At 36.7% G+C, this 1,153,433-nt stretch overlaps 2 protein-coding genes and 3 pseudogenes across 2 annotated transcripts; 3 read left to right on the top strand and 2 right to left on the bottom strand.

Annotated features, from left to right (window-relative positions):
- Nucleotides 1–37,398: 37,398 nt before the first annotated feature.
- LOC130866037 (60S ribosomal protein L31-like) lies at nt 37,399–37,820 on the top strand. The gene has a single exon (XM_057757274.1). It carries the CDS (start codon nt 37,414–37,416, stop codon nt 37,789–37,791), a length of 378 nt encoding a protein of 125 aa, XP_057613257.1. The 5' UTR covers nt 37,399–37,413; the 3' UTR covers nt 37,792–37,820.
- A 69,075-nt stretch (nt 37,821–106,895) lies between these two features.
- On the top strand, nt 106,896–107,269 carry LOC130866072 (mitochondrial import receptor subunit TOM7 homolog; annotated as a pseudogene).
- Nucleotides 107,270–330,737: 223,468 nt separating this feature from the next.
- Nucleotides 330,738–1,032,724, bottom strand: Naaladl2 (N-acetylated alpha-linked acidic dipeptidase like 2). The gene is made up of 15 exons (XM_057756897.1): nt 1,032,647–1,032,724; nt 1,031,317–1,031,320; nt 984,462–984,963; nt 873,884–874,157; nt 863,916–864,035; nt 819,607–819,757; nt 717,423–717,566; nt 692,784–692,876; nt 690,720–690,925; nt 687,402–687,521; nt 594,946–595,092; nt 533,204–533,299; nt 407,836–407,929; nt 379,553–379,751; nt 330,738–331,031 (listed from the first exon to the last, which is right to left on the bottom strand). Exons 1-15 carry the CDS (start codon nt 1,032,722–1,032,724, stop codon nt 330,833–330,835), a joined length of 2,427 nt encoding a protein of 808 aa, XP_057612880.1. The 3' UTR covers nt 330,738–330,832.
- Nucleotides 405,727–405,817, bottom strand: LOC130866126 (U2 spliceosomal RNA; annotated as a pseudogene).
- Nucleotides 1,032,725–1,054,001: 21,277 nt separating the features above from the next.
- LOC130865886 (quinone oxidoreductase-like protein 2) lies at nt 1,054,002–1,055,189 on the top strand (annotated as a pseudogene).
- The last annotated feature ends 98,244 nt before the right edge of the window (nt 1,055,190–1,153,433 follow it).

The raw sequence follows: 1,153,433 nt of genomic DNA, 5'->3' as shown, positions 1-1,153,433 counted from the left end.
ATTAAAGTAAAAATTTAACTTTCATTTTAAGTAACAAGTACAAACCAAATATAAGTACAATAAACAGGCAAAAGTTGTGTAAAATGTGAGTACAAACCAAAGTGAAATAAAAATAAGAGATAAAATTCAATCAAAACCTAGTTTTCAGAAACAGACATAAAGATGCTAAAAATCTTTCACTGCACTGAACATGAAGAGGCAGCATATAACTTATTAATATCAAAACAGGCATTAAAATGCCATAGATATTAAAAAAGATTGACACAAGGACTATGAAAATTGTTGTGCCCCAATCCCACAAGTTAGACAAATGCAATAATTCTATGAGATGTAGAAACTCACAAAGCATCTTCATAACAGACGGCTTAGAAAGTTGTATTTATTACAAAAATCTTGCTGAAAGCAAAAATTGTTTTTCTCCAATAAAACCTCCATATCTATTTTATTTCTATTATGATTTCTGTCAATGATTCCATAGGGGAAAAATGTGACATTTCCACACACACTTGCATTGCAGAAAATGGGGCATGCATATTTTTAATACTTATATAAAGTAAACATTACTTTAAAAACAAAACTCAGATGAATTTGTGTGTAAAAAAATATAAAAATAATAATTTCTAATAAACAGAGAGCAAGAAACACAATCCATAATAAAGCATTAATAAACTAAGCCATTAGAAAGTGCAAAATATTACTATCAAGAATGGTTCCTACTGAGATGGCAAGGCTGGGTCAATTTCCAAAGAGCAATCAGTGAGCTTCAGTACAATAACTGAAAAGAAGAAAACCACTACACAAACACATTAAGCTATCTAACATTGCAATTTTAATAAACACAAATTCTACAGCTAATACGAAGTTTAGGGGTTAGGGACTGATTTCCTTATAGGCAAGATCAAGAATAAGGTAAGGATTTCATTTTAGCGTCCTATTTAGCTCATGTTTTACGTCTTGACATGTAACAAGAAAGAAGAAGTATTTTCAGCAGGTAAGTGTAAAAATGATCTATTTTTGATGGAAGTATTATTTTCTCTACAGATAATATGAAGGCATTATGTATTCTAACCTAAATTTGTCCCATTCGTAAGAATTCAAAGGACACCATTTCCTCTCCTGAAATAGTAAGAGTATGTTTAGATTTGGAACTGAAGTCATACTTTCAGAAGAATAAAAAATTGAAATGGTTGTGAGGAATCCTACAATGCTGATAAAGATATTAATGGGGGTACATGAAGAACTCACAAGCACCATGTATGCATCTATATAAATACTGGCCTGAAATGGGTCTTTAAACTGTTAAAACATAAGTTTTAGTATTTTTATTACACACAAATTTCCAAAGTCTTTCCATATTCTTTCCTTCCTTTGATTTCTCAATTTTCTTTTACTGTGAGTTTGTGAATTTCCCAGGCATGAAACTTGCTATGTGCCTTCCTCATTTTCTGTGGCCTGCTTTATATAATCTAATGCTAGTATTGGTGATCAATAAATATTACTTCTTTGGTAGATTATAGATTCTATAGAAATCTCTCAAAATATTACACGTATTCTGAGTGTAAAGAAGAAGTGAGCTGTTCCATTATCTGCCATTTAACAAGAGAGCACAAGTGAGAAGGGAGGTGTTAGCAACGCATAATCGTAGCTCACAGTGTGAGTACAAATGGGACGTTGTTGCTGATACTACAGTGCAGGCATTTGTTAAGTGTAGAAACCGAGTAATCATGGGAGTCAAAACACTAAGTTGAAACAGGAGGTTATGAAAGAGATTGTTAACACACTATGGTATTTTCATGGAAGAAAAACTGAATATAAGAAGTTTATTTAAATGGGGGGAAATACTTTGTGTTCAAAATAAGTGGTTTGAGTTTTATACTCAGAGAGCTTTAGGGTTAAAGAATACTTTATGTTCAATTTGATATGTGTTTATTCTCTTCAAAGAAATGGCCAATCAAGTCAAGCATTTCAGTTTGCTAAGTTCTGCAAATGCTGACTCAGAATTTTTTGTTTTTTTTTTTTTAAATGTTGAGAGCTCATGTTCTCATGTAATATATTTAGTTACAGGAGATGAGGAGGCTCAGTGGATAAAGGGTTCTTGACATCAAGCTTGTCTACCTGGTTTTTTTCCCAAAGATACATGTGATGTATGGAAAGAAACAACCAGTCAAGCTGTCCTCTGACTGCTGTACATGTTCTGTGGCACACGTACATGCACACACAGATACAAATGATAAATGTTTGCAATTAAATAGTCTTTGAATTGTAGTTTTTAATTTTGCTACACTTGTGCTTTTGATAGAAAAATAAATAATTGGAAATAATAGATTTGTGCTTAAAAGTATAATTTTATATTTAGAGAATTCTGTCAATGGGTAATTATCAGGGACTTCTGAGTTCCAGCCTCAGTATCCCTTCAGAGTCCAAAAGAAGGCTAACAGCAAGCGCAGGACTTAGACCCAAGGGTGAAATGAACTCTCTACCATGTGCTTTTCAACGTCGGGTTCTTTGCTCTTCTGTTAAGTTTCCAGTTTATATACACAAGCCAAACAAAGGCAATTCTCCAAACTTGGATGCCCCTTCATCTTTGAAGGTCCCAGTGTGATCTACATGAAAGACTCCTTTCCTGCCTGCATGCACTGGCAAATGAAAGATACCCAGGGAGGTAATGTATGCTTCTAATGTATCTCTAGACAAAAGCAGAGATTACTTCTCCAAACCATGTCTAGCTGCATGACACAATGCTGCCTGCCATTATAATAGACTGAATTTCTAAATTAGAAACTGCCACCTCAATTAAATATTTTTAATTTATAAGAGCTTCTGTGTTTATCATGTCTTTTCAAAGTAATAGAAACTGTAAACAAATATTAAAAGGAGTTTTAATTCAAATGTCACTTTTTAAGGCTCAAACTTAACAGAGCTAAAGCTGTAAAATCCTATCTTATAAAAGTACTAACAGTGTAAACTGTTAAGATAATTAAGACATGCAAACTAATGCTCTGCTTCCTCATAAAAGATCAAATTCTTTATTGTGCTCAAAACTATATTTTTAGTCATGCTAAGTACTAATGTAATTAATTGCAGAAACAAATCTGATTCGTTCTCCTGTATGTCTTGAGAATTAAATCTAAAACAAATAACTAAAGCAAATAAAGTTTGTTTAGTTCAGTTAGATAAACATAATAAATAATGCTCCTCAAAATTTTCAGAGATCTGCTTGAAATGACATTTAAAATATTTAATGGAAAAGCTTCATATGATATGTCACAGACACTAGCTTTAACCGTGAGACTGGGTCTCCAAATAAGATGATGGGCACAGTGACTCTGCCTGGGTATTGGCAATGATATCCACAGGGCATAGCTGCTCCAGTGTTTCACCTGTTGCCAGGTGAGGCCCTGACAAAAACTTTTGGACCCTGCCCAAACTGAAGATGAGAAGGACACTGGAAAGTTGATTCTCCCGTTTATCTAACAAAGTAAGTTCCCCCACGTTCCTCTGATATAGGATCACCTCTAAGACCTGGATCTTGCTGCAGAAGACTTCTGTTGCCATGGGATATATGAACCCAAAAATGTCATTGAGAATACAGGAGCCTGGGTTGAGCATTAAGATAATCTTAATTGAAAAATAGGCCATTTGACTTATGCTTCCTGCTATTATGTATCCTCTCAGATCTCTGAAGGCACTGATAACTATACTAAAATTTGAAAGTAGTAGGAAATTAGCTTTTTCCCCAAGGCTACAGCCAACTTGTTAGCTCATTTTATATGTAAAAATCAGACCTTGATTTGTCTAAACAACCTAGTTCTCCTGCTGAGAAAGACAGATAAATTTGTCTTGCTAACAGCCTTTATATTAAAGGATAAACAAATTTCAAATCTAACATTTTACTGTTCCTTTATTTATAAGAATTTGCTTTGCAGTGCTGCTCTCAGTAATAAATACTCCTGTCTCTTATAAAATGATTAGATAAAAAGAAAAAGGTTTAAAGTCTCTACAAGTTCTGAGGGTCTAACAAACATTTTTATGGCACATAAGGTCTGAGGGTTTATAAACTTAAGTTCTAAGCTCATAAGAAAATGGTTTGAGGTATATAAAAAATGGACAATGTTTAGGATTCCTTTCTCCTATACTACTGTTATTCTAATCCTTATCTTTCTTTGTAAATCAGAACTTATTTTATTCTTTTTTAATTAAAATTTCCGCCTCCTCCCTGTTTCCCATTTTCCTCCCCCTCCTCCCACATATTGCCCCCTCCCCCCACTCCCCTCCCCCTATCCCCACTCCTCTCCCCCTCCCCCCACTCCATTCCCCCTCCCTCTCGATACTGAAGAGCAGTCCAAATTCCCTGCCCTTTGGGAAGACCAAGGTCCTCCCACTTCTATCTAGGTCCAGGAAGGTGAGCATCCAAACAGGCTAAGCTCCCACAAAGCCAGTTCATGTATTAGGATCGAAACCTAGTGCCATTGTCCTTGGCTTCTCATCAGCCTTCATTGTCCGCCATGTTCAGAGAGTCCGGTTTCAACCCATGCTTATTCAGTCCCAGTCCAGCTGGCCTTGGTGGGCTCCCAATAGATCAGTTCCACTGTCACAGTGGGTGGGTTCACCCCTCGTGGTCCTGACTTCCTTGCTCATGTTCTCCCTCCTTCTGCTCCTCATTTGGACCTTAAGAGCTCAGTCCGTTGCTCCAAATTGGGTCTCTGTCTCTACCTCGATCCTTCATGTAAGCTTCAGAGAATTGCAGGACTCATAAGACTTGTATATGGGCTACAGATAAGCAAAGCCTGTTTCCCCACCTGCCTCTTACTGAGGATGGGCTCTCTCCCTCCTGGACTTAGGATAAATATTATTATCTTGGTGTCATTGAGTTCATGGCTATTAGATCCCAATATAACCAGATCCCCACTATAGAATCAAGGATTTGCCTTGGAATACCACTCAAGTGGGGAATGGAAAACAAAAAGAACCTCACAAGTTAAGAGTTCTATGTTCAGTTAAGACAGTTAAAAATAAGTTCCTTGTTGTCCTGTTTAAGTCCTTCAAAGTTAATGTTTCTATCTGTAAAGAAAAAGAAGTTCCTGTTTCTTAAATATGACACAAACCTCAAAATATGTTTTTCAACCTACATTAAATTTGTGACCCATTCACACGATGTATATCCTTACCTTGCTGGGTCCGGGGGGTGGTGTGCAAAGATTAGACCCCCACCAAGTTCTGGCTCTAATAAACCAGAAGCAAACATAAAAATAAAAAATAAAAACACCATGGGGCACAGAAGCTTATCAGCTAGCTGAGACCACAACCAGAAATGGTGTTTGTTAGGCTGTGGCCCAAAAGGCTGGGTTTTGAACCAACTTTTATAGTAGGGGCACCAATCATTAGGTCGGAACAAAGGAATTTTTACAACCTTGCCCTGACCCTTGGGTTAGTCAGCAAAAACCCTAGAGAAGGGAGTGAGTTTTAATGTCAATGGGTAACTAGGCAGACATCATGAAATATGTTTCATAAAAGATTACAGCAGAAGTCACTAATTGCAAGAAAAAGGATGTCTTTAGCAATTAGTCAGAAAAGGTTCTGCTAGTAATACTAGAAGATTAATAAATTAAGATTAACTGGTTCTTAGGCTGAGAACTTAGAAGATAGCGGAAAGCTTTTCACACTTTCTTACGGTAAAAATCTCAGATAACTGGCAATGACAACCTCCATTATCAGAGCTCATTAATTAAACCATTGTATTTGTCCACTGTCTCCTGGTACCTCCAGACAGTGTATACTGAATCCCCATGCCTCTCCTTAATGGTGCCAGTTTTTCATAACAGAGAACTTGCCTAACCCAGAGGTCAGTATATCTGTCTCCTAAAAGTTAACTAAGTTCACATCTGTCGTTTATCAAGGATGGCCAGGACACTACTATCAATTTGCAGGGAGAAGCTCTGTCCTTGTAAATAAAACAACTAGTTGAAAAATGACCTAACTTCCCTGAGAAAATAGCTCATTGTGAATGAGTGATCCTTGGTCTCCTGAGATTGCTGTTCCTGAGATTGTCTCCTGATAGTCTGTTCTCATTCTCCTAGACTTAAAATTTTATATTTTTTTATTTCTACATTCTTATTTTTAGAATCTACATTTTTATTTTCTTATTCTTGGACTCTGACTTTTCTTTCTTCCCTTTCATTATATTTTTCTAATAATGTAAAACATCTCACTCTTTCTGCTGTGAACATTTTTCTCTCCTAAAAAAAGGACCTCAAGAGGCTGGCAGAGATTTCTCTCTAAAATTTCTGCTTAAGGTGAGACAACAAGATATCCAGTCCCAGGTGCTTTCTTTAATTGGAAAATTGTGGATTTGGCCTTTTCTTCTCACAATTCTCAGGTTTAACAGTTGCTTCAGTTGCTGCATGTAGGCAACTGATGGAAGCAGAGACAGAGACCCACATTGGAGCACTGCACTGAGCTCCCAAAGTCCAGTTGAAAAGTGGAAGGAATGTGAATATGACCAAGGAGGTTAAGACAATGATGGGTGCACCCACTGAAACAGTTTGCCCATTAGGCTAGAGTTGGTACAAGCATAGGAACAAATTTCTTCTTCCTAATGTTGTTGATAGTCGCATGGCTGAGACAAACTGAGGGGCAGCTGGCGGGGGCACCAGGATTTATCTCTACTGCATGTACTGACTTTTTGGGATCCTATTCTCTTTGGATGTATACCTTGCTCTGCCTAGATATAGTAGGGAGGGCCTTAAACCTTCAGAAGGCAATGTGCTTTACCCTCTCTGAGGATTAGATGGGGGTGGGGTGGCAGGGTGGGGTGGGAATGGGAGGAGGGGAGGGAGTGGGAACTTGGATTGATATTTAAAAAAAAAAATCAAATAAATTAAAAAAAGTAGACTTCTTTCTATTGTTATTCTAAGAATAGCTGATACACATATCAAAGGGAAAATTCACTATTACATGAGAAACTCTGAATGTTTTACTAAGAAAATATTTCCACTGTGAAAAAAATCCTTTGCTAAACTGTAGTTAAAGAGCAATTATTGCTAACTTCCAGATTTTCTTGTGTGAGTGGTCTTATTCTTAAAAATCCTTATATTTGCTTCTGATTTGAAATATTATATGTTGACAATAATCCTTTATCTTAGGGTATTGTTTCTTCTAAATAGATTATAATTTCTCCTCTTCTTCCCTTCTCCCTTCTTCCTCCCCCTCCTGTTCCTTCTTCTTTTACTTGCTCCTGTACTATTTACCCTTCCTTCCTTTCCCTTCTTACTTTGTTAATCATTTCCAGATAGTGCTTATTCTTTCCCAATTATGAAATACTTGAACATGTGGACCCTCATCCCTCTTAACAAAGCTATTTGATGATTGGATAAACTATGTAAGTCAAGAGACTTGTTGTCAGTAAACAGAATGAGACAAGACACCTGTAAAGAAAACTAAGGTGGTCCATTGTTAAGAATTTTTTATACAGAGAGTTCTGTACTATGCAGAGGAAAGGAAAAGATCCCCATTATTTCTGCAATTCAATGCAGTACCTTACATACAGATTTCTATGTTAAATTAAGACAGGTAATTGTTTCCTTTTAAACTAGGTTTACTTTGTTTTGAGTTTATCACAATACATTAATTTAATTATAATCACTCCAGTCCCAGAAGCTTGCCCAAATGAGAAAAACATGGAAAACACTGAAGTTAAACCTGAGACAAGGCATTTTTGTTTCTCTCTGCCTTAACAAGTACTCTACACTATTTGAAATACACTGTAATCCAATTTAGAAGGTGTACAGGATAATTATTCTTCATGTAATTACATGCGTATAAACCCTGCATCTACTACATCATTAGTGCCTATATCCCTGTGAGATGCCTATCACCATGCATAGCTTTTTCCTGTTGGCAGAACCTCATTTCTCAGTCCTTTGGGAGTTAAACCTCAAAGTAACTTGACACCCTTATTCACTATTACTGCAATGGTGATCATAAGCTTCCTTGTGTTTCAAATGCTTATCATCCCTTTTCTTTCCATCTAGTCAAGTCCTGTTATATTTAACCAGTGAATAGAATATGAAAAGGAACACAAGCCATCATTATTCCTAATATATTTTTAGGTATATGTGAATAGAAATGTCATTTTTTTTCTTGTAGGTCAAAAGCTTAGTGTTCTGTTAGAAAAATATATCTTCAGTAATTTGCTTAACCATTTTGTTTTGTCATCAGGATAATATTAAGCATGAATGGAATTTTAGAAATTTCCAGAACTATGATTATTTTAATAGTAAAAATGGTGAGACTAAAGTAAGAACTATATTCTCAAATGGATGTAAAAATTAAAACAAGAGTTCTTTATTTCTGAAGTTAGCTGTGTTAATACTTGTCAAATTAGCAAAGTGTCTCTTAAAATATGAGTATGAAATGTGAGTAAAATGTATGCTAGGAAGCAAAAGTTTTCAAAACTTTATCTTTTCTAAACCACTCTTCCAGTTCCTTGTATGTATGTATTTGTATGTATATATATATATAATGTATGTGCATATACACACATACACAAGAATATAAATATGTATTTATACATATATACATTTGAACATGATGATTTTCTGTCCGAAGAACTTTTGATCTTCATCACCATCATTTGTGCTTCAAAAATATGACTGATCTCTGGAATCATCTTACTGCTATGCTATAACAGCCATAGTGTCAATATCTGTCTTGCGCTCTTGTTTAAAATTTATGTGCTTTTTTCACTCATTGGTCATTGGGAACCTTGGAACCTTTATCTTTTATTTTATCTAGTTCCCTAATATTCATGATGATGGTATACATATGGCAGTGAGCATTTTAAGCATATGTTTACCCTGTCAGATCATAGTGAATATCTTTTGTTTCATCCTGGATTACATGCTGGAAATTAAATGATGATAATGATGATTTGATTCTGAATATTGTACTCAAGCCATTACATATATTAACTCAAATATTTTTACTAATACCTTCCATTCCTGGTCTTCTTGGTTTTCTTAATTATTTTTGGACAGTCTTAATATATAGTTCATGATAATCCTGAATTACTTCTGCCTAAGCCTCCCAAGTGTGGAACTCACAGCATCAGCAAACACAGTCAGAAAATCCTTTGTAAGACAAATTATCTCCACTTACAACATCATTTAGAAATATAGCTAATGGTTAATGCATGTAGCATAGAAAGTTATGTGTGTGCTCTCTATATCTGTAACTCCACTATAGTCCCGAGACTTCAGCATACATACAATAATTTTTTAAGATGCTATTTCAACAATAGCCACCAGGGGCTTATGAGGCTCCACCTTCAATGAGAGACTATGGAAAATCAATAGGTGCTGGGGAGAATGTTCCATTTTCTATTTGCTTGTTTCTTTACAGTTTTCAAACAATATATTCTGTTTTCCCCTTCTCAACTCGTTCCGGAACCTTTCTACCACTCTACCTCCCTACCTACCAAACTTAACTTTCTTTTTTCTCTTTCTCCAAACGTCAAAACAAACAAACAAACAAAAACCCAATAACCCAAATAATACACAAACAACACACAAATAAACAAGCATGGAGTTTGTTTTCTATTTATCAACTTCGGGACAGGACACCTGCTTTGGAGTTCTAGTGCCAAAACCAGCACCAATCCACTAAAGGGAAAATATTTTCCATTTGTTTAAGTGGTGTAACCACTGATATATTTCCCATATTCCAGCTAATTACTGTTCATCCCCTCTTATGCAGGCCATACTTAAAGTCTAAAGTTCTAGAAAATAATTACATAATAAAATCAAAGTATGAGGTGGGTTGCTTGGAAGATCTACTTGAGGATGATGGGGTGAAAATGTGCCAAACTTAGGTATACATATATAAACCTGTTAAAGAGTAACAGAATAAGAAGCAAACAAACACACAAAAGAAAAAAAACAATCCATATAAATCTTTGGTTTTCCTTTCTGAAGCATATAACAAGGGCACCAAGCAGCACAACAATGACTTTTGAAGTCTTTTTTTACATTTAACCACGATTCATTTAATTCATACACTGTCTGTAAAGTCTTATTCCTCAAGTACTTATAAATGAGGGAAATACTCTTTGACCAACTTACTCTGCATTATCATAATCCTCATATCGTCATCTTTCTCTTCAACCTTTTGCTGCTCCAGGGTTTCCTTTTCTCTAAAGGCAGCAATGTCCTTTCAGATTTTTCATTTAGTTCAGCAGACCTCATTTTCTTAAGCCTGCTTGTTATCTACAGTAATGTTCTACATCTCACCCTGTTTCTAATCACCACTGAATAAACTGGGATGTGCTTCTTGATTTAGGGTAATGCTCAGAGCAGAATAACAAAGCAGAAGAGAGATCCTCTTGGTAGCATTTCTATCCCTGAGCTTTATTTTTTTTTCTTTTTCCTTTTTGGGAATCTAGGTTTTCATTTTTCTTTCATGATGAATCTGGTACGCCTTTACCACATTTTCATATTTTCTGTATTGTTGCCCTGTCTCTTAGCAGACAACTCTGAGAAGTTGGCTGAAGCATCTGGAAGCTTCTGGTGCTTGTCACAGCTCATTTGCACAACAAATACATTTGACATCTCTGTGTTCCTGTTTAGTGGCTTCCTTCTAGTCTGTTCCTCAACAAGGCACAGCATCTCTCAATGGCTCTCAGATACTCGCCTGCCCTGGCCCTGCCTCTGTATTGATCATTAAGTACTTATAAGCAGTTTGAAATGTGTAATTTATGGTGATGTTGTAGAAGATTTCCAAACTTGCATTTGTTAATCATATGACTAGGTTGTAACTCCTGTAAACTTCTGCAGACCTGTATACTTCTAGAATGAACAATAAAATGAACCTTACAACTTTATAATTTGGCTCAAACCTAAGGCTGTTCACAACTGCTTCCTCAAACTCTCCAGAAATCTTTAAAGAAGCAGTTGTAAAAAGAGAACATACTGTACAAGCTATCTTCAGTTAAACATTCTCTGCAGGTCCACCAGGGGAACAAAGAGTCATTCCCACTCTGGCGCAGGCTAGAGGAGTTTGCTACATTTTGTTACCTTCAGTCTCTCTTTCTTTCTAATTAAATTTGAGGTTCAGCTTGATGTTGTTTCTCAGCATTTGCTTCTGTGATGAACATAATTCTGTGCTCATCAGAAGATATTTTAAGCTCACAGTAATTATCCAATTGCTTCATCAATCTAATGCTGACAGTACTTTCTTTTATGGTAATTTTACTCAGTATTTTGCAGTCCAGATACACTAAAGATGCATTTTTTAAACAAATAAAATTGGAATAGTCAGTGAAAAGAGGCTAAATTTTATGGAATTTAAAAGTAGATGATAACTGCAGTATGCAAATTTATTTATTCAATAAGAGAATATTTGACAGTTAAAGGGGAAAATTATATGTTTTAATCTGATTCTAAACTGGTAATTAGCCCTATGACTGAGGTATTAAATGATTAACAATACTACTCCTTTCTGTGAGCCACTTACAAAAGTAGCTTTTAAAGTTGGAAGCATTAACATTTCTTGTAATCTTGCAATCATGGCACAATTCACTTCTCACTTAAGGAAACTGAGCAAAAGGAAAGTTAAGGAAGAGTGCAAAATGAAGCTACTGACTTAACAATCAGGTCAAGATGAGACTTGCACCCTGTCTGCCTCATCCCTTCTCTGATAATAGTGAAAATACTGTTAGGAAGATGTGGACCCAGTGACTAAGCCTGGCATTGCTGATAATAATAACAATGACAGGTTAGCAAAAGCAGTCAGAAGCAAAGGTCATCACTATTGGATAAGGAAGTAGGAGATTAAATTGGGACTCTTTTTTTCCTGTTGGGCTGCAATGTCCAATAATACATATGAGTTTTTGCTTCATCTTTTGTCATGTTTGGTTGTTATTTCTTTTTTTTTTAATAGTTAAACAAATGTAACCCATCTTTGCACAGTTAAACAAATATTCCACAACATTTCCCCCTTTTGTCTAAATAAAAAGGAAGGTTGTAGCTTTAACATAGTAAGATTATATACGATAAGAACAATTATGAAGTAAGAATTACATTTACAGCATCCAGTCCATTGGCATTTGGCAAATTCAGAGAAAATACTCCATTATCTATCTTATCTTAGTAAGTCAAAAGTTGGGTACCTAATTTACTTTATAGTATAACTTGTATTACAACACAAAATTATCTTTTTAGACCTCAAATAATTTTCTTAAACAACTTAAACTTTTATGTTTCTCAATCTTATGAATTTTACATCTCTTTTTTTATTCTTTTTTTTTTAATTAAAATTTCCACCTTCTCCCCGTTTCCCATTTCCCTCCCCTCCTCCCAAATATTGCCCCCTCCCCCCACTCCCCTCCCCCTATCCCCACTCCTCTTCTCCTCCCCCCACTCCATTCCCCCTCCCTCTCGATACTGAAGAGCAGTCCAAATTCTCTGCCCTGCGGGAAGACGAAGGTCTTCTATCTATGTCCAGGAAGGTGAGCGTCTAAACAGGCTAAGCACTCACAAAGCCAGTTCATGTATTAGGATCGAAACCTAGTGCCATTGTCCTTGGCTTCTCATCAGCCTTCATTGTCCACCATGCTCAGAGAGTCCAGTTTCAACCCATGCTTATTCAGACCCAGACCAGCTGGCCTTGGTGGGCTCACAATAAATCAGTTCCCCTGTCATAGTGGGTGGGTGCATCCCTCGTGGTCATGACTTCCTTGCTCATGTTCTCCCTCCTTCTGCTCCTCATTTGGACCTTAAGAGCTCAGACCGTTGCTCCAAACTGAGACTCTGTCTCTACCTCGATCCATCGCCAGATGAAGGTTCTAAGGTGATATGCAAGATATTCATCAGTATAGGATAGGGTCATTTCAGGTTCCCTCTCCTTAGTTGCCCAAGGTACCAGCTGGGGACATCTCCCTGGACACCTGCGAACCCCTCTAGAGTCAAGTTTCTTGCCAACCCTAAGATGGCTCTCTTAGTTAGGATATATACTTCGCTGCTCCCGTATCCTCCCTTCCTATATCCCAACCATCCTAATCCCCCGAGCTCCTCCCATCCTCCCCTTCTCATGTTTCTCATCCCATTTCCCCTTTGCCCCTTGCCACCTCACCCGCAAGTTCCCAGTTTTTGCCCTGCAATCTTGTCTACTTCCCCTCTCCAGGCGGATGACTATATGATTTTCTTTGGGTTCACTTTCTTATTTAGCTTCTCTAGGATCACAAATTATATGCTCAATGTCCTTTATTTATGGCTAGAAACCAACTATGAGTGAGTACATCCCATGTTCCTCTTTTGGGGTCTGGCTTACCTCACTCAGGATAGTGTTTTCTATTTCCATCCATTTGCACGCAAAATTCGAGAAGTCATTGTTTTTTACCGCTGAGTAGTACTCTAATATGTATAAATTCCACACTTTCTTCATCCATTCCTCCATTGAAGGGCATCTAGGTTGTTTCCAGGTTTTGGCTATTACAAACAATGCTGCTATGAACATAGTTGAACAGATACTTTTGTCATTTGATGGGGCATCTCTTGGGTATATTCCCAATAGTGGTATTACTGGATCTTGGGGTAGGTTGATCCCAAACATCCTGAGAAATCGCCACACTGATTTCCAAAGTGGTTGCACAAGTTTGCATTCCCACCAGCAATGAATGAGTGTGCCCCTTTCTCCACAACCTCTCCAGCAAAGGCTATCATTGGTGTTTTTGATTTTAGCCATTCTGACAGGTGTAAGATGGTATCTCAAAGTTGTTTTAATTTGCATTTCCCTTATCGCTAAGGAGGTTGAGTATGACCTTAAGTGTCTTTTGGCCATTTGAATTTCTTCTGTTGAGAATTCTCTGTTCAGATCAGTGCCCCATTTTTTTATTGGGTTTAATTAGCATTTTAAAGTCTAGTTTCTTGAGTTCTTTATATATATTGGAGATCAGACCCTTGTCTGTTGCAGGGTTGGTGAAGATCTTCTCCCAGTCAGTGGGTTGCCTTTTTGTCTTAGTGACAGTGTCCTTTGCTTTACAGAAGCTTCTCAGTTTCAGGAGGTCCCATTTATTCAATGTTGCCCTTAATGTCTGTGCTGCTGGGGATAAACGTAGGAAGTGATCTCCTGTACCCATATGTTGTAGAGTACTTCCCACTTTTTCTTCTATCAGGTTCATTGTGTTCAGACTAATATTGAGGTCTTTAATCCATTTGGACTTGAGTTTTGTGCATGGTGATAGATATGGATCTATTTTCATTCTTCTACACGTTGACAACCAGTTCTGCCAGCACCATTTGTTGAAGATGCTCTCTTTTTTCCATTGAATACATTTAGCTCCTTTATCAAAAATTAGGTGTTCATATGTTTGTGGGTTAAAATCAGGGTCTTCTACTCGGTTCCATTGATCGACTTCTCTGTTTTTATGCCAATACCAAGCTGTTTTCAATACTGAGGCTCTGTAATAGAGTTTGAGGTCAGGGATGGTAATGCCTCCAGACGATCCTTTATTATATAAGATTGTTTTGGCTATCCTGGGTTTTTTGTTTCTCCATATAAAGTTGATTATTGTCCTCTCAAGATCTGTGAAGAATTTTGATGGGATTTTAATGGGGATTGCATTGAATCTATAAATTGCCCTTGGTAGAATTGCCATTTTTACTATGTTGATCCTCCCAATCGAAGAGCAAGGGAGATCCTTCCATTTTCTGGTATCCTCCTCAATTTCTTTCTTCATAGACTTAAAGTTCTTGTCAAATAGATCCTTTACTTCCTTGGTTAGAGTTACCCCAAGATATTTTATGCTATTTGTGGCTATGGTGAAGGGTGATGCTTCTCTGATTTCCATCTCTGCTTCCTTATCCTTTGTGTATAGGAGGGCAACTGATTTTTTGGAATTGATCTTGTATCCTGCAATGCTACTAAAGGTGTTTATCAGCTGAAGGAGTTCTTTACTGGAGTTTTTGGGGTCGCTTATGTACACCATCATATCGTCTGCAAATAATGAAAGTTTAACTTCTTCCTTTCCAATTTGAATCCCTTTGATCCCCTTATGTTGTCTTATTGCTATTGCTAGAATTTCAAGCACTATATTAAAGAGGTATGGAGAGAGTGGACAACCTTGTCGTGTTCCTGATTTTAGTGGAATAGCTTTGAGTTTCTCTCCATTTAATTTGATGTTAGCTGATGGCTTGCTATAAATAGCTTTTATTATACTTAGGAACGACCCTTGTATTCCTAATCTCTCTAAGACCTTTATTATAAAGGGATGTTGAATTTTGTCAAATGCTTTTTCCGCATCTAATGAAATGATCATATGGTTTTTTTCTTTCAGATTATTTATATGATGGATTACATTGATAGATTTTCGTATGTTGAACCAGCCCTGCATCTCTGGGATGAAGCCTACTTGATCATAATGGATAATTTTTCTAATGTGTTCTTGGATTCGGTTTGCCAGTATTTTATTGAGGATTTTTGCGTCGATGTTCATGAGTGAGGTTGGCCTGTAGTTCTCTTTCTTGGTTGTGTCTTTGTGTGGTTTTGGTATCAGAGTAACTTCAGCTTCATAAAAAGAATTTGGCAATGACTTCTCTGTTTCAATATTGTGAAATACATTAAGGAGTATAGGTATTAGGTCTTCTTGGAAGTTGTGGTAGAATTCTGCATTGAAGCCATCTGGACCTGGGCTTTTTTTGGAAGGGAGGTTTTTTATAACAACTTCTAATTCTTCGCGACTAACAGGTCTATTTAGATTGTTCACCTGGTCCTGGTTTAACTTTGGTATATGGTACTTATCTACAAAAGTGTCCATTTCTTTTACATTTTCCAATTTTGTGGCATACAGGTTTTTGTAGTAAGATCTAATGATTCTCTGAATTTCCTCTGTGTCTGTGGTTATGTCTCCCTTTTCGTTTCTGATTTTGTTAATTTGCGTATTCTCTCTCCAACGTTTGATTAGTTTGGATAGGGGTTTATCAATCTTATTGATTTTCTCCAAGAACCAGCTTTTTGTTTCATTGATTCTTTGGATTGTTTTCTGTGTTTCTATTTTGTTGATTTCAGCCCTCAATTTGATTATTTCCAGTCTTCTACTTCTCCTAGGTGAGTCTGCTTCTTTTTTTTCTAAAGCTTTCAGGTGGGCTATTAAGTCTCCAATGTGTGCTTTCTCCGTTTTCTTTAAGTGGGCACTTAATGCTATGAACTTTCCTCTTAGCACTGCTTTCATAGTGTCCCATAGGTTTGAGTATGTTGAGTCTTCATTTTCATTGAATTCAAGAAAGACTTTAATTTTTTTCTTTATTTCTTCCTTGAACCAGGTGTGGTTCAGTAGTTGACTGTCCAGTTTCCATGAGTTCATAGGCTTTCTGGGGCTAGCATTGTTGTTGAATTCTAACTTTAATCCATGGTGATCTGATAAGACACAGGTGGTTACCGATATTTTTTTGTAGCTGTGTAAGTTTGCTTTGTTACTGAGTATGTGGTCTATTTTCGAGAAGGTTCCATGAGCTGCAGAGAAGAAGGTATATTCTTTCTTATTTGAGTGGAATGTTCTATAGATGTCTGTTAAGTCCATTTGATTCATTACCTCCCTTAATCCTCTTATTTCTCTGTTAGGTTTCTGTCTGATTGACCTGTCCATTGGTGAGAGAGGAGTGTTGAAATCTCCTACTATTAGTGTGTGTGGTTTGATGACTGCCTTGAGTTTTAGTAACGTTTCTTTTACATAAGTGGGTGCTTTTATATTAGGGGCATATATATTCAGGATTGAGACTTCATCCTGGTGAATTGTTCCTGTTAGGAGTAAAAATGTCCCTCTCCATCTCTTTTGATTGATTTTAGTTTGAAGTCAACTTTCTTAGAAATTAGTATGGCCACACCTGCTCGTTTCTTAGGTCCGTTTGCTTGATAAACCTTTTCCCAGCCCTTTACTCTGAGTAGATGTCTGTCTTTGTGGTTGAGGTGTGTTTCTTGTAAGCAGCAGAATGTTGGATCCTGTTTTCGAATCCAATCTCTTAGCCTGTGCCTCTTTATAGGTGAGTTGAGTCCATTGATATTAAGTGATATTAATGACCAGTGGTTGTTAACTCCGGTCATTTTTCCTTTCTCTCTTTCTTTCTTTTGGTAGTAGAGTTTGTGTGTTTCCCTTCTTCAAGTTGTGCTGGTGAAGGGTCATTAGATGTCTGAGTTATTATGGGCATTGTTGGACTCCTTGGTTTGTGATTTTCCTTCTATTACTTTCTGTAGGGCTGGATTTGTGGCTACGTATTGTTTAAATTTGTTTTTATCCTGGAAAATTTTGTTTTCTCCATTTATAGTGAACGAAAGCTTGGCTGGGTATAGTAGTCTGGCTTGCATCCATGGTCTCTTAGTTTCTGCAGTACATCTATCCAGGACCTTCTGGCTTTCATGGTTTCCATAGAGAAATCAGGTGTGAGTCTGATAGGTTTACCTTTATAGGTAACTTGACCTTTTTCCTTTGCAGCTCTTAATATTCTTTCTTTATTCTGTATGTTTTGTGTTTTGATTATTATATGACGAGGAGATTTTTTTTTTTGATCCAGTCGATTCGGTGTTCTGTATGCTTCTTGGACCTTCAAAGGAATATCTTTCTTAAGGTTGGGAAAGTTTTCTTCTATAATTTTATTAAATATATTTTCTGGACCATTGAGCTGTACTTCTTCTCCTTCTTCTATCCCTATTATTCTTAGGTTTGGTCTTTTTATTGTGTCCCAGATTTCCTGAATGTTTTGTGATGAGAATTTGTTGGTTATGCTGTTTTCTTTGATCAGAGAGTTGATTTTCTCTATGGTATCTTCAGTGTCTGAGATTCTTTCTTCTATCTCTTGTAATCTGTTGGTGGTACTTGTCTCTGTAGTTCCTGTTCGTTTATCCAAATTTTCCATCTCCATCCTTCCCTCGGTTTGTGTTTTCTTTATTACTTCCACTTCATTCTTCAAGTCTTGAACTGTTTCCCTTACCTGTTTGATTACTTTTTCTTGTTTCTCTTGGTTTTCTTGGGTATCTTTGAGATATTTATTCATTTCCTCTACCTTTTTGTTTGTAATCTATAATTGATTATGGCAGTTTTTCACCTCCTGTTTAAGGTCCTCTATTATTTTCATATAATTCACTTTTGAGTCGAATTCTTCTAATTCTTCTGTATTAGCGTGTACACTTCTCATTTCAGGATTCCTGGATTCTGGTGATGTCACGTTGCTTTTCAAGTTGTTGGGGGAATTCTTGCATTGGCGCCTGCCCATCTTTTCCTTCAAATGGAGCCAGGAGAGGCCTGGTGTCTTGGACCAGTCTTTGCTGTGACTAACTCTCTAGGTGTATCTCCTCAGTGTAGGGGCAGGAACCGTTCCCTTGCAGATGAACTCCTCAACACCAAAACAGGGATGCCTGGTATTCCAATGACCGGTGGAAAGAAGGCCGAATGCAAGGTGTAGGGCGGGGTCGAGTAGAACACAGGTGACACTGCAGTACAAGCTGGAGGTGCCTGCGCTCCCTTTCGGGGGTTGCTGAGGCCTGCCCGCTAGGCAGGCACTCACTGCTCTGGTTGGGAAGCCTTAGTGTAGGGGGGTTTGTGCTCTCTACCGGGACAGTCTGCCCCAGGCTAATACACACTCACCCATCCAGATGGAACTTCTCAACACCTACAGAGGGACTCCTGGTAGCCCCAATGAGCCAAGGACCAAGGGAAGTAGGGGGCAGGCAGAGCAGGTCCAGGAGAGCACAGCAGACACTGCAGCCCTAGCAGCAGGGGCCCGCGTTCCCTGCCGGGGACCTTGAGGCCTGCCCTCTAGTCAGGCTCTCACTGCTCTCTTGGTTGTTATTTCTTAGGAGCCTGTTCTTTTCAAATGAGAGACAGAAATGGAATGGATCTGGAGGGGAGGGGTAGGAAGGATATAAGAGAAGTATAGGTAGGGGAGATAGTAATTATGATATATTTCATGAAAAAGGAATCTGTTTCCAATATAAGAAAAAAATGAAAACTATAAAAACCTTTTCTACAAAAGGCATTAAAATGACATTTGAAACAAATCATCTGTGCCTTTAGCATTCTTTAATTAGTATCTGTGTATTTGTGTGAGTTTGTGCACTTGAGTGAAGTGCCCACCAAGTCTAAGAAAATAATGTGCGATCCATGAAGTTCCAATTACAAGCTGAGTGAAAATCCTCAGTGTGCGCTGGTCACTGAACACAGGCTCTCTCTAGAATCAGCAGGTACTCTTAACTACTGAGCCTTCCTTAGAACTTAATAATTGTACTTTTAACTCAAACTTTGCTTACAATTGTAGTCTCAGATTTAAATAAAGGACTTATCAAAATGTATGAATAGTGACACTCCAAAGATCAATTGACTTCATCCACCTGTCATCTGTAAAAACATTTTGTCTTTTAAAAAATGCGACAAGAATATATAGGTTAAATTAGATGAAGTTGATGGTTTTGTTGGTCATATAGAATGAAATGTTAGGAATAGCAAATTGTATGGCTAACTAAACTAATCCTATCTGTTTTCTCCTATCAGTGTGCTGAGTTTGATGCTAACTCCCCACTTTTGCCTCATGTTTGGACCTGACACCCTGTTTTCTTACATTTCCTTGATCATTTTATTTGTTTTACAAGCTCCTGATTTCAGGGGTACATTTACAATAACATGGCACAGAAATAGAAATAAAGGAGCAAGAATTTTACTTCCATTCTTTCAGGAATTTCTTGACTCAACCTGACAATAAAATGAATGAAAAATGTATTTAAAGCAATAATCACCTTTCTTAATTTGTGAAATCCTAACATAGAATTAATGCCACACAATAAATTGGACAAAAATTTACATGTTCTAAAGACAATAATTAAATTTTGTATTTAGGCTGAAAGATGTTTTACTTTTAATATGGTTACTTCACAATTTTATATATATATCACAACTTTGTGCACTTGGTGGTCAGATTGCCAGGCTCCTTCCAGCAGGAGCTCTCTTACATGCACCATCTCTCGTTTATAAGGAACTCGAATATTCTTGTTCTTATGATTTTTCAAGCTACTTGTCACATAAAATAGCTAAAGTGGCATGTTTTTGATTATATGTTCTTAATTCTTTTTAATAAAAGTGCTTTGTCTCCTAGAAAAGAAATCATACATTAATCATTGTAACATTTTATATAATCATAGCATATGTGACAGAAAAACACTGCTTGAATAGTGTACTACAGATGTCTACATTTCTTAAGATTATAAGGCAGATGTAAGAGCTGCTCAATAACGAATAACAGCCGAAAACATTTCCCACTTGATACTGTTAATGTGCAGAACAAGGAAAGATAATCAGTGTTCAGCAGTGAATGATTGGATGTTTTTACTTAAGGCTGTATTGTGGCCGCATTTTTAGCTCTTCAAACTCTAGTCAACACTGATTTTGTGTTTCAGCTTCATTAATCATGCAAGGAATGTTAACAGATCCAACCAATTAATAAAATAAAATAACCTTTTACCAGATGGAATGATATGACATTTAGAAATCTCAAGCAACTCACTAAAAATTGTTCTAAATCATTGTAAAATATATCTTAGTTAGATTTCAATTGCTGTTATAAATACCATGACAAAAAGTAACTTGAAAAGGAAAGTTTTTATTTGGCTTATGCATCTCAATCACAGTCATTAGTGGGAATTCAGGGCAGGAACTCAAAGCACAATTTAGAGGCAGAAACTGAAGCACAAACCACAGATGAATTCTGTTCAGTGGCTTGCTCTTCCTGGCTTGCTATTTTGTACGGTCCAGGACCAATTTTCCATGTGTGTCATTGCCCACAATAGCCTGGCACATTCCACATCAATTAGAAATCAAGATAAAGCTGGTCTGCCTACCTAGAGACTAATCTGATGGAAGCATTTCCTTAATTAAACTCCCTCTTCCAATATGACTCAAGTTTGTGTCAAGTTGATAAAAAAAAATGACCAGAACAGTATTATTTCAGAAACAGGTATATTTCTGTAGACTGACATTGTATGACGTAAGAAGGAAACTGTAGCAATTTTGTTTGCAATAGCATAAAAATAATAGTTTTCTTAAAAACAAATTCAATGGCCAGGCGGTGGTGGCGCACGCCTTTAATCCCAGCAGTCTACAAGAGCTAGTTCCAGGACAGGCACCAAAGCTACAGAGAAACCCTGTCTCGAAAAACCAAAAAAAAAAAAAAAAAAAAAAAAAATTCAACAATGATTTTAAGACTGACACTAGAATACACAGGAAAAGGCTAAATAATATATTGCTAAAAAGTTGTACCATGTGTCTTAGGGTTTTTATTTCTTTGAAGAGACACCATATCCAAGACAACTCCTATAAAGAAAAACATTAAATTTGAATGGCATACCATTAAGAGGTATAGGCCATTATCATCATGATGGGACATTAAAGTGTGAAGGCAGATTTAGTCTTGGAGAAGATGCTGAGAATTCTATATCTTGATCAAAAGGCAAGAGGAAGTGAACTGGACAAAAAATAGCTTGAGCATAGGACATCTCAAAGCCTATCTCCACAGTGACATACTTCCTCTGATAAATTCACACCTACATCAAAAAATTAAGCCTCATACCATCCCATATGACCTCACCACATTCTACCTTCCACTTCCTGGCAATATTATAATGCAAAGTGCATTCATTCTAACTTCAAAAGTCTCCATTGTCTTTCACTGTCTCGACAATGTTAAATGTTCAAAGTTCAAGGTTTCTTCTAACATTCATGCAACTTTTTAACTGTAATCTTCTATAAAATTAAAATCAACAAACAGATCACATACTTCCAAAATATAATGGCATAAGATATTCCAAAATGTAGGGAAGGGGGCACAGTTAGGAAATACTAGTCCCCAAAAGACTGAAAAACAGTTGGACAAACTCCAAACTCTGTGTCTTCATGTCTGAGGTCAAAATGCTTTTCAGATTACCATATTCTTTCAGCTCTATTGACCACGATACATATCTTTCCCCTGGATTGTTTCTACTTCATGTTGGCAGGTTTCCTCAACAGGTATCCCAAGGCTTGGTATCTCCAACATCTTGGGGTCTCCAAGGTAATCAAGCCTTCACCTTCAGAGCTTCACTCAATAGCCTCTCTAGTCCTTCTTTTAGGGAAACCTCTGACACATACCTGGCCTCAGCAGCTTTCCTTAGTCATTTCTTGACTCTAAAGTCAGAGCCAAATGACAGAAGCTACTAAGTTCTGATGCTTACTGGGGCTGGAACATGACCCACTTGTTCAATTACATCTTCACAGGCTTTCTATTTTCCATGGTTTCTGTCACTGCTTATAAGTTTGGCTGTCCTACAGCTTGCTCTGTAGGTCAGGCTGACCTCAAACTCAGAGATCCACCAGCTTATGTCTTCTGAGTTCTGGGATTAAAGGTATGCACCACCATATGCAACTTTAAACTTTTCTTCAGTTCCTTTTCACAAGTTGGAAATACAGCTGGGCTGTTTCTTACCCTCTGTCCTCACTCTCTTTATTCCATTTCTTAATCTGTTTGACTCTTTGAATGTAAGACTTAGCTACATTCTATTTCCTGGTGTTTCTTTTCTTCTCAAATTGTATATTTTGTACTATTATTAAATTTGCTTTTTCCTTTTCAGATTAATTCTTCATTAGAGTTAACACATATAAGAGCCACATATAAGAGTCTATACTAAGCTGTGTTGAGATTTTCTCTGCCAATGGAAGTAATAAAAAATTAATCAATTTATGACAGCTTATGCTCTCCTCTCTCTCTCCATATATATATGGCTTACTTACAGACTGCAGTGAAAAAATGTCTATCTATGAATGGATGAATGGAATGGTCAAGAATGTAGTAATTGTTCAGTCCCAAAGTCTCGGTGTCTGAGAGAGTCTTTTGTATATGTTGGAAGCCTAAAGGAATGAATGTGCTGACAAGGCAAGGGCAAACAGGTAAAAATCAAACCCTTCCCTCTTCCATTGTCCTGACATAAATTTCCAGCAAAAAGTGTGATCCAGATTAAGTGTGCCTTCAAACCTCACGATCTGGATTAAAGACGTATCTTTCTGCCTCAAGATCCGGATCACAAGTGTTTCTCCATTTTTGCATTGTAGTTCATTCTAGATGCATAACTGCATTCTGATCATTTTACCCTCCAATCATTCCCCGATAGAGATTTTAATGCAGAAGAAAATCATTAACTTGGAATGAATATTTTTAACCATACAAACAAAGAAAGAAATTAAAGAAAAATTCTCTGAGTTGACTAAAACAGAAAAATTGAGACTTTGTTAATTATCAGGAACAGATCCAGCAGAAATTTTAGTACCATTTACTAAAGATGAATTCAAAAATTATGGACAGAAAGTGAACTTTGACAAAGTGGTTGTAGTAATTTTGGGGAGAGACTAACAACTATCCCAAACGCAAGCGATTCAACTTATAAAGAGAACTAGCTAGATCCTTTCTCACATTGTACAGGGAACACCAACATCTGGATTCCCCACATTCTATACTAATAAAAATAAATCAGGAAATCCATGCTACAAATTAGAAAACTTAAGTAAAGTGGATAAAAAACCCTAATAATTCTGTCCAAAAATCAGAATTATATGCTATTCTCATAGTATTAATGGATTTTACATAACTTCTCAACATAGTTACTGTTTTGAAACATGCAGAAAGAATTGTTTTACAAATTGAAACCATTGAATTTATGCCAGAAGATACAGAATTGATGTTTTTATTTATTCAGTTACAAGTCATAATGAGGAATAGGGTCATCCCATATACATTAAACACATCTGGTCCCATGTGGGCCTGTCAGGTTCTCTAGCACAAATCAATCAATTTTTGATTGAAAGTTTGCCAGAGGCCTCAGAATTCCATAAAAAAATTTATGCCAATAGCAAAGGTTTAATTTTTTTTCAATTACTTGGCAAAAAGTCAAGGGAATTATGAGGAAATATCCTACTTATTTCTTATATAATCAAACTCCACTGCCTGCAGGAAGTAACCCAATGGGTACTCAGGGAGTTGAAATCTGACAGATGGATGTGTTCTGTTTTGTAGAGTTTAGAAAAGTAAAATATGTACACTGGACTATTGATACATATTCAGTAGTTCAATTGCAATTTCTTTGAGTTTGGAAAAAGCTAATTTGCTAATTGCCAATTCTCTAGAAGTTATCGTCATCGTGGGTATACCTGTAGAAATAAAGACAGACAATGCTCCAGCATATGTATCTAAGAAAATGAAACAGATTTTTGCTTTCTACAATATGAAGTTTATTATAGGTATAGCACACAATTCTATGTGGCAAGCAGTTATAGAAAGTTCAAATCAAACTCTAAAGGTTATAAATATAAAAATTTTAAACAGAAAGGTAATAAAGACCCTCAGAAATAGATTTCACCATGTTTTATTAACTTTGAATTTTCTAAATGCTAATGAGAAAGAAACAACAGCTTCAGAGAGACACTGGATAATAGGCAAAGCTATGGAATTTAATCAGCATACTTTAAAGATGTGTTGCTTTCAGCCAGGTGGCGCAAACCTTTAATCTCACCACTTGGGAGGCAGAGGCAGGCAGATCTCTGTGAGTTTGAGGCCAGCCTGGTCTACAAGACCTAGTTCCAGGACAGGCTCCAAAGCTACAGTAAAACCCTACCTCAAAAACCAAAAATAAATAAATAAAATATAATAAAAATAAACAAACAAACAAACAAAAGATGTGTTGATCTCAGAATGGAAACCAGAACATGTGTTATGTTGGGGAAGGGGTTTTACTTTTGTTTCCACAGGAGAAGAAAAGCTGTGGATACCATCAAAATTGATGAAGTTCACTTTGAACAAGAGAGCCCTTTTGATTTGAAGAAATGATATTTCATCAAACAACTTGTTCATTCAATCTAAACTAACCTATAAATGTAACAGACACTTTTCATTTAGTCAGATATAAGTTAACAACAGGAACCTCTCCAAAGTTAGGTTTGGGTCAGGGATTTATTTTTGTCTATTCAGAAGAATGAAAGCATCCACTAGTTGGGACCTGGGGTACAGTGACTAGGAGGTGTGAGGACTGGACTTCTCCTAGTCTACAAGGTCTCTAATAGAATCAGTAAACATTCTTGAGCATCACTTTTTTTGATTGGCATTTCTTTTAGGCATGTGCTCCTAGCAGTAAAAAGATGATGAATTTTGTACGCTTCAGTAAAAACTAATACTCAAATCTCCAGGGCTTTTCCTGTACTATATTCACAATTCTCTTTCTGCTGACTGTATGTGATATTGCACCTTAATTTTTCATTTTACTATTATGTAATAGGTAATTATTCTTAGGTTTATTGATGTGTGTATGTCATCTTTATTAAGTTCCATTTACAAGTCTAATTTTTTATTATGTCATATTTTTACTTGTGGTATTTACATGCTCAAATACAAGAACTTGATTATGCATCCACAGTGCACATAGTTTCCTCATTCTCTGATTCTTTCAGATGTTAAAGATAGACTTTGATAAGCCTGTGATTTTAATATTATCCAATTTATTTTGTGTCTAGAAGGCAAATAAATGTGTTCATAGTTTCATATTTCTAAGCATTTTTTTGAATAGGCCTTTGCTAAATTTGCGACTAAAGTCCATTAATGAAACTTTATATATAAACATGCACATCGATTCATATTCAATGCCCTCAGTATTCTCAGTTAATCATAAAATGCAAACTTTTTCTTTCAATTTTTACACATTATACTTGAATGTATGGTATATGCACATGTGTGCACTTGTATGTCATATGTATATGGGTGCAAAGTGCAGGCCAGAATCAGAAGATAATGCTAACTAATTTCCTCTGCCTTATGTTTTTGGAGACAAGATCTCTTGTTGAGCCTGCAGGATCTGTCTGTCTCTGCCCCTGCTATGATGGAATTACATAGGCATATTACATATTTCTTTTATTTGTGGATCCTTAGAATTCAAACTTAGGCATTCATGCTTACATAGCAAGCACTTGACCAACACAAACATTTCAGTAGCCCCACAAAATATCACTTTTAAAAAGTAAATTGACCTTACTAAAGCCGTAGATGTCAAAAAAAATCTATTAATTGACCTTCAGAGTGGGAAATGTTTTATGTTTCAGAACACAGTACTATTTAAACATCTCGCCAGCAAAGTGATTTCTTCATTTAAATATTATTTATATTGGAGCTAATTATTAAGCCTCATACTGTAATGTGGTAACAACTAGTTTGTGCCTTCTGAGAAGGCAAATGAATAATAAACATTTTCTCTAAAATTGTTTCCATTTTTGAATTTTTATGTGATAGTTGATTGTTGATCATTTGTGTAACTAAATGCTACTGGGAAATGCACCTTTCTTGGCATGCTTACTTTCCAGGAGCTCCTAGCAATTAACCAACAAAGGTCCAGCCATGCTGAGAAGGTAGCATCTCTGCTGCCAGAATATTCAGTCATTTTTGAAATGCAAATTGATTTAACACTTATGCTTGAAAATTGTAAGTTGCTACTGAAAAACAAGATTACAGTGCAGCAAGAATACCATCATATCCATTCATTTTAGAACACTGTGAAATAAAGTTAAAAGAATTCAGCACATGGATGAGGATCTAAAATGCTTAAGGTTTCTGTGCTCCTTCTTGGTGTTTTACCTTTGAAAAACACCATTGTTTTTCTAATATTGTTTCAACACCAGTACTGTTTGCCAAATTACTTTCCCCAAAGGTGATGTGGTTAGTATAGAAATGAAGTATAATATAAATAATGTAGCAATTTGTTAATACATGATTAAAATTAACATCTATTTTTATTGAAACATTCAGCCTTTCATGAAATGAATAATTTAAAGTCTTTAAGGAAGTAAAGTTATGGAAGAAATAAACTTAGAGTTTAAATTTGTTTCATAATTTTTTTGCAGAAGAGTAATAATAGGACTTAGAAAACATAGTTTAATGTGTGTGTCTGTGTGCATATGCGTGTTGTGTGTTTGTGTATGTGTGTGTGTGTGTGTGTGTAGACCAGGTTTATGTTAGGCATCTTCTTCAAACTATTTTGACCTTGATTTTTGAGACAGGGTCTTTGTATTCTGGGAATTTCTACTTCGACTTGGCTGGTTTGCCAATGAGCTACATGAATCATTCTGCTTCCATCTCACAAGTGTTCGGACTGCAGGTGTATCCCACCACACCCAGATATTAACATCAGTGCTGAGGACTAAAATAAGGTCCTCAAGATTGTGCATCAAGCACTTTACTGCTTAACTTTTCCCTATTTTCCATACCCTGTTGTTTATGAACATTTATCTGATATTGTATACGGCTTGTGACTATTTCAATACCAATGTGTCTGCTATATGAGAGTATCAGATTTAAGTAAGAAACAGGAGGCAGAAATATGAGACCTGACACATAGATAAAGCCTTGTTCACATTTGTGACACGAATGGAAGTATGTTGTTGGGAGTAAGAATACAGGGGGGGGGGACAATTTACAAGCACTTTACTGCTTAACTTTTCCCTATTCTCCATACCCTGTTGTTTATGAACATTTATCTGATATTGTATACGGCTTGTGACTATTTCAATACCAATGTGTCTGCTATATGAGAGTATCAGATTTAAGTAAGAAACAGGAGGCAGAAATATGAGACCTGACACATAGATAAAGCCTTGTTCACATTTGTGACACGAATGGAAGTATGTTGTTGGGAGTAAGAATACAGGGGGGGGGGGACAATTAAAGATGCTGTGAAGAAAATGTATCGTGAAACTTTGGTCCAGAGTGGACACGAGCAGTGGAGGCAATTCCAAGCCAAGGGAATAGTTATACCTATGTGTGAAGACCTTCTTGAAAAAACAAACAAACAAACAAAAACAAAAAAAAAAAAAAACAGTAGAAAGTGGATGAACACCTGAACTACCAAAGCCATTGCTTTCAATAATAATCCTATCCTTTTGTACACTTGGGATCTAGGCACCATTAGGAGCTTAGCACTTACTTTTAGGATAACCATCTGTGATTCACACCTAACATGGCACTCTGAGTATAGTCAAAAGCACTGTCTTTTTACATAGTTTCCACTACTCATTACCCTTGGTCAGTCCTTATATGGAAAACTCCCCAAATAGCTGAACATTTTCTGATTGTTCTGACAACCTCCAAGATTTAAGAGGCCAGGATTAAAATTTTCATTATAAATTTCATTAGTTTTTTCTTTATTTTATTCTTCTCATATTGTTTCACCTCTCTGTTTGTTCTTCACATATTTAACTCCACTTAAACTTTTTATTCTTTGTAGGGTGTATATGCAGGGCAAACTTATTCATATCACAAAGAGTTAATGATTTCACGAGTGGAAACAATATGTGAAAATATGTCTTCTATTCCTGAAATAGTGAATAAATACCACTGACTTAAGGAACTTCAAATTTTTCAATTTAATACACTCAAAAGGACTAAAAAATTATTAAGTTTATATAGTCCAGACTGGGGGGGTTTAAAGAACAATTACCATATATCATAAAGAGAAGCAAGAAATCTTGTAAAATACTTCATATTAGGTTCTTAGATTTGCTATAATAAAGCATTACATATTTTGTGACTTAGAATAATGAGAATTTATGCTTTCAAAATCCCATGGCTTATGCCAGCATTCTTGGCATTGATAAATCCTTTCTTAGTGAAGTACCAGAGAAGAATCTTCATGTGTTCATCCTAGCTTCATGCTGTTACACTCCATCTTCTAAAATCTTTCTCCTTTCTGTATCCTTTCCCCTTTATGTGAAAAAACAAGTCACTAGATTAAGGGCTGCTCTAGTCTCCTCTGGCCTTATCTAACCTGAAGACAGCTGTAAAGTTCCCATTTCTAATTAAATTCAGTGTCAGAGGTTTGGTGTGACAGACATTTTCAGGAACATTATTTCGTTCACCATAGATGTCTTACCACACCATAAGATGGGTCTTTTCAATGTTAAACATGTAGTAAGGCAGAGAAGAGTTCCAAACTCTAGAAGATCAGGAACTGCCTTCAAATTTTCACCTGGTCATTTTTTCTTGGACTATATAGTAAAAAGGTATGTATTTAATGGTAGTAGGGAAATATGGGAAATATTGATAAGCAGCTATCTGAACTTAAGCAAAATTCTTCTGTGACATAGAATCTACATGTTTATATTGTTCCTTATAGAAAGGTCTTTAGAGAAAAGTCTTAGCTATGGATAACCAAAGCTAACACTTCACAGAAAATTACTGTAGGCCAACAATATAAACATATGCAATAGCAATTAAGTTAGGGGACATTGAGAGAAATACAACTAAATGGTCTTAAAACTGAGATGTGCTCATCTGAAGTTTTTTTTTTCTAAGTAAGTAAACAGAAGTTAGAGAAATGGCACAGCAAGTATAAACAGTGGGTTTTCTTCTAGAGGACCTTAGTTCTGATACGTACATGGCTACTTAAAACTGTCTGTTACTCTAGTTCCAGAGGATCTAATGTTCCCTTCTAGATTCTGAAGGTGTCAAATGCACAGAAAATACACAGACATACAGTTAGGCCAAAACACTCACATACACATTTTTATAATTACATTTTCACCATATATGGTTGAATAAGAATTTCAGAAACAAGAATTTGAACCAAATAAGACAATTATTAAAATATTAAATAAGAAAAAATAAAATTTAGAAACACAGAAGGGTACAGAGAAAGAAAAAAAGAGGGGAGGCATCCTCACAAACTTTCCCTGCTCTCTACAGTCCTGAGCATGTAATGCACAATTCTCCCCCTACCCTCTCTTACTTGGACAGCAATAATGCTGGAACAGTGAGCCTTAACATGTCTGACAAAACTATGTGTGAATTTTACAAAGGCCACCAGCCTCAGTGCTCCAAGAATTTCTTTCTGCATCCACAGTGCTAACAGCTGCTTCTATTCACCTGGAATGCCTTTTGTATGTGTGTAATTACCTTTCTTGTTCTTCTCCAAGAGAAAATCTCCAAATTTCCATGTAGGTTAATTTGTGATTTTCTTCCCTCTTTTGTAAAACAGTAGTGATGTTTTCCTTCAGTGAAGTGTGTGCACACCTATTTTACCAAAGCAAAGAGGTTCTTTAACTACTACCTATTAAATCCATCTCATTAGAAAATATTTTCTCAATATTTACTGATCTGTGCTTAGCACTAGACAGTTTGGGAATATTGTTTATCCCAACTTACATATTACACAAAGCACTTATATTCTCACTAGTTTTTATTTTTACTGAGCTGTGATTCTTTAGTTAATAGGCACACAATATTCACCCATGATTTTCTTAGTTTTTCAAGAAAATATATGAAATAATGATATATATAACAGAATAAAAGTCATATATATAAAATTATGTTGCCATTTTAACTGAAACATGATGTATTATCTTTAAATATTTTGAGATGACTTTTTTTGTAGCACCTCTTCTTACAAAGAAGAGTATTTCTACACTGGTAAAAAGTCTAGAAACAGTGAAATCAAGAACTAACAATATACTAATACAAAAGAAATAGCAAGCATAGTCAAGGACTGCTGAGGGAAATGTTATTTTTCACTAGGGCTTAACTGTTGCTCTACATTCTTACTGAGAATAGAAATATATCAATTGCCATTGGTTACAATATTTATATCTACTTTATCTTTTATCATAACTAAGGAAAACTAAAATTATAACTATCTATAATTAGAGTGTTAAGTATTTTTCCATGATAAGTCAATGAAGTGACTGACATTCAGAAAAATGGCATACCTTAGTAACAGAATGTCATAAACTCAAGAATGTTTGGGATTAGAAAGTATGCTAAACATCAGATATTGAAATGTATGTCCTACCTTGATATGTTGTATTTTTGAGAATATCAGATGTTCCAGACCTTTTTCTGCTTAATCCCAAATGCACAAAGTTTAATCAAAGTAATAATGCAACATTATCAATGTTAGTAATAGAACACAATAAAAATATTTTTGAGTGATAAAATATTAGTTCTTGATTGTAGTTGGCTGCTTTTTTCTCTTTGTCTCATTGGGGGGTCCACCATTCAACTTCCAAATAAATACACACATGGAGACTTATTCTTACTTATGAATGTTTGGCCTTAACTTGACTTTTTTCTAGCCATCTTTTCTTAACTCAAATAATCTCATGTAGGCAGAGACTGCTTGTTTGTTCCCAGTTGCACAGACAACGAAATAGCCACTCAGAAACTATATTATTTTCAATAATATTTGGCCAATAGCTTCAGCTATTGCTAGCTAGCTCTTATATCTTTTGTTAACCCATTTCTATTATTCTATATTTTACCATGAGACTCACAGCCATTGAACAAAAGCCTCTTCTTTATTAATCAATAATACAACATAGAGACAAAAGGCCTTCCCACACCATTTCCTCTTTTCTGCCTAAATTAAAAGGAAGGTTTTAACTTTTACATAGTAAAATTACATATAATATAACAGGTATCAAAAAAGAATTACAGTTACAATATTTATATTTACTTTATCTTTTATCATAATTAAGGAAAACTATAATTATAACTGTCTATTCTTCAACTCCATCAAAGACTCCAGAAGGATATAATATTACCTAAGTTAACAGGAAGGACATTGTAAGCAACATCCAAAACTCTAGAATTGACAGAGATATCTCATTGCCTGGACAGTCACTCAAAGTTCTTCTGTAACTTTGGGGTACCCATCTTCAGCCTACAGGATCATAGTGTCTAGCAGACTTTTCCATGAAGCAGGGAATTTCAAAGACAAATCAACCTATATTGGCAGTCATCACTTTCTTCTATGTTCTGCATAATGTCTTGCACTCTTTCATGAAGCAAGTACACTGAAGAATTGCCTCACTTTCTTTAGGCATCTTCAGCAGTCATTTTTATGTGAGTCCAGTATGTCTAGTTCATACAGCACAACATCAAGCAGTACAGGCAAGAGCAGTTTCTTGCCCAAATCGCTAAGAAATTCCATAAGGAACCTCTTCAATGCCCATTATCCTCTTGAAGTAATTGGTGCTGCCAGGAGCAGATGTGTCTCACTGTTATAAAAAGTCCCAAGTTCTTAAAATATTTTAAGTGCTATATTCTGTAGTCTTTGAAAAATTTGGAGAATACCTATCCAATTGAAATACATCTCCATGTATCTAGAAAACCTAGCTAACAAAACAAGTTTTGTTATTATAGATAACTATCTATAAACCTGTATTTCTTAAATATACATTACATTTTTAAATGAGCTGCACAAACAATACCTTAATCAAGAGAAAAAATATACACATAACAAAATTGATCTTGAATTTGAATCAATAAACCGAGATCCATACCAATGCAAATCTCTAAAAGCATATCCCTTCTTAAATGTAAACAAACATTTATAAACAATCATTTAGAGAATTTGGGCATAGTTTCTCCAAACTGCTTCCTGCTTTTTGTTGTATGAAGTAATATTTGGGAATGTTCACCATGACCTTTTGGGAAGTCTTGGTCCATCAAACCACATTAGTCTAGAAGAAATTCATAGGTTCTCATCTTCTATGGAAACAAAAGCAGATCCTCTTTTCAAAAGCAACAAATCCTTAGACCTTAATTCTGAAATCAAAATACCTTTAAATATATACATAAGCTTAGTTTACCAGCCTATACAATGAAGTATCTCTCTGTACTTAGCTTCTTCAAATCAAAAATTCAAAGAAAACACAATAATATACATAATCCAGACTCTCTGTGTGTTCTTTCTTTACATGACTTATTTTCTTACTCTATTACCTTTTCTACAAGCTTAATATTTATTTTCTTTACTCCTTTAGTCTATGACTGTCTGTACTCTTTTATATCACATTTTCTGTCTCTTTACTCTTTTCTTTCTCTCCCAAGCCTACATACATTTTATAAACACACTTGTTCTTGTTTATATGTCTTTTATGTCTGAATATGTCCTATCATGTATCTGAAATCCTTTTCTGTCCAGGAGCACTTCTTAAGCAGTGTTACTTGATCTAAGCTTGCTTTGTCTTTTAGCTCTGCCCAGTCCAACATGGCAGAGGTCCATTCACTCCCTCTGAGACTATTGGTTGGGAGCCACACTCACACTGGTAATAAGTTGGCTCATGCTGCCATCAAGTAGCTTGCAGCAAGCTGCCCATAAACCCCATTCAAATGCTTGGCCTCCTGAAAGAGCCATGGTTCATACTGACAGCATGGACCATTGCTACTACTGAATCAGGAAGACCTCTCTTAAAGGAATCACACCTCTGTGAAAATGCTGCTACTAAAAGGCAGCATTTTTTTGTGTCTAGGATTTCTTTCCAAGCTTTCTCAGGCTTTACATGGTTTTACATGGATTTAGTCAGCCCTACATTGGCATGCCAATCTATAGCCAGAGACAACTTGTTTGTTCCTGGCCTCCCATATCACAAAATAACCACTCAGAAACTACATTACTTGCAATATTGTTTGGCCAATAGTTTAAGTGCATTGCTAGCTAGCTCTTATATCTTTGATTAACCCATTTCTATTATTCTATATTTTATCATGTGGCTCATAGCCTACTGAAATTATGATTAATAGAATGGTTATTTATTTAAGTGGGGAAAACTTACAGATCACCGTCCCAGACAACAGCCCTCTGTATGATCAGGAAAGGAGCCAAGAAGCCGGAAGTGGAGCCGGAAACTAGAGCGCAAGTGGAGGGCAGTTGCTGCTTTTTTAAACAGAGAGATATCATGCCCCAATGGGCTGGTATCTCAGTGGCTATTGGCTGAAGGAGTGAAAGGAGCTCCCAAAACATCTCCCCCTTTTGTTTAAGTAAGAGAGTGCTAAACTTACTACAAAATTATATACAATAAGTACAAATATCCTATTCTAAATAGCTTAAGTCTTGTATAATAAATAACTTGGCCAAGTCATGAGAGGAAAGTAACTACATTTATATAGTCTTCAACCCCATCGAAGATCTGAGAAAGGAAATAGTGTTACCTGAGTAATTAGGAAATACAATCAAACAACTTCCAAAACATGCAACAAATCACAAAGACAACTGGCTACCTGGGCAATCACCCAAAGTCACGTTTGTAGTGCTGAAGCAACCAACTTTAGCTAAGGCCTAATGTAACTGACAGACCATTATCAAAGGCAAGAAACTATTCAAAACTATTTTACCCTGTCTTTGCAGGCTATGACAGTCCTGTTTTATCCATTTACAAATTATCTGTATCTCTGTCAGTGGTTGAGTTATGGGCATTTCTTTGCCCAAAGGCCAGTCCTGCCAAGAAGAAAGGCTCCAAGTGGAGTCTCTTTGGTGCTCAACATTCTCTCAGGAATAGATCAGTGTTGCTAGGAGAGATTGTGTCTCACTACCACAGAACTCTGAGTTAGATTAAAGGCCATTTTCTACAGCTCTTTAAAGAGGTTGAAGATTATCTATCAATACTGCATATAATCTCTATGTATCTAATGAACTTGATTAGTCTAATTATAAATGACAAGGATAGATGACTATTGATCTATATAATTCTCAATACCTATCTAACTTAAAGATTAAGACAATAAACAACTGTGCAATAAATGATAAAATGACCTCCAATGTAAACAATGTACAAGTATACATTGTGATATGGTATATATATGTATATATATACATATATATATCAATACATAAACAATATATAAGTATCTTAATCAGAGGTAGATATATATACTGCAATATGGTAAATATACATATATCAATACTATATATATATATATATATATATCAATACATAAAAATGTTTTAGACAGAGGTAGAAGCATACATGCATACAATAGTCAACATAATCAATATACAAGAATCAATACCAATATATTTGTCTAAAAACAGTAACTCACAAGTACCAATCTATTATCCCATTATGCAATTATCCCTCTTTTTTTTCAAAAAGATCCCTGAGCTCATAAAATTCCTCCCCCAACCCTCAACCATATACTAATTATAATCAACCACTAAATGATGTCCCTAAACCCAAGGACAAACTTTACTGGGAAAGGGGACATCGTTCTCTAGAATTACTTCCAGCTGTCATGGGGGTGACGTTCTTTCTGGGGGATCCTGTGAAAATAAAATGATGATTAACTTTCAAGAACAATGTCTTTTAAAATTGCAAATACTCTCTGAGTATTTTTTGGAGGTCTGGCCAGAATGTTGTACAAGATGTGCACCATTTCAGCTAACCAAGTTGGAACCGTCTTGTGCAGCTGGTACCCAAAACAGGTATTGTAGTAGTACTATCAGTATCATGACATTATATCAACCAGGTGGAGTTGTTGTTACGGGGCCCCATATTCTTCCTTGAAACTTAAAAAGTCACTGCAGGAAAAACTTATTGTTCATTGTGGAAAACTTAAATATTAATCATATAGACATATACAGACATACATATATTCAATGAAAGGCATGATAGACATATTTAATGAAAGGTATGATAGATATGAAGAAGAGCAAAGATGTTTTCTTAACTCATATTTCTTTCTGTCCCATATCATGGCTCTTGACATAAGACAGAAACTCTAGCAACTCTGGGTTTTTCTCTTGGAATTAGAGAGGGACTGAGTCAGACTCCAACTCCAAAACGAGCTCTATAAATTTAGAAATATGATTTAGTATATCTTACTTACAGAACCTATTCCGTTTTCTTCATAGTTCCTATTGGGTAGTTATTTTTCCATCTGTCAGTATTCAAACATCTAGGGTCCCTTGAACTTTTCAATGATCAGTGTTTTCCTGTGGAGATAAGAACAAAACACTGCCCCTATTCTATATGTTTTTCTCACCACCTGTAAGATTATCATCATTGTGGATGAACTGTCATTTCTCATTTCCAAAAGGTTTCTCCTCTTCAAATCAAATCTTTATTAATTTTGATGGTATCCACAATTTTTCTTCTCCTGTGAAAACAAGAGCAAAAACCTTCCCCAATGGAGCACATCTCCTGGCTTCCATAGAGAGGTCAGCACATCTTTGAAATAAACCGATTGATTTAGTTCAGCAGACTTTTGCATTATCCAATGTCTTTCTGCCACTGTTGTTCCTTTCTCATTAGGGTTAAGAAAATTCAAGGTTAATAAAGCATTAGGCAATCTATTTCTGGGGGTATTTTCCATCCCTTTCTGTTTATTCAGCATATCCTTTATAGTACGATTTGATCTTTCTATAACTGCCTGACCTGTAGGATTATTTGGTATATCTGTAATGTGTTTTATATTATAATAAGCAAAAAAGCATTTCATTTTTTTAGATATGCATGCTGGACCATTTTCTGTCTTTTTTTGTGCAGGTCTACCCATGATGGTCATAACTTCCAATAAATGTGTGAATTCTGAATCAGCCCTTTCTGAGCTCAGGGCAGCTGCCCTTTGAAAACCTGAATACGTGTCTATGATGTGGTGTACATATTTTAATTTACCAAATTCCATAAAATGGAACACATCCATATGCCAGATTTCATTCCTTTGAGTACCCTTTGGGTTACTCCCTGTAGGCAATGGTGTTTGATTATAGAAAGAACAAGTAGGACATTTCTTTATAATGTCCTTAGCTTGTTGCCATGTAATGGAAAACTCGTTCTTTAAGCCTTTACTATTGACGTGATGTTTTTTTTATAAAATTCCAAGGCCTGCAACATGCTTTCTCAATTTCAGCATTTCCTTGTGCTAGAGAACCAGGCAGACCCATATAGGACCGGATGTGTGTTATGTACATCGGACAAAACCTATTCCTGATTACACCTTATACCTGGATAAACAATGAAGTCAACTCTGTGTCATCTGGTATAAATTCAGCGATTTCAATATGCAAGATAACTCATTCTGCATATTGTGAATCTGTAACTATATTAAGAGGTTCTTTAAAATCCCTTAGCACCATAAGAATGGCATATAATGGAAAGACACCTTACTCAATTCTTCTGATTTATAACCTGCTTTCCCTGAATTATTTGTGTCAGTATAAAATGTATGGGCTCCAGTTATTGGAACATCACGTACAATTCTAGGAAGAATCCAAGAAGTTCTCTTTATGATGTAAAGTCTATCACTTTTGGGATAGTTGCTATTAATTTCTCCCCCCAAAATAGCACAAGCTCTTTGCCATGGTTTATTGTCTTTCCATAACTTTTTTATTTCCTCAGTAGTAAAAGGCACTATAATTTCTGCTGGGACTATATCTGCTAGTTGACAAAGTCTCAGTTGACCTTTTATAATTAATTCTGAGACTTTTTTCACATAAGTTTTTAATTTTTTACTTGGTTTATGTGGTATGAATATCCACCCTAAAATAATATCTTCCTGCCTTCCCACAATCCCTCGCGCCCGTCCTTTTCAGCTTGGGCCCGGCAGAATGGCTCCCGCAAAGAAGGGTGGCGAGAAGAAGAAGGGCCATTCTGCCATCAACAAGGTGGTGACCCAAGAATACACCATCAACATTCACAAGCGCATCCATGGCATGGGCTTCAAGAAGCGTGCTCCTAGGGCACTCAAAGAAATCCGGAAATTTGCCATGAAGGAGATGGGGACTCCAGTTGTGCGGATTGATACCAGGCTCAATAAAGCCGTCTGGGCCAAAGGAATAAGGAATGTTCCATATTGTATCCGGGTACGTTTGTCCAGAAAACGTAATGAGGATGAGGACTCACCAAACAAACTCTACACATTGGTAACTTACGTGCCTGTTACCACATTCAAAAATCTACAGACAGTCAATGTGGATGAGAACTAACCTACTGAATCTCAAATAAAGTTGGAGAACTGCCAAAATAATAATAATAATGATAATAATAATAATAATAATAATAATAATAATAATATCTTCCCTCTGCATTAACATCCTTGTAGGAGAAATTCTGGAAAGCAATATAACTGCATGTAACTAAGATTTGGGTTCACGCTATCCATATGTGCCTCCTGTAATTTTTCCTCAATCATTGTCAGTTCCTTTTCTGCTTCAGATGTCAATTTTCTGGGACTATTCAAATCTTTATCACCATCTAAGGTTTTGTTCAAATGAACTATTAGATCAGGTGTTATCCCAACAGCTAGTCGTAGACTGGAAATGTCTCCTAACAATCTTTGGAAGTCATTAAGGTTGCTGCTAATTTGTCCCTTTTGTGTCCTAATTTTCTGTATACCTATTCTGTAACCTAGGTAATTAACAGAATCTCCTCTTTGAATCTTTTCAGGAGCAATTTGTAATCCCCATTTGGGCAAGACTTCCTTTATTTCTTCAAACATCCTTTCTAAAATATCTTTATTTGAATCAGATAACAAAATGTCATCCATGTAATGATAAATTATGGACTTGGGAAATTGCTTACAAATTATTTCCAATGTCTTACTTACAAAATACTGGCACTATTTTGTAATGTGGGACTATTGAGCATCTTCTGGGGGAGGATATTCCATTGATATCTCCTAGTAGGCTGAGAATTATTAAAGTAGACACTGTAAAGGCAAATTTTTCTCTACCCTTTTCTTGTAAAGGTATAGTGAAAAAAACAATCTTTCAGATCAATAACTATAAGAGGCCATCCTTTTGGTAATAGAGAAGGCAAAGGAATTCCAGATTGTAGCAGACCCATAGGATGAACTCCCCTTTTGACAGCTCTTTGATCTGTCACCATTCTCCATTTACCAAATATCTTTTTTTTTATACAAACACAGGAGAATTCCAAGGGCTGGTTGATTCTTCAATATGGTGAGCATCTAGTTGCTCTTGTACCAGCTGTTCAAAACTCTGTAATTTATCTTCAGCTAGAGGCAACTGCTTGATCCATATTGGCTTCTCAGTTAGCCATTTTAAAAGTAGGGCTACTGGTACCTATAAAGGTTTGCTATAAAGGTTTGTATGTTCTTGTACAGCCTGAATGGCTGGGACCTTTTCTTTTTCCATAATACCTCATTAAATCCTTCCCAGAATTATGAGTTCTTGGAACTACAGGAGTGTTAATCTAGGTATTCCATTGCTGTAACAGGTCATGGCCCCATACATTTATTGCAATATTGGCTATATATGGCCTTAGTCTTCCTATTTGACCTTCAGGCCCTATGTATTCAATCCATCTTGTGCTTTGTTTTACACAAGATAGGGTTCCAATTTCCAGGTACTGAACATCTACCTCTTTAAGAGGCCAATTCAGATCCAAGATTCTAAAGTAATGATACTTACATAGGCACCTCTGTCTAATAAGCCTTCAATAAAAGTGCCATTTATACAGACTCTTAGCTTTGGCCTTTGATCGTTAATAGAAGTCTGCCAAAATATACATTTACTCTGTCTTACTGAATTTTTGACTCATCCTCCACATGTAATTCATCATTTAGACCAATATTACTTTTTACAGTTTTTAATTTTTTTGGTGAGACATGTTCTCCACTGTAACTCAGAATGGCTGGGCCACTTTTGGCTTGGGGGCCTGCGAGAGGCCCTTCAAGTGATTTCCCAATGGTATCAGGTTGCCTTGTCTTTCTGTTGTTGACCTGCATTCATTAGACCAATGTTGGCCTTTACCACACTTCCTACATATACCTAAAGACTAAGGTCTCCAATTTTTGTCATTCCCAGAGGAGATATTATTTCTAGAAATTCTTTGCCTGCAATCCCTTTTCAGATGTCCTAATTTATCACAATTAAAACACCTGGCAGTTTAATGTCTCCTCATTGCTTTGGAAATCGCTTCCCCTGCCCAAGATTCACCATCATAGTCAGACTTCTCAACATTCATTGTATGGTGAATCCATTCATCCATAGGTGCTGATCTAAACCTTGAAGGCCCAATTATCTTTTTGCATTTTATGTTTGCATTTTCAAAAGCCAGAGATTCAAGAACTATTCATCTAGCTTCTGGGTCTCTTATCCCTATGTCCAAAGCCTTAATCTTTGCAAAAAAAGTCAATAACATGTTCTCTCTGTCCCTGCCTAATCTTGGTATATGATTCAATCCTTTTCACCGGATCTTGTATCCTATTCCAAGCGTTCAAGGCTGCTTTGTGACATAGAGACAATACTTCTTCATTGTAAAGAGCTTGGACCTGTGGATCAGCATACACTCCACCAAGAATTTGATCTTGGGAAACCTCCACACATTTTTCTCTTCCTTGCTGTTCCATATGTTTGCATTCTTCTTTGAAATAAATTCCAAACATCAAGGAAGGTCCATCATCTAAAATTGAAGATACTAACTGAGAGAAATCATGGGGGTAGCTCTGACATTAGAAGCCCAAGTCCTTATTATTTCCTTAACAAATTCAGAATGCAAGCCATAATTAACTATAGCTTGCTTAATTTCTTTTAGATCATTCATTCCTATTGACATCCATCTAGCTTCATTGACTACCTTTGATCCTTTAGAAGTTGACGCTATGTCAGAATAAATTACAGGGTATGTCATTAAAACCCTGGGTAAGCCAGTTCTAATAGCTGGTGGTGGCATTATATTCTGTCCTTGTGCTTTCTTACTCTGTTCATCAGCTCGAATAATTTCTTCAATCATTTCAATTTTTTTATCATTGTCTTTCTTAAATTCTGAATCTCCTGACCTGCATGTGTTTCTAGTGACTTCACTGAGGTATCAAATTTTTGGTCCCCATTCTGCACCTGTGATTCCAAGGCTTTAATTTTTTCCTTCAAAGATAACATGTCCTTCTTAAACTTTTCTTGTATATCATGTAGATTCCCGTCTTGGAGGTACATTCTGTCTGTTACCTTATCAAAACTTTGTGATAACATCTGAATGTCAAATTCAAAAACCTGAACCCTTTCAGGTAACTTCCTAGTACCTTTGCGTATAGAGTCAATTTTGTCAATCATAGTTTCCACTTGTTCATATAACCTCTGATTTTCAATAATTTTAATCCTTTCAACTAGTTGTTCATTATTAGTCCATAGAGATTGTATCATCTTAGGAGTGCCATATTCTTTCTTAATGATAGAATATGGAAAAGAAAACCAAAACCTAGTAACCAATAAATTAAGGTATCCTCATAGTCATATAAAACTCGCATGATATAATCCATTGTATTATAGTAAACAAAGCATTAAAAGTTGTGTTGAAAATGGAAACTGACATATTATCTATTATCCAGCAGGTGGCGCTGTTGCTGAGTCATGACTAGAACCACTGCAAAGGTGATGAAAACAGGGTCCTGTTTCAGTGTCCACCTTAGTATTTGTTAAAAACTTGGAAATATGAGTTGCTCAACAAAGTTGATGTAATTAAATCAATTACATACACGGAACCAGAAAACCAGAATCTAGGGGTAGAAGAGATCAACCCGGAAGCCGCATATGCCTCCACATGACAGAGTTGCCCCGAGGGTTTGCAGCTTTTGGTAACCACTTGCGCTCTGATTCACATCACTTAAGTGCTGCATTTGAAAGGGAGATTTAAAAACGACTCAGAAAAGAGCAAACCAGGAGGGCGTAGATGTCTGGGCCTATGGAGCCCGGGAGGCTTGGAGTTTAAATCCATGTGGGCAGGCAAATGATAGTGTATGGGGGGATTTGTAGCCAATCTGAGGCATGTAAAGAGAAAATATAAAGAATTGTGGCAAGAAAAGCCACTGCATGATAATTTATATTGAACTGCTGGCTCCACACACAGGGTACCAGCCACAGCTGAGGGAGGGCTTGTGCCAAGCCGAGCTGGCGGCAGACAGCCAAGCAGGGGGATGGGGGGAGGGTGTTCTACAACCAAACGTTTGGGTGCCAGATGAAGGCATAAGTCACAAACGATCCCACAGCAGTTTGGAATTATGATTAATAAAATGGTTATTTATTTAAGGGGGAAAAACTTACAGATCACCATCCTAGACAACAGCCCTCTACGCGATCAGGAAAGGAGCCTAGTTACCGGAAGCAGAGCCAGAAGCTAGAGTGCTAGAGGAGGGCAGTTGCTGCTTATTTAAAGAGAGAGACCACACTCCAATGGGCTGGTATCTCAGCAACTATTGGCTGAAGGAGCAAATGGAACTCCTGCGACAATAGGGGTTCCTAGGTGTCCAAGGGGATTTCCCCAACTAGTTACCTGGGCAGCAGAGGAGAGGGCACCTGAACTGGCCTTATCCTATAGCCACACTGATGAATATCTTGCATATCACCATAAAACCTTCATTCAGCGATGGATGGAGATAGAGACAGAGACCCACATTGGAACACTGGACTAAACTCTGAAGGTCTAAATGAGGAGCAGACGGAGGGAGAACATGAGCAAGGAAGTCAGGAGACAATGGGACTGATCTAACGGGAGGCCACCAAGGCCAGCTAGACTGGGACTGATGGAGCATGTGATCAAACTGAACTCTCTGAATGTGGCTGACAATGAGGGCTGACTGAGAAGCCAAGGACAATGGCACTGGGCTTTTATTCTACTGCATGGACTGGCCTTGTGGGAGCTTAGTCTGTTTGGATGCTCACCTTCCTAGACCTGGATGGATGGGGGAGGACCTTGGACTTCCCACAGGTCAGGAAACCCTGCCTGCTTATAGGACTGGAGAGGGAGGGGGAGAGGGAATGGAGGGGAGTGGGAGGGAAATGGGAGGAAGGGAGGAGGTAGAAATTTTTAATAAATAAATAAGAATATCCTGAATGTATCTAATTTTACTATAAAGTATTAATCTAAAGCCATCTCTTACAGAAGAGAAATTGATTTATGAAAATGCAAATTTGTTTTGATACTAGATAAAACCTAAAACATTTCTACTAATTTGTATATTTAATAATGCTCAAAAATAGTTTGTAATACTTCATTTTGATTTGTTACAACTTTTATCATTCAGGGAAACCTCAATACACTACCTTCCAGTCTTTGATCTTTTGAATATCTTAAATTAGGATTGTAAATAGCAGTGTTCTTGTAGATTTTGTTAATCGCTGTGGTACATAGCTTTGTATGATTTTCTTTTCCATGGTAAGGAATGAGGTCAAGGCCTATATTCTCCCAGTGAGCCACTCTGCAGTCATAGGTATCCTTCTAAATGATTCCTTACACCATCTATTTTCATGTGACTATGACCATTCACATTGTGTTCAGAACACTCTACTCTGCTACTAATAATCAGATTATCTTAAAAATGAGCTATCATCTTTCAATTATGCTATTGAAAATAGACCTTTGTATCTAACCCTAGCTACAGTCTCAAATAATTTTTCCTGTGTCTTCCTTTGAGGGGATTATCTGATGAGATCTTTTGTTAAAGAATTGTAGGGGTCTTTGCCTCATCTTTAAATAGAGATTGAGACTTCTAATCCAATAATCTTGAGGAACTGAATTGATCCAAAAGCTATGTGTTTGAGCATAATAGCGATGCCTTCACTGAAGTGTATAGCTTCAATCAACACCTTGACTTGCAGCCTTATGTGAATCCTAACTCATCTTGGGAAGACCATGCCACACTCTTGACCCACATAAACTATGAAATATTAAGTATTGTTCCTTAAAATTGTTAAATTTTGCAATACATTTTATACAACAATGAATAACCAACTCAATCATACATGTATCATGTGGATGCCAGATAATAAGTGGAAATAGATTAAATTCTCCTGAGCATCAAAGTTGCATTATATCCTTTGACCAAAATTACATGATATCACACTTACACCATGTATCAAACATTATATATACATTATATGAAACTCCCACCATAAACTATTATAGCCTCTTCCTGCCTTCAAGTCAAATGAGTCACTGTAAGAATGCTTGGATTGTAGACACAGATGCTACTTTTTCTGCTTTCTGTGTGTGCTGGACATTTAACGCTGCATCCTCACATTCTCCAGTGAACAATTTATGGACTGTTCCATCTCCCCAGTATATATGTATAGTCTTTTATTTGAGAAAATATGGGCATTGCTGCACATTACATTACCTTTTCATTCTTAAATGTTATAAAACAAAAATTGTCATACTTCTCAGGGGAATGTACCAGTTATTTTATTTAAATCATCTAAGCCTGTTATGTACTTCATATTTTTCTCCTGCTGGGACTTATGACAAGTAACCAACTAGTCCTTAGGGAATCTTGGAAAAGGGTTCTTAGATGCAAATATGAAACATTATTTCCGTTTCCTAAAGTGTCTGTGGAGACACATTACAGACTTAGACTCCAATGCTCACTCTCTTTGAGCGACTACAGTGGGTGGTGGTGTGAACTAACAGTGGATATATGCAAGGGTTAAATATAAACAGACTTAGAATAAAATACTGATATTTATATTTTTACTGCAGTTTCATGATGCTTGACTTCACACACCTACATGTAACATTTTTAAGTCCTGAGAGTCCAAGTGTGGAAGCTCTTTATCTAAAATTTTGCTGCATTTTGGTTTGTTTTGTAGTTCAGTTACTTAATTTGAAATTTATTTCCCAAAGCTTGAAGGAGACCCATATTGCATGAAAATTTTTAGTGTTTATATTCGTTGTTAATTTTGCTTTTTTACTTAGCTATTGAATGAGTGTTAATATTACTCGTATTTTGTTGAAATTTAGACAGACTATACTTATAATAAGCACTAAAACATAATGTGCTATAAAATTAGAAAATATTACACATATAAGTATTATATTGAATTGACATCATGGAAATTTTATTCTTACAGACAAGATATTCCAGAGCTTTATCATTCGTGTAACCCTTTACTGGTCCTTGCCTTTGTATGTCTGCAATCCACTATCATCTCATATCCTCTAGCACAACAAAAACTCCCGTCTTTCTACATGCAACTGCACTTCCATCCTCTTTATTCTCTTTATGGAGAAGTCTTCTAATTTCCCATTTTTCCTTTGAACTGCAAGGTCATTTTTGTTAATTCTGTCTCTTCTCAGCTTTTCTACTATAAGGTAGACACATGAAAAAGACCTCCTCACAAATATTTAATATTAAGTTGTTTCTAGAACACAGCAATAAATAGTAAACAACTGCCTCACTCTACATATGTCATTAGAGTGGCTAAGTAATTACATTTTTCTTTTTCATTTTTTTTATTGAGCTATACATTCCTCTCCACTCCCTTCACATCCCTCCCTTCTTCCCTTTTACCCTCTTATATGACACCCACACTCCCAATTTACACAGGGAGTCTTGTCTTTTTCTCCTTCCTATGTAGACCTATGTATGTCTTTCTTAGAGTCTTCTTTGTTGTCTAGGTACTCTGGGGTTGTAGAGTCTAGGTTGGATTTTTCTTTGCTTTATGTCTAAAAGCCACTTATGAGTGAGTATATATTATATTTGTCTTTCTGGGTCTGGGTTACCTTCACCTAATATGATTTTTTTTTCAAATCTACCCATTTGATGCAAATTTCAAGGTGTCATTATTTTTTACTGCTGAAGAATACTCTGTTCTGTAAAGGTACAATGTTTTTGTATCTTTTATTCATTTGAGGGGCATATATGTTGTTTCCAACTTCTGGCTATTATGAATGATGCTGCAATGAACATAGTTGAGTACATGTCCTTGTCGTATGATTGAGCATCCTTTAAATATATGCCCAAAAAAGGTATTGCTGGGTCTTGAGGTATATTGTGTCCTAATTTGTTAATAAATCACCATACTGACTTCCAAAGTGAGTGAAAAAGTTTTCACTACCACCAGCAATGGAGAAATATTCCTAATCACATATAATCTCCGACAAAAGTTGTCATCAGTGTTTCTAATCTTGATCATTCTGGTATATTTAAGATGGAATCTCAGAGTTGTTTTGATTTGTATTTCTCTGATGAATAAAGATATTGAGCCAATGGTATCGAATGGAAGAACCAGATCTCAATCCACATACCTATGAACACCTGATTTTGACAAAGAACCCAAAAATATAAAATGGAATAAAGAAAACATTTCAACAAATGTTGCTGGCATAACTGGATACCAACATGTAGAAGAATAAAAAAAGATTCATACTTACTGCCATGCACAAAACTTTAGTTTGAAGGGATCAAAGGCCTCAACATAAAACAAACCACAGTAAACTTCATAGAAAAGAAAGTGGAAAGTACACTTAAACACATTGATACTCGAGACTACTCCCTAAATATAACCCCAGTAGCACAGACACTAAGAGAAACAATTAATAAATGGGACCTCCTGAAACTGGGAAACTTCTCTAAAGCAAAGGGAGTCAACATGACAAATAGCAGCCTAAAGAATGGAAAAAAATTCTTCAACAACCCCACATCAAATGGAGGATTGATTTCAAAATATACAAAGAACTCAAAAAACTAGACATCAAAAGAACAAATGATTCAATAAAAATGTGTACAGACCTAAACAGAAAACTCTCAGCAGATGAATCTCAAATGACTGAAAGACAATTAAAGAAATGCTCAGCATCCTTAGCCATTCACTCACTTGTTAACAGTTCCATTGTTCCTGACATGGAGGTTATACTATTGAATGTTCTTTTTATTATTATTTAAACATTTACATAAATTTTATTTAAGTGGGTTTGTGAATGTACACAGACATACATGCTGGTGTTGATGGAAATCAAAAGAGGGTGGTGGATCCCCTGCAGCTAGCTTTATAGGAGGATGTGAAGTGCTTCATGTGGAGTCTAGAAATTGAGCTTGTGTCCTCTGAATAAACAGCAAACAGTATTAACTACTGAGTCATCTCTCCAACACTATTTATTTTTCATTGATATTTTCATACACAAATATTCAGTGTTTTGGTCATTTTCACAATTACCATCTCCACTTCCTTTGCACCTGATATTTTTATTCCCAATAAGGTCTTCCAGTATATAATGTGACATGCATGTGCATGTGCATATGAACTTGGGTGGGAAATCATTTACTGGAGCATGTGTGATTTATCAATAGACTACACAACTAAAGAAACTGGTATTCTGTAGACAGAGGCTGTTCATTCATTTTCCAGATGCTCAGACCCAAAATAATTACACAGAAAATATATTATTTAAAGTGCTGTTTGGCCTATTAGCTTATACATATTTCTAGCTAACTCTTAAATCTTTTCTTTTCCTTTTTTCTTTTTTTTTTGTCTTTTTTTTTGGGGGGGGGCAGAGTCTCTATGTAGCTTTGGAGCCTGTCTTGGTACTCACTCTGTAGACAAGTTTGGCCTGCAGCTCAAAAAGATACACCTGTCTCCGCCTCCTGAATGCTGATATTAAAGGTATACATCACTACCTCTTGGCTTATTTGTAGCACAGGTTGGCCTCAAACTCATAATCCTCCTTCCTCTTCTTCCTTCAGCAAATCGTACTGGCATGTGCCACCACAACCAGTGTTCTTAAATCTTAAATTAACCAATTTCTATTAATGTGTGTATCGCCATGTGGTTGTGGCCTACTGGCAAGTTTCCATCAAATGTCTGGTATCTGTCTCCTATGGCAGCAACATGGTTACTCACTGACCCAGCTGTTTGTTCCTCGCATTAAGCTTATTTTTCCTGCCTAGCTTATCAGAGGTCAAACAGCTTCTTTATATATTAACCAATAAAAGCAACAATATACAGAAGGGCTTCCCACATCATTTCCCCCTTTCTGTCTAAATAAAAAAGAAGGTTTTAACTTTAACATAGCAAAATTACAAATAACAAAACAGTTTCAAGAATGAATTACAATCACAATTATTTACATCTATTTTATCTTTTATCATAACTAAGGAAAACTACAATTATAATGATCTATTCTTCAACTCCATCAAAGACTTCAGCAGGATATAATATTACTTTAAAAAAAAACAGTAAATGCATTATAAGCAACTTCCAAAACTCTAGAATTGACAGAGACATTTCGCTGCCCAGTAAGTCACTTAAAGTTCTCCTGTAACTTTGGGGCTCCCATCTTCAGGCTAAAAGCCCACAGTACCCTGTAGACTTTTCCATGAAGCAGAAAAATTGAAGGTCAATTCCACCTATACTGGCAGTTTGTCAGTCACTTTCTTTTATGTCCTGAATATATACTCCTAGCAGATCCAATCTTGCCACTTGACCAGGTGTGGGGGTGGATGCTGAGCTGCAAACATGGCCTCAACTACTTTCCCAGAGTGGGCATACAAGCACCTTGGCCCACAATCATTATTAAAGAGCTCCATAGCTGGACCTCCCAAAAGAGTCAGAGCCATTTGTGCAATCCCGTAAGCTGCTTCTATAGAAGTTATTTGTTGTTGCTGTTGTTGTTGTTTTTCTGCTACTGTTAAATCAGGAAGACCTCTCTTAAAGGTGCTTCAGTGTCCCTGCTCACCATCAGCTAACAGAGCCCATCCCCCCAAAATTGCTGGCTATGCTGGCTACCAAGAAGACATGCTTAGCTCTGTTTTTTTTTGTTTTTTTTTTTTTTTTTTTTTTTGTGTGTGTGTGTGTGTGTGTGTGTCTAGAATTCCCTTCCAAGTTCTCTTAGGTTTTACATGGATCTAGTTGGCTATGTTTGTGTACCAATCTGTAGGCAGAGGCTGTTCATTCATTTCCTGGATGCCCAGACCTGTAAAAATTACACAGAAACTACATTATTTAAAACACTGCTTGGCCATTAGTCCCTGATGTAGGAGTATCTTCTATCTATCTGTTGATTCATTGGTTAGTTAATAAAGAAAACTGCTTGGTCTGATAAGTCAGAACATAGGTAGGCAGGGAAGACAGAACAGAATGCTGGGAAGAAGGGAAGTGAGGCAGACGTCATAGCTCTCCTCTCTGAGATGGACGAAGGTTAGAATCTTCCCAGTAAGCCACCACCTCGTGGTGCTACATACATTAATAGAAATGGTTTAATCAAGATATGAGAATTAGCCAAGAAGAGGCTAGATATAATGGGCCAGGCGGTGTTTAACTGAATACAATTTGTGTGTTGTTATTTTGGGTGTAAAGCTAGCAGTGTGGGAGCTGGACAGGACAAAAAGCAGGCTTTCTCACCTCCTCATTACAAGTCCCTTTCTCATCCATGATAAAATATTGACTGCCCTAATATTGTGTAGGTCTTGATTAGGTAAACAAAGCTTCAGGACCTTCACAAATACAGTTATCATGTCACATCAAGAAGATAACTTTTTAAAGGATATCTTTCCATCTTCTGGCTCTGATATTCTTTCTGCTTCCTTTGTGATATTTGATGAATCTTACAGGTATATACAGGTGTTCTTCCACCCACTACACTGAGAAGCTAATGAGTACTGAGAGCAGCATTAATCTATGAACAAAATATTCAGAACTCAGTTATGTTATGGCATTCATGATTGATTTATTTTCCACACATTCCATGCTAAGTTCACAAGTCAATATGCTCACTCTATATTTGAAGTTCATATAAGATCCAGTCACTGTCATATCATTCCTCTATTTTGATGAGCTGGATTGTTTTTATCTCCTAGTTTAAAGTTTGAGTGTGGTTTGTTAATTGCCATCTTTCAATGCTACAAGTTATTTTCAATTAAACAGATTTTGCTTGGTCAAAAATGAATCAGTACATATTATTCTTATCCTTAAAATCTACCTCTGCCTCCTCTGTGCTTTACAATGAGGGAGTAAGTGCACAGTGGCTTTTAAGATTATAGTGGATACCTTAGCACTTACCATAGCATGTCTTGTACCATTGACTGCTTTCTCTCCTCTTTATTCTTATTTCTTCTCAGTGATCTAATTTCTGCTCCAAAATCTTATCAGGTAAACTCTAACTTATATGTTCTAGTAGTTTTTTCTTTATTATTTCTAGACTATTCTTCCTTTATGTCAGCATTTCACTATATATATCCACTATATTTAGTTGTTCTCTTTCTGTCCCATTCACCCAAATCCCAAATAATGACATGGAGACTAATAATTATAAAGGCTCAGCCTACAGCTTAGGCTTATTTGTAACTAGCTCTTATAACTTAAATTAACTCACTTATATTAATCTATGTTCTATCACATGGCATTATCTCTCTTCCATTTTGCATCTTCTGTTTTCTTTCCATGTCTTCTGGCATCTTGTGTACCTATCTCGAATCTTCCTCCTTTACTTTTGTTATCCACGAAATCACACCTATCCTCCTGCCTACCTATTGTCCACTCAGCTTTTTATTACACAGACATAACAATATATCTTCATACAATGTACAAATATACCTATATATTATATATATATGTATATGTATATATATATTCATCTTTTAGTAGAACTTATTCAAATATCCACTTTAATATTTATATTGAAAACTTCAGGTTTTCTTCCCCACTTTATTTTGTTCCTTGGCATTTATAATTATTAGAATTCTTTTGTATTTTTTCCTTATTCACTTTTTCTAATATCTGTCTCTAAGGGCAAATGTAAGTCCCACAAAACAGGGACTGCATGCTTTGTTATTGCTAAATTCTCACTGACTAGAAGAGTGGGAATAATGCTGAATAGTTTAATGAAGGATTTGATATAAAATTTCAGTTGATGGAAGCTGGTGACACCTCTGTCTGGAAGCTGGGTTTTTTTAAGTTTGTCCTCTTTCCCTAGAAGAGTGGGTAAATTACCCTCATCTTCTAAAGCATCTGCTGATGAACATAAGAAATGCAGTTAACTTTTAACATGTAACTGTCTGATAATGAAGTAGTATGATTTTCCAATTGCATAAATAATTGAGTGAAATTTATGGATTTGTCTTGAAAAAAGAATACTAGCTATTCTATTATGTATTATTAATATTCCCACAAAACCACAAATGATCAAGATTGTCATTTCTTCCCTGAATAACATTTTATTTCCATTTACTGATGGGTCATACTATTGATTAAAAATCTAATTGCAAAAAATATATTTGTAATATGTTAATAGTTTAGATTTGATTCTATCTTTATTTATCTGCATCTACTTATCTGCCACCTATCTTTCTTTTCCTACCTTTTTTTCCTGCAAAGTGTCATATTTTAGGTTGCTGCAGAATGTGACATGATAGTCTAGATTCTAGTACAATAAGATAAATATGAATATCAATCATGACAAAGAAAATGTATATGATACCACTCTCGCTAAAATTGTAATATCAATAGTCATTGGGTGATATAAGGCTCAGAGAATGGCTAAGGTATATGTTGAGGGAATCAGTAACATCTCTATGCATATTAAACAATGTACAAAATTTTCATTAACCAAATTGATTGATCAGACTTACTTAGATAGCACAGAAACTTACATACATTTCTTTATTTTACATTGCATCAGTGATGGGCTCCTTGTTTGGTTGGTTAACTTTTGGTCTTTGTGGTTTTAGAGATGAAATACACATGCTAGATAAACACTTTATCTCTGAGTTACATGTGTAACTCTAAGCAATGCTACTTTATGTCATATTTATTGGATAATAGTTTTATCTATATTTCTCTGGGTCTTAAATAAAACCCTGTTTAATGTTCTCCCTTAGGTTTAGCTGTCCTCAACAAGTTGAGAGCTTGTATGGAGCTCTGCTTTTTAAAAAAAAAAAGGCATGAATCTTCTTTCATATCCTCACTCACCAGTAAGGAATGAGAGTTCTATATAACTATAAAAATATGTACTTTGAGGGTTCCTTGATTTTTCAAATATTGATAAACCAATTGTTTATTTGAGTGATAACTGTTTATGCAAAGGTTTTTATACCAATCAAGTACTGGCATTTGTGATACTTACATCACAGTGTATATAATACGTTTAGATTTCAAGAAGCCTGTGCCACAAAGGAAGGTGTCCACTCTCAACAGAAAAAAATGTGTCAAGAGGAGTCAGTTATCTACTCAGAAAAAATATTGATAAGCAGTATTTGTCAATTTAAACCCATTTCCAGAATGAACAAAGTCAAGAATATTTTAATTACAAAATTTGTTTATTTAACAAATAAACAAACTGACACACTCTGGAAAAGACTGTTATCCGAACTCAGATAATTAGCAATAGCATTTGACTGGGATTCCCTTCTGTATGATATATATATATATATATATATATATATATATATATATATATATATATCATTGGTTAATAGAGGAACAGCTTTGGGCCTAGAGCAGAGCTATCTGGGAACAGAGTTAGGTAGAGAAAACTAAACAGAATGCTGGGAGAAAGAAGGCATAGTCAGAGAGAAGCCACGTAGCCCTGCTGGAGACTGATGCTGAAACTTTGCCAGTACCTTGTGATGTTATACAGATTAATGCAGATGGGTTAAATTAATATGGAAGAGTTAGCCAATAAGGAGGTAGAACTAATGGGCCAAACAATGATTTAATTAATACAGTTTCTATGTGATTATTTCAGGGCTGAGCAGCCAGGAACAAGCAAATGGCCCTTCCTGAAACAGAATGGCATCTATGTGGTCAACTAAAACTCACTTAAAATCTGAGAGGGCTTGCAAAAAAATTTCAGACACTAAAAAACCAAAGTTTAGCCATTTTTTTTAACCAAATGGGCTTTGCTTGCTGGAGGCTTGCCGCAGCTCCCATAATGGAGGTCTTCTTGATTCAGTAATAATAGAGAAAAAGCTGCACAATTTTGAAATGCTGGGTTTCTCGGACGTGCTGCCAGTGCAAACTATGACTTTCTGTAAGTCCAATTCTGGAGAATTTAAATTGGGGTCTGTGAACAGAGTGCTACAACTTTCTTAATGGCAACATAGACTGGTTGTGTGCCTAAAAATGGGTCTGTGAGCATGGCTCTCAGAGGCAACAAACAGCTCCACCATCTTAGAGTGGTGCAGAGCAAGCAGGAAATACCATATATACCCTAGTAGTGCCACAGTTTAAGTTTTTCAGAAGCACTTAGAATTTTAAGAAGCTTTCTGGGACATTAAAAACTTACTTACACATATGTAATAAAGACAAATCCAGATTTTAAAAAAGACCTCTAAATGGGTCACAGTGCTGAATAAATGTATGTAGGCTTGGGAAAGAGAAGAAAAAGAACATAGAAAGTTGGCAAAAAGTAAATGGTAAAAAAAATACCAAAATCTTTAAAGACACAGAGTATAGAAAAGTAATAGGATAAAAATAAATGAGCCACATAAAGATAGAAAATACACACAGTCTAGATTATGTAGATTATTGTGTTTTCTTTGAATTTTTGACTGTGAAAGTGCTAAGTACAGAGAGACATTTTATTGTATGGTCCGCTAAGCTAAACCAGCATATATATTTTAAAAGTATCTTGACTTCAGTATTTGGGTCTAAGGATATGTAGCTTTGGAAAAAGATGATCTTTTGTTTCCACAGACGATGAGAAACTGTGGATTTCCTTCAGACTAATGATGGACTAAGACTTCCTGAAAAGTTGCCTTGAACATCCCTCAAAAGATTACTTTGCCCATTAAGGAGTAGGAAGCAGTTTGGAGAAATCTAAGTTCATATTCCCAAATATTGCTTATAAGTGTTTGTTTATATTTTAAGGGGCATATGCTATAGAAATTGATACTTTGTATTGGTATAGATCTGGGTTATTGATACAAATTTAAGGTCAATTTAGTTACATGTATAGTTCTGCTCTTCATTAATGTATTATATTTGTCCATCTCTTACAAAAATGTAATGTATAATTATGAAATATAATTAATATTAATTTATAATAGTCAAGCTTGTGGTCATGTTAGTTAGATTTTCTAGATATGCAGAAATGTATTTTACATAGTTCGGTATTCTTCAAATCTTTTAGATCTTCAGAATATGGCATTTAAAATGTTTTAAGAAGTTAGGAATTTGTATGACAATGAGACACATCTGCTCCTGGCAGCACCAATAACTTCAAGAAGAAGATGGGCATTAAAGAGGCTCCTTATAGAGTTTGCTAGCCATTTGGGCAAAAAAAAAAAAACCTGTTCTTGCCTGCACTGCTGGTTGGTATGCTCTGTGAACTGGGCATGCATGACCCACAAAAAATGATTGCTGAACTTGCCTAAATGTGAAACAATCCTTTGCGGTTCTTGCTTTATGGAATAATAGAAAGAGTCTGCTAGATATTCTGTAGGACACAAAATAAAGTGACAGAAAAACTGACAATATAGGTATAACTGTCTTTGAAATTTCCTGCTTCATAGAAAAGTCTGCTGGGTACTATAGGCCTGTAGGCTGAAGATGGATGCCCCAACAGTACAGAAGAACTTTGGGTGATTGTCCAGGTAGTGATGTCTCTGTCAATTCTAGAGTTTTGGAAGTTGCTTACAATGAATTTATATTTACATAGGTAATATGATATCCTTTTCAAGTCGTTGATGGAGTTGAAGAATTTATAGTTATAGGTTTTCTTAGTTATGATAAAAGATAAACTATTTATAAATATTGTAACTATAATTCTTGCTTGGAAGCTGTTTTGTTATATGTAATTTATAACATATAATGTTATATGTATTTAAATAAAAAACTTTCTTTTTTATTTAAACAGAAAAGGGGAGGTGATGTGGGATTCCCCTCTGTATGCTGTGAATATCATTGGTTAATAGAGGAACTGCTTTAGACATATAGTAGAGCTATAGGGGAACAGAGCTAGGTGGGGAAAACTAAACAGAATGCTGAGAGAAAGGAGGCATAGTCAAAGAGAAGCCATGTAGCCCTGCTGGAGACTGATGCTGAAACTTTGCCAGTAAACCACTACTACCATGTGGTGTTACACAAATTAATGGAGATGGGTTAAATTAATATCGAAGAGTTAGCCAATAAGGAGGTGGAACTAATGGGCCAAGCAATGATTTAATTAACACAGTTTCTGTGTGATTGTTTTAGGGATGAGCAGCCAGGAATCAACAAACTGCCCTTCTTACAACAAACATTATCTTGGTTTTCTAAATTTAATAATCAGAATTAGAATATTTAATAAGAAAATCATGGCTTGTTCTTAATCTACTTTTTGCTACAGTTTTTTGTTCAAGGACTGAGCAGAGTGTTGTCAGTTGTAGTCAATGAAGCTCTGGCATAAATGTTAATAATAAAGCATTAATTTAAGTTCATTTGTAACAAAAAATCAATCTATAGAATCTTGATAAATTTTAATTAATTTCAATCTCAAAGTCCTTTTTTTTAATTCTGTGACTTAACTTCTAGTCTGAATTTCTCAAGACATATCTCATATGTTTATTATCCGTTCAAAGTATCTTCTACTTTTAGAGCCATTGAGAATAATCCAATTACTGTTGCTACTGTTCTGATTTTCTGGGCTGTTTCTCATCAGTTTTGACCTTAAAAGTCAGTATTTTCTGCCCAATCTATACCATAAGCTTTCAAGCAACTGTAACCTTGTTATAAAATCCATTGTGTTGGATCCCTTAAAGGCACCTGTTTGACTGAGTACAGAGCCCTATCTTTTATGCTTGTCTACTGCACTTTTTATAACTTTTTATATCCATCACAGTGAGGGGTTTTTTTTGTTGTTGTTGTTTTGTTTTTTTGTTTTTCGAGACAGGATTTCTCTGTGGTTTTTGAGCCTGTCCTGGAACTAGCTCTTGTAGACCAGGCTGGTCTCGAACTCACAGAGATCCGCCTGCCTCTGCCTCCTGAGTGCTGGGATTAAAGGCGTGCGCCACCACCGCCCGGCTATCACAGTGAGTTTTAAGCAATGGTAAGAAACATAGCGACTCTTATCCAATGATTCCTAAGCTTTTCTTTTATTCTTTATAATGTTTATTGACCAGCATATGTTCTCTGTCTCTGTGAGTCTACAGGACACTAAATTTGAGTTATCAGTAAACTAAAGCAGACATTAATGATAAAACTATTTTGATTATAATAATTCTCACATACCTCTGATCTGCTATCACCATAAAATTCATTTATGAGGATTATAAAACTGGCTTTCTTGGTGAATTACGCAGTGCTCCACTTATCAGTCATGGAAAAAAAAACATTTATATGCATTTACCTAACTACTCTCAGTGGAAAGTGTTTTATCAAATCATATAGGTATTGAGTGGAAATGCAGTGGGTACACATGCATGCATATTTTGAAGTGCCCACATTGTCCTTAAGCTCCTTAAAACCTGATGTCTACTAGAGAATTTCAAAATGTTCCTTTAACTTTCCTTCCAATGACACACACTTTTGAATGTTGAGTTTTGCTGTTGTCATTGTTATTTTTTGTGTTTTTGTGTATGTGCATGTGGGTATGTGTGTATGTGTGTGTGCATGTGTGTGTGTGGTGTTTGTGTGGAGCACGTGGCTGTGTAGCTTTTTCATATCCTAGAATCAACTATTTTAGGAAAAATGGCTCAGTGACACCGGAGTATTATTGGGTTGCAGCATTAACTCAAGAAACATCCTCCAGAGCATATTTGCCTCATGCTCCACACATTTTTTTATTGAATAATGTCTGTCATAGGCATGCTAAGGTACTCACAAAATTCGATATGTATTTTCTGTTTTCCTGGCCAGAACTAAAGATTAATCTAACATGATCCTGCCTTTAGCAAGATTGAAACCAATTTTTCATCCTCCTAGGTAGAAAGAAGCTCATCACTAGATTTTAATATAAAGTTTAACACAGAGAAATGTTTTTTTCATCTCACAGATATTATTGTCAATGAAGCGTTTCTATAGTAACATTTGAGAAAGTATTCTGGCAATTAGTGTACATTATACATGTTGTAAAGTCAAAAAATGTTTTTCTTTTATGTATCAAAGAGAATACATTATTGAAAAACATTAACAAAACAAAGTTTTCAGAAGTGAAAACTAACTAGAATTAGTTAGGAGCTTAAATAATCAGTTAAAAAATGATTGATACTAATATTCACAATTCATTCATAGTAATTAATTGGAACTAAACTATCTGTATTGTCTTCTCTAATTAGATAATTTAATTTGTATCACGTTTCCCATGCCAGGGATTCTATTGTTTTTAGTTGAAAGATAATGAGCAATACATACAAACAAACAAACCATAAAAACTTTTCCAAAGTTTAAATATGTTGCCAAAAAAACCTAGCAAGTTCCATACCACATTGTGACACTGTGACACATGAGACACTGTCAAAAGTATGAAACTGTGGACATATTTACTGCAAGAAGTATGTCATCAGTCATAGCAGGCCAAATATTCTATAAAATGTTATATAAAATACTTATTGATAGTAAAGGGCCTTACCATGCTGAGTATTTGCAGACTTCCTCTATGTATGCCATTGAGTTACAGTAGCTGCCTATATGTGATGTGGGATGTTATTCTGTATATGTGTTGCTGTTATTAGTTAATGAATAAAAACTGTTTTGGCCAGTGACTTAACAAAATAAAGCCAGGTGGGAAATCTGAACAGAGAGGGAGAGAGACGGAGAGAAAGAGAATAGGCAGAGCCAAAGGAGACTCCGTGTAGCTGCTGAAGAAGTAACATGCCTTACCAGTAAACCACAGCCTTGCTACACAGGTTAATATAAATGGGTTAATTTAAGATGTAAAAACTAGCTAGGAGTACACCGGAGCCATTGGCCAAATAATGTTGTAATTAATAAAGTTTCTGAGTGGTTATTTGGGCTTAGACAGCCTGGAAATAAAAGCACAGTCTCCCTCTATATATATATATATATATGTGAAGAAATTACTCAAGGCCAGAGAAAGAAACAACCAAAAAAATGAAGAAATCAGTGCTCAGGTTTACAGTGCCAAGAATATCTCCTGTTTCAATCTGTCAGACAAAACAATAAAATAAACAAACACTCCAAACAAATGAACAAATAACATAGAAAACACTCATACTTCTCTAGACCTGAGTAAAATACCCTGGGATGTCTTGTCTCAGTACTGATTGAAAATTATCCCAGAGTGATCACTTCTAAGCTGCCAAACCAAATCATGAACAAGATCCAAAGCACCAAGTTTTATCCAAATAATTTAATTAAATGACACATGCTAAAGTAAAGATTAGGAAGCAGGTTAAGATTCACTTAAGCAGAAAATCCACAGTCTATTCTAGCCATGGAAGCACATACACTAGCTGCATATATTTCCTCTACTTTTCATCCTCCATACCAATCCCAATCTTATCCTCAGCTCTGTAGCAGATCACCTGCTGGAGCCTCCCTCTTAGCCCTTTCTCCAATGTATCACCCAGATTCTCACTCCCAAACTTCCTTCCTACAACTCAATGCCTTCTACTAACTCCCAACTCCAACATGAATTCCTTAGAAACCAGTAGGCTACCCCATTCAGGAGGCAGGTAAGTTAATTGTAGCCTTTCCCCCATTTTTCTTCCTAGTTCAGTCCCCTAGTCTCATCCCCAGTTCTATAGCAGTATGCTTGCTGTGTCTTCTCTTCCCTCTCTTTCCTTATTCCCAGGGAACTAATCAGATCTTGGTGAAACACCTTATTTTCCTTCTCCCAGTAAACCTTCTCAATTAGGCCATCCCCATTCCTGTGTCAACTTTCAATACCTAGAAATACATTTTACTTAGACCCCCAGTGAACACACCTATTATGATTCAAGAAGAATTTCCTATCAGTCAACACAAACCCTCCACACTGTCCTAATAACCACAAAACAGAGCATGAGAAACACAGAGATAAATCATCCACACAACAAAGACAAGACAAGACATCAATACCTAGAATTACAATCTTCCCAAACCCAGATGCCTATATGCCCAAGTCAAAACAAATCAATAACACCCAGGAGTCCATGAGAGAATGGATGCTTTGGACAAATATGTTATCTAAAAACTCCTGGTACAAAATATCTAGGAAATTTGGGACACTGTGAAAAGATCAAACATATAGGAATACAGACAGAATATACCTAGGTCAAAAGCACAGAAAATATTTTCAACAAAATCATAGAAGAAAATTCTCCTAATCTAAAATGGTGGTGCCTATCAAGGTACAAGAAGCATACAGAATGCCAAATAGATTTGAATAGAAAAGAAAGACCCTTCTGTACATCATAATGAAAACAGTAAATATGCAGAGCACTGAGTGATTAAAAAGCTTAAAGGAAAAAAGACAAAGTAACATATGAAAGGGAGGCATATTAGTAACACCTGACTTCTCAGTGGAGATTCTAAAACCCAGAAAAGTCTGAAAAGGTGTGCTGCAGAATCTATGAGACAGATACCAGCCCAGTCTATTGTGCCCAGTCAAAAATCAGTCACAATAGATGGGGAAAATAAAGAATTTCATAATAAACCAGATTTAAGTGATACCTATCTATAAATCCAGCCCTACAGAAAATACAAAGGAAAACTCCAACTAAAGAGGTTAGCCACACCCAAGCAAACACAAGTAATAAATGATTTCAATCACAGACAAACAAATCAAAAGAGGAAAAACACACATTCAGACATGCACATCAAGACAAAAATTAACAAAGATCACCAAACAATTTTCATTGATGCCTCTCATTATTAATCCTCTTAATAAAACTATATAGAATAAAAGAATGGATTCAAAAACAGGATCCACCCTTCGACACCCAAGTAACAAAACTTAGCAGCATGGTTAGACATAACCTTAGAGTAAAAGGATGAAAAATGGTATTCATGCATATGGACGTAAGAAGAAAGCTAGTGTATATATTTTCACTTCTAACAAATCAGACTTCAAACCAAAATTAATCAGGAAAGATAGGGAAGGATGCTAGATACTCCTCAAAAGAAAAAGCCAACAACATAGCATTGAAATTTTAATGAGATTGACAATGTCACCAAAGAAAGCTTTTAGTACCAGCATTAGGTTGGATTTAATTTTGTTGATACTCAAAGAGGTTTCACAAGAAACTTCAAATAACCCAGGCTGCCTTAGAAACTATATGTTACTCTTCATAAACTGACAGCAAGGGCCCATTGCTGAAGACCACACCTACATAACTCATTGGATGTGGAGATGATAAGCAGATGCTTATAGAGAGCCTTTACCTTATGTTCTTTGATACGGAAAGGTATTCTGTGTACTGTGTCCTGCCTGCAAGATATGCTAGGGTAATGGTGACACAAACCTGTGGGAGTAACCAACCAATGTCTGATTTGACAGAAGGCCTGCTCTCTGACATGGAACTTGTATCCAACGCTACTTGGGTCATCAAGAAGCTGACACTAGGTTGCCCAAGAACTACTATAAAACCAAATAATAATAATAATAAAAATATAGTGATAAAGTGTATGAATTAATGGGTCTCTAGTTCTTGTGCCTTCTTTTTGGGTCTTGTTGGAGCCCACTGAAGTGGATTTGTGCCACCTTCACCAAAGGTCAGCCTTTTCTTGCTCCTTCAAGGTTATTACCAAGAGGCTTGACTTAAGATGTGTTTACTAACAGGACCTAGGGTCTTGGTGTTTTGTGTATTAAGATGGTAATAACTATGAGAAGCCCACAGAAATGGATCTATTGCACTGTGAATAAAGGTCAGAGAGTTCAGTCCTATTTCTGTTCCTTCAATGTTATTGACAGGAGGTTTGACCTAAGGTGTGGCTACTAATAGGATGTCTTGACCTAGAGTCTGGTTATTTGATGCTTTGGGTATTAAGACAGTAATTGCTTTGCTTTTTCCTTGTTTGTACCAAGGTAAAGTCTTGCCCTCCCCCTTTGGATTCAGGTATTTAAAAATTATGAGAAATAAAAATTGTGGAATTCAGTATTCACTAGGTTGCCCTCCCAACTCTATTCTGTGTCTCTGTCCTTTTCTTTTGTATCTCTTTTTTTTTTTTCTGCCTAACGTTTCTAATCCACATTCCCCTACCCTGGAATGTATCAATTGTTCAAGCCTGGGCTTTTTGATTTGGATTTTTTATATTTTTGGCTCATTATGATGTGTTAAATATTTGGCTTATCTTATTCTATCTTATTCTATTTTTTATGCCTTAGAAGCCTGCTTGTTTAAACAATGAAAGGGAGACAGTGGGGAGGGAATCCAGATGGGAGTGGAGGTGGCCAGGAACTGGGAGAAGTAAAGGGAGGAGAAGATGTAATTGGGATTTATATGTTATGTGAGAAAAAAATCTATTTTAAATTAGTGGAGAGGGGAAAAAATCATTAAAGCACTAGTGAGAGGAGGAAGTTTTTGTACTTTAGTCAGAGGTATACACAGAAAGATATAGGACTCATGAGACAACACAATTATGACAACTCTTGGAAAAGCATTTCATATGTCTCAAAGGTAAGTAATGGAAACATAATGCAAATGGCACAATCTGAAGTCCTAGAAATTAAAGTATTTTATTTAAAACTATCAGTTGAAAAGTAGAAATTATAGAAGGAAAAGTAACAAACTTGAAAATTTAGTTACAGAAATATACAAAATGTGAAATATGTATGTGTGTATATATATATATATAAAGAAAAGAACATTTAACTGTTGGTAAAATCCCAGAAACCTGAATTTGAGATAATGTACATATACTTTTTTAAAAACTATTTAATATTGCCAAATTTTATACTATGGTATGAATCCAATAGCTCAATAAAAACTCGCCAAGGCAATCTTTCCTCTCATCGCACCAAGCCGGAATAGACAGATAATCTCAAGAGCAGTCAGCAATTGGGCCTCATGGAGCAAGACAGTACTGCCAGCTGCTGAGGAGGCTGAGGCAGGAGGATCACAATTCAAGGTTTTAATCCCAAAATTTAAAAAGCTTCTTTTTAAAGGGATGATTGGAAATAGGGGATGATGTTAAAATGATAAATTAGCATTTGAAAGAACCTGTTTTTAATCTCTAGTATCACAAAGAAAAAAGGAGAGAGAGAGAAAGGAAATAAGAAAAGACGGAAAGAAGAATGAAAGAATGGGTGTGAGGAAAGACAGGTAGAGGAAAAACAACATTGTCACAAGTTGGTGTAAATAGTAATAGAATGAATTTCTGTTATTTGAAAGATTCCTTTGTTTAGACATATTTTTTTATTGATTCTTTGGAAATTTCATATCATTTAGCATAATTCCACCTATTTCCCAGTGCCTCCAGATTCACCCTTCACCCTTGTAGTGTACTCCACCAAAAGGAAAACTTTAAAAGAAATAATAAATGTAAAATAAAAAATAAGTACAAATAAGAATATTCATTAAATAACCAATGCCATAAGCAAAAAAAAAAAAGAAAGAAAAGAAAGAAAAATAGCAAAAAAATAAATAAGCAAGCAAAAAGAATCACTTTGTTCCTCTGTCCTTCCTGCCTCTCCACAACCCCTTCATTCATCTTAGTGGCATTGGGAGATGCTATGTATCATGCAATATACCCTATGTCTAAGCAGTTTTATCATTCCGAACCAGTCCCTTCACACACTCTAGCAGGTTATAGATGGGGTAGATATGAGGGACTGCCCACTCAAAGCCCTGTATGTGTGACTGGATGGTTACTGAGTTGGTCAGTCTGAGCCACTGAAACCACACCCGTCAGACTACGGGTGGACCCAGCTTTCCCATGTCCTTCATGAGGGCTGGGGACATCATTTCCAAGTGTGTGGGGCCAACTATCCAGTGCTAGAGCCATTCCTATCTGCTATCCCCAGGTTGTTGAAGGGTATGGTCAGCTCTCTGGTGAGAGGGCAGGTCTTTCCATACCAATGAGCAGCAGATCCAGCTCAGCATGGCCCACATACTTCAACACATGATTCAACATATAGTTCCAATGGTGCCCTGTGGTAATGCAGACAATGCACATCAACACAGACAGTAGCTGAAACAGTACCATGGACTTAGACATTGCCATCAACAGTTTGGCCCTAAATGTCACCATGACATAGGCTTCTCAGATTGGTATGGTCTAAGCACTTATCTTGGTCCTCCAACTCTAATATGGCCTCAGGTGGCAGGTGAGATTTTGGAGAAGTCACATGGTCTTTATTGTAACAGGAGTCAAGGACATCAGCATAGGCCCTGGCTGGAATAATGTTATGTACCCCAGACACTGCTCTTGGACACAGATCTACTCAGATATCAACCTTGATTGTAGGCATTGGGGGCAGCATGACCCTAGGGCATCAACATGGCATCAGGAGTTGGCGCATACTCCAGACATCTGCACAGCCTTGGGTGGTAACAGAATCCATGGACAGCTATGCATATCTTGGTTGCAGTAGGGTCATGGACCCAAATATGGCCCTCAGCAGCAGATCAGTGGATGATAGTATGACCCCCAGGTGCAGGCCACCCATGGTGACAGACATTTAAAAGAAACTCCACACTAGTTCAGAATTGAGTATAATAGAGGGTTATTTATTAAGGGTAGACTCACAGATTACAGTCTTCTGCTCGAATGGGGAACAACAACCGAATTCTGCGGCCAGAAGAAAGGCTGGGCCTGTGCTATATATTGTCATTTATAGTATAAGAGCCCATACCCAAATGGGTGGGTAACTTAAAGGATACTGGCTATAGGAATTCCTACAGCATTTCCCTTTCTACTTAAATAAGAAAGTTTGAAGTCTAATACAAAATTGTATACAATAAGAACAAATATTAGGTATAAAAGTTAGAATTACAACCAGCATAAACAATATCAAGCAAGAAATAAGTGATAAATGTTTCAATAATTATCCTAGTCTAAGGTGTTTAAATCTTATAACATGGCCAAGTCATGAAAGGAAAGTAAATAAAACTATCTAGTCTTCAACCCCATTGAAGACCCGAGAAGGAAAGTAATATTACTTGAATAAGCAGGAAGAGCAATCAAGCAATTACCAAAATGTGCAACAAATGCCAAAGACAACTAGCTACCTGGGCAATAACCTAAAGTCTCATTTGCAACATTGGAGCAACCAACATTAGCTAAGGCATAGAGTAACTGATAGACCATTTTCAGAGGCAGGACATTTTTAAAGCCATCATACCCTGTCTTGACAATATTTGACAGTCTTTTGATTGTCATGTCTGGACATCATGCATTTTGTCAGTGGTTGATGCATGGGCAGTTCCTTGCCCAAAGGCCAATTTTGCCAAGAAGAAAACAAATTTCAAGTGGAGTGTATTTGTTGATCACCATTCTCTCAGGAATAGATTGATGCTGCCAAGAGCAATCCTGTCTCACGTCAAACAGAACCCTATGTTATTTAAATGCCATATTCTACAGCTCTTTGAAGTAGTTGAAGATGGCCTCTCTATGCAGAATACAATCTCTATGTATCTAAAGAACATGATTCGTCTAACTATAAGTATGACAAACATGGATGACTATTGATCTACAAATCTTAATACCTATATAACTTAAAGACCAAGGCTTTATATAAGAATATTAAACAATCATTAAACAATGGTTTAACAAATGAGGAAAATGACCTCAAAATGTAAACAATGTATAAGTATCTTGATCAGAGGTAGAAATGTATGTTGCAATATGATAAATATATTCTAAAATTATATCAATATACAAAATGTCTTAAGCAGAGGAAGAAGCATGCATACATGCATACAATATGACAAAATAACTTTGACTAGGTATAAAAATATTGTGGATGAAAATAAAAACATATTCAATATATAATTTAAGTTTATATCAATATAATAGAATCTATACCAATGTAAATTGCCTATAAATAATAGCTCACAAGTATTCACTCTATTACTCACTTTTATAATTAGTGTGAGTTAGCTTGCACTAATCTTTTATCCCATCCAATTCTTCCCCTCTTTTTTTACAAAGAGATCCCTGAGCCTACATAATTTCCCTCCCAGTCCCCAAACCTATACATATTATCCCTAATCCTGAGGACAAAATTTGTTTGGAGAGTGGACATCATCCTCTAGAATTACTTCCAGCTGTCATGGGGGTGATGTTCTTTCTATGGGATCTTGTGAAAGTAAAACGATTGTTAAGTTCCAAGATTACTATCTGGTATAATTGCAAATAGTCTCTGAGTATTCAGTAGGGTTTTTCTGAGGTTCTTATTTGTAGCTCTGGCCAGGACATTGTAAAAAGTACACAATTTCATTAACCAAGTTGGAGGCATTTTGAGCAACTGCTACCCAAATCAGGTCTTATAGTAGCACTCTCAGCATCATGATGTCATCATATTAATCAGGTGAATTTGTTGAGGGGAACCATCTTCTTCTTAGAAACTTACTGCGGGAAAATACATTGTTCATTACAGAAAACTTAAACATTATTTATACAGACATATATATTTAATGAAAGGTATGATAGAGACAAAAATATTTAGGAAGAAAAAAAGTTTTTCTAAATTCTTTTTTGTTTCTGTCCCATACAATGACTCCTGACATGAGACAAAACCTCTGAATTTTTATTTTAATGGCTTGCTTGAATTTAGAGAAGGACAAAGCCAGTCTCCAACTCCAAAGCCAGGTTTTATTTTTAAGAAAGTCATGATTATTATTTTAGAGATTCTTACCCTCAGATGACTTGTAGTCATAAGTGATAATACTCTTTGCTTGGTGATTTTATCTGGATAATTATATTTTTCTTTTTAGGCATCTAGTAGCATCTCTTAACTTTTTGAAGATGAGTATTTTACTGCAAAGAGAAGAACAGAACCCTTCCCCAAACCTTATGAGGTTAATTACCACCTGATTGGTTATCACTTCTATGTATGAGCCATCGCTTCTCTTTCTCAAGAGATTTCTCTTTTTAAAACCAAATCATTATTAATTTTGATCATATTCTCCTGTTAAAACAAGAGCAAAACTGATTCCCGAACATAGCATATCTCCTGGATTTCACTGTTAGGTCAATACATCTTTGAAATACATCAACTGATTTAATTCAGAAGACTTTACGGTTATCAAATGTCTCTCTGCTACTGTTGTCCCTTTCTCACTAGTGTTGAGAAAACTCAAAGTTAATAAAGCATTATGTAATATATTTCTGGGGGTATTTTCCATTCCTTTCTGTTAGTTTAGCATATCCTTTATAATTCAGTTTGATCTTTATATAACTGCCTGACCTGTAGAATTATTTGGTATGCATGTAACATGCTTTCTATTATAATAAGCAAAAACCTGTTTTATTTTCAAAGGGACATATGCTGGACCATACCTCTATTTGTATAGGTACACCAATGATGGTCTTAACTTATAATAAATGTGTGTTTACTGAATCAGCCTCTTCTGAGCTCAAAGCAATGGGTTATTGAAAACCTGAGTAAGTGTCAATGGTGTTGTGTACTTATTTAATTTTCCAAATTCTGCAAAGTTGAACACATACATCGCCAAATTTCATTCCTCTAGTAGCCTTTGGGTTACTCCTTGCAGTTAGCAGTGTTTGGTTATAGAAAGAACAAGTAGAATTTCTCTTTATAAACTCCTTAGCTTGTTACCATGTACTGGAAAACTCTTTCTTTAAGCCTTTCCTATTGACAAGATGCTTCTTATGAAATTCTGAGGCCTTCAACACATTTCCCATCAATAATAAATCAAATTTTGTATTACCTTGTGCTAGAGGACCTGGCAGACATGTGTGGGATCAAGTGTGTCTTAAGTATATGGGACAAAGTCTATTCCTGATTATATCTTGGATGTGTATGAATAATGAAGCCAGTGAAGTCAATTCTGTATCATCTGGTATAAATGCAGTGGTTTCAATATGCAAAACAACTCTTTCTTCAAATTGTGAATCAGTAACTATAAAAGAGGCTTTTAAAAAACCGTTAGTACCAAGAAAATGCATATAATTCTGTCTTTTGTACAGAATTATAAGGGCTTTGTTCCACCTTACTTAAATCTTCTGATATTTAGCAAGCTGTTCCTGTTTTATTTGCATTAGTATAGAAGGTACAAGCTCCAGTTAATGTGTGCTGTACATTGTGGAGAAGGATACAAGTAGTTCTCTTTATAAGGTTGATTCTTTCACTTTTGGGATAATTGCTGTTAATCTCTCCTAAAAACTTGGCACAAACTCTTTGCCAAGCTCATTGTCTTCCCATATTTTTTTAAGTTTCATTTGTAGTAAAAGACACTATGATTTCTGCTGGATCTATAACTGCTAGTTAACAAAGTCTCAATTTTCATTTTATAATTAATTCAGAGACTTTTTCCACATAAATTTTTAATTTTTTCTTGGTTTATGTGGTTAAAAACATCCATTCTAAGATAATATATTCACTTTGCATTAAGATCCTGTAGGGGAAATTCTGGAAGGCAGTATGACTAAAATGCAATTAAGATTTGATTTCATGATATCCATATGTGCCTCCTGTAATTTCTCTTTAACCAAAAATATTTATTTTCCTCTTCCATTGTTAATTTTCTAGAACTATTTAAGCTTTGTCACCATCTAAGGTTTTTTTTAATGAACTATTAGATAAGATATTATCCCAACAGCTGATCCTAGACTCGAAATGTCTCCTAAAAATCTTTGAAAGTCATTCAGAGACTGCAATTGGTCTCTCCTAATTTGTGCCTTTTGTGTTCTAATTTTCTGTCAACATATTTTGTAACCTAGATAATTGTATTTTTTCAGATTTGTAATCCACATTTTTGCAAAACTTTATTTCTTCAAACATTCTTTCTGAAGTATCTATGTGTGAATCAGATAGCAAATGCCATCCTTGCAATGGTCAATTATAGATTTTGGAAATTTTTTTTACTTATTATTTCCAATGGCTGACTTATGAAATATTGGCATAGGGTGGGGCTATTATTGATCATTCCCTGTCAAAAGATGGTCCACTGGAATCTCATAGTAGCCTGAGAATTATTATAAGTAGGCACTTTGAAGACAATTTTTTCTCTGTTCTTTTCTTTTGAACGTTTAGTGAAGAAGCAGCCTTTTAAATCGATAAGTATAAGAGGCATTTTTGGTCATAAAGAAGGCAGAGATTGTAGAGGGCCTGTAGTAAGAGCTGTGAGCCTGCTTTTTGTCCCGCCTAGCTTCCACATGTTTAGCAGCTAAGGCTGAGTCAGGAAGCCTCTCTTACATGAGAGTGCTTGCTTGCCTCTAGCAAGCAGAGCAGACCCGAGAAATTGCTCCTACCAAGAAAACATGCTTTACTCTATTCTTTCCCAAGCTTTCTCAGGCTTTCAGTGGATTCAGTCTTCCACGTCTGAGTGCCATTCTGTAGTAGGAGCTGCGGACCTGCTTTTTGTCCTGCCCAGCTCCCACATGGTTAGCTTTATACCCAAAATAACAACACACAAACTGTATTCATTTAAACACTGCCTGGCCCATTGTATCTAGCCTCTTCTAGGCTAATTCTCACGTATTAATTTAGCCCATTTCTAATAATCTGTGTAGCACCGCTAGGTGTGCTTACCGGGAAAGATTCAGCATGTCTGACCTGGTGACTTGCTTCATCGCCTCTGGCTCTGAGAGGAGCTGCCCTGCATCTGAGCTCACTTCCTCTTCCTTCCAGCATTCTGTTCTGTTTACTCCACCTATCTAAATTTTGCCCTATCAGATGGGCCAAGGCAGTTTCTTTATTGACCAATGAAATCCCACATCAAGGGCCCATAGGTTGAATTACCTTGTTGACAGCTCTTAGATCTGTCACCATTCTTCATTAACCATATTTGTTTTTAACAACAAATATAGGAGAATTCCAAGGACTGTCTGATTCTTCAATATAGTGAGCATCTAGTTGCTCCTGTATTAGTTGTTCTAAAGCCTGCAGTTTCTCTTTTGTTAAAGGCCACTGTTTTGCCCATATTGGTTTCTCAGTTAACCATTTTAAAAGTAGGGCCATTGGTACCTCTGAAGGTTTACTAGTTGTTTTGTGTTCTTATACTGCCTGAATGGCTGGTGACCATTCTTTATGGTATCCTATAATATCCTTCCCAGAAACTCATGTTTCTGGGACTGCAGAAATGTTAATCTGGGTTCCATTGCCACAGCAGGTCATGATCCTGTAAATTCACTTTTATATTAGCCACTTATGTCCTCAGCTTTCCTCTCTGTCCTTCTGACCCTATGTATTCAAACCATCTTGTGCTTTGTTTTACTTGAGATAGGGTTCCAATTCATAGTAATTAAACATCTGGTTCTTGAAGAGGCCTATTTGGATGCCAAGATTCTGGAGTAATGATACTCACATCCGCACCTTGGTTTATCAAATCCACATTTATAATGCCATTTATACACATTCTTAGCTTTGGTATTTGATCATTTATAGAAGTCTGCCAGAATATATGTTTCCTATTTCATATTGGAATTTTTGATTTATTGTCCATGTTTATTCCATTATTCATAACAGTGTGGTCGTCCACAGAAGGCTCTAGATTTTTTTAAATTTTCCTGGTGAGACATGTCCTCCACAGTGACTGTAAATGACTGGACCTCTTTTGACTTTGGGGCCTATTAGCGGCCCCCCAAGGAGTTTCTCGATAGTATTGGGTTGCTTTTTTTTGTCTTTTGTTGGTCTGCATTCATTGATCTAATGTTGGCTTTTGCCACACCCTCTACATTCACTTGAAGGGTGAGTTCTCCTATTCTTGCCCTTCCCAGATGAGACATTTTTTCTAAGAATTCCTTGTCTACATTCCTATCTTAGATGTCCTATTCTACCACAATTGAAACATTGGCATTTTGATATCTCCTCATCTTTTTGGAAATGGCTTTTCTTACCCCAGATTCAGTATTATAGTCAAATGTCTCAATGTTCATTGTTTGGGGTGTCCGTTCATTCATTGTTGCTGATCTAAACTTTAAAGGCACAGGGATCTTTTTGAATTCTAAGTAGGTATTTCCAAAAGCCAAAGATTTAATAAGTACTCATCCAGCATCTGGGTTTGTTACTCCTATTTGTACACCCTTAGTTAATCTTTGTAAAAAAAAATCACTAAAGGTTTCTCTCTAGTCCTGTTTAACCCTGATATATAATTCAATTAATTTTCCTGGTTCATAAATCCTGTATCAAGCATATAAAACTACTTTGTGGCATAGGGACAAGATTTTTTATTGTAAAGTGTTTGAGCCTGTGGTCAGCATAAATGCCCTCACCAAGAATTTGACCATGGGAAGTTTCAAGTCCTCTAGCTTTTCCATGTTCTAAAATTTTAACCTCATCCAGGATTGCTGAAACTACCTGAAGCCAGTCATGTGGTGTTGCTTTAATGCTAGAAGCCCATGTCTTTATCATCTCCCTAACAAATGTGGAATGCAAGCCATAAGTTACTACTATTTGCTTAATTTCTTTTAGATTATTCATTTCTATAGGCACCCATCTACCTTCTTTGGATCGAATTGTGTCTTTAGGACTTGATGCTTTGTGAGGGTAAATTACAGGATAGGAAGCTAAAACCTTGGTTAAGTTATCTCTGACAGCTAGTGGTGATGTTAAATCTTGCCCCTGTACCCTCTTTCACTGCTTTTCAGCTCCAATAATTTCATAACTTATTTCAAATCTTTTTACTATTGTCTTCTGTAAAGCCTGAATCTCCTGGACTGTATATTTCCAGTGATATCATTGATGCACCTAACCTCTGATCCTCGAGGATTCTGCACATGTGATTCCAACATCTGAATGTTTTCCTAAAAAGACAAAATCTCATCCTTGGTCATTATTTGGGTAGTGTGCAGATTGCCCTCCTGGAAAGATACTCTATCTGGTAACTTTTCATATCATTTTCACAAATTTTGATTGTCAAATTCAACCATATGAATTCTTTAAGATAACTTCTCAGTACCTTTTGACATGGATTCAATTGTGAATACCCTTTTCAATAGTATTAATTTTTTCATGTAACTTTTGATTTTCAGTGGTATTTATTCTGTCAGCTAGTTTTTTGTTATTGATCTTTAAAGACTGTATCATTTCTAAAAGTGCCTCATTCATAGCTCTGTTTTATTTATTTTTATTTTTTTATTTTGTTCTTTTTTAATTAAAATTTCTGCATCCTCCCTGTTTCCCATTTCCCTCCCCCTCCTCCCACATATTGTCCCCTTCCCCCCTCCCCTCCCCCTATCCTCACTCCTCTTCTCCTCCCTCCCACTCCATTCCCCCTCCCTCTCAATACTGAAGAGCAGTCCAAATTCCCTGCCCTGCAGGAAGACCAAAGTCCTCCCACTTCTATCTAGGTCCAGGAAGGTGAGCATCCAAACAGGCTATGCTCCCACAAAGCCAGTTCATGTATTAGGATCGAAACCTAGTGCCATTGTCCTTGGCTTCTCATCAGCCTTCATTGTCCGCCATGTTCAGAGAGTCCAGTTTCAACCCATGCTTATTCAGTCCCAGTTCAGCTGGCCTTGGTGGGCTCCCAATAGATCAGTTGCACTGTCACAGTGGGTGGGTGCACGCCTTGTGGTCCTGACTTCCTTGCTCATGTTCTCCCTCCTTATGCTCCTCATTTGGACCTTAAGAGCTCAGTCTGTTGCTCCAAATTGGGTCTCTGTCTCTATCTCGATCCATCGCCAGATGAAGGTTCTAAGGTGATAGGCAAGATATTCCTCAGTATAGGATAGGGTCATTTCAGGTTCCCTCTCCTCAGTTGCCCAAGGTACCAGCTGGGGACATCTCCCTGGACACCTGCGAACCCCTCTAGAGTCAAGTCTCTTGCCAACCCTAAGATGGATCCCTTAGTTAGGATATATATTTCGCTGCTCCGGTATCCACCCTTCCTGTATCCCAAACATCCCACTCCCCCAAGCTCCTCCCATCCTCCCCTTCTCATGTTTCTCACCCCATTTCCCCTTAGCCCCATGCCACCTCACCCGTAAGTTCCCAGGTTTTGTCCAGCAATCTTGTCTACTTCCCCTATCCAGGCGGATGACTATACATTTTTTTTGGGGTTCACTTTCTTATTTAGCTTCTCTAGGATCACAAATTATATGCTCAATGTCCTTTATTTATGGCTAGAAACCAATTATGAGTGAGTACATTCCATGTTTCTCTTTTTGGGTCTGGGATACCTCACTCAGGATAGTGTTTTCTATTTCCATACATTTGCTTGCAAAATTCGAGAAGTCATTGTTTTTTAACCCCTGAGTAGTACTCTAATATGTATATATTCCACACTTTCTTCATCCATTCGTCTATTGAAGGGCATCTAGGTTGTTTCCAGGTTCTGGCTATTACAAACAATGCTGCTATGAACATAGTTGAACAGATACTTTTGTCATATGATAGGGCATCTCTTGGGTATATTCCCAAGAGTGGTATTACTAGATCTTGGGGTAGGTTGATTCCAAATTTCCTGAGAAATTGCCACACTGATTTCCAAAGTGGTGCACAAGTTTGCATTCCCACCAGCTATGAATGAGTGTGCCCCTTACGCCACAACCTCTCCAGCAAAGGCTATCATTGGTGTTTTTGATTTTAGCCATTCTGACAGGTGTAAGATGGTACCTCAAAGTTGTTTTAATTTGCATATCCCTTATCACTAAGGAGGTTGAGCATGACCTTAAATGTCTTTTGGCCATTTGAATTTCTTCTGTTGAGAATTCTCTGTTCAGTTCAGTGCCCCATTTTTTATTGGGTTAATTAGCATTTTAAAGTCTAGTTTCTTGAGTTCTTTATATATTTTGGAGATCAGACCTTTGTCTGTTGCAGGGTTGGTGAAGATCTTCTCCCAGTCAGTGGGTTGCCTTTTTGTCTTAGTGACAGTGTCCTTTGCTTTACAGAAGCTACTCATTTTCAGGAGGTCCCATTTATTCAATGTTGTCCTTAATGTCTGTGCTGCTGGGGATAAACGTAGGAAGTGGTCTCCTGTACCCATATGTTGTAGAGTACTTCCCACTTTTTCTTCTATCAGGTTCAGTGTGTTCAGACTGATATTGAGGTCTTTAATCCATTTGGACTTGAGTTTTGTGCATGGTGATAAATATGGATCTATTTTCATTCTTCTACACGTTGACAACCAGTTCTGCCAGCACCATTTGTTGAAGATGCTCTTTTTTCCATTGAATACTTTTAGCTCCTTTATCAAAAATCAGGTGTTCATATGTTTGTGGATTAAAATCAGGGTCTTCTACTTGATTCCATTGATTGACGTCTCTGTTTTTATGCCAATACTAAGCTGTTTTCAATACTGAAGCTCTGTAATAGAGTTTGAAGTCAGGGATGGTAATGCCTCCAGACGATCCTTTATTATATAAGATTGTTTTGGCTATCCTGGGTTTTTTGTTTTTCTGTATAAAGTTGATTAATGTCCTCTCAAGATCTGTGAAGAATTTTGATGGGATTTTAATGGGGATTGCATTGAATCTATAAATTGCCCTTGGTAGAATTGCCATTTTTACTATGTTGATCTTCCCAATCCAAGAGCAAGGGAGATCCTTCATTTTCTGGTATCCTCCTCAATTTCTTTCTTCAAAGACTTAAAGTTCTTGTCAAATAGATCCTTCACTTCCTTGGTTAGAGTTACCCCAAGATATTTTATGCTATTTGTGGCTATCGTGAAGGGTGATGCTTCTCTGATTTCCCTCTTTGCTTCCTTATCCTTTGGGTATAGGAGGGCAACTGATTTTTTGGAATTGATCTTGTATCCTGCCACACTACTAAAGGTGTTTATCAGCTGTAGGAGTTCTTTGCTGGAGTTTTTGGGGTCCCTTATGTACACTATCATATCATCTGCAAATAATGAAAGTTTAACTTCTTCCTTTCCAATTTGAATTCATTTGATCCCCTTATGTTGTCTTATTACTATCTCTAGAATTTCAAGCACTATATTGAAGAGGTATGGAGAGAGTGGACAGCCTTGTCATGTTCCTGTTTTCAGCGAATAGCTTTGAGTTTCTCTCCATTTAATTTGATGTTAGCTGTCGGCTTGCTACAAATAGCTTTTATTATAGTTAGGTACGACCCTTGTATCCCTAATCTCTCTAAGACCTTTATCATAAAGGGATGTTGAATTTTGTCAAATGCTTTTTCAGCATCTAATGAATTGATCATATGATTTTTATCTTTCAGTTTATATATATGATGGATTATATTGATAGATTTTCGTATGTTGAACCAGCCCTGCATCTCTGGGATGAAGCCTACTTGATCATAATGGATAATTTTTCTAATGTGTTCTTGGATTCGGTTTGCCTGTATTTTATTGAGGATTTTCGCATCGATGTTCATGAGTGAGATTGGCCTGTAGTTCTCTTTCTTGGTTGTGTTTTTGTGTGGTTTTGGTGTCGGAGTAGCTTCAGCTTCATAAAAGGAATTTGGCAATGACTTCTTTGTTTCTATATTGTGAAATACATTAAGGAGTATAGTTATTAGGTCTTCTTGGAAGTTCTGGTAAAATTCTCTTAGCTCTGTTTTAAAATCATATGCTTAAGGATATAATATAAAGAAAAAAAACTGAGTCCCAATGTCAAATAAATGGATGTATCACAATAACCTTATAAGCCTTGAAGAATACAATTTATAGTATTAGCAAAAAAGTTACTAAATGCTCTATGGTAATATTGTCTGCCATTTATATAATTTTCAAGTTTATTGATTTATTAATTAATAAAATATTTACACTATGGTATGTTTTGAGGTCTGGTAAATTGTTTTAGGTGTAATAATCTTAATTGTCCAGCAGGTGTTGTGGTTGCAGAGTCACAACCAGCAGTGCCACCTGGTCCCTCAAACAGTCCTGAGTTCCTTTGATTTTTCTGCCTTGGTGCTGGTTAAATGGTTAAATACTGAGAATTATGATTTGTTTGACAAATTAGAAGTAATTAAATAAATTCAGTACATGTAACAAGACCAGAACTCACAGTCAGGGAACACAAAATAGAAGCTACACAAGTTGCCAAATGGCAGGGAACACGGCAGTGGCGAGTGGATGTGTACAAGCTTGGGAAATTTCCAAGTCATTGTGTGTACTTAGCTCTGCTCTGTCCAGGGATTTTCCAAAAAAAAAAAAAAAAAAAAAAAAAAAAAAAAAAAAACCTAACCAAACAAACAAACAAACAAAACAACACTTAATACATAAAAGCAAGCCAAGCAGGTGCAGGTGGAGACGGGAGACTTTCTGGGCTGTGGACTGATTAGGACTTTAAGTTGATAGTCCACCAGTTAAGTTTGGCCCCATGTGTGCATCAGAGGATGCCGGATCCTTAAAAAAAAAATCCCACACTAGCTCAGAATTGTGTATAATAGAGGGCTATTTATTTAGGGGTAGACTTACACAGATCACAGTCCTCTGCTTGAACGAGAAACAGCAACTGAATCCCATAGCCAGAAGAGAGGCCAGACCTGCGTTTTACATTGTCATTTATAGGATAGGAGGCCTGACCAAGTGGGTGAATAACTTAAAGGCTACTGGCTGTAGGAATTCCTACAGCACACTCATATTGACATCCCAGCAGAATTTCAATTCCTTGGACCCCAACATGGCCAAAAATGGTAGCTGAGAACCTGGGCATCCTCCTGGCCTTTGGTGACAACATGAGTCTTGGACATCAACATATACCTCAGTTGCAGTAGAACTATGGACCCGGATATGGTATGCAGCAGCAGCCCAGCTCCATTTGACAGCTCAAGTCATTAATATCAGCATCAAGCCAGCTGCAGGGTGGCCCTTGGATTCCAGTGGGAGCCCAGTTGTCAGTTGAGACTCCAGGGCAGTCGCGGTACAGCCTTTAAATGTCACAGGTGCCATAGACATCAACACAGACCCTGGCTGTGGCAGTACCATGAACCCAGAAAAGGCCCCTGGCCATAGCTCAGGACAAGATATTTCCATGGTCCTGGGTGGCAACACAGGTCACTCAGATTTGAATGGCTCCAGCAATGGCATAACCCTTGAGCATCAACATGGCCATATGTAGCAACCCATATCCTGAGCATCCTCACAGCCTTCCGAGGTAACAAGAGACATGGATATCAACCCACACTGCAGCTGCGGCAGGGATGGTCACAGACTCAGATTTTTCTTTCAGCAGCTTCCAAGGCTGGGAGGATACCGTGGCCCTTTCACGGGCAAGCAGGGCACCCCCATCAGCTCTTTCCTTACCAGCTTTGCTTCGCCACATCTGCCTCTCCACAGAATATGAACCATTTGGCCGTGTTCTCTCCTATGTCACCATATATTTGTTCATTATGACACCTGGGTATGCCTGTTGTTTCTCCTACCTGCCCAAGGCAAGTGGCCTCAGAGTGGCATGACAAAGGATTCTTTAAGAAGTTGAAAAGTCCCATATTTGGAGAAATATTTTTATATAACTTTTTTTTATTCAGGTTATTAATAGTGCTGTAAGTGTTAATATAAGAAATACATAGCCCAATAAAAATGAACAAAATCCTAGAAAGGCATTATATGAAGACAACAGGTGGAAGAAAAAATGTCAACAAAGAAAAGATGCCCAACCTTATTATCCATCAGAGAAATGCAAAAAAAGTCATGATGACATAACATCAAATTTATATTAAAAATGTTTCCTTGGGACCTGGAGAAATGGTCAAGCAGCTATGTGTGCCTGCTGTTCTTACATAGGACTTGTATTCAATTTCCAGTACCCATGTTAGAAATCTCACAATTGCTTGTTAGCTCCAGCTTGAAGGGAGTTAACACCACTAGTGGCCGACAGGGGCACTGTGTTTGTGTGCACATACACATACAAGCATAAACATGCATATACACAAAAGTTAAAATCAATCATCAGAAAACAAAACGTTCTATCCCAAAGTGCATATTACATATATAAAATACTATGATAAGATAATATTCATAGTTCACATTCAAACTGGTGAAAATTTAAAATTAAATTACTGTTTACAAATATAATTTGGTAGCATTTTAAGATTTAAGCATAAAAATGACTCCGTTATTCTAATACTGCATATGCCTAAAACAAAGACAGTGAAGCCATGGTGGTTTTAACCTTGTGCCAAAGAGAAAAAACATGATCTGTAGTTACAATTAGTAATAAGTAGAGAAGATATAAAATAATTAAAATGTGTAAGTATCAGATAAATAGCTGTCCAATAGGTAGGGCACAGAGAGGCAGGTGTTCACTAGAGAGGTAGGAAGAGAGACTGGTCTTGATGGTCATACTCAGTGTGCTGGGAGTGTTGGTTTCACAGGTGTGTACACAGTGATATCACATTGCACATCTCAGAAAAATGCAGTTTGCTCTCAGTTCTACTTCAATAAAGCTATTAAGTAGAGTTGTTAGCCTATTTCCTATTAAGTCTCCTTAACATAAAAAAGATTCTCATGAAAGCACTTCTGAAGGATGCCAAAACACACAATAAGCATACTGAATTCATTCTGTGATACAGAGTTCCCATACTCTCAATTAACTCCAATTTCATAAATGTGGTTTATAAACAGAAGTGATTTTTGCAAAAGCCTCAGAACTATGATTAGTTTGCATTTTGCTCAGTAACTTTGTAAACACATTTCTTGGCAAACAGAAATGTCAGTTTTTCTTAGCAGTTATTTTCTCCCAAATATTTTTGTTTGTTTAGTTTTTTTGACTATTGATACCAGTTTCTAGAGCAAGAAAATCTTCTCGTACAAGTTCCTGTGCAATACTGACCTTCTTGGTGGTTTGATTTTCCCTGAAAACATCTGTAACCAGGCATGTCATCATCTACAACTGATGTACTATATGTGATAAGGGTCTTTCTTCAACTCTTGCAGTTAGGAAAACAAAATGTAATGCATCATGTACTTTGTTTTAATTGACTCAATGCAATAGAGAATTGACTCAAGGCAGAGAATAGCTGCCTTGGTTCTGAGTCAGTGCTTGGTAACAAAATAGCTCTCCTAATTTACAAGAATTATATTATATTTTGTGGGACAATGGTTTGTACCCTGTCAATTGTATTTTAATAAAACACTGATTGGTCAGAAGCCAGATAGGAAGCATAGGCAGGACAATCAGGCAGGAAATAAACTCGGGACAATGAGAACAGTAGAATTCTGTAAAAAAGAAAGTCCCATTCTGCAATCGTTACCCAGCCACAGACGAAGCAAGATGTGATAGCCTAGCTGAATAAGGTACTGAGCTATGTGGTTAACTTAGACAGGAATAATGTGCTAATATAAGTTATAAAAATTAGTTAATAAGAAGCCTGAGCTAATGGGCCAATCAATTTATAACTAATATAAACCTCTGTCTGATTTCTTTGGGACTTAATGACTGTGGAAAGCAGGCAGGACAGAAAACTCAGACAACAATATTTATTCCTGTGGAAATGATTTACAGACATTATTGTTTGGAATATTATTGAGTGAACTGCCTCAATACTCTCATTCTGACATTGTCCTTCCTAGAACACAGAAAATGGATCTGATTCTGTCTCTTTTGCAACACACTGGTATTGTGCATGCTTCTGACTCTACAACCTGAGTTTAAATGTTATATTCTAAGAAGTATTCACACTAGGGTAACTATGTGCTATTCTGTTATTAGGGTGAACATGATGACCGCTACAAAGCATATAATTTCCTCATGGTACAAATAACATAGGAAAATCACCAGACATGACAGTAAACTGGCATCTAGAAAAATGTTTTTATGTCCCCTAAGTTTCATCAACTTTCAAAATAAGGTTACCATTTGTATTGCAATTCAGTCCTTTGGGTCAGATTTTCTCTGCCTGGGATGGAAATTCAAAGAGCCAGACTTCAGTGAAAGAAACCCAGCTCTACACTATCTTTTTTGGCTCTTGTTAATCATGTGTAGTCTTTATGTGGAGTATCAGTTGCATACCTCTTCTGTGATACATAAGCACCCCTCAATATCAAGGATAGACATTATCTCATGCAAGGGGTTAGAAAGAGAACAGCATTCTGACAAGTGGACCTGACGTGAGCTGGTCTAGTTATTTTAATATCTAATAAATAGACTTCAAATAGAACACATCAGAAGAAATAGGATTGGAAGGACACTACATACTCATCAAAGGAAAGATCCATTAAGATGACATTTCAAGTCTTAACATCTGTGCCTCACAAACAAGGACACTAGAGTTTGAAAAAGAGAAACCTGCTAAGGGTTAAATCTTACATTGACCTTCACACAATGATAGGGAAAGACTTCACTATCCTACTCTCACCAGCAGATAATTCATCTTAATAGAAACTAAAGAGAAAAACACTGGATCTGACTGAACCAAATGAACCTAATAAATATTTTTTAAAAAATCACTCAAACACAATAGAATAAACCTTCCTCTTAGCAGTTCATGAAACTTTCTACAAAATTTATGATACTTTAATACAACAGATGCAATAAAATGAAAATAACCTCTGTGCAGCCTTTAGGACTACTATGGATTAAAGTTAGATACAAATTGGAGAAACAACAGAAAGCTTACAAATTCGTGGAAACTAAACAACTCTGTGCTGAATGAAAAATGAGTCAAGAAATATAAAGAAAGAAATTTAATAGTTTCTACAATAGAATGATAATGAATACATAACATACACGGCCATATGAGATACAATAAAGGCTGTTCTGAGAGGTAAGCTTATGGCACTTAGACTTATGTTTAAAAAAATTGGAAATATCTTATACTAGCAAGTTAAGACAAAACATGAAAGCCCTAGAGCAAAAAGAATAAATCACACACAAAAGGTATAGAAAGTAAGAATTTATCATATTCAGGACTGAAATGGATAAAATAGAAACAAAGAGAACGATACAAAAATTAATAAAACTTATCCAAATTAACTAATGAACACAGAGACAATATCCAAATTAATAAAATCAGATTTGGAACAGACAACATTACAACAAACACTGAGAAAATTCAGAAAACGATAAGGCCATATTTTAAAAACCTGTACTCCACCAAATTAAAAGACATGAAAGAAAGGTGTAATATCCGTTATATCTACCACATACCAAAGTTAAATCAATATTAGATAAATAATTTCAATTGACATATAACCACTAGTCAAATGAAAGCAGTCCTTAAAAGACTCCCAAACAACAAAAAGCCCAGGTTCTGGTTTCAGTTCAGAATTCTACCAGATTTCCAAAGAAACATTAACTTCAGTACTCCTCAAATTATTTCAAAAAATAAAAACAGAAGAAACACTGCACAATTCATTTTATGAGGTCATAGTTATCCTGATATCAAAACTACATAAAGACCTAGTGACAAAAGAGAATACTAGACCATTTTTATCTGTAAGCATAGCTTCAAAAAATACTTCATAGAATTCTTGCAAACTCAATGCAAGAACATATCTAAATATCATCCACCATAAATAAATATACTTTATTCCCGAGGCACAAGAATGGTGCAATATAAAAAAGTCAATAAATGAAATTGATCGCAAAAACAAATTGAAAGTAAAAGACCATATGATCATCTCAGTAGGTGCAGAAAAGGTCTTTGACAAATCCAATACCTATTCATGATAAAAGTCCTGAAGAAGTTAGAGATACAAAGGACATATCTCTCCATGATAAAGGCAGGTAAGAACAAGTCCATGGCCAAAATCAACTTAAAGGAGAGAAACTCAAAGAAGTTGCACAAAAATCAGGAAAAAAACAACGTTGTCCACTCTCTCCATACCCATTCAATACAGTACTTGAAGTCTTAGGTAGGTCAATCAGACACCTAAAGGAGAATAAGTGAATACAAATTGGAATGGAAGGAGTCAGAGTATCTTTATTTGCTGACAATATGATATTATGCATAAGTGACCCAAGAAATTGTACTGGCAAAATTGTACAGCTTATAAATCTTTCAGCAAAGTAGCTGAATTAAAAATTTAGTATACACACTACAAAAAAATGAGAAAAACTTTCACCATAGCCGCTAACAATGTAAAAAAAATGTGTGATAGATTTGTATAATTAAAATTTCAAGTCTTTGAAGAAAGAAATTTAAGAAGATATCAGATGATAAAAAAAAACTTTGATTCTCATTGATGGGTAGGATTAACATAATACAATGGCTGTCTTACCAAAAACTATCTGCAGATTCAATACAATCCCCATCAAAACTACAAGAAAATTCTTTATAGATACTGAAAGAATAAGTCTCATCTTCACATGGAAATACAAAATCCCATGATAATTAAGAGAATTCTGAAAAATAAAAGAACTCTTCCAGTGATCACTGTTGCCAATTTCACATTTTAATATAAACTACAGTAATAAGAAATAGCAAGGTATTAGCATACACACAGACAGGTTGAATAATAGAAATTGGACTGAAGACTAAGACATAAATCCAAATACATATAGATACCTGATTTTTTTGATAGAGAAATCAAAATATATACTAAAAATAAAGCATCTTTAACAAATAGTGCTGGTCAAACTGGATATCTGCATTTAGAAGAAGGCAAGTAGAACATACTTATCATCTACTTATCATCCTGCACAAAACTAAACTCGAAATGGATCGAAAACCTTAACATAAAATTATATACACTGTACCTAATAGAAGAGAAAGTGGAAAGTCATGCCTTGAACAGATTGACATAAGAGAAGACTTTCTAAATAGAACACCATTAGTACAGGCATTAAAATTAACCTGCAATAAATGCTACCTTGTAGGTGGACGTTTCCTTCCACCTACCAGTTCCAGAATAACCAACATGGATGCTCAGTATTAATTATATAAATGCTCAGCCATTAGCTCAAGCATTTTGTTAGCTAGCTTGTACAACTTAAATTAACCTATTTCTATTAATCTACATTCTGTCACTTAGCCTTACCTCTTGATTATCCTGCAGTTCCTATTCCCTTTCCATGTCTCTCTGGTAACTCCTCTGACTCAAGCCTTCTTCTTCCCAGTGTTCTTCGTCTAGTTTTGTCACGTAAACTTAACCTATACAGGTATTGGCCAATTAACTTCTTCATTAAACTAATCACAGCATAAATTACTCAATGTACAGAAGGATTATTCCACAACAATATCCCATGAAACTGAGACATTTCTGTAAGAGGAAGGACACTGATATTCAATCAGTGTGGCATCTTAGAGAACTGTAAAAAAGTTTTTACCAACTCTAAGTTCTATAGAGGAATACTATACAAAATATATAAAGTACTCATGAAACTAGATATGAAAATAATCAAATTTTAAAATAGGATACTGATCTATATAGAGAATTCTCAATAAAGAAAACACAAAAGTCTGAGAAATACTTATAGAAAAGTTCAAAATTTTTGTTCATCAGGAACAAGCAACTCAAAATTATTTTGAGATTTTATTACACCTGTCAGGATGGTTAAGATCAATAATAAAAGTGATAGCTCATGCTGGTGAGCATGTAGAATAAGGGGAACACTCATCCTAGTGTGATTGTGAACTTGATCAGTCACTATGGAAATCAATGTAGTGATTCCTCAGAAAGATGGAAATGGATTTGCCTCAAGGTCCACTTCTTGGGTAAACACTCAAAGGATACTTCATGATACAACAAGGAAACTTGATAAATCATGTTCTTTGCTGTTCTGTTCATAATAGCTAGAAATTGGAAACTACTTAGATGTCCCTCAATAGAAGAATGGATAAAGAAAATGTGACACATTTAAGGAATAGAGTATTTCTCAGCTATTTAATGAAATAACATCATAAAATTTGTAGGCAAATTAATTAAATTAGAAAAAAACATCCAGAGAAAGGTAATTCAGACCCAGAAAAATAAATATAGTGTATATTTGTTTATATGTGTCTTCAAATAAATAATAAACATCCTATAATTCATAGACCCAGAGATATTAGATATAGAAAAAGTGACTAGAAGGTCACTTTCCTTATACCCAAATTATTTCCCTGAGAGAGTAAAATAGAAAGTATTTTAGGGGTGGATTGCAGGTGGGAGAGATGGAAGCAGTAGTGCCAGATGGGGAAGGGAGGTTGGGTGGGGGATGTTATCTGGGGAAAGAGGATGAGTAATGAAGGGTATTTGAGGGGAAGTATGACAATACAGTATAGTGGAAACTCTGAAACACATGAAGGTGATCCTAATGGAGTCTCCAAATAAAGAATCCTCAACTGGCCATTTCTTGTCACCAAAGTAAGTTCCTGTACTCCAATTGAGATATATACAATTGAGTCCATAGAAATCCCCCAAGTTCCTGGCTGCTTCCAAAATAGTAGATTGTATTCTATAAACTGACTATATAGCACCACTGCTGAAGAAAACACCCTCACAACTCATTTAATATGCAAATATCAACTTGGTGTCTACATAGAGCCTTTATCTATAAGTTCTAGTGTCTTTGGTACAGGAAGGCACTCTACAGTCTAGAAAAAGAGACTCATATCCTCTAACCCTGCTGCTAAATCTTTAATCTACAATGCAGTCCTGCCTGCAAGTATGCTAAAGCAATGGTGGCATAAAGCTTTGTAGAGTAGCCAAACAGCATCTGATTTAATTCTCAAGATGCACTCCTTGAGATGAATTCCATACATAACACTGCTTGGGTGACTATGATTCCAGGATGAGAGAAAGAGAGAGAGAGAGAGAGAGAGAGAGAGAGAGAGAGAGAGAGAGAGAGAGAGAGAGAGAGAGACCTTGAAAACTTATCAGATATACAATGTCTTTGTTAAATCACTCCCTACAGAGCTCAAAGAACCCCTTGGAAGAAGATGCAGAAAGAAATAGCCAGAGGAATAGAGTGCAGCAGGGAGAATAATTCTTTCTAAATCAATGTGCACAAAGCTTATATGAACTCACAGAGACTGAAGCAGAATCATGGGGCCCATAATGGTCTGCACAGACCCAGTGTGTACATATTATAGCGCTCAGTTTAATGTTTTTATGAGACTTTTGACTTCATGAATAAGTGGGACTCTGATTCTTGTGCCTTCTCTAGGCCTCTTTTACTCATATCGGTTTGCCTTGTTCAACATCAATGTGATGGTCTATGTTTTGTCTTATATTTTATTTTTTGTTGTTATCTATTGTAAGCTTGCTCTTTTCCAATGAGTGACAGAAAATGAGTAGATCTGGATGGGAGGGAAGGAGTGGAAGAACTGGGAGGGGACAAGGAATGGAAAGTGTAATAAGAATATATTATATGAGGAAATAGTCTATTTTTTATACATGAGGAAGGGAAATAAAGAACATAAAAAAATTATGAGTTTCTTTGGAAAGAGAATTTAAAATAGATCAAAAATATTTTTAAGTCAGCAAAAGACCATCAGAACTAATCAATCATGGACACCTAAATTGACTAAATATACTGTTAATTTGTTAATATTGAGTTGGAAATTTAAATAAAATTTATATGATTTTGCTTATTATAAATGCATCTTTAAGTTTTTTCCCACTGGGTTAGTTTTACAGTTTGCTTTGTAACTGACAATATGTACATATTATTTTGTGGGAGCACATTCCACTCCTTCAGCCAATAGTCTTTAAGATACCAGCCCACATGAGCGTGTTATCTGATACTCTAAATGCAGTTATAAAGCATGTGCCCATGTTCTGAACTTAGTGTGGGATTATTTTGTATCTTCCGCCATCAGATGTCATATGTTGTTCCTTCTTTTTTCCCTTCTCCCCTTTTTGTCTTCCTTCCTTCCTTCCTCCCTCCCTCCCTCCCTCCCTCCCTCCCTTCCTTCCTTCCTTCCTTTCTTCCTTCCTTCCTCATCCTTTCTTTTATTCCTTGTTCCAGCCAAAGCCAATGAGACTGCCAGGCAAAATTTGGTAATATGGTAGCTTGTTTATAGGGTTTTAGGAACATCTCTGTAACAGTCATTTTTAAAGTCTTTCATTTGAACTTGGCTTCAAAATGGCAAGGAAGACAGCATTGGGTTACCCTGCTGAGTGTCCCAGCTAGGTATACATCATCATATAGTGGCAGGAGGATCTTCCATGGTCATGATATAAACTAAGGGGATAATCTGAACCAATGATTTATTTTATGAATTGATGACAGGTGATCTGGATTTTTCTTTGATGGAAAATTAAAGTACAATTCTTTACTTTGGGTAAAGTAAAGAGAGTGGGAAAGAGATAGAGTGCTGTCATTTGAGGATAACTGGAAGCGATCTTATGTCTTACAAAACAATATAAAATAAGATGGACACAGAACTATGGATGGACATGGATATGTATTTGCAATCATGCCTAGTGTACATGTGTGAGAGTGACAGAGATGGTGAAATTAATCTATATATTTTGCCACAGCAGCATAAATCCATATATGTGCACTAAAGGCTTGCTTAGCCTAGGTCTTAGTTTCTAGAGATGTTCTCCTATAAACAACAGAGAAACTACTCATTTCTTCGAAGATATGTCTGTCCTAGTGTTAAAGTAGAGAAAGGATTACTGAACAATCTTGTTCCTAAATTGAAGAACTTCTTAATGAATGAGAGATGTCATCATCAATGGATGCAGGCTAAACTAAGGAATATTGTAGTAGCTAAATGTGTTCCAAATTTAACTGCAAAATGAAATGTGATATTAGATCATTACCCATTGAATAGAATAAAGAATAGAGACAGAAGGAAGGGGTACCCTAGTTTTTGCATCCAGGCTGTAGCATTTTAGGCTTTAATGAATTGAGAATACTAAATTGAACCAATATCCACTTAATTGTGTTTTGTCTTCATAAAGCAAGCCCAGCTAAATCATATTTTAATGCAGAACATCTAATAATTCTTGCCATAATTTTAATATTCAAAAAAGAATTTTTTCATTTCAAAGCAATACAAACTCATGGCTTTCCAAAATAATTGGCGTGTGTGTATGTGTGTGTGTGTAAGGGCATGGGATTTTGTTGAAAATCATTTTTGAGTAAGAACACTTAAAATGCTTTGACATTTACAAAAATTTTTCTAAAGAACACGCTAAAAAGCCAAAGTTGTTTAAATTTAGGTTTGATGGTTTGTTATCTGCTCTTTGAATGTTTATATTAAACAAAAGTTGGGAGCATTATTTATTACTTGCAAGCTGCTCTAGCACTTTAAAAACAATCATCTCATTTAGTCACTAAAATAATCCTATGATGTGTATATTTTAATTCCACAGATGAATAAAAACAAAATTAGTAGGCTTAGATAACCTACAAAGCTACAAGAATGACAAAGAAGTAATTTGTATTTGTAAATAATTTTTAAAGACATAAAATATTTTATTTCATAATCCTCTATTCCAAGATTGAAAAGATTACTAACATATTTATCTTTATTTTGAACTAGGAAAATGGGTATATATAAAAATTCTTAGGCTGTGGTTATGAAGTCAAAAGGACATAAAATTGAATGTAAATAATTTATGCACTCTCTGAAGTGGAAGCTAAGACGATATAACCTAATTGGAATCAGTATAATAACAAACAATAGGTATTTTATTGCCATATGATATTCATTTAGACTTTTGATATCTCTTTTTATGTGACATAGATGGTTTCATTTTTTTTCCTTTGGGCTGCTTTCTCTTTGCAGAGATGTGGTATCCTTCATAGCAGTAGGAATAAAAAGGACTTGTTAACTATATTAAATCAAACTTTGTCCTAAACATTAAAATGATTAATGAGGAAGAATAATAGTGGTATATATCAAATCTTGCTTTGTATTGAATCATGTTCTTATAATTTTATCTTTAAGAAATCTATTTGCACAGCAGAAGTGACTTTTTTCTTTACAGAACAAATTTTACCAAGGGGAAATTCTTTAATGGCTTTTTACAAACCTAACTCTTAGCAGACTGAAAAGTTCTTCAAAATTGTATGCCCCCTTTTGTCTCTAAACTCTATCTGACCTCTTGTTCTTGCTCTAGGTCTTAATCATTTAACACACCCATGGGAACACAATTGTCAGGTTTGCTTTTGCTCACTATTGATGAATAAAGAGAGCTTTTCTTCATATTTTTAACTCTTGTATGTAATAGGGCTATCCCTCTCTTGACTAGCTCAGCAGCAGTAGTGCATTATCCAAATTCTTTTATCTGAACTAGAATTTTTAATCCTGTTACTGTCAGTCATATTGGGAATATTATTTTTCCTCCTCTTCTTTCATTTCAAACTCAGATTCAGCCTCACCTCCAGTTGTAATGAATAGTGATAATTAGCAATCTTGCAGAATCTAGAATCGGGAAGGGATCAGAGGGGGTGGAGAGTGGAGAACAGCCTCTGAGTAAGCCTGTGGGGGATTATATTGACTGCAATAATTGAGAGGGGAATTCCTTCACACAAAACAGTAACTCAGAGAATCAGTGAGTGATATTTGTTGAGAATACTTGGTTTGGGGTATTTTGCTATGCATCAAGAGCTGTTGGAGCATATAGGGGAGACCTAATTTAGCTTGTAGAGTCCTGGAAACCTATAATAATGAAAGTTCTAAAGGATGAACAATCAAGCAAGAGTAGTGTATTCTGGTGGAGGGAGATGATAGATGCAAATTATCTTTGTAAGGATTACTTCCTGCTCAAGAATCCCAGTATCCTTCCTACTTTGCCTCTTTACACACTCAGGCTTGAGATTTGTCCTTGAGTTTCTGAAAGCCCACCTCGTGTAGTAAGCAGAAATGCCAGATCCTCTGCTACCTTGCTAGATTTCCTGCTCTACTGTTCCTTATTACACTTCACTGGATATTTTAGATAATAATGAGAATTTCAGAATATGATCATTAGAAGACTGTATCAGATGTTACAGAGAACGAGAGACTTATAGATGGCCATGAATGATTAGTAAATTAAATAGAAAGCTGTACAGAAACATCTAAAATTAATTTAATATTTAAATTCAATTTTCATAAATTGATTCATATTTTATTTATTACTATTTATCTACATATATTACACCAACATCCATTCATGTATGAGAGCCCTAGTGGTAGCTTGCATCTACAATCCCAGGACCCTTATTTTGTTCTATATCTTCTTGATATTGTTTGTACACACTGAGTTAAATCTTCTAAACCAGATTCAGTACACATATATTAGTTAAATTGTCTGCCAAGATTATATATTGAAAATGTCTGCTTACTTTGGTCAGTTATTAATGACCCATGTTGGCACTTATACATGCGGCTAAGCATGGGAGAATAAACAAGAGTTGGGCAAGGCAATTTATGTGTATAAACTTCAAGGTAGACAGATATTTAAAATCAATACCTAATATTTATGCAGCTTGCAGCTTATCTTCAATGAAACCATGATAGCCTTCCCTGCTTAGAATGTTTTATCATATGAAAGTATGTCTAGAAGCTACATATTTTTCTCAAAAACTAAAGAACAATTTAATGTTTCTTTACTAAATGTTGACATCATTTTATATTTGTTCCTGGATAGAGAGAGTTCATAAAGTGGTTCACAAATAGATAATTTGTTTGTTCATAGAAAATCTGTAGTATTTAAAAGGCAGCATCATTGATTTTCAGCGTTCCTATCCCTTACATAGAAATTTGTAAGATATGTCTAGCAAATTGATCCCAGAGCATTGCTGCTATCTTGTGATGCTGGGTGGGTAACAACATCTTCCTTCTGGTTGTGATGAGAGCTAAGGCTTACCATTAAAGGGCTCAGTGAAGGTCACTGACTGGACCTGGTGACTGGAAGAGTATTTTCAAACAAACAAACAAACAAAAACAAAAATACCCCAATAAAATATTTATCTCCCTAAGTTTCATTGATTTCCATGGGAATAATGTCTCAGCTGATACTTAATAGTTCTTTTCATGAAGATTCTCTTCAGAGGCCAGTTTAGTTTATGAGACAGTTTTATTACTAAGTATTTGACTCAACTAAATTTGATTTTCTAGATGACTAAATAGCAATTTATTGTGAGCAAAGATTCTAGATCATATGAAAAGGTCAGGTAAAAGATAAAATATGTAAATCTCATGTATCATTCACTGGAAATCAACCACTAAGTAGATTATTTGGATTGTATTACTCTTCCATAACATTAAAGGAATATGAGAACGTTTCACTTAGAATTGGTGAAATAAATAGAAATCCAGGCATTCTTAAAACAATAGTAACTTTCCAGAACATTGCTGTAGTATGTTTTCTAAGTTTCTTTGTAGTTGTATGACTCATCCTTTTGACAGTCATGAACATGTTAGTAGAATTAACTAAGCTATAAACAGAAGAAATGTCTAATAAGTTAAATGACTTCCGTGGATGAGTGACATGCCACAGTCCTCCCAGACCCTACTTGGTAGACTGAAATATGACTCTTTTTTTCCTACATTCTCTGTAGTAAAACATCTTTCTTTGTGACTTGCTCCAACACTGTCACTTACCAATAAAATCTGCATATTTTAATAGAACTTTGTTTCTAGTTTTATTAAGTTTATATCTTCAGTATGAAATTATCTGCAATGTAATTTCTTCATAGAGAATTCTATGCTTGTCAAAACAAACAAAGCACCTTTTCTTTAGCTTGCTGTTTCCTAACTACCTTTCTTTCATTAAATATTTTTGTCAACAGCCCTATTGCTGGTTTCAAATGTCTTTGAATCTATCTAAATTTTTCCACTTACCTCCCCTGTCATAATTACTTACTTACCCATAGTGCTGGGTACTGTGCCTAGTACCTCACACATGCTCAGTAAGCACACAGAAATTGAACTATAACCCCAGGCATCCTGTAGCAGATTTAAAAGCAAATCCTATGACCTATATCCTAATCAACCTATTTTACTCTACTAACCCTCCCTAACAATTGAAATGATGATTGGTTTTCTCTAAACTGCTTCTCTTGTTTTAAAATGTATTTTCTGCATTAATAAAAGCAAAGTTACTCATTTTCAGTGTCTTCTCACTGTTAACAGAAAAAAAAATGTCATCCACACAGCAAAGTGTTGCTGCCACCTGTGGAATGAGATTTCTTTTTTTTTAATATTTATTTATTATGGATACAATGCTCTGTTTGCATATGTGCCTGAAGGTTAGAAGAGGACACCACACCTCATTACAGATCGTTGTGAGCCACCATGTGGTTGCTGGGAATTGAACGCAGGTCCTTTGGAAGAGCAGGCAATGCTCTTAACCACTGAGCCATCTCTCCAGCCACTGGAATGAGATTTCTTGAACCCACTGGACTCTTGTCTTTGGTGATGCTAAGATCATTTTCATAACAAGGACTTCTACAATAAATTCTTTCTTGTCTGCAATGCTTTCCCCAGGTTAAATTTCAGTTTCTTTCTCTGTCTCCTTTCATCACCCTATGAAGGTTAATATCCAGGAGGATAACTATATGTTTTTCTTTGGGTTCACCTTCTTATTTAGCTTCTCTAGGATCACGAATTATAGGCTCAATGTCCTTTATTTATGGCTAGAAACCAATTATGAGTGAGTACATCCCATGTTCCTCTTTTGGGGTCTGGCTTACCTCACTCATTTCCGTCCATTTGCATGAAAAATTCAAGAAGTCATTGTTTTTTACTGCTGAGTAGTACTCTAATATGTATATATTCCATACTTTCTTCATCCATTCTTCCATTGAAGGGCATCTAGGTTGTTTCCAGGTTCTGGCTATTACAAACTATGCTGCTATGAACATAGTTGAGCATATACTTTTGTTGTATGATAGGGCATCTCTTGGGTATATTCCCAAGAGTGGTATTGCTGGGTCCAGGGGTAAGTTGATCCTGAATTTCCTGAGAAACTGCCACACTGCTTTCCAAAGTGGTTACACAAGTTTGCATTCCCACCAGCAATGGATGAGTGTACCCCTTACTCCACAACCTTCCCAGCAAAGGCTATCATTGGTGTTTTTTATTTTAGCCATTCTGACAGGTGTAAGATGGTATCTTAAAGTTGTCTTGATTTACATTTCCCTGATCGCTAAGGAAGTTGAGCATGACCTTAAGTGCCACAATGGAGCACCGGACTGAAATCCCAAGGTCTAAATGAGGAGCAGAAGGAGAGAGAGCAGGAGCAAGGAACGCAGGACCGCGAGGGGTGCACCCACACACTGAGTCAATGGGGATGTTCTATCGGGAACTCACCAAGGCCAGCTGGACTGGGTCTGAGAAAGCATGGGATAAAACTGGACTCGCTGAACATAGTGAATAATGAGGGCTGCTGAGAAGTCAAGAACAATGGCACTGGGTTTTGATCCTATTGCACATACTGGCTTTGTGGGAGCCTAGGCTGTTTGGAGGCTCACCTTACTAGACCAGGAAGGAGGTGGGAGATCCTTGGACTTCCCACAGGGCAGAGAACCCTGACTGCTCTTTGGGCTGCTGAGGGAGGGGGAGTTGATTTGGGGAGAGCGGGAAAACGGGAGGCAGTGGCGGGGAGGAGGCAGAAATCTTTAATAAATAAATAAAAATAAATAAAAAATTTCAGTTTCTTAAGATGCCTCTGCAATCAGAAGTAAGTATATAGGCATACTACAGTACTTCAATGTAATTAAATTCCACTATAATATTTATACCTTAAAATAATTACTTCTTTATTCTTTTACCCTTTTAAATTTTTTTTTTTTTTTTTTTTTTTTTTTTTTTTTTTTTTTTGGTTTTTTGAGACAGGGTTTCTCTGTGGTTTCGGAGCCTGTCCTGGAATACCCTTTTAAATTTAAATTGAGTCTTTCCCCTCTTCCAAAATGTGAGACTAATACAGGAAAAATCTTTTCTGACATTTTCTCCTCAATGGTATCCAAATGCCTTAATTATTTCTTGTCTAGATAATAAACTGAAAATAGTGAATAAATTGATTATTTGGTAAGGCCATATAACACATAGATTACATCATAAGAAAAGCTTTATGAATTGATGGATCAGAGGGTGTTGGTCTTACTGCCAAGAATGATTACTAAACTTGATTGCTCTGGCTCATGGTAGTAGGAGAAATATGACTCCTGTAAGTTGTCCTCTGACTTCCACACTTAAGAAGTGAATAAAGTGTAGTTTAAAGTTTGAATACTTGTATTATCCTCTTTTACATACCCCCCCAAACACCATGAAAGAACATAATTACAGACTGACAGAAACAGAAAGGCCAGCTAGCCTTAGTGACATGCAGGCCAATAATAAACATTAACAATTTAATCTCTCCTTGACCAAATTGCATTTTCCAAAACTATACTCCTTTTGTTCCTTAACTTCTTTTAATAAAACTGAATGTTTGATCATTCTTTACATTGAGCCAGTGAGTAAAGAAACACATTATATGATCATAAAATTGCCATTCTTGTCCTCCAGGAATCCTTGGTCTTACACTAAATACTTATGAGTTTTCTTGACTTCTGTACTGCTGACATCATTAGCAAATATGTTAATACATTGGCTACACACTAAGACATGGATCCTCATAAATAAGGCAAATTTATATTTGTGCAAAAATAATCACTTTAAAATAAGATTTACCTCCTAAATTTTTGCTTTAATGGTACCATTTTACAATTAAGTTATAGAATATTTTATAATTAATGCATTTCTTGGGAAAGTTTAGACATAGAGGACTGCTTGAACTTGATTGAAAGAGATTTAATACTTTGATACCTCCCAATGAGTCACTATACTTGAGTGTTTTAAAAATAAATAATATTATTGTGCCACCTTTTGTATCTCCACCATAAACTCTTCTGTATAGCTTCACAGTGAGAAGTAGGTACTTTCCTCACCAGACACTGGGCTTCACTGTGTGACTTGATTGAACCAGTGGGATATTATTAGGAAGCTAGAATTGCACTTGTATGGTTAAGCTTGCTTGCCTAGTCCCCTGCTTATTTGAAAGAAGAGACAGTTCTGAGACACAGAGTAAGACCTATATCATCATCATCACCACAAACCTACTCATAGTCCTAAGTAAACTCAAGGAACTGAGAAACAGAGCCACTGGTGATCCACAAATGTCAGAAGAAATGCTCCCTGTGTTACAGTCCTGAGGTTCTTTACTGACCAATATGTGACTAGATGTTGGAATTTGTAAATATGGAAGGAGCATTTGATCCTTCTAATGTCAGTGGGATTCCTTTTACTTCCCAATATCTTAGACAGAAAGACCATGATGAGATGAGAAAAAAGGAGGGGAAAAGATGAGCAAGGAAGTCAGGACTGTGAGGGGTTCATCCACCCACTGAGACAGTGTGACTGAGCTAATGGAAACTCACCAAGGCCAGCTGGACTGGGACTGAGTGAACATGTGATCAAACCGGACTTTCTGAATGTGGCTGACAATGGGGGCTGACTGAGAAGCCAATGATAATGGCACTGGGATTTGTCTCCATTCCTTGTACTGACTTTTTGGGATTCTAGTCAGTTTGAATGCACACCTTCTTAGACCTGGATGGAGGGGGGAGGCCCTTGGACCTCACACAGGGCAGGGTACCCTGCCCTCTCTTAGGACTGGAGGGGTGGAGGGGGAGTGGGAGGAAAATGGGAGGAGGTGGAAATTTTGAATGGTATTATTTCTAAAGCAATAAAAAAAAAAGAAAGACCATGATGAATACTGGGATTGGACACTCTTATGTGTCCAGTACCGTATGTGCCCAGAATTTTAGTTTTATAGCCACTATTTTGAGTCATTTTATCTTGGTTCCATTTCTGGAGACATGCAACACTATATCAGTATTCTATTGCTGTGAAGAGACAACATGATGTTGGCAACTCTTATAAAGGAAAGCTTTTACTGTAACTTGTTTAGTTTCCAAGGTTTTCATTATCAGCATGGCAGGAAGCATGAAGGCATGCCGGCAAACATGGTGATGTATCTAAGAATTCTACATCCAAATCTATTGACAGCAGGAAGAGAGACACACTGGGCCTGCCTTGGGTTTTAGAAAACTCAAAGCACACCCCTGGTGACACTGTTCCTCCAACAAGGCCACAGGTACCATAGCAAGGCCACACATCCTAATCTTTTCAAATAGTGCCACTCCTTAAGCATTTAAACTTATAAACCTATGGGTGCCATTCTTATTCCAACCACTAATTTTGTGATATTTCTTAAAATCACTGTATAAACTTTCAAAAGATGCCTAAGAGTTGATTACAGGTTATATCCTGTGACTTCATTTTATAAATTATAAGCCTGGGTTTCATTTTATTTTCTCCAACCTGTCTTATAATTTACCCTGTACACTGTATTCTATATCTTATATTTTTACCTTCCTAAACCTCAGTGATTTTAAACATCTCCTTAATTACCTAATAGCATAATTCTCACAAAGCAGTCATATTCTTCTACTTATTTTTGTATCTCATGTGATAAGTTATTAAACATTTGAACTGTGTCTAATGTTTGTATAGTTTGTTGCTAGGTGCTTTTAGCTCTTTCAAGAAATGTGACATGGTCAATCTCCTTTAATAGTTTACATGTCGGAGACAGAGAATTGTGGGATGAGGTAGCATATGACGGGACCACAAATGGGATGACTGAATGGTTCACCATAGCATAGCATGGTGTTAAGTGTTGGTTATGCTGCATGTTATGTTCTGATCATTGATTTTTGACTGTTCAGAAAGTTTAGCTTTCAATTCCTTTCAGATATTTGAATACTTATCCAGAAACAAGAAATCATTACATTTAGAATCCTGCTAACTTTAGCATGCTGAAATTTTGATAAACACAAAAGTAAAAAAATAATCTGAAATAATAAATGTATTTGTTTGCATAAAATTACACTATAAAGTGAAAACTAAGTTAAAAATAAGGGAATAATATCGCTCATCAACACAGAAGCAACAGTCGTTTCCAGGAATGTGGAATATTTAATGTGTAGCTTGTACCAGCTATGTTATATGTAAACTTGCTGCAACCTAGAGTCATCGGGAGGCAGGAACATCAATTGAGAAAAGGACTCCACAATAACTGGCTATAGGCAAGCCTGTGGGTGTGTTCTTAATTAGCAATTGATGTGGAAGGATTGAGCCAATTTTCAGTAGTGCCATCCCTAATTTGGTAGTCCTGCGTTCTCTAAGAAAACAGGTCAAGCAAGCCATGAGGAGAAATCCAGTAAGCAGCACTCCTCCATGACCTCTGCATTAGTTCCTGCTTCCTGTTTTCTAACCTGTTAGGTTAGAGTGTCTGCCTCAACTGTCTTCAGTGATTAACTGAGATATAGAAGTGTAAGAGAAATAAATCCTCTCCTTCCCCATGTTGCTTTTGAATGTGGTGTTTTATCACTGATATATAAACTCTTACTAAGACATTTGTGTTAACTATCTGCATAGTGAAGCTAATGAATCAAATAAACAAAATAAAACTGAAAAAAATTAGCTCATGAATGTTTTAGACATGAATTTTTTAAATTCATTCTTTAAATGATCACTCTCAAAGAGGCTTGTAATAGGTGATTCTTTCACTTATGACTGACTGTCATGGTTTATATGAAAAGACTGAATTACATATTGAACGGCATTGCTTATTATTTGAGCTTTTGCTGTTATACATAGTCACTTCACTTTTTTTTAGCATTTATAAGTATAACAAAAAAAACAATGAAACAAAACAGATTTTAAAACTTGATTGTCTTTTCAACTGAGAAGCCAAAGTCTGACCCCAGCTCCTTACGGATATCATTAACAGATTTACACAACAGAAGACATCAAGTTTTACTGCTGCTCCCTGAATTATAATATTAAGCTATCTATTTAAAAAGTAATATTAGGAACACAGTGTTCCAGAATAATCACCATTGTTACATCACATTATTTTCCATTTAAATTAGCATATAAATGAGCAAAGATGGCCAGCCTCATAGCAAAGATGCCATTTGCTTTGTGAAGTGTCCAGCTGCCTGGGAAGCACATTCTAGAAAATACAAACTGATGAACTTGGATTATGATTTCTGCTTGTTTGGGGATTTAGAATGTTGGAGGTAATCTTAGGATATTAGGAAAACAAGAAGCAATTATATTCCTTTTCTCAATAGATCCTTTGAAAATATGTTTGAAAATGTCAGAGAATTAAGTAGGTAAAAGGGTGAGCATTCTTAGTCCACTGCTAAATGTATACAGGTATAAAGCAGCATGGTACATTTAAAAAGCTGTGATTAGCTAGGTCTACTGCCAATTGCAAGCTTTAAGGGGAAGAGGCAGGGCAAAATATTATTTGTGGAATGTTCCAGAGACAATGTACCTGTGATCAGTTATTGATCATGTCATCCAGTGACCACATCTATATTGTAATAAAGATCAACATCCTTATACAGATGTAGCAAGAGAAGCAAGAATAACATGGACTAGGAAATCACAACAATAATTTCAGTGATAGCTAATTCAGGATTCAGAAAAAAAAGAGTTCCGGGCGGCGGAGGTACCGGCAGGCAGGCCCTGGTGGCAGAGGCACCAGCAGGCACGCCTAGGCGGCGGAAGCACCGGCGCGCAGGCAGGCCCGGGAGGCGGAGGCACCAGCACGCAGGCAAGTCCGGGTGGCAGAGGCACCGGCATGCAGGCAGGCCCGGGTGGTGGAGGCACCGGCAGTCAGGCCCGGCAGGCAGGCCTAGGCGGCGGAAGCACCGGCGCGCAGGCAGGCCCAGGCGGCAGAGGCACCGGCAGGCAGGCCTAGGCGGTGGAAGCACCGGCGCACAGACAGTTCCGGGCGGCGGAGGCACCGGCAGGCAGGCCCGGGCGGCGGAGGCACTGGATGCAGGATAGTGCGGGCAAGAAACAGTGAAGCCTGCACTGAGAGCAGATTGCCCCGCTACAATTAAATCAAACCCAATAGATAGCATCGGTAAGAGGAGATGGGCAGACGCCAAGGCAAGAATTCACCCAACAATCTGAAAAACAACATGAAAACACCAGAACCCAATGATCTTACAACACAAGGACTTGAACACCCTAACACAGGAGAAGAGGAAAAAACTGACTTTTTGAAAGCAATAGAGTCCCTTAAACAACATGTAAAAAACGCCCTCATAGAAATGGATGAGAAGTATAACAAAAAGTTTGAAGAAATGAGTAAATACGTAAATGATACCCTGGGAAGCCAAGAAAAAACGATCAAACAGGTAATGGAAACAGTCCAAGAATTGAAAACTGAAATGGAAGCAAGGAAGAAATCACAAACTGAGGACCAGCTGGATATGGCAAATATAGGTCAACGAGCAGAGGCTACAGAAACAAGCATAATCAATAGAATACAAGAGATAGAAGAAAGAATCTCAGATTCTGAAGACAACATAGAGAAAATAAACGGACTGATCAAAGAAAACACCAAAACCAACAAATTCTCATCACAAAACATTCAGGAAATATGGGACACAATAAAAAGACCAAACCTAAGAATAATAGGGATAGAAGAAGGAGAAGAGGCACAGCTCAAAGGTCCAGAAAACATTTTTAACAAAATTATGGAAGAAAACTTCCCCAACATAAAGAAAGATATTCCTTTGAATATACAAGAAGTATACAGAACACCAAACAGACTGGATCAAAAAAAAACGTCCCCTCGCCATATAATAATCAAAACACAAAATATACAGATTAAAGAAAGAATATTAAGAGCTGCAAAGGAAAAAGGCCAAGTAACTTATAAAGGTAAACCGATCAGACTTACACCTGACTTCTCTATGGAAACCATGAAAGCCAGAAGGTCCTGGATAGAGGTACTACAGAAACTAAGAGACCATGGATGCAAACCCAAACTACTATACCCAGCCAAGCTATCGTTCACTATCAATGGAGAAAACAAGACATTCCAGGATAAGAACAAATTTAAACAATACGTTGCCACAAATCCAGCCCTACAGAAAGTAATAGAAGGAAAATCACAACCCAAGGAATCCAACATTGACAACACTGCCTACTTAACCCAGGCATCTAGCGACCCTTCAACAGCACAACTCAAAGAAGGGAGACACACAAACTCTTCTACCAAAAGCAATAAGAATAACCGGAGTTAACAACCACTGGTCATTAATATCACTTAATATTAATGGTCTCAATTCACCAATATAAAGGCACAGGCTAAGAGATTGGATACGAAAACAGGATCCAACAGTCTGCTGTTTGCAAGAAACTCATCTCAACCACAAAGACAGGCATCTACTCAGAGTAAAAGGTTGGGAAAAGGTTTTTCAAGCAAATGGTCCTAAGAAAAAAGCAGGTGTGGCCATACTAATTTCTAACAAAACTGACTTCAAACTAAAATCAATCAGAAGAGATCGAGAGGGACACTTTATACTCATAACAGGAACGATTCAGCAGGATGAAGTCTCAATCCTGAATATCTATGCCCCTAATATAAAAGCACCCACTTATGTAAAAGAAATATTGCTAAAACTCAAGGCAGACATCAAATCACACACACTAGTAGTAGGAGACTTCAACACACCTCTCTCACCAATGGACAGGTCAATCAGACAGAAAACTAATAGAGAATTAAGAGAATTGTTGGAGGTAATGAATCAAATGGACTTAACAGACATCTATAGAACACTCCACCCAAATAGGAAAGAATACACCTTCTTCTCTGCAGCTCATGGAACCTTCTCGAAAATTGACCACATACTTGGAAACAAAGGAAACCTCCACAGATACAAGAAAATATCAGTGTCCACCTGTGTCTTATCAGATCACCACGGATTAAAGTTAGAAGCCACCAACAAAGCTACCCCCAGAAAGCTGACAAACTCATGAGAACTGAACAGTCAACTACTGAACCACACCTGGGTCAAGGAAGAAATTAAGAAAGAAATTAAAGTCTTCCTTGAATTTAATGAAAACAAAGAGACAAAATACTCAAACCTATGGGACAAAATGAAAGCAGTGCTAAGAGGAAAGTTCATAGCACTAAGTGCCCACTTAAAGAAAACGGAGAAAGCATACATTGGGGACTTAACAGCACACCTGAAAGCTCTAGAAAAAAAAGAAGCAGAAGCACCCAGGAGGAGTAGAAGACTGGAAATAATCAAACTGAGGGCAGAAATCAACAAAATAGAAACACAGAAAACAGTCCAAAGAATCAATGAAACAAAAAGTTGGTTCTTGGAGAAAATCAACAAGATTGACAAACCCCTATCCAAACTAATTAAACGACAGAGAGAGAACACGCAAATAAATAAGATCAGAAATGAAAAGGGGGACATAACCACAGACACAGAGGAAATTCAGAGAATCATTAGATCTTACTACAAAAGCCTGTATGCCACAAAACTGGAAAAAGCAAAAGAAATGGACACTTTTTTAGATAAGTACCATATACCAAACCTAAACCAAGACCAGGTGAACGATCTAAATAGACCTGTTAGTCGCGAAGAATTAGAAACAGTTATCAAAAATCTCCCTTCCAAAAAAAGCCCAGGGCCAGATGGTTTCAATGCAGAATTCTACCAGAACTTCCAAGAAGACCTAATACCTATACTTCTTAATGTATTTCACAATATAGAAACAGAAGAGTCACTGCCAAATTCCTTTTATGAAGCTACAGTTACCCTGATACCAAAACCACACAAAGACCCAACCAAGAAAGAGAATTACAGGCCTATCTCACTCATGAACATCGACGCAAAAATTCTCAATAAAATACTGGCAAACCGAATCCAAGAACACATTAGAAAAGTTATCCATTATGATCAAGTAGGCTTCATTCCAGAGATGCAGGGCTGGTTCAACATACGCAAATCTATCAATGTAATCAACCATATAAATAAACTGAAAGAAAAAAACCATATGATCATTTCATTAGATGCTGAAAAAGCATTCGACAAAATTCAACACTCCTTTATGATAAAGGTCTTGGAGAGATTATGGATACAAGGGTCATACCTAAATATAATAAAAGCTATTTACAGCAAGCCGACAGCTAACATTAAATTAAATGGAGAAATACTCAAAGCCATCCCACTAAAATCAGGAACACGACAAGGATGTCCACTCTCTCCATACCTCTTCAATATAGTGCTTGAAGTTCTAGCAATAGCAATAAGACAACATAAGGGGATCAAGGGGATCCATATTGGAAAGGAAGAAGTTAAGCTTTCATTATTTGCAGATGATATGATAGTATACATAACCGACCCCAAAAACTCTACCAAAGAACTCCTACAGCTGATAAACACCTTTGGTAATGTGTCAGGATACAAAATCAACTCCAAAAAATCAGTTGCCTTCCTATACACTAAGTATAAGGAAGCAGAGATGGAAATCAGAGAATCATCACCTTTCACGATAGCCACAAATAGCATAAAATACCTTGGGGTAACTCTGACCAAGGAAGTGAAAGATCTATTTGGCAAGAACTTTAAGTCTTTGAAGAAAGAAATTGAAGAGGACACCAGAAAATGGAAGGACCTCCCTTGCTCTTGGATTGGGAGGATCAACATAGTAAAAATGGCAATTCTACCAAAAGCAATCTATAGATTCAACGCAATTCCCATCAAAATCCCATCAAAATTCTTCACAGATCTGGAGAAGACAATAATCAACTTTATATGGAAAAACAAAAAACCCAGGATAGCCAAAACAATCTTATACAATAAAGGATCGTCTGGAGGCATTACCATCCCTGACTTCAAACTCTATTACAGAGCTACAGTACGGAAAACGGCTTGGTACTGGCATAAAAACAGAGAAGTCGACCAATGGAATAGAATAGAAGACCCTGACTTTAGCCCACAAACCTATGAACACCTGATTTTCGATAAAGGAGCTAAAAGTATACAATGGAAAAAAGAGAGCATCTTCAACAAATTGTGCTGGCAAAACTGGAAGTCAATCTGTAGAAGAATGAAAATAGATCCATATCTATCACCATGCACAAAACTCAAGTCCAAATGGATTAAAGACCTCAATATCAGTCCAAACACACTGAACCTGATAGAAGAGAAAGTGGGAAGTACTCTACAACACATGGGCACAGGAGAACACTTCCTACGTACAACCCCAGCAGCACAAACACTAAGGACATCATTGAATAAATGGGACCTCCTGAGACTGAGAAGCTTCTGTAAAGCAAAGGACACTGTCACTAAGACAGAAAGGCAACCCACTGACTGGGAGAAGATCTTCACCAACCCCGCAACTGACAAAGGTCTGATATCCAAAATATACAAAGAACTCAAGAAATTAGACCGTAAAAGGTTAATCAATCCAATTATAAAATGGGGCACTGAGCTGAACAGAGACTTTTCAACAGAAGAAGTTCAAATGGCCAAAAGTCACTTAAGATCATGCTCAACTTCCTTAGCAATCAGAGAAATGCAAATCAAGACAACATTAAGATACCATCTTACACCGGTCAGAATGGCTAAAATCAAAAACACCAATGATAGCCCCTGCTGGAGAGGTTGTGGAGAAAGGGGCACTCTCATCCATTGCTGGTGGGAATGCAAACTTGTGCAACCACTTTGGAAAGCAGTGTGGCGGTTTCTCAGGAAAGTCGGGTTCAACCTACCTCTTGACCCAGCAATACCACTATTGGGAATATACCCAAGAGATGCCCAAACATACAACAAAAGTATATGCTCAACTATGTTCATAGCAGCATTGTTTGTAATTGCCAGAACCTAGAAACAACCTAGATGTCCTTCAATGGAAGAATGGATGAAGAAAGTATGGAATATATACATATTAGAGTACTACTCAGCAGTAAAAAACAATGACTTCTTGAATTTTGCATACAAATGGACGGAAATTGAAAACACTATCCTGAGTGAGGTAAGCCAGACCCAAAAAGAGGAACATGGGATGTACTCACTCATATTTGGTTTCTAGCCATAAATAAAGGACATTGAGACTATAACTCGTGATTCTAGAGAAGCTAAATAAGAAGGTGAACCCAAAGAAAAACATATAAGCATCCCCCTGAATATTAACCTTCATCAGGCGATGAAAGAAGACAGAGACAGAGACCAACATTGGAGCACTGGACTGAAGTCTCACGATCTAAAGGAGGAACAGAAGGAGAGTGAGCACGAGCAAGGAACTCAGGACTGCGAGGGGTGCATCCACACACTGAGGCAATGGGGATGTTCTATTGGGAACTCACCAAGGCCAGCTGGCCGGGGACTGAAAAAGCATGGGACAAAACTGGTCTCGCTGAACATAATGGACAATGAGGACTACTGAGAACTGAAGAACAATGGCAATGGGTTCTTGATCCTATTGCACGTAATGGCTTTGTGGGAGCCCAGGTAGTTTGGATGCTCACCTTAATAGACCTGGATGGAGGTGGGTGGTCCTTGGACCTCCCACAGGGCAGAGAAACCTGCTTGCTCTTTGGGCTGAGGAGGAAGGAAGACTTGATTGGGGAAGGGGGAGGGAATGGGAGGTGGTGGCGGGGAAGAGGCAGAAATCTTTAATAATAAAATAAATTAATTAAAAAAATAAAAATAAAAAAAAAGAAAACACGTAACAAAAAAAAAAGAAAGAAAAACAATGAATGTTGACAGAAGTTTCTGTCCTAACAAGTTCCCACAGTCATTAAGTCCCAAAGAAACACATAGAGGTCTTCATTAGTTATAAACTGATTGGCTCAGACTTCTTATTAACTCTTCTTATTAACGCTTATAACTTAATCTTGTCTATGGTAGCTACGTGGCTTGGTACCTTTTCTAGTAAGGCAGTCACATCTTGTTTCCTCTGCAGCTGGGTCACGACTGCAGATTGAAACTTTCCTCTCCCCAGAATTCTTGTTGCCCTGCCTCTACTTCCTTCCTGGTTGCCCCACCTATTTTTCCTGCCTGACTGCTGGCCAATCAGCATTTGTTTAAAATATAAGTACATACCATTGTCCTACAGCAAGTGAAGACAAGAGCTTTTACCTACTGAGTAACATGACGACCTACGCAGTAGAAACACAGGAATTGTCTCATGCAGGATATACCACCACTAAGTTAAGTAAATAAAGAGATAAAATCAACTAAGAAAATCACACGAGACATCGACCTTAGCATCCAAACCTTTGGCAATAATTAACATAAGGACTCCAGGGAAGGAACAGGGTAGTGGCAGGCACATTCTGACTGACTTGCACAGGTGGTACCCAGGTAGCAATGTCTGGTGAGTAATTCCTCTCAATTCCTCTCAGAGACTTAGCATGTTGAAGCTAAACACAACAGTTTTTATTCACCAGCACACAGTGGTTGAGTAATTTAATTCCTGGCCTGAAGGCAAAAGAGAGATCCCCTAGTGGCCCTGGCTGTCACCACATTGATGAGGCTAGGTGTGGCTAGGAGTGCCCTGGGCACCTCATCCCTGGTGATTTTACAACAAGAAATGGGAATAATTCTCTCACAATTTACATCAACCTTACAAAAGACAGATACTGCATTACATTATTTACAAAAATCTTTGGATTCCTTAGCAAGGGTCATTTTACAAAGTAGGAGAGGCATGGACTTGCTGTTTGTGGAACAGGGACAAATTTGTAAACCACTTGGGGAAGAATGTTGCTTCTATGCAGACCATTCTGGGATAGTTATAAGAACCCTAGATAGGTTAAGAAAAGATATTGATTTGTTCAAGTCAAGGACCTCCTATGAGACCTGGTTTAATTAGTACACATGGTTTACCACACGCATCTCTTCCTTAATCAGGCAGATGGCTATTTGTTTCTTGATATGCCTTTTTGGACCATATGTCTTTTTGGACCAAAGGCTGAAACAAGCATTCTACAAACAGATACAACAGGTACAACTCATGACCCTTTAAGTACATTATGACAGACTCAATACATCTCACCCCTTGGATGAACTCTCAATTTGAGGGTATCCAAACCAAAACTGTGCATAGAAGTGTCCCTGACCCATACTCTTTCCCCATTGGGCTACTCTGGCTTGGTGACTGGGGTAGGGGGTGGACTATACAACAAAAAAGGGGGAAGATGTTGGGCCAAAATTATCTTAGGGCCTTTACCTAGAGGCCTGTAGGACAGAGAAAAACCTGGCTCAAGTTTGAAGGATAGTCTCAAAGCTACTGAGTAGAGATGAGACAACAAAATCTAGGTAGACACCCCTCCAGCCAGAGGGAGGGTGTGGCTGTCTCTCATTGGATAGAGGTACCCCCATATCACACGATATCACTTAACCTATATAAGCTGACACTAACAGTAATAAACTGAGTTCCTGCTTTGACTAGTGACTGACTGTCCTGCATCGTGGGGCTACGGATCTGATTTTTACTGCATTGAGAAGCTGTGGAATGGGCAGATAACACACCTTCTTTTCCCTGGGGAATAAGGCTAAAGTGGTCTGGCAATCAAAGATCATGAAAAGCAAAGCAAAAAAAAAATAATAATAATAATAAAGAGAAGTAATTTGGATATATGGGGTTTTGTCATAAAAGGATTTGGAGAATAAAATCCTCTGATCTTTGGTGCTCATAATATTAAAACTTCAACAAAATTAGAAAAATCAGGAACAGACAAAATATCAGTTGCACAGTTCCAGTCAGAATCAATCTTATTTGGATCAACGATGGTAAAATCAGCTAGCTCCACTACCAGTTATGTCTTCTCATTTCCATTGCTTCCCTCTCCTTTAAACTAAGTTCAGTTTTCCATTTCAGTTCAACAGGGCACTCATGTGAACAAGTTTTTCGCTAAAATTATTAAGGTGAATTCATTGCTGCTTATAGTTTCATAAATAGTCTACAAAGAGTTCAACACATGTAGCCAGGGAAAAAAAGCAAAGTAGAATGTCTTTGTGATTCTATCTAACTCCAATCAGAATGACTGGCCTTAATAAATCAATGACAAGAAAAGCTTATGACTCATTGTTGGTAAGCTTAAAAAATATGTTATGTCTGTGGAAATTACTATGGAAATTACACAAAATTCTAAAAATAGAACTACTATATCATCCAGGCATTCTATTTCTGTACTTATACCAGGAGCACTCCAAGTCATTACACCACCAGGATAGTGAGAAGGAAATAGAAGGGACAGAAAGGGGCATATGTGTCTTTTGGAGGACAGGGAACATTGGTACTTGATGTAATAGAGGTGTGTCTTCACTGGCCCAAGGTGTATAACTCAACATATAACAATTGTTAAATATTTACTTCTTCTGAGTTAATCTTTTAACACCAAGGCACCTTGGTAGAAATGCAAGGTTAAGTAAGCCTGTGGATGTGAAAATCCAGCTTCACAGTGAGGGATGATAATAAAGAAAAGTACAGAAGATAATTAGTAAAAAAAAAAAAAATCATTAGCACCATGAAACACAGAGATGGGGTCGACAGCCTTAGCAGAGGGAAGGGGATAAACTTTGTTCCCATTCCCTATAAAGTTGGTCATCTGGGGATAAAGATGGAGATGGGTTAATATTTGAATTATTAATCCTATCTTCTCAGATCACTGTCTTTCTTATTAAATAAAGCTTAAAGATCTGTCTTTGCTCCTAGGCATTAGAGGTGATAAGGAGAATAACTTCAGCAGTCCTATTGTAAGACTTGCAGCTCTCTGGAGTCACATGTTGGTTCTGGATGATGTGATACATCAGTGCTGGGATCTAAGTGCAGGTCCTCATGCTTGTGCAGTCAGCACTCTTACACTGATCCAAACCCCTAGGCTTACTACATCTCTTAGACTTCTGTGCTGGCTTCCCCAACTTTCACTTCTTCAAATAAATGCTGAAAGATTCCTACAGTTTGTGATCAGTTTTACATTTTTAGGTAACAATTTCTTATGTTGAGCTTTACATGATATCACTAGTAACACTGCATTTAGAGAACTGATTTTATTTTACATTTACCTCATCTAATATTTAAGCAATCAGCCAAATTCTGTCAAGCGAGTGCTCTACAGAATTCCTGTGAATGAGGTGACGATAGCATTCCAAATACCATAATTTTCAAAATCTATTAGTAATGAGATTTTTTTGGGGGGGGGAAATTGCCATAATCCAGAAAATGATTACTTAGAAGGTAAAAGACATATTTCAATGATTTCAAGGCATCAAAATGCAGGAAAATTCTCTAAATACAATAATTTCAATGATTATGTATCATTAGTATAATTTTATTCATCAATAAAATTAATTAAAATTTTAATGCTTAAAAGGAGGAAAATCACACTCTTCCAATAACACTTATGTTAATTTTAGAAGCACGACACTTGGTAATCTTTCTGAAGTAATCTTTCTGAGGTAATCCTACTGAAGTCTGTTAAAAACTTAAACATCTATAATGTGTGAACTGATTTGTACCTAAATGTTTTCTTTGTTGAAATGAAGAATGACTTTAGTCCCTTCCAAAGAGCTAGACTTACACTTGCTTTTGTTATTTCAATGATATAAAGCAAGGACACTGCAATGACAGCAATTACATTATGAAGCATGGAGTACATGCTAAACCACAATATTAATGAAGCAGGGTCAGCTCTGGCCTCAATAGCTTACTTTATATCAAAAAAAAAGAGGAAGAATAGAATAATTTGCTAAATAAAGATATGATTCTAATGTGGGATTCCCCTCTGTTTGCTGTTAATATCACTGATTAATAAAGGAACTGCTTTGGGCCTATAGCAGAGCTATAGGAGAACAGAGATAGGTGGGGAAATCTGAATGCTGGGAGAAATAACAGCAGAGTCAGAGCCAAGGAAAAGTCATGTAGCCCCACTGAAGACAGATGCCATTACTTTAGCTGGTAAGCCATAGCCACGTGATGATACACAGATTAATAGAAATGGGTTAAATTAATATGTGTTAGCCAATAAGAAGCTAGCACTAATGAGCCAAACAGCGATTTAATTAATATAGTTTCTGTGTGATTATTTTGGAGATGAGCAGCCAGGGAACTAACAAGTGGCCTCTTTACAACAGGATTCAATTCTAAAAGAGATAATTTTTTTCTTTACTTTTTTCTTCTGAAATGAAGACTGAAGGAAACTTTTTGTCTGAAAGTTTAGCATGTAAATTCTAGGAGATGGAGTCTTGACAAGAGAAATAAAACTGTTTATGAAAACATTGAAGGAAACATTAACTCTTATTTTAAGAATGCAGAAAACTCTTTGAAAAAGAGATGAAATTTGATCTTTGCCTTATATTATATTCAAACAAACTCAGAATAAACGAGAACCACACATGTAAGATATTAAAACATATATATTTCAGTAAAGCATTCAAAAGAAAACAGGAAAAAGAAAGCTTCAGGACTGAATTTGCTTTTGATCTCTATGATGATAATCCTTTTCCTTGGAAGACTCTACCATTCAGATGTTCATAACTCCAGGAAAAAACAAAACTTCAAAAATGAAATTGGAAGTTATAATACAAATATGTGATAGCTTTCAAAACAAGCCAATGAAGTCTAAAACCTAGAGATGTTGTACTGACTCATGATAGACTATCAAAATAAATACTTTAACAATGTTAAAAAAAAAAAAAAAAAAAAAAAAAAGGTTCGGCATCCCGACACGGTCATCGTTGTGGAGGTTCCTCATTCCAGTGCTCCTTCGTCGCCATGGTGAAGCTGAGCAAAGAAGCCAAACAGAGGCTGCAGCAGCTCTTCAAGGGCGGCCAGTTTGCCATCCGCTGGGGCTTCATTCCTCGTGATTTACCTGGGATTTACGAGGGGTGCAGATCCTGGAATGCCTGAACCATCAGTTTTAAGCCTACTTTGGGGATAAAGGCCTGTTTGGTCATCTGGATTTGGAAGCAATCCAACATGGAAGGTGTGTACTCTGGCTGGATGAGAAAGACATCGTTTCAACGCGTCTGTGGCAGAGTGGAGCCTGTACTGACTCATGATAGACTATCAAAATAAATACTTTAACAATGTTAAAAAAATAAAATAAAATAAAACCTAGAGATGTAAAGGAAGACCAAAATCCATGGCTGTGTGTTTAATCCAGTCTTAAACTAGGAAAAAAATTAATGTTTTCACTCTTGTAAACCAAACTAATTTTCAATCAGATTGATATATATTTAAATTCATTTTTCTTTTTGTTCATTTAAAATTTTTAGATATTGACTTATTTTCATTTATTTATTTATTTATTGAATTTTCAAGACAGGGTTTCTCTGTAGTTTTTTTGTTTGTTTGTTTGTTTGTTTGTTTTGTTTTGTTTTTTTGGTTTTTCAAGACAGGGTTTCTCTGTGGTTTTGGAGCCTGTCCTGGAACTAGCTCTTGTAGACCAGGCTGGTCTTGAAATCACAGAGATCCGCCTGCCTCTGCCTCCCGAGTGCTGGGATTAAAGGCGTGTGCCACCACTGACCGGCTCATTTGATGTATTTTAAATTAAAATGAGGCATGCTAAATTTATTTAAGTCTTTCTTCAATTTCTACTCTTCCCTTTTTGCTCAAACTACATTGGCTTCTTAATGATGTCACCAGTTTTCTTGTCAAACAAGCAAGCATATACATGTCTACCTGACCCAATGCATGTGCATGAGAACTTATCTGAACATTGTATTTTAATGAAAAAAGGTGTTTTGGCATAAACACATAAACATTTTTCTTTACTTTTATTTTTTACTGATATAAGTATCTAGAGGGCTGGGGAGGTGGATCAGAGGGTAAAAACCTTGGCATTCAATTGTAAAAACCCAAATTTGGATCTCTAAAACCCATAAAAAATCTGGTGAACTATTACATATATGGTGGCTTGAACAACAAATGTTCTCCATAGGCCCATGTTTATAAATAGCTGGTACCCAGTTAGTGCTGCTATTGGGGCAAATTATGAAGCCTTTAGAATGTAGAACCTTGATGAAAAAAAAATACTAGCAGCAGTGGGCTTTGAAGATTTACAGCCTTCTATTGTCCTACTTCATGATCTCACTCTGGTTCTTATATGTGGATATACATGTGATTGGCTAGCATCTGCTCCTGCCTCCATGCCTTTTCTGTCTGGCCTTTTCCATTCATTCCATGCCATGATGAATTCTGTCCCCCTGAAACTATAAACAAAAATGAAGGCTTTCTTCTTTTTATTTCTTATAGCCATGGTATTTTTATCACAGGAAGAGACAAGCAGCAAGTGCAGTATCTGAAATATAAGTGATCATACAACAGGGTCAAAGACAAAACAGGAAAATCCCCAGAAGGTTGCAGGGCACTAGCCTAGTAAATGTAGAGGAAAGCAACAACAAAAGCAAATAAAATCCTGCCTCAAACACAATAGAAGTCAAAGACCAAGACCTGAGATTGTGTTCTAATCTCTAGACTCATGTAGAAAAACACACACAAACACACAAGATGCTCACACACCAACATACAGAAATACACAGATACACACACAGACACATAGATACACACAGAGATGTACACACACAAACACACACAGAGACTCACACAGATACACACACAGATGTATACATAAAAACACACAGATTCACATAGATACACAAGCACACACAGAGACACCCACAGATACACACACACATGCATTTTTATGACTCTTCTAACCACCAAATCCATGGTTTATTGAAAGGACTACGTGGATGTTATTTCCTATTTTAACCAAAATGTTTATAAATACTTAGCTTTTCAAAATAGTTAAGTACATGGGAGGTAGGCAGTCACATATATGGTGTCAGTTATTTACTTGATTGTAGTAGCATTTCAATTATATCTTAATGAATAAAGACATTCTGAAGATCTGAGAGTGAAAAAGTCCAACTGGTCAGCCTTACAGACACACACCTTTAATGTCAGTAGCTACAATGACACACACCTTTTATCCTTGTAGCCACAATGAGACACATCTTTAATCACAGTAGCCACACCATTTACCATAGAAATCAGGTGGTGCATACCTTTAATATCAGTGCTATGTGCCTTTAATCCCAGACCTAGAGAGAAACATAAGACTAGGGGACATAACTCTTCGACATAGTCTTTTTCTGAGATTCTTGGAGGCCAGATTGCCATATCAGACTGAGTTCAAAGTAAGAACAAGTGGCTTGCTATTTTTCTTTGCAGATCTTCAAGTTGAACCCCAATTTCTGACCCTGAGCTTTTATTAATCATGCTTCATTTGATTCCTAACATGGGACCCAACTCCACGTCTACCAGGATGGGCTCAAAAGGTCTCAAAAGACCGCAGGCAAAGGTTTTCCACCCCTGTGCACCTTGCTTGATTTCACCTATTAAGTGGTTTTTTTTTTGTTGTTGTTGTTGTTTTCCTCAAAACCCTACTGCAGTGAAGCTACCCCATTGATGGGCTCACCTCGTAGTGACTTGGTAATTTCTTGGGTCTGCACTCCCCTCCCCCTGCTGATACACCTACCATGTGGGAACTTGTGCAACTTCCAGTTTGTGTTCCCAGCTTCTGTTTTTTGTTCCCAGCATGCATGCTCTGGGTTTCAGGGTATTCCAGTTACACACACAAAAAATTCTCTCCGTGTACAGAATCAATTTAATTTCTCTCGATTTGTCAAGTAAATATGTCAGTATTCAAGCAGACACCAACACAGAACCAACAGGGACTATTCAAGCCATCACCAGTTGTGCCCTCCACCATATGCCTGCAACCCTGACAACTACTGGCCAATAAAGATTATTCCACCTATAACAATTCACTGAAATATCATAATGGAGGAAAGTTCATTTGATTAATAAATAAATCAATAAAACTTAAAGTTGTAGAATGGCAGAGAGTAACAACAAATAGAAATTTTAAGACCTTTGCATATATTATGGATGATATTCTAAAAGGCTTATATTGTTTTTCTCATGCATCCATTTATTTGATGTTGGGTTTCAGCTTTATTTTTAATATTATATCCTTTAAAAATGGTTTGATAACAAAGCCAAGATTGAGGCACTTTTAGAAATGATGCAGTCTTTATGGGCTAATAGTGGACAGGTAGATGACAGGATTTATACCATTGAAAATCAAAAGTTAGTTCAAAAAATTAATACCATGGAAAAGGATAACATTAATTTGATAGACAAAATTTAATCCATGTCAAAGAGTGCTGAAAATTATCTAAGAGAATTAAAAATGTTGGATTTGGCAATCAATATCTGTTAAAAGTAATGATAACTTAGCAGAGAGAGTATCTCTCCAGTGCCCCAACCTGTGGGTAAGTCATCAGAGACCCTAGAGGAGGAGTGAGAATGGGATGGGACAAGAGACACAAGAGATGGAAATAAGACAAGATTCTGATCAAGTCTCATTTATTCAAGAGAATAATGCAGGTAAATATAGGGTAAAGGAAAGGAGGAACTTCTCCTTGTGTACATGGGTAACTAGGCAACTTACTAGGCAACCTAACCATTGTCTAATGGTCAGGCAGAAAGTCCCTCTCTGCATCATGCAGAAAAGTAAGAATGTTCAGAACACAGAAACAATGCAGCAATAACTCCTTGCAGAGTTAGTATTTGACAGATCAGAACAGTAGGAGAAGCCAAGCACAACAGAGTGGGCAAAACTGATTCAGTGAGCAGTAAGTCTCCCACACTCCAGGAAGGCACTCTGCACACTATGCAAATAATATCCAGCTATAAGAAATCATCATTAATAAAAATTTTTTATACTTTTGAATCATATATACAAAATGATGACCAGAGGTTATGTGAGTCAATAAAATAATTAGAAATAGTCACAGATCAAGAGATTCAGGCTTTACAAAAGACAGTGGTAAAAAGATTTGAAATAATTGAGGAAATTATTAGAATTGACTAGCGAGTGATGGAGGAACAAAAACAGGATTTAGCATCACCAGTACATGTCAAGGGTTTTAGCTCCTTACTCCAGACTCACCTCTGACAAGCCATCCAGTACTAAATACCCAAAAGGATTCATGCATGCAAAGATAAAATTTTATTTATATTTTTGTCATGCTCAAAACTTACTGGCTATTAAATAAAAAATATTTCTGCTCTACTGTGCTTTTCTGTCACTGAGATAACATCATGTCTAAAAGAAACTAACAGGAAGGAAGGAGACATTTCAGCTTACTCTTCTAAGTTATACTTGATCAATGACAAGCCAGGGCAAAGACCCAAACAGGAATGCTAACAGAAATTCGAATAACACTAAGTAATACTGCTTACTGGCTGACTCACTGGTCATGCTCAGCTTTCTTTCTTAGAGAGAAAAAATTCCACTGCCTAGGGATAATACCACCCACAATGGGGTGGTCCTCCCACATAAATCAAAGAAAACTCTTACAGATATGGCCACAGAACCATCTGACCTGGGGAATTTGTTCACTTGAAGTTTGCTCTTCCCAGGTAACCTTAGGTTGTGTCCAGTTGACAATAAAAACTTACAGCTTAGATATTTTCTTTCAAAGAACAATGACTTGATAAAACTTTAAATTACTACTGAAAATAATCAGTCTTAGAGAAAATAACTGTGCTAGGTTCTGGGGCAGTTTATGCTTCTAAGCCTTGGATGCTTGGCAAAGAGTGGATTCCCACCAAGGCCTCTGGAACAGCAACTATTCCAGGCAGACTGAGAACTCCCTGTCCAATGTTTCTACCATCTTCACATGCATCAGTAGGATGCATTGTACTTGCCATGGGGTCTTAAAATCTTTCTGAGATATTTTTCCCTTGAGAATGTTTTTGTTACTCCTTTGTGTTTGTTGTTCTGAACCATTCCTGTTGACTGATAGTTTGTATCTCTTACATGTTGTCTGATAAAAAGAAACTGTAGGAGCCAGCCATGATAAGCAAAATAGAAACAGACCACCCAAAGGAAGTTCTTTGCTTCCAACCATTGTCACCTGCCAGAGTAGACCATGGATAAGTTTAATGGAGACCTGAGTCTCAGTAGTTTACCCTGAAGCAATACCTGGTTGCAGAAAGACCACAAACTGAGATTACTGGAGCACCACCCAAGAACAGACCATTCAAAGGAAATGCCTAACGATCCAACCATTGTAGATATGATCACCTGCCAGCACGCTCACCAGGACACCCCTAGACAAATGTCAGCCAGTCAGGGGTTTTGAACCTCAGAAACTCCTCACCCTCACCTTTACTACTATAAAATCCCAACTGTAACTGAGCTCAGGGCTCTCCATTTATTCCAATTTATTGAACATGTGGAGAGACTAAATTTGCAAACTTGAATAAAATAAATGCTCTTTGCTTTTACATACAGGACTCAGTCTCCTTGTTGACTTTTTAGGGACTTTGTGGATTTTGGCATAACAGAAACAATACACAATATGTTTTTAACTTTCTTTATTAAAAAATTGTACTGATTTATAGGGCTAAAAAATGACATTTCCCCCCCCCCCAAATTTTCCCATGAATACACTGTAACTAAAAATACTTAGAGACTATTCTATTGAGAAGTATAAATATTTTAGGCAATAAAATAAGACAGTGAAAATATTGTAGAAAGATTGGGAAAAAACCTTTGAAAACCCTTACATCAACTAAATTTATAATCAGATATATCTGCAAAATGTATATAACATGAAAAAATATTAAATGGTATTAGCTTATAAAAAGCCCTCAATTTAGTCCATAGGAAAGGCATAGAGGAGACTATTGAAATACTCAGAATATTCTTCTAAATAATATTGGTATGTCATCATTTACACATCATTTTAACACTGAGGTCATACCATAAATATTAAATTATAATGCATTCAATTTTCAATAGAGATTTTCTTGTTCATTTACTCTGCCTGCCATCACCAATGATACCAAATTCCTAGAGAAAAAAAAAAGAGCCTGCTGGAAAATCTAGGTCATATGTATTTGCTTCTGCCCTGAGCCACTTGACAGATTGAGAGGCAGGTATACAACAGTGCCCTGCCTTGTTGAAGGAGCCTGAGAGTTAGTTCCAGGCCACTAAGCCCTGAAATAATCACACAGAAACTATAGTATTTAAATCACTGCTTGTCCCATTATCTCTAACTTCTTATTGGCTAACTTTTACATCTTAATTTAACCCATCTCCATTAATTTGTATATTGTCATGAGGCTGTAGTCTACCAGCAAAGTTTCAGTGTATTTGTCTCTGGCTGTGGCTCCATGTCTTCTTCCTGACTCTGCCCTTCCTTCCCCCAGCATTCAGTTTAGTTTCCTCCACCTAAGTTTTGTCCTGCTATAGGTCCAAAAACAGTGTATTTATTCATTAACACTAATCACAGCATACAGAGGTAAATCCCACATCACTGCCTTTTGCATTTTGGCAACCTAAAATGTGTGGGGATCATATTACCACTACCATGGCAATAAATGTGCTGGGCTCTGAGCTCATTCAGTGTGATTCTACAGAAGAACTCTATGCAAGTGCCTATGTTGTCAGGCCTGCTATCTTTATCACATCAGTTATGCAGTCAGTAGGAGGAAATACTAAATTTTCTGCTAAAAATAATTATAGCTTTTTTTTCCTGGCACACAATAGCACATGTTCTCTGAATGCTAAATGAGTAAATAAAACCTTTTATGGAGCACAGCATGACCCTCTGCTTTTATGGATATTGACATATGATTGCATAAACCCTCAGGAATCTGAAAATCTGCTGAAATTCTAGAAAATATAAAATTAAGAATAAAGACTAATCTGTTCCACATGAAAGTGCATCTAGTCTTTACTGATATAACAATAAATCAGAAAGAACAGCTTCCTCATTGAAAAAAAAGTCAGCATGATTTCAAATTTGCAAGATGTAAGAGCCAGAGAAATAATAACAGAGTGTTCTGGAGGAAAAAGTTGGAAGGAATGCTTGTTTGTAACACTAAACTTTATTTCAATGTTTAGCTTCCGAGATTGTGGAACTTTTCAGTCACTAAGATGAAAGTATAGAAATACAAATACATTTTAAATACAGCTGCTTCTCAACTTATAATGGTGTTATGGCTCAGCATACCTAGGGAAAGTTGCAAGTGTCCTTGTTTGCAATGAACTGAAACCATTTAACCTATGAGTAGCATAGCTAAACAGAACAGGGATTTCCAGTCTCTTGCTACAATGATCAAATATTTGACTGGTAGCTAAGGTTTCATGCTAACTCCCCACCCAGCATCTTCAAAATAACTTTAATATGCTTTGTGTCTAGCCCCCAAAATGTCAGGATTCAATGTTTAAAGTATAGTTTCTGTTGAAGGCATATCATTTTCTCATTATTGTAATGCTGAAAAACCATAAGTCAAACTTTAGCAGGCCTGATTTTCAGCCTAGATTTGTGTATGGAATTCTGCTCTTGATTTGCAGAGAATAAGGTCAGAACTCAGCACATTTATCACCATGGTAATATAGTGACACTTTTTTAGCCCTGTAAATTCTGGATTGCTAAAATAAAAGAATCAGTGTATTTTCTATGTGTCTGTTCTTAAATAAGATATCAACCATGTCTCTTTTTACATTCAAAGATGGCAAGAGGAGGACATCTGTGAACCAGAGAGGGACATCAGCAGACTCTGTAAGTGCGTTGACAGCATGGCCTTGGTACTCCTAAACTCAAACTGTAAAATTTATTTATGGTCCATTAACTTTGATTTTTATAATTTTCTAAATAAACTGAGACAGACTGTATATCTTTGTTATTTTGTTTTAAATTTTTCTTATTGCACTTAGCACTAAAAACATTCATTCATTTACTCATGGAATGGGTATTTATTGAAGCCTTGTTCTTTCCACTCTTGTAAATTAAATTAACTTGTTTCTCTTCATCTGCATTTTGCATTGGAGTTTTTCAACTTTCTTTCATTCTGTATCTCCTACTCCATGTCTAGACAGCGGGTGGCTGCCTGGCTACCTGACCCCAGATGTGTCCTTTTCCTTCTCCCTCATACTCTCCTCTCTTGAGACTAAATTCCTCTTTCTACTTACTCTTTCCACGTGCCAATCATGACTATCTCCTTACTGCCAAGCTGTTGGCCAGTTTTTTGTTTTTATTTTTAGAGCAATCAGGTGTCTTAGGCAGGCAAGACAAAACAAATGAAGCATAAAATAAATACAGCACACATTTAGGTAGTTAAAGTAATATTCCGCAACAACATAGCTTTCATGTAACTTAGAAGCTATGTACAATAAATGTATCTTGTACCTATCATGCATTAATTTAGATGCATGAATCTGTACATTCAAATAATTTTACTAAAAATGAAGTCTATCTCATTATTTCTGTGTTAACAACTTCCCTTGCCCTAAAAATGAATGATATTTGCTTTTTAGTTTTTGTAAAGAAGGATTTCAGCTATTTAATTAGAACACAAAGTGGTATCTCTTCTTTCCTAGGGATTTTAGATTACTAGAGCAGTGGTAAATATTATTTGTCAACTTGACATGACCTACAAGCAGCTGGGAGACAAACCTAAAACTCATATGTTTATAAGTAAAGTAAATATTAAATAAGTAACTTATCTTTTTGACACTTAATCAAATCATGCTTATATTACCTCTGAACAAAATAACCATTTTGTTATAATACACCAAACTACTTGACTTTCATTCCTTGAGACTACTGCTTGCTGGCTGTTGTTTTATTAACTGAAGTGTCTCTTCTTGATCTGAGTTTATTTATTCTTTGCTGTTGTCTGGAAATATTTTCAGCGTTGGCTGTGGGCATCCAATGCAAAATAAACAACAAAACTGAGAAGAAAAATGACTGCGGCAGATTTTAAGAAACACATTTTCCTGCTCACTGATCCCCTTTTATCTTCTGCCCATATGTTTCTGTGTTGCAGTTTTATCTCTTCCACACTTATGGGATGTCTTGGCAGTTGAAATGAATTTGATGAGAACAGCTTGGTGGAGTTCCAGAATGTTTTTAAGTTCAGCTAGCTAACATAGGACCTGCCTTGCTGCATGTTGCAGAGACTGAGCCTCCACTTGTCAGTTGAGTCTGGCTTTTGTTTGCTTGTTTGTTTGCTAAGTATGATTTAGTGACGTATATTTGTATTGCTTGGTGGTTCAGTTGTAATTTTTGCAATTTGACAGACATTGGCCAAAACACATTTTCATTTGTCACGGTTCATTGTGCTTAGGTGAGAGGAATATTTCACATTGTAAAAGTAAGCTAGGGGATGTGTATTCATGGGGGAAAAAAGTACATTTCTAACCAAGTAATCATGTAATCAAGAAAATATGATAATACAATTAATATATTTATCCTTGATGCCCATAGGAGATAGAAGTGGATTAACAGTCCTTAAATAATTTCTTAAATGACTCATGTGTGTTAATTGTATGAAAGTTATTTCCCTGATAGTGGGCACATCTCCACACTTCTTAATTAGTCCTAAGCAATGTCTAATGCATTACCTATCAGAAGAATGTCTCCGGCATTCTTTCATTGGCTAACTTTCAGGGTCACTACTAGTCATTCTGGAATTGTTCTGGAATTAGTAATGAAAGAAGAGTTTACTTAAACCACATTTTTTTCAACACTAATAAATGTGTACATGGTACCTGACAGTAACTTTTCCACTTATCTGTTATTAGCAAGCATGATGGATATGAAAAGTATTAGTACACATTTTTCCTATGAAGACTTCCTACATAAGTCACTTTGTGGTCTGATACATGGAGCTAAGCAGCATTTTGTGGCAAGGTCACAATTAGCATGCAAGATTTTTTATTATGTAACTTAGATCTATTTGTGGAAACTACATTAGTCCATAGTTCTCCTTTGTTTAAGATTTGCAAATGTGTAAAGAAGTTTGTCTCATTCATAATAAGTATGATGATTCCAGATAAATAAAATGTTTTTAACTTAATCATCTTTTTGTTTTTTCTCACTTATTTTGACCATTTTAGAGCTTATTATTTTCCTGTTCTTTGAGATAATATGTTACTTCCTCCTTCAGAATAATTTCTCATTGCTGATTGTGGAGTAAACCTCACAAACAAGAAAGTGTCAGTCCCCAAGAGGCAAAAATGAACTACAGTTCATCATGATTCAGTAGCCAGTGTTGGTTCAAAGGTTGAGAATCTGACCCTGGGTAGTTTATGTTTCGAATACTTAAGCACAACACAATTAAAAAAAAATAGGTTTCTTGGTGATAGTTAACTCAATCCTGTGTGTGCAAAACAAAGCTTAAGACATAATTACTTTGAAACTCTTTATAAAGTGAGGTTTCCCATAAAGATGGGTTCTGAGAAACAGTGCTCATGATAAGGGTGACTAAGATAAACATACTACTTAGGGAGCCAAGTGTCCTCAGTTGTACAGAGAACACAAGGTTACCAGACTATTACCCATTGCCATTCCCAGCCTTCTAGAAAACAATTATATGTCTTCTTTGTTAAAAAGACAATACTGAGTGTTTAACATCTACCTTTCCCCTAGTGCTTATCTATGAGCACAAAGACCTCTCTCCGAACCTCATAAACTGGTGATTATTTTAAAAATATTAGCATGTTAGTTTGTTTACTATTTATTGCTGTGATTTTAAAAACTGAGCAACAGTACCTTGAAAAAGAAAGGCTTTATTTGGTTTACACATATCACTTTTCATCATTGAGGGAACCAAAGGCAGTAACTCAAGCAGGAGCCTGGAGGATTAATTGTCGCAGAGACTATGAAGGAACCCTGCTTACTAGATTGTTCACTATAGCTTCCAAGTTTACTTTCTTATACACCTCAGGACCACCCTCCCAGAAGTAGCACTGCTTACAGTAAGTAGGCTGAGACCTCCTACATTATTTACTAATTAATAAAATATCCCTACAAACCATCTTCCTAAATAGATTAGTTCAGTTGGATGGTATTTATTTTCTCCACAATTCTAGGTCATGTCAAGTTGACCAAAATCTTACCAGCATATGAGTTGTAATAATTATTTACTCCAAACCTGTCACATACTATACAGAATTACTTTGGGTCTCCTTTTAAATCAGGCATCATTTAATAAAAACAAATTGTTTCATAGTATATATACAAATAGTACAAACTATCTAAAGGTAATTTATAGAATATTGCTAGAGTCAACACAATACATATTTCTTGGTTGCTTCAGTTTTGTAAGAAATGATACAGTTTTATTTTTGTTCCATGGCCATTGTGTATCTTGGAATTGCTTTTACTTCTTTGAATATGTTTGTTTTTTGGAAATGGCAAGCCTTCAAATAATAAACTGGGGAAAGTAGGCTGATCTATAATTCTGCATTTAGAATAATTAATAACAAGATAATGGGAAAATTCACATTTGTTGTAGAAAAGAAAAAAGTTTATCATCAGTATATCCAAACTGAATATTTTATAATTTGTAACATTTACCAAAATTTTGAAATGTCTGAGGATACATAATATCTATATTATATCTATATATAATATCTACATTAATATATATAACATATAATACAATAATTCTATATTAATTATATAATATATAAATGCAAAATGCACAACTTTGGAGAAAACTATTGCAGAAAACTCTTGTGACTTGAACAGAAATTTTTTTTCTATAAATTCATGGTTTGTGTCAGACAGTACCCCAAACTCTTGACTATTCCATGTCACCCTATTTTACCAGTCAATTCCAGAATGTCCAGTAGAACCCTGAATTGTGGTTGTTCTATGTTGTATCATCTCCAGGAGAAGTGAGTCTCTAACAATAGAGTCCCCTTTCTTTTGTGACTTATTTATTTTGATTGTATGTGCATTGGTGTTTTTCTTACATATAGTCTGTGTGAGGGCATAGGGTATGCCAGAATTGGAATAGCAAGAGCTGTGAGCTGCCATGTGGAAGCTTGGAATTGAACTTGGGTCCTCCAGACGAGTAGCCAGTGCTCTTAACCACTTATTCATCTTTATAGTCCCTGAAAAATATTTAACAAGCAAAGTATCAAAATCACAGTGTATATAAGAGAGAGAGTGGTATATTTTGGAGGTAAATAAAAACATCTATCTTCAAAAAAATGATGCTACAACAATGGAAAGATAAACTATTCCTATGAAATACTTCCCTAAAATGATCTGGCATCTATAAAAACAAACAAGAAAATGATCAATTCAATTTTTTTAAAAGGTAAGTGAAATATGAGAATATGTTGCCCACTTAAGATGATTTGTAAATGGCAAACAAGTACTTAAGAATGCCAGATGCTATTAGACAGCATGAAAATATCAACTCAAATCTCTGTGAGCTGACCATTCATACATATTTATAATTTTTGAAGGATGATTTTATCAGTTACAGACTAGAATATAGAACTACCAGAATTTCCATGCTATTGGTTAAAAGAAAAATAATTACCCAAACAATTTTGAAAGAAAAAATTGACAGTTTATAAAACATAAACTTGTCAGGTATTTTATTCAAATGTGCAAAAATTTAAATAAATATAAGTATAAACATCATTACATGATATTCATACCCCCTCTATTTTTAATAGGCAAAACCACGAAGCAATCCCAATATCCAACAATAGGTGAAAGATAATTCTTTTTCCCACGAAACAGAATTCTATTCATTTGTGAAGGGAATGGACTTTAAGAAGAGGAGTCTGACTACAGACCTAAGATAAACCTGTACCATGGAATGTTTTGTATAATACACAAGCTAATAATGCTTAGTATATAATATAAGGGTTATGAATATGTAATATAATACCCATCATATTCCACCAAGTCCAGATGATCTATTTTGTGGTGCCCTAAAAACATACTTGCTAATTCCTGAACTATAATAGGGCAAAACCTCAAATTTATTCCACTGAGAGAATAAGGAAAGAAAACTCATAAATTCTATTCTTGCATTATCTATAAAATTCTAGAAAATATATATAAATCTATGAAAATAGCTGGTTATTGGTTGGTGGAAGTACAGGGTAAAAGAATTTAAGCTAGATGGAGAAAGAATTATGGATTGCCTTAGGGTTACTTTTGCTGTGATGAAACACAGTCACGATAACCAGAGGCAACTTAGGGAGATAGGGTTAATTTTACTTAGATATCCTGAGTCACAGGGCTTTGAGGGAAGCCAAGGTAGGAACTCAAAACAAGCAAGAATCTAGAGGGAAGATCTCATTCAAAGGCCACAGAGGGTTGCTGCTTAGTGTCTTGATGTGGGATTCCCTTGTATTCTGTTAAGTGTTTTGTTACTATTGGTTAATAAAGATGCTATTTGGCCAATGGTTTAGAAAAATAAATTCAGGTGGGAAATCCAAACAAAGATATATAAAAAGAGTAGACAGAGTCAGGGAGATGCCATGTAGCTGCTAAAGGAGACAGATACCAGACACTTATCAGTAAGCCACAGCCTCATGTCAATATACACCCTAATAAAAAAAAAAAAGAGGTTAATTTAATATGTAAGAGTTAGTTAGTAAGACTCCTAAGATAACAGGCCAAACAGTGTTGTAATTAATACAGTTCCTGTCTGATTATCAGGGGCTGTACAGCTGGGAAATGAGTGTGCAGATTCCATCTATAAATGATGCCCATACATTTGGAGCTAACCCACATGGCCAGCCACACACTTCAGGTCTGTGTGCTCCTATGCCCACTGGGGGTTAGGAGGAGAGTAGCCGAGAGCATGCCTGCCACTCAACAACCCTGCCTGGGCAAGAAACTGGATCAGGTCTGCTAGGCAGGCACAGGCAAGAAAGCATGGCCGATTCCCATTCCCATTCATGGAAACATTTTTAGAATATGCCGTATGCTGCATGGCAGATTTAGCTTGTGCTCACACAAAAAGGGTTTGTGTGCTGTAGAGTGCTTTCCAGAGTTTAGGGGGTGAGCATGGCTCCTACCTAGCAGTCCCAGAGATGGTAATAAACATACCTCTGTCCTATTGAAAGGTCAAGAGACAGGGAGCCAGCATCCAGGATTGCTGCAACCACATTATTTACTATTTTAGAATGTTCCTTGTCAGAAAAGGGTTTAAGATACACAATAGGACAGATTCGGGCATAAAAGACCTTTAAACGACACACAGTGTGTTTAAAAAATGTATGTAGGCTTGGGAGAGAGAAGAAAAGTTTAGACAGTTATAATATGAAAGAATACAGATAGTCATAGATTAAAGAGTAAATATAATAAAATAAATATTAAGCTTGCAGAAAAAGTAATAGAGTAAAAAATAAGCCACATAAAGATAAAATATACACAGAGAATTTGAAATATGTATATTAGTGTGTTTTATGGGCTTTGAAGAAACTCATTATGGAATTTGCCATCAATGTGACAAGGATAGAAACTGCTCTTGCCTGGACTACTTGATAGTATGCTGGGTGAACTGGACATGCATGACTCACAGAAAAATAATTTCTGAACTTGCTAGAGGAAGGTGAGATAGTTTTCAGGATCTATGCTTCATGAAAGAGAATGTGACAGACAAACTACCAATATAGGAAAAGCAATCATTCAAATTTCCTGCTTCATGGAAAAGTAGGCCAGATACTATGGACCTGAAGGGTATATGGATGCCCAAATATTACAGAAGAACTTTGGTTGACTGCCCAGGAAGTGAGATGTTTGGACCTTGGAAGTTAAAGTTTTGGACGTTGCTTACAAAGAACTTCCTGTTTACTTAGGCAATAATATATCCTTCTGGGGTATTTGATGGATTCAAGACAGATTGTTATAGTTATAGTCTTCCAAAGTTATGATAAAAGATAAATTAGATATAAAATTTAGACTTACAAATATAGGATGGATGATAGATTATTTTGACAAATTAAGTAAAAATTGTAACTATAATACTTGCTTGATAACTGTTTTATATATGTAATTTTACTATGTTAATGTTAAAACCTTATTTTTATTTAGACAGAAAAGGGGAGATGAAATGTGATTCCCCCTCTGCATGTTATGAATATGTTTTATTACCATTGGTTAATAGAGAAGCTGCTTTGCCAATGACTTAGAGAATAAATCCAGAGGTGGGAAACCTGAACGGAGATATGTAGAGAGAGTAGACAAAGTCAGGGAGAGATGCCATGTAGCTGTCAAAGAAGACATATAGATGCCAGACCCTTAGAAATAAGCCACAGCCTCATGCTGATACGTAGAAATAGAAATGGGTTAATTTAAGAAGTAAGAGTTAGTTAGTAAGACGCCTGAAATAATAGGCCAAGCAAATTGTAATTAATACAGTTTCTGTGTGATTATTTGGATCTGGGCAACCAGGAAATGAATGTACTATCCCCGATTACACTGTCTTGCCTTTCATGGTGCTCAGCCTGCTTTTTATAGAATGAAGCACCCTGGGATATGGGATGGCACCATCCACAAAAGGCTCGACCCTTGCATATCAATGACTAGTTAAAAAATATGGTACAAACTTGCCTACAGCCTGATTTTTATGGAAGTAATTTCTCAATTGAGATTTTTATCCTCTAGGATGACCAGCTTGTGTTAGTTTGACATAAATACCAGCTGGCACAGTGATAAGGCACATGTTATGTACCTATTCTTTTGATCACAGACAATTTCACAGGCATCTGTATTTGTCAGAACTTATCAGATTATGGGTCAGGGCTGTAGCTCAGTGTCACAGAGCTTGTATTATAAACTCAAAGCCTTGATTTTGATCTTAATCTAAGGTATTACAAACCAGAAAAGAGCAAAATTGAAAAACAAAAACATAAAAACCCTTGTTAAATTATAGACTTCTAATATGTGAAGCCATTTTACACTTAGAATATTTTAAAATGAATTTTTAAATCAATATTGACAAATGATCACAGTTATTTTCCTGTTTTTATTTGTGTGCTCTTTATACAGCAGGTATATTTTCATATTTATTTAGTGTAGTCAGAAGTTGTTCACAAATACACTTTTTGAAATAAGGGAAAATATATAAAGTTAGATTTATCAAGATCCAAATGGAAAAATTAGATTTTTATATAATTATTTTTCCATTTTATATACCAACCCCAGTTCTTCCTCCCTCCCCTCTCCTGCATTCCCCACCTCCCTCCATCTACTTCTCAGAGTGGGTAAGGTCTCCATTCCAGACTCAACAGACTGACACACAAATATGAGACAGGAGCAAGTCCCTCCCCCTGTATCAAGGCTGAGCAAGATATCCCACCATAGGAAATGGGCTCTAAAAACCAGTTCATGCAACCAGGATTAGTCCTGCTCCCATTGCCAGGGAAACCCCTTAGCAGATCAAACCACATAACTGCCACCAACATTCAGAGGGCCTAGTTTGGTCCCATGCAGTTTTCCGAGTTGTCAGTTCAATGTCCTTAAGCTCCCACTAGCGCTCAGATCAGCTGCCTGGATGGCTTTCCCCATTGGGATCTTGGACCCCACCTTCCTTCTCCTATTATCACTCCTATATCTCTTCAACTGAAGTCCTGGGGCTCAGCACAGTTCATTGTCGTGGCTCACTGCTTGTGTTTCCAACAGTTACTGGATGTAGGTTCTATGATGACAATTAGAGTAGTCACTAAGGAGAAGGCCAGTTCATGCACCCTCTCCACCATTGTTAGGAGTCTTGCTGGGGTCATACTTGTTGGTTTATGTGAAATTCTGTAGTGCCAGATTCCTCCATAACCCCATAATGGATTCCTCTATCAAGATATCTATTCCATTGCTCTCCATCTCTATCGCAACTTGGACATCTCAATCCCTCATATTTACATCCTCTACCCCTTCCCTTCAACCTCCTCGTGATTTAACCAGGAGATCTTACCTATTTTCCCTTTCTGAGTCCTCCATGCCTGTCCCACTTATGGTCCTCCTTTTTACCTAACTTCTCTGGTGTTGTGGATTGTAGCCTGGTTATCTTTTGCTTTATGTCTAATATCCATTTATGATTGAGTATACACCGTGTTTGTCCTTCTGGGTCAGTATTACCTCACTCAGGTTGCTTTTTTTCTAGTTCCATTTGCTGCAAATTTCAAGATGTCAATATTTTTATGAATTGGATGAGTGTACACATCCGTTGTGTAAGTGTACTACACTTTCTGTATCCATTCTTCAGTTAAGGGCATCTTGGTTGTTTCCAGGTTTTGATTATTACAAATTGTAACATGATCGGGGGCCTGTTTGTTGTTGTTTGTTGTGGTTTCTGTTCCACCCAGTACCCTACAACTGTTTAGCCCCAAAGAAAATCACACATAGGTCTCCATAAATTATAAGCTGATTGGCCCATCAGCTCTAGCCTCTCACTGGCTAACTCTCACATCTTGATTAACTGATTTTTCTGATATATGTTAGCCATGTGGCTCAGTACGTTTTTCATTGGTTGCAGATCACATCCTGCTGCTTCTGTGGTCTGGGCAGGAGTGGGAGGAATCAACTTCCTCCTTCCCAGAATTCTGTTCTCCTTACATCATTTCTATTTCCTGTCTGGTTTTCCCGCTTATATTTCCTGCCTGACCAATCAGCATTTATTTATAACATGATTGGCAGAAAACAGACAGTTCCCCTGCACTACTTCCCCTCATATATATATATATATATATATATATATATATATATATATATATATGAAAGGAATATCGATAGTCAATTTTTTGTGAATGTGGGCGTAGTATTCCAGGCTACTGCCAGCTGGTTGGGGGCACTGATAATCTTATGGGGACCTAAAGAAAATTTAGAATTATGATCAAGTCCTGACTGAAGTATCCTGTGAGTCTTAATCATCTCAGGCAGCAATCTTTAAACTGTTCTGGATGAAGAACTCAGACATCTGGGCCATCTACTCCTGCTGGAGATTCCTTGATCAAAGTTGATTTTTCTTCACTCTGAATAAATTCACAGCCTCTCTTTTTTTTGTGTGTGGAAACAAAAGCAAAATCTCTTCTCCAAAGTAATATACCTTTTGACTTCAATTTTGAAGCCAAGGTATTTTCAAAATACCTATCTTGGATTAGTTCTGCAGCACTTATAAGCAAATATCTTTTAGCAGCTGTTGCTTCTTCCTCAGCATTCAAACAATTCAAAGAGAGCATAATAGCATACAATATCAAGATTCTCTGTGTATTTTTCTCCTTTATGTGGCTTTATTTAAACCTGTATTTCTTTTATTTTTACTTTTAACTTTTGGCTTTTTGAGACAGGTTCTCTGTGTATCTTTGTCCTGGAACTCCCTCTGTAAACCAGGATATCTTTGAACTCACAGAGATCTGTCTGTCTCTGCCTACAAACATAGTTGAGCACATGTTCATATGGGCATGATTTTGCATCCTTTGAGTACATGCCCAAGTGTAATGCTGCTTGGTCTTGAGGTAGATTGATTCTCAATTTTCTAGAAACTACCATACCATACTGATTTTCAAAGTGACGGTACAAGTTTGAGCTCCAACCAACAAATGGAGGAATGTTTCTCTTACTCCACATTATATTCAGCATATGCTATAATTGGTGTTTTTTATCTTATCCATTCTCAGAGTCATTTTGAACTATATTTCATTGATGGTTAAGGATGGTGAGCAATTTCTTCAATGCCTTTCAATCATTTGACTGTTTATAATTCTCTGTTTAGATCTGTACCCCATGTTTTAATTGGATTAAAATATACGAGAGACTAGATGTTTCTATTTGGTTGTCCTTAGTACTGGGAAGGACCATGAAGTCTCTAGACTTTTGCACAGTAGTCCTTACATGTGGAAGAGTAGGGTGATGGTTACACTGGAGTTAAGTATCCTGAGGACTCCAGGTAGTTACACCTTAGATAGAATATAAGTGGAAGAGGTATAAAGATGGTTAACCCTGGAGAATGTCAGTTCAAATGATGGGAAGAAAAAGACCACTCATGATGTTGGAGGCAATGTATGCTTTACTGCCATTGCTTAATAAAGAAGCTGATTTTAGCCTGTGGCTTAAAAAAGTAAAGATGTATATATATATATATATATATATATATATATATATATATATAGAGAGAGAGAGAGAGAGAGAGAGAGAGAGAGAGAGAAGGCAGAGTCAGTAAGAAGTCAGGTAGCCACCACCAGAGACAGACTTATCAGAACTTTACCCAGTAAACCACAGTCACACGGAGATACACAGATTTATAGAAATAGGTTAATTTAAGATTTAAGAGTTAGCAATAAGAAGCTAGAGCTAATAGGCCAAGCAGCAATTTAATTAATACAGTTTCTGTGTGATTATTTCAGTTCTGGGCAGCCAGGAAAAGAAGCAGCCTCCTCCAACAGATTGACATTCTAACATGTGCTAGGTAAATCCACATAAAATAAAAGGCCTGAGAGAGCTTGAAAACAAATTTTAGACACACACACACAGACACACACACATACACACACACACACACACACACACCAGAATTTAATGCAGCTTCTTGTTCTTGTTGCTGAGAGGGCTTCCTGACTCAGCAGTAGCATCAAAAACTTCACAGCTCTCTTAAGAAGGCTTCATGGAGCTCACCATTTCCAGCTGGACTGGGAATGGATGAGCATGCGATCAAACTGGTCCCTCTGAATGTGGCTGGCAATTGGGGCAGAATGAAGGGCTAATAATAGTGGCACTGAGATTTGTCTCTACTGCATGTACTGGCTTTTTGGGATCCTATTCTCTTTGGATGCATACCTTCCTAAGCCTAGATGTAGCGGGAGCCCTTCGACTTCCCACAGAGCAGGGTCTCTTGCTCTTTCATAGGACTGGAGGGGGAATGGGGGAGGGCATTTGGTGGAATGTGAGGGAAGTGGGAAGAGGGGAGGAAATGGGAATTTTGATTGGTATTATTTATAAAGTAATAATAACAAAAAGAAGGCTTCATGGTTTGCCAGCAGGAATGGCTGATTCTTTTGAGAGGTTACAAAGCATTTAAATGGAGTCTGAGGACAGAGTGCTATAGCATGCTTATGGCAACATAGACCTGCTGTGTGCTTATATGGAGCAATGTACATGGCTCTCAGAGGCAGTGAACATGCCTTCGCCATGTTGGACTGGACAGAGCAATCAGGCAGGGCCATGTTGGCCCTAGCCACACCTGCATAGCCTAAAAATGGTGTGCCTGGTCATAAAATAATTACAAATACACAATAGATTCAGATTTTTTTTAAAAGACCTCAAAATGGGTCGTAGTGTTGGATAAACATATGTAAGTTTGGGAGAGAGTAGAAAAAGTGTATAGAGAGTTATAAAAAGAAGTAAATGATTTTGAAAAATAAAACAAAGTCTTCAAAGAGACAGAGTACAGACATAATAGGTTAAAATAGTAAAGAAAAATAAGCCACATAAAGATGGAATATACACAGAGAGTCTGAATTGTGTACATTGTGTTTTTTTGAATTTTTTGACTGTGATTGAGCTAAGTACAGGGAGATATTTTATTTTACAGGCTAGTAAGCTAAACCAACATGTATTTTTAGAGGTATCTTGACTTCAAAATTTGAGTTTAAGGATATGTTGTTTTGGAAAAGAGGTTATTCTTTTGTTTACACAGAAGATGAGAACCTGTGGATTTCTTCAGACTAATGTGGTTTGATGGACCAAAACCCCTTGAAAGGTCTCTATGAACACCCCTTCCAATATTTCATCCCACAAAAAGTAAGAAGCAGTTTGGAAAGAACTAAGCCCAAATTCCAAAATATTGTTTATAAATGATGTTTGTTTACCTTTAAAGGGGCATATGTTATAGAGATGGATACTTTGTATTAGTATATATCTTGGTCTATTGATACAAATTTAAGATATATTTTGTCATATGTATATTTCTTCTTTTGTTTAAGGTATTGTGTTTGTGCAGCTCAATTAAAAAGGTAAATTATAATTAAGAAATATAGGTTAATAAATAGTTATCTATAATAGTCAAGCTTATAGTCATGTTAGTTAGGTTTTCTAGATGTACAGAGATATATTTCAGATGGATAGTTATTCTTCAAACCTCTCATAGGCTAACAGAATATGGTATATAAAATGTTTTAATAAATTGGTACTTTTTAGGACATGGAACACATCTGATCCTAGCAACACCAATTACTTCAAGAGGAAGATGGACATCAAAAAGGCTCCTTATTGAGTTTGTTAGACATTTGGACAAGAAACTGCTTGTGCCTGAATTGCTTGACTGGACTTGCAGGACCCACAGAAAAATGACTCCTGAAGCTGCCTAATGAAGGTGAGATAGTCCTCAGGGTTCCTCCTTCATGAAAGTGTCTGACATACATTCTGCAGGACACAGAAGAAAGTGACTGACAAACTGCCAACATAGGTGAGCCTGTCTTTGAAATTTCCTGCTTCCTGGAAAAGTCTGCTGAATACTATTGGCTGATAGGCTGATGGTGGGTGCCCGCAACATTACAGAAGAACTTTGAATGACTGTCCAGGAAGTGAGATGACTCTGTCAATTCTAGAGTTTTAGAAGTTGTTTACAATGCACTTCCTCCTTACTTAGGTAATAGTATATCCTTCTGTGGTCTTTGATGGGGTTGAAGAATAGATACTTATAATTGTAGTTTTCCTTAGTTATGATGAAAGATAAAGAAGAAAAATATATTATAACTATAATTCTTGCTTGATAACTATTTTCCTATGTGTAATCTTGCTATGCTAAAGTTAAAACCTTCATTTTTATTTAGAAATAAAAGGGGAGGTGATGTTTGCTGTGAATATGTTTTATTTCCATTTTTTAATAAACAAGCTACTTTTGGCCAATGGCTTAACAGACTAAAGTGAGGCTGAAAGAAATATGTATAGAAAACAGGCAGAGTCAGTGGGAAGCCACATGCCTCCTCCAGAGACAGACTCATTAGAACTTCACCTGGTAAGCCACACCCATATGGTGATACATAGACTAGTAGGAATAGGTTAATTTAAGATGCAAGAGCTAGCCAATAAGAAACTAGAGCTAATAGGCAGAGCAGTGATTTAATATAATACAATTTCTGTGTGATTATTTTGGTTCTAGGCAGCTGGGAATGAACAAGTGGCTTTCCTCCAACAGATTCAAATCATCATGACCAAATTAAGTAAAGCAAACAATTAGATCAAACTCTTTTATTCATGGATATTAATTGTTTCCAGTAAAGTGTGTTTCAAGAAATTGGCAGTGGATGAGAGTAAGTCAAGGGTTTTATAGTCCAAGGGTAGGGGTTTTCCAAATGGTGGGTTAGATGTGCAAAATAGGTGGGGTTACAAGAACAGAACATAAGCATAACAAGTTAGTCATAACAACCACTTGAAACAAAGACATATTTGCAAGATGGTCATAACAAGGTAGTTATAACATAGGAAGTAATAACAAGGCAGACCTAGGTGAATAACTTTTTGAAACAAAGGCAGGGTCTCAAGATGGTGATAAACAACTTTTTGAAACAAAGACATGATTCTCATTTCTGTACAGTCAGTAAAGAGATATTTGTAGTTAAGGGATTGTAGATCCATCCTTAAGATTCACAGTTTAATTATAAAGAGAAATGAACCTAATTTGTCTTCAGTGTAAAGTGGCTAAGTCTAAAATGAATACAGGTTGGTTCTTTAAGTACCCTGGGCACTCCAGGTGGAAGCACTATAGGTGTGATATGCACTATAGGTGGAAGAGGTAGAGGAGTTTCAGTGTAAGGAAAATGTGGTATGCAAACATCTTCACCGACTTTTTATAGCATTAAAAATGGAGGAGAAAGACCTGGCATGGGGCAGTACAAATACTGCTGACACAAATTATGAAGATACAGGATGATCTTTAGACTTCATGAATTTAAGACCCACTTGTGCAACAAACACAAAAGAAAAATTAAAGATTGAAAATCAAGACAGAACTCTAAAAATGCAAAAAAAAGTGTAATGCTATTCTTTATAAGAAGAATGCACAGATAATTTCCTTTCAAAATTATGCATTCAATTGTAAGGAGCCAGAAAAGAAGACTCAATACTTTCAAAATTTGCAGGCTTGGTTGTTACACTGTCTGGTATCAACCTACAGCATGGTCTGCAATTTTAAAAAGTCAGGAAAATAAATTTTCCTGCTTTTTGCAAATATATTTTAGGTAAGTTAAAAAATAATCCAGTGCTTTGCTACATGGGAACAGAAAAAAAAATGTATAGCTCAATAAAGTCAATAAAAATCATTAACATAACCTAGTCCCTCAAACCTAGCCACATAGGTACACTGTCTCTTTTGCTCTCAGTCACTTTTTGTTAACTAAAATTAAATTTTCACCTGCATTTTGTTTTATGCTCTTGTTCTTCTCACCTTGGGCAAAAAGGGCTTGAATAATTAAACACATACATATAAATTAGATATCTATATAAATTTTGTGCATGTATATACACATAATTCATTTCATTTTACAATTGGAACTGGAGATTTAATAAAAAATATTTAAAGATTTCTAATATTATTAATTACAACCTCCCATTTTTAGAGACCTGTTTTGAGCAAGACCTTAAATCCCTAGGCAAAGTCCTAGTTTTGAGCCTTATGGTATTTTGTTGTTATGGTTCTGTACTTTTCTTCAGACTTACCAGATAATTTCAGTACAAAGATACCTGACTCTAAATAATCCTTAATATAAAACAGATATAGAAGTAGAGTATATAAGGGAGTGATTCACTTTTCCAAAATCTTCTTGTTTAATAAAATCTAAAACTAAAACTTTCAGTATACACCCTAAGCACATGAAATTTTTAAATGTGAGACTGTGTGCTTTCTTTTTCTTTTTCAGAAAACATGTGAAAAAAATGTTCTTAAACACCATTTTTAGAATTCAATGTAGTAGCAAGACTGAAAAACCGAAAAAAAATATAATGGTTTAAAAATCAAGAAAGTAGGTCATTAGGAGAACATTACTAGAGAGATTTTATATTGACCAATTTACTTGAAGTCATTTAAGTTCATTTCTGTATAGAATAAGAAACAGAAGTTTAATATTTAACATATTATTTAAAAGATATCAAAATAAATTCAGCTAAATTTTAATTAAAATTACAAAATTGTGTATTTGCAGAATTTTATGAGAAAAATATGCTTTCTCTAGTTTTGAGTTTTCTGGATTTTTTATTTAGCTTAGTAAAAATACTATGAATTCCAATTTTTCCTATTGAGTGTTTCACTATTAATTATCCATTTTATACTATTTTAAATGGTAATAAAATAGTCAAAGACATAAGGACAGTTTACTATAAAAACTTAGCTCTGTGAACTTTTTACCATATTCTCTTATTTTTATTCTCATACCTTGTTTTTTAAAAGCAATAATATAAAATGCAATATTATATAAAACTGTTTTTATTTATGATTGCTCTAACCTTAAAATATACTAGCACATTTATTGCCATTGTTTACTGTGATACATCATTTTGAAATAGAATATAAAATAAACTTATTAATAGAACTACAAACCCATAACATCTTTTACTAAAATTTTATAAAACATAGAAGCCATAAACATTTTCTTCAAATTTAGTCTCCTTTAAACATTGTCTTGCTCTCTTAGTTACAGTCGTAGTTTGCCTTTCTGAAGCTCAGTTTTCACATCAGCACATTCTAGCTGACCTACCAGATATAGCATCTTGTTAAAAATTCAGGCTGGCCAGAATATAAGAAGGTCAGAAAATGTCTTTGAATTTGTGCCATGGTCTTTTGGATAATTTATTCGGAAATTCTTCATTAAGTAAAGGATATAACGCTTATTAATTTATATGCTTAAGCAAGGGACTCCACTGATTCATTTATTAAATATCAAAGACCATATGTTTTCACCCCTGTCCTTACTTATTGATTACTTTCCTCAGCCAATAAAAACTGAAGCCAGAAGAAATATTCAGTAATCATGGTAAGTATTTGATCTTACTTTTCTCTTAATGAAAGGTGGCACTTTTTAAATATTCCTGTTGCAAAATTCAAGTGATATCATTGAAAGTGAGTTTTCTTGTGCCTCTCTGGATTTTACAATATGAGAGGAATGTGATACAATTTCTTACATTCAATGGGGAAGTCTTATAAAGTTAGCAGAGGAAAGAACAGATGTGGGCCCTGGGAGAATAGACTTACCTCTCCAGACTTAATATATGGTTTGTGGTGGCAGGAATCACATCTGACCATATTGCTTAAAACTTGAGATTATAAATATTTGGGAAACAATAGTGTAAAGCAGAAAGGAAGAGATTTTGGTAAAATAAAGATGCAAATTAAAAGCTTTTAAGAGCTTATATTAAAAAAATCAAAGTTGATAGAAATATAAAATTAATAAACATTGATTGAAGTGGCAGCACACACCTTTAATACCAGCACTTGGGAGGCAGAAGCATATGGCTCTCTGTGAGTTTGAGGTCACTTTAGTCTGTGATTGAGTTTCAGGACAGGTCCCTCTTGCTTGATAAGTGTTTTGTTATATGTAATTTTACTATGTTAAATTCTTCCTTTTTGTTTAAACAGAAAAGGGGAAATGGTATAGGAGTTCCTTCAGTTTGTGTGTTGCTTTCATTGGTTAATGAATAAAGAAACTGCCTTGGCCTAGTTGATAGGGTGGAACCTAAGTAGTCAGAGAAGACAGAACTGAATTTTGGGAGGAAGAAAGCAGTCAGAGAGAAGCAATGGATCCTCTGCTTCAGAGGGCTATAGTTGAAGTATACATCAAATATACATAGCAGATCACAGAATCCACTAGAATAATGAAGTACAGCAGAGTGGGAAGTTTACTTCATCAGAGAAAAAACCTGCACAAACTGATGCTGGTTTTACAAATAGTCTAAACTATGTATGTTAAGCTTTTTGAATAGTTAATATTTATGAGCAATAGGAGGTAGAAGAGTATAAAGGAGAACAGTATTCTATGATTTCAAAAACTAAGAACAGAGAAATTTCAATCAATAAGTCCTTTTAACAAATATATACATTTAACACATATATACATCTTATGACTTCATGTGTGAGTATTGGGGATGGAACCTTGAGCTTCACATAAACAAGACAAGTCATCTATCACCTGACTTCTGTCTAAAGGGTCATCCTCTAGCGTGTAAAACTAAAGAGAGTTTCACACACACACACACACACACAGAGAGAGAGAGAGAGAGAGAGAGAGAGAGAGAGAGAGAGAAATGGAAGAGCTAAGGGTGCCACTAGCAGCAACAGTAGCAAAATATACATTCTTGAATCTTTTCTTAGTCACAAGATTATTCCAAGCACTTCACATTCATTAATATACCTAGTTACTATAACATCCCAAGACTATTTCTAAACTTCTAATTTTACTAATGAGAAAATATGAACAAAAAAATAGCATACCTAACCACACATAGTAAAAAACAGCTACACATGGAGTTTAGGTTTAGAAATAGAAAGAAATGCTTTGTTTCCTGGGCTGATGAGATAGTTCAGCAGTTAGGCATAAAAACTCCTGTTACATAGTACCTGAGTTTGGTATTCAGAACCTATGTCAGGCAACTCACAAACACCTATCAAACCAGGCCTAGGGGATCCAAAGACTCTGGTTTCTGTAGTCATCTGAACTCACACTCATGCACCCCCACACATACACAGAAATCAGAATAAAATACTTAAGTATTTTCTTGTTTTAATATTTATGCTATAGTATTCATTTTTAAACATTTACATAGAAATATTCAGCAATAGGTACAATAACTCAAAATAAATACTTACGTTATTGACAGAACTATAACATTCCACTAGAAGAAACTTTTGCTAAATGAGTTTTTATTAAAGTAACAGAAAACTCAACTCATTTAACTCAGTGAGTGTGTAACTTTTTACAGCTTCTGGCATGCATTTCTGTTTACCTGATTTATTAACCTTTAAAAACATGGAAAATTTAATGTGTGTCATTGATATCTCTGTAAAGATTATGGTTAATTCATTTTATAAGCACATCTGGGTATTTTATGAGAGCTGGGTGGCTTCATTTCTGATGTGGGATATAGATCTTTCACTCTATCAGCTTGATTATGGTCAGGAGGTATTGAGGCATGAAAGGAACATTTATCTCTTGCTAAATTTAATAGAATAATCTTTATATAATGTTATCTATAATTTAGATAAATTTTGAAAGAGAATGCCAAAATTTATTTCTCTTAGACCATGTGAACAAACTTTACCAACAAATAGAAAGCATGATGTTATTTTCAACCATTCTATACTATGCAAAGTAAGAAGTTGCTCCATTATGACAGTGCTTTCTAAAGAGCTTTTGAGACCACCTAATCTATCTTAGCAATAGACAATATTTCTTTAGCTATCACAAAACAGACATTTATGTTGTGAGATGAACTTTAACATCTTACATGAACACATGTAGAATTTTTGACTAATGTTCTGGTTAACATTAAGACTTGACTTAAAAGTCAATCAATGTTATTATAAACAAGCAAATGAATTTACTAATTCAAACTATTTGTAGCTTTTTAATAAATCACAGGTAGTGATAAATATATAAATTGGCATTTATGAATATTTCTCCAAAACATCCCAATGACCATGCTGAAAAAGGATTAGAATGACATAGTTGTAATTTCTGATCTTACGTAACTCAATAATCTTCTTTTCCGCTATGATCTTGGTGTTAAACAAGTGTTAGAACAATAAGAAATCTAATGTGAAATTATTTCAACTAATCCCCACACTGCCTATGCCCAACCTTCTCTAAAATATTAACAGTAAATAAATAAAAGCTTGATTATACTAATAAGTAGAACAATTCAACAAGAACACTTAATGGTAAACATATACACACAAAATTTTGGGGTCCTCAATTTTATTAACAGTAAGCATAAAAGTTCAGATAGATCCAGGTAAGGATAGCTTTAGTGCACCACTTTTGTCTCTAGATATATCTTACAAACTGTAATCAATAAATAAATATCAGAGATCAAATAGGCTTACCAGATGTATACAGTGTATTTCATCTACCAGTAATTAGATAGTCTTCTCAGGAATCCATGGAATCTTCAATAAAATTGACCACACTACGACCTATAAGATAATTAAAATAGTATCTTCTATTTTATGAATAATGCAATTCATAAACTAGAATTCAATACTAAGAGAAGTGACAGAAGTACATATAAACTTAGAGAATGAAAAATACAGTCCTGAATGATCAGTTGACTAAAATTATGGAGAAAATTTAAAACATTCTAAATTAAAATCACAATAAAAATAATTTGCTAAAACATGTACATGCCTTATTAAAATCACAATATTCTACTATAAATCCTAATGATACATCTTAAATTCTTAAAATATCAATAATAAACCAGATCAAAATTTAAAAGTCAGAAAGAAATACCAAAATTGGAGTAGAAATAATGAAACAGTGATTGAAAATATAGTATGCAGAATGAATCAGAAAATTAATTATTTGGAGAAAAAGAAAATATTGATTTATCATGAAACAAAGTAATCAAAAGAAAAAAAGAGAAGAAAATAAAATTAGAGAATAAAAAGAGAGGGTTAAAATAGATATCAGCAAAATTTAAATGACTGTTAGGGATACATTGAATACTTATATTCTAATATCCTGGAAGATCAAGAAGTAGAGAAATTCCTAGATATATATGATTTAATAAAGTTAAACCAAGGAGGTATAAATAACTAACAGATAGAAATAGAACATCTTCCAATAACAAAAATCCAAGGTCTAGAAAGATTAATTATCAAACTTTACCAAATAAAGAAGAAACAACTATAATATTTCTACAATATAGAAAATGGAAAGGAAGTTTTGTTATATAACTCCATTTATGAGATCAGTACTCCCTTGATTCTAAAAATAGATAAAAATCCACTGACAATAAGTAAATGAAACTAGGGAGCATACACAAACAATTTATCAGTAAAATGTTTGTAAATCAAACTTGGGAGGGCATTTTAGTTATTTACTATGACCATGTTGTATGCATTCATCCCAAGTATGCAAAATTGGCTCAACACACACACACACACACACACATGCACACACACACACGTACACACAAAAAACACTATAGGCAAGACAATATATAAATAGACTTATAGAGAGAAATCTCGCTATCTTCTTAATGCACAACAAAGCTTCTCATAAAGCTTGACAACATGGCTCTACGATCAATCACTAAGAAAATTAGCAGTAGAAGAAACATATCTAAGCACAGAAAGGTTTGTCAAATTTATAACTAACATTTTAGGAAATGAGGAAAAGCAAGACATTTCTACCAAAGTCATTGATGAACAAGTATCTACTACTCTGATTTAGTACAGTGTTCAAAGTCTTAGCCTGAGCAATAATACAAGAGACATAAATAAACAGAATATTATTATAAAAATATTTTAAGAGACAATATCCTATGCATAAAGTATCCAAAATGTTCTATGTTAAACCTGTTACATATGATATATATTCTGATACATAGCGAGATATTTAAAAAGTACTAAGATAATTTTCCTTTCTATTTATAAATAATGTACTTGCAAATGGTCAAATGTGTAAAAAAAATCCATTCATTATACATTAAAAACTTGCTAGAAGTAATCTTTTTAAAGGGATTAAATATATGTATAATGAAAATTTTAAGAGACTGAAAAATGAAAATTTAGAAAACTTTAGAATATGAAAAGACATTCCATTTTCTTGGATTCTAGAATTTTTGTAAAAATGATTATGTTGTCAGAAATAATTTGTAGATTGAATGGAACCCCCCTTGACAATTTCAGGAATAGTATTACTAAATAAATAATCTTAAAATGTTTGAGGCGTATGCATATATATGTGTGTCTGTGTGAATTCACACACTGATCAATGCAGTAGAAAAGAGCCTCTGAGGTAAGGACAAACTCTTATGGGGAAAGAGAGGAAGCCAAGTGGAATACATGTGACACTGAACTCATGAAGCATAAAGGAGACTTTTTGGCAGTTGGTAGAGCACAAGCAAAAGTGTTCAGGGGAAATGGGAGAGAATAGATGGGAAGAGGACTGAATAAGAGTAGAGCAAAGCATATGTGCATTAACACAGTAACCCAACACTATACATACTAAGTTAAATATGAATGAAAATATACTAGAAATTAATAATAAAATGATGTCTTGAGAATATTGGGACTCATGAACTTTTAAGAATGTTGAAGTGTTGTCTTTATTTATCACAATCTTTAGCATCACAGTATTTCTACCAGGGTTAATCTTTGCTCGGTTACCATGCATAGAAGAAATCAAATAATTCTTTAAAATATTCCCAATAATTTGTGGAAAATTTTTGTAGCAGTATAATGAATTAAAAGTTAGTAAATTGTCATGATTTCTAGAATCAATCCATTTTATTTTTCTTCTAGAGATATAAAAATAGTGTTTTTCTGCTGTTGTTTATTCGGGTTTTTGAAAATTTTCTTCTGGATATTTCTAAAATATTCATTACTGAATTTGGAAGTTTTTCATCATGTAGGACTACAAACAGACAAGGGATTATATTCTTTTTCCCTTCTTAGCTTCCAGTGCCCTGCCCTCTCAGACTTAGTTGAGCAAATATTGATAATCTTGCTCCAATTAAATAAACTTGATTATAATTATGTTTTTTCAAAAACAACCAGAATTCAAATTGCTTTTCTCTTCCTTCTTTCTGTTTTCTAAAATTACAAATAATTGTTTTTGTTCACACTTTAGGATTGGTAAATTGAGAAATATTTCTTGGTTTATTTAAGTATTATATTTGAGACATTATATTTTGCAATTCAGCAAAGTTAAGGTTTTTATTACATACTGAGTGCTTATTATAATATTGTAATATTAAAATATCATTTTAATACAACATTGTATATTTTTATGTAATTTAAGTTTTACAAAAGTTTAAACTACATACTCTATGTACATGTGAATTTAAATGCCTGCACAGTATTAAAAGATGTCAGATCCCATCACAGGTCACAGGTGTTGTGAGCTGTCCAGGGTGCATACTGATAATCAAACTTGGGTTTACTACAACAAAGATAAATGATATTAAGCACGAAACCATCTTTCAAGCCACTACTCTTAAATTTTAGGTTTTTTTGTCATAGGATTTAAGAAACAAATTTTCACATTTTATGTGTTAGTTTAGAAATTGTCATATCAAGTACTTTTAATTTATAGAAGAAAAAGACAAGCAGCCCAATGACCAAAAGCAGTGATTTGTCTGATGTTTACTATTATAAAATAATATAGTAAATTTGACTATGACATTATATACCTACAGAATATGATCATGCATATACTACTTTAATTCCTAGCCTACAAACATAAATACTGAAAAAGTTCCTAAGATAAGCTTACATGGTCAATGAGTGGTAGCAGTGGGATCTAGGATCAACTTCTACTCACTATTCTCTAACTCTCTGTTACATACCACACTGAGTTCCATCTCAGCATTATAAAAGGGTATAGTGACACAGAACTGGATACCAAGTCTTTGTGTCTTTCAGTCTATCAACTCTAAACATCACTTCCCAAATTTAGCAAGGAGATGAAAGATGACTGATAACTACTTCCTTAGCCATTTTCCTTTTACCAAATTATAATAATGCGTAGTTTAATTTGAAAATGTCACATCTGAAGATCTCTGTTATTAGCTAGAACAGTTTTATCTATATGCCTTCATTGAGATTTTATGCTGTGTAACTATTTGCTGTCGTTTTAGTTTCATGCATTACAAGATGTTATCAGCATCCCTGGCCTCTTTCTGCTAGCTGCAGTACATCTTGAAGTTATGACAACTAGAATTTTATTAAGATATTACTAATCTTCTGGGAATAAATCTGCCTGCTGATGAGAAACACAGCTGGAGAGATATAGATCCCAACATCATACTTCGTCTTCTTTCCCTGAAGTCACAGTTTAACTGGGGAGTGCATTTGAATTTGTGGAAATTGAACATTGTGAAGGCATAAAGTGTTTGAAAAACACCCTTCTCTTTCACTGTTCCTCCTCTAATTTGTCCCCTTAGAAGATAGTGTTAGATATTTGTGTTAAGTTCTAGTTTCTAAAATACTCAATATTTATTATTATTATTATGGTTGAAAAAAATCAAAAGCATTATCTTACACTGAGCTTCCCAGCTAAATGCCTATACAAGCTGAACTAGAAGGCATGCCTGACCACTTTGCCAATATTACAAACGAATCTCTTCTTGGGAAATCATTTTTGGATAATCAGTTAGATGAGTGTATTCTTAATAATATGGCCTTTATCTGTTTTCTCAGACAAAGTGTTTTAAAGGAGTAGACAAGTGGTTACATGCATTCTTTATGGATAATCTACTCTGAATTCAGATTATATGCTTGTACACTATAAAGGTTTGTCACTCATATTGGTTTAATAAAACATAACTTGGCCAGTAGCCAGATAAGAAGCTTAGGTTGTGTGAACAGACTAGGAGAATTTTGGGAAAAGGAAAGGCAAGAGATGCAGTCACCAGCCAGATGAAGAGGAAGCAAGATAAAAATGGTCTTACTGAGAAAAGGTACCAAGCCCAGTGGCTAGACAAAGACAAGAACTATGGGTTAATTTAAGTGGTAAGAGCTAGTTAATAATAAGCCTGAGATAATAGGCCAAACCGTTGATAATTAATATAGGCCTCTGTGTTTTTCTTTGGGACCGAATGGCTTTGGGACTGGGTGGTATAGAAACTTCTGTCTCTGTCTACATTACTCCTCTCTTTTTTTTATCAGGATGAATATTCCTAAGTATGGTTTAGGGTTCACTGCATCAATATAGATCTATAGCATATCTTGCATATGCCTCCTTACATTAGTCTTACTCTTCTTAACCTCAAATTTTCAAATAGAAATATAAAGACAGAAAGTTGCTTTCTAAATGCACATGCTCTTTTCATCTAGAAATGTGGGTTTCTGGGTCAACTAGGTTGCTTAGAGATAAAGACATTTGTTTGCTAAATCCAATACCCTGAAATCCATCTGCAGGCCCTACAGGGTAGAAAGAGAACTGATTCCTGCAAGTTATCCTGTGGCTACTACTTGTTTGTTATGGCAATAGTTTGTGAGGATATGCGTGCATATCCACAAAAAATTTGATAAAGAAATGACTATTTGTATTGCTTATTTTAGAATTTCATACTAAGTTTTTTGATTTTGATCATATTCTGTCTCATTCTCAGAAACCCTTCCCAGATCAATCCTCTACCTACTCACTCAACTTTGTGTCATTTTTTTTTTAACCCATTAAAACGAACTTCTGTTTCCAAGATATTCTAGTGTGTGTCCTTCACTGGAGTGTAGTTGACATTCAGGCAGACTTAGAGAAAACTGATTCTCCACTCCCAATAGTTATGAGTTGCCAATAGCTCATTGGGTAAGGCTAGACTTGGCACCCAACTCCTCTCTAAGCACCAAGAGTTAGTCAAGATAGGAACTGGCCAGATCTCATGCATGTGGTCATACTGTTGCAAATTTATCTGTGTAGTAGTCTAGCTGTGTAGTCATCTACCACCTCTGATGTTTACAGTCTTTTTCCATCCCATCTTTTACACTGATTCCTGAGAAGTGGGGAAAGAAGGTACAGCATATATGTAACATTTAGGTATAGTTATTTCAGCCTCTGAATTGTGGCTAATTATGAATTTCTGTGTTAATCACCATCTATTGCAAAAACCCCTTCTCTTATGATGGTTGACAGACCCATAAGCTATGGGTATAAAGCTAGCAGGTTATTATATATGGGTAAAATTATTAGGCGTCAGCTTGAAACTTAGTCCATTTAGCAGAATAATAGTAATAGATTCTCTCCTAGAACTCAGAACCAGTCTATCTAGAGTTTTGGGGCCTGATAATGATGCCATGTATGACTTTGATCTGTGAAATGGGGCTTAAATCCAATCATAATGTGGTTGACAATGTCTATAATGTTAATGTCATTATTGTAACAGTGGGCATATTTTTGCCAGGCCAGTTGTTATTGTATATGCAGTTAGACTGATTATTCCTTTGCTCTCTGGTAGCATGCATAGATCTTTCCAGCACTAAACATTAGGAAAGCTAGCCAGGAAGGATGTAGCTTCCAGGTCTGTACCACCTTGACTTCACATTCTACGGTCTATAAATACATTATCTTGAAAGGGACCAATCTTGTCTCATCATATCGAATGACTCAGTTATGTGGTATCTCTAACAATAGGGTCTTACTATCAAGTTCTGGAAGGCATCCAAGAGCATCAGGTATCATTTTCAATTTTTGGAGATCTATGGAACCTCACTGGTCAATAATTCTGAAAGAGATCATTCATCACTGTTGCTTATTAGCCTGTTCTGTCTTCCCAATATAAGGTAACTTAATTTTAACTGCATCTCTGTCTGTCTATCTATCTATCTATCTATCTATCTATCTATCTATCTATCTATTTATATGGAGGCTCCTATATTAGTAGTCATTCATATGACATGTTCAAATGTTCAATGATGTTTAGTGCCATATATTCATTCTCATATCTCTTCCACTACACTGCCCTCTCCTTTTACACTCCAATTTAGCCCTTCCCATTTCATTAAACCCCTTTATTGTTTATACCAGGTGTTCTATTTTCCATTTTTGAAAGTCTTCATATAAGTTTATAATTACTGAGTACCAGCACTATTGGTTTTCCTTTCTGCATTTTTATTTGATACACACCTATTCCTTTCTTTGGCATTTTTATCATTACATTCACTTTTCTTTTTATGTTTAAAAATACTTTTGATTCTAACATTAGTGACCTGAAATGTACAACATATTTGAACCTATGAGATACATTGTCTCTGCAGATTTTAGTGATTTTTTTAGTATAGTGGTAAAAAAAAAGATTAAAAAAATACTATTCTTTGGTGTCCTTGAAGCAAGCAACCAGCTGTTCTTTTTTCACACCCTTTCCTTTTTTTAAAGTTATGACCAGAAACCACCATCTGGACTCCAAGCCTTTTTGTTTCTACCTAATATTTGAAATCTAGAAGTGATAAGCCTAGGCTTTTCTGGCCCTAGGTATTTTACTATTATATGTTTCAGTGCAAGTGGGAAAAAAATGTTTTAATAAGTGTTTCATTCCCCATCTTGAGTGTAATCTCTGTCATTTCCTAGTTATACTTTTGAAGATGGAAGTCATCTGTCTGACAAGCGTAATAACAATTACACTGTTAATCCTTGAAGAGAAATTACCAAATTTAACACTGCTCTCTTTTTTTAAACCTTCTTCAAATGAAGGGAATTATTCAAATTTTTATTTTTCTTTGTAAGTTAATTATTTTATTTCATAAAATTCTAATTTATTTCTGGTAAAAAGTATTTTCATTAATTGTAAAAGCTTAGTAGGGGATCCGTGGGTAGTGCTTAACTTTGAAAATATTTTCACTTTACTTTACTTCTTTTTACCCACTGAGTAGTAGCATTGTCTCAAAGACATCTCAGGTTATTTCCTCATCTCTTCTAAATAATCTGGTCTCAGTAATCATTTAATGATATACCTTTGATTTTTGTTTATAGCATTCACTAACTTACAATTGCAGTGTTTGCTTTTCAAATGGGGAGGAACAAGCTACCACACATCAATGTGAGTTGCTCCTCAGCTCCATCTATGCAGTTCTCTATAGTTCCTTTAAGATGTTTTTTCTTGCATTCATTTATTCATCTATTCATTTCTCATATGTTTATAGAATTTTTTAAGGTTTTCATTGCTGCTCTGAGCTCGTCTTCTGATGGGAACATTGGTAATGTCGCTTTCCTCATGGGTCTCATGTACAAGAACATTTCCCAGATAGAAGTCAGGATTCAGCACATTTCAGTAAAGTCACATATTCCTGAACATGATGGAGAGGATAAAACACCAAGTCTGAGGCAGAAAGGTAGCTTCTCCCTGGAGGCTTGTGAATACCACCTTTGAAATAATTGAACTAGATCTGTCTTTATCATGGCTCATTGACTCTCTTTGTTAGCTAACAGCAAATATGACACAATGGAATCCCCAATTTGCTAAAGTGGGATTTAAAAATTGGCAAAAACTATTGTTTGTTGCACTTGTACTATTCTTGAGAAATATTTTATATGTTGAAAAAATAAAATTCACAATACCTACAGATAAGTTTGGTAAGTTTATACCATGTATTCCTAGGAATAGTTAAATATCTTAATCATTTGAAAAAGCCTTTCAAGACCAATGAGATAGTTCAGCAAATAAGAGCATTTGCAAGCCACCTTGTTCCTGTTAAACTGAAATAAATCACCATCATTACTCATAAAGTTAAGGGAGATAATTAAGTCCAACTGTTCTATGAACTTTACCTGCCTCGATACATACATGATCACATAAGGACTACAGAGACAGGGAAAAATTATTTCTAGAATGGCTAGCTACTACTAGAGTTTGAATAAATTTCATTAGTTTTTTCAAGACTAAAATTTTAAATCTAAAAAGATTTATTGGGTCTTGTAGATCTGCATGGAAATCATCATGTACTATCTTAGATTATATACTGTTCAAAATAAAAATCAAATAAAACAAAAGAAAGTCACACATATGGGTTATAGGAGTTCTAAATTCACTGCGTGTGTATTGATAAATAAACCTTTCTTCTCCCGCCTTCAGGTTCAGTGAAAGTCACTTTTTTCTCAAATGACTCAGTGGTCAGAGGCAGAGTGATTGAGAAGTAGGTTACCTTTATATGAAATAATTATTACTGCCAAGGATCTTTATTTTTCATTGCTAAAACTTTTTATTTATGAAATTTCTCTATAGAACTGCTTTTAGTAACAGCCCCTAAGAGATATAAGAAAACAAGCTCAGGACCCTCAGTTAAGGAGCAGGACCAGCTTCCTTATGCTCATGCTATTCAGAGGGGGCCCTCAGCAGCAGCTTGGGCCCAGATGACTTGGCTACAGGTGGAAGCATTGACACACAAATCAGGATGACTGCTGTGGGAGGTCCTTTTGTCTATGTGCTGCTTTTATTGGTTCATGAGTAAAGAAACTGCCTTGGCCTGTTGATAGGGCAGAACTTAGGTAGGTGGAGAAAACAGGACTGAATGCTGGGAGAAGGAAGGCAGATAGAGAGATGCCATGGATCTGCCACCAGAGATAGACATGCTGAAACCTTGCTGGTAGGCCATGACCTTGTGGTAATGCACAGATTAATGAAGATGGGATAAATTAATATGTAAGTGTTAGTCAATAAGAAGTGAGAGCTAATGGGCCAAGCAGTGATTTAATTAATACAGTTTCTGTGTGATTATTTCAGGTCTAAGCTAGCCAGGGGCCAGGAACAAACAAGCAGCTCCCTGCAACAGGTGAGTCTGGTTGTGGCATAGCTGCTGGATACCAACAAAGTCACAGGTTGTGACTCTGCCCCCTGGTTTGCATGTAACCTTTTATGGCAATACAGACCCAGACTGCAGTGGGACCACAGGCCCAGACATGGCCATCAGCTGCAGCTCTGGCTTAGATGTCACATGGTCCCAGATGGTAGAACCGACCACTAAGATCTGTATGTCGCCAGTTGTAGCATGGACCTCAGACACCAACAAGGCCACAGAAAGTTGCCCAGACTCTAGGCCTCTCTGTGGCCCCTGGTGGCAACTTGAGCTACAGACTTCAAACACATAACACAGGTCTGGGAAGACCATTGACTCAGACCTGGTCTTTGGCAGAAGCCTGGGTCTGGAGAATGTCAAGGTACTTATAATTTTTTATGAGGAAAGCAAGCTTATTGCCATAGGGCATTCCTCAAGTTCAGCACAGAACCAGTAGAACTATGTATGAGCTTCCTTGACGATGGTGGGCCTATTGTAACTCATAACAGGAGCAGACAGTGTAACATGGAGGGTCCTGTTTGTTGTTGTGGTTTCTGTGTGCCCAGTACGCCACAACTGTTTAGCCCCAAAGAAAATTACATATATAGGTCTCCATAAATTATAAGCTGATTGGCCCATTAGCTCTAGCCTCTCACGGGCTAACGCTCACATCTTGATTAACCCATTTTTCTGATCTATATTAGCCATGTGGCTCAGTACCTTTTTTCAGTGGGGCAGATCACATCCTGCTGCTTTCATGGTCTGGGCAGGAGTGGGAGGAATCAACTTCCTCCTTCCCAGAATTCTCCTGTTCTCCTTACATTATTTCTACTTCCTATCTGGTTTTCTTACCTATACTTCATGCCTGGCCAATCAGCATTTATTTAAAACATGATTGACAGAATACAGACAATTCTCCCATACCAAGCAAGGAAAAAACATAAAATTCTATCCAACCCAACTATTTACAGTAAAAGGTTCCTCTGTCACCCATCTAATTATGTTAGGTACAGAAAAATTCAAGTTAAAATTCTAATTAATGACTCCAGATAATTGTAATTAAGCAGTTCACAATTAGAGAAAGAAATCTTAGAGACATGAATATTAGAAACAAAGCCACATTTGACTTTTTAATTAAGCAAAAGTTAAGTATATGAAGTGTGCTCAGTACTCAGTATTACAGCCACAATTGCCTATAGCTTCAAATAGAGAATTTGTAATAGAAAAGGGCCACACACTACACTGAAATAAAAAATATATATATAAAAGAAAAGAGTGCATGGCTTGACCTGGGTTCTTCTCATATAGTAATTCTTTCCCCAGCAATGTCAATTGGAGAGATTTTTTTACTTCCTTCTAAACACTCAACAAAGCAAAGTGATATTTTTGCAAAATTTTCTAGTATCTTCAAATGATACCTCAGTTCTATTACTGACTGAACAAAACTTATTCTAAAGGGAGAAAAAGATCAAAAGCTTTTGACTTTATTTTGAATGATCAAAGAGAACAGTGGGCAATGAAGCCACAAAGTAGAGCCAAGGTTTCAGGTTATTGGATAAAATTGAAGGTTAGAAGGAACCTTGAAATTATATGCTAGATAAGAAAGCAAGATTCATTATTTTTTAATGAATTACTGGATTCTGTCTTGTACTTTCTGCTGCCAAAGATAATAGCAACAATCCTAAGATAAAGGAAAAAAATTCGAGGAATAACTATTCTTCTGAAAGACTCATTTAGAATAATTATATTCTATTCATTCCAATTTCCAAATTTCTCATGAGAAGGAACTGTGTTTATGAGTGACACAGCCAAAATTCTAGGAGTCAATAGTTCAACCTTCTCATGTGCTTTAACCTCACGGTTGCTGTGATAAACATGACAGAAAGAGCTGTCAGGAAGAAACAGTTTATTGGCTCATGGTGTCAGATGTTTTAGTCTGTCATAGTGAGGAAAGCATGAAGGAACACAGCCATTGGTAATATGGTGGCCATAAAGCACAGAGGGACAGTTCACCTCATCATAGAAAGAGGAAGGTGCAAAATGCAGCCAGCGCATAATAAAATTCCAGCAAATGTTTTCAATAAAATGCTTTTTCCTTCTAGACCTCATTTTCCAATCTCCATCACTTCATCAAAATGCCATCCTGATGAAGCTGTTACTTATACTGAAATGCCCAAGAATCAATTACTTTTCAAAAGCTCATCAGTTGCCAATTAAACCCTCAAAATTTGAGCTTATCTGAGACATATCGTATTTGAACCCAAGCAGAATGAAGCCATTTACCATAGTGAAATGTAATAAACTGAGTCACATTTCCTTAATATGAGCAACAGCATAGAAGTGTTCTCAAGCATGTACTAACAATACCTATTCTTTCATGCTCACTGATCAGAAGGAGGAAACAAGTGCTATATATGAAAGAATAATGAAAATTTTCGCTGTTAAATTTGTCAACAACTACATTACCTGCTGATAAAACTGATTCAAATAAACGGCTAAAGAGATGAAAATAAAGATTTAAATACAAGAAAAAAACTTTAAGATGTTTGTCTCCTGTTTTGTTAATGTATGGATTTTGTAACTAATGGGATATGAAACTGATGGTTGTATTAATTCTGCATGGCTTATTACTTCAACAAATAGCACCCTTCCTCTGAAGGTAGATGAAAGTCCCTATGTGTGTGATAAATTCACCTGAGATGCCAGCCATAAGCCTTTGCATGTCTCATTCCATTTGCCTGGTTAACTGAGCCTTTTTAATTTATGTTTATTGTTTTTATTAACAGCATATGCTCTAAAATGAATAATTGCCTAGATTGTAAGAAACATTAGAAACAACACTGTTTTGCCTCAGTTGATACCTAGCTTACACATTTATGTTCTTTCTAAATGTTTGTAAGAATTAAGATGTCTGTGAATACCTCTAAACCTAAAGCTGAGTATTTATGATCTATTTAAAACTTCCAATTAAGAAATACTATAGTATTTGTAGATAATTTCAATGTCAATGTCATAATGTACTAGAATAGCTGCTTGTTCATCATTCCATGAAGAAGTCAGATCCTTCAAACTAAATTTATGATTTAATAACATTAATGAATTATCATAGAAGACAAGAGACTCCTGGAGGCAAAGGGTCATTGAGAGGTCCTAGTACCATGGATATCATGAGTAAATCTGGTGAGTACAAGATGGTAACAGTGATTGAGGAAAACTACGTATCTTAGATATTAGAGAACATCCTGGGACCAATTGCAGGGAATTCACAAAGAAATTGTGTTCTATGTATAACTTAGGGCAGAAATACTTGCACTGTGGCATCTGTACCAGTAACCTAAATGTCCCCTGGGAACTTGTTAGAATGACAGTTTTTCTATTTATCCCTGGCTTGTACAATCAGAAAAAAAAAAAAAAAAAAAAAAAACAGAATCTAGCAATCTGGGTTTTAACAAGCCTCTGGATGATCCAGCTATGCACTAAAGGTTCAGAATTATTAAAAGGCAATGCAAAAATCAGAGTGCATAAACAAATAAAATGTGGTCCTCTTACTGTTTCATTAAATATGACCATTGCTAAAATAATTTTCAAACCTTAGTTTAAGTATTATGTAACATATTCATTGATGCCTTTTCATAACTCAAAAACTACTAATTGAACTAATTAATTCTAAGGTAACAGTATATGTGCTCAAGAGACATCATTGACTGGAGGGAAGTTGTGCTCTGAAATATTAGAAAAGCATCAGAAACTCCCTGGGTACCAAGAAGCCACTCTGGTCAGGAAAAGAGACAAGATAACCATGTTCACCTCTCCCTCCATTCCTCCAAGTCTAATCCCACAGTCCAATCCCCATATCTTCTGGAGAATTTCTGTAACAATCTCCCTATACCTCATCTTTAACAGTTTCCACAGGTCTAATGTTCCTCCCCAATCATGCCTTTGTCTCTACTAGGAACCCACAGGCCACTCTACAGGGCAAGAGGAATACTAACACCACATCTTCACTTTTTCAATTCCTCCAAATCACCCACTCTCATCTTCAGCTCTCATCAGACCTCCATTTTACCATCACTCCCATCCCCAGTAGGCTACACAGAACCTACCTCCTAATAGCCCCTCCATTACTCATTGCTTTATCCCATACCCTGAACTACAGCATGCACTCCCAGGGAACCCATAGGCCACTCCAGTCAGGGAATCAGGTAAGCTAACTGCAGACCTTCTGCTCCTCCAAATCCCAATCCCTAGTCTCATCCCTAGTTCTGCAACAGGACATCTCCTGTAGCCTCCTCCTATCCCAATCTCCAGTGAACCCTAAAGATCTTTCCCTACTACCTATCTGTTACCCCATTCATTGCTTTGTTCTATTCCCAAATTTTAGCAGGCACTCCCTGTGAACTCACAGCCACGTCTGCAAGAGCAGTAAGTAGACTAAGGGTAGATCCTCATCTAGTTTCATCCTCAGCTCTTAAATAACCTTCAGTGCTTTGCATCCTGTGTCTGTACTCCATTCCCAGAGGACTAACTAAACACATCCTGGTGGAACACCACACTTTCCACATTCTGTGAAACCCCTTCACTGCCACCATCTCATCCCCATTCCTAAGTCTCAGGTGTCAATACCCAGAAACAGATTTTACCTATAATGTCCAATGCCCAAACCTATCAGGAATTAAGAATATTTTCCAACAGGCAATACTAAGTCTAAGAACCTATGGTAGTTTGAATATAGTTGATCCCCATATTCTCATAGGGGGTGGAACTCATAGGGAGTTGTGGCTTTGTTGGAGTGGATATTGCCTTGTTGGGGGAAGTGTGTCACTGTGGGAGCAGGTTTTGAGATTTCTTATATTCAAGATACCATCCAGTGTGTCAATTGCCTTCTGGTTGCTTACCTATGAAGATGTAAGGATTCTAAGCTCTAGGACCATGTCTGCCTGCATGCCGCCATGCTCCCTACATAATGATACTGGACTGAATTGCAGAAGCTGTAAACAAACTCCATAAATAAATGTTTTCATTTATAATAGCAACCATGGTCATGGTGTCTCTTCACACCGATAAAAACCATAACTTAAACAGAATCAAAGAGAAAACAGACACTAAGGAACAAAACACCCACCCAAGAAAAACAAAACCAGATGTCAGCATATAGAATTATAATTTCCCCAATCTTAGATACCTAGAAGTCAGTATAGAAACAAAATCAATAACAGTCAGGACAATGTGTCTCCATAGGAGCATAACAACCCTAACACAGAAGTCCCTAAATATTTCAATATAGCCAAAACATGAATTAAAGACCTTGAAAAGATTTTATGAATATGATAGAGATATTTAAAGAGAAAAGAGATCAATCCCTGAAGAAAATCTATGAAAACACAAACAGTGGAATGAAATGAACAGAACAGTTACAAAATTGAAAAAGGAAATATAATGAATAAAGAAAACCAAATTGAAGGATATATGAAAAAGAAAAAATTTAGGAAATCAAACAGGAACTACAGATGCAATTGTCACCAACAGAATGCCTCAGAGAATCTCGAGCATCGAAGGCATGATAGAAAAAATGGTTACATTGGGAAGAAAATTTTATACCTAAAAACTCATCGCAAAATAACATCCAGTAAACCTTGTTCCCTAGCAAAAAAAATCAAATCTAAGAATGATAAGAGTAGAGGAAAGAAGAAATGAAAACACAGATCAAAGCCACAGAAAATAATTTTTACGAAATCACAGAAGAAAATTTAATAAACTTAAAGAAGGAAATGGTTATTAAAGGACATAAAGCATACAGAAAACCAAGTAGAATGGACGAGAAAAGAAAGTCTCCTTTGCATATAATCAAAACAGTACACTTACAGAATAAAGAATATGAAAAGCTGTAAGGGAAAAGAAAACAAATAACCTATAGAATTAGACATATTAGAATCATGCCTGATCCCTCTAAGAAGAATCAAAAAGCCAGAAGGCCTACAATAAATGTTCTACACACTATAAGAGACCTCAAATGCAAGCCCAGACTACTATACTTAGTAAAATTTCAATTGCTATAGATGGAGAAAGGAAGACATTCCCTGACAAAGCCTAATTTAAGCACTATCTACAAATCCAACCTCACAGGAGGTACTGGAAGTTAAACTCCACATTAAAAATGTTAACCACATCCAAGGAAACACAGGGAATAAGTAATCCAAGTCACTAAAATAAAACGAAATGAAACACACACACACATCCAGAATAGAAATCTCATTTGTCATTGATATCTCTCAACATCAACAGTCTCAATCTCCAATATAAAAGACACAGAATAACAGAACTGATATAAAAACAGGACCCAAGAAACATACCTTAACCTCAAGAGTAAATATTAGCTTAGGCCAAGGGGTTGGAAAAGATATTCAAGGCAAATTGTCAGATCAGCTTAATATTAATTATAAATCACTGGAAAATAGCTTAGACTTGTTAGTAACTAACTTTTATAACCTAAATTAATCCATATTTCTTTTTTTTAATTGTTTTTATTTTTTATTAATATATGTAATCCACTATTAACAAACAGAGTAACAAAACTCACATGGTCATCTTCTTATCAGATACTGAAAGGATTTTTGAACAAATTCAATACCCTTTCATGATAAAAATCCATGAGAGATTAGAGGTACTAGGGATATTACTGAACATAATAAAGGGAGTTTATAACAAGCCTATAGCCAACATCAACTTAAACGGAGAGAAGCTCAAAGCAGTTTTAGTAAAATCAGTAACAAGAAAAGATAGTACACTTCCTTCATTCATATTCAATATACTACTTAGCTGGAGAAATAAGGTATCTAAAGGAAATCACGGGATACAAATTGGAAAGGAAGAAGTCAAAGTATATTTATTTGCATGATAGTATAAATAAATACCCCAAATGTACACCAGAACAATCCTACAGCTGATAAACATCTACAGTAAAGTAGTTGGATATAAAATTAGCTCAAAAAATCAGTAGGCTTGCTAGATACAAATGCAAAAATTGTCTCAGAAAGAAATTAGGGAAACAACAACTTCCATAATAGCCTCAAATAACACAAAATACCTTGGGGGTATCTCTAAGCATGTAAATAAAAGATTTGTGTAATAAAACCTTAACTCATTGAAAAAAATAAAGAAGGTATCAGAAGACAGAAATACTTCTCATGCTCAGAGATAGGAAGAATAAATACAGTAAACAGAGCCATCCTATCAAAAGTTTTCTGCATATTTAAAGCAATTCCCATGATAATTCCAAAACAATTCTTCATAGATATTGAAAGGACAGTCCTCAATTTCACATGAAAACACACACACACACACAAAACAAATAAACAAAAAAGAAAGAGGATAGCTAAAAAATTATGTTTAAAGAATTCCTAGAGGTATATCATCTTCTATTTCAAGTTACATTACAAAGCTATAGTAATAAAAAAACAGCATCACATTGACACAAAATTAGACAAATCATAAATCCACATACCTATGGATAAGTGATTTTTTATAAAGAAGACAGAAATAAATATTGGATAAATAAAAGAACCTTGAGCAAAAGGTGCTGGTCCAACTTGATGCCTGCATGTAGAAGAATGCATAAAGATCTATTCTCATCACCCTTTTTATTAGCACAAAAATAAGCTCAAACCGACTATAAAAAATCAACATAAAACCAGAGATACTGAATCTGATAGGAGAGAACTGGGGAAATAGCTATGAATTAATTCTCACTGGAGTATTTTTGAATAGAACATTGATAGTGCAGATGCTGAAATCAACCCTTTAAAAAATGGGTTCTCATGAAATTGAACACCTTCTGTAAGGCAAAGGACAATATCATTTGGACAAACTAAAGAATGGAAAATGCTTACTATCAACTCCATATCTGATAGAAGACTAATACATAATAAATAAATAACTAAAAACATAGATATAAAGCAAAACAAATAATCCAACTAAAACCAGGGTATAGATCTAAGCAGAGAATTCTCAATAGAAGAAACTCAAAGAGCTGAAAAACACTTAAGAAATGTTCAACATCCTTAGTCATCAGGAAAATGCAAACTAAAGTTACTTTGAGATTTTATCTAACACTTCTTAGAATGTCAAAGATCAAGAAAAGAAGTACAGCTCATACTGAAGAGGCTATGGAGAAAGAAAAATACTTACACTTTGCTGATGGGAGGGTATACTTGCACAGTCACTGTGGAAATCTACATGTCATTTCCTCAGAAAGAAGGGCAGCCATATACCTCAATATCCAACCATATCATTCTTGGGTATATACCCAAAGATACTTCAACTAGCCACAGAGACGTTTGCTCAACTATGTTCATTGTTGCTCTATTCATAATATCCAGAAAGGAACCTAAATGTCCCTCAACAAAAAAAAAAAAATGAATGTAAAAAAGGTAGTACATTTACATAATTAATATTACTCAACCTTTATAAAAATGACATCTTGAAATTTGCAGACAAATATGAGAACTAAGAATCTTGTTCTGAGTGAAGTATCCCAGACAGACTAATATGTTATTTGCTTCTATGTTAGTGTTCGTTGTTAAGTAAATGATAACCAAGCTATGCAAAACCTAGAACCACGGAGGGTAGATATAAAGGGAACAGATGAATCTCTTTGGGAAATGAAAACAGAATAGTCATGAATGGAAAAAGGTGCTAGAATGGGAGGATCAAGTGGAGAGGGGGAGGGGAAACAGGGTTGTTGGAGAGAATACTGAGAGAGACAGCTAAAATTAAGGGGCATTTGAAAAGTAATATAAAAACCTAATAAAGAACAAACTTCTTAAAATATATACATACATGGAAACAATCTAAATGAAATCACCAAATAATGCAGGATACTGAGCCCCAACTGGCCATCTCTTGTCACCAAACAAAGCTTCCAGTACTGAGATGGGGGTTACATGTAATTGAGATTTTGTCCGAAGGGTCCAATGAGAATCCCCAAACCACCCAGGCTGTTACCATGACTGTAGTTTGCTCTCCACAAACTGACATCAAAGCACCATTGCTAAAGACGACACCTACATAACTCATTGAACATGGTGATGTCCAACTGTTGTCTGCATAGAGTCTTCATCCCTATCTTCCAGAGAAATGTAAACACCAGGCCAGTCAGAACCCTTTATCTACAATGGTGTAATACCTGAAATATATGTTAGGGCAGTGGTGCCACAAATCTCATGGGAGTAACCAAACAATAATTGATTTGGCTTACGGTCCACTCTACAAGAGAGAACTCATACATAACATTGTTAGGGTTACCAAGAACCTGACACTGGTAGCCCAAGGACCTAGGGAAAAACCAAATAAAAGAGGTTAGAAAAAAAAGGAAAAATAAACTTACTTTTGATAACATTCTGCTATACTTATTGACAAGTTACTTGTTCAGTCATCATCAAAGAAGCTTCCTCTTGCTGCAAATGAAAACACATATGGAGACCTACATCCAGACATTATGGTAAAAGAGACAGGAAGAACTTGGAATACACATCCCTAAATGGTATATCTCCATCAAATACCTTCCCTCGGAACTCAGAAAACCTATGGAAGAGGAGGAGTAGAGAGTATAAGAGCCAGAGGGCAAATAGCACAACAAGACAAAAGGCCCTCCATAGCAACATAAGCTATGGCAGTATGCACAGGTCCTGCTGGGCTCCACACCAGGGCGTCTGCACTTATAGAATGGCCTCCAAATTAGTGTTTTTATGGAACTCCTAAGTGTGTGAACTAGTGGATCTCTGATACTTATGTCTTTTTTTCACTCTATTCCTTCTGTTGGTTTGTCTTGTTCAACTTGGATATGACAGTTTTTGTTGTATTTTATTATATTTTATTTTGCTATACTTGAGAAAATGGAAGGAAGGAAGGAAGGAAGGAAGGAAGGAAGGAAGGAAGGAAGGAAGGAAGGAAAGAAAGAAAGGAGGAAGGGAAGGAAGAGGGAAGTGAAGGAGTGAGAGAGGGAGGAAGACCTAGTCAGTATGGAGAAGGCTAACAATGGAGCAGTCATTATACCTTCTGGGAGAGGGAAAATCAGTTTTCCCCAATGGAAATAAATTGCATGTATCCACCACTTCAGGATGAGCCTCGTATTCTTAAGTAGATAACCAACATGTAATGGACTCCATACTTTTGGTGTGTGCTTTGATTTGGTAACTGTTTAGTTTTTGATTTTTAATTTTGGGTAGTGATTTACTTTTAATTTATTGGTTTTGAGGGGTTTGCTGTATTGGGTTTTGTTTTTGAGAAAGAACTTAAAGTTAGGTTGGATTGGAGGGAGAGAGGAAAGGATATGGTAGGGCTTGGGGAGGAAAAATATGATCAAACTATATTTAAATTTTATAAAGTATTAAATATTATATATAATATATTAATAAAACATATAAAATATTTAATAAAATAAATTATTTGCCAGTAAGAGTCTAAAAAATAATGAAAATAAATAATAAAATTTCAAGTAATTTTTGAAATATCAAAAATTGAACTTAAGGGTCATAATAAAATTTAGAACATTTTTCTTCACATTTACCAAAACTATAGCCTCACCTGACATTCATTTTCTTACAATATCTATGACTAATTCTTTCCTGTATCCCCCTTGACTGGACACTCTGAGAAGTGTTACTTGGTTTTATAAGTTACTAGTGGAAAAATTAGAAGTATTTGATAGTGGATGTTTTATTTAAATATCAGAAGCATTGATTACCAAATTTCATTATGGATATCTTCTTTAGTGAAATTTTAGGTATAATATGGTCATGTTGAAGATATGAGGGTCCAGAGCATTACCACCTAGATTTATTTTTCAAATTAAATACAACTACTCTCTATGAAGATAGGTCCCTATGGAATCTTAGAAGTATTTCTTGATTTGTACATCTACCATAGATAATATTAATTTAATAGTGTATTTCAAAATTTCTAAAATTTCTAAATATAGAAGTAAAAGATATTATTTCTGAAAAGATAAATTAATGAGTTTTACAGACCTCTTTTTTTCTTTATAAGATGCTGCAAGATAAAGTATGAAAGCAAGAAAGAATGTAAACCTTAGATTAGCAAAAAGTGAGTTCATTTCCCATAGAAGAACTTAATGACATTAGATAACTTAAAATACCTAAAAACCAATCATTTATAATATAAGAAATTTAATATGTTTTAGGAGCCTTCTTACCTGTTTAAAACATAACACCTTTGTGGCGGTTAGAATATATTGCTTTTATTTCTCATACTTCATAGTAGATGTGTGTACTCTTACACCAGATCCCAAACTGAATATCCCTGTTGCAGCATTCTTTATCTCAGTACCAGAGATCTACTGCCATGAATACACTGTGCTACAATTACAATACCATAGCTGACTGCTGCATTTTAGTATGTTCATGAGTTTAAAGGACAGTAGTTAAAATGGGGGGTGGGTGTTATGCTCTTACCCTGCTCACCCTGTCTGGAAGTTCAATGGTACTAGATGATAGAAGGGTAGATCAAGATATAGATAGATAGATAGATAGATAGATAGATAGATAGATAGATAGATAGATATAGATATTTATAGATATATATAATTATCAAGATAATATATATTATATATAATGTATATAATATATGAGGTGTGTATATACATATATTAGATGATAGAATCTGTTGTTGTCTTGAAATATATGATATGTAGATAGAGAGATGATAGGTAGATAATAGATAGATAGATAGATAGATAGATAGATAGATAGATAGATAGATGAGAGAGAGAGAGAGAGAGAGAGAGAGAGAGAGAGAGAGAGAGAGGATACAGAGATCTTAGGATACATTGCCTTCATAAAAGTGGGTACAAAAATTGAAAATAATGTATTCTAAGGTCTCTATATAGACAAAGAAATTTACAATAAAACAATAAAACTGTTTAATGAATTTCCGTTGTATTTTATAATATCTACATTTAAAAAGTAAAATATTATTTCAAAAGAGATAAGAAAAGGGAAAGAAAACAACACAAAAACATTCTGTTAGTTTCAGTTGATAATACAGTTCAGAGTTATGAGAGGGAACCTCAACTGGGGATTTTCTTGACCATTATGGTCTTTGGACAACCCTATGGAGCATTTTCTTGATGGCTGATTAATATAGGTGGTGATTATTATACCTCACAATGAATGATGCCACTCCTAGGTAAGTAGTTCAAGGTTATGTAAGAAAGCTTGCTAAGCAAGGAAGCAAGCCAGTAAGCAGCATTTCTCAATTGTTCCAGCCTCTGATTCTTCTTAAGTTTTTGTCCTGGATTCACTCCATAAACTGAAATCCTAAACCTTATAAAACTTTTCTTCCATTAAGTTGTTTGGCCAGTTTGTGCTGAATAGTTGCATGTCAATTTGACATAAGCTAGAGTCATTGGAGAGAAAAGCTGCATCCAGTAGGACATCTACTTAGTGATGTTGGAGAGCCCAGCCCACTGTGGGTGGGGTTTCTCCAGAGCTACTTTAGAAGCCACACTGAGCAATCCATGAGAAACAAGGCAGTAAGAAGTACCCTATCATGGTCTCAGAATGAACTCCTTCAACTCAGTTTCTGCTCTGTTTGAATTCTCATCCCAAATTCCTTCAATTACAAACAGTGGTGATGTAGAAGTATGAGCCAAACAAATCCTTTCTTCTCCACTTTGGTTTGTATCATGGTATTTCACTGAAGCAATAGACAGTATAAGACAGACGTTTTTTATTCGCAACAGCAAAAGAATAGAACAAATCTGTGGTGGTTTGAATAAGAATGAGCCTCATAGGCTCATATATTTGAAGGTTTAGGAATTAGGGAGTGACACTACTCCCTAAGCAATAAGAGATATGTATGGCCTTGTTAGAGTGAGAGCGACCTTGTTGAAGGAAGTATGTCACTGAGGATAGGCTTTGATGTCTCAAAAGTCCAAGCCAGGCTCAGTGGCTCTCTCTATTGCTCCTGTCTGTGGATCTGATTGTAGAACTCTCAGCTACTTCTCCAGAACCATGTCTGTCTTCATGCTCCTATACTTCCATTATAATAATGAACTTAACCTGTAAAACTGTAAGCAAGTCTCAATTAAATATTTTTATTTGTAAGAGTTGTAATGGTTATGGTGTCTCTTCACAGTAAGAGAACAGTAGCCAATACAAAATCCTAATCAAAAATAATGAGGGGAAGAGTCTAAAAGCAATAATGTGTATTTGGTACAAAGAGAAAATAATGTTAAACTTGAAAAGATTATCAAATATCTTAAATGTAAATAATCTAAGTACCTCAATTTAAAATTCAAAGGTTATTTGGGAGAATATATTAACAAAGCTAACTTTATACTTCTCCACATAGAAAAAAAGTATTAAAAATTCTGAAAACAAGTTTAAGATTAAATAAAAATGTAAATACTGGTCCATAATTATAAAAATTTAAGTATAAAGCTCTAGTCATATTAAGTAAAGTGAACTCTAAGTGAGACAGCATTTTCAGAGAAAAGAAAATTCTGCAGTAATAGTGAATATTACTAGTTTAAGATTACTTTTAAAAATATAAAATTGTTTGAAATTAATACTGTAGTAAAAATAGCAAAATCACCAGAAAAAGCAAGTAAAGATAAGCCAGACAGTTTTTAATGGTTAACAAGGGTAAAAAAGAGGAAAAGGACAGTGACTTACATGTTGACCTAGTACATATTTTTCATTTTAGGCCTTGCTTTAGCTTTAAGCATTGCACTTAACTTTGTTGCCAAATTTAAAAGTATAATATGCCCAAGCAAGGATACAGAAGAAAATACAATAGTACTTTTTATTACAAATCTCACAAAATAGAGCAATGGGTCTGTACATCAGCTGCCACAGTACTTACCTAGAATGAACCAAATGAACTGCTAGTGACGATTTCTTGTACCTGTAATCCAAGCACTAAGGTTTATGGAGAGGACAGGAGAGACAGAAAGAAGGACAATGAGTTCAATGGCAGCCTTGCCACAGGGTTTAATGACAAACTGAACTACATAAAAACCTGTTTCATATAAAATGGGGGACTTTATTATCTCACAGAGCAACTCAGAACTTTCCTTTATGTCAAGATGTAAAAGATTATTAGTTACATTTTTAAGTGTCAAATTTTTTGTATACTTTGAATCATATTATTTCATTTATTTATGGGCTGCAGTGTAATGATTTAATATATTTATACAATGTAGGATGATCATCATAACAGAAAAAAGGACAATTCATGTTTTCTAAAACAGGAATTATTCCTTTATGCTAAGAATCTTTGAATTCCTCTGTTTTCAATCTGTATATAACATCTAATAATCTATCAGTCATTCAGCATTGCTGACATTTATCAAAACTCCCACAGTTTATTTTAGCCTATCTTTGTAAAACCTATTGATACCTGTTCTGTTCTGACACACTAGCTATCTTAGTATTCAGGGCTTCTGCCACTTAATTTAATAATCCCAGCTCTGTGTTACCACAAATGCTGGATTTGAATATGGATAATAAAATATGGCACATTTATACAGTGGAATGTTATTCACCTGCTAAAATTAAAACTATAAAATATGTGGGTAAATAGAGCTACAAAAAGTTTTTCAGAGTTAAGTAATACAGTCTTCCAAAGACAAATATTGTATGTATTTATTTATATGTGGATGTCAACTTTAAGCCTTCAATAGACATGCTACAATCCATATTACCACAGAGGTTAGGTATAGAATAAGGGACTAGAGGAAGGGTAAGCTCTCCCAAGGAAGGAAAATAGAATACTGAGCTATGGAGAGTAATGGGGCAGAAGAACTGGAGCGGGAGGATTTAACTGGGACTAAGGAGGAGGATGAGGGAAAAGTATAGGAAGGACAACAAACACTAAGGTCCATCTGAGGGATCATATGAAAACCTACTAATGTAGAAAGGTTTTAAACATGGAAGAAGTCTAAATGGAGTCATCAAATAACAGAGAGAAAGTGGCCCAACTAGACATCTTTCACCATCAAGAGAAAACTTCAAAACCGTGAATACTTAAATCTAGTTGAGTCATTGGCCAAAGGAGCCCCATGGACATCACTAAACAACTCAGGCTATCTCTACAAATTATTCATTAGGCCCTGTTGCTGAAGAGAATATTTGCATATTTTATTGAATATGGACAAATTGAGTTGATCCTTAAAAAGAATCTTTATCTTTATGTCACTGGAAGGCGCTCCACACATCATCAGATGAGAAATGGGAAGACCAACCTAGCTACAAGCCCTTCATTCTACAACAGTGGTTTGCTGCATAAAACCCTAGTGCAGTAGTGTCACAAACGTCATGGGAGCTAACAACCATTCTCCGATTGGATTAAAGATACACGCCATCAGATAGAATCCTTGCCTGAGACCACTCAAGTAGACAAACTTTGTGTCTGTCTGTTTATGCCCCATTGTGTGTTTCACTATAATATGTTATTGTGTACCTACACTTTAAAGCCCTCAGCTCATCAAATTCACAAAACTATTTAAAACTTGGATTGTATCTGGTCTGTCTCCACCAAGTAGTGTCTTTCCTTAGATGCTATAATGCCATGAAGCAAGACCTTCATCTCTTATTTATAACTTATTTTATCAATGTTTAGTGCTCTGTCTTAGTGAATCACTAACTTAGCACCTGTTTTACTTATCATCTAGGTCTCATCTCCCTGTATTTAATTGCCAGATAAATATTTTATGTCTTTTATGGTATTAAAAATACTCCAAATAAATTAATTAGATTGTCTTTGTGGCATTTTGTCTGTATAATACCAATTTAATTTTCTCATATTAAATTATTCAATACCCACCTGACACTTTGTTGAATAGAATATAAAGCTACTTAAATTTTTATTGCAGGTGCTAAAAGGTATGTAAAGGCAACATGAATTGATTTTATTTAATTTTAAACTAGCATGCTGAATTATTTTAAGCAGATGAACTACTGAAACTACACATCCCTTAAATCACAACTTTGCTGAATCTATCTTCTTTATGGTAAAAAAAAAACTCAGAAAAGGACCAAAAAGTGACGTTCTGATATAAAATATGGCTTTTGGTTGGAAGATAATTTTCAATAATTTTTGTATTTGCTGAGTTTCTGAAAAATATGTCACACATTATTTTTATCATGGTGTTATTTGGATTTATACTAATATGCCCTGAAAACAAGACTGAACTTAAAACTGTATTCAGAAACTTATTTGTATCTGAGTATTTATAATTGCTTCAAGATATATCTGAGGTATTTAGCTTACATTTACTCCACACTGAAAATCTATATCATTTATTAACACCATTTAATAGTATCTAATGATATTTGTTTTTTAAACATTTAATGAAGAATGTGATTCAGGTCATTGGAAGATGTTCACTTTTCTCCTGGCTTAGATTTGTTCAACATTGTCAAGATCACTGAGGCTTGAGAATCAAATTCATAAGCGAGTGCTTAACAGCACTTTAAAAATAAAAGTGATTTTTGAATGCATAAAAATGTTTAATTAGACCTTTAAATGTCTAGTGGCAAAACCGCTGATCTTTTGAACCTTCTGTTGATAGCCATCTTAATGTAACTCAAAACATTGGTCACATAATTATTTGGCTGTATTCCAGTGCATGCATTAAAAAAAAAAAGCTAGAATATTGACTTTTATTTCAACTCCTCTGGGTGGTAATAGAATTTTCAGCAGTTGAGAAATGCATTATATTTCAGTCAGTCAGAGCATTCCTGTCACTTTTGTTATTTGAACTCTACTAAGGAAAGTAAACATGGTCATCTTGTTTGCAATTGCAAAATATCTACATCTTCTCCCATTTCCCACATAGCTCTAGTTAAGCTTTTCTAATAGTTTTCTTTCCTGTCAAGATATCCATGCCAGGAAAACAGTAGTGAAGATGAAAGGTAATGAATGCATGCAGACTGCATCCTTAACACTGAAGCTGCCTTCCCCGAGTCCCTTGCTAGTGTATTTTATGCAGGATGGACTCAGTCTGTGGCACATCTGTCCTCAGATTTGCCCACACTCTCTTGCTTATCTCCCACCTGACTGCAGCTCACAAAGCCTTGTGAGTAGGTTCAGCATAAACGCAGACTGTTACCTCAAGCCAGAAAAGGATTTTTGAAGTGCTCTGCTATCTGCTGATAAAGGAATTCTCAGGCTTTCAATCTTACATTATTTATGTGCTACACAGTCCATGGAGGAAATGAGCTGCCATAGTATTAAGGATGAGATAATAAATTCTTTAGCTTTAAGGTAACAAAATAAAAAGGCTATGGCCTGTCTCTAATAATCTCTTGTGAAAAAGGTCAATAACTACCAGAGAAAGAGAAAGCTTCAAGTCTATTACGGAATAAAACTTTAATTTGAAAAAATTTAATTTTGTATTCTGTCAACAAAGACTGGTTCTGAAATGATGGTATTAATATAATGCTTAGCCATGGAATAAATAGTGATCAAATATATGATTCAGACACTATAGGCTTTACTCAAATATTTCAAAAAATGAGTCAAGACTACCAGTCTTTACATTTTTTAAAGATCAGTTATATACTGATTATAGAATTTTCCACTAATACTAAATATTGCAATAGTGTGGCAGAAGATATTGGGTACTAAAACAAAACAAAACAAAAAACCCTAGAATTAAAATAAGCCCAATGAATTAAAAAACCTTTTAAATCTAGAAATAGAAAAATTGAAACAGATCAATTTTGATATTAAGAAACAAATACCCAGCCAGACATGGTGATCAAACAAACAAACAAACAAAAAGAAACCTATAATCCTGGAACTGAAAAAGTGAAGACAGAAGTACCAAAAGTTCAAGGTTTCTCATGGCTACATTCTGAGTTTAAAGCTAGTCTGAGATACAAGAGACACCCTCTTTCTCCAGTCTCAAAACACCAACAAGAAGAAACAAACATACTCATTTTAAATTACATTTCACAATGGAAAATTTCTCTAAGAACTGACATTAACATAGCTCTGTATCTCCACATATGAGTTAAAATTGTCTTTAAGTTTCCAACACCCAGTGCAGTTTGCACTGTTGATGCCTCAAAGGATTATGTGCATACATAGATAACTTCACACACTAGTTTATGAAGTAAAATATGTCACAAGACCTCCACTGCATCTGAGAGAGGAGAGAAAGCTAGCTTTACCACATGGGCTATACTAAAATTTTCATTTATTAGACTTCCTTATTGCATGTGAAAAGGACATGTGCATGGTATGGTATGTGTGTTGAAGTCAGAAGACAATTTTTTTTTTTACTTATTTATTTATTTTTATTCTTTTTTAATTAAAATTTCCACCTGCTCCCCATTTCCCATTTCCCTCCCCTCCTCCCAAATATTGCCCTCCCCCCACTTCCCTCCCCCTATCCCCACTCCTCTTCTCCTCCCCCCACTCCATTCCCCCTCCCTCTCGATACTGAAGAGCAGTCCAAATTCCCTGCCCTGCGGGAAGACCAAGGTCCTTCTATCTACGTCCAGAAAGGTGAGCGTCCAAACAGGCTAAGCTCCCACAAAGCCAGTTCATGTATTAGGATCGAAACCTAGTGCCATTGTCCTTGGCTTCTCATCAGTCTTCATTGACCGCCATGCTCAGAGAGTCCGGAATCAACCCATGCTTATTCAGTCCCAGACCAGCTGGCCTTGGTGGGCTCCCAATAAATCAGTTCCACTGTCACAGTGGGTGGGTGCATCCCTCGTGGTCCTGATTTTTTGCTCATGTTCTCCCTCCTTCTGCTCCTCATTTGGACCTTAAGAGCTCAGACCGTTGCTCCACCCCAAGATCCAGTAATACCACTATTGGGAATATACCCAAGAGATGCCACATCAAATGACAAAAGTATCTGTTCAACTATGTTCATAGCAGCATTGTTTGTAATAGCCAAAACCTGGAAACAACCTAGATGCCCTTCAATGGAGGAATGGATGAAGAAAGTGTGGAATATATACATATTAGAGTACTACTCAGCAGTAAAAAACAATGACTTCTCGAATTTTGCGTGCAAATGGATGGAAATAGAAAACACTATCCTGAGTGAGGTATCCCAGACTCAAAAAGAGGAACATGGGATGTACTCACTCATAATCGGTTTCTAGCCATAAAATAAAAGACATTAAGCATATAATGTGTGATCCTATAGAAGCTAAATAAGAAAGTGAACCCAAAGAAAATCATATAGTCATCCGCATGGAGAGGGGGAAGTAGACAAGATTCCAGGGCAAAAACTGGGAACTTGCGGGTGAGGTGGCATGGGGCAAAGGGGAAATGGGATGAGAAATATGAGAAGGGGAGGATGGGAGGAGCTCGGAGGATTGGGATGGTTGGGATATAGGAAGGATGGATACGGGAGCAGCGAAGTATATATCCTATCTAAGGGAGCCATCTTAGGGTTGGCAAGAGACTTGACTCTTGAGGGGTTCGCAGGTGTCCAGGAATATGTCCCCAGCTGGTACCTTGGGCAACTAAGGAGAGGGAACCTGAAATGACCCTATCCTATACTGATGAATATCTTGCATATCACCTTAGAACCTTCATCTGGCGATGGATCGAGGCAGAAGACAATTTTTAGGACACAGTTCTTTCCTTATACCATGTGAGTTCTGGGGAATCAAGCTCAGTTCATTAGATTTGGGAGGCAAGCCCTTTAATCTGATGACTCATTTCATCAGTTCAAGGTACACTTTTTGACCCTTGAAAATACATAGCTGTTCCACTCTGTCTATATTTTTATACTTTTATTTGTAACCAATTACTAGATTCTTTCTTGTGAAACCTACCCAGTTGTTTTGATTTGTGACTTTTGTCAGAATGACATACTGAATCTCAGTGACAGACAAAAAAAGTGGATCTTGGATTATATATTTATTTGTTTAATTCAAGCTGCATATAATACATAATAAAAGATGAGATGATTTCACAAATTAAAAACACTGTTAATAGTAACATTGGTGACAAAGCAATATATAGTTATCAGAAACATATAAAAGTGTCAATTTTACCAGGAACCCAAAATGAGTTTTTGGGTATGGATGAGGATAAAGTGGTCAGTCCCACAAGACATAAATTAAAAGGAAAGAATTTTGGATGGATTCTTCTTGCCTAGTATTAGAAGGCAATATTATTCTGTCACTGAAATTTAGATGAGAACTTATAGAATGAATCCTTATCTTAGATAATTCAGGAACATAGTATACTGTATGGTAAAGATGTTTTAGCAACACCATAACAGAAATATTCTCAAAATGGTAGGCTTGCTTTCTGGAACCTTGTTCCAAAGCACAACAAGATCTTTATATCATAGCCTTGATATTGACATCAATACTGGAAGGGAAGAATAAGTGTATATCTTAACAATTATACTGTTACTACTGTGTGATTTGAATGAGAAAAGTCCTCTAAAAGGCTCCTTTATTGAGCATAATATGCAAGATTCAGCAGTGTTTATAGGTGATGAGTGCAGGGAGATAATTGAACACATGGACACTGTTCTCATCAATGAATTAATTAACTGATGGGTTTATAATTCCATGGGCAGTGATAGAATTTTAAAAGGTCGATCCTAGTTGAAGGGAGTGGATCTTTGACCATGAGCATTAAGAAACTGTATCATGTCTTTGATTCTTTCTTCTCTCTGTTATTCTTGCTGGCATCCATGTGGTCTATTTGTCACTATTTATCATAGAAACCATGCTGTATGAGCCCTGTCACCCTGAATGTATCTACTCTCCTCTTACCTCAAAAGTTCTGCAGGGCTAAAGAATGGTTCATAATATTGCCTTGAAGTAACATTTTTTTCTACTAAATGAAGAACTTGAAGGATTAACCTTCACAAAATCTAAGTATGCCTGCTGTTTTCCATATCCAAGCAATTTAATTATTAATAATCACTCTAAATTGGTAAGTCAATTTATATAGGAGACTGAGTGCTGGGTATATTAGTTCTGTGACTGGAACAATGTATATCTTCATTGCATAGACCACATATACATAACTACAGTGTTGATAAAGCTTCAGGTCATTGTATCTGGACAACAGGCTATAATGTTAATTATAGCACCCCCATCTTTCATCTAGGAACAATGATCAAGATGATCCAACTGCTCACTTGCCTGAACTACTATTAAATTTGAGTCACCTTTAAAGCATAAGCCTACACCAATTTTCACATCTCATTCAAAAGAGAGTAAATACTTATTATGAACGCAATTTTATAATTGATTTTATAAGCATTGATTTTAACTTTAAGGCTTTGTATTATTGAATTATTAAAGTTATGCACATAAAAGGTAATTTCCTAACCTAAGGAAAAGAATTAAAGGAAAAGTTCCCAGGGAAACATCGATATGAATATCAAGGATTTAATTTCTGACCAAATAGGTACCATTTTTCATTAAGATTAACTTCTGCATAGTAGGTACACATATACTATTTTAAACTGAACATGCTTATCATAAATTAAAATTCATTTTTAAATTGCTATGTAAATTTAATCCTACCAAGATGCCATAGAATGAAAATTTTCAAAATTTCCAAAGCCCTAATCCCCAATGTCATTGTATTTGAAAGGGTCTGTACATAGACAAAACTAAAGAAGGCCTCATAACTGTGGCCTTAATATTACAGGACTGATGGATAAGAGGTAAATGAAACTTCAGGTTTACTTCTTTTCCTGCCCTTCCTTTCTCTTTCCTCCCCTGCCTTTCTTTTCTTTTCCCTTCACTTCCCTCCCTGCTTATCCCTTATTTCTCCTTTTATTCAATTATTCTACCCAGTTTCTGTCTCCACTCCTCATCCTCATTCTTCTTCCCTTTCATTTTTGTCTCTTGAACTCTCTTCCCTTTTTCTCCTCCTCTCCCCTGTTCTTCCCTTCCCTTACTTCTATGAGTTTCCTCTCCTCCTCTTTTATTTTACCATCAGTTTTCTGACTCTCCACAGCTCTCTCCCTCTAATTTTCTCTTTTCTTATCCAGGGAAACAAAAGCCACATGAAAACACAGGATTTGAAAGTGGTCAAATAATAAACCAGTAAGAAGTCTGTCTAAAGTGATCTCTTTTTGCACCTTGATCCTGAATGTTGAGCATCTAAAGCCATGGGAAATAAAGATGTGTTGTCTGTGGCATGCATTTTGTGATACATATGTAGGGCTGAAAAGACAGACACAGAAGATGCAGGTTCTCTTCCATGTCTTAAATCATAGGCAATTCCAAAAAGTTAAGCAAAATTTTTTTCTTTGCTATAAAGTCCTCAAATCTCATTAATGTCATTGCTCTGTCTCAATCATATTTCACAACTACTGAGTATAGCTATAACAGTGACCCACAACTTGATTCCACAATTCTAGCATAGAAAAAACCCATCATACGTATTTTACATCTTGTGATAGATGGATGGAAATTATGAGAAACAAGCTGTTTCTTTAAGCTTCTGCAATTTGGAAATTATCTACTCTATTTTTCCATACAAGTCACTAGCAAAGTAAGCCATAGGAACACTTTTCATATCAAAAGATTGGATGGCAGCTGGGGTAATGTGAGATTCCCCTCTGTAGGCTATGAAATGTTTTATTACAATTGGTTATTAAAGAAGGTGTTTCAGCCAATGACTTAGTAGAGTAAAGCCAGGTGGGAAATCAGAACAGAGATATAAAGGGAAAGTAGGCAGAGTCAGAGAGACACCATGTAGCTGCCAAAAAAGAAAGACACCAGCTGCCAGTAGGCCACAGCCTCATGGTGATTTGTAGATTATTAGAAATGGGTTAATTTAAAATGTAAGAGTTAGCTGGAAATATGCACATCTATTGGTCAAACACTTTTGTAATTAATATAGTTTCCATGTGATTATTCAGGTCTGAGCAGCTGGGAAATAAAGGAACAGTCTCCATTTACAAAATGGCACCCAACATTCATCTAACATGGCCTGCCACTTATTTCAGGTCAGGGTCCTTGTACACCTACTCATGGTTAGGAGGAAAGTAGGACATTAATCAAGAGTGCAACAGCAGCTTCCTGGGCAACTTCCAGATAGAGTCTGCTAGGAGTTCATAGTCAGGAGAGCATGACAGATGCCTGCTGCCATACATAAAGATATTTCCAGGTCCTGTGCTGCATGGTAGATTTAGCTTTTACTCAGATAAAAAGTGTTTTTGTGGTACATGCTCCTTCCCAGAGTTGAGGTGGTGAATGCCGCTCCTACCTGGTAGCTCTGAGCTGGAAGTAAATGTACCTCTGCCATATTGAAAGGCTGAGACAGGTAGATCCAGCATCCAGGGCTGCTGTGACCACACTGCTTACCACTTTAAAATGTTCTTTGTCAGAAAAGTATTTTAGATATGCAATAAGACAGATTCAGACTTAACACACTTCTAAACAAGACAATATATGTTCAAAAAATGTTCATAGGCTTGGGAGAGAGAAGAAAAAAGAGTTTAGACAGTTTAAAACATCAAAAAAGTCTTTAAAGAGACAATAAAAGTAATATAAATGAGTATAGACAGACATAGATTAAAGGAGTAAAAGTAATAAAAATGGCATGTAAAGATGGAAAATACAGAGTCTGGATTATATACATTATTGTGCTTTCTTTTTTGATTGTGAATGAACTATATACAGAGTGACATTTCATTGTATGGGCTGCTAAGTTAGATCAACATATATATTTTAAATGTACTTTGACTTCAAAATTTGGATCTAAAGATATGTTGGCTTGAAAAAGAGGTTCTGCTTTTGTTTCCACAGAGGACAAGAAAGCTGCAGGTTACTTGCTGGCTAATACAATTTGATCAATCAAGACCACTGAAGCAATGACTAAGATGGTCCAACATCCAAGACAGCTCAGGACTGCTGACTGAGATGGATCTACCACACAGGATGCCCCATGAAAGACCTGATTAACAGTGCTCCCAATCAGCAGGAAATATTCTAGAGAACAATGCCCAAAATTCCTAAATGATTGCTTATAAATGTTTGTTTACATTTAAAGGGGAATATGATACAGAGATCATATCAAGAGGTTGGGTGGGGTTGGGGGATAATCATTGCACTGGGGAATGGAGTCAACCTGCAGCTATCCTGCCAAAGAAGCAGATAAAACAAAAAGGTCTCAATAAGGACAAGAATAGTACCATCTAAATTCAAATCCACTTTCCTACAATGTTCACATAGAAGAGATCATTAAATACATGTAGGAATATTATAACACTATAAAAGAATGAAGGTAATAATCACAAAGTGATGTTATGATAGAAACATATTTGATGAAAAATAAAAATTCTTATCTCCCAAAAGTAACATTTATGTCACTTGTGTATTAAAAGGAATACAAGAAGATATACACTCACCTACTCATTTGTGGGAATGGAAACAAGTAGAACAAATCACACATGTCTAATACATTGATTATCTGGAAATAGAGTTGGAGTAGGAGAACTAAGAGATAAGAATTATAAAATTGATAAGCAAGTGCCCAAACTCCAGTGAATGCAAATTATTTTATCACTATGATTATGATTTTATGGGCATTAAAATACTTTGGAGACCTAAAAATCACTATTTTAAAGGATAAAACTTAAATGACATATAAATGATAGAATTGTAAAGTTATTAATAAAAGTAGCAAAGAAAAGGTGAGAAATAGTTAGAAAAGAATTAGCCTATCAACTTTGGCCAAAACATTCCATTATGGGCTCCCAGTATTAACTCACACAGCTCTGCACAGCATTGTGTTGTAGCCAGAATTTCATCTTTACAAGGGTTTGGATCAATATCTGAAAATCTAAAGGGATTAAGCAAATAATTAATTATATTTGGCAGATAAAATTCAAAAATATTCAAAGACAAAAGTAACCCTGAAGCATTAGATGAAAATCAAAGTTAACAGTTTAGATGCTGAGCTTCAGATATATGTGGAGAGACAAATTTGGGTAAAAGTCCTAGGTACGCCCAGAAAAGGAACCTCCAAAAATAAGCATGGTCTGGTACTAAATGTAATGTACCAATAAGATTGTGGGATTCCTAAAGAAATGGCTGATATTAGGATTAAAGGGTACAAACCATAAGATGTCAGCCTTTCTCATGCTTTTAGAAAGTAAGTGTTAGAAAGCCATTCTGGGAGAAGGACAAGACAGTCAACCTGAAGAACTTCAGAATGGTCAAAGATACTGAAATATAGATGGCAATGTAATAGCAGTATTTTTTAGAATAATATAAGCGTGTTCATGATTAAGTAGGATTGCTTGATTTAACAATTAAACATTGAGGAACAGATTTTCTTTATGTTAGGATTTCTGTTAATGACTCTGGAAAAAATCATCATCCCTTTATCACAGTAACAGAAGTAAAAACCAGTGACATATACTGAAACTAGTTAAAACATTACCATGAAAAATGGAGTCTTGGTGAAGTCTGTCAGTATATGACAAGTTATAAAGATGAAAATAATGACGTTTTAGCAAAGACACCTGGAAGAAATTATCTGAAACAGAAGATCAAAATCAACATTGTGCTAAAAAATCTTACTCTCATTGTATGCCCTTGATAAAATGAACTTAGGAAAGCAAAACATTGCATCTGTGACATTCTTGACAAAGATGCATAGCTTCAATCCTATCCGCAGAAAACATCAGACAGACTGCAATTGAGGGATGATCTACAAAATAAAGATCCAGCAGTGCCAAGGTTACTAAACAAAGCAAAACAAAGAACTGAGGAAAGGAATCTGATTGCAAGTTAGAGACAGATGCAAGCTGTGGTGGGAAGGGGTGCCAACATCTCTGAACTTACTGCTCCTTGCTGCCAAGAACTGAACAAGGTCTTGGCCAGGTGCTCCCAGAGACCATCTAATACTTTTAAGTTATCACACATGTTTCTTCATTTATTTCTTTATATGCTTCCTTACTTCTCTTATCTTTCTTAATCCTCTACAGCACCTTGCCAGCCCTTATTCTCAAACAACGATCTTACTTCTTATTTCACTAAGAAAATTAAATTAACTGAAAAGAATTTCTTAGCACATTTTGGTAGCTGCTGTCCTATGGCCCAAGGTTGTCATTTCTGCTGTGGAGAGTGAAGTGATTGTGGTTAAATAAGTGATAAATGATTTACATGGAGTTTGAAGTGATTGCCATTCAATCCTATGATAAACAATTCACTTTCCAATGTTAACTTTTTCTTGCCTAATTCAAGACATCAACCTGTTTTCATTCTTATATTGTCAAATGTTTGCCTTTCAGATCATTTCTAAATAGATTTATCCTGCTAATTTGCATTTTTAATAATTATTTTGGCATACACACTTCTTGAATCACCATTCAATTTCTCTGTTTTACTCTTAGGAGAGTAGCCAGAATTTCTTTTTTTAACTCTCTTTGCCTGTTTCATTATAAACCTACTTCAGTTACAATTTTTCTCTATCACCTCATCAGACTTGTTCTTTCCAAGTCAGCATAAATTTTATCTTGCCAACTCCAGCACTCAATTCATAGCTATCATAATGCTTGAACTAACAGAAATCAAGGTGTTCTCCCTTTTCTTAAATTTATTCTTATTATGGCACTGTAGTTATGCTTGGGTGTTCCACTACTGAGACACTGAACTTCTCTGTCTCATCTCATTGGCAGCCTCACTCAGCTCTCATTCAGCTTCATATTTTTAGATTTCACCTACAACTTAATCAGTAAATATGTACCTCTACTTTGAACCGTTCCTTGAATTTTAGCCTATACTTCCCAACTGCCTGCATGACATTATTTATGTCTAGTAGCTATCTGAAAGTCAGACTGTCCATCATCCAAACTTACTTCATCTACTTGCTCTCCAATTGCCGGTAGTAACAGCTGGGGGACCACCCCTTCTTCCTTTTTTTCTTTTCACACTGTGTGGTAAATGGGGAAGAGAAATTTTATTTATAGAACATTTCAAGGTCATTGTGACAAACCTACTTCATATACTTGTTGAAATTATTATTCTTTATTCTTTATTATTTTTATTATAATATCTGAGGTATGGGAGAGAGGAAGTATGATAAATACAGGAGCATCAAAGAAGCAGTCCCAAATGAGCTTTTAGTGAGTTAACTGAGAATATAATAACCTGAGTAGATGTTTTTAGCTGTATAAGAGGAAAATGAAAAACATCAAGTGTGAAAGAAAAGACTTTGCTTTTGTACTTTAACATCACTGAGATCCTGTAAAATGAAAACCAAAATGGGGATGTGTTCCACAAAACAGCTTAACTACACTGACATGTATGGTCACAGACAGAAGTTCTGGGATTGTTTCAGGAAATATAAATTCGAATTTTTTATGTTATTTACCCTAAATCCAATCTAGCATGTGGCCAAACTTACTCTCTTGCCAATGATATGATTCCATATTATTATAAGAATCTGAGTCTAGACAATGCTTGCAGCCTCCTGCTTGCCCTGAATCTACTTATAAGAATCTGAGTCTAGACAATGCTTGCAGCCTCCTGCTTGCCCTGAATCCACTTATAAGAATCTGAGTCTAGACAATGCTTGCAGCCTCCTGCTTGCCCTGAATCTACTTATAAGAACCTGAGTCTAGACAATGCTTGTAGCCTCCTGCTTGCCCTGAATCCACTTTTTCACATCCGTCATCTTCTTTTGCACATCAGAGTGAAAATTTCCCTTTAATTATTAGGTCTAAATATCTCACACTTGCAGAATAAAAGCAAAAATTCTCAAGTGATATAAATTTCTTAAAGGTTTTAAAACTTTAATTCTTTACCTCAGCTTTCTCAAGCATCTTATTTGGTCTTGTGGATTTTCTATCTGCTGAGTAAATGAGCATAGACCTTAAAGCTATCCTCCATGTTGGAAAATATTTCCCATATATCTTCAAGAACATCTGTTGTGGTTTGAATGAGAATGGTACCCACAGGCTCATATTTTATTTCTTGGTCAGCCGGGAGTGAAACTACTTGAAAGGGATTAGGAGGTAGGACCTTGTTGGGAGAAGTGTGTCATGAGGATGGGTTCTTTGGTTTCAAGAGCCCGAGCCAGGTAAGCGTTTGTCTCTTCCTGCTGCTTGAGGGTCTGGATATAGAACTCTCACTTCTGTTGCATGATACCGGCCTATGTGCTTCCATGTTTCTTGCCGTGATGCAAAATGGACTAAACTTCTGAACTGTGTGCAAGCTGCAATTAGTTGCTTTATTTTATAAGAGCTGCCATGGTCATGATGTCTCTTCACATCAATAGAACAGTAAGACACCATCTCTATCTTATTCAAGTACTTGCTGGTTAAGGGACAATCAGGTTTAAATCTGTAATAATTACAGCACAGTACTTGCTTTTCAACCTTGTTAAACACAATATGTAGTCCATGTTAGTGGTATTTATTAAAAGTTCCCTTTCTCCACCTACAACTGAATATATAAGAACAACAATGTGTAGGTATGTTTATATATATATATATATATATATATATATATATATATATTATCTGTTGTGTCTGAAAAGTAAGATAGTATGTAGAAGATAGAATATCTGTGTAATCAATCAACAAATAAAAAAAGTATCAGTTTCATGTTAGAAGAAAAGATCATTTCTGTCTCAATTTTCTTCCTACCTTAAGAATAATGATGTTTTATAGGTAATAAGTGTGATGTATTAACACAGGTAGTATAGCACTTTTCTGTGTACACATTAACACAATTTTCTGAAGCAATTTAATGTTTTGTTAGATTAAAAAGTTGTGATAGATATGGATGATAAAATAAAATATAAAATTAATCATTTAGTTTGCAAAGATATGCAAATGCTATTTATATTGAAATATTGCTTTCAGTGTTCCCAAGTGGATAAAAATGTCACCCCCAAAAGGATAAATATAGTTAATAAGAGTGCCTTGGGTATGGCAAGGTGATGCATCCTGTATTCTGAGTAAATGAAGACTGAGGCAGGGAAAGTATTTTGAGCTTCAGATCAGACCCTGTCTCAGAAAACTAGGAAAACATAAAACAGTTTAAACCCTTTTTAATTAGTATTCTTGCTTTCTGCCGTAATCAAAATCAGAGATTTAGAATTTTTTTTATTCATGTGAATGTGTATGGGTGTATGCTTTGTGTGTATAGATGCTTACAGAATTCAGAGACTTTGGATTCTACCCAGATGACATCTATGAACATATCAATGTGGGTGATGGCAATCAAATTCAGGTACTATCCTTGAGTAGTGTGCTTTTTTTAAGATCTGAATCATCACTGCAGCCTAAAATTAGACATTTTAAGCAACTGGGAACAAGCAATTTTTTGGTAGTTTAGAAGGCTGGATTGTGACATAAAGGTGTTAGCAGGGCTGATTTCTCCCATAACTGGAGGAGATTCTTGTTCTCTTTACCTTTGAAGTTCTTGGTCTTTTGATTCTGTCACCACAGTCTTTTTCCCTTCACATGATTTTTTCTTCTGTCTCTTTTATCCCTGGTAATCATTTATCCTTAAAGCTTATTGAAATGGCAAATGAAGATTGCACCTCAAAATGCTTCACTTAATTCTATCTGTGAAGGACCTTTAACCAGTTAAATCCACAGTCACTGGATTCAGGTGTTAGCAGGTCACAGTATGAGTCAGTATAAGCAGTGTGGATAAAATTGGAAGTTCATTTCCAAATACCATTTTACTGTTATCCTATTATTTCTACCTTCCCTTGGCCTAGCTTTTATGTATATTTCAAGACCACACACATTGTCCTACCATGCTATTTCTTGCCTTTAAAATTACTTGAGGACAGACAAATAATCCAAACCACATAGTTTTCTTGTTAGGCAGAAAAGAAAGCTTTTAAGCCAGGAAGTAAAGATTTACATTTAATGTTGTAATGCACTTTAGTATTGCTGGTAATCATTTCAATTATTTTCTTAAGGTCTTTAAAGCTTTCTCAAAGTGTGACAAATGCACTTAGGCTGAGAACATGTCTAAATGTATAAAGGAGCCCATTGCAAACTGGAAGCAAACGTCAATTTAGTATGTGAAGCTGAGCATTCAGCAAAAAAGGCTGTGACAATGGATGCATTGAAGATGAAAGACTGCTCACTGGGTAGCTTTTTTAATGAACTGACCAAGAGTATAAAAAGATAATTAGAGTCATAATTATAGAGCTGTAATCCATACTTGAAATTACATGTGAATATCCTACAGTAAAAAGCTAGAGTTACCGGTTGGATCAATGTAATCCTTAAATGAATCCTAATATTCAGTAATTTTGTGAAGACAAGTGACCAGGGCATCTCCTTATATTTCCTTAAAGGCAATGCTGACTGAGAGGAAAGCTGTGTGTATGAACACATTTGGTTTTGTAAAAAAGTGAATTTTTTCTTAGCAATTCGGTAAACGTGGAAATTAGTAAGTTCTCTACACTCTCCAATGGAAATAATGTAAGTGCCCAATGAGATAGCTTTAAACTTAGGCATAATAATTTTTTTCCAAATTCTATTAGAAATGACAACACAGTACTTTAATTGCAGCATTGAGAGGTAGAGATGACAGGATTCAGCTTTCAAAATCAACCTTGCCTACATGGAGTTCAAGGTCAGCCTAGTCCATTGAGAACCTGTCCAAGTCCCCTGCCTCCATATATATTTACACAGAGTATAATACTTTAGAACATATTCTAAGTATGACTCTGAATTCCTCTAAAATCTCTTATTTTTGATGTGAAGTTCACTGTGGCACCCTAGGGATGCAGAAAAGAATCCCACAAAAGATGCATGGACTCTCTGGAGTGGGCCATCTATTAACAATTCGATGGCTGGGAATAGTTTGTTTTTCCCAGTAAATATATGGATGGTTTTGTTTAAACATTTACTTGAGTCTGAGGTGATTTATGATTTCTTTCATTGATCAACTTGAGCTGTGTCACCAATATAGCACAAAGGGAGTGGTTTAAGCAACAAACCTTTACACTGCAGTGTGGGTGTAAAGTCAGGTTTCTCCTTCTAGCTTAGAGAATGCATTCTCTTGTATTTTCTGTGTCACAAGGGAAAGGAGAATAGAACTGGACAGGGAGTAGAGAGGAGAGAGGCAGGGGAACAGGGAGACTGAGAGTAGTGACCATCTCATCTAGCTACAAGATTCTATTCAACAAGGCCATCTATTGTACTTGTGATCTAAAGAGAACATCTTATCACACTGGGGGCGTGAAGATGAAGATGAAGAACCATTTGAAATACACAGATATTCTTCATCACTTAACTTCTGTGTCCTATCCTTTAATCCATTGTGTGTGACATATAATTTAACTGTTAAATGTATGTGTGTGTGTGTGTGTGTGTGTGTGTCTGTGCACCTGTGTTTGTGTATGCAGGAGAAGGTGACATTTATGCATGCATGTATAGGCCAGAGGGTGTGCTTGGTTGTTGTTTCCTAGGCATTGCCAACATTTTCTTCCCTCCCTCCCTCCCTCCCTCCCTCCCTCCCTCCCTCCCTCCCTCCCTCCCTCCCTCTGTCTTTTATTTCTTTCTCTCTCTCCCTCCTTTCTCTCTCTCTCTCTCTCTCTCTCTCTCTCTCTCTCTCTCTCTCTCTCTCTTTCACAAGATGATTCACATCTTGGGCTAGGCTGACTGGCAATCTAGCCCGAGGATTGTCTGATGAGTTCTCCATGTAGCAATTATGAAAGAATACAAAATACATAACTGTTAAAAAGTAGATTCTGAGAGTTCAACTTAGTTTCTCATGATTACAAAACAAGCTCTCTACCTACCGAGTTACATCACCAGCCCAGATACACAATTTACTCATGAAATTCATATTCACTAATATCTGTTCTATGCTTGTTCTGTGCCATTCACAAGATAATACAGAGCTAGTGCATCTGCTCTTACAAGAACTCTTCACTAGGTCCTGCTTAATTATCTCTCATACCATGTTTATAAGTTTATAATTTATTAATTTATTGTTCACAAGTTGCACATGTGGATATTGTTACAATCTTAACTCTACGGTGGCTAAGAAGAACTCCATTTTGTATTAGGTACCCATTCGAAATTCCTAAAATATAGTTCCTGGTATCTCTGACTCCTTGCCTTTGCTAAAATCACAAAACTGCCGTAAGGCATTAACTGCTTGCTCTCGCTTTGGTAAACCCACATATATTTGTGTACTAACTGAGTGAGACAGTCCTTCATGGCTATATTCAGGGAGAGAGATAGCTCTTCACAGCTAAGGGGAGCAAAAGCAGTTCCTCACTCAGCTACACATTCCACACAAATGAAATAATTGTGGTGCTGACCTTTAAACATATTTCCTCCAGCCTCTTCTGCTTGACATGGCTTCGGTTTGGCTGTCACCTGACTAGTAGTTAATGATAAATTCATTTAATTATAATTTGAACAAAGTCTGTGGTTTTTTTCTGCTGGGTTTGAATCCGTAGCAACTTAATGAGAAAATGAGGGCTACAGAATTTAAATAATGCCTTACGGCATATGTCTGAAACTGTAACTCTGGCTCTGATCCCATGTTCCTTGTTCTACTCCCCCCGACCAGGACTCCTTCTGGCCATGTTAGAATTGTTCTGAAGCATGCCACGCATATTGATTTTTCATCTCCACCTTTATGCTATATTGCTTTGTTCCCCCAAAAGCCGTATCCCTTTTTATTTTTGTGCAGATGAACTTTTCACAAAAGCCTTGCTTCATTTGTTCAGTGTTAGGGGTTCCTACTCTCCAGGACTTCTGCTGGAGTGGACAGTAAAGCTCTCTTTATTGCTATAATGGCTGACAGGAGACCAAGGAGGTTTAACTGAGAGATGATGAAGAGGAAAGGATTGGAAGGAAGGGTGTTTCAGGCAGTCAGGGTAGAGACAAGCAGAGGATTCAGAGGGCAGGGCAGGAAATGTAGTGTCTCTGTCCTTTGCTTTTAGTTTCTGTATGAGGTCATCACATTGAATCTCAAAACACTGAGTTTGTGAGGGTGAATGAGATGATGCTAAGTTCGGGTTTTGAGAGGAACTACTATATTTAACTTTCCCAGATTCTTCGCTGCATTGACGCAGAAAGTGTCCAGAGCCAAGAGAGCAAACAAACATGAATTTCCTCCCTCCAAATATGTTTCACGTTTTCATAGCAGCATTTTTGATAGGATATTGCCATGTCCTTAAGGCATCATATATACCTGCACCTGAAGTTCTTAGTTCTCAGAACCGCATTGCAAAATGCAGCAGCTGTATCTATGGTTAGGGCTGTGTAGGATATTTCTACTGGGGCAGGGAAGTCAGAGAAGGAAGAGGTCTTTCCCTCCTTATTTGGTAGATTAACTCCTGTAGAGAAAATAGTAAGGCATAATACTCAAGATCCAAGAGCCACACAGTTCATGAGCAGGACTGGCTGTTCTGAGTTTAGAGCTTGACTAACTAAACAGTATAAAAGACAGGAGCAGCCGGGCGGCAGTGGCGCGCGCCTTTAATCCCAGCACTCGGGAGGCAGAGGCAGGCGGATCTCTGTGAGTTCGAGACCAGCCTGGTCTACAAGAGCTAGTGCCAGGACTGTTAGGGCTGTTACACAGTGAAACCTTGTCTCGAAAAACACAAAAAAGAAAAAAGAAAAAAGAAAAAAGACAGGATCAGTAATCCGTGTTCAAATCTGGCCTTCAGTGCTTGTCTGTTGAGTGATCTCCAGAATGGATAGAGTGTGAATTCAGAAACACTTGCCTGACAGCAACTCAAAATCGACGCAGTATTCTTTCTTCTTGACATAACTGGACCGATGTAAATGCAGTATTTTAGAGGTTCCTAATTCTCAATCAGTGCTCAATTGATACTATGTTTTATAGCATTCTTTGCTTCATGCCATAATAAAAGATAATAATTTAGTATTCCTGTAATGCCCTAAATAAAAGGAGATTAAAAGAAAATGCCTCATTTTAGAATTCCATATGGATTTCAGCTTTTCTCACTGAAGTATAAGTTTATTTTCTTGGAAGTTTGAATAGCCACATGGGATCAGCCGTGGTTGGCTCCAGTAACTCTGTGAAGGCTCATATCCCTAAGAAAGTCAAACCAGCAAGCACCCACGTCTAGGATATTCATGAGACCTCTGGAACATTTCTGTCATATAGCTGAGAAAGACACACACACACACAAACCCCCCACACACACACCAGGAAAAATGTGTCACAGCTTTTTGACAGGAGGTATAATGTTTACATCTTTGCTATTTCTCCTTAAATTAAGACACAGACTTATGGTCCTCAGTTCTGCAAGCTATAAAATCTTCAACCTCTTGCCAGGTTTGCTTACACATTGTGACTCATCTTAAGCCCCCATTAGCAATTTTCAGTGCTAAATTGGTTCTCTCAACACGCTAAATGCCTTCCCAGCCTTCTATGCACCCTTCTATGAGAATGGAGCTCCAGGGATTTTTTTTTTTTTGAGTTCTGCCTTTCCACCTGTGCTACTGGAGAGTCTCCAGCAAGAGTCTTTTGATCTGCTGCTTAGCAGAGTGGGATGGGCAAAGTCTTAGCATTTTAATCTTCATTCCATGTGTCAGTGAAAATAATCATTCCTTCTCATAATTCAAAGATGCTAAAGGCTCTGCAGGTTTTAATTCATATATTTTATCTGATGGATGAACATCTTCAAAGCAGAAATGGAGCTCAGGGGAAATGAAAATTCAGGTAGCTGATCCAGGCAATAAAACAGAAGAACCCAAATCTTATTGCCAGTACTCTCTTACTTGATGCCAGAATTTCACAACTGGAGATACAAAGTCCTTCTCATCATTTTCCTTTAAAATTATTCTGCACTATTACTGAACATGTTTTAATCAACTATTTTCCAAAACAATTAATAGTTATAGAGAAAAGATTATACAAGCTCAGGAAAACTCTGATTTTAAAAGGAAGACTTTTAAAAAGAATCAATGATTAGAATAAGAAAGAAACCAGTGGAGCAAGAAGAGTAAGAAGACTGGGTTTGCTAGGTATCATGTCAGGAATGAGACAAATAAAAGCCAGAAAATCATGCATATGCTGAAGAGTTTCCTTTTGAGAGACAATACACAATTTTTGAAAATGAAACACTAAAAGAAGTATTTTATGGGAAACCTGAAAAGATATGAAGTATACAATGACTAAATTGGCAATGGAAAATGACAGTCCAATATATACTTAGACACCAAAGAAACAGGTGACAGGAAATGTAGAACAGTGAAGATGTCAAGAAAATGAAAAACTGAGTAACACACCCTGGAGAAATGAAACCTCTCTGAAGTTCCGCAAAGGAATGTGCATATATATATCCTGAATTACCTTTTGAATCTGAAGCAGACATGATGCAAAATCTCCTGGAAATCATCTGAACAGTAGGAAGTTTGATCCTACTAGTTTATATACAATAAGCTTTTCTCAATTTTACTAACAGGGATTGTAGTTACTGAAAACTGGTAAAGTAGGCATTCCAGATATAATGACCAAATAAGCACATTTACTGATATTAACTTTGAGCTTAGCACTGATCCAGAAATGTCATAATATTACATTCATTAAAACTACATTGCAATATTTGGAAGAATTAGACCAACTATTAAAATGATTATAGAAATAAACATTTTAGATTTATTAAAAATTGTAGATAACAGACAACATTTGCATAATTAGTGTATGCATTGAACAGGGGACATAGACAGGGAAAAAGAAAGGGAAGGGTGAAGTGTAGTAAGAAGGAAATATGGGCCACTTCTCGCCACCCAGCTCCATGCTAGCTTTACCCAAAATAATCACATGGAAGCTACATTCATTGAAACACTGCCTGGCCCATTAGTTTTAGCCTCTTATTGGCTAACTCTCACATCTTAATTAACCCATTTCTAATAATCTAATAATGTCACCATGAGTTCGTGGCTTACTGGGAAAGATTCAGCATGCCTGACCTGGCAGCCTCATAGCGGGTGGCTCTCTAACCCTGCTTTCATCCTCTGAGCATTGAGTTCTGTATTCTCTGCCCATCTAAGGGCTGCTGTATCAAAGGCCAAGGCAGTTTTCTTTATTCAACCAATGAAAGCAACACATAGAAAGAAGGACCCTCCTACACCACTTCCCCTTTTTCTGTTTAAACAAAAAAGAAAGGCTTTCACTTTAACATAGTAAAATTACATATAACAAAACAGTTATCAAGCAAGCACCCCCAATCAGCCTGGAAGACTATGCCCACATTCCAAAAAAATGGACTATGGATATTTTCCTTTGTTTAAAAAAAGGGGGAGGGAGTGGTGTGGAAGAATTGTCTGTATTCTGTCAATCATGTTTTAAATAAATGCTGATTGGCCAGGTAGGAAGTAGAGGTGGGTCAACCAGATAGGAAGTAGAGGCAGGGTGATGAGAACAGGAGATTCTAGGAAGGAGGAAGCACATTCCTCCCATTCCAGCCCAGACCACCTAAGAAACAACATGTGACCTACCCCTCTGTGAAAGGTACCGAGCCATGTGGCTAATATAGATAAGAATAATGGGTTAATATAAACTACAAGAGCTAATAAAAAGACTGAGCTAATGGGCCAAGCAGTTTTATAACTTATGGAGCTCTCTGTGTGATTTTCTTTGGGGCTTGCCAGCTGTGGGGTATTGAGCTGGTCAGAAACCCCAAAAAGCACCCTGGCCCTCATGTTACAGTGAAAGAAGAAGAGAGAAAGAGGGGGAGAAATTATGAAGAATTTGATCATGTTGTCAGCAAAGCTAAACAGTGCCAGTTTTTGTATTCTGGTAGCCAAAGACTCAAGAAATCCATGTGGTAGTTCTACTTCAAGACATATCCCAGATATCCTATAGTCCAACTGTAGGGCATGATCACTGTTCCATTTTGAAAACCCCAAGACTATATGTTTTCACTTAATTTTGACTAAGATCTATTCGGGTGTCCAAATGTTTATATGCCACCAATATACAGTGCTGTGGAATAGGAAACATCATCTGGTTAACTTAATTTACTGATTCAAACTGAAGAGTATTTGTTTTATAATGTATATAATTTATAGAACAAAATTGACATATTTCTATTGAATAAATTGTTTCCAACTTTGAATATTTTTAACTCTTTATGTTGGCTCCTGGTTTCTTTTGCCAAATCCCCCACACTTTGGATATTTGTAATATCACAAGATAAATGAACAGTCCCCATTCTCAAGGGCCTGATAGTCACTCTGCATTTATACCAGAATCTGGCCTTCCACACTTATCAAATAGATTCTTTTTTATGGCATTCTTTTTAAAAAGCTGCAAGATCCCCCACAGAGCACCTGCAAGCCCAGTGGGCCCCAAGCTGCTTGCAGCCGGTCCTGGGAGAGCCACCTGAGCAGCTTGCAGCAGGGTGGCCTGGTCCTGCCATGCAGCGAGTGGCTGGGCAGGTGACAGTAAGTCCCCAGAAGATGCAGATTCCCAGCAGCGAGTGGTGGACAAGTGCATGGGTGGAAGACACGTGGGAAGATACATTATATGGAATAGAATTGTATATTTATTACTTAAAGTAGGGGGAAAGAAAGGAGAGAGAGCGAAAGGGAAGAGAGAAGAGAAAGTAGAGAGACAGAGAAGGGAGTGGAGCAGGGAAGCTGGCACGCCAGAGGGACAGTGAGAATATAAGATGGTGGGAGGAGGACAGGGGTCGCTGGGAGTTTGCGTGGCTTGTCTCTTAAAGAGACAAAAACATAACACATTCTTTTTGTATTGATTTTTATTGAGCTCTACATTTTTCTCTGCTTCCCTCCATACCTCTCCCCTCCCCTTAGACCCTCTCCCAAGGTCCCAAGCTCCAAATTTACTCAAAAGACCTTGTCTTTTTCTACTTTCCATGCAGATTAAATGCATGAATGGCTCTCTTAGAGTCCTTATTGTTGTCTAGGTTCTCTGGGATTGTGATTTGTAGGCTGGTTTTTCTTTGCTTTATGTTTAAAAACCACTTATGATTGAGTAATATGATAATTATCTTTCTGAGTCTGAGTTACCTCACTCAAAATGATGTTTTCTAACTCCATCCATTTGCCTGCAAATTTTATGATGTCGTTATTTTTTTCCTGCTGTGTAGTACTCCGTTGTGTAAATGTACCACATTTTTCTTACCCATTCTTCAGCTGAGGGGCATTTAGGCTGATAATAGCATGATGAGGATTTCATAATCAGCATCTCCAAATTCTTTTACATTCTTCTCACAAACATATTCCATAATTTGGTCAAGTTTATCATAGCTATACTTTACTCCTAGTATCAATTTGTAATTTAGTTACTTTTCCCATTAACTGGAATCAGTACCAGAAATGACTGACAAAGGTGACTCATGGTGTACAAAGAATAAACTCTATGGTTTTGGGAAGTGTTTGGCAAAAGGATCTTTTTCTGTTGCATCAAATTCTAAGGACTGGGATATCACACATTTCAACAGACATGGAAGCAGTACATTGGACAGGTAGGTGCAGAGCTAGGTTAGAATCTTTACCCACCTTGTCTTCATCTCAAAACTCTTCCCAAAACAGCATCACTAGCCAAAGACCTGGTGTTCAAACACATGGGCCAATTGAAACACTCTACATTCAAGCCACCATGACAAATTGCTATAAGTTTTCATATTTGTGCATATTTGTTAAATATCAAATTAAACATGAATTTAGTGAGGTATCCTTGTTTTAATTCATTGTATGGATCTATAAAACCATTTTGTTGTGCCTTTCTGTAACACCCAACTCAAAAAAGTAGGATTCTTGGCTCTCAAAACAAAAATAACTTATGGAATTATTCTGGAGTTAAACAGATGAATCAGTGGACAATGAAAACATAATTTATATTCAGAGAGTAATTTAACTCAACCATAACTAGATATAAAATTATATCATTTGTAGGGAAAAGAATTCAACTGGTCATGATCATCCTAGACAAATTTAAGCAGATTCAGTAATGCAAATATAAAATGTACAACAAAACAAAAGAACATGAATGTAAAAGGAAACTGAAGAGAGAAAAAGAAACAATGGGGGCAATGGGGGGAAAATCAAAATGTGGGTGAATATGAGCAAAGTACTTAATATGCTGCCTGAGCTCTCAAGAACTGCCTCTGATATTCTCTGTGACAACCCAGTGAAGTTCTAGTAGGAAAAACCAACAGTGTTTTATCCAACCCAACCCCTGCTGTAACTACTGATTCCTTATTTGCACCTGAACACTCAAAATTTATTAAAAGTCACTTTTAAAATTTGATGTACATGCATTGTAGTCACAAAATCATGCATTCCTCATTTCATGCCCTATGCTGAACTTCTCCCAACTCTATCTCAAATTCATGGCCTCTTTTTCTCTAACAATTATAGCCACACACCTGCCCACACACCCATACACCCACACACATGGATGTAAATACAGCCTGCTAGGACAATTTAATGTTGCCAAAATGTTTGCTTTTATGACTATCAACTCAACACTGAAGAACAAATTGGAGGAATCACCCCCAGGAAAGACTAATTCTCCCTTTTTCAATACTTGCAAATTGCCTGCACTTTTTCATTGTTGATGGAAACTGGTGAAATTCTCCCTTTCTATACTGAATGCCAATTGGTGGTGGCATTGTTCTTGTCTCATTTAGACAACTATGCTGTTGAAATTTTCTGGGTGCATCTTCCCTATCATTTTAGAAAATACAGTCTCTGGAAAATATCATGGTTCTCTGACTCTTGCATTCTTTCTGACCCATGTTTGAAGATGTTCTCTGAGCCTATGTGTATGGTTTGAGTTATAGAGGCATGGCCAAAGTCTGTATTCTTTTACATTTTGAATAGTTATATCTTTCTTTAATTGTCTCTGCTACAGAGCAGAAACTACTTTGGTAAGGCATGAGGGCTACACTCATCCATGGTAATAAGGATACGTGCTTCAAATGAAGTTAGAGATTACATAGTTTTGAGATATTGACAGTAGTAGGTTCTTCTCTAAATTCCATGGGCTCACCAGCCATGGATAGTTGGCTAAGTTTACAGTACCTGGCATGAATTCCTTCCTACTGAGTGATTTTTCAGCCTGATTAGACAGCTGGTCACCATGAAGAGGTAAGTGGTACTATTAAAACTCTTGTGAGTTTTGCTGTGCTGATTGTTGTTGCAGTTTGTAGACATCACATCACTTTTTAGAACTTTTCTCACCAGTTGATTCACAGTCAAAAATTCAAAGAAAACACAATAATATACATAATCCAGACTCTCTATGAATTTTCCATCTTTATGTGTTTATTTTTTTCTGTATTCTGACTCTTTAAACACTTTTTATTTTTTAAACCATTTACTTCTTTTTTTAGTAACTCTTCATATTTATTTTCTTTTCTTTCCCAGGCCTGTATACATTTATCTAACAGTGTGACTCATTTAGAGTTCATTTTCATCTGGCTTTGTCTTCATTGTATATTTGTAATTCTTTACTGTCCAGGAGCGCTTTTTAAAATGCTAAGTGTTTCTTAAAACTTAAGCTGAACCATTACTAGGGTATATGCGGTACTTTCTGCATGCCCCACCCAGTTCAGTATGGTAGAGCCAATTGCGACTCTGAGCTCTGCACACCGCCTCCATTCCAGGAACACAGCCAGTCCATTTTTCCACCAAGCAAGCTGCAGAATGCTGCTCCCAAACCCGATCCAAATGCTTGGTTTCTCAAAAGAGTCAGAGTTGTGCTAGCAGCATGGCTCATGGCCAGGAAACTGCCAGTTTTGAAACCACTCAGCCGCTACTGCTGAATCAGTAAGACCTCTCTTAAAGGAGCAACAGCATGCCACCTCAAGGAAAGCCCATTTGAAAAAAAAATGTGGCTAAACTCCATTTTTTAGTGTTTAGAAATTTTTTTCCAAACCCTCTCAGGTTTTACATTTATTTATTTATTTATTTATTTATTTATTTATTTATTTATTTATTTGGTTGCTTTTTCGAGACAGGGTTTCTATGTAGCTTTGGAGCCTGTCCTGGAACTAGCTCTTATAGACCAGGTTGGTCTCAAACTCACAGAGATTCACCTAACTCTGTCTCCTGAATTCTGAGATCACAGGCATGTGCCACCACCACCCAACATTACATGGATTTAGTTGACCATGTTGTGTGCCAATTTGTAGTGAGAGACTGCTAGTTTGCTCCCAGCTGGTTAGCCCTGAAATAATCACACAGAAACTGTATTAATTAAATCACTGCTTGGCTTATTATCTCTAGCTTCTTTATGGATAACTCATATATTAATTTAACCCATTTCTATTAATCTGTATATCACCACGTGGCTGTGGCTTAGCAGGTAAAGTTCCCAGCATCTGTCTCTGGTAGCTCCATGGCTTTTCTCTGACTCTGCCCTTCTTTCTTACAGCATTCAGTTTAGTTTTCTCCTCCTAGCTAAGTTCTGCCCTGCTATAGGCCCAAATCAGTTTCTTTATTCATTAATGATAATCACAGCATACAGAGAGAAACCACACATTAAATATATACATACACACATACTCAGCTAAACACAGAGATTGAGCATAATTTATTATATTATTTAAAGCTATAGTAGGAAGATCAAAAGAAAGACTCATATGAGCTTAAGGGAATAAGGACCAGAGTTTTTTCAGTGATGTACCCTGATTGTATTTTCAAAGGAGTGATAAAATACCAAAAGTGAGCTAGAATTAAAATTTTCTAAGCCACAATGAATAAGGCAAACAGAAATGGTAGATATATAAAGAGAATAACAAGTTGGGAATGAGGCTATGAGGAAACAAATAAAAAATGTTTGTCTGTTTCCTTGCTTGTTATTGTTATCATTTCAAGTAAGAAAGGTCCTACGAAGAAGATAGTTCAACATACATAACAAATGTATCAAATTTATCATGAGGTCATTACCTAAGGAAGAGCGTGGCAAGTATTGATGGCTGTGGTGGCCTACTTCAGTAATTCTAAACTCAAGGCACAAGCAGTGAACTCATGTCAAGGGTTTGCTTTGACTGCTTAATGATTTCAAAGCCTGCTGATAAGACAAGGACAGATAAAAAGAATGAAAGGTAAGAAGAATGCATTTATGTAAGTGTGGGTTAACAAATAAATTTCAAGTTCAAAATATAAACTCTCTCTCTCTCTCTCTCTCTCTCTATCTATCTCTCTCTCTTTCTCTCATTATGCATTTAGGAAACTGTTCATTTTCAAATACAGAAGAGCCTTATGGCCAACCTAAAGCTCAGAGGAAACAGAACTTCAAGCTCCATTAGATTAGCAAAACTAGATTTTAAATTATACTTAAACAAAACCAGCTCTACTTGCCATGTTAATATAATTCACTTACATTTAATAAATATGTGGCAAACTTATGTTCAGTGACAGAAGAATAACACTATGAGACAAATTCTGAGCTTACCATGCTCAAAAATTTGATTGTGACAGCTATATAGGGTCTCTAATTTAACATATAGCATGTTTACTGTACAGAGTATTATTCAATAAACCAGATACTAATTAATTTATTGAAATTTACTTTAAATAATTCATGCAGCCCAAGGTAATCATCCAAATCAAGAATAAATTGGACAAATTGTTAAAAAGTAATGTGAATTTCAGTCAAGCAGCTTTTGTCTGACCAGAGGATTTTTCAAGAATAATCTTGTGTAAATAATAAGTTCACTGCAATCCTCATTCTACCACTTCTTTTGTCATAATAAAACTCATTTAAATAAATATTTGATGAATGAATAATGATAAAATGAATAAATGAATGGAAAGGAACATAAATACTAAATGTTGGAAATTAAATGAATAATTCTCTGGATAAATCAGCTCTGCTTGAGTTTTCTAGCATTCTACATAGAAAAATGTGATCTAAAATGGTTATTTTCAACAAATTATGGCAAAGAATTTATCTGGAAAAGGAATTTAGCTGCATGGAAGTATATAAACTCACGACTATAATCAATGTACACTAAATATACTTTTGTAAACGCTCTCTATATTGAAACTCTTAAGACATCTTAGTTAAGTAATATATCTGCTGTGATAGACATCCCCAAGTGTCTTCTCATAATTCTTCGACTTGGAGACTTATTGATTCTTCTGGGACTAGGAGACAACTTCTGTCATGTGTTTTCTTCCCAGAACATTAAACTTATCAGCTCTTTGGATTACTCTACTCTCATTCTTATCCATCAGGGACATTTCCCGTTGTCCTTTGTATAGCTGCTTTTGTATTAGGTTTAAAAATAACTTTATTGATAGCAAACAACTTGTGTTGTATGCCTAAAACAAAGAATGTTTCTTATTTGCCTTTAAAGTGCCTGACGTTTAAATTTTATCTACAAGCAAACCTTTTATAGGGGAGTTATTTAAATCAAACAGTACATGTATTTACCACAAAGAGGTTCAATGACAGATATTATTTGGAAGTAGGGCTTATTATATTTTATAAACAGATACATTTAGTATCTTGAGAGGAAAATATCATCTCTTGATTTGACTCTCAGACTCTGTTCATATGCATGGATAGACTTGGGCTGTGTTTAGAGAAGCTGTTATTTAGAGCTATGGTGGAAGTTTCTATATTCAAATAAGGGGATAAATATCATTTTCAATGTTCTGTCTTAACACTCTGAACTTGTTATATTATACATCCTATTGTTCAGAACCATCCTCTCTACCAAACACCCATTATCTTCAGGAATTCTTTTGGGATCACACAAAAGATTACTGCAGCTTGGTCTGTTGACCATTTACCTTCCCTCTTAGATTGAAGGTACAGGGAGAGTCATGGGATACTCACATGAACATCCAGTTGAATGAAATTCTACCCCAGTTGCAAATAGTATTGGGGAAGGGTTAGATAATATAGATGGGGGAGACAAAGGGAGTGGGATCCAACTATCCAGTCCAGTCATGAGAAAGCCATCAGAACGGCTTGGTGCGGACTTTCCACTGTGGCTACTTTAAGGTCACCCATCTGTGCTCCTGCCCATAATACCCCACACATAATTCTGTAAGTAAATCTCATAGACCCATTGGTTTCCCCGGTGAACTTGGGTTAGGAGTTTCCCTTGTTTGTCTTTGGGACCTTAGGAGAAGACATTTTCTTATGTATCCCCCAGGGAAGGAATTTTAGTAACACATACCAATTCATTATCAATAGTGAGAAGATAAATGCAATCCCAGTTCATTCCCAAATGTTACCAATTTTTAGAGAGTTGGCATTAAATTCTTTAGTGATAATAACAATTTTTCAACAAAATAAGTCTTAAAATTTTCAAATTATTAATCTGATAAGGTAGCAGGAGTGTATGGTTTTTAAGCAAAGCAAATTAGTTTACAAGCAACCTTGTCCTTTTGCCAGTTGAGCAATTGACTAGTGGTACAATTGTTACAAGGTTTTTTTGTTTTTGTTATTTTTTGCTTTGTCTGTGTTCTAATTTAAGAACCATTGATTCACTTGAAGGGGTTACTTATTTGTGTCTTAAAATTGTATCCCTATATCTAGTAACTGATGGAAACAGATGCAGAGACCACCCATAGCCAAACATTAGGCTGAGCTCAGAAGATGCTACTGGAGAGAAGGGAGGGAGGAAGGATTGTAGGAGCCAGAGGGGTCAAAGGCATCACAAGAAAAACCATAGAAAATGGTAACCTGACTGATAGAAATTCTTAGTCTGAATCAACAACCTGGGAGCCTGTATGGGACCTATATAGGTCTCCTTTGTATATGTCACCGTTGAATAGCTTGATCTATTTGTGAGACTTATAACTGTGAATAAAGGGACTATCCCTAATGCTTTGGCTGGCTTTTGAGTCCCTATTTCTCATACTAGGTTGCTTTTCCCAGCCTAAATATAAGAAGAGATGGTTAGTCTTACTACAACTTGATATGCAATGTTTTATTGATTATGTGTGGGATTCTTGCTCTTTCCTGAACAGTAGATTGAGGTGAGGACAGAGAGGATATGAGGAAGGGATTGTGCAGAGAGAAGGAGGTAGAAGGAACTGCTGATGGGATGTAATAAATTAATTAAGTGAGAAATTGTATTTCTTTCATTGTCTTGGTGTCACAGTAAATACATTCAGAGATATATTTGGCTTGTGTAAGTTAAAATACATGGTAATTAAATCTAATATGCTAGGACACCAATTTTTCCTCCTTAAGTAACCATTGTATTTCCATAGTTTTTGATGCTTTTGCTGTTTATTCACTTCTAAGACATGGTATCTAGTGTCCCAGAATAGTCTCAAAGTCTCTATGTAACTGAAAACTTAGCTTAGGCTCCTGATCCTTCTGTCTCCACTTCTGAACTACCAAGGTAATGGGCAGGAACCATCTATTGTCTGAATGTTTGGCAAACATTCTAGCATTAAGCCATACTCCCAGTTCTGTTTCCAACACTCCTGCATCTGTACTTGTGGTCCCCTGTCTCATTTCTCTGCTTACATATTATCATTTTAAGGTGTAAAAGCATATTGCTACCATGTACTTTTTGCCTTCTTGAAAATTAAGTTACTTACTGATTTTACTTTCCATGAAAATGATATGTAAAATGGACAATAAAGCTATCCCAGCGTTGTTAAGTAATATGGTTAATGCTTTCACCAGGGACTATGACACCATTATAAAAACTAGAAATTTAATTATTGCTATTGACTGTATTGTCTCTTATACAGTTAAGTAGTATTCGCATATAGGTTGTATTACATCTTGCCCTTTGAGAACACTGGTAAAAGAATCTATGCATGCAGGTAGAAACCTTCATGAAGTGGTAATGTCATATCTTTCAGGCATACCTCAAGAAGAGCTTGCTGGTTGTAGGCAATTTCTATTCTTAAATTCTAAAGAACTTCCACACTGATTGCCCTTACAGTGGCATTAATCTGCATCTCTACCAACTGTGACTAAAGTCCCCTTTCCACTAACTCATAGTACACTTTGACATCTCTTGACATTATGACTTTGATTGGCATTGCCTTGTGACTGTTTTTGAATTGTATAAGTTTGTTAAAATGTTTGGAAATTAAACTTTTCTTAGATTATTATTTGACAAACATATAAAGTCTAATTTGCTGATGGAGGACCCACACACAGCTAGGAAGGATGATCTCTTTAAGAAACAGTACTAGGGAAAATTGTCTTTCTGTAATCGAAATAATAAAATTGGAGCCTTATTTTTTTTTACAGAGCAAAAATACCAGCTCAAAATGAATAAAAGACTTAAAATTGAGATCTGAAACAATAAAGCTCCTATGATAGAACATCACAAGAAGCTCCTTGACATTGGCCTTTGCAATGAGTTTTTGTTTTGAAAGAAAAAAAGCTTAGGCTACAATTAAAAACAAACACATGGTACCACATCACATTTTGAAATGTCTACATAGCACAGAAAGTGATCATGAAAATGCAGTGGCATCCTGCAAACTGGGGAACACATTCTAGGGATTTAAAGACATAAACTTATTTTGTGAGAATTTTCAACACCACGCTACATCAGCTTTGGGAGAGTTGATCATCACAATATTGATAGTCTCTTTATATTTTTACCATTTTTATTACAAAGTAAGTTTGGATATGCAGTAGTTTAAATCATTTATATATTCATGAGCTTTTATTCCAACACAGTGGTACTTCTTATGCCTAATATTATTTTCCTTCATGTATTTAAAGTATTTGTAAGTTTTTAATGCTGAAAGCTTGTATTGAAGTTCACACACAAAAAGTGGAAATAAATAATATATTTTTAGCATTAGGACTTTTCATTTGAGTATACATACAAACACATATGACTTCTGTCTGCTGAGGGTGTGGTGAGAGATATAAATAGGGGCAAAAATCATAACAAAAATCATAATGAGCCCCAAGAGTTCATAATTATATATGAATTATGAACTGATTTAAAAATTGTATCTGTCTTATTGACTTGTAATGAGTGACTGCAGGCACAATTCAAAATCACTTGATAACTGAGGGATCCAATCTATACAGAATTTAGCTTTTTTCATTTCTATGTTTCTAGCTCTATGTTAGGTATATGCTAACTATTTTACCCTTCTTGAATCACTTATGGACTTATAATACTTTGAGGGTATTTAAAAACCATCCATTTCCTTGTATGGAACGTTCTTCCTCATTCTATTTATTTTTAAGATTCCTATGTTCACAATAATAGAAAAAAAGGTTTATGAATATGTATATTATTAACTGTTTAAATATATTTTTATAGAAAAACAATCTTTAGTAGCAAACAGTTTTAAATTTTAATTGGATGAGTAAGAAATTTTAGCACTGTTATATAACACAACGATAAATAGGTCTCAGGAGGATTCTCATAAAAATACAGTGATTGCTCAGCTGTGAATCAGTGTGCAAAGGGAGTGTGTTCTTAACATCAGAAACACACAAAGTGCTCTCTCATTTATGCATGTTAATTGAGTTAGAGTCTCACCTCACATAATTTCATTGGAAAAAGATAAAGGTCATTAAATTTCAGGACTGCAATATGACTAACAGAGTGGCAGAAAGACAAGGAAGGCAACCAGACAACGTGGGATAGTCACCACCCTGGGACATTTTTTTTTTCCAAAGCTGATGAATCCTGTCTGTAGATTGTCTTGGTCACTGTTCTATTGCTATGAAGAGACAACAAGACTACAGCAACTTTTCTAAATGAAAGCATTTAATTTTGGCTTGCTTACAGTTTCAGAGGTTTAGTCTATTGCTGTCATAGTAAAGAACTGGCACTGTGCTGGCAAACACAATTTTGAAGAAGTAGCTGAGAGTTTGCATTGGATCTACAGGCAGCAAGACACTGAGAATGGCTTGGACTTTCCAACATCTTGGGGTCTCCAAGGCAATCTATGATTCACCACCACAGCTTCACACGGTGACTTCCCTCGTGATAAGTTTTAAATCCCTGGTTAATGGGAGTCCGCTACCACCGATGTAATAAGCCAATCAAGCCAAGTTAATAAAGCCAGGTTTAATGTGAGCAAAACACTCCTGGGTGACCCTCAGTAGGGTGTGAGAAATATCACATGGCAAATTTGGTTATCAGGTCCTAAGTAGCTATAGGTATGGTCTTGAACTACCCCACAAATGGCCTGTCTTTTGGCAGACTTTGTCAAGAGCTGACTTTGAAGAGGGCATCTCCAAGGGAGGCGCCACCAATTGGCATACTGAGGGTGGGGTTCGGAGTGGGCAGCTCCAGGGAGATGCTGTAGGGAGTGCTGAGGCCAGGGTCTGGAATGGGGCTCAAAGCTGGAGATTCCAAACACCTGGACCTTCATGGAGGGACACTCCTAATACACCTGGCATTATTGGCTTTCTTTAGTCATAGACGGATAAATGCGTTCTTTTTTTCTTGTGTTTAAAACCTGAATCACATGACTAAAGCTGTCAAGTTCTGCTGTTTGCCGGTGCAGGACCACGCCTTCTTTATTCAATTACATTTGCATCAACTTTCTATTGTCAACGGTTTCTTTCACTTCTTAATATTTTCTTGAATTCCTTTTCATGAGTTGAAATCTTACCTGGCTTGAGTCTTGCCTTAAAATATTCACTCTCTTTATTCCATTTAACATCAGGCTTTTCTTTAAACTTTTTATGTCCATGAGCCCTGGACTTAGCTCCAATGTACTTCTTGGTGTTCTTTTCCTTAAACTTTTTGGATTTTTTTTCTTGCTCAGCCTGCTCCTTTTCATAATATATTTGCATAAGTGTAACCATTAATAATCATACAATACAATAAAGAGTAGGCTGTCTTAAAATCTCTTCTTCCAATACCATTAATCTAAAACTGAATGGTCTCTAGGCCATGTACTAATGCTCTTCTCTGAAATGTCTTGAACTGGACTGTCATAACCTACATTGCTCTCAGTACCACTGTATTCCACACTCCTGATAGTATGGCTCTGTAAACCCTGCTTAAAGCATTCAACTGCTTTCCTAATCCAAAATCCCTGGATCCAGCTTCTGTCAACCAGCAATATAGTTAAGATTATCACAACAATACCCAACTCCCTGGTATCAATTTCTCCTTCAGTCTTAATTATTGTTCTATTGCTGTGAAGAGACACTATGGCCATGGCAATTCTTATAAAGGAAAGCATTTAGTTGGGACTTGATTATACTTTCAGAAGTCTAGTACATTGTCATCATGGCATGGGGCATGGTGACATGCGTTTTACTGGGGATGTAGCTGAGAGTTCTACATCTGAATCTGCAGGCATCAGAAAAAAAGAGATCCTGAGTCTGTCTTAGGCTTTTGAAAATCAAAGCCTACCCCCACTGACACACTTCCTCTTGTAAGGCCACACCTCCTAGTCCTTTCAAATATATAAACCTCTAGGGGGCCATTCTTATTCAAACCACTACAGAGGTTGTTACAGTTATGTAAGCAGCAGTACTTACTGAGCCAACGTCACCAAATACAGCCCTTGAGAAGTTTAACCCAAGCTGGGATGAAGAGGTATCAGCAAAACTGAATCTAAGACAAGTTTATTGCAAGTAGTCAGACCCTTGTCAGAAACAATATAATGATCGTTGCCAGGATCAATTCAGTGGCAGTTGCCAGGATACAGTGTTATTTGCAAGCTGTCCAGGGCACACGAGATTAATTGTGTAGACTAATTACAAGCCTAATTGTCCTGTTAAACTTCTATATGCTTCACTGTCTTTTAGGGAGCACAGAGAAACGAGGGTGTTCTGAATGTTTCGCTGACTGAAGGATTGCCACAGTTTCTCTGCATCTGAAAGGCACACATGTTCAAGGAACCACAGACTCTAACCTGAAATACCTATGACACATGCCTCTCAGGGCAGCTAGGATAGGCCAGCTCCATAATTTCCGGCATCATAACTTATAACCCTAGTGATTCTACAACTGACCATATCCTGCCATCTTACCCCTGAACCCATGCTCTTACAGTCTCTGTGTTATGGCAACCATCAGTAAACAAGTCTATTTCTTCCATATACTAAAGCAATGGTCAAGGAGATGGCTCTGGCCTCCACATTTATGACTTGGCATCTGAATCCATACATAATAACTAATACCATAACTAATAGTAATTTTGAAAAATTCTTTTAAACAGCATATCTGGAAAAGAAAATAGATGTTCTTTTTTGAAATACTGAACACCTGGGCTAAATTCAAGTTCTTAGCAAATATATATTAACTTAAAGGAATAAAGGATAATAGAGCTTAGAATAGAACAACCTAAACATACTGTACATTCCAAGAAGCCAAAGTTCAGATTTTCTGAGAGTTTATGTTGTTAGGATAAGCATGAATATATACATAAGCAGTGCAGCTCATGATTGACATCTTCAGTAAGTCTTGAGGACATTTGTGAGCTCTTGCTCTTGGTTGTGAAAATGTACTGTGTATTTGTGAATCTCATAAACTGCAACAAGTCTAAAGAATTCTGGACTGAATTCAAGTAGTACTCCTTGTAAGTACCTCTATATCTTGGGAAATCTTGTGCTTCAAGCACTTCATTTCAAATGAGTTCAGAGTAGGAAAAAATAAAAATTCCTAATTTTCTGGAGCAAAATTAAATATGTAAATAATACAGAGAAATAGAAATAAAAATTGCCATGATAGTTCCCTTTTAAACTTTTGAAAATATAGGTCTACAATGGGCAGGGAAATTGTTTTTAAAAACACGGAAAATATACTATTATAGCATTTCAATTTTTTAGCTATTGATTGTTAAGTTTGGTTTCTACACAATATCACAGTATAAGTCTCACTTGACCAGAAACTACAGTCCTCTGATTCAGTACTGTAGACTAAAGTTTAACACAATGCCTAAGGAAATCAATACCTTTCTCTCCAAAATAAAGGTTTAGATGTGAGTAGCAGGCGACTGTGTAAAACATTAGCACACCTGTGAAAGGAACAAGAAATGAGCTGTCTGGAGATGTCTCTTGAAAGACCAGAAAGGCTGTGCTATCTTGACATTCATCAAACTGTCCCCTTAAGTGAGTAAGGACTGTTATTTTTTTTTTTGACAACTCTAACTATCTTTCTTTCTTTCTTTCTTCCTTCCTTCCTTCCTTCCTTCCTTCCTTTCTTTCTTTCTTTCTTTCTTTCTTTCTTTCTTTCTTTCTGCTTTGACAGTGCTGGGATCACACCCGAATGTAGTACATGACAGATCTGAGCTTGAGCACTTGGTTGTACCTTGGACTTGTTTATTTTTTACCTAACAAAGTGTGCTGATAAGTAGTTACTTAGACTCTAACAACGGTATTCTTGTTTCTGCCCAGCCTGTTGAACCTTGCAGTGAATTCAATTAACCTAATTTATTTTTCTAAAAGTAAATGAAAAAATAAAAATAAATATTCTAGTTAAATAAATAAAATAATAATTATATAATCAGAATTACTATACAAAGGTTAAACTTCTTGTGTTCCCAAATACCAATTTAAATTTCTTCTGTTAAGTAAAAATATTATTTGAGAATGATTTTAGGGAATATATAATATATTATTAATGGAAAATGTATAGGACACAGGTGTCTCTCAGTTCAAAAAGTTTTAAAAATAAAAAGTCAGCAGATTTGCAAGACACAATGGCATCTAGTCAGCTTTTTAAAGATATTTTTGAAGTCTGAATTCCATTGTAGATACCAAGGTGTTCTGTTTAAACATTCTGAGATAAAACTATTGCTAAGGAATGGCACTGGGTGTCATTTCCTTTGACTTTAAAAGTGTGTTTGATTTATAAGATGAGCTTCCTTGAATATAAAGCCTTCTTTTTGGCCAAAATTTCGTTATAGCAGTTGATATTCAATATCAAACTTGTGTAATATTCTTTAACTTGCCAGTTTCTTCACAAAATTCCATTTTATATCATCTAAATAGAAATCTTCATTTAAGTAAGGCAGAAACATTTTACTGCCATATTGTTAACTAGTAGAAAACTGATTTTAGTAATTTGATTCTCAAAGACCCAGAGTCCTTAAAGAACTCTATCCTTCATAATTAGAGTCCCAATAATGTAGGATTAGAAATAAATAGGTAACACTGATGTTAATTATACTGACTAGGTTTCTGAAAATATTGTCTCTTTGTATTTTATTAAAATGTAATTTTCTTTATGTAAATATAGAGATTTTAAAATTGGCCTCTGAAATTTTTCTTTATGGATTCTTTCTTTCTGAGAACTTGGCCTAACTTCATATTTCAGTGATTTCACTTGTCGACCCATCTACAACTCCTTCCCATCCTACCTCTAACCACAGGCAATGTATGTAACTTCCCCCTCAATTTGTGCAATGAAATACATACTTACTGTGAGCCCAGTGCCAGACAACATTTAAAATGGCTCAATACATAAGAAGCCTTCACTCTTTCTATCACTGAATTTCAATACTACTTTTTCTATAGAATGCAGTATAGGCCACCAGGCTCTCTATTATTTTGAAACCTTCAGGAAACATCTATAGGACAACACAGGATCTTCTAAACCATTGCATTAATGTTTATTTTCAAGTTCTATTTGATCAAGTTGGTTATAACCCTTTTAAGGATAAATGTGTCATTTCTTTACTTGAGCTTTGCTTTATACATTTGGGAACAGAGTATCTTTTATCATAATGTTCTTACCAATACAACTAGTAATATTTACTGCTATTCAAATGCAGTTAACCTCTCGTTAATACCTGCTTTAATGTTATTGCTCTGCCCACCTTGTTTTTTTTTTTTTTCATGATTGTAAGAGCATTCATGTGGCTTTTGTGTTTTCATCCACTTTATTGATGAGATTAGTAACTTATTTGGGATGTCGGAGCAATTTGAGCAATGCCATATAATTATTATCAGCAAGTATCAGGGTCAGTGTATCTGTATCACTGCACAGCAGAGGTCATAATACTTCTGACTGAATCTATATCTTTCTGAAGCCACTGATATGTTCTTTATTGATCATTGTGCATGCAGTTCATTCTTTTGGTCTTAATTTTCCTATGGTTAGTTCATACCAATTTGAAGTGAGCTCTCTGAAGGGTTTCTGCAGATTTTTTATTAGGTAGAACATTTTTATATGTAATTCAGAAGAAGTCTCCAGAGATGACTTTGGCTCCTGATTTCATCTCTCAGCTTCTTGACATTTAGTTATCTAGGAAATATGGATTGAATTTATTCTAACGGTTAAGTAAAACAGGAATATAGGAAATATATACTATAATCAATCAGTTATATAAAAGTCTAAGATTAAAATGGTTTCCATAAGACATATTCTGTACAAATGATAACAACAACGCTGTCATAAAATGAATGCATTTTTCACATGCATCAAAAATATCACAGGTTAGGGGGACCAGGAGTATAAATTCTAACTGGTTACTTACCTATGAAATTGCATCCACTTACAGTCGACTTTTCCACTGATAGATATTAACTACTATTAATCAGCTTTTAATCACTGTAATGAATTGTCTGAGATAATTTACTTACAAAGAAAAAAATAGTTTATTTTGTTTCAAAATTTTTGATGTTTCTGTCTAAACTCAGTGAACCCATTTCTTTGAACCTGTGATGGAGTATCAGATGTGGCAGAAACAAATGCTCATCTCTTCAGTCATCAAATAAAAAGAAAAGAAGACAAGGCAGAAAACAGGTTTCCAGCATTCATGACTGCAGAACCTAAGCTACCCTAAAGGGGCCACTTGGCTGTATGCAGAAACTTCTGTTCTGTCAACAGCCCCCGGATAAACACACCAAGATTTATGTTAATTATAAATGCTCAGTCAAGACCTCTCAAAGTCCTGTTGAAGAGTGTGAGGAGTAAGAATATGAGCAAAGAGGTCAAGACCATGATGGGGACACAAACTAAAACAGTTTACCTGAGCTAATGGGAGCTCACCAACTCCAGCTGGACAGGGAAAGAACCAGCATAGGACAAACTAGTACCTCTGAATGTGTGTGAGAGTTGCATGGCTGGGTCAGACTGCAGAGGCACTGACAGTGGTACCAGGATTTATCCCTACTGCTTGCACTGGCTTTTTGGGAACTCATTCTCTTTGGATGATTTCTTGCTCAGCCTAGATATAGTAGGGATGTCCTAGGACCTTCCCCAAAACAAAGTGCTTTACTCTCTCTGAGGAGTAGATGGGATTGTGGTGGAACAGTTGAGTGGAAGGAATGGGAAGAGGGGGAGGGAGTGGATCTGGCATTGGTATGTAAAATGATAAAAGATATTTGCTTTTTTTTTAAAAAAAAAAGAAAAATTCTCAACCAATATCTCAAGTTTATTACTTAGTAGTTCTTGCATTTTAAGTTAAACCATATCCCTTATTTACACTCTGACATGTGGCAGTACCTTTATTAGGTTGGCATATTCATTTACTGTTCCTTCTGTATCTGACTGGTGATTCCAGACACTGCCCTTCTTCCCAGCATTCATATATTAGCTATTCCACTTAAACTTATTCTGTTCAGCTATTGGACAGTCAACTGGTTTATTAAACCATTCACAGTGACAAATCTTCGTGGTGTGCAAAGGGATTATCCCACAGATTACCCCTTTTTGTCTAATTTCAAAAGGTTTTAATTTTAACACACTAAAATTATACAAAATAAAAAGTTATTAAATAGTAATTACAGTTACAGTATCTAGTCCATTCATATTTGTCAAATTTAGAGAAAATACTCTATTATTTATAGTATGGTTGTGCCTCTAAAGTTTTATAAGTTTTATACCTGATTTACCTTCTATCATAACTAAGAAAAACTATAATTTTAACTACTTAGTTTTTACCTCCATCAAAGACCCCAGAAGGGTAAATGGTTTCTAGTGATAGGGATATCCAAATACCTGGACAGTCACCACAGGTTCTTCTGTGATTTTGAGACATCCAACTATGGCCTACATTCCTGATATCTGACGGACCTTTCTAAGAGGCAGGGACTTATGAAGGACTGTCTTACCTTGTCTTGACAAATTTGACAGTCACTTTATATTTTATTTTGTATCCTATGGGTTCATTTGGACAATATCTGTCAGCAATTGAGGCAAAGGCTGTTTCTTTGCCCACATGTCTAGTTTTGTCATAGAGAAAATAAATTCCATGCAAACTTGTTTTTATGCCCATTATCTTCTTTGAAGTAGATCAGTGCTACCAGAAGCAGAGGTGCCTCACTGTCATGAAAAACATTATGTTATTAAACTTATTAACTGTCATATACCTTAGGTATTTGCAGTGTTTGAAGACTATTTATCAAAATATATACGCACATTACCTTGAAAGAATACCTGAAATGATAATAAACATGCTATTATAGATAAATAACAATTAATCTGTATTTCTTAACTATATACTCTATTTTAAATGAATTGCATAAGCACAATGCCCCCAGACAAGAGTATAAACATACATACATTATAACAGAAATAACTTTAAATTTACATCAATAAGCTGGGCGGTGGTGGCGCATGCCTTTAATCCCAGCACTCTGGAGGCAGAGGTAGGCGGATCTCTGTGAGTTCAAGGCCAGCCTGGTCTACAAGAGCTAGCTCCAGGACAGGCTCCAAAGCTACAGAGAAACCCTGTCCCAAACCACCCCCCCCAAAAAATTTACATCAATAAATGAAATGTCATTGCAATGTAAGATATTTTGACATTAATTAGTGAAAGAGTCTGCTTGTTGGTTCCCAGCCACCCGGCTAGCTTAGATCTGAAATAATCACACAGAAACCTTATTAATTAAATTACTGTTTGACCCATTAGCTCTAACTTCTTATTGGCTAACTCTTACATATGAATTTAACACATTTCTATTAAGCTGTGTATTACCACATGACTATGTCTAACCAGGTAAAGTTCCTACCTCTATCTCTGGCTTCTCCATGGCTTCTATCTGACTCTCCCTTTCTTTCTCCCACCATGACATTTAGTTTTTCCTGCCTACCTCAGTTTTGCCCTATCAACAGACCAAGGCAGTTTCTTTATTCATTAATGGTAATCAAAGCATACAGAGGGGACTCCCACATCACCTCCCCTTTTCTTTCTAAATAAAAAGGAAGGTTTTAACTTTAGCATAGCAAGATTACACATAGCAAAATAGTTATCAAGCAAGAATTATAGTTACAACATTTATATCTAATTTATTTTTATCATAACAAATGAAAACTACAATTATAACTATCTATTCTTCAATTCTATCATTATCATAACTAATGAAAGCTATATTATTACCATTTATTCTTCAACTTCATCAAAGACTCCAGACAGATATAATATTACCTAAGTAAACAGAAAGTGCATTGTAAGCACCTTTCAAAATTCTAGAATTGACAGAGACATTTTACTGCCTGGACAGTCACCCAAAGTTTTTCTGTACCATCGGGACATCCATCTTCAGCCTACAGGCCCATAGCATTCAGCATACTTTTTCATGAAGTAGGAAATCTCAAAGGTAATTTCTCCTATATTGGCAGTTTTCACTCACTTTCTTCTGTATCCTGAAAAATGTCTTACAGACTCTTTCTTGATGCAGGAGCCCTGAGGGATCCTCTCACCTTTAGGCAAATTCAGGAGTCATTTCTTTGCAGCTCCTGCATGTCCAGTTCATTAAGCAGTCCAGGGAAGAGCAGTTTTTTGCCCAAATGGCTAACTAATGACATAAGAAGCCTTTGTGATGCCCATTTTCCTCTTGAAGTAATTGGTGCTGCCAGGAGTAGATGTATCTCACTGTCAAAATCCTAAGTTACTAAAACATTCTAATTGCCATATTCTATAGTCTTTGAAATGTTTGAAGAATACCTATCTAACTGAAATATACCTCTATACATCTAGAAAATCTACCTAACATGACTACAAGCTTGACTATTATAAGGAATTATCTATTAACTTATATTTTTAAATTATACATTACATTTTTAAATGAACTACACAAACACAATACCTTAATCAAGAGCAGAAATATACATAGAACAAAATTGGCATTAAATTTGTATAAATAAACTAAGATCCATACCAATGCAAATTATTTATATCTATATCATATCCCCCTTTAATTATAAACAAATATTTATAGAAAATATTTAGAAATATGGGCTTACTTTTCTCCATACTGCTTCCTGCTGATTAGGGGCACTGTTAATCAGGTTTTTCATGGTGTATCCTGTGTGCTAGGTTCATCTCAGTCAGCAGTTGGGTGAAGGAATTTTTTGGGAGTGTTTACTGCCACCTTTCAGGGAGTTGTAGTTTATCAAACTACAGTAGTCTGCAAGGATTCCACAGGTTCTCATCCTCTGTGGAAACAAAAGAAGAACCTCTTTTCAAAAGCAACATATCCTTAGATCAATATTTTGGAATCAAGATATCTTTAAAGTATATATGTCAGTTTACTTTAGCAATCCCCAGAATCGAATGTCTCTCTGCAGTCAAAAAATTCAAAGAAAACAATAATATACATAATCTAGACTCTCTGTGAATTTGCCATGTTTACATGGCTTATTTTTCTTTACTACTTTAATCTATGACTGTCTGTAGTCTGTCTTTTTAAAGACTTTACTTATTTTTTTAAACCATTAACTTCCTTTTCTGACTCTCTATACTCTTTTTCTTCTCTATCTCAAGCCTATGTACAATTATCCAACACTGTAAGTCATTTAGAGTTCTTTTCCATCTAGATTTGTCTTTATTGCATATCTGTAATTCTTTACTGTCCAGGAATGCTTTTTAAAATGCTAAACACATCTTAAAACTTAATCTGTGCCTAATGTGCCTGTATGGTACTTCCTGCTTGCCCTGCCCAGTCCACCATGGCAGAACTGCTTATGCCTTTGATCCATGCACACCACCCCACTATTAGGCACATAGCCAGTCCACATTGCCCACAAAGCAAGCCACAACATGCTGCTCACTAACCCCATCCAAATGCGCAGTTTCTTGAAAGAGTCAGAGTTCATGCTAGCAGCATGGCCCAGAGCTAGGATGCTGCCATTTTGAAACCACATGACTGCTAGCACTGAATCAGTAAGACCTCTTTTTTTTTTAAGTTTCTTAATCTATATCTTTTTTTTTATTAATTAATTTATTTAATTATTAAAGATTTCTGCCTCTTCCCCGCCACCACCTCCCATTCTCTCCCCCTCCCCCAATCAAGTCTTCCTCCCTCCTCAGCCCAAAGAGCAAGCAGGTTTCTCTGCCCTGTGGGAGGTCCAAGGACCACCCACCTCCATCCAGGTCTATTAAGGTGAGCATCCAAACTACCTGGGCTCCCATAAAGCCATTACGTGCAATAGGATCAAGAACCCATTGCCATTGTTCATCAGTTCTCAGTAGTCCTCATTGTCCGTTATGTTCAGCAAGACTGGTTTTGTCCCATGCTTTTTCAGACCCCGGCCAGCTGGCCTTGGTGAGTTCCCGATAGAACATCCCCATTGCCTCAGTGTGTGGGTGCACCCTTCGCAGTCCTGAGTTCCTTGCTCGTGCTCACTCTCCTTCTGTTCCTCCTTTGGATCGTGAGACTTCAGTCTAGTGCTCCAATGTTGGAGTAAGACCTCTCTTAAAGGAGCCACAGCATGCTGCCCCAAGCAAAGCCCATTCCGGAAAAAAAAAAATGTGGCTAAACTTTGTTTTATAGTGTCTAGAATTTCTTTCCAAGTCCTCTCAGGTTTTACATGAATTTAGTTCAACATGTTGATGTGTCAATTTGTTGCAAAAAGGCCTGCTTTTTGGTTCCCAGCTGCTTGGCTAGCTTAGACCCAAAAACAATCATATAGAAACCATATTAATAAAATAACTGCCTAACCCATTAGCTCCAGCTTATTATTAGATAAGTCTTACATATGAATTTAACCCATATCTATTAATCTGTGTATTGCCACATGGATGTGGCTTACTGGCTAAAGTTCACAGCATCTATCTCTGGCAACTCCATGGCTTTTCTCTGACTCTGCCCTTCTTTCTCCCAGCATGCCATTTAGTTTTCCCTGCCTACCTAAATTCTGCCCTATGAACAGGCCAAGGCAGTTTCTTTATTCATTGATGGTAATATCAGCATACAGAGAGGACTCCCACATCAATTAGTAGCTGCTTTTTGAACTAAAGTAAAATCATCAATATCTCCTTTTACATATTATTTTTATATCCTATCCTTCTTTTCCTTTACAAAGAGATCTTTGAGTTTAACTACTTTTTAAGCTTTTTCCTTGACTATGATTAATAACAACCTGTAACCAACCCCCCTTAGAAGATAATTAGCATTCATAACCCATTTTTAAGGGGAAGTGTGGATGTAGTTCTCTTGACTACTTACTGTTGTTTTGGGCAGCTGGTAATCTTTGGGTGATTAGCATTCATAACCTATTTTTGAGGGAAAGTGTGGATATAGTTCTCTTGTCTACTTACTGTTGTTTTGGGCTGCTGGTAATCTTTGGATGACCAGAGAAAATTTAGGATAATTGTTAAGTCGTTAGTATTCTGTGATCCTGAAAGTTGTTTTGGAAGCTGGAACACCTGGGCCACCCATTTTCATTATTGTCTGGTCCTCTTACCCTAAAAATTCTTTTGATATTTCATTTGTATTTAAACAAATAAAGTTTGCCTGAAGTTCAGAGGCTGAAACTGTCACACTGATCATCGTAACAGACCAGGCATAGGTGACACACACACACCTTTAATCCCAATAGTCATACTAGTTTCTCATAGAGATGAGGCAATCATGGTGTTTGCCTTTATTCCAAGCTCTAGAAAGGAATACAAGATGGAAGGAGACAGCTTTTACATGCAGTCACATTCAAAGATTCCTGAAGGCTGGATCACAATTTTGGACTGAGGTATTGGTAAGAGTCATTGCCTGGCTGTTTTGCTTTTGTGACCTTGAAGTGGAACCCCAATTTCTTTCTCTAGGATTTTATTAATCATACTACAAAAGTAAATAAACTTTTAAAGGTAACATACATATCTGTACTAATACAAATATAGACTATACATTGTACACAAGTCAGCCAAAAAAATGATGCCTTTGTTTTAAAATATACATTATGTCTTTTGTAGTTTGTTTTCATTTTATTTCTTTATGTCTGTAAGCAGGACATCAGGGGATCTTCCTTGAACAAACCTGGTCATCTTCAACTGTTGCAAGGAGAGGCTGCTTGTTCATCCCAGCTGTTTTGCTAGCTTACACCCTAAATAACAACACAGAAACTATTAATTAAAACACTTTTGGCCATTAGCTATAACTTTTTATTGGCTAACTCATACACATTAGTTTAACCCTTCTCCATTAATCGCCATGTGGTTGTGGCTTGCTGGAGATTCTAACCAGCATCCACGTGAGGCAGAAGATCCATGGCTTCTCTGACTCTGCCCTTTCTCCTCCCAGCATTCAGTTTTGTTTTCTCCACCTACCTAATTTCTGCCCTATCAACTAGGCCAAAGCAGTTTCTTTATTCATTAACCATGAAAGCAACACACAAACAGAAGGAACATTTACACCATTTAACTTTAAACAAACTCAAAGTCTCCTCTTTCCTTAGGAAACAAAGCATAACATTTTCCCCAAAGCAACATATCTTTTGACTTTTATTTTGAAGTCAAGACATTTTTAAATATATATATAGGTTGGTTTAATCTAAGAGTTTTATACTATAGTGTCTCTTAGCAGCCAAAAACTTAAAGACAATACAAAAACATACAGGATCCAAACTCTGTGCCTTTTTCATCTTTTCATTGCTTTTTTCTTTTATCCTACTTTACTACTTTTTAAAGGACTTTATCATTCTTCAACTATTTTTTATATACCCTTTTTCTTCTCTTTTCCAAATCTGTACACATTTTTAAACACATAGTGACCCATTTAGAGGTTTTATTTTTCTGCCTGGAACTGTCTTTATTGCATATCTATAGCCTTTTCTCTATGCGTGAGCAAAACCCCATACCTACATGTAGCATGTTGGCTCAGCTAATGCTGGTGATTCAAGCACATAGGCAGTGGCTGGGAGATGCTTCTCTATCCTTTGACTCATGTGAGACTTGAGACTAGAAAGGCACATTTGGTTCCATTTTAGAACCTTTTAAAAAAGATTTCTTGGTGTTTATTCTTGTCACCATTTTAGGCAGAAATTTCTTTCCCACCAATGGCTCCCAAATAAATACACTGAGGCTTATAAGAATTATAAATGCTCAGCCAATAGCTCAAGCCTACTACTAACTAGATCTTACATTCTACGTTAACACATATTCCTTGTTTAAGCTCTGACGCATGGCAGTACTTATATTAGCATGACACATTCATCTCCTACTACATTTATCTATGGATGGATGCTCCAGATTCTGTACTTCTACTTCCCAGCATTCTCAGCTAGAATTTCCCACCTATCCTTACTCTCTTCAGCTACTGGCCAGTCAATTTGTTTATCAAATCAATCACAGTGACGTATATTCACACAGTGTAGAGGAATAGTCCACATCTTTTTTCCCCTTTCTGATAAATAAAAATGAAGGCTTTAACATCATAATAAAACTATATACATTAAGCACATTAACTATATACAAATATATATATAGGTAAGAACTACATTAACAATGTACAGTCTATTATTCCACAGCACTTGGTAAAATTCTCATGACCTCCTTCTCAATGCAGTTATGAAAAAGAAACAATTGATATGTGGACAATTGGAGGACATAAAATATCTAATACATATAGTGGTCTGTTGCTACTTCTGGAGAAAGAGTGATTTCAACATGAGTCCTACCCTAGATACTTAACATAAATGTGAATCAGGCCAGTCACAGAAATTCTCTGGTTTTCCCTGAGACTGTGGATCTCACTTTGCCCACATTCTCACATTAAATACTTTGTGCAGTAGACAGATACTTGGGAAATTGACCTTACCTCAAAATATATAATATAAATAAATACCAGGAAAACTCAAAAGAAAAACCTTCCATGCTAACTATATTATCTAAATATCCTCTGTGAAAATCCTATTTTTATTTTCATTCTGGAATGAAATACCAATACCTAAATTCTGCAATTTAGATAAAGCACAAAGATGCAAGAAAATGAATATTTATACCCTTCCTAAGGAGCTGAAGCATTTTGGCAGCTGCTCCATATACTAGATATGCTGTTACAAGTCAGCTGATTCAGCACTTTCATTCAGGTGCAGATTTGCCTAATGTCCCTGGCATCCTGCAGTAATGTGGACTTATAAGTAGGTAATTCAATGGATACATAGGTTACAGTATCATCAAGAACAGGCTCCATGGTGACTTGAAGTCATTTTCTTAATTATAATTTCTCCCTTTTCCCTTATATGTGAGTCTTAAATTAAAATTGACTCTCATCTTTTAGTTCATGGCAGGCCTCATGCAGGCCTTTAAGTACATAGAAAGAATAAAACAGATGTTAAATTTGTTCCCTACCTAGAATATAAGTAACAGAATCCACATGATTAGCCTAGAAAAAAATGTCAATTGCACTTTTAAAAAACCCTTTTTATCCCATGCTATTGTTGTTTTATTTCTTACTTAAAAAGGCACAGATTTATTACATTAACATCACCTTGTCATTTATATATCACATGACCTAGAAAAATATGCAGTATGGTCGATTGAATTTTATTGTAAATATTTTTTGTTTATTTTCTATTTCAGGCTCTGTATCTGGCTGTGTGCGCATATGGACTCATATGCAGGGACCAGAGGAAGACATTAGGTGTTTTCCTTAATTGATTCTCACTGAAGCAATACAGGAAACATTTCTGATTGACATTAGACATCAGTATTTCATCCAGAATATTTGCCACAGAGATCCTGAACTATCCTGTTGCTTTCCACAGCCACACATGCTGTGCTGGAGTTTCAGGTCATTGCTAGTTTTTATTTTTATTTTTTTATGTCTCTCTATATTCTGTATTTATTTATTTATTTATTTATTTATTTATTTATTTTATTTTTATTCTTTTTTAATTAAAATTTCCGCCTCCTCCCCATTTCCCATTTCCCTCTCCCTCCTCCCACATATTGCCCCCTCCCCCCACTCCCCTCCCCCTATCCCCACTCCTCTTCTCCTCCCCCCACTCCATTCCCCCTCCCTCTCGATACTGAAGAGTAGTCCAAATTCCCTGCCCTGCGGGAAGACCAAGGTCCTCCCTCTTCTATCTAGGTCCCATAGCTAGTTTTTAAATGTGTGCTGGCAATTTATTTTCTGCTCCTCATGTTTACACAGCAGATGGCTGTATGTAGTGTCCATCACCCAAATCCTACTATTGGTTTCTGGATCAAGCATTCAGATATTTGAGCCTATGAGGGCTGTTTTCATTCAAACCATCACAGTCTCTAATAACAACCATAAAGTGGGCATCTGAAAACAGAGAACTGTGACCCTGGTCCCAAATCCACCTCTCCTTCTGCAACTTTGGTGGAACTCTGAAACACAGCTTGCTCCAATACTAAGGGGATTTAAGAGGTGAGTGAACAGCTACATGGTGGTATTCCCCACTTTCTAGCACCTCCACAGTGGGACAAAACCCTAGGCTACTCCCCAAACTCCCTTGCCTTTTCTAGCCAGGATTCAGGGAGTTTCCTGTGGCTAGGCTACCCCCAAACCCAAACCCATCCACTGGACCCCCCAAGCTACTAGCTATACCCCGCCTAAGAGCTGGGAGCTTGTTATACTACTGAGGCAACCAAGAGCTTGCTGCAACACTGAGTGGATAAAGAGAGAACACCAAGAGAGGAAACCAGGAGAGAAGATCAAGAAAGCAAGCATATAGAAACCTCAGAGACTTTCTGAGACAGGTATTGACAGTACAGAACAGACCAAGAAAAACTCCCAAACACTCAGACAGCCACTGCAAAGATTGGACCAAGACACAAAGATACTGCCAGCCTCATTTAAAAGAAGAGATGAGTAGGTACCAATGCAAGAATTCCTCCAACAACCTAAAAAGCAACATGGTAACAGCAGAACCCAGTGGTTACAAAACAGGAAGACTTGATCATCCTAACCCAGAAGAAGTAAAAGAAATTGACTTTAAACATAAATTTATGAAAATGATGGAGACCTTTAAAAAGGAAATGAAAAACTTCTAAAAGAAATAGAGAAGACAAGTTAAAAATTGAATGAAATTAATAAATCCCTCAAAGAAACCCAAGAAAACCAAGTAAAAAAAATACTCAAACAGGTGAAGAAAACAGTTCAAGATTTGAAGACTGAAAGAGAGGTAATAAGAAAACACAAATCAAGGTAATTCTGGATATGGAAAAAATGCGTAAATGATCAGGGACTACAGAGACAAGTATAACCAACAGAATACAAGAGATAGAAAAATCTCAGGTGTTGACAATACTATAGAGAAAATAGACTCATATGTCAAAGACAACAAATTTTTTTTATTCTTTTTAAATTAAAATTTCCGCCTCCTCCCTGTTTCCCAATTCCCTCCACCTCCTCCCACACATCGCCCCTCCCCCCACTCCCCTCCCCCCTCCCCAGTCCTCTCCCCCTCCCCCCACTCCCCTCCCCCTCTCCCCAGTCCTCTCCCCATCCCCCCACTCCATACCCCCTCCCTCCAGGTATTGAAGAGCAGTCCAAACTCCCTGCCCTGCGGGAAGTCCAAGGTCCTCCCACTTCTGTCTAGGTCCAGGAAGGTGAGCATCCAAACAGGTTAGGCTCCCACAAAGCCAGTTCATGTATTAGGATCGAAACCTAGTGCCATTGTCCTTGGCTTCTCATTAGCCTTCATTATCCGCCATGTTCACAGAGTCCGGTTTCAACCCATGCTTATTCAGTCCCAGTACAACTGGCCTTGGTGAGCTCCCAATAGATCAGTTCCACTGTCACAGTGGGTGGGTGCACCATTCGTGGTCCTTGCTCATGTTCTCCCTCCTTCTGTTCCTCATTTGGACCTTAAGAGCTCAATCCATTGCTCCAAATTGGGTCTCTGTCTCTATCTCAATCCATCGCCAGATGAAGATTCTAAGGTGATATGCAAGATATTCATCAGTATGGCTAAAGTTAGGGTCATTTCAGGTTCCCTTTCCTCAGTTGCCCAAGGTACTACTTGGGGACATCTCCCTGGATACCTGCAAGCCCCACTAGAGTCAAGTCTCTTGCCAATTCTAAGATAGCTCCCTTAATTAGGATATATATTTCTCTGCTCCCGTATCCACCCTTCCTATACCCAACCAACCTATTCCCCAAGCTCCCCCCATCCTCCCCTTCTCACGTTTCTCACTCCATTTCCCCTTAGCCCCATACCACCTCACCCGCAAGCTCCCAGCTTTTGACCGGCAATCTTGTCTACTTCTCCTATCCAGGCAGATGACTATACGTTTTTCTTTGGGTTCACTTTCTTATTTAGCTTCTCTAGGATCACAAATTATATGCTCCATGTCCTTTATTTATGGCAAGAAACCAATTATGAGTGAGTACATCCCATGTTCCTCTTTTTGGGTCTGGGATACCTCACTCAGGATAGTGTTTTCTATTTCCATCGATTTGCATGCAAAATTCGTGATGTCATTGTTTTTACCACTGAGTAGTATTCTAATATGTATATATTCCACACTTTCTTCATCCATTCTTCCATTGAAGGGCATCTAGGTTGTTTCCAGGTTCTGGCTATTACAAACAATGCTGTTATGAACATAGTTGAACAAATGCTTTTGTCATATGATAGGGCATCTGTTGGGTATATTCCCAAGAGTGGTATTACTGGATCTTGGGGTAAGTTGATCCCAAATTTCCTGAGAAATCACCACACTGATTTCCAAAGTGGTTGAACAAGTTTGCATTCCCGTCAGCAATGGATGAGTGTGCCCCTTCCTCCACAACCTCTCCAGCATAGGCTGTCATTGGTGTTTTTGATTTTAGCCATTCTGACAGATGTAAGATGGTATCTCAAAGTTGTTTTAATTTGCATTTCCCTTATCGCAGAGGATGTTGAGCATGACCTTAAGTGTCTTTTGGCCATTTGAATTTCTTCTGTTGAGAATTTTCTGTTCAGTTAAGTGCCCCATTTTTAGTTGGGTTAATTAGCATTTTAAAGTCTAGTTTCTTGAGTTCTGTATATATTTTGGAGATCAGACCTTTGTTGCAGGGTTGGTGAAGATCTCAGTCAGTGGGTTGCCTTTTTGTCTTAGTGACAGTGTCCTTTGCTTTACAGAAGCTTCTCAGTTTCAGGAGGTCCCATTTATTCAATGTTGTCCTTAATGTCTGTGCTGCTGGGGATATATGTAGGAAGTGATCTCCTGTGCCCATATGTTGTAGAGTACTTCCCATTTTTTCTTTTATAAGGTTCAGTGTGTTCAGATGGATATTGAGGTGTTTAATCCATTTGGACTTGAGTTTTGTGCATGACGATAGATATGGATCTATTTTCATTTTACAGGTTGACAACCAGTTCTGCCAGCACCATTTGTTGAAGATGCTTTCTTTCTTCCATTGAATACTTTTAGCTCCTTTATCAAAGATCAGGTGTTCATAGGTTTGCGGGTTAAAATCAGGGTCTTCTACTCAATTCCATTGATCAACTTCTCTGTTTTTATGCCAATATCAAGCTGTTTTCAATACTGAAGCTCTGTAATAGAGTTTGAAGTCAGGAATGGTAATGCTTCCAGAAGTTCCTTCATTGTATAAGATTGTTTTGGCTATCCTGGGTCTTTTGTTTTTCCATATAAAGTTGATTAATGTCCTCTCAAGATCTGTGAAGAATTTTGATGGGATTTTAATGGGGATTGCATTGAATCTATAAATTGCCCTTGGTAGAATTGCCATTTTTACTATGTTGATCTTCCCAATCCAAGAGCAAGGGAGAGAGAGATCCTTCCATTTTCTGGTATCCTCCTCAATTTCTTTCTTCAAAGACTTAAAGATCTTGTCAAATAGATCCTTCACTTCCTTGGTTAGAGTTACCCCAAGATATTTTATGCTATTTGTGGCTATCGTGAAGGGTGATGCTTCTCTGATTTCCCTCTCTGCTTCCTTATCCTTTGTGTATAGGAGGGCAACTGATTTTTTGGAATTGATCTTGTATCCTGCCACGCTACTAAAGTTGTTTATCAGCTGTAGGAGTTCTTTGCTGGAGTTTTTGGGGTAGCTTATGTACACTATTATATCATCTGCAAATAATGAAAGTTTAACTTCTTCCTTTCCAATTTGAATCCCTTTGATCCCCTTATGTTGTCTTATTGCTATCACTACAACTTCACGCACTATATTGAAGAGGTATGGAGAGAGTGGACAGCCTTGCCATGTTCCTGATTTTAGTGGGATGGCTTTGAGTTTCTCTCCATTTAATTTGATGTTAGCTGTCGGCTTGCTACAAATAGCTTTTATTATAGTTAGGTACGACCCTTGTATCCCTAATCTCTCTAAGACCTTTATCATAAAGGGACGTTGAATTTTGTCAAATGCTTTATCAGTATCTAATGAAATGTTCATATGGTTTTTTTTCTTTCAGTTTATTTATATGATGGATTACATTGATAGATTTTCGTATGTTGAACCAGCCCTGCATCCCTGTGATGAAGCCTACTTGATCATAATGGATAATTTTTCTAATGTGTTCTTGGATTCGGTTTGCCAGTATTTTATTGAGGATTTTCGCATCGATGTTCATGAGTGAGATTGGCCTGTAGTTCTCTTTCTTGGTTGGGTCTTTGTGTGGTTTTGGTATCTAAGTAACTGCAGCTTCATAAAAAGGAAATTGGCAATGACTTCTCTGTTTCTATATTGTGAAATACATTAAGGAGTATAGGTATTAGGTCTTCTTGGAAGTTCTGGTAGAATTCTGCATTGAAGCCGTCTGGACCTGAGATTTTTTGGTAGGGAGAATTTTTATAACAACGTCTAATTCTTCGCGACTAACAGGTCTATTTAGATTGTTCAGCTGGTCCTGGTTTAACTTTGGTATATGGTACTTATCTAAAAAAGTGTCCATTTCTTTTACATTTTCCAATTTTGTGGCATAAAGGCTTTTGTAGTAAGATCTAATGATTCTCTGAATTTCCTCTGTGTGTGTGGTTATGTCTCCCTTTTTGTTTTTGATCTTGTTAATTTGTGTATTCTCTCCGCCGTTTGATTAGTTTGGATAGGGGTTTATCAATCTTGTTGATTTTCTCTAAGAACCAGCTTTTTCTTTCATTAATTCTTTGGATTGTTTTCTGTGTTTCTATTTTGTTGATTTCAGCCCTCAGTTTGATTATTTCCAGTCTTCTACTCCTCCTAGGTGAGTCTGCTTCTTTTTTTTTCTAGAGCTTTCACGTGGGCTGTTAAGTCTCCAATGTGTGCTTTCTCCGTTTTCTTTAAGTGGGCACTTAGTGCTATGAACTTTCCTATTAGCACTGCTTTCATAGTGTCCCACAGGTTTGAGTATGTTGAGTATTTGTTTTCATTGAATTCAAGAAAGACTTTAATTTTTTTCTTTATTTCTTCCTTGATCCAGTTGTGGTTCAGTAGTTGACTGTCCAGTTTCCAAGAGTACGTAGGCTTTCTGGGGGTAGCATTGTTGTTGAATTCTAACTTTAATCCATGGTGATATGATAAGACACAGGTGGTTACTAATATTTTTTTGTAACTGTGTAAGTTTGCTTTGTTATCGAGTATGTGGTCAATTTTCCAGAAGGTTCTATGAGCTGCAGAGAAAAAAGTATATTCTTTCCTATTTGGGTGGAATGTTAATTAGGTGTCTGTTAAGTCCATTTGATTCATTACCTCCATTAATCCTCTTATTTCTCTGTTAGGTTTCTGTCTGATTGACCTTTCCATTGGTTAGAGAGGAGTGTTGAAATCTCCTACTATTAGTGTGTGTGATTTGATGAATGCCTTGAGTTTTAGTAATGTTTCTTTTACATAAGTGGGTGCTTTTATATTAGGGGCATATATATTCAGGATTGAGACTTTGTCCTGATGAATTGTTCCTGTTATGAGTAAAAAATGTCCCTCTCCATCTCTTCTGATTGATTTTAGTTTGAAGTCAACTTTGTTAGAAATTAGTATGGCCACACCTGCTTGTTTCTTAGGTCCATTTGCTTGATAAAACTTTTCCCAGCCCTTTACTCTGAGTAGATGTCTGTCTTTGTGGTTGAGGTGTGTTTCTTGTAAACAGCACAATGTTGGATCCTGTTTTCGTATCTAATCTCTTAGACTGTGTCCTTTATAGGTGAGTTGAGTCCATTCATATTAAGTGATATTAATGACCAGTGGTTGTTAACTCCGTTCATTTTTTCTTTCTTTCTTTCTTTCTTTCTTTCTTTCTTTCTTTCTTTTTTTTTTATAGTAGAGTTTGTGTGTTTCCCTTCTTCGAGTTGTGCTGGTGAAGGGTCATTAGATGTATGAGTTATTGTGGGCATTGTTGGACTCCTTGGGTTGTGATTTTCCTTCAATTACTTTCTGTAAGGCTGAATTTGTGGCTATGTATTGTTTAAATATGTTTTTATCCTGGAAAATTTTATTTTCTCCATTTATAGTGAATGAAAGCTTGGCTGGGTATAGTAGTCTGGGCTTGCATCCATGGTCTCTTAGTTTCTGCAGTACATATATCCAGGACCTTCTGGCTTTCATGGTTTCCATAGAGAAGTCAGGTGTAAGTCTGATAGGTTTACCTTTATACGTAACTTGACCTTTTTCCTTAGCAGCTCTTAACATTCTTTCTTTATTCTGTATGTTTTGTGTTTTGATTATTATATGGCAAGGAGATTTTTTTTTGATCCAGTCTATTTGGTGTTCTGTATGCTTCTTGGACCTTCAAAGGAATAGCTTTCTTAAGGTTGGGAAAGTTTTCTTCTATAATTTTATTAAATATATTTTCTGGACCATTGAGCTGTTCTTCTTCTCCTTCTTCTATCCATATTATTCTTAGGTTTGGTCTTTTTATTGTGTCTCAGATTTCCTGAATGTTTTGTGATGAGAAATTGTTGGTTTTGCTGTTTTCTTTGATCAGTGTATTTATTTTCTCTACGGTATCTTCAGTGTCTGAGATTCTTTCTTCTATCTCTTAAAATCTGTTGGTAGTACTCATCTCTGTAATTCCTGTTCATTTACCCAGATTTTCCATCTCCATCCTTCCCTCAGTTTGTGTTTTCTTCATTACTTCCATTTCATTCTTCAAGTCTTAACTGTTTCACTTACCTGTTTGATTGCTTTTTCTTGTTTCTCTTGGTTTTCTTGTGTATCTTTGAGAGATTTATTAATTTCCTCTACCTTTTTGTTTGTAATCTCTAATTGTTTATGGCAGTTTTTCACCTCCTGTTTAAGGTCCTCTATTATTTTCATATAATTCACTTTTGAGTTGAATTCTTCTAATTCTTCTGGAGTAGGGTGTACATTTTTTCTTATTTCGGGATTCCTGGATTCTGGTGATGTCATGTTGCCTTTCAGGTTGTTGGGAGGAATTCTTGCATTGGCGCCTGCCCATCTTTTCCTTCAAATGGAGCCAGGAGAGGCCTGGTGTCTTGGTCCAGTCTTTACTGTGATTGACTCCCTGGGTGTATCTCCTCAGTGTAGGAGCAGGAACCGTTCCCTTCCAGATGGACTTCTCAGCACCAAAACATGGACACCTGCTAGTCCAATGACCCGTGGACAAAAGGGCAAATGTGGGGGGTAGGGCGGGGTCGAGTAGAACACAAGACCCTACAGTACAAGCTAAAGGAGCCTGTGCTCCCTTGCGGGGGTCCTTGAGGCCTGCCCAGTAGGCAGGCACTCTCCACTCTGAATGGGTAGACTTAGTGTAGGAGCAGGAAACTAATTCCTCAGCAAAGGACCTTGCAGACAAGGCAGGCTGGGTGAGGTGTCATGTGTAGTAAAGAAAGACCTGCAGCAGGAGCTTGGGGGGGGGGGTAATTGTGCTCTCTTCTGGGATCTTTGATCCTGGATAGCACAGACTAACCCGTCCAGATGGAACTTCTCAGCACTTAAACAGGGACGTCTGGTAGCCCAATGAGCCAGGGACAAAAGGAAGAACGTAGCAGGCAGTATGGGGTCCAGTAGAGTACAGGAAACCCTGCAGCCCAAGCTGAAGGTGCCTGCGCTCCCTTGCGGGGAAACTTGAGGCCTGCCTGGTAGGCAGGCACTCACGGCTCTGGGTGGGTAGCCTTAGTGTAGGAGCAGGAAAATTGTTCTTGAGCAGAGGACCTAGAAGACAGCAGGAAAGGCTTGGGGGGGGACCTGGGGGGCTGGGTTGTGTGTAAGAAAAGGGCCCCTGCAGCAGGAGCTGGGGGAGAGGGGTTTGTGCTCTCTCCCGGGACAGTCCACCCCTGGAATGTACACACTCACCCATCCAGATGGAACTCCTCAGCACCTAAACAGGGATGCCTGGTAGCCCAATGAGCCGGGGACAAAAGGAAGAACATGGCAGGCAGGGCAGGGTCCAATAGAGTACAGGAGACCCTGCAGCCCCAAGCTGAAGGTGCCTGTGCTTCCTTGCAGGGGTTCCTTGTGGCCTGCCTACCGGGTGGGTAGCCTTAGTGTTGGAGCAGGAAACTGTTCCTCAGCAAAGGACCTTGAAGACAAGGCAGGCCATCCAGATGGAACTCCTCAGCACCTAAACAGGGACGCTTGGTAGCCCAATGAGCCAGGGACAAAAGGAAGAATGTGGCAGACCGGGCAGGGTCCAATAGAGCACCCAAAGACAACAAATTCTTAACATAAAACATCTAGGAAATCTGGGACACCATAAAAAGACCAAACCTAAGAATAATAGGGGTAGAAGAGGGAGAAGAACTCCAACTCAAAGGCACAGAAACTATATTCAACAAAATCATAGATGAAAAATTTCCTGACCTAAAGAAGGATATCCCTATAAAGGTACAAGAAGATTGCAAAGCCCCAAATAGAGTGGATCAACAACAACAAAAAAGCCCATTCCCTCACTATATAATAGTAAAAATCTACAGAGTAAAGATAGAATATTAAGATATGTAAAGAAAAAAGGTCAAGTAAGCTATAAAGGAAAACCTATGAGAATTACATCCTATTTCTCAATGGAAAATATGAAAACCTGAAGGTCCTGGGCAGATGTGTTGCAGACACTAAGAGACCACAAGTCTTCTATCATCTACTTGAGGTTTTGAGACATTGTCTCCTAGCGAACGTGCCAATTGCCTATGCTAGCTGGCCAGCAAGCTCTAAACTCCCCATCAGCATGCCAGTTAGATATGCAGGTTTGTGTGTGTTTGTGTGTGTGCTGTAGGGATCCAATTCAGACCTTCCTGTTTGTGTATCTCCATAGCTCTTCTAGTTCTTTTACTTTGGACTTTACAGTCTTTGAGTGTTCTTTAGACTGGAAGCCTGTACCCATGTCTCTTTCAAGAAGAAACATGTAGGTGGGTAGCTATCTTGGATTTTCTCTCCCTCCTTTTGGTTACTAAATATACCTTATGAACACTCTCTTCCTTGAATGAGTGGATTGCCAGGAGAGGATTTACCATTAAGTCTGAACTCTGAGTTGAGAGGGGAGAAGTTATATACAGCCCAAGTTCTCACTCTCTCTCAACCAATGGATCATAATTCCTTTTTTGACACTGGCAGCTGCTGCAGTGTCTTGCAGTCACTTCAAGGCTAGTTTTGACCTCTTCAAACCAGTCCATTCCCCACATAATATCAACTTCAAAAAATTGTCTTTTTTTGCCTGAATGCTTACTGCTCATCTTAAAATGTAAGAAAACATTTATTTTTTGCTCATGCTAGTTGTTATCCATAAACAAACAATGACAAAAATCAAATAACCCCACCCACAAGCCCACAATTTGTTTTGCAAATGAAGTAGAAATATTTTGGGTTAAATTCTTCAAAAAGGGAAGGGAATTATTCCCTTATCTGATGTCTGCACACATTTGACTTTTATTTATAGTCATGTTTATGGATATACACTGTTATTTGAATTTGTGGTTTATATTTAACACATATTCACTTAATTGTATGCCAACTTAGAATATTATCTAAAATTTAAGAATTCTCAGTTAAGGAAATTAGACACATATCCAACAAATTTTTCAAATGATTAGTAGATGCATTGAATAATAAAATATTAGCAGTTAATTCACTTAGCAACCTTTCCCAAAAACGCCTTGTGATTTATGTCTTGATTTGAGATTAGATGAACAGATCTGATCTAGAATTGTGAAGGAATTCCTTAGTCATGCCAGCTCCACATCTGATCGCAATAACAGTACTTCAAGATATCAATCAGTGTTTTATGAAGGAACTGTGAGTAGTTCAACTTATTTTTCTGTTCTTAGGCTTTTACTATCTTGCTTCAGAATTTATAGATACTTTCTTCTAGAAGAAAGCTGTTTGATGGTCCAATTTTGAAATCTAATTACATTTTCCTTGTGCCAGCAACATAATCATTATTATATGCATCACTCAGCTAGTTCATTATCTGATAAAAGCAAATGTTCCTCATACTCAGCTTCAATAGATGAATTGTTCATTTATGCTCTTAGTAGGCATTGTCTTCACTTACCACAGATGGAAACTCCCTCTTTCCATAAGAGAGTCATCTCACTAATCTACCTTGATTGCTTTCATTAGTGACACGTTCAGTTCTTATTTGTCAGTTATTTTTTATTATTTTAATTACTTGGTACATGTCCTAAGGGGTTCTGACATTTCTAATAGTTAATATGTGCAGCAAAGAAAAGCCACAGACAAATTAACTGAAGTGTAAATAGAATTAAATCACAAGAGCTGCTCAAATGAAATAGATGATATCTTTATTGGGTTTATCCCTATTTAAATGAGATTAAAAATCATTCTAGGGATACGAAATTTATCTAATATTCACCCATGTGCCATGCTGTCAGAGTTTATAGCACATGTAAGAGGTTTCTGTGGTGATGTACTTTCTGTAGCCATAAGGGCAGCAAGGAATAAAAGAATGAAGAAGGAGCAGAGAAGGAGCTGGAAGCTCATGTATGGCTGGAATATCAGCTTGGAAACTGATCAACTAGACAAGTCCAGAGTAGTTATATCTTCCCCTTCAGTAGAGTCTGATGGACTGACAATTACATAAAAGGTATTGCTGATGCTCTGGAAGAGCCATGATAATAAAGTCACAAATAGCTTCGTGGGTTGCTTCTGCTTTTAACTACAGCACTGCTTCGTGAAATCACAACAATGCCAATGTAGGAAATGTATTTTTTTAAAATCCCTTGTGTATAACATCAGAACATATATTTCTATAACATATGTGGAAAATGGACTACAAAGTCAAAAAAGAAAGAAGAATACAATTTTGATTTTGTAAAGACAAAGAAGGAAACCTAGAGAGTTATCCAGCACAGAGACACACATTTCAGTCAAAGGACCGTCATTAAGATTTACTTTCATTTGTTGCTGTGTGTGTGTGTGTTTGTGTGTACGTGTTCATGTGTGCATGAGTGTGTGTGTCTGCATGCTCCTGTGTTTATGCATGTCTCTGTGTGCAGGTGCCTCTGTGGATAGGAAGTGGGTGCTGGACTCCTGGGAGGTATAGTTAGAGACGGTTCTGACCGTAAGGCAATAGTAAAACTATGACTCTGAAAGAGTGGTAAGCAGCCTGCAGCCTTGAACTGTGATATTTATCATTAAGTATTTTCTACTGGTAGCTTAATTTTAATAGAGCACTCAGGAAAACACTTTATAAGTTTTTGGTTTTGAAGATAAGTCTTGTTCTTGTAGACTGGGCAGTATTCGAGGCACCTTGTAGCTCGGGCTTATCGCATAGCAGGGACTTCTGCCTTTACTGCCCCCATAGGCTGGATTAGAGATAGGTGTTACCATTCTCTCCCATAATTTCTGTATGTTGTTTCATTTTTAGTGTAACTTTTAGTAGAAAAAAAAATTTAATGTTCCAAAGGAACCATGAGATTCCCATGGAGTACATTAAGACAAAATGTAAAAATAAAATATAATTCAGTTTATAGATATGTCAACCAAGTGAATTTATTTTTAAAAGACAAGTTTATAGATATGCAGGTGAGGTTATTAAAAAATATTAGTTGAATAATGCATGCATATATACTATTTGGTGCTATATAAATATAAATATATTATATAGATGGGAATTGATGTTTTAGCAAAAAATATTTGCTTCTGTCATAATTATTGACTTGATATCAAGGTGAAAATTTTACATCAAACTTATCATTTGTTTTCTAAGCCATTTGTCCAAATTTTTAGTAATCTAATTAGCTCGCATTTTCCACTTAAATTTAGTTTCTAGTCTTAGATTTAATCTGGAATCTAGAAATATAGTTATTAAATTATCTCCAGATATGCACATGTATAATATGGCTGGGTGAGTGTGACACAAGATAAGTGTGTTTTGGTTTTCTTTCTGCAGTCAAGAAATGCTGAAGGGAAGTGACAGTTCTAACCTGCTCAGCACATAAGTTTCACACCAATAATGACTTTGATAATGGACCTTCCAGATAAAGTAAAAATGAGGTACTATGATTTATACTTTGATTATATCAGTTTTCAAATTAATCAAACATTGTGATGTTAAGAACAATAATTTGTAATGTAAAATCAAATGTTGTCTAAGGAGAGAAATATGAGATTATAAAGTAAGAACTTTGTGTTAGTATGAGTGCCTACCTCTGTACAGTTGTGATTTTAACAAATGAGATAAGCAAAGAGTGCTCAAAAATCAGGAGCACCATATAGTCACAAGGTTACTTTTACTATTTAAGCACTACAACTCAAAGCTCTATAGAGAAGATATAAAATATTACTCAAAGCACATGGATCATTCAATATGTGACAGTTTTACATATATAACACCTTATGTGTAATATATACTGTCAAATTCATACCGTACCATTATATATCATAATAACAATAGTAATGATACTGTATATAATTTTAATAAAAATAATGTTACACAGAAAATGTAAGATGTGATAAATTTGCTCTATCACTTTGGAAGGTGGATGTGTTTTTGTGGATTCAAATTTGTATTTGACAAGATGCCGGAAAAGCAGAGAGTGTAAGGAAATAGGCGAGATGCTAATGTCCTTGTACCTGGAAGAAATGACCCCTGAGTCTCCAAGCTGTAACTGAAAGAATTAAGTTTGGAGTCTTCAAATTTTTTTTTACCATAATTGTTTGTAGTAGCCCAGCTCTAGATTATTTTATACTTTTGATTACTTATAGTCAAAATGCTTGGACTCACCAGATGTTCACAAAAAGCTGTTTTACTTCCAGAATGAATGTTTTCTGGTTCTTTTGTTTTGGTATTCAATTCTAACTTCATTATATTTTGACCAAGATTTCTTAAGAATAACATTTTTAAATGAATTGTCTTATTTTAAACCATCCACATGGGCCAGTGAGATGGCTCAGTGGGCAAAGACATTTGTTGCCAAGTCAGATACCTTGAATTCAGATCTACAAGGGGGAAGGAGAAAACTGACTCCCAAAAGGTGTCCTCTGACAACAACACATATATGTTTAATACATACATATATATATATATTATAAATGTAAATAAATATGTATGCATCAGTGTATTTAATACCATATAATTTTAATAATTATGTCATATATATCTTACTTAATGGTTGGTTTCTCTGTGTTTATCTTTTTAGTTTTGTTAAATTGCTATACAGAGATCTGTTTGGGTGAAAACAGAAGTAGGGAGGACCTGGCAGAAGTTGTATTACATGAAAAAATGTTTTGCATAAAAAGGATTAGGTATTTCCACATCCACAATAGTCCAAAGAGTTGTCTCTTGGAAAGCATTCTCTGCATTCTATTAGTAGTCCATCCATTGATTCTATAGTGCCTAGTATTAATATAGCTATATCAGATGATAGGTTTTGTTTGTGTATTTTTTCATTCATTCCTGTTACTCAGTTTTCTTTAAAGCTTATCTATAATTCTTGTGAAGAGTGTACAGCAGGCTTTTAAATTCTTTCTGGCAACTTTCACTCCCATAAGAAATCTTTTTTTTCCATTTTTTTAATATTTCTGGTTGTGAGCCTAGTCTTTAACACTAAGCTATCTCTCCAGCACTTTTCCCTTTTTAAAATAATTCTTTCTTTTTTTCTTTTTATAACAATCTTATTTTACATACCAATCCCAGTTCCCTACCTCTCCTCTCCTGCCACTCCCCTTTGCCTTCTCCCCACTTCTCACCCATCCACTCCTAAGAGACCTAAAAGAAGGTGAGGCCTCCCATGAGAGTCACATCACTTGAGACAGGACCAATGTCCTCGTCCTGTATCCAGGTTGAGCAAGTTATCCCTACACAGGAAATGGGCTCCAAAGAGTCAATTTATGCACTAGGGATAAATACTGTTTCCACTGCTAGTGCTCCCCAAACTGCCCAAACCACACAACTGTTACACACATCCAGAAGGCCTTGTTTGCTCTTATGCTGGTTCCCCAGTTGTCAGTCCAGGGTCATTGAGCTCCCACTAGCTCAAGTAAGCTGTTTCTGTGAGTGTTTCCACCATGGTCTTGCAAGGCCCCTTTGTTCATAATATCACTCCTCCCTCTCTATTACTGAACTCTAGGAGTTCGACCCAGTGCTTAGCTGTGGTTCTCTGCATCTGCTTCCATCAGTTACTGGAGAAGGTTCTTTGAGGACAATTAACGAAGCCATCAATCATATTCCAAGGGAAAGTCAGTTTAGGTACCCTCACCACTATTGCTTATATCCTTGCCTGGGATCATCCTTGTGGTTTGCTGGGAGTTTCCCTAGTGCCTGATTGTCTCACTAATCTAGCAATGGCTTCTTCTTTCAAGGTATCCCTTTCCTTGCTCTCTCTATCCGTCCTTTAACAAATTTGATCTTCTGAATCCCTCATGTTTTCCTCCCCACTTCACATCTCTCCTCCACATTCCCTGAAATCTTCATCTTTTAAAATTTATTGGGATTTCCTGTAGGGATATTTTCCCCATTATCAAATTTAAAATCTCGTTTGTTTTATTTGAATTTTCTGTTTGTGATATGTTAAAGTGTTACTTGTTTTCTTTGTTTTGAAATTAAATAATAAACATTCATTTTTGTCCACATTTTTTTCTCTTTCTTTGAAGTGGTTCCTTCTGTCCTTCAGCTACTACTGACCTACAGTCCTATACTATATGCTTATTGGAATTAAGAATGAAAGAACTCAACTTTAGAAGAGGTTGTCAATTTATTTATTTATAATATTTAAAATATAATTAAATGTTTTACCTTTACTTCTACTATCTCCAATCCCACCCCTGTTCCACTCCTTGCTTCTCAAATTCATGGTCTCTTTATCTTTAATTATTTTGCTACATATGTATGTAAATGTAAAAATGTGCAGATATGGCATGCTGATTTTTTTAGTGTTATTTTTATGTGTGTTTTTAGAACTGATACTTAATACTGGATAAACCACTATGGGACTTGTGTCTGGGGAAGATAAGTTCCTCATTTCTCAGCAGTTGGTAATTGCCTGTAGCTCTTGATCTAAAAGTGGAGTCCTATCAGATGTCTTCTTTCCAAGTTAGCATGTATATTGGTATTGTTGTTCTGGTCTCATTTAAGCTGCTGTATTGTTGAGGTATCATGAATGTGACTTTTCTAATTTATAGGAGACACAATATTCAAGTAGATTTGCTAGTCCTCTGGTTACTACCATCTTTCTGCCATTTCTTCTGCTGTGTTCTCCAAGCCCTAAGTACTGGAGTTGTATCATAGATGTATACATTTAGACCAGGCACCCACAATTGTTCTCTGTATTTTGGGAAGTTGTGACTTTCTATATTGGTTTACGTGTTTTGTCGAAAGAAGCTTCTTTGATGTTGGGTGTGCCATCTTTATCTATGAGTATAAGGACAGGTATTTGAAAAGCTACTATGAGTTAGTATGATCTAGGAAAATGATAGTAGTAGGTTCTCCTCCAAGATCCATAGCTGCACTAGCACTGAGTAGATTACTAGGTTTTTGGCACCAAGTGTGATTTCCCACATATTGAGTAAGGCTTAAGTCCAATTAGATAGCTATCAATTAGTGCCAATATATTAGTATCACTAATGAATCTTTTGGAGATATCTTGCTGTTACGGTTTGAGTGAGAATGACTCTCATATTCTCATATGTTAGAATATTAGGGCAACATTTGGTGAAAGTGTTTTGGAAGGATTAGGGGTGTGGCCTTCCTGGAGGCAACGTGTCATTGGCGGCTATGTTTGGTTTCACAAGGCCATGTCAATCTAGTTAGCACTAGTCTCATGCTTATGGATCAAAATATAACTGTAAACCCGAAATAAATTCTTTTTTTCTGAGTTGCCTTGCTCATGGCACCTTATCAGAGCAATAGAAAAGCTATCAAGACACTTGCCATGCCAGTAACTGTTGTAGTTTCTTCTAGTTTGCTGTCTCTTTTCAGTTGGAGAGATATTCATAATATTAGATTTTACATATTTCAAAATAAAAGGGAAAGACATTTAGTTAAAGTAGTTTAAAAAGATAACAGAGTCAGGCATGGTGGTACATGCCATTAATCCTGATACTTAGAAAGCAGACATGGGCAAATCTCTGGGAGTTTGAGTCCAGTCAGATCTACACAGTGAAACCTCTCTTTTTTTTTTTTTTTTTTTTTTTTTTTTTTTTTTTTTTTTTTTTTGAGACAGGGTTTCTCCGTAGCTTTTGGTTCCTGTCCTGGAACTAGCTCTTGTAGATCAGGCTGGCCTCGAACTCACAGAGATCCGCCTGTCTCTGCCTCCCGAGTGCTGGGATTAAAGGCATGCGCCACCACCGCCCGACCTCATTTAAAGAAACATGTAACAGAATATCACAAGTACAGACCACGGGCCAGTACTCAGGGTGCAGAAATTCACCTACAGCATCTACTTACTTGTGCTCTCTTTTCTTAGATGTCCAAATGTCTTTCAAACTTTCTAGCACTCAGTTAGAAAGGATTTGTGGGTATTCTTGTTGGGTACTTGTTTTCAAAATTATTTTTGCTCTTGAAAAAATCACACCCTTTAAATCTATGAAATCTAAATTATTATGCTTCAACCCAATTATTTTCTAGCTCAGATATTCATTCCTTGTGTGTTCAATATGAGAAATATCTGATCTAAGTATTGTGAGAAGTCCTTAAAAATTTAATTGACTCTCTCTGTGTAATGTATTTTGTATATCTATGGCATTAAAGAGTCACATTACTCCAAATTAGAATTGATGATAATTTTTCTTACAATCATTATTTCTAAGACAAGAAGTCAATTTCAATTCACTTTTTGTATGCTGCAGTAAATTGCTGTGCTTAAAATTTTAAAAGTAATGCATGATATGTAATTACATGTGAACATAAGTAGAGGAAATAGCTAAAGACTTATTTTTAAATGTTCTGTACCTGTATGACAGTATGTGCATAACAGTTCCCTTCCATTTGGCATCATTACACAGAATGTCATTGAGTATAAGAATATTTTATATATTTGATCTTAAGCTCTTATAGTACCCTTGAGACTATAGAAACAAAAAAGGCAAATTACTCCAATCACAGCATAGTGTGCATTCCCTAGGCCCATTGGAACTGGTGACTTTGACATTTATGATTCTTTAATCTCATTTGATATACTGCTAGAAAAGCTAAATAATTTTTAGGAGTATTAAGAAAATTTGTAGTAACTGGATATATACTGGAATACTTTAATCACCAGTAGTGATATTGTGCTACTTAAACCAATGTGGAAATTGCCATGTCCTAGATTTCTATAAATTTATATGTTCATTTTTCTGGGGCATGAATATTACTAAGTTTATCACACTTTCAGACCATATGTGTGTTAAGGCAATCAGAAAACAAGAAATATTTTTGGTCTGCCTGAGTCAAGTTGTTTTTAGTTAAAACAAAAATGGAGAAAAGTGATGGCTGAAAGAGTATTTCAGGGGACTGTTTTGGGTTCAGTCTGCTGAGTTTGAAATATATGGATCTTACTCTGAGTTCTCTGGCAAAGCACCAAGGATAAGGTCCACTTTCTGGGCATCTGAAGGGTACACTGATGAATGGTGGGAAAGGAGTTTTGAGAGACTGATGGAACATATGGGGGATTTAGCACCCCAACTGTCTCTAACTTTGATTTGGCACAAGGAGTCTTAACAATTTGTGTTTATCTTGTAGAGGCAAGAAGGCAGTGATTGAGCAGGTAATATAATAGTCTGAGGGCTAGCTGTGTCTCATTGGCCAAGAGTGGCTGAAGTAGAACTGACTTCTTTCCAGGGCACAGCTATCTGGGGGCTCACTGTTGCCTATAATTTCAGCACCTCCACTGATTGGGATATATACTCATGTACACATATCCATGCACAAAGATAAATTTAGAGATAAATTAAAATTGAATCTTAAAAGTATATAATATGGGAGTCCCCTCTGTGTGTTGATTATATTGGTTAATGAATAAAGAAACTATCACTAATATAGATTGCAATATGTGCTTTGTTTCTATTTTGGGGTTAGAGTTTGGGGGTTAAATAGCAACCTTCACTGAAAGTTGAAGTCAAAGGTCATTTAGTATCAATACGCTAAGAGAGTACTGAATAATAACATAACCTGTTTAACTAAAAATTGTAATCAATCAAAGAGCAACACATTCTGTTGCTTCAGTGAAAACAGGTTTAGAAGAAATTTTTCATTTTGAAAATGTTAGCTGTTTTATCTTTTATCCTTTCTTATTTTTTAAATGAGTAATCAGAAAGACTTTATTTAGCAATATTCTGATACAAGTAATGTTTTTAAAAACATAACAAAATAAAATATTTTGTTGAATATTTTATTTAAACAACAATCACCACACCAAAGTTGAACAAGGCAAACCAACAGAAGGAAAAGAGCCCCAAAGACCCAATCAGAGACCCACTCATTCACACTCAGGAGTCTCATAACAATACTAAAAACAAAGCTATAATATATATGCAGAGAAGTTAGTACAGGACCATGCATGCCACGGGAATGCTACTTCAGTCTCTGTGAGTTCTTATGAGATGTTTTCATGTTGATTTAGATGCCCTTGTTCTCCTAGTGTCCCTTACCACCTCTGACTCCGATACTCTTCCTGTCTCCTCTTCCAAAGAGTTCCTGGACACTGAGGAGTGGGATTTGACAAAGTTGTCTAATATCTCATTTAGAGTTGTCTTCCAAACTTTAAGAATTATTGTGAATTGTGGGAATTTCCTCTGAGCAATTTTTTCATAACAAGTTCTCTTCATTGTTTGGATAAAACATCCTATCACTTTTTCCTGATACTATTGATTATGCTCCTTTTGTTTTTCATGCTTGTTTGTTTGTCCTATGAAATTTCTCTTCTCCAATGTCAATCCTATTGATTGAACTTCCTAGCATCAAGTTTCTCTGTATCATTTATCATGTCTAAGACATGTGTGAAAAGATTGACACACTTATGATATCTCTAAATATTTAATAATTATGCATTGATGTAGAAAATGTATAAAATGTGTTCCATATTCTGGTGTCATTAAGCAAAACATAGAAATAAAATATGAAGTAAATATAGACTGTTTTAATTTAGGTAAATTGTTTAAAAATACTACAAATTCATTTCTTATATCCATGTCTGGGGTTCAAGTAGGAGCTAGTGTGACAGTTAATCTTCATTATCAACTTGACTGGATTTAGTAAAGCCTTCTTCTTTGTATGTCTGATGGCATTTCTATAAATAATTAGATTATGGACTCTGATCAATTAGGGAGATGCATTACCTAATAAATTCAGAATAGTATAACAATTTGGAAAGGGATGAAAAGCAAGCAGTTGATTCCTGTTACAGGAAAGCAGTCACTGGACAATATCTTGCCATGTCCATTTTCCATGTTTCTTTTCTCTGTTTTTTGTCCCCTATAAAGTGGACAGTCTTCTCGAACATCCTCTGCTGTCATGCTCTGCCTTCCCAGATCCCACAGTTTATGAAGCTAAAGACTATGGAGTGAAATATCTAAAACTGTGACTGAAAATAAATAGGTTCTCATTTATGTTGCTTTCCCTTATATCATAGCAGCAACAACACAACAACAAGACCTCTTACAGGCAGGGTAATTAAATCAGTATCTTCTACAGTAAGACTATTGATTTTTTTTTCAAATCAAGAGGTGTGTGAACCTGGCCGAGCAACAGCTAGCTGGACATGAGTGGATTTCTTCAGACATGATAAAAATGGTTTTGTTGTAATATGAACGGCGGCGGGGCTGCGTCCCCGGCACCCAGCCGCCCACATGGCTAGCTTATGCCCCGAAATAATTACATGGAAACTGTATTCTTTTAATCACTGCCTGGCCCATTAGTTCCAGCCTCTTATTGGCTAGCTCTTACATATTGATCTAACCCATTTCTAATATTCTGTGTAGTACCATGAGCTGGCTTACCAGGGAGATCTTAACCTGCGTCTGTCTGGAGTGGGAGAATCATGGCGACTCCTCACTCGGCTTCTTTCTCCCAGAATTCTGTTCTGTCTACTCCGCCTACCTAATTTTCTGTCCTATTAAAGGGGCCAAAGCAGTTTCTTTATTACTTAACCAATGAAACAACAGAAAGATGACCCACCTCCATCATGGTTTGTAATATTTTCTAAAGGAGTATAAAATTCAAATGAAAAAGATTATAAAATCAATGTAACATGTAGCTTCCAAAGCTATCAAATATTTAATCACATCAAGAAGACAGCCTGAAGCAGGTGATTAGTAATTAAAAACATTTGATTGGTTCTATAATAACCATTAAGGTAGTCATCAATCTAATTACAGCAGAAGAGCAGTTAAGGTTCTAATCTATTGCTTAGATTCTTAGCTGAAGTCATCTTTGTATATTCCTGGGAATTTCTCTAGTGCCTGGTTTCTCTCTAACTCCATAATGTCTCCCTCTTTCAAGGTTTCTCTTTCTTTTCTCTCCCTCTCTGTTCTTCATCCAACTCGACCTTCCCAGTTCCTCATGTTCACCCCACTTCCTTACTCTCCTCTCCACTCCTGTACCATCCTCACCCTCCCTCAACACTGCCAATTTACTAAGGATGCCTTGTCTACTTCCCCTTCCTGAAGGATCCATATATGTCCCTCTTAGGGTTCTCTTTATTTCCTATCTTCTCTGGGTTTGTGGACTATAGTCTGGTTATCCTTTGCTTTATGTCTAACATCTACTTATAAGTGAGTACATACTGTATTTTTCTTTCTGTGACTGGGTTACCTCACTCAGTAAGGTTTTTTCAAGTTCCATCTGTTTGCTTGCAAATTTCAAAATGTCATTGTTTTTGTTTCTGTTTTTTTGTTGTTGTTGTTTTTTTACCACTTAGTAGTATTTCAGTGTGTAAATATACCACATATTATTAATTATTCTTCAGTTGAGGAGCATCTAGGTTGTTTCCAGGTTCTGGTTATTACGAATAATGCTGCTATGAACATAGTTGAACAAATGTCCTTGTAGTATGAGTGTGCATCCTTCAGGTACATGCCCAAGAACGGTATTGCTGGGTCTTGAGGTAGATTGATTCTCAATTATCTAAGAAAGTACCATATTGATTTCCAAAGTCACTGTTAAAACCCTTATCCATTTGCTGATGGAAGCAGATACGGAGATCCACAACTAAGCACTAGGCCACTCCTGGAGTCTAGTCATAGAGAGGGAAGAGTGATATGAGCAAAGGCATCAAGACTAGAATGGGGATACCCACAAAAACAACTGACAAGAACAAGTAGGAGCTCACTTATTCTAGACTGATAGCTGGGGATCCTGCAAAAAACTAAGCTTGACCCTCTGAATGTGGGTGACAGTTGTGTATCTCAGGTAATTTATCTTGGATAAATGCTGTGGAACTAGTATTTATCTCTAGGCATGAACTGGCTTTTTGGAATTCATTCCCCATGGAAAGATATTTTGCTCAGCCTAGATACAAGGAATGAGTATCTATCAAGTGATGCAACAGACTTTGTTGGCCTTGTATGAGAGGCCTTACTCTCTCAGAGGAGTAGATGGGGGTAGGGTGGGGAGAAGGTAGGGGAAACAGGAGGACAGGAGGGAGAGAGAAGTGATATTGGTATGTAAAATAAGATTGTTTTAAAAATTTAAAACAAATGATTGCATTTTAACTATAAAAAGTAAATTTCTGTTTAGCAAAATTTAAATTTAAATAGAAACATTGAAAATTAAAATTATATGTGCCACTTTATGTCCAAAATAATTACTTCATAAGTTGAATATAAAATCAAGTTATTAATAAATGTAAAAATTGCTTAATTGTATCAAAAGTTCTACTTTTGTGGAAATATGCTAAATATTAACTTGTAAATATAATATTACTCATATTTGCAGCATTCAAAATAAGCATGTTGCCCACTTAAATAATTGGTACTGGCCTTTATTTACACTAAACCTAGTTTTAAAAGGACATTTGCAAGCCGGGCTGTGGTGGCGCACGCCTTTAATCCCAGCACTTGGGAGGCAGAGGCAGGCGGATCTCTGTGAGTTCGAGACCAGCCTGGTCTACAAGAGCTAGTTCCAGGACAGGCTCCAAAACCACAGAGAAACCCTGTCTCGAAAAATAAAAAAAAAAAAAGGACATATGCACAAATATAATTGCAATTTGAATTATTTAATATAAAATTTCAGATAAAAATTCCACATTCCCATATGCATATATTATATATATATTTAAACATATACACATATACACATTATATTTATTAAATATGCACATACACACATATATGTATATATACTATGTGCCTCCAGAAACACAAATTTTAACACAAAGAAGGCAAGAATAATGATACTTTGGCAATCCATGTCATAACACCGTTTAGTTGCAATCAGATATTTGGAAAAACTGACCTTATACTTTGTTTTTCTTTTCTGTACTTATATGATTTAATATGTACATATTAAGCAGATAAACAGGCAGGTAAATAATCAAACCCAAACAATACTTACCCAAATATCTGTTGTTATTGGCTTAAACTTTTCTATATTTAAGCACTTAGACATGGTGTTCTTCTAAGTCTTAGACAGGAGACATGCAGCTGTTTCTGACAGGATATGCAGGATTTGGGGTAGATACAGTATGGATTGCACCCTTGAAAGCATGGGTGAGGTCTCTACCTGAACTCAAAATACTGCTTCTTAACAATTTGGGGGTTTTGAGTTACTGTTGGCTGGTTGCCTGGCTGTGCTTAGAACTGAGTAATGTTATTTCACATCACAATCTAGTATTTCAAGTCCAGGTCCTTGTATTTGCCAGAAGAGAAAAAAAAAGTAGGTTGATGGTTTACATCCAGGTTTACAGATACTCCACTTTGCTCCTGCTCTATTACAGACATGGCATTTTATTTTCTCCATTCATATGCCACTTCCTCTTGGTTCTTCAAAATTTGTTGTAAAAATAAAAAATGCAAGGGTTGAATCAGTATCGGTACTCTAATACCTGTTAGTTTTTGTTTATTACGACTTCATCTAAGTCACTTCAGATTCTGTGTTAGTGTGGTTTTCTCTGCATTTGTTTTAAGCCCTATATCTCCTGAGTGTTTATTTTATAGTGTAATCCTACAGCCCACACTATGGATACCAGCCTTGATTTTCTTATCTATATTAAGAACTATTTCCACAATTTTATAACTCAATCAATTTCTCAAAGGGGTGCGTTTTCTGTGTTTATTTCTATGGTACCTTTCTTATCTATATACATATTAAAAAGATAAACAGACAGGTAGATAATTATATAGAGAAAAATGTGTAACTACATAGAGAAACAGATCATAGACACATATACAAAAACGAGTTGTTTATGTAGATAGATATACCAGTACATATGTATAAGTTAGGGTTACAGATATTTGCACATGGTATTTGCAGACTGAAATGTCAGTTCCTTTATTCTGCTTTAAAAATTATTCTACACTTATTTGTTATTCCTTTTAGAGAAAGTTTTGATACAATACAATGCTAGAAACCAGCCATCTATTTTGTAGTTGTTCTGTTTATTCTCCTGGGAAAGTTCTAGTACTCTTTAGAGAATACTCTCTGGCAGATCCTTCACTTTGAAGGTTTCTGTTAGAGTTTTATTGTAGAATCTTTCCCAGAACTTCATTAAGTTCAGAGGCCCTCCTGGAGTGCTTTCTCATGGAAGCTGCACACCAGACCACTTTACAGTCTCCCCAGATGCAAGAAAAAGGCACTGTGACCTCTATGTGGAAGTGGGGGTGTCTTTCATTGTGCTGGGACTTCAATATGCAATTTTAAATGTTTCAATAAGCTCCCTACTGTGCTAGTTATAGATGGTATGTGGGTGTGGAAAACATTTTGAGCCTTTTGTAAGCATCCTTTCACTCTATATACTTCTATCTATTCCACGTTTCTTATAGCTTAAGTACTGAAAGTCATTTTCAATCATTGAAGACAAATGATATCAAACTTTTCACAATGTTTGAGTAGCTTCTCTAAACAGAAAATTTCCTTACTATTAAAGGAACACATATTTAATGCTTTATTCTATATTCTAAGTAAACTGCTTTCTAGGTCTATTATCCTAACCCTTGTTAACTTTGGCTTCCCAATCTGTATACTGAACTTTTAAATGAGGCATATCTTATACAATGTTTCCCATTATTGATGTACACATGTTGAATGGTACAAGAGGGCATGTGAACCCCCAAGGACATTGCCTGTTTAGCGCATGTTAGTACTTAATCTTTCTCTATTTTTTAATTGCTTGACATTTTATTTATTTTTTTATTTATTTATTAAAGATTTCTGCCTTCTCCCCGCCACCGCCTCCCATTTCCCTCCCCCTCCCCCATGAAGTCCCCGTCCCTCGTCATCCCTAAGAGTAATCCGGGTTCCCTGCCCTGTGGGAAGTCCAAGGACCACCCACCTCCATCCAGGTCTAGTAAGGTGAGCATCCAAACTGCCTAGGTTCCCACAAAGCCAGTACATGCAGTAGGATCAAAAACCCATTGCCATTGTTCTTGAGTTCTCAGTAGTCCTCATTGTCCGTTATGTTCAGCGAGTCCGGTTTTATCCCATGCTTTTTCAGACCCAGGCCTTGGTGAGTTCCCGATAGATCATCCCCATTGTCTCAGTGTATGGGTGCACCCCTCGCGGTCCTGAGTTCCTTGCTTGTGCTCTCTCTCCTTCTGCTCCTGATTTGGACCTTGAGATTTCAGTCTGGTGCTCCAATGTGGGTCTCTGTCTCTGTCTCCTTTCATCGCCTGATGAAGGTTAATATTCAGGAAGATGGCTATATGTTTTTCTTTGGGCTCACCTTCTTATTTAGCTTCTCTAGGATCACGTATAATAGGCTCAATGTCCTTTATTTATGGCTAGAAACCTAATATGAGTGAGTACAACCCATGTTCCTCTTTTTGGGTCTGGCTTGCTTGACATTTTAAAAGGCAGTCATCCATGAATGCACTAGTAGTGCATATATGAATGTATGACACTTATCCGTATTCTGTAATCTTTGTTTCTAACACTTGTGTTTATGAATATTAATTTGGTACATGAATTGTAGCATAGGTATGCAGAAAAGTAAGGACATAGCAATGAATGTGATTTCCTTGTCTTTATTATCCTAAGATTTTACAAAAGTTTAATTTTACAATTCAAAATTGCTGTTGCTTTTAGTGTTGAATTCACCAAAGAAAAGTTTATCCAAGAAAAGGTAGACTAAGAAACACAGTTGTGAACTTGGTTATAATTTGAGGTACACTAATTACAAGAATGTCTTCAAATACAGGTGTGTGACCCTACAACACAAAAGATGGGTTCACTTGAATACTGTCTTAGTTGCCTTTCCATTCTCAATGAGAAAATACCATTACAAAGGCAAGTTAGGGAAGGAAGGATTTATTCTGCTTCACAATTGCAAGCTAAAGGGTAAAGTCATGGCAGAAAAGACAAGGTAGTAGAAGTGTGAGAGAGGTGGACAGATTGCATCCAACATCAGAAGTAGAGAGTAAGGAATGCTTACATACTTATGTTTAGATTCAATATCTTTTTATTCATTTTGGGGCACATCCCAGGAAATGCTCAAACCCAAATTCAGGGTAATTCTTCCCATATAAGTTTTCAACTAACACAATTAATAAAATCCTTCACAATTGTGTCAAAAAGCAATTCTAGTTCAGACAATTCCTCATTAGGACTCTACATACAGAGATCTCCCAGAATATACAAAACATTCACAAAATCAAACCAGCACAATGACATCATGGATGGGGAGAAATTCACCAGTCTCACCCTATCTGATGAGTGAGAAAGAATCAGTTTTCTTCAGGAATGAAGGTTTGCAGAGACTACACATGCTTCCGTCAAGGTTAACCCCACATTCATGCACAAACAAGCAGCAATAAATGTACTCAGTGACAATTAAAAAGAGAAAGCAAGATGGAGAATGCATAAAATTGGGTAGGGAAAGTAGTGGAGTTCATATGGATGGAACTGAAAAGTGGGTAGATTTGATCCAAAGAGATTATAAATGTGTATGACTATAAATTATAATATTTAAAAATTTGAAAAGTCTAAGAGGACTTTCTCAAAAACAAAGGAAAATATCCCTTTAATCCCAGCACTTGGGAGGCAGAGGCAGGTGATCTCTGTGAGTTCGAGGTCAGCCTGGTCTACAAGAGCTAGTTCCAGGACAGGAGCCAAAAGCTACGGAGAAACCCTGTCTCAAAAATCCAAAAGAAAAGAAAAGAAAAGAAAATATATTTAAATGATGGAAAACAAAATAAAAATAGGAAACAGTAAGTTTTTCACTATCATATTATTTGAATTCATTATGTGTACATTCAAACTAGTGTGTATGAGAAAGAAGTACATAGAAAAGTGCATTTGAGATAAGGGGACAAACTTGCAGGCACATCTCTTAACCAGGCTTTCTTTGGGCCAAAAATTAGCTCCCAAATTATGTCATGGGTACTTCTTTTTACTTTTGAATGTTCAACTTTATCTTATGCTTGTCCCATCATGTCTTATAACTTAACCTGTTTCTCTTCATCTACATTTTGCTTTAAGGCTCTTTCCCTTTCTTTCCTTCTGTATGTCTTACTTCCACTGCTTCTTGTGTCTGTCTGTCTGGAGGCTGCCTGACTTCTGCACTATGTATTGCCTCTCTTTCTTCCTGGTTCTCCCCTCCTCCTTCTCTCTCAATCCTAGATTTCTCCTCCTAGTTATTTTCTCTCTGCCCTTCAACTCTGCCTATCCCACTCCTGCCTAGCTATTGGCCACTCATGTTTTATTAGACAAATGAGGTACCTCAAGCAGGCAAGGTGAAACAAAAACACATCTTTACATAATTAAACAAATGCAGAATAAACAAATATAACACATTTATGTAGTTAAAGTAATATTCCATAACAGAATTCCACTTAGGTGCAGTGTCCTATATCCAATGCCAATGGAATTGCTCTGAAAGGTGGAAGCAAAGTACTCAGGTTCCTCTTCCAACATCAACTCCAGACATCAGTCATCTCCTCATTTCACCACAAAGGACACAAAGCTTCAGGAAGTAAACTCTTCGGTGGTACCTGAACAACTCATAGAGCATTCAGGATTCAAACTGCAATCAGATACTACATTCTTTCCACAGTCTCATTCTGCATTCCCTGGAAAGCAAGATCCCCTGGGAAAATGTCACACTGCACGTTTGCTGTGCTTTCTTCTTCTGTCACCTGAGACAGTGCTCTCCTGGCTTATCTACTAGCATGTGGAACTGTGTTGAAAGAATAAAATGAGTTTCAGAAAAAAATGGTTTAATGGAAATAAGGTCAGTATTTTAAAGGCCTTTACTTCTGCATACATAAAATTCTAAGTGTTTAAAATTCTGCCGTTTGATAACACATAAAAATATCTCCAGAAATACCTGAGAGTAAGAAGTCTGTCTCAGCTTACTTTTCTTTTCCATGTATTTTCCAAGTTGAAGAGTAGGCTTGAATCATAAGTCAAATGGGACCAAGTTCACAGAGTTACATATGATACTTTTTGGGTTCAGGGAGCACAAATGGACCCTCACAGCCTCCTGATCCAAGGGATCCAACACCTTCTTTTGGCTTCTGAGGCATAGGCATGCATGTTGTGCCTGGACACATATGCACACAAAAACCCATACATACAAGTAAAGATGATTTGAAAAGTTACTGTAGTGATGAAACAACAAATAAACAAATATCACGGATGCTCACTTTCCATTAGTAAAACAAAAATAATGCATTTTTTTGTAAATTTATACAGATAAGAACTGTAAAAATAAGTCTAGGAAAGTTTAATGAATGTGGTTTTTCTGTTAGTCAATCTGATATAATAATTAAGAGTAGTTTGTTATTGTTGATACTTAATCTTTACAGCCAAAATTTTAAAGAAAACAAAATCCAGACTCTCTGATTTTTCCATTTTTACATGGCTTATTTTCCTTTATTTATTTTAATCTATAACTATCTGTACTCTGTCTCTTTAAAGACTTTACCATTTTTTTAAAGGGCATTAACTTTATTCTTTATATTCTTTTTCTTATTTCTCCCAAGCCTACGTATATTCATCCAACAATGTGACTCATTTAGTGGTCTTTTATGTCTGAATCTGTCCTATTGTGAATCTGTAATTTTTTTTTACTATCCAGGAGCATTTTGTTTTGAGCTTTTAAATTGTTAAGTGCTTAAGAATCTAAGCCGTGACATTCCTAGGTCAAAAACAGGTACTGCCTGCTTGTCCTGCCCCGTCCAACAAGCGGAGCCGCTTGTGCCTCTGATCCTTGCACATTGCACCAATAGCATGGTGGAGCGGCTTGTGCCTCTGAGCCAAAACACACAAAGACTTCCTTTTAGGCACACAGTGAGTCTAGTTGCCATCAAACAAATTGTAGCACTTTACTCCAAATGCTCCATTCAAAGATTCTGTGTCCCGCAGGAGCCAGACAGAGATTGCAATGGCGGCACAGCCCAGGAAGAAGCAGTTTAAAACTGTAGCTTTTTTCCGGTTGCGGCAGCTGAGTCAGGAAATTTTCTCTGCGGCACGCCACCCACAAATAGCAAAAAGTTGCATTAAACTCTGTTTTTTGTGTGTTTAAAATTAAGCTCACTCAGGTTTTATGTGGAGTTTATTACCATGCTGGGCGCTACTCTGTAGTGAGGAGCTGCAGCGGGCTGTGTCCCACCACCTGGCTAGCTTTACCTGAAATAATTACTTGGAAACTGTATTCTTTTAAACACTGCTTTGCCCATTAGTTTTAACCTCTTATTGGCTAGCTCTTACATATTGATCTAACCCATTTCTAATATTCTGTGTAGCACCACAAGCAGCTGGCTTACCAGGAAAGATCTTAACCTGCGTCTGTCTGGAGTGGGAGAATCATGGCGACTGACTGACTTGGCTTTTTTCTCCCAGCATTCTGTTCTGTTTTCTCCGCCTACCTAATTTTCTGTCCTATCAAAGGGCCAAGGCAGTTTTTTTATTTAACCAATAAAATCAACACAAAACAGAAGACTCCCACATCACCAGTTCCTCCTCACATCTCCTCATTTTCTTTATTCTGTTAGAAGGCAAACAATAATCCAAAGAATAGTAATAAATTAAAATAAGATAAATAAAAAGCAAAGAAATTGGAGTATGTCAAAACAATGAACAAATAAAAGAGCCAAACACAAAACACAAGGAATATATGTAAGCACAGAGATATACACATTCTCACAAAGAGGAATCCTATAAAAACTATAGGCCCATAGTTTGGTATGGCACAAGAGTCATTAGCTCAGTCTGAGCTGATCATGTAACTCTGTAGACAAGCTGTCTCTGTCTAACAATAGCCAGGATGTGCTGCTCCTAGTTTCTTTTGTTATAATATAGATTACCTGAGAAGAGATGTTGGCTAAAACTGATGACTTAAGAGTTTAGAGGTTCAGTGCTTCCTCCCTTTGTAATTTGGAGGATGTCTTATAGAGATGCTAATTCATGGCCTACCTGACTGTGAGATGCAGACTTGATTTGACCCCAGGCACCTGGTTGCCTAGGAGACAGCCTAATGTGTTTTCCCCACTCAATTGATGTGTTGATATATAAGATGTTTGAATAATAAAGAGAGATCTGGCCCTTCCATGATGACCATGTAAGCTGTGTCAATTTTATTCCTCGCGAATCCATTCGAGCCGAGTTAGGGAATCTGTGTTGGACCCACACGGGCTCCAACAAAATCTCAAACCAAGAGCCATAGTGGGTATGCAAAGGACCTGTAAGGTAAAGTTATTTTATTTATATTTATCAATCTATTTATACATTCACACCCATGATGCACACACATGTACACAAACATGTACAAACACACATCCATGCATGCATGTGTGCGAGCATGCATGGTAGAGGTGAGTCTTGTATTTATCTGTTGCTTTCTTTGGTTAATTGATAAAGAAAACTACTTGGCACTGATAGGACAGAAAATTAGGTAGGTGGAGTAGACAGAACAGAATGCTGGAAGAAAGAAGCAGATTCAGTGAGTCGCCATGATTCTTCTACTCCAGACAGACGCAGGTTAAGATCTTCCCTGGTAAGCCAGCTCATGGTGCTACACAGATATTAGAAATGGGTTAGATCAATATGTAAGAGCTAGCCAATAAGAGGCTGGAACTAATGGGCCAGGAAGTGTTTAAAAGAATACAGTTTCCGTGTAATTATTCCGGGTAAAGCTAGCCTTGTGGGAGCTGGGCAGAACGCAACCCAGGGCTCCATACAACAGAGTGGTGCCCAGTGTGGTAATGAATTCCACATAAAACCTGAGAGGGCTTAATTTTAAACACACAAAAAACAGAGTTTAACGCAGATTTTGGCTGTTTGTGGGTGGTTTGCCACAAAGAAATTGTCCTGACTCAGCAGCAGGAAAAAAACTGGCTGTTTTAAAATGCTGGCTTTCTGGACTGTGCCGCCATTGCAATCTCTGTCTGGCTCCTGTGGGAGACAGAGCTTTTGAATGGAGCATTTGGAGTAAAATGCTACAGCTTGCTTGATGGCAGTGTGGACTGCTGTGTGCCTGGAACTGTGTGTGGCTCAGGGGCACCAAATGGCTCAGAGGCCACCATGCTGAACTGTGCTGGTCTCAGACAGGAACTACCATAGTTACCATAATAACAGCGCAGTAAAGGTTTAGACTGGGCAGTAAACCGGCAGTACCGTATTTCCTGTACATGGTGCAACTTAAATTTTTAAGAATTGCTTAACATTTTAAGAAATGCTTCTGGACAGTAAAAAAATTACAGATTCACAATAAAACAGATTCAGACATAAAAGACCACAGTGTTGGATGACTGTACGTAGGTTGGAGAGAAAAAAAATATATAGAAAATAAAGTTAATGCCTTTAAAAAAAAAGGGTATATTCTTTAAAGAGACAGAGGACAGATAATTATAGATTAAAAGAAATAAAGAAAAATAAGCCACGTAACAATGGAAAATTCACAGAGAGTCTGGATTATGTACATTGTGTTTTCTTTAATTTTTTTGACTGTAAAAGAGCTAAGTACAGAGAGACATTTCATTATATGGGCTGCCAAGCTGAACCAGAATGGATATCCTAAGGATATTATGACTTCAGAATTTGGGTCTAAGGATATGATGCTTTGGAAAGGAGTTTCTTTTTTTGTTTTAACAGAGGATGAGACCCTATGGATTATTTCTATCCAAATATGGTATGATAGACCACGCCCTCCTGAAAGGTTGCTGTGCACACCCTCAAAAAATTACTTCACTCAACTGCCAACTGAGATGACCCTGGCACACAGGTTATACCATGAAAGACCTAATTAACGACGCCCCCTTTCAGCAGGAAGCAGTTTGGAGAGAAAAAATTGCGCCCATGTTCCCAAATATGGTTTATAAATGTTCTTTTACATTTAAAGGAGGATATGATATAGATATGAATAATTTGCATTGGTGTGAATTTTAAGGTCAATTTTGTTATATGTATATGTATTTCTGATCTTGATTAAGGTATTGTGATTGTGTAGTTCATTTCAAAATGTAATGTATAATTAGGAAATATAGGTTGCTAATGGATAATCATCAATAATAGTCAAATTTGTAGTCATGTTAGTTAGATTTTCTAGATATATAGAGATATATTTCAGTTAGATAGGCATTCTTCATATCTTTCAAAGACTGCAGAATATGGCATTTAAGTGTTTAATAACTTAGGGTTCTTCATGGCAATGAGACATGTCTGCTCCTGGCAGCACCAATCTACTTCAAGAGGAAGATGGGCATCGAAGAGGCTCCTTATGGAGTTTGATAGCCATTTGGGCAAGAAACTGATCTTGCCTGGACTGTTGCATAAACTGGACACAGAGAACCCACAGAGAGAGGACTGCTGAACTTGCCTAAAGGTGAGATGGTCTTTCGGGGTTCCTGACTTATGAAAGAGTCTGTGAGACATTCTGCAGGACACAGCAGATAGTGAGTGAACTGCCTTTGAAATTTCCTGCTTCATGGAAATGTCTGCTGGAAACTATGGGCCTGTAGGCTGAAGATGGATGCCCCAACGGTACAGAGGAACTTTGGATGACTGTCCAGGCAGCGAGATGTCTCTGTCATTTCTAGAGTTTTTTTATTTCTTGTTTACTTAGGTAATATTATATCCTTCTGGAGTCTTTGATGGAGTTGAAGAATAAATAGATAGTTATAGTTTTCCTTAGTTATGATAAAAGATAAAGTAGATATAAATATTGTAACTGTAATTCTTGCTTGATAACTCTTTTGTTATATGTAATTTTACTATGTTAAAGTTAAAGCCTTTCTTTTTTGTTTAAACAACAAAAGGGGAAATGATGGAGGTGGGTCTTGTATTTATCTGTTGCTTTCATTGATTAATTAATAAAGAAAACTACTTAGCCCTGATAGGACAGAAAATTAGGTAGGCAGAGTAGACAGAACAGAATTCTGGGAGAAAGGCAGATTCAGTGAGTCGCCATGATTCTTCTACTCCAGACAGACGCAGGTTAAGATCTTCCCTGGTAAGCCAGCTCGTGGTGCTACACAGATATTAGAAATGGGTTAGATCAATATGTAAGTGCTAGCCAATAAGAGGCTGGAACTAATGGGCCAGGAAGTGTTTAAAAGAATACAGTTTCCATGTAATTATTCCGGGTAAAGCTAGCCTTACTTGAGCTGGGCGGGAACGCAGCCCACTGCTCCACACAACACATGCACACATACACATTCACACACACATTTGAAGATTTTCTTTAGGCAAACCCTGAGAAGAAGCCCAAGAGATTTCTTGTTCAATTTTTTGCCAAACAAAAACCTCCAGGCCTTTAAATTTATTTCCTATATACATAGAAAGATCACATTGCCTGGTGTGCATTGTCTGTGATCTGTAAGTCATACTGGCCTACAGAGTATGAAGCAGCCTGGATCTTTCAAAGATTCTGTCAAAAGTTTTATATATAACACAGGCTCAGAATTAAGCACAGAAATCTGCCTGGGCAATGGATAAAACTTTTACTGCTAAATCCTGTCAGTAACTCTTTCTCCGATGTCCAGTGTCCGAAAGAGAGAACAATGAAGGCAGTGTCAAGTACAGTTTTGCAAATTTAGGCAGTAAAAAGTAATCATGAAGTCTAATCACTGAACAAAGAAATTCAGGTAAGAAAGATGCAAAGATGCCCTTGACCTCTTGACTCCATCATTTGGCATGTCGATTTGGACTTAGTGTGTGGTTGGTTGTCAAATTCTCTACAGAGCTACACCTAGCAGCACACTCCAGGGTTATGTTCCATGTGCTGACCTGCAATCAAATCTGTTTGAATGCTGGGTGGGTCTCACGAGAGTGGAAGAGACTAGTCTTTTCTCCTGGTGTCTTCAAAGTTGTCTCTCCCAGAAAGTCACACTCAGAACTGTTTTCAAGTTCTCTCTTTTGCAACTCTTCAATTGCTTCTTTCCAAAATGTCAGCATTTTGCCTCAAGCTTTTTCTTATTGGCTGTCAGCTTCTGAAAGGAATTTGGGAAGAGCACTTAATACAACAGTTACCTGAAAATCCCTGGGGTCAAACAGGATCAGATCCAATGTCTTAAACTTTCGGTATAGATTGACAACTCTTTTGCCTCAGTCACATGCTAAAGACAGAAAAGAAAAAAAAGCACCCTACTGGCCTTGCACAAGGAAGCAAAGCCATCAAGTAAAGACAGAACACAAAAGAGTTTCTAGCCAGAAATCGCTGCCTGAAAATAAAACTCAGGGCTCTGGGCTGGTAACACCTCCAAACAGGAGTTAATAAGATATTCCGACATCCAGGGCTGTCTCATATTGAGTCAGAAAATTGGAGAAAAAGAAAATCAGGAAGAGCCATACAAGCATTAGGATTTATTGTGAAGTGTGTTACTCTTTGTGTATGTAAGTCATAACAAAAGACTCACATTGAGTTAATCCATTATTGAACATCACTGGATTTGAAATCTGAAGGAGAATTCAGCTCTTAATTTAACCTAAAAGCAGTAACCAGTTTGCTAAGCTTCAGGCTTCATTTCTTTGATCTACGAGGATAATTAGAGGTTGGAACAGATGGGGAACTGGGGGATTATATACTCCAGCTATATCACATTAAGAAGATTTTGAGGTGGCGCCCGGTTAGCTCAGTTGGTTAGAACGTGGTACTAATAACGTCAAGGTTGTGGGTTCGATCCCCATATGGGCCAGCAGAGACTTTTGCCGGTTGTGGTGGCTCACAGCGGTAGGATTTGCTGAAGGAGCCAGAGGCAGGAGGATCACGAGTTCAAGTAAAATGTGTAGCCTGGGCTACACATTTTACATATTAGAGTACTACTCAGCAGTAAAAAACAATGACTTCTTGAATTTTGCATGCAAATGGATGGAAATAGAAAACACTATCCTCAGTGAGGTAAGCCAGACCCAAAAAGAGGAACATGGGATGTACTCACTCATAATGGGTTTCTAGCCATAAATAAAGGACATTGAGCCTATAATTCATGATCCTAAAGAAGATTTTGAATGGAGAAATTGAGAACTAGACTTGAAGTGACAAGACAAAAGACAATACTTTATCATAAGCATCATGTCCAATGCCACTTCCATATTTTAAGCAAAAATTTGAATTTCCAATTTCCAAAACTGTTGTTCTGCTTGCCCTCATAGGCAATTGTAGAGTGGACTATGGTCGATAGCTTATACAACTGTATAATACTGAGTTATAGTTAAAGTTGTATAACTATATATGAATATATAAACATATTATAAACATGTGAAATTATATCTCTATAATTACTATATAGATTTACTATGTTAAGATAGCTATTAGGATCATGTTTATACCTATGTATGCTTAAAATTTGTATAAAATGTATGTGGGCATATTCAACTACATTCATATTCTACACATTATAATTGGGTGTTTGGAGATCTTTAAGATTGAATTATCAGTATACATTTATGTTATGTCTTTAGAATTCATATAATTTTAGAACTTATAATGAAATCAGGAATCATTCAAATTTCTTTCAGCATAATTTTGCCATGCTTTGAAATACAGTCCCAAATCCTCTGTAATCACAAATGGATAAATGCTGGTCCAGGAGCCTAATGTCTCCAAGGAAGTTTGAATGTGCTAGTTATGTCCTTCTATTTCTAATATCACATCTTTGAAGTCAGCTTCTCCTTAATTCATATCCATGGAACTATTTATCAATTTTAACAATTTTCTAAATATAGAAAAGATCTGAGAATGAAATATAACTAAGGGGATATGAAAATGTAAGGTTACTCTTTCAATTTAAATCATTTTTCCTGGCTATTATTCTGTAACTATACTAAGTATGTTTGAATAAAATAGATGTTAATATTACTTCTAATATCCGTACTTCACTTCTCAATTTTTACATTTCATATAATAATTATCAATATGGCAACAGTAATAGAAAAAAGATCTTGGGCAATCTTGATCATTCAATAATTTATTTTAATTTTATGAGTATGGGTTTTTTTTTCTGCCCATTTCCATGTCTGATGCCTGTAGAGACTGGAAAAGGTGATTGGAACCCCTGGAACTGGAGTTACAGTTAGCTGCCATGTAGGTGCTGGGGATCAACTTTGGATCACTGCTTTCACTTAGGCAAATTTGAAATTTGAAATACACTCTCCAAAATCAGTAATTTTTAAGACTGTAAAATATTTTCAAACCAAAAATTTGAGAATATTTGCATTATGTAATAGTGCATAAGATGTTTTTTTTTTTTCACAAAGGTTCCCAAAATAGTGGCCAAGGTACCTATCAAATCCTTGCTTTAGATGAGTTTAAGAGTTTCACAAATCATATGAAGCATCTGACACCACTGTCCACACTGGAAAGAAGGACACAGCTTTCTGCTGGTCACAAAGGCGCAATAAACAAGCTAATAGATAATGGAAGAGGAAATATGTCAGAGAGAATGATGGGTAAAAACAGAAGCAGAATAGACTAGGTTATTATGACAGTGAGGATGGTTTCTTATTCTAAGAACAATGGCTGCTGAAGACATTGAACATGAGATGCTATAGGTACTAGATATAGCTATGTTGGTAGAACACCCCGTAGCGTGCATGAAATGAATCTCTAGTACTTCACACACTAGATATAGTTGGGCATGCCTGCTCTCATAATGTTTGAAAGTCAGAAACAGGAGACTTAGTTAAAAGCCATCCTTTGCTATGGAAGGAGATGAAGGTCAACTGTGATTCCTGAGACACAACGTGTTGTTGTATTCTCTTGTGGAAACTAGCTTTGAGTGTACATGCCTATGCAACCACTGGGACCATCCCTGGTCTGATCCCTGTCTTTTATACGTCCAAAATACAATCACAACTCAGGACTCAAAGGGTTTCTTTGCAAATGCTACTTCATTTAATTTGTACTTAGTGAGCAGAACTATTCACCAGGCCTTGAATATAACTCAGAGTCCTTTGGTTTTTCTTGTTACTCTTAAGGTACACACACACACACACACACACACACACATGCACACACAGACACCCTTACGGTTTTATTCATACAAATAAAAATTTGTTAAATTACATACATATGTATATATTATCTCTCTCACACACACACAAACTCACACACACACACATACATATATGCTTGAATTAACAAACCTCTCTCACTGAATTGAGTGAGGAAAAAAAAGGCACTATTACCTGCAATAATCAGAATTCAAATGCAATCTAAAATTAGTCTGTTTCTCATTTGGAGAAGTGCCTAGAATTAGCATTGGCTGGAGATGGCTTATAATCTTTTCCCTATGCCCAGCTGTAATTGCCTCTTTTTAACCTAATTTTTAAATGCTTATATCTCTCCTGTGATGTAGCAGGAAAACAAGATCAAAATATCCACAGGACAAAAACATCTTAAGCAATATTGCATGGAACACCAACTGTAGAAGGGCTGGAGATTTTCTGATTTAGTCTCTGATGATAACCCTCATTAAATGGAAAGAGCATGGCCTTAAATTGCTACAGAGCACCTTTTAAACCAATGATCCTAAGGTTCTATCCTATATCCCACGGGGATTCTTTTGTTGTTGTCATTGTTGGGAGTCAGACATTTATTAAAAACTGTTATTAGCTACATTGACAGACAGGAAATAGCAAAGTTGGGACCTCAGGACCAGAGAGAGATAGGATGACCTGGGTTCTGAGGAGAAGAAATCCATGAGGCAAAAGTGAGGGTTTTCTTCTTAAATCTGTTCAAGGACAGATTTGGTTCACAGGACATACAGGCAGTCATAGAATCTAAAACTCAGTCTGGAGGCAGGGAAGAGCGTGGAATGCAGAATTTGTGGCCACCAATTTCTACTTTCATATAAACTTGCCTCCCTCATGAGAGATCCTGACTGCTAGGGTTTGTTAGCTGGGGACTAAGAAACAATATTTGTCCCTAAGAAGGAAAAGACAATTCTCCAAAGTCAGTTTTCTCCTTGCACAATTTGGGTCACCATAATCAAACAAAGGCCATTGGGCTAAACAACAGACCCCTTTCCACTGATCTATGTGCTCTCCACTTTTCTTTTGTCCATTAATATGTAATTTTAAAATATGTCATTTACAATAAATTTGGAAAATATTATAACCCTGATTTATCTTCTTGAAGAATCCACATTTTTTTATGACATAGTCTGTCATTGGCCTGCAACTCAGCAAACAGGCTTCACTAGCTGGACTGTGATTTTGACTGTCTCTTGCTTGTACAGAGTTGAGATTACCAATTCTTAACACCTTCTTGGCTTATAATGTATATTCTTCTCATAAATCTCAGGTCCTTCTGCTCCTGTGTAAGATTTCTGATTGAATCATCTCTTGAGCTCCCTTGCATGCCTCTCATGACAAACTTCCCCAAACAGGTCTTCACCTAATCTCTAGAATGTAGTTTCCATGCTGGGGTTCTGCTGTAGTCTACTGGCCTGTAGGATAAGAAACAGCATCAGTATGAGAGCCATACTGATTCTCTAATGTGACGGTAGTGACTGGTGGTGGACTTCCTGGAAAGGACACTGCTTAGCTGCACAAACTCTGACCTTAATCCCCAGCACTGCATAAACTGGAAATGATGGTTCATGAAGGGAGCATGCAAATGCACCTTGGCCTGGATACTATCATTTTGATCTCAGACTTTATTTTCCTGTAGGTCACCCTATAATGTTTGGGTTTCCAAGCCCTAGGGTGGATGGAAACTTTTCAATGGCTGATCAACCTCCTCCATAAACCACAGACAAAGCCATAATGCCTCTTTGGTTATCTATAAACATTATAATTATTTGAATTTTATGCTTATAAACTCTGCTTCTGACCCTACTAAAGGCTGTCAGGAGAAACAAGGTTCTAAAGTCCTTGTCAATCTGTGACCTGATTAAGTGTTAATTTTTAAAAAATCTTTTGAACCCTCAAGTGTTGTCTCTTTTCTGCCTTGTGGTGCATAATAGGGGAGGTGTAACTGTTCACCTCTGTAATTTCAACATTGAGGCCATGGAGATAGGTTATAAGTTCAAGGTCAGCATTCAAAGTTAACCTCAGTTATAAAGCAGGTTATGGGCCAGTATCAGATATATAAGACTCTGACTCAAGCAACTGCTGCAAATTGAAAATTCTATCACAGGTTCTGTGTAGCTTCCTCTGCGTTTAATACTTTTGACCTGCTGGGAGAATAGCATTATGTATTAAGATCTCGTTCCGTGATCTGGAGACACAAAAGCTTATCTATGTCAAGTGTGAACCTGACCTGGGAGGAAGGTTGAAATAATGATGGCTCTTTCCAAATAAATCTCCTTTTGCTTTTCTCTTTTCAGCTACGCTGTGGAAGGTAAAGAAGTTCAAGGTCATATAACTAGTTTATAATGATATCTGTTTTTAAAATTTATGAGTATTTCCTTTGAAATAAAGCATCTATTATAGATGACTACCTTATTCTAAACTTTCCAACTTAAGGCCCTGTTAAACAGGTTGACAATGAGCTTCCTTTAGCTGAGAACAGTGATTTCCCTGCAACTTGACATCTTCAACATTAAATGATTTTGGCATTAAATAAATAATTTTTCACATATGACCACACCATAAATCAGCAGAAGCATGTGTGGGTACATAAATTCACACATGCACATCAAAAGTTTATTAGAATATTTTGATCTGTAACTTTATTTACATCATATCTTTCCTAAATTCTCACTCTGACATTGCAGTTCTCAACTTTTTGCCCTTCTTTTAATTTCTTCTCCAGTGAGACATTGTTTTAGCTCCAAGCCATAAATTAAGAAAAAAAATCTCAACTTGGTACAAATTATGTATTTTTGTACATATAGTCATAAATCTAATTGATAGAAAATATACTAGAAATGATTGATGTTTCCATTTAGAGTTGAGTATCCTGGAGCTTAGATGTCAACCTAAAGTAGTACTCTACAAACTGAGTTGACAGCTCTATCTTTAAGTTAGTAAAGAAACTTATGTATTTTTTTGTTTATTGAGCTATATATTTTTCTTTACTCCCCTCCCTCCCTTTTTCTGCCTTATTCCATGATCCCCATGCTCCCAGTTACTCAAGAGATATTGTCTTTTTTTACTTCCCATGTAGATTAGATCTTAGGGTCTTCTTTGTTATCTAGGTTTTCTGGGAATATAAATTATATGCTTTTTTTTTTTGCTTTATGTCTAAAGACCACTTATGAGTAAGTACATATTATGTATGTCTTTCTGTGTCTGAGTTACCTCACTGAATATGATGCTTTCTAGATCAAATCATTAGCCTGCAAGTTTCAAGATGTCATTATTTTTGTCTGTTGTGCAGTACCCCATTGTGTAAGAGTACCATTCTTTAGCAGAGGGGCATTGAGGTTGTTTCCAGCTTCTGTCTATGACAAATAATGCTGCTATGAACATAAATAAACACATGTACTTGTGGTGTAATTGAGCATCCTTTGAGTATATTCCCAAAAGTCATGTTGGGTCTTCAGGTAGGTTGTTTTCTAATTTTTTGAGAAATCACCATGTTGATTTCTAAAGCAGCTGTACAAGATTATACTCCCACTATGGAGTAGTGTTTCCTTTACCCTACATCTTCTCAAGCATAAGCTGTCATTAGTGTTTATTATCTTGGTCATTCTAACAGGTATAAGAAGGAATCTCAGAGTTGTTTTGATTTGCATTTCTCTGATGGCTAAAGATGTTGAGCATTTCTTTAAGTGTTCTTCAGCCATTTTAGATTCATCTGTTGAGATTTCTCTGTTTAGGTCTGTACCCCATTTTTTGATTGGATTATTTGTTCTTTTGATGACCAATTACTTGAGTTCTTTGTATATTTTGGAAATCAGTCCTTTTTCTGATGTGGGGTTGTTGAAGATCTTTTCACATTCTGTAGGCTGTCATTTAGTCTTTTTGATCATGTCCTTTGCTTTAGTAAGATTCTCAGTTTTAGGAGGTCCCATTTATTAATTGTTGTTCTCACTGTCTGTGTGATGAGGGAAGCTTTGTTAACCAATCATCTTTAAGAAGTGGAACCTAGTGAAGGCGTGGCTTCCTGGAGCCCAGGATAAAACTGGGACAGACCAGGTGCTTACTCTCTCTGGGTGATTACCTCAGGACACAGAGAAACTTGGACTTTTCAATCTTTTGGTGTGAGTTTCCCCTTATAGTAAGTAAAAATATAACTGTTTATCTTTAAGCTAGCATGGTTATTTCCCTAATCAAGCTAACTTCTACAGTTGGGGCCCAATTTGGGGCCCAATGTGGGGCCACTAGAGTCTCTGGCGGCTCTGACCAGCTACATTCATTTGGGTGTAGAATTTTCGTAGCAGCCTGATTAGCTGCTACTGGTTGACTTCTGGGTCCAGTTTTTTCTGCACTTGTGGAAGCTCAAGCAGTGCTAGCAGCGTGGGCAAAGAGACACAGGAGGCCGAGGAGGAGAAGGCTGAGCAGCTCATGCCCAGTGACTGCCACCGTTGTTGCGGGCAACAGCTGAGGGGCTCGCACCCAGCCCAGCCCTACCACTGCTGCTGTGGGCAACATGCCTTCTGTCCTGAGCACCTGCCTCCCTCTGCCGACTGTCTCATGCAGCTTTTGAACATCTAGGCACCTTCACGGAGCACAAAGTCTGTGATTTATACAAAATAACTTTTTAATCGAGGCATATCTTTAAGCGTTTAACTCTAAAATCAGAATTAAATAAAGCACATGGCTCCAAGTGCACCATGACCTACTGGCAGGTAACGGCTATTGCACCTACTCCAGCTAATTAAACCACAGGTGAGATTTATAATTCATAAGTTGCTAATTTAAAAGGGCAATATGTCAGACAACCTAACCTTCCAAGGTTTCAATAGCCTCTTCACTTACACCAAGTGTGAGATTTTACAAGATACATATGATGTAACTTCTACATCACCATTTTTATTTCTGAGGCTTAGTCTTGTCCTCAATATTTTTTTTCTTAAAAAATATGGTTTGACAATAGGTCTAAGAATGCTGCATTTTAAAATACAGTGCAGTCTTTATAGACTGAATCCAGGCTTTCTAGAAAAGAAGTTGAAAATCAGAAGAAGGACAGGACCACCTTAACTAGCAATACTCAGTCAACTGAGGTACTTTTAGACATGGTACAGACTAGTAGAAAACCTCTTGAAAGGAGGTTGTACATCTGAAGGAGAATACAAACACTTTGACTAAGAGAACTCAGTCAAATGAGGTACTTTTAGAAATGATACAATCAGATAACAAACTTCTCAAAAAATAAATTGTACATCTGAAGGAGAATACTAAAAATTTAACTAACAAGACTCGGTCAACTGAGATACTTTTGAAAATGGTACAGACTGATAGTAGTTTATTTAAAGGGAGATTCGGCACTCTGGAGAAGGAAACAGCCAATTGGGCACATAAAACCCAATCAATGAAAGTGGGTGTTGAAACATTATTTGAGAGAATTTGCACTACTCAATATATTAATTGGACTCTGTCAAAGGGGTATGACAGATTGACTGATAAAATATCTCTCCAAGAAGGTAATGTGCATGCCATGAAGATTATGTCCAAGGATGAGACATTATCTTTACTGCATTATCTTTACCTTGGAATCCTCAATGAGGGCATTAGAGCAGAACACTGGACAGGAGGCCCACACGTTACAAAAGGCAGTGGTAAACAGATTTGAAAAGATTTTTAAAAATATCGAATTTGATGACCAGAAACAAAAGGTAAAAGGGCAAAATTTAACCTCATTTGTATGTAAAAATATCTGGAATAGTTTCCCCAGAGGTCTACCTGTCTTTCTAGTAATAACATCAGAAAAAGTATCTGGCTCCAAGTACCCTAAGGCTGTCAAGGAATATACATGGGAACCCATACATGTGACTGATCTAAAAGAAATTAAACAAGAAGGATTTAGACTCCTTGAAATAGAATGTTTATTAAAATACTTGTCATGTGTTCCTTGCTTAATATTGCTTATATTGTTTGTAATTTTATACTTAGTATCTATTCCTATTGTATATAGTCCTTTTGGGTTTGGATCGATCTTGTTTAGAAAAAAGGGAAGGTGATGGGGGAAGCTTTATTAACCAATTATCTTTAAGAAGTGGAACCTAATTAAGACATAGCTTCCTGGAGCCCAGGAAAAAAAAACTGGGACAGACCAGGTACTCTTTCTCTTTGGGTTATTCCCAGGGACACAGGGGAACTTAGACTTTCCTCTTGTGGCATGAGTTTCCCCTTATAATATGTAAAAATATAATTGTTTGTCTTTAAGCTAGCCTGGTTACTTCCCAAATCAAGCTAACTTCTACATCTGTGCTACTCATATTATATATGGAAAGTGTTTTCCTGTGCCAACACATTCAATTGTACTTCCTTTCACTTCTGTGAAGCTCAGTGTGGTTGATTTTATTTTGAGGTCCTTGACCCATTTGGACTTGAGTTTTGTGCATGGCTATAGATATGGATCTAATTTCATTCTTATACATGTTGATATATAGTTATGCCAGCACCATTTGTTGAATATGCTTTCTTTTTTATATTTTATACTTTTTGCTTCTTTGTCTAAACTCAAGTGTTCCTAGGTATGTGGATTGATACCTGGGTCTTTGATTCAGTTCCATTGGTCCTTATGTCTGTTTTTAAATGTATTTTTTATGTAATATAGGTCATTTAAAATGTTAAGAATCATATTAGTAAGTTTTGGTTATATTTTAAACATCTAGTATGTGTTGTATGTGTTTTTCTATAGTCATCTGCATTCTATTGAAGTGTCTTGATAATTCCATCTGAAGAGCAAAGCATTAGAACACACATGCATGCACACCTTTAAAATGGAAGAAAGATAAGGTTGTCTTAAGCCAAACAGGGGTTCTCAAAATAAATAAACCATGCTGACAACTTTCTCCCAGACTTCTAACCTCTATGAAAGAACAAAAGTCAATAGTTAGCTACTCAGCTTCACGTAGAAAAACTAGAAATTTGATACAGGAGAAAGATATAAATATCTGGGAACACTGCCTTGAACCTTTACTAAGTCAATATTTCATTTTTTTCCAATAAGCAGTTGAACAATCAATCATGAAACTAGAGTGGAAATTTTAGTGGAGGACAATTACTTCCCTTCTGAATCTTATATACCCTGTGGACAGATATTCAAGGGTCGGTTCATTCAAGGCATCTTTGGAATAAGAGACTTTGTAGAAAATCAGTGTTTACCACTTTCCACCAGCAACTAGGATACCATGTCACCTGGTTTCTGAAGGATTCCTATGACATGTTGTAACATAACAACTCTATCCCTGAAACAATGGAGGTATCAGTAGCAGAAGTAGAGTAGAGAAAAAACAGATTCCATCTACCCCTCAGTGGCAGTAGTGTCCCATATGGAAGCCTGCTGTACAATGTGGACTTTAGTATTCACCAGCAGTAACAAAAAAAGACAGCACTAATGGAATACCTCAGATAATGTTCAGTCTCATACAGTTTAGGAAATGACTACATTTCAGTACAAAAGAACTCAACATAGTAAGAATAAGGAAGACTTCCACCCCAGTTGAGAATAGCAATTATTTGACATGACCAATGAGGTGACAAAAATTTTAGAATTATAATGATCTTAAAGCAGCTATCATAAAAATGCCTCATGAGCCATTATGAACACAATATAAACAAGTGGGAATAAAGAAAATCTCAGCCAACAAATAAAAGATATGAAGAGCCTAAGGGAAATTTTAAAACTACAAAATATATTAAGTGAGATTAAAACTCAATGCACTGGCTCAGCAACAGAAAAAAAATGATAGAAAAATAATAAACTTATAGGCTGAATCAAACCAGAAAGGAAAGAAAAACAAAACAGATCCCAGTAGAGTTGCAGTACAGGACTCTTTAACAAAACTGCACAAACCTTATTTTATCAGGGTCTACAAGGAGATGAGTAGAACTTTTGAAAACATAATGTTTTAACTTTACAAAACTGACAAAAAAAAAAAAAACCCTATCAACCTTTAGATTATGAAGCACAGTAAGTTCCAAATGAGGTAAAGAAGCTGGAGAAAAAGCATGAAAACAACAGAGATGATAGGTTACCTGTGTAAGAAAAACTTGGTGAGTTCTTGTATGCCTACATGCATTTGTGCATGCACGTGTGTGTGCATGTACATGTATGTTCAGGTGCAGGTGTTAGTGTGTGTGTGTGCATACATGTGTGTTGGTGCAGGTGTGGCTGTACAAGTAAGAAGAACCTTGGCAGTCATTTATAGCAAACTATAAATGTAGGATTACCTTTGGAACTCCAGTCCACAAATAATACCTGGAGATGTATTATTAATTATCAAAGTTTGGCCTTTCCTTAGGCTTTTTACCAACTAGCTCTCATAACTTAATTAACCCATATTTTTAAATCTACATTCTGCCACATGGGTCAGTTACCTCTTATTACAGCATATTCAACTTGCTTTAAGTCTATTGGTAAAATTGCACATACAAATTCCTCTCAGTTTCTCTTTTTCTACCCGGAAGTCTCACCTATACCCCCGAGCTATCTAGCTATTGGCCATTCAGCTTTTTATTACACAAATCTCAGCAATATATCTTCATACAATGTACAAATACCTCACAATATTTTCACCTTTATGTCTAATTATAAAGGAAATGTTTTAACTGTGACATAGTAAAACTATATATAATAAGAACAATTATCAGGTAAGACGTTAATTATGCATGTCCAGTCCACTTGTAATTGAAATATTTGGAGAAAATCCTCCATTATGCATTCTATCTTGATGAATCTAAAGTTTTATACCTAAACCACTTTCTATAATAATTTGTATTCCAACCTAAAATGATCTTTTTAGACATCAAAACATATTTTTAGATAAATAATTTTAGCTTTTATGTCTCTCAACCTTATATACTTTACACCTTTTTCATGAGTTTCTTTTCTAAATTTAGAAGCAAGGAAAACTACAACTATAACAATCTAGTCTTTAACCCCATTAAAGAGTTAAGAAGTATTAAACAGGAAGTGTAGAACAAGCAACTTTCAAACTACAGAAATGACAGAGAAATCTGGGTGCCTGAAAAATCTCCCAAGCTTCCTCTACAATGTTGGGGCATCTATCTTGTCATACAGGCCTAGACTATCAAACAAAGTTTTTTGTGAGGCAGGAAATTTTAAATTATAGTTCTATTTTGTCTTGGCAAAGTTCAGCAGTCACCTTGCTTTGTGTCCTTCTTGTCCAATTTTCACAGCATAACTGTAGGCAGTAGAGGCAAGGGAATTTTCTTGCCCAAATGACAAGCTTTGCCACAAAGAAGCAAATTCCACATGAAAGTTCTTCAGTGCACATCATCAGTTTTGAAGTAGTGTGGTGCTTCCAGAAGGAAATGTGTCTTGCTATCAGGAAAAGCCTTATGTTATTAAAATTCTTAAATTCCATATTATGTAGCTCTCTGGTGTTTGAATACCATCTATCTATTCAATATTTCTCAGTTTGACCTAAAAAAAACCATACTAAACATGACCACAAACTTGATTGATTAACTTGCATTTCTTAATTATATTAAATAGTTTGTATTAAAAACATTCAATGAGTAGAAATTTATATTCCATTTTTAAATAAGAAGCATAGGTACAATACCTTAAACAAGTGTTGCAAGGGGGCTGCTTGTTGGTTCCTGGTCACTCAGCCCTGAAATAATCACACAGAAACTGTTTTAATTAAATCACTGCTTGGTCCATTAGCTCTAGCTTCTTATTGGCTAACTCTTACATATTAATGTAACCTATCTCCATTAATCTGTGTATCTCCATGTGGCAGTGGCTTACTGGATAAAGTTTCAGCATGTCTGTTTCTGGCAGGGATACATAGCTTCTCCCTGGCTCCGCCACCTTTCGCCCAACATTTAATTTAGTTTTTCCCACATACCTATATTCCATGCTCAGGCCTAAGACAGTTCCTTTATTAACCAATGGTTTTCACAGGATACAGAGAGGAATCCCACATCAAGCAAGAGTAGAAACATATATACAATATAACAAAAATAACATTGTTTGTATCAATATACAAAAATCCATAACTATGTAAAATATTTAAGACTAGTAATTGCTTTTTTAGTTTAAAAGTATATTATATAATCTACCTTTCTCTTCTATCATTCCTATATCATCATTTTTTAATATGATGAGATCCCTGAATCCCTGAATCTTATCTCCTTTGCTTAACTTTTTTCCTGACTATGACCAATAAGAACTTGTTATCAAGCACCCTACACAATGACAGGCATATATAATTCACTGAGTGACCAAAATTCATCCACCCCATGTTTGGAGAATGTGGCCATCATATTTTCTAGACTGCTTCTGTCCTCTGGAAGTGATGGTGTCTTTAGGAGATTCTGAGAAATTTAGAATAGTGGTCAAGTTCTGGAAGAGGTAGCTATATTATTTTTGGTTAGTCTCTATGTGATGAGAAAGCATAGAATTTATATGAAACCTTTACTAGAGCAGTCTGTGAGGCTGTACCACCTCAGGTAGCAGCTTTGAAATTGTTCTGGATGCAGAATTTTGAGAATATTACAACAAAGGCATTCTGAGAAGCTGGATCACCTGGGCTATTTGTCTTTATTGGTATCTGATTCTTTCATTCTAAAAACACACAAACTTTAAAAGGTAATGTGTGTGTGTACATGTGTATACATACATAGGTACATATATGTTTGTATATGGAATATGCGGTGTGCACAAGTCAGTTAAAGATGATTTCTTGTTTTATGTTTGAACAGGTAAAAGGCACCTGTTAACTTAGGAAGTTTGCTTGTGCTGTATAACCAAACTTCTATTTATACTATATGAAAGGAGGGAATGTAATAATAACTGATGAGGACTCTGTAGCCAGCAAGATTTATCATGTCGCATCCAGTCTCAGAGCTGGCTTTATAGAGAAGGAATAAGCATGCATTTCACCTGTCCTGTAGTCTTTCTTGGTTTCTGTTTTCATGTATGTAGCCACAGTTTTCAGGAGATATCCTCCAATCAATTCTGATCTTCATTAATTTTGAAAAGAATCATAACTTTATGTTTCCTGTGAATACAAAAGTATAAACTCTACCCAATGCAACATATTTTCTGACTTCCATTTTGAAGTTAAGATATTCTTAAAATATATAAATTGGCTCTATTAAGCCATTTACATAATGTAGTCTCTCAGCAGCTATTCTTTTTTGTGCATTAACATTTAGAAAACTCAAAGTCAAAAAAATAACATACAAAATTGAGAAACCCTGTGTATTTCCCATCTTTGCATTCCCTTTTTGCTATTACTTTTCTCATCTCTCTCTTTCTCTGTCTAAAGGATTTACTATTTTTCATTTACTTATTTTTCTATGACTGTACCAATTTTCTTCTCTTCCTTTAGCATCAAAGTACATTTTTAAGAATACTGCCTATTTAAAGGGTTTCTTGATCTAGACCTGACTTTTTATATATATTTTCAGTCTTCTCTGACCATGTGAACAAACCTTAAACTGATAATTGGCAGTGAAGGCCCTCCACTACCAGCACAGGGTCTGGCATCTGGGTCTGCACTGGCAGGTCAGTGTGAGTGGAACCTCGTGCCTGCAGGCCCTGGCTGGAGTCAGTCTATCTTCCCAGCTATGGGAAATTTCTGGGTTTACGCTTTGAAGTTGTTTCTATCTAGTCACTGACCACTGAGTATCTTACTGTTTGCCACTTAAAGCTCAGTTTCAGAGACTCATAAAAGGGTCCTGCTTCAGTGTTTTGCAAGTAGCAAGCCTACTGGAAATATTCTTCTTCCAGCTTTCTCCAGTCCTATGAGGCTGTACAAGGCACACATCAGGCAACAAATGGAGCAAGCTTTCTTGTCCAACTATCTTTGGACCACCAGCCTACAAATAATGACCTGCAGACCTACTATTAATTATGAAAGCATGGCCTTTGCTTAGGCTTTTTCCACCTAGATCTTGTAACTTAACCCATATTTTTGAATCTTTATTCTGCCATATGACTTTTTTTTCTCTCTGCTTTACTTTACAACATGTGACTCTTCTTAGTACAGCACATCTAACTTGATCCAAGTCTGGTAGAGAAATCACTCCTCTAGATGCCTCCTCCAAGTTCTCTCTCTCTCTCTCTGCCCAGAAATATTGCCTATACCTTCTGCCTAGCTACTGGCCACTCAGTTTCTTGTGCATGAATCACAGCAATATGTCTTCATACAGTGTAGAAATATCCTACAAAAGTCATTCTTTTAGGTTAGCCTCTACCTTGATATTTGAGTTAGGTTCTTGCACTGACTTTAAACTCACCATGTCCATTAGTTCAGCTAGTCAATGGTCTCCAGCAATCTTGATTGTTGCTTCCCTGAGGCTGAAACTGCAAGTGAATAACTGTACACAATTTTATTTTTCTAAATGGTATCTGGGACCTGAAATTAGGTGCTCATGCTTGCAGGGCAAGCACTTTACTGCCTGAGATATCTTCTCAGTCTGGGAAAAAAATAACAAGAACCAGTTTTCCCTCAGAAACTATGTAGTTTAGAAAAAAAGTCAAATGTTTGAGTGTCATGAACAATGACGTTCAACTCAACCTCACTGCTTCTGAGAGTAGCATCAGAAGGAAGGGAAAATTCACGCATGCTCAGATGAAGCAATTCAGACAATGTAGAACAAGAAAAATGAACCTCAACGATGGTCTAAAAATGCTTACTAAACTTAAATACATAAAAATGAATCTTGGAAATCAGGGATGATAAAAACAAAATAAAACCAGTAAAGTATCAGTTTGTTTAATGAGTAAATTTTATTTTCCCAAATTCCAAAACCCCTTTTGATGAAGAAAAATCATAACCTAATATTGATCTATTCAATATTCTTATATTAAATTATAAAAGGGTAGATATTAAGAGGTATAGCATTTTCATATTTTTACTATTGGAAATAGCAAGAGGATGTGAGAGTTAAATTTATGTAGTGTATAACAACTGTATCACAAATCAAGCAGTATAAAATACATATTAAAACTTTTAAAATGGGATTACAAGATGGCTCAGTGGGCAAAGAAGTCACTCGTTATCAATACTGATGAACTGAGTTCAGTATGTGGGACACATATAGTAGAAGGAAGCACCTAACTTTGCAAGCTGTTCTCTGACCTTGTGACATACACTGTGCCTTTCCAGTGCTCACGACATATTCAAAACAAACAAATAAAAATATAAAAGTAACAGAAAAATGCCATATTAAAAAGAAAAAAAAAAAAAACAAGCCTTGTTTATAGGGTGTTTTCATGAAGCACTGGACTCAATCCCCAGCACCACATAAACCTAAACATGGTTCTGAATACCTATAACCATACACAAAAAGGGAAATACAGGAGGATCAGAAAATCATGATTATTCTTGAGCATGTAAAGACCTGAAGACCAGCTTAGGCTGCATGACACCCTGTCTCAAAAGAAAAACAAAACAAAACATTAAGAATAATGTAGGTAGTATATTGTATGGAGGTAGTATGTAGGATGGTAGTACGGTGGTGGCACACGCCTTTATTCCAGCATTCAGGAGGCAGAGCAGGCAAATCTCTGATTTGAGGCCAGCCCAGTCTACAGAGTGAACTTCGGGATGGCCAGGACTACACCGAGAAACTTGTCTCACAAAGAAAAAAAGAAAAAGAAAAATATAGAAAACAAAAGAAAAATAATGTAGATTTACTATCTACATAATAGTTAATTTAAAATTTGTTAACTTTGAGAAAAATACAAATGAAATAAAATAGATAGTGAGAAAATGACCAAATCCTATCTTATCACTAACTAACACAGAGACACATGCAAGAGGAGACAACGTATAATAATGTTGACTGAGTTTTTTGTCCTACCCAGTCCTGTAGGCATTCAGTCCCAAAGAAACACACAGAGGTCTGTATTAATTATAAATTGACTAACCCAGTAGCTTGGGATTCTTATTAATTAATTCTTTTTTTATAGGAAAGAAATATGTTTATTTTAACTTTGTCATACTACTTGTTAAGATTAGTTTATCTTTTTTTAATCTTTCTTTTTTATTTTATTTTTATTAAAAATTTCTGCCTCCTCCCCGCCTCCCTTTTCCCTCTTTCTCCCCCCACTCCCCTCCCCCTCCTTAATTAATTCTTATAACTTATATTAGCCCATAATTCTTGTCTGTGTTAGCCACATGACTTGGTACCTTTTTTGGAAAGGCAGAGCAACATCTTCCTTGCTCTGTGTCTGGCTTCCTTTGCATCTGGATGGCAACTGCAGACTGAAACTTTCCTCTTCCCAGAATTCTCATCGCCCTGCCTCTATTTCCTGCCTGGTCACTCCACCTATATATCCTTCATGACTACTGGTCAATCATTGTTTATTTAAAGTACAAGTTCTTTTTTTTTTAAATAAGAACTCTTAATTGAATCTCCTTTGGTTAGCTTTTCTCTGGCCATTATCCATAACAACTTGTAACCAACATTCCAAAGAAAAGAAAACATCTATAATTCATTTTTTGGGAAGGTGGATGTAGTTTTTTAGGCTAATTCATGCTGATTGAGGCCACTGATAATCTTATGGTGATCTAAAGAAAATTTACAATTATTGTCAAGTCCTGGCGGGATTATTCTGTGATACTTGATCATCTCAACCAGCATTCATGAAGCTGTTCTAGATGTAGATCTCAGACATCTGGGCCATCTTCTTCTATCAGAGATTTCTCAGGGGGGATCTTCCTTGATAAAACCTGATTTTTCTTAATGCAGAAGGAATCTACAGTCCCTCATTTCCTTCTGGATACATACAGTATCCAGACTCTCTGTGTATTTTTATCTTATTATGGCTTTATTTTAACCTCTATTTCTTTCATTTTTATATTTAATTTTTGGCTTCTTGAGACAGGGTTTCTTTGTGTATCTTTAGTTGTCCTGAAATTAACTCTGTAGACCAGATCATGTAGACAAAGATCCATATGCTTCTGCCTCCCAAGTTTTGGTATTAAAGGTGTGTGCTGCCACACCCAACTACTCTCTTTTTTAAGGACTTTATCCTTTTTTTTTCAAGCCTACAAACATTTTTAAACACACAGTAAACTGTTTAGACATTTTCTTTATCTTTGGATCTATGTTCACTGTATATCTCTCTTTTTTCTGACCACAAGAGTCTTTAATTTGCTAAGCAATGTGGCTAGGATTAAAGTCATGGCTTTGATGGCTAGATCCAGCCCATTCCTTGACTTTTTGCTAAGAGTCTAGCCTCATGGCAGATGTACTAGCCAAAGCCATGTTTATTGTCACAACTCTATGGTATTGCAAGGTCTGTGACAAAATCAAGAAGCATGCTGTAGGCTATTCATAAATACCATGTAAGTGTTTTGTGGCAAAGCCTCTTAAAAGGGCTGCAAAGTTTTGCAGCTAAAGCTGAGTAAGGAAGCCTCTCTTAAATGAGACCCATTTGCCTGTATCAAACAAAGTCCACCTGAGAAAATGCTGCTATGGATAAGCCATATTTAACTCTATTGTTTTGTGTCTATAATTACTTTCTCTCAGGCTTTATGTGGGTGTAGTTGTCCATGTGGGCACCATTTGTTCACCCAGTTTTTTGTTCCATCCAGTCCTGTAGTGATTTAGTTCTAAAGAAATACACAGAGGTCTATATTAATTATAAACTGATTCCCCCCCTTTTATTTTTTTTATTTTATTTTTTAAAATTTATTTATTTATTAAAGATTTCTGTCTCTTCCCCACCACTGCCTCCCATATCCCTCCCCATCCCCCAATCAACTTCCCCTCTCTCATCTGCCCTAAGAGCAGTCAAGGTTCCCTGTCCTGTGGGAAGTCCAAGGACCTCCCACCTCCTTCCAGGTCTATTAAGGTGAACATCCAAACAGCCTAGGCTCCCACAAAGCCAGTATGTGCAGTAGGATCAAAACCCAGTACCATTGTTCTTGACTTCTCAGCAGTCCTCATTGTCCGCTATGTTCAGTGAGTCCGGTATTATCCCATGCTTTTTCAGACCCAGTCCAGCTGGCCTTGGTGAGTTCCAGAAAGAACATCCCCATTGTCTAAGTATGTGTGTGGACCCCTCATGGCCCTGGGTTCCTTGTTCGTGCTCTCTCTCCTTCTGCCCCTGGTTTGGACCTTGGGGTTTTGGAAGTTTCTTAAAATGCACTTTCTGTTTACTTAGGTAATATTACATCCTTCTGGAGTCTTTGATGGAGTTGAAGAATAGATAGTAGTAATATAGTTTTTCTTAGTTATGATAAAAGATAAAGTAGATATAAATATTGTAACTATTATTCTTGCTTGATTCCTGTCTTGTTATATGTAATTTTACAGTGTTAAAGTTAAAACCTTCCTCTTTATTTAAACCGAAAAGGAGAGGTGATGTGGGATCTCCCTCTGTATGCTGTGAAAACCATTGCTTAATAATGGAACTGTCTTGGCCTGTTGATAGGGCAGAGCATAGGTAGGTGGGGAAAACTAAACTGACCCCTTTCCCCCCTCATCACTCCTTCCCTCTTTCTCCCTTCCATTCTGACTTGTATTGACTGACTATTCTCAGGCTTGAGGACTGCCTTGTAATGTACTCCTTATATCATGTGTCACACTATTGAAGACAACGTACTTTCCCTCTCCCAGAAGCAATCACACGTCTACAGCTCCTCAGCTACCATATCTGCTTCAAAAAAGCAGCTCAATGTCAACCTTCTGGTTCTTATCTTCCCTGAGTTTAGAAACACTGACTATCTGGAAAAACCTAGGTGATGAGTATATGGAAATGTTCCTATACTATTTTGTATTTCCAATTGTGAACCTATAATTCTCAAAATCTCATTTTACTTAAAGTAAAAATGCCTGGCTTTTTCAGCTCCTGACCAACATTAGCAGGACCAGGAAATAACTTGGGAAAGTGTGCAAAATTCCATACAGAGGATTTCAGAGTGAAGTAAACCTGACACACCATGTTTTCAGAGCTTTATGAATGGTATTTTGGTGGTCTTTTCTGTTATTTGACTAGACGACTCATGTGTGTGCTTAAACAGTCAGTCACCCCTACTCCTCTTACAGTTCTTTGAAAACTCTACTGATATAAATCAATGAAGAATGATGTTATCAGGTTACCTTCAATGAATTTTTCTGGTATTTCCCAATCAAGATTCAGGAATGATAATTTTGTTGAGTAATAAGATCCAAATGAGACTCTTTTGATGGAGGAAGGTCATTGGTTAATTAATAAAAAAAACTGCTTGGCCTCATAGGTTAGAACATAGGTGGGTGGAGTAAACACAACAGAATGCTGGGAGGAAGAGGAAGTGAGCTCAGATGCAGGGCATCTCCTCTCAGAGCCAGACGCGATGCAGCCAGCCGCCAGGTCAGACATGCTGAATCTTTCCCGGTAAGCGCACCTAGTGGTGCTATGCAGATTATTAGAAATGGGCTAAATTAATACGTGAGAATTAGCCTAGAAGAGGCTAGATATAATGGGCCAGGCAGTGTTTAAAAGAATACAGTTTGTATGTTGTTATTTTGGGGCATGAGCTAACCAGGCAACGGGGAGCTGGGTGGCAGGAACGCAGCCCGCAGCTCCCTTCTACATTCTTTGCATCCTATACTGAAGTTAGACTTTTGAACTATAGCACTTTAAGTGAGCCATAGACCAAGATGTGCATACCTATCTGTTCATGGTCCCCTGACAGAGAGCAAGGGCAGAACACAGCAAGTTTATGATTTTAATGGAATTACAAGGCTTTTACCTTTTTTCCAGTGAACATGAAGGGTCTCTAGTTCCAATAGGCTTTGGTTAGTATGTGCCTTTGGGGGAAAAGATAACAGTGTGATGTAATGGGAGTGACTACTACTTAGAATAGCCCAGTGCAGTCAGGTAGAGACAAGCAATAGTCTAGAGGTTCATGAACTGGGGAGGTAGCTAGTTACAGAGAAGCCAGAACCAGGCAATGTCCTTGGTAATGAGTCAGTTTTTATCTTGTCTGAACCTGTGTCATTTCACCCTTGTCCATCCTGGAAGCAAGTGTCTGTGCTACTGAATGGTCTTTCATTATCTTGCAGTCTTTAATGTGTATGTTTTATTTATAAGAGACATTTTATATTATTTATAACTAATATCAGCAATAAATAAATCACAGGCATGAAATGGCTACTAGGTCTGATACTGAATGAAATTCTGCAAGAGATGAGGAAAATGACTTTGTTAGGGAATGACTTATGATGAAGGATTTTCTGATTGCATTATCAACTGCACTTTCCTGGAATAAAGTGTTTTTCAGATATAAGACTCTATAAAACTGACTTGCATCTATTTGGGAACAATGGGAGAAAAGAGGAATTACAGAACAATGGAGGTAGTTGACTATTTTTAACAACTACAAAGATAAAACTGGCTAGTTAAAAACACTGAATTTCCAGTGCTCAACCTGAAATCTCAATTTTTGTGTGTGTGTGATCATGCTACAGCTACATTTGTGGGTCTGCAAGAGCCAAGAATCAAATGCGAAAACTGAGCTCACATAGTCTGACAATTTCAATACCCACTGAACTCAGATAATTACTAAGTCTCTTATGGAAAGTTAGGAGCTTTGATCAGAATAAGGATTAAATTCAAGAACTAGTATCAGACATAAATGGAAAGCACAATAAGACATCGTGTATCCACAACCTCATCCCCTATTTCTCCCATTTGACACAGTTTTTCTTTATTTTCTTGATGTAAATATTCCTTTCTTCTAGTAATTATTCAATTTTTAAAAGAAATATGACTATCTTAATTTTCTACCTTTTATCCACTCAATTATTTACATTATAAACTTCTAAACAGTTTAATTCACAGACATGAAAACATTCAGAATGCTTTAGATAATTGTGTTCATTTAGATACCTGAAAATGTCTTAAATGTATAGGATGATTTCATTTAAAATAAAAGGCATTTTTTTGTTATTATGAAATATAGATATTTAGTTTGTGTAAATGATACAGTACATTTTATTGGTGATTTTCTCTTTTATATCTTCCAAACAATGATGCAGAAAGCAATGAATTACAGACCAGAATTATTTTAAACTTTTTAAATATTTATTGATGTTGTTACTTTTTTGTTGGTGGTAGTATGCATGTGCTTTAAGTGTTATAAGCTGATTGAAAAACTCAGTTGAAGTTGGCTCCCTTATAAAATGTAAAGCAGTGGTTATCATGACATGAAGATGGTAATTATAATTTATTGCTCTGAGATCATTTGGTGGTTAATTGATTACAGTATTTCTTGAAATCACAACACATTGAAAATACTCTGAAGTTTGTATTATTCAGGAAAGACAAGATATCGGAAGATTTACAAATTGCAAGTGTATATGCCAAATATACATCTAATAATGGCCCTACTCCAAAATCATATAGACAGGAGAAGAGAGAATTAAAAATGTATTTAGTGTATCAGGCTGATGCTACTTCTGCCAAATCCAATATAAAGACATAAAAAGACACTTGAAGGGAGGTGAAATGAAATTCAGTAGCCAGAACCGGAAATGGCAATAACACTTAAGACACCATTTAGTTAACTAAAATTAAGTTGCATGGCCCAAAATAATCACAGAGAACTAGGGATACAAAGACATTTATGAAAAACCTGACTTGATCACGACCCTTCAGGATTACTGATGCTCACACTAAGCCCCATGTCTGGATGAAGTTTTAAATAAAATTTCTTAGACTCATGGAAACTTGAACCCATTGTGAAAGATTATGAAATTGTTAAATAACTAAATCAATAAGTCATGAGATGTAGAATTTCAGTGTGATTCCTGTGCAGAATGTTTAAATGATAATGAAATTTGTTTTACTAGGTATCTGAACATTTCTCTTTAATATCAATATCTTGCAAGAGTATCAGATTAAATAGATAGGTTCAAGCAATACATTCACAGGATTTAGAGGACCCCACATTGGTTCTCTGTATATGATTTAAGGGTGGGTTAGTTTATTTGAAATATTTTATATAAAATATCAATTAGATTCCCCTTCCCTATCAAAGGTAATGTCATGGTTATTTATTTTAAAAAGTTAAGAATCTTATTACATATTTTACTTACTCAGTCATTGGACTGAGTACAAAAGTTAGGTTGCTATGAAAAGTGACACTACATTAGCATAATTACAGTAATCAAAAGTGAATCTGATTGGGAAACTGCCACGCTAGGATTTGTTTCCACTTCAGTGTAACTCCAAATAAATATTTTACATATTTTAATGCAGAGAAGATAAATAATTTGCCAGGAGTCATGTATTTCCAGAAGTGCACATTTTATATTGTCTCAACGCTGTTCCAAACCTTCAGATCAGATCTGGAAATAATTAATTACATAGGAAATTTTTATACTGTAACAGAGAATTTTTTCCTTGGCTTTCTTTCTATTTCTATGATAAAGACCTCCCCAAAAGCAAGATGAGGAGAAAAGGGTTTATTTCACTTCCACTTCCACATCACAGTTCATGATGAAAGACATCAAAGTGGAACTCAATTCAACATTATGCAGATAGGACCTGAAGGAGAGACTATTGAGGAGCGCTGCTTATGGGTTTGTTCCCATGGCTTACTCAGTTTGCTTTCTTAGACAACTGAAGACCTCCAACCAAGGGATGGTATGACCCACAGTGGTTGGAGCCTTAGCACATCAACCATTTAAAAGAATAAAGCCCCTTAGGCTTGCCTGTGAGCCAATCTTATCGAGACATTTCTTAAATTGAGAATCTTTCCTCACTCATGACATTAGCTAGTATCTAGTTGCAAAACAAATACAAAAACAAAACAACAACAAGAAAAGCACAAAACCCTAATCAGCACAGTTTCCTACATTAAGTACCTTCATTATTTTGATTATTTTCGGGAAAGTAAAGAAATTCATTCCATATTATATTGTGTATGGCTCAATGTGGCCTTCAATGAGAGATCAAATTCTGTCAAAATGTAAGGCTGATAAAGAAAAATGAAACAAGTTACACTAAGAGTTTTTGAAAAGCCATTTCACATACTCAGAGAAAAGTGAATGCTACTTTTATTTCTGCTTCTAGTTTAAATTTTGAAAGAATTTCATCATTGTATTTTAGTTATAACGCCACACTCTGAGTGTGTGCTGGTAACATATGCCTAACTGATGTGCGGTTATCTTACAAAAAAATCTCTAATGCAGACAATTAGAATTCTTCCTTCCTTTCTTAATTATACCTCTTTCTGGAAATATTGCACAAACACATTTGTCTCCTTCTGAAAGAGAAGGAATAATGTCAGTCCTTACAATCATTTATTTTTAAAACCTTTGATTTGGGTTTTTATTTTTGCCCATATTTTCCTACAGAAAGCATAGCCGTTTCTTGCCCAAATGGCTAACCAATTCCATAAGGAGCCTCTTTGAAGCCCATGTTCCTTCTTAAAGTTATTGGTGCTGCCAGGATCAGATGTGTCTGGCTGACTATTAAGGGATCAAAAAACCTCTCTTAAGGGAGCTGCAGCATGCCTCCAGCAAGCATAGTCCATTGTTGGGGGGGGGGGGGATGTGGGTAAAATTTGTTTTTAAGTATCTAGAATTCCTTTTCAAGACTTCTCAGGTTGTATGTAGATTTAGTCCACCATTTTGGCTCCATTTTGTTGGAGGAGCCACTTGATTGTTCCAGCCATCCAGCCCCAAAATAATCACACAGAAACTATATTATTTAAAACACTGCTTGACCCTTAGCTCTAGCTTCTTATTTGCTAACTTTTACATCTTAAATTAACCCATTTCTATTAATCTGCACGTCACCACTAGGTTGTAGCCTACCAGAAAAGTTTCAGTGCCTCTGTCTCTGGTGGAGGCTCCATGACCTCTTTCTGACTATACATCCTTTCCCCCTGCATTCGGTTTTGTTTTTCCTGCCTAGGTCTGTTCCCCTATAGCTCTGCTATAGGCCCAAAGCAATTCTTTTATTAACCAATGTTGTTCACAGCATGCAGAGAGGAATCCCACATCAGTAATGACTTATTCCTCCAATACTAAATTATCTAGAACCTAAATGCATTTATGAAATAAAAATCAAGAGCCTTGAGACATAGTTTAATGGTTAAGAGTACTTGCTGATTTTGGAGAGTTCACAGCAACCATGTCCAAGATTTCACAACCACCTCCTACTCAAGGTTGTGAGAATCTGATACCTTCTTCTGGCCTGCATAGGCAAATGTACTCATGTGCACATGCTCCTAAGCAGACAAAGAATTTGTACTTATAATTAAAAGATTAAAATCATTAAGTACTTTATTAGTTCTTTGACAATTTCATATCAGTCTTTGATCAAATTCACCTACATAATTCCCCATTTACCCCTCTCCCTATAAATAAAATAAACAGTCTGAGCCTAGTTGATTGGCTTTCACTTCTAGCATAGGCTTCCAGGACAAGAACATTAGGATCAGATGTAAATACTCTATCTCCAAAGCTTCAAGAAACTTTGTGCATAATAGCAAATAGAAAATTATTTAGGAGGTCAAAGAGTCTTTTCCCTGAGTCTCCAAATTGGCATCATTTACTGGACTCATGAATGAGTGGCCAGAGATACCAGGGAAATGCCTACATGGTCAAGCTCAACAATTCAGTTGCCATTCAGGCCCAGATGTATCACATTGAGTTAGTATACTACACCTTTTCCATCTATGAGCTGTTGGAGTAAATGAAGGAGCTGGTCCTACAGAACCAGATGTCATTATGAATAGGACCAGTCCTAGGCTCACTGATCAGCCATCACATGGAGTCTTTGTGGCTGTAGCTCTACCTGGCTTGCTCTGCTGGGAGACAGAGAACACAGGACAGTGGTAGTGCCTGCAGCCTAAAAGATTGAGCCTAGAGAGCCTCAGAGCAGCAGACAGAGAGGTTAGGGAGGTATGCTGCAGCCTGGAGCTTGCATGGAAACTGCCCCTAGGTGCCTTGCCTAGCCCCAAGATCACATTGATTCTGGGCAACAGCAGGATATTCAAGATGGATCTCTCTCTCTTTTTTTTCTTTTTTTTATTGTTTATTTATTTATTAAAGATTTCTGCCTTCTCCCCGCCCCACCTCCCATTTCCCTCCCCCTCCCCCATCAAGTCCCCCTCCCTCATCATCCCTAAGAGTAATCCGGGTTCCCTGCCCTGTGGGAAGTCCAAGGACCACCCACCTCCATTCAGGTCTAGTAAGGTGAGCATCCAAACTGCCTAGGCTCTCACAAAGCCAGTACGTGCAGTAGGATAAAAAACCCATTGCCATTGTTCTTGAGTTCTCAGTAGTCCTCATTGTCCATTATGTTCAGCAAGTCCGGTTTTATCCCATGCATTTTCAGACCCAGGCCAGCTGGCCTTGGTGATTTCCTGATAGAACATCCCCATTGTCTCAGTGTGTGGGTACACCCCTCGCGGTCCTAAGTTCCTTGCTCGTGCTCTGTCTCCTGCCCATGATTTGGATCTTGAGATTTCAGTCCGGTGCTCCAATGTGGGTCTTTGTCTCTGTCTCCTTTCATAGCCTAAATGTTTTGGGTTCACCTTCTTAATTAGCTTCTCTAGGACCACGCATAATAGGCTCAACGTCCCCTATTCATGGCTAGAAACCAAATATGAGTGAGTACATCCCATGTTCCTCTTTTTGGGTCTGGCTCACGTCACTCAGGATAGTGTTTTCTATTTCCGTCCATTTGCCTGCAAAATTCAGGAAGTCATTGTTTTTTACTGCTGAGTAGTACTCTAATATGTATATATTCCATACTTCCTTCATCCATTCTTCCATTGCAGGGCATCTAGGTTGTTTCCAGGTTCTGGCTATTACAAACAATGCTGCTATGAACATAGTTGAGCATATACTTTTGTTGTATGATAGGGCATTTCTTGGGTATATTCCCAAGAGTGGTATTGCTGGGTCCAGGGGTAGGTGGATCCCGAAATTCCTGAGAAACCGCCACACTGTTTTCCAAAGTGGTTGCACAAGTTTGCATTCCCACCAGCAATGGATGAGTGTACCCCTTTCTCCACAACCTCTCCAGCAAAGGCTATCATTGGTGTTTTTGATTTTAGCCATTCTGACAGGTGTAAGATGGTATCTTAAAGTTGTCTTGATTTGCATTTCCCTGATCGCTAGGGAAGTTGAGCATGACCTTAAATGTCTTTTGGCCATTCGAACTTCTTCTGTTGAGAATTCTCTGTTCAGCTCAGTGCCCCATTTTTTAATTGGGTTGATTAGCCCTTTATGGTCTACTTTCTTGAGTTCTCTATATATTTTGGAGATCAGACCTTTGTCTGTTGCGGGGTTGGTGAAGATCTTCTCCCAGTCAGTGGGTTGCCTTTTTGTCTTAGTGACAGTGTCCTTTGCTTTACAGAAGCTTCTCAGTCTCAGGAGGTCCCATTTATTCAATGATGTCCTTAATGTCTGTGCTGCTGGGGTTGTACGTAGGAAGTATTCTCCTGTGCCCATGTGTTGTATAGTACTTCCCACTTTCTCTTCTATCAGGTTCAGTGTGTTCGGACTGATATTGAGGTCTTTAATCCATTTGGACTTGAGTTTTGAGCATGGTGATAGATATGGATCTATTTTCATTCTTCTACAGGCTGACATCCAGTTTTGCCAGCACCATTTGTTAAAGATGCTTTCTTTCTTCCATTGAATACTTTTAGCTCCTTTATCAAAAATCAGGTGTTCATAGCTTTGTGGGTTAAAGCTAGGGTCTTCTATTCGATTCCATTGGTCGACTTCTCTGTTTCTATGCCAATACCAAGCTGTTTTCAATACTGTAACTCTGTAATAGAGCTCAACAACAGACCACTATTTATGGCATGTCTGAAACCAGAAACCTTGAACCCATCAAACAGTTCATTGCAATAAATATTTGCATGTAAAACTGTTTAGATAAAATAATACTATGTGACACATTGCAGTTTCCAATGTCACTATGGCAACCAAATATGAGATAGAGATGTGGGAAAGATGGAACTGAAAAATGAGTGAGTGGTGGAAAGCAGTGGAAGTGGAGACGTGACAGTGGTAATAGGTGTGAGAGAGAGCTGTGGTGGAGGGGTGGGCACACTGGACATGAACTTCCTGAGTAGGGCTGACCGGGTAGTGTGTACCAACTAGGAGATTGTGTTCCAACACTGCCCCCCCCCCACAAAATGCTGCCCAGTTGCATGATCACACTGATTCTAAGCAATGACAGAATATCCAAGATAAAAAGGAGTTCATTTTCTGGATTTGACTTCCTCAGAGGAGCTCTTTTTTCTGTGCTGTTCCTGGAGGCCACTTTGGTATCCGTGGTCTACTTCCCCAGTCAGTGTTGAAGCAGAGGTTCATGTGGATGTTTGTGGTCCTACAGCAACTAGAAATTAGGGTGATATTCATGACCCTGGAGGCCTTGTTGATGTGAGTGGCCTATTGTTGTCAACTGAGGCCATGGTGATATTCAGGCTTATGTTGCCACCAAAGGCCTTGTCTGCATTCATGCTCCTACTACAGCTGTGGTCTGTGTTGAAGTCTGTGGCCTGTGTTACCACTGAAGGCCATGAATGTACTTTATCTGGGCTGCCTACTGAATCCATTTTGATGTCTGTGGGTCATACTACCTCCAGGGGCCATATTGATATGAGGGCAGAGACAATTTCTAATAAATTCTTTTAGTCTTGTAAACTTATACCTGGGCCTGATACATTCAGTACATAAAAAAATTAATCACCAAATGCACCATTAATTTGAACCACATTAAAAAATAAGAGATCAGTTGCTTCTCAGTACTCACGGGCCTTTGTTACTTCCCTTATGTCATGCAGGCCCTACTTCCCTGGTTACTAGCATTTACCTGAGGCTAGGTTGAGTCAGTATTGTCAAGTTATAACTACATTACATGTTTTCTTGCTGCCTGCTATAAAACAACTTGGGATTCTCTTCCACCTAAGTACCTAAAACAGTGTGGATAAAACTTGTCTGCCCATAAAGCTGAAAGATGTTTCCTAAAAATACAAATCTCTGAGGTTAACCACAGGCCTGTTTACTCTTAAACTCCAAGAATTAAACTCAGAGTTATTTATGTTTAAATATGGTACCTAGATGATACTGAAGATCAGTGAGAATAACATTAAGGGATTGGAGAGATAGCTCAGAGGTTAAGAGCACTGATTGCTCTTCCACAGGACCCACAGGATAGCTCCCAACCTTCTGTAAGTCCAGTTCAAGGAACCTAGCATCTTTTGGTTGCCCCAAACATGTGTACATGATGTACAAGCATATCTATAGGCAAACATCCATATGCGTAAACACACACACACATACACACACACACAGAGGGCTATCCCATCTGATGAGTGATAGCTGCTTCCCTCAGCACCATTCCTCTTTGACACCTTATTAAGTAATAATTAAGCTGCTTCACAGTTAGAAAAATGGGTTTTCTTGAGTGTTTTTCTGTAGCTGACTCCTCAGAATTTAGCAAAGTAGAATCCTCCCAATGGACCCATGCCACTCTTCACTGATGTTCCCTGGCACCCATCCCTGTTGAAGAGTCTGCCTGCTGATTCTGACACGAGAATCTTCTTGTTCTGTTTTGCAGGTGCTGCAGAAGTTGCTACTGTTAAATCCTAGAAAGGCTCTGGGTATTGGCAGTCTACAAGCTGACTGAGAAAAAGTGTGACAAGCCTAAGCTCTGTGGCTTTATGCTTAATTAAACTATATCCTGAGTATGTATAAATTTCCTGTAGGAAGCACAGATTGTGTGTCACCAAAAGTTAAATTTGGAAGGAAGGCTAAGCAGATCTCAAAGAACCTGACAAAGAACAAGTGCTCAATAAAATTTGCCAATCAATAACATTTATACATTAGATGAACTCAAAAGGAGATTTATATTATGAAAAATTTGGCTTGGATTTTGAAATATGAAAATACTTTACTTATATAAAACAGTTAGGTTACTTAATTTTTTCGAGGCAGGGTTTCTCTGCAGCTTTAGAGCCTGTCCAGGAACTAGCTCTTCTAGACCAGGCTGGCCTCGAGCTCATGGAGATCCACCTGCCTCTGCCTCACAAATGATGGGATTAAAGGCATGTGCCATCACTGCCTGGTGGCTACTTAAATTTTGTTTAAATATTTGAAATGTCAGATTTTTACACAGAATGTCAAAATTCAAATTCTTCATTTGTAACCTTAAAATCAAGGGCCCCTACACTTGCTTGATGATTGAATGAAAATATCAGTACTTTAAGAGTAGTTTTTGCATGTGCAACATCATTGTTTATGATAGCTGTTATTTTATGCTAAACCTTTTCAAGGTTGAATACTTCAAATACCCATCTTTTATTATTTCTCATAAATCTTAGTTGACTGGTGCTGAAGGAGGCCACTAGTTAGTTCCCTGCCACTTATCCACAAAGTAATCACAGAGAAACTGCATTAATTTAATTACTGCTTGGCCCATTAGCTCTAGATTCTTATTGGCTAACTCTTACATTTTAATTTAATCCATTTCTATTAATCTGTGTATCGCCTCATGCCTGTGGTTAACCAAGTAAAGTTGGGTTTGTCTGTCTCCTGTGTAGGTTCCATGGTTTCTCTTGACTCTCCCTCCTTTTTCCAGCATTCAGCTTAGTTTTTTCCACCTAGATCTGTTTCCCTATAGGTCTGCTATGGGCCCAAAGCAGTTCCTTTGTTTATCAATGGTAATCACAGCATACAGAGGGAGATCCCTCATTAGACTGGTGATTTTATTTTACTTAAGTTGACTGGGTTGGACTGAAGTCACATATAAATTTGTTGAGATTGATTATTGCTAAGGAATAGTTTAGATATTCTACTATTTTCTTGGCTGAGATAGCTAATAATATCTGAATGATAGTGGTAGAGCTCAAACAGAGGTAGGACGTGTATAAGGGGTTCTGACACATGCTTAGAAGTGAAAAAAATTGCCATTTTCCACAACAAAACGAGTCTAACCATACTGTCGGTTAACAAATACACATTATCTTCTTGACAGCAGTTCCTGAACATTTATAATGCAAAGGACGCAGTGAGCTTGCTGTTTGAAACTGTGACTTCAGCCTGCCACATCAGTCATTGTGGAAAACATCCTTTTCGTGAAGTGATTCTGGGTTCTTATAGAGAAGAGGGATTAGATTGTAAAGTAAGGTCAAACACCATGGCTGTCCCACTTAGGTCATCCAGACTGCTACGAGAAAACCACAAAAATATTCAATCATTATCTTAAAGTATCAGGAGTATAAAGTTCATATGATTAGTAAGATGACTCAGAATATTACAGTAACTATGTATTAGTAACATTATGCACACACAGGCACACACAGGTACACACACACATGCACACACAGGCACATGATGTATACACATATGTGTGTGTGTGTGTGTGTGTGTGTGTGTGTGTGTGTCTATAGGGGACGCCCTCCTCTAACCTCAGCACATGAGGAGTGAAGAAAGAAGGATATAAGGAGTTACAGTTATCTTAGGCTATCTCACCAACTTGAGACCAGCCTGAGTTATACGAGATCTTGTCTCAGAAAAACAACAGAAGGAGTCTACAAAAACAAATTGTTTCCATTTTGTCTTAACAATTATTAGTCTTATTTTTTCGTTTTCTCTTTATGTCACCTTTATCATAGTTTTTTATATTAGCCTTGATTCTTTTACACTTATTTGATAATGTTACCCAATATCTCTGCTCCTGGAATATTATTCTCCAATAAATCTTGATTGTAACTGATGAGTAAGCATCTTTCCCTCTATCTCAATGGAACCCATTAACAAGACAGGTACTATCACTTGTCAATTTAACATTTAACATATTACAGAAATCCCCAAATTGACAAAATTACTGGTGAACCAAAGAAGTAGATCAGTGGAAAGGAGGCAAAATTTCCCTTTAAAATAACATCCACAGGCATTTCTTTGGACACTGAAATTTTTAGCCCCTCTCTGAGCCCATGCTGTACCTTGAAAACTTGAGGTCACTATAGGATATCTGACAGAAAGAGCCTATGTCACATAGCTTGGCACAACTGTTATAAAGTTGGAAGAGAGACCATCTACTTTATTAAGTTTTTATTGTCGAAATCAGAGCATCCTCAATTAAATTAATAATCTATTTGGATGTTAAAAATGAAAAAATGCACTGTAATTCATTTATTTACTTCCTCATGATCCATAACACATATTTTCTCACACTATATTTTTCAGAATGAAATTCTGTACCACAGAACAAGACATCTGTCTTATACATACTTATACTTTTACAAAAGAAATAGATCTCATACTTGTTTCTGTTTCTGTTTCATTTTTTCGTTGAATCTTTTTCTGGTTCCATCTCAACATGTTTTTTACCCAGGTTGTAGGGGTAGGTTCTGTTAAAAAAACAAAATAAAACAAAAAATAATACTACTGGAACCTTAACAATTAAGATCACTTTCTGTCTTTATAGGGAACCAGAATTATTTTCCTGTCACCCAGGTAAGATGGTTCAAAACTGTGTGAAACTCCAGTTCCAGGGGATCTGGGCCTCTTCTGGCCCCTGCATGCCTTCTTATGCATATATGTGCACACATACATTTATTCTCTCTCTCTCTCTCTCTCTCTCTCTCTCTCTCTCTCTCTCTCTCTCTCTCTCTCTCTTTCTCTCTCTCTCTCTCACACACACACACACACACACACACAGAGAGAGAGAGAGAGAGAGAGAGAGAGAATATAATATAGCACCGATCTAGGGCAGCAGGCTGGAGGAAATAAAGGCAAACATGGAATGCAGCTGATTTAGGATAGAACGTATGATTTGGGTGGTAATGTTTCATTTCACATGTTCTGCAAATCACATTTAAGATAATTTATTATATATCATGTGATGTATAATGTTGGTATTTGTCTTTTCTAGGGTTTCTATTGATATGAAGAGACACAATGACCATGGCAACTTTGATAAAGAAAAACATTTAATTGATGGCTTACAGTTCAAAGGTTTAGTCCATTATCATTATGGTAGGACATGGTTGGTGGCCTGCAGGCAGACATGGAGAGTTCTACATCTTTTTCAGAAAACAAGAAGTGAACTGTTTCACTGGGTTTGCTTTGAACATATAAGAGATGTCGAAGCCTGCCTCCCCAGTGACACACTTCCTCTAACAAGACAAAACCTACTCCAACAAGGTTGTAGCTCCTAATAATGATGGAGGAGGGTCATATGTCTATCTGTTGCTTTCCTTGGTTAATTAATAAAGAAACTGCTTGGCCTGATAGGTCAGAACATAGGTAGGTGGAGTAGACAGAACAAAATGCTGGGAAGAAGGGAAGTGAGGCACATGCTATAGCTCTCCTCTCCAAGATGGACACAGGTTAAGATCCTTCCTGGTAAGCTACCACCTCGTGGTTCTACACAGATTATTAGAAATGGGTTAATCAAGATGTGAGAATTAGCCAGTAAAAGGCTAGAGCGAATGGGCCAAGCAGTGTTTAAAAAAATACGGTTTATGTGTTGTTATTTAGGGGCATAAGCTAGCCAGGCAGCTGCGAGCTGGGCGTCAGGAACTCAGCCCACTGCACCTACTATATAATAATGTAATGATTTTGTGAAACAATTTCCTTCAAACTACCACAGTATTTGTGACCAATTGTCTTTTAGATAATCTGAACCAACACTACCATTTTTTCTGTTCTCTTTACACTGAATTAATAATCATTGCTGTGTGTATAATGACACCATATCTTTAGAGTAACTTGTTAGTTGTCTACGAATAGAGATTTAAAACTCTAGAACTTAGCAACAACATTTATTATCCTAAGTGTCACAAGATTTTAGACAGATTTTAATTGAGTCTTCCTTCTTGGAAATTCCCTAAGGCTTTAAATGAGGTGTTTTTAGGCTATAATCTCATTCGGGGTCTCTAGCAGAGAAAAACACTTTTACAATAGCTCCTATGGTAGCAGAATTCAGTTCTTCATATGGTGCAGGAATGACAATTTTATTCAATTTCCATTTGTGCCTTACAATAGAGATATCCACAATATGATACTAGCTCTCTATCTGAAGTATTTGATGGAAAAATACATTAGAAAAACTAAAGCCATGTTCTACACTTAACTTAGTAACTGATGTTGTCCTATAAATTTGCTATATTCTATTTACTAAAATAAAATCTTTATATTCAGCCCATATTCAAAGGAAAGAAATTACAAAAAGAGGGGAGTATGTGGATATGGGTAACTGGGGACCTGCTTCAAAGATGGCTACTACCAATCCTTGTATTTATAACCAATGAAAGTCAGTTTGGGCTATGTAAAACAAGGTTTTGTCATTTAGGACATGCATTTTAATCATGAAAAGAAACACTTCCACTTGTTCCAGACACAGGCATGACTTTAAAAGAAAAGAATATGTATTTTTCTCCAACTGAGAATTACTATGTCTGTTGTAACAGTAATTTATACAGATGTAGTATTTCAATGTGGTTTTCAATAATTCTAGAAGTCCAGAAAGAATAAAACAGGAGAGATCTTGAAGTGGTAAGAAAAGACAAAATTTCCTTGAGGGAGGAAAAGAACAGCCTTTTTTGATGGCTAAAATTTACTCCTTCTAAGAAATATTTACCTATACATTGGATGACATATAAAGACATTTAGTGAATCTATAAATTATAAGTATGGCAGAAACATGATAGACAGGGAAGTAAATCTAAACCCACTGTCTGTTTTAGAGAAGAAAAGAAAATGCTTTACTGCCTCCAGCATTCAGTAGAGTTGAGTTATTATCTTCTCTAAACTGATACCAAAAGCGAATAGCACTACCAAAGAGATGAGATTGCTCCTGACTGTTGTCAGTGTAGCTTGCATTCCCTGGGTCCATGATGTCTGCTTAGAAGTTTCTTTCCTGGTAATTTTACCCATAATAATTTTATAGTGTTTTAGGAAATTTCACAACCCGAACCCATAGCATCCTCACTTCCCAGTCTTGATGTACAAGTTATATTCATTAGTGAATAAGACTGTATCACAAATAATGCATCCATGCTGTACTAAAGAATGATACAAAAGCATTTCCTCTTTTTAACCAAGAAATAGTACAAATTTAAGTTCCCTTCTTCCCTCTCCCTGTGCCTTTGTCCTCGGTCCATCTGTTGTACAAGTCCAAATCATTTTCTTGGAGAAAGCTAGCTTGTGAATTATTTTGTTTCTGTGTCTGTGTCTGTCATCCCTGTTTATGTCTTTCTGTGTAGCTGTGTGTCCTTTTGTCTGGCAGTTTTGTCTTGTTGAGAGTGGTGTGACTATCTGTGTATGACTCTATCTGTTGATTGGGTTGTGTTAATCTCTAACGAAAGGTTTCTCTGTATTTACCAAATAATATAGAAAGCACATTAGAAAGGAATGAGATAATTATAGAAACAGTTCACAGAATTTTTCAAGGGACTAAGTCACTGGCTCCCACTGACAGAACTGATCCAGATAATAAAATCATTGTTTATCAACCAATATCCACAAATGTTTGTTTTATACTTTTGTGGTAGATTTTAAGAAGTTGCTTTTAATTTCTGTATTTTTTGATTTTAGCAATAATACACCTAATTTTTTTTCTGGGTCACAGGCATGTAAGAATACATAATTGAAGATTGCAGCCAGGCATTCTCTTAGGATGTAAAAGTTGACTACCTTGAAAATCCAAGGTAAATAAATTTGGTTGTTACATTGTTTTCTTAAATAGAGACAAATTAAACAAACAGTTTAAGTAGGCTAGTCCCCTTAAGCCTTAAGTGACCTCTGGGTGTTTTATTAATTCTGACTGTGGTGTCCAGCAGAAGTTCCAGTCTTTTAGAATAAAAGAGATACTTTTGTAACACTACATTGCTGCTCTCTGTGGCAGAGTGCTACATCAGAAAGTAATCAGTGTGGGATGGAATTAGAGGAATAATTGTCAGCTTTTCTGGAAAATGAGGTCAGGAATGACATCAATTAGACTGGGTTTTGAAGGATAAGTATTTCTCTCAGTACAAAAATATGGAAGGCATTTCAGGTGGATGGAACCATATGTACAAAAGCACAAGAAGAAATGGAGTATTGGAGTGTATGGTTAAAACTAGTTCAGAGCAGACAGCAGAGAGCAGAAATATAGAAACCAAACAAACTGAATTTAAATTGTGAAATAGCTTCTATTCTTAGGCTGAAGAGTCTAGAGATTATTCCAGATTCCGTGAAAACTCATTAAGCTACATAAAATTATATATAATTAATTTAAATGAATTGCACAATTACAATATCTTAATCAAGAACAGAAATATATATATATATACATATATATCAAAATTGATCTTAAATTTGTTTCAATAGACCAAGATCCATATAAATGCAAAGCACTGATCTCTGTACCATATCCCCATTTAAATATAAACAAACAATTATATATAATCATTTAGAGAATTTGGGTGTAGTTCTCTCCAAACTGCTTCCTACTTTTTGTTGGACAAAGTTATTTGGGGGTGAGTGTTTATGGTGAGCTTTTGGGGGTTCTTGGTCCATCAAACCACACACACACCACACACACACCACACACACACACACACACACACACACACACACACACACACACACACACATATATATATATATATATATATATATATATATATATATATATGGAGAGAGAGAGAGAGAGAGAGAGAGAGAGAGAGAGAGAGAGAGTAGGCAGAGTCAGTGGGAAGGCACGTAGCCTCCAGAGAGGAAAGCTGCCAGCTGGAACCTTGCCAGGAGGCTGCGCGCCTCATAGTAAAATAAAAAATAATAGAAGTGGTTTAACCAAAGATATAAAGGCTAGCCAGCAATATGCTTAAGTAATTGGCCAAGCAGTGATTTAAATAATATAGTTTCTGAGTGATTATTTCTTGGTCAGGGTAGTTGGGAACGAACAAGCAGCCTTCTACTATAGATAGGCAGCCTCCAAAAACAAATTGGTGATCCAACATGTACTAACTCAATCTACATAAACCCTGTGAGGGCTTGAAAAGGATTTCTAGACACTAAAAACAGTTTAGTTGATTTTTTTTTCGAATGGATATTTATTGCTGATAGCATGCTACAGCTCCTTTAAGACAAGTCTTCCTGATTCAGCAGTAGCAAAAGAAAAACAAATGTATGGTTTCAAAATGGTGGCTTCCTGGTTCACCAACACAAACTTTTTCAGGTTTAGCTAAAGAGCATTTAAATACAGTTTGTAAGCAGTGTGCTACAAACTACTTAATGGCTCGCCATATACCTGCTGCATACTTGGATCTGGGACAGTATGCATGGCTTGCAGAGGAAGTGAACACGCCTCCACCAGGTTTGACTGGGTGAAGCCAAAAGGCAAAGTAATGTTGATCTTCGTCATAGTACACCTCTTAGATTTTTAAGAAGCACACATGGACAGAAAAGGATTACAGATACATAATAGGACAGATTCATACATAAAATACCTTTAAATGAGACTCAGTATGTTTAAAAATTGTACATAGGCTTGGGAGAGAGAAGTAAAAGAGTAAAGAGACGGTAAATGTAGTATAAAAAGAGTAAAGTCATAGATTAAAGGAGTAAGATAATAAAATAAATACTAAACTTATAGAAAAAGTAAGAGAGTAAGAAAAATAAGCCACATAAAGATGGAATATACACAGAGTCTTAATTATGTATATTATTGTGTTTGCTTTGAATTTTTTGACTGTGAAGGAGCTAAGTACAAAGAGACATTTCATTGTATGGTCTGCTAAGCTAAACCAATATATATATTGTAAAGGTACATTGATTCCAAAATTTGGGTCAAAGGATTTGTTGTTTTGTAAATGAGGTTCTGCTTTTGTTGCCACAAAGGATGAGAACCTGTGGATTCCTTCCTGACCAATGTGGTTTGATGGGCCAAGAACCCCCAAAAGGTCACCATAAACACTCTCCCCCCAAATTACTTTGTCCAACAAAAAGTAGGAAGCAGTTTGGGGAGAACTACACCCAAATTCCCTAAATAATTATATATAATTATTTCTTTACATTTAAATGGGGATATGGTATAGAGATCAATACTTTGCATTGGTATGGATCTTGGTCTATTGAAACAAATTTAAGATCAATTTTGGTGTATATATATATATTTCTGCTCTCGATAAGGTATTGCGATTGTGCAATTCATTTAAAAATGTTATGTATATTTAAGAAATACAGGTTAATAGATAATCACCTCTAATAGACAAGCTTATAGTCATGTTAGTTAGGTTTTTCTAGATATATAGAGATACATTTCAATTAGAGAGATAATATTTAAACCTTTTAAAGACCTATGGAATATGGCATTTAAAATGGTTTAAGTACTTAAGACTTTTCATGACAGTGAGACAAATCTGCTCCTGGCAACAACAATCTATTTCAAGAGGATGATAGGCATCAAAGATGGTTCTCAAAAAGTTTGTTAGCCATTTGGGCAAGAAATGCTCTGCCTGGACTGCTTGACTGAACTTGCAGGACCCACAGAAAAATGGCTGCTGAAGTTGCCTAAAGAAGGTGAGGCAGTCCTTCAATGTTCTTGCTTCATGAAAGTGTCTGCTAGACATTCTGCAGGACACAGAAGAAAGTGATTGCCAAATTGCCAATATAGACAGAACTATCTTTGAAATTTCCTGCTTTATAATTTATCTTGCAGGATACTATGGGCCAGTAGGCTGCAGATGAGTGCCCACAAGGTTACAGAAGAAGGAAAGCAAGATGTCTCTGTCAATTCTAGAGTTTTGGAAGTTGCTTACAATGCACTTTCTCTTTACTTAGGCAATATTGTATCTTTCTAGAATCTTTGATGGAGTTGAAAAATAGATAATTACAGTTTTCCTTACTTATAATAAAAGATAAAGTAGATATAAATATTGTAACTATAGTTCTTGCTTGATACCTGTTTTGTTACACATAATTTTACTATGTTACAGTTAAAACCTTTATTTTTATTTAAACGGAAAAATGGAAATGGTGTGGGAAGTTGTTCTGTATATGTGTTGCTTTTATTAGTTAATCAATAAGCTGTTTGGGGCAATGGTTAACAGAATATAGCCAGGGTGGAAGAGGTATATATAGAGAGAGTAGAGAGAGTCAATGAGATGCCTTGTAGCTGCCAGAGGGGAAAGATGCAAGATGACAGCTGGAACCTTGCCAGTAGGCCATGAGACTTGTGGTAAAATATAAAATAATAAAAATGGGTTAACCAAAGATGTGAGAGCTAGCTAGCAATTTGCTTATATTATTGACCAAGCAGTGATTTAAAATATAGTTTTTGAGTGATTATTTTGTGGCCTGGGTTGCAGGGAACAAACAAGCAGCCTCCTACTACAGACAAATGGCCTCCAACAACAGGGATAGGTAATGACCTAGTAGTGGATTCAATTGTTTTTTTTTTTTTCATGAGACATACAGTAGCTGTAAAACACCTGTGATACTCTCATACTTATTCTATCTACCCTCTGTATTCTTTCAGAAACATTTTTCTTTAAGGAATATTTCTATTCATACAGTATTCCCAGTGTCAAGATTCATGAGGTCAGATGTGAAGATGAATTTGTTGGTTAAGCTGTTCTCTCTTAAGGGCAAAAGGCTTAATCATTTTTTCTTTTTTCTTTTTTGGAACTGACCTTGTCTTGTCTAGAGATAAATCAACAAGTCAAGCTAGGAATGGTAAATCATGAATAAGTGATTTATGTATAGCTTGATCAAATATGATAGATTGTTTGGATGCTCGACTATTACTGCATATAAAGATTTATATAATATACAAATGACTGTGGATTGATGAAGGAATTGAAAGTTTTCTCCAAGGATAGAATCTAGTGTCACATTTTAAATGCTATTTCTAGTGGGTTTGTCCTGGAGCAAATGATGATGGAATAGCATCAATTCAATGTGATCTTTTCAGATAATGAATGTATTCATTTTCACACTCCTCATCACTTCTTTTCCTGTTTCTTCCATCACCAGTGTCATCATCAACTTTTTTATTACTTTTCATTGTGTCTCTCTCTAACTCTGTCTCTGTCTTTTTCTCTTTTTATTTCAACCCCTCTCTCATTCAGGTTTTCTTAATTACATCAAAATCCTATTGATAAGAACTCCAACTCTTTTATTAACAGTTACTGTCTCATCTTCTCATGAATCTGTGCTCTTAGACAGACACATGTATACACATATGCATATATAAAGTAACCAATAGTAAGAGGGGTATTATTTTGGTGAATTGGTTCACATGATAATGACAGTTTGGAAGCCTCCAAATCTACAGGCAACTAAGTGAAACCAAAAGCAGCTCAAAGCCACAGTTTCACTGTAAGAGCTCAGGCACTGAGATCAATGTTCTATCTAAAAGATGGTTAGGCAGAGGAAAATTACAGTCAGATTTCTATGTTCTGCTGTGGCTTGTTATGGTTGGGTGATTTCACCCACAGTGAAGGAGGACTATTTGCTTTAAACAGTTACTGACTGACATAGGATTGCAAGTCCATTTGATATTTACTAATTTCCACATGTCTCTGAATTTGATGATGAGAAAGATCCTCAGATATCTCTCATTATTGAAATGCATTTGATATCATAGCTCAAAGTGATTTTTGGTAGTCGAGTTTTCTTCTAGATACTGTGACCTCTAACATGTTTAAACTGGTGGAAACTGTAGTCAAGAAATTGAGCTTGTGAAAATGTCAATACTTGGTCTTGTTAACACAGTGTAGATGACTTTGGTCTTGGGATCATGGGCACTTCCAAAGTGTGATAGTTAATGTTGATTAACTCACAGAATCTAAAATCACTCAAAAATACAAGCATCTGAACATGCCAGTAAGGGAGTTTCTAGATTAGGTCAGTCTCTGGGTATGCCTGTGAGGGGGAGTCTAGATTAGGTCAGATTCTGGGAATGCCTTGAGAGAGTTTCTAGATTAGGTCAGATTCTGGGAATGCCTTGAGAGAGTTTCTAGAGCAGGTCAGCCTCAGCATACCTGTGAGGGAGTGTCTAGGTAAATTTCTGGGCATGCCTTGAGGGAGTGTCTAAATTGATGTAAAAAGATGGACCTTATGTGCAGGCAAAACTGTACCCTGAACTGGAGCTCTGGACTGAGTAAAAAGGAGTTAAGCAAATGAGCAATAGCATTCATCAATGTCTGCTTCCTGACAGTGGCTTTAATGTGATTATTTGGTGCTCAGTCCTGACACGATGACACACCATCCATGACACACCAAAACCTTGTGAACCAAAATAACAATTTCTTTATTTAACTTGCTTTTGAAGAGATATTTTAACACAGCGGCAACAAAATAACTAATAGACTATATGTCCGTGAAAATTCTCCCTAACAAAAGTGTGTTTAGTCACTTGTTAACTAAGGAGTCAGATATGCAAGTTTAGGGACAGAAGCTAACCTGCACAACTTGCTGCTGTTGATTTTACATTTACTTCTTTGTTCTGATCTGTCTGTTCATCATGGTTCTTTTCCATAATGTCTCCATTTTGATCAAATTTGTGAACTCTTAGATTCCTGTTGTTTCTAATAACCCTCCCTGCTTCACCCAAGAATCTTTCAATTTCTTTTATTTGTTTGTTTTTCTTTAATTACTTTCTTTTTGCTAATACTGAAAATGCAATACTAAATTTGGATAATACTGGAAATGTAATACTAAATTGTATCTTTAGATCTGTTCCTTAGGGTGGAAAGCTACATGATTTCTTGGATTTTAGCTTTCATATTATGGTACTTTGGACAAAGATTTATTGGGGTTCTTTTTTGAATTTGGGGCTAAATATTGAACAAAACATTCTATTTTGTCTTTCAAGAAAAATATTTAGGCCATCACCTCTCTTACCCTCATTACACCACTATGAATGCAGTATGAGTGTATCAACACATTGAACAATTTAACAAGCTTAACATATTTATTCTAAAGGAAATTAAATTAATTAACCATACTAGATTTTTTGCAGATATGCTAAGCTTGGGATTTTATATCTTTTACTTGTTCAGTTGAAATTTAATCCACTTAACTATACCAATCTTTTAAATTTCATTTATTATTCAATTTATTATTGATCAATGCTTGTTACTATACTAGTCACGGATAGTATTTCCCAAATTTAAAATAATGTTTCTAAGGACTTCTGATTTTTTATTGTTGTTGTGTATTCAAACAGTGTTTTCTCTTAGACAAATGGACACAGATAATTATATTTCATTACTTCAGGTAATTCTCTAGAAAATATAAAAACTGATTATTCCAGTCATTTATTCATTATCTATTCATTGCCATTTAGTTTTTTGTTGTTGTCATTTTTGTTTTTTCAAGCTAACACAAACTATATTCATGTGGGAAGAAGGAACCTCAATTTAAAAAAAAAATGTTTTGGCCAGGTGGTGGTGGTGCACGCCTTTAATCCCAGCACTCGGGAGGCAGAGGCAGGCGGATCTCTGGGAGTTCGAGGCCAGCCTGGTCTACAAGAGCTAGTTCCGGGACAAGCACCAAAGCTACACAGAAATCCTGTCTCGAAAAACCAAAAAAAAAAGGAAAAAAAATGTTTCTATATGATAGGCAAGTAGCTTCGATGTGATTATCTTCTTGAATAATAATGGATGTCATAGTGTTGCTTTAGGTATTATTTCCTAAGATTATTCAAAAATAGTCTTTTTTTCTATCTAGTTCATTATTTATGGTATTGAATTTGATCTTATACTTTGTCTGCACATCAGCAGTTTTGCAAAATCACTTACTATCCATGACTTTTTTCACAGTGTTAAGTGTTTGGAAACATAAGCATTTGATTTGCTCTCAGTTTCAGAAGAAATCATTATTTTTTTACAAAGAAATTGGAACATTGATATTTGAATGTTTTATTCATAGGAATATTTTTAAAGATGAGATTAAGTATACCATAAATTTATTGTTTAAGTTAGTCCATTAAAATGATAAAAAATAGAAGGAAAATTCATAGAAATTCATGGTGATGGAATAGTGCATCTTGAATATTTTCCTCATTTCTAACAAGACATGGTCTCACTGTGCTGCCCAGATCACCATGTATCATGTTTGTATTTCTTATATTAGATTGCAGTGGTTTCCAAGGTATAGGTGTAGCCAAGGATAAAAATTACATTGGTGAAAGAATGTAGCATAAAAACTCCCTTCTCACTCTGTAACTTTCAGCACATCATTCAGGAAGAGGAATACCATAAATGCTTAGTGGCCATGCTTGGTTGAACTTGCCTTAGGCACACAAGTTTCCTGGGGACTCTATTTTTTTCTTCCTTCTTCAGGAAGAGATTGTGTTGTCACATGGATTGTTTCCTGCAGCTGCTTTTACCTGTCCTAAGATTACTAATTGAATTTCTCCGTCTATCCATTCAACTTAGACCTAGATTCATGAGGCATTTGGGAAAAAGTTATGATTAGATGAAAGACATGTTCTAAATCAGATTAAAACCACACATAAAAGCTAAAACTATAATTACAACTGTAATACTTTTGAATAGAAAAGTTCAAGTTGCTATGAAAACTAAAATAAATAAATAGATAGATAAATAAATAAATATGTTTGTCATGTCTTAGTAAAATTTAAGTAGTTTAACTGCAATCTAGCAATAAGCAGACACTAATGAAGAAACAGGGAAGACTGCACTTGTGACTCTGAGAACACCTGTACAAAACAGTGTGTGAGGAAGGTCACTGGAAAACTTCAGATGATAGGCATGGTAGGTTGGATGAGAATGGCTCTCTAGGTCCTTACGTTTGAATACTTGGACTCCAACTGGAAAAATAGCTTGGTAAAGATTAGGATGTGGGGCCTTGTTAGAAAGAGTATGTCATCAGGAGTGGGCTTTGAGGTTTAAAAAACTTGACACAATTTCCAGTGTGTCTCTTCTCTCTACCTCTTGTTTATTAAGCAAGATGTCAGCTATTGGCTGTTACTTTACTCTGCTATCATAGAGTCTAATCCTATATGCCAATTAAGAATTTTCTTATATATGTTGCTTTGGTCATGATATTTTTTATTACAGCAATAGAAAAGTGACTAAAATAGTGGGGGGATGAGAATGCTTTGCCAAGAAGAAAATACCATTGAGAAAGCACAACAAACCAGAAATGAAATAAGGCTGAAAATCCAGAGGGTAGCACAAGGCATGCAATGAGTTAATGAGTCATAGAATTATGGGAAAAGTTTCTTTGAAACTTGGGGAATTACATTGACTTAAAAAAAGCAAATATGTTGCTTCTGTGCAATTACTACCTTTGTAGGAAATATACTGTGAGTTTATTTTTGAAATTCAATTGCATTTTGTTTTACCTTTTTCAGTTCTAGGATTATCTGTCCTGGGTGATTTTTAAAGTGCTGCAGCTTGTCTATGCAGACAAACTGTTCCCTCAGTTTTGCAGATGAGTGAGGTCTGAATGTGACTCAGAGTCACCCTAGATTAGATATCCCCAACCTGCCCATCTTAACCTGCCATTTTCTTTCTACTCTCTGTCTTCACACTATTGATATTTTACTTATAAGACATCAGTTTTAAACACAGTTTGATGTCATTTGACAAGATTAAACACTCATTGAGCCACAACAACAATCTTGGAATAAGTCCATATGAATTAAATCAATTGCCACCTCTTGCTCATTTTAAGATTGAACTCTTAACTAGGATTTATGTAGCTTGTACACAGTATGACAAAGTTGTTACCACAATGTTTCCTTTTTTAGTATTTCTCATTAATGCAGACCCATGATACAATTATCTAACAGTGCAAAAAACCCAGAGCAGCTGTTATACAATGACAGAGGATACCCATTAGCTTACCACATGAAATTGTTCCAGTAAATAGAAATGTTACAACTACATACTTAATGTTCATTATTCACAATACTACAAGCAGTAAAAGTTTTATGCTTCAAAAATGTTTTATCAGTATTTACTAATTACAGTATATGTTATTTACCTTGTGCCCCCATATCTCCATGAGGGAGGAAAGCCTACAGATGAGGGTGCATCATCTGGGGGACTTGGAGCTTAGGGAAACTTCAGTCTTTAAAATGGGCTGTTAGCACACCTAAGAGCTTTTGCTTTATTGATTGACAATGTCTTTGTCATACTGAGCAATAAACACCTCTGTTCTCGGGCAAGGAGCAGATAAGCCCTTCAAAGTGATGGGAGAAACAAACATCTGTGAGATAATCCTCAGCAAAATCTGGAGAAACAGCATGAAGGATTATCTCCCAACAGTAGACTTCTAAATTTGGCTAGCAATATTCTTTTTCATTTCTACTGTGTTCATGTGATGAACTGCATTGAAGTTTTTCAGTATTTAACAATGTTAAGAGTAACATTGACATTAGTAATCAAGTGCTAGTCCTTGCTTCTGTAAAGAAATGTTTATTCCACACTGACACAGAGAGTAATATCTCTCTAAGAAATCTACAATCATACTTAGAAGTTACAGTGACTCCCAAAAGTCACAACAAAAGTTTTATCTCATACAAAAGATAATAATCACATAAACTGTGTAATCTGTGTAAGTTCTAGCCTGAGAAGTAATGATCAGTGCCTAAAGAGTTAATGTCTGAGAAAATGAGAACAAGAGAAAGGATTGAGAAGTAGATAGGTAGTAGACAGACAGACAGACAGACAGACAGATAGATAGTTGTCAGAGGCTGCTCATTTGTTCTCCAGCTGCTTACAACTTAAATAATCACATAAAAACTATATTATTTGCAATATTGTATAGCCAGTTGCTTAAGCATCTTTTTAGCTAGCTCTAATATCTTAAATTAACCCGTTTTTATTAATCTGTGTAGCCCATGTGACTGTGGCTTACTGGCAAGATTCTAGTATGTTTGTCTCCTATGGTGGCTACATGGCATCTCTCTGACTCTGACTTCTTTTCTCCTCTATCCGCTTAGAATTCACACCTTGCTATATTCTGCTAAGCCACTTACTGAAACAGATTGTTCACTAACCAAGAAAAGAAATACGTGTACAGAAGAACTTCCTACACCAGATAGATAGGCAGATAGATAGATAGATAGATAGATAGATAGATAGATAGATAGATAGATAGATAGATATCTCATTATGTACCCAACACTCTTAAACCTCTGTGATGCAGCCCAAGGGAATAATATATACAACACAGATGGATATAACATACTGTGTGTACCCAAGGACCCCTTGGCCTATGGGAAATACTGTTAGCCTTTATCTGTGAGTCTGGGAGGAAATGTGAAACCTGTATATGGAGAAAATAAGGGAACATGCTTTAATATCACAGACTCTTGGAGAAACCAGGTTTAGTCTTTAAACTGCCTTTGAACACTTTCAGAGCCCATGTGGGTCCAACACAGATTCCCTAACCCGGCTGGCATGGGGTCGCGAGGAATAAAACTGACACAGCTTACACAGTCATCCTGGAAAAAGCCAGACTCACTCTTTATTCTCCAAACATCGCATAAACCCCTGAATTGAGTGGGGGAAAACACATTAGGCTGTCTGCTAGGCAACCAGGTGCCTCGGCTTAAGGCTTAAGTCATGTCTGCATCTAGCAGTCAGGTTGGCCATGAATTAGCATCTCTATAAGACATCCTCCAAATTACAAAGGAAGGGAAGCACCAAACCTCTAAACCATTAAGTCGTCAGCTTCTGTCAACATCTCTTCTCAGGTACTCTACATTCTAACAAAAGGAAACTAGGAGCAACACATCCTGGCTTTTGTTAAGACAGAGACAGCTTGTCTGCAGAGCTATGTGACCAGCTCAGACCAGGCTAATGGCTTCTGTGCCAAATCGAAATACGGGCCCACAGAACACTCTGTAATATTTCTTGGCAGTCTCGTGATCCCAGCTGTCCTAAGCCTTGTTTTACAGCTGAGTGTGACCTTCATCTTTCAATCCTTCTACCTCTTCCTCTGGAATCTGGATTACAGTTGTGTACTGCCAAGCCCTAGTAGACACCCTATTACTCAAAGAAATTAATTTTTCATTTTAGTTATTCTATTTCAAATTTAAGCTAAATGAGAAAATTGTTACTCATTAGATTTTCTGGCTCCTTTCAGCCTACTTCATTTTCATGTTATTTTGTTTCAAATATTGTATTTTAACTAATTTCTTTTCACATATGTACAATGTGTTTACATTATCTCTTCTCCCTTCACCCTCTTCTGTATCCTTCTTGCCACCTCTCTCTCCCTCTCTTCTATGGCTGTTTTTTCTCTGCTGAGACCATTTAGTATTTTTCACGTTTAAATCTTTTAAGCTGACCACTTAACAACTATTTAGGGGCTCATTCCATGGGAAAACTAATTTTCCCTCTGTGCAGTCATTAACTGTTAGGCTGTTCTTCATCTGGTGATGAGGCTGTATGCGATTTTTTCCATCAACTGTGGAATGTCAGCTGATGTCATTGTTTAGGTCTTGCTCATGCAATTGTACTGTTGAGATTCCATTGCTGTTAGTTCCTCTTTGAAAGTCTAGTAGAGTTTTGCATTAAATCTGCCTCCCCCACTGAACTGGGAGAATTCTAGTTGGGAGAACTGTAATTATTGCTTGCATTTCTCTTCATTTTTAGTGGTCATGGCTTTGTATGATTGTGTCTATATCCTGTGGGGGGGGATTTTCTAATGAGGAGCAAGAGGTACACTTATCTCTGAGTATAAGGATAAGTATTTCAAATGTAGTTAAGTAAGTTAGGAATTATACTGATTTAAGGATGTGGCAATAATAGGCTCTTGTATGAGAACTATGACTTACCAAGCCATGAATTACTAGCTAGTTTTTCAGTAGCATGCATAATATCCTTCAGGATTAATGGCATTTTCTCTCCTGTTAAGTGGAGTCTAATAAGACAACTGTTGATTACTGAAAAGACAGAATTTCCACATTGTGCCTTTAGGGATATTGTTCCACATTGATAATTGTAGTTCATAGGCAGTACTATCAAAGGTATTTCAGGGAAGAGGCTTTAGTATCAGACCCAACACAATTTCTCCAAGTCTAGTGTCTAAAACATGGTATCTTCAGCGATAGGGCTGACCTACAGATCTAGGAGGCAATATATTGGAACAGTGATAGCTTTTATTATTTGGAATTCTCATTGAAGTCTCTGAACAATAACATGAAAGGTGGCTCTTGGGGTTACTGAGAGACTTTGTCTGCTCAAGTAAGGTAAGTTGAACTCAATCCATATGCATGCACATAAACTTTTATTATATGTAATTTCAGATAAATTTAAAATAATCCCTAATTCCTTTTTAAGGAATATTTAATATTACTTATCTCTTCTCTTACCTCTGTATTTATCTGCTCAGTTAGTGACCTCATCCCATTATTTTTTCCAATTTCTTCCTTCATATACTTCTCAAACACTTCTCCCCCTTCCCAGCTCACTCCAGTTTTACATTCCTGATTTGTGTAGGTACTTCATGTTATATATTCATATCTGAAGATTTTGAGCTAGGAATCACACAGTGGAGGGAAAATGTGATCTTGTCTTTTGGGACCTGAATTACTTCAGTCAATACAGTATTTTCTAGTTCTATCCATGAGTTCATTTTTTTTTTGACAAATGAATAGTATTTCATTGTGTTTATGTACCACATTTTCATTATCCTTTTTTCAGTTGAAAGGCATTTCATGTTCTTTGCCTTTTCAGTCTGTGAATAGAACAATGAACATGGTTGAATAAGTATCTATGGTGTGGAATATCAAATCCTTTGGACAAATACCAAAAAATGGCAGAGCTGAGTCATATGTTATATTTATTTTTAGCTTTTTGAGAATTCTCCATATTCTCCACATTGATTCTCAAAGTGGCTACACTGTTTGTAATCCCATCAACTGTAATTAAAAGGTTCCATTTTTCCACTTTCTATTCACACATTTAAAAGTTGTTTTGTAGATCTTAGTCATCTGACTAGGTTGCAGTAAAAATATGAGTTATTCTCATTTTTATTGCCCAAATTGCTATGAATAATAAATGTTTTCTGAGATATCTCTTAGTCATTTTTATTTCATCATTGTGGACTCTCTTTTCAGAATCAAATCCAATTTTAGTTGTTATTTTTGAAGTCATTGTTTCTTATAATATATATATGCACATATATGGATGTATTCATATATAAATACAATATTAATTATCTGCTGGATGTATAGCTGGCAAGGTTCTCCTCCCAATCTAGAGGATACATATAACCTGATATTTTTCCTTACCTCTAAGGAATCCTTTTAGTTTTATAAGGTCCCACTTGTCAGTCTTTGGCAGAAAGAATTTTATTAACTTCTAAAGTACCACATATGCTTTCATCTTGTAATTTAGCATTTCAGGCTTCACTTTGAGATAGTTTATTCATTTGGAATTAGTTTTTTGTGAGGGGTGATAGATATGGGTCTCATTGAATTCTTCTACATGTAAATAGCCAGTTATTCCAACAAAGTTTCTACAGTATAGAATGTGAGAAACCTTGTCAAATATCAGATATATTGGACCTAACAAATATTTACAGAATATTGGCATATGGTATAAATCTTCCATTTTGTACCATTGGTCTATAATCGCATTTTTGTGCCAGTACCATAAAAGTTTTATTACTCTACCTCTATATTATATCTTGAAATCAGGAATGGTAATACTTCCAGTGATTTTTTGTTTGTTTTCTTCTCTTTTCTTTTTGTTTTATTGCAGGATTTCTTTGCCTATATGGGATTATTTTTGACTTTATATAAATTTTTCTGTTTTTTTTTCTGTTTCTAAGACTAATGATATGAGTATTTTGATTGGCATTGCATTGAACGCATAAATTGCTTTTGATAGACCTGTCATTTTTCTGATGTTAATTCAAACAATCCATAATAATTGGAGGAGTTTTCACTTTCTAGTATGCAGAAATTATGATAATTTGTTTTCTGTCATAGGATGTGGTCTATTTTGATGATTTAGAGAGGCTTAGGTGTACTATTAAGTAGAATGTGCATTATTTAGTGTTCAAGTGGAATATTCTGTAAATATTTGTTAGGTCCATTTGAAATATGATGTCATTTACTCATTTACTCTCTCTCTCTCTCTCCCCCTCTCTGTCTCTCTCTTGTGCACACCTGAGGCACTCTTTCTCTACTTATCTCTCTTTCTCCCTAACTCTTGAATAGATGACCTGTCAAATGCAGACAGTAGGATATTAAAAATCACTCAGTGTTATTTCTTTAGTATTATTCTGTGTCTTTAAATATAGTAGAAAAGTTTTTCTAAAATCAGGTATACAAGAACTCTTCCATAGCTAGGGTCCATGGATCTAGAAAGTAAGGGTTGGAAATAGAAATGTTTCTACTCAATATCACCCCTAATGACTCAGTAGGAAACTTTTCCTTCCTGTTTCCTGGACATTAAGTTCTGCTGGCCTGTAAATTTTGGTTCCAGAAGTAGGAGAACTCCTTCCAGGAGCCAAAAGAAACTTTCCATTGAAATGAAAGCTCAAAATTCCCCTGGTCACTTTGGGTTTCTAATGTCCCTAAATCAACAGACTAAAAAACAAATAACAACAGTCTTAGAAGGAGTGAATAATTTTGATGCCATTGGAAATTGGATTGCTCCTCCTCAGTGGAGGTAAGAAAGATTATGTACAAAGATCAGGATGTACTCCAATGTGGGATTCCTCCTCTGTAGGCTATGAATATGTTTTATTGTCATTATTTAATAAGGAAACTTCTTTAGGCCTATGGCAGGGCACAATATAGCCAGATGGGAAATCTTATATATAGACATAGTAGGCAGAGTCAGAGAGATGCCATGTAGGTGTCAAAGGAGACAGACCCCTGGGAACCTTACCAGTTAACCATGAGCCTCATGGTATGCTGCAGGAGCTCCTTCTGCTCCTTCAGCCAATAGCCGTTGAGATACCAGCCCACTGGGGAATGGTCTCTTTCTCTTTAAAAAGCAGCAGTAGGTCTCTGCTCTCTCTCTTGCTCCAGCTACTAAACTCCTTTCCTGGCTGTCGTGTGGGATGGGGTTAAGTAAGATTTTTTCCCCTCAAATAAATAGCCCTTTGAATTCAAACTGGTGTGGGATTGTTTTGTGCTTTGTTTGGCATCCAACGTGTGGTTTTAGAACCACCCACCCACGCCCACATCCCCTGGCTCAGCTGCCTGCCTCTGGCTCAGCTGCATGCCAGCAGCTTAGCTTGGCACAAGCCCTCCCTCAGCCATGAAAACTCCACACCTCCCAGGATCCATGGGCCCAGACAATCTTGTAAATGGTGTAATAACCAGGCTAGCTTAATATGAAACAGCAAATTTTAATGAAGGGATAGCTTACAATACCAGGGATCCAGCGATGAACAGGAAATACAAAAAAGAGAGCGGTGGGGCTCACGCTCGCCAAATTTATACGTAAACATTAGCCCGAGGCGAATACACCCCCCAATGGGCTGGTCTATCCCTACATCTCTCCCTTTGTCTAAATAAGACAGAACTAAACCAAATTCAACTATATACAATAGTAACAAATAATAAATATAACAAACAATATTGAGAAGAAAAGTTTTGCTAAACATTCTATCTCAAGGATTCTAAATAATGTAGAGAGTAACTACAATTATATAATCTTCAACTCTGTCAAAGATGTGAGAAGGGAATTAATATGACTTAACAAATGAGAGATATCCAAAATGTGCAACAAATGACAGAGACAACTGACTACCTGGGCAATCACCCAAAATCTTGTTTGCAATGTTGAGTCAACCAACTTTGGCTAAGGCCTAGCATAACTGACATACCATTATTAAAGGCAAGGAACTTTCTTAGAACTATCCTACCCTGTCTTGGCAAGATAAGACAATCCTGTTTCATCCACTTATGGATATTCTGTTTCTTTGTCAGTAGTTGAGGTATGGGCTTTTCTTAACCCAAAGGCCAGTTCTGCCAAGAAGACAAGCTCCCAGTGGAGTGTCTTTGGTGCTCAACCTTCTCTCGGTAGTAGAGCGGCATTGCCAGGAGTAATTGTGTCTTATTGGCACAGAATTCTAGGTTAGATTAAAGGCCATTTTCTACAGCTCTTCAAAGAGGCTGAAGATAATACTATCTATACTAAATATAATCTCTATGTATCTATAAAACCTGATTAACCTAAAAATAAATATGGCAAACATATAATTCTCAATACCTATCTAATTGAAGACTAAGAGAATAAACAACTGTGCAATATATGAAGACAATGATCTTCAACTGTAAACAATGTCATTACATATCAAATGTAAACAATGTTATTATATAAATAGTATCAGAGGTAGAAATGTACATTGTAATATGGTAGATGTATCAATACAATATAGACAAAGTTATAAGCATACTCTTATACAAAAATAGAGGTAGGAACACTCATTCAATATTCAATATATCAATATACAAGAAGCAGTATCAATACAATTTTCTAAAGACAGTAATTCACAAATACCAATCATCACATCAAACCAGTTAATCCCCCGCCCTTTTTTTTGAAAATACCCCTAATTCCATAAAATATCTCGCCATCCCCTCAACCCTAAACCAACCACTAAATGATGTCCGTAAACCTGAGGGCAAACTCTGTTGGGAGAGGGGACGTCGTCCTCTAAGATTGCTTCTAGCTGACATGGGGGTGATGTTCTTCTTAGGGGCTCCTGTAAAAGCAAATGATGGTAAAATTCCCAAATTAACCTTTGACCTAAGAAAATTGTAACTAGTCTCTGAGCATTTTGAGAAGGTCCGGCCAGAGTGTTGTCAAAAATGTGCATCATTCGAGATTGTCTCATGCAGTTTGTACCAAAAAACAGGTCTAATTTTAGCGCTTAAAAAAAATCATGACATCATAAAAACCAGATTGAGTTGATGTCGTGGAGCCCCATCTTCATCTTGGAAACTTCAAAGATTACTGTAGGAAAATGTGTTGCTTGTTATGGGAAGTTTAAACATTAACAACAAGAACATATACTGGCATATAAAGAAAGACACAGATATGAGGAAAGACAAAGAAATTATATCAAGTATATAATTATTCTTATTCTGTCCCATTTCATGGCTCTTGGCCTGAGACAGAAACTCTGAAATATCTCTTATCAACAGGCTTGGGATTGAAGAGGGACTAAGCCATAGTCCAATTCCAAAACCAGCTCTACATATTTATAAAGAAATGTTTATAAGACATATAAAAATTTAATACTTACAGAACGTATAGAGTTTTATTGTTGATCCTTAGTGGGTCATAACTAGTTTCCATCCATCAGTAATTAAATATTCAGGGTCCCTTAAATTCTTTGAAGATGAGTATTTTCCTGTGGAGATAAGAAAAGAACCCTGCCCCCAAACTATCTGTATTTCTTACCATCAGTATGATTGCCATCCTTGTGAATGAATTGTTATTTATCTTTTCCAAGTGGCTTCTCTTCTTCAAACCGAACCTTTATTAATTTTGACAGTATCCACAATTCTTCCTCACCTGTGGAGACAAGAGCAAAACCCCTTCCCCAATGCAGCACATCTCCTGGCTTCCATTGTGAGGTCAGCACATCCTTGAAATAAACTGGTTGATTTAGTTCAGTAGACTTTTCCATTATCCAATGTCTTTCTGCAGCCATTGTTCCCTTCTCATTAGCGTTGAGAAAATTCAAGGTTAACAAAGCATTATGTAACCTATTTCTGTGGGTGTTTCCTACACCTTTCTCTTTGTTCAACATATCCTTTATAGTTCAATTTGCTTGATATTGTAATAAACAAAAAACCATTTCATTTTCCTAGAGACATAAGCAGGACCATTATCTGTCTTTATTTGTGTAGGTATACCCATGACAGCCATGACTTCTAATAAATGAATGATTACTGAATCAGCTTTTTCTGAACTTAAAGCAGTTGCCCATTGAAAGCCTGAATAAGTGTCAATGCTGTGATGAACATATTTTAATTTGCCAAGTTCTGCAAAGTGGAACACATCCATCTGCCAAATTTCATTCCTTTGAGTGCCCTTTGGATTAGCCCCTGCAGGCAGTGGCTTTGGTTATAGAAAGAGCAAGTAGGACATTTCTTTACAATCTCCTTAGCTTGTTGCCATATAATAGAAAACTCTTTCTTCAAACCTTTGCTATTAACATGTTTTTAATGAAATTCAGAGGCTTGTAGCACACTACCAATTAATAATTGATCAATTTCTGCATTACCTTGTGCTAGAGGACCTAGCAGACCCGTATGGGATTGGATGCGTGTTATGTACATAGGGCAAAGCCTGTTCCTGATCATATCTTGCACCTGGATAAACAATGAGGTTAGTTCTGTATCATCAGGTATAAATTCAGCAGTTTCAATATGTAAAATAACTCTTTCTGTATATTGTGAATCAGTAACTATATCAATAGGTTCTTTAAAATCCCTTAGCACCATAAGAATGGCATATAATTCTGCCTTCTGGACAGAATCATAAGGACTTTGTTCTACCTTACCCAAGTCTTCTGATTTGTAACCTGCCTTCCCTGATTTATTGACATCAGTATAGAATTATGGGCTCCGGTTATTGGAGCATCACGGACGATTCGAGGAAGGATCCAAGAAGTTCTCTTTATGAAGCTAAGCCTCTTGCTTTTTGGATAGTTGTTATTAATGTCTCCCAAGAAATTAGCACAAGCTCTTTGCCATGGTTCATTATCTTCCCATAATTTCTTTAGTTCATCAGCAGTGAAAGGCACTATAATTTCTGCTGGGTCTATGCCTGCTAGTTGATGAAGTCTCAACTTGCCTTTTATAATTAACTCAGAGACTTTTCCCACATAAGTTTTCAGTTTCTTACTTGGTTTATGTGGTAAAAAGATCCATTCCAAGATAATATCATCTCTCTGCATTAAAATTCCTGTAGGAGAAATTTTTGATGGTAGTATGACGAGAATACAATCGAGCTCTGGATTCACCCTGTCCACATGTGCCTGTTGTAATTTTTCCTCAATCATTGTCAGTTCCTTTTCTGCTTCAGCTGTTAATTCTCTGGGACTGTTTAAATCTTTGTCACCATCCAATGTTTTGTTCAAATGAATTATTAGATCAATTGTTATCCCAATAGCTGGTCGTAGACTGGAAATGTCCCCTAACAGTCTTTGAAAGTCATTAAGAGTCCGTAGGCGATCTCTCCGAATTTGTGCCTTTTGTGTCTTAATTTTTTGCAAACCTATTTTATAACCTAAATAATTAACAGAATCTCCCCTGTGAATTTTTTCTAGAGCAATTTGCAATCCCCATTTAGGTAAAATAATCTTTATTTCTTCAAACAGTATGTCCAAGGTATCCATGTTTGAATTGGATAATAAAATGTCGTCCATGTGATAATATACTATCAATTTGGGAAATTTCTTGCGTATTATTTGCAATGGTTGATTCACAAAATAGTGGCACAGGGAGGGGCTATTTAACATGCCCTGGGGGAGGATGGCCCAGTGGTACCTCCTCGAAGGTTGAGAATTGTTATAAGTAGGCATTGTGAAGGCAAATTTTTCTCTATCTTCTTCTTGTAAAGGTATAGTGAAAAAACAATCCTTTAAATCAATAACTATGAGAGGCCATCCTTTTGGTAATAAAGAGGGCAAAGGAATTCCAGATTGCAGAGGGCCCATAGGTTGAATAACCTTGTTGATAGCCCTGAGATCTGTCACCATCCTCCATTTACCTGATTTTTTCTTAACCACAAATACAGGACAATTCCAAGGGCTGGTAGATTCTTCTATATGTCCAGCATCTAATTCCTCTTGTACTAGCTGTTCTAAAGCCTATAACTTTTCCTCAGCTAAAGGCCATTGCTTTGTCCATATTGGTTTCTCAGTCAACCATTTTAGAGGCAAGGCTGTTAGTATCTCTTAAGGGACATCAATTGCTTTGTGTTCTTGTACAGCCTGAATGGCCAGTTTTCTGTGTTTGTAGTATCTTTTAATATTATTCTCAGAAATATAGGCTCTAGAAGTAGCAGGAATGTTAATTTGGGTATTCCATTGTTGTAATAGGTCACGGCCCCATAAATTCACTGCAATATTGGCTACATATGGCCTTAATTTTCCTATTTGTCCCTCTAGCCCTATGCATTCAACCCATCTCATACACTGCCTTACTCGAGATAGGGTTCCAATTCCTTGGAGCTGAACATTTACATTCTGAAGAGGCCAATACGGATGCCAAGATTCTGGGGTAATGATACTTACATCAGCATCTGTGTTCAGCAGGCCAGTAATAAAAATGCCATTTACACACACTCTCAGCTTTGGTCTTTGATCACTTTTAGAAGTTTGCCGAAACACACAGAACTCATCTTTCTGATCATTATTGCTTGTAACAGTAGGCATGGGGCTTCCTAATTGTCCTGACAAGGCACGTTCTCTGCAGTAACTGGAAATGACTGAACCATGTTTGCCATGGGGGCCTATGAGGCACCCCCTCTCACTTTTCCCATCTGTATCAGGTTGCCTTGTCTATCTCTTGTAGACCTACATTCATTTGTCCAGTGTTTGCCTTTCCCACATTTTCTACATAAACCTGAAGGCTGAGTCCTCCTATTTCTGTTATTTCTAGAAGATGCATTATCATTATTTCTGAAAATCTGTTGTCTACAATTCCTTTTCATATGAATCATTTTGCCACAATTAAAACATTTGGGATCTGGTGTCTCCTTTTACCATTGGAAATTGCTTCTTCTACCCATGCTTCAGTGCCATAGTCAAATGTATCAACATTCAGTGTATGTAAGACCCATTCTTCCAAGGGCGCTGATCTGAGCTTTAAAGCCCACAAGATCCTTTGGCATTCCACATTTGCATTTTCATAAGCCAAAGACTCAATCATTATACATCTTGCTTCTGGGTCAGATATCCCCATTTGTACAGCCTTAGTTAGTCTTTGTAAAAAGTCAGTAAAGGGTTCTCTCTGACCCTGTTTAACTCTGACAAATGATTCCATTCTCTGTCCTGGGTCTTGTACCCTGTCCCAAGCCCTTAAGGCTGTTGTAGTACATGTGGAGAGTGTGTTTTCATCAAAATTAGCTTGTTCCTGAGGGTCGGGAAAAGAGCCCCTTCACCTAGAATTTGATCTAGGGAAATCTCAATTCCCTTCACTCTTTCTGCTGTTCTAAAAGTCTAGCCTCTTGCCTGAATAAGCATTTCCATTTCAATTGTGGTCCACTTTTAAGAACCACAGAACTCAGTTGGAGCCAATCAAAGGGCGTGGCTCTGTTTGTTCTGGCCCAAGATTTTAGCATCTCTTTAACAAAGGAGGTGTGGATCCCAAAAGTCTTCACAGCCTGTTTAATTTCTTTGAGATCATTCATACGGACAGGCTCCCATGTATCTTCCTTGATGACCCTAGGGTTTCTGGAACCAACCACTTTCTCTGTTGTTATTACTGGAAAGGCAGGTAGAGCTGTAGGTAGAGCTTTGTGGGAATTATCCTGAAGAGATTTACCCACAGAAGGAGTTAAAATTCGCTTTTCTACCCTTTGCTCTTCTTCATCAGAATTTAGAAATTCCTCAATCTTTTCAATTCTATTCACCATTGCCTTCTGCAATGTCTGAATCTCCTGTCCAGAATTATGTTCTAAAGCTTTCATTGAGGATGCTAAAGTATGAAGTTTGTCCATTAGAGATAGCATCTCATCTTTGGATATAATTTTCATGGCATAAACCGTGCCTTCTTGAACTGACAATTTTTCTGCCAATCTGTCACAGGCTTTAGACAAAATCCGATTGTCACATTCAGCAGTTTTGATTCTCTCAGTTAATGTTTCAGTTCCTACAGAAAGGGACTGAAGCTTATGATCCAAATCAGCTGTTCCCTCTTCCATAGTAATGAATTTCTCCGTAATATCAGCCTGTACCTTTTCTAAATTTTGCTCAGTTGATCAAGTCATGTTAAACAAAGATCTGTTCTCTTCCTGGAGAACTTCGAACTGATTCTTAAGAAGATTGTTATCATTCTCAATTGTTTTTAAGCATTCAACCTCTGCCTTAAGAATCCTGGATTCGTCTCGTAAAGACTTTATCATATTTCTATTATCAAACCATATAGACCAAGGAAAACTATGAATCCCAGAAAGATCCATAGCTGTGGGGTGACACCTCTTGTAAAATCTCCCACATGGTACAATCAAAAAGGCTGTTAAAGTCTTGAATTGTAATGTTTTCAGACATTTTCAATCAAATCAGTATTTATTTTTATTTATAAAAGAAATTTTACCTGTAAGGACCGTTTCTTGCCAGTGTTGGTGAAGTGCAGCTGAGTACACGTGGCCAAAAAGTCAGAGCCGGTCTGAAAGTAACCCTCGAAACCATAAGTTAACAGTAAATAGCAGGGGGGAGGGCCAGGAAATCGGGGCAGAGCCAAGGCCGGGTTAAGCTTTGAGTTAGGTAAGTGGTCCCTTTGTCGCAAACGGGAAATCGCCCTGGTGCTGCAAAACCGCAGGCGCCTGAACTTCCCCTAATTCAGGCAGCGGGGTTCCACTGCAAACTTAGCTGAGGCAGGCAGGGAGGGGTTAACAAGCTCCGGCTTGAGTAAATCTGGAGGACGGGGCGGAGCCCGCAGGCTATGGCGTACCAGGCCGAGCAGGGTCGCAGCTCTTCGACTGTATCATGACTGTACCATGGCCGGGGCCAAGTTGCCGATGAATGTGCAGCTGGATGTGAGTGGGGGAAGGGAAAGCGAGCCAGGAGTGCACTGTGAAAGCTAGTGGGCTATGCTCGCTGGAGCCCAGTCGCGCTTCCTGAGCTCTGGTAGCTGACTTGTTCGCAAAGGCTGGGAAAGATCGAGTTTGCGTCCCCGGGGAGCCCAGGGGCTGGGGCAAAAAAGCCCGACATTGGAGCGCCAATCTGTAAAGGACGTAATAACCAGGCTAGCTTAATATGAAACAGCAAATTTTAATGAAGGGATAGCTTACAATACCAGGGATCCAGCGATGAACAGGAAATACAAAAAAGAGAGCAGTGGGACTCACGCTCGATTTATACATAAACATTAGCCCAAGGCAAAGACGTCCCCTAATGGGCTGGGCTATCCCTACACAATCTGAGCAGGTTTTAAGCACAGTGCTTGGGCAGAGCACAAGCCGTTGCCACATTTGGTGGAAGCGCTATTTGAAATACCCACCACATGCCACAGTATTTGCATTTGTACCATGACCTCTGTCCCAGCAGAATAGCACTGGGACACTGGGCAGGCAGCCAGCCCTTCTTGCAGTGGCTGTGTCATGACCCCCTGTATCAGGTTGGAGCAGAGTGCACATCTAGGGTAAGCCGTGCTGTTTATCTAAGTTCTCAAGTACCACAGGATATATCCTGACCCCAGTCCATTGATTCTGGTTGTGACTCAGAAACACCGCCATCTGCTGGTTAACAGGTAAAATGACAGGTTTTGTTTTTAATGGGACTTTAGCTGCGGCTTTAGCTGCCACTTTGAAAGAAATCACAAGAGCCCACATGCCTATGGAGGTACCTCAATTTACTGGTTATTAGGCTTCAGTTTCCTTCTTCATATTATATTATTATGGAAGTATATGGCATTAATTGATAGGATTAATACCATTATAGGCAAAATTGACTCCTTATCTAAGAGTACTAGGAACTTACCTGAAAGGGTCCAGGCTGTTGACTTTGACTTTGAGAAGTTATCACAGAGTTTTGGTAAGGTAACAGACAGAATATACCTCGAGGATGGCAGCTTACATGATATCTGGGGGCAGTTCAAGGAGATATTATCTTTGAAAGGCAACGTTAAGACCTTGGAATCACGGGTGCAGAATTGGGACTAGAAAATTAATACCATAGGGAAATCACTAGAAATCTTTGCAGGTCAGGAGATTCAGGCCTTATGTGTGACAATGATTACGATATTTGAAATGATTGAAAAAATTATTGGAGCTGATGAACCAGGTGAAAAGATACAAGGGCAGGACACAATGCCCAGCTGTCAGAACTGGTTTACCCAGGGATTTAGCGACATACCCTATAATTTATTCTGATAAAGTGTCAATTTCTAAGGACTCAAAGGGAGCCAAAGAAGCTAGATGGATGTCAGTAGGAATAAATGACCTAAAGGAAATTAAGCAAGCCATTGTTAATTATGGCTTGCACTCTACATTTGCTAAGGAAATCGTAAGAACTTGGGCTTCTAATGCCAGGGCTATCTCCCATGATTTCTCACAGTTAGCATCAGTGGTGTTAGAAGATGGACCTTCCTTGTTTTGAGTTTATTTCAGAGAAGAACCCAAACATATGGAATAGCAAGGAAGAGCAAAAGGTGTGGAGTTTTCCTAGGATCAAATTCTTGGCATAGGAGCATATGCTGATCCACAGGTCCAAGCTCTTTATGAAGAAGAAGTATTGTCCATATGCCACAAAGCAGCCTTGAATGCTTGGTATAGAATACCAGAACTAGGGAAAAGGATAGAGTTATATGCCATGGTAGGCAGGGACAGGGAGAACCTTGTACTGACTTTTTACAAAGATTAATTAAGGCTCTGAACACAAAACAACAGAACCAGAAGGTAGACGAATAGTTCTTGAATCACTGGCTTTAGGAAATGCAAACTTAGAATGCAAAAAGATAATTGGGCCTTTAAATTCTAGATCAGCCCCTATGGATGAATGGATTCAGCATACCATGAATTTTCAGACCTTTAATTATGATGATGAATCTTGGGTAGAAGAAGCAATTTCCAAAGCAATGAGGGGATATCAACCTGCCAAATGTTTTAATTGTGGTAAATTAGGGCACCTAAAAGGGATTGCAGGCAAGGAATTTCCAGGAATAACACTTCATCTGGGAATGGCAGGAATAGGAAACCTCGGCCTTCGGGTATATGTAGGAGGTGTGGTAAAGGGCAATATAGACCAATAAATGCAGATCAACAACAGAAAGACAAGGCAACCCAATATCATTGGGAAACTCCCTGAGGGGCCTCTCGCTGGCCCCCAAGCCAAAAGTGGCCTAGTCATTCCCAGTAACTGTGGAGCACATGTCACCCCAGGAAAATTAAAGACTCTAGAAACTTCTGTGTGATATCATAAGGTTCTAAATGATGGCTTAAATTTGAGGGATAAGTCAGAAATTCAAATAGAAAATAAGAAGCATATATTTTGGCAGACCTCTATAAATAATCAGAGACCAAAGCTGAGATATGTATAAATGGAATTGTGATTGTTGGCTTGATAGACACAGGACCAGATGTTAGTATCATCTTGACATCCAAATTGGCCTCTTCAAGAGGCAGATATTCAATTACTAGGAATTAGAACCATATCTTGAGTTAAACAAAGCACAAGGTGGGTTGACTGTATTGGACTAGAAGGTCAAAGAGGAAAGCTAAGGCCATATGTACCTGACATTGCAATAAATTTATGGGGCTGTGACCTGTTACAGCAGTGGAACACCCAGATTAACATTTCTTCAGTCCCAGGAACTCATAATTCTGAGAAAGACGTAATGACGTACTATACACGAAGGTCACCAGCCTTCAGGTTGTAAAAGAACATAAAGCAACTAACAAAGCTTTAGAGGTACCAACAGCCCTACCCTTAAAATGGCCAACTCTAGCTGAAGATAAATTGCAGGCTTTAGAACAATTGGTACAGAAGCAATTAGATGCTCAACATATTGAGGAGTCAACTACCCCTTGGTATTCTCCTGTGTTTGTTGTAAAAAGAAATCTGGTAAATGGAGATGGTGACAGATCTAAGGGCTGTCAATAACGTATTTCAACCTATGGGACGTCTACATTCTGGAATTCTTCTGCCTTCTCTGTTACTCAAAGGATGGCCTCTTATAGTTATTGACTTGAAGGATTGCTTCTTCACTATACCTTTGCAAGAAAAGGATAGAGAAAAAATTGCCTTCACAGTGCCTACTTATAATAACTCTCAGCCTACTAGGAGATACCAGTGTACTATCCTACCACAGGGAATGCTTAATAGTCCCAACCTGTGTCAATACTTTGTAAGTCAGCCATTGCTTAATATGTAAGCAATTCCCTAAGTCTATAATTTACCATTGCTATCTGATTCAAACATAGATACTTTGAAAAGAATGTTTGAGGAAATATAGTTTTGCGTAAATGGGAATTACAGATTGTTCCTGAAAAATTCAAAGAGGAGATTCTGTTAATTAACTAGGTTACAGAATAGGTTTACAGAAAATTAGGACACAAAAGGCACAAATTATGAGAGACTGGTTACAGACTCTTAATGACTTACAAAGATTGTTAGGAGACATTTCCAGTCTATGACTGGCTGCTGGGATAACACCTGATCTAATAGTTCATTTAACAAAATCTTAGATGGTGACAAATATTTGAATAGTCCTAGAGAAATAACAGATAAAGCATAAAAGGAACTGATGATGGTTGAGGAAAAATTACAGGAGGCACATGTGGATAGGGTGAATCCAAATCTTAGTTGTATTCTAGTCATATTGACTTCTAGAATTTCTCCTATGGCATTTTTAATGTAGAGGAAAGATATTATTTTAATGGATCTTTTTACCACACAAACCAAGTGAAAAATTAAAAACTTATGTACAAAAGGTCTCTGAATTAATTATAAAAGGTAAACTGAGACTTTTGTCAACTAGCAGGTATAGACCCAGCAAAAATTATACTGCCTTTCACTACTGATGAAATAAAAAGGTTATGGGAAGACAATGAACCATGGCAAAGGGATTGTGCTAATTTTCTGGGAGAAATTAATAGCAACTATCTCAAAACAGTAGATTTAACCTTATAAAGAGAACTTCTTGGATTCTTCCTTGAATTATACATGATAAACCAATAACTGGAGCCCATACATTTTATACTGATGCTAATAAATCAGGGAAGGCAGATTACAAATCAGAATATTTGAGTAAGGTGGAACCAAGCCTTTATAATTCTGTCCAGAAGGCAGAATTATATGTCATTCTTATGGTACTAAGGGATTTTAAAGAACCTCTTAATATAGTTACTGATTCACAATATGCAGAAAAATATTGCATATTGAACTCACTAAATTTATATCAGATGATACAGAGTTGACTTCACTGTTTATCCAGGTACAAGACATAATCAGGAAATGGCTTTGCCCAATGTACATAACACACACCTGGTCCCATATGGGTCTACCAGGTCCTCTAGCACAAAGTAATGCAGAAATTCACCAATTATTGATTGGAAGCATGTTTCAGGTCTCAGAATTTCCTAAAAAACATCACGTCAATAGCAAAGGCTTAAAGAAAGAGTTTTGCATTACATGGCAACAAGCTAAGGAGATTATAAAGAGATGCCCTACTTGCTCTTTATATAACCAAACACCGCTACCTGCAGGGACTAACCCAAAGGGTACTCAAAGGAATGAAATCTGGCAGATGAATGTGTTCCACTTTCCAGAAATTAAAATATGTACATCACAGAATTGATACTTATTCAGGCTTTCAATGGGCAATTGCTTTAAGCTCAGAAAAAGCTGATTCAGTAATCACACATTTGTGAGAAGTTATGTCCATCATGGGTATACCTTCACAAATAAAAACAGATAGTGGTCCAGCTTATGTCTCTAAGAAAATGAAATGATTTTTTGCTTATTTTAATATTAAGCATGCTACAGGTATACCATACAATCTTACAGGTAAAGCAGTCATAGAAAAATCAAATCGAACTATAAAGGATATGTTAAATAAACAGAAAAAGGTGGAAAATGCCACCAGAAATAGATTATATAATATCTTATTAACCTTGAATTATCTTAACATTAATGAGAAAGGAACAACAGTGGCAGAAAGACATTGGATAATGGAAAAGTCTGCTGAACTACATCAACCAGTTTATTTCAAGTATGTGCTGACCTTGCAATGGAAGCCAAGAGATGTGCTGCGTTGGGCACTGTATTTTGCTGTTGTTTGCACAGGAGAAGAAAAATTGTAAATACCATAAAAATTAATAAAAGATCGGTTTGAAGAGGAGACACCTCTTGAAAAGGAGACATGACAGCCCATCCACAATGATGATAATCATACAGGTGGTAAGAAAAACATATAGGATGGGGGCAGGGTTCTGTTCTTGTCTTTGCAGGATAACATTCATCTTCAAAAAATTCAAGGGACCCTGGATATTTGAATACTTACAGGTGGAAAAAATTACTACCCAATATTGATCACAAAGAAAATTCAAAAGGTTCCATAAGTAATGTTTATATACTTTTTGTTTATTTATATTCATAAATATGTAGAGCTGGTTTTGAAGTTGGACTCTGGCTCAGTCCCTCTCTAATTACAAGCCTGTTGTTAAGAGAAAACCCAGAGTTTCTGTCTCATGTCAAGAGCCATATTTGTCTACCTGAATTTTCCTGCAGTAAACTTTGAAGTTTGCAGGAAGAAGATGGGGCCCCGTAACAAAAACTCCACCTGGTTGATATGACATCATGATACTGAGAGTGCTATTACTAGGCCTGTTTTGAGTACCAGCTGCACAAGTCAGTACACCTTTTACAGCATTCTAGCCAGACATCCACAAAATACTCAGAGACTATTTGAAATTTTACCAGACATTAATCTTGAAATTTAACCATCATTTTACATTCACAGGATCCTCCAGAAAGAACATCACCCCATGACAGCTGGAAGTAATTCTATAAGACGACATTCCTTCTCACAACAAAGTTTGTCCTTGGGTTTAGGGACATCATTTAGGGGTTGATTATAATTAGTATATAGTTGAGGATAGGGGAGGAATTTTATAAACTCAGAAATCTTTTTGGAAAAAAAAAGGGAAAATTAGATGATGGGATAATAGATTGGTATTTGTGAGTTATTGTTTATAGATACTTACATTGGCATAGATTCTTGTATATAGATACAAAGATAAATTATATTGAATACTATATGCATACATGCATGCTTCTGCCTCTGTTTAAAACACATATATATATATATATATGTGTGTGTGTGTGTGTGTGTGTGTGTGTGTGTGTAATTGATATATTTTTACCATATTGCAGTATACATTTCTACCTCTGATTAAGATACTTATATATTTTTATGTATTGATATATATATATATATTTGCCATATTGTAATATATCCTTGCACATTCTTTACATTTGGAGGTCATTGTCCTCATTTATTGCACAGTTGTTTATTTTTTGTTTGTTTGTTTTTGTCATTTTTTTCGAGACAGGGTTTCTCTGTAGCTTTTGGTGCCTGTCCCGGAACTAGCTCTTGTAGACCAGGCTGGCCTTGAACTCCCAGAGATCCACTTGCCTCTGCCTCCTGAGTGCTGGGATTAAAGGCATGCACCACCACCTCCTGGCTGTTTATTTTCTTAGTCTTTAAGTTAGATAGGCATTAACAATTATGGATTAATAGTCATCTTTATATTTATATTAAACAGTCATATTTATAGTTAGACTAATCAGGTTCTTTAGATACATAGAGATCATATTTTGTATAAATAATCTTCAATCTCTTCAAAGAGCTGTAGAAAATGGCATTTAATCTAATTTAGGGTTCTGTGGTAGTGAGACACAATTGCTCCTGGCAACACTGATCTATTCCTGAGAGATTGTTGAGCACCAAAGACACTCCACTTGGAGCTTGTCTTCTTCTTGGCAAAACTGACCTCTGGGCAAGGAACTACCCATACCTCAATTACTGATAAAATGCATAGTATTCGAAAATGGACAAGCAGAATTGTCAAATCTTGCCAAGACAGGGTAAGACGGTTGTGAGAAATTTCTTGCATTTAAAAATAATCTGTCGGGGGCTGGAGAGATGGCTCAGTGGTTAAGAACATTGCCTGCTCTTCCAAAGGTCCTGAGTTCAATTCCCAGCAACCACATGGTGGCTCACAACCATCTCTAATGAGGTCTGGTGCCCTCTTCTGGCCTGCAGGCATACACACAGACAGAATATTGTATACATAATAAATAAATAAATAAATATTAAAAAAATAAAAATAATCTGTCAGCTATTTTAGGCCTTAGCCAAAGTTAGTTGCTTCAATGCTGCAAATGTGACTTTGGATGATTGCCCAGGTAGCCAGTTGTCTCTGTGATTTGTTGAATGTTTTGGAAGTCATTTGATTGCACTTCCTAATTACTCAGGTAACATTATTTCCTTTCTCAGATCTTCGATGGGGTTGAAGACTAGATAAATGTAGTTACTTTTCTCTCATGACTTGGCCAAGTTATTTATTATACAAGACTTAAGCTAGTTAGAATAGGATATTTGTTCTTATTGTATATAATTTCATAGTAAGTTTAGAACTCTCTTACTTAAACAAAAGTAGGGCATCTCTTTTCTGGGAGCTCCTTCTGCTCCTTCAGCCAATAGCTGTTGAGATATCAGCCCACTGGGTCTTGGTCTCTTTCTTTTTAAAAAGCAGCGGCAGTCCTCCACTCTCTCTCTTGCTCCAGTGAATAGACTCCTATCTTGGCTGTTGTGTAGGATAGTGTTCTGCAAGTTTTTTCCCCTCAAATAAATAACCCATTGAATCCAAACTGCTGTGGGATTGTTTTGTACTTTAATGGTAAAATATAAAATAATAGAAATGGGTTAAGTTTAGCTGTAAGAGTTAGTTAATAAGAAGCCTAAGCTAATAGGCCAAGCAATGTTGAAATGAATATAGTTTCTATGTAGTTATTTCAGGTCTGGGAAGCTGGAAACAAATGAATGGCCTCTGTCTACAAATTGGCAGCAATATGGGCAACTACATCCACTTAAAAACTGAGAGAGCTTGGGAAGGAATTCTAGTCACAAAAGAATAAAGTTAAAAACAGCTTCTTTGTAGCCACTTATTTTTAGATAGGCTCTGCCAGTGGTGAGCAGGGACACCATGGCTCCTTTAAGAAAAGGCTTACTGATCCAGCATAAGAAATGGTAGTTTTGTGGTTCATGCCAGCAATAAGAACTCTGGCTCTTTCAGGAAATTGAGCACTTGAATAGGGTTTAGGGGCAGTGTGCTGTAAGTTACTTGGTGGCAGCATGAGTCAACTGCTTCTCCCCCCACCCACGGTCCCAGAGCTGGTGGTAAATTACCTCTACCATGATAAAAGGCCGAGAGAGTCAGAGTTAGTATCCATGGCCGTGGTGACCACAATGCTTACCATTTAAAAATGTGTTTTCTCAGAAAAGGATTTCAGATACACAATAGGACAGATTCAAACAAAAAAGACCTCTAAATGAGACACATTGTGTTTTAAAAAATGTACACAGGCTTGGGAGAGAAAAGAAAAAGAATGTAGATAAAAAGAAGTAAATTATTTTAAGAAGATATAGCAAAGAGATAGAGTACAGAAAGTTATAGATTAAAGGAATAAAGAAAAATAAGCCATATAGAGATGGAAAATACACAAAGATTCTAAATTAGGTATATAATTATGTTTTCATTAAAGTTTTTTAGTGTGAATGAGCTAAGTACGGAGAGATATTTCATTAAACAGACTGTTACGCTAAAGCAACATGTATATTTAAAAGGTATCTTGACTTCAAAATTTGAGTCTAAATTATGTTGTTTTGGAAAAGAGGTTCACCATTTGTTTCCACAGAAGATGAGAACATGTAGATTCCTTCCAGGGTTATATGCTTTGATCAAACCATACACCCTGAAGCAATGGCCCAGATCGTCCAACATCCATGATAGCTTCACAACTGCTGGCTGAGACGGACCTACCACACAGGATACCACATGGAAGACCTGGTTAACAATGTCCTATATCAGCAGGAAGCAGTCTAGAAAAACAATGCCCAAATTCCCTTAATGATTTTTTATAAATGTTTGTTTACATTTAAAGGGGGATATGATATAGAGATGAATACTTTGCATTTCTATGGATCTTGGTTTACTGATATAAATTTAAAGTCAGTTTTGTTATATGTATATTTCTGCTTTTAATTAAGGTATTATGTTTCTACAACTCATTAAAAATGTAATGTATAATATAGAAATATAGGTTAATAGATAGTCGTCTATAATACTCAGGCTTGTAGTCATTTTAGTTAGTTTTTTTAGATATATAGATATATATTTCAGTTAGGTATTCTTCAGATCTTTCAAAGACTATAGAATTAAAATGTTTTAAGAAGTGAGAACTTTTTATGACAATGAGATACATCCATTCCTGGCAGCACCAATCTACTTCAAGAGAAAGATGGGCATCTAAGAGTCTCCTTATGGTATTTGCTAGACTTTGGGAAAGAAACTGCTCTTGCCTGGACTGTTTGATGCTATGCTATATGGACTGGATATTCTGGACAGAAAAATGACTGCTATTGTTGCCTAAAGAAGGTGAGACAATCCTTCAGGTTTTCTGCTTCATGAAAGAGTCTGACAGACATTTTGTAGAACAAAGAAGAAAGTGACTGACAAACTGCCAATATAGGTGTAAGAATCTTTGAAATTTCCTGCTTCTTGGAAAAGTCTTCCAAATAGTATGGGCCTGTAGGCTGAATACGGCTGCTTTAATGTTACAGAACTGTTGGTGATTGTTCAGGCAGTGAGATGTCTCTGTCAATTCTAGAGTTTTGGAATTTTCTTACAATGTACTTCCTGTTAACTTTGGTAATATTATTTCCTTCTGGAGTCTTTGATGGAGTTGAAGAAAAATGGATATAATTATAACAGATAACATAGATATTAAACTTTAGACTCACAAAGATAGGATTGACGATAGAGTATTTTCCTTAATTTGCCAAATGTAAATGGCCTAAATATTGTCACTATAATTCTTGCTCAATAACTGTTTTGTTATATGTAGTCTTGCTATGTTAAAGTTAAAACTTTCCTTTTTATCCAGACAGAAAAGGGTAGGTGATGTTGGATTCCCCTGTGTAGTTTGTGAATATGTTTTATTATCATTGGTTAATGAAGAATCTGCTTTGGGCCTATAAGCAGGGCACAATATAGCCAGAAGGGAAAACTGATATGTAGAGAGAGTGGCAGAGTCGGAGAAAAACCATGTACTTGCTGAAGAAGACAGATGCCCCAGCAACCTTTCCAGTAAACAATGAGTCTTGTAGTAAAATAACACTAATACAAAATAATATAAATGAGTCAATTTAAGATGTAAGAGTTAGTCAATAAGAAGCCTAAGCTAATAAACCAAACAATGTTGTAATTAATATAATTTCTGTATCATTATTTTGGGTCTGGATGGCTGGGATCAAACAAACAGCCTCTGTCTACAATTCACTCCTATTTCATCTACCTCTACCCCCATCAACTCTTCCATCTCCATTTAGAAAGGGACAGAAAGACCTATCTTCTATGAGCTTGTACAAAGCATGGGCCATTATGTTGAAACAGGACTGAGATCCTTCCTTTACATCAAGAAATGGCCAAGTAACCCAGTACTGGGAATAGGTTACCAAAAGACAGTTAAGTACCAGGAAGAGGTCCTACTCTCTGTTAGAAACCCTACTAAGAGACAAAACTACACTATTGTCAAACACATGCAGAGGGCCAAGGTTGGTCTCATGTAGACTTCCTGACTGTTGGGCCAGCACACGTGAACTTGCCCATGATCTCAGTTTTGCTGTTGCTATTCGTTCCCCATTCATGTTCCCCCTGGCTGGTATAATCCCTTCTCCCTTTCTTCAGCTTTCAGAGCTCAGCACAGTACTTGTTTGTAGATCTCTGCCTCTGCTTCTATCAGTTATTGAATAGAGTATCTCTGATGGAAATTTGGGATGTCTTAATGTGCTTATAGTAGATCACCTGTTCAGGCACCCTCTCTGCTATTGTTAGGAATCGTAGTTGGGGTCATCCTTGTGGGTTCCTGGGGCTTTCCCTGGCACCAGGTTTCTCCCTAAAGCTGAAATGATCCACACTACAAAGACATCTCTTTTGTGACTCTCCCCCTCCAACCCGCTTCCAATTTGCCTCCCGTATCCATCCCACCCAACCTGTTCCTTCTAGTTCCCATTCCTCTATTCCCCTAATGCTGGCCCCCAGTTTATCCAGGAGATGTCTTCTGTTCCCCCTTCCCAGGGAAGTACATGCATCCCTCTTTGGGCCTTCCTTGTTATCTAGCCTCTTTGTGACAGTGGAGTGAAGGTTGGTTATCCTATCCTTTACTCAAAATAACTACCTATGAGTGGGTTCATCATACTGTGTTTGTCTTTCTAGGTCTGGGTTACCTCAACAGAATGATTTTTTTTCCAGTTCCATCCATTTACCTGCAAATTTTATTTTACAGTTTAGTAGTATTGTATAAATGTACCACATTTTCCTTATCCATTCTTCGGTTGAGGGTCATCTATATTGTTTTCAGGTTCTGGCCATAATGAATAATGCTGTGCTGAACAGAGTTGAACAAGTGTTCTTGTGGTATGTTGTGCATCCTTTGGGTAATGCTTAAAATTTGTGTAGCTGGGTCTTGAGGAAGATTGACTCCGAATTTTCTAAGAAACTGCCAATTTCTAAGAAATTGATAAATTTCCAAAGTAACTGTATGAGTTTGCACTCTAGCAGCAGTGGAGGAATATTCCCCTTACTCTACATCTTTTCCAACATAAATTGGGTAGAGCCATTTCTACCTTTCAGGTAGGAAGACAAAAGCCTTTAATCTATGTGTTGAGAATGGACACACCTTTAATCTGGGCTGCACTGTCTTCTCGAAGCCTACATAAGAGCATGAAAGAAGGAAGCTTTTTCTCTTTGCTTGCTTGGCCCTGCCTTGCTAGTAGGTCCATTCCTTGACTGGCAAGATAGCCTAATTCATTGGTACTCCAGTGTATACACAAGATCAGGTGAGACACTCAACTTTGTGAACTGAGCAACTACTGGTTTCTTAGTCTTTTTGTTAATAACCAACCACTTTTGGATTAGCTGAACTGTAGTCTGTAGGCCATTAAATCATGTAAATCACCTTTCTATATGTAGGAGGTATTAATTCTTTAAGTCTGTCTTTAAAACTGTATTTAGTTGAAAACAGAAAGATAAATTTTGCCTTTTATTCCATTCAGCTAAACCATCTTTTCATTGAGTAGGTGGGAATATTAATTTGTAAAGTAATTATTTAAGGGTATATAATGATTCTTGTAATTTTATGTTTTTTTCTGTTTGTTTTCTTAGCTATATTCTGTGTTTTGGTAATTACAGATATGTTTGTTTTCTTTCTAGACTTTTGGCTATGCTTTTTTCTCTCTCTGATCTGTATTTATTCTAGTATTCTTTTTATTGTTGATTTGGGGGACATAAAACTTTTAGCTTGTTTGTATTAAGGAAACTTTTTTTTCTCATCCAAATATGGCATTAGTTTTGCTGGGTACAAGAGCTTATGCTGTCAGTCATAATATTTAAGAACTTGTATTATATTTCTCTAGAATCTCTGGCTTTCAAATTTCAAGTGAAAAATCAGTTGTTATTCTGATGGGGCTTTCATTTATATGCAACACTTTTTCTTCTTTAAGCTTTAATACTAGTCATTTCTTGTATATATTTAGTGTTTAATTATGAGATGCCTAAGAAGCTCTTTTTTGATACTGTATATTTTGTTTCTGTGTGTTTCTTTTATCTATACAAGTATATCTTTTTAGTTATAGAAAGTTTCCTTCTATGATCTTATGAAGATCAATTTTATGACATTTACCTGGGGTTCTTCTCCTTTTCTATGCTCACAATTTGAATATTTGATTTTTCCATAATATTCAACAATTTCTACCTATTCCTATTGTTTTTTAAAAATAAATATGCTTCTATGGCCTAATATGCCTCTTTTTCATTAGTTCTGTATCGTAGAATGCTTTTTACATCTTTTACCCAATGGTAATGTTGATCATTAGTTGTGAGGTACATTTCTTGGTAAAAGAAAAAAATATAGAGCCTGTTTCTGAGGAAACCAGCTAGTCTATCTCTCTATTTATTTATTTATCTTTATGTTATTCATTTTAAATTAAAATTTCCGCCTCCTCCCCGTTTCCCATTTCCCTCCCCCTCCTCTCACACATCGCACCCTCCCCCACTCCCCTCCCCCTTTCCCCACTCCTCTCCCCCTCCTTCCACTCCTCTCCCCCTTCCACAATTCCCCCTCCCTCTAGGTACTGAAGAGCAGTCCAAATTCCCTGCCCTGCAGAAAGTCCAAGGTCCTCCCATTTCTATCTAGGTCCAGGAAGGTGAGCATCCAAATAGGCTAGGCTCCCACAAAGCCATTTCATGTATTAGGATCGAAAACTAGTGCCATTGTCCTTGGCTTCTCATCAGCCTTCATTGTCCACCATGTTCAGAGAGTCCAGTTTCATCCCATGCTTATTCAGTCCCAGTCCAGCTGGCCTTGGTGAGCTCCCAATAGATCAATTCCACTGTCACAGTGGGTGGGTGCACCCCTCGTGGTCCTGACTTCCTTGCTCATGTTCTCTCTCCTTCTGCTCCTCATTTGGACCTTAAGAGCTCAGTCCCTTGTTCCTAATTGGGTCTCTGTCTCTATCTCGATCCATCGCCAGATGAAGGTTCTAAGGTGATATGTAAGATATTCAACAGTATGGCTATAGGATAGGGTCATTTCAGGTTTCCTTTCCTCAGTTGCCCAAGGGACTAGCTGGGGACATCTCCCTGGACACCGAAGATTGCCGGGCAAAAGCTGGCAACTTGCGGGTGAGGTGGCATGGGGCTAAGGGGAAATGGGGTGAGAAACGTGAGAAGGGGAGGATGTGGGGAGCTTGGGGGAATGGGATGGTTGGGATATAGGAAGGGTGGTTACGGGAGCAGTGAAATATATATCCTAATTAAGGGAGCCATCTTAGGGTTGGCTAGTCTATCTCTCTTAATATAAGAGTTGGATCCATTAATGCTAAGAGATATTTTTGAAAATGTGTATTAATTCCTGTCATTTTAATTTTGTGGTATTGTATTAGATTTTGATTTGTTGTTCTATAGCTATTTGTTTCTTGTAAATTCTTTTTTTCTCATTTTTTATTCTTTTTTAATTAAAATTTCCAACTGCTCCCCGTTTCCCATTTCCCTCCCCCTCCTCCCACATATTGCCCCCTCCTCCCGCTCCCCTCCCCCATCCCCACTCCTCTTCTCCTCCCCCCAGTCCATTCCCCCTCCCTCTCCATACTGAAGAACAGTCCAAATTCCCTGCCCTACAGGAAGACCAAGGTCCTCCCACTTCTATCTAGGTCCAGGAAGGTGAGCATCCAAACAGGCTAAGCTCCCACAAAGCCAGTTCATGTATTAGGATCGAAACCTAGTGCCTTTGTCCTTGGCTTCTCATCAGCCTTCATTGTCCGCCATGTTCAGAGAGTCCAGTTTCAACCCATGCTTATTCAGTCCCAGTCCAGCTGGCCTTGGAGAGCTCCCAATAGATCAGTTCCACTGTCACAGTGGGTGGGTGCACGCCTCGTGGTCCTGATTTCCTTGCTCATGTTCTCCCTCCTTCTGCTCCTCATTTGGACCTTAAGAGCTCAGACCGTTGCTCCAAATTGGGTCTCTGTCTCTCTCTCGATCCATCGCCAGATGAAAGTTCCTGTGCCATTCTCCTTGGCCTCTCGTCAGCTCTCATTGTCCGCCACATTCAGAGAGTCCGGTTTTATCCCATGTTTTTTCAGTAGCAGTCCAGCTGGCCTTGGTGAGCTCCCAATAGATCGGCCCCACTGTCTCAGTGGTTGGGTGTACCCCTCATGGTCCTGACTTCCTTGTTCATGTTCTCTCTCCTTCTGCTCCTCATTATAACCTTGGGAGCTCAGTCCGGTGCTCCAGTGTGGGTCTCTGTCTCTATCTCCATCCATCGCTAGATGAAGGTTCTATGGCGATATGCAAGATATTCATCAGTATGATTATAGGATAGGTTCATTTCAGGTTCGCTATCCTCAAGTGCCCCAATGAACTAACTGGGGACATTGCCCTGGGCATCTGGTAGCCATTCCAAGTTCAAGTCTCTTGCCAACCCTTAGGTGGCTCCCTTAACTAAGGTATGAGTTTCCCTGCTCCCCTATCCAACCTTCCTTTATCCCCAATCACCCCGATTCCCCCAGTTCCCCTCATCCTCTCCTGCACATTTTTCTCTCCCCATCCCACCCCACCCCCAAGATTCCAATTTTTTGCCCATCAATCTTGTCTATTTCCCATAGCTGGGAGGATATCTATATGTTTTTCCTTGGGTTTACCCTCTTGTTTAGCTTCTTTAGGATCACAAATTATAGACTCAGTGGCCCCTATCCATGGCTAGAAACCAATTATGAGTGAGTACATCCCATGATCTTCTTTTTGGGTCTTGGTTACCTCACTCAGGATCGTATTTTCTATTTCCATCCATTTGCATGCAAAATTCGAGAAATCATTGTTTTTTACCGCAGAGTAGTACTCTAATGTGTATATATTCCACACTTTCTTCATCCATTCTTCCATTGAAGGGCATCTAGGTTGCTTCCAGGTTCTGGCTATTACAAATAATGCTGCTATGAACATAGTTGGACAAATGTTTTTGTCATATGCTAGGGCATCTCTTGGGTATATTCCCAAGAGTGCTATTGCTGGGTCCAGGGGTAGGTTGATCCCAATTTTTCTGAGAAACCGCCACACTGATTTCCAAAGTGGTTGCAGAAGTTTGCATTCCCACCAGCAATGGATGAGGGTACCCCTTTCTCCACAACCTCTCCAGCAAAGGCTATCCTTGGTGTTTTTGATTTTAGCCATTCTGACAGGTGTAAGATAATATCTCAAAGTTGTTTTGATTTGCATTTCCCTGATCGCTAAGGAGGTTGAGCATGACCTTAAGTATCTTTTGGCCATTTTAACTTCTTCTGTTGAGAATTCTCTGTTCAGTTCAAATTCTTGAGCATGTTTAACCTATTCTTTATAGCTAAGTATTAATTCTATAATACACTATAGAGCTATTTTAGTGGTTGTAAATCTTCAAATCTATTTTTACCATGCAAAAATTTCATTTCTCTTTTCGCCCTTACTGATAGTTTTGCTGACTATAATCATCTAGGTTAGCATCAGTGATCTTCCAACTTATTGAATATTTCTTCTATCACTTCTGGATTTCTTAGTTTGAAAGCAAAATAATGAATGAATGAAGGATCTACTGTTATTTTGATTGGCCTGTGTTTAGGTGTGACTTTAATTTTCTCTCCTATTCTTTTCAATATCCTTTATTCTGTAAACTTTCTGTTTTGACTGTAGTATTACATGGGCATTTACTTTCCGAGCTTGTCTATTTGGTGTTCTGTATGCCTCTTGAACCTTTGTAGATTTTTTTTCCTCAGATTAAGGAAGATTCTTTTAAACTGCTTCCATTGCCTTTGATTTGTGTTTCTTCAATACAAAAGTTATGAATTTATATTATTCATAGGTTTCACATTTTATAGTGTTCCAGAGTTACCAGAATCTTTTCTTTTTAGGTTTTTTTTTTTGGGGGGTGGGGTTGGGTATTTGAATTTTTTGTTTACTGAGTGACCCAATTTCTCTACCATGGTTTCAATACCTGATACTATTTCATGACCCAATATATTGGTGATACTTTCCTATGATTTTTTTAAAACTCATTTCAAGTTTTATTTAATTTTTCTTCTGTTTTTATTAGATGATTTGCATTAATTTATCCAATGGTTATAATTTTCATAGTCTTCATTCATATCCTTTTTTTAGTTATTTGACCATGTTTATTATTGCTACTTTTAATTTATTATCTGTGTCATTCAAGTCATTTTTTTTTTGGTGGAAATTAGTATTGAAGTACCAATTTCTGCCAGAGACTTTTTTTGGTTATTACACTTTGTGTATTTGAGATAGGACCTGTTATAGTTTTGATGAAAATGGCCCCATAGGCCCACAGAGAGTGACATTATGAGTAGGTGTGGCATTGTTGGAGTATGTGTGGCCCTATTAGAAGTTTTCAGTGGGAAGGCAGGCTTTGCAGTTTCAGAAGCTCAAGTCAGAACCAGTGTCACTCTCTCTACTGCCTGATGATGCAGATGCAGCAATCTCAGCTACCACTCCAGCACCATGTTTACCTGTATGCTTCCATGCTTCCCGCCAGATGGACTAAATCTCTGAACTGTGAGCCAACTCCAATTGAATGTTTTCCTTTACAAGAGCTGGTATTTTATTGTGTCCTTTGCTTAAGAAGCTTCTCAGTTTCAAGAAGTCCCATTTACTTATTGTTGCTCTCTGTCTCTGCTGCTGGTGTTATACTTAGTAGTCTCCTGTGCCCATGCATTGAAGGCGACTTCCTACTTTCTCTTCTAGCAGGTACAGTGTGCTCAGATTTATATTGAGGTCTTTAACCTATTTGGATTTGGTTTTTGTGCATAAGGATAGATATGATTCTAATTTTATTCTTCTACATGTTGACACCCAATTATGCCAGTACCATTGTTGAAAATGCTTTCTTTTTTCCCACTGTATAATTTTAGCTTCAAAAGTCAGGTGTTCATAAATGTGTGAATTAATATCTGGGTCTTTGACTCAATTCCATTGGTCAACTTCTCTATTTTTATGCCAACATCAAGCTGTTTTTATTACTGTAGCTCTATAATAGAACATGATATCAGGGATGGTGATGCCTCTGGAAATTCCTTTATTGTACAGAATTGTTTTGACTATTCTGGGTTTTTTGTTTGTTTGTTTTTCTATATGAAGTTGATTATTATTCTTTCAAGGTCTTTGAAGAATTATGTTGGGATTTTAATGGCGATTGCAATGAATCTATAGACTGCTTTTGGTAAGACAGCCATTTTTACTATGTTGATCCTACCTATCCAAGAGCATAGGAGATCTTTTCATTTTCTGGTGTCTTCTTCAGTTTCTTTTTTCAAAGACTTAAAGTTCTTGTCAAAAATATCTTCCATTTCTTTGGTTAGCTTTAGTTTCTGGGTATTTTGAAGGGTGATGTTTCTATGATTTCTTCCTCACTTCATCAGTTGTGTATAGGAAGGTTATTGATTTTTTTGAGTTAATCTTGTATCCTGCCACATTACTGAAGTTTTTTTTTTTTTATCAGATGTAGAAGTTCCCTAGTAGATTGTTTGGGGTCACTTATGTATACTATCATATCATCTACAAAAAACCCCAAAAGATTGAAATTTTTCTTTCTAAATTGAATACCTTTGGCCTCCTTTCGCTGTCTTATTGTTCGAGCCAGAACTTCAACATGTTGAATAGATATGGAGAGAATGAACAGCCTTGACTTGTTCCTGATTTTAGGGGATCACTTTTAGTTTAATTTGATATTGACTGTTGTCTTCCTGTATATTTCTTTTATTATGTTTTGATATGTTTCTTGTATTCCTGATCTCTCCAACACCTTTATCATAAAAGGGTACTGGATTTTCTTGAATGATTTTTGACATCTATTGAGATCATCATATTTTTTTCTTTCATTTTATTTATATGGTAGATTACATTGATAGATTTTCATATGTTGAACCAGCCCTGCATCTTTGGGATAAAGCCAACTTGATCATGGTGGATGATTTTTTGATGTGTTCTTGGATTCTGTTTGCCAGTATTTTATTGAGTATTTTTGCATCTATGTTCATGAATGAAATTTGTCTGTAATTCTCTTCCTTCTGTTTCTATTATGTGGAATACTTTGAGGAGTATGGGTATTAGACACTTAAGGAAATGTTCAATATCCTTAGCCATCAGGGAAATGCAAATCAAAACAACTCTAAGATACCATCTTACATCAGTCAGAATGGCTAAGATAAAAAAACACCAGTGATAACTTACGCTGGAGAGAATATGGAATAAGGGGAACACTCTTTGATTTCTGGTGGGAGTGCAAACTTGTACAACCACTTTGGAAATCAGCCTGGCAGTTTCTCAGAAAATTGGGAATAAACCTACCTCAGGACCCAGCAATACCACTTTTGGGCATATACCCAAAAGATGCTCAATCATACTATAAAGACATTTGTTCAACTATGTTCATAGCAGCATTATTTGTAATAGCCAGAAGCTGAAAACAACCCATATGCCCCTGAAGTAAAGAACGGATAAAGAAAATGTGGCAGATTTACATATTAGAGTACTATGAAGTGGTTAAAAAAACATCTTGAAATTTACATGAAAATGGATGGAACTAGAAAAAAACATCTTGAGTGAGGTAACCCAGACCCTGATAGATGAATACAGTCACTTATAAGTGGATACTACCGATAAAGCAAAGGGTACTGAGCCTATAGTTCATGATCCTAGAGAAGTTAAGGAACAAGGTGAACCGTAAGAAAAGCATGCATAGATCCACCTGGAAAGGGGAAAGAGATAAGATTGCCTAACAAAATAGGGAGCATGTGGATGGGGAGAGTAGGGAGGGCAGAAAAGGAAGACAACGGAAGTAGGGGAGGTGTAAGAAGAACTTGAAGGAACAGTATAGTCAAGATGAAGGAAAGACAGAGATGAGAGCATGGAAACAGATATTTTAATTAAAGGAGCCATTGAGGGTTTAGCAAGAAACCTGGATCTAGAGAAATTCTCAGAAATCTACAATGATTACCCCAGCTAAGACCCTAAGCAATAGAGGATAGGATGCGTGAACTGGCCTTGCCATGTATATAGACTGATGAATATCTTAAATATCACCATAAGACCTTCATCCAGCAACTGATGGAAAGAGAAGTGGAGACTTGCATCAGAGCAAAAGACTGAGCTCCTAAAGTCCAGTTGAAGAGTGGGAGAAGTGAGAATATGAGTGAGGAGGTCAAGACCATGATGGATACACCAACTAAAACATTGTACCTGAGCAAATGGGACCTTTTCAACTCCAGCCATACATGGAAGAAAACAATATAGGTCCAATTTAGTTCCTCTGAATATTGGTGACAGTTCTATGGCTGGGGTTCTATACTGTGGGGCTACTGAAAGTGGCACAAGAATTTATCCCTACTGTGTGTATTAGTTTTTTGGAACCTATTCTTTTTATGAATACCTTGCTAAGCCTAGATATAGATGGGAAGGCCTTGGACATTGCCTACATCAATGTGCCTTACCCTGTCTGAGAAGTGAATGGAGGTGAGGTTGGATAATAGATAGAAGTGTGGGAGGAGGACAGAGAGTGGGAACTGGTATTGGTATATAAAATGAAAAAAAAAGATAATTTGATTCCTTTTTTAAAAAGTAAAAAATGAAAAAAATTTAAATTCAACAGTGTTTAGTTTATGTATTGTCAATAAACTGAGATTAAAGAAAAAAAGAGTTGTTATCATGCTAGGTCGTCATAGCAACATAAAACTAAGACAGGACCTATGCATCTGGAATTACATTTTTGGTAGTGTTTCTTGACATGGAAATCATCTCTCTCTTTTATTGAGTAGGTATTTAAAGATTTGTTTTCTGTTGCTCCAGTATTGACCACCTGTATGTAATGTAGGGCAACTCAGTGCTTATGTTTGAATGGAGTATTAGAAGTGACCATTGCTTAGTTAAATCTAAGTGGTGTTTTTAATTCCAGGAGCAGTCATTTTCTAAAGTTCAAAAATTCTCATAGTCAATCTTTTTTTATTATTTTTTATTAAAAATTTCTGCCTCCTCCCCGCCTCTGCCTCCCATTTCCCTCCCCCTCCCCCACTCCCCTCCCCCTCCCTCTCCAGCCCAAAGAACAGTCAGGGTTCCCTGCCCTGTGAGAAGTACAAGGTCCTCCTCCCTCCATCCAGGTCTAGGAAGGTGAGCATCCAAACAGCCTAGACTCCCACAAAGCTAGTACATGCAGTAGGATCAAAACCCAGTGCCATTGTTCTTGGCTTCTCAGCAGCCCTTATTGTCCTCTGTGTTCAGAGAGTCTGGTTTTATCCCATGCTTTTTTAGACCCAGTCCAGCTGGCCTTGGTGAGCTCACAATAGATCAGTCCCACTGTCACAGTGGGTGGGTGTACCCCTCGAGGTCCTGACTTCCTTGCTCATGTTCTCCCTCCTTCTGCCCCTCATTTGGACCTTGGAAGCTCAGTCTGGTGCTCCAATGTGGGTCTCTGTCTCTATCTCCTTCCATCGCCAGATGAAGGTTTTATGATGATATGCAAGATATTCATCAGTATGACTATAGGATAGGGCCATTTCAGGCTCCCTCTCCTCAACTGCCCAAGGAACTAGCTGGGGAAATCTCCCTGGACACCTGGGAACCCCTCTAGGGTCAAGTCTCTTTCCAACTTTAAAATTGGCTCCCTTAATTAAGATATATACTTCCCTGCTCCCATATCTACCCTTCCTTTATCCCTACCATCCCATTCCCCCATGTTCTTCCCATCCTTCCCTTCTCACTTTTCAATCTTAAGCAATCTGAAAGAGGTGCCCAGAATTTTTCCTCAGACAATGGATGGGTGCTGAAAGAATTACCAATGTATATCTGAGATCTCTTACAGAAGACTAGCATGGGAGATTGGGTGTGTCAAAGAAAGTTTTAGTACTCATGGTCCTTAGTCATAGCATGGAGGTAGGCTAGAGTATGTCTAATATCTCCCTGAGGAGGGACGGTCCTTGGGTCTCTCGGGTTGATAGAGTTGATGGCATGAATCTAGTCTAGTATCTTTCTGTAAAGGGACTGCTGAAAGTGGAGGAAGAAGCATAAATCTAATGATTTTTGCATTCTACTTTTGCATCTTGCTATTTTGATAAATGAGTTCGTGAACTGTATTGGTGTGGGAGGTCCTTCTGTCTATGTGTTGCTTTTATTGGTTACTGAATAAAAAACTGCTTTGAGCCTATGGCAGGGGTAGAACAGAACTATGCTGGAAAAGCTATAGTGAGAAAGAGAAGGGCAGAATCAGAGAGAAGCCATGGAACCACTGCAGGAGACAGATGTACTGAAACTTTGCTGGTAGGTCATGACCTGTTGGTGATGCACAGCTTAATGGAGATGGGTTAAATTAAGATGTAAGAGTTAGACAATAAGAAGCTAAAGCTAATGGGCCAAACAGATTTAAATAATATGTGATTAATTCAGGGCTAAGTGGCCTCCATCAACACTGTAGAAATTTCACTGTGAAGATTTTGGGCCATTTATTTATATAAAATATCTTCTGTGGACAAGGATACTTTGACTTCTTTCTTTACTATTTGTACCCACTCTATCTTAATATTAAATAAATAATTTAAATAGGATCATAACATTCAATGTCATAGATGGAGTAATTTATAACTGAAAAGAGTCCAGGACCTGATCAATTCAGTAGAGAATTCAAAGATGACATAACATCAATATTTGCTAGATTATTCAGTTAATTAGAAAGTAAAGTAATATTTCCAAATTTTTACTACAAAACTAATATCAACCTGATATCAAAACTATACAAATATCCAAGGAAAGATAAAACTATGGATCAATCAGTATCATTGATGAACATAGATTCACAATTTTTCATTAAAATACTTGCAAACAGAATTCAAGAACACATCAATGTGATTGTATATCTTGAATAAGTAATTTAGCTTGTTCCTAGAGATGCAGGGATGATTCAATGTATGTAAGTCAATAACCGCAATCCACCACAAAAAAATAAAGAACAAAAATCATATGATTATGCCATTAGGTGCAGAATAGGCCATTAATAAAAATCCAACATCCCTTTATGTTTTGTTTTGGAGGATATAATCACACATCATATTATAATCATATTATATAATATATGTATATTTTCCAGTTATGTGTTATTAATCTAACTCTCAGTTTTACCCTCTGTTGCATGGAATACAATAATAGCATCTATTGCATTAATCTCTAAAGATTAAAAGGCACATTAATAACATCCTATGTAAGCCAGAGAGTTACACATTGGTAAGATTGTAGACAACAACAGCCACTGCATAGCAGAGCACTGGGTAAAGAACAATTTTTCCTAAAGATCCACATGGAAGGTCAGTGAGGCCACCATGTTGCCTTCCATCTACATCAGCTCTGTTCTGTTTTCAGTAATCTACTCTACCATGACGAACTCTAAAACTCTTATTAATGTGAAACTAAATTGTTACATGATTTTTGGAGTGAGGAGCTAGAAGGCACACTGTGTGAGATACTGTTAAAACACTTGGGCTAGAACAGGCACTTAGTTCATTTTTACTGAATAAATTAATAAATGGATGAAACTTGCTAGAGGATACAAAAAGATATCATTTTCTAGGTGGTGAATAACTCGCAGCATTTCACAAAGTATGTTTTTGTGTTTGTGTGTGGAAACAAAACGAATCTCTGTTTAAATGGGTAAAGCTGTGATTACGCGAAGTTAGAATATATCCCACACTGGAAACCTGAAATGGTGTGATATGAAAACAGAAAGTTCAATCAAAGAGTCCAAAGCAAAGAATGATAAAACTCTAAGCAGGCTTTCCTAAATAAGGGGCAATGGAATACCAATTTTGATGTGGAAATCATTATGAAAAGATATCTCATCAATAATATATTTAAAATACTGCGCATTTGTAACAAAAGCACACAGATTCATTTTCACTTGCAATTTATATATTTAAATTGATGCTTTAAAAATGATACTTTATATATTTATATCCATTGCATTTATGAATCAGAACATGCTATTTTAAAGATACTTTTATTTAATAGTACTAAGTTTTTCATTATGAGCAAATATTTAAGCCAGTGAAATATAAAATGCTCACTCATTCTTAATGGATTTGGAAAGTCAATGCATTCTTATCACTCTAATCACATCAAAAGCTGTATATTGAATCATTTGAAGTAACACAAAGTGGTTATATACTGAATTGAGATCACACTTGGGAACATGCAAAAACCATTCAGTTTTGTATGGACATTCACACAGAGAAAGTAGACATTTGACCATATGTAGTAATTGGGATATATAGACATACACCTATAAACTAGTGTCATTAAAATACACCCATAAACTGTCATTAAAAACCAATCTCTATACAATGAAGTTTAACAATCACAGATGATAATAAGATTATCTTGAACAAAAGCTAACAATAATACAGTTCAGTAAAATTTATTAATGGCATACTGAGAGGTGATTGTTTTAAATTACATTTATTTGGTAAAATTAGCCTTTACATTTTGTCCCATGAAACTATAAATTTTTATCTGCTTATTTTCATTTGCAATTCTAGCATTGTATTTTTTGATACTATAGCACTTCAAAAATATATAAAATTTATAAAAAATTTGTCCACTTAAAGGTTGTTTCATTATAAACAGAACTAAAAAAAGCTAAAAAAAAATACTAAACGCTTGTATATATGAAGATTGGAAGCCCACATAAAAAATATTATCAAAGTGCCATACAATTTTCTTGGTGTCTATAAAAACAAATTAGAACGTTAGAATGCCCTCGGAAGCTTTTCTAATCTAGACATAATTCTTTTCCAAATACCAAGTTAAAATGTGTGGGATATATTTGCCACTAAACCCTTCTGTTAGCATTGTACACACTAAATCACTTAATAGAGTCTGGCTTAGCCACTAAATGGAATTATTTATAACATCCTTGGAATATAATTATATGAGCCACACTTAACCATCTAGATATTTTCCTTTTTGTGGACAAGCTGCAATGGTATAGTGAAATATTTTGTTTATTTATATATTTGTCTTTCTCTATACAAAGAAAGAAAATAATCTTTATAAATTAGTCATGTTTTCTTTTAAATTTCAGAGTAAGGTCCATTCATAGCATATAAAACCAAATAATATCATTATTATTAATTTTCATAAAATTATACTGTAGGTACAGAAAATACATTCTTAAATGGCTAAGAAATCTCAAAGGTGAAACTCAGGCATTAACCCTTGCATGGCCCCATGTTAAATACAATTCCTTGAAGGAACTATAAAATTATAATTATTGAAGAGCATAGGTAATTAAAATTGTACATTTTGATTGAAAAATATCTGTAGTCCATTAAAATAGGGACTCTGGTTCAACTTCTTCAGTGAAGTTCTATACAGATGCCAAGTCTGCACTTTAATTAGAACAAAAGACCACTATCAACGTTAATGCAGCATAATCATTCATAATAATAATTGTATATTAATCTTTTGAATTTGCAGAACTATAGCAATGATATATGGCATGAGACAGACACCTGTGTGGCCTTTTCTGACTGACGTGGTACATATTAATTATACCTGAGGAAATAAAATCTGTCTTCTTCTGAGAAAAGCTACTTCTGGGCTTATTGGCTTAACCTATCAATGGAGAAAGATTGAATACTGTTAGGTTCTTTGTGTAGTCATTAACGATTTCCCTGTGCTTAGGCTGTCAATAGGTGGCTTGTGCTTTAATTTTTGACTGACTCCTAGAAATAAGAAGGCAGAACAACCCTGTGTTTCTTTGGCTTTGTAGAGTGGATTTTGGCTAAAAAGCTCAGTGTCACCATTTTGTTTATTGCAAGCTTTGTAACTGTATATCCAAAAATATAATATGACCAGAAATACTGCAACAGCAGGTCCTAAATATGCCTTAGTTTATTCCTTTGCTCTTAAAATCCTGATCCAGTTTGAAGATGAGATTATAAATGCCTTTAAGAAACAAGTCACCTCACAGTAAGCTGCACTTCAGGATTTTTAAAAAACCTCTCTATGCTAAAGGCACTGTTAGTGTACATATTTGAAGGGTAATGGAATGATATTACAGAATGAAAACTATTGGTGGTTAGCAGAAAGACTTGTGTTAAATAGATTAATCCTAAAACCACTATTCCATCAAGGCCATGTCTAATATAATTTCTAGAGTTTATCTAGAAAGAAAACACAGTGTATTTCTGAGTAAACATGGTGATGACCAGCAACATTCTACAATATAGTTTGAAATTCTTCAAATTTATGTCACTTCACATTCAAAATTCAATAAAGCAAATCCAGTCAACTGTACGGTAGTCACACTTAATAGAGTATTTGAACTCTGCAATGCTTTTTCAGATTTCAGAACAGCAAACTCTAATGAGCAATTTAAGATTGCCATTTAAACTCATGGAATATATCTGAATTTGCTTGTGTAGTGAGGCAAATATGTGCTTGTTTTCCTATTCCTAGGCTGATTTCTCAGTCCTGCATGGAAACAGGTTGGAGAGAAATTTGTTTAAATATGTGACACCTCTCCCCTTCTACTCAGCCAATGTATTGGCAGTTTAAAATAATTCCTTTCTATTAAGCAAATGTGCATGTCAGTAACACACTAAACCAACAATATGACAAAATATAATCCGCAGAGAAAGCTTAATTTTTGCAGGAATTAATTACATATAGTATGAAGTGTCTCAAAAGAACATTATTGGCTAAGTCTAACAATTTATCCTGAAAGTACTCATTTTTTTAAAAAAAAAATTGAGTCAGGATGCTAACTCACCACTAATAAGAGAGTAACATATTATTTGTGTTACACTTATCTTTCTAGCCAACAAGACTTCTACATGCTATGTAGTTATTTAATAAGTTTGTTGGCGTTTTGAGGTCTGATATATAGCCACAGACATATATGAAAGCACTTGTTTTTGCTGTTGTTTTATTTTGTTTTTTTCTTGGTGAATTGTATAGACATTTGGAGGAGGTGTTACAAGAGTAGTGCATTCTGGTTTAAAATTATAGCTTGAAGCCTAGTTTTCCTGGTATGATATAATTATGTGCTTAGATTTCATGGTTTCTCAACTTACACTGGCACAGCATTGTTGGGCTACAGCCATTGGGGATTATGTATGCTGCTTTTAGATATTTTACAATTACGGTGAAGTGGATCATACCAAAGCTACCGATGAACTACCTGAGGCTGATCATATTTTCTGTTTTGCCTGGTCTAAGGCATGCACATTGACATTACAGGGTCCTTCTGAGGAAAAAAAGTCAGCACAACATTTTTATTAACCACATATGTCTGAATATGTCTCATTAAACTTGTTTCTTTCTTCTTAAATGAATTGCTATATATAGTCAGGTAGAAAAATAAAACAAAAGTAAATCATGTCTAAACCAGTTCCTGCCATAGGTGTCATAGATGTTGGCTACATCTGACTTCTCTTTTACTGATAAAACAGGTCATCCTTTGTATTATTACATTTGGGGGCGGTATTTTGTTCATGTGTGAATATGTGCACAATGCTCCTGCAGATCAGGAGGGGGCATTGGATCCCTGAATGCTGGAATTTACAGGCATTTATGACTTGCCTAAAGTAGCAGCTGGAAACTGAATTCAGGTCCTCACAATTGAGTTTCAAGTGCTCCTACCACTGAATCGACTCTTCAGCTGCTTAATGGGGCTTTAATCATGGCATTTTCAGTCTTTGGGATCCTTCATCAATGTGATTTTTTTTTATATTTTCATGGGCTTTTAAGATATTTTACCAGGATATAGGATTGATACAGTTTAGAAACTTTTAAAATAGATAATTTTGAATCTGAGAATAGATATCCTGAAAACTCTTCCCCTAATTTCACATTTCAAAAAATACTAATTTAGACTGTTGATGTTCCCAACTAAGAGGTCGCTGTAATAAAATTTCACTCAGCCTCTTCCTGACTTCTGGTGTCACTTCTCAGACTTCATATGATGGGGCCAGACTGCCTGGGAATACTTTGTCAAGTATGATCAAAATGTGAGCTTGCCTAGGATTAAAATCATGATCCCAGTCCACAGCAGCATCGGACATGGTGACTAGTTACAAAGAATTCACTGAATAGGCCATCTATAACTCTTCTGGGAGACAGGACAGTGCACACTAGACAAGAAGATGAAAATCTCAGTGACGTTAGCCCCTCTCTGAATGGATGCTGATGTGTGTGCTTCTCCATCACCTGTCTCAGATACTACATCTGATAGGGATAGTGGTGATTTTACAATTGAGGCAGAATGCTCAACCTTAGTCTTGACTGTCTCTTAGGCTCTCTTTTCTCTCTAGTACTGGGACAATATCCCTGTATTTCCTGCTTGGACAGTTTCACAGCACATATTCTCCACATTTTCCTGGCAAATGGAACATCTATGATTTGTTATTTCCCGGGACCAATTATATATGAAGTACTTTGAGAAGTACTTGATACTTAGAAATCTCAATATCCATTAGAAAATACTACCGGTTTACATCCCACTCATCATTACCTTGTTCTGTACTTTATTCATTTGGGAGTTCAGGAGAAAGTTAACATGCTATGCATCTGAAAGAGTCTTGAGGTAAGCATGTCATAGCTGTAATACTATGTCACAAGGCTCAGGGCTCCCTTAAAACCAAAATGTGGAACAGAATCTTTAGAATTCATTGACATCTATTTTAAATGTAATTTTATCTTTTCGTTTGATCTTGTAAATGATCTAATAAAATATGCTACCAATGGGTTAACTGTGGTTTTCAAAGAATTAATACAATATATTTATCAGGAAGTAATACAGGACTTATATGTGATTAGCTTTTTCTATGTACAAAGTCTTTAAATAAATATCTAGAAAACAGTGATTTTCTGTTCTCCATACTTTTTTGAATTATTGTACTAAAACAATTTAGGATTTGATCTAAGATTATAATCTACAAAATCAAAAGTATTTTGTCATTCTTTGTTTTAAATTCAACTTCATACAAATAATTGCATTACATGATTCAGTGTTGAACACCCTTGACATAAGACTGATTCTCTGGCAATCTAAGCATTCTGTCACCCTTTTTCTGCTCGTCTCTGCAGACTATGGGAAAGAAGCAGGGCCAGGCAAGCAGTACTTAGACCCTTGTGGTGCCTTCCTATACACATTCAGCAGTGTGGCAAACATTCTCAAACAAGTATGTTCAACATAATTACATTAAGTAAGTACATTAAATATACTAAAAGGTAGTTTAATTTTCATATAAAAATGTTCATTCATAGGTACTTCAGATGAATATGTGTTCCTGACTGAATTATCTAGCATATTGTCCCAGTTATATGCTCTGAGCATACAATCATTACTAATGGTGGGAAGAGCTGCCCCTTATAAATCATTTAGTCAATGATGGTTAATTCTTTTCTCTCAACTCTAGCTTTCTTTTAAACTAACCTTACCTTATCCAAAAGAAGTAAAGTCCTAGACACACAAAGATAGTTGCAGCATTTTCCTTGCCATGTGTAATGCCAATCGTTTCAGGATTGAAATGTGTAGGGGATGTCATAAGAAATATTTTCATGATCTACTCTCAAAGGAAAACTGCATTACTCAGTATGAGAAGAATATTTTAAAACAAATGTGTTGACAGGATAAGGTAAAAGCTTTGCTTTTCCATCATCAGGAAGAATGTTTTTGTTTGAAGGGATATGGACTGTGGAGCTTCTGACTGATAATGCTCAAATACAAAGTCCATCTCCTACATAAGAGACAAAGGCTCTAAAGCACTTAAATTTTTGATGCCATAGTGACATACCTATTTGCTGTTTTTATCTTAGCCACTATGAAGGAGAATAAAGGGGGAGTGGTAAATTTTCTTCTTATATTTAGAATATTTGTGAAAAAAACAGACCTCTCTTTCATAGTAGGGCTTTTTTTTTGCCAGTAATTTAATACTGGCAAAAATAACACATGTATTTGATGATATTTTGGATTTTTAAAGAAAAACTGTGAGATTTTTCCAATATTGTTATACAGTATTCTGTTAAAATCACTTTATAGCAAAGGATTGTTTTGAAAGATGTAAGGAGGGACAGCCATGTGAGATGCCCTCCTGTAGCCTATTCCCTGCTTCTGTCATTCCATCAGAAACCACAGAAGGGACAGGAAGGAATGTGCTGTCCCTTGTCAATGTACATCACTGCTGAAATTCACATAGCATCAATTGAGGCAATTTAAGATTTTCAAAACGTGTAGCCTTAGGAAGAATTTGCATTTAAATTGCTCTCTCCAGTTTCTTGAGAGTTTCCCCCATGGAATGTTTATGGCTCTTTTTTCATTAGTACTTACAAAATTCAACTTCATAACCAGTGCATTACTACATCTAGTTGTGTCAAAAAGAGGAACTTCATTTTATAAAATAGAAACATTCAAAGTGGTTCTGAGTATCAATCCCTCATTCAAAATGCATTACTTCTTCATATTGAACAGTTCCTTGAACATTTGTCTGAAAACTTATCAAGTCTCCATGTCTAACATAGAAACTCAGTCACTGGAGATTTTATTAGAGAGAATTCTGGCATTCCTGCACATTCTGTCCACAGCAACAGTAATGCCAAGAATATCTTAACCCCCTCACAAGCTTTTTATTTACAAAAATACAGCATATTTCTCTGTAATAGATAAATCTTGGGTATTATTTCAATAATTGCTGTTATATACTAAAGTGGGAATATAAAAATATTTAAAATGTGCAAAATGTTCTTTCTTATGTACATTTAAAAATATGCCATATAATAGCTTTAAAATTGGGTAAAGTTTTTGATCACACACACACACACAAATACCTGGTCAATTTAGAGATTTTGTTTTTATACTTGTAAACAAGCTTTTTAAATGCTGTGTATTTTCTCAGTTCTTTTCAACCAAGACACTCTCAAACACATTCAATCCTGCTTTGAGGAAAACTTGAGCTGAATGGATGCTATTCAGCACATCGGACAGGGCCTCTTGAATGGTCTCATTTGAGGCCAGCGAACCGCACTGCTCCCAAGCCTCCTTGATGATGGAAAACTGGCTTGTCTTCCCATCAAGATGGTACAGGATGTTTCTAAAAAAAAGATGGAATACGTAAATGTTTTATGCACAACTATATTTTCATATCAAAACCTTATCAGGAATAATGTCTAAAAAATAACGAAGAAATTTTTTAAAATGCAGCATTGCTATTTTTCAACCTATAATGATTGAATGCACAGAGATAAAGTTCATTTGTAGAATCAAAAGTCATCAGGCAGTGTATGCTTCCTGATTGAAGCACACAATGCTATCTCATATCATAAAGGGATTTTTCAAAATTTTAAGCGAGACATTTGCAAAGCTTCTAGAGAAAATACATGAGGCAGAGCTATTAAATGATACCACATTGTATCTTAGCACATTATTGGCTATGGAAAAAATGAGTCAGAGCATTATATAACAAAAAGGAGAATTTGTAAAGCCTTAACCCACAGCAGAGACTTTCTAGATCTTAGCCTAACAATACATTGCACTAGACAATCCTTTGCTGCAGTAGCTGCCCCATGTACCATTGGCATCTGGGACTAGATATCTGTAGTTTCCTTCTGGTAATGGTTAATTTCTTGAGTTTACTTGCCACAATGTAAAATCACCTGGTAAGAGAGTTGTAATAAGGACTTATCTATTTCATGCTACTCTTTGGCCATGTCTATGGGAGGATTGTTTTCACTGCGTATACTGATAAGGGAATGCCCACTCTTCTGTGGGGCTCAGCATATGCTGATTTTGGTGCTTCAAGTTCTTGTCTTCTTGATGACTCAGTGCCAGATATTAATCTGTAATTCTAACATGAATCCTTTCTTCCCAGTGTTAGTTTTTGTGAGGGCAACAGTGCTAAAATTAGGACTGCTTTATTTTTAAGAAAAAATATCTTAGGACTTTCTCATAATATTACTAACAGAGTAAAAATGATTCCAACTGCAAATAAAGTGTTATGTGTGAATTTTGCTTTAAAATAATTTGAATGGAGAATGGAGACTGGGATTACAGACAGTATAGAAAGAATCAAATTGACTATTAGTTAATAGCTGCTGAACCTGAAAAATAGGATTACATTATTCTTCTTTCACATGAAGTTTATCTATAACATCTCTTTATAGTTTTGGATTGTGTATTAAACATTTTCTTTTTTTTTTTTTTTTGGATCAAAATTTTTTTTTTTTTTTTTTTTTAATTTTTTTTATTAATTAATTTATTTAATTATTAAAGATTTCTGCCTCTTCCCCGCCACCACCTCCCCTTCCCTCCCCCTCCCCCAATCAAGTCTTCCTTCCTCCTCAGCCCAAAGAGCAAGCAGGTTTCTCTGCCCTGTGGGAGGTCCAAGGACCACCCACCTCCATCCAGGTCTATTAAGGTGAGCATCCAAACTACCTGGGCTCCCACAAAGCCATTACGTGCAATAGGATCAAGAACCCATTGCCATTGTTCTTCAGTTCTCAGTAGTCCTCATTGTCCATTATGTTCAGCGAGACCGGTTTTGTCCCATGCTTTTTCAGTCCCCGGCCAGCTGGCCTTGGTGAGTTCCCGATAGAACATCCCCATTGCCTCAGTGTGTGGGTGCACCCCTCGCAGTCCTGAGTTCCTTGCTCATGCTCACTCTCCTTCTGTTCCTCCTTTGGATCGTGAGACTTCAGTCCAGTGCTCCAATGTTGGTCTCTGTCTCTGTCTTCTTTCATCGCCTGATAAGGTTAATATTCAGGGGGATGCTTATATGTTTTTCTTTGGGTTCACCTTCTTATTTAGCTTCTCTAGAATCACGAATTATAATCTCAATGTCCTTTATTTATGGCTAGAAACCAAATATGAGTGAGTACATCCCATGTTCCTCTTTTTGGGTCTGGCTTACCTCACTCAGGATAGTGTTTTCAATTTCCGTCCATTTGTATGCAAATTCAAGAAGTCATTGTTTTTTACTGCTGAGTAGTACTCTAATATGTATATATTCCATACTTTCTTCATCCATTCTTCCATTGAAGGACATCTAGGTTGTTTCCAGGTTCTGGCTATTACAAACAATGCTGCTATGAACATAGTTGAGCACATACTTTTGTTGTATGTTTGGGCATCTCTTGGGTATATTCCCAATAGTGGTATTGCTGGGTCGAGAGGTAGGTTGAACCCGACTTTCCTGAGAAACCGCCACACTGCTTTCCAAAGTGGTTGCACAAGTTTGCATTCCCACCAGCAATGGATGAGAGAGCCCCTTTCTCCACAACCTCTCCAGCAGAGGCTATCATTGGTGTTTTTGATTTTAGCCATTCTGACCGGTGTAAGATGGTATCTTAATGTTGTCTTGATTTGCATTTCCCTGATTGCTAAGGAAGTTGAGCACGATCTTAAGTGTCTTTTGGCCATTTGAACTTCTTCTGTTGAAAAGTCTCTGTTCAGCTCAGTGCCCCATTTTATAATTGGATTGATTAGCCTTTTACGGTCTAATTTCTTGAGTTCTTTGTATATTTTGGATATCAGACCTTTGTCAGTTGCGGGGTTGGTGAAGATCTTCTCCCAGTCAGTGGGTTGCCTTTCTGTCTTAGTGACAGTGTCCTTTGCTTTACAGAAGCTTCTCAGTCTCAGGAGGTCCCATTTATTCAATGATGTCCTTAGTGTTTGTGCTGCTGGGGTTATACGTAGGAAGTGTTCTCCTGTGCCCATGTGTTGTAGAGTACTTCCCACTTTCTCTTCTATCAGGTTCAGTGTGTTTGGACTGATATTGAGGTCTTTAATCCATTTGGACTTGAGTTTTGTGCATGGTGATAGATATGGATCTATTTTCATTCTTCTACAGATTGACTTCCAGTTCTGCCAGCACAATTTGTTGAAGATGCTCTCTTTTTTCCATTGTATACTTTTAGCTCCTTTATCGAAAATCAGGTGTTCATAGGTTTGTGGGCTAAAGTCAGGGTCTTCTATTCTATTCCATTGGTCAACTTCTCTGTTTTTATGCCAGTACCAAGCCGTTTTCAGTACTGTAGCTCTGTAATAGAGTTTGAAGTCAGGGATGGTAATGCCTCCAGACGATCCTTTATTGTATAAGATTGTTTTGGCTATCCTGGGTTTTTTGTTTTTCCATATAAAGTTGATTATTGTCTTCTCCAGATCTGTGAAGAATTTTGATGGGATTTTGATGGGGATTGCGTTGAATCTATAGATTGCTTTTGGTAGAATTGCCATTTTTACTATGTTGATCCTCCCAATCCAAGAGCAAGGGAGGTCCTTCCATTTTCTGGTGTCCTCTTCAATTTCTTTCTTCAAAGACTTAAAGTTCTTGCCAAATAGATCTTTCACTTCCTTGTTCAGAGTTACCCCAAGGTATTTTATGCTATTTGTGGCTATCGTGAAAGGTGATGCTTCTCTGATTTCCCTCTCTGCTTCCTTATCCTTAGTGTATAGGAAGGCAACTGATTTTTTGGAGTTGATTTTGTATCCTGCCACATTACCAAAGGTGTTTATCAGCTGTAGGAGTTCTTTGGTAGAGTTTTTGGGGTCGCTTATGTATACTATCATATCATCTGCAAATAATGAAAGCTTAACTTCTTCCTTTCCAATATGGATCCCCTTGATCCCCTTATGTTGTCTTATTGCTATTGCTAGAACTTCAAGCACTATATTGAGAGGTATGGAGAGAGTGGACAGCCTTGTGATGTTCCTGATTTTAGTGGGATGGCTTTGAGTTTTTCTCCATTTAATTTAATGTTAGCTGTCGGCTTGCTGTAAATAGCTTTTATTATATTTAGGTATGCCCCTTGTATCCCTAATCTCTCCAAGACCTTTATCATAAAGGAGTGTTGAATTTTGTCGAATGCTTTTTCAGCATCTAATGAAATGATCATATGTTTTTTTTCTTTCAGTTTATTTATATGGTTGATTACATTGATAGATTTGCGTATGTTGAACCAGCCCTGCATCTCTGGAATGAAGCCTACTTGATCATAATGGATAACTTTTCTAATGTGTTCTTGGATTCGGTTTGCCAGTATTTTATTGAGAATTTTTGCGTCGATGTTCATGAGTGAGATAGGCCTGTAATTCTCTTTCTTGGTTGGGTCTTTGTGTGGTTTTGGTATCAGGATAACTGTAGCTTCATAAAAGGAATTTGGCAATGACTCTTCTGTTTCTATATTGTGAATTACACTAAGAAGTATAGGTATTAGCTCTTCTTGGAAGTTCTGGTAGAATTCTGCATTGAAACCATCTGGCCCTGGGCTTTTTTTGGAAGGGAGATTTTTGATAACTGTTTCTAATTCTTCACGACTAACAGGTCTATTTAGATCGTTCACCTGGTCTTGGTTTAGGTTTGGTATATGGTACTTATCTAGAAAAGTGTCCATTTCTTTTGCATTTTCCAGTTTTGTGGCATACAGGCTTTTGTAGTAAGATCTAATGATTCTCTGAATTTCCTCTGTGTCTGTGGTTATGTCCCCCTTTTCATTTCTGATCTTATTTATTTGCGTGTTCTCTCTCTGTCGTTTAATTAGTTTGGATAGGGGTTTGTCAATCTTGTTGATTTTCTCCAAGAACCAACTTTTTGTTTCATTGATTCTTTGGACTGTTTTCTGTGTTTCTATTTTGTTGATTTCTGCCCTCAGTTTGATTATTTCCAGTCTTCTACTCCTCCTGGGCGCGTCTGCTTCTTTTTTTTCTAGAGCTTTCAGGTGTGCTGTTAAGTCCCCAATGTATGCTTTCTCCGTTTTCTTTAAGTGGGCACTTAGTGCTATGAACTTTCCTCTTAGCACTGCTTTCATCGTGTCCCATAGGTTTGAGTATGTTGTCTCTTTGTTTTCATTAAATTCAAGGAAGACTTTAATTTCTTTCTTAATTTCTTCCTTGACCCAGGTGTGGTTCAGTAGTTGACTGTTCAGTTTCCATGAGTTTGTCAGCTTTCTGGGGGTAGCTTTGTTGGTGGCTTCTAACTTTAATCCGTGGTGATCTGATAAGACACAGGTGGACACTGATATTTTTTTGTATCTGTGGAGGTTTCCTTTGTTTCCAAGTATGTGGTCAATTTTCGAGAAGGTTCCATGAGCTGCAGAGAAGAAGGTGTATTCTTTCCTATTTGGGTGGAGTGTTCTATAGATGTCTGTTAAGTCCATTTGATTCATTACCTCCAACAATTCTCTTAATTCTCTATTAGTTTTCTGTCTGATTGACCTGTCCATTGGTGAGAGAGGTGTGTTGAAGTCTCCTACTACTAGTGTGTGTGTGATTTGATGTCTGCCTTGAGTTTTAGCAATATTTCTTTTACATAAGTGGGTGCTTTTATATTAGGGGCATAGATATTCAGGATTGAGACTTCATCCTGCTGAATCGTTCCTGTTATGAGTATAAAGTGTCCCTCTCGATCTCTTCTGATTGATTTTAGTTTGAAGTCAGTTTTGTTAGAAATTAGTATGGCCACACCTGCTTTTTTCTTAGGACCATTTGCTTGAAAAACCTTTTCCCAACCCTTTACTCTGAGTAGATGCCTGTCTTTGTGGTTGAGATGAGTTTCTTGCAAACAGCAGACTGTTGGATCCTGTTTTCGTATCCAATCTCTTAGCCTGTGCCTTTTTATTGGTGAATTGAGACCATTAATATTAAGTGATATTAATGACCAGTGGTTGTTAACTCCAGTTATTCTTACTGCTTTTGGTAGAAGAGTTTGTGTGTCTCCCTTCTTTGAGTTGTGCTGTTGAAGGGTCGCTAGATGCCTGGGTTATTGTAGGCAGTGTTGGCAATGTTGGATTCGTTGGGTTGTGATTTTCCTTCTATTACTTTCTGTAGGGCTGGATTTGTGGCAACGTATTGTTTAAATTTGTTCTTATCCTGGAATGTCTTGTTTTCTCCATTGATAGTGAACGATAGCTTGGCTGGGTATAGTAGTTTGGGTTTGCATCCATGGTCTCTTAATTTCTGTAGTACCTCTATCCAGGACCTTCTGGCTTTCATGGTTTCCATAGAGAAGTCAGGTGTAAGTCTGATCGGTTTACCTTTATAAGTTACTTGGCCTTTTTCCTTTGCAGCTCTTAATATTCTTTCTTTAATCTGTATATTTTGTGTTTTGATTATTATATGGCGAGGGGACTTTTTTTTTTGATCCAGTCTGTTTGGTGTTCTGTATGCTTCTTGAATATTCAAAGGAATATCTTTCTTTATGTTGGGGAAGTTTTCTTCCATAATTTTGTTAAAAATGTTTTCTGGACCTTTGAGCTGTGCCTCTTCTCCTTCTTCTATCCCTATTATTCTTAGGTTTGGTCTTTTTATTGTGTCCCATATTTCCTGAATGTTTTGTGATGAGAATTTGTTGGTTTTGGTGTTTTCTTTGATCAGTCCGTTTATTTTCTCTATGTTGTCTTCAGAATCTGAGATTCTTTCTTCTATCTCTTGTATTCTATTGATTATGCTTGTTTCTGTAGTCTCTGCTCGTTGACCTATATTTGCCATATCCAGCTGGTCCTCAGTTTGTGTTTTCTTCCTTGCTTCCATTTCAGTTTTCAATTCTTGGATTGTTTCCATTACCTGTTTGATCGTTTTTTCTTGGCTTCCCAGGGTATCATTTACGTATTTACTCATTTCTTCAAACTTTTTGTTATACTTCTCATCCATTTCTATGAGGGCGTTTTTTACATGTTGTTTAAGGGACTCTATTGCTTTCAAAAAGTCAGTTTTTCCCTCTTCTCCTGTGTTAGGGTGTTCAAGTCCTTGTGTTGTAAGATCATTGGGTTCTGGTGTTTTCATGTTGTTTTTCAGATTGTTGGGTGGATTCTTGCCTTGGCGTCTGCCCATCTCCTCTTACCGATGCTATCTATTGGGTTTGATTTAATTGTAGCAGGGCAATCTGCTCTCAGTGCAGGCTTCACTGTTTCTTGCCTGCACTATCCTGCATCCAGTGCCTCTGCCGCCCGGGCCTGCCTGCCGGTGCCTCCACCGCCCGGAACTGTCTGTGCGCCGGTGCTTCCACCGCCTAGACCTGCCTGCCGGTGCCTCCGCCACCTGGGCCTGCCTGCGCGCCGGTGCTTCCGCCGCCTAGGCCTGCCTGCCGGGCCTGACTGCCGGTGCCTCCGCCACCCGGGCCTGCCTGCACGCTGGTGCCTCTGCCGCCCGGACTTGCCTGCCTGCTGGTGCCTCCGCCTCCCGGGCCTGCCTGCTCGCCGGTGCTTCCGCCGCCTAGGCCTGCCTGCCGATGCCTCCGCCGCCCGGGCCTGCCTGCGCGCCAGTGCTTCCCCCGCCTAGGCGTGCCTGCTTGTGCCTCCGCAACCCGGGCCTGCCTGCACGCCGGTGCCTCTGCCGCCCGGACTTGCCTGCGTGCTGGTGCCTCCGCCGCCCGGGCCTGCCTGCGCGCCAGTGCTTCCGCCGCCTAGGCGTGCCTGCTGGTGCCTCCGCCACCAGGACCTGCCTGCAGGTGCCTCCGCCGCCCGGAACTGTCTGTGCGCCGGTGCTTCCGCCGCCTAGGCCTGCCTGCCAGGCCTGCCTGCCGGTGCCTCCACCACCCGGAACTGTCTGTGCGCCGGTGCTTCCGCCGCCTAGGCCTGCCTGCCGGTGCCTCCGCCACCTGGGCCTGCCTGCGCGCCGGTGCTTCCGCTGCCTAGGCCCGGTGCCTCCGCCACCCGGGCCTGCCTGCACGCTGGTGCCTCTGCCGCCCCTAAACATTTTCTTATAGTCTAGACAGATGTCTAAGAAAAAGAAATTGAGTATGGTAAGGCTAACAGTCCTTCATTCATTAATAGATAGAAGTATTTAGTCAGAAAGCTACAATGTTTTACATAGCTTGACATTGGAATTTTGTATAACAGAGGTGTGGGACTAGAGTGAGCTACAACTGCAGGCCTTTTATACCAAGAAAAGTAGACTAAGCTCGTTGTTTGCAAGAAGAAGTCAATGCAAGTTTCTAAACATAAGAGAATGGGGATAGATTTTATTTTTTAAATCAACACTGGAGAATAAGAGACCACTTAGATAGAAAAGTGTTGAAATCACATGTTGACAATAGTTGAGTTTGAGAAATTAGAGAGATGGCTATTGCTTGGTATTTCTTTATAGTTCTCCTAGCCATTAAGTTCACAGCAATAAATAAAGGTCTAGATTGCTACTTCCTTCTTTGTCCATGGTTCTGTTTCCACTTTCTGGAACTTCCAACTATGTATTTGTAGTGGATACTGAGCATAGAATTCTGCCTAATCTCACAAAAACAAAAACAAAACAAAAAAACAAGAACACCCAAATCATCTTTTCCTGGCTTGGCCAGTTATTTTTACTGACCATACCTTCTTCTTTCTGTTCTATTGCTTGGTCATATTCTCCAAGGATTTATTAGAATGTTGCTACCTTATACTTCATGTTGAAGAATATTAATACTCTGCTAGGGCTGACTCTTCATGGTGAGAATTTCGCTACTCTATGTCTTAGTTAGGATTTCTATAGCTGTGATAAAATGCCATGACCAAAAGCAACTTGGGCAATAAAGGATTTATTTCATTTAAAATTCTATATTGTGGTCCATCATTGAAGGAAGTCTGGTCAGTAACCTGAAGGTAGAAACTGAAGCAGAGGCCATGAAAGAATGTTGCTTTCTAATGTAATGGCCATGGTTTGTGCAGCCTGGATTCTAACAGCGTCCAAGAGCATCCAAGGCACTACCCACAGTTAGCTGGACCTTCCCATATCAACCAGCCAAGAAAATGTACAATAGACAGGATTGCCTACAGGCCTGTCCTATGGAGGCATTTTCCTGATTTATATTCTCTGTTCCCAGATGAGCTTACTTGAATCAGATGGAATAAGAACTATCTAGCACAGGAGGATTTCAGTCTTGGTGGCTTGACTTGTCTAAATGCTTATTAGTCATGAAGCAAAGGATGCTACTGTCAGTCAATTCCTTTTAATTTTAAACTTTAAGAGACTAACGTATAGAGATAGTTCAGTGGATTATGAGTACACAATATCCTTGCATTAAAAGCTTATTGTCACAATCTGTTTGACAACTCTGTCCTCAGGATTTGAGGAATCTCTATGCGGTTTCTAAAGTGGCCAGAGTAATTTATATTACCCAAAGCTGCAAAGAAACCTTCTTTTTCCCCTCTTCTCAGTATCTGTGGTTTATTTTATTTTTAAATTAGTTGACAAAGTGAAAAAAAGATTTCCATATCAGAAATACATATTTTGTTTTGGGATGATTTCTTCCTCCCTAGCACTCATCCCCTTCTTTACTGCCCTTTTTTCTGCCCTGTGTTTCTCCATTCTACTCTATGGTCCTTTTTCTTACTTCCTTTGAAGCCCCCCCCCCCTTTTTTTCACTACAATGAATGTTTTTCTTGTCTTTACTTATATTTAGTCCCACCTAGATCCATATAGTTTAGTTCACAGTTGCAGGTTATGGTCTGCATGTGGTATAGTAAATATGGCATTTGTTGTTCTGGGCCCGGAATGCTTCACTTAATACAATATTTTCTATTCCCATCCATTTTCTTACAAATTCCTTGATTTCTTGTCTATCTATTGTGCATTCAAGTGCTATTGTACCAATGTGTCACATTTTTCTATCTATTTATTCTTTAATAAGTGTCCTGGATGATTCTGTATCCTTGCTATTTTTAAAAGGATATTGGTAAAAACAGAAGTTAAAGTACCTCTGTGTGAGTGTGTACAGACTTTGGGCATATCTCCAATGGATTTATAGCTGGGCCATCTGGCAATTTTGCTTAGTTTGCTTTGTTGTTTGAGACACCTTACACTGGACTTCACTAGTTTAAATATCTCCTTGTATTACCTTTTCTCCTCATCTCACCAGAATCCATGCTATTGTTTTTTTTTTTCTTTTAAACAATGGCTATTTAAAATAAAATGACACAGAAACTCACTGAGCATTTAACAAAATATTTGCTGGCCATCTCTGTTTCATCTTTTAAGAACTGTCTGTGCATATCATTGACTCATTTGTTCATTATGTATGCCTATATATTTTGCAGTTCATTGTATATCTTAGATATTAACCCTTTAACTAAAGTATAGTTAATATTTTCTCCCATTCTATAAGCAGTAGACAGATAATTTTGTTATGTAAAGACTTTTAATTTAATGTAATTTTATTAGAAAATTCTCAGAGCTCTTTCCTTACTGTTGTTTAATTCAATAATGTGTAACCTTTAATATTAACCAAAACATTTCTCAATTCTGACACTCTTGTTTGATGAATGAGACTCTCCGCTTTGTTTTAATTTGTGTTTCCCTGCTGGGGAAGTATTTTGAATATTTTCCCATTTGTACTTCATCTTGTGAAAACTATCTTTCTTTCATTACCACTTTCATTAATCTGATTATATAATTTCTTGGTATTGATTATATTTGTGTGTAGGCCATGAAAGTAGACACACAGAACTTAGAGAACAAGTGGGATTAATGGGAAAGAAGAAGATAGGAGGATGAAGCAGTTAATATGCAAAATACTAGAATAAAATATCTTTATGAGTTACATCACTATTTACAACCCAAGTTCAGCAGTTAAAAAGACAAGAGAAAAATGATTTGAGTGGAAAACAACCCCACGTTCAAAAACTTCAGTTATTATGTCCTTTTGAAACAAACTTGGCATAATATTAGTTAACTAGAACAGTGCAATTGAATTCAAAACTAAATTTTTACACATGCCAACTATTTCCTAGATAGGACTTAGATGAACGCTACAGAGTGGCAAATGTACTGTGAGACATGATCTGGCAAGAGCTCACCTAGAGGACAAGGTCTCTACATCTCCCCTAAGAACAGAGGAGCAGCACAAACTACCTTTGCCACTGGTACAATGCCCCTGACTCATTTCCTAGCCTAGTGGCCTGAAATGCATATTTTCCCACATTGGCTACAGATTTTTACTACAGATGAAAATCATGTTATGTAGTCATGTTCAGAAAATATGATTGTGAGTCTTAATTCAACCCCAAGACACATCAATTCCCTTAGTGTAAGATGGAAAAGTGGATATATCTCTAGTAGTAGTAAACCCTCTACATGGAAATTTATCTTTTTTCCCACAGTATTTTATAAACTTAAGGTAATTAAAAAAATACCATGTGGTGGTGGTGAACGCCTTTGAATCCAGCACTCAGGAAGACAGTCAGGCTGTGTGAGCTCGAGCCAACCTGGTCTACAGAGTGAGTTGCAGGACAACCACCAAATTCCATTCCGTGGCCCCAGAACCTTATAGCCATATGATAATGCGAAAATGCATTAAATACAACTTCAGAAGTTCCCATAGTCTATAACAGTCTCAAATTTAGGCTTATTTAAAAGGCTAAAGGTCAAAGTTTCTTCTGAGATTCATACAATCTCTAATCTCCAATAAAATCAAAAAAAAGCAGATCACATACTTTTAACATATAATGGGACAGGATATGCATTACCTTCCCAAAACATAGGAAAAGAAGCAGAGTGAAGACATACTGTACCAAAGCAAACCCAAAACCATCAGGGAAAGGCCCAAACTCTGAATCTCCATTTCTGATATCTAAGTGCTTTTCAGACCTCCAACTGCTTTGAGCTTTGTAGTTTGCAACCTACTTCTTTATCTTGGGCTGGTTCCACTCCGTGCTAACAGCTCTTCTTGGCAGGTATTCCACGACTCTTGCATCTCCAATATCTTGTGGTTCCCTAGGCAATCCAAATTTCATTTTCACAGCTTCACACAATGGCCTATGTAAGGCCTTCATGCAGGGACACCCCTGACACATGTTTAGCAACAGGGACTTTTCTTAGTTACAAAGAAAGATTCCATAACCCCTTTATTCTAGCCTCTACTGTAAAGCCAGAACCATGTGGCTGAAGATGCCTAGTTATGCTGCTTCCTGGGGCTGGAATATGGTCCCGTTGTTTATTATATTTTCAACAGCTTTCTGTTTTCAATAGTTTCCTTCACTGCCTAAGTTTGGCTGTCCTAAAACTCAGTCTGTAGACCAGACTGATCTTAAACTTAGGGATTCGACTTTTCTGGTACTAAAGACATGTATCACCAGGCCTGGACTTAAGCTTTTCTTGAATTCATTTTCACAATTAGGAAGCTTAGTTTGGTGGGATCTCTCCCTGAGGTCAGCAATTCCTTTATTCCATTTCTTTTTCTGTTTATCTCCTTGAACATTGATTTGACTTAGCTCCATTCCATTTCCTGGTACTCCTTTTCTCCTCAAATTTTGCATTTTGTATTTTTATTTGCTCATCTTGGTTTTTTTCATTATAAATCTTCATTAGAGCAATGACCACATGGAAGAATCTATACTAGGCTGTTTTGAAATTTCCTTTGTTAAGGGAATTAAAACAAAGCTCTTCACTTTAGCCTCAAACAGACCTTTCAGCCAAGGGCAAAAGCAGCCACATTCTTCATTACAATATCACAAGAATTATCTGTAGGCCACATACAAAAATTCTTTTCCTCCAAAAGCTTTCAAGCCAGGCCCCACAACTCAAATCACCATCAGCAACAATCTTCAATATTCCTATTGGTATGGCTCATTAAGCAATGTTTAAAGCATTCCAATGCTTTCCTAACACAAAGTACCACAAGTCCAAATTCATATGAACAAAAACATGATCATGTATGTCACAAAAATACCCCAGTCCCTGGTACAAGTTATGTCTTAGTTAGGGTTTCTATTGCTGTGAAGGGACATCATAACTATGCAATTATTATATTTAATTGGGGCTGGCTTGCAGATTCAGAGATTTAGTTGATGATCTTCATGTTGGCATGCTGGCAGAAATGGTGCAGGGGAGCTGAAAGTTCTACATCTTGATGTGTAACAGCAAAAATAACTGTGTGCCATAGTGAGTAAAGTGAGCATATGAGATCTCACAACCCACTCCTATAAAACATATTTTCTACAGCAAGGCCATAGCTACTCTGACAAAACCACAGCTAATAATTTTGTAACCCCTATGGGGGCCATTTTCCCTCAAACCACCACACCAAACCTTTTAACAAACTGCAGAATAAGATTGTAAACCTGTCTACCATTATAGGTTAATAAATGCTTGAGGTTTTAAATATGTGCTGATTGATTAATATACTATACACATATCAAATAATTATACTGCCCTGCTTGTGTGTGTGTATGTGTGTATGAGTGCGTGTGTGTGTGTGTAATTTTGGGCACATTGTGGGAGACAATTGCATATGCCGCAATGCAAACAATAGATGAGAGGACAACTTGTGGGAGTCAATGCTGTTCTTCCACTTTATGTGTTCTACAGATCAATCTTAGGTCACTGGGCTTCCACTGAACTGTCAGTCAAGCCCAATACCGAGTGATTTAAAAGTTTGTAAAATTAAAACAGAAACATAAGAATTAGTGAAGCAGCTTAATTGAGATCCCTTAAAGAATAATTTTCTTAGCTAAAACTGACATTTATGGGGGGAAAATAACCAAATAATGCAGAAATCAAGACAAATTAAGAAATATTTAGCACAGAAATGAAGTTTCCTAGGACAGTCTCATGTATTATCTCTTGCATGATAGAGTCTATAAAATCTTGACAGTTTCACCATAACGTAGTTATTTGTGAAAGACAATTAAAAAAGGAGTGTGATCTTTTCATCAGTATACTCACAAATCATAATGAAACCAATAATGCAGCAGACAAAAACATGCATATTTATGTTTTATAAGAAAAACTGTTTAATAATCCTTTCATTTAAAAGACAAAGTTAAATGGATTTGCTTCAAACATAATGATCAATACTGCTTTGTATGAAACTTGTGCTACATCTCAAAAACAAATTTAGTAGAATAAAAAAATCATATTGCATAATATTTACCACTGTCAATTCTCTCCTTTTAGCTTCATCTTTAATCATGAATGATTTCATTCAAACAAATTTCCAGAATCTAAGAGTGCAGAAGACATTTTCCAGAAGCTATTAGCAAATATTTTCCATTCTTACAGATCATGTGATTTATCTTAAGAAACATGCTGTCATACAACATAATATAAAGCAATGAACATATACTCTACAAAGAATGTTCATGTCTAAATCACCATAAATACAAGTACTTTAATTAGTTCTTAACATTAGAAAACAGTACATGAATTTTTCCAAGGCCAATGCAATGGAGTCTGAAGAATGCCTTTCCTAACTAGTGAGAATGCACACCTGCCTTCATAGTGACTGTAAACACTCTATGTATAGAGTCTGAAGATCACCTTTCCTAACTCGAGAATGCACACCTACCTTCATAGTGGCTGTAAAAATGCCATGTATGGGGTCTGAAGAAGGCCTTTCCTAACTAGAGAATGCACACTTGCCTTTATAGTGTCTGCAGACATGCCATATATGGGGTCTGAAGAATGCCTTTACTAACAAGTGAGAATGCACACCTGCCTTCATAGTGACTGTAAACACCCATGTAGGGAGTCTGAAGATTGCCTTTCCTAACTAGAGAATGCACACCTATCTTCATAGTGGCTGTAAAAATGCCATGTATGGGGTCTGAAGAATGCCTTTACTAACTAGTGAGAATGCACACCTGCCTTCTTAGTGACTCTAAACATGGCATGTGAACAGATATCATTGTTTTGGTTTATGAAATTCCACATTTTCCATACATTATGTGATTCAAGTAGAAAACTTGCAGCAAGCTATTATATAAGATAAATATTCACATCCATTTCTACTTAAACTGGATACAAATAAGAACAAAACTCCAGAAACTGAGATTCCAGCTGAATATAAGTGACAAGTACTCTTTCATCTTAATTTGAAGGAAAACCTTCAACTTGGGTAGTTACTAATGTAAGCTGAAGTTTATCTCTGCTATAATAACAGAATATATCTTCACTTTATTACCTAACTTGAAGAACAAACTGGGAATAAACAATCTTATATTTTCTTTCTAAAGATTATTTCTCTAGTCACTTTCAAAACTAGCTAATAGTTTCCAGTTTTTGTGTATAGACAGTACTTAGATTCCTGCTTGCATAACAAATTTATGTATCTGCATTTTTTTCTGAAAAAGTTAACATTTTATCATTTTTCTTTATAGTTTAAAGGTTTGAAAAACCTGTCAGAAGCCTCAAACATCCTTCATTCCCAATCATAAACCAAATACACTTCAGATTAAGTAAGACTGAAAATCAACTCATAGCCTATTTAAAAAGTCACACATAGATTATGAGGACAAGAAGAGTAGAAGAAAATGGAAAATGTTTGTGCAGAAAGTATCCATGGAAGCTGTAGTGTGAAACTATATTGATAAAGGCACTCATTGCGTGACTCACTGTGTCACACTACAGCTTCCATGGTGAGATTTAAGCTTTCTATTTTTTTCTTTTTTCTATTAAATGTTATTTTGTTTTATTCTGGGGGAAGGGTGGGATCAGGAAGCATGATGTGAAAGACACACAAAAAAAAATAAAACCAAAATTAAAAATCAAGTAAAATAAATGCAATTTATATAATTCTGCTGAAATCCTCCCTACACACACAAAGACTTCTAAAAGGAACATGTAATGCATTATTGATGGCACTAATGAAATTACAACACACATCACTCATGGGTCTGCTTCAATGGCATGTCATGGTGACCAGAAGAGAGTTGTACCAAATCTGAAACACAATTAATAACTCTTGGCAGTATAAGTGGAGGGGATGAATATTTCAACAGATAAATATATTCCATTCAACTTATGAAAATGAAAACATTGGTAAAAATGTTTTATCTTGGTAAAAATAGTTTATCTTCCAAAATAAGTAAATGAGCATGAAATGACACCCACTATAAACCTGAATTAACATTCATTGTACTATGTGCTGGCAAACTTCTAAATTAAATCAAACTAAACAATATGTTTTGAGAACTGACTGGCTGTGCATGCTACATCCAGAAATGATGTGTAGTTCAACTGTATGCAGTGGTTTCTAATTCTTTCTTTGACTACACTAACTGCTCTCCATCATCAAGACCAGGTCACTCTATTTATATTGGCATTCAAAACGATGATTGTATATGGATACTATGTCTACAAGAATTCACAAAATATGTAGCTATACTACAAAAATAGCTTTTAAGATATATTGAAGTTGCTATTATCTAAAATTCCAATGGTGATGTAGGATGTCCTTCTGTATGCTATGAATATGTTATATTATCATTGCTTAATAAAGAAGATGATTTGACCATTAGCCAAGCAGAATTGAGCCAGGTGGGAAGTTCAAGCAAAGATACAGGAAAAAAAGGAGGAGTCTGAGAGATGTCGGCTACCACCAGAGAAGCAAGATGTCAGGTAACAAGCCATGAGCCTCAAGGTAAGATATAAAATAATACAAATGGGTTGATTTAAGTGGTAAGAGCTAGTTAATAATAAGATTGAGCTCAAAGTTCAAAAAGTTTGTAATTAATAATTAGCCTCTGAATGGTTAATTGGAAACTGGCATGTGGAAGAGAAACTTCTAGCTATATCAGGGTAATAATTAAAGCAATTATTAATACTATCCAACCAGAGATCATTCATTAGACAGTCAAAAAAATGTGTGTAAAGAAACATAGACATTCTGTACTGGGATCCAGATTAGTGGCACTGTAGGTGCTGAGTGTATCCCTGGCTCTGGGGCCAATCCCCAGTAGCAAGACCAAAACAAAACAATATAAAATATAGCAAAACAAAATGTTATAATTAATTTATTCCATGCATGTAGCTCCCTTTAAAAATTTATTTCTGAATTATAAGATGTAAGATCCATTTCACCATTTGAACTCACAAATCTAGTCTAACTTTAGTATTTGCTTTTTCAAATGAAATATGCACACATAACATGCCAAGATCTCACCATTTTCAGCATGTTTTTTTTTTTTCTCCCAAACTGTCATGCACTCAGTATTAGATTAGGTCACTTACGAGACAAACACTGGGTCACAGAAGTTATGATCATCTGAGTTCTGTAAGAAGTGAGCTTCAGACAGCTGGGCAGCAGGAATACTGGGTATATTTATAAACCAAGACATTCATAGCTCAGTGTGGTTTTGTAAGCATTGCACACCTGAGTCTTGCCTGGATAGCTGGACTAGGGAATTATAAGTGAAACAAATGGCTATTGTTTTAAGACACTAAATCTTGGGGATGATTTTCAAGAGGTCATTTGGGCAGATTTTTAGGGATTGTTTTTCCTGTGAGACTTGGCAGGGTGTAGTTGACATAGAAATCCATTTCCTATTTTTTCTTAATAAAGCAACAGAATATGATGAGATTTATTAGTAATGTTTTAAATGACCAATTTAACTTAGATTGTCAGAAAATCAAGACCCTTATTTTGAAGTGTATGTTACAAAGCTCTATTACCTCTGTTGATTCCTAAAAGTCTGTTCATATGTTGCCAAGTAGGGTTTTACTTCAAACAAGAAAGCAAAGCCTGGTCTACAGAGCTAGTTCCAGGACAGGATCCAAAGCCACAGAGAAACCCTGTCTCGAAAAATCAAATAAATAAATAAATAAATAAATAAATAAATAAATAAATAAATAAATACCATGATGGACTGAGTGCTTAGATTCTATCCAAAATCCTAATCTCTCTGATGTGTTAGCAAGAGGGAGTGTTTTATTTTAAAATGAATTTGAATGAGTGGACCCCATGGTGGGAGGAGGATTTGTACAATAGAAAGAAAGACCACTGCAGCTTTTCTCTATTGTGCCAGGATTTTGGAAAGAAGGCAGTCACTTGTACAAAATAAATGGATCACCATTAGAAACCTGGTGTGCTGGTAAACTGATCTGGGACTTCTAAACATATCTAGAATTGTGAAAAAGAAGTACTTGTTGCCAATCCACAGTCTCACCTAAGAAAATCATCAAAGTCTACAAGAATGGATTATCTTGCTAAGTTATAGCCCAGGAGATAGATTAAAAGTATCTTGTTTCTATTGTAATTAAATGCAAAATATGCTAGAGATACAATTGTGATCTATGTAGTGATAGTCAAGATATTTCAATACAGCTGACTACCTCATTTTTAATGTGGTTTACTCAAAGAATGTCCTACATGTGAACAAGGAAGAGTCCCTCCATAACAGAACTTGTGTTGTCAACAGAGATAAACTTGTGTCTGCACAAAAGAATCTTCTATGAATCCAAATGGGGAGACAGAGGTTAGACAAAACATTTAGTCATTTCTTCAGAATCCATACTTGGACTAGAAGCTGAAGCTTTTGAACATTCTTATTGTTCTCCTGTCATTAGTCATGCGTTTTTACTCTCATTTTTACCTCTGCAATTCTCATTCCATCTTACATGCAACTGTGTAGATTTACAACCTAAAGGTCAAGATTAACATAACTACATTACTTTCTTATTTGGAACCTTCTATATATTCCCATTTTCATCACATATGTAAGACCTGGAAGTCTCTGCAATGGCTAATATTGACTGCAAACTTAGCAGGATCTAGAACCTTTAGGTGACAAGACTCTTTGAAAAGCCCATAAAGTAGTTTATGGATTAGATTACCCTGTGATCATAGAGAGCACCAGGGAGCCATACCAGAGCCAAGACAGGATTCTAATAGCCCGTACCAGGAACCAGGTCTTAGTTTTGGTTTACTGGTGATGGCTGGAGTTTAGCAAGTAGTTCTCAGGTAGTGTGGGATATGAATAAATAAACTGCTTTGGGCCTATAGAAGAGCTATAGGGGAACAGAGCTAAGTGGGGACAGCTAAGCTGAATGCTGGGAGAAAGAAGGTGGAGTCAGGGAGAAGCTATGCAGCCACTGCCAGTGACAGACATTCTAAAACCTTACTGGTAGACCACGAGCCTTTTGACAAAATATAACATAATGGAGATGGTTTAATTCTAGATGTAAGAGCTAGCTAGCAATACACTTAAGTAATTGGCCAAGCAGTGATTTAATTAATACAGCTTCTGTGTAATTATTACAGGGCACAGCAGTTGGGAATGAACTAGGTGGCCTCCTTTCTACAAATTGGCACCCACGTGGCCAACAAAAATTCACTTAAAAATTCACATAGTCCAACATGGCGGAGCTGCTTGAGCTACTGAGAGCCATGCACGCTATCCCACTTCCAGGCACACAGCCAGTCCATGTTGATATCAAGGAAGGCACAGTAAGCTTCTCACAAACCCCATCCAAATGCTCAGACTTCCAAAAGGGCCAGAGGTTCACACTGGCACCACTGAGAGGGTTTGGAAAGAAATTCTAGACACAAAAATACAGAGCTTAGCACAGCTTCTTGCTGTTGCTGTCAGTGTGTAGCAGCTCATTTACAAGAGGTTATCCTGACTCAGCAGTAGCAAAAAAAAAAAAAAAAAAAAAAAAAAAAAAAAAAGAATAACATCATATTGAAATACAGGCTTTCTGGGCCATGCTGGCCCTTTTGGAAGTCAGAGCATTTGGATGGGGTTTGTGAGAAGCTTACTGTGCCTTTCTTGATATGAACATGGACTGGCTGTGTGCCTGGAAGTGGGGTAGTGTGCATGGCTCTCAGAGGCTCAAGCAGCTCCGCCATGTTGAACTATGTGAAGCAAGCAGAAAGTACTGTATATACTCTAGTAATGGTGCAGCTTAAGTTTTTAAGAAGCATTTAGCATTTTAAGAAACACTCCTGGACAGTAAAGAATTGCAGATACACACGAGGACACTTTCAGACATAAAAGACCTCGAAATATGTCATAGTGTTGGATAAATGTACAAAGGCTTGGGAGAAAGAAGAAAAAGAATATAAACAGTTATTAAAAGAAGTAAATGGTATTTTAAAATGGTAGTCTTTAAAGAGACAGTATAGACAGTCATAGATTAAAAGGAGTAAAAAAAATAAGCCATGTTAAAATAGAAAATTCACAGAAAGTCTAAAATATATATATTATATATTACATACAATAATATATATTAATAATACATATCAAATATATATTATTGTATATATTATATACTAATATGATATTAATAATATATTATATATATATATATTATTGTGTTTTCTCTGAGGCAAAGAAATGCCAGACTGTAGAAAGCCCAATGACTGAATCACTTAGCAAACAGTTGTTGTTAAAGGTCATTGTCCAACCATATAGGTTTGCCTGTCAACCATTTTAAAGGTAGGACCATTGGTGCCTTCAGAAGATCAATAGCTGTCTACACTTTTCTTGTACAACCTGAAAGATCAGTGACTGACTGTTCGTTATAAAACTTTGTAATATTTTTCAATCTTGGGAGATTTCCATACCAATAGCTTTACTCCATTGTCCAGTAATCTTAGGCTCTTCTCTGAAACAAGTACTCCATTGCAATTGTGGAACAAACATCTTTAACAAATTCTATCCAGTTTTTAGGTATAATTCTATTACAATCTGACCACGAGTTTAACATTTGCTTCACATAAGGTGAATGCATGCTATATGAGACTATTGCTTCTTTGAATCTCAGTAAATCTAACATTGACACAGATGTCCAGTAGGTTATAATGAGTCTCTACCATTTGACAATTCCTGTAGGATTACTGTATATATTAAGGTTGGTTATTGGAAAACCTTAAGGTATTCTTCTCTATACTTATAATGCAATGATGAAATTAGTTCTCCATTAAATTCCTATCTGAATTTGAGTATCTCTTTTTTGCTTTTTTAGGTTTTTCTAAGGCCTGTAACCTAGTACTCAAATTAACCAACATTTTGGTGATATAAAAAATGATAATGCCAAAAATGTTTACTACTGACATTACATGAATCCCATCTAAATTAGTTATCCTCCTATTTAATCATTCTGTTTTTAAACTGTCTAGCATATTATCATACAGAAACACAAATCCCTCCAATGTAATGCTGTTTTCCAGTTTTTATTGTGGGAAGAATCTTTCTTTTTTAATTAATTTCTCTGTTTAAGAATTAGTCACTGACGTTGATAAAGATATGAGGTTTATTGTTGCTGAATAGATCAGTAAAATCTTGACTGTATTTCAAGGCAGCTACACCGTAAGGCAGCACCCTGAGAAGGCATTTCAGGTAGAACTTGCCAGGAGAGGATAAAGAAAAGTATAACCTATAGACAGTGATTCCAGTCATGCATATCTCCAGCCTGAGATTATTTGAGCCTAGCTCATGTGACTGTTATTTTAGACTGAGTTAAAACTTAAAACACCATGACCAAAAGAAATTGATGGTGGAGGTGGATTTATTTCTTCCCAAGGTTTGTTATAGATCATATAGGGATATCAGGGCAGAAACCACGTATTGGTTAGAATGAGAATGGATAAAACTCATACAAACTCACATATTTAAACACTTTGCCTGCAAACAAAGATATGTCAGAAGGATGTTTTGAATGAGGTGCACCACTGATGGCTATTTTACAGCTTCAAAAAACTCTCACTGTTCACCTAACTCCCACCACCATTGCCACCACCCGCCACAAACAAATTTTTCCTGCTGCCATAGCTTTTCTCTACTGGCATGAATTCTAGCACTTAAACCATTAACACAATCAGACGCTTTCTAATAAAAGTTGCTTTGGTCATAGTGTTTTGTCACAGCAACAGAAAAGTAACCAAGACATATCTTTAGGCAAAAACTGATATAGAAGCCATGGAACAGCAGCACTTATGGTTTGTTCTCCACAGCTTGCTCAGCCTGCTTTCTTTCAGCACCTAGGGCTGCAAGCCTGGGATCAATACTGTTTATAGTGAGTTGAAGTTTCCCTCATTAATCATCAATCAACCAAAGGGTTGCCCATGGGCAAATCTGATAGAGGCTTTTTTTTTTCAATTATGGTTCTCTCTTCTAAAATGTATCTAGCTTGTGTCAAGTTGATATAAAACTAGCCATCATGCCTAAAACTAGCCATCATGCCTATCTTGTAATGCACGTACAAGTATCTGAATATTTTTTTCATATTGTGTGGGGAAAGACAGAACATGCTTGCCCACTGTATTTCAGAGGAATTCCTTTATACCAGAAAATTCTAAATCTAGACATTGACAGTCATCTTAAAATAGCAACCCACAGATCTTCTGCATTATATTTCAATAAAGTTCTTTAGGGAATTGTCCTTTATATTACCCATCTAATACACAGTACTTTTCTGGCTTAGGTTCAATGTTAGTAGTACTCTAAAATATTCTAGAAGAGGCTATTAACTTTAATAGGCACATCCTGAGACACTTCAAATTGCTTATTGAATTAAGAAGATGGCCTAGTGTTAAACATTTACAACACAAGCTAGAAGATCTTAGTTCAGATCCCGAAGACTCATGTAAATCCTGGGTGGGCATGATACCCTGAATGTGATTCTAGCTTCAAATGTCTGGGACAGGGCATTTCCAGAGAATGCCACCTTGCTAGATTAGCAATATCTGCACATTCTGGGTTTTACTGAGACCATACTTAATTTTATATGGTGAATAGCCATTAAGAAAGATTCTGGACATCAATCTTGGGCCTTCATGAGCACATGTGCCCATTCACATGTGTATTCACACACCCACATACACATGTAGAACACACACATACAAGGGTAAAATAGTCTGCTGAAATAATCTAGACACAGTGAATTCTTGATGCCTTACATGTCTACAGCTTTGTTTTATGCTCTATACATTAACTATATCATGACATTTACATACTCCCCAGGCCCTTCAGTGAGTTTTGCATTTCACAAGAGATCTTGTTTTGTTCTCAAGCCAATTTTTCCTAGAGAAAAGGTTAATTATAAAAAAGTACATAATTTAATTAACAGTTAAAAATAGTAGCATGCTGGGCAGTGGTGGAACATGCCTTTATACTTTACACATACTTCCTAGCACTCAGGAGGCAGTGGTAGGCAGATCTCTGTGAGTTCGAGGCCACCCATGTCTACAAGAGCTAGTTACTAGGCAGGCACCAAAGCTACACAAAGAAACCCTGTCCTGAAAAACTAAAAAAAAAAAAAAAAAAAAAAGTAGCACAGGAAATTTGCAGGAAAAAAATTATTCCCATCAAAATGACCCTATTCATGCATGGAGTATCACTGAATTATATTTGGAGAGACAAATGGGAAGGTTACTGGAGAAGGGAGGAAAAGAAGAAAGCTGCTCTTAGATTGCTCTGTAAGTGCCCATTTCTTGTGTCAGAGTGAGGAAATAGAAACTAGAAAGCCTCAGATAATAAAGCACCCATTTTAGTTGCACAACTTAGTAGATCTAGAGCTCCGATTTCCCCAAATGATACCCAGAGAAAGGTCCTTCATGTGAAAGAAAAAAATCTTTGGCAAATGTTTAGATTAAACTGCTCTTTCAAAAATCTGAACATCTACTGATTAAGTTTATATTGCATTTACAAAGGGTGTTTACCCTTATCAACTTAATGAAGCTTCACCTTGAGTTTCAGGGTATAAGGTCAAAAGCTAAACGTCCATGTGCAATGTGAATCAGGCACTGTTTGGTTACCCAGAGGAAAAGAGGTCAATATTTACTAGACTCCAGCATTCTGCTTCACTAAGACTGTTCAGTCCATCTTCTTCATAACCAGGCATGGATTTCTCAATAATTAGCAATATTATGCAAATCATCAAAATGAAGAGGAAGTTTGTAATTATTCTGTTTTTATAATTCAGGTGTAACTATCCAAGTAACCCCTTTTAAATTTTGTATACTAAGTCCTTTGTCTACTCTGCTAATACAATCTGAATTAATTGAGTAACTATTACATTTTTCATTTACTAATCATACTAGACCTGTGTTTTTTTAAGAAATGACCCAATCTGTTTTTAAATAAATTAAAGTAAAAAATAATTTTAATATATGTGTATTTTACTTAATAACTATATTGTAGGGATTTGGGAGAAATTATTTTGCAAGATTTATGTGGCACTATCTTAAGGTTTTATTGTTATTGCCTTTTTAATTAAGCCAGCTCTACATGTCTGAAGTCTTTTTTCTAGAATCCTCATGTCTAATTTGTCCAAAAATAATAATAATGCATATGCCTCTCAGTCAGATCCTTTGGAACTGTAGATATAAGTTGAGAGGAAAGATGTTAATGGGTTCTTTGAAATAGGCATGCTGGTACACGTTACCTTGACATTTGTTCTACACTCAGTGAATATTCTGTCAGACACATTAATCCAATATTCTCAAACTTATACCATTCAGTGAACTGTGGGGTATGCAAAGATCAAATCCTTCTGGGGAAGAATATGTCCTTAGCCTTGGAACAGTGGGAGGGAGTCTGTGGGATGATTTTACAATCTCATTAAACATATGACAATGGCCAAGTTACTTGTGCAATATTTAAGGAACAGAATTTTGTAATATTTAGGACATACTTGAAGAGGAAAAATGAGGAAAATTCTAAATTTCATGTCTCCTTTTCTAAATCGAATAGCTGAACTAAAAGCTGACTGTTATACGGTAAAATACAATGTCAAATAGTAATAAAAACCAATAAAAATACACCCATTCTAAGTTAAGCAGATGTCTTCTGAGCGACAGTGTCCTGATTATGTTGATGCTTTCTGGTCAACAAGATGCCATATCCAAGCACAATCATAGTTGAAAAAGTCTTTTACTCTGAACTTTGGAGATGATATTCTAGCTATATTAAATATTTTAGAAGATATTTTGAAGAACATATCTTAAACAAAATTGGAGAATAAATTAAATCAATGGGATGCTGACTTTGGGAAGAAACATGTTTCATAATTTAAAAGGCACAATTAGTAGATGAATGTAAAAATCTCCTAACTAAAGAGAGGGCAAAGACAAGTGGCCATGCTTTCATTCCCTGAAATAGTAGTGTGTTAGAAATGTTTAGAGATCTTTAACTGCAGCAGCACTAAGTGTACTGCTTCAGCCATCACTTATCATCCACAGGCAGGAATTAGCATTTGGTTTCTGACCTTCAAGCTCAAGTGTGTTTGGATCATGAAGAATACTTAAGTAAAATAATTTACTGTCTTTGAAAAGACATAGTTTGGACTCAATAAGTCACATATGCTATATGGAAGGGAAATGTTTATGTGATTGGTCTCACAATATCAACTTCCTTCATCTACAAAAAACCTAAGTATTAAAACATGACTTCTTACTCAGTAGTAATCAGATGATACTTATTCCCAATTTCCTCATTTATGCTCTCAAAATACGTATATATTTAGAAAAACTCCAGTTGTGAGTATGCAAGTCTCCTACACTAAGGTCTCAAAAGTCCTTTGACAAACATTTCTGTAGGTTATTACCCAGTGAAGAATATACTTTCAGTAGAAGAAAGCTTAAAATTTCACTCTCCTGTATCAGCAAGGATTAATTGATATAGGGATGAGTTCATTTGTGAATTGTAGCATCCCTGCTTACTCTAAGCAGTTAAACTAAAACAAGTAACTAGAAATGCAAACAACGCTCACGAAATTCAGCAGACTGTCTCTGAAGAGGGTGAAGTAACATGGAAGAATGGAGACAAGCACCCAGCAATTAATACACACTCGGAACAATGACATCAATTAGGAGAGGAACAATAGAAACTAACGTCCTCATATTTGCAAGGAACCATTGCTTCCAGACGCAAATGGGAAGAGTGGGTAGAGACAAGTGTGGCAGAGAAACACTAAAGTGTGCTGGCATTGACAGGTATGGATTCTCCTTTAAAGCCTCTAGAGATATCAACTTACTGGCACCTAATGGCAAACTTTCTCCCTCCAGAGCTGTGAGGAAATACATCTCTCTAGTTTTAAGCAGCTGGATTTATGGTATTTGTTATGACAACCATAATAAATGGATAGATTTAGTTTATGCCACACATACACACACACACACACACACACACACACACACACACACACACATATATATCCATAACATTTTGATGACACTATATTTTATAACAATATTTTATAGCATAAGTCCAATAATTTCTGTGAAACTTTTCATTTACTTATTCAGAGAAAGTTAACTTATGTAGACATTTGTAAAAATAGCTTAATATTGTAATATCCCAACTTTATCCAGGGCAAGACATTTATCAACCCTTGGAGATACCTAAGAACAAGATAGTATTGTTTGTTTTTCTAGGCATAATTATAGTCAGAGTAAAAAAATAATAATGATCATATCTAATAACTAAACAATTACAAAAATATTGTTGAATAAGATTGCCAAAACACATTTTCTGGCTATGAGGCAGCACTATTATCCTAAGAGCATGTGATCACAATTTTGGTACCCTCTGATGCTCTGACAGTTTCATGATGTCTGAGAAGCCTATCATGTAATTTAAGAAGAGTCGTTTACATTTGTGGAAACACTAGACAAGGGAGAAATTTACATCCTGCTGGACAGTATATGATGCCTTAAGATTTCAGCATGATGCATGTGCAATTTAAACCTTGTAAGTTCTTTACTTTTGAAATTCTTTATTTAATGTTTTCAAGATAAGGTTGATACAATTTATGAGTCCTGAAAAGCCAGCCTTTGGACAAAGGTATGCTTTAATAAGCTGACATAAATAAAATTTACTCACAACTAATCTAACTTATATATAATTTATACTGATTTAAGCTTGGAGACTCTAATCAGAGTCATTAAGATGTGATTTATAGAATTGCATGTACAAAATAGGCCAACATTTTATAAAAAGAAAAGAAGCAGCAGTGATGTGATTCCGGAAACACATTGTGTCTGCTTTTAATTTATAATATTCAAAGTCCGAAATTATTTTCTATTTATCTATTTGAAATTTTCATTTAGAAAGACAGACAGACACTATAAATTTAGCTCTAAGAAAACACAAACCAAAGAATGGATAAAGAAAATGTGGCACATTTACACATTAGAGTACTATTCAGCTTTAAAATACAATGACATCTTGAATTTTGTATGCAAATGGATGGAGTTAGAAAACACTATCCTGAGTGAGGTAACCCAGACCCAAAAAGATGAATATGGTATATACTCACTCATAAGTGTATACTAGCTAAAAACAAAGGATATTGACCTTATAGTTTGTGATCCTAAAGAAGCCAAGTAATAAGGTGAACCCTAAGAAAAATATATACAGATCCACCTGGAAGGTCGAAAAACAGAGAAGATCGCCTGACAAAACTGGGAGAATGGAGTTTGGGGAAGAAGAGATGGTAGAAGAAAAGGGGGAAAGGTGAGAAGAACTTGAAGGAATGGGATAGTTGAGAAGGAGGAAGAACACAGATGAGAGCAAGAAAAGAGATATCTTAATAGAGGGAGCCATTATAGGGTTATCAAGAAACCTGGCTCTAGATAAATTCCCAGGAATCCACAAGCATGACCCTAGCTAAGACCCTAAGCAATAGAAAAGAGGGTGTATGAACTGCCCCGTAGTCAGACTGATGAATATCCAGCAACTGATGGAAATAGAGTCAGAGACCCACATCGGAGCACTGGACTGAGCTCCTAAAGTCCAGTTGAAGAGCGAAAGAAATGAGAATAAGAGCAAAACAGTCAAAACCATGATAGGTACACCCACGGAAACAGTCAAGGTGAGCTAATGGGAGCTCACAAACTTCAGCAGAACTGGGAACAAGCATAGGAACAAACTAGTCTCTCTGAATGTGCTTGACTGTTGCATAGCTGGGGTAGACTGAGGGGCCACTGAAAATGGCACCAGGATTTATCCCTATTACATGTACTGACTTTTTGGGAACCTGTTCTCTTTAGATGGATACCTTGCTCAGCCTAGAAATAGTAGGGATGGCTGTGGACCATTTCGCAAAACAATGTGCCCTTACCCTTTCTGAGGATTGGATGGGGTTGGGGTGGAAGGGTATGTGGAGGGAATGGGAGGAAGGGAAGGAGTGGGGACTTGGATTGGTATGAATAATGAAAAAAATGATAGTTTGTTTTCTTTTATAAAAATAAAAAGAAACAAAAACAAAAAAACATTTATTCTTTTTGTCAGTATTTTTGTTTAATAGCATAGTATAGAAAAGGAGAGAGGACTGGGAAACATGGAATCATACAGGAAATATATTGAACTAGATTACATTTTATTTTGAATAATTTTGAATAATTCTGTATAAAATTACCCTGAATTACCATTTCTTCCAGACTCCCTGGTGAAACATCTGTAAGCTTTGTTCAGAAAATGGGGCCTGCTATGATTAACAATAACAAAGGATTCTGTTTATCCAGAATATCTGAAGGCTATTCCTTCCAAAAGTGTTTGGCCATAGTTCCTCCAATTTCACATGATAGAACAAGGAATCAATTACCATTTGCATTTAACTATCTCTGGATGGCATGGTAATTTTTTGTCCAAATTGGAATTAGCCCAAATCAATCCAACAAATGCAAACAAAATTTCTTCCCAACACTATTTACGATCCTTAACAATAGAGGTCTTCCTCAGTCAACCTGAAAATATGAGCTCAAATGAGATCCCCTTTTACAAACAGATTCTTGCTGTCTACAGTATGCCTATTAAAATACACTGTCTTTCAAGAGTTCTGGTCACTGATCATTTAGCCCATATTTTCACCCAGTGATCGAAAACAGCACTAATTTTGTGGATTTTGTTTTCAACTAATTAAAAATTCTTTTTCCCTTTCCTTAAAATGATCTCTATGGTGGTTAATTTTATGTGTTAATTTAGTTAATCTAGTCATGTGATCAAACATTCATTTCTTTGTTGTTATGAAGGCATGATAAAGATGAACTATATCTACAATCAGTTGATTTAAATGAAGGAAATTTCCCTTGGTACCCATTTAGGGTGTCACATAATCAATTGAGGGCCCTAAGTGCAAATACAGAGATATCATGAAAGAAAAAAAAAAGGAAGAGAAAGAGAGAGAGAGAGAGAGAGAGAGAGAGAGAGAGAAAGAGAATACCTATCCTAAATTTCCAAAGTTGCAGTATGAATTTTGACCTCAATATTGTAAGTTTCAGGTACCTACTTTATAGATCTCTGTTTCTGTCTGTCTGTCTGTGGAGATCTCTCCTAGGGTCTTTGCTTTTTTTTTTTCTTAACTGGGGTTTTTCTGTGCAGCCCTGACTCTCCTAGAATTTTCTCTGTTCTAAGCTGCATCTTTGTTTTCTTGATATCCCTAGGCTTAAAATAAAAATTTTAACCTCTTTCCTTCTTACATTACCTGTACAATCATTCCATCACAGAGTAGTCAGAGACATATAGACAGATACAATGGTAGTTGGTAAAATGCTAATATAATCAAATTTTAAACCATTGCTAATAACATCTAATTTCTTCTTACGGGCCTCTCATTGACTTTCTAATTCCTAATTTCATGCTACATTCCTGTACCAAATCCATTTGACTACCTTCAAAGAAAAAAAAAACTGCTTTTTCAATTAAGACAATTTAAAAAACTTGTAATGACATAGTCTTTTGATCCCTGTCTATTCATTCTTTATTTCAAGAGGACAAAGTACACAAGATAGCTTTGAGCTCTGTGTGTCTAATTCTTCTCTATGCAGAACAGGTCTGACAATAGCAGACATTCAGTACATGTTGCAATAGGGATCCATAGCAAACACATGTAAGTGTTGTAAAGCAGAAGCAGGGATTTTCACCTCATAGATAGGAAATATAGTTAAAATGACAACTGGAAGATAATTTAAGAAAAAAAGTTACCCAGTGCATAGGTATTGATGTCACAGTACAAAGTATAAATATGTGTTATATGTATATTAAATTAAATATATGTTAATTCTCTTACATGACTATTTAAAAATATATATGCTACCTACAGATAGATCATAGATTTGATATAAAATTAAGTTTTGTTATTATGGAACTTTGTCATTTATTATCCTTAATATCACTGTTGAAATTTTTAATTTTTCTGACCCAGAGACTTCCTTTTAATAATGGACATAATACTGAACTAAATGAGAGACTGACTTATCAACAAAAATTATCAGTAGAAATCTGAATAAAAACTGCTTTGTATGTATACAGCCTGAGGCAAATTCTAGTTCATTGCAGACAGAAGAAAACACCATAAAGAAAGACGGAGTTCATAGATTTCATCAAAGCACATCAAAGAATATACAGTATAATTTGGAAGTATCAAGAAGAAATGGGACCATGTTATTCAGCGGCATTTAGTCAGGTAATGGGCAGGGATCAGAAAAAAAAATTCATGGAAAATTTCAAAGAACACCTAGAACACAGCATGTTTGTGTAGCAGAATCCTTCCAGTTCTTGTAGTCTCTGACTCCATGAATAGCCATATAGATCCAGAACATGCAATACATACACAAACAAATTCTACTGAGAAATCATTTAGTTCTGTACATCTCACTGAGCATCTATACGATTAAAATGGCCTTCTGAAGCTTCACCTAGGATTTACACTTGCACTGTCATTTTTATCCACTTTAAGAAAAGTGTTTGAGTGACTTCTATAAATTACCTGTGTGATGTTTTTATTTGAGATACTTATAATAAGGTGATTTTTCTGTATTTACTTAGTTTAAACATATCCATAAAAGATTTAGCACAGGTTGCCTTCCAGTCTTTGTACTGGTGGAAACATATGGTGATTTTTCATGTGGTAGACTGAAGAAATCCTAGCATCCTTCCACATACAATTTGATATTTAGTATTATATTAATTATATGTCAAGTTGTATATTATATGTATATATCATTATACAGTGTAATATAGATATTTCCCTAATCATCCTTTATTGTCTTTCTAAAGTCCCAGGCTGGTGTCCTCTCAACAGGATTACAGTTTAACAGAGTACATTTTTGGTGCAGGAGAATTGTCTGTATTCTGTCAATAATGTTTTAAATAAACGCTGATTGGCCAGTCAGGAAGTATAGGTGGGAGAACCAGACAGGAAGTAGAAATGATGCAATGAAAACAGGAGAATTCTGGGAAGAAGGAAGTTGATTCGTCAAACTCCTGCCCAGACTCCAAAGAAGCAAGATGTGAGCTGCCCTGCTGAAAAAGGTATCAAACCATGTGGCTAACATATATAAGAACAATGGGTTAATATAAACCACAAGAGCTAATAAGTATCCTGAGCTAATAGGCCAATCAACTTTATAACTTATAGAGATCTCTATGTGATTTTGGGGGGCTTGCCAGCTGTGGGAAACTGGGCGGGACAGAAACCCCAAAAAGCTGGCCCTCATGTTATATATTTTCATTAGTATAACCATGGAATGTTGACTCTTAGAAACAGACTAAATATTCAGCATACCCATGAATAGTGGATAGACTCAATGGGTATTTCAGGTAGCCAGGGAAAGGTCATCTGTTTCCTTTACTCTGCTAGTAGCTCATGTAAGCTTTCAACTGAATGAAGAAGTACACTGAGTGTGGGTTTAGAAACAAATATATGCTTTTCAGAGTCAAGCCTACTGGCTAATTATTTTCCTTGTCTATTTTATCAGTATGTTATACTTGCTACCTATTTTTTTGTAGGAGGTGTGGAGATTAAGTAACTTAGTTCTTTACAATGTCTGGTTTATCAGTAAACATGATTCCTTCTAGAGCAAAGTGATTATGAGTACTTAATGATCATAATAATTATTCAATGTACAAATTTTTCACTCATAAAGAGATAGAGAGAGAGAAAGGAGAGAGAGATTATGTACCTAAGAGGATATAAAGAAAGTACCAAGTGTGGTCACTTTTCTTAATTCTCTTCATATGACAGTAAGATAGCACGAAAAATGTAAAATGTGTTAGACTGGAAACAGAAAAATGATATAAAATAAACAAGACAGAGACATAGCAAACTTTTTACTGTAATCAAGGTAATTATCTTTCATGTATGTTTAAAAAGTAGAAAATTAGTTAATGCTTTTATAAGTAATTACTTAAACTTTGATACTCCAAGTCTATCTTAACTAATTGGTAAAAATAAAAAACATGCCAGAAAAGGTAAATGACTTCTCACTGAATGACTTGGTAGATGGTGTGCAGGCTTCATGACTTACAGTTCAATTTTTTGCCTTGCTTTTGTGACCATCTTTACATGACATGGTATTTTTGTAAAAAAAACAAAAACAAAAACAAAAAGGTATCATACTGTATCGTATGTCTCTAGGAAATGAATGCTACTTCCCTTATAATTTGATTTAAAAATTTATGGAAGTGTGAAGGAATAAGAACTTGCTCTGGGTAAAATGATTTGTATGATTCAGAACAATAGAGAATATATGTTTCCCAACACCAGAAACAGAGTCAGAGCCCCGCCGATGTTTATCTGTGATAGTTACTGTTTGAGGACACAAGTATCTAAGTAATTTCAAGGAATATTAGACAATATGAACATCAATATCTAGCTAAAATTATCATTGACTTCTAACCATACTAGGGGCAAATTGAGTCAAATATATTCAGCACTGTCTTTTAGAATACACAGTGGTTTTTAGTTTTAAAAATCCTGATTCCATCTCTATTTCACACAAGTTGTTTATTAAGCATAAAGAAAATAATATAAGTAAATGGGTTGGATTATTTAAAGGATTACAGATGATATATGGAAAATGACTAGTACAGTAACTTCTACAAGTTATACTTCCTTTGACACAAATTTTGTTATTATTAATCTTAATATATTTAATATATAAAGGCATATTAAAATTTATTTATTTATTTATTAAAGATTTCTGCCTCCTCCCGACCACCCCCTCCCATTTTCCTCCCCCTCCCCCATCAAGTCCCCCTCCCTCGTCAGCTCTAAGAGCTATCAGGGTTCCCTGCCCTGTGGGAAGTCCAAGGACCTCCCACCTCCATCCAGATCTAGTAAGGTGAGCATCCAAACTGCCTAGGCTCCCACAAAGGCAGTACATGCAGTAGGATCAAAAACCCATTGCCATTGTTCTTGAGTTCTCAGTAGTCCTCATTGTTCGCTATGTTCAGCAAGTCCGGTTTTATCCCATGCTTTTTCAGACCCCGGCCAGCTGGCCTTGGTGAGTTCCTGATAGAACATCCCCATTGTCTCAGTGTGTGGGTGCACCCCTCGCGGTCCTGAGTTCCTTGCTCGTGCTCTCTCTCCTTCTGCTCCTGATTTGGACCTTGAGATTTCAGTCCGATGCTCCAATGAGGGTCTCTGTCTCTGTCTCCTTTCATCGCCTGATGAAGGTTAATATTCAGGAGGATGTCTATATGTTTTTCTTTGGGTTCACCTTCTTATTTAGCTTCTCTAGGATCACGAATTATAGGCTCAATGTCCTTTATTTATGGCTAGAAACCAAATATGAGTGAATATATCCCATGTTCCTCTTTTTGGGTCTGGCTTACCTCACTCAGGATAGTGTTTTCTATTTCAACCCAATTAAAAAATGGATAACTAAGCTGAACAGAGAATTCTCCACAGAAGAAGTTCAAATGGCCAAAAGACATTTAAGGTCATGCTCAACTTCATTAGCGATCAGGGAAATGCAAATCAAGACAACTTTAAGATACCATCTTACACCTGTCAGAATGGCTAAAATAAAAAACACCAATGATAGCCTTTGCTGGAGAGGTTGTGGAGAAAGGGGTACACTCATCCATTGCTGGTGGGAATGCAAACTTCTGCAACCACTTTGGAAAGCAGTGTGGTGGTTTCTCAGGAAATTTGGGATCAACCTACCCCTGGACCCAGCAATACCACTCTTGGGAATATACCCAAGAGATGCCCTATCATACAACAAAAGTATATGCTCAACTATGTTCTTAGCAGCATTGTTTGTAATAGCCAGAACCTGGAAACAACCTAGATGCCCTTCAATGGAAGAATGGATGAAGAAAGTATGGAATATATACATATTAGAGTACTACTCAGCAGTAAAAAAAAATGACTTCCTGAATTTTGCATATTAAAATTTAATACATTTTTAGAGAAATAACCATGTGCTATACAAGAGAGATTATAATGGTTGTACCCTCAGAATGACTGTATCTCCATTTGCAATCTGAAAATAATATTGCTTTTCTTATTTGAAATACAAAGAAACAATAAATCTAAAAAGAGATGTTTGTAATAAATTCAAACCGAGTGTGATGTGGATGCCTCTCTGCATGTTATGAATATATTTTATTACCATTGGTTAATAAAGAATCTGTTTGGCAGGGCAGAATATAGGTAGGACAGAAAACTAAACTGAATGCATGGAGGAAAAAGGCAGAGTCAGGCTGACACCATGTAGCCACACAAGTAGCAAGAGGTAACAAACCACAAGCCTCATGGTAAACTAAAGAAATAGTTTAATTTAAGATGTAAGAGTTTGTTGGGCCAAATTATCTCGGGGCCTATACCTTGAGGCCTGTAGGACAGAGAAAAGCCTGGCTCTGAGTTTGAAGGATACTGAATGAAGATGAGACAGAATAATCTAGTTAGATGCTCCTCCAGCCAGAGGAAGGGCTTGGCTGTCTCTCATTGTCTGCAGGTACCCCACATACACGATGTCACTTAACCTGTAAAAGCTGATACTCACAGCAATAAAGTGAGTTCATGCTTTAACTTGACTTTCTATTGCGTTTCATTGTCCTCCATAGTGGGGCTGTGGATCTGATTGTCCTGAATTGTGGGGCTGCAGAATGGGTGGATAGCACACTCACCTTTCCCTGGGGAATAAGGCTAAGGAGACCTAGCAAGAGTTAGTTAATAAGAATCCTGAGCCAATAGGCCAAATAGTATATAATTAATATTAAGTCTCAGAGTAGCTATTTCCTAAGAGGTTTTAGGAATAGGTGAGTGGAGAGAAAATGATTCAGGGGGACCAGTGGAATGGAATATTTGCAGTTATAAAAGTGAAAATCCTTAGTCTGATATTACCAGAACAAAATTAAATTGTGTAGTACTGACTGCTAAGGAAAAAATATTTCATTTTTTTGTGCTGAACTCCAAACACAATAACTTAGTAAAGTCTCTTGCAAAACAGGAAGTTAAAAAAATAGGAGAAGTTGCTTTACTTGTAGATGATACCTCAAGTCTGTTATCAGGAATATTATCACTATTGTGGACTCAAAGCTAGCACAATGACTGCGTGTAGTTAATCAATACATACTTAATCAATATTGACAAATAAATAAGTGCATGTACAAGAGTACAATGGCCTAATTTCTCAAAAACACTAGAATAGCTTCCCAAACCTGGCACAACATTTTTCTACAAAAAGATACACAGACACATAGATAGACAGGCAGGCATACAGACAGACAGACACACACACAGAGACACACACACAATAAATAGTTCTTACTAAAAAAGAACTAGGGTATATGTTATGAAATTGTTAATCAACTAGAGTCCATGCCAAGATTCAGTGCTATTGAAAGCCAAAAGTTCACTTCATCAGAAGTGTTTATTAATAATAATGGCAGCATTGTGCAATAGGTAAACCAACAACAAAGGACATTAGGAACATGAATTTGAACTTGGTTATGCCATGAACTGAACCTTGATGAAGTCACCATGTTGTAGGAGGCCACTTGTTCATTTCCTTGCCACCCAGACTCCCAAAGTAAGCACACAGAAACTGTATTAATTAAATCACTACTTGGGCATATTCCTAACATGTCCTTACATATTAAATTAATGTATCTCTAATTTTATATTTTACCATGAGGCTCATGGCCTACCAGCAAGGTTCTAGCTGCTGGCTTGCATCTGTCTCTGGTGGCAGCTCCATGGCTTCTCCTGACTCTGCCTTCTTTCTCCCAGCTTTTAGTTTAGTTTTCCCTGCCTATCTATATTCTGCCCAGAACAGGCCTAAGACAGTTTTTTTTTTTAACCAGTGGTACTTACACCATACATATGGGAATCCCAAATCACCTCCCCTTTAACTTTAACATAGTAAAATTGCATATAACAAAACAGCTATCAAGCATGAATTACAGTTACAATATTTATATCTACTTTATATTTTGTCATAACTAAGGAAAACTATAACTATTTTTCAGCTCCATCAAAGACTTCAGAAGGCTATAATATTACTTAAGCAAACAATAAGTTCAATGGAAGCAACTTCCAAAATTCTAGAATTGACAGAATTGTGTGGACAATTATCCATAGTTCTTTTTTGTTGTGGGTACTAATCTTTGGCCTACTTGCCCATAGTACTTGGCAGACTTCTTCATGAAGCAGGAAATTTTAATGACAGTTCCACCTGTATTAGGAGCTTGTCAGTCACTTTCTTCTGTGTCCTGCATAGTGTCTGGCAGAAAGCCCAAAGGACTGTCTCACCTTTAGGCAAGTTCAAAAGTCATTTTTCTGTGGGTCCTGCATTTCCAGTTCATCAAGTAATCCAGGCAAGAGCAGTTTCTTGCCCAAATGCCTACCAAACTCCATAAAGAGCCTCTTCAATGCCCAACCTCCTCCTCAAGTAGATTGGTGCTGCCAGGAGAAGATGTGTCTCATTGTCATGAAAAGTCCTAAGTTATTAAAACATTTTAATGGCCATATTCTTAAGATCTCTGAAAGATTTGAAGAATACCTATCTAGCTAAAATATATCTATATATCTATATATATATATATAGATATCTAGAAAACATACTAACATGACTACAAGCTTGACTATTATAGTTGACTTATGTTTCTTAATTATACATTGCATTTTTAAATGAGCTGCACAAACACAATACCTTGATAAAGAGCAGAAATATAAGTATATAACAAAATTGGTCTTAAATTTGTATCAACAAACCAAGAGCCACACCAATACAAATCTCTATAGCATATCCCACTTTAAATGTAAACAAACATTTATAAATAATCATTTAGGGAATTTGGGCATAGTTCTCTCCAAACTGCTTCCTTTTTTTGTTGGGCAAAGTAATTTTGGGGGTGTTCATGGCAATCTTTGGGGGTCTTGGTCCATCAAAGCACATTAGTATGGAAAAAATCCATAGGTTCTCGTCTTCTATAGAAACAAAAGAAGAACCTCTTTTCCAAAGCAACAACATATCCTTAGACCCAAATTTTGAAATCAAGAAACCTTTATGTTGGTTTATCTTAACAAACCCCCGAATCAAATATCTCTCTGCAGTCTACACATCCAAAGAAAACACAATAATATACATAATCCAGACTCTCTGAGTATTTTCCACCTTTATGTAGTTTATTTTATTCCTTTTAATCTATGACTATCTGTATTCTGTTTCTTTAAAGACGTTGTTTGATTTTTTTAGACAATTTCTTTTTATACCTCTCTATACTTTATTTCTTCTCTCTCCCATTCCTACACATATTGATCCAACAATGTAACCCATTTAAACATCTATGTCTGTCTGAATCTGTCTTTATTGTGTATCTGTAATTATTTTCTGTGCAGGAGCACTTAAAAGAGTTTCTTAAAATGCTAAGCAGTGGCATGACTAGGGCCAAGGCTGCCTTTTGGCTCTGCCCAATCCAACATGGTGGGGCAGTGGTCAGTTTAGCATGAGCCATGCTCAAACCTCGGGTTTTCAGGCACACAGTGGGTTTATGTTGCCATTAAGCAAATTGAAGCATGCTACTCACAAAACCCATTTAAATGCTCCTTGGCTGGACCTCCAGAAAGAGCCAGAGTTCATGCTGGCAGCATGGCCCAGGAAGATACTGTTTCAAACCCATGTGGCTTTTTTCTGCTACTGCTAAATCAGTAAGACCTCCCCTAAAGGAGCTGTGGCAAACTGTCAGCAAAATTCTGGCTACTAAGAAGACATGCTTTACTCTGTTCTTTTGTATCTAGAATTACTTTATAATCTTTCTCAGGTTTTACATGGATTTATTCAACCATGTTGGTACACCCATCTGTTGTAGGAGGCTGTTTGCTCATTTCCCAGGTTCCCAGACTCCCAAAATAAGCACACAGAAACTGTATTAATTAAATCACTGCTTGGCCAAACACTATAGCATATTCCTAGCAAGTCCTTACATATTAAATTAACCCATTTCTATTATTTTATATTTTACCATGAAGCTTGTAGCCTATCAGCAAGGTTCTAGCTAGTGGCTTGCATCTGTCTTTGGTAGCCCTATCGCTTCTCCAGACTCTGCATTCTCTCAGCATTCAGTTTAGTTTTCCCTGCCTACCTATATTCTACTCTGCACAGGCCTAAGACAGTTTCTTTATTAACCAATGGTATTCACAACATACAGAGGGGAATTCCACATCATCCCCATATTTGTACTTCAGTTTTCTTGCCACTAAAACAGAAGGGTTCCTATTATAAAAGTGAGTGAGGGTTGTCCTGCTTGTTTTTCATTTAGAGAAGACATTGGACATGTTTTATAGATACAGAGATTGAGATAGTAGGGCACACACAAATGTATCTGGGTTCAGATAGAGAATGAATATTCATCCCAAAGCTGTAACTGAGTATATATAAATATTTAGTCTCTTAACTCATTAAGCTCCTGACAATGATAGACATGGATTCATTTGTACTACTTCCAATCTTGTCTCCCCTCAAAAGCCTTTCACAGAACAGCACTGTGCTTATTTCTCCCAACATACAGAAGAAGGAATGTGTAATTGCATCTATGTGTGTGATCTCTCTGTGTCACACATACACATGAGTGTGCAACCACACACACACTTTATTTTTAAGCACTGGGAAATCATCCACTCCAAGACTTCACACATATAGCACTGATCTCCAACCACCTGGCTATAAATTATTTTTATATAGTGTTTTTGCTGTGTAATTTAAAAGTAGCACAAAAAGGTTCAGACAAAACTGGTTCTGAGCCCCATTGTGCTCCAGTTAGTAGATGTGCATTAAATATACAAAACAATACAATAGTGATGACTCCAAAGCACAAATTGTTTTCATAAATTTTGCTTTTAAGTCTCAAAGCAATTTCTCAGAGATAACAAATTGCTAGCTTATAAAATTGGTCCTCGGAGAAGTTAAAACTCTTTCCTAACTACACAGCTGTCACATATATAGAGAGAGCCTAGGTTAGTCCCATGCAGTCCCAATGCATTGTTGTTGGTTCAGATTCTGTGAGATCTGATGACCTTAGTGTACTTGTGGGGCTCCTAACAATAGAGACAGGGTTTATTATTAATGTCTTGGCTGGCTCTTGGCAACCTATTCCTCATATTCAATTGCCATTTCTCATCCTTAATACAGGGGGAGGTGCTTATTGTTACTACAACTTGATATGTTCTGGTGATAACTATGAGAGGCCTGCCCTTTTCTGAACAGAAACAGAGGAGGAGTACATTGTGCACAAAAAGGTATGTGTGGAGAGGAGGGTGTGGAGACTTCAGTCAGAAAGTAAAATAAATTAATTAATTAAATTTGAAATCTTTTAAAAATATATGGAAATAAACCAAAAAAAAAATCTTTCCTAAACTTAAGCTGATGAAAGAAACAAAAATTTACCTAGATATTCCAACCCCAGAATCTATCATATTAACCACTAATTTATTCTACTTCCAAAGGTGAATGAGATTAGACAGAACCTCATGTGAAAAATGTCAAAGTGTGTTGAGAGGGGTGGTGCCAAGTGCAGGGTAACTTCTCACACTATGAAACCAAAGACATGAGGGTTTGCATCTTTCTGTTTAGCAACTATCTACATCAGTGAAAGTATAAACTGTTTAACACCAGTCACTGAGAACATGTTCATGTGACAAGTCTATGCATCAATAGTGTCCAAACCCATGATTAATATCCAGAGAAATCATAATATACGTATGAAAGAATTTTCATTCATCATAGAATCACATTGATGGTGTCTTTTATGACAATACCCCCCCCTTTTTTTTGTCTTATAGCATCCCAACAGACCCTAATCCAGGTGACATGAACATATAGACAATAAATGAGTTAGACTTAGGAAATGGGGCTGAAGAACTGAGTGTCACACAATAATAATAAAAAACCAGCATAGATGATGGTATAAGGGAAATATTTTTGATAGATTTACAATAGGTTCTAGTCTAGAATAAAACATAGCATTTCATTTGTTAGTTGAGATGTTTTCAAATTTTAGATAAAGTATCATGAAAGACTGTTGTGAGGTGGGAATAAAACTGATTTTCTCATGACATCTATCAATTTCTGCCTCAGTTTCCTTTATACAGCTGTATTTTTGTAAGTAGTTTTCTATCCCATTGAGATACATTGTTTTAGTAGAAACAAAAAAGAACAATTAAAAATGAGCTTGGAATTCGGTATATTAATTTTGTTTCTCCTAAAATACAGGAGATTTTTTTATCTTAGATAAAATAAAAATATGCAAAAGATACATAAACATAATACATGTAAATATGTCTATTCAAAAGAAAAAAAAATATATACAATGATACACAATGCAAAAGTTTTTGTACATGAGTCAGTTCACAAAATTTTGGAAATTTTACATTGGGCCCATTGTTTTACTCTCTATTCATGGATTAATCTTTTAGTTCTAGCAGCCACTATTCAAAATACTTTAAAATAATTATTGTAATCCTTAATACACAGTTATTTTTCATAATCTAAAGAAACCAGGGGTAGATAGAATTAATGGCCAGGGAAACAATGATGGGATTTTATTCCCATTCAGACCACGCACACCTCACTAAAAGAAAAGTATAAATCAAAGTAGTCACTACCCTAATCAAACAGCAAACAATAGGTTCTATTATTACTTACAATACTGACTCTAATTAAAACACCATGCCTTGAGATCATGGCAATTCATAAATGTTGGGGGAACTTGTATTCTATACACTATAAAGTTCTTGAAATTTTCAAAATCAAGCATTTTCCATGAGTGTGCAGCATGGGCATGAGTGTGGGTGTCTGGGAAGTAGCTTTTACATCATTCTGGATAATACCCTTCCGTCCTTGTCTAGATAGAAATGAGAGCTAACATTTTCCACAGAAAAGTTGGGAACTTTTGTGTTTGAAAAGCACTTTTAACGGATTGCTTGCTCTGTTTACTCTTGGTTCAAGGCAGAAGCATCTTGACATTTACACTACTATTTTCCTGCTTTCAAGGATGCACATGAAAATTGTCTTGCCTTGGCTTAGCTTGAAATGGTTTTCTGAATTTGCACAAATCCATTCTGGCTATCTCCAAAAGAAGTTCTTTCTTTTCAACTTCTGGCAACATTTATCATGCAAGCATGAAGCTCATAATATACACACGCACAAACATATACTGTCCCTTAATCTACAAATGGATGGCATTCTTTAAACTATTGAATATGGGCATTATTTGATACTCAATTTTATCTTTCTAATGTGTGTTATAGTAGTTTCCTATATAGCACTTCAGTTTATATAAGCAAATGCAGTTGAATATACCAGATATTTTGTAAAAATAATAAGATAATATAAAAATCAGATGTATTTAAAATTTTTAAGTTATATTTATGTGTGTTTGTGTTCATGTATGTTATGTGGGTGCCCATGTACCACATAGTACATGTGTAGAGATCAGGCAATATTTTGCAGAAATCAGCTCTCTTTTTTTCAATGCATGGGTCCCAAAGATTGGACTCAGATCATTAGACTTGGCTGCTAGTACATTTAACTACCTCATCAAACCTAGATTTCTTTTAGAGAAATCTGATGATTATCTGATAATTTATTACCTCTAGTAGGGTTAGAAGATGTTTATTTTCCTTGAGAATTTCTACCTAGAATGTAACATTAAATACCAGCTCATACTTTTGTTCTTCTCAATTATCCATACTCTTGATATTAAATAAGAGTAATGCAATTACAGTTGTTGACCCTCTAGCTCTCCTTCACAAAGCCATAGTAAGTCTACTATCCTTTGATGAAATTTTCTTTAAACACGTTTGGCAGAACAGTCTCTCTCTCTCTCTCTCTCTCTCTTTCTCTCTCTCTGTGTGTGTATGTGTGTGTGTGTCTGTGTCTCTGTGTGTGTATGTCTGTTTGCATGTTATCATTGCATAACAGGAACACTTTGCTCCAGATTTCTTTACGTTACAGTGGTACTCTGAGTAAAAGCAACCAGGGTACAGTCTATTATACCTGGGTGAAATCAGAACCGGGACTTTAAGGGAAGACTGCTTGCTATTCCATAAAGCACTACCCTTGACCAGGGAACTCAGAGCAAAGAAGTACAGCAGAAATTGGAGGATGTTACTTATCAGCTGGCCTGCTATGGCTGATGCTTTGCTATGTTCTTATACAGTCCCAGAACACTAGACTAGGTACCATCCATTGTGGAATGGACCATTCTACATCAATTAGTGATCAAGAATGAAAGCCATGCCCAAACACCAATCTTATGTAGGCATTCTTCAATCTAGGCTTTCCTCTCAGATAACTCTAGGCTGTGTCTAGTTAAAATTAAATGTAACTTTTCTTCGTTTATCATTCTTTTAAATGTTTAGAGAAGCTCCGGTGAGACTTTATGCTGATATTCTGTCGAAATGTACAACTTAGAAAATGCTGCTGTAACTCATTTTAATGCCTTGCATTGTTCCTTGACAGAAAGCCTTTGCTATTGGCATCTATGGAGAACATTTAAAAACTCCTGATTTTTGACTTGTGAAATCTGTAGGTTGAAGATATTTCTGTGTCAATGAAGTGCAGATCATTCATTTAATATCCAATGAAGTCAAGGCTTAGTAGTCTTCCATTCTTAAGGTTATGTAGGCTGGGGTTGGTTGAGAAAAAAAAGAGAAATAATAGAGACACCATAGCAGCAAAAACATACCCCTAACAACACAAACACAATAACTAGGGACAAGGAGGGAATCTTCTGATGTCTGCTAAAACAATATAAAAAGTATAAATTCACAAGATAGTAAATTTCAATCACAAAAAAATGCTAGCAGCATTCTCATTGGGCATCTTTATCACTGCAGTGACTTGAGGGTATTGGGCATCTTTGTCACTGAAATGACTGGTGGATACTTGGAAGGCGGTGCTATTCAGACATTTGATTGATAAATTTTTAGCTACATGACAAGAAAGTAAATATTTGTTAAGAGAAAAAACTACTTAAACTAGAATTTAAAAATAGATATCAATGCAGTGATCCTGGGGCAGGGGGAATATTTTTTTGTGTTACTTATCAAAATAAAATTCTTCCTACGTTGATAGGGGGAAAAAGCTGTGGAGATAAAAATACTATTCGAGTGACAAATAGACACAGAGTAATGGTATAATATTACTTTCATTTTTAATTTATATAGAAGTATAAAGTCCATATATTTATCATACTCTGACCTCATTTCAGAGAACTTCTTTCTATTTTTAACATCTCTTGAAGAGTTTCTAGTTTAGAGAAGCAAAACTAATACTCAGAAATACTGCTTAGCTTTTTGCAGGACATCCAAGATGAGAACAGAAAACCTCCCTACACAAATCCCTTTCTGCTTCTGACAATCCTAGCTCAGTCCCTCCTACATTAATGCTCTTAACACGTTGTAAAAGCCATCCTATCTGAGCAAGTTAGACTCTACCAGCACAATACTATATTAAATGCCTATTGTACAGCAAAGTAGCCAAGACAATTGAACAGAGGAAATATAGACTTCAAACAAACAGCGCTAGAAGTAATATTTCATGCAAAAATAAAGGAATTAAAACTATTGTGCTAAACATTTTACATTTCACAAAGATGAACCTAAAGTAGCTAGCATACCTAAGTCTAAAATAAAACTGTAAAATTCTTATAATGCTTCACACAAGGATATCAAGAAATCTATATAACAGTAGCTTTCATAACCAGATTTTGGAAGCCACACAGTGCTACTGTGTCGATAAATTTATTAGCCTCATTTTATTAATATTAAAACTTATGCTCACCAAACAATATTTTTATGAAAAGAAGATAAAACACACTAGGAGAAAATATTTCCCAAAGCATTATCTGACAGAAGACTGGTGTAGTAGTTTAAATGTAAATGGCCCCCATAAGCTCAGCAGGAATGGCACCATTGGGAGGTACACCTTTGTTGGTGTAGGCAAGGCATTGTTGGAGGAAGTGTGTTACTTTGAGGTTATCTTTGAGTTCTCATGTCTGTTCAAGTCACACTTATTATCTCAGGTCACTCCTGTTACCAGCAGGATGTAGCCCATTTCTATTCTCTGCTCGTCTCCATTACCATGTCTGCTTGCGTGCCACCATACCATGGTGATAATGGACTAAACCCCTGGAACTGTAAGCCACTTCAATTAAATGCTTTCCTAACAAGAGCTGCCTTAGTCATGTTGTCTCTTCACAGCAATAGAAATCCTAAGGCAGATAAAGGTACCAGGACCTGAGATATTGTTGTGATATATCCGACCATGCTTTTGTTTGAAGGAATATGAACCTTGGGGCTGCGGATTATAAGGAAAAGCATTTTGAGACTTTAAATGCTGCTTAATAGGTAGGCTATTCTACTAGGAACATGAATGACAATGGAATTGAGTGTGAATTGAATTGTGGGATCCTCAATCAGAAGAATTCAGAAGAGAAGAATGTTAGTATCTGTCCTAGAGACTAGTCTTGTGATATTTTGGTGAAGAATGTGACTGCTTTTTGCCTTTATCCTAAAAGTCTGCCTGAAGTTAAGTGAAGAGTTTTTGGATTAATTTCATTGGCAGAGGAAATTTCAAAACAACTTTATGCTTATTCTGTTGTGTGGTTGTTAGTATTAACTCTAACGAAGATTTATAATGAAAAGGAGCAAGGTGAGAAAGGAAAAAAATCCACAATGTACTGTTTGAAGAGAAAAGGAGAATGGAGAAGTGGAATGTAGCTAAATCCTGTGTCCAAGGAGATAAACAGATTAAGAGATGAAGCAAAGGGAAGAGTGACTCAGAGCAAGATCCCACCCAGCTAAGTTTATAACTTGTGAAAAGCAATTAGAGAAAAGATTGAAACTGGGATTCGTGGTACATGTCTTTAAGCACAGCACTGAGAGACAGAGGCAGGAAGATTTCTGAATTTGATGTTAGTCTGGTTCTATAGAAGCAATGCCAGAACGCCAAGCTTAGGCAGTGAAGAAAACAATGGAAAGTAGAAATTTGATAAGACTGTAATTAAGGTGGACATGTTCTGGTCCCTGCAAGCAGTAGCTTTGGCCACATGTTTCTGGCTTTAAAGTCAAGGAGTGACTAAGAAAAGACACTGTGACTTGGCATATGTCAGGGGTGTCCCTGAATGGAGGCCTAGAGCAGCCATTGTGTGAAGCTGTGAAAGGGAAGCCTGGATTGCCTTGGAAATCCCAAGGTGTTGGAAATATCAGAGCCATGAGATACCTGCCAAGGAGAGCTACTAACTATGAGTAGAATCAGTCCAAGAAAAAGAAATGTGTTGCAGACAACAAAGCTGAAAGGAGATGGAGATCTGGAGTGTTTGACATCAGACATGGAGATGCAGAATTTGTAATTTGCCCAGCTGGTTTTCAGTCTTGTTTTTGTCCAATATTTCTTCATTAGTCTCTCTCACCTATGTTTTAGAAAGGTATCATGTGCCATTATATGGTGGGAGTATGTGACCTTCTTTTTGATTTTGATTTAACTGCTAAATTTTATAAATTCTTTAATATTTTGCATACCAGTTGTCTAAGTTATGGTTTCTTTGCTGTAAAGATCTATGATCATAGCAACTCTTATAAAGGAAAAGCATTTAATTGGATAACTTCCAGTTCAAGGGTTTAGTCATTTTCATTATTGTGGACAGGGCAGCAAGCAGGCAGACATGGTGCTGGAGAAGGAGCTGAGATTGGAGAACGCACTACATCCTGATCTTGCAGGCAATAGGAAATAGTTTGAGGTACTGGGCATAGCTTCAGCATATGTGAATCCTCAAAGCCTGCCTATATAGTGCCACACTTTGTCCAATAAGGCCATACATGCTATAACAAAGCCACACTTCTCAGTAGTGTCATTCCATCTATCACATTCTACTCCCTTGCCCTTAAGCTTGTAACAATACCATACTGCAGAGTGCATTTAGTCCATTTTCAAAAGTCCCATTGTCTATCACAGTCTCAACAATGTTTTAAAATCCAACATTCAAAGTCTCCTCTGAGACTCATCCAATCTCTAACCAGAAGTAAAATAACTCAGTTTTTTTGTTTTCTTTATAAAATGATTTTTATTGAGCTCTACATTTTTCTCTAACTCAGTTTTGAAATTGAGCAAAAGAGCTGAACTGAAATCTCACTTTAGAAAACACAGGTGAGAATTCATCATAGCAAAGGACAGTGAGCAATAAATGGCATCACTGAATTGCAAATTCAAAAACTAAACATCAATGTACACCTTTCAGCAGAGTTTATTCCCAGGCCACCAAGAGCAAATGTAGGTAAGGTGAGGAATGACAGAAGTGCCATGCTATTCCCTGTTGGAAATGCAAGATTATACACCTACTTTGGAACACAGTTCCTTACAAAGCTCTAAATAGACTTTGCCATGTGCCCAGCATTTATCCTAAGGAAAGGCATGTTATGCATGAATTTCATTAACAACTATAGTCAACCTTTAGTAACTGCTAAAATATTGAATCTTAGCTGTTCATTTCTAAATTCTATTATGTGAACTAGAATATGTGATAATGTTTAGAGTTACATTACTTATATAAGGTTTGCTGTGATAATAATTAAGAGTATAAAGTCACTTTTATTGGTATTAGTTAATAACAGACAAATGCTTGCTTTTCTTCTCAAAATACAGGATGAAGTAAGTTGAGTCAATAAATACTACTGAAAGCATACCATGTAGGTAAGCCATATACACATTGCAAAAAGGTTAAGAAGGGAATGTATTCTTCATATAGAAAGAGGCCTTATTAAATGGGTTCCCAGCATGATTTACCTACTCTCATAAAGACATTTTAAATAATTCTGTCAATAATGTGGTTGGACTTTTAAGCATATATTTACATGTACTATCTTTATATTTTACCAAATCATCTTCTGTCTTCTTTCTAACCCTGCGCTAGAATGCTATCAGGCTAAATGATGTTTACTTAAAGTGCCTGCTAAGTTTCAGGGGCTGAGAAAAAGTTTCAGGGAGCATACATAATGCCTTCATGTATTATGAAAAAATATAAATATTATACAGCTTTTTTCAATATTTCATGATCCAGAGTTAGAGGATTAGAAGAAATTACATGAAAATTTAAACTACATGTGAATTTCAGTTTTAGACTCACAAAGACAACTTATCAAATACCAAAGGTGTAAGAATGCTTTTATTATAAGAGATTTCCATGTGCTATCTCATTTAATAGATTCAGAAATTGAAATGTGGACCAATAAGGTTCTTTCCATGTTACTAAGTTTGCTACCAAATACCACTCAAATTTCATGTTCACTTAACAGTTACAGGATCGACACTCATAACCATATTTAAACATGTACAGAGATAGATGTCTACTGTTATAAAGACTGTCATAGTCTTTGGGGAAGAGCAATTTTAGATACTCTCATATGTAACTAAGATAGCTACACCTTTGTATCAATTATTGATTCTTTCCTTTAGCGTATGGCTGTACATGGCATATTTAGCAATTCTAATTATGAACAAGATGGTAGACAAGTGAAAGCCATGAGGAAGTGAGGAAATAGGTTAATCAGCATTGAACTATTCATAAAGGGTCATAAATTTAACACTTAACAAGTATCATTTATAAATGCAAAAATATATAACATGCATATGTAAGATACACATACATATGAATGCATATATTAAATTAGCATGCCCATATACATTATATAAGCACAGACTGTTGCCTTCTGGTTTTCCTTTGGGGAAGGGGCATAGAAGATTTTTATGATGAAAGATACTGACAAAAAAACTGGGTTGGAGTATATGTTTATATAAACAATCCAGTAATGTTGAATTTTCTTTTACATTCTTACACCAATACTTACCCTGTTTTATATAGTGTTTATTGACTACCTTACAGAAAGTACATATTTTATCCTCAATAGAAGAATGTATCAATTATACAAAATATTTAAAATATTCAAAATTGTTTAACATTTATCTTCCCTTTGTTTACTTTCTATTTTGTTTACATCCTAAGCAAGATATTCCACTGGGCTTTGGACTGTGCCTGAGCCATACTACTGTCTCTAAAAACCCATTGATTACATGATCTCAGGAGCATTCCTGTTACTCTCTAACTAAATTGCCCCTGCTCTCTTGGTTGTTTCAAGATCCATGGCACCAGAATATAAAATGTATTTAATATTGTCATAATTTATAGCAAGAAATATTAAGCTCGACATTCTAGACATGTTCTTATTAGTAAAACAGCAACTTGGCCTATCTCTTGGTACTCAAGAAAGCATATTTCACCCCCATTGAAGTTTAGACTGCACTTTATTTTCCAATAATGATATCATACCGATATCAATAAAATATATTTTGTCATGTGTCCATCATTCCATATTTATTAATTTGAACTTTGGATGGTAAATTTTACTCTATTTATTTTCCTATTCTACCTATAACTATTTTATTATTTTGTTTTTAAGGTGGATTACTTACACAGGCTTATAATTTTTGAATCAAATCTATCCCTTATTCTTTCTCTCTCATACCACTCTTATCTTCTCCCCACTTTTCCTTTCATGTAATGTTTGTTCTCACATCGGTGTGCTTTTCTTAAATATCTCAAAGTGGGATCTCTTTGAAATAGTATTATAATCCTTAACACATTCAGGAAGTGAAATTACGGTTTTGAGGGAAAGATATAAACATGGAAGTTTATTTCCTACCTATAAAAACCTGGTGGCACCTGCGTTATCAGAAAGTTCTTCTCCATGTCTTGAAGGATATCATTCAGCATTCGGACACGGCTGGGAGCTCTTTCCTTTGGGTCATTAGCAGGCCGCATCTCATCTGACTGGAAGATTTCAGCACTCTCCCTCAGGTGTGATGCCATGGCAAGTAGGTGAGGGACACTGGGCTCATCACCTGGTGAAGATAAATGAGCCCATGTTATGAGTCATTTTACCAAAGGAGCCAAGCAAACATACTACCATCTTGTCTCTCCTTTATAAATCAGATAGAACCCTGATGAGAGAATAGTTCTGTCATTTGCTTCCCAAAGAAAGGTTTATGTGCTTCAATTAAACACTGATAACATATCTTTTCTAACAAACATACTGTCCAAACTTAGGTGTATATTCTATTACATTAAGTGAATGGCTACTCCCTCATGATGGAAATATTACTATATTACAAACACTACTTTGAGCTTTATACACAATTATTGTATTTTATTAGGTACATCATTTAAAATTTATAAACATTGCTTATATTACAGAAGATGAGATTAATTAAGGTTTGAAAATTAAGTAAGGTCACAAATTATCAAGCAAGTAACATAGCTGAATTGGAACCTCGATCTTGCTGGCTCAGCAGTCCATGCTCACCACAGTATAACTGCATTTGAAGAAAAGAAAAGTAAATGGTACAATCATGGAGGTTCATGCCTGCTTTGCCAGCATTTGGGAGGCAGAACAATTTTGAACTTAAGATCATTCTTGGTTACATAGAGAATACGAATCAACCAAGTCCACAATCAGACACCATCAAAAGAAATAAATGAAAGAACGAATAAATGAATGAATGAATGAATGAAAAGACTGTCTAGCTATTACAAACAATGCTGCTATGAACATAGTTGAGCATATACTTTTGTTGTATGATAGGGCATCTCTTGGGTATATTTCCAAGAGTGGTATTGCTGGGTCCAGGGGTAGGTTGATCCCGAATTTCCCAAGAAACCGCCACACTGCTTTCCAAAGTGGTTGCACAAGTTTGCATTCCCACCAGCAATGGATGAGTGTGCCCCTTTCTCCACAACCTCTCCAGCAGAGGCTATCATTGGTGTTTTTTATTTTAGCCATTCTGACAGGTGTAAGATGGTATCTAAAGTTGTCTTGATTTGCATCTCCCTGATCGCTAAGGAAGTTGAGCATGACCTTAAATGTCTCTTGGCCATTTGAACTTCTTCTGTGGAGAATTCTCTGTTCAGCTCATTGCCCCATTTTGTAATTGGGTTGATTAGCCTTTTACGGTCTAGTTTCTTGAGTTCTTTATATATTTTGGAGATCAGACCTTTGTCAGTTGCGGGGTTGGTGAAGATCTTCTTCCAGTCAGTGGGTTGCCTTTCTGTCTTAGTGACAGTGTCCTTTGCTTTACAGAAGCTTCTCAGTCTCAGGAGGTCCCATTTATTCAATGAGGCCCTTAATGTCTGTGCTGCTGGGGTTATACGTAGGAAGTGGTCTCCTGTGCCCATGTGTTTGTAATAGCCAGAACCTGGAAACAACCGAGATACCCTTCAATGGAAGAATGGATGAAGAAAGTATGGAATGAATATATATATTAGAGTACTACTCAGCAGTAAAAAACAATGACTTCTTGAATTTTGCATGCAAATGGACAGAAATAGAAAACACTACCCTAAGTGAGGTAAGCCAGACCCAAAAAGAGGAACATGGGATGTACTCACTCATAATGGGTTTTTAGCCATAAATAAAGGACATTGAGCCTATAATTCGTGATCCTAGAGAAGCTAAATAAGAAGGTGAACCCAATGAAAAACATATAGACATCCTCCTGGATATTAACCTTCATCAGGCGATGAAAGGAGACAGATACAGAGTCCCACATTGGAGCACCAGACTACAACCCCAAGGTCCAAACCAGGAGCAGAAGGAGAGAGAGCACGAGCAAGGAACTCAGGGCCATGAGGGGTGTACCCACATACTGAGACAATGGGGATGTTCTTTTGGGAACTCACCAAGGCCAGCTGGACTGGGTCTGAAAAAGCACGGGATAATATCGGACTCACTGAACATAGCGGACAATGAGGACTGCTGAGAAGTCAAGAAAAATGGCACTGGGTTTTGATCCTATTGCACATACTGGCTTTGTGGGAGCCTAGGCTGTTTGGATGTTGACCTTAATAGACCTGGAAGGAGGTGGGAGGTTCTTGGTCTCCCCACAGGGCAGGGAACCCTGACTGCTCTTAGGGCTGATGAGAGAAGGGGAGTTGATTGGGGGAGGGGGAGGGATATGGGAGGCGGTGGCGGGGAAGAGACAGAAATCTTTAATAAATTAATTAATTAATAAAAAAAGAAAGAAAAGATGGTCTATTCTTATAATGTGATATAAGATATTACTTGGGGTTTTAATTTCTTCAGTAATAGTTTTTGATGATGCATATTTGAAATACATTTTTGACTTTCAAAATATCCCAGAAATCATCATATGTACTGCTATGTTTGTTTCATTTGTTTCTCAGAAAGCATTCTTTGTTTACTTTCCACTTGTTGGGCAGCTTATTAATGGTGGTAGCAAAGCAGTCACAGGTCTTTTGTACAAGAGAAAAGCCATGTCTAATGTGTCAGTAGACTTGAACCTTTGGCCAAGCCTAGCTGAGTCTGGTGCCATTTTCTTACACCCTTGTAACTAAGTAATATTTGTAGCACTCTTGATTTCCTGAAACTTTAACTGTCAAATAAATATATTAACATTATTACTGCATAGCTTTTTCATGATGATCACGTGAATAATACATGCCAAGCACTTCCCTCCAGGTAAGCAGATGTTATTTGAAAACATGTCTGCTAGACTTTTATGATAGAAGTGTCTATGATCATCTTTTTGTAGGGCAATAGCTACTGTCATTCTTAGGCAATTTGAGATAAATCAATACAACAAAATCAACATGACAGTGCAGAGTTACTTCAAGTCAAATTGTTCCAGAAGTATAGATATATAGAGTCTAAGTTGCTGTCTTAGTAGTATGGCAAGGGAGCAGGAATATGTGGGCATCCTTTTAAGGTTTTCATTGTGGAGAGTTTGGGTTAGAACAGAATGATCATGACAACAAAAGGACATTCTACTGTGGAGGAAGTCCAAGATCTTCAGCTTGGACAAGATCCTTGAACATCTGGTATTTGTATAACCTCAGTTTTTTTGCTCTGTATGTTTTATCTCATTGTGGAATTCAGACATCTCCTTCATATGCTACTGTACTTGTCCTGCCCCTTGAAAATTTAAGAAATATTATAAAGGTAATGTGGTAAGATGAAAATCTATGTTAGCGACAGAACTAATTCATTAAAAAGATCTTCAAAAAATTATCTACTACTATCATGACTTTTAGAGTCTAGTTGAAGAAACAAACTACATCATTGTTAAATGAACAAAGTAGATTCGATTACGGGGGTTATAAAAAGTTCAAAACAAACTAGAATCATGTGAAAGATAATTCAACAAATCCTCCCATTTTCATGTCTTTTTACCTCAGGTAGGAGAGAGAGTAAGAGAGATGATGGGAATGAAGAGAATCAAATTATAAGCATGTATAGAATGGTCAAATGATATATTTTTGTTTCACTTGATGTTTAGGGATGAGTGAGGAGGCCAGAGGACAAATTCTAGAAAACAATTCTCTCCTTGCTTTGGGATGCCACAACTCAATTCATCAGGCTTAGCAAAAAGTGACCTAACTTGCTGAGCCACCACATTGGCCTAAATTAAAAAATATAAAAGAGTGTGTTTATTTTCTCTACGGTGTCCTCAGACACTTAAGGTCATGTTCAACTTCCTCAGTGATCAGGGAAATGCAAATCAAGACAACTTTAAGATACCATCTTACACCTGTCAGAATGGCTAAAATAAAAAACACCAATGATAGCCTTTGCTGGAGAGGTTGTGGAGAAAGGGGTACACTCATCCATTGCTGGTGGGAATGCAAACTTGTGCAACCACTTTGGAAAGCAGTGTGGTGGTTTCTCAGGAAATTCGGGATCAAACTACCCCTGGACCCAGCAATACTACTCTTGGGAATATACCCAAGAGATGCCCTATCATACAACAAAAGTATATGCTCAACTATGTTCATAGCAGCATTGTTTGTAATAGCCAAAACCTGGAAACAACCTAGATGCCCTTCAATGGAAGAACGGATGAAGAAAGTATGGAATATATACACATTAGAGTACTACTCAGCAGTAAAAACCAATGACTTCTTGAATTTTGCATGCAAATGGACAGAAATAGAAAACACTATCCTGAGTGAGGTAAGCCAGACCCAAAAAGAGAAACATGGGATGTACTCACTCATATTTGGTTTCTAGCCATAAATAAAGGACATTGAGCCTATAATTCGTGATCCTAGAGAAGCTAAATAAGAAGGTGAACCCAAAGAAAAACATATAGACATCCTCCTGAATATTAACCTTCATTAGGCGATGAAAGAGACAGAGACAGAGACCAACATTGGAGCACCGGACTGAAATCTCAAGGTCCAAATCAGGAGCAGAAGGAGAGAGAGCACAAGCAAGGAACTCAGGACGGCGAGGGGTGCACCCACACACTAAGACAATGGGGATGTTCTTTTGGGAACTCACCAAGGTCAGCTGTCCTGGGTCTGAAAAAGCATGGGATAAAACCGGACTTGCTGAACATAGCGAACAATGAGGACTACTGAGAACTCAAGAACAATGGCAATGGGTTTTTATCCTGCTGCATGTACTGGCTTAGTGGGAGCCTAGGCAATTTGGATGCTCACCTTACTAGACCTGGATGGAGATGGGTGGTCCTTGGACTTCCCACAAGGCAGGGAACCCTGATTGCTCTTAGGGTTGATGAGGGAGGGGGACATAATTGGGGGAGGGGGAGGGAAATGGGAGGCGGTGGCGGGGAGGAGGCAGAAATCTTTAATAAATTAATTAATTAATTAAAATAAAAAAATATAAAACAGTAATAATTAATTGTATACAATGTACAAAAACTTTTACAAATTGTTTTAAAAGAAGTACCTTCACAAAGTATAAAATCTCTGAAGTATCATATTTTTACATATGTTAAGCTTTTATAGAAAATATATGAAAGCTGAAGATAAATTTTAAATCATTGCTCCCAAATAATGATATGGTTCATTCAACTGCAGAAGTTACTGTGTTTGAACACATTCTGTTTTACTGTACATTTCATATTGATTAATTTTTGTATTTGATTTCACAGAATTTCATGAGGATAGAGTTTTGTTCATTTTGAGAATCAAGTACCAAATAACTTAGTGGAAAGTTAGGATGGCATGTCTCTTCTTAAATTGTGATGATTCGCCAAAGCTAGTGCATAAAAACTCAAACTATCTTTGCACAAAGTAAAAAGGAGATGGATAAGCACATTAGAATTCACTGAAATTGAAAGAGTGAGCAAAGAAAATAACAAGTCCGACATCTTTGAGATTCTTCCACTTAAGAAAGAAAAATCTGTTCTGAACTACCATCCATTGCAGAATTGAAGGCATTACTACAAAATCAAGTGAGACAAACTGTACCATTCTCTCTTATTTAACTTTAAATGAATTTATCTTTTATGGCACTGCAGGGTACTGACAGCTTTCTGAACTACTTAGTTCCAGAAAAAGATAGTGGCAATCTGCCTGACACTCAGCAAGCGTTACTTCCAGAGGTCAGGGAATGAGAAGCAGCTCTACACGTAATGCTCACCCAATCTTTTCACTGTATAAGTTAAGCTTCGAGGAACCTTAGCAGTCATCTCCCTGTCAGTCAATTAGAGCTTTTCATTACCTTTAAATCAGTCCCCAAAAGAAATGCCCCTAACCATCCCTGGAATTTTGTTGATCCCAGGTGAAATAATCCCTCATGTTTTTTGAATTTGAAGTAGAATGTTAGCTGTATCACAGAAAGACATTTTTTTCTACTTAGTTACAGTCATTTTCCTTGTACCTAAAATTCACCAGATGTGTCAATGAACAAACCACCATGTTTCCTACTGTCATCATAGTATGCAAACATCAATAACAGTTTTCTCTGCCTTGTGTCTCTGTTTCTCAATTGAAAAGGAACTCATAAAGGAATAGACAATGTATTTGTCTTCATATATTTGGGTACTGTGGTAATAGCTATTCTACCATAACCATTTAGTTAAAAAAAAAGATTGAATGTTGAGTTATAAGATATTTCCTTACAGTATTTACAAAATCATTCAGGGATATACTTGGTGTAAAACAGTCACCTGCAGTAGTATTTCCTTTACTTTCTAGATTTAAAAGAATTATATCTAAAAAATAGAAGAAATTATTTTAAAGTAGTAATAAGAGAAGTTATATAAAGTTAAATCAAAATAATTCCTACAGATCTATAAACATTTCAGATTTCACTCAAGGCCTAGAATGTCAGAGAATGCAAGGCTGATGGAGGCTGTTCTCAGCTCACATTTACACAATGCTACCTCTACTTGGTGAAAAACTATGAACTGGAAGCAAGAGACTTCTCAGAATGGTGGTAAAGATTATCTTAAAGATATTTACATGATGTCTACAAGCCAATAATTTGATATCAATAAAAAATAACATTTGTATCGTCATAATTACTACCAAAATAGCCTGGCATAAATTACTTAATGTTTATCCTTCACCACCTTTAAGGAAAGCAGTCATTTACCTTTCCAAATTTATAGACCACTATAAATCAACTACTTTTATTAGAGTATGCAAACTAAATATACTATCTACAACTTATTTTTGGAAGGGAGAGAGTAAAATGTTATCACAGTTCTCTAAATTCAATATAAAAGTTTTTCCCCCAAATACTTTCTAGATCTATGTTTCCCAGTGTCACTGGACTCCCTGTTTACAGTTTGAGAAACTCTGAAACCTTGTGTCTGCACCAAGGGTTAGCCTTCCCAACCTCTGTGAAGAAAGAAAAGTATTGATGTGGGGGTAATGGAGTGGAATTGTCAACCTTTAAAAGTGATGATCACATCTTTGCTTCTGGGGAAAAGCCAACCAATAATACATTCTTAGAGCTCTGTAGAAAATACTTGTTTGTTTTAAATGTTGGAAGCTATGCCTGATATAGAACTTAATATTTAAGACTGACTAGAAAAATTATGTATTCAAGATGTTTTAAATTTCACATTTTGAATGGAATGGAAGACTCATTATCCATGTACCTTAAAGTAAAATTCATGGACTTAGGAGGTTCTTAAGAAGTAATTATTTATGTATTCGTATGTCATTGCTAGGAATAGGTAAAGACAAATAAGATTAATAGCTGCGACCTAGTTAGAAATGTATATAATATTTATGCATGCAGTATCAGTGTCATGTGAAATCATTGTATGTAAGGGCCACTGATGCCTTTATGGATCATTTTTTAAAAATATCTTATATAGAAGCCAAGAAGAAAAATTTTGAGACATATTTTGGGATTATCTAAAATAAACTCTGCCAAATAGCTTTTGGAAATTCTGGCACTTTCTATATTCTACATCATTTAAGGGAAGTTTTCTATCTTAAGCAACAACATTGATATGTCCCTACAGTTGTGCTGTAGATGACAAATTCTCCCCTTTCAGGAACAATTAGTACCCTATAACATCCTTCCTAGTTAGAGTGTGACTCCTGGGGCAGTGTTGTATCGTGGACTGAGAGGCGCGTTGTGATCTAGCAAACCTAAACACAAGCCTAATCTATGAGATTAGGTAAATACACTTATCTGTCCAAGACGTAAATCCTCTGTTAACCTCAGTTTCAATTTAAATCTAATCCTGGAAGCTCATGAATACAGCTCTTGACTCATGTTACATGCAGTGCATGAAGCAAACTTAACCAAGTATATAGCCATCTTTGTAAAAATGACTTCAGGACTACCCAGGTATTTGTCAAAGAGCTTATTCCTCATAAAGATTCTTTATGTAGGATTTCCCAAATCCCTTGCCTAGTAGGTCATAAGCTCCAAGTAGCTCATACATCTCCTATACATAAGCCATCCATACCCAACAGTGACAGCAGTGCTGGCATCACCCACTATTTCTGTACCTGCTCTAACATGACAGTACTTAGGTCTGAACAAGACACTCTCCAGCCAAATGACGCTATAGCTTGATAAATTTTATAAACCATGTGCTTTTATCTGCCTTATAAAGCAACAAGTTTATCACTGTCCTATTTTAAAGATCAATTTTGTTTTCTAATTTTGTAATTTCTTGGGGTTTCATTGCTGTAGGAATTCCTACAGGCAGTAGCCTGTAAGTTACCAGCCCACTTGGGCATTGCCTCTTATACTGTATATGCCCATGTAAAGCACAGGTCTGACCTCTCTTCCAGTGGCATAATTCAGTTCCTGTTCCCTGTGCAGAGGATTGTGATCTGTGAGTCTACCCCTAAATAAATAACCCTTTACTATACTCAATTCTGAGCTAGTGTGGGATTTTATTTTAGCAACTTTCTTCATCTGGCACCCTTGTGGATCCGGACTCCACGCCTACTGGGTTAACCAGCCCATAGCCCAGAAAGACGCCCAAACACGCCTGCCTGGCTTGCTTTAACCTAATCGTTTTTGTAAAACCCCCGCCATAGCAGATCTAACTGTGTGAGGCAACTTGGAAATTTCCCAGGCTTGTGAAGATCCCCTCCCCAACAGCCATGTTCATTGCCACATGGCAACTTGTGCAGCTTCCGGTTTGTGCTCTCTGCCAGTGAGTTCTGGACATCTTGGTCTATGTACGTTAATTTGTCAAGCAAAGCATATTTCTTGGTATTTAACCAGTACCAAGGCGGGAAGCTAAAGCTCCTCGGACCATTTGTGCTGCCACCTGTTACATTGATGCTAGCTGCAACTCCACAACCATGACAACTGCTGGACAATAAAGATTATTATACCTAAAAAATTTACCAGACTTCATAACAGGTAATTAATAAATAAATCAATAAACTTGAAAATTATATAATTGTAGACAACATTACCATTGAAACTTTTAGTAGCTTTTTTGCTAATACTATGGATTCTATTCTGCCAGGCTTATATGGTTATTGTGATACATCTATTTATTGGATATTGCAATTCAGGTTTTTTCTTCATAGTATATTCTTAAGAAATGGGTTTGATAACAGAGCCAAAAATGAAACACTTTTAGAAATGATACAGTCTTACAGACTAATAATGAACAGGTAGCTGACAGGATTAATACCATTGAAAATCAAAAGTTACCTGAAAAAATTAATACTATTGAAAATGGTAACATTAATTTGTCAGACAAAATTGAATCCACATCTAAGGATACTGAGAAATTATCTGAAAGAATTCATACTGTTTAATTTGAGAATAAAAATGGTTAAAAAGTTATAATAGGTTAGCAGATAGAGTATCTCTCCAGGTAGGCAATCTTCACACTATCCAAATAATGTCCAAAAAATGAGGTGTTATCTTTCAAGGAAAAACTTCAGATCTAGGAATCACATGTGCAGAATGAGAACTAGGTAACTCAATGACATCACTAGAAATATATACAGGTCAGGAGATTCAGGCTCTACAAAGACAATAGTAAAAGGATTTGGAACAATTGAGGAAAATATTGGAGCATATGAGCAACAGAAGAAGGTACAAGCACAGGACTTAACATCAATAGTAACTGTCAAAGATGACTTACCCTGGGATTTAGCTTCCTACCCTGTAATTTACTTTGGCAAATAGGAGTAACAGATCCAGATACTAGATGAGTATTTATTGAATCTCTCACTTTTGAAAATGCCAACGTAGAATGTCAAAAGATAACTTGGGCCTTTAAAGGTTAGATAAGCACCTATGGAGGAATGGATCCTTCATACAATGAACATTGATGTATTTGACTATAATACTGAATCTTGGGTAGGAGAAGCAATTTCCAAAAGGTTGAGAAGACATCAAAATGCCAAAAGTTTAACTGTGGTAAAATAGGACATATGAGAATGGATTGTACACAAGGAATTCCTAAGAATAATGTTTCCTCTGGGAATGTCAGGAAAAGGAGGACACTCACCCTTCAGGTATATGTAGAAGGTGTGGCAAAGGCTGACATTGGACCATTGAATGCAGATCAATAAAAGACAGACAAGGCAACCAGATACCATCAGGAAATTTCTTGGGGGGGGCCACCCCAAGCAAAAAGTGGTCCAGTCATTCCCAGTCACTGTGGAGGAGATGTCTTACCGGGAAAATTTAAAAATCCAGAGCCTTCTGTAAAAGACCATACTGTTCTGGATGATGGAATAAACATGGAGGATAAATCAAATCTTCCAATAGGAAATAGGAAACACATATTTTGGCTGACTTCTACAAATGATCAAAGACCAAAGCTAAGAGTGCATATAACTGGCATTGTAATTGTGGGTTTGATAGACACAGGTGTGGACATAAGTATCATTACTCCAGAATATTGGCATTGAAATTGGCCTCTTCATAAGGCAGATGTTCAGTTACTAAGAATTGGAACCCAATCTCAAGTAAAACAATGCACGAGATAGGTTGAAAGCATAGGGCCAGAAGCACAGAAAGGAATCCCAAGGCTGTAAGTGGCTAATATTACAGTGAATGAATTCATGGGATTGTAACCTGCTGCAGCAATGGAATACCCAGATTAATATTCCTGCAGGCCCAGAAACTCATAATTCTGGGAAGGATATTATAAGGTACTATATATACATGAATGTCACCAACCATTCAGACTGTACAAGAACACAAAGCAACTAGCAAACCTTTAGAGGTACCAATGGGCCTACCTTTAAAATGGTTAACTGAGAAACCAATATAGGTTTAACAGAAGATAAACTTCAGGCTTTAGAACAACTGGTACAGGAGCAACTAGATGCTCACCATATTGAAGAATCAGCAAGCCCTTGGAATTCTCCTGTATTTGTTTTTAAAAACAAATGTGGGAAATGAAGAATGGTGACATGTCTAAGAGCTGTCAACAAGGTAATTCAACCTATGGGCCCTCTACAATCTGTAATTCCTCTGCCTCTTGACTACCGAAAAGATGGCCTCTTATAGTTATTCATTTAAAGGATTGTTTCTTCACCATACCTGCACAAGAAAAGGACAGAGAAAAATTTGCCTTCATAGTGCCTACTTAGAATAATTCTCAACCTACTAGGAGATACCAATGGACTATCCTTTCACAGGAAATGCTCAATAGCCCATCCTATGCCAATACTTTGTAAGTCAGTCATTGAAAATAATATGTAAAAAAAAATCCTAAATCTGTAATTTACCATTAAATGAACGACATTTTGATATATGATCCAAATACAGATACTTTGGAAAAAATGTTTGAAGAAGTAAAGAAAGTTTTGCCAAAATGGGGATTACAAATTGCTCCTGAAAAAATACAAAGAGACGATTCTGTCAATTGCATAGGTTATAAAATAAATTTACAGAAAATTAGAACACAAAAAGCATGAATTAGGAGAGATTTATTGCAGACTCTTAATGACTTTCAGAGTTTTCTAGGAGACATATTCAGTCTACAACCTGCTCTTGGGATAACATCTGATCTAACAGTTCATTTAAGCAAAACCTTTGATGATAACAAAGATTTAAATAGTCCCAGAGAATTAACAGCTGAGGCAGAAAAGGAATTTATTGTTGTTGAAGAAAAATTGCAGGAGACACATGTGGATAGGGTGAATCCAAATTTTAATTGCATTTATTCATATTGACTTCCAAAATTTGGCCTATAGAAATTTTAATGCAAAGGGAAGATATTATTTTAGAACAGATATTTTTGCCAAATAAACAAAGTAAAAAATTTAAAACTTATGTGGAAAAAGTCTCTGAATTAATTATAAAAGAAAAATTGAGACTTCCTCAAATAGTAGATATAGACCCAGCAGAGATCATAGTGCCTTTTACTTCTGATAAAATTAAAAAATTATGGGAAGAAAATGGACTTCAGCAAAGAGCTTGTGCTAAGTTTTTCAGAGAGATTAATAGCAATTATCCCAAAAGTGAAAGAATTAACCTTATAAAGAAAACTAACTGAATCCTTACCTGCATTGTATGGGACACACCAATAATTGGAGCCTGTTCATTCTTTACTGATGCAAATAAATCAGGAAAGGCAGGATACAAATCAGAAGATTTAAGTAAGGTGGAACAAAGCCCTTATAATTCTGTCCAAAAGGCAGAATTATATATTATTCTCATGGTACTAAGGAATTTTGAAGAAGCTCTTTAAAAAGTTACCGATTCATAATACGCCAAAAGAGTTGTCTTGCATATTGAAACCACTGAATTTATAACAGATAATCCAGAATAAGTACAAAGTTGTTTAAAAATTTTCTCTGCCAAAGGAATTAATCAGGTTTAATATATAATCAGGAATCGGTTTAGTCCCGTATACATAACACACATCCGATCCTATATGGGTCTGCTAAGTCCTCTAGCACAAGGTAATGCAGAAATTTATCAATTATTGGTTGGAAATATGTTGAAGGCCTCTGAATTTCATAAGAAACATCATGTTATTAGCAAATGTTTAAAGAAAGAGTTTTCATTACATGACAACAAGCTAAGGAGATTGTAAGAAAAATGTCCTACTTGCTCTTTCTATAACCAAACACCACTACCTTCAGAGAATAAAGCAAAGAGTACTAAAAGGAATGTAATCTGGCACATGGATGTGTTCCACTTTGCAGAAATTAAAATATGTATATCACAGCATTGATATTTATTCAGGCTTTCAATGGGCAACTGTTTGAGCTTAGAAAAAACTGATTCAGTAATCACACATTTATTAGAATTTATGGCCATCATGATTAACTGAACAAATAATCAGATAATGCTCCAGCATATGTCTCTAAGAAAATTAAATGGTTTTTTGCTTATTATAATTAAAAAAACATATTGTAGGTATACCCCAAATCTTACAAATCAGGTAGTTATAGAAAGATCAAATTGAACTATAAAGAATACATTAAACAAACAGGAAGGTATGGAAAATATCCCCCATAAAAGATTATATAATGCTTTATTGATCTTGAATTTTCTTAACACTAATGAGAAGGGACAACAGCAGCAGAGAGACAGTGGATAATAGAAAAGTCTTCTGAATTAAATCAGCCAGTGTATTCCATTGTGTTGACCTCACAATGGAAGCCAGGAGATGTGTTACATTGGGGGAGTGGTTTTGCTCTTGTTTCATCGGGAGAAGAAAAATTATGAATACCACCAAAATTAATAAGGATTTAGTTTTAAAAAGAGAAATTTCTTGAGAAAGAGAAATTATGGCTCATCCACAGGGGTGACAACATACAGGTGGTAAGGAAACCATATAGGGTTGGGGCACAGTTATGGTCTTGTCTTTACAGGAAAATACACATCTTCAAAAATTCAAGAGACCCTGGATGTTTGGATGCTGACAGAGGAAAAGAAACTATCCAATAAAGATCATCAAAAAAAGGAATATAACTTATAAGGACAGGTGATCAAAACATATACATTAACACACACACACAGAGAGAGAGAGAGAGAGAGAGAGAGAGAGAGAGAGAGAGAGCTGGTTTTGAAGTTGGACAATGACTCTGTTGTTCTCTACATTAAAGCATGTTGTTAAACTAAAAATTCAGAGTTTCTGTTTCATGTCAGGAGCCACCGTATGGGATAAAAGGAAGAAAGAATTTAGAAAAGCAATTTACTTTTTTCATACCTATTTTGTCTCTATCGTACCATTCATTGAATATATGTCTGTATAAATAATATTTAAGTTTTCCACAATGAACAATAAATTTTCCTGCAATAATCTTTGAAGTTTCCTGGAAGAAGATGCAGCCCCACAACAACTCCATCTGGTTGATATGATGTCATGATGCTGATAGTGTTACTATAAGGTCTGTTTTTGGGTACCAGCTACTCAAGATGGTTCCAACTTGGTTAGCTGAAATGGTGCACTTTTTTACAGTGTTCTGGCCAGAACTCCAAATAGGAACCTCAGAAAACCCCTACAGAATACTCAGAGACAATTTGCAATTATACCAAACAATATTGTTGAAACTTAGCCATCATTTTACCTTCACAGGATCCTTTAGAAAAAACATTGCCCCATGACAGCTGGAAGTAATTCTAGAAGATGACATCCCCACTCCCAACAAAGTTTGCCCTCAGGGTTAAGGATATCATTTAAATGTTGATTATAATTGGTATATGGTTGGAAGTTGGGGGAAAATTATGTAAGCTCAGGGACCTCTTTGAAAATAAAAAGGGAAATTGAATGGGATAATAGATTAGTGTGAGCTTACTCACACTAATAATAATAGTGAGTAATAGAGTGAATACTTGTGAGCTATTATTTATTGGCAATTTACATTGGTTTAGATTCTTGTATATTGATACAAACTTAAATAATATTAAATATGTTCCTATTTTCATCTACTATAATTGTATACTAGGCAAAGTTATTTTGTCATATTGTATGCATGCATGCTTCTACCTCTGCTTAATACATTTTGTATAGTGATACAATTTTAGGATATTGCAATATATATTTCTACATCTGATCAAGATACTTATACATTGTTTACATTTTGAGGTCATTGTCCTTATTTATTGCATTTGTTGTTCAAAGATTGTTTAATATTCTAATATGAAATCTTAATCTTTACATTATATAGGTATTAAGAATTATAGGTCAATAGTCATCCACGTTTGTCATACTTATAGTTAGACTAATCAGGTTCTTTAGATACAAAGAGATTGTATTCTGCATAGATAGGTAATCTTCAATCATTTCAAAGAGCTGTAGAATATGTCATTTAAATAACTTAGGGTTCTGTTTAAGTGAGACAAATTTGCTCCTGGCAGCACCAATCTGTTCTCGAGAGAATGTTAAGCACTGAAGACACTCCACTTGGAGCTTGTTTTCTTCTTGGCAAAACTGGCCTTTGGGCAAGGAAGTGTCCATGCATTGACCACTGACAAAATGTTCTATATCCAGACAGGACAAGCAGGATGCAAGAAAAAAGATTCTCATATTTTGCCAAGACAGGTTAATATGGTTTAGAAAATTTTCCTGCCTCTGAAAATGGTCTGTCAGTTACTCTTGACCTTAGCCAAAGTTGGTTGCTCCAATGTTGCAAATGAGACTGGGTGATTGCCCAGGTAGCCAGTCATCTCTGTTATTTATTGCACATTTGTTGCTTGGTTGTACTTCCTGCTTATACAAGTAACATTATTTCCCTTCTAGGGTCTTCTTTGAGGTTGTAGACAAGATAGTTGTAGTTACTTTTCTCTCATGACTTGACCATGTTATTCATAATACAAGACTTAAACTCCTAAGGATAGGATAATTATTGAGACATTTATCACATGTTTCTTGCTTGATATTTTTTATGCTGGTTGTAATTACTATTTTTATAACTGATATTTGTTCCTATTGTATATAATTTTGTATTAGGCTTAAAACTCCTTATTTAAACAAAAGGGGGGTGCTGTAGGAATTCCTACAACTAGTAGACTTTAAGTTACCTGGCCACTTGGTCACGGCCTCTTCTGATATACATGTTAATGTAAACCGTGTTTCTGGCCTCTCTTCCGGTGGCATGATAAGGTTCCTGTTCCTTATTCATGCAGAGGATTGTGATCTGTGAGTCTGCCCCTAAATAAATAACCTTCTATTATACTCAGTTATGAGCTGCTAGTGTGGGATTTCTTTTTAGCATCCTTCTTCATTTCATAGTCCAAAAAGTTTTAGATATTAACTTATTTGCACTTATATATGATTTGGTTCTGTTTTGCAACTGTAGTTTTAAAAATTCCACTCCATTTCCTTTTAAATTATGGAGGAAATAAATCAGTTGTACTCAAATATTGCTTTTTTCCATAATACAATCACAGCCTTTTTTATTTACTAACATTTCTCAGAAACCACTGCTGTATCCATGAGCTTATCGGAGTCTTAAAGGCACTAACAGATACACAATTACTGTTTAGACCTCTCTGATATAAAACAACACAAAAAGTATGACATGATTGGTATAATACCCTGGTTGAAAGCATAATTGAGATTATTTAGAAGAAGACATAAGCTACTTAATGTCAGCCTTAAAAATATCATATCACCATTAAAGAGAAGAAAATATATTGCCAATATGATGTCAGCCAATGGAGCAACAGTTCTTTATTATACTACATTTTCTATTCTTCATGCTGTCTTCTTCAGTAGAAACCACAATATATCATCTCAGCTTGTTCCTTAAACAGCACTCAGGTAAAGAAAGATGTGTGGGAGCTAAATCAAGAATAATGCTCAGAGAAGTCAGACTTGATTTTACAGTGGATATAAAAATATATAAATTTAAAGAAAATTGATAAAGAGGATCATGAGTAACTATGATCAAATGAATGCAAGCAGGATCCTCTTAGGAAAGATGACAAAAGGACATTTTGAGAAGAATTAGACACTGGCCACTTTTTAAAAAATAGTTTAGTATTATATTCTTATTCATTTTTCAAGACTGAGTTTCTCTGTAGCTTTGAAGACAGCAATGGAACTCACTCTGTAGACCAGGCCAGCCTTGAACTCACAGAGATCTGCCTGTCTCTGCCTCTCAAGTGCTGGAATTAAAGGCATGTGCCACCATCACCTAACATTTTATTCTTGAATGCACAAGTTATTTAATAGTCCAGGTAACCAGGGCAAACTTCATTCAAAAGTACTTTAGGACTCCTGAATAGAGTGTTTGTTGGGTAATGTCTCCCCACACCACTGTATACAAGGAGCTCTAAGTCCACAAGTAAATGGAATGATCTATGTCCCCATAGCTACAGTAATGCTCTTTCCCCAACAATACATGGAGTATGCATGGAGTTTTACTTTGCATAGATCTAAATGAGAAATTGCCCCAATAGGTTCACGTATTTAAAAGATTGGTGCCCAATTGGCCATGCTGTTTGAGGTGGTGAAGTCTTAAGGAGATAGAGTCTTACTGTAGGTAGCACCCCTCTGGGAATGGGCATTGAGAACTCAGTCTGCCCACATCTAGTTCATTCTCTCTGCCTTGTTTTTTCTGTTGAAGAAGTGTCTCTCAGATTTGTCCTCTGACTTCCTGTTGCCATGCCTCCCCACCAACCTTGACTTCTCTCTTCTTCTAGACCCTAAAGCCAAAATAACTCTTTCTTCTACAACTTGCCTTGGTGATCATATTTTATCACAGCAGAAAAGTAACTAATCTCCTGACACTACATGAAGTGAGCTCTGCTCCCATCCCTGCCTGCCTGATATAGAAAATGAACTATGAACTCTTTATGTAAGTCACAGATGCTGCCACTGTGCAGGGGGGTATAGATCTGACTATTGACAGCATTGGGAAAAAGAGCTAAATCTTTCTGTGATTTTTAAAGGATACATTTATTTTTATGAATATGAATATTTTGCTCACATATATGTATGTGTAAGACGGAATTCCCAGGAGCCAATGGAGCCTAGAACAGGATAATAGATTCCCCAGGAACTTGAGATACAGACAGTTTTGAACTATCATGTGGCTTCTAGGAAATTGAACCTGGGTCCTTTGCAGGAGCTGCAGTACTCTTAGCCACTGAGGTGCCTATTAAGCCCCCAAAGCTTTCTGAAGTGAACTGTATATATTCATGTACTACACATTCTTATCATTATTGACCTCAGGCAGAAATTTGAAGCTGTATATTTAAGGGTATATGTGAGTTTAATTTTACATTGGCTAATTCAAAACATGAAAAATAAAACAAGTTTTAAGTAAAATTGCTGAACATGAGGGCATATCCTGAGATTCTATTACAAGTGAAGTTAAGAATTATTTATGATTTTGTTGCTGTAAAACAAACCCAGAGCCTTGAACAGACAGGCTAGGCAAAGCAACTAAACCAACAAAATGATCAAAACACTATTAAAACTAACCATTGATTCAAAATGTATAGAGTAATAGATTGAGATTTTATAACTTCATAAGCATGGGATTTTATGTTAATAATACATTCTGAAAATTTCTTGACATTGTAATATAAGTTATTATAGTGGGAGTGTCAGGAAAATAAGAGGTGGGCATCAGACTGCTGACAGTGCACTGTCCATTCTGAACTGCAGTCCAAAGCAGAGGAAACACATCCAACGGGACCTTGGGGAAGAAAAGGGTCATCACAAAGGGAGATGAGGGACTAACAGTAAATTGTGCAACAAGAGATGAACAAAAGTAAACACGTGATTCCAAAAATTAGGAAGAGAACCGTGAACATAGAATATCAACTAAGGAGCATTATTTAAAAAACAAGCAGAATCAGTTGTTTCAAAGAAATACCGTGGGGAAGAAAACTCTATCTTGACAGGTCAACACCAAAATCATAAAAATGGATTGGAGTCTGTTTTTGCACCCATGCTTTCTCAAATATTTCAATGGTTTGGGTGCTGATCAATAAGTAAACCGTACTCTTTAATGTGTCATCTAGTTAGAATTAATATGTAAATAAGGTGAGGACCAAGGCTAAATCTATTTTTAGAAATTTTTTCAACTGTTTTGGTTTCCTGAGAGAGACAAGAGAAATGTTCTATGAAATACTTAGCACATAAATAAGGTGTTTTCAGACATTCTTATTATGAACAGAACTGGAGATCTAGCACTGTGAAAATGCATGGAAAGAAAGTAAAATTTGTTTTTGGAATCATTGAAATTTAGATGGCCTTGGACTTTAAGGGAAGTTCACAGAATGAGGTGAGCAGGGAGAGGACTCCCAATGCGGCAGCTAGTACAGAGTTGACACTGGTCATAATTAAAAGCAAGATGGAGACAGATGGGCTTAGAACAAGAGTCATGCAATTTTTCAGCATATAATTTTATTTTACCAACTGGGAAATTCATTTTATATTACTCAGGAAGAAAATTAACACATTATATTGGTTTCAATTGCTGTGACATTTAAAAATTTAAGCTACAAATATAACAATACTCTAAATCCTGGCCTCTGCACCATTACCTTGAAAATACTGCCCTCCTTCCAAATGTAACAAATGACATCAATAAACTGTCAAAGCTAATAAGAACAAAAAAGGTCCCATCAAATTAGCATTGTCAGTTATTCAAAGAACAGGGGAAAGCTTCCAACAGTATTTAAATTTATTGAGACAATTCAAAGGTGGCAACTAGCCACAGTGTTCAAAATTATATTTCCTACTAATTATGGCTTACACTAAATAAATATGTACATAGCCAGATCAAATGGGAATTACTTCTCCTTATTTGGGCTCATGCAATTTTTACAATGACTTTTAATAATTAATATTCAGACTTCTGGAAACTAAAAAAATAGATATAACAACTCTATAGTCATTGATTATTGTAAAGTAGTGTTTTATTGCTAAAATATAGCAAACGTGAGAAACTGTGTGGGATTATTAGTTTCCCATTCTCTAGTGTGTTTGCAGGTTCCCCAACTAAAAGCTATAACTATAACTATAACTATACTTTTTGTTTCCTTAATGCCTACTCTACTCCAACAATCTAGTGTTATCACTTTCTAAGAGAATCTTTCAGACTTGACTTTTCTTTTATCAAAAGTCCATCTAAGGAGTCTGAGGGAAATACATATGTCATTAAAGGGTTTGCCTTAGAATCATGACAAATTGAGAACAATCCCTAGCACCTGCATGAAAAGCTAAAGGTGTTGGCACAGGCTTAGAATTCCACTTTTGTGGAGTCAGAGGCTGGCAGATCCTGGGCTAACTGGCACCCATCTTAAGTTACTTGCTCAGTTCAGGGTACTGAAAGACCCTGCCTTAAAAGACACATAGCACTTGAGGACAAAGGAAGAGCAGCAAGTGTTGTTTTTCGGTTTCTTAATGTGTGCACATGTGTACCTGCATGCACACACATGCATTAAAACACACAGAAGTACATCTGATGTGTATCATTTACCTTATAAGCCACTATTTCCACTCCATGTCCCCAAGCAATGGATAAATATATTCATTTTTCTTTTTTTGTTATGGACCAAATATTAAGAGCCAAGGTCACTCAGTCAAAACATGCTTTCAAGAAAGATGCAGTAAATCAACTCAATCAAATTATTCACTAGTAAATGATCCCTCTTTCTAGTGCTTGTGGGAACAGTGGAGAATGGTTGGCTGTGACCATAAACTAGTATCATAAATAAACAAGATGGCCAATTGTCAAGAGGTAAAAATTACAGTACTGAAAATGCAATTGGGTTTCAGAGACCTTAGTCCTCGTGCTGCTGGCAGTCAAGAGAAACAGTATTTTATCGCTCAGCCTTGAAGGTCACCTTTCTTTTCCTTTACTATAATTTAGAGGTTGAGACTAATCACTGCTGACTGTCATAACAAAGTAAGAAATAAATCAGCAATTTAACCTTGAATTAAACAATATAAATGTGTGTTTCATTTAACACACTACATAAACTGTTTAGTACAGTGGAGTGTTTAGCAATGTTGACAAAATCAATTACTTAAATATTGACATCATAGTCATATTTATACATTAGCATCTTGAAATAATATGTATTGGGAATACAGTTATAACCAATATGATAGTCACTGAACAGGTTCATGCAAGTTAGAAAGCAAAGAATATTTCATCATTTTAAGTTAGGATGACTAAAATAACAAAAGGGAGAAAAAGCCTATTTTGAAGACTACAAACTGCAGCTCTTTGAACAAATATTTAGACACAAGGCATTAAAAGAATTTTAAACTTATGTTTGCTACATTTTATTTTCCTGTCACTGAGATTTTAATATGGGTAATTCTAAAATCTGACCTCCGAATTAAAGGAACATGGCAGTACCCAAGGAGTTTACCATGAGACATAAAACAGTGAAAATCACTCAGCGTGAAGGGTAAAGTTCTTGGCCTGTAGAAAAGGCAGCCTAAGAAAACAGTAAGAAGGCAGGCATTCCTGCCTGAGCCCACACAAAACTTAGGATCACATGAAAATGGCTGCATTTAGACAGCAGTATTTGCTCTCAAATGGAAATAAATCCCCACAGAATAACTAAGGTCTCATCTCTTAGTCATGATTTTTCTTCCTATCATGGCATGTTCCTAAATAGAGAGGGTTATTAACTTGGGCTACATGTAGAGGGTTTTCATTTTTACACATTTATTTATTTTTTGTGTGTGCTCATGTGCCATGGTGCATGTATGGAAGTCACAAGATAACGTGTGGGAGTCAGCTTTCTTCTACCATGTAAGTATTGTGTTGGTTTAAACACATCAATAAGAACCTCTTAGTGCCAAGAATATGTCAGCATTGGAGTTAGAAAAAAATTAATAAAATATTTCTCCTTGATACCATCTAACCAAGGGCAGATTTCAATTCTGTTGCTTGTTTCCATTCTGGTTTTTTCTATCATAGAATGAAGCTATGCCTATGTGAATGCTATCTTGCCAATACATTTCTCCCTGGCTCTGTCTGTGTGTCTATAACAAAGAGCTTGGCTCTCATTTTCTGAAAAGCACAGAAACAATCAACTTGAGTAAAGTACTGTACAGTAATCTTTAACAGAGTTACAAGCAATGAAGTCACTGACTGCAACTGACTACAAATGATCTAGAAAACAGAGTACCACAAAGATTGTTTATCAAACACTATACATATGTTGTGTCCAACATTTATGGTGGATATTCACTTATTAAACACATTTTTTCTTACAAATAGTTTTCAGTACACATTAATACATATACTCGTGTGTTGCTTTCCAGGGGCATGGAAAAGCATATAATTTAAGTTATGCATTATTAGGCTGTAAAAGTTGATTACATAGAAAATTTAAAGCTTAGTTGTTTTCTTGGAGGTAGGTTAAACAGCCTGAGTATACAGGAGGATAGCAGTCTTATGTCTCAAGTGACCTCAAGGTGTATTACTAGCTTTGGCTACATGTAAGGTCCAGGAAAAGTTCTAGTTTCTTCAGGTAGAAGGGATGCTTTCAGAATAATGCACCCCACAGGATCTGGGTGAAGGGCAGGGCTCAGGCTCTCAGCATCTCTTTCTACTGAGACATCTCACTGACCTTATGAGTGATTTGTCTTCTTGCTATAACCTAAGCCTGGCACTGCTCTAATTTAATTGCTTCTCTACCTGCTAACGTCTGGATTATGTTATATGCCATGTCTTGTCTGTGACTAGGCCCAGGAGAGTAAAAAGAGATTTCTAAATCACTTCCCAATCTGAACAATCATAAATCTGAATTAATTCTTGCTTATTTTTGACAACTTAGTTCTCAGTTAATGAAATGGAAGAAAATGATAGTTTCTGTGATCTTCTTGGTCCTTTGTCCTAAAGAGGACAACTAAGAATTGTCTGAGGTACCTCTCAGAGCAATAAGGGTACCTTTTCAGTGTTATCTCCCACATGCTGGGAGCAAAGAAGCACCCTAGGCTTTAGGGATGCAGATTCCCAAAGCACAAACTGAAGCATCAGGATTGACTAAGATCATAAAGTTGTTAGCATTAAGTCATACCTTTCCAACCTTCAAACTTTGTCAAGAATATCTATTCTTTATAAAAAAAAAAAGTAAGTATTATTCTGCATTTTCCTGAATCACCATTACAGAAGGCTCTTGTATACAGATTATTTAGATGAAATAAAGGTATCTGCCTCAATTTTGCTCTAAGAGCTTAACCAGCATGCCAGGGAATAATTGTTCTCATTCAGTACTATGTCTCCATCTGAAGGCATAAAATTGTATAATTATGTTGAATTATCACATTTACAATATATAGTTATTAAATTACACATTCTTTCTAGGGTCTCTAAGAAATTGTCACACTTTCCTATCTCTCATCTCTCATTGTCCCTACACAATTACTTTATTCTTTATTAATAAAGAGACTTGAGAAGACCTTACATGCCCACACTTCAACCTGGTTAGTCATCCTCATCAATGTAGACCATGGACCCAATATGGAGAAGTTCAACAGAACCATTATATACAAGCTGTCCATGCATATACACTTAGCATCTACCACGTTCTATATCTTTCTTTCTTCATACTTTAGGAATGAATTTTTCTACTCCCACTTTGTTCTAGATGCTTTCCTCTCTTGATGTTAATATCCTGTCATCCTAACCCCCAGATGAATTGCATTAGTCAGTCTGGACTTTGTGAAATGGCTAGGGTATGAGACAAACACTCTCATGTAAGAGACCAAATACCTCTCATCCATCCCTGTCTTGTGAGGTTAGAGAAAACCGTCAGCATCTGGGCACCAGGATGCAGAGACTGAATATGCTGGGCTTGAATCTTGAGGTTCTCGGTCCTACACACCATGAGCTATAAATCCTTGTTGTTTATCTAGTCTGCAACTTTTGTTAATGTGTCACAAATGACTCAACACCTGTCTTTATCATAGCAAACCCCTAAAACTAAAGGTATCTCCTTCTCAAGAAAATCAAGCCAGTTATTCATTTTTTCCTTTGTGATCAAATTTTGCCTCCTTACAACACCATCATCATCAAAACAAAAATATGCCAACCTTCTTCACCTGACTACCATCACATATACTTGATTGGTTCCTATCTGTCCATTCTCTATTAAGTCCTTCTAACTATGCTTTTGCACACACCATTGTTCTAAGCTGCTCTCACGCAGCATTGTTCTAAGCTGCTCCCACACACCATTGTGCTAAACTGCTCTTGCACACAGCATTGTTCTAAGCTGCTCTTGCACACACCATTGTTCTAAGCTGCTCTCTCACACATATACCATTGTTCTAAGCTGTTTTTGTGGAGATCACAATGACATATAAAGTTTTCAACTTGTACTTAATGCCTGGCCCTCGGGGTTTTTTTGAGGTTTGAGCAGCATGTAACAAAACTGGTATGTCTTCCCCTCATGCCCCCTCTATTTTTTTTCATTTGAGGTAAGCATGCCATATATATTCAGTGAATTTTTAACATAGTTATTGAATCATTTTAGGAGATCCTGTGAAGTCCAACAGGGTTTCATGAAAAATGATTTGTAACATGTTGTTTCTCTTGAGAGATAGATGGGGCTTAAATTGAAAGGGGTCTTTAACTGCCCATCAAAACTGGAATAATAATATAACTCTCACCATGAATAATAGATCTTTTTGAGCCCTAGAAGTGCTCTGCATTATAAAATTGTTAGTAGTTGTTATAATAATAAACTACTATGCTTACTTGATGGTATTTAAAAATAAACTCAATTATTTAAAAAATCAAGCAGCAAATGTCCCTGATTTAAAATCATTTTGTTAATACTTATGTTTTTACTTCCTTAAATTCTTTAACCTTTTTAAATGTAATTCTACTTTTCTTTCTTGCAGAGGCATTGATCATAGGCAATTTTGCAGAATTTTTTATAATCCTATTAGACAATGTTGATATTTTCAAGTATCTCATACATGATACTTTACAGATGGACAAAGATGTCATAATTAAAAAGCCTCTTCTTTTGTTCTCTGGAAGTTTAAAGCACTATCTTCCAGACCAACAGAATTTTATAGAGGATAAATTTCAGATGCTAAAAAAAGAAAGAAAAACAGCCTCTAGAACAAATGGAAAAGATTTTTTTAAAAAATAAAATTTGTATGAAAAGGTTATTATTCACAGAACTATTTATTTTCTGTACCTGCTCTATGGTTATTTTGTAAAATGCCACGTGATTCACTACCCTGATTTTGAGCTCCAGACATTCTCGAAATAGCAAATGTAAAGTGGTGACAGAGTGGCACAAGTAGCCATGGCAACCTCAGAGTGAGGGAAGCCTGTGGAAGCAGGGAAGAGGAGAACTACAGAGATCAACAAGAGTAGGTAAAAGAGCTGCCGAAGCCATTGTCATCCAGTATAATAGTAAGCATATAATAAATAGATAAACTTGGATAATTGTTTAAGGAAGAATGGCTTCAACTTAAAAAAATGTTTTCAATTCCAAGTTACTATAAATCTTTGCATGTTGCTCTGTTGTCAAGGGACACTTTATTTTTTTTTCTTGCTGATTTTTTTTATTAATTAATTAATTTAATTATTAAAGATTTCTGCCTCTTCCCCGCCACCACCTCCCATTCCCTCCCCCTCCCCCAATCAAGTCTTCCTTCCTCCTCAGCCCAAAGAGTAAGCAGGTTTCTCTGCCCTGTGGGAGGTCCAAGGACCACCCACCTCCATCCAGGTCTATTAAGGTGAGCATCCAAACTACCTGGGCTCCCACAAAGCCATTACATGCAATAGGATCAAGAACCCATTGCCATTGTTCTTCAGTTCTCAGTAGTCCTCATTGTCCATTATGTTCAGCGAGACCGGTTTTGTCCCATGCTTTTTCAGTCCCCGGCCAGCTGGCCTTGGTGAGTTCCCGATAGATCATCCCCATTGCCTCAGTGTGTGGGTGCACCCCTCGCCGTCCTGAGTTCCTTGCTCGTGCTCACTCTCCTTCTGCTCCTCCTTTGGATCGTGAGACTTCAGTCCAGTGCTCCAATGTTGGTCTCTGTCTCTGTCTTCTTTCATCGCCTGATGAAGGTTAATATTCAGGGGGATGCTTATATGTTTTTCTTTGGGTTCACTCAAGGGACACTTTAAACACTGCAGGACACTTTAAACACTGCAGCTAAAGCACTGGTTTTCTTTCCAATTGAGTAGTTTTCTATCCCCGACTCCTTAAAGATGCGCTAACAGAATATGTTACTCAGGTTAATAACAAACTTAATCACAGTCTCCCCCTTTATTTTTAGTTAATGAAGCCGAACAAGAGCTTAATTGGAAGGTGAGGGTCTGAGTGCTGCAGATGTTTATATGCGAAGGACTGAGATGGAAATGATGGAATTGATTCTCCGGTTGCCTCACCGCCGCCTTTGACATGAGCCAGGAACTTGAACCACATCCCACAGGAACCAGTCCCAAAGAAGGAACTTTGGATTTCATCTTGTGTCCAATGATGGGAAAAGTTGGATTCCTGAACTGTTAGTCACAGTGAATCTGTGAATAGTTACAGAAACTCTGACTTGAGATTCAAATCTCTGTGACGAACTAAAGCAGTCAAACTCCTCCAGTCTGTGACACACTGCCTTCTGTCACACAAAGCTCTCTCTCATTTCTGACTGCAGGGTGGCTTAAACATTTTTCAACTGTTCTCATTTTCCCCTCAGAGGAACGCAGCCAAATCATTATTATAATTTTAAGACACTGATAAGAACAGATACTACACTTGATCTCAGCCAAAAGGCCTAGAAGCAATCTGAACACACTGAACCTGATAGAAGAGAAAGTGGGTAGTACTCTACATCTTATGGGCACAGATCACTACCTACATATAACCCCAGCAGCACAGACATTAAGGGCAACATTGAATAAATGGGACCTCCTGAAACTGAGAAACTTCTATAAAGCAAAGGACACTGTCATTAAGACAAAAGGACAACCCACTGACTGGGAGAAGATTTTCACCCTGCAACAGACAAAGGTCTGATCTCCAAAATATATAAAGAACTCAAGAAACTAGACTTTAAAATGCTAATTAACACAATTTAAAAAATGGGGCACCGAACTGAACAGAGAATTCTCAACAGAAGAAATTCAAATGGCCAAAAGACACTTACGGTCATGCTCAACCTCCTTAGAGATCAGGGAAATGCAAATTAAAACAGCTTTGAGATACCATCTTACACCTGTCAGAATGGCTAAAATAAAAAACACCAATGATAGCCTTTGCTGGAGAGGTTGAGGAGTAAGGGCTACACTCATCCATTGCTGGTGGGAATGCAAACTTGTGCAACCACTTTGGAAATCAGTGTGGTGATTTCTCAGGAAATTCAGGATCAACCTACCCCAAGACCCAGTAATAACACTCTTGGGAATATACCAAAGAGATGCCCTATCATATGACAAAAGCATTTGTTCAACTATGTTCATAGCAGCATTATTTGTAATAGCCAGAACCTGGAAACAACCTAGATGCCCTTCAATGGAAGAATGAATGAAGAAAGTGTGGAATATATACATATTAGAGTACTACTCAGCGATAAAAAAAAATGACATCGTGAATTTTGCAAGCAAATGGATGGAAATAGAAAACACTATCCTGAGCGAGGTAACCCAGACCCAAAAAGATGAACATGGGATGTACTCACTCATAATTGGTTTGTAGCCATAAATAAAGGACATAGAGCCTATAATTTGTGATCCTAGTGAAGCTAAATAAGAAGGTGAACCCAAAGAAAAACATATAGTCATCCACCTGGATATGGGAAGTAGACAAGATTGCCAGACAAAAACTGGGAACTTGGGTGTGGGGTGGGATGGGGATAAGGGGAAATGGGGTGAGAAAAGTGAGAAGGGGAGGATGGGGGGAGCTTGGGGGAATCGGATGGTTGGGATAAAGAAAGGGTAGATATGGGAGCAGGGAAATATATATATATATATATATATATATATATATATATATATATCCTAATTAAGAGAGCTATCTTAGGGTTGGCAAGAGACTTGACTCTAGAGGGGCTCGCAGGTGTCCAGGGAGATGTCCCCAGGTAGTACCTTGGGCAACTGAGGATAGGGAACCTGAAATGACCCTATCCTATAGCCATACTGATTAATATCTTGCGTATCACCTTAGAACCTTCATCTGGCGATGGATGGAGATAGAGACAGAGACCCACATTGGAGCACCAGACTGAACTCCCAAGGTCCAAATGAGGAGCAGAAGGAGGGAAAACATGAGCAAGGAAGTCAGGACTGCAAGGGGTGCACCCACCCACTGAATCAGTGGGGTTGATCTATTGGGAGCTCACCAGGGCCAGCTGGATTGGGACTGAATAAGCGTGGGATAAAACCGGACTCTCTGAACATGGCGGACAATGAAGGCTGATGGGAAGCCAAGGACAATGGCACTGGGTTTCGATCATACTACATGAACTGGCTTTGTGGGAGCCTAGCCTGTTTGGATGCTCACCTTCCTGAACCTGGATGGAGGGGGAGGACCTTGGACTTCCCACAGGGCAGGAAATCATGACTGCTCTTCAGACTCTCTTCAGACTCGAGAGGGAGGGGGAATGGAGTGGGGAGAGGGGGAGAGGAGTGGGAGGAGGGGGAGGGAAATGGGAGGCAGGGAGAAGGCGGAAATTTTTTCAACAAAAAAAATAAATTAATTAATTAAATAAATTTTAAAAAGACACCGGATACTTTGTCTAGTCCAAGTTGAAAGTTTTTGAAAACTTTTTCACTCATCAAAATTATAAGCATTTAATGAACACTTACCTCTAAGGCTGTTTTGAACTCCTAAGGCTATATCAAGGGCACTGAAGGGCAGAACAGGTTCATTGGCAATTTGTAAAATTACTTCTCCTGAGAGCTGAAATGAAAAAACAAAAGAAGAATTTGTAGTGTACAATAGTCAAGATTGTCATTTTTAATTTATTGGTTATTTCACATTTTATTCTATGCCCAGAGTAATAATAAAAAGACACAAATTTAATTTTGAAAAATCCCTTCCTCGCAATTTTTTTTTGACTTTGTATTTCTGTAAAGACAAAAAACTCTAGATACCTTTCTCATGTCATAGGCTACTAAGAGGATACAATGACTCATTCGCTACAATATCAAGAAGTTAGCATTTAAGACAATTCTTTATACTCAAAAAGTATCAAATATTATAGAAAAATAACTTAAAACAACCTCTGGTTATTGAACTAAGAAAAACTCCAGACACAGTTACCCATTTCTGTATTTCATTCAATATATAATCAATCTGATATATTTCTTTAGTCCCTTGGGTATGCCTTTCTTAATGCTTAATGTTATTCTTAGTAATGCTTCTGAAATTTATCAGCAATGATAAATATCTGTGTGTTTGTGTGTTTGTGTGTGTGTATGTATGTATTTTCAGAACATACCTTAATTTGAATTCAAAAGAGTTAAATAAATCTAAATGGCATCCCCAAGGGCATGCTGGGACTTTTTATGCACATACCCCTCACTCCACCTTAAAGGTGATTTTGAAAACTGATCCATGTGCCACACAAGAGTGGCACATGCTGGTCACATTCTGCTAGTCATCTGCACTGACACAGCTGTCTCAGAACCTTAAGAGTACCAGCAAATGCCATGCCTACATCTCTATGTCCCTCTTATGAACCTGAATGCAAGCTCCTAGGGTAACAGGACTGTGTTGGTGCTATAACTGTTCTAGGTGTTGTAAATAGTGTAGAAACCCTATACATGGAGAGCAGAGTGGTAACTTGAGTCAGGGCAGAAACCATCTCAGACACAACATACCAGATAGACAGGAGTTTAGAGATCCAGATCTGTATATTCAAGGAGCACCAAATTCTATATAACTTAAAAAAAATGTATTTCCCTATTGTCACACAATTCGTTTCATGGTAAGAGTGCAATTTAATCTTGTCTGTCCATCTTTAGAAACAAACAAACAAACAAACAAACAAACAAAAAACATGTTTCTGGGAAATGAAGAGTAGTGATGCTATTATTTCTTTGAGGTATTTTACTCCCAAATGTAGCAATGGGTTTTTCCGCAATGGCCAAAATATCTTTGTGGAGTTTGATCACCAGCATATCTGCTGTAAATTCCCTGGGAAGCTGCCTGCTTAATTACATTGTGCTTTAGGAAGAAAAAGAAAAATTGCCTGCAACAGGTTGCTAGGAGTCACCCTTGCATTCCACCTCCCTGTCCAAATCATGCACTGAACACCGATATCTGGAAATAAATTATTTGTTAAATAAAAATGTAAGAGTTATTAGGAAATGAGAAGGTTTATTTCTCCAATCTGCACTGGATAATAGGAAGTACACAACCAACAGGCTTCATTGATGCTTTTGGTGTCAGGAAGCTAGACTTTACAAAAGATTCAAATGAAAGGAGAGGGGAGGAGACGGGTGACTGTGCTGTTAGAGAACATTGTTTTGTTCTGCTTTTAAAAGAGTTCATTTGGCAGCACCAACAGCTGGAATATATGCCAGCCATCCTGCTACTTCTTTAGAAAAGAATTTGGCAACAATTTGGGCCATGGTAGATGCTAAACCACTTTCTTTTGTGGCTTCCTAGGCAAAAAGGAGAGTTGTATGCTAAGTGCCATTAAGGGGAGGCGAGCTGTGGTGCAGAACAGCCTTCCTCAAACAGAAGAGTGCAAATGTGCTTATGTGAGGCTCAGGTTTTAATTCTGCCTACTATACTTCATTATAAGGAAACCTTTAGCCACTGACAGTACAGGAATTAATAGACATTCTGATGACTAAAAGGACAAACACTGAGAAAGTATTAAAAGTAATAGTAAGAGCTAACACAGGTGATCAAAATTTATTAAGAAACTTCTGGAGCCAGATGTTGCTCAGAAGTGTTTACACCACTTCCTTCTCACCATGGCTCAGCAGAGCAGGTGTCTCTATGTTTGTATACTAGATAATGAAACCAAATCTCACAAAGGTCAGGCAATTGTCTCACACCACTGCACAGTGATGAGTGATTCCCCTCAGTATGCTGTGAATACCATTGGTTAATAAAGGAACAGCTTTGGGCCTATAGGGTGGGGAAAACTTAACTGAATGTTGGGAGAAAGGAGGCGGAGTCAAAGAAAAGCCTTGGAGAGCTGCTGGAGACAGATGTGTTGAAACCTTGCAAATGAAAGAGTTAGCAAATAAGAAGCTAGAGCTAATGGGCCAACCAGTGACTTAAATAATATGGTTTTTGTGTAATTATTTTGGGTCTGAGCTATCTAGTTGTCAGGAACCAACAAGTGGCCTCCTTCAACAGCATAAAGCATGTTTTGAAGTCAGTGCCATCTTATTGTATCTTGAGGTCTATGGAATAGTCTTGTAAAGGCTTTTTAATTATTTGTAATAAATTAAAAGTAGGCTCCAAATCTCTTGGCCTATGCTCCTATTTGTAATACATATATATTCTTTTTGACTTAAATATATCAATTTCTTGTAATATTGGCAGGTACTTGCCAGATCCTCAACTCTTAGACAGAGGTGACACCTAGATCCCCATGTGGTATTGTCTGGACATATCATCCATGTGTGTATCTGTAGCTCATATATAGATGCAAAGAGACTACTGGGAGGAAATTAGGGTTATGTTTGGTGTTACGGGTGGGGGGAGGCAAAAAAGGAATATGTAACTGAAAAGAGGGTGTTGAAGCATATGTGTTCTGTGTCCTCTCATCACAAGCTTTCTGCCCACCCAGGATGGAGTCCTTCACCTGACAGTGAATCCTGGCTATTGGACTTTTCAGTCTTCAAAGCTATGAGCTGAAAATCTTCTACAGTTTATAAATTCACACAGTGTGAAAATCTATTAGCAACATAAAATATATTTAGACAGTGAACACACAGCATTAGTAGAGGGCGTATTTGAGATTCCACAGAACAACTAAGTAGGCACAGGGATGTTGTAGTGGCACTCAGTGGTTAAGAGATGGACTGCTGTTACCAAGGCTGGGGCTCATGTCTCAGCCCCCACAAGGTGGTTTATAACCGCCTGAAACTCCAGCCCAAGAGATCTTAAAGCCATCATTTGCGTCCTTGGCCACTGCACTCATGTGCACTAATCCTCATCACACGCAGCCCAGCACACACATATTCCTGTAATTAAAATGAAAACAGGATGAAGAGCATGATCTAATCTGCCTTCAAACCCACAAGATGGTTCAGGGGTAAAATCACTTGTTAGGCAAAACTGATGATCCAACCCTAGCTTAATTCCCAGATCCTATGATGGAATCAGAGAAATGAACTCTGAGAGCTGTGTTCTGCCCTCCACATACATATCACAACACACATAGACCCACACATAGTATACATGCACCCACAGGCAAGTCCACACATGATCCCAGGACCTTCTCCTCTCATTCTTTAAGGCTATCTTAACCCTGATTAGAAGAAAAAGAATAAAAGAAAAAACTTAAATGTAGAATTAAGAGTATTTTAAAGATGTAAAATGAGTTATTGAACACCATAGAACAAAACAGTTCCTTCTTTATTAAAACGATGATGTTTGTGATTAATATCCTGGAATTGCTGACTTTAGTCAATATTCAACATCTAAAGGTAAAACCATGAAGCAACCTCTTCCAACTTGTAAGGAAAATAGAAGCAAATCACATTTTTTCATATACAAGTATGTTTGTCTTCATCATGAAATTGTTTTTGTCATATTTAAAGGTTTATAGGAGTACTTTCAGTAAAGTTAATATAGGGACTATACATATAGATTCTATAATTATGAATAATAATTGTAAAAATGTTATAATTTATAACTAATTTCATGAGTTCACATTCTATATTCATATATATATATATATACAAACTCATACACTTGGTTTTCTTAAAGCTACTAAATAATATATCTATCCCCATATTACTCTATAAGATTGTATTTATATTTTCTGACTTTCTCCAAAATCTTTTTTTTTTGCTTATCAGACAAGTCTAGAAAAGAAAAATGAAAAGAAAAGAAAAACAGCATTTCCTCCACAAGTTTTTAATATCTAAAAAATAGAGCTCTTTTTCTCCTCTTGATCTAATCATTGTATCTATTGGTCAATTGGGACCATATTTATAAAACAAGCTTTGATCTGACTCGGTAGTTAATGATAACACGTAACTGTACAAGGCACACACAGTTTCACTAAAGCAAATTCATGATCTATGATGCTAATTTTCTTTGTTTTCAGGCAAAGAAATTTAATGAACATTGCTAGGCTTGTTCAATTTTATACATCCATATTTAAGTGAACACAGTTCATATCACATATATAATGTATAATTTGATTCTCATGGAGTTGATTTTATGTTCTTGGTTAAATTTACAATGTGGTAGAACTTTAGAGTAACAGCTGCTATTGTAAGATAATCACAACACTTGCTTTTTTGATCAGTGAGATATATAGAAAGTGACACAGACACTTTCAGGGACACTGAGACACGTGGGCTTGCTGTGATGTGTGGTCAAGTAAATAAACCATGAGCTAAGATCTATTGATTTTCCAGTGTGATCTTTACTATTCTTTTATTTATTTATTTATTTATTTATTTATTTATTAAAGAATTCTGCCTCCTCCCCACCCCCACCTCCCATTTCCCTCCCCCAATCAAGTCCCCCTCCCTCGTCAGCCCTAAGAGCAATCAGGGTTCCCTGCCCTGTGGGAAGTCCAAAGATCATGCACCTCCATCCCGGTCTAGTAAGAGGAGTATCCAAACTGTCCAGGCTCCCACAAAGCCAGTAAGTGCAGTAGGATCAAAAACCCATTGCCATTGTTCTTGAGTTTTCATGGGGTGTAGAAGAAAGCTAAAATCTATCAATAAAAAAAGTCAGGATACTTTTAAATTTAACAGGAAACAATTTAACAGCAACCTTTCATAAGAATAATCTTCGGTTTCCAATAAAGCACCACATTTTACTTTTTACTGTACCATGTAAGTATGGTGCTTGGAATATGGATTCAGGCTCAGAATTGGGTTTGACACTGCTAACTATGCAGCTTGGAGAAGAGCCCAGTGTGTTAATATGTTCTGGTGCACTAGAAAAGGAAACACCAACACACAAGCTTTTCTGTTTTCAATGTCAACCACTATTTGCCTGGCCAATGAATGATTAAATATCTTCATTATGTTTCACTAATAACTAGCTTCAACATAATATTAGCAATAATATTAACAAGTGACATTTTAAACCTCTTATATTGTATCAGGCAATATTCTAAATTCTTTACATGAGTTAATTCATTTAAACCATACAATAGTAGTATTATATTTTGCAGATGAGAAAACTAAGACATTACACAATTAATTAACTATCTGAAGGCCACTTAGCTAGTCCACAGTCATTTTGAGGTTTGACTGAAAGAATTTTGGCTACAGATGCTAAAATCCAATTATCACACCAATTAGCAGATTATTTCTCATTCTTTGAATATTAACAAATCAAGAATACAAGTAGCTACTGACACAGTATCCACTGAACCAAAAGATATAACTCTAAGGAACAGCCAAAAACTTAGTACACTCATCAAAAATGTTTAACATAAAAACATGTGCAAGCCACTCTATTAGAAGTATAATTTTTATACTGCCAGCACTAATTTTCATGTATGTAGATTCTGGTTTCCAATCTCCAAAAGCTATGCAGAAATGTATGAAGTAAAGTAGTTCCCCTTGAGGATGAAAAATAGATTGTTTTTACTTCAATTTCATTAAAAGGAATAGTATTGATTACAAAGCTGTTAGATAATCAGATAATCTGGAAGAACAATGAGAAAAGAGAAGGAAGACAGTGCCTGAGAAATAAAAGTTAGGACTCCAACTTTAGCACCTTTGAAAAGGGCCCAGGGAAATGTTTTAATAAGTAATATAACTACCATGCAGATGACTGTTGTGGAAGAACTTTCCACTCCTCCAGCCAATAGCTGCTGAGATACCAGCCCATTGGGGCGTGGTCTCTCTCTTTAAAAAAGCGGTCACTTCCCTCCTCGCTCTCTCTTTGCTTCCTGCTCCATTTCCAGCGACTAGACTCCTTCCTGATTGTGCAGAGGGCTGTTGTCTGGGATGGTGATCTGTAAGTTTTTTCCCCTTTAAATAAATACCACCCTATTAATCATAATTCCAAACTAGTGTGGGATTGTTTGTGACTTATGCCTTCATCTGACGCCCAACGTGGATGACAGAACTCCACGTAAAGGCTGAGAAGGCTTGGGAAAGAATGGAGTAAAGCATGTTTTCTTGGTAGCAATTTCTCAGGTCTGCTCTGCTTGCTAGAGGTGAGCAAGTGCTCTCATCTAAGAGAGGCTTCCTGACTCAGCTTTAGCTGCAAAACCCTGCAGCTCATTAAGAGGTACTGCCACTAAACACTTAAATGATATTGATAAAAGCTGATGGCATGCTTGTTTGTTTTCAGCTGTAGCAGGAAAAAAGCTGTGCTGTTTTATTTAAAATGCTGGCTTTCTGGTCTGTCCTGCCAGGGCAAACTCTGACTCTTTCAGGCAGTTAGTCCGAATGAGTGTGATCTGTGAGCAGAATGCTGCAACTTGCTTGCTGGCAGGGACTTTGAAAAGCCACAGAGCTGTGGCAATAAAAATGGCTCCAACAGTACCTCCGCCATGAGGCTGGAAAACTAAGGAATGGGCTGGATCTAGCTGGCAAAGCCACGGCCTTAATCCTACCCATATTGCTCAGTAATTTAAAGGCTCATATAGTCAGAAAAAGAGAGATATAGAGTAAAGAGAGATTCAAAGACAAAGAAAACCTTTAAATGATTTACAATGTGCTTAAAAATATATGCAGTCTAAAAGTTAAAGTTCTTAAAAGTGAAAAGAGGAAGAAAGAAAGTAGTTAGGTGTACTAGTACACACCTTTAATCCCAACACTTGGGAGGCAGAGGGAGATTGACCTCTGAGACTTCAAGGTATGGTAGCACACGCCTTTAATCCCAATGCCTGGGAGGCAGAGACAGACGGATCTCTGAGAGTTCAAGGACAGCCTGGTCTACAGAGTTATTCCAGGACAAAGATATACAGAAAACCTGTCTCAAAAAGTAAAAATAAACAAAATAGAGTTAAAAAAAATCACACAAAGATGGAAAATAATCAGAGAATCTTGATATTGTATGCTATTATGTTCTCTTTGAATTGTCTGAATGCTGAGGAAGGAGCAACAGCTGCTAAAAGATATTTGTTTATAAATACTGCTGAACTAATTCAAGATAGATATTTTGAAAATACTTTGACTTTAAAATTTGGATCTAAGGACATGATGCTTTGGAAAGGAGTTTCTTCTTTTGTTTTCACAGACGATGAGACCCTGTGTATTGCTTCTATCCCACTATGGTATGATGGACCATGCCCTCCTGAAGGGTTGCTGTGAACACCTTCAAAAAATCACTTCACTCAACTGCTGACTGAGATGAATCTAGTACACAGGTTATAACATGAAAGACCTAAATAACAGCACCCCGATACAGCAGGAAGCAGTTTGGAGAGAAAAATCTGCACCCATATTCCCAAATATTGTTTATAAATGTTCTTTTACATTTAAAGGGGAATATGATATAGATATGAATAATTTGAATTGATATGGATTTTGCTTTAGTGATTTAAATTTAAGGTCAATTTTTGTTATATGTATATGTATTTTTGATCATGATTAAGGTATTGTGATTGTGTAGTTCATTTAAAAATGTGATGTATATAGGTTGTTAATAGATAATCATAATAGTCATCTTTGTAGTCATGTTAGTTAAGATTTTCTAGATGTATGTAGATATATTTTAGATAGGCATTCTTCATATCTTTCAAAGATTATAGAATATGACATTTTAAGTGTTTTAATAACTTAGAGTTTTTCATGACAATGAGACATGTCTGCTCCTGGCAGCACCAATCTACTTCAAGAGGAAGATGGGCATCGAAGAGGGACTTAAGGAGTTTGATAGCCATTTGGGCAAGAAACTGATCTTGCCTGGACTGTTGCATAAACTGGACACAGAAAACCCACAGAGAGAGGACTGCTGAACTTGCCTAAAGGTGAGATGATTGGGGTTCCTGATTCATGAAAGAGTCTGCAAGACATTCTGCAGGACACAGCAGATAGTGACTGAACTGCCTTTGAAATTTCCTGCTTCATTGAAATGTCTGCTGGAAACTATGGGCCTGTAGAACGAAGATGGATGCCCCAACGGTACAGAGGAACTTTGGGTGGCTGTCCAGGCAGCAAGATGTCTCTGTGATTTCTAGAGTTTTGTAAGTTGCTTACTTCTCATTTACTTAGGTAATATTATAACCTTCTGGAGTCTTTGATGGAGTTGAAGAATAGATAGATAGTTATAGTTATTTTCCTTAATTATGATAAAAGATAAAGTAGATATAAATATTGTAACTGTAATTTTTACTTGATAACTGTTTTGTTATATGTAATTTTGCTATGTTAAAGTTAAAGCCTTCCTTTTTTTTTTGTTTAAACAGAAAAAGGGGAAATGATGGAGGAAGGTCATTGGTTAATTAATAAAGAAACTGCTTGGCCCTCATAGGTTAGAACATAGGTGGGTTAGAGTAAACAGAACAGAATGCTGAGAGGAAGAGGAAGTGAGGTAAGACGCCTCAGAAAGACGCCATGCCGCTGCTCTCTGAGGCAGACGCATTGAAGCTCCAACCCAGGATGAATGGAGGCTAGAATCTTCCTGGTAAGCACACCTTGTGGTGCTACACACATTAATAGAAATGGGCCAAGCAGTGTTTATATGAATACAGTTTGTGTGTTGTTATTTTGGGGCATAAGTTAGCCAGGCGGCCGGGAGCTGGGTGGCAGGAACGCAGCCCGCAGCTCCCACAACAGATGACTGTAAGTAATCAGCCATTAATCTTCATTCATGCTACTTGAGGATATTTCTATTATTAAGTCAACATTTATTCTGCATCAGAAAGACGCCATGCCACTGCTCTCTGAGGCAGATGCATTGAAGCTCCAACCCAGGATGAATGTAGGCTAGAATCTTCCTGGTACTATTAAATTCATTGGGTTACTAAAATGTTGCTCATGGGAGGAGATAAATATTGACTATAATTTTAGAATAAAGCATTTCACAAGGCACCGTGCAAAGGTTTACAGGGGTCCTTGCTCACTACATGAATCAAGATAGGCTTCCTTGTGGAAAGACCTCTGTGAGGAAAGCACCACCCTAGGTGTGGCATATAGGGGGAAAAACAGTAAAATTGCTGAGACATATTTGACACCATACAAACTTTCTTAACAGGATTATGATATTTAAATTTTTCAATTATTTTTTATTTAGCATACATATCTTGAAAATGTGAAAGAAAAGTCATGGTTTGGGAGAAATAGCTGTCCATGCCCACCACTACCACTAAGAGAAGTCAAGTTCTCTGCAGTTGCACAAGTCAGCGGAGATGTGATTTGGAAAACAGAAGGGGGTGAGGTATTGCTGTTGTGTCTATATTACATCAAGCACTTCATCAATTATCCATGCCAAAAGCAAAAGAGGACCGACTTATCAGTTTCTTAAATGCTAACTCAACATGTGCCAAGTATTCAAGATGCAGGAATGCAAGTGACAATGACTTCCTACGCAAAGCTTTGATATATAGCTTACCAATGCTAGTATCAATGCATGCAAAATAGTGTGGTTCTTTAACAAAATAATAAAAATTCTTTAATCAAGAATAAAGACAGTATTAGTGTGTGACACCAAACAAATGTCATTTTGACAATACTGATTTTAATCATTTTCAAAGGCAATCCTTTATTGTATTAATTATTTTAAATTTTGCTGAGACAAAAACCTGGTAAAAGTAACTTAAGGAAGAAATAATGTATTTCTCTTCACATATTGATGGTACAGCACATATTGTTGGAGGAGTCCAGATTTCAGGACCTTGAAAGGTGGCTGGACAAATTGCATCCACAGTAAAGAGGCATAGAGAGAGATGGATGCTGGTGCTCCTCTCATATTCTTCATTTGATTCAGTCCAGGCCACCCAGTCAGAATAATCTTCCCACTTCAATTTACCTCATCAAGATAATCCCTCCTGGCAATCCTAGCACTAATCTAGTCTAGAAATTCACTGACATATACAGAGGCCTGTCTCTCTGATGATGCTATAGCCTGTCAAATTGACAGTCTATACTAACTATCACATTGAATTTATTGATAAATGCTGTTTTTTTCATATAAGTTGCTCACAAAATTGTTTCCTTCTGTATATTTTCAATGAGAGCCACCAAAAACTAAGCCACTAATGTTTTAAGGTCATTTGAATATGAGGTAAAATTTTGCTCTAGAAATAATGTTATAATAAATAATGATGTTTTCATCACAGATGCAGTAGAAGCATTAGAGCAGAAGTGATATGTGAGTGGTAAAGAAAAAATATTCTTCTTTTGAGCTAAACTGCTTTTACTTACAAAGACTTCCGATTTCAATAATGGTCAAAATATATGTGACCTGGAAGTTATGCTGTTACATTGCTAATGCATTTTTTTTCTTTCTGACATTGAATGCAATACATGTTGTTGTAGGCTGCTTCCCACAAAGGGAGACTTGACATTTTAAAAATAGTGAAAGAGAAACACAGGCTTTATATCTTTGATGTGTGATTATATTCATGACAAGTTTCCTCTAGCAACTTTCTGGGAAGCAGATGCTATTGTTTAGTTGAGTCTAAAATATACGCATGTAAATAAGGAGCTGCAGACACTGAGTGCACTGCCATGCTCAGGCATTATGGGGAGATCTCCTTTATGTTTTATATGTTGCGTAGAAGACAGTCTGATCCAGCACTGTGCTTATTTAAATATATCTTTATTGTTCACAGAACAGTTACAGAATTTGAGGTCTTAGTATCGTTCACCAATTAACCCTTGAGATAGGGCAATACATTTCAACAATTTATTTATTGCAGGGCAATACTGCAATTTGTTTCAATATTTTATCTTACAGATACATATGCAAGACTTATTTAGAAATAAGTCCTAGTATTCAAGAGTTCAGGTTAGTGTTAGAGATAAGAATAAAAAATATACCACATAAACATGAACACCTGAATTCAAATATTTAGAACTAAAGTTAAAGCCCCAATAATAGTTCACATCAGAAATCTTTGCGCTCTTTTAACAAAACTAGAGGTAGACACATCCCTGAAAACTTCTGCATTGGCTAGAAAAGATTTTGTAGCACACTGGCAAAGAACAATGAGACCTTGCCTTATAAAAAGTAGAAAGCAAGTATGAACTCCCAAATTTGCCCTTAAAACTCTACCCATGCCCCTGCCATACCACATATACAGGTCCATGTAAATACAGATGTACACACACTCACACACACACACTCACACATCTACACACAAGAGATCTGGATTAGATGTAAAATGGTAGAGCAGTTATTACTGTGAAATAGTTCTAATAGAAAAATTACTGCCACCTGAAAGGACACATACATTATTACAGAGGGCAATCATCCCAAAACTGGCTGGAAATTCCATGTCTTTTGGTCTTTACCGAAAGGGTAACACTCAGAGAGGCTGGAGGATTGAGAACATTTTAGTAAATGAATTGGACCAGTGCAAAGACTGATTCAGGCTCTGAAGAAGTTCCTTTTGGTAGACAGAGGAGTCCTTTACAGAAGAAAGGAGGACTGTCCTTTCAGTCATCTCAAGGGAAGAGAAGTGCGTATCAGCTACACTGCATGGCTTGACAACTCAGACAGATTGTGTAATGGGACATTACAGGGTAACAACTTACCAGGAAGCTAGCCTTCACCATTCTATCCAAGCCTCCAAAGAAAAGCTTCACTTAGAAAGAAAAGACATACTTTGCCCCTGCTTTTCTTTTCTGAAAATCTATATCCCAAACCTACGTTACCACCATCAGCAACATTTAAGATATGCAAATAAAACCTGTGAAAATCCAACAGCCTTTGATCTACAGTGTGTGGATTTAATGCTCCACCCTCAAAGCCTTGTTAAGACTTCACTATCTCAAGTTGTCATAATGCTCTTAGAAGGCTTCAGCTCATGGTTGGTTATCAAGGAGGAATGAAATGATTGAGAGGCTTAACTCTGAGTCATCGAAAGAGCTCATGAATATGGCCACTTTCTAGAAACTGAAGGAAAGTTAGTGACCTTTGTCAGAAACAGAACTCTGACAAATCCAGTTCCTTATGCAGCTCTTATTGGAGACAACCAGAACACTCACTGAAAGTCTCCTGTCCATAAGAAAGTTCTTCAGGGTTCACGTAAAGGTGTCTTGTCTCTCACAGCCAAGAATCAGAGGGTGAACTCTGACTCACACATTTTGAGCAGACTTCCATTTTCTCAGGAGTCTTTGACATTTTAGCAATTTTCAGATCCTCAGATGAATTAGTTGATATTAAAAATAAAATTTGAGAAAGCTGGAGAAATAGCTCAGTACTTAAGAACCCTTGTTGCTTGCTCAGAGAACCTGATTTTGATATCTAGCACCCAAATCCTGCTGTTCACCACTCCCTGTAACTCTAATTCCAGGACATCCAATGCTGTTTTCTGGCCTCTGTGGTCACTAACACACACACGCACACACACTTATATTTTCAGATACCGGAAGAAAACCATCATCACCTTTTAAGGTAATTGAAGTGAAATGGCTCAGTTCTCACTTATTAATGCTTTTATTTTTATAAACACTACAATTTTTTTCTGGATTATTTCTTCAGATTTAATACTTTAACAAATGTGTGTATACACGAATATATATACATAAATTTATATTATATACCTATATATAATATCTACAGTGTAATACTATATTGTGTCATATATAAAATATAATTATAATAAAATATTTGTAAAATATATATTATATATAGACATGTATATAATTTTTAATCATTCATTTTTATTTTCATTGTTTATATTGTTTTCAGAGATACATGATTATATTTTCTCATTATGATTTATTATTTCATTGTTGTCTCAAATATTTACCTTTCCCTATAATGATTTCTAAAAATTCCTACACTTTATTTTTGAGATTGTAGGTACATATTAAATGTTATTCATGCTTATATGGGTAGATCTATTTCATCTATTTGTCATAGGTATTGTGTGTGTGTGCATCTATAACTACATGAGGATGGTTCTAAGAAAAAAAGACTGTAGATGGGCCACCAAGATAGCTTCATGGGTAAAGGTTCTTTACCAACAAGCCTAAGAACCTGAGTTTAACATCTAGGGCCCACACCACTGGAAGAGTTAGGAGACTCCTGTAAGTTGGCTTTAAATCTCGAATTGCATGCTGTGGACTATAGTGGTCTGAAGATTTTGTAGAGGTAAAAGTTCTCCCTAGTGGTTAACTGTTTGTTTTCTCTAATCATCAGGTTCAATCCAAGTATCTGTCTCTTGGTTTTTATTATTTGTGCCACAGAGGACCTATTTTGACATATATTAAATAAACAAATAAAAATTTAAAAGGTAAGGAACATAGTATGGCATTATCTACATCATGACTTTCTAAAATTCATATATTGAAACTATACCCCTCAAGTAAATAATATTAAAATATTGTAGTAGGGAGCTGCGGGCCTGCTTTTCGTCCTGCCTGGCTCCTGCACGGCTAGCTTTATACCCGAAATAATGACACACAAACAGTATTCTTTTAAACACTGCTTGGCCCATTTCTATTCATGTGTGTAGCACCACCCCAAGGTGTGCTTACCGGGAAGATTCTAGCCTACGTCCATCCTGGGTCGGAACTTCATTGTGTCTGCTCTGGAGAGGAGAGCATGGTGTCTGTCTCTCAGAGGAGCTGCCCTGCATCTGAGCTCACTTCCTCTTCCTCCCAGCATTCTATTCTGTCTACTCCGCCCACCTAAGGGATGGCCTATCAAATGGGCCAAAGCAGTTTCTTTATTAGCCAATGACCTTCCTCCATCAAAATATAAGAATGTAAAATCTTTGGTTGTATTAGAATGTGAGATCAGAGCCTTCATAATTGAAATTAGTATCCCTACAAAAGGACAAAATAGATAAACCATGTGAGGAGATACAGTAAGACCCTGCATAAAGGGTTGTGTTTATGTGTGTGTGTGTGTGTGTGTGTGTGTGTGTGTGTGTGTGTTGTAATGGTCTGAATGAAAATGACCCTTATACACTGAGAGAAAGTGATACCATTAGGAGATATGGCCCTGTTAGAGTAGATGTGGTCTTGCTGGAGAAAGTATGTTACTGGGGCAAGCTTTGAGGTTTCAGAAGCTCACGTTAGGCCCAGTGTCATTCTTTCTTCCCACTGACTGCCAATTGGAATATAGAACTTTCAGTTTTCTCTTCAACACCATGTCTGCCTGAGTAGCACCATGATTAATTCTATGACAATAATGAACTAAGCCTCTGAACTGTAAGACACCACCAATTAAATGCTTTATTTTATAGGAGTTCTGTGGTCATGTTGTTTCTTCACACCAATGGAAACCTTAACACACATGTGATACTAGTAAGCCCATCCTCATCCAAACAACAAAGAATGTTTGAATCACGGATCATCTCTCATCAGAGGCTAATCTTGGCTCCTTAGCCTCCAGGACTGAAACACAAATTTCTAGTTTGTTTTGGTTTGTTTTTTGTTTTTAATGTTAGCCAGCTTACAAAATTATAATAGCCTACATGACGACTATAGGAGTGAAGTTTATGAAATTATAATAGCCTACATGGATGACTATGGAAGTGAGGTTCAATGTGACACTACATATCAAGGTGTTCTGAGGCTTGGGAACGCTGGCTGGTTATTAAATACAATGGTGAGTCAGAGTTTAAAGTAGATGAAAAATAAATTCATCTGTTTCAACAAATGCAATGGACAAAAAATCATCTCAGAAACATTTATTAACAGTACTGTAAAGGAACTTGCCTCTGCTTTTTCTACACACACTCTAAGTTTTCTTATGATGTTAATACAAGAAACTCCCATCATGAATATAAATACAGATATATGTCAACTGGCACATATTGATGTAGGAGAGTCTTCTACATATCTGTTGCTTTTATTGGTTAATTAATAAAGAAAACTGCTTGGCCTGATAGGTCAGAACATAGGTAGGTGGAGAAGACAGAACAGAATGCTGGGAGGAAGAAAGCAGAGTCAGGCAGATGCTGTGCTTCTCATACCCAAGACAGCTGGTGGTTAGACTCATGCCTGTAAGTCACAGTCAAGTGGCGATACATATTAATAGAAATGGGTTAATCAAGGTGTGAGAGTTAGCTAGTAAGAGGCTAGAGCTAATGGGCCCCACAGTGTTTAAATGAATACAATTTGTGTGTCGTTATTTCCGGTGTAAAGCTAGCCATGCAGGAGCCGGGGAACAAAAAGCAGGCCTGCTTACCTCATCACTACAACATATTAGGTATCTGGAAACAAGAATGCCTTGGTTCTGCTTCCAGCACTGATGCATTAGCCCCCTTGAAAGGTTATATTCATAATATCTAGAATGTTCTCCCTTTCTTTGAATTATAAACTAGATCATCTCACATGTCTTTTAATACTTCGCTTTACTGTAGCACTCAAATGCTAAGCAGCACTCTCAAAGCCAATGGGAACCTCTCCTTCAAACCCAGTGAGCCACTGTTGCTCAGTTACTTCTACTTACCACGCTTTAAGATTTCATATTTTCATGAATTTGCACATGATTTTTCACAAGAATTATAGATTTCAATTATCTGCAGATGAGGGATTTTTTAGGATCCTCTGACCCTCTCTGACCTAATGGCTTCTGAAAGGCTTCAACACTTCACATTGGTACGTAGGCATCAACCAATTAATCTGGGGGATAAATAGTCAGAGCATTTCAGTCTACAATCAAGAATGTTGGTTATAATGATGTATGAGGAGAAAGGGCTGGAGGACCTACCCCTGGCTTGTGATTGCTCTTCCTCAGAATCTGTTTAAACAAGAGTATTAAAAGTACTCTCTTTTGGGTATTTTCCCAAGAGTGGTATTGCTGGATCCTGCGGTAGGTTAATCCCGAATTTCCTGAGAAACTGCCACACTGCTTCCCAAAGTAGTTGCACAAGTTTGCATTCTCACCAGCAATGGATGAGTGTTCCCCTTACTCCCCATCCTCTCAAGAAAAGGCTATCATTGGTGTTTTTGATTTTAGCCATTCTGACAGGTGTAAGATGGTATCTCAAAGTTGTTTTGATTTGCATTTCCCTGATTGCTAAGGAGGTTGAGCATGACCTTATGTATCTTTTGCCCATTTGAACTTCTTCTGTTGAGAATTCTCTATTCAGTTCAGTCCCCCATTTTTTAATTGGGTTAATTAGAATTTTAAAGTCTGTTTTCTTGCGTTCTTTATATATTTTGGAGATCAGACCTTTGTCTGACGCGGGGTTGGTGACGATCTTCTCCCAATCAGTGGGTTTCCTTTGGTCTTAATGACAGTGTCCTTTGCTTTACAGAAGCTTCTCAGTTTTAGGAGGTCCCATTTATTCAATATTGCCCTTATTGTCTGTGCTACTAGGGTTATATGTAGAAAGTGGTCTCCTGTGCTCATTTTCTCCTCTATCAGGTTCAGTGTGTTCAGATTAATATTGAGGCCTTTAATCCATTTGGACTTGAGTTTTGTGCATGCTGATAGATATGAATCTATTTTCATTTTCTACAGGTTGACATCCAGTTATGCTAGCACCATTTGTTGAAGATGCTTTCTTTCTTCCATTGTATACTTTTAGCTCCTTCTGAGTGAGGTAACCCAAACCCAAAAAGATGAATATGGTATGTACTCACTCATAAGTGGATTCTAGTCATAAATAAAGGACAATGAGCCTATAATTCGTGATCATAGAGAAACTAAATAAGAAGGTGAACCTAAAGAAAATCAATTGTTTATAATTTGACCATTTCAATAGCAGAAAACTGATTAAGTCATGTTGAAGAAATGTTTCTTGTTCTAAGTATGTCTAATAGGCAATTCAAGGGCTTCTTATAGCCAAGGATAGCTATGAATGTGGTCTAACATAAAACTACAACCTTACTTAAAATAATTTGAGTGGGTAATTTTTTATCGTTTTTCCTTTTGTAACTTAATTTAGATGTCTGAAGCATGAGCTCAGAAGATGATATTGTTATTTCATATGTTTGAGACTCTGGATGGACCCATGACTTTTTCATGGTTTCCTCAGAAGTCCACATAGCACTTGGCATAGTGACTTTGAACATAGTGTTATATAACTAAGCTTTGTACAAAATAGGCAAATATTGACTTAGGTACATAAGAAAGCATAGTAAGAGCAAATGTGTCTACTTATAAGACTGCTAGTAAACTAAGTAGCATCATTGACCTCTTCTTTTTTTTTTCTAAATTCAAGACCATTAGAGTTTTTTCTTTATTTTTGTCACTGGACTTTTGTATGCTTCAAAATTCAGTTGATTCTGATACTTTTCTAACAGTTCTTTGTAAATTTGCCCGCCTTCATCGTTTTAAGGTTCCTGCATCAAAATTCTGATTTTCCCTCAGTAGGAAGATGTACAGTCTACAGCTTAATCTTTAATCAGTCCCCTTGGGGGATATTACAGAAAAGACAAGAGTATGCATTACACTTCCATCTGAATTAATGACACAAATAGAAATTTGTCAATTTCACTGAATTGGCATGGAAGAAATAAGCAGTTTAAGACAAACCTTTCAATAGTTTGTATATTTTTTGGTGTTTTGTTGGCATTCTGAGGTTGATGCCTGTGCTTTAAGCATGCTAGGCATGCGTCCTATCACTGAGTCATAGCTACAGCCAAGCTTTTACATATTTATAATTTGATAATTTGATAATAGTAAATAACAACCGCTTTTATTTACATGCACCCTCTGATGTAGGCATTTTTATATTTATTCTACAAAAAGCCTATCATGTCTCTATAAATTCAGATCATGTCTACATAATATATTTTATAGACTTTATTTTCATGCCAAATAGATTTTATCATAAGCTTCTCTGGGTGGAAATAAATAGTGCAACTTTTAAAGAGGTATACCTTTGTGCATGTATATTTCTCTAGAATGAAAGGCATTTGGGTAATGTTTTATACTATATATCATCGCTAGCAGAAATAAATGCACACTGGAATTGCTTTGGGGACAGATTTAAAAGTAAATACCATCCTCTGTTTTCACAGTGTGAAAGCTTTGTGTCCTTGACAACAGCTAAGTAGATAACATTTTACCCCATAATCCTTGATTTCTCCTTATAACAAATTGCCCTACTTTTTTTCCAGGATACAATATAAACAAGAGAAAAACAAATTAGAGAACCCAGATAAATAGCATATACTTTGTTTGTCAAAGTCAACGAATGACAGAAGGTAGTTCATCTCTACATACAGTGTGACTTTTAAAGCTTGTCTGTAATTACAAGTCTTGCTACCATAGATGGTTTTCCATTGAGTATAAACAGAAATTCTTTAAATCCACCAGCCACCTTAAATCACAAACTGATTAATACACAATTTAATCACTCCTAAAATTCCCACATGGATTTAAAATTTGAACCATTACTATGCAAACTACACCTAAAATTCTTAAAAGATAAAATAGTTTCTTTGAATGATGACTCAAAGTAGGATACCGATGAATATTTCTCTAATCAGTCACCATTATCGAAATTCAGTTGATTTAATTGAACCTGTAGAAGAGATTGCATTTTCTAATCAAATCTCATCTTTAGATGCTTATTATTCCAAGAAAGTCTTATATATTTTCAAGCATGCCTAATTAAAATAATTCATATAATATTGAGTGTCATTATTGCTGCTGAATATTGTAAAATGATTTTCATCTTTCTATCATGTTTCAAACAGAGTGAACATTTTTGTTTTAGAGGTAAGCAAATACAAATTTAAAAACATTAATGTAATGCCTTTATCCATATTATGGTGAATATTGACTTTATATATTAGACATAAACTTTAAAATTCAACATCAGGGTAGAATTTGTAAAGGAATTCAAAGAAACATTGAAAATAATTCTGTTTTGCATTTATTATTGAACATGAAAAAGTAACTGAATAAGAATTTTACCTAATCAAGTACATATATGTAAAGCCTTTTTAGCAAGTGCAACTATAAAAATAAGTTTTAAAAATGTATCTGAGAGGGCTGGAGAGATGGCTCAGCCGTTAAAGGCTAGGCTCAAAACCAAAAATATAAAAATGTATCTGAGATACATGTATATATGAATTTGAACACTCATACATACATGTACACATACAAACTTTCAAATATATGTGTATATGCTGAAAAATTCCTGAAATTACACACACAGACACATACACATGTATCATGTATGTACATGAGTGTAAGTATCCTTCTGCATACTTACTAATCTTCTAGTACCTATACATATCTGACCACATATACATATTTAGTATATTTTATATCATATGTATATGTAATAGATTAAAATATAGTCACATAAGCTAAAACATATTTAAAATAAAATAATACTTGTCACATACTTGTGCTAATATCTCTTCATCTTAGGTAAAACATGTTTCATTCTGGTATAAGTCCATGATTACCATCTTCAATCTGACTATTTTACAGTGTTGCTTTTGAACACCTTACTCCTTTGCATCTACTTTTAACTGTTTTATAATAAAATTAACCACAAGGAACAATTGTTGTGCTATTGAGTTTAAAAGAATATCTATTATTCCTTCTTATTCTCCTTCTCTCTTCTCCTCTGAATGTAAATATGATATGCCTTGAAAACAGGTCTCGTCTCTTCACTCTAGACTCCTTTTTCCAGATCTGCAAGTGAGATCTCTCAGTTATCTGTCTTAAACTTAGTTTGAACATGCCTTCCTACTTTCTCTGTCCTATCACCACTAGGCCACATTTAGGCCTCTTCCTATTTCAAAAACAAATGATGGATAATAAAAAAAATATATTTATGTAAAATAGTGAGCAGAATTAATTCCTTTCTCTAATTCATACCCTAAGTAGGCTGAGACATCTAGAAAATATACTCATAGGCATGGTTCACATCATATCCCAGACTTGCCTCAAAAGAGTACAATATCATATGCTGTTACCAGTTTTGTCAAGAATAGGATTGCCTGTGTTTTTCTAAAACCAACAATCCCTTGGGAGTCCTTGAGTAAACATATCCCCATTAGTAAGATGTGTTAAGCTACCATAACTGATACTAATGGACTGTTTTACAGTTTCATTTGTAAATAATTTAATTTAAGGTGGTAACATGTCTCTGAATAAATTCCTAAATAATTCTTTTTAGTATTGTCATTTCAAGTAATATATAAAAATAAAAAGAAAATATCAGGTCCATTACTCCAAACCAAATTCCATATTTTCATGTTCAAATGATTATATAACTACCTGAAAGAAATGTCCACTAGGCACTGAAAGTTTGGTACATTCAGAAAACTACATCAAGATTTAAATATCTTATTTCAGTCTGTGCACATTTAAGACACATTGTGATGTGGGATGTCCTTCTGTATGTTTTGCTTTATTATTTGATAAGTAAAGCTGCTTTGGTCAATGGCTTAGCAGAGTAAAGCCAGGCAGGAAATAGCAAGAGAGTAGGCAGAGTCAGGGAGAAGACATGTAGCTGCCGAAGGAGACAGACGATGTATAGAACCTTAACGGTAGACCCCAGACTTGTAGCAATACAAAATAATAGAAATGGGTTAATTGAAGATATAAGAGCTATCTAGAAATAAGCTTGAGTTGTTGGTCAAACAGTGCTGTACTTAATATAGTTTCTGTGTGATTGTTTCAGGTCTGGGTGGCTGAGAAATGAATGAACCATCTCTGTCTACAATACAATCTGTTGCTAATTATCCCTGTTCACCTAACTGTCATACTTTACAATTATCTCATTCCAAGTTCTAGACATCAATGGATTTTTTATTCCCATTTTTGCATCTAAGAGGCATATATAGTGAAGCAATATCTTAGTTATACATTCCTATATTCGTATTGGCACACACTATGCCATATGTTTACTTCTAGAAACCAATTAAATTGAAAGTAGGACAACAATTACCTGAAAATATTTTGACTATAATATATATTAAAATATTGGGACTATAATATTGTGTTAACTATGATCCAGAGGAACACTCTGTGTATGTGGTATTTTCTGTTTTCAAAGTGGTCCTGTGCATGGCTAAAGAATGTCAATTGACCCCTATGGAGGATTGGCTATCTCATGGGTTATTTTCTTGGATAAAAGATATTTGAAACAGGCTAAGCTCCCACAAAGCCAGTTCATGTATTAGGATCGAAATCTAGTGCCATTGTCCTTGGTTTCTCATCAGCCTTCATTGTCCGCCATGTTCAGAGAGTCCAGTTTCAACCCATGCGATTCAGTATTGAGAGGGAGGGGGAATGGAGTGAGGGGAGGAGAAGAGGAGTGGGGATAGGGAAAGGGGAGTGGGGGGAGGGGGCAATATTTGGGGGAGAAGGGGGAGAGAAATGGGAAACGGGGACAGGTGGAAATTTTAATTAAAAAAGAATAAAAATAATTTAAAAAAATGCCTTACCAAAAAAAAAGATATTCGAAGAACTCAAATTTCTCAGTGTCAGTGTTACACTTGATCATACTATAAAACCTTTAGGCAAATAGTTTTAAAGTTGAAAAATATGCACTCATCTACCATGGGGGGGGATGAGAGAGTCTTAAGCCATCTATTGATATCAGCAGTTTCTATACATGCTTACACTGCTTCTCCCATCTTACTGTTTTATTCAGTCATCACATGGATTTGGACAGGTTGAAAGAGTAACAGACATGTGTTAGGGTACTCAAAGCTAACTGCCTATTTTGGCTTTCTGACTCTCAATGGCTATGGAAGAGAGGGTTTTAACGATACTGATTTAAGTACTTTGGTCAGCTTTAATGAACATGTACCAAGTTTACTGTCAAGTGTGGTATCATTCATGAGACCACCACCTGCTAGCTTTTACTGGAACACAGTCATATCTACTCTCTGATATATTGTCTATTAACTTTTTTTGGTACAAATCATGTTAGATTATTGTAGGAAATATGGCCTACAAAGACAAAATAGTAAAAACCTGGGCCTGGTCTATATCAATGTCTCATAGTCTTTCAATAAATTAGAATGTTTAGTATTATTTCAATGATCAAAAACTATAAAAAATTTATTTCCCTCACGTTATAAAATCTCATCTCAACACTACTGTCCAATATAAATATAACAATGAGATTTTTTGCTCTTCTGCATAGTGTTATGCTTAATCACTACATAGTGTTGTAAATAGTCACTACATGGTGTTATATGTAGTCACTACAGAGTGTTATACATAGTCACTACATAGTGTTATACATAGTCACTACATAGTGTTATATGTGGTCACTACATAGTGTTATACGTGGTCACTACAGAGTGTTATATGTGGTCACTACAGAGTGTTATACAGTCACTACACAGTGTTTTACATAGTCACTACCTAGTGTTATACATAGTCACTTCAGTGTGTTATATGTAGTCACTACAGAGTGTTACACGTAGTCACTACATAGTGTTATACAGTCACCACATAGTGTTTTACATTTTCACTACCTAGTGTTATACATAGTGACTACAGTGTGTTATATGTAGTCACTATATAGTATGATACAGTCACTACAGAGTGTTATATAAAGTCAAGTAAAAAATGCTGCTTATTTCAGCAACAAGAACAATCTGTAATGTAACTGATAATTTGAACATGATTTTGAATTTATATGGCTTGCAGACAAGTCTTGATTTTCTCTCACTCACAAATTATCTTCCAATGTCCCATGCTTATTAGAGGCGAATAAATATTGATGACTTGATTTCTCCAGATTTACCAATATGAGTAGAATAATTTCAGCAAGATACTGAATCATTTTCTCTTCTTGGTGAGCAATCCTTCAAATATTGCTGTTTTCCAACCTAGGAACTGCAATTAAATATATAATATATTTTCTTTATCAATGTCCTCTTTCTCTGAGGAGACACCATGACCGTGGGATATCTTATACAAAAACAAATTTAATTGGGCCTTGCTTACATTCAGAGGTTTATTCCATTATCATCATGGTAGGAAGCATGGTGGCACATAGGCAGACATGGTACTGACAAGGTAGTTGAGTGTTCAACATCCAGTTTGTTAAACATCAGTGTGAGAGAGTCACTAAACCTAGTTTTTACATTTGAAACCTCAAAGCCACCTTCAGTGATTCATGTCTTCCAACAAGGTCACACCTTCTAATAATGCCACTCCCTGGTGAACAAGCATTCAAATCTATGAAGCAAATAGGGGCCACATTTATTCAAACCACCACACCTGTATTAAAATACAAATGTATTCTAGAACTTCCTTTAGTCAACATTTAAATTTTAAAATGCATAGCTTCTTGGAATTCTGGGACCTAAGTTGACAATAGAAAACACTAATATTTTGGTAAATATGGCTTCTTGATATGCTTGTAACTTAAAATAGTTTAAGCAAGCAAGTAAAAACTTTAGGATCAAGTAGCCTATATTTAACTTTTAGAATAATGCATATATTCAAAGTCATTCTCTGGATCCTGCATGTTGGACAGAATTGATTTATTACTCTAGGCTTTTTTATTCTTTAAATTTAGAGTTCAAAAGCTTTTTGACAATGTATTTGTATATGTGAGGGTAGACATATGTGTATGTATGCATGTATATAAATATTTATATTTAAGTTGAAAGTACCTAGTCACTTTAGTTTCTGTAGTAAATTCACAATTTTGCCCTTTACTGATATTTCAGTTCAGGGTTGGGTCTTGTTTACAGCTCCCTACTGCACTCCTTCATGAGAAGCTAAGTTGGATGAGGTGATGTGATTCAGGCCTAGGTACACAGTTTAGATTATAGCCTGAACTTGCCACTAGTCACCTGACTTAGGACAAGTTTAGACAGTTTTATTTTTATCCTAATTTCTGATATAGTTTAAAAATGAATGAATATATAACTCATAATATCTGTAAGCATACTAATAATAAAAATGTAAACGTCTATCAACAGAAAAGATGCAGCATCCCTCATCAGAAATGATGAAGAATTCTCTTTAACTTTCTGAGATGGGGCTGCTCTTGTTTTCTTTGCTCTCATGTTACCCGAGATAGGAACTTCCACATGTTTCATCCTACAGAAACTAGCCTTTCCCCACAGGACCCAACTGAAGGAAAGATTGTAGAATGCATTCCGATTTTATATCTGTATTAACTTACAAATATCTGTCTAAATAAACAAAAGAAATGCATGCAAGTTTGGGAATCCTTGAAATTATCAAAATATCCAATTTTAATTATAGCCTAAAATGGCCATAGCGTACTCTCTTCAAGGATCTAGGCTAGTGTAGATAGGAATAAAATGTTAAATTCAACAAACCTTTAAAAAGATAAAGAATAGTTTGTAATTATCTTTTAAAGAGCTAATTAAGCCTATTGCCATCTTTAAGTAGAATGGTTTCTCTATGACTGAAGTATTCTCTTGTAAATACAATGTTGTAGAAAGATAGGCTGTCCCTTATCTTTCTCTCTCATAGTGAAGAATATAACTTCCAAGGAGCCTGGTCTTCCTTGCAAAAATACTTCTTGTGATAAACAGATCAACTTACTTACATTCTCTATGAATAAAAATCAGCTAACTACCACACTGGTCACTGCATGTAAATTTATGATGAACTCTGTATGTTTTAAGGGTTCTTACTTAACAATAATAAAAAAAAAAAAAACTACCTTGTCTATAATGTTGAGAAAAGATGGGCATACATGCATGATGGAGGAAGGTCATTGGCTAATAAAGAAACTGCCTTGGCCCATTTGATTGGCCAGCCTTTAGGTGGGTGGAGTAAACAGAATAGAATGCTGGGAGAAAGAGGAAGTGAGCTCAGACTCGACAGCTCTGCTCTCTGGAGCAGACGCCATGCTCCCCTCTCCCCGGCAGATGCGATAAAGCTCCGACCCAGGATGGACGTAGGCTAGAATCTTCCCGGTAAGCGCTCCTTGGGGTGCTACACACATGAATAGAAATGGGCCAAGCAGTGTTTAAAAGAATACAGTTTGTGTGTCATTATTTTGGGGCATAAGCTAGCCAGGCAACCATGAGCCGGGCTGTGGGAAGAGGCCCGCAGCTCCCTACTACACATGCAGGTTGATTTACTTAAGTCACAGTTTAAATTTTAGTTTAACAAGGAAGAAAAGGCACAGTCCCTTAAAAATGAACCATAGTCCCCATCTATAAGGGACTATTCAATTCCTCCTCAGGCTAATAGAAAAAGGACACTTGTCAGATCTACTACAAATCAGGGACATCTTCAGAGTGTGATGGACCTCCTGAAGTATTCTAGAATCAGTCCTAGTTCTCAAGGCTTAATGAGTCACCTCCAAAATTATTGTGTGGAACAGTGGGCTGTGTTCCTCTTCCCAGCTCCTGGCTACCAGCTAGCTTTACCCAAAATAATTACACGGAAACTGTTGTGAGGAGCGGTGGGCCACTTCCCACACATTCTGACTGGCTTCTACATGGCTAGCTTTACAACCAAAATAACAACACACAAATTGTACTATTTTAAATACTGCTTGGCCCATTAGCTCCAGCTTCTTACTGGCTAACTCTCACATCTTGATTAACCCATTTCTAATAATCTGTGTAGCACCACGAGGTGGTGGCTTACCAGGAAGATTTTAACCTGCTTCCATCTTGGAGAGGAGAGCTATAGCATCTGCCTCACTTCTCTTCTTCCCAGCATTCTGTTCTGTTTACTCTGCCTACCTAATTTTCTCTCCTATTAAAGGGCCAAGGCAGTTTCTTTATTAACCAATGAAAGTAACACATAGACAGATGACCATCCTCCATCACAAAATAGATTTCCCTCTATTTAAAAAACACTTACATACTCAGGTGCTTGAAAAGTAAGAGTTCAGGAGGGATTTCCATGTAAAGCTATTTGCAAAAGAAATGACAAAAATGCTGGTCCACACTGACAGTGCTTCTAAACTCTTGTGAGGTCTCTAATGGAAGAAAGCTTTCGTATGTTTTCAAAGACTATTTGGTGATGGAATTGAGTGTAACTAGAATAATTTATCCAGTAGCAGGTAAGATAAATTAATTACATAACAGAAGGTATTTAATAGTATGCCAGTGAATTTCTTGCCTCAATCCAGTGATAAGATAGATCAACTATCTGATCAATCACTTTCCATTCAGCTTTCTTTCTTAGGTGAATTTCTTCTCAGAGTTAAAAACATGTTATGAGGCTTTACTACTCTGACTCAATCTATCCTGTACCAGAGGAATTATTCTGATATTAGGCTCACTAACACATATATAGCTGGTATATGGTGAGGGGGATTGTAATCACCTGAAATAGACAGAAAGGTTGCTGCTTCTCATTCTCTGACCACCAAGAATATCTGGATTCTTAACGGGTTTGGTTCTAAAATTAGGAACATTTTGATAGCATGTATAAGAACCTCATAGAGGCTGGAAACAAGTTCTATTATATGTCTTACAATGGGCTATGACTGTAATGCAAAGGTCACATTCATTGGGTATTTTTATTATACCGCAATCTTTTTATTTTTATTTAAGTATGCTTTGCTGTTCTCTAACTTTGTGGGAAGCAATTCTGTTTTAGTTTCTTTCATGTTCACCACAAAACACAGTGACTCTACCATAGCCAGCTCAAAGATGCTTTGATTAAGTGACTTGGCAACACAAGTAAAAGCAACACTTTTAAGAGAATGTACTTTGAAAGAGACCCTAAGGTGAGCTCTGCAGACTCCAGGGTCAAAATTCCTTTTAAGGATACAGGGGAGATTCTCATGTTTGAATCACACTGTCCTCTGAGACGTTTACGATCTGCACAGAGGGAACAGGAAAACTTTAGCTCCAGACTTCTATAAATGACCGTTTGCACAGATCGCAAGATTAGCCTTGTATTTCTTTTCATTAGTGTTGTTTCATAAGATCATTTGTTTTCTGGCTAAATGTTAGAACCAGCATGTTTGACTTGTTCATAATTTTCTCAGGGAAAAGAACTGCTTAGGAAACCGTAAATAAACATTGGAGTTTAGAGATTCTGAAATATTTAGCTGAATCCATTACTTATCATGGCAGACTAAGTCCATTATTCAGGATGCTAAAATTTGGATAAATTAGTGCTGTCCTCATCTAGTTTCTAAAAGTGGAAACAGAATAAAAGTGAAACTCATTCAGTTTTACAGAAAACGACAAGAAAATGAGTAGTTACTGTTACCTAAATAGAAAAGGTAACTGATACAATGCCATTAATCATACATTTGAAAAAAAAATGTAAGACAAATAGAAATGTTTCAAGAGAAGTTGTACTTAAGAATTACTTTATTGTCTTTTAGCAGCAAGCACAGTCATGATGGCCATACTACAACTGCCTGTAGAATAAATTGTGTGTTGCTAATGGGTTTTAACTTTCTTTGATTCAATTAACATGGTGGAATCATAGCCAATTAGCCATTTGGTGCCATTTTTATCCTGTGTCCATGAGTTCATTCTTTTAAGGGAAGCTGTGACATTTCTGGGTAAATGTGTATGAAGTCAGCTTCTGGTTTGCATGCACATATGGGCAGGCAAGAGCTGTGCATCTGTAGTGAGAGACAGAATACACAAATAGAGAGAATTACCAGACCTATTTTAAAGTAGAACTCTGGGGGCCGGAGATATGACTCAGCAGTTTCACATGTATGTTGCTCTTGTAGAGGACTCAGTTGGGTTCCCAATACCCAAGTTAGGAGGCTCACAGCTGACTGTATGCCCATCTCCAAGTGCATCCAACACCTCTGGGCTCCACATACACATACCCTCACACAGATATGTGCAGATAATTAAAACTTTAAAAAATAAAACATAGAACTCTGATTTATGAACAATAACAACAATGCAAACCCTAAACTTATGCAGCTATCAAGAAAAAGTGGACAGACTCAAACACTAGCTGATTGCTTGTTGAATCTCCATGCCCTTGTTCCAGTCTGAAGAAATAAATTCTCTGATCTACTCAAGTTACTCTACTTCTACTTATCTTGCCCATGGTTTTCTGGAATCTTCAGGGCCCAATAAGTATATATATTTTCTTTTTCCTAAAAATCTATTAAAGGCCGGGTGGTGGTGGCGCACGCCTTTAATCCCAGCACTCGGGAGGCAGAGGCTGGCAGATCTCTGTGAGTTCAAGGCGAGCCTGGTCTAGAAGAGCTAGTTCCAGGACAGGAACCAAAAAAAGCTACAGAGAAACCCTGTCTCAAAAAAAAAAAAAAAAAAAAAAAAAAAAAAAAAAAAAAAACCTATTAAAATATTTTATCTGTCTTTGAATCTCTACCAAAGTAAACTATGGTGACCAGCTCCCCAGTTCAAGCTCTGCATAGGCAGCCTTTATTTGTTTTATTTAACTTTATTTTATGTGTATTGGTGTGAAGGTGTCAGATCTTGTGGAACTGCATTTTCAGACAGTTGTGAGCTGCCATGTGGGTGCTGGGAATTTAACCCAGGTCCTCTGGAAGAGCAATCAGTGCTCTTAACCGCTGAGCCATATCTCCAGCCCGGCAGCCTTTATTTCTTATCAGATTTGTCTTTATTTTACTATGTTCTTTACCAATATTACATCAAATTATACTATCATAGGACTTTACTATGCCTTTCTTTTGTGTATTTAACTAATGGGTAGACTGACAGATGTATATTAGAACCTAAAACCAATAAACACTCCATTTTTTTTCCATATGCTTTTCCAAGATGCATATACTTGTCATGTATTATGGTTGGTTTTGATGTCAACTTTCTAAAGTAGAGTAACAAGCCTTTTGTAAAGAATTGTCCTGATTGGTGAGGGAAGATAAGATCTACACCACTGATGGTAGCACCTTCTGGTAGCAGCCCAGATAAAAAGCATATCTAGAGGAAGATGATCTGGCCTTTTCCTCACGTAAAAAAATCCCTCTTGCCACTGAGTTGATTTGCCCTGCTATTATTGCTGATGCTGATTCATTCTCTGAGGGCAGAATCAGCATTTCTAAGCTTTCTTCCTGGAATAGGCACAGATTGTTTCCCAGGAAGTGGACTTCTATTACTTGATTAGGACTACTACAACAGCCAGCCTTGGGGACTAAACCATCACTTTCCAGTGAAAGACAACTATTCTGAAACTACTCTGCTTGTTGAAGCCCTCAGCCTCAAGGCACACATGCACATACACACACATTTGCATACACACATATGTACACAAACACATACACATATACACTTATTCATCACCTTAATTCTGCCAATGAAATATGTGTATTATAATAAATTATATTGTATTATATGAATTTAATCATATTAAGCTGAAATTCAATTAAATATGGAATTCTAAATAGGAGTAAGTTCAGAAGGCATGCTGAAAGATTGGGGTCTATTTTTCAACACTTCAATCCTGTCTTCATTTGGAAAGTCGGGAGAAGCCACACTTCATGGTAGCCCTAAAACCTGACGATCTTTACTTTTTCTCAACAGACTTTATATAGCCTCCTGTAAATATTTTGTATCAAACAAGTTCTGACTTTTCAAATGTCATGTATATGGAAAATCTCATATTTATTGCAAAGACTCAAAAGACCTTTAATATGAGCATCTTCCAGGAGCGGTTTCAGAACAGATTGTAACCTTTGTGGCTCAGCTTTGAATTTTTCATTCTAAAGAACAGCTGACTTCTACTTCCAGTTTCTTCAGCTGTCTTTTCATCTGATTATGCAAGGCTTTGTGATCCTATATCTCATCCTAGAAGATACTGGAGATACTTCTGCTCCTTTCATCATCCTCATGACAATATTGACCCTTTTCAATTTATTCTAGTCAGATGCCTCCATTTAGTCAGGTAAAAACTTATCACTTGGCATTTTTTCAAATCCATATTTTTAAATTAACCTAAATTTGGGTAGATGCAATTCCAACTTGTGATATTTATAGCCAAATTCTCTACACATGCCTTTCCTACAACAATAGAGGGATTTCAAATTCAGAGGACATAAATTCTTTTGGGTACAATTACTATGACAAATTTTATGTTTAAAACCAAGACCTCAAAAAATAACCTAGAAATCACAAAATGTCACTGTTCTAGTGTCTTATGTGGACTGTGAGAAGTGCCTTAGGCACTCCGTTAACTCTTTTGGTGGCTTATCCTTGAACATTACAAGTATACCACTGCTTAAAATGTCTTGAAGGTAGGTTTAAAAGGATTTGACATTTATAAATAATTTACAAGTCCCTATTATAATACTGACTAAGCTGAGAATAAAATCGGATGATTCATGTTAAAGTATATGAAAATGTATTTTTAGTAGTCAGTCAGTAGCATATATATATATATATATGTGTATGTGTGTGTTATAATCTCTGTGTATATATGCACATACACACACACACACACAAAGATGTGTATCTTATAGCCTAACCCTGCATTTAACTCTTGACGGGATCATGAGTACTAGAATAAAACTTACTGTCACAGGCCAGTGTTGAGGAGAATTATTCCCATAGCAGATATTTCAAGTGCAGTGGATTCCTGGCTTTTTAAGAAATGAAGGGTAGAGGGCTAGAGAGATACAGCTACTAAGGCACTGAGTATAGTCTCAGCAGGAAGCTTCGACACATTCTTCAATGAACAGATGGCATTCTACCTCTTTCTAGGAGAAAGGCCAACAGGCTAAGAGCAGCTGAATGTTTATGATATATGTTATCATACACAAGACAAAGGAATGTACCAGGAAACAACTGATATTTTTATAATAGTCACTTGTCAGACTAATAGAATCCAGAATCATAGAGGTCACAAACGTCAGTGTGTGTCCTTGAGGAACTTTCTAGATTGGGTTAACTGAGCTGCCAAGACCCATTTAAACTTTAAGTGGCACCATTCCACTGGCTGGGGTCCAGGACAGAACAAAAAGGAGAAGGGGGTTGAACACTGTACTTCCAAACTGTGGATGCAATTAGACCAGCTGCCTAAGTTCTATGCCTAAAAAATTATCCTGTTTCATGTACTGTGTTCGTTCTTTTCTTTTCTTTTTTTTTTGGGGGGGGGGACATGGTTTCTCTGTGTTTTCTTGGTTGCTCTGGAACTCACTTTGCAGACAAGACTGGCCTTGACCTCACAGAAATCTGCCTGCCTTTTCTTACAAAATGCTGGACTTAAAAGGTGCACCACCATGCCCAGCTACACTGCTTTCTTTACTGTGAGCCAAAACAAACTCTTAGCTCCTACACTTACTTTCATCTTGCATTTTGTCAAAGCGAGAACAGTAATGCATACTTTCTTCATTCTTGATCCCTTGCTACCTACCTTTTTATGAAAGAATAACAGTGATAATCACATAAGAACTGTGCCAGAATAAACATATATGTAGTGCTTCTTTGGGTGGCAGTTCCTTCCCAAGTCCTTTTCCCTGGCATTGGCCTCAGTCCAGACTCCACCCTGAGAAATTCCACTAAACAATGACTGCTCCCCAGGATGCTCAAGACCCCACACCCCAGAGAACAAACATGGTTTTCTGGTCTTCCTTGCCCAGCTCTTCTCTGGGGAGCTGGAAACCCATCCAGGAGCATTGGTATCCATTAAACCTGGGCTTTTTCTAATTCTGTTTGATTTGGTCTGATTCGGATTATGGCATTGGCAGAGAGGCTTATTAGGGTGCCTAAAGTTTTCATCTGGAGGTCCCACTGAGGGCCCTGTTTCTCCCACTGGTCTGGGGCCACATGTTGGGGAAAACACCCTTCTCCCCCTGCACATGCTCTCTGTCAGGCTAAGATTGGCATTGTCAGGGTAAGTTGCCTTTCCAAACCATTGTCTTAGAGGCCCAGGACCTCCGGGGATTTTCGGGGTTCTCGTGCCAGGCACCCAACCTGTTACTGGGACAAGGACCTGCTTTGTTCTGTGGGATCCCTTTTCCCACAAAAGGGAATTCAAAGTATTTCTCACACCCCTCTGTCTTTTTGACCCAAAGCCTACCACAGTGGATGCATTGCACTAGGTTTAGAGTCCGGCATGGACTTGCAAAATAGGTACTTACTATTCAAAGTCAGATCCCCCCAATTCCCTTTAAACTGGGGCTAACACTCTACATCTTTGATGCCTAAAATTTGTTGCCAGTGAGGGAACATGTAAACAAGCCCCCCATATGCCCATGGTTTCTGGATACTGTGCTCCCACTCCCCCTTACCTACTTTGTTTGCTGTTTGTCTGCATTCCTGGCATGTGATCTGGTCACACTGGGATTCTCGCTACAATGAATCCATGCCCTCCCAATCTAAGGTGCATAGAAGTTCCATCTTTTCTGTTCTCCCTTACAGCATCTACTGATTTGGCCCTCAATGGGACCACCTGTGTGCTCTTGCAGCCTACTCCAGGATTTTTAAGTTTGTCAGCTGACACAGTTTCCTAGAGAAAAATTTATTCATCTGTATGTAAACATATATGTATGAATAATGTGGCTACAGTATGCTTGTTTTATGTCCATGTGTGCATGTGTGTTTGCTTTAAGATCTATAAAACTTGTAACTACAGATTACAAAAGTTCTGGAAAAAATACAAACATGTGGATCACTGCAATTTCTGGTTGAGGTCAAAAGAGAAACCTCACTGCCATCTTTAGTAAGAGTACTCATGTATGCTCAAACTACCAAGGAGACATTCTGCCTCCCATATACTTTGGCTTACCAAAATATGCCTTCTCATCGTATTGCCTCTACTGACATTGGTAAGCTGTAATTGATTGGGTAAAGTATGAATATAAATTTAACTTATATGTCTAATTTAGATATAACTAATTAGGTATACCTAATTTAGATATACCTAATATAGGTAATGATACCCTGATTCTCAAGTGCCTTTACAGATCTGAGAGTATAGCATTTAACAAGAGCTTCTTATGAGAAACATGCCAGCTGTGCAGCATCCTATAACTCTCCAAGAAGATGCGTGAGTGCAGAAGACCTTCTTCCTGGAGGCTTGCCTTTGGATAAGGCAAAGCTATTAACACAGCAAAAGCTGCCTTTTACCTCATCAGCTTCCTGGACCTTACCTGAAGGGAACAACTGTACACTGGGGAATCGATTACCTCATCCTGCCAAGACAGGTAGACCAAACCCTACCCACCACTGAAAAGTATGTCAGGCCTCCTGGGCTCAGAAGCTAAAGGCAAGTATTGTTTCTGGTCTAGTGTTCACCAAAGACCACAGAGAGACTTGGGGTTGCCTGGGTAGCTGGAAAAAGCTGTCTCACTTCTGCTCATTTATTTAGCATTCTTAGATCTGTCTGATGGCATTAGATGACTTAGGTACTGGTAACTTATTACTATATTAGTTAAGTGTCTTGCTGAAAGTACAGAAAGGTATGCCTCTTTCACAGGCTTTAGTCCGGGATTAACATGTTTCAGATAATTATCTTCTAAAATGTTCATAGATACTAACCTAAAGCCATATCCTTTTGCTATGACACCAAGATGTAAATCTGTTCCAGCTGTCTTACAGACACCTTCAGGTTCTTGGGTAAAGTTCTTTTGTTGTATCAAAATATCTGGTCTGGTAAAATCTACGTCTCCAGAGCCTATTTTGATCCCATCCATTTTTACACAAGTCACTCCTGTTGTCTGGGCCAAGACCAACTTATAGAGGCCCCTCTACATAATACCTGCACCAGCTCCTCCTGGGACTTCACCATTGGGAGAACCTCTCCAGGCTCAAGTGGGTGCTTACCCAGCAACTGAAATCTGGTTTTAAAGGGCATATCTGCTCTCGTATCTTGCTCATTCCCTGTTGCTTCTCCAGTAAAACCAGGGTACTACTCAGTCTCATTCTTTCTGGCAGTTAATCACCCTTCCCTTGTATAGCCCTATTGATAGGGCTGAAAATAGCAATCTATTTTTGTTTCTAGCAATCTGCCTTATCCCCTTTAAGAAAAAGATGCATGAGGTCTCCAAGATGGCAGATACCTGGATGCCTCTCCAGCCACACCTCCTGCTGAGCTTGAGCCTACCAACCCCCAACTCTCCCCTCCTCCACATTGCCCCATGACCACAGGAAGTAGCCAGACTTAAACTGGTGCCCCTATACCCAAAGAGTCTGGAATGTTTGTGTTAAGCCATACATACTCCAGCCCCTGGTATGATATACCCAAAGAGTCTGGAATGTTTGGTTGGAAGTTTTATCTCAAGCTCCCTCCCCTGGGAGTTGCCTCAGTCCAAACTCTACCCCTGAGAAAACCTGCCAAATGATGACTCCTCCCCAGAAATACTCAAGACCACTCGCAAAGGGTATTTAAACTGCCCCCAGAGAACAAATGTGGTTTTCTGGTCTTTCTTCCCTGTCTCCTATCTGGGTAGGCTGGAAAGCCATTCAGAAGCATTGATATCCAATAAACCTGGGCCTTTTCTAATTTGGTTTTATTTGATCTGATTTGAATTATTACATTGGAGGAGAGGCTTATTGGGGCTCAGAAACTTTTCAATTTTTTCTTTTGTATTTTCTCTTCTGGATAATTTCTTCCCAAATTTGAAAATAACACTCACATCACTTGTTACATTATTAGAATGCATTCTGCATTCTCACCTCTCTTCATGGACACAAAGATGCTTAACAAGGGTTTCTGTACCTATGGCTCCTTCCCTACTCATGGCACCAGACAGAAGGCTTTCAATATGGTAGGTGCCCATCAGTACATGTTTTGGAGTATTTGTGATAATATCTGTTTACTGAAAAGATGAGGAAACAAGCAAATTTTTCAAGGATGTTGGGGATGCTCTGGATATTCACCAGGTTTATGTAAAACGTGTTGCTTTTCCACACCCTGACTTCACAGTCAGGCATGCAAAGTGAGTATCAAAAATGTCAGCGTGGCGCCAAGTCATCCCCTGTGAGATGACCAATTACTTGCTTCCTCTTCTTATTTTATATTTTTTAAGTTAGGCATTGTATTGCCATTTTAATTTCAGTAGGAACAGCCAGGATAATTGCTACTAATAAGTATACTACCACCTATGGAGTCATGAGTACTAACATTATTAAGCTTAATGATTACAAATCTAAGACCATAATTGTTTATTCCTCAAATAATAGATCCAAAAATATCTTCTGGACACTTAAGCCTATTTTTAGAAGCATTATGCCATTCTAATGGAATATTTAAAAATTATTTAAACCATTTGTTCAATAAGGTTGCCTAATTTAAGATGTAGGTTTTGTTCATCTTAGCAACTTTGATTCTAAAAGAAGAAACAATACTAATTGCCCCCATGCAGACAAAGATGTTGACAGCTCTTCTACACAGGTCAGCACATGTGCTTCACATCAACCAGTATTCAGTTAAGATTTCCTGAGAAAATCACTACAACAAATACTAAAAAGTGACTCCAACCAAAAATTGCATCATGGAGTCTACAATTTGAGAGTGTTTTGATGGAAGATGTGGGAAAGAACAAAGTCCCTATTGAAAGTCTAAAAGAATCTTTTTGGAAATCATGGTTCATGTATAATTGAAAAAAAAATCACTCTACATAAAATTGCAGGTGTGTGTTATATAAAATGCCAAATTATCCAAGGGAGTTTTTCAGGCATCTCTGTATGTCACCACGAGCACATCAAATTAGGTGATGCAAGCACAGCAAGATACAGAAGAAAGTCAAGCGGCAGCAACACGGAAAACTGCTCATTAAGGGTGGATTGAGCATGAAATCTAACTTTATGTTTGTCAATTACATTGTTGAAGACCCCCAAAACTCCATCACCATGGCACTGGGATGGATTGGTAGATTAAATGACTTACCATACCTGGAGTTCTGGTTTGTTTTGTTTTGGGTTTTAATCCATGTGTGTTTGTGTTTTCTATTACTTGTGTGTTTATGGGTTTGAGTAGATGTACTACAGTGTGTGCGTGGAGGGCAGAGGACAGACAAAATTGGGTGTCAGTCCCCACCTTCTACCTTAGTCAACCTTTTGTTGGTCAGCCCTGCACAAAGCAGACTAGATTCCCAACTCCCTGGGAGCATCCTGCCTGTTTCCTCTGTCTTACCGCAGGAGCCTGGGATTGTACTCACCAGCCTGACATTAATGCGTGTAACTGAGGTTCTCATGCTTGTCTGGCTGAGGAGTTCACTGAGCCATCTCCATAACCCCCATTTCTGGTTTCATCTTTTTAGGGATAGGATTGGTGATGTGGAATATTTAAGAGGGTCATACTTGAAAAAAAAAAGTAGTAAGGATGACGAACTCAAAGATGACACCAAAAGAGTCTGCCTAAGCCAAAATTCCTACTTTCTAATTTTTATACATATAGCATAATGGGTACTGGGGACTCTTCCTCCTCATCTGAGCACTGATTCCTCCCTGAGCTCCACAAAACCATTTTTGCACTGTAAATAGAAAACATAGAGAAGTGTATGGGCCGGGAGCACCTGCATTTTTTTTTTTTTTGTTGTTGTTGTTGGCAGTAACTGTTGCTGAAAATTAGTTTTCAAGAGATTGACTAAAATAAATGATTCCAAACTATATACCATATTCTTTTATCACTCTGTGAATTATCTATGCTAAGCATGAACTCTAATTCAGTGGTATATCTTCATGTGTACTGTGTGACTAAAACATTTTAGGCATGCTTTCCATGATAGAAGTAAAATCAGTTCATTATTTTACAAGTTACTGATTGCTTTTAAGAACTAAGCAAATCACACAGCCAGCATAAGGGCAAGTGGATACTGCACCACATTTTTGTGCTTGTTTGAATTAACATTTGGAAATTTTTGGAATAAAAAAATTATTGATTATTATAAATGATATGGTTTGAATTATTTTCTTTAAATCAGTAAGAGAATCTCAAGATAGATATTTCTGGGATATTTTTATTATTCATACATGTTCCTAGTGCTGCCTTCATTTGTTCTTATGGCATCAGGCACTTTCTCTCAGCTAGGAGACTAGGACAGAATATTGTTTATTAAATGTAGTCATTAAGCAGTAGGTGCAACTACAGCTTGCCACAGTGTTTACATCATGTGCAGAACATTCAGTTTTGTAAATGTCTTTAGAAATAAAAGACAATATATGCAACATTGTAATGTAGTAAATAATACATACCATTTTCTTTATGAATATGCATAATTCAGTATGTTTACAAAATTACTGTGGTTACTACATTCAGGGTACATTTTCTTGACAATGAGCTTAATTTTACTGCTATTTTAGACTTTTAATTACATAAGCAGTATTCTAAATAGATGTGGACTGCAGAGGGAAAGGAATAGGAAAAGCTTAGGAAACATTTGTGTTCTACACAAGCTTTTATATTAAGCTTAGTTGTTTAGCAGAGGGATTAGTTTCAAACATTGTATATACATGATTTTGTGCACAAGTCAATCTGAAAATTACTTTTCCAGATATATATATATATATATACATACATACATATGTATATATGTGTGTGTGTGTATATATGAGTGTGTGTATAAATTATATTTATATATAATTTCGTGGAAAAAGAATGTAAATTTATGAACTTTAAATCACGTTTTTATTTCTGTTGAGCACAAGAAACAAAACATTTGCAAAAAATTAGATTTCAAAAATTACTTGTCCATAGCCATGTAAATTTTTTAACACACTTTTTTCCTAGTTATCTTTGAGTTCAAGTCTTCTCTAAGTGTTTGGGAATGACAACAGACACTATAAACTAACATAATACCTGAGTTCTATGTAGCATGTTTCTTTCCTTTTGGTTTAATTTTGAAGGTATATTACTTCGGCAGATTTTTATCATTTTGTGTGTAGATATTGAAACAACATATCTCATGCCATTTCTGAAAGAGGCAGGTAGTACAAACAGAAGGAGAGCTGATACTTTGTATTCATTCCCAATTTTGTTTTAAAGACAGTGATTACTGAAGCAAGAATCAGAATGGCTGTGTGGCTAAACCTGCTGCAAACCTGTAGTCCATTAACTTGATGTCAAAATGTATTCTTAATCCACATTGTAATAGGTTACCAATACCCTGCCATTCTGCTGAGCTTTTAGTTATGCATTTCTAATTTAATTACTTGTGTATAATTTTATGTGGAAAGAGTTAAATTTGAAATCCATAACTGTTGTCTTGAAGCCATATGTAGAAAGGTATTTTATTTTATTTATTTATTTTTTTTATTAATTAATTTATTTAAATATTAAAGATTTCTGCCTCTTCCCCGCCACCACCTCCCATTCCCTCCCTCTCCCCCAATCAAGTCTTCCTTCCTCCTCAGCCCAAAGAGCAAGCAGGTTTCTCTGCCCTGTGGGAGGTCCAAGGACCACCCACCTCCATCTAGGTCTATTAAGGTAAGCATCCAAACTACCTGGGCTCCCACAAAGCCATTACGTGCAATAGGATCAAGAACCCATTGCCATTGTTCTTCAGTTCTCAGTAGTCCTCATTGTCCATTATGTTCAGCGAGACCGGTTTTGTCCCATGCTTTTTCAGTCCCCGGCCAGCTGGCCTTGGTGAGTTCCCGATAGAACATCCCCATTGCCTCAGTGTATGGGTGCACCCCTCGCGGTCCTGAGTTCCTTGCTCGTGCTCACTCTCCTTCTGCTCCTCCTTTGGATCGTGAGACTTAAGTCCAGTGCTCCAATGTTGGTCTCTGTCTCTGTCTTCTTTCATCGCCTGATGAAGGTTAATATTCAGGGGGATGCTTATATGTTTTTCTTTGGGTTCACCTTCTTATTTAGCTTCTCTAGAATCACGAATTATAGTCTCAATGTCCTTTATTTATGGCTAGAAACCAAATATGAGTGAGTACATCCCATGTTCCTCTTTTTGGGTCTGGCTTACCTCACTCAGGATAGTGTTTTCAATTTCCGTCCATTTGTATGCAAAATTCAAGAAGTCATTGTTTTTTACTGCTGAGTAGTACTCTAATATGTATATATTCCATACTTTCTTCATCCATTCTTCCATTGAAGGACATCTAGGTTGTTTCCAGGTTCTGGCTATTACAAACAATGCTGCTATGCACATAGTTGTGCATATACTTTTGTTGTATGTTTGGGCATCTCTTGGGTATATTCCCAATAGTGGTATTGCTGGGTCGAGAGGTAGGTTGAACCCGACTTTCCTGAGAAACCGCCACACTGCTTTCCAAAGTGGTTGCACAAGTTTGCATTCCCACCAGCAATGGATGAGAGTGCCCCTTTCTCCACAACCTCTCCAGCAGAGGCTATCATTGGAGTTTTTTATTTTAGCCATTTTAAAGGGTATCTTTAGGCCTTTTTGTTTTGGGGAAGTTGGAATTGCTGATTTTGTTTGCTTTGGGATATTAAATCTAGAACAATTCAGTGAGGGTGATACTGTAGACACTGCTATGGATAATTGGACACTTCCTATGGGATTGGCTCTGTTTCACAATCCTTTACATATTGCTAAACATTCAGTGCAAACAACTTATTGATGAATAACTATTTCCCAAGCCAATATTACATTATAGTCAATGACGTTCCTTTCCTCGTTAAAATATGAACCTCGTATTGAGATTATTGTAGCTGGTATAATTTGAAATTTTAGGTGAGTGAGGAGGGACTGACAGATTAAATCAGAATACTGGGCCATCCTCTCATATGTAACCATTAGGACCAAGCTTCTTTTCCTCATCTCTCTGTTTCTTTAAACAGCATGAAATTCACTATTGAAACACTGTTGCATAACATAAACAAGAAAAAAAAAGTCTTTTCATGTTACTGACTTAGCTTCCAACTTGAAGGGATTCTCTCTAATTCATGAGTGACAATGAAGTTATTTCATTAAAAAACAATGCCTACTATAACAGAGAGATGTTGGAATGACCAATGATGAAGGGGAAAAAAAAGTCAAAAAGTTGCTAGCAGTGTTTTTCATTTTCATTTTGAACAAGTCTACATAGTTAGAAAATAAATATTAATTTGTAATACTAAACTGATAAAAATGAATAAAATTGATAATAAATCTATTGTTTTGAAAAAGGTACAAATAGGACAATTTTGGTACTATTTTTATGCGTGAAATTAGTATTTTCTAAAGTCATAAAACTCAATCAGGACAAAGCATGTTTGTGTGTTTGTATGTGTCTGCATTTGTCTATGTAGGGGTGTTTTTGCATGTGTGTTTATATCCATATATCCAGAGAGAATATGTTATATGTTTTAATTAACTTAAATATATATGCATAATTACAAAATGGTAACTAAGACATATTATAAGAGCTATGACCACAGCTACATTTGTAGACACAAATGTAAGGAAAGTCCATACGCAGAAAGATTCACTAAGAAGCAATATCTAAATGTGAAAACCTTCAAGATAAAACTGAAAGCTTAGGTATGATGATGAAGCATCTTTCAGAAAGTAAGATTAACAACAGAATTATAACAACAAAATTTCATTCCACACCAATAAAACTGACAAAAGACTGATTTTCTTTGTTTTAATATTCATATTGGCTAGATTTAGACTTGTTAAAAGTAACCAGCCCACAGTTTTTAACCCAGCACCCAACAGGCAGAGGTAGGTGTATCTCTGTGAGTTCTAGGCCAGCCTGGTCTAAAAAACAAGTTCCCGACAGCCAAAGCAACACAGATAAATCCTATCATGAAAAACAAAAATAAATAAACTTAAATGACCAGGAAAAAATACAATATTTTAGAAAGATTAAAAAAAAAGTCAGAACCCATGAATGTAGATTCATTCTACATTGACCAAAGTTCAGAGAATTAAGGCCTATTCCTGTTCCTTTGAGGTTATAGCAGGCCACTTGACCAGGATGTGTCCATCTATTGGATGCTTAGCCTAAGGTGTGGACACTGCATGCCCTGCCTATACAATAGAATAGTTAATTCAGGATATAGTTACTTGATGTTTCAGGTATTGAAGAGGTAATTACACTGTTTGTTCTTTGTATCATGGTAAAGAGGTCTTTTACCTTCTACCCACCTTTGGATTGGAGTATATAAAGCATATGGAAAATAAATATGGGCAAACTCAGTATTCACTGGATTGTCCTCCTGACTCTATTCTGTATCTCTGTCTTTTTATTTTGTATCTCTATTTTTTACCTAACATTTCTAATCCACACACCCATATCCTGGAATGCAGGAACCATCAAGGTTGGACCCCAACAGAAAAATAGTTTAATAAATGATAAGCTAGCATTTTATTATGAGATTGAATCTGATAACATCAGTAGCAAATATATTGTCTTCAAAATAATATTCTCTATTAGTAAGTATTCTTCTTTCTTGACAGTTATTTATTTTTTCAATTTGATATCATTTTAGATTAACCAGAAAATTAAAAAAGAGAGTGGAGCATCATAAGAGTATTGTCCATAAGCATTTTGTTTTTCAGGAAGGTGGGAAATGGACCCTTTTATTGTTCTGTATAAAACAGAATAATAGTAAAACGGCACTCAGTAACCCAGATTAAAACGATGATTATTTTCTGAGTTCTGTATCATTGACCAATTGGGTTAGGGATTTTTACATTTCACCAAGTTAAATATTCAATCCCTCCATTTGTTGTTCAGAAGACTATTTCCCACCAAGTTCACCCTTTGTATTTCCAACAACAGCCACAAGGAAAGGGCACTGATGCCCTCATGCTGCGGAGAACACAGTGAAAGCCAGTAATTCTTTGAATTTGCTCACCGAAAGGTTTTCATGCTGTAGAGGTTTAAGACAAAATAATTTCAATCAAAATAAACATTCTATTTTTGCATATGCCTTTTCTAGCTCTTTAGAATTGCAGTGGGAGGTGGTATCTGCAAGGTATGACTCAGTTTGGTTTGAATCTTATAATGTTATGACATGGTATGTATGAAAATGTTATCAGGCACAGAAACTCCTGTGACCACCCATTTTCTCCTATGTTAAATGCAGATATTAGTGCTCTCTACAGAATTGTCTTAAAGATTCAATACAGTGATGAATGCAGTGGACCTAATGCATAGCAGTGACTCAATAAATGTAATTCTTGCCACATGATTCAACTACAAGCATAAAGGTGAATTTTAAAGGCACTTTGCAAATCAATAAATGACTTTCACAAACATGGGAGTAAGGAGCTTGAAAAATTGCCAACATAAGAGAACTGACATAAAGGCATTTGAGATCTCATAGGAAAAAACAGAATTTGAGCACCAGGGTAATGAAAAAAACATACAAAATGGTTTTGTACTATTTTTTTTCATGAAACAAAACAATAAAAAGCTTATTCAATAAAACACCATAGATGACATTTTATACACTCCAAATTATTAATGTAGTTAATTCCATTTATAATCCTCCCTTGCTGAATCTCTAAAGAGGTACTCAGACATTTATAGTCTGAAGTTCTAGAGACTCACATCAAGATGCAGCCTCTAGTCAGCCCACTCCCTACATTACAGGTTCAATTTTTTGCATTATTGTGGGCTCAACATCTTCTGGATTTAGTATTCAGCATTCTTTATTCCTCTTTATAGACTCTGTCACATGCATGAAGCAAAACATTGGAGAATGTGAGATAAGACAAAAATCAAAAGTCAGGAACTATGTGGGATGGTCTTTCATTAAGATGTTTATATGATCAATACCTTTTTCTTAAAGTTGCCCTGTGGTCGATTTCAGAGGCTGATCTATTTGCCTTCCAACTCTTCGACAATGTGTCTGGCCTACTTCAAGTGCAAAGAATGATGAGGCTGTGTTTAAAGGATCTTTAGCCTGCTGATGGCACATACTCTGTATCCTCATTCACAAATCTATGCAGGGACTTATGAGTCATAATAAGAATTTCAAAATAAAAATTCCCTCAGGTACCATGAGAGACTCCAGATTCTAATATTTTATGCATACTAATGTTATCAATGTATCTTCATATATTTTGTACAAACATTAAACTTCATCCCAAGAAAAGTCTCAGTATATTGAAGTGTTATCTTATACTTGCCCACTGTCCTAAGAGAACTTCAAAATGTTTATGTAAAATGTAGTTAAGGTTGGGATTGTAGCTAAACTATAGCTCTTGCCTCACATATGTGAGTCCATGCATTCAATATTTACTCTTCAATATCACACACTACAAACATAAGTGTGTGTGTGTACATGTGTGCAAGTGCTTGTATAGGTATATGTGTTTGCATGCAGTGTGTATGGGTGCATGTGTATGTGTGTGTATCCATGTGCTTGTGGGTATATTGTGGGAATATGCACATGTACATATCCAAGCACCTAGGAGAGGAAGACGGGAAGGATGCTCATATTTTCAGTCATCCAGGCCAACTTGGAGAATTCCAGCTAACCAGGGCTACATAGTGAGATCAAACTTCAACTGAGAGGCAGACAGACTTGGGTGGGTTGTACCAGGCAAAATTATGAAAGCCTCACCTAATGACAGATGATTGAGGATGCTCTTCACCTTTCATCAGGTTCACTGCCCAATTCGCACACTGCAGAACCCCATGGGGCTTATAGAAAAAGACTCAGAACCATGGTTGGTGATACTTTGTCTAATTGCCTTCTTAGCCAAGTACTTTTGATAGATTCATATTTCTTAAGATTCAAACCAGAGATCCTTCTCAGAAAGTGGGGATGACGAGACTACTTTGAACATATTTCTATCTTTAAGTACATACAGGTTCTTTCAAACTCAGAATCCTTTACCTACCACTCTATTCCAGCACTTATAAAGCTGCCTAAGCCTTTGGTGCTGGCTTCCTCTGCAGTCAGATGACCCCATATGTATACTGATCTGTGTTACCCTCACCTAGAATCATTCCATGAGAAATGAGAATAGATGAGGAGACATTTTTTCAGTTTTATGACCTTGCAAATAAGTTTGTGAAGGGTGAGGCACTCCCTGAGGGTTGGCTGTTTTCTTTCCCTGGCTTTTTAAACACTCACAGTCTGGCTCTTTATATCTCAACTGCTCTGAGATACTGAGGATATGTGGTCAGGATGCTCTATAATAATGCTCAATACATTCCTAGTTCGTTTTTAAAGATAAAATATATAGATAATTTATCAAACTGATTTCTAACACATTAGGAAATGTGTTATAAAAATATCAAGAAAATAAGCATGAAGAAAATTGTTACTGGTGTCACTTTTAAAGCACCAACATAAAGGTATTTATTAATTTTTCATTCTAAGCTAAACAGGATCATCGAAGGAGGTTACTGAAGCAGTGAAGGTCCTGACTGACAGTTACTGAGACTCTCAACTACAGGCTTGTATTATAAAGAGGGCAAAAGGCTCTTCCAGAAATTACAAGTGACAAAAAACCCTAAAATACTGCAATCACAGCCATAAGTGGGGTCAAAAATCAGATAATACCTGTAGAAAATGCAGAAGGGAACTTATTCATTGTGGATTCAATTGAATCATAGCAATTTATAATTGTATTATACTGTTTTTACTGCTTCTGTTTTATTTTGACCTCCTTCTGATATCAACCCCCCTACAATTAAATACTTAAATAAACACAATATTTTGCAAATAGTCATGGGAAAGCAGTTTTTTTTAATTTAAAGAAGTAAATGTTACAAGGATAGCCTCTTAAACTAGTTGCATAAATCTTCATGATAGAAACAATATAAACCTTTAAATGCATTACATTGTTAAAGTTAGATTTTAATATTTTGCTTTAAATAGCTTTTAATATACATCCCCTTATATTCACAGCAGGGAAGTTTCATTAAAACATATAATTAAAATTTTTCTTTACTTGCATATTATTAAGTTCAAATAATTTTCTCCTTTTAAATATTTGAATATTTTAATGGCCAATGGAAAATTTATTGTTCTGCAAGAAAATTTCATCCATGTCTTTATTACAATTAAAAAATGTTTTTATTTCAAAGTCTAAATTAAGGATAAAGTTATTACTAAGATAATAGATAATACATTTTGATATGAAAGAACACATACAAACATAATAACTAAATTGGTTTAATGTTACTCTGTTGTGGCTATGCTTCTTCTATTTCCACAACTGCTATTTATTTACTATAGCATGACTCTGATGAAAGTACCCTTTATCTATCCTCAGTAATACTTGTTAACCATATAGACTGACTGACGTTGCCAGGGAGCTCCAGGGCTCACCCTTTCACATTTCCCTAGAATTGCCATTGCAGACGTGTCTCATATTGCTGCACAACTCTTGGATGAGTGTGTGGATCTGATGCAGATCCTCTTGCTTGCGCAGTGACAAGGAAACACCTACTCACCTAGCCATTTCATCAGACTAGTTTAAAACACAAAAATGTTTTATAGTAATTCTTTACTTCTCAATGCTGTATGTTAAGTTGTTCAGCACTAATATCTAAGTCATTAAATTCTTTCTGCAGCTCTTTCTAGCCAAAGATTACTATTTTTAATCTTATCACATGGGCACTTTCTTTTCCTATCTGCATGTCTAATCTATTTACCTGAATAAAAATGCATATTATTAAATTCCATAACAAGTTTTCTTAAAAACAACTACTATTCTAAATTATTTTATCTTTTTTATTCACTCATGAACTTCTTCACATTTAGAGATTTTTTTTTCTTGTTTAATGTTCTCTTGAGTAAATGCTACTTATAGTAATTCCTTTCTGGATTCAACAGCCAAAATGTCCTGGGTGCCACACCTAAGATGGAGAGTTGTGATATTTTGACATTACATCCCTGTCCTGGGAAAACTTAATACTAAGGAAACAGATAACTTAGTTCAGCTATTAACCTCCTCAGGATTAAGTTAATGGTAAAACACAGTTATACATAAATATGTGTACATGTATTAAGGGCTTTGCAATGAAAATCTGTGCGTTTAAGACAAGAAAATCCTTTACTGTGGTTCACTTATCCACTTATTATTATGTTAAGTATCCTAGGTAAATTATAATAACTGCAAAGGGTGGCAGTGGCCTGAACTGCACCAGATATTTAGTTATACTTAGAAATACTTTAAAGACGTGGAAACCATGAGCCATAGTGAATATTTGAAAGCATTTAGAATTTTAGAATCTGAATTTAACTACTCAGGATGATAATTCTACACTCATTTTGCAAATATTGGGTATCTGTCTAAGAATCTTATACATATGCTATCTCCGAATTGTAACATATTGAAAATATAAAATTTAAAACGTAAATGTATTTACATAAAAATGCATTGTTTGGACATTTCTGATATAAAAAGCAGAACTCTTTTAACAGAAAAAATGTAAAGCATGGTTTGCTATGGGCCTGGGGAAACAGGCTCAGGCTTTCTCTCTCACTTGTGATACACAAGTTCAACAGTAAACTTTTACTTTCAGTTAACAGGAAGATGTACATGGCAGGCACTCACAATAGGAGTAAAGACACCAAGCTTGTAAAACACTTGTCAAGGTTAAAACTGCTTTCAACTGGCTGTGGCTAGCAACACAAATGTAAACAAGCCTTCAGGGTAGCTACAAGTATTATCTAGATCAGTTTAGTCTTTGGGCATGCACGAGGGAGATTAGATTAATTGACTTGCAAACCTCACCTTCACTGTCAGCACCACTGTTCACTGGTTCACTGGACTAAAGTCCTGGACTAAATAAAAAGAAAGCATATTAAAGTGCAGCAGTCATTTCTTGGCTTCCTAACTTCAAACGCAGTGTGACCAGGTGGCTCATGCTTTTGTCACTATGAAGCGTTGTATCTTGAACTGTACTTAAAGCAAACCCACCTTCATTAAGAAGGCTTTGTCACAGTAATGAGTTGTGATTCATATGTTCCTGGAACTGGGCCAACACTTAAATAATACTTATATATCAAATTAACAAAGAGTTTGCTTTCCTTTAAAATAGTATATATTTTTATTTCTCTTTTCTCTAGAAATTTTAATATCTATATGACTTTCTATTGCGCTAGACCAGTGACTCTCAACCTGTGGGTTGCAACCCCTTTGGGGGGTTACATATCAGATGTCTGGCATATCAGATATTTACATTATGATGCGTAACACTAGCAAAATTACAGTTATGAAGTAGCAATAAAATAATTTTCTGATTGGGGGTCAACACAGCATGTTAAAGGGTCACAGAATTAGGAAGTTTGAGAACCAGTGCTCCCTTAGACCATCAGTTTCTCTAGCAAAGAGATTTGAATCTTCAATAGCCAGCAGTTTGTAGAGCACAAAATAAGTCAAGGGCATGAACATTTTCTTAGACTTCTCAACAAGGAACGAATCTTATCATCGACACAGTAGACATAGCTTATGTAGTCAAAATCACAATTGAACATTTTTTTTGTGGAATGATGATAGGCAATTTAGAGACACTCAACTATAAAAAGAGCAGAGCTTTTATGTAATTTCATGTTGGAGTTAAAATATCTCTGACTCTAAGCAATTGCTGTAGACCTGGCTCACTTCTGCAGTCTTCAAAGATCTAAAGAGATTGGACCAGTAATGTTAATTTTGTATAAAAGTAATTATTATTTTTTCTTTACCACTTTTCTTTTTCAGTCATGACAAACTGAGTGCGAAGTCATCCTTTTAATTTCTATCTTCTGATTTGTCTGTTCTCAAGTTCAAAAAAGTTTCTGTTTCTGCTTAATGTGTTATACTTTTTACTGAGAAGACACTGCTCAAACTAAGTCTCCTAAACTCATGACATTACTTCGGACCCTTTCTTGGTAGGAAACTCACTAATGAATACACATAGCCTTCTCTCACTTCTCAGTAACAGCAGCTGCTGAGGGTTAAATTATATTTCAGGTAGATTGGTTTCATTCAGGAATATGGTGTTTCAATTAAGATTCCAGAGAAGAGCCTTAGATTTAACTTCAAGTTGCAATAAGCCGAAAGCAATAGTGTACTCATTCTTATTAATAAACAATACTGCACCATGCACACCATTTCAAGTTCATGCTCACTGAGCCTAGATAATGAAATACACTTTAGATCTTAAAAGTCACGTAAAACTACTGTAGTGTCTTTCTTTTGGAATCACTGATTTAAGAGTTATCAGGGCCCCACCTTACCTCCTAGCTTTCTGAAGGTAATGGTGTTCTGTCAAAGGCATGCCTTTTAAAACAAGACAAACGGAGTAGTAAGGCAACTCAATGCTCTTTCCCTCTTTCCCGGCTGACTCTGAAAGCCTCTGCTTATACCTCCCGCTGTGTTTTTCACTGCTAAATGTTATCATGGTGTCCTAGGCAAGGAACTGCCCTTCTTTGCATTCAGGAAAGCAGGAAAGGTAACAAAACAACTTTTTACACTTTAATCCATTTTTAATAAGTTAAATATCAACTGGAGGCAAAATAGTGTTTCTTGCTTTAAGATGCCCTGTTTAATATTTCCATATTTTGAAATATATATTTGTTGGAGATACACATATGTTCACATACAAACACAAGCATACACATTCTCACACACAAAGACTATAGATGGGGTCATATATCTTGAGAAAAATTGAAACAATGCTGCCATTTAATTCTTTAGTGGCTAGTTCAAGGTTCTCTTAGCACATCTTAGAAGATCCCCATAAGAGCCCCGACAGGCTTAGTCTTCCAGTCAAGTGGAATTTAAGTAGGAAGATGTACAGATAGCTGAAGACTGCCTCCTCCAAGAAAGTTGTGTCCTGAGGCAATTATTAGAGTGACACAAACAAAAACATTTCCTACTGTGGATGAGATAATATTTTCTTGAACTATTCAGATTGGTCATCTATAATAATTAAATCCATTAACTTGTTCTTCACTCTACTTTCCCTGTGAAGAAACAAACTGGTTTCTATTAAAAATGCAATCACAATTCATCTAAAATATTTGCCAATTTACAAAATATTCTGATTACTGAAATTACCTGGCACAAGTAAGAAGGAAACATGGAACACACAACAAACCCACTTAGAAGTTTATTAGAGTGGGCATGTACAGACTTGGGGAAGTCCCTGTGCAGAGAGAGAAAGGAAGGGGGTGCATCCAGCTTTTAAAAGCTGCCTAGTGCATGTGTGTGGGGTTTGACGTGGCTACCTCATACGCAAATGATGGGGCTCACGTATGTACACAAGGGCTTAGCTGAGTCATACGTGGATAATGCAACCACACATGCACGCAAGGGCTTAGCTGAGTCATGATATAATCCACGCTGCACATGCATCACACAGGACCCTTTAACATCCCCGGGCGCCAATAGGCACTTCTGCCTGAGGGCTTGTCTGCACATGCAATGGCCCCAGAATCTGAAACTATCAGCGTTGTTGTGGCTGAAATCGTTACAATTACTTTAAAACAAATTTACACACTTAAAAAACTAAATAACTAGACCCACGTCCCTTGAGGAAGTAGTGAAGATAGGAAAATACTCAGCACATCACAAAGTTATTTTGCTTTCCTCAAACTTATTCTTCCATGTGATTTTCTTACAAAAATCATATTTAGATATATTTGTTTTTAAATCTGTGAAGGAGATCACTCACATTTTATAAGACTGATCACTTTTCATAATTATTGAATATAATATTATGTGGCTATTAAATAATATTGTGTGTATGTGTATGTGTGTGTCTATGCATAAGGTTGGCCTACAGAAGGCTGCTGGAATATCCTCATTTTTATATCCTGATTTTCTTCATCTGTAATAACCATTTAGTTTTTATATGTTTTAGGGTTTATCTAATTATTGCTTATCGTGGAATAATCCTTTGTGTATTACTGTGAATATGTAGTACTCTAATTGGCTAATAAAAGGCTGACTGGCCGATGGCTATGCAAGATTTTTAGGGCAGAAAAAACCCTGGGAGGAAGGGTGGAGTATGAGGAGTCTTGAGCACATACCATGAAACACAGAGCAAGCATGATAGGAAATGTGTAGACAAGGTAAACGAACCTTGGTGCAGCATATAGATTAATAGAAATTGGTTAAGTATAAAAGCTAGCTAAACAGTAAGCCTAAGCTATCAGGCCAAGTGTTTATAATTAATATTAAGTCTCTGTGTGGTTATTTGGGAGCTGGCTGGCAGACGGAAATCTCTGCCAACAGTTACTACTTTGCGGAGTATTACTAATGGAAACTGATGCCATGGACTTTCTACATTCCATTCTCTTTAGCCTCTTCTTCACCACAAGCCTTTAAGACCAAAGTTATTTTGTTAAGTGACTGATTTTCATCATGAAATTACTTTTGATGTTTCTTCTAAAGAGTTATTTTCTAATTTTTAATTACATATGTATATCACAAGGTTTTATGGCTGTGAAGAGACATCATGACCACACAGCTCATCTAAATGAAAGCATTTAACTAAGACTGACTTACAGTTTCAGAGGTTTAATCCATTATCATCATGGCCAGAGGAATGGCAGTATACAAGCAGACATGACACTGGAGAACAGCTGAGAGTTCTACATCCTGATGAGCATGCAGCAGGAAGTGAATCTCACACTAGACCTGGCTTGAGCATTTGAGGTCTCAAACAAGCCCCCGAGAGACATGCTTTCTCCACAAGGCCATACCTACTCCAACAAGGCCACACCTCCTAATAGTGCCATTCCCTATATTGTTCATTTTTATTCAAACTACCACAATGTGTATGCATGTGTGTTATGTGTAAGTGAATGTAATGCTCATGTTAGACAGAAGAATAGAATGTCCTCAGAGATGGAACTACATGTAATTATGAGCTATCAGATGTGGAGTTTGGAATCAAACTCAGATGCCCTGCAAGAATAGTACTTATTGATAACAGTCAAGCCATCTATCAATCCCTAGATAAGATAGTTCTTGATAAGGGAAAAATTGAGAAGCATCCTCTCTGGAAACAGTTTGTAAACTCTGATTATGTGAGTTACCTTAAAAAAAAAGAGAATCTTGAAAGAAATTGAAAATTGTCTTCTACTTCTTTTCTTTTTTGTGTGTTTGTTTTTGGTTTGTTTTTCAAGACAGGTTTTCTCTGTGTAACAGTCATGGAACTTGCTCTGTAGACTAGGCTGGCCTTGAACTCAAGGTTCCAACTTCCTCTGCTTCTGGGTATTAAAGGCATGTACCAGTACTATCTGTCAATTTTCTTTTATTATCAAGAACGTGTGTATTAAATTAGACTCAGCCCAATAGCTGAGAACACACAGAAGCAATAAAATTCTAAGTGGAGGGTATAAATATCTGCAGTCATTTCTGAGAATTTCCATATACCCAGGCACTCTATAAATGGCATGGACATAATTGCAAAATAGACTAATATTGAAACTAAGGTGATTTAAGTTCAGGAATAGCCACTGTTCCATATGGAATAGATACTATTATAGTAGCCCAGGTTGTTCTTAGAACATTTATTTATTCTCTCTCTACCTCTTTCATATCAATCAGCTGTTCCTAGAAAAATAGATGAACTTTAATGCATGTGATGCTGCAAGCCAATATCTGATGAACAAGGAAATGCTGAATATCATGAAGTTCACCCTTTAGAGCCACGTGCATCTCTGGTGATGCCTCTAGGGGATCGATTATGCAGGTCAAGAACAATGTGCACAAATGCATTACCACACTCTAAAGATTGATCGACAGTTAGGATTTAAGAAAATCAACCAGAGAACACAAGCTGCATTATCTCAGATGAAATATAAAATACGGGACTTGTAATTTTACCCTACATAAAATCATATATCATGTAGGGCTTGACAGACAAACCCTCAGGTAGAGCAAAACTAGGCTAAAAGACATAAAAACCCTTGCTAAAGACCTCATATCCAGCCATAGTCTAATATATGATGCATGCTAGAATGAGTAAAAACCTTAACATTCTTCATTATATCAGTGTAGAGATTGGTATAGAAAAAAAATAACTTATTTTTTAATAGAGGAAATTTTATTTGAGAGGGGAAATAATGCTATTTTTATTTGTCAAAACTAAAGGATATAATGACCTTATCTTAAAAATTAGAGGAGACACATGGCCTGCCATGGGTATTCTTAGTGACAAGAGCCATCAATCATATGTCTGTTTTTTTAATTATTTCAAACATGGAAATATTCCTTTTCTAATTATTACAGATATTGATTCCAGAAAGCCAGAAGTAGAAGAAATAAAATGCATATATTGAATTCTTAATTCTCAGAGAATCATGTCCCTCTAGTTGGAAGACATGCTCTCGTTCCTAACTTAGACAAGGTATGTGCACAGGGTAATACGTAGTGATGGAGTCAGCTTATTTGCTTCATCGAGCCAAGCAAGCAACAAATCTCCTACAGCTTCAGTTGTCAAATATTGAGGTTCAAGCTGTCCCAGGAGAGGCCAAAATCTTATTATTATCACATATATACAAGAGGTGCATTTATATCTACAAGAAAGAGAAAATTGTAATAGAGTGTCTATTTGTTTTCCTGAGAGAATTCTGTGAGGGAAAAATTAATATTGAACAATATAATCCTGAAAATTACTTCAAGTGATACTTTAAAAACTACCTTGAAATTGTTAATCCATAAATTCAACAAAGTATAAAAAGAATGGCAATAGTAGAGTTAAATGAAAGAATGTTCCAGATATTACGAGGTAATATATAAACATATATAAAGCATATACAAGTTTTTCTAACTATGAATTAGCCACTGACTGTCATGAATACCCATAGAATATCTAGGTAGACCTCTAGTTATTCAAAGAGGCACTTTCCCTTAATGCCTTCAATGCAATCTATTATCACACATAAAATTTCTTAGACAATGTGGTGGTTTGAAAGAAAATGGTCCCCACAGGGAGTGACACTATTAAGAGGTGTGGCTCTGTTGGAGTAGGTAAGGCCTTGATGGAGGATGTGTGTCATTTTAGGGGTAGGCTTTGGGGTCTGCAATGCTCAAGCTACACACAAATTGGTACACAGTTGCTTCTGCTGTCTGTGGATCAAGATATTGAACTTTCTTCTCCTTCTCCAGTATGATGTCTTACTGCACACTGCCATGAAGGTAATGGACTAAATCTCTGAAACTTTAAATAAGTCCCAATTTGTCAGGAGCCATTTTCCCAAAAAGTATAGTGGGGACCATTGTCCTAAGGATGTTTGCGGAGAGCCCCACACCCCAACTGTATTGAGAACTGTTTGTTGGCAGAGCCCACCCCACACCCAACTGTCTTGAGCTATCTGTTAGCGGAACCCGCTCCACATACCAACTATCTAGAAAATTGTTTGTGCTTGGAATCACAAAAGGAATGATTCTGCTTGCATAGAGAACACTAGGTGTGTCAACTCGTGACCGACTTGTGACAGAGTGTTGACTCCTGACCATTGCTGCAAGATTCCTTCCTGCCCTTGCCATGTCTCTGCCCCCATCTCAAGCCAAATTCCTCATTCAAGGGCTGTATAAGCCACAACCATTTCACTAATAAAGTGAGGCTTTGACAAGAGAATTTTGCTTGGCCTCATTCCTCTTCCCCGGCCATGTCTTTTTCAGATAGCGCCTCTTCGGGACCCTGGAATAACTGACCCGCTAAGCAGATTACATTCGCTAGGCTGGTTACAGTGGCAACTGAACGGCGACTGAACAGGGACCTGAAGCATGGCCAATTATCAGATGATGACACACAGTCCCGGGACGACAACAAGAAGAAAAGAGAAGGTTCTGCGGGCTGTAGAACTCGGACAGATCTGCAGGACAAGGTAGGCGCAGGTTCACTGTCATCCAATAGACATGGGAACAGTCAATCTCAAAGGAAGAGAAATTTATCAGGGAGAGAGGAATAAGAGTCAAAAAGAAAGATGTGTTTGCTTGCAGACTCAAAAGGGAGTCCCTCAAGATATCAGAAGTAAGGGTACAATCCACACAGCTACGCCTGCCAAGCAAGTTGGCTGCTAGGGCTAGAGAGCCTATGTCTTAACCCCCTGCCATATGGAGCAGAAGCACCCAGGCAGGTTTGTTATAAAGGAAACTAGACTCAAAGCTACAGCTTCAGGACAGTAAAAGGAGATGCTTCTTTTCCATTTTAAAATTTTGCTTCTTGGTCAAAAGTCTTTAGTATGTAGGAATATAAATTTATATCCAAGTTAGATTAATTTCAATACTGTGGTTCTGTAGGAAAGTTTTTAAATCAAGGATTGTAATACATTCAGAGGATTTTAAAATTGTTTAGGCTATCCTGAGTTTTTATTTCTTTCTTATAAAGTTGAGGATTGTTCTTTCGAGTTCTATGAAAAATTTTGCTGTAAACATTTACATTAAATCTGTAGGTGGGTTTTATGAGGAATGTTGCTATAACTTTTAATGGACATTTACACTGAATCTGTAGATTGTTTTCTGTGGGATTGTCATTTTTGCTGTGTTTCTTTTACTTTCCCAAGAAAATAGGAGATCTTTCAAGAGTTAAAGTTCTTATCATACAAGTTTTTCCATTTGTATGGTCCGCTTTTGGGTGGGAGTCAAATTGTTTCACCTTGTGGTCCTTTCCTGCTGCCAGGTGTTGCTTCAGGGTGAACTGCTGAGACTCAGGCCTCTTACTAAGTTTATCAAGGGCCAGAGTTATACTCTAACAAATGATAATGGTTAAAAATAAAAAAACATTTCCGCCTTCACAAGCGGAGATGACAGGATCCAAACTTCTGTCCTGCTTGCTTAGAGTTACTCCAAGATATTTTATGATATTCATGGATATTTAAAAGGATGATGTCTCATTTATCCTAGGTGTTAAAGAGATACATTTGGGTTGTTTTCAGATTCTGGTTATGATAAAGTAATTCTGCTGTAAACATAGCTGAGCACATGTCCTTATGGTATGGTTAAACAACTTTTGTATTTAGGCCCAAAAGGGGTATTGCTGAGTTTTAAGGTAGATATTTGCCTAATTTAAAAAAAAATAGCCATAATGGGTGGCCCCCGGTGCTGGGGAGACTCTCTCTCAGGTTTTGGGATGGCACGGTCCCCCCAGTGACACACGGGAGACCATCCTTGCTGCGGTCACGCGAGGCTTTGGTTGGCAGGGGAGGAGTTCAGCCCCGAGTGACTGGGAGAGGAAGTTTTTGAGGAAAAAAGCCACAGCCCAGTAATCCAAAAGGGTCATAAAAAATTCCAGAAATCCGATGATGGTCGCAGGGGTGCGGCTCCCTGCCTCTCAGGACCACTCCCGGGGTCGATCGGCTAGTTCCTAAAACAGTACAATGATAATCGCAGGGGGAAGGCTCCCTATTTCTCAGGATTGTTCTCAAGATTGCGGTCTGGCTTTGTCTTCAGCTGGTTCCTGGGGCAGGTACCGGAACCGACTACCCCTAGATTTTTGATTCTTCTCTTCCTGCTGGGGGAGTCTGGATTTATTCAGGTTTTTCAATACTATGTATGATCCAAAAGTGGCTGGGCCAGTATGCACTTCCAGCAATGGAGTTTTTTCTTTACCCACATTTTCTTAAGCATAAATAGTAATAATTTTTAATCTTGATCATTTTTACAAGGATAAAAAAAATCTCAGAGTTTTGTTTTGCATTTCTCTGACGGCTAAAGGATGTTATATTTGAGCATTTTTTAAGTGTCTCTCAGTTTTTTTTTTTTTTTTTTTGGTTTTCCGAGACAGGGTTTCTCTGTGGTTTTGGAGTCTGTCCTGGAACTAGCTCTTGTAGACCAGGCTGGTCTCGAACTCACAGAGATCCACCTGCCTCTGCCTCCCAAGTGCTGGGATTAAAGGCATGTGCCACCACCGCCCAGCCTTCTCTCAGTCATTTTTAAGTTCGTCTGTTGAGAGTTTTCAGTTTAGGTCTGTAACATATATTTTTATTGGATTAATTTTTTGATAACTAACTTCCTGAGTTCTTCATATATTTTTGGAGTGGGTTTATGATAATTAAAGATGTTTTCCCACTCTATAGTCTTGTTATACAAAAGCTTCTCAATTCAGGAGATCTCATTGTTTCTCCCAATGTTTGTGCCACTGAGGCTATGTTTAAGATGTGGCAAAATGTACTTCTAAATTATTTCTCTGTGAGGTTCAATATAATTTTTATATGCTGAGGCCTTTGACTCATTTAAACTTGAGTTTTTTACATGGAGATGGATATGGATCTATTTTTATTCTTCTACATGTTGATGTCTAATGAGGCCCAAATCATTAGGTAAAATGCTTCCTTTTTCCATTTTCCTATCAGCTAGGCAGACTTGCAACTTAAGAGGAGGATAATTTATAATCTTTTAATTAGATATTCAATGGTTAAAGCCCTAATTATAATATTCTTATGGGAGACCTTGAGCCGATAGGTAAAATTCTTACAAAAAACAATGAACCAATTTCCAATAGAGAGCTTAAAAAAGCTGCCAGACAAGTACTCAAGCAGGTAAAGTATAAATCAACAGGTAAAGTATACAATAATCAACAAGTGCAATATATTAATTATAATTCAGCTATGGCAAGTGTGTGTATGAAATATAAAATTTATTCTTATTCTTGTACAGTTTTATGAGAAGACAAAATGCTGTTTATGGCTAAACCTTCCCAGTTTTGCCAGTTAAGATATTAAACTCTTAATTTAGAACAATAGCCTGTCTGGTACAAAAGAACAGGGATAAAATCTGGGAGATGGTTTGACAGAATATTGACTATGATCAATGTTTCTTATACTAAACAGTAGATTCATTGATAATTTCAAGATTGATTTTTGGACAATTGTGTTTGCTCAATTCAAAGGCAAAAATAATAATCTTTTCCCAGATGATCATTGCTACAATTCACACACCTGTATTTTACTAATGTTATAACTAAAAATCCCTTAAAGGATTTTATACTAAATTTTACAAATGGTTCCTCCAATGGAAGAACTGCATATATGGTTAATAATAAAAAGAAATTGTGAAGCATACCAAGGCTCCTTAAAAGCAACTTATAAAAGTTACAAACAGATCCTGATGCACACAGACCTGACATGATGACACCAAGCTCACCTTTACTAAGACAAGGTAAAAAAGCCCTTACAATGCATTATAAAAAAGACCTGACCTATATATATATATTTGGGGTCGAGGATATGTTTATGCTTTTTTCACAGAAAGAAAATAAAAGCTGGATCTGATGATGTCCTGGCTGCGGACACCCCACAGAGGACTTCCAGAGGCGATTGGGGAGAGGTCCTTGGTCCGGCCTTCCCTGCCCCCATGGAGAGGAGTGCCTGATAGCAGGACCTGCTATGCCACTCTGTAGAATGTCATTCTGCCTCCAGAGAGTCCACACAAAGAGACTCAGCTAAAATAATTGCCAACATGTGCTTCAGATAGCTGAATCCATCTCACCTCACCCAGGAATCCCACCTTCCCTGAAGCACAAATGCTGAACTGCTTCTGCAGTTTAAAACTCTGTTTGCTTTGGAGCTAAGTTGCAGACTAAACATCTGACTGTTTTAATCTTTGGGACACAGAACTCATTTTGATTAAAATATTAACCCCTCTTCACTTAAGAAAGGGGAAGATTGGGGTTCTGACTGTTGCTCAGAGACTAGAATTGGTGGTATTTGATAACAATGTATGTCATTGTACTCTTACTGGAATTGACCTAATGATATTTGTAACTGCTTATAGATGTTGGAAAAGGTTTGACACACACTGTAAAATGTTTGGGTTTAATGCATATGTTAAAAATTTTAGATTTTGATCCTTTACACTGCCCTAATTTTTGGCAGGCAGCACTCATAATCTTATGTTGGAGTAGGCATTTAGGAAGGAGCATATACCATGGACCAGACTAAAAGGTGTATACTGGGTTTGGAAGGTGCCCTTTCTTCTTGTCTAGAGATGGAGTTATTGGTGCCCAAATTATATCTTTACTCAACCTATACCTGATATCTTTTATTTGAGAAGCTCCTCACAGTCTTTTCACTAATGATTCACGCAGAGGCCCAATGACGGGAATATTGTGGAGCCCTCCCCTGAACAGCACATCTTACAGAGGCTGTAGAGGCCCGCTCAACATGGCATGGTGTCAGGAGATGAGGATCGCCCTCCACATAGCCTAAGACAGGGAACCCTGTGGACAGAGACCTGCTTATTTGAGGAGCTCCAAGGAACTAATGCTACTTATAAGGCACCCCTCTGTTCCCAGGAAAGAAAAATTGCTCCACCACCTGAGAGGAGGGCCCTCCTTGTCCCAGTCCCTTCTCCTTTAGGTCTGATGATGTGGTTAGACTCTGACCTGGTGCCCTCCACTTGATAGCTGCCTGCCCTTATAAAAGGAAGGGGGATATGTCAGGAGTCATTTTCCCAAAAAGTATAGTGGGGACCATTGTCCTAAGGATGTTTGTGGAGAGCCGCACACCCCAACTGTATTGACAACTGTTTGTTGGCGGAGCCCACCCCACACCCAATTATCTTGAGCTATCTGTTAGCAGAACCCGCCCCACATCCCAACTATCTAGAGAATTGTTTGTGGTTGGAATCACAAAAGGAACAATTCCGCTTGCATAGAGAACACTAGGTTTGTTGACTCGTGACAGAGTGTTGACTCCTGACCATTGCTGCAAGATTCCTTCCTGCCCTTGCCATGCCCCTGCCCCATCCCAAGCCAAATTCCTCATTCAAGGGCTATATAAGCCACAACCATTTCGCTAATAAAGTGAGGCTTTGACAAGAGAATTTTGCTTGGCCTTGTTCCACTTTCCCACCCGTGTCTTTTTCAGATAGTGCCTCTTTGGGACCCTGGAGTAACTGACCCACTAGGCAGATTACAGTCGCTAGACGGGTTACACCAATTAAATGTTTTAATTTATAAGAGCTATCATGGTCATGGTGTCTCTTCATAATGGAAATCAAAACTAAAACTTAAATAAAGGCATAGTGCAGTAACTATGCTTTATCTGATTACTATTTAATGAGCTATTTCACCTTATTCTTTAAATGTCATGGATCAGCCTCGACAAAAATATCTCTTGCCCAGGTAAGGGCATGGGGATTTAGAAATATAGTAAAGAATATGAAGACACAAATGAAAATAATAAAATGCAGAAACATATAGGATAATAACAAGAGAGAATTTCCCTGAGTACTGAAAATTTACCCATGTTTAATTTCCAACTTCTTAAAATATCCTTGATCCCAAAAGGTAAAAGTAAGAAATTCATGGACTATATTCATAGTTAAACATTCTGTTGCTAGAACAAAACAAGTCACACTTCCACCCTAGAGCAAAACACTGTAGGCAAACCACTCCCTGGGTGGAATCCCAAGTTATCTCTATAACAGGAACTGGAACTTAGTTGGATCCTTAGCCTTTTGTTTGAGGTAGGAACAGATCTACTTCTCTATTCCTGGAGCACAAGGTCTGGCAATTGGTTGCACCTGTTGACAATAACCTTGAGAAAGCAGAACTCTCTAATTTGTTTTGAGGTAGAAGCATGATAACCTTGGAGGAATTAGGTAGGTTCCAACTCTCTGACCTTTGTTCAACATAGAAATAGGCTCATAATTTTGGGACTCCACACTTAAACAATATTATGGCTTTGCTTCATACTCTGTTGCATAACTTAATTTCAAAAGAGTATATACATAGTATTTTTAACCACAATGATTTTTTTCACATTTTCTTGTTTCTTTTTTTTGTGTGTCTGTGTGTATATGTGGATACATGCATGCTGAAGTGCACAGAAGGGTGTAAGAACTACTTCTAGGAGTTGGTTCACTACTGCTACCATGTTGGTTCTATGGATTTAACTCAGATTATGCAGTTTGGCAGCAAGTACCTATATCCACTGACCCATCTCTCCAGTAAAGACACAAAAACAATAATAATTTGATAGGGTAATAATGTTTGGAGTTTTGATGAAATGCTAGTTGAACAATACATTGAGTAAAACGTATAAATTATTGTATGAATATGATATGCTGTATGGTCTGTATTTTGAAGCAGAAAACTGAACAAACTGTCAAAAACAAAATGAAATGGTGATTCTCCATAAGTGCAGCTTCTAACTTTTCTAAATGACATAATTTCTCAGCAAACTAATGTAAAACTCTAGGATAACTCTAAAGCCATTTCTGACAACTCTGAGACCTCTCAGGAGCAGTTCTTCCCCCTCCTCTGGAAACCAAGTACCTAACAACTTCATATGCATGTACTGGAATGTTGGGGATTTTCCATCTCCCTGTGTCCTTGTGGATGTTCTCCAGATAGAACTCAGTTATTGGAATTGAGGCAAGATAATCCTTAGATATTGACTCAGTTCCTTGGCCTTGGTCAGGGGATATTGACTCAGTTCCTCAGACATGGTTAGGATGAAAAACAACCCCCAGACTTCCCCCTTGTTTCTGTGGTTTTTTGCTTTAAAAGTAGCCTGTATCAGCTATTTGGAGGTTTTTGGCTTCTCGAATGTGGAAAGATCCTGTCATGACAGAATTAATTAAATCCTCTTGCTTTTACATCAACTGTGGTGTAAGAGTGGTCTCTTAGGGCGACTTCAGGGTCCAATACTAATAAGCATAGCACCTATAGACAAGTTAACTCAGGAGGGGGAAATGTCAGAAGGTGTCAACTCTAGGAACTGTAGGTAACTAAGTTTTCCCAAATGGAGAGCATGATTGCTTATCCAATATCAAGTGGTCAGGTCTGAAAACAATGTAGAAGTTACATTACTTGGGCTAAACAGATTTTATTCATATATATAATATGTGTTATATATATATATATATATAAAATGTGTATATATATATACATCCTAACACAAATATATATGCACATACTATTTATGTATATATGTATTCAGGTATACATGTATACATAATATACACATATATATACACACATCTATATGTAAAATTAAAGAAAACATGTCCATGGATTTGAAAGAAAGAAAGGGGATTATATTATTATATAATATTATATAATTATATTATATATATTATTGAAGGAGGAAGGGTGTGAGAAATGATATAATTATGCTGTAACCTCAAAAAATTACAAAATAAAAAATTTAAAATCCAGTTAACTAAATCATTCAGTATAAAACACTCAAAAGTGAAGCAAGAGCCTTAGCTGTTCTGGAACTAGTTTTGTAGAGCAGACTGACCTTGAGCTCACAGTGTTGCCTCTCCCACCCAAATGCCTGCACCACCACTGCCCTACAACTATTTTAAACATCTTACAAAACAGGAACTTGGTGGGTAAAACCTAAAATTTAAACAGCTAGCACCACAATGATGCAAGCACTCAAAATTCATCAGAATTTTTATTGAAACATTATCATTTCTTTGGAATTGGATATCATAATGTGAAAGTAAGTGCATGCAGTGCAACTTAATTACATTGAAGTTTTTTGACCTTTGTGCTGATGGAAACTGTGAGGAGAAGATACGAGACAACTAAGGAAGAAAGGTCTCTAAGGGAGATACCATTTGATGAGAGAACTTGTATGTGGAATCTGCTAATGCCTCTCCCACTGGTACCAAACTGGGAATCTTGTATTTTTATTTAAAAGACAAGTTAATTGATTATCTTAGTAATTGTGCCTAATTCATTCAACATTAAAAGTCACTAATAATTTAAATCCAGCTAAAATTTAAACTATAATTTTAGCCCTCAAAGTCTATCACTCCATTTAGACATGGCTCTATCCATGCAAAAACCTTGAGCCAATTAAAGAACACATTCTTATGATTAATAATAGAGAGGAAAGATGGTTTTAATGAATAATATATTTATCCATCTGCTTCATTTTAAATGATCTGACTTGCCCTTGTTTAACAGGAAATTCTGTTATGTTCAAAATAAGATACTTCTTGTGAGAACAGTGAAGTCTTAATCTTAGAGCAACTGTACACAAATCTGCCTGCTCAAAGGATTCAGTGGGTTGAATGAAGTGAGATAATACTGATACAACAAAGTTAATATAACATGAAGTAGACAGGGAAGAGCTGTTAAAAGGAGAAGGCCCAGCAGGATCGGATATAAACTTCATGTGAAAGAATACATCCACATCCTCTAAAACTCAACATTGCTTAGAAATGATTCGGATCCCAATGAAGGTAGGGGCTTACAAGTGAAACTAAAATTTTTAGAAAATGTGTAAACAATATAGTTTGCATAGTTGAGAAAGGATGGTTCCAAACCATCATGCTAGTTTCATAAGATTCCCATTACATTTTCTAAAATCTAGGTGTGTCACAATCATGTTGCTATATCCTAATTTATTCATGTTTTGCTTAATAAATCTTTTCTGTTCTACTAAAGGATAAAAATAACAGTATTACAAAGGGGTGTTTGTGGATCCATATCATTTTGATTGGGATTATATTCCCTCCTCTCATGTTCTACTTCAAATTTCTTTATACACCTTTTTACTGCCTCTGTTTTTTCTATTATTTGCTGGGTCTTCTGAAGTTCAGATTTTGTAATGAGCTCCACGAGAAGTTAAACAATTTACTTTGTCTATCTTCTTCTAAAAGTGAAAGACAAGCCAAACCCAGCACCTTTCCCCTTTGTACAGCTGCCAGTTCTACGCAGTCTTAATCAGTGGGGTTTTTATTCACCAACACTATCAAGTTTATTAGTTCCCTCAGTACAACCCACAGGACTAGAGGGGCAGCTTTCACTTACTGACCAACAGCTGCTACAGAAAACCAGCAGACTAAGCCCAAATGAGTATGTGCACCATTCATTATCAGGCATTCGTGATTTAGTTGTTCCCTGATGGGGTTAAGGTGGAAATGTGCTATTTCAACTAAGTGATGAAAACACAGCACTATTTCTAGTTCAAGTTTCAGTTAGGCAGCATTTTCTTCCCTCAGTGACTTGCTCTACAGACTTTTGTAATTGAAGCTGTGTTTAAATACTGAACTCTACTGTTAAAGGTGGGGAAATGATGTCTTTTGATAGCAATTCAATAAAAGAAATCAAGGATTAAAAGTTTCCTGGTGTGACTTATTCCCTTGTTTTAAAACATAAGGGGAAATACATATTGCATAATGAGGAAATTAAGAAAAAGCAACATATTTATGTAATGAAACTTAAGTTATTTTACCGTTTCTTTTTTTTTTTCAATTATTAACTCCAGAAAAATGAAAGGGTGCATTTAAAATAATTAAAACTCGTCACAGGGAAGATGACTCAGGGGCTGTGTTCCTGTAATTTCAGCAGAAAGAGAGACAGGACCTCTGGGACTTTCTGGCCAACTAGACCAGAAAATCAGTGACCTTCAGGTTCAATGAGATGCCTTGTCTTAAAAATTAAGCAGCTTAGGAGTGTGACTTCCACATGTATGTGCATTGCCATGGGTGTTCATACAAACATATATAACTGCTCATACAAGTACATAAAAATAAATACATAAAAATAAGAATAAAATTAGTGATATCCCAGTCCACACCTTGGGTGGAAGAGTCTTACCCCATCATTTGCCAGGCCATCTCCCTGGAAACCAGATAAGACACCTACTTTTGCCCTGCCCATGCCTTCTCAGCATAACTCCAACCTCTTTTACTCTCATTGTCATCCAATTGGCCCATATCCCTGGCAGAAGCCTCCTACTCCATCAAAGGTTAGAACAGCATCCTGAACCCAAGGGATCATGCTAGCTCCCTAAAAACAAGGCAGAATCCTCCCACCCAACCAGAAGCAAGGACAGCATCCTGAACCCCAGAGGACCCCTGACCAAATCAGATCATCCAGAACATCACAAATCCATCCCTCAACTCAAGCAGAAACCCTCTCCTCAACTACAGGGTACTCCATCCAGAAGACCAGATAGAAAACAGAAACCAAGAAAAAAATATCCATTTAATAAAGACAAACTCAGAAATTGACATCTAGATCTATAATCACTCCACGTCCAGATGCCTATCTGTGTAAGAACACAACAGGAGGAAGGGCAAGATGCATCCAACAGAGCCCAGCCATCCCACTACATCAAGTCCTAAGTATTAAAAAAATATGAAGCACAAGAAAACTACATTAAAACTACATTTTATAAAGATGATAGAGGTTCTTAAAGAAAAAATGAATAAAGCCCTTAAAGAAATCATTGAGAAGACAGTAAAACATTAGCCAAGAACCAATACATGCCTTGAAGAATGTCAGGAAAGCCAAAAATCAAAACAAACAAACAACCTCCCCTAAAAACTATCGAAAGAAACAAATAAAAGCACGAAGCACCTGAAAATGGAGATAAAAGCAATAAAGAAAACCAACTGAGGTAACTGTGAAATGAAAATCTAGGTAAATGGACAGGAACTGAGGATGCATACACCATCAACAGGGGGAATCTCAGGGATGGAAGACAAAATGGATAGGTCAAAGAAAATATTAAATCTAAAATATTCATGACACAAAACATCCAGAAAATCTGGGATGCTTTGGAAAAACCAAAGTTAAGAATACTAGGAATAGAAGAAGAAGATTCCCAGCTCAAAGGCCCAAAAATAATTTTAGCAAAATCATAGAAGAAATTTTTTTAGCCTAGAGAAGGTTATGCCTATAAAGGTAGAAGATGCTTACAGAACAACCAAAAAGACTGGACACCACATAATAACCAAGCACTAAACAGAGAGAACAAAGAGATAATATTAAAAGCTGCAAAGGAAAAAGACAAACAACACATAAAGTCAGACCTATTAGAATTATACCCTACTTCTAAATGGAGACCCTAAGAATCAAAAGTGCCTGGAGAAATATGCTGTAGTTTCTAAGAGATCACAGATGCCAGCCTAGAATACTATGTCCAGCAAAACTTTTATCACCATAGATGGAGAAAATGAGATATCCTGTGATAAAGTCAAACTTAAACAATGTCTATCCACAAATCCAGCTGTACAGAAGGTCTTAAAAGGAAAATTCCAATCTAAAGTGATCAAACTATACCCATGGAAACATAGAAAATAAATAATCTCACACCAACATAACCCAAAGATGGGAAACACACACACACACACACACACATACACAAACTACCGCCACCACCACCAACAACAAAGAACTTCAAGAATTAACAATCATTGGTTATTGATATCTCTCAATATCAGTTGATTCAATTCCCCAATTAAAAAACACACACTAATAGAATGGATATTAAAACAAGACCTATCCTTCTGCTGCATACAAAAGCACACCTCAACATTGAAGGTAGACATTACCTCACACTAAAAGATTAGAAAAAATTTTCCAAGCAAATATTCCCCAAAATCAAATTGTGTTGCTATTCTAATATCTAATAAAATAGATTTCAAACAAAAATTAGTCAAAAGAGACGGGAAAGAAAACTGCATACTCATCAAAGGAAAAATCCACCAAGATGACCATTCAGTTCTCAGCATCTATGCTCCAAATGCAAGGGCAACCATGGGTATAAAAGAAATGTTACTAAAGCTTAAATCATACATTGACCTTCATACATTGATAGTGGGAGACAGACCTCAATACTCCAATTTCACCAATGTTTAGGTCACCAGATATAAACTGAACAGAAAATAGTGGAGTTAACAGACTTTAGGAACCAAATGGACCTAACAGACATCAAGAGAACATATCATCAAACCAAAAAAATATATACTTTCTTCCCAGACTCGTCAAAAATAAATATGGATGAGTACATTTGTAATCTCAGTGATGAAGAGGCAAAAACATGACAATCTTCAGGGCTCACCAGTCAGCCAGCCTGGCTCATTTAGTGAGTTCCAAGTCTCTCTCTCTCGTATATATATTATATAAAGACTGTATACATAATATATATAGAAAGTATATATATATATATATATTATATCTAATATAGAGAAAAAAAGAGAGACTATGTATATACTGCAGAAATTATATATATGTGTGTATATATATACATATATATATATAGTCTTTCTATATATGCTATATGTATATACTAAGCTGGACATTACCTGATGACTCTGAATGATATCCAAGATACCTGAGGTTGACCTTTGTCCTGCATGCATGCTTACTCATGTACTTGCCACGCAGACAAGGATTCACAGATATGAACATGCACATAGTAAAACATGCTCACAAATTACTTGCTGTGTAAATGAAGATTTCAATTCAAATTTTGTTTTTAAATATTTTTATTTTATAGTAATAAAGTATATATAATTAGACTAAAGTTCTTCTTTATATATTCCTAAAAATTTGGTAACCTTTTAATTTTTTTTTCTTAAACAAGTTGTAAAACCAGGGCACTGATTTCTGGGTTCAGGCTTGTTTTGGATGCCCAGTCATTAGTTCTTTCGAGGAACAAGAATCCAAGTCAAACAGCTGAATGTGCACTATGAACACATAAGTCTTCCATTATCTCTGTAGATAACAATAGATAACATTTGGTCACATTGACTAATCAACAAACCCCAAATTGAAGAAAAAGAGCAGGTGTTAGTATCTTAAAGAAAGATCACTATGTTAAATACATGTAAATGAATGCCATTGTTGGTATAAACATACATTTTTTTTCAGCAGTGCAGGTTTATTCATGGATTCAAATTTCAGACATATCAAGCAAAACTTGTAAGAAGATATTTTAATTTTCTCCAAATATAAGATTCTCTAAGCATCACAAAATGAATAAATAAGAAATAAATAAAATAAAATAAAATAAAAAGAAATGCTTTGGATATTTTTCAACTATCTCCCATGAATTGCTGAGAAAATCAAAATACTTTAATTTACATAAGTACTTAATATTAAAATTGTTCTACAATTGAATTCGATTTATCTAGTGATATAAAAATTGTTTTATTTTCTTTTGAGTTAATTTTTGGAGAACAAGAAAACTCTTAATTTTATATCTAATATTTTTAGATGTATCATACATCAATAATAATGTCATATAAAAAGTAAATAAATTAAAACCAAACTAACACTATTTCCAATTTTCAGGTCCATTTCTATAATTATTTCCAATTTACAATAGTGAAAAAAAAGCCAACTCATTCCCCATGTTATTTGGACAAGATCTGTGTATCTTACAGGACTGAAAATTTGTTAGAAGAAAAAAAAATGTACATACTGAAAATCTATTTAAATGTTATTAATTGTTGCTTGAAGACAAAAACAATTTCAAGGTTAATTTTATTATTCCTAAGCTTTGTTCCACAATCTGCATGAAGTCAGTGGAAACAGTTCCAAAACAAGGGTGATAATGAAATTATTTGCCTCATAAATTTTTAAGCACTAAAATGCTGATGTCAAATGAACAGAGCCCACATAACTGCAAACTCTGTGTGATCACTGTTGTTACAAGATGTCATACTATTGACTGAAACAATTGCAAACAGTGAACAGGGTGTTTCAAACAACAGACTGAACTGAATCACTGCAATGAATCATGCCTTTGGTGGAACCACTTTGGAAAGTATTCATTTATATAATACTGCCATCCTGAAGGGCAGTTTAGATTTTTTTTTTTGAGCAGTATTTAGCATCATTCCAAAGATAAATAAGAAAATCTGGCCAGGCAGTGGTGGTTTGTGCCATTAATTCCAGTACTCTGGAGGCAGAAGCAGGTGGACCTCTGTGAATTTAAGGCCAGCCTGGGTTCCAGGACAACCTACAAGAGAAACCCTTTCTTGAAAAACCAAAAAGACATAAAGAAAAAAGATCCATCTCATTATTGCTGGTACCTCACATTCTTTTCAAATTTAGGTAATACTTAGTTATCAGATTTATCATTGTCATATCAGTGTTAAGAAAAATAATAACTAAATTAAACCTACCAACTATATTCTAAATTATGTGTCACTTTAACTATTTTTTGGCTACAATCTTATGTGATTCATAATTTAAATAAAAGTGAATGCACATCAAGGGGTTCCTCTAAAGAAAAAAATGAAGTTTTAAAGGGGAATTTTGCAAGAAGAGACAATAAATGTGTACATTGCATATCCCATGTCACAGAATGACATGATGGGTAGTGTCATGTATGACACATATGGTGGGTATGCCCAGTGAAGAATGTAGCTATGGAGACTGTGTAAACAATGTTGTACTTAAACTGTTATGTGAGCCCTCAGTCAGTAACCATTGGGACCTATATTTACAAATTAAGCCTAAAAATTATTGAAAACTGAAATAACTCCTAGTTTGAATATGCTGCACACTTTTTGTTTTCTAAGTCACTCTCATAACTGAAAGTCACATAGAACAATAGAATGACTTTGGTTTAATGATGACTAATGGACAGCAGCACATGCTATGCTCTAAAATCTTGTTTAAACCACAGATTGTTTAAACTACAGATGCTTGGTTTTTGTTCCTTATTGGCTAAACAAGGACAATACCAAACGAAAACCAAGGGCTGTAAATTATGTTGTGTTTATTGTATGAATTGTCATCTGAACAGGATCTAGAATCCAGAGACAAGTCTCTAGACATTATTGTGATATTCTGGATTTGCTCAATCTTAGTGGGAAAACACACCCTAGCTGCTGGACTGATTCAGCATGATCTGAACACCAGCATTCATCTCTGTCGGCTTCCTAACTGCATAACAGTGTGATCAGCTGCTTATGCCATAAGTGGTTGTACCCTGGAACTGTGAGCCGTAATCATCTCTGGAGACTGTCCCCTGGAACTGTAAGACAGAATTATCACTGGAGACTGCCCCCTTGGAACTGTGAGCCAGAATCATCCCTGGGGACTGTTCCCCCTGGAACTGTGCGCCAAAATTAGCTATTTTTGATTTAAGCTGCTTTTTCCAGTTTATTTTGTCACAGGATGAGTAAATAATAAACACATGGTGCAATGTCTGACACATAGCAAATGTGTCAGTAATAAATGTTGTTAATAAATATTGATTGCCCAAAGCCAGAAAATATGTATCTGAGAAAAAATATCAAATCACAAATGCATTTCAATGTGTTCTTATCACACTGAAGCCTCTTGTAGTCACTATATCAAATGGAAAATTGAGGCAACCTTGTTTTTTTGTCAAAGGTAAATATATTTGTGTGTATGTATGTCTGTGTGAGTGTGAGTGTGTGTGTGTGTGTGTGTGTAAATATAGCTGATCCCGCTGCTAAAGCAATGCACAATAAGGAAAAATTATCTTTGCAAAGAGGAAAGCAGTCATAGAAATCTTATTAGTGTTTGGCCACAGAAACAATATAAACTAAAAAGAATAGCTTAAAATATACTTCTTTTCTTTCCGTAATGTCTCCTTGTGCTGTATGATAGGTGCTATTTATTCTGAACTCACTTAGACAAGACCCAGCTCTCTCACATGTGGTAGGGTTGCAATTATTAAGCAGTCTCATTTTTGTTATTGAAAATGAAAAATCTCTGAAAATACAGTAAAAGCCAAATGTAATATGAAGTTATATTACAATGCTATTTGTAAAGCCATGATAATATAGCAAACAATATCTCATAAAAAAGATGTGTGGGCACAACAGAAAACTTATCAAACACCCAATGGCTTTCCCTTTGAAAGCTCCATAGGCCAAATTTCAAGATTATTAGGACATTCTAGTACCTTGGGCAGCTATGAAAGGTTTTTGTAAAGAATATGGGTGAAGCAATGATAGAACTAATCTGTTTTCTCCTTCTCTCTGGTGACTATTAGAATAATAGATTCCAACAAGAGGTTGCCTATTATGCAAGAAAATAATTCATTAGAGGAACAACAATATTGCCCATCAAAGGAGAATATGGCATTAAAGTAATGTTATTGTCTCAGGCTTGTGTAAGAAGAAATGTAGTTTCTATACAGTGTGCTCAAGGGTCCAGCATGTAGTTGATGTCTGATGAATCAGTCTAAGGATGAATAAGTTTTATTATTAAAAAATATGTCTAAATAGAAATCATGGTAAATTTCAAGGGCATTAAAACTAAACAACAAGAAAATATAGCAAGATTTGGAAAGATATTGCAAGTGCCCTTCCTGACAGGTCACAGGTAGAGAAAAAGCACATTCTCGATCTAACTTCAGCCTTGCTAATCTGGTTCAAACAGATATTCGGCTTTGTGCATCTAAAGCTACCAAAGAACTCAGGAAAATCCATGTTAGTTCCTCACTTTCCATTCAGTGGCCTCTGCTGCCTGCATATTGGTGAGTACCCAGGCCCCTTCCCTGACTCCTCATTTGCAGACTTAAGGCATTCTTTATTCATAGAAATTGGAAAATTTCTCAGAGTTCATATTTCTTTGAATATTTATGTTATAAAATATTTGAGGTGTGAAACACTTGGATTAAAGCATCTCAAGTAAGAAATATGTCCCGTTTGGTTCTTTTCCTTGGCTCTACCTGGTTAATAGACTATTGGTCCACTATCTTCTTACATACAGAAGATTGGACAATTGAAAATTAGTAATTTACCATCATATTTGCTATGATGTTTCCAAAAATATAGCCAATACTAATTAGATAAGTCTGAAATCCAAAGACAGTTGTGGGGAAAATAGCTATATTAATGTGTTAAAATAGTATTTGTAGTGATGTACACAAAAAAACATTAAAGTTTTACTTCACTTATCTCTAGATAGACTTCTATGGGGGATGAGCAATGTGGGTTCATTCCCATCTTGTCTGTCAGTCAGAGAGTTTAGAGATTACTCAAATTATCAACAAGCATAGTTGCATGTCCCAACTCAGGATATGATTGTTTGATTCTTTCAACATTAAAATATCTCCTTCAAGTAGGTCCATGCCATCCTGACAGGTGGTCAGGATATGCAAATGTATTTTTCCACTTTCTTTTATATCTGTGAGATCACCTGCCAAAGGGGCGGCCTTCAGCAGACAGGATCTAGAGCAGCTTCGCTACCTAAAGAACAGAATGCTAATGATTTGAGGTCTCAGAGGGATAAAGCTATTGACTGTCTGAGTTATACTTTGTACAGTGTTAATAAACTTTTAGTTACCTTCTCACCTTCCCAGTTTACTTTGGTTATAAAAGCTGTGGGAAAATAAACACAGTGATTTCACTCATCAATAAAATACCCTCCCGCTATTATTCTATGGTTTCTGTTTTATTATCTTTATGTGTCTTCATATTCTTTACTTATCTTAAATTTACACTCCCTACCCTTGTGATTTTGTCGAGGCTCTTCCTCAACAAACTTCAATTTTCTAAGCCCACAAAATAAAGGGAGACCATTATATAATTACAACACGTCTATCTCTACTTTCTAGATGTTCCTAAATATAACCTGTTCAGTCCATATAATATGGCTTTTGTGTGTTTTCAGGAATGATGGTCTGTCACTGAACAACCAATTGGCATGCTCTCCCTTGGGCAGAAACACTTCTCCCCCTCTCATCTTTACTCACTTGCGTATAGTTCTTTGTGTAAGTCTGAGCCCTGTGGATTTTCCCTCAAGCAGTTTGGCATGTTTGTTGATGCCTTCCTTGTTCTTATAACCACCCATTTAGCTATGTTATTATAAAAACTAATCCATATGTCAAGTGTTAGAAGTTTCAAATGTATGATCAAACTAATACTTAAAGATATCACATTCACCAGTAATGTATATATCTGTTTTACAATGATTAATTCTGCTTTCTGAAAAGCTAAGACCAAGAAGAAAAGAAAATTATCTCTTTCAACGGGTTTATAAGGACATGTTCCATTTAAAGTTTACACTAAAACCTTTTCAGTTTAATTTGATATTTGGACATGACCAAATTTTAAGAATGTGGACTTTTAAAGTTTTATTTTTTTTTTTTAGTCATGGGTCCATATGTGTCCATGTGGATGTGTGCATGTGAGTGCAAACACCTGTGGAAGTCAGGGAGGGGTAGCTGATACACCAGAGTGGGAGTTACAGACACCAGAAGTGTGTGCTGGGAACCAAACTCATATCTTCAAAGAGAAGCAAACACCCTTAACTACTAAATCACCTCTCTAGAACCAGATTGTAAAGTCTTCAAGAAAAATATTTATAGGAACTTGGAGAAGCTTATTTGGAAAATATTAAAACAATGATAAGGTAGTGATAATGAACTTCATTAATTGGCTCTCTTAAAATAACCAATTGATAAATCTCAGAAACTGAGTTCTAATTTTAGTCTCTTCTCTTTTTTGAATTTCATTTTCTTTCATGAAAAAAACAGGAGAATGCAAGATGCTTTGTCAAATCTTTTTTCAGTTCTGCATTTTACCTGCTGTGTTTATCTTGTGGAGCAGTGCCATGCAGAACATGTGAACCCCACACCAGGTAATCCTCCATTGTCACAGAAAGTCCCATATGGCAGAGACCTGTATTATATCCTTGACACTTCAATGGCCAGTGTTACCTCTGTGAAAAATTATTTTTATTTCTCAAATTTCTGTTTTCTCATCTATAAACTTGGGTATTATCAGCTGCCCATTTCAACTTCTAATAGAGGGGTGGCAAATGTTTGAAAATTATATGCTAAGAGCTATTTTTTCCATCATGGAAGACTGAAAACAGGCTCAAATGTGATACTTTTTAAATAGTAAAAAGCTTTTATAATAACAAATCAGATTTTATATTATTTGTGATAGAAATAGAAAAATACATAAATTTCAGCTTGCAATATATATTCTTATATGTTTAACTGAAATCCTCTAAGGATATTATTCTATCAAGCCATTGACTTTTAAAAATATTTATTTCCAAATTAACTGTTTGTCCCTCAATTTAGTTGGATGCTGTCATACTAATTTGAATGTTTAGATATTGGTAAGCAATCATTTTAAATTGTGGCCTTGTAAGAGTTGCCCTGTCACCTTGCATGCAATTGCGATCACACCAATTTCATTTTTGTACTGTAGGCTTCCAATTCCATTGGGTTTACATCATGAACTTGATGGATGAGCTAGACTGTTGTGTCTGCTTGGGCAGGTGTGAGATAAATTACTGGGCAGGCTATGATCTTTGGGCAAATTACTCTCCTTGACTACAATATATATCGATGAGATGTGTCAGGGCTCATATACACACTTGTCAATTGCATTACCCAGGTGATGAAAATACAAGTTAAGGGACCATCCAAATGAAGAGGAAAAAATTCATTGTGTCATAGGAAATTAGTGTGAAAGCCATCACCCTAAGCTTGAAATATGATAGGGTAAAACCTTTCATAGATTTTATAGAGAAAAAGGTTCAAGTCATTTAGTCAAATATACATAATTATATGTCTCTTCTTCATCCTAGATTAGTTTTACTTAATACAAATGAAAGTGAACAAGATAATTTTAGGGCTTTATGTGGAACAATCAGGAGAAAGGCTTATAACTTAATATCAATAAATTTTGACTAGTCATTCAAACGAGAGTCTTTTCATATTGTTTTTTTAATACAAAATATTGCTGTGTGAAAAGAGTGTGTACATACATGAATATTTTACATAGTATCTTGTTAGCAGATGTCCAACTTTTATTCACAGGAGTAAATATACTCCATGTTTTAAATGTACAGGAGATTAAAACTTTGTACATAGTAATAAGAAATACTCCATGCCTTACATATATAAAAGATAAAATCAAGACTCAAAATGACTTTCTTAAGGATGCTTTATTATTTTTATAAAATGTCTGCATTTTTCTGTTTATTAACGAAAATATAAATCAAGGCCAAGTATGTACACACAAATATCAATTCATCAGAGCAGAAAAATTAAGAAGATATCCGGTGACTCTCAACAATTCTACATATTACCAAACTAACTCCAGCCAACGCTGTACTATCGAAAGTCTAAAACAAAATGAATCACCATTCATTAGCCTAAAATAGTTAGGACTATTGAGTTACATTAGAGTCACAAAGATAAACTACTGACAAGCGTGTAGGTTTTAAAAAGAAATTTGGAATGCTCATAAGATATGGTAACAGACTGAAGAGTGGGACAATACTCTGAATTACTTAAGAATGGGTCTTTCTTTTGTGATGTGTTCTTGCTCAGAAAATTCCCTATCTCTAGTCATATCTTTCTCATTTAAATATTATTCATAAATACTGATGATAAAACTTTCTTCAAGAGGAAGCCCATGGTCTCTCAAAAATACATTTGGTTGGCCAGAGAGATGGCTCAATAGGTGATCTGACAACCTGAACATCATCTTTATAGCCCACATGGAAAAAAAAAAAAGAACTATCTGACACCACCAGTTGTACTCTATATGTGTGTATGTGCCCTCCCTGGAATACAGTCCAATTTCATGGTGCATTAATGGATGGGTAATAACTGAAATAAATCAATGTAAAGAAAACAGATCACATAAATATTACTTTACTATGTATATGTTTTCAAAAGGTCCAATATTCAGAAACAAAAAAAAAACTGTTTTCATATATACTTTGGAAAATGTATAGTTTTTTTTTATTATAAATGTCACTTACCCAAATGAACAAACTTTAGATTTTAACAGGCAACAGGAAGGAAATGTGGACCCTAGAAAGTCCTGAAAGCCTCCTCTGGCTGCCCTAGTCACCAGCAAGGGAGAAGCACAGCTGCAGCTGAGGCCATTACCACCTTCATAACCATGAGCCGTGCAGAGAGGTCAACACCCTGTAGTCACCTGACACTGACACCACGCCAGTAGCAGCAGCCCAGGCAGTCCCACTGTGCTGCCTACATTTGGGGACAAGGTCATTGCGATGAAAATCATGTGAACAATAAAATGGTTCAGTGTAAGGAATGGATATAATTCCATCAATGGAATGACACAAGGAACAATGTGTTTGTACACTAGACCACCATAACAATAACACCAGGAAGTACCTTTGCACTGCAGATGGAAACACAATGGGGTTAAACTCCTGCAGAGGCAGTAAAGGTTATAGGTAGGCCCTGGTAGAATCCCCAATTCAAGGCATCCAATAGGCAGCCAGCCTTAACCTTTAGAGATGCTACTCAAGGTCCTCCACAAAATCACCAGCATAGGGAAGAAAATGATGATTGGAAAAGACAAGCCCAACAACACAGGCCCTGAAGCATGTAAGCTTCCCCACTCAACTGTGTGCAAGACCCTGCAGGCATTGCAGGTATTCCAACCCTTCTGTGCAGGGAGAACTGATGGACAGTGCTGACAACCAGGGTATAGAGGAGCAAGGCAGATCAGTGAGACACGGTATGCATCAGTGTTACAGACCTGAATTCTACATGGTCTTTTCTCTCCAAAGTCCCCAGGAGAGCACAATGAAGAGGACAAATAAAATCAAAGAGAAAACACCCAGGATCAGCCACCACTCAGTGCCAGTGGTGCTGGAACTTATATTACTGAATTTGATGCCTAAAGAACCCTAACCCACAAAAGGACAAAGAGACCAAAGCGGTAGGTCAGAGGCTGAGAATTCATGTGCCCCCAAGGCTGAACAGGGCAGGGCTGAGTAAATGCTGACTTACTGTTTTTACTATCATCTATTTACTCATCCAGCAAGAAGAAATGAAATGAGCAAAGACTGGAGCTGAAGACTACAAGTCTATATAGCATATGGTTTTATTTTACCTAAAGATGTCTATTTTGGGTAATGACATATGTGGTTTTGTTTGCTTGCTTTTGTCAGAAGCCATGGATATATATACAGCATATGACAATTGATAATTCAGATGTTAACTCACCAGAGGAGTGATTCTGATGGAGATTAATCCTGTCCAGCAAGGACTTTGGGACTCTAGAAAGTGTTGCTTACTTTTGCTAAGGCAGCTTTGTATCACTAATACTTGCATTGTAGTGTGTAATTTCATATGATGTATATATGTAATCTCATGCATCTCAATCTTATGGGTACATATATCTGTGAATGGTCAGAAAGATGACTTTTCATTTAGCTATGTAGTTTTGATATATAGAAAATATAATAGGACATGATTCATAACTAGATCTATTTGTCCCACGAGGACTGAAAGCACTTAAAAGCCTGCTTTGTTCCTTTTCGCTCAGACTAACATAGCTGGCTCACTTTCACCTCGAAACAAGTTCAAGCTAGACTAAAGGCTTTTTGTAAATCAATCATATGTTTGGAACTTTGCAGCTATGTACAGGGTCAGAGTTGCAGGTGTCTAACCAGGTTGCTAAACAAACACCCTAGGGAAAAAGAGCCCATTATTTGCTTGCCAAGTCTGTTAACAATAGACCTGTGTCTCAATACTTATCTCACTGGGCACTGTACCCATGCACTCTGGTCACAGTCTTACTCTTGTGATCTTGGACCCTTGTGTTGTCATGGCAATGTCTCAACTCCTAATTGTTTACTATAAGAATGTGCTTTTGACCAATGAAGCTTAGTAAGTAACTCTTTTAATTTTTTTAAAATCCTTTCAAGGCTCCTATAGGAATAAGATTTTTTAGACTAGAGGAGAAGAAGCTGGGAGAAGTTAGAAGTAGCAAAGGAGAATTAGGATAAAGGCAGAAGAATAAAGAGACAGATTTGGAAAAGCATGAGTGAGAGATTCATTCATACTCAGAAATCCTAAATCCTTTGCTGACCGTTGTATCCCTTCTGAACCTTGAATGGCTTTGGAGCTAGACCTCAAAAGTCTCTTGTTAGTTTTTCAAGCTTGTCATTCATTTTCCTCAATATACTTTTAAAGGTTTTTAAACTATTTCATGTCCAGTCAAGTTGAGATTATGCAAACTTCATTTCAAATTGAAGAGTTTAAAACAATCTTTTCAAAACAGTTAACAAATCCCCAGGATCTGCCAATAGAGCTCTTAAATAATGAATAAACAAATACAGAGCTCTCTCAGTATATATAAATCAAAATGTTTCAAACTACATGACAATTATAATTTTAAAAAGAAGTAGACTATTTTATTTATTATTTACTTATTACATTTATAAGAAATTTCTCCTTTACTGAACGTTTCACAAATTTCACATATGTTAATGAGTGAGTTTTACTTTAATCCTATGATATTTTTCATAACAAATGAATAATAACTGTACATAATTATTGATGAAGTTTTATACAAAAGACTCACAATCACGAAAGAATGAGCTCAAGTGAGGATATGAGAATGGTTCAGTGAAGATGAACAAGAGTTTATGTTTACAAAGATAGTTCATCTGGGCCTAAACCAAAGTGAACCACAATTGTGTATGGTGTTTGAAGTAATTAGTCCAGTCTGCCCTTCTCTCAGGGATAGATAGATAGATCACAGATGTAAAAGCAGAAGAAGATATTCCTTTTAATACACTTGTTACTGTTCTTTTATATTTTACTCTATTTTTGCATTGCAGGTAAACATGAATCATGTAATCTTTTCCTCTTATATTGCATACTGAAATTAAGATATGTTTTTGACATATTTTTGAAAATTACATTCTCATATCATTGTAACATTTTTCATTAAAGATTAATATTGTATCTTGTGTTGATCCATAAAGACACTGGACATAGTTTAAATTTGTCTCTGAACAATTGCACTCCAAAATTCTTGTTAAATTTACTTTTTAAGTAAAATAATGTAAATAGGTCCAGCATTTAGCAGGTCTCCATGAGGATGGAGCCCACAAAATTGAATCTAGTCTTTTCGTGCAAGAAGTAAAAAGCTGCTTGCTTACCTCTCCTACCAGAAAAGCAAACAAACAAGCAAATATTAAAAGGGGAAACCAGGTACCACTGTCAAAACAGAAAGCACCACAACTGCTGGGCCTGGATCCTGGTTTCCAAGCTTCAAGAACTATAAGCAATTGACTTCTGAGATATTTCGTTTTCTCATGCAGTGCAGTACCAAGCTCAAATCTGAATTCAATTTCTGGAACAATTTCATCAAGCCTAGCAGTGCAAATGAAAAGGACCTACCGAGCAAACCAGGACATCTCCTCCGTGTCTGTCTTACTAGTTGCGTGTAATGTAGTAATCTACGATAACATTAAACTTTACAAAATGATGAATTTATCTGATTTATTTCTAAGATTAAGACTGAGTATTCCAAGAAAGACCTTAATAGTAAAATACTGAATTTAATCAAGTCAATTGTACAAAGTAGAATGTTTGTGTTTATATATTGCAAAATATTTTATTAATGAGGACTGCTGATATTCATTCTGTTTGCTTTTTAGTGACTCAACATTTTGATCTAAAGAGCAAGCAAGGAGAGTCACAGGCACTTGAAGAAGCACCAAAAGGACTGCAGTGGGGCGGCTAATTATTAAGAAGCCATGAGGCCCTTACAGAGTGCGCTGGGTAAACCTGTGGATGAGATCATCCACACTCAAAATTCTGAATAAAGGTAAGGATGGGGAGACATAGCAGTGGGTAGGGAAGGGAATAATACAAATTTATGTATGAAACTATTGAAGAGAACACAATAGAAAATTAAATTTCTCTTATATTGTTATGTTGTATCTACTATCAATTAAGAAAAACCATGCTGTAATCATGAGTTGTCATGATTACATGTATAGTTATTGAAATTTGAATTTAACTCTTTGTATTTATAATCAGACTCAGTAGAAGACATCAGACTCAGTAGAAGACATCATTGTTTTCAGAATAATAAACATAAAACATAAATATTGATTAAACTTTTATTATGTATGAGACATAAGATCTTCAGAAGAACACAAATTGTAGTTAATATTGTTTATATATTTATATAAAAACAAGAATCAATTTTTTTAGTCAAATTTCATTTTAATTAATTTATTTATTTATTAAAGATTTCTGCCTCCTCCCTGTCACCACCTCCCATTTCCCTCCCCTTCCCCAATCAAGTCCCCCTCCATCGTCAGCCCAAAGAGCAATGAGGGTTCCCTGCCATGTGCGAAGTCCAAGGACCACACCCTCCATCCAGGTCTAGTAAGGTGAGCATCCAAACTGCCTAGGCTCCCACAAAGCCAGTACGTGCAGTAGGATCAAAAACCTGTTGCCATTGTTCTTGAGTTCTCAGTAGTCCTCATTGTCCGCTATGTTCAGGGAATCCGGTTTTCTCCCATGATTTTTCAGAACCAGGTCAGCTGGCCTTGGTGAGTTCCTGATAGAACGTCCCCATTGTCTTCATGTGTGGGTGCACCCCTCGCGGTCCTGAGTTTCTTGCTCGTGCTCTCTATCCTTCTGCTCCTGATTTGGACTTTGAGATTTCAGTCCGGTGCTCCAATGTGGGTCTCTGTCTCTGTCTCCTTTCATTTCCTGATGAAGTTTAATATTCAGGAGGATGCCTGTATGTTTTTCTTTGGGTTCACCTTCTTATTTAGCTTCTCTAGGATCACGAATTCTAGGCTCAATGTCCTTTATTTATGGCTAGAAACCAAATATGAGTGAGTACATCCCATGTTCCTCTATTTGGGTCTGGCTTACCTCACTCAGGATAGTGTTTTCTATTTCCACCCATTTGCATGCAAAATTCAAGAAGTCATTGTTTTTTACTGCTGAGTAGTACTCTAATATGTATATATTCCATACTTTCTTCATCCATTCTTCCATTGAAGGGCATCTAGGTTGTTTCCAGGTTCTGGCTATTACAAACAATGCTGCTATGAACATAGTTGAGCATATACTTTTGTTGTATGATAAGGCATCTCTTGGGTATATTCCCAAGAGTGGTATTGCTGGGTCCAGAGGTAGGTTGATCTCGAATTTCCTGAGAAACCGCCACACTGCTTTCCAAAGTGGTTGCACAAGTTTGCATTCCCACCAGCAATGGATGAGTGTGCCCCTTTCTCCACAACCTCTCCAGCAAAGGCTATCATTGGTGTTTTTGATTTTAGCCATTCTGACAGGTGTAAGATGGTATCTTAAAGTTGTCTTGATTTGCATTTCCCTGATCGCTAAGGAAGTTGAGCATGACCTTAAGTGTCTTTTGGCCATTTGAATTTCTTTTGTTGAAAATTCTCTGTTAAACTCATTGCCCAATTTTATAATTGGGTTGATTAGCCTTTTACGGTCTAGTTTCTTGAGTTCTTTATATATTTTGGAGATCAGACCTTTGTCAGTTGCGGAGTTGGTGAAGATCTTCTCCCAGTCAGTGGGTTCCCTTTTTGTCTTAGTGACAGTGTCCTTTGCTTTACAGAAGCTTCTCAGTCTCAGGAGGTCCCATTTATTCAATGATGCCCTTAGTGTCTGTGCTGCTGGGGTTATACATAGGAAGTGGTCTCCTGTGCCCATGTGTTGTAGAGTACTTTCCACTTTCTCTTCAATCAGGTTCAGTGTGTTCGGACTGATATTGAGGTCTTTAATCCATTTGGACTTGAGTTTTGTGCATGGTGATAGACATGGATCTATTTCATTCTTCTACAGATTGACATCCAGTTTTGCCAGCACAATTTGTTGAAAATGCTCTCTTTTTTTCCATTGTATACTTTTAGGTCCTTTATTGAAAATCAGGTGTTCATAGGTTTGTGGGTTAAAGTCCGGGTCTTCTATTCGATTCCATTGGTCGGCTTCTCTGTTTTTATGCCAATACCAAGCTGTTTTCAATACTGTAGCTCTGTAATAGAGTTTGAATCAGGGATGGTAATGCCTCCAGATGATCCTTTATTGTATAAGATTGTTTTGGCTATCCTGGGTTTTTTGTTTTTCCATATAAAGTTGATTATTGCCTTCTTCAGATCTGTGAAGAATTTTGATGGGGATTGCAATGAATCTATAGATTGCTTTTGGTAGAATTGCCATTTTTACTATGTTGATCCTCCCAATCCAAGAGCAAGCGTGCGTCTCAATTGTCAGAGTAGGAGTAGAAGACTGGAAATAATCAAACTGAGGGGGGAAATCAACAAAATAGAAACTCAGAAAACAGTCCAAAGAATCAATGAAACAAAAAGTTGGTTCTTGGAGAAAATCAACAAGATTGACAAACGCCTATCCAAATTAATCAAACGACAGAGAGAGAACACGCAAATAAATAAGATCAGAAATGAAAAGGGGGACGTAACCACAGACACAGAGGAAATTCAGAGAATCATTAGATCTTACTACAAAAGCCTGTATGCCACAAAACTGGAAAATGCAAAAGAAATGGACATTTTTTTAGACAAGTACCATATACCAAAGCTAAACCAAGACCAGGGGAACGATCTAAATAGACCTGTTAGTCACGAAGAATTAGAAACAGTTATCAAAAATCTCCCTTCCAAAAAAAAGCCCAGGACCAGATGGTTTCAATGCAGAATTCTACCAGAACTTCTAAGAAGAGCTAATACCTATACTCCTTAATGTATTTCACAATATAGAAACAGAAGAGTCATTGCCAAATTCCTTTTATGAAGCTACAGTCACCCTGATATCAAAACCACACAAAGACCCAACCAACAAAGAGAATTACAGACCTATATCACTCATGAACATGGGCGCAAAAATTCTCAATAAAATACTGGCAAACCGAATCCAAGAACATGTTAGAAAAATTATCCATTATGATCAAGTAGGCTTCATCCCAGAGATGCAGGACTGGTTCAACATACACAAATCTATCAATAAATATAAATAAACTGAAAGAAAAAAACCATATGATCATTTCATTAGATGCTGAAAAAGCATTTGACAAAATTCAACACCCCTTTATGATAAAGGTCTTGGAGAGATTAGGGATACAAGGGTCATACATAAATATAATAAAAGCTATTTACAGCAAGCCGACAGCTAACATTAAATTAAATGGAGAAAAACTCAAAGCCATCCCACTAAAATCAGGAACACGACAAGGATGTCCACTCTCTCCATACTTCTTCAATATAGTGCTTGAAGTTCTAGCAATAGCAATAAGACAACATAAGGGGATCAAGGGGATTTGTATTGGAAAGGAAGAAGTTAAGCTTTCGTTATTTGCAGATGACATGATACTATACATAAGCGACCCCAAAAACTCTACCAATGAACTCCTACAGCTGATAAACACCTTTAGTAATGTGGCAGGATACAAGATCAACTCCAAAAAATCAGTTGCCTTCCTGTACACTAAGGATAAGGAAGCATAGAGGGAAATCAGAGAAGCATCACTTTTCACGATAGCCACAAATAGCATAAAATATCTTGGGGTAACTCTGACCAAGGAAGTGAAAGATCTATTTGACAAGAATTTTAAGTCTTTGAAGAAAGAAATTGAAGAGGACACCAGAAAACAATAATCAATTTGATGTTAAATTTCTTTACATGACATGATTGTGGAGGACTTAGATTCAGAATCATCTTTGTTTAGAAGTTTAACATCCAGACTTCCTCTTTCTCATTGTAAATTCACAATTCAGTAAACATGTGTGTAATGGGTTGGAGCATCCTGTGTGATTATGTGCATGCATGTATTTGTACATGTATGAACATCTGCAAAAGCTGAGCTAGTACAATTTGTCACAATAATAAAATTTTATGAGACTTTTTAAAAAAACACTATATGGGTCATGTTTAAAATCATTACTCTGACAATTTTGATATCAAATGAAGACAAAGTGCAACTTTAAATAATGATATTTTCAAATTACAATAAATTTTTAACATTAACATTAATTGGAAGTATAAAATCAATTTCTGGTGTTATATATCTTTTAAATATTATATACTGAAAAATGTATATTTTTTAACAAAAACAAATCGACAAAAAGCATTTCTGAATTTTGTTAACTTCTAACTATATGTTGCTCCACATTTTGCAAGGAAGAAATGCTAGTCAATTTCTATTCTGTTTTAACTTCTTATATATTTATCTAATAAATTTTTCTATCATTCATAATACCAGCTCACCTCAATCTCATGAAAAAAATATTAGTTAAGGGAGAATAAGAGATGCATTCCCCCCCAAAAGGGACCTTTTCATTCAGGCTGTCTCACCCATAGCAAAAACTGACCTTAGATTATATAATCCATAGCTGGGACCCCTATGGAATGAATACAAGAAAACATAACTTTAAGATTATAGTGACAGGATAATATGTTAATTTAACTCAATCTAGCAGTCCAACTACAGAGAGTAGTTTTATAATCTACAATGCTGAAATACTTATGATCTACCACTTTCTTCCAAGGAATCCAAACTTTTTTCTTCAGAGAATGAGTGTCATTTCCTTCAAACACACCCATCAGATTGAAGTCCTTGGTTGAGACTGTAACCTCCAACGGTGATAAGCAAAGTAATTGTAGCACTTTTGTTCCTAGAAAGTGATATTCTTTCCTGACTCCTCATCAGTGTCTCTCCACCACTTCATTATCAATAAAATAGAACCTTTACTCTGTTGCAATAAAGTGTTGTCTTTCTGTTTAGTTCTTCACCCCACGAACTAGATTAATATGATAAACAATGAACAGATAAAAGTTCTATGAATTTACAAATTTGCATGCTATTTTGATTTCTATTCTCTCATATTTATATTTGAAGATCTATTGTGTGTTTCGATTTACAACTTAATGAGTTAACCTTCAAATTACATAGCTTCTTGGAAACATACTATCATTTAATACAGTGTTGTAAACAAGTATTTATAGTTTGATAATTATAGTGAAATTCAACATAAGTAAAGGAAGGTTAGACTCCCAGACTATTACATACTGACACACTTAAACTAATTCTGAATAGTCAAAGTAAAATAGTCATTCAGATGACATTGACTCAATTATTTGATCACGTGCACTTTTATTTTCAATATGTAGGATGGAAAATCTGATGTGGGATTCCCCTCTGTGTGCTGTTATTAGCATTAATGAATAACAATAATGGCTTGTTGATAGGACAAAATTTAAATAAGTGGGGAAGATAGAACTGAATGCTGGGAGAAAAAAGGCAGAGTCAGGGAGAGACACCATGGAACCACCAGAGTCAGACATGCTGAATCTTTGCTGGTAAGCCACTGTTATGTGGCAATACACAGATTAATAGAAATGGGTTAAACTGAGATGTAAGAGTTAGCCAATAAGAAGCTAGAGCTAAGGGGCCAAGCAGTGTTTTAGTTAATACAGTTTCTGTGTGATTATTTTGGGGCTAAACTATCTGAGTGGCTGTGAAAAACAAGCAGCCCCTCTTCCTAAAAATACGAATATTTGTGCTATAGTAGCACTGGGGGAAGGTACATGGAAATGAAACAAGATGGCTCCTAGGGTACTGCATGGCATACTGTACTGCACACTGCTGGTGCTGGTTTCAGTAGGCATGACTTCCAGGATGTTGGCAAGAGTATATTTGTTTAAAATGTTAACTCTTTTATCATATAGAAGGGGCAATGTGACATGGCAATCATGACACAGCAAAAATTTGCTAATTTGAGAGTAAACTGATTAATTTTACAGTAATTGGTAGTAGATATGCTACTATTTCTCCTAAACTCCTGAACTTTGGTATTCTTCTGGAAAAAACATAAAACGTCTTTGTATGTATTTAGTAATTATCCAAAAATACATTTATATTTTAAAAAAATATTTTATTTTATGTTGTATGCTCAACAAAATTAAAATTAAATCATCAGATTAAATGTATTTACTTGTGATATTTCATCTAAATATTTGAAAGATTAGATAATATCCTTCACAGTGAAGTCTACATACATACACATCTTTAGGGCTATTTATTCTCAGAAGTTTAAAATAATAATTAACTATACCTTAATTAAATGGAAATTTAAGCTTGGCAGAAATGGTTCATTCAGGCTAAAATAAAAAACACCAATGATAGCCTTTGCTGGAGAGGTTGTGGAGAAAGGGGTACACTCATCCATTGCTGGTGGGAATGCAAACTTGTGCAACCACTTTGGAAAGCAGTGTGGCAGTTTCTCAGGAATTTCGGGATCCACCTACCCCTGGACCCAGCAATACCACTCTTGGGAATATACCCAAGAAATGCCCTATCATACAACAAAAGTATATGCTCAACTATGTTCATAGCAGCATTGTTTGTAATAGCCAGAACCTGGAAACAACCTAGATGCCCTTCAATGGAAGAATGGATGAAGAAAGTATGGAATATATACATATTAGAGTACTACTCAACAGTAAAAAACAATGACTTCCTGAATTTTGCAGGCAAATGGACAGAAATAGAAAACACTATCCTGAGTGAGGTAAGCCAGACCCAAATAGAGGAACATGGGATGTACTCACTCATATTTGGTTTCTAGCCATGAATAGGGGACGTTGAGCCTATTATGCGTGATCCTAGAGAAGCTAATTAAGAAGGTGAACCCAAAGAAAATCATTTAGGTGATGAAAGGAGACAGAGACAAAGACCCACACTGGAGCACCGGACTGAAATCTCAAGGTCCAAATCAAGAGCAGGAGACAGAGCACGAGCAAGGAACTCAGGATCGTGAGGGGTGCACCCACACACTGAGACAATGGGGATGTTCTATCAGGAACTCACCAAGGCCAGCTGTCCTGGGTCTGAAAAAGCATGGGATAAAACCGGTGTTGCTGAATATAATGGACAATGAGGACTACTGAGAACTCAAGAACAATGACAATGGGTTTTTGATCCTACTGCATGTACTGGGGAACCTAGGCAGTTAGGATGCTCACCTTACTAGACCTGGATGGAGGAGGGTGGTCCTTGGACTTCCCACAGGGCAGGGAACCCGGATTACTCTTAGGGATGATGAGGGAGGGAGACTTGATGGGGGAGGGGGAGGGAAATGGGAGGTGGTGGCGGGGAGAAGGCAGAAATCTCAAATAAATAAATAAATAAGAAATGGTTCATTCAATTCAATTGAGAAATGAATTAATATGGAGTTAGAAATTAAAAAAAAACTATACATTTTTTATAAGTGACTATAAAGCTATCCTAACGCAGATGTCTAAATTTTACTCATACTCTAGAATAGTGTGACAATGTCTGGCTGCAAAACATCCATAGCTAGTGTCTGTAGATGGAAGTGTATGGCCTACTCAGTCCCACAGCTTTTATCAGTGAGACATTCTTATCTTACTTCCTCTCTATCTTGGCTGGTGACTGTATCTCTGCCTTTCCTCTTTCCAGATTCTCTTAGTCTGGTCACCCTGCCTATACTGCCTGCCTTGCTACTAGCCAATCAGCATTTTATTAGACCAATATGAGTGACATATCTTTACTGTGTACAAAAGCATTATCCCACAACAAAAGAGAACTCTCATGGTCTGTTTAGCCCAGGAAAGACATAGCAAGCATAATGAATACTTAATGTACACTAGTCAGCATTCTGAGAGCTGACTCTGCTATAGTCATAACATATTTTGAGGCTCTATCCAGACTGGTAATATGCAATGCATTCATTTATTCATCCCAGACAGGGAGAAAATGATAGACCAAAGTATGGATCATCAAAGTCCTAGTTGGTGAACCGTGAGTTTTAATGGGGTTACTTACAGGAGCATAAATGATTCAGACAGCTCTATCACAAAAGTCCACCCCAATAGGGGAGACAACTCTCAAAGCTGAGAACTTGGAGCACACTGCACATTTTAATAGGCAGTTCATTAGGTAGGAGGGTGTTATTTCAGTGCCTCAACTGATCTAAACTTCTTTCAGGCAGCTTGGCTGTATTCTGCTTCATTCAGGCAGCTGGTCTGGTTTTAAAAGTCTTCTTTGTTGCCCAGCTTTCTTCAGTTGAAGAGGGACTCTAGACTTTTATTGCTTAATCTGTCAGCAGGAGCCTAGTAAATCTGGTCAGTTTCAAGGACTTCCTGAAGCTGTCTTGAGTTGTTTACCTTCCTGCTCAAGGATCTTCCTTGCATGATGGCATGTTTTAGTCTCTGAGGAAACTGTTATATAACACAGATGTCTCCAGATAAGATATTTAAAAGTCTGAACTTGGTACCTCTATCCATAAAATCAGGGATGCCATATACAATTCTTCAGACCCTTTGCTTGGCACACAGATGCCAGCAGTTGAGTGACTTAAGACACAAAGGACTGTCTCCTTTTCTATGTTATGGGTTCATCATCTAATACCTCCTATAGAGGTGATTTAGTTATTGTTATCTTACTTGAGTAGATGCCACAATGAAGAAAACTTGTAAAATAGAAGTATTTAATTGCTGGTTTGCTTACACTTTTAGACGGTGAATCCAAAACTATCATGGAGTGAAGCATAGCAACAGGAAGATAGGCATGGTTTTGGAGGAGTATTATATTTGATCTGCAAGCCTGAGGTAAACAGCAGGTCCTAGCATTGTCTTTTGAACCTCAAAGCCCACTTCCAAGAAGCCACACCTCCTAACCTTCACAAACAGTTCCATCAACTGGGAAACAAACTTTAAAATACACGAGCCAGTAGAGAATAAATCAAACCACAAGTGATGTCAACAAATCCTTAAAAACGAATGAGAACATCATGGCAGTCTATATTAAGATGGGGAACACAGAGAAAACTCATTGGATAAGAATTTGTCCTGTTCTTGCAAAGGACCTGTATTTGGTTAACAGCACCCACATTCAGTCTCTCATAACTGCTTGAAGTTCCAGCTCTAGGGCATCTGTTGAGCTCTTTTGACTACATTGGGCTCTGTGGCAAGTACACAGAACTGCATATAAATATACATACATAGATAATTAAAAATAAAAATCTTAATGGAAATAAAGTAACACAAATGTAGCATGATTAATAAGCACCCAGAAACAGAATTGGGGTTCAACCTGAAGGTCAGAAAGTAAAATAGCCAGCCACTGTCTCTTAACTTTACCTCAGTTCGATATGGTGACCCTGCCTCCAGGAATGTTAGAATGAGACTGTATGTGAGGGCTGTTTCCTCTCATCTTATATTCCTCTCTAGTGCTGGGATTAAAGGCACGCTGAAATTAAAATTACTGCCTGGTTTCTATGGCAAACTAGCAAGGCTATGGGGATTAAAGGTGTGTGTCACCACTGCCTGGTCTGTAAAGGTGATTACTGCAGCTGTTTTACTCTCTGAGCTTCAGCCACACTTTATTTATTAAAATTCAAATGAATTATCTACACAAAAGAGCCCATCTGACACTGTGAATTATTCCATGCAGATTTTGTAAAAAGTGTGAGTGAGCAGCCATTGTTTTCTAATATCTAATGATGAGTACTACAGATCATTGGGGGAGGGATAAATCTTGGTGAGAATGGTTTACAGTATTTTCAAAAATGAATACCTAGTGATTTACAGAAGCACTGCAGCTAAGACTGAGCACAGACCATGTAATGCAAGACTTTAAACACATGTGTACACTTCACTGATTATGAGGAAACAAACAGAAGCATTGCAACAGCTATGATTTTTTAATTGTTTGGTAAGCCCCGGGTACCATAGATATTTTGTTCATACATATAACATAAATATTAATATATATGTATGTGTAATATATCTACTGGAGTATAGAAATATGGCTATTTTTTCTTAGTTTCACTCAGCTATTCTATTTCCCAATGTTAAAAACTATGCATGCTTGAACATGAGCATCCTCACCAGTGTGGGCATTTTATTAATGATTACAGTATTTTTTGGAAAACTGCAATCATATGTGACTTTGAGCTAATACTACGACTCCAAACATTTGAAGAAAAATATTTTTATAAATATTTTCTAACAGATATTCCAGTAATGTAATGAGCACTCAAATTTTAGGTATGTGATACCATGAAAAAAAACACATGTGTGCCAAATATGCCATATCTTCACAATCATACACACAGTCTTGATTTAAAATTAATCTTTTATCAAATTGAGAGATAAAATTATATATTATAACTATGGCTTATTTTAACAGCTCATCAATGAAACACTACCATCCTCCTCCATGTAATATGTGCTGGAATAAAGGTCATGTCTGCTGCCGATAGATCTTATACACTGTCTCGAATAAGCAAAAAATAATGATAATAACTTGCAGTGTTAACAGTGACCATTTACAAAGCTCTAGAGTTTTACCTATTTTTTTATAGCTGAAATTTTGAAAGCCAAATTCTCTTGTTGTACATGATAAGAATGATATATTCTTCCCACGGTGCAGTCTGTGTGTTCTAAGGGTATCATTTTAGTCGTTGTTCTGTTCTGTTCTGTCTTGAGAACAGTTTTATTTGGGGTTTTGAATGAGCGCACTTATTAAACACATAGGAGGCTGAGTAAAAGAATAAATTACAAATTTCTAGATAGGTAGGTTGATTGATAGATAGGGATATAGAAAGATAGATAATAGCAAAATTCTATCAAATTGGGTGTTATAACAACCATTAGTTAACTGATGAAGGCCCATTAAAGAAGTCAGCTTGAGTTTCCTGTGAAGTTCCAGGCAAATCAGAGTGTCTGTTTTGGTAAGGCTGCCAGGTAAAACAACAAATGGAAACATATATAGATAGCACTGTTAAACCAGGTGCTCAGAACTTCCATGAGAAACCCACTAGAGGCAGTCAGCTTAAGTTCCCAGCTAAGCTTCCTCTCCACTGCTGAGCTTTCTATGGCTAAAATTCAAGCTTCTATTCCCAATGCAGGTACTTTTATACTGTGGGATTAAAAATTAGTAACATCTGTTAGAAACATTTGCCTTTTACCTATTCTCAAGTATCCATTTTTAATTTGAAGCTGTTTTGTTCTTTTTCAATTACTGGCACAGAGCTGTGGTGTCAACACATTCCCAGACACAGAACACTGGGAGACATTGAGACAAATATGCTCGAGTGTGAAGGATGGGGAGTAATCCTACCTACAGAGCAAGTGTTTGGTGTGCTGAAGCTGCATACTCCAATTTACACATATAATATACATTTATTATCTAAGAAAATATATGTTTATGTGAACATCTAACTAGGTGGTGTTTTGTGATTCACTGGGATTGTGAGGAAGATGAAAGCCTACGTTTGTGAACATGCTCACCAATATCTCTGAAACAAATCTCAGATTTGTTTTTATTAGTTTTTCATTTTTAAAGAAAAGTTGAGGTTAGTGCAAGGGAAGCCAAGACTAAATACAGTAAAATGAAAAAGTATAATAGAATTTATGCAAGAACTTTTCTGAGTTCTCTGGTGGGACAGGGGAACAAAATGATCACCGTTGCTTTCCCAATGAGGACTGAACACATACCACCAGGCTGTTCAAAATTTCCTAACCAATTTAGGCTCACTGTCAGACTAAATCCACTCATTCTACCACCTTCTTTTTTCCTCATTGCCTCCTCCATATAAAGTTCACTTTAGTATAGCAAGAGACAATTAAGAAGAAAGCGTTTATTGTTCATGCCACTGAAAAGCAATTGAAAACAGCTCACTCTTTCAAAATGAGATAGAGAGAAGTTATATCATTTTTTCATTTGTTACTGGAAATTTGGTGTTATTCAAAGACAAAGCAAATTAACATTCCATTGAAATTGTAGATGTGGTGTCTATCACAAACCATGAACTATGATATAAATCAAGTCGCAGATATTAAATGGAAAACACTACAGTCAAAGATCAGCAGAAGCTGCTTCCCCTTGAGGCCAGCTTCTCTCTTGATTCTGTTTATTTAGCTTTGATTTGTGCATGGCATACAAAACTCACTGAATAAAAAGCAGTCATGCATTGACTGTCAGAGTCATATTTGTGATATCTTGCTGGAAGGATTTCTATTTAATATTTTATAAAATATTGGGCTTGGGCTAAACACACATACAGATATATATATATATATATATATATATATATATATATATATATATACACACACATACATATAATATCAAGTTTATTCTATTCTACTGAATAAAAGCAAATTCATGCCTTAAAATTCTCCTGGTTGCAATGAAAGCACTTGTATACACTCAGAGTGATTATTTGAATCTCTACTCATCTATAGTTTCTCTAAACACCAAGTGACTTGTGCTGCCTTATGTATAAGTGACTCAAACTTTCAGAGCCCTTATTCTCTGGATTAGCTGTGATAAAACCTCTCTAGGAGGAATTAGAGTAAAATCAGTCAGGCAGTTCCCCACATGGCTCATATTTATAGATTGTATCATTTAATCATTAAAGACAGTATATTTGTTTAGGTTCACAATCTAGAGTAAGAACACCTAAAGCTTGCCACAAATACTAGACATGAATTGCCTTCTCTTGAACTCGTGCATGTAACAAGTCTTTCTTTTTCCCTCCAGCCAGCTCCCAAATAATGACAAGGAAAATTATGAAAGCTTGGCTTTAGTTTAGGCTAGTCCCACTAGCTCTTATAATTTAAAATAACCCATTTGCATGACTCGTTACCCCATCACTTTTTACTGTCCATGCTGCTTCCATCAAGCCTGGCTGGTGACTCCGCCTTCTTTCCAGAGTTCTTTCTCTGCCTGGATGTCCTTCCTATATCTCCTACCCAGGTATTAGCCATTAAACTTTTTATTACACCAATAACAGCAATTCATTTTCACACACTGTACAAATATCCACAACATTTGAAAAGTTATTTTTTTGTGATCTTTGTACTCAAATAAGAACTTCCTTATTATGACCCTATCCTTAACCTCAGTCAATGAGTTGATAATCATCACACATAGAAAGAAAACTCAGTAAGCTCACACTGTGAAATTAAATTAGTGAAATGTATGACTTGTACAGACATGTGTAATGGAAATAAAAGCTGTGCATTAAGATCTCTTCTTTAAAATGATAAAAAAAACACATTCTCACTAATTAAATAGGAAGTGAGCAGTGAAACAGATAGATACCACAGCATCTACAGCGGAAGATAACACTAGATAGATACCACAGCAAAAGTATACTAGCCATCCTGACACCGTCTACAGCGGAAGACAACACCAGAAGTTCAAAACAGCTAGGAAACTTAGATAACTTCACACAGCAGCGTGAAGCAGACCAGGGAAGGTTGTGGGTCATCACACCCCAGCTCTCTGACTCATTAAGTTCCCTTTAATAGGGCATCAGTGAGCAATCTGCATGTCTTGGAAGGGTGTTTAAGAAGGATAGGACTGTTTCTTGGTAAGAAATATCAAGGAATGTAAGTGTGCATGGTTGAGGGGTGGGGGTAATGATAAAGTCTTCCTTCTCTGAAAAGAGAAGAGGTGAGCCACAAATCATTTGAGGAAAATTAAAAGAGAAAAAGAACAGACAAGAATTCAAGAATTTATCCAAATATTGCTTTCTTGAATGATTTGGGGACACATATCTCTTATAAAAATGCTGTATTAATTTTTTCATATATTTACTGTGGTCAGGGAAGTCACAGAACAACTCATGAGACTCGGTTGTTTCCTTTAACGATGTGAGCCTTGGGGATCAAACTCAGGATGTAAGAGTAGGAGGCATCTCATCGGACCAGAAGAAAGCTTTCAATTTAACAAATCTTTGAGATGTTTACACAACATGAACTTCCTCCATTACCAGTTTACTATGCTGTGCTTATGCCTTTTCATTGCTTTTGATGATTTGCTGTTTATTGATATGTGTGTATGTGTGTCTCTCTGTCTGTCTGTGTGTGTCTGTGTGTGTGTCTGTGTGTCTGTATGTTTAAGATATGCCTCATTCTTCAGTTGAAACTAACCTAAAACTCAGGAATGGCTCAGACTCATCATCCTCCTGCCACAGTTTTACAATAGCTGAAATTGCACATATGATCCACCATGCTAACTTGATGATTTTAAATAATTTATAAAGCAACACCCTCATCTCCACTGTCAACTTCTAGAATATTTCTGCCATCTCTTCAATCTCATTAACAGCACTTGTGAGATTTTCCATTCATGTCTCACAGGCTTCAAAGTCCAGCTCAGGGTATCTCTGCTTTCTGTATCTATAAATCTGTCTTTTCTGTTCAGATCAATAGAGTCAAGAATAACCTAATGTGTCTGGTTTTCTTTACTTAGTTTCTGAAGTTCATCCATACTCAGGCATACATCATAGTTTTCAGTTACTCTCCAGTACTAAGCTGTATGGATATGCTATGCTTTCTTGGACAGAAAGCTTGTTTGGTTGAGATAGAGGCCAATTTTGGATAATGCTGCTTTGACTATTTGGTTTCATGTGCTTCTGTGAACACAATTCTCATTTTTCTTACATGAATTCTTATGAGTAGTTTTATTGAGTTACAGGAAACCCAGCTTTCACAGAAGCTGGCAAACTGGTACCTAAAGTAACTGCCAAATTCCATTGAAAGAGATTTGCAATTTAGTTTGAAGGTAAATATATAAAATTTATGCATTGTAAATATAGTATACATCTCTAAACTTTAGGTCACAAGCACTATGATGAACTAAGGCTTTTCTTTCATCCAAAATTCATATGTTGATACTTTTACTGCCAGTGTGTCTACATTAGCAGATGGGACTTTTCGGGAAGTGATTAAGATTAAATGAGGTCATAAGTTGGTTCCTAATTTGATAGGATTAGTGTTTTATGAACATGGACACCTGAGCCTCCTGCTGTCTCCCCTTCAGCCTGCCATTCTATGCACACACTCTTCAGAGGCTATGAAGTCATTCTTTGAGAACACGGCCTCTTGGGAGCCCAGGGCAGAGTCCTCACCAGCAACTACATCCCCTTGCCACCTGATCTTGACCAGCAGGATGCAGAGTTGTGATAAAATCAATGTCTAGCATTGAAGTCATCCACCCTGTGATCCTTTGTAGAAACGATCTAAGTATACCAACAAGATAGTAAGTTTTCAGCATGCTAAAATGACAGGAAAAGAGTGGGGAATCTTTTTCACCAATGTTCTGATTGGCAAGTGGAGGCTGGAATCTTAAACTTCCTCTAAATCACAACTTTTTGGTTTTTGTCAGATTGTTTTTTCCACTAAACTGTTATTAGTGTAAAGGAAAATAATCAGTATGGAATTGAAGACTTACTGCTAGAATACAGTGAGGGGTTAAAAGACTGAAAACAAATTTTTGATGCCAGATCTGTAGTTGTGGTCCATCTGTATATTTTTTTTATAAATTATCTTGTTCTCACAGGCATCCAACTAACTAATTATATGCAAACAATAAGAATCAAGCTGCTGCCAAAAGAGTTAGCTCTGTAGCCAATAGCAACTGCCTTTGGCAGGGAAATTCTGTTCACCAGCATCAAAAAACACTTAGTTTTTATTGCTGAATTAAATTTGTGAGCCTAGTCTGCTATAGGGACAGCTAAAGATTTGAAAAGAATTAGAAGAAAAAGTGACCTTAGGCAAAGCGTTTGATTCTCTTATCAGAAAACAAAAAGGCTTACAGTTATTATTTTGGAGTTGAGTTTATAAAGAAGAATGAAATATTTTTTTCCTTTTTCAATTTGTGCTGCCTTCATCGGTTGCAACAAGGCTTACTGATGATGTTTCTGCAATAGACGTTTAGGAACTAAGAAAAGTTCTCTGGAGAATACATGAATTGGGCTTGATATTGGAGAGTTTCATTAAAAGCTAGTGGAAATAAGTATTATGTTCAGAAACATTTTACGGCAAAGAATAAAAGTGGGGGGGTGCACACATGCACATTTGGAAGTGGTTCCTTCGTAGTTCCATAAGAATTTGAATATGGAAGCAAGCAAAGAAAATGTTCTAAGTTTTAGAATGCTTCATTTGAGTTATTTCCAACAAGAATAATTTGGATTGAAACTATTATTTACTTTTTATATTTTTAATATGAATTGCATTCAGATTTTAACAGTATTTTATACAGTGGGCACAATCTTGTTGCAGACCTTTACACAGATTATATGATGTTATTTCATTTAATTAATTAACCAATATCCCCTCAAGAATACTGTTCCTCCATATTTTATGACTATAGTATTCTTTAACATGAGAAAAGTGGTCAGAATTAAAAAAAGAGAGCGACACCCAGTCTGTGCCTACAGCCCAGTAAATGTGACAACAGAGCAGGACTATGACACAGAACCTACTGCTAGTACCCACAAGAGACCTCCGAAGCTGCTCCAGGATTCCACTGTGCTATTCCTCTGAAAAGCATTTAAAGTGGAAATACTCACCATTTGGTTAAGTGAACTGGGATATGACATGTTATCATGAGGCAGAACGGAAGGAGAAAACATAGCCTCAATGCTTGCTGCTTTGTGTTGAATGTTATTACAAAGCTCTACCGAGGGCACACCGGATCCAGACCAAATCAGCCTTTGTAAAGTAATTGCTTTGCCTCTGACAGCTTGAAGGGAAATCCATAGATAATAAACACAAAGTGCTAACAAGCACAAGAAATGAGAGCTGATGGCTAGAGAGTTCTGCTTTGCTATGATGCCACAGTAACCGTCAAAAGTTGCTCCATGGGCACTAATCTACGTGCTGTAAAGACTTCTCTCACTCTGTTCTCACAGTTACACACGACTCCACTTTCAAAGAGCTTCACAAACATCATATGATTCACTTACTCCCAAAGACTGTGCTGTCTCCTGTGTCTCAAGGTGAAAATATATCCATATACCACTCAGGTTACACTCTTAAAACTTCTAGCAATATTCTTCAAACTTGTAGTATCGAAATAATTGTAATCATATATTTAATGTGGATTCAATCATGCTGGAGATTTGGAAAGGCAAAGGAGGGGGGATGAAAGAGGAGGATATGAAGGAAGTAATAGAGGGCTGACTGTGATCCTAGTACAATCTAGGCACGTGCAGTCATGTCATAACTAATCCCTTTCCTCTGTGCAACAAATATAAACTAATAGAAATGGTGAAGTGACAGAGAATGAATGACCTCATTTTAGTGACGGATGGGAAAGCAATACATATTTATATTTGTAGTATTTGATATAGCAGAACTCTGAACATTCCACATTGATATACACTTGTGTCATGTCACAGAATGTACTTTTTAGTTGAGGTAATTCTGTAAAGATGGGAGGCTAGGCTCCTTTGCAACATATGGACTGAGTTGTACGTTTTACCTTTAAAGGGTCTTAGGAAAAGTTAACCTCTGGGGTTAAGGTAAATGTAAATATTGCAATAGTTAGTATTCATGCTCAACTTGAAAGATCTAGAATCATGGAGGACACATGCTTCCATCATGCCTGTGCAGTCAGTATGCAGATGAAGTTAGCCTTTTAGCTTATCAATAAAAGGTCATCTAAAGATTAGTAAGGTGAGATGAGTCACCTTAAGTGTGGGTGACATATCCCATGGGGTACAATTCCAAAGTGAGCAAGATGCATTCATTGCTCCCTGCTTCCTGACAGGGAATACATTGTGACCAGCCGGCTTCCTGCTCCCACACTGTGCCGTCCCAATCCAGGTAGAACGTTTGTGCTTAAACTGTAAGTCACAATAACCTCTTCTTTTCTGAAGTTGCTATTCTCAGATATTTTGTAACATAAGTGGTAAAAGTAATGACTACAAGTACCATTTTTTGTCTTGAATAATGGAAAGTTTAGCATAACAATTTTAAAGATTTTAATGAGCACTTTTTAAAACTAAATACATAGCATTTGCAAGTTACCATGTAATGTATTGATGTGAAGGATGTAACAAAAAAACTAAGGTTAATATTTCATACTTCATATAAATTCATTTTATATGGCTATGTCTGTCTGTTTTCAAATAGTTTATCTCCTTTAGAAAATATTACTTTCATAAGATACCAGAATCACACATTACAGGAAATAAAGAAGACCAAATTATTTCATATACTTAAACATATGGCCAAAGATCAGAGCCTTATTATACTGTCTGACTTTGCTCTAGACATGCAAATTACTTGATTTTGAGTATCTTGTAGAAAGTATGTTTAAAGATACAAGATATAGTACATCTGCTCTTTTTAGCATCTTGCTTCAGAGTTTAAAAGGTTTTTTTTTTTAACCAATTCATAAAATCTAATAGAATTTTAATTTCCTTGTTTACTTTTTCTTTCTGGAATTGAAAGTTTCTGAAAAGTAATTATATGAAATATATTGTTTTAATATATTTATTACAATGATAAAAGGAATCCATAATAATGAATGCTGTAAATGTTCATACAAAACATACGCTGAGCCATAAAGGAAGGTTCACTTTACACTAGTGCTGTGGGATCCTGTATCTGTTGTTCTCATTGACTGATAAATAAAGCTGCTTTGGCCTATGACAAGGCAGGATAAAACCAAGTGGGAAATCAAAGCAAAGATACAGGTGAAGAAGGGTGAGTCTGGGAGACATCAGCCAGGCACCTAGGAATCAAGACATGTAGAAAATGAGATAATTCCATGGTCATATGGCAATACATAGATTAACAGAAATGGGTTAAATTAAATGTAAGAGCAAGCTAGTAATAAGTCTCAACCATTGGCCAAAAATGATTAATATTAAGCTTCTGCATGGTTATTTGGGAAATGGTGGGTGAGAGAGTAGCCTCGTTTACACTTAATAATTCCCAAATATAAAAACTAGCTCCAGTTGGTGAAAAGTTTAATTGGCATCTTGACTTCCCAGCTTTTCCAGGTCTGATTTAATGATGTACTTCCTCAGCATGGAATAAAAACTCAAACTTTTATGTGATAATATTTTATTGTCATTTTAGTAACTCAATTTTTGAAATTCTTTTTTAAAGAAGCAAAACTGAGGGTTTTATGACTATGAAATCATGGATTCTAACATGTGACTGTGACCAAGAAAGACCATGAGTATTATTGTCTGGAAACAAGAGGAACATAACTTCAAGAGAGAACTCTGTTTTTTTACTCTCATCAAATGCCCAATCTTAGATATATTGATGATATAACAACCAGGTAAGACATATCTCTGTGAGAATATAATGTCACCTAGACATTATCTATGTAACATTACAGAGAAAAACACACTTAATAAAAATGAAATCTGGTTACAAACTTCAGGGTGCTGTAGAGATAAAAATAATCATATCAAATAAAACCACAAATCCAAAGGTTAAATAATATTAGGACTATTTTTCTGCTTGCTTTTAGAGATCTGATTTATGACAGACAGATGAGAGATAGGGTAGAGAGACAAACATATTGACAGATGGAAAGACTTCTTAGGAGGCTTAGCAAATCCAATACAGAGGCAAAAATTGCATCTGAGTGTGGATAGATTAGCCACTAAAACCACATACAAGATATCCCCAAAAAAAGTCAATATATTGTTTGTATTAGATAACAATTAGCTATTCTTTGAAGAAAGATAATATTGGCTACTTAATTTATATTTCGTATGTAAGTATTAATTACAGTAATCAATATTGGATATGCATCTAAGTATAAAAATATATTGTAAGACCTGAGGAAGGTCAAGGCAACACTTCAAACCTTGACCCCTCCCCAGAGGAGGTCAGGACCACTCCCCCAGTCTATTTAAAGGGCTCACCAAAAAGTCCACTGGACTTCCCTCTTTCCCACTTGAGGTCATGTTGGCAGCTTCCCGATTCCCCTCAGGGCCACCTAAGAGTGCAGGAATTCTATTAACCCTGGATATTCTTTAATTCAGCTTGTTGTGTTTTGGCTTGATTGGGATTTTTGCATTGGCAGAGAGCTCGCATTAGAAAATATTTCTAACATCTGGAGGTTCCACAGAGATAGGGCAACCTTTTCCAGCAGCCACATGTTAAAAGATCCCTTGTCCACAACCCAAGCTCTCCATGCCAGACTTTAGTTTTAACCAGCTCCTGGACTATAGTGACTATGTCTTAGTGAGTCCCTTTTTTTTTTTTTTTTTTTTTGTCTATGCTATAGGGTTTTGAGGAACCCACTCATGCTTACTTCTGTAGATTATTGGACTCGTGGAAGACATGGGCTGTGCCAAATCTGATCTCAGCGGCTAGGCTGGGCCTAGCTGAGGTGAATTTTGCTTGATTAAGGACACCTAGCATTCAATTTTCACGGCCCCACTTAGGCCTAAGAGCTATTTTGGCGGTTGTGCTGTAATAGACTTAGGCCATGCAGTTAGGCATAGACACTTGCAGTTCAAAACCAGATAGACAGAGCTTACATATGTCCATGGTTTTGGGGCTCGGAGCTCTTGCCCTTCCCTCAGTAGCCAGTATCTCACAGTACTGGTCTTGGTTGTTAAGGCTGCAATGCCCCAAATTTCTGGTCATCTGGGAATTGTGACCCCAACAATTCCAGCTGGACTATGCAGTCAGAAGTACTGGCCCCTCCCCCACTCCCTCAAATCCACACTACCCACTCCCCTCCATTCTCCACATTCCTCTCCTTTCCTGTCCTTTCCTACCCCCTCCCTTGCCAATCTGGAAGTTCAAGGTCAACTTCCACCTTACCCACTTTCCTTTCCCCTCCCCCTCCTACCTCATATTCTCACCCTTGGACCCCTTCTGCACACTGAGCTAGCCCCAACCAATCCTCCCCAGTTTCCTCCTATACCAGATTCCACCATAACTCAGCCCTTCTCTGCCCTCTCTGGAAAGTGGCGAGAGTCGATGGCATTATGAAAGTTCATGTTCCCTTTTCTCTTCCATATCTCTCTCAGATAGAAAAGCAGATGGGTTCCTTTTCTACTAATCCTTCTGCTTATAGTAAAGAGTATCATTATAGAGGTGAAACATGGTTCATTGCCTACTTCAGGGTATGGAAATGGTCTCAGAAAAAAAAAGTAGTTAATTTTGAAAATCCAGCCATTTTTAAAAATTGGTTACAAGAGACCATGATCTAAATATACCAGGCTAGATCCTGCCTCCCTAGCAAGAGCCATGGTCTTGGCTACCCATTTTATTTCTCAGTCAGCAACAGATATTAGAAAAAAGTTAAGAAAGGCTGAGGAGGGACCCCAAACCCCTATGCAGTAATTGGTGAAAATGGCTCAGGCCTTAGCAACTGTCCTAAGGCCATGGGAAGGGGGACAAGGAAAGCCAACCACAAGGCTTTACCTTAATAGAGCCCAGCCTAAGTCAACCTCACAGGCAAGCTGTTACAAGTGTGGCCTAAATGGCCATGTGGCACGATATTTCACTAAACTTCCTACAAGGTCATTCCCTATCTGCCAGCAACTTCGACACTGGAAAACACAATGCCCCCATGCAGGCTGGTCCTCTATGCCATGCCACGGATTCTGGCCTCATCAACATCAGCAAGTGAAACTGTGTCAGCTTTTGAACTCAGCTGTGCAGAGGACTGATGCTGCCCAGACTTGGTATATCCCATAACCCTATCTGGTCCTAGGGTAGAGCTGCAGGTAGTGGGTATATCCATTACTTTTCTTTTGAACACCGGAGCTACCTATTCTGTTCTAACCTCTTACTTGGGCCTTATGTTCCCCTCACCAATTTCAGTTATAGGGTCACAGGATCCGTTTCTCCCCACTTAAGACTTTGCCACTGCCCTGCATTCTTGCAGAACAATTTTTCTCTCATTCTTTCTTAGTGATACCTGCTTGAGATATCCTTAGCTAACTCCTAGGTCTCTCAAATTTTGATGGATAAGACCTCACATGGTAATCCTCACCACCCCCTCAGCTGTCAAGCACCTGAAACACCCATGCTAGTACCATCTCTCCAGCTCAAGCGGAGGCTCAGGACACTTGGCCTGTTCAGCAGACATAACCTTCCATACTCCAGTTTTCCAAGATGCCACAATGAAGGGCCTACCTGCTCTTCGTCCTAGCACACTCATCTTTGGTGATACAACTAAGATGGGTAATAACAATATATTTTCCTAGACACCTGCCTTCTTACCTCCTGCAAGAAACAAATGCCTGGCATCTCCAGGATGACAGTACACAGGATGCCTTTCCAGCCACACCTCTCACTGAGCATGAACCCACCAATACCCAGCTCTCCCCTTACCCATGTCGCCCCATGCCTGCATTAAGTATCCAGACTTGAGTCAATGCCTCTTTTTCCAAAGAGAGCCTAAATATTGGTCAAAATATGACCTCAACTTCCTGTCACCCCTTATACAAATAGTCTGGAATGTAAATCCTCATCTCTGGCCTCCATCTTTAGAGGCCCAACCCATCAAAACTTGGCCCCTCCCCTGAGAAGGTCAGAACCATTCCCCCAGTCTATATAAACTGCTCCCCAGTCCCTTCATGGTCTTCTCCCCTCCTCCCATGTTCACATTGGCGGCTTCCCAGTTCCCCTCAGGGCCACCCGAGAGTGCAGGAATCCTAACAAACTTGGATATCTTTAATTCGGCTTGTTTGATTTGGCTTGAATGGGATTTTTGCATTGGCAGAGAGGTCACATTAGAAATTATTTCTAGCCGGGCGGTGGTGGCACACGCCTTTAATCCCAGCACTCGGGAGGCAGAGGCAGGCAGATCTCTGTGAGTTCGAGGCCAGCCTGGTCTACAAGAGCTAGTTCCAGGATAGGAACCAAAAGCTACGGAGAAACCTTGTCTCGAAAAATCCAAAAAAAAAAAAAGAAAAAGAAAAAAATTATTTCTAGCATCATAGTTTACAAAATTAAAAAAAAAGTGTGAGATAAACTATAACAATGTAGAAAAGGAAGGAGAAAATAGAAATTTTTCCAATTTGTTTATCATTACATATATATTAATTTTAAGTCAAGACTCAATTTAAGACTTTAAAAATTAAGTGTCAATTTGATTGGGATTTTCCTTCTCTATATCCTTCTAATTTTTAAAATTTCAATCTTTGTCAAACCATTGGGGCAATTACTTCTCAGTATTGACAGCTCTACTGTCTATTGCTATTTATTCCCTAATGGAAATCAATACAACTAGAAATTATTATCTGTTCTAAAGAATGTGAATATTAACTTGCAGACCCAATCTCTTAATTCTCATGAGATCTTTTTATACTTCCTCAGGAACTGTCCTTAATTCATAAAGGGCAACCTACAAAATGGGAAAAAAATCAGACAGAGGGATGATCTCCAAAGTATAAAAGAATATACAAAGAACTCAATAAACTATATATTAAAATATCAAATAAACCAATTTAAAAATGTGGTATAGACCTAAACAGAGAATTCTCAACAGAGGAATCTCAAACTACCGAAAGGTACTTAAAGAACTGCTCAACATCCTCAGCCAGGGAAATACAAATCAAAACAACTCTGAGATAATACCAGTGAGAATGACTAAGATCAAAAACACAGATGATAGCTTATGCTGGAGAGGATGCAGAGTAAGAGGAACATTCCTCCATTGCTGGTGGGAGAGCAAACTTGTACAGCTACTTTGGAAATCACTATGGCAGTTTCTAAGAAAATTGGGACTCAACCTACCTCAAGACCAGAAATACCACTCTTGGGCATATATTCAAAGGATGCAAACCCATAACACAAGGATATTTGCTCAACTATCTTCTTAGCAACATTAATTGCAATAGTCAGAAACTGGACACAACCTAGATGCTCCACAACTAAAGAATGGATAACAAATATGTAGTGCATTTACTACTACTCAGCAGTAAAAAAACAATGATATCTTGAAATATGCAGGCATCTGGATGGAACAAGCAAAAAACATCCTTAGTGAGATAACCCAGACCTAGAAAGACAAACATGATATGTACTCACTCATAAGTAGATATTAGACATAAAGCAAAGGATAACCATTTTACAGTCCACAATCCCAGAGAAGACAGGAAACAAGAAAAAACTTAAGACAGACATGCTTGGATATGCTCCTCCACCCCGGGAAGAAGCAGACAATATTCCTTAGTAAAGTGGCAAAATGGGGGGATGGGGAAGGTGGTAGAGGAGTGGGATGGAGAGAAGGAGGGTAGAGAGGGGAACATGAATGAACTGGAAGGTCAAGTTGGGTGAAGGACAGAGAGGGGGAGCAAGATACCTTGAAAGAGGGAGACATTATATGATCAGGAACTAGGGAAATTCCCAGGAATCTACAAGCATGGCTCCAACTAAGAATCTAAGCAATAGCAAAGAAGGTATCTAAAATGCCTTTCCCCTGTAATCAGATTGATGATTACTTTAATTGTCATCATATAATCTTCATCTAGTAACTGATGGAAGCAGATGCAAAGTTCCACAGTAAAGCACTGGGCTGAGCTCATGAGTCCAACCATAGAGAGGGAGGAGTAATATTAACAGTAAATGAGCCAAGGCCATGGTGGTCAAACCCACAGGAACAACTGACTTGAGCTAGTGGGAGTCACTGACTCTGGACTGACAGCTGGGAAACCTGCAGAGGGCCAAACTAAGCACACTGAATATAAGTGATAGTTGTGTGTTTGGGCAGTTTGTAGGGCAACTAGCAGTGGAACCAGAATTTATCCCTAGTGCATGAACTGGCTTTTAGGAATCCATTTGCTATGAAGGGATACCTTGCTTAGCCTAGGTACAGAGAAGAGGGCCTTGGCCCTGCCTTAAGTGATATGACACACTTTGCTGACTCCCCATGGGAGGTCTCACCTTCTCTGAGGAGAGAAGCTGGGGGAGAGGAGGGAAGGAAGGAAAGGGAACTGGTATTAGTATGTAAATTAGATTGAATTAAAAATACATATACATATAAAAGTAAAAAAGTAAGAAATATAAACAATATGAAACACTATGTGTTGAAAATTACATCATTCTTTAAAAATTATGTCATAAACTACAATATACACCCATTTCAAATATATCCATTTTTCCTTGGGTGATAAGTTCTATTTCTCTTCTTATTAATTTATCTGTAAATAAGGATCAACTCTTTTACCCTTATACCCCAAATTCAGATTTTGCATGGTCCCTTGTCAAATTTTACTCTAGGAATGTCTTTTTTTTTCTTTGTACTTGTGATGCCATTTTCTTATAGGCATATCAGAAAAGAAAACGGGAATGCATGTATAAGCAATAAGTATTAATTATTTTCCCATTTTATTTTTAATGAGGTAGAAAAGGTTATTATAAATTGTTTCCTCAAAATTACGTGTGAGTAAACTTTGTAAATTGGAGTCATTTGTGCTTGTACCACATTTCCACATCATCTATGACCCTTCACTCACTTCTTAGAATACAGTTGTTCATTATTGTCATCAGCATGTAACCCACATGAAGACTTAGTCCTACCATTAAGTGATTGATTAAATGTGACCTATAGGGTTCAGTGCCTTGCTAAAAAGCTAAACAAAACAAACAAAAAAAAGAGCAGCAAAAGCCTTCTTCTTTTGTTTTACAATGATTATTACTTCTTAAAACTATCTAACATAGAATTACATTGCCTTCTATTCTGAAATAACTTTTCACCCTAGACTCTCAGCAACATTCTGTCCTGCATTTACTGTTGTCTTCGACAGTTCTAGTTCACTGGTGGTTCCTGTCTGATGTATCAGACTGCACTGTGTCCTCCTGCTGGCTAACATCTAATCTGAGTTAGCAGGAATATTCAGTTACTGCATACAGATACAGTGAGTGTTTGATCTTCCGTAGTTCATTCTATTCTCTCAAAGCGTTGTCAGGCACTGTGGAGTATTTTCACAGTCTTCATAGAAAACATTTAAACTAGCCCATAGATAAAATATTACAAAGTAGACTTAGAAAAAAGTAATGGCGCCAGGTGGTGGTGGCGCATGCCTTTAATCCCAGCACTCGGGAGGCAGAGGCAGGCGGATCTCTGTGAGTTCGAGACCAGCCTGGTCTACAAGACCTAGTTCCAGGACAGGCTCCAAAACCACAGAGAAACCCTGTCTCGAAAAACCAAAAAAAAAAAAAAAAAAAAAAAAAAAAGTAATGGCATGTATAAATACTTCAGCACGTCAAACACAAAAAAGTTCCCTTTCTGCATATTAAAAAAGTAGAGCAATGTGGAAGTACTAGAAAGAAGGAAAAGAAGGAGAAATGGTGTCATTGTATTATAATCTTAAGAAATCAAAAATTTAAAATATCAAAGTAAATAACAATGCTTTTAGAAAAATTGCTGCAAGCTGAAGCCAGTTTGTGCAGGTGAAGCAGAGAATCAAGAGGTCTATCCCATTGCTAGGGAGGCTTACACAGGTCACGACATATACTGCTTAATATGACTTACACCTGTAAGTCATTAAGAAAACACAACACTTTGTAATGCAGCAGAATGAGGGACAGAATGTTTGCTGATTAAATCCACTGAGAGAGATTGGTTATTAATAGGACAGATAGAAAATCTCATTCTAGAAACTGTGAGCTTTTAGCTCAAATATATAGGCATATTAGAACAGTGGCAACTTGTTACAAAGCTCCTGCACATTGCCAAAAGTAAAATTTGTTTGGATTATTTGTTACTTGGTCCTGGGAACCAAATGAAAGGCCTTTTCTGTTATGAAGTATATAAGCACATCAAGGGTTTCTTTTAAATGTTGCCACTTGATTTTCCCTTGATTCTCTGAAAGGACTTAGGTGACTGGTGTGGGACAATTCTATATTCTGTCAATTATATTTTAAATAAATGTTGATTGGCCAGTAGCCAGACAGGAAGTATAGGTGGGACAACCAGACAGGAAGTAGAGGTGAGAACAGGAGGATTCTGGGAAAGAGGAAGCCAAGGCACCTAAGAAGGAAGATGTGACCTCCCTGCTGAAAAAGGTACCAAGCCATGTGGCTAGTATATACTAGAATAATGGGCTAATATAAGTTGTAAGCGTTAATAAGAAGCATGAGCTAATGGGCCAATCAGTTTATAATTTATGTAGACCTCTCTGTGATTTTCTTTGAGACTTAATGACTATGGGAACCGGGCAGGACAGCAACCCCAACATGCAGGCCCTCCTGTTACTGCTGACATAGATGTTTGCTCATTTCTTTGTAAACAACAAGAGTATTCTTTGCTTAGACAACAGGTTGGAAAGGCCAGGTGGGAAGAAATCATAGAATCCGTTATTTTTCCGCCACTGTCCTGAAAATTTATCAGTTACTTCAATCAGAAGACATCTGTAAAGCACATGCATTGGCTGATGACCAGAAGTTATGACTAAAGTTTAACCTACTGTAATTTGATTAAAAAACAAAAACAAAAACAAAAAAACCAAACAAAAACCAGCTTATGATTCCACACCTTTAGTGTAAAATCTTTTATTCCTTCATGGATCTTATTAGCTATTGAAGTCCACCATATATTTTTATGTTGCTCTTTATCATTTCAAATGGTATACATGTCTCCTATCCTTCCTTTTATCATTTATTTATTAAGTTTGTTGTTTATATCCAAGTATGGATTAGCATTTTGCTGATAACTTCTCTTTTTCTGCACGTGGTAGACATGTGTATGTACACATGTTTACATGTGTGGGCACATATATGTATGTGGGTACATGAGGAAATGCCAGGTTGGTGCTAGGAATCAGTTAGGAGCTATCCTCAGTCACTATTTATCTGATGTATCAATGCAAGAACTTGCAATCAAACTGAGAGCTCACTGATGTAGTTAGTATTGATAAGTCTGTTTTTTCTTAGAAACTCATGTCTGCCTTCCAAGCAAAGTTGACAATCTCACTTGGTACTTAATGTGAGTTCTAGGGATCAGAATCCCAATACCCACAATAGTACAGTAAGCACTTAGAATAGATGAAATATTTCCCCAATGTTAAATTTTCATTTTACATTTTAATCCATAAAACTCAAATATTTTACCAAATATAAACGTATTCAACTGCTTAACAGAATGACATTATCATTGATTCCAGCTATGGAGAAGTGTTTGGCTTCATGAAAAGTCATTGTTTGTATCTGACTTCAAGAGACCATGTATTAGGCTTGGTCTTGGCCGACACTACTAATAGGTCATGGAAATTTTGAAAGATGGTGGAACCTCATGGCAAATCTTTGGGGCACTGATGTGCTCTCAGGTTTATTGAAAGACCCTAGTTTCTCTCTCTCTTTCTCTCATCTTTGACCACAAGATAACTAGTATCTCTCTCTCCCTCCCTACGCCTCTCTCTCTCTCTCTCTCCTCTCCTCTCTTCTCCTCTCCTCTCCTCCACTCTCCACTCTCTTTCTCTTTCTCTCATCTTTGACCATGAGATAACTAGTATCCCTCTCTCCCTCTCTCCTCTCCTCCTCTTCCTCCTCCTCCTCCTTCTTCTCCTCTCTCTCTCTCTCTCTCTCTCTCATCTTTGTCCATGAGATAACTAGTTTTTGCTGCTGCACTGTATCTTAAAAGCAATGATATCAGCTGTGCAGTGGTGGCGCACACCTTTATTCCCAGCACTTAGGAGGCAGAGGCAAGAGGATCTCTGAGTTCAAGACCAGCCTGGTCTACAAGAGCTAGTTCCAGGACAGGCTCCAAAGCTACAGGGAAACTCTGTCTTGAAAAAACAAAACAAAACAACAACAACAAAATGATGTCAACACACTGTAGACAGAAAGCTTCAAAAGTGTGAGCCAACACAAACATTTTGTGTTTACATACTGACCTAAGACATTTTGTCAAAGTCACAGAAAACTAGTTAACACAAGAAGTTCTTATAAAGAAATATTATAATAATATTATATTAATATATAATGCTATAATAAAGTTCAGATAAAGAATTTGAAGTTTTTATGAAGTAGCCTTATCACTGAGAGTCATGCCATATATCACATGTAAACATCTGTGAGACTGGGAAATGAGAAAGCAGATTGGAGTATGAATAAAGACTGACACAAAATGAGAGAGTATTTCTGGTACATTGTGTTTAAACATCTCTGTGCTGATTTTATTTCATTGACAAGAAATGGGCTATTGGTTAAAATGTAGATCAATATTGATAAAATTTGGTAAATTTAAGTAACTTAATATTTTATCTATGAGACAGTATTTTCAACTAAAAGTCTCTGGGAAAGCTATGGAATTAAATAATTAAGTATGCTGTTGTATAACAGAGAGAAATTTGCTTACCCTTGTCTATTGCTGTACTATTCACAGTAGATAAGACATAAGACCAGTCTCAGTATGTGTTAACAGATAAACAGATAAGGAAATTGAAGTCCATATATACAATGGAATTTTATTTAGGTATAAAGAAGAATAAATTATAAAATTTGCAATTTTATAATAGATGTATCTGGAAAACATTATAATTATCAAAAATTAGAAGAGTTAGAATGAAAATATCTCATTTTCTTCTATGTAAGATCTAAATTTATGTGTATGTAAGAGTATGCATATTTATTTGTGTGTGTGCATGCAGATATGTAGGGAATGAAATACAAAGGTTTCTTGGAGAGTGGGTTGAAAGAACTGTAAAACTGTAATGTGGAGGTAAACAGAAGAAGGCCATGGGATACATGTAGGATCAAGGAAGAAGGGGTTACTATCAGTGCTAAGGAAGAGGACCAGCAAGATATGGAGAGGGGAGTAGACTGAACAGCATGAAGTATAATGATATACAAATATTAAGGATGTTATGAGATTTATTATTTTATATGCCAACTAGAAAAACTAAATCTAAAAAAATACCACAAAATATGCTGTACATGGCAACATACTCTCACATTTGAAACACTAATAAATGCACTACTGTTTTGTTTTTGATTTTTTGAGATATGCTGTTTCTGTGTAGCCCTGGCCATCCTATGACTAGCTCTGTAGATCAGGCAGGCCTTGAGTACATTAATATTTTTAAAACAAGATATTGAGTTTTAAAACACACTGCATTTTTATCAGTGTCTAGTATTTTGAATGAAAGTTACCATCAAAAAAAGGTTATTAATTCCTTTGGCTAATATGTGCTTGAGGAATTCATGACATTATTGAGGCTTCTTAAATTAATCATTAGTCAAAGCTGCAAGCACTACCACTCACTGATGAGCATTTTCGACCATACAGTAGTCAGGTCTTTTCATCTGTCAAATTCAGTCAATTTAAGGTAGCCACGAAAAATAATGTAGTGATGAATTTTCAGAGTTTGATGTAAATATGCTTGGCATCCACCAAGGAGGAGGTAAAGGTAGTTGCTTGAAAATAAACAGAAGTCTTTCCTAATTCTTCTGAAATCTACACAAGTCTTCATAATGAACAATGAAGCTCTGTATCAAATTCAGCTTTTCTAGCTCACTTTATGAATGATTATCTTCTTTTAAAAATTCACCCCCTAATCCATTGTAAGGACAATACAAAGTGTACACCAACCTCATATCAGAATTTTCTTCATCATTTTCTAAAGCAATGGTTCTTACCCCATATTTATTTATAATAAATAACAGCTTTCTGAAAAACTACAGCTGACCTGTAACTCATGTGACTTTTCAGTAGCCAGATGTTTGGCATTAGATAACTTCAAACCCACCCATTTCTAATCAAGATTACTTAATGTGACCTAAATCTCATCCTACAGTAACGATCTATGCACAAGCCTTCAACAACTAATATAGTTCATTTCTTTGTCTCTCACAAAATAGAGGATAAAGTCAATTCAAATGACTACTATGTCATTTTTGCCGTGGCTTTCTAGAAATCAGCATTCATTTTCATATGTATATATGATAGAGGATGTATACACATGTCTCTGTGTGTGTGTGTATGTGTGTGTGTGTGCGTGTGTGTGTGTGTGTGTACTCACAGGGGAGTACACATGGATGACCCTGCCTGTGCAGCCTAGTTTTCTCATTGTTCTCCACCTTTATGGTTTTTAGGCAGCATCTCTCAACCAAATACAGATCTCACCTAAACAACTAGTCTCACTTTCCAGTCTCTCTGTGTATTCCTTTCCTACCTCCTCAAGTGGGAATTGGGATTGCGTTCCACTCTCATCCAGAATTAAATGCGTCCTCATATTCATAACACAAGTATTTAACTATTGAATCATTTCTTTCTCCCAAGAAATCAGATCCTTGTTCTTTGGGAAAGATACCTGAAAAGAGTCCCTTTCCAGCTTTGATAAGGTTGTATCACTGATAGACAATAGCATGGCATAGCATCACAGATACAAATTTAATGTATACTAAACACCTTTTCTTATAGAGAAATTAAACTTGTCAACAGTCAATGTAGAGAAAGACAGACATAAAATTATAACAGATAACAAATACAATTCTGTCTTCGAAACGTTAATGAAATATGTCTATTGTAGTTTTATCACTTATATTTTAACAGAATTTCTATATTCCATTCAATAAGATGGTGTGTATGTACTGAATAAGATAATAGCAGAAAAAAACATTCTGATACGTAAGATTTTGATCATTGAACAAGCAGCTTTAAAATAAGTTATCATATTTCTTATTTTTTAAAAGTTATTCATTATAAGGGTTGTAATTCTTCTGAATGACTTAGGTATATAGTTATGATTACTCATCAATATTTTATTTTCAAAGGTATAAAATTTAGTATATGAATTTCTATTAAGTGATATAGGACCAATATAGCTTCAATCAGTAAAGTCATACAGCTTAATTTTCCAAAAGAAAATGGATATATTAATAAATAAATCCCAACTGGGCCAAAATGAGTATTGTTTCTCAATGGTAACACACAAGTAAGTACAGTTTTGGTTGATTTATTCAAATTATACATTGGTCAGTTCTAAAAATGGCCTGTACTATCATAAAAAATAGTTCATTCTATATTAAAATACTGATGGCTTTAACTCATGACATACAGTGTTTAAAGGATGATCACATCCCAAGCTAACAATAATCTACAATTAGATCAGTTTCCACAGAATTCCAAGATCATGTACAAATATACAGAAATAAAGTTCAGTTCACAAAACAAAACCCCAAAACATCTGTATGGAATTTAGAGACCCTAGCGGCAGGTGAAGGGGGAGTGCAGGGAGTAAATCTGGAGGAGGTGACAATGAGCGTCTGTGCCACTGATTAGTTTTTACTACAGGAGCTTCTGTGTGTACACATTTGCACAGATGGCCAGCTGGTACTTCACTCACTTATGGGACAATGGGGCCTTCTGAACTGCTAAGACGAAAGTCTATTATTACAGATTCCAAGAGGCTGCACAGGTCATCCTCATAAGTTGCATTATATTAGATTCTTTTCTTAATAAGTAGATAGTGCCTAGAGCTATTAAATCTCTTTATTATATAAGTTTGCTTCAACAGCACTTTTTGAAAAGGCATTTGACCTTATTCTCTTGGGTCCACCTTTTATGCTCTGGTTACAATGCTCTCTGTCAGCATACTTTCAGCTGACTTTGAGAATGACATTGTCCAAGACTGGTATGAAAAGACATAAAATCCACTTTAGAGTAAATGAGAAATGTGGAACACAAAATAGAAACTTACTTTCATTTTCTTGGCAGATTCTCAAAATAAGAAACACACACGTCTATATCTATATATAACACAAAATGAAATTATCGCCAAATATATCAGTGTACTTAGTGAGCTACTGCTTACTGAGTTAGATGTGAAAACTTCCTGAAATATATTTATTGTGCGTCAAAGTTTTCACATTATTTATAGTCACTCTCTCTACTTTGTCACCAAATTGCTCCCTTCTGTGGTGTACCTTGCACAGATGTCAGTATTTTGCTACTTAAGCAAAGGTTGAAGTTAGTATTTTTATTTTCTGTTCATTTAAAGCTTCTGTTTTTTCTTTCATGCATTTGTATGTATACATTTATACATGTATGTAAGAGGATTTATGGGGCCAGAAGATGTTGGATCCCCCAGAAATGAAGTTATAGGTGGTTATGAGATGTGTAATATGAGTGGTAGACACCAATCTCAAGTTCTGCTTAAAGAAAAGCAGTAAATGATCTGAAACACCAGTCATCATATTTAAAACTTAGTAAAATATACACTCAAACAGTAACAGTCTTTCTACTTTCATATCTTATAATGCACTAATAACTTTTAACACTGTAGCATTGATTACAATATCTATGTTGATAATTAACTTTTTTAATAAAGTAGATTAAATGTTAATACATTTCATATAGTAGTCACCTTTTAGGTAATAAAACCAAAACGAGAAAAACTGATCATCTAAGGCATTCCTTTAGAAGCTATAACGTTTTATAGTATAATGAAAAACAGTAAACTAAAGCTCTCTACATAAAAGTCATAGCTACAATGCAAGCTCCAATCTTATTAAAAGAAGATGTTGAGTTTAATTATACATTTGTGAAGAAAACATACCTATAATATTTTGTTCTGAAAGCATGAAGGGTTATTTTTAATATACTACCATCTCCCTTGAGTAGCTCCAACCCACAGTTTTCTTTACAACATACAATTTCTGCATTGAAAATACTTCCCTGGGTTTGTGTCTGTTTTAGTGCACATCATGAAAGCATGGAGTGAAGCTCTCCCCAGAGACATTTTACATCTAATATCACTAAGTTCATACAACATGGAAAATTGATTTTCATATAAAACCTTTTAATCCATAGATAAATAATGACTTCAAACATATACATGGAAGTACAAATGCAGTAAAAGTATATACGGGACCATAAATAGCCTCACGCTTTATTTCCTAAAAGTAATACTTCTTACATTTTATCCAAACAATCCATCACCCACTTAAAAGCACTCTAAAAATGCTGATGTTTGCTCATCCAGGTTAGGAATGACAGTCAGGTTTTGTGCTGGTTTTAAGACATCCTCTAAAACTTTACTAGCTTCAAGAGAAAAGCATGCCTTTGAAACATGAAATAAAAAACAGAAATTAAACAAATAATTAAATTACCCGTGAGAGCATAAGGATGTAACCCTAGAACTCAGAGGCTGAAGAACTGTTAATTCCAGGCCAGACTGAGCTATTCCCCTAGACCTTCTCCAAAAGAAGAGAAAAAGTAATATTTGATCTTTTAAAACAGATTTACATTTCAATATCATGTATCTAGGATAATATATTAAGATATTAGTAAATACAGCAATAACTATTTTATTTCAAAAGGTAACCAATAGTCATACAAAATTTACATCAACCTGAAATGGTTGAAAAGTCAAAGTTGATCCAATGTATTTTATCCTTAGTGAAATTGCCACTAATTTTTTAAACATTGCTAAAAATTGAATTAAAAGTTTTATCTATGAAAAGATGAAATATTACTGTGTTTTCTGAATGCAAATGATATAAAAACTATTAATCTCCACATGAAAGTTTTATCCAAACAGCACCTTCCTCTAAAATTTAACCTCACTGAGATACTTATTCTGTACAGTAAGAAGGAATATCAGTGTTCCAGCTACTTTTTTGTCTGACATTGTATCACTCAAAATTCTTAACAAAGGATCATATTTAGGCATTAGTATAGGTATAGAAAAAAGTAAACTAACTTCAATACAATATTTCTGAGGATACTCTTCATATCATATTAGATATCCTGTAACAATATTAGATATCATAAAGTAATATTAGATATCCTATATTAGCTATTATGAAATATTATTAGATATTCTTTAATAACACTAAATATTATGTATTAATATTAGCTTTACTAAAATAATATTAGACATCTTATAACAATATTAGACATCCAATAATAATATTACATATCTTATAATAATTCAGCCACTTGGATTGACAATGTTCTCCACAAAAACCATAAACTAACAGAACCTCCACTACTATTCAAAACAAATTCCCTTTTGAATGGTAGTCTTTCTTCCTAAAATTTATCCCTTAATTTTTCCCTTGACTAATTGATGAGCATTGTTTAATTTCCATGTGTTTGTGGGTTTTCTGGAATTAGTATTGCTGTTGACTTCTAGTTTTAAACCATGGTGATCTGATAAGATACATGTTGTTATTTCAATTTTTTGTATTTGTCGAGGTTTGTTTTGTTGCCAAGTACGTGGTCAATTTTTGAGAAAGTTCCATGAGCTGCTGAGAAGAAGGTATATCCTTTTTTGTTTGGATGGAATATTCTATAGATGTCTGTTAAGTTCATTTGAGTCATAACATCTGTTAGTTTCTTTATTTCTCTGTTCATTTTTGGTCTGACTGATCTATCCAGTGGTGAGAGAGGAGTGATGTGGAGTTTAATGTGTGATTTAAGCTTTATAAGTGTTTCTTTTACATATGAGCATGCCCTTGTGTTAGGGGCATAGATGAGATTTCCTCTTGATGGATTTTTCCTGTGACTAATATGAAATGTCCTTTTTTGTAACTTTTAATTGATAAACAAATTATTCCATATTCCCAGGTAATCTCAGAACTTGAGCCAGTTCTTCTTACTGTTTTGTGGCATCATACGAGAGAATTTTCCTAATGGCTGATCACTAGTCTCACTTTGCTAAGGCAAAACTAGTAGAATACCCCCTATCTGGACTCTGTTTATGTCTCGTGTCCTACAACTTGATGGTCATTTTTGTTTTGAGACAGTTTTTCTGTCTAACAATAGCCAGTTCCCTGGCTATCCTGGAACTTTATTTGTAGAACAGGCTGTCCTTGCTGATGGTCATTTGTAAGATAGTTTCTCAAATTTACCTTATTTTTTAAAAGTATGTATCAGTGCTTTACACAGATTGTTACCAACATCTAATTTAAATCACCTTCAATGAATTTTAGAATATTAGAGGTGAATGCCTTACATTCCTCGAATGCCCCTTCATTGATAAATGATTCTCCATATATTCTGGTCTGTTCTTTTCCTGTGTTGAGAATGTGCAGTGCAGCAACCATATCAAACTGGGATTTTCTTCCTCTGCTTTTGATTCTACCACATTTTACCTTTGTCATTAACTCTTTCCTTTGGCATCCAATATTAAAATGATCTACAGATGTATTCCCTTGGAGGAACTATTGTCAATGATCAGGAATGTCCTGGTAGTTAATAACAATTTGTGAGATAATTGTTGTCATGGTAAAAATAAAAACGCTGCAGGTCTCTAATTGCGGCAGTGGGCAGTCGGCCCTGAGACCATGGTGGTCCATGAAGTCAGCCAGTCCCAGGCAGGGAGCAAGTCCCAGGCAAGGAGCCACATGGTAGGTGAGATACTAAGATGAATAGGTATGGCATGCTATACAGAGTGAGGTTGGATATTTATTTAGTGGGTTATGGAAGAGAAGGGAAGAGGTAGGGAGATGGGGGAAGAGGAAAGAAATGGGAGGGGGAGCCACAGCAGCAGTGACCTCTTTGGGAAAGAGACAGAAAAGGAAAGGCTCAGACTGGAAGCAGAAGGAAGATCTGCCTGCCTCAGCAGTGGATGGGGATTGGGGAAGTAGCAGGAGGGGAGGAGGAGCTTGTCTCTTAAAGAGACAGGATAGACCATTACAATTGTTAAAAATTTAGAAAAAGTGTAGAAGGAGAAAGAAAATTATTTAAAATGTTAGGTACATGATGATTTTTATGTGCTTACTAAAGGGTTAGGTAGCAAAGATTTGTCCTTGTATTTATTCATGTTTTAGTCTTTGAAGAAATTAGTTTGGCTTTTATGATCACTAAAACACTGAAATGTGATGCGTAAGATGAAGACACTGAAGAGTAGGAAAAGCTTCTTCACCACCCACTGCAAGTGTCTCCCTACAGCCCCTTCACCACCCATTGCAGTGTGTGTCTGTCTTCACCCACTTCACCACCCACTGCAGTGTGTGTCTGTCTTCACCCACTTCACCTAGCATTTGACAGCTAAAGCCATAATTGCTCCTTTTGGCATCAGTATGAGGTCTCCTTCATTACTTTCTAGGGTTCTGTGGTTTATATCAAAAAGAAAAATGCCAAGAAAGTTTCAAACACAGTGAAAAAATAAAGCCTTCAAGGACAACAATGAAAACCCACTTCCAAGTTTTCATTTATGCCGTGTGTATGGAGAAAGCTGTTTTATTTTAAAGTATAGGGTAGAGGCAGAAAAACAACAATCACAAAGTTAACTTTTTAGTACATAGACAATTTATGTTGATATAAAAGTACATTTGTGTTCTTTAGCAAAGATCTAAAATGTAAATAGTTGCTTGCTGGGAGATGGTTATTGCTTTACAGGTACTAACACACAGTGAACTCTTTGGTCAGTACTGTGTGAAAATAAACTCTGACTAGAAGAACTTAGGGCATGAACCCTGAAAACTGTGGTTACATTCAATATCTTGAAAATACTTCAATATTGGCTAATTTCCCTCTTTCACTACTCATGTTAAATAACAGTATTTAAAACCAATACCAATCATGCCTTGTAATTTATCTACTATTCCTTTTATCTCAGTATCATTTTGTGATAATTAATAAAAAATTATATGTTTAGAGACACCGGCACGCAGGCCCAAGCAGCGGAGACACCTGCACGCAGGCCCAAGCAGTGGAGACACAGGCATGCAGGCGCGGATGAGAGACCAGCGCGCAGGCACAGCAGAGACACCAGCATGCAGGCGCGGTGGGTGAGGGATAGTCCAAATATGTAACACTGAAGCCCACACTGAGAACAGATCGCCCCACTATAATTAAATCAAGTAGGTTTTGGGGGGGCCTGGCCTGCAGAGTGGTAGGCCTTTTATTGGCGAGGTCCATAGGTGAACGTCGAGCCCGGTCCTGTCCCTGAAGACCCTCCTGAGTGGGGTGAGTGTTCTTGGCCCACGGCGGAACACAGGAAACGGAGCGGGGGCATTCATTGACCCCTTTGACCCCCCCCCGTTAGTCTGTGAGGGCTAGTACCCTCTGCTGGGGCTGCTCCTGCTCTACTGAGACCTCTCTCTCCCTGACCCATCCCAGCTTGTGCCCAGGGGCCTCCTTCACTCCCCCTCCCTTCCACGGGGCCACAGGATCACGCAGTTTAGCCTGTTTGGATGCTGGGTCGGGAGCATGGGGCAGAGGGCAGCAGGAGTTTCTCTGTTTTGGTGTCTGGCCTGCAGAGTGGTAGACCTTTTGTTGGCGAGGTCCCTAGCAAACGGGGAGCCTGGTTCTGGTCCTGAAGACCCTTCTGAGTGGTGAGAGGGATCTTGGCCCGCGGCAGGAGCCAGGAAACGGATCGATGGCATTTTGTAAGCGGGGCCCCTGGCCAGCAGGGAAACCTGATCCTGTTTTAAAAGACCCATTAGATAGCATTGATAGGAGGAGATGGGCAGATGCCAAGGCAAAAATTCACCCAACAATCTGAAGAACAACATGAAAACACCAGAACCCAATGATCTTACAACACAAGGACTTGAACACCCTAACACAGAAGAAGAGGAAAAAACTGACTTTATGAAAGCAATAGAGTCCCTTAAACAACATGTAAAAAATGCCCTCATAGAAATGGATGAGAAGTATAACAAAAAGTTTGAAGATATGAGTAAATACGTAAATGATACCCTGGGAAACCAAGAAAAAATGATCAAACAGGTAATGGAAACAGTCCAAGAATTGAAAACTGAAATCGAAGCAAGGAAGAAAACACAAACTGACGACCAGCTGGATATGGAAAATCTAGGTCCACGAGCAGAGACTACAGAAACAAGCATAATCAATAGAATACAAGAGATAGAAGAAAGAATCTCAGATTCTGAAGACACCATAGAGAAAATAAACACACTGATCAAAGAAAACAGCAAAACCAACAAATTCTTATCACAAAAAACACAGGAAATATGGGACACAATAAAAACACCAAACCTAAGAATAATAGGGATAGAAGGAGAAGAGTCACAGCTCAAAGGCCCAGAAAATATTTTTAACAAAAATTATGGAAGAAAACTTTCCCAACATAAAGAAAGATATTCCTTTGAATATTCAAGAAGCATACAGAACACCAAACAGACTGGATCACACACACACACACACACACAAAAAAAATCCCCTCGCCATATAATAATCAAAACACAAAATATACAGATTAAAGAAAGAATATTAAGAGTTGCAAAGGAAAAAGGCCAAGTAACTTCTAAAGATAAACCGATCAGACTTACACCTGACTTCTCTATGGAAACCATGAAAGCCAAAAGGTCCTGGATAGAGGTACTGCAGAAACTAAGAGACCATGGATGCAAACCCAAACTACTATACCCAGCCAAACTATCGTTCACTATCAATGGAGAAAACAAGACATTCCAGAATAAGAACAAATTTAAACAATACGTAGCGACAAATCCAGCCCTACAGAAATTAATAGAAGGAAAATCACAACACAAGGAACCCAACATTGCCAACACTGCCTACAATAACTCAGGCATCTAACGACCCTTTAACAGCACAACTCAAAGAAGGGAGACACACAAACTTTACTACCAAAAACAATAAGAATAACCGGAGTTCATTAATATCACTTAATATTAATGGTCTCAATTCACCTATAAAAAGGCACAGGCTAAGAGATTGGATATGAAAACAGGATCCAACATTCTGCTGTTTGCAAGAAATACATCTCAACCACAAAGACAGGCATCTACTCAGAGTAAAGGGTTAGGAATAGGTTTTTCAAGCAAATGGTCCTAAGAAAAAAGCAGGTGTGGCCATACTAATTTCTAACAAAACTGACTTCAAACTAAAATCAATCAGAAGAGATCGAGATGGACACTTTATACTCATAACAGGAACAATTTATCAGGATGAAGTCTCTATCCTGAATATCTATGCCCCTAATATAAAAGCACCCACTTATGTAAAGAAATATTACTAAAACTCAAGGCAGACATCAAACCACACACACACTAGTAGTAGGAGACTTCAACACACCTCTCTCACCAATGGACAGGTCAATCAGACAGAAACCTAATAGAGAATTAAGAGAATTGTTGGAGGTAATGAAGCAAATGGGCTTAACAGACATCTATAGAACACTCCACCCAAATAGGAAAGAATACACCTTCTTCTCTGCAGCTCATGGAACCTTCTCAAAAATTGACCACATACTCGGAAACAAAGGAAACCTCCACAGATACAAAAAAATATCAGTGTCCACCTGTGTCTTATCAGATCACCACGGATTAAAGTTAGAAGGCAACAACAATGCTACCCCCAGAAAGCCGACAAACTCATAGAAACTGAACAGTCAGCTACTGAACCACAACTGGGTCAAGGAAGAAATTAAGAAAGAAATTAAAGTCTTCCTTGAATTTAATGAAAATAAAGAGACAACATACTCAAACATACGGGACACGATGAAAGCAGTGATAAGAGGAAAGTTCATAGCACTAAGTGCCCACTTAAAGAAAACGGAGAAAGCATACATTGGGGACTTAACAGCACACCTGAGAGCTCTACAAAAAAAAAGAAGCAGACGCGCCCAGGAGGAGTAGAAGACTGGAAATAATCAAACTGAGGGGGGAAATCAACAAAATAGAAACACACAAAACAGTCCAAAGAATCAATGAAACAAAAAGTTGGTTCTTGGAGAAAATCAACAAGATCGACAAACCCCTATCCAAACTAATTAAACGACAGAGAGAGAACACGCAAATAAATAAGATCAGAAATGAAAAGGGGGACGTAACCACAGACACAGAGGAAATTCAGAGAATCATTAGATCTTACTACAAAAGCTTGTATGCCACAAAACTGGAAAATGCAAAAGAAATGGACATTTTTTTTAGACAAGTACCATATACCAAGACCAGGTGAATGATCTAAACAGACCTGTTAGTCGCAAAGAATTAGAAACTGTTATCAAAAAACTCCCTTCCAAAAAAAGCCCAGGACCAGATGGTTTCAATGCAGAATTCTACCAGAACTTCCAAGAAGAGCTAATACCTATACTCCTTAATGTATTTCACAATATAGAAACAGAAGAGTCATTGCCAAATTCCTTTTATGAAGCTACAGTTCCCTGATACCAAAACCACACAAAGATGCAACCAACAAAGAGAATTACAGACCTATATCACTCATGAACATGGATGCAAAAATTCTCAATAAAATACTGGCAATCGAATCCAAGAACACATTAGAAAAATTATCCATTATGATCAGGTAGACTTCATCCCAGAGATGCAGGGCTGGTTCAACATACACAAATCTATCAATATAATCCACCATATAAATAAACTGAAAGAAAAAAAAAAAACATATGATCATTTCATTAGGTGTTGAAAAAGCATTTGACAAAATTCAATACCTCTTTATGATGATAAAGGTCTTGGAGAGATTAGGGATACAAGGGTCATACCTAAATATAATAAAAGCTATTTACAGCAGGCCAACAGCTAACATTAAATTAAACAGAGAAAAACTCAAAGCCATCCCACTAAAATCAGGAACACAACAAGGTTGTCCACTCTCCCCTTACCTCTTCAATATAGTGCTTGAAGTTCTAGCAATAGCAATAAGACAACATAAGGGGATCAAATGGATTCGTATTGGAAAGGAAGAAGTTAAGCTTTCGTTATTTGCACATGACATGATACTATACATAAGCGACCCCAAAAACTCTATCAAAGAACTCCTACAGCTGATAAACACCTTTGGTAATGTGGCAGGATACAAGACCAACTCCAAAAAATCAGTTGCCTTCCAATACACTAAGGATAAGGAAGCAGAGAGGGAAATCATAGAAGCATCACCTTTCACGATAGCCACAAATAGCTTAATATATCTTGGGGTAACTCTGACCAAGGAAGTGAAAGATCTATTTGTCAAGAATGTTAAGTCTTTGAAGAAAGAAACTGTAGAGGACACCAGAGAATGGAAGGATCTCCCTTGCTCTTGGATTGGGAGGATCAACATAGTAAAAATAGCAATTCTACCAAAAGCATTCTATAGATTCAGTGCAATCCCCATCAATATCTCATCAAAATTCTTCACAGATCTGGAGAAGACAATAATCAACTTTATATGGAAAAACCAAAAATCCAGGGTAGCCAAAACAATTTTATACAATAAAGGAACTTCTGGAGGCAATACCATCCCTGACTTCAAACTCTATTACAGAGCTACAGTATTGAAAACAGCTTGGTACTGGCATAAAAACAGAGAAGTCGACCAATGGAATCGAATAGAAGACCCGGACTTTAACCCACAAACCTATGAACACCTGATTTTCGATAAAGGACCTAAAAGTATACAATGGAAAAAAAGAGAGCATTTTCAACAAATTGTGCTGTCAAAACTGGATGTCAATCTGTAGAAGAATGAAAATAGATCCATATCTATCACCATGCACAAAACTCAAGTCCAAATGGATTAAAGACCTCAATATCAGTCCGAACACACTGAACCTGATAGAAGAGAAAGTGGGAAGTACTCTACAACACATGGGCACAGGAGACCACTTCCTATGTATAACCCCAGCAGCACAGACATTAAGGGCATCATTGAATAAATGGGACCTCCTGAGACTGAGAAGCTTCTGTAAAGCAAAGGACACTGTCACTAAGACAAAAAGGGGACCCACTGACTGGGAGAAGATCTTCACCAACCCCACAACTGACAAAGGTCTGATCTCCAAAATATATAAAGAACTCAAGAAGCTAGACTATAAAAGGCTAATCAACCCAATTATAAAATGGGGCAATGAGCTGAACAGAAAATTCTCAACAGAAGAAGTTCAAATGGCCAAAAGACACTTAAGATCATGCTCAACTTCCTTAGCGATCTGGGAAATGGAAATCAAGACAACTTTAAGATACCATCTTACACCTGTCAGAATGGCTAAAATAAAAAACACCAATGATAGCCTTTGCTGGAGAGGTTGTGGAGAAAGGGGTACACTCATCCATTGCTGGTGGAAATGCAAACTTGTGCAACCACTTTGGAAAGCAATATGGCAGTTTCTCAGGAAATTCGGGATCAACCTACCCCTGAACCCAGCAATACCACTCTTGGGACTATACCCAAGAGATGCCCTATCATATAACAAAAGTATATGCTCAACTATGTTCATACCAGCATTGCTTGTAATAGCCAGAATCTGGAAACAACCTAGATGCCCTTCAATGGAAGAATGGATGAAGAAAGTATGGAATATACACATATTAGAGTATTACTCAGCAGTAAAAAACAATAATTTTTTGATTTTTGCATGTAAATGGACGGAAATAGAAAACACTATCCTGAGTGAGGTAAGCCAGACCCCAAAAGAGGAACAGGGGATGTACTCACTCATATTTTGTTTCTAAGCATAAATAAAGGACATTGAGCCTATTATTCGTGATCCTAGAGAAGCTAAATAAGAAGTTGAACCAAAAGAAAAACATATAAGCATCCTCCTGAATATTAACCTTCATCAGACGATGAAAGGAGACAGAGACAGAGACCCACATTGGAGCACCGGACTGAAATCTCAAGGTCCAAATCAGGAGCAGAAGGAGAGAGAGCACAAGAAAGGAACTCAGGACCGCGAGGTGGCACCCACACAGATACAATGGGGATGATCTATTGGGCACTCACCAAGGCCAGCTGGCTGGGGTCTGAAAACCATGGGATAAAACCGGACTTGCAGAACATAGCGGACAATGAGGACCACTGAGAACTGAAGAACAATGGCAATGGGTTTTTGATCCTACTGCATGTACTGGCTTTGTGGGAGCCTAGGCAGTTCGGATGCTCACCTTACTAGACCTGGATGGAGGTTGTAGTCCTTGGACTTCGCACATGGCAGGGAACCCTGATTGCTCTTTGGGTTGACGAAGGACGGGGACTTGATCGGGGTAAGGGGAGGGAAATGGGAGGCGGTGGTGGTGAGGAGGCAGAAATCTTTAATAAATAAATTAATTTATTAAAAAAGAGCTAGCTAATAATAAGCCTGAACTATAGGCCAGTTTATAAATAAAAAAAAATGTTTATATATCTGTTTCTTAATTCAGATGAGTGTTATTTTTAACCATCACATTGATATGTGAAATTTTTGTTGATGACACACATTAATCAAACCACTTACTGATACAATAGTCTGACAACCTTCATTCTCCAAAACCACAATTTATACTCAATGTCTATATATTTTTCCATATCTATAAGCTACAAATGATAACTAGATACATAGAAAGAAAATAGAGGACGATTTTTTGCCCTTGCATATATTCACAATTCAGAAAACATAGATAAATAATCTTCTATTAAAAAAGTCTTTAAATTTGAATGTTAATATATGCTTGATCACAAGCATATCAAAATTGTTGAGAAAATGCTAACATCATTCCTTTTGGTCTCATATTGCTAGTGAGAGTAGGTAGCTGAGTTTTTCCCATTTTGTGTTAATAATAAAACAAAATTCAATTTTAAAGTATTAAGATTTGCCAGGCTTAATAAAACAACAACCTTTGCTCTGTGTTTCCAAGCTATGTATTATGTTAATGCATCTACATTTGCCATGTGTTTTTGTTTCTGTCAATGATGAAGAAACCCGATCTTAGCATCAAGGCACATAATATTAAGTATTTCTCTGTACAGCTCCCCATTACTGCTATTTGTTATTTAAGAATGAACTCCAGAAATACAATTTCTTCCCTTGGCCCTTGTTTGCAATGTGAATGCAGGAACTCTGAAAACTTTGGTGGAATAATTTACATTGGGTAAGAATATAAAGCTGGGAAAACTTTCATAGAACTCTGACTTCAGTACTTCCTTTGCTTAGTATTATGTTCAGGCAAGGAGTTCTTCCCAGCATTCCTTAATGGTGTAATGAAATACCTGATTAGCAGCAAATGTATTAGAAAACACATGTAGAACACAAAGGAAGAAATGTGTGTCATTCTCTAAAGGTCTCTTAAGTCACTATCCCATGGACTACTAAACATATGTAGGTATTCAGACTGTGTTTATGGCCCCTGTTTACTCACCCATCTCTTTCTAAAGTGGCTCAGCAGTTCTATTTCTTTGGTACAGTGAAGCCCTGAGCTACTCAAAATCAGCATGTGATGTGTGATTCCCCTCTGTATGCTGTGATTACCATTAATGAATAAAGAATCTTCCTTGACCTATGATGAGAGAGAGTAGAGTTAGAAAGGGAAAACTAAACTGAAAGCTGGGAGAAAGAAGATGGATTCAAGGAGACACCATGTAGCCACTGCCAGGAACAGATAAGCCAGAAACTTGCTGGTAAGCCACAGCTACATGATGATATACAGATTAATAGAAATAAGTTAAATTTAGATATAAGAGCTAGCCAATAAGAAACTAGAGCTAATAGGTCAAGCAGTGATTTAAATAATATAGTTTTTGCATGATTATTTCCTGAGCAGCCAGGAATAAACAAACTGTCACCTACAACAAGCATGCATTTATGCTCTAAAGTAAAGTCAAGCACTTTTTGTCTCTGGAGGTTTCATCAGTTATGCCATCTTATTGTGTATCTGATATTGATATAGTCTCAAGCTGCCCTTTCACAAATGCCCTTGATTTCTATAATCAGCAGAGAGCAAAAATACAGAAAAAATATTATTTCATCATTTTACAGTTCTCTAATTCTTAGCTTAAAAATAACAAACAAATGTAGACTAAGTACCCAGACTTTTAAGTGAATATCATGCATACATTTATATATACAGAGGAAAATCTATTTTATTCATTTAGATTCCTATATCTTCATTTGTACATTTGTATATAATCTTTTGTGTAAGATAGATATATAATTTCTAAGTGTTAGAAATACAGCTAATATTTTAAATGTTAAGGAAGTACTTGGTGATAACTTTTCTCTAGTTTATATAAATAATAATATGGAATAAAAAAAGGAAAGTAGTAAAACTGAATTCAGCTAACTAGAGTTGATTGTCAAAGAAAACATGATAAGTATTATGAGCTTAGAAAAATTTTATGCAGATTGTAATTCAAGCTTCATTTATTTTTAGAGGTTAAAAATAAATTTACAGAGTAATTAGACCTCAGGAGATAGATCTAGACCCCCCAGTCTCTGAATTTTAAGCTTTTTTATGGTCAGATGCTGGGGTTGGGTCAGTTTATCACAGTTCCCTTTGTGAAGAATAAAAACAGTTTGTCACATTTTGCTAAGATTTAAAGATGATTAAATTATTCTAGTAAGCATATATAAATATGGATTATTTTAATGGCACTGAAATATCAATATATCCTGCAAAGTCTATCCTGAAGAGGCAGGCTTTGACAGGTTGGATAAATAATTGTAAACGTAAAAATTCATAGAATGCTATTTGATATCAGGAATCATAAATTTATTTTCTCCACACTGGAAAACTTAGTTTTCTTTAAATAATGAAATTATGACTAAAAATACACAGTAGAAATATTCCTTGTAAATGCAGTCCTTCACCTGAGAGAGCAAACCCTCCTTTACTTAAAGTAGAATGTGTAACAAACAGGACAGTAAGGTGGCTCAGGGCAAAGGCATCCTTTGCCAAGCCTGACAACCCAAGCTTCATATCCAGCACAACATGGTAGATGGCAAGAAACAACTAAAAGTTACCATTATTTCCTCTCCACAAGTACACAATGACACCTGTGCATTTCCATATTTCACATACACATATGCACACAAATTAAATAATCAGAAGTTCAATAAGTAAACATATTAAAATAAAACTTTGAATGAAAAAGCTAGACAACCTATTTTTTATGATCATCTGAAGTAGCCATGTATTTAAAATAAAAGACAAACAGTTTCAGATTAAGAGCAAGTGCTAATTGTTTTACTGAGGATTTATATTTTTATAAACCTTTAGTCACAAGCTATATCTTGAAAGATTTTATCTGTTATCATCTTTACTACTTTAGAGCATTCTCTTGACCTTTCTTGACATTCTCCTTTCTTCACCTCCCCCAAACAAACATTATCATACACAAACAATAACATAAAAGAACATTTCCTCACTCATAAGATGCAGAGGCATTCTCACCTTAGTGATGGCTTCATGGAGTCTGAAAGATGGATCAATTTTTTCAATTTTGGTTGTGTGTTTAGGAAAAATGGCTTCAGAGAGAAAACTTGGACCCTGTAAAAACAAAAAGAACTTTTCATGATTTTGTTTTTGGGACTTTCATTGAATTTCCTTTAAAGATGCACAAAGCTTAAACTTACTGTAAGATTTCTGTTGAGTCTGAGAAACAACCTAATCATCCCTTCCCAGTGTTTGTAAATGAAAATAAGGAGAACTCTATGACTTTTGACATTTTATATACTCACAAAATAGTGTTTCTCGCCAAAAAGATGACTTTTATATTTCTTTCATATTGGCACTATTTATAATTTATATTTACCAATGTTAAGGAGATATTTTGATGACAAAATTGATATTGAAATTCTCTTTTCTATTTTTATCTATTTTTATGTTCTGTGTGTTTATGGATGGAAGACTACAGTGCTTTTGATAAACATAACTCCCTAGAAAAGCATAGAAAAAGTAAGTGTGTTATGGTATTTTAAATATAATTGTGTTATCATCAAAACAATAATATATAGGTAGAAATCGCATATGTCTTTATGGCTTGACTATAAAGTGATTAAGCATAGTATCAAAATCTCAGTGTTCAGGTGAATGGAAAATAATCCAAAAATTTATTTTTATTTACAGTCTAACTAAGGTTTAGGATTTAGGAAGACATAGAAAACTGATACTGTTTCTATTTACATCAGTGTAGTTGGTGTCATCAACGTGTTGCTAATTTTCTTTAAAGTCATTTTTGTTACACTGTCAATAAAATCCTGATTTAGGAACCTGGAGGTTAAATCATGTTGTAAACTTTATGTCAGTTTGTCATAAGGTAACGTCCTCTGAGAGGAGGGATCCTAAAATATATATAACCAGGCAGTAGACAAGCCTATAGGACATTTTCTTTATTAATGATTGATGGGGTATGACCCAACCTATTGTGAGTGGTACCCTCCCTGAGCTTGTGGTCCTGCATTCTAATTGAGCCAGCTATGAAGAGCAATTGTAAACAACACTCACCTTTGTTATACGGAGCTGTGAGGAAAGTAATCCTTTTACTTCCCAAGTTGCTCTTGGTCATGGTGTTTTATCACAGCAATAAAAACCCTATGACAAGTTGTTACTAGGACAGTGGGGTATTGTTGTGACAGACCTGACCATGTTTTTTTTCCCTTTAGCAGGGGGCATTATTGTAAAAGAACTCTAGAAATTTGGGCATTGCGTGTTTAGAACAAAGTGAGCTGTTCTATTGGAACTTGGAATATAAGTATTTTAAGAGCAATGTTGATGATGGAGGCCTGGCTTCTGAAGTTCCAGAGAGATGTTTAAAGTTTTTATTGGGGTCATTTGTTTTTTTTTAAATATTTATTTATTACGTATACAATATTCTGTTTGTGTGTATTCCTGCAGGCCAGAAGAGGGCACCAGACCCCATTACAGATGGTTGTGAGCCACATGAGAATTGAACTCAGGACCTTTGGAAGAGCAGGCAGTGATCTTAACCTCTGAGCCGTCTCTCCAGTCCCCATCATTCGTTATTTTTTAATTAAGGTTCTATGGTTCTGGTTATTTGGGGCTGAAGAACCAGCTGAGATTAACAAGATGACAGAACTTGTAACGAAGCTGTGTTTCAGGGTCAGCCAATGTTGCACTTTATCTTGGCAACTGAACTTGGTAGTGTAAGGGTCACGCAGGTAATACGAGTATTGAAGGCATGAAGTAAGGAAGGGGTCATGGGGAGCAGTTGAGGCTTGGCACTGTGAAAGGCCAGGAGAGGCCATTGGCGAAGGTGCAACTTCAGCAGAAGTTGAACACCTGGGATTAAAGGGGTCATGAAGAGAAGTTGAGACAAGGCACCATAAGAACATGTAAGAGAGGTTATCTGTGAAAGTGCTGGCCAGTTGCAGCAGAAGAACCCAGCATTCTATAGATGCCACCAACATGGGATGACCATCAAGAACAGTAGTAGCAATGAAGTAGCACCTGCCTGAGCTTAGAAGACAAAATATGTGTGCTTCAGATGACAGAACTAGAGAGGTGATCCAAACACTTGGGAGGAGTGAAAGACCCTAGAGAACCCCTCCTCAGAACCCGCAGCTAGCAGGCTCCCGGGAGAACGTCCTGTTTGCTTGAAAGATTCTCAGGATCAGCAGCTAGCCTGCTCTCGTGAGAGGAAAACAGGATATCTATAAGATAGGACATCTACAAAGCAGGATGACTGCAAAGTAGGATATCCATAAGATAAGAACAGGATGTCTGCTGCCAGACATCCATGCTGGGAGAGGAAAAACCATTCATGCCCCCCGCCTCATTCCGATAACCACGCTTCTGCCTCTGTAAAACTTGCTTTTGCTGCCCTCTTTCCTATAAAAAGACCTCCTCCCAGTCTACAGGCACGCAAGTCCTCCAAAAGACTTTGCTGCCCACAGGTACTTGTGTCTACCTAATAAACCTCTTGAAGTTTGCATCAGACCTGTGGTCTCGGCCTGGTCTTTGGGTCCGGGGGTCTCCACCTGAGGGAAGGTCCCTACCGGGGTCTTTCAAGGAGCACAGAAAACTGAGTTGATCCCAGAATTTAGACATTGTGCAATTTACATTGGTTTTGCCTTGACCTGATTGTCACCCATTTTTCCTTCTTTAAATAAAAACCTAATTTTTATTTTTGTAAGAAAACACATTTGAGAGATTTTAAACTTTTAAAAAATATTTTGAATTTTTAAAAATATTGGAAATTTAAAGGGACTAAAATTTTAATGTGTTTAAATTAGTAAAGACTGTGGGACCGTTAAAGTTATTAATATTTTTAATGTGTGTTTTTTTTATCTTTTGGTATTTTTAAACAGGGTTTTTCTGTGTAGTCCTAGCTGTCCTGCATCTTGCTCTGTAGACCAACCTGACCTCAAATTCACAGAGATCCCTCTGCCTCTGCATGATAGCTTGAGAATGAATGACAGGGAAAAGTGTGGCATGTTATGTGTCAGGTTGACATGGAGTGAATGATGCTGTATAGTTTTATGTCAACTTGAAACAAGCTAAAATCTGAGAGGGAGGAAACCCCATTTTTTAAAAAATGACTTCATAAGATCAGGCTGCAAGCAAGCCTGTGGGTACTTCCTTAATGAGTGATTTAAGGAGATGGCCCAGCTCAATGTGGGTAGTGCCATTCCTGAGTTGATGGTCGTGGGTTCTATGAGAAACTAGGCTGAGCAAGATATGTGTAGCAAGCCAGTAAGCAGCACTCCTCCATGGCCTCATCTTCAGTTCCTGCCTCTAGGTTCCTACCTTGAGTGCCGCCCTGTCTGCTTTGTTATATGAACCTATGAGCAAATAGTCCCTTTTCCTCCCAAGTTGCTTTTGGTCAAGGTTTTTTATTACATCAAAAATAACCTTAAGTAGGATATTCATTTTATAGAAAACAGAAAAATTGGGGCAAGATCTATGTAAGTATGCAGGTAGATAGATATGTAGGTAGATAGACAGGTAGACAGACAGACACACAGACAGATAGATAGATAAGTAGATGAAAGTTAAAGATATAATACAGAAACAGAGTAATAATTACCCTAAAAGGAGGTTTTTTAAAATGTATATCTATAATGACTGTAGAAAAGTAATGATCCAAATTTCTGTAGCTATTTTTGTTCTTAATTGAAGCAGTCTGTCTTGAAAGAAGGGGAAAAAGTAATGTGTAGCTGAATATTTCTTGTCCTGCCTGGTTCCACAGCCATATTTATTAACTACAGACTATTTGGCCTATTATCTCAGGCTTATTATTGACTAACTCTTAAAACTTAAATTTCTAATAGTGTATTTTATCATGAGACTCATGGCTTGTTACCTCATACCTTGCTTCTCTGGAGTGTGCTTGTGTCTTCTGATTCTGCCTACTTTTTACTTTTATCGGTGCTTGGATTGCCCACCTGGCTCTATTTTGCCAGGGTATTGGCCAAATCAGCTTCTTTATTAATTAATGGTAATAAACCATTTTCACATCATATGGAAGGGAATCGCATATCGGTAGTGAGATTCAGGAACCATATGTAAGGTGGAATGCTATATGACCTCTACGGCTTTGGAGTTGACTAGACTGGGGCAACAGGTGATGAAGAAATGACGGACATACAGAGAAAAGCTGGGGAAAGGTGGGATATATACTCTAATGAAGAGCCACCAATAGAAACTGGAAAGTCGGCATGTTCATTGCAACTAGCATAGAGATAAATCTGAAACTAAATTAGTGCAAGCACAATGATTCATTTGTTGTATTTATTACAATTTAACAATTCATTTTTCTTCCTCTATTTCTCATTCCTTCTCCATCTTACTTGTCTCCCTCCTACAAATAATCCCCTTTGTGTTTTCATGTCTTTCTTTCCAAAATTAAAGGCTAAAATACTCTGTCTCTATTTTTTCCCTTTATCTTTCTGTGCCATACTCTCTCCCTCCCATATCTCTCTTCCTGCCCCCTCTCTCTTCTCCACTCTCTCCTTCATACAGAAACATACATATATAACATGTATACCTTCATAGGTAACAGTAAATACAGTATTTACCTTTTTGAGTGAGTGGACCTGGCTTATTTTACTTAGTGTAATGATTTCTAGTTCCATTAATTGTACAGCAAATTATTTCATTTTATTATCTATGGCCAAATATAGCTCTATTGTGTATATACGACCATTTCTTTAAACATTCTTGATAAGCATGTAGACTAGTTCCATATACTGCTCATTATGAGTAGAAAAGTACAGGGGAATGTGCAGATGAAAGGAAATGCGAATAAAGTAATCTCACACTAGGTCTGAATAGGGCATAATAAGGGTGATTTTTTTTTTTTTTAAGGAGAACTAACAGATCACAATGGGGAACAGGAACAGAATCCAGCGTCCAGATATGAGAGCAAAGAGAGAAAAAGTGGCACACATACACCTTTTGATACCCAAAGCCACGTCCAACCTGGTCCAGCCTCTCAAAGGTCATTGGCTGAAGGAGGTTGCCCATTACCTCTCTCTTTTGTCTAAATAAGATAGTTTTAACCCATTATAAAACTATGTACAATAAGAACAGATATCAAGTATGAAAATTAGAATTATAGCCAGTATAAACAATATTAAGCAAAAAATACATTAAATGTTTTAATAATTATTTTATCTTAAGCAAAAAAACATATGTTAAATGTTTTAATAATTATTTTATCCTAAGTAGTTTAAGTCTTGTATTAGAAATGGCTTGGGTAAGTCATGAGAGGACAATATTATGTTTACCTAATCTTCAGCCCTATTGAGGACCTGAGAAGGGAAATCATATTACTTGAGTAGGCAGGAAGTACAATAAAGCAACTTTCAAAATGTGCAGTAGATGACAGAGACAATTGGCTACCTGGGCAATCATCCAAAATCTCATTTGCAATGTTCAGCAAGCAACATTGGTTAAGGCCTGACCTTACATTAACATTGGTTAAGGCAGACCATTTTTAGAGACAAAACAATTTTCAAACCATATTACCCTGTCTTGGCAAGGTTTGGCCGGGTTGTTTGTTTAGTTGGTTGGTTGGGTTTGTATTTTGTTTTTCCAGTCCAGACATTGTACATTTTGTCAGTGGTCAAGGCTTGGGCAGGTTTTGTCCAAAGATCAATTTCGTCAAGAAGAAAACAAGCTTTAAGTGGAGTGTTTTTGGTGCTCAACTTTTTTGGGGAATAGATAGGTGTTGCCAGGAGCAATCCTGTCTCATGTCAACAGAACCCTAAGTTATTTAAATGTCATATTTTACAGTTTTTTGAAGTGGTTGCAGATTATCTATCTATGTAGAATGCAATCTCTATGTATCTAAAGAAGCTGATTAGTCTAACTATAAGTATGTCAAACATGGATGATGATTGATCTATAGTATTTAATACCCGAATAACTTATATATATATATAATGATATATATATATAACTATATCATTAAAGTAGCTAAAACTTGCCAGCGATTTTTATGCAATTCAATCTAAGTGTGAATGTCCATAGCTTTCAATGAAAACATGACCATCTTTTCCCATCAGAAAATTGATATTAGCATCTAACAAACAAAAAGCATATAAAAACATCCTGTAAGGAAGAAATGGGTATTCAGATAAAGGATTATTAACCATTATCCCTGATTAAAACCTCACTTTTATTTGTAACCAAAGGCTATAGTTCTGAACTTTAAATTACCAGACACATGCCTTTGTACAATAAATTATGTATATAATTTTGCTTTTCAAAATACATTACTTTTAAAGTTTGAAAACAGTTTCATAGGTAGCATTATATTTGAGGGAACAAGTCATATTTCCTGGAGTTCTTTGAAGAAGGAATATACTGATGTGTTTATGAGGGGGTGAAAGGGGGATGTACTAAGACATAAAACAAAAAGAACACTCTAGCAGTGAGCAGAAAAAGAACACGTGGGTAACATACTATAATGGTGAAGTGGATATCTATGATTCCAGCATTCTTATGGTGAGACGGAACAGACAGGAGAAGCCCCAATTGTTCACAGGCCAGCTAACCAACACCAGATGTTGTTTCTGACATTAAAACTCACAAAAGTAGTACATGTTCCTATATTCACCAAGAAATACAAAGAGATTTATTTAAAAGAAAAATTAACAGATCTTAGGCTTAAAATAAAAGAAATCAAAGTTAGCATTTCCCAAGAATGCAGTATTGAGATGAAGTGTCAAAAGGGTCCATGATTTAAACAAGGTGAAAGACGGTGTTAATGTCTACACTGAGGAAGGCAAGAGTCCAAGATCTTGTCTTAGGTTCTAGTCAACACTGAGTTTACAGAATTTGAAATCATCTCTAGACTAAAACATTTTGCATGATTCTTTTTCTGAAGGGATTATTTGTGATTGTTTTGGGCACAAGTTCATTGAAGATGAAATCACCAGAAGCCTTTCAAATGTGCCCCTCCATTATCCAGTGCTTAGAAGGCCTGGTCTTGAATGGAAAAGAGAGCTACAGTCCACACACCCCAGCACCACTGCCCCAGGCTTCTAATTACCCATCCATCATCACCAAGTTTATTATGCACATGTGTGTATAAGGTACGAGCTGCCTCTACCAGTTTTTACGGACGAGAACCAATGAGTTTCTGAAACTAACCTGACATCATACTATAAATAATTGGTAGACTGTTTATAAACTATGGTGTGTCTGGGTCCACAGCTGCACTTCTATTCCAACACCATGCTGCCTCCCCACTGTACAGATTCTCCGAAATCAAGGTTCTGTGCACTGAACAAGGATGGCTGTCCAAGATTCTGTTCCATTTCTCCTCTCATCAGCCTTAGTCTGCTTCCATAAAAAGCACTACAAACAATTTTATGGCTATAATCAAAGACTCCTTCCTTGGAAAAATAAAATTGAATCCAAAAATCCTGCATTCATTTCCTTCATTGCAATATTCTCTCTGTAATCAAGAAGATACACATTAATACATAAATTTAATATATGGAATTATAACATTATAGCCTTTGAATGACACTGACATTCATTATCTTTTGGATAGAGGGAAGGGTAATTATAGCCATAATTTTGGAAACATAATGTTCTCATTGTTCCTCAATATACAGAAGACATGAGATAATGCTGAGTTTAAATAAAAGAGTAACCATTTAAGGGTCAAATGTTGAACAATATTGGTATATTATTTCCTGAATACTCTCAGGTTTTTTTTTTCATTTTAATTATATTTCCAGTTCTAGGAAATTCTATACATAATACTGGAATAATTGAAAACACTCAGCCTACCTTTATAGGTTAAGTCCTATAGATTTAGTATTCTAATTTAATTCTAGGAATGACATTAGAATTTTAATTCAACTTAAATACGTGAAATAAAGAATAGGCTATTCAAATGACTACATTTTCTCACAGAGTCATACAACACAATCCTAGAGAGCTAATGTGTGTTACATGGGTCTGGGCATACTTGATAAACATTTTGAAGTTTTTGAATTTTTTTGAGATCAAATGAAATTATATATAAAATCTCAGTGGAAAATCAGAGTGGGGTGAAGATGCTGCTGGGTAGTGAACTGCTAATCATAAACAGTGACTCTGAAGCCGCTCTGTGTTGCTACCTACTATGACTAATCTGCCAGAAGGTGATGACTTCTGTATTTCCACATGGTTAGGATTCTCTGAGAAAATCATATGGGAACTTTGACTAAAGGATAATCTTAGAAAAATTTTGAGGAATGAATAGAAGTGAAAGAAACTGAAGATTTTTTTTTTATTCCTAAGAATTTCTAATTATATTCCAAAAGGGCACTAGTTCCAGAGTCCTGAAAACTGACATAACAGCACACTATCAATATCACACAGCTTAAATAACATTGTGTTTCAAAGAAGAGTCAAGGCCTAGCCTTTCTTCCCTAAAACGAATAACTTTTACATGATCTTAAAACTTGAATAAATCCAATTAAACTGATTGAGTTTTATATCATGTACTGGGTTGATATAATACTTCCACAGAAAAATTCACTTTATATTTTAGACTCTTTCAAGATTATCTCTCTTATATATGACTGCCTTTCCTCATCTCTAATCATGGACATGTTACTTTTTTATGGGAGTGTTATTGATTACATCTAGGAATTGTCACACAAACTGCAAGCACACTACAAAAGCACTGCCTCTCCAGTCTCTTGTCTATGAACCTCCCCACAATCTCCCCAGCCCTCTTGTCTATAGGGCCTCCAAAGCATGAATAATAAAAACTCAGAGTTGGAAATTGGGGTTCAATCTGAAGATTTGAAAAGCAAAATAGCCAGCCACTGACTCTTATCTTGACCTCAGTACTAAATTGCAATCCTGCCTCCAGAAATATCAGAATGAGAATGTGTCTAAAAGCTGTCTCTTCTCATTTTATAATCCCCTCTAGGACTGAAATTCAAGGCATGCAACACTGGGATTAAAAGCATGCACTTCCTGGTCTCTAAGGCAAATAGTGTGGCTACTAGTGTTAAAGAGTTGATGGATGCATATGCTGAGAATGTTAGATCTAAGTGGTGCTCTGTACCAGCGGAAGAAACATTTTCAACTTGGGCAATTATACTCTCCTTTAAAATAGGAGACTATAGCCTTTGGGAGCATAATTATTCATAAAGCATTATAATTTATCCTGACAAAAGGTGTGGCTATTGAGATACAGGGCCTGAAAGTATATTTCTCTCTTTAATCTCTTTTCTTTACAGAGGTCAACAGTCAATGACTGGTTTGAAGCTTCTCCTCCCCAGATGCCTAAGACAGGAACTAGCATACAACAAATTCCTGTTTCCAAAGACTTGAAAATTTGGGTAAAAGGAAGAAGACTTTGCCTAAGCCAGGCACAATCAATCTACCCTGTTGCAGTAGCACAGAGATTATTAAAATTTAATAAGAGAGAGTGGATTGTGGGCCCATATTTCATATAAAATAATTTACAAGCAGGCTCCCTGGCCACTAGGCAGCTGCAATCCTGCCAAACCAGCAAGTTAGCCAACTAACAAAGGCCAGGATAAATTGCTCCTTCTCCTTTGTTAAAAATGTAGATCGCCTGGGGAGAGGTGTTTTCTAAAGCTGGTGACTAAGTTGCAGGTGTTTCCCTAGCCCCTTGTCCCCTGGAAAGAGAATATTAATGAAGACCCACATTGGTTTACCTGGGGGATAAAAGGTGTTTTGTATAATAAATGTGGGTAAATCTTCAGGATGAAGGAAGCCTGAGATGCCCTTCTGTGATGACTGTGTGAACTGTGCCTCGCTATTTTCTCACGTCTACATATTGGTCAAGTTAGGGAAAGTAGATATCTATGTTGGGGCCTATGGGCTCTAACACATGTCATTGTGGTAACTGGTATTGAAAGTGTGTGTTACCATTACCTGATCTGTAAGGCTGACCAGTGGGGCTGTTATACTCTCATATCTTCAGACAGTCTTTATTTATTAAAATACAATTGAAATACTACTACATTTTCCTTTTTCTCTAATATAAAAAGGAAGGCTATAACTAATGTAAGAAAACTATATACAATAAGTACAATGACTACATACAATATGTACCAGCAATAAATACATTAACAATGTCTAGTCCATTTGTATTTGACAAATTAAGAGAAAATATTCTGTTCTGTCAAAGTGAGTCCAAAGTCTTATACGTAATTTGCTTGCTTTTTGTGTCTGGTAAACTATAACCTATGGCTATTTAATCTTCAACTCCTTCAGAGACCCAAGAAAGAAATAAGAAAAAACTGAATAAGCAGAAAGTGCAAGCAAACGATTTCCAAAAACTGTGAGTAATGCAGAAACAGCTGGTTGTCTGGACAATCACCCCCAAATTCCTCTGCAGTGTTGGGTCATCCATCTTTGACCTATAAGTCTAGCATATCTGATAGACTTTTCTGTGAAGCAGGATATTTTGTGACCTGCTTGTCTAATTAGGACAACATACTGTCAACCATGGCAGGGGCATTTTCTGGCCCAGTGGCTTACATTTACCACAAAGAAAGTAAACTCCCTGTTGAGTTTCTCTGATGCTCATGGTATTTTCTGAAGTAGATTGGTGCCTCCAAAAACAGACATGTCTCATTGTCATAAAAAAGAAAACCTGTGTTATTAAAACATCTTAAATGCCATTTTCTGTAGATCTCTGAACTGCTTGAAGATGACCTATCTTAAGTATATCTTTGTTTGACCTTGAAAACATACCAAATGTGACTTCAAGTTTTATTATACTAGGTGATTAATTACTACCCTATATTTCCTTATTATCCTAAGTAGTTGGTAATAATAATTTTCAAGGACTAGAAATTTGCATTACATTGTTAAATGAGTTATATAGGTACAATACTTTGAACAAAAGTAGAAATATATATACAGTATGTTCTAACAAAATTAATTTCAAATTTTTATCAATATACAAAATCTGTATACAATATACAAAAATCTAATCCAATGTAAAGCATTCAAAACTGGTAGTTGCTTTTTAAAAGAAGGTTTAAAAATTTACATTTTATCTTATCATATCTATATCCTCCCTTTTTCTTTTCACAGTAAATTCAATAATCTACCCTTTTATCCTATCATTTCTATATCCCCTTTTTTCTTTTCAAAACAAGATCCTATGTATATCCCCTTTTTATTCTTTTCAAAACAAGAACCTTGAATCTAATTTCCTTTGTTTAGCTTTTTTTCCCTAACCATTACCAATAATAACTTATAACCAACACTCTAAACAAAACAAACATCCATAATCTACTTTTTGGGAATATGGATATAGCTTTCTAGGCTACTTCCTGCTTATCAGGGGCACTGATAATCTTATGCGTATCAAAAGAAAATTTAGGATTATGGTTAATTCCATACTCGAGTAGTCTATGAGGCTGAATCATCTCAGTCAGGAGGCTTGAAATTGTTCTGGATGTAGAACTCAGAGGAAACAGCAGCAGAAGTGCTCTAAAATGTTGGATCATTCTGGCCTCCTGCTCCTATTGTAGATTTTTAATGGGGTCTTCCTCAATCAAAACTTATTTTTTTTAACCAAAAATGGATCCACATACTCTCATTTTCTGTGGAATTAGAAGCAAAATTTCTTCTCCAAAGTAACATATTTTTTGACTTAAATTTGAAGTTAAGGAATTTTCAAAATATATAGGTTAGATTAATCAAGCAGCATTTATAATCAAATGTCTTTTAGCAGTTGTTGCTCCTTTTTCAACAGTCAAACAGTTCAAAAACAACACAATAATACAGTATCTAGATTCTTGCTGTATTTTTCATCTTTACATGGCTTTAACTTTTTAAACTCTATTTCTTTTATTTTATTTTATTTTATTTTGGTTTTTGAGACTTAGTTTCTCTGCGTATCTTTGTCTGTCCTGGAACTCATTCTGTAGACCAGGCTGCCGCTGAACTCACAGAGATCTGCCAACCTCTGCCTCCCAAGTAGTGGGATTAAATACATGCACCCCAACACCTGACTATTCTATTTCTTCTCTTTAAATGACATTCTCTATCCTTTTTCTTTTCTCTCCCATGCCTATGTTTATTTTTAAATACACTGTAAACCATTCTGAGGTTTCTTTTTTTGTTCTGAAACTGTCTTTACTGTATGTCTTTTTTTCTCATCACATGAGTCTTTAATTTGCTAAGCATAAGCAATATGCCTAGGATTAAAGCTAGGATGGCTCTGCCTATTCCTTAGCTTCCTGAGACTGGGTTCATGGTGGAGGTACAGGCAGGAGCCACACTTATTACCACAACTCTGTGAAGTTTCAAGGTCCCTGTCACCAACAAGAAACATGCCTTCCACTGCTCAAAAACATCTAGGTTTGGATCCGACTCTGGCCTGTGCCAGTGGCTAAAATTCCTCAGGCAAACTATTTTTTCATAAATCTGTGCTCCAAAAGTTGGGTGCCAATTGAAGCACAAATAGTAAAAACTCAGAATCAGAGATTAGAGTTCAATCTGAAGACCCGAAAAGCAAAACAACCAGCACTGGCTCTTACCTTGAGCTCAGTACTAAATGGCAATCCTGCCTTCAGGAATCTTAGAATGAGAATGTGTCTGAGAGCTGTCTCCTCATGTTTTATAATCCTCTCTGTACTAGGATTAAGGCATGTACCACTCAGTTTCTATGGCAGCTAGTGTGGCTACAGGGATTAAGGGTGTGTGTCATTGTAGCTTCTGGGATTAAAGTGTGTTTTGCATTGGTCTGTAATGATCTGTAAAGACCTTTAATGAGCTGTAATGATCTGTAATGACTTGTAACACTGCGAAGTGGAGCTGTTTCACTCTCAGATCTTCAGGCAGGCTGTATGTATTAAAATACAATTTAAAAGCCACTACCTACACAGCCCACTTATCTATAGGACCTCCCCATTAACTCCCTAGCTTTCTCATCTATATGACTTTCTCAACACCTCCCAACCCTTTATCTATATGATTTCCCCACCACCTACTCAACCCTCTTATCTATATGACTTCCCCAAGTCCTCAGTCCTCTTATCTATATGACTTTCTCAACACCTCCCAACCCTCTTATCTGTATGACTTATCCACTATCTCTCCAGTCCTCTTATCTGTAGGATCTCCTTGCTACCTTCCCAACCCTCTTATCTATATGACTTCCCCCACCACCTCACCTCCTCAGCCCTCTTATCTATATGCCTTCCCCACTACCTTCCTAGTTCTCTTATCCACAGGACCTCCTTAAAACCACCACAGCCCTACTATCTACAGGAATCCCCACTACCTCACCAGCCGTCTTATCTCTAGAACCTCCCCACATATTCCCCAGCCATTTTATCTACAGTATCTCCCCACCAGCTCCCTAGGCATCTTATCTCCAGGACCTACCAACTACTTTCCCAGTCTCTTTCTGTAGAATATCTCCACTACCTTCCCCTGCCCTCTTATCTATAGGACCTCCCACTACTTCCCCAGCCTTCCTCATTTCAGCAACTTCCTACTACACCCCCAGTTCCTTCTTTACTTTGTGTTTTATTACAGCATCTGGTTAAACTCCTGCTTCAGCCCATGATGGTTGTAAGTCTGTGATTTTCTTCCTGCTTCTAGTCCTGAGCTCTATATTTACCCTAACCATTGTACACACCATGCCCCAGTAATAAGTATTCTATGTCTATTTTGTTCCTACTTCACATTTTCTCAGACAGAATCTCAGCCTATAGCCTGACCAGCCTAAAACATTCATCATTCCTTCCTCACTCTCTTAGTGATGGGGTTGCTGTGCTCAGTGTCAAGTGATGGAGGAATCTGATCCATCACAATATGTATGGAAAAAAAAAAAACTGTAGGGATAAGCCCCACCCATTGGGGGCGTGTTCGCCTCGGGCTAATGTTTACTGATAAATCTGCCAGGTGTGATCCCAGCAGACCTTTTCTCTGCTTTCCTATTCTCCACAGGAACCTGTGGTCCTGTAAGTCTATTTCCTCATTAAAGCTGTATATATTTTTATAATCTGTCTGTATTCATTTACGTCGTTACAGAAAACACCAACTCAGACTGAGTTTTCATAAATCAAGGTGCATTATAACCAAAAAACTGTTCTTTTACTTGCAGTGTTCCACATGATTTTTTTTTTTGATATTTCAGCATTTTTTTTTATCTTAACAAACTTTGAGAATATATTAGAGTTTTGTTCTTTGTCTGTTTTGTCAGGCATTCTAACTGAATATGTTTGGATCTACTACTGTATGTCAACACTGGTGCTTTCTTTTCTTAAAATCATTTAATTGTCTCTAAACTTGAAATCTGAAAAGTTCTGATTAAGTTCTCCAGGACCATGTATGGAATGTCTAGAGATGAAAACAATAACTCTGATGACTTTCTTAAAGATCTTCATGATTCCTTACACTTATATCAGAGCTAAAGTTTCATCCTTGGTCATCTGAGTCATATATACAGTTTTAAACAACCCCAAGTCAATGTGTAACTATACTGAATAAGTAGTATATCCTTAGAAAGTTCATAGGCAATTTCATGATTTCAAAACTATAAAAATAAGCAAACAACATTACACAGCCTTTTCTACTGAAGCAATAACTGCATGGCCATATCTTTAGGTAATATAGATTGGATGGTTATTAAGCAGCTCAATATAATTTATAATATATATATATATATGCTAATTACTATTTAGAAGGTCAGTTCACCCCAACACTTAAATATAATGCAATTGCACAAAGATGTCTTCTTATTTAACATTTAAAGTATTGTCTCATCTAAAAATAAACATAAAGAGCCAGCCTGATAACTAAGTGAGTAAGTGGCTTTTCACCAATCCTGGTGACCTGAATTTAATCACTGGAACCTATGTGGCAAAATGAGAGAATCAATTCCCACAGGTGGCATTTATACATAAACATCCTATCCACACAGACATTAAATAATAAATAAATTTAATTTACAAAATAAATATTAAATATACTTATTTTTAGAGATTTTTAACATGGCTGTTTCCTCTGAATAAAATATTAAGGGAGAATATAATGCACTGCACAGCGTTAGACTAAAAAAAGGCGTCTCTACATCACAGGTATTTGACAAGGTAAAGTATCTGTACTTATGTGTTCCCACATATATATGAGATTTTGTCAGGCTGTATGTATTATTATATGTAGCACAATAATAAAAACCCAGAGACAGATATTGGGGTTCAACCTGAAAATCAGAAAAGCAAAGCAGCCAAGCCACTAGAGACCGCTTACCTCTATGAAATCTTCAAATTGAAAGAGAGCAAGTTCCTGTCTCATCTTGCCTTGTATTCCTCTCTAGCGCTGGGATTAAAGGAGTGCACCTCCACTGCCCAGCCCCTGAAGCTAATCAGTGTGGCTGCTGGGATTAAAGCTGTGTGTCACCACTGCCTTGCTTGCATGGCTGACTAGCATGACTGTTTTGCATTCTAGTTTTCAGGCAAGCTTATTTATTAAAATACAAATTAAATATCACTACATAAAACATACAGAGAAAACCAAACTTTTTGTATTATGAGTAACACTCAATGCTGCAAAACACACAAGTGTTAGTTCAATTAATTTCAATAAGTCCCCATGAAGTCAATATTATCCCCATTTAAAGGTAAATGTGACAAAACAAATTTAAATATAAACAATAAACTAGAAACTGAACCTAAAAACTCTGTATTCTTAAATATTGTAAAATACATTTCAACCCTGCCCCTTAGAGGGGAAGTGGACAACAATTCCCATCCTATCCCAGAAGCTATCTCCAGTTGACACCTACTTGTAAGGAAAAATAGTTTTCTCTTATATTTTTGGTTGTAATCCTAGGCTTTAAAACTGAGCCACCTCACCATACCCTGTTGGGAACTGTGCCTCCCCAACCCTGAATTTCCTGTGACTCCCTGCCTGCCAGAGTAAACTAAACTTGTTTTCCTAAGCTTGCAGCTGCTCTGAGCAAATAACTTATTTTGCGGCTGCTCTGAGCACAAGACCCTCAGGAGTTCCTGATGACAGGGGAGTGGTTTTTTTGGGGGGTTGCAGCTGAGAGTTAGGGCATGGACATTAATCAAGGAGACCCTATCTATATAAGATGCCCTGGAACATAATAAAGAAAGCATTCTTGGGACATTCTTGAGGCATTCTTGGCACCCATGTCTCTGTGTGTCTGTGGGTATGGGTTTCAATCTCCAAGCCCTTGCACAAGTCACAAACTTTACCTACCATAGCATGTAACACATAGAACAGGTGTTGCCCTACAATACTCAACTTTAAATCTAAAATTTTAACATTATAATATTTTTTAAAGAGCTGTCTCTTTTTCAGTCATTTAATTGAACCCATTTCTCATGTTGCTACAAAAACTTTAAGGGGGTTGAGAGGAAAGCTGGGACTGATTACTAGTAGCATCATGCTAGCTCAGAACTATTCAAAACTACAAGGCCAGAAGATAAGCATATACAAATGAAGGCAAACACATATGTGCATGAAAATAAATGGTTCTTTTTTAAAAAAATGTTTTCTGAATAAAATTTTAGTTTGGGAATAAAAATGCTGATTTTTAAGGCTACCTGTTGTCAAACTGATCAACAGAAAACTTGTGTCAATTTATGAAATAAATACTTCTACATGTCTTTAATAGTACAAAATGGAAAGAAAGAAAGAAAGAAAGAAAGAAAGAAAGAAAGAAAGAAAGAAAGAAAGAAAGAAGAAAGGAAGGAAGAAGAGAAGGAAGGAAGGGACAGAGGGAGGGAGGGAGGGAGGGAGGGAGGGAGGGAGGGAGGGAGGGAGGGAGGGAGGGAGGGAGGGAAGGGAAGGGAGGGAGGGAAGGGAAGGGAGGGCAGAAAGAAAAGCCAGCTTTCTCCAATGGAATTCTACTGAGTATATAAATCACACTTAAAGGTAGGACCCCAGTGCAATTGTAGCTGATCAACACAAAATTAATTCAATGTATTTTTGTAGACTTTGTGTCCCACATTGCTATGTTTAGGTAGGCCCCCATGTGCAATTGTAGCTGATCAAAACAAACTAATTTAATGTATTTTTGCAGACTTTGTGTCCAACATTGCTATGTTTAGGTATTTTCTGGTCTTACTTGTTATTTGCTTGTTTATTCTTAATATATTATGATTTCCAGTTTTGTTTTGTTTTCATGAGTTTTTTGTGTGTTGTCTTTTTCTTTGTCTTGTTTTTTATTTGCTTGTTTTTCTATTTAATTTATATATAGAGAAAGAAGACATCGGGTTGAGTGAGTGGGGAGGTGAAGAGGGATTGGAAAGTTTTAAGAGGTAAAAGAGTGGAATCCATGATTGGAATATATTTTGTGGAAAAATATTTTCAATTAAAAACCTACTTTAAAAAGCAAAATATTACATTGTCTATAGTATATAGAATATAATTTCTAATACATTATTAACGTGCACATTTTTGAAAATCCTTGCAAATAAGAAAAATTAAACACCTTTACTTTATGAGTATGCAAAAATGCAAAACTTTTTGTAGCATAAGAATTTTCTTATGATAGAAACTTACTTCTTCATCTGATATCTGAGCTCTGTTAACTCATGTCAAAAATACTCTATCAAAAGTTTTCAAAAGAGATCGGATGAACTTAGAACTATTTTGGTTCTTTTCTGAAATTGCTGACTTAGAATCCATAGCTACATCTCTGTTCCATAACCTTAGCTATGGATGTGGTAAATGTATTCTGTTTTTGCTTTCTAATCACTGTCTCTCTTCTGGGATAAAAATGCTCTCATAAATATAAGAAAAAGCAAAAAATGACTATAAAATGATGTAATAACCAGTGCCTCATCAAAGACAAGGACAATAAAGAGCTTAGATCTGCAGTTGATTGTCAGCTCCAGAGACATATTTAATCAAAACTGGCTCAAGATCTATGGTGAGCAGAAAGACCCACAGTAGCAGGTCTGACACATGGCATGGCAACAGAATTTCTTTTGCCACTGAGATGTTACACTTAGATAAATTAGTTGTGATACAGTTGCAAGAAAGGCCAGTAGGCTCAGATCTCAAAGGGGAAAGATATTTTTTAGATAATGAGGATACCAAACTTTGACATGGTTTTTGTAAAATAATGCTCTCTGGAAAGGCCTCAAGTTAATTTAACATTTTCAGAGGTCAGAGCCTGTTAGCCTCCAAAATAGCTTTTTGTTCAATAGTCACTCCGTACTTTCCTCAAGGATTTGCTTAATCAAATGTACAAAAATTAAGGGATTTGAAGGTCTTAAAGTTAAGGGCAAAAGAATCTCAACATGAGTCTGAGAAGAAACAAATGTGTTATTCAAACCCAGGAAGGCATCTTTCAACTTTCAGAGACTTTTGTCAAGAAATAGGAAGGTATTACCTTGATAGGATTGATTCCTGCTCTATAATGTAGGTAAAAATATGCTGTGAAATTAAGCTTGCAACAATAGCCTATCTGAGTGTTTCCATTTAGCATGTAATTTTGATTTTTTTATAATTCATATAATTTGTTATCAAATACTAATACAATGTGGCTGTTAGCTGTGGCAAAACTCAAAAAGAAAATTGTGGAAAGGACTCCTTTAAATCCCTATATCTGCCTTAATGTATAGCCCACTGGTTATACATTTCATTTAGCATATGAATGACTTCACATTGCTAGCATGGAGAATCCCTAAAAATATTAATTTTGTCTGTTTCATCTCTCACTTACTAAAGACTAGATAAAATTCTCTGTTTTTTTCATGTAGGCTAGGGACTGAAGATAGATTCAATTTCAAGGTCTAAGAATGATTTCTGGAAAGTCTTACAACTGGAGAAATGGTTTCCTTGAGCTAAATGGTTTCCTTTAGCTAAATGTATTCATTTCATTCTTTTCATTATTTACTTGAGAATCAATAAAAACACAAAATTATTTTTGAAATAGTTTAAAGCAAAACAAAAAGTCACATCTAATTGAATAACTAGGTGTTAAATACAAGTACCAGCAGAGTTGTTACATTTGCCTTTAAAGACTATACTTAGCTCTACTTGCAAGATTCATAGAGTATCCAAATGTAGAATGTTTTCTGATATCACTGATTCCTTAGTTTCCACTTAAGAAGAATCAGTTCTCTTGATTTCCTCCAGTCCATGGGACAGTGAAGTCAAAAGGACATCAATGCTCTACTCTTCAAACAATGGGTCACTTCTAATTAAACTCCTCATCGAACATGAAACTTCCAGGCTTAAAACAAATTAGTCCCTTTTTCTTTTTAATTTGGATCCAATTTCCCTCTGCCCAAAGGTCTTTCAATGGTAATTAATTGATTTATGAATCAATGGAAGGAAGATCTAAATTTGGGGAAAATGTAGAAAAAAGGTGGGAGGAAACTTTTTTTTTTGACTTGTGACCAACATTTTACAAATGATTCAACTCTTTATTAGTGTGCGCATATGTGTGTATGTGTGTGTGTGTGTTAATATATTTCACACTCAGCAGTTATTTTTATGAGTATTCAAATTTAATTACATCTGAGATTACATATCATTTGCATTTGAAAAGGGTCTTAATTGAAGTTCTTTAACACATTATACAGTTCCTGATCAGTCTTATTATTGTTTGATAAAATGACCAAACCTAAAAGACTATCTTTCTCACCAATCTCAATATAGTTAGCATAGTTGTGTAGTGTTAATAGTAATTTGTCCTCAGTTTGAATTCTGACTCTATTTCTTGCAATGGAAGAGCCACCAGACAGGTTATTTACATAGTTTCTCATGTATATTGTTTTTGTGACCCAAAGATTTTAGAATCATGGTATATGTTATGTTTATATATCAATAGCATGTTATAATTAAGTAGTAAAATAATATCAGCAACATTATTAAATTATATTGAGTGAAGAAATGGAATAAGTAAAACATTTGTAATGGTAACTGTTAAACAAATGCTTATACTCATTATTATGATATTCATGAGTCTGTCAACCCAATGCATTAACCATTAATAACATTAACCGCATCCATACTTATGTTATTATTTGAGTAGATTAAGTTTTTACAAAATTTTCCGCAATCAAAAATCCTACATGAGAAGAGTGGCTTTTCCTTACTCAAAAATACTATTAAAATTGTGGATATAAAAATACTTCATAACTTTTAAGGTCTAAAACTGTTGAAATAGTAAACAGTAGTAATTCAGCAATAGACCAGTAGTCAATAGCCTCTAGTGTTCTGTTACTAGCCTATTATATCCTTCGGTATTTACTATGGTGTAAGCATGATCTGGCCTCAACATCTCTCACTCTACTCATGGCTGCTAGACTAGTTAGGTGAGTATCTTCTCCCTCCCTCACGATTCCTTATAAATCTTTTAAACTCTATATTCTTGGTCAAAATGGGCAACCTTCCTTGGTAGAGGAGTACTGACTTTTCTCAAGGGAATATGAGTATTTGTGCCCCTCTGTGAGAACCTCCAAATAGTTTCTTAAAAAGTGTCTATTGAGCTACAGATCAGTACTTGTACATGTTCAAAAGAAATATAACCCAGTCATTGGTTTTGTAAAGCATATAAATTATAAGAGAAACATAAAATATGAACATATATAATTATGTATAAATGAGAGAGGGGAGATGTTGTTATTAATTAAGGACACATTACCTTTAGCATATATATCTTTGCTCATGTGTACATACAATGGACTTGTTTCTACTAACAAAAGTTTGTATTTGTATTTATAACACTAAAAATGTGAATTCTGTGAATGTATCCATATGTTTGTCCAGGTGTGAAGATATAAATCTTCTGTAAAAAGAAACACATAAGTAAACAGCCAGATAGCAAGCTGTGGTGTCAGTGAAAGGAATTAGTAAGTACTTTTCAACAATTAAAGAAAAAAAAAAGGGTCACAGTTTTGAAAAACAACATAAGGGTGTATTAGGGACTAGAGGAAAGAAATAGAATGGAAGATATCATATAATTATATTGTGATCTCAAAAAGTAAAATTATTTTAAAAAGATGTACTTTGAGGCTTAATCTAGGAAGATTTATAATTACAGGAAAGGAGTATTTGGCCAGCAAAAGGGAAAGAGGCATAAATACAGGCAGATGAATGTCTTTCTTTGAAGCTAGATTCTTCTTTTTTGATGTTAATTGACTAAAATATTTAAGTTGAGGAATGGCAAGGGCATGCAGCAATTGAGGTCACAAAGACTCTAAAAGAAATACCATGGGATTTGGACTATACTGCAATATAATTAAGAGAGACTATTAAGATTTTGAACAAGGAGCTAAGAAGACACATTAGGTTGTTTCAATGGCACTCAACTCTATGTTTACAGGTTAGAACACTGTATTGAAAGATGTGTATAAACTTACACTAAAATCACAAATTTCTTAGTCATATATATTTATCACTTTTATAGCATAGTTGTATTCTACAAGATTGGGATAAAATGTTAATTTGTACTTCTATTTACTGGAAAAAGATACTTGTACAACAAAGCTGTTTCAACCATTTACAAGTTATACATGGTTTAAAAATAGTTAAATTACCATGACAGCTCAGCCATGCAAACCATCAACAGAAGAATTTGCAGATGAAATCTGTTTGTAAGCATAGTCATCACACATGAATTTTCCAGAAAATAAAGTTCTTTTAGTCAGACTGTAATAACAAAATTTTGTTTACAGAGTTGTATTTGGTAATGTCCAAAACATATAATCCAACTGAACAATGATTACTTTAGCCTTTATCCATATAATTAGCCCTCTTCTGTAATGATGTGCTATCAGACTGTGTATTGTTCACAAAACAGTTCTCATTTCTTAATTGATCAAAAGAACTGCCAAAATTATGCTTACATGGTTTATAGCTCTATGTTTTTCAATATTTAAATTAGATACAGTATTTTATATTTAAGCATCTAATATAGTAAATGGATGTTGGTAAAATCACAGGAAATACAATCTTATGAACACATTTTAACATATATAAAATACATTTTGTTAATGCATATTAATGTTGGAGAGAGGCTGCTTGTTGGTTCCTGACTGCTCAGCCCCAAAATAATCACATGGAAACTGTATTAATTAAATCACTGCTTGTCCCATTAACTCTAGCTTCTTATTGGCTAACTCTTACATATTAATTTTAACCCATTTCTATTATTTGCCACATGTATCACCACATGACTGTACCTTACCGACAAAGCGCTCCATGGTGTCTCTGACTCTGCCCTTCTCCTCCCATGCAATAGGCCAAGCCAGTTCTTTATTCATTAGCCAATAAAAGCAACACATAGACAGAAGGACCTCCCATACCATATTAATGCATATATTCTCTTTTCAGCTCCCTGTCTTACTTAAGAGTATCTCAGGGATGAAAACAGTATTGGAAATATGGAACACTTTATTTTCACAAGTCAAATGTTGAAAAACAAGAGAACTAATTTACCCACTCAGGATCCTAGTTATCAGAATAGCCAGTGAAAGATTTTTAAAGCCTTGTTAGGAGACAAGAGCTGCCTCTCATCAAAATACTATCTTTACATATTTCTGTCTTCCAAAACAATTCATCAAAATTGCAGCTATTCACATCGTGAAAATGACAACTGATTTTAGCAGGATGGGAAGGGATTGGGGAATAAAAGATTTTGCCCATCAACTTCTACTCAGCTCTCTCTGCAGAACTGAGATTTTTTTTTTTGTCCATCACCTAGTTTATGTAGTTTAATCAGAGCACAGAAAAGCTGAGGATAATACAAATATGAGATTTAAGAATGTATTTTAACTACATCCTCCAATTGAAAGAAGCATGCACACAGTCACAAATAATCACATTCATACATATGTAAGTGTGGAGATGAAAAGGATGAATAGGCATGGAGTTCTATATCCAGCAGAGTTAATGCCATAGGCAGATAGCATTAAATATGCAGTATATTTATATGCTGATTGTACAAAGATATGTATACAGTCTCTTCATTCAAAATCTTTCTTATGCTGCCTTTAATGGACTCATTTTAAAATTTTAATAGAGACCATTATGCTTATAAATCTTTTATAAGTCTACCTGCTTCATATTTTCACTGTATCCAAGATTTACTACCTATCATTTACCATTTGTTTGATCATTTACTCTGGGTAGGTCAGCTCAATTGTGGCAATCTTTCTCAAGGTAGGCGCCTGTCCTCATTCAAGCTATTGAGCCCTTCTCAGAAAATATTCCTTACCTTGTTGTGTGGTTTTGTTCTAGTTGTCCAAAAGAGAATCTAGGTCAACACACAAACCTGACTTAGTGCTATCACTAATACTACAAATCAAAAGAAGTAGTGTCTTGGGTGAGTTGAGGTCTCCTCACGGCTGTGAATGTTAATGTAGTGGTAGCAAGAAATGGCTCCTATCAGTCTGAATTTTGTTTTGTAAATATTTTTGAAATAAAATAGTCAATGTCGCAAGCACAAACTAAGATAAACAGTGCAAAGGCTATTATGGGCTATCTTTATTAGGATGCCCACTAGAAAAGTAATTTATATTTTGCATAGCACAGTTATTCAGTAAATATAATGGGAAAATGAAGATCATTTTTGTTTTCCTTCATCTTTAGCTGTTCTAAAACGTATAATATTGTGAATTTAACCCATGTTTAAAAGATTCTTTACTAAGTCTCACATTTCTACACAATTTTTATAAAAATATATAATGGGTGTCTCATTTTGAATTCAAGTTATATGCCAAAGGCTCTGGAAGTGCAAAGGAGAAAGAAACAGTGGGAGAGAAGATAAAAAGAAATGGAGAAGGAAAATCCAACTTATGCCTGATCTCCAGACACTTGATCTGGAGAAGAGCATTTCCTTCCAATATATAATGATTTCAGCATGAGACTCAGCATGCTCAGGAACTGCTTGTAAGAATTAATATGCTTTTGAAATTTTTTATTATAGAAAAACATAGACTTAGAAATAACTACTAATGTATCTTATTTAAAAGATGAAAGGCAAGAAAATATTTTAACACAAGTGATCTCATATACCATGATTGTATGAAACTTGCATGTACGTACCTGTGTGTGCGCAGGTGTATATAAATGCATACCTGTGAAGATCAGATGTTAAAGTTGTGTGCTTTCTTCTATCATACTCCATCCTATTTTTTGAGGCAGGTACTCCCACTGAACAATTAGTTTATTGATTGACTGAGGTAGCTGGCTAATCTGCCTTATGGAACCTTCTCACCCCGTGCTGGGTTTACAGGCACTGCCACTGAGCCTGGCTCTTTACTTTGGTTGTAAGGATCTGAAATTCGTCTTCACTGTACCTACTAATATACCTCTCTTATCCTACAGGATGTTTTATTATTTTTTACACTTTATTGTTGAGATAATAATTTTAACTCCTTCCTTTCCCTTTCTTCTAAACCCTGCTATATACCCACCCCTTCATATATGTATATTATAACAATTTTAGTATATAAATTGTTATTTGTGTAGATGTTATCAGAGCTGACTGTTTTGCACTGGACAACCTTGGGATACTCTTCCATGGGGAGAACCAGCTTTCCCAGCCCTAGCTTTCCTCAGTTGTCTATAGCTCTTTGTATAGGATTGGATCCTCAAGGGCTCCCCGATCCACTTTGACATGTTCATTGGTTTGGTCTGTGTTCAACTTACAATTGGGCAGTAATGTTTGTGACAGTAAATTGTGTAGCTTTTAATATTACTGAGAAACACAATCTCACACAACACCAAACACTCCAATCTTCTGACCCGAATACTATTCCAACTTCCTTGTCTACAATGTTTGCTGAGCCTTTGGTATGGAAGTGTTGTATATTTAGTTCATATCCCACAATCTTAAATTGGAGAATGTATCTTCTATTAAATAAATAAACAGCACACATGCAGGACTTACCCTAAAAGGCACCACATTCTGATAGCCAAAGGAAGCAGTAGGAAGAATCTGGATGCTGGGTGTTTTACTTTCGCTGTGACCTCAAGAGCATCCTTCACATATTCAGCTGCAGCTTCAGTTGATGTGTGATAATTCTGAACTTGTCAGATTTTAGATTGGACAGTCTTTTGTGTTTTATTTTCCATATATCACCGGATCTTCTAACCATGCATTTCCAACTAAGCACACATTAAAATCACTGAGAACTATAAAAATGACCATACCCAGGCCTTATCTCTAATATAAAAGTTAAGACTGACTACAAAAGGCTTTAAAAAAAAAAACCTATTGGACTAGGGAGTCAATTTCTCTCTAATCAAGGTGTGATTAAAAAACTACCATTGCTAATAGACTTTTTTAAGCTACTCCAGTTTATTACCAGAGGCCCTGTATGGTAATTGTTACTTGGTTTTATATTTCACACAGTGATTTCTTGACCGTGGAAATACAGGTACGATGGATGCTACGATAATAAACAATGTGTTCTCCCTGACACCGCTTCTCTCTGTGTATGCTCTAACATTTACCAGCATAATAGGGGTCACTTTTATTGTTGTGATATATAAACATGCTGACAAATATAAATATGAATATAAATATAAATAGTTTTAAAATGTCTTTTATCCGTAGAGAAAAGTATAATGAATAATGAGAAATTAGAAAACTAATTACATAAAGAAAAGAAGTTTTCAGGGTCAGCAAGAATATCTGAAGTTAGAATATGAGAAAAGAGTGTGCTGTATATTAAATGTAGAGTGTACAAGTAAAACACTGAGAAAATTATGAGATACTTTGTTGAATAAGAAATTATTACTTTTTCTGACAAGGTTTATGGACTATATTCACTAATAAAAATACCTAAAGTAAAAATATACATTCTAAGTTTAGTGAAACTCTCATCTGAAAAGCATTGGACTAAGAATTTTACTATTTTTTTTAAAGACAAGCATTATAATATATCTCACCCCTCTGTGTAATTATTAAAAATGTGATAGCTAGATACCTTTTCTGATCTTCCTTTTTGTCACCATTTGGTAAGGCAGTAAAGACACTTCAAAGGAAATTAAGCATAGTATTTCATACATGTGTCTTTCTTTTATTTTCCTTTTTTTGAGATTTTACTAGGAACAGACAATAAGACTTTTCCATTTGTATTTTCTGGGAAAATGCTAATAACATTAAGAGCAAAAAAAGCAGATGAAATAAAAATTTCTCTTACACCTTCAGTAAACGGAAGGTCTACCTGAGAAAAATACACAGCTATCTCAAGGCTCAAGATATAAATAAATAAATAAATAAATAAATAAATAAAACTTTTTATCATCATTTTTAAAGTTTATAGAAACTAAGATATATTTGGAAAAATTTGAGGGAGTACAATGTTTTGGGGTGTATAAGCAAACTGTGTAAAGATATGCCACTGTTTTACCTTGCCTGCCTAAAACCCATGATTGGTTTAATAGAGAGCTGAGTGGCCAACAGCTAGGTAGGAAAGGATAGACAGGACTTCCAGGGAGAGAGGATAACTCAGGGTTATGAATCTAGGCACACGGAAAAAGGCAGTGAGGTGAAGAGCAGATCAGGAATAAAGAATTGAAGAGAGATTAAAAAATGTGGCAGTATGTAGAAACTGGTTAACTTAAGTTATAAGAACATGGGACACAAACCTATGAAAACCTGATTTTCGATAAAGGAGCTAAAAGTATACAATGGAAAAAAGAGAGCATCTTCAACAAATTGTGCTGGCAAAACTGGATGTCAATCTGTACAAGAATGAAAATAGATCCATGTCTATCACCATGCACAAAACTCAAGTCCAAATGGATTAAAGACCTCAATATCAGTCCAAACACACTGAACCTGATAGAAGAGAAAGTGGGAAGTACTCTACAACACATGGGCACAGGAGACCACTTCCTACATATAACCCCAGCAGCACAGACATTAAGGGCATCATTGAATAAATGGGACCTCCTGAGACTGAGAAGCTTCTGTAAAGCAAAGGACACTGTCACTAAGACAGAAAGGCAACCCACTGACTGGGAGAAGATCTTCACCAACCCCACAACTGACAAAGGTCTGATCTCCAAAATATATAAAGAACTCAAGAAACTAGACTGTAAAAGGCTAATCAACCCAATTATAAAATGGGGCAATGTGCTGAACAGAGAATTCTCAACAGAAGAAGTTCAAATGGCCAAAAGACACTTAAGGTCATGCTCAACTTCTTTAGTGATCTGGGAAATGGAAATCAAGACAACTTTAAGATACCATCTTACACCTGTCAGAATGGCTAAAATCAAAAACACCAATGATAGCCTTTGCTGGAGAGGTTGTGGAGAAAGGGGTACACTCATCCATTGCTGGTGGGAATGCAAACTTGTGCAACCATTTTGGAAAGCAGTGTGGCGGTTTCTCAGGAAATTCAGGATCAACCTACCCCTGAACCCAGCAATACCACTCTTGGGAATATGCCCAAGAGATGCCCTATCATATAACAAAAGTATATGCTCAACTATGTTCATAGCAGCATTGTTTGTAATAGCCAGAACCTGGAAACAACCTAGATGCCCTTCAATGGAAGAATGGATGAAGAAAGTATGGAATATATACATATTAGAGTACTACTCAGCAGTAAAAAACAATGACTTCTTGAATTTTGCATACAAATGGACAGAAATAGAAAACACTATCCTGAGTGAGGTAAGCCAGACCCCAAAAGAGGACCAAGGGATGTACTCACTCATATTTGGTTTCTAGCCATAAATAAAGGACATTGAGCATATAATTCATGATCCTAGAGAAGCTAAATAAGAAGGTGAACCCAAAGAAAAACATATAGACATCCTCCTGGATATTAACCTTCATCAGGCGATAAAAGGAGACAGAGACAGAGTCCCACATTGGAGCACCAGAATACAACCCCAAGGTCCAAACCAGGAGCAGAAGGAGAGAGAGCACGAGCAAGGAACTCAGGGCTATGACGGGTGCACCCACATACTGAGACAATGGGGATGTTCTTTCGGGAACTCACCAAGGCCAGCTGGACTGCGTCTGAAAAAGCATGGGATAATACCGGACTCACTGAACACAGTGGACAATGAGGACTGCTGAGAAGTCAAAAACAATGGCACTGGGTTTTGATACTACGGCACATACTGGCTTTGTGGGAGCCTAGGCTGTTTGGATGTTCACCTTAACAGACCTGGAAGGAGGTGGGAGGTCCTTGGACTCCCCACAGGGCAGGGAACCCTGACTGCTCTTAGGGCTGATAAGAGAGGGGGAGTTGATTGGGGGAGGGGGAGGGATATGGGAGGCGGTGGCGGGGAAGAGACAGAAATCTTTAATAAATAAATAAATTAATAAAAAAACAAAAAAAACAAGCAAACAAAAAAAAATAAAGAACATGGGACAAGCCTAAGCTAAGGCAAAATTTTAATAATTAATAATAAATCTCCATGTCTTTATTTGGGAACTGGCAGTTTGAAAAGTAAGTACAACAAGAGTATATGTAATTTTGTTAAAGTAAAAGTACTATCCCTTAGTTACTCTGGTAACAACTGGAGAACCCAGCTCTGCCATGGACATTTACTTAAGGCATAGTATGTGTAAGCTATAAATCTATCAAGTTCAGTATTTGATGTTTAGTTTAAATGTTTGGTGGTTTTAAAAGGGATGAAACTAATGAACTAAGGAATGAAGTTTATTTGTGCATCACTTACTGGGTGGGTGATGTGGGATTCTCCTCTTTATACTGTATACTATTAGTTAATAAAAAAAACTGTATTAGCCTTGTGCAAGGCAGAACTTAGGTAGGCAGAGAAAACTAAATTGAATACTGGGAGAAAGAAGGCAGAGTCAGATAGAAGTCATGTAACACAGCCTTGCCAGAGACAGATGCTGGATGCAATTTTACCTGGTAAGCCACAGCCATGTGGTGATACAGAGATGAATAGAAATGGGTTATTAACATGTAAGAGTTAGCCAATAAGAAGCTAGAGCTAATGGATCAAGCAGTGATTTAATTAATACTGTTTCTGTGTGATTATTTTGGAACTGAGTAACTGGGAACAAACAAGAGGCCTCCTACAACAGGTGGGTGACCAGTCATTTAGTAAACTGACTTCAAATTTTATCTAGAACAGAAAATATCTCTGTGGCGATAACATTAGTCACTTATCCCAATCTATCCACTAATATTTTAAGATTAAAAAATGTATCAAAAATGCCAGAGCTGATACTCATATTAGATACTTCTGTGGACATGAAACTTGCCCTAAATTGCTAGCTACCCCGTGCTCCTGACAAAGATGAAATACGGGATAGTTTCTCTTATTGAACTCCAGTACCACAGAGCTTAAAATAACAAAACAGCTGTGGGGCAAGAAAGTACTGAATAAATGCATTATGCTAACAAAGTGTTTAGAATGCATTTAGAATGTACATTTTTGTACATTATGTACAATACCTTAATATTGAAGATAATGTTGCTATTCATAAACAATTTATTTTTAAAATTATAGAAAATGGCCACATACAAACTTTGTAATAATATGATAGTATGCTCTAAAGGAAATGACGGGTATCTAAAATAGTTTTTAAACAATTAGACAGGATTTGAGCATAGGAAATGAAAAGTCTGTCCTTCATGTAGCTGTATGACCAAGTTTGTCTTTCCCAAAATGAAAATTCATAAAAACAATCCTTTGTTCAACACAGATTTTTTTCTGTATTTTAATTAGAAATGCAGATGGGAAGTTTAAATTGGGCAATGGATGACAGGAGGGGAGACATTTGCTTTGGAAATGTTAAAACTAATTTCAAGCTCAAATCCGTTGAAATGAAACAAGGTCTATTTGTCACAGACTATTCAATGGCTCAAAGCCTGTTCGTTGGCTTGGATTTGGTTAAATCTAAAATTTATTTGTGGGATGAAAGGCTAGCGAAGAATAAACACTGGTAAGAGAGGCTCCAGGCTAACATGTGGATCATAAGTTTGCAAAGACTAACATGTAGAGGCTCCGGGCTAATAAGTGCATTATAAGCTTACAAAGGCCTTCCCAATCTCTCCCAAAGCCCACCTAATAATGTCACTGGTAATTTCTACATTGAAAAGACAAAACAACTTCTACTCAGTTAGTTTTGATGTTATGTGAGATATTTATGAAAACACACATATTTTTGAATGTGTGTGGCATGAAAACAATAATTATGTATTATATATGTGTGTGTATATATTGTGAGTATCCAGACATATGTACTGCCCTGACCTTGGGGTTCTGATAGGATATATCCTAAGCTGCAGGCACTAAGAGCACTTCCTGCGTACATTTAATATGTTCCCTTTTATTTATTTATTTATTTTTTTATTTTTGTGTTTTTATTGGGGTTAATCATGGGTAGGAACTGTCCCCTTCAAGGTGTGCCCCTCCCACCAAGCATGTCTATTTTAATCCTCTTGGGATGCCTTCTGGGACTTTTTCTTTTCTTTGTGGTTTTTGTAGAGCTAGCAGCAGCTTCAGGTTCCTCAGAAAATTTCCTTTTCTTCTTGGGGACAATGGGGCTTGTTGCCTCTTCTGGTTCACTGGCCATTTCCTCCTTCGGTGAGGATTTCTTCCTCTTGGGAGGACTTAAGCTAATATGTTCCCTTTTAAAAGGGTCCTGCCCACCTCCAATCTCTCTCTCTCTCTCTCTCTCTCTCTCTCTCTCTGCTCTCGCCCATCTCTGTCTCCCCTTTCTTGCCCTCTTTCTCTACCTCTCTCTTCTGCTGCTCCTGTCCCCAGATGCCAGTCTCCCCTTACCCTTCACCCATTTTTACACTCCCATTCCCCCGATTAACACCCTCATGTGAGTTCTACTGCCTGGCATCTGTCTCTTGCATGCTGCTGTTTTGTAAATCACAACACATATGCATTTCTTCACATTTTTCACTACATACAAGTAAGAGTGTATATATAATTTTATTTATAAATATATGTGCACATATTTGTGCAGGTGCTAGTGGAGCATATTAGAAACCCTAGAAATTAAGTAACAAGTGATTGTGAGTTCTTCGATGTGGGTTCTATAACCAAGCCCAAGTCCTCTGCAAGTGCTAAGCCATCATTCCAACCTCACTTTTTACAGAATTTAGCATAGGCATGAATATTGGGGTCATTAAAATTATGTACAATTTGGCGTATGCTTTCAATTTTTGGATATCATGTGATAAACCTGTCTTGATTCATGAGGTTCAAAACTGAGGATATGATAATGATATTGTTCCGCACTTACATAGCTCACATGGCTTAATGGTTGTATTTACAAAATAATTAAATAACATAGTTCAATATTCACACAATATTACTTGGAAGCTGCTGCTCCAAGATGATTCTGTTATAGTGCTGAATTTTAAATATCATAGGTGTTTAGGTTCAGACTTCACCCAGGGCTGGCATTCCTATACTCAAAGAGTCTGAAAGGTTTGGGTTCAGGCTTTATTACAGCACCTGGAATTCATATATCCAAAAATTTTAGAATGTTTGGGTTCAGGCTTTTCCCCAACCACTGGTACCCTTAAATCCAAAGAGTCTGGGATTTGTGGGTTTAGGCTTCACCTCAACCCCTGGCATCCCTATATCCAAAAAGTCTGGGATATATGGGTAGAAGTTTCACCCCAGCCACTACCCAAAGAGTCTGGGATGTTTGGGTTTAGGCTTCACCCCAGCCACTGCCTTCTATACATCAAAAGAGTCTGGCATGTTTGGGTAGAAGTTCCATTCCAAGCCTCCTCCCCTAGCAGCTGCCTCAGTTAAGGCTCCACTGCCAAGAAAGCCCACCAAACAATGATCCCTCCTCAGAGATGCTCAAGACTACTTCTTCAGGGTATTTAAATTGTACCAAGAGAACAAACACATGTTTTTTCAGGTCTTCTTTCCCCATCTCCTCTCTTGGGAACTGGAAGGCCACCAAGAAGCATTGTTACCCATCACACTGGTGTGTTTTCCAATTCAGTTTGATTTGGTCTGATTTGGATTATTGCATCAGCAGAAAAGTTTATCAGGGTGCAGATACTTTTATCTGGAGGTTTCACTAACAGGCTGTTTTTCTCGCTGGCCCAGGACCACGTGGTAAGAATACACCCTTCCTTGCATCTGCTTTCCGTCAGGCTAAATTCAGCTTCGTCTGGGCAAGTTCTGAGTTCCAAGTCATTGCCTGAGAGGCCCAGGGCCTCATTAGGGCTGTCCTGTGAAAAATGCAGCAGTGCCAGGGGCCCAACCTGACTGGGTCAAGGACCTCCCTTGTCCCTGTGAGATTCCTTTTTCAGGAGACCTTCTCTCAAGAAATTTATCACACCCCTCTGGTTTTCTGACCCAAAGTCTACCACAATGAACCATTGCTCTAGGTTATGGGTCCCAGCAAAGAGTTGCAAAATGGGTACCTACAATTTGAAGACCTAATCTCCAAGCACCCTTGGGCTGCCTTTTATAAATCCTTTTTAAATTGGGGCTATCTAAAACCATATATCCTTAATGCCTAAAAATTTTTGCCGGTGTGAAAACAAGTAAACAAACCCCCTAAATGACCATGGTTTCTGGATGCTGTACTCCCACCCTCCTCGACACCCCTCTTTCCCACTCTTTTTGCTGTTTGCTGTTTGTCTGCATTCCTGGCATGTGATCTGGTCACACTGGGATTCTTGCTACAATGAGTCCATTCACCCGTCCTCCTACTCTAAACTGTATTCTGTTTTTATTTTTCTGCTCTCTCTTACAGAATTTGCTAATCTGGCTCTTAGTAGGATCACCTGTGTGCTTGTCTGGCTTCTACAGCCTATTCCAAAATTTTTAAGTTGATCAGCTGGCACAATTTTCTAAAAAAAAGTTTTCTTCATCTGTCTGTTAAAACACACACACACACACATATATATGTATATATACATATATGTAAATAATGTGGCCACAATATGCTTGTTTTATGTCTGTGTGTGCATGTGTGTTTGTTTTAAAATCTAAAAAACTTGTAACTTCAGATTACAACAGATCTAAAAAAATTGTAAAGCACTTGCAAAGCTGCTGTTTTTGGTTGAGGTCAAAGTCACCCATTCCTCTCCTGTATAACCAGGGCACCTCTCTGTCCCATTCTTTCTGGCAGTTAATCACCCTTCCCATGGCTAGCCCCGTTCACAGGGCTGGTAATAACAATCTGTTTTTTTCTCCTAGCAAGCTGCTTTCTCATCTACCTCAAGGAAGAGATAACTGAGGTCTCCATGATGGCAGTCCAGCCAGGATGAGTGTGAGCCCACCAACTCCCCAATCTCCCCTCCCCCACGTCACCTAGAGCCTGTAGGAAGTAGTCAGACTTGAGGCAGTTCCCCATAACCCAAGAGTCTGGCATGTTTGGTTGGAAGTGTCACCCCACCTCTGGTATCCATATATCTAGAGTCTGGAATGTTTGGGTGGAAGTTCTATCTCAAGCCCTGTCCCCTGGGAGTTGCTTCAGTCCAGACTCCACCTCTGAAAAAGACTCCCAAACATTGACTCCTTCCCAGAGATGTTCAAGACCACTCTCACAGGGTATTTAAATTGTACCCCAGAGAACAAACATGTGGTTTTCCAGGTTCCTTTCCTGTCTACTCTCTAGGGGACTGTAAGGTAACCCAGAAGCATTGGCATCCATTAAGCCTAGGCTTTTCCTAATTTGATTTGATTTGGTCTTGTTTGGGTTATTGCATCGGTGAAGAGCTTTATCAGGGTACAGAAACTTTTCAATAGGTGGTAACATCATCATAAAGACACCACTGTGTGGTAGTGGTGGGTGGCTCTGATTCTTTTGCCTGATTTTTGAACCTCTTTCCACCTACTGAGTTCCCTTGTCCAGCCTTGTTATGAGGGTTTGTTTCTTTTCCCAATGAAACTTGTTATGCCATGTTCAGTTGATATCCCTGGGAGACCTGCTCATTTCTGAAGGGAAAGTGGATGTGGGTGAGAGAGGCAGTGGCGGTGACTGGGAGGAGGGGAGGTAGGAAATACTGTGTTGTATGAAAGGAAAAGAAAAAAGAAAAACAAAGCAACAACCAACCAACAAATAAAACACCACTGTGCTTTAACATTGTCTATATTATGACAGAAACTGGTCCGAAGTGAAATTACACTCTACCTTGTTAACCAGAAAATCAGAGCCTTGAAAAACTGCAATTCCATATTTTCTCCCTGTGTTTTACAACAGTGCTCAGAGCTCCTACTTTCTTTAACTCAGGAAAAGACAATCACACAGGCGAACAACAGATCAAGAGGAATACTTTGCTGAAAGCAGAGGCTTGTATTAATTACTTTCTGTTTCTTAATTCCTGCTGAGTAATTTGACTAAACTGTTCCTATTATTTCAACTGACATATTGCTGGGATCCTGCTGTAACTGTGTTCGGGTCCTGAAACAGGGAAGAGCGATCTGTGGAAAGAAAATTCTGACCAACAGTTGAGTTTCACATTTGTGGCAGCCCTGAGTAGATTGAGTCATCCTTATTTACACTTCAAAGACAAACATGTTTTTCTCACTCCACCACAGCTCAGCACTAACCTATGGCAAAAACAAGCAGTTTTTTTTTTTTTTTTAACTTTTAAGTTAAAACAATATTAAGCCAAAGCAACCCTCATGATTCTGCTAGTTTAGCTAAATATAGAACCAGGGACATCCTGTCCATACAAACCTATAAAGGTGGTGATAATAGGCACATTTTCTCAAGAACAACAATATTGCTCAAAACTTAACAAAGCGTATTTATAGAAATAGGAGTGAGTTAGCATAAGCTGCTTCTATATAATTAGCTTGGATTTCTCTAACCCTTGCCATGCTCCACAAAAGGATTCTGCACATCAAAGCCTGTCTATAATGGGGAAGTTTGATATGGCACTCTGTTTCCATCACGCCGCACCATCCTTGATGCTCTTTCCCGGAATTGGGAGGCACTGTTAATGTCCTCTGTGCTGCTTCCTTATATATTCCATTAACTTTTATTGCCTCCTAGCTTGTCAGCACTGAATCAAAAATGTTTCCAGGGTCTGGGGTAATAGCTGGTATTTCCAGAAAAGAAGCTTGAGAAGCATCAGGTTCCCAAAGCATTTTAGGAGGAAATATGTTTTTTTTTTTTTTTAAAAAAAAATGGGGTTTCTGGGAATGACTACATCTATGCCGTGCATGACTGGCAAAGTGAAACTAAAAACTGCCAAGACAATCATCAGCATTATGAGAGAGAAGTAAGGGTGCAGGTAGTGCAATCCAAACGGTATTTTGTGCTGTCCCAAGGTCCACTGGCTCTTGCTGAGTGAGAGATCATCTCCATGCATCTTGGCTCTTAGAGACTCATTGGACAAGAATTCATGTGCTGAACCAAAAGTAGGCCACATGACTCCCAACACTACATCAACTTTCCCTTCTATATCTCCCTCTCTTTTCTCTTTTTTCCCCCACCCATTCCTCCTTCTTTTATCTAAATTCTCATCATGACAGGTTATATACTCAATGTACATCACAGGCACAACAATTATTCTTTTTTTAGCCCTTTGAAGGTACTTTTACCATTTTCCTGAATCAAATGCTACAAGAATAAATACATGTGCTTCAAGAATAAATTTAAATAAAAAATGATGTTAAAGGCTTATTCTCTTTCCCTTTTTCTTTCTTTTCTTTTTTCCTTTGGTTTTTTGAGACAGGGTTTCTCTGTAGCTATGGAGCCTGTCCCAGAACTTGCTCTGTAGACCAAGCTAGTCTCGAACTCACAGAGATCCACCTGTCGCTGCCTCCTGAGTGGTGGGATTAAAGGTGTGCGTGCACAACCCAGCCAAGAAACCTCCTGAAACTGAAAAGCTTCTGTAAAGCAAAGGACACAGTCACAAGGCAAAACAACAACCTACCGAATGTGAAAAGATCTTCACTAACCCCATATCAGACAGAAGTCTGATTTCCAAAATATACAAAGAACTCCAGAAATTGGTCATTAAAAGAACACATACTCCAATAAAAAAAAATGGAGTACAGACCTAAACAGAGAACTCTCAACAGAGAAATCTGAAATGACTGAAAGACATTTAAGGAAATGTTCAACATCCTTAGTCATCAGAGAAATGCAAATCAAAACAACTCTGAGATTCCATCTTACACCAATGTGTAAGAATGGCCAAGCTCAAAAACACTGATGACAACTTATGCTGGAGAGGATGTGGGGTAAAGGAAACACTCCTGCATTTCTGGTGGGAATGCAAGCTGGTACAGCCACTTTGGATTTCAGTGTGGTGAAATTAAGAAATAACCTTCCAAAAGACCCAGTACTTTGGGGTATATATCCAAGAGATGCTCAATTATGCCACAAAGACATGTGCTCAACTATGTTTATAGTAGCATTATTTGTATAGCCAGAAACTGGAAACAACCTAAATGCCCCTCGACCTAGGAAGGAAAATGTGGTACATTTACACAATGGAGTACTATACAGCAGAAAAAGATAATGACATCTTGAATTTTGCAGGAAAATGGATGGAGCTAGAAAACATTATTTTGAGTGAGGTAACCCAGAGCCAGAAAGACAATTATCACATGTACTCACTCATAAGCGGTTTTTAAACATAAAGCAAAAAAAAAAAAAAAAAACAAAAAAAAAAACCAAGCCTACAAAACACAATTCCAGAGAACTTAGACAACAACAAGGACACCAAGATAGACTTACATAGCTCTAATCTACATGGGAAGTAGAAAAAGACAAGATCTTCTGAGTAAATTGGGCGCATGGGGACCTTGGGGAAGGGTTGAAGAGGGGAGGGGAGAGGCAAAAAGGGGAGCAGAGAAAAATGTAGTGCTCAATAAAAATCAATTTAAAAAGCTTATAAACTTAATACAAACATTAATTATATAAATGTTATTCTTAATTTGTGCATATTAATAATTTTTAGCGAAGGTTTTTTAGCTAGGTTATATCAACTACTGATTATATCCCAATATTTCTTTCATTAAATTTGAGAAATTAACTTCTCTATTGTCCTGTTATCTCAAAGTATTTTTTATATTGATGAGTTTACTATCATTTATATTCTGTTATGAAAGAATTATTATCTTATGTATAAAATTATTCTAAAATTGAAAACCAATTGAGGATCATATATGTTTCTTCCCAATGACTTCGTGTTCAATTCAAAAATATAGTTGACCAGAAATGCTCACTTACAGATCTAGTCAGATCTCTGCATCTCCCTCTGATAAAAACCCAGGTACCTTCTTGTCAGTTTCATGTTTTGATTATTTTCCCAGTTTTTAGTTCTCACTTTAAAGTGATTTTCTAAGAAAACGTACGTAGAGGTAATTTTCTGAGCCTTACCAATAGATATCCTCATTTTCTCAAAATTGATTGATAAATTGGCTAGACTTACAGCTCTAAGTTTGAATTGATTGTCAACAAACACTTTATAGGCAAAGCCAGGTTTGTAGTATCATCCTTACTAATTGCTGAGAATTCTGATTTCGGTTTTAACCTCCATGTATGCCATGTGTACTGGCTGGTTTTGTGTCTTAACTTGATACAAGCTAGAGTTATCAGAAGAAGGAGCCTCAGTTGAGGAAATGCCTTGAAGAGATCCAGCTCTAAGGCATTTTCTCATTCCACGATCAATGTGGGAGGGCCCAGCAATGGTGGGGAGTGACTGCTGGTCATAAGTTCTATAGGAAACCAGGCTGAGTGAGCCAAAGAGAGCAAGTCAGTAAGCATCACTCCTCCATGGCCTTTGCACCAGCTCCTGCCTCCAAGTTCCTGCCCCGTTTAAGTTCCCATCCTGACTTGCTTCAGTGATGAACAACAACGCTAAAGTATAAGCCTAACAGGTGTTTTCCTCTACAATTTGTCTTTGATCGTGGTGTTCTCTTACAAACAGAAATCCTAATTAAGATACCATGTTACTTCATATTGTATGTTGTAATATATGTCAATGCAAGTCCAATAATTTTTGTCTTTTGTCAATGTAATTTTTATTGGCAGTGTTTCAGAAAGACTGGAAAATGCATTAGATTGCTACCATATTATCACTCTCCACTCTCTAGCACTAAGGATATAAGAACAGTATTACTCTGAGCAGTCAAGGTACCTTTGGCATTAAAAGTCTTCATGTTGTTGAATAAAACAACCCAAACAATCAATTTAGCTTAAATGTGTTCCACCTTGTAAAACATCGGGTCATTGACCTTAACATTGTCAGTGAGATTTCTCTATGAAGCTCAGCTGATTGGCTGTCCAGTAGACAGCTCATGTGGAGTAATGTACTAACCACTTTAGCAGAACCTGTGAGAGGAATGACCCTGAGTGCACTGAGGAGAGTACAGACACTTAGGACTGGGAGGAAGAGCAATACAGTATGGAAAGCCTGTGAGGGATGTGGTTAGGGAAGTCTCTCAGCATAGCACCTGGCCATTGTTGGCTTTGTGCTTAACTGTTTAAAGACCTGTGGGAAATACGGAAACTTTTCTTATCTGAGTCATAGCATTCATCCTAGATCTGTCATTCAAAAGACTGCCATTATTTCTCTGTCCTTAACATGATAATTGTACCCTAAATATTGAATTTCATATAATTATCAAAAACAGATCTTGAAATTGATACTTGAAACAGACCTATTATTATTATTATTATTAAAAAAATACATTTTTCTAAGCCAAGTTTAAAATTTTCTCATGATTTAGCCCATATTATACATTCAGGATACAAATGAAAAATGTAACTATCTTAGAGTCTTTTACTTTTTAAAGCGATATATTTACAAATAGTTCGGATGCATTTTGATCATATTCACCTCTCCCCCAGTACTCTAAATCAACACTTTCTACTCTTACCTCCTTACCCACCAAATATTTTCTTCACTTCTTCCTCTTCTACTTTCTCCTCCTCTTTATCCTTCTTCTGTCACCTCACTTTCCTTTACTAAACACAGAAAAGTTCTTCCTTACCACAGCCTACCCCTTCTGACAGCTTTGTTCTTTTCTTTGCATCTCATTTTCTGTCTATAAAGTTTAGATTGCAGGTCATATAGAAGAAAAATAATTTTCAGTTCAATTATGTTTTCAAATTTTAGTAATTATTTGTCTGTTTTGAGATAGGGCTTCTCTATCAAGCATTGGCTGTCCTGAAATGGTAATTTTTAAAGTATTTAGTAACAAAAAACATAAAGTTACCACAGCTTGACAATTATCTATAGATTTTAGATGCTTTTTAATGTTCCCATTACTTTAAATTAAATCACCTTAAATAATGCTATGTTGAAAAGCATATAATATAAAGCACATATATTCCTAGATACACACATATATGGAAGCACTATGTATTTAAACAATGAGAGAGAAGTCCCTTAAGGTTATAACTTTTTGCAAAAATAAGTATGCGTTTTATAAAATAAATTCTAACTTTCACTGATAATTTATGTGTCAGGAACTGTACAGGGCTCTGAATTTGTGTAGGCACAGTTGTTCATGTAATCCAAAGAATTTCGATTTAGTGATTTGTGAAGCCATTTTTGGTTACATAGTGAGAGGAGAAGGGCCATCATGCTGGCATTTAACATGTTGAGACCAGGGACACTCCCAAACATCCTCTAAAGCCTCAAGGGATCCTCCTCCATCAATGAATGTATGCTGAAGTGGGACAACTTCAGTGCAGTACTAGGAATAGATAATTCTGACCAGCATCAGTGCTACTTTCACCCTATAATAAGGAAAACACAGTTTAAAGAACCCTTCTCAAAGTGTTCAAGTTAGAAAGAAACAAGTTGGGACTCAGATTGATTGTGTCCAGTCCTTCTCATTAAGGGTTTACAATAGATCCTGTGGCTCTAATTCTTATCAGACAGGTTCACTATTAAGTATGGAGAATCAATAGATAATGTGGTTAAGTCTCAACATTTATGCCCATTTTAGAGTTTTCCCTACCAACGAAGGAAATTTAAGTCTCAAAAAAGAGAGCAAAGAGCTGAATTGTTGATAAATAAACACAAGTCTGAATTTAAGTTTCTGTTCCCTTCTCTTTCACAGGGATGGAGAACTTACTTTGAGGAGAGCTAATAAGAACGGAAAGTTCCCTTCGAGGAGTTGTGCATACCTCAGAAGAAATACGTCATGATGTATTCTCTCTACAAAGAATACAATCTTAAACTGTCAAAACCCTAAACTCCTCTACATATATTACATATAAATGCCATCTTTTACAAGCCTCTTTCCATTTTTTTTCTCCTAAATTAGCTTAGTGGGCCATGGTATTACAGTATTTTGATCCAGCATGTGAAAAATGTGACAGGTAATTTCTCTACTCCTTCCTGCCTGTAGTTAAATCTGACTGAAGATATGGAAAACAACTTTTATGACTTAGATGGTAAAAATAAATGTTCTGTAAGCCATCCAGAGCTAGGTTCTGGACAGCTAGCATAAAATACTGCATAGTAAATTTATATATGCCAATAAATAATTTTTAAAACTAGAGAGATTTCATACTAATGTACACTATAACATTTTTCTAAAACAAATTGATAATGTTTATAATAATCTCAATGTACCTGTCATGTTGCTGGAGGCCATGTTCTGCAACATTTTTCAATGCTCTTTCTGGACATGTTCAAAAGATAAATAGCTTTAAAAACTAAGGTTTGCTAATTTAAAATTATGCATATTTTAAAGAAATAGCGACATACAAACAATGTCATGGAAACAATATTCTTTCCCTATACTGTATAAAGAAATGTCTTCATAAGAGCCTACAGTTACAAGTTACATAAAATTCTCTCCAAGATGGTATAATTTAGCTTCATTTATTTTATTATGGCCATGATGAAATCTAAACTATGATAAGCAAACCAGCATCTGGAACCACAGCAAATTGGGATTCTATTTTCTATGGTTGATGTGCACAGTGCAATATTATACAACAATGTAATTAGACAATCACCCAGATTAAGGAATCCAGATGACTGGGGCATAAGTAGAACATAAACTTGCATAATATGCAAACTAGCAGTGCGTGGATATTGTATCAGAGCCTCCTAAATTAAATAAAAGTAAATCTATTGAAAAGCAAGTTGAAAATTTGACATCAAGTGTTGTGAATGTATACTAAGAGTATGAAAAAGTATTTCAGAAGCAATAAATGCTCTATATGATACTGATCTGCTCATTTGAACTTATAATAATGGAACAATAGCAACATTATCAAATAAGAGCTTACAAACTATTCATATAATATTGTATGTTATGTCTCAAAAAAGGCACTGAAGATTTCACTACCAATATCATAATTTGATTTTATGGGAGTAAATCATGTTAAAATGATCAAGATGAGATTTCAAAAAGTTTTTTCATACAATGACTAAGATTTTATAGAAATGGGATCTTTTGAACTCTAAGGCAGGCATAAGGAATTCCTAATGAAGATTGGAATTATCCACTTAGTGATGTCCCTAGAAATACCTTATTGAAGCTGAAAAAGCAACTTTTGCAAGAACCCACATTTAGTTCCGGGTACCCACCTGGTAGCTCTCAACCCCCTGGAAATTCAGTTTCAGAAGATGTGATGCCCCTTTCTTGCTTCCACTGGTACTACATGCACATAGTACATGGAAGTACATACATGCAGGAAAACATACAGATAAAATGAACATAAATATATATTTTGTAAGGGAGAGAAATTCTTTGTCAATGAACAGTGCCTTGCTCTTTGCAATTTGTTTATGTTGACGCTTTGGTACTTTAATGAGAGTATAATTCCTTGAGCTCTGTGGATTATATAAAGGATTTATCTGTTCTAAAATTATAGTTTAGTCTTTTGCACAGTTTGTACTCAGTTAACCTTAATCAATAGTAATTATTATTTTTTAAACAAAGAAAGAGTAAGCTGCTTTCATGGTACCATAACACATAGGGTGATTTCTATTGTTTCCTTCTCTGAAACTTTTTCCACAAATATAACTTATCTCATATTTCTGGAAAAGCTCTGAGCCTATAAGTCTGATACTTCTCTTATCTTCTAGGTTAAATAATTTGAGTTGATTGCAAAAACTTAGGCTATTTCCAAGGTTATTAGTTTCTCTCTACAAACTGATGGTACATCCATGCTTCTAAAGGCAGCACTTATATATCTCCCTGAACTGGAGAAACTACTGAAGACAACACTTATGTATCTCATTGACCACACAGAAGTAGAGCTGGTGCCTCCCTAGAGCCTCCAGTTCTCCTGGTCTGTTTGGCTTCTAAAGAGACATCAAGGGTGCAGGCTTTGTGAGTGAGGCATTAGGGAGGTGGGGAGGTGGAGGATTTGGGACAAGATGGGGTAGGGAAAACTTTGGTTGTATGTTGAATTAATTTTATTTTCAATAAGAAAGGGCTAAATATTGGAAAATATTTAAAAAACACTATCTCATGGCACCCAATTAAAATACAGTTTAGATGAGAAAAAGGCCATTTGCTATTAAGAAAAAAGTCTAAAACATAAAAACAAACAACTTTTAAAAGAAAATGTACATCTGAAATTCTCTGCATCTTAAGGAGCATTCTGAAAAATTCCACGACATGGAAAGACTTTCAAAGGCCTCATTGTCTTCATTCCAAATGTTTTGTAAGCAAGCTATCTTCCATTCTGTCATCAGAGTAAATGCGATTTCAATCATAAATTATTACATTAAGTATAAATTGAGTGTCTATTCAGATAAATTTCTTTTATATGTGAAAACACAAATATAATTCAGCAATAAAACAAATGAAACCATAATGTCACAGAAAGGGTTTGGATTGGGAATCTATCACCACATTAAGCCATCAACTAACCTACCAAAGTGGAAGCGGCATTCTCCTCCTAAAAAGAAAAATTTCAGAGAATGATGGAGTGTACTGTGGTGTGAGTCTATTTTTCTGTTGCTTTACAGGTTAATCATAGTATGGAAAAAGCAGGTGCTGTTTTGAAGGGGTGGCAGGCCCAATAGATGAAGGCATTAATCACGTCTGCTATTTCCTAACAACCTGTACACTTGTCGCTATACACAAACACATACCTTTATACAGTTTTAATGGCGAATAGCTGTAATTTTAGAATTATGCCCTTGAAATCATTAACTCTGATTTATATACACTTTAGCACCAATTCATTTCATTGTGCCTCTTCTCCCACCCTCCTGAGCAGTGGGATGACCTTGTTGAAGGAGCTCTCTGCCCATATCCCTCACAGCAGTTTCAAACAGCAGAGTGGAACTTTCATAAGGCAATCTCTTGACACCTGTCAAGCTGCTTGTCACACATTTTGTATTTTCCTGCTTCAACACATCAGATGTTTCAAAGCTTCTTGTGGTTCACTTTCAAAATGTGAGTATGCAGAAAGATGTATGTCTTAATTACAGATGCTTTCCCAATGCCATTATTAAGTTAATTATAGATTCATAATTTGTTATGGTTTGCAAACAAAAATCTACACCATATCATTTATGTTTTTGCACTGGGAAGAAGTATTAAACTACCATTCAATACTAACAAATACATTTTGGAAAACAGATTTAACATAGGATATCCTTACAAAACATTCAAGTAAGTAAGTTGAGATTGAATATGCTAATATATAATCATGTGAAAAAATAGATTAGCAAAGATTTGTCAAAATGTAAGTAGGTGGCTTTGAGTTACACATTGATAGAACAGTACAGGCAAACCCAGTATCCAACAGAATAGGTATACTGAGTATGGTTTTATAGAGAGCAGGTGGATGGATAGATAGATAGATAGATAGATAGATAGATAGATAGATAGATAGTAGGTAGATGGATGGATAGATAGATGGATAGATAATAGATGGATAGATAGATAGATAGATAGATAGATAGATAGATAGATAGATAGATAGACAGACATATATTGAACTATCATGTTTTAAAATAAAAGTAAACACTTTTGAGTAATATATGCATGTGATCAAAATTGGATGAAAGAAAACAGATGTGGGGGAAGTGAAGAATGGAATGAAGGAAAGGGAGGAAGTCGGGATGAAAGGGGAAATCAAAGTATGTAAATACATAGTAACTTTGGATAAAATAGAAATAACAATGAGATTCATTCCCTAATTTCACAAATCCATTCACTGAACAAAAATAGAACTACTTAAATTTTGTTATATTTTGCTTATACAGTGATACATATCTATCTTCTATCATGATATATAACTTAAAATATTGTCACTATGGATCTAATATAAAAAGACTAAAGTACAGAAGTAGAGTTGTTACCTAGCATTCTTTAATTTCTTTCTTTAGTTTTGGTTTAGACCATAATTTTCACATTAAAATTCAAGCATGAAAATTCTAATATCAAGAGCATCCAAAGATGTTTCTTGCTTCTAAATATTTAGCATAAATATCCACACCATCATGATGTCTATGCTGTTCATACATGCCCTACTGCAGTATCTGGTCAAGGCCTTTCTAATTCATGACTTTATTTCACGTTTTGCTAAAGGAATCCTTCCTTTCCCTCAGTCTTTCCAAATACTGTTTCCTTATCTGAAGATTCTTCATTTTAAAGAAACAATTTAGTTCTGAACTTAATATTTTGAAAAAGTTTTAATTGCTTGAAGTTATAATGTACTAGAATAAAGAGTTTAAAACCTTCACATCACTAGGCCACATCTTTAAATGGTCAACAAAGTCAACATCCAGCTGATTCAATGAAATTGTCATTTATAGGAAACTACATACAACTGGAGATAATTGGTTAAGCAAAATTAAACCATTCTCAGAAAGACAAATAGCTTATGATGTTTATTCTCACTTACTGTTCCAAGATTTTATGAAAATCTATAAAACCATGTATGTACCTGTGACACAACAATAAAAGTTAAAATGTCTAGAATTAAAAGGACTAATGGGAAAGGAGAGTCAGAAAACTGAGAGTAACTTGAACAAAGAAAATGTCTAGATGAATAAAAATAAATCCATGTTGTAAACTACCACATAAGCTGAATAAATGCAAGAAAAATTTAAAATATATAAATTAATCCTGAAAAAGAAAAAAAATGACTTTTCATCAATTGACTCAAGTCTTCACATTTCATAGAATCAATTCTCTGGCTGGGAACCTGAAGCATCTAGAAGTTTAATTCACTGATACTCATCTCTCTGCACATGCTGACATGTTAGGCTCTGGAATCTAGGCTTTCAATATTTCTTTCATATTTGAGATTATAATATAGTTCCAGTATTTACCTCTTCATTTTTCTTCCATCAAGCTCTCATATTCCACTCCTTGTTCTTCTTCCAGGTTCTGTATAGTTGTATGTCTTTTCCTAAATACATAACTATACCTGTTCAGTATGTATAATGTTATTTGTTTATACGTTCTGGGGACTGATTATTTGTTATTAGATAGTCTTCTCTAAGGAAGAGTATGTCACCTACACTCAGCATTCCTTTGGTGCCTGTAAAGTTCATTGCTAATTTGGTTAGTCCCAGAGGGAAATTATATGCTCTTTAAAAAAATGTTTCCATACTTTTTAACATTAAATCAGCACAGACAGAGTGTTCCTCCAGAGTCAAATATTTTTATATACCAGAATCTAGTTTCCTGTGATTTAGTTCTTCAGCATTCCTAAGGATGTGGCCCTCTCTTCCATAATCACCCTCCACATAGAGTCTTTTCTGCTACTGTATGATTCAAATCCCAAGCGTGGGTATCACTTATTTCCATGGGAGCATGGAGTGGGTTATATGTTATGACCAGAGTACAAAGTGGGAAATACATATAGCATGCCCTGGATCATTTGAGACAGAGCCTGGGTGTGTTGAAAAAAAAAAAAAAAGCAGACAAGAGATTAAGAATAGATGCATGGGCAGGAGTCCCCTCTTGTGTTACTTATTCCTTAATAAAGGATAAGAAGGAATTTGAAAATATCTCATTTCAGTGTCATCTCCTGAATTATGTTCAGTGGATATTTCCCAAGGCTGAAAAAATATTTTAAAAACATATTTTTTTCAGTTTGATATCTGCATGTAAATATCGAGTACTTAACCATATAACAAATAGTCCTCTATGGTGCCTTCTATGAAGAAGGTGGCAAGACCAAGTCTTCATCAGAAAATAAACAGAAAATGGCAACTTTGCAGTTCAGATTCAACTAAACATAATATAAGGTGAACAGAATTGGAGGAGTGCAAAGTAAAAACTAAAGAAAAATTGTAGAGGCATACTAAGAATAAATATTCGGGACAAAATGGAATTGAACTAATGAGGTCAGAGAGGGAAAGTGAGAAAGGAAACTAAAGAAAAGATATAACCCATAAAACATGAGATTATAGCAGAGTGGCTACAGCTATCCATACTGGGCAGGCAATAGGGAGAAGAAGACTGTTGTTAATTTATTACTTAGTTAACTTATTTATAGACAGGATCTCCCTAGTTAGTGGAGTCTTGACAAGAATTTGCAAGTATCAGACTGCTAAATGCCAGGATTACAATTTTGCACCAACAGAATAGACTTACACTTGACTCTTGTTTATTTAGTGAGGTGTGTGTGTGTGTGTGTGTGTGTGTACATGAATGTATGTGCATACACTGCTGTGAGTACCCATGGTTGTGGGGGTCAGGGGTCATTTTCAGGTATAAGCCTCAAACTCATTTTCACATTATTTTTGAGAAAGTTTCTCACTCTGGAATTTTCTGGTTTGGAGGGTTCAGCCTTTAGCTCCAGTGATTTACTTGTTTCTGCTCTCCAGATTTCCAGATCTGGGATTACAGACTTGTATTGGCAAACAAGTTTTTGCATTGTTGGTTAGAATAAGAATTCTGGTCAAGATGCTTGCATGGCAAGCACTTTACCCACTAGGCCATCTCCCCAAACCAGGGTAAACTTAAAAAAAAAAAAAACTCTTTTTTATTCCTTGAGAACTTCATTACATATATAATGAGTTTTGATCAAATGCATCCATCATCAGGTCCCCTCCAGTTCCTTCTTTTGTCATCATCTCCCATTCTTAAGCCTGACGTAACTTGCTCTTTCATTTTCAAAACAAGCAAATGTGTCTGGAGTTTAAGACACTGGCTGCTCTTCCAGGAGACACTGATTTGATAATGGTGTCTCACAACTGTCTGTAATTCCAGTTATGGGAATTAATGCCCTCTCCTTGTCTCTGAGGGAACCAGACATACATTATTCAAAATACCAATACACATAAAATAATATTTTTTAAAAATTAAAAGACCAAGCACATAATCCAGTCCACTTAGAGTTTCCTATACATGCATGGATGTATCTACAATAGATGGGTTAAAAATTAATTCCTTCAGCTAATTTATTCAATTTAAAAATTATAACAAGTCACATTTTTGTTTACAAAGAATAATAAATCCAAATTTCAGGATTCAGTAATCAGTGCTTCCCTAAAAAGAAATGAATCACTCATTTTTCTTATTAATCAATCATAAGAAACTGGGCCACACAAACAAGTAGACTCACCACCCAGTATTATGTTTATATCAGAACAGCTGGTCTTACTTTGATTGTGTGAATTCTCTAAAATCATGAAGGGGTAGGAGTCTTCAAGTCATTGGTAGCCAATCGGCCACCTGACCTTGGAAGGTGGCTATTACACAGAGACAAACTAACCTCAGTTTAACTCCAAAATTTTGGCAGAGCATGTCTCTCAACATCAATACCAATGTATTCTTTGCTGGGCAGTGTTGACACACGCCTTTAATCCCAGCACTCAGTAGGCAGAGACAAGCGGATCTCTATGTGTTTAAGGCCAACCTGGTCTTGAAGAGCTAATTCCAGTACAGGCTCCAGAGCAACATAAAAACCCTGTCTTTAAAAAATATACCTAAATAAATAAATAACTTGACACAAGCTAGAGTCATTTGAGAAGACTGAAGGAGCCTTAATTGAGAAAATGACCCCAGCAGATTGGCCTGTAGTGAATTTTTTTGATTGATCATTTGGAAGGTTGTGCTCACTGTCAGCAGTGTCAACTCTGGGCGGTAGGCCTGGGTGCTCAAAAGGGCAGAATAAGCAAGCCAGCAGCATTCCTCCATTGATTCTGCTTCAGTTACTATTTTCAGGTTCCCAACAGGCTTTGTTCCTGGTGTACCTTCCCTCAGTGATGGACAATGAGCTACAAAATGGAATAAACCTTTTGTCCCCAAGTTGTTTATGTAGTTCTCTTTTATCATAGCAACAGACGCCCTAAAACAGTACAGTACCTGGGAGGTTTTGCTTCTGAATGTTCATAATGTTAGCTAAAGCATTGCCTGCTCAAGTGCATTATAGCTATTGACTAAAGTAGTGCATCGAAAACACGTCTTCTACCTTACTCTAAGTGATTTCCAGCTCACTTAAATTACATAATACAATATAAATGTATACAGTTTTGCATTGTACTTAGGAATATTGAGAGGAATATATATATATATATGTGTGTGTGTATACATATATACAACTTTTGGATATATGTATATATAAAACAATGATACAGATAAATCTTTAAAATATACTTGTGATTCACTGTTGAATGTTCAAAAGCAGGTCCCAATGTTGATGGGCTTGAATTTATCTCCCATAATTAGAATTTTTCTCAAAATAGTAAGTATTGTAAAATTTATAATCTCAGATAAGGATTGAAAATAAATAAAAATAAAGCAATTATGAAGATATTTAAAGATGGAAAGTTATTGATCTTCAACTCATTAGTACAATTTATCTCTTTTTGTCTATTTCTTGATGCTACCTAAACAGTCCACTCTATGGAATTTCAGTGCTCTTCACTGATAAGAGAAAATTGGGTCAGAATAATTTCAAGTCTAAAACTACTGAAAAAAGATTGCAGAAATCAAAATGCTTTCCAAATACTTTGTTCTCTTTCAGCAGAATTCTCTCTATTCATTTAAAATCACAGAGACAGACGCACCAGGAAAGGAGTCCAAAGACAACTGCTGTCTCCTGAGACTGACACAGACATAAGAACTTCCACAGGGGAGCTGCAGAAATCTCTATAAACCAAGCAGCCTCGACTTTCAACTGATATTTTTGAACACTTACGAGATTTCATAAATGTCATTTCCTTTGTAGTTTTTACAAAAACATTTGCTTATCAGGGTAAAAAGACACAAAACTGTAAGTTCTGTGAAATAGACTTGGAAAATGTGCAATTAAAGAATAGTTAAAAGTTCATTTTAAGCCAGCCTGGTCTACAGAGTGAGCTCCAGGACAGCCATGTCTACACACAGAAACTCTGTCTCAAGAAAGAAAGAAATATATAGATTAAAAGCAAGCAAACGAAAAACTATGCCAAAGTTGCAGCAGGATGGACAAGTCTACTAACTCGTACCGTGGTCATCAGAGCTGCTGAACCCAGATACAGACTCCCCTCGGAAGTGGTTTATTGGGACGTATGGAGAGCAAAACAGCTTTTCAGATTTTAGTTTGATGGTTAACAATTGTCTTAATTGTTTTTCTAAATGTCTTGAGTTCTAAAAATATTTACTTCATGGAAATGTGCCATTAATACAGAAATCAGACAAGATGAACATGTTCATTTCCACTTTCACAGAAATTAGCTTAGAAATGAAATTAGGAAACATGCAAGGGATGATGACAGTATCTAAAGCTGTGACCCTCACAGTCACTGTGAGCCTCGGGTGCACGCACGGTCACTGTGAGCCTCGGGCCAAGCACGGTCACTGTGAGCCTCGGGTCATGCACAGTCACTGAGGAATGGGATGACCAGTAGAACCATTATGACATCTTTATTTTCAAAATTTAGATAGAAGATACATCATTGTTTGATTTTAGCATGTTTTCTATTTTCTTTTACTGGAGTTTGACTGAATTAGCATACCACCCTTTAGCCTTTCCTGCTTTCCCCTCCCATTAATATGGCCCCTTCTCAACCCCCTTGTGCTTTTACATTGCATTCGTATACATAAATGGACTTTTATATTTGTAAATATAAGATGCTCAAAAGAGAGAAATCATGATATTTGTCCTTCTATAACCAAATAATTTCATTTAATATAATATCAAGTTGTATCTTGTTACATAATTGTATTCATCTTTATTGTGAACAAAACTACCCTGAATACATATCAATCATCTATCTACACGCTATCTACTTGTTTATACATCTATCATCTATATAGCCATCTATAATCACATTTGCTTTATCCATTCATTTGCTGGTGAAATCCAGACTGATCAATACCTCAACTCTTGGTGGAAATGCTATAATAACGAGAATGTTATCTTGCAGTGTGTTGGCTTAGAGACTTTCAGGTTCATACGCAGAAGTGATGTGGCGGAGTCATATCTAGTTCAACAGTTAGTTTTGTTTATTTTCAGAACTTTTCTATTGATTTAGGGTATCTGGAGCCATTTCTATTCCCAATGGCAGTGTTTAAGGACTGGCTTTCCCCCACATTTTCAGCAGCATTTCTTAAGAACAGCTCATTTTATTTTCAATTTCTTTTTTTACAGAGTTTTACACTTTATATTGTAGAATTCTTCCATTTTTTGGATATGTTTATTCATAGGTAATTTTGAAGACGTTCTGAAGAGAATTGCTTTCTTCATTTCGTCCGTCATGTGTTATTGTTATATAGAAAAGCTACTGATTTTCATTTGTTGATTTTTCATTCTCTTACTTTGCTGAAAGTGTTTTCCAGCAGTGGTTGTCTTTAAGCCTCTATTGTAGAGGATAATATAATCAACAAATATGGATAATTTAAAGTCTTCCTTTACTACTTGTACCAATCACATGAAATGTATTCTGGGGAAGTTAGTATTAAGTCATTGACTTCATTTTATAATGGGACATAGCATTAAAGAAAATGTTAATAACAATTCATACCAAAATAAAGATCATACCTTCATATTATCCAGTGATGTTTACCTTTGGAAATGGCCAAAATGAGTCATTTACAATGTTTTGTAAATGTAAGTATACAAAATGAATCAAGCATCACATTATCATGTTGGAGTATAGAGATAGTGAGAAACGGAGACTATTACCTTATAGTTTAGCTAGAAACTTTTAATAAAGAGTACAAGTGGCCAGGTGGTGGTAAATCATTCCTTAAGACTCAGAACTTGGGAGGCAAAGGCTGGTAGATCTCCAAGTTTGAGGCCAGTGTGCTCTATGGAGGGAGTTCCAGGATAGCTAGGACTACAAAGAAAAATCCTGTCATGAAAAGACAATAAAAGGAAAGAAAAAAAAAAAGAAATAGTGCAAGGATATGTGATTGATACAGGCTGGAGATCTTGTGACTGGATGTTGTGTTAATAGATTTGACCTTTAAATAAATAGGTGATCTCTATTAAGTTACTTAACTACTCTAGGATAGGTTTTACCAAATTTAAAGAAAGCAGTGTTATTACCAAATTCTTTATAGGTGTTAGCTGAAATACAAGAAATAAATATGGTAACATGTTTAAAGGGATTAGAAGACAACAATATCTGGTACATATTTTATAATGAGTGTTTTAGAAATATAATTTCCCTTGTTACTATTTTGACTCTCTTAATGAGTTCTTCATAGTACCTCTTCTTAGCCAATAGGATTAGCCCCTCGTTTTATGGGTTAATTAATTAGAAGCTGGATCAAATAATAGAAAACCATGTGTAAACGTTGTATTTTAAAGACTGTGAGTGTATACTTACAGCCAGTAATTTGATGTTACATGAAGGGTGCCTGCTTGTTGGGGTTTCTGTCACACCAGGTACCCCACAGCCGGTAAGTCCCAAATAAAATCACACAGAGATCTCTATAAGTTATAAAGCTGATTGGTCCATTAGGTCAGGCTACTTATTAGCTCTTGAAGCTTATATTAACCCATTTTTCTGATCTATGTTAGCCATGTGGCTCAGTACCTTTCTCAGAAGGGCAGATCACATCCTGCTGCTTCGGTGATCTGGGCATGAGTGAGAGGAATCAACTTCCTCCTTCCCAGAATTCTCCTGCTCTCATTGTATCATTTTTACTTCCTGTCTGGTTTTCCCACCAGTACTTCCTGCCTGACCAATCAGCATTTATTTAAAACATGATTGACAGAATACAGACAATTCTCCCATACTATTTTGATGTGATTTTTTTTTAAAGAATTCAAATGTTTAAAGACATCTGTGTGGCAAATGGCTTAGAATGCATTTAATTATGATGAATTTCCCTCCAATTTTAGAGTTGCTTCTTCTTTTTCATATTATTCTTTTTGTTGTTGTTCAGTCACCTTCTATAATGATGCCAATGGAGATCTCTTGAGGAAGTTTTTTTATACTCACGCTTTGCAAATTTAAGCAAATATACCTTATGGATAACTAATTTGAAGTGTGTATGTAGTATGGATAACTAATCCAAAATGCATATGTAGTGTAGACATTAGACAAGCATTCTCCCTACTGCACCCGAATGAACTCAGTGTGCCAAAGCTCAGGCAGTACTACACATGGGGCAGGTCTTAACTGTTTTTCCTGTTGCTGTGATAAAATACCCATGAAAATGAGCTCCTGGAAATAGGGTTTGTTTAGATTAGATGGCTCACAGTTCGCAGAACTATCATAATAGGATTCCATGGTGGTAGGAATTGGAAGCAGTTGGTCATATCACGTCCACAACTGAGGAACAGAGAGCGCTAACCACATACTGCTGATCTATTTACTCTGTTCAGATACCCCTGCACAGCTAAGTGGGGTGTTCCTAAACCCAATAAACATAATTAAGATAACATCCCTTGGACATGTCCAGAGACCCATCTCCTAGGTGATCTTAGCTGAGAATTACCACTAGCCATGACAACGAGTATCCAGGATCTTTAAGATGCACATTGGTCATTATGATTTAAAGGGATCAAAGCTGTCAGTTAATCACTTTTATTGTACTTGATTTATTTGATTGCCTCCATTTCTAATTTCCAATCTAGACTATGGCTGCATGGAGGGAAGAAACCTTTCCTTTTTATATATTTTTGAACTTTTGGCAAACTGTCAATGCTATAAAACATGTATAAAGTTTCCAGCTAGAAAAATCAATAATTTTAAACAAACATATATCTAAATGAATCACATCAGACTTACCATGCATTCTAAAGCTTAATATTGGCAAACCATTATATAGTCTACTTTTAAGGCCCTTTTAATATTGTTATAAAACTTCACCATATACCTTATGCCCTCATAACAGGGCTGGTCATTGTCCAGCTCAACAAAAACAGCACTGGAGTTAAAATATAGTGCCTGTGATACATATTTTGACCTGATGCTGACAGTCATACAGAATAAATGTTCTTATTTAGAATTCCAAAAAAAGACAAGCAGTATGGAAAAACTGTCCTCCTTGCAGCCATTTCAAAATATTAAGCAATTTGAAGCATGACTTTTGAATTACCCATTTAAGTCTTCAGTGTTTCTCCACTCTTTGTTTTTTTTTTTTCTCCACATCTGTCTCATATTTCAATTTCTTATGTTTACTCCTCAGGCTCTTGGAAGAACAGAGCAACTTTAATATCACTCCCTGTGTGACAGCCATTTCATATATTGTGCAATCAAAACTTCCCCAGTCTGCTCTGCAACAGCTGATTTATTGATTGGGTTTAACCTTCTTTTCTAAAGATAGGTCTCTACGAAGCAGACTCCACTGTAGAGACTCAGTATATGATGGTATTGTATTCTCTACTTCATGTTGTTTGTCAGGTGAGTGGGATGGGAATGCCCAGCGATGACCAGAAAACACACACACACAGTTTTTTACTGAATCACAGCTCATATCCTTCAATGAGGTGAAGCTGAACACTTGTCGTGCATTATGGAAAACAAAGCAGGCCAGTTTAGGGAAGTCAGCTTCGTCAACCAGCTTTCTTCCCATCCAGAGACTTTAAGTCTCTCAGAGATATGAACTATTTCAAGCAGACAGGAACATAACATCTTTTCTTACTTTCACTTCTGTATTTTATTCAGAAGCTATGGCAAGTTCATTAACATGAACTCAGATTCCACATAGAAATTAATCTCTAGGGAGCTAAGATATTTAGGCATAAAGGTAGTATTGGAGAAAATATGCTTTTAATGAAAACAAGTACTAGTTGAAATTTTTATGCATCTGCATCAAGACATGTTACAAATTATTACATGCAGAAACTAATAAAAATAACACAGTTTTGTATTAAATCATATTAATGAGATTTATATAAATGTAAGGCAAATGTCCTTCCCAATCATATGAGTTTTTCTTTTAAACATCTGTATGTTGATCAAGGTTTTCTGTTCCATTTGTTGACAGAGGTTTCTTTCCCACCCAGTCCTGCAGTCCCAAAGAATTACGCAGAGGTCTACATTAGTTATAACCTGATTGGCATAGTATCTTTGGCTTCTTATTAAATTAGAATAATCACTAATCATATAACTTATATTAGCCCATAATTCTTGATTGTGTTAGCCATATGGCTTAGTAGCTTATTTAGCGAGGCAGTCACATCTTGCTTCCTCTATATCTGGATCACAACTGCAGATTAAAACTTCCCCCTTCCCAGAATTCTCTTTGCTTTGCCTCTAATTCTTGCCTGGAGGCCCCGCCTAAACTTCCTACCAGGCTACTGGCCAATCAACGTTTTATTAAAAACAATACAAATGGCAGGATAAAATTCCATTGAGAAGCCAAGGACAATGGCACTGGGTTTTGATCCTACTGTATGCACTGACTTTGTGGAAACCTAGCCTGTTTGGATGCTCACTTTCCTAGACCTGGATGGAGGGGGGAGAACCTTGGACTTCCCACAGGGCAGTGAACCCTGACTTCTCTTCAGACTGGAGGGGGGGGGTGGAGAGTGGGGGGAGGGGGAGGGAAAAAGGAGGCGAGGAGAAGGTGGAAATTTTTAATAAAAAACAATTCCATTGTCCCACAGCATCCGTATTTTTATTTTTGTGTTCTTATGCAGGTCTGTGTACAGGACTGTATGTATTAATACATATGTACTTATATGTGTGCACATACATGTGGAAGCCACAAGATCAACACTATGTGTCTCCCTCAGAAATAATTCACCTTATTATGAAACAGAATCTCTCACTGGGACTTGGGGATTCATTGGATTAAGCAGGGCTTAATCACGGAACCTCAGTAGTATTTCTGTCTCTGCCTTCACAGTGCTGTGATTAAAAGCATGCACCACCACACTCAGATTTTAATTTGATTATGGAATATCACCCAGGTTCTAATGCTTGCCACCAAGCAGTAGGCCTATGAAATGGTTCCCTAATACTTGATTAATTTCCAAATTTTCCAGCTATTTCCATTAATTCATATTATATTTAAGTTAATTATTAATAATTATGCAATATTTATATTTAAATGTATAAATATTATAGCAATGCTAACTAAAGTATAGTATTAATGTTGTATTATTTATAAAGCAAAACTTATAATGGAAGAGGATCCTTAGTGCCTGTAGATGTAGACACAGTTGGAGACTCTTAGAGACACAAATGAGAAAATAACAATACCATCTATTTTGAAGTGATAACGTGATTAGGTTTTCTCAAATAAGCTATGACTATGGTTCTAGACATTAAAGAAACCTTCCTTTTTTGTTTCCAATGACAGCATTTTAAATAGAAAAGTTTCAAAATGCCACTTATTAAGATTTCCTGGATAAACTGGGAGAGGAAGTAGAAGGGAGGAGATGGAAGATGGGAACATGAGGACCTAACATGGCTGAGTTGGCAGAAGGAAAGAGAGGAAGAGCAATGAAAGAGATAGAGGTAGCCATTATGGAGGTAGGGAGAAACCTGGTGCTAGGGACATTCCCAGGAATTCACAAGGATGACCCAGCTAAGACTCCTAGAAATAGTGGAGAGGGTGCCTGAAATGGCCTTCCTCTATAATCAGATTAGTGATTACCCTAATTGTCACCATAGAACCTACATCTAGTAACTGATGGAAGCAGATGCAGTGTCCACCAGCTAAGCACTGGACTGAGCTCTTGGAGTTCAGTTGAAGAGAAGGAAGGAGGTTCATATGAATAAGGGGATAGGGGTAAGATCATAATTGGGAAAGTCTGACCTGAGCTAGTGGGAGCTCATGGACTCTGGGCCAACAGCTGGGGAGCCTGCATGGGACTGAAATTAGCCCTCTGAATGTAGGGGTCAATTATGTGGCTTGAACTGTTGAAGGGGGCACCTAGTAGTGGTACCAGGACTTATCCTGGGTGCATGAATTGGCTTTTTTTGAGACCATAACTAATGGTGAGATATTTTGCTCTGTCTTGATACAGTGGGGAGGGGCTTGGTCCTGCCTCAACTTGGTATGCCAGACTTTGTTGACTTCCCAAGGGAGGCCTTACCTCACCCCTCCACCTCCTGCATCAAGAGCAGATGGGGGCTGGATAAAGGGGAAGGGGGTCAGAGAAAGGGAGGGAGGGGGAACTGGGACTGGAATTTAAGTTGAAAAACTTTTATGGATTGCTTCTATAAGATATTGCAAAATATTAGTAGAGCATATGTAGAAATAAATGGCAATTATTCTAGTTTTTGAAGTCTGGAATTTTGAACTGACTATTGAATGGCAATCATTTGTTAACCTAAAAATGCCATGACTATGTTTAGAACAGAAAATAGACGTAGTAATTTATATAAAAAACTTTGCTCTTCTGATCAGAATAAAGCAAAAAATATGTAAACTCATATCCTTGTTTGGATATGCATGCATTTTGCTACTGCATTTGATGTAAAAATGAATTGTCAGCTTTTCCCCACAAAATTACTGATTGTTAAAAGTTTATAACTGCACATATATAAACGTTTCTGTATATTGGTCTAAGAGTTAAATTCATCATAAATTCATTCAGCTTTTAAAGAAAATTAATATATTTCACTATGTCTTTGATGCTCGCTAATGATGTTGAAACAATTATGACATTTCTCTTACTATTTAAAAGCCATAATACACTTTAAACTCATTATTATGAAAATATTAAGCCCTGGATTATAGGTATATTGGGCTTAAAATGGAATTTCTCAAGTGGAAGTGCAAGAAATACAAAATTAAGCAGAGTGAGGAACCGGAGCTTGAACAGTGCTATAAAACTTGGTGAGCATAAAGATCTTATGATGCACTAGGAAAGGTGGGGCCTCTGACAAGCCTTGAAGAGAATAAAAACACAAATCTAGAGCAAAAATTATGTCAGACAGTTGGTAAGTGACTGAAGCAATGTGCTTGGACCACCACTTGTCATAAATACTACACCCTTAATTGGAAAGCATCTGTCTTCTCATTTTCTCTGCGGCAATCTCTATTTTCTATTTAAACTGTGAAGAATGCTTCTACTAACAGGTGCAGCAGTGTTTAAAAACTTATTTAAATGAACTTGAAAGCCAGGTATGTTTCAATTAATAGGGCAATATCTTAGAAGAAGGAATCGACTGCCATTTGGCAAATATGTTGATTCCTGTGGATTTGTGAGCTTTAGTTACTGGAAAGCTAAAGATGCAGAGGAAAGGCAAAGACGAACTGTGCTTTATGCAATATCAGGTGATGCATTTGAATGCACTGAAAGGAGGAAGAAAAGTTTCACCTGAGAATATAAGTAATGCACAAAATTTCAATACATATTTTTAACTGCTTGATTTCATTAAAAGCAAAACCAATAATATTAATGTGTGTAGCAAACTATCCCTTTGCAATAGCTTATTTTTCTAAAATTTAATTTTCATGTGGTTCAATTGCTGTAGCTAAATGTAAAGAGGTCCCCATGTATTCAGGGATTTGTTTTCACCAGTTCAGTTAACTATAGTCAACTTCGGTGCAAAAATACTAAGTGGGAAGTTTCAGAAATAAGCAGTAAACTTTCATTTGCATGCCGATCTTTGTAGCTCGATGAATACTACTGTGTTCTGTCCTGCTTAAAATGTGTCTGTTTACCCAGTGGAGCTCAGCTTCCCATGCAACTTCTTGTAGTGTTTTACTCATCAGGAGTTAGGTTCTCTGTCCTATTACTCCAATACATCTTATTTAATAATGATTCCCGACGGCAACAGTAACAACGATAACATCTTTAAAATAGCACATTGTTATAATTATTCCAGTTTATTGTTCATTGTTGATTTTTATCTGTGTTTACTTAAGAACTTATCTTTATTTTAGATTTATTTATTTATTTCTCACATATATAGAGTTATAAAAAAGGGAAGGTACAAAACAGTTTATGGTGGTGGGAGTATATAGGAGAGATTTCTTACGCAACAGCAGGAGAGGAAGCAAAGAAAAAAGGTAGAAACAGCCCTTGCTTAACTAAACCAGGCCTTCTAAGGCCTATACAGCCTTCACATTAGTGTCATAAGCTGGGGACCAACTGCGAAAAACATGAGCCTGTGGAGAAAAGTCGAAATTCAGATGGTAAGAGTGGAACATACTATTTTGTGTCAATTTTGTTTCTTAGATATCAGTAAAGCATCAGAGGCACAGACACACATGGACTTAATAAATAACAGATCTATAGAAACAGTGTTGATTCCTAGCCCTCTGGGATACTTCTCTAAACACAACATGTGAAAATTAAATTTGTGAGAAGGATCTAATTTCCTTGACTACTTTACTGATTGGCATAATAAAATATTTTAATATCCTACATGAAGCTTTTCAATATTTAAAATTCCTCTTAATAGCTGTGTACAAATATTTATAATAGGCTAACACAGAAAGTAAAGGTTAATATTTGTTCTTCAGAGAGTGTACATGAATCATATCATCATAACCAATCCTATTTTTTGAGGGACAAATCTATTTTTAAAACTGCTCCCCACTGAATCACCATAAGTAAGGTCATTTGTCATTAAAACATGGGGGACTCTACTAATTACTTTTGTAGAAACAAATACAATGAAAACTGATTTGGAAGACAAGAGTTAAGCATTCTAAGTATAGTTTGTAACACTGTTTGGGTCTTTCAGCATAAGGCCCTTTTGTAGGAGAGACACTGGCTTCCAGGAGTTTCCCAGTGATAATAGCACAGCATTGCTTCTCATTTCCCATCTGCTTCCTCTCATATGCTTCTCCACATTCTCCAGTGGATTAACCCCAGAAAACATCTGTTCACCTTAACGATGAAGAGCTCTTACCTCACACACGGATGTGTGCTTCCCAGTTACCTGGCAATATTTCACTAATCTATGGACCCTAAACCCTGACAAGAAATTGTGCTAATCACGATGGTTGACGGGGTCTTAGCATGAGCACAGAGCTCATGAACAATCTCATTTAATCCGTAGCACAGTCTAGAAAGTGTGTTCCAGAGTAAACAAAAGCACTTATGTAAAAAATAAATCTGGAATTTGGGGAAGAGGAAAGCTCATTTCCATAGTCTTGACCCAGCCACAGAAGAAACAAGATGTGACTGCCTCGCTGAATAAGGTACTGAGCCACATGGCTAACATAGACACGAATAATGAGCTAATATAAGTTATAAGAGTTAATAAGAAGCCTGAGCTAATGGGTCCATCAGTTTATAACAAAAACAATAAATAAATCCAAGAGACTTGGGTATTTTTTTTTAATTTGCCTTGTAGGGTATTTACTCAAGTCCCACAGCTATGCTAGAACACTTGTGGTTGAAAACTTAACAAAAATAAGATAGGTGCACAAAACAGAAGCTACCATTCAACTGGTGAGCAAGATGGCAGCCAGTGTGCTAGAACTTGAAGAGATGAGGGAAATTTAAAGGTATTGTGCAGGAAAATGTAGATGTTATTTCTTATGTTTTTCATATATTCATTGATTTGGGAATTTCACATCATGAACCCCAAGCACACTCAGTTGCCAGTCCTCCCAAATGTGTCTCCACAACCCTCATGATCTCCCACTCCTGCATAAAATAAAAAGAAGAAAAAGAAAGTTCAATTGGTGTTGCCCATATACTCACTAGGGCATATTCAAACTCCCAGTGGTAAACCCCTTAAGCAAAATTGAATCCTTCCCCAGCCATAACCCTTCCAGAAGCCATCAACTGTGGATAACTACTCTTCAACACTCTTCTCACAATTTTTAAGAGTTCCCTTCTGTGGCTTTCTAAGATGTTTTGGTTTTTTGGCAAGAGGGGTAAGGATTGACACAGAAACCTTTTATGTCCTTCTTTCTCAGCTGTTAGTCTGCAGTCATCAATACTGCAGACTAACATAGCTTTCTTGACTTTTACAATCAAGGAAGCACAGATCCTGGACTTACACACAGTCTCTGGAGAAAGCAGAATGTGCCAAAGACCTCAGCATGGTCTCAGGTAGCAATATAGACCACCAACATCAACACAGTCCTCTGCTGCTGCATGGGCCATGGACACCACCATAGCCCACAGGGGCAGCACAGGCCAAGGATATCAACATGGCTTCAGGTGACAGTGCAGGTCATCAACTTATTAATGTGCATATATTGAATTTGTGCAAAAGAACCAGCACGTCTACATGTGTATACCGTCTTTTCCAATCTGGTGAATGAAGCCAGAGCAATGGCTAGCAGATGAAAGCACTGGCCACATAGATCTAACAAGCTGAACTGAGTTCCAGAGTCCACTTTGAAAGGAGTGAACCTACCCTTGAAATTTCCCCTCGAATTCTGCATACCTGCTGTGACAAGCACACCCTCCATGTTCATACAAACAACAACAATAATTTTAAAATGTGTTTCAAGATGGTGGATGAAGATCTTAACTTAAACAAGTAAATCTGAAGTATTACTCTATATTTCCAGAGTTAATCTCCCCACAATAGGATTCTCCTGGAGTTTGTTGCCTCCATGAAATAGTGGATAATAATCACTGTCTCCAGGGAAACAAGAATGTAGAGCACAGAGCTGTGGATAATATAACACAAAGCCCTGCCAAGTCTACTAGAATTTAGGAACTGCATAACTGGAGATGGGTCTATGTAAACATAACTTAAAAGTCTTTCCTAGACATATCTACATTTAAGGACCATAGTACACTTCACTCTATTTTGTAGTCAATGTGTTGTCAAGATAATAATGTCCTAAACCAGGGTTTTCCAGAACCTCTCACAGACACATGAACAATGTGTGCAAGAAGGTTTAGATTTACTTGGAAGCAGCTTGCTGATTCTCAGAAATAGTAAAGAATGGCCGGGTGGTGGTTGCCCACACCTTTAATCCCAGCACTCGGGAGGCAGAGGCAGGCGGATCTCTGTGAGTTCGAGGCTAGCCTGGTCTACAAGAGCTACTTCCAAGACAGGAACCAAAAGCTATGGAGAAACCCTGTCTCGAAAAATCCAAAAAGAAAAATATAGTAAAGAAATCAGTTCCAAAAACTAGATAAACAAGGTTAGTGAAAATGAATCACACTTTCACATTATTCTTTGGAGAAAAAGTTTTCAGGAATGCAAACTGTTGACAAAATTGGAGAGCTAATCCACAAGACTCACATTAACACAGAGCACAAGAAATGTATTTCCTCTCGGGCGCAGAAGGAGAGTCTTCTGCTCATGCCATGAGCTTCTGTCAACACTGAAGTCTACAATTGCTCTGATGTTAATCCAACAACTGATGTTTCTTTCTGCGAGGCTCTCTACTAAAATGTGAGCAACAGTGTAAGTCTTTCTAAACTGAATCAAATACTCTTTAAAGCTCATGTTTCCAAATGATATTTCAAAGCCTCTGAAAAAAAGATTATTTCACAATGAAGCCCCTTCCTACAGTGACCTATTTTGTCTGAAAGATGAATACGAAGCTATGTTAAAATAAAATCTGCATATCTGCTACATTGCAAATGAGTGCTTCCCATATTTAGAGACAATTACCTCTAGTGTTTTGATGTCCTCATAAGTAAACTGCACAGCTGGAACTCCAAGATGGTTGATGAAATAATCAGCATCACCTTGTATCTGTACAGAGCTGACGTTGACTCCTGGGCACTGAGATTTTCGGGTACAGTTGAATTTATTTGTCTGAAAAACACAGTTTAAATATTGTCAACATCTACTCATGCTTCCCAGATAGTTTGCAAGTCAGTGTCACTCAAAATGTGGCCCCAAGACCAGCAAATCAATGAACTAATGTTGGGATGCACATGACCAGTCTTTTCGCTGTGTTCCCTTCAATGGGACAGTTGGAAGTAGGGGCAGCAATCTGTTCTCCAGTGGGAAGGTATCCTGGCAGCTGGGAGCCAAGGAATACTACAAAGACACTGTAAAAATAGGAACTTACAGCCCTGATCTAAGGAAATGTGTCCCCAATGCAAGTGTAACAGGGGCCATTTTCCCCAGCGGAATTGCTATAGCTCTGCTTAGGTCTCTAGGAATGTAACAACTCTGCTTCACTAGGGGAAAGTTTCCCAGGCCAAAGTGTGTTACAGTGCTGCTCTGCTCCCCTCTGCTCCAGCAAAAGTTATCACAACTGGGCTCCATTTCCTGCAAAAAAAAAAATGGTCACACCACACAACAAACCTCAGTCAAAAGATTTACTGGAAAGAAAGTATTCAGAAGGGTGGCTGCCTCTGGTGAGAAATAGCCCATAATAAAATTTTTAACTTTTTATTTGTCAGCTCTCCTGACATTTATTCTTCATGTAAATAAGCAAAAGTCTTGTGGATTGAGCCATTTGACTCCTTAATTAGTAGCTATTGAACTTTTCTGAAATGCTTTAAGCAAAATGTCTATGCGACAAAAAGGCAGCTGGATTAGCTTTATGCCAGTACCAGTAATCTTTAAAGCTCCAAGAACGCCTCCAGCTAACTATTCAAAAGATGGAAGTTGACTGTCCTGGTGCTCTGAAGCACAGCCTCAGCCAGTGCTGTTAGAGACTGTCTACAACAGACTTGTAATCACAAGCCTCAGTGAATTGTGTCCACCTTAACCAGAGACAAAACAATTTCCTGGTGCAAGAATGACTCTAACTGGTTATAAAATGAGACAGTTATTGATTCAAAAGACTATGGTTGCTGTAATTGGCCCAATACTGATAGTTGGTCCAAACTAAGTGACCAAATGACTGTGATTGGTTCAAACACTCTGTAAATGAGTCATCTGGATTAACTCTTCTGAGCTGTGTCTACTGAGCTGCTTAGGCCCATTAGTTTCTCTACAGTAGTCTTTTCTTGACTATTTTAGAAATATGAACTGCCTAGGGGAATAGTAACGTAGTGTTAAAGTTTATTACAATGCCTGCTGGCAAGCTGAAAGACTGATGCAGGTATGCTGACCATAGGCCTTATCCTGCGGGCTCAAATACTGCGTGGCATCCTTTGGTTCTGGTGACACTGGTGTAAGGCTCCAGAATAGCCCAGCTCGTATTCTGTACCATGATTCCAATCGTCAGGCTCTGGCTTCAAACTCAGAGTATCGAAAAACTACTGTTTGAGTGCTGCCGATCCCGCTGGAGATCCCTTCTGGCCATAGCAAATTCCTGAGTATTATTGACTATGCCCTTTATCCAGAACTTAGGGCCCTACCAGGTCCTCCCTCTGAGGACCCTTGGCCCTGACTCTTTGACAGTGCTCTAGACATCTCGTGGTGTGCCAGGCCTGTATGTCTGCTTCTCTAGTTCTTTACAGGCTTTATCAGTTCACTTCCATACCATCCCTTTTTCTCAGCTTTCCCCTTTCTCTTCCTTCCCACCCCTGCTTATCTGAGTGTATTCAGATACCATGACGGGAAATATTTTTTTACCTATGCAAAGATGTGTTGCATTTGTTTAACTATGTGAAGATGTGTTGTTCTTTTACCTTACCTGCCTAAGATACCTGATTTGTCTAATAAAAAGCTGAATGGTCAGTAGTGAGGGAGGAGATAGGCAAACTTCCAGGCAGGAAGAGAAAGGAGGAGGAGGAATTTAGGCTCGAGAAAAAAGAAAAAGACACAACAGGGAGATGTCAGGGGCAAAACAGACACATATGGAGAAAGCAGAAAAGTAGGACAAACATAAGGAAACGAAGGTTAAAAAAACAGTGAGGCAAAGCATAGATGAAGAGAAACAGACTAAATTAAAGCTAAAAGAGCTAGTAGGACAAGCCTAAGCTATGACTGGGCATTCATAACTAATAAGTCTTTGTGTCTTTATTTGGGAGCTGGTTGGTGGCCCAAAGAAAATTCCAGCTACATTATCATGTTTTCAAGCACTGGGCTCTGGTTTCTTGATTCCTTTTACAATTTAGTAGCAGCTAACAGGAAAATGTGAGTTACCTGTTTCTATGGGATTGTATGTGCAATCTGGGTTAGAAGCATTTCTCTGTCAAATAATAGGCCAGTGTAGAGGATAGCAGCTAGTTGATACCATTAGATGGAGGGAAGGAGTAAGGAAGAGAGAAAAGTAGGAAGGGAGAGAGATAGGGAGAAAAAAAGAAAGAATGAAAGGAAAGGAAAGAAGCCCAACTATATCAAATTCACTTATCAGATGCTAGGTAATATTGCTGCTAAGTTCAGTTTTCCAAAGAGTACTTTAGTGGAGTGCATCTGATTCATACCAAGTAATTGACTGGAATAGACTAAACCCTCAGAAGCACTAATGTCTGAGAGGAGAGTAAAGTGTTGTTTGCTTTATTTTCCTAGAAGTTAAATACCGTGGGAGATGGAAGGTTGCAAGCAAATTTGTGCAGGTCAATTAACTTTTTAAATTTATTTACAAGGCTGAGTAAATTCTTATTAAGTATTTTATCTAAGGAGTTCAAAATGAACTAGATTTAATGTTTGGTAACAAGCATTTTTATTCCAGTTCATAAAATATGCAAGTTCAGGCAACAACTGTGTCTGTCAATTGTTTCATTTCTTCATGCAAATCTGCTGAGGACCTGAAATGACATTACCATCCCAATTCTCAGAAGTCACAAAGCAAGACCTCAGTAAATGAGCATATATGTGAGATATACACAAATTAGCTTAGCATTTATAGTAATTGAGAAGTGGAACTAAGTCATACTGACAAATATTTTTAAATACCTTTAAATTTGTAATTATTCTTTCTCCATATGTGTGTACATTTTATTATACCTCATCCTTTCTCTCATACTGTTCCCCATTCTTCCCCTCACATCTCCCACCCAACATCATGTTATTGATAGTAAGACTGGTAGATGATATAGATAAATATAGATTAGACATAGATATAGATAGACATAGGTACTGCTGTGGGATCTTTTTAGAATAATCAACCAGACACCAATGGAAGTAGAAGAGAGGAGATGTCACTAGTGGACCTAAGCCAAGATAGTTCCTAAAGAGCTTCCACCTCAGGTGCAGTTTGCTTTCTCATTTTCTGCTCTAGAACCACAAGGAGGGGAGGGCTACCATGTAGGTTATTACAGAAGTGCATATGGCAGTCAGGAGATTTTAAGAGCAATGACCCAGAGCTTCAGCAATTTCTCTCTCTCATCCTGTCCCATGTAGCCCGTGAAGTCATACTTGGCAAATAGCCAGTATGAGCAATGCTTTAAGTAAATTGCTGTGTGAGCTCCTTCTGCCCCTTCAGCCAATAGCCTTTAAGATATCAGCCTACTTGGACGTGGTCTCTTTTGCTTTAAAAAGTAGCGGTAGCCCTGCTCTCACTTTTTTGCTTCTGGCTCCTGCTTCCGGATGCTAGACTCTGCTCCTATTCACTCAGGACAGTGATCTGTAAGTTTTCCCCTTACATAAATAGCTCTTTTATTAATCATAATTCCATACTGGTATGAGACTATTTTGTGACTTACGCCATCAGTAAATCACTAAATAAATCAATAAATCAGTATCAAATAATTGAGCTTTTTCACCTTATTTTTACTTCAGTGTCATAAATTAAAACATTTTAATCCTGCCTTGGCAGCTCACACCTATAACTGCAGTGCATAGGATGGTGAGGCAGTAGGATCATCCACATTGTGAGACCAGGCTAGTTTACATGGTGAGTTCTATGTCCTTCTTACTACAGTGTCAACTCAAAAACAGGTTTTAAATGCTTTTAAAGGATGCATTACTGTTTAACAGCTCAAGTGTTTTATTTATCTCACATTCTTTTTCCCTGCATGAATAGGAATTCATTCACTAGTCAAAGGAAACCTAATGACTGCTTGTGCAGGCAAAGTGCATTTAAAAGGTAAGGATTACAGTCTATTATTACTATTAAGTTAAATCTTTATTTTCACTTCAGTCATATCTTCTAACCTCAGCTGTGTAAAGTGACTTCATCTCATTGGTAGCACAGTGGTTTTCCCAGTGCAGTCATGTTGCTTACAGTAGTGAAAATAATTTCTCACTACAAATACCATGCCTGTGTCACTTACTATAGACTCTGTGTGCCAACCTAATTCAATTCCTGAAAGTCTCAATAAAAAGCACATTGTTAAGTACACCTGTGAGGGTGGTCTTGGATGATATTAAGATCTGAGGAAAGTAAGTCCTTATCCAGTCAAATGAAGCTCTGGATGTAGTGTGCGGGCTGGTCCTCCCAGGAGTCAGGGGCAACTCCCTTGCCTGAGCACAATTTCGTCCATGTATGTATCGGTCTTGGCAGCAGCGATGGCATGGCAGATACTGGATAGCTGAAGCAAAAGAAATTCTCTTTTAACGGATCCGGGGGCTAAGAAAAAGCTATCCAAGTACTGTAATAGTCAACGAGGCTGAGGATTGGTACAGAGAGTAGTTCTCCTGGGTCTTCAAGTGGTTGAGAACAGAAAAACCAATGTCTATTGCTCTTCTAATGAGTGTCAGTTCCATCCATTAGGGCTCAGCCCTTATGGTCAATTCCCTCCCTGTATGGTGGTGCCTTCTTACAAATCCTCCAGCATTGGCGATTCCATATACAAAAGTGCAAGCAGGGACTTTCTCCTTAGGTTCTTCAAGATGCACTATCTTGAAGTGTCTATGCCAGTCTAATGATTATATTTGGTTCCTCTATTTATCCACAAAAGAAGGAATGAGTTCCTCAAGTCATATGCAAAGTGTCATTTGAATACCATGGAACCAAACTGTCTCTCAGTTGAAGGGAAATGATGATTTGAAATGAGGTACTGGATGATAACTCCTCCAGTATCTTTTCTTCTCTGAAATGTCCTCATCAAGCTTGGTGTCCCTCACTCTCATGCTAAACTCTTTCTTCTTGAATTACAAGCTTAATCTAGAGAGACAAAGCCTGGAGCTCCCCAATACTGCATTCTGATTTCATCTAAGTGAAAGTGAGGATTTACTGGAAACTCACAGCACCCTACCTCCCTCCCTGCCCCCGCATACTCTCCTCTGGCTAACACATGAGATCCAGGCACAGTCCCCCTGGATACTGTCCCCATGGGATCTCTAATAACCAGAACAGAATATAGATTTTATGTCTTTGTGAAAGATAACCAGTCTGGCCTCACGTGCTGTTCCATGCTGAAGAACCGGCTGACATAACATAACTTTGGCTATTATTTCCCCAGCCTTCTTGAGCTCTGTCTTAAATAGCTTCCCCAGCCTCCCAGGCAGTGCTATTTTAAATAATATGGTGTCAGCACTTCTGTGATAGATACCAGCTGCCAAGCATTAAAAAAAAAAAAGCTAAAAAACCTAACTGGTTTTCAAATGAACACTAACTGTCTCAGGCTGCAAATACTTTTAATGAAATATTTAAACAAAATTCCTCACCAGATGAAACAATTTAGCAACATCTCTTTAAAAAATAAACATTTGGAAGACTAACCCAGAAAGATGAAACAACTGGAATTGTTTTGCATGTATTTTGAAGTACCAAAGGGTGTAGGGAAAAGTTTGCTATTCTGTATGTGACCAGAGTGGCAGGGCAGCTGTAAATCAGATAAGTACTCTAAGGTTTCACAGAGGTAATTCATTTAATTTTAAGAGAACATGGGGAGAAAAGGCAGGAAAAATACACACTTAGCAAGCAGGAGGGCAAAGGATGTGGACAGCGTAGGACCACACATTACCATTTCAAGCAAGCGAAGTGCTGAGCGTGATAAATCGGACAGAGGAAAGAACACCATCAGCAGGAATGTGTGTACGTCTGGCAGATGGAGGCATCGTCGCCTACCTTCAAAGACCTATGTTGAAATATGAGCGGCAGGGCTGCGTCCCTGGCACCCGGCCGCCCGCATGGCTAGCTTATGCCCCGAAATAATTACACCGGAATTGTATTCTTTTAATCACTGCCTGGCCCATTAGTTCCAGCCTCTTATTGGCTAGCTCTTAAATATTGATCTAACCCATTTCTAATATTCTGTGTAGTACCACGAGCTGGCTTACCAGGAAAGATCTTAACCTGCCTCTGTCTGGAGTGGGAGAATCATGGCGACTCTCTGACTCAGCTTCTTTCTCCCAGCATTCTGTTCTGTTTACTCCACCCACCAAAGGGTTGGGCTATCAAATGGGCCTAGGCAGTTTCTTTACTAATTAACCAATGAAAGCAACAGATTAATACAAGACCCACCTCCATCAGACCTACACACAGAGAACGGCGAGCAAAGAAAGAGCTTCACTGGAGTGTGCCCATCAAAGCCTGGCAGGCCACTGGTGTGTCTAGAGGCCCCTCAAAGAGCACTGAGCTCAGGAGCTGTCCCCATGCTAATCTCAGCCCCGCCCAACACCAGGAATGCCCACTTGCTCATCTAAGGCCACCCAACACCAGCTCTAGACCTTCAGGTATCATTGCATCAGCAGTTAGAGGTTTGTTTAATTTGCTTATCTGGACTTGATTTAATTTTGGCAAGTGATGTTTATCCAGAAAATTGTCTGTTTCCTTTAAGTTTTCCAATTTTGAAATATGACCTGATGATTCTCTTTTTTTCTTCTGCGTCTTGTTGTTATGTCCCTCTTTTCATTTCTGAATTTGTTAACTTGGATATTCTCACTTTGCTTTTTGGTTAGTTTGGATAAAGGTTTGTCTATTTTGTTGATTTTTCTGGAAGAACCAACTCTTTGCCTCATTGATTCTTTGTATTCTTTTCTTTGTTTCTATTTTGTTGATTTTAGTCCTCAATTTGATTATTTCCTACTGTCTAGTTCTCTTGGGTGAGTTTGCTTCTTTTTGTTCTAAACTTTTCAAATGTTCTGTTAATTCACTAGTGTGGGATTTTTCCAGCTTCTTTATGTGCTGAATATCAATATGTAGAAGAATGAAAATAGATCCATGTCTCTCACCATGCATAAAATTCAAGTGCAAATGGATCAAAGACCTCAACATAAAACCAGCTACACTGAACCTCATAGAAGAGAAAGTGGGAAGTACACTTGAACACATTGACACAGGAGACCACTTCCTAAATAGAACCCTAATAGCACAGACACTGAGAGAAACAATTAATCAATTAATAAATGGGACCTTCTGAAACTGAAAAGCTTCTGTAAAGCACAGATATCATTACATCAGACACAGGTACTCCTCATCACGTCATTTATTAGCACAAATCCTTTTTTGTATTTTTTCCTTTTCTCATATATGTTTCTGAAGGTAGAAAATTTGTAATATCCATTTTCTTGTTGTTTTTGTATGGGTAAGTAAAATGAAATAATAACTACTAAGGCTTGTAAATGTGATGACATCCTTGCCACACAAGAAATACTGAGAAATACCGGGACTCTGTGCCAAACATGACACAGGAAGCTTGAGCTTGACCAGGGTAATTTGTGTATAAAAACATTCTGAAAAGAGTTCTCTTAACTCTTTTTCCTGGAGAGGAATTGTTTTCCACGTCATCCTTGATGGGCTACTCTGTGGGCACTAGTTACTGTGCACAAGGCATATTGCTAGACATGGGTGATGAAGGGAAAAGGTAAAGAGCAGGCTAGCCAAGCCAGGAGCCTCATGGATAATACAGATGAGTTAGGTGGCTTGCACTTTAAATTAGATTTAATTTTTTCTGATATGCATTTTAAAGAAAGCATCAGTGTCTTTTTTAGGAATATGTTTATGTGGCATTTACCACATGTCCTACAGCCTTGAGCTACCAAATGGGAATAATCCTATAATCTAAGAGGGAGATGTCTTCTGAGAGAGTTGAGAGGTGTGCATTTGACACTGGATACATTGCCTGTGGAGTACTCGTATAAGCATTACAAATTAGCATTGTTGCTGAAAATCAACATGAACAGCATCTTGAGTAAATCTCTTCATACAATTATGTTTTCCTGTCTTCCAAGGTACAGAATGTTCATCCTGATAAAGCAAAGTCTTTTCATTGTAGTCTTCCCATTTAAATTCTAATTCTTAAAATAGGAAATATATCTATAAAGCAGTTTTGGTCATTGTTGCTTTATTTATATGTTTATTTTTGCTTTTACATCCCAACCAAAGTTTCCCATTCCTCCTCTCCTCCTAGCTATTCCCTACCACCTTCTTCAGTGCCCCCATCCACTCCTGCTCCTCAGTTACTCTTCAGATCCAGGCAGGCCACCCACGAGTATCAGCTAGCCATAGTATATCAGGGTGCAGTGAGACTAGGCACCTTCTCTTCTATTGAGGCTGGTTGAGGCCATCCAGTAGGAGGAATGGGTCCCATGAGCAGGTAACAGAGTCAGAGATAGCCCCTGTTCTCACTGTTAGGAGTATCATGAGACGACCAAGCTACACAACTGTAATGTCTATGTAGAGGGCCTAACAGTTCCACAAAGATTCCTTGGTTTTCAGTTCTGTCTCTGTGAGCCCAGGTTAGTTAGTTCTATGGGTTTACTTGTGGTTCCCTTGTCCCCACTAGTTCCTAAATTCCTCCTCTGCCTCTTCCCCAGGTTTCCCTGAGCTCTACCTAATGTTTATTTCCATCACTTTTCTAGAACAGTCTTAGTTAGGGTTTCGATTGATGAAGAAACACCAGGACCTCAGCAACTCTTGCAAAGGAAAACATTTAATCAAAGTAGTAACTTAGAGTTTCAGAGATTTAGTCCACTGACATCAAGGGGGGACATGGCACCATGCAGGGAGGTGCAGTGCTGCAGGGGTAGCTGAGAGTTCCACATCTTGCACAGGCAGCAGCTGGAGCACATCTGAGACCTCAGGCTTTACCTGCACAGTGACACACTTCTGTAAACACGCCACACCTATTCATAACGCCATCCCTCTGGGAGCCGTTTTCTTTTAAATCACCACAGTTTTTAAATATTGAACTTTGTGAAATACATTTCATTCTTAAGTAACAAAACAAATAAGACTAGACTTTTTATTTATTTTATTTATTTATTTATTTATTTTTGGTTTTTTGAGACAGGGTTTCTCTGTAGTTTTGGAGCCTGTCCTGGAACTAGCTCTTGTAGACCAGGCTGGTCTCGAATTCACAGAGATCCACCTGCCTCTGCCTCCCGAGTGCTGGGAGAAAAGGCGTGTGCCACCACCGCCCGGCTAAGACTAGACTTTTTAAAACTTTTCTTTGGGGGCTGGAGAGATGACTCAGAGGTTAAGAGCATTGCCTGCTCTTCCAAAGGTTCTGAGTTCAATTCCCAGCAACCACATGGTGGCTCACAACCATCTGTAATGAGGTCTGGTGCCCTCTTCTGGCATGCAGGCATACACACAGACAGAATATTGTATACATAATAAATAAATAAATATAAAAAAAAACAAAAAAACTTTTCTTTGATACCAACTTATATAAAACTTAATTAACCGTATAGACCTGAAAAATTAGTGTAATCACTCATATTTTTTACTCTGTATCAAAATATTTCATGTATTTTTGCACGTGAGTGTATATACGTTTATATATATATATATAATTTCCCCTATGTAAAATTATATTTCATTAATTTTTTCTTTCCTAAAGAAACAGTAGAATTTCTGATACCATTTAATAAATTTATAATCACAAAGCAGCCTATATAAATTACATGTTTTAATAAAATATAGCAAAGAACATGCTAAGAAAATCTAGTGGGAAAAACAAAAGCCTGTAAACTAAAAACAAAGCAAAACAACCCCCCCAGCAATAGTGCAGCCACAAAAGAGATTTAACAAATATGTATTTCACATCTGCTATGTGCCAGGTGTTTTAAATACAAGCCTGTTATAATAGCATTTTAGGGAAGAATTAATTACCTTTGTGTAAAAACTGTCTCTGTTAAGAGAGATAAAGATCATCTGTGGTGAATGAGGCTGTGGAGGCCGAATCTCTAACACAGTTTGTTTCCTGTAATACCATGCAGTTTCAAAACCTATTTGAATTTTAAACGTACTATTCATAATAGTTTCATGAAAATATCTAAAATACCATCCCTCAGTGTGTAGTTCTTTTAAGTGAAACCAAACTCATTTTAGCTGTTTTTTTTTTTTTTTACATTGGAGTGGTTTTTTTTGTTTTGTTTTGTTTTGTTTTGTTTTTTTGTAAATTGTCCTATCCTTTAAGTGTGTTATACTTTATATGAGATGTTGGTCTATATAACCTTATATTTTATGGTCTTTTTAAGTAAGTGGAATAGTGCAGTTGGCTGCCATTTCTTCGGAATCTGACCCCTACTCTCGCTTTCTTACTTCCCTTTTTCTTTTCTTCAATTCTTATGCCTCATGTCTCTTATATTGGTTTATTTTTTTGTGTGGACTTGTGTCAAGGAAAAGTAGGATGTAGGCCGTTACCTATGGCTGATGACATCAGTATCAACATTTATAGCACTCAAGTCCCTTGGTCAACCACAGTTTAAAATGATGAATCTCTTTGCAATCAACAGTGGTAAATTTGAAAACTCAGCTGACCAAGACACAGAAAATAAATAACAAGTATGGGTTTAGCCATACACAAGACACTTTGCCCACCCATTCAACAGCTCAGAAACACTTTAAAAGAGGAGTTGGAAGAGAGGGTGAAAGGCTATGAACCACCGTTTCCTAGACATGGTGTACCTACTGTGATAGTTAACTTACAGCTGTAGTTACCCCGGCTAGGACCACTGAAGTCCAGACTTCTCAGTCGTCAGTCAAGGCAGGGTTAGTGTGAGGGACGAGACACCACTAACTGGCTCTGGTATCTGTTGAGCCTACCTGACCTTCAAAGACTACCTCCAAATCTGCAGCCACAGAGATGTCATTGGGTAACCTTGCTGGATCACAGAAGAAAACAAATACACATGACAACAGGAGAGAAATTTGTGAGGAGAGTAGAAGGAGAGGGATAGCAGCTAGAAAAGAGGTGAAAACAATCACTATACAAATACACATAATGAATTTCAATTTAAAAATTAAAATTAAATTAAAACAAACATGGAAAAAAGTAAAGGAAATTCAAAATATATAAATTAAGGGTAATTTTTGCTATTGCAAAACTGGTTGAATTTAGATCTCAAATACTTAAATGGTGGTAACTTTTTTAAAATTAAATATCCAGGAGCTCAAAATTATGAAAACCATGTCAAAACTAACGTCTGATCAGAAGCTCTTCCTTTCTCAAGATTAAAGGGGCCGCTTAGTTCAAATGTCTTGCGATGGTCTGCCATGTGTGCCCATGAGTAGTTGTAGCTCTGATTAGGATCCCTGTACATGCTGAACCAGACTGTTCTCTGATCCTCACAAGTATGCCTGAATGTCGATTTTTAGGATGAGCATCAGTAAACTCCAGCTGTTTTCAGAGATCCAAAAGTATCATAGTGTGCACTAACTAGACCAGCCTAGCAAAGTTAGCAAAAATGAAGTAGGATATCCCAGCCAGCAACTCCGATGGAAACCCTGCTCTGTCAGAGTCCATGTCAATACCCAGAATTCAAGAGGCCAGACGTACCGAGAACTCCACTGAAGGTATAGTATACTGCTAGATAAGGGAACACACTGACCACCAGAACTAGAGGCCACTCAAGACAGAAGATCAGAGTGGAAACAGAAAACAATGGGAAAACACCCATCCAACAATGACAAACTCAGAAATCAGCACCTGAACCTATGATGCCTAGATGTCACCATAAAGGAGCCTCCGCTCACTATCAGCAAACAGAGCCTACCAGAGAAAAGATGATTACCAAAAAGTTGTGCTTTACTCTGTTCTTATCTGTCTTGAATCTTTTTTTTAAAGCCTTCTCGGGCTTTATGTGGAAATTCTTGCCAAACATTTGGGTGCCTTTTGTGGACAGAAGTTTCTGTCTTGTCTGGTACCATTCTCAAAGAAACACACAGAGACTTATATTGATTATAAATTGTTTGGCCTATTAACACAGGATTATTATTAACTAGTTCTTGCAACTTGAATTAACCCACAATTCTTATCTCTGTTTAGCAGCATGGCTTGGTACCTTTTCTTAGTAAGACTTTCTCATCTTGCTTCCTCTGTGTCTGACTGATGACTCTGTCTCTGCCTTTCCTCTTCCCAGAATTCTCCTAATCTGGTTGTCCTTCCTATATTTTGGGGGAGTGGCTACTCGTGTTTAATTAAACTAGTACAAGTGACAAATCTTTGCAGTGTACAAGAGCATTATCCCACAGCAGAAAAACAAGCTCCATATGGAGTGTCTTCAGTGCCCATTATCTTCCCAGGGGTAGATGTGTACCACCAGGAGCAGTCATTTCTTATGTCAATAGAATTATAAATTATTAAAACATTTAAATGTCATAATCTATATGTCTTTGAAGTGTTTGAAGATTATCTATCTATATGGAATGCATCTTTGTACATCTAGAAAGCCTAACATAACTATATGTATGACAAACATGAGTGACTATTAACCTGTAATTCTTAATAACCTATATAGCTTAATGACTAAGGCTTCACATTATAAAAATAAACAAACTGTTCCCACAACACCAAACATTAACAAAGATTCAAATTAATGTACTGACTTTGTTTTTTAGTTCAGCAAGTACAAGAGGAAACAGAAGGCCAGTAATTTAACAGAGTTGTAGAGTATTTACAAGACAATAGCAAAATTGTGTTCAATCCTCAGAATGGCTACATAAATTATTAGCTGTTTTGTGTAACTAAAAGTTTCCCAATAGAAAGAAGAGATGGATGTAGAAATTCTTGGAGACACTGAAGAAGCTATAGCTTATCCCATTATCACAAAGAAACATGAAATTTTATTTTAGGGAAACTTAAAAATATTAGTCTTTTAAGAGATTAGAACTCCTCCTGTTACCACCAAAGTCTTTGAGGATACACAGTGTCTGGGCTGCCACATGTGGCCATGGTGGTATCAAAGGGTCATGCTGCTGCTGGGGCCATAATGATTCTATGACCCTGGACCATCTGGGCCTGAGTTTAGGTTCATGTTTGGGTCTATGGTCTTACTATGGCCAAGATCTTTGTTTATTTTCATTGCCTGGCTCCAAAGGCCGCAAGCATGCCTGGGTTCTGAGTCACCACCTGGTGCCATGTTGGAGCCAGAGAACCAGGCTAGTGGTGGGCCCATTTTGATCTGAGATTCCTTCACTGCCACACAGGACCATGGTGACAACCAGGTTCAAGCTGCTGCTAGTCATGTCTTGATCCGTGTTCCTGGTGCAGCTGGTGTCTGTACTCATGTCCATTGTCCATGTTACCACGGGGGACCATGTGAACCATGTTTTAAACCATGTGTTGAGCCATGGGTTGAAGTAAAAGGGTCATACTGGTCTGGCTCCAACCTTTAGTGGCCTTGGGAGAGTTGCCCTCCCTTCACCTGAGAGCTGATTCCACCCCTCACCATTCCAAGGATAGTGAACCCTCATAATCCAGCACAGGAGAGTTGATCTCACTCCTCATAGAATAGCTGCGTCGTTAACTCACCCACAACTTTGGAAAGCTGGCTTCACCTTTACCATCTTTGCGAGAGAGCTTGTTTCACCACTCACCTAGGTGGCTGGTCCCAGCTGCCCAGATTGACCAAGTCAGCTACCACCGAGGTACAAATTCAGAGATTTAAGTTGGCATTCCATCTGTGAATGGGTGAAGGGTACGGGTACAGGTAAAGGGACTGTCCCTACAGAACTATACTCTCAGAAACTCCATGATTTGGGGCAACAGCAGAATATCTTAGAGGAAGTTTGGTGAAGGTCTAGTGATGATGTTATACAAGAAGCCAAATCTTGATCCTGACCAACAGCACATTACACAAAAACCATTTGCAAGTAAAGTTATTTGGACAAAAGGATCTGCTGCATGATCCTTTTAGCCCCCAATGCCACTAAGAAGAATGAAGAAGTAAAGGAAAGATGGGGAAGTCAGAGAATTGAAGTGGGTTTTTTTTATTTTTGTTTGCTTTCATTTTTTACTTTTTATTTATTTGTTTTTGTTTTGTGTTCTTTGTTTTAATATTCTTTTTCTGTTTTTAATTTTCATTATTTCTTTTTAAGTTTTCCATTGTGGGGGACACTTCAAGGGTGAAATTAGGTACAGAAGGTCAGGAAAATGAGTCAGATTGGGGTTCATGATGTGAAATTATCAAAAACTCAATAAAATATTATGTTTAAAATAAAGACCTGTAAGAACAGTGAGGTCCTGGACCCTCACATAATATGATGATGTATTAGTTACAGAACATCCCAAGAACCTGTGGACAACAACTAGCCAGTAGACCCCCAGTGTTTCTAGACTGACCCTAGCTTCCAGAGACTCCCATTTCACAGTTACCATATTAAATCACTAATGATCTGAGTAAAAGATGAATTATTTCTGATTACTTCCTAGTTCTTAAAATGCTCAAAAAATATAAACTGAGCTAACAGCATAAACTGAAAATTATTATTCAGATTTAAACAGGGACAGTTAACATTCAGTGAACTACCCACAATTCCTTTTTGCACAGGGAGTATATCAGAAAGCACGAAATAAGAGGAAACTTTAAGTGCTGAATGGTAACATTGAAAACATTTGTTAAAGATCTCCTGGGTAAATTGGGAGCATGGGGCCTTGGGAGAGGGTTGAAGGGGAGGGAAGAGGCAGGGAGGGGAGCAGAGAAAAATATAGAGTTCAATAAAAATCAAGAAAAAAATAGGTTAGAAACAGAAAAGAAGAAGATATTTGTTAAAATGTAAAATGTGTATACTGATCACAACTTTGCCACCAGCAATATGACTTAAAGTATGTCGACTTGAAATTAAGTGAGGCTGTATTGAACTTCCTCCCTATTCTCAACCAAATTAAGCAATTGATGTTATAAAAAATTTAAAATACCATAAGTATATGCTTGGATCTTCACTTCCATGACAAATATTCTAACCTATGTGTTCATCAGTACATGCTTCCAAACTAATAAGATGATATAAAAATTTAACACAAGCAAAGAAGAGCTATTAGTATATTGTGTGGAACATGCTTCACACCTTCTGTACTTCTGTTAAATATTTATCTGCTAACATCACTATAAGACTTATGAAAAGAACACACATGTTAATACAACATTTCCTTTAAAGCTTAACAAAGAGAAAAATTTCACGTTTTGAGAAGCGCACAGTTTGGTAAATCTCTGTGATACAAAAGTATAGCTGTGTATTACAACATTAAATACATGTCCAACATATTAAAATACCAGTAGTAGAAACAGATAATTGAACAAGCAGAATTGACTCTTGTCATTTGCAAACTGCTGAAGATTTGCATGTAAAATTTAATATTCTATTTTCTTTTCACCAGAGGCTTTACAGACAAGGGGAGTCAAGCAAAAATGTGAAGACATTGTGGTTTAGGAGATTATTAGTCTTTTGGGAACTTGAAAGCAATAACACCATTGTATCTACCACATTTCATTTGTACTTCATATCTCAACCTAAGAAATATTTTGCAATCATTTTAATGTCTGGTTAAGAGGCTTGTTATAAAATATTATTTCTGTAATATATATTATATACTACATATGAATAGTTTTAAATGATGTTGAAGCCTTACACCATTTATTATCAGTGAGCAGAAGTTCTAAGCCACTCAGATAATGACACACTTTCTATAAAGGAATTGCTATATGGTTTGTGTTTTTCTATGCGAATATATATAAAGCAAAGTTTACTAAATAAATTAGAGTTAGTATAATATTTTATATTAAGTACTAAACAGAACAGGAATTATATCCTATAAAATTCCATAACAAATGGGTCTTGTTTTTCACTGTTTTGTTCTCTCTTAATATCTCACTGCAGCTTTGATTTCACTGATAAGAAGTCCCCCCCCCCATTGCTTTACTTTTCATATTAAATTGCTGCTCTTGCATTTGAGCCATAATTAAGAACTGGTACTTGAACAAAAATGAAAACAACTAAATCTTGTGATATTGTGGTAGGAACCCTGAAAGCCATGATAGTGATTGGGTGACTACGACGTAGGTGTCTCACAAAAGCAGGAAGGGAAAAGGATGAGTCTTACTCCACAAAATGAAAGTGTGTTTGTGGCCGGGCGGTGGTGGCGCACGCCTTTAATCCCAGCACTTGGGAGGCAGAGGCAGGAGGATCTCTGTGAGTTCGACACCAGCCTGGTCTACAAGAGCTAGTTCCAGGACAGGCTCCAAAACCACAGAGAAACCCTGTCTCGAAAAACCAAAACCAAAACAAAAACAAAACAAAAAAACGAAAGTGTGTTTGTATGGCACAATATCCTGCAGTGTTCCGCAGAACACTGCATACCAGTCGTTTTTTTCCGGAATATCCTCTTTCAGACTTTCATGCTATAGTACACTTTGGGCAACTGAAATCATGGAATGAAATTTTATGCAAGTATGAAGAACACCAGATATTTAGTTTTTAGGGTAAAATGGGGAAATATAAATCAAAACTGCAAAAAATCATGACTATCAAATAGTATATCCATAGGTCAATTGTGGTGGTAGACTCTGGTAAATCTGACACTAGGGAAGTAGACACAGATGATTAGGAGTCATCCATTGTAAATTGCATTGCAAGCTTGAGTTCAACCTTTAATACATGAGATTCTATCAAAAAATCAAATTTATCCATCTTAAGAGGATCATCATGATAAGAAAAATTCAGTCTTATACAAATTAAGTCATATATTTGAGAGAAAAATATATCATTTGAAGAGGATTTTAAATCCTGTATGACTTACCTCTTCATTTTATGTTCGAAGATTTAAAACTAGGAATGTATTAAAAATGAGTAGTATCATATGCCCCTGCTTTCTACACCTCAGTTTATACCTAAAGGACTCTGAGTCACCCACAAAGTGGAAATAATTGCATATCAATGTTTATTGCTGCTCAACTCACAGTAGCCAGGAAATAGAAACAGCCTAAATATCCATCAGTAGATAGCAGGGGAAATGGTCTATACACAGTGGGATTTTATTCAGTTATGAAGAAAAACGAAATATGACATTCTCTGGAAAATGAGCATAACTGGAAATTATTAAGAGAAATGACCCAGACTCAGAATGAGAAAGACGATGATTTCATTCAGATGTCAACCATAGATTTAATGTATTCATGTAGATCATGAAAAGTATGAGAGCTTTTTTAAGGAAGGGGAAGAGAAAATGGAATAATACATATGTAATTTTAAAGCAGAATAGGAGTGAATGAGACCAGCAATAAGAAGGAACAGGGATAGTAGAGGGAAGTGAGAGAGAAGGATCAATGTTTTAAACAAATATATGTGAAAATGTCATAATGAAAACCATTACTTTGAATGCTACTTAGGTAAATACAATTTAAAATGAAATGAAAAAGCTGTCATTTTCCCATTCAACAGTCCCTTTTTATAGATAATTGACTGAAAGCAAGGCATCTTGTCCAGAAATGGCAGATGATTCTGTATTTCTGTATCTGCCTACCCTCTTGTCGCTTGATTCTCGTCCTACAACAGTGGCAGACTCGTTGCTGGGCTAGTTCAGTCTTCTAAGAATCTCATGTGGCTGTTGATTTCCTTATTGCTGTGACAAATACATGATCAAACCACTTAGTAAAGGAAGGGTTGATTAACTTAGACTTCATGGGGATTTCGTGCCTCATGACAGGGAGAGCCCGGCAGTAGAGGGAGATTGCTCCTCACATTGAACCCTCAGTGACAATGCAGACGGGTGAATTGGGTGAATGCTGGTACTTCACCCTCTTCCTCTTTTTATCCAGTCCATCATCTATTCTATGAAATGCTGCTGACCACACTCCAAGTGTGTCTTTCTCCTTCATTTACCTAATCTGGATGTTTCCTCATATAAATTACTCAGGGGTTGTTCACTTCTCAGTTCTAAATTCAGTCAAACTGACAATGTAGATAGGCAGTCACATTTCATTACTTCTTGATTTTTTAGTTCTGGTAACGAAATAATAAAAAAATCTTTAAATTAAAATTAATGTACTAAATGGGACATGATGTAAACTAGGTAACTCTGTGATTTGTTGTGTGAGGATATACTGATAGCCTTAACTATTTCTTATTTTGCTATTGAAAAAAATCTTAGCCAGAGTTCTCACCTCTGTAACAGCCCATAAACAACATACAACATCTTCTTTCTGCTGATTTTCCTTAGTAGGTTACTTTTTTTGTTGTTAGAATCATCCTATAGCTGAAGCAAAACTTTTTTCTCATCTTGCTTTCCCAATTCTCTTCATTCTGAAGATGAAGTGTTGTGGAATATTACTTTAACTGTGTAAAGGTGTATTACATTTGTTTATGCTCTCGTTTGTTTTATTATATAAAGATGTGTTGCTGTTTCATCTTGCCTAACTAAGGCACCTGATTGGTCTAATTAAAAAAAAAAAACTGAACACCTAATAAATAACTAGGTGGTAGGAGGAGTCTAGGTACAGGAGAAGAGGGAGAAGAAACAAGAAAGAGAGGGAGATGCCAGGGGTCAGGCAACCAAAAGCAGAGTAAGACATACAGAATGAAAGAAATTTTAAAAGCCCCAAGGCGAATTGTAGATGAAGAAAAATAGGTTAGTTTAAGTTATAAGAGCTAGTGGGACAAGCATAAGCTAAGAATGACCATTTATAACTAATATCAAGTCTCTCATGATTTTTGGAGCTGGTTTCTTGCCCCCAAAATTCTACTACAATGAAGCGTCAATGTAATTAGCTAAGGCTATATTAATAATTTCCAAACTATCTCAAGTAATTTTTTAAAGATCATATATTATCCTTTCTTATCCAAAATGTCAATGACTATTTTTTTAACCTTTCCTTCAATATGAAGCTTATGATTTGAATTTACAGAAGCAAAATTTAAGATTTAAATCCTAAATATTTTGGCTAGAGAACATGGCTCAGTGATTAAGACCACTTGTTGGTCTTGAAGATGTGCTCAGTTTGGTTGCCATCACCCACCTATAATTCCAGTTCTAGGGGTTCCAATGACCTCTTCCACTTTCAATAGGCATTTACAGATAAGTAGGTGCACATATGTAAAAGCAAGTAAGGTTTTAAAACCCAAAATTCATGAAGCTAGTTACACCTTATTATACGTAAACAACACCTAAATAGGATATTTTAAAGAAAATATCAAAAATTATACAACAAAATATTTTCTCACTATGAAATATTATATATGTATTTTTCTGCTAATCCTATTAATGCTGAACCTATTGTTAGTACATAATAAAAACACTGATTATTCTATGAACTTAAAAGTGCTTAAAAGTGGCTCTTATGCTCAAAGTCCAGAAATGATTCAGTGTCAGAAATACTGGGCTTGAGTGTGAAATAAGCTTCCAGGCCTATCCTAAATCTAACCTAAAATGGGAACAGATATCACCTGTGACACTTTAATTATTTTGGGGCAATCCTGTCTGTGTGAAAATCTGCTCTATGGAAACAACTAGAGGAGTAGGGACTGTATTTTCTGGAGTCACATATAAGAGTTTCTTTGGTCTGGACCAACAACTTTCAGCTAAGATTTATGTTTTAGTCTCCTGAATAGAAACAAGGACTCACTAAGCAATCACGGGAAAGCAGGGAGATTTTATGATTTTTCAGAGGGAGAAAGCAGGAAGACTGGGAAAATTCATTTGGTATACATTTGATTAAACCCCTAAAATTGATGTCTTTTCCAGTAAAAAAAAAATTACCAATGTTAAACTACAGATTTTGAAAATATGCAAGGAACAAAGTGCTGTGGTCTGTGAGAAACAGTTTTATTAAGCGAATCTCTTTTCTCATTGATTAATCCAACTTGATTAATAAACCACCAACTGGGGAAAAAGTGAAGCCACAAAGAGACATGATTATTGTCATAAAAGTGGGAAGTGGGGGAAGTGCTGTGATAAGTTTAGCCGTCATAGGTATCTATATTAATCACTTGTTGAAGACTTGGCACAAGTCAACTATGTTCACCCATAAAGTTCTCTTCAAATAAGATGCGTTACCTTTGAAAATAAGCATTTTCTATGATAGAAATAAAATGAAAGCTATTAATTGACAAAAAAGTTTTAATTTTGACTCTTTTGTCAAATATAGAAATATAGGCCAATATTAATATTTAGCAAAGGAAAATGCTAAGACGGAAAACAAAGCAATTGTTACAAAAAAGCATTTAAAAACTTCCAATATGAAACATGGTTTGAAGACTTGATACACTGTATTAATTAGTATAGCACATTATTAATATTCACTGTAAGGTCTGTGGGGAAAATGCCACATATTTAATTTTGATATAAGAATTAGTTTTATTTAATTTTGTGGCATTCTCGAGTGACACTTCCAACTAAGTATCCTGCCTCCATCATTTGTCAGCCCTATGATTTGAACAGAATATGCAAAATATCTGTCATTCCTAATCACTGCAATGTGATTAATTAATAACAATACTTCATTAATAATAGAAATACTAATTAATAACAGATAAAATCTCTGTGGTAATTTCAGGGTTATAATGGATACAAATTAAATAGTTCATAAAGTAAATCAAAAAACATTTTGTGCCCCTCAAATTTTAATTATTAAAAAATAAGGGATTAAAAAGAAGGATCATCAATTAAGATCATTTTTTGGTCTTACACAGAATCCAAGTAGTGTTTCCAGCATCAACATAGCACTGTTTACATCCACCTGGAACTCCAGTGTCAGGTGATTCCATGCATTCAACTGAGTCCTGCAGGCATTGTAATTCATGCGGTTCACATACATATCCTCAGACATAAATAATCCAACACATGCATGTATACACACACACACACGCACACACACACACACTCATACACATATAAATAAATAAAATTTCAAAGTAATATTCAACACTTGATACATAATTCTTTCACAAAAACTTCATGGTTTTAACAGCAAAGGAAAAAGGAAACTATGATTTGGACTTCAACTAGATCACCATAGTCCATAAAGCTCCATGTTAATATTCCATTACATTCAGCACTGTGTCCCGGAGAAATTTTGCTTATTTTGTTTTAAATAGTATCTCTCTGTGATACTCAGACTGGCCTACAACTGACCATCTATACTGAGGTGAATTGAAAGGCTTGTAAGGAAAATGTAGTGAATCTCTCTTTATATTACAAAAACTCAGCTACTCCAGTATCTCTGGGAGGCACTCCATCATCCTTCCTGTTATATGCTGTGCTGATAAACTCTTAGGATTTGGTATACCAGACTCCATTCTCTTTGTCGCCTTCAGTTAAATCTTTCTGTGCATTGCTACATTTTATCCCATCTGTCCTTTGTCTGCTTTGCCAAATCACCAACAAGAGAGTTGATCACTGTATTACTTATTTGTGAATCCCTTGTTTGTGACGTTGATAAAAAATACATAGTAAAATTTTGTTAAATTCTTTGCCTAAACATTAAACAATGAACTATTTTATGCCCAGATCTTTTAGACTTTAATGGATCTGGAACAACACTATTCTTGCTCATGTAACGCAGTTTGGTTCAGCTTTTATTAAACCAACAAGTCATAGAATGTAGCGTTTTTATTTAATTTATTAATCAAGTCATGTCAGCATCAAAAAGACATGATAATAAATATTTAACAGATACTAATGCAAAAAGCTTTACATGCCAGATACGATGTTTCCAGTAACTTATATCTTATTAAATACCCAAAGAAATAACAATATTGTTGTTATTCAAGCTTATACTTACCTATAGACACTGCCCATACTGTGGAACAACTTAACAAGCGAAGCAACAGAACAAGCCCACACAGACAGTGTGGAAACCATTAAATCCCTGGTGATGCTGAAAGTGCTTCTATCATAAGTGTCTGGTTGAGAATTTTACCACAGGCAGACTTGCTTATAAATTAACATACTCTCACATACTTTAAAACTAACTTGACTAATAAACACTGCCAGTGCATAAATGATTAGCTAATCTAGCACTGTTCAGATTATTGTATTTGTATTTTAATGCTTGATTATTTCTGTTTACATTCTTATTAACTGGATTCTAGCTGGGTGAATTCATAGAAGCCATATAAATTCTCTGATCCTATTTCTCTTTCTGGTAAATGAACATAAAAATATTTGCTTTGTTCTTTCTTTCAATGTAGCTGAAATTACCCACTTGGCTGTTGAAATTTTTTAATATTAGTGGCTATATAAATGCTTCAAGATATCATTGCTATCAATACTATTATTCCTATGTATATAAGAAAGTCATCGGGCTGGAGAGATGACTCAGCAGTTAACAGAACTTGCTGCTCTTATAGAGCACCTGTGTTAATTTCCCAGGGATCCACTCACAGACAGAGCTAACTCCAGTGTGAGGAAATCCAATGCCCTCTTCTGACCTTGAAGAGCACCAGGCACACATAGGGTGCACATACATCCATGCAGGCAAAACTCTCATACATTTAAAATAAAGTAACTATTTTTAAAAAGAAAGCCATGATTCTCAAAAGAATCTTCATAGAGATATATAATTTTAATTCCATATTAATTTCTTTAGAGATAAGATTTCCAGAGATGACTTGGCTGAATGGGTAAATAATAGATGAATTTCGGGGTGTGTGTGACCCTTTAATACAGTTCCTCATGTTGTAGCGACCTCCAGCTATAAAATTATTCTGCTGCTACTCCATAAGTGTAATTTTTCTACTGTTATGAATTATAATATAAAAACTGGATATGCAGGTCTCTGACATGTGAGCCTTGTGAAATATTCATCAACCCCCCCCCAAATAATTCAACCATAGGTTAAGAATCCCTGGGATAGGCAAGCACTTACTGCATGCACACCAGCAGATGGGTCCTAAGTATTCAACAAGGAGAATACTGATTTTACAGGGAGTGATGTGGAATATGATAAATGAAAAGGACTTATGTGTGTTAAGAAGAAAGAAATGTCGGAAACCTGGTGAAGAGAGAAGGGGCATGAAAGAAAGATTACTGTATAGGAGGGTGTTAAAAGTAATTCTAATACTTTTGTTAGGTGGTGGTGAATCCCTTTAATCCCAGCACTCGGGAGGCAGAGGCAGGCAGATCTCTGTGATCTGCCAGCCTTGTCTGTTCAATTTAATGTTGGAGACTAGTGAGAAACTTGAAATGAAAGGATGTTATAACCCATCATGCCATAATTACAGAGTTTGAATGGATCTACCTGTGGGGGAAAAAGGGGAGAGAAGTGATTTTATTTAAAAGGTTATCTTTGAGAAGGATGTCCAAACATCTATTTTTTCATAATTCTCCTGACTTTGAGCTGACACCATCTCAGGGATATTGATATATGTAAGTTATTGAATCAGAAAAATTCATAGGAAGACATCAAGGCCAATAAATCATATTAATTTCATATTAGGCATTCTCTGCACAACTGTACATGAAGATAATTTGTTTAATTATGACAAAGAACAGACTTATGGAGATCAGCGTGAAGAGCCTATGCTTTGTGGTGCCATCCTACACTTGTAATCTACTAAAGCAACCATCTCTTCTTTGAAATGCCTTTGAGTATATAATACAGACAATGTTGGACATTCTCTGAGTGCCATGTTCCTTCTCATGGTTTACCAGACACACTCATTCATACACATACAACACAGCTCTATCCAAGGTGCATAAATCTTTTATACTGTGAATCAAACAGTAATCACAAAGAACTGCTCTGCCACTTGGTGTTCCATGAGTCTGCTGTATGTATCCTTCAGATAAAGCTTTCCACTTTATTTCTTCCTAGTACTGGCCTCTCTAAGATTTCAAGTGCTATCTCTTCTTAGAGATGAAGTATTCCCCAATTCCATGGCCTGAACAAAATCATCTCATTAGTGATCTAGTTCATTTGTCTTTAACACTCCAAACCATATTAATATCTTCCTCTGACCTCCACATTTTGAATGTATGCATATCATTCATATGAATATATATTAAATGTCTATTTCTTTTATTACATCAAATCTAATAAATGTAGATTTGCATTATCTACAGATCAGTAATATTGGGCCAAGCACTGAAGCATATGGAAGGAGTTTGAGTCTGTAGCTCCAGTTAGTCAGGAGGAGAGGAAAGGCAGACAGAGAGAGAATGTGTCAGCTCTATAAGAACATGTATAAAAGGGTGAATGACTTCTCAATTGAAGGCAAATATTCCATGGGACATGGACGAAATTAACACACCCAGGGAATTCTCTGGTGGTAGAGATAAAGAAGAAGATTAAAGCAATATCAGAGAAGACTTTAAGTGATGCTAGGCTAAGCAACCCCAGAGGATAAGAGGCAGTAGAAGCTAAAATGAGAATTTTTAATTGCTGTAGTCCTATTATACACATTCCTAAGATTGATCCCTTTTAGTAGCTCACAAGTAGAATAAGATATTTATGGAAATATCGAGACCACAAGAACTTTGAAGTGACATACAAATATTTCAGAGCTAAAATATTTGTATCACATTTGTAGAGAATTCATTAATTTTAGGCACTGACTATGTAAGTGTGGAAATAATTAATAGCTATTTTTATGTGTGTGCTATTTTTCTGAAAAGTATACAAATTCATCCATTAGTCCATAAAACACATGGCCACTTCTATCATTATAATTTTAGAGTTGTATAATGAAACTTCCTCTTATGTAACATGAGCAGGCCTAGCTGTTGGGGTTTTCTGTCCTGCCCGGTTCCCACAACTGTTTGGCCCCAAAGAAAATCACACATAGGTCTCCATAAATTATAAGCTGATTGGCCCATTAGCTCTAGCCTTTCACTGGCTAACTCTCACATCTTGATTAACCCATTTTTCTGATCTATGTTAGCCATGTGACTCAGTACCCTTTTTCAGTGGGGCAGCTCACATCCTGCTGCTTCAGTGATCTGAGCAGGAGAGGGAGGAATCAACTTCCTCCTTCTCAGAATTCTCCAGTTCTCATTACATCATTTCTACTTCCTCTCTGGTTTTCCTGCCTATTATACTTTCTGTCTGGCCAATCAGCATTTATTTAAAACATGATTGACAGATTACAGACAATTCTTCTGCACCACTCTTACCCAGAAGAGAGAGCACTTGTACGTGGTGATGGGTTCCCAAAGTTGTTCATTCAAAGCAATTGGGCTGACAGTCATTCATACTAAGAATACTCTGCTCTTGCATAGTTGTGACCTAAAACTTTTCTTAATACTAGAGATTGCTAACCATGGATGGTTTCTTGTTTGTTTTTTGTTTTGTTCTGATTTCACAGAAAGATTATCAATGAACATAAATATTGGCCATATGGATGGATTCTGAATGAAAAAAAAACACGAAACAATTAACTACTACAACATGGACTTCATTGTACTCTTTGGAAATTAGAAAGAGAAAAGAGTCATCTTAAAGCAGATGTGGCTATTAGTGGAATTGTTATTTTTAAATTTTGTTTGTCAATTCACTGGAAATTGATATTTAAGAGACAGCAGACTAGTCTCACTGGTTAATGGGATGACCTGAGTTGCCCTTTCCACCCCTACAACACTATTCCCTTCTTGCTGTTTAAAGACATGGAATAGGGCTGGAAAGATGGCTCAGAGGTTAAGAGCATTGTCTGCTCTTCCAAAGGTCCTGAGTTCAATTCCCAGAAACCACATAGTGGCTCACAACCATCTGTAATGGGGTCTGGTGCCCTCTTCTGGCTTGCAGGCGTACACACAGACAGAATATTGTACACATAATAAATAAATAAACAAACAAACAAACAAACAAACAAAAAGACATGGCAACCCTCCTGTAATCTTCATCTTTGATATTTTCTTGCTCTTTCTTAGTATTTGCCATTAAATTCTTTCCTTTGTCTCAAGTTTTGATATATGATATCATTACTGTTTCTGTGGTAAGTTATGGGGTGAATTTTATTTCTAAACATACCATCTTTCTTTGAATTAAAAATTGATACTGAAGCTGAAGGTTACTCTTATAATGGTTTTCCCAATTTACAGTATGGCAGTGACATCATTTATCCCTCAGCTCAGTGTTAACGCTTCCCAGGCTTCTTCACCCACATCTTACATTATAGTAATTAGCAAAGTCTGTATACTCCACTCCCCAGTATCATCCTCCAGCTCAGAAGTACAACTCTATTTCAAACCACTGCCATGTTTGTAAAAGAAAGGGGAAGAACAAAAGAGTTAATTAATGTTCTATACTTTATTTTAGACTCAGGGAATAAAAGCAAACCACAGGGGGCTGTCAAGCTTTCTCAGCAATTCATTCTCAACAGATCACTGTCTTCACTTAGAATGGACTCAAGTTCCATTTCCATCTCCCATAGGGCTGTACGGATGCTCACAATTATCTACCTCTCTTTCCAGGGTGTCCAATTCCCTCATCTGACTCTGTGGGCACAAGACACACATGTAGTATAGAAACAAACATACATGTGGTTAAACACTTATACACATACACATAAGATAAAAAAAATTAAAGGAATCACTGGTGGACTATTATGCAAACTTGAAATGTAAATGTTAAAATTAAAGAATACTACAATACAAAGAGTACATTATTAACAAACCAACCACAGCAAAAATATAATCTGGAATTAATATCTTATATCATCCACATGTTAGTTAAGCAGGTATTATTTAATGTCTATTGTGGGTATCATTCATGAGTAAGGAAACAGGTCATTTTGATGAATTTCTTTTTTTCATTCTTTTTTCTCAGAAATTTTCAACCAGTACTGCTTCTATTATCTATTTCATCTTCTACTTTCCAAGATGAGTTAATAAAGCTTAATCCCAATGACATCATTATAATTAAACTGTTAAGTACTTTACTAATAAATGGTCAGTGAAAACCACTTATTTAGCTTAGCTTTCTGAGTAGTCATCTTTTCCTATTTCGATTTATTTTTAATTCCTTAATAATATGTATATTTACATATGCATGAAGCATCAACTACCATAGAGAAATCAATAAATAGACACACCAAAATGACCAGATTTCAAACATTAACCCTTTATTGCTAAAATTTTCTTTTAATTCTGCATGTGAACATACTTTTGAATATTTAAATCAATATACAAAGACGAAATCATTAGCCATCACTACTCTTTTATAACCTCTCTTTTAATGGTGCACCTTCTTTACAAAAACATGTCAAGATCAGCCAATAGGTCAGGTTTGTGGTATCTGAATTCCACTTTGTGAAGTTCAGGGTTTTCTAATGAGTCTATTTTTTCATGGCTCTATATCTTTTAAGTTAACCCGAACTCATTCTTAATTTAATATTTTGATATATGGTATTTCTAACATTGTTACCATTCTTTGAGTCTTAAATAATGTTGTCATTTGTGTAAACACGGGTACTGAATTATAGCTGTAAGAGTAACTATAAACATGAATTCATTGTTAAATTGCCCTACACTTTTTGTGGTCATAAATAAAAACACATTTCTTAGAATTAATTGCTATTCTTCTCATACACATGCAACAAACAAAACCAAACTAAATCTCTATAGCTATGGTGACATAATAAATTGGTAATTTTAGGAGCTGTCTTCTCTAAATTACTAATTCATTTTAATGTGTAAAAAAATATATGTTTGTGAATCAGTGATATTCTAATATGTGGTTTGGGATCAGACAGGTCTTATTTTGTTTGGTTAGAAGTAACACCACGGCCCCTGGCATCCATATATCCAAAGAGTCTGGAATATTAGGGTGGGAGTTTCATCCCAAGCCCTCTCCTCTGGGAGTTGCCTCAGTCCAGACTCCGACTGCAAGAAAGCCTGCCAAACAATGATCCCTTCCCAGAGATGCTCAGGACCACTCACTCCCACAGGGAGTTTGAACTGCACCCCAGAGAACAAACAGGTGGTTTTCTGGTCTTCCTTTCCCCTCTCCTCTCAAAGAGGCTACAAGGGCACCCGGGAGTGCTGGTATCCATTAAACTTGGGCTTTTTCTAATTCAGTTAGATTTGGTCTGAGTTGCATTATTACATTGGCAGAGAATCTTATTGGGAGCAAAACTTTTCGCTTTGGTCTTACTGGTCTGAGTTTGCAATTAAAGCCTGTAACCATGAACAAGTTATGTACTCTCTTTAAGCTTGTTTCCTCTTCTCTGAAAGAACTATAGAGTGCCCAATTTATGAGAGTTTTGTAGAAACAAGAGTGCCAATCACTTCAACTAGTCTAGATATTCACAGTTACCCAATAAATACAACACTTTATTTTTGAAAAAAAAAATAAGTTAAGTAAACAACGGGCATTTTGTTTTAAATATTCGATATTTAGGGTTTCTCGTTTCATATCCATACATGGGTCTATCAAACAAATCTCTTAGTTCAGTTTTTGTAGAGTAACTATTGGCAATGTATTTACTATGTGCTGGAAACCAGCCTTTGCGCATTTATCTGCAACAGTCTTCATGAGCTTCTCTAAAGGAGTACATATTTGCATAGATAGGTAGTTAGAGACTTGGTAACTTGATTATGGTTAGTACAGCTCTTAATGGCAACTACCAGATTTAAACCAACTTTCCATTTCAACATATTTTCAACATATTCTAGCGTATTTCCCAAAATATTATTCTATTGATTAAGCTAACAGAATGAAGCAAATAAGTTTTAAAAGTCTGCATCATAATTGTAAATCTCAACAACATGATTACCTAAACATGAGTTGAACAAGGATAACAGCAACAGACATGTTCACATGAACTGGGAAAGCCCAAGAGACCTCATCCCTAGACAGAGAACTATTATAAACTATTATAAACTAAGGAATACTGAGAGATGTCCCCAAGAAAGTACACACCAACTGGTTATTCAATAACAGTCATCAGTGCTGAAAATATTCACAAAAATAACATGACACAGACTGAGTAACCTGTATTTATGTGTTTGGGAATATATATGTATGTAACAACAACTAATGAAATGGGGGCCATGAATTTGAAAGAGAGCAAGGAGAGTTACAAAGTTGGAGAAAGAAAGGGGGAGAGATAAATAACATAATTCTATTATAATCCTAAAACATAAAAGAAACAATTTGAAAAGCATGCTATAATATTTGCTAGATTTCTGTCTTGTTACTTTTGGTTATTCTATTGATTATTTATATGTATCGTGTTGTTCTTTATTTTTTGTTTGTTTTTCTTACAAAAGATAAAGCTAGAATTTAAACTTAAGTGCAGTTTGTTCAAAGCCCTATTTACCTATGACTGTTAAGAATGTGAAATGCTTGGATTTGGTCACCAAATGGGTCTGAGTTAGGATACCAGGTTTGTCACCTACTGGCACCATTAAACTGTAGTGGGTCATGAAGTGGCACTCCACAAATAAATACAAGTACACTTCTCCTAAGTTTAGAGAATAAAATGAAACATACATATAGGTATTCAACACACTGTGTTTAATGTTATTTTATGGAAAGATGTAAAGCCTTAGGACTACGGAGAATAAAAGCTGATTTCTGGTGACCCATTTAAGTAAGGGTCAGAGAGCTCCTCTTTCTAACTTTATAGCTCATGCTCCTTTAATATGAGTCTATTTTCCTCTTGCTCATATCCTTTTAGTATTGCCGAAGAGGTAATTTAACTTATCACATAGCATTCCTCCTAAGTATTAGTGGATTTACAGCCACTGGGAGAGAATGAGCAGGGGTGGAATTTCAGATGGAGGAATATTGTGTGTGGCTAGTCCTGTGTGGGTACAGTAGATGTAAGGCTTGTAAACATGAGTTTGTCACTTTGGTCAACCATGGGCTCTCTCTTAAACAGACTCAAAATAAAATCTGTCATGTAGAGCAACAGCAGAGAAAAGAGGACCATAGTTAACACAAGACACAAAAATGCACACAAAAGAAAGGCACAGAAAACTCCTGAACTATAGGTTGTTTTCCCAAAAATGAGTTTGTGACCTAAACACTTTTCATCAATTTAAGGTACTGTCTGCTACAACCAAATAATTCTTTACATAGAAAAATTTTGAAAAATGTTGAACTGTGAATTCTTTGTTTCTCTCTTAGGATTTAATTATTCTGTCTGTATTACACAGCAGTCATATGACTGGGTGAGATTGCACATGTGTGGTACTAGATGTGGATACTGACTGATCTATTTACTTACCATACTTCAGGTTTCCTAAAATAGATTGCCTGGATCAGGACACAACCTTCCTTTGGTCAAGAGAGTTTATTCTTCATAAGCACTTTCTGGAAAGTTCTCTTATAATGTGACAAAGTTCTTACAATATTGGCAGATTTTCATTTCTAAAGCTTGTGAATAAAAATGCACAATTCAAAACCACTGCAACTACTGTGTTACTACTATCAAGAAAACATACAGTAAAAAAGAGAATAACTGAAAACAAAGCAACTGCCACAGAAGCAGACAAGAGAGTACATGATAGTGACAACACTGCTTCCACGTGTCTCCTGGTCTAGCTGCTTCTGTACCTGTGCATCCCCTTTATCACTTAACCAACAAGTTCACTTGGGCCTTCTGCTACTTGCAAAAAGCTAAAAAGGCAAAGCTGAAAAACCAGGTAAGGTAGCACGTGTCTATAACACCAGCTCTGGATTCTGAGCAAGGTGGACCAGCCTGGGATACATAATTGTACCCAGTCTCAAAACCAATGAAGAAAACCAAAACCAAAATGCTTGCTCAGGATGGGAAAGGTCCTGATCTCAATCACCAGGACTAAAATGCAAAAACTTGGCAATGTAAGTAAGGATGAGTTCTTGGCAACTGGCACAAAGGTGGGAGCTGTCACATTTCTCCAACAGGGGCTGGAGAAACAGTTCAGCAGTTAAGAACGCATACCGCTCCTGCAAAGAGCCAGGGTTCTGTTGTCAGCACTTAGTCTGAGTAGCACACAGCAACTTCTAATGTCACAGGCTCCTTCACTCACACATGCACATACCTATGCACTGACATACGTAGATACTTGGAACTGAAAAGAAAATTAATATTTAGAATCCATAGAATTCGTATTATGTTGCAAGAAATAATCTTTGGATGAATTTTGTGTTCTACATTTGATATTTTGTCATATGTGACAGAAATTTATGGAAAAACACAGAAGGAATCAGTAATTTTCTGCTTCCATACTCCAGAAATAAATTCCCATAAACAACTTGCAGCTGAAACTTTCTTTTCTTCAAAATCATTTAATTATGATCTCTATTTTAAGCAAATAGTTTAGAATTTATTTTTTTAGTGACAGTTATGCAATATATGTATTTCTGGACTTTGTAAAGGACTGCAGGTTTGGTATTTCCACAGGGCTGAATGTATACAGTTTAATATTGACAGCTTTGTATTATTCCCTGAAGTATAAAGAAAAACAAATTTGAGTGAAAGCATATAAACATTTTGAAAATTAATATATTGTTTAGATTAAAATATAATTTCATCACTCTCCTTTCCCCATTCTCCCTCCATCCCCTCCCATGCATGTAACAATTCCCCTTTGATTTGTCTCCTTCAAATTCATACTCTTGTTGTTTTTAATGATGTTATACAAACACATGGCCATACATGCACTCCTCAATATATAAACACAGCCTGTTCTGCCCATATACTGTTATTTTTATACAGAGCTGACCATTTGACCCTGGATAACCAATTGGGAGGTTCACCAATGGGGAGGACTATTTCTTCTGCTGTCAGCACTACATAATTACAAATAATTCTTTGTCTGAGGTTGAGGTCCCATGAGCTTTCCCCCTCTCATGTAAGCATGCTTATTGGTGTCCTTTTTGTTCAGGTCATCTTTTGGCAGTCATGCTATTTAGACTTAATTGACATCAGCTTTCTATATGCACTTACAGCCCATTCAAAGAGAGGGAAATCATACCTGGTACTGGAAACCTAGTTACCTACCCCAGAGTTACGGAGTTCATGGTTCTTTGAGGAGAATCTGTATCTCCCACTTTAGTGGGCATTTTCCCTACTGCTACCTTCTTCCTAGATCAGAGAAAGGAAAAACCTCTCTGGTGTGGGATTTTCTCTATATGCTGTGAATACCATTGGTTAAAAAAGAAATTGTCTTGAGCTTTTGCAAGGAATAGAGGTAGGTGGGGAAAACTAAACTGAATGCTGGGAGAAAGAAAGGCAGAGTCAGAGAAAAGCTATGAAGCCTCCACCAGAGACAGACATGCTGCAGCCTTGCTGGTAGGCCATGAGTCTCATGGTAAAATATAAAATACTGAAAATGGGTTAAATTAAGATGTAAGAGTTAGCCAATAAGAAGCTAGAGTGAATGGGCCAAGCACTGATTTAAATACTATGGTTTCTGTGTGATTATTTCGTGTCTAAGCAATTGGGAACCAAGAAGGGGCTCCTCCTCCATACCTCTCTGGAAATAGGAGTTAAGACATTTCAAAACAAAACACCAGATGAGAACAGTGAGAGTGAACTCTCTAAAGAAGAGAGTGGAAGGAAGAAAGTTTCTATGAAATGTCTCACTGGCTTATAACAGTAATTCCTGGTACACTTCTATGAGGAACATAAAATGACATAGAAAAAATAATAAATTTCTCCATTAAACTACTCTGTTCATGATATGAATATCTGAACTTTGACTTCTAGAATAAATATTTTAATCAGCTATTTGAATATCTAGACACTGGGTGCCAAGTCATTAGTTGAAATGCAGCTTTTGGAGTCCATTATGCCAACTCTGAAAACTATGCTCTGTCTCCTCTGGAGGGTAGAGTTTTACTGATTAATTGACAATGTATAGTCTCCTATAAGAGCATTTGGAGGAGCCATCTAGCACCTATGCAAATACACCAACCAAACCTTAAGGTTTATATTTATTTGCCACTCTGCCATCACAATGTTGGACAAAGGACCTCATGTATATGAAGACAGTGGCTATACCACATCTGAACACAAGCTGAGGTCACCAAGGCTTTGTAACTGGGAAGGTCAACAGCCAGTCAAGCCCAGGGCCTCTCACACTCTAGATAGACTTTTCCTCAACCTCAACTCCTTCTCTTCCTAGGTGGAGCCCTTAGGATTCTTCCTCCAGCACAGATAAAAGAGAAGCCTTTGGCTCTCTGCCTTTGGGGCTTCTGGTACTTCTCATTTCGGAGAAAAGCAAACAGTTCACAAGGTTTGTCAAACAAGAAAAAGAACCAGGAAACTCTGGGAAGGTGTTAATGAGCCTGGCCTTGTTATGGTAATGAAAGTAGGGCTTTTGCTGAAATACTTCTGAGTGTAGGTTAACTAAACTTTACTCAAATTGTGAGAGTCAGGTTCCTAAAAGGGTTGTAAAGATGACTTCTCAATTATGACCACTTGCTTCTTTTCCAGAGGACACAGGTTCAATTCCCAACATGTCAGCTCCCAAACAGTCTCTAACTACAGTTCCAGGGGATCACATACCCTCTTTTGATTTCAATGGTAGGTACACAGAAAAACATGCAGGCAAAATACCCATGCACATAAATTATAAAATAAAAGTAATTTAAGAAGAAAAATCATCTTGCTGATTTTCATGGCAGATAGTTCCTGAATCAGAATGCTGATTCTATCACCCCCAATCATTTCTTTCTATCCAGCTAGATCCCCAAACACATACACACAAACACATTCTGAACTCTAGACATTATATGAAAAGGAAACAAATGTTCTTTATATTAGAAGAAGTCATGTTTTATTTAATATTTAGACTTGTGAACTGAAGTTACCAAAAGGGAGAAAATTATCATACCCCCATTAACTAAAATTGTAGTGTTTATAGGGAGGTAGAATGATAATTCATCACACTCAAATTCCCTTGGGCTACTTTAGCCCTAAATTAGTATTTATTGCCCACATTTGTGCTTAACCTAACATCCTTGTGACAGTTTGGTAACATTCTTTTTAGATTTTTAAATAGACTTGTTGTAATGGTCTGTTCATCCTTTTACAAGTCAAGCCCCACCTACTTCCTCTCTCATCTGCCAAGGCAAGCAGACCTTCCTTCTGCTTCCAGCCTGAGCTCTTTTCTTTCTGTCTCTTTTTGGAAGAGGTGCTGACGCGGCTCCTCTCTTCCTCCTCTCTCTCTCCTTCTCTCTCTCTCTGTTTCTCTTTCTCTCGCTCTGCCTCTCTCTCCTATTCCCCCTTCTCCCTTACCCCCTTTTCCTTTTCCCTCCGTAATCTACTAAATAAATACCCACTTTCTTTGCATGGTGTGTCTATCCATCTCTGTCTCTCACCTACCTGGCAGTTCCCTGTCTGAGACTGGCTGCCTTCTTGGCCTGCCATGGTCTTGTGGCTCGCTGCCCACTGCTGCCACTCAGGGAATGGTGCCATTTTATTTGGTGCTTGTGACTTGGCCAGGCTCTTTCTATGATCCCTCCTGCCCATGGGCTGGCTGGCTGAGGACATGTGGAACCCTGGGCTAGGACATGATAGTAACAGCTCTGCATTCTATCTGCCTAAACACTGACCTCTGTGCATACCAACAGCTTTGGTGGTGAATTTTCCCCTTCCAGTCAGACAATCACAGCTTTCACAGCTACTGTTGAGCCCTTTGCTGACATTCATCTCTGGTTACTTCCCATAGCTAAAAACATGACCAGACTAACCAGGGTAGTCTACCTGCACTAGCTCTGCACACACTGTGTGGTGCATTCCATTTGGGGCCCAGGATCTCTTGAATTTTTATTTTTATTTTTCTCTTCTCTTCCTTCTCTTCTCTTCTCTTCTCTTCTCTTCTCTTCTCTTCTCTTCTCTTCTCTTCTCTTCTCTTCTCTTCTCTCCTCTTCTCTTTGATCACTCCTAAGTGGTCCCTGCAGTGAGAGACTGCTCAGAGCAGCCTCTAGCCTCTGACTTCTGAGCCACCCAGACCTGGAGCCAGTCAGGCTTCATCCACACTTCTCTGGTGGAGAGGAGGTGTCCTCCTATAGGTCCCATGGTATCGCTGTTTTCATGTTTTCTGCAATGGTATAAACCCTCAAACTGTCAGCTACCTGCCTGTGAATGCTCTGCCTGTGTCCTGCCAGCTCCACTTTCCCTCAAACTATCCCTGTTATCACTATTGCTACTCCCATGGAAACCAACAATATTAGTTGGATTTGTGTGACAGCTGATTTCAATTACAGCCTTTGATACATGTTTGTGGTTTGGTGGCTCAGCAACAGGGCAGATCATGCCTCTAGGTTTCTCTTGTCATTATGCTTAAAACTCCTGCAGCTCAAAAAAGGTGGCTTTTCCATACAACATGTGACCACTGTCATTTTGACTGAGGTCAGGTGACCTTACGACCATCTTAACTGATGGCCAGGTCAGGTGACCTTGCCACCATCTTAACTGACAGCCAGGTCAGGTGACCAAGTCCCTCCATTTTTACTGAGGTATACCCTGCCTGGTCCCCCAGTTTACTTATGTTTTTGTCTCTAAATTCCTCTTGCTGACTCTGTTAGATGTGTGTTTTGTGCAGTGGTATGCCTTTGTTAGGGCCCATCAAGAGCATTCACTTCTCCCAATTTCTGTTCACTGTGTGTTTGTCTGTGTGCATACATGTAACTTAATTGCACCTATGTTTACTGTTAAATCTTTTAATTGTATATTTATTGTATCTCATTTCAGATTACAAAAACAATAAGTCTCAAGTTTTAAATTGGTATTTTAAATCTCTTAATCCAATCTTGCTTTACCTGGTAAGTTGAGAGCCAGTACAGTTAAGTTCAGACCCAGCTTGCCAAGCAGATTATATACTGAAGTTATGCCTTATAAACATTCCTCAACTGCTCAGAGATCTGAAGAATATGGTATTTAAATATTAATTATTAAAAAACTTTTCATAACCAAAAGAGACAGGTTGGCTCCTAGCAGCAGCACTCTATTTTCTCCAAAGAAGGCAGAAGGCAAATGGGCACAAATCAATGTCCGTCTGTAATTCATTTCAACTGCCAAGTGCTGACCACTGGGAAAAACTGCCTTTCATCTAAACTGAAGATAAGCCGACAGTGGATAGAATCACTGGAGTCCACAGCTTAGCTGCTCAGGTCAAGTTAGGCTTGTTTTTCTACAGATTTCTTAGCCCACAGGATCTTCTGGAGCCTGCCAGGCCCTGTGCTAAAAAGCAAAAGGCAAATACGACCCTCAGCGACCATGAAGGACCATGAGGAGTAACTCTAGGTGCCAACCAAGTAAGTTCTCTGTCATTTTTAATCAATAACTCAAGTAAAATTTTATCCTTCTTAAAGATCTCAATGCAGTTTGACAGCAGAGAGGTTTTTTCATTTTAAAGGACAGTCTCGTCAAACAAATTTCAATAAGATATTCTCTCTCTTGCTGCCTTTCATAATCTTAAAGATACTTTTCATTGTGCAAAATCATCTGTCACAGTCATTCTGCTGCTGTTTAAAACTTATATTTTTATGAACCCAAAAAATTCATGTGAGTTCCAGGGAGCCAAATTAAAGGATCTACCTTAAACAGGTCAGATTCACCCCCCCTCAATTCCCTCGTCCTATTTTTTTTTCTAAACTTAACTTTGTTCTCTGTTCTGCCAATACCTTAAACAGGTATAAGAGACACCAGCCATTTTCATATCACAAACACTGGACAGGAGCAAAGAGATCAGCTGTCCCAGGATATGACCAGGACCCAGCTTTCTCAGGTTCCTCCACCTCAAGACAACACCCACAAATAAACAGGAAGCAGTCTTGAGAATCTAATGCCCCAATTCCTTTAACCTGATGTGCGTAACCTCTTGCCTTCTTATTACAAAAAAAAAAAAAAAAAGAGAGACGAGAATGTAATGGTCTGTCCTGTCCCTTTAAGAGACAAGCCCTGCCCATTTCTTCCCCCATTCGCTTAGGCAAGTTGATCTTCCTTCTGCTTCCAGCTTGAGCTCCTTCCTTTCCATCTCTCTTTGGAAGGGGTGGCTGCTGCTGTGACTCCTATCGCCCTCCCTCTCGGTTTCTCTTTCTCTCTTTGCTTCTCTCTGCTCTTCTCCCTTCTCCCCTTATCCCATTTCCCTTTCCCCTCTATAACCCACTAAATAAGTACCACTTTCTCTGCATGGCAAGCCTATCCATCTCTGTCTCTCACCTGCCATACAGCTCTCTGCCTAGGACCCATTACCCCTTGTGGCCCGAGGACCCCTTGGGGAAAAACACCATTTTATTTTTACCATAACACTTGTGCCTTGCACCATCCCAAAGCTAAGAATATCATTTAGGTAATATCTAAAGTATATACATACCTATATGATATCCCAGCCAATGTAGTTGAAAAAATGCCTTAATTTGTTATTTTCTTAGTTCTGTTACTGTGAAATTTTTACGAAACCATTATCACATTGAAACATGGTACTTGGGGGAACCTGAACCTGAATTGCGTGGCTATCATCACTCAGATTTTGCTCATCCATAGCCCTCATTGAAACAGCAACAACAACAAAACACATAAATTAATCAGTGAAGATTTTTCCACTGTTTTGGGGAATACTAAAAATGTGCTTGATAGGAACTGCCCACATTACAGAAGCAGGTTCATCCCACCCTTATATTAACATAACATAAGCCATCACTAAAGGCCAATGTGACAGGTTTCCACTATTGCCATGGTCTGCTACCCTGGCCTGTTTCTATCTCTGTTTCTGTCACTCTCTCAGTGTCTACCTCTGGCCTTCTCTGTCTCTGTCTGACTGGCTGTCTCTCTCCCTCAATAATGTCTGACTGTGAGTTTCTGTAATTGTTTCCATCTGCTGCAAAAGGAAGGTTTTCTAATGGTGGCTAAGCAAGACTGATCTGTGAATATAGCAGAATATCTGCTGTGAATAGGATTTTTCACGACATTCTTTGGCCTTGATCACAAGGTACTCTTCCTCTGTAAAACCCTTTCAGTGTTTAAGCGGTAAGGAGAGAGAATAATGACTACCAATCCCTCCTTTCAGTTATTTAACAGGAAAATAAAAGTTGGTTTCAGTCACCATTCATCATCTACCCCTCAAGGGGACTGCAAAGTACAGAAGCAGCAATTACAAATGGGTAAGGGTGACATTCACTGAAACTTACTAAAACATGCACAGATCATTTTTCTATTGTTTCTTATTGTACCAAACACCATCATTACTGCAGAAGCAGCAGCTAAATAGTTCAGGATTAGAATCTGCCTAGTGTCATCATTTTAAAGAAGGTTGATACCCTTTCAAGGCAGGAGTTGTGAATTCTATATTATTTCAGACATTTTTATTCGATACCACACAGATTTGATAAATATTCAACTCTAGTAAAGTTCTTGAAAATAATGTCTCTGCTCCCAGACAAAGCTGATTTGGGTTGGCTTTGACGTTCCTGTAAAGACATTCTATTGTTAAAGTGTGATTGTTTTCCAAGACTAATCAGAATTAATGATCAATTTATTATCATTAGAATTTATGGTATTAATTTAAAAAAATACTCTACTATAAGGAGAAATTAAATTATGTTTTCTAAAATCCTGTTTGCAAGAAAAACATTTTATTATAACCCCACAACTGAAGGCCTGCTCATTAGCATAATAGATGGAGTCCCTAAGAAGCATGACAATTAAAGTATCTCATCTGGGGCCAGTGAAAGGGCTCAGAGATTGAAGGTGCCTGCCTGTCAGGTCAAGCCTGAATTTGATTCCCAGGACTCAAGTGGTGGAAGCAGAGGACTGAGTTCTGGAAGTTCCCAGGTTCCATGAAGTGGGTGGGGTAGGGAAGGAGGCAGGAAAGAGAAGAAGAAGGAAAAGAAGAAGGAGAAGGAGAAGAAAGAAGAAGAAGAAGAAGAAGAAGAAGAAGAAGAAGAAGAAGAAGAAGAAGAAGAAGAAGAAGAAGAAGAAGAAGAAGAAGAAGAAGAAGAGAGAGAAGGAGAGGGAGAGAGAGAGAAAGAAAGAAAGAAACAGAGAGATTAGTTAGAGGCAAAGTCTCACCTTATGAAGTCCAAACCTACTGTTATAGAACTTTTTTTTTTCACCATTTGGTGGGAACATAAAGATTTTGGTGAGCCAGTAAAGTGGCTTAGCAGGTAAAAGTGCTTACTGCATAAGCCTGAATTTGATCTCTCAAACACACAGTATGAAGAAAAAAATGCTACATTCAAAATGCCTCGAGCTGCTAGATGGTGGTGGTGCACGCCTCTAATTCTAGCACTCAGGAGGCAAAGGCAGGTGGATCTCTGTGAGTTCAAGGCCAGCCTGGTCTACAGAGCAAGTTCCAAGACAGTTAGGACTGTTAAACAGAGAAACCCTGACTTTAAAAAGAAAACAAAACAAAAATGTTACTCTAAAAATGACTCAAACCTCTAGATGTGCCTTGTGGCACCAGGTGCCAAAATTAACACCAACACATATCATAGATACCTACATACAGAAACGTTAGCAAATAACACAAAGTGTCTTTTTAAATATAAGCATTCTTTATCCAGAAGAATACTGATATACATAACAACAGAAATGAAAACAAATTACATGTACTTTCCAGGATTCACACCATCTCTCTATACTGAAGATTTCTGTGTCTCAGGTACAGCAGTAGATTACATGCCTTCGAGTGTAACTTCAAGATTCTCTTTCTGGCATCTGATTTGTACCTACGACACTTTTCTACCAGAAAGCTTTGGTAAAATGGAAGAAGATAATCAACAATACCCCACATGAAAGCAGACACTACTCTGCTGTAATTCAGCAAAGGTGGCTCTAGGATAAAGGTCAGCATGATGTGGATTTTTAAACTGTGTTTTACTAAAGCATATTTAAAATATTAAAATATGAGGTTATGATCTAATTGGATACTGAAATGATATCAGATGTTATACTAAATAATATAAAATATTTACTTAATCTTGCAGGGGATTGGCCTATACCCATGGCCATACCGGAAGGACTAACAGGACAACACAAGCTAGGAGGGTTGAGCCAGGCGCTATGTATACCTGAAGGGGGCAGAAAAGGATAGATGGAATCAATAAAATATATGTATGAAACTTTCCAAGAATAAATTAAAAATGAATAAAAGTACACTAATAAAATCTTAATGTTTGTAGATGAGCCAGTGCTAATGAGAAACTGTTACATAGCCAAAGCTTCACATGCCTCTTCCATTTCCAGGTTACCACAGCTGACTGGAGAAGTCATTCAAGGAAAGCTAATCTTATTAACTCTGTGGCTTCTACAGACAGGACTTGCTACTTGCCAGCCATATCTTACTAAGACCATGGCAGATTTGTTCTGAGAACCTACGTGCCACCTCTTACTTCCATCCTTGAGAATGGACCAACAACCCAGCTTCCTCTTTATGTCTTTGCTTGGAACATTTTACCACATGCCATGTCCAGTTTTAAGATCACATCTAGTATGCTGTGTAGCACAAAATGAGCCCTAGGAAGCTAACCACAAGTGCTGAGGAGACTCTTTCTCCCTAATTCTGGAAATGACAATATAGTATATATGTTATTGAATCAAAAGTATTCATCAAATATCTTTCAGCATATACAATGTGTCAGCCAGGATGAATGCATCCAACAAACTTATATAATAGTGCTCCGATGAAATCTCCAGCTTTGGGAGGGGGGCATGCCAAACCCTGCTTTCTCAGAAAGACTGCCTAAAGTTCAGGCTCCTCCCCCGAAGTTGCTAATTGCTCAAGTACAAGCCTACAAGGTATTTAAGAGTCTTCCTCAAGACCGGCCCTGTAATCTTTGTTGATCTTTTTTGGGACCAGAGAGGTAATTCAGGAGTGCTTTGACCAATAAAGCTGGAATTTTACTTTTAATTCAGCTTTATCTGGCTTACTGTGCCAGCTGAGAAACCTAATATCAGTGTAAGAAATATTTCAGATAGTAAATAAAAATATTAATAAATTTTTGTTTATTACAATGGTCAGAAGAAAATAAATCTAAGACACAGAAATGCAATCTTTTCAAATTGCTGAATGTTAGCTTTAAAGCTTTAATGACCTGATCAATATTTTCATATTTAAGGGCCCTATGGAGGCTCAATTAAACCTTGATATCAGACTCTTAAAGGGAATAATTTATGAAAGACATTAAATAACACCCAGCATAAAAACAGCCAAAAATTATTATTTTATTACTAATACTATCCTGCAATTTTTCTTATTAAAAAACTAATGTCAACTATATTCTTCTCTCTATATCTTTTTTAGAGTTGATATGAATATTTCAGAAGCCAGGTAATTTATAGCAACAGTGGCCCATCACAGCAAGTTCTAGAGGCTAGAAGACTAATTAACAGCTCTCTGAAAGTTTCACAAACATTGTTCCTTCCTTTTTCTGGCTCCTGGAGAGGCCTACAGTTCTTCGATTTCCTCAGCCTGAACAAAAATAGCAACAGTCTTGATCTCTCATTATGTCCTTATTTGTCTCTGTGTCCAACTCTCTATTTAAGGGAAACAAGAATCAATTGGTCAGGGCCCACTCCAAAATGATATAGTTTTGACTCTATTTGCAGAGAATTTTTCCACATACAGAGCTGTTCTTGGACGTTAGCTAGGATCGGAGCGGTTTTGCTGGAAGATACAGCTCCACCCATAGTCCCTCCTGGTACTTTATGGGCTGAAACCACTCATTTGGTACTCAGAATAAAAAATGGTACTCAGTGAAAAAAAAGATAGAACTAATCAAATGGGGGTAAACATTGGAAAACAAATGACATTTCTTTTGGAAATAGTAAAAATTGTGCAAATGTGTATTAACTAAAGCATTACTTCAAAGGCACAATGGAATTTCTATTTTATTCGAATTAAAATATCCTTTATTCTACTTAGATTATGAAAATGTCATATTCACACAGCAATAAAAATGAGTTAAAATGGAAATCTAAGGAATTTGGAGACAAACTGTGTGAAATATTTTCAGTCCTATTTTCCATACATATTTCAGACATAGAAGCAGGATAACTTACTGAGGAGAACCAGTTCCTTCTGGTCAAGTGGATAAGATCTCTGGGATGTGTGGAGACTTAACATTCTAAGCAACCCAAACTAGAGGCTTTGATCAAGATGGACCAGGCAGTCATCTGGGCAGTAGATCTCTTTAGTACATATTAAAAAGGTAGGCAGGTAACTGTCCCTTCAATAAGAAACTGAATTTATTCTCTGTATTCACCCCACACACTCCACTCTCCTGTGGGCTCTATGCATCTTTTAGAGTCTGAAAACATTCCTTTTTTTTTTTTTTTTGCTTTTTTTTGTTGTTGTTGTTCTTTTTGTTTTTTGTCTCTTCTGGATGCTGATGGGAACCTGAATAGGCTTTTTCTTACTGTTCTTCTAAAGCCCTCCTCCCTATTAGGCTGCTTGGACACCATGTGTCTGACCTCCATGCCTGATTAACTTAAATGACTAGCCCTTTTCCTTTGCAATTCTCCAACTCTGGGGAGCTGCTTCATTTACAGTTGGCCTATTATGGGATATTTTTCTAAAATTTTCAGGCAAACTGTCCTTCAAATTTTCACTGTCTTTTAATTCTTCAATAAAAAAAGCCAGTTTCTGCATCTCTAGATGAAATCATTTCTAGATATTAAGGCATGTAGCTTAGATTATTTCCAGATATTTGAGATGTCAATGTTATCAAACTGGTTATGTTGAATATTCTTTTTGTCAAGTGCTTAATTAAACAGTATAGTCTAGAGCTGGTGGAAAACAGTATTAACTTTTTTTTGATAGATCCCATCACTCAATCACCTAACTGCCAATGGGTATAACTATATTTTATACTAGAATTTAATTACTATTTCTCTGCTTTTGGGAATTCTTGCTGAAATGTTCGGCTTTTGCTTGCTTGTTTTTGTTTTTGACACAATGGTAAATTGAAAAGACACAAATTAGTTCCTCTTGGCCTATTTACCAGCATGCTTTTCTCACATCTTCCATTCATCTTGCTTTTTAACCTGTGAGGAAAATGTGCAGTTCCCTTTCTGGAAGTGAGGACAGCCATCTTGTCTACAGTGAATTGTAGCATGTTTAATAAAAACCGAAAGACAGAAATTGGGGTTCAACCTGAAAATCAGAAAAGCAAAGCACTGAAACAGCGATATCACAATAATAGGAAAAGAAACTAAGATAATAAACAATTTCACTATTTAACCTTAGTGAAGTTTAACTGGCTTTTATTACTCTTATTATTGTTTTCTTTGAACTTTTTATTTTTCCAAGGACAACCTTGAACTCCTGATCCTCCAGAACACTAGCATTACAGTAATGTGCCACTTACTTTGCCCAACTAAGAATTACCATTTTATAGATTAAATTCAGGGAACACCTGGAAGAAACATTACTTATTAAAAATCATAATTGTTAAGTTTCAAACTCTGGAGATGCCTATTTAATGTATCAAAACAGACTTGCCCTCCAGGTTTCCCCAATATCCCTCAGTCCCTGTATATTATAGGGTATGACTGGTATAACTCACTTCCTACCCTGAACTCTCCAGACCTACACCCAGAGGCTCTTCCCTATATAATACAGATATTTTGGTTACCTGTTCCTTTTTTTTTTTTTACCTTTGATCACCTGACTGCTGCACCTGGTTCCTTCTGTCCCTTTTCCTTTCCCCTCCCCGTCTCCCACATAGCCCAGTTCAGTCTGGGCATGTCCACTTTGGATTCTCCCCAATGCTCCTGCCTCTACCTGTGGTGTGCTCTCCCTCTTATCTACAATAAACTTTGTTTGCCACCACACTTCTTTCCTTTTCCTTTTTTTCAGCCAATACTATTAAACTGTGTCTATGTAAACTGAACCATTTTTAACTTCTTTCGGTACTAATTGGATCTCTCCTGCTTACTTGACTCTTTCTCCTTTCCATATATATATATATATATATATATATATATATATATATATATATATATTTTTTTTTTCCAGTCTTGATGCCTCACATACAACACATCTGTGATGTCTTGAAACAAAATCTACTTCTCTACTCTTCTCCACTTACTCCACATCACTACCCTTCATGTATTCCTCCCTGAAGATAGGATTGCACAGAAGCTGTATATAATTGAGCAAGAAAAAGAAGCCCCTAACTCAGCAGCCTCCTGAGAGCTGGCAGTTGCTGCTGCAGAGTTTAATGCTGAGATAAAGATGCATAAAATGAGAGCAGGCAGAGTGTTGCTGTGGAGTTTAATAAATGCTGAGATAAAAATATATAAAATTTAAAAAGGGTTTGCTCTCAAATAGAAGAGAAAAATATGAAAATGTGGAAACTTATGTATCTTAGATAAAATATTACATTCCTCTTTCATGATATATTTCATGATACAGTTAATGACTTGTGAATGCTGATTTTTCAGCGTTAGTGTTAATGTTCATATACTGGGCAAAGTCACTTAAATCTTCACATAATGAATAGATATATATGCAAATAGAAGTGTGTGAAAGAAGCAAATAACTACAAGCATTTATTAAGAAATTAATTGAACTACTAGCATCATAGAGGCATTAAATTATCATGCTGCTGTTACCACATTAATCTTACCATGACCCCACATAACCGAAAGTGATTCGTCTTGTTTCTGTAAGAGTATGACATGAGGTCACTTGCAAAGTCTCATGCTCAGCGTGATTCAAAGATGCAGTAAGCTACTGTTCAATGAATCCATATTGATTGTGTTCGATTCCTTGCTCTCAGCTGCTCCTTAAGCCCAACTTTGCTTCTCTAATTAGCATTTTTGATCCCTTATCCCCTTAGAAATGCTGCCACCTATATGATCACCTGTTATAGATTTCTCTGCTAACACGTGTGACCCCTTGACTTTTTAAACACAAATTCTTTAATTGTTGAATGCTAATGTCCATCTCTCTGAAGCCCTGGGGACTCAGGATGTTGTTTGCTGTCATAATTGCTTGTGTATGCTAACAGTAAATATTTTCCATTGGTGAGAAAGAAATATTAATAACATCTCATTTTACATAGACATTCTACATATATGTAAAAAGCTTACTTCAAATGCTTTTGATGAACATGTTTAAAACAAGTCAGGTTTCACCACAGTGCTGTTCATCATGCATAAAATGAAACTGTGCTTTACCATACTAAACAAGCATGAGCACATACAAACCTTTCAACCAGAAAATCACTCTCAGCAATGATCAAGGACCTTTATGTCCTGATCTTCCCTGTAACTAATGACACAGAGTTATTGAGCACTTGAAAATATAGTATGGCTAATTCAATTTTAGACTGAATTTAATTTTCATTAATTTAAGTTCACCCTTATAATGATCATATGACTAGTTGCTGTATTGTTGAGAAATTCAGGTATTATGATGACTAGTGCTAACTATCTCTTAATAGACTCACTGGGAGAGAAGTCTCTAAGAGGATTTTTCTGGATTATGATGGTTTGTGGGAGTGGCTGAGGATGATTGTCTTACTGGCTTTAACTAATGTGGAATGGCCCACCCAATTCTAGGCAGAATCATTCTCTGGGCCTGAAAGACCCGGATAAATCCAGACCGCTCTAGCAGGAAAAATAGAGCCAAAAATCTAGCAGAAAAAAATAGAGCCAAAAATCTAGGTTAGCAGGTTCAGTGACTCTGTTTCAGGAACTAGCTGAAGATAAAATTAGATAATAATCTTGAGAATAATCTTGAGAAATACGGATTTACCCCCTTGTGATTATCACTGGTATTTTTGGAATTTTTCAATGATCACTGGTGTTGTCGGAATTTTCCAATGACGCCCTCCCTACCCCCTTTGGATTACTGGGTTGTGGTTTCTTCCCTTAAATACCCCTTCTCCCAGATACTCGGGGTCGAACTTCTCCCCTGCGTGGGAAATGAGTTTCGGGCCCCAGTGCACTGGTTCCTGTCCTGTCAATGAACCTTGTGTGATTGCAGCAAGGGTCTCTCATGAGTTCCTGGGGGGTTGTGTTATCCGGAGATTTGAGTGAGAGTCTTCCCACTCCGGAGGTCTTTAAGGCCAAAGATACATACACTGGAGAGAGTAAACCGAGCACAGTTGTCCACAGCTTTCTTATTCTGTTATTGGATGCAATATGACCACCTCCTTCAAACTATTGCCACCGTGATAAAACGTATAGTAAAATAGCCCCCTTCTGCCTCAAGATCTTTTGGTCAGCATGGCAGCACCAAAAGAAACTCAGGCCAAGTGGCTCACTATAGTGCCTATTAGCATACCAAATCTCATGCTGGCTTCTAGGCTCTCTCAACATTGCAAGTACCTGTTACAAAGGCCATGCTGGCCTCAGCTCCTGTCTGCTTTTCTCACCGTGTCCTCTACCCTAAACTTCTCCAGCTCACAGGTTTCCCTTTAGTTCCTGCCACAGCAGTAGCCTTTCTCTGCCAACAAAACAGTGGCGTCATCACCTGTCGCCAGGTGCCTCTTCACCATCAGCTATGTGACATGTGCGCTCTGTAAAAGTGTCTGCCAGGCACAGCTCACTCTCTTGCCTCTGTTGTCTCTTCCCTGATGTCTGTCTCTCTGTTAGTCTGCCTGCCACACTCATGTCCTCACTCTAAGGCAGCGTTTTACTCTTCCCTCCCTCCCCCAATAAGCCTCTAACACTAACTCTGGGGTGCTTGGTGTGCTTGGTTAGTAGCATACTTTAGCAGGGCATGAAAGGTACCCACTTTGCCTTTCTTTCTTTCTTTCTTTCTTTCTTTCTTTCTTTCTTTCTTTCTTTCTTTCTTTCTTTCTTTCTCTCTCTCTCTCTCTCTCTCTCTCTCTCTCTCTCTCTCTCTCTCTCTCTCTCTTTCTTTCTTTCTTTCTTTTTATCAATACACTGTCTCCTAGCTTCACATTCATATATAACCCTGCCATTTCGACCACGGGTTATTCTGGTTTTCTTGGTTGTCTCTTATTCCTCTTGGCCCCTTCCCTGTTTGCCCTTTGGGCCCCTTCTCTCTTGGCCCTCCCTCTTTGTTCTCTTTCTCTCCCTCCTCTGCACTGTCTTGCCTCCTCTGCTCATGGCCTGGTTCAGCACACTGGCCTTATTCAGCCCAGTACATTCTCTCCCCGCTCCGGAGTCTTCCAGATGTCTCTAACTGTACTTTCTCTCATACCGATGATAAAAACCTTCTCAGCGTTGTAGCGGTATGATCATGTCCTTACTTTATAAACAGAGGTTTTGATTCCAGTAGTAGAAAGAAAAGTAGAGACAAGACACAGGCTATAGTTTTTGCTATGGTTGTTTTTCATCAACCCACTTTATCTTATTTTTTATCTCAAGGACTGTGTGTGGCACACTGAATATATACCAATAATAATGTTTATTAAATTTATAAGGGAATGTATTATAATTGCACACTATTTGGTTAAAGTTTTAATGTTCATAAAAATGAACTTAAATAATAAGCGTGTGAAAACTAAAACATTGTGCTGATCTCATAATAGTGCATTTGATAAGTAAAAAACACACATATACGTTATTGTAACTTCCTGGGGAGTTGCTTCTGAGCGTAACCCTGACCTTTCCCAGTCTGCAATGAAAAGTGGGAAGTCTGAGCAATAGATGAAATCTACAATCTAGACAATAGCACTTAAACATTGAATTAGAAAGAAGGGAGGAACAGTGACTGCTCCTCAGAAAACAAACAAAAGAAACATAGGCAAAACGTTTGCTTTTTCTGGCCACCATCCAGTTCCTACTGGGAAGCCTAGTCAAAGAAGAAGCATTAGAATCAGGTGCTCTATTTTTCAAAGAAATGACAGCAGATAATATCTCTTTTGGAAGACTGTAGTTCCTCTCAAGAAGATTATATAGTAGTTCAGCCATCTCCAGTGACATTTCTCAGTGCTTTGACACCACCATCAATTCTTGCTTGATCTTCTCTGCTCTGTCTTTCCAATTATAAAAATAATTGCAATAAAGCAGAATCCTTATCAACAGAGGTTTTTTTTTCTTTGTATGAAGAGTACTAAATTGATTTTGCTTTGGGTTTTTTGAGTTTTGTCTTTTTCTTATAAAACTTTAATTGGGAGACTGAACAGAGTTCCACATGTCTTTAATTGTATCACTTGAGAGACAGAGCTGAGCTCTATGAGTTCAAAGCCAGCCAATTCTACATAGAAAATTCTTGGTCTTCCAGGGCTACTTAGTAGGGCCCTTTCTCAAAGTTAACAATGCTACATGAATAAATTGTACCTAAAAACATAATTATTCTGAAGTCCTTTTTTTCCTTTTATTAAGTTGTTGATAACACTGAAAATAAATAAAACCTTGAACTTTGACCCAGGATAATTAACACTTGACAAAGGGTCTAATTTGTTCATTAAAATCTTCCCAAAGCTTGAAGAAATTGTTTAAAGTAACTACTAGATGGGGCCCATTGATGGAAACTTAAACATACAAAGTTGAACAACTTACATTAAAATTTGATTATAACAATAACTCTTTGTACTCTAGATTACTGACATTTGGGTTTTCCTACTGCATTTTCATTAATTTTGCAGAAGCTAAAAGTTTGAAGAAGAATTTGTGATGTTTATAGCTAGGGCAGTCTGCCTGATCTGAAGCAAGTTACAAATATCTTCATTCCTTTGTTTGACTCAGTTTGAACTTTGATTAAACTGTGTGATGATAATGAGTAGGGGTTCTCCCTCTACATTAATTCTTATCAGTTCTCAAAATGGAGACCTGTGGATTAGTTAAAAACAAATTTTTTTTTTTTTTTTTCACTTAGTGATAGAGCCAGGAAGTTTGAGGTCAATTCATTTCTGGTTTGAATTCAGTGGAGGGCTTTTGCTTTGACTTCAGTATGAAAAGATCATCTTCCTATTTTGTCCCTTGTATGCACATAGTTCTTTATGAGTTCAAAATTTTTCTTCTGGCCGGGCGGTGGTGGCGCACGCCTTTAATCCCAGCACTCGGGAGGCAGAGGCAGGCGGATCTCTGTGAGTTCAAGACCAGCCTGGTCTACAAGAGCTAGTTCCAGGACAGGCTCCAAAACCACAGAGAAACCCTGTCTCGAAAAAACCAAAAAAAAAAAAAAAAAATTTTTTTCTTCTTTTTATAATATCAGTCAGAATGGAGGAAAAAAGGCCTAACCGAAAAGACTCATTAAACTTAACCACTTTCTAAACAGTTCTATCACCAAATAAAATGTATTTTAAAGTACAGCAGTGGGTTAGGAAGTCTAAATATGCTTCCTTATAAAATTCAGTTTTGCCTTAAGTCACTCTTCTTGTTTCTAAGAGACTAGATCATGATAAGATTGGTTTATCTAGTTGTCATCCAAGCAGTTGTGATTGGACACCTAACCAGGTAGCCATGAGACTTTTTATCATCAGTAATAATATTAATTACTTTTTTCCTTTCTGTGAGAAATACCTGGAAAAAGTACCTAAAAGGAAATATTAGAAAATATAGAGTTCATTGTAGTGGTTGAAGTCATAGCACCAGTAAGGTGATAGAGCTGGTCCTACTGGTCTATTTTTAGAGGAGAGAGAGAGAGATAAATGCTGCTCAGCCTCCTTTCTCTTCCTTCTTCTTTCTAAGAAGCTCATGGAGGTAGGTAGGTACAATTAATTTGGCTCCGTTCTCTCCAGTTAACATCAACAGACACACACAGATGTGTGTCTCCTAGTTAATTTCTAAATCCAGTCATATTGACAATGAAAATCACCCATCACAGTGATAGTGTCCAAAGTCACTTGATACATATTTTTAATTTGTAATCTTAAATTATTGTGGGGCTTGGAATTATGACTATATAAGTGTGGTATTTCTTTTTCAGAGGTCCTATAATACTTAATATTAGTAGAACGTTACCTATGTGACCGCTAGACTGCTAGGAGGTAGAGACACATTGCTTATTTACCCTCTACAAAGTTCTCTGAGGTAGGTACCACTGTTCTCCTGATTGTAGGGATGAAGAAAGAGTCATGGAGATACCAGGTATGTTGCAGTGGGAGAGGATGGTGCTGGGATTCAAACTGAGGAGATATGATTGCTAAATAAAAAAAAAAATCCTTAGCAACTTCATAGCTCTGACACTCTATGCCTGTGTGTCCTTGAATACATTCTTTTACTTCTTGTACTTTCTGTAATGGCTTAGATAAAATAGCGGTGAAGTTCCCTGAGGGGCAGCAGCAGGTCACAAGGGACAGCAGACTGGGAGCCTTGGTGCACAGTGGCCACTGTGGGTGGTTTAGAACAGTGGCGGGTGGGAGACCTCAGCGGGCCACAAGAGGCAGCCTGTCAAACCAATCAACTGAGGCTTCTGTGGGTCCCAGGCAGGTGGGAGGAGGTGGGTGAGAGACCTCAGCAGGTCAGTGGGGCAGCAGTCCAAAGAGGAGCCTGGCAGGTGAGAGACAGGTGAGCATGCCATGTGGAGATGATGGGTATAGTTTATTTAGTGGGTTATGGAAGCGAAGAGAAAAGGGGAGGGGGAGAGAGAGAAGCAAAGAGAGAGAGGAAGAAAGAGAGAGGGGAGAGGATAAGAAGCAGCAGCTACCTGTTCTGAAGAAAGACTGGACAGAGAGAGAGCACAGGGTAGAAGCAGAAGGAAGATCTGCTTGCCTTGGCAGAAGGGGGAGGGGGAGTTCTTGTCTCTTAAAGGGATAGGACAGACCATTGCATTCCCAAATTCCCTGGTCCTAAAACTTTTTTTTCTTTCTTCCTAAACTTAACTTTGTCCTCTGTTCTGCCAAAACCTTAAGCAGGTCTGAGAGACACCAGATATTTCCATATCACAAACACCAGACAGGAGTAAAGAAACCAGCTACCACAAGATGTAACCAGCACTCAGCTTTCTCGAGTCCCCCCTCCCCCAAGATGAGGTTCACAAATAAGCAGGAAGCAGTCTTGAGAATCTGTTGTCCCAATTCCTTTAACCTGTTGTGTCTAACTTCCCACCTTCCAATTATTAAAAAAAAAAAAAAAAGAGAGAGAGATGGGATTGTACTGGTCTGTCCTGTCCCTTTAAGAGACAAACCCTGCCCACTACCCCCCCACCAAAGCAAGCAGATCTTCCTTCTACTTCCAGCCTGTGCTCTCTCTCTGTCCAGTCTCTTTTCAGAAAAGGTGGTTGCTGCCTCTTCTCTTCTCTTCCCCTCTCTCTTTCTTTTTCTCTCTTCCTCTCCCCTTTCTCCTTCCCTTCCACAACCCACTAAATCATCTACACCCACCCTGTCTGCATGGAGAGCTGATCCATCTCTTACCCACCTTTGAAGCTCGTGGGACTTACTGCCCTATGACCTGCCAAGGTCTTTCACCTGCTGCCTCCCACCTGCCTGGGACCCACAGGGGCCTTGGGTGGTGGGACCCGCTGCCCCTCATGGCCTGCCATGGTCTTCCACCTACCACTGCCCTAAATCACCCACAGTGACTCACTGTGCACCATGGCTCCCAACATGGGATCTGTCACTCCACGGGAACTGCCAAACCATTACACTTTCTAGTAATGGTACCCAATGAAGGGTTGCTGCAAATCAAGGCACTTATTGTATAAAGAGACAAATTGAAAATTACAAAAGGCATTCTAGGTTTTTAAAAACAAATGACTTACAAATGTTTTGTACAGCATCACCAGTAGGTTGTGATGCTTTTCTTGAGTGACTTGCAGACTTATTCTGAATACTCTAGGCCTAGCCTTATAGTATTCATGGCATCTTCCATGTATATAGGAATGTTCGAACAAAGCTGAGACACAGAAAGAATCACATACAACTCATACCTTCATCTGTATGTTAATTAATAAGGTAATTCAGTATTTTAAAACATTGTTCATGGTATTAGTAGATCTAGCAGGACACAGACCTATAATTATATGAAGTTCTATTTTTTTTTACAGTAGAATCTACAAGAAAGAACCAATTCATTTTATATTCGGCTGATTTGTAATGAATATATCAGGAAAGACATCATGAAGCATTTGGCACTTGTACAGTGTGATAAAAGTTTTGGAGAGAATGAGAAAGACATATGCAATAAAGCCATGAGCCACATTATCAGAGGCACAAACAACTCTGGAGATTGCAAGTCGCCCATACAAGATTGATTATAGGAAGCCTGGACAGAAAAAGGATGGTAGGAGACCTGGGAATGCCTAATACTGATCTCGGGACAGTTTGCAGGTTTAAGACATGAATGAACATTATGATACAAGAAACTTCCCAGAAGTTGGTAGTTTTCCTGACAAGGAAGGGGTAGGAGAGGAAAGTTAGTAGGCAGAAACATGGGAAAATTGTCATTTATATATGTCCAATATGCATGGGTGGCATGTTGAGGACTGGCCTCAACAACAACAACAAAAACACTTCTCACTAGGGTCAAGGCATAGGAAAATAAAAACACAAATCGCTAGACAGTATCAGGAGGCAGTTTCAAGGATTATTCAGATCCTGAAAATCACCATAGTTAATTTTTCCATAGCTTTTATATGAAACATAAACTGGGGAATTGGGTATCAAAAGGCTCCATTAACATTCTCTTGTCTAGGTAGCCAGATGACTCAAGTCACATATAGTTGGTCAACACTTGGTCGCATAGGCAGAAAACATCTTCTCCCCAAGGTGACTTCATAGTTACAATGAAAGGAGCAGAGGTACATTGGCATACCCAGACCACCTGCCAGGATGGCACCCAGTTTGCTTAACTTCAAAAGAGCCAGGTGACTACCTCCTGTGTTGGAAGGTGCAAATTGGGCCTGTTAGTCACCAGACAATGGTGAGACATGGGCCTGTATTTCTTGGTTCCCACAGTAGCATCAATAAAGTTTAACTTTAATTATGGCTATTGCATTAAATGAATGGATGATCAAATACAGGAAGATAGACTTGATCTTGGTGACTGATAGGAAGGATGGATGTTAATTTCATGTAAGATAGAGATCTTGGTGATATTCAAGTGAGCAGATAGACACTGAAAAGGGTTCTTGTGCCTTCTGGGGTTTTGAGGGTAGTCAGTATTGTAGTATATCTAGTAATAGGAGTATGAAGAACACACAGGAGAGATCTTCGCATTAATCCACTCATTTGTGGAAGATACAAGGGAACAGGGAAAGTATTTAAGTCATCAATAGGGAGAAGACAAGATATTGATGTTAAGCAGGTAAGGAAATTAGCAATATCACAAAGGATACAAAAGATTTCCTTCAATTTGAATGCTTAAAAGTAGAAAAAGACACTTGGTTGTAGAAGTCTTGTGTCGGTTAGCGGTTGTGGAAGCTAAAAGGTCCCCATTGACTTTTTTCCTTTTGTTATGGAAGTGATTTCTCATGTGGGATTCCCCTCTGTATGATGTAAATATGTTTTATTATCATAGGTTAATAAAGAAGATGTACCAGCCTATAGTGGAGCAGAATATAGCCAGGATGAAAGAGATATATATAGAGAGAGTAGGCAGAGTCAGAGAGATGTCTTGTAGCTACTGAAGGAGACAGAAGCCAGATGGAACCTTATGGGTAGACCATGTTTATGCAGTGATATACAGATTAATAGAAATGGGTTAATTTAAGATGTAAGAGTTAGCTAGGAATATGCAAAAACTATTGGCCAAACAGTGTTGTAACTAATATAGCTTCTGTGTGAGTATTCGTATCCGAGTGTCCGGGATGAACAAGCAGTCTTCGTCTACAGATTTTCACACTAGTCACAAAGTGCTAATCACTATGAGAGAAGGAAATGAACACTTGGACACCTAGAAGCCAGAGGAGGAGAGTTAGTCAAGTAGGGCAGGTTGTTAAGGAAGGCACTGCTGAAAGAAGAGTTGGTCTGATGGTGTTCTTGGGGATGTCTTTCTTTTCCCTGTGAATGGGAGAATAATGTCTTTTTACAGCTGCTAGAATGGTCTGTGGTGAGTAATGATATGGGGGAGAGGTATGTGTGGTTACTCATAGTGCCCTCTGTGTTATAATCATGAAAGAGCACACTACACAGATTCATGAAGAGTTCTTATCCACAGGAAAGCAAGTGGATCACATGAGATATGATCAAGAAGGTCAGGTCCAAAGAGATTGGCAATATCTTTCAAACATTACATAAAATGTAAATAACATAATTCAGGGCATTTAAATAACACGAATGTTTATACAGTTAGTGTATAATAATGAAATCCATTTAAATAGCCTGAGATTATATCTAACAAGCTTCAAATGATCAGAACTGCTGTGGTGGTTTGAAACAAAATGGCCCCTAAAGAGAGTGGCACTATTAGGACATACGGCATGATCACAGTACATGTGGTTTGGTTGAAAGAAGAACAATGGCAATGGGTTTTTGATCCTACTGCACGTACTGGCTTTGTGGGAGCCTAGGCAGTGTGGATGCTCACCTTACTAGACCTGGATGGAGGTGGGTGGTCCTTGGACTTCCCACAGGGCAGGGAACCCGGATTACTCTTAGGGATGATGAGGGAGGGGAACTTGATTGGGGAGGGGGAGGGAAATGGGAGGTGGTGGCAGGGAGAAGGCAGAAATCTTTAATAAATAAATAAATAAATAAATAAATAAATAAATAAATAAATAAAAAAGAAGTGTGTTACTATGAAGGCAGGCTTTAAGGTCTCATATATGATCATGATACCACCCAGTGTCTCAATTCACTTCCTGTTGCCTGAAGGACATAGGACTCTCAGCTCCTTCTCCAGCACCATGTCTGCCTGCATCCCACCATGTTGTACCATGATGATAATGGACTAAATGTCTGAAAATGTAAGTAACCCCATTAAATGTTTTCCTTAACAACAGTTCCATGGTCATGGTGTCTCTTCACAGCAACAGAAACTGTACCTAAAACAATTGCCAAAGGGAGAATGGCACTCTACATTTTGTCTTTTTCCCCTATACCTTTTACACTCCTAATCATATTTTTGTCACAATCTTAAATCCAGTAAAATGTGACTGAGAGGAAAATCTTCTAAAGAAAAGAAGTCAAAGAGCTTACATTTTTTCAATCAATATTTGAATATGATTTTTCACAGCCAACATCGGGTATGTGTTCCCAGAAGGCTCATAACATACTTATCTTTAAATTTATTAGATCAAACATTTAGAAAATGAAAGTTGATAGTTCCTAAATGCTGTATGATATTATCTGAAATGAACATAAATTGCGTGAACCTTCAAGTTTCATGTATTATATAGAGTGACCTTCAGAAATTACTTCTATACCAATAAAATGAAGCATTCAAGGATGATACGTGTTCAGAGCATAAAAGTTAGAAGTGTTTACACCATGCACACTGCAGAAGATAAATTGGCAGATCCGCCAAGGTACTGCAATGACAAAATCATATCTGTGATTTTTTTTTTCCATTTCACCTGGGCAAAAAGCAATGAGGTAACTGTGTTAAATGATTCTTTAAGTGCAACAGCTCATAACTTCAGTGCCCAAGGCAAGAGATAAGACAGGAAAGTGTTGACAGTAGTCCATGGTATTCAGTTCAAAAGGCCCCAAACAAAGCCTGATGAGGCCTGTTGAATATTTTGCATTTCCAAGTGGCCCTGGCTGATTCCAACCACTAGAAAGCAGGGAGAGGAGGAATTAGCCTGAATACTTTGATCAATGAGACAATGCAGAATCTGATTCTAAATTAACAGCCTATATTCTTTAGATACTTATACAGTATCTCGGAGTTTTAACTCCACACCCAGATTCTGTACTCCTCCTCTCTTCCCATCTGCCCTTTCTGAAAGATACAGGTAATTATCCTTCTGGCTCTTGACACATTTACTACTGGAGGGTTTTCTTTTTCAAATAAAAATTCACAGGTTACTTAAACTTCAAGTCAACTTCCTAAATTAAAATGAAATACAACAGAAAACTAGAAGACAGTACCTTATACACTCCATCACCCCCTCCAGAGATATCTGTTTTTTTATTCTTTGCCATGCAACAACATGGGGTTAAATATTATTTATTGTCTTCTCTCATGATTTTGTGGGTTGATTGTATTCAGTAGGAGATTTTTCACCCATGGCTTCTTAAGTTCTTGTGTTTTAAATGTTGGTTGAACCCTAGTCATGAGAAGTGACCTGTGTACAGACATGCAACTCTTCGTTTTTGCTCTCACGCAGGCTATTCCTATGCTTATCCCTGTTTTTTATCACAGATGGCATCTCTGTGGAACTGAATGTTGTGATGGTTAACACAAACTTCAGGCTGCCAGGGTCACCGAGGAGAGAGTTCTCTGGACATGCCAGTGAGGGATCATCTAAATTGGGTTAACTAGAGTAGGAACAGCTCCCTTAACTGTGCAGGTGGCGGTACTAAATCTATGAGACTCCTAGACTTCATAAAAGGATAAAGTTAGCTGGGTAACAGCATTCACCTCACTCTGATTCCTGATTGTGGATTAAAATGCACAGAAAGATGGGGGGGGATGCAAACACAAGACACACATAGAGATAAACACATAAACATAAGAGAGTACACAAACATGTGGGCACACCCTCTCATACACATACACACATACACACACTATTATTAGGAATTGACTGTTTCAATTTGATGTAGGAGTCCTCTCTGTGTGCTGTGATTACCATCAATGGATAAAGAAACTGCTTTGGACTTACAGCAAGGCAAAAATTAAGTAGGCAGGAAAAGCTAGGCTGTATGCTGGGAGAAAGAAGGGCGGAGTCAGAGACTCCATGAAGCTGTCGCCAGAGTCAGACACGTCAAAACTTTGCTGGTCTAAGCCAGCCAGGCTGCTGGGAAGCAACAAGTGGCCCCTCCTCCAACATCAATTACGGAGGCTGTAAATTCCTGAGATCTGGATCCAGCAACCAGGTCATATGGGGAGCTCTTTTGTCAAGCCTAGTCCAAGTTTGAATGTCTGCAAAACAAAAGAGCTGACAGAATCCTTCTGTTCAAGGAGCTGGCAGCCATACAAGCCAAGACGAGTCAATGTTTAAGCTAAATTCAAAAAGGAATAGACCAACATCCTAGGTCAAAGTAGTCAGGCATGAGGTGCTCTCTCTTGTGTGGGGTTGAGTCAGCCTCTTGTTCGAGCTTTTTAGCTGATCCGATGAGAGCCACAGACCTTACACAGAGCAACATGCTTTAGTGACTGTATGATTCTTCTGGAAACACCTCCACTGACATATATATGTATCTGGGCACATTTTGGCCCAGTCAAACAAAGATAGCACTGTAATTGTGGAGTAGGATATTTGGTAGGTGGGCCTGGAATATATGGCCACCTTTCTCTCATTTGCGTATTTTTAACTCCTTATCACATGATTGTGTTTTACTTGTAATTGTTGCTAAATTGTTACTAATTTGTATGAGTGTGTACACACATGTTTATGTGTACATATCCATACGTATGGGAGTGCAAGAGTATTCACAAGACAACATCCGCAACCAACCTTGAGCATCATATTGTAGGAGCTATTTCCCTTGTTTCTTTCAAAAGGTCTCACTGAAACTAGTCTTACTGAATAGAATAGATTGGACGGGCTGTGAGCCTGTGAGTCTCCTGTCTCTGTCTCCTCAACAAAAGGCAAGTCCTTTTCCTAGGGGCTGGGAAGCAAACTCATATTTTCTTGAGAAACACTTTACTAACAGAGTGATTTCCCCAGTCCTGATTTGCTGCTTAATTCCTTCTTGATTCCCACATGGCTTTTGTTCCAAGGAACCAGTTCTTTCTTGAAATACTTGTCCCTGGGTTTTAACACTATAATTTGACTCCGGGTATCTTTTTATACCAAACTGCTCCTTTCCTTAATGCCACTCAAGTCAACTGTCCCAGAAACCACCTGTCTATACATTTGATTTATTTATCACTTATTTGTCTATCATGTATTTATTTATGCTTTTTGAGACGATGTCTCGTTGTGTAGCTCTGCCTGTCCTGGAACTTTGTAGTGCAGGATGCCTTTGAACTTATAGAGATTAAATTGTCTCTGCCTTCTGAGTGCTAGGATTGAAAAGGTACACTACAAGACTTGGCTTCATTTTTTTTTTTATACATACCATTCTTCTTTCAGAAAATCTCAATATTTCAAACTTGTCTGAAGTCATTTTTACCCAGATTTTCCAGTTTCATATCTTTGGATGATTAGTAATTTTACTTCCAACCTTGTTATTGTTGTTTCCTGCACACACTTACTTCATATAGACGGCATTTACTGACCTTCCTAGGCTCCAGATATTTCTTGTCTGTCTTCTAGATTCTAATTTTAAGATTCTTCCTGACCACCAGTTCAAGGGATTGAAACAAGATTTCCCCAACCTCTAGCTTTTAATTTGACCATCTGAGCCAAGCTAAACCATTGCAATTATCTACTGAATTATATAAAACATATGGAAAAGATGTCCCTTTTTATTGAGAGTTTCCAGTTCCCAAATAATGTAATTTTTGAAGTACCAGGAGACATCTTCATTGCTACATGTAGAGAGCCTGTCTGAAGTTGAAACCCTTGAGAGGAAAAGTGAATCTCAGAAATTGTAAGAGACAAGATTACTTTGGTTCAAATATATGAACCAATACATTTTGATTTTGTTATGTGAGTATGAGTTGGCTTTCTATCACTTGTGATCTGTAGAGTCCTGGCTGATGTTTCTGCTGTTATATTTGATTGCTGTTTTCTGATCCAATCCCTGTTGATTCCACCCATATAAAATTCTCTTCTGTATATCATTACAGCTACCACCTAACTCAAAACTCCATCATCTGTCATCTGCAGTAAAGCACTTACACAGCTTCATTTCCCAGTCAAAAATCAATATTCACTGTTGCTACAACTATCTTTCTAAATTATAGTTTTGATTTTGTCAAACTCCTCTGCTTGTTATCATTCAAAGCCATTCACTGTCTTTCTGTATTTCCTGTGAAGACATCACTCAACCCTCTAATGTTTATTTACCAGATGTAGTGATTAAGACCACTGACTCTGGAACCAGATTTACAAATTTAAAGTCAGAATCCATTACTGCATAGGCACATATATAACCACATTTCTTCCTTCTATCCTAATTTTCCCAGCTGCAGAATCAGCATCGTAAAAGCACTTGCCTCAAAAGATTGTTATGATAATTAAAATAAAGTTTAGTAGGAGATAGTGATAAATGCTAGTTCAAATAAAACAAAGCTCAGGGACTTGTTTTAATTTGAGGTGTGTTATCCTGGTGGCCATGCTGGAAGAAGACCCCATTTGAGGTTCACTGCTTGAAGGAATGGATGAGGGATGCTTGTCTCTGATCCCCATCACTATTCCCATTTCTGTGCCTCTGAAAATACAGTATTTTTGACTTGCAGAACTCTTATTTCTGCCACAAATATGAAATGCTGTTCATAATTGAATGCTTTACTTAAATGATGCCTGCTTGAAGTAACTGACATAGAGTCACCAAGCCAAAATTAAATCCATTCCCACACTCTACCAAAAGAAAACTCTCTCATCTTGAGTCCTCTGGACTTCTTCACTGGTTTCACCATTTTTTTGCACTGTTTTGAGAGTCATCATGATTGCATGAGGTGGAGAATGACACAGGCCCTTGCGCATTCTGCATTTATTTTGTGGTTGCTGTAGATGACTGCCACACAACTACAATAAGACATAGTTCAAGAAGGAAACAAGAGGAATGTATCACATTGACACTAAAATTGGATTACGCAGGAGAATTGTTACCATACGAGAAACCTTCAGAGGACTAAACTGGCAGCGTCATAGTTGAAGCAGTCAGAGCTCACTCAGACCAGCGTCTGAATATCGTACAGGAGAAAAGACAGCACTGACCAGAAGTCAAAGTCAATCAAGCCAAGCATGCTTCCGAAGGAATGAACAACCTCATAAAAAATGAAATTAGTGTAATAAAGACAGTAATTTGGGCAGTAAGTGGTGATGTCGGCATCATTGATTAGTAAGTGGAGCACACCCAACTGGAAACAGGGTCAAGGAAAATTATCCTGTCTAAAACATACACATAAGGCATGAAAGTAGGCACTGGCTTCTTTAAAAAGAGAAAGGGATTGATATGAATCCAGAGGGGCTTCTGGGGTGACTATGATCAATCAATGTGATAAATATGTATGAAAACAATGAAGATCATTATTATATAAAATAAACAGAGTCTAATAAAAACAATCATTCTGAATCTCTATATACAAAATTTTCAATATCTCTTTAGTTTTCTTTGTTTGTTTCTTTGTTTATGTTTTTTAGACACAATTTTATTATACAGCAAGGCTGGTTTCTAATTTCTTCCTGTCTTAGCTTCTTGAGGACTAGCAGTTCAGATGTAAAATATCATTTCTGACTTCCTCCCTCCACAATCCCAGGTCCCTTGTATCAGTTCCACAAGGAGATTGCAAAGATTGCTTTCTCATTAGGCAAGAAAAAAATTAGCAAGAAGATAAAAGAACTGAGATGTTAAAAATAGAATAAAGATTGCAAACATGAAACCTCAAACCAGACCAATGATTCACTGTAATGAACACTTGCAAGTGATAATATATTAACTAAAGGATCATGTGATTCATTGTGTCGCACCATGGTTTCTGTAATGAGATTCTTCTTTTCTTTCTTTTCCTTTTCTTTTTAATTTTACCCTAGGGTCAAGAGGTTACAAGGGTAAAGGGAAAATAGGGGAAATGAGTGGGATCAAAATGCATGAAGTGAAATTCACAAAAAATCATTAAAAAATTAAATTTGAAAAAAATTAAAAATGGGAAAAGAACAGAATTTAGAAATGAATTTGAATTTAAAAATTTAATAAATGAGTTTTAATAAAGTTCTGACCAGCTTTAAGGACAATTTTGTTTGACTTTTTTTCGGGTTATCAAAATGTTGATTCAGAGACTCTCTTTTGGTAAAACTGTTAAGGATTTCAAATGTACAAGTACATCATAAACAGTTGGTGAAATTGCACTAGAACTGTTAATATTAAGAAATGGCAAAGCTAATTTGAGATAAGATGATATCTATTTGTAGTAAGGATTCTTAGAATTGTACAATGCCCCCCAGGATACCTTTGAGTTTATCGCATGCTAGAATATATGTTTTCAGTGATACCTGGTTTCCATTGAAGATGGTTTCACAACAAATTACAAAGAAATATCATTATTACTACCTAGTTGTCTCTTTACTGAAATCATATAGAAAGGAGAAGGTAACTTAAAATTTCTAAGAAGGCAAATTTTGGTGCATAATTATGGAAAAGGAAATTACTACATAGTAAACATAAAGTAAACATAGTAAACATGAAGAATGCCCAGAGCCTCTGCAGTGCATTTGGCCAGGACCATAATAATTTGTGAAGGTGACCATACTTCTGACTTCATTTTAGCATAATTGTCTCTTTAAAAACTGAATCTTCACATACAATCACATTGTGAAGAACTATTGGCAAGGTTACTATTATATAAATTTGAATAGACATTTTAACCCATAATAATGATATAAAGAATTTATTGATAAGTTCCTTCCTTATAATACTACCAAGAAGTAAAATATTGCAAAAATACAACTATATACATTATTTCAAATGGGAAAGTTTAACTCTGTTTAGTTACATATTCTCGTAACAGTCTCCTAGAGATGGGCAGGAATGTCAAAATCTTGTACTAACTTTAGATGGGTTGAAATCAAAATGTACTTTGGCAATTTTTTTTTCTAATGTGAATACAAACAACCTGCAAGATTATTGCATATATTATAAAGTGAGGCAGAAAGGGAACCTAGATTGGTAGCAGTCTGGGCAATGTTTTGTGTGGAATGGGGTTGAGACCCAAGCAGGTTTCCAACTCCTTATCCTCTCGCCACAGCCTGCTCAGTGCGGGTTATAGGTTCGCAGCATCAAGCAGTTGTCAATGTTTTCATTTAAGGTTTATAAAGTCTCCTTGGACAGTGGGTGAGGCCATTAGTGTTACTGTTAAAATATATTCAATTTATACTGATAGTAATGAAAAGAATTTTACCTACCTCATCTGATGAATTCTCCCCATATTCATCAGAATTTTGTTTACCTAGAAATTCATCTCTTGGAATTAAAAACCTACTTCTCCTTGAGTGTGTTGATTCATTTATAGGGCTTTATTGATACATTGTTAGTTGGGATTAAAAAATAAAATGAATTTAAAGTCCACCAGTAAGGAAAATATTAAATATCTATATTAGACCTACATTCTGTATGACTATATATCCATGAGAAAGAAATATCAATTTGTATTAATAGACAAAATTATTCCTGTTTTATTGCTTAGTGAAAATAAAAATAAAATTGAGGAGAATTTATGTCTGATAAACACATATTCATATTTGTATTTACATTTTTAAAAAAATATTTATTTATTATGTATACAATATTCTGTCTGTGTGTATGCCTGCCAGCCAGAAGAGGACACCAGACCCCATTACAGATGGTTGTGAGCCACCATGTGGTTGCTGGGAATTGAACTCAGGACCTTTGGAAGAGCAGACGATGCTCTTAACCTCTGAGCCATCTCTCCAGCCCCTGTATTTACGTTTTTTAAAACTTCTCGAAGTGAGGCACAATAGGAAGAAAATTATGGAGACACAGGAAGATCAAAGAACCCTTCAACCTAGACTGTGAATAGAGTCTGTCACCAGCTGGAAGCAGCGTTCCAACACAGGCCATGTGTACTGAGAAGGTTCTAAAGACAGGGATAATTTCACCTTTATATATAAATGTTAATTTAGCAGGGGGCTAGGTGAATCCCTGAAAGTATAAGACCTTGGGTGGGGCCTCATTTCTTTCCTAGACATTGCTGGAGAATCTCAAACAGATTATGAATTTGTTCACACCAAGGACAGTCCACCTTCTAACATCTTTGTGTGCTTAACAATTGTTATATTTGCCTGCTGCCCTCAGAACCATCCAATAAGCCCATAAACTCCCTTAGTCCCACTTGTAATTGTGTCAAACCTACTGGAAGCGAATACACATGATTAGCATAAAAATATGGAGACCAGTTCTTGTTGGAGACGTTAACACTGCTCTGGGGTGCATTCCACTCTTTCCCTAGACCCTTCATTTTGATTTTATGTACATGAACATTTCCCTGCATTCACTTCTGCCTGCAATGCCTGAAGAGACCAGAAGAGGGGACTGGATTAGGTGATGTTTAAAGCTGCCATGTGGCTCATGAGAGTTGAACTCTATCTGACAGAGCAGTCCTTGCCCTTAAACGCTGAGCCTTTTCTCAGCTCAATTTGCCATTTTAAGAATTTAACATACCTTGCAGTTCCCTACAACACTTTTCCTTGTTTCATGGTTTTATTTACATGGCCTTTGTTTTGCTGCGGAGAAGAATTATCAGTCATATGTATGATTAGCTATGAGCAAGGACCTCTAAAGCAAACCCAACAGAAGGAGAAAGAGAAAAATGACTTTTCTGAGGACCTTGTGTTCCTCACAAGGACAGGTGGTGATCCTGGGGAATCTGTTCCTTCCAGTGCCCACATTCTCCTCCTATTGTGGACACCTGGCTTCTGCAGTAGTGATTAATATGATTTTGATGCTGTATGGTGCAACATGAACAACAGTCAGGAGTCAACGATTAGAAATTCAGATCAAGGTAGTTATAAATGAGGGCCAGGAAGATGCACCATGGTAAATTTAACATGCACGAGGCAGTGGATTCTATACCCAGTACCAAATAAATTAATTTTAAGCATTAATAAAGAATGTATAAAAAGGGAAATGGGAAAACAAATTGTCAATAAATATTTTATAATAAGCCCTAGGAATGGTGTTTTTTATTTTTTTCTGGTGTCCAGGTTACATAGCTAACCCCACAATGTGTCAGCTATGAATGAAAGGTGATATTTACACCTTTGAATAAAGTTATATAGTACTCACTGAAGAACATGAAAAATTAGACTAACATAACTTAATTAATGTCAGAAGTAAAAAAATGATTTTAAAAGAATTTCCAAGGTAAGATTTTCTTTTGGGCTTTAAGACAAGAAAGTTTTTCCTCTTGTAGAATAATGCTGTTTATCTCTTGCAGCTGAACTTCACATCAAAAGTTTCGCCTCACATGGCTTCTTTTAGTTCAGCATGATTGACTTCAATTGCCTCTCATTCTTTAGTGTATGGAGAAGTCAATCAGACACCTGTTCAAAGAGCTAAAATGAAGCCCTTGAAGTTGAATTTGTAGCTTTGAGGGTCAGGATACTTTTCATCTGCATTCCCACTTTCTGTCTTTGTGTGACAGCATCTGACATAGAACGAACAGTAGTAAGACATTTGGAGTATAAAATGCTTGTCAGGTAATATGCTAAATACCACTGAAAGAGAGAGCTGAAATCCACATATTTATGATGAACATGAGTGCCTGCTACTTATGCCAGCCCACCAATATCTGGCAAGGAATGAATGCTCTGATCAAAGCCCGTTAACCATTTGCCTAAAGCAATCTCAGGTATGGCAATGATGCTTACATTAATTAAAACATATATGTAAACATGTACATGTATGCCTGAACAAATGTAAATTACATAGATCTAGTATTATTAATTGTTTGTATAGCTATAGAGTTGTACAAAACAGTTGGGAAATGTCTCAATGGGGAAAGGGACTTGGTACCAAACCTAATAACTTAAATTCAACCCCCCAGGCCAATATGGAAAGAGAACAGACTTTCAAATTAAAAACAAAAATGAAGCCAAATCACTAGGACTACTGTGAAATGTCTTTAAAAATAGCTACTGTATCTTAAGAATACCACCAGATTACCTTTATTTTAAAAATCAAGATCCAAATAACAAGGGAGACAAAAGCACAAATTACACATCTCTTTCCACCAAGTGAAACTCCCAGTGCCAGTAAGAGGTAGCATCTAATTGAGTTGTTACCCAAAGGGGCTTCATGAAAAGACCCAAACAACTCAGGCTATTACCAAAGTTAGTTGCTCTTCATGAAATGATGGTAAGGCCCTATTGCTGAAGATAATGCCTACATGTGCCACTGAACATGGAGCAGTCCTGCTGGTGCCTAAGTTTTCACTCTATTGACTAGTGTTCATGGTACTGGCAGGAACTCTACGCTCAGCCAAAGGGAAAGGAAATATCAACCCCGGCACAAAATCTTCAATGGAGAATGGTGTCCTGCCTGCATGATCTATTGATGCTACAGTGGCACAAAAGCTGTAGGAGTAATCAACAACAATCTGATTAGATTTATGGCCCATTCCGTGAAGTGCAAGCTATGCCAGACACTGCTGGCGGTGACATGGAACCTAATAATAGATAGGTCATAGACCTAAGGGCAAATCAAATACTGTTGTCTACCAAAGAAAAACATGGCAATAAAATGATTTCTAATGACATTCCGCTGTACCCATAGATTAGTGTCTGGCTCGACTACCATCAGGGAAGCATCTTTCTGCAACAGATGAGAGCTAGTACAGAGATTCACAAGTGGGACAATGTGCAGAAAATGAGAGACCTTGCAACACTCATTCCTAAATGAGATTTCTCCATCCAACTGCTCCCAGCAGGGCTCAGGTTGCTCCCAAGAAGAGGAGACAGACAGATGTAAGAAGCAGAGGCATGTTAACACCAATGAAATGTGTCTCCCAGGTGCAGCAGGACTGATTCACATATTAACTCACAGAGATTGCAGCAACTTGTACAAGGTCCCAGCACTGAGAAGGGAATGTGGACACAAGCTTCCACATCGAACCAAGGAGCTATCTCCAATTAGTGACTGCTTGCAAAGGAAAACTTAGGTTTTTCCAATAAAGTCTATGTGTACAAAGCACACTTAACAGTGGGTAGTATGCCCAGTAAAAGAAGGCCAATACAAAATGAACTCAATAGTATTTTACGATATGTATAGTCTCATATTGGTTTGTTTAATTTTCTTTAATCTTACTGGTCCTTTGTATATTATGGATTAAGGTTTTGTGTTTTAGAGTGTGTTTGTGTATGTGTCTATCTGTGTGCTTCTAGTGCTTTTTCTTTTCTTTCTCTTTTGTCTGTTTTCTAAAGAAAGAATGAAAGAAAGTGTGAAGTCTGAAAGTAAAGGAGGTGTAGAGGATCTGGGAGAAGATGAGGGATGTCAAACTGGTGTGGGAGAATTGTCTGTATTCTGACAATCATGTTTTAAATAAACGCTGATTGGCCAGGCAGGAAGTATAAGGCAGGCAAACCAGACAGGAAGTAGAAATGATGCAATGAGAACAGGAGAATTCTGGGAAGGAGGAAGTTGATACCTCTCAGTCCTGCACAGACCACCGAGGAAGCAGGATGTGACCTATCAGCTGAAAAATGTACCAAGGCATATGGCAAAAATAGATCAGAATAATAGGTTAAAATAAGCTTCAAGAGCTAATATTGGACCATTAGCTAAGAGTACTTATAGAGATCTCTGTGTGATTTTCTTTGGGGCTTGCCAGCTGTGGGGTACTGGGCAGGACAGAAACCCCAACAAGCAGGCCCTGTTCGTGTTACAGCAAACTGTGATCAGAACATAGTGTTTGAAAAAAAATAAAGTAAGTGCTGCTGTTGCTTAGGTCATAGATAAATCTGAGGCTATTATAATGAAAGAAATGAGGCAGAAACAGTTTTCATATGTGGATCATAAAAAATGCATGGTTAAATATAAAAGTGTGTGTGTGTAATGAACAAATTTAAGTATCTAATATATAATAAGGGATAGACTGACAGATAACATGAGGGATATACTTAAAGATAACACATTGTTTCTCAGATTTTTCTCAAACAACTAGATTATAGCTAGTGTTGCCACAAAGCAAATAAATTATTAACTTTGCAATTCAATACAAATCAAATACTATTTTTGAATACATGACTAGAATCTAGATCATATAAATTTATTTATTTTGAAAGTACAGACTTGTTTTTCTTGCCATTAAATATACCATAGCTGTATAGGTATACTAATAATATTGCCATATATATTGGGATGATAATTGTAGTGTGAAAGGATTATTTGTGGTTTAATTTCATTTTCCCTTTCTTATACATCCTGAAAAAACTCTTGATTCAGAAAATATAAGTTTATTTTTTTATTTTAGAAAAGAAAATTGACAGCTGTTCTTCCTAGTAGCCACATACTTAGATTTATTTTTAGTTCAGCTTCTCTTGAAAGCAGGATTAACTGTGCTAGAAGTCTAATAAAACAGAAAACGTCTGCTGCTATCAAAATGTATACAATTCTTAGGGACATATAGCACACGCAAGACTGATCAATAAGATGTATTCATTATTTATGGCTCAATAGTGTCCACACTCAAGTCCACATTTCTTCAGTTCCTGGGAAGCAACACAACTGTTTAAGTTTTCCTACATATCATTGTTACTTAGGAATTTTTAAAAGAAGGCCCTAGATGCTATAGTTTTAATCAAGAGATAACATAAGTCACTTACCTTTGGGGAACAGAATTCCCCTTATAAAACTCTGGGACTTTTCCTCCAAGGAACAATATATATGTTACCATTATAAAAAAGTGAAATTCTTTTTCAATCTACTAGCACAATATTATCTTTATGTTATTTTCTCTTCTGTAGAAAATCCACAAGAACTATTACGGAAACTATTAAATTAGTAGGTACATAAAAAATATATTTGAAGCTTAAAAATCTATTGAGTTCATCACATTTCCCTAGTGTGTGATGGTTACTTTTATCTGTTAACCAGAGATAATCCAAATAATTTAGGAGACAATTGTCCAGACAAACCTTCATAGAATATAGAGACAAGGTTAACTAAGATGGGAAGAGTCAATCTGATTGAAAGGTGGGACTGGTTCTGACACGGGTTGCTATGTAACCGGTCTCTTCACACTCTTGTTTTCATGACTTCTCCATTACTGAAAACCCTGCTTTTCTTAAATTGTATTTTGACCATACTATTTAATCACAGCTACAAGATAAGAAACTAACAGGATTTAGCAAGTTCAAACACAAATTTGAGTAATAATTAGCATTAGCTTGGATTAGTGGTAAAATTTATTCATCTGACTCTAATCTTTACAAACTGCTTGAAAATTTCATCATGGTAAAGACATTATATACTTCTATAGGGGTATTACAAAAATTTGTGTTATTGCTTAGGATAAATTTTCTCATTAAGAATAATTATATATAATTATATTTGTAAATTTTTAAATTTTATAAAACTTTTAAAGCTAAAAATTTATCCACTTTCAAGTAACATTATATAATTACAGAAAGATATCAATAAAAGATGAAGAGGCATGAATATCTTAATAAACAATCCAGAAAATCATTTACCAAAATTTTAATAGCACTTTAGGTTATTATTTATTCATTTCCTATTGCATATTCAGAATATGTGCTTTTCAGGGCAACAAGATGATGGAGCATCTGGGATTGATTGCTGGTGTTCAGTCCTGGGGACCGACATGGTGGGAGGAAAACAGCAACACCAACATCACACTCATGTACACACATACATACATAATAGCAGCAACAATAAACAGAATCAAAATCTATGGACTTCTATTAGAATATAAGCCAAGATAAAAGACATTGCTTTCTTCTTAGGCAGTACATAACAACACTTCATTAGATTTCTTTTTGCTTTCTTTTAACCAAATGACAAAGATCCACTATATCACCTTTTCTAAACCTAACCTGAATATTATACGTTTAAACAGTTGCCACAACTGATCAAGTTGCCAGTACCCAGTTATAGGTAGAAGACATTCTTAATTTATATTAAACCTGAAATGAGTTACTGCCAATGCTCTCTTATCTCTCGTTGCTAAATACTGAAACAGTACTTTTGAGAAGATTCATTTGGTGATGTGGACTTCAAGGACTGCCATTATTTGAGCCCAGTTCCGCAGGACAGAAGCAGACTCACGCCTGTGGATGAGAACTGTCTTTTTCTGGCACTGCAGAGGAGTCACGAGATTGACTTTGTTTGTTTCAAGTAAACTCCACTTTCAGTATAACTGTAGTTGTGAAAAGCATTTATGAACGGCTCATTTCAGCCCCTATTTATCACAAACTTTAGAATTTTTTATTGGTTCCAAACAAAATAGCCACTTTTTGTAGGTGTTTTTATATGACACATATAAAAAGTAGGTGTCTTGGATATGACACATAAATTTGTTAAGTGTCTGAGGATTTGTGGCTTGTGCATGATAAAAAGAATCATATTTTAAAACAAAATGAATTTGATTAGTTAGCACCAGTCACTTGCCTCTCTGACCCATTCTCATACAGAAGAGACAATTCCTGAATCCAATAATATCACACTCACAGTTAAAACTCATGAGGACACCATTCAATATTTATTGAGCATGTATTACATATGAAGTATTGTCTTTTCTATTATAGACTAAATGAAAAAAAAACCCACCATTTTCTTGAGACAGAAAACTCAGATTGGCAGATCAAATGTTCTATGCATTGCTAAGCAGATTAAGATGAACTCAGTATAGGAATTTCTAACAAAATGAGTTTAGAAAACAGAGAGATGATTCTCTGCAATGACCTACAATAACCATAAAATTAAATTATTTTCAGTAAATTATACTTACTAAGGCACAATATAATACTTAATCATTTTAGAACTGTTGCCACAAAATGGGTATATATTAAATAGTTTTGTGTTTACCTTACACTATTATGAAAATTAAATTACCACAGCTTTTCATTCTTCCAAATTCTAGCTAATTACAACTTCACTCTTAAGGATATGGAAAACCATTTTCTCCATCATTGGGCTTGGTTTTATTATTCTCAGATTTCCTCATTTTCAGGAGCAAGATAAGCTCTAATGATGTCCATTGTAATTATTTCAAAGCACTTAGACTAATTAAAATGTTTTCAAATACTTTCTATCATAGCATTATGTAAAAAATGAAAATGCTTCCAACATTTAGTCGTGTTATTAAATTGTCAATAATTTCATCTAGAATTATTTTGTACAAGTGTTTCTCAAACTCCAAGGAGGACTTGGGACACCAGTCACTGGAGGTAATTTGGGTACAAAATAATAACATTGCTGTATAGTGATTGTGCAAAATTGAACCTCTAACTGGATAAACTCACTGTATAGAGTTGTAGGAGACTTGTTTTTCTCAGTCTGAAATCTGGAAAATTTCTGAGTTTTATATATCATCAGTTCTGATTTGATGTAGAAGTCATTCTTCAACTCCAACTTTGCCAAATTATATTAGTACTTTGGTACAATGGTTTTAGAGCCTGAGGAAATAGTAAGAATTAGGTCATTTACAGACATGTGGAAAGAACTTTGCTATTCCTTTAGATTTCTTTGACCCACGCTCAGTGCCCCACACTCAGCACCTTTCTTCATGAACCTTCGCTGTGGAGGAGTCAATGTCACCCCCTTTGCAGTTTAAGTCTTTCTGCTTTGCTATGCACAGTAGCCTCATTTGACTTCTGTCAGTTGTGTTATTTCCTTCAGTGTAAAGAATAGAGATTCTTCATCCTGGGACAAAGGTAGAATGTTTCCTCCTGAGCACTCTTAACTTTGTATCAGATAAACTAACATCATTGGTAGCAAAATTTCAGACAGAAATATCTAGCAGCAGCAGGAGACAGTTCGTTTCTCCAGACCCTCTGAGGTCCTGGATGAATAAAAACAAAAAGACTATATTTTATCAACTGAAATGTCAGGACAGCCCTCTCACAGTTGGGGATTGATAGATTTCTGTTTCAGATATTTCAAAAGGAAGCCTAGAATTTGATGTTAACTTCTGGGCTATTTCTGCTCTTGAGTAAATATGTACTCTAAGAGGGGAAAAAAAATCAGATTTGATGTAGGAGTTCAAATTATAGCCAGGAAACAAATCTGACCTGAGGCCTATTACACTATGTATTTTAAGATTTAATTAACTTTACGTTTGTCGGTGGATGCTTCTTTATTATCAGAGAGCAGTTTTTCTAGAGGCACGATGGCTCACAGAGCTAGCAGCTGTCTGCCTCTCCTATAGCGCTTTCTGACCTCTCTTCCACAGTAAGTACAACTATTACATGGAGGACACATCTGCAAACGTTTGCCTGGTTTTTACTCAAAAGAATATATATATATATATATATATATATATATATATATATACATACATACATACATCAGTTGTTATCCCAGATGCCCAAATATGTATCACAGAGATTTTTATATTACAAATATATGCATTCTATATAATAATTGTTATAAAATAATTCTTAATATAGTACAGACTTAATATACTTAGGTAGATTAAAATACACAGTTTGTCAAATTATGGTAAAAAAAATCATTGGTCAAGGGTTAACTTGTTAAATTATTGATTAATGAGTATCTCAAAAAACAATAAGGATCACAAACTCTATTTTGGAAAATATTTTACAAACCTATTGCTTTAATATCTGAGGAAATAAATTGATAAGAGAATTCTCTCCGAGGATTATTTCACACAATTTAGTTTTCCATGAGAAGATGTTTTCAAAGGATAATAATAGCATGTGTGACACATTTCTGCACACACAGACGATTATTAGGAAAGAAACACTAAACTAATGAGACTGACCAGTTCCTCAAATGAGTCACATTTGCAACATGAGTGATTAGTCATCAAAGAGCTGGAAGCAGTGTTTTACAAAGAAGTAATGTGGCAACGATAACAGTAGGTGAGTCAACAACAATGAGGGAAGAGGGAAGAGTGATTAGTGTTTTCAGTCTTCCCACAGATTCTCCTGAGTGAAGTCCACTTGCTGAATGTTAACCTTTCTTTTCTTTTAGAGGAAAGAGTGCTAATTTCACACTGGGGGAGATTTTTATTATCTAGCCAGAGTGGTTTCTTTCTATTAGGAAATAATGTGTAAATTAGACTCAGAGAGCATTTTCATTCCCCTTTTTGGGCTTTAAAATTTCCATTAAGTAAAACCAACATATTATTTTACTTGTCTAATATATATTTGAATAATATTCATTTGTCTTTTGTATAAGTTTATTTCTTTACATAAGCATTGTTGAGGCAAATTTCTTTTCTTTTTTTCCATAAGAATCTGTCAGCATAGTTAATCACGACTGATGGACTGAAAGCAAGTGCACCGATTCATTCGCATCTTTCTTTGTTAGGGGAATGTATGAGTCCCTGAAGCTATGCTTCTTACAAAAAGTGTTTAGCTTTACACATGTGAACAAACACAAACACCACACTCTTTAAGCCTGGAGAGATGTTCAGTGGTTAAGAGCAACTCCTATTCCTGCAGAAGACGTGGGTTCAGTGCCTACGACCTTACATAGGGAGACTCTCATCATTTATAACTACATCTCCAAGGGATCTGATACCCATATGTGGTATAAATAGCAACACATACACACACGTGTGCACACATGCCCTCACACACACACATGCACAAGACTGCACTGTAAGATTATATTTAGTATCTTAGGCAAGTTCACTCTTGGTCCTCACTCTCTTTTCAGTCCTCTAAGGAACGACACAAGAAGTTGGTGACTGTGTCAAACAAACAAAGGCAAGCTTTTGATGTAGAATCAAGAGTTGAAGAGTTTCAGTGTAGACAGGTGAACATCTCAGATATTTGTGCCGCTAAACATCACAACGCAACTTTCTATTTTACCAGTATCACTGCTATCATCATATTATCTCTCTTGGCCTTTCCATTTCAGCAGTGTTTGCCTTGGTCTGGCCTATTAACATTCTTACTTAAGTTGATACCAGCATTTCCCAGAATATAGACTTATTTGATAGAACTCAATAAACTATAAATGAAATAAGTAAGTAAGTTTAGAACATACATTTCTAACAATCCTAGGAATGACAGAAATCCTATGCCTTGTCAAGATTTATTTTTTATTATCATAATGTACAGGTTTTCTTCTAATACATTGTCACTAATAAACTTTTCACTAAAATGCACCTGCAGAATGCTTCATACATACTTTCTCTCTAGTAAATTTTTTCATCAAAATGCATCCATAGAATGATTGCTTAAGCACAGCTTACATGTATATAAGGAGATATTGAACAAATGGTTTTTAAAAATACTCAATATGTGTTGATTGAACTGCAGAAGATGGCTCATCGTTAGGACTCTCAAGCCTAATTTTCATGTTGAATAAGGAGCCTCTCATACTCTCTTGAGATGTCAGGGTTCTGGGGATATACTGAGGAAAGTAATAGAAGCTAAAACTGAAGAACTTGGAGGGATACAGGCAAAATCTGCCCTTGATTCCATGGACAGTGCTTTTCTTTGGGAAATTGAAGCCTAAAAGCTTAGCTGAATTAGTTTTTTTCCCCCTAAAATCTCACTATAGCTAGCAGAACCTTCTGTGTTGGTCACTGAGTTGGGTTCAAAAATACATCCGTGAAGGAGTAGACTGCTATCACTCTGTGCCCCCACGAGGCTGATATTCCAGAAGAAAGTGAAGAGCAATTGAAGCTCTTGTTTCTAGGGTCAAGAACCTATATCTAGACAGGTCATAGGTTCAATAAAAAATATTTAAAAATAGTTAAGTAAAAGAAAATTATAGCATTAAGCCTGTTAAAACAGATGTATAAATGCAGATTTTGAGAACAGATTTTTCTTACTCATAAATACTATTCTGATACATGGGTGCTCTACTAACCTGATTTTCAATGGTTATTATCCTTAGATTAGTGAATCATCCAGCCTTCTTCAGACAAGTTTCTTTTTGCAGTAGATGAGGATTAAAACTGAGACCCATAGCTGTACAGAATTAGAGACGTCAGGATGCTTAACCTAAAAGGGATATCTCTAAAGCATGCCCTCCACACAAGACTTCAGAATTGAGGGAGAATAGGGAGTAGAAAATTGTCAGAACCATGGGAGATGGATGGCTATAAGGAACTGTTTTATAGACACAGCAGGGCAGTGGCAAAAATTAATCCATAGCATTTGATATAATATTCACAAGGTCTGTGCAAACTCAGACCACACAAAATTCCAGCATGACATCCCAGCCCCAGCTAAGGAGCTTCTGGGAGTTGACAGGAATTGAGAAAAGGACAGGCAGTGTTCTGTAAGGATGCAGCCCCTGGTGGGTAGAACACACTTCAGTGAAGGTTATATTTTCTTTTTTTTTTTAACATTTTTTAATTAATTAATTTATTTCTTTATTAAAGATTTCTGCCTCCTCCCCGCCACCGCCTCCCATTTCCCTCCCCCTCCCTCAATCAAGTTCCCCTCCCTCGTCAGCCCAAAGAGCAATCAGGGTTCCCTGCCCTGTGGGAAGTCCAAGAACCACCCACCTCCATCCAGGTCTAGTAAGATGAGCATCCAAACTGCCTAGGATCCCACAAAACCAGTACGTGCAGTAGGATCAAAAACCCATTGCCATTGTTCTTGAGTTCTCAGTAGTCCTCATTGTCCACTATGTTCAGCGAGTCCGGTTTTATCCCATGCTTTTTCAGACCCAGGCCAGCTGGCCTTGGTGTCTATGGGCAGCACAAAATATACTTCATGGGTTAGATAAAAGTGATAGAAAATGAAATGGTGTGGTCATGGAAAGGGAGTGGTCTGGAATGAGTTGGGGGGTGGTAAATATGATCAAATACTATGTATGAAGTCTTCCAAGAATTAATAAAAATGAGGGGGAAGCAAAAGAGAAATAGTTAAATAAGAAAATAATGTCATGAAGTCTTAAAAAACAGATCAGATATATAAATGCAGATTTTGAAAACTATCAGTTTTTTTCTTACTCATGAAGCTAGTTCTGGTGTGGGAAGAGTTTTGTATTGTCAACTTAGGTTACTATAGCAGAACACCATAGGCAGGTAGATGGAGCTGGCAGTAACTATTTCTCTGTTATTCTGGAGGCTGAGATTCCTAGATCAGTGCATCAGGACTTCTGGGCCTTTCATGGCCTTTCTGCTAACAGATGGCTGTCTTCTCAAAGTCTCTTCTTAGACTTTAGAGGAGGGAGACAAGAAAAGGCAGAGGGAGAAGGCTTAGTTCTCTTTTTTCTAATCCTGCTTTAGAAGTTTCTCCATCTCTGATCTGCTTCCCTCACACAGGCCACACCTCCACTCACTGTCTGACTGGACTTCAGGACTTTAAGTACATGATTTGGGAAACAGAGTTGGTCCATAAAAATATTAGTATTATCGTCCCAGTTTCAGAGTTTGACAAAACTGAAAGGTCATTATCCATTTGGTCAAGTAGCCCACAGCTTGTCTCGTCACTTTCTCTAGCATGTGAGGACACATAAATATGGCCATCCTGGTCTGTGTTCTCTTCCCATTCTTAGCCAATACAGTTGGATGAGAAAGCATTCAATAGCGAGTAAGATTTGAATGGAGTTTCTCTACACAATCGGAGAGCACATGAGTAACAGCCATGTCCTCATATGACAAGTTTACAAAGAAAAAGTGATTACCTATTCACGTTGTTGGGCAATATTGCTAATTCAAACAATGTAACTTGCTGATAATGTATTTGCCAATTATTGCTGTTTTACCTTCTCCCACAACTGACTTCACAGCTTCTGTCTTAATCAACATCTAAGTAAATTTGCACACACACACACACGTGCACACACACACGTGAACACACAAGCATATATGGTTTGTGTCCTGTGAAAATGGCTGTGTCACTGTGCATTTTGCTTTTATTGATCTCAGTGTGAAATCTGATTTTGTTATATGTTTTGCAAATGATTTGACATTATCAAACTTTTATTTTCTTCACTAAGGAAAAGATTTGACTTATGGGCTTTTCTAAAAATAAATATTAACAATAATTGACTACATAGCATCCTTAATTTGAAACATAAAATATCAATAAAGTAGCATTTTGGCTGAGATAGCAGTAATTTGATAACATGATTAGAATATATCTTATAAACAAATTTGTAAGTTGCACAATGTTTGAAAATAATTATGTCATTTAAGAGATTCTTCAAAAATACATGTGCTCAGTGATTTGAAAGTACTAGCATGCTGTAAGTCTTCTGAAACAGAGTGTAAACTGTTTCCACAAATCTGCATATTTTACAAAAGTCGCTATATTTTTCTTCAAAGTAGATTTTGCTGGTTAAAGAACTTTAAAAATGACAGCAAACGTTATCTTTGTGTACATGCCCACATTATTCACGGTAAAAGACTTTTTATCTGTCTAGCATTCTCCAGTTGCTTTCAGCCTTCATCTAGATCAAGTCTTTGGTTTGGAGAGGTCCTTCTCCTGAGTCCATCTGTCTGCCTTCGGGATCTAGCTGATGGTGATTTCACTTCTCCTTCACGATGTTGACAAGTGTGGGCTGAACTAAACAAAACTTACTCTCTGCATGTTTGGTCTCTCGTGAGAGACATGCCTTTCTGAAACACTGAACTTAATCTGGGAACTCTACTGTCTATAGGACATTATCAAGCAATAGATAGGCACATTTAGTACAGGGCTTGGCTCATGCACACACAACAAATACTTTATCTTCTATTATTTCGCAAAAGAAGACTTCAATATGGTGAAAATTTCATGTTGGGAGTTCCATCTGCATCCAACAGATTTACCAGTAATAAATTAAACTGAATTGAGTCAAAAGCAAACAGGGAAGAAAATGGAACAAGAGAGATGGGTCAGTGGTTAGTAGGTAGTGCTTTCAACTCTTCCACGGGATCTGAGTTCAGGTCTCAGTATCTGGGTCTGGTGGGTCCCAACTGCTTGTAACTCCAGCTCCCTCTTTTGTTTTGGTCAGTTGAGGCACTCTACACACACACACACACACACACACAGAGTTTTTTTTATAAATATTAGTTTCAACTAATATTAATCAGTCTGTAGGTACATGTATCAAACAATAATTTTGTGTATTCTGCTTACAAATTTTAAGTAACAGTGCTTGAGGACTGTAGATTTATTTGACTGCATGTCCCTATCTGCAAGATGTTACTGAAATGAGCATATGAAAAGCTTACAATAAAGTTTTATTTACTATGCCTAATAAGGAAACTACCCAAAGCCCAGAAAACAAGTATACCACCATATGTCAATCTCAGAATATGCTGATTCTCCATTTTTTATTGGTTAATAAAATTTCCTATGTCACATCAGAACAAAACAATTAAACCATGAGTCTGATTTTTGTATATCTTGTAGATTGAAGTAATTCCTAATCTCAAATAACCAAACAGATCAGTGAAAATGTAGACAAAGATAAATTACTTTTTAATGGGGCAGTGTGTCTGTAAGAACAAGTACCTTTTCAAAAAAAGTTCATGTCTTTTAAGTGTGATCAAAAGATGCATTGAACTATTTCTGAACATGTGTAAGTGATAGCTCACACAACACTCTAGATTTTCTCCAAGAGAACTGGATTCAACAGCTTTAAGAAATGCTTCTCAATGACACTTGAAGGATTCAAGACCATGGCCTTCTCTTCCAATTGCATGTTTCTTTAGTGACATTAAAAGCTTTTGACTAAATAAACTCTGTGTCTGGCATCCATGGTTACATTGGAAGCTAATAATTTTGTGACTTTTTTCTTTTGAAATATATTTGGTGATTGGAACCATAATGCAGAAAGGCAGCCTCTTGAAAAATTCAGATTCAAATATGCTCTTTTGCAAGCTGAAGAATTCACTGAATATAAAATTACAATAATTTTAGAAGACTTAAAATCTAATGATTGCTTTAACATTCCTGCTGAGATTTCCTTGAAGTTGGTTAATATGTGTCTTTTAGATAAGTATATTTTAGTTCCTCTAAATTTTTTCTTATTGAAAACGAATAACTTTTAAGATTTTCCCCATTAGTATTTTATGTTTAACCCCAATGCTTTTATAGCAAAAGCATTTATATTTCCAAACAAGAAATGGAATTCTTTGAAAATATTTTTAGGAATTATCTTGAAAATATAGAAATTTATGTTTCAGTCTAATCACAAGCCAATCCAGAAGTAAATACTAACCTCTTTTATTTCAAATTAACTGTACTAATTTTATAAATGAAATAAGATGAGAGAGTTTCTATTGAGCAGTTTCTTTCACAAATGATATTTTGAGGGTTGTCCACTATGCTGCCTGGCAATAGGTTATTATTGCCTATAGTTGACTTGCATCCTGTTTTGACTAGAGCACACATTATTTATTCATTTTCATGTTGATGAAGATTTGACTTTATGGTGGGCCTAATATAAATACATATGAGGAGCATGACCTTAGAGGTCTTGATACAGGCATATTTCCACTTCTTTTGCAGGAATACTGAAACTCTGGGTTTTTTGTTAAGGTATATGACACATAGTTTTCTTCTTGATAAACTGTTAAATTATTCTTTTCAAATAACTGGACACTTTACAAGAACATGGGTGAGGGAAGCATAAAAGTTTCATCCTATAGTTGCATTACCTATTGGATGCAGATAAGTTTTTGGATATCATCTATGATAGCATGCTCATATGTCTGTGCATATGTATGTGGCATAGCACTATGCACATTCAACAAAATGCATTCCTTATAATAAACACTTAGTATTCAGTATATTCACATTAATGTGCTTTTGTTCATCATAGCAATTTTTTAATATCGGAAATGTTTTTGATATTTCTGTATAAGGCGTATGACTGGAGTACTCAGTGCCTGCCTGTTCCCATAAAGGCGTGTCTTGACATGGCGCTTCAAGGAGAAGAACTGTCATCCCTTAGAATATTCATTTCTGGCAGTAATGCTTTGTATGCCTAAAGGCATAGGAATGAACAACCAGATTGCTGATGCAAGCAATTAGACTTCTCTTCAGTGTCCTGATGAGATCTAATGTCTGGTGGAATTCTGGAGCTATCCTTAGGTTCTACTTTTAGTTACCTGAACCATGAGCAAATCCCCGTTTGATTTACAGCATAAACTCATTGTTTTCTTTTAACTTTGCTCACTTAGAATAACTTTGCCCTCCCATCCTGTCTGGTTTTCTAAGCTGAATATTTCTCTCACTGTCATACCCTAATGGTAATGTCAAGATACTAGCACCTCAGTATCTGGGTACTATATGACTTTCTAATCCAGAAACTATCGTTATTGCTAAACAAAATATTAATTGCCTCTGAGGAATTTTTCACAGTTTTTTTTTTTTTCCCCAAGCCCTGGCATCCTGTTCTCTTTGGTTGACAATCATGTTCTTCTCCCAAGGATGCGGTAGCTCTTTTCTTCTAATGGGTCTTTTTCCACCATACAGTATATGGTAGCTATGAACAAATGACTCAAAGGAACCTCATTTCAAGATGCTACCATTTATTTTGGGGAAAGAGATACTAAAATAGTATATTGTATGTGAGACACTATGACCTTCCCTAATTAAAAAAAATGTTTAAAAGGTGAATTTAAAAGGTGAATTAGTGTGGCAGTATTGAAATTAAATGAAATTGAACTTCCTAAAACATACACATATATAACGGCAACCTTAATTGAAATTTCCAAATAATGAGGGAAGTGGGGGAGTCCCAAATGGACATCTCTTGAAATCAAATGAAACTTCCAGTAAAATGAATGGGTTACAACTAATTTAAGTGTTGGCCCAAGGGATCCGATGGGAATCCCTAAACAACCCAGTCTGTTGCCAAAGTTGTACAGGTTGCTCCCCAAAAACTGATGATGGTAAGGCCTTATTTGCTGAAGACACCTACCCAGGTCATTGAACACATAAAAGTTCAACTAGTGCCTGCCTAATATTCTTGGCCATGAAAGGTGCTCCATACACTTTCAAAGGAGAAACCATCACCAACCCAGCTACAAACCCTTTGATCTGCAATAATGTTTTGCCTGCAAGATAGGCTAGTGCAATGGTGGCACAAATCTTGTGGGAGTACGAAACCAATATCTGATTTGCCTGAAGACCCACTCCATGAGATGGAACCTATACCCCATGCTACTTGGGTGACAAGAACCTGAGACTAGATAACACAGGTCCCTAGGTTAAAACCACACACTCTGTTCTGCTAAATGAACATAGCAGTAAAATGACTCACAGTGACATTCTGCTATACTCATAGTGATTTTTTTCACCTTCCCCAAAGAAGCTTTCTCCTACAACAAATGGGAACAAATAAATAGACTCAAATGGTGTTGGGTTTTTTCCTTTTATTCTTTTTACTCTTTGGGGACCTGCCATCTAGCTCCCAAATAAATACATGTAGACATTGTCTTTTTCTTTTGTTTTCTTGTTTTGCCCTATTCTGGTGTATCTGTTTTTGTTTTAGCTTATTTTATTTTATTATTGTCCCTTAGAAGTCTTTTTTTCTAATGAGATAGAATGGGGATGGATATGAATGGGAGGAACTGCGGAGAGGTACTAGGAGGAGTAGAGGGAGGGGAAGCTGTAATCAGGGTATTAAAAAAGCTATTTCAATTAAAAAGGAAAAAAGCTCCCTAGATGACATTATAGATTTTAATTATTGGGGTCAGGAGTTTCTCACTAAGGCTGTAGGATTTATTTTCTCTGTATAAAGATAGCAAGGGAAGGATAAAGCTTCAATTGGAATACTACACAGTAGATATTTGTATCTCTCTCTGTCTTATACTCATCCTGCGGTCTGTTACTATTTACTCAATTGTTCAATTGCTTGGTATATACAAAAATGAGTGAAGTGCTAGTTCATCTACTATTCTACAAAATTACATATTTGCAAATAATGGAGAAAGAGTAATAATGGAATTTTGTGATATTATAAATTGGTATTATTTTACTCAGAAATTTCATGCTTTGGAATGTATTCCAAATTTATATGTAGATAAACTACTTCCTCCTAGTCTGAAAAGATGACAATCTTCTGTATAATAGATAACATGTTTCCAAATAATTATGTAGCTTGGTGTTTTGAATGCATTTCCCCTCTCTTAAAGGGTGTGTTACCTCAGCAGTAATATGTAACAACTTGAAGTCAATCTCTATATGTCAAAACTGGTCTGAACCTTATCAGACCATCCTCTACAGTTACTGATCCCAAATTCTGGACTTCAGAATACCTGCAAAATCAAGAGTCTGATGAACATGTCAATTGTTCATGTAGTGACAGCAACACTTTATCAGATACTTCTCTGGATGCAAAGAGTTCGGGCTGTTACAGTCATTTGGGTTATAAGCCCCTGACAAACACCAATAATGGTCTTTCAGAATCAAGTGGGTCTCTGTCACTATGGAGGAGCCAACTACTCCCAAGAACAATGCATTTACCTTCCCATTTAAAGCTTTAATCTAATTTGTTTTTCCACAATATCTGACTTCCATTTACCTCATCATCTAGACTTTAATAAACTGGGAGGTTATTCTGCTTTGTGGTTGCTTACCTTGTCTTCTGAAGGATTTGCTGGGACTTTTTTTTCTGCCTTAGTCCCTTAAGTCCTTCATATAAGTATTGTGGTCTTGGAAAGAAATCTCTTTGAGGGTGTACAGTGTGAAACTAAACATTGGTCAATCCATATTTTACAATATGAAAACAACTTCACAGCTTTTGAGACTAAATCTTCCACATGTATATACACACTTGGGTCTGGAAGTGTGTCAGGAGGGAAGTCATATAATGGAACTGTCATGCATATGTTTGCTGATGATGGGAGGATGTGACTTGTCTCAGAGGATTTCAAGAGGTGGAATATGGGGACTCTGACTTTTCTGCATGTCACCACAGAGGCAGCATGAGTCCCAGCTCAGTTACTCTGACTGTGGCTTTGTGTTCACAGCAGAATATGTTGTCATAGTATTTGGGATGGTATCTTCTTAACTTTCGAGATTTCTAGGTGAACAAAAAAAGAATGTTTTTACTGTGGAAGCAATGTTACAATGAAAATTTGAAATATTTGTTTTTCAAGAGAATCAACTGATAATAGTGATTCTATATATATATAATATATATATATTTGTTATATGAAATTTCATTATATCAGATGATGAAATGATAGATCTTCATGCATGGAACATTTTTATTTGTAAAAATTAAAATCTACAGTATAGTTGTTAGCCTGTTAAATACATTTCTATGTTCCATATCTATTACAGCCTCTGCACTATAGCACAATGTGTTTTGAATGACAAGACCTTTGCCCTAATCCCCAGGAAATGCTGTATGCCACTCTTCCTATTTTATAACAGTGAGGTGATATGGGACTCCCCTCTGTATGCTGTGATTTCCACTAATTAATAAAGAAACTACTTTGGACCTGTAGTAGGGCAGAACAGAGGTAGGCAGGGAAAACTAAATTGAATGCTGGGAGAAAGAAGGCAGAGTCAGTGAGACGTCATGTAGCCCTGCCGGAAACACACATTTGGGGTGGAACTTTATAAAGTAAGCAACAGCCACATTGCAATACACAGATTAATGGAGATGGGCTAGTTTAGGGTATAAGAGATAGCCAGAAATATGCTTAAGCTATTGGCCAAACAATATTGCAGATAATATGGTTTCTGTGTGATTATTTCAGGGCTGAACATCCGGGAACTAACTAGCAACCTCTTACTTTAGTGAGGCTGTGTGTGTAATTCAGGAGACCCAATATCAGTATTTCTGTGAGTACTAAACCATCAGCGATTAATTAGAGGGTGGTTTTCACGTAAAGGGATCAAAATTTTTCAACTAAAAATAAAATACAATAATATTGAGAGTTTGAAGGGGACTGATTTTTTATACGCATAGTTATTTTGCATCAATTTCTACTTATACTATAAAGTGAAAATGCCAACCATCTTTATTGGTTTTATAGCAATATACTACTTTGTTAGAGATTGCACATGGCTTAGAATTTTCAAAATCTAAGATGATTACTGAACGTTATTAAACCTTGCTCAAGACTGACTGTATATAGTTAGAAAAATACTATTTATTACATATCTGATAAAAATCCCTTTAAAACAATTGATCAGTACACTTCATTTAATTGCAAATCTTCAACAAAATAATTATATATTTTTTTAAAAAAATAAAGGGTACCATGGGACAGGATTCTGCCTTTGGCTTTTTGATTCTTAGCTACAGTTTTCCTTATAGTCCTCAGTACAGCGATGCCCATGTCAGTCACAGTCATTGCCATCCTGAAAGAGCATTTACTTTGTTCTTATCTACTTGTCTGTCTTTGTTGATTTGGGCATGTTAGTGTAATACTTACAGAGGCCAGGAGGGGGGGGGTCCGATGTCTTAGAACTAGTCTTACTGGAGATTGTGAGCTGTCTTATATGAGTGATGGAAACTGAACCCAAGTCCTCTGTAAAAGGAGTAGGTACTGCTAACTAGATTAGTAGTAGTCTAGTCACTGAGGCATTTCTGCAGCCATACCTACATACTAATCTATTTTTCATTTTAATTGTCATTTTTATCATGATGATAAACATTTGAAAGGTTATCATAAAATGCCAATGGCTATCCACCTGGTTTATGTGCTCAAACAACCTCAGAGAGCATACACATTGATAACAGTACTTAAAATTTTCACAGTATCTTATATTTCAACAACTGTTATCATATATGGCTTATAGAGCTATAACCGAAATTTTTAAAGTCATGGTATAGATAAACAAATGATAAACATGAAAATTTTGTAACTAATAGAACTGGAAAAAAATGGCAAGCTCCCACATGCATTAACTAACCAAATACAAACAAATAACTAACTTATTATAAATGATTGGTTATACAAATAGATATAGGTGGAAGAAGTCACATTTAAAAGTGTTTTATCTCTTTCCCAATATGTCAACAATGTTTGAGTGCCTGAGTGCAATTCTTCCTATTTGAGAATCTTCCTTAGGCCAAAGTGAAATTGTTTCTCAGCGCCTTAGAGATACACAGAATATTGCTATCATGGTCTACAGGAGAACTATATTTTACTACCTGTACCTTAAAATTATAATTCCAAGCTTAAGAGTTAGCTAACAAAGGTAGCTAAAGCAGGATTGGGGTCCGGCAGGTGAGATATTTCTGATGAAAAGGATTGGGAGTACACCTCCAAGTTTAAGCAGCAGATTCTGAGTGATGCTTCAGAAAAAGTGAATTGGCTTGAAAATGCATATTCTAGACTTTAACATTTAAGGGAGTTTATTAGCAAAGTGAGAGTACTTAACATTAGTTTAGGCTTCGTATAGAATCTACCTGTAGGCTCAACAGTGTTTACTTAAAATTGCTTTTTCTGTGGTCATTTTTTCTTCGGGAGGGAGGTAATTTATCTTATTTTTTTAAAGATTGATTTATTATGCATACATTGTTCTGCCTGCATGTGCCTGCAGGCCAGAAGAGGGCACCAGATCTCATACAGATGGTTGTAAGCCGTCTTATGGTTGCTGGGAATTGAACTCACGACTTCTGGAAGACATGCCAGTGCTCTTAACCAGCAAGCCATTTCCCTAGCTTAACTTATCTTATTTTTTAAACAATATTTTTATTAATTCTTTGAGAATTTAAGAAAATATATTTGAACATATTCATCCCTCCTCCAATTCTCTTATAAATATCTCCCCATACATGCTACTCTAATTTGAGTTTTCTTTTTTTTCTATCCATCATCTCCACTTTGTGTTGCGTAACTAGTCTCAGGACTGGAGGCTGCCCTGACATGTTGCTGAACTCCTATAGGTTATACCATTAAAGAAGAGTTACTCTCTCTTTCCAAAAAGTGTCAAATGCCAGCATCTTCTAAGCTGCTGGAAGAATTTCATCCACTAGACCTAAAAGATAATGATTCTCAGTGAGGAAGATTTGAAACAGACTGTATCACTCACTTCATTTACTCCCTGAGCCTTTGGATTTTTAGTAATATTTTTCACAACACAATGGGGAGAAGGATTTAGTCAAGGCCATTTGCATATTGAAATATTTACTCATTTAACATTTTCAATGATTTTTTCATGTTTCAGTAAATCAAATTATTTTATCAATAATAAGACCTAACTAACCATTCAAAATCAAAATTTCTTTATCACAACAGCATTTGAACATGAGAAGCAAGGAAAAGTGCTAGCGATCACCAAAGTCCTAGAAAGAGTGTTCTTCTTTATTTTTGTAGCGTAAAGCTTTAATTTATTTATTACTCATAAAAGTATAAAATATTGAAGTTATTAATGACAACCATCAGGTATAAGTGTGCAAAATGATTTCAATGATTTTTCATCTAACATATTAGAGATAATTGATATGCAGATGGGAAAATATAAGCCACAACAAATCTTTAGAGTGAATTTCATTAAAAAAAAAAAGAAACATGTTGAGCCGCATTAATGACTTTGTAGTTGAACAATGCGGTTTGCTCACACCTCGCCTGGATGTTCTTCGAAGTCCTGCCAAGCTAACGTCTGGGAGAGTGTTAGAAAGTCACAGACAAAGAACTGTTCATGCCATTCCATAATTAATGGAATGTTAATTATGATTGTGTGAATGAATTCAAGCTCAATTAGCTAATGCCTTTAGCTGTTTGGGTTTCTCTTTGGCTAAATAACTCAAACATCTAAGTAAGCTGCCTTTGTGAATCTTGGGATTTGAACTAGAACTAAGACTTCCCTTGGTATCTAGATTTAAACAAAATGTGATTTACATATTATCAGTGTACACTGAAGAGGAAACCTCATAAAACAGTAATAAACTTGAGAAACTGCCTGCTCTTAACACAGAGAGAAGGCTTGTAAACCTAGGAGATATAATCCTGCCGATAGAATTACAATCTTAAATGGAAGACTTTATTGAAGTAGGAAATTAATGTAAAGAGGATTTTAAATCAGTATATTAGCCTATGTGGTCATTTCAGTTGACTAGTAGTAGAAGTCATCACAAAAGAAAAAGACAAATTAAGTAGAATTCACTGGACAGTATTAGAATTCATGAGTATCAAAAAAGTGAAGATAATTTTTCTCATCAATAAACTGAACAAAATAGAAAATAAAACACACAGTTATATAATTTGTCATGAAAGTCAAGTAAATAAAAGTATATTTTAAGCAAATTTACTTTTCTCTATTTTGGCAAAAATAATAGAAAACAAGCTTCATTTCAGTGTTTCAATTATAATTATCAAGAGCAGACTGAGGAACAGCACAGCTTATATGGTAGTTTTCCCATCACACCTCCTATCATCCGCCACTATTAAAAATATACACAAGTTAAATTAGTTAAAGTGTGAGACATGAAAATCATGTGCGTTGTCACAAATGAATAATATAAAATGAAAGGAAAGTCACAGTGGAGTGACTGTGCTTAGTTCGTTATCAAGATACATGGAGAGTCGCGCTTGCCCAAACACTGAACAATTTCACGTTTAACTCGCATTGCTGTCCACAGTTCTTAGACAGTGACCGCTTGTAAAACGTGTATGGAAAATAATGTTAGGGAAACCTCATAAAATAAGGGCATTTGTTTGAAGACAAGACAGCAAACATACTGAAAAATATGAATGGTTTAACTGAATGAGTTAAACAAAACAGGGACAAAATTTAATAAGGCCTTGCTGGCTAGGCGTATCTCTGCTACACAAGATGCAGTCAATTGGGAAGAGAGATCTTTAACTGAGAATATATTCCAATCAACCTGTCCTGTAGGCAAGCCTGTGGGGCATTTTCCGAATTGATGATAATGTAGGAGGGACCAGCTCATTGTAGATACTGCCACCTCTAGGTAGGTGATCCTGTGTTGTCTAAGAAAGCAAACTGAGTAAGTCATGGGAATAAAGTCAGTATGAAATGCTCCTCCATGGCTTCCGCTTCAAGCTGCTCTATCCAAGGTCCTGCTTTGAATTTTTTCCCAGGTTCCCTCAGTGAATAACGTATGAGATGAAAGGTGAGAAAAACACTTTCCTCCTTCAAGTTGCTCTTGGTGACAGTGTTTTATCATAGCAATGGAAACCTTATGTAAGGCAGAGGTCATGGGTTTCTGGTTAAGACTTTGATTCATTTAGACGAGACACATTTCAAATGTTCTGGGAATAAAATATGCAGGGCATTTCTCGATGAACTGGTAGGTTTTCAATTAGGAAAAATGATATTTACAATGTTTCAAAATGATAGCATATTCAATATCACCATGTTTAATCAACATTCATTTAAAATTGAGCTGTTACAGCATCGTGTGGCCATGTAAAATATCAAATAGTGATAAAATGGACAAAATTTAGAAAATAGTAATTTCTTTTTTAAGAGATTCGTGATTTCCTAGTAATGCAACAAATAGGGACAGACATACATTTAAGAGATACCAGAACTCTGAGAATGGTTGCATGCTATTTACTGGGCTCTCAATTTGGTGACATTTGTGCTGTGAAATAAATATCTTCAGGTTTCAGGGTGGTTCCCAAATTGTGGTGTCTGTTATTGAAAGACATTTATCATCATTTCCCCTTTAGGACCATTTAAGAGATGATAGCTCATTTACAAGTCTTTTTCCCATGATACTGCCTCGAGATAATACCTATTTATTAGCATATAACTTTAAAGATTAATATGGATATGTCTATTTATTAGATATAAGGACATATCCAAGGATTTAACTGTACATTAAATCAACATAAATGCCTCTACTCTCTTTAAGTCAGATTTCTGCTAACTGGAGTATTTGAACAAATGCTTCATGGATTTGTTTTGACTTCTTGAAAAATTCGGCATGGACAGGTAAGAAGAGCATTATCTACCGACAGCAAGGTGTGGAGGGGAGTATCAGAAGGAAACAGATGGACAGAAGACTATCAGCAACACCCTTAGATAGACCCAAGAAGTGAAAAGAAACAACACAACTGGTTGAAAGAAATCAGTTGTTTGGTGTCATCGGCGCAGACTTACATGACTCATTGGACTTTGAGTGGGATTTGAAGTCTGTTTGTATTTCATGCACTGTCCTTTAATGCAAGTGTTAAAATTCAACCAATCCCATTGTCTCATTCCTGTGAATTCTACTGCAGTGTATATTCTACTGCTATTTTTCTCTAGCTGTTATTGTATGCTTTATGTTTTTAAGCTCCTGGAAAATTGGGGCATTTCATTAGCTCATTTTGTTCAGAAACACTTAAAGCAATGTCATGCACAACTCAAGCTCTCTGGGAATACACATCCAGTAAGGAGGTTTACAACAGACCGTGGGGCAGGATTCTGAAGTATTCCTGCCCACTTCTAGGCCCAATGCACTGAAGAAGAGAATATGGGTGGTTTGATATATGTGCACTGAATATTTTGGGAGAAAGCCTTAAGTCTTAGTGACTTTTCTTTTGCTGTGAAGAGAGAGGATGACCAAGGCAACATATAAAATAAAGTATATAATTAAGAGATTGACTACAGTTTCAGAGGGTTAATTCATAACCACCATGGTGGGGAACACAGATGAAGGCAGGCAGGCATGACTCTGGAGAAGTAACTGAGAAGTTTTATCTGATCCACAAGCACAAGGTAGAGACAGAGTTAATGGAAAGGTGTGGGTTTCAGAAACCTCAAAGCTCACCCTCAGTAATATACATCCTCCAGCTAAGCCACACCTCCTCCAACAAAGTCACATCTTCTTCAATTAGACCACATCTCCTCCAACAAAGCCACACCTCCTCCTAGGTCATTCCCAAATAGTTACACCAACAATTGTGTCATTTTGATTCAAAGCACCATACCTTTGTATGCATGAAAATCTAAAACAAAATTGAAAGAGTTTACAAACTTGAAAACTGTCTTAACCAACGCTAAGAAGCTTTTGTGACACTGCCTGCACCTTGTACTTTCACAGTATTAGGGTGGTCACATAATTTTTTGTTAGATTGCCCAGTTTCTGTCAGGTAATTAAAAATAATATGTGATTTAAATGTGTCTAGATTAACGACTTTCTTATGTATAAGTGCCTCAGGTCTTTCCCAAATAAGTTCTTAGAAATTTCATCTTTATTTGCTTGAGACATACAGAGAACTGATTAATACTTGGAAGATCTTTTCTTTCCCTTTTTCATAGGGCAAAATCAATACTTCCTGTGATCTATGAAAGATGATTGCAAGACTGAAAGGGAAGAACTGTGTAAAGACAGAGGTAGTGCATGTTTGTATCATGTACTAATGTTTCTGTCTCCATCTTAGCAGTAATAATGTATGTTATTTTGTATGAAGTCAGATGTATTTCATCAACCAAGGCCTCTGACTTCTCTATCTTCTATTGTACATTTAGATTTAAAAAAGAATTTATTTCACATTACTTTATTCAGAAGAACTAAGTGAATTCACACAAATACACACAAACACATTCACACGCAAATGCATATACACAGAGTACATAATTAAGTGTTTGTGAATGAGATACAATAGAAAATCATTCTTAATATCAGCAGTAGGCTAATTTAAGTTTATTTTATTATTTAAAATAAAGATCTGAAACAATAATGAATTTTAAAAAGAGATTCATAAATTAAAAATTCCTTTAGTTGTGTTGACCATTGGTAAAGCCTACATGAACATAGCAGATGATATTGCCATCTCAAACATTGATTCTAAAATGAAGCTACTTGAACATCCAGACCTTGATATTGGGACTTTGATTGGTACCCCTGCCTTATGTAGTTGATTGCCTGTATCAGCTAAAGTTACCGTGTAGTGTATCTATCCTGTGGTAATGCAATTCTGGTTCTACATAGACAGGTGGACAGAAACAGTGTTGGTATTTTGCCAGCACACAGAAGTCTCCAGCAGAGGTGTGCTTTTAGAAACTATAGATTATAGACAATAATCCAAATCCATACCTAAAGTTTTGTTTAACTCTTTTAGAAACTGAAGATTATAGACAATGATCCAAATCCATACCTCAAATTTTGTTTAACTAATATGTTAACATTTAATATTCCAGTGTGTTTTGATAACATTTTTATATAATTGCACACTACCTTGATGTATATTAAGCATATATTCTCGTATACACTTCACTTTAGATCCACCTGGTCCACTGAAGTAGTTAATACACAAAACAGGGGGAGGTAAGTTATGGTTTGAACACATATATGTATATGAATTTCTTAAATAAAAGATTCAGGACTCAAAAATGATACTCTGAGTTTTTAAATAGACTTGTCCAGCTTTAAAACTTTTAACAATTTCAAGTGATATGATCAGTTTTATATTTGTTAAAACATTAGAAGCACAAATGAAACAAAAAAGCACAATCAACATAGGAGCACAAATATCAGTAAAAAATAGCTGAACAAAAGCCTTAGTTCTTGTCTCTGGTTCATATTTGATTGATAAGTCATTGATAGACCATAGATTTTCTAGGAAACATATTAATTTGTCATTATCATTATTATGACACACAAAATGAAATAGTTTTATGAATATTCATAAACACATTAATCAAAATAAATTGAAGTTTTCTTTCAGTACAGTTCAAGGTCATTTTCACATAAGGTTAGTATATAAGTATTTTCAATACAGAACCAAAAAATATTTCTCTCTTAAGCATATATAAGAATGGATATTGCCATGAGACATCTAATTATTTACACTCCTTTCCTCCTCCCAAATAAATGGCTGCACATACTAAATGTTTTACAGTTTCTCTTATGAAAATATTCAAACAGAATTTTAATTTATGTTTTTATTAATTAAATGTGAACTTTGAAAAGTTTGCACATGTATTTAGTACATCACATTCTGTCTGTTCTCTTTCCATACTATATACCTGGAAATAATACTACTGCAGAAAATCGCAACAGATCAAAGTGCAGAGAGTGTTTATGGAGTATTCAGTCATGGAAGGAATATCACAACACACCCTGCCACCACCCCTAAAACTCAGGGAGCATCGTGGAAGAAGGGATGGAAATGCAGTAAGATGAAGGAATTGTGGAGGACCAAGGGAAAAAGTATGTTTTGTAAATGATAGCACCTCTGAACTCACTCATGAACCTGCAGAATTTGTCATTCCTTACATAAGATCTGCATCAGGTCAACACTGGGGAAACTGAGGTGCTATTGATAGCACACAGCTGATGGAAATAGAAAGTCAACTTTCTTTAAGGTTATGGCCTCTTGGTTGATTAACCATGCTCTAGTTGAGGGCTCCACACTGACAGGTATATGGGCGGTACAAGTTGCATTCAGTGGGCTAAGAAAAAATAAACTAAGTAAGAGGAAATAGAGCATAGAGAAGAGATGTGAGAGGATAGGGTGTATGTATCAGGAAGAAGCTAAAGGGATGAGTTGGTGGTAAATATGGTCAGAATACATTGCATGCATGCATGAAATTTGTAAATAATTATAACATTATATTTAAAGTTTCAGATAATAATGAATAAAATTCAAAACATAAAAGAAAAATATATTTATCTAATTCAGCCCTAGAGCTGTGTGTCTTAGTGTCATTCTCTATGTATACAAAACAAAAACAAGCCAACCAATGAAGTCCTTTTTCCATTTCTCAGTATCTGGGCTATTTTTCTTGGTCACTCACTTATTTAGAAGTATCTGAAATTCCCAGGGAAAAATATGCAGCCTGTTTTCTTCGTGGATTTCTTGTGAGTCTGGTAAAGAAGCCAGATATAATTCACAGCTTGCACACTAGGGCACAGCTGAAAATAAATGTGCATATTTTTCCATGTGATCTTTTTCAGTGTCTCTCTTTATTGTATGACATATGAAAATGCCAATGAAAATTATCAAACTAGAAAATATTTTATGAAAGTCATAAAGTATTCATTTGCATTACATTTCAGTCGAGCATTATAGTGACTCAAAGCATGTTTCATCTCTGTCTAATTCAGTTGCAATGATACTTCCTGGAAGCCTTGTGGCCATTGGAAAAATCATATTCAGTGTTTACCAATAGAGACTGAGGCCAGACAGAACCCGCACCCCAATGATAGTGTGGTTTTCTGCATATGGAGAAACAGCATAGATACCTTTATATTCAGAAAATGTTATGAAAATTATAAGTAGGGAACAAAAATGAGGAAAAAACATTTGCTAAATCCTGAGTTATGTGAGAAATGATTATTAGTGAGATGTCATAAACTTTACAGTTCACAACACTTTATTGAAAAATAAGTTTTTCCTTTTTCATAAATTTCATTATTGAAAAACAACAACAAAAAAACACATCTGTAAACTCAGCACTTGGTGGCAGAGGCCAGGGTATCTTAAGTTATAGGTTAACCTCGTCTACCACATGAATTATAGGCCTCTCAGGGCTACAAGGGGAGACTCCACCAAAACGACCAGGCAGACAAATAGATAAGCAAACAAATGCAATGACAGGTAATTTTTCAAAACCCTTACATATCATTTTATGATTACTTAAATGAAATAAACCAAGAAACATTAACCTAGAGAGGAGAATGCAATCTTGAACAATTATTCCCCAACATTTGGTCCACCTTACCTCTAGAACCAGTTGCTGTAGGGATGGAGATGCTACTGGATGCAGACTGGTGTTGCCGCGAACAGGACTATGAAGGCTAATGTAAGCCACAGCATTCTTTTGTAGAACCTTCGCAAGATCCTGAAATAAAAAATTAAAAGTTCTACCAGTGGTGCAATTAAAATAACACATTCTACCTTATTAGGATAATAAATATTTTGATGTTAAAATATGATTCTTACCAGAAAGAAGGTGTAAAATATTTTCTTCTATGTTAAGGATAATCCTTCTCCCTCTATATGTAAACTCTTCCTCAATCTTGGTTTATTCTGCTAAGCATAATCAGACTGCTGCTCAAATAGTGCTTATATAAAGTAATCATTTTAAGAGAAAGGAGTTGAAAGGTTAGTATAATGTTCAGTTCAATTGCAGAACATGTTGATAAGGAATTTTCTTCAATGATAGTGTCTAATGCTATAGTCATTGAATTAGAGAACATAATTGCTGAGCTTCACTGGTTAGGGCTGACAGACTTTTCCTGTGAAGTAGTAAACTAATTTGCACAGATATACTCTTATTTCAAGGAAAATTAGGCAAAAACGAATTGTGAACCTGAAAATGTTACCTTATAAAAACCCTCACGAGTGCCATATGTTATGAATGACTCAGTGGCCTGGCTTTGCATCTATTATCCCTGCCCTGCAGTACTGAAGATTTCTGACCCCACGCTGAGGAGAAAGCTCTGAGGGACTTATATCCTTGATTTATCTCTACTTAATGTTGGAAATTCATCTACAAATAGAGATAGATGAGCAATTGCTTAAAAATAATTCATCTTTTTAATCAACACATGCATAATTAAAACTCTAGTAATTTCACATACAATATGGTAAAAATTGTCCATTATTACTTAGATTTTATGAAAACAATTCTCATAAAACATTTTCACAGACACTTCCTTACAACACATGAGCACACACTCTTAACACATGAGGATAAATTTACCCCCTTTTAACACATGAAGATACAGATACCTAACACATACACGCTTCCTTGCAAAGCATGAGCACAAGACATTTCCTCTCAGATATTTTCATGAGCACTGCAGGAGACAGACAGTCATATACTTACTTGAGAAGTCTAATTTCAGAGATATCAAGTTTGTCAAAATAACATGTCTATAATAGAAAAGATCTGAACTCCTATTTCCTTACTCTAAAATTTGTAGTATTTCCAGAGGAGCATGTGAAAAATATTTTTCACATAAGGAATAGTATTTTAAAAGATCTTGTTTTAAGAAATGCCATGATTTTTCACAAGGATCAATGTCGGTCTGAAGTCAGTTATCTATTACTTGTGGGGATAAAATTACCATTTAAAAGTTTCTTGAGCAGCTAATTCTGTTAACTTCAGCTGGGGTTTCAGGGTTTCCTGTGCAAGCAAAATCATGGAGGGCAAGATGGGACATGACCAAAATTTTTTCTTGCTCACTTCCACTCAGGATCAATGCAAACAAAAGTGTTTCATTTTCAGAAGACGCCCATTGCATAAGAGTAAATAGAATGAGCAACCAAGGGACTACATTTCCCTTCAAATGGACGGCATTTAAATGCTTTTTATGAGACACAGTTGTATAACATGTTATATAAAAATTATAGATACATTTTTATTAGTCATTGGTGAACTCTGAAAATCCTTGATCATGTTATTACTTTTGTCTTTGTCCATCTACTCATCTAAGAGTTTAGAAAGTAACTAAATTTGTAAATTTGCTCAGTTTGAGACACACATACACACATACATGAGAGAGCAACCTACATATATATATGTACATTTAATCAAATATATATATATATAATTGAATAGGATTATATCACTTTCCCTCTATTCATTTCTCCCTATACCTCTCCTAAGTACACTTGCTTCAGACCCTCATGACACCAATCAATCATTTAAGCTGATAACCTACTTTTCTTTATTACTGCTGCATTCATATACATCCATATGTATGAACAAATATGGAAATACTACCCGCTGAGTCTTATTTTGTTGTTTGTGTATATATAAGCAAGTTTTGTATTCTTTGGAACTTATGTGCCTTAGCAGATTTTTTATTTAGTCTGTGCTGAGAAGTTACAGCGTTGTCAAAAGGAACAATGAATTCACAATGTACATAAAATAAACTTATATTTTATGAAGCACAAAATATTCATGTAGTTTGAAAAAATGGCCCAATACATGCAAATTCATATTTATTTAATTTTTAGACTGTGTTGATCGACATTTAAATAATTTCAAGGAATTTTTGCAGTACAGTTATCTCTGAATTTGGGTTTAAAATATATAACCTAGGAAGTAATATAAAAAATGTATTTTATGGATGTAATTTGTGCATACTTGTTGAATAAATATTAACACAAATTAATTGTGAAAGTTGTAGACACAATGGAGAGTATTTTAAAACATTCTTTAAGACGTTTTCTTAACATTTATTAGAAAATTGAATCATAATTTCATCGTTTTATAATTATTTAAAACAGTACAAATCCATAAACATGAAAGAAGGTACCTTTAAATTATTTTACTGGTCTTGAAGTTATGAACTAAACTTTAAAATTTTGTTTCAAAAGCTACTGTTTTTCCTGCTGGAATTGAGAAATGTTCAAACATTGGAGTGTCTACATTAGAAATACACTTTTTGAAAAGAATCTCATCAGAGGGCTCTGCAGGTCTTGCTGAGCTTACTTATACCAGTAAACATTTTCTCAGCTTTAAGATTATTTCCTTTTGTAAAAGTACATGGTCATTTTTTTAAAAAAATATTTATTTTTATTATTATGCATACAATATTCTGTTTGTGTGTATGTCTGCAGCCAGAAGAGGGCACCAGACCTCATTACAGATGGTTGTGAGCCACCATGTGGTTGCCGAGAATTGAACTCAGGACCTTTGGAAGAGCGGGCAATGCTCTTAACCACTGAGCCATCTCTCCAGCCCATGGGGTCTTTCTTTTACTTTCTTTAAGGCTATTTTTTATTTCATGTGTGTGTGTGTGTTCCCCTAAGTAGAATGATCAAGCAAACATTACTGCAAGTGATATGCAGGTATGTAGATGTGAGAGCAAGAAGGCAATAGAGTAAGATTAGTTTTAAATCTTACAAAATCCACAAAGGAATAACTCAAATTTCCTCTTAGAAATTAACAGATAGGAAGTCCTTTTGAGAAGTTCATTATGTATTTGCCTTCAATATTATTATATTAGACTGAAATATCTGGAAAATAAAAGAAAGGAAGGAATGGAAATAAAATAAAAGGTTATAATTAATGAATTTATTTCACCTCTCCCCATTCATAGGAGCCAATGTTGCCCCAAGTCGTTCCTCCCCATGAGCAGAAAACGATGGTACGCTCTGGTCTCCATCCTTTATTCACTCTTAACATCAAGGCTTGGATAAATGCTGTGATGACTGCCGTACTGCTGGCCCCTTCCTGTCCATTATAGCCGTATCCAGCATGGTGGTTACTGCCAACTATAACATACCGGTCTGGAAATAGAATGAAACAGGAATTATTAAAACAAAATGTAAACCTCAACATTATATCAGCATATATTCAAATATTAAATTTAGACATTTTCCCCTTATCTCTCAGAAATATCTGAAAGTTCACTTTGAGCTGAACTATATCCTAAATAAACTAATAATCAATCAATTAATCTGAATTATAGCATCCATAAATAAGAAATTCTTGATTTTAAACAATATTTTTATTTTATTCACATGGAAGTTCTACGTCAACTTGATATGCCAGACTTTGTTGACTCCCCTTGGGAGGCCTTGCCCTATCTGAGGAGTGGATGGGGGTGGGATGGGGGCAAGGTGCAGGGGAGTGGAAGGAGGGAAGGAGGGGCAACTGTGGTTGGTGTATAAAATAAATAAATTTTAAAATAAAAAATAAATTCATAATAAGCAATACTTGAAAATTTGTGCATGCAAAACTTCTTTGGTAGATTAAAAATTTATTATCATGGATCTGGTACACTTTTTTTACAACTGTGTTTTCTTGTGAGGAGTTACAAGTGGAAAAGCAGTAATAAATATTCTCATACTTCAGTTGGACTTGGTTATAATAAAAGCCACTGAAATAGGTAAGATGCAGTCAGATGGATTTCTAAATTTATTTGTGGCTGTGTCTAAGGATACTCAATGACAGCTTATACAATAAAAAACCATGGAGAATAAACACATTGCATGAAAAATTTTATGAGTTGGATGTCAAGGAATAGGGAAAAAATTAAACTTGATTTCAAAATTCTCTGGGTCAGCAATTAGGTTTTGTGTTATAAAAAAGAATATTTCTCCGAGGAGTGATCAGTAGGTGTACAACTCAAGTCCACATAAGTGATTTGAGTGCAGTAAAACCTTATTGCTGCTCTGGGGATGGCAGATTGGCTGGATGAGTTAAAGAACTTAGCCCAAATGCCCAGAGATCTGAGGTCAGTCCCTGGAGTCTGTGATGGAAGGAGAGGAGTAATTCCTGAAAGCTGTCCTCAGACATTCAGATGCCCATGATGGCACTACCGTGCCCATCTTCTCTCTCACACATGTGTATAATAAATAAACACTTAACAAAATAAAAACAGTAGTAAATTGCATATGCTTTGCTGTCATTTGGTGAACTGGGATCCATCCGTGTGATGAACTAGAGTGTGCTGGCATTAGTCAGCTAACGGGTCATGTACCAAATACTGATCATTACATCAACAGTTCAAAAGAAAATGTAAGTTATTTAATACCTAAAAAAATAATTATTTCCATAAAAAGACCTTTCAAATCCAAAAACATGTAGCCATTGGGAGAAACTATGAGTAGACGACCTTTTACATGCAAAAGAACAAAGACACTGAGAGGAATTATGAGTAGAAGATATATTAAGGTTGCGACAGAGAATAGCGTTAGAAGTTTCTGTTTTGAGACCCAAATTTGATTTGCTTTCAACAACTGCATCACTAAAACATATGATAATTTTTTAAAGTATTTTGTCATTGAACTGAAATTTTCCATAGTATCATGGTTAGAAAATAAGAAAAGTATTGCATTTTGATTTCTATTTCAGTTTAACAAATATAAACTTCCCTCTTGTCTCCTTTCCTGGCCTTTACACTCTCCTATATGTTACACTCTCTTATACCCTGCCTGTTAATGCTTATTTCTGATGACACTGTAGGAAAGAAAGGAAAACATATTTTAAACTTTTATATAAATTTTCTTTTAGTCACCTAAACCTCCAGTTACATATAAAATAGGATAATGAACTCCAGTTTTAAATTATCTTTGAAAATAGAACACTTTGGTCATTTTATATGAATTAGGAACTAGATTATAACTACTTAAGCCAACTTACCTGGTGACGTCCAGCCTCTTAGACACCCAACAACATTAGTCACTGGTTTAAATTCCGTGACTGTCTGTACTTGCAAACTGACAGTTCTTTTTTCTGTTTAAAGAAAAGAAATTAAAAGAACTTATTGATATTGTTGTGTTTCCCTAAAAACAGTAGAAATTATTTATGTAGTAAATATAACTCCACATGATTTACTTTTTTCAAATAGCTAAAGTTACACTTTAGTTGCCAAATAAGATCGTTTTTATGCTGACTCTATTTTAGGGATTTGTCCTGCTATGGTCACCATGACACAATTGCCAGCTTCCTGCTCTGAAAGCTGTGAAGTGACACCCTGAATTTCACATTTGTTCCAGCACAGGGTCCAACATAAGAATACACAGAAAGCTGCTGGGGGATTGAGAATGTTACAGCTTGAAAAAAAAGAGAGGAAAAAATTTATTCTGTGAATGTTAATATTCTTTATTATAATCTAATGATATTTATTAATGTTAGAAAAGGAGGTTAAGACACTTTCTCCGTGTGATTCGCTATCATATCATCATTGAAAACTTTACATAAAATAGTTTACAAGTAGTATTCCTATTTTTTCAATTTTTTATTGACTTTTATTGAGCTCTATATTTCCCTTTGCTCCCATCTCTGCCTCTCCCCTCCCCACTTCAATCCCCCCTCCCCCAAGGTCCCCATGTTCCCAATTTACTCAGGAGATCTTTTCTTTTTCTACTTCCCATGTAGATTAGAACTATGTAAGTCTCTCTTAGTGTCCTCATTGTGGTCTAAGTTCTCTGGGATTGTGGTTTGTAGGCTAGTTTTCTTTGATTTATGTTTAAAACCCACCTGTGATTGAGTACATGTGATAGTTGTCTTTCTGTGTCTGGGTTACCTCACTCAAAATAATGTTTTCTAGCTCTATCCATTTTTCTGCAAAATTCAAGATGTCATTATTTTTTTTCTTCTATGTAGTACTCCATTGTGTAAATGTACCATATTTTCCTTATCCATTCTTTCATCTAGGGGCATTTAGGTTGTTTCCAGGTTCTGGCTATGACAAACAATTATGCTATGAACATAGTTGAGCACATATCCTTGTGGCACAATTGAGCATCCCTTTGGATATATACCCAAAAGTGGTATTACTGGGTCTGGAGGAAGGTTTTTTTCTCATTTTCTGAGAAATCATCACACTGACATCCAGAGGGATTGTACCAGCTTGCATTCCCACCAGCAATGCAAAAGTTTTCCCTTTCCCCACAACCTCTCCAGCATAAGTTGTCATCAGTTTTTGATCTTGGCCATTCTTATAGGTGTAAGATGGAATCTCAGAGTTGATTTGATTTGCATTTCATTGATGACTAAGGGGGTTGAACATTTCCTTAAGTGTCTTTCAGCTATTTTAGATTCCTCTGTTGAGAGTTCTCTGTTTGGGTCTGTACTCCATTTTTTTTATTGGATTATGTGAGTTTGAGGCCAGTTTTATCTACAAGAGCTAGTTCCAGGACAGGCACCAAAGCTACAGGGAAACCCAGTCTCAAAAAAACCACAACCCTCCCCCATAAAAAAGGTCAAAGACAGGCTCCAAAACCACAGAGAAACCCTGTCTCAAAAAACCAAAAAAAAAAAAAAAAAAAAAATTTAGAACACTTCCCTATAAACCCAGCAGCACAAACATTGAGAGAAACAATTAATAAATGGGACCTCCTGAAACTGAAAAGCTTCTGTAAAGCAAAGGACATGGTCAACAAGACAAAACAACAGCCTACAGAATGGGAAAAGATCTTCACTAACCCCACAACAGACAGAGGTCTGATCACCAAAATATACAAAGAACTTAAGAAATTGGTCACAAAATGTACACATAATCCAATAAAAAAATGGAGTATTATTCTTATTTAATACTAAAGCGCATTTTCATATAGTGCAATCTATTTTCATAGGTTATATAATAAACCCTACTAATTTCTCTACTTATTTTTTTAAAATTTATTTGCATTAATGTTTTGCTTGCATGTGTTTCTGTGTTCCATTTGTGTGTCATCAGGAGAGGACATTAAATCCCTAGGGACAGAAGTTAGTGGTTTTGGGATTGTTGTTTTACTTGGTTTAGCTTGAAAACATTTCCTTTGGGCTGGCAAACTGGCCCAGCAGGCAAAGCAGTTTCTTCCTAAGCTGATGTTCTCAGTTCCATACCTGGGACCCCCATGGTGGAAGGAGAGAAATGAGTTCACGAAGATATCCTATGGCCTACATGCATGTAACATGACTCTTATGTGCCACTACCAATAAAAACTAAGGGTAATAAAAATTTTCATTAAATGCTAGAAAACTTTCTTATTCTAATTATAGGTAATTCACATGCTCATCAAACACTTGAAACAATGAAATTTGATTTTTTTCAGGTTGTTATGTTTGATCCTGGTCTCAGACTGTGGAAAACAAATTGTCATTATATAATTTATGGTGTAGTTCGTATTATTACAGCTTTATTCTATAGATTTTTAATACATATTCACTTATTTATGGCCTTACAGTCGTGTTTTAGTTTCATATGAACTTTAATACTAAAGTGTTAAGCTTTATGATTTTCTATTTTTGTTTTCCCATTACTATTGCATATTAACCCTAGCCCTGTCTGAGGGAACGATACCCATTCTTTAGTACAGACACATGGTACACTTCCTAGCTGATTTCACTTGCCTATGTCTGTCAACAAAGTTTTATATTTTCTCCTCAACAGTTTTATACAACTATTATTGAATTTATTTTATTATTTTATATCTATTTTTTCTAATAATTTACATTGCATACAAGAATGCCATTTATTTTTATACTTTTGATTTATAATAAATTTTCATGCTAATCTTCAAAAATGTCACAGTTAATTTATCCGTAGGGTTCTTTTTCATCTACAAATTTAATTGGTTCTTTATGAATTTCACATTAAGCACTCTAATCCAACTCATTTCCAAGTCCTGTGTCTGTTCTCCACCATTATAGCATTTACCCCCTTCAAAGAAATAGATCTAAAAAATGACTTCACTCCTCCATCTTCCCCTCTTCTCCATCACATATTCTAATGTAGTAGATTTGGGAGCTTCAGTGTGTCATGCCATACACTATTTTGCTCAAACAACTTTCCTTACAAATGTTTATTGCAGTGATCGTTGGTTCTGGTTCAAGGCCTCTCTCTGGCTTCTGCTGCACTGGACCCTCAGTGAGACTCTTCTTGGCTGTTCTGCTACTGCCCCGAGTCATCAAGATCCTGTGACTATGGTTCTGCCAGACCAGTCTCCTCATGCACTCCATTAGTCACAGATGGGTTGGATGTTGTGATGGGCCAACTCGAAGCCCTGGTTATGGACCTGGATAGCAGCTGTGCTGGTAAGCCCAGATCTCCACTAGGACAACCGCCCTCCACCCCCCTGAAAAGCAGAGCCAGTTCTCCCTTGCCCTTGCCACTGGTACCAACTCTCCCATGAGGGATAGGACCAGCACTCCCAGGGCCAGTGAGGGAAGCACCAGCTCTGCAAGGCTCTTACACATCAACATGGCCTCAGGTAACAGTCCAGACCACAGGCATGCTCATGGTTCTTGGTGGTAACATAGGCCACCGACATCATCATCAACACAGATGCAGTAGGACCATGGACCCAGACATGCTCTTTGGCAGCAACACTGGCCTTGGCATCACCATGGACTCTGGTGGCAGTACATGCTTCTCACATCAGTCTGTGTCTCCCCTGTTGACACATCTCCAGTTCTGCCTCTCTTCCTAGCATCTGAACTGCTCTCTTTCTCTGTCTCTCACATCACACAACATTCTTGCTTTTTGTAGTGACATCTATTCTACTTGGTCCACGCATCACCATAATAGACTGGGCCCATGGCCTCTCAGTTACTTTGGTTCTTAATTTTGGTAGTTTTCCATAAAGACAACTCCTTTTCACTTTTTAATGTGTGTATGTATGAGTGTCTGTTTGTGTACATGTATGTGCACAGCTGTGTGTGTGCACTTGTGCAAAGCAGAGGTTGATAACAGGTTGACATATGATATCATGCTCTATTGTTCTCCTATTTATTGATTTTCATCTGCCTGAGTCTGAGGAATGAGTGTGTGTATGTGTGTGTTTGTATGTGCTTGTGTCTTTTTGTCTGTCAGTCTATGCATGTGAACATACTTGTGTGTGCCTGAATGTGGAGGCCTGATGTTGATATCAAGAATCTTTCTTGATCATTGTCTAACTTTATTCATTTAGGCAAGTTGTCTCAAAGGATTGTATAGCTTCATTATATGGTTTGTTTCACCAGCCTGTTTGCTCTATGCATGCAAAAACCAGGTGTTATTAGTAAGTTGATATGCCCAATCTGCTATTACTTGGTTTCTGAGAATAAAAACTCCATTTTTCAAACTTACATGGCAAGTGTTTGGTCACTGAGCTATCTCCCCAGTCCTCCTTTCATTGTTGAGCCACCTTCCTGTCTTCCCTTTAATTTCAGACAAGGTCTTTCACTAACCTCCAGCTCAGCAACTAGCTCGACAAGCTGGCGAACAAGACCAAGTGGTCCTGCTATCGCTGCCTCCCAAGGCTGAGATCACAGATACCCCCATTGAGTAGTCTGCTTAACCTTGCTTCCTACTAGCAACTTATTATTTTGTCCTGGAGCCCAGGCATAGAAAATGGGCAAAAACAATCTTCTTTGATCTTTATCTTTTATTATTAATTTAAGCAGAATATTTTTTTAACATTTTATATTTTAAAACATTCTTGATATATGTTTCTGGGAAATTCCTTTTATCAAATTAAGAAATTCACTGTTATTCTTATTTTGCTAAGAGGTTTTCCCATAAGCAGATGTTGAGTCATCTATAGAGACAGCTGGAAGCTTTCCCTTCACAGTGCTTACATATATGTGCATTTCTGGAATGAACTGAACTGTCCAGACACACCCTATGCTTAATGATATTTTCACACACAAAACTTACATATACACGTGTAAACAAATATCTCATAACTTTATATCTCCTTTGTTCTAGATTACTTTTGTTATGTGGACTATACAAACTCCCACATATTTTAGGGGCTTTTTCTTTACAGTTTCTATAAGATTATGAAAAATGGATAATATCACTTGCACAAAAGGTAGGATTCAAATATAAAATATTTTTTATCTTTCTTACTATTATATCTAATACAGATTGACTCCTCTTTAATTTTATCTGAATGTAATGTTTTTATTAACATAATTTCCCCATCTAAATGCTTTGCTCACTATTCTTTAATCTTTATATATGCACAAAGGCTAAAGATTTTCTAGATAGTTGTCATATGTTAATGTTTATATGTACAATCTTAGTATTTTGAAGATACTTCTTGATATCATTCTATTAAAACCTTAAATTACACATTTTTTACTGTTCAAAATATCTTTCTGCTTATGTGTGAATACTCCTTTTCTTAAAGAGGTAAAAGAATATCACTTTCCAAATGAAATTGAGGAAGGTTGTTTCTATAAGCCAGTTAAAGGTAGTGCATTCAAATAAAATGATATTTGTGATGAAAAATGCTAAAAGAAACCTTTTTTCTGAATACATATGACATATACATTTACATTATTTTGAATTATTTTTAATAGTCACTATTGTGTTGATATCCATATCTAACATAATGATGGATATCAGATAAGATCTATATATCAGTCATACTTCGGTATTAAGTGAGGTTTGTTCAGTGACCTTTAGCTTATTATAGGCGATAGAGAATAAAAATTTGTAGAAACATTCAGTATAAATCAATACCTACACTATTAATATTAATATAGCTTTAGCCTTCTATATACATTACCATTGTTAAATTTGAGTTATTTTCTCACTGATGATATGATAATATAATAATTGCATATATTCTATTATTGTTTAATAAGTAATATAATATAAAGGTTTTTGTGGCAAATCTTTACCAGATGAATTATCTCCCCTATCTCCAAAATGTTGTACATTTCTTATAAATCTGTATAATATTTTCCTAAATCCTCTCCTTTACAACCCAGCTAAGTATTAAGGTAATATGTTGATGCTGACTTTGGTTTGTTTTCCTCTGGTGAACTTCCCCATAGCTATTGCTCCAGCTATGAAGAGTAGCTCTGCCCAAGCAGTTGTTCATTAATTTTCTTGATGGCAAGAGCAGAAGATGTGCCACCAGAACACCAGCCATTTCACTTAGTCAGCCTAGAGTCAGGACAAAGACTCGGAGCCCTTGTTTTATTTTTACTTCAGTCTTTCCACTAACAAATGACTTCTCTGACACCTGCGCAAAGAACTGATCTAAATAATGAAACAGTAATATAGCAAAATGATATATTTCTTCTATTCATTTATGTTCTCATTATGTGTATACCTTGATGCATATGTAATATTCCATGTCCATATTCGAAAATACACATGTATAGTCTATATTCTTTTTACGCAGATAGTACCATGACTGTGATCATGTTTTAAATTTTAGTAACAAATCTCTGTGAAGCTTTTGATAAACTGATATTCTAACTAACGTTCCATTTACCACTGCGGCCAGTACTCAAGTAAACAATTCACTGTTAAGGCAAAGTGTCTGCTCACAGCAGCAACAATAAATATCCTGTATTTTGGGCAAGGAATAGTTTAGCTCTCTACAACACCATCTGTAATAGAAGTTAGAGAAGGTAACAAAGGTAGCCTACATGGGAAAACAGCTTAGAAGATAATGGCAAGTATGTGAGTGTTCACGTGTGAAAAGGTTATTCAGAAACAGGAGCACAGCACATGTGCTCACAAACAGGAAACACAGATGTACATAGTGGTTACATAATGGCTACACGCTGACCGCAGGTGCAGACACTGCTAGGAAAGAATGATTTCCAAGTGGTCCAGAGATCAGGTTAGCCAGACCTCCCTATGCCTTCAGGGCCGAAGCCTATTGCAAAGAGATTTCAACAAATGTTCTTCCCCAGGTATTTATTTTCTCTTCCACATCCCCAGAGATGGTTGTATTAAAACTCAAGGATATTTTCTCTTCCTAGAACAGCATCTAATAACAGCACATCCCTTGATACTGAACTGGTTAAAAATGAAGGTGCTTTAGAGTAGTTTGATAGTAGTAGAAATTGGCACTTAGCCTGTTCACTCGGGAAGGTGTAGACTGAGTCTTGAACATCAGCTGTGTCCTCCCATAAATCACAAAGGGGTAAAATTGTACATCTAAGGCAACAAGTACTCAAAAATAAGGTGTACATGTACAACTAAATAAAGACTCAATAAATGGCTAATGGTCCCCACAAAATAGCCACATTGGAACATACATGATGCCAATATAAGCACTGTAACTAAATACAGAAAGGTATCAGAACATGTTAGTGATGAGGAACACATCAAAATCATTAAATAATTGCTAAATAAGGTAGAATAATTATAAGGAATGCACACACACACACACAAAACAGACTAGGTAATGCATTAGATGGTTCTGAGTAAAGAATGGTTAAAAAGCTTTGAAGTTAACACTGAGAAATCCTCTCAGAAAACCACAAGAAGCTACAGAAACAGTCACCATGTAAATACAAATGTAATATACAAAAAATAAAAATGGGAGCTTTATAAATAATATCAAAGGAAGTACATAAGGGGGAGGCAAATGGAGAATATTAATTGAAACAATTCTAGAAATAAAGGGAAACACTGGTGTATTTTCTTGTAAATTAGACAAGAGAAAAAAATCTGAGAATTTCTAGAGTGAAAAAGGAACACACAGAGATGATGGATGGAGCAGGCAGGAGAGACAGACCCAGACGCAGGAGAGGCAGAGATAACAGAATGAGAAGGAAAAGAATTGTCAAGGGATTAATGCAATGGGCAAAGTCAAAGAAGCACATTGAGAATACAGGTGGATGTAGGAGCTAATCACATGCAGTGGTTTAAAACTGCACACTGAGTAGAATGAGGATGTTAATAGCTTCCTTGGGGTAGGGGCACGAAAACATTAGATGTAGGAAAAAGCATTCCAAAGAGACAGTGTCATGCTTGTCTGACTACAGTGGATGAGAAGGAGATCTTTGGAAACAGGAGGAGCAGCATCAACTGAGTACACACAGATGACATGATTCTATTGCTTAGTATATGTAGTGTCATGAGAAGCAGGTATCTGTCGTAGAAAGGACTTATTGACAAGGAGACTAGATGACTGGTAGATATAGATATATGACTGGTAGATAGGGTAGATAATTAGATAACATGCATCAAAATATTGGATACATCAGTGTATTGATTTATTTTATATATCTGGGTTAAAATATAGTAAAAGTAACTATTTTCTAAGCCTTATTCTCTGAATGCTATTTGGAAGAATTTTTCTAAAGCCACAAACATTGTCAACCTGCAGGTCATACTTTCTAGACAACAGTCTCTGGTCTCAAAGAAATTATATTTTTGTTTTTTTCTTTCTTCTTTTATTTAAAAAGAAAGGTCTTTAAGAAAAGCTGGAGAATCACAAGATAATTTTGAAAATCCTATAGTACCAGAAACTAAGAAAATGTTCAAAGAAAAGAAAATGATGATTGGGAGAGAACAGAATCCAGACTGAAGTTGCATTGTTGGACAATGATAACTACAGTTTCAAGAAAAAATGTATTTACTCAGTAGATTTTATAGAAGAAAACACATGAAGTTGGAATGGAAAATTCATGTCAGTTTCAACTCAGTTCTTATTTAACAAACCAGTAATTGTTAGATAACCAAGACCATTAAGCCTGTAGTAAGTAACTACTACAGAACGCAGACTAATTTTGTTAATATGACTGCTACCACAATTATAGAGCTTTTATGCTCTTCTCTTTTAGAACATCTACTGAAGCATTCTTTGAAATCTCCAAATTTTCTTTGGAAAAGACAATGTGTCAGAACAGATGCTAAAATAAATCTACCTAAAGCTGCGTGATTGGTCCATGGGTTCACTTAAACTGTGTCTCTGAACTTGTGTATGATTGCAAGCTTCTGTAATACACTTTGTAAGCCATCCACAGAAAAGGTAGTAGTATATTATAACTTATTGAATTAGGTAGGAAAATAAATCCTAATTTTGTAATAATTCAATATTCATATTTATAAATAAGTTGCAGGCAAATTAAAAAGTCTCCACAGTAGAGTAGAATTGGTACATGCAATCCAACAACGGTATCAGAAATTGAATCAGAGCTCCAACAACAGTGAAGACTAACTGGTAGAAGCAGAAAGAGGGAAGGCAGAATGGATATATCAGTTCAGACTTGATCTGAAAGAGGTAAGTTGAAAAAGGTGACTTTAATGAAGAAAACAATGTAAGCAAGCTATCCAAAATGGTAGTAGGTCCACTGGTAGAACAAAATGGTACTGTGTATCATCTGGAAGATGCAATAGGAAAGGCACACCATTACCAATTGCCAAAATTCTTATGCTGAAAGTACTATTTGGAAAGATGCAGACAGAGCAATATGAAGAACTGGAGACAGGAAAAAGGACAGCTTCGAACAATGTGGGACCTTGATTTGAGCTTTCTGCAATTGGGACTTTATTGAAATGATTGACTCAGTTGAATTGTGTCAGTGGAGTATGTAGCAAAAGGATGCTAGTGGTTATAATAGTTGTGTTATTTATTCTGGGAGAGTTCAGATATGAAGAGCTACTCTATCTGTAGTTTGCTTTTGAGTAACTAAGAGAAAATACTTTTGATATACTTTCAAGCTTTCATTAATATTAATTTTATTTGAAAATGATAAAAATAGCTTGAAATTTGAAATGAGGAAATGTTTGAGAACACTCAGCAGCAATTTATTATTTAAATACATAGTGCATACACACATGTGGATGTCCCTACATTTCCAACTCATTTTACCAAATGGTTTCTATTTTACATGTTGCTAAATGACAGTTTTAAAATATGACATCTGAAGGTTGAAAGATTTCAACATGAGAAAGTTTGACTCACTCAGAAGCTTTTGCATTCACATATGATGAGTGGCATCAGGGTCAGGAGACAAAGACTGCCTCTCACCGCTCCTGAATTTCTTCAGGCTCAGAGAAATAATTCCTACAGGTGTATGTCTACAGATGTGTTCCAGAGACAACATCCTGTTGCATTCCTGCTGTTGTTAAGATCAATTGGTTCTTACTCTCTGTCTCAGAACACTAACAAGTTTTTATTCATGGTAGAACCAACCTGAGTAAATATTTCAAAAATACTTGGAAGCTATCTACAGAAACTGAGAGAAAAATGATTACTTCCAACTTTGCATTCCAATCATAATAATTAAACTTCTCTTGTTTCCCTAGACACTGTTCTTGCTACATTTTCTAATTTTAATAGAAATCTTGTCTATTCTCTATGCTTGAGAATTTTTGTATGTGAGTTTAACGTACAATTACTTCTACTAATGGCACTTTAGTGTGTGTGTTTTCAATTTTTCTACATTCCATGGGGATTAAAGGGTGCTATAAACTCACATTTTCAATAACTGGTTTCTGTAATTATTTAACATCTTTTTAAAATGTCAACTATTTACACAAACATCCTTAAAATAAAGCTGCTGTATCCTATGGCAGTGCAGCTAATATATTTTTTAAAAAAGAAATGTTTCTCACCCTATCTCCAATATACATACACACATTCACATACATATTGACACAGATGGAGGTGTATGTATTTGAAAAATATACATTTTTCCTTTTGCAGGAGTAAAGAGATATTTTGATGAATATGAGTATTAGAAAAGGAAGCAAAACTTTTTCTGTAAGAGTGAAATTTGATAAAATTGATTAATTTTCCACATCATTCTACCAAACCTCTACAAGTCACAAATCATAGGATCAATGAGAAAACTAATCTTCTGGAAAATTGCCTCATCTAAACAGGTTCCATTTGTCTATTAAATCTACTGTTGACTCCTTGACCATGTGAGTGCTCCAGGAGAATGCCCGCTATGGACCACATCATTCTGCACCCATAATTGCAGGATTCAGGTAGTGTGTAGCCAATGGAAGGCTTCAACATTGATCAGTAGGCTGTGGATGTGAAGGATTAGAGGGTTAATTTTCTATTGCCCTTCTCGCTTGGTTGCTCTCTGGCAAAGACACCTTGCTTAACCAAAAGTAACAGCTTCTCTCTTACAGTTCAGGGTCTTGCTATTCCCTGTGATGGTCCTCACATTTCTTCCATGAATTTAGAAATAGCAGTAGTTACTAGCCCAGGTTAAGTGGTAGCAGCACTGATGTATCTATTCTGTTTGGCTTTGTACTACGTCTTGTACATGGTCCGTTGGCTCAATGGTCATGTAGTGCACACTCTAAATATTTTGTTTACTTTTAATGCCACCTTATATTTTACGTCAATCAATCTTTGTATAAACACCAACTTGTGTTTTTATTGCTAGGACATGAACACACAGAGAGCAGATTTTCTTTTTTTTTAATTAATTAATTAATTAATTAAATTATTAAAGATTTCTGCCTCTTCCCCGCCACCACCTCCCATTGCACCCCCACCAATCAAGTCTTCCTCCCTCCTCAGCCCAAAGAGCAAGCAGGTTTCCCTGCCCTGTGGGAGGTCCAAGGACCACCCACCTCCATCCAGGTCTATTAAGGTGAGCATCCAAACTACCTGGGCTCCCACAAAGCCATTACGTGCAATAGGATCAAGAACCCATCGCCATTGTTCTTCAGTTCTCAGTAGTCCTCATTGTCCGTTATGTTCAGCGAGTCCGGTTTTGTCCCATGCTTTTTCAGACCCCGGCCAGCTGTCCTTGGTGAGTTCCCGATAGAACATCCCCATTGCCTCACTGTGTGGGTGCACCCCTCGCAGTCCTGAGTTCCTTGCTCGCGCTCTCTCTCCTGCTCCTCCTTTGGATCGTGAGACTTCAGTCCAGTGCTCCAATGTTGGTCTCTGTCTCTGTCTTCTTTCATCGCCTGATGAAGGTTAATATTCAGGAGGATGCTGATATGTTTTTCTTTGGGTTCACCTTCTTATTTAGCTTCTCTAGAATCACGAATTATAGTCTCAATGTCCTTTATTTATGGCTGGAAACCAATTATGAGTGAGTACATCCCATGTTCCTCTTTTTGGGTCTGGCTTAACTCACTCAGGATAGTGTTTTCTCTTTCTGTCCATTTGTATGCAAAATTCAAGAAGTCATTGTTTTTTACTGCTGAGTAGTACTCTAATATGTATATATTCCATGCTTTCTTCATCCATTCTTCCATTGAAGGGCATCTAGGTTGTTTCCAGGTTCTGGCTATTACAAATAATGCTGCTATGAACATAGTTGAGCATATACTTTTGTTGTATGTTAGGGCATCTCTTGGGTATATTCCCAAGAGTGGTATTGCTGGGTCGAGAGGTAGGTTGAACCCGACTTTCCAGAGAAACCGCCACACTGCTTTCCAAAGTGGTTGCACAAGTTTGCATTCCCACCAGCAATGGATGAGAGTGCCCCTTTCTCCACAACCTCTCCAGCAGAGGCTATCATTGGTGTTTTTGATTTTAGCCATTCTGACAGGTGTAAGATGGTATCTTAATGTTGTCTTGATTTGCATTTCCCTGATTGCTAAGGAAGTTGAGCACAATCTTAAGTGTCTTTTGGCCATTTGAACTTCTTCTGTTGAAAAGTCTCTGTTCAGCTCAGTGCTCCATTTTATAATTGGATTGATTAACCTTTTACGGTCTAATTTCTTGAGTTCTTTATATATTTTGGATATCAGATCTTTGTCAGTTGCGGGGTTGGTGAAGATCTTCTCCCAGTCAGTGGGTTGTCTTTCTGTCTTAGTGACAGTGTAAAGCTTTGCTTTACAGAAGCTTCTCAGTCTCAGGAGGTCCCATATATTTAATGATGTCCTTAGTGTTTGTGCTGCTGGGGTTGTACGTAGGAAGTGTTCTCCCATGCCCATGTGTTGTAGAGTACTTCCCACTTTCTCTTCTATCAGGTTCAGTGTGTTCGGACTGATATTGAGGTCTTTAATCCATTTGGACTTGAGTTTTGTGCATGGTGATAGATATGGATCTATTTTCATTCTTCTACAGATTGACATCCAGTTTTGCCAGCACAATTTGTTGAAGATGCTCTCTTTTTTCCATTGTATACTTTTAGCTCCTTTATCGAAAATCAGGTGTTCATAGGTTTGTGGGCTAAAGTCCGGGTCTTCTATTCGATTCCATTGGTCGAATTCTCTGTTTTTATGCCAGTACCAAACTGTTTTCAATACTGTAGCTCCGTAATAGAGTTTAAAGTCAGTGATGGTAATGCCTCCAGATGATCCTTTATTGTATGAGATTGTTTTGGCTATCCTGGGTTTTTGGTTTTTCCATATAAAGTTGATTATTGTCTTCTCCAGATCTGTGAAGAATTTTGATGGGATTTTGATGGGGATTGCATTGAATCTATAGATTGCTTTTGGTAGAATTGCCATTTTTACTATGTTGATCCTCCCAATCCAAGAGCAAGGGAGGTCTTTCCATTTTCTGGTGTCCTCTTCAATTTCTTTCTTCAAAGACTTAAAGTTCTTGCCAAATAGATCTTTCACTTCCTTGGTCAGAGTTACCCCAAGATATTTTATGCTATTTGTGGCTATCGTGAAAGGTGATGCTTCTCTGATTTCCTTCTCTGCTTCCTTATCCTTAGTGTATAGGAAGGCAACTGATTTTTTGTAGTTGATTTTGTAACCTGCCACATTACCAAAGGTGTTTATCAGCTGTAGGAGTTCTTTGGTAGAGTTTTTGGGGTCGCTTATGTATACTATCATATCATCTGCAAATAATGAAAGCTTAACTTCTTCCTTTCCAATATGGATCCCCTTGATCCCCTTATGTTGTCTTATTGCTATTGCTAGAACTTCAAGCACTATATTGAAGAGGTATGGAGAGAGTGGACATCCTTGTCGTGTTCCTGATTTTAGTGGGATGGCTTTGAGTTTTTCTCCGTTTAATTTAATGTTAGCTGTCGGCTTGCTGTAAATAGCTTTTATTATATTTAGGTATGACCCTTTTATCCCTAATCTCTCCAAGACCTTTATCATAAAGGAGTGTTGAATTTTGTCGAATGCTTTTTCTGCATCTAATGAAATGATCATATGTTTTTTTTCTTTCAGTTTATTTATATGGTTGATTACATTGATAGATTTGCGTATGTTGAACCAGCCCTGCATCTCTGGAATGAAGCCTACTTGATCATAATGGATAACTTTTCTAATGTGTTCTTGGATTCGGTTTGCCAGTATTTTATTGAGAATTTTTGCGTCGATGTTCATGAGTGAGATAGGCCTGTAATTCTCTTTCTTGGTTGGGTCTTTGTGTGGTTTTGGTATCAGGGTAACTGTAGCTTCATAAAAGGAATTTGGCAATGACTCTTCTGTTTCTATATTGTGAAATACATTAAGGAGTATAGGTATTAGCTCTTCTTGGAAGTTCTGGTAGAATTCTGCATTGAAACCATCTGGTCCTGGGCTCTTTTTGGAAGGGAGATTTTTGATTACTGTTTCTAATTCTTCGCGACTAACAGGTCTATTTAGATCATTCACCTGGTCTTGGTTTAGGTTTGGTATATGGTACTTATCTAAAAAAGTGTCCATTTCTTTTGCATTTTCCAGTTTTGTGGCATACAGGCTTTTGTAGTAAGATCTAATGATTCTCTGAATTTCCTCTGTGTCTGTGGTTATGTCCCCCTTTTCATTTCTGATCTTATTTATTTGCGTGTTCTCTCTCTGTCGTTTAATTAGTTTGGATAGGGGTTTGTCAATCTTGTTGATTTTCTCCAAGAACCAACTTTTTGTTTCAGTGATTCTTTGGACTGTTTTCTGTGTTTCTATTTTGTTGATTTCTGCCCTCAGTTTGATTATTTCCAGTCTTCTACTCCTCCTGGGCGCATCTGCTTCTTTTTTTTTCTAGAGCTTTCAGGTGTGCTGTTAAGTCCCCAATGTAAGCTTTCTCCGTTTTCTTTAAGTGGGCACTTAGTGCTATGAACTTTCCTCTTAGCACTGCTTTCATTTTGTCCCATAGGTTTGAGTATGTTGTCTCTTTGTTTTCATTAAATTCAAGGAAGACTTTAATTTCTTTCTTAATTTCTTCCTTGACCCAGGTGTGGTTCAGTAGTTGACTGTTCAGTTTCCATGAGTTTGTCAGCTTTCTGGGGGTAGCATTATTGGTGCCTTCTAACTTTAATCCGTAGTGATCTGATAAGACACAGGTGGACACTGATATTTTTTTGTATCTGTGGAGGTTTCCTTTGTTTCTGAGTATGTGGTCAATTTTCAAGAAGGTTCCATGAGCTGCAGAGAAGAAGGTGTATTCTTTCCTATTTGGGTGGAGTGTTCTATAGATGTCTGTTAAGTCCATTTGATTCATTACCTCCAACAATTCTCTTAATTCTCTATTAGTTTTCTGTCTGATTGACCTGTCCATTGGTGAGAGAGGTGTGTTGAAGTCTCCTACTACTAGTGTGTGTGATTTGATGTCTGCCTTGAGTTTTAGCAATATTTCTTTTACATAAGTGGGTGCTTTTATATTAGGGGCATAGATATTCAGGATTGAGACTTCATCCTGCTGAATTGTTCCTGCTATGAGTATAAAGTGTCCCTCTTCGTCTCTTCTGATTGATTTTAGTTTGAAGTCAGTTTTGTTAGAAATTAGTATGGCCACACCTGCTTTTTTCTTAGGACCATTTGCTTGAAAAACCTTTTCCCAACCCTTTACTCTGAGTAGATGCCTGTCTTTGTGGTTGAGATGAGTTTCTTGCAAACAGCAGACTGTTGGATCCTGTTTTCGTATCCAATCTCTTAGCCTGTGCCTTTTTATTGGTGAGTTGAGACCATTAATATTAAGTGATATTAATGACCAGTGGTTGTTAACTCTGGTTATTCTTATTGCTTTTGGTAGAAGAGTTTGTGTGTCTCCCTTCTTTGAGTTGTGCTGTTGAAGGGTCGCTAGATGCCTGGGTTATTGTAGGCAGTGTTGGCAATGTTGGCTTCCTTGGGTTGTGATTTTCCTTCTATTACTTTCTGTAGGGCTGGATTTGTGGCAACGTACTGTTTAAATTTGTTCTTATCCTGGAATGTCTTGTTTTCTCCATTGATAGTGAACGATAGCTTGGCTGGGTATAGTAGTTTGGGTTTGCATCCATGGTCTCTTAGTTTCTGTAGTACCTCTATCCAGGACCTTCTGGCTTTCATGGTTTCCATAGAGAAGTCAGGTGTAAGTCTGGTCGGTTTACCTTTATAAGTTACTTGGCCTTTTTCCTTTGCAGCTCTTAATATTCTTTCTTTAATCTGTATATTTTGTGTTTTGATTATTATATGGCGAGGGGACGTTTTTTTTTGATCCAGTCTGTTTGGTGTTCTGTATGCTTCTTGAATATTCAAAGGAATATCTTTCTTTATGTTGGGGAAGTTTTCTTCCATAATTTTGTTAAAAATATTTTCTGGACCTTTGAGCTGTGCCTCTTCTCCTTCTTCTATCCCTATTATTCTTAGGTTTGGTTTCTTTATTGTGTCCCATATTTCCTGAATGTTTTGTGATGAGAATTTGTTGGTTTTGGTGTTTTCTTTGATCAGTCCGTTTATTTTCTCTATGGTGTCTTCAGAATCTGAGATTCTTTCTTCTATCTCTTGTATTCTATTGATTATGCTTGTTTCTGTAGTCTCTGCTCGTTGACCTATATTTGCCATATCCAACTGGTCCTCAGTTTGTGTTTTCTTCCTTGCTTCCATTTCAGTTTTCAATTCTTGGACTGTTTCCATTACCTGTTTGATCGTTTTTTTTTTTTTTTTTGGCTTTCCAGGGTATCATTTACGTATTTACTCATTTCTTCAAACTTTTTGTTATACTTCTCATCCATTTCTATGAGGGCGTTTTTCACATGTTGTTTAAGGGACTCTATTGCTTTCAAAAAGTCAGTTTTTTTCCTCTTCTCCTGTGTTAGGGTGTTCAAGTCCTTGTGTTGTAAGATCATTGGGTTCTGGTGTTTTCATGTTGTTTTTCAGATTGTTGGGTGGATTCTTGCCTTGGCGTCTGCCCATCTCCTCTTACCGATGCTATCTATTGGGTTTGATTTAATTGTAGCGGGGCAATCTGCTCTCAGTGTGGGCTTCACTGTTTCTTGCATGCACTATTCCGCATCCAGTGCCTCCACCGCCTGGGCCTGCCTGCCCGCCGGTGCCTCTGCTGCCTGGGCCTGCCCGCCGGTGCCTCCGCCGCCCGGACTTGCTTGCCTGCCGGTGCCTCTGCCGCCTGGGCCTGTCTGCACGCCCGTGCTTCCGCCGACTAGGCCTGCCTGCCAGTGCCTCTGCCACCTGGGTGGGCCAGCCTTCCTGCTGGTGCCTCCGCCGCCCGGACTTGCTTGCCTGCCGGTGCCTCCACCACCTAGGCCTGCCTGCCGATGTCTCCGCCGCCCGGGCCTGCCTGTGCACCAGTGCCTCCGCCGCCCGGACTTGCCTGCCTGCCGGTGCCTCCGCTGCCCGGGCCTGCCTGAGCGCCAGTGCCTCCGCTGCCTGGGCCTGCCTGCCGGTGCCTCCGCCGCCTCGGCCGAGAGTAGATTTTCTTTACAGGTAATATGGTTGCCTGGGATACTAGACTACATTTTCCAAGTAAAAATAAATTTACAATAATAAATTTCTTTAAAAGTATTGAGAAATGTCAAACATTAAGGAAAAATTAGGTCAAAATTTAAGTTAAAATGTGAACACACATAAATTATATAATCATCTGTCTGGAAGTTCAGAGAATTTGATGAATCTGAGACACTGTTTTTGTACAACCTTATGAAGTACAAGGGCATGAACAAGTTCTGAACCCTGCAGGCAGGACATCATAAAGACTGATATTCTAATGTCATCAGGTGTCCTCCACCTCATTTTAATATGCTGTTTTTGTGAAGCCTCTTACTTGTTGGTGGGCTGCAAGTATGTTATGCAAAAGGATGATTAATGAAGTTAAGAACTGGTCTTCTTTCCCCCAATAAGGGGCTTATTTTAATGAAACAAAATAATGACTCTTTGTCTAGGAAGCAAGCATTATAGAGGCTGCATTTTGGACTTAGGAGATGACAGTCAGTTCTCATGAAGTAATAAAGTAATGAAGGATTCTTAGGCAGAAATTATTACAGTAACCCCAAAAGAACATAATGAGTTCAAGTTCTAATACACTAATAAGTTGTCTAACCACAAAAATAAAAAATGTGGTATAGATAAACATGTCAAATTAAGCTCAGAAAAGCAAAGACATAGAAATTAAAATAATTGTATTGAATCAAATGCTCCAATTTGTATAAAACACTGCATTTGAAATGCATGCTATTTGTTCTACTGAGACATATGGAAATAGAGATTAAGACTTAGAAAATTAAAAGCAAAACATTACTAAAATAGCAAAAATAAATAAAACAACCAAAACCATCTTAGGCTAAATAATTATGAGTCTAAACACAATGAAGGCATGTGTTGCTAGAAAGAACCTTGTTTTATTCTTTGAATGGCTCTACTAATCAGTAACAAGTGTTCAGAACAAAAACACACAAGAAGTGAACTCAAAACATTTAAGTTAAAAATTTGACACAACAAGATGGACAAATCACTTCACACTGGGTGATTGTTTTAAAGAAAGATATAGAATATTTGAATAATGTAGAAAGGAAATTTAGTTCAAATTAAATATATTAATACTACCTGTAAACTATGTGTTCCACATTCATTTCAGATACCTGTAGAGCATATATCAGAGTCTGTCCTACAGGGGAAACCTCAAAGAGTTGAAATATAGAAACAAGGAATAATCAGTGTTTTCTAATGAACTTTAAATCATTCATCCTGATCAGAGAGATTTCATCTCTTAGTGTCTATCAGCATACAAGCACTGAAGCCTAAGAGAAGGAGTAAGTGAGATCACTTCAACCTGAGAGGAGCCTCAATAACTTGTGAGGGAATGGTCAGTGTTGGCATAGAGACTTACAGATAGAAGCTCTGGGGCTTTACAAATTAGACTTGCAAGCATGTTTATATAATATTTACTTGAACAGCTGTGTAAAGACAATAACAAAAAATGCTGTGAAATAGCAGGATGTAAAAACAGAAAGAGCAAGGTATTTCCAGTAGGTTGTAACTTTGTAAATTACAACATCTATCCATTGTGAAAAACAGATCATCAAAATAGATGATATACATTACATTAGATTTTATTGCATGTGTAAACTCCAAAGATTAGTTGGAGCTTCTGTAATCTATCAAGAGTAGACAAATGCTTAAATGTTTAAAAACAATAAGATGAGAATGTAAGAAAGTTACAAAATGACAAAATAACACTGAGATATTGGATAGTATAGGTGAAAATGATTTTACTTGAAAGCGTGCATCTCAGATTGCTTTCAGTGTTTAACAAACAAAAATTTATGCTGAATCACTTCTAAGAGTTAACTGATGAAACAGAACGCTGGAAACTTGAGGAGTTCAAGGTGAATGACAGTTCTGTCACCCTGGGTAAGCCCTACCTTCACTCCCCAGGAAACAGGTCTGAGTCTACTGTCTGTGGACTTTGGACAATAGGTCTCACACCTGTGTTCTGTATTTCAGATCCTTCATGAACAGTCCTTCAAAGTGAATTCTGGAACTCCTTTTCCTTTCATGCCAGGACTTCAGACTGGCAACTCATGAATGCTGCTCTTTAGTTCCACAACTTCCTCTGTTCTTAGCTTCCAGCCCAGACCCCTAGGTGCACTGTGCAATTGGTTGCTGGAGTTTAGAGAACTGGGTGTCACTGCTACGGGGTACAGCAGCAACTGCTAACATGCAGCCTTTATTGCTGGTTATTTGTCTTTACTATTATGATCTAGCTCATTGATTTTACTCAAATGTATGCCATATAGAGCTGTGTACACAGCACATTGATATTACCCATATGCATGAGTTGTGTATACAAGAATATTGATTTTACCCATATGTATGCTGTATAAAGTTGTGTACACAAGCACATTGACTCATATGCATGACATATATCATTGTGTACATAGGAACATTGATTTTACCCATATGGATGACATATGGGTTGAATACACAAGCTCATTGATTTTACCCATATGCTTTGCTGTATAGAGTTGTGTACACAAACTAAAATTATGTCCATGTTTTTGAGGACTATTTTCTTTTTCATTGATGACTAGATGTCAGTAACCTAAGACCTGGATGAAAGTTCCCTATGATCTGTGAGTATCTCTACTCTGTCATGCTTTTGGAAGACAATAGAACTTGCAGGAAGTGGGCCTAGTGGCAACAAGGTTGATAGCTAGAGACCCACCTCGGGAAGAGAAAGAACCACCTCCCATGTTTCTCCTCACTCTGCTTTCATTAGCCAATGTCTCTGATAGATTTTTCAATGATTTGTCACTACAGACCACGTAACAAGGCAAACTGACCATGAACTAAACCCTATCACTGTTAGACAAAATCAAACAATACTCCTTCATCTCAAATATTTCTGTTTCAGTGTTGGAAAAGTGTCTAGCACACCAACCCTCATACAAAACACAGTCACAATTTTTCTTCTTAAAAAGAATAACCTACATATATTTTTTCCTTTGTAAGTTCAAAAAGTTTAATAACTTTTATTGTTAGTATTATTTGGAGGTCATGTCAATCTATCAGCTCTCTAATAATATGGTACCTCAGAACATGTTTTATCACAGGATGGATAGATGATAGTCAACAAATTTTAATGAAAGATTCCTCTAGATTTTCCTCCCATGGGGCATCCTTGAGGCTAATACTATTAGACAGTTTCATTAGCTTCAGATGTAGCAAAATTATACTTATGGATCCAAGTAAATGAACATATCTTGTTAATAACTATGTTTTGAATAGTTAAAATGAGCTATTTGCTGACAACTTTTGCATAATCATCATTTGTAACATTAATACATTAAATATATAGTGAAATATCTGCTAAAGAAATGTAAATGAATTCTTTCAAGTGGATAATAACAAATTCAAAATATAACTATTTACAACAATTTGAAACTTGTAAAAAAGCCTAAATGATATTATGAGTTAAGTGTTGCTTTATTATTCTAATGGAGCTAATTTTCACCAGAGAATGTGTCAAATTAAGAATAAGGAAATCAGAGCTACATTACTAGTTTTCCTCTTTCTATTTAAGGAGATAAGCTTGTGTTTTACGCCGGGCAGTAGTGGCGCACGCCTTTAATCCCAGCACGCGGGAGGCAGAGGCAGGCGGATCTCTGTGAGTTCGAGACCAGCCTGGTCTACAAGAACTAGTTCCAGGACAGGCTCCAAAACCACAGAGAAACCCTGTCTCGAAAAACCAAAAAAAATAAAAAATAAAAAATAAAGTTTGTGTTTTACACCGTTTACTTTGGCACAAACTTGTCTTTCTTGGTGAGTTTGATACAGCATAAAATTAAGCAATCATTCTCCCTTTAAATATTAAATGAATCAAATTTATCAAATTTCCTCCTTTAAACCTGATACATGTATATTTTTCACTTAAGTTATATTAACCTATAGTTTGTCACTTCATTATTTTCAATATATTCCCGAATCTTAAACATGAGGTCAAATTAATATTTGACACCAACAATTCCAGGCCTGGCTGAGTGTCAATTAAAATGATTGAGAACATACTAAATTAGCAGATAGGCTCTACAAAGAGAGACCAAAACCAGCAAATCCAGCGCATCCAGTGATTTAATCAGTCCAATCTGTTTCTGTTCAGTCAAATGTGGTTTTTCTGGCTCAATGGTTTGCTTCTCTAAAGAGTCTCCACAAAATGCCCTCATCTCTTCCTTACATATCCTAAACCTATTTCATGTTCTGACTTTTCATTTCTTTCCTCACCTTTTATTATTTGAATCACTTAGATAGCTTTTGGTATAAATAACTGAAAAACAAACACAAATTTATTACATTCCAAAGAAAATATATTGGTTTCCTTATGGCCAACTCAACGAATTTCGCTTCACCTATGACTGCTTCACTTAGTGGTTAATAATCCCTCTGCCACCTCCAGCATTTACACTTAACCCCCATCTCTGTCTCCATCTCTCCCCTTCTCCCTTACTCAGCTAAATCTACTCACCACTGGCTCCATTAGCCAGCACTATAAACTATCATGGTCCCAGCAATGAAGCAAAGTCCAGAGCTACCTGTTTTTAAATTTTCTTCTAGTGATGAAATGAGTCATTGCTCAAAGAAAGTTCAGAAAATGAATCTTGGTTTTGCTGTATGTAAATAGGCTTTATGAGATGGAATATACCAACAGGTTTGAGAGAGTCAGGGCAATCTATGGAGTTTAGAGAACCCTCAGAGCTACTTAAATTGTTGTAAAACGTTGATAAATGTCAAAAATAAAAAGGGTAAAAGTGTTCATAAAGCACTTATAATGGAGAAATTTGGCTACATTCCTTAGATTTTAGAGAATACTGATCCATTGCAATAACAAGTTAAACAAATAAAATAAATAATTATTTGATGTGCACATACATTTACCTATTTCTCAATCTTGATGAAGTAAGGTTTTCTAACTATATTTAAAGACTATGTTTAGAAGGCTTAGTGAAAGAACAAATTCAACTGAAATGGGTTTTACGCTATTTTTAATTTATAAACCAGAAGTATCGTTCTTGTTCAAAGTAAAGAACCTTTTTGGTATTTTTATGTTGTATCTTTACACATCAGTCGAGCAATTAATGCAATTTTAAGAGTATATAACATACTCAGAAGTTAATTGTCTTTGGTGAGTCATAAATAGCTCTATGCAGAACTTTGATGTGCTTATCCTCCTTTTAAGTTACATTTAAATTAAATCACACAAACTCTCAGTATGCTCATTTGCTATCCAAACAAGAAAAATGTAAGAATCCGTTTACTGGCTGGGCGGTGGTAGTGTACATCTTTAGCCCCAGTACTCGTGAGGCAGAGGCAGGTGGATCTCTGTGAGTTTTGAGCCAGCCTGGTCTGTAGAGTGAGTTCCAGGTCTGGTTCAATAGCTACTGTGAAATTTTGTCTCAAAAAAATCTGTTTTCTAAAAAATGAAAACTTCACAAACATCAACTTCTTTTTTAAGTTTAAGTCTATTTTAATTTTTCTAAAAATTTTTATATAACACAGTTCCTTAGCAGATCTTCCATGTTGATTCTTTGACACTGGAAATGTGAAGTTCTAACTCTCAATTTCTACTTTCTTTGCCAGCTCCATACCTGCTGTCTGTAACTTCATGTTCGGTTGTAGCTAGAGAGCATCATTTCATGTGAAGACGCTTTACTGCTGAGAAGGCAATTGCCATCATCATTTGATTAAGAGGCTCACTAAAACACACAGAAGTTTGTTGTTTACAAGAGATATGGGGTAGATATCCATCTTTGATTCTCACAAATGTGTGCTTTTCTATGTTTCAGTAGACGACAGTCTGGGGCATTAACTCAGAAGTAAGATGGGTGATTACAACGTTATCACAGGAAATATCAGTACTCTAAAAGGTGGATAGTTGCTGAAATGCAGAAAAAGCTCTACTCTTCACTGAATTAACAGATTCAGGGCAGCAGAGATGGCTCAGCAGGAGGAAGCCTTGACACCAAGCTGATGAGATTGATGCTAGGATTCATTTTCTAGAAGGAATGACCTGACTCACAGAGGTTGTCCTCTCCTATTCACAAATGTGCTGAGGCAAATGCAACCATATGCAGACACACACACACACACACACACACACACATGCATGCATGTGCCCATACACACTGAAAAGTTCCTATGTCTCAAACATCCAGCAAACTTGACTTTGGAAATGTTTTCTTCAAAGCATATTTGAATGCTTTTGTTGTTAGGAGAAAAACAGATGTAAACCACTGGGAGTGAATAGAGCCTCAGATCTGGACACACAAAGCCAAAGGACTGGAATCTTAGTTCACAGCAGCTTTAATAACATGTAAAGACCGTCTCTTCCTCAGAACTTAAATGCTGAAGCTGAAGGCAGAAAAAAAGATGCAGCCCATGCTTTCATCCCACCACAGGTAGCATAACTGCTTCAGTTTTATCTTGCAAAGTCCAACAAGTCTTACAAATTTCACCAACGAACGAAAAACATCTCCTGGGCAATGATGCGTATAGACAGAGGGATTTTTTTAGTCAATTGCAGGAATTAGGCTTTAATGCTTTATACTAAAAGATTTCATACCCCAGATAGCTGCTGCTATTCACTGAATCTTGGCAGGAAGCAAGACTGCCAGAGAGTCACTGCTATCCACTGAACCCTGGCAGGTAGCGAGCCCTCCAGAGCTGAACCTCTGAAGTTGTGCTAAACAGATTTCCATGCATGTACAAATGCTTTATTTGTAAAGCTCCTTTTCTCTGGAACAAACCAAACTTCCCTGTTTCTCCTTGCAAAAATATTCCAGCTTCATGAATCTCTTAGATTTTAATTATAAATACCTTTCAAACTCATCCCTACTGAAGCACAGAATGGGACAGATGCCTCTCCTACCAAAAGTCTGCAGTTTTGAAATGAAAAATCATAGACCTTACAATTTAAGAGATATAAAAAATGATCAATGTTCTTAAAGTATTCAGCAGATGTAAAGAAGCACAGGTTACCTTACCATTGTATGGAAGCTCCAGAGGGCTACAGCTAACATTATCCATTCTCAGTTTCGGCAAAGCAATCAGTTTTTTAGCAAATGACGCTGAGATGGGCTGCACTAATAGGGAGGTGAGGTTTGGTCGGCTCTGTCTAAAGCTTCCATCTGTATTCAAAAGAGAAAAAAACCAAATCCTTAGCAAACAGAAATTGAAAACAATCATAGACAAGTTCTTTGTAATCAAGTATGTGAATTTTGAATAGTAAAATACATTTGTTCATTTATTTACTACTCAATTATATTCTGTTTGTTAAAGTGTTTTGAAACACTATAAAATTATGTAATTTGAATAATATTATATACATTCTTCAACAACATATACATATACTTACCACCTGTTCTATTACAATGACTCACCAAGGTAACAAGAAAAGAATGGAGCAAAGCAATAGTGGAGAGGGTACCCAAACTGCCCTTCCATTGGAATCAGATTGATGATACCTTAATTGTCATCATATGGCCTTCATCCAGTAACTGATAGAAACAGATGCAGAGATTCGCAGCTAAGCACTAGGCTTATTTTCTGGAATCCAGTCATACAGCGGGAGAGAGGAGCAATTCCATGAGCAAAGGGGCCAACACCACAATGGGGATACCCACAGAAAGAGCTGACTCAAGCTAGTGGAAGCTCATTGACCCTGGATTGACAAGCTGGGGCACCAACAAAGATTGAACTTAAAATTTGTGGGGCCACTAGCAGTGGAAGTCATATTTATCCCTTCTGCATGAATCAGCTCTTTGGAGCCCATTCCCTATGGAGGGATACCTTGTTCAGCCTTGATACAGGGTGGGGGCAGCATGAGCCTTGGTGCTGCCTCACGTGATGTGATAGACTTGGTTAATCCCTCATGGGAGGCCTCACCTTCTCTAAGGAGTGGATGTGGGTGGGGTGGAGAGAAGGTGGGGAGAGTGAGAGGACAGAAGGGAGAGGGAACTCATCTAAAATAATTTTTTCAAAAAACGAATGGAGATGCAGAAATATATGGGAACCAAGACAGCAGAGGGCGGCTGGACTGTAGGAGCTGAGACAGTTAATTAGCAGCTAACACAGTGAGTGGATCCTAGTGACTGGAACTGATGTTGTGGTGAGGAAACTAAGAAATAATGTGGCTTGTAGCATGGAATTCCAAAGGCCAAGGCACTGGCAGATCCTTCTACTTTTGACAGGATGAAAAAGGGGGATCCCATGAAACATGGTATGAAGAAGGCCTCTTGTACATACAGTCAATGTGGATGCTTGGCCCTTCATCATGCCAGTGGGAAGTAGAAAGATACAGAAGAGGGAGGATTCAGATAATGAAGAAGTTGCCATTCTTAAACAGGATACTGTTGGAACATCTGTAAATGAAAATTTACATGGCCAACTCTGCCCAATGCCTTCAGGAAATAGAGCTTTTGCTAGTAGAAGATATGAGCAGACCGGTGAAAATCTAAAACTAATGAAAATAAGAAGACCGCTGATTAAAACAACTTGTCCAAGTACTGTCATACCTAAGTTTGAGGTCATTGAATATTACCTACATCCAAAATTAAATTCAACTTATTTTTTCCAATTCATGAGAATAAACTCTCAGGCAAAGGCGTCTTCAGAGAAGAGGAAAGCTGTGAACAGAGTTCAAGAGGTTGTGGAAATAAATTCAGAGGTGATGTGGGATCCCCTTCTGTATGCTGTGAATATGATTGGTTAATAAAAAAAAAAAACTGTCTTGAGCCAATGATAGTGTAGAACAGAGCTGGGCTGGGAAGACTAAGCTATATACAAGGAGAAAGAAGGGTGGAGTCAGAGAGAAGCCATGTAGCCCTGCTGGAGCCAGACAGAACTTTACCTGGTAAGCCACTGCCACGTGTTGATACACAGATTAATATAGATGAGTTAAATTAATATGTAAGAGTTATCCAATAAGAAGCTAGAGCTAATGGTCCACACAGTGATTTAATTAATACAGTTTCTGTGTGATTATTTTTGGGGCTAAGTGGCAGGGAACCAACAAGCAGCTCTCTTCTCCTATAGGGATGCATGGCTGATGTGAGCTAATGAGTCCAGGGAATATATAGAGTAAGATAAGAGTTAGGATTTAAAGATTTCCCAGATATACAGTACAGTAGGTATTATACGAAGACAATGATTAGCTTTAACAGGATGTGTAAAAATGAGATGCAATAGTACAGTATGACTAGAAGTGGTATAGTCATAATTAATATAATCAGAAAATTGTATTTCAAGAGAATGGAGATAACGAAGAAGCATGAAATGGTATGTTTGAGACAGAAAGATAAATCCTGATGATGCAGAATGACAAGTCGATCAAAATAATAATTAAACCTGAAATATAGTTCTGGGAAGATGGTTTGGAAGGTATTGGCCATTTTCCATCAGCCATTTCTGCAGCCCTGACTTTGTTAATTCAGTGATTATTAGCCTTGTAAGTTCAAGAACCCTAGTTTGTTCCCCAAAGTCCTCATGTAAAAGAGGGGTGGGGGGGTATGCTGGTGTTGTAGCATACATTTAGAGTCACTACAGATTCAGAATTCCTCTAGGCAGCTTAGTCTAGTTTACAAGTCCCAGGCCTCCCATGAGAGACTCCATCTCTTAAAAAAAAGGCAATTGCCTAAGAAGCAACATTCAAGGTTGTCATTGAGCTTCCATACACACATGCACATGTACAAGCTCACCTCACATACACATGTACCTATACATGCACACACACATTGAATAATAAGTTGTGTATCTCAAACACGTGTAGAGGAATAAGAATAAAACTATAAACATGGGTTGTAAGAAACGATGCTGAAGCCAATTAATTGTGTGCTTGAGAGAAATGAAGAGAAGGAGACATAAGAATGGGTGGAACAAGATAATTTTAGGAAGTAAATTCTCTTGGAACTATTTGGTTAAGTAATGAACTACATTTATCTATAATTTTAATAAAATGCAAGTCAAACAAAACTGATAAGATAAAATATAACAACCATGCACACCATATTCAGAGAATAGTGGAGGAGACAACAAAGCAAATATGCTCAAGTAAAAACCAAACACTTAGGAAAGCTCTGTTACTGACACAGAAAAGGAAATCCACCGTGAATCCTGACAGCTAAATTTTAGAATGTAGTACTATATACAGAACTTTTATTACAAAAATAATTTCTGGAGGTTTACTTGGAGTCAAATTTGATCTGTTTACAAGGGGTGAAGATCTCCATGATCTTGGTTACCAGGTTCCAGGAGGCAGGTTATACATGAGTAAATGTTTGTGAGTCACTTTTTAAATTTATCGTGTGGAAACTGCTGTGTGAACTTCTTCAGCCAATAGCCTTTAAAACAGCAGCCCACTTGGTGTGGTCTCTTATAAATGCAGACATAAAGCTTGCATGTTCTCTTTGGGCTGCTAGATTTGGTTTCTGTTTCCTATTCATGTAGGACTGTGATCTGTGAGTCAACCCCTAAATAAAGAACATTTTATTATACACAGCTCTAAACTAGTGTTGGTTTACTTTAGAGCGTCCATCTTTAGAAAACCACAAGACAAATAAAAATGATATTTTGCTTAAGGCGATGGCTGTCATAGAAGCTGTGGTTTCAAGAAAACAGTAATAAAGATTTAAACTGAGATCAGATTTGCTGGAGAGGCACACAGCCAGTCTTGGGTCTCTGTTCCTTTATGTCCATGTGTAACAGTGAATTTTGCCACAGTATACTTCATTGCTCCTTGACTATTTCATGTCAAAGACCATGACAAGTTGTCTAATTTGCAGAGCCTGAAGCAATAGCATAGTATAAATCAAGTGTGAGACATTTCAGAAAGGACACTGAGATTGCATAGGTCATATGCTCATAAGCCAGGACATGCACGGTTCACAGACATGATGTTAGAAACTATGTAGCCTCTTGAGTCAAAGTGACAGTGATATGCAGGTTTCAGGAATTTGCTTTAGTTAATACTGACCAGTCCTCTTCTGCTCCATCCTTGGCAAAAATAATTCATGCCGCCAAACAAAGACAACACAAGGGTGGCTAGTTGAGAAGTTTTGAAATAGCTCTTTGAGAAACACAAATTAATCAACAACTGTTTTAAAATATTCTGTCTTGCTAATTCTCAGAGTCCCCATGAATGGAGCAGGGGCACAAAGAAAGAAAAGCTTGTATGTCTCCGCTGTTACTTTGATCCTGCTTTATTACTAACAAGCTATCACCTCCCCAGCAGACACACTAAATATATTTCCAAAGCTCATTTGCTCCCATTAACTCCCTGATATTTCCTGTTCTAAAGTAATCATTGGTAGATTAAAGCATTTCAATAAATAAATAAATCATATTTAAACATATTTATCAGCTAATAAAAAATCAATACTTAACTTCTATTTTCCTCCGAGATGCTCTATTATGCTCATGAAACAATGAATTTAAAATTTAAATATGAGTGAACCTTAAACTCAAACTGAGCATTCCTAAGTCTTTGATGGTGTTTGTGCTGCATGACTAATAAATCTGAATTAGTTTTGAAATATCCAAGTAATTGGTTCATTAATTTTTCACTTTGAGCTTAATGGAAATATGGCAAACAGTTCATTCCTCAGATAATAAAAGCAGGATTTTGCAGGACACTAATTTTAAATTATACTCACAAACTATGTTTTAAAAATCTGTTTTATTAAAAACCTAGAATTTCATTTTCTTATATATTAAGAATTTTTGAATAAAACTAAATGTGTGTACCAGTTCATTTACTTGTATTTTAAAGCACATTCATGAACTATAGGAATCCATTATGACTGATACAAAATTCAGTGTGTTATATGTCAGAATACAACGGGCATTAAGTGAGAAAATATATGCCACAGCGCTGAGTACTGTGTGTGGAATCAGCTTCTGTGTCCTCAATAACCACTGCCATCAGCCTCAGCACAGCTGTTGGTTAACTGCCTTTACTTTCTGTATATGTTGTAATCTAAAGAGAAAGGGAAATGGATCCCTTTTATTAGTAATTCCACCTACGGCAGATGCCACATGCATATAATGTGAGAATTTGCGTAGACAAGACTGTTTCACTTTGTCTTGACTCATTAGTTGGAAGGCAGCAAATATACAATTTCACTATGATACATTATTATTCTGGAGCTAGCGAGATGGTTCAGTAGTTAGTAGCACACCCTGCTATTTAAGAGGACCTGAATTCAGGTCACAAGGCTCACACGGAACAGTTCACAACCACCAGTAAGGAGTTCTTAGAGAAGTTGACCTTCGCTTTGGCTCTGTGGGCAGTTGCTCTCACAGATGCACAAACCCCAAACAGACATACAAATAAACACAATCTTAAATTGGTTAATAAAAATAAATCTTTTAAAAACTCATCAACCCATATGACCTGCTTTTTCTAAACCACCAGTGTCATGAGTATATGACTTACTGAGTAAAATATGGTCCATTACTTCAAACAGTCAGACCTGAAGACTGCAGAACAAAAAGAGAAATGAAGTTCAAATCACTATGTAACTGTTTATATCTAGTACAGTACCATATTACATCTTTCAAACTGTTAGCTTCCACTTCAATTACATCAGGTTATGGGTGCAAAGGAAATATTAGTGTCAGTGCTTTCTCTCTCTCTCTCTCTCTCTCTCTCTCTCTCTCTCTCTCTCTCTCTCTCTCTCTCTCTCTCTCTGTGTGTGTCTCAGATGTCTGTGTATATGCGTATTTGAGAGAGAAAGTGAGAGAAAGCATGGGGAGAGACTTTAAGTCTGGCTCAAATACAAACATATGAAACAAAAGTCAATTATCTAAACAGAAATATCAGACTCTGGAAGTCTCAACATGAGGTACTGAGAGAGTCTAAGGTTAAAAAAAAAGTGCTGATTAAATAAAAGACAGGGTCCATGTGGGTTAAAAGGTTTGGCAGTTGAGAAGAATGGGTAACTCCTGCATTTAATTCAACTAACGCCCCTTTATATCTCTGGACTTTATCGCTCTCCATTCTTCTTTCTCATGGTCCTCCTTTGCCATTCAATATAAGCCTATATCTCTTCATTCTGCTTCACAGACCCTGAACAAGAAACGAACACGTGACCCAGGCACTAGTCACAATGGAGAGCATTAGGGCCTACCATGCAGAATCCATTATCTGATAAAATCACTCATGTGGCAGCTGCCAGACCAGGCGAGAACTGGCTTAAGATGCTGTGCAGTTTCATATTTTTCACAATATAATTTACATAATTTTAACAGCAACAAAAATGTAAAACATGGGGAAAGGAAGATGAACACATTATTTTGCTCTTTTCCTCACTGTACTGAAAAAAAATAACACTCAAGTAATCAAATAATGGAAGTGGTTATGAGGCTACTGTCCCAGAAGTTGCACAGCTGCTGTCCCAGAAGGCTACGCAGTTTCTGTCCCAGTAATCTATGCAGCTGCTATCCCAGAAGACTGTGCAGCTGCTGTCCCAGAAATCTATGCAGCTGCTGTCCCAGAAGACTGTGTAGCTGCTGTCCCAGAAGACTGTGCAGCTGCTGTCCCAGAATATCTGATGCCTTTTCTTTTGAAGACTACCTCCTTGACTGATGTCAACCTATTAGCCATGTAGCATAACTGTGTTTTCATTTTTACTTCAGTCCACGAAATTTACAGTTTTCTTTAAATGACCAGGGCATTAAATTAGCTAGTCATTTTGCTGTCCTTGTGAATATAGCTGACACTTTATTTTTCTCAGTATTGTATAAGACACTATTGCAAATGTCACTAACTGTCTTGGAGCCAGTCAAAGTCAACACTGGGTTGTTCAGATTATTATTAAAAATGAAAGCAATTGACATGGTGTGTGTTCTTTTATAGAGCTCTCCCTATCTTTTGCTCTCTTTCTCTTTCAGTCTGTCTCTCTCACACAGCACAGTACACATAAAGATGTATTTTTAACTATTAGTGGTTTTTATTATTGATATTCATATTCCACAAGATATTCGATCCTCTAAGACCAATATAGATTTTAGATTATGGTAGTTCTATGAGAATACATGCCACTCATTTCAGGAAGATTTGTCTTCATTCTCTGTCCCTTCCTTTCATTACACAAAATACTGAACTGACTATGCTAAATGCTCACTTTCTTCTTATCCCACCGTGTATAGAATCCCTGGGGCTTCTTCACTGCTGCACACATGATAATGAAAACAGGACATGGAAAAATTTGGATGCTGTCTGGATATTTTTGGAGGAATGCTTGTACAGAGGTTCAAATGAACAGTTATAGTGTGGGCGTTGTAGTCATAGTTTGTTTGTAATCTAAGAAATAAAGCTTGCCTGAAGACTAGAGTACAAAGCTAAGTCACTAGACAGCCATAGAGGACAGGCAGTGGTGGCACAGACCTTTAATCCCAGCATTCGGGAGACAAAGGCTCACTGATCTCTATGAATTCAAGGCCACCCTGGGCTACAGAAGATTGAATCTGTCTAAAAGAAAAACAGAGTTCATACAAATCACATGCCTTTAATCTCAGCACTAGGAAGGCAGAAACAGGAGAGCTATGGGTGGGCAGAGAGAGGAATACAAGCAGGAGGAGACAGGAGCTCAGATACAGTATGAGGCTTTAGTCTGAGCATGCAGTCTGGGGTTTCCTAGAGATAGGATTTTCCCATTGGTCTGAGCATTGGTAGAGGTAAGCACTCTTTAGTGGCTGGATACTCTGTTTCTCTGACCCTTCAGTTTTCACCCATGAGAGCTAACGCCAAGGTTTTATTATTAGGCCTAATTAGAAGCTCTGCTACAAGACACAAATGGCTTCATGATTTCATTTGGTCATTTATCCTTTAAGCAAAAGCATATTGTCATGTTGCAAATCCTTAATCAAAGGTTTGTAAAACCAGCTATAGTTATGCAGTTACTGAAAGAGTAGAAAGTAACACACACATTTGTCAACTATAATTTATCAATTATTGTGATCTTCTTTTGGGAGGTTGTAAAGGTCACAGACCCTTAAGTAGAACCTACTCCTGCCATTTTCCTAATGAATATAATCTCCGAATATAATCTAAATACTTATTCTTACATACAAAGTTACATGCAGCACTCCTCACCAAAGAAGATTATTTTTTTTGCAACAGTTAGAGATGATTACAGATATACACAACTAGTCAAAATGCAAGAGTAAGTTACTTGGAGTGCCCAAACCTCTTTGATGCAACTCTTGCTTTTAAGGTTCAGAAACATGACTGAAGAGGAGCTGCAAATCTCCCAAAAGTCATGTGTCCAGGATGTCTGCTGCTAGACAGGGTCTCCTAGACATTACTGCAAAAACACATCCATGGCATCTCAACTTCATTGTTGCCTGTATAAGACTAGCATAATTACACCTACAAATTGTCATTTAGATGTGTCCAGGAAGATTCCATATGGTCTACTCTAGATAAAGAGATATAGAGGTGGTCAAGGCTCCTGAGAGAGGAAAAATCAGTTGTTTCCAGGAATGATCAAACAAACAGGTTGCAATCCCAAGTGTCAGCCTAGGACACATCACATATGCGATACTAAATTGGCTCATTAGGTTGTGCATATGCATGTGGATACACCATACCACAGACACACAAACACACATCTAGACAATAATAATTGAAGAAAAGAATGAATTTGGGAGGGAATAAGCATGAAGGCATTAAAGGGAACAAAAGATGACAGACACGGTACTCATGTATAAAGCTCTCAGAAATAAAATTATTGAAAAATGATAACAAAAACTACCAAAGATAAAAAAGATGAAAGTAACAGAAGACGATGCCTCATGTTGATAAGGAAAGCATATATATAAAAGAGAAGTCATACAAAGTTGATCAGAGGAGTTGGAGAGATGGCCCAATGCTTAACAGCACTGGCTGCTCTTCTAGATAACCGGGGTTTGACTTCCCAGGCCACACACAGCAGCTCATTACCATTCAATTCCAGAGTATTTGACATCATCTTCTGTCTTCTGGCCTCCACAGGCATTGAATGCACATGGTACATACACAGACACACACAGGCAAAATACTCATACACATGAAAAAGTGAAGAAAAAAGTCATTGAGGATCTTCCTTTCTTACTAACTCATGCACAAGTATTTGTCATATGTATAAAATAGACATAAAAAGAACAAGATAACTTTTCCAGTGATTTTTCTTTCATGTTTATACATGTAAACTCAACATTTGTTTTGGGGAAGTAAAATTATTTCTGGTCTAAGTAAGATAATATATAAATCAGCACTACTTCATTCAGTCAAATAGGGCGACATATGTGCAAAACTGTCACTACTGAGGCCAGGGAATTTTCATGGTTTTTACTGATGTACTAAAAAGTTTGACAAATGTCTAGCAAAACGAGGTGTGAAGCTAGAGTTTATGTATTTTTAGCATAGTACATACTTTTAACTGTAATGTTAATTGATATGACGTTTGTCCTATAATTTGAATATTATTTACAGAATCAGGAGATTATATTTTCCTACATATCCAGTGCTTCAAAATTCTTTAGTATAATCCTTTCTGAACAAAGCCAAGCCCTGTATTTTCATTAGCAATATCTTCTATAAAGTCTTTCAGTAGTTTCTCCTGAAGAAACTTCTCTTCACTACATTTTCTCTCACTGAATAAATTATAAATTTGTTGCTTTCTGTGGAATTTTGGTTGTGTAATAACAATGACACTATTGTGATACTGACAGGTGTTTTCCTATTTCTCTTTCAGAGGGAAAGCAGGTTACATTCAAGCTATTCTCAAATTTATACAACACTAAAGTTTCTGTAGTCATCATTTGTTTATTCTGAGAGTGTTTGATTCCCTGAAGCATTCAAAAATAGTAACATTTGAAAAAAGCCATGAACAAGTAGATAAGTTATCAAATTTGCTCACTTTGTCAAGGGGAGTAGTCTTGATTCATGCTGGAATAATTAGCCATCTGCACCCTCTGTGTGCCAAAAGTAAAGCAATATTCTATAGAGACTTTCCCCTGAGAAGCTACTCATCGCAGACTTGAAGGGTATAAACACTGGGATGATTTGCAAATTTTCTTCTTTTAGAAAAAGTGTGTTTTGCATTTTTTAACTGACAGCAAATAAAGTATGTTTTGTTTATTTAATTTGTTCTAGTTGTGGAAATTTACAGCCATTAATTTGCAGTAACAATTTTAATTCCAGAGTGCAATGAGCATATTTTATTTTATGAGCCTGATAATGAGTGGTCAGGCAGTCATTTGTTTTGATATTTACATGTTGGTAAAAGTTCTTAATAACAAGTGTATAAAGGAACTAATATATGATTCCCTGATAAAGATACTATTGTATGAACTACTGTATGAAAATTATTACATCGTCATGGGCTCATCAACCCTTTCTATTTTGCCATGGTAATATTTAAAAGGAGACACTAGCTAATGCTCTGGAGGGCCATATGGCATTTACTCTAACCCAGAAGTGTTCTGGAGAATGTTTTGTGATATTTTTTCTGGGTCTTAAACTCATAATGTGTACAAGGGACAATTAACGTGAAATTAGCAGAGATATTTCCTACATTGACTTTAAATCAATTCTCTCATCTACTTGCTTATTGATGTGTGTTTCAGAGTTACAGTAAGAACGTGAAAGAATTCACTAACATTTTATCATTCATATAACAACATGACTAAAATATATTTTACCATTAATCACAAATAGAATAATGACTTATTTGCTATGATCATATCTATAATGCGAGTAGACACATTCATGGGAAAAATGACATTGTAAAGATCCGTGGAAATAAACTATAAGATGATCATTAGGAAGCACTGTAAATGTCATATTATACTACTAATTATTTTTCTGAATGCATCAATATTACAATCTTCTTACAAAATTATCTACAGTTTATCCAATGTAATAACACTCAAAATAGGACAAAGAGATTTGTAAAATGTAATGGGAACATATTATTTTATGAGACTTGCTACATTAAAAATTACAATAATTTTTGTCTATCTTGTTAATAAAATATATTTTTCAATGCATTGAAAAATAACCTCATTAAAAACATCTTCCATGAAGTTATAATAAAGGTTTCAATGACACAGTATAAGACAGGACTGTGCTCACTATACTATTAGTAACCCTAACTACAAGCTACAGTATTGTTAAATAGTAGCCAAGATATCTGTAGCAACTGTGTTTAGGACTTCAGACAGCCCATTCATGGCAATCTTTTGAAATCTTGTGATCCTAATGCAACTTGAACCAAATTTAATATAATTTAAATTACTCTCAATTTTCTTTTTACTTTCTTCATATAATTTTATAACATCTCAAAATATGCCCCATCTCATGCACACATAAATGTCTGTTTTTAACTCTTTGACAACACACTGTCTCATTCTTAGAATAAGCAGGGATAAATGAAGCCCTTAAATAAGTGAAGTGATTCAAAATCTAATTTCAGAATAAGAACAGACCTATAAGAAAAATAAAAACTGGGCAAAGGAATTGCTAAAGTGTCTCAGGAGGGTCCCATGGCTGGTGAAATGTTGCTTGTCAGAGCACAGTACTATGTAATAGCTTTTGTTGTCTCTTCATGGGGAAGTAAGTTTCTTGTGATAGAGAATGAATATCTACAAAGCAGTTCTTAGATCACTGCTCATTAGCTCCATCTATTAGAGAAGGATTCTGGCTTTTAGAGATTTCCACTTCAAACTATGAAAAAAGTAAGTTAATTGGAGAGGAGATAATGTTATAAAAAATGAATTCACTGCAGGTTGTGGTGGTGCACACTCATAGGATTTGCTGAAGGAGGCAGAGGCAGGAGGATCATGAGTTCAAGTCCAGCCTGGGCTATACATTTGCCAGGCAGTGGTGGCGCATGTTGTTAATCCCAGCACTCGGGAGGCAGAGGCAGGTGAGTCCCTGTGAGTTCAAAGCCAGTGTGGTCTACAAGAGCTAGTTCCAGGACAGCTAGGACTGTTTCACAGGGAAATCCCGTCTCAAAAAATAAAATTCAAATAACTTTGATACAAAATAAAGAAGCAAAAGTGTCTAGCACATAGTCTGGGTCATCTTCAGGTTAGCACATACATTATAGTCTAAAACCTGACTTGCAGTGTCCTTGTTGTGATGGAATTTTATGATGCAGTAAGAGGTGTGGGAAATATCAATTTAGTAAAAGAGGAGTCCTTATAAGACATTGACTCGGCAAAGTGGCACTATGAAAATATATTACAGAAAACTTGTAAAAGTTATATAAAAAAGAACAAAATCAGAATAGGGACCTTTGTGTTCCACATACACATTTCTTTCTACAATTAGGAGAATGTGTATGCCGAACACAAACGTTTAAACATATATAATCGCACACACACACATACACACACATAGTACATATATGTATGTGTATACACTTTATAAGCCATTGATTATTGTTATATCTATTATTAATGTTATATATCTATTATAAATGAGTGGTTATACATCTCAGAAATCTTTGAATATCCCTCCATAAAAATATTCTTTTTAAACTCTAGACTTAACATTATGCATCAATATTTCCAGAAGTTATTTACACTGCTGAGAAAATCCTCACATCTACATGAACTTTGTACAAAAAGGTGAAAGGTAACAAGAGGTATCTATGGTAAGCAGTTACTAACAAAATACCCTAGACAATAAACTTATGGGTGAGAAAGATTCTGAAGCTCATGTATTTGGCGGTTCTAGACCATGGTCTATGGACCATGTTATTGTCAAACAATGGCATGTGGCATCAGAGCAAAACTGGACACGTCTTGAGTATGAAGCAAAAGAAGAGACCACAAAGCTCTTCATGACCTTGCATATCAGGACAGAAAGTTCTCTGGTTTGGTTTCTCAGATCCCAGGGCAAACTCAGTGGACCAAACATTGTAAAATAGTGGTCTCTGAATGACATTCAGCATCTAAACTAGAGAAAGATCTATAAGACATTTCTTACAAAGGAAAATTGACAATACACTGAACAAGAATGGTAATGAGGTAATGACATACACAATTAAGATCTCAGTCCTGTAGATTGCTTAGATAAAAATCCATCAGTAAAAGGAATGGAATGAGAAGGTGTGATGGAAAGAATGAGGCATCAGTATATTTGAAATAAATACATATTGTATTTAATTTCATTGGGCAATTTCATCTGTACACAAAAGATTTTTCTTCAAATAATTTCAATGTTCTCTGCTTTGCCATAGTCCACACATTATAAGTGCCTTTAGATGTCTTATAGGCCTTCACAGAAATAAGCATTGAACTGTACTTTCTAAAAACATAAAATGAAAGGAAAAGCTGCTACATGCCTGCTCATAGCAACCTTTTAGAACCATGAATAACACACTTGAGTGCTACAGTGAAATATTCACAAAATAATGCTGCTCTTATGGCATTTATTATCTGTATGCTATCCAGTAGAACTGAAAGAAGTACTTTTTCTAGATCCAGAAGATCATGAACATGTTGTGTAATCATTTATTTTTTATTCTGAACTTCCAGTCACTAAAATAATAGGCATTTCCCCCATGTGTCTCACCGAGAAACACAAATGAAACAAACAAGAGAACAGTCTGGGATCAAAGCAGTTTTGATAGAAAATGAACTAAAAGAGAGATGCATTAGAAATATAGCTTCAAAGACAATATAAATAATAAAGAAAGGAGGGTATTTTTAGATTGTGTTAGGATAGATTCAAATGCATTTTAAACATGAAAAACTTAATTTCTGAAGATTTTTCATGATTCATTTAGTTTCATAGATTTCAAAATTACCTCAAGTTTCAATTAAAGTATGTATATCTGCCAGTGATATGACATTTTATGTTGCTAGGGCATCCATGCTGTGATGTATATTCCTCACTGTCAACTTGACTGGATTTTGGATTCACTTGGGAGTAACATGAATGCTATGTCTCTGAAAATGTTTCCAGAAATGTTTAACCAAGAACAGCAAAAAGCCCAACATGAATGTGTGTCGCACTGTCCCTTGATATGAAATTCCAGACTGAATGAAAAGAAGAAAACTTAGCTGTACACGAATATTCATCTTTTTGCTTCCTAGCTATTGGTGCAGTGTAACCAGCTGGTACCTTCTCTTTCTGTAACAGCTGGAACAACTCTCGCCACCACAATGACCTAATCATGACAGATTATTTTCTCAAATCCTGAGAGAAAATAATCCTTAAGTTATTTTCTAAGGCATGTTGTTACAGCAACAAGAAAATCGACACCACAAATACTCAAGATTCAGTAACGCAAATGTTGAGTACTAAAAAGTCCCCTTCGAGTTGTTGGTCAGCAATATCCAAGAGAATGCCAAAACATTGTATTATTTTTCTTGGTGCCTTCCAGAACAAGAAATTAAGATCCTATGACTGAAGATGCTACATGCTATGAACACAGAATCCCTCTCCTTTGTGTGTGGTTCACTCGTGTCTGTGTGAGCACTAGGGGTGCACATGAAAGGAAGAGAGCAACCTGTGAGAGTCAGTTTTCTCAATCTACTGTGCGGTTTCTGGGGCTCCAACCCAGGCCCTCAGATTTGGCTGCAAGGACAAACTTCCTCCCTCAATCTTGTTTTATACTACTTCAATAGTGGTTGATCCTTTTGGTTCTGCAAATGCATATTGGTCTTTCTATATCTGAATCTGAAGTGTCCAAATACACAGTTCAATTTAGGATCTCTCAAAGACACTTTCTATTTTGCTAAACAACAAGCAGTAGAAGATTATCTAGTGAATGGGCCTTTTGCTCTTCTGAAGAGAATCTCATTTGGAAAGCTTTAAAAAGCTACACTGTGAAAAATCAAGTAATGGCTTCTAACAGCAACGTTAGAAAGCAAAAATTCCTTCATTGTGATAAGAGAGAACCCTTTTATTGAACAGCTCCCACATCCTAACTACAAGCTAAAGACACAAGAGTAGGCTCTAAAACTAATTTATTGGCTTTCAAGAAGTCCAGTTGTCTAGCAGAGGAGGAAAACTACAATGATTCAGTGATTTTTTATGCTTTATTAATAATAAGCTTTCTAAAATTTTCTGAGAGCTTCATTCATTAGAAATATATCTACTTCACTCCCTTTGTGACTCCAGCTCCCAAATCCAGTCTCTTCTTTATTATTTTTAAATATATATGCAAACACACACTAACACAGTACATATATATGAGATAAACAGACAGAGACAGAGAGATAATCCACATGAAGAAATGATGGCTCCTCCAAGATCTAGGCTATGCACTATGACGATGCAAAAATCCCAGTCACATATCAAAAATAGGACTTGGAGGATAAATGTGGAGCTGATCTGGAAGCTTCCTTTCCACAGACTGACTTTCATGGTATGTGATGCTCTATGAGCTACCAAGGGAGAGAAGCAAACAGTAGTCCTCCAGACTGTAAGTTCCATGAATCACTATATTCCCCAGACCACCACGATATGCTCAATAGTGCAATAGAGGCACTTTTATCTTGAGGGTGACCACCAGCTGTTTAATTGTACTTAATGCCTACAAAAATGTTGGGAATTCATACCTGGCTTGCAAACATAGCCAAGTCTCCATGGCTGGAAAAGTCTCACACCTGACAGGAGAATCTACTTCTGCCATTTTCTATGTCAATATATTTTCTTTATATATATATATATATATATATATATATATATATATATATGTACATTTATGAACTGTGTCCTTTATATTCTTCACTATGCACATAGTATCTAAAAATAATACAAAATGTGAAATAATTGGTTCAGAAAAGCAATGTTCCTAGTAACATAGTAGAAAAGGGAAATTACAGATGAAAAATGTCTAACAGTTGCTCATGTTTAATCACTTCAAATTTTCAAGTCACAAATGAATATGAATTAGAGGAACATTTATCCTGTATCATAATAAACACCAAGTACATTTACATATGATTGAAAGGAAATTGAATTAATATTTTCTTTTGAAAAAAAAGTCAAAATTACAAGATACATTGGAAAAGGCTAAGGAAATGCCAGTCAAATTGTGTGGTAACAAAGAAATTCAGTATATATATATATATATATATATATATATATATATATATATATACACACACTGTTTTTTGAGACAGGGTTTCTCTGTGTAACAGAAGCTGTGGATATGATGTCTTGGGACTTTCTCTGTAGACCAGACTGATCTCAAACTTCAGAGACCTTTGTTTCCCAAGTACTGGGGTTAAAGGTATGTGCCACCATTACCTGGCAGAAACCTAATATTACTAAGGACATGAAATATGGAAGCAATAAAATGACCAGCTGTTTGCAGTCAGTAACAGCTGTTTCAAGCCATACATATCTTCTCATCTTCTCAATTGCCAGTGTGGGAAATCTTACTTGTGTTACTCTGGAAATTTGTCAACATATAATAAATGTAATGAGCCGGGTGCACGCCTTTAATCCCAGCACTCGGGAGGCAGAGGCAGGCGGATCTCTGAGAGTTCGAGGCCAGACTGGTCTACAAGAGCTAGTTCCAGGACAGGAACCAAAAGAGCTATGGAGAAACCCTGTCTCGAAAAAAATCCAAAAAAAAAAATTAATAATAATAAATGCAATGTAATATTATATAATAAGATATAGTATAATACAATATATATGAGCTTATTTTAATAATATATATGAGGTACATAACTTAGACCAGCAGTTACAAGAAAATATGGAAAAGGGAGTGATTTATTTTAAAAATGCATACTTATTTCAGACAGTATTAGAGAAAAAAAGCATTTTTATAATTTCTTTTATATTTTTAAAAGAAAACAAATTATCTTTTTCCATTTTATATACCAATCCCAGTTCTCCCTCCCTCCCCTACTCCCATTCCCTCCACATATTCCCCCACCCCACTCCTCATCCCTCCTCAGAGAAGGTAAGGCACATTGCATTGAGGAAAGTCCAAGGCCCTCCCTACTATAACTAGAATGAGAAAGGTATCCATTCAAAGAGAACAGATTCACAAAAATCCAGTACAAGCAGTAGGGATAAATCCTGGTACCACTGCCAGTGGCCCAGCAGTCTGCTCCAGCCATACAACTGTCACCCACATTCAGAGGGAATAGTTTGTACCTATCCTAGTTCCTTCCCTGTCCGGGTGGAGTTAGTGAGCTCCCCTTAGCTCAGGTAAACTGTTTCAGTGGTTGACCCCATCATGGTCTTGGCCTCTTTGCTCATATTCTCACTCCTACCACTCTTCAACTGGACTTTAGGAGCTCAGCTCAGTGCTTCACTGCAAGTCTCTGCCTCTGTTTCCATCAGTTGCTGTATGAAGATTCTATTATTGACATTTAAGATATTCATCAATCTGACTACAGGACAAGGCCAGTTCGGGCACTCTCTCCTCTATTACTTATGGTCTTAACTGGGGTCATCCTTGTAGATTCTTGGGAATTCCTCTAGTGCCAGATATCTTGCTAGCTCCATAATGGCTCCCTCAATCAAAATGTCTCTTTGCTTGCTCTCATCTCTGTCCTCTCTCCATTTCAACTATCCTGTTCTTTCAAGATCTCTTCCCCTCCACTTCTTCTCTCCTCTTTTCCTTCCACCCTCCCTTTTTCCCTGACCCCCATGTTCCCAATTTTGTAGGTGATCTTATCTATTTTTCCTTTCCAGGTGGATCTCTGTATGTTTTTCTTAAGGTTCACCTTGTTACTTAGCTTCTCTAGGATCATGAACTATAGGCTCAATATCGTTTGCTTTACAGCTAGTATCCACTTATGCGAGAGTACCATGTTTATTTTTCTGTGTCTGGGTTACCTCACTCAGATTTTTTTTCTAGTTCTGGCTATTAAAAATAATGCTGCTATGAACATAGTTGAACAAATGTCCTTGTAGTATGATTGAGCATCTTTAGGGTATATACCCAAGAGTACTATTGCTGGGTCCTGGGGTAGGTTGATTCCCAATTTTCTGAGAAACTGCTATACTGATTTCCAGAGTGGTTGTACAAGTTTGCATTCCCACCAGGAATTTGAGGAGTGTTTCCCTTATGCCACATCCTTACCAGCATAATCTCTTGAGACAAAATTATCTCAGAGCCTGTACCTCAAGACCTATAGGATGGAGAAAAGCCTGGCTTGAGTTTGAAGAATAGTCTCAAAGCTACTGAGTGAGGATGAAAGAACAACATCTAGGTAGAGGGATGGTTTGGCTATCTCTCATTGGCTGGAGGCACCCCCACATAACACCATGTCACAACTTATATAAGCTGATGCTCACAGTAATAAGCTGAGTTCCTGCTTTGACTTGACTTCCTATTACATTTGATTGCCCATGGGGCTGCAGAAGAGGTGGATAGCACACTCACCTTTCACTGGGGAATAAGGCTAAGGAGGCCTGGCAACTGGCACCCAATGTGGGGCTACTGGTTCCAGGGCAATGGTATTCAAGATGAGTGGGAACCCAAGATAGATAATGCAACTTCACACAAAAATGATCCAGCACTTAAGGCGCTGAGATATATGCTAGTTTCCCGAGGCCTGGAAATGTCAGACCACAGTGCAATCCAGGCATGGGAGTATATAACTACCATGGCCCCCTGCATATCTATTGGGAATCTTTTCTCATGAGACATGTAGAACTGGGTGGAGACTCTGGCCAGAGGAAGGAAAAAACACTTTGAATCCCTACCATTGGGATTCTATCTAACTATTATGGCCCTTAAGGCATGTTTTCTTCCCACTATTCTGCCTCTCCCAATGGCGGGTACGGAAAAGGTCGGAGATAGGGAGAGGTCTGAAGAATCCAAAAGTAACCAATTAACCAAAAGAACAGGAGGAAAGGAGACATATGAGGAGGAAGAACAAAACTAGGTGCAATTTACTGAAGAGCAGTCCCAGGGGAAAGGGATAAGGCAGGTAGAGGTAAAGACAAAAGGGAAAGTAGATATTGCCTGTGACAAGGAGTGGCCATCTCCTTATGCCTCTAACACCCTGGAAAAGATAAAATGGGAGATAGGAAAGGGACAAATAAGGGGGCTCCTTCCTTGCCAGGAGGAAATGAATGTACACTTGGGTGGGGCCTAAAGGAGAGAAAGGAAAGTTCAGGCCTCTGATCCTCCCCGGGTTGTCTGCAAACCTTCTTAGACAAGATTTGTTATTACAAATGGATGCCGTTATTACCATTGACCACCTAGCCTTTAATGATGATAAAACTGAACAAGGTATCATTGGGTAGATCCCTGACACCTGGATTCACACCCAAAAGTAGAGGCCACTGCCCCCAGGGTATCCCACATTAGATGGGCACCTGAAAGCCGGTATGGGTAAAGCAGTGTCCATTACCTGAACTTAACCTTAGGATGCTCAAAGAAATCATCAGAAATCTGCTTAAAGGATAGATAAAGCCCTTGATGAGCCCCTGGAACAGCCCTGTGTTTGTGATATGTAAATCTAATGGGACCTGGAGAATACTACAGGACCTATGAACAATCAATGCCCATATGGAGCTAGTAGGGGCCACTTTAAGGGGCTTACCTTGGGTCCCAGCAATTCCCTCCCAGTTTCATCACACTGTAATCGATCTGAAGGACTTCTTCTCAATTCTTCTTCATGAGGAGGATTGTGAAAAGTTTGCCTTTTCCATTCCTACAGTTAACTCCTCTATTCCTACAGTTAACTCCTCTTGACCTGACGAGAGATATGAAGGGGCTGTTCTCACACAGGGATGGCCAACAATATTTGTATAGTATACTCACTCCTTATTTTGACAAAGATAATACCCTCCTATATGTTTATATGGATGATCTAACTATTGGGCATTTGGAGGAATCAGAGCTACCTCCCTGGATAACAACTATTGTTGATATCCTCCAACAACATGGCTTTAATATAGCCCCAAACAAAAAACAAAAGGTACCACCATTTCATATATTGGGATCCCAGTTAACACTCACTCAAGCCAAAGTGAATGGACCACAAATAATCTTTCCTGAGCCTCTCACTTTATTGAGATTACAAAAGATACTGGGGGAAATGAACTGGGTAAGGTCCTGGTTTCCCGTAGAGACTGGGAGACTAGATGTGTTATATAATCTCCTAAAAGGGAGAAAACCTTATAACCTTATGAGATCATTTCATTGCTCCCAAGTGCTGTAAGGCATTCACTGAATTCATCAACAAAATTTATCAGGCATCTTTGGTGAGATATAATTCAAATATTTTAATCCAAGACTGGATATTATTAGGGGAAAAGACTATTCTGGCTGCCATTGTTCAGCAGTCACAACCACTAGAATGGGTACACACCACCCTGGAGGGCACTCCCAGAGTGTACTTTCTAGTCAACCAAACAGCTGATATGATCATAAAAATCAGGGACATGTCCCTTTAACATTTTGGAAAAGATTGCTCTAAGTTAATAATTCCATTCAAAATTAAGGGTTTAGAATGGGTGGCAAGACATTATTTTCAATTTAGCCTCACCCTGGGGGGATTTCTGGGGAGCCTGGATACCCACTTTGGGGAGTCCCAGTTAGTGAAGCTATATCAAGAACTACACTGGAGAGTTTTCCTAGTCTTTCTTCTAGGCCCCTGCCTCAAACACCCACTGTTTACACAGATGGTGGGAAGAATGGGGCTACCTTTATAGTTTGCCCTGCATGGGGGACCAAGACAAAGATTACCAAAATTCTCTGTTGTGGGGGATCCACTCAATATAAGGAAATGATGGCCATATATATTGTCCTACAGGAGGTCCCAGAACCCTGTAACCTCTATTCAGACAGCTCTTATGTGGTGAACCTACTGCCACACTTACCCTATGCCTATATCCAATTGGATGCTAATCCGATTTCCGCCTTGATAAAACAACTCAGAATGCTCTTAGAAGCTAGAAAAACCCATATATATTCAACATCTCAGAGGTAACCAAAACCTCCCTGGCCTCATTTCTCAAGCGAATGCTGCAGCTTCAGAAGCCTGTCTCTTAGAGGTCTCAACTCTGGCCATATGAAATGCTACCCAAATGCATGATTTAACTCATGTCAACATGAGAGGACTCAAATACCTATACGCCCAGATCCCTGCAACAGAATTAAAGAAAATTGTTCATACATATAAGACTTGCCAACAATTTCTCCACACCACTTCTTTACAAGGGCCAGGGGGTGAACCCAAGAGAGTTAGGACCTAATATCATCTGGCAAACAGATGTAACATATTACCCTCCATTTCGCAAATTAAAATATATGTTTATGACCATAGACACATACTCTAAGGCATGCTGGGCTACCGCCTACTCAGGGGAAAAGGTAACCCATGCCAAAAGCCATTTCTTACAATGTTTTGCTACATTGGAACTACCACAACAGGTCAAGACTGACAACAGCCCTTATTTTATAAGTAAAACTCTAAAAGAATTCTGCAGAGATGGAATATAACACATACCACTGGGATCCCATACACCTTCAGCATCAAGTGATTGTCGAAAGACATCCCTAATATCTCAAAGAGGTCCTTATAAAACAAAAAGGGGGAGAAGTCTCCCTCATCTACAACTGCAAAAGTTGTATGCATTATTAACCATCAATATTTTAAACTTTCAAAAATCAAATAAACAAAATAGATTCCAGAAACATTGGGGATCCCTACCAACAAAGTTCTGCCTAAAGGTTAGGTGGAAAGATCCTCTCACTAACCAATGGAGAAGCCCCCATCCTTTGTTGACACAGGCCTGAGGATACGGATGTGTCTTCCCAAATAGAGGGAAAGCACCTATGTGCCTACCCCCTTGTAACTTTAGGGATCTGGGTTTTTAATTGCTAAATTTAAGAATGTCTCAGTAATGTACAAGGCTAGACACAAGTCTGGAGAATCTAGGAGTATGGCTTCATTTGCATTTTTAATCTTTGACAAAATCCTTTATAGGTAACAGCAAGGTTGGATCTGAAGTTTGGGTTCTTTCCAAGTCCTGAGAGTAGTGGAGTATGGAGATGCATTAATATAATTGGGGCTAGTGGCATCTTAGTTTTAAATAACCAATTAAAATATTCAAATTAAATTTCACATAATGTGTCACAAAGTTGAGAAGGCTATATCTGTGGACTAGAGTTGGATTCAAGCTGACAGTCGTGAATTAATTTTTATGGACTTTTTCTATAATTTTTAGAATTTATTTTTTTAAAAAAATCTGTTCTCATTTTACATGCCAAATCCATTTTCAACTCCCTCCCTTCCTCCTGTTCCCTCCACTTTACTCCCATCCCTTCCCCTATCCACTCCTCAGAGAGGGTAAGGCTTCCCATAGAGTCAAAATAGTCTAGCACATTGCTTTGAGGCAGGACCAAGTCCCTCCCTCCCCCCATATCTAGGCTGAGCAAGGTGTCCTTCTAGAAAGAATGAATTCCAAAAAGCCAGAACAAGCAGTTGGGATAAAACCTGCTCTCATTGCCTCACTGCTCCACAGTCTTCTCCAGCCATACAGCTGTCACTCACATTCAGAAGGAATTTTGTAAAAATAGTTTCTCTATGATGTCCAAATGTTTAAAGCAAAACAGACTTCAGATGGACATTGACATGGCTCTTACTGGCCAGGCTGTGGAATGTTTCTAACAATGAGTTTATGATTTCTTTCCACCTGAATTGATAGCATTTACCTACAGGAATTTTTTGTAATATTCTATCTTCATTAACATTGTCATCACCTTCTCTATCATCATTCTCAACCAAATGCTCTGGCAATAAAGGTACCAAAAACCAGAATATTGTTTAATTTTAAAATTTCGGTAAGTATTTAACTCTGGAGATTACCAACTCTTAATGTCCAATGTGATTAATTTTCATATATTTTCTCAATATTACAAGGAAAAACCCACAAAGCATTTTTTATTTGATTAACCTTCTTTTCTCTTAATAGGAATGATTATAATACTATGATCAATGAACTGTTTCCTTTATTTCCATACCTCACAGCTTCAGGGAATATCATTACTTGTTGGTAGAGGGAGGAATGCAGAAAAGTTACAAAGGTGTAGTGTTAACACCATAGCATCTTATTCTGGAACAAAGTGGTCAGACTGGACTCGCAGGAGATCATCATTGCCCCTGCACTTGTTTGTTTTTGGACATCATATCAGCATTCTGAACTTTTGTAATTCCCACACTGAATCTCTTTACCTCTACTGCACTTTAGTTTACTCTTTTTAAAAAAATGAGATTACAATATTACAACCTTTCTCTTTCCTTTTCTCTCTCAAAACCTCATATATATCTGCTTTTGCTGTCTTTTAAATTCATACATTCTATCTTTCTATATTAGAAAACGACACCAATTTGATCCTCATTGTTCAAGTCATAAATGTCTATGCACACTTTGATTCATGATTTTTCTGAATTCTTTACAATCAAGTCCTACTTTCTAAAGGCTGATGGAATCTTTTTACTTTTGTTTATCTCCAAGGAAACAAAAATGTATTTCTGTGTTCTCTTCTCCTTCCATCATTAGCAAAGATTAACTCCCTTGAAAGCAGAGACCTATTGGGCCTGACACCCGAAACTGGATTTGCCAATGTGCCTTGTGTTCTGAACTTTACAGTGACACCCTTGAGATGCTGCTTCTCCAAAGAGCAGCAATTCCTCTTCTAAACAACTGTGGATCTTCAGATGGATGATTCTGATACTTAATTTTATTTTTTCAAAGTTAGGATTATGACAAGTTGTTAAACAATGAGCTTATCTTGAGCTGCCAAGACTTATTATTCTAAACTCTCCCTATTCAGAGCATTATACAAAGACTTCATAGGGTGGTTTTATAGTGATTTTCTGATTTGGGTTGCCTACACAAGAAGGGAGTTTGGAATTCTTTATACTGTTAATGACTGATTTCCCACAACCTTCCTGAAATCCTATGATTGTTAATGAAAAGCATCTTTATAGTAATAATGCCTACAGTTTGGCTTGGAAAAATAGAGAATCACCTTAAACATGTACTTAAAACCACAAGCATTCACATAAACTCATGTGTGAAAGATGATGGTGTTCCTATGATGAGTTACCTAGATATTTCAGAACAGTTAGAGGATTTTCTACACTGTTTCTCAGTTGCAAATTGAACAACAAATTAAATATAACAATGATCAAGTGACTTCTGGGATTAAACTAATGCAAAATACTCTATTACGTTTAATATTAGTATTAACATTTGTTTAAAAATAGTAAAGAAGAAAACCATGAGTTTTGTGTCTTAAATAAATGACAAAGACAAAGTTTATCTTGGGAGAAAAAGAGCAGTTCTAACTAGTGTTAGAAAGTCTAGAATCAGCAAAACAACTAATAGGAAATTATGGTGAGGGGTAATAAAAGGGAGACAGTCAGTAACTGTTGGTGAACTGCGAGCTGTTGCAGTCACTATGGCTATCAACTTGTAGAATCTTCCAAAGGAACGTATACCATGTGATCCAGCTATACCATCCCTTGGCATATATCCAAAGGGCTTGAAATTGCATTCTTCAGAAAGATACTTGCTCATCAATGTTCATTGGTGCTCTATTCACAATAGCTAATAAATGGAACAACATAAATATCCTTCAGCAGATGAATGAAAAATGAAACTGTGGTACATATACACATTGGAATACCATTCTGAGTAGAACAGTGGTGGCACATGCCTTTAATCCCAGCACTCAGGAGGCAGAGGCAGGTGGATCTCTGCTAGATCGAGGCCATCTTGGTCTACAAGAGCTAGTTGCAGGACAGACTCCAAAGCTACAGAGAAACTCTGTCTTGAAAAACAAAACAAAAGGCATGCCATTCTGCCGAAAAGAAAATGAAATCATGAAATTTACAGAAAAATGAGTGGAACTGTAAGAGATTGAACTATAAGAAAGTGAGGAAACTCAGACATGGAAAGACAGCTGAAGAATGTTCTCTGTCATCTGTAGTTCCTAGCTCCAGGCCCTCAAGCGTGAATATATAAGATAGAATAAATGCAGTCTGGTGGCTATTCTTGCTTGTCTACTAGCTATATATATATATGAAATTAACTAAAACCCAAATGGCTAGGCATATCTGTGAGGAATTTTTTGAATTAATATTTTGAAGATATTTAGTATCTTTGAGGTGAGAAGATCCAATTTAATCTGGGTCACATCTTCTGGTAGTCTATATCAAAGACACTTCTGGTAGTCTATATCAAAGACACGGAAGAAGGAATCTCTCTCTCTTTGCCTGCTTGTTCTGCCTCTGTCTCTGGCTCCTACTCCGGCACTGACTCTGACTCTGGCTCTGGCTCTTAATTAGCCTCATTTTTCACTGGCATTAGAGTCTACTTCTTTAGCATTCTGGCATATTCTGAAGACCAGCTGAGACATCCAGCCTTGTGAACTGAATAATGAATGAATTATCAACCTTTCATTGATATCAATTGTTGGGTTAGCTGGAGTACAGTACAGAAGCAATTCTAAAAAGTCCCCTTTTAGATACTTAGAGAGGGAGGAAAGAAGAGGGAGGGAGAAAGAGAGAGAGAGAGAGAGAGAGAGAGAGAGAGAATGTTCATATGCATGTGTGTTAAAGAATGCATGTATGTATGTATGGACTGTGTGTATATGGTATTCATGCAGTGTCCAGACGCCAGAGAAAGAAGTTGGTTATCCTGCTCTATTACTGGGAGCCTCAGTCTCCTAGGACAGAGTCTCTCACTGATCCTAGAGCTGGGATGTTACCCAGGAAGTCTCTACACTCTAACTTTGGGTTACAGGTGTTCAGAGTCAAACCCAGCCTTTTACATGGGTTCTGGGATATGAACTCAGATCTCTGAAAGACTGGAAAAGATTCCACTTCTGTGCTGGGCCCTTTTGAGATCTTGAACTATACACCACCCCCCAGGATAATATGAAGGCTGTAGGACCCCTCTTTAGGGAAAGTATTAGCTAATGAAGAAACCTAAGTTACATAAAGTTGCTGACTGCAGCCCATTCCTCCAACCAACTTCCCCTATCATCTGGGTAATATCATCTGGGCAATATTTCAAGCAGACCCTGTGGTTAGCCTAGTGTCAGCAGATATCTAGAGGGTGTAACCAGGGGGACTGTTGCTATCCCCTCTTAGATACTAATAGCCTATCAGGAACTAACAGCTGAGCTTTACCTCACCTTTAACCAGTTGTGGTAGAAGATAAGTAATTTTGTATTTTGAGACTGTAAACTTGTGGCTGCTTTGTGGTTTTTGTCTTTATGAACTCCTTACAGAAATAGACGGGGTCCTTCTCCCTCCAACTGCTGTGTCAGACTGTGAGGCAGAGGACCCGTACTAGCCCGTACTTAATAAATGAAATCTTGCTTTTGCATTTGGAAGTGTGGCTTCATGGTGGACTTCTTGGGGGTCCTTGGACCCAGGCAAAACTGTTTCCTCGCCTGGGTAACAAGTATCTAAGTGAAAAATTAAAATAGTGTACCAAACACCTCACCCTTCACAAGTCCTCATTTGGCAGATCAGGAGAGACGTTGTGAATTAATGACTGCACACAGTGTCTTAACCTAATATCTCACAAGAAACAATGTAAGGAGAAAGAAATGCTATTTTGATTCATGGCTCAGGAGGCACAATCTGTCACAGCAAAGAATTTTGCCAGTCGAGGTGGCTCACAGCTGTGACAGGATGAACTTGCTCACAAATTTAGTGGACCAAGAAGCAAAGAAAGCAGAATGGAGTCCATCTGACTTCCTTACTTTTTCTGCTTTATCTTTAGTCTGGGATCATACCGTGGAATGGTGTTGCCCACCATTAGGGTTGGACTTCTTCCCTCACTTAAATGTTTGTTTTTTAACTTTTTATACATCCTACATGTCAACGACAGTTCCTTCTCCCTCCCCTCCCCACCATACCTCCAATCCATTTCCCAGAGTGGGTAATGCCTCCCATGAGGAGTCAATAAAGTCTGGCATATCAAGTTGAAGCAGGACCAAGCTCCTCCCCCTGTATCAAGGCTGAGCATGGTATACCACCATAGGGAATGGGCTCCAAAAAGCCAGTTCAAGCACCCGAGATAAATTCTTGTCCTACTGCTGGGGGCCCCACAAAGAGAACAAGCCACAAAACTGTCTCCCACATTCATACGGCCTAGCTCAGTCCATACTGGCTGTGCAGCTGTCAGTCCAGAGTCCATGAGCTCCCACTAGCTTGGGTCAGTTGTCTCTGTGGGTTTCTCTGTCATGAACTTGACCATTTACTTACACAATCCCTCCTGCCTCTCTTCAACTGGACTTCAGGAGCTCAACCCAGTGTTTGACTGTGGATCCCTGCCCATGTGTCCATTAGTTACTGGATGAAGGTTCTATGATGATATTTAGGGTAGTCCCCAGTCTGATTACAGGAGAAGGCGAGATCAGGCATCCTCCCCACTATTATTAGGGGTCTTAGTTGGGGTCATCTTTGTGGATTTCTGGATGTTTCCCAAGCCCTATATTTCTTTGTAACTCCATGATAGTTCCCTCTATCAAGATATCTCTTTCATTATTCTCTCTTCCCTAACTTGACCATTCCATTGCCTCAAGTTCTTATCCCAATTCCCCTCTACACTTCCCTGCACTCTCAGTTTACCCAGTAGATCTGACCTATTTCCCCTTCCTAGGGAGATCCATGCATGTCCCTCTTAGGGTCCTCCTTGTTACTTAGATTCTCTGGGACTGTGGGTTATAGCCTGGTTATCCTTTGTTTTACATCTAATATCTGCTTATGAGTGAGTTCATACCCTGTTTGTCTTTCTGGGTCTGGGTTACCTCATTGAGGATGATGTTTTTCTAGTCCTATCCATTTGCCTGCAAATTTCATGATGTCATTGTTTTTTACTGCTGAATAATACTCCATTGTATAAATGTATCACATTTTCTTTACCCATTCTTTGGTTGAGGGGCATCTAGGTTGTTTCCAGGTTCTGGCTATTATGAATAATGCTGCTATGAACATAGAAGAGCAAGTGTCCTTGCAGAATGATTGAACATCTTTTGTGTATATAGCCAAGAGTGGTATTGCTGGATCTTCAGGTAGACGGATTCCAAATTTTTAAAAAACTGCCATACTCTTGAGCTATCTGGATGTACTTGATGCTCTCTCTTTGGAAATTTTATTAAATTTTAAAGGATTTGACACTGACTTAGGGAGTTTTGCTTGTGTAATTTTACCTCTAATAAGTAATAAGGCTAGGACCAATCTATTTTGTTTATGGAATGTACCATCCATCTAAGCATTTTTAGTGCTTCTCTTTGTTTATAAGTTACAAGAGTGGTAAAAAATGAATGCTGAAATCCTGCTTAGAAATTTTGGTTGTTTTGAGTTCTATTTGAGTAGCAAATATTTAGTATAAAAATTTTGCAGATACTAAAATTGAAGTCTTATTTCATCGATTTCTAGAATCGGGGAAGGAACTTGTTATTGAATTCTTTGCTTTTGGGCTTTGACATTATAGAAGATTCCCAGGGGTGTGTCATCCAGGTGATTTAAAATCACACCAAGTTGGAACTAAAGATTATCTGTTACAGGATTCAATTCATGTTGTGAACTTTTTCCTTGGCAATGCATCTTCTGCAGTGTGAGTCACACTGTGAGGGCCATTATGAAGGAAAGGGCAATGTAACTTACTATTTTATAGTTACCACAGCTTTATCTACTTGACACAAGCCAGAGCCTCTTCAGAGAGAAAGGAGCCTCAGTTTAGGAAATGCCTCAATGAGACCCAGCTGTAAGGCATTTTCTCTATTGGTGATCAATGGGGGAAGACCATCGTGTGTGGTGTCATCTCTGGGTTTGGGTCGGGGTTCTATAAAAAAATCAGGCTGAACAAGCCTCAGGAAGCAAGCCAGTCTCTGCATCAGCTGCTGCCTCTAGGCTCCTACCTTACTTGAGTTCCTGCCCTGATGTCCTTCCGTGATGAAGTGTAAGACAAATCCCATCCTCTCCAACTTGCCTTTTTGTCGTGGTGTTTTGTCACAGCAACAAAAACGCTAACTAAGGCACCTACCTAAGAGGTATGCCTTTGTGGAAATGAAGCATGGGCCTGAGCTGCGCATGCATTCAAACAATTAAATGTGTGTGAGTGAACGAAATAGTTTAAAAGTCAGTCTTTGAAATAGAAATACTTATTCAAAGAAAATTATAATAACAAAGTGATAAAACAGTAAAATTTATTCCATATCTGTTGTAGAAATGTTTCATATAACTTATTTACTGCTTACAACCTTAAATATGATCAGAATATTTCTACTATTAAATTTAACAAAATCCCTGAGATTTTATATGGAGTCCATTAGGAAAGCAAATGCTATATATGAGAATATAATTATCATATTTGATATTCTAACAAAGGATTTCTACCAATTAGATTTAACCCTTTGTCCCTGTTTTCAAATTCTTTTGTCAAAGAGATAATTGTGCTGTATTAAAACCTAAAATAGCTTTAAAAGGTCTTGCAGTCCAGCCACCAATGAGTTATCCAAGAAAATGGAAATTTTCAACGTTATCACACTCTCGAGTATGGGTCTTAGAACTCGAATTACTGCAACATCAATTTTAAACCATTATCTTTTAAAGAAATGTCTCCAGTAATCTTTTCGTAACTTAATTCCAATGTCTATAAAAAGTTTTAAAATTAATTCATTACTTGTATTTTCCAAAGTTTAAATACATTTTGTTCTAAATGTATATCTAACATCATGCTTAGTTATAATAAATCTGGGCATGCTGAAATAGTCAACATTTTTATCAGAAAACATCATGATTATTCGACATGCTGCTCTAGTCTATCTTTATCCTTGAATTTTTGTTCATACAGGAAATTAGCAAAAGTCTTTAAAAAACAGCAGTCGACCTATTCTTTTTCAACAGAGCTAGAGGAGTGTGGTGTTTAGTGACAGCTGTCTGTGAGCTATTAGAGTATTACTAACCTTTGAGAAAATCCCTGAACATTGCCAAGTTGAGGATCCTGGGCCGTGTAGATGCAGACAAGGAGCCCAACAGCAGCGTTTATTTATATCTGCTTCTGACTGTGGGTGCAGTCTAAGAAGCTGCATTTTCAAACCCTAGCCACCATTGACCCTCCCACCACACCACGCTGGGCAGTATCCTCGACATAACATAGGAGCCAGAATAACCCTTCTCCAGTGAACTGTCTCTCAGGCCACAGGAACAAGAAACTAAATTCCAAATTCAAATCGCTGTGCCACAGTTAGGCAAAACAGCCAAAGGTGGCAAGAGTCACAAAAGCATCTACCTGCCAAAACTAGGTTCTCATACAGAACAGAGAAAGTTGAGCAGGCACGGCTCCTCATTTAGGAAACCTTTTAAAGTTCCTTAAAGCTACATTTCTCTGACTTGGATTCAGCTGTGAATTTTATCAGCTATGTGAGAACTATGTTATCCAACAGCTAAAAGTAAATTTGTTGTTAATTACAATCATAAATAACATAATTAGTTGATAAATATATCTGATACTAATAAGAATTAGTATATAGTCATTCTATATATATATCATATATATACATTCTATATATTTTGTATTCTATATATTTTGCATTCCCATATCTTTTTTTTTTTACCAAACAGTATAATCACTTAAAGGCATGAGAGTTTAGTCCATTTAATACAGGTGAGCATCAGTAGCCAGGCAACTAAATTATCTGACATTCCCCAAGAGTTTGTGCAAAAATTCAAGTACTACCTTGGGCTAGAGCAGGATTGAGGTAACAAATTCCACAGGAGTGGGACTGAACCAGCTACCTAGGCCGGAGTGGATCTGAGGAAGCAAGTTCCACGAGAGTGGGAGCCAGGAACCAATCTAGTCTTGGGATGCTGGCAGAGCAGAATTGAGCCAGTGTCCTGGTCCAGAGCAGACTGGAGACAGCGAACTCAACTGGAACAGGTACAGGTGAGTAACTGCTGAGTAAGTAAGCCAGAGCCAAAGACCGCCGAGGATCCGGATGTGAATCTGGGACCTTCAAGGCAGTAGACCTAAGCCACGACCCCTGTGGGTCTGGGCATGAGTCTAGGACCTTCGAGAAACTAGGCTTGAGCCAGGATCTCTGCTAGTCGGGGCGTGAATATAGGAACGCTGATGACAACTTACGCTGGAGAGGCTGTGGTGAAAAGGGAACATTTCTGCATTGTTGGTGGGAATGCAAGCTGATACAATCCCTTTGAATGTCAGTGTAGCAATTCCTCAAGACCCAGTAAGACCACTTTTGGGTATACATCCGAAGGTTGCTCAATTGTGCCACAAGGAGATCTGCTCAACTATGTTCATAGCAAGATTGTTTGTCATAACCAGATCCTAGAAACAACCTAAATGCCCCTAGACTGAAAAATGCATAAGGAAAATATGATAGGTACATTTATACAGTGGGGTACTACACAGCAGAAAAAAATAATGACATCTTGAATTTTGTAGGCAAATGTATGGAGCTAGAAAACATTATTTTGAGTGAGACAACCCAGATACAGAAAGACAATTATCACATGTACTCACTCATAAGTGGTTTTTAAACATAAAGCAAAGAAAACAAGCCTACAAATCATAATCCCGAAGACCTTAGACAAAATTGAGGACACTAAGAGAGACTTCCATAGATCTAATCAACATGGGAAGTAGAAAAAGACAAGATCTCCTGAATAAATTGGGAGCATGAGGACCTTTGGGGGGGGGGGGTTGAAGGGAGAAGGGGAGAGGCAGAGAGAAAAATGGAAAAATGTAGAGCTCAATAAAAATCAATAAAATGTATATATACATAAACTAAGTACTTTTATGTCTCAACATAGGCTATAAATTGAGAACATTTGAATATCCCAAATGATCTATTGTAGGAGCTCCACATTGGCAAAGTAACAGCCACCACAGTAGAAAATCAGCCTCCCAATTTCACTATCCTTTTCCTTTCCAGTTATCTGAGCTCTTCACTTTGAAAACCACAGTCATTTACCCCACAGTTTTTTATATAACAACCCCAACAGGCTATTATATACCAATAACTTTTGAATCCAAAATGAGGGCTGGCATGACATCTTCCATAGGTTCTGAGGAACTGAACAAGTTAGGCAATGTTATATATTTTATTTATACTTATTTTATATGTTGTACTATTCAGAGCAGGGAAAAGGTCCTTGCCATTGAATCTCACACAATTTCTGCTTACAGAACATTAGAGAAGGACACAAACATCCAATATACAATAAAAATTTGAGCCGAACACATATTACTTCTAAAAGGAGTTACATTGAATCCAATAAGCAAGCACTGGAAATAACGTGATGAAAATAAGATATTCCTGTTTTATGTTCAGTTGAGTAATTCAGCAGATGTTTCAAATAAGAAAACAAATACGTGCTAATTTATCCAGTAAAGGGCTTCATGCCTCGAGGCACTGTGACTGAAACCCAACATTAAGAAGGCAGAAACAACTTCAATGTTTTCATGAAGGCTTTCAAAATATGAAAAGATTTTAATCTTTACTTCAAGAGACTTCCTTGATACCTTTTCTCTTTACCTATCCCTTCCATTTCAACTCTTGCTCTCTGGATGGTCTAATACTTGCTCCAAACTCAATCTGTGTGGAGATCTTGGTACTTTTCTTCCTCTCCTCCATTCCTCCCTGTTGAGTTCTGTTACTTTACCACAACTCTCCCTGCTGCCAGCATGCTCAAGGAATATGCTAAGGCTAAGCTATAGCTTCATGCAGACCTGCAAGAGAAGCTCCCCAGTTCAAAGGCAGGAAATATCTTGTCACAGTTAGCTTTAATTACTGAGAGCTTCCTTTAATTATTTTCTTAGCCACAGTAATTATAGGCATTTATCATTCTTGATAATGAGTGAAATAAAATGTCTTATATATTAAGATTTCATTTATTTGTACAGAGTGATAAAAATCTCTTTATAAGGAATTGGTTTTAATTTCATTTTATATGTTTTCTTGTACTGATTTTAGAATTCGATTCAAAATGTTTACAACATGGTGTTGATGATCTGAGCTTATATGGAGTGTGTAGGCTAATTGGTTTATACCACAGATATTTGAATCAGGGATAACTACTGAATTGGCTTCCTTAAAATCATTATCTTATAATGTACAATTTAATGCATCCTAACAGTATTAACTGAACTTAAATATTTCTAAATTATTTGATGGCATCAGACATTCTAGTTGACAACGTTATGACAATGAGTATTCAATGAAAAATAACTATAATATTAATTTTTCTTCCAGGACTATTATTGAGTTAAATAACATATAGCTGATGATTGATGATGCTAATTATGTTTACTTTCAGAATTATTTCAATGATTATTTACTCTGCTATTTCTGAGTAATGAATTAGAGTAGACACATCTTATTTTGTATTGCCTGGTCTTGTCATAAGGAGTTAACATTGAACATGTATTGAATATTTCATAAGCTGATGATTCGTAGTTGCTTGCTAGACTACTTTTGATATTTTATATTCCTTTTGCAGTAGGCTGTTAGTTTTCAACCTAAACTTTCAAATGCAGGTGTAAAAAAACTTGCAAATATATCCTGAAATACTAAAAAATTAGGGTTCCACAAAGTCCAATTGAAAAATGGGTTATCCTGTGACAATATGTTTTTGAACATCTTCTGTCTCAATGGTAATATTATTTGGCAATAATTAGCGTAAGGATTTCCATGGCTCAGCTTCATATAGCTGTTCATTTTTATACATTACTATCCACAGACTTCATGAATCATAGAATCACAACCATATTTTGACACATTTTAACACTCAATTAATTTATTCTCTCAAGTGTATAATTGGTCATATTATCATGGAGTGATGTAATACTAACTGCTAGATCGTACTTAGCATTTGTGTCAGTAAAATTTTGTTCTTGTATTTAAGCAGCTTTATCATTATGCAAATTACATTTGTAGCATTTTCCTATATTAAATATTTTAAAAGTGAAAAATGCCTTATTTCTATTTAATGCCAGAAATCTTATTAGCACAACCCTTAACACAGACATTGTCATTTGGTGACAGTAACCAAAACTCAGAGTTGCTCATAGCAGGCAGCTGGGTTTTCACATCACTATTTCAAGTGATGAATTGTTGATATAAGTATTAGAAATATCAATCTTCAGAGAATAGAGGATGTTCTAATAGTAAACACTTTTTCTTTATCTAATTATGAACAATAGTGCCTACACTTTTTCAATAAAATCTCCACCATTTTGTATTTTACTTTTAATTGTGATAAATACTTCATATCTTACTCTAATACTAAAGATACTAAAGCAGACTGATTTTGTTCCATTTTACTGACTGTTTGTAAACCACAGGGGAATCTTTTGAAGTGAGATTTTACACACATTGATATGTTTTTCAGCTAAGATGATTGCAATGAGTATATAACTTCTTTATACCTCTGGCCTCACCTTGTTTTACATCTGGTTTGCTTGGGGCGGGCTGATTTTATAAAATCAATGACAATGATTTTAACATGCACATATATTTTATTTTCATTTGGAGATTCTGATTCAATTAGACTACTTCTCCCTTCCATTTCCTCTCTCTTAAACCTTCCAGATCCCTCTCCCCACTCCTCTTCAAATCCATGGCCTTATTTTCCACTAATTGCTTTTGCAAGCACATATGTACATACATGTGCACATATATTGCTAAATATATCCTGCTCCAACCATATACTGTTATTTATATGTACATTTTCAGGCCTTACCTTTTGGTACTGGATAGCCAGTTAGTGTGGTCCTCCCCAGGAACCTCTCACACACATTTTAAAAGAAGTTATTCTCTCTTTATTGTTGCATTACATTATGTTTTACTTTTTACTATGGCTTGATATATTTTAAGTGAGATCTCTGTTATGCTGTTTAGCATTTATTTGTGATGTTTGCTGGTACTTGTTTTTCTGGTTATGTTAATTTTTACCCTCCATTTTCCAAATAAAATGGTGGTGGAGATGTTTCATTTTGTTCACAGTGGGACATGCTATATTCTTTCCCTTTTATTACCATCAAAAGTGCATGTGTGTGTAAACAAGGATTCGTAGACATACATTTACACAAAGATAGAGAGGAAAGTCCAAAGGAAAAGTCAAGCGGTTTATTGTATAACTCTAATCCCATCAGAAAATTTCTCCTTCAAAATGATTTCCTGTGATCCAGAGCAGTGTTAACATTTATTCTAAGTTGATTCTACTCTGAGTCTCCAAAGAAGGCTGATTAATATTCTGCCTGCTCACTCTTCTTCCAACCTATGTTTCAAAGGAACTATAAGCACTGTCCCCCATGACTCCGTACAGTTTCCTTATCTTGCAGCTTTTTAAAGCTTAACTAGTTTGATGTTGGTTCTACACTATGCCCAAGGTCACGACTGTTTTTTAATTATTTACACAGTTTATTATTTTCTTATTTATCATTATTTTCTTCATTATTTTTCTTTATTTATTATTAATTTTTTATTTATCACATTTTAAAGAATATTTAGTGCATTCCAAAGCCAATTTTTGAATTTTATTAATGTCATAACAAAGGGAAGAGTTTTGCCTTTCACTTTTGGAAAAGAACTTAATTTGAGAATGTTTATTTTTTATTATTTTTGCTTTTTGAGACAAGGTTTCTCTGTAGCTTTGGAAGCTGTCCTGGAACTAGCTCTTGTAGACCAGGCTGGCCTCGAACTCACAGAGATCTGCCTGCTACTGCCTCCCAAGTGCTGGGATTAAAGGCGTAATTTTATTTTTAAAAGGTAAATAATCTTATTACTCAAAAATATAAACATAGCATATCAAGATATTTCATATTAAGTAGTTATTAATAATTATATATGTGTTAAACAAGAGCAGATACATGTTCATAAATATATATGTGTTAAATTAGGAGATACCTAATCAACAAGGGTTGAAAATACATATAAGACATCACAAACTAAGAATTTATTTGGTAAAATGTATGAGCAGCCAACATTCATATTGCCTTAATCTGTTACACGTTGTTGAGAAGCATTCTGGTTCTCTGTGTTCTTAACCAAGACATACAAATAAGTTCACAGACTTGCTGGTCAGCTATAGCTACTGATGAGGCATATTACTCTTGATTCTTTACTATGAAGCACACACAAGTTATTGAGCATCTCTTTATCCTTACCTGTAGGTCCCATAACTTAAAACCATAACTCATAAACCCATAGCAGGTGATAGGAGGCACAATGTAAACCTTTTTGTGTCTTGACTGGTATGGTAACCTTTCTCTTCACACTAGCTTTTCAGTATGCTTTGAATTCATGTTCAAATGTGATTTGAGACATTAACTTTGCTCTTTGAATGTCTATTTTCTAAGACCTCTATGGTAGCCTTCTTGGTAGCAAGATGTTGAGAACTGTTTGCATTAGAGCAATTTCTAAATGATAAATTCATTTAATTTATTGATTACATTCCTACCATATAATTTCCATATAATACATTGTTCATCTATTTTAATGAAAAATAAATCATGTGGTTCCTAGGCGCAGCAGGAATTAGAATTTGGCACAAATATCCTAGTGTTTGAATCTATGAGAAACCCTTTAAAAAGATGGCATATTTTTAATGAGAGGGAAGTGCAGGGTAGTAGAGAGTTAGCTTGTCTATTTTCTCTCTATTTCAATACTCATCTCAGTATTCATTTGTGCCTTATGTAATGATGAAACTGACTCATTAATGAGAATTTTCGCAATACCATCTGGGACTTTTTTTATATTTTGGTATTTTATAATGAAAGTGCTAATATTTGTTTTTTAAAAATAAAACTAGTATCTGAAAATGACCTTTATCCTAATTATATTAAGAAAAACCACCACACAGCTTGGCTAAATTGTTCTGTGGTGTAGCACTGTTTTCTGTCCTATATCATATACCATTCACTGAAGATATTCTTGTACCAAATCCTAGTACCAAATGTTTGTGAACACAGTGGAAGGATATGAAATTTACATACTTTCTCTCAGAGAAAGAGAAAATTATTAAGATTTTATAGGTAGACTATAATTTAAATATATTATTTATTTTAATTTGTAAATAAATAATATAATTATATATGATATGTGTGTAATACACATACATACACATGGTCATATATGTAATGGAAGAGGACAAAGAAGACTTACAGTGTTTTCAATAAAAGTTAGGTAAATATTTATTCAGAATACAGTATAAATGCATTAGCTGATCTAATTAAATACAAGTACAAGACTGACTTCAAGTCCAGTGAATTCAGACAGCATGTTGATTCCGACTGAGACAGTTGTCCTTTGGGGAAGCACTCAGAAGAACCCTGCTGCCTGAAATCACTGTGTAGAACATTCTAGCATTTTAATTTAGAGAAATATGTTAATTCATTGATATGTTAATTCATTACTTAACTCTAGTCTTTCAACTTGTGGTATCTGGAGACCAAACCTTGGCTTCTTGCCTATACCTTCTTGTAGCTAAACATAGTGTATCACTGTGATTCTGAAGACCTACATTAATGCTATCAAGCCATATGACAAGTTAGTCTCTGATATAACATGATTGTTTGGGAAATAGTTCATTATCAAAGAAAAAACCTTTCTCTGAATTTGTACAGTTTTTTAAACATAAAATGGATTTTCATTGTCATAGTTTCTTACTTTTTTCATAGTGACATGATGCTGCCAAGGCGAGTCATTCTCTTGTCTTTGTCTATTCAACATCTGTAAATAGTTTTGTTACAGGTTGGAGAGTCCCTAATTCCCTCACTCTCATATTCTATTTTTAACCTCTTTTGTCCAGATAAACATTTCATCTGGATCCGAGACTTAACTTTGAATAGAAATGGAGCTGACACATTTCTGTCAATCTACTGCCTGCCATCTTCTTTCTCCTTTGAACTTTAGTACACTATGTACAACAGAAAACACCATATCTTTTACTGCATATGCAAAATTATTACACTGCTCTTAACTAAACAAATGAAGAGTAGAATTTTAGGCATTTCCGCACTTCATCATAGTCTTTCCTTAGTACAGTGTCCCTTTTTGCCACCCACCAACACATGGCATAATGGATAAATGGGTTACCTCATCAATCCAGTACACTGGATAAAATGATACAAGTTATTGATGCCATCTACTTATTTAAATTTTGACTACTCCTTGTACTTGAGGAAGCTATTACTCCTGAACTACATTTCTTTGTTTCACTACCTGCTCTTCTAATCCGTCTTCAGAATTGTAATCAAAATAATGTTTATGAACTATGTGATCTTTATAACATTTCAATAGTTTCTTATTGCACTATGATTAAGACTAAAGTCCTGAACATGACCTATGACTACTGTGCCATTATTTTCTTTCAAAGATCATCATGCTCTCCTTCAAGTTCTCCATACAGGATAAAAAAACATTATTATAGGATTTTATATCTGAGTACAATGTATTTTTATCACATACATTCCCTTTACAACCCCTCCTAGACTTCCAACATGTTGCACCCTCCCAATTTCACAACCTTTTAAAAATATCCCTCTGAGTACTGCAATATGTATATTAATCTGGGTTAATCAATACTTTTACATGGGAAGTGTATCAGGGGTCATATCCATGATTATTCTCTCCCAGCAACTATCAACTACCAATAGCTCCTCATTTAGGGTTGTGAACTTGTAAGCCCCTCCCTTACTCACGCAGGAATTTTGACTGACTTAGTCTGGTGTAGATCAAGAGTACTTCCTTAATTTCTTCCATTCTTGCACACATTTTTCTTCATAAGATTGTAATGCATGTCTCATAATTTCCATATTGTAGTCCTCCAACTTTTCTAAGATAACGTTTGTTTCAAAGATTACTAATTATTTCTCAACAAAGTCTTCTGTTATTTTGCCTGTGCCTACATCAGAACTATGTGCTCTATAGGCAAAGTGTACCATATACTAAAATTCTTCATTTACTTGAAGAATTTTTTTGATTATCAGTCTTAACTAATAGACTGGAAGCTCTAGGAGGAAAGATAATATGTATTTTTGCTTGCATCGTTTTCTTCAACTTTAACAGAGTTGCTGGCACATGTGTGCATACACTCTAAACATTTCTTGAATAAAATGTAAATCAGTACAACAGAAGATTCTACATTCTGTGGACTTTCTGCTGTGCTATTTGCTGTCACACAATTCTCTGTGCTAGTATCCAGTGGACAAAATCTTAAACATCTTTGGTCTTTAAATATAACCAGGGCAGGCTTTCAAGGTATACCCAAGTTTTAAGAAACATTCTCATAGAAATTGTATGTGTACAAGCATATATTACATATAATGGAAGGGCAGTAGAGTTGGAACAAAAAGCAATCTATATGAGTTCAGCCCTCTGCATGTCAAATTCTCCTCCCAGAAGCTCCTATTTTAATTATGTCTCTCCCACCACGAATGCTTTAGGCATGGCTTTTAATGACTTATGGTCCACTTAAGAAATACAAATTTATTATCTGATAAACAAGACATGAGAATGTACAAAACCTTTCCCTATTTCTTTCTAAGTTGAACACACACACACATACACACATGTACATGTGTTTTTGGTTCTTCAGTAGTTTATAATTTTAAATAATATATGCATCTTCTCTCTAATGAACATTTGTTTTCAACAATACTTCAGAAACCTTTTGAAACATGAATCTGACTCAAAACTTCTGTTAATAGTTTTGCTGTTATACTTTGCATTTTCCCAATAAAGAACAAGTAAACAAATGCATAATCTCATTATGTTATAGTGGACTCTGTGCCAGTATACATGATTAAATTATGCTTAAAACTAAGAAAAAGAATTACATTCATATTAAGTTGGCTAAAATTCACCCATAGCTCATGCACATTTACATTTTTATAACTTAAAATTATGATAAGTAAAAAAATTTCTAATCTCTTGGAAATAGTTGATTCTTTTTTTAGGTGGTGAGGTTGTTAGGCAAAGAAATAAAGTTTTCCATGATTAAAGAATGTATAATATATCTTTCTTGTAGGGAGTAGAAAACTGTGGGATTTGAATGATGAAGTCCCGAATGAACACGTGTTGTCGCCATGGCCATAGCTATGTCAAAGACCTTAACCACAAACCCATGGTAAAATGGCAAAGCCTTCCTGCCTGAGGTGAGGTTCAGAGGGATGGAAAAGCCTTCCTCTGGTTCAGGTAGGATGTTGAGAGAGAGTGCAGGCAATGTCCTCCATATCATCCTCTGTGTTCCCCTCATCATTCATGATCTGAAGACTGCTGCCTTACACAGATTCCCCTACAGAGGGTATCTGAATCTGCCTCTTTGCTGAGCTGTAAACCTTCAACACTGCCTCCTTTTTGATCTGCCTATAATTAGAAGCTGTATGAAATAGCCCCACATCCTTGTTCAACCTATATAGCAAAAATGCTGAAATCCTATGGCACTGAAGTTTCTCCATCAGAGAACCCTTGCACATGGGCCCAGCTTCTGTGTGTCCATGTGTTTGTCCTTTCTTCAACTCCTTGCTGCACAGTCAGACCTGACCCTGGAGCCATGCTGGAAGTAGCACTGGTATCAATACTTACTATTTAAGCATTCTAAGCCAAACAGTCTGTTATGAATTTCATTTGAATTTACATTTAGCCTCCATGTATCTATGTGAAAAAAATTCATATTTAAGATGAGTGTATATCTGAAAGTCATTTGATTCAGGAATTATTCAAAATCTACTTGACTGAAGACTTATTCAAAAGATTGATTGTAATTACGTACAGAATTAAAACATAAAAATCATTCATAAATGACAACATTTTAAGAAACTTGTAGAGAAGCAGTTTGGCACTTAATTCAAAACACATGCTTCTTTTTCTCATGACAGAGAAAAGTACAACTAATTTAACTTTTGTAATAATTCTGTAGGGAGGGCCTTGAACCTTCCTCAAAGCAATGTGCTTTACCCTCTCTGAGGAGTGGATGGGGATGGGGTGGGAGAAAGGTGGATGGAAGAGAGGAGGAGAGTGAGTGGGAACTTGAGTTGATATATATAATGAAAAAAGATAGTTTGTTTTCTTTTTAAAAAAAATAATAGATAAAATCAAGAAAAATTACCTTGATGTAATGCATGCTAGTTTTCTCATTGTTCATGATTTTCAATATTAAAGAATATGACTTTATCCCCCAGATGTGGATCTGTTGCATAAACTACAATGAATCAAAATCTGTATGTGAATAACTGATGGTAAAATTAAGAGATTCAGGATAATCTAAGATTTATGTGGTTGTATAGATCATAATAACGAGTCATAATTTTTTGAAATCCATTTCTATTTCAAGTCATTTAATTTGTCAGGTGAAATTATAAAAGGTGAGATAAACTTAAAATGTTTTCCTGGAAAAACATTTCATCGAAATATAAATTTGAGTGATAAATTGTTATTCTTCGTAAATATGATGTTCCCAGAAATGTGTGTTGTCAGAGCAATTTATCCTGCTACACAGAAAGTAGTAAAATGCAGATGGACCTGAGTATATGAGGCCACGTTCTACTTGGTCCAGAGGTAGGCTAAGTAAAGTTCATTTACAAGTTCAGTGCGAGACTTTTTTCAGTAGTTTGCAAAAGCCAGGAGTAGTCATTTTGCAGCCTACATTTCTTTGAGCTGGAACATCTCCTGCTATTCTTCCTGTGTTAAAGATTATAAACAACATGGTGTGAATTTAATCTTTGTACATGGCTAGCTGTGCAGCCTTAGCAGGTGGTGTCACAGTACATGCACGGCTAACTACGCAGCATTAGCAGATGATGTGTGCTGTCAATCAATACATGTCTTCTCTGTGTCTCTATGATCTGTTACTCTAATGTGATTATCTTGTTAGGAATTACAATTTTTTGCAGCTAATCTTCTTTGGAAAGCTGTGGCTATTAGGTGTTTTTGGCTACATCTGGGGTGTCAGTAACTGAGATATTAAGTCGTAAGCCAGAATCATTCCCTGAGGAAAAGACTGGCAATCACCCAATTCTGAATTATATGATGAGTTTCTGGAGAACTGGAAAGAACCAGATCTCAGGCTTTGTAGCTCCAGAGACGCTGGCTGATGTTCTTATTCCTCACTGCTATATACCATATTTCACCAGAAATGACTTCCAGTGACCATTCGAGGAATTGGGACTTGAAAGAATTCATATTAGGTCCAGAAATTCAAATCAAGACATTCTTCCACATACTATCAACACATTCTAAAAACATGTAAAGAAAGGAATAGGCACATACACGTTCAAACAATAATATCAAGAGTGCCCATAACTTGCAAATTTATAAGCTTGAATGATGCTGGATAGAAAATAGATGGTTTTTCAGTATTTTCTGTATACAGACTGGAGAAGAAAAAAGGTAATAAAAGATGGTGATATATCTTCAACAGCATCAAAACACACAGGAACCATGTGTAAGAATTTTTATGTGAAAGTTTTCAACGAACTAAATATTGTTTAACAAGAAACTTGATATTTTACAAAAACATGGCAGTATGTAAGAGAAATCCTTTAAGAAAGTAGGAACTCAGACATTGGTCAGCATATAATTCAAAGTTTTCTAATAATTCCATAAGCTATGACATGATAGAGACTAGCATATCAAACCAATATTTTAAATAAAATTTAATATATTTAATTTAGATATTCAATGTTGGTTACCCAGAGCTCTGAATATTAATCTCTAACATGAAAGTCTGTTATAACTCTATATTATGGAGCTTCATTTACCAATGTTTATTTTAACTTATTGCGTGTGTGTGTGTGTGTGTGTGTGTATGCGTGTGTGTGTGTGTACTACAATTCACAGGTAGTTGGTTCTCCTTCTAACATATGGGGCCTGGGTATTGACTTGGATTTTTGGCGAGCAACTTTATCCAGTGAGTAATCATTTCTTTAGCCATCCTTTATCAAATTTTAAGATGTAATAATGTCATTTTTCTTTTCGTTCAGAGTAGTACATTTCTGCAGGTGATATATACAGGAACTCAATTTATGATTTACTAGTTCTTAAACTGAAAAGGCAGATATTCAGACCAAGATCATAACTGGTTGAATTTTCTAAGATAAATTTAAATCATTTTACAAATTGGTACAGCCACTCTACTATGTATCAGTTAACAGGATTGGTTGTAGTCAACAAAGAGTGGCCATAGGTTAAGCTCTTAAATCAGGTTAACTCAGGAAAATGTGACTGAACTCTGAAAAGAAATATAGGGCCACACCTACCTGAGCTTCCACCTGACTACCTACAAAATTATGACCTCCAGATAGAAACAACGTAATCTAAGTTCCAAAGAATGGGACCCACAATATAACTCCATTGGAAAAATACTTTCACAGCTTGCATAAAAGCTGAGTTCAATCCCTAGCAATGCATAAATTGGGTGTGGTAGCTCATGCCTTCAATCTTAACATTATGGAAGTGAAGGAAAAAGAATCAGATCAAGGTCACCCTGAACTGCATAAAACTACAGGTCTGTCTGGGTTACACAAGATCCCATCATGAAAAATAGATAAATAGATAAACAAAAACAGTAATATGAACCCATCAAGAAAAATAAAACAAAAAAAATGAAAGCACAAATTATAACTTGCAATTATAGTATCAAGGTTCTGATAAAAACAAAAGTTTTATCAGTACAAGCTGATAGTCTCTTTCATGGAAACAAGTATTAGGAGAGAAGGATAAATGTACAGCAACAATGGACAACTGTCATGTCTTGAGTATAGAGTGTAGGCAAACCAGAAATTTTAGCAACATTAAATCTTCCAATTTTGGTCATTTATGTATAATGTACAAAATGACATTATTATGGTACATATGATATATTTTGTTATGAGCCTAGACTTTGACAGCTAGATCAAACTGACTTTTTGGAGTCCGCACCCTATGCAGGGATACCTTACACAGCCTAGGTACACAGTGGCAGAGGGGGACTTGGTCCTCTCTCAAATGACTGTGAAAATTTTTGTTGACTCCCCATGGGAGGACTCTCTGAGGAGTAGATGGGGGTGTGATGGGGAGAAGGTAAGGGAGTAGAAGAGAAGGGGGAATGGGGATTAGTACGTAAAACAAAAATGATTGTTTAAAAAATGTGTAAAATGATACATATGATATATTCTTAATTATTTATGGTGAAATCTGATGTCTGTACTTTATTCATAGATGATTGCATTCATTACACTGTAATAATTCAGCAAGAAGTGTATGTGTAGAATAGTAATCCCAATAGGATTAAATAAATCAAACTCACACATTTTAGTATTCCATAAGTCTAAGTAAAATAATCATTTCTGTACTATTATTCCAAATCAATACCAGAATTTTGGATTTTTCTGAGTAATTTTCTTGGGATATCATGTTGAAAAACTTTACCATAACTTCACTTTAAGAAGACATTTTCTTATCATTAATTGGTTAGTATTGTATATATTTTTCAAGATATAATAATTTTATTATTATAAACTGGATTTTCAAGCCTTTGTATAAGTTTGAATGCATTATAGCATGTGCTTTTTGTTTATACTTTTCAAAAGTACAATTTTCAGTGAATATACTGCAGTTCATAAAGGAATAATTAATACTTACATTACTTTATGACAGTCTATAATAAATTTTGGTACTGTAAGATTTTACTGTTAATAACAATTATATATTTCACACAAAATTTGGAGTAAATATAGCAGAAGGAATTACAGTATCTTTTTATGGGAAAGGAAATAACACCCCATGGTTAGCATACTTATGGGGACACACATAGGTTACATCAAGCAAGCACAAGTAAAGAAAGCATCTTGTGTCTAGCTGGAGAGCACCATGAGCTTCCACAGTTCACAGCGGAGCACTATGAGTCAAGAGTTTGGTGGATCGCGTACTAAGTCACTGAAGCTTCAAGCTCCTATTTTACTCCCTCTAACTAAAGTCATTAACACAAAACACTGATTATACAAATAGACAACTTTCATGTACATGGAGGCCCAATGCCTTACTTCAAATCAGAAGGAAAAGCAAGAACAGAAGGAATGTTGATTATTACTCATATCAGGGAAAGGGTTGAGGTAGAAACTATGTTTGTTTTAAAAAAGCGGGATAGAATAGGTTCATTTCAGGTTCCCTATCCTCAGGTGCCCAAGGAACTAACTGGGGACATTGCCCTGGGCATCTGGTAGCCACTCCAAGTTCAAGTCTCTTGCCAACCCTTAGGTGGCTCCCTTAACTAAGATATGAGTTTCCCTGCTCCCCTATCCAACCTTCCTATATCCCCAATCATCCCGTTTCCCCAAGTTCCCCTCATCCTCTCCTTCACACTTTTCTCTCTCCATCTCCCCTTACCCCCATCCCACCCTACACCCAAGATTCCAATTTTTTGCCCTGCAATCTTGTCTATTTCCCATAGCCAGGAGGATAATTATATGTTTTTCTATAGCCATACTGATGAATATCTTGCATATCACCGTAGAACCTTCATCTAGCGATGGATGGAGATAGATACAGAGACCCACACTGGAGCACCGGACTGAGCTCCCAAGGTCCTAATGAGGAGCAGAAGGAGGGAGAACATGTACAACGAAGTCAGGACCACGAGGAGTGCACCCACCCACTGAGACAGTGGGGCCGATCTATTGGGAGCTCACCAAGGCCAGCTGGACTGTGACTGAAAAAGCATGGGATAAAACTGGACTCTCTGAACATGGCGGACAATGAGAGCTGACAAGAGGCCAAGGACAATGGCACGGGGTTTTGATCCTACTTCAGGTTCTGGCTTTGTGGGAGCCTAGACAGTTTGGATGTTCACCTTCCTAGATCTGGATGGAGGGGGGAGGACCTTGGACTTTCCACAGGGCAGGGAACCCTGACTGCTCCTGGGACTGGAGAGGGAGGAGAAGAGGAGTGGGGGGAGGGGGAAAGGGGCGGGAGGAGGGGGAGGGAAATGGGAGGCGGGGAGGAGGCAGAAAAGTTTTTTTCAATAAAAAAATAATAATAATAAAACTAAAAAACTGTGGACACGTTAACTCATCCAACAAGTAAAAATAAATAAATAAATAAATAAATAAATAAATAAATAAATAAATAGCGGGATAATAATAGTGGGTAATAGAGTGATTACTTGTGAGCTATTATTTTTGTATAATTAGCACTGGTATAGTTTTTTGCGTATTGATACAAGTTCAAATTATATTTGTTATTACTTTTTACAATATTTGTACACTCATACAAAGTTATTCTGTCAGATTGTATATATGCATGTTTCTACTTCTGTTTAGACATTTTGTATATTGATATAAAATTTAGAATATATTATCATACTGAACTATATATTATTCTTACCTCTGATCAAGATACTTGTACATTGTTTATTTTCTGAGATCACTGTCCTTATTTGCTGCACATTTATTTACAGATTATTTAATATTCTGACATGAAGTCTTAGTTTTTAAGTTATACAGATATTAAATATTATATGTCAATAGTTGTTCATGTTTGCTATACATATAGTCAGATTTATTAGGTTCTTTAGATACATAGATATTGTATTCTGCCTAGATAGGTAATTTTCAACCACTTCAAGGATCTGCAGAACATGGTATTTAAATAATTTAAATATCTTAGGGTTTTGTTAACATGAGACATGATTGCTCCTGGGAGCACCAATCTATTCCCGAAATAAATGTGGAGTACCATAGACACTCTACTCGGAGTTTGTTTTCTTCTTGGCACAACTGGCTTTTGGGCAAGGAACTGCCCATGCCTAAATCACTGAAAAAGTACATGGTACCTGAAATGGATAAGCAAGACACAAGAAAAAAGACTATCAAACCTTGCCAAGATGGGGTAAGATGGTTTTAAAAAATTCTCTGCCTCCGAGAATGGTCTGTTAGTTATGCTAGGCCTTAGCCAAAGTTGATTGCTTCAATGTTGCAAATGAGATTTTAGGTGATTGCTCAGGTAGCGAATTGTCTCCATCATATTCGATTTGCTTTGGAAGCTGCTTGATTGTACTGTCTACTTAAGTAATATTATCTCCCTTCTCAGGCCTTGGATGAGGTTAAAGATTAGGTAATTGTAGTTACCTTCCTCTTATAATTTAGCCAAGCTTATTTCTGGTGCATGATTTAGACTCCTTAGAATAGAATGTTTATTAAAACATTTGTCATATGATCCTTGCTTAATATTGCTGATGTTGTTTATAATTTTATACTTGATATCTTTTCCTTTTGTATATAGTGTTGTATTGGGGTTGGATTGCTATTGTTTAGACAAAAAGGGGAGATGATGGGAAAACTTTGTTTTCCAATTATCTTTAAGAGGTGGATCTAAGTTAAGGCATGGCTTCCCAGGACCAAGGGAAAAACGTGTGCACTCCCCAGGTGTTCTCTCTCTCTCTCTGGGTGATTCTCACAGGATACAGCAGAACTTGGACTTCTCGTTTCCTGTTTTGTGAGTTTTTCCCCCTTACAATAAATAAAAATATAATTGTTTTATACTTTAACTAGCATGGTTATTTCTACATACAATAATATATATATATATATATATATATGACTATAGTAACCTCTAATGTTAAACTACAATATAAAAATAATTTGTATTAATAATGTGCAATGATGATAATTTCTTATTATTTAAATTTTCTGTAAAATTTTTGTAGAAAGAGAAAGTTTTTTATAGAATTTTTAAGGGCACAAAAAAGCTTCAGTCTAAACTGGGTCACTATAGTAATATGAATTAAATACATTAGTCAGTAAGACAACTCTGGTAACCATACAAAGTAAGATATTCTCATATATAGATAGGACTGTCTGCGTAAATATACACAACGATGCAAGACATGTCATTATACCAGAGAAAACTGTATTGACCCTCTGATAGGTATAACATTTAGTGCTATTTCACTTCTAAAAAAATTTATTATGCTTTTTCAGACCCCGGCCAGCTGGCCTTGGTGAGTTCCCGATAGAACATCCCCATTGCCTCAGTGTGTGGGTGCACCCCTCGCGGTCCTGAGTTCCTTGCTCGTGCTCTCTCTCCTTCTGCTCCTCCTTTGGATCGTGAGACTTCAGTCCAGTGCTCCAATGTTGGTCTCTGTCTCTGTCTTCTTTCATCGCCTGATGAAGGTTACTATTCAGGAGGATGCTTATATGTTTTTCTTTGGGTTCACCTTCTTATTTAGCTTCTCTAGAATCACTAATTATAGTCTCAATGTCCTTTATTTATGGCTAGAAACCAAATATGAGTGAGTACATCCCATCATGGGACAAAAACCGGTCTTGCTGAACATAACGGACAATGAGGACTACTGAGAACTGAAGAACAATGGCAATGGGTTCTTGATCCTATTGCATGTAATGGCTTTGTGGGAGCCCAGGTAGTTTGGATGCTTACCTTAATAGACCTGGATAGAGGTGGGTGGTCCTTGGACCTCCCAAAGGGCAGGGAAACCTGCTTGCTCTTTGGGCTGAGGAGGGAGGAAGACTTGATTGGGGGAGGGGTGGGGAATGGAAGGTGGTGGCAGGGAAGAGGCAGAAATCTTTAATAATTAAATAAATTAATTAAAAAAATTTATTATGAAAAATGCACAATGAAGTAACATACAGACTAGCACAGTAAACCTCAGGTACTGATCACCCAGTTTTGAAACTCTACCAATTGTGGAATTTCACTTTTAAGCACCCATACAACCAAATGACTTTAAAGGGATGCCATAGATAATATGGCTTTTAATATTCCAGAGTGTATTTTTAAATAAGGATTGTTTGTATTATACTATGAAATTTGAACAAATCCCATTTGCTCAACTATTATATATGCAGCTTTTGTTTGACCCTTCATCACTTGCCTCTTATACTAGGCAATCATCCTCCACTTGTTATTGTTTAGGAATCATTTAAAACAAAATGATGAGTCATTTTGAAGAGTTTGTGTTTGTGTGACAATTTTGTTGTCCCCTTCAGGGCATCATTAAAAATCTTCACTCAGTCTCTCTCCTTCCTATCAGTCAGGAGCTAAATACAGACTTCTGATTGACTAGATTCAACGTGGTGACAATATTTTAGTTCTATTAGGAGCATCTATCAATAGGCACAATGTTTTTCCCTTGTCCCCCTCCTTCCTTTTCTTCTTTTCTCCATCAATATCAGTTGCTGTTCACTGCCTGAAATTACCACTTCATCAGATTATATAATTGTAATCATTTAAGGTTTAATTCATCCAACTTGCTATGATAGGTAAAATTCATCTATTAAAAAACTTCCCAAAGCTCTGAAGCTCATAGTTCTTTTTTTTGGGGGGGGGGGAGTCAAGTTCAATGACTATTCTGTTTATACACCTCTGTCCAGTTTGTTGAATTTGGTCTGTAGCAACCAGCAAATACAGCAATAAGTTTGAATTTCAGTACCATGATAAACTTGGGGACATTTAATTTTTGAATATTCTTAGATGAAATAAATTGTTAAGTCAAGACAATGTGTATGGTTGAAAATTAATATAATTAATAAGGAGACACTAGGAGAAATATTACTGATGAAAAATAATAGAATCTCAAATGTATATCCTAGTTTAGTTTCATAGGTTACTGGCACAATATCCAAATTAGTAATAATAAACATTGCTGTATATCATGTTCATTTCCTTTAGCTTTCAGAAGATATGGATTGAGATAGATGAAACACACAAGATTATATAATTTATATAATTATAAAGGAAGTGAGTAAAATACTTAAGAAAATAGAGCTTTCTGTTGAAAACCCGCCATGTAAATAAAATCACAATGTTGCAAGTATCCATCACCCATTCTGATGTATGAGTTAAGAGCATCTCAGTTGCTCCAAAGCTAAATCCTCACTCTGGGATTCCATATTATCTAAGCATACACAGCCACATTTTTCTACCCATACACTATCTCCACTGCTCATATGACCTTTAGGCAGTTTTCATGATGCAATGCCTACCATTAGAACTACTTTGATGGATTAGCCTTTTAAAAAGGCAATCTCGGGTCCTTTTGATTCTATCACTTTCTAAATAAAGTCATCCTATAATGTATTTACTATTGGCATAAATTTAAAAGTACACTCTTCAAATTTCCTGATCATTTTAATAGTGAACTCCAAACAAAGACTGTTCTTTTATGAAATAAAATATAATGCTGCCCTGATGGGTATTCTATTTCATTTCTACTTAATGGTACTTTTTAATCATCATGTTCATTAGGATACCCATCCTGGAAACATAAACACACTCCATGAAATGCTTCAGGGGACAGATTACCAATGTTCTAATTAAAAAGCCTGTTGACCATGAGCTAATTAGAGTAGCAACATTTTAAGCATGGTACAGACACTATAAAATTATGAATTACTGAAATCAAGAATGTCTTATCATTGGAATTTTAACAGGATGCATAAAATATTTTAACAATGAACTCAAATTATTATTGGGGTAAATTTGTTTCATCAGAATTCCATTTAAAAATTCTCTAGTTACTGGTAAATATAACACTTGGCAGAGAGGTATCGTAATCAAGAAGGGATTAAACAAAGTCCTCTGACCCACCTCCTCCCCTTCCTTTGCTCTGTCTCCCTCCCTTCCTCTTATTTCTTCTTCCCTCTTTTGTCTTCTCTAGCTTTGTAGCTTAAACAGTGAGGTAAAATGTTATCTAATTGGTATAATCGGAGTTCAAACTTCTGCCTAAACAATTCAAGTGGACTTCTTTTCTAGGATTGAACTGACCTTTCTTCTGTGACAGAGGTCATGGATAATTCTCAGAGTGAGAAAAAACATAGAAATAAAATATTTTTGTTTGCATTTTGTACACAAGATAACTAAATGAAGCCCACTTACTTTCTTTGACAATGAACTTCTACCATTTGTTACCTTGGGTTGAAAACTAAAAAGACTGGGAACTAGGAAAATGTGTACAACACAAAAACAACTTTGGATCCAAGGTTCAGGTCAAGCAGCAGTCTTTGACTCCAGAAAAGGAAAATCAACCAGAAAGCAACAAAACAACCAACCAAACAAACAAACAAACAAAAAAACCCAAAATTTCAATATTACCAAAAATGTTTCTTACAATTCATAGGAAAAAGCTGGTGAAGTAGGCAGATCTGTCCATCCAGCACTCAAGATACAGCAGGAGGATCTACATTTCAAAGTGAGAATGGGCTACTTAACAAGTTTGAGGCCAGTTTGGGATAATTCTTTGAACTCTATCTCAAGAAACAACAATAACAAAAAGTAAACAATAGTGATAATATGCATATTTAAACCTCAGGGAGCCAAGGTCTGGCAGTATTCATAGCAAAATGAATCCTTTGTCATGCTACAATAACTTCAGAACTATATGATGTGCAATCCAGAACAACCTACAATTTTACTGTATACCTCATTTACATCCTTGATAAAAATCTATTCTGAATTTCAGACACCAAAGATACTATAAATGTTTTGTTTTTATAGCTACTGTAGATGGGATTACTCTCCTGGCTTATTGTTCAATGTATTCATTATTGATATATAAAATATATTTTATATGTTGAATTTACATCCTGAAACTTTAAAGGTTATATTTATTAATTTAACTGTTTCAGTGGAATATTTGTATATATAAACACTCAATCATCTCATCTTTGAACAGAGATAATTTAACTTTCTACGTAATAATTTAGATGTCATTTGCTCCTTCATCTTGTCAAATTGTTCTGGTGGAGGTTTCCAATGCAGTATCAAGAGTACTAAAAATGATCACCCTTCTCTTGTTCTATATGAAATGCTTTATGCTGTTCCCATGTGGATGCCTCATGCAGATCCATGAGCATAGTAACTATTAATTCAAAATATAAGGGTGCAAAGAAATTTTCAATATACACCCATATTCTGTCTTTAACTCTTAATAGACCATTGTGGAAACTGTGACTTTATTTCCATAAATCTTACTGTATTGTATTTTATTCATTAAATATAAAATATTTTTAGATGGAAAGATTTCTTCAATTTTAATCCTTACTCTTCCTTAGGAAATGATTCTGGAGAAAGGAGTTATAATAGATACTGAATATAACATGCAAATCAACATTTGAATTTAGATCAGAAAAACAGCTTAAGGAAATTCTGATGAAGCTACTACTAATATATAAAAAGTCGTTCAGTAAATGCTATGTGGGCATAGAGCAGCAGACACAGCACAGAGGTAAATTTCCATCAAGTACAAAGCCTGATGCCCAACCAGTCTTTGCTTCTTTTCATCCGTCTTTTATTCTTTCTTTCCTATTTTCAGTCTTTCTCCTTCCTTCCAACCTTCCCTTTTTGTTTCCTGCTTCCTCTTACACCACTAATAGTATCAATGACAACCATAGTTAGTGATAAAAATGTGAAAACTGAACCAGAGAGAATGATTTTAGTTTTCCTAAATACCTCACCTAAATATTGTGATTACATTTACCTGAACATGCTCAAAGATTGTTAAACAAACATACTTTTAAAAGATCCCCAATGGAAGGAGTTAACGGAAGTAGTATAATGAAATATGAACTGAAGGAAGGCAGCAAGGTATGAAATATAACAGGCTGAATACAAAAATAAAATTTTTTAAAATTATCCTTCATTTAAGCTACAAAATTTTCAGTATAGACAATTAGAATCATTTCTTGGCAGTAACTCAGGTGAAGGAAACTAATCCCTCAACATGATAGTACCTGTCACTCTATAGATCTGTGTGGAGGTGCTTAGGCCAGACTGAAATACGACCTTGCACTTTGTGTATTCACTTAAACTGCTCCCAACATACAACAGTTATATTATAATAATGCAAAGATTTATTTATAAATTGTGGTTGAAAACCTGGCATAAGAAGTCACTGGTCACACAAATCAAACCATCCTCCATGACATTAGAGGAGCCACAGACATCACTTATACCGATTACAGGAAGAGCTGAGTGACTGGGATCCCAGCTGGACAGCCCCTTCTAGGCCTTAGAGCCTAGGACACATCCCAAGCCCCTCCCTCAATCTATTGTAACTCCACTAGCCTCTAAGCAAGGAAGACTCCTGCTAGCAAACCATTTCAGTCTTTCCCCCCATTGGACCTTTTAATCTACACTTTCCAATCCACCTCACAAACCCAAACACCCTCCAAGGTATCAGCAGTGTCCAGAGACACAGACAATGCCTGCACTAACTACATGAAGAGTAACCCTCAATAGTACAGACACCACCTACCTACACCAATGAACAGAAGAGATGGGCAGACACCAGTGTAAGTATACATTCAACAACATACAGAGCAACAAAGCACCAACAGAATCTAGTGACTCTACAACAGTAAGACCTGAACATCCCAACGCAGAAGAAGCAAGAAAATAATTTTAAAAATAACTGTATGACGATGATAGAGGCCCTTAAAGAGGAGATGAAAAATTCCCTTAAAGAAACGGGAGAAAAGACACACAAACAATTGGAAGATATCAATAAATCCCATAAGAGAAAGCCTAGAAAAAGCAATCAGACAGGTGAAGAAAATAGTTCAAGAATTGATAATTGAAATAGGAGAAATAAAGAAAACATAAACTGAGGGAATTCTGACAATGAAAAATCTGGATAAATGACCAGGAATTACATATGCAAGCATAACTAACATAAATGCAAGAGATGGAAGAAACATCTCTGGTGTTGAAGATAAGATACAGGAAATAGATTCCTCAGTCAAAGAAGACAAAGTCATAATATAAAACATCCAGGAAATCTGGGACACCGTAAAAAGACCAAACCTAAGAATAATAGGGATAGAAGAAGGAGAAGAATATCATCTCAAAGGCACAAAAAATATATTCAGCAAAATCATACTGATGGAAAAAAATATGGTCATTACAGTGGTGGGTAACAATGTCTTTGTCTTTCAGAGAAGGATATAGTATAACATGTTAGTCAGTGAAACTGCAGCATGCTCAATTTTGCTATCAGGGAAATCCTACAGACTGTTTGGAACTCTCCACAGTTTGTAATACAGGACTCCCTTATTTAAACACAATGTAGTCTTCATGTAATGACTAAAGACTGAAAAAGTCATGGCAAATCTGAGATAAACCATTTAATAACACATAACTTAAGTCTGCACTGTGTGGACTCACATTTTCTGACTTGTACAGACTGTAAGTTTGCCTCTAGCTAGAGGTTCTACTTGATCACATGACTGAGTCCATTAGTGAGTTGTTTAGTTCAGTTTACTAGTATGTGCTGAAAATGTAGTACCTATGTCCATGAGTGATACTGACTTAAGATTTCCTTTTTATTTTTTTAAGTGTAGCTGATTTTATTAGTAAGGACCAAAAAAAATGTTGATTTGTAACATTTAGAGTTTAATATAGGAAATTTTAATTTCAAAATCTTTTATCTTCCACATTTTACACTATTTGTTTAAAAAGTATTTCTTATAGTATACCTAAAAATCTTTCAAAAATTTTCTTATGCACCTTGAAGGAAGACCCATCACTTTTCCTAACGTACTTCATTGTGTCTCTCTAATCCATTCCCCTTGATTCTTATTTCCACTTCCAAGCTTATTTCAAACCGCAAAAGGTTAACCCTCATGGCATTCATCTCATATGGTGAACAAAGTCTTCTTTTTGCAAAGGTCAGTGCCACCAGGATCTATCTCTTCAGAACCCCATAGAGTAGCAATTAGACTACAGACTGTCAGGAAACCACTGTGCACATACAGATGCATTCGCTCCCATGATATCTTTCTTCAATGTGTTACTGGAACTATTTTCTTTGTAGACTCCTAAACCTACTGTTTTTCTGTTATTTCAAAATCAAACATAATTCCTTTGTGCTTCCCACCTTTTCCCCTCCCTTTCTATATTCTTCTTCTTCTTCTTCTTCTTCTTCTTCTTCTTCTTCTTCTTCTTCTTCTTCTTCTTCTTCTTCTTCTTCTTCTTCCTCTTCCTCTTCCTCTTCCTCTTCCTCCTCCTCCTCCTCCTCCTCCTCTCCTCTCCTCTCCTCTTCTCTCTTCCTCTGTCTCCTCCCTTTACCTCTCACTATCCCTTTCTTTTCTCCCTCCCCTTTCTCTTATTCTTCCTTCTCCTTCATTCCTTTTCTACCACCCCCATCTCCTTCACTCTCTCTTTCCTCCACACTTTCTTTCTCTTTATCCCCATTGAACATCAGGATCAGGCTCCCATGACTAGTCTATGAAGAACCCTGGAGGCAACACTCTGGCTAAGATACCAGTAACACTGGCATCTAGTCTAGCTTTGTGAGCAGGCTGCTGCTGGCCTTGCAAAATTAATTTACAAGTAATCTTTCATAGTGGTTAATGGTGATTGTCAAAGTGATGGGATTTGGATTTGCTTTGGAAATAAACCACTGACCATTCCTGTAAGGGACTGTCTAGATTTTGGTTAATTTATATAGAAAGACATGCCGTGACCATGGGCAGGTCCTCTTCTAAAATGTCTTAGGTGCTTTTGAAAATTATCCTACAACCCCTGTAAATTACCTATGCCATGTACATTTTATGCAGTGGTTCAAATGCCTTTCATCTCGAAACAACTGAGAATTAGGGCAATGAGGTGATAATCTTTTCCTGGTGAATTGTCATTTGTTCAGATTCATTCATTCATTCATTCATTCAAGAAATTGTTTTTGAATTGCTACTACATGCCAGGAAATAGGGACAGAGAAGAAAACAAAAATAAGTCACTCTTCTTTCAAACTACAAGAGATAAACTTTCAGTAAATATTTGGTTAAAGGAAGAATGAATGGGAATAATGACTTAAACTATCTAAAATATGCAAAAGAACTGTTACATTTAAAGTAAAATATAATATAGCAAGTTCTATCTATATAAGTTACAAACAAGAGTTAATAAAATTAAAAAATATTTTAGTCAATATATGCATATTAAAATTTTTACTAAATTAATTTCATTGTGGAATATTCAAAACATCTTTGTAACTTTAATTAATCCAATTTAAGATAAGACAGGAAGGATTGAAAATTTAATAAATTTAAAAAAAAGACAAGGAAGGATTTAGGTCACTAAAATGAAAGTGATTCCCCTGAAGGGAAAATAAGATTCTTTACTAATCTTCATAATTAAATTTATACCTCCTTTAAAATAACAAAATGTGCAATGAGAGTGTGCACTCTGTGCTTAGCTCTAACAATCTAGAAGTAGTTATGAACTCATAAATATCCTATTAAAATTAATGATAACACTAAACAAATTAATGAAATATGAAAACCCATGGTTAATTCTGCTTTCATTTCATAAGGACACCTCCTGTCTGCAATGAAGTCAGAAGGTATGATCTGAGAAATACATGTTTTCTAATGTCAAGATTCCCAAGTTATCCAAACTTTGAGCTCTCTCTTCAGCTAGACTGACTGGACACAAAGCTTGCAAGATCCTTCTGCCCAGTCCCCAGCATCAGACAAGTTCATTATCATGCCTAGCTTTTCACATAGTACTAGGGTTCAAACTTCATTCTTCATGTTTGCACTGCAAGTACTGTGCTGACGGAGCCACCTGCCTAGCTCCTGTGTCTATCTATTTAGATGAACAGTCTATTGGCCTCTGATTCTATGCTCTGTTTAGAGTTCTATTTTGTATTCAGGTTTTGTTATATATACATCTTTGAAGAACCGTATTGATAATCTTTTCAGAGAATATCACTGTCCTATAATACTAAAATGTTTTTAGATAGAAGGGGAGGTTAAAGATATTTAGGAAGTAATATGTTCAATAAAATGCAAGTTCTTCGCTTATTGAATATGTTTTTTGGGTATATTTTGTCCTTATATTGAATCTCAAGCAGAAAAATAAAATAAATTTCCACGTAGCTAATAAATTCATTTCTAACATATCTAAAACTTTTTACATACCCTTTAGTTAGCAGTGATCATCTTTAGAATGCAGAAGGAAATAGAATTGACTTTGAATATCTTATGATACTTATTCTCTCTTCAGAATACTAAAACATTGAACTGAGTAGATGTGAAATATTTTGGTTTATATATTAATCAGAAAACTTTTTAAAGGGACAAACAGTAAATATTGTGATAGGGTGTAAAATTCTGATCATATCTATTCAACACATCCATCGAACAATAAGAAAAATAATAGCCAGATGGGAATGCAGCTCAAGCTAACAGGTTTGCCTTATACAAAGTCCTGCATTTTATTCCAACACGGCATAGAGCCTAGTACCCTCCAGAACCTAAAACATAGATGCAAAGAGGTGAGCACTTCAAGGTCAGCTTTATTTATATAACAAGTTTAAGGCCAGTTTGGGAAACATGAGACCCTGTCTTAAAATTAAATAAAATGACACAAACATATACCATACTATAAATACACCATCATATAAATCTAATGATATAATTATACTAAAATAAAGATTATTTTCTCTATAATTCACTTCACCTTTGTGTATGCATATGATGTGTGCAGGTATGCAAGTGACCTGAGAAGTGGGTTATGAATTCCACAGTGCAGATGCTGGTCAGGAGACAACCTTGAGTATTGGACCTCGCTCCCACCACGTTGATATAGCATTTCTTTAAGTTAAACACTGTTTCTGTCAGACTGGCTGGTGAGCATCAGGGATTTGCCTGTATTTGCCTCCATTCTTGTCAATGGAGTCTAGATTACAGACACATGTTGCCATGTCTAACTTTACTTGTGTTCTCGAAATCTCTACTTAGGGCCTCATGATTGCACAGCAAGGACTTAATCGAGTGGTTTGTCATCCTAGCACGAAATAGATCTTATTTCAAAAGCAGAAAGTGGATCAGGATTTCAATGGGCCAAGCAGTGTTTATATGAATACAGTTTGTGTGTTGTTATTTTGGGGCATAATCTAGCCAGGCGGCCAGGAGCTGGGTGACAGGAACGCAGCCGGCAGCTCCCTTCAACAACCTTAAATAAGAAATTTGTATGTTAAAATTAAATATATATATATGTATATTAAAAATTAACTAATATTTAGTTGTTGTACTTATTTCTATCTGCTTGAGAAATGACATTGGGAATAAAAACAAATCAATTATTGTTCAATTCATATTTTTAAGCTAAGTAAAATTCTGACAATCTTAGAATTGCTCATTGTAGCATTTAATCTACAAAGTTATTTGCTTTTCTGGCTTTTATTTTGGGGGGAATTCAGAGAAGAACATATGTCAAGGCTATGTATTAAATGTTATTTTTTAAATTTACTGAATAAAGGTTTCAAGAATTTCTACTATTTTCACTATATATATATATATCCCAGAACAATTTCCACTTACAAATGTTTATTTGGCATGAATATTTTGACCTCAGACCAACAGCATAGTATTATCCTTCAAACTCCTCAATCTCTAAGAAAGTATGAAATAGTGCCCTGCTGTCTTATGAACTATTTGAAAAGATTTCTTCATCTCTGATTTCACTTGTTTATCTATTTTTAGCTGGTATTCTTTCCTTGAACCATGCTCAGTGCTTCTCCAAACAGCATGCTTTTATCCTGGAAGGTAGAAAAAACATAACAGAACCTCAGTTCTCCAAGGCGCTCCCCTCCTGTGGTACTGATCGCCTAAATTAAGAGCTTCCCCTGAAGTGCTTAAGATTCTGTATAAAAGATAGGACAAGACACAGCAGTTCGTCCAGAAGGGCCAGTGGACAGTACGGTGGTAAGTGGGTTAATGAGAAAACTAGGGCACAGAAGAGCATGCCTGAAAAGACAGCAGGCTCATCGAAGTGACAGGTGGCACCGAAGCTCGGCCACCAGCGGCATGCTGCCCCATCTGCAGCTGCCCTCCCAGTCCACCACGCAGGCGACTCTTGTCTCAGAGAAACTCACACTCTGCTGTTCACTGAATACTACTCCAAATTTACAAGTCAATATCATCCTAGGACAAAAGCTAGACATTATTAAATCTCAGCCATCTAAACCAGATCTCCCATGGTTTTGGAAACTTTTATTACAAAAAGAGCTAAAGAACTGTCCTTATCAGAGCTGTATAATTTTGCCCTGATATTTAGCAAATGCTTCTACTAAGGAATTGAAATGAATTTTTATTATGAGCAATTAAACACATTTAATGAATTATTAGAAAAGGGTAAATTCCATTTTAAATGATCATCTTAAATAAATATGAATTTTTATTGGACAAAAATTTGTGAATATTCACATAGCTGAGATTATTAGATATGGAAAATATTTTTTTTAGAAAATAGAAGACATTTCTACATTTAATAGTAAATTTATATCAAAGGAAATATGTATCTGGGTGAGCCAACTACTGTTTCTTTACTAAATGAACATGTTTTCAAAATCCTTACTAAACACTTCTGTTTTCTCCCATAAATCAATGCTGCTCTCAGTCTTTATCAGAGTAGTGTACTTTTTCAGTGGATAATAGCTTATGTAGAAAGGTGTAATAGTCAAAATGCTGACCAATAACGACAGTTCACTGCTGAGCCCCCAAATGGGACATCTGTCCCAACCCAACCAAGGATCTAGGAAGACTGATGAAGAGGTAATGGAAAGGAATAGGAAAGGCAAAGGATAGAAGGTTGCACTGACAGGAAGCACTGTCTTCTGAGCATCATATGGCGGTTATACTCTTAAACTCACAGAAGCGGTGGCTACCTGCAGAAGTCCTACACTAGTCCTTTGTCATTGTTGAGGAGACAAACATGTTAAAAGTTTAACACACAGTGTTTAAAATTTCTTTGATTAGATTACACCCTATTCAGTGTCCTGACACAGTTTCTGTACTCTGTAAATGGAAAATGCACCAGGACACAGGAGATTACATAGCCACAGACATGACATCAGTGGTAACATAAAACACTCAAAACTCTAAAACTCAAATAAATCAATAACTGTATGAATTATGTAACTAGAATGAAAAAATTGACTCTACAACATGGCAGATTCTTGGCTTACTGTAAAAGAATTTCAATTTCTCTTTTCTCTCTTAAGGAAATATTCAGCTGAGTGCTCGCAAGTTATTGGAGAGTGGTTACAGTAAAAACTTTGACTTTGTATCACATGATATGACATGTTAGCTTGTGTGTGTGTGCACGTGTGCATATGTTTCTGTGAGTTGTACATGTTTGCTGTATGAACACATGTCCAGAAGTTTAAACACACACACACACACACACACACACACACACACACACACACACACACACACACACACACATAGGCCAGAAGTTTAAACTGGAAATATTCCTTTGCCATTCTCCATTTTATTTGTCGAGACAGGGTCTGTTACTCAGAGCGAAACTCCCTACTTGAGGTAGGCTGGCTGGTCAGTGAGCTCTGGGTTCACCTGTATATGTCCCTAAGTGTTGGTATTCCTGACAGAATAGCTACCCCCCATAACTTTTATTTGAGTACAGAAAATTCTAACAGGTCTTATTGCTTCACACCAAGCACTTTTACTACTGAACCATATTCCTAGGCCCTCATGTGATATGTAGGCAAAAATATGGGGAAAGGAAACCTCAGTGATAAATTAACAAAATAATATTTTATTTGCATGTTAGTTCTGAAAAATTCAGTGCAGCAGCAGAACAGTGCCCATCATTGCAGCTGCTAAGGGTATCTGGTGTAAGAACGTACTGAGCAGGAACACACTGGAATCCTGGAAGTACACATGTTAGGCTCATTGTGGCCAGGTGGGAAGGTAGAAAAGCAAAGCTCATAGGTTTCCTTAAAATAAAAATGTTCTGAATTTGGTAAATGTGAACAATTTAGGAACGTCATGAATGGGACCTTACATCTTGCTTCAGTCTGGTCTTTGTCCTTAGCATTTTAAATTCACCTATATTTTTGCATGTGTATTAGTGTGTTCCTGGTAGTTGCTGGTGTTCCATTTTACTTACCAGTCATGCTTTTCCAGTCTTCTCTGTTCTTTTGACTAACTGACATTTTAATTCTTCCCAATTAGAGGCTGCCATTATCAATTAAATTCATCTAAATTGCATATCAATTGCCTTTTAAAAATTAGGGTTTTATTTGTCTTGGTAAATACTGAAAACTTATGGGCTAAAGACTAAATCTCTGGTAATTTCTGTAAATGATTTGGTGGCAATGCCTGAGAAGTCAGGGCATGATAGAACCTTTGGAATGGCAGACATGTTCCATAGCTTCTGTGGTGTTTCTACAGTTGGTGACATCTGTCACTTCAACAGCATTATGTGTTAAAATGGTATGTTTAACTGTGCCAGTATCTCTCTAAAATTCTGATAAAAGTAAATACGGGGCAAAGTATTCCTAGGTTAACTTGATTCAAGAGGAAATATTTCAATAGTTTTGTCTGATTACATCTTCAATTTGAAGCTTGAAATTATCAAAGATAGTTCTCAGGATCACCACAGTACCTAAACAAAAATGCAGAAACTGTAGCCTGCAAGGGGTACTTGCTGCTATTCAGCTGGACAAGAAGTTCCTCCCAGCCTTCACCACTATGAGACAGCTTCAGGGAAACCCTTTTCCTTGGAAACTTTGTGATGCTCAACTTTAGAAACTCAGAAACTCATGGCTGCTGTGATTGCCTTATCCCAGGAAAGAAAACATTTAGCCAGGATCTTATTATAACTTGTAACACTCTTATACGTTAAGGTGGCAGAATCTGTTTGATTGAACATTGATTTTCTCTATCTCAAAAAAATATATTGAGTATGGCAACATGCCCAGGTCCAAAAATTTTCTGATGAAACTCCATTTTAGCCAAAATGGGACATAAAATAGAAATTGTTGGGTAGCAATTTAAGGAAAGAGCCTAAAAGATTTATCATATTGAGTGGGCATGAACCTGTTTCTTCTCTCTAAATCAAAAGAGTAACTTCAGTCTCCATCATAGCAGTGAAGAAGCGAACATTTGCTCTAATTTCTGGGACACTCAATAGTTGGCAAGACTTTCATTTTTTTTAGAAAGGAAAAATAACCCTGCTCAATTCCCACTTAGTTGATTTCTTTACATGCAGGATAACACACACACACACACACACATCTAAATAGATACTATAAAAATATAAAGAGTGAGAAAGCATATTTATTTTGACTCCAGAAGGCCCCCTTTTTGAGCAATCTAAGGATTACATAGGCTTTGACAAATATTCTGCTCACTTTTATGACGGGGCCTTCAGAATATGAATGGACTTGCTAAAAATATGGCAACCTTTGAAATCGTGGCAGCTGAGTGAAGCCTGCAGGGCCACGTGTCAGCCATGTTAAATGAGATCTGCCTATGAAGCTGGGCAAGAAATTATGTGAGCTAATTCCCAAGGGTAATTCCTGTATACTCCAAGATACACTGGCCAAACTCATTTTTAATTAACTGTATTTGCCTATTTTGTGAGCTGCCAAGCATTTGGCCTAGGGAAATAGAACTATGTTACCACCCTATGGTAATACTCCTTTTAAAAATTATTAGTGAACTAGAGGAATGTTCATGTGGATAAAGTTTTGCTAAAGGTCACGGACAACTTCCAGGTATTACATATCTTAAAAGATGTATGGTAAGCATTTTAAGTGGTACTCAAACTGTTTTTAAGAATTTACATGAAGAAAACAGATTGCCTTTTAAGTGCTATCATCTGTAATATTAACTTATGGTTTCTTTAGAATTCTGACCCAGCATTCTATGAAGACTCTTAAGATAGAGTTAAATATGGGAAAAAAAGTAAGAGTAGACTACTGCATATGACTGTAACTATTATTATTTGAATTTTTAATATTTTCTTTAAAAAATTATGTTTTTAGAGAAGCTGTGCCTGCACATTTAATTCAACAAAGGTGGACTCTCATTTCCAATGGATGATTTTGTCAGATATGTTAACGACTGTGGACACAACAGTGTTATTGCATTTGGTGCTTAGGAACAAGGGTTCAGGCTTACTGTCAATTGTAAGCAAAGTCGTCTTCAAAAGCCAATAGCCTTGCTGCTTTACGTTCTCAACTCCTCTGAACTTATCAGCTTGCTTTCACTGTATATATTTATTGAAATATTGTGAGTATACTAAATCATTACAGTATTTAGACCTATATGCTGAAGTTCTTCACGACAGAAATGTCACAGCATGATCGCAGTTGGACGTAGAAGACAGTTTAGACTCTCTTAAGTACAGTGCTATCAATCTACTTTGGAGGCCAGAGGAGACTCTAAGGCACAATGTAATTAGAACCAGAGCTGGTGACACTCTTGGCCAGTAGACAGCTAGGGTTTTATGGTGCAAAAACTCATTGTGTAAAAAGTTTTCACTATTTCCTTCTATTGCATTAGGACCTTTTAAAGTACCTTGTTTTATTAAATTTTTGTATAAAGTGACAGATAAGAATTATGGCATATGCTTTCATTATTTGCTCTCTTCATAGTTAATCAGACACATTTTAGAGACATAGATCTAAAAACATAAGGTAAAAACGTACTCTTTCAATTATGTTCAGAGTTTGGTGGTGAACTAGGACTGGACTAAGTAACCATCCTTTTATCCTTTGCTTACCTGCTTGCTTTCTTCAGTGACATGTTCAGACAAGCAGAGCTCAAACAACATGTGACAATATTCAATTCAATCTTAACACAGCATTCTTCAATTTCACACTTGTGATAGATGGATTGACCCAACTATTTCCTGGAGCTTATGAGCACTCTGTACTGTCCTTCAGACAGGAAAGAGGGGATTGGTGTCCCAGCAGGGTGTCTCAAAAGCAGAAAAGTCAGCAAATGTTTATTAAAATTTAGCACCTGCTCAGATAGAGAATTCAAGAGGAAGAGGTATATGTTGCTAATAGTGTCCTAAGAATTCTTCTCTCAGATTGTCTGAAGATTGTGAAACACTAGGCTGCATTTACCACACCAATCAGGAAATATGATGCTATCTACAGTACCAGTTTTTCCAGAAGTTCAGTTTTAGCCTAGAACATACTACAAAGATTGATGTGAATACATGCAGATACTCTGCTGCATGAATGTTTCTATGGGCCATATATATATATATATATATATATATATATATATATATATATATATATATGTGTGTGTGTGTGTGTGTGTGTGTGTGTGTGTAATGTATGTATGTAATATATTAGATGTATACATATAAAAAATATGCTGTAGGAAATCCTACAGCTAGTAATTACCTGCCCACTGGGGTGTGGCCTTTTATACTATTTATGCCAATGTAAAGCATGCATCTGTCCTCTTTTCTAGCTGTGGGATTTGATTTCTGTTCTCTGTTTTAGCAGAGAATTCTGATTTGTGAATCTACCCCTAAATAAATAAAATGTCTATTATTTTCAGTTCTGAGCTAGTGTGGGATTTCTTTTAAGCGTCCTTTTTCATCTGGCACCCATGTGGATTCAGACTCCATGCCTACTGGGTAGACAGTCTAAAGGCCTAGCTGGTCCACACCCAGAAAGTCTCCGGACCCTACCTGCTTGGCTTGCTTTTACCTAAGCAATATTTTTGTAGAACTTCTATCACAGCAGAGCTTACTGCATGTGTTCCTATTTTTGTACACCATATTTGTATACCTGGGCAAAGTTATTTTGTCATATTGTATTCATGCATGGTTCTACTGCTTAAAACATTGTTGTATACTGATACAATTTTAGGATATATTTATCATATTGGAATGTACATCTCTATCTCTGATGAAGATACTTATACATTGTTTACATTTTGAGGTCATTTTCTTCATTTGTTGCACAGTTGTTTATTGTATAATATTCTAATATGAACTCTTAGTTTTTAAATTATATAGGTATTAAGAATTATAGATCCACAGTCATCTATCTTGTCATACTTATAGTTAGACTAAACAGGTTCTTTAGATACAAACAGATTGTATTCTGCATAGATAGGTAATCTTCAACCATTTCAGAAAGATGTAGAATATGGTATTTAAATAACTAAGGGTTCTGTTGAAATGAGATATGATTACTCCTGGCAGCACTGATCTATTCCCAAGAGAATATTGAGCACCAAAGACACTCCACTTGGAGCTTGTTTTCTTCTTGGCAAAACTGGCCTTTGGGCAAAAAACTGCTCATGCCTTAACCACTAACAAGGTACATGGTATCTGGAAATGGATAATCAGGACTGTCAAATCTTTCCAAGATGGGGTAAGAGGGTTTTAAAAAAATTTCTGCCTCTAAAAATGGTATGTCAGTTACTTTAGGCCTTAGTTGGTTGCTTCAAAGTTGCAAATGAGACTTTGGGTGATTACCCAGGTAGCCAATTGTCTCTGTCATTTGTTGCACATTTTGGAAGTTGCTTGACTGTGCTTCCTGCTTACTCAAGTAATATTATTTCCCTTCTTGGATCTTTGATGGGGTTGAAGACTAGATAGCTGTAGTTACTTTCCTCTCATGACTTATCCAAGTTACTTATTATACAAGAGTTAAACTAGTTAGGATAGGATAATTATTTAATATATCTGTTCTTATTGTATATAATTTTGTATTAGGCTTAGAAATCTCTTATTTAAACAAAAGGGGGAGATGCTGTATGAAATCCTACAGCCAGTAGTTACCCGCCCACTGGGGCATGGCCTATTATACTATTTGTACCAATGTAAAGCATGCGTCTGGCCTCTTTTCTGGCTGTGGGATTCAGTTTCTGTTCTCTGTTTTAGCAGACAATTCTGATTCTCATTTGTGAGTTTACCCCTAAATACATAACTGTCTATTATTCTCAATTCTGAGCTAGTATGAAATTCCTTTTAAGTATCCTTCTTCACAAATATATACATGTAACGGCATATGTGTGTATGTATGGATACGGATATATGTATAGTATGCATGTGTTTATATCATACACACATGTGTTATTTATACATTATATGTATTAATATATATAATTATGTATTTAATATTTACGTATTCATAACTATAATATATATGCTGTTATAGTTATACACACACAAGTATATGCTAAAATAACCAAGAATCCCACTTACTGTACTTATTCTAGATCAGAGACCACCTGATATAATTATTTCCTGTTTGTTTTCCTCCTTACAATAGTCCAAATGATAACATATAATCAAACCAGTAATTCATTCTGTCCCAGGGTTTTTGACACACAGTGTTCTTATATGAACTGTTGAGAGAATGTTTCAGTGCACAGTATCAGATTTTCAAACAATAAAGATTTTTCTCCATATCAGATAGAATCTATTGATATAACTGATAAATTACTTTTAAAAATTAACAGCATTTTCTTTTTTAATATAACTTTAATTCTACTAATTTATGATCCGACTTTTTAGGATACCCTTGCCCTTATTTCATTTTTACCATGATGTGGGATTCCACTCTGTATGCTGTGAATACTATTGGTTAATAAAGAAACTGGCTTGGTCTAATAGGATAGGTAGACAGGTAAAACTAAACTGAATGCTGGGAGAAAGGAGGTGGAGTTGAGAGAAGCCATAGAGCCATGGACAGAGACAGACATGCTGAAACTTTGTTAATAGTCCACGATCTCATGGTAATGTACAGATTAATGGAGATGGGTTAAATTAATATGTAAGAGTTAGCAAATAAGAAGCTGGAGCTAATGGGCCAAGTAGTGATTTAAATAATATAGTTTCTGTGTGATTACATTGGGGAGTCTGGGTGGCCGGGTAACAAGCAAGCGGCCTCTTAGTACACTACCGTTGTGTTATTAAACTTGGTTCAATGCTAGCTTCTTTTTCCTCACTTATATAGGGAAGAAGATATCATTAACTTAGAGGAGGACAGTAGGTGGGTTGTGAGAATCGAGGCTTGGAACTCAGTGACAACTTTCGTACAAATAATTGCATTCACTGTAGTCAAATTTGACTCAGGAAAGTATCACAGTGTTTGAGTCATCTGAACAGTCATCTAAAGACAATGGATCTGGTGATGTCTCCACCAAGTTTTCAATCCAAGATAATAATATGTTCTAAGATTTTGTACAAATTTGTCAGAACCCAAAATGTGCTACAGAGTTTACATAAATTCTCTGTAATCCCTTACCTGCACCAACATTCCCTTTATTTGGCTTTTGATTTTCACCACAGTTTCTAAAGGAGATTATACTGTTGCTTTGTTTTATACGTGGAATAAAGACATGTGTTCTTATCTTAACAACATAGAAACTAGGAAGGCTAACACAACAGGGAAGAAAAGGGGAGAAGGGAATGGGAAATTATGAATTAGTAAACCGAGTTACACAGGACAATGAAATATGGCTTCACCAAACTCAAATATTAACTTTACTCTTGAATCCCAGTGAGAAACAAAAATCTGTAGTTGTGATACACAAAAGAGAAAAAGTGAGTGTGTTGATACTGAGCAGACTGATATCAAAAGTCTATAGTCAGCACAGCATTGTCAACACTGGGTTACGGATTTTGAGAGACAGAGAATCTTAAAAAGTCTTGTTTTGCTAACTTAGTTTTATTTGGTGAATACATGTAAAAGAGTATATAGTTCAAGGGAATTCCAAGGATAAAATTCTAGCAATATTCTAGTTAGCATATGAAAAGTTTGTTAGATCTTTCTAAATTAATGTTCTTATAATGGTGGTAACTTTGTAAACAACGGTGGCAAGCACTGTTAATTTCATGAGAAAATGAATTACATTATCTTATCAAAATAATAATTACAAAGATAATTAAGATGGAATAATTTCATGTTATGATTCACACATATTTTGGTATGTGTTGTTAGCTGAGCATTGGAAAGTAATGTTGACTCTAATAAAACTTAATAAAAAGGGGAAAACAGATATAAGAGGAAAAATGAAGGGCAGAGACACAGGTGCAAAGACTTGATGCCGTAAAGAAGTAAACTCCTTAAGGAGCATCGTTTCCTTGTAGTCAAGTATTAACTAATTACATTTATGATATTCTATTCTAAAATATAAATACATTATTAGAAGAAAAGCCACAATGCTAAAACAGAGTGAACAAACCCACAGCAAAATATGCAATAAGAAACCCTTCCAGGCATGGTGGTATATGTAATTAATCTCAGCACTCAAGAGGCAGAGGTAGGACAATCTTTGTGTTCCAGGCTATCCAGTTCTACTCTGTGAGACTCTGTCTAAAAACAAACAAACAAACAAAATTTAAAAACAGACCAGACATAAAAACACATTGCTTTGAAATTACACAAGGGCCTGAAGAACCCATATGTATAGCAATGTAGAAATAAAGTAATACATGTAATAATAGACTAAAAAGTGGCACTTTCCTTAAACCATACATGGTGTCATTGTAATATATGTGTGTGTATGTTTATATTGTAATATATTTGTTAGAGCTTAAACAAAACTCCTGTGAATTAAAGAAATGAAAACAACAACTAAATGAATGGTTTAAAATACAAAAACATAATTGAGAGCTATGCAAATAAGCAATCATACTGAGATGAGAGTAGGAAAGAGAGTATGAGTCCAGGCAGATGATCAAACTGAAAGCACAAGGAAGAGGGAGCAGACCTGGCAAACTTACTTGCTGTGAGTGGATTTGTCAACTTTAGCAATTCTCTGAAATGAACAGAAATGAAAAGCCATGCTGAAAATAAGTCATCGAATGCATGAAAACTCCATAGCAATGCATGTTACCAGAGATAGAAAGGCAAGTCATTGATGAACAGTGGGAGTCATATACATTTGGAACCTTTTTTCAGTAACTCCCAGGAGTCAAAATATTAGGAGACTCTATGCAAGTTATAGTGACATTGTACACATAGACACCATCCAATTACATGGATAAATTATATTTTATAAACCACAATGCATTGATTTGTATTTCCTCTCTATTCTTTATAATAATTTAATAGATAATATATTCATTTAAAGTTAAATATTAAAAAGGTAAGAAGGAAAGCATGAGGCCCAACAGGCCCAACAAAGGGGTAAGAAGATGGGGCTTTCAGGAATTTTTAGTTTGTGGTAGTTGTTTATAGATTTGAAAATCTTAAAGACAAAGAAAGGAGGAAAGGAAAGATCTTCAAAAACACATCTTCATGCCGGGTGGTGGTGGCGCATACCTTTGATCCCAGCACTCGGGAGGCAGAGGCAGGCGGATCTCTGTGAGTTCGAGGCCAGCCTGGTCTACAAGAGCTAGTTCCAGGACAGGAACCAAAAAGCTACAGAGAAACCCTGTCTCGAAAAAAAAAAAGAAAAAGAAAAAAAAAAAACACATCTTCATGATGAAGGGGAGACAGAACTGTTACCTTTTATTCACCTTTACATAGGTGATTCTCAGTAAGGTTGAAAAGTTGGGAAATGGCAAAAAAGATACTTAATAGGTTTTTTTTGCCCCCACCCAGAATAAGATCTTCTGCCAAGGCGGTAAAACAGATCAAGTCCAATTGAAAAAGTACAACTGATCTTTTGAACAAAGCAACTCCCAGGCAGGTTGACCTGTTCCAGATATCAAGTCCAGAGAAGTCACCCACCCCAACTAAATCAGGAAGATTTTATAGATTGCAGGTGAGGGGTGAAGAAGTGTCCACCACAAGCTTGGTGTGCTCCCAAGTATGGGCAAAAACTGAGCACTTGGGGAGAGGGGGCTTGGATGGTTGGTGGCATTAGGGGAGGAAGATGGAACAGTCAACAAGAATTTGGAGCTGGGCTGTGCGGTGCCTTTTGTTGTTGTTGTTGTTGTTGGGAGACTCTAAGCAAACTGGGTTTGGAGAGTAGGGGGGCGGGAATGGGAGGAACGGGGTTTTTCAGACTGCGCAGGCTTGAGCCAGAGCTTACAATCGAACAATACTCATAAAAAATTCATGGAATTAGATTATAAATTACTGCTAATTTATGGCCAATGCCTATAACTATGGAGTGATGAAAACAAAAAAACCCAAAAATCTGAATATTGATGGTGTTAAAACTTGAGAAATAGATTAAATGATGAGAGAAAGAGAAGAGGACAGATTGCATTGAATGTTAGCGATGTGAATGACAAACTTTCTTCTTTTTAAATGAAATCACAAAATTTCAGCATAAGAATAGTATTTAGAAAAACAGTTAAACCACAAGGTGTAGGATTAAACATAGTTTTAAATGGTTCCATTTAGAACACAGGTTAGGTAATTCAGAGAGCTAGGACACAACTTGCTTATTCGTGCCGTGCCTCCTCACCACTGCATCTTGCTTTCTTCTCCCTTCCTTCTTTCTTTCCCTGCACTCTTGTCTTAAGATTCTAACCCTAATTCATTTCTTAGCTATGAAGGGCTACTGAATCAAAACTAAACAGTGAAGAACTTTTGCAATGATTTGTGATGCAGTACAATTGTGTGATTCTCTTCTGTAAGAACTGTAGCTTCTCATTTCCTAGAAATTATGTAAAATGGAAAGAATTGTTATGATTACACAAGATAAGCAACATTGAGATTTTTCACTAACATATTAAAGACACATAGGATTAGTAAATAAGTATTCAATTCATGAAATAAATCAAATTGTATCTCCATTTTATTATTTCTCTCTTTTATGAGATAGATAATGCATGTGGGGTTGAAAGTAAATTCTATTTACTCTCAATCAGTATCCCACACCTGCCGTGCTTAGTACCATGGAGTGGTTCTCCATCATTCTCATGGCTGTTGTCTTAATTAAAATGGAGAGTCATGGTATATTTTTCAGAGATAGTCTTGGAAAATATCATTAATTCAAGTGGCTATTTTGCCTTTGAAAAAAAAAGATTGCAATGCCTCTCTGAGGTCATTAGTTTTCTGAGAGGTCATTGCAGCAAACTGCTTAATTATTAACTAATTTCTATAAAGGATGGTTGCATATTGGTAATAATTGATTATTCAAGAATAATGAGATTAACTGGCATTTCGAGGTTCCTATTTAGGAGATTATACAAGAACTGTTGATGTCCACTTACTGTTTGCAAAGAGCATTAGCACAGAGAAATTAAATCTGCATTGATAACAGATTAAACATGATGTTAGCAATGCTCTCAAAGTTCAGAACCAAGCACGAAGAAAGCAAATGAGGACACTTCAGGGCCTGGATGACATTGTTTCATGTTCACTGTGCTCATTTTGACTGATGTTTACAGTTTGTTTACTATTTGAAGTTGGTGGGCATCACTCTCTCCTGGAGCATTTATCAAAACAGGACAGTCTTAAAATGCTTTCAACAGTTATTACATTTGGAGGATGAAGTCATTTTGTCTTATGCCATTCATTATTCTTTTAAATATGTAGGTGAAAGGTGGTGACACAGCACACAAAGGACAGCTTCTAGATTTAGCCTTGGCATGAAGTATATTGCAGGAGAAGAAGCCAACAATTTATATACAACCACTGAACACTGCAGCTTTAAACATAGCTGAGCAGCTGGTAATGGGTTAGAAGGAATGAGGAGCAGGGTAAACCTAAACCTATTCATAGGAAAAAATACATAATGAAACCTGATGTTTTTGAACTGATAAAAAATACAGATGATAGCTTATGCTGGAGAGGATGTGGAGTAAAAGGAAGACTCCTCCATTGCTGGTGGCAGTGCACACTTTTATAACCCCTTTGTGAATCAATATGGTGGTTTCACAGAAATCTGAGAGTCAATCTACCTCAAGACCCGGCAATATCACTCTTGTGCATCTACTCAAAGGATGCACAATCATACCACAAGGACATTAGCTCAACAATGTTCATAGTGCCATTATTCATAATAGCCAGAACTTGAAAACAACTTCAATGCTGATCAACCAAATAAATGAATAAAGAAAATGTGCTACATTTATACAATGGAGTATTACTCAGCAGTAAAAAAACAATGATATCTTAAAATTTGCAGGCAAATAGATGAAACTAGAAATAAAAACATCCTGAGTGAGGTGACCGAGGTCCAGAAAGACAAACACAGTATGTATTCACTCATTAGTGAATATTAGATATAAAGCAAAGGATAACAAGCTATAATCCACATCCCAGAAAAGCTAGGCAAAAAAGGAGACCCTCAACACACATGAAGGGCCAAGGAAGGAAAACAGGCAAGATCTCTTGGGTAAACTGGGAGGGCAAAAAGGGAGGAGGTAGGGGATGGGAGCATGGGTGATCAAGAAGACCAAGTTGTGGCAGGGACGGAGGGGGAGAGCAATGAAAGAGATATCTTGATAGAGGGAACCATTATGGCGTTAGGGAGAAATCTGGTGTTAGAAAAATTGTCAGGAATCCACAAGAATGACCTCAGCTAAGACTCTTAGCAATAGTGGAGAGGGTGTTTGAAAGGGCCTTCCCCTTTAATTGGATTAGTGGCTATCCTAATTGTCAGCATAGAACCTACATTGAATAAATGATGAAAACAGGTGTAGTGACCCACCCACAGTCAAGCACTGGGTTAAGCTCATGGAGTTCAGTTGAAGAGAGGAAGTAGTGATCATATGAACAAGGCAGGGGAGCAGGTCAAAAGCATGATGGGAAAACCACAGAGACAGCTGACTTGAGCTAGTGGGAGCTCAAGGTCTATGACCTGACCACTGGGGAACCCGTATAGGAATGAACTAGACCCTCTGAGTGTGGGTGACAGTTATGTGGCTTGATCTGTCGGGGAAAGGCTGGCAGTCTCACCAAGACCAATCCAAGGTGCATGAAGTTGATTTTTGGAGCCCATTCCCTATGGTGGAATGCCTTGCTCAGTCTTGATATGGGGGAGAGGGTCTTGGCCCTGCCTCAAGTAGGTACCCCAGACCTTGTTGACTCCCCAAGGAAGGCCTTTTTCCCTCTGAGGAGAGGATGGGTGATGGGAAGCAGGGAAGGTAGGAGACAGGAGAATGGGAGAGAGGGGAGACTGGGGTTGATATCTAATATGAAAAGTAAAGTTTTAAAATAAAATAATTGGAAAAAAGAAAACTTAAAAAAAACTAATGATATTTCTTAAACTGTTGAATGTTAATTCATATTGAAAGAACTGATAATTTCACTAAAATGACAAGATAACAATTAGAGGCACAAATATGAATTCTATTAGATGCTTCCTTTGCACTCACATGCACACGCACATGTGTGTGTGTATGTGTGTGTGTGTGTGTGTGTGTGTCTGTGTCTGTGTGCCTGTTCACAGACTTGGTATTTTCCTCAGTTGCTTTGTACATTATTTTTGAGACAGTCTTTCTTTGAAACCAAACTTCCTGGATTCTTCTCTAATGGCAAGGGGAAAGCCTCAGGAATTTCCCTATCTTTGCAGCCCCCAGCACTGGGATTAGAGGTGCAAGCCACAACACATGACTCTTACATGGGTGCTGGGATACAATTCAAGTCACAGTGTATAGCAAGCAAGCACTTTTCCGACTGAGACATTCTCCCAGGCCTGATGCAGACTTTTGTTGGTTTATCATGACACATTAGGCTATTATATTAAAAATAAAGTAAGTTGGAATAAAACAGCATCCCAATCCAGTTATTCAACTAGATTTCACAAGGTGATAATTATTCTGAAACCAATAATAAGTTGAATAAATATAATATACATAAATACTTAAGAAATTCTGAAATACTATAGTAAGAACAAAAACTCATGTCCTGAACCAGTGTAATAAAGTAGAAAATATAAAGAGGAAAATTATTGCTTGCTACAACTGAAAAGATACAAGTCATAATGCTGCGTGCATATTCACGACAGCAAGTGAGCTGAGAAGTCAAAATCCTATAATAGAAAGAAAAAACTATTCTTTATTCTGCTTAGTTATAAAAACTTTATAAAAATAGTTATTTTAAAAAAAATTAGTTTGCTTGAAATTTTGGAATGCTCTTCAGATCCTACCGTTCTTAATGAGTCCAATCTAAACCCTTCTGTTGGCCTCAAGCCAGCTTGCCTTAATTGAGTGCTTTATGGTTACTGAACTCTGTTCTATGTCACCACTTCTTCTGGTGGTGACAGTTTATTGCTGATAAAAGGTTGTCCATGTCCCACTGTCTTCAGTGTTGGACTCTTTTAAATCTGCTCACCTCTGAGTACCTTTGTATAAAATACGTAGCATAGGCCTTGCCTAAGAATCACTTCATGAAATACATAGTTTTCATATAACCACAGAATTAACCATATTTGATATAAAAATGGAAAATATCTCTTTGTTTATACTGCTTTGCATGGACAGAATCTAAAGTGTGACTCAGAATTATGTGGCCTTCTACCTGGGGTAAGTGCTACAGTGTGACTGACAGACTAGGAGGAACGACAGCATGTTTGTAAGGTAGCAATGGAATATCATCGTCAGAACGCACATCAAGACACAATATCCAATAGGGCAAAGGACAAGAGCTTGGGACACATTTTCCAATTAGGAAGTATTTTCTAATTATACCTTTCAGTAAATACCTGACTAATCAAATCCTTCTCTTGACAGAAAATAGAAAAGTGCTATTGTAAGATGGTTGGCAAAAGTGTGTCTGATTTTTCTGTAAAGAAATACATTTATTTGATAATCTTGTGAGTTTTCATGAAAAATGAAACCAATTTAAGGTGACTTGAGTCTAAATAAAACAGCAGCATGGATTGCCATTCTCCCTCGATTGATCTTGGTGACCTATTCCTTAGTGTAGGCTGCGTTTCTCATTTTTCAAAGAGTAAGGAGAATATGGATTTCAGGTGGATAGAATATGTCTATTAAAGTAAGCCAAGTGAAATAAAAAATATCCAGAAGGGATATAAAAATGTTTAAAGGGAAATTTTTCACTTTAAAAGAGAAGTTTCCATCATTCACTGAAAGTAAAAGGGAAATGATTGACCAGGAAAGAAACATGACTTTAAAATGACTGAAGACAAAGGACTCTAGTGAACGTGGGGGATAGGAGAACGGTCTACATGTTTTTCCCCTTGAAAAGAACAGCAAAATCGTAGCAGCAGGAGTGGTGACAGAGGAGGAAGAGGGGAAAGAGGAGGATGAAGCAGAAAAGGAGGAAGAGAAACATGAGGGATTTATTTCAGACTTTCTTGATAGGTGAACAGATCAAGATCCACTAGAATAATTTTAGTGGCTGTAAATCCACACCTGAGTAATAGCTCACAACTGTATTGAATTTCATCATATGCCCACTTCCACGGGGACAGTTTCAAAACTTCCTCTTTACTCTCACCTGATGGTCTTATCATGATACCAGTCCCCTAACCTGTGAAAAAACAGTTAATTATTCCCTGTTTTCTTTAATACAAATGAAACAATCTATTTGGCTCAGAATATTCCTCTCAATGTCGCAACTGACACTGACATTTCTTACAAACCAAATAGCTAACATTCTGAGACATTCTGTCATTTGAAATCTCTCTCTCTCTCTCTCTCTCTCTCTCTCTCTCTCTCTCTCTCTCTCTGTATATACACATTTATACATATATTAATTTACAAATATGTGCAATACAATACAATTAAAATCCTTTTACCATCATTTCTCACATGAACAAATTGTTAAAGCAAAGATAGTTATCACTTGTATTGTGGTTTTTCTTCATTGTCTTTTCCTATTCATGAGTCCTTTACTCATTTAATGTGTCATTCATTATCCAAGTGTTGCTATGATTTTACATTGTTTTTTTTATCTGGGCATTTTTTTAAAAAATATCATCATTTTAGGATTGGAAGGTGGCTTAGTGGGTAGAGTTGAGGAACTGAATTTGGATACCTGCAACTCATTTAAATTTGGGCATTGTAGCACATCTGTAAGGCTAGAGTTCTTATCTGAGATGTAAGAGAGAGACCTGGAGAACTAAGTAAGAGACCTAGAAGACTGGGTAAGACATCCTGATCTATGCAGTAGAAAACAAGAGGTTCTGTTTCAAACAAGGAGGTATAAAAGTGCTGTTCTCTGACCTCCACCTGTAAGCACTGACATGAGCACACTTGTGCTCCAACACAGGGATATAAACACATGCATACAAATGAACAAATGACGCTCTATTACCAAAATTAGAGAAAAAGATTGGAATGTGAACATGGAATAAAGGCATAGGAAGAACTGCAGTGATATGCAAGGTTATGAATGATATAGAACCGTGGTTTTAATGTAGAAATAATTTAAAAGATATGCAAACAGAATATTTCTCATGTTTAACACCAACCTCTTAGTCATTGGGCAATTCCAAATGACAGTATTTCAATATAATTCTTGGTTATTACAGAGACACATATTTTGTAGTTTTAGTTTTGACTTGCCTATTTCATAAACACAGAAGTTATTTTTAAATGATAACAAGTTTGACAAAATCTGTTGAATGGAAAGTTTGATATATTTGAAAACTAGATTTGAAGACACTTAAACTATTTTTGTCAAAATGTATTTGTCAAAATAAGTGGTTCTGAGATTTCAAATCCTGTCTCTTTCAATTCAGCTTACCCATAGATCAATAAAACCTAAATTTTCTTGGAAATGCTTTATCTATGAGACTCAATCATGGAACAAAAAGGAAGAAACAAGAAGGCAGCTTTCATCCAGCAGCATGTGTCCTTAGCGAATCTCAGGGCACAAGAAACCTCAGTCTTCTCATGTTGAAATACTTTAAAGCAATTGCAATCTAAATTCTGTCTCTATGGAAAAATAGTGCTTTTGTCTGTAAATTATTAAATTAATTTGAATAATTTGGGGATCAGGTAATACACAAATCATGAATTAAATAAGTGTTGAATCAATACTAGAGTTTTACTTGACCTCTAAATTGAGAAGAATTGCATCAGATTACTTAGTTGGAACTAAAATGTACCAGGATTTACAATAATATAGAACCACTCCCAAGAGCACGCACCGTGCACACACACACACACACACACACACACACACGAGAGAGAGAGAGAGAGAGAGAGAGAGAGAGAAAGAGAGAGAGAGAGAGAGAGAACTCAATAACATTTTGACCTAAATAAAATATATTACTTCCTCTTGAATTTTGTTGTTACAGTTCCAAGTTGTTGACTGCATTTGTTTGCCCCATCTTACTCCAAAATATGAATTTGAACTTTGCTGCTTTGTCAGATTGCTCCTTGCTGTGATATTGTTTGTAGAGATTTCTTTAGTTCATCTCTCAAGACTCTGAAACTTTCAGGGAGATATATTTTATGTTTGACTACAAAGAAAATACGTAATTTTTTGATTGTTAGCAACTAACAAAGCAAGAAATGTGAAGCATTATTTTAAGCTTACCTAACTCTTGGCTAAAGGAGATCAACTGGAATTTGGGGGAGTGCCTTTGAACAGAAGGTGTCGTTGCATATTTTCATTATGGTAAATTTATTTGATTTTATTTAAGACAATTCACTGATTTCAGTTTTATGTCTCAACTCCTCTTCTTCATGACCCCACGTATTAGCAAACTAAGAAACAAGTTCAGAAGTATGTTCTTTTATAGGTGAAAGTTCAAACCATAGAAGGTGCCCTTTTTTCAAATCTATATCCTAGCTAGTAAACAAAACAACAAACAAAACAAAGCAAACACTATTTTTTTCTGATTTTCTTTTGTCATATAGAATTTCTTTAAAAGACACCCGCTTTTCAGGAAAGAATTGCTCTGCATGTGCATGAGCCAAACAGGGTTGTCTGGAAGGTTACAACTGATGGAATTAATATATATCAAAGGGGAGTTTACTAGGGAAATTTACGAGGTAGGCCTGCATAATATAGTTTAGGTAGTTCAACCGCTAAAGCCTTCATACTGGAGATGCTGTGAACGTAGTCCACATGGCCAGGTGTGTCACAATCTACTACTGAAGTTCTGGAGGATTCCTTGAGAACCGCTTGTCTTCAGTGAAACTGGGGAGATTTACTAATGTGGATTTTGATAACAGTGGATGAATGCAACACCAAAGGCAGAGCTTTTGAACATGCTGACATTGTAGATGTACGCACCAGTGAGATGGGAAGGAAGTGATGCAAAGGGAAATCTATTGGGAGGGGCAGCTTCCCTTAGCCTTGGTGCCATATGGTGATGCGGTCAACATTTAGAGGTGGATCTTTCTACCTTAAACAACCAAAACCAGAAAAAAAAGTCTCTCACAGGTATGCACAACTTATTTCTTAGTTTGTTCCAGATCAAGACTAATCCTCACAAGTAGAGTCCTTGTGAACTTGATGCCCAAGTACATCTCCTTAGGTCATGCATAATTTCCAAATAAATAGAACAAAGGCATAATTTCACCTAACATGATAAAACTATCTCACACAAAACTATAAATAGACTACTTTTCCTGTAGCATGAATAACAGTCTCCTGAGAAACACTTAGTATTCCATAACTTCAATATAATAATACAGACTTACAATATTTAACTTCTGAATTATCTCTATCAATCTTATACTTCATAATAAAAAATAGGTGAAAGAAAACACAAATATATGATTAATGAGTGAGTGTACAGGCAAAATTGTGTTCTAAGCAAAACAGGCCAGAACTACTGAAGGCAATTACAATCCTTGTTTCCCTAAATGGTCATGTGCTCTTGACTGTGTATAACTACCTTCTTATATTACCAATGTATTTCTTCTACCTTAGCAAAAACTGAAGATGTTCCTGTTAGTTTTTTTTTAACCCCTAGAAATAACTCATATTTCATTACTGAATGGTTTAGATCAGACTGGTTGATTTCCTATATACTTAATTGTTGTGGTAGCGGCGGGGCTATGTCCCGCCACCCGGCTAGCTTTATCTGAAATAATTATACGGAAACTATATTCTTTTAAACACTGCCTGGCCCATTAGTTCCAGCCTCTTATTGGCTAGCTCTTACATATTGATCTAACCCATTTCTAATATTCTGTGTAGCACCATGAGTTGGCTTACCAGGAAAGATCTTAACCTGCGTCTGCCTGGAGCGGGAGAATCATGGCGACTCACTGACTCGGCTTTTTTCTCCCAGCATTCTGTTCTGTCTACTCCGCCTACCTAATTTTCTGTCCTATCAGGGCCAAGCAGTTTTAACAGATAAATACAAGACCCACCTCCATCACTTAATCTTAGAACATAGTGAAAAGAATAATCCTATAAAATCCTTATACACTCCAGACACATTCTTCCTTATCTTCATTGTGGAGAAGCAGTCCAGATTCCTTCTTTTAGTATAGATCAATCAACCCTCTGATACTGTTATTTATTTATGAACCTATTATTTTCTTTCTGTCTTTCTTTCTTTCTTTCTTTCTTTCTTTCTTTCTTTCTTTTTTCGGTTTCTTGAGACAAGGTTTCTTTGTAGCTCTGTAGCTTGTAGTTTTGGAACCTCTCCTGGAACCAAGCTGGCCTTGAATTCACAGAAATCTATCTGCCTCTGCCTCACAAGTGCTGGGAACAAAGGCGTGTGCCACCATTGCCCAGTGATTCTATTATCTTAAGGGTATCAGGAGCCCAAAGTGGCTAGGGGAAGCCTTAGTTTCTAGTTCAGCAGAGATTTTGTTGTGCCTCCTTGAAGAAGCACTAAACATCAAGGCCAGAAGCGCATAAGGTCATAGTATCTGGAAGCAAAGCATTGCTGTCATTATTCCTATATCTACCCCTTGATTCCTAGACCCATGATTCCTGGCTATAGAAGAAATATTCAAATAATACAGTGCCTTCTGAAGGGCCCTCCCCCAGTCCTCCAGGCTGCTACCACCTGTTTAGGTACTATAAATGAGTCCTTAAAGGGGAATTCCAACATTCTATTAAGCTAGGAAATTTAAGATGTGAAAAATGGAGAAGCTAGTGACTTTCAAGAGGACCCACTGCTGTGCTTCTAGGGCCATGAAATGAATGCTTTGGATGGGACTCCTCTGAACTTTCTATTTCAGGAAAAAATTCTGCTCCCCACTGTGCCTCTCTATCAAGAAAGGGGAAAATCTATGATAGGACTTAATTTAGCTTGCATTTCTGTCTTTGTGGTTTTCTTTTTTAGACATGTATGGATTTCATTGCTTCATATTTTACCACATTTTAAGGGGTACATACAATAACCAAAACCAGCCAAAGAGTATTGAAATATAAACAAAGAAAGAAAACAAGGTAAGATAATCTAATTAAATAAGGGAAAAAGTGTTTCTCAAGGTATTCCTTTTTATTTGTAAGACATTATCAAGGATTCACAGGATTATTCTTTTCCTTCAATCAAAATTTGGATTTTAGCTAGAAAGTATAGAAAATAAACACATACCTTTAGCATCTCCTGAGAAGCTATAGATATAATGAAAGTTCAGGCACTGTTAACTAGGTCTTTATATAAGTAGAAAAAATTGTATATCTTTCTATTCAACTTTTGATTATGTGACAAACATTTTGGCAACCACTGAAAATACAGATACAACCCTGGTCTTCCTTGTTCTCATGTACCTGTGAAATAGAACCAGGGATTTCTCCATATACTAAAATCAGATTTAGGAGCTTCTCCATTTCAATGTCTCATCAGATCTGATAAGCAGATCCTCCTGAACCATAAAAGATGGGAGGGGTGTGCATACATTTTTGCCATTCATACCTGACTCCAGACTCACCAGGCTACTGATGTAGTTTAAACAAAAGGGAATATGTCTACCATGGTACAAATAGAGTGTGTTTGGGGGTTCCTAATCTTCCAGTCACTGAACTTCAATCTACATGAACATATTTTAAATCCCAACTGTTAACATCCTTACACACATGCAGACACAGACATACCCCCACCCGCCAAAACCACAAAGAAAAAGGTCTTTAAAGCAAGTGAAAGAAAAAGGAGTTAATGGAAGCTATTTCTGCACAGAGAGTTTGTGCTCATTAGCAGACCCCAATGTTTCTTATTCACACACTGTTGCTAAGCATCTGGGTTCAATAACCTTCTCTAGACTCTACCCAGTTAAGATTATACTATGCACTTCTTTTGTGGATTTTATTCAGAAATTGTTTGTCTGGTGATGATTCTCCTTATTACTCTGTAAGGATAGGGATCATGATATTTTTATTCATCTGTGTATAAATATACAGCCAACAACACAACTAAGACAAGGGACTGCTAAAAACAATAGTATCAAGTACAATGGAAACATTTACGTGTGCAGAGAAAACTACATATTTACCCTCATTGGGAAAATTCAAAGTGATAGGTACATACTTGTACTTTAAAGAACTTTATTAGTCAATCATTCCATAACTCATATGAAGTCAATAAAACAAATGAAGGATGTAATGAAGAATATAATTGTATATTTCAAGCCCATGTGAATGTGACCTTGCTGAGGAAAAATCATTCCAGATGTAATTATGAAGTAAGGAATGCACATTACTCTGCCCCTGAGTCTAACACCAGTGTCCTTATAAGAAGAGACATAAGGTATAATCACACCTGAAAGGAGGATGGCTATAAGGCTATGGACAACCCCCACCCCAATAAAATGAAGTGACAAGCTGAGGCCAGGGGCACTGCAGAATATACACAGTCACCACAGGACAAGAAGATCCAAGGACACCTCTTCCATAGAGGTTTTTTTGTCCTTTAATACATTTATTTATTTGGGGATAATAATTTTCTTACAATATTTCTCCCTTTCGTTTCATCTCTCCAAATTCTCCCATATACCTCTCCCTGTTCTCTCTCTCTCTCAAATACATGGTACCTTCGTCTTCTCTTTTCTTTTTAATTTTATTGATTTTTATTAACCTCTACATTTTTCTTTGCTCACCTCTCCTTCAACCCTCTCCCAAGGTCCCCATGCACCCAATTTACTCAGGAGATCTTGTCTTTTTCTACTTCAATGTAGATTAGATCCATATATGTCTCTCTTAGTGTCCTCATTGTTGTTTAGGTTCTCTGGGATTGTTATTTGTAGGCTGGCTTTCTTTGCTTTATGTTTAAAAACCACTTATGAATGAGTACATGTGATAACTGTCATTCTGGGTCTGGGTTACCTCTCTCAAAATAATGTTTTCTAGCTTCATCCCTTTGCCTGCAAAATTTAAGATGTCGTTATTTTTTTCTGTTGTGTAGTACTCCACTGTGTAAATGTACCACATTACCTATATCTCTTCTTCAATTGAGGGGCATTTAGGTTGTTTCCAGGTTCTGGCCATGACAAACAATGCTGCTATGAACATAGTTGAGCACATGTCCTTGTGGCACAATTGAGCATCCTCTGGATACATACCCAAAAGTGAGTCTTGAGGAAGGTTATTTCCTAATTTTCTGAGAAATTGTCACACTGATATCCAAAGGGGCTATACCAGCATGCACTCCCACCAGCAATGCAGGAGTGTTCCCTTTACCCCACAACCTCTCCAGCATAAGTTGTCATCAGTGTTTTTGACACTGGCCATTCTTACAGGTGTAAGATGAAATCTCAGAGTTGTTTTGATTTGCATTTTTCTGATGACTAAGAATGTTGAGCATTTCCTTAAGTGTCTTTCAGCCATTTTAGATTCCTCTGTTGAGAGTTCTCTGTTTAGGTCTTTACTCCTTTTTGTTATTGGATTGTTTGTTCTTTTGATGACCAATTTTTTGAGTTCTTTGTATATTTTGGAGATCAGACCTCTGTCTGATATTTGGTTAGTTAAGACCTTTTCTCATTCTGTAGGCTGTCATTTTGTCTTGTTGACCATGTCCTTTGCTTTACAGAAGATTTTCAGTTTCAGGATGTCCCATTTATTAATTGTTTCTCTCAGTGTCTGTGATACTGGGGTTATATTTAGGAAGTGGTCTCCTGTGCCAAAGCACTCAAGTGTACTTCCCACTTTCTCTTCTATAGGGTTAAGTGTGGCTAGCTTCATGTTGAGCTCTTTGATCCATTTGGATTTGAGTTTTGTGCAAGGTGATAGATATGGATCTATTTTTATTCTTCTACATGTTGATAATCCAATTATTCCAGCCCCATTTGTTAAATATGATTTTTTTCCATTTAATATTTTTTGCTTCTTTGTCAAAAATCAGGTGTTCAAAGGAGTGTGGGTTAATATCCAGGTCTTTGATTCAGTTCCTTTGGTCCTCCTGTCTTTTCTTATGCCAATACCAGGCTATTTCAGTACTGTAGCTCTGTAGTAGAGTTTGAAATCAGGGGTTGTGATGCCTCCAGAAATTCTTTTATTGAACAGGATTGTTTTAGCTATTCTGGGTTTTGCACATGTAGTTGAGTACTATTTTTAAAGGTCTGTGAAAAATGTTGCTGGAATTTAATTGGCATTATTCTGAATCTGTAGATTTGCTTTTGTTAAGATTGTCATTTTTATTATGTTAATTCTACCTACCCAAGAGCATGGGAGATCTTTCCACTTTCTGGTCTCTTCTTCAATTTCTTTCTTCAAAAATTTGAAGTTCTTGTCAAACAAGGCTTCCACTTGTTTGGTTAGAGTTACTCTGAGACATTTTATGCTATTTGTGGATATTGTGAAAGGTGATGTTTCTCTGATTTCTTTCTCAGCCCATTTATCATCTGTGTACAGGAGGACTATTGTTTTTTTTTTTTTTTTGAGTTAATTTTGTGTCCTACTACATTACTGAAAGTGTTGTAGGAGTTCCTTGGTAGAATTTTTGGGGTCGCTCATGTAAACTATTATATCATCAGCAAATAGTGAGAGTTGACTTCTTCTTTTCTGATATGTATTCCTTGATCTCCTTTTGTTGTCTTATTGCTCTAGCTAGGACTTCAAGAACTATATTGAATAGATATGGAGAGAGTGGACAACCTTGTCTTGTTCCTGATTTCAGTGGGATTGCTGCGAGATTTTCTCCAGTTAGTTTGATATGGGCTGTTGGCTTGCTGTATATTGCCTTTGTTATGTTTAGACATGTTCCTTGTATCCCTGCTCTCTCCAAGACCTTTAACATAAAAGGATGTTGTGTTTTGTCAAAAGCTTTTTCGGCATCTAATGAGATGATCATGTGGTTTTTATTTTTCAATTTGTTAATATGGTGGAATACATTGACAGATTTTCATATGTTGAACCATCCCTGCATGATGAAGCCTACTTGATCATGGTGGACAATTGTTCTGATGTGTTCTCAGATTCTATTTGCCAGTATTTCATTAAGTATTTTTGCATCAATGTTCATGAGTGAGATTGGTTTGTAATTCTCTTTCTTAGTAATGTCTTTCTGTGGTTTGGGTATCAGGATAATTGTAGCCTAATAAAAAAGTTTGGCAATGTTCCTTCTTTTTATTCTGTGGAACAATCTGAAGAGTATTGGTATTAGTTCTTTGAAAATATTGTAGAATTCTGATTCTGAGCTGAAACCATCTGGTCCTGGACTTTTTTTTTTTTTTTTTTTTTTTTGCTTGGGAGACTTTTGATGTCTGTTTTTATTTCCTGAGTAGTTTTAGGTCTGCTTGATTTGCTTATCTGCTTTTTATTTAATTTTGGTAAGTGATATTTATCCAGAAAGTTGTCCATTTTCTTTATGTTTTCCAATTTTTGGAGTGCAGGTATTTGAAAAATGACCCGATGATTCTCCGTATTTCCTCTGTGTCTGTTGTTGTGTTTCCTTTTTCATTTTTGATTTTGTTAATTTGGATATTCTCTTTCTGCCTTTTGGTTAGTTTGGATGAAAGTTTTTCTATTTTATTCATTTTCTCGAAGAACCAAATCTTTGTCTCATTGATTATTTGTATTGTTTTCCTTGTTTCTGTTTTGTTGACTTCAGCTCTCAATTTGATTATTTCCTGCCGTCTAGTTCTCTTGGGTGATTTTGCTTCTTTTTGTTCTAAAGTTAACAAGTGTTCTGTTAACTCACTAGTGTGGGATTTTTCAAGCTTCTTTATGTAGGCATTAAGTGCTATGAACTTTCCTCTTAGCACTGCTTTCATTGTGTCCCATGAATTTGGGTATGTTGTTTGGTCATTTTAATTGAATTTTAGGAAGATTTTAATTTCTCTGTGTTTCTTCCTTGACCCATTGATAATTCAGGTGAGCATTGTTTAATACCATGTTTTTGTGGGTTTTCTGGAATTAGTATTGCTGTTAAATTCTAGTTTTAAGCCAAGGTGATCTGGTAAGATACATGAGATTATTTCAATTTTTTTGTATTTGTTGAGGTTTATTTTGTTACTGTGTATGTGACCAATTTTTGAGAAGATTCCATGAGCTGCTGAGAAGAAGTTATATTCTTTCATGATTGGATGGAATATTCTATAGATGTCTGTTAAGTCCATTTGAGTAAGAACATCTGTGAGTTCTCTTATTTATCTTTTAATTTTTTGTCTGATTGCCCTGTCCAGAGGTGAGTAGAGTGTTGAAGTTTCCCACTATTAGTGTGTGGGGTTTAATATATGATTTAAACTTTAGAAGTGTTTCTTTTACACGTGAGAGTGCCCTTGTATTTGGGGCATAGATATTCAGTATTGAGATTTCCTCTTGATGGATTTTTCCTGTGACTAATATGAAATATCCTTCTCTGTCTCTTTTGATTGATTTTGGTTTGAAGTCTGTTTTGTTAGATATTAGGATAGCTATATTAGCTTGATTCTTAGGTCCATTTGATTGGAATATTTTTCCCAACCCTTTACTCTGAGGTGATGTCTGTTTTGAGGTTGAGGTGTATTTCTTATATGCAGAAGGATGGATTCTGTTTTTATATCCAACCTGTTAGTCTGTGCCTTTTTATAGGTTTGTTGAGTCCATTTATATTAAGGGATATTAATGACCAGTGATTTCTATCTCTTGTTAGTTAAGTTTTTGTTGTTGGTGATTTTAACTTATATGTTTTTCCCTTCTTTCAGATTTGCTGCTATGAGACCATCAATTTTCTGTGTTTTGTTGATGTAGCCAAATTTCTTGGGTTGGAATTTTCCATCTAGTATTTTATGTAGGGCTGGGTTTGTGGCTAGGTATTGGTGAAATCTTGTTTTGTCATGGAAGATCTTGTTTTCTCCTTTTTTGGAGATTGAAAGTTTTGCTGGGTATAATAGTCTGGGCTGGCATCTGTGGTCTTTTAATGTACACATAGCGCTTGACCACAACCTTCTGGCTTTCATTGTCTCCTTGTTAGTACTAGACTCACACCCAGACACACAGGAGTGCTGGATCAGGTCTACTTCCTTGAAAATCCTAGATTCACGTCCTGATCAGCAGTGGTCTCTTGCTCTGGCCCACTCGCTCAACAGTTGCTCCCCTGTACCTGCTCCTGTGAAGTTCACTGTCTCAGGTATGCTCTGGCCCAGCTCCTGGCTCAGTCCTGCCTCCACAAATGTCCCTGGTCTGGATACACTCCTGCTCCGCCATCTCAGTTCTTTTTCCGCAAATGACCCTGCTCTGGATCTGCTCTTGCTCCCATGGAGTTCTGTCACAGGCCTGCTCCAGCCCAGGTTGCTGCTTTTTCAGAGTTCACTGCCTTAGACCTGCACTGACCCTTCTATAGAGTTTTCAAGTGGAAAGGCTCTATGAGCACCTTGACTTTGGAGATGGCTAGCCAACGTATAAAAGAATACACTCCTAGTATTTTAAGAAATTAAAAGTATGATCATTTGGGATAGGAAACACATAGAAAAGCTTATAGTAATCTGCTACCAATATCCCAGTTTAAATAATGATCTTCATGGAGTAAAGAAATGTATTTTCTATTTAGAACAGTAGTGCGATGGCTCAGCAGGTAGAGTTACTCATTTCTACATCTAAGGATCCAATTTCAATCCCTGGAAGCCACCTTGTGGTAAGAGTCGAACTCCAGGACATTGTCCTCTAATAAGCCATTGCACACACTGTGTATGAGGACATGTGAGTGCATGTGTGCATGGATGCTCTCTCTCTCTCTCTCTCTCTCTCTCACACACACACACACACACACACACACAACATAAAACGTATTTTAGATCCCCAGCTTGTCTCCCAAGAAGCCATTAAGCTTGCTGTTTCCTCTCCTGAGTGTTTCCTATACCAATTTCAATTCTTAATAAAGCTCAGACACGAAGCCCTGTTCAAGCAAAGTCCCCCACTTCACGCCATCCACCCTCGTGTGACAGTGAAGAGATGACCATTTCCTATTGTACTATTAGGTATAGCTCTCCTTTTTCTAAGTGGAGCTTAGTGGCATTATTATGGCGTATATAGTCACAAAAACAAGGGATGTCCCCCCTGCTCAGTGTATAATACGGAGGCACATGGGTTTCACCCAGTACATTTAGTTTTAAATATCTCCTTTAAATGAATAATCAATAGTCAATTCATACCACATCAGGTCTTTTATAAAACACATCATGTTAGCTTGCTTTCCCAGCTGTAGATCTTGGCCTATCTAATTGGAAGGAGATTGCACATCTGTGACCCATTTGGTTAAATCATTGCAAGACCAAAGGGAGGGTTGTCAGCAATATCTGATGAGAACTGAAAATTCATGCTGAGATGACTTTGCTAGCTTGGAGCCTCTAGCTTCTGGGTTCTGATGCTGACACATCCGAGGTCAGCCCAGTGTGTCAGCCAAGACTCAGGCTGTCCAGTCAGAAGCTAATTGGCATGAGGATACAACGTGCCTGATGCTTAGCTCCTTTTCTTTAAATGTTCTTGAAACCTCTCTAAAGACGCTAAGTTTGATGCTTGCTTACCAGGCTCATGTTGTACAGAAGTCCAGTACCACTCCTGATGCTTAATAGCTGCTAAGGAAAGAGTTTCAATTGCTCATACAACTTTTCTTATGTTCAACACCCAAAGTCTGTTAAGCCTATTGAGCATGTGTGGACATAAAGGAGAGCAAACACATATTGTACTTCTAACATCCTGTTTAAAAGCTGGAGCTTGCCCTTTAACCCCAAGCAAGTCATTTGCCATTTTTGTCTGCAGCTTCCATATCTGTGAAATGAGGAGGTTCCCCCAGGGTCTCCAGAGCCCTAACACTGTGTGACTTCAACCATAGTGGGGGAAAAGGAAAGTTGGCACTCTTCTTTCTGTCATTGTACCTCAGAGTTGTTGGACGTTTATGACAGATTTGGTTTTCTATAAAATGTGCGTAAACTCTGCTTGAGCGGCTAATAGAGAAAGGCTACTCCCAACTGTTGATACCACTCTCTGTAAATGGGCACATATTGTTCTAACAGACACAAAATAAGACAAAAGGAAATCCCACAATTTGTAGTGACATGTTGGGTTGCTGGAACTATCTATAAAATAGACATAATTTTTTTTTAAAAAATTACCTTGCATGTTTCTGTCTGAAAACACATTTATTTTAACATTTATGTGAGCAATCAGTACATAATAAATGGCAAATCAGATATTGTTTTTCAGAACTCTTTAAACATTAACAACTAAAAGTCATAGTTGTAATCCTGAGAGATTTGCACATCCTTTGTTGTATTCCCCATCTCTGCAAAACACTGGGGCACTAGCCACACCTACTGTTCCAGTATTTTCAGATAAGTCAGGAAAGAAGCTGATGTGACCACACTGCATAATTATCAGTTGAATAATGCAAATAAAAACACAAACACATAAACTGTTGGGCTTGAGGAGGTTGAGGTGTCAGGTTCTCCCCGCATCCATCCCTTACTTTCTATCTGATACAGGGCCCTCTGGGCTGGCATACCTCATCCCTTCCCTTAACTTCTCCAGGCAAGGGATGGAGCTGCTGTTCCTCGGCTACCCTTGTTATCTCTCAGCCCTTTGGGCCTTTTGGTTGCTGTACCTTGTTCCACTATCTTCCCTCTCCTTTCTTCTTCCCTTCTCCTGACATGCCTCAGGGTCAAGTCCACTCTGGCTTCTCCTAGATGCCCCTACCTCTGTTCACACTCTCCCACATATATATTACATAGGCCTTCTTCATCATACCTAGGAGCTGTCATGTCCCTTTTCTTTCGATTTTGTTTTTTTTTTTTTCATTTTTAAACACCATCTATTTTAAAGTTATATTTGTAAACAAGAAAAAAAGGAAAGGCCTTGGACAGAGGACATGGCCATTACCTCATCTACTGTCTTTTTATTTAAATATTTTTTTAAAGCAGGCCAAATGATATACTACTTACACACATATTTTTCAAGTTTTCAATATTTATCTTTGACAAAAGAAAAAAATCTCAACTCTTCGGTGAGGTGCCCTTCTGTATGCTGCGAATGTAGTTGTTTTTCTTGGCTGATGAACAATGTTGCTTTGCATATGGCAGGGCAGAATATAGTGAGGTGGGAAATCCAAGCAGAGATACAGAGAGAAAGAAAGCAGAGTCTGAGGGAGATGTCAGCAGCCACCAGAGAAGCAAGATGTGTTAACAAGCCACGAGCCTCATGGTTAAATATAGAATAGTAGAAATGGGTTAATGTAAGTTGTAAAAACTAGTTAATAATTATCCTGAGCTAATAGATCATTCAGTTTGTAATTAATATTAAACCTCAGAGTGGTTATTTGGGAGCTGGCAGGCAAATACACTCTTCTTCACTATTCTACTGCAAATAAAATAGTAATGTACATTTCTGAACATTATTTATCAAAAAGCTCATAGTCCTTTTTTACTGAAAAAGAGAAATTAACATGATCAGAAATTTGTTTGTGAGTGTAAATATGGATAAGACACCTGAAACCTTCAGAAAACTAAAATTAATTGTCAATACAACTTTATTCTAGACTTTTCAAAAGTCATGAGTTAAGGCTGCTTTCACTTCAGAAACTGAGATGGTTCTTTCCAGAAGCAACTTCCTGGTGCCTCTATTTTCTCACACAGATCTGGAGTACAGAAGCTTGTTTTCTCCTCCAGAGAAATTAACTGCAAAATTACATAGCATCTATCCAGAGAACATACAGGGCTTTTTCAAAAGACACTTTGTTAGAGGATCAGTGAGTTCTCTGACATCTTACTGGCTGGTTCCTAAATCTGTTTTTTAATGTTTAGTTTTCTGGGAAAAGATGCATTTCTCAAGGCAGTCAAAACCCTGGGTAATAGCCACCAATCTCTTCCATATGTTAGTTAAAATTATATGCATTTTTCTGGTCTCATGTAGCCCAGGCTATCCTTAAACTCACTATGTAGTTAAGAATGACAATGAACTCCTGATTCTCAGACTTCTTCCTTCCACCTGCTGGGAATTTCAGAATACTATCACAGGATCCTGCACAGCTATGGGTGGACATTCCACCCACCGAGCTGTACCCACCGAGCTCACTAGTTTCAGCTTTTCTTAGTATATCTCAGTACCAAAACAGATGCTGTAAGGAACGAAAAACCATTGTTCTAACCTCAAGTGTTAGTCAGCAACTATTCCATTTCCTCACTTTTGCTGAAGAATGCCTCAGAGCTGTCGCTGGCCTTCAGCTCCATGAGTGATCTGCTGCCACTTTTCAGGCCTTTGTTGTACCACCAGAGGCTTTCCTGGAGACCCTGCTTCAGAGCCTCTTTCAAGCTGGCCCTGCTTCTAATTATCACACCTGAGCTCTGTTTAACAGCGGAGTGTTTACTATGCTACGTACCATGGCTCTGTGCAATAACTTGTGGGGTGTCTGAGGGATAACTCACTTCCTTGACAAGATTATATCTCCACCTCACAATACCTGACGTGTGCCTTAAGGGGGTTTCCACTAATTTTAATAATATTTAAGTCTTTTAGCTCTTTTTGCAGTTAATGTGGAACTTTTCACAGCAGTTCTGGAAGTGAGCCTCTGTCTATGTTTGTATTTGTCTCCGCTGTGTCCTTGTCATCTCCTACCCAGAGCCAGGCACTGCTACTGAAAGTCATGCCCAAGATGGCCCAGCTCCTAGCTCCTTGCTGATTGAAAAGAATTCAATCCAAGTACTGTAATCCAAGTCCTGGGGGAGGGGGAGACAGTCAGAACACTGGAACTTGCTGGACTGTAAGACTAGCCCATTTGGTCACTTCCAACCAGTGAGAGACTATCTCAAAGAATACAATGAATGGCACTTGAAGAGAAACATCCAAGGCCATCCTCCAACATACAGGCTCATATAAATGTATATTTCAGTATACTAACCTGAGCAAAGGTTTGGGCTCACACATAAACTTTAAGCCTATGGACCATCACCACACTTCAGTAAATAGGAATTTCTGATCAGTGAGTGTCTGAAGACACGTATTTCTCTAGAGTGATCTAAGTAATAGCTGGCTGTTCTCTTTTAAGATTTCTCTAGCTCCTCCTCCTTCACTGAAGGATCACTCACTTTAGTCCTTCACTGAAGCCTCATTGTCTACATAGCTTTCTTTTTCTAAAGCCTCCACTGCCATGCCATATTGTTATAGACATTTTAAAAGTCAGATTCTTCTCTGGAGTTCTGACACATATTCTGAGATATAGAGTCTTGTCTCATGAGAACTGAATGCATGGGTAGATGTGTTTCTTCATGAAATAACAGATTATTATTGGACAGGTTACTTACAAGCTGCACTTAATATTTTGCTGCTTTGTGTTCCTCTTGTAAACAGTGTAAAGAGAGGTAAATAGAAAGCTGCATTTCTTTCCTTCACATTTTTAATAGTAATAAAATCAAAGAAGCTTATGTTCAAGTTTTCTCTGACTCTATAACCAGATAACACAGATGAATGCCATGAACAGAAGTCTTTGTTCTCAGAGTTATTCAAGTCAGAGTACAGGATCAACGTGTCTGCACCATGAGCTTCTTCAAAAGTCTCACTCTGGCTTCTAAGGTAACCATGCCTCTCCTTGTTGTTGCAGGAGCCTCTCTCCAATTTTGTCTCTATTTTTCTTTGTTTTAGAAGCAGTGCCTCATGTGTGTATACACACTGGCATTGGATGCACTATGTACCTGAGGTCAACCTGAGCTTCTGATCCTCCTGTCTCTACCTGGAGAGTGCTAATATTCATTCATTATGAGAAAGAGTGTGATAGACAGGAGTGTGCGCTAAGGTTTCTCTGTAATTCACTCATTTCTGTCCTCAAAAGGAAGTGATTTTAATCTCAAAAAGGGAAAACTTAATAGCATTCTGATATACTAGGGTATCCTACTTCAAAATATGAACTTTAGAGAAATACATCACTGACCAGGACATCTCTCATCCTGGTGTCCCTTAGGCTCCCCAAACAGACAGAGGGAAATCTTCACTTGAATCCAAATGAGTCACAATGGTACCCAGTAAATGCATGTGTCAGTTAATTATTCATATTAAATATTTTTTTCTAAATACCCCTGGTTGATTTATTATTTAGTTAACATCTAAAGCAATTCCTTGTTTTGTTCTAGTTCCCTGTAGTTTTCAAAAATCTCCCCATGCCAATTGTGAGTCTGAACTTGGGCTATGCTTACCTAGGTAAGATCTACTATGAACTACAAAGCTTACTTGGACTATTGACCTGACTGGAGTTCAGATGACCATGAGTACAACCTAAGTGTGCTTGTGGAACAAATGAAATTTTCATAAGATATATTCCAGAAATAATTGTCTAAAGCACATTTTGTGTTTTGCCCAATTCTCAAAAATGTGCACATGGTCATTGCTTTAAGGTTGTCGCTTTACCACTCATTTCCAGTTGCACTTCTATTATGTCACTGAGAGATGGGAAGAATCACCAAGGGATTGGTTAGAGAAGGCTAAGGATTTGCTTTTAGTTTGTATTGGAAAAAGCAAATCTTTGAACATGGTTGGCAGTGGGCTGGAACAGATCATGCTGAGTGAAGGATTAGTAGAAATACAGAGATTTTCCAGACATTAGACTACACCAAAATTTCAATTATAAATCTAATTACAACTTTAATTGTTAAACAATCAAGCAGATTACTTTCCAGCATGAAGTGTTTGCTTCCTGCTGACTCATAAACAGGTGCACTGTGCAGGTGAATGCGCTTCTGTAACCACGTGACCTCACCATGCCTCCCTCCCTTTTCATATTTCCTGCTTATGTTTTCTATCACACCCTAGACCACAGACCATGAAAAGCCTGCCATGTAAACTATGTATTTCTCTGTAGTTAGAGCCGGGTGATGACAGGTTTGTGTGCAGGGCTTGCTGACCAGCAATACCAAGGTGGAATTGATTGATTAATAGCTCACCTAACATCTTATTCAAAAATAGATCTTTCAGACTACATTGTTTCTGAGGATGTGAAAATGTGACAGAAATACTAACAGGTCAAAATGTCTAGGGTAAGGATCCCTGTATAGGTTTATTTGGATTTCTGTTTCCTAAAACTCATAATAAATGTTCTTGGCAATTTTATCAAGTCACAAACTATAGCAAACACTAAGAGTGGGAGAGATGAAAGAGTAGAGATGTCTGTAGGGGCACTTACTCGATCAGCAGCAAGCTTGGTATAAATCCTCAGATGGGGATGTGCATGGGTCTGTATCCGAGGATGGGGGTGTGCATAGTTAGCGTATGTCAACAGATGGGGTGTGCATGGTCAGTGTGGATGATCAGATGTGGGTGTGCATGGTGGGTGTGTATGATCAGATGTGGGTGTGTATGATCAGATGTGGGTGTGCATGGTGGGTGTGTATGATCAGATGTGGGTGTGAGTGGTAGGTGTGTATGATCAGATGTGGGTGTGCATGGTGGGTGTGTATGATCAGATGTGAGTGTGCATGGTGGGTGTGTATGATCAGATGTGGGTGTGCATGGTCGGTGTGTATGATCAGATGTGGGTGTGCATGGTCGGTGTGTATGATCAGATGGGGGTGTGCATGGTCAGTGTGTATGATCTGATGGGGTGTGCATGGTCATTTTATATCCTCAGATTGCATGTTCATGGTCAGCGTATATTCTCAGATGGGGCTGTGCATGGTCGGTATGTACCATCAGATGGGACTGTGCATGGTCGGTGTTATCATCAGAAGGGATGTGCATGGTCAGTGTATCATCAGATGTGATGGCAAACCACTAACTTTTAAATATGCAGGTGATATCAGTTCCCAGGGATAGAAAGACCATTCCTTGACTCTTTCTAGCAGACAACACTAGTAACACATGAGAAACAACTATCAAAATGTAGCTTTTGACTTATTGCAAAAAATGGTCACGTTCATGCTTCTGAGCACCAGCTGCTTGTCTCTCAAAACTGAATCCTGTAAATTTCCAAGGATGATTTAATCTTCCAGTTCTCAATGAAAATTTTAAAGTGAGCGGTAATTAATAGTCAAAACAAAAGTAGAGCACACTTTCTCACCCAGGACAGACTTTCAGAAGAAGCTGTGTTGAGTTGAAATTTACAGCACTAGCAGTTTGAAGCAATGCAGCCACCCTTTAAAACCACATCACACGATTTATTTTAACATATTTAAAATGCAAAAACTCTTCTGAAAATTCTGGAAATGGAAAATGTTTACTTTAGAAGCACTCAGCTATGTTTCAGTTCAACAGTAAGCCATAAGAGGATTCAGGAAGCGTGCCTAAACATGTGGTTCATACTGTATGCTTTATAAATGCAGTTTTCCAATAATGCCAGTGATTAAAAAATTAAGAGATTAACAACCACCGGCTATGAAGACTGTGGAGAAACAGGCTCTGGACAGCCTGAAACAGACACTTCCACACAATGTGGTAATTATAGCCATACATTTCACACATCCAGGGTAAAAACACTTCCCCTACCCATGTAAATCCTGTGCCATAGCTACATTGGCTGCCAAGTGTTTGAAATGTGGCTCGGATGACTATGTTTTAAAATTCATTTAATTTTAATTGATTTAATGTAAAATAAAGAGACAGACATAGCTTGTGGCTAAGAAATTGGACAACACAGGCCTGTCCTTTCATTGCCAAGGATAAGGTCAGTCATGTTTCTGTGGTACACACAATGGTATTCTGTTTGGATGCACCATTCTATTGCCTCATCCTCTCAAGGGAGCATTTGGTCAACTGCAGTGAATGTCAGCCGCAGCCACCCGGGCTTCGTGGGCTCACTGCGGTGAATGATGAATGTCAGCTGCAGCCACTCTATCCTCGTGGGCTCACTGCAGTGAATGTCAGCCGCAGCCACCCCATCCTTGAGGGCTCTCAGTCCTTCAGATTGTCAGGTGTTGTTTTCTGTAGGCTTAGCAGCTACACCTGTATCTACTGATATTTCACCTATTTTCTGTGCCCCAGGGAGCTTCACAGTCAGCACTTGCCTGCTCAGGCCGAGGCCTGGTGGGACTTGAGTTCCTGCAGGCGCTGCCACTGCCACTGCCATCAAATATATTTTTTAACTAAGTCTCTATCATTCTGTTTGCCAATAAAGACTCAGGAGTCAGATGGTGGGGGGAAAACCTGCTAGCTCAGAAAGGTCAAAAAACAAACAGCTGAGCTTCCTTTTTGCCCAAAGACCCAGTATGAGGGTGTCTTTCCAGCTATTCTAAATCAAAAGGGCAGTGAAATTCTAAATCCCTACCTACTCCCTCCTATGAGTCTCTCTATCCATACTCCTGAGCCCTCCATACTCCGTGTACCCAATTCCTATCAACTAGTTGCTGCTCCACCCCTTGATGCAAAGTTGATGTTATTAACACAGTCTCACAATGTGACCAAATAGCCCACAATAGTCAAGGTTTTCCTAAACAACAACAATAACAACAACAAAAGCCTGCTACTAGTGCCAGTCCTTCATATAAAGGTTTACCACAGTGACACATGCAGGGATAACAATGAACATTGAATCACAGGGCCCATTAGTAGACATGTGCTTATGGTTGCTCTGGCCAACAAAATCCATACAAAAAAGTAACCAAGTGCCTGTGGTTAAAGAACAAAACTCACATTTAAGAGTGTTTAAAAGACACCAAGAGAACAAGGCCCTCTAAAGAAACAAAGCAGCAAAGATCACAAGAACTCACAGAGACTGAAGCAGCACACACAGGATCAGCACAGCTATGTGCTGTGTCTGCTGCATGTATATTATAGTTTTCAGTTTAGTGTTTTTACAGGACTCCTGAGTCACTGAACAAATGGGTCTCTGACTCTTGTACCTTCTCTTGAGCTCTTTTCCTTCTGTTGGGTTGCCTTGTCCAACTCGCATGTGATTTATTTATTTATTTTGTTTTGTTTGATTTTACTGTATCTGATTTGGGTAGCATTGTTGTTACCTCTTTGAAACGAGAAGCAGAAAGGAAGTGGATCTGGAGGGAAGGATGGGGAGGAAGAACTGGAGGAGAAGAGGGAAGGGAGACTGTAATCAGGATATATTATATGAGAAAATCTATTTTCAATGAGAGGGGAAAGTATTTTTTAAAAGAAAAGAAAAAAGGAGGGAAAGAAAGATGAAATATACTCTTATGTGTTATAGAAATTATAAATTCTTTGTACTACAGATTACCCACAGGCTTTATACTGTTATGAATTTTTAAGTATAAAACAAAATTATGGTGTAGGACATCTTTTTCTGATGACTGCTAATAAAACTGTTCTTTCTGAATGATTTTTCCATTCCAGGGAAGAAAGAATTCAAGTTGAAACTATGAAGTTCTTGTTTCAGAAGTGAGTTTGGGCCATTGGGAGAATTTGCTGTGGATCATCCACCTCTGCCTACTTGGGGTAATTTCTCTGCTACTGGAATTCTCATTGGAAGAATATCTTACTTTTGTCTTTTGTGAATTTGAATTATAAAAGAAGAGGCTATGCCTAATCCCCTCACCCAAACCCTTGGTCATTAAAGAAATTATTGACTGACCTGGTGTGATAAAAGAGTCACTCCTTGACAGAGGAAAACCATTTCAAAGACAAGTCATGCCAGAGGCTGGGGTAATGTTGACAAGGGGGTGACCATGGAGAGTGGAAAAGAAATTTTGGATGTTTGGTTTTTAAAGGAAGCCAATGGCTAATGATGTTTTAGTAATTCTTTACGAAACCTTTTAAAGATGGGTGGTGGTGGCGCACGCCTTTAATCCCAGCATTCTGGAGGCAGAGTCAGTCAGATCTCTGTGAGTTTGAAGCCGACCTGGTCTACAGAGCAAGTTCCAGGACAGGCTCCAAAGCTACATAGAAACCCTGTCTTGAAAAACAAAAAGAAAAAAGAAAAAGAGAAAACTTTTAAAAATAAGATAGAGGCATCTTTTATACAGTTCAAATATAAAAAGAAGAAAGTTCATAAAATTGGACAAATGACAGGTTTTGAATAGATTCCTCTAAAACCACAACCAAGCCAAAACAAAACAAAAACCCAAAACAAAAAGGTAGACAAATGTCTGTGGTTAAAAAATAAAACTCACATTTTAAAACTAATTTATTTTAATTTTAGAGGTGTATGAGTGACTTCCCTGCAATTATGTATGTGTACTACATCCATTTCTGATGCCTAGAGAACAGTAGAGAACATCAGACTCCCTAGAACTTGAGTAGCAGATAGTCGTGAGCCACTGTGTTACTGTGTTGATGCTGGGACCGAAATCCAGGTCTGCTGCAAGAGTGTCCAGTGCTTTTAACCACTGAGTTATATATTAGCCTTCCAAATTCACTTTTTTCTGTGTTTTTTTTCTTAACATTCTTTGGCTGATAAATGTTCTATTTATTTCTTGTAATAAAATGCCTTTTTTTTTTTTTTTTTGTCTTTCCAGACAAGGCTTCTCTGTGTAACAGTTCTGGCTGCCCTGGAACTCACTGAGATCAGTCTCCATCTGCTTCTGCTCCTAAGCGCTAACATTAAAGGTGTTCACCACTGCCATTTGTAGAAATATGTGTGTGTCAGACACACACACAAACACACACACACACAGAGAGAGAGAGAGAGAAGGAGGGAGGAAGGCAGGCAGGCAGGCAGGGAGGGAGGGAGGGAGAAGTGGAGAGGAGATTCTTTTTAGTTTGGGTGTCATATTGGCATATGTGGTGTGGTTTGATATGAAATCCCATTCACGCGGGTGGGGTTGTTTGGTGAGAATGCTGGAGAAGAGGAGGCTGACTGGCAAAAGAAGCACACTAAACATGGACTTCCCAGGTTCTGGCACAGCTTATGTGAGGAGCCTTGCCACGAGCTCCTGCCGACACTAATGGGGCAGCCCTAGAGATGCCTCCCCACCATGACAGACTGAACTGTGTGGTACCTGTGAGTGAACATGTCCTTCCTTTCCATTCTCAGCTGGCTTGTCACAGCACTGCTGACACTCTGACTCCATGTGGATGTAGAAGGCTTCCCAAAGCCCCACTGGGATTGATATTTCATCTTTAAATTACCCTCAGAAGAGCTCAGTGGTGAACTAAATCCCAGATTTTTCTGCATTGAATTCAAATTTTTGTTTGCTAATAACTCAGACTTTTATATATATCATATGATAGATACAAAATATTGTTAGAAGAGTAGCTCTAGGTTAGAAATTAGACAATTTGTGACTTAGAGTTATTATTATGTTAATTAGGTAACTTTTAATATAGATCAGTTTACCGATTAGGAATGTGGAACTAGTAAAATTTATTATGTTTATGAGACTATTAAAGGGGCTGGAAAAACTTTAGCTGTTATGACTGTTTACTCCTCTTCCAGAAGGGTTTGGGTTTTCAGACCCACTTCAGGATCTCAAAGCTGATGGTAGCTCCAGCTTCAGGAGATGCCACAGCTCTGACCTCTGAAGGTGCCTGTGTGGAGTGTATGTAGCTCCCCCACATTACATATAATTTAAAGTAATATTATATATGTGCACTAAAAAGAGACCACTGGGGATAAAAATAAAATTAGCATGAAGTTTAAGAAGTACCACTTAAATAGTTTATTTTGTCTACTGTGTAGAAATATATTTGAACAACTAGTTTTAAAGAATAGACTCTGTGAATATGTATGCAGGTGTCCAAGGAGGCAAGACAAGGATGCTGAAGTCCCAAAAAATGGGGCTTCAGGTGGCTGCAAGCCCCCAGAGGTGGGTGGAAACCTAACTCAGCTCCTTTAGAAGAATACCAGCTGCTCATAAATGCTGACCCTTCTCTCAGTAGAGGTTTTATCACCCTGAGAACTCACCATAGATTTCTATGGAAACGTTGGCTCTTAAGCAAAACAAACGACTCTATCAGTCTAGTACTTGTTCAAAATAAAGCACTCCCAGTACAGCAATGAAGAGCACTCTGAGTGACAGATACACCAAGCAGCACACAGGTTTTAAGAACAATAACCACTCAAAGGCATTTTTTGTAAGCTGCACACTTAGATATTTTAGCAATAAATAAAATGCTTCTTATGTAGGTCCATATAAACTTATGCTCATAAATTATTTTTCAAAACAAAATTTTGTTTCCAAAGTAATGTTTGAACTTAAATAATATGTAGTTTTAAGATTTATTGAATTAAACTTGCAGAAAAAAATGATGCCTAACCATCATTCTCCTTAAAGTAATTTTTTTTTTTTTTGGTTTTTTCGAGACAGGGTTTCTCTGTAGTTTTGGAGCCTGTCCTGGAACTAGCTCTTGTAGACCAGGCTGGTCTCGAACTCACAGAGATCCGCCTGCCTCTGCCTCCCGAGTGCTGGGATTAAAGGCGTGCGCCACCACCGCCCAGCCTCCTTAAAGTAACTCTAAGAAAGGAGTTTGATAATATTTCATATAGCTAGGAAGACTTCGGGGCATGAACCACCAGGCACTGACAGCGAAGTGGTGAGAATGCAGACGCTTTCTGCGCTTTTCCAGCCAGGTGACAATGCATCCATGCTCTGAGCATCTAACCCTTTGCTTTGACAACTAGGCAGGTATGCATATTTTCTGGTATTATAGTCAGGGAATAGCTCAACATTGTCTCGGGTTATTTAGCACCAACTCAGGTCACTCTTTAGACATTTGTCCAAGTAACTGAACCAAGGACATCTGCTGAAGCCTTGTCACACTCAGTGACCATCTTAGTCTTTGCAAAGCTCTGGCTGGCAAGAGTGGCACCGAACAGACAGTGCATAAAAACACAGACCCACTGACTTGGAACTCTGGGAATATTAAATAAACTGTATCCTGTTTCACATTTCAGTTGAGTCAAACCACTGAAAGACCTTCCTCGAGAATTTAAAACACAGGGGAAAAGGAGAAAAGGGTGTCACAAGCACAGAGGGGCAGAGGTAAGAGCTTCAAGCAAGATTGAGTTCTGAAAATACAGTTTATGAATATTCAATACTAAATCGTGATGGAGGAAACAGCTTGAATTTCAATAAACTAGTAGTCAAAAAGTTTGATATACTGTTATTTGAAAGCAACAATAAAATTAAATTAAAGATTTAAATTCAGAAGACAAATTAGTAAAATAAATGCGAGCGTAGAAAATGTTTCTGACTCCAGGAACTATGACAGATAGAAATTTCAGACAGCTTAATACTTTGAGAGAGGAAAACGTTTATTTACTGTGATTTAATAAACAAATGGGTTCTGCTTCTTACTTTTCTGGTATGTGTGCATCCCATTACTTTCTATTTTGTTTTTGTTTGCTTGGCTTGAAATAGCTAGTAAGTGATGGTAGTTACTGTGAATATCAACTAGAAACCAAACACAGCAAAGGCAAGCCCATGGGCTTATTTCATTCCTACAAAGTTATGAGGAAAAAATAATAAAATAAAACTTTAATGTTCTGTAAACTCTTTAAATTTGATAAAATTCTATTTTCTGGGTGTTGGCATTGGTTTTGTAGTTGCTGCTTTTATTTATTTCATTTTAATACGAGGTCACAAAGTGCAGCCCAGGTGGGCCTCAAACTAACTTTACTGCTACAGATAACTGAATTTTTGAGCATCTGCCCCAGTCTCCCAACTCCTGGCAGTATAGGCATGTGCCACCATGCACAGCTCAAAGGAATTAGCACAATAGACTACAGTACTCATTAGTAAATAAAAATTAAACTGTTGGTGTCAATCACAATGTATTTTGAGTGACATAAGATGTTTGAGAAGTTTCACCACACACCTAAAGGAAAAGGCTGCACATTCTGTGAAAAGCACATCAGGAAAATGTGCTTTCATTTTGTTTAAAGCAACAATCATTAGATTACAGTTAAAGATAAACTCAGGGACAAACACCACCCAAGGCATCTCTCATGTTGTGGGAAGAAGCTGTTTACCTAGCAGCATTGACTTTGTACTGGTAGCCTGCTGAGAGCAAGAATTGGGCTGCAAATCCACGATGCCCTGTTAGAATCTTGACTGATATAGAGAGAGCAAATATGAAAGGCTCAGATGCTGAGGGAACAGTAGCAAGAGGTCACAAAGTTCAGAGCATTGGCCCCACTGGTCCAATTTGGATGTGGCAGATGAAGCACGATAAAGCTTTTCTAGTCCAGTGCTTCTCAAACTTGAACTGCTTCAGAATCACCAGCAGTGTGATTGAATACAGATGTAGGGCTCCTCCTTTAGAGTTCCCATTTAAGTCAGACTTGGAATTCAAGGTTTTCCATTTCCTTGAAACCACCTTGTGAGAGAGACACTGGAGTAGCATAATCTTTTCACTGCCAAGAAAATAAAGTTCAGCGAAATGACCATGCTGCCTTTGTTGAAGTGATGACTCCAAGACATTCTTTGCTAAATCATACGGGAACATGCAGGTTAGAAACTATTTCTCCCTGCTCTGATGTAATACTACTTAGGAACAGCTTGGCTGGGCAATGAGGCTTGGGAAGTAGCAATTCCTTATATGGATCCCTGTGTCTCACTAAAGCAATTCATTTGAAATTTTTGGAGGAATACTTTCACAGTCTTGACTTAAAAATCACCCACTTGAAGCCATGTAAAAAGTGCAGTTGACATCGCAGCAGAATGTGGTCTATTTTGTAGGGGCTGTGGAGTATGGTGTATATCCGGAGGTCACAGGACAATATGTGGTATCAACTCTCATCTCCACAAAGGGGATTCTGAGAACTGGAATCAGAGGACAGAATCCTGTAGCAAGCTCCTTTACCCTGTATGCTATCTTCCTGGATCAGAATTTTTGAGGGGATGAAAATGTTCTTAGATAAATATCTACTGGATCACATTAATGTCTCAATCATCATTTGATTTTATTCAAAGTTTTTGGAAAATAATTGAATTGGGTAAAGGTATTAAGGAATGTGCAGACCAAACAGGAGTAGTAGAGCAGGAGCTATTGGTAAAGCTAAGGAGGTGACAGAGTAGTCACTGGACTATTCAATTTAATTTGCATACATGATAAATAAAACCACCAGAAAATAATTTCAAGAATTCTTGCTGTTCTATCCTTCTTCTTTGGAGCTTAATCACCCTGAAATTATACAGAATTCCTAATCATTGAAAAATGGTGTGTGTCATTGCATACATTATTGAAATGGCAACCTATCATAGATTTCTAGAAATGCTTTATTCCAACAGATTGGTAGTATATACTTTTGAATAGATAAAGTATTCACTTAAAAAAACTATGGAGCACTAAGAATTGTACTTTTACTATCTATTGATTAAATTAGATAGCATACACTTACAAATCATGCCTATATGAGGCTTACAAGAACAAGCTTACCAAGACTAGGGTACCCAGGTGTAGAAGGGTCTCCTCCTGGATTTAGCGTCACCATAAAGGTCTCAGAGCTAAGATCTTCAGACTTTGGTACATCACAAGGATCAGTGTAGAGAAGAGCACCTCCAAACCCAGCCTTTTCCAGTAAGGAAATCTAAATGAGGAGAGAAATATTTGAAAGCATTGTACACATTGGATGTTCACAAGTCACTTCTTCCTTATTGTGGGCAAATAATTCACAGTTCTTTCAATGGTCATTTTAATTCTTTAATTTTTCAAAAGTCATTTTAATTCTCTGTTTTTCAAAATTTGAGCTGTGTGGTATTATTCTACTTTGATTTTTGTCATTTCTATAAATACTACATCCTAAAGCAACTTTTGGTAGTTTGAATGAAATTGGCCCCCAAAAAACTCATAGTGAGTGGTGTTACTAGGAATAATTTTGGAGTTGGCATTACCTTGTTGGAGGAAGTGAGTCACTATGGAGACAGGCTTTGTGGTCTCATATATGCTCAAGCCACACCTAGTGTCTCTATTCACTTCCTGATTCCTGTGGCCCAAGATGTTTTAACTCTTAGCTCCTTCTCAAGCACCATGTCTACCTGTGTGCCGCCATGCTCCCTATCATGATGATAGTGGACTGAACCTCTGAAACTGTAAGCTGTCACCTCAGTTAAATGTTGTCCTTTATAAAAGTTGATGTGGTCATGGTGTCTCTTCCCCGAAATAGAAACTCTAATAGAAATAGTTTTATAGTCACACATCACCAAAAACTTTCAGAGCAGATGCTCAAGACAGTGATCTAGAGGGAAGAACTGAAGAAAGAGTGTGGAGTGACATAGACTGCTGAGTATCTTTCCCTAGATTGCTCAGCTACCTTTCTTAAAAAGCCCAGACCCACCTACCCAAGGATGGTAATGCCTACATTGGGTTTGGCCCTCCTTGACTGATTATCAGGTAAGAAAATGCCTCAATGATATGCCCATAGGCCAATCTTACAAAGACAATTTTTAAATTGATATTCAAGTAAGTCTAGGTTTGTGTCAAGTCAACAAAAACTTACTATATTTGTTACCATTAGCACATAAAGGAGCATGGGTAGTACATGGATGACTTTTTTGTTTTATTATTTTAAATATGGCATGTTCTGCTTATTCTTTAGAATAACATGCATACAATGCATTTGAATTATTCCCCCATTTCTTCCAAATCATTCTTGATTTCCTGCAAAGTCCCATTCTAACTTCATGTCCTCATTTTTGTTTGTTTTGTTTTGATTTAATTTTTAATCACTTACTGAATTAAATTAGTGCTGTGCATACTTGAGCTTAGTCTCAGGTCAGCAACCACAGCTGCCCTGAGTTCACAATGCAGTGGTTCTGACGTATGTAGAAGATATTCTTACACCCAATTCCTCCTTGTCCATCAGTTCTTATACTCTTTCTATGATGTTTTCTGAGGCTTAGGGACAGGGTGTGACATAAATGTCCCTTGTTTAAAAAGTAAATCCTACCAATGGTCTTGATTACTCGCTCTCTACCTCCTAGGGAACATTTCTATATTGTTCATATCTGATTTCTTCCTCTGCTACAGACTTTCTCATTCTCTCTCTTCTTTATTAGTCCAAGAATTGCTACTTTTGCTAGTCTAACAGAGGATTCCCCTCCACACAGACTTCTGCTTTTGTTGAATGCTATTCTGTCTATTCTTTTGTCCTTCTCCAGAGCAGAAAGTGCCCAGTATGATGAGGTTACATCTTCCAGAAGAAAGCCTGTCCTACCAACTTAAAGTGAAAAACCACTTCTCAGGCTATTTGGAAATTAACTGCCTCAGTAAACCTTCTAAGAACCTCCTTGATATTATTCAGATTGTGTGCTCAGTCCCATCTGGGAAAGTGGGCTGTAAAAAAATTCCAAACAAACTCAGGAGACATCTGCTTGTGAAGAACCCTTCTCTGTCTGCCTCTGATGGGAAGCATTTGACAATGGCCCCAGGTTACCTCCTTCAAGATGCCTGATGGAAAGATGTATTCATTTTGAAAAGTGCACACGTATAGTTTCAACAGGATAATGATCTTGATATTTTCCAATGTTCTAATTTTTTGTTTGCTTAACCAATTTATGTTCATTATGCAACTTAGTGTGAATTAGTATGATATGAATAACAATAAACATGATTTGCTGCTTCTATTTGTTTTCCATCAGAGATAAAAGTAATTAGAGGCCATTAAGTCAATAAACAGTGCAAGATTAATATCCAGATTGAGTGTATATTTTTACTACCGATCCAGAGATTTGACTTAATACTCATAGTTTACTTTCCAATTACTGCTCATATAGTTTACTGAAGTGTGCAATGGACTAAGGACAGTCACTGTGATCTTGACTGGACCCTGCTTTGAGGGTCGGATCAAGCTTCTCCATACCACAGTTCATGATACATATCATGGCATACTAGTAAGCAATCAAGAGTATTGACTAAACCTGCAACTACTCAGAATCAGAACCAGGGGAATGAGGTGGTATACCCCTTCTTCTACCCCATTTATCATCTGTTGGAGCAAGTGAAGGGGCACATCCTGAAGATCCAAAACTGGAAGATCTTCACAACATAAAGCAATAACAGGAAATGCAAGAGATACCACAATGGGGGCCCAATATCAATGGCATAGCAAAAACCAGAGGCTACAAACCACACCAATGACTCTTTGCAATGAATATTTGCAAGATATATGGAATAAATGATGTACTGTGTGACTTACTGTGTTACAATGCAGTTTCCATGATGAGATATTTCTTTTTAATTTAATTTAATTTTATTTTATTTGGGAGTGAGTGGTTGCAAGGGCAGGGGTGGCTCTTAAGGGACAGGGAGATGAGTAGGACTGAGATGCATGATGTGAAAGACAGAAAGAATCAATAAAAAACGTTTAGAAAATAACAAAAAGCAAGGTTTCATTCGCTAAGTTAAACCTATCCCACTTCAGTGAGTCTGCTCAGAATTATGTGAGGTTGTGACCACAGTCAGCCAGTAGGACTCATTCACTGAGCATTATCTACATGCCAGGCAAAGTCACGGACAGCAGCAGAACTCCAATGCCACAGAATGCTCATTGCATCACTCTAGTATCCCTTACTTTTAGCTGCCACACCTGAGAGAGCATGGAAAGGAATTCTAGACAAACAAAAAATCACAGTTTAGCCATATTTTCTTTTCTCTCTTGGTGGGCTCTGTTCCCTGCCAGTGAACAGGGAGGCTGAGGCAGATGAATCTCTGTGAGTTCAAGGCCAGCCTGGTCTACAAGAGCTAGTTTCAGGACAGACTCCAAAGCTACAGAGAAACCCTGTCTCAAAAACAAAACAAAACAAAAAGAGAGAGGTCTTTCCGATTCAGCATTAGCAGCAAAAAAACTGCTCAGCAGCGGCTTCCTGGTTCGCCAGCACAAATGGCCGTGACTCTTTCGGCAGGTCCCACTACTGAGCCCTTGAAATGGGGTTTGTGGACCTAAGTCTTGTATGCCTGCTCCAGGTTTGGAGGAAAGCACCTGAGACCATGCTTGCAGCTCAGTGCCCCTGCACCCAGTAGGGCAGGTGGTGGGATTGGGTCTGCAAGGAATGCACAAGCAAGAGAACATGGCGCATTCCTGCCATGATACACAGAGATATGTCCAGGCCATGCTGTATGGTGCATGTCAGATTTAGCTTTTACTCAGATAAAAAGGAAGTGACGTTTAAAATGAGCAGAACTCTTGACGCTGACTGCTAATATGTTTATTTGGTTTGGGTGGTATTTCTATATCTCAATTTGTTGGTTTTTCTTTTTTTAACATTCACTTAAATCATTTTTTTACCAATTTGTACATTCCTATAGTAATTCCTATCCTAGAATCAAGGATCAATTTACAAACAGAAAGCCTAACCTTGAGCTTATCCTTGGTGACATACTTATTCATCTAAATATTAAGGCATGGTGTTATACCTGTTATGTAGCCAGGGTGGCCCTGAATTTCTAATGCCTCTGCCACCACCTCCCAAATGCTAGTATATACTATTGTGTCTGGCCATTTTGTTCTTTCTTAAAATTGATTTAATTTACAAAAACAAAATAAAAAGACCTCAGTAAAGTTCTCATATGAAGCAAACATCAGGGAGAAATAGAGGTGTGTAAGAAATAGTAGTCATTTCTGCTCTGTAGACTTAAGGGTACTGGTGGGAAATGGCCCTTCATTGAAAAAAAGGTACACTTTTTGCTGAGTTTGGAGCTTTAGTTGGTCTTTTTAAACCATATTTCAAATGACCCAATGAACAGTGAAAGCCAGTACACAGAGCAAGCACTCACTGGCTGTACAAAGTAGCTTTGCATTGTTCTCTGGACTTCTTCAGCCAATGGTAAAACAATACTGTCGATGGGTTTATAACAGAAACTATTAAAGATCTGTGAAGCTAAAAAAAAAAAAAAAGGGGTTTATATGCTTCACGGTGCTAACCAGAGTTGAGGTGGGGAGGATGGCTCCTACTCAACAGTCCCAGAGCTGATGGTGAATTACCTCCACCGTATTGAAAGCCCAAGAGAGGCAGAGCCAACCTCTGTGACCAAGTTGCTTACCATTTTAAAAGTGCTCTGGGAAGAAAATTATTACAGATATGCAATGAAGGCAGATTCAGAAAAAAAAGATCTTTAAATGGGTCACAGAGTTGAATAAATATATACAGGTTTGGGAGAGAGAATAAAAATAATATAGACAGTTATAAAAAGAAGGAAATCATTAAAAAAAAAACAAAATCTTTAAGATTCCACAGTATAGAAGTCATAGATTAAAGAAATAAAGAAAAATAAGATATGTAAACATGAAAAATATACAGAGCATCTGGATTATGTATACTATTGTGTTTCCTTTAAATTTTTTGACTTTGAATGACCTAAGTACAGAGAGATTTTTGATTCTGGGGGCTGCTAAGCCAAAGCAATATATATATTTTAAAAAGTATTTTGACTTTAAAATTTGGGTCTAAGGATATGTTGCTCTGGAAAAGAGGTTCTACTTTTATTTTCACAGAGGATGAGAACCTGTGCATTCCTTCCAGACCAATGTGGTTTAAATGATTAAGACATGCTTGAAAGGTTGCTATGATCCCCAAAATTAGTTCATCCAATAAAACTCAGGAAGCAATTTGGAGAGAACTATGCCCAAATTCTCAAATATTGTTTATGAATGTTTGTTTACATTTAAAGGGGAATATGCTACAGAGATGGATACTTTGCATTGGTTTGGATGTTGGTCTGTTGATACAAATTTAAGGTCAATTTTGTTATATGTCTATTTCTGTTCTTGATTAAGGTATTATGTTTGTGCATCTCATTTAAAATGTAGTATATAATTAAAAAATACAGATTAATAGATAGTCATAGTCAAGCCTGTAGTCATGTTAGCTAGGTTTTATAGATAGATCGAGATATATTTCAGTTAGATAGGTAATCTTCAAACCTTTCAAAGACCTACAGAATATGACATTTAAAATGTTTTAAGAATTTAGGACTTTTCATGACAATGAGACAACTCTGCTCCTGGAAACAACAATTACTTCAAGAGGAAGATGGGTATCAAAGAGGCTCCTCATGGAGATTTTTAGTCATTTGGGCAAGAAACTGTTCCTGCCTGGACTGCTTGATGGTATGCTGTATGAACTATACATTCAGGACCCACAGAAAAATGACTTGCCTAAAGGTGAGACAGTTCTTCAGGGTTCCTGCTTCATTAAAGAATCTACAAGACATTCTGGAGAACACAAAAGAAAGAAACTGATGGATTTTGTCATTACAAGGCAGAAAAGATCTTCAAATTTCCTGCTTAATGGCAAAAGTCTGCTAGAAACTATAGGCCTGTAGACTGAAGATGGTTCCCCCAATGTTACAGAAGAACTTTGGGTGACTGTCCAGGCAGGGAGATGTCTCTCTCAATTCTAAAGTTCTAAAGTTTTGTAAGTTGCTTACAATGTACTTCCTATTAACTTAAATAATATTATATCATTCTGGAGTCTTTGATGAAGTTAAAGATTAGATGTTTATAGTTTTCCTTAGTAATAATAAAAGATAAAATAGATATAAATTTTATAACTGTAATTCTTGCTTAATACCTGTTTTTTATATGTAATTTTACTATGTTAGAATTAAAACCTTCCTTTTAATTTAGATAGAAAAGGGAAAATGGTGTGGGAAGTCCGTGTGCATATGTGTTGCTATTATTGGTTAATGAATAAATCTGTTTCACTAGTCCTGTAGCAGAATAGAGCTAGGCAGGAAAACTAAACTGAATACTGGGAGAAAGAAGGCAGAGTCAATGGAATGCCATGTAGCCACCTCAGGAGATGGATGCACCAGAACCTTCCTGGTACCACATAAGACTTGTGGTAAAATATAAAATATTGAAAATGGGTTAATTTAAGAAATAAGAATTAGCCAGAAATATGATTAAGTTATTGGCCAAATGGTATTGCAATTAATATAGTTTCTGTGTGGTTATTTTATGTCTGAGCCACTGGGAAACAAGTGAGGGGCCTCTGCCTACACATCTATCTATCTATCTATCTATCTATCTATCTGTCTGTCTGTTTGTCTGTCTGTCTGTCTGTCTGTCTGTCTGTCTATCCATCTGACAATATGTTTTTCATGAAAATAGAAATAATAAAACCAACTTTCTTTTTACATAGTATATCCTTTGGTTTAACACAAAGAGCCCATTTTACTAGACAGTTCTAAATATTTCGACTTGTGACCTTCATTTTGAAGAGACAACAAAAGTTCATCTACTTCAAAGTTCTTGCCTGTCTTTCACAGTATCTTCTTATGATTGCTGTTCCTGATACAGAAGTCAGACTAGTCACTAAGGAATTCCTTAGGTGTCCTGAGACACATTCAAGTTTTTATACCAGATATCTTAGCTACTTTTCATATTTTTGTGATTAATAATTCCAATGAAAGCTAATTAAGAAGAAGGGCTTATTTTCATTCACAATTTAAAGGTCATAGCCTACCATGGGTTGGAAGTAACAAATAAGGAGAAGCAGAGATCTGTTCATATGGCATCAAAAATCAAGATGCACACAGTGATGTGTGCACATTTGGCTCATTTTCTCATTGTTACACAGAAGAGATCATAACACAGGGAATGGTTCCACTTGCAGTATGCTTGTCCTTCCAACTTAATTATCTGAATCTGAGTAATCTTTCATAGGAATGCTCTGAGTTCTGTCAGTTAATTTTAACTCTTATCAAGTTTATACTTGAGAGTAACCATCTACCAAGATGAGTTATGCTTTTTAAAACTAAGTTATATCTTCACTGCTGCATTCATGTTACCACATTACAGAAACCCACATTTTAAGGTATGTGCTGTTTCAGTAATATTTTAGTTAATTAAATTTTAACTAATAATTAAATTAATATTTTAATTAATGATACTTATTAACTAATGAATGACTGACTGAATGAATGTTTCATGCACATCCATAGTGTATATATTGAAATTATCCTACAGACATGTTATTTTGTTCTGTTGTTTACACAATAGGCCTGAGAAGCTAATAAAACATATTTTGTTGTGGAATTTACAGATAATGTTACAGTGTGACTATAAGTATTAAACCAGATTATTTTTAAATTTTAGGAATAAAAACATTTTATTTAATGTGTTACATTCTCTCTTTATTATTCTATAAAATAAAAATTAAAAATAGTTTTATTTTGATTTGATTTACATTTTGCTCTTGAAATGTAGAGACAGACTGGAGGTAATTTGCCTAGAAGGCTTTGACATAAGTGATTTTTGTCTTCCTGACAAAGTCTTGTACATCAATGTATTGGCCATTTCAAGGTTGCTGATCCTATACATCATATTACAGACCACATTTATACATTTCTTGTTGTGCTCAGTATACAATCAATTGCCAAGTATTCAAATGCCAATTGACAGCACCAGTTCATAGTCAGATAATGGGTTATTAGAAATGTCTCACAAGACTTTAAGTTTCCCAGGAATTATGCTGTTGAGAATAGTAGTCAATATAGATCTCCATTCATTGCTGTGTACAGGTAGAATCTGGACATTGAAGAAGTATATAATTTTAGATACCCAGGGAAAAGTCAGACAATGAATTCAAATGAATGGATACAAGAAAAGGAACCTATATTGGTTTCTGTTATTTCTTATACTTCTTTTCCCTCTTTCAACTGAGTATCTTTTATTGTCTAGTTGTTATTTTTTTTATATAACTCACTACTCTAATGTCTAGTAATAAAGTGTCCATTGAATCCAGCAGCTGAGTTCAGCCATCCTCCTGAATTGTCAACTCATGCTTTCAGATTGAAATATGCTAGCCTTGTACTTTTGATTTGCCTTGCACAAACAAGGAATTTTCAGAATTCCAGTGTCATTTTAAGTGTCAAAGGATGATGGTTCTGTTTTTCATCCTTCAACACCGTTAGAGCCTTAGTACTACCACAGTTTTTTGAGGTCTCATATGGGAAACATGGGCATAATATAGAAAGGCTATAGTCCAATAGATAGCTCTTATGAGCTGAGTAGGGTTCCCTCCAAACTCATACGTTGAAATCCCCACACTCAGCACACGTTAAAATGCATCAATTATTAAAGGTAGAACTTTGAGCAATGTCATTAATATTCACACAAGTCAAATGAGTGGACCCTAGTCCCAAAGTATTAGCTTCCTTACAAAGTAGAAGGAGCAGGAGAGATTAAATTTGTTAGAAAAGTATTTGCTGCATAGTTCTGAGGATCCAGTCTCCTCAACCCAATTGAAAAAGCTGTGTGTGGTTGCATATAGCATATGTTTATAATCCCAGTGTTAGGGGTGTGGGTGCGTTCATTGGCCAGCACTTAGTTCACCAGGAGAGCCTTAGGCCCTGTACATACCTTCCTCAAAATACCGAAAGGAGCACACTCCAGGAATAACATGTTATTGTTCCTTGCCTCAATAGGTACACACTCCTACCTGGATAACAACCCACACACATACACAAACACACACAGAGAAATACATGCAAAGGCACATGAACACATGCATACAGAGTGCACAGATTCACATGCAAGCACAACTGTACATAAATGCACATACCATACACACATACATACACACATCCCAATCATCATAAGATAGGGACAGTGGAAACACTTGAGAACACAGGGAAATGGGAGCCAACTAAAATCTAAGAAGAAAAAGTGCAGAAAAATTCAAAAAACATGTCAATACGTTAGTAAGCAAATTAATTATAAAACTAATTTCTATTCTTTACATAACCTAAGCTGTAGCACGTTGTTACAGCAACCCAAGGAGAGGAGAACAGACCCACGTAAAGAGGTATCAGGTAAGCGCAGACAAAGATTCAAGAAACAGGTGTATCACTATCTTCTGAGTCAGGTTAATAAATCATCATGGGTTTATTTCACATCTACTGTGGGCCAGGTGCTGACTTTAAGTCTTTTACTGATTCATAATCAGATCACTTGATATTAGTCACTTGAATTCTCATTATAGCTGCTAAAACCCTGACTATTGAAGTTTTCACAAAAGGACCAAAGCTACCATGTGGTAATGTTCAGGACTAAACAGGAGTTTCCCCAATTCAATCTGGGCATTTTTCTACTGCAGTACATCTTTGTTTTCTAGTTTTACATCATCTTGATATAGCTAGAGTCATTTGGGAAGAGAGAGTCTCAATTGAGAAAATACGCGCACTTGATTTGCCTATGAGAAAGCTTTTAGGGCATTTTCTTGATTGATAACTGAAATGGATATGCCTAGCTAACTGTGGGTGGTTATAGGCATAGACATTTGGTCCTGTGTTCTAGAAGAAAGAAGACTGAGCAGGTCATGAAAAACAAGCCAGTAAGTAGCACTCTTCTAGGGTCTCTGTATCAGATCCTGACTCTAGGTTTCGGCCTTAAGTTCCTGCCTTGACTTCCCTACAACTATAAAATGTAATAAAACCTTTCTTCTACAAGTTGATTGTGGTCTTGTTAGCACAGCCTTAGACAAAATACCAGCTAAGACAATGCTTTTGTTTCAGTAATATAGGCATCATTTAAACAGACATTGACTAGAGGATACATTTATAAAACACCAATGATTCCTGTTGTGTCCTGTTTTATAAAATCTGGTCAGTTTATTTGAACAATCTAAACAAGCATGCAATTCTCAAAGTACTGACAGTCTTATTAGAAATGTTCTTTTGTGGGGATTAATAAATGTTAAAAGAATATACCCAAATATTTTGTAATCTGACCATAGTATTTTAAACCATGAATCTGACCTGGGTACAGTGGTGCATGTTTGTAATATCAGTCAGTATTTGGTGGTGGAGACAGAAGGACACCCTCAATAACACAGCAAAAACTCAGCATGGATTACATGAGACCTTGTCTCCAAAGAATAAATAATGGATGTGCTGGTGCATGCCTTTAATCACAGCACTCAGGAGCCAGAAGCAGAAGAACTCTGTAAGTCTGAGGTCAACATGGTCTACACAGAGAATTCTAAACCAGCAAGGGCTATGTAGTGAATTCCTGTCTCAAACAAAACAAAACACGAAACAAAACAAGAAAACACTGAATAATAAACTAGTGTATAATATAAATAAAATACTATAAGTCTTATATAAATTTTTATACATGCAAATTAAATAGTGCTTAGTAGATGAAAACTAAAAAAGTGTTATAAATAACATAAGTCATTTTGTAAATAGCTGCCTTTACCTGAAGAACTGATGGCTCACATTTTATTACAGAAATTCCTGTGATTGTCCTTCCTGCAGGCAGCCATGCATTTGGGCTTTACTTGTGTATTGTATCGAAAAGATGACACTAAATAGGTCTGTAGAGCCTTAATTGCTTTGTTATGTTTCCGAAATAAACTCGCTTTTTTGTTATCTAGAAAAAGACTATTATGTAAGACAATTTCCTGCAATCAGACAGAGTGCACCCGAGGATGATCACACCATTCTTCTTAGAAATCACTCTACATCTTAAGTTGTGATTTCAAATTGCTGTACGTGATGCATAAAGACTTATTTCAACAATCCCAGTGACATTAACAAGAAGTGACTTCTCTTCTTTCCTGGAGAAACCTTCAAGTCATTGGAAAGTTAATATTACTGCAAAGGTTGAAACAAAATTTTTCAGTTTGTATCATCACAGTTGAAGAAAAGGGGAAAAGAAGGAAAGAATAACGATCAGGATGAAGGAAAGGGGGCAAGGAGGCATCCCTAGGTATTATCCCATTAAAAAGATTCTTGCATTCTAGCTTCATTTTAACCTGGGAAACTCTATCACAAAAGTGAAGCAAACATGGCATAAAGATAACCAGGTCAAGACCACTCTGCTATTAGTAACAGATTTCAGACTGAAGAAATTTTCCCTAAAATTTACTCCTTGTGCTTTTCCCTTTCAATACACACATTGCTGCTAGATAATTAGAAAGTAATAATATGACCTTAAATTTTATTATTTAAATATAAGAACATGTTTTGACATCTTTTGCAGCATTTGATGCATGGATAAAGTCCATTTAAAAATAGACATTACTTTCAGTCATCATTATTAAAGAGCTCAATGCAGTAATAAAGCTAAGGGCACTTGCCTGTCACCATTCATTCCTCAGAGCCGGTGCTGTGAGGGAGGACACATTAGCAGCTGCATGTAGTTTTCCTCCATCTCTAGACATGGTACGGTTTGTAAGTGATGCAAAGCATGTTCAGAAGAGACAGAAAGGAGCATTGCTGCTTTACATAGAGAGATTGCATCATAAGCTAATCACTTAATTTAGTGGCATCTGTCTTTAGTGCTTAGGTTTGTGCGTGGGAGAGAGGATGGGACCAGAAATAGGAGACTGGAGCTAATCTTGTAAATTGGCATGGTGGTGTACACCTGAGATTATATAATTTTCTGACTCAATAAAAAAATAAGAGAAAAATTACGTCATTTACATTTCTTAAATGTATACTTTAAAGACAGGAGGAATGGGAGAATTTCAGGGGCTGTAACTAATGAACACCTCCCTTCTGTATTTACCTTCCCCACTTCCTAATGAGATCACCTGTATCCTGCTGTTTTCTCTCCATATTGTTCCCTACCATCCTGGGAATGGTACCATTTTGCTTGTCCTGGGAATGGTACCATTTTGCTTGTCCTGGGAATGGTACCATTTTGCTTGTCTTGTTTCTGCAGTTATGTGGGGATACATAGTCATATGTGAGGACTTGAAGCTATAAGCCTAAATGTAAGATAAAAATCAGTGTCTGGATACATTTACTGATATAAATAATCATCTGAATATCTTTGATGCATATGGGAGTGAAATATTCAATATTTTCTTTTATTTTGCTTACAAAAAACTTTTCTGTAACTGAAATACTAAAGAGAACTCTCAATATTCTTATATGGAAAGGAACTTCCTTGTTGCCATATGGTCTTTCTCTTCTTGCTTTTATCATTATAGATCTTATGAAGATAAAGGACATGATATCTGCCTAACAGTCACACATAATAACTAACAAAGTCAAAGGGAGTCAAATGGCTGAAGAATTTTACACTCTATAAAATTCTACCTGAAATGTAAATTTTATTTTTTCTATCTTGTTAGTTATTTTAGTGGTGATAAATAAATAAAGAAGAGGAAAAGAGATATGCAGTTAATGGAGATACATTTTTTGCAATTAATCATAGAGAAGTCTATGCCAGGAAAGGAAAAGAAAATTCTTGTTATGAGATAAGTTGTCTAGAGATAAAAGTGACAAAATTATGTGGTAATATTTCTGAAAGTCAGTGGTCACAGGGAGTTGATTTTCCACCATGAACCACACCTACCAGGCCATGTCTTCTTCTCAGTCCATGTGAAATCAGAAATCAGAACCACTAGTCCCAAGGTCTTCCAAACTATGTGAATATTTTTTGAAACCATATTAAATAAAAAATCTAACAATTCTACTTACACCATCAGTTAATATCTTTAAAACTAGTGTAATTATTTCTCATGTTTCTCCTTCCAATCAGTCAAATACTATTTTAATCACATTTTTTTTCCTCCACTTTTAAAGCATAGTTTACCACAAATATTTTATCTTCTCTTAATATTAGTTCATTCAATTGTATAGGATGGGGAAGATGTGAACAGTTAAAGGATACTATTGTTTCTGGACATTCTGTAATTTTTTACAGGTTTCAAATTCCAAGTGAAATTCATGTTAGGAAATGAATCAGAGCTCAAAGAGTCTCCACATTCCACTTTCTGCTTTGCTAGTTAGAAAGATCAACAGTCGCTGAGAAAAGTCAGAGACTGTGCTCCCTGTCTCTGCTGTTTGCAGATCACCCCTCATTGCCTTTGCCATTCTATCTGACTGGGACTGGCAAGCAAGCAAGCAGGACATTCTTCCTGAGTATTAGTGTTAGCTTTGCCACTTTCCTAGCCCAAAAGAGCTTTTAACCGCGAGAGCAAGCCAAATTCCCTTCACCGTGAAGGGATCAGTCATCTCCATGATGTTTTTCTCGTTCAAATAGTAAATGTTACTTTAAGAGTTAAGGGAGAAAAAGTCTATTTGACCTTAATTTTCCATCACAAGTGTTCAGGGACACAATCTTAATTATTATTTCGATAGACTGTTCTAGAAACTGAGACATCTACCACAAGCCTGTTATCCCTACCATTTCTCTGGTTCCAGATCTATATTGAGATAGAACTTTAGATAGAGAACACAGTCACATTAGTGCCTAGGTGCACAGAAGTGGAAAAATTATCCCATAGATACATGCTCAATAGCATTTTCTAAAGAAAAGTTGAACCAACGAGAACCAGCTAAGAAATGCTGACAAGTATGAAACAGAGCAAATGCTTTTGTGATTCAGTTCTTTCCTGGTGACTAAACCAGAATGGAAAATATTAATAGGTCCTCCTTCTGTGAAAAGAGAATAATGTTTTAAGTAGAAATATCTATCCCACAGGAATACATATAAATGCATTAAAATGAGAATATTTTACAAAAATAATGGCTCGGAGATCATATCTCTTATTCCTATGCATTTGTAGACACTGTAAATTATCATCATCATGTACATCAAATCTGAATAAGAATTATATTGATTTTTGTTTTAATTAAATAAGGGCAACTCAGGTTGTGATGCTAGACTCATTTGAAATTGAAAGTCATTTGTTATATAAGTGTAGTGTATGTAAACGGGAACTTCTGAAACAGAAGACTGTGAGATGTTTAAATATGAACTACACTGTTCATTCTCTCCACTGTTTCAGAAACTTAACAAATTAAGTGGGTACTTTATTGCTAGATCTTGATTAGCAGGGCTAAGAAATTCACAATGTTCAGTTCCAATTAGAAAATGAAATTGAATTGCAGTTCCCTGGAAACAAGGGTTGATCAGATTCAATAAGCTTTACTTAATTTAAGAAAAAAATAATTGAATTGTTCATAAACAAAGACAAAATACATAAGCTGTTAAAGAAATACATCCTTTCAAACTTTTCATAACTTATATGTGTTCAAATGTTGACTGTTGGTTATAAATTTCATGTATGTTTCAAGGTTATCAAACAGTGTCCTACAGATAAAACAGGGAGGACAGAGTTGACACACATAAAAACTCACAGAGACGGTGTCAGCACACACAGGGCCTGGACAGGTTTGTGTCCCATGGTACCCCAGTGCTGAGAGGAGGAAGTAGATACAGGTTCCAATGCTTAACCAAGAATCTATCTGCACATGACAGCCACTTGTAAACCACACGGTAGCTGTCTCCAGCAGCTTCTCATATGCTGGGGAATATTAACATACTTAAGAACAGGCTGCATGTGCAGGGTAGATGGCCGACACAACACTAATTTAATTCCAATTTCATAGAATATTTTGTCCCTAGTTCCTTTGGGCCTTATTTATATTACTGATACTTTTGCTAATATATTATAGTTTCCAATTTGTGTTTTATGGGTTTTTGTGATTCTTCTGTTTCTTTCTTTAAATTCTTGTTTACTCAGCTTATTTGTTTTTTAATTTGCCAATTTTCTAAAGGGAGAGAAGGAAGTGTGGAGTTAGATGGGTGACTAGCTGGGGAAGATATTAGTGGGGTTGGGGGAAAGGAAATATGATCCCAAAATAATTTATGAAAAATTCCAATAAAATATCCCAACAAAATTGAAAATATGATACCCCAGATACTTTTATTACTAATAATTTCTGTATGTATTCAACCTATATGTACCATACCAACCTGATCGTTCTGTAAATTTTAATAGAGATTTTAAAAGACAAGGAAGGCATGAATTTGAAAGGAAACAAGAGTGTGTATAGGAGGGAAGGAAGGTAGGGAAAGAAGAAATGATGTAATTATAGTATAATTTCCAAACTAAAAGAAATAATTTTTTAAAGTAGAACTATTCTTAATAATATTTTACTTTTAAATTGAATTTGCAGTTTAAATAATTGACTTGCATCATTTCATTTTCACAACTATTTTGGGAGATTTGGAAAATATTCTCTTTTTTTCTTAAACTTTGCTTTTATATCAGTTCAGATTCCTAGCAAGGGCTTCCAATACTCAGACTGAATGAGCATCAATATAACAGAGCAATATATAATTACCATCCAGTGTCGAATGATAGCTAGTTGCTGGTGCCTTTCACCTCTTCAAAAGGAGGATTATTTGTACAGTAGAATTTTCTCATTCACAGTGTTGGGGTTTACATTAATAGTCATCAACCTTGCCAAAATTCTGTATTTAATAAGTACCTTTTCCTCTTTAATTGTTTACCTATTTTCATCACACCGATAGATAAAAATCATAGATAATTGAGTATACCTTAGCATTCATATTCATATGCAGTGAAATAGAAACGTGTAGTAGGGAAATTGGAATACACCACACTTCAAGAATACAAAACAGAAAAGCCAGCTTCATGGAATCTGTGGCAGAGTATTAAATATTTTTCTTATATACTGTGCTAATGCATACACAGTAGTGTCATTACTTTGAACTGATACAACCTCAGAGTAAATACATGTTATTGTTCTTCATTTTACTTGAACTCTAAAATGGTCCAATAAATCACCTGGTGGTAGATTAAAGAAAATGAAAATTTAACCAAGATGAAAATAACAAATTACTTAGGTATTAAGACATAAGTTATTCTGCTATAGCATGTTTTTCCATATTAAAAATACCTGCTCATTCACATTCTAAAACTGTTTTCGTGGTTAAGTACAGGTGATGTGGCATGATCTAATTTAAATAAATCAAAAATGAAAGTACACAATATACAATTGAGAGATAGAGTCTGAGCTTCCCCGAGAGTCAGCAGTTCAGAAAGGAAATAGGAAAGCTGCAGTGAGAAATAGGGAGTTCCAGAAGAGACTCTAAAGATTTGAGCAACCTGAAAGACTGAAATACTCAATTATTTTAAGTTTGAAGTTAGATAGAACTGACATAAGAACACAAAGTTGAAAATGGATAAGTTCTCTTTAAAATTTTGTTGTATTGTTACTTCAAAATCTAAAAAAAATTACAAATACTTTTACATGTTTCTCAATTGAATGTTATCATATACATGCATGGTAATTCTCAGCTGAATGTTATGATACTTGTGCATAGCAATCTTCACCCTCCAATAAGCTGTATCCAAGATCCAGCAATCTGACAACAAAGGTGGGGGGTGAAAACGTTTGCATAGAAATATCACATCTCAGAGTATAGCAAGCTTTTATTTCCATCTACCCATGGATCCTCAAGGTTCTGATAAGAGGAAGTATAATAAAACCTAAGTCCAAGAAGAAACTGTAAAATTCATCAGATATGGGTATATATATATATATATATATATATATATATATATATATATGAAATAAATACTGTAGGTGGGACATTTACAGTAGACTCAGCTAGTTTGTAATTGAAACACTATTAGCTATTTAAATACAGCCTTGGTACAGGACAAGAGCTAGTCAGAGGCATGGTTTAATTCATTGGAAGATGACAAAGCACAGAAACTTGATCTTTGATATACAGAAATCAATAAGAAATAAAAAGAAAAATTTTTTATTTTTAAATATGAAAAATTATTAAGAACTCAAAGTTATAATATACCTAATTCTTTAGAAATTTGTTTACTGTCCCATGGTATATACTACTACAATATTCAAAATATTGAAATTTGGTCTGCATGACATCACAGGATTTAAAAGTAAGAAATGAGAGGTAATTAATTATACTTAAGGTGGATGGTGAATAAAAATGAATCAAAGAAGACATTTCTGTTCTGCTTCCATAAGACTTAATTGTAAATAATATAAATTTGGATAAATAATATAAATATATGTATATGAGAGGTGATAAAAATAAAGATGATAAATAGATTGTGATAATTAGGTAGGCAGACAGACATAAAAACAGACAAGCATACAAATAAGCGGATGGATACAGAAAAGATATAATGAAAATCCACTTACCACTAATTCAACTGTTGTTCAATAAACACTTACGTGGAACAAAAAATATTCTCAGAACTGGGAAGTAAAAATTATCAATTAACATGCAATTATTTCTAGCCAGTGACTAAGAGAAATAATAAATAGATTCAAGTCTTCAAACTCCATCATGTGTGGTAATGTCAGATTTTTACAAATAATAAATTAATGCTCTTTTAAAGTGAAAAGGGTATACATAACTTCTCTGAAAACTAATGGACATAAATTTGCATTATTAGTAAAGTGTCAAAGATAAAAATACAACAAAATAAAGTCTATGAATGAATATGTTTCTGTCAATTATCAGTATGAAGTCCCCAGACTGCAGTGAGGTAACTAACACAATAAAGTACAGCATTGATGGGAAATATAGATGACCAATGGATAGTGAGTAATATCATTGTAATGTTATGTGGTAAAATGTACAAAAGTTGGCAAAATTAGAGATAACATGATAAAGTGTCCTACCCAACAAACGCATAAAGACAGTTCTGCAGCAGAAATCATCTTTTCTGAGGTTTTAGTAACTGGTTTACAAATGTTATGCTTTGAAGTAGCTCATGAACGGTTCCTAGAACGGGCATTTGTTTCCAGGAAAAATTCATATTCTTTATTAGTATTTTACTCTGGTGAATTCAGCTGGTTACTTGTTTAGCAGATCATGATAAAAACAGATTGAAGTTCCATGTTGAAAGCGTCCTTGTTTACTGACTTTTTTCTGTAAGCCATTCCTTTAAAACAATAAGTGAGCATTTTCTTAGAAAGGCTCAAATATGAATGGATTAGACTTTGAGGGCATACTGGCTTTGTCGTAACTCCTTGTTCTGTGGAATGTTTCACACACAAAAAAAAGCTATAGGGGTATTCATTAAACCCTAGAAGGAAGATTGGGCACTGTTTCTCATGTAAATTAAATGCAGCTGATCAGCCAGGCTGACAGCTGGACCATGCAGTTGTATTAATGGCATGAAAGCATGAATGAGGATAAGTGCTTGATGTGGAGTGATTAAACAGTATACTGCATCCAAACCCAAAGTCTTTGAGACCGCTTAGGAAGCTTGCATCAGAACCACCTTTGCTGAAGCCTGTGTTTAAACTCTCTTAGGATGTCTACAATTAATATAGAAGTACTCAAAGAACTTTTTCTGACTTCTGAACAATAGAGCTTGTGTTTGTGGAATTGTTCCATCCACTATTGAATGTGAAACCCCACCTTCTGAACATTTCATTTAATATCTAAAACATAAAATAACTATATGAGGAATGAAAGTTTTCTACATGCTTCCAATGAGGTACTGGTTGTAGAACATTGTCATATACTTGCAGTTAGAGACTTATCTTTGCATGAGTCTGAGAGATTTCATAGTATAAGGAAAGCAGACATAAAGATTTGATCACAGTTCAGATGAGCAAATAAGGAAAAAATTTCTCAAAAGAAAAAAAGAGACCAAAGGAGTTTTCCTGTGGTAACTGAATCTAGAGTAAGTCTGAAACCTTTTATTCCATAGGGAAGTGTGTTCAGCAGAACACATAACCCTGCATGGATATAGCAGAAAAAGTATCATGATTTGGCGTGAGAGTTATCAGTTGAACTTTGAATGATAATAAATGGTAGGGAATGACAAAGGTTAATATTAGACAGGTCATAGATCCAAAATATAGAAATCTTTATGTTGCCTTTAGGAATATTATTTGTCTCAAATGTATTTCTTCATCATATAAAAATGTGTGTTAAATAGAAATAAGTTTTCTATTGAAAAGTGGAGGTACTGTAATTCATTATAATCTATTATAATATGTGTGTACATGGTTATGTGTGTGAATGAGTGTGTGCAAGTGAGTGTATCCATGTGTGTGCCTATCCATGTGGTTAGAGGTTGAGATGGCTGTCATTGTTTCTCAATCTCTGCCTTATTTTTTGATATAGTCTCTTTACTAAACTGTAGTTCATCAAGTGACCAGAGTGGGCTCCAGTGAGCTCCAGGGATTCACTTGATTCTGCCCGTACATAGCATTTTATATGGGGGTTGGGAATCTGGAATCTGTTCTTCATTGCACAGAAACTACTCTACTAAACCATTTATTATATACCACTAGGTATAAATAAAAGAATGAGCTCAAAGTTTCTAAATATTAAGTAATGGTAAAGAGATAGAAATTAGTTTTACCTCAACAGTATACTACCGTGTAGATACAGCAACACAGAACACTGTTAGGGGCTTACTGGATATTATCCACATGCAAATTGTTTGGTCACTATCTGACTGAAGACTGTAGTCACAATGTGAATTAGCCTTTTGCTTTTGTCCCATGCCTTCCCCATCTAGGTGACCCATATCCACAAGAACAATAAGCTAAAATGAACCCTCCATCTTTTAAGTTACACCTTATCAGGTGTTCGTTAGGTCAATGGAGACATCACTAAATTATACACCATACTGAATAAATGATTATCTATGGATTAAAATGAATAAATATTATTAATCAAATATTCTAAAACATTTCTAGAGATTTGTTGGCTATGTACCTGATATTTAGCATGGAAGCCTCATTGCCAGTGTGTGTTTTCAGATACACTCTGACAGCAGGGCAGAGTATGCGTCAATCCAGGAAAAGCAGGGGCAGGGAAAGTTGTACTGCAGAAGCAATAATAGCATAGAAGATTAAAGGCATGTTAAAAGTTGCAAGCTTTGCGATTTTCTGAATGAGAACATTGAGGGAGAATCAAGGGTAGTCTATTGATTTGTAACTGGTGTAAAGAGGTGTGTTGCTCTGCTGCTCCCAGAGACAAATGGATACAGAAGAGGAAAGGGAGCCAGAATAGCAATGAGCTGTGTTAGCCTGCCTCTAATGGCTCAGCAGAGCTGTCCAGAACTCTTGGGTCTGAACTGTGATGGGAAACATCATTTGACTGACTTTGTTATAAAGTCAATACAAGCCTCTTGTTTGATGCTCGCCTTAAACATTGATGGACTGCACATAATCTATTCCTTTCTCCAAAAGCTCTTATTTCAATGCTGGATTCTGAAAATACAGCTTAAATTGACATTGACTGATGCAGTTAACTTGGTACTAGATATTCACATGTTCATGTGTTCTTTGTAGAAGCACCATGAGCAAAGCTCTTTTACTAAACATCCCAATAGTGAAAAAGATTTTAATAAGTAAAATTATATTGCACAATGTCTCAAGCAAATTTAAGATAAGAAAAACAGGTTTCAAATGCTTAAAGACAGAAAAAATGAAGTTGAAAGTCAGAGGTAAACAAGCAATCTGCCGTATCTCCTTTTCTTGAAATACGCTGCTGCTTGCTGCATCTTCTCCTTTAGTGGCTTTGTCCTAGGTCTGGAGGGAACTTTCACAGTACACTATTCTCATATCCTTTCCCAAATTTCTGGATAGATTTTCATGTCCGTGAATTCTTTTCTTCTTGCGTAGTAGCTGCTACAAATTCCCTGATCAGTGCATTTGCACTCAGCTGTAAGAGGTACTCTGCCTGTCATAAACAGCTTCTGCACTAGAATATCTTCATGACCTTCTTTCATCTCATGGTGTGGAGAGCAAATATCTACAAATTTCCGGTCTCAAATTAAGCTTTCAGATTTAAGGAAATACATTTCCTTAAATTAAGATAATTATGGCATAGGAATTGGACAACAATAACAAAACGCCACCAATTGGGTTGCTTATAAACCACAGAAATTCCGTTATCACAATCTGGAATCTGGGAAGTTCAGGAAAAAGTGCTAGTACTTAGTGTCTCAGGAGGGACATGTTTCTGATGTACTGGAGGCACCTTGAATTCCAGTCTAATATCATATGGAGGACGAGAACTTCGACATATGAGAATGTTTTATGTGAGTTATTTTGCATGTGTGGAGAGTGATTCAAATGTACACAGCATTATAAGTATTTTCTTCCTTCCTTCCCTTTCCTTCCTTTATTTCTTTACTTTTTTCTCCTTCATTTTTACTCTCTGTACATAGCCCTGACTGTGCTAGAACTCATTTTCTAAACTAGGCTGACCTAGAATTTACAGACATCTGCCTCCTTGGTGGTAGGATTAAAGATGTGCACTACTATGCCCACCTATAACAAGTATTTATCAAAAGCATACTTTCTTCTGGAAATTTAATATGGGCTCAGGGAAGGAAAGTTTAGAAACACTTTTTTCTGTATAATTTGTTACACTATAATTTGTAAGGAACAACCAATTTTTTAAAGTTTTCTTTTAAATTATTGGTTTTTAAAACTGAAAATGTAAGTAATTATATTTTCTCTGAGCCACTTTTCTCACTCCAGTTCCTCCCACATCATCACATTGTTTCCTTTCAAATTCATGGCTTCTTTTTCTTTTATATTTTTAAACACACACACACACACACACACACAGGAGAGGGGGAAAGGGAGAAGGGAGGAAAGGAGGGAGGGAAGGAGGGAGAGAGAGAGAGAGAACTTGCTCAGTTTATTTAGTATTATTTGTGTGTATATGAATTCAGAAACTGTTTTCTACATTATGTCCAGGGCATTTGTTATTTAAAGTATATTACATTGTTTAAATATCTTAAATTTTGCAGTAATTTGTGTTACACAGTTAAGAAGCTGTGGCTAAAGTTTGGAGCTATTGGTCAGCAAAAGCCAACCAATCAGTCAACCTGACCTTGGGCCCAGAGAGTTGGCTCAATGGGTAAAGACACTTGTGATAACCCTGACAACCTCAGTTCAATCCTTGGGACCCAAGAAAGGCAAGGAGTGAGGCAATTCTCACAAGTTGTCCTCTGACTTTAGCACACATCCATCTCCAGTGGATCACAGGACATCTTAGACACTGTGAGTACCAGACCCACATGAACACATACGCACACGTGCACGCTTGCACATATGCAGGCAAGCAGTCAGGCAGGCAGACAGATAGATGATAGAAAGATAGATGTAGATAGATAGATAAATAGATAGATAGATAGATGATAGATAGATAGATAGATAGATAGATAGATAGATAGATAGATAGATAGATAGATAGATAGATAATAGATAGATATTTAGATATAACAAAAAAGAAACCCTAAATTTAATTTCATGTTGACCCAATGTCCATTATTAAGATTTGCCTCTGCAATCCCCCTATTCTGGGGGTGGAGATTATTTACGTAAAATGGGCTAGGATCTTGAAAATACTGCTTTTTTTGCTGGCTTGAAAATGGCCACAACTACAACAAAGTGCTTTCTGTTTTTTTCACCTTCTAGCCCTTACACTCAGCTTGTATTTTATTGATCAATTAACAATTGTTGAAAGAATGAGTGAATCAGATCTTCCAAAATGAATCTGGCAAACATCATATTCCACTGAGTGTAAAAAAAATGATCTCAGTCTGAACTCACAATTATATGACTGAACATACATGTATAGAGGTGCAATTTTTAATCTGTCAGTGGTGCAGAGTAGCAATAGGTTATCTATAAAATGTTATCTATAGGGTGAACCAAAGAGTTGAAGATTTCATAGATAGAGTGTAGCAAGATTTTTTATAATGATAGTTCAAAAACACTAGTCGCCCCGGAAACCACCTTGGAAGTTTCCATCTTTCAAAGTGTATATATATTTTAAGACTGCCACAAAGATAAATGTAAGAGTTCCTGACCTATAGCTATAAATCAGGATCATCCTGGAAGACTTTGGTCAGAGGTTCTATGGCACATTCTCTTTTATTAAGTCTAAAAATGCCATGTAAGAGGTTGAGAGATGGCTCGGTGGTTACGAGCACTCATTGCCCTTCTGAATCATCTCTGAATCATCAGCCTGTTAAGCCCTCTATTCTGACTGAACATTTTGTTTTTCATAGTTGATAATTTAAAGTAGTGTGTAGATTTGATGCTGATGGAAAACAATAATCTTTAAGAAATTACTTGCAAGGATAATATAAAAAGTATATTGAATAATGCAGTGAAGATAATTTAAGAGTTGTATCTTCCTGTGTTTGTCAGTAAATGACTCTGTATTAAGACATATTAGAAGACATGTATAAGCAATAAATATTCTCAACTTTTTTTTTGTCTATTCATAGATACTGCTTCACTATGTACCCCTGGCTAGCCCAAACTCATTAAGTACACAAGTTTGGCCCTGAAGTCAGAGACTCTCTTGCCTCTGCCTGCTGAATGCTGGGACTAAAGTTGTTGGAACTGTGCCAGACATCCCCAATTGCAGATTTGGAATCCTTTTCCCACACTCTACCATTTCACGCACGTCCTTACATTAAGGATGTGTGCACCAGGTAATCCAACATGTTTCAAGGCCCCTTCTGTCTCTCCATGAGTTCCCACGTGTCACTCATATAACACAAGTTACAATAAAATATTTTTGTTTTTGATATTCTGTACATGACATGCTACTTTGTAAAACATTTAAGCACTGTTCTGTTTTAATTATTAACAGCTTAATAACATATGTAACCTGAGGCATAATTAGGTACATAATACTTTGAATAAATTAATCAGCCAATTAAAAATTTTACATTCACTTACAAAATTAAACATGTGATTAATTAGTTGCTAAAGTTTATCTTTAAGCAAATCAATACTGTCACATAAAGCTAATTTTCATTTTTATTGAAATATACAAATTAGCAATAAAACATTGCGATAGAAAAGTCTAATTTAGATCATATTGATTACTGCTGGAATATGACTTCATTTGCAAGAAATTACAGGAAATAGTCAAAGATACATTAAAAATTAGTCAACCAAGCAACTTAGCATTTGAATTAGCTGTTGCTTTTGGATCCAGATGAATTCATGGTGATCATTTCCAACTTAATTACTGGTTTACAGACACTCACACTGGGAACTAAGATAAAGAGCATCCATCAGTCTACAGGAAACCATCTCCAGAGAAATGGTAGGACATCTAGCTGGACTTACATATACCTGCTTGTATGTTGATTCATGTACAAAAGTATAATAGCAACATTGTCCAAAATTTATAATTTAATTGTTCCCAAATAAATTATGGCTTTATGAAAGCAGTTTAAGGACTTTTACATTCAAATTGAAAGTAAAATTTCCCCCATGAGTAGAACAGTGTAACATGAAAATCCCAACAGAGGTACTACGATTGATTATCTTTTCTTATCTTTCATTATAATGGTGTCTGCAAAACCTTCCTGCATATTATAAGTTTGATAGAGATGCAATTTTTAAGTGGTAAAATTCATCAGTTTTTATGAGTACATATCAATCCGTTGAAACATACTGTGTCTTCTGTGAAGATGAGGACCATTTCTGTCTCTCTGCTTCTGTATGCCTCTTCCCTGACGAGCCCCTGGTTCCAGTGAAGTCACTGTTCATCTGCAGGTCTCCCCTGAAAGCACTGATGACTATGTTCTAAGAGAGACTACATAGTAAGTGCACTTTCTAGGTCTATAGCCTGGGCTGCAGGTGATTTCAGATTTATCCTCTTTCTTCTGTTGTCAAGCACACTGGTAACTTGGTCCTTTTACAAGAGGAATAACATTCCATTTTTTTATTCTTTTTTAATTAAAATTTCTGCCTCCTCCCCGTTTCTCATTTCCCTCCCGCTCCTCCCACCCATTGCCCCCTCCCCCCACTCCTCTCCCCCTCTCCCCATTCCTCTCCCCCTCTCCCCACTCCATTCCCCCTCCCTCTCGATACTGAAGAGTAGTCCAAATTCCCTGCCCTGCGGGAAGTCCAAGGTCCTCCCACTTCTATCTAGGTCCAGGAAGGTGAGCATCCAAACAGGCTAGGCTCCCACAAAGCCAGTTCATGTATTAGGACCGAAACCTAGTGCCATTGTCCTTGGCTTCTCATCAGCCTTCATTGTCCGCCATGTTCAGAGAGTCTGGTTTCATCCCATGCTTACTCAGTCCCAGTCCAGCTGGCCTTGGTGGGCTCCCAATAGATCAGTTCCACTGTCACAGTGGGTGGGTGCAATCTGGATAGGGGAAGTAGACAAGATTGCCGGGCAAAAACTGGGAACTTGCGGGTGAGGTGGCATGGGGCTAAGGGGAAATGGGGTGAGAAACGTGAGAAGGGGAGGATGGGGGAAGCTTGGGGGAATGGGATGGTTGGGATATAGGAAGGATGGATACGGGAGCAGAGAAATATATATCCTAATTAAGGGAGCCATCTTAGGGTTGGCAAGAGACTTGACTCTAGAGGGGCTCGCAGGTGTCCAGGGAGATGTCCCCAGCTAGTACCTTGGGCAACTGAGGAGAGGGAACCTGAAAGGACCCTATCCTATACTGATGAATATCTTGCATATCACCTTAGAACCTTCATCTGGAGATGGATCGAGATAGAGACAGAGACCCAATTTGGAGCAACGGACTGAGCTCTTAAGGTCCAAATGAGGAGCAGAAGGAGGGAGAACATGAACAAGGAAGTCATAACATTCCATTTTATCAAGAGCTATGTTTAATCACTTACATACTGATTTGTGGGTTGGGACCAGTTTTGGGTTTTCATATAAAAGTTCTAACATATGTTCATGATCTATTTTCTATTGATTTTTATTGAGGTCTACATTTTTCTCTGTTCTTCTATCCACCCTTCCACTCCCCTTACACCCTCCCCAAAGGTTTCAGTGCTCCCAAATTACTCAGGAGATTTTGTCTTTTTCTACTTCCCATGTATATTAGATCTATATATGCCTCTCTTAGGGTCCTCATTGTTGTCTAATTTCTCTGGGTCTGTGATTTGTGGGCTGGTTTTCCTTGCTTTATGTTTAAAAAACACTTATGAGTGAGGACATGTGATAATTGTCTTTCTGTGTCTGGGTTACCTCACTCAACATGATGTTTTCTAGCTCCATCCATTTACCTGAAAATTCATGATGTTGTTATTTTTTTTCTGCTGTGTAGTACCCCATTGTATAAATGTACCACATTTTCCTTATCCATTCTTTGGTCGAGGGGCATTTAGGTTATTTCCAGGTTCTGGCTATGAACAAACAATGCTGATATGAACATGGTTGAGCATATGTCCTTGTGTCATGATTGAGAATCCTTTGCATAAATACCCAAAAGTGTTATTACTGGGTCTCAAGGAAGGTTGTTTCCTAATTTTCTGAAAAATCGCCACACTGACATCCAAAGGGGCTGTACCAGGTTGCATTCCCACCAGCAATGCAGAAGTGTTCCCTTTATCCCACAACCTCTCCAGCATAAGTTGTCATCAGTGTTTTTGATCTTGGCCATTCTCATAGGTGTAAGATGGAATCTCAGAGTTGTTTTGATTTGCATTTCTCTGATGACTAAGGATGTTGAACATTTCCTTAAAGTGTCTTTCAGCCATTTTAGATTCCTCTGTTGAGAGTTCTCTGTTTAGGTCTGTACTCCATTTTTTTAATTGGATTATTTGTTCTTTTGATGATGAATTTCTTTGTGTATTTTGGAGAAAACACCAGAAAGTGGAAACATCTGCCATGCTCTTGGATAGGTAGAATTAACATAGTAAAAATAGAAATCTTACCAGAAGCAATCTAGAGTTTAAATGCAATGTCCATCAAAATACCAACAAAATTCTTCACAAACCTTAAAAGAATAGTACTCAACTTCATATGGAAAAGCAAAAAACCCAGGATAGCTAAAACAATCTTGTACAATAAAAGAACTTCTGGAGGCATCACAATCCCTGACTTCAAACTCCACTACAGAGCTAAAGTACTGAAAACATCCTGGTATTGGCATAAGAACAGACAGGAGGAAACAAATCGAAGACCGGGTTATTAATCCACATACCTATGAACACCTGATTTTTGACAAAGAAACAGAAGAAAATATCAAATGGAGAAAAGCATATTTAACAAATTGTGCTGGCATAACTGGATATCAACATATAGAAGAAAAATAGACCCATACTTATCACCATGCACAAAACTCAAGTCCAAATGAATCAAAGACCTCAACATAAAGCCAGCCACACTAAACCTTATAGAAGAGAAAGTGGGAAGTACACTTAAATACATTGGCATAGGAGACCACTTTCTAAATATAACCCCAGCAGCACAGACACTTAGAGAAACAATTAATAAACGGGACCTCCTGAAACTGAAAATCTTCTGTAAAGCAAAGGACATGGCCAACAAGACTAAACAACAGCCTACAGAATGGGAAAAGATCTTCACTAATTCCACATCAGACAGAGGTCTGATCTCCAAAATATACAAAGATCTCATGGTCTATGAGTTCTTTCAGTTGATTTTTATTTATTTTTTCTTAAATATGAACTGAAAACTCAAGATAATTTGATTGGGTACTGTTGTGGTTTGAAAGTAATTAGCCCCCATAAGCGCATGGGGAGTGGCAGTATTAGGAGGTGTGGCTTTGTTGGAGTAGACACTGCCTTGTAGGGAAATGTGTAGGAAGTGTGTCACTATGATGGTGGTCTATAAGATCTCATATATGCTCAAGCCATGCCCAATGTTTCAAATCACTTCCAGTGCCTGCAGGATCAAAATGTAGCTCCTTCTCCAGCATCACGTCTGTGTGCTTGCTACCATGTCCCACCATGATGACAATGGACTGAACCTATGCACTGTAATCCCCCCACTAACTGTTTTCCCTCCTAAGAGTTGCTGTGGCCAGGGTGTCTCTTCACAGTAGGAGAACCCTAACTAAATAGGTACCTTCAGAAACTGCCGATCTCTGTCAGAAAGTTGTAAGATTTTCTCTTTTCTCAGCAGCCTGCAATTTCTGTTCTTAAGGCTAATGAAGCTACGGTGATACTATGTGGTTTGTCTTTCTTTATGGAGGTTCTTTATACTTCAGAAGCTTCCTTGTTATATGCAGTATTAATTCACATAGTTTTTTTTTTCAATTTCTGTCCTATTGTCGGCATATTCTATGTGCAAGTCCCTTGTCATGTTTCTGTGCCAATGGTATTATCTCAGTCCACAGCTTTTTATTTTTGATGTGTGTGTGTGTGTGTGTGTGTGTGTGTAATTTTGGGTTTAAGTCCCAGAACATGTCTTGCTTTCCTCATGCTCCACAACTATGCTCCTCCAACATAGCCATTTACATTACTGTAATTATGTTCTTTATATAAGAAATAATTTTAATTCTATTGCAGTTTAGTATTTAACTTTTCTTTTAGTGTTTGTGTGTATGCCTTACCTAAAATATCTTTCAAGTTTTTGTTAAAATATATTTGATAGCAATATTTTATGTTTTATTTTCTATTAATTGTAGGGGGATACTATTAATTCTGGGTCAACATTCCTTCTTTTGTACCTGTTCAAAAACATACTAACCATAACTCATTTCTTGACTCTGTCTGCTAAAGTATAATTTTGTCCTTAATCTAACACTAGAAATTTCTTATTTTTGTCGTTGTATAAAAGTTTTAAAATCAATAACTACAAAATATTCCTATTTCAATTTACTATTAAAGTGACATCTTAACTTGAAATAATAGAATATATTTGTTTCTTAAAATTTAAAGATTTCTTGAGACTGTTTTAGATATAAGCTAGAATAATTACGTCAAACTTACTAAAGCATCATATAGTCATCCCTTAGAGACACACACAGTGTATTTTCCAGAAACTTCACCACTTATATCATTTCAAACCAATCTTATCTTATAATGCTGACTTTCAGCATACCTCCAGGTCGGCATTATTGTCCCTTCTGCCATCATAAGGCCTTTGTTTTAGCAAATTAATTATTAGAAATATTTAAGAGACACATATAGCTCTGTTTCTGGGTGAGGTCAGAGGCATGCACAGATTTAGTCTGATAGAGCAGAGCTCAGCCTCCCACACAGAAACAACATGACACACAGGGGTCATCTAGACAAGCTTAGTGGTCATAGGGAACATAGTGAACTACTATGCACCATAGGATAAATCATATGTACTCAGACAAATCTTACACACTCTGCTGAGCCCTGAAAGATATATAGTGTATGTTTGGAGTATATCTATTAATAAGAAATTATAAATTTGCCTCTCTCAATTCTTTCTCAGTTTTAGCAACATCTATAATGAAATGATAATATCATTTCAGTGAAAATGACACACTGTTTAGGTGGTAGGTACCCCAGCGTTTACTGATTTGCACTAGTGGCAGAATCTGATCCTTCCCTGCCTCCTGCTTATGGCACTTTCCAAGCACAGCTTACTATAAGTGTATATACAGAGGAGGAGGTTAATCACAAACTAACAACATCAAGTCTTTCTACTTATTTGAATGAATTATCTTCATACTAAATGGAAGAATGACCTGCCTTTGCCTCAAGATTTGTAGTTTATTATTTTAAATAACAAATATGCTTAAACCGACAATTTAAGTGGAGGAAATAAATGGCTATAAAAATCATGAAATACTGGAAGAACTAGAAAGCAGGTTTCTAGAGGATTGGCAAAAGAAGGATTCTTCTAATTCTGTGATGGTCAAATTCCTCTCAAGGAATAAATGGATGAATGTGGGTGTTGTTTCTCAAAGTTATTCTAAACAGGTAACACTTGACCCTATGTTTGAATGGAGAAGAAGACAGCTCTCTATCCATCAATTTTGCTTCAACAAAGAATAAAGAAAAAATTCCTGCCCATACAATTTTCTAAAGTGTCCACAATTTTTAATGGCTTCATATTCTAACCTCCCAGGATATGCCTATCTACTTTGTGATGAATTCTGTAAGCAAATGCTCTGGAAGTCTGGGAGCAGCTTTTGCTATGAATCTTTATTAGTACTTTTACATATACTAATATGCAGAGGATCTGTCTAAAATGCAGAACGATCTTTTATTACATCACCCTTCCTGATATTATCACTCTATATCATTCTCCCCTCTCCAAATTTCAGGAAGCAATAAAATGCCATGTAATATCTTCTGCCATAAAAATGCACAGATGGCATGAACTAGGAATTAAAGTGAGACATAATATATAGTTGTATGTCATAATACATTCAAGCTAAAGATTTACTATCTGTTTAACCAAATTGGGAGGCTTAACCAAAAAAAAAAAAAAAAAAAAAAAAAAAAAAAAAAAAACTCCCTCCTGATATTTTGAATTGAAGTGTATTTTTAATCAGGAACATCAGCACTCCGCACAAGAGTTCAAAATGAAAGCAAGCATGAAAGCTACACTAAACAGGGTCAGTCTTCCACCAACATTATCATGAGCTGTGGATTCCTTCACTGGTAGGTGGGTGGGTTATCTTCCCATTGCTGTCGCTAGGCTACTTTATTAAAAATGATTATATTGATAACTATATCAATATATCTCTTTTGTTGCCATGTGGTTCCATATAAATAAATTCAAATTGAGGGTTCTATTTTCTTGTGATTTTGCAAGCGTATTTATAGGTAGCTATGTATTGTAACCCCTTGGTCTGTCAATGAAATACAAATATTATGTAAAGAACTTATATTTTCTGAAATAAAGAATAAATACACTGTGATATTTTGAAACATTTACAACCATTTTATCTGAAATATAAACTTGTTGATCAATATAGCAAACAAAGACCACATTTTTATGTCTAGAGAATTGATTGTTAAGATGATATATCATGAATAAGTAAATATTTTGCATGATTCCCTTCATATATTTGTGGAATCCCTAGATGTGAATTCTCTACATTTGATGTGTAAATTTAGCCATTTGCTGAAAGGTCCATTAGTAATGATCAATCACTATGAGACTCATTAGTCTGTGTATTGGGACCACTCAGAACAAGCTGATTAACTAGTCTAACCAAATTGTCCATATCAAGGCTCAGAGGGATACTCTGTCTGAATAGATAGAGAAAATAAAGAACACTCATCGTCATCAATCTTGAGTCTCCACATAAACAAATGGGCATATGCATCTCTACAGACACACACACACACACACACACACACACACACACACTAACTCAATTCATGAGAACATCCAGAATCACACATTTACAACACATCAATTCACATACAAACACTTGGAAGCTATATTTTGTGGAAGAGAAGGAAGAACCAGGGCTGACAAATGTGAGCAGATGTGCTGGTCTCAACCCTACATATTTATCTGATGTCGAATACTGCAGAACGAATGCATCATACGTAACTGTGTAAATTGCTAGAAGCCAATTTCACATTAAGATGATAAACATGGCTATTAACAGAAATCAGGGGCTGTGGTAATCAGTTCATCTGGGTTAATTAATTTTCTCTGTGTCACAAAGAATCCCCGAGCCTGGACTGGTGTCTTTAAGAAAGGAGCAGTGCATTTCAAACATTTTGTTTTATGTCTCCTGTGTGTTCAACATGAAAGAGGCAGGCCTGTGGTGACAGGATTAACTGCTCTTGTATCTTGTGTCTTAGAATATATTCAGAAAATCTACATAAAAATCCATTGGTAGGTGGTTTCTATTTCAGACTAAATCATAAAAATTAATACAATAACTGTCTTCATAAAATGAAATATAATCAATCAATTTTATACCAAAAAGTGAACTGTATGTTTTAAACAGAGAAAAGCAGTTGAAGCCTAAGGCTCAATGGCAGGGTTACCATATTCCTCACATGTTGAAATTATATCAGTGAAGATAAAATACAGGCCTTCCTATATTACCAGTGCAATCCAAAAGGAATTATATAAGGATTATTGCAGAGACAATGTAAACTAATGAAAACAGTTCATCCAGCTATGAAGCTTTCACTTTATACTAAAATTAACACTCAGTGAAAGAGTAAGCTCATTTTCTGAATAACATACATAAAATTTTATTTTATATTTCCTGAATGGATGAATTCTCAGAATAGACTGTGTGAAGTATAGCTTAACCGAACTTGCTCTTACATTACACTGAAATGAACTGAATATGTTTTTTTTTTTTTTTTTTTTTTGGTACATTTTTTTTTATTCTTTTTTAATTAAAATTTCCACCTGCTCCCCGTTTCCCATTTCCCTCCCCTCCTCCCAAATATTGCCCCTCCCCCCACTTCCCTCCCCCTATCCCCACTCCTCTTCTCCTCCCCCCACACCATTCCCCCTCCCTCTTGATACTGAAGAGCAGTCCAAATTCTCTGCCCTGCGGGAAGACGAAGGTCTTCTGTCTACTTCCAGGAAGGTGAGCATCTAAACAGGCTAAGCTCCCACAAAGCCGGTTCATGTATTAGGATCGAAACCTAGTGCCATTGTCCTTGGAGAACATGAGCAAAAAATCAGGACCACGAGGGATGCACCCACCCACTGTGACTGTGGAACTGATTTATTGGGAGCCCACCAAGGCCAGCTGGTCTGGGACTGAATAAGCATGGGTTGATTCCGGACTCTCTGAGCATGGCGGACAATGAAGGCAGATGAAATGAACTGAATATGTTAATCAGTGCTAAGGACCCTATTCACACAAGGGGTAAACTCCCTAGTCTCTTAGATCACACACCCTCACTCATAAAAACATGAACTTCCATATTTTTGGATGTGTGGCAGTGACTTAAGTGGTATAAGAAGAAGTGTAAATGGTATTTTACAATGTCTACTGAACATGCTTCTACACTTAAAGAAATACTAATGTTAAAATTAAAACAAACACATAAATAAACTGCGGAAGATGAGACGTAAAATGCTATGAAAAGGCAAAGACGGAGACACTTATATATATAGAGAGAAAGGAGGTCCTTGCCCTGCCCCAAGTGAACTGACAGACTTTGCTGCTCCCCATGGGAGGCCTTACCCTCTCTGGAATGGATGGGGGAAGTAGAGAGAGCAGAAGGAAAAGAGGGCACTAGGATTGGCATGTAAACAAAATAAATATGTAAACAAATTATTGTTTAAAAATTAAAACTATATGTTTTATATATATTTATATAGTTAAGTCTATGTTTTATATTGGAAGAGGATTGTATTTTGTAACACATGAAGACACTTTCAGGGTCTGGGGATTATTTTTAATATTCTCTTCTGCCTTCTTTATTCGCATTTAACAAGCAACAAGTAACTTAACTCACTTTTTTCATATTCACATATGACTTTTTTATCCATTCCTCAATTTCATTAATCCATTTTAAAATTCAGAAAATCAAACCAAACCTGAAAATCTAATAAATAATATATATATGTATAGAAAAGACTAGATTGTTAATTCTGTATATTTTTCAAGAATAACTCAGTAATTTTCTTTTTTTTTTGTTTTTTCTAAAGAAATTGTTTTATTAGGCTACAGTTATGATGTACACTCTCCACCTAAACACTGACATCTTTCTATAATTGAAATCTGATAAAATTTTCATGGCATTATGACATATTGAAGGCAGAAGCAAATGTATTTATACCAAATCTCAAACCTAGGAGAAAAATGAATGTCAATTCATTAAAAATCGTTCTTGTTTATACTTCTATTTTTAAGTATATCTTAGTAAAAAGTAAAGAAATAAATTACCAACTCTTAATCCCAAACATGTCTAAGACTTACTTAGCACAATAAAATAATCTTTTAAATTTTAAAATTTTAAATTATTAAGATGAAAGTAGTTCTACATGCAATGATTGTAGTGGCTAGCTAAATAAAAATGTTAGAAGATATTCACAGGAACCCAACAAGCACAGCCAACATTCTATAGGCATTCGTCAAACGATTCCCACACTCGATCAACTCACCTTTGCTTGTCCAATACATGAGCATACAACCTAACATGATTATAATGAAAGCTTCATAAGTATTTTCATGTAGATTATTTTTATCCAGGCTAATATTTAGTAAAAACACTTGGTGAAGAACTTAGTGAGAGCTACTGCCTAATAAACTCAGAACTGAGAAGTTCAAAGGTCCCATGCTTATGCAGGCACTTTAGTAGAGAGGAGATTCAAAACCAAATCACTGCATGCATCTTTTGTTTAGGGGCCCCAAGCTATCCATGCCTGCATGCCACTAATCTGATAAAAAAAAAAGTCAGTTTGTATAAAAAGTAATTAAAGCTGAAATGACTACATTCAATCAGTTCGTTGATTTTTTACCATACTTTTCAGGCAGAATATCAAGAGATGCTCTTTTATCCATTAGCCAAGTTGATATTTGAAGAGCTAAATTAGAAGGTGCAATCCTTTGATTAGTATGCCTGATTGAGTAAGAGCCAAGATGACTGAAAGACTCTTCACACAAATCAGAAGCTGTGTCCAAATGGAGAGCTTTTCTTGAAAGCTCTCCATCAGCTCCCATGCAAGAAGGACCAGCTCAGCTGAAGTAGGACCAGCTCAATTGGGGTTGATAGTTGGGTTCATTTCCAGGCACCTGTTGAGAATCCTGTTTTTATTTTCCCTTCAATTGCTGCAGCTAGAAAATTTAGTTATAAAGAATTGAACAGACGCACAGGTATCACAGATGAACACCCACACACTCTTTGTTCCTCTCAACCAGCTACACATGTTTTCACAGTTCTCTCTCATTTCCTAGCCTTCTCCTCCTGAAGCATTTGAAAACAGCATGAAAACTTATTTGTTCAGTTGTGAAGAATGATGATTGAGATCAGAGTACTGCAACGGTCCCAGAAAAGTCATCTAAATGTTCTTGAACACAGGTAAATTCAAAACTATAAGGACCCGAGTGTGCTGGGTTTGCAAGGCAGGATTTGCTGTCCCCTAATGGATTGAATAGTGTTAGTGCAGTCATTCATTCAGATTCTGGAGAGTTATTCCTTGATCAACAGTCACCACCCCTATGTAGGTATTTGAGAAAATAGGGAATGTCTATTGGAGATGATGTGTCTAGAAAAAGCTGCAACTATACACAGGAACTTTTCAATTTTCAAAGGAAGTAACCTTTAAAAATATCTCTGAAGCTGGGTTGCAATTTACCTTTCTCCTTTGGTAATATTAAGAGTATTTTTCTAGTACCATGAAAGCTAGTCAGTAGGGTTAAAGGCTCTATGTAGGCACCAGCTGAACTTCTTCTGTATATTCAGTAGGTTGTGTGGGAGTTGTCCTCAGCAATTAGGGCCTTACTCTCAGTTAGTGGAGAGCAACCAATGGCCTTGGCAACAACCCCACTTGTTTGGGAGTTGCCATGATATTCTTTTGGCCAATAGTTCCTTTAAATGTAACCCATTCCCAAAACTGGAGACTTGATTTTGTGATGAGAGATGTCCAGCTGGGTATCCATCTCCCTGTGTATTCCATTTATTCCTCCTCAGATTGGTACATAGGTTAGGAAGCTTCTCCTATATGAGATTTCTACACAACCCCTCAAAAAGACTTTAGTTTTAAATGTTTTTCCCTATATTCCTTCCCTCACTCATCTATACCCTCCCCCTTTCCATTTGTTTCTTTCTCCCCTAAGGAAAAAGAAACAAAAGTTGTGGACTTGTCTAAGAGGGCAGGTTCGTGGAAGGAAAACCATAATTACAAAATTACATAAAAATATCTTTCAATAAAAGAAAAACCTGAAGTAGCAAGTATTTCTCAACATAATCATGAAAAGCTATGATCAACATCAATCATTATCATAATATTCTCAATATTTTACTAAAAGATAAAGCAAATATACTACTGTTCTAAAAATTTAAAAGGGCAATAAAATGATTCCTAATGACATTCTGCTACACTCATAGGTCAGTGTCATGCTTAGCCATCTCTTCCGCGGTGGATGGAAGCAAACACAGAAGCTCACAGCCAGATATTATGCACAGTGAGAGACCTTGGAACACTCAGACTTGCTATGTCTCCATCAAATACTCCCCTTCAAGTTTCAGGGAACTCCACAGAAGAAGAGGTGGAAAGAGTGTAAGAGCCAGAGGAGATGGAGGACAATAAGAAAGAAAGGCCTTCTGCGTCAACATTATTAAGCTCATGCAAACTCGAGACTGAAACAGTTTTCATAGTGCCTTAAGGCCCGTCAGGTCCTCTGCACATACATATGGCTATACCATTTAGTACTTTTGTGGAATTTCTACTTGTGTAAACAAGTGGTCTCTGCATCTTGTGCCTTCTGTTGGGTTGTTTTCCTTCTAATTGTTTCTCTTGGCCAACCTGGATATGATAAGTTTGTTTTATCTTATTATATATCATTTGTTATATTTTTAATAGTTATCAATCTACCTTAGAACCTCATTTGCTTGCTAATGAGAGACAGAAAGGAAGTGAATCCAGATGGGAGGGGAGCCAGAGGAGGTACTGGGAGGATTAGAGGGAGGAAAATAGAGAAAGTCTGCCAAGTTTAAAAAAAAATCTTAAAACCTCAAAAATTAAAAAATAAAAGTAAACTCAGAGGCCCCCTATCCATAGCTAGAAAACAATTATGAGTGAGTACATCCCATGAGGAAAAACATATAGTTATCCTCCTGGCTATGGGAAGTAGACAAGATTGCAGGGCAAAAAAATGGAATCTTGGGGGTAGGGTGGGATGGGGGTAAGGGGAGATGGAGAAAGAAAAATGTGAAGGAGAGGATGAGGGGAACTTGGGGAAACGGGATGATTGGGGATATAGGAAGGTTGGATAGGGGAGCAGGGAAACTCATATCTTAGTTTAGGGAGCCACCTAAGGGTTGGCAAGAGACTGGAACTTGGGGTGGCTACCAGATGCCCAGGGCAATGTCCCCAGTTAGTTCCTTGGGCACCTGGGGATAGGGAACCTGAAATGAACCTATCCTATAGCCATACTGATGAATATCTTGCATATCACCATAGAACCTTCATCTAGCAATGAATGGAGATAGAGACAGAGACCCACACTGGAGCACCGGACTGAGCTCCCAAGTTCCTAATGAGGAGCAGAAGGAGGGAGAACATGAACAACGAAGTCAGGACCACGAGGGGTGCACCCACCCACTGAGACAGTGGGGCCGATCTATTGGGAGCTCACCAAGGCCAGTTGGACTGTGACTGAAAAAGCATGGGATAAAATCGGACTCTCTGAACATGGCGGACAATGAGAGCTGACAAGAGGCCAAGGACAATGGCACGGGGTGTTGATCCTACTTCAGGTTCTGGCTTTGTGGGAGCCTAGACAGTTTGGATGTTCACCTTCCTAGATCTGGATGGAGGGGGGAGGACCTTGGACTTTCCACAGGGCAGGGAACCCTGACTGCTCCTGGGACTGGAGAGGGAGGAGAAGAGGAGTGGGGGGAGGGGGAGAGGGGCGGGAGGAGGGGGAGGGAAATGGGAGGCGAGGAGGAGGCGGAAAATTTTTTTTTCAATAAAAAAATAAATAAATAAAAATAAAAGTAAAAATAGATTGTATTATCCTGTTTTTATCATTAATTAGAGCTTAGAAAGCATGAAACCATACAAAATAAATATACACATACATATTTAGTAAGACATTAGAAATGTTTTAAACATAAATAACAGTATGTCTTTTAGTTAATTGATACTCAAATTAATACGTGCATATTCAAATTTCAGTTGGTTTCCATTAAAATTTCCTTTTTAAAATGCTTCACAAACTCTTTGATTTTAAATCTAAAGTGCTTTTCTACCAATGAATGAGTAATAATAAATAATGCCAAATATTATAAAAAATACTTTGAGATGTTGAGACACTTGATTTTTTTTTTTCAATGTTCTGAAAGCATGATTGCATCTAGTTTTCCTTGTAATTACATCTTTGGGTTGTTTAAGAACTGATAGCCATCCATCCATGAATGCTGAAACCAACAAAACCTTACTATTAAAGCATACAGAATAACTTTGCCTACAGAGATCACAGAAAGTTAATGAGGGCTCATTTGACCCGCAGAATTTGCCATTCCATGTAAAATATTGCATTATATCTCTGATGGGCTGCTTCCCAGTAATAAAATATTTGCAGTTGTATAATAATTCTTGCTTGACTTTGAAAAGGTTAACTCTATTTTAATTGATAAAACAGTGCAATTTTTAACAAATTCTATATTTATGTAAGAAAATTTTGAGTTTGGATGTAATGTAACACTGAGTCTGAAGTTTGGTATCATCAAAAATATAAGTCAAATCAGGCTATATAATTGGCCTATTTATGCCACGTGACATAAGTGGCATATGTCTTTAAATCCAGCACTTGAAGGCAGAGGCAGGCAGAGCTTTGTGTGGTTGAGGCCTGTATGGTCTACAGAGTTAGTTCTCTAAAAGCCAGGGCTACACAAAAAAACCCTGTCTCCAAAAACAAAACAAACAAACAAAAAAAAAAACAGAAAGTGTTATATTTATAACAGAAGATAAGCAACTTTTTCAATTATGTGACAGACATTTTAGTATCCATACTACCATACCATCAAATAATTCTGCTATTAATTCATTAGAGACCTATTACTGAGGCAGACATATGCTGGAACAGTTGTTTGGGTTAAGTGCGGCATGTCGGTCAGGAAGACTTCTCTATTAAACTTCATGCAATTACTGATTTTGCATGAGAAAGTCTATCCTACATTTCATAAAATCAATCCCTGAGAATTACAAATGTCATATGAGTACACATTTCTTTTCTAGAATTATAGGCCTACATATTTAAGTTCTAGGCTGAACGGTATGTCAATAGCTTAAATAACTGTAGAAGTCTAGCAAATTAACAGAGAACGAGAATCATAACTGGAAATGGAAAATCTGACATCTCTCTTAAGAGTTTGCTAATATCATTTCTTTAATTATGAATGTTAGTCTAAATTTATCTAACCAAGTTTTGTAGATTAAAGAAACTATTTAATTCTTTGATTTTTCAAGTGCTAAATTATTTAAAATGTGGAATTATTCTAATAACAATCAGACCCATTAGTGTTCTTGTGTTCTAAAGTTTAGTCAGATGATCATAATTTCAAAATAATTATTAAGTAAATGAAAAAGAAATTTACATATTCAAAGGGTTACTAGGTGTAATCTAAAATGCAATGTAAAAGAAAATACATTAAAATAGTATTTATGTGTAGACAATAAAAAATGAAAATGTAGCAAATGAAATGCAAATTTTTTTAGCCCCAATAAAACTGTTTTAAAATATTTATTATTCAAACAAAAAGGTTGCATTCTTACTATAATATACACAGGCTATATAACTTTCTGTATAGCTTTTATATAAGCAGAGTGTATATTTTAGTTATATAATAGTTAATGAAAATGTATACCTTCAATAAATTCAGTTGTATGTTAACAATCACTAATTAAAATAATATTTTATTAAGTAGAGATTGTTTCAAAGCTCAAGAAGATTTTTTTATGTTGTATTAATAGTTTGTATAACTCCCTAAATAGTAACTTGTTGTAAAAACGCAACTGCTACTGCACTAAAGTTTAGATAGAATACACCATGTAGCTCTTTTGTTACATTTTTATCATTTAAAATAATTATTGAATTTAAATATCATTTTTATTAGTTAGTCAACTATTCCTAAACCTAAGTCATGCCCTGGAGTAGTTGATATAAATCAATGTCACTCTACAGAAAAAACTAGCTCTGAACTTATAAATGACAGTTCAGTTGTTAGCTATTACCCTAGTAGCTAGGTATCTATTCATTCATTCATTCATTCATTCATCGGGTTTGTCAGTTAGTCAGTCAATTTTTAAAACTATAACAAAATAAAATATAATAAGATAAAGCAAAAATATGGCATCGAAGTCAGTCAAAAAAAAAAAAAACCCACAGAAAGAAAAAGCTCAAGAGAAGGCCCAAGAATCAGGACCCACTCACTCTTTCACCCAGGATTTCCATAAGCACACTAACCTGGAAGTCATGATATAAACACAGAGGCGCTGATAGAAACCAACGCAGGTCCTGTGCATGGTACCTCAGTCTCTGTGAGTTCATACGTGTTTGCTCATATTGATTAGAGGTCGTTTTTCTTGGTTTCCTTCATCACATCTGGCTCTTAAATTTTTTCTGCCCCCTCTTCTTCAGGATTCCCTGATCTCTGAGGCAAGGAATTTGATGGAGCCATATTATTGTGTACCAAGTGTTCTAAGGTCTCTCACTCTTTGCGTAATGTCTGGCTGTGGATCTCTATATTTGTTCCCATTTGCTGCAGGAGGAAGCTTCTGTGATAATAATTGAACAAGACATTGAACTATGAGTATAGCAGAACATCATTAAAGGTTCTTTATTACTATTTTTTTTCTTTTCTTTCTCTGTTTTCTTTTTTTCTTTTTTGGATCAGTATTATTTAGTATTGGCTTAGGTTCATAGGCTATCTAGTCTTAGGTTCTTGGTGTGATCAACTATGTTCATAACAGCATTGTTTGTTATAGTTAGAAACTGGAAATAATGTAAATATCCCTCTACCAAAGAATGGATAAGGAAAATGTGGTACATTTATGTTTCATTTTTGATAGCATGCAGAGTTCCTTCCTGCATCAAAGATGCTGGAACATAGAGGTGAAAGCTCTATGCAGAAAGCTCTTCTGCTTGCACCCTAAGCTTTGGGGCTGGGGAAGGTTGATATTTCAATTACTTTTAAAAGCAATTTCATATTACTTAAACTAAGGCTTTTAAAAAATGATATCTGGGAAGAATAAAACAATAAAGATCTCAAAAATATACAAAAAAAACAAATAGTATACACATACTTCATAGAAATGAATTTTCAAAGTGCAGTGTTTGTCAGGATTTTTAGAAACCTAATTAGAACATTTCCTAATGATCTTCCACTTGTCTTAAATATGTGACAACCATAGACTTCATTGACAATTGTTGATATAGACTGCTGGTGATTTGTAAGCAATTCTCATCATTTATCTTCTATGTTTATGTTTTAATAGAACATTAGTTAGTTGTTTTAAATTTAATTAACAATTTAATTTAATTAACAATTTAAGTAACAGGAAGTTTTGCTTCAACACATAAAAATTGTTTCTCCCTCCCATTACACACTATCTCTAAGCCTAAGTGGCACTGAGCTACAAAGTGTTCAGTTTCATGGGAGTAGAACCTTTCTGTCAGGAGTTTGGCGGAGGTTCATGAGACTCAGAGTGAGATAAAACTCTTCATATGTCTAGGAATGCTGAACCTGCAGGATTCCTCACACTTTCCCCCAGGGGTGTTAGGAGAAGTACAAAATTGCAGACCAAGGAGATCTGTGATCTGCCAAGCAGCCTATGCGTCAGTCACAACAGTTTCATTTATTTTCCAAGTTAGACTTGGCTCCAGTTATGATTTTGGACTCTTGTAGGTTTCTTTGCAGTGAGTTGACATGTGTGTTGTATCTCCCAAGGTTTTGGGGTGAGTTGACATGTGTGTTGTATCTCCCAATGAAAGTCTTTCATACAACACATACTGATCAAGAACCATACAGCAATGTACTGGCTTTGAGGTACAGAATTAAGGATCATATGCTTTTTTCATTTTTCCTATTATATAACATGTCTTATCAGATAGAAAAAAAATAGTTCATTTTTAGGAATCTAAAAAGTCATTAGGATACTTAAATCTTTAAAATTGTCATTTTAAGCTTAAAATGGATATGATGAAAATAAAAACATTTTAATACTTCACTCTATGACACTGATAGAAACATGACCTACACTATTCCATTTGTCAGAACAGCAATAAGATTTGTAAATTTTAAGTGTAGTTTTACTGTGCTGAAATGACATATTTAATTAAATTACATGTTCTCTTATAATGTACTCCATATAGAATTTTCTCCTCCATGTGAGGGTTATTGTGTTAGGACCTAGTGTAAACTCTGTCTGTTGTAAATTATTTAATTTTACAATTCATGGAGAACACAGTATTTATGTATTTATTGCTACATTTAGTGAAAATGACCATAAGAAATAAGATGCTGTCTAGTATTTTTGTTTAAAAAGTTCCTTAGAGGAGTGCATTTTATCAAGTTCAGAATTTATGAAGGTCTAAATTCATATATTGCCACTGAGAGAATTCAGACTCCATGAAGATTAATCAAAGCAAATTCTAGCCAAAGCTATGGCATCAAAAAATTACTCCATTCCAAATAGGTTGTTAGTTCATACTCTAAGCTACAGATTTTTAAAAAAAGAAACAGATGCAGACATGCTCTGGAGAATTGGTTGACTTGAGAATTAAGAGGGATTTACCCACAGGTAAACCAAAAAACTACCACACCTGACAGGGAGGTGCATCACTGGTCCTCAGTAAGAACAGCAAGTGCTCTTCACCAGCTGAGCCACCGCTCCAGACTCTTGGTTTGAAATTGTAAAGGCATTTTCTCTTATAAGATGCACAAGCATTATCTAATGTGTAGATTCAGGCAAGAGTCCACATGGAGATGTCATTGATTACTAAAACTAACCTAAGTCCTATTTCATAGTTGGTACAATGAACACATTAGAGTCACACATACCAACTATGTTACTTTGGTTCCTTCTTCTATTTTTTTTTTCTAAAAAATATTTAATTCATTTATTACCATCTTGCCATATAGTTGGCAAATTAGTTGGTCCATGTGAATAGCAATAAATTTTATGAAATACTCTTTTTACTATGTATTTTTTCTTTATATTCTGTTCATTCTTCTATTTTAAAATAATACCCTTTCAGTTTACCTCTAGAAATGTGAAAACATTTTTAGTATTGGATTTCATGTATGTACCACTGCTAATATTTTATTATTTTTTGACCATGACTGTATTTCTTATCTTCTTCACTAATTAGAATACACTGATTGAGCCCTATTTCTGTAACTTTATATGACTGTTTTAAAGTACTTATTGGACTTCAAAAGATTATGCAGCACAAAATAATTTCACTGTCCTATTTCATCTTTAAAACTATGTCACAGCTATGGATAATCTAACATTGATTTAAATATAAATACATCCTTGAAAGAAAAGGAAAAGTACAAAGAGTTCTTCCTTCTTTCTTTCTTGTCCTTCCTTCCTTTCTCCTCCTCTTCCTCCTCTTCTTCATCCTTTTCCTCCTCCTCTTCCTCCTCCTCTTCCTCCTTCTCTTCCTCCTCCTCCTTCTTCTCCTTTTTCTTTTTTTAAAAAAATAGGGTCTTACTTTGAAGACTTGGTTGGCGTGGAGTTATGCAATAAATCAAGTAGGCTAAAACTCAGTGATATCAACCTGATTCTTCCTCCTGATTTGTGAGATTAAAGGAATGTGCCCACATGTCTGCCCTTTGTTTTCATAATAAACCACCCAACAGTTTTATGGAAATATCTTTGGAAGCCTGGGGATTAGCAAAACCTTAAAAATTGGATAAGAAAAAGTACAATTTATATTCAGAACAAGAGGTTTCCCGTGACATAGTGACAACGACCATTATTTAAATAATAGGCCCCAACCCTGCTATAGAGTATGCTAAGTCCTTTAGTTTGAATTGCTTTAATTATAGATTCATTTAGTGGATAAGTGTTAATAAACTTCAACTTAAATAAAATAATGAAAATTCTACATCTCCTTAGAATATTGCATTTCAATTGGATTCCTGAGTACAGACAGTAACTTTAAAGTTTCAGAGTTTACAAAATTAATCACAGAAGAGTATAAACTAGCTAGATTCTGATCTAACAGGATGAATGCACCTGGAAATTTGCCAGTTTCGACCACAGATTGTAACTTTTAAATATGTCATCAGAAGAGCAACCAAAGCTGCTTTAGGTGTGGACCTTTAATGGAAATGCTCCTTGAATAGGAGCTCACAGACTCACCCATCCCCAACTAGCACATCTCCTCATTTAAAGAATACAGACATCAACTTTTCCATAATGATCTTAATTTATTCTAATTTGGAAATGATACTTAACATTCTCTCTCATGCATTCACACACACACGCACATGCACATAAGCACACTCTTTCACGCTTTCCATAGTTTCCAAAGCACGTTCATCAAACAACCCACAAAAAATGTATTTACTCTAAACCAAATAAGAGCCTTTGTACTAACCTTATAGAGTAGTGGTAATTTTCCTAATTTCAGAAGTGCAATTTGATTTGTTGTATTTTTCAATTTTGTAATCCTTTTCAAATCATCTGCAGTTCCATAACTCACATCAATGACATCAGCCTGAAAAGACAAGAAAATATAAAGAAAAACAAAACCTTATAGTGAGAATAATATCAGTTATGCTATTGGCTATAGTGGCACAAATCTTCAAAGGCAACCTATCCAGTCGTAACCCTAAGTCTCTAATTGATCACTTACGTTGACGTCTTTTAACAGGAAGATAAAGTTTAGTCATCAATTCTCTACCTCCTCCTCCTCTGTGAGGTAAAAACCATCAGCATAGTTTTCCTAGATTCAAGTTTGATGAGTCATTTTATTAACCTGAGTTATTCTGATACACATGTGCAATACTATGATAATGTGCAAGCCATTCCTGTCCATGTGTGGTCATTGCTACAGCGATCTTCTGAATGCATATATGCTGTTAGATAAGTCATTCACTAGTCCATCAGAAACACTCTATTTAGTTTATGCCCTGAAATAGAGATGGAGTTGAATCTTATTGTACTTTTCAGTGAGGAACAAAGAATTTAAAACAATAGCGACAACTAAAAAGCAACAGTACACCTTACCAGGTCAAAAATAATCCATTTTACTAGGTGGATAACAAAATTGGTACACATTGAAATATTTGAGTGGAAATTGGACATGATATAAAAATAAATGCTTCGGGAATATTTGAAAAGAAATCAACAAGAGATATTAAAACAGACAATGTAATCCACAGCCAAGTTCTAGAAGATATTTCTTATGAGCTCTGAAATGTTCATTCTCTTAAGATGTATGCCATGAGGAGAATAAAGTTAGAAGTGAAACAAACATCCAAAAAGAGGAACAGAAAGATCTTAAGAGCCAAAGTTCATGAATCCTGCCACTGGATAGCGTCTCTGAAATGTTCATTCTCTTAAGATGTATGCCATGAGGAGAATAAAGTTAGAAGTGAAACAAACATCCAAAAAGAGGAACAGAAAGATCTTAAGAGCCAAAGTTCATGAATCCTGCCACTGGATAGCGTCTTATAGATGTTGCACTCATGAAATATAAACAACACGCCTAAGCAATACCTAGACAATGACCCCAGTGAACCTCCTAATGCCATAGGGGAAATTTCACAAGGTCCTACCCTTCTGTGATGAAATACAAGCAGTAATGGTTTCTGAGAGAGGAACAATCAGTTTTTTTCCATCCAAGATGTTATCTAATTCCAAATATTTGTACATATATGTAACACTTCAGGACCCAGTAGGCTGTGAGTGGGGGTGTGTGTTCAAGTCAATAATAATTATAGGAGAAATGTTGTGACCTTGAGTGGGAATTGGGGGGAGCATGGGAAGAGGTGAAGGGGTGAAGGAGAAGGAGGGGTTAAAATGATGTAAACATAGTATTTATGAATGATGAAACAATCAAAATAATTTACAAGAATAAAAGAAAATAACTTCTAGAATGTTTTTAATTTACTGAAAAAGCAATATATTTTTAAACATTTTAATTTATCTTAATATGTAGAAGATGATGATGATTAAGATGATAATGTGTTTTTTGTGTGTGTATGTATGTCTATACATAAGCAAGCATTTGTCATGAAGTATATGTAGAGGTCGTAAAACAACTTATTGAAGGCATTGGTTTATCTTTTCTACTAGTGTGAATGGTAAGGATTGAACCTGGGATGTCATGTTTGGCTCTGTACTTTAAGCACTCTAGCTTGCACAAAACTCTATATATTATTAGTGACAGGTTTTTTACTTGAAACCGAGGTAAAGTATCATATAAGTTAATTGAAATAAAATAAAATATCATCAAATATATATATATATATATCAAGAGTAAATGATAAGTGTATACTTTTTCTAGAAACAAAATATAGAAGAAAAAATTTTGGATCTAAATTTTAACAGAAGTAACACAATTAAATAGTAACTTTCTATTACAGTAATTTCTTTGACATTGATAATCCTATGGGTTTTATGATGAAATTTCCACAGATTATATTAATAGAAATTTTAAATTTTAAAAAATAATCTGTAGCTGATTAATAAAATGTGAGAGAGAAATGAGTTAACTATTTCATTAATTAAAAACAAGAACATTAGAGCAGTCAAAATATTTATCTGTCAAATATTAAATAAACAGCTCAAATATGTACAAAATAAATGAATACAGGGAACACCATTTCCAAATAGGATAGCTAATTTTATAATTTCTATTCTCCTTTATTCTCTTAAAGTCAATAATCACACTAGTTAAAAAAATATTGGATTCCTATTAAAGTTAGCATTATCTCAAAGTTAATTGGTATAGAAATTTAAAATTCTTTTGATGGAATTATTTATGCCAGATGGCTATATTATACTCCATTAAAAATGACAAAACTATATAGGCTCTTTTAAATTAAGGTTGGATTTCTGATGGGCTCTCTTTCTTGTTGGTGTAAAAACAACACAACAGGATAGTATGGTTATGTAATGAAACATCTATGTTGATACATATGCGTGCTGATAAGAGTAATTTGGATTTCATCGATCATGCAGTGACTATGATCATCCTATGCTATTTAGAACACAGTACAAAAATGCAACAAAACAAGGTAACACATGAATGGAGTGTGTGTGTGTACAGCACAGCAGATGGTGGAGAGCAGGTATCACAACTCATATGGAAAAGAGAGAGACATTTGTTTTTGTAATCTGGGATGAAATGAGAAGATTTTTTATGAGTAGGAACCAAGGGAAAAAATTAACCATCACCTCAACCTTTCCTCAGTTACCGAAAAATTTAGCACTGCCACAACCCTTCTCTAAGAGCAAATTCTATTGTAGCATCCTGGAAAGTCACATTCTCCTAAACATTGTATCATTATTACTTTCTCAAGTCTTCCTGAGATTTCAAAGGAACAGATTCCTGGCCTTATCCTCATTTTATACATAAAGAAATTAAAGTATAGAATTAATTACAGCAAGAGACTGGGCGAAGATAAAATCTCCACCTCTGTATTTGATTCAACTAAGAAGAACTTGGAAATTTTATGTTTTTGCTTCTTTCTCTTAGCCTCATTGGCATTGAATATTTTGAACCCCAAATTCAGTTCTATCAGGGTCACAAAATTTTGCCAAGTTTTAGTCACATCTATTCAGAGATGGCAAGATCATCTTGAACACACACACAAAGGTGCGAATCTAAAAGCTAAATCTGAAGCAATCAATAAAAGTAACCAAGTCAGAGGTATTTTTATTGACAGTCTACCAGTAATGATTTATGCTACTTGTCAATTTGAATACTCTTGAATGACCTGGGAGATGGGTCATGTCGGTTAGGAAATTATATTAATTACATTAATTTGTACAGGAAGAGTCATTTTCTGTGGAAGGAAATTCTGGACTCTATAAAATTAAAAAAAGGAGCTGAGCACCAGCATGAATCTATTCATATCTCCCTTTTCCCTGTTTATGATTCAATATTATCAGCTGATTCAGGACCCCAAGTATTATGACTTCAACACCATGAAATATAAGAGAAAAAAAGTAGGAGATAACTGTTTTATGGAAGTTCAAAGAAGGAAGTAACCTTTAAAATTATATAATTTCTTTCAAAAATGCATAGCAGACAATAGTCTAGTTTCTGAAGATACAGAGGCAAATAATTTACAAAGCTTTGCTTTCATGTAGTTTATCACTTCTCTCTAAAAGCAGCTTTTCTAATGTGCAGATTCATGGACATATCAGTTTTCTTCATTATTACTATGACCTTTGTTGAGTGCCATATGAAAGGCCTGAGGATGTATTGTGGAAAGCCAAATAGGCCCACTATATAAGTGAGATCCAGTCACTAAATTCTAGACAAGTCCCTCCTTGAGTAGCATATTAGAATATAAGGAATAACATAGTAATAGCCGTAAGGTACTTTACTGAATTAATGATGTTCAGTTAATTAAGGTAAGGCTATTGAAGGACTTGAGAATTCTTTCAGAAGACTTTCTGAGAGGTCATGCAATGGACAAATCATGATTTCCTTTCTAAAAGCAACTGCCACAGTATGGAATAATGAAAAGCAAAAGTGCTGCATTTTTTTGCCCAACTCTCTAATTCTGGAAGCATCAAATTTTAGAATTTACTGGTATGAGGTAGATATTACTATAAGCCATTATGCTAGAACATTCTTATTTCTTTTTTTTTTATTTTTTCATTGTGTATTTTATCCAATTTGTACTACTCATATTCCTGGATTTGTAGCCTTCCATTGGATCTTCATCAACCTGCCAGCGGTTACACCCTTTAAGGTATACTGACTCTTTCATCTTACAGTAGTGATCAGTTGCCAAGAGCTCCTCATTCATATAGGGACTTTGTGCCTATCTTCCCTCTCCATGCTGAGATTTGGTCCAACCTGAAGCTACACAGGTCCTGTTGTTACAACTCGTGTGAGTTCATTTATGTAACTGTTATGCTGTTTCTGGAAAACAGGTTTCCTTGCGATCAGCTATTGCCTCTGGCTCCAAATAAGCTTCTGCTCCTTAGTCCATAATGATTCCTAAGCCTTGAGTTGCGGGAAGGATATGATACAGATTCCCCACTTAGGGATGAGCATCCCGTATTCTCTTATCTGCACCTCGACCAGTTGTGGATTTCTGTGTAGACCACCATCTATTGCAAAACATTCTTATTTCTATAAATTAAGACATAGTTAAAATATCAAGAAAATCGGAATAATTTTTGTAAGTAATATTCTTTAAATCAAAGCAAACCTTTAAAACATAGTAAAAATTTCCATCAAATGGTATGATAGTAATAGATATTTAATATCATTATAAATAGGACTGGGCACCATGATTCATGTCTTTAATTCCAACACTCAGTAGGAAGAGGATGATGAGATCAGTCAAAGTTCTATAGAGAGACCATATCCCCCCAAAAATCCTTTGATATAATGCAGTCAAATTAAAATGTGTATACTTAAACGTTTTAACACTAAAGACCCCACATTTGTTGTGAAGATATCACAAATTATCTGTTACATTGCTGCAAAGCTCGCTTGAATAGCAAACATATCATCTGAAACCAGAAACAGAAGATCATATTTGCCTAAAACATCAAATGTCAATTTTTAAAATTAGAAAAAAATTCATGTAGATGTTTTCTCACTCATTTGTCTTTGACTTATAAAGGTTACCAAAATATAGAACCAACAAGAGAAAAAATAAACAAGGCTAGGGAAATGCTGGACCCTTGTCAACATTGCAGAGCTGTCCGGGGCCGTGTTGCTATGTTGGTGGAGTGAAAGCTTCATCTTCAAGGTCATGCACCCAATATTTAAATAATGAATTTCCGTTCTTGTCCTCCAGAGTTCTGCAATTTTTATCAATTAAAACCAAGTATATACACTTCTGCCTTTTTTCATTCCCCAGCCATGAAAAAAATCAAACAGAGTACGAGTTACGGGAGCCATTTTTAAAAGTGGTAATTTTTTTCTTTAAGACTTTCCATCTAAATATTTATATTGTGTTCAGATTTCATGTGCTAAACTACTGTGCCACGAGAGCTACACATAACAGCAAACCATACTTATCATGTCCAACTTGATACCATGGATAACTCTTCATTCACAAATCAAATATTTCATTTCCGCATTACTTAAGACATCAAGTTAATATATGCTTTATTCTTTATTCATAATTTCAAAAGCATTTTTCCTAATTATTAATATTTGGCATAGTAAACATAAATATTGAAGGTTACATTCACACATATAAGATAAATATAATAAATCTGAATTTTCAAAATCTTAAGAGCATTTTGATATTTCCATAACTTCTTTATTTAATATACCTACTTTCTTCCAAATAATAATAAGTGTCATTTTTAATTGAATATTTCCAAGTATCAGACCCTTACTATGATTTGGCATTTATACCCAACACCAACCATTTATGTAACTGTCATTTTCCCCCTGATATAAACAAGGTCCTAAAGGATTAGGAGACTCAATGATTCCACATTTGTGCAGCTGACTGTATAAATTCTTTAGCTCAGCTTAGTCTAGGAATAGAGACCAAATAAATACATCAATAACAATGTACCTTATTCATAGTCAATGTGTTGTTGTAAATAAGCTTCCTTATAAAATAACATTATCTGAATTGCTTCCTGAGCAAAGATGAAACTTTACAGAAGGAAAACAGACCACATCCCTAAATATTGGGTCTGTAAACCAATGCCCTACCTCAAAAGTAAAACATACTAGAGAAAAAACTTTTAAATATTAATTGTGTTCTTTTGATCTAAGTCAATCAAGCTTCAAATAAGACAAAAGAAATGATTTTGCACCAATTAGCTAAAAGCCATGTTTTTGTATACAAAATTAATTACTTATGTTAAAACCTTATGAACAGTGTTTCTATTCTTGTGATGATATTCTTGTTACTATTCTTATTTTAGTAAAACATAAACATCTTAATATTTCCTAGTGCTAAACACACACATGCTAAGTTATTTATATATCCATTTTAATATGTATTTTGCATCTAACAAGGCAATCCCCTTAAGACCCTTTTACTGACCTACCTGTCATTATTGTGGGGTAAACAATGTCACCTTTCTAATGCACAATGAATTACAAAGAATTTGCAAGACACACAATCCATCATGCTGGCACTAAGTATGTTTGCAGAGTAGATATCAGATATCACAAATGCTCTTTAGACAGTTACCAGAAAACAAAAATTGGAAACTTATACAAAACAGTCCTATGATGAATGGCCATGACAGCTCTTCAAAGTAAAGGGGAGCTACTCCTCTGCAAATAACCTTGTCAAAAGCAAACGTTGTGGGGAGCTTCACTTGCAGGAAAATAGAATAATTTAAAAACTTGTTAATGGCTCTGCCTCATAGAAATTCATGAACACAGAATGTACTCAAAATAAGAAAGGAATTATTTCTGAATCAGCAACAGCAGCCACTCAAGATTGACTCAAATTGGGGAATGGTTAAAGATACACAAAATCACCATATTCCTAAGAGATGTTTATGTGAATTTCAATGTAATAACAACCCCCTAGAACATAGATGTAAAAAGTATGCACATGTAAAAAAGAAATGTGCAGGGGCTGGAGAGATGGCTCAGTGGTTAAGACCTTTGCCTTGCTCTTCCAAAGGTCTTGAGTTCAATTCCCAGCAACCACATGGTAGCTCACAACCATCTGTAATGGTCTGCAGGCATACATGCAGGCAGAACACTGAATACAAAAAAAGGAAGGAAGGAAGGAAGGAAGGAAGGAAGAAAGAAAGAAAGAAAGAAAGAAAGAAAGAAAGAAAGAAAGAGAAAGTAAGGAATAAAGAAGTGTGCACATGTTCTGTGTGCACAGACAAGAGTCAGTGAGAATTGTTTTACTGTTAAGCATCTTCCTCATATCATTTGAGTTTAAAACATAATCATGTCAGATACATACTTTCTTCATGCATCTATTTATGAACTATATGTAATATATTTTTGTGTTATTAATATTAAAATAGTTATTTTTAATGTCTTCACCTAAGTCACACAACTAACTTTTACAAATTAAAATCTTGAATAGAAAGAGTTGTTTCATGTGTAACTGCATTTAGTCTTTCAACCACCTTTTTAGCTAAAGCTAAATGTGTCAAAGGAGTACATTTTACAATGATCTAACCTTCAATTGTCCTTTTTAATAATTGGTATTAGTATTTTTGAAACTTTCTTATTAAAATTAGAAACTTAAATACATTTGAAATGATGAAATGGTCACAAGTAAATTCTGATGTATAAATTATTTATGTAATATTCTGGAGAGATCAGTTTATTATAGAAACAACAAAAGTATCTAACACCTATCACTTATAAGATAAATATACACAGAGCTCTGAGATATCTGCAGTCAGGTATATGAAATATATGGTCTAATGGTAATCATCATAGAGGACCACGTTAAGGGAATATAACTTCTCAAGGATTAAGAAATCATCAATATTTGCCAGGAGAAACTGAAAACCAGACAGGTAGAAATGAGTCCAAAGAATTACTAAACTTCTATTATTATTTGTTGTTGTTCTTGGGGTTTGGGTTTCTTTCGTGGGGGAGGGAGATGATTTGCATGTACTAGGGAAAAATAGAATAAAGGGGACAGAGATACGATGTGATTCTGGTCAATGTTTGGAATCTAAGACAAAATAGATTAATTTTTCACACGTTGCCCTAAATTTACAGCTTCTTAACCAAGGCAAAGATGGTGACTGCTTCCTTGTATTTTCATTGACCTAAAATGTTTCCATTAATGCCAGAAAAGTATGGTTTATCAAATCAAATGAGTTCTATGCTGAAAATAGTGCATATATTGAACATTAAATTAAATATAATCAATAGTTTGTACTTGTTATATATAATTCTGCTAAAAGCCAAGATGAAAAACAACACAAAATGAAAGTCTTATGGCCTTCTAGTTCACATGCATTACTATATACCTCAGCAATCCCAAAAGAAAAGAAAATGTATGCTGCAATATAACAAAACTTGGTTATCTCATTGCTTTAAGTATTTGTAAATGATAAGTTTAAATTGTTTAAATGTCCCATGTTTTCCTTATAGTTTACTATAAAGATCTTAAAGAATGCATAAAAATAGAAATATAGGAAAATACCATCAGTATTCAATTAGACGATTTGCAATTTTAAAAAGACTAAACATGTGTAATAAAATTATATTTTAGATGAATCCAAACAGCTGCTATTTAAAGCAAAAATGGTATGGGACAATTGTAATCTGTCAATTATATTTTAAATAAATGCTGATTGGTCAGTAGCCAGGCAGGAAGTGTAGGTGGGATAACCAGATAGGAAGTAGAGGCAGGTCAATGAGAACGGGAGTATTCTGGAAAGAAGGAAGCTCTTTCTAGAGTTCTGCCCAGACACAGAAGAAGGAAGATGTGACCTGCCCTGCTGAAAAAGGTACCAAGCCATTGGCTAACACAGATAATAATAATGGACTAATAATGGGCTATATAAGTCATACGTGTTAATAAGAAGCCTGAGCTAATGGGCCAATCAGTTTAGAAATTATGGAGTCCTCTGTATGAATTTCTTTGGGGTTTACCAGAAGTGGGAACTGGGCAGGACAGAAACTGCAACAAGCAGGCCCTCATATTACAAAAAGATGCCAATAGTTCTAATTTTCATGTTGTGTGTGCTCTGTGTCATGATTGTTCCACAGGATTCACTCAGATTAGTTATTTTAATTCCCACAGTGGTCCACAAGTGAAACAGTAGTGAAACTTCACACAGAGCTAAGCATCACATAAGGGGTAGAAAAATAGCAGGTAACCACAGCATGAGCTTTAATCCACTCACACGGCCCTAGCCTGCTCTTAACCAGAATGCCATAAGAACCACAGAAGCTAGCTAACCCCGAAAGCTGGAGGAATAACGCACACCTGGCTCCCCTTCACACATTTGCCATCACGAATGCAGGCATGCTGCATTTCAAATCCCAAATGTGTGAATAATCACATCAATTTTCCTCTTCATTGCTTATGTGCATAAACAATCGCAAATGCAATCCTTGCCATTTCTATTCTCTCTCTACATATCAACATATTCAAATTTGCCTCTTCAAAACCATAAATGAGATTCTCTTGAAATATATGGGCTGAGGAAAATGTGAATAACTCAGTTGCACCTTCAACACTTTTGAATTAAATCTGTCTAACATGTTTTCACCTTCAATATTTGACAAGTAAAGATTCAGGTTCTTCCCATCTTCCTTGATCACTGGCATTGCTACATGGAAAATATTTAATGGCTACTTCTGTATGCTGCACCTTGCCAGTTAGTTCAATGTAGATGAAAGTTGCTGTTTTCTAATTCCATTTCAGTGAGAATGACAGAGACAAATGGTCAAATTACCTGGAGAGTTCCTTTGGCAGAATAGGCTGCATATGAGGAGAGCAGATCTTGGCTATGGCCTTTTCTGGCTTCTTCCCTGCAAGGTTGGCCATCAGGATAAAAACACTGGCCGGTGCTGCTCACTGTGATGGTGCCTGGAGAGGGCCCAGGGAAATCCAGCAGCACTGAGTAGTTCAAAAGCTGTGTATCTTCCAAGCCCAGTGCAGCCCAATGAGTCTTAATCTTCTTTGGAATTTCCATGACATCTTCACTTTTATAGAGTTGTACCAAATTTCTGAAAAATTTTAAAAGCGCATTTTAAAAAAGGAGGAAGTCTTTACAATTTAGATATGTGACTAAATTCATATGTGAGCCATTACGAATAGATTTTGTGAGATGTTGAAAGAGAAATGTGACAAAATCTGACCTTAAGAGGTTTGCAGAGTGGTGGTACTGAGGTGCATGGAGGGATCTAATGAAATCAAAACATGATGAATTTATTTTTCAAGTAGGTCTACAAGGAATGATGAATGCCAACTACTGCTTTATGACTTCTGGTTCTTCTATCAACATTAACAATATCCATGTACAATCAGTTCTCATACCAGCTATAATGATTATTAAGATATGTCATTATGGTTAATGTGTTTCCACATAAGAATACTGAATAATCTCTACCTACTGATATCTAAAACAGAATTCTGTTCTGTCCCTCTTCTACCCTGAATGTTTAAGTTTGGGTCTGAAATGCCCCTGGCAGGCTATTGTATTCCATTGATTGTTTCTTAGAGGTGCAGGAGAAGAAACTCAGGTGGTTAGTACCACTTTTGGTGGTCCTTGAAGAGATCATCCCACATCATTTATGGCAAGCTCTCTGTTTCTTTATTGATCTAGAGACTTAAAAGAGTTTCCTCTGAAATTGTGAACTTAGATTAATTTCTACTTTGAGTTGCTGCTGTCCCATATATTACAGGAAGGAATAGATAAATAATGCATTCGCATTGAAACAAGCCTTTCATTCCAATATCAAGGTTATAAACAGCATTGAATAAAGTTAAAGGTCTTTTTGGGAGACTATACATATCATCCTCGTATAAAATAGCATAAGGTGTTAATATTAATTTTCAGTTTTGAATGCCTGAATTAATCCCTTCAATTGGTACTCTGAAATACTAAGTCCCAAAATGTTGAGGTGGGAATTTGGCAGGGAGTGCTTAGATCACAGGTGGAAAACTACTCATTAATGCAATTATCACTCTCATTTAAGTAGCCAGAGGGAGAATTAGACGTTGTCCACAGTACACAAGACAGCTAGAAAAAAACTTCTTTGAGGAAGCAGACCCATCCCAAAGATTGTAGACACATGGATCTCTGATTTCTCAGCTCTAAAACTGTGAAAAATCAATTTTTGCTGTTTGTAAATTGCTCAATCTAGGGAATTTTGTTAAAGCTATGTGGCTGGACTATGATAATTATGAAACTGCTGGTGATTATGAAGACATATAAACTTAAACTATTTGCCTTAACCACTGCTTGCCACAGGGTGATGCTATTGAATTTTTCTGCCACTCAATTCCTCTAAGACATCATTAATTATGAAACATCCCTTCATTTTTGCTTTTTGCTAAAAACTATGGAATCAACAAATGGAAATTTTATTACCCCTTCTCTTACCAATTTAAAATTTTACTTTAATTTTTGAATTACTATTCATAGGGTGACCTTTGAAAAATGTTTAATATAATATTTTTTTAAAAAGAAATGGTAGCTGTTTTCATAAAAAGGTTGGAAAGCTTTTTCTTTTCTCCATTGCTAAGATGTTCTTTGAAAGAGTATTGAACTTCATCATACATCCTGATATGTTCATGAAAGCAATCACGAGATCTATTCCAAAATTATAGAGAACACCAAAATAAATTCTGTCAAGTAAAATCAAGCTCTATTAACTAATAGGATGCATTAGAATTTTTAGGTATTCACCTAATTGTGGAAGCAATGTAATGTTCCTTTCAGGAATATTTTCCGTCTAATTTCGGCAAGAAATTATACAAACCTCATAGATAAGAAGTATTTTCTTTTGATTCCTTCTCTGAGAGAGATCAAATAAGATTAAGATATTTGAAGAATATTATCTTTAAGCTAAAAATTGTCTGTAATTGATGTCTTTTTATGGAAGAACTATGACCTGATTAATCAATACCTTTAATGCCATGTGCATTTTCATTTCCTCTTTGAACCGCAGGCCTTTCATCACTCCCTGTCCCCCCTGCTAGTCATCTTCAGGTTCCAAGCTTTGGCGCAACACTGGCACAATACCTTTCACTTAGTTCAATTCCTTTCTTACTTCCTCTCCCTGATAACTCGGATTAACCTACCAATCTTTTCAAATAAATTCACTGCAATACTCATTTTTATGAATACATATTTGTATTTTTAGAATACCAGTTTAAAAACACAGTCCCATGAGATCATTCAATAGAATTATCCCTTGCCACCATGCCTAATGGCTTGAGATTGAGATAGAAGGAAAGAAAAGTCTTACAGGTTGTTTTCTGACCTTAATCTGTGCAACATGGAGGGGGCATGTGTACACATACATACACTCTCACACACATGGATAAATCTAATAACGTTCAGAAAATATTTTAAGTAAACAAGCAGAATAATGACTACCTGAAATTAAATTATGACTTTTTCAAAAATTTGTCTTTTTCCACAATATCTAAAGAATAAAAGTTCTGGAAAAAGTGATAAGGTTATGATTTAGGGTATTTCTTTCATAAAGTGTAGTGCAGATTTTTGCTTAGAACTTTTAAGTGCTGTTCTTTGGCCCATAATTTTATCCATTAGAGATTAAATACTTTAAATTTACTATACTATGCTTTCAGGATGAATTTAATTGAATACACAAGAGCATCTTTAGAGCATCCTAAACAACACAAATTCATTAACATACAACAAGCATCCTCTAAGATGCTGGCAAAGCTTACGGATGCACATAATTATATGGGTGTTTGTCTAGCTGGAAGGGCTAGTTTGGGTTCAGTGAGAGACCTTGTTTCAAACATTCATCTGGAATGAGATAGATGGAAACGCTAAACAGAGACCATGGACATTTACATGCACTAGCACACAAGGGGTACCCAACACACAAATTGATAATCTAACATCATTTATTCATAAATAGTTCATAGCATTCCTAATATTCAAATGGTAAATGTTTGATTTTCTTGTTTTTAAAGCTTCCCTACCTCATTTTTTCTTTTTTTTCTTATTTATTTATTTATTAAAAATTTTATTAAAAATTTCCACGTCCTCCCCTCCCCTATTTCCCTCCCCTTTCCCCCACCGCCTCCCCCTCCCTCTCCAGTCCAAATTCACACAAACTTTTGTTTAGCTTCATTCCTCAAAGACCTATTTCTAAAGAGTGTGGCATTTCAGAAACAGGGTCTTACCTTCAAGTTCTAGAAGGTAATCTAGAGAAATGACAGCAGTCTATATTGTTTGTGGAATCTCTTAGACTCTCCTGAACAACATTATGCATTTTGTTTATCATTGCAGTTATTATTAGATAGTCTATGGCTATTGGGAGCCATTTTCAGCTCACATGGCGCAATTTCATTTAAATTATTTGCATATGTATACACTCACATCTGTCCTCTTCTCCCTTTGCATTTTCTTCCATCCTCTCTCCAAACGAAGTTTCCCAGCAGTTTCCCCATTGCCCCTAAAAGTATCTGTGCCATAATATCTGCCCTTCTACGATCTCTCGTCTACAACATACATACCATGCACCCTTTTGACTTTTCTTGTTTCTGTGATTACTACAGCTCATACGCTCACAAATATTCGGAGTTAGGATCCTCATATAAGAGAGAACATGAAATCTTTGTTATTGTGGTTCTGGATGGTCTCTCTCAGTATAACATGCTTTAGTGACTTGGAACCCTCCATTCTGTGGGTTCTAGTCTCAGAATCTCAGGAGATGCTATTCAAACTGTCAAGGGACAGACATAAGAAGTCCTACTCTGCTGTAAAGCCCATGAACTAGTGCAGTAATTGGACCATCAAGACATTCCCCAATGGTGCAATATTGGTACCTTTATATTGGAGACAGGCAGCAGCACTCTCATTAGCCTGTCTGTAGAAGGAATCATTTGTCTGGTAACTTAGCCAAGTACCTGTAAGTTAGATATCTGTAACGTACATATAAGCCAGGTAACTTTAACTTCTTCTATGACCTGTGGCTGGAGACTCATAGACATTAGAGAAGAACCTATTACTGCTATTTCCCTAAGCCAATATAATTGGTAACTGCATTCTAAATATTTATCATCATGCTCTCAGTTAAGTGTAGCTCTCACCTTTCATCAAAACCTTCTTCATGCAACAGATAAAGCCTGTTAAAGAGATGCTCAACATGCATAAAATAAGTGACTGCAGGGTGCCCAACCCAACTGATACATCTGTATCACTATCACAACCACTATAAACAAAGTTCAGGGAAAATCCTGGATGTTGGGTTGGAAGGATCTTCTATATATGACGAGAAAGCTACACTAAAGTGTACTCAGAAATTGGATGCCTAAATAAGACCAGCATAAAAATAACACTAGTTGTTACACCGACCTGGTAAGGGAAAATTGCACATTTTTAATGGCCAATGCTTGCTGAGAGGGAGAACCAGTTTTCTCTAGAGCTCCCACACAGGTTGTCCAAACTCAAGTGGTCAGACCTGGGCACATGTATATATGAACAAAACTGAGTTGATTCAGTAGGTTGTATATACTTCTGTGCACATGTGTGCATCTGCTTGCACACACACATGTGTATCTCTGTGTGTGTGTATGTGCATACAACAATAATTAAGAACCTATCAAGAATTAGGCGGTGTGGAATATGGAGAGAGATGGAGGGAGAAAGTGATGTTGATGTAGTGTTCATGTATGAGGTTCTCCAAATAAAATATTAAAAAATAATAAAATACACTACATTTATACTGCTAAACCTTGGTGTTGTGCAAAACTTCACTAAAGTAGACCTTGTGAAATCAAGTAAACTTAAATGAAATGATTTTATAATATGTAAGTACTCATAAAGCTTTCACTTAAATAAGTAGCAGTCAATGACTTATTGATATGAGTGACTTGTTTGAGGAATCCTTTGTATGGTCTAAAATTCTTTAGAACATGAACATATATATTTATTTGTGACTTTCCTCATTTTTAAAAAATCTTTTCATGTAGTAAATGGTTTGTGAGATGTGGGAAGCATTTCTGTTATAATTAAGCAGGTTTCTATATTAAACCAGAAATGTTATTAAGGAATTAACTGCTAGGCAATCTCAATTTACTAACTGAGGAACCTGAAAAATTAGAATTGTGTTACTCCAAACCACAAGGTATTTATTGGAGAGAAAGTTTCACTCTGACTTAATTTCTAAAATAAGGGTTTTCATGGGCCAGTAATTGTGGCAGGTAGCATAATCAACTGTCATGGCTGAGACCTGAATTTGGAATGAGCTTTGGCGTTAATGTTCCGTTGGCCAACAGAGACCTGATATGGAAGGATTTTGGCTTCGTTAGACAAAATTCTGTTTATATCAATGTTCAACACCTGCTACTGGATGAGCCACGGAGCAACACTGATGTCAGAACTGGAGGAAGTGGTGCATGCAGCGTTCACAGTTCCGGGGTGACTGCCAAGAGTGTACTCTAAGTGAACAGACAGAGAAAATATCTCAGGAGTGATATTCACATTGCAAAGGAGGAAATGTAGCATATGTACTAGACCCACTATTATTTCCTTCTATTTGTATACAGAAGAACAAATGCTCATATTTATATGGTGCAATTGATATTATGTATACATTAAAAAGCCGAAAGTTGGGTTACAGAGATAATGCAAATGCTAAAGTGTTCATTTTACAACCTAGAGTTTGATTTTTTTCCAAAACCATGTTAACTGTGGGTTATGGTAGAACATACCTATAACCTCAATGGGAGTGAGTGGACAGGTGAGTTCCTGGTGAAAGAGGGATATTGCTTCAAAGTGTGAAGTGAACAACACAAGTGCCTAAGGAACAACAGTCAAAGCTATGGCGGTCTTAGTATTTCATAGTACAGTAGTGCTTCCCTAGGGCGCGCAAAGCTCTGGGCATGATATCCGCTTGGAGAATAAGATAAATGGTGTGACATCTTAAAGAAAACTCCTAGTCAAACAATGACACAGGAAAATTAATATACCCCTTCAAGGGCACAATAGATCAATTTTGACAGATTGAGAATGCTCTAAATGAGAAAAACTGAAACTTATTATATTTTACATAAAAAATTACTGCAGAAGTGGATTCTCTTTGAGGGATCTTGATCCTCTACTCCTGATGGAGCACCCTGCATAAAGCTATTTGCTTTGCAAGTACTAGAAGGCATGCTGATGGACTAGCTTGATACTCAACAAGTACATGTTTAATTTTATATTTATGTCAAACAACTTCTATAAGACAGAAAAACAAACTAGATTTGAGAAAATAGAACACATTGAAATAAGACATCCTGTCAAGATAACCGTTATTCCATATTCTCAAAAAAGCTTCAATGATCCAATTCTCACCCTAATACTCTTACCTACACTAAACAGACAGAAACTTCATAGCTGATCATTTACAAGGGGAAAACATAATGAAATGTCATAGGATTCTGTATTTAAAGTATATTTTAGAAAGGAACTATAAAGAAATGACATAAAATCATTGTGACTGCTGAGGTGTGAAGGACTATCTCAACCCTTTCTGAGAACAGTACTCTGAACAATAATAGTGCCTGCATTGTGAACTTGATGTTTCTCAAGGAATATTATGCCACATGTCACTGTTCTCATTAAATTATTTTAATTCATTTAATCACAATCTAAAGGCACAGAACAATAATGGACAAATTAATCTTCATATCAGGCATTACAGGTCTTCACTTTCATCTTCTTCATTATGTGATTCAATGGCATAAATGCAGAAAGTATACTCACTCACAGGGGCTTTTGATTAAATGATAGACAACTCAAATACCTATACATGTGTACACACATAAACACACATACTACATATTCATTTTCCATTCATCTGTTGATAGATATCTATGGTGATTCCCCTCCCTAACCATTAAGAATCAAAAACACCAATGATAGCCTCTGCTGGAGAGGTTGTGGAGAAAGGGGCACTCTCATCCATTGCTGGTGGGAATGCAAACTTGTGCAACCACTTTGGAAAGCAGTGTGGCGGTTTCTCAGGAAAGTCGGGTTCAACCTACCTCTCGACCCAGCAATACCACTATTGGGAATATACCCAAGAGATGCCCAAACATACAACAAAAGTATATGCTCAACTATGTTTATAGCAGCATTGTTTGTAATAGTCAGAACCTGGAAACAACCTAGATGTCCTACAATGGAAGAATGGATGAAGAAAGTATGGAATATATACATATTAGAGTACTACTCAGCAGTAAAAAACAATGACTTCTTGAATTTTGCATGCAAATGGACGGAAATAGAAAACACTATCTTGAGTGAGGTAAGCCAGACCCAAAAAGAGGAACATGGGATGTACTCACTCATAATTGGTTTCTAGCCATAAATAAAGGACATTGAGACTATAATTCGTGATTCTAGAGAAGCTAAATAAGAAGGTGAACCCAAAGAAAAAACATATAAGCATCCCCCTGAATATTAACCTTCATCAGGCGATGAAAGAAGACAGAGACAGAGACCAACATTGGAGCACTGGACTGAAGTCTCACGATCCAAAGGAGGAGCAGAAGGAGAGTGAGCACGAGCAAGGAACTCAGGACTGCGAGGGGTGCACCTACACACTGAGGCAATGGGGATGTTCTATCAGGAACTCACCAAGGCCAGCTGGCCGGGGTCTGAAAAAGCATGGGACAAAACCGGTCTCGCTGAACATAATGGACAATGAGGACTACTGAGAACTGAAGAACAATGGCAATGGGTTCTTGATCCTATTGCACATAATGGCTTTGTGGGAGCCCAGGTAGTTTGGATGCTCACCTTAATAGACCTGGATGGTGGTGGGTGGTCCTTGGACCTCCCACAGGGCAGAGAAACCTGCTTGCTCTTTGGGCTGAGGAGGAAAGAAGACTTGATTGGGGGAGGGGGAGGGAATGGGAGGTGGTGGCGGGGAAGAGGCAGAAATCTTTAATAATTAAATAAATTAATTAATAAAAAAAAAGAATAAAAGCAGAACAACACTATTAAGCCGTGAAAAAAAAACAGTAGTAAATATGGAAGTACAAATGTTGAAAGCTTTGTACATATGATCAAACTTTTCCTGAATATGTACAAGTGTGTGTATGAGTGTTTGGATTTGTCTGTATGTGTCCTTGAGAATATGTATGTCTGTAAGTGGGAAGGCAGTGACACTAATTCAGACACATATGAAGTATAACACGTGTCAAACCTGAAAAGAAACAGATGTTTCCGGGCCTTAAGGGTATGAAAATTTTTGTGTTTAACAGAGTGTGCCAGGACTGTCTTAATTTCTTCAGTTTACAGCGTTGAGTAATTTATTGTCTTGATACTCTCTGCACTAGTAACTGGAAGCATATTTCTAATCTTAAACTAAACCATATTTTACCAAAATAGAACCAGTGTGTATCTATTGTCTGTCAGCTATTTCATAGCTTAAATGGCTAAGGATGTAAAGAAGATAGAAAGATCTCTGGACTTGGGGACAGGTCTCTAAACATATACAGACCAAATTGAAGGTACAATAAATACAAATCTAGAGTCAAAGTTGAATGTTGTGACAAACTTATTTCCATAACTGATAGAACAAGGATGAACAAGAAGTAGATTACTAAAATAATTTAATTTTTACATTTGAATAGTTCAACATATATAGACTAGTTTGTCCAATGAGTGTACAAGTATAGAAAATTTATATGTTACCTGATGCCAGACTAGAAAACAAATCATGATGGGATTAAAACCCACTGAAATCACATAGACTGCATTATCTGAATTCAAAGGTCTATATGTTCATTATTATGTTAATGCTGTGTAATGAAGACCTTTGGAGTCCAGCCCCAAGGCCCCCTTCAGGGTTCAGATTGGACATTGCAGCAAGTGAAAGTGCTTAGGTTATATGAGGGCAAATGAATTGTCTCACACTGTGCTGTTTCAAACAATTCTCTATTCTTAGGCATCTTTTCTAATTCTCCTGTCCTAATTCTAATTCCTCCTAGCTTTTTTCCCCTCTAGACTCATAACTTTCTTTCTTACAGGAGTCTTCAAGCAATAAAAATGTTGCAAGAGTTACCTCTCATTGGTCAAAAGCACATCCCTCGTGTAAGTAATAAGTAGCTAAGTCGTTTACTGTGACGACACAAGTTTCCAAGGTTACAGGAGTAAGACTGTGACCAGACAGGAAGAGGCACTGTGCCCAGTGACAAACTTTGACACATAGGTCTATTGTCAGCAGATTTGACAAGTGAAGAATTGGCATGCTTTTCTTGGGGTGCTTTGTGTAGCAACCTAGGTTGAACATCTTTGACATTGACATTGTGCATATCTGTAAAGTTTTAAACTTATGATCTATTTACAAAAATCCTTTAGTCTAGTTTGAACTTGCTCTGAGGTAAAGTAAGCTAATTATGTGCAGTTAGTCTGAGCAAAAGGAACAAAGAAGGCATTTAAGTGTCTACAGTGGGCAATAGATCTAGTTATAAAGCATGTCTTAGTGTGTTTTCTATATATCCAAATTATATATCTAAATGAAAAGTCATCTTCCTGACTACCCACAGATATATGTGCCCATAAGATTGAGATGTAATTATAAGATTATATATACATATCACATGAGATTATACACTATTAGGGAGATATCAAGCTGCTTTATCAAAGGTAAACAACAATTTCCAGAGCACATTGTCCTGGAGTTCTGACCTGCAGAGGATTAACCTCCATCAGAGAATTATTCCTCTGGCTGGTTGACATCTGATATTAGTTGCTTCCTGCTGTACCTTTCATGGCCCCTGACAGCTATACTCTTTTGGTGTCTTTAGGTTTCTAATATGGTTTCAAGTCCTAGACTATAATGCTGCTTATTTGGCTATGCTAGTAGTGACATGAGGTTTGCCCTTTTCTATAGACTTCCATCACAAATATTCAAACTCGTACCTCTTGTCTTCTTATTAAATTTTTATTTTAAAGTTTCATATATTTGGACTGCTCTTCAGTATCGAGAGGGGGGGAATGGAGTGGGGGGAGGGGGAGAGGAGTAGGGAGAGGGGAGGGGAGTGGGGGGAGGGGGCAATATTTGCGAGGAGGGGAGGGAAATGGGAAACGGGGAGCAGGTGGAAATTTTAATTAAAAAAGAATAAAAAAAATTAAAAAAAGAAAAAAAAGTTTCATATATTTCTATCATATTCTCTCCTTTTGCCCTAGTCCTCCAAGATCAGCCTCATCTCCCCTTCTCCCTACCAACCCAGCTTCACATATTTTCTCTTTCATAAAATATAAAAATGAAATAAAACAAAACAAAAAAGAAATAACATCAACTTATAACAGAAGTATACACAACAAAACATGGAGTCCATTTTGTGTTCATCAAGTGTATTTGATATACCCACTGTCGTTCTGTTCAGGAAAACTGATTTGCCCTCTCTCAGCAAGTGTCAATTCCAAACACCTTCTTTAGTATGGTTTGTGTGGTACTTTTTGGTCACTTCCTTTTTCCTTGCTCCAATTCTGTCAGGCTTGAATGTGTAAGTCTTATGTGGGCTACCATAGTATCTGTAACCTCATATACACATCAGTCCGTTGGAAAATACTTTTAGCATTAAAATACCTACTTACTTGCCCTAAGCAGGATCCTTAGTAACCTTACTCCCAATTTTATAAAGGTAGAAATTGGAAGGAATTATCAATCTTTCCATATTTTGGTAATTATCTGTAACTGTTGTTAAATGATGAACATTTAATAAAATCAAAAGCACCAATAAACCTAAATTAATGTTATTTCCTAAACTGTGATGGAAATAACAATTATGTGAAAAACAGTGAGACAAAAATTGAATTTTCTTTTAATATTAACAATACAGACACTTTGGATCGATGAGAGAATGTTGAATCAAGATCTGTAACATCTAAAATTGGTCATACTTTTTCCATGTCTAGATTTATATGATTTCTTGTCATACTAAAAGTAAAATAATAATTTTGCAAATCGAATAAGAATTCAGCAGTACATTTGTGACAGATTATTGGCAACCTAGAAAATGTATTTAAGTTATCTTTGGGAAGGATGGTTACAAATTGCCACAGAAATTATTCATTCATTAAGTATCTATTGAAATGACCCCATGACATAGGAACTAATAGAAAAGCAATCATTCAATTAGAGATAATTTAATTAGTGCTGCTTGCACTCCAGGAGGACATTCATTAGCGCCCACCCTCTATCAGACTGGACTAATCCTTAGAGTCCTACTTTCAGTACTATATACAATGATTTTAATTATAACACAGACAAGCTCAAAATTGAGAGATTGTTTCTTCTTTTTTTTTCAATGAAATTGATACACATTGTCTTGTAGGATAACAACAACGAAGTAAATTGACAAAGTACATATGGAGAGACTGTGATATGCCTACAACAGAAGGGCATGAAGTCACCCATAGTGATATCTGATATGGATGTTAGAGGATTGGACTTGCAGAATTCTTGAGCAGGGTGCTCACAAAAAAATTAAGTCATAGCTGTTACATAAGATGTATACACATCCTGGTGATGAGAAGCTTAAGTCTAGACATCATGGGGTTGTCTAGGTTGAAAGGTAAAGAAACTTACCACCAACCCTGACAACTTGGGTTTAGCCTACAGCACCTATGTGTTAGAAGAAGAAAACTGACATCCATGAGTTTTCTTCTGTTGCCACATATGCCATGGCACATACCCTCTATGGTGGTTTGAAAAAAAATGGCTCCCAAAGGGAATAACACTATATGTATTTGTTGGAATACATGTGGCGTACGTTGGAGGGAGTTTATCACTGTGAGGATGTGCTTTGGGGTCTCCTATGCTCAAACTATACCCACTTCACTTCTTGTTTTTAAGATAAAACAATATGTAAAACTCCAGGCAAGCTGGGAATTGCCAGGTATGCAGACAATAGACAGCGGGGTCCTGCAAGGTTTATATTCCTGTGCCATGTATACAGGCTGCAAGTATAGGAAAGAGGTGTGTATTTCCAGTGGCTGGGGGAACAAGTGAAGCAGAAGGCTTGTGCTGTAGTAAGTAATGACATCATGCTAAAAATGTCCTATTAACACAGGAAAAATCAGATTTGTTTTGCTAACATCTCTCCTTTTAGTGATGAGTTAGATTCAATAATAAAATGATTTGTAAATATTTACACAGTCCTGAAAAGTAGCTATATTAAAACATTAGAAATGAAAAAACTGGTGTTCAGCAAAGTCGTATTAGTGACTATCATGAAAGCTTCAAATAGTCATTGATTTTAGAAGTAAAAGTGCTGCTAATACATACAGATAATGAAACCTCAGTTGAGGTAAGAGAGACCCATGGTAGGTTGGAAATACTAAATAAACTCATGGAGAGAAAAGCAGTTTGCAAGGTCTAAAATATGTGAACAGGCAAGGAGTAAGTCAGTCATGGGAACAGGGGATAAAATCTTGTTTTTATGTGTAAGAACACAAACTAATTTACAGAACTTTTATTAGTACTGCATAGCCAGCCCTCAAGTGAGAATTTGAAGTGTTCACAAGTATAGCCACATACATAGTAGTTATACTGTTTAAATATTTATTTTACTTTTTATGTATGGGTGTCTTTGGGGTTGTACATATACAGGTGCGCACTGAGGCCAGAAGGGAGTCAGAGACCCTAGAAATTAAGTTGAGGGTATTTGTGAACTGCTCAACATGGATTGTGGGAATGAACTCCATTCCTTATAAGAGCAGCAAGTACACTTATGAGCCAACTCTCCAGTCCTCAAGCTCTCATCAATACACTTTATTATACTTTATTAATACTTTATTATGTTAGCTAAACATTTTAGAGTTGTCAGCTTAGTAAAATTTAACAAAACGAGTTCAAGCATTGTTTTTACTACCTTTACTATTTCTATAGTTCTATTAGAGAAGAATATGTCTTTCATCTAGTGAAGATCTGTAAGGAAAAAATTAGTTTTCTGATGGCATCTGACTTTTTTATTTTACAGGGGTCAACAAAAAAGACTGATGATAAACAATATCGTAACTCACCTAAAGCTGAGACAGGACATAAACAGAGTGATCAAAACTTAATCAGTAGCTGACATTTGTTCAAAACATGCAATTAATCCAAAGGTTTATGGCTGCACAAGATAAATGACTATCAGAAAGCCTTTCTTTTCAAAGAATTTCAAGCTTACCCTGAAAACCAACACAATACAAAAGTCTGGTTCCCATAAAGTGTGTCTAATTTTTCATAATTTTTATGTGTTATAATTGGAATACACTCATTAGATAAAAATACAAACAACCGACTGTAGTACATTTTAGCTCTGGACAAGGAAACACCATCTCCATAAAATGTTTTGATTCCTGTTCAGAAAAGTATTTAGAGTCACAAAGTAAGCATGCTAATTCATGCTGATTATATAGTTCTGACAACATGATACAATGGCATTCTGCTTTTCAGATTTCCATTTTTCATAAAACTATTCAGTCCTTAAGCAGAGACTCAAGAGTGAATGGAATAAGCACTCATTTTCAGACATGTATACAGATGCACATCACATGTGTGCATACATGCTCAAATGCAAACACATACACATCATAAATACAAACACTTATACATGAATACAAAAGATGCAGAGTACCGACGGAGACTGGCAGAGATTATGATGAACTATGTCTAAACTTCTTATTCATTTAGGTTTTTGACACTCTGGAAGGCACCTTTACTTTACTGGAAAAATGAAGATAATAGTTGCACACGTATAAGCTGCTGTGTTTAGACGCAGTGATTCCCACTTAAATCTAGTGTTCTCCAGGTCACACACTGACTTCTGTGCCACTACAGTGTGTCATACACTTACTAACCTAGACTGTACATAAATATAAGCTTTCAAATTCAGTGGGGTTTTTGGTGGTGGTGGTTATTAGATATTTACTATCTATCCCCTAAAGTAGTATAGAATTATTCAATAGCAGATATTGCTGCTCCATACATGAAAAGATTCCTGAAGTCTAAGTGGCAGCTGAGTAAACATGACTACTAGCTTGGTCTGTAGAGAATATTAGACATGTAGTGTGAATTTCCAAAACTTCCCTACAATCATCTGCCTTCAGATTCCTTCACTGTGAGAAGCATATTTTAGTATTAATATTTTGCTGCAGCCAGTCTATAGCTCCACTTGAAAATATACCTTATTTACTCTTTGAGTATTTTATTCATGTATAAAATATATCTTGGCCCAACATATTTTATTATTTAAACTCAGAATAATGAATTATTTTCTTCACTGCACCTCATTGCATATATTCAAGGGAGTGTATTTATCATATTAGTCAAATTATAACATGATTCAAACAACATACCATTTTGGCTTTTGTTCTTATGTTCATATGTAACAGGTCATCAGAATGTAACTCATTCTTCCATTATCTTATGACCTGAATAATCAACTATTTTCCCTATTGTATACATAAATAACTCCCTGGTATGCAGACACCCTGTGAATGTGAGAAGTAAGCTGTACTCGTTTGCTTTCTAAATGGGTATGGACCCTATACAGGACTTTGGTTACCATGAGAAAACTGCAACAGATCTAGATTGATGTGTTTTGTCTCCTCAGCTTTTACTGTGATCCCTTTTCATAGGAGTTTAATATACTTCTAAAATTTCATTTAAAAGAAATGAAAAGGAAAATACCTCTGTGACAGCTACCTAAAACATGACTAAATGGTGTCAACTACATTGATGAAAATAAGACACTTTCAGCTTGCTCATGTGTTTGAAGATACCCTTCTGGTGAGTGACAGATCTTTCCCTCAGCACTGAAATGTAGATATTACAGAAGAGAATCCAGAATTCTGGAGCTATGTAAATATTTCTGCATAGATCCTATAGAAGTGACTAATACATCACTCTGAATAACCAAAATTTTCTAAATATAGGAGTTTAAAATAACTAAAAGTTAATATTCAGCATGCTTTTTAAGGTTCTACAGGCAGATGTCTAAAAAGAATATCCTAGATTCATCTAATAATATCAGTACTTGATCAAACAGAATTGTTGATATTCTTATTGGATTATGGGATTTTTCTTTTGAAACAAAGTTGGGGCTTACTGAACATAATTTAATATATTAATATAGATGTAAGCACCAAGAGTGGACTCGCACTTGCAGAGACATGGTGTGTATACCTTAATATGCATATGGGATGAGCTGGAGGGAAGGCAGAAGAGGAGAGAGTATGAGAGGGAGGAAGAGAGAGAGATTCTGAGTTAAACGTCTTTCTCAACTAACCTTGAGGAGTGCAGAATCTTCTTTTTTCAACTCCCTGTTCCTCAAGGGCTTTTCTGAGCATTGCTCAGAACATAATAAAGAAAGACTCTAGAACTTCTTGCTTATTTGGTGTTTTTCTAGGTAGCTTTGGGAGATTAAATTAAAATGTACGTTACTACCTCCACCACAATCCAGAGCGCTTTACTGGAATAAATTGTGCTATTTCAAAATTCTAATCCCTTGGTTCAATTAAGGGGTTTCTACACTGGTTAAGAATTCTCAGAGTTAATTGGCAGTTTTGTTTCAAATAGTAGATTTCATTTCCTGTAAATAAAGCTTTACAACATGGAAAATTAATTCTATTAAAACACCAGCTAGATAAGGTAATTATAGAAAATGTCAATAAATAAATATATAGAACATTAGACAGATAATAGATAGATAACTAGGTAGATGATAGATAGATGATAAATAGATGATAGATAGATAGATAGATAGATAGATAGATAGATAGATAGATAGATAGATAGATAGATAGATATGACAGACAGATCCTGCTCAGCCTTTATAAATATAGTGATTTATGGCATCTAAGGTGTAAAATAAGCATTTGTAAGTTTAAGTTAGTTAAAGATTTATTTTTAAAACTGGGTGAAGATGATAGTCCTTATGCTGGTGGGGGTAGTGTTCCCCTGGAACTGTATGACAGGCCATGTGAGTTTCAGAAACCAATCCCAAATAGAGAGCGCTCTTCACTGTTCTCAGGCCTCTCACCATGCCCCACCCCTAGCAGTTTTATTTAAGAAAGAAACAGAGATTGAGCAAAATATACTGAGTCTGAATCCTGGGCTCAGTACTGATTATTCATATTCATAATTTTTTAAAAAGCTGCATTGAATTTAAATACTGATTTTAGACTTGGTTTGCTTTCTTTAGGACAGAAAATGCCACAGTACATAGCCCACACTGGCCTCAAGCTCACAACTCTGTCAGTTATTAATCTTATTAAATTTGCTTTTGTATCAATCTGTTCTTAATTCATTATATTCAGCTGCTTCATCAAGCTCTTTGTATTCCCTAGAATTACTTGGTTGTCTAAGTACACATAATCATCAGCCAACTGCCAGTTGCTTTTATTCTTTCAAAGGTTTGCAATGGTTATTTTTCTAAATAACTGAAATTTAATACTCTTGTTTTTATGTAGATTTAGAGTTTTGCTTAAATTAGTTTCCGGTTTTACCTTTTTAGTGAGTAAAGTAATGGACTCAAATCATTTCCTTCTTATCTCATTTATCCTGGAATTTTATCAAGCTTCGCTATGACATTTTATCAAGAGCTTGTTCTATGAATTTTGATGTGACTTTTTCTACAACCATCTGAAATCATGAACCATGGCACTAATTTTCTTGGTTCTGGACAGTGCACTGTATGATACAGTAAGATTAAAATTTTGAGAAGGTTTAGGTTGTATTCTGTGGGGCTTTCTTCTTAGATATTTCTCACGAATTCATGAGAAATACTGATTCACATTTTTATTTCTCTTCTATGTTCATCGGATGTTTGCATAATGTATTGTATTCATAAAATCAATGCATAATTTTTTTCAATGCATAATTTTTAAAGATAATTTTATTCTCTCTCTCTCTCTGTATGTTTGTGTACATATATGAGTACTGGTTTATTGTGATGAAGGCACTAATTTCTCTGGAACTCGTGTTGTGTGCTGTTTTACAAGGGTGTTGTGGGACAAACAGAGGTCCTCTGTAAGAGCAGTACATGCTCTTTACAACTGTGCTGTCTCTCCAGCCCATCTATGTAATTTTTTAATGTATCCTATGGCCTGTTATAATTACAGTATTCCTGAAATGATAATCTTGTATGCATTTGAGTATAACCATGTGTGTGGAAGAGAACAGGGATGGGGAGCAAAAGAGAGAGAGAGAAGGAGAGAGCCATAGAAAGAGAGAGCACAAGCGACAGAGGGGTGAGGCATGTGCGAAATGAGAACTTAACATAAATCTAGTGTCATAGCTCTAGTGCTTCCTACCTTGTCTTTGAGATATGGTCTCTCCCTGTCTCTCTGGAAAATGGGCTTAATTATTAGAATAGGCTGGTTATACAATGACTTTCTTGAATCTGTTTATCTGCCCTTCCTTCCCTGGAATTATAAATCCTTACTACCATACCCAGCTTTTTTTGTGAGTTCTGGCAAACCAACTCAAGTCTACCTTGTGCTTGTGGACCAAGCTCTTTACTACCCAATATTCCCTAAAACAATTGAAGTCTTAGATGTGTAACCTAACACAGCTGTAATTGTATCTAGCAGGATGCTTTCCTGTGGAAAATCTCAGTTTGTGATTGTCCTCCATATAAACACTTTCTATATCTCACAACTTCTGCAAAAATAATTCTCTTTAGTTTAATTAGGTAAATTATAATTTCAGTCTCAGTGTTGACTCAGAAGAAAACATATTCAAATCCATGATTTTGGTGAGGTCCAAGTTACAAATTTTTGCTTATAGAATTTGGTGGTTACATACATGAAGGTTGGATAGCAAAGTTGATTCAAAGAATTTCTAAAATTCAGAATCATCTTTTTGTAACTAAGTACTTGACTGCCTTTCCTAAGTGTGCCTTCAACATTTCAAAACTTAAATTCTCTGCTCTAAATTACTGCCTTTCCATGCATATTTTCAGTGAAAAACCTTGTTCTAATTAATATTAGTGTAAACTTTGAGAATTTTTTCTGTGTATTGAATAGTGAAAGACTTTCCTTTATCTTTATAGATGAAGAACCACCTTATCTTTTCCAGTCTGCAAGACCAGTGAGATGCTTCCACACATAAGGCTCCTGACACCAAACCTGAAACTCTGATTTCAATCCCTAGAATTCACACAGTGAACAGAGAGAAGCAACTTCCACAAGCTGCTTTGACTTCCACACACATAACAAAGCACACTCACATACCTTTCCTCTCTACCACATGGTGGGACCGGAGATTAACTTAGGCTGTTAGACATATGCACAAGTCGGTGAGCCACCACACTTGCCTGATCTATAAATTGTACTTTACTCTTAGTTCTTGGATTTTTGCCTTCTGAATTAGATACATAGTATACAGATTTCTAATTATTTTTAACACATACCTTTCTTGTGATGTTTTACAACACTTAAATTTGAATCCACACTATTATTACAAATAAAATTTCTTTAATGTTCAAATTTTAATCAAAATATTCAACAACATTAAAAACATCTATGGTTTCCATTTGTTAAGATTCAGCCCCCCAAACATGATTCTGACATGATGAAATTAATGCAAAGAGGGAATCATGTTCTTTGGACATTATCTACAGCATAAATATCAAATATCATTTAACTCTCAATCACAAGGGGCTCAATAGTCAAGTAATGAGGCCATTTAAATTTCAACAGAGGCACACATGGTACAAAAACTTTGAATGGAATTCAAGTGTATGTGTATATATGCAATTGACAAAATGAAACCTACTTCCTTGAAGGATAACTAAAATTTAAAGGACATATAGACAGAATCCAATTCCAAACAAGATTAAAAGGATAAATACACAATATATTTAGTCATCAGGGAAAAGCAAAGAAGAACCACAATGAATTTTCACCATATTCAATTTAAATGCCTATAATAAAAAGATCAAATAATACATTGTACAGATGTCAAGGAAGAGAGAGGAGAAGCCTACAGTGAGAGTGAGATATACAACTTCCGCTTTTCTCTGGGCTTCTGGCCAGAGTTGGTCTGAGAATATAACATTACTTGTAGATTATTCATTTGTTGCCACTCTAATTGGCAGCATGAACCTAGGAAAGCAAAGCCTAAAAATAAAATGAACTAAAGGCTCCTGCAATAAATAGCTAACTTTATTCAGAGCATCATGCACTTTATAATTTAGGGGTATTTTGAGGAATAAGCAAGCTCAAATAAACAAAGGTCACACGAGTTTAGGCTGTGTAGAGTCAGGGGAACGGAACAGTCAGTAGTCAGAGATGATGGGGACTCTGCAGTAAACCCACTTCTGTTATTGCAGCTGGGCAATGACAAAAGCCCATTCCCAGAATAACCCATGATATGGAGGCACAGAGGTTAAAGGACTGTTGTCTTTTTACTTTGAGTTTTTCAAAGCTCTCAAAATTCTTCCCATATAGCTTCATTCACAGACATGTTCCAACATGCATTGAAATGAAATCCTTTATGTTTTATTTTTATCATCAGCAATAACTTTTATAGTTCCAGAAAAGAAAATGCAGTAGATGTATACATTCTGTCCTAAAAAGTAAAATAAAAAAAAATCCCATTTTAACTTGATTTTGTAATAAACATGTTTTCTTTAATTCTGCTTTTGATAATTTGTCTTATTCATAAGACACACTGAAAATAGAGAATGTCAATCAGACAACAAACAACATTAAAAAGTCCCTCCTTCAATTAAACATAGTTTTCGCTTTTTAATATTAGGGGCGAAAATCCCATCAACAGTTGTATAATTTTTTTAGTCATTGGTAAAAAAAATCATAGATAAAGTAAAAATTATACTACATGCTGTCTGTCACTTACATACTGATAAGATACTAAATTTTTCAGCCAGTAGTTTAATCTATGGATGGACTGATTTTACCAATTATTATCATTATCTTTTTTTTTTTTTTTTCAAGACAGGATTTCTTTGTGTAACAGTTCTGACTGTCCTGGAACTTGCTTTTTAGACTAGGCTGACCTCTAACTCACTGAGATACACCTACCTCTACTTCCCAAGTGCTGGGATTAAAGGCATGCACTAACACCACCCTGTGCTTTATTAATTATTAAAGAACAAAATAAAGTTCAAGAAACAAAAAGTGACTAATAGCTATTCCTTGCATATCTTCAAACTTTCATTGGCCTTAATATGTGTTCAAAATTTCCATACTATTTATCTTCTCTCTATCTAAATTGATGTTAAGCTCAAAAGCATAAAAGTTTATGTGTGCCTTTTGGAAAACACACTATTAGAAGATTGTGAAACAATGTTAATTTCTAGGGTGGGAGCTAGAATAAATTTATTTTTTAAGGAAGAAAGGGTTTATTTGTGCTCACAATTTGAAATGATGATCTGCAACACTGAGAAAGGAATGATGGCAAGTAGCTCAGTAGTTCATCACATTACACTCAGCCCGGAATTAGAAAGAAATGAATGTGGCTTCTCAGGTCGCTGCCTTGTCATTCAGTCTAGCTCTCCATACAAGCATAGCAAAGACTTTCCCAATGTCAGTTAGCATAAAGAAAATCCTTCACAGACAAGCCCAGAAGCTTGTCTTCTCAATGATTTCAAATCCCACCAAGCTGACAACCGTCATTAGCCATCACATTCTGTGTTTAATTTCTTCATTTCAAACATGAAAACTGTGACCTTAAGGTTGATAGTTTATTGTTTTTATCACTCAAAGAATGATTTATTTTAAGAAGTAATTGTGGAAAAACCGTTTATATTTTTCTTAATCTAATAATTTTCATGGTACGTTCTGAATTAATACATTATTGTATTTTAATGAAATGAACTTCCTATTTCCCAGACACCGTCTCTGTATCTGAGAAGGGTTAATCCAGGAAAATTGCATTCGCATAAACTTCCTTTTTTGTAAACTAGAATTGTTATAATCATCTATATTCTCATGGGATTGAACTGGGAATGGCCCCCATCATTCCACTCATAGCATGACAGACTAGTCCAACACTCACCAGCTGTCCAGCTAGTATCAGCTGTCAGGTGTGACAGGTAATCTTTACCAAATGAGAGGACCAGAAAGCATTTGTTAGAGGCTGTTCCTGTATAGCTCTAGAAGTGAAACATACACACAAACAAAAGAGAGAAGCCCATGTGGGTGACCACGTAGTGATTGATAGCATGCCTGGCATATGGAAGAGTGGGAGAGCCAAATGAGAAAGATTCAGTACTATATAATGTGTGTGTGTGTGTGTGTGTGTGTGTGTGTGAGAGAGAGAGAGACAGAGACAGAGAGACAGAGACAGAGAGACAGAGACAGAGACAGAGAGAAAGAGAGAGACAGAGAGAGAGACAGAGAGAGAGACAGAGACAGAGACAGACAGAGACAGACAGAGACAGAGATAGAGAGACAGAGACAGAGAGACAGACAGAGAGAGACAGAGACAGAGAGACAGAGACAGAGACAGAGACAGAGAGAGAGAGAGAGAGAGAGAGAGAAATTCCATATGTGTGAGAAGAAAAAGAAGCCAGAAGAACATGATGGGTCCCTGAACTCAAGTCATGCTTTCATATTTGGAGGCCTGACTACCTTCCTTTTGTTCTAATGCCAAGCCCATTTCTTTCATTTATCAAATGAAGGACCTAAAAAATAGATACCTCCTGGTCAGTGCATTTAGTTCTCTATGACTTTAAAGATGTCACCTTTTTTTCTTCAAATATTTTCAATACTTAAATCTAAACCCCTGATCAAAAGGAAGATTTAATAAGTTTCACACATCTTACGGTATCTCCAATTCCCATCAATAATAAATAAATGAGAAAATGTTCAAACAAGAGATAACAGGAGATAATCTATAGAAAACTAAGTGGACTATGTGGATGCTGAGAAGGTGAAATTAAACAGAAAAATACCCCCAAGTAGGCATGCATTCTCCTGCATGGCCACCTGAGTTGGCACCCAGAATGTATTAGTAAACTCAGGTCCAACCATCACAATTTACCTAATTTGTTCTAAAACCAATGTCAATATTAATAGCTTATTATAAATATATAATTTAGTCAGGTAATTTAATTCTTAACCCATCTATTTAATGAGTATTACTTTTGCACTTCAATTCCATGTGTTCTTTTTGCAGCGTGGTGATAGCAATGCCTCTCTGGAATTGGGCTAAGCATACACTTTTCAATTAATGGTATTCCTGACTGTTTATCTCCAGTCTAAGGATTGACAAGTCTTCCTTGCTTTTCCACATGCTTTTTCTCTTCCTTTTCCTTTTCCTTCTGCCTAATCATGAGCTGAGGCTTTAAGTAGCTATGTAAGTCATAGGATGTTAAAAAGGAAATGATTGATGCCTATCATTCCACCTCTCAAACAGCCTGAAAAGATTAGCAAATCTGGAAAGTTATAATTCTACCTTTGCCCCTAATCTGCTACCTGGGATGGCAGACATAGTTCCCAAATGGATGATGCCTTCATGTCTTGAGTCTAGTTAACGAAGCACACAAAAATCACTTTTCTTCGGATCATTGGGAAAGAAATATCAGTGTGTGAAATGAACAGCTCATCTTCAATAGAAGTATGTAAAGCATTCCAGAACCCATTGCTCACTCCGCATTAAACAGCCACCTATCTCTAGTCTTGTCATTGATCGAAAAGGAGAAATTTATAAAATAGAAATGGTGGTGGAAAAGACTGCCAGGGTTTTCCTCATTCAAAACTCTTATAAAAGAGATTGGTATCTTTTAAAAAAGGCCCAAATGATGTCTTGACTGTAAATCATCATCCCTTCCCCATTGTCGAGAGGGTAGAAACTGGTTAGCTGTCAATCCTACGTCCTTATGAAGCATCATAACCAAAGAGTTCACAGTGCAGTAATTAAGAGTATACATTTGAATCCATAACTGTTGCACTCAAATCATTAATTCTGACACACTTACTCATATATTTCTGGATCTCCATTTTTTGTATAAAAATGAGGTTAAGAGTGTCAATACCAATGTTATTAGAATTATCATGAGACCTAAATGAGACAACACTGTAAATAGCTTTAAACACATTAATAGCCTGTGAAAAAGTAGTAAGAAACATACTACCCAAACCAGATCCTTTATTTTTGAGAAAGAGTAGATGAATGTGTGTGTGTGTATGTGTGTATATATTCATATGTTTACATTCCTTCCAAATTTTTCTAAAAAACTGTTCTTTTTATTCTTTATATTTATACATGAAATTCTGCTATTATGTATAATCCTGGGAGTGTTCCTTAATAACTTCTTTCTTTAATTATTGATGCAAGGTCTCACAGTTGAACCCTGAACTGATATACCCAGTCTCTAGGTTATACTGTACCTCCTCCTTTGGAGCATTGGGATGACAAGATGGCCAGCATAATCATACATGCACATGGGTGCCAGGGGTCTGAATTCTGACTCTTATGGCTGCATGGTATACGCTCTGTTCACTTAGCTGTCCCTCCCACCCAAGAAGTGCTTCTTTTTAGTAAGTCGTTTTCATTAAATATCTTTCTCTACAAGGAAAAACTGTTTACATGAGAAAGAGACACACAACAGATGGTGGAGGCATACAAAAGGAAATTGAACTACAAAGTTAGAGAAGATGGTTATTTAAAGTAGAATTCAGGGAGAAAGCATGCTCTGTTTGTAAAGAAATAGTAAAGAAGATATGATGGTAGATTAGTTTTTAAATTTTGTTATAGTGATTTAATTTTTTTATTGGTATACTCAAAAGCTGCAAAGCTTAAAAACAACAAAAAACACAGGATGTTCTGAATAAATAGAATGATATCATAATAAATAGCCTACTTGCTTTTAATAAACATTTCCCAAGGAAAGAAATACTTCCTGATGAACGTGGAGAAATTCATTAAGGTTTTGGGACATGGGTTGGAGGTGGAAGGATGGGCAGGGAAGGCTTAGAAAAGAAAATCTATAAGCATAGCAAACTAACATACTTTTTAAAACAACCATAGAATATTTTCTTTTTGCCAGTGGTGTTTAGTACATGTTATGGAGTCGACACTTGACACCAGGTGGCAGAAAGAGACCAGACCTGCAGATTGACGATGTGGTTTCCCACCTCAGGGGACACTGAGATGGAAATACTGCAGTTTATATTGCAGAGAACTCTGGCATTCTAAAAACAATTGGGATAGTGTGTTCTAGAGACAATAATTAAATGTTATGAGAAATGAGAGGCATATCCATAATTCTGAGTGACAGGAAATGAGGGTTTTGAGAAGGTTTGGAAGAAGAATTTTGCTTTCCATGCTGTTTTATTTTATTTATTTATTTATTTATTTAGTTGGAAAATAGTAGTTGGTTTTATTTTTTTCCTCTGTCTTCATTCTTCAATTTCTTTTTTTCCTTTTTATTTATTTATTTATTAAAGATTTGTGCCTCCTCCCCACCACCACCTCCCATTTCCCTCCCCCTCCCCCAATCAAGCCCCCCTCCCTCTTCTGCCTTAAGAGCAATCAGGGTTCCCTGCCCTGTGGGAAGTCCAAAGACCATCCACCTCCATCCCGGTCTATTAAGAGGAGTATCCAAACTGCCTAGGCTCCCACAAAGCCAGTACGTGCAGTAGGCTCAAAAACCCATTGCCATTGTTCTTGAGTTCTCAGTAGTCCTCATTGTCTGCTATGTTCAGAGAGTCCGGTTTTATCCCATGCTTTTTCTGACCCAGGCCAGCTGGCCTTGGTGAGTTCCCGATAGAACATCCCCATTGTCTCAGTGTGTGGGTGCACCCCTCGCGGTCCTGAGTTCCTTGCTCGTGCTCTCTCTCCTTCTGCTCCTGATTTGGACCTTGAGATTTCAGTCCGGTGCTCCAATGTGGGTCTTTGTATCTGTCTCCTTTCATCGCCTGATGAAGGTTACTGTTCAGGAGGATGCCTATATGTTTTTCTTTGGGTTCACCTTCTTATTTAGCTTCTCTAGGATAGCACGCATAGAAATTAGACTGGGAAAGGACATAGGGGAAGGGCAAATGCATACACTGAATGGTTTTAGTGGCTCCTAGTGAGGTGATCTGGTGAGTTATCAAATCAAACTGATAATACAGGTGCAGATACAATTTAACTTTAAAAAGTAATGGACCCATTAAAGAGCTAGGGCCTTGAGTAGTGTTAGAGAAATGACCTGTGTAGTGGAATTAAGAAGGAAAGGGATCTTCTGTGGTAGTAGCTCCTACAGCAGACAGGATGGTGAAAAGCCATAAAACAACAGACTGCTGTTGCCATTCATGGCACATGGGTGTAGTCAAGTCTGTCTATACCCTTCTGCTTTAACCCATCATCCAACTCTTCACCAGAGGAGACACAGAAGTGGAAGGAACTGAAGGTAATGTTTCAGAAATTGAATACGGAAAAATCATAAGAGATATAATGTAAAATAGGTTTTAGGGTTTCTTTTACTGTGCGCCAAAATTTTATGAAAATATATTTCCAAACTTACAGATTATACAAAAATAATTTCTTTTGTTTCATTTCAACATGCTAATTAAATTATATTTTCTATCTGATTGCTTCATGAAAAAGAGATTTTTTTTTTAAACCTACTTAAAAGGATTTTATCCTATTGGATTCATGAATTGTCAACGACCGTGTTCTAAAATTGAATTTGAAAAAAATCAATGTTCTTAGACTAAAGCCAAGTTCACAGTTGTGGTCCATTAAAACCATAAATATTTCAAATGTTGTGAGCCAAGTGAGTCATTCTGAATAACAAGTGAGGAAGCTAAGCATGACAAACGTGCAAACAGTTTCATGTAGCTAAGCCCTAGCAAGTGGCTGTGAAGGGAGTTGGGAGGCTTAGAAAGAGCATCAACGCTGTTGTGGGGCAGAGAACTAAGACAGCTGAGCCATGTGAGCTGCATTTGAGGAAGCAATCAATTGAATTTTTCTTTACATCCATGCCTATGTACCTGCTTTCCTGCAAATTTGTGTTAGTTTTCCCCAGAGTTCCCTGGGAATACTAATCTAATTTCACATGGACTAAGTAGAAAAAAAAATGTTTACCCCAAATATAAAACATATTTAAGAAACTATGGCCCTAAAGAGATGAGAATGTGGTTGTGTTTATCAAAGAAGTAGAAATGTACACTAGATACAGAGAAATGGAGAATTTATTAAGGACTAGGGAAGAAGCCACAGATATGAATCTGAAGTATTTCTGCATGCATGAAGTAGCTCTTACTCATCCATCAATCAGCAGAATTCACACATAGTAGTGATTACGATATCCTTGTGATTAAGCAGATGGAGATTCCGTAATGAATAGGTACCCATTTCCTTCACTTGGTAGATTTCAAATTTTATTTACATATTATCTGTGAAAACAGCAACACAACCTAGCACAAGATGAAACTGTACTAGGACTAACATTGGGACCATAATATTACAGCAGTATACACTTCCAAAATTGCTGGGCTGGAAGTCTAAGAGAAGTACATGGAAAATATGAAAACTGGTAAATGTTAAAAGAAGACAATAAAAGGAATTTTCTTTCTAGTAAATAAAAGAACTCCTCAAGGGAGCAAGCCAAGTACAAGATGATAATCATGAGGGTTAATAGCTCACTAGAATGTGCAACAAAATAAACATTGTTTAGAAATGTTATCAAAGATTTACAATAGATAAGTGTGGAGGCCCAAAAATGTGAACTTACTTCCACCTTGTCTGAAGGTCAGAGAGTTTTAGCTTGTTCAAAGTTGTTGGCAAGTGTGGCCACACACCCACCTGGGGTGTGATTGTTCTGTGTTTTGGACATTAAGATGACCCTTACAGGTAGATCCACTCCACCTCGACCAAAGGCAGAGAATTCTGGTGTGCTGCTGCTCCTTCTATTGAAATAGGAGATTTGACCTAGGGAGTGGTTGCCTTCAAGATACTTGGTCTAGGGTAGGTTCACGGCCTAAACAACAGAATGCTTTTCTTGTGGAATTGAAGGCTTGATGGCTCAAGGAATTGAAGCAAGTGGTCCTTTGTTTCATGCTAAACCAGTCATTTGTCTTCTTCCCCTGTAGTATTGGGGTATAAAGGTATATGGAAATCTAAACATGGGTGAATTTCAGTATTCACTTGAATTCTCTCCTGGTACTCTTCTATGCTTCTGTTGTATTATTTTCATTTGCATCTTTGTACTATTTACTAGCTTTTCTAATTTCCATGCTCCTACCCTGGCAAGTGATATCCTTGTTGAAGCCAGTCTCCAACAGGGACAGCAATATCCCCCCTTGCAAAAATGTAAAAATAACATGGAGGTAAAAATGACTCCTATGAAGCCACTTAAAATAAAATTTACAAGCTGAAAATGTAGTTCTGCAGAGGAGTACTTACCTAGCATGCAGAAAACTTTGGGGTGATTTCCCCAGTACAGCAAAATCCCTGAGAAAGACAATAAAAACAACAACAAACTTCCCTAATGTAGGAGCCTTATAAAATTCTGTGAGATGTTCACCTTTAATTGTCTTCAGTGCCATGCTAACTACAGTATAAAGCAAAGTACTGCTTGGTAGGAAAATAATTTTATAAATGGCAGTATCCCATATTTAGGAATTATTGGAGCTTTTGAAAGAACGTTACAGTACCATAGAGAGTGTAAACAACTTGGTTCAAATGTCTCAGACCCATGTGTGTGAATGCATTTAAACACACATTCACAAATTAGAGAAATGTTAATACAGAAATGTCCAGAAATGTTTATTTTGATCTTTTTAATTTGAGCTGAAGAACCATAGGATCATATTATGATTTATTTAAAATTTCTAAATATTTGGTAAAGAACAAATGGAAATTATCAATTAGAAAATGTAACTACACATCAAATAATCTGATTTAGGAATTCATTTTAGATAATAGTATCAGAAAATAATCAACAAAAGATAAAACGTCTTCAGGGAAAGTGAATTCCAGTTTGTAATATAGATGACCATACAGAATTTCATAGTTGTTAAAATAAACTAACAATTTAGACTTTGAATTAAACATTTTTCAATGGCCCTGGAAAAATTAAATCTGGTTAAAAAATATTCAAACTTCTTTTAATATTCAAGATGTTAGTCAATTTTGTCTTAAGAATTACTTTCTCAAGGACTGATTATTTTTCAGAATACTTGACTCACATTTATATTTAATATAGGCTTCCAGAACATTCAGGAAGGTTATATGTCACTCCCAAAGACAGCAACGAAACAAGATTTTGAGCTTGTAGCTTCTTTTTCTACCTTTAAACATATCTACAGTTCAACTTGTCTCCTGCTTGATGAAGTGTAAATGCAGAGAAACTGCACTTAAGCCTGGCCGATTCCATGTCAGTGTCATTCAGTAGAGGTTTTGGCAATAGGCATCTCTACTTTATTGTCTGGTAAAAACAGATACTAGGGCTTCCTAGATGGGGGGTGGGGCAACACAGTCTCTTGGACTCAGAGAAGACAGTTGCATAGCTTATAGAATGATCTTTTACCTAAAATTGCTGAAAGTGTCCTTTTTATCACAGGTCCCTAAAGTCTAGTTAGTCATACAAACTGAGTATCTCAACTTTTTCTGAACTTTTAAATCAAAAATGAATCTTATTTTTCATGTGCATGAATTAGTTTGCCTAGTTTATACCTAACCATGAATCTCATTCTGTTTACTACACATAAAAATGATGGTTACTTTATAAAAAATTCCCTGAGTTTGAGGATATTTTGCCCTTTAAAAAATAAAAGTGCTGAGAACTATTTTATGGTATTGGCATTAGTATTGCCATTAACAAAGATTTCCAGCCTGAAGAGCTGTAGAGAGGTACTATCATTGAATTTTATTTCTCAAATCATATCCGCATTTTTTGTAACACATATGATCTACTTAACTGGTTACATTAATATGTCATTTTATTATTCAGTTGTAAATTCAGGTTATGTTATTGAAATATTGCACATGTGTACATACAGTAGATTTCTATAGCAGCTACAGATGAGGTGGTATAAAGCACAGGTAAGAATTTTAAAAACTAACATAACTTAAAGGAAAAAGTGAAGACCTCTGTCACTATTTCTAATAATAGATTATGTACTGAGGAAAGCTATTGGTTTCTTAGGATTGAAAATGTATCTGAGTATCAGTTGGTACACAGTCCTAGCAAGGAGTGGGGAGGGGGGCGAGTTTTGTGAGCAATACTCGCCCATGTCCTGAGCTCAGATCCCATCACCCACAGGAGAAATTGGGAGATACTTTCATGTAATCCCATCTCTGGTGAGGAGGAGGTGGCAAACTCCTGTGCTTGGTGACCAGGCAGTCTAGTGAACACAGTGAGCACCAACTTCAGTGTGATCACCTGTCTCTACAGTAAGTTAAACAACACTATGAAGTAGAACAGCCCACATTGCTCTCTGGCCTCCAACACCTGTCTGCAATCCTGCTACTGAGAGCACAGTTTGAATCACTTACTAACACTGCCCATATGTTAGTCAGTCTCAGGTTTCCGAACTTGAGAACCACAGAGTTTCTGTGCACCATGAATCGTGTGCATACGCGCACACTCACACATAACAGTAGTAAAGAATCTCCCAGAACAAGTCCCAAATTTATATTTAAGAGTAAAAGATCCTTTCTGTGAATTCCTCAGAATAAGAAGCCCTGACTTATCATTCTTTACGGGTGTTTACGTTACACTCTCTCTGGCCTTTTTTCTCACATCCTTATTTTCTCTAAGTTTCCTGAGGCCACCTCTGAAGTAAAACGCATGGATCCTTACTTTTGTTGCAGTGTCTGTTCCTGATATCAGAGAGTTATTTGTTTATTTATTTGGTAGTTTTGGTTTACTTCTATAATTTGATATCTATAACAATGCCTTGAGACAGTAGTACTTTAATAATAAAATAAATAAATAAATCCTTTTAATAATTCAAAGCTGAATAACTTTATATAAACCACTTCACTGCTCTGTGCCTCAGATTGCTAGACCACACAAATGTATTACATGCATATAAAGTGTATGTAAATTTACTACATGATATTATTCAAAGTGGACAATGCTCAACATATGTCTCAGTTCCTAGTTCTCAGCCTACATACTTCCCTTCACAAAGTATATTTATTGGAAATGTTTTATAAATCCAAAGAAGCTGGACATTTAAATTGACTGGGTTAGGATGAAGTGATATGGAAATAAATTAGGGAACCTGGAAGCTGTTTGAGATGGGAAGACACAAAGAAGGAAATTTCAGTTCTCAGACATGAAAACTCGAGAAATTGATTAAGAAGCCTGTATACAGATCATGTACAGTCTGAAAGAATAACTTGTTCAGGAAAGAGTACATTGTTTAAATATATGCATGCATGCTCATTACTTTATTACTCATCAATATATAAATATACATATAAAACAACATGAATTCATAACTGTGAAGACTGTGAAGAGATAAGAGTACATTTTAAAATCTACCTTTAGATGCATTTTTTTTGGTAGAAGTTACTAGCACTATAAACTCACAGAAATATTGACAAGAATTTACATTTTGGGTGTTGAGAATAGCCTAGGACCTGTGTAATGTGTTTTCTTAATGTATCTCATTAATTTTTTTCATTAAATCTTTAAGCAAGTCTCTTTCATCTTTACTCTGCACATGGGGAAGCTGAGACTTGTCACGACCAATGTCAGAAACATCAAAGAACATGGATATATATTCTCAGATTAAGAGGTTTGCTAATTTTAAACAACGGTCAGGATTTGCAATGTATGCTTATTAGTCTTAAGGAATGAGGTCCAGTTATTTGTCCAGTGTAAAATGGAGAGGACAATAAGAACTATGGAAACATAAACAGGACTGATGAGATGGCTCAGTTGATAAAACCACCAGCCTCTGACTCCTGCATGTGCCCCATGGCTGGAGCCCAGCCCCATAGACACACAGAAGCACAAAAATGAATATACAAAAATGTTATCTGGATTCTTTTAATGAAACTGTGAGCCTTTTACAAAGCAGTTGTGTGCTATCAGAGGGAAGTGGGGTGCTTCCAGCACAATCTGTGAGTGTTCATGGCAAAGCCATAGGGACAAAGGTAAACAAAGCAGTGCAAAGGCAACCTCTGAACTTAGTCCTGAGACAACTTACCTGTTTCTCCTGAATGGACTGTAAGCACCTTTAGAAAAAGAAACCCTATAATACTGCCCATCATTTTATTCACAGTACCTACTATGATACCAGGATATTGCAGATAAAAATGAAGATGTTTACCAAGTGACATGACTCTTCATGAATGTATTTTCATTATATATATATATATATATATACACAATATGTATTTATGGATATATTTAATATATTCATTTTTAATATAATCACAACAGTTCATTAATTTCAGAAATGGAAAACTTCTTTCATCATAATGCAGGTCCTTGAATCAGACACCTTTGATAAAAATATAAAACAGGCAAACTCAAATACATTCTGAAAAACATACAGACAAAAGAAAAGTGTGGTATTTTCAGTCTTTCTTACAGTTTTCCCCTATTCCTTGAACCTTTAAATAGGCTCCTGGGCTCTATCTTTAAGACCTTTCCACCCCGAATTCTTAAGTCCTTATTAAGGCACACAAGTGATTCATCAGCCGTTTGTGCTCTTGTTTTTAATCTGCTTCTGGGTAATTACTGCATTCTCCTTTCCCTGTAGTAGTACAGATCAGTGAATCTTATAGTATTGACTTCCACACATTCATATGGTTAAGAAATAAACAGTACTAGGACTGAAAAATGGTGAGAACAGTCCAAGTTTATACTTATACATGGTTGTTTTCTAACATTTAAAGTTCTTATTAAATTAACATTTGTTGGGCCAAAATTATCTCCGGGTCTGTACCTCGAGGCCTATAGAATAGAAAAAAGCCTGGCTCAAGTTTGATGAGGAAGAGACAGCAAAAATTAGGTAGATGCCCCTGCAGCCAGAGGATGGGTTTGGCTGCCTCTCATTGGATGTCATGAGACACACATCATACCATGTCACATATGATGTCCCTCACATCATACCATGTCACTTAAGCTATATAAGCTGACGTTCACAGTAATAAACTTAGTTCCTGCTAGACTAGATTCCCTATCGCGTCTGATTGTCCTGCATCTTGGGTGTGCAGAATGAGCATCCTGCATTGTAGGACTGTGGAATGGGCGGATAGTGCACTCACCTTTCCCTGGGGAATAAGGAGGCCTAGCAACAACTAGGGGAATACAGAGGCTCAAGAAGCCTGGCAGCAGGAGGCTCAAAGAAGCCAGCAAACATTATTGGCCAAAAATCTTCATTAGTAAATAATTTCATATGCTTAATATAAAGTTATTTAAGGGTTTTTTTGGCTGACCATTTATCATCTAAACCAAAAATATCTTTGCCATTTCTTTCTTTCTACCTTTTAGACAGAATCTCACTATACAGGCCTGGGTAGCCTAAAAGCTAGCTCTGCATCCTGAGTGTTGGAATTAAAGGTCTGTACTACCACTACCACACCATGCTTACATTCTTTAATATATGTGTGTGTGCATATATTCATAAACATAATTGAATATATATATAAAATTGTATTTTGGAGAACAAATATGCACAAAAATGTAAGGTATATTAACTGAACCATATATAATGTCATGACTTCTTGGAAATGACCTTGTCTACTCCTTATATTTCTGATAACTGGTGAGCTCATGTCTTTAATACAAATTAAGTCCAAGTGGAGTTCACTCCTTACAGGGGCAGATGTGTTTGCATATATTTAAGGAGATACTCTAAATTGGATACGTCTTTTTAAATAGCATGTGTACATTTCAGCAGCCTACATGTCTTGAAAAGTTAATGTGACAGATAGCCGTAATTTTCAGATTGCTAAATACTTCTGTCAAATTCCTTAAGGCATTTTCAGAATTTAGTTTTTGGATTTGTTGAGATGATTTCCAGGCTCTTCTTTTGGTTGGGATGAGGTATGCAACAGCCTGAAACTATGATTCATCCTTTGAATTTCTGTCAAACACTCTCAGGAAAGGGAAAATGACTAATCACCTACTAAAAATGGCAGCAGGTGCCTTAAGCAAAATTTCATTCAACCTGTTAACTTTGCTTCTGGTATAAAAAAAATCACCTAATTAAAAGTCTCAGCTTTAAAATGATATCATTCTTAAAAATAGTATCTGTTTCCAAATCATGAGGGAATGGATGCTAGGCTTAATGTTTTATTTATTTGTTTTTGTGTTGTTTTGTTTTGAGACAAGGTTTTACTACATAGCTCTAGCTGTCTTGGTTCCCAGTATGAAGATGAGGCTGGCCTTGAACTCAGAGAGACTTAGTCTTAATGTTTGAACAAAGTTATTGCAGCAACCTTCTCAGTTCTGCAGCTTGCATGCATCTATATGAATATGTAGGCCATGAGGATCTTACTACAAGGAAGAGCTAACAGCATTCCACAAAGCAAACGTTCTAATTTCTAACCGTTCTAGTGGTATTAATCTAACCATATCAAATCCCATTAAATTGTGACTAATGTATTAAATGTTTTAGATAACTTTTTCAATATTTAGTTCTTTTAAATAAATTATTGCTCCATGTCTCTGAGCTTTTACATATTAAGAAAACAAAAAATAAAAACAGACTTGAGATACAACAGATCAACTTTGTAGCTCAAAGCACCTTTGATAAAACAGCTAACCAAGTAGATACCAGTGGAGGGATGGTTTTCATTTTGTATTTTTGAAACCCTGAGCTCTATACCTGCAATAGGCAGAGCCCGCAGAAAGGACCCATTATTTTGATTGTATCAAAGTGGAAATATGATGACAGGATTGCATCTTATCTTCCCTGCACATGGGAGGCAGAAGAATGTAACACTGTACATAATATTCAATGTCTGTGTAAAATATTCAGAGGGAATATTTCCGTTGTTGGACTTACCACGAGATAATATGGAAGTTACTATTTTCCCCCATTCCCTTCATTTTAAATGTGTAACTGCCAAAGTAACAAAATAATTGCATTTTCCTCTCACCCCTCTTTTACATCTGTTACCTAACGGTGCTGTGAGGTTACATGTTCCTTTTCTACCATGAGAGTCAGGCTCAGAGAGGACACATGCATTGATAAAGGCCATATAACTAACTGCTAGATATAACGTCTCCCACACTTCTGCCTTTTAATCCAATTGCAGCTTCAGCCTCCTGAACAGTGCAGATAAAATATATATAAAATTCACCAATTTCATTTGGCTCAAAAATGTTAAAAAAAAATATATAAGTAGGTTATACCTCTATTGTAAAATCCAGATATATGTGCACACTCTATAAAGGGATTTCCGGGTGTGTTTGCCACCTATCAGGAAGTTAGAGACTACACTTCCAATTTCTTACAATTACAAAATATATTTAATAATATATGTGCTATAACTACAGTCCAAACTAATTGATGTAATAATGAAAACAAGAAACTGTGCTGAGTAATGTTAAAAATTGCCAACTTTGGGTAGATAACAGTGCTCTAACATATTCTAAATTCATCCATGTGGATTTTCCATAATGATGAGCCCTTGATCTTTGTGGCCAATCGGACTTCATAATTTCAAAGCATTCTACCAAAACTAGAGTATTTCGGTGACCACCATGTTTTAAGTCACCACTATATTACTGCACAGACTGTCAACCTCAAAGGCTGAAAGCGTTTGCAAAAGGTGAAATATTTCCACCAATCCATAAACACTTGATTGTATTCAATTTTCTTCAGTAAATATGATCTACATGGTGATCTTCTTAGTTATTCCATGTATTTAAGGGATCCAATGTAATATTGTGAAATATAAGGGACCTGGCCACTGAGCTACTCATGCAAGGCTCAGAATCTCTGAAGGGCAATTCTCTGGGTCAGCTCTGGTGCCAAGCAAAACTAGCTCAGAAGGATGCTTGAGAACATTCTGTCCAGGAGGAGCCATACCCTCTGAAAGCAGTGATTGTTTTCCATTCGTTTTTTGAGTAAAATTCTGGTCCTTAGCTTGAATTGAGAAGACTATAAAAAGAAGTCAACACAATGTATTTACTAAGCTTTCCTATGTTAAGACCTGTGTACGATTTTTCTGTTGTTTCACAGTAGAAGGTTGAGCATCATTGCTAATGTTCCTGGCACCAGATATTGTAGGTTAAACCTGCTAGAACTCTATTCTGTTAAAATTAATGACAATGAGAGCCATCAGATTCAGCAGCATGTGTAAGAACAAAGAGCAATTTTCATGTGTGAGGTGCTAATTTTTGTTGACCTAGATCAGCAGTTCAGTTTGCTACATTAACCTATACTGGCAAAATGCGTCTGTTTGCACTCACATCAAAGTCAAAGGCATATTAACTGAAAAAAAAATACTGAAAAAACAAAAGGGGTAGGAATGAGTCAGTGATGCAAATGTGAGATGGAAACACTTCACACTTCACCCAGGAATGGTGCCTGTTTGTTTCTCAAGGGCAAGCACTATGTTAACTTATCTTCAACCCTGTCGGTTCTACTTAGAGCTCAGCATAGTCCTTGCAAGTACGAAAGGCACAGCTCACACAGCAGCCTACTTGTCAGCTCATGCTTCATTCCTCTCAGGCTAGCTGATGGGTAACACAGAAGGGGTCACTAGCAGTTACTATGGTGGTTGAATAAGAATGGTCCCATAGATTCATTTATTTTAATGCTTAGTCACCAGGGAATGGAACTCTTTGGAAGATCAAAACAACTTTGAGATACCATCTTACACCTGTCAGAATGGCTAAAATCAAAAACACCAATGATTGCCTATGCTGGAGAGGATGTGGAATAAGGGGAACACTCATTCGTTGTTGGTGGGAATGCAAACTTGTGCAACCACTTTGGAAATCAGTGTGGTGGTTTCTCAGGAAACTGGGAGTCAACCTACCTCAGGATCCCACAGTTCCACTCTTGGGAATATACCCAAGAGATGCCCAATCATACAACAAAAGCATTTGTTCAACTATGTTCATAGCAGTACTATTTGTAATAGCCAGAACCTGGAAACAACCTAGGTGTTCCTCAATAGAAGAATGGATAAAGAAGGTGTGGCATATATATCCTTAGAATTTGACTCAGTGGTAAAAAACAATGACATCTTGAATTTTGCATGCAAATGGATAGAAATAGAAAACACTTTACTGAGTGAGATAACCCAGACCCAAAAAGAGAAATATGAACCTTCATCTGGTGATGGATGGACATAGAAACAGAGACCAATATTGGAGCACTGGACTAAACTCCCAAGGCCCAGATGAAGAGCAGAAGGAGGGAGAACATGAGCAAGGAAGTCAGGACCGTGAGGGGTGTGTCCACCCATGGAGATGGTGGGACTTATCTAATGGAAGGATTACAAAGATCATTTGTGACCTTTCTGAAGGGAAGGTGTCACTTTGGGGTGGCTGTTGAGGCTACAAAAGCCTCTGCCAAGACCAGTCTCTCTCTGTCTGCTTCATGTGGATAAGGATATAGCTCTCATCTACTGTTCCAATACCTTGCATGTGGCCATGGCCATCTCACCATGATGATCATGAACTGAGCCTTGAAACTGTAAGCTTGCCCCCAGTTAAAGAGCTTTCTTATAAGATTTTCAGTGCTTTTTCACAGTAATAGAGCAATGCCTAAGAGGGTTACTTGCTATACTCAAACATTTGTTTTAAATATCCGTGGCAGTTAGTGAATGAAAATTAAAATGAATTTGAGGTTTCATATTACCCCAGTCAGGATGGTAAAAATCAAGAAAACAATTGAAACCAAATGCTGATGAGTACATGGATGAAAGGAAGGGAAAAAACTCCTTCAATTTTGGTGGGATTGCAGACTAGGCAGTCACTCCAGAAAACAATTTGGAACATTCTTGAAAGCTAAAATCAGATCTACCAATACCAGCCATACCACTTTTGTTTTTGGTTATGTTCCCAAAGAACTCTATATCCTGGTACATACAAATCTGCTCAGTCATATTCTTATTACTGTATTTACAACAGCTTGTGAGTGGAAGCAATCTGAATGTCTTCAACAGGTTTGTAGCAAATGAAAATGTGATCTATATATTCAATGGAATTACACTCAGTTGTAAAGAGAACTGAAATAATGAAATCTACAGGAAATTGATGGAATTAGCAAATATTATACGGAGTGAGATAATCCATACCTAGAAAGACAAACACTATGTGTTTTCTCTCATTTGTGAATTCTGGATTCAAATCTTCAGATGCGAGTGTGTAACCTGGAATAACCACTAAAATGGGAAAGTGAAGAGTGACCCACATCTCTTCACATAATCTCATCCTATGCATTGTTCTCTCTGTGTTTTGTGTGCAGTATCTATGATTATAAACTGGTAAACATAAATGTTTACCCTAGTGCTATTATACTCAGCAGAGAGATAAATCTTGACTACCAATGGTTGGCAAGAGGCATCGGAAATGGGGACATTCATGATGCTCTGATGTTATTATCTGATACATAGGATTAGGAATGACTTACATTAGTGGCTACCCAGCCAATTGTTCAATGCTGGAGAAGATCGTCAGCTTCATGTAGTGGGGAAAGTACTACTAACCTTTGATGTCTGTCTACTGTATTATCAGAACAGACAGAAAAACATGAGATACTGTATTTTGTCTCCAGTTGTGAAGGAGACTGGCGCAAATATTTAAGCTCATGCCTACATTGTACCATTCAACATTACTGGCTGAAATCTCCAGCAGTTAAGTAATTCAGTTGAAAATATACAAGACAGCTTGTGGGGTATGAAAATTGGACATATTTTCCCAAATTCAACACAGCAATATTGCTGAAAAATTATTTCAAACTTGAGAATGTATAATAGCAAATGAATAACAACATATTTAAAGATGGTTTTAAATGTTGATATAGTGATGCACATATGTGAACAGAAACAACTAGAAAGTTTGAAAGGCTTCTAATTGCAGTATATTTAGAAACATATGACATTACCTTATTTTTCAACACAGACAAAAATAGAAATATGTATCATAGTTCTAGCTTTCAAATAGATTAGTAATTTATAATCATAATTTTAACTTCCCTTCAAAAATAACTACTACTCAACACTTGCTGCAAGTCATTTATTATGTTAAGGAGGTAACTCACTCAGTAGTAGCGTGTTTGCTTGTCCATACACAGGCCATTTCTTGGTCCATAGCATGGGAAGTCTTGATAATCATTATGACTCATGGACAACTAGGTATCTTTATTATGTGTCTATATTGTACTATTCTGTTTAGTTAATGATAGCATGCTACAACATATACCAATTTCTGCATAGATGATTTTTTATTAATTTTTATACCTGATAAATTCATCTCTTTTAACCTTAAGATATTAGTGCATTTTCACTATTATTTTGCAAAGACACTACTACCTACCCATTTGACTAGAAAGAGAAGTATACACTTTCCCACTGTATACCACAGGTAAACATTATTTTGCAAGTCCCTTGTGCATATGTGGATAACTATGGTGGGTAAAGACCAGAAGCAGAATTGCTGAGCTATGAGTTATGAATGTCGGCAGCTGGACAAATAGTGTCAATGAGTTACCCTATTTGCTAGGATGAATGGGAACATGTGCCTCCTAAGTACACTGCTTAAAGAGATTTATGTGGATTAATTGGTTCTGTGTTCTTGTTATGCCCTACATCAAAGTTTCTTCCTCTCTTAGCACATAATGTGAAAAAACTGTGTTTAAGCAACTTCCCTGAGTCAAAAACATAACGTTCTTATCCTTTATGCTTAACATAATCTTAGTCAAAAGAAGCAAGAGTCCCAAACAAGCAATCAAAATATATAAACTGTCATAGAGTAACTAAATGAAAAACAAAGTTAGTATCTATTGCACAATTGTTTGCTAAGTACAGTGGTAGGTACTTAATGCGTAGAATCTTTTTTTAATTTTGGAATAATGCTGACAATGAAGGTATTATTATCCTTGCTTTGTTCAAAAAAGAAATCTGAAAGTAAATAAGAAATTTAGCTACTTACATGAAGCAACACAGATAGAGAATGCTAGCATTCACACTAATCGATCAACTCTCAAAGGCAGGCTTTCTCTACTATGTACTAACAGTCAGTGGGAGGTCAAAACTCTGAAGTGTTTTGTAGCTTAATCTAAAAACTGAGTTGGTGAAGGAAGTCCTTCTGTATATAGATTGCTTTTATTGGTTAATAAATAAGCAAGCTGCTTTCAGCTAATGGCATATATATATATATATATATATATATATATATATATATATATAGAGAGAGAGAGAGAGAGAGAGAGAGAGGGAGGGAGGGAGTAGGCAGAGTAGTCAAGGAGCCCCCATGGAGCCACAAGAGGAGAATGACACAAGCTGCCAGCTGGAACCTTATGGCAAGGTATAAAATAATAGAAATGGGTTAATTTAAGATATGAGTTATCCCAAAATACGCTTAAGCTATTGGCCAAACAGTATTGCAATTAATACAATTTCTGAGTGATTATTTTGGTTCTGGGCAACCAGGAAGGAACAAATGGCCCGCTACAACATGGAGTCTTAAGTATCATATTTAAGAAAGTAACTTTAACTAATTATACATGTTTTGAGACTTTTGGATATAATTATGAGAAATTCTAAGTTTGTGTGTTACTTAATTTTGGCATTTAGATTTTAGTAATGCTAGAACTTTGATGGGAAAGATCTTAAACAGAATGGATACATACGTTTTTATTAACCATCAATTATACTAAATAGTAATAGTACATAAAAGTTCTAATAGAGGCAAACAAGGAAAACAAATTTAAATATTGACCTTTTTTATGTATGTGATGTGCATGCGTGTATGTGTGTCTCTACAGTTGTGGATAATACGTTGTGGGTATATGTATACATGTATGTGAGTGCAGAACATAGTTTGAGGTTGATATGTAAATTTTGACTTTTTTTCTACTTTATTCAATAAGGCAGAGTCCTTCAACTAAACCCAGGATAGTTGATACAACTAGTCTTACTAGTCACCTTACTCTGTTTATACTATGCCTCTACTTCCCATGCCTGAATTATAGGAGGGCAACCATGCCTGCACAGCATTTAATTGGGTGTCTAAACTTATTTCTCTTACTCATGAATCACACACTTCAACTGCAAAGCCATGACATCCCTCTCACTCTTAATAAGATAACAACAGCTCCCTCAGCACCGGAAGACCTCTTTAATATTAGTATAAAGAAAAAATACTGAGCCTCTTTAAAGAAATAAATCAAACAAGACATTTTCATACAAATTCTCTTCTGTTAGATTGTATGTGTATTCACTGAGAATTTTGGAAAGTTGAACTAGGAAAATTATAGGTTTAGAAAGCAAAATGACAATCCTCAGAACACAGTGAGCACAAAGCATGGCACAAGTTACCTTCTAAGGGTGACAACTGCAGGCAGCTGTGCAGTCAGGAGCAAGGTCACAGCATCCTGTAATGCAAATTTCCACAGGGCACGAAAATCATAGAAAAGTGTTTGCATTTTCATAATGGCTATACAGCCACCAAAGTTACACTTTTAAAATTGACTTCTTGTGTTGTTAATTAAGCCCACATATCAAGAATTTGCCTAATATGCAAGGAAATGGGTTCTATCCTTAGTGCTAAAACATCAAATTTGGATTCTTTTGATATACAATCGTTTGATATATTTCAACAACATTGTTGAACAACAACTTAAGAAACTGTGAAACTCAAAATTCATTGAAAATGGAAATATTGAAGTATTATAGGCAGTGATGGTACAGAGATAAATATAACTGACTTCCAAAATGGATTTATTCTCCATAAGAAACAAAACTCAGTGGATAGGAAGGATGAGCATAGATGCCAAAATTTTCAACAAAATATCAGTAAGGTAAATTTAATTCACATTAGGAGGATCTATCACCATAAGATGAATTAACATATGCAAATGTATAAATGGTAGATCACATTAACAGAATGAATAATACTGGTATTTTTGACAACAATAGCTTGCCTAAAAACTTTTTATAACTTAAGAAATACCACTCTTGGACATGTAACCAAAGGATGCAAATTTATATAACAAGGGCATTTGCTCAACTATATTCATAACATCATTATTCATAATAGCCAGAGCTTGAAAACAACTTAGATGCCCCTCAACCAAAGAATGTATAAAGAAAATATGGTACATGTATACAAAAAGTACTACTCAGCAGTAAACAAGCAATGGCATTTTGGAATTTGCAGGCAAATGGATGGAAGTAGGAAAAAAAAATCCTACATGAAGTAACCCAGACCTGGAAAGACATACTGTGCTTGTATTCATTAGTGGATATTAGAAATAAAACAAAAGATAACCCATTTACAATCCATAACTTCTGAGAAGTAAGGAAGGAAGAGGAGCCTAAGAGAGAGACCTTAGTGGATGCCCCTGGGAAAGGGAAACAGATAAGCTCTCCTGAGGAAATTGGAAACATGAGGAGGGATGAAGGGGATGGGGAATAAAATATGAGGGAGCATGATGGTTGAGTTGAGGGAGGGACAAAGAGGAAGAGCAAAGAAAGTGATATTTTGATAAATGGAGCCATTTTGGGGCTAAGGAAAAACCTTGTGTTAGAAAAATTTCCTGGAATCCACAAGGATGACCCCAGCTAAGGCACCAAGCAGTAGTGGAAAAGGTACCTGAACTGGCTTTCTCCTGTAACCATATTGATGACAACCCTAATTGTCATATAGAACCTTCATCCAGTAACTGATGAAAGCAGATGCAGAAATCCACAGTTGAACACTAGGCCGTGATCCTGGAGTCCAGTCAAAGAGAGGGAGGAGGGATTATATCATCAAAGGGGTCAAGACCACGATGAGATGATAGGGAGACAGACAGCTGAAACCAATCTGGTGGAAGCTCACTAACTCTGGATTGACAGTCTAGGAACCTGCATAGGAGCAAACTAGGCCCTCTGAATGTGGTTGACAGTTCTGTGGCTTGGGCAGTTTGTGCGGTCACTGGAAATGAGACCAGAATTTATGCCTAGTACTTGAACTAGATTTTTGGAGCCCATTCTCTATGGAGTGATACCTTGCTCAACCTTGATACAGGAGGGAGGGGATTTGTCCGGCCTACACTTGTGATGCCAGACTTTAAAGACTCCCTTGGGAAGCCTTGTCCTTTTTGAGGAGCCTTACTCTTTCTGATTGGATGGGGAATGGGGGATGGGGTGGAAAAAATTTGTAAGTAAAAGAAATGCACCTGAAATGTTTCACTGTGTTTGGTTCAAAGAGACATTCTTATTTTGTATTTAATCTTTATCCACTCAATTCTAAGTTTTCATTTCTTTTTGCTTTCTCTTTATTGCTTTTTACATTCTGCCATGATGTATCCCTTGTCATTTTTCGTATTGCCAGTTTGGAAATGCCCTGGAGTTTTTCATTATAGAGCTTCCACCAGATTTTGATGATAGCTGTTTTATAGATGAAGGCTATTCCATTGATTTGTAGCATGTTGCATAGGAATGGATACCTGGAGACACATATCTGTTAAATTCCTAGTATCACTTACAGTTGCTGGTAGTGGCTCACACAACTTAACATCATTTTAATCTTTGCAGTTAACAATATTTCAAAATTCCCCCTTGGTATGAGTGAGTACTTGACGGTTTATCACACGTTTAACTTTTTTGCAGCCTAATGAACCTCTGGCTTAAGGGAAGTGTTCTGGAAAGACTGTTTTCATGACAATTTTAATGCCATTTGCGTTTTGTGCTGTATTGTCGCATTTTTGTTAATACCTTAAATAGAAATTTTGTTAATACCTTAAATAGAAATAGAAATTCATTTGGAATGAATTCTAAATTCCTAATCTAGACCTCTTCTTTTCTCCAAAGTCAAGAAAAAGAAACTGTAGAATAACAATTAAAATCCACATTTAATTGTTTATTATCTCAGTTTCTGTTGTGCTGTATAAAAAATATACTGATTATTTGCAAAGGGATCTTCTGCTAAAGTTTTAAAGAATAAAATGTTGTATCACATACATAAAATTCATTTTAAATAATTTATACAACAGAAATTGCCTATAACTTAGAGTTAAAAGATATGTATTACATAATAAATACAGATATAAAATGAGTTGATAGAACAGAAAGATTCCTCTAAACTTATAACTATTAAATTTCAATTATAATTTAAGTATTTGACTTTATGACTACTGTTACACAAAGCTACATCAAAGAAATAATTGATTTATATAGAGCAATTCATATATAACTATGATTAGAATATTATTTATAACAGGTAAAGTTATTAATCAAATATCTTGGGAAGATATTTTTTAATATTTGGAAAATATTTTGAAAGAAATAAATATTTTATATACCTTAATGTGAAGTTTCCATTAAAAATATATTCAGTGGTACATTTGGAATTTAGTATAAAATTATAGTGATTTAAAATTACATAACCATCATAATTTTAAGTATGAAAATACAAATATGTCTAAGAACTGAAAAGTATCATAACAATTAAAATTGTCAATAGGAAGACAAGGCACATAATCTTACATTTTCATGATCATTTTTTTTTCTTTATTTTGCCACTTTTTGTAAAACATATTTTATTCAGATAATTACATCATTTAAAATGTTATAAGTAGTCAGAATAGTAATTTTAAAATTCTTTTTATTTTATGGTATAATATCCTTAGCCTTTTCAAGAGGATAATAATGTTTACTCATAATTTTGTCAGGTACTATTATACAGTATTTTGCAAATCATCTTATATTTAACAAAAGTACATCATAGTTAAGTTGTGTGGATTGAAAACCAAATGTAGGCAATGAGGAGACAGTGTAGAATGTAGTGATATTTCATTTGTATTTTCACAAATAAAGTTTGCCTGAAGATCAGAGAGTAAAGCAGTCCACTCACCAGTTTTATAGACCAGGCAGTGGTAACACACACCTTGAAATCCAGTAGCCACACTAGTTGACATAGAAACCTGGTAGTGTATGCCTTTAATCTCAGCTCTAGAGAGGAATATAAGACAGGAGGAGACAATTCTCAGGCGCAGTCTCATTCTGAGATTCCTGGAGACAAGATTGCTATTTTGAACAGAGGTAAAAGTAAGAGCCAGTGGCTGACTGTTTTGCTTTCAGACCTTCAGGTTGAACCTCAATATCTATCTCTGGGTTTTTATTAGTTGTACTACAAATGGCACCCAAATGTTTGACAAGAATTTCACATAAAGATTGATGTCAGCATAAAGGAGTCATTTTGTATGAGGTTTCCGTCCAGCCCAGTCCTGTAATAATCAAACAGAAACCATATTATTTATAATATTGTTTGACCAATAGCATAAATGTATTTCTGCCTAACTCTTACTAAACTAACCCATCTCCATTAATCTGTGTATCACCACATGGCTATGACTTACTGGGTAAAGTTCCAACATCTGTCTCCAGCAGGGCTACATGGCTTCTCTCTGACTCTGCCTTCTTTCTTCCAGCATTCAGATTAGTCTTCCTTGCTGAGCTCTACTTTGCCTTATCAAAAACCCAAAACAGCTTCTTTATTAGCCAATGGTATTCACAGAATATAGAGGGGAATCCCACCTCCCCTTTTCTGTTTAAATTAAAAGGAAAGTTTTAACTTTAACATAGTAAAAATACATAAAACAGTCATCAAGCAATAATTACAGTTACAATATTTATATCTGTTTTATCTTTTATCATATATATCTGTCACCAGGAACAGATGAGCCAGAACCTTGCCAGGAAGCCACAGCCACATGATGATCCATAGATTAATAGAAATGGGTTAAATTAAGATATAAGAGCTAGCCAATAAGAAGTCAGAGCTAATAGGACAAACAGTGATTTAATTAGTACAATTTCTATGTGGTTATTTCAAGAGTCTGGGTATCTGGGAAATGAACAAGTGGCCTCCTACAACAGAGCCATGCCTCTGCTCACTGCCAGCAAATACAGTTTATCATAGAAAATATGGTTACCAAGAATCTTCACTTGACTCTGTTCTTTTTTTTTTTCTTCTTGGTATTTAGAAACAGGGTTTCTCTATAGCTTTGGGCCTGTCCTGAAACTATCTTTTGTAGACCAGACTGGTCTCAAACTCACAGAGATCTGCCTGCCTCTGCTTCCCAAATACTGGGATTAAAAGTGAGTGCCACCACCACAAGTCCTTGACTCTGTTCTTATCTGTCTAGTATCCTTTTATTTAAAAAAAAAAAAAAAGAAAGAAAAAAAAGCTTTCTTGGGCTTTATGTGGAAATTCTTCTCAAACATTTGGATGCCATTTGTCTTTATTTACTGTGCTGGTTACAAGTTGTTATGGATAATGGTCAGAAACAAATGCTAAACAAAAGAAATTAGAGTCAGGGTTCTTGCTTTAAAAAGAAAAGAGAAGAAATACTGTGGGATAATGCTCTTGTACACTAAAGATTTGTCTTTCATATTGATTTAATGAAACACTAATTGACCAGTAGCCAGAAAGGAAGTATAGGAAGGGCAACCAGACTAGAAGAATTCTAGAAAGAGAAAAGGCAGAAGCACAGTCACCAGCCAGCCACAGAGAAAGCACGATGAGAATGCTTCGCTAAGAAAAGGTACCAAGACATGTGACTAAACACAGATAAGAATTATGAGTTATTTTAAATTGTAAGAGCTAGTTAATAATAAACCTGAGTTAATAGGCCAAGTTGTTTATAATTCGGTTAAGCCTCTGTGTGTTTCTTTGAGACTGAACAGCTACAGGATCAAGGGGGCAGAAACTTCTGCCTACAACAGAGAAGTGACTATGAGCCCCAAAAAAGTATTGTAATGTCTTTAATGTCCTGTTCTAACTATGCAAATCGCAAAGATGCCCAATTACCTACAATGTGAAAGTAGCCTTAAATCCCCTGATAGCCAGCGTAGAGTGACTTCCAGTTTATTTCACTGTCTTCCAAATGTAGTTGCATGTATATCATTTGTCAGATGTACTTTATCTTCTGAACAGATACAATGTATATAAAGAAATTTTTTTTGTGCCAATAAACAAAGAAAGCGCTGAGAATGTGGAAATTTACATATTTCTCCATTAATATATTCATTCTTTTAGGAAATACATATTGATTATTTTCTGTGCTAGCAAGCTAGAGCAACAAAATTCCTAGTGGTCCTGATCAAACCAGCACTTCCTTGTTTCTCTTACTTATCTTTCTTCTTATGATTTTAGCTTCATCATCTTCTGTATGCAAACTGTTGACTACATATTTTGTTCATAGCTTCGATTTTAAAATTTGTTAAACTAAAGTGGATAACCATGTTCATTTAGTTTGAGCATGATTTTTTTTTTTAGGAGACTTTAAATTTAATTTCAACAGTGGTTTCATGGAGCCTGAAAAACGTGGCTTTCATAGGTAATCAACCCCATTTACATTTCCCTGTGCAATTATACAAAAGTGTATCACATATCTGGCACTAAAACATTAGGTATCTGCTCACTAGGCTGCAATGGAAAGGTAGCTAGTGAGATTTACCCCTGCTGTATTTGTTACCCTTTGTGTAATGTCTTAGTTACTTTCCCTGTTGCTGTGACAATTTCCCTAACAGAAGCCACTATGGCAGTGAATGCTGAACAGTAGGCATCTGAGCCTATAACATTTCATCAACAACTAAGAAACAGAGAGATCTGTTGTTGTGCTCAGATGCTTTTCTCTTTCTCATATAGTCCAAGAATCTAGCTCTATATATCTTTCTACTTCCATTCATCTAATCAACATTATCCCTTTGGACATATCCAGAGGTAAAACAATCCTTCACAAGTGTGCCTGGGGACTTGTCCCTTAGGTGGTCTCAGATTCCGTCAGGTTGACAACACCGACCATCATCTGGGATAACTTCTAGTTTGAATTTTATTGACTTTCATATCAAATGGTTATTTTTTGAAATTGAAGACTGGAGTGATATTTGATTAACATTTTAATAAATAAAGCTTGCCTGAAGATCTGAGTGTAGCAAAATTAAATCACTAGAGACCAGGGAGTTGTGACACACACCTTTAATCACAGAATTCAAGAAACAGATGCAGATGGGTCACTGTGAGTTTAAGGCTACCCTAGGCTACACAAGATAGCTCCAAAAACAGATCCCAGTGGTAGTAGCTCACACCTTTGATCCCAGTGTTTAGAAGTTACTTGTCTCTCATCCCAGCACTAGAGAGGTGTAAATAGGAGCAATATGGCAAGGGGATAGATGCCTATAATGGGGAAGAGACGGAGCTCACTGGATTGTGGAGTCTGTGGTTTATTGGAGACACAGTACAGTCTAGGCAAACTGAGAATCACCCCTTATGTCTGAGCATTGGTAGAGGTTTTCCTAGTGGCTAACTGCTCTGCTTCTCTGGTCTTCAGCTTTAGTTCTTATATCTGTCTGTGGGTTTTCATTATTCATGCTGTATCTGGTGTCCAACATGTAGGGTATAAATTCATGAAAAAGCTGTATGCCTGTGACTATACAGCCACCAACATAGGCTGGAACTACATGTGGCCAAAATCACCTCTTTACTAAATAGGCTTTTCTTTCTTCTCTCCTGGCAGGCTTTCCCTGAGCCCTGTCTTGTGCTGCTGCCAAACTAGTTAGCAGCCTTGCAATCCAGTCAGGCTTTTACTATTCTACGCAACAGCAATAAACCTCAAATCATCATCAGCATTGACAGTAAATTTGGTTAAGACAACTGGGAATTCTTAAAGGGAGGAATTAGTTTAAAAAAAGAGAGTTTTTCCCACATTGAAAAGATAGGAAACACTATTACATTGGAAGGATTTGTGTCTCTGTATGATAATACACTGGACAATTTGAAAATAGAATGATTAAATGAGAGGATAACTAATTTAGATGAGATTTAAGTAATATCGATTATAAGAATATCAGTATTATTTCTGTTGTATCACTAAAGCAGTTGATTAATCTGAGTACTAAGATGGATGCCTTAGAAAAACTTAAAAAACAAATCACAGAAATGTTAACATCCACAGAGAGGAATTTAGTGGAGAATCAATTTTAGTGTAATAAGAATAGAGAGGAACAGTCTAGGATTTTCAATCAACCAACCTTAACATATCCAGTAACCATACAAGAATTGCCAAATGATAGAGTAAGACCTGTTCCAATGTTAAAGTTAAGGAGATTCAAAAAAACAATAGTCTCATATGGCATGCATGCATTCACCATTTTTCTTTTGAAGCAAATGTTAAATTTGTGGTCAGTATATAATAGACTTAAAGACTGGATAGATTTGGTTAAAGCTGTTTTAGAGCCTGTTCCTTAATTACAATGGACTACCTGGTTAGGCAAAAAGGCTAAGACTGTTGAATAATGGAGTAAAGCTAGAGGTTTGGAAAACTCACATGATCAACTTGGAGAAAGAGATTTTGCTAGAGAAGAAAGGTGATCTCTCCATGATGGTCACATTCTGGCTTTATGAGGTAGAGCAGCTTTGAATGCTTGGGAAAGAATTGAAGGAGTAGGAAAGAAGATTGAATCATTACTAAAGTCATACAGGGCTCAAAAGAAACCTTCATGAATTTCTTCAAAAGACTGACAACAGCAGTAAATAAAATGATACCAAATTAAGAAGTTAGACAAATAATAATTGAAACACTGGCTTTTGAAAATGCTAATTCTCAATGCAAAAGAATAAGTAGACCGTTTTAGGCAAAGTTAGCACCTTTGAAGGAATAGATCCAAGACACAATTAATATTGAATCTCATGATCATGACGATATGTGGAGAAGAGAGGTGATTTCCAGGGCTTTGAAGAAAACTCAAAATGTCAAGTGTTTAAATTCTGGTAGCCAAGGGCACCATAAAAAGGATTGTAAATGGGACATTCCTAGAAACAATTTTTATGAGCATAATCAATACAGAATGCCCCTCTCTTCTGGATTATGCAGAAGATATGGCAAAGGCAGGCACTGGACTAATGGATGTAGGTTTACGAGGAGTATTCATGGTAATTCTTTGCCATCAGAAAACATGAGGGGCCTCTTGAAGGCCCCTAGGCCAAATCTGATTCAGTCATTTCCTGCCATTGTAGAGGAAACTCTTTCCCAGAGCAAATAAAGAACCTAATGGCTCTTGTAAGAAGCCCTACTACTCTGGATAATAAAACAGTGACAGAAGAGAGAAGAAAAAATTCAGGAAAAACCATAAATCAAGTATTTTAGCAAACTTTTATAAATGAACAAAGACCAAAATTGAAAATAAAAAAAATACAAACACAAATAAATGACATTGTCATTGACGGTCTGATAGACACAGGTAGAGTTCAGTTTTTTTATTTTTGAGCCATGATTTCTCTAACAGGATCTTTTCTATCAAATTTCTCTAGATTAAACTTAAGGTGGTTGATAATTAAAATCCTAAATAGACAAGTTAATGTGAATATGTGTGTGTGTGTACACATGCTCATGCCTATGTCTATGTGCACAGGACAGAGAAGGATAGCTCTCTGTCACTATCTAACTTAATCCTTTGCACAAGGTTTCTCACTGGACCTGAATTTCACTATTTCAGTTACAATCACTTGCCAAGAAGCTCCTGGGTTTTCCGGAAATGGCCATACTATGCTTGATCCTTGTGAGTACTGCTGAAGTCAACTTGAGTTCTCATGTTTGCACAGTAAATGTTTTTGCCTACTGAGCCATTTTGAATAAGCAGCTTTGAAATTGCATTAAATGAAGATCTTACTCTTCTAACTTCTGACACTAGACTGTTTTCTAATTGACTCACCATCTCATATTTCTTAATTCCCAAACTAGCTTTTAGTTACAATTACTTGGCACAAAGTACATTGCCTTTTAAATTGTTGAGCCAAAATTATCTCAGGGCCTGTACCTCGAGGCTTGTAGAACAACAACAACAACAACAACAACAACAAATTGCCTGGCTCGAGTTTGAGGGAACCAAGTGAGAATGAGACAGCAAAATCTAGGTAGAGGTAGAAGTCCCTCCAGCCAGATAAGGGCTTGGCTGTCTCTCATGGGCTGGAGGTACCCCCACATCACACCATGTCACTTAACCTATATAAGCTATATAAGTTAGGACAAACCAAATTCCTGCCTTGACTTGACACCCTATCACCTTGTGGAGCTACAGAACAGGCAGATAGCGCATTCCGCTTTCCCTGGGGAATAAGGAGGCTAAGGAGGCGTAGCATAGATTATTCTTACAACATCATAATCATCTGTACTTTTAAATTTGCTCTTTGTGAATTTCATGTAGTTTCATGTTTTTCAAATCTTTCAAAATTCATTTTGTGTGAATCTGGAGAAGCCTGACTGCTAGGATGGCACTGGTCTTGCAGAGCCCCTGGGTTTGCTTCCCAGCACTGATACCAGGACAGACACCTGAAACTCCAGTGCTCAGAGATGTGCTTCCCTTTCCTAGATCCAAATCAATAAGCAAACACATGGTGCACATAAGTGCAGCCAAATACTCATACTCATAACACAAAAATGAGCACATTTAAAAATTTTTAATTTGAGCCAGACAGTGGTGGCACAGGCCTTAATCCTAGCACTTGGTATTCAGAAGCAGGCAGATCTCTGTGAGTTCAAGGCAAGCCTGGTCTATAAGAGCTAGTTCCAGGACAGGCTCCAAAGCTACAGAGAAACCCTGTCTTGGAAAAAAAAAGCTAGAAGTTGATTTCTATCCATAATATGTCCAGCCCTTTTTGCTGTTGGGCAATTTATCACATACTGTAGAATAACTGATCTGGCATTTGACTACTTTAGCTCAATAGCTCAATTATCTTCTCTTCTTTTTAGCAATAACACATTCCTGTCATGTGCTCACTCAATCTAACATTGATTTCGAAACATATACAAACTACCATTTTAACATTCAGATGCCACACTGGGCAGAAAGTCAAATATACAGAGAAACAAATGCAGTAGTAGATCCTTAAATATCTCCTTTATTCCTAATACATATCCTCAAATTTATCTATGCTTGTCATTTTTTTACATTACAGAAGTTATTTATGCCTTAGCAAATACACATTATGATATATTATTCATCTGGAAAATGTTTTGAAAAGACAACATTCTATTTTGATGGCATAAGGGACAATTCTGATAAAGCCCATTTTTGTTGTTAACTAGTTTTTTGGAATCTGCTCATCTCATATTGAATGATTTTATGTTTTTATAGGTAAAATGATTGTAAATATATCTTTTATGGCCATAGAACTGTAGCTCTTTATTTCTTGCTACATAAGAAAATGCTATTAAGAAAACTTATATACTCTTTATTTTAATGAATTGCATCTCGTCGTGGAATAGCATAATAATCAATTATAATGTGATAACGGGAACATTTGAGTTACTGCATACAATAAAAATATTTTGCAGAGGGCTGGCAGAAAGTCCTGAGCAGAATCACAGGACACAGTTCAGACTCCACTGGTAGGTTTCCAGTTAAGTCAGAAACCCTCACAGAAGACTCTGGAACTTGATTCCAGGAAACAGAATAATGGTTTTCCAAAATAGCTATGCTCTTTTCTCTGGAAGTTGTGAATATGTTACATTAGAGGAAATGAAATTTTGTAAGTGTGACTAGGTAAAGGATTTTGATAGAGATGTTATACCAGATTATCTTCCCCTGTTTTTTTGCCTCTTGTTTTTCCTCTGAGACAGAGGAGTCTGAAATCTGTCCTACAATTCTGTTAGGACTGACTCTATCTTCAGAGTCAGAGAGAGATGCAAAGATGGAATATGGCAGGAGACAGAGGGAAGAGCTAATGGAAAGAGTGGGGGAGAGAGAATGAGAGAGAAAATCTTACATTATTCTACACATACCATAAGCATAGTGTAAGCAAATATAAGAAGGGGTTTTCAGGTTCCGTTTTAAGACAACTACTGAAAAGTATTTTCTGGAGAAATGGCATCGCACACTTCAGTTTCTCAGTATGGCATCAATAGCATAAGGAACCCTGTTGATGTTCCTTAGAATTTCAAAAATTCCCTTTTGTACTGGATTCTTACTCCTACTACTCTCGTTGCCTGGAAACCTTTACTTTGAAAAAAAACGGACTTAAAAACTTTATAGTTCCATGCAGGCTCCATCTCAGCTGCTGTCACTATTACCCAGATTCCCAGTGAGTTGCAGGGATTCTCAAGTCCAACAATTATACATTTTTCTTTATATTTACAGTGTTTTATTTTGTTTCATCTCAGATTGTTTAGCAGCTGCTTCAGGTTGATTAATACTGGTTCAGCTCTGGAAAAAGCACAGTTAAGAGTAGCCTGAGCCTTTAAAACCTGTTTCTGACAGTCAGGGTGTCGCACTGGGTGGCTTATGTATATATCTGGGCTTTGTTTGCATGCAAGTGCACTCGATGACAGCAGCAATTGCATATTTATGCACATTTAAATAACTGCAATTGCTTTGATTGTGCATAGCAGCTTTTTGAGGCTCATTTACCAGGCCATAAGGTGTTTGTTTATAAGTGCTGATGAGGAACCAGAGAAAGGTAGCTGTAACAGAAGAAAATGAAAATATTTAGCTTGTAGTTAGCATGCACTGAATGTATAAGATTATACTGGTTTAGATAAATGAAATTTGCTGAGCTATAATTACTCTCTGAGAATGTAATGGAAGTTGGTGATTTACACTTGTTTAAATGAAAAGGTCAGAACAAAACTAACACCAGCTGTTATGACATGAAACTGTCCAATGTAACCACATACTATTTCAATACCTTGTAATATAACTGTAGTAAGAGCCTGCCATTTTTATTAGAGCTATAACCAGAATGCTTTCTTTTCACTGTTCTATGTCCTATTGGAAAATCTATCACCATGAAAGAAATCAAATACAAGTAGGCATAAAATTTATAGAAAAAAAATCAGAGCTTCAGATTTTTAGTTATATAGTAAGGTCAAGTTTGCAAGTGATCCCCCAGAGTGAAGTTTAGCTTTGTTCTCAGAGAGCATGTCTATGTCTTGGCAGTAACTAATATAGAAAATTAAAATGTATATCATAAATCATGCAAAGACAAAGAGAACTGTTTCAGTGACCCATTGTCATTAATATACACTTATGCACATTAATACCGTGACTAGTTTATGTTTTAATAAGTAACAGTATCAATGTTATCGCCAATATTAATATTGTCAACAATATCAATATTGTCTCACATGACAGGCATTCTCAAAACACCCCAACCTCCACATTGCTTCTTTCTGGTAAATTCTTCACTTCCTTACAAGAACCAGAGCTACAGGGAAGTTGTTGAGTTGCTCAGTGTCACAAAGAAGGAGATAAAAGTGCATGATCTTAGTATCTTGGACTCTATCTGATGTTTTATGAATAATTATGGTATATTGCTGTGTGACATTGAAGGAGTTCAACCCTGGCACACAACCAAGTGGACATTTATTTTGAATTTAACACTCACAAAATCTGAGAAAAGCACACATCTTTAAAATCTTTGTGTAACAATATTAAATGGCAAACAAAAAGAAGGCAGATTACTTGGGTTTATTCCCCTGACATACACATACAGTGTAGAAAAAGCGACAAAACCCAGCTCAACACCAATAATAGGAGAAAGGAAAATGGAAACCATACTGAGCCTCACCCCAGCCCAGTAGAAAGCTACTGTTTTAAAGCAAGCAGAATAAAAATTGCTGGAGAGAACATAGAGAAAAGTGAATTTCTGATTGCATATGATGGTAGTATCAATTAGCAGACACATTGCGGAGAAAAGTGTGGAAGTTCCTCATAGAAAACAGAGAAACTGACCTATAATCCAGTCGTCACACTCCAGACTAAAACTAAAGTTCTGAAAAAAGAAATGAATATGCCAAAAATACTTTAGCACCTAGATGTTGACTGCAGCATTTTACACAATAGTCAAGAAATGGATCAGTTGATTGAGCTAGGGGAGGAATATTAATATTTGCATTTAGCCAAACAGATTTCAAATCTCTATGGTGAATAGAGTTGTGTGCACACATGTGCATGTGTGTGTGTGTGTGTCTTTGTGTGGACGTCAGAGGTCTTCCTTAGTGACTTTTCACCTAATTTTGTTAACTGACCCTGGAGCTAAATAGTTTGACTTCAGCAACTGGTCCACAAGCTCTAGGGATCTACTTGTTTCTGTCCACCAACATAGATATATATGGCTCGGCCTGCTTTTGATTTGTTTTTAATAAGAGTGGTGGGCTCCTAAGCTTAGGGACTCAAGTTTGCTGGGCAGGCAAAACTGGGGAGACAGCTAGTTTACTCAGTAAAATATTCATCACACATTATTATAATGGCTTCTCTCTTCTATGAGAGAGCTAAGTAGTTCCAACAGACTAACATCAACACAGCTCATGTCTTAAAACCTTTTTCTTTATGACAAAAGTTTTCTGACCCCTGGACTCAAAGGCTGTAAGAAGGGTAGATTTAGTAAAACAAAGAGTTTCAGTATCCAAGAAAAAAATAGGAGATTTGGGCAAAAACAAGCAGATTCAAGACATATATAGGGAAATGAACTGAAATATTAACAAGTGATGAAATATGAATTAGGGGTGAACAGATGGGTACGAGATCATATAAATTAAAACCATATAAATTAAAAGCAGATGAGACCTATGACATTGTAAATAGGAAACTAAATTTCTCTTTAAATTGTATGAAGGGAGAATGCTGTAAGAGGCAAAAGACTTCAAGAATTTTTATAATTATTTGTATGCAAGTGTTTCTGTGTGTTTATGCGATGGGGCTGCTTTGTCCTGGGGTGCAGTTGCCCATGAGGTACAGAAGAAGACAACAGAGCCCTTGAAACTGAAGTTACAAGGGATCCTGAATAACAGAAATAGTTACATGATTAGTAAGCAATCTCGGTCACTATTTCTCCATCCCTCACTGAGAGAACTTTAATTCATAGAACAACTCCAGTCTCGGCGGAGATGCAGCTAAAGCATTGGAACTAAGGAGATTGCACAAGAAAAGCGAGACTGGTGGCTCTAGCAGCTGAAGGAAGAGATATGAAGCCGGTAAAGAGTCCGACGAGAAATGGTCAGTGGTAATGAAAATCTTGAAAGTGTGTGTGGGTTAATTATCAAAAGGTATAGAATGCCTTAGGAAGAAAAAGGTGATACAAGTCCTGCTGAAAAGTCTGTGTTCTAACTAGAAGGCGGCATTTGCAGTTACTTTATCAGAGGAACACAGCTGGAGGAAGGTGAGGAATGAGTAGAGAATAAACAGAAATGGAGATGCTAGCAAACCACCAGAGAGCTCAGAGAAGCTTGGTGATGGCAAAAGGCTTGGAGAGGCGCAGAGGACACCAAGCGCACTCCCTGAGTCTGCGGATTCAGTGTTGGGGAGAACACAGGGCATGAGTCTCCCAGTGAGGCCAGCGCCTGCCTTACACAATAACCTTCAACAGCACTCCATCCCATGCTCATTCATGAATAAGAACATGGTTTGGAAAGGAGATCATAACTACATCTTTCTTCTTATTTTCCTTTCCCCTTTTTCTTGTTCCCCTATATTTGAAGCCTAACTCAAAATCTTGAACTCATTAGAAAAGCATCTTTACCCTGAACTAAACTCCTAACCCTTGATCCCTTTTTCATTAGGCAATATGTGTCATACTTCTAAAATAGTTATATTTTCCCAAAAGTGATATACAGCTATATGTACATCTTCACTATTTTATAAATGTCTAATGATTCCATTAAGCCTCAAATGTTATAATGTCAAATTTTATTTTTATTTTATTCTACTAACCATAGTCTATTGACAAACTTATTGTTTTTATTATTAATTTTTTTAATATATCAAAACTTTATTTGGGACCATGTGATCTTACAAGGTACCTGCTATTCAAAGACTGATCTCACAAACTTCTTGTCAAGAAATTCACAGCCTAGTGCAAAATCAGGTGAGAAATCATTGTACACAATGAGGATATAAATGGATCGTCCTTTGAAATCCTGTGGACGCTTGGGGAGAGGTGTTCGGAAAAGCCTCACAGTGAATGTACCACATAATATCAGGAGTGGACTGTAAGCCTCATGAAACCAGAGACTTGGTCATTCCCACCATTTCATTCAGTGAGTTCCAAAGAGACAAACACCCGATTTGTTGAGTACTTATTTAGCAAAGAGGGATTTCAGTGAAGAGTCCTTATTAGAGGACATGGAATAGTCAATGGCAGTGTTTTCATTTGAATTTTTCTACACATTTTGATGTGTTACAGTTCAGGGAATCAGCTATAAACTAGTAGAGTACAGAGAGTCAATCATGTTGAACTATATGGTGTGGTTTCTAAAATCCATCAGAGGATGACTGCCAAGACTGTTAGATCTTAAAACTGTCATTAAAAAGCAGATTAGAGAAAGCCTTACAATCCCAGCACATTATTATGGTTCACAGTACACTCTGGTTTCTACATCCTAAGAACAGTGCTTCCCAACTCATATTGTTCAGTCCAGGATGACCAATATTATTGAGTCTATTTGTTTAGTAAAACTTTAGTTTTCGGTTTTGACACCACAGATACAACCACAATGGAAACATGTGTATCTTATGTTGATGACGTGGACATTTTTGTAAAGTTGCTCTCTATACACCGCTAGTTATATGCACACTAATATGTAGTGGTAGGTAAGACTACTATCTCGACTTCCTTAAGCCATTTTGACTACATGATTTAACTCCTATGAACATCTATTTATTTCGGTCAAAAACAAAACAAAACAAAAAAAAAAAAACAAATGTCTTTGAACTGAACATAGTATTAAACTTGATTGGATTTTAAAAAGAAAATGTCTCTGTAGTGATAAGATATGCAATCCTATTTTAACATCCCTGGAAGCATGGGAACCTGCATTGTATTTCCTTTACGAACTTCAATAAAACTAGACTTTTGTCAAAATGCCAAGATCAGAACCTGTTTCACATCAAATTTCCACATCATCGAGAGCAGAATCTTGAGCCTCTCCTCTCAAACAAACACTGCCTTTGCTCTTTCTTGTGTGCATTCATGAGTCACTGAATTCCCATCCCCTGTGTGAGCAGCTGCTCCTCTGTTACTCAACCAAAACTGTACCAACAAAAAGGTGCAATGGAGCACAAAAGTAGAGCTATGTAGCTCTTTCACAGGGTCCAAACAGACAGGTGGAAAGCTAAATAAATTTACACTATAATGGAAAGTAAATAATAAATAAGTCTCATTGCTGTGTGTTCATGGCTTTCTGTACTAGTCTGGTATGGATATTAGTTATTAAATCAAGCAAATAAGAAAGACCATGCATCTCACATACTATCTACACACAGGAGAATTTTATAATTCAGGTTCAAAGTGTTATTCACTTCTCCCCTCTCTCAGCATTTGTTTCGATTTGGATCTATGCATTTCAGTCCATGGTAACTGTCTATATTTTGCTTAGCTCTGTCAAGCACCTAAAAGACTTGAGTATTATCCCTCCTTTCAATTTGGCAGGAGGAATATCACATAGAACAAAGTTCTTAAAGGAGAAAAGGGTCTGCAATTATTTTTCTGAACAACTTCCTAATTCTATACTCTTTCAGTCATTTTCACCTTCTTTACCATGTGCTGCCATCCTAAATCAAACTTTGTTCAAAATACAACACAAGCTTTCTCCTACCTTGGAACTAAGTACAGACCACAGCAGAGAAATATAAATGATAATAATCAAGTTGCAGAATCAATTGTGATAGATTTACTTTTCTAATTCCTGAGGCAGGAAAAGGCCTGTGCCGTTTTATTTTGCCATTTCTTTATTGGCCACCATCATTTTTATGCTTGATAGATAATAGCTGATGTATTGCTATAAGAGTGCAATGTCCAGGTTTAATTTTAAATATTTAAAATTATACAGACATTTAATATTTTGAAGAACTAATAAAAGATTAGTCTACAGGGGAGCAAGAACAGAAAAATGAGGGTATGCCTCTTTTGGAGCATTATTTTGACAAAGCATTTTTTGAAAATGAAATGGATTCAGTGACTTAAAGAACATGGCATATCAATTTTCTCTTTAGTGCTGCTTCCTGGCAAGATTGCTTCAGGAGTTTGCAAACAGTATGAACATGCAGTGAGCTTTAAATTCATAATATACCCTCAAGAGTTAGAAATAATTTGAATTAACTGTGTATGAAACAGAAACATAGTCAGAAGCGAAGAGAAAACATGCACTAGAATTTCTTCATAAGCATGATAAAATATGCCTTTTTCTATAATAGTGTTCATTAAGCCCCAGAGTCTGACTTGAGAATGAAGTCTGTATGGCTCTACCTATTCATGTTCAGTCCACAACCAGGGCAGAGCAACTGTTCCACTTGCTGGAGTCGAAGGAGGGGATGGATATATAGTGTAATTAAAATGGGGCTCTCGTTAGAATAAAAAGAAGTCAAATCATTTTATCTAAAGAAACAGGTGATCTAACATCATACCTGGAAGGGTTTCATCCCAGGTTCAGTTTACACTTTACAGCAAATCAGTGTGAACATTTACTGAGACCCTAAAATTAGAATGAGATTTTCAACGACTTCAACACAATAGCAGAAGCCACACCACAAAGGAAAACTGAAAAAGCTTAGACAATTACACAGTGAGATCCCAATTGCTGTGACTAAGCTAAAAATAGAAGACAAAATAGCTTCTCAAAGGAACCTGCTCTTAGACATGACACTCGAAAGAACACTGCGTGAAGGTGGGGTTTAGAAAAGGCAGCAGCCAGACTGCATGGCATTATAATAACTGCAGATATTCAGGTAGCCACAGTGTGCCGAGCCATCTCAACTTTCCTAATCCCCATGACAATACAGGCTCTGTGGTGAGAGACAAGAAGATAGCCAATCAGATTTTTGCAGTTGGTATGCCTGTCTAAACGAAGGAAGACTCTACAGAAAGTGCATTAGTCGTGTGTGCTTCTTAGTTTTGACTGATAACAAACAGAGTCTAGAGTTACCCAGGAGAAGGGCCTGTGTGCACACCTGTAGGTGATCATGTACACTATGAAGACCTTCTCATTTGGGTGGCAGAATTTTCACAGGAGATTATGAATTGTATAAAACAGAATAAGCAGTTTGAGCACTAATGCAGACTCTTCCCTCTCTGTCACTGATTATGACTGCTCTGCTACCAGCTCCCTCAGACTTCTCTGTCCAGAATATAACCTGGAACAACTGTAACCAAAGCAAGTCCTTTACCCCAGAAATTTCCAGGGTGTTTTATTACAGAAAAGATGGAAAGAAACTAAGATGCGATTGCTGTCATATACCACACTAGCACCTTTATTTGGGAAGTTGATGTGTAATGAGTCGTTTTGCTGAATGACAGACCCTGCCTCTTCTACTAAAGAAGAATCTTCATGACCTTGCTACCCCAAACCCCACTCAGTTACTATTCTATCCTCAGAATTAGAATCCCTGGAGGATATATTCCTTTTTCTTTTGTCATACCTCAAGGCTATAGGCAAAGCTAGCAATGTTATGCTGATATGGCCAGTGAAGCCCACTCTGTTCTTTACGAACCTTCATTTCCTCTATTCCCATTTAACTATCTTTAGTCCTGTTTAGACTGACTCTGGCAACAGCATAGTAGCTACATTTTTATTCTTTAAACTTAGCCACTGCCAATTTCTGCCACTCACACATAGGAATCTGAACACTCCCAGTCCTATAATCCCTAATGTTTGCTTTATGGGCCACAGAGAATACACATCAGTCACTAACCCACAATGATCCTGGGTAGCATTAATCTTTTTTTCTTCATTTTCTTTCTTTGCTTTTTATTTATTTTTTTTGTTTGTGACAAAACTGAATTTCTGCATTTTTACTTGTATCTTTGTGATGTTTGTACTCATATTTGATAAAATTTATTAATTTAGAAAGCACTCAACAGAAATAGTCATCTGAACATGTTTTTATAGTATTAAAATAATTTCTCCCAGATCACAAAGTGAATTTGTTGACAGATAACTTGTTGAATATCTGTTTTAGTTTCAAGGACTATTTTTTGATGAAGTATCAGAAGTATCATAAGTTTCAAATTAACATGAATTATATCTAGCTTGTATCCTCTCATTTAAAACATGTTTTCAGCTTCAGACTCTTAGAGACTAGCAAAGATCATAATTTTGTCACTACAAATATTCATTATCATAGTGATAAGAAATTATATATTGCCTCACTGTGCACATATATCCATGGGGTCAAGTCAATGAGAACCAAAAATAATTAAAGCATTGCTGCTGTAGTAAAGATGAACAGGGTTTTTCTTGTGCTTATTCCAGACATATTGTATAGTCCACATTTATCTCGGATTTAAATTCTATCTTATTTAAGTTATATTGCATGAACGATTATAAATAAGTAGCCCAGTACTGGGTATTCCAAATCAATCAGAGTTAAAATATGTAAAGGATATACATCCATGCAATCTCTATTGTAATAATAAAATGCCGTGGGAATTTGGACTCATTGGGAAGCCCTCTCTTGAAGAAGGCTTGCTCCTCAATCTCTTCACACCCAAATGTGTAAAGCATTCTCCAAGACCCCTTCTCCAGGTCCCGGGCTGTGACAGGGACCGAGCAGTACAAACACTGTGTCCTTGAGAACAGATAGAAAACTGAATCATTTCCAACATGTGTTGCTATGCTTGTCCCATTCCACAAAAATGTCTGCAGTTGGAAACAGAAGTCAAAGTTAAGGGTAGGAGTGAGAGTATGAGCAAGGAAGTCAAGACTATAAAAGGTTTACCCACTGAGACAGTTTGCCTTAGCTAATGGGAGCTCACCAACTCCAACTGGACAGGGAGTGAATGAGCATGGGATCAAACCAGTCCCTCTGAATGTGGTTGACAGTTGGGGCAGACTGAGCGGCCACTAACAGTGGCACTGTGATTTGTCTCTATTGCGTGCACTGGCTTTTTGGGATCCTATTCTCTTTGGATGTATACCTTGTTCAACCTAGATGTAGTAGGGAGGACCTTGGACTTTCCACAAGGCAGGGTGCATTGCCCTCTCTTAGGATAGGAGGGGGTGGAGTGGGAGGGTGTGTGGAGGTCGTGGGAGGGGAGTGAGAGGAAGGGAGGGGAGGAAGTAGGAATTTGGATTGGTATTTTTTAAAGTAATAAAATAAAATAATAATTAAAAATGTGATGTTCATTCTTGGAACTATTAGATTCTTAGACACAAATGTAATAGTGCTAAAATTGAGCCTCATATTTTAATTAAAATTGAAAACTTCCCCTTACCATTTCTTCTTATATTTTGCTGAGAATTTTACAGGTTTAAAAGCTGGGTGTGGCTCCTGTCTTTATGGATAACTGTGTAACTACAAATAAAATCAGACTGGATTCATCTGGGTAGTTTAGCTGCCTATCCTTTCAAGTGAAACATTCACTTGGAGTCCTCGCATATTTCGGGGAATCCAAAATGCACATTTCAATTAATATAAAATTTTTCTTCTCTTAATTTGACTCCCAAATTCTCAAAACAATTTAAATGGCAGATGCTAACATTTTCACATGCTATGTATAATTTATATGTACTCCAAAAGTAAAATACAGCTAAAATTGAAAGAAAATTTAGTAGATGATCATTTTACAGTCTATGGCAAAACAGCTTGTGACATTTTTAAGATATTCGCTTTCAAAATAGCTAGTCATTAATGTATTTGTAAGGTTAAGAGTACAGGACAGTAGCAGTTATGGGCTTCCTGGAATACTTTCAGCATTTAAGTCTTCATATTTTTGTACTAAAATATTTGTTTCTCAATAAAAAACTTCATTTACTTTTTATTGATCAAAAAGGCCTCAATATAAAATTATAGCTGTTTACATATTAAATATGAAAACTCAGAAGAGGAAAATTCTTCTAAGTACTTTGAATTTTTGAAGAGCTTATTAATATGAGCTTCTATCATACTCACAAAGCTTTAACATGGTCAGAATTTTCTCTACTTCTTTATCAGTGGCTACTACAGGAAGTGGATGGAACTTCATATTCACTACTGTTTTAGAATTGTGATTTACTTTTATTTTTATGAGAATTAGTAATAAAATAAATTTCATATTAACTTTTGTTTGTGAGTATAGAGTCAAATTAACAAGTTGCACAAGGAAAATGAGCAGTATATATGTTGAGATAGAAAAAGTAAAAAACAAATATATAAACATATAACTTCATGTAGGCTAAGAATCTGCATAGGAGGCAAGTAGAAATAAGAAAAGAATGAAATCACTGTGATGGAGGAAGGTCATTGGCTAATAAAGAAACTGCCTTGGCCCATTTGATTGGCCAGCATTTAGGTGGGTGGAGTAAACAAAACAGAATTCTGGAAGAAGGAAGCCGAGTCAGAGAGTCGCCATGATTCTCCCACTCCAGACAGACGCAGGTTAAGATCTTTCCTGGTAAGCCAGCTCGTGGTACTACACAGAATATTAGAAATGGGTTAGATCAATATGTAAGAGCTAGCCAATAAGAGGTTGGAACTAATGGGCCAGGCAGTGATTAAAAGAATACAGTTTCCGTGTAATTATTTCGGGTAAAGCTAGCCGGGTGGCGGTGGGATGCAGCCCTGCCGTCCATATTACAACAGAGTGGCGCCCAACGTGGGTGGTTTATAAATGTTCTTTTACATTTAAAGGGGGATATGATATAGATATAAATAATTTACATTGGTGTGGATTTGAAGGTCAATTTTGTTATATGTATATACATATTTCTAATCTTGATTAAGGTATTGTGATTGTATAGTTCATTTAAAAATATAATGTATAATTAAGAAATATAGGTTAATGGATAATTATCAATAGTCAAGCTTGTAGTCATGTTAGATTTTCTAGATATATAGAGATATATTTCAGTTAGATAGACATTCTTCATATCTTTCAAAGACTGCAGAATATGGCATTTAAAATATTTTAATAACTTAGGGTTTTTCATGACAATGAGACACGTCTGCTCCTGGCAGCACCAGCTACTTCAAGAGGAAGATGGGCATCGAAGAGGCTCCTTATGGAGTTTGATAGCCATTTGGGCAAGAAACTGCTCTTGCATGGACTGATGCATAAACTGGATACAGAGAACCCGCAGAAAGAGGACTGCTGAACTTGCCTAAAGGTGAGATGGTCTTTCAGGGTTCCTGATTCATAAAAGAGTCTGCGAGACATTCTGCAGGACACAGCAAAAAGTGACTGAACTGTCTTTGGAATTTCCTACTTCATGAAAATGTCTGCTGGATACTATGGGCCTGTAGGCCAAAGATGGATGCCCCAACGGTACAAAAGAACTTTGGGTGACTGTCCAGGCAGCAAGATGTCTCTGTCATTTCTAGAGTTTAAAGTTTCTTATTTCTTGTTTACTTAGGTAATATTGTATCCTTCTGGAGTCTTTGATGGAGTTAAAAAATGGTTAGTTATAGTTATAGTTTTCCTTAGTTATGATAAAAGATAAAATAGATATAAATATTGTAACTGTAATTCTTGCTTGATAACTGTTTTGTTATATGTAATCTTACTATGTTAAAATGAAAGCCTTTCTTTTTTGTTTAAACAGAAAAAGGGGAAATGATGGAGGAAGGTCATTGGCTAATAAAGAAACTGCCTTGGCCCATTTGATTGGCCAGCATTTAGGTGGGTGGAGTAAACAAAACAGAATTCTGGGAGAAGGAAGCCGAGTCAGAGAGTCGCCATGATTCTCCCACTCCAGACAGACGCAGGTTAAGATCTTTCCTGGTAAGCCAGCTCGTGGTACTACACAAAATATTAGAAATGGGTTAGATCAATATGTAAGAGCTAGCCAATAAGAGGTTGGAACTAATGGGCCAGGCAGTGATTAAAAGAATACAGTTTCCCGTGTAATTATTTCGGGGCATAAAGCTAAGCCATGTGGGCGGCCGGGTGCCGGGGACGCAGCCCGGCCGCTCCTATTACTACATCACTGCTAATGAAATCATAACAACATGCATAATATCCTTTTTATGGATAAAAAATTAGAATGAATTCTTCTAACAGTCTCCAAAGAATGTGAGCATTCATGTGTATGAAACTAGATTCTAGATTCTAGTTCAGTATATAGCATTGCATTTACAGCCCTTTCCCAGTGTCAAGCCCTCAGAATCTTAGAATCTTCCATGGTGACATTTTGTTTCTGCTCTAACAAATAAACTTGCTTGAAAATCAGAGGATAGACTGAGCCACTAGTTAACCATAGAGGCCAGGCAGTGGTAGCATACTGCTTTTATCCCAGCAATTGAGATCTCACACCTTTGATCCCAACACTAGAGAAATGGAGACAGGAAGTGATATGGATGGGCAGAGAAAGAAATATAAGGCAGGAGGGAACAGGAGCTTAGCCTGATGGGGAAGCTCAGCCAATCACATTTGGCTAGAGTTTGGCCGCCTGGGGCCAGGGAAGAAAGACCTGGAAAACCACTTGCCCTCTCCTTTTTGCTTTGCTTCGCTGCGCATGGTATTCACTGGTCCCCGATAGTGTGAGTTTCCCATTTTCCAATTATGAAACTAGATTTGTTGTATTGAGCTTGTCTGGTTAATTCTAGCTTACTGGTAGACTACGCCCATCACTTGGCGTCCAACGTGGGCCTTTTTGGAGCCCTTAAAGACTCCAAATACCCGCACCAAATCTCGCACCCCCGCAGTGCAGCTTTCTCATGTGGCCTCTCCTCCACACAGACTGTCCCCCCCTCCCCTGCTGGTCTTCTGCACCACACTCCCTTGTTCATTCTTGTCCTGCCCGGCTGCATGTTGCGGCTGCAGTTGCTCATGAGTGAGCATAAATGCCCCAGTTCACGGTGCGGCCCAGAGCCCTGTCGCAGTGGCTCTGTCACCACAACCGGTACCCAGCTCTATAGCCATCTTAGCGGGTGATCTTCTTAGTGTAATTTACACAGCACACGGTCTGTGAGTTTAACCTCTGGATTTGAGTATATATTTCAGAATTTTTTCCCCCGTACTCATGTGCCCACCAAATGGATTCAGGTGCACCCCGCATCCTACTGGCAGGCAATGGTTATTGCACCTACTCTTGTTGATTTGAAAAAAAAAAACTGCAGGTATGTCAGACAATTTAACCATTCACGGCTTTCAGAGCTTTTTCACTTACACTATGGGTGAGGTTTTACAAGATGCTTATGATATCCTCCTTGCTTGGCTATTTCTTGGGTTTACCATTTTTCTCGTATTTGGCAGTTTTTTCATAATATGGTTTGGTCTGAGGATTTCATAGAGGAAAAAATTTTAGTGGCTGGCTGTTCTACTTCTCTGACCTTTCAGCTCTTACCCCCTAATATCTCAGTTCAGATTTTTAGTTTTTCTTTTCTTTTTTTTTTCAAGACAGGGTTTCTCTGTAGCTTTGGAGCCTGTCCTGGAACTCCCTTTGTAGACCAGGCTGGTCCCGAACTCACAGAGATCCGCCTGCCTCTGCCTCCCGAGTGCTGGGATTAAAGGTGTGAGCCACCACCACCCGGCTCAGATTTTTATTTAACAACACTAATAAGCTTCACACTATAATATTTGACTCAGACTTCACTCACCTGACTGAAAAGTGCAGTCAGCTGAAAGAGAGTTAAGTACAGATCTTCTTCACCCCTACAATTAATTAAGATGTTGTAGTACTTCATGACAGTTATGTGTTGAGAACCAATAATCTATTCTAAATTCCATTTTATATACACAAAATAGGCCTAAAGAAATATAAATTTCCCTCAAATTAGATGCTAAATACCTACAGGGCAATATACAAGGACTTCTTGTTCTCAAGATTGAACATGTATATGCTCTTCAATGTCTGTTGTTACTCTTGAATGTGGACTGGATATTCTCTTTCAATTCCAATCCCTACTTTTGATAGTCAAATATACTGTCTTCATTTTACTTTTCCCCCTACCCCTTTCTGATATATACTAAAGACAAACTGTATTCACTCTAAGATTTTGAATTATACTTGAAATCCTGAAGCTATCAGTTGTTGCAAGGAGGCTGCTTGTTCATCCCGGCCACTCGGAATCGAAATAATCACACAGAAACCATATTATTTAAATCACTCCTTGGCCCATTGGCTTTAGCTTCTTATTGGCTAATCCTACATCTTAAGTTAACCCATCTCCATTAATCTGTCTATCACCACAAGGTCATGACCTACCTGCAAAGTTTCAGCACATCTATCTCCAGTTGCAGCCCCATGGCATCTCCCTGACTCTGCTTTCTTCCTCCCAGCATTCAGTTCCATCTTTCCCCGCCTACCTAAGTCAGTCAATACAATTCATGTTCTTTTTTGACAAAAGCACTACACACCCAGCTCTGTGCTAGTGTATCCTCCACCTGTGTGTTAGTTCAGAAGTGAGTGACATCTGTGCTAGACTGAGTACCATGAAGCACAGTGTTCCTGATTTTTCCTTGAAATGGAAAATACTTTCATTCTCAGGAAGAACACTTAGCTTTATCACTGGATTTGGCCAGAAGGCCCTTTATGTTCTGTACTGACCACTCAGCTATGACACATGGAGCAGATGAATCAGCTAGAAGCTGAATGTTCCTTGCACAGAATAGACATACAATGTAAGAACAGTGAGGAGAGACTGCAATGTCATTGAAAATCTTTACAAAATCAAGAGATTTAAGCAAAGAGAGAACATTTTTCTCCCACAAGTTGCTTTACAAATCTACAAAGTGATATAGATTCTTCTATAATTTTTTGGTTTTTGAGGTAAAGTGTTATCCTAAACACTTAATTTTTAAGAAGAATTAGATTTGGATTAATCATACAAGCAGCATTTTGAAAATCTATGATGGAATGTATCTACATGCCAAACAAATTCAATATCTTGTGGTAGTTATATATCTTAATCAAATCCTGAAATTGTATCAAATTATATTTGCCACAAATAATGGAAACTGAGAAATAAATATTACTTTCCATTTATATACATGGAGAATAAAGTCAATTTAATAATTCACAAATTTAAGAAGGTCACAATTTCCTGAACCCCTTCATTTTCAGTCATGGTTCTGTGGGTGCACACATTCTAAAATGACAGCTGCTGGTCCTGTGATATCATTCTTGAAAGGGAATAAAAAAGCTAGACATCTACATCAAGGTGAGAATCACCTACCTTCTGTGATAAGAAGATGAATTCAGTGGCTTAACTGACGATTTTGCACATGATCACATATCAAACATTAATGAAATTCTCTTGCCACTCACATCCTTATAACATGTCAGGATGCCTGTAAACACTTTATGGTTTTGCTACAATAAGTCTGACTGACCCTATGTTTCCTTTTTACACATGATTAAACTAATGCTTGGCTCACTCTAGATATATAATGGATACAAACAAGATTGAGTTCAAAACTTAATAAATATTTTACTCAAATCTAGTTTCCACCACTTGCCAATACTACATTTTTGCATTTCCAGCTTGTAATACATCTAGGTATAGACAAACTCTTAATATCTATCCATAGAGATACTGATGGTGCGTGGCAACTGGAGAGAGGTGATTTCAGAACCAATGTGCCTTTTTGTTTTATTGATGTAGTTTCACAATGTTATAATTATTATTATTGCTATTATTAAGAAAGGTTCTCACTGTATCTCAAAGTCTAATTATGTAGCTCAGGTGGCTGCAAACTTGTTATATACTCTGTGCTCACCTGTCCCTGCTTCCTGAGTGCAAAGAATGCAAGCATATGCCACCACACCAAGCTCCAAGAATTCTCTCTCTCTCTCTCTCTCTCTCTCTCTCTCTCTCTCTCTCTCTCTCTCTCTGTCTCTCACACACACACACACACACACATACACACACACAGAGAGAGAGAGAAAGAGAGAGAGAGAGAGAGAGAGAGAGAGAGAGAGAGAGAGAGAGAGAAAGAGAAAGAGAGAGAGAGAGATTTCTAAGTAAGAAAAGCATTTAGGGACAAATTTACACATTATTTTAGAAAAACTGTTGTTGTTTTTTTTTTTCCACAAGGAGAAAGACAGAAAGCATGGAAGAGGATGGGGAACAGAGGGACATAAAAAGGTATGTGGAAGTGTAGGAGGGAGAGGAATGGGGAAGTGACAGAGGCTCTGTTAGGTAAAAGTGTTTTATTATGACCATCACAAAAGAGCTCCTTAACTGTTTTATATTGAATCCACATATACGGGTTCTAAAAATTTAAGTTAAAATCTTCACATTTTCACCTTAGCAAACTAAATGTGAAAGGCATAGCTTCTGTTTCCCACAGGCTAGCTGTCCCTGAGTATGTGATACACACGATTACGTCTGTTTCTGGAAGACTATCTATGTCTTAGTTTGTGATACCAACAATCACAAGATAAGTTGTAGGATCTGAATGCTCGGGGAGATCTAGTTCCTTAGAACACTAGCTAGTAATTTAGAATATAATATATACACTTTTTTAAAATTTCATCATTAGGTATTATTTAAATTTCCACCAAAAGTAAAGGCAGCTTTAAAATATTTCCTACACCAGATTCTAGTGACGATATCATATGTAATTCAATCCATGTTCAAATGATGAACTTTGTTCTTGATACTATCTTCATAGATGTAGGAGAAATATTTATCTGATGTTTAGTCAGAAGAGAGGAACATGGAATCTATTGTGCATCAGAAGGATGTTTGTCTATTTTTATTATTGTTTAGTATTTGACAATTTCACAGTTACATAATTTTACTTGTCTTCACTCTATAGTGTCATTTTTCATTTATGATCTACTAAAACATTTTACTTATGTTTTGAAAAATCTTCGAAACATTGAGGAAGTAATCATGACTGACAATCAACAAAATTTAAAAAAAAGAAAGAAAACATTTCTTAGCCTGACACTGTCTGAGCCACATGCTATTACTCCTTGACTGTGAGCTAATCTGAATTCAACTTTTTCCTTATTTTTTTTAACAAATATTAATCTACCTAATTTTTCTTATAGAGGCCCAGTTTTAATATTCTTTATTTGAACCTCTTGAGAAAATGTTTCTTACCTGATATAGTGGTACACACTTTTGATCCTAGCCCTCAGGAGACACAAGCAGGAGGTTATCTATGAGTTCAGGCCTGTCTGGTCTACAAAGTGAAGTTCAGGACAGTCAGGAGTACACACAAAGGCACTGTCCCAAAAATTAAAGGAAAGAAAGAAAGGAAAGAAGGAAGGGAGGGAGGGAGGGAGGGAGGGAGGGAGGGAGGGAGAGAGAGAGAGAGAGAGAGAGAGAGAGAGAGAGAGAGAGAGAGAGAGAGAGAGAGAAAGTTTAAAGGAAAGAAAATGGTTCTTAAAATAGCCTCAAAATTGAGTACATAAGATTACTATTTAGAGAGCCTATTAAAAAGCAGCCAGTGTTCTTGTTGAATCTCCAGTGGCTTCAATCATTGTTTTTGGGTGAGGCACAATGTTCTACTTCTTTAAAAGCTTCTCCAGTAAGTGTACTGCACAACCATGGGAACACTGCCTTGGTATTTCAAACTCAACTCATTACTATCCAGGGAAATAAACACTGTTTTTTAAAACAGCATAAGTAGAAACATGTAGACTTTAGCAAGGTATATCATAAGGCAAATAAAAAGGATGTCATAAACAGAAATGGAAACACAAAGCATCCACCATGTGCCAGAGCATAATGACCTCATTCCTAATGTAGAACTGTAATCAGTCTTCCTCCTGGAGCTTCACCCCAGTAAGCCATGTTAACTCCTGTCACTGAAACTGAAAACAACAGAGCAAATCATGACAAGTAGAAGAGAAGATGTCAAAGTGGCAGCTGCCGTGACTATTGCAGAATGGACCCATGATGATTTTAAATTTGTAGCATTTGGTATATTTTATGCTGTTTTGGGGAGCTTAGGAAAGAAGGCAGATGCTCGGGCTCCTCTGCCCCAGGGATGAAGATGGAATCCACTGTTTGTCACCTCTGTGAGAATAGAGGATGCCTGACTAAGGTGTGCTGAATAATCTTGGAAGTCATGCGTGTTTTTAGTCAGCCATGCCTTCCCTGAGATACCAGACCTTGCTCACATCCCTTCACCTGCATGACCTGCCCTCCCTTACACATAGTCCAAGCTCAATCTTAATCAGTGCAAGCATATTTTAACTATTTAAAGTTTCAGTATCTCACCACACACTGTACTGTGAAACATCACAATTTCTCTTCCTTACATGCTTTTACCATAGCTTTAAGTAAGGGCAGTGACACAGGCCTTTGACCTGCCTGGGCTATTTAGTCTAGTCCATCTTTCTTTTCACATATCTTCACATATTAGGTGTCAAAAGGCATCAACATCAGCCCTCAGATGGAAGAAAAGCACAGCAAACACAGCAACAGCTGCCAAGCTTCCCTTTCTTCCCAACTACTCCCATGCCACATAGAGTTTAAAAATCTACGACGTTAACAACCTATGTCTTATGTAATACTTATGTACCACAAGTACTTTAAACATTCACAAGTAATAATTTATGTAATTCTACCCTTCCAGTAACAAATAGCATTTTTATTCAATGTATAGATGAGGAATGAAAGGCACAGAGAGACAAAATAAATTCTTCTAGGTTATGTATCAACAAGGTAGCAGATTATCTGTCTTTAACATTTGAAAATCTGAACTTTTAGGAGGACTTTTTTCTCTCTCTCTAGAATAGTGTTTCTCAACCTTCCTAATGCTGTGATCCTTCAACATAGTGTCTCAAACTGTAGTGACCACCAGTCATAAAATTATACCCTAGCTACTTCATAACCGTAATTTTGCTACTGTTTTGGACCTCAATGTGAATATCTGATATGCAAGATGTCTGATAGCTACCTGAAAGGGATCATGGTCCACAGGTTGAGAACCCCTGTTCAAAACACACTGAGTTTTTCTAAAACAAGAGGTGTCTTACTGTTCCCATAACTAGCATGCCCATAGATCAACGCAGAGATACAACAAAGATGAAATTTGAGGGTTATATAACTTTCTACTGATAAACGTGCCAGAACTCATCTTGAAGTCACTAAAAAAGGCACTAGGTCTCAGAGGAAAATACTGTATGCCTGAAGAGATAGCCTGTGAGCTATTCATTGAAAAAAAGAAGAAGACACATCAGAGGCTCCTTCCAAGGAAGGGTAACTGTGGGAAGCACCTAGCTAATTCTTCAAAAGCATTAACGTAAATTAAATAGATAGTTCTGTTTGTTGGAAGCAAAAATGTGAACTAATAACCACTTCCCATTCTATAATCGCAGGAAAAACCTATGATAATTCTTTCTTCCTTCCTTCCTTCCTTCCTTCCTTTCTTTCTTTCTTTCTTTCTTTCTTTCTTTCTTTCTTTCTTTTTTTGCCAGTTTAAATAAGCTACAGGCATCTGGAAGAGACATTCTCAATTAAAAATATGATTCCATAAGACTGATATGTAGGCAAGTGTATGTGCTTAAAGATTAACTCTAGCAGTTTGAGGATGCATCCCTATATGGTTAGTCCCACCATTAAGCAGGTGATCCTGGGTAGTATAAAGTAACAAAGTTAATATGTCATCAAAATCAAGCCAATAAGCAACATTCCTGCATGCCTTCTTCTTCAGTCCCTATCTCCAGTTTCTTGCCCTGTCTTCCCACAATCTTGAACTGTAACTTACAAGCTAAAATCAACTCTTTTTCCCAATTTAGTTACGTCACAGCAACAGGAGCAAAGCTAAAATGAAACTTTAGTTCTCTGTAGTTTCATAATTGGTTTTAAAATATTAACCAGTCAATGAAACTCACTTGAATAAATAGACTCTAATGGCCATCCAATCGATGACACCGTTATCCTGCAAAAAGTCATCCAATCAACAGTAGTCCTAGCGCAGCACATGACACTTTACATGCTGTCGTGTCTGTAAGAAATAGTTTTATTCTTATTCCTTATAATACTTTTAAAGATTGATATACAGGACAAGATAGATGAGTCAACTGTCAAGAGCACTTGCAGAGAACCAAGGTTTGTTTCCCTGCTCCTACATGATGCCTCACAACTATCCATAACTCTATTTCTAGGGGATCCAACACTTTCTTCTGAGCTTTTTGAGAACTAGGCATTCATATGATACATCCCCCCACACACACACACAACATGCACATGCAGAAAAATGAAGAAGTCTAAAACAAATTTAGGAATAGAAGTAATAAATGAAATAACAATTTCTTATTTCAATAAAGAATGCAAACAAACAGGTTTCTAAGTATTCGAAGGCAAAGAGAGCTGAATTAAAATTCAGTTAAAGTACTTCAGGCGTTGGATGTTAAGAAGTTAGGGAATGGCTAATTCAGGGAACACATACAGAATGGCATTCCAGAAAGAGGCTTCATGAGTTACCATGCCTGTATAGAGCATGGTATCTGCGGACTCCCCAAAGGGCAATCTCACTCTTAGAGATAGTGCCTGTGGTCTTGTGTTAAGCAAGCAACCTTTCTATGGTCCTGCGTCTGAGTACTATATTAAACAGAGGGACTGTCCTCAACACTGAAAGAGAAAACAGAGTGTCTTCTCAGTTTATCCCTATGGGGGCAGAAAAGATGAACACTGAAATTGGAGAAACCTTTTTTCGTGGATACTGTTTTAGTCCTCTTAACAAAATATATAAATGATGCAACTCTGGGCAGGGTTTACTCTGGATTGTAATTTCAAGTGGAAAGCATGCCAGCATCCAGGGTGCTTAGAATGGGTTGTTTATGTCTCAGTTGATCACAAAGTAGAGCATGAAGTCGGGGGAGTAGCGAACAATGGAGGATCTAGAAGGAGTTGGAAAAGGTGAAAGAATATGATCAAAATATACTGTATGAAAAAAATACAACTAAAAAATCATGCTAGGACATTGAGACTATAATTCGTGATTCTAGAGAAGCTAAATAAGAAGGTGAACCCAAAGAAAAACATATAAGCATCCTCCTGAATATTAACCTTCATCAGGCGATGAAAGAAGACAGAGACAGAGACCAACATTGGAGCACTGGACTGAAGTCTCACGATCCAAAGGAGGAGCAGAAGGAGAGTGAGCACGAGCAAGGAACTCAGTACCGCGAGGGGTGCACCCACACACTGAGACAATGGGGATGTTCTATCAGGAACTCACCAAGGCCAGCTGGCCGGGGTCTGAAAAAGCATGGGACAAAACCGGTCTCGCTGAACATAACGGACAATGAGGACTACTGAGAACTGAAGAACAATGGCAATGGGTTCTTGATCCTATTGCACGTAATGGCTTTGTGGGAGCCCAGGTAGTTTGGATGCTCACCTGAATAGACCTGGATGGAGGTGGGTGGTCCTTGGACCTCCCACAGGGCAGAGAAACCTGCTTGCTCTTTGGGCTGAGGAGGGAGGAAGACTTGATTGGGGGAGGGGGAGGGAATGGGAGGTGGTGGCGGGGAAGAGGCAGAAATCTTTAATAATTAAATAAATTAATTAATAAAAAAATCATGCTAGATTGAGTCAAAGAAGAAGACAAAGAAGAAATGAAGAAGAGAAGATGATGGAGAAGGAAAAGGAGGAGATGGACAGAGAGGGAGGGACAGAGAAGTGTTGTACAAGAACAAGGGTTATGCTATGATCTAAAATCTGACCATTAGTGGTCTATTTGCAGCTCAAACTACAGTGATATCTTGTTTGTACTCTAAGAAACAAAGCTTGTCTGAAGATCAGAGGGCTGAGCTAGCCACTACTTCACCATAGAGGTCTGGAGGTCTGTACAGAGAGACAAGAAGAGAGGACTATAAGGAAGGAGGAGACAGGAGCTCAGTCTCTTTTCAACCTGAGGATTTCATAAAGGTAAGAGCCCTAATGCTTGGCTACTGTGCTTCTCCGATCTTTCAGCTTTCACCCTCTAATATCTGACTTTGAGTTTTTATTGTTAAGACTAATTAGAAATAGTGCTACACATAGCTGTTTTAAAGAATCCACCATGACTGAGAGGAGGTTCTAAGAGGTGAGCCTGGGAAGACAGTTCAGATTCACACTCTGGCGGAAAAGGGGGATTCAGGAAGAAAGGAATCTTCAAGAGGTTAGAAGATGTGTCCTATTAAGGGTCACCAAGATGTGTCAATTTTTAAACAATAGCGTAAAAATTCAGAAAATGCATATATAATTTAGAAATATATATGTATATATATATATATAATAAAAATCACATGACTTGCCTCAAAAATGTCTAGAATTTCTTCTCAAAGAGGCCAGACTTAACATCTATTTAAAAATATTATGTTAAGATTTGAACTAATGATGGAACAGAGACATAGATGAGTTGAAAGAGTGCTTGCTTGACATTCATAAAGCCTTGTATTACTGCCCAGCATTGCATGAGAGAGTATCATGGCACATGCCTGTAATCAAAGCACTTGTCAATAGATGCAACAGGATCAGAGCATCTAAGTAATGTTTCAATAGTGAGTTCCAGGCCAGTCTGAACTACAATGTGAAAAATGGTCTCAAAGTAAAATAAAATAAAATAAAATCCAATAACAGGGTTACTGAGTACTTTTTTGTTAACTTGACTTAAGCTAAAGCTCCTGAGAGAAAAGAATTTTAATTAAGAAAATGCCTCCATAGGATTTGGCTACAGAAAAGCCTATATGACATTTCCATAATTAGTGATTGATGGGGGAGGGCGCCATCTCTGGGCTGGTAGTCCTAGGTGCTATAAGAAAGCAGACTGAGCAAGCCATTGGAGTAAACTAGTAAGCAACACCGCTTCATGGACTCTGTATCTACTCATGCCTCCAGGTTCCTGCCCTCACCGCTTTTGATAATAAACTGTTAGATGGAACTATGAGCAAAACAAATTCTTTCCTCCCCAAGTTTGTTCTGGTGTTCTATCATGACAACAATAACCTTAACTAAGTCACAGGGGATCATTGAATATCTACCAATGCAATTATTAATGAATATCTGTATGAATTTCTTAAAATATCAGGGTGGAAGAAGGGTTAGGAAAGGTAACTGTGGTTGAAATATATATAAAAAAGAAAAGTATCATTAAAAAATCACTAAGCCCCAATTTCAGTTCATCAGTTTTCTTCAGTCATTCCCGGAAATTATTTTTCAACGTTTATTAATGTTGGGAGCAATACTGTACTGTATTCTCACATTCCTTAGCAGAAGACAGCCATTTAAATCATTCCTACATTCCATTAATAGTATTTTTGTGGCGCAAAGCAAATGTAGATTTAGCTAACCTCAGCGGGATGTTCTAATAAAGACAAAGACAATTTAATTATATGATCTTAGAAATCTTGATGAAGTCGAAGATATGTGTTTAAGACACCTAAAAATTTTATCACCTTATTTATATCATAATTTTGATGAAAACTTCATTTACTTTAATCATATGCAGAAAATTTTAATTAAAGTAAACGTTCATAAAAAATTACCCAGTTAACATAAAGTTTTATAAACAAATATCCAGGGAATGGCAAAATGGCTTCATAGGTCAAATCTCCTTTTGCCAAGATCAGTGGCCTGAGTTTACTCTCTAGGCCCCATATAGCAGAGAGAGAGATTGTACTCCTGAATGCTGTCCTTTGACCTCCATATTTGAGTGGTATATTCATACACACACACACACAAATGAATCCACAAGTGTGCGCACACACACACATACCCACATTACACACAAGAGACAAACACATACACAGAGAACAAGAGAGAAAGAATAGATAGGTAGGTAAGCAAATTGATAGATGTGTGGGTATAGCTCTAGATATTATAAAGATGATCTGATTCCTGAAAAGGACAGCATTCCTAGACTTGATATAAATAATACTCATTAATAGTAAAGTAAGTTTGGAAAATTTGTTTAATACTAATTTTGTTCTATTTTTTTCATGTTAATTGTTTGGAACCTAAAAAATTGTTAATGTTTTCTATTTTATTGTTGTTACTTTTTATTACTTATCATTGCTATTATTTAATTCATATACTTTACTGTATAGTATAGGAATAGCCTAGTTTAAAGTAAGGAAAGTTACTTAAGAAACTCATCTGCTCTAATTTATTCTTCTAATTTTTCTAATCTATTTATTTTTCTAATCTATTTTTCTAAGAGTTTTGTGATTCTGACATTTACATAGTACTATGGTCTGTACATAAGTTTAGATGTGTGTAGTCACATTATATTTCATTCTTAAATTTGAGCTGTATATGATACTCAGTCAAGAATAAATGGAGATTTTTTAGTGTTGAAATAGACTGATATCAGATTATATTAATCTTATGACATTTTTTGTCTAATTGTAAAGACAAATTATATGCTTTGAACATTTTATATATTTATGAAGCTCTTAATATAATTCTAACAAATAAATGAGATTGAACAAGTAAAACAAACACCCCAATTTTTTTTTACTCTATAGAATAATAAACAGGTTGCTTAATGCATGAAAAGCAACTATTAATGAGACAAGCAACATACTTCCCAGAATTACCAAAGATATAGCTATGCGGGTCTACTATAGAGGCGTGGGTCACAGGCTTATACAGTGACAGGAACTTGGCACACACTGTAGCTCATCTCTCCAGTCCAGCCTTGACCACGGTTGCTCTTAAGACAGATGCTAATTAGAGAAGCAACCTGAGTTTAGAGAGACTCTCTCTGTCTGTGGGTATCCATCCTGTAGTGCATATCAGAAGCGAAAACTAAGCACGGGGAGCCAAAGTGCTCAGACTGCAGGAGTCTCTTATTTTGAAAAGTATGATTCATCGTTTGAAGATGTTTGAATTTTGACTCCACCTGGTAGAACATGCTTTCCCCTGGCACATCCTCCACCACTAATTATATGTTTCTATTTAGAGCTTAGCTCACCTCTTTACCTCCTTGGTCATGGAGGCATTTGAATACCTGACTCCTGTGACCAACCTGTGAACCGCCGAAAGGCAGTGATTGTGTCCCTTTCAGTCACTGTTGTGTATGTGACACTTATTAGAATACCCTGAACATTGCAGGCTATCATTAACATTTGATTAAACAAAGAATGCAGAAATCAATCCGTGAAAGTCTTGTATTCAGACTCTCAGTTTGAGCAGCAAAGGGAAGTAAAATGTGAACATGCCCACCCTGATCATGATTATATCTCTTTAAAAACTGTCCTATTAATTGTCACAAAGTATTCAAATAAAGACACACTACCTAACTGGTTATTATGAGACCAATTCATAAATGCCAGTATCTGAGTGTTAAAGGATACACATGGCATATGAAATATTGCTCTAAAAGGCAAACAACACATAGATTCACTGGCAGCTGTCACATCATTTTTAATAATAATATTTCTAAGACAGAAAAAAAATGATGGAAAAGGAGAATTTGTAACAACTGAGATAAACAAAGCTAAGCCCAAATTCTTTCATTGGCATAAAATCTGACAGACTTATTTGTGAGTTTCCAGGACAGAGTGTGAAATCAAGAGAGGTTTTTGTCATCAACTTTTCCGCCAACAGGTTAGCCTATGAATTTTTGTCACCTAGCTTAAGGCTTGTTGGACAGGTACTTGTAAACAACCAGACATTTTCATGGCATCCTCTGTGCGCTTTTGGAACTTTTGGATAGCTTAAAACCACTTGATGATCCCCATACACACAGTTACACATATACTAGGAACTTCATCTGTAGAACCGAGAAAGCCCGTGCTCTGAGAGAAGCACACGGTGAGCGTGTTCTGATGCCTGAAGTAGTAGGTGACAAAAACCATGCAGCAATGTCTTCCTTCCTTCAGAATCCTTATGGCTTTCCAGAAGTCAGCATCTGCGCTGCCAGATGTTTCTGCCAAACATGTAAGCAATTGGTTGGAGCATTGTGCAAGCCTGGATGGCATCCAGTTTTCTTTTAATGCCTTGGCGAAGTAGGTGGCTTTCAGGAGTACACGATTTTAAGTACCACGTCACATTAATCCTGTCCCATCAAAGCTAAAAGTTGTTCACTAGTAATGAGTTGTGTGTAATTCAGGATCAAGCCACTACTTTAGTGTTGACAGAGACTCATGTTGACAGTATTATAGTGATCTTTAAGATGGAAGGAATACAAATTCTAACATTTAATGATACTATTAAAAATGGAAAACTAATTACAAATAAAAAATGTAGTACTGGTTTGTTCACAAATAAATGGCATCACGATACAAATGCACTAAGCCAATTTATAAAGAATGTAATAAAATAGCATTTCTTCAAAAAATAATTCAAAGTTAGTTTGTTGGATAAGTGTTAAAATATGCTAGTAGCATTGTACAGTACATTACAAACACATTAAAATTTTGATAATGAGATATGTTGGGTAACTAATTTGGGGCAATTATTAGATTTGATGTGGTCCTTTATTCTTTGTGTTAAAGGAACTTTTGATTAATGAAACAGTGATAATTTATTCAACTTAAAGCACTATTGTTTTGAGTGAAATAGAAGTTAACAACCAAGCAATTAAGAAATATAAACTATAAATGTTTCATTAAAATTTATAAACAAGTTTCCTTTCTTTAACTTAAAATTTACTTCATTATAATTTTTTAACATATTGAGATGTGTTTTAGAAAAACTGCATATGGGATTTTCTCAGAAAGATAGTAAAAATCTGAACAATGAGAGAACCATAGGAAAACAAATTCTTCTATCATAGAGTGAATAGACAATTTATAAAATGGAAAAAAAAATTTGAATTTGTACATCTGACAAGCAGCTGATATCCAGAATGCACAAGAAGCAGATAACTACAAGAAACTAAATAATTTGGTTTAAAAAATGGGCAATCAACTTAAACAGACATTTCTTAAATGAGAAAATAAGAATAGCCAACAGGTCTATAATTCCTCAAGGTAACTAACCATTGTAGAAGCAGATATCAAACTACAATGCACCTAACTAAGAATAACCATTATCAAATGGACAAAATCTAAAAACCCATGGTTAGTATATGGAGAACAAACTTCATATAGTGTTGGGTAGAGATATCATCTTGCATACTAGGTGTAGATAAAAGAATGTGGTTCCTCAAAACAATGAACAAAGGACAACTACAGTAAGAGCAACCCCAAGGAAATAATATTATTTCATTCAAGAGACACCAGCATTCCATGAACAAAAGAACATGGCTCACAAAGCAAACACACAGAAATCCTTAGCACACGTCAAATGATGTCAAGTTTGTCATTCAGTAGATATAAGAAAATACATAATTAAGGGACATGATAAGTCTGAGTCTTTTTCATTCATCTTTTAAATTTGCCTCAAATGTTTGAGGTCAATCATTCTGAACATTTTTCCACACAGGACACATTGTTCGAATATATGCTGCATACTCTGCTACACAAATTTAAAAAAATCCTCTGAGCCTTAGTTCCTCTGTTGTACATAACCTTCCCTAGTTCTTCGTTCTTCATTGTTTGAGGTGATCAGTTACATTGGCTGCCACACTAAAGTGTGGGGCAGGGAGATCTCACACAAAAACATATAAACTAAATTGGGATTGTTCATTCATTTTTCTGTGAAAACTGTGCAGCAGAGTGATGTGGCACATCTGTTGCTTCTTTCAACCGATTCAACTTTGTTTTCCAAGGTCCTTCCTTGGTTACTAAGTAGACCAAAAAGATGCTTCACAATCTAACAACTCCTGAAGCCAATTTTAGTGAAATCTAATTTGTTTTTCTAGGATGATTATTTAGGATTCAACAGATACACACAGATGAAATGCAAAATTGAACACAACTTACAGTATTAAGCTGGCAGGAATAGTTCAACTGGCAAGATTTCTCACTATCCTACAAGGATTATGAATACTACTTATAACTGAATACAGTGTGTCACATTTCTGCAAGGAGAATTCAGAATAAGGTGAAAACACAGAATTACATTAACCTAATCTGTATGCTACAAAACATGTAAAAACAATTACCATATCTACAACAGTCAGTCTGTGCTTGAATCTGAAAACATGTCTGAAATTTTTAAGTAAGAATTTCCATTAATATTCACTTCAGAAACTGTGAAATCCTTTGAACTTGTAGGAAGAATGTTCTAAAAAGTCTTGCAAAACTTTTTAAGTATTGTGGGCATAAAGCAAATATTAGCTACTGCTAGAAAAAGTTATTCAAAATTTGTAGAAAGTGTGGATTTTTACAATAATAACAATAAGGCTAAACACTATATCATATCAAAGTAATATATAAGTTAATATTTAAGTAGTCAACAAATTAACCAAGAATTGAACAAATCACTAAGCTTAGCTTCTGTTTTCCTTACAGTTAGGTTTTTGATACTGAATGCATGCATATATGCAACTTACATTCATTGCATTTTATCTCTTGCTCTCCAAGTTCAAACTCTGTTAAAATGGTTAGTTCAGAAGGTAACCTACTATTATGGTTAGGATCTGAAATGCTCTTAATGGCTTAGTTTCCAGTGCACTGACATTCAGATTTGGTCATATGGGGAGTAATTGATTGGATCATGAGGGCTTTATCCTATTTAGTTGGTTCATTTATTGATGGATACATAATGCTATAAGAGGTGGCAGAAACTTTTGGAAGTAGAAGAAGGAGGTCACTGGGGATATGCTCTGAAAACGTCTTTCTTTTTCCTCAACCATTCTCACTTACACTGTGTACTTCCTGGGTGCTAACGGAGAAGCAGCTTCATTTCAAAGTGCATCCCAGTAGCAAGTCCTTCACCCACAAGTTCATGATTTGCATAACCAAGAAACTAGAGAAACGAATACCAAAACTTGAACCCAGATAATCTTTCTAGCTGTAAATTGACTTTGTCAAGGTATTTTGTTTTTTTAATGATAATTAATCAAGAATTTATTTAAAGTTTTTGACATAAATATGTAATTTTTTATTTACCAGAAACGTTACTATTATGGAAGAATACTTGGAAATTGGTGCTTCTCCAATCTAATTCAAGAGATAAAAAGTATCCGAAGAAATTTAAATTCAGATTGCTAAATCATATATTACCAAACCAATCTCAAATGCTGTAATGGAGATGAAGCTGATTTATTTTGAAATATGATGTGCACTGACTCAGAAAAGGAGGCTAGGAACTCAATGGAGAGATAGGGCCCAATGAAAATCTTTTGCCTATTGGCAATGCTGGATACCCTTTCCAAAGAGAACAATATATAAATTTACAGATTACTGCAGATGGGTGCTTGGGAGGGAGATTCACCATTCTCTGGTGATGTGGTCAGTGGTAGGTTGTCCAGTCCCAGGAGAAAGCCACACATGGACATATGAATACCATTAATTGATTTGACACAAGGTTTACAAATTAACAACAAAAAACCCCAATAAGACAGAGAGAGAGATATGTTAGGGGAAAGCCACCAGGGAAGCTGCAACACTAGAGTGAGATTGAATATGATCAAGATACATTGCATATGTTAATGAAATCTTCAAAGAAAAAAATTAAAACATCATGTTAAAATTAATTAACAAGTAGTTAGCCAGGCAGTGGTGGCATACATCTTTAGTTAGGAAGCAGAAGGCAGATCTGAGTTCCAGGACATGCAAAACTTCACAAGTAAACTCTGACTCTATCAAAAAATAAATAAATAAATAAATAAAATAAATTTAAAAATGAAACATTTAACAATAATCATGGTTGCTGAGAGATGGAGACTTAATTTTCTCCAGGAAAAAGAGCTCCCCAACAGGTAATTTTATCTCAAGTGCTTTGCCACGAACACAAGTACAAATGAGCAAACTAATTTAACTTGGTGGGATTCACACATGTATGTATTGGTATATACACCAATAACAAAGAAGAGACCATCATAAATTTGGAGGACTGAGAAACACAGTATGAGTTTGAGAGGAGTGGGAGTGGCATAGCAATATAGCTACAGGGCTCATATACAAAGCTTAAAAAAATAATTAATTGGCCTGCCTGGCACCTTGAGGACTGGGCAGGTGAAGAACAGTCTTGCAGTACTGGGCATGGGCACTATTATAGTGAGCAAATATATGACTGGGTGTGGGAGGGAATGAGAGAGAGAGGAGAGGAGGGAGAGAGACAGGATGGGAGGGAGAGAGAGGGAGAATGATTCATGTGTTGTGGAGACATGCAGATCTGAAGAGGCGAAGGTAGTGAAGAATGGCCTGCTTACCACCCAAGGCCATGGTGACCTCTGGGCCTGGACTGCTGTCAAAGGCCATGTTTGAGTCCATGGCTCTGCTTCAGCTTCAGTCTGTGCCAAGCCATGAGGATGCTCAGGGTCTGGACCGCTACATGTGGTCATATTAGGGCCTGAGGACCATGCCTCTACAGAAGCCATTCCAATCTAAATGGTCTGTGCTGCCTCACAGGGTCATGGAGGTGTCTGGGCATAAGCTTCAGCCTAGGGCCATGTCTGGGTCCTTGGTCCTATTACTGCTGGCATCTGTGTTAATGTCCATCTCCCATGTTACCACAGGGGTCCAAGTGAATTGTGTGTTGGACCACGTGTTAAAGAACCAGAACCTTGTTGAGTTGGCCCCACCCCTCACTCCCTACCTCCACCAGAGATCTGACTCTGCCATTTGTCCGCCCTGGGATAGCAGACCCCATAACCCCTGCATGGGAGAGATGGCTGCCCCCTCATAGGAGAGCTGCTGCCCTCCTTGAGCCCCGCACCCCCACATTTGAGAAAGCTGACCCCATTCCTCACCATGGGCCTGGAAGAGCTGACTCTGACCCCTCACTTGAAGGGCATAGTCCCATGGGCCAGCACTAACCAACTCACCTACCACCCAGGCACACACCAGGGCTTGGAGGGGGCACTCCCAACACCTACCCCATCTATAACCACTGGAGTTCCTGAAGTGGCTGTTTGGCTGTAGCAGGATTTATCCAGGACTGGGGCAACTGCAGGATGTCTGACATGAGATTCGGTGAGGGTCCAGTATTGATGGTGTACCAACAGCCAAGGGCTTGAACATGACCAACAGCACATCACACAACGAACATTTGCAAGAAAAGATGTTTGAACAAAAGGGTCTACTGCATGAGACACAGCAGCTCCCAGTGCCACAAAGTGGAAGGAAGAGACAAGGCAGAGATGAGAACGAAGGAGGTGCAAAGTGGCTTTTGTCTCTGTTTTGTCATTAATTTTCTTATTATCTTTCATTTTTATTTTTATTATTTCATTTTACATTTTTCTTAGGGCGGGATGCTACAAGGATGAAGGGTGAATATGGAGGGATTGAGAGATAAGTGGGGTTAGGGTGTATGATGTGAAATTTCCAAAGAATCAATTAATTAGAAATATTAATCAAAATTTGATATGCACAATAAAGTAATATATCCAATAAAAGAAAAAAGTAGTGAATAAAAATGGGGTTGTTTTTTGAAAACAAAGACATTTATTACCAGTAAGAAAATGAAAAACTATGTGGCTGGAAATGTAATCTTGTATATTGTAGAAAAGCAATAGGCTGTGATGCTAAAAAAAAAAAAAAAAAAAAAAAAAAAAAAAAAAAAAAAAAAAAAAAAACTTAAAAATTACAGGAAATCTGAAAGCATAGAAGTCAAGTTAAAGATCGGCACTGAAGACAACTGATGCCCAAACTGGCCATGGAGAAGACTCAAATCTGAGCCTTGAGAAAAAAATCTAAGGGATTCTCTAAAGTTCCTGGGGAGGGGGGGGGAATGAGCGAAACTAACTGACTGCAGGGTTCCCTCTGTGCCCTAAGCAGGAGAAATTTACTGACAACCATGAGGACAACTGGGGCTGGAAGCACCTCTCTGTGGGCCATGCAGGGAAACAATCCTGCTTACTCTTCCTGCTTTTTCAGTGTAAAGAGAATTGTTGATTCTGCATCACTTGCGCAATCAGAAACACACACACACACTCAACTTGGCGCGCACACGGGCGCATACACACACACACACACACACACATATATATATATACATACATAAATATAATTTCTATATGTGATTAGATAGAGATATTTATGCCAAGTTGAACATGTATGTTTATGGGGGGAAGTGCATGCCATACATTGTTAGATTTTGTTAGATTTGTGTCTTACCATTCAGTTCCTAGTGTGTGGTCAGTCACAAATTAGGATCTTTTTAAAGCTTCCTCCTTCACCTTCAATGAATGAACAGTGACCTACAGGCTGCTGATTCTCTTTCTGTTTCTTCTTCCCATTACACAGCTGTATAAATTGTATGAAGTGGAATGTAGAATCAATTCTGCTTTGTAAGAGCATGGTATGCTGATTTACACACTCAAAAAGGAAACCACTTTATAGCTTTCTCAAAAAAAAAATCCAGAGAAAATAAAATAGAATGATATGAAAGTTAGCCCCAGGTCACATTCTATTTTTCCTTGAAATTATTGCATACTTTCACGACTAGTAAAAGTTCTTCCTTACATAGTCACTTAGTTTTGCCTAAGGAGAATTCAAGATAACTTCCTTTAATTATATTTTTATGGTGAGATTGATTTATTTTTACACTAATATGTCTTCTGTAGAAAGCCAGGATGGTTATTGAGGGTCAAAAGCACAAGATTTTCTGGTATATGAAATGCAGTTTTCCTATCCATATAATTTCTGCTATACCCCTCCTGTCAGACTACTGTCTACTCTATGCCATTTAATTTATTCATATGCGTGCTCATCACCATGCTCTCCCTTACCACACAATCAGTCTTAGGTAAATACAATTTCACTAAATGATTGATTTCACTAGTTTTATTATTGTTACTCCCTTTTTCATTTTTTTTCTGCTTTTGACCCAACTACAGAGGGCATGAAAACAATTTGCAATACGCAATGTTTAAAAGGAATGTTTTCCACTGTAAAGAAATGGAAGTTGAAAGCCAATGCAATCTTCAAATATGGGAACAGATATAATTTGATGATAGCAACTACTCTTTGTTTCAACTTAAAATGGGATTAGAGGTAATGAATTAAAATTACAGAAGGAACACATTAGGTTAAAATTTGAACAAACTTTCTGAATATGAATAATGAAATATAAGATGATGCTAAAGGAAGGTACATTAATCACACCTATATATCATTTGAAGGAATATGGATGGAGAACTCTCTATTTGAATAACAAAGGCATCACAGGAAATAAATTACCTCTTTCGGGCTTATGATTGCACATTCCCATCCCTATCTGATAATGGAAGATTTTACATTTCTATGAATGATCAATTCAAGTATATAAAAAGGGAAGGGAAATATTTTTATAACACATATAATAAAATAGAAAACAGTCCAAGCTTCTTTCTCACAGTGCATCATGTTCTTAGGTATTAAATAAATAGCCAATATCAAATTTGATTTTTTTAATGTTATCAAAACTGGGATAAATTTTAAACAAGATAAAGGTACAATGATTTCAATTATATGAATTTCTCTGAGTGCAATTTTTATTCTCCTATTTGCATACTTTATGAGTTACAGATGTTTATTTAAAACAGTTTTTGATAAATCCAATTTCCACCAAGAGACGTTCTTGTCAAATAGCCTTGGTTATAAGATTGTTTTTGTTTTTAATGTACCAGTACACAAAAATTAGAGTGAAAAAACTTTTAACGGCAGAACAACACAACTAAATACTGCCTAATACCTGCTTATAAAACCTTTTAAAATATTTATTAAAAATAGGAAAGCAGAAAGAAAACTGAATTTCACATATTTAAAAAGCTTTTAAAAATCTTTTAAACCTGATTTGTCTTTAGTTGATACTCATCCTGTGTAATACTTATAAAAACAAAATATAAAAATAATGTATAATCCCAATTTATACCTGTAAAATATAAAACTACTAAGAAAACTAAAGAGTTTTTATAAGTTGGCACTTACAAAACTGGTTTCATGACTATATTTCAGTTTTTTTAATTACTAATTTGACCAAAGGAGATGTTCTGGATTAAGATATATTAACTTACTTTGTTATGTACTTGGAACTAATACCCACAAATGCATTTTGTAATAAATCAACATGACATGACAATTTAAAATTATAAAAAGTATGGATTCAATACAAATATGCTTCCAAAGGTTTTGAGTCAGTAATTTTGGTTCTTGATTTCTAGCACATTTCCTGGGCCTGCATTGTCTCTTTTCATCATTCATTTATTTGTGGCCTTTGTCTACAAATATATGTAACCTGTCTTCTAGGATAGATATCATGGAAATATGCCTAATTACTCTTTTTATTGCATCTCGATATATCAGTTTTTTCTGTTTTTCTGCCACTTACTTATTGCTCATTTGTGAATCCTGAAACTCCTTTCACTATTTACAACCAGCTAAACCCTTCAGGTATGGAACTTTTCCCTACTGGCAGACTTTATTGGTGGTAATAATAAAATTGTCCCATACTAGCCCAGAATTGAGTATAATAAAGATTCATTTATTTGGGGTAGACTCACAGATCAGAAAGAAGTCCTCTGCATGAGTGGGGAACAGGAACCAAATTCAGCAGCCAAGGAGCCATGCATGCTTTTACAGCTGTACATAAATTACATGGGACCACGCCCAAAGTTAGCCAGTATCTTAAAGGCTGAAGGAGTTCCCACAGCATCTCCCTTTTGTTTAAATAAAAGAGTTCTAAGCCTAATACAAAACTATATATAATAAGAAGTAATATCAAGTATAAAAACTAGAATTACAACCAGCATAAGCAATGTCAACCAAGAAACATATGCTAAATGCTTTAATAATTATCCTATCCTAAGGTAGTCTAAGTCCTATATTAGAAATGGCTTGGCTAAGTCGTAAGAGAAAAGAAATACAACTTTCTAGTCTTCAACCCCATCAACAATCTGAAGAAGGAAATAATATTATTTTAGTAAACAGGAAGTACAACCAAGCAACTTCCAAAAGGTACAATAAATGACAGAGATAACTGGCTACATGGGCAATCACCCAAAGTCTCATTTACAACTTTGAAGCAACCAACTTTGGCTAAGGCCTAGAGTAACTGACAGTAACTCTGACCATTTGCAGAGGCAGGAAAATTTTCAAAACTCTCTTACCCTGTCTTAGAAAAGTTTGTCAGTCTTTTTTCTTGTATTCTGCTTATCCAATCTGGACACTGTGTATTTGTCAGTGGTTGAGGCATGGCCCAAAGGCCATGTTTTGCCAAGAACAAAACAAGCTTCAAGTGTAGTGTCTTCGGTGCCCAACATTATCTTGGGAATGGATCGGTGTTGCCAGAAGCAATCATGTCTCATGCCAATAGAATCCTAAGTTATTTGAATGCCATATTCTACAGTTCTTTGAAGTTGTTGAAGATTACCTATCTATGCAGAATACAATCCTTACGTATCTAAAGAACTTTATTAATATAAGTATGACATTAATACAATGATTACAGTAGGACTATTGGTGATATATTTTATTTCTTATATTTATTCATTTTTACTATTGTCCTTAATGGAAAAAACATTACCTAATGAAAGTTAATTTTCTTAAATTTATAAGACTTTTACAAATTCAAGATGACTTGGGATTGAATTCAGGTCCTCATAAGTGCTACAGAAGTGTAGTATGCTATATCTACAGACGAAAAGGATGATTAAACTTTATGATAGATATCCTCAGCAGCCTTGTCATATTACAAAGTAGATTTCAATGAGTTTCATCATTTCCTACTCTTAGCACAATCTGAGTTGCAGTTTACAAAGTGACTTTTGAAAGTGAGCATTGTCTTACTTTATAAATAATATTCAACCCTCAAGAATTCCTTTAAATTTCACAAAGCTGATGTGATGAATCATTGTAACTAAACATCCTTGTTTGTGTTCTAGTATTGATTCATGCAATCATGGCATCGTTGTGACCTATCACTACCAGCACTGGCAGTCACATTGGTCTCTTCAAAAAAGAGTGATCTGCTAACAAGTGTTGATGTATATCAGTGAGATCTTTAATTAATAACAGACTTTTAAAAATTTGGTTGTATTTAAAAAATAGCCTTACTACAGAGAAATTCTCATTTAGCCCACTCAGGAAATGACACACAAAAAGAAACTCTATTACTCGTCTCTTCAGGGAAGTTGATGAAGCCATGCATCATAATGTCAGTAGTAAGATGTTTAAAAAGGAACAAACTGACATGGTTCTTTCTCTCGGTCCCTATAATGAACATGCCTAATCATGTCCCTAACCAGTACCTCAGCTGCCACTTGCATTTTCAATGAGTTCATTCTTCATGGCTAAAATCAAAGATCATCACTGTTGAGCTGTAAACTTCTTGTTAAATAGGAGCACAGATGTTTACACAAGACATGCCAATGCCAAACCTCACCAGACGATGCCTTGGAACCCCCTGTTTTCCCTATGAGAGAGTCAAATTCTAAGATCCACACCTATGCGGGTCTCTTCCCTGAACTTCTAATGCCTGTGTTTCTTCAGACTCTGTTATCTGGAATTGAAGCTGTGTCACTTTGACCTCTTTAGATCTTAGGCTTCTCCTTTTTGCAGGCCCTTCTGCTGTGTTTCACCTTATCCTTCTGCTTTTCATCCACCACCCTGTTTGTCAGCAGCCCTGTTCTCTTCTCCCTCATGCTTGAACTCTGTCTCTCCAAGCGGTTTACTGTAGATGGAGATTTTTCTCCATCAGGCGGTCCTGCTGGACCAGTTTCTCTCCAACTGCCAGTCTCTATGACTGCTTATGAAATAATCATTCAGAGGCTAATATATTAAATATAATTGTTTGACCATTGACTTAGACTTCTTACTGGCTAGCTCTACCTGTAAATTAACCCGTTTCTACTCATCTATGGATTGCCACATGGCCATGGCATTACCTCTCTTCTGGCACCTTTCTGCTAAGGCTGCTGTTGACAACTCTGTTCTTGGGTGGCTACATGGCATCTCCCTAACTCCACCTTCTCTCTTCCTGTATCCTTATTTGGACTTCCTGCCTAGCTATATTTTGCCTGTCCATTTAAACAGCTTTATTCATCAACCAATAGAAGCAACACATATACAGAAGTTTGCAGTCTCCCGTGTCCTTGTTCGGGAGAGAATTAACTCACTGATCTATCTTCCTACCTGGGTTCATTCTTAATATTTCTCCCTAGAGCCAATGCTTACTCAAATTCCTAAAACTGTTCCCTAAGCACATGTGTTGTACATGTATGTAATGTTCATATATGCAACACAGGAGTGCACATGTGAGCCAGAGGCAAGTGCTTCTTTAGTAGCTCCTCAGCTTATTTTGGAGACAAGGTTTTTCACTTAGTCTGGAGATCACCAACTTGAAAAGATGAGCTGGGCAGTTACTCCAGGCATTTCCTGTCTCTCTCCTGCCACCCTAACCCATACTGAATACGGATTGTAGAGATGAATCACTGTTTCCAGATTTGACTTGAGAGCTGGATGTCTGAATCACCTCAGCACAGAACATCAACCTTCTCCATGCTTGTTACTAGTTCCTCGGCTCTGTACATGGGACTCTTGTTAACTAAATTTACAATTTGAGGTATAGACTTTTCTTTTTGACTCATTACCGTTTAACTTATTAAGTTTGTTGTTAACAATAAGCCCAATATAGAAAATCCCTGCTGTCATTGGCTAAGCACACAGCTTTGATCTGAAATTCTGTATTCATGTGTTTGTGGGTTGTATAATTCCTTGAGAAGAGCTTATAGATACTAGCAAAGGAAATTCAAGAATTTTTCCCTTACTGTATAAGAAAATAGGTACTCTCAGTCACTTTTCCAACACAATGAGTTGTCATTTCCTTGGCAAGTGTGTTAAATATTTTTCACCTCAACCTATTGTAGGAAATGATGATATTCTTTTAGAATTCTCTTTGTTAACCTAGAATTAACTCATTAGTGGGAAAAATTACTCTCTACCACAGTTGTGTAGCTTATGACCATACCAATTTATAATTGTTGAAGGATTTTTTAATATAATTTCTGGACAAAATTCATTATTTTCAAAAACATGTAAGCAACATTTTATGTCTTATAGTTTTAAATAAAATATTCACAAACTTATATAAATATTACGTTGTATAAACTGAAGTATAATTTCTTTTTCTGAAGGAATTTAAAGCATTTTAAAGTCAATTATATGGGAGGCGGGATGAAAATCCTAGGCAGGCATTTGTGGTTTCACCTAGGCTGCATGTGGTATACAAGAATATAAGAACAGAGAGGAACAATTTGAAATTCCATTCGATGTCCCTTAGCCTGAATCTTCACAAGTTTTATTATGAGCTACTAAAAGGGAAGATTGGATTTGTCCTCTACTGCATTTTTTCATGAAGAGATTTCTAACATAGTTCGGGGTGAAATACTACTCAGATGTCAGGGTCATCTGAGGGACTATGGGTAGCAATCACAAAACAGACCAAATATGTATGATCACTGCAGGAGCTGTTGTCCATTTCTGAGCTTTTAACCACTCATGTATGGCACTTGAAGGGAAATGGACAGTTTGTAATGCAGGTGAGACAGGAAATACACTGCATGTTTTAACAAGAACAACTCGCATCGAGTTTTAAGTTTAAGGTAAAGAAAACAGAACATTCAATCCATTGGTCAGTTGACTCTATCATGTATATCATGGGCATTTGGATTAAGATTAATGAGATGTTCCTCTTGACTTTCACCACCTAATTTTCTCCGACCAGACTAGTTCCTTTGCCATCTCTTTCTATTGTTCCACTGCAATGAATGCTGTATGGTGTTTAAAGCCCTAGTCAATTCTTATATCAGATCATTCTGTTTGTACTGACTTCTTTCCTAATCTCAATGAACTGAAGAGCTTTAAATGCTAATAACACATTGGCAATTCAGAACTGCATACTCGGCATAGACTCAACATATATCCTTGGGTATTAAGTGCATGGGGTTATCTCACATTCATCAGGTTTAGATTTTGATTCTGTGAATATTATACCTTTTGATTTTTTATGAGTGAATAAGATTTTTATTCTTTTAGCCAGTTGGCCTTAAATGGAGCCATATTTTCATTTATTTCTTTCATCTCACATCAAACATCTAGCAGATAAACTTGCTAATATTGTAATATGTGCCAAATCCAAGCTCTTCTTACTGCCTCCACTTACACCTCCCAAAGCCAAGACACTACTGTCTACTCCCCAGATTAGTTCAATTACTTTTCTGTTGAACCCATTGCATAAGCTTCCCCAATATTCTTATATTAAAAGAGCAATGAGTCTTAGAGCTTCATTCTGTTATGAAATCTCAGAACCAGCAGGCATAGTTTAGCATTAGATTTAAGTAAAATTAATCAATTATTTATTTAAAATGCCTATATTTCAATTGCCCAATAGTCACATGCCTCTCAATATTTGAGATGGGGTGACAATTTAACATGGGACAAAGAGACAGTGAACAGTTGACACATCTGGCCAGCTAAAGGTCATCTCACTGTGAGGCACAGCTGAAAGACAAAGAAGCAAAAGCAAATAGAATTAGGAGCCATGGCATGCATGGCTGAAGCCAGGATTAGAAATTTGGGCATTTCTCAGGAAATTAGTATGAAATATTGAAATTATTGAGAACATTGTCAAGTTTTTACTTACACAGTTTTCTGAAGCACTATGGACACACGTTAACAAGCAAAAGAAACTTAAGATACTGAATGACAAGCATCATGGCTTAAGACCACCACCCTGACATCTAGGAATACCACCACTTTTTGAAAGTTTTAATATGTGTGTTAAGCTGTATTAGGTATCAGCATAATTCCAAAGTCTAAGCAGTTATGATAAAAAAAATACCTCTCTACTTCAAGTTTCTGTGCTTTTTTTTTTCTTCTTGTGGTGGGTTCTTTTCTTCTTTCTCATCTCATCTTGTCTCCTCTTCTCTCCTTTTCTTCTCTCTTCTCATCTTTTTACCATGCCTATCCTGGAACTTTCTTTGTTACAAGGCCTCAAACACAGAGATCTGCCTACCTCTGTCACTCACATGATAGGATTGAAGGTGTATACCTTCATTGCCCAGCAAGTTCCCTTTATTTCTTTAAGAACTTTTCTAAATCACTTCTATCTTTCAAATTTTTTGAGACAGGGCCACTCTGCAGACTTTGGCTGCAGTTCATTGCGTGGATTTGGCAGGCATGGCAGTCTTTCTATCATTCCTGCTCATTAAACTGACATATAAAAACATGATGGAGGAAATGATGATCTGTCTATGTGTTACTCTCATTGGTTAATAAAGAAACTGCCTTGGCCATTTTCATAGACCAGCCCATAGGTGGTGGAGTAGACAGAATAGAATGCTGGGAAGAAGGGAAGTGAGCCAGTCGCCATAGCTCTCCTCTCTGAGATGGATGCTGGTTAAGAATATTCCCGGTTAGACACCACCTCGTGGTGCTACACTCATTAGAAATGGGTTAATCAAGACGTGAGAGTTAGCCAGTAAGAGGCTAGAGCTGATGGGCCAAGCAGTGTTTAAAAGAGTACAATTTGTGTGTTGTTATTTCGGGTATAAAGCTAGCTGTGCTGGAGCCAGGGCCGCAGCCGACCGCTCCCACCATCAACAAATATTATTTTGTAGAAGTTTGGAAGGGTTTCCCACTTATAACCAAGCAGTTCTCTGCAACTGCCATCCACTGGCAAGGCATAATAATAATAATAATAATAATAATAATAATAATAATAATAATAATAGAAAGAAAGTAAGGATAAGGAGACAATCAACTCAATGGTGCTTTGATAGACATTTTGTCTCATAAAATTTGGGCATTTTTTTGTCCTATTGGTCTTTTGGATCCATATTTTAATTTTTTGTTTTGTTGTTTTAGTGGGGATTTTTTTTGTATGTGTGTCTGTGATTTCTTGTCTTTTTTATACTATTGCTGTTGTTTTGTCTTTGTTTCTCCATTTTTTAATTTTTTTTTAATAGAGGAAGGCATGGGGTTGTGTGAGTAGAGAGGAGGAAAGGATCTGGGAGGAGTCAGGAAAGGGAAAAAGCATGAACATTGTATGCTATATGAAAACAATTATTTCAATATTCATTTTAAAGGACAGAAAAAATGTGGCTAAGGATAGGGGTTGGTCTGGGATGAGCTGGTGGGGATAAATATGATCAAAATACATCTCTAATAAGAGACATAATTAAAATTAGCTCCTATATGTCTCTTTAATTATTTTTTCCAAAATCCAGTGATGAGATTTCTTATCCTCCACTTTACAAGCCAACAAGTAGTCATGGCAATGGTAGAGGAAGCTCAAACTTTGAAGCAGGGAGTTGGGCACCTATCTATTCTCGGTTACACGTGGGGCAAAATAGTCTGAATTATGTCACCTAAGTAAGTAGCTAGCATTATGACTTAACCAACATGTACTAAATCTTCAAACCTGTGCAGTCATGTGGACAAACCTACATCAGTAAAGGAACAATCCCTGGGTGAACAGATTCTTTTTTACTATACTTTTTCAGGAAGTATAAGAGAAAAATCTTACTTAAACTGGGAGTTGGTTACTTTAAAAGTTTCAGAAAAATATAAGATGCCATTTAAAAAGGTATAAAAGGCACAGAACTATAAGAGAATACAGATCTGTCTGTGATTTGATTGATGATTATTATATTGAATCAGTTTATAGCTTTGTGAAAAGCTGATGAATCAAGACACCATTTGTTCCAGTATTGATTTTTTATTATCCTCAATTAGTCTTGCTCTATTTGAAGACAGGCTTTTAAAGGTTATATCTATATAGCAAGAAAAAAGAGTTTATTTAAATTGTTTCAATAACCAATTAGCCAACTTGGAGTTTATACAAATTTGCAAAAAAAAAAGCAAATGAATGAAGTGGATTATAACCACAGGTGTTGAATATAGCTATGCTTTTCAGTTGTGTGACAACGACGTGGTCAGAGTGTAAGTGAGCAGAATTGAAAATAACAGCCCTTTACTGCAGAACCCGTTGTAACACACAATTATTAAAATTGATTAATACTTGGGCCAATGCAATTTCATTATCTCTGATCGATTCCAGTGTTGCTCTTTAATGGCTTTCGCTCTTGTCATTTCAGTTAGAGCTGCAGGAACACTGGCTTAGAAGGCAACACGCAGTATCCTTTATGAGACCAAGTCCTTGGCTTTCGTTGCAAGTCCCAAATGAATAAAGGGCTAAAAGCAAAAGACCATGCTTCTTCACACTCTATTTAGAAATCCATACCTTCAGAAGATTCTTAAATACAATTTTAATGGTTTAGTGCCCAAGTAATGTGTTAAATACTGTTTTAATCACACCATGGTATATCACAGAGGGCTTTGCTTAAGATAGGCAACAAGAAAATAATTGTTAGGTTATTTTAGGAAGGACGAAAATTGTTTGACCTACTGTCATCTTTAGTTTAATTCAGTCAAGAAGACAAGGATCTTTCTTTACTTCTGCAGAGGCAGCACCCACCATGGGAGCTGTCTCTAAAGGACTTCTGAAAGACACAGGCTGGCTTCCCATTCCATGAGGTTTACTCTCATTCCTCTCACAGCAGTGAAAGAAAGGGACCCATTACAACAGCTCTTCCTGTCAGGATTCTCTCATAGTGTCCGTCCTTCTGCTTTTTTCCGTTCTTCCAAAATGTCTCTCCCTAAGGCATTCCTCAGTCTTAAGGTTACAGAAGAACCCAATACTTTAAGATGGCACAGAAAGACATATGTTCTAACTTCAGTCTATCTCCGTGGCGCCTTCTCCCCTGGTCTTCTGCTACCCTTCTCTTTTGTCTCGGTCTCCCTCTGACTACACACCTTGTCCTAAAGTCCTCCTCCTAAGATGCTACAGTCCAGCCTCACAGAATCAAAGGCCCTTTACTTGTTCCAAATAAGCACATACCTAAATGTCTTACAATTTTACCTCTTTTTTCTGAGAGGCTCCTTCAAATCTCATTCAAATTTTTTTCTTTTTCCTGCATGCGTGTCTCTGTTATTTTGAATCTTTCTAATAAGAATTACTGTTTCCTAATTGTTGAGCATATCACACTATATTTAGTTTTATCATTTAATTAAACATCGTCCCACATTTTTTCTAATATTTTGAGATATTTTTAAAATAAGAATTCTACTCAAGTACCTTTAAATTTTCTGTTACCCAATATTATGGCAAGCACAATTTCAATAACAGCTACTAAATAAAAGGGGAATACAATTTAGAGATTTTTGATTACTTAGTAGTGACTTTTTATAATTTATATTTCTCATATTTGTTGAGTATACAGAATATAATGAATCACAGCATACCACTGGGTAAATCCCCCCTTAGGTGATTTCACTGCTGTGTGACCACGACAGCTCAGACTTACATATACTGTCATAGTTTCACTACTAATGAGCAATGCAGACTCAGGGGACCACCATGGTCTGTAGAATCTATTGTTAGCAGCGATCTCATTGTGCAGCACATGACTGCTTTGTGATGGTGAAAATTCTCAGGTGTTACTTTAGAATGAGTAAAAAATTTAATTTATTGCTAGTTATTGACTCGCACATCTTGTCTAAAGAGGTGAAAATTGGAGCACATTAAGAGCACACTGTATAAAACTGATGGTGTCTCTACCTGCACAGCAGCCTTGAGTCTAAGAAGCCTCAGAAAGAATCAATATGCTCAGAGCAGTAATCATGGGAGATAAATGGGCAGCGGGAGCCGCTCTCCATCCATCATGGCATCATTAGAGCAGAAAAGGCGCTGGCCTGTAAGCCATGCTGACAGAGCTTGCTGAGCCGGAACCTGTCTGCAGATTTGGATAACTTGCATTTTTTAAATTTATTAAAAACTTTGATTTGGGCATTATAGAGTATTGAACACAAGAGACATTCAACTGAGCAATTGCTTTCTCCTGTGTAGCCAGAATGTTGTTCATACTCAATCACCTCATTTGGTGATAGAAACTAATAACTCATTACTGTTCCTGGGATCATTTTATTTTGTCTTTATGCTTTGTTTATTTATTTATTTATTATCTATTTTAATTTGTCCAAGTACTACATATTCATTAACGACAACAAAAGTCAAGTGCTTTGTTTCAGCTCCATGGTTTATTGTTGGGCACTGTGAGGCCTAGGAGGAAACTAAAGTCTCAGAATGTTGATGGTCTTCAATAGGACTTGACAGGAGGAAAATAAACTAGTCGCTTCTGCAGGAAGAAAATACATTTGTTCACCTCTTCCTGCTGTAAAGATCTTGAGCCTTCCAATCCATAGACCCAGAAGATGCCTTCAAAATGGGCCATTTTAGCCCAGCAAAATACAGAAGGGGGTTAGACTTGCTGCCTAAAAGGGTCACTTTTAGCCCAACATTATACTTACAGACTTGGCCTCAAAATATCATCGAAATAAGCATACTATCTGTCTGTCACTGACGAATATTTAGAGTTTTATTTATGACTTGTAATTTTTTTCATTTGAACAACTAAAAATAAACCTATGTTTATATTACTATGTGCTCTGCAAAATCATGGCACTAATCAGTTAAAGAACTAGTTAATTTCTTGGTGTCTATGATACAAAGCAAGAATAAACTCCTTAAGATGGATATTAAATAACAAAGAAGTAAAACCCAAGAGTCAGTGTGCTTTTTGGGTAAGACCAGGCACATACAGCCCCCCTCCCCTCAAACCTTAATTCCCCTTCTTATCTGAAGGTACAGTACAATACCAAACTAAAATGCTGTTTCTAAAACATAATTCAAGTATTAATAGGTTCTATTACAGCTAATTCAAATGGATTCAGAGTACTGCTACTGTTTTGTCAACAACAACACAAAATATAGTGTCTTGATTTCACTTAAAATCAGTACCGCGAGGGGTACACCCACACACTGAGACAATGGGATAAAACCGGACTCGCTGAACATAGAGGACAATGAGGACTACTGAGAACTCAAGAACAATGGCAATGGGGTTTGGATCCTACTGCACTTACTGGCTTGGTGGGAGCCTAGGCAGTTTGGATGCTCACCTTACTAGACCTGGATGGAGGTGGGTGGTCCTTGGACTTTCCACAGGGCAGGGAACCCTGATTGCTCTTTGGGCTGATGAGGGAGGGGGACTTAATTGGGGGAGGAGGGAATGGGAGGTGGTGGTGGGGAGGAGGCAGAAATCTTAAATAAATAAATAAATAAATAAATAAAATCAAGTTTATGAATGTGTTTAAATGAATTTAATTGGAGTGAGATGCTATGACACACTGGTAGGAATCCTGCCAACATACATGAGTCCTATATACTCTTCATTTCTATATCCAACGATTTAAAAATCCATTTTGGTTTATGATATAAGACTGGATTCAGATTAGCTAATCAATATAACTGCTCCAAACAAACAAACAACAACAAAGAAACAAGACAAAGAAAACTCCTGTTCTTCGGTATTGAATTGTCCAAGGTGAATTGTATCACTGACATGCAAGTTGACTTAGTCAGTTTTTCATTGCTTCTTTTTATGGAATTTCTTTTTATTGAAAATAATTTTTTCTCATACAATCTATCCTGATTATTCTTCCCCTTCCTATACTCCTCCTCCATCTCTTCTCCTTTCTGAGTCTAATACTATTATCTAAATCTTCCATGAGAAATATAGATATACACTTTTTAAAACTCACACCCTTCAGAAAGGGGCAGGTCTCCAATGGGATTAAGCAAAGCATGGAACATCAAGTTGAGGCAGGACTGAGCTATTACCCTGGTGGTGCCAGCTAGTCCAGCTTTGGAAACAGGTTACCAAAGCCAGTTAAAAGTCAGGGAGAGATCCTGATCTCCCTGTTAGAAGCCTGAGTTATCTTTGGACAGCGCATGTCTAGACTTCAGGATTCCTTCTTGCAGCACTTTATGAGCTTTACCTAATTTAACAACCTCATGTCAAGATCATCCTTGACATTATTTCAATTTACTCCCAAAGACTCATTCTTCTTACAAATGTACTGTTTCTGAAGAATACATCCTTACCAGCCACAATGATTTCTCTTTGCTACTTCTTCCCTCCACACTCGTGTGTATCATTTCTGAAAGTCAAACCACTCAGGCATGTAGTCATTTATCTATCATTTTTGGTCATTCAGGGCACACTCCTGAAAAGCCTCACCTTTTTTCACACCTTCTCCTCTACAATATTTATGCTCAGTGCTTCATACTGCAATTATTTATAAATAAAAATAATTCTCGTAAGATCTAAGATGTCATGGGATGTATTCTTTTTGTGTTCTATATTTTACACATACCAGGATATTATTTCAGAAAAGAGAATACCAGAAGAAGGGAGAAATTTCAAAGAATCCTGGTCTGGGAGATAGACCAATACGAGGCTTATGAGGATGACAGTCAGTGAGAATCCTTCAATGGTGAATGACTGATGACTTCTTACAAAAAAAAAATAAAAAAAAAAACAGTAAAATAAACAATGATTACAACAACTAATAATCTTCCCTATATTCACTGCTTAGGCCCTGAGACTCAACTCTAGGGGAATAAGTGAAACAGTGTTAGGAGGCACCCAAATAAGACGTGTGTTAGTATTCTACGAGGTGTTATTTTTAACAAGAATATTTTTTAAAAACAAGTGGGTCTGGAGAAGTAACTTAGTGGGTAAAATATGAGGCTTAGAGAGTTAGAGGTAAAATGGCTTAGAAACTTGCTACTTTTGCAGAGAACCCAGGTTTGGTTCCTAGCATTTTAGCTACAGGCAACTGTCCTCTCGCCCTGTGGCCACTGTGCACAGCAGTACCCAGTCACACCTGCAGGTGAACACTCACCAAGGCCTGGGTCTGAAAAAGCATGGGATAAAACCGGACTTGCTGAACATAACGGACAATGAGGACTACTGAGAACTCAAGAACATTGGCAATGGGTTTTTTATCCTACTGCACATACTGGCTTGGTGGGAGCCTAGGCAGTTTGGATGCTCACCTTACTAGACCTGGATGGAGGTGGGTGGTCCTTGGACTTCCCACAGGGCAGGGAAACCGGATTACTCTTAGGGATGATGAGGGAGGGGGACTTGATGGCGGAGGGGGAGGGAAATGGGAGGTGGTGGCGGGGAGAAGGCAGAAATCATTAATAAATAAATAAGTAAGTAAATAAATAAATAAAAAGAAAAAAAATAAAGTCATTTTGGATGAAAACACACAAAAAAAATAAAAGCAAAGCAATGTTAAGAAGAACAATGCAAATGCTTAAATTAGGAAGAGATATTCCTCATAAAAGGGTGTTATTTTGATCTGCTTTTACCTCTGCCTTAGTTTGCTATATTGAGAAGCATATTGACGTTTCTTAATTCATGGTATTTTATATTCATACATTATGTAAATTGAATTATATAGGAATTGAGGTGATATGTTCAAAACCAGAGAGGGAAGGGTTAGATCTGGACAATGTATTATACCAAATAACAAAGACGACATCGAGCAAGAGAGAGCACAGAGAAATCTGGAAAGGGCTTTTTTCAATGAGCATGGGACAAAGAGCCAAGGGAGCCGTAATTAATAGCCTATGACAGAAAACTCAATAGGCTGTATATGGACTGTCCTAGTGAAATACAGGAAATGTTTGTCCACTGTTACCATGTGCCCATATGCAGTGGCAAGATACATTCTGAAATATAAAGTTAAATTAAAATATGTACTCTAGATATGCCTTAGGTAGTTACAAGGGAATAGCTGGTATTTTATTGAATTAGCAAACTTATCAAGTTAATAAATTAGAGCTTTAGATCTATGCAGCTTGAACTACAATATTGGTACAAGCTGATCTAACAAGTTCCTCCCCACAGAATAGAGATAATATGATGAACCCAGAGAAGAAAAGGCGAGAAAACGCCCACACTTATTTTATTTTTATTGAGAGTAAAACCACCTGCACACATTTCTGTTCAAAGAAAATGGCTCACTTCAGTTTCCTTCTATCACAGACAGAAATATACTCCAAAGAATGAAACAGCTCCCTTTATTTCTTGTTCTAGCAAAATTTGACTTGCGTATTTGGGGACATGTTAAAGTGCTCTCAATGGTTTTGAGAGTTTATAAAAAAGACAATTTGATCCCAAATCATAGTTTTCTTTATTTCTTGTGCTGAGCTGCACACCCTTCTGAGAAGTGAGCCATGAGGGGAAGACATTAGCTTGCCTCGTATTAGATAATAAAAAGTTCCGCAAGGGATGAGTTCTGTCTAACGGCACTGTGAATATGAGGCTCATTTGGATTTAATTCATTACTGCATCGTGTTTCACAAGAAGGCAGTTTTTAAGCAATAGAATTGCAGTTCATTTGTAAAGGACCCAGACACAGCACACAATCAGCTAGTGAAGACAGAAACTGATTTCCCAAATCAGACATAGAAAATTTAATATATTAGTCCAGTTATAATGAAAAGGAAGAAAACTTCAATCTTCTTTTTAGATAAGAATGTCACTTTGTAAATTTAGGAAGTGTAATTTTGCTTGGGCAATTGACTTCATGTTGATGCCATGAACTGAATATGCTGGAGAAAAAGATTGCCTTATGCAAAATATTGAAAACTTTGGTAGATGCAGTATAATGTAATTTAAAATTGTACATTTTGAGTAGGTCTACATTAAAATAAGTTCTGAAAATACACTAATTAGTGACATAAAGGTAATTACCAACATTTATTTTAGTACTAAGAATTCAATATAAGGCTTTATGATGCTAGCCAAGAGCTTGCTAATTTTTAAAAACATAACAGTTTTGATAGGAACTTCCAATGCTGGTAGACTGGCCTTAAATTCACCTTTTCTCTTCATCACTTTCTCAAAAGCTAGACTACATTTGTGAAGAATTACTCTTCATTGAGCATAACATATTCAGCATCATTATTCAGTTTAATCCTAAGGGGAGATAGTTTAAATTATACCATTTTATATAGGTTCCATAAATCAGTACAGATTTATCCTGTGTTCTCCAGAGAAACAAAGACAACAAGAGTTGTAAGTGTGTGTATGGTGTGTGTGTGTGTGTGTGTGTGTGCATGTGTGTGAGTATGTGCATGTGTGTGTGTGTGTGTGATGTTTCCTTCATTTACTTTGTGGACTTAAACTACCAGCCATATTTACTTTCTGTCCTATCTAGAAAGACCTGTTGGAAATTTTCAGTGAATACGATAAAATATTTAGTTTGCGTTGATAACTGTTATATAATCTATTTTAAACATGCATTACTCTGTTACATGTAAAGCATCTTTATGAGACTATTGAATTAATGTCTTTGGCAGAAAATTTCAAGTATCTTCCTCGATTTCTGCAGCTTTGGACTTTCAAATTTTAACTTTCACATGACTGTGCCCGACCTTTGAATCTTGATTTCCTTAACTGTTAAAGAGAAAAACGCATGCGCCATTGTCAGCCTCTACTTGCTGAACCCCCGCCTTACTCCAGCTACTGTTGTCATTGCCAACACTTTTACAGTTGCGTGCTAGAAAGCTGGGCAAGCCAGCAAGAAGCCGATATGCATGTTCACCCATGAAATGATTCTTTTATCTCGTTTTATTACATCTGACACAGTTTGCTTCTGTTTGAAATGAATAAGATAAGAGGGTGAATGGAAATAAGAGCATATTATAATCAATTCATAGGAAAAAGAACAAAAGAGTGTGACTATATTAAAGTTAAACAAATTCCAAGACAAACTTCTGAGTCAATCTAGAGATCTTGATGAATGAAATAGAAATATCTCACTGTCAGTAAAGCACCAATATGGTGTACATATAGATTTTCAACACTCAGGTTGCAGGGACAGGAAGATCACAAGTTTGAGATCAGCCTGTGAGACACAGCAAGTTCCAGGTTCTTTTGTGTTGTACAGTAAGACTTGAGGGATTCAGTAGAGTGAAGTAAAGAGATACAGGAAAAGAAGTAGAAGCGGAAGAAGAAAGAGAAGGAGAGGAAGGGGAAGGGGAAGGAGAGAGAGAGAGGGAGGAGGAGGAGGAGAAGAAGAAAAAGGAAGAGGAGGAGGAGGAAGAAAGAGAGGGGGTAGAAATAAAACGATACTTCAAGATAAAACATAAAGCCAGTAAAAACTGGTCCCCCCCCCCAATCTCAGCTGCACTGTAGTAGAACTTCATATCCATGTTTATGTTTACGTAATAAAAACAAAGCCTTCCAACTTAAAAATTAATATTGGGTACAAGCTGTTAAAATGTGCATTAAATATATGAAAAAATCACTAAGGAACCATGCGTAATCAGAATGTCATTTTATTTTCCAGAAATTGAAAGGATAATGCACAGGAAAGAAAGGTTTATCAAGGGCAACCACGTGCTGGCTCTATGCTCTTCAATGCTAGTTTTATTGAACTCCTGTCTAGTACTACTCAATTTGTCAAATTCTTTTTTTTTCCCTCCACTGTGGAAAGTAGTACACCCCTAATTAGTTAAGTGCATAGAGTTAGTTGCAGGGATAGAGAGAGGAAAAATGATACAAAATTTATGTGACATGAAAGAGTTATGATATAGCTGGTACTTGGACCATACATTCTAGGCAGCTAGTATTTGAGCAAGTGGAGTGCACTGCAGGCAAAACCTCTGTTTTCAACAATCCTCATTTATCTGAAAAGGCGGTAGGACTTTAACTCTCATATATCTGTGAGTCTTATTCAATCAGTAAAAAATAGTAATGCCTTTCTTCATGACTTTAAACAATTCTAAGTTAAGCAATGCTTTATCTAAAGTTCAGAGTAATGAGGTTCTCTGCATAATTAAATTATCATATCCTATGCATTCCTTTTATGATTAAATTTAAGACAATGTATAATTGTAATGTGGAAGCTCAATGGTAGAATATCTAATTACTTCCTTAAGAAACCATCATTTCTTTTTCTAGTAAATTCAGTCATCATTTGCATAGTTTGACTTATGACATTGCTTATACGTTTACACATTTTTTTAAATTAAAATAGCAGTGTGTTTATGCTTTCTTCATTTGTCCCAATGTTCCTGCTATCATCTTCTCTAATGCAAGATGTAACATGAAAAAAAAAGAAAAGGAACAGAATGAGAAGGGTGAAGAAGAATCATCCAGAACAATTATGCAATGACTAAAACCAGGAAATAGAGAGGCAGTTCTGAGTTGAGAATGGCAGTAGCGAAGAACAGCAGGAATGGGCCTTGGTATAAAACACAGGAGAAGAGATGCAACAGATATGACAGATTCTGTTGGTCAGAGGACAAAAATGCCACTAACACCAAACTCTGTCTAACTCTTTGATAATGCAGACATTAACCTACGGGTGTTCATGAAGGACTTTTCTGCTTTCATTTTTAGGTGAAGATTGTAGTTTTGAATATTCTAGAGCAACATCAATGATTCATTTCTTTTTGAAGAAAAAAACAGACTTAGAATAGAAAGAGGTGGGAATGATGAATGGCAGGTGTGGGAACAGAGCACAGGAAAAACATTATATAACAAGGAAGCTAGAAGGTGAGCTGAATCAAGGGACCACAAGGCAGCAGAGCTCTTTACATTCTTGTTACTTGTGGACAGAGAAGGAAGAAATTAGAAGAGGAGTAAAACAAATCCATATTCTGTCCTAGATATCTTGAGCCTACACAGCCTCCTTTAAGGTGATCAAATATGAAAGATCACAAAAGGGCAATTCAAACCAAAACCCAGGCTTCTAACATGAGTATGGTCACCTGCCAGTATTGCAATGGATACTTTGGCAAAGATATTCATTTCAATTAACCTAATTCTCATCATGTCATCTAGCATAGTGATCCCATTAGAATAAGACTGGAAGAACTTCCCATCAGTCCCTCTGACTATGAAGTAAGATCTGCTAATGTGTGGAACTAAAAGGACTCTAAGGAGTTAGAAACAACGGTGCCAAATGCTGTGATTCATGGGTACAGGAGAAAGAGAAAAGCAAAGGAATTTAAGTATGTTGCCTATTTTTCAAGCCTCGGATAATGTCCTTAAATCACAGACACCTAACTAAAATGTTCTAAGTAGGGTTTACCTGGTACAGAGTATTATCTCATACACATAATAATAAAATAAATTAGTTGCTAAAGTAAAGTAAAAGAGAATGAAATTAGTTGAACAAAGAAGAAAGATAAAAGGTAGAGAGATTGTGCAGTATTTAAAACAATCCAAGCTCTAATCCCAGTTCCTGCCAGGTGGTTCACTACCCACTGAACTTCTGTTCTGGGGGATCTGATGTCATTTTGTGGCCTCTGAACACTGAGCTCCCAGGTATAAACCCATAGGAATATACACAAAATACTTCTTTTAAGAAAGAAGGAAGAGTAAGCAAGAGGAAAAAAGATGATCTTTGAAAATACATTTCAAAATATCAAATATAGATGGGATTTGAGAACCAACTTCCATTTTTCATATTAAATAAAATAATTACTAGAATATTACTATTTCTGAAATATCACAATTGGTTATGTTTCTGAGCAGGCTCTCAATCATCACCATAATGTTGAAAGTACTTAAAATATTTTTAAAGGTTTTTGAACAGTTAATCCCCATCTAAGGATGAAAATGTTTTACATACATAAAGATGACTTCATAGTGTAACTTTACACATGTCACTGTATCAAGGCAGATAATAAATTAAAGCACTTCAAGAAGTGTATATATTTAAATGAGACAAATTGCTAGTGCGCTTTATCTTGTTGTTACATTTGATAAACTTACAGTGCATTTGATAACAAAATGCATCTACAGGAATGAGAGCAGGACAAAGTTCTATGGAGAGCAAAATGGATGCAAGCTTGGTAGACTGGGGATTTAGGAGGGAGGCAATGCAGAGGCAAAGGAAGGGAGGAATGAAAATAACATCAAGAGTGTTTGAAAAGTCACAGGAAAACATAGTTGCTTAAAACTGCATACATATGCAAGCATATGTGTAAATGCACATAGATAGATAGGTAGATAGATAGATGATAGATAGATAGATAGATTCTCATATATACATGTACACACACACACACACACACACACATATATATGTGTGTGTGTGTGTGTGTGTGTGTGTATTTCAAAGAAGTTATAGTACTTGAGGTGGTACTGCTTCTTTCAAGACACATAGGCTATCTAAAACAAAATAAAACAAACAGCAGCAACAACAACAGAACAGTGCCAGGCAAGGAAATCTTCTCTTCAAGTTATTGATCAGGGGAGCACGAAAGACTCCAAACATTGTAGGTTATTTTCTGCCTTCAGTCACTTCTGAGAACTAGAAGAGCAAAGCTGCTTACACTTGTGAAATAAGACATGGAAGAATTGAGTGGGGCTTGGCTGGAAGCCTCTTCCCTGAGGACCAGCTCTCATAGTATCAGGAGTTGTTATGTAAGCTGTCAAGGGAGAAAAATCTATCAATACCCCACCCTGCATCAAAACTAACAAACTACAACAACGACCAGCATGGAAGCTATCCCGATGTATGATAGTGGCACATAGATCCAGGAGAAATCAACTGATGGCTAATAGTACATAGGCACACTCAATAGGAAAGAGGTATTATAAACCTAACTATCTTCCTATGGCTGATAAAGTCAACAGCCTTTGAGAAATTACTATTGTCCTGTTCCCAAATTGCTTTAGTAGTTTCTAACTGTGTTGTAATACGAGCGGCAGGGCTGCGTCCCCGGCACCCGGCCGCCCGCCCGCATGGCTAGCTTATGCCCCGAAATAATTACACGGAAACTGTATTCTTTTAATCACTGCCTGGCCCATTAGTTCCGGCCTCTTATTGGCTAGCTCTTACATATTGATCTAACCCATTTCTAATATTCTGTGTAGTACCACGAGCTGGCTTACCAGGAAGGATCTTAACCTGCGTCTGTCTGGAGTGGGAGAATCATGGCGACTCCTGACTCGGCTTCTTTCTTCCAGCATTCTGTCTGTTTACTCCACCCACCTAAGGGCTGGCCTATAAATGGGCCAAGGCAGTTTCTTTATTAAATGAAAATAACTCCTCCATCATAACTGCATTCTAGCTGCCTTCTATATACTTCTCCTATACTCACAGATATGTGTGGCTTTCACCCTTCATAAAATTATTTTCTTTTTAAAGAAGGCAGATAATTATAGAAATCCACAGCTGGTCAAGTTGTAGAAAAAAATTTACTGTGGGGTATCCAATCCAAAATGATACATTGACAAGACAACCCCTGCTACACCTAAGATTCAGGGAACACTGGAGAAGAGGAAGGAGAAAGACTGTAAGAGCCAGAGGACCAGAGCCTCCGCTGTGAGATAGTATTACATATGACAGCAAACTGCATGCACAGAAACTCAAGGATATGGTTAACTATACAAAGAAAGCACAATGACAATACCAGTGACATGTTACTGACGATGGGGGAGATTTCACAAGATCCATCCCTAGATGAAAAAAATCTACATGCAATTAATAGTTGCTAAAAGAGGGAGAACTAGTCTTCCACTCCAAATGAGCATCCTACTACATTATCCAGTCACAAGTTGTCAACTCAAAACACATGAACATATGAGCTACATGAAATGAAATTAATAGGTGGTGTGTGTGTGTGTGTGTGCGTGTGCGTGCATGTGTAAAATGATAATAATTAAAGTGGTCATGACTTTGATAGGGGGATGTGGAGGAGAGCTAGAAAGGGGTGGAAATTATTTAAATACAATATCTGTGCATGAAATTAAAAACAAAAACTAAAATTTAAAAATGTAACTACAAAATAAACTCAACAATTGCTATATATATCACATTCTATTTTTCTATTATAATATTTTATTTTTGAACCTGTAAAATCTAGGTGAGGTGGATTCTTTAAAAAGTAGTTCATATAAGCAAAAAGAAATACAAATAAAGTCAATTAACAAATGAAAAATGATATAACTTTATTTTTGGTCTATCAAAAACAAACAGTAATGAGGACCTAGAAGGCTGGTGGTTTTGCAAAGCAATTTTATATTACAAAGTAAACAGCTAAATTAAACTCTCTGAAGTGGTTATTTGCTTCCAGGCATTTATGGAGAAAAGAATAATTAAATAAAAGTACAAACATTTATCTCCAAGAATGTTTGGAAGAACTTAAATGAGGAATGGCTGAAGAAAGTTCCTTACACCTATAGCACTTACCACCAAGCAATATGTTAGTGTGGTTATATATACTTATATTCATTAACTGCAAACATTGTTCTAAGTATATTTAATTGAAGATACATCTAAAGTAGTTATCAAGAAATTATTTGTGGCACAATGCAATTTTTTGATTGATAGGTAAAGGTAAGAGTCATTTTTCAAAAAGGCACTAGAAGGGGTGATTTTTGGTTGATAATTTATAACATTTGCATATGTTGTCCTAATATCTATGTAAAGTGAAATAGTAGGAGACATATCTAGAGTACATACTTCTCTTCCATCCTATATTTTATGGTATCTGGATTGTCAAAACCCAAGAAAATTATTGAATTAAAAGATACACTCAGGATTAATAGAGTAAAATGACCATCCTACCAAAGCAATCTGTAGGTTCTATGCAATCTTAATCAATATTACATGACAATTATTCACAGAGATAGAAAATATAATTTTCAGCTTCTTATGTTAACACAAAAACCCAGGATAGCAAGCAAGATCCTAAATAATCAAATAACTAGCGTGTATCAACATCCCTGATCTTAAATTGTACTATAGAGCTATAGTAATTAAAAAAGTATGGTGCTGGCAGAGGACCAGACTTGTTGATCAATAGAATAACAATATTTTTTGAGGAAAAACTGACATTGACTGAGAGGATATTATTCAGATAGTTAGTATAAACATATTTGGGCAAAATCACTATTATCTAAGAAAACTATATGAATAAGAAAATTCATGGTTACATTATAGAGCACATTTGAATATGTGTCTTACCATGGGATATTCCTATAGACTAATCCCTTGTAAAGTGTATGTCTTACCATGGGATATTCCTATAGACTAATCCCTTGTAAAGTGTATTTTGGGGCTAAGTTTAGATATATCACATTTAGTTGATTTTATTTCATTTAATTAGAAATAAAATCCACGCACCTTCAAGTTCCATTGTGAGGAAAATAGTACTTTTACTTAGTTATATATTTAAATTTTTATCATTTGTTGTTTATTTGAAATAAGGATATTAGCAAGCTTTTCAAATACTGAAAAATAAACAAAATTAATAAGGTGAAAAGAAGGAAAATATATATGTAGCCTAGTTAGTAAATAAAATCAAACAGAAAATCCCCCATGACCTCATAGAGACTTAACTCTGACTAAGTCAAAGTAAAGAAAAAAATTAGGTTTCAGTCCATGAACTACACTTTGCTGATAAACTGAAAACTGACATGTAGCTTGGGGAGAAAGCAATTCCCTTAATGTTAAAAAGGAAATTAATCTACAGTCCCTTGCAGAAGCCTGGTTGCCTTGGTGAAGTAAACCGAGCCTGAATGCCTTGGTGAAGTAAACCCAGCTTTACACGGTTCTACTTCACTGGTTCCGTTTGAGAGACTGCACCCCTCTGCCAAAGGCATCACTTATGAAGACCTTCTTCCCTTCCCTGTTTCAGCCTCTGACACGTTTAGAAGCAGTTTCCCAATCAGCATCCTTCTGGACTCAGTCATTGGAGGATCTTCTAGGACCCCGAGGGGCAGGAGCAAACTGGGATGCTGTGCTTCTCACCCTCTACAGATCTGCTATTGTCTCCAGTTGAGGCTGCATCCTGCCTGCACTTGTGTAAACAAGGAAGGCCAGTTTCCGCCAGTTTTTTTTTTTTTTTTTCTAGGTTTAATGGTGGCTTCATTCTGGGCTGCCTCCCTATTTTCTGAAAAGTTTCACATTCTTCACCAGTGATGAAATAACAGACCGATATTGAATATCTATTGTTCAGGGGCTGACTAAAGAGGTAGCTTGGTCAATAAAGTACATGTCTTGCAAGCATAAAGATGTGATTTCTTTCCATATCGGCCATGCAATAACCAGGCATGGCTACAAGTAACAGCTGAAGTCTCAGTATTGGGAAGAAGAAAACAGAAAGACACCATGGCATGTTGGTCAACTGGGTTAATATATAACAGCAACTTCAAAGAGAGACAGACACTATCTCAAAAGGAAGATGGAGAACAAATAAGGAAAACCCCTGATACTGATCTCTGGCCTTCAGATACATGTGTACATAAACCTTACACAACACATGAAATAAAATAAAATAATTGAATACTCGTTGCTTGAAATATTTAAGGAATTTCTTGATGTATAGGTCAACCCATAACTGACACAGTATGATGAAATAAAAAACAACTTTTAACTCAATTCAATACAGAAGGTTTACATTGGGACATATCATAGAAAGCATTATCACCTGCCAATTACACTTCCATGGATGCTTAAGCAGCAGTGAAAAGCAGACAAGCTGTGCAGAAGAACAGTATTCCCATCTGTCACTTAGACATGTGTTCAGGGAGAGTATTAGAATTCATCAGCATTGCTACACATCGTACATCTTCCATGTAAGTTTTCCCAGGAAGATCACTAGACATGCTCACTTGCCAGCAACTCTGCAGCTGTAAATCATTGTCACCCACAACAAACATCCTGGGAAGGCAGCAATGCTGGACTCCAGCTACGTATAAATGATTAAAGGGATGCTTGTTTCTCCTAAGTTCTCGGAAGACATTTGCCAGTATTTCTTCTCCATCCATTTTATTATGCATGTAAACTGCCAGCCAATAACAAACACAACTGTCAAATTGTCACATGTGTGACATTGGTGTTCTTCCTAACAACTCAGATTAAGTTCTCAATAAGACTGGTTTATTATAATTTGATTGAGTAATCAATGCATTCTGGTCCCATAGCTATCCACTAAGTCATGCGCAGTTGAGAACATAGCATTTTGGACTGTCTGATGGTTGGAATCTGGCATATTTAAACAGATTCTGTGCTTACTTGAAAGGGGAATAATGCAGGGTGTCAACAGTCCAAATCCCCCTTGAGTAATTAATGGCAGTTATCTCGTCATATAAAGCATATTATATAGGCCAATCAAGTTTGTAACCATAGGACAAATATCCTAGTTTTTATTACCTTTGTTTCAAACCATCTTTGCATCTCTACGTGGCCTACCAGGCTTTCTCAAAGGGAGAAAATGCATAGGCTAGAGTCTTTTAGTTGCCATTGTAATCATGTTTACTATTATCAATTCATAGAACTACATCATAAATTTATATTGCAGAGGCATGAACCTGAAAAGGCATATCCTTCCATAAGTTTCTATTCCTGGCGTAAGTTGTATCCACCCACTTGACAAACTTGCTTGTATCTCCAGTGCAATCTCTCTTTAGAGATTTATTTCCCAGGAAATGCGTCCCAACATCCATTCCTCTGCACCTACCTGAAAGACTTCTTAATATCTTCTGCTTTGATTGTCTTGAGAATATCCTGGTATAACTGAAGGTCCTTTGTTCCTGATGGTGTGTCATCAGAAGGGCAATTCATATGTGCATAATAACCTATTAGAATTCCAGAAATAAATAAAGTTGTGGCTGTGCAAACTACTTTTAAAAGGTAGCCAAAGTTGCAGTGTTTGCTCTTTGGTGCCGATCTTGGGTAGTGGGTAACATAGTCAGGTTCTTCTTCAAGTCTCTGGAACCTTCCTTTGGGTGAAGCAGCTGGTTGAATGGAATCAAGATGGAGGTCTAAAGTTTCTGAGTGCCCCAAGTTCTGAGTCTCAGCATTATCTTGCTGGAACTGGTCAAAGCCAGGTTCTTCCAGTTCTTTCTCCATATCCCACTCTAAGTCAAGGGCAGTGGCTTGGATGTCATCATTGTCTAAGTAAGGTGAGTTTCCTGAGGTTCTTAAATCTGCATTAACCTTCTGATAAGCCATCTTTTTACCTATGGAAATAAGAGAAAATGAAAATTATACTAAATTAAAATAAGCTTTTTATTTTTAAAATTAAAAGTAAAAACAAAACATTTAACAAGGATGTCTATGTGGGAGCATAAAACTTCAATGATTCATGTATGGACAGATGACTTAGGCATGTGTAGCTCAAACATGAGGGTTTATGGTCAGACTCTAATACTCAGGCAAGAGAGCTGACTGTGATGGTACAGACTCCTACAATCCTAGCACCTGGGAGGCAGAAACATGGAATCCCTGGGACTTGCTGGACAGGTATCTTAGATACATGTGCATGTTAAGACCCATCTGTATAAGAAAAGTGAGAACATCTGCCCTTGACTTCTGCCTTCAAACCATGTGCACACATGTGCACACATGCCCTCTACATTTAGTAAGGGTAATCATTTCCCCATGGAAAGCAACCTTTAGTGATCAGCAATTTAATCCTATTTCTCTGTTAAATATAATAGATAAGATCTAAGCAATAAAAGTTGAAAGTATTTGGCAGAAATCCTATTTAAAAAGCATTAAAATCTACACATACACAACCAATATCTGTAACTGTAGTGACCAGAGCACACAAATATCCAAAATGTATAACATGAAGTCAATGTTAACCACTTTAGAAACAACGTTAAATGATGTAAGGATAAATGCAATGAAGTAATGATTTGATCTCTTATGAGGAAAAAGGGATAAAAATCCTTAAGATGATTATGTGTACTAGAGTTGTTTCTGCAAACTAAAGTTGGAAGTGGTAAAGCGATCAACAAGGGTCTGTAGAACTGCATGAAGGAAAACACGGCACATTCATACAGCTGTGGCTGAAGAAAGGGGCTGGAAATTTTTAAGCTGTCATAGAGGAGTAAAGTACTCCCAGGAACTATGATGTGAACTAGTCTAGATCAGTGAAGTTTAAATAAAAGTACAGCATGGAATAGGTCCAAAGACCAAACCCTTTGGCAGTGTGTGTGTGTATGTGGGGGGGGGGTCTTAGCTTCAGAACCTTGCAAGTGGCCCATGGAAGTTGTTCTCTCCTATAGTTTTGGATGACTGTCCGTTGTGTCCTGCAGAGTGGTTTTAGGATAAGTCAGCTAATTAACTGTAGGAAGTCACAGTTCTGAAAGACACTGAAACATTATCACTGCAAATGACAGTGTCCACAGTGTTTCCACTTAATTTTTTTTTTAAAGTTACCTTTTTATTTATACTGAAATCACAGGAGTATGTTCCTCTGTGTCTCTGTCTATCTCTCTCTCTCTCTTTTTTTTATTAATTAATTAATTTAATTATTAAAGATTTCTGCCTCTTCCCCGCCACCACCTCCCATTCCCTCCCCCTCCCCCAATCAAGTCTTCCTTCCTCCTCAGCCCAAAGAGCAAGCAGGTTTCTCTGCCCTGTGGGAGGTCCAAGGACCACCCACCTCCATCCAGGTCTATTAAGGTGAGCATCCAAACTACCTGGGCTCCCACAAAGCCATTACATGCAATAGGATCAAGAACCCATTGCCATTGTTCTTCAGTTCTCAGTAGTCCTCATTGTCCATTATGTTCAGCGAGACCGGTTTTGTCCCATGCTTTTTCAGTCCCCGGCCAGCTGGCATTGGTGAGTTCCCGATAGATCATCCCCATTGCCTCAGTGTGTGGGTGCACCCCTCGCAGTCCTGAGTTCCTTGCTCGTGCTCACTCTCCTTCTGCTCCTCCTTTGGATCGTGAGACTTCAGTCCAGTGCTCCAATGTTGGTCTCTGTCTCTGTCTTCTTTCATCGCCTGATGAAGGTTAATATTCAGGGGGATTCTTATATGTTTTTCTTTGGGTTCACCTTCTTATTTAGCTTCTCTAGAGTCACGAATTATAGACTCAATGTCCTTTATTTATGGCTAGAAACCAAATATGAGTGAGTACATCCCATGTTCCTCTTTTTGGGTCTGGCTTACCTCACTCAGGATAGTGTTTTCAATTTCCGTCCATTTGTATGCAAAATTCAAGAAGTCATTGTTTTTTACTGCTGAGTAGTACTCTAATATGTATATATTCCATACTTTCTTCATCCATTCTTCCATTGAAGGACATCTAGGTTGTTTCCAGGTTCTGGCAATTACAAACAATGCTGCTATGAACATAGTTGAGCATATACTTTTGTTGTATGTTTGGGCATCTCTTGGGTATATTCCCAATAGTGGTATTGCTGGGTCAAGAGGTAGGTTGAACCCGACTTTCCTGAGAAACCACCACACTGCTTTCCAAAGTGGTTGCACAAGTTTGCATTCCCACCAGCAATGGATGAGAGTGCCTCTTTCTCCACAACCTCTCCAGCAGAGGCTATCATTGGTGTTTTTGATTTTAGCCATTCTGACCGGTGTAAGATGGTATCTTAATGTTGTCTTGATTTGCATTTCCCTGATTGCTAAGGAAGTTGAGCATGATCTTAAGTGACTTTTGGCCATTTGAACTTCTTCTGTTGAAAAGTCTCTGTTCAGCTCAGTGCCCCATTTTATAATTGGATTGATTAACCTTTTACGGTCTAATTTCTTGAGTTCTTTGTATATTTTGGATATCAGACCTTTGTCAATTGCGGGGTTGGTGAAGATCTTCTCCCAGTCAGTGGGTTGCCTTTCTGTCTTAGTGACAGTGTCCTTTGCTTTACAGAAGCTTCTCAGTCTCAGGAGGTCCCATTTATTCAATGATGTCCTTAGTGTTTGTGCTGCTGGGGTTATATGTAGGAAGTGTTCTCCTGTGCCCATGTGTTGTAGAGTACTTCCCACTTTCTCTTCTATCAGGTTCAGTGTGTTTGGACTGATATTGAGGTCTTTAATCCATTTGGACTTGAGTTTTGTGCATGGTGATATATATGGATCTATTTTCATTCTTCTACAGATTGACTTCCAGTTTTGCCAGCACAATTTGTTGAAGATGCTCTCTTTTTTCCATTGTATACTTTTAGCTCCTTTATCGAAAATCAGGTGTTCATAGGTTTGTGGGCTAAAGTCAGGGTCTTCTATTCTATTCCATTGGTCGACTTCTCTGTTTTTATGCCAGTACCAAGCCGTTTTCAGTACTGTAGCTCTGTAATAGAGTTTGAAGTCAGGGATGGTAATGCCTCCAGACAATCCTTTATTGTATAAGATTGTTTTGGCTATCCTGGGTTTTTTGTTTTTCCATATAAAGTTGATTATTGTCTTCTCCAGATCTGTGAAGAATTTTGATGGGGATTGCGTTGAATCTATAGATTGCTTTTGGTAGAATTGCCATTTTTACTATGTTGATCCTCCCAATCCAAGAGCAAGGGAGGTCCTTCCATTTTCTGGTGTCCTCTTCAATTTCTTTCTTCAAAGACTTAAAGTTCTTGCCAAATAGATCTTTCACTTCCTTGGTCAGAGTTACCCCAAGGTATTTTATGCTATTTGTGGCTATCGTGAAAGGTGATGCTTCTCTGATTTCCCTCTCTGCTTCCTTATCCTTAGTGTATAGGAAGGCAATTGATTTTTTGGAGTTGATTTTGTATCCTGCCACATTACCAAAGGTGTTTATCAGCTGTAGGAGTTCTTTGGTAGAGTTTTTGGGGTCGGTTATGTATACTATCATATCATCTGCAAATAATGAAAGCTTAACTTCTTCCTTTCCAATATGGATCCCCTTGATCCCCTTATGTTGTCTTATTGATATTGCTAGAACTTCAAGCACTATATTGAAGAGGTATGGAGAGAGTGGACATCCTTGTCGTGTTCCTGATTTTAGTGGGATGGCTTTGAGTTTTTCTCCATTTAATTTAATGTTAGCTGTCGGCTTGCTGTAAATAGCTTTTATTATATTTAGGTATGCCCCTTGTATCCCTAATCTCTCCAAGACCTTTATCATAAAGGAGTGTTGAATTTTGTTGAATGCTTTTTCAGCATCTAATGAAATGATCATATGGTTTTTTTCTTTCAGTTTATTTATATGGTTGATTACATTGATAGATTTGCGTATGTTGAACCAGCCCTGCATCTCTGGAATGAAGCCTACTTGATCATAATGGATAACTTTTCTAACGTGTTCTTGGATTCGGTTTGCCAGTATTTTATTGAGAATTTTTGCGTCGATGTTCATGAGTGAGATAGGCCTGTAATTCTCTTTCTTGGTTGGGTCTTTGTGTGGTTTTGGTATCAGGGTAATTGTAGCTTCATAAAAGGAATTTGGCAATGACTCTTCTGTTTCTATATTGTGAAATACATTAAGAAGTATAGGTATTAGCTCTTCTTGGAAGTTCTGGTAGAATTCTGCATTGAAACCATCTGGCCCTGGGCTTTTTTTGGAAGGGAGATTTTTGATAACTGTTTCTAATTCTTCGCGACTAACAGGTCTATTTAGATCGTTCACCTGGTCTTGGTTTAGGTTTGGTATATGGTACTTATCTAAAAAAGTGTCCATTTCTTTTGCATTTTCCAGTTTTGTGGCATACAGGCTTTTGTAGTAAGATCTAATGATTCTCTGAATTTCCTCTGTGTCTGTGGTTATGTCCCCCTTTTCATTTCTGATCTTATTTATTTGCGTGTTCTCTCTCTGTCGTTTAATTAGTTTGGAAAGGGGTTTGTCAATCTTGTTGATTTTCTCCAAGAACCAACTTTTTGTTTCATTGATTCTTTGGACTGTTTTCTGTGTTTCTATTTTGTTGATTTCTGCCCTCAGTTTGATTATTTCCAGTCTTCTACTCCTCCTGGGCGCGTCTGCTTCTTTTTTTTCTAGAGCTTTCAGGTGTGCTGTTAAGTCCCCAATGTATGCTTTCTCCGTTTTCTTTAAGTGGGCACTTAGTGCTATGAACTTTCCTCTTAGCACTGCTTTCATCGTGTCCCATAGGTTTGAGTATGTTGTCTCTTTGTTTTCATTAAATTCAAGGAAGACTTTAATTTCTTTCTTAATTTCTTCCTTGACCCAGGTGTGGTTCAGTAGTTGACTGTTCAGTTTCCATGAGTTTGTCAGCTTTCTGGGGGTAGCTTTGTTGGTGGCTTCTAACTTTAATCCGTGGTGATCTGATAAGACACAGGTGGACACTGATATTTTTTTGTATCTGTGGAGGTTTCCTTTGTTTCCAAGTATGTGGTCAATTTTCGAGAAGGTTCCATGAGCTGCAGAGAAGAAGGTGTATTCTTTCCTATTTGGGTGGAGTGTTCTATAGATGTCTGTTAAGTCCATTTGATTCATTACCTCCAACAATTCTCTTAATTCTCTATTAGTTTTCTGTCTGATTGACCTGTCCATTGGTGAGAGAGGTGTGTTGAAGTCTCCTACTACTAGTGTGTGTGATTTGATGTCTGCCTTGAGTTTTAGCAATATTTCTTTTACATAAGTGGGTGCTTTTATATTAGGGGCATAGATATTCAGGATTGAGACTTCATCCTGCTGAATCGTTCCTGTTATGAGTATAAAGTGTCCCTGTCGATCTCTTCTGATTGATTTTAGTTTGAAGTCAGTTTTGTTAGAAATTAGTATGGCCACACCTGCTTTTTTCTTAGGACCATTTGCTTGAAAAACCTTTTCCCAACCCTTTACTCTGAGTAGATGCCTGTCTCTGTGGTTGAGATGAGTTTCTTGCAAACAGCAGACTGTTGGATCCTGTTTTCGTATCCAATCTCTTAGCCTGTGCCTTTTTATTGGTGAATTGAGACCATTAATATTAAGTGATATTAATGACCAGTGGTTGTTAACTCCGGTTATTCTTACTGCTTTTGGTAGAAGAGTTTGTGTGTCTCCCTTCTTTGAGTTGTGCTGTTGAAGGGTCACTAGATGCCTGGGTTATTGTAGGCAGTGTTGGCAATGTTGGATTCCTTGGGTTGTGATTTTCCTTCTATTACTTTCTGTAGGGCTGGATTTGTGGCAACGTATTGTTTAAATTTGTTCTTATCCTGGAATGTCTTGTTTTCTCCATTGATAGTGAACGATAGCTTGGCTGGGTATAGTAGTTTGGGTTTGCATCCATGGTCTCTTAGTTTCTGTAGTACCTCTATCCAGGACCTTCTGGCTTTCATGGTTTCCATAGAGAAGTCAGGTGTAAGTCTGATCGGTTTACCTTTATAAGTTACTTGGCCTTTTTCCTTTGCAGCTCTTAATATTCTTTCTTTAATCTGTATATTTTGTGTTTTGATTATTATATGGCGAGGGGACTTTTTTTTTGATCCAGTCTGTTTGGTGTTCTGTATGCTTCTTGAATATTCAAAGGAATATCTTTCTTTATGTTGGGGAAGTTTTCTTCCATAATTTTGTTAAAAATGTTTTCTGGACCTTTGAGCTGTGCCTCTTCTCCTTCTTCTATCCCTATTATTCTTAGGTTTGGTCTTTTTATTGTGTCCCATATTTCCTGAATGTTTTTTGATGAGAATTTGTTGGTTTTGGTGTTTTCTTTGATCAGTCCGTTTATTTTCTCTATGTTGTCTTCAGAATCTGAGATTCTTTCTTCTATCTCTTGTATTCTATTGATTATGCTTGTTTCTGTAGTCTCTGCTCGTTGACCTATATTTGCCATATCCAGCTGGTCCTCAGTTTGTGTTTTCTTCCTTGCTTCCATTTCAGTTTTCAATTCTTGGACTGTTTCCATTACCTGTTTGATCGTTTTTTCTTGGCTTCCCAGGGTATCATTTACGTATTTACTCATTTCTTCAAACTTTTTGTTATACTTCTCATCCATTTCTATGAGGGCGTTTTTTACATGTTGTTTAAGGGACTCTATTGCTTTCAAAAAGTCAGTTTTTTCCTCTTCTCCTGTGATAGGGTGTTCAAGTCCTTGTGTTGTAAGATCATTGGGTTCTGGTGTTTTCATGTTGTTTTTCAGATTGTTGGGTGAATTCTTGCCTTGGCGTCTGCCCATCTCCTCTTACCGATGCTATCTATTGGGTTTGATTTAATTGTAGCGGGGCAATCTGTTCTCAGTGCAGGCTTCACTGTTTCTTGCCCGCACTATCCTGTATCCATGCCTCCGCCGCCCGGGCCTGCCTGCCGGTGCCTCCGCCGCCCGGAACTGTCTGTGCGCCGGTGCTTCCACCGCCTAGGCCTGCCTGCCGGTGCCTCCGCCACCTGGGCCTGCCTGCGTGCCGGTGCTTCCGGCGGCCTGCCGGGCCTGACTGTCGCTGCCTCCGCCACCCGGGCCTGCCTGCACGCCGGTGCCTCTGCCGCCCGGACTTGCCTGCGTGCTGGTGCCTCCGCTGCCCGGGCCTGTCTGTGCGCCGGTGCTTCCGCTGCCTAGGCCTGCCTGCCGGGCCTGACTGCCAGTGCCTCCGCCACCCGGGCCTGCCTGCACACCGGTGCCTCTGCCGCCAGGACTTGCCTGCGTGCTGGTGCCTCCGCTGCCCGGGCCTGCCTGCGCGCCGTTGCTTCTGCCACCTAGGCCTGCCTGCCGGTGCCCTCCACTTAATTTTTATGTGTACTGGATTTGTCATCTTAGCTGGATGCTGAGTCCTTCATCATGCTTTGTGATATTTCTGTATCTCCCAGTAGAAATAGCAAAGCACAAAGCTCAAGTGGTATTTGGAAGTTAATTCTTAATAATAGTCATTGACAAATCAACATTAACAAAGAAGATTAAAAACCAGGACCTCATGAGAGAAGGTAGCATCAGCCACCGAATTCTGATGTCTCATAGGTTGGCAAACAGAGACCCAAATAACAGAAAAGCTCTCAATTTTTAGGAATATTACATGTAACTTAATATTCAATCATGTACAACAAAAATATAATTCTAAAATTCCCATATACTACTCTGTCAAATAGGAATCATTCTTATCCAGAATTAAGCCCAAACAGAGTATGTCATTTATATCAGTCAGTAGGAGAAGGAACAAAGGTAAAGATGGATGGGTCCTTCTACCTACAAGGGAAACAAGACAATCAATCTTAAGAGACAAATACAAACAAAACACTAAAGAACAGACAAAATCTGCAGAGTTGTTCTAATAGAATCTATGGAAAGAATGAATTTAAGCTTTCTTATTATTTTTAATACCATTTTTTAATTCCTTGAGAATTTCATATAATGTATTTTGATCATATTTACCTGCCTACCCCAATTCTTTTAAATCCACCCCCACATCTCTATTCATCCAATTGCATGCCCTTCATTTGGTTATTTAAACGCAGTGATTGCAATTACGCTTGGGTGAAGGGTCAACCCTGGAGCATGGTTCTACCAAGGGCGGGATCATAGAACCTTAAAGAAAACCGACATACTCTTTCCAAGCAACTGCAAATAGGTCCTCAGGAAGGGGCACCCATCTTCTAAGACTCCACACTGAGATTTTGCCTGCCTTGAACTTGTATAAGTATTTTTCATGGTGTCCCAACTGCTGTGAGTTCATAAATACAACTGTCTTCTCTCCAGAACACTGCTTTATTGCAGTCATACACAACCTTTGACTCCTACTGTCTTTATGCTCCCTCTTCCTCTATCATTCCTATGCCTTAGGGGAATAGCATATGCTACAAGGTCCCAATTAGTGCTAAACACTCACAGTCTTTTATTCTCTGTATTTTGACAAGTTGTGTGTGGGTTTCTGCTGATCACCATCTACTACAACAAGAAGCTGCTTTGATGAGGGTTGAGAGATGCACTACTGTATGTGGATAATGGTAGGTGACTAAGCTCATTTTAATACAATGTTAATTGATTTGAATGACAGTAGCAGCCATGCCCTTCAGGTATGTGGCATATAGTCACAGGCTCTTAGCTCCAATCATGTAGCTACTTCTAGGTTCCAGTGAAGAAATTCAGACCCCTAAAGACTAACTTTATTTGTATTTTTCTTTTATGTGTATGTTTGTGTTGAATATGTAGATATGTGTATTCCTTTTAGAATATCCATAGAGGTCAGGAAATTTGTGAGAGACCACATGGGAAAGGCTTTTGGAGGAGAGGAGATACAATGTGATGGTAAAAAGGGGGAAAGAAGTAATGGAACTAAAAGGGTTCTGTGAGTTGGGGTGGGAGCAAAGGGTAAAGGATGTGGTAATGAACACTAGAGACCTTTTGAAAATGTCATATGGAAATATACTACTGTAGAAGCTTCAATACACACACACACACACAGAGAGAGAGAGAGAGAGAGAGAGAGAGAGAGAGAGAGAGAGAGAGAGAGAGAGAGAATTTAAAACAAATTAACCTGTAACAAAGGAACAGTTCCTCTAGTAGCCATCACAGTTTAGCAAATACAAACCCAGTTCCAGGATTATTTCTCTTCGAGAAATGATTTCCCACAGAACCCTAGACAGTACAGGTTATTGACATTACTCCTGGTTAATCACTACAACTGAACAGTTACACCATGTTGAAGAAGATACCACATATGCGGGTCACAGAACAATGGAAATCATTATTTAAGAATGTCTATTCTTAGAGTTGGAGAGAATTGCTCAGAACTTGAATACTTGCTGTCCTTAAAGAGGAGGTGGATTCAGCTCCTATAACACAAAACTACTTTGTGGATCTGACCTCTTCTGGCATCCACAGGCACTAGACATACATGAAACATGAACAAACATTCAGACAAGCACTCCTACACAAAAATACACAAGGAAAGGAAGAAAAGAAGAAAGGAAGAAAGAAAGGGAGGGAGGACGAAAGGAAGGAAGGAAAGAAGGGAGGGAGGGAGGGAGGGAGGGAGGGAGGAATGGAGGGAGAGGGGGGAGAAGGAGGGAGGGAGGAAAGAAGGGAGGGAGGAAGAAAGAAAAGAAAGGCAGGAAAGAAGAAAGGAAGGAAAGAAAAGCAAGAAAGAAAAAGAGAAAGAAAGAAATCTTGAAAGCATAGTTCTTTTAGTAGTTTTAACCAAAGGGGAGGAATGTGAACAAGGAAATCAGGCAAAGAAAATATTACAAATCAGAAAGCATGAGCACAGTTCATTTGCAGATCTTAGAATGGCTGCTAGCCAGGGATGCTTCACATGCTGGGATGTTGTCTCAACGCAAAGAAAGAGAACTTAGAAAAGGGAAGGGATTCTCTGTTACCTTGGAAAGATGTTACCTCTGTAAACATGGCAACATAAACCGAAGCTTATCTACTACTTTCAGTTTTTATTAAAAGAATCTGGAGCAATGTTTCAAGATTTAGAAGCAAAAAATAATAAATACAAACGAATAAAGAAATAAAATGAATTATATAATGTAACATAAATACGTAATTCTGTCAGACATTGTGAATGGTGGGGAAAAAACATAAAATAGTCATATATACAGACTATGGTTTGTTTTTTATTTTTAATTTAAATTTAGTCCATACCATGGTATGAATGGAAAATGTGCCCCATAGAGAGTTTGCGGTTGCAACGTCATGGAGGCTTCTGGATATATGGCCAAGAGAACAGTCAAAGAGATATGAACCTTTGAAGATTACAGTCCTGCCGCACTGCTGCTCTCACTTTTCCCTCTAGATCCACGGGGACGTAAAGAGCTGCGTGGCAAATCTCCTACTTCCACAGAGACCCTGGCTGCATAGACTTCCCCATTTTGATGGACTGTATATCCTTGAACAATGTACTAAATAAATCATTTGCCCTTTAAGTTCTTTCTTGCAAGGCATTTGATCATAGTGATGACAGAAGAAACTAATAACGTCTGTATATCCAAACTAAATGTGACATATTAGCCATAATCATGCAGTTGTTACTTGGTAGATATTAGAACATCGGGAATGGCTTCTTGTATTATATTTTTCTTTCTCTTACTCCTTCAGTTTTGACTCTTTTCTAAAATAATTTTGCCCAGACAATTTAAGAAAACCCAGCATTTGCTTAAAATTGTTGGCTTTATTTGGTTCTTTTGTGGCTCTGTGCTTGCTTTCTGTTTTTATCACAACAAAATACGCAGATAAAATGAATGACATCTCAGGGTGGTGACAATTTCAGACAGCTTAAGTGATGACTGATAAGCACTAGAGGTGGACTCACAATAATACTCTGTATAAATGATGCCTTTAACAAAATATACTATGTAGTCTGAAAATCCCAAAGATAGCTGAAGGAATGAAAGATTTACTCTGCCATACATAGTACAAACCAGAGTTCAAATCTGAATTCTTCAATCCGAAAGTATAAGCTGGCATTTGGAAACAAATCCCCTAAAAAGACCTGAGATTTTGTAAAACTATGTCTACAAATTAAGTGATAATCTAACAAATAAAACCTCACAAGTCAATTTATTTTGATATCTTTTATAAACTGAAATTTCTTATCACAAAGGAAGTAATTCTTTCTTTAGTTAAAACACCCTGGCATGACACAGATCCACTGCTTATTTCCTTCTGGGATTTTTATACACAGTTTTGTTGAGACTCCTTTCTTCTGTCTTCTAATGTGTCTCCTGTTCCCACTTTCTCACTTCCAGCCCCCAATCTTCCTTTCCAGTTTCATCTCATTTGTATTCTATACCCTCTCTGCTCTCCCTCAAAGCCTATTTGTGCATTTTCTCTGTAAATAGTTTATGTTTCATAAGGACAATTTCTTTGAAATATGTCATGTACTTTGATGAGTTTATATACCATGTCCTTCCCTTTCTCATCCCTTTCCCTTTTACACACATTGTCTTTACATTTTTGGTTATATACAATTGATGAGTTTGCTCAGCCATTATCTCAATGGAGTTATCTAGATTTTCCTCACGTATAACTGAATAAGAATCTCTTTCTGTGCTCCCCCTTCACTTCTCTTATTTTTTAATATTATAGGCAAACGCAGCTTGTTGCAATGAAATTTTGGCATATGAGAGCTATAAAAGAATTGTGATAATTATAATTCTGACCTCTAACATAAGCATTCAAAGGCATCTCCCTACAAATCATTTTAAAGTGAACAGCAAGGGTGAGAGCAAGTTTTCCTCTCCAGCCTGACAATGGGCATTCCATCGCACGTGCATCAGCAATTTAACGCCTCTCAAGCATCAGGCAGAGCCATCAATTAGGGTGTAATGCAGATACAGATATGAGGTCCTCACCGGGATGGATGCCTGCCTGACATCCACTTTAAGACTCATTACACACTAATAATTTTTCAACAAAATCTTCCATCTGTTGGAGCACTACCTGCATCAAAGAGTGGTGGAGTCACTTTATATAATAAACATCAGAAGAATTTTTGAAAAATGGTCAAGAAAATGAGTTTGCAATAGCATATATAATGGAAGATTTTGATCCTTTACCTGGAAAAGCAATTCAATTTATGTATATTAAATTTATGTACATATTAAATTCATTTTATACAGACATCTGTAAATTTAAAAGCAAATAAACATACATACATTAAATTTACTAGTTCATTTAACATTTTTCTTTTCTTATAGAAAGTATTATATTTATTATAAAATACGACATTTATTATTTTCTCTAGTAGTTTATTTTTATGTACCATACTCAATGAACCAAATAAAAACAAAATGGAAAAATAAACTCCAAATGACTAAAATTATTAAGATATTTTGAGAAAAAGTAAATGATTCATTTCCCCCAAAGAATGCACTTCCCTATAAAATAAAACAGCTGTACTTTAAAAGGCAAGTAAGTGACATGGCATAATTCCTTTAACTAATATTTTTGAGTTCCAGAGTGAAATGGGAAAGACAAACTGTAGATATACGTTATGATAATATAATTGTGACTTAAACCTCTTATGTTTAGTCCATTAAACTTAAGGTGTCATGTCACTTCAAGTGGCTTAAAAGTAGTACAAACACAGAGACTCTAAAGTATGTTAATCTTATGTCCTAATTTGGTCTTATTGCTATGGTAAATGTTATGACCAATAGCAGCTTGGGAGGAAAAAGGTTTATTTGGTTACATATAACTTAGTGCTCACATTCGGTCATTGTGGAAAGCTGAGGCAAGAAATCAAACCCAGCAGGAACCTGGAGGTGGGAGCTGATAGAGAGGCTATAGAGGATTATTGCTTTCCCTGGCTTGCTTAGCCTGCTTTCTCACAGAACCAAGAACCACCAGCTCAGTAATAGGAGCTGGGCCAACAGGCAGTGGGCTGGGAGAGACTCCCACATCAATCAATAATCAGGAAAACACCACAAATACTTCTACAGGCCAATATTGTGTAGGCATTTTCTCAGTTGAGGTTTCCCTTTCCCAGATGTTTCAGGATTATATCAAGTTGAAAAAAAAAGAAAGAAAGTAAATATCCAGCACACTCCATGAATCTCCCTGAAAAAAAATGCAGTGTTGTATAGATAAAGCCATAGGATTTGTCATGTTTCTTTTAGTAGAGACTTGAACAATATGCATACTCGCTATAGTATGATATTTGATCCTTTTTTTAAAATGTGTTTTATGAATAGTCTAATACATTCTTTTGTTTTCAACAGATCTTTACTTAGAAAAGATCTTCCTATATTAACATTTTAAAATTCAAATGCTGAAGCACTTTTCATTCACATACACTTATTCGTCTATAAGAAAAGTTAAAGGAGCTCTGAGTTGAATTAAAAATATTTTTTTAGTCTAAAATAAGCTTAGATCAATATAATACTTTACAGAGCTGGGGAGATGATTTAGTCGGCAAAATGCTTTTCATGTAAGTATGAAGTGTGAGAATCTGGGTTCAGATACCTTGCTCCCAAATCAAAGGGAGATATTGCAAGGGGTCCCCGGAACACCAAACCTGAGAATCCTGAGATACAGGCACGGCTTGGGTTCCCATAACCCAGACCTGGGATGCTGAGACACAGAATTTCTAGAGCTCAGTAACCAGTCATCCTTAGCCTATCAATGAAATCCAGGTTCTGTAACAGATAGAACATGACAAAATAATGGGGAAGACAATGAAGAGAGACAACCAGCATCTACTTCTGGCTTCCTCAATTGTACATATATGTATGTGCACATATATATATATATATATATATATATATATAACAACTAAATGAACATGACCATATATCACATACATACATAAACATATAAACATAAGGAAGTTTCATATACAGATATAACATGCTTAATATAAGCCTAATCTTCTAAATATTATTTCATCAACTTCATACTGACTGAAACAAAAATAAATTACATAGATATAAAAGGAAGTATAGTAATAAGTTGGAATTTTTTAAGTGTAGAATATATTCTGTGAAAGTTTCAGGTCTATCATTACATAGTGGCTATCAAAACATTGAGAAGGTAGATAAATGTTTTAAAACATTTAGACAATAAGATCTGCATTAGTTATTCTATTTAGGGATATGGTCAGAGCATTCGCTCTCGTTGAATAATCACAAGGAGAAAATTAAGATTTTAGCCTAGGTAGTTTGGAAACTCACTTTACTAGACCTGGATGGAGGTGGGTGGTCCTTGGTCTTTGCACAGAGCAGGGAACCCTGATTGATCTTTGGGCTGACGAGGAAGGGGGACTTGATTGGGGGAGGGGAGGGAAATGGGAGGCGGTGGAGGGGAGGAGGCAGAAATCTTTAATAAATAAATAAATAAATAATAAATTAAAAAAATAAATAAAGTAAAAATCAGACATACAGCTACCTTTTAACCAAGCAACCAAATTCCAGATCATTTAAAGTCAAAGAAATAAAGGTTTATGTGCACACAAAGTCATTAAAAAAAATCATCAAACTATCTTGAACCTCAAACCTATCCTAAAATCAATGTGCCGAGCACATCAAATATACTCCTTAAAATGGTTGTACTTTCAGTTCTAAAGAACTTTCATAGTAATTTGGTTCAAAAAAGAAAGGGAGAAAAAAGAAAAAAAGAAAAAAAAAGAGAGAGGAAGGAAGAAGGAAAGAAAGAAAGAAAGAAAGAAAGAAAGAAAGAAAGAAAGAAAGAAAGAAAGAGCCCAACCAAACTGAATAAGAAGAAGGTGATTCTCAGGTTGATGTTCCACTTAAGCCTGCCTCCGACCCCCTGTCACTGGGCTGGGCTGTCACCTACTATGGCAAGTTACTACGTTGTCCTCATCTGGAAAATGAGGACAGTGATGCTAACCTCCTAGTAACATTTCAAGACTCTGAAGCATTCCTGAAATACATCAAAACTTGTTAGGCAATCTAAATAAAAAGATCTAACACAAAACAGGGGGAAAAAAGATTTATTTTTGACTGTGCTCTGCATGTCTCTGTGGGGTACGTGCATGTAAACGTGGAATAGGAAAGAATGATTGGCCTCCCTGGAGCTGGGTTACCAGTAGGTTGTGCTAGGAACGGAACACAGGACTCCCATTTTCTGAAAGAAGTGTTCTTAACTATTGTTCTACCCTTCCACTCCTACAAGGAGAACTTTACTATGTCAGTGTTCCAGCTTTATACATTTCAGACTAACAGCGTATATTCTAAGACTATTTCAATCATATTCTAGGCACTCTGTGTAACTTAGGAACTCTTTAATATCTGTATGCCTAACTAACAGTGTATATTCTAAGACTATTTCAATCATATTCTAGGCACACTGTGTAACTTAGGAACTCTTTAATATCTGTATGTCTAACTAACAGTGTATATTCTAAGACTATTTCAATCATATTCTAGGCACACTGTGTAACTTAGGATAACTCTTTAATATCTGTATGTCTAAGCTGCATATATTTAAAGCGTAAGTAGCCATACATTAAATTTGCAGTAAAAAAGTAAATGAGATGCATGTGTTCACAGCATCTGAAAACACTCTAACTTTTTTGCAAATGATTAACAAAATTCAATATAAACATTTCATAAAATCCAAGAAAAGAGAGGTATCTGGACCTCTCACCTGTTGTATAATATTCCTTTACACTATGTGAAGATATATCACCGGGTTTGGTTTAATAAATTAAACGGTCAATAGCTTGTCAGGAGGTATTGTTAGAACTTCTAGACATAGAGAACTACGGGAAAAGGAACATCAGTCATGAGCCAAATAAAGAGAAAAAGTGGAGGGCACAGAGTAAAGGTAATAAGCCACATAAAAACGTAGATTAAAAGATATAGTTAATTAAAGTTATAAGAAGTAGATAGGAACAAGTCTAAGCTAGGGTCAAGCTTTCCAATTAGTAATTAATAATAAGTCTTAAGAGTTTTTTGTTTTGTTTTCTTTTGTTTTGGTGAGCTGTGTGCCCAAAGAAAAATTTGTTTACACACAGCATTAAAATTCAGCTCTAATTAAAAGGAAACATAACTAGATGTGCCAAATCTCTTTAAGAAGGACCAGATATAATGAGGAATGGAGCCCTGTTCTCCAGTACCCCCAGAGTGGGGAATGCCTTGTTAATAAATAACACGGTGCAGACAGGTAAGAAACATATTGGTTAATGTTTTATAAAAATTGCCATGGCTGGTTTTCAACAAGCAGTTCTAAATCTTATTACAGTGATGAGTTTATCTTTAGTCTGTTTATGGAAAGAACAATTATAGAAAGGAAAGGATTTCCTGTAATGATAAATATTTCCCTTTAATAGTCTCGGAAGCTAGCAATATATAATCATAAGCACACTACACGTATTTATCTATATATGCAGTGTGTTCATTATTACAAATTTATGATTATTTGGATATGATTCACTGACTTAGATGTTCCTAACAGTATTTTAATTCAGGAGAAGAGACGCTGTGAGTCGTATTGGAATTAGAAAGACATTCCAAAGCTTTCTTTGTTGTAAACGCATTTTACAAGAAGAGTAAATACAGGACTCTAGTAGATTAATTTTAAAGCATGATGCAGTCTCTAAATTTCCTATGACAGTTCTGTAAAAGAATCTGTAAGTACAATGAGAAAATACTGATAATGTTCTGTGGGTCTAACTGAAGTGATAAAGTGGCAAATATGGTACCTTTGGTGTGCCCTGCCAAGGTGAACTCTAAGAGGTCAGAGTGTGCAACAGCTCTGATGCAAGAGGTTGTCTAACCCTAACCTAACTCCAGGGTTTGAAGAAAAACACCCTGGGAGTGAGGGCATGAGAGAGATAGAAATGGACAGATACCAGGTGACAGAGGGAAGGAGAGAGAGAGAGAGAGAGAGAGAGAGAGAGAGAGAGAGAGAGAGAGAGAGAGAGAGAGAGAGAGAGAGAGTTGATCAGGGGGGGATCAAGCCTTTAAGGGGCACATGTAACTATAAAACTTAAATACTTAAGGGCACCTAGCTGGTAAGGATGTAAACAGAGAACCCCCCCTCCACCCCAGTGAAAGGCAAACCTGTCAGGCGCCAAACCCACAACACTCACTAATTGGTCTAAATGGATTATAATGTTTTTAAAGGACATCAAGTTTGAAAGGGCTTTGATGGAGATTCAGTTAGTGTTGGGACATGGAAGTAGCAGGTAAATATGATCATATTTCAATGTATACATGTGTAACATTCTCAAGAAACAAGAAAATTAAAGTTAAAGAATATTTTCTACTAGTTCATTTGTTTTAAATGTAGCATCTCTCTTTGAAGTAGCTTATTTTCTCTTTCATTTTTAAAGTTAGCATTCAAAGTAATGAGTTCCTTTATAACAATCTCAAACACATATGTCTACATACTTTTTTCAGTTTTTTCCCCACTAACCATTTCCATTCCTCTTGCTCCTTCATTCCGGCCCCCACTCTTTAATCCTAAATAACAACTTCTCTTTTATTCTTTCATGCCATCTGTATGCTGCCCTCTCTTACCTTAAGAGTTCCCCTCGCCGGGCAGTGGTGGCGCACACCTTTAATCCCAGCACTTGGGAGGCAGAGGCAGGCGGATCTCTGTGAGTTCGAGGCCAGCCTGGTCTACAAAGGGAGTTCCAGGACAGGCTCCAAAAGCTACAGAGAAACCCTGTCTCGAAAAACCAAAAAAAAAAAAAAAAAAAAAAAAAAGAGTTCCCCTCAAGCTAAAATCATTAGACCAAATTTATCAGCATTAACCTACTTTTCAAAAATAAATTCCATGTTTATGGAATGAATTTTTGTTATTGATATCCTTAAATATTTCAACTAGAAAGCAGGGCAGACAAAATTTTAAGAACAATAATTCAAAAGATGTTTCCCTGGCTTAATTTCTCACTACAATGAGATTGATTTTCATTCGAGGCTTTGTCAAGTGACTTTAACTACAGCCACCATCTCTGTAAATGTACTGAGCCCTTATTTAATTGCTCTCCTGTATGTCAACTATAGAAAATAAATGCTTTACTAAATGTATAAATTGTGTAAAAAGTAAAGGAAAATTCTTTTCTTTGCTTTATGTTTTAGAAAAAATGGCCAAAACCCACTCTAAAATGGGTAATAATAAACTAAATTTAAGGAGATTATATAATTAAGCTGGGATGAATACAGTTAAAACTTTGAGTTACCCTGGTTCTTGCTAAATGGCATGGGAGAGAATGCTTACAGGATGTCACATGAACAAGCTATAAAGTATAAGATGCATTTAAAACCATTTGAATGAAAATTGTTTGGTGTAATCCAGCTGGCAAGTGCAAATTTGGACTAAACTGCTTACATATGTATGACAATCTGCCAGTTTCCTGAGGGGGCACTCCTTTTGGGACGTTAGTGCCACTGCAGTTGGTACAACATATTCTAACAGGGTGTAATTGAAGTCACTACCCCTTATCTAAGAAAAAAATTTCCATATCAGAAGACCGTAAGTCAATGTAGGAATGGACCAAAGTAGAATTCATTAAAAGGAACCAAAGAATTAGAAAATACCCTCTATGGGGTATTAAATGAGCAACTACAACATTAGTAATAATTATAGTTTCAATTCTGTCAGTTTAACTCAGTAAGATCTTAACTTAGGCCTGTGTAAATGACTCTTATTTCTGCCATGGACCATTTTTTCCCAGTCTCTTAGGTGCTGATTCTGCACCATGAGCTTCTTTTAGGTACTAAAGTGCCTTCTTTTTATATTTATTTACTTATTTGCTTGCCATTCTTTCTTTTACATCCTGATGTCTAGAGTTATTTACATCTAAAGAATTTATATTCCTTCAGAGTATTTGACACGACTTATGCTAGAGAGGTACATATATGAGATCAATATAACCACAAAAGCATTGAATAAAGAAGGGTGAAAAGGAAAATTCTAATGCTTTGTTCTAGAAAGCCACTGTAAGTGGGATGTCAGGCAGCTGCAATCTTCAGTGGAGGCAATGCAGAGTGAAGGGCTGTCTATTCAGTCAGTCTTCTCATGCAGAGGGTGTCTAGTGGGTCTTCTCTAGCAGAGACCCACCTGTGGGCTCTTTTCAAGCAGAGTTGTCTAGCGTTCTTTCAACGTTACAACATTCAGGATATTTTGGAGTTCTGAAAGTTAGCAATAGGCTACAAATCTAGAGATCTACTGTCTTTTTTTAGTCCTTGTCTTATCACCCTGAAACGCAGATCAACTCCACTCAACCATAGTATTCCTTGCTTCGTTCTTAGATGTCTGGAGTCTGCCCTAACTAGTAGCTAAGGGACCTTTCTCTTGGACTTTCAGGCTCTCCTCTGTGACCCAGCAACACCCAAGCTTTCTACAGCCATTACTGTGAGCGGTGTTGTGAGAAAACAGCCATAGCCACTACTCCATGGCCTCGTCTTAGGAACAATTTCAAACTTCTCTTTCCTCCTGCTCCCCAGACAGAGCAAAACAATGCTACTGGGAACTTGGCGGACACAGCTCACACTCAGCCTACTATTGACCTGTTTTCAGTTATTAAACCCCTTTGCTGCTTCTTGTACCTTTCCCTACTATGTTTGGTTTGCACAGACTTGAGAGGGCTTTAAGAGTGCCAAGAGTTAGTGCATCCACACAATCACCACTTAGCGCCTTGAGTGCTGCCAGAAGTAGTCCCTTGGTTTGATAGATACTCTGCAATCTTTTATAGTTTTTTTAGCTGGCACGAATGATCTTAAATTGTAGCTTTCTGATGGAGGCTTTGGATTTCCAAGGACAGACAAAGATTTTATCTTCATGAGGCCACCAAGTGCACTGTCTTTTATATTTTTAAAAACATGTATTGGCTTACTTTTTAAATATCTTACTTTTTCAAAAATGTATCAATATATTTTTGCAAACTTGAAATACATTATTCTGAAATTTGTGGTGTAGGATCTTTCAAAATTATAATATGGAAGGACAATTTTAAGCCCAGATTGGCAACTCTGGCTCTCAAAGTCGATATGCTTTTCTTACTAAAATGGCTTTTTCATACATACTCTGGGATTTTATTAGGAAAAAGTTTTAGCTATAATTTTACTGTGGTTAACTGCTGGGAAAATCTATCTCAGAGGGAAACATTTATGCAGTGTATTTATTTCTTGCAAAACTATGTCACAGAGCAAAATGATTCATACGAACCATCTCAAATCTAAATTGGGAATATTCAGAAAACCAGTTCTTTCTCTCAAAGCACAAGAAGGAAGTCCAAATATAAAGTTTGTGATTGGGCTTTCAACTTCTGGGTTCACAAGAGAAAGGAAATTAAAGCTGGCAATTTAACCCAAAGAGTGACAGCGAGGGAAGAGATGAGCTGTAGAATAACTGCTTGCCATGTGTCTCACATGTCAACTGCAGAGGCCGGGACTTACTGTATTTCCTTGAATGGGAAGGGAGGAAAGACTTGTGACCCTCAGTCACTATGAAGAAACACAAGAGTGTTTTCATTTGACAATTGATGACAGGATCGAGGTTGAACTGCTTTTTAATAATTGTCTAAACAAGATAGAGTGGACACCTTTTTCCCAGCGGATAAATGTACTGGTTACCACACCTGATGACCTGATTTCCAGGTCCTAGATTTTAGAAAGACAGAATCGACTCCACAAAGCTGTCTTCTGACCCTCTTGAGAGCCATGTGACACAAACATTTAAACAATCGAAAAATATCTATGTAATGAAAGAGAAAAAAACCACCCTGACTGAGCTCTGTTAATTATTTCTTTCTAACCTGTCATGTAAGGAAACATGCAAATATTAAAGTCAAGAAAGGATTTTTAAAAAATATTTTCTTCTAGGTCTCATATTGATATGAAATGCAATTCTGAGAAAATAACCATTTTAGAATGTATAAAATTTAGGTTCTTTCTGTAAATGACCTTCCTTCAAATATGGCAAAGTAGCAGCTGTTAAACTTTACAATAAAATGTCTGTTTTAACATAAAAAATAAGAAATACTATAACAATACATTGTCAGACCTGTTTGACAGTTTATATGAGAAATTAATTTTCATCATAAATTTATATATATAAAGACTATGAGTTGAGAATAAATTAAAGTTATCAAACTGTTTATTAAAATGTGTATCAACCATGTGTTGCTTAAATGTTATTTATAGAAGGGAGAATGAAAGGCCTTGAATGAAACATTTAGTGATATGAAATTTCAATAGTGATATGAAATTAAATGTTAGAGAAAAGGCACAAAAATACAATATTCACAAAGACATTGAACCCAAAACACTTAACAGAATTTATATATAATTGTCCCCATTGAAAGGTGTGCTGTTATATTACAGCATGAAAATCTTAAAAAAATTCACCCAGCATCTCCATTTTAAAATGCCTGCATTACTACATAAGCAACATGAATTTTAGCTTTTTTTTTTCGTTTCTTTGTTCCCACAGTCCTCTTGATGGAAACATTTTATATCCCATCAGCCTTTCATTCTTCCTGACTTTACCACTGTTTTCTCAGGAACCCATCAGGAAATAAGATACCTGACTAAATAAAGCTCATTCATTTTTCTCAGACATAATACACATTATACAATTCAAACAATGAATAACCAGTTTTAAGAACTGAGTGAAAGATGACATTTTCTCTAATACCTCATACACACCAAAGCTCGAGTCTTCAAAGTAACAGTTAGACTTGACTGATCCTTAACTGATCCTTGGAGTTGCAGTTTCTGACACTATCAAAACTAAAGCTCTATCTACAAATGTCCCCCTTCACATTCCCTTCTGCAGCGGAACCAGTCTAGGATTCTCATTCCCAGTACTCCCTCACGGATGTGGCCTCTAGAAGATCAACAGGCAATATCATTACATCAGAACTGTGTGTGTGTGTGTGTGTGTGTGTTTAATCCAGTAGAACTGTCCACACTTCTCTCCTAAAGACTAATGTGTATATTACCACACCATATCATATCATCAAGTTCTAAGGCAAATTTGAAATTAGTAGCACATGCGATGGTAAAGAATTATTTTTATTGTTTTTATTAAACTATACATTTTTCTCTACTTCCCTCCCTTCCTCTCCTCTCCCCTTCTACACTTTCCCATGATCCCCATGCTCTCAATTTACTAGGGAGAGCTTGTCTTTTTCTACTTCTCATGTAAATTCGATCCATGTATGTCTCTCTTAGGGTCCTCATTCTTGTCTAGGTTATCTAGAAATGTGACTTGTAGGCTGGTTTTTCTTTGTTTTATGTAGAAAAGGAACAAGATATGTCTTTAAAAGATATCTTTGCAACTTATCTCCAAAAATTTCTTTTCAAACTATCCGAAGGACCAAGAGTTCAATCTAACTTCTTGAGTAGAAAAGACCATAAAAGGAGAACGATAAGCCCAGTATTCATCACAAAGTGTTAGACATGTAAGAAACTTTGTCTGGAGTAGACCAGCCACCTGCTGGTTACCCTGAGTGACATGTGATACGGAAGGGGAAGCCTTCTGAGTTTCGCTGAAGTTCCCATGTGAAGAATGAGGTATGACAAGATGGCTGTTGGTCAAAGGTATGTGTTTCATGGGTATATTTTTCTTAGCTAAATACCACGTATCATATTTGGCCAAAACAAATATGACTATATTATTTGGTTTAATGTCCTATAAAATAGGAACTGTCTATGCAGTTCCAATGTTGACACTTGTCTACCTTATACATGCCTCCTGGTCCAATCCCCAGAATACATACACACACACACACACACACACACACACACACACACACACACTATGGAGTGTTTCATGCTGCAAAAATGAGAAATTTAGTAGATTCTTTTCTTTAATTCATTTATTATATGTGTCTTTTGCATCATGTATCTCGATCCCATTCATTTCCTCTTCCCTTGGTGTCTGCCCTCCACCCCTGCACACCCTCAAATAAAACAAAATTTAAGAGGAAATAAATTAAAAATGGAAACACTTTAAAATCTCATCATGGTGGCTGCAGTGTGACACCATGAGTCACACCTTGAACCCTCTGTCTATATAGCTTTCCTTACAAGTGGGCATTGCAAAGAATCATTGGTCTGGTTCAAGGCCTCTGGTTTCTACTACCCTATGAATGCTGGGTCCTCCCTGGGGCTCCTCCTGAATCCTGTTGTTTCCTTGTGTTGTAGAGATTCTGAAGCTTTGGATCTGCAGGTCAGGTCCCCTCCCTTCACGTGCTCAAGCAGATCATAGATGGGGTGAATGATGGGTGTGAGTCAGGGTGGCCCGGAAATAAAATTGCAGTCTGTTTATAAGCAAGTCTGCATGAAGAAGAAAAACTAGATTGTCTGTTAGTGTGATTAATATAAACACTGTTGACAGGGTCTGGGGAACATGAGAGCAGAAGGGAAATGGAATCATGCACTACAGAGATGGTATCTTGAAAAACTACCCTGAGACTAAGGACCTCCAAGGCCATTAAAACCACTACCATGGGACTAAGGACCTTCAATGACATTTGAAGCTATGATGTTGCAAGTGCATGTGCATTTCAGCCTGGTGTTTGTGACGGGAGCAATATCCAGGATAATATAAAATCAGGTCATATATCTTGAAGCAAAATGTAAAGGGATTTACAAAATAAAATTAATTCAATTTTTCCTGCCCATAATACACTTTAAAAGGAATATATCCAGAAAAGAATTTATTTAGCAATCCACAAAACAATCAAGATGGCCTGTGAGAGACTGAAGTGGCTCAGTCCATCTGCTGATGATATTTATTGCTTTTTGGCACTTTCTACATATTTACCGAGACTATGCGAAAAGAAAGCAATGCTTCTTATTTCTAGAACAAAACAGATGGTGCTCCAGCAGGTAATAATTTAATTAAGTGGCTCCTAAAGATTGAAAAAAATGCTCCAAAGAAAAGAAAATATTTTTAGGATTTTTTTTAATAGAAAGGAAAAACAAATCAAGTTTGACCTTTAAGACAGTAAAATTAAGGTTTAGTAATGTCCTCTTCTTAGCAAAATTTTCTCCCTATTTTTTTCCAAACTGGAGGCAAATTATTGTAGGTATCGTTATTAGCCAAGTGTTTGTTACCTATAGTATATAATTTCCAACCAAGGAAATTGATAAAGTTGAATTCAAATATGTTCATAAATCAACTAATTTTATGAAAGTCAATTTGGGTTACAATGTAATTCTGAAAGACAACAGAATAAAAACAAAGAACTTGAATATGGAACATAGTTTTAAAATCTGTATCCTATTGTAATTAAATCCATGAAACCATTTTAAAGCTACCATAACACATGAATTAAAACTTTCAGTAATGATAAAAAATAATATTTTTTCAACTTAAGACAGTAACTATTGTATACTTGTAAAGATTATGAATCATTATATTGCCACTCACTGACTCTGACTTTAAGTGAATAAATTGATCTTTCTATACTCTTTTTCCAACTCATACAAATGAACTCAAGCACAGTAAATGATTATAGCTACTGGGACATAATGAGACTTTCTTGTATCAGTTTCGATCACTAAACATAAACCTTAAGATATAGAAAATATTCCACAAATGTTTCCTAGTCATCACAGCCCCTTAATATTTAGCAATGCTACATATAGCATTATAGCTATTAAAATTCAAACAAAAATGCCAAGGAGCTAGTATTAAAAATTTTATTCGAGGTCAATGAGTTTATCTAAGCAAAAGAACTCTTGGCTACCAGGTCAAAGGACTTGGGGTCAATTAAAAGCAGTGCAAAATAAAAGTCAGTATGTAGTTCCCATTAGATCCATTCTTCCATTAAATAATAAAAATAAATAAATAAATAAAAATGTATGTGGGCTTAAGAAAAAAATGGGTATAGGCAGTTACAGAAAAAAAATAGTTTTTAAAAATAAAACAGTCTTTAAAGAGACAGTAAAAATAATATAAAACAAACCACATAAAATACAAAAAAAGTCAGTGTGCAGGTGTTTGTGTGAGTATGCGCATGTCACATGAATAGACATAGAAAGGCGTTCATGTGAGTGTGTGCATATCACATGAACAGGCATAGAAGTGTGTCCATGTGAGTATGTGCATGTCATATGCACAGGCATAGAAACTCTGCTCTCCATGCACTGAAACCTAGAGCTTAACTAAAAGCGAAACTATGAGGTCTAAACCAAAACTTTAGGAATGGTCAGATCAAAAAATTCCAATAATTTTAATACTATTTTTTTTAAAAAAATTTTATTTATTTATTTATTATGTATACAATATTCTGTCTGTGTGTGTGCCTGCAGGCCAGCAGAGGACACCAAACCCCATTACAGATAGTTGTGAACCATCATGTGGTTGCTGGGAATTGAACTCAGGACCTTTGGAAGAGCAGGCAATGCTCTTAACCTCTGAGCCATCTCTCCAGCCCTTAATACTATTATTGAAAGAGAATTAGATCACATAGTTCTCTCTCTTTCCACCTCTCAAGTCATTATCCCTCAAACTCTTTCCAGGGCCTCTATTTCTTTGATTGTGTTTATTACACTCACACATACAAATGTGTGTGTCTTTGTGTACTACATGTATATGTAAAGAAAACCTATGAACGTGCTGAGTCCAATTTTGTTGCTTTTGTATGTATGATTTCAGGTCACTACTTACTTAGGGCAACAAATGGGGAGGGGTTTCCTCTGGAGTTTATTCTCCTTCTCCCTGCAGTCAATAGTTGTCTCAAGTTCTTTACCTGTGGGTGCAATGCAGCAAAACTTTCCTTCCATGTTAATATGACCACAGATGTTGCCATTGTTTTGATCCTGTTTATCAAGACAGTTCTAGAAGAGACTGTTCCACTAAAAACATCCTGGTGTTCTGGCTCTTGCAGTTTTCCTACTATGCTCTACCACAATGCGTCCTGAGCCATAGCTACTTGCATTGGGGTGTACATGCTTCTGTTGGAGTTGTGTTCCTCATGACCTGATATCCCTGCATTGTGTCCAGCTGTGCTTTCTACCATAGTCATTACTGCTGCAAACAGAAGCTACTGAGATGAGGATGGAATGAGCATAAAGTTTAGAAAGTAGTAAAAGTTTATGCCTGTCTATCAAAATGATGGTGATGCACTTACAAGTACTGGGTATAATTAGGGGTAAATATAAAATAATACGTTTTCTTGAGGCTTTGTTCTATGGTTCATTCTCCTGTATTGACCTTCCATCCTTCTTCCCAGCAGGAATCCCCTCTCCATTATTTCATTTCCTATTTCACATCACCTGAGTCTTATAATTCTTTCTCAAGTTTTCCACCCAAAGCCCTCACAGGCCCGTCACCACGTTGGTCCCATTATGCCTTCCTTGTTTCTCTAGTTACTCCATTTTGTGTACTCACATTGGAAAGTTTAGAGTTAGAATGCTAAGAGAAAACACAAAGCATTCGTCCTTCTGGGTCTGTGTTACCTCACTTAAGATAATCTTTTAGGTTCACCCATATATCTGAAAATCTCCTTTTTATTTATATAGGAATAGCATTCCACTGTACTGTACCAAATTTTCACTATTCATTCATCGGTTGAAGGCCATTTATATTGTTTCTATTTCCTGGCTATGATGGACAGGGAAGCTAAGAACATTGCTGAGAAAGTATGATATTGATTCCTATCAGTATATGCATAAGAGTGATAGAGATGGTTCATATTGTACATTTATTTCTGTTTGTGAGGACTCTCCTTACTGATTTCCAGAGTGACTGAACTGATCTGCATTTCCATCATTAGTGAATGAGAGGTTCTTTTTCTCCACAACCTCACCAGCATGTGTTGCCAGTTTTTGTTGTTGTTGTTTTATTTTACTTATTTATTTAGCTAACTATTTATTTATTTATGTTGATTTGGGCCATTTTGAGTTGGGTATAATAGGTGCATTAAAATCTCAGACTTTCATTGCCATGACTGCTAATGATGATGAACATGTTCTGAGGTATTTTTTAGCCTCTTGTATTTCTTCCCTTGAGAGCTATATGTTGAGATACCTAGCCCATTCTTTTAAATCATGCTTCCTTGACTCTTCCTTATTAGTTTCTTTGTATATTCTATATACTAATTCTCTGTCACATGTATAGCTGGAAAATTTCTCTCCCATTTTGTGGGTCCTTGTCACTTTGTACTTGTACTTTGACTAGTGCCAGATAGCTATATTTATATTTTGAATTTTATATTTTACTTCATTGGTCTATACGTTTGATTTGGGCCAGCACCATACATTTTTATTACTATAAAATTACTATATCTTGAAATCTGGAATTGCAGTACTTCCAATATTCTTCTTTTTAAATACAGATTGCTCTGATTTGCCTGGGTCTTTTCTGGTTACATGTGAATTTTAGAATTTTTTTTTTTAAGATTTATTTATTATGTATACAACATTCTGCCTCAATGTACGCCCACACGCCAGAAGAGGGCGCCAGAGCTCAGTACAGATGGTTGTGAGCCACCATGTGGTTGCTGGGAATTGAACTCAGGACCTCTGTAAGAACAGCCAGTGCTCTTAACCTCTGAGCCATCTCTCCAGACCCCTAGAATTTTTTTGTATTTGTTAAGGATGTTGTGGTATTTCGGATGGGATTGCACTGAATCTGCAAATTGCTTTTTGTAGGATGATCATTTTCACAATATTAATTCTCTGATCTGTGAACACAGGACACCTTTCAATTTTTAGTGACTTTTTAAAGTATAGTTCTTCAGAAATTTGAATTTTTCATTGTAGAGGGCTTTCACCTTCAAAGGATGTTTTCAATGAGAACAAAAACTGACTTGACAAAAGATGCTTGCAAAAAGTAATTTAAAAATGTTACGAAGATGTGTTCAAGTAGGAAGTTGAGAATAGGTGTCTAAAGAAATCAGCATAGGGATCTTCCATGGTGGGCAAGGGACATGCAAAGTTTCAACAGAAATAGTTTGGATCACAGGAACAAGAAGATGAATACCTCTGTACAAAGTAATCATTACAGTTTCTTCCAGAACAAGGCATCTCTGAGTTCATACAGTGATGATACAGGGCAAGAATGAGCTGGTATGAAGGACAGTATTATAGTGAGAGAGGATAGTCATAAAATCCAGCATGATCATCACTATTTACCACATCTGATTTATCTAATACAAATAGAAATTGTAAATTCCTAAGCCAAATGTATCAGAATATATTCTAGGAAAAATTAAAAATTAAATAAATGTATAATTACTTATAATTATATACTTCATTTGTATTTATATTTCATGATACAGACATACTTTTATGTAAAAATGACTACATGACTTCATTAACTTTATTATATTTAATTTTCAAAAGTAATTTATGTGAAATTTTGTTTAATTTTATTTATGTGTATGTGGATTTGCCTGCTTTTATATATGTGCCCTGCATTAGTTCACATGCAAAAATAGACTGGAATAAAGTAATGGATGTCCTTGAAAATGAAATTAAAAATGGTTTGAGTTGCTTGATGTGAGTTCTGGGACTAGGTTCTGGTCTTCTGCCATAGCAGCAAGCATTCTTTTCCAGCCAAGGTATTTAAATTTATGTTCAATATATACACCTTGGTTCATTCATTTCTTCATCAATATTTACATTTATTATAGGATGAATAATAAAAATAGCTAGCTTGATAGCGCATGAGATTCTTAATCTCAGGTTTGTGGGTTTGAGCCCCACATTGAGTGCCACTTGTAGATAAAGTTTCTGTCACAACCAGTTTCATAGCCATTCAGTCCCAAAGAAACACACAGAAGCTTATATTAATTATAAACTGATGGGGAATCTCAATAGGTAATTTAGTGTGAACTTATTCATACTAATAATATCAATAGTGAGAAATAAAGAAAATACTTGTGAACTATTATTTATGGACAATTTACAATAGTATAGTGTCTTGTTGATTGATACAAGTTCAAATTATATTTGTTATTTCTATTTAGAATATTTGTACAACTATGCAAAGTTATTTTGTCAGATTGTATACATGCATTTTTCTACTTCTGTTTAAGACATTTTTATATTGATATAATTTTTAGGATATATTTATCATATAGCATTATACAGTTCTACCTCTGATCAAGAAACTTATACATTGTTTACATTTGAGGTCATTGTCTTCCTTTACTGCACATTTGTTTAAAGATGTTTAATATTCTGATATAAAGTCTATTTATACAGGTTCTTACAGGTTATAGTATTATACAGGTCATAATATTATAGGTCAATAGAGACTCATATTTGTTATACATATAGTCAAATTAATTAGGTTCTTTAGATACATAAAGATTATATTCTACAATAAAAAGATTATATTCTACATAGATAAGTAATTTTCAAACATGTCAAGGATCTGTAAAACATGACATCTAAATAACTTAGTGTTCTGCTGATGTAGGACATAATTGCTCCTGATAGAAATGATCTGTTCCTGAGAGAATGTTAAACATCAAAAACATTTCACTTGGAGTTTGCTTTCTTCTTGGAACAATTGGCCTTTGAGCAAGGAACAGCCCATGCTTCGACCACTAAAAAGTACATGATGTCTGGACTGGATAAGCAGGACATAAGGAAAAGGACTATCAAACCTTCCTAAGACAGAGTAAGAAGATTCTAAACATTTTCCTGCCTCTAAAAATGATCTGTCAGTTATGCTAAGCCTTAGCCAAATTTGGTTGCTTCAACATTGCAAATGAGACTTTGGGTAATTGCTCATGTTACCAGTTGTCTCTGTCGTATACTGTACAATATGGAGGCTGCTTGATTGCACCTCCTACCTACTCAAGTAGTATTAATTCCCTGCAATGAGGTTAAAGATTAGATATCCATAGTTACCTTCCTCTTATGATTGAGTGAAACCATTTTCAATTCAAGACTTAGACTCTTTAGGATAAAATGTTTATTAAAGCTTTTAACATATATTCCATGCTTAATATTGCTTATGTTGGTTGTAATCCTAAATTTATACTTGATGTCTGTTCTTAGTGAATACAGTTTTGCATTATGTTTGGAACTCTCTTGTTTAGACAAAAGGGGGCAGTGTTAGGAAATCTCTATGAGCCAATAATCTTTAAGAGGTTGGACCAGGTTAAGGCGTGTCCTTTTGGATACCTGAAGAAAACCTCTTTCCTGCCCAGGGTTCAATCTCTCTGTGGTTCCCACTTTACCCAGCTGAGGTTGGACTTCTCATTCCTGTTTTGTGAGTTTGCCCCATATGATAAAGAAAATATAATAAAATAAAAATATATATCTTGGAGTTAGCCCAGGATTGTTTGACCTACATCCATCAACAATAAACTGTTTGGCCTCTTAGCTCAGGTTTATTATTAGCTAGCTCTTACAACTTAAATTAACATATTATTTTTGTCTATGTTTAGCCACATGGTTGGATTCCCTTTAGCAGTAAGGTATTCTCCTCTTGCTTCCTCTGTGTCTGGCTGATGACTTTTCTCTGACTTTCATCTTCCCGTAATTCTCCTAGTCTGGTCACCCCGCCTATACTTCTTGCCTGGGGACTGACCAATCAGTATTTTATTAAACAAATATGAGTGACAAATTTTTACAGTGTACAAGAGCATTATCCCACAGCAATTTGTGACACATGTACACACTTTGGTTCAGTTTCTTCAGCTCTACATACACATATACAGCATGTATATTGACCTTTCTCATTAGACTGAGAGATAAGATGCTGGCAAATCATTATTATGCTTGTACCTCCAACCAAAATTTTACAGATTAATTTTTTGCTTTGCCTCCTGTGGATACCATTACTGGTGGCTGACATCCAAGGCATAAGAACAAACAGTATAAAGAATCAAATGAGTAAGAAAATGTTTCAAAGATTAGCAGTTGTCCTCCACATTCAACAATGTAGACAACACCTCCAAAGATATCTCTTTAAAACCAAAAATTAAATTTCATAGTCTTTCTGGAATACCCCATAACATGGATGAAAGGGTATCTCTCCGGTGGAGTACAGAGTTCCTTGAGTATATGCACAAAAATGATATAGCTAGACAATGTGATTGATCTGCTTCTAGCTTTGCTGAAATGACTGCATCTCATTGTTGTTCTATTTACATTATCCAGGAAATAGGAGCAGCCTAGTTTTACATCTACTGATAAGTGGATAATAAAAATATAGTAAATTTATGTAACTAAATATTATTTGGCTTTTAAAAATGAAATTATGAAAATCATAAGGAAATTGATGAATCTAAAATCATTTGAAATTAGGTAATGCATGCCCTGAAAGATAAGTATCCCATGTTTTCTCTAATTTGTGAATCTTCAGGGATGAGTGTTCATTTGGAATACTCATAGAGATCAAGGAATTACTAAGGGATCACTGGGGCTTTTAAGAGAGTATAATATATACAATGCAGTAGTATAAATGGTTAAAGGGAACTAATTAAATAAGAAGGGTTAAATTAAAGTGGGGGATGGGAGAACAGTCTAGAGGATGAAGTTCAGAAAAGAATAACTATAAGTGGGTATATCATAAAAAAGTCAATGGCAATTTTATTCTGTAGAAACTTACATATATGTACAGTTAAAATGGAGTCATGTGGTATGTTGTGACAATGCCCATAGGACAACAAATAAAATGAACAATGCCAAAAATGAGTTACTCTTTTGAAGTTGCTCATCAGTGAAATCCCACAGACCTCCAAAAATTATAGTCAACCATTACCAATGCTTCTGTTACCATCTGAATCCTGATATTAAGACCTTAAAACTACTTGAGTCAAAAAATATGGAAAAATTAAATTGATATAGAACCTAGAAGCTTCATCCCAACTGACTTACTGAGGAGATATGCCTGACACCAGAGGAAAAAAATAATTATCAATTTTTCTCACTGTGAATCCTGAGGTGCAATAGCAGCATGGATGTTGTGGAAATATCCTTCCACTTTCTGATTGAATTTAAGTATTGCTACAAAAAGATGAAACCCAAGCCTGGTTGGTGAAAGATAACTGGTAAGAAGAGTCATGGGTCCTAGTGAGTCCTATTATTTTGCTAAATGTACATAGACTAAACTAACCCCCAATGACCTATGACAATAAGCATGTATCCCTCAACCATTATCAGAGAATCTTCTATTTACAGACTTTTACCTAGTCAAGGCATAGAGAGTAAGAGAATATATAAATTTCTTAAGGTTTTTTTTAAGTTCTTATGACAGAAATTAAAATGAATGTAATGCATAGTCAATATTTAATAGGCTCTGAATCAAGTTAAGGGGGTTAGGAAATAGAAGGCCACCAAGGAGCAGAGCTCCACTTTGATTTGATCTTTCTACCCACAAAATAACAATCACCAAATTATCCCAGTATATAAAAGAACTTAAATTTTCTCATATCCTATAACAAATATATTTGATATTATGATGCCTTCCTTGGAAATCCCATCTTAGCAGTCAGTTACAGTCAGTTACAATTCTTCCTGGGATAAGATTTATTAGGAAAATAAGCAAATGTTGGTAGCAGTGTGACAATAGCTACTTCATGAACACATTTACTTTAGTTCTCTTGTTGACAAAATAGACAGTAATCATTTACAGGACTGAGCTTAGAGTTAAGAGCAATTTTAAAGCCTGAAAAATTACGTTGATATCTTAATTTGCAGTACTGACCTGAAGGTAAAAATTGGGGCATATAAACTATAATATTCTCAGAACAATCTCTAAATATTTAATGTAAAAGAAAACTACATGTCTTTAGAATAGTAAGGATTCATATATTCCCTGAACAACATTTTAGAATTCTATTCTTTTTCTTTTCAAATTTTTAATAATTCTTTGAAAATTTTGTATAGTGTGTTTTTATTATATTACTGTTTTTCCCCAGATTCCCAAGTGTACCCCTGAAGAGTAATGTGTGAAAGTGTGTGTTTATGCGTGTACTTTTCCTTTTTCCTTTTCTCTGTAGACTTCCCGACATCAGGGATTCTTCCTGTAGAATTTTGGAAAGGCTTGTATAGTTCTTTTACTTTACCTTCTTAGATTGACATACAAGAAACTATATTCCACAGCTGGTATCACAGACCCCAAACTCAAAACCATTTTTAGTTAACATAAATTTGTTGAGTTCTACATCAGGTTTCCTATTTGGATTCCAGATATTTGTTATAGATGTTTGTGAATATAGAAGGCAAATAGATGGGGGGATAGATACAGTTGGGGTTAACCAAGACAGAGTACATATTAAAAATGCCATAAGGAGATGTGCTATGTGCAAACTAATAGAAAAATGAAATAATACACTAAGGCCTGTTTTATATTTCAATGTTTCTATCTTGCACAACTTTATTGCAAAACGCACAAGCAACAAAAGGAAACAATGAATAAATTAGACTTCATCAAGAACACATTTGCTCCAAAGAATACCATCAAGAAAATGAAAAGGCAACTGCAAAATTGGAGGAAATGCTTTCAAATCGCGTATCCAGTATAGGACTTGCATTGAGAATATATAAAGAACTCTTGCAACTTGAATTTTAAAAAGACAAATGAGCAAATTCAAAAATGGATGAAAGCTCTAAACAGACATTTTTCTAAAGAAGATTTAAAGATATTATGCATCTGGCAAGATGCTGCCATTAGTCTTTAGAGAGAGAGTTCTAGACAGAAAGGAAAGAACTTGTGATACTCACTATGACAGCATAGTAAAAAAGAAAAAAAAGGCAGAAAATAAGTTTGAGTAAGAATGTAAAGAAGTTAGAATTCACAAACTGAAAACAAAAATATATAAAGCTGGGCAGCTGCTTCAAAATAATCTGATAGTTTTTCATAAAATGTATGCAATCCAACCATTCCATTTCTGGATGGATACCCAAGAGGAATAAAAGCATATATGTACAGTAATATTTTAATTCAAATATTTGAGAGCAGCATTATTCCAGCAGCCAGAAAGTAGAAACAACCAAATGTCCATAATCTGATAAGATGATACATAAAATGTTTCTATCCACACAGTAAGATTCTTCTCAACATCAACAAATACACTAACAATGGGGTGTAAAAACTGTAACAGCCGGGGCACAAAAAGATTGCTTGGAAAAAAACTATCAATTAAACATGACAGGCGTGCCGCATTGAGGACTCTCAATGGCTTTGATTTTCTGCACAAGACCAAACCAGGCAACATCCCAGCACAGATGGACCAAGCTCTCACAAGGACCACGCTTGAGGTCTACAGACAACATCCCATCGGAGATAGACAAAGAGCTCACAAGGCCCACGCATGAAGTCTACAGACAACATCCCAGCATGGATAGATAAAGCGCTCACAAGGCCCACACATGACGTCTACAGGCAGTCAGCTGCTACTCAGGGAAGGAAATTCAGTTCTCATCAAGGATGTGACCACTGGTGGAGAATCTCTGATTCAGCAGTCAGCCCTACACTGCACACAGAACAACACCAGTTGAGATGAACATATTTCAGACAAAAGAGAGCAAGACGATACAAATTTGAGAAGAAGGTGGGAACCAGGAGGAACTGGAGAGAGTGGTAAGAGTTAGATTCAACCAAAATGCCCTGTTATGCTGTGTGAAATTCTCCAGGAACTTTTCTGAAGAAGAATGGATACAAAGCTCATCATGGCGAATGATGTAACATTGGATAGAGGGGAAAAATTCATTACAAAAGACCACATGTGGGTATCAGCCCCCTCAGCTACTAGGTAGGGTTGACTGGAGAAGCTCAGGCAAGTCCTTACATCAAATGACATTATTTGCATAAAACCCCACCCTTTAAAGTGGTTCTTTAAGTCACCAAGTCATCTCCAGAGTGTTTGGAAGTCCTACAAAAAGTGTAATTATTACATTGTGTTCTCTAGAGAAAATGTTCCACATTGTCAGTGCACAAAACAGAAAGAAGATGAACCACATATGAACAATGAATGCTGGATAAAGACTATGATCTATAACAGATGCACGGCCTTGGCTGTGGATGCTTCCATATCATTTGATTATCATAGCCTCAGCAATGTTCAAAATACAGTAGATATCTTATCAATATATTTATATATTAACATATTATATAATCATAATATATATTATATAATATGTATAACATATTAATATTATATGTCATATCATCTATTAATATTACATGTTAATACATATTTCTAATGGCCCTGATTTTTTCTTATAATTTTATATGCATGTATGTAGTTCATTTGCAGAGTGTAAAATTGTTAAAAGGATAAGTGCTTCTATTAGTATGCAATCATAATTAGTGGAAATTACCTTTACAAACATTCCCATGTGCTATTGTCCTTATTCTTGATTTTAATAATACCATTTTAAAAGTTAATTCTAATTAAAATCTCAAATTTATTATATTTTATATTTTAAAATGCCCTCATGGCAGTTTGAGAAATATGAATATACTACCTTATTTTCTAGCTTCCTTTAGTTTTTAATGCGTATTTTAGCATGACTTTTGTGAGTGTAAATGTCAACGGATGTCTGTGGACAAATGCAGCATGCTGCAGATGCTCTCCAAAATTATACCATGTATATTATTACTTCCTTTTCTGCTCTGTCTTTTCTTTCAGATGCTTCAGACAAAACTACACCAAAGGTCATTTTAATGTAAGAGCCACATTTTCTGTGCTCTTTTCTATGATCTTATACCTCTGAAACATGAAATGTTATATAAATAGAAAATAAATGTTCTTTTTTAAATTTCTTAAAATACTTCAGAAAATTTAACCTGACTTGTTAGTGTTAAAGACACCACTCAACAGAGCAATCTCAACATCCATTTCACTACAAATACATCTGCAATTTGAAAGCATTTTTTTAAAATTCTGAGCATGGGTTAATGAACCTTCAATTTACCCTCTGTTTAACAACCACTTATGGTCATTAAAAGACAAAATCCTATTAAAATGTAAAGCTATTTAATTATAGCTTTAAAGTTATTACCTATGTTTAGCACCATATTCCAATAATATTGGACTTTACAAAATCCTGTGTGGCATGGACTGCAAAGCCAAATTGTTCTCTGGTACCTGTGGAATTGTATAATGGCCTACATAGCCCTGGCAATACAAATACACATCTGAACAATATCTTAGACAATAAACAATACTTTTAAAGTACTTGAATTTGAGGCACTGATAAATGTTTCATATGTGTCCATGTGAAGTGTGCTAAAGACTATTTTGAGTATTATAGTATTAATTCCTCCCTAGTTATTTCTAAATATTTGGCTGTGCACCAACCTAAAATGAGAAACTCTAGAATAAACACTTAATGTAGTCAAATATCAAAATATACAAATCAAAAAGTCATTTACTTTAAAAGTTCACACTGGAACGTTGAATTGTAAATTAACCTGGATCTGATAGACATTGACTCTCATCATCATGCTGGGTGGACTTGTTACTCAGCCTCTGCACTGCCCACTTTTGTCAGTCAGACTGATTCAGCCAGTATTATTTCCTACATCACATTCCTATGAGAACACTCCTCTAAACTTCAGTATGTCTGTATGACTCAGCACACCTGTGCCAGAGCTATTTTTACGTGGCCATTTTCTAGTACTCTAAAGTAAAATAGGCCTAAGCCTCAAACACAAGTTCTGGCAGAAATAATTCCTACACTTTCTTCTCAGTGCTTCTCATCTTCTTAAATATATATATATATATATATATATATATATATATATATATACAGAGATAGAATATTTGTGCATTTGTTTCTCAAGAAACTTTTATAATATTTTCTATTTTGAGGTGTGTGCACTTTTTCATATTTCATTTCAATATCAGTGAAAAACAGATACTCAGAACCAAGATAAAAGATCCAAATGCCTCATCCCCTCAATATGAAGTGCCTTTAAGAAAACCTTGATTTAATTTGTTTCTATTTTCTTAATCTTTTGTTGCTGTTATATATATATATATATATATATATATATATATATATATACAAGGTTGATATAGAACCAAAGCAAACTTGATGTATTAAGGCCAAGAAGATTTCTTACTATATGTCTAAAATAAAAATAACACTGTGCCTTATTATTTGAAGTGTAACGCACCTTACAGGTTTAGGATACCCTACAATCTTTTCTCAAATTCAGACATTTTTTAAACCTTCACCAGTTACTTTCACTCCTTAAATTTTCATTGGCTTATTTGAAAATTGATGTTTATAATGAACTTAGAGCATAATATTATTGGAAAAGCTTTAAAAATTACAACTGTGGTTGGAATATTTTTGCTGAGCCTTAATGTCTTCCTTGGGGGAGGCCATGAGGAGGCATGATGAACACAGAAGCTGAGAATATGGTGAAAAGGATAGAGTAAACATATATTTAACAACCAGGAGAAACTTACATATCCTCCTAGTACCCAGGCATCCTGATTCTTTGACATCATGTGGTCACCCCTCATTGGCTAGGAACAAACAGGACCTCTGATAATGCCTGTTGTTAGGCCTTAACATACCTTAAAATAATATTCCACAACATTTTCTATTTTTTTGTCTAAACAAAAATTGAAAGGTTTTAGTTTTACCATAAAATTGTACTCAATAAGAACAATTGGCAATAAAGATTATATTCATAATGTAATGAATTCTAGCTCAATTTTGTCTGGCAAATTAAAAGAAAATACTTTATTACCTATCCTATCTTACTGAACTAAAGTTTTATTCCTAATTTATTCTTAATTGTAACTAAGGAAAACCACAGTTATAGCTATCTGGTCTTCAATTCCATCAAAGACCCCATAAGGATAATATTTGAGTAAACAAAAGGTGCACTGCAAACAACTTCCAAAAATTTCTAGCAATGACAGAGTCATCTGACTGCCTGGACAGTCACTGAAAGTCTCTTGCAACATTGTTACATCCGTATTCAGCCTATAAGCCTAGTGTGTCTAGCAGACTTCAAAGTGAAGAAGGAAATTTGAAAAATCGTCCCACCTATATTAGTACCTTGTCAGTCACTTTCCTCTGTGTCCTGCAGAATGTCTGGTAGTCTTTTGTGAAGCAGGAATATTGACATACTGTCCTGCCTTTTCTTGGCAAAGTTGATCAGTCTTTCTATGTGTCCTGCATGTCCAATCTACACAGCTCATTGTCATCAGTCAAAAGCAGAAATAGTTTCTTTGCCCAGTGTCTAATAATGAAAGCAAATCCATAAAGAGTTTCTTCAACGCTCATCATCTTCTCTGAAGTAAATTATGCTACCAGGAGCAGTTGTGTTTCACTGTCATGAAAATCTGTCCTTATACTCACAGGTAAGTATAGTCTCTACCTCTCATTAACGATATCTTTCTTTGTGACGTACAGAGACCACTACAAAAACCAAAGGCAAACAAACTGTAGAGCTGTGGAGCCCTGTTCCAATGGTTGTATCTACAAAACACTCCCACACCTAAAGTTCAGGCAACATTGTGGAAGAGGAGTTGGAAAGACTGAAAGATCAGGAAGTTTGTTGTGAGATTGTGTTTTGTAAAATGTCAGAAGCAATATCTACGAGGTGTCGCTAATATGAACTGAACAAGGATGACACCAACAAGCCTGGCAGAGCAGATTGCTAAAAGCCTATGCAGCCTCAATCTTACACAGATAGCTGTAGGCAACTAAGAAATGCTGAGAACAGAAAGAAAACACAAATTGGCTATCTAATACCAAATGGTCACACTTGAAAGCGCGGATAACACTATACAGGTCAAGCAGGTCATATTTAGGAAAGCATGTGATAACAATTAATGAAGAGAAAAATGGCTATGAACTTGAAGAAGACAAAGAAATGCTGTGAGTAAGGGTTTTGAGGGAAGAAAAGGGGAAAACAAATATTATTAAACTATAATCTTAGAAATAAAACATTCAAAATTTAAAAATAAAATTAGCAATACAGAATGATATGTGATTAAAAGAAAGCAGCCCAATGAAAGGAATTATAAATAAAGTTAAATCAATGCATACTTGCTTTTCATTCTATCAGTCTGTGGTATAGGGTATGTGTTTTATAGGCTCGCTTGCTGAGAAAACATGAGAAAACATGCTTGCCCTCTAACGCACTGTCACTCTAGTAACCTGAGATTTCTTCCTTATTCCCTGCAATATCAGGAGAATGCAGCAAGTACTCAGCACAGACAAGTTAGTGATTGACTCATCTTTGACACAGGCTATAGCGTACTCTTAGTTGTTTTTTGTCCACAATATTCTTCACTAGACTCTAGACCAATGGCTCACCAAATTTCACCCACCCCTAACAGGACAGCTAAGATACTGGAAACTTGCACAAATATACATAAAATGCATTATACTGTTAGCAATAATGCCCTTCTGCTTTTCAAACAAAAATGTGAAAAATGCTATTAAGTTAGCGAATACTTATAACTCATAGTATTTTTTAATCATGCCTTTTCGATTATCCAACATTTAAAGCATCACCACAATATTATGAGTTTATAACAGTGGTTTGTGTCTGAATGAAGTATTAATAATACTCAAAATGTGGAATTCACTGCACTATTACATAATTTTTCTCTGAGGGGTAGTGATTCACTTTAAACACATTAGCCAAACCAAATGTGCTACACTTTAATAATTATAATAGGATTATCAATTTTAAAAAGCCAGCCACTTACTTCATCAATGAACTGAAGCAATTTTCAAAGAGTAAAAAAAGCTTATCAGTTCAAGACACTTGAAGACAAGGCCAGTGCCTATAAAATTAATTTTTAATGATTTCTCCACCATCTGGGAGATTCTCATTATATGCAATAAAAGTCAACCTAATAGTGCTTTAAAATTCCCTTTTTTACTTAACCACAAAAGTCTAATAATTTTATACTCATCGTTTATTAATACAAATTTACATATTTGGATGAAATGATATAGAATGTTTTTGAAAACTTACAGACTTATGCTATTTTTAAAATAATGTTTTGGGAAAGCTCTCCCACTTCAAACAATAAACTCCGATTGGGAATTAGGGAAGTTGGAGAACACAGAGTCATTGGCTGTTCTCCTAAAGGTTGCTCTATTTTGGAGGTCTGATGACTCCAAGAGAGATTTTCATGGCAAATGCTAAGTGCATAATTTTCCAAAGTCACTTTTCAAATTTTAATTGGCTGTTCACAAAGCTAAAATAAAATTAGTTCTATGTTTATAAGCCAAAGATATTAGTCTCCGGGACTATTTTCCTCACCACATCATATTTTCAATTTAAATGTTAGTTTTTCCTCTTGGGGGATGCCGTAGTTAGGGTTTCTGTTGCTATGGTGAAACAACATAACCTTGGAGAAGAAGGGGTTTATCTGACTTGCATATCCTGAACCACACTGTAGGAAGCTAAGGCAAGAATCAACACTGGGCAGAAACCTCAAGACCAGAGCTGATGCAAAGCCATGGAGAGGTACTGTGAACTGCCTTGCCCCTCATGGCGTCCTCAACCTGCTTTCTAATAGATCCCAGGGCCGCCAGCCCAGGGGTAGCACCACCACAATGGATAGGCCCTCCCCTCTCAGTCACTAATTAAGAAAATTAAGTAGGCTTGTCTACTTACAGCCTTCTGAAGGCATTTTCTCAACAATGATTCCGTCCTCTAGAGGACTCTAGTTTGTGTCAAGGCCACATGGAACTTTCCAACACAGGAACTGACTTTCTCAGGCAATCTTTACAAAGTCTTGAGAACACTGAGTGGGATATTTCTTAGTTTGTTCTCAGTTTTAGAGAATACCCCCCACCACCACCACCAAATCTCTTCAAAAATGCATTGAAAGGCAACATGATGCTGGCAAAATCATCTCGTTTCTTACAACTTTCAGAAACACTTTCCTGCCAGGTGCTTTCAGCTTGTGTATAATATTCTCGAGGCTTCGGTAAATAATAAAAACTTACTTTATACTAGTCTTGTACTTCTACAGTTGTTTAATGTTGTGTCTATCTAAAACTTTCAAGTCATTTATTGGCCTGATCAATAAGGAGTACAAGAATGTATTTCATTAATGAAAGAAAGAAAAATACTAGCATGTTTTTATCTGAGTCAATGCAAAAGAGCTGTTGGCAACATCATGTACAAAAACTGAGGATTCAGTTGGAATGGGGGTAGGTTATCAAGGCTTAAAACAAAGAAAACAGTGTGAGGCATGCCTTGACATTTATGAAAATTGACAAGATCCTCACAAAGTTCCCTTTAATTCTTTGATTCTTAGATAAATGACAATACAGCTCTGAAGAGAGTCATTGACACTGCTTTCAAGAAGGCCAGGCAGCATCTAAGTGTGTTCCCTGGAGAGCTCACACCTGCTACAGCCCCGGACTGAGAGCCCTGATTAATATTTCAACAATTAAGAGTAAACTAGAGTGTACTTTCTAGCAGATCGGAGCCTGTTTTCCAAACGAGCCCTGCACTAGCATGAGAGACCGGGCAGAGCAGAGGCCCTTCAGGGTCCTGTGGGTGGGAACAAGGAGCACTGAGTTTCTGTGAATGGGGAGAAGGAGCTCCTTGTTTCCAGCCTGGATCATATTTGACAAGGCCAGCAACGAACTGAATCCAGGTCTCTGTTAGGCCTGGAACTTTTGTCAGTTCTCTTGTAAATCTGTAGTCAAATGTTGTAGACCCTGAGATAGGAAATGCTTTGCTTACTGTCTGCATCATGTCCCTTGCAGAAATGGGAGCTCAGCTGCTCTGAGACCCCACTCTGCTGACTGGCCTCTTTGCCAGCTTGTACTCAGGTTTCCAGTTTGAGGGCTAGAAGGAGCTGGGATCCTGATTAACTAGGTCGCTTAGGTCGTCTGTCCTCGCAACTCTCCTGACCCTAGTTTTTGACTGTTTATTTTCTTATCCCCCCGTCCTCGTTCTTGGAGTCCTAGCATGAACCCAGGAAGAATTGTTGGTCTGCTTCATACTAGTGTCAAGAAGCAATGTTCCCCCCAAAAGAAAACAATAAAGCGAACTTTGATTTCCATCAAGGGTTGGCCTTCTTTTCCCAGGACAAGCATTTCAATTCTGGTGTTCCTGCTGTGCCACAAACACCTCAGGATGCTGGGCAGAACCCTGAAGAGATGGCCTCGCCTTTATGGGAACTCCAATCTGGTGCATGACTGCTTTAAAAAACTACAGGCCAACTGTGTCGTACAGATCGAATTGTTCAGGTCCAATCAAGACTGGAGAGGCAGGAGAGTCCTTCAGATAGGCTGTCGGGTAATGCAGCTATCTCTCCCTTTCTGGTGGTGATATCATTTTTTCTTTGTGACAGCTGCAACCTGTGTTTTGTTCTGAAATGTGTGTATCCTGCCATGCACCTCTCCTCCCACACAGCCAGGTCTGAAAAGGAAGGCAGAAGAGTGTGCTTCTGTGATTAAGGACGGCCATTGTTCAGGGACTTCACTTGTCCTCTGAACTGTAGCAAATAAGACACTCAAGGGGCTGAGTGCAATTGAACCTGACGGTGTACTCGGGTACTCTACTCCCTGCAGCATTTGCCTTAGGTGGGTGTGGGTATTAGAGCATCATCAGACCATACACTGCTGTGCAAGGGGTCATTGAACGTCTCCATTCAATCTCTATTTCTCTCTTGCTCACAGGTACAGGGAGATACACATAAAGAAAATTCAGTCAGCCTTCAGTACACACTACATTATTGATAAAAGAGGCAGGTTTATTCTGGTTCAGCAAATGCAGTTTATAACAGTGCTGCTTTCTGAATGTGACTGGGAAGCACAGAGACTTTTTGCACCCATGACCTTTGGCAAGCATTGCATCAAGCTGCAGGAGAAAACCTCCCAGTGCTGAGAACTGTCTTTTGATACAAGTTCTCTCATTCTTTGTTTCAAACATGAATGTTGAGTAATTAAAGGAGGTCCAGGAGAGTCCATAAGAAAGGATAACAAATGCTTATTGGGGAACACTCACAATAAGAGAGCTGCTGTGTTCCTCTGCTCTGTGAGTGCCGGAAGCTGCGAACAGAACTCTAACCACCAACCAAACAAAAGGTTAAAAACAGGCAGAGCACACTTCTTTTCTGTGCTTATAGTACCTCAGACTATGCCCTAATGGTCTGGTTTCTAAAAGGCTATTGACTGAATAAATTTCCACAACACCACCTCATTTTGTTAGTAAATAAGAGGGCTCTAAACCTAAAACAAGACTATATACAATAAGAACAAAGACCAAGTATTATCCAGGGGAAAAAAAAGACAAAAAATACACAAAATTAGAACTACAACAACATGAACCACATCAAGCAAGAAACATACGCTAAATGTCTAATCTAACGGTATTAACAAATAACAGAGATTATTTCAATAGCTGTCCTATCCTGAGGAGTCTAAATCTTATACTAAAATGTATTAGCTAAGTCATGAGAGGAAAGTAGCTGTGACTATCTAGTCTTCAACCCCAACAATGTCCTAAAAAGGAAAATAATGTTACCTAAGTAAGCAGGAAGTGCAAGCAAGTAACTTCCAAAAGGTGCAAGAAATGACAGATACAGCTGGCTACCTGGGCAATCACCCAAAAATCTCATTTGCAACGTTAGGGCAACCAACTTTGGCTAAGGCCTAGATTATGTGACAGACCATTTTCAGAGGCAGGAAAATTCAAAAGACTGTCCTACCCAGTCTTGGCAATGTTCAGCAGTCATTTTTGTTGGTATCCTGCTTGTCCAGTTTGGACAGCATGCATATTGTCAGTAGTTGAGGCAAGACAGTTCTTTGCACAAAGACCAGTTTTGTCAAGAAGAAGCTCCAAGTAGTGTCCTTGGTGCCCAACATTCTGTTGGGAATAGATTGGCACTGCCAGAAACAATCATGTATCACATAAAAAAATCCTGAGTTGTTTAAATGCCATATTCTCCAGTTCTTTGAAGTGTTTGAAAATTACCTTTCTATATGGAGTACAATCTCTGTGCACCAAGAGAGCCTGGTTAGCCTAACTATAAGTGTGACAGACATGGGTGACTGCCTATTCACTTTTAATTCTTACTATCTATATTGCTTAAAGACTAAGGTTTCACATTATAAAATTAAATAATCTTTAAACAGGTATGCAGCAAATGAGGACAATAACCCCAAAATGTAAAGAATATATGTATATAAAAGAATATATCTTGATTAAAAGTAGAAAGGTGTAGTGCAATATGATAAATATATCTTAAAATTGCATCAATATACAAAATATCTTAAGCAGAAGTAGAAACACGCATGCATACAATATGACAAAGTAACTTTGCATAGGTGCACAACTATTGTAAACAGAAATAGAAACATATTCAGTATAATAAATATAATTTGAATTTGTATCAATATACAAATTGTTCTAGACAGGAATGCAAAAATAATTTTACACATAAGCACATGTCTAAAGTGGCTTGAATTACAGAGGCTTGGTTTTCATCACATGTAGATAGGTGGATTCAAGGAGGGAGGCACTCGTTTGAACTGGGATACCCAGATCTCCTGTGTCCTTTGGATTGTTTTAACAAGTTCATTGAGTCTGACTGCAAGTATCTAACAAATATCTCTCCTTTCCTTTTACAAACTCTACAAGCAAGAAACAGAGTTACTCTCTGAAAGGAGTCTTGTGATAGGATTCTGGCATAATTTTCATAAATTTAGATACCATAAATTTCTCAGCAATGAAGTCTTAATAACAATAGAATATGAAGTCATTTAGCAACTACTAAGAGTTGCTCCTCAGGATATTGCAGTTCCCAGAAGATTAGTAAGTTACATGAGACTCTCAACAACAATGCTTCAGTTGAGTCATATTTATTTTTCAGTGTGTGTGTGTGTGTGTATGTGTGTGTGTATGTGTGTGTGTGTGTGCGCGGGTATAAGCATACATGTGAAGGTCTGAGGGAGATGCCAAGAATCATCCTCAGTCACTCTTCCACCTCATTCACTGAGGCAAGGTTCTTTAATCAAATCCAAAACCCAAGGATATGGCTGGTTTTACTAGCCAGCTTGATCTGGAACTCCTGCCTCCGGTTCTCAGACCAGAATTACAGTAGTACTGCCATGTCAACCAAGATTTATTTGGTTTCTGGTGACCCAACCTCTGATCCATGTGCTATGCTTCACAGTAGAGCTTTAATGCCCTAGGCATGCCCCAAGACCTAGGAGTCTCAGATTGGCATGACAAGAGTCACGTGAATTTCTCAGTGTCCTAACTACCATCAGAATGTCTTCATCCATCCTTTCCTAAAACATTATATTTTAATAATGATAAATTTCTTACTTTAGGGTTTATTACTAATATCTTCAAATGTTGCATGGAAGTCATTAGTCAGTAAGTGATTCATCAAGATATTGTCAAACTGTATGTTATTATATCCCATTTCTAAAGCAACAAAAGCCTCATTCCACTGGAGTCTTAGCTAGTTCAGTTGGAGCTTTATCAACATAGTTACAGAGGAGGGGATTTACAAGCAGAGAGTTGTCACTGGCCCAGGTCAATTCCCAGCATCCTCCAGCCTGCTTTACTCACAAAGAAGCCCCTCTGGGGCTGAGCCAGGATGGCTTCCTCTGTGGTTCAGACATAGATTTAACCAAGGGGACACAAAAGTAGACCATTGTGCAGGAGATGCATGTTATTCAAGTGTTTGATTTTCAGGCGCCTTCCTATCAGGTCACAACAGATTTGCTTTGTCCCACCACTGAAGGGCATGGAAACCTCAGCAATAACAGCCAAACACTCCCTCTTGTAAGCCATGGCCTGTCATCTCTGGTATGGACTGTTTCTCTTCAGACATCCGCTACTTCTGGCCCCAACAGTCTCCCTGCCCATTTCATTCCCCAAGCCTGGGATGTAGGAGGCGTGGTAGCCATGTGCTCTCTAGGCTGAGCAATCTGCGGTCTCTTATTCTCTCTTCATTGACCAGTTCCATGCACATACTGAGTGGAGCTCAGCGAGTTTAACAACAGAGCTCGTAAATAGGAAAGGGCAGTGACGTGAGCAACAGTGGAGGAACTGAAGATGAATGGGGGAGGATGGACTTGACAAAACACTCTATGTGAGGATGAAATTTTTAAGAAAAGAATAAAATTAAAACTTAAAAAAAAAAACCTCTGATTTCAGGTATTTTTTCCCTCTAATTTAGCAGGTGGCCGAGCCTCTGCTGCCGTGAAGGACTGTCTGTAAGTCTGTCCACATCTTTTCCCTTTTGAGTAGTCTCTCTCTTGCAAGATGGAGAGAATGAAAAACATATACCATGGTCTGAACTTAGACCTTACAGAAATGAATGTGTCCAGCATCATCACTTGGTATTTTACTAGTATGTTTGCATGTTGATCAGAACTGTCTTCACTTACTGGACTAAAAAAAAAAAAAAAAAAAACCAAAAACGAAAAAAGAAACAAACTTATCTCATTTTACATACCAATCCCAGTTTCCACTTACTCCTCTCCTCTTGCTCCCCCATCCTTCCCTGGACCCGAACTCCTAACGAGAAGTTTTCCTGGGCTTTTATCTGTTTATTTCTTCAGGTCATATCTCAGCCTTTCCCCAACAATGGTCCTTTCCTTGATGCACAGCCTGCTTGGCTCTTGCTCTTGACTCCCTCCTTGTTGTAGGAAAATCTGATATGAAAATCAAAAACTTCAGCTCTAAGCCATTTGGGGTGAACCTGGGACAGGTTTCACGGGATTTCTGGTCAGAGTGCTGTTTAACAGCCAAGGAATAGGCTACCGAGTGTCTGCTGAGCGTCTGCACTGTCACAGGCTAACTCACCCAGATTCAAGAATATCAAAATATTGGATCGTCCATAAGTGAAAATATATTTAAAAATAAAACTCATTGACTCGGGTAAATTTGTGTGTAGTTGCTTAATATAGATGACTCAATTTAGAGATGTGTTAAATCTTTAAATCTTGGGAAACTGGCTCTGTACAACAGGCTTGACTTTTCCCCACTTGTTTTCCTGAAGCTTAACTTTCTCAATGCTTTCTGTCTAAATTGTGATGACAGATGGAAACCAGACCTAGCTCTACTGCAGAAGACACTTAAGTCAGAACAAACAACAGCAAAGGAAGAATGTAATTTTGCCACAAAGTCAACTAAATACATTTTGTCAAATCATCGGCTAAGATGAGGCTTATGAAATCAATGAAAATTCTAGCTCAATTACAGCTATAGACAAATGGTTCAATCACACTCTCCTGCCCTAAATAATAAAAGTGCATTTATGGTTTTGATACCAGTGCTTCCTAGCCATTTTTTTAGGACAAATAGCTGAGCATCTCAAGTGTCATTCACAGCTGGATTCCCGCCCCCTCCCCCCACAGCCAAACTTCCTGCCCTTCAAACAGACTAGAGAGGCAAGGATAACAATCCTTATAACAAATTAAGTGCTGCCACAAGCCCACGTTTAGATTTATCTTCTCAGCATTTAGCAAAGAAGTAGCTGAGTCAACAATCTCCACAAAAGTGATTACCATTACCATAGCATGAGAAAATCATCAAGGCTTATGACCATAAGGTTTTTTTCTCTATCAGTAATGGTGTCAGTCAGGATAGTTAAGTACAAAGTTTTGGGTTTTGTTTGCTTGCTTCTTCATATATATATATATATATATATATATATATATATATATTCAAAACAAGCTGTTGTAAGTTTTTCTTGATGAAGTCATGGCTACTCACCTTCAGCAGTGAGGTGACAGTAAAATGACTCAGAGCCATATCTATTCTCCCTTCATTCCTAGGCAACTTAGACGCCATTCCTCTTTACCATCTTTACAAAGTGTTTTAACATTAAACAGAAGAAAACAAAGATTCCATTACACTTTTACTCTTAAATCTACCAAGAAGTTTGCGGACTCCTCTTGCTCCTGTCTGCAGCCCACATGCTACTGTGGTATAGGAGTACACTTGTGCTAAATCCCAGCTGTCTAAGCGAGGCAGGGATGTCTATATTTATCCAAGTGTGTATATAACTCCTCTAATGAAAAGCTTTAGAAGTTTACAAAGCAGGAATCAGCTCATCTGTTACTCTGTAACTTAAAAATATTCTGTGCTGTTTGCCAGATGGACCTAAATTTGTCTTTTCTTTCTTCTTAATGGTAAATAAATGAAAGACAAGAGAGATCACTGGACATGCATGAGCCTAAGAAGGTCTGACATAAAGATATCTCAGGATTTAAATCAGTACCCTGCTGACATCTTTCCTCGGCCACACATTCTCTTCCTGTACTCTGAGCCATGGCAGTTCTTCTAACCTTTGACACCACAGCAGCCCTAGAGAAGGTGTGTGTGTGTGTGTGTGTGTGTGTGTGTGTGTGTGTGAGAGAGAGAATGAAGGCTTCACAGAAAACATCCAATACTTAGATAACAGTGAGTATCAATAAAGGATACTTCTCTCTTTGAAATTCTGATTTTGATGTGTTTTCCCATACTTTGTTTTCAGTAAATTATCAGATCAGCTTCAAAGGAAACTCTTGCTCATAACAACCCTTTCCTTGCCTTTCCTTGCTGTTTAAAATGATTATTGACTTATGAAAAGATCATAAGTATTTTCATCTACACAGAGATGAATTGCAATTTGCTTATTCTTTTTCCATTTATAATATTTTCTAGGATTTTAATGAGTATTACTCCTCTAGGTTACTCTTCTCTTAAATGCGTATTATTCCAAAATAAAAGTAACAGAAATATGTGACAACTGCGCAGCTGATTAGACAGCTATGGAAACAGCCAGTGGCCTTTCTGAAGAATTTCCTTGCAGGAATTACAATCAGTCTGGATTGTACATTGTCTGACAGACTTCCCAATACATATTTTAAGCTATAAAAATACATAAGTTAACACCAGTGAAAGAGCTTGGGCTTTAAAGATGATTTTGAGGGATGCAGAGAGGGCCCGATATTTGCCACTGTGGAGATGCTGATATCCCAGAAATTTCTTTAAAGAATGAAACTACAAAGTAGAAATGAAAGCATGTTCAAACCAAAAAAATATCTTCCATCACCCTACGTGCAATTGTCTATGACTAAAACACTCAGCTGGAAGGGGACTTTAACACATTTATTCCTGAATGTGATTTTCTGATCAGTTTGTGAGGCTCAAACTCTAACCTGAAAAAAAGAGTCCATGAGTAATATGTGATTAACACTTTTATACTAACTGTACATCAGTAAACATGGCTCAAAGTCTATTGCTGATACCTGTAACCACATAAACAAAAGCAAAACCAAACTTGTTACATAAAAAGAGCAAAACATGGACTGGAGAGGTGGCCCGTAGGTTAAGAGCACTGACTGCTCTTCCAGAGGTCCTGGGTTCAATTCTCAGCACCACATGGCAGCCCACAACTGTCTGGAAATACAGTTCCAGGAAATCAGACACCTTCACACCAATGCACATAAAATAAAGTTAAATAAATCATAAAAAAATTTAAAAAAAGATCAAAACACTTTTCCTTAGAAGGGAGTAAAGGAGGGCTTACAATATTTAAAGAAAAAAATAGATACATATAGAAACACATCAAAGAACTTTGTAAAACTTCCTCTTCAAAGAAAATATTACTATTTAGTAATATTATATTAACAATTATATTAGCAATGTAAATTATATTAGTAATAATATATTAGTAATATCAATATTACTATAGATCAGCCCGAATAATTATCTTTTGGATAGGATGCTTTAATGTAGCATGAGAAACAGACAACGGTAAAACAGCTCCATGGGATTCTCCTTGAAGATCACAGACCTTTCTTAGTCTTTCTCATTCAACACTGGCAGAGTGAAGACAAAACAAAGTCTGCCTGCTTTTTACTGACTGCTTTGCCAAAGGTCATACAGGCAAAGACTGTGGAACAGTAAAAGTCCAGCTCTCTGCAGCCAGGAAGGAACAGGAAGATTGCATGCTCTCCTTCTTAAATCAAGATTAAGTTAGAGATCTAGAAGAAAGCACCACAAGTCCTAATGGTCATGGTATTTTTAGATGTTGGTATTCTACCTGGAATGTTAGAAAGTTATTTCAGTCTCAGGAAATGGGTAAAGAGTTTGCTTAGCTCATATCCAATGTTACATTCACTTGCCTCTGAAAACCAGCAAGCAATAGCTGCTTTACAAAATGAGTTCTGATTTTCCTGACCCAGAGCAACCAATTCCTCTTACTAAGATCCTGTCTCACTCTCCTAGGTGACATCAAGGAACCTCTGCTCTATTCTTCTTCTTTCTACTTTGAATGAAGAAAAAAAAGGAAAAAAGAAATACGATGGGAAAGAACAAGATGGACCCTAGGTATTGAAAGACCCTGGTAGGAACCTTCCCTCAGGTGGAGAACCCCGAACCCAGAGACCAGGCCAAGACCACGGGTAGGATGCAAACTGCAAGAGGTTTATTAGGTAGACACAGGTACCTGCGGGCGGCAAAGTCTTTCGGAGGACTTGCACGCCTGCAGACTGGGAGGAGGACTTTTTATAGGAAAGAGGGCAGCAAAAAGCAATTTACAGAAGCAGAAGCTTGGTTATCGGAATGAGGCGGGGGGGCATGAATGGTTTTCCTCTCCCAGCATGGATGTCTGGCAGCAGACATCCTGCTTTGTAGATGACCTATCTTATAGATATCCTGTTTTCCTCTCACAAGAGCAGGCTAGCTGCTGATCCTGAGAATCTTTCAAGCAAACAGGACGTTCTCCCGGGGAGCCTGCTAGCTGCGGGTTCTGAGGAGGGGGTCTGTAGGGTCTTTCATTATGATGGAGGGGAAATTTCATTGTAGATAAAGGGGAGACATAGCCAGAGGCAGAGACATCGGGGAGAGTTCAGAGCAGACATGACCCTGAGATGTGACACGTGAGAAGATGTCAGAGGGAAGGGAGAGGAGAGAGGGGAATTAGGTGTAGCACCCTAAGAAAGTCAACAAAAACAAAAACAAACATAAACTATCCAGTTAACCAAAACAGATTACATAGGGAAAGGCAGATAAGAGAAATTAGAATTTTTGGATGGAAGTGGGGTGTGCCATCCAGGAGGGGCCTGTAGCAGGTAGGGACTGCGGGATGCAAGGAGAACCTCGCAGCCAGGGTCTTTTTTGACATATTAAGTAGGCAGCTCAGCCATTTGTCTCACGTCTGAAACCTAACACAGTTCAAGTCTCTTCCCTTGGTAAGTCTTACTCCTCACTAGCTTAAGTCAGCTTTCTCTATTATGAGAGCTCACAGAAGTATGTATATTTACCATTGTTGTGATTGTATTTTGTTTCTATGACTATCTGAGAATAATAACCTTCCCCTACTAGAGACTGACTCAAACTTCTTGTGAGTCACCATTAATCACCTGAATGGCATGGAACACTTGGTTTAACTATGGACAAATGATCGATTCATATTTGACAAACAAAAGAACTGAATGAAAGAATTATTTAATACGTGAACTGTTGCCTGAGCCAAAAAGCTTTCCAGTTGGTTGATTCTGTCTTGGAAAAGTCTGAGTGGACACATTTTTCATGATTTGTAAACTAGTGATAGTTAGAAAATATTACTGAATATTAAGGAATTTTTAATATTGAGGCATTGACTTTACAATAGAATTTCAGCAATTTAGCTTTGATAAAGATACTATTGTTCTAATTTTTTCTACTTAAGTATGTCTCAAGAACAGTAAACAGTCTGTCCTCAGCGAATTTAGTTAATCAGATGTACTTAATTATGAAGCATATAGTCATTTCAGTATTGTATCTGGACAGTACTCTACAAACACTGTTGACTAGTTCTGACAAGGAAGCTTTCCTGGATGCCAAACCTGATAGTTTTAGGGGTTAGGAAATTGTCATACAACCCATGGATATGACAGCTGTGAATTCAAAGAGGGATAATTGAGGGTCTCAATTAACTAGGGAAAGTTCCCATTAAGGGCATCAACAGCCAGTGCTCTGGATTCCCTTCCTGTATTGAGTGTAAGCAAGAATCTCAATGACCTTGACTTGGGAAGGCATGGAGTTGTGAATTTGTTACACAGCCACCTAAGGCTCTCACTGCCTGAATCCAGCCAGCAGCCTAATTAAACAGCAAGCATTCCTGGAGGGGAATGTTAATGAGTCTCCTTGGCAGCCAGCAGTCTGTTCCCCAGATGGTGCAGGGGTTATAAATTGTGGATAGGGCAAGAATAGTGAAGGAAGTCAAGAAAAATACAGAAAGATGTTTACATCACTGGGACTTTCTGCCATAGATCTCCATGTTGAAGATCCTTGGTCATGGAGATGAGGCTGCGGGAAGGAATGCAAAAACACATTCCGTTTGCTTCTTGCTGTTAGAACACACGTAGAATTTGCTCTGGCTTTTCAAGTAGATCTACATTACAAACTGAATGTTGGGATTATTATTTTAAGTGATCTTGACAAGTTCATACTAACAAGAAAAAAAAAATGACACCATGACCAAAATCTTCCAAAAGTCTAACTGGTACTTATTATATTACAGGAGCTATCAGATAATTGGGTTAACTTTAAATAATAAAGCAAGCCTTGATAATAAACATTCTCCTATGACATTCAAGCCATGTCCTCCCTATTTTAGAATAGTGAACACAAAACATTAGACATTATCTACAATTTATTGGTGTTTGTTATGTCTCTTAGATAGTCAGTGAATCCCTAAGAAATTGTTGAAGTCGGTTGGATATCTGAAAGCCACAGTGTGTTTTAATTTCCCTGTATTTCTTTTTTTTCCTTTTATTTATTTTTTGTATTAATTAATTAATTTATTTAATTATTAAAGATTACTGCCTCTTCCCCGCCACTACCTCCCATTCCCCCCTCCCCCAATCAAGTCTTCCTCCCTCCTCAGCCCAAAGAGCAAGCAGGTTTCCCTGCCCTGTGAGAGGTCCAAGGACCACCCACCTCCATCCAGGTCTATTAAGGTGAGCATCCAAACTACCTGGGCTCCCACAAGTGCAATAGGATCAAGAACCCATTGCCATTGTTCTTCAGTTCTCAGTAGTCCTCATTGTTCGTTATGTTCAGCGAGACCGGTTTTGTCCCATGCTTTTACAGACCCCGGCCAGCTGGCCTTGGTGAGTTCCCGATAGAACATCCCCATTGCCTCAGTGTGTGGGTGCACCCCTCGCGGTCCGGAAATAGAAAACACTATCCTGAGTGAGTTTAGCCACTCATATTTGGTTTCTAGCCATAAATAAAGGACATTGAGACCATAATTCGTGATTCTAGAGAAGCTAAATTAGAAGGTAAACCCAAAGAAAAACATATAAGCATCCTCCTGAATATTAACCTTCATCAGGCGATGAAAGAAGACAGAGACAGAGACCAACATTGGAGCACTGGACTGAAGTCTCACGATCCAAAGGAGGAGCAGAAGGAGAGAGAGCACGAGCAATTTCCCTGTATTTCAAAAAGCCAAATTCTAAGACCATCTGTGGTGAGAGCACCCTGTAGGTTCTGCCTTCCCTGAGCCCTGCTTTTATATAAAATCTTCCGTATTAATTTGCAGTTTCTAAATGGCAGTCTGTGGTAAAAGGTTTTACTTCTATGACAAGATGACAATGTGAACATCTCCGTCTTAATTGACTAGAGGTCAACTGTCCTGCAGAACTACAGGTGCAAGTGGGATCATATCGACTGTCTATAAAGAGGGCCACCATGGGACCTGGATTTGTCAAGAACAAAAGGCCTTGGGCCTGGAAACAGAAAACACTTATTTCTACAACAATCATCTCAAATAGACTATGTGCTCCAGAAAGACACCTGGCTGCCCATGATTGCAGCTGTGTGAAAATCAGTGCAGAGTTCTCCTCTAACCTATGCCTACAGTCTGACACACAGAAACAGACTGAAGATTATTGTCTTAGACCATGAAGTTTGTGGGACCGTACTATGCAACAATGGAAGACTAATCTATTATTAAGGAATTACCCATATCTGGTTCTAATTATGAAAGAAATTTTTTATATTTTGAAGACTTTACACATCATTGATATGAATATACCAACCCCATGATAATGGAAATAAGTTGCTATATGTCTCATAGTTGTATTGTATTTTGATAGTTTTAAGGATCAAACCCAGGGCTTAGATTATGCTAGAAAAACACCCAATAATTAAGCACACCGATTTCCTGTTGTTCCACATTTATCTCAATGGAAATTTTAGTGCCTGGTTTGGGCACAACTTCAGAGTGTAGTAGCTCTCTGATGAAGCTGTCACAACCATACATAAGAAAAACAGAAGCATGAAATCCCTGGGGCTACATCTGATTTCTTTTCAACCATAAATATCGAGCTTCTGTTACTTGCCTCTGATTATGTCACTAATTCTGACTTCTAGTTTGTTAATGGAGTCTGGTGGGTGGGAACTTTTTCTCAAAAGCCATGTGTCAGACAAACAGATAAAGTTCTTCATTATTTGTCCTCTTCAGCAACTATTTCTTTTCCATAAGGTGAGCACTTGCAGGCTTCAGTGAGTCCTCTACTTTAAACATCTCATAAAGAGAACTTTTCAGGACTGGTTCTGATGTGTGATTAAGAAGAACACGCTCTGACTTCTAATTATCAAAATAAAGACATTACTTGCCTGAAGGGAGATTTCAAGGCACCCAAGTAAAAGACTCAATTTTGTCCATAAAATGTAAACCGATAAACAAACAGACCGACTTGTAAATGTTTCTCAAGAAATACTGCCTCCGGCCTCAGCGGTAGAGCATGTCCTTTTCTCTTTCCACAACTTTGTCTATTCTGTCCTTGCATAAAAATCATTTTAGAAGTTAACGTTTTACCCTTGACAAATGAACAAATGATTGTAAGTTGCCAAAGCAAGTGCCTTGTAATAAATATTGTCTCCCATCTTTATTGAGTAAGAAACAGGCTTTGGGGCTGTTTCCAACATATTTTTGAGAATGTTACAGAAAAGGAAATTTCATTTTGCTTTTTACTACACAGCCATTTTCTTCCTTTCTTCCTTTCCTCTGAAGGCATGAGCTGCCAATTTGACTTTAATTCTAGAAGACATTTTCCTGGAAATAATCCCCTTTTTTAACAAAATTCTTTACTTGACATTTAATGCTGTTTTAGGGTCAAGGCCGCACAGAACCCAAATAGCACTATGTACAGCACTCATGAAAGAGGGATAGCATTTTCAGCTGCTTTGCTTTCCAAACCTATTGCAAAGCTACAGAATTTAAAGTCCAAATCCTACCACAAAAGACATATTAAATGCTGGAAGAATATTCTAAAGGTCACATTATCTTAATGAAGTGCCACTTCCTGACAGCATGCCTGTGACGCTGGAGTAATATACTCCATTTCGCGGGAAATGCTCCTTGAAACCCATGCCCTCTGCACTCTAAACAAAGACACTGGTAATTTTCTTAAAAGGTCACACACAAATGTGTTATTTAAAACTAGCCGTTTGCCAATTGTGAATATATATATATATATATATATATACACAAAAGACAAAAAGGAGATATAGAATGGGATTAGAACATTTATAAAATGCCAGAGTTTTCCACCTATAGTTTAGTAATATGTAATTGTGTCAATTAATTAAATTCTTTGATCTCTATCACTTTATCAAAATGTTAAAGAGAAAAATTTAATCCTTATTACTATTCAATGAAACTAGAAAGTGAATTCTGATAAATTTACAGTTTGCGTTATATTTGTTTTATTTCAGATTCTTTTAGAGGGGATTTTGAATGTATGTATTTGTTTTATGTTTAAGTCAGGGACTGTGGCTCAGTGCTAGAAAACTTGTCTAGTATGTACATAAATCTCTTCCTTTTATCTGTAGTGCAGTAAAACAAACATAAAAGAAAATATGTAACACAAAACAAACATGTATTGTTTCATTCTGTTTTGTTTTACAAATTGGATTTTAAAGAACATACTGTTGTTAGAAAGCCAGAGTATTTTATTTCTGTTGTTTGGCTGTATATTTTTGTTGTTGTTGTTGTTCTGTTTGTTTTTAAATATTTTTGGTTGTTGTTGCTGTTTTATTTTATAGCAAGGCACCTTTCATTTAAGTGCACTTTCAGTAAACATTTGAGGAGTAGTATTTTCAAAAATGAACAAAACAGAAATTTTGCTTACTGAATTACCCAACTAAATAGTAATCACTGCTACACTAATAGACAAAGATATTTCACCATTTGATTACATACATGGAACAATTAATTGCAATTGTATTTTGTCATTTATTTTATTTTAGTATGTTTTTAACTCAAATAAAATTAATCACTTTCTCACACCTCCTTTGATCCCCCCAACTCTTCCCACTTTCCCTCCTTCAAATTTTTCCCATGTCCCCATTCTCAAGATTACAAATGGACAGCCTTAATTTCATTGTGTACCTATGTATTGAGCACATTCACTCACACTCACACACACACATGCACACAAACAGACACACACATACACACAATGGGCATCTATGACCTAAGAAGTGGGCCATCACTAGGTACTAGTTCAGCCAGGGCTTTGATCTTAGACAACCAACTTCCAGAACTGAGAATAATCCCTCATATGCCAGTCTGTCATGTCATGGAAGCACAGCCTATGAAGTTTAGAAATCATTTTCCTCTGTGGCATTCCTAAGAATGATGGATCTTATGGTGCCACAGAATTGAGAGGATGGGAGGGAAAGAGTGCAAGCTAAACAGGCTACAGTCTTGGCTAATGCAACCGAAACCAGCAGTGGTTGCTAGCTTTGAGATATGTTTAGAGTTAGGAAATGTTTAATTGGCTGCTTACTGCCCATGCTTTCACTTCTCAGCTGAAGTAATGGATTCTTTTTCAGTGTTCTAATATAATCCGTACCCTATGTCAAGTTTTGCTGTCTGGAGACGGATTCCAAAGTCAGTTCTAACAGGAAGATTGCCTATGAAAAGAAATCATATCATTCATCCAAGGGACTATTTCATTCATAAATGTAGATAAAACTATATTTATAAAGAAAACTAAAAGTCTGAAAAGTTAGACGAAGGTAGACAAATGGAATGGGCCCTAGGAGAAGATTTGGTTCCTAATCCTCAAATGACCTAGTGACCAATCACAGCACATCTCCAGCAACATATCTGGAACTATCACTTGAAGGTCCATCTTAACCCATGAGATCAGAATCTACATTTGAGCACTTCCCAGAGGTGTTACACACTCATGGAGGTCTATGATACTGAAAGATAGATGCTAGAAATCAGCTGTGACATTAGAGATACTGGTACACCCCTGACACCAAAACTCCTAAAAGCAGATTTGTAGAATTAATCAAGCAGAAAATAAACATTAAATCCTGAAGACTTTATGTCACAACTGAAATAAACATATAGGGAACATGTGATAATGGTTGAGAAAATTCTCTTAAATGTCTTATATTTCTGAAAAACTGGGAAAGTGAGAATATTTGAAGAGTAGGAAGCTTTAGAAAATGATGATAATACTTTCTTCTAGGGCAAAGAGCAAGTTTGAGAGCATTGGATGGTACAGAAGTTTAACTTCTGAATCTCAATACCAATTTGTTGAATGCCCGTGTTTGGAGGTCTTAGTTCTGGGACAGGCTTTCTTGCTTGAATAATTTAAGGAGATCTAGAGAATCACACATGTTGGCACATCCAACTTAGAGGTGAGAATTTTTTTTTTTCTGATAGTATCCCAAGCTATTTAATACATCCAAACTCACACCCCCATGCCTCAGCCTTTAGAATTCTGGTATCATGGGTGTTTGTCACTACCTACATCTATTAGACTATGTGTAGGTTATCTTCTATAATAAAAGATGATATCTTCAGAGTTGGAATATGAAACAAAGAAAAAACTAAAAAATATATCTAAGCCTCTCAATTCTACTATAATGGAATATGAAATACTCCTGTAGCGAGAACAATCAGAAAATTTATTTTTTAAATCTACACCACCAGGATTTCTGAAGGAGCAGCTAAAAGTGAGAGTAATAGAATAAAAAGAATGAAGAAGGTAATAGAAGCAATCACATCTGGGTAAGGCTTTGAAAATGAAGATACTAGAAATAAATGTAAGGCAACTTGTTGGACTTTAAGACTCTTACCAGTCATATTACCCTTAGAATTCAGTCAACCTGCATTGTTTTATGGGAAATAATAATTATAATCTATCAGTTGTATCTTTAAAAATGACATAATAGAAAAATTACACATTTACTTTTGTCTTAACATTTTACTGAATCAAGGAGAATTAGAGCTAAACAATGAAAAAGTTCACTTGAAATCATCAGGACTTTTTTCTGTCATCAGAATATGAAACTATGGTTTCAGATCTTGTTATAATGTAAAAGGGTGTAGATTTTATGGTATAAAAGTTGCCTGTGACAACACGTAGTTCATTTTACAAGGTTCAAATCCTGTGCTTGTCCATGAATATTTTAATTGATTTTATTCAGCAGCTCGACCTTCTCATATTACCACAACATACAAAAGGTTACATTGCAAATTTTCTACGAAATTGCCAAGGGTAAGCATGACAAAGAAAGATAATAGTTCCATTTATGATCTGAGTATCTCAGAATACAAAGTAAAAACAGCAGTGATATAGACATTTTTAAAAACATAGAGGAGTCTGAGATGAAGGACGGAAAACATTCCATTCCTTGTGGAAATGTAAGCTGAGGGCTTGTCTTGCTCATTGTGAGAGACCTCTTCAGAAGGAAAACAGCATCTAAATCCAAGTGAGACTGGAGCAATAATGTGATCCAGAAAATTCACTTCTAACTGCACAACAAATTGAAATCAGAGATGCGGACATTTCACTCTCACTGCAGCTTTAGTAACAACGTATAAGAAATGGAGAAGCACTACTAACATGACTGATGAATGAAGAAAAGGTGGCGTGGTAGTATTGTTAGGCATTCAGAAAATCAGGGTAGGTGTAGTGGTGTACACCTTTAATTATAGCACACAAGATGTAAATGCAGGTGGATCTCTAAGGTGCCAAGGCCAGCCTTCTCTGTATAGAAAGCCACGCAGAGCTACATAGGCCTTGTCTCAAAACATAAAGAAAGAATATTATACCACTTTAAAAAGGAAGGAAAATTTGATGTTTATAACATGGATAAATCCAAAAGACATGGTATGGAGGGAAATCAACCAGACACAAAAAGAGGGACCTTACATAATTTCTCATATGTGGGATCTTTAAAAGCCCAACTTATACAAACGTGGAGGAATGAAAGGGTGATTGGCCAGACCCAGAGGGTTATATAAAAGGTGAGTGATAACCCAAAGGCACAAACTTACAACTATAAGGTGAATAAATTCAGGAAAGTTAAAGAACTCAATAGTGGTCAGAATTCAAAGAATTTTTGTAGATATATAATTTGTTAAGACTTAATCTTAAATATTTCAGCATAGAGGAAAAATTGGGGAAATGTAAGAAGTGATAGAAAAGCTAAAAGGCTTGAGGGTGGGATAAATATCTAAATTTGTACATATGCCATAACATATTAGGGGTAGTCTACCCTTTATTATCTATAAAGCTGACAAGAATGCATATATTTCCAAAGGAAAGATGGAGCCATTCAATCAAAGCCATAGTGCCATTGTGATATATGGTCAAGAAATTCATGAAAAACATAGTTTTTAAACAATAATTGTATGTACCTATGTTGAACCCATGCCCTCCTAACCACAATCATTGAACAAATTTATAAATTCAAGTTTGCGTTCCTTCCCAGAGTGCAGGCTCAAGTTCAGTAGGAAAGCATTCAAACATTCTCCAATTGTGCCCCTATGGCACCAGTAGGCATACTTTCCTGGTGGGTCGGTGTGGCACACACGGTCTGTAGCTGGGTGAGACCACTGATGCATTTTCTACCCTAGGGGCCTTTGGTATCTTCCAGGGCCTTGACTACCACTCAGCAGAGCAGGAGATCTCAGCTCCAATTTGTTTTGCAAGGATGCTCCTTTTATTTTTCTAGGATGCTCCCTGGGTGTCAGTCACAGGCAGAGCCTACCTGGAACTATTGAATCAACAGGTAGAACTCAGGCTACGATACTGCCATCTGCTGATCTTAGAATACTGAAGACTGCCTGAAACCTTGTGTGTAGCTGGTGATTATGCTGAGCCGCTTTAGAGAGAGGCTGCTGTGCAAAACTCCAGGACATTTCAGAAACATCTCAGCTCCTAAACAGGGGACTTTGAAGTGGCTTCATCCATCTCAGCCCACAAAGTGTATAATTCTTTCAAATCAACAGATCAGTGGTGCCAAAAGTATTAATTATACTGGAAATAAGCTAAGAGCTTTACAGATAAGAAGTACGACATGAAAGGCAGCATCCTCCACATGGTGTGGCTACGAATAATGAATTCCAGACCCAAGTCCAAGAAAACACAGCATCAGCATTTGAAGGCTGAAGAGTACCATACCCAAGATATGCAAATATTTTCATAATAATGTATTACAAGCAAGAGTTGCAAAAAAGAAGGACGTGACATGAATTGAAATCAAATCAAAAATCTTCTTGGCTGACATAAAAATTAAGGCAAAAAAGAGAAAAATGAAAATGTGCCTGCCCTAGTGACTCAGAGACATGAACACAGCTCCTGGTGAGTGCACAGGAAAGGTCACCTTCCGAGGCCTCGGTGAATGCATTTGTTTAATTAGGAGAGTCTACATATCTTACACAGTTAATGTTGGTCAGAAGGAAGAGTCCCTTCAGAGAGACTGGATGCTATTCTTTGGATGTGCTTATAAAGAAATAAAAACTTTAAGTTTACAAAACACATTAGAATTCCTTATCTCCCTTGATCCTTGATGCAATCACTAAGGTGGATAGCAAAGAGATTCCAAGTGTTACTGAGGTGTAAAGCAATGCTCAAACGGAGGCTGGGTAGAGTGAGTCTCCCAGTTACAGTTTGTCTTTACTCCACACTGGTTGAAAGAAACAACACCTGTAACGCTATACCACAGGGCCAGAAGCATTTCAGGAAGGTAAGTCTAACTCTTCTCTAATATGACTAATCCTTCTCAATATTAATATTGACTGCATATTGGTGTTGGGCCCTTGAATAAAATGTAAAAATACAAGGATGAAGGAAAACAAAACACAAAGGTCTTGTTTTCATGAAGCTTATAGAAATAGTATGAGCCAGGGAGAAAGAGGTATTAGCAGAGGAGGAGCAGCCCAAATCAGGAGCAGAAGGAGAGAGAACAGGAGCAAGGAACTCAGGACCGCGAGGGGTGCACCCACAAACTGAGACAATGGGGATGATCTTTCGGGAACTCACCAAGGCCAGCTGGACTGGGTCTAAAAAAGCATGGGATAAAACCGGACTTGCTGAACATAGGGGACAATGAGGGCTGCTGAGAAGTCAAGAACAATGGCACTGGGTTTTGATCCTACTGTACGTACTGGCTTTGTGGGAGCCTAGGCAGTTTGGATGCTCACCTTACTAGACCTGGAAGGAGGTGGGAGGTCCTTGGACTTCCCAAAGGGCAGGGAACCCTGACTGCTCTTCTGGCTGATGAGGGAGGGGGACTTGATTGGGGGAGGGGAAGGGGGAGGGAAATGGAAGGCGGTGGCAGGGAGGAGGCAGAAATCTTTAATAAATAAATAATTTTTAAAAAATAAAATGATCAGTCATGGCTAGGAAGAAGGAAAGAAAGAAAGAAAGAAAGAAAGAAAGAAAGAAAGAAAGAAAGAAAGAAAGAAAGAAGAAAGAAAGTAGTATGAATTAATTCTGCTAACAATTAGATATCTAAAGTTTTGTATTTTGCCAGACCCAGGCTCAGATCACCTAAATTACATATGTTGACACAAAAACAGTTGATTAGGTGAGATTGCAGCTTGGGCCTGGATTTGTTGACTCGGGAATCTTTGAATCATACAGTGGAGGTGTTTGGTAGCATATTAAGGCAGATCTAGGGCTCATAAGAGAGATGTAGCTGGAACTGGGACTCTGAGAGGATAGTGAAATGAGTTCCGCGATACAGCACCCAGGTCATAAGCCAGTGTGATGCGGATATGCCTGCAGTTCTAGGACTGAGAGGTAGAGACTGTAGACCCTGAAGCTCATCAGCCAGCCAATCTAACAGTTTTTTAAGTCTGGCTTCAGTGTAAAGCTCATCTCAAAAAACTAAGCTGGGAAATGGAAAAAGCCATCTGCTATTGACCTCTGGCTTTCAGGCGTGCATCCACAGACATACCAACAGGTATATACTTCCTCCCCAATACTTGGCTGAGTCTGTGTGCCTCTGTGACTGCCAAGCAGAAAAGTACGCCATGTTTTATAATATTTTGAAATATTTATTTTAAAAAAAGAAAATGGTGTGTACGAGTGGGGAAGATGCTGTTTCAGTATTTAAGAGCGCTTGCTGCACTTGCAGGGCACCTGAGTGTGGTTCCCAGCATTGACATCAGGCTGCCTACAAACATCTGTAACTTGAGACCAGGAGTCTATGCCTTTTTCTGGTCTCCATTGGTATCAGCACATACATGGCATACATTCTCCAAAACATCATGCTTGGGATACTTGTGAAGAGATGACACACAGCCCTCTCCATCCTACCTATTTCCTTGACTCCCAGAAACATTCATGAGTCTTGACTCTTCTGGGACCTGCTGAACTAGGAAGCACTGTCTCTAGAGCCTCTTCCCTTCGAATAGAATGGCAGTTCATGAAGCTTCTTGTGGCAATGTAGAAGCAGCCTTTCAGGAAACTGACCCCCCCAGCCATGGCACCCCTATCACTCTGTGACACATCAGCTTTTGCTTTGTTGTCTGCATCTCTGTGGGAGGACCTGGTTCACCTGGTTGTTTTCACTCTTTGTATTCAATAACAACCTAAATCCAGAGAAGGAGTGCTTCTTAGTGACTGAATCTTCCAGTATTGGTTGAGAGCACTGGGTCAATAATAGGGCTAAAGATAGAGCAAGCCTCAAGAAAACTGTGACAAGAAAGAACGGGAGTAATAAAAGCAAGAAAAGCTGAAGACAGGGTTATATAACTGAACAAAGCTAGACAACAGGGGTTTTATATGTGAGAAAATTTGAAAGACCAAGATTGTGGGAGTGGGAAAAGATGAAAGACAGAAATTATATGACTGAGAAAAGCTAGAAGATTAAATAACATACTTAAATGTGATATTTATCCTCAGAATCTTTGAGAAATATTTAATATGACAAAAGAAAATATTTTTGAAGAAGTAGTAAAATCAAACCACATATTTGGTATCACATATTTGTAAATATAGGAAACAAACAAAAGCACAAAATGAGAGTGAGCGTTGTGTTTTTATTGCTTGACATTACCTACTGCCTACAATTATGGTAGCCCTTTGTTATTAGGAATGGTAAGTACAAAGAGGAAATAGTCCGAAGACACACAAAGCAAGAAATAGATTAATAAGTTTTGCTTTATGATGAAAGTATTAAAAACTAATTTAGTGACATGTTGTTTCTAACAGAGATATTTACTATTTACTTAAGACAGTGCATTTTATCATATCTCAAACAGAAATGAATATACACAGTTTCCAAATTAGTTAGAAAAATTATTGAATATAGTTTCATCACCAATTCAAACCTACTCCTTACCTACCTAAATTCTATCAGGGTTAGTGTTACTTTTGATACTCATGGATCAGATAGAATGAATTTGCTCTCAGAAAAGAAAAAAAAAAAAAACTAGCAAAAACCAAGCAAACATGTGGTCCAGGTGGGCTCAAGGTGATGAAGATTATAGAGTAGGTTATAAACTCATACAAAGGTTTTAAATTTCATGATAATGTTATTTTTATTATTCATTTAACTCTTCAACAACAAATATCATTTGATTACTTACATTGTGTCTACATTGTTCCTGGGCATCTAGAATACAATAAATAGTCAGTAGCCAATATTCTAATGAGAGTAGAGAGTAAATAATCACATAAAAGACAATGAGAAATAAAGACTGATCTGATGCACACTTGATGTAGCATTCGCTCTGTGAAATCTTCCCTGTATCTCACTGTCAATAATCTATATGGAGAAGTGTAACATGAAGCAAGAGAAACAATACTCATGGGCCAGACAGAAATGGATAGTGGGTGTTGAGAGAAGGCACCCCTAAGGGGTTTCCATCTCAAGGAGCCAGAATGCAGAGAACATTGCCATAAGAATGTGTGAGAGACAGTAAATCTAGTGACAGAAGCTTCAGTGCAGTTGCCAGGGGGCTGACTGTCATCGTGACTAATTACTATACTGTAATGCAGTTCAAATGGAGAACAAACAAGTTAATCTTCATTTCAATACACTGAAGGATAAACATAATCGTATCTGTTTGATACAAGATGCGCATGTTGACAGTGTTCAAAGTGCCTCTAAAGAACAATGTGGGATTGGTAGACAGTAGCAAAGCATGAATGACTGGATTTCAGTTGGGAATAGAATAACCTAGTGGAAGTGTGAAGAAGAGCATGGGCTGGCAGGTGCAGAAGCAAGGGACACAGTATGCAATGAGTGCTGGTCCTGGTGACAATAATGGAGGTGATTCAAAGCAACCATATACTGAATACACATGAAGAGGAATACCAATAGAATTTGCTTATAGGTTAGAATAAAGAAGAACTAGAATGTTCCACAGTTTGTTTTTTATCTGAGAGTCAATAAGATCATAACATTTTTTCTGTGGACAAGTCTACAGGAAAACCTGCTTTGTCTGCATGCAGTGTGGTGGTAAGGTTTTTATATGCTGCTTAGGGAATGTTCTATCTGAGATCTATTATGAGATGTTCAAACAGAGGTGCCAAATATACAGCTCTCTGTACAAGAACCGGGCTCGGCAAAAGAAATTAGACTTGGAATGTAGATGCAGATGTCGTCAAACCTCAGATGGTGTTGAAATTCCCAGGATGAAAGCTTGGTGGTGTTAAGGGAGAAGGAAGGAAGGTAAGGGAAGCGCTTCGTTATGGTCCAGCATTTAGGTTAGAAAGGAGCCAAGTCAGTTAAAGTGTGCAATCCAGGATTCTAACAAAGACATGCTTTACTAAAGAGGATTGTTGTGGGCAAGATGTTAAGCAGCTGAGTTACAGAGAACGAGATAGTGGTGACAGGAGAGGCTATAGGGTCGCACTGAACAGGCAGTCAGAGGACTGAACTTAAAACTCCTTCCATTTGTTCACAGAGGAATTGAGATGCCTAAACATGACTGCACTGTTGGCATTTCACACTGCATTTCTCAAAAAAATTCCTCAAAAGAGAATTATGATAGAAACACAGAAGTTTAGAAAATGGTGGTGCTAAGATGATGGATGACAAAGATCATACACACAGAGACACACGCACAGACATATTTTGTGAGTGTGAGTGTGTGTAATTTGAAGTCTCTGAGGAGGGGAATTTCTAGGGGCAAACATCAGGAGTGAAGAACTTAAACGCAGACATCGTTAGCAACAGAATCTAAATGCACAGAATCCTGGAAGCTAATTAGCTCATATTATAATTGGAAATAAGGATTATATAGGGGTCACTAGGTACATTGTAGACAGTCATGGTTAATAAGCAATGAAGAGTGAAATTCTTGATAATAGCTAAAAGAATCAATGCTAGGGCTATAGCTCAGGAGTAGAGCACTGAACAAGCAGGAGACAGGCCTGGCTTTGATCCTTAACACATCAAAATTAAGATCAGCAAATCTACTCAAGATGCAATAGATTTGTACTGTGTGGGTGTCACTGGAATTTACATCAAACATCATTAATTTTATACAGTACAAATTACATAAATATATTGAAGATAAAGATAATTTTATTCATTTTATCAAGGTTGTAATTGATTAACATTCTATGTCATTTTATTTCACAGTTTAAAACATTTTAATGAATAATGTTTAAAAATAATAATATTGGTTTAATGAAATTTTGCAACATAATTAATATCACGTATTTGCTGAATAGTCACAAGGAAAATATTCTATGCGTTTTTGAGAAATTATAGCAAAGATGGTGAAGAGAGAAAGAATGAAACACTACTAACAACCTTGGAAAATCTAGAGCCATTTTTTTCTTTGTTCATTTTAATACTTTTCATATTTACTACAAGCCTGTGTCATTTATACACCTGTTAAAAAAGAAACATTGGTATTGTTACAGAAGAAGAAAGAGATGCTCTGGTCTGTCCTTCTGAGGCCTGATGATAGGTAGATTTCTTGAGTCATCTCACCTGAAGGAGGACTTGAGACTCATTGTGCAGAGGTGCCCTGACCAGAAAGCATCTACAGCACATTCCTGCACAGCCCTCCTCACAGCAAGCTTATTAGCAGCTGGCATCCCCCTTTCACGTTGTCCCTTCTACATGGCTATCTATTTTTTCCTAATTAAAGTGCCACTCCCTTGAGTTTGGTGCCTTTGTTTCTGAATACCCCTGTGTCAAACAAATCTTTGGCCAAACAACATTATCTAACAGATAACTGTGGAGAACCTGTTCTGACAGGGGTGTCTGTCATAAATCTTAAAATGGGCAAGGAAATGCATTATAATTTCTCCTGTGGTGTAAACACATAAGCATATATTAATATATAAAATGAGATCTATGCTCCACAAATTCCATTAACTATTCAAAGAAGTTATGTGAAAAGTCATCAAATACAGCAGCTTGCTAATAGAAAGCTGCATTTTATATCCTCCTACGTGAAAGGCTCTGACACTATACCTAAGGTCTCCTGGGTGTTATGCCTTATTTACAAAGATTTCCTCAGAATTTACAAACTAATTTTGCAAATTCTACACAGTGTTAATAGCAAATCAATAACTCTTATCTCAAAGTAAGCAGGATCTGGCTGTTTTATTTCTTGGCTATGTCCTTTGTAACATTAGAGCTGACCTGATGATTTAAATCTGGTCTTTAACTTTGGCTTCCATTTTATCATCGCTTGTCTGCATGATACACAATCTACATGATACCACTGTCAAACCAAGGGCTTATGTTCCAGGTAAATCATTCTCCATATTATAAAATGCATTTACAGGAATCAAGTGCAAGATTGAAAGCACAACATTAGGAATATATTTTAATTCCAGAAAAGCAATGAAAGTGTATCTAGGAAGTTCAAACATGAGTACTAGTTATTACAGAAAGCATTGGGACCATTTTCTAAGACTTGGTGTTAGGTCTAAGGAATGAGCAGCCATGAGCAAACAACTTACAAAACAACAGAATGTAAACAGGCAATGAAGAGCCTGCAGGGCCAGGTTAGTTATCTCGGGTCTAGACATTAGGAAGATTGCCAGACAGTTTCTGCAGCAGTCAGATGGCAACGCCAGCTTACAGGTATCCCCAAGGTCTTGCAGTTACCACAGTGTCATACTTCAGGTGACAGGTAATACTTAAGGACACACCAACACTACGCTCCTCAATTACAGCCAGTGTCAAGGTTTCACAACCAGAGAACTGCTAATTTCAAACCGACTTACACACTGCCTGACAGAAGCCTTTATGGAAGACCAGGGTTTAAAGCACCAATAGCCAATGCTAAAGAACTTTCTAGCACATTCACAAAAAGACAGTGCATTTGGGGATATTGCAAATGGGATAAAAGATACATTTCTTTACAGGGAGGGGGTCACTGTGTGGAATTTTCACACATGCAGAGAAAACCTCTGAAAAGACTGTCGTGTGTACTTTCTACTCACTTAGAGTCACATTTTACAGCACAGCATTTTAAACTTCACTTTTCTACATGATCATATTCAATTAAAAACTTAAATTTGGTTGGGCCGGTGTTATTTAAGTTTTGGTTTTTATTTTTTTCTTCTGCATTGTATCTGTTTTGGCTGGTCAACACTCATTGTCTTAGATTTTTTATTACTTGTAAGACCACACAGGGATTTGTGGCCTTTTAAATGTCAGTGTGTGGTTTTTAAACATTGGACAATACAAACATTATTAAGGTTGGTTTTCAAAGAGAAAGAGTTGTACAACAGGCATGGGATAATCCAGACTGTAGCAGAGGATGCTTAATCCACAGTCCATGTACCAAATATATAGCTCTTTCATTGCCAAGCTTTAAATTCTGAAGAGTAAAGCTTCCAGTCACAGGATATCGACAGGCACTTTTAAAGTTGTGACAAAATGACACACACATTTGAATTTCAAATATTCAATTTTCCAGAGATAAAGGTCCAAACAGTCATCTACTTCTTGTATATTCCTGATAATTATTTTATTTTCTTTCTGTTTTTCCTTCCTTCCTTCCTTCCTTCCTTCCTTCTTTCCTTCCTTTGTTTACTTATAGGCAGCGTCTCCTAAGTGTTTCCAACCCTACCTCTGTGAAGGACATGTTAGCTATCTCATTCTTTATTTAGACTCTATGTCATCGAATAACAATCATCCTTAACAAGAAACTAAAAGATACCAATTTTAATTGGTAAAATATGATTGAAAAGAGAAATTATAACTATGCTTATTGGTACTTTATTCTCTATAGCAAGGAAATGGAATCAAACTGTTTTTCCATCAAGAAATGAATTAATAAAGAAAATTTGGTATGTGTATATAAAATGTACCACTTTCAGCTCTAAAGTCAAATTTGAAAAAAAAAAATAGTGAATGCACCCAGAATATATAATATTGAGAATAGTCACACATAGTCACATAATCTCAGAAAAATAACCCTACATATTCTCCATCATAGAAGGACCTAAGGTGTGTGTGTGTGTGTGTGTGTGTGTGTGCAAACAAATGTATATTTGGGTATATTTAAGATGTAGGACATAGAATAACAGGAAGCAAACAATAGTTGATGAGGGAGGAGGTGATGAGAGAGGACTAAATTCAGGAAACAGATATGAGAACATAATTTGTAGTAACTACAGAAACCAGGAGAGTTAAACAGAACCATTGCCAGGATGGGGGCTAGGAAGCAAGAGAGGGGAATAGTAAGGTGCGAGTAGTCTGGTCAGGGAAATGGGACAGGAAGGTTCATTGAGAATGGGACGAAAGTGAAAAAGGGTGATATATTAAAGAGCAGTACGGAAGGCTGCAAATTCCACAAAGCATCATACTATTAACTCTACTTAAAAACACAAAATGACTTTGCAGGCGAGCAGCGCAGAGCCAAGGCCGGCACACCGCGCAGCACTCTGCTCCCAGTTGAAGCGTCCCCTGGTCATTGAAGAGGTGGCTTCCCGCCCTGTCCGGCCACAGGAGACAGTTTTCTATGTATCCCTGGCTGACCTGGAAAAACTGTGGAGACCAGGCTGGCCTGGAACTCACAGAGATCTGCCTTGCTCCATCTTCTCAGTGCTGTCATTAAAGGAACATGCCTCCACACCTGCTGAAGTATCAGAGTTGATTGATGTTCATTTCTGTGGCATTAACTTTGCCGATATTCTGGTCTGTCGTGGCCAGTATCAGGAAAAACCCCCTCTTCCCTTTACACCCGGGTGCTGGGCTGCAAAGGTAAACCTAATCTTTAAATGTTCCAGGAATGGAGTTTTCTGGGACTGTCCTGGAGACAGGAAAAGATGTCAGCACTGTGAACAAGGGAGATCGGGTTATTGGAGTTTGTCCTAACCTGAACTCTATGACTGAAGAGTGTGTCATCCACCAGAAGACCCTGTGGCGGATTCCAGAAAGCATCTCTCTACAGGATGCTGCAATCCTACCGGTGTCTTATGGCACAGCTATTTTGGCTTTAGAGCATCGGGCCAGCACCCAGCCTGGAGAAACTGTTCTAGTAACGGCAGCCTCTGGAGCCACAGGCCTTGCGGTGATCAATGTGGCGACAAATGTTCTCAGGGCCAAGGTCATAGCTGCCGCTGGAAGCGATGAGAAGTGCAAGCTGGCCATGGAGCGGGGTGCACAGTTCAGCGTGAACTACAGCCAGGGCAGCCTGAAGGAGGCAGTGAAGAAGCTGGTGGGCAGTGGTGGGGTGAATGTGGCCATCGACATGGTGGGAGGAGACATCTTCCTGGAGTCTCTCAGCAGCCTGGCGTGGGAAGGCAGGATTGTGGTGTTGGGATTCGCTGGAGGAAAAATCGCCTCTCTGCCCACCAACTTGTTGCTCCTGAAGAATATCTCTGCCGTAGGCCTATTCTGGGGTCGCTACCAACAGCAGGACTTTGCATTGTTTTCCAAGAGCATGTCCTCAGCCCTGCAGTACTGCCAGCAAGGGCTCATCCACCCGCACGTCGGCGCTGTGTTCAAACTGGAGAAGGTCAACGAGGCTTTCTTTCATGTGATACAACGCAGATCCACAGGCAAGGTGCTCCTCTCCCTGAAGTAAATCCTTACCTAGGCAGCAGACTCGGGATCTGATCTCCCTCTGCATTGTAAAGGGCACTGTATTCCTGACTGACCCAGGTGCCACATCTTGGTGACAGTTCCCTTTGTCTCTGCTTTCTTGTTGCTCATAATCAGCGTGATCATAGAGGTTCTTGCCCAAACTCTGCTCTTTCTGAGAGCAAAAGGTATGATTAGTAATTCTACTAATTAGTAATTAGTAATGCTCACCTAAATCAGAGTGTTTCAGCCACCAAGTCTGTTGTCTCCCCCACCCCCTAGTTGTCCCTGTGCCTCCACCCCTCCTTTTCTATTCTGATCATGTCTTCTCTCTGATTGGCTTTTCCTACGGCTAAACTCTCCCATTCCATCTTCATCTGTGTTTCATATTATCGCCATGGGGTCTCCCTGAATCAGCTCTGACTGTCTCGTCTCAGTGTCTCAGCATTTTCTACACTGTGGAGCTCAGACTCCTTGAGCAGACACCGCATTGTGACTCACTTGTCCCTTCCCACTCTTCCAGAATCATCTCCACAATCCCTCAGCGCCCAAGTGTGCCTCTGCTGATCCCCGTCCTGTGCTCCGTTCCTGTGGTTTCCTCTCCTCCACCTCTAAGGCCTTCTGATCTGCAGGCCTGGCCTTTTCCATTTGCCTGCATTGCTCTCTGCTGCTGCTGCTGCCTTACTGACTCCTCCCCAAGGATTTGCCATTCCCCTTGAATCCCGGGGACACATGTGTAGTGGAAGGAACTCAGGCTTCTGAATCTAAGATGTGGGTTTGAATCCCACCCTCCCTGCTGCAGGATGGTGACTCAAGTGATTGGCATTTTGCTTTTCTTGCTGTAAATCAGTGGTTCTCAGCCTGTGGCTTGTGACCCCCTGGGGGTTGACTGACCCTTTCATAGGGTCACGTATCAGCTATCCTGCATGTCATATATTTACATTATGATTCATAACAGCAGTAAATTTATAGTCACGAAGTAGGAGGGAAAATAATTTTCTAGTTGGAGGTCACTACACCATGAGTAGGTGTATTAAAGTGTTGCAGCGTTAGGAAGGCCGAGAACCACTGCTGCAAAGTGACTGTCGCAATATCTGTCTTTCAGAGTTCCTGTGGCCAGCCGGTACATGAGGTAATTGGGTAAAGCACATTGCAATGGTAATCTGTTAGTGAATGCTGGTTCCTTCCACTTTCTCTTCTTTCCAGACAAGTTACAAGTTCTTGAGATACAAGTTCTTGAGAGTGTCATGTTTGAGTCCCCTATAGACTTTCTATACCTTCTACCATTTGACTTATCTAGAGTCTTAAATTGCAGGAGTATATTAAGAATGTGTTGCCCTGAAAACAACTCAAATACCTCTTAACAGGTGAATATGTACATATGCATACTAGTATATTTTTATATATAACACATATATAATATATATTATAATGCATATGTATTGTATAACTGTGCATACATTGGAACTGTCAAATTCAACAAGACATGAAGTAGGTGGTCGTCAGGAGCCCTCGTGAAATAGATCCTGGTAAACCTGACACCCCTTTTAGGGGGAATTAGGAAGTTACTTAAGGCATGTGGAGTTTCAGGTTGGGAAAATGAAACAAAATCTATGGAAATGCATGATAGTGATGACCATCCTAATGAACCACTGAAGTGTACACTTTCAATTGTTTTAAAAACGGTTGAAATGATAAATGTTAAGCATGTTTTGCCACAATAAATCAGTAAAAAAAAAAAAAACACAAAATGAAAACCTTATAATGCAGGTAATTCCATGTATAAAGAGCCACAGGCCATATAGCAAAAATTCCAATACCAGACCTAAGGCTCTCTATTGATATTGATATTGGTTATCCACCAGGAGTAGAAAGTAAGTTCTTACTGCTAAAGACACCATGCACTTTAGAAACAGGGCCCAGAGACCCCTTAGCCAGAACTAATATGAATGCTTCTTCTCTGAGAATTATCTTTCTTGGTGCCAAAATGAGGCATTCATATTTGAAAGTAGAGAGGCAGCCAACAGTACTACCCAGCTATGATGATAGGAACCACAACAATGACCAGCATCACACAAATAGTCCTGCGGATACAGGAGTGGCATGCATACCTTGGCAGTAAGAAACATCCCTCTCATTGGACTTAAGAGGTCTAGTACTGGAAATATAGCAATAGTGGAATCATATTTATTGAAGAAGAATCTACAACCAAACAAGTACAATCTGTAAAACAGTCTATAAATATTTGCCCATTAACCCCAGATAATTATAGTCTTCATCTCTGATTAAGGAAACTTCTCATTGCAACAGATGGAGATCACCACAGAAAAAACAAATCAACCAAAATGCAAAGCTGAGGAACCTAGTCTCAATAGATACATCCTCAAAATCCTCCCACGGCTAAGGCACAGGGAACAATAAGGAAAAGGGGACAGAAAGACGCAAGAGCTAGAGGGTCAGGGAGTTTGCTGAGGGATTGTGTCTTCTAGTGATATGAGAGTCTCACCAACATGACTGACTGCCTAAGTGTGAGCTGAATAAGGATGACAGCAATGAACACCCCAAACTGATGGAAAAGTCCATGAGCCTCAGCTGTACAAGAATTATAAGGCAACCAAGGAAAATTAGAAGCAGGCAAAGTGGTCTACTCCAGAGAAGAGCATATCATTTGCTGTCCACTGCAAATGGTCAGTCCTGAAAACATACATACAGGTAACATTATAGAGACACAACAGGTAAATTAGGGATATATATGCATCCATATGATATGTAAATATATAATGTATCTATATATCATCTATACCGATATTTATATATAATCTATTCATGCAAAAATGCAATAATAGTGAAAAAAGACATTATGAATTTGGATGAGAGCAGGGAGATTTTTACAGGAGAGTATGGGAAGGGTAGGAAAGGGAAGGGAGAAAGGTAATTAAATTATGATCTCAAAATATGAAATTGAGGATATAAACCTAATTGTTTATCTACTTCTAAATTTGCAAAAGATTTTTCATTTTGGGGTAGTACATAAATGTTTAAAAGTACATTCCATAGTCCAAGTGTAAAATCTAATGTTAATTTCCACACCTTCAGAATGGCTGCTCTAAATACACAGAAATTTCTTCAGATATATATTTTGGTTGTGGCTAATTTTTGTGCATGGTGTTTTTTAATTTCATGATCTTTATGATAAAGTTCTAATTACAAATTTTAAGATACTTTTCTTTAATTATATATTCAAAATAACTGACAAATCTGAACTAAAAATTTAAAGAACAACCATTTGTTATTTATGGTATTGGACATAGCATGGATCATTGCCAAGGGCATAAAATTCTGTATAACAAAAAAGAAAATAGTATCTTATCAGTGTTTCAGGTCAATCTCATACATTCTTTTTTATGTCAATCTATTAAAGCTAAAAAAAAACCTTTTGAAAAAGATTTATGCTCTATTGATGAGATTAAAATAAAAAGCAAGGTGATTCTAAAGAACTTGGGGAAAAGCAAGCCTAACGTTCATGGCATTCTTGTGTGGAATTCACATGATACCACCCTTAACAGACTTTCCTTTTGATTTAAGTACCAAAGGTCTTTTCAACTGAATATATTTTATACACAATTAGCCACAACAGTGCTCATTTTTGTGAAGTATGTGGAGCGATGTCTGGGATTAGACGTTGGGTCAAGATTGACTTCATTCCGTATCTCTCTGCCTTGGGCATGACTCTTGCAAGCCACTTCACTTCCCATCCGTTGGTACTTTTTCTAAGTTGGTAGATACTACATGTATCTACACCTTTTATTACTGTACAACATACTAACTGAGCAAGTAAAGTTTTGGATTCTTGAAGAAGATGGGTGCATGAAATGTGTGTAAGTCACTGTGAAAGGAAAAGTTAACATTTTTGCCAAGAATCGCACTTGGGAAATATAAAAAATATACAAAAGTCCATCCATAAGCTAAATGGCAGAGATCACACTACAGAAAGGAAGTGTTCCAGAGGGTCCAGAGAACGTGGGGCTTGATGGAACAGATAAGACAATTCTAATCCAGTGTGAAGAAATTTCTAGTAGCATTCGTGTTTTCATGACACGCACTTGACTCTGCAGTGTGTTCCCCAGGACACTGCAGGTTCCTCCACCTCCTAGTACCAAACACTATCCTTCATTCTGTATTTATACTGGCATGTACATGAGGCCCTAATATTTGGGGTTTCTGTGGGCAATATTTTTCTATTTATAAAGAAACACAAATGTGTTTTCACTTGTAACAGTATGGTGTGGTTCCCACTAGGTCAGCACTTTGAACTCTCTGGATATAATTTCTGGATTCCTGCCCACTTGTGGCAAATGTTTATTTTCTCTCCACTTCACTGGTCTCTAAATCCTCTAAAATCATGAAATTTGTCTAAATATTCCTCAAATAAGGTAAGCATGCAACCATCTGTAATTTCAGCAACCTGAAAGCAGATAGTAAATGAGGATTATTTAGACACAGATATCCTGGAATACATGAACAAATAAACAAACAAAAAATCCTATAGGTGTGTATTTTTGTACTCATGCTGCCTAGGGCTTTATAAACTAATTAAATATACAGAATCAAGTCTGTCTTCCCTCCTGAAAAATAGTATTCCATTGCTTGTTTGGTTTCTTTTGTATTTTTTTTGGTGACTAATCATCATGCATGAGTAAAACAGAATACAATCCTAGAAAAGAAAAAAATAAAACTTATTAAGATACAAACAGAAAGACAGAGCTCATCTAACTTTCTGGCATCTGTCATTAAACTAGTTCCGGGTAAAGAGCAGAAGCAGAAAGTATGTTGACAGAACTTGGAAACCATTATAAAATTTATATCCAGTTCAGTCATGGTGGGAAATTTTGTGAGAAGAGCTCCTACAATCAGGCTCCCTAGCTGTGGGTTGTTAGGCCCTCTCCTCCTCTCCCGCCATGCTTCCGTATCTTCAGAAGAGCAAAAGTGCCCGCAGCAAAGAGGGATTCCAGCTCTCCTGAGCGCACCCTGTGACTCCATATAATACAGTACTATACTGTTTTGCTGAGCACTCTCTGCTGCCCCACACATTTTCTGCCATGAGGAAAACGTACAAAAACTATAGGATGGGGCTGAGAATTCCCCTAACCCTGATTTGCTTGCTTCTCAACACCAGACCATGCAGATGCAGTGAACATAAAAATTACGTTAGTGTAAATAATGAATATGACATAAAAACTTATATAAAATGGAAACAAATTTGAAGTAATGAACCAGGTTATGTCAGATAAAATAATAAACTTTTTAAAGAAAAACATGGAAATGTGATAGAAAAACTGAAACTTGTACAGTTGTTTATGAGAGAGAAAATAAGTGAAAAAAGAAAATTTTTATAACATTAATAGCTATTTATAAAACTCATATGACTAACAAAAAGTAAATCTGTAAGACGTTTAGAGAATTTCAAGAATGTCAATGAACTGAAGGTTTCTAAAGTACATCCCACAGAAAAAGGACTGATAGAATCTGCATCCATATAAAAAGATGTGTCCTGAGAAATTAACAAGTGCAATATCAGATGCCGATAGATTCAGAATCCACAGAGAATCCAGAAGACTGGAGACACCAGACCCAGGCAGATGCTGCAGTTAAGAAATGGCTGTCTGAGGAAGAATCACTTCCTGATAGGGAAAGTCAGTTCTTCCTACAGAGAGCAGATTGATACCCTAGTAATTCACTTGTTAAAATGGCTAAACAGTGATGAAAATCAAGATGAAGGCTGGTGAACGCTGGCTGACATTTCTCCCTAGATGTTTCTGGACATATATTTCCTTGTTCAACAAAGCACTTTCATTTTCATTTAACTTTCTGGAAGTCAGGTATTTTCTACTTAATAAAACTGTCTCAGGAATCGGAAGGAGCCTCCCACTGAAATGTATGAAGTGCAACACAACTTTGAGACTTTGCTGAAATGACCGGCGATCTATGAACATGCTTTTCATTCACAGGCCCTATGGACACATGTGATTATATAGTTTTCATTGAAAAAGAAAACTATATAATCATGTCGCTCAGTGCTCACATGGTTTGCAATGGCTGAACAGGAATGTGTATATTTGACCAAACTTCTCAGCCACCCAACATATTATTACTACATTTAGCTCCTCTTTTGATAGGTAACCTTACTAGTACCTGAGAGTGAAGACACATGAATATATGTTTCCCTTTGCCTTTTGCTCAACTGTGGACATTAAAATGTCTTTACAATCACTGTTATGCCTTTTAGTTATGACCAGAACCTTTTTTTTTATTTTTTATTTATTTATTTTTTATTCTTTTTTAATTAAAATTTCCAACTGCTCCCCGTTTCCCATTCCCCTCCCCGACTGAATAAGCATGGGTTGAAACTGGACTCTCTGAACATGGCGGACAATGAAGGCTGATGAGAAGCCAAGGACAATGGCACTAGGTTTCGATCCTAATACATGAACTGGCTTTGTGGGAGCTTAGCCTGTTTGGATGCTCACCTTCCTGGGCCTGGATGGAAGTGGGAGGACCTTGGTCTTCCTGTAGGGCAGGGAATTTGGACTGCTCTTCAGTATCAAGAGGGAGGGGGAATGGACTGGGGGGAGGAGAAGAGGAGTGGGGATGGGGGAGGGGAGTGGGGGGAGGGGACCAGAACCTTTTTTAAGAACCCTTTTACAACACAGATTTGAGTTCACAGCTTCCCACCATTTGAGTTCTTCAAAAACAATTGTGAAAGAGAATCACCATACTACAGTTCAAGTATTAAGAATCAAAAGCAATCATTACTACAAATCAAAGCAAAAACGTGGGACTTTGATTGAAACTCAGGTTTTCAAATGAAGCAATTTTGTCACCGAACTTAAATCACCCAAAAGATAATGGATGCTTTTAGACACTGTTTTTTCTCTGAGTTTTGTGTCTGACTAATATGCTTACATGAGAAACACTATTTGTATGCCTGGAGTGGGTGGAGTATCTCCCTCCTGTGTCAATGAGAGTCCATGTGACTTCAGCGAATACATGGATTGTCCTACAACTGAAGTTGCTGTCTTCCCCTACAGTATAATTTTGTCCTCCTGTCCTCACCTTATTACAAAGTAAAGCAGCAGAAACCCAACCTCTTCCCTACTAATACTTTTTCCTCCGTTACTCTTACTATGCCTTTGAGTTCCAAAAGGCTCATGTTTTTATTGACATTCATGAAAGAAATATGAGCATAGTGAAAATATTATAGTGTTTTTCTTAAGGAACTAGCATTTTTGAAACTCTCCATTATAGGAATTTGAGGGACATTTGTTGATGATAAAGAAAAGGTGTGATTTTAAATTGAATCTTTAGGATTTTATTAACCTAACAAATGTTTTATCTTAGGCTAATATATTAAAAAAATCCCTCCCACTTTACATACTTTTGCCATCTTCAGTGCTGACTCAGTACTGATTAGTTATTATTTCCAATAATTTAAATTTTCAACAGTCCTATGCAAATTATAAACATATTCATAACCAGATATGGAGCATAACTATAGAATCCTGGGACAGTCCAAATTTTAGCACATGGGTACAATTAAAGGATGGATTTTTATAATTATATATAATATCATATAAAATATTATTATAGATACTAAATTGATGCTATAAAATTTAAATGTGTTCTACAGAAATCATAAATATGTATTGTTTACTTCAGTTTCATAAGCTCACTGGCACTGTTGGCCTTGGGTTTTAAAGAAATGAAAACCCAAGGTAGACAGGTATGCTATTTTATGTGACAATGATCCAGAAGTGTTTTAAAAACTTAGAGAATATTTCAAAAGCCCTATCACACTCTCAAACTCTGGGAGGCCACATGGGCTTTTTCCTGTCCACCTTGGTATACTCATTAGTGGGCAGTCATGTTGGTGAGGCCTGATGGATGTAGCTTCTGATGCCATTAGAAGACATATCTCACAGCAATTTCCTTGATCCCCTGGTTCTTACAATTTATCTACCACCTCTTATTTGGCTTATCTCTATTCATGAAATCCTTGTAAATGTTGATATTTATTATGTATTATATATTTTATATAATTATCCTGACTGGTTTTATGAGTTAACTTGACACAAGCTAGAGTCATCAGAAGGAGGAGCCTCAGTTGAGGAAATGCCTCAATGAGATCCTGCTGTAAGACATTTTCTCTTTCATGATCAACGGGGGAGGGCCCAGTGAATGGTGGGTGGTGCTATCCCTGGACTGGTGGTCCTGGATTCTACAAGTAGGTGGGCTGAGCAAGTCAAGGGAAGCAAGACAGTAGTCAGCTCTCCTCCATGGCCTCTGTATCTGCTCCTGCCTCAGGATCCTGCCCTGTTTGAGTTCCTGTTCTGACTTCCTTCAGTGATGAGCAGCAATTTTGAACTGTAAGAATAATAAATCCTTTTCCTCCCAAATGACATTTTGGTCATGGTGTTTTGTCACAACGATAAATCCCTAACTAAGACAATGATTATACTTTATATACTACTTCTTATATGCTGCATATTTTTCATGGCCAAGGAAAAGATGAACTGAAATTGGTTTATTTGTTGCAGAAAAAAAAATTATATTTGCTCTTGATTTTTTTCTTTATTCCATTTCCTGCTAGTTTATATTCATCCTTATGGAATGATGTGATTTACTGTATACCAGATAGTTTTCAGAAACAGTGAAGCATACAATAAAACTAAATATAAATAAATTATAAGGCACAAATACTTTAGTATGTTTTAAAGTCTCTTAAAAGTCATGTTGTTTACATAATTTACCTTAAATAGTACATTTCCTGAGAAGGGCAATGATTGGGGATCTTTCAGTTGATAGACTTAGTCTGCCATCTTAGCTTGCATTCTTATAGAAATATCCAGAAATAAGAAATACAAGTTTTGAAATTTACTCATTTTTGAGTATTATGATGATCTCATGTAATTTTTCATGATATCTTTTCCTGGATATGAAGTTTTCCACTATGTGCCCGATCATCATTGGTACCATCTCAGTTCCCAGAATATTACATCATCTTACGTCATCACAAAAGAAAATTGATTTTACAATAACAATGTTCGAGAACACATTGACACAACTTTTTCACAATATTTTAATGTATAATTGAAATTTCTCTAGGTTGATTTTAGGTTTTGATTATAGAAATATGAAATTTTAGGCTCCTATATCACATACAGGTGAGTTCAGAATAGTATATCACCTGCTTTTCTAGCACCCTTTATAACAGGTTAATTTGTAAACAAGTATTAAAATATTCTGGTTAGTCATCAATTGAAAAAATTCACTATATCATGGGTCTTATTTTTAAATTTCAAAATAATAAGATCTTAGTAAGTGTTTCTCTGAAGATTAAATTGTAAAGGGTAACATTACCTACATACAAAAATATCACATTGGAACAGATTACTTCATATTCTACCTTAAAAACATAATAAAATAGATTAAATAACATTTATTTATGTAGGTCCTATACATATGTTAACTGTGTAAAAAAAAACCATTATAAGAATTACAGAAAAATAATGCATACAATACATTAATCTACCTACCAGCCTAGCAAAGAAAGAAAATCCTAACATGCTAACAGTCTGAAACAATAGTAGGAAATCTGAGAACATTAAACAAAATCAAATTGACGGCCTTTCCTGAGTCTTCATATTGAACACTTCTCATTTCTCCGAGGTCTAGTTGAGTATGAACTCCTCAGTGGACACTTCACAAATATAGAATGGGTCATAAAGGGGTCAGTTAACATGAAGCTACAGAGAGATGTGTTTGAGTCACTTTTCATTCATAAGATGAATTGCTGTTGATTCATCTGTATAGACCTGGTCTGTCTCCTTCAGTCAAACACATCTTTGGGAGCTGAGGGGCAGCATGTGCTGTATAGTCAATGGCTACAGATAGAATGAAAGGTAACTGAATAAAAAAAATGCTCAAATTATTGACCTTGTCCTTATTAATACTGCTCTATCTTGCAAAGTTAAACCAGCCAAAGCTATAGGAAGTAACCATACCTATAACCTCTAATTATATGGTTCTAAATGTCTAAATATTATAGAATTGGCTGAAAAGTACACCTGAACAGACATTGATAATATGACATATGCTGTGGTGTAAATTTTCATATCAAGGCAAAATTAGGTCCTAGCTTTAATAACTATCCAAGGTGTTATTCACTAAACTCAAGTGACCAGTTAAGTCTAAAATGTCTCTGTTGGAACCCATAGCTCCAAGTTTAGGGATATTCTGTAATAGCTGCAAAAATTTATTGCTATCTTCAAGTCTAGTACTTAAAATTTTACAATCTGAAGCCATTGCTTTATTTAATATACTAATTAAAAGTGGTTGACTAAGCATTTTTTTCTGAACAAGGTTTCCATAAAATGTCCCAAAAGTCTAAACAAATCATTCTTACCTATAGTTAGATATAACTTCAAATTTATGAAATTGACTCCCAGAAATAAAAATCTCTCTCTCTCTCTCTTCTCCCACAGCAAGGATAGAAGCAACAAGGAATAGAAGGTAGTTTCTTTGGAAATCAGAGGCTGTAATGTTGAAACTGAATGTAATTTTTGTGCAGTCTCTGTAGCAGTATTTTTTGTACACAAGGTAGGTAGGAAATGCAGTAAAGAAACTGCATAGACTATTGCACTCTGTGGACATGCCCATCATGGCACTTAAAATGATGTGTGAGTTTTCAAACCATGAAGCTGCTGCCCCTAATGTCTTGGGAGTGATTGAAGACCAGAATTTTATCTATTTTTTTCTTTTTCTTTTTAGATCATTGTATTCCCCAGGATGTAGCAAATTGTCAGAAAATGAGTTCATTCAAGAAAAACAACACATTCAAATACTTCTTGAGAATCTTTTTGGAGTCAGATATTATATACACAATGGTTAATCAAGGAGGCTTGGCCTTTGCCCTTGTGCAGTTTAAAATCCTGGGGCTAAAAAGCAGCAGATGCAGGAATTGCTGGGTGATTTAATCACATTCAGTAACAGCATCCTGCCCTTTGGACTCACAACTTTAACTTGTAACTCCTTTTTACACTTTTTGATAATAAACTTTTTCCACCTTCTGATGATTCCACACTTCCTCTCACTGATAATCACAATGCAAAGCATCCATCTCTTACTCTTTTGTTTTTTCCTTCTAACCAAGTTTCAGTGCTCCACAATCAGGATTCTGAAAATGGCAATGTTTCTCTCTCCAAAGACAAAGTGTATTATACTATCAAATTATGCTTCTATGACCTAGACTACCCCAAGGTACAATATTCTTGATGGAGAAAAGCTGCCCTGGAAAGGAACCCTTAATGCAGATGAGGCATGCAAAGAATGTGATATATGATATATAAAAGAGAACCAGGTCAATGATTATGGATTCTGAATACAAGTCTTGTTGGTATTCCCAGTGAAGGTACTGACATGCTTTGGAGACTTCTGACTGATAGCTTTCAAAATCGGAGTGAGACTTTGAAGTGGAATCTTAACAGAATATTCAGTATTAGAGAGAGAAAACAAGGAAGATCAGTTAAAGTGTATCTTCAGTGTAAATTCAGGTACCTAACAATAATGGTCCAAAAGACACCAGAAATCTAGAGTTCCAGAAGGGGGATTCCAGAGAATCACACCCATCTAGGACAGGACTAAATCTGGAATTAAGAGACAACGAGTAAATCTAGACAACTATGTATGCCAAAGCATAATTCACTACAGATTGGGAGTTTTATGATTAAAGCTTTGAAAAGCTATTTGAAATATACAGAAGTGATGCAGGTGTTACTAGGAAAAGTCATCATGAATCTTCTTATCAACAATAATTTTAATATCTTCAGCAAGTGTTAAAAAACAGAGAAGACACTTTAGGATTTTGGGCTGTATTTGTTTGAGACTTTATTATTATTATTATTATTTATATTGATTATATAAACCCAGAAAAAGTAAAAACCTAACCAAACTCTGTGAGTCACTATGCTTCAAAAGTCAATCAGAGCTTCAAGAATCTGAAAGGTGAGTGGCTAGTCCACGGTATGAGTCTTTGGAAGTGCAACACTGTGCATTCTACTACAGAGTCTGTGCACTAATATGCTCAGTCTGCTGTCCATTTGACTACAGTTAGTAAATGATCAATTATTAAACAGAACATATTGTAATATATCTTCCAATGAATATCTCTAAGGGAAAGATCTAGTTTACAATGCTGGGGAGCTCACACACTGTCACTGCAATGATAAACTTGTTTTTCCCCAAAGGCATCTTCTGGAAGCATCTACCTATAAATAGGCATACATTGAAGAATTTTATCAACATGTAAGTTTTGAAGTGCCATGAGAAAAAGATACAATGAGCACATAGATTAGTGTCTGATGCTGCAGGAACACTCTGCTACTCAATGCATTGATTCAGGGAGCACAGATCAGTATCATTCTTTCGTAGTTAAGACATGGTTATGCTCTACAACTGCTTCACATAGATCCATGGGGAAAAGAAGGAGGGAAGGAGCCAAAAATGCTAATGAATGAATTTAGATCACCAGGAAGCTCATGACTTAAGTGTGTGTCATTTGATCAGTTTTCTAATGGGTATAGCTTAATGACTCAATTAGTCTCATAGGAACAGGGCAAGCACATTCTTAATGTTCTGTGACACGTTACTGATGATAACTTCTCCAATCCATGACTAGCTGGAGCTTATGAATAATTAAATCCAAAAATATTTTATTTTATAGTTCCCCATGAATAGATAAATGGGCAGATAATTGTTGGTATTAATACAAGAAAATAAGTACACAGAATTACATTCTCAATTATAGTTTTGCTAATTGACTTTACTTTCCTAGAAATTTATTATCTACGAAAATTGAACACATTGAACTCTCACCTTTTGTGTCTTAGAGACTGTTAAACACTCCATGTGAAAAATATGACCTCTGAGTACTTTACATAGACATCTCCCAGAAGCAATGGAATGCAGTTAGTGGATACTAGTATGCAGGTATACTGTACTTGAAAATTATTAAAATGTGGTAAGCATGGTATTGCTGCTGATTAAAACTGAAGACAAACCAGGTCATACACTGAGAACAGTGCCTCTAGTAGCAACCTCATGAAGCTGTGATTTTTTAATATGCACAAGAAAGCAGGAGATAAGCTTGGCATAAAAAAATGTTAATTTTTTACAGAAGCTTCTCATTTTCAGGAGGTCCCATTTATTCAATGTTGCCCTTAATGTCTGTGCTGCTGGGGTTATATGTAGGAAGTGGTCTCCTGTGCCCATATGTTGTAGAGTACTTCCCACTCTCTTCTATCAGCTTCAGTGTGTTCAGACTGATATCGAGGTCTTTAATCCATTTGGACTTGAGTTTTGTACGTGGTGATAGATATGGATCTATTTTCATTCTTCTACAGGTTGACAACCAGTTATGCCAGCACCATTTGTTAAAGATGCTCTCTTTCTTCCATTGGATATTAACCTTCATTGGGCGATGAAAGCAGACAGAGACAGAGACCCACATTGGATCACCAGACTGAAATCCCAAGGCCCAAATGAGGAGCAGAAGGAGAGAGAGCATGAGCAAGGAACTCAGGACCGCGAGGGGTGCACCCACACACTGAGACAATGGGGATGTTCTATCGGGAACTCACCAAGGCCAGCTGGAGTGGGTTTAAAAAAGCTTGGGATAAAACCGGACTCACTGAACATAGTGAACAATGAGGGCTGCTGAGAAATCAAGAACAATGGCACTGGATTTTAATCCTACTGCACGTACTGGCTTTGTGGGAGCCAAGGCTGTTTGGATGCTCACCTGGAAGGAGGTGGGAGATCCTTGGACTTCCCACAAGGCAGGGAACCCTGACTGCTCTTCGGGCTGCTGAGGGAGGGGGAGTTGATTGGGGGAGGGAAATGGGAGGAGGTGGCGGGGAGGAGGCAGAAATCTTTAATAAATAAATAAATAAATAGCCAAAAAGAAAAAAATGTTAATTTTTTTAGTATGAATACCTTTCAAAATAGAGTAAATCTCTACCCAGATTCTGAATTTTTGCTAACTAGCCTTTATGCTGATGCTTTTTTATGTACTTACGAAGTTAATGATTGCAGTGCTTAAAGGTCCTGGTTATGAACGCTGTCTGGGAAAGAGCACTATGGAAACGTAACCATGCCCCTCTGAAGTGACATTTTACTTAAATGTGAGGATCTGGATTAGTATGTGTTAACTGTAATAATAACCAACCATAACAAAGTTATATCTCATCTGATAAAGACTTTATATGTGGTATAACTCTGTATACTCACTCAGGAAATTTCAGGCAAACAGAATTAAGTCTGCTTAGATATCGATAGAGGCCCACAGTCAGTAAGTGCTTCAGAACTACCTTTGAACAGTCTACTATATTTGTGATGATTGAAAGCAAAACTGAAAATATTTCTAGTATTCATAAACAAGCATTAGCATAATTTTAGAATTAAGAGCTCTGATTTCTGGGCTGATAAAATAATGGAACTCTCAAGTCATACCCTTCACTACTGCTCAGATATGGTAGTCAGATACTTGTTAATTTGCCTGCTTCCAGAGGTGTCTGAAAATATGTAGTAAAATCTCAAATATATAGCACTTTGTAAAAGGCATGACCAATTCACCTTGCGTATATAATTGATGGATGCTTTATGTACTAATTTTGACATTGATATAAGATCCAGGAACACACGAGTCCTCCCCTTACATCTTTACTGCAAATGGAAATATTGCTACAGAAAGACAAGCTTGAGTCTGTATTAGAATGATTGATACTTTTGAATATAAACATGGAAGCTTCTTCTCCAAAAGGTGGCTGGGTTGCACTGGCTGCTGCTGATGTTTTTGACGGGTTTTATGAGACCCTCAATCAGTGGAGGATAGTGCTGCACAGCCACTTCTCATGTTCTTGCTATTCTGATTTCGCAGTAATGAACTTCAGGGCTTAGCTTACTATGAAAAGCCATGAGACCCAGAGAAAGCATGGGTCTCACGAGCTGCATGAAGAGGACAGTGAACACTCTAACTCAATGCTCACAGCAACACTCTAACCCAATGCTCATGCCTGCATTCACAGCTGCTTAACACACTCATAATGAGGTGGGAATACTGTGAAAGTTGTTTGTATGCTATAAAAATAAAAAGATGAAGAAATTTTATTCGGTGGAAATTAGACATTACCGTAAATTTGTAGTGTGTGTGTGTGTGTGTAAATTCAGGGTCTGACAAACAGAAAATTATCCTGAGGATAAAAACCTATTGCATATTACTATTTTCAGTTGGAGTCTTCTTACAGACCTTGTAATCATATCATAATTTGAGAAAATTCTGAGGAAAACAGATTTACAAACATGCAAATAGGCATATCGACAGTGGAGAAAGTTGAAGGATCAGCATGCACACCATGTCAGTCTAACAGGCTCGAAAAAAGTGCCTACCATGTCAGTGTAACAGGCTTGAAGAAGTGGGTACTTTGCACATAGAAAGGGCCAAACCTTTCCCTGACTTCCGATAACAAATTAGATATAACTTGTTAGACAGATTCTAATTCTTGGAATGCCACTGAGTTTGTAACTTTGGGAAAATGTCCTATCTACCCCACAGCATGGTCTTAGAGGCCACAAAAAAACATACAGAGCATTTACTCTGATTTCTACAACACAACAACCAGAAAATTGTGGCTGGTTGTTTCATTGCTTTCAGTACTACTATGAAACGAAACAGTTCTGTAAGATATATATTATTATTTATGTGTTTCTGTAAATTAACATGAATAAGTTAGCTAAAATCATCCAATCTATTATCTTGCCATTCTGAGTTATGTAATTATACTATCACTTTCCAAAAAGATACTTTAAATGACAAATATAACTGTTTCATTTCTCCACTGTTCATATACAACAGCTAAATTTAATTTTGAAAAGCATGGTGGATTAATGCTAAAAAACTTTAATTCTTTTAGTTATTCTTATGTTTCCTTGACAGTAACTGCACTACCATACAAATTGTTTTAATGGGCCTCACAATACCTTGTTATATGACTATGATATGTCCTTTATTAAAAAGCCTTATTGTTAAATGTATTAATAATTTACTTGAGTATAAAAGATCTTTAAGTATTGGATTTTAAACTATTTACTAGTGTATATCAAGCTTCCAGAATCATATTTGCAGCTAGAGAAATAAATGTTAGTGATTTACTTGTTAAAATATCTTCACAATTTTATTCATTAAGAATTTAGTCATAAGGTACTACTGTAGTCAAGCACTCATGCTCACGCCTGAAGAAGCTTATGGTTATAATGAACTAATCAGTAAACAAAATATTTATTAATGTGTTTTAAATAGTCATCTGTGAGTAATTTTCTTCATTAAATTTAAGGATATGTTTTATTTAAAATACAGAATTAATGAGGGATAACTATCCATGTATCCTCAACTGTCTTCTAGACAAGAAAGCAATGAGGTGAACAAAATGGGAGAGTGTCTTCAGTAGTGGAGAAGACCAGTGATCACTGAATAACAGTGAGAAAGGCATTTAAAAGTGAGTAGGGTGGGAGCTCACTTATGAACTAATGAAGATGAATTTTAGATAGAATTTATGGAATATAAATAATAGTCACCTAGCCAAGGTAAAGTTTATAAAGAATGGAGGTATAAGAAAAATGAACTAAACAACTTCAATTATTAAGAAAGAAAGGAATGCAGAAACTCATCATGATTGGAGCACAGAGGAAAACAGAAGTGAATAAATGAAAGTCAGGAGCTCATACCTTAGGAAAAATATTGAGGATGTTTGATGTTTTGGATTATTTGACTTAACTGCTACTGTTGCAGGATCATCTGATTGTACTGTGAAATCCTGAAATTGTGTTAATAAAATCAACTTTGGTTCAGGGGTGAAGCCAGCAACTAGTTGACAGGAATTAGCCATAGAGAGTATGGGGGGAGCCAGGGATATGATAGAGAGATGCACAGGAAGGAGGAGGGGGGGTCTTAGAGATCCATCGTTCCTTTGGTTTGCAAGGGATGGAGAGACGCTCTCCTACTGGGTCTCTAGTCAAAATGGAAAGTCAGAAGGTTGCATCTCAGCTTCTCTGATCTAGCAGATATCCACCCAAACATGTGACTCTCAAATCTTTATTGGTAAATAGGATGATACTTAGTGAAAAATAACATGCTACTTTTACAAGGCATAACTCAATTATTTTTAAAGTTTGTAGTATACAAAGATTGCTTACACATGGATTTGTTTCCATGTGGGTATGTTTAGGGTGAAAACCACTGCCCTGAACTATCTCCTTTTCCTCTTCTTTCTTGGAAATAGAACCTCAGGTCAAGTAAGGTTCAGATTGACTGGGAAAAAAACTAAAATTCCCAGTTTATCAAGACAAAACTGAGGTCACAGGGCTACCCTGAAGAAGCAGGGCATAACTATAATAAGTGGCTCTAAGAAGTATCCTTAATGATAGAGAACGTGAGGACAATTTCCTTCCTTCCAAGGGACAAATGTAGATGTGGTTATTAGAGCTCGAATAGCTGGCTTATAAGGGTGTTAATATGAGAAGGACATTTAGATTAAAAGACTGTGATGCTCACTGTTCACCTCTGCTTTTAGCCTGTCTCTGACATTCCTTGTTGAAGAAACAAGAGAATTGCTTAATGATTTTATAAATGTATCTCCTGAAATAAGAGGCTCACATTTATTATGCCTTATGCAATTTTCAATGCAAGGCTCTTCCCTAGCTGGCCAAATGAAGATTCCATTCTGTTTATTAGAGGTTCAGAATGTTTCTTAGCTAGGACATTCCTAACTGATAACCATGAAATGAATGCCTGAAAATAATATCATTTCTTATGTCATGATCCTAAAGACAAAACATCTAAAATCAAGATATTGATAAAGCTGATTCTTCCTGGAGTTTATGGAGGAGACTGTACTCTGCCAGCTGATTCTTCCTGGGTTCTATGTAGGAGACTGTATCCACCAGCTGATTCTTCCTGGAGTCTATGTAGGAGACTGTACTCTGCCAGCTGATTCTTCCTGGAGTCTACTGATGTGGGAGTGTCCTATATCAATCTGTTGATTTCATTGGTTAAGTAATAAAGAAACTGCTTGGCCCTCATAGGTTAAAACATAGGTGGGTGGAGTAAACAGAACAGAATGCTGGGAGGAAGAGGAAGTGAACTCAGACTCGATAGCTCTCCTCTCTGGAGCAGATGCAATGAAGCAAGCCACCAGGTCAGACATGCTGAATCTTTCCAGGTAAGACTGATGCTACACAGATTATTAGAGATGGGTTGATCAGGATATGAGGCTTAGCCAGTAAGGGCTAGAGCTAATGGGCCAAGCAGTGTTTAAAAGAACACAGTTTGTGTGTTGTTATTTTGGGGCATTAGTTAGCCAGGCTACCAGGAGCTGGGGCGGCAGGAACACAGCGCGCAGCCCCCACTACAGAATGGCCCCCAACGTGGACAACTGAGTCCACAGAAAGCCTGAGAAAGCTTGGGAAAGAATAGAGTAAACCATGTTTTCTTGGTAGCAGCAATTCCTTGGGTCTGCTCTGCTTGCTAGAGGCAAGCAAGCACTCTCATCTAAGAGAGGCTTCTTGACTCAGCTTTAGCTGCAAAACCCTGCAGCTCTCTTAAGAAGGCCTGCCACGAAACACTTAAACGGTGTTGATGAAAAGCTGAACGCATGCTTTTCAGTTATCAGCCGTAGCAGGAAAAAAGCTGCACCATTTAAAAATGCTGGCTTTCTGGTCTGTCCTGCCAGGGCAAACACAGCCCGCAGACCCCACTACAGTCTGCGGAAGAGACTATTCCACGAGAAATTCATGGCATTGCTTCATGTGTAGATGCAGCATTCTAATATCTCTCCATCACCACATGGCATCTCCCAAATCTCAGTGTTCGTGAGGCTTTCTTATAAAAACTAAATCATTGCATTTATATACCAGTCTAACCTATTCTGACCTCATCTTAACTGTACCTACATCTAAACTGTACCTATTTTCAAACAATGTCTGATTCACGGGCAGATCCAACATAGCTTTTAAAGAATGCAACATAACTCATTATTCTTGATGTGTTTAAAAATATAAAATAGATTCTCATTATTTGAATATTTACTTAAGTATTTCTATGTGTGTAATATATAATTAAGCTTGACTGTCCATGGAGTCACTCAATAAACCAACTTATCTTCTAATGTCTTTGGAAAAAGCAGTACAAAATATTTTAAAACTTTGAGTACTTCAAATTATTTTAACTGGATTTGACAAAAATAATGAATTTATGGAATCCTCTTGTTAAGGATTTTAAAAAATGTAGATTAGAAATGTTTTATTTTATAGTTTATCACACTCAATACATTTGTAATAATTTAAATCAACATACAAGTTGCTTTCAAATATATTTTGCAAATTGTTTGTGTCTAAAGAGTTTTTTCAATTCATTCATTTTTAACCTATACTTCAAGAAGATAGTAACTATAAATTATACATTGTGAAATAAAATTGATCAAATAATCCTTAATAAGTGCACTTCACAATATATATTCTTTAAGCATTCTAATATAATATTATAATATAATATTATAATATAAGGTCTGTTACCTAATACTCTGCAATATTGCCCCTTGATGCATATCACACTTGAGACTTCTGCTGTTTCCATGTACAATTAGAACTTTCTTACCTAAATGTTAGAACAAACAAGTTCTCACCTCATGATACAAAATGGAAAACCTGGTAGAAGGGAACATCTCATTCAACAAAGTAGACATTTCAATAAGGAAACTAGCCAATCCACAATAGTACTATACTTGGGAAGAAAACAAGAGCAGCCAGTCATCAAATTTCACATCTATTCTTCTACATCTCTAAAGACTCCCTTGGCTCCTCTCTTGCATGTATCATAATCCCCCAAGACAAAGCAAAACTAATTTGGTCAGAACCATGGTCAACTGACCACCTGGTCAATGAGACACTTCTTATCATTGTAGAACTTGGGAATCTTTCTCTTCAGTTTCTAAGTTGGTAAGATTACATTAGAATTATTTTAATTGCAAGCAAGAAGAAAGATTTCTTTACAAATGTAAGAAGGTGGAACTCTTTCAAAATGTAGTTGCCCATGACATTGATCATGGGATACAAAAGTAAGTTTCCTGGAGAATGAGAGACGGGATATGTGCTAAATGATGGGGCACTCTAAATTCAAAGCATGTGGACATTTTTTTAAAAGTCAAAATTAGTTCCTAAAACCTGGTGAGGTAGCTCACACCTGTAAGTCCAGCTATCAGGAGACTAAGGCAGCAGGAATACAAGTTTGAAACCAACCTGGAGTACAAAGTCTGACTTAGTTTCAAATAAAACAAAAACAGGGTGATTATAAATGAATGCTTCTGTCTATAGAAAGACAGACGGACAGACAGATAGATAGAGATGATTAGGTAGTTATATTTAAAATACCCCAATCAATGAGTATATGGAATGTTCTTTTTTTTTATTTTTATTAAAAATCTCCACCTCCTCCCGTCCTCCTTTCCCCTCCCCCTCCCCTTCCCTCTCCAGTCCAAAGAGCAGTCAGGGTTCCCTGCCCTGTGGGAAGTCCAAGGGCCTCCCCCCTCCATCCAGGTTTAGGAAGATGAGCATCCAAACAGACTAGGCTCCCACAAAGCCAGTACATGCAGTAGAATCAAATCCCAGTGCCATTGTCCTTGGCTTCTCAGTCAGCCCTCATTGGCAGCCACTTTCAGAGAGTCCGGTTTGGTCACATGCTCATTCAATCCCAGTCTAGCGGGCCTTGGTGAGCTCCCATTAGATCAGCCCCACCATCTCAGTGGATGGGCGCACCCCTCGCAGTCCTGACTTCCTTGCTCATGTTCTCCCTCCTTCTGTTCCTCATTTGGACCTTGGGAGCTCAGTCCTTAATATCAATGGACTCAATTCACCTATAAAAAGGCACAGGCTAAGAGACTGGATATGACAACAGGATCCAACATTCTGTTGTTTACAAGAAACACACCTCAACCACAAAGACAGACATCTACTCAAGAGTAAAGGGTTGAGAAAAGGTTTTTCAATCAAACAGACCTAAGAAACAAGTGGGTGTGGCTATACTAACAAAATTGACTTCAAACTAAAATCAATCAGAAGAGATGGAGATGGACACTTTATACTCATAACAGGAACAATTCATCAGGATGAAGTCTCAATCCTGAATATCCATACCCTAATATTAAAAGCACCCGTTTATGTAAAAGAAACATTACTAGAACTCAAGGCAGACATCAAACCCCATACACTAATAGTAGAAGACTTTAACACTCCTCTCTCACCAATGGACAGGTCAATCAGACAGAAACCTAACAGAGAAATGAGAGAATTAATGCAGGCAATGACTCAAATGGACTTAACAGACATCTATAGACCATTCCACCCAAATAGGAAAGAATATACCTTCTTCTCAGCATTTCCTGGAACCTTCTCGAAAATTTACCACATACTCGGTAACAAAGCAAACTTCCACAGATACAAAAAAATATTTGTAACCACCTGTGTCTTATTGGATCACCATGGAATAAAGTTAGAATTTAACAATAATTATACCCCCAGAAAGCCTACAAACTTATGGAATGTTCTAAATCATGTCAGTGTAGAGAGTTTTTTTTTTTATTAATTTATTTAATTATTAAAGATTTCTGCCTCTTCCCCGCCACCACCTCCCATTCCCTCGCCCAATCAAGTCTTCCTTCCTCCTCAGCCCAAAGAGCAAGCAGGTTTCTCTGCCCTGTGGGAGGTCCAAGGACCACCCACCTCCATCCAGGTCTATTAAGGTGAGCATCCAAACTACCTGGGCTCCCACAAAGCCATTACGTGCAATAGGATCCAGAACCCATTGCCATTGTTCTTCAGTTCTCAGTAGCTGGTGGGAATGCAAACTTGTGCAACCACTTTGGAAAGCAGTGTGGCGGTTTCTCAGGAAAGTCGGGTTCAACCTACCTCTCGACCCAGCAATACCACTATTGGGAATATACCCAAGAGATGCCCAAACATACAACAAAAGTATATGCTCAACTATGTTCATAGCAGCATTGTTTGTAATAGCCAGAACCTGGAAACAACCTAGATGTCCTTCAATGGAAGAATGGATGAAGAAAGTATGGAATATATACATATTAGAGTACTACTCAGCAGTAAAAAACAATGACTTCTCAAATTTTGCATACAAATGGACGGAAATAGAAAACACTATCCTGAGTGAGGTAAGCCAGACCCAAAAAGAGGAACATGGGATGTACTCACTCATATTTGGTTTCTAGCCATAAATAAAGGACATTGAGACTATAATTCATGATACTAGAGAAGCTAAATAAGAAGGTGAACCCAAAGAAAAACATATAAGCATCCCCCAGTGTAGAGAGTTTTAAAAGAGGACAGTATGTAAGTTGTACATGAAGAGCTGGTAGACGCACAGCACATCACAGAGTCGGATAGCTGAGCTACCCTGACTGAAAGGGTATTCATGTCTACTGACAGAGACAGAGCCCTTCTGGGATACATTGAGCAGCTAGCACAAAGGCTGTAAAAGATAGGACTCAGCTCCAGGCGAGGCTCCAGACTGCAGGATTCCTGCAGTAGTGGTTGAATGTCCTTTTCTTAGTGGTCAAGACTGTTAATTAATGACGGCGAATATATGGCTCTGCCAAAAGTCAGTGTTTCTCTATTTTCTGGCTTTACACTCGGAATTCTTGAAGTTCGGACAGGAAAACACAATCACTTACCAAATAAGCATTATGAGAAGATTGATGCCAAAACAGATGCGATGAAGGCATGTGCAAAGTCGTTAGATGGGAAAAGTAGAGCAGTTTACAGAAACAGACTGAAGACGCCAACCCAAATGTGTGGGAAGTGTGGGAAGTCTCTCTGAAAGTGATTTTCATACAACAAAAGGCCTACTAATGTGGATTAATCCCTTTGGAGAAATAGCATACTTGACTTTGACTAAATAAAATTGAAACTAAATCACTAGAGACATATGGTTGTTATTTGTTTCAGTTTAATTCAATTTAGGCTACAAATAGGCAATAAGATCCTACCTTCATTTTTTCAGCTTTTCAGTAGGGAATAATGATTAAAAGCAACATTATTGACCAAGCTAAAAACTCATTTACATGAGAGTACTTCTTAATATTGTCCTATAGGGTTAATTTAGATTCAACCTGTGGCCTGGGAGAGTACCATCAGATAAAAGTATTCTTTGTAATAGAGTTTGAAGTCAGGGATGGTAATGCCTCCAGATGTTCCTTTATTGTATAAGATTGTTTTGGCTATCCTGGGTTTTTTGTTTTTCCATATAAAGTAGATTATTGTCCTCTCAAGGTCTGTGAAGAATTTTGATGGGATTTTGATAGGGATTGCATTGAATCTATAGATTGCTTTTGGTAGAATTGCTACAATATTGAAAACAGCTTGGTATTGGCATAAAATCAGAGAAGTCGACCTATGGAATAGAAGACCCGGATTTTAACCCACAAAGCTATGAACACCTGATTTTCGATAAAGGAGCTAAAAGTACACAATGGAAGAAAGAGAGCATCTTCAATAAGTGGTGTTGGCATAACTGGATGTCAGTCTGTAGAAGAATGAAAATAGATTCATATCTATCACCACGTACAAAACTCAAGTCCAAATGGATTAAAGATCTCAATATCAGTCTGAATACACTGAACCTGATAGAAGAGAAAGTGGGAAGTACTCTATAACACATGGGCATAGGAGACCACTTCCTACGTATAACCCCAGCAGCATAGACATTAAGGGCAACATTGAATAAATGGGACCTCCTGAAAATGAGAAGTTTCTGTAAAGAAAAGGACACTGTCACTAAGACAAAAAGGCAACCCACTGACTGGGAGAAGATCTTTACCAACCCCGCAACTGACAAAGGTCTGATCTCCAAAATATATAAAGAATTCAAGAAACTAGACATTAAAATGCTAATCAATCCAATTAAAAAATGGGGCACTGAACTGAACAGAGAATTCTCAACAGAAGAAGTTCAAATGACCAAAAGACACTTAAGATCATGCTCAACTTCCTTAGCGATCAGTGAAATGCAAATGAAAACAACTTTGAGATACCATCTTACACCTGTCAGAATGGCTAAAATCAAAAACACCAATGATAGCCTTTGCTGGAGAGGTTGTGGAGTAAGGGGTACACTCATCCATTGCTGGTGGGAATACAAACTTGTGCAACCTCTTTGGAAAGCAGTGTGGTGGTTTTTCAGGAAATTCAGGATCAAACTACCCCAGGACCCAGCAATACCACTCTTGGGAATATACCCAAGAGATGCCCTATCATACTACAAAAGTATATGCTCAACTATGTTCATAACAGCATTGTTTGTACTAGCCAGAACCTGGAAATAGCCTAGATGCCCTTCAATGGAAGAATGAAGAAAGTGAGGAATATATACATATTAGAGTACTACTCAGCAGTTAAAAACAATGACATCTTGAATTTTGCATGCAAATGGATGGAAACAGAAAACACTATGCTGAGTGAGGTAAGCCAGACCCAAAAAAGAGGAACATGGGATGTACTCACTCATAATTGGTTTCTAGCCACAAATAAAGAACATTGAGCCTATAATTCGTGATCCTAGAGAAGCTAAATAAGGTGAACCCAAAGAAAACCATATAATTATCCTCCTGGATATTGGAAGTAGACAAGATTGCCGGGCAAAAACTGGGAACTGGGGGTGGGGTGGAATGGGGGAAAGGGGAGATGGGGAGAGAAGAGTGAGAAGGGGAGGATAGGAAGAACTTGGGGAAATGGAATGGCTGGGATAAAGGAAGGGTAGATATGGGAGCAGGCAAGTATATATCTTAATTAAGGGAGTCAATTTAAAAAAGTACTCTCTGCAGTGTCCTGGTTTAGTCTCGATTCCCAGATCTTATGTAAAAATCCTGCATATGGTAGCAGAAATCTTAACCCCAGAACTCTTTCAATGACATAAAGAACAGAACTTAGAGTATTTAGTTCATTTATTCTCATTTAATTGTCTAGTGACTATTTATAACACATGAAGTTTACAGTGTTGTAGAAGTGTCTGAGCTCTAAGAAGCTAGGTGACTTGGAAGCCCATTATTGGTTAGAACTGTCCTTGCTCCAATTTAAATGCAGGCTTCCCTATGGGTACAGCTCTCACTAACACTCGGATCTGTTTTTCACTACATTGGGGGTAGCTTGCCCATTTACTATATTCTCTTTAGTTAACCTGAGAAACTTCTGTTTGATTTCTTGGTTCCAAACTTCACCTAGAGGGTCCTCTGAAAGTCTCTGGAATTAATTCCTTCCTCTTCATGGATCCAAGAGTGTTTCTAAAAAAAGTTTCTGGAGTTGTTTCCCAACTTTCCTATATCTGTAGCCACATAGATTTTCTGTCTCGTGGTCATCTAGATGTTATTTTTTTGCTCTACTAAAAATAGACAAGGGATCTGAGGAGATGGGTTGGCTGGTACCTGAATTTGGATCATGGGTGTCCATGTTGAGAATAAAAACAGAAGAAACAACATAGTGGTGGCAGAAGTCTCCCAAATATAAGACAGGAAGGTTCTAGGATCCTTGGGACCATCTTTGCACCAACTAGTGAGCTCTTGGTTTGTTTAAAAACTCTTCCTCGAAAAGTAAGGTGAAATGAGCAAGGAATACCTGATGTCAATCAGCCACACATGTACACATATATGAGAGAAACTGTACACACATACGTATAGACACACACACACACACACGGCTTTTTGCCAGATGCTTATTTTTCCAACACTTTTTAGCTGCCCAAGAGCAAGTCATGTAGCTGTTCTTCCTGCAGACTTTTTGCTAGGAATCCTCTCCGCTACCCTAATATTTATATCTGCATAGACCCTGGTTTTCACCTAGCCTAGTTTAGTCTACTAAACTCTCAATGTGTTACTTCTAATTTGTAAACTGATACATTAATTAATAGTCCAAAAATGTACATGCGCATTGCTATTTTTTCCTGGTCTCATGAGTAACAATTTTGAAATGTCTTAAAACAAACAAACAAGCAAACAACAACAACAACAACAACCTAGGCACTTGTAGAACTTGAGAGGGAAACTCCGAATCAAAGAATGTATAATTTGCTGCCATAGATTTTAAAAATCTAGTATTCTATCAATAATGTTCTAGATATAATGTTAATTATATTTACAATTATGATTGTTTTAAATAGAATTTTTATAATGACAAAATGATGCCAAAACTCAAATTAGTATTCTCAGGATTCTGAGTCGAGCAGCACAGTCCACATAGTAGTGGGAATGCCAAAGTCAGATATTTATGGGAACTAAAAATAAAACACTTTAAAAACATGGGCAGATGAGCTTTGAGTTGTGTTAAATGTGAAGAACAATAACAATTTGATGAAAGAACTTTTCAGTATTTCAGAAATTACATGCCATCTTTTCATGAAAATATGTGTTAAATAGATTTGTGGTGGTTCTCAACAGCTCAAGGGCCCTGCACACTTATCGGGAAGATGGATGCTTTCTTACTCTTCCATTTCTTTCTTCCACAGACTTCCACTCAAGGGGATTATGTCCTGAAAATAAAAAGTAAAGCAAAATAGAAGACCAAAAAGTTTTTTCCTAGGTATGATTGGTTTATAAGAAGGTTGAAGCATTTCCATAAAAATCCTCCAAAACACATAATTCTGTATAGCTCAGAAATAGCAGGTCATTTTGCATAATGTTTAAATCACAGTGATTTTTCACTAAGCATTTGCTGTATTGTGAAATGTACTCATTTCTGAATTCTTGTATTCAAGAAAGCTTGGTATAGCTATGGAAACAAGAATTGGCTGAAACAAAACACAATGGAGTAAGAAAAGACCACTTGACACCCACACCCCACATGAGGCATCACAGATTGGGGTGGTGGGGGTTGGAAATGTCAGGGGTAGTGGAGGCCATTGTAGAGTGACTGAAGTATATGAAAGTCTCCAATACAGAGACTTCAGGATGGACTCCGAGAGCTTTGGGGCTCCACAGAGTCCCTGGAAGGAGAGAAAAGACAGCCCAGTTGCAAACACTTAGGGACAGAAGTAAAGAGGCAATCATACAGAGGGTATGAAGAGCTTGAAGCCCAGCTTTCTTCTCAGAGGGCTCAAGGACATTGACGTTGCATATGCTACATCACAACCATGATAAATATTTCAGACTCTGCTGGAAACTTGAGGAACTGTTTTTAGTCAAATACTGCTGAAACATATAACTCAATTAGCAATATTTCAAAACATTCTGAAGATGTCTTACATAGCAATATTATTTTCAAATAAACCAATATGACTTCAAGCCCAAAGCAAAAAATAAATGAATATTTTGATCTCTTAAACTTAAAATAAAACAATTTCTATTAAACCAAATAATATATTTATTCTTTTTTTTTTTTTTTCCGAGACAGGGTTTCTCTGTAGCTTTGGTGCCTGTCCTGGAACTAGCTCTTGTAGACCAGGCTGGCCTCGAACTCACAGAGATCCGCCTGCCTCTGCCTCCCGAGTGCTGGGATTAAAGGCGTGCGCCACCACCGCCCGGCAATATATTTATTCTTAATGTGATTTTCAATGTATTCTTATCATGGTGACTTTCAGTTGTTCCAAAAGAGGATTTGACAGATAGGTACTGTGTAGATGTCAATACATTGTAGTGTCTACTTGGGACATTTTCTAACAAGGGACTGTTTAATGATATCTAGTTCTCCCAAGTTTACTAACCCTTGTCGCGAATTAGGTCAGTATGATAGGTAACCAGGCTAGCTCAAGAGTAACAGGAAGACTTTAATGGTTGAAGAGGGGAAACTTACCCTATAGGAATGGGAGCTCCAAAATCTGATAGGTCTGGTGGGCACCGCGAAGAGAGAGCATGCACCTGTATCCCCAGGTTTTTCTACTTGGGCTCTAGGTGGCCACACCTTAACTAGATGTGATTGGTTGAAACTATCAGTTGATAGTTTCCCCATCAAATCCTCTCTCTTTTGACTTCTTGTATTTTGTATTTATTTAGATTACAGATCTAGAATTTTTGTTCATTCAATTAATGACTATTTACTAATCGCCAAGTATGATATCTGGAATTTGATACCAACTAGTGATGTGGGAGTGATTTCTTTTTAATCTGTTGCTTTCATTGGTTAATTAATAAAGAAACTGCCTAGGCCCATTTGATAGGCCAACCCTTAGGCGGGTGGAATAAATAGAACAGAATGCTGGGAGAAAGAAGCCAAAAGAATGAGTCGCCATGATTCTCCCACTCCAGACAGATGCAGATTAAGATCTTTCTTGGTAAGCCAGCTCATGATGCTACACAGAATATTAAAAATGGGTTAGAGCAATATGTAAGAGCTAGCCAATAAGAGGCTGGAACTAATGGGCCAGACAATGTTCAAAAAATACAGTTTCCACAGAATATTAAAAATGGGTTAGATCAATATGTAAGAGCTAGCCAAAAAGAGGCTGGAACTAATGGGCCAGGCAATGTTAAAAAAAAAATACAGTTTCCATGTAATTATTTCGGGACATAAGCTAGCCATGCAGGCGGCCCGGTGCAGGGGATGCAGCCCCGCCACTCATATTGCTACAACCTAGGATACCAAACATGACACACCTTCACAAGAAGATGCATATTCAGAAGCAGACAAGACAGCCAGCAACAGTAAGCCCAAGTACACATGACTTATGGCCAACATCAGCAGGAGACATATAGGGTTGAGATACAGTCAATAATCATGAAGCATCAGGTCTCAAAACATTCCTACTGATCTGTTTTTACAAAAAACAAATTCTTAATGCCTTTTTCTCTGTCTTACAGATGAAAATAGCACTTTACTCATTGAATCTTTTTGGATAGTAAATACCCTAAAGTCAAGTTATTAGAACAACGCCAGACAGAGTTTAAGCATAAAAATGGCATTTAACAGTGCAATTCCTATAACCTCTTTATTAAACTCTAGCAGTACCCTAGCAAAGAGAAGACCCACTCTAAATACATTAACATATTAATCTTTTCTAGACACCACAGGAGAGAAACTTTGTTACAGAAATTTATTATATCACAATTTTACAAACTATTTATTATAGACAGTTTAAAGCTTTTTAAAATGACCTTCAAGACCCCATTATTGCTAATAATCTTTTTTCAAGTGGAGTATGTTTCTTTTGTGAAGAATAATCAAAGAAGCAAATGAAAAGCCTCTTTGAACCAAGAAAAGCAAGTCTAGGTAGAGATTATTTTACTGTAAGCCATTTTCAGTATCTCCATGATCTACTTTCCTTATGTGCATAGTGAAATGAATTCTACTTCACAAAATAATTTTAAAAGATCAGTAGGTTTTAATGGTATTAATAAGTTCTCAATTAGAAATATAAAATAATAGCCATCAATTTTTTAAACTCTTATAAATCAAATCAAATTTCTGCTTTCTATCCTTCAAGCAACATAAAGTATTGATTCAGTACATCACAGGAGATAAAAGGGGTGAAAGAAAATCAAGAACAAAGGAAAAGCTATACATTTCTGATGAAAAAGTAAACTGATTGTGGTGACCATTCACGGTCATTTCCTTATAGTTAATTGGCTAGTCTTGAGATACAGTGAGGAATATGGGTTAGAATACTGGAAAACTCAAGATGGTAAACTTTAACCAGTCCCTCTCTATATAAAACTTTTTCAAGCCTATATCTATATCTTTATCATAGATTTTTTAATATATAGTTTTAGAATGACTTTAGAAAAACTCACTTAGACTGAATACATGCTATGCACCAAGCTGTATTCACACTATACTGTATACAGAAGTTCCTGTCCCCCATGGTCCCGCAGCTGTTCAGTCCCAAAGACACATATAGAGACTTACATTAATTATAAATTGTTTGGCCTATTAGCTTAGGATTATTATTAACTAGATCATACAACTTAAATTAACACATAATTTTTATCTATGTTTAGCCAAATGGCCTGGTGTCTTTTTTCACTTGGTGGAATTTTCATCTTGCTTTCTCTGTGTCAGACTTGTGACTACATTTTTGCCTTTCCTCTTCCCAGAACTCTAGTAATCTGTTTGCCCTGCCTGTTATATTAAACCAATACAAGTGACAAAAATTTACTGTGTACAAAAGCATTCTCCCACAACACTATACCTTTATCCATTTTTCTTTCCTGAATGAACTACTATCCCTAAGTGGTAGGTGATACGGGATTACCCTCTGTATGCTGTGATTACCTTTAATGAATAAAGAAAGCTGGCTTCAGCCTGTATCAGGAGAAAACTAAAGTGAATGCTGGGAGAAAGAAGATGGAGTAAGAGAGAAGCCATGTAGCCTGGCTGGAGACAGACACCAGAAGATTACCTGGTAATCCACAACCTTGTGGCAATACACAGATTAATGGAGATGGGTTAATTTAAAATATGGGTTAGCCAGAGATACGCTTAAACTATTGGTCGAACAGTATTGCAAACAATATGGTTTCTGTGTGATTATCTCGGGACTGAGCATCCAGGAACAAAAAAGCGCTCTCCTAATACAGGTAGGTACCATGTCCTATATCTATCTTTCCCTTCCAGTTCACAACAAATACCTTGATTCATGAAAGGTAGTCAATTAAAACACATTGAATCAAACTGCACATCTATGCACACTCCCACAGTGTAGAACAGGAAGAATGGCAAAATGGAGAAGTAATTTATATTTTAATAGATCTTAGAGCCCTCTGATGAAGTCAACTTTCCAGCTACAAGTTAATGCTTTTTTTATGTTTCCAAATGTACATATCTGACAAACCAATGAAAGTAACCAAATCTAAATTCAATTCTCCACTTGAGGTGAAAAGGTATTTCTTGAAACCCCTTGCAGAAACACATAATGTTATCAAGTAATAACAGCCTTATATTGATGCTAAAAGTGAAAGATATCCGTGTCTGAAGCTGAAAGGGGTGAGCAAATATTCACAGTATGCTAAGAACATATGTTATCCATTATAAACTTGATTTTTGAGTGCCTTTATACAGTTAATAAATACAAGTTAGTCACAAATAAGTTATTTCCATTTGCATAAAGTTACCGTTCCATTTTACTATGAAAATAATGTGACCAGTGGCTCTGATTAGGGGCTTGATCCCTGAGCAACTAAGTCACTGACTCTAAGAAACAGTACAGGACACACGGTGTCTTCAGTAAGCTGCAATTCTAATTCCAAGTAACTAATTAATGTCCAGACCATGACTCCTGCAAAGCACAGCTGGAGTAGAGAAAGAAAAGTCTAAAGATGAATCTTTAGAGAGGAAATTGAAAAAAAAGTTCACCTTTTAGGAATATAATTTTCTCCCTATTAGCTGCTGTCAGCCACTTAAATGTAAATAAAATGAGGCTAAGTTTGGAAAACTTTTATAGTACCAGATCAGTGGACCGCAACAAGAATATATATTACCTTTATCTTAAATTCTTACATAGAAAATAGACTTAATTCCTTTATATATGTTATTTTCTTAAAGTCTAAGGTAAAGGAAGCATGGGCTCTGCCCTTTAATCTTAGAAAATGAATAGTTAATGTAACAATTATAGACTGCTTTTACTTGGTTTTTTGTTATAATGATCTCTTATAGTTCTCACAAGGATATAGCCTGTCTTTCTCAGCAAGGATGAATGCTAAATATATTAAGGTATCTATAGTTCAACATGTCTACTGTTGAAAGATGCTGTTACCTCATCTAGAAGGACACAACATTTAATATGACTAACAGTCACAATTTAATGATAGTACTGCAAAGTCATAACCCACATCTTTTGGGGTTTCCACTTCTTTCTAGAAGTAAATTTACTTAACTGGTCCCTGTCACACTCCGTTTTGTTTTGACTTGTATTGTCTTTTAAAATTATTGGCTTCTACAAGGGTGAAAAACTTTTCTGGATCTTTTGGGGAGTATTGTTGTATTTGAGGAGACATAGTGTCATTTACTACAGGAAACAACTTGAACTTGCAATTATCAGATGCTGAGACCTCCTAACTGCTGGGATTAAAGGTATGTGCCCTGGACCTGGATTTAAGGGGTAGTAGGAATCCAGCCAGTAGGCCTTCTTGCCTTGTAGGGAACTACTCTACCAACAGCTCTATGTCTCCAGCCTAAGGAGGTGAATCTTGAGACAGATTAAAGCAACAATACTAAAACGTACAGAAATTAAGTCTGTCTCTCAAGGGACCATCATGTCCTATATTCTCAAGTCATAAAACTATATTAAGTTGTAGCAGCATTATCCAAAAGAAAGGGCTATGTTGGCTTCTCTCACACCACAGACTACAACTGTCAAGACCAATAAAAGATAGAGGGTTCCAAAGACAAAAATAGAAAAGTGGAACCTGTGCAGGCAAACACGGAACAAGCCCAGCAGACAGTAGGGGAACCAACACTAATGGGATAAGCCTATCAGACGATAGGAATGCCAACACTCATACATAGGCCAAGCCCACCAGGCAGTAGGAATGCCCAAGCAAACCAGAACAGAAAGCTGAAGGCACTGAGACACTAAGTTAAATATGTGCATTTTGAATAACTGTGAACTTCTGGGGACTCTATAGTCAAAATATTATTTTGATTAAGTTTTATCAAAGAAGAGAAAATGGGAAAATTGATTTTTAAGGTATTTTATTGTTTTCTATTTCCTCCCTAGCTTTTATTCATTTTTTAATTTAAAATTTTTCATACAATATATTTTTTCATATTCTTTCCCTTCTTCCTACTCCTAACAGATCCCCTCCACATGCCTATTCACCCAATTTCACATTCAAACACATGAGAGACTCACAAATTTTCATGTTATTGCTGCTGCAAGTACTATAATAATTTTTCCTTATTGTTCCAGATTTAGTATAAGTGTTGCCCAAGTGAGCACTAAACTATTTTCTTAAGGCACTCAACACTTCCTTGTTTAGGGTAGAGGTAGAAACATATGTCATTAATAGGGTGTGTCCCAATATAAATTGGTATGAGAGAAGGCATCATTCCTTGCTAGTTTTAAGAGCTCCACTTGGCTCCCAGGAGAAGGGGTTCTTAATGTTGAATTGGATAGTTACTTAGCTTAGCCTGGGATGAGGTTGAACTCCAATTTTTATGTCCTCTACCCGTTCCACTATTGGTATAGATTTAAGACACCTAAAAAAAGAGATGTTTGGGGATCTGATACTTCCAGAATTGGTTTTGCAGATGTGTCAAATAATCTGGACTTTTCAGAAACATTATTGAGATGGTATATTCCTGGAAAATGTAGTGATTCTCTTTCTAATACCCATGAGTTTCAAATTAATGATTTTGATATTTGCATTTCCTGCACATCAAGAAAGATGTTAAATAACAAGCTAATGAGATGTGTCAATGCTCATAAGAAACTTTCTGTGTATACAAGGTTATCATCGTGTTTGTTACTGGTGGTAGCTGGTTTCAGAATTTGTTTGTTTTGTTATACATATAAAGACTTGGTCCCACTACTTGGCTTTAGATGACACAGAATTCTTTATTTTTATTATTTATTTATTTATAAAAATTCCCACCTCCTCCCATTTCTCTCCTACTCCCCCCCACTCTCCCTCCATCTCCCTCTCCAGTCCTAAGAGAAGTCCGGGTGCTCTGCCCTGTGAGAAGTCCAAGGCCCTCCACCCTCCATCCAGGTCTAGGAAGGTGTGCATCCAAACAGACTAGGATCCCAAAAAGCCAGTACATGCAGTAGAATCAAATCCCAGTGTTATCATTGGCTTCTCAGTCAGCCCCCATTGTCAGCCACATTCAGAGATTCCGGTTTGATCACATGCTCGTTCAGTCCCAGTCCAGCTGGCCTTGGTGATCTCACATTAGATCAGTCACACTGTCTCAGTGGGTGGACGTACCCCTTGCAGTCCTGACTTCCTTGCTCATCTTCTCCCTCCTTCTGCTCTTCAACTGGACCTTGGGAACTCAGTCCAGTATACCAGTGTGCGTCTCTGTCTCTATCTCCATTCGTCAGATGAAGGTTCTATGGTGATATTGACAGAATTCCCTATTTATTTCAGACTAAGCACAAACCTACATTAATCCCTCTTGTCTGACTCCCAGGGACTAAATTCTAATACAACTTATTGTTTGTGTTTGTTTTAAATAATATCTATTATTTGAGAATTGCAAACAACATACTTTGATCATATTGATCTCCTTCTCCCAATTCCTCCCAGATCCATCCCACCTCTCTACAAACCCAATTTTTTGTTCCCTTCAGTATTAGATTTCATATCAGATTTCTGACTTAGTATTACACACAAGAAAGGAGTTTGAGAGTTGTTATACAATGTTAATGATTGTGTACTCTGGTCCACTATTCCTGCCTGAAATATGCTGGTTATTTATGACAAGTATCTTTAATAAACTGGAAATAGACTTGTTAGTGGAGATTGCTCATTTGTTTCTCAACCACCCAGACCCAAATAATCACACAGAAACTATATTAAATACAATACTGCTTGGCTGTTAGCTTAGGCATGTTCCTAACTACCTCTTACATCTTACATTAATCCACTTCTATTGATCTGTGTATCAGCGCAAGGCTGTGGTCTACCAGGAAGGGTTCCAGTTCCTGTCTCCTTCAGCAGTTATATGGTGTCTCCTTGACTCCTGCGTACTATCTCTATATATCTCTGTTCAGATTTCCCTACTGGTTTTTCTCTGCTAAGCCACTGGCCAAAATAGCTTTATTAATCAACCAATAAAGCAACACACATACAGAAGGACATCTGACATCATAGGCTGGCTTGGGAAAAGTAAGGCAGGATGATTGGCTTGCTGCTTTTCTAGATGTACATCTAAAAGCACACCATAATTCACACACAAAAAAATTCCTTATGGTGAGATATTTAGATATATAAAGAATATGAGAGACATATCCTTAATTATCGTGTTAAGGTTGACTAATATTTTTTGAGTCAGTACATTTGTTTAATTTCTAAGTGGCAAATTATAACACATTGTTACATTTTGAATATCATTTTTACAACACAAGTTTTAAGAATTTAAGAATTGTTCTTTTGTCACTGAAAACTGGCACATGTATTCATAAATTTAAAAAATAATCTGAATGAAAAGAAGCAAAATGAGCACATAAAGTCTCTGGAATAAAGTTCTCTGTGTTAAAGTGTGTAAAACATAGTCCAAGTTAGTATAAGTGAGGCATAATATAAAAGTATATGAAACATACTTTTTACCCAATAATAGATGATATCTCTGCCAAAATAATAAGATCCATTATCTTGTGAGTTTAAAGTATTTACTATATTTTAAAATAGACAAGAAGATAGGTCCTACTTCATTGTTAATAAACCTAAGAAATTGCATTGCTTCCAATCAACAAAGATTATATCACAAAACTAATCTTTTTTATTTCTCAACATTTATTATACAATAATTGGAAAAATCGAATCTTCAGGTCTGTCTAAGAAGAGATATAGGTCAAACTTTATATGTCTCAAGGATATATATGGCTATATATATATATATATATATCTTTTTTTCCTCTTTTTTATTATTTTTTTAATTAAAAATTTCTGCCTCCTCCCCTCCTCCCTTTTCCCTCCCCCTCCCCCCACTCACCACTCCCCTCCCCCTCCCTCTCCAGTCCAAAGAGCAGTCAGGTTTCCCTGCCCTGTGGGCAGTCTGAGGTCCTCCTCCTTCCCTCCAGGTCTAGGAAGGTGAGCATCCAAACCGGGTAGGCTCCAAGGTTCTAGAGCCTTGACACTAGAGGGGTTCCCAGGGGTTCATATATATATAAAGTCCTGATTGCCCTTCAATTTATTTTTCTTCTAGTCTATGCTTTTTTTTTAAATCATAGTTGGTACAATTTATTAAGTCTTGCACCAAACATTGACAGGTCATTAAATTTAACTTTTCCAACAACTCATTCTGAAAAAAAATATATTAAAGCCAATGTATTATAATCAGTAAAATAAAATGGTGAATTGTGTTTCATTTAATGATTTGCAGTTTTAGGTCAATTTTAATGTTAATCTTTTTGGAAAGAGTCAGATATGCCTCCCAGTGATGATCGGGGAAGACAATGTCTGGGAGCTCTGTGTGTCTCCAGGTACTTTTTCTCTAGGCTCGGTTTAGTCATACACACAGAAAGCTCTTGGATGACAATCTGAAAGCTACTCTTTCTAACATAATACCACTCAGAACGATTATTGTTGCATAACTATTCTCTCAACCTAACGAAAACACTTCTGCTTTACTGACTCCAATCAATGTGTTTGCAAGAACAACCTTTTTGGTCTCTTTCTACACAAATGCATCTTTTAATTGCATATTCTCTTTTGGCATCTTTCTTCTTCATCTGATTTCTAAGCTTTTTGTTGTTTTGCATTTGGAGTGTTGAGTTTCAGAATAGGATGCAGGACGTATCTGATTGTACTGAATGATGCCGAATGTTCTCATACAAAATCTAAAACATATGCTGAATAGAAATAAAATCCCTCAAAAGCATATACTTTCATAAACACATACGAAGTTCCCAACTGGGTCCTCTGACAAAATTTTTTTTTCTCTGACAACTTTTTGCAACTAAACAATCTCAGGGACCACATGTGGGTGCTGAGAGTGTGGTCAATTATCCATCACTCATGTCATATTTTCATAACTGGGGCAACTGGGTATTTACCTCCATTAGTTTTTTTTTGGATTTTAAAATTATTTAAATTTGTTTGTTGTAAAACTGAATTTATATATTTATAGGAGGTGGAAATTCATAGGTAGCCTATAAATATACAAAGAAAATGAAGCAATAATATTAAATTATTGACTGTCAAATTTTAACTCTACTTCTTAGATGTAACTTCCATAATGGAAATTCAGCCTATCTCTTATAAGTAGAATTGTCCTGTAGGGACTTCAGTGTGACAAATACTGGCTACTCAGTACAAACTCACTGTTTTCACTGAGTAAATAATAGATATTTTTCTCTACCCAAACATAAGGTGAAAGTAAAATTGATGTTTGTACCTATCAGCTTCATAAATCTAATTTCCCTGTTTATTTTTCCAATATTTGTGTCCACTTTAAAGAAAGGAGAGATTGTGTGGGTTCTCCTAGATACTGCTTACTTGTATATAAGACATAAGAAAAAATGACTATATGTTCATTGATTGTAATATATTGACACTTATTAATGAGTAAGGTTTTGCTTTGACTCAATGATACATTTTCTGTGTTGATAACTACATTATACAGTACCTTAGACTCCAAATAGTCACATGCAATAGGTTTAAACAATACTAACTGCTGGCTTCCACATTCCCTTAAACCAGTTAGTCAGAATCGCATGCGAATAGAAACAGCTGTTAGTCTTGCTTCAAAAGCTCAGATAGTTTAATAAGGTTAAGAGCCACTAATCTGATAGAGCAGGAAAATATATATTTCCGTACATAAATATCTATAGCCATGTGTAGTTAATAAAACTTTCCCTCTGTACATAAAATTTAGTTTTCCTCATTTATCAACTCTTGACACCTTTCAGTTTTTCATGTACACAAATTTTAATAAACTATGCTGATTAAAACAAATAGCAAATATTTAAGGATTCATTCTAAAACTTTGTTACATGGAAGTTTTATAAAAAGAAAATAGACTCTCTAATTCCATCTAATAATTTTGTATGTAAAATATTCTAGGTTGATTTGGACAATATTTTTCCTGAGAGACTCAAGGCTTCATTTTCTTATTTCCTTCCTATAGGTAGGGATTAATAATGGATAACATGCAAATTATTTACTATAGATCATAACGGATAAAATAAGTATTTCAGCTATGATATAAGGAGGCCAGGGAAACCACAGTATTGGCAATATGACAATAAACAGCTGGTAAGACGCTGAAAATATCATTTATTTCCAAGACCTTAAGAAACATTAAATCAGTACCCTTGATTTAGTAGAGACAAAATGGATTTAAGAACTAAGCGAGGTGCTTTTGAAAGGGATGTTATTCTTTATTCACAGAAATTTAATTCGGGGACACAAACCACAAGAAACATGATAAGGATAAAACTATTCTTTAGTAAATTGGTTTCCTGACACACAACACTAAGTTATGTTTTCACACATAAATTTATTTTCATAGTTTCCATAGAGAAAATTTAAGCAATGTAACTTAAATGAAAACAAAAATATTTAGCATAGAGGACAACTGAAAAATTACAAATATAGTTAAAAACAATACTTAGGAATGCTATTGCCATGTGTTGGTAGCACATGCCTTTAATCCCAATACTTGAAAGGCAGAGGCAGCTAAATCTCTGAGATGAAGGCTAGCCTGGTCAACCAAGTGAGATCCAGGACAGCCAAGGCTATAGAGAGAAACTCTGTCTCAAAAAATAAAAATAAGCAAACAAATAAACAGACGAATGAATATGGAAGATACACGTCTTTAGTGTGTGTAGGTTGCTTCACTTCGTTAGGCATTCTGCCCCATCATTGTTGACCCTTTTATTTGTATATGCAACTGTTGCACAGAGCTGTCAAATATGTATTTCCAAAGCAATTTGTCTGTACTGTATCCTATCGCATTTTGGCACCCCTCTGGCCTTATTGTCTTATTGTCTTATTTGGACTTTATTTAGAATCTATGAATTTTTTTCCACCTTAAGTAAATTTCTCTTTAATCTATTATTGTACAGCAATCAGGCTGATGTTCTTTTATAGCAAGCTGGTGTCCTCTTGTGCTCCTTCTTGCTTTACGAAAACTCAACTCCACAAACAGCATAAAGCCAAATCCCTTGCTGGACTTTTCAATGTTTACATAATTTACCCCAACAAATTGTTCTATTCCTTTCACAAACCTTTCTTAACTTTACTAATTTATCAAGAATAAAACCACATTAAATAACCTTTTAAACAATAAAATAATGATTTGTTTCTATTTGGTTGTATGAGTGTTTTGTCTGCATGTATGTCTGTGCACCATGTGCATGCTTGATGCCCACAGAAGTCAGAAGAGGGAATCAGATTTCCTGTGTGTGGAGCTAGAAATGGCTCTGAGCTACCATTTTGGTGTTCAGAATTTAGCAAGTACTCTAGAAGATCAGCCAGTGCCCTTATCCACTGAGCAATTTTCTCCAAACTCTTCTCTCTGTCTCTGTCTCTCTCTCTCTGTCTCTGTCTCTCTCTGTCTCTGTCTCTCTCTCCTTTTTTCCTCTCTGTGTCCGTCTTTCTTTCTATGAATTTCTATTTCTATTTCTCTCTCTCCTCTCTCCCTTTTTTCTTTCTAAGCTCCAGGAGAATGTGCTAGAAGTGACAGCACACCATCGGAAAGTATGATCTTAGGAGTCTGTGCTGTTAGGAGAGCTCAATTTCTCAAAACACTTCCTCATTCCCCAAAGTCCATGACCTGAGGAAGTGGCTGGGGGTATTGCCTTCTCCACATTTTTAATGTATCACCAATGAACTGATTTGAATAAATCACATCTCCAAATATTTCCTAAGTATTCATTATCATTGATAAAAGATATGTTCACAAATTTTTGCCTGTTGCATTGTATTGCTTATGACTGAATAATGGTTGGGACCAAGGCATGCCAACCTTCATGTTCTTTTTAAAATACCTTTTTCTTTAATTGTAAGCACTTGCCCTCTATGAAATACATTCAACCATATCATGTTCACTTTTGATTTCTAAAATTCCTTCCAGGCAGGTGCTGTGGAGCTTGGAGTTAGTGATTATTCGCCATAAAGGCTTGATAATCAGGCCCTTTCTCTGTTTCAGTGCCTTCCAAACTAGATGTGCATTGAAACCCTCTGAGGAATCATTACAGCAGACCATGAGCCCCAGTTCTCAGGATTTCTGCCTCATTGGATTTGGATGTGATGCCTGTACATTTGCATTTCTGGCAGGTTCTGAGGCTCTGTCAATGTTACTGTTTACAGAACCAGAGGTTCTGAGTCACTGCCCAGTTTGTGATCAAAATAGCCAGACTTAAGCTCAATTTGGATACAGTTGGAAGATTACTTACAAACATGAACACAGTTTTTGCTCCCCTTTGATTTCTGCTTAAGCAGAAGGAGTGTTAGATATACTACCTGGCTTATGACCGACCTACAGTTTTATATTTTGACTATTTCTTTTTATTATTTCCTAGGGCATATCAGAAATAGGTGTGAGTATGGACTGAACTAGAAATGCATTACCACAATTTGTTTTAATCAACATAATCTTTAGGGAATGTCATACTTTAAAAACTTCCCCACGGTTCAGTGGTGGGAATAGATTAGAACTTGGATCTGTGTTGCCTAAAAAAATTGTTTAAAATGCCCTTGGATAATGATAAGTGCTGTTTAAGCTATCATTGGCCTATTCATAACTCAATAAAGTAGAGAAATTGGGCGGGGAGACTTTTCTAGATAAGGCATTGCATTTCCGTATGTGGAATGCCTCAGAAAGAAGACAAAATATCACTCTCCAAGAGTGTATTCTTTAATGTAGATATTTGGATATAAATAAAAGATTCAATACAAAATGGTAACAGCTACAACAACAATATGCCTTAGCACAATTCTAGTTTTAAAAGACGTGATAAGAAACAATAAAACTAAATCTTCAGTGTAACTGAACTGAACAGTTAGTTTCCACTTAACTGATGAACCAAATAGGAACACAGACTTTAATGCTTGTTATTCTTTACTGTTTCAGATAACACTCCCCAAGCCATATTTAACCACACTCGCCAATTAGGAGATGCTCAGCCAAGTATGGTGGTACATGCCTTTAACACCACCATTGGAGAGGCAAAGGATGGCAGATATCTGAGTTCAAGGCCAGCTTGCTCTCTAGAGCAAAGCCCAGGACAGTCAGGACTACACAGAGAACTCCAGTCTGTCTCTGCAGGGAGAGAAGGGGAGAAAGGGAGAAAGGGAGAGAAAGAGATTCTAACAAGGAAATCATGTTCACCAGGCAACTCTGTACCGTATCTCAGAGGTCCATACACATACGATCATTTTAATAATTCTACAACTTGTAGTTTTAAGAAATCCTAACTTTTCATTACTTTTTCAATTAAAAATGCTCATTGCCTAGATTTACGTAACCTTAAATCTGTGCATTAAACTTGCAAGGAACTGATGTAATCGTATTTTTCTAGAGACATTTTGCAAAGACTGAAGTCTTCTAGGAAAATGATACGTTGGGGATGGGAACACAATCTGCAGAGCCACTGTAGTGTCTTCCATTTGCTCTCACAGCCATAATGCTCCATGACAGTTCTTCCGTGTTTCTACTCCTTACTGAAAGCCAAGATTAACCAAGAGGAACTTGAACTAGAAAAATCTCTACACAAATTCTTAGTCAACTTTCTGGTAAATACATAGGGAAGGTACTTGAATACAACTTTATGTTGAAAATGAAATGAAATTTATGTTCTAGAAAGTTTACACTATAAATGAAGGAACTTGTTCCTGAAATCTGTGAATAACGCAGTTATGGAAGACTTTTAAAACATTTTTTTTTTAGATTTTTTTTTAATTTTGTGTGTGTACGTGCATGTGCATGTGTGTGTGTGTTTGTGTGTGTCTACATGCATGCAATTTCAAAACCAACTTGTAGAAATTAGTCTTCTCAACCACATTAGTCTGGGGACTGGAACACAGTCAGTTCATCAGGCTTTGGTGCAAGTCCCTTATTCTGAGCCATCTCACTGCTCCTATTCGTTAGAATTTTTGATAGCAAGCCATATGATCTTTTATCTGAAGTTTAACTTTTACATTGCTGTGTAGATAGTTTTATGTCTTTTTTTATGTCAGTTTGACACAAGCTACAGTCATCGAGAGGAGGGAGCATCCATTGAGAAAATGTCTCCATAAGATAGGGCTGTAGAGAAGCCTACAATTTTCTTAACTAGTGGTTGATCTAGGAGGCCCCAGCCCACTGTGGGTGGTTTTATCTCTAGCCTGGTAGTCCTGGATTCTACAAGAAAGAAGGCTAAGCATGTCATGTTGAACAAATCAGCAAGCAGTGCTACTCCATGCCTCCGCATCAGCTCCTGCTTCTAGGGTCCTGCCCTGCTTGAGTTCCGCTCCTGACTTTAATGATGAACTGTGAAAACCTAAGCCAATTAAATGCTTTCTTCCCCAACTTTCTCTTGGGCCGTTTTGTTTCATTGCAGCAATAGAAACATCGACTCAGGCAATGCTGAAACCAGAAATGTCTTCTCAATATTATACAAAACATTCATCACTTTCCTTCAGTGCCTGTTTCAGTCTTCCCTTTGGGCATTAAGACTATGCCAAGAAGATTCTGCACATCAGGCCAGACTCCACCACTGTCGCTGTCATAGTTCTGAGACAAGATCTTCATTTAGCCTGACAGATATTCCGACTGACGAGGGCTCATGTTCTGGCACTCACTAATCAGTCATCTTCTGAGTAGGACTAGCTGACCAGAAGCCAGTATCATTCACCGTGAACCTCTCATGGCCTAGGGCTCATCTGGGCACAGAGAGTATCAGGATAGAAGAAAATAGAGCAGTTCTTTATTTATTATATCGGAGTTAAATAAAATCATTTAATTAATAAAGTATATGACTTTAAATTAATCTGAATATCAATGTAGATGGTATTCTGCCAAAACATTCATTACTCAGTAGTTGTTGCTATTGTGGAAAATTGTGAAGAAATTTGAAGCAAATTAATTCACTTTTTTTGATACTAATCCACTAGTACATACGTATTTCTTCAAGTCCTTAAAGCATTAACAAGCCAGGAGTGTTGTCACATTCTTTTTAAACCAGAATTCAGTCTTTTCAATAGTTGACCAAAATCTTGTTTCTTTACCTTACATCTCAAATTATTCAACAAAGCCTAACAACATTTTTACCTGTCTGTTCATCTGTCTATCTCAATATCTAAATATGTATATATATACATATATATATTATCTAACATAAATCAATCAACCTTATCTCTAATATATTGATATTGATCTATATTGGAAAACAATTTTTTATCATGTTATTTCATTTGCTTTCCTTATATATCTTTTAGGACCCTAAGGTCTCTAGTCTGTAGAAGAATCTGAGCTTAGGAGGTCATATACCTATCTGAAGGTGGTGTCATTAAAATTTAAGGATAACATTCTTTTGGTTCTCGTAGGATGAAGATAGTTCTCAACGTTGTTATAGACAAAATCCAGGAGGAAACAATGTAGTGAAGGGGAAGGAATGGGAAAAGAGTAGTGAGAGAAAATAATACACTGCATTCATTTCTCATCTTCTGTAACAGGGAAACATTCTCACTTGAAACGCAGGTTACCGGTATGGTAGGGAACCATGAAAACCAACTCGACTGTACTTAGAATCATGTAAGGGATGCAGTTCTGGGCATGTCTGGGAGGTGTTTCTGTAGAGGTTTACCATCAGCAGCATTTAAGTTTCTCTGTTTTCTGATTAAGGAAGCAGCGTGTCTCAAGGTCCTGCCATCACACTTTCTGCACCATGGTAAATGATCTCTGCAAACCAGGAGCCTTAGCAAATAATTCCTTCCTCACACTGCTTTGCTCAAGCATGCCATCAGAGGAATGAAGACAGTAACTCAGATTGGTCAGAGGATTGAAATCTTGTGAGCCATTTTGGAGCTCCATGAACGTTGTCACTCCGGACTACTTATCTGTGCACACCCAACAATAATGTGATCATGCCCACAATGTTTTTATTTGGAACATAAGTCAGAGTCAGTATTAAGTTAGCTGATGGCAGTGTTGTAGCTGATGTCTTTAGTCACAGCTGATTTTCAATTACAGTTACAGGGCAAAGCAACAGTTTAGAAAACACAGAGAAGCAAAGATTTAAGCAGTAGATTAAAAAGAGGAAGAAGAACAGGAAGAATTGATGTAAAACATGACGAGTAAGAACTGCTATGAACCCTTACTATGAAAAGCAGGTTTGAATTTTAATGACATATTTGTCAAGTAGTGTCTACAGTGACACATACGTCAGTTTTTACCACCATAATTCTCAACATTACAGACTGGTGAGAAAATGAGTCAAATTTTCTTTTAATTACAGTTGGATTTAATGTAAACAGAATGTAGGCTGCAGACGCTGCTCACTTGGTGAGTGCTGGCAGAGCATGGAGGGAGCCTTGGGTTTACACTCTGTAGGGCAACAAACCCAGGTATGGTGTTAACTTGTGTAAACTTAGCACTCTTCTCCTGTGTTGGCAGAAGAATCAAGAGTTAAGACCATCCTCAGCTACCTAATAACTCAGAAGCAGCCTGGGCTACTGACTTTTCCTCAAAATAAATAACAAACATACAAATAACACAGAATGTATTGCCAATCTTGAATATATATATATATATATATATATATATATATATATATATATATGCTTAAAACTCAATCGTTAATATTCTCAAGGGCAGGTAAGCAGTGCTGAAAGTACCCGGAATATATTAGGTTGTCCAAATCCACTGGAGAAGTATACTGATCACAGAGATTCATAGTTTGTTTTGTTGCCCTCATGGTATATTTATTTCCTACCTGGCTATATAGGTATGAAAATTTAAGTACTATTTAAATAACAGGGAGAATCAATCATTCTTCTGAAAGTGAAGAACATGAGCTCCATGTTTCAGGAACAGAGTATTTTGTTTTTCCAATAAAACTTCTTAGATAAGAATAGTAGCCACAAGCTTAACACACACACACAAGGTCTTGCCCAGGGTCTAGAACTGCAATGGACAAGTAGTGTCTTCCCTGCCCAGTCTTGCTTTATGTGATTTACAAAAGAAGGACGAGACTGCACGCTGAAGAAAAAAGTAACACAGGAAGCTGCAGGCATTGAAGGTTGGGAAACAGACAGAACTGAGGGGGAACAACAGGGAAATGACTATCAGGGTCAAAAGGACAAACCCTGTTTATACTCCTTCAGACCTATCATATTGTCAATAAGCATAAAATGCTTCTCTAATGCTATCAGGGTGAAACCCAGAAGAATGACTAATGAACAACCGTCAAGTCAACATCTTACATTGTGTTCTGAGGCCCAAATTTGAAAACAATTGACATGGGGCCTTCTTAATTGGAGTTCAGAGTATTTTCTTTTGTCTTTTGGGCCACAGTTTAATGATAACCTTTAATTCAACAAATTAAAATCGGTTTTCTTCTCAAAAGTACTCCCTAGAACCTAATGAAACTCCAATTATATCTTTCTTTATTATTCCTGATCTAAAAGCTGTTTCCAACTGACAAAATTGTATATATATGACAAAATTGTATATATATGACAAAATTGTATATATTATGAATATATTGTATATATTATGGAGCCAATATAGACTTTAAAGAATAAGACAATAAAGACTTTAAAGAATTGTTGACTAAAGCTAAGCAGCATGCTGAGCCTCTCTTAGTAATTTCAGGTGTACATTGTCACAGTGCACTGTGCAGATGCTACCTGACAAGTCTCCAGAGCTTGTTCCTCTCACTTGGCTCAAACTGTGCCCTGTAAGCAACACCTCCTCCTTCTGGCTTGAGCATCCCCACCCCAGCCCTTATTAACTCTCATTTATTTCTATGTCTGTCACTTTAGCTCTCTAAAGACTGAACACATATGAAAGATTAGCCCTTCTGTGTTTGGCCTCTTTCACAGAGCATACTCTCCTCCAAAACTTCAGCTACCCTTAGCATAGTGGTCCCTGTGCTACCTGTAAAATTGTTTAGAATATCTTAACTTGCTTGGTTGAGTTCTAGAACAAAATAATCAATGAGACATTTCAGGAGAGCTCTGTCTCTTGACTCAGCTGGGAATATCCAAACAAATTAAGTCATTACCTGATGGACATACTCTCTGAAGTCACTTGTTATCCAGAAGTGTAGATGATCCAAAGTTTTAAAACTGAGAATATTAAATATCTATCGATGTGTATATTTCCCTTGGGCTAAGAAAAGAAAAGGTGTTTCTTTATTCTACAGAAAACCAGTGTGGCACACTGACAGTGACTGCTATGCTTAACTACAGACTAAGTTGGTAGCACTTTGCTTGTATATGCATTTGGTAGTGGTTTCCCTATAATGGGGAGTGACCCCTGCTTCCTGACAGCATGGCTAATCTACCCAGCACATGCTCACAGTGATTTAGTTAGGATCACAGACTAGCACAGATGAGAGTCCTAAGTTTGCACCATTGCTCTGATAGACAAGACAAATTCACAGGCAGGACTGTCTCCTCACATCACTCTCCTTGAAGCACACAACTACAAGACATGACGAGTGGAGTAGATAAAAACAAATCATTTTAATTATGCCCTCATAAGCATGTGTCCAAAATATACTATATACTTTCAATACTTTGATTCAGTATCTGAACCCTTCTTGTAGAGTATAAGATTAATATCCCCAGGGACTAAGGCAGGAAGACGAGTTTCAAATCAGTCTGAGTTTAACACAGTAACCCTGTCTCAAAATCAAAAGAACAACACTCATTACAAATTAAAGTACAAAAGCCCAAGATAACTTAAAGAAAATATGGCTCATCATTTTGTGGAATCATTTTGAAATTTAAAAAGGAAACATTCATTGCAAAAATATTGTGCATTGAGTTAACCATGAAATTATAAGACTTGTTCATACTGTCTTATTTATATACACAGCTGTTTTCTCTTGTTGCATAACCAATTGCTGCAAACGCAGACATTTAAGAAGGGACAAGTTTATTATCTCAACTTCCGTGGGTCAAACGACTGGGCTTTGCTCAGTTTGTCTCTCCTTCAGGGATTCACAAAGCTTTAATCAGGGTGCTCATTACCATGAGGTATTTGGATATACAAATCCACTTCTGAGGTCATTCAGCTAGCTAGCACTAATAGTTCCATATATGGTAGAGTTGAGGTCTTTCATTTTGTGCTTGCTGTTTTGTGGCGATTAAGGTGAACAAGTACTACTTGCCCACAATTGCTCACCACACTGCCATTAGAGTTAGACTAGGGAATTGCGATAAATGGCATAATAGTAAATGTTGGAATTCAAAAGTCTCTACAGCTTAAAGTTCCAAAAGATTTATCACTCATATTAGTTTAATAAAACACTGATTGGTCAGAAGCCAGACTGGGAGTATAGGTAGGGCAACCACACTAGGAAAATTCTGGGAGTAGAAAAGGCAGTAACATAGTCGCCTCCAAGATTCAGATGAAGCAAAATGAGAATGCTTCACGGAGAAAATTTACCAAGCCACGTGGCTAAACAGGGGCAAGAATTATGGGTTAATTTAAGTTGTAAGAGCTACTTAATAATAAGCCTGAGCTAATAGACCACGTGGTTTATAATAAATATAAGCCTCTGTGTGTTTCTTTAGGACTGAACAGCTGCAGAACCAGGCAAGACAGAGACTTTTATCTCCATCAATGCCCAACAATGACCTTGAGGTCCTCTCACTCAAATAGGTCTCAGTGAGTGGGATTATGTCTCAGTGTCCTTTGTGACTGACAGTTGCCACTTTAATTCTTTTATAAGAATTCATATAACTGAAAAACCTATAAACTCATTCATTGGAATTGTCTTTCTATTCCATTTATATTCTCTTTTGTCAACAAAAAATAGTTTGGAAATATCAGTTTTGACATTTAGTATGTTAATTCTTTGGGAGTATATTTTGGGATCTCAGTTAAACAAATATTGATGTTTTGGGATTTTAGCATTTCAGATTATAGTTTAGGCATAGTCTTTAAAGATTAGGCTCAAAATTGTTCAGATTTAGCTTTCCTTTGGAATGATAGTAAGACTATTTTCTGACATGGAATGTCTCTCCATACGACACAGTTACTTCGGTTGACCTATCTTCATTCTTCATACAGAATGGCCTAGTTGAGGTGGTATCCATCCCACCATATCTGTGGGTTCTGGGTAGAAGGGAAGAATTTAATTCAGGTCAGCATGGCAAGAAGTAGCAGTAAGGCAGCCTGATTTGCAGTGTGCCCAGGAATGCAGCAACATGGACTTCAGGACTTCGCCATAGGATCTTTAGCTATTGATTCTCCTCATAATAATTCATCAACAGTCATTGTTAGATAAATCCAATGATAGAAGCAGCAAAATCTCTTTAGCTTGATGGAGCTATTGAGTCATTCACAGAAGGAAGGAGAACAGAACCAAGTGTGTTGGTGTGCTCTCTGCCTTGCTGGCTCTGCACTATGACACACTGTCCTTATAGTAACGAAGGACAGATGGTAACCTCATGTAACCATCACTTTTGAAAGAAACTGGCAAATAGTTTCCTTTTAAAGGGCAACTAATTAATTAATACCAAACTTAGTGTCAAGATATTTCTATGATGTTCAAAATAACCAAACTTTCAAAAATGAACTTTATTTTGAAACTCAAAGTATTTATTTTTTTAATAGAAAAAAAAATTCTCTGTAACCTGAGTAATTAGACATCTGGCTAAATTACACACATCCCAGAAAAATACAGTTCAAGCTTTTGTCTTTCTCCTTCCTCCTGTCTTCTCTCCTCTTTTTTTCTTCATCTCTACCCATCTTCCTTTAACAATAAATGATAATATACAGAAAATTAATGTTCAGAACAGCAGCTGCTGTCCTCTAAAACTCCACTGCAAGGGTCAGGACTCTAGATTACACACAGTGGAGGGGTCATTATTTGTACTTTGAAAGACGTGTGATAACCAGTGAATAAATTAACAGATGAAAAATGAACAAATAAGGAATGCAGTCTTTCTCTAAAAATCAAATATTTTCTCATACTATACTGCCAGAGATAACACATATAGAACCTGTTCCTGTAACCAGTGCTACAAGCTAACATGCATAGCAGAAAGTTGCTGTGTGCAACCATATAAAGCTATTTCAGCAATAATCCTCTCTTTGTACATATGAGTGATGGAAATGTAAACCACTGGATGTACTGTGGCCCTAGGCGTTCTCCTAATACTATGCAAACAGTTTATATTTAAAAATACAATGGCAATAAGAACCACCACCACAACAACAACAAAAAACTGTCCCACATGTTTTCTTTCCATTGTGACTCAGGCAATTTGAGAAACCTGTGAAAATCTCTCTAGCAAATTAGGCAAATGGCAAGTCAAATGCATCTTAATACTTATAACTCCTTAACTTCATCATTTTCTAAATGGGTCACTCACTAAATCACCACAGAGAATTTCATGGGAGTGTTGGCTTCTCCTCCATGTATTACACACCTTTTGTTTTCTGATGTTCAAAGTGACAATTTAAATCAGAAAAAAAAAATAATTTTTCAACTAAGAAAAAGAGAGAGATTTTTAACTTAGCAAACCAACAGTTTTGCTACTGACATCATAAAATTGAAGAGTTCTAAAGTCTTTATCTTAATAAGGAATGTCAACTGGAGTAATAATAATAATGTTAAAGAACATACTACATAAATGATGTAACACTTGAAATTCACTGAAATGAAATCATGACCTTAGTTTTAGTAAGATTGGTAAAACTATACTGTTTCCACCTTAGTACTTTAATCTTAACCATTATGACATATTATAAAATAAAAATAGTTGTTCTATTTATGGTGAAATTCACATAAAATAGAGAGAAATGTTAAGTTATATTGAAAATGGATTTTTTTATCAAATGATTACTTATTTTAAACTGTTTTGTGAAGGAGACAGGAGATATAATGTTCCCCTAAAGATATTTAGGACTTTCTAATAAAAAATCAAATATTCAAAATACTGAACTACAAAAAAAGCTAAAGGAATAGAGGTAAGAGAATTTGCTGTATCCAGGAAAAGACAACCCAAATCATTCATTCAACAAGTTTCCGTTATGAACAGAACCTAAATTTCTATGTTTAAGCAATAACATTTAGGGAACATTTGTGTACGGATTGTATTTGGAGATAGGTGCTTTAATGGGCTTTGAAGCTAAATAAGATAATAGATGTGTCCTCATCCTGTACACTAGTGTCTTCCCATAAAATATATAAATAAGATAATAGACTTGTCCTCATCCTATACACTAGTGTCTTCCTATAAAATAAGAAGAGACTAAAGAGGCAAATGTGAAGCAGAGCCAGCCTGTGGGCTTAGAGGTGAAGCTAATCCTCAAAGACTGAGAGGAGCCTCAGGAAGAATAAACATAATAACTGAGTTATCTCAAATTTCTAACCTCCAATGGATATATATTATATATAGTACACATAAATAAATCACATAATTGTATATTATAAATATATGAAATATACATAACAAAATTAAATATATATAAGTATATATAGCTATATTTCTCTGTGTGTGTGTGTGTGCATGTGTATGTGTGTGTGTTTGTATGTGCTGAGTATATGAGGACCAAAGTGGAGCATCAGTTTCCTGGAACTGGATAGGCAGTTATGACATACCTGACCAGAGTTCTGAAAGAACAATAATCACTTTTAACTTCTGTTCCATCTCTTCTGATTTTATTACTATCGAAACCTTCCATTGTGTAATATCTTCTTATGACATTGCTAGTAAGCAAATCCATTCAACATTATTGCAAAAATTAATGGTAGGTTTAATAGACATAAAATAATGTTTGAGCTTCCTAGTGTGTTTTCCCTATAGAGTGGATTAGAGCATGGACTGTTTCTATCCAGCATCACAAACATGAGACCTGTGAATGAAACTCAGCTGCAAACAAGAGAAAGTGGAGTGGTGGGGCTATGTCTCCCAAGGAGCTCACATTAGGATGAAGATACTGATGTAGCTCAACTTTAGCAGTAGAGATAGACAGCCTACATAAGAATATAGCTTAAAAGCTATGTTTATGATGGTTATGCAGATATTAAATCACAGAGTTGAGTTGATTGTTCATGGAATCTACAACCTATGCTTTCTTTTTAACTGAAAAAAAAGTGTTTGATCTGATTTTAGAAGTGTTATTTTGACAAATGTAGTCATTCTTCGAAGATATTATTTACTCAAATCTATTTACCATGGTGAAAATAAATCATCCAATTGGATAGGACACCTATCTGTAACAGGAGACTTCTTGCCGATGACTGTACTTGTTCTCTGGACTTGCAATAAGTAGCCTTCTCATTCATTTTTTTATGAAGACAATTTTTTACCCTTGCCTTTTGAGCTTTTTTGATTGGGTGTGAGAATTGAGTTGGTATACAAAAGATCAATAGAAGGAATGCATATAGATTTGTAACAGTATTTTTATCTGTGATAAGATATCTCTCATATGGAATGGAAAACCAAAGACTTAGAATTCAGTAGATGCCAAAGTTGAGCTGGCCAAAGAGGTACGTTGTGCATATGTGACAGTGTAGTGCTACAGAGGATAGAATTGAAGCAACTGGCCAAAATGACTAGATTATTGGGAACAGCTTATCTGAGTAGACTTGCCAACTTCCATTCACTCAAGAACTGTCTTCTAGACTCCGTTTAGGATGGTATAATAGGTACCCATAGGCCATCATTTGTGGGGGAGTTTTCAGAAAGATTTAACTGAGATCAGAAGACTCACTCTGAAAGTGGTGGTGTCTTAGTCACTGTTCTCTTGCTGTGAAGAGACACCATTACACAGATAACTCTCATAAAAGAAAGCATTGTATTGGGGTTTGCTTGCACCTTCAGAGGTTAGTAGATTTTCAAGGCAGGGAGCACAACCACAGGCATGGCACCGCACCAGAGCAGTAGTTGAGATCATCCTGATCAATAGACCACAGGAACAGAGAGAACTGGGCGTGGCTTGGGCTTTTGAAACCTCAAAACCCACCCCCAGTGACACACTTCCTCCAACAAGACCACATCTCCAAATTCTTTCAAAAAGTGCTACTCCCTGCTGATCAAGCATTTAAATGTCTGAGCCTAATAGGGCGATTCTTATTCAAACTACCAAAGGTGGTGAGACAACAGAAACAGGGATCAAAAACAGAAGAAAAGAAGAAAAACTAAGAAACCAGGTGATATAAACACTTACCTCTCTCTGTTACCAGCCTACAGACACAGTACAAACTACTTCTTGGACCACCATGTCCTCTCTGTCATGCCAGACGACATCCCCTCTATTATAAGGGAAAAAAAACAACTTTTTTTTTTCTCCCATAAGCTGCTTCTGTTGATCTCAGCAACAAGAAATAAATAACCAAAATAGCAGGCAATGACCACCCAACTTAAGGCGATTAAGACAGTAACTGGAAAGTGAAGAGATAGTGTAGTTTTGGAACCTCCTAGAAGAAAGGAGGAAATGCAGGCTTCACCAAAAAACAGATGGAGGAGCAAGGAGAGGGCGGCCTGTGACACTGCTATTTATGGGATGTAGGAATGCAAGGGTTGTAGGCTAATGATCATGTAGAGGAAACAGAAAATTTGCAATTTTTATGGATAGGGACATCTTGAGGAGGCCCCGAGTATTTTCTAGGATGCTGTTACTGTGGCTGTTGTTTGTCACAGAGCTGATGGCCTAGCTGCTACCTCCTGCTAATCCAAATATTTTGAGTGTGCCAATGCTTGGCTATATTTTGGAATATGTTGCTCATCATGTATTTTCTTTGCAATTTTCACCAGTCCCCTGTTATAATCTTTATGTTACTGTGAAGAAGCTGAGCCAGGCTGAGGCTTACTAAATATTGGTAAATGACTGCTAATGTCAGAGCGATGATTTGTCTGGACACCAATGTCCCTTTGACATATCTGGATTTACTAATTTAGGAAGTATGGATAATAACTGTCTTAATGCACATGAAAGTATAAAACTGAGAAACACTACCCAGTGTAAAAACATTGGAAAGTCTTTAATTTTCATTTTAGTTGTTGTTAATTAAACTCTAGAAAAGAATTAGCATACACTGTGAGTCTTGAGATGGCTAGCAATACTAATAAAATCAAAGCTATTCCTCACTGCTTGGGAATATTGAATTTTTCTTTTTATTTAATGATTCAAAAAATAAATAAAAGTATTATTGTAAACTTTTAAAATGTTGCATGTGGAAGAAAATTTAGAAATTATTTAAAAAAAATATATATGTGTGTAACACATGGCCAAAAGTCACAGTTCATCTATTGATCTGACAATTTAACATAGTAACCAACTGGATAGAATCTGTGAACACAGTTTTGATTCATGCATTTACATTTCTTATAAACGATAGGAAAGAAAGTAAATAGTCATAAAATCAATGTTGACTAACGTTTGATATAGACTATGAAAAAACTCAGATAAATGCTGTACAGGGAAGACATAATTTAGGCAGTGTTTTCAGGACAGGCATTTTTTTTTCTTAAAGACTAAACTATAAAACATAGAAAAGTGAATTTATTTTGACATCTGGAGGATATAAATAAAAGTTTTAAGGATACCATAAAAAAAGCAGTGTTAAGTTTAAAACTGCCTGAGTATCTCACATCTTTAATTACACTAGTGTGACTCACAATAATTCTGGACTGCAAGCTCGTAGGCAAAGGATGCCTTTCATTTCTCTTTTCTTTTGGATGGGGGGGTAACTGTGCTGAGATATCTAATTTTCAATCTTATGAGTGACTGCTCCATAAATGGTATTGACTAAGTATTTGAGAAAGGGTTAAAGGCAATGAGACAAGATAAGTATGTATGATTTAGACTACACCACAGCAATCTCTTAAATTAAGAGGTTAGTACACTCATTAACCAGTATAAGGAACCATTAACAAAGGAAAATAAAGAGAGTGAAAATAAGAATCAAGCAACAACATATCACAATTAAATTAATGGAGATTAGGGAGGACCCAGGAAAGTTCTCGCAGTTTCTGCGGCTCCTTTATAATGTCACAGATCTAATTTACCTCATTTATATTAATGAGGAGAGGATTGCACAACTATTAGCATGATTGAAAATTACACTAATGCTCAGTAAATCTACTCCTAATTATTATGATGAACGAGAAATTGATCATCTTGGACCAGATTAACAACCTAAAGCAACTGAATCAGAGCAATGGAGCTTTTTCTTGCTAACCCAAGTCTTTAGTCTTTTCTATTTAATGAAACCCTGAGCAATTTACTCAGCAATGCTATATACTAATTCACTATAACCTCCCATTTACATAGATTTACATAGATTATATTTTCACATTTATGTATTTATTTGAAATAATTACTTCTAAGTGCATTAAAATGTGGTCTTATGATTGACTTTATGCATGTTAATGTCCCTACATGAAGCTAAGCAATGAAATTAGTCACATTGTGACTCTACCTGGTTCTAAGTTATCTCAAGTGTTATCTCCCTCAAAGAAAAAATATTCATCTTTGTAATCATTATAATTAACAAACTGAAAATACAAGTTTTTTGCTATTTATTGAAATAGTAGTTTTAGAAAGATTTCCAAGCTATGAAATAAATAAAAAGAACATTAAGATTATTTTAAATGGTTTAATAATCTGAGTTTCTTTTTTAATTTGAGATGTGTAAGCTGCTTTCCAAAGCCTCAGTTTTATGTATGCACAATCTTCAGACTCTGGGGAATTAAAATGCTCTCTTTCTTGTCATAATTTATCTTACATTTTCTGCTAGTGATAGCTGTCCATGGAAACCACTATATTGAGTTCTACATTGTTTAATACAGGGGCTTAAGGTGTGCTCTTTGATACCACAGGCAAAGAGATACCAGTGATATTTCTCTAGGCATCAAGAAAGACTTTCTATGACGTATAATTCAATGTTATATTAATTTTTATGTCCCAAAAGAGTGGGTATATCTTAAACATTACTTACTGTGTTCTTATTTAGATGGTGGGATCTTGGTTATGAAAAATCTAAGGTTCAAAGTGTAACTTCATGTCAACCAGAATCATAGAAATCATAAGTTAACTCATTAATATTTACTGAAAGTTTATCCTGTGACTATCTTTGCATGTTGACTATTGTTTTAACATGGTATGAGATCAACATCCCTGTCATCTACATTTACATTTACAGTTACAGTTACATGGAAACAGGGGAGTTAGAAAAGAAGGAAGAAAGACATATTACCTTGGTAATATGTAAAGAATATGTGAGAGACCAGGAATAGATTGTTGGGAACAAAATCACTTGAGATGAGAGCTGCCCACAGATCATCCTTGGATTAAGAGTCAGGAGTCTAAAAATTAAATGAAACTAAAAATTAAATTAAAACTAAATATCAATCTAGGAATTATCACCAGCAGTAACATAATAGAAAGATTTGTGTTAAGAGTATGAGTCTTATCAAATTACCATTGTAGGTCCATGGTAAATTATTTGCTATCTAGATGCATAAAAGTAGAGGTGTAGCTGCCATATAGTGATTAAGTTAGAAAACACAGTTTGGCATAAGGAAAATCTTCAAAGAAGGCAACAAGACAGCTCAAGACTGATAGCCTGAGTTCCAACCCTAGGACCCAAATGGTGGAACCTCGCAAAAATTGTCTTCTAATCTCCATGTGCACTCCATAATCATACTGGAACATGCTTATGCTTGTGCCCCACATGAACATATGCACACAAATAAATAAATGAAAAGTATTCATTAATGATGTTCTTACTATAATTTTTAAAGAGGTGTTATGGTACAAATATATTTTATAAAATATAAAAATATATTTTATCCAACACTCACAACTGGAAATTTCGCGAGTATGGAATAAGTGTTACCTAAATTTAGAAATAAAGGGCTTCAAAAGTTAGTTGGAAAAAAACAACTGTTTAGCTAGTTCAATCTGTGTGACATATTTTAACAATTTATTGGATGTGTATTCCTGACTGGGTTAATAAACCCCTGTAGGCCTAGGCGTTCTCATCTTTAGACTGAGCGGATAATTGAAGATAGAGCACAGTGTTTTAGGACATGAGGGAATACTGAAAATCGGTCGGGGAGTGTTGCTCACAAATGTTGTGTTCGACACGGTTAGCTATCTCTTATTGTCTTTGGCGGTGGTAAGAATGCAAAGAACAGTAATTCCAGGAGTAATGTATTATTTCTGACTTGTTACACGTTTGAGTAAACACATCAATTCACAACAAACTACAATGATATAATTAAATAGTTTATGCATAGTAATACAAAATAGGTCAAAGTCTCAGCTCTTTGTACTCCTCTAAGAATGGAGATTGAGCTGCTGGACTCACCTGAGGTCCCTGATGGACTTGGAGCAATCTTCACTTTAATGCTAGATCATCCACCTGAGTCTTACTCTAGTGTCCTAAACAGGCTACATACTGGGTTGCTCTCAACATGGTCTCTCCCTTAAAAAGTCAGGGTTTCCTCAGAGTGTGCTTTGTAGAAGTCAAGAAAATCAAAACAAATTCCTAATATCTTGATCAGTCTCTTTAGAACTTCTGAAATATCATTCTATCTATCTATCTATCTATCTATCTATCTATCTATCTATCTATATATCTATCTATCTATCCATCTATCCCCTTTGTCTAAATAAGTCAAAGGAACAGATAAATTTTGGAAGAAGTGAAATCCTGGTACATCTTGAGAGAGTAGCACTGTAACTAGAGTCTGCATGAGCACCACACACATGGTTAAGAAAAATTCAAAATGGAGTTCTTCCTTATTTATCTTTGAAATCTATCACATAGCTATTTGATAGTTTCAACCATTCTACCATAAGAACATTTGATTTACTGTCATTAAACTCAATCTTTCTCCATATTCGTTTTATTTCATATAATAAAGCAAACATTGGTGGCAGGCACCCCAAAGAAAGCAATTCTCATTCTCATCCTTGCTCAGAAGTGAAAAATATCTTTGTTACTCTTCTGGTCTGAGGACAGGAATAAGTTTAGGTTTCTTGTTATCTGTCTTCTTGCCTAAATGAGAATTGCATGCCTAGAAAGCTATACTTGATGGCATGACCAACACACAAGTCATGATACCACCAATTTTTTTTTTTTTTTTTTGGTTTTTTTCGAGACAGGGTTTCTCTGTGGTTTTGGAGCCTGTCCTGGAACTAACTCTTTTAGACCAGGCTGGTCTCGAACTCACAGAGATCCGCCTGCCTCTGCCTCCCGAGTGCTGGGATTAAAGGCATGCGCCACCACCGCCCGGCAGATACCACTAAATTTTTGGTGGGAGTCTTTGTAAGTGGATTGCCATTGTCAAAATGGGTATATCTACTATAACCTTAATAGTCGCACGATTAATCATTGGCCTAAATGGCTCTTCTGATGTTATCTTCTGCTACAGTCGCTCTATACTGTGATGGTCCTGCTGCAATCGACATGTTCCCTTGATTACCTTCCAAGACCTGAAAGTCAGCAGTGATGGATCTCCCTTCCCTTTTATGCCCCACTTTAGCCCAAATGCTTATTTAATTTTAGGGTCTTAATTATTGAGGAGGAATGTTATAGGGATTTATAGGCTTAGATAACCTTCATGGTAAACTTTGGGTGGAACTATCAGGGCTGGGCTTTTTCCAGTTCTACTGAATGAAAACTACTTGCTTCTGATCAAAAGAACGGAATCTTCTCTGCCCCTGTGTAGAGATCTGACATTCTCATATACTACCCTCTCTTTCCTTAAGAGTTTATAAGGCAATCCTGTCATTTCGACCAGTCTAGCACTCCTCACAAAATCAGATTTACCTGTAGTCCTGCTAAGGAGATGGGAGGAATAGTTATCCCAATTTCTTTCTTCTTAGCCTCAAATTCCATCCTTCAAACACCTGCTGGGACTTACAGCTTGAATGTCTTGTTTTTTCTTTCAAAATCTAATAAAATGGTCCTTGAGCTTCCTTTACAGAAATGCTAATAGTTGGAAATACCAGAATACCAGTTTTTCTTGTCCATATTCTATGATAATATAAATATTAGCAGACTTAGCAATTTCATTGAGTTTATATAGCTAGTTATTACTTTATTTTTCCTACCTTTCTTGATGTCTTTTTTACTGATCCTAGTGTTCTTATGATATATATATACATATATTTTATATTATATATATATCATATGATATATGTATAAAATTATATGTGTGTATGTATACATATGTATGTGTATGTCTGTATATATGCTTCTAAATTATGATGATATCTCAATTTATTATTTCAATAGAAATGAACAGGAATGGCTATCAATCTTGGTTTTTTAATACAATTTGCATACATAAACTTTGGAAAAAATGAGGTTACAACTAGACATTAACTTATTCATGTTCACTTGGACATCTCAAAATTAATATGCTTAGAATTTGACCACATTGTTGCTTCACTCTATTGCTTTTATTTTTCATTCTTTTTCACATAACTCTTATATCAAGTAAGAAAATTGTTTGCTGTTACTTTAAGTCTCTCTCTCTCTCTAAATTTGTGCTTCCTTTCGAATATCTTCCTCATCTCTCCTAGTATTTTCTGCTAGCTTTGAGACTGCCATCCCTTTTCTCTATACCAGTTTCCTGTTTTCCTCCAAAATCTTACAGTGCCCTTGTTTAAGGAGGTTACACCTAAGTTTCCTGGGGAGCACTCTCAAACACAAAGTATACAGTAGGTTATACGACTGCCTCACGGAAGAATCTCTTTGTTCCCCACAACTGAACAAACCAGCTAAGGTCATATTACAGGCCTGGGAGCATATATCTAAGGATATGGTCTTTAAGACCAAGAGGACACAATGAATATTTTCTGGCCCAAAATTTAATTTATGTTAAAAGTGTTTTAAGAACATTGATGCAGTACTAACAGGAAAAATCCGGGAAAGAAAAATTAACTAGATAAGGACGGTAATAGCCCAGGCACCTGGTAATTATGATCCAGTCAAAGGGAGTTATGACCTGCAACTGTGCTGAGTGGACTCACTTACGCTTATGATCAAATGATCTACACTCCCAAATGGGCCCTCACAAAAGCCAGACAATCATACTATAAATTTTACAGGAAATTTATTTTTGTTCTCTTGACATTAATGCTTAAATTTCGTTTTCTCTCTGCTCAAATCCCCAGTGCCAACTCTTAGGTAGCCCCCATTCTCTTTATCTTCACTTACTATGTTCACCTAGTTTTTCCCAGGGAAAATCAGTTATGTTAAGAGCAATTGCCCCATCTTTACTCCATAAAATCTCCCTCTCACTGTGCTCTGCCTTGTGACTTCTGTGACTGCATCTCCCAGCTCTTCCTTTGCAGTAGGTCCTTTTCCAGACCAAACTTATCTTATGCCTTTGAGGAGACTGACCTTTTCTGTTCTTTATGCCAAGTTTCCATTCTTATTACACTAAAATATGCCTTGATGTTATCACTTCATAATAAAATATCTTTTGGTTAACTTCTCAACTTTCTGCTTCTTTTCTCTGAAGAAAATTACCAAATCATATACTTAGAAACATCACTCTTTGTCCACTACATGGTGACATACAGTTAATTTACACACTTCTTGGCATGAACTTCACAAGATATAGCCTTGTTTTCTGTAGGAACACCCTTGTGACACATCTTTGATGAACACTATGCAATGCAGACAATATGCCAACTGACCTTCAGAGAAAATAAATCGTCATAGAAAGACTTACACTCTCTCCCAGTAGCTCTTAATTTCTTCCTCTGTGGAAAGCCTGCATTGTTCAGACTAGCCCTGTGGAAAGGGATTGGTGAAAGAAAACATGGCTTCCCGCCAACAGCATCTTTTAGAACCACACACAAGCCTCTAAATAAATGCATCTTACCTGCTGCTATGAAACCGAGCCATGAAACAACCACTGGAAAGTGTTTTAAGTTTACCATCATCAGAGCTTATAAAGGAACAAATAACTGCCATTATTATGATAATACCTGATATTCACGGGTATTCTCTAAAAGTGACAACGTGTGAGTAATGCACCGCCTCCTATTTTCTTTTCTAATGGCAGTCATTAGATATTTCCAATCATCACTCCGATAAGATGTTGCTTATTTTTTAATTGCTTAGAAACTGAAAGACATGGGAAGTGTCTGGACTAAGAAGTGTGTATACAATTACAACTAAAATTTGTGTTACAGCTATTCATAGAGTTGGCAGTCAAAATATATGAGTCATAGAGATTGTCATCTTGTTGAGCTTTTGTTCTGTTTGGTTCTTCTTTGCAATCTTATCTCTCATAGCATTAGATGCAAGCAATGACTTTCTTCTTATTGAAATGCAGTTTCTATTCAGGCTACTTGATATCATCTGCTCACTCATCCCATTCATGAATTATCCTTCTCTATCTATTAAATTTTTAAATATTGACATATCTGTGGCTCTATCCTCTACTGTCCTATCTGTTATGTTTACATACTCTCAACGGGTGTTTTTTGTCACTAAATATCAGGCTGTGTGTGTATAAATTCATACTTATACATATATACATACATGTACATATATAATCATTATTCAATATGCTATATCTTTTTTATCAAGTTCTGAGCTCTCACACTTTCTTGTCAAAATCAGCATAATAATATTGACTAGTCTATTAGCATGACTGAACAAAAATTCTTGATTCTCTGAATATTTTCATTTTGTGTGACCTGCCACTAAAATGTAAGTTATATAAGCAAAAGAAGTTTTACACTGTAGTCATTATATGTATAAAATAGTGCAGAAGCATCATGATTATGCTAGCCATTTGTATGAATGTCTATGAAGAGTAAGGCAAAGCATTTGAAATACAATGAGGATGCAAATAACCATTTTAAGTCTCATTAAATATCTAAGTTGCTTTTTCAAATTATATAATAATACATAAAATAAAAAATAATTTTGATACTTTATTGCATACTTGTGTATATTTTGATAGCTTTAACTTTAAGTATAATGTATTATTATAAATGCAATAAATTATCTTCATATTTCATTTAAAAACTTAAGAGATATTATTAAGTAACATCTAAATAATGTTATTGTCTTTGTAGATATCTACCAATCTAGTTAGCCTCTTACAGCATTACTATCTTAATCAAAGTTTTAGACTACTATCTTTCCCAAACATTCTTTTGACATACATTTTTAAGTTGAGTGACATTTGTTGGAAATCTCATGTGCCTTAAGAGCTATTTAAATACTATGATACTAAGATAAATGAGGTTTATTTTTTTCTACTTACAAGATCATATCAAAGACAGACATTAAACTAATTATTGTAACACCACATAAAGTTTGAAAGCATCGTGTTGGAGGAGAGGTGGCAAGACAATCAAATAATTGTGAAAATGAAGTCCAGGGAGACATCAGAGATACAGTACACCTCACCCAAATGGTGCAGCTACTTAAAGACCTACACAGCAAAGTTAAAAATGCTTCTACTGTAATTTTTCAAGTTTTTCGAATCTCCCTTTTTTTGTTACTCTAATAAGGCACTGATACGACTCTAAATTTCACATATTCTCCATGTTAATACCCTTGAAACAAATTCTTAAATACTTTTTCAAATATAGTATAAGTTTACTAAAGTTTTTATATTAACTCTATAAATATACTCCATTGATTACTCTGGAAAATGATCCACCTGGATTCTCTGCTAAAGTTTAAGTTGCATAAACACTCCCAATATCTTCATCAATTTAAACCCAGGATGTTTCATTAGCATTATTAGAATTATGCAGAGAGAATGTATTAATTCAAGAAAGGCTAATAAATTTCCTAGTTTACTCAGCTATAAAATAATGTTCACATTATCAAAACATTGAGTATTGAGTATCAGTTTTTTTCTGTAACCAAGGAAACAGGTTTCAGCTTCCAGTTTAATATCTAAAAACACTTATCTGTGTAAAGTAAGGGCTCATACATACACAATAAAAATGGACTCAACTAGTTATAGCTACATATATTTGTATATTCATATACATATGTAATATAATAATCAAAGAAATAATTATTAAAGAAAAAGAATTCTATCTGTTTAAGAATTTGCTGGAGGGAGTGGGAGTTCGTCAAGGGAGTTGGGAGTAGGCCTGGAAACAAGGGAGGTAGGAAAGGGGAAAGGAAGATGATATAATTTTGTTTCATATATGTATTAAATTCTTTTGCAAAAAAAAGATTAATTAGTTAGTACTTCTATTGCTGTAATGAAACACCATAACCAAAAATCAAGTTGGGGGGAGTTATTTGGCTTATGCTTCCACCTTACGGTTCATCTTCAAAGGAAGCCAGCACAGGAATTTAAGCAGGCTAGTAACCTAAGGACAGGAACTGATGCAGAGGTCATGGAGGGGTGTTACTTATAGGTTTGCTCACCATGTTTACTCAGGCTCTTACTTATAGAACCAACAGTCTAGAGATGATATAATGCACAGTAGTATGGTCTTCTCCTTCATCAATCACTAATTATTAATATGTCTTACAGGAAGTAACCTTTGGAGATTACTTAATCAAGGCTACTTCCTCTCTGATGATTCTATATCACTTAGGTGATAATACATCGATACACGTCCTTTGGATGGATGGTTTTAGAATTGAAGTCTAAGGAAAGAGAATACCTAATGAAAACCCTGAACTGGTTGTTAAATGCTCCGCATGAAGAGGCCTTGCAATTTTACATTATCTATTACATTTTCTATTATAACTCACTTATTCCTCTTGACTAGTGATTTATCCTCATCTGTTAGGCCCAGCCCATGCATCAGGAGTAAATTTTATTTGTATATTCATTTTTATTGTCTTCAAAATTATCTTTTCTTTGTTAATTAGCATATAATTTCACCACCTTCTATTGCTGTCCACTGCATCCCAGTGACTTTAAGGAACTGAGACTATGTTCTCATACCTTTATTTAAGCTCTGCTTCATGATTAATGGATTTGTCAGCTAATTTCACATCACATCTCCCTCTATACTTTGCCAACACCCTTGATGCACCATTGAATGAGATGCAACCCTTACTTAAAAGATTAAACACTTGTTCAGTGGTGGGCTGATGCAGATGTTTTGATTCCTTTGTAAGGCAGGCTTACTGTCAAGTTGTTTGGAGAAATATGCAGCATCTTGTACTACTGATAGCCACCGAGAATCTGTTAAACATTTTTTTTATTTTTATTCTTTTTTAATTAAAATTTCCACCTGCTCCCCATTCCCCATTTCCCTCCCCTCCTCCCAAATATTGCCCCCTCCCCCCACTCCCCTCCCCCTATCCCCACTCCTCTACTCCTCCCCTCACCCCATTCCCCCTCCTTCTCGATACTGAAGAGCAGTCCAAATTCTCTGCCCTGAGGGAAGACAAAGGTCTTCTATCTATGTCCAGGAAGGTGAGCGTCTAAACAGGCTAAGCTCCCACAAAGCCAGTTCATGTATTAGGATCGAAACCTAGTGCCATTGTCCTTGGCTTCTCATCAGCCTTCATTGTCCGCCATGTTCAGAGAGTCCAGTTTCAACCCCTGCTTATTCAGTCCCAGACCAGCTGGCCTTGGTGGGCTCCCAATAAACATTTTTAAACAGTAACCTTTAGAATAAAATAGTCTTTGATTCCTCAACATTTGAAAGATGACTCTTCTTCTTAATCTATTCACTATATTATATTATAAATGTATCTATATGTACAGTGTGTGTTTCTTGTGGTTTTTCTCTGATTTTTTTATCCTGTTTTGTTGTTGTTGCTGCTGCTTCGTTGGTTGATTTCTAGAGAGTGAAATATGGTCATGAGGGTTGTGAGTGGGGAAGTGGGATGATCTTAGAGAAGCTGGGAAAAGGAAAACCATGATCAGAATATATGTACAAAAATCTATTTTCCAATATTAAAGAATAATCCTTATTAGTATATTTTTTATGATTATTCACAAATTATGGTAATAATTTAAATCACAAACTGAAAACTCATTGCTGGGTAGTCATATTAAATACAAGTTGAAATTTATTGATTAAATAGTACTTAAGATACCTTTACAAAAAGTTATTCATACTGACACATTCAATGCATGAAAAATATAGTATATAAATTTTCTCAAAAATCATGAATCAGCTTGGCAGCAGTGGCACATGATTTTAATCGCAGCACTCAGGAGGCAAAGGCAGGTGGCCTCTCTGTGAGTTCGAGGCCAGCCTGATCTACAGGAACTAGTTCCAGGGCAGCTAGGACTGTTACACAGAGACACGCTGTCTCAAAAAAAAAAAAATACAAAACAAAAGAAAGAAAATCATAAATCAGCTACTAATTACTGATGGAATTGTTCCTGCGAATCCTCAATTACGGGGAGATAGAAATGACTTTAGCAATTTTCTCCGGTTTTCTAGATTAGGAACCTGATAACTGGAACAAGGAGGCAGTTAATGGAAAGTCAACAATATAATCATAGCATGGGAGTGTGTCCAACGCATAGCATTTCCCATCTTGTAGACACACCTATGTTACTATGAATCATCAAGGGCATAGTTAGACTGACTGCAGGAGCTTTGTCTCTATTGCTTCAGATTCCCACGTTCATAAACAGAATTAACACCTATTGCTGACTGGCTAAGTAAATCATTTACAATGAGCAGCAATATTTAGGGACTATTAGCCTTTAGCAAAAATCAATAAATATTGAGTCATAAAATAGCATGGAACAGTTCCAGTAAGCTCAAGTTTGCATTTTAATATAACTGTCAGGTGGGTAGATTGTAGAAGAAGCGTGATAAGTGACCTGACTTTGAACCATGAGATTCCGGAAAAGTGGGTAGGAGAGAACTCAGTTTATGAAGTTATTCTTTGACATCCATACACACACCATGGTATGCATTCCCATATCACACACACACACACACGCACACACACAGCAATAATGATCACAACAACAAAATAAAATGAAATAACCAGAGATGTGATCTGAAGACTTGCATTCAATTAAACCCTTACTCCTAATGATTGGCCTTCTGGAAAATGATGGCAGAGTGTAATTTCAGTTCTAAGTGCTTGTGTAACTTCACTTTGTGCAGAGAGTCACTTACCACTTCCATGCAGTAGCTACACCTCTGCAAAGAGAAGACGGACTCCTGAGCCTTTGTTGGCTCAGCTTTTCATTTAGTGTGGTCACACTGCACACTTGGGTACCCTTGTAAGCAGCCTGAGTGAGTCACCACACTGCACACCTGGGTACCCTTGTAAGCAGCCTTAGTGAGTCACCTGGCAGAAGTCACCTGGCTTATACCGTACCACATTCAGAGATCAGTTAAGAGTTTGTAGAATCACTACAGGAATGTCCCTCTATGATAGAAATCTTTGAAACAATCATTTGTGGTGCATCTCCTGAAGTTGTGAACATCAGGTAGTAAGATGGCACAAAAGAATCTGCTTTGCCTATACAATGATGAGCTCAAAGATTAGGATCTGTTCTAACATAAATTTAAGGTCTGTAAATATCAATTTTCACGTAATTTATCCTGCTACAAGGTCTTATGAATAGGTATCAGATGGCTTCACAACAACATCATCATGCCAGATGAGTGCCTAACTGTGCCCAACAAACACATATGCCACTGCAAAATCAATGGATTTTTGGCCTTGTTCCTACACACTAAAACTTTCAGGATTGGAATGTCCCTAAGAACAGTACCAAGGGACAATGATTAAGTAAGTATTGTTACAATTTCTTCAAGAACAGATGTCCACAATATTTATTACACTATTTCTTGAATTTGACTAATTTTTTTCCAGCATGAAAACCCCAATAGGAGACTGTGTTATATTTCAAGAACACACACTGGCTCGTTGGAAATAATTACTTTTTGAAAAATAGTTACTGCATAAGCAATTGATTGCACTGCTAAGTGCTTACAGATACCTTATAAAACAAACCAAATATAAATAATCATTATCTATAAGCAACAACAGAAATAATTAAATTTACTATGATGGTACAAGATAATCTTTTCCAACTTCTCACTAATTGAATGTAAGTAGTCTACCCACTGACGGAACCCATCAAGGTTTAAAATTTATCCTAGATTAAACAAATGCATCATTGTACTTACAATGCAAGAACAAAAAGGAAAGCAGAGACAAAAGAAATAAACAAATTAGTAGCATTACTAAATAAAAGATTTCCTGAGGAAAAGTAAAATGAGATATTAACAGATTTGATCTAAACATGGCATCAATAAATAAAGCACTCCACTGTAATTTAAGTAACTAATAAGGTAATAGAGTCTTTAAATATCAAAGCATTGGTATTGTAGTCTCTGAGTGACAGCTGATAATTCGGAGACCAACGTGATTCACTCAACATGGGTTAAAGAGTACTGTTTAAATATATTCATTAATTTATTTTAGCAAATGTCAACTAATACTTTAGTATATTCTAAGGATAATATTAACTTTTAGAAAGACAAGTATAAAATTATTCAGGTCCTTCAAGGAGTTCAAGAAGTGATTAGACAAAGTATGGATAAACAGTTACAATAAAACATTAAAGCACCTTTGAAAGGAGTCCAGACTTAACACAAAGATGCAGCAAGAGCACAGGTACTGTGGCTGGAGTAAGGGTGGGGTGAGCTGTGCTCTGGGGAAAGCTGCCCTGCAAAAGGCGATGTACAGGACAGGGCATTTTCCTGTACAGGGGAGGGGAGAAGGCCTTAAGAAAAGCTATGTTAGCAGGCTGCCTTGGAAATGGAGGAAGACAGAAGCTTGCCAAGTTTGGCGCAGGTTTGCGAGTCAGGACGTGAATTAATTATACAGAAATGAAGTCCTGGCCATCGTGTCTGACTCATTCTCCCCCTTTGATCAACTGCAGACACACCGATTTTCAAAGCAGGCTTTATTCAGTCTTTGAAATCCTTATTCTTCCACAAAGTCAGTAAAATAAATTTACTAATATGTCACCTCTTAAAAGTTAATATATTATTCATTTAAACACTTAAAAATAAATCAAAGAACAAAATACTACACTGATAAACAGATTACTGGGGATATGGAGTCCACAAATAAAGTCAAAAAATGACTTCACCATTTGCAATTTTTCCAGTGCCCTTCCTTTTCCAGCCCTGAATGCTACCTTGAACATAATTTTCAAAATGAGTAGCCTCCTTTAGCCTCAGAATCCCTATTGTTACCAAGTTTCTCAAGTAAGAGCATCTCCCGTCCACTCCTTGCCTCACACCCAGGCCTGGAGGCCAACAATAAGAAGCAGAAGAGACTTCATTCCTTCACTCTTTGTGGTCTTTCCTTCTTTTATCTGATGCTGTTTGAAACAAAGGTCAATGGTGAAGATGTCCATTGAGGCCATGCAATGGCTCTTATAAGTGCTCATGGTTAGAGCATTCACCTCTCCTCAATGAGAGTCAAGGTTCTCTACTTCTATTATTTATTTAATATTATTATTATTTATTATCAGCAATATCTACTATGTATTATTTATTATTATTTATATTATCCCTATTACTATTACCATGAAGGGACATTTTATCACCCATTTTACTATCATTTCTATGGCAAAAATTGTTGCATTATTCTTGGTGGGAATGAAGTGATAGCACATCTTTCCCTTCACAGGTGTACCCAGCTCCTGAATTTTAGATAATTTCAGGTGCAGTCATGTATACAGCAAAAGAATAGCCTCTCCAGCCACTGCCATTGCTGTTAGCTGCCTGACAGAACACGTGAGGAAGAGCCTATAGCTGAAGATACCACACACTCTATTCATAGAGCCTGGAGAAATCAAGCTATACTCATGTGGAAGGCAATTCCCTGAGGTCCAGGTCTATTTTGTTGGAAGATGTTATGCACACTGCCAAGGAACAAAAGTGATTAAGAGTCCGATGGAGATGGGAAAGCTCTGAACCACAACAAAGAACAGTCAAGGAAGCTATTCCTAGGTATAAGCGGCACTTATACCTTAGAGATTTATAACTTGGGGATTACCATAGCTGTATAATTGGACTTAAACCTGTTTAACAAGAGAGCACACATGTGTGATATCTTAAATCTAGCCAAGAAGCCATGGCTAGAGAAGTTACAAACCCTAAAGGAGAGCCATCCACCTACTATTATTTTGCAAACTTAATATAATTTTTAACTGCCTTCTAGTGATTTTTATAGCCATAGATAAATGGCTCTCTCCCCTGATCAAAGATGCTTCATTCTGCAGCAGAGACTGCTAGAGGTGTACAACTGGTCGAAATGTAGAGAATAAATGACCTTGAATGTCCAGTTCCAACTGAAACATCTATAAAAACACGTCCAGTTCAGGAATCATGGCAGAAAGGATCAAGGGCAGAAATGAAGAGAGAGAGGACTGGGCAGCTCCTAGTGTCTCCTGGCCACAGCGGGGTAGCTGGACTCATGGGCTCTCACGACATGGCTGCCTGTAAACAGCCTGCACAAGGCCATAGAAGCTGACCTTCCAGAACTGGTTGAAAAAATTTCACAAGGCCACATCCTGTGATGGAGAGCTACAGGCAGAAATGGAAAATTCACTTTCTCCAGGGATGAGTTGCCTGATAGATCATCCCATTCCAATTTCTCAGCCCTAAAAATGTACAAACATGGTAAACACTAATTGAAATCAGTAGGTATTATGTGCATATAAATTTATACAAACACACACACACACACACCCGTAAATAATTTATACATGAAAAGGACATAAGATAGGGTACTTGGGAGGAGTTGGTGAGGGAGAGGAAGTAGCATAAATGATGTAAAGACAATGCTAGTGTCTTTATATATAGAATTTATATATAGAATTCTCAAATCTAAAATTGAAATGAAATTTACGTATCCAACATACAGTATATAAAGACTCAAGGTAATTTCTCATCTTGGTCCCATATTTTTTTAATCAAGTAAAAAAGATTTCCAAGTACATTTCATAAAGGCAACAAATTTGGATTGCATTTAGATTCACTAAGTATTTTTATAAGAAGCAATTTTAAAAAGACAAATAATGTATTTTACTTAATAGATACAGGAATTTAAAAAGAGTTCCCCAAACACACTTGAAACTGCAAATTCAATGAGCTTTCCAGAAGGTGCTATCCCTATCTCTCAAGAAAGAGGACTTCTAATTATGTATCTAATGCTTTATGAACCTCGCCAGTTGTGTCTCTTCAGCCAACATGGGCTGTGGTGACAGAAGGCTAATGGCAGGTCAGTAGGGGCATTGGATTTCCCATCCACACTCACTGCCTTTCTCTCCATGCCCGAATCGTCAGAACACTTCAGCTGTACTCTTGGACCTGATTTTCATAGCTCTTAAATTTTTCTCAGAGGATTATTTACTGAGTATAATGAACTGCATTTCACTGGAGGAAGAACATATCTACCAGCCTGTGTGCCCCACGCTGGATCTCTAGTAATGGATCCACACTCGTTCCCACTCAGGCTGTATTGTCGTAGCACCTCCAATCTAGCTTGAAAGGAAAAATAAATATATATAGTAATTTTGTAAAAGTTCTGATTACATTCCTGTATGTGAGTGTGTGTAGAGGTCAAAGGACAAATTGTAAAAGTTGGTTCTTTTTTTTTTCCACCTGGTTTCCAGGGATTGAAATCAGGGTTCTGAAATTAGCAGTAGTCCTGAGATGTGAACATTTCCTCTTAGGGTAAGCCAAATTCTCCAGAGCTCTTATTTGTTTTCCAATCAGTAGTCCATGTTTCTCACTGGGACCTTAAGCTTAAGCCCTTCACTGCATTGGAAGAAAGAGTTGTGAAGATGACCTCAGATAAAGGGTAGGTTAGTAATGAGGTCAAACTCCTCATCAGAGAGCACCAAGGCCACATCTAGAGACCTGAGACTGTTGACATTAAAATTACCCAGAATTTTTTCTACACACAGAGAAGTAAAGGCTTGTGACTAATTCAGTTTACATATTTTAATTTTGTGAAACCTCACTAACACCAACTGAGAAAAAGGCAGAGAGCTATTCTGTGTGTTTTTCTGTGTATTTGGTGTTGGTAAAGAAAAAATAGATGAAGAAGTAATTAGAAAGCAAGTAATTTACTTCTCAAGATGAAATGCAGAGCACTGAGCACAAGTATAGTGTCATGAGTAGGATGTCAGATCATGCTCAAAGGGAAAGTCACCACCCAGCCTAGAACACGGAAGATACATGACCCATTTCCTGGTTGAAATCCCTGATGTTGACACCTTGGGAAATGCCACTGTTCATCTGTTTATGTTATACATCTTCCTACTCTGATCATCCAGCCAAACTTCTTCATGTTGCTTTGTATCAGTTTCCATCAAAATACTAAAAACTATCACAGAAGCACACTACTGCATTTGTTGGTTATTTGTACTGCTGAGAACTCTGCCCGATAGGAGGGAAGACAGAAAACACATATAGGCCTAGGATATAAGTATTTATAAATTCGCATGCTTCTACCTGTGTTACAGTGTTTTTATTCAGGAGGCAAAGTAGCATAAAAACTGACATTGTAAGCTTCATAGCAAGTTTCCATTTAATTATTTTTGCCCCTTTTATTTATGAGGCACAGCACTCTTACACATTTGTGGATATTTTTTTCTTGCTTCGTGTTCTTCTGTAAAACTGAGATCATCACAACAATAGTAACTTCCCACAGAGCTATCATAAGAATTAAATATGAATATGTATTTAACAACTTCAATTAATATTACTTCCTACCTCAATGACTTCCCATTGTTAATCTCCCTTAGGGAGATGGCTCACCACTAATATGATGCATAATTTATCATCCTCATCGTGGTTAGGATATTTTGAGAGTGGAAGAGAAGGGCAGTGCAAGGGTAGAAAATTATCAGTTCAACTACAAGTGTAAACTTGGACTATACCAATAATGCAGTGACAATTTTTGCATCCATCACCTAAGCCAGCATAGTTCTTCACATGGATATATAAATAAAAATCCTTGGTGCAAACAATGATAATGCTCTCTTGGTTAAAGGAACAGCAAGGGTTTCAGTTCAGACTGTTAAATTGAGTAGATTAGGGATGCAATGCCCTGGGAGACCTGTGATTGTCCCCTTTAGCTTACCAGGGTGCTTCAGTTAAATCTCCCCTCCATTAACAATACATGTCCGCTTTCTCTACGAAAAATGATGGCTGTGCCCGCGTCTCTAGTGATAGGTGTTTCCAAGTAAATGCACTGCAGTGAGAGTTCATTCTGAACTCAGTACTTGGGAACAAATATTCTTTGCTTTATTCTTCATTCAATTACTCCTGTGATAATACGGGGATGGGGGGGGGCGACATCTATCTCATGCAATTCCTGTCTCAAATGGAGGGCAGCAATATGTGATTTCAGTTGCAGCCTGAAGAGTGTGAATTAGGTCAGAATTCTTGATGTTACAAGAGTCACGGAAGGAGATATCAATTTATTCATGAAACAAATATTTACTTGGTGTTTACTAGCTCTTCAGTCCTGAGTATTCAAGAATAAATAACAGGAAGTCATTTCAAGTCTGTGGAGAGTTTGAACAACAGGATATAATGTACTCTCTGTGACATAATAATTTGGCTTCAGGTTTTGTTTTGTTTGACACATAAAAGCAAAGTTGTACACATCCTTCTGTTTGAAGTAATTACTTTATAAAATTATTATGAACTTGAAATGGCTTTTTAGATTGTATGAAAACTACTAGCAACTCAAAGTAATATCAAAAACTTTAAGGCTGAAACTTAGGCTCTTAGCTTAGATCTTGGTTTGGAAGAACACTCATTAACTTTCTTATCTAGTTTTTCTTCATAATAACAAAACAAGTTCTACTGTGGAAAAAGTCATATACACAATTTGGATAGCAATTTATAAAACTGGAGTTTAGTTCACTGGTTAAATGATCTAACTCTAGCAAGTTCAAACCTTTTTGTGAACAATCAAATTTTATGCTTCTCTAGATGTTTTAAACATGGTAACAACTTTCAGGGAACTTAACAAAGAGGTAGAATCCCAACAATTCCTTTCCCACTTCTGGCTCCAGGTTTGGACATCTTGGGTCAACTGAAGAGTCTGTACTCTGATCAAGTGTGAGTACTCATCATATTACCCCATAAGGTGTCAGGCAGCAAACATTTTATATTAGCTCATCTCTGCAGAATATTTTGTTACTTTTATTTTGTTGTTGTTGCCTGTGTTGTATTTTTTTTAATCTTTGAAAATTTAAAAAAATAAACATCCTTGTAAATAGACCATATGAAACAGCTCAAACTTAGGTTTAATTTGTTGTCTATTTATTGCAGACTTCTTTTCTTCCAAAAGTCTGATATTACAATATATGGCTGACATTTTAGGAAATGCTTCTCAAAACCAGGGGACAAGAGGGAGCCCAGGAATCCTGTGCTGGACTTAGCTCCATCAGTATTGCTGTTTCATATTTCTAAGAAAAAGTGAAGACATACAGTTCTCAGGAATGTTTAGCTGCTGTTACTACGAATGACTTTATTTTTTTCTTTAGCCCTAATCTTAAAGGGAGGAAGACTCATCATTTGTCTACACCCAACTTTTCGATCTGACTAACAGTCCACTGTGAAGGGTACAGTATGCTGTTTCCTGTTAACAGTCTAGTTGGGATCTTAGTCCAAACTCTAAAGCAGAGGTGGAACTAACTGAGCTCAGTGCAGAATGTATTAAGAGGAAATAGTTGCTCATTATGTCATTTGTATAGGACATTTTACATGGCTACAACAACTTTCTCATTTCCCATCATCTTGGAATGCAACTTGTGACTTTGACCTTGCACCTAAGAAGAGGTGATATTAACAAGAATCATCCTTACCTCTTGAAATTGGGAAGCTTGTAGTATGGCTAAATTTACATTCTATGACTTCTAAAGTTAGTTAAACAACAGGCAAGGAGGCATCCAGATTGCTCACTGGGGACACCTGGAGCTGTAAACCTGAAAATTTATGACCTGTAACATTGTTATTCATAGGCCAAAGTCCTTTTGCCCAAGGTAAAGGTACTAAGAAGCTAGACATTTGGGATGATTAGGCCATAGAGTAGAGTACCTAGTAATAATGATAGTATAAATGGGTCATCTGTAAGAGTTCCTTTGTTTTTGTTTCATGCAGGTTAGCGTAGTAAAACAGCTGCTTCTGAAGTATGAGCCCTTAGCAGACATTGAATGACTTACATTTAAACTTTTTGTTCTCTAGAATTGTAGGAAATAAGTTCCAAGGAGCCCAGGATATAGTGTTTTGTTGTGGCATCTAATAGGAAGAAGGGTAGATAAATGCAGCAACTAACAACCCAGGTAAGGACCCAGCTAGAGGCAATGGACAAGCACACACAGCAGAATGGATGCCTCAGAATAACCCAGGTCCTCTTCAAAGAGACCCCTGACATCATGCAGCAAAGAAAGAAAAGTCATCGCCACTCTTCACCATCCAAAGAAACCATGCCTGAAAATAATATCATTTTGTTTCATTTAATCAATCCATTTGAATATTACATAACTATGTGAATACCAGAAATAAGCTATGTGTGCAAAAACTGACTGAAAGATTTGAATTTCCGTAAAGTGAATAGAGTAGAATGTTGTATGTTCTGAGGCTAATTACCATATGCTGGGTTAATTTTAACCCTAAAATAGCCATTCTTTGCTTAATTCTGTGTCACAACAAAAATCCTGTTACTGTTAGAAAAATATCGAAATCCAATTAGGTCAGATCAAACCAAATTAAAATGCCCATTGTTTTATTAAATATGATGCTCTCAGGTGGCTGATTACATGACGGTGAGACAGGAAAGTGGGGAGCACATGCAAACCTGCAACCATGTGTGTCTCCTCCGGAGCCCCGCTTAAATACCTCGTGGGAGTGGTCCTGACCATGCTGGGATTTGTAGTCCAGACCAATGCAACTCCCAGGCCACGGACTGGGATGGATGCCAGGATCTGGGGCTATGCTCCAGACTTAACAGTTACTGGTGGATAAAAACATTTTTAAATCTCTAGACTTAGCAGAGTACTAGCTTCCAGAACCCAAAGGCTAGGATTGTTACTAGATAACATCTTAGGACCATAGGAATGCCTCCCCCATCCAGCTCTAGCCATCTCTTGGATTATACCAGTGCATTTCAAAGTTACCTTGATTTATGACTTTCTTTGTTCTGTAAGACCGTAAGACTTCATGAAATGCATCCACAATTGATCACGGAATTTTAGGTAGCCTATGTCTGTGATCCTGGGTCATGGTCACTCAAAATAGGTTCAAAATAAACTACATCTTACTCCATTTAAAGTGAAAGCTCTGGTGTGTGTGTGTGTGTGTGTGTGTAACCGCAGTGATTGCAATTACCTCAGTAGAGAAAGATATTAATATTTTGCAATATTGTTTCCAGTGATGCTTGACAAATTTAATTTTAATTTGAATAGCTATAATTAAACATGGGATTGAGCAAACATGGATATATACAAACATACTCCAAAATAGCCCTTGGGTACTATAAAATTATTGTTGTCTTGTTTTTAAAATAATTAAATTTAGCTAAGGCTTTAGGTGGCAAAACCCAACAGCATTTCAATATTATATACCAATATCTTAGATACCTAAATTAATAAAATGGAAAATGGCATTTTATAATATATTTTCATCTATATTGATATATACTGAATTTAGTTTCTAAAACAGAAGTGTCCCAAAATAAAATATGTTTACTATTGGAAAATAAGATAGCATAAATTTTTAAAATAATAACCATAGGACTTACAGAACATACATACATATATATGTATATATCAGCAGTATATGTGAATAACATATTTGTGCATATATATTAACATATATGTATCATCCCTACTCCTCTAAAATATTAGTACCACAAATATATTTTGCAGCTAAAAGAACAAAGAAAACAAATACAAGACTTTTTCAATGTTCCCATGGACATTTTTCAGGTCTAATATAGACGTAGATAGAAATCATTAACATCATACTCTCATTAGAGTGCTACACACTGCTTATATCTGCCCTTGGAAGAGTAGCTCTGGGTAATTTTTAAAAATTCAGATTATAATATGACCATTCCTAACCACGGTCAGCATTTAAGGAGGGCATTGTTAATCTTTTTTTTTTTTTTTTCTTTTGTTTTTCGAGACAGGGTTTCTCTGTGGTTTTGGAGCCTGTCCTGGAACTAGCTCTTGTAGACCAGGCTGGTCTCGAACTCACAGAGATCCGCCTGCCTCTGCCTCCCGAGTGCTGGGATTAAAGGCGTGTGCCACCACCGCCTGGCTTGGGCATTGTTAATCTTAGAAACTGTTCCTATTCAGATTATGTCCATAAATTTGCTCCAAGTGAAACCATAAAAAAAGCAGTCTTTGGCTCTACTTTCCAGAAAGCCTTGCAAATTCTCCCTTGTAAAGGCTGAGCTAACTTAACATGGAAATGTCTTTAAGGATTTTCTTTAAAGCACCTGTGTTGCAATTGAAAGAAGACAATGTTCAAAGTTGCTTTTAACCTACAACCTGGTCAGAATAACTACAATATAGAATAATCAGCATCACTTGGCAGGAAAATTATACATTTGACCCTTCTGAAGACAAATGTACTCTAGACAAATAATAATGCTTTCACCAAGCAAAAGGCAATTACCCCATTTAAGCACAGTTTTATATCAAGATTATCAAATTGTTATCACTTTGAATGGAGGTTAGGGTTAGGGATGAGTTGAGTGTAGAGTACCAATTTTTGAACGCTCATTTTTATTATTCCAAGTAAATGGCTTGTTTTTAAGTCCCTACTTGCAGTAGTAAATATACTTATAAACAGAATATCCATTCACATGCTCAATAAGAATAGGTAGAAGACTGCAAGAGCAAACTGAGTTTTCACTGTATGGCAAGTGAGGGAAAGCAGGAGGAGACCTCTGCGCACACCTGGGAGCTTTGTGAACCTCCCAAATCACCTGCTACCTACTCAGCTCCTCCCTTTCCCTCTAGCTTGTTCTTATATACTTCCTTCTACCCTCAGTATGTTTTTACAGATTCATTTTATTTATCTTCACATATGTCTTTTGCTATGTATTCCACAGAAGCCAGAAAAGAAGGTTGAATCCCTAGAAATTGAATTAGCTATAATTATCTAATATGGGTGCAGGGACCTGAATTCAGTTCCTGTTGGGAACCACTAAGACACTGATCTAATCCTATCTTCATTTTTTCTTATTTTATAATAATTTATTTTATCTCATATACATAAGTATTTTGCTTGCAAGTAAGTATGTGTGGGTAGGTATCTGTATGACTAGTTCCCCCTCTAGTCAGTAAATGGCATTAGGAATCCACTAGGACTGGAGTTATAGATGGTTGTGAAGTGTCACATAGGTTCAGAGAATTGAATTCTGCCAAAACAACAACTATTCTTAAGCACCGAGTCAGTCACGTGATCTATTTTTTAATTTGTCCAACATAGGTACAAAACTACACTTACAAATTGCCTAAGATCAGTAAAAATGGTGATAAAAGCAGAAACATTCCTTACGGTAAAGTGAGCAGCCCTAAGTATTTGATATCTGTCTGGTTTTCATCTTCACAACAACCACCTTATGAGGTGGGAGACCCCTACTCAGCAGACAAGGGAAGGTGAAGCATTGATATCACCCAGAGGCACAGCTATTCATGAGGGAACAGGATCCAAATCCAGGAAGAATGATCTTTGCATCTGCTTCCACATGGTTTATTGCTAAAATTTTACCACAAATTTTAATTAAACTAGGTCACACATGTATTAATAGAAACTAAAAACACAAACAAACAACAATAACAACAACATAATATTTCATTGAAAATGCTAACCAAAGAGTATTTAAGAATTCAAAGTGGGAGGAGTGGAGCACACCTTTCATCCCAGCACTCAGTGAGGCAGAGGCAAGCAGCTCTCTGTGAGTTTGAGACCAACTTGGTCTACACAGTCAGTTCCAGAAGAGCCAGGACTATTACACAGAGAAACCCTGTCTCCAAAAGACAAAAACAAAAACAGAAAAAAGAATAAATTCAAATTCTTGGCCTGAAGAAGTGTTAGTAAAATCATATACAGAATTTAGACAGAAAATGTGTACAGGATGCTACTCATGTTTCCACCTCATTGTGAAGAATAACTCTATCTCCATCTATCGCTGGATGAAGATTCTATGGTGATATTCAAGATAATCATCAGTGTGATAGTGGACCAGTTCAGGCACCCTCTGCTCTGCTGCCCAAGGACCTAGCTGGGGACATCCCCATGGACACCTGGGATCCCCTCTAGAGCCAAGTCTCTTGCCAACCCTAAAATGGCTCCCTTAATGTAGATATCTTCTTCCCTGCTCCTATATTCGCCCTTCCTCCATCTCTACCCTCCCACTCCCCCAAGCTCTCTCCAGTCTTTCCTTTTTCCCTCTCTCTACCCTTCTCCCTTTGCCCCAACCCCATCCCCATGCTCCCAACTTTTGCCCAGCAATCTTGTTTGCTTCCAATTTCAGCTCCCAAGGTCCAGTTGAAGAGCAAAAGGAGGGAGAAGATGAGCAAGGAAGTCAGGACTGCGAGTGGTTGGTCCACCCACTGAGGCAGTGTGCCTGTTCTAAAGGGAGCTCACCAAATCCAGCTGGACCGGAACTGAATGAGTATGTGATCAAACAGGACTCTGAATGTGGCTGACAATGGGGACTGACTGAGAAGTCATTGATAAAGGCACTGGGGCTTGTTTCTACTGCATGTACTAGCTTTTGGGGACCCTAGTCTATTTGGATGCAAAGTTTCCTGGGCCTGGATGAAGGGGCAGGGCCTTGGACTTCCCACACTGCAGGGTTCTCTGCCCTCTCTTAAGGAGGGAGGGGGAGAGAGGAGGGTGATAGGGGGATCAGGAAGGGAATGGGAGGAGGGGAGGAAGTGTAAATTTTTGAAGGAAAAATCAATAAATAACAAATTTTTTAAAAAGAATAACTTAAGAGGAAGGGGAAGCCCTCCATTAGAGGTTTCCAATTTCATTCTTCCAGTTAATATAAATCTACATCCCCATTACCTACAAATTTGAAGAATAAAGTACAGGGTTTGTCAATAATAACCTGCAGATACAGGCCATGTCCACTTCCCCATCTGTGGATTTCATTGAAGGTGATCTTTGGATAACTCCCAAGAATCCAGAAATCCTGGCAGTTTGGACTTTTGATCCTTAGGGTCCCTGCTTCTCGCTCTCTGTCTCTGCCTCTCTTGGTCTTCCTCTCTTGCTCTCTTTTATTCCTTCTCCATGCTCTTCTCTCTTACTTTATCAGTCATTTGCTTCTCTCTGATTGAACGGAGGACCTCTTGTATGCTACAGACATCCTCCACCAAGAAACACTGGAACTCTAAGTTTCAGAGATTCAGGTTTCTAATTTTATATGATGATCAAACCTCAGATAATAGCAATGACAGCAGAGCAGCAAACAGTGCGGAGTGAAGCGCTTAGCTAAGGTGGAATTTACAATCCTAGCTTTGTTACCTGTGAAGGTGGTCTTTACAAACCCCGCATCATTACCTGTGAAGCGCCCAGCTAAGGTGGTCTTCACAATCCCAGTTTCATTATTTGTGCAGTGTAAGGGCCAGTATTAACCTCTGGGATATTTTAGAAGTGATTAAATATAATGACAGCAGAAAAGGCTTCTATTCAGAGCCTGGAGTATGGATTCTCATTAACCTGCCTTAACTTATTTTACAAATGGAAAAATATAGACATATATCAATACCTACTACATTTGAATTGAATGACCTTTCCAGAACTCTAAATGCTACAATATGTTTTTACTTCATATTATACTCTATTACTAAGGAAATTAATATATACTCAGTAAATATATTATATATAAATGAATAAATTCAATGACTATATAAACACATATATACATGTGTATATGTGTTATACATGTAGAACATGTATAATACACATATGTTATATGTGTATATACATATAGAGAGATGTTTGCATGTTTCTCTTTCATAAGGGACAGAATATATATAAAACAAATACTTGTCTTTAGCATAGAGATAATCTGAAAATACAATATTTGTACAAAGAGAAATTACTATAGAATATTACAAATAGCTCCTAGAATACTAGGTTAGCATTTTTTAATTAAATAGCTCACATATATGCAAATGATTTTAATCCAGTCTTCAGACAGACCATAAGCCAGCAGGAGAGCAGCAAGAGTCACTAACTACTATATTCTGGCCAGTTGCTTAGCAACTCTGCAACTCAGACTTTTAGACTCTTTATTTCAGCTCACACATATTTATTGAATAGCTACATTTCTAAGAGATGGATACAAACAGCTGCATGAAGAGAATATTCATTTTATCATTTCTTCTTTAAAAAAAAAAAAACAAAACTTCTAGTTCTCTGCAGCTTCCTTACCTGCCTATATCTTCTGGAAGAAGCAAATAAAAGGATTGAATGTGAAAACCAGCCTGATTCTTTGAGAAGTTTTTGCTATTCTCAATTCTTCTAACTACTGAAAAGCTTAAATTATTATCATTGAAAAAACACAGCAGCTTCCATGTACTCCCTTGTATTCTTATAGTTTTTTAAATGTACATGTGTATGATGTGCACATATGTATAGATATATGTGGATATACTTGCATGTGTACCTACATTTGGACACTTGAGGAAGACTTAGAAAAGATTCCACAATCAACTCTACCTTATTCACTATGGTAGGGTTCTCAATTTAAACCAGAGCTCATCAAAATAGGCCGTCGAGCTAGCCACTTGCTCTAGGGTTACCCTGGCTCTGCTTTCTGAATGCTGGAATTATCAGCAGGCCTCCATGCACAGTGGACATAGACACAGGATGGTTGCTCGCAGGCCCTTTGCCCATACCCTATCTTCTGTGCTCTTAGAAAGCTGACTCCTCGTCATGTTGTGTTCTCCCCATGCAGTAGGAGAAAATCACTATCTTAGTTTCCTTTAGATTTTCTGGAGCACTGATGCTCAGCAAGTGTTGAGTGGGGTGCGGCTGCTGAAAAGCTTCTCAGCGTGTTGAGATCTGACGTCGATGAAGACATTAGGATTCCGTTTTAATGACAATTTAACAGAATAACTGCATTTTTGTCCAATCTAATGATGAATGTTTGGGCATGATTTTTATTACTATGTTCTCCAAGACATGATGTTTGTCTCAGTATCTTTTATCAAATTTCAGTTGGGGGTAGTATACATGAAACACACTATATTGCCTATATCTAAAGAGTATAAATAGTTTGACCTGTTGTGCATAGTATGAGCACCCACAGCATCCTCGCTACGTCAGGGTAGAGAATATCTCCACCAGGACCAACATGTTTCCTTTGTGTTGCTTTGCAAACACTTTGCTCCAGTACAACAGATACTAAATGACAATGAATATGACTGCATCTCCATAAACGATGATTTCTAAACATTAGGAGTAGCACTGCCCTTGCTTCATGGGCCACAGTTTCGAGACCTCTTTTCCTTTTGTCATGTCACTAATCATTAGTGGTCGTCTCACAGAATCATTAATATGATTTTGGAAATCATATTAAATAAAATCATAACAAAGTATAAAACAAAAATTATTGAACTTTTAGTTTAAGATCATATGGAACTTGACTTGACTAAAGTGTGGTTAGAAGAATGCCCCCAAAGTGGTACTCCCCCATTGTCAGTTTTTGTTGGCCATGATTTTATATATTAATCATTAAATGTGGCCTGAATATAAGCAATTTGTAAGTTCATGAAATAAGTAATTCATAAGTTGTCTATAAATTTGTTAATATATGCAGTCATAATTATTCTGCTTTATTACTTTTAGTTGTCACTAATACTTTAACTGTGTTTAATTTGTCTGTTAACCATTATATGTGGTATGTCTATGCAGAAAATATATACTTTTTATTGGGACTGGTGTTATAAGTTTTCAGGAACCCACTACAAGACTTGGAATGAGTTCCACATGAGTAAAAATGAACTGCTATAATAGTTTGTATTTTGCTTGGGAGAGAATGCTACCTCAGACCTGTGGTTCAGGTTCTGCTTCATTAAGTGATATTTAGGAGTACGCTTTAGAGTAACCAAGGGCATTTCACTATCAAATCAATTTGCTTTTTGACTTACATTCAAATCATAGGGACATTAAATAAAAGAAACGACACAAAGACTTTCCTAAGAAAGCATTCCACTTGTAGTGGTATGCATTATGTGACAGACCTAAACAAGGCCAGATCTAAACAGATCGAGATCACTTTACAGGGCTTGAGGTTATAGCTAAGTTGGCAAAATACTTTCCACAAAGGTATGATAAAGTCATTGTGGTCCCAGAACTCACACAAGAAGTCAAACAAGGTAGGAAACCATTATTATCTTAGAATTAGGGCCAGAAAGATAAAATTAGTGAGTTCTGGGTTTTGGGACATCTCAAAAGATTGCAAGTACTGGTCCTGAGAAATTATGTCAGAGGTAGAATTTGTGCCTTCTGGTACACACACACACACACAAAACACACACGCATCACGCACACACACATCTTCATTTCGCATATAGATGGTCAAAATGGAATAAAAATCTTCAATATATATATATATATATATATATATATATATATATCCAGAATAACAAAAAAAATCACATTAAATTTTCCTCCTGGAATGAAGAGACATACAAAAGCACAGTCAGGGTCACTACAGCACCCCTACACAATGGAAAGCCTGTAGACAGGGGGCCTCACTCTGGCTTTCTCAATCAGTCCCCTGAAGTTGTGACGAGTGAACACTCATCCTGGATTTAATAGATATCTGTTACCGATGAATTAATTAGATTTTTAACCATGAGAATGATGCTTTCCTGACAAAATAAGCCATTAATCATAACAACATTGTGTTATGCAACATTGATTTTCTATATGCTGTTTTTGCAAAATGAATAATCGCTTTCCTCTCACCATTTTGTGAAAGAAATGCAGAAGCAGAAAGCAACAATACTATGGCTATGATTCAAAATACCTACGCACTTTCAGTAAAGTGTGCTAAACATATCAATGGTTCTGGATTCCTGTTAATCTTATGTAGAAAAACACGAAAGAATTCTGGGACTAGTGACATGGTCCTCTAGTTCCACCTACTCCAGAGGTCATTGCCAAAGGATCAGAAGTCCTGTCACAGGAATTACAAAGGAACTTCATGGCCATTGTAAAAGAATTTAATGCAACCATGTTTTGAAATAGAAAGTAAATGGAGCTAGAGTCACAGCTCAGAGTGGCACACTTGTCTATTAATGAGGACTATGTCCAATCTCTAGTACTTCTCAAAAGTCATAAATTTCAAAAAATAAATAAAAAAGACAAAAGACACAGAAAAATATAAAAAGTGGTTATAAATCTTGAGACCTGTGCTGTATCATCACTAACATAAATTGCAAATTATCATCCCATTAACTAATTTGCATATTAGAAGAAACTGATTAAAGCCAGCCACACCGAACCTTATAGAAGAGAAAGTGGAAAGTACACTTGAACACATTGGCACAGGAGACCACTTCATAAATATAACCTCAGCAGCACAGACACTAAGAGAAACAATTAATGAATGGGACCTCCTGAAACTGAAAAGCAAGGAAATGGTCAACAAGAAAAAACAACAGCCTACAGAATGGGAAAAGATCTTTACTAACCCCACATCAGACAGAGGTCTGATCTCCAAAATATAAACAGAACTCAAGAAATTGGTAATCAAATGAACACAAAACCAATAAAATAAATGGAGTACAGACCTAAACAGAGAACTCTCAACAAAGGAATCTAAAATGTCTGAAAGACACTTAAGGAAATGCTCAACATCCTTAGTCATCAGAGAAATGCAAATCAAAACAATTCTGAGATTCCATCTTAAACCTGTAAGAATGGCCAAAATAAAAAACACTTATGACAATGTATGCTGGAGAGATTGTGGGGAAAAGGGAACACTTCTCCATTGCTGGTGGGAATGCCAGCTGAAACAGTCCCTTTGTGTAGTATGGAGGAGTGGGCGGCAGGATAGCTTAACCCCGAAAGAACCACAAAGAACTTGTATTAATTTAAACACTGCCTGGCCCATTAGCTCTAGCCTGTTATTGGCTAACTCTCACATCTTGATTTAACCCATTTCTAATAATCTATATATTACCACGTGACTGTGGCTTACTGGCAAGATTCTAACCTACGTCCATCTTAGACCAGCGATTCATGGCATCTCCCGTCTCAGCCTTCTTTCTCCCAGAATTCAGTTCTGTCTTCCCCGCCTATCAAAGTTCCACCCTATCAAAAGGCCAAGGCAGTTTCTTTATTGAACCAATGAAAGCAATACAAATACAGAATGGCCTCCTACACCATTTCCCCTTTTTCTGTTTAAACAAAAAAGAAAGGCTTTCACTTTAACATAGTAAAATTGCATACAACAAAACAGTTATCAAGCAAGAATTACAATTACAATATTTATATCTATTTTATCTTTTATCATAACAAAGGAAAACTATAACTATCCATTCCTCAACCATCTTTGGATGTCAGTGTGGTGATTTCTCAGAAAATTAGTAAACAACCTTCCTCAAGACCCAGTAATACCACTTTTGGGTACATATCCAAAGGATGCTCAATCGTGCCACAAGAACATGTGCTCAACTATGTTCATAGCAGCATTGTTTATCATAGCCAGAACCTGTAAACAATGACCAAAAAATGGATAAGAAAAATGTGGTGCATTCACACAATGGAGTACTACACAGCAGAAAAAAGTAAGACATCTTGAATTTTGCAGGAAAATGGATGGAGCTAGAAAACATTATTTTGAGTGAGGTAACCCAGACACAGAAAGACAATTATCACAGGTACTCACTCATAGGTGGTTTTTAAACATAAAGCAAAGAAAAACAGTTTACAAATCACAATCCCAGAGAATTTAGACAACAATGAGGACACTAAGAGAGGCTTACATCTCTCTAATGTCCTTTGTAAGATCTAATCTATATGGGAAATAGAAAAAGACAAGATCTCCTGAGTAAATTGGGAGCATGGGAGCCTTGAGGTAAGGTTGAAGGGGAGGGGAGAGGCAGGGAGGGGAGCAGAGAAAAATGTAAACATCAATAAAAATATGAAAAAAAGATAATCATTAAATAAACTTAAAAGTTGACAGTGTATGAAAACTCCAAAATTTTGAAGTCACAAACATGAATCTGTATATTATTATATAAGCTATAAAATTTTAATCAAGACACATTATTTGGGTCTAGAATTCACCTATGAGAAAGAACACACAGTGCTCAGTCTCCTCAGGAATGGACCTGTCACAATCTCATCATGTAAGGGGAGATAATGGCTCATGCGGTCACCCTACTCAGTCAGGGAGCATGGGAATTAATGGGTGCTGTGGGGGACGGACACTTTTCTTCAGTATTGGAGCCACTAGTAAGTTATCCATATTCTAATAAACACCCCCACCAATGTTCATGCAAACAAACTTAGCCTCAGTGGACTGTCCTTACAAAGGACATTAAACAGAATTTCTTCAGGAGTAGAGGAGAATATAGGAATTTAAATTACCAAACTTCAGTAAAGACCTGTATGAAGTTATCAAGGTATAAAACGTAAATGTGTTTCTTTTAAAAAAACAAAAACAAAAACAAAAAAAAAAAAAACCTTTTTCCATTCTATTGAAAGCAGATTTTTCATACAGTAATATGTCATGATTGATGTTTTCTCTCCTTCTGTATCTCCTCATTCCTCCCTGCCTCCCCTGCCCTTCAGATCCACTCCTCGGTCAAAAGGAACTGGTTCCTAAGAGCTAGCAACAAAACTTATGTAACAGCTGGCATCCCATTGATTTCCGGGTTGACTTGACTGACGAGGCTGGCTAGGTTGGGGTCCCCTTCTCTCCCCCCCACCCCACTTACATTGCTCTCTCAGCTGCACAACTGATCAGACAAGCTTCGCTGAATAGAGGAGGCCTGGTCCTTCAATAATGAGGCGCCACACTCCCCTGCTAGGACTTCCAAACAAACTTCTTAGAGTTTTTATTTTTGGTTGTTGTTGTTGTTTGGCTTTTTTATCCTTCGTTTGTTTTGCTTTTATAAACAGGTTTTCTCTACATAGACCCAGCTATCCTGGGACTCACTTTGTAGACTAGGATGTGTTTGTTGTTTTTTAAGAGCAATTTCTCCGAGTGTTACTTCCACCAATCATCGCCACCATCACTCATCAACTGTGGGGCTTCAAATGAGAGAATGCCAAGCCCGAGACAAATGCTACCACTGATGGTGTGGACCCAGAATGCCACCGAGGTCTGTTTTCATTTTCTTATTAACTGGTAACAGTTGTGTCAAAAATACCATAAACCAGGATTTTATTCGGAACTTTTGAAAGTTTGAGGCATCTGTCAATGACTTTTAACAGCTCTGAGGAACACTCCAGAAACTACATGATGGTCCCTTGTTAATGCAGACTTGGAGCCTGGCCACGGCAAGGTCGTTTGTTCAACCACAACATTAAGCAAGAAAAAGAACAGCTCATTTTCCGACCTTCGTGGGAACAGCAGCTTTAAGTTAATGTTACAGGAAGCCCTTTGAATATGCAGATCTCTTCAATTTCAGAAATATGTGAAGTTGAATGAGTGAAATGGAAAAGCAAAATCTCTCCTTACTCTAGGCAGAACACTGCATTTACAACAGTCATCTGAAGCCCTACCTCTGTTTCCTGCACTGTGCATAAAGAACACAGTAGGCAGATTTCTTCATCCACCCTATCCACTACAAAGGATGACAAGTCAATTTATCAGAATCATAGAAAACAACATCTGTTTCCTCTATAAAAATATTCTCTCCTAATTAATCTGCATTATTTAAATTGTCTACTCGATAGCATTATATCTGCCAGGACAAGGAAGATATGCTTATGATAAAACAGTATCTATCTCCTGCTTAACTAAAATGTGTACCATAGAGTTGTACTTAGTACTTTTAATGATTAAACCTATGATAGAATGAATTCAACAGAATAATACTTAAGAATTCATGGTCACGGTTTTTATTATTACTAAAGAAGAAACTGAAAACAGACAACTGGTGGTAGTGTACACCTTTAATCCCAGCCCTCACGAGTCAGAGGAAGGTAGACCTCTGTGGGTTCAAGGCCAGCCTAGTTCATTATATAGAGAAATCACCCTGTCTCAATATATATATATATATAAAAGAAAGGAAAGAAGGAAGAAAAAGAGGAAAGAAGGGAGGCAGGGAGGGAAGGAGGGAGGGAGGGAGGGAGGGAGAGAGAGAGAGAGAGAGAGAGAGAGAGAGAGAGAGAGAGAATAGAAACAAACCTACTTGCTGTCCTGTACTCAGAGTCTCTCAGATGTGAGGATATTCAGGAAAACAAGTTACAGATTCAGATCTCCCTAGGGAGGGAAAATAGAAGAGGTTTTGTGAGTGGTCTGAGGGTAAGTGAAGATGGGATCCTGAGCTATCAGGTTGGGGAACCATGGAAGGGGAGAATGCCGAGAGGGACTGCTGGGAACACATTTCTGAATTGGGTGGAAGCCTAGGACAGGGGAATCTCCCAGGGGTCTACGGGAGGACCCCAGTTTTGACTCATGGCAATAGTGGATAGCCTGAACTGGCCAATCAACTAGGATCAGATTGGTGCCTGGTCCAGTTGTTATCAGGGAGGCTTCATCCAGCAGCTGATCAAGGCAGCAGCAGAGACTCATACCCAAACATTAGGTAGAGTTCAGGAATCCTAAGGAGAAGGAGGAGAAAGGAATGTAGGAGTCAGAGGGGTCAAGGCCACCATAGGAAGGCTCCCTAGGCCCTTTGCATATACGTGACAGCCATGCAGTCTTCTTGTGGGACTTCATCAGAGGGAACGGGGCTGTCTCTGACTCTTTTATTGGCTTTTGGCACCCTACTCCTCACGCTGGGTCTCATGACCCAGCCTTAATACACGAGGAAGTGCTTACTGCACCTTAGCCTTACTGCAACTTAATATGCGGTGTTTTATTGGTACTCATGAGAGACCTACCCTTCCCTTGATGGAGAAAAAAGAGGAGAGGAATAGGGGGTGGGAAGCAAAGTGGGGTTGGGGATAGAGGAGGAGGGGCTGAAAGGGGAGGCTGTGGGGGAGGCTGTGGCCAGAATGGAAAATGAATAGATGAATTAAAAATAATAAACAATTAGCTATGGAATGTAATATGTTTTCACACAGAATAGGAAAATGGTTGGTAAATCTCATCAGGTACTAAGAGTGGGGCCAGAGATTCATGCTAGCAGCAGTAGTATTAGTGAGAAAGGCAGGACTAGAACTAAACACGCAGCTGTGAATGGGTGGGCTGGATAGAATATTGGAGGAAATCAGTGCCAGAAACAATGCTAAGCTATTCCATTGCTATGTGATCTTTGATGTGTTTATTTATCACAGCTTCAAGGATCAGGAAACCACAGCTCAGAATAGCTGTTGAAAGTTCCACACTGCAGTAGGTATAGATACTAAATATGTACACACAAGACCAGAGAACCTTCAAAAAGCTGTAAATATCCAGTTATATCCAGTTCTCCAATTCAAATATTGTTCACTAAATGTGTTGACTAGAATGAGTGCTCTGTTCCAAAAAAATAGTTTTATTAATTAACAAAATTATCCTTATTTAAAATTTAAAAATAACAGTAATCTTGAAATATGTTATTGTAAGTCATTGTCTCAAAATTAAATCTCAGCAATTTCATGTAATGTTAAAGTTTACATAAAATTCACAAAGCACCATAAAAGAGAAACTCTGTGCCATGTTTCTGTCCTTGGACTATGTCAGTGCACAATTTAGGTGCGAATCTAAAGAGAGTCCAACTATCAATACCTGAGAAGCCCAGTGACTAATTCCAATATGATTAAATCTCAATAGATTTAATTTCCCTTTTCATCACCTCTGTACCATATATCTTTCTGATACCACCTGCTGCTAGACTTGGAAAGAAAGATGAAATGAGACAAAATGAACAACTAACATAAATATTCTGTTTGCAAATAAAGGACATTAGCCAAGACACTTCTGTGCCACTGCCCTGCTGTCGTGATGATATGATATGGCATCACTGTGCTCAGTCCTACAGAGAGTGCATCCAGTTCAGCCTCAGCAGTTTCTGTCTGTGCCTGGCTAATGATGTGCTACTAGTCTACCCCAACTGATAATGCTGCAACTCCTGGGGAGAAAGCAACGGGATGCCATACTGTGGAGAAAGCGAAGCCCTCAGCCTCCCCACAGGCTTCCATCAGGGCTTGCCATTGCAAAGTTGCATATCCTTAAATTTTCCAATAAATTGTGTAGCCCTGACATTAGTATACATGTTTAAAAGCCTACAAATATAAAAGCCCATTCCCTAGTAAACATTTGCCAGCAATGGGTCGTCTATTAAAAACATGAACGCATTGGAGTTGTTTGAAGATACGCCATCTTTTCTATGTGAGAGAAGAAGTCTAAACTTCTTTTAGACAGGAACTCACTGGCTGATTTTGAAACCACAGAGGTCTGCCTGAGTTCTAACAAAAGCTCATAAGAAACCAGCATTCTGTAAAAATCCTCTTATTTCAGGAACTAGATATCTGTTCAGTCTGTGGCCCCTCACAACAGAGGATCTGGCCATTCTGCAGGTCATACCTTTTCTTTAAATAAAAGCTTGCAATAATTTTCCACTCTCTTCCAAGAAAAAATACCATTTTGTACAAAATGTTTTCTAAACTGCCAGGGCTCTATGTATAAAATGAAACAGGATCCAGTGAGTGCAGTTGGCTTCTTCTGACCACCAGCCCCAAATCACGACAAGGAGACATATTATCAATTATGAATGCCCAGCCTTAGTTTCGGCTGGTCTCACTGGCTCTTACAACTTATTTTAACCTGTTTCTTTTCAACCCCATTTTGCCTCAGGGCTTTTACCTTCCTTTCATTCAGTATGCCCTACTTTCCTGCTTTCTCCATGTCTGTCTGTCTGGGTGGGTGGCCCTGGGCATCTCCCTCTCTCTCTCTCTTCCCCCTTGTCTTCTCTTTCAGCCTAGATTCTCCATCCTACTTATCCTCAATGCCTGCCAGCCCTGCCTATCCCTCTACTGCCTAGCTACTGGTCATGCAGCTTTTTGTTATACCAAACAGGTGCCTTAGGCAGGCAAGGTGAAACAAATGCAACAGATCTGTGCATAGTTAAAGTAATACTCTACAACATAAGCAAATGCAATATATCTTTATATAGTTCAAGTAATATTCCACAACAACCTTAGTGCACCTCAGAAACCTGGCAACTTGAGTGTGATGGCTTAAGTCATATAAAGGTGGAGGCAGAACATCCACAACAGATCTGAGCTCCATACCTTGCCCTGTCATACGGTACCTCTCACTTTTAAAATCATATTTTATAATAAGCAATTAATATTATAACTTACATTTTATAATTTGATAGCTAAATATTAAAAGTTGATAATGATGAGATTATCGTTGGTCTTGGCTATTTATGTTTGCTAATAGCACATTCTTTCTTAAGTAAAATTCTTACTAAGAGACAATCACCATATAAGGAAAATAGTTGTCATATTGTGTACACATGAGAAGTAGGAGTTGTCCTAAATTTCTAAAGCTAATTAATGGAATTTGAAAAACTACAAATAATGAAAAACGAAAAAGGATTAGATCATTATAAACTTCAACAAACCATGAGATCATAACAAGCTCAGAAAACGCCCCACACTCTGTGCGATATCTTCATTCCTGTCAAAGAGCACAGCAAGCTGAATGACTTCCTACAGCCCAGTATACACTGTCTCACATTGTCAAAGTCCTGACTTACTTTTCCTAACTTAATATTCTTTCATTGCATTTTATCCAATCACCTATAAAAATGCATTAAGAAAACTGAGATGATGGCTATAGTTATGCAATGTAACTATTCAGGGTACTTCTCTGTACTCTACACAGGCACTGTGTTGTAGACCTCCGAACATTCCGAAGTGAGACTTCATGTGCTTTTCTCATTTTTCTGCTGTTTTCACAATCAAGTCCCACACTTCTATGTCACGTACAGCTCCTGTGATTTACAAATGTCATGACAGCATGCTCTCTAAGAATCATCTTGCAGGCGCATAGAGCATGGACTGGCAAACTTCTGAAAATGTGCATAAACTGAAATTTTACATTCTATATCTTCAATGCCACGCTCACAAAATCTTAGAAGATATTATCAAAATGTACCTCAGAATATAGCACTTTTATTCTACATTTCTGTGGTTAGCTAGAGACTAAAAGAACATTTCTGTACAGTTTGAATGATTTTATCTCTTTATTTGAGAAGAAGATACAGAAGGATGATGCACCTTTAGATGTAGTAAGAAACTATATGGCAAGTGAAACTCTGGCAGGACTTGGAACATGATTTTTCTAAACCTCCTTCATCCCAGAAATATGTCTCTGTAATTTATCTTCCTCTGGATTGGGTTACCCATGGTCCACTGCTATCTATAGACAATTTCTAAAACAAAACCATTCACAATATTCATACTGTGCACTGCTCTGAATCATGGCCCACTGGGAACAGGAATTTCTCATTTTGTTCAGATTTTCCACATGATACATCTTTGAGTTAAGAATCACATTGCATTTAGGTAGACATGGTTTTATTCATAAATGGAACTAAAGTAGTGATTTTTACAGTTCAGATATTCCAAGGAGAAGCCAGATTGACAAAAGGGAAAACCAAAGAGCATTGTGAAGTCATTAAAGTCATGTTATGAACCAGGCTCCTTTCTCTTAAATTCTAATGAAGAAAATAGAAATTCATGCTAATCTCTTGTTTAACCCTATATCCACAGTTTTGGTTGTATTTAGATATGTATGCTTTGTTGAAGTAAAAAAGGCATTAAATTTAAGTAGGCTGTGTATGAACTTTGCATATAGAGGATGACTATGTATGAGAATTCATTCAGGCATCTCTTTGGGTTCTAGAACAGAGTTTAGGACTAAAATTTGTATTTACTATATTTATTCTAAAAGTTAAAGAAAATATTGTAATCCTGCTTCTTTTCAAACACATACATACTAAGCATAAGATCCATCAGTGAACAAACATTTCTATGTTCTTGGCCTGATGATTTTCTTATCCCAGTTCCTTATAGACAACTACATTATTTCTTATAAAAATAAAATGTTGCTACATTTATTGTTTCAGTTTTTTAAAAAAATATTTTAGTCTAGTTAATTTTAGTAGTTTTAAAAAATCTTGCTAAACTGTAAAGTGAGTAATTATATAAAATTCTGTAACAGGAAAAGACTATACAAAATAAGAATACTTTATAAGAATTAAATAACTTACTTTTAAATCAATCAAGCTAATTAGCCTTGATGAACACATAATTTTCTTGCTACATATTCTTCTAGATATAGACGATGGTTCATCTTCATTCTCAAATTGACTGGGGATTTGCAATCACCATGGAAACACGTCTATGGATTTGTCAATCTGGGTGTTTTCTAGAGTGGTTTATTGAGTAGGGTAAATCTGTCCTAAAAGTGGGAATTTCTACTCCACAGTCTGGGGCCAGACTAAACAGAAGTGAGAAACCAGGAAGTGCGGTGAGCATCAGCATTCACGAATCTAGCCTTGCTGGATGAACCTGTCACAAGAATAGACACTCAGTCCTGCTGCCATGCTTCCCTTGATGTGATGCACTGTGCTATTTTTTGTACAGTTACTCAAAATTAATTAATTTACCTTAATGCTGTAGGAATTCCTTCAGACAATAGCCTTTAAGATACCAGTCAACTTCGGTGTGATCTCATGTACTATAAATGCAGATGAAAAGCATGTGAGATTGTCTTGGCTGCTGGATTTGGTTCCAGTTCCCAGGGCATGCAGAGGAATGCAGATTTCCTGCCCTTACTGGTAGTTTACTCCCCCAAAAAATAGACCTTTGTTATATTCCAGTCTTGGCTATTATTGTGGAACTCTTGTACACCAACAACTTAAGTTCTTTCTGACAGCCATTTTGCCATAGAATTGGAAAAGGTAACCAATACAGCCAACATTAGCTAATAGATAGGGTTTTAGCATATTACAAAACCTGCCACGATCATCTACCCCCCTTTTTTTCCACCATCAGGTAGTGTGTCTTCTCTTCTGAACCTGACTTAGTTTTATGACTTCATCTGATAAATAAGGAAAACATCAGAGTTGCTATTACACCAGTTCTGAGACCCCATTTGTGAGAATGAAGACTGATGATATAAGAGAATATCTTTGTTTTCTTAAGGGACCGTGAGTAATCACTTGTAAAAGAACAGAGCATGAACCACTTCAGACTGAATACCAGTTAGTGAAACACTGGGTCTTATTTAAGGAGAATCAACTAAACTGAACAGTAGAGCCCTGCTACTGGCTGCAGGTGTAGTGTAAGCTCTCTGGTCTTGGGCTGATGGCGGCACAACACCCTGGTTCTTCAAGTCTCTTGGGGTGGCTAAGATTTATCACATTAAAATAACCCCCAAATAAGTGCTTCTTGGTAGTTATTATTTGTTGTCATTTTCTATTTGGGGAAAAGTGAAGCTGAAGCACTTAAAAGTTAACGAATACCCCATATTTTTTACAAAAGTAAGCATAGAAGTGTAATTATACATTCACCTGACTTAATATTTATGTAATCATTTTGCTAGATTGCACTCAAATTTGAAATCCTCCTGTTTTGACTAGCTACGCACCTGGGAAAATAAGGAAAAGTAGCCAATCCTGGGCCTCATACATTTGTCTTCTAATAGGAAGTCCTGCCTCCCAAGTTTAATGTGCTCTTATTCTTGCTTATTTATGCAGTCTGAGCCCTTCCTTTGATTCAACTTACAAAATTATTACTTCTAATTAAAGCAGAGCAATCTATTTTCAAAATCACTTCTTACATGTTGTTTTGGTTAAAGAAACATTTATTATATTTGATTATATTTCCCTGGCACCATGAAAATTCCCAGGAATCTACAAGGATGACCCCAGCTAAGACCCTAAGCAATAGTGGAAACAGTGCCTGAACTGGTCTTGCCCTGTAATCAGATTGATGAATATCTTAATTGTGATCCTAGAACCTTCATCCAGCAACTGATGGAAATAGGTACAGAGTGAAGCACTGGCTGAGCTCCCAAAGTCTAGTTGAAGAGAGGGAGGAGTAATAATATGGGCAAAAGGATCAAGACCGTGATGGGAATACCCACAGAAACAACTGACCCGAGCTGACTCAAGACTGACAGCTGGGGAACCTGCATAGGAACAAACTAGTCCCTCTGAATGTGGATATCAGTTGTGTGATTTGGGCAGTTTGTGAGGCCACTACGAGTGGAACCACTGTTTACTCTAGTGCATGAACTGGCATTTTGCAACTCATTCTCTATAAAGGGATACCTTGCTCAGCCTAGATACAGGGGGAGGTCCTTGTTCCTACCTCAAGTGATCTGACAGAGTTTGTTGAATACCCATGGGAGGCCTCACCTTCTCTGAGAAGTGGATAGGGGATGGGGAGGAGGAAGGTGTGAGGGAGTGGGAGTGTGAGGAGGGAAGGGAGAGGGAACTGGGATTTGTATGTAAAATTAAAAATGACTGTTTCATTAAATAAAATATTAAATATGGCTCTTAATATTTAATATTCTATATCCCTTCCTTATAAGTATTTAATATAAATTTACACTATAAATATATATATATATATAAGATTTTAATGATGATATTTTCCACTGAACATTAAAGATTCCTTTCTTAATTGTGTTTGTGCATGTGTGTGTGTATTTGTGTTTAAATATGTGCATATAAGTGAGTGCTAGTGACTCTGTACTAGAGTTCTATACATGAGTGCTCCGCACTGGGCTTGGTTCTCTGTGAGAATAACATATACTCTTAACTGCCCTGCCATCTCTCCAGGACCCTTCTCAGTTTTGAAATACACAAAATGAGATATCAATTAATCTTTGGGGGTTACTGGAAAAATCTTCATTTTAGTAAACTGTTGGAAACAATACATTTATTTTCAGATATCAATAGATGCTTACAAAGCAAACAAACAATGTTTTGAAAGAGTTTCTACAAGGCTCACCTCTATCTCTCAACCCTTCAATTAAGCCATCCGCAGCACTGGCTTTAGAAGAATGAGCTACCACACTCAGCTTTATTTTACATTTATGTTCCCTGTAAGAGTAATAGATCTAAAAGAAGTGCGAGTGTGGCTGAATGCAACTGTTTTTTAATTAAACCATAGTCTATAGGTCCCAAATAGTTCATCATATTTGATATAGGAAAGAGTTCAAGTCATTAAAAAAGTTGGAAATAACAAGGTAATTATATGGTCTGTCTGTAGCCAGGGTCCTGTTGTGTCTTTTCTTTACATAAACAGATTACAGTACTCTGGAGTACCTAAAAAGAAAACCAGAGGATTTCTTTCTCCAGACCATGTTAGTGAAATGAAAAATCATCTTACACAATATGAAAAATGGAGTTTACCATAATCTTGTTCGCTTTCAAGTCTTCATTCAACATTATTGAACTGTACCTGTGCATTTTAATCATCCCTTTCCCATGAATTGTATAATGTATTTTAGCCACAGTGAGAATGATGCAAATGTTTCACCTTTGATATTTTGACTTTTTTCATCATTGGGTTCCTGGTGAAATTCAGGACTAGTAGAGAATTATAAGTGAATGAGATCTGAAGAGTACAGAAATAAACTTTCTTTAAAGTGGACTATGTAAAAGTCCAATCTTCTTTGCTCCCCTTATAGAATTACATTAATTTATTTTTAATGAAATTACAATTGCTGAAATATAATTAAATCAGATTTTTAATTCTAAAAGTGCTTTCAGCATACAAGAAAGAAGGTTTCAAATGAAAACTATTGCCTGAAACCATCCTCTGTCACAAGTGGACCAGGGTGGCTTTCCCAGTACAGGTAGACCAAGGCAACCAAGAGGCTGGAACAATCCTGACCACGTTAAGTAGAACTCGACAACAAGAAATGTACAAAATGCTATGCATAAGGCACTATAAATGTATTTTGCATTTCCTCTCTCCCATTCTTTCTTCTGTTCCCCCTCCTTGCTTCCTTACTTCTTTCTCAGACAACCTCACTAATATAGCATCTTAGCCGTCATTGACAGGATTACGTACATGCATCACAAGACCCACCTATTCTTTAAGATCTATCTGTCTGTCTGTCTGTCTATCATCTATCTATCTATCTATCTATCTATCTATCTATCTATCTATCTATCATCTATGTATGTATGTATGTATGTATGTATGTATGTATGTATGTATCTATCTATCTATCTATCTATCATCTATCTATCTATCTATCTATCTATCTATCTATCTATCTATCTATCTTAGTGTGCTTCTGTGTGTCTGGGTATCTTTTGGTCTGTCTCTGTATCTGTCTGTGTGACTTTGTGTGAGAATGCTATGTACATGTGGGTGCTTATGGAGGCCAGAAAAATAAAATCAAAATCCAGGTATTTATAGGCCACCTGCTCTGCTGGGCACCAAACTTGGACCTGGTGGAAGAGGAGTAAGTGCACTTACTGCTGAATCATTTGCTGAATCATGTCTCTGACCACAAGGCCCTTTGCTTTTCAGATTTACATCTTTGTTTTAAAATGTTTACAGTATGTCACATATAGAAAAGACAATAGTAATAAGAGTATAATGTGATTGGTCCAAAGTTCTGATAATATTTTTTTCTTAAAGTCACTAAAATACTGTATGATATAATTTAATTTTTAATCAGTTGAAATGATTGATTTATCTTTTTATCTATATTGTAATAAAATGGTCTGAATATAGCCCTTTTAAGCAAGATATTTTCCTGTGGTGATTTGAATGAGAGCAGACACTATAGACTCACATATTTGAATATTCAGTCTCCAGTTGGTGAAACTGTTTGGGAAGACTTAGGAGGTGTGGCCTTTTGGGAAAAGGTATACTGTTGGGCATAGAAGGAAAGGATTCAAATGTCTCATTCCATTCCAAGTCTCCTTCTCTCTGCCTTCTACTTGCAAATCAAGAGTCTCAGCTGTTCCTGCTTTTGATTGCCTCCATGAACTCTAAGCCTCTGAAACTGTAAATCCAGAATTAAATGCTTGCTTTTATAAGTTGCCTTGCTTTGGTACTTTATCACAGCAATTGAAAAGCAACTAAGGCAATTCTGAACACTGGAGGCATTGACCATTATTATAACCCAGAGAACTTTCATTCAAACCTGGCTTTGCCATTTGTAACAGAGTGACAAAGTCAGCCTCTTTTTAGAAATGCAGAAAAGGAAGCCAGGTTTAGAAGACCTCTAACATTTTGTCAGACTGAAAGAATGGAGCAACCTCAGCCTGGATGGATTTTTTCCCTGGGATAATATAAACGACAATATGTACCTTTGACTGGGTTCTCAGCAATAGGAAACATATACATACTGAGGCAAATGAGGGACATGGCTTTGTCTCCACCTCAGTTTTACAATTAGAACATCTACCTTTAGTATTTTGTTTTTGAAATCTATCATCAAATTGTCTATACCAGACTTAACATCAAGATCTTCCTTAGCTTTCCAAGTAACTGGGATGAAAGACGCATGCTGCTCATATATATTTACAAATATTTCTACTTAAATGTTATAATTAGTAAGCACTTTTATGCTATATTCCTAATATTGTCTTAAACTTTGAAACATTTAGAACTTTTTCAACACTATTAAAGCTAGTAGAGTTTTGCTTTTCTTATTCAGGTCATTAACATTTAACTTTATTCATCTCCTCCCTTCACAAACATGCCAATAACTGAATTAAAACTGTTAAGTTCCAACATTTTCATCAAAATTTCTGCAGAAAACTTGCAGACCTGGAGATAATCTCTATGGTGTTGACATAGCATATGATATTCTATCTTTATTGCCGTAACAAGCTCAACCCTCCATCCCCAGCTGATGTGGGGCTTTAGATTTGATTAATTCATTCTCATTTTCTACAGACCAGGGACATTGATTCTCCAATTTTATCATTAATAAACTTACAAAAATAAGTAATCATTTGAAGTATATTATCACTGAATTTTACTTATGTAAGGAAAATTTTATTTCTCAGGCAATGTCAAAGGTATTAGAAGAACTTGTGCTGGCTGCCTGTGCTCTCTAAGGCACAGCATGCCCGGATACTCTGTACACATCATCCCCTTATACTCATCTAATGGACATAGTATGAATTTAATTTTCCCTACAGGAAACTGGGGTCATATCAAGTAACTTATTCAAAGTGTTATGAGGAAAGAGTAAAGCACACTACAGATTTAGACCTGCCAGCTTCTTGAGTCCATTTCTATAGACTCCAGATGGTACCAAATATTCACTATCTATTACAATTTTCACAGGCGGTGTTTTTCTTTATTTCAAATTCGAGGCAGTGTCTACTAGCATTACCTATACCACTTTCCAATTTTTAATTCTCCTGCCTCTACTTCCTGAGTGCTGTCATTACAGATATGTGCCACCATGCTTAATACCATTTTAAATTTTAACACAATAAAATAAAAAATATAGGAGAAAGTAGAACACACAAATGAAATGCCCAATCTCTTATTATTGAGACTATATAATCATTCTAATTTTTTTCTGGATTTTTAATTTCCTCATCTTCTCATCCTCATACTACTCTAATTTTTTAAAACTCATTATTGAGTGAGATTAATATCTATTCTGATTCAGTATTTTTAAAACATTTTGGAAAACATTAAGAATGATAACCTTTAAATAATAATACATAAAATCATTTCTTACTAAATTGGCCTAAAGAGAAGTTTACTGGAAAATATAAAGAAAGTGGAGAAAAGAACTTAATGTTTGTTAAGTAGCAGTTATAATATAGCACTTCATGAGATTACAGCTTCAAACACTAACTAAATTAATAAAATAACATCTCATCCCATTTTACAGATATGGGGTCAAGTTTGAGAGGAGTCTGAATGTCAGAGAATGCAGCAATCTACTTGAGAGCCCACAATGGCCCAGAACTTCTTTGGAGGCTCTGCATCATGCGAATAGGCACTAGATGCCCATGAACAGAACTAGGGAGGTAGCAATGACAAGCAGATGCATGGTCCTCGTGGTTCTTCCTCCACAATGCATCCAGAATGAACTATCTTGTTATCAGTCTTGTCTGACGCATTCAGACATAATAAATCATAAGAGGATGTTGAGGGATGACTGACACCTGAGTAATGCCACACAAACAATCTCAAGGGACAAGACTTAGGAAACAGAACCTTT

Source organism: Chionomys nivalis, chromosome 24 (assembly GCF_950005125.1).
Source record: "Chionomys nivalis chromosome 24, mChiNiv1.1, whole genome shotgun sequence".
Lineage (NCBI taxonomy): Eukaryota > Metazoa > Chordata > Mammalia > Rodentia > Cricetidae > Chionomys > Chionomys nivalis.
Note: the sequence above shows the minus strand (reverse complement) of the source record. Positions and strands in the feature narration are given on the sequence as shown.

Bases quoted from the DNA above. Each gene is read 5' to 3' on its own strand.
- LOC130866037 (XM_057757274.1), top strand. From the start codon at position 37,414: ATGGCTCCCGCAAAGAAGGGTGGCGAGAAGAAGAAGGGCCATTCTGCC.
- Naaladl2 (XM_057756897.1), bottom strand. From the start codon at position 1,032,724: ATGGCGTCTAAGTTGCCTAGGAATGAAGGGAGAATAGATATGGCTCTG. The intron at 864,036-873,883 runs GTAATTTGACCA...TTGTCTTTTCAG, and splicing joins CTGCCAAAGGAACTCTCCAG to GCTGATGTCATTGATGTGAG. The intron at 819,758-863,915 runs GTTAGTACAAAG...CTCCTCATTTAG, and splicing joins AATTACCACTACTCTATAAG to ATTTCCTTACTGGAAAAGGC.